Source organism: Pezoporus flaviventris, unplaced genomic scaffold (genome assembly GCF_033815535.1).
Source record: "Pezoporus flaviventris isolate CSIRO_AGI_PZ_B2104156 unplaced genomic scaffold, CSIRO_AGI_Pfla_v1 ptg000226l, whole genome shotgun sequence".
Lineage (NCBI taxonomy): Eukaryota > Metazoa > Chordata > Aves > Psittaciformes > Psittacidae > Pezoporus > Pezoporus flaviventris.
The window spans coordinates 761,968-1,761,241 of NW_026892774.1; the positions used below are offsets into that span (position 1 = coordinate 761,968).

Genomic DNA, 999,274 nt, shown 5'->3' on the forward strand with positions numbered 1-999,274 from the left:
CCTTGAGGAATCATAAAGGTAATTATATATTTAATATATATAAATATATATATATACAGAGAAACACATATTTCCACAAGAGGCTGTGATGACACACACTTTCCTTCCTCAGACCAAATGGTTGTTGGCATGAATCATAAGAATCATAGAACTGTAGAATCACAGAATGATAGAAAAGACCTTAAGATCATTCATTTCCAACCCTCCTGCCATGGGCAGGGACACCTCACAAGAGACCATGTTGCCAAAGGCTCTGTCCAACCTGGCCTTGAACACTGCCAGGGATGGAGCATTCAAAGCTTCCTTGGGCAACCAATTCCAGTGCCTCATCACCGTTACAGTAAAGAACTGCCTTATATCCAATCTAAACTTCCCCTGTTTAAGTTTGAACCCGTTACCCCTTGTCCTATCACTACAGTCCTTAATGATGAGCCCCTCCCCAGCATCCCTATAGGGTCCCTTCAGATACTGGAAGGCTGCTATGAGGTCTCCAAACAGCCTTCTCTTCTCTAGGCTGAACAGCCCCAACTTTCTCAGCCTGTCTTCATATGGGAGGTGCTCCAGTCCCCTGATCATCCTAGTGGCCCTTCTCTGGACTTGTTCCAACAGTTCCATGTCCACTTTATGTTGAGGACACCAGAACTGCACACAATACTCCAAGTGGAGTCTCACAAGAGCAGAGTAGAGGGGCAGGACCACCTCCTTCGAGTTGCTGGTCATGCTCCTTTTGATGCATCCCAGGATACAGTTGGCTTTCTGGGCTCAAGTGCACACTGAAGCTGGCTCATGTTCATTTTCTCATCAACCAGCATTCCCAAGCCCTTCTCCACAGGGCTGCTCTGAATCTCTTCTCTGCTCAGCCTGTACCTGTGCCTGGGGTTATCCCAACCCAGGTGTAGGACCTTGCACTTCACTTTGTTGAACTTCATAAAGGTTTGCACAGGCTCACCTCTCAAGCTTGTCAATGTCCCTCTGGATGCTATCCCTTCCTTCCAGTGTACCAATCATGAACTTGTTCATATTCAGGTTACTAAGAGGATCTTGAACCTGATCCTCTCCTATAATGGGCCAAAGGTCTTCAGTCTCACAGTCCCTGCCTCTGCCTTCCAAGGCTTGAGTGCCGTGGTCAGAGTGCTTGCCAGTAAAGACTGAGACAAAGAAGTCATTGAGAACCTCACCCTTTTCCAGATCCAGGATAGCCAGTTCTCTCGTTTCTTTCCAGAAAGGACCCACATTATCCCTAGTCTGTCTTTTCTTAGCAACATACCAAGAAGAGCCTTTCCTGTTATCTCTGACAACATTGGCCAAGTCCCTAGCTTCTTGGACAATGTCTCTGTATTCTTCTCAGGCTGTCTGTCCTTGCTTGCACCTTTTATAAGATTCTTTTATACCTTCTGAGTTTTTTCTGCAGTTTCTTATCCATCCATGGAGGCCTCCTGGCCCTTCTGCTTCATTTTCTTCTCAGGATGCAACACTCCTGAGCTTGGAGCAGATGATCCTTGAATATCAACCAGCATTCTTGGGCCACCCTGCCCTCTAGGGCTTCATTCTATGGAACTTTACTAAGCAGGTTCCTGAAGAGGCCAAAGTCTGCTCTCTTGAAAGTCCAGGGCAGTGAGCTTGCTGCATGCTCTTCTCACTGTCCTGAGAATCTTAAAACTCCACCATCTCATGGTTGCTAAGCCAAGGCTGCCTTGGAATGTTACATTCTCAACCAGCCCCTCCCTGTTGGTGAGCACGAGGTCAAGCATGGCACCTCTTGTTGTTGGCTCCTCTATTACTTGCAAGAGGAAGTTGTCTTCCACACAATTGAGAAACCTCTTAGATTGTTTGTGCCAGGCTGTACCGTCCCTCCAGCAGATATTGGGGTGGTTGAATTCCCCCATGAGGATAAAGGCCTATGAGCATGAGACTGCTCCTGTCTGTCTTAGAGAGCTTCATGCACACAGTCCTGATCGGGCAGCCTGTAACAGACCCCAACAGTAATGTTCCCCACTGCAGTTTTCCCTTTGACCCACAAGCTCTCTGTTGACTCATCACCTCTCTCCAGAGTTCCATACTCTCCAGATTATCATTGACATAAATAGCTACACCCCTACACGCCTGCCAGGCCTGTCTTTTCTAAAGATCCTATAACCTTCCATTCCAACACTCCAGTCATAGAAGCCTCCCCACCATGTTTCTGTGATTCCAATAATATCATATCCCTGTAGCCATGTATGCATCTCTAATTCCTCTCGTTTATTCCCCATATTAAGCGTGTTTGTAGAGAAGCACCTGAGCTGAGCTCCAAATAAAGCCACCTCATTGGCTGGACCAGCTGAAGTAGCTCTGCACCATTCTGAGTACTCATTATAGGTGCTATTATCTGATTGAGAGGGTTGGGATAGGCTGCTTACTCGGTCACCCAACAAATATAGTTTAAAGCTGCCTTGACCACCCTGGCAAAGCCTCTTACCAAAACAGCTCTTCCCCTCACCAGAGTCCAGTAGACCTGGCTTTCCAAACTGAGTCCCATGGTCTAAGTAACCAAATCTCTGACAATGGCACCACCCCTATAACCATTTGTTAACCTGTCAGATCTGCCTACCCTTTTCCAGGTCCTCCCCTTTGACCTGGAGGATCAATGAAAAAGCTGTCTGAGCCCCAGGACCTCTAACCATCTTCCCTAGGGCTCTGTAGTTCTTCCTATGCTTCCCAGAACATTTTAAAAAGAAATTAAAAAGACATAGTTCTGTCAAAATTACATGGTATTCTTGTACCTTAACCTGCGTTGATGAATACCTATTTCCAATGCCATTATTTTCATTATAATTATGTGCTCTGTTTAGAACACTTAACTAAAAAACTTCTTTAAAACAGGGAGTCAATAATTTCTTACACACACTATAATATGAAAGTTAATGGCTGAATGAAAGACTGGTGTAGGTCTCAAGAAGTAACTACAATTATACTGCATATTATTTTAAACCACAAATAATAATGGCAAAAATATAATACTTTCAAAATGTTTAGAAATTGCCACTATTTTATTTTACGGTTGTGGAATGTGTGTTTACTTTTGTCATATTGCTATATATCATGATTATACTTATTTTTATTATGAAAATGTAGACAGATATTTGAGCATAGCTAAATGAATTACTTTATCTACAAGCTACTAGTACCCTTCTCTTTTAGTATAATTATTTCACTTCAGTTTATATTTACGCTATTGACTTGCCAAAACAGTATTTTCAACAATGGATTTCTTAGATATCTTCTGCTGGTTTTAATATTCAGAACAGTCTTTAAAATGTGAAACTGTCTCTCAGTGGAAGGAACAATCTCTAGCTCCTCCTTCTTCCATATGTTTTTAGACCAGGTAAGAACAGAAGCATGTGAGCTGACAATTCTGGTCTAATAATGGACCAGCAGTGTATAATCTTGGTGGTCTGAACACAAAATGCGTAGATGACTGAAAAAGAACAGAATGGCGTGTAACAGCAGGAAAGATGAAGCTGCAGTACTTATTAATGATTTTCCAAATGGAAAGTGTTCTCTGTTCTGAGTGCTAGAAAATCAGTTTGTAAATGCTAGTAAACATAACCAATTTTCTATCACAGTTGGTTCCTAATGGCTGCACCACTTTTAACACTTTTATGCTTCTTGTCTAGCATCTTCAAAATGGAATATTATTACATTAAACTATTTATTAAGTCTTCAAGTAACACCTATGGAAGCAGCCACTACTACGGAAAACAAATGTATTAGGTAATTACCCATTGTCAGCTTTGCCTCAGGATGGAAAACTAACAAACTAGATGCTAATTACTTAAAATGTCTGGCTCCTTGGGAAATGACATTTCGATAATGCATGCCTTAAACACCACACTGTGCAATTTATCCTTTACAAAAATTATCTGCTCCTTTCCATTGTTCCTATTCCCTAGTTTGGAATACACATTGAGATAAAATGAGTCCACACTTAAAAGCAGGCACCACTAGTAACAAGACAGCCTCTTCAAGATAAATTGCTTGGGGAGCGTAGGGGTGAAGCAGAGAGAAGGAATAGATGAGTTCTGCATTTATTGAAAAGAATAACTTATTTCATTAGAAATTTTGCTTCCTATTTTCTTTTTATATTTGTATCCAGTTTTTATATGAGCTACCATTGTGGAAAAAGTTATTTTTTTAATTATAAAGAGTTTTATAAGCACAAATTCAGTATTGTTCTACCAACTAAGAGGCTTTATAAGATTCTATCTCTCATATAGAACAGCTTACAAATAGAGAGAAAAAAAAAAAAGGCTATTTTTTCTGCAGCTTAAGCCAACAATTTTGGCAAAAGTCTGTGGCCACATTTCACCTTGAAATTATTTTTTAGATAAGATAAAAAGTTACTGACCAATACTAATTATGTTTGTTAAATAAAAACATTTTCCACAAAAAAAAAATTCTAGACAGCAAAATAGTTTTTATAATCTTGGGAAGTATTAGCCCATCCAACATAGAATAATTGCAATGCAACTTTTGAGACCAACTACAGTGAATATAAAATACTCATATTTAATAGTTGACAAATGAGCTGCAGGACAAAGGTATTTTTTTTAATATAAATAATTGGCCAAGCAATTGTAAATCATGAATGAAGTAATGCTATGTTTGTGAACTTCTCAAATAAGCTAAAGACAATGAATAATCGACTTATTTCTAATCATATATAGATTAACTTAACCTTACACTATAGCAACAGCCAACATACATAAGGCTTTAAGAATGAATTTTCCTGACAGCAGTGAGAGTTTTACAAAGGTATTACTTTTTTTAATGTTACATGACCGTTTAGTTAAACTTTCCTTTAGGAAAAATAATGTGTTTAACTTATTCGTTTCTTTCTCTCATGTTTTATTAAAGAGACAAATTTGATAAACATTTATTGTGATTTGCTGGTGTTATGCATTGTCAAGATGTAATTCTGATCTAATTAACTTTTTCAAGGTACATGAAATTAGGAAAAGTCATTATTTCCCTAAATATTATTCATTTTCTTTAAATGAAGTATTAGTTTCCAAAACAAAACCTGATTGAAAAGCAAGTGATAATTATAGTTCTGTTTAATTATAGACAGTATGCAAATTGTATGCATGATTTTCTAAATGCACTCCACATTTTTCTGCCAATACACAAAATATGACGTTTACAGCAATGGAGACAGTTAACTTCTCTTATAGGAGTTGGAAGTGAAATGACAGAAAAATAATTACCTGTAAAAATGAGCTCTATTCAGAGTCTTCCTCTGAGCTCTACTAGCATTTCCAGGAGTCCTGGACCCAATCTAATGCATCTAATAATATCTTAGCCACAATGTAGGTTTTAGCCGGTTTTCTTGCCTATGATTTTTTCACTCACAGTTGGTGTCCTGGGTTCAGCAGTAGCAGTGATTTTTCTCCTCCTTGGTAGCTGGTGCAGTGCAGTGTTTTGACTTTTGGCCTGGGAACAGAGCTGATAACAATAACGTTTTGGTTTGGCCAAGGACTTTGTGAGCATCATGCTCTGCCAGGGAGGAGGGGAAGACAGGAGGAGCAGATACAGGACACCTGACACAAAGTGACCAAAGAGGTATTCCATACCACAGCACGTCATGCCCAGGAGGTAACTGGGAGTTACCCAGAAGGGCTGGGAGACTGCAGGGTTGGGGGAGGTATCAGTCGGTGCTTGGTTGGGCTGGGGATGGGGGGGGGGGGAGGGGGGGAGGGAGGTGAGTTATTGGTTAGCTGGTGCTGAGGTGTTACAGTCTCTTCCCTTGTTATTCCCTTTATCATTGTTATTATTGGTGGTAGCAGTAGTGATTTGTGTTATACCTTAGTTACTAAACTGTTCTTATCACAACCCGTGGGAGTTGCATTCTTTTTGATTCTCCTCTCCATCCCTCCGGGAGTAGGGCAAGGGCAAGAAGTGGCGGAGTGAGCGAACGAGTTGCCGGACCGGGTTTAAACCATGACAGTTGGTCTTATATTTGATCCTCACTTAAATTTCTCACTGTTTGGTAGGGTCAGCTTCTGCATTACAATAGTTGTCTGTTATGCTAGCCACCTCTCTGTTGCCATTTTCTGCTTACGAAATATAAGCTAAATGATCTACTGAACTTGCAAAACAAAATACTGTGCACTGGCTCTTAACCTTCTAGGATAGAGCACGATTTGTGCTACCTTTGATACAGGTTCCCCTGGGTTAAAATTCTAGCTTGTTACAGCTGGAGTGTCCATAATGCTGTATTATAATCTGTCACCAAAGCATGTGTCATATAGAGGTTGAAGTACACTGGTCATGCTTTTACTGTATGGTCAGCCATTATAGAAAGGAAAGCATCTAGTGCTTTTAATCCAAATCATCAGAGGGATTCCTGCAGACACCTTGGCAAGGGTATCATGCATTCACATGAATAGCAAGCAGTAAAATCTTAAAAGAAAGAAATGAAAACAACAACAACAAAAAAATCAGACCCTAAATGCAGAAGTATAATCTCACTCCTGTACTGCAATCCACCCACCCTTTGAAGTAATTTATGGCAATGGCAATAGGAATTGTATTTAGCAGAGTGAAACAAAATATGGTCCACTTGAAATATAACAAGGAAAAAAAACACATTAGCCTAATTTATTCACCTCTTAAAGATTGAATGAGTAGCTGCATTTATGGGCAAATTGTTAAGAACTTGGTATAGCCAGGACCGAGCAGACACTGAAACAGCTGTTAGAGTCTTACAGGAGTGCCTACACACATTGTCAAGATCATTTCTGTGGTAACCCCACACACTGTATCACAAAACCTCCACATATGTATCAGCTGTGGAGAGGAAATGTGTTTTTTTGCTAGACTGGGGCCAAGTGGGACCAATGAGTCATGTGGTTTATGCAAAATAATGGCTCTGGTTTCCCCCTCATTTTAAAATGTGTGCAGAAAACGGCAAAGGGAACACAAAGCACACCCTTGCATTGCTGTCTTCGTTGTCCTGTTCCTTACTCAGAAAAATCCCCAAACTTGGTTCCTGTGAGTGTGGAATCTGGGGTGGACATTGTTGTTGCTTCATGTGGCAGGTCTGCACTTTTAGTGCTCTTTGGCAGGGCCACTTGCTTAGCAAGCCTTTGTCTATGCCTGAAACACACCGGGGGAAAGGGGAATGGCGTTGCCTAGCAACAGCTGAATTTTCTTCAGGTAGCACATGGTTATGGGAAAAAGAAACCAGTAAAAACAGTTGAATTGGGTCCTATCCAGGAATTTTATTTAATTTTCCAGGATCAGGCTTTTAACTCACAAAAATCTTGGCCTGTCTTGATTCCTCAAAAACTAAAGCACAGAAATGGTCAAAATACATCATCCTGTAAAGGGCAGGCAATATTAGCCTCATGGTGCATTTAATTCAGTCTTACTGCTATTTCTGCCCTAATATGAATTTCAAAACCATACTTTCTAAATTAAAAAAGAAATCAAAATATACAATTCTTTTTTTTTCCTTTTATACTCTGGTTAAACTATGTGAGAATACAAATCCATGCCTAAAAATTAAAGTCAACCTCTCTCTAGTAGGGTATTTAAATATATAACACCTTTTGGGTTAGTAGGGTTTTGATTTCGCTTTATGAATTTATTTATTAATAATGAATAGAAAGTAGAAAGAAATACTGCTTGGAGAATAATTTTTGTCACTGTATCTCTTCATTGTCTACACATCTGTAGCAGAGGGTGTAAAAGTCTTTCTCATGTAAAAAATTACATTATTGTATTGATAAAACCTTGCCAAAAAAAAGAAAACAAACCTCTGTGGTTATGAGGTACCATAGCAGCACCAGAATTGGTAAAGTCAATACCCCTAACTCTGGGTGAAGAAAATAATGCTATTGCTATTTAGTCTATCTACTCTTAAACAGAAACAGAAATTTTTCAACTCTACTGCTATTTTAGAACTCAGAACAAGAACTTTTGCATCTCCTGCATAAAATATGTTTTCGTTTTGAGTCCAATTTAAATTTAAAAAGCAAACAGAAACATTTTATTTCTGAGTATATGCAGGCAAGTTCCAGTACCATTTGCTTTGGTATGAAACTTGAAGTAAAACAAAAACAACCACCCTAGTAGACTTTTTTGAAAAAACTGTTAACAATCAGATAAACAAGAAGAAAGCTGCTCAAGGAAGTGGGCAGGCTGAGGTTGTCTGCATTCATACCATGTGAATCCAAGCCTTTCTCTGAATCTGTTCTTTGTGTAGAATATCATTTGATGATTAGTTTTTTCAGAGAAAGTTATTCGGGTTTTTACTCTGGAGTGGAGCTTCAGAGGATTGTAAAATACACTCTTGAAGGTTCTGTACGTACGTGTGATCAACGTATGTGTTTACAGTTATGCTCCGTATTGTGAGTTACAGTCATGGTTTTTTAGATCTCGGAAAATTTGGATGAACCTGCAGATTGGAAAGATAGGATAGGTACTAAGATTCTCCACCAACCCCACTTCGCAATCCAGTTCATTACTTGTAGACCATGTTGCTTCAAATAGATCTTTCTTAATAAAGGAAAAGAAGATTAGTGGAAGTGAGAAAAAACATAAATTTTGCCTAATTCTCTTGTATATTGCCAACTAGTGATTATAACTATACATCCTGATTTTGACTGGGATAGAGTTAATTTTCTTCCTGATAGCTGATGTTCTGCTGTGTCTTGGGTGTAGGATAAGAACAGAAAATAAAAAACTTAGGGCTACGAAATAATATTTCCCAGAAGATTTAGCTTAAGGAAATCATGCAAAACATTCATTTTGTTGAATCATTTTCTATGCAAACTTATGGGGATTGTAATGAGTAGATAGAATATTAAGATTATGTATGAACAGGTGCTGCCTAGTAAACAATTTCAGCATTGATCTAAACAGGCTGAATGGGACAAAAAAGTCCTGGTGGTTACAAACTTCTCCATATCCTATCATTATTCCTTCTGCACTTTGTGGCTGTGATAAATACACTTTTGGAACTGCAGTGTGACAGAGGTGGACCGTATGAAATTGATTCACACCTTAAGGCTCAGTGGATGGTTCCAGGGAAATTACACACTTCATTGCACTTAAGCACAGAGAGATGAACAATAATGAAATGCTAATATGTAGTAGCCATAGGATACTGATTATTCACATAAATAGTAGTCCAAAGAAATAGCTTAGGGTGTTGTTTTTTTTTTTTTTTTGATGACTAAGCAACAATCAATGTAATGAGTTTAGCTAACTCTTGATAGGAATATAATATAATGAAGTAGTATTAAAATGAGGAATAATGTGCATGTTGAAAAAAATCATATGTATTAAAGATACAGAAAAAATCTGCCTAGAATATGGACAAATTAAGTATAATACCTCTGCATGAGGGACAGGTGAACTAAAAATAAAGCATCAGCATTAATGCGAGTTGTCTTTGTTTTTTTCAAATGCATTCACTTGCTAAAGCAACATTAGCAAGTGTTCTGTGTTTAATAAGGTCTACCTAACAACTGAAATTTCATTTAATTCCTATTCAGTGTAGATGTGGCACTCCCAAGGCGGCTGACAGCAGCAACATTTTACACTAAAACAGCATTAAATTTGATATATAACTCAGATATAAAAATATGCTGGTAAATCTAGAATCCAGCCAGCTGATGTTTTAAGGATGGATTACCTAAAGAGATTGAGGGATTTAGGTACCAAAATTTAAGCTGAGAAATGTATCTAAATCAGTTTAATCTCCTAGGAAATCTCAACAGAAATTTATGCTATAAAAGACCATTTAATTGGCTTGTCATGCTGTATGCAAGAAAAGTGACATCTTTCTCCATCCCCAGAAAAGTGTGGCAAAGAAAAGTAATTTGTCACAACATTATCATCACTTACTCAATTGTTTTCTTTTTTTGGCAAAACATTTGGCTGCCCTTTGCTGGGTGCTATTCTAGTTGTGTCCAGTTTCTGAAGTGTACTGGTTGCAGAACTTTTAGCACTCTGAAACAGAGAAAAGCAGGAATGGGACTTAGCAGAAAATCCAAGAGAGTTTGCAAGTGTGTTTTCTGCTTCTGAAAGTACATTGATCAAATATTGATCAAGTGTGATGATGAGATGAGACAGTTTTTTATTCTCATTTTAAGTCACATTTAATTCCTGATACCCCTTAATTATTGCAGTAATAATTAACTTTTTAGCAAATGTGAAGAGAGAATCTAATCCTTAAGCACAGAAAATCGTTGTAGTTACACATAAGCTGATAATGAAATAGGTATTTTCTGCATTACTTTGTCCAATATCCTCTCCCTTCCCTAACTGTGTTGCCTTCTTCCTCTAATTTTAATAATCACATTTCTCTCCTGACAAAACTTAAAAATGACAAAATCCTGGGTAATTTCTGTTTCTACAGCCTATTAATCTCTCTCATTCATACTCACAGGCACATGTAAACGCATTACCACATAGCACAAGCTACTTTATAGTATAGGTAACTACCCAGAGACTGCTGTAATATTGTGTGTATACACAAGGCACCACTTTTTTACTAGGTAATACTTCACAGAGCCACACGACTTTGAATTTTCTTAGTTTCAGAAGAAAACAAGGGGGCGTTTTTCAAGTAACTACTATATCCTTTTCTTAGATATTTTAATATGTATTTACTAGGTTTTTCTGAACTGATATAGAAAAGGAAGATTAAGAGATGGAGATATTCATTATGAAAAATGAAGGTGTACAGTAATGGAGTAATAAAATATAAAAGGTTCAAAAAATATTTAATAGACTCCAGACAGTTGAAATATTTCATTGCATTGCAGGCTTAACTTGAAGTCACTTATTATATAAAAAATAGACACTGGGTGAGTTATCTGAAGAGTCACACTGGAAACAGCCCTTATAGTAGATAATCACATGGTTTGGGCCTGCATATACATGAGCATTTTGGAGTTATATAGAAAAGGTCCCATATTTTATAAACTTTATAAAAAGTTCTTATAAAAGTTATTGGTATTGTTAGTTCAAAATTCCTCTCTAATCAGGACTTCCTCCTTTAGGACAGAGATATTTCAGTAAAATAAATGAGTTCAGTTTTTAAATCACAGTGCAGGATGCTTTTAGCTCTTACAACTTACAATGGACTTAACTCTGCTCTGAGAACTGGCAACCAAAACCCTAATATAGATCTGCTACCTTGCATTGATTGGTTTCAACTAAGGTGCACTGTAATAATAAAGGTTTTTTTCCGAAACCTGCTGCTTCTGGTATCACTCACTTTACTGATCATTTCCTCAAGTGTAGAAAGGAGTGTCTTTTTTTTTTTTTTTCTTTCTTTTTTTTCCTTTTTTTCCCTAAGGTAGCAGTCAGACCAAATAATATTTGGGTGTTTTATCTCTGGCATTTGAAAGTTGATGTTTTTTTCTGCAGTCCGGGCTAGCTCACATCAGAGGTCTAGTCACTGTTCCACAAGTAGATTACAGTTTTGTGATTGTCCAGATCTGATGTTTTTCTCATGTTCATCAAAGGCCAGGCATGCAGTTAAGCAGTGTACCTGAGCAAATTTTTGCTTTTAAAATGTAGTTTATCTCTTTATAACAGCAGAATCAAGCTGGCAAAACTGCATCTTACAGTTGAAATGCATTTACTGAAAGCATTGGGCTGAATCCCTGTCAAAGAATAGAGTATCTGGATCTTCATGGTAAATGTTGTGTATGCTCTGGTGCTTAAGGAACTCTATTACAATTTCATGAAAAGGTGATATTAGTTCATTCCACATCCAAAGGTTTACAGAGTCTCTTGGAGTACCAAGCAATTAATCTTTCTGCTTTTCCTACAGCCACTGTCTATTTTCATGTCTTATAATGATGCTCTTTAGAGACAGAGGGAAAAGCCTCCAATTTAATTTCAGCAAGCTTTTGCTTGCTTGAGGCAACAGAGTGTGTTTAAGGGGATACTGCTTCTATTTGCAATGGTCTGCTTTTTAACAGATTGACCCAAAAAATCCGAAATGGTCTCATTGATTTGCTGAGCCACTGTCCTCACTTAAGGGCAAGAAGAAAATTGGATTCACATCATATTTTACCCAGAAAAAATTTGGGTGGTGATTTTCTGGTGGCTTGTTCAGGTTCTGTAGGTAGCCTACATTATAAAAGGGTTACGCATCTAGTGGTCATTTTATGTGCTCATGCAAATTTGGACACTGTTGTCACAGAAAGAAGTAAAGCCCCAACAAACTCACCTTTTCACTGGAAATTACTATCTTATGTTGTGTAGAGTCAGGGAACAGAACCCAGTGGCAAAAAAAGATGCTCTGAAGTGTAAGATTTCCCTTTGGTGAGTAATCCCTAGGTGAAAGCAACAGTTCTTTGCTTGGTCTGTTAACTATCTCCCAAAATCTGAATGATAATTGGGAGATAATTTTTCCACTTTTTCATAGCAGAAGTTAGTTGGAGAAAATGTTTTGCCCAGTCCCTGCTTAAATCCAAAAGCCATATTCTACTTTTTCGTCTGTCCATGAAGACAGTGAATGACAAACTCCATTGCCATATGACTACATTTTATGTGTTTAGCCATCGATAATCTGATTCTGTTAATGAAGCTAATTTTTCCATTTGCAAGACACAATAGTTAGATAATGCTTCTGTAATGGCATCTTTGATCTGCACTTGTGCCATCACTGTAAATTTTCTACAAGTATTGTGGTTTTCCCCTGTGATCAGAAAAAAGCATATGACAAAAGACTCGAATCTCTAAGAGCCAAAGATAGAGAGGTAAGAATTCATCTGTGAAAGCTGTGCACCTTATCTGAGTGCTAAGCCTAAAAAATAACAGAGAACAAATCTTATGTAAATGCTGCCTTATGTACTTCACTCTTCGGCTTAGCCTTTTCAGGTTTTTTTCAGTGCTGTGGAATGCAAATTGCTAGCTGGAGCTCAGGCTTTTTTCCAGATGATGACTGGCAGTAGTGTCTGCCAATCTGTGAACTTGTACAACATGACAGAAGAAAACCAAAAGAAATTAATGTTGATGCTGCTTCTAGAGCTGCCAAGGTTCCAGAGGAGGGCCATATGCTTGAAAGAACAGTCCTAGATCTAGTTCCAAGATCACATGGAGCTTTGATCATGGAACAGGTTTTCGGCTCCATAGCATGCTTTCCCTCTGTGTTTCTTAAATGCTAAACTTCTGGACAGTTTAAGGTAAGTGTATATGTTTCCCTTTTATATTTAAACTTACGCACTTCTGGAGCACCTGATTGATCAAAGATCTAAACCAAAATACAGTCATCTCTATTTTGTTGTGGTCCCTATACTTTGAAATAAATCTGAGAGGGAGTGCTTCAGTAGCTAAGACAAATTTATGTCCTATGCTTATGATACATAGCTCAGTAGTCGTCATCCCCTGCAGTAACATAGAACTTTTCCAGAGACTTTCTGAAACTTCTGAGATCCTCTCTGTTACAGATTATTGGTTGCATTTTCCACAGCAGGCTGAGAATTACCTTGTGCAGGTAATAGCACAGAAGGTCTGCTATTTTTGTGTAGCTGCTGGAGGCTTCTTTCCTTTCAAGTTTGTCTACAGTTGTCAGTCCAGAATCAACAAGGGATCACCAGATGCATGTCATATCTGCACACCCCCCTCACTCTCTCCTCTAGTTCTGCTTCCTGGAACATTTAAGATTTTCTGTTTGCACCTAACTATCCAAAAGAATTGTTGAAACTTGTTAGAAGGCTCCAGTATCTTACACCTGGAGTCTCTTTGCAGCTTTGTATTACAGATCACAAATATGGAGGAGACTCTATGATCACCACAGATATTACTAATTACAATCAATGGCTACTTTATACCCAGGTTTTCCTGTGAGTAGTTTAACAATCTACAACTCACAAACATAATTTCTGCTGCCATTTGGTTTCACTTTTATCATAGCTTTTCATCATCATTCCTTTGTTTTCTTAGTAATTGCATTTACACACAGTGTTTCCAAACAGAGTGGGAAGACCACAGAAATGATTGAATATTGCCTGTTTCCAGTGGTATTGGAATTCCTTCTCATCTTCCCCCTTTTGTACCTTCAGGACTTATGTTTACTGTAAACAGTGCAGGCTTTAATGTTTCTTCCTTTTTTTTTTTTTTTAAAGAGGTGGTGGGAAAGAGGGAGGAAAAGACAAAGGGAAATAGGGAAAGAGAGGGCGAGGCAGGGACAGAGGGAGAAGACCAGCTTTGTTTCATCTGTTACTGGATGCTTACTAAAAAAAAAAGTAAATGCATCAGATGTTTCTGTTTCTGTTTTGTCAAACTACTGACTTTCCTTCTCAATTACAGTATTTACAGCTGAAACTTTTGATAGATTGCAAAAAGAGTCATCTGTGTTAACATTCCTAGAAAAAATTATGTGAAATTAAAACCAATATAAAGTTTAAACAAAAACTATATATTCCTCTCTAAATTATTTTCCTACTTGAAGCGTCCTATACCATAGGTTTGGCAAAGGTTTAAAGGAACCCCTTACAAAATTATAGCAACTGCATCACAGTTCCTGGTCTGTAGTTTGCTTGTCTGGGCACACTCACTTGTCATTCTTTCTGTGGCCAACCTTTCGCTGCACATGCGTGCAAATAAATCTCAATTACACTCTGCTGTGGTTTAAGCCCAGTCAGCAATTAGAACTACGCAGCCGCTCCCTCACTCCCCCACTTTCCTCCCCCTGCTCCCAAATCGAAATAATGTAACTGCCACGGGTTGAGATAACAACAGTTCAGCAGCTAAAGTATAACACAAACCACTACTGCTACCACCAATAATAATAATGATAAGGGAAATAACAAGGGAAGAGAATACAGCCACTCACCACCCATTGACTGATACCCAGCCCGATCGCAGCAGTGATCTAGCCCTTCTGGGTAACTGCCCCCAGTTTGTATACTGGGCATGATGTGCTGTGGTATGGAATACCCTTTTGGCTAGACAGGGGTCCTGTCTCTGCTTCCTCCCAGCTTCACCTCCTCCCTGGCAGATCATGAGACTAAGAAAGTCCTTGGTCAGACTAAACATTACTGAGCAGCAAATAAGAACATCGGTGTTATCAGCACTGTTCCCAGGCTGAAAGTCAAAAACACAGCAGTGCACCAGCTACTAAGAAGGAGTAAAATGACTGCTACTGCTGAACCCAGGACACACTCATTTTCATAATAAGAAAACCAAAGAAAATTAATTTTTAAATTAGAAATTCTGGATAGTTTTCTTGTTATTCAGCCAGCTCCAAGCCAGTGTCCATTAAAAAAAAAATATATATTCTAGTTACTTGCAATCCATTGGCTTTTGTGTTTTCTTTTGTATCATTAACATTCATAATGGACATTCTGAAAAGAAATCATAAAATCACAGAATAGTTTGGGTTTGAAAGGACCTTAAAAGTTATTTAGTTCCAACCCCTCTGCCACAGGCAGGGACACCTTCCACTAAACCATTTTGTTAAAGTTCAACCCAACCTAATCGCTTATCTAAACCTCCCCTTTTTCAGTTTAAAGCCAATCTTCCTTCTCCTATCACTACATGCCCTTGTAAACTGTCTCTCTTCAGATTTCTTGTAGGTCCCACTGAAGGTAGTGGAAGGCTGCTATAAATGTCAAGTGGCTAGACCCATACCTCATCAGCTTTCATAAATACAGGCAAATATCATTCCAAGAACATTCTTTGGATGATATAATTACTTTAATCTATTTTTTCATTGTTGTAAGAGTTATCCAGGGTATGTTACTACTTCTAATATAGCAGTTTGTTCTATGTGCTTGAATGTTATTCATAGAAATGAATTCTGCAAAACCTTTCTTATTTCTGAAAGATTCCATTAGAAGTGACATTTGTGTAGAGGAACTCAGATTTTTCTTGTTCTAAGACATCATTCCCCAAAGTTTCTGCTTGCAAAGTGATAACAGAACTTGGAGTTCAAAGTGTTTTTGACTGAGTGCCAGGTATTTTGAGATGCCTGCAGCTAACACATCAAATGACAAATCATTTCCACTAACTCCTTTGGAGCAGTCCTTCAGTTTGCCTGCTAAGCTCTTAGTTACTGGGAGATCACTTGAAGTTCTGAAGTATTAGACATCATCCACAAGATGTCTGTGGGCAATTACTGGATATTTTTTCAGTTGTAAATCTCTACAGGTAAGTGTTTCTGTTTGGAATTCTCCAATTTGTGAAGTAGAAGTAATGTCTATCCCCTTTAAACTAGCATGCAATTATTGCTTCTCATTGACTATTATGACTGTGTTAACTGTTACCAATAAACATTTAAACAGCATACTTTCCTGTTAGAATGCATTTTGTAGCACCTGTCCAGGTGAGGCTCAATAAAAGAAAACCCTAACAAACACAACAAAACCAAACAACCCTCCTCTACCACAGAAAGATCGAAATATAGCTTTTAGTTCTGAGAGAAACACTGGAACAGTCATTTTTATCATAGATTTTTTTTTTTTTTAATCACCTGACATTATACATTTCGTCTTAAAGGTTGCCTCCATTATTCTATTAAAAAAAAAAAAAGAATGTCCAGCACACTCCATGTTATTTTCTCAAAGTGATCTACATTCTGATGTTTCTCTATACAGGGTGCTAAAAAAATATTTGAGGGAATCAAGATCAAAATACCATGAAGTAGTCTTTTAATTCTGTAATGCTATATTTAATATGAGCATCATCTGTGCTATGAAAGATACAATGCCTGATTTTTAACTTACCTTGGTGGCTTTTTGCTGTTGTTTGTTTGTTTGTTTATTTGGGTTTTTTAGTTTTGGTTTGGGTTTTGGGGTTTTTTTGCTTTCTGTTTTTTTTCTTTTTTTTTTTTTTCTGATACAATTTTTTTTATTTGCAAATAGTTATTCCTGTTACAGATATATGCATAGCTGCAGAAGGGTATCTATTTCAAAGGTATATTTGAAAGCTATTGCACAAAGGACAGCATAAATTGTGCCTCTGGACATGCAGGTAATTTCTGAATAGCAAGCCTATTCTGCAAGCCAAGTTCTTACCGACAGAGTTGCACAGGTGCAGCTGATCATGTAGTTCACTGGCTTAGCCAGACACTTCGTGGTGCTGATGTGTTTTCACAGAAGTAGCCAGTCAGATTTCACATTAGCTGGGCAAGAACTGGAATGGGGTTTTAACAGTTTTAGTTTCTTTTCTTTTCTCATTGTGTTCGCTGGATGTAGGATTTCTTGATTTAATTGCCTTTTCCAGTTTTACAGCTGTCATAAGGAAATGCTGAAAAATAAAAAAATCTAGTAACAAGGTGACAAGAAGACACACTAGAAAACAGAAATCATATCACCTGAAGTTATAATTACATTCAACTCTTTCTAATAGAGCCAAGCATAAATATTTAATAAAATTATATCTGTATGTTTAATGAAAAACTTGATAAAAGCATGATAAATTATTAAATGTTAAATACTAATTATTATTATTAATTGATCAGAATCATTATGAATGATGCTTGAGGTACAATTCTTGTGTATGTTATAATGAAAAGTAGAATAAAATAGAATAAGAAATGTATACAGCATAGTAAATATATCACTAAATATATACAGTACATATATCAAATATATAAACCCCTAAAATCCCCCAAAATGCTAAAAGCCTTTATTTGAAATACATCTATCTGTTTTTTGTAAATTGAAAGCACATGGTGATCTTACAGGAACTCTCACTCTTTGTCACTACAGTTTCTGATGGTTCTCCAGACCCAAATTAAAAAACAATAACACCACCACTAAAAAATATTACTTGAAAGCAGCTGCCTCAGAAAGCATGCTTTTTAAAAGTTACTATAATTTAGGCAGATCCAGATGTGCATAAAGACAGTTTTAGCCTTTTACAAAATCAATTATTTCTAGGATTCATATATTTAAAGTTAGAACATGGAGACTAAAACTGCTCCCACTGTTTGGAACTATCAGGAGCTTATCCTGAGAAGCACAAAGCACAGCTGGAAAAAGGTATCAGGTGTCTGTCTCTTCATGGAGTTAGACTACATTTTCACTGAGGAAAATTAAACGTGCGGACTATTAATTGCATCTTTTCATTATATCCTATTACAAACCAAAAGATATTTGAGATGAGATTCAGAGCAGCCCTGCGGAGAAGGACTTGGAGTGTTGGTTGATGAGAAACTTAACATGAGCTGGCAGTGTGTGCTCGCAGCCCAGAAAGCCAACCATATCCTGGGCTGCATCAAAAGGAGCATGACCAGCAGGTCGAAGGAGGTGATCCTGCCCCTCTACTCTGCTCTCATGAGATCTCACTTGGAGAATTGTGTGCAGTTCTGGTGTCCACAACATAAAAAGAACATGGAACTGTTGGAACAAGTCCAGAAGCGGGTCAAGAGGATGACCAGGAGGCTGGAGCACCTCCCGTGTGAAGACAGGCTGCAAAAGTTGGGGAACCTGGAGAAAAGAAGGCTGCATGGAGACCTCCTTGCAGCATTCCAGTATCTGAAGGGGGCCTATAGGGATGCTCTTCATTTGGGACTGTAGTGATAAGACAAGGGGTAATGGGTTAAAACTTAAACAGCAGAAGTTTAGATTGGACATAAGGAGGAAATTCTTTACTGTAAGGGTGGTGAGGCACTAGAATGGGTTGCCCAGGGAAGCTGTGAATGATCCATCCCTGGCAATGTTCAAGGCCAGGTTGGACGGAGTCTTGGGTGACACGGTTTTTGTGTGAGGTGTCCCTGCCCATGGCAGGGGGGTTGGAACTAGATGATCTTAAGGTCCCTTCCAACCCTAACTATTCTATGATTCTATGTTACTTTACAATGTGAAGCAAGAGTGAATTAGTTAATAAAATTGTTATTTGCTTTTAGGAGTTGGAGGGGAATATAAATACAAAAGCTAATGTTATGCTTAATCCAAATTTACTTTGAACCTGAAATCTTTAACAATTTTGAAATGTTAATTTTCAGGCAAATCCTCCCGTAAAAAGAACTGTCACGGTTTAAACCCAGTCAGGTAACTTGTTCACTCATTCCCAGTGAGTGGTGCCGGGCTGACAACAATCGAGGGCCGTGTTCCCCCCCCCCACCGGGGCTCTCCCCTTCCCCGCTCCCAAAGGAACGGGGAGGAGGATCGAAAGAGTGCAACTCCTACGGGTTGAGACAAGAACAGTCCAGCAACCAATGTACAACACAAATCACCACCGCTACTATCAACTACAACAATGATAAGGGAAAATAACAAGGGAAGAGAATACGATACCACCAGCCAAGAAAACGAGTTCTACCCGGAAGCCCCTGTCCTTCCGGGTAACTCCCAGTTACCCCCCACCCCGGGCATGACGTGCTGTGGTATGGAATACCTCCCTGGCTAGCCTGGGTCAGGCGCCCCGTCTCTGCTTCCTCACAGCCTCCCCTCCTCCCTGGCAGAGCATGAGCCTCACAGAGTCCTTGGTCAGGGTAAACATCACTTAGCAACAACTGAAAACATCGGCTTCACCAACACTGTTCTCAAACTAGAAGTCAAAACACAGCACTGCACCAGCTAACACAAAGGAAAAACATGACTGCTACTGCTGAACCCAGGACATTAAGAAATTGCATCAATTAAGGATTTAGAAATAGCTTAAAATACCCATAGATGCTGTCATATAGAAATGAAACTTAAGGCATTTTGAAATAAAACATTCAGTCCTTCAGTAAGCATAAATTAAAAAAAAAAAATAAAGTATGCAAATAGGAACTAGAGTATTTATCTTGTGAAAGGTAAAGCTTTAAAATATAATCAAGCTGAAATATTGTAAAATGAGATTTACTGCAACAATAATTTAAGGTAATAGCAAAGATGTCATTTAAGTACTTTGCAAATAGTGTATTTCCCTGCTGTGTTTGCGAGATTACCTTGTGAATCATCAAGAACTCAAAAAAGCTTTTGATTTACATTTTCCTGAGACCTAAAGGAAAGAAAGGACACTACAGATAAGATAAAGAACTTGATGATCTACTAGCTTCAATAAAGAAAAGGCTGCCTCTTCCCGACTGGCTCAAGTTAGCACCTGACGAATTCTTGCAAACTGGCTCAGTTTGTGAGAAGTTTTAGTGAGGTTTCTACATTATATTTACAAATAAACAGATAATTGTCGTTCTGAGAGTACAGAAAAGGAAACTTAAGCTCTGGAATTAATGCAGTATTAAAATATGTTAACAGTTAAGGTTTGTTTTCAAAACAACTTTGCCTTACATTTGTGGCTAAAACATGGGTTTATTTCTGTGGAAGTTCTACATTTCTGCTGAGTGTTTGCCTTATTCCATTCAAGTTTACTTCTGTCTACAATTACTGAAACATCTGAGTGCCTTCTTGTAGCATTAAATAGTGTGGCTGACATCTATTCTATATTTATTTGTTCCCTTGTTTTTATTCCCAAAGAGAGAAAAATGAACAGTGGACGTTTCTTCTAATTTTATTCTTTTTTTCTGCCTTTGTGGAGACTTCCAGAATGTGCCACTATAGATTTTCATTACAAGGCAGGAACAGAAAAGAAATGTATCCTGTGCCTGGAACAGATGACAATGACGATATCATTGGTCTTCAGTTCCCAGGGGAAGCTCTCTATCTGCATAAGACAGGATTTAATATTAGAGAACAAACATATGCTATGCTAAAGCAACAGAAGTGCTGACACCAGCTTTTGCTGTAGGGTGAAAAATTAGTTTTTTAGTAGGCTGGGCATAGTCTACTGAGTGCTATGAAGATAAGGAAAGCATCTGTAAATTTGTCTACCTTTCATATGGTAACCATGTAAAAAAGGAAAGCCAGGTGTCATGCTTTCAAGTTATCAATGTTGTAGGGGAAACTGAAGGTGTGCAACAATTTGTTACAGTTCATGTATCTTTCTTTCAAGTATACATGTCATAGAACAAAATTATTCTAAAAAAATAGTCTAAACTTATTTTAGACAAAAAGCTGTACTTATGAATACAAGCTATGTGATATGCTTATGCTAGCAAATGTGAATAAGCAGTCTTCTGAAACCAGGTTTCCTATTGAGATTTACAATATTTTTACCTCTGCTTGGACTGGAAATAACATCATGAAACTTGCAAGATCTTTGAATAAGATATTCTACCACGGCTGGCTGCTTAGCACACACACTTCAAAGGTACGCAATTTTTGTACAATCCCTTCTCATTTTCCTACAATTCAATTTCCTAATTTTTCAACTCCCTAAAATTCCTTCTCATTCTTGGATAGGAAAATGCTGTTGCAACATAAATATAGCTGGAATCATTCACTGGAATCTAGCAGTCTCTGATACTTAGCTAACTCAAGTATGAATCTCATCTCCAGATTCTACAAGGTCTTAGTATTGTTTTCAAATGGTCTAACACTCCTGCAGTATTACAGTATGACAACAAATCTCTTGACTTTTATATAAAACCCAAACTTCCCTTACAGATTCTGCTTCTTAAAACAGCAATATATTCAAAATTCCTGCTAGTCCTACTACTTATGTCACAGAAGGGAATAATGCAGAACAATTTCAATTGATAAATGATGGTAATCTCGTCTAATTGTAAACTTGAAAACTGCAGAGATATTGCAGAGATTTGATGTAAGAACATTCCTACCCACTTTGAAATGTAAATAGAAATAATGAAGAGTTACCTGCACTTGGAAAACCCACATCTTTCTGCCTTTTCCTATTCCTAGATGTCCAGCATCTACTTCCCAAAGAGCAAAAGCTTGTCTAAGCCTGTCCAAATAGGAAAAAGAAATATATTCCTCAACTGAATCATAGAATCACAGAATCATAGAATTGTTAGGGTTGGAAAGGACCTTAAGATCATCTAGTTCCAGCCCCCCTGCCATGGGCAGGGACACCTCACACTAAACCATATCAACCAAGGCTTCGTCCAACTTGACCTTGAACACTGCCAGGGATGGAGCATTAACAACCTCCCTGGGCAACCCATTCCAGTGCCTCACCACTCTTACAGTAAAGAATTTCCTCCTTATATCCAATCTAAACTTCTCCTCTTTAAGATTTAACCCATTACCCCTTGTCCTATCACTACAGTCTCTAATGAAGAGTCCCTCCCCGGCATCCCTATAGCCCCTTTTCAAATACTGGAAGGCTGCTAGGTGGTCTCCAAACAGCCTTCTCTTCTCCAGGCTGAACAGCCCCAACTTTCTCAGCCTGTCTTCATACAGGAGGTGCTTCAGTCCCCTGATCATCCTAGTGGCCCTTCTCTGGACTTGTTCCAACAGTTCCATGTCCTTTTTATGTTGAGGACACCAGAACTGCACACAATACTCCAGGTTAGGTCTCACAGGAGCTTTCTGGGCTGGGAGTGCACACTGCTGACTCAAATTCCTTTTCTCATTAACCAACACCCCCAAGCCCTTCTCCGCAGGGCTGCTCTGAATCTCTTCTCTGCCCAGCCTGTAGCTGTGCCTGGGATAGCTCCCACCCAGGTGTAGGACCTTGCACTTGGCATGGTTAAACTTCATGAGGTTGGCATCAACCCATCTCACAAGTGTGTCAAGGTTCCTCTGGACGGCATTCCTTCCCTCCAGCGTATCAACCGAAACTCACAGCTTGGTGTCATCAGCAAACTTGCTGAGGGCGCACTCAATCCCACTCTCCATGTCAAAAACAAAGATGTTAAACAAGACCGGTCCCAACACCGATCTCTGAGGGATGCCACTCGTTACTGGTCTCCAGCCAGACATTGAGCCGTTGACCACAACTCTTTGTGTGCGGCCATCCAGCCAGTTCTTTATCCACCGAGGGGTCCATCCATCAAATTGATGTTTCTCCAATTTAGAGACAAGGATGTTGTGTGGGACAGTGTTGAAAGCTTTGCACAAGTCCAGGTAGATGACATCAACTGCTCTACCCCTGTCCATCAGTTCTGTAGCCCCATCATAGAAGGCCACCAAATTGGTCAGGCAGGATTTCCCCTTAGTGAAGCCATGCTGGCTGTCACAAACCACCTTGTTGTTTTTCATGTGCCTTAGCATGCCTTCCAGGAGAATCTGCTCCAAGATTTTGCCAGGCACAGAGGTGAGACTGACTGGTCTGTAATTCCCTGGGTCATCCATTTTCCCCTTCTTGAAAATGGCGGTTATATTTCCTTTTCTTCAGTCGTCGGAAGCACCTGACTGCCATGATTTTTCAAATACGATGGCCAGTGGCTTCACAACTTCATTTGCCAGTTAAAGTTTAAGCAACTTGCTCCAAGATGTTTTAATCACAGGCGGACTCCTCTCTACAGTGATTTTTTTTTTTTTTTGATTTAAAAAAAACACCCAAACCCATTAAGACATTTCTCGACATGGCAACAATATTAAACCTGTACCCCTGGACTGAAACCTCCCCAGGAATGGACTTTCCTGAGTTCAGCCATATGATATCTAAACAGGTTACATGAAGGGATGAAACACCTCTTTCCAGCTGAGTTTTCTCTTCTCTGACTTCCTTATAAAAAGGTATTTCAAGCAGAGAAACAAGGGCCACTCTTTGAACAGAATCTCAAAAATGTTTGGTCTATTGAGTGAAGCACAAACCAACAGAAAACATCATGAATTACTTAGTAGGAGAATCATAGAATCACAGAAAGGTTAGGGTTGGAAAGGACCTTAAGGTCATCAAATTCCAACTTCCCTGCATGAGCAGGGACGCCTCACACTAAACCACGTCTCCCAAGGCTCTGTCCAACCTGGCCTGAACTCCGTCAGGGATGGAGCATTCAGAACTTCTTTGGGCAACCTTTTCCAGTGCCTTACAACCCTCACAGGAAAGAACTTCTGCCTTATATCCAACCTAAATCTCCTCTGAGTTTAAACCCATTGCCCTTTGTCCTCTCACTATAGTCCCTGACGAAGAACCTCTCTCTCACATCTTTGTAGGCCCCCTTCAGATACTGGAAGGCTGTGAGGAGGTCTCCATGCAGCATTCTCTTCTCCAGGCTGAACAGCCCCAACTTTCGCAGCCTGCCTTCATATGGGAGGTGCTCCAGTGTCCTGATCATCCCCATGGCCCTCCTCTGGACTTGCTCCATGTCCTTCTTATGCTGAAAACACCAGAACTGCATGTAGTACTGCAGGTGGGGTCTCATGAGAGCAGAGAAGAGTTTCCTTCTGAACCACATATTTGATGGAACCTTGTAACCGAAGTCTTCATATAGGATTAAGCAGCAAAAAAGCAAACAAACAAAAACATTTCTAGTGTATTATGACAATACTGATAGAATGGGTGAAAAACAGAAAAATATACTTTTGTGATAAGCATTAATAATTTATTTCTCTGTCACTGAGCTTTACTGGCAATAAGATGTTCTCAGGTGTTTCTAGACTGTCTGAGAGCAAATACGGATGTTAATTTCATTTGCTTTCTAAAGAATGAGTTCAAAATAAACACAACTGTCTAAGAAATCAAAAAAGAAGAAAATTGCTGAGGGGGGAAACAGTATTTGAATTTGAGTTTTCAAAATTTCATTATAAATGAGGTTTTTAAACTGTATGATACCTGTATTCGTCAACATTAAAATATAATATATTTATGTGTGTTGGGCTTGGTTAATTTTTTTTCCAATTGCATCCATTTAGAGACTACACTAGTTAACTTCCATATTAACTAATTAAGAATTAAACTTTATTTGACATTACTAGCATATGCCCTATACATTTTTAGTAATGGGTGTTACATTTAAAGTAATTCCACATTGCAAAAATAACTTAAAAATTTTTGCTATTATTCTGAAGTTTTTTTGTCAGTTTTTTCATATATATATGCTTAATTAATATTTGAATACTAATTTTAAAAAACAATTAACTATCTAATCTGTTAATTTTGAGAAGGAAAACCCTCAGACCTTGCAATCCTTATAAGGGAAGAGTAAGTTTTGAAATTACAAACCCTGTAACGTCATTACTGGTAAAGAACTCTGTATACAAACGTCCAATGAGACCCCAATCCAGGAATAAAAATTACATTCTAGACTGAAACACTGCCTCAACACTCTAGATTTGTTAGTTTTCTGTTTTTTTTTTTCTTTTTCATGAAAAAAGTACCAAAAAATAAGGGATTAAAATAAGAATTGAAAGCTCATGCAACCAAACAAAATTGTGAAACAAATTTAGCTGTCTCTCCATTTGCATATTTTTTCTTTTTTTGGTGTGTGTGTGTGTGCGTGTGGTATAAAGACAATGAATAAAACTCAAAGGAATGTCAGATAAAGTTCACTGGATTACTTCACAGTCAAAATACATTTGTGCAATATACATGTTTTTTCAAGGATTTTTTTTTTTAAGTTAAAAGCAGGTGAAAAGCTCTCTTTTATCTGCTTTTGAAAAAGAGAATGTACCGCCATAGAAATCTCCCATTGTGTGGCCAAGCTAACCCTCTTTTGCAAAGATCATCTGGAGAGCTCCCTGCAAAGAGACCTTTTTCATGAGGTCCAGTCTCTCAGTGGAGTTGGTGGGAAAATGGTACATGTTTTTACCCTAGAAGTTAAGAAAGACACTATTTTACTCTTATGTCAATATTTTAATACTGTTGTAAAGGATCAGTTTCGGAGGCCTATAATTTAGGCAGTATAGTTATAAAAGGGCATAAAATATATTGAAACTGATAGTAAGAAAAGAACATTCTTAAATTCCCTGATTGTGAACATCATTCTCATACAGTAACTAGGTGGGAGAGAGGTATTATAATTACAGCAAAATACGGGATTTTTTAAGGTCCTATTCATAATGACCCTTTTCTCTTCCAAGCGTTCAAAAATATCATACTCATTTTACAGAACCTATTTGTTATTCCTGTACTTTTCTCAATTTTCTGTATTTAACACTTAGCATAAGTGTTTCTTATGCTTTCTTTCTCTAAAAATTTTCAGCTTTATTAAGATCTGTGGACAAATTTTCCTCACAAAAATTCCCATGTGGAAAGGAAAGGTTAAAGGGTCATGACTAGACACTGCCAACTAATTTATATGAATAAAGTTTCTGAAAAGGCCAGGAAAATTCTTTTCTTTGAGCCAGTAATGTAAATATTTGGAATATGGTAATGCCTGTATGGCGTCTCTAACCATAGTTGTAATGGTCATTAGTGCCAGTTTTACCCTTTCTGCTATGTTTCTGTGAATCGTTCACAAAAGATCTCTGTTTCTAATATCCTCACTCAGTTGGTATTATATGTGAAAATATACATAATACAACTCTCAATTGGTATTATATGTGACATTTTTTGTGATATTCACGTATGACAAGACAGGACTTTGAGAATCTGATCTGTACTACTAGTGAAATTAAAACAATTGAGAGCATGAGAGGCAATGAATCCCAATACAAACAAATATTTCCAGAAAAGAGTTACCTGTGGAAGAAGGAGAAGTGTTTATCTCCCTCTCTTTTTCCCTTCCCCACTATTTCATGGTTTTTTGGTTTAGAGTTGTGCTGATGCACTAATACGCTTTACTGATTGGCAGCTGTTCCTAGCGGATGATGGCTAAAATAAGCTCTGTGTACTTTAGCTGTGTTTTCTGAAGTTATAAAGCTTGATTAAATTAGGTTTGTAAATTGTATGAGATATTGTTTGAGATTCTGGATATAAAGGTGCCATAGGTGTGCTAAAACCTACATAATTATCAGTAATTTGCTCTGGCTGAATTCTTCTGATGGCCATGTCCATAAAAGACAGGTTTTGGAACGTATGCATCACTGCTGCTAACACTGGTGTAATTCTATCAATGATGGTTTTGTATTAATAAGATTCCCATGGATATAGATGTCATGTCCTTTAGTCTGGATTTAGACATGTCAGTAAACCCTCAGTAGCCATAGCAGCTTAGCAGTTTTGACTGTTCATATTTGTATCATGTGTTATCAAAATCAAGTTTTGCTGAATTTAACAGTGACAGGAAAAAAATGAAAATCATATAGCCTATGAATTATATCCACCCATGGGCTATTTCTACTGGGATTATACATATTTTTCAGTCATCTCTGAATTCTTCTATCCTTGGATAATTTGGTTTTCCAAGGCCTTTCCAAATGTCTGCATAAACAATTATGAAAATTGCCCACCCTTAGTGACCGGAATTCAGAAATTATCATTTTCTTGCTTATATTTCAGTTATGCCCACCTTGTTACCTTCAAGGAGGATATTTAGGTTGAGAGATAATATGGTGGTTTCATGTGTCATAAAATTCTTCACTAGGATAAAGTCCATTGTGAAATATTAACAAAAAAAACCACATTTAAACGCCTTTTGGTGAAGACATTCCAAATTGGAAAAGAGCAATGTAGTGTCACATTTCTCAAGCAGCAAGGCAAATTTCTATCAGCAAAGCCAGATGAGTTTTAAAAGCCAAGTTTTTCAGGAAGCAGCAGGCAGGGCTGTTCTGCAGTGGCAGCAGAGCCAAGGACAAACCCAGCACAGGGCAGAGTAGGCAGTGCCCCTGCCAGGTGCAGTTACCACTTAATGGAGCAGGGCAACCAGGACAGGTCCCTGATGGTGACCAGGGCCAACTAGGATTCTTTGTTGAGACTAAGAGGTCAAGCCAGGGAGTTGAGCCTGTGAGTCAGTCTGGATCAGCACAGTATGTCAGCAGGTGCTGACACAGCTATGAGGGCTCCTGAACAATCTGGTGGAGCAGAGGCACTGCTCATAGGCCTTTCTCATAGCTGTAACACAGGTCCAGGCAGCCTTATAATGTCAAAGCTGGCTTTCAGTTCAGGCAGGAAAACCCATATGGTCTCTATGTGTGCATGTGTACTGAGGGGGTGTAGGATCTTTACAATAAGTGTTAACCTTAGCCTAGTCATGAATTAATCACATTATTGTCACTGAACAAGGTATAAAACTTTTGAGGATGGGACTGACTTCCAAATTTTCTTGAGAAAAAAAATTAAGGATTTGGTAGTCCCCTGAGACTGTACAAAACCTCACAGAGACTGTACCAGTATCAGCAGAAGGTCTACACAGAAAAGGAGAATACAATTCTCAAAATGACCTTGGCATATTTAGTTGATACTGCAATGCCACATTGAGTTTTGATTAGTGAAAAGTACCTGCTTGCTCTTACACCACTGTTATTGTCTGTCTGTTCTCTCTTTATCCCTTCCTCTCCACAGTCCTTTCTGTCTGAATTTCCTCTCTTCAGCAAGTCCCACATTATAACCTTTAAAGGCAGCATTTGTACACCTTTCTTCTTTCACCTTTGGAATAGTTACTGTTACTGACTTTGAAGCTTTATCATTGAAATAATATTCTCAGGAAAAATTATACGTGGGGGAGACTTCACAGTCCTGAATCTGCTGTTTGTAGGTGGAAGTGAACATCCTGCTTTTGTTTGTCTTCACATCCAGAAATTTCGTTATTGCTCTAAGGCAAAACCCCCTGAACTCACCATTTTCTTGAACACATAGCCTATTCATAAGCCATTCTGTCTTAGCTTATATTAGAATCCAAATGCCACCAAAAAGCATATAAATTAAAATGTGATTAGCTAACCTTAAACTCAGTTTGGGCTTAGGTCACATCTGCAGTACTAAAAAGAATAGGTGAGCATATTCAGAACAATTTACATATATCACTACAATGTCAAGGCTGCTAACTTCAAATTTTCTTCCTCCACTCTGGAATAGAATGAACATAAGGTTGGAGACAATGGGTAGGAGTGAAATGGTCTGCCTTGGTCAAGGCAGTGCTGTAAGTTTACATCCTTCATAGCAATGAAGCTGTGTGCAGGTATGAAAGAAATGTTTGGTTTAAACCTGATTTTCTTTACAAAGCACTTATTTGTAAAGTACTGCTTCTCTTTACTTTTCATCACAGTGATGAGTCTTGCCACTGGTAACATCACTCACTATACAGTCACCATCTCATATCCATGCCATCCATTAGGTGAAATCCTGCTGAATAAAAGATATAAACCTGTTCAAGGAATAGATTTACTGTACACCAGGGCAATGAATTAAGAAGTCTCCAAACTCTCTAGTGTGCTCTGTATTTCCTGGCCATTTAGCACATCTCTTAGAAAACAAGCAAGAAAGATCACTCACCCCAAGCTGTAAAGGCAAATTGAATCTAAAATAAAAATAAGATGCATAAATTCTTTTAGAAATGCTGAAGTAACTTTTTTTCTCTCTTTTTTTTTTCACTGCCTCCTAGCAAGATAATACATTTGCTGAACATAGTTTACGATGGTACGCTTTCCCTGAATTTTTGTGCATACCAAAAAAAGTACTCTGCTAAAATCCTAGAGATGTAGGTTCTTACGTGACCTCGTACAAAGTGACATGGTGATAGATTTGATAATGTATTCAGAATTCATCACTAAAGTTAGATTTTTGTTAGGTTTAGATTACACTGTTAAGATGCAGAATAAGGAACACATCATTTTCCAGTTCCTTGGATGCTGAACATCTCTGCAAAACAGGCCATACATTTCACAGAGCATGCCATTATAGCTAAATATCTTTGAGTGCTACCCACCATAGAATTTGGTCTTTTAAAAATCTGCCCCTGGCCTTTTGTGAGAAGGAGCCACCTACCATCTTTGTGTCTCAACTACCCACTGACAAAATGTTTTAGTTAATAATAGGACTTTGGGCTTTTTGTTTTCTCTCTGAGCATGTATAACCATTAAATATACCTAAAAAAATAATAACCTGATTACAGACCCAAATTCAGACCTTTATGTTTAAGGGATCATTGTTTAACATTTCTTATTAAATAAATACTTTTTGAAAAGCTACAAGTGACATGAAGGATAGTGGGAGGCCACAGAAGTTTTTCAATAATAAAAAAGGGGGAAAAGCTTGAGAAAGGTTATTGTGCACCAAAACATGTCTGTTGCAGGATAATACTGCCACTTACTGTAAGAGGTACTTATGCTAGAAAAGAAGCATTATATTAAAAAATGTTGTCTACTGATGTTTGTTACGACTTTACCACTAAGTGAATAGTGAATTTTGACTAGAGGTTTTTAAAAGTCCTCAGAAAATAAGAAAATAACTCTTGTGTCATGAGGTCATACTTGCCTGTAAATAAAAAATGTGTGTGTCGTGGTTTAAGCCCAGCTGGTAACTCAGAACCACGCAGCTGCCAGCTCACTCCTTCCAACCAAACTTCCTCCCCTGGCTCCTGGAGGGATGGGGAGGAGAATCGAAAGAATGTAACTGCCATGGGTTGAGATAAGAACAGTCCAGTAACTAAGGTATAACACAAACCACTGCTGCTACCACCAATAATAATAATGATAAGGGAAATAACAAGGGAAGAGAATACAACAGCAACCTGACCTGAGCAGCAATCTGGGCCTTCAGGGTAATTCCCCCCAGTTTACATACTGGGCATGATGTGCTGTGGTATGGAGTACTACTTTGGTCAGTTTGGGTCAGATGTCCTGTCAGGGTAAAGTCCTTGGTTAGGGTAAACACTACTTAGGAATAGCTAAAAGCATCGGTGTTATCAGTGCTGTTCCCAGGATGAAAGTAAAAACCACAGCACTCCACCAGCTACTAAGAAGGAGAAAAAATGACTGCTACTGCTGAACCCAGGACACTGACCAAGGACTTTGTGAGTCTCATGCTCTGCCAGGGAGGAGGAGAAGCTAGGAGGAAACAGTGACAGGACACCTGATCCAAACTGACCAAAGAGGTATTCCATGCCATAGCATGTTATGCCCAGGATGTAGAACTGGGGGCAGTTACCTGAAAGGGTTAGATCACTGCTCGGGCCAGATTAGGTATTGATCAGTGGGTGGTGAGCAGCTGTATTCTGTTGCCTTGTTATTTCCCTTATCATTATTATTACTGGTGGTAGCAGTAGTGGTTTTGTGTTACACCTTAGTTACTGGACTGTTCTTACCTCAGCCCATGGAGTTACATTCTTTCAATTCTCCTCCCCATACCTCTGGGAATGGAGGAAGAAAAGTGGGTTAATAAGCAAAAGGGTGTGTTTGGGGTTTTTTGTATTTATTTTTTTCTTTAATTGGAAACTTCATATTTATCTTTCATATGAAAGAAATCTATAATTTATAACAATTATTTCATTAGTTCTATGAAGCTCAAACTTTCAGCGTTTTGTGGGATTGAAGATGCTAGAAAGAGGAGAAAATGATAATCTTCCCGAAGACAAAAATAACTACAAACAGCCTGCTAAGGCAGTGGATCTTTTACTCTTGAGGAAAGGATAGAAATAAGTGCCAAAATATGGGAGGCAATGGGGAAAGAGGGAAGGTGGTAGGTGAATGTATTTTTTTTAATCTGTGTTATGGAGGTTGTTAACCAAAGGTAATTTTCCAGGTGAATTCTGTAGTCTGTAGTCTTTCAGCTTTGTATTTTCAAAACCCCAGATTAACCCACCCATTCCAAAGAAATATTCCTTTCAAATGACTGATGAGTGGAGGTATCCATCAGCTTCTAAGTAATTGACAACTGGACATTTTAACAGAACCAGTGGAAGAGCTGACTAATTCAGTTGTTTGTGCTGCTAGCGATAATTAGACGTTACAGCTCAATGGCGTGCTGCATTGTTTGGCTCTAAAAGGTATTTCATCAGTACAATAATTCCAGATACATGTCTCTCATGTGACCAAATCATTGTCTGCACATGTCCCTCTAGAAAGGAGCAATGGCAGAAATAAGCTAGGGAAGAGCCAACAGGATAAACTCAAGAGTTTAGGAGTCATTTGCATTTCAGATGGACTGGCACAGAAACAATCTTTGTCTAAACCCTGTATTCTTGTTTCTAGCAGTGCTCTATTCAGAAGTATGGGGAGACTGGATATACCTGTTCTTCCAGTAGAAATGCAGCAAGATTTTGCTTGAAAACTGACTACGCCTTCGTATTTGTTGGATGGAGTTTTTACGTAACAAGTGAAAGAGGAATCATTTTCATAGTAAACCACCCAATTAAAATTGTTAAAATACTAGGAGTGGGAGAGTATTGGCATCACTAAAGCTAATCATGCTGTCTCTACCTGACCAAAGATGAACATTTCAGATGATTTCCTGTCAAATAAGCAAGTTAATCCATTGTTTTATTCCCTACTTTTTTTTCAGTAAGCACTTGTAAGTGAAACAGCAATAATGAAAATATTGACTTCTTATAAATTTGATTTCTCCGTCTCTCCTGGGAAATACTTTATACAGATTGAAAGCAAACTTTTAAATACTTCATATTGCCATAATCTGTATGATTTCAGAGGGCCTTAAAACACCTTAACCATTTACATCACCTACAAGTTTTGCAGCTTCCACCAAGTCACAATTGCTTCTAGAGCAAGAAACAGTATCTTCATAGTATAAAATAGTAATACATATTGCTTGGGACCTGGAGTGGTAACACAGATTTTGGTTTGGATTGAACTTTACAAGAAACTGTTAATTTCTCTGAAAGTTACTCACGGAAGTTATTTCATGATTTATTCTTTAATGCAACATAAAAATGTGAGGGACAATTTCTTAGTGGAGGTGGTCCAATAGTTCATTGTGAAAAATATCTTCATTTTCTGTAGATGTTTCTATTACCTTTTAGAAATCATTCCCTTTCGTGGCCATGAATTTTCTGTAATTATTCAATGAAGTTGTGCAACACTAATGGTCCAAGAATCATGAAATCATAGAATGGTTTGGGTTGGAAGAGACCATTAACAAACACCTAGTTCCAATCCCCTTGCCATGGACTGGAACATTTTTCACTAGATTAGGTTGCCCAAAGCCCCATCCAACCCCACTTAAAACAAATCCAGGGATGGGGCATCCACAACTCTAGGCAACCTGTTCCAGTGGCTCACCAGCCTTTCTGTAAAAAAAAATAAAATTCTTCCTTATATCTAATTTAAATCTACCCTTTTTAAGTTTAAAACCATTGCACCTAGCTCTGTTACTACAGGCCCTGGTAAAAAGTAAACTCCCATCTTTCTTGTAAGTTCCCTTTACATACTGAAAGACCACACAACCATTATATATTGAAACATTGAACAACCCTGTCTCAGTTGCTCTTCATGAGAGGGTTGTTATAGCCCTTTGACTACTTTCTTACACCTTTCTACCCTCCTTTAGACCTTTTTCTGACACAGCCATGTGTTTTTGATGCTGAGGGCCACAGAATGAGATACAGTACTCCAGGCAGTAGTCCTGCAAGAGCAGAGCAGTTAATTTTCTTCATAGTAGCTAAAATGCAGCTAGGTTTTCGGTTTGTGCTGAAGCCTGTAGATGACACAGGGATGTTTAAACAGAGTTAAGGCCTTTTCTGCTCCTCACACCACCCCACCAGCAAGTAGGCTGCGGGTGCACAAGTTGCTGCGAGGGGACACAGTCGGGACAGCTGACTCCACCTGACCAAAGGGGTATCCCAGAGCATATGACATCATGTTCAGCATGTAAAGTGGGGGAAAGAAGAAGAAAAGGAAGGATGTTCACAGTTACAGTCTTTGTCTTCCCAAGCAACCATTACATATGACGGAGCCCTTCTTTCCTGGAGATAGCTGAACCCCTGCCTGCCAATGGGAAGTGATGAATGAAGTCCTTGTTTTGCTTTGTTTGTGTGGACAGGTTTTGCTTTCTTTATTAAACTGTCTCTTCCCCAATCCAAGACTTGTCTCAATTTTACCCTTCTGGTTTTCTCTCCTATACTACTGTGGAAGTGAGTGTGTGGCTGTACAGGGCTTAGTTGCCATATGGGGTTAAACTGCAACAGTTGTACCGCTATTTTTGCCTTTTTTTGTGGAAGTGAGGGTAGACATAACCAACAGGACTAAGATGCTCAGCTTATAGTTGAATCTAAAACTTCAGTTATTCAGAAAAAGATTTTTTTTTTTTTTCTGAGGTAAATGGACAGTTATCTGAATCACATGTTTCTTCTGTTTTTTAATTTGGATGACCTACTAGCAAATAAGGAGCTAAAGAACAGATATGTTGGTGCACACTCATTTCTATTTTCTTGCAAACATAAACCCAGTAATGCCAATAGAAGCTAAATAACTATTTTAAAAGATGGTCAGATAACTTTAAGCTTCTCAGAATTCAAAATATGTTGTGAATGTTACTCTTCTACTGTCTAGCATATAATTGTCCTTAATATGCCCCTTTGGAATAACTCTAGAGCTCCAGGTTAAAAGTTTTGGGAAAAATTAGCTTAATTTTTCTGGAACTTCAGTTCAAAATTCAGTTAGACTCTTGAGGAAAGACTGGCTATTCTCATTCATCCAGGTTTCCTTGCTTTTGTGACTTGTTTCATGTTGCAAATAATTTAGGTGTAATTTGAGAGTCATATGAAATTTTAACAGAAAAGTTACTTGGAAATCTACTAATAAAAATATGCCCACTTTCCAACAAAACATTTTTGATATTCCAGATTATATCTTAAATTAAACAGCAACAACACAATAAACCTCAAAATTATTTTTCCTTGGTTTAAGATTGTGCTTTTGCACTTACTTGTTTGAACACATTTATTAGCGCTTAAGATTCAGAACTGATTCTTCACTATCTGTTTGTATAGCGAGTAGCTCAGTAGCGGCTCAGCCACAGGGTGATACCACATTTCTTATAAATCTTTAAAATAATAGTAATAATAGAGAAAAAATGTGCTAATGCTGAGTGGCTTTTATGTTTTCTTACAGAGCATAGACATTAGTCTTCCAGCTTTGGAAACCTAGACACATGCAAAGGATACTTGCAAAAATGGCAATTGCTTACGAGACCCTGAAGTTAAGTTTACGTTTCCAGTCAGGATATTTCTTGTGGATTATTTTCTTCATTTCTAACATGAGTGACATGGCAGTGAAGCAGTCCTAAGCAATTCTTTAGGTGAGATGTCCAGAGGTGAAACCAAAGATTTGTGTACTTCATTAACTAATGAAGTACAGGCAGTACCAAACCAAATACAGAAGGCTGTACCACAGATTAAAGAGCAGGTCTTGCTGTCAAGTTATTAAAGAGCCTAGTTACCAGTTACGCTCTGATGTAATATGAAAAAGAAAAAAGCTAGCCCAGACCACCTTTCTTCAATAGCTGCATTTCATTTCTGGTTAAATTGAGTAAGCTTCTATTACATGAAATCTGAGCCATGCAGCTTATACCATTCTGGGTTTATACAAGCATATAGTGGTTTTACTGTCCTCAAGTGATGGATCTTTTGTTTGGCCAGTTTCTCCAGAACTTATTAGTGGGAAAATGTTTGTGCTAGCTCTTTTTGTCAGTACCAGCATGTGCTGGGTAATAAAGCACAAAATTTGCAATCGGTTTCCTTAATTTGAATACACAATCATAAACTGTACTCTGTTTTCACCATCCTTCTTCACCTCTAGCTCCATCCCGTGAAAATATTCAGTTGCATTTCTTAGGTCTAATTGAGTGGAGAAGATGGAAAAAAAACCATTTAGCTTTAAGTCATGCTTTTCCATCTCTAAACTTCTGTGCAAGAACAAGAAGTAAATCGCAAATTATTCAGAAATCAGAGTTCTTTTGGGAACTCTTCACAAAAGAAATAATACGGGCTATGCAAAAAGATGACATAAGCCCTATCAGGAAAATATGTACTTATAGAGACAGAGTAATTGGTTTCTTAAAGGCTTGCCTCTGGTTTTATACTTCATTATTTATTCCTTCAACGAAATAATATTCTGCCTGGTTAGACAAAGTCTAATAATTACAAAAGATTAATTGTACAAATTAGCATATCTAACATGAACTAATGCTATGATATGTGCTGAATACTGGTAGTTTTGCTCACCCTATGTGTTTACTTGTTATGTCCAATTGTCAAAAGTATTTTTGAACACACTGATCTGCCAAATGCTGAAGCTGACTAGTTTAATTTTTTGTAATCATTGTTTTCTTTAGTAAATTCTGAATATTCATTTTCCTTCTATCCTGCACAGGCTTTACACATTTGCCAAGCTGCATTTTTTTTTTTTACTATAAAAAAATACAGGTAATGTGGCCATCACATCTTTCTGCTTCTTGAATGAACATTAAAAAAATAATGCAGCTGACTTGTCTAACAATATGAGAAATAGCATTGGGTATGCTCAATGAAGCTAACTTCACAATGGTTAAGCTAGAAAATTTAAGTGTACTTTAGCATGTGCTTGCTCTTTTTGTATTTTTTTGATCCTAATATGAAAAAAATAAATGGCTATTTAAAATGCTGGAAATTTACCAACACAAAAGTAGGCTCCATGAAATGACAAGTGAAAACAAGAGCTTCTGCAAAGAACATTTTAATAGTATGTTTTCAGCTGGGACAGAATGAGGTTAAGTCCACTCTCTGTCATCAGTTTTAAAACGTGGCTTACATATTTTAGATGAAGGCACTTATTGTGAAATACAAATTACTTTTTTAATACACTGCATATGAAAAGAGGTGTGTGGCAGAAGAGTGAGAGGCAGTGGTCACAAGCTGAAATATGAGACACACACCTAAGGGAAAAAACAAAGTCACCATGCAGAAAGTAAAGTACCAGACTAGGGGTCCTAAGGGATTGTGAAATCTAAACTCATAGAGATTTTCAACCTGACTGTGTTCTAGATTAGCGATCTGAGGTCTCTTCCAGCACTAGTTATCCAGTGATTGTCTTTTGCTTAACTGCTTAAACATTTTAAACTAACCTTGTACATTTTCGAGTTGTGATTAAGACAACGTGGTTTTAATCTCATTTTCTGAAAAAAGTTACTACTTATCCCCTGAAGCCAGTTTATATAAAAAATATAATTTATTTATGTGTCTGAACAAGAAATTTAGTGAAATTTAGAAGTACCTATCTACTTATTAAAGTTTATAACTGCTAATTTTTGATTTATTTGAATTTTATCATATACTTTTTCTGTTAAAATCTGAGTTAAAATAAGCATGCTTACACTGCTTCAATTTTGTCATAAAGGAAGTAATTACATCTAAATTGCTGTTAAAAGTACTAAAAATATTTTAACTTTGGAGTCTTTTAATGTTATAGCCAAATTACTGAGACACAAACTCAAAAACCAGAAAATAGCATAACAGGTGGACCACTGGGGTGGTACAAAGGGTTGATTAGTGCAGTAGGACTGGGTGGGGCTGGCCAGTCAGAAGCAGCAATACAGAAAAGGCTCTAGAGCGTGAAGGACACCAGGTAAGCCATGAAGCAACAGTGCTCCTGGGTAGCAAATAGCCCCTGCTTGCTGGGTTGCACAAGCAAGCTTCAGCCAGTAAGGCCTGGAAGAGATCCTGCCCTGCTCTCTGGGACTGTAAGATGCACCTGGAGGGCTGTTGCGTCCCAGGCCTCCTTCATATGAGGCAGACACTGATGCATTGTTCAAGTCCCATGGAGGACACAGAGGTGGTAGGGGGCCGGAGCACAGGTTGTTTGAGGACATGCTGCAGGAGCTGGATCTGTTCACCTGGGAGCAGACAGCTTCAGGGAGGCCTTAATAATTTTTTCAGATATCCAGCAGGGAGAGGTAGGGAAAAGAGAGCTAGATTCCTCTGTACCTACAGTTATGCAGAGGGGTGAACACTCCTGCTAGAACATGGGGTATTCTGACTGAAGTTAAAAGAAGTTTATTTCACTGTGGAGGTCACCAAACATGACAACAGGTGCCCAGAGAAGTTGTGTGATCACTATCCTTGGAGATAAGAGTTGCACTGAACACAGCCCTAAGCCACCTGCTCTAATAGGACCTGCTTTGAGCAGGCATTGGAGTGGGTGACCTGTGAAGATCACACTATGACCCTGGTGGAATTTCACTTGCAACTTTCTATAACAGAATTCATATTCCTCTGTTTTATGGACGTTGTTCATTATGCACCAAATGTTATGCTCTCCAAATTGGACTTTGTATTTGTGTATTTTGATTATTTAATTTACATCCAGGTAGCTAATTGCAAAGTTTTCCTCTTTGTTCAATTGCTTAAAATAACATGTTCATATTTTGATAATTTGGTAGTTTTTTGGGTTTTACTGCAACATGAATGTACAGCTACAGAAAAGCATTGTTATTGCCTTGTTCAATTCGCAGGTTAATTATTACTCCATTTACACTATTGTATTAGAACTAAGAGGTTAGAATGGTTAATATGGCTGGTCTTGATAGTCAGGGCAATATCATTAGGGGAAAGAATAGACTGGTTTTGAAAACCATAAAGCCCCTGAGGATGACTTTTTGAAAGACAGAGAAGTGTACTCAGAGGGAGATGCTACTAGCTGAACTTTCAAAACCAGAAGTAATATATGATTCTCAAGTTGTGATACACTTCCCAGCAGATGTTTTCTGATATGTGCAAGAGAAAAAATTCTCAGTAAATTGAGCCTTAATGTTGTTTCATAACTGGTACTTACAATCTGACCATGTTATGATAAGTTCTATCTTTTGGTTTTCCTTAATTTTTATGATCCTCCTGATACTTTGCAATAAGTCTAAAACATCCTCTACAGCTAAAGTCTAGATCCTTATTTATATCCAGTTGACCCCAGTCTTACTGAAATGGTCATGTTTTCTTTTCATTTCATTCAGAAGTGAAGTCACCTCCATTTCCAGAGGAACTGAAAGTAAACCATCTTCATGGAAGTTGGGTGCCCTCTGTTTTCCAAGGCTAGGAAATGAATTAACCAGCTGTTAGGCATCAGAGACATATAAAGAAGCTAAGGGAAATGAAACTGATTTCAGGACATGTAATTAGCCAGAAGCAACTGTGACTGTTAGCCCTGAAGGGCTAACTTCCTACAGTACATCCTTAGCACAGATATCTCTTTAAAGCTCCAAAGAGACTGATCCAGCAGTGAGCCATATAATGAAGTGTTCTTCAGAGCTCAGTGTGCTGCTATGACATAAATAATGATTGTCTTAACAGAAGAGAGGCTGTGGGTGAAGAACGGAATTAGGGCTTCACAAGCACAGAAGGGGTCTGGTTGAAGAAAGAAGTAGGAGAGCATGGGTAGCCAGGACACCTTAGGCAAAATATTCTGTGGGAGTAGATAGAAGACAAGAGACTATAGATTATTTCAAAGGTAGCAAAGGTAGAGGAAGGACTGATAATAGAATAGAACAGTAAAAGAAAGATACTGAACATATGTCAGCACACTTTCCTGTCCCAGATAACAGAAAAAAAGGTAGAGTTCTCCTTTGAACATAATGTGAAAAATGTGTTTGATCCCAAACTGTCATTCAATTTTGAACATGACAACTTTGTGGAGCACCAAATCTTAGACATAATGTATCAATCTCATGTTAAGGCATTAAATGTACAACTTCCTTTAATTAGTGTATATATGTGTGTGAAACAACAAGATTTTGTTAAATTGATTAATCATAATTGTGAGTATGGTTGTCATTGCGTAGACTTGTTTTGTACCCTTTTTTTTTTTCTTTTCCATAGAATCATAGAATAGTTAGGGTTGGAAAGCACCTTAAGATCATCTAGTTCCAACCCCCCTGCCATGGGCAGGGACACCTCACACTAAACCATATCACCCAAGGCTTCGCTCAACCTGACCTTGAACACTGCCAGGGATGGAGCATTCACAACCTCCCTGGGCAACCCATTCCAGTGCCTCACCACCCTAACAGGAAAGAATTTCCTCCTTATATCCCATCTAAACTTCCCCTCTTTAAGCTTGAACCTGTTACCCCTTGTCCTATCACTACAGTCCCTAATGAAGAGTCCATTCCCAGCATCCTTATAGGCCCCCTTCAGATACTGGAAGGCTGCTAGGTGGTCTCCAAGCAGCCTTCTCTTCTCCAGGATGAACAGCCCCAACTTCCTCAGCCTGTCTTCATACAGGAGGTGCTCCAGTCCCCTGATCGTCCTCGTGGCCTTTCTCTGGACTTGTTCCAACTGTTCCATGTCCTTTTTATGTTGAGGACACCAAAACTGCACACAATACTCCAGGTGAGGTCTCACAAGAGCAGAGTAGAGGGGCAGGATCACCTCCTTCGACCTGCTGGTCACGCTCCTTTTCATGCAGTCCAGGATACAGTTGGTTTCTGGGCTGCAAGTGCACACTGAAGCCAGCTCAAGTTCATTTTCTCATCGACCAACACCCCCAAGTCTTTCTCCACAGGGCTGCTCTGAATCTCTTCTCTGCCCAGCCTGTAGCTGTGCCTGGGATTGCTCCCACCCAGGTGTAGGACCTTGCACTTGGCATGGTTAAACTTCATGAGGTCGGCATCAGCCCACCTCACAAGTGTGTCAAGGTCCCTCTGGATGGCATTCCTTCCCTCCAGGGTATCAGCCGAACCACACAGCTTGGTGTCATCAGCAAACTTGCTGAGGGCACACTCAATCCCACTCTCTATGTCAAAAACAAAGATGTTGAACAAGACCGGTTCCAACACTGATCCCTGAGGGACACCACTCGTTATTGCTCTCCAGATGGACATTGAGCCATTGACCACAACTCTTTGCATGCGGCCATCCAGCCAGTTCTTTATCCACCGAGGGGTCCACCTATCAAATTGATGTCTCTTCAATTTAGAGACAAGGATGTCATGTGGGACAGTGTTGAACACTTTACACAAGTCTAGGTAGATGACGTCAACTGCTCTACCCCTGACCATCAGTTCTGTAGCCCCGTCATAGAAGGCCACCAGGTCAGGCACGATTTCCCCTTAGTGAAGCCATGCTGGCTGTCACCAAGCACTTTGTTGATTTTCATGTGCCTTAGCATGCCTTCCAGGAGAATCTGCTTCAAGATTTGCCAGGCACAGAGGTGAGACTGAGTGGTTTGGAATTACCTGGGACATCTGTTTTCCCCTTCTTGAAAATGTGGGTTATATTTCCCTTTTTTCCAGTTGTCAGTAACTTCACCTGACTGCCATGATTTTTCAAATATGATGGTGTCGTGGTTTAAACCCAGTCAGGTAACTTGTTCATTCACTCCCAGTGAGTGGTGCCGAGCTGACAACAATCAAGGTCTGTGTCCGTCTCCCCCCCCCCCCCCCCGCACCGGGGCTCTCCCCTTCCCCGCTCCCGGAGGAACGGGGAGGAGGATCGAGAGAGTGCAACTCCTACGGGTTGAGACAAGAACAGTCCAGCAACAAATCACCACCGCTACTATCAGCTAAAACAATGATAAGGGAAAATAACAAGAGAAGAGAATACGATACCACCGGCCAAGAAAACGAGTTCCACCCGGAAGCCCCTGTCCTTCCGGGTAACTCCCAGTTACCCCCCACCCCGGCCATGACGTGCTGTGGTATGGAATACCTCCCCGGCTAGCCCGGGTCAGGCGCCCCGTCTCTGCTTCCTCACAGCCTCCCCTCCTCCCTGGCAGAGCATGAGCCTCACAGAGTCCTTGGTCAGGGTAAACATCACTTAGCAACAACTGAAAACATCAGCTTCACCAACACTGTTCTCAAACTAGAAGTCAAAACACAGCACTGCACCAGCTAACACAAAGGAAAAACATGACTGCTACTGCTGAACCCAGGACAGATGGACAGTGGCTTAGCAGCTTCATTCACCAGCTCCTCCAGGACTCAGGGATGGATTTCATGAGGACCCATGGACTTGTGTATGTTCAGGTACTTAAGATGGTCTTGAACCAGATCATCTCCTACAGCGGGCGCAAGGTCTTCATTCTCACAGTCCCTGTGTCTGCCTTCCAAGACTTGGGTGGTGTGGTCAGAGCATTTGCCAGCGAAGACCGAGGCAAAGAAGTCATTCAGAACATCATCCTTCTCCAAATCCACGGTAGCTAGTTCTCCTGATAGCTTCCAGAGGGGGCCTCCGTTGTCCCTAGTCTTTTATTTGCTACCAATAGAATCCCTTCCTGTTATGCTTAACATCCCTAGCTAAGTTTAATTCTAACTGGGCCTTAGCTTTCCTAACCTGGTCCCTAGATTCCCAGACAACATCCCTGTACTCTTCCCAGGCTGCCTGTTCTTCCTTCCACCTTTTGTAAGTCTCTTTTTTCCTTCAAAGTTTCCTCAGCAGCTCCTTATCCATCCAAGGAGGTCTCCTGGCCCTCCTGCTGCACTTCCTTCTAGTTGGGATGCAACACTCCTGAGCTTGCACTAGGTGATCCTTGAATATCAACCGATAGTCTTGGTCCCCCCTGTCCTCTAGGGCTATGTCCTATGGAACCTTATTAAGCAGGCTCCTGAAGATGCCAAAGTCTGCTCTCTTGAAAGTCCAGGGCAGTGAGCTTGCTGCACGCTCTTCTCACTGTCCTGAGGATCTCGAACTCGACCATCTCATGATCGCTGCAACCAAGGCTGCCATGGAGCATCACATTTCCTACGAGCCCTTCCCTGTTGGTGAGCACGAGGTCAAGCATGGCACCTCTCGTTGTCGGCTCCTCTATTACTTGCAGAAGGAAGTTGTCTTCCACACAAACGAGGAACCTCCTGGATTGCTTGTGCCAGGCCATCCCGTCCCTCCCACAGATGTCAGGGTGGTTGAAGTCTCCCATAGAATAAGAGCCTGTGAGCGTGAGGCTTTTCCTATCTGTCTATGGAGTGCTTCATCCACAGGTTCTCCTTGATCAGGCGACCTGTAACAGATCCCCACAGTAATGTCTCCCATAGCTATATTCCCTTTAATCCTGACCCACAAACTCTCTGTGGACTGCTCACCTGTCCCCAGACAGAGTTCCATACTCTCCAGCCTATCCCTAACATAAAGGGCAACTTCCTCTCCCCACCTGCCAGGCCTGTCTTTTCTAAATAGCCTGTAACTTTCCATTCAGCACTCCGGTCATAGGAGCCATCCCACCATGTTTCTGTGATGCCTATTATATCATACCCCGTAGGCGTCCACACATTTCTAATTCCTCGTTTGTTACCCATGTTACAGGCGCTTGCATAGAGGCATCTGAGCTGAGCTCCAAATGAAGCCGGCTCATTGGCTGGAGCAGCTGAAATATCTCTACATTGCTCCGAGCATTTATTATAGGTGCTGTCAACTGACTGGGTGTGTTGGGATGGAATGATGCCCCCCTCCGCAACACATCTAGTTTAAAGCCTCCTTGACCAGTCTGGCAAGCCTCCTACCAAAACTGCTCTTTCTCTTCTTTATCAGACCAGCTCCACCAGCCCCCACTAGACCTGGCCTACAAGCTTGGGTCCTGTGTTCAAGACACCCAAACCCCTGACTATGACACCTCCCTTTTAACCATCTATTAACCTGTCCAATCCTCCTAGCTTTTTTTAGGTCCTCCCCAGTATCCTGGTGAATTGATGAAAAGACTATCTGAGCTCCAGAGCCCCTAATCACCTCTCCCAGGGCTCTGTAGTCCTTCTTTATGTTCTCTTGGCTACTGCTATCTATATCACTAGCACCCACATCAACAACTAGAAGGTAATAGTCAGCAGGACTTACTAGACCAGGGAGCCTCTCTGCAACATCCCTGATCTGTGCCCCAGGTGGGCAGTACACCTCCCTCGAGACTGGGTCAGGCTGACAGATGGGTGCCTCTGTGCCTTTCACAGTCCCCTACCACTATGACCCCCTGCTTTTTCCTGACAGCACCAGTAGAGGTCTTCTTTACCAGTGCATCAGCCAGTTGGTCATGTCATGCGAGTATATTTCTTCATTAGCCCCCTGCAGAACAGCAAAGCGGTTCTGGGTGAGGACATCAGATTTAGGGGGAAGCCCCTTGCTTTTAGTTGTCCTCTTCCTCCTTTTTTTTGTTGGCTTTTTTTTTTTTTTGTCAGTAATTCCCAGCTTCCCGGGTTAACGGCCTCCTCCTTTCCTTCATGAGCTACAGGGACCACTTGAGGCCCCTGCACAGTTTGGGCCTGGAGCAAGCAGTCCTGCTTCCTCTCAGATTCCCTGACATCTTGCAGTCTATTAATGGTGTCCCGCAGCTCGCAGGAGGACCTCCACCAGGGAGCACTGGGTGCAGCCCTGCCCATTGTGCACCATTCCCTCACCAGACCAGTGCAGGCACTCTCTACACCCCGAGCTCTGCACTGCAGCCTCCCCTCTCATCGGCTCTGTCTGGGTGCCTACGCTGGCCACCACCGGGGCAGCCAGAGCAGAGCTCCCAGACCGGGCCCTGGTCATAAGGCGAGTGCTCACCATCCAGCTCGAACTGCCCGCGCAAACTGCCTCGACCCGCTCTGTTCGCCGCGCTCCCTGGGGCAGGTTTTTACCCAGTCAGGGCTGGTGCCGCTCCTCCTGGGTCCGCCCCCTGTGAGTCAGCTGCTCGCTCTCATCAGCTGAGCTGCAGGCTCCTGAGCAGGTCCTGTCGAGGACTTGAGGCTCCCTCGGTGGCTGTTGCCTCTCTGAGTTGAGGCTCCTGGACGCTGACCTCCCCCCTGCTCCAGAGTTGAAGGTGTTCTCTCTAGAGCTGCTCACCTCAGCAATTTTGTGAAAAAAGATTTTACAACTCTATATAGTCTGAACTATGGCAGTGACACTGGTCTTGATATACAAAGCCACATGCCTCTCTGAGTGTAATAGAAAGTCAATGCTAAAGGAAAGCATGGAGTATGGTTAGGGTGTTGCCTCCAGCATCTAATGCCCTAGGAATCCGTTTACAATTGGAATCTACTCCATCATTTATGCTTTAGCATTTATTAGGAACTTGAGGATCAATTTATGAAATGTAGACTGCTAGAAAAAAAAAAAACAAAACACCCCAAAAAAATAAAAAAATACCCATTGCTCAAGGTTCTTTGCTATATTGTATTGGGATATCAGCACTTAAATGCCTGCAATATGATCTGAGCCTTGTAATTAGTAATCATTCATTACAAACTGAAAACACCATATAGAACACTTACAGCCCCAAAGGACTTAACTGTTAACTGCAGCTAGTGTTGTTTTATGATTCCAATAACTAAAATCTATTGACTATGATTTTATTATGGTTTGTAAAGAAAAATTGAGCGTCCCTTCCATTCTCCTCTAGCCTCAGGCATTTGTTGTCTATCTTAGTTTCTATTATGGTTAAAACTGAAAATCTGGAGAGAAGTACATTGTATGAGATGGCCAATGGAAAACAGAAATGTGCAAGAAATTGATTGTATGAAATTAACATATTTAATCTTGAATATCAAGCTGTAGTGCCCTGTTCATTAATATACTTAAAACCATATGGTTGCTTTTGGTTTTGGTGTTAGTTTGGTTGGGTGGGCAATGCTTAGGCACAACATAAGATACACTTATTGATTCTTAGAAGGTCTTTGCTCATACTTGAGCCAAAGCAGCTGGTAGAGGGCTAAAGAGCACTCAAGTCACCCAAATCTCTGGATATTGCTTTCTGCTGTACCATCTGTATCTTGTTAAATATTCTCAACTTTTGCCAGGTTTGGCCAATTTATATGTTAAATCAGTTGCTGAAAACAGGATCCAAGATGCTTTTGCAGGAAAAAATAGTATTAAATTGCAAACTCTTATACATTAATAATTTGTTTTGGAAAAATCCAGTTCAGGTTCTGCTGCACAAATAATGGCAGTGAGATGTCAGATTTCTTAGTCTCCGAGACAAATAAAGGATGGTAAGTGTGGCCTCAGGACACTTTATTTCCAGAGGTTACCATCTTCAGCCCTGAGAGGAGATGTCATCCAATTTCTTCCTGGAAGAGTCAAAAAACTCCGGTCCTGTAAAGCAGTTGTAGAATCAATTGCAATTGCAACTGCAAATGTTTTTTCATCCAGTATATGCAACAACCTAATGAGTCCTAAGCTGGCTAATTAATGACATTTTACTACTTCATAACCCACTAAACATTGAAGTAATCCTGAGAACCATACATTTGGTGCTACTATTTGATCATCATATTCTGTAAGCTGACATAACTGTCTATGTTCTGCATTTTAATCTTCTATTAGTTTAATTTATTGAATTAGGAGGACAGAAATATCTGGATGAGATATATTTTCTTATAAATCAAAGACCTGCTGCATTATGTTGATGATGTTCCATCCACTGATTCCATGTCAGTCACCTCCATCCATAAGTTTGAATTTGACTGTATCATTGGAACATATAGAACTTATTGAATGAGTTAAAAGTGTGGGGCTTTTTGTTTTGTTTTGGGTTGTTTTGTTTTCTTTTTTTTTGGTATTTGTTGTTTTTTTTTGTTTTGTTTTCTCATTTTCCTGAGGAGGTGCTGCTTTTCTCTTCAAAAAATCTGTTGATTCCTGTCAAAAAGAGATTAGGAAAAAAAAAGCCTTACAATATGCTGAGTCTGATTTTTATATCCCTTTGTTCCTCTTTTACTTAATTCTTCTCTTTATACATTTTACTTTAACATTTTAAGCTCTGCCATTGCAAAGGCATTTACGCTTTGACTGCAGGACTGTGTATATATTGCCAGCAGTAAGACCCTGTCAAATTTCTGATATGATAGTTTCAGAGTCCCAGTATTCTCCCTCCCCACAGTGATACTATAAAGCATGGTATTTTGCTACTTCTCACTCTCATCTTGAGTGAATGTGTATTAATTCCAATAAAAATGCTTACCTGCTAGGATTTGATGATGTGCCAAGGTGGGCTACTTCAATGCTAAATCATTTACTCAAAAAAGTAACTGCGGATTGATTGAATCATTAAGCACTTTTTAATTTTTAACTACTTTTTTTTTTTTTTTTCAAAAGAAACACAAAGGAGAATAAAGAGAGGATAACCTTCATCTTTTTTCAAGGTTTATTGAAAAAGAGAAAAAAATTGGTGGGTGTGAAATGTAATACCTTTGTTAACATACCTTCACTTTCAAGTTTTGTTTTATTTCAATATATACAATGTGATAAGTTAAAATGTTGTTTAGCTGACTTTTTAAACTGAGTTCTCTTCTTGTAAAATACAGTCAATAATCTAATAAAGGGCTAAGCTATTATTTCTAATATTGCTCTTAACAGCACTATTGGACAAAATTCATTCAGTTGAAAATACAAACCGTGAAACATAGTTACATATAATCGTAGAATCATAAAATGTTTAGGGTTGGAAAGGACCTTAAAATTATCTAGTTCCAACCCCCTGCCATGGGCAGGGACACCTCACACAAAAACCGTGTCACCCAAGACTCCGTCCAACCTGGCCTTGAACACCACCAGGGATGCAGCATTCGCAACTTCCTTGGGCAACCCGTTCCAGTGCCTCACCCCCCTAACAGGAAAGAATTTCCTCCTTATATCCAATCTAAACTTCCCCTGTTTAAGTTTTAACATATTACCCCTTGTCCTATTGTTACAGTCCCTAATTAAGAATCCCTCTCTAACACCCTTGTAGGCCCCCTTCAGACACTGGAAGGCTGCTGTAAGGTCTCCACACAGCCTTCTCTTCTCCAGGCTGAACAGCCTGGACTTTCTTACCTCATCTTCATAAAGGAGGTGCTCCAGTCAGTGACCATCCTCGTGGCCCTCTTCTGGACTTGCTCCAGCAGCTCCGTGTCCTTATGTTGAGGACACTGGAACTGCACGCAGCGCTTGCTCCAAGTGGAGTCTCAAGAGGGCAGAGTAAAGAGGCAGAATCACCTCCTTTGACCTTCTGGTCATGCTTCTTTGGATGCAGCCCATGATATGGTGATGATTTCAGAAAATATATAATTAACTTGTTAAACAGTAATTAGAATTTATTAAGATCTACATGCAAACTGTCAGCAACCAGGAAGAGATTATAGCCTTGTACTTTTAAAACTGGCTTCATACTAGGTTAAAAAAAAAAAAATAAACTGCAAGTGCTGAATTACTCATATGGCTTTCCAAATGACAGTTAGAACTTTCACAGGTGGTGTCGGTGCTTCATGTCAAGTGTTATATCAGAATTCAATAGAATGGTACCACTACTTCATTATCAGGTCTCAACTACCTAAATTAAACTGGAGTTGTCAGCTCCTCTGATTGGGTAATGATGGCGAATTTTCCCAGATTGTTCATAACCTATTTGATATTTATTGAAGAATTAGGATGCACTATGAATGCCATTTATGAAATGAAACCACACCATGGTTTTTCACCTCATATACCTCTGCTGCATTAATATTCATTCATTTTTTTAGAAATTATAATGTTTTCTAACATCAGATGAATACAAGAATGATTCAAAGTCTCTGCTTCATTAACTGTGCAACATGGATGGGGCTTAACATGAAAAAACTGTTAACACCTTATAATTACCTGGCATTCAGTGATCTAGCTGACAGTGACTGCATTCAAGTAATGTCTACTATAGTTTTACTTGATTAGCTTTTTTTTAAACTGATCTCTTAGATTCATCTTCAAACAAGTAAATAAAGAATCACAAACAGGGCTTAAACTACTATTGTAAAACAGTCTTTTTGAGAAGAAATCTTTCAAAATAGAGTTCAGCAAGAGCATATAGGTGAAGGATGAGGAGATGAGGGGACATAAGGTTTAGCTCAGACAGAGCTAAGTCTAGATAAAAAATCTAGTTTTATCTAGATAAAACTTTGTTTTAAACAAACATTATAATTTTAATGGCTTTGCTAATTATTGGGTTTCTGAGAGCAATTTTGCTCTTTGGGCTGCACACTGGTACTTTTCTTTTAAGATTCCACAGCTCAGTTGTGGAATGTTTGCAGGTTGTATTATTTACAGGGGTTACGTATCAGTTCAGTAAGATTCAGAAGAGAAATGGTTATGTATGAAGACATGAGTTAGTGTTTCTCTGTCACCAAGTGGTAGCAGAAACCTGGGAATTCCAGATTACTCTGTGAGGTAAAACCAGACAAATCAAAGATTAGGCTTCAGGTATTAAAACACTGTCAGGTTTGAAATCAGTATAAAAGGAGTGTCCCAGATATGTTAGGTTTACAGTGCGTGTATAAATTACCTTAACATCTCTGTCACAGCAGCTTATTTTCATGATACACTGAACCTAGAGTGAAAGGTAATGAATTATTACTAAAGTAATTGCCCATTGCTGAAATGAATCACTTATACAGGTCAGAATGTGTTTCTCAAACTATAATTTTGTAAAGTTCTGTCTTTTAAAACAGGAATATAAACAAGATGTAAATTTAAAATTCTTTCTTGCAGAAATCTTAAATAAGATACTTCTGTCTCTCCTGGTGATTAGAATTTTCATATATTTCACTCTGTATCCCTTTCGTAGTCCTGTAATAAGTTTAATTGCACCCATGTACCAATGGTCTCATCAAGTGTCTGTGGCCTCGAACGGTATTTTCAGAGCCCCTGTCTTCATTTAGGCAGCGATAGGATCACAGAATCTCAGGTTTTCAACAGTGAGAGGAGTGTGTTCACACATACAGTGATCTTAACTGTTTTATGTTACTAAAAGCTTCTGTAATAAGGAGCTGTGCAAACTATTCACATTTTCCATCATAAAATTGTAAAAAGAGTCATACCAGTGTAAGGGATCATAGCAAAGTTGTCACTGTTATGAAAATGTTTATTTTGTTCTCATATGCATGCTGCTCTACATTCACTGAACAATTGCCAGGGGCTGTGCAAGTGCAGCAGGGGAAGACTGCCTCTTCTCAGTTGATCGTATGTTTTGAATTGACCCATTATCATTCATCCCTGCATATACAAGTTCTCTTCACTTAAGGCTCCAGTGAATAGCTGTGCTAGTCATACACATGAGCTTGAATCCTGAAAAAACTGCAGAAATAACATGGACTGTACAGTCTAATTCACCTACCTGTTGTCACAGCTAGATCTCTAGTATAAACTATGGTGGCTAACGTGTCTCACTGTCACACTGCAGCCCACTGAGTAGACAGCTAACTGTTTTACAAAGATTAGCTGCTCAAGTGCTTTAATTCCTAAGTTAAGTAAAAAGGTCAGAAATGCACTACTTATTCTTCTAAGTACCTTTAAACCATCAATCACTAAATATGAGTTTGCTTTAAGGCCTGTATCTTTCCATCTCTTTCCGCTACACCTATGCTCATTCTCCTTTTTCTCTCTTACACGCTTTTTCTTTTTCATTTTATCCTTTAGACATCATAGCAGCTGTCTTTGTCGTTAATTTTCCATACTGCCATTTTCTTAATGTTTTTGCCCAACCCTCTGTGATTTGATCAGATATTCATAAGGGAAAAGGATGAACTGGCACTCATTCAAACTTCTTCCTGTTAGCTTTCAACATATAAGATAGAGAAAAGGGAGAAGACTAACTGATGTAAAATTATATTCTGTTTTTCTGTGTTTATTTCAGTCACTGACTTCCATATCAAATTCACTTTTTCATAAACTAAAATGAGATTTTTCTAACTGTCAGAAATACATGTTTGTCCTTTCTCTGAAAATCAAACTGAATTCTTGTCTCCTACCTCATCATCCACAATAAAGATTCTGGAATTAAATCTTAAAAGGCAGCTTGTGATAGTGCATGGAAAGAACAGCATAATGTATTGTCTAGGAGTGCTGGCAGAACTAAACATTTTGCTAATAAATGAACAACTGCATTTCCTGAGATACTGCAGTAGGTTGATCCTGGCTGAACACCAGATGCCTAGCAAGCTGCTTTATCACTCACCTCCTCAGCAGAACAGGGATAGGGAGAAAATAAGTTGGGAAAAAACTTCACAGACAAAGGCAGCTTAATAAAGAAAAAGTAAAGGCCATATATGGAAGCAAAGGGAAAAAAAAGATTTATTCTCTACTTCCTATCAGAAGGTGATATCCAGCCACTTCCCAGGGAGGTGGGCTTCAATATATCCAGCAGTTGCTCTGGAAGACAAATGTCATAATAATGAGTTCCCCACCCCAATTCAGCTTAGCTTTTATAGTTGAGAAGACATTATACAGTACAGAATAGCCCTTTGGTCAGTTTGGATCAACTATGCCCCCTCCTAGGATCTTGCCCCTCCCCAGACTACTGGGTAGGATGGGGTGAATGTTGGAGAGACAGCCTTGATGCTGTGTGAGCACTGCTCAGCACTAGCCAAAACACTGGTGTGTTAACACCTTTTCTAGCTACCACTACAAAGAACAGCACTATGAGGCTGCTAGGGGAAAAAGTAACTCCATCTCAGCCAGATGAAGTTATGTATAAAAACAAACCAAAATAGTTTCATGCTACTTTCTTTTGACACAAATTGGGAGACAGTTCAATTAACGTATCTTCTGCCATAAATAAATTTTGCTCAGAAGATATTGATGCCAAATATAAATAGTCCAAAGTCTTGCTTCATTCACTCCTTCAGTATCATGATTAACTGTATGATCAACAGCATGAAAAATGAAAAAAAAAATTATTATTATGCTAATAGTAATAACAAGAGTAAGAATAATGACAGTGTTAACAGTAATAATAGTTTCTCCTCCTGTTGGAGGTTTTTCCTTAATTACTGTGATTCTCAGAGTTTCACAGGACATGTTTTTGAATATGTACAAAAGTTACAAACTGATCTGCTAAGAAAAAGGGAAAGGAAGACCAACAGCTTCTTTAGGACCTAGTTTTTTTAAAACAGTTGAGACCCTTAAGTATACTTTTCACTCCCAAGTGAGTAAAATTGATCCTGTTAAGATGTTTAAACAGTAGAATAAACCCTAAGGAAGAAAAATTTTCTTTAAAATAGAAGAAGGGGAATCTAGTAGTAAAGATGTCATATGTGTTTTATATGTGATAAAACAGTTGGAAAGAAGAAACTGACCTTAAAGTGAAGGACATGCATATCAGTGGTTAGTAAGATATTATGTCAGAGGAGATGAAGGACACAGTTGTTCCTTTTACATGGAGCTGAAGGTTTAGAAACTCTAAAAAGGTAATTTATTTACATTACAGAAATAAGGTTTCTGTCTGTCCAGACTTCATATTCATTAGTGCAATCCAAAGGTAGCAAAAATATATACTGGGAATAAACCCTAAATTAAACATAGGAGATGACGTTATCTAAGTTCTTTTACAGAGCCACTGTAGTCACTCTGCTTTTTTGCAAGAAACTTTTCCACAGATTTCCAAGATTTTATTGTATTATTAGTTGGGGAATTACATTCAAACTGAGATGGAAGAATAGGAAGTAGGCTCCATTTACTTCTGTTCTAAAAAACACTGGTCAAACTCAAAGCTAAACCAAGTGCATTTTCTGTTTGATGACATGATCAGATCCACAGGATATTTCAATCTGAATGCAAACATTTTGGAGAAGGAGAGGCCTTATCCTGGCATACATTATGCACAATGCTTTCATGGATCTGTCCCTGCAGTTTTCTCAGTAGCATTTTTGACAGAAAATAAATGTTAAGAAGATAAAATTACAGAGTATAAAGGGTGTGTGTGTGTGTGTGTGTGTGTGCGCGTGAGGGTGTGAAGGAGGGGGAGAAGCAGGCCATGATGTTTGACTCTACTTAAACAGTAATTGTAAAATGAAAATAAAACACAACATCGGGAAGAAGGTGATGGCTGAAGGGGAACAAAGAAGGAAAAAATAGTGAAATAGAACTTCAATTTCATCAGTCCAAGTGGAATGGAGAAGAGAAGGCTGCATGGAGACCTCATAGCAGCCTTCCAGTATCTGAAGGGGGCCTATAGGGATGCTGGAGAGGGACTCTTCATTAGAGACTGTAGTGACAGGACAAGGGGTAACGGGTTCAAGCTTAAACAGGGGAAGTTTAGGTTGGATATAAGAAGGAAATTCTTTCCTGTTAGGGTGGTGAGGCACTGGAATAGGTTGCCAGGGAGGTTGTGAATGCTCCATCCCTGGCAGTGTTCAAGGCCAGGTTGGATGAGGCCTTGGGTGATATGATTTAGCGTAGGGTGCCCCTGCCTACGGCAGGAGGTTGGAACTAGATGATCTTAAGGTCCTTTCCAACCCTAACGATTCTATGATTCTATGATTCTATGAATATATGTCAACAATATGTGGTACCTTAACTGTCATTACTGCTCGCTCTTTCTGATTCTACTGGCTTTGGCTGTGGTGCAGTTAATTTTCTTAATAGTAGCACTTAGGGTGCTGTGTTTTTGAATTTTTGATGAAAATAGTATTGATAGCACTTTCATGGTTTAGTTACTGCTGAGTGCTTACACAGTATCGAAGGCTGTTTCTGATTCTCATGATGCTCTGCCAGTTAGTGGGCTGGGGGTGCAAAAGAGGTTGAGAGAGGACACAGCCAGGACAGCTGACCCCAGCTGACCAAAGGGATACTCTGCACCATATGACTACATGCTCAGCAATAGAAGCTAGGGAAAGAAGGAAGAAGGGAACAATAGTGTTTGTCCTCCCAAGTAGCCATTACAAATGATGAAGCCTTGCTTTCCTGGAGACAGCTAAACACCTGTCTGCTGATGGGAAGTAGTTAATGATTTCTTTATTTTTCTTTTTTTTTATTTATCAGTCTATCTACCTTTCCTTCCTTAAAGCTTTCACTTTACTTGTTAAGCTCTTTTACCTCAACCCACCATTTTTCTAACTTTTACTCTTTCAGTTCTCTATCCCATTCTACTAGGGGTTAGTGAGCAAGCATCTTTGTGAGGCTTAGCTGTCAACAGGGCTTAAACCACATCAAGTCCGTTCTTGAAGCCCAGCATGTGGCTCAAAGCTTTGAGATAATGACAGATTTCACTGGAGTCTGCCAGACCAAATTTATAGTTGTTTAATTAGCAACTGGCAGGTTCCTCCTCTGGCTGTGGAGCTGGCTTGTCAGAATCTAGTCTAGCATTGAAGTCTAGTACTTGTTCGTGGCTGCTGTTGCTGTTTGTTGTTTGGTCTAAGTACTATCTTACTCTACTGAGCCTCAGAACATTTTAATAACAGTCGTGTACTACAGCTCACAGATGTCTCAGGCATTGCTGCTCTTTGTGTGCTGCTGTACTGTGGATAAGTCCACATGGGTGGAGGTACACTCCAAATCATCTGTGGCTGTGGTTATGTTCACATTATAGCAGGTATACCCTTTGAAGGGACTATGACCCGAGGATGCTGGAGGCAGTACACCTGGCACTGTCTGTGTCTGTGGATAAGTTCATCCTGGAACACCTCAAAGCTTCTGTGGCCATGGAATAGTTCACGCCACAGTAGGTATGCCCCTGAAAAGACTGTGGTCCATTGGAACTCTACCAGACAATGTAAAGAATGTCATAAATATTTTATTACAGTATACACAGACTGATAAAATATAAAGAACATTCTTCCAGGGGACATTTGTGCCTAAGTTTCTGGGTTTGTACTAGGTCTCTAACTACTAAAAGACAGGCACAGCTAAAGAATGCTTCAGGATTCATATTAATTTTTTGGTAGAAATTTAGGTACAGTGCATTAGTCACATTACCATGGAAGATCAGGCAATAACTTTTACAAACAAAAGTGCCTACAAATATATTTGATACCACATTTCAGTACAGAATGTCATATTTTCTTCCATATTAGGTTTCCTGAAGGTGATTTTGAAGCATACATAATGGTTTCAACTTTATTTTAAAAAGTTCATTTGCTAACAATGCAAACATAATTGCTAGATACAGCAGCAAATTTACCATCACTAAGAAATTTATACCTTATCTGAGAATTTGATTTTTGATGGCGTTTTTTTAATTGATATTAAGACTTTTGCTGTCTACATATCTACAGTTCTGTATTTTCATTCTTTTCTTTTTGCAACATCTATCACAATGACCAAAGGTGTTTCAGGTATAGAAACTCCAAGTTTTTTCAATGGACAAATATATTTGGCTCTACAAATGGCCATTCTACTTTTATCTCAGAATCTTATTTAATTTTTTATACAAATTAGAACATTTCTCATGATTGACACAGCTGACAAAGATAAAATGCTATAACACTTTTATAGAAAAGCTATTGCCCCTTCTAAAAAAAAAAAAATCTGTTATTATTTTAAGATTAAAATACTTCACATTCCCCCCAACCAGGAAATCCAATGATTAGGTGATGTAATTCAGCATAGCTCCACTGACTTCCGTGAACCTCTGCCAATTTTCTACCAATTGTGGAGCTACTTTCTGCATTCCCATTGAACGAATTTCATGGGGATTATTTCTGTTGCATCTTCTCCTTTTTTGTCTTTCACACTGCTCAAGAAAATCTGTTGTGGATAAAATAATTTGTAACCAGTGACTAAAAGATAATATTTATTTTAGAAAAGAAAGAGCTCTCAGTGATCATGAGGAATAGACTTTGAAAGGATCACCAGGCTTCAGCACATACAGGCCATCATTTTTAAAAGGGTATGAGGGCTATTTTATCGTAATGTGGAGGAAAGGCTGCATTCAGAGACTTATATTTATCAGAAAGCATGGTTTCAGAAACTAGGAGTCAAGGGTTATGAAACAAGCTCTTGGCTCTCATTATAAGTTTAAAAAGCCGTAGACAAATTATGAGGCCAGCATAAAGTATCAGAAAAACATGCAACAATTTATTTTAAGTGTTAGCAATAATTAATGCAAAATTAACGATAACGTTTTAGAAAACATGATGCAAAAAAATAAATATGCCAGTCCTGGATTCCAAACAATTAAATATTATTTAATGAAACAAATCAGTCTCCTACAAATATCAAACAATCTTACAAGTCTAAAGCAAAAGGCACTAACATTATCTTCATAAGCAGAACATCATTTTCCACAGCAGAAGTAGGTTTTTAGGGATTTATGTTAAAATAAAAGGCTCTAATATACAAAGATGAAAAGCAGGAAGGAAACTGTTGAAACCAAAAGATGTGCCAGCACATAGCAGAGTGTTCTGTGATAGACTATATACTATGAGTTAGTATTTTGGAGTGCTCCCAATAAAATAAGGTGAATAATGAAATAATAAAGTCCCAATTAAACATAATTATTTTATGTGATTCAAAATAAATAGTGATTTATGAGTTTCCTTTTACTACTTAATAACATCAGGTGAGTGGGATTTTAAGTGCTTTCCCTTTGGCATGATCCTAATCAAAGCAAATACATTTCCGTTCCCTCCGTAATCATCCACACATTGGCAAAGGATAAGATTATGATTTCTGTACCAAATTAAAAGACTTTCTGATTAGTTTTTCTTAAAAAAAAAAGAGCTCTGGCATTTAATGATCAGTAAACTCAATGAATGCTGAATTTTATAAATACCTGACTGATTTATGGGTGTAATTCACTGTAAACTTCCACTGGGAGTTGGTCATGCAACTGTTTTTTGTGGATATGGGTCTCAGGGCTTGTGTGATTTGCAGGACGGAGACTTTATTCTTTTTTAGGCTCTGGGGATATACTCCTGATACCAGATCTTCACATTGCTCTGAAATGATCACATCTAGGAGCAGCACAGAATTCCTCAGGCCAATCATTCATCCCTATTACAGGTAATGTTAATTTAGCCGCCTAAGGAGCTGCTAATGTTTTTTACCAGGCAGTGAGGAAATTGAGAAAAAAGGTTGAAATGAACAGAACAATAGACTCTTTTGTATACAAATAATATATTAAAAAAAAAAACAAAATGCATTTTTTTTTAATGTAGTTTAACAACGGTATGCTTAATGTGGATTAATAATAGAAAAGTGTCAGAAGATACTCAGGAAGATGTCATCAGTTGTTCATGTTCACTGTTTTCCATTTTTTATCAAGATTATTTGTAGCAACTGATACAGTTAATAACTTCAAAAGGTCTTTTTACCACCAAATCTGTGATGTTGTGATATATGTTCAGGGGTAAAGAGAGGCAATCAAATTGCAACAGTGTAAGGCAATAAAATAGCTGCATTACATGTAGAAGAGCAAGAGATTATCCATCTTCTCACTGAATTGCCATAAACTCTATGCTGTTGACCATGCTTGTTCATTAAAACTAGTTTGTAGTGCTTGTCAGCAGATATATGAGCCTTTCCTTTCTTGTATGACTCATTCAGGTGCCAATAAAAACATTATTTTTGCATCATGAATATGTAAAGCTCTAGGTTTTACCCTGCATACTGCTTCAAAGGACAGTGATTAAAAGCTCCAGCTAAAGAATTACTTGACAAGCATCATCTTTTTGTTCACAGAAAAGCTTGTTGAGGGAATGCACCTGAAATGAACTTTCAGGCACCTGGTTTTTAGCAAGTCTGCCAAACAAAATCCTATAATATTAATGCTGCACTAATTATTTCTTCTAAGGTCATTGAAATTGATGCATTTGCTCAGGTAGAAATACCAGTGCTATAGCTACTGAACTACAAAAGAAAAGTAAATTAGGAATTTTTTCGTAATTTTTAAATCTCAAGGATACAAATATGAAAATTATGTAGTCTTGACTTTCTGTATCTTTACTGTTTTCTTTAAGATAAGCTTTTTCTTTTTAAACAGTTACCATGTGACAATACCTATGAATTATCTTTTTTATTTAATAAAATACTACAGCATCTTACACTGAATACTTGCTGTATAGCTCCTGTCTAAGAATACTCTGTATTTAAGGGAAAGAAGTTAATTTTTCCTTTTCAGTTGCATTTGCACAAAACAGATTGCTCCATTTTCAAAGACTTACAGTCTTTGTGTTAGAATTTTTTACCTTTCTTCTTTCAACCTCCTCCTTCTTCCTCCCCTCCCCCCAGAATAATCCTGCCAATATTTTATAGTTTTTGTAGCTTGTATGGAGGTTGTTGGTTATTTATCATATATGTAGTTGATTTTATTTTTTAAAGTTATTTATAGATGACATTGACTGCATTGATATTTCACAATTAAAGTCTATGAATTATGTAGTCTGACACTACTTGGCTGGATATGCTTTTCTTCCCTACTGGGCAATATACTCCATATTATTAGCTGTTTCAGCAGTTAGCTCAAATGTTGATAATTTTGGGCTTCATGGCAGTGGTTGGCATATTTTCTTTTTTTTTTATTGCTCCTCATGCTGTCCAATGTCTGGGAAGCCTTCCTGCATGATTTTCCAAACATATGGTCCCCAGCAGCCTTTCTGTGCCCATATGGCACAGGTGTTCGGGCCATTTCTGCCATCTTCCTGCCAAATCTCACTGAGTTATAGTCAGATTATTCAAAGTCATTTCACTGTTGGAGTTCTTTTTTCATTTTTTCCATTAGTTTGCACATATGGTTGGATGTAAAATGAAAATAAATGAACATTATACAAATCTCAGTAGAGATTCTCTTACTTTATGTAATCTTGTTTCTGTTACATACATCAATGCATTTCACCTATAGCCACAGTATAAAATTCAAATACATGGAACAAATGTTCCACGTCCATGTTAATAAGAGATTTGGCTTTGATTTTAAACAACAAGTGAACAAAACCTACAGAAGTGAATTTTTTAACAGTATAGATTCCAGAAAATGTACATGTAGAATGTGTTACACATATAATGCACAAAGCATATTAATGTATTACCAATTATTTCGGTTATTTTCATTACTGTTCCATTCTGGATGTTCCAGTCACACTATGGTCCATTGCATTCCACCAGCGTTAACTAGTGCCAGGCAAATTCTTCCTAAACACATGCTATAGCAAGCATCATCTTTAACACAGCTGACTGCTGCTGTTCTAACATCTTGTCATTCTTTGATTTCTTTTCACATCTGTCTTTCTATGTGCTCTACTTCTCTAATCACCAGCTTAACACATTTTCAGAATTTTTTTTATACTTTCAGTGATTATTCAAAGGATTCTGTCTTTTCACATATCTCTAAATGTTAGCAGTGGATATTTTTATGTGTAGAATTAGCTGCTGGCTTTTATAATGGATCAAGTTTTTGGGTGCTTTTGGTGGTTTTGTTTAGTGGGGCTTTTTTGTTGTTTTTTTGTTTGTTTGCTTGTTGGGGTTTTTTTGTATTTTTGCCCTCTTCTCCACTGCAGCAGACATGAAACATCATTTCCTTTAATAAAACACTATAGGGTTTCAAAATACTTTTCTCCCATTTCAAAACAAATAAACAAACAAAAAAAAATTAAACAAACCCAACAAAATACTTCAAAATATTTAAAAGAAATATATACATACCTGTACCTCTGATACATCAAATAGAGTATTGGATAAAGCTTATCCCGTGATTCAGAAATATAATTTTAAATATGTCGTCCATATTCCTCAGGCTACTGGTTATTCCGCAAAAAAGCAGTAGTCTCAAAGCTAAACACAAGGCAAATACAAAGAATTTTACTACTGACAGATTTTTTGAAACATGATCATTTCTGCTAAACTTATCAGTTTATAGAAGTCTTACCCTTAGGAAAGCAAACTGGATCAATTCCAAAACTGGCCCACCTGACCAAAGAGGAAATATTGACTTTAATGTACTTTCTTTACATGCTGAGATATTTGTTTTACGACCTATTCTCAAACAGATTGTAAACATTTAATGAAACTGTCCCTAACATTGTTGGAAAGAAACAGTGAACAGATTAAGCGAAGAAAATGAAGGTCAGTATCTTTCATGTCAGTACTTACCAAATTTTTAACCACTAGTTTGGTGATTCATAGAGTAGTTAGGGTTGGAAAGGACCTTAAGATCATCTAGTTCCAGCCCTCCTGCCAGGGAGGCCAGGGACACCTCACACTAAACCATGTCACCCAAGGCTCTGTCCAGCCTGGCCTTAAACACTGCCCAACTCCCCTGGGCAACCCATTCCAGTGCTTCACCACCCTTATAGTAAAGAACTTCTTCCTTATATCCAATCTAAACTTCCCCTGTTTAAGTTTTAACCCATTACCCCTTGCACTACCACTACAGTCCCTAACGAAGAGTCCCTCCTCAGAATTAAGAGTCCCTCCCCAGAGAAAACTACACAGTTTTGATCTGCCACACTATTTTTATATACTATAGTTGTTATGATTTTTGGGATCCAGTTTTCAAGGTCTGTCTGTCATATTGTTCCTTCTACTGACTCAAAATCCTGCTGCTGATCATTCCAGTATTACTACAACCTTATTCTTTTGTTTGTGTTTGCTTTATGGAAAGGTACATGCTTTTCCAATATCAATCTCTTGCTAAAATTAGAACATATAAATTTCAATGGGGTTGATTACTAAAACTAGACAGTTTATTTTCTGTTTCTGTGAAATAGTTTATTTAACTAGCACATGCTAGTGGCTTTCCCACTGAAAGTGCTATCAATTAGAAATAAATACATGAATTTCACTAATAAATTAAAGAATCTTTTCTTTAACCTAAAGAAAAAAAAAAGCATAACTGTCTCACAATGTCTTAACTTCCTTACTAAAAAAATTAACTACATGATACGGTAAAGAACAGCAGATTTACTTTTCTTCTGTATGCATTATTCAGTTCTTATGATCAGTACCAAATATTTTTGACTACTTTCTGAATTTTTTTCTGCAGATTTAGTCTAAGAATTATGCTGATAACATACCAATGTTTTAGTTGTTCCTAAATAGGTTTACACTAAGTCAAGGACTTTTCAGTTTTCATGCTTTGCCAGTGAGAAGGGGCGGAAGAAGCCAGGAGGAAGCAGAAACTGAACAGCTGACCTGAACTATCCAAAGCGGTAATCCTTACCACAACAGTATTTCATCTTTGTTTGGTAATTTGAAATTAGACATTATGCTTCCAGAAGTGATGTTTGTTTTTTTTTTTTTTAATAATCTGATAGATTTTAGTGGAAAGCAGAAAGAAATCTGGTATTTTTTTCCAAAAATGAAAATCACCAGTCATAGAGATAAATTATATATGCATAACCCACTTCTGTTCAGTCGTGTGATTATTATTTTCTACTCTGTAAGATATTTCTCTTAAGATGTGTAAAATATTCTCCTTTCTGCTCACAAGATTGAGTTTACTCAGTTCTGTCTGTTATGTTAAAGTACATGAATCTGTTTCATTTCAATTTAAAAGACAGCTTTCTTGCTTCATTTTACTGGAGTTTTTGAGAATTCAGTCCAACTCCAGTATTCAACACACATGTCATGACTTAAAACAACTCTAAACAAATCAAAGCAAAACAAAGCAAAGCAAAACACTTTTGCACTGTTTCTCTTGTCCTTATTAATACACAGTATAAGGGTAATGGGATTTCCCACAATAAGATATATATTTTGCACACATTTTTTTTGTATCAGGTCATGTAGGGGTAAGTAACACGCCTGTTATGTGCTTGATACCATTCACTGGACTGATCACAGCTACTTAACTACTGGATTATTGAAGACTTCTGAAATCCCAGTTTTCTTTTTTCTTCACAGAGTATATGTTGCTAAAACTTTAAAAATAATCTCTACAATTAATATATATGAACAATTTATAAAAAAAAACAATGAAACATTCTTCTGCAGTGTAGTTGCTTTAAAACTGATAGATTTTTATGTTACCACAATTACTTTTTTTAGAGTTAGAGTAACAAAGCAGCTCCTAGTATTCACGATGGGTATACTGCTGACAGATTTATTAAAAAAAAAAAATACATGTGAAAGAATGGAAAGCGGTGTTGAGAGTTATGATGTGACTTCAGTAACAGTACTTGATCAGCTTCCTCTCCTGGGCACTCTGAGTCTTGTCAGATGATACTATTACTGGTTACCAAGATATTTCCTGGTTACATATTTTAGCTTCCCAACTCTTTGCAAGATCCGAGCTTTGTCACTGACTTTGTCAAGAATGTGTTCTATTGAGTGGATTATGTAGCTGTCCTATTCCCAGCATCTGGAATCTACAGTGGAAATGCATGCCTTTTTCTGCTTGCAATAAGCTTCTCAAACCTCTGATGTTTTGTGCAGATCCTTTCAAGAAGTTCTTTTGGCTATTTTAGACCTTGGTCTTCTGGATTTATTTTTGCAGAAGCTGCTTAAATGATCTGAGAAAATAGGTGTAGTCAAGTACAGAAAATCTGACACAGAAAACCCTGTAGTTTTATGCAACTGACCAAACACAAAGGTCATTTGAAATACATAAAGGTACAGAAAAGTGGTACTCCACAGGATTCATGCTGTCCTTTAGTCTTTGCATAAGCCTGTCGCAGCTCCCTCCATTCTGTACTAGAAGAAAAATCCTCCCCAGATAAAATTGTTACTAGCTTCTTGTAACATTTGGCATTTTCTTGCTCATTCTTTAGCTGGGGAGCGAGCAACTATAAAGTCATTCTTAGACAAGGCAGACTGTATCTTTAAAATCAGTCCTACCATTGTCTTGTAATCTCTAAACTTACATATCTGATAATACACTTTCAACTAAAAGAAGCTAGCAAGTAAAATCAACCTAAGTGTTTCTTTAAGATGAAAACCATATACATTTTCCCTTCTTATAATCCTTCCCACTCACAGCTATCCTTTGCTTGTTCTGATTATACTATTTGCATATATACTGTTGAGTCTGTCCTGCTCAATAAAGAAAAGGGCTTATTTCTCTCCTGGCAGTGTATTCTAAGGAGTTAGTGAGCTGTGTTCACAGAGAGAATGCTGCAGAGCCAAGACAGAGAAAACAGTAGAACTACAAAGCCACAAACAGTGTGCAGTAAGACAACCTCTCTCTGCAGAGGTATTTGACTTGCTCAGCTTGCTACTAAATCCAAATCCTAAATATGAAGGAACACAGGTTTAAAAGGAAGTAGACAGTGTAAAAGAAAAAAGCAGTGCATAAAACCCAGCATTAACAAATCAGTAAGATAGAAACAGAGTTCATAATTTCATATACAATTCAGCAGACAAGATTTTACATTTTTAAATGAAAATTCAGTCATGTATCAGGAGAAAATTAAGCAGTTCTGCACAACTGCTTTGTGTGACCTGTCATCTGCTAGCCAATCACTCAAAAAATTTTGAATATAATTCAATTTATATGGTAAAGGAAAAAAGTCTGCCACTAACTTGTCAGGTGTGGTGGGTATTTTTTGTGACATATACACATCACTCTGTAACAGAGAGCAAAAGAACTGCCATTTATTCTTTAGATCTTTCGATGTCTGAATCTACAGTGAATCTTTCCCTTTTTTTTATTCCCCCTATAAGCATCTTTGATAGTGATGGTACTTACTGTCCATACCTTACAATATATACTACAATATTCTGTGACACTAACTTTAGGAACAGTTAGTGCTTTAAACTGCTGACACCTAAAATGTATCTACTTTGTGGATTCATATTCCCAAACAATACAGAAAAGTGTGGTCAACTTCAAACAATCTGCTCTTTTTTTTTTCATTCAAGATCTTATTTTTATATACCTAGCCTTAAAAAAAAGTGATTTTTGTTGTTTTGCAAAAGCTTCAGTGTAAACAATAATCAACTAACATCAAAATATAAAAGAGATGAAATTGGCTCTGCATTTAAAAGAGGCTGAGGTGTTTATTGAATTCTGAAGAAAGAACATGTTATCTTCCAGTTTACACAAAGACATCTCAATTATCACCTTCTGTATATCCAAGTTTTGATTCTTAATCAACAGCACAACAAATATGTATTTGTTCAGCTATCTCATTTCAGGAGTGTGAGTAAGAGGAAGGGAAGGAATGGAACCTATAGTACATCCTCAAAATGGCAGGGAGTAAGACAATCTAAAATTATTATTATATTACTTCTAGAACAGGCAAAACTTCTTAAATGCAAGTAAAAATGTAAATGTAGTTAATAAATCCCTTTCAGTTCACTATTTCTGAAATGAAGCCTTCTTTAAAATGTCATCTGGAAAAGAAGCTGATATAAAGGAGTTTGACAACTTTTTTTTTTTTGTCACATTATTTCAAGCCTTATATCAGTCAATCGGACACTTTCAAGTGACAGAGAAAAATAAAACACTGACATAAGCAGAAACAAGGAACGAAGAAAGAAAAATATTGAATAATTTTGAAATATCATATAACCGTGGGTCGGATGCACTGGTATTCTGTTCAAAACCTGAAAACTGGCAAGAAACATTGCTTTAGAATTTCTAAGGGTGGAATGTAGCTTTTATATGTCCCTCTAATACATAGATAAAGCCGACAACATTTTCCACAAATATTGTACCAATTTAATAATTATGAGAAACAAAATGGGGTTTTATTTTAGTGAGGGTTTAGCCAGTATACCAGTAAATAATGACTTCAGGCATAAAACAATGAGCTGGTCCTAAAACACAGCATGTGGAACAATGTCTCCTCACTGGCAGAAATTTCATATTATGAAGTAATAGTAAAAGATACTATTATGAAGTAATAGTAAAAGGTACTTTTAAATCAGCTTCAAGATAAATACAGATCCCTCAGAACAATGTGAAGCAAAAGCAAAGGGTGATCTCCCTCAGAAGGCTTTGATAGGGGTTGGAAAAGAAACGTTGATGCCAGGACTGTCTGGACACTGATTACCTTGTAATGGCTGTCAAAGATGGGGAAGATTGCCATGCTTTGATGCAAAAAAGTGAAAACTGGCAAGTGTAAACTTAGAGAATTAGGTTCTCTGCTGGTTCTCTCCTGGTCAAGTGTAAAAAATCTACAGATCAAAACCTATGAATGCAAAGTACACATCTCTGTCCCTTGAGGATTTCTTTCATAGTATAGAACCTAAAGTTCTATGATATTCATGGTGCAGTAAATGTGTCCTTTTAAAAAAATGCCTGTTTGAATAAGCTGAGCATTTGGTACCCACCTTAATCCTCATTGGAAATGAGGTAGCCCCTCAGCTGTAAGAAAATAAAAGCACTGATTACCCTACCTTGTTTTCCCGCCAGTGAGTTGGTCAGACCATATTGTCAAAATATAAATTAAGATATTATGACACTGATATATTGCTCCACTTTTCTTACGTTTAAAGCAAATACATTCTTGTAATTAATATGCTCTAAGAATATTTTTTAAATTTAATTTGGAGCCTTTAAGTGCAAAAGTAACATGGAATAAAACATAAAGAATTGATGAACAGTGCTTATAAAGTCTATAAAAATTTTTTTTTAATTTATTGAAGGTATGTTATAAAAAAAAAATGCAAAGTCTGTATGTCTAATTGAGTATCAGTAATGGTATTCTTAAAATATGGTAGATTATCAGACTTCCTCTAAAAATAATGTAGGATAGACAAGAAAGCTGAAATTACACCTTGAATATATTCTCAAGATGTACAAGTATGCATGTTTTACAGAGGTATAAATTGCACTTTGCCTTTATAGGGATTTCTAACCTGTTTTCATACTCAAATTACATATCATACTTTATCTAAAATTTCTGGTTTGAGACTTGTTCTCCTTTGAAAAATTTGTGTAAGGGTGTTTCTGTTAATAAGCATAAGAAAATGCAAAACAAATGGTTATATTCTGAGATTCTTAGACATGAACAAAGCTTTCTGTTGTAATATTGAATTTTTGGGCAAATTAAGTCTTCACTGAGTAACAGCACTAACACTGTCTCCAAGAGAAAATTCCTTTCTATTTATCTGAGTTATGAATATTTAAAAATTCACATATGGCAGGATTTTTTCCTAAGCATTTATCATTGCCTTAACTGTTCCAGTGGAATTAATGATAAAATGCCCATTAAATTCAGTGCAAACAAATTTAAAGCCAAGATTTTTAATGTTGTTCTCCACAGACTTCTGCAGAAGATACAAGTAGATTTTACAGTGCTGCTGCAAAATAGTCAATTCTAATTTGGAATGAGTTGGACTTAATTCCATCAGAGTTGGTAACATAACAGCTGTCTTTCTGTCAGTGTAAACTAGCAGAAGCCAGTTAATGCTTTTGTGTAATGAGACAGCTGAAACTATAATAGCCATGAGTGAAAACACAAGCTTGTGTGTTTCAGTAGAAGCTGAAATACGCAATACAAGAAGTTTTCGTAAGAATCAGCACTGCAATGCCTGAGATGATGTCACTCATTATACTAGAAAGAGTTCACCATCTGATATAGAAAGTAACAAACTAGGAGGAGTAGGTGATGTACCATATGGATGCGCTGCTGTTCAGAGAGATGAGAAAAAGCTGGAGGAATGGACAAACAGCAACCTCACGAAATTCAACAACAAAAAAAAAAGCATACACCCTGCAGCTGAGGATGAATAATGTCATGCACCAGGATATGCCAGTGGCCCATCTGGTAGTATGCAAATTTGCAAAGAAGACCCTGTGGTCTTGGCAGACAATAAACTGTTGCTCCAGCAGTACGCCCTTGCAGCAAAAAAGGCCAGCACCAAACAGACCCATTAAGCAGACACTGCAGACAGATCAAAGAAGACAGTCCTTCCCCTGTACTCAGCAAAAATGAGACACATCCAGGCGCTGTGTCCGGTGCAGGGCTGCCTTAATCAAACAAATATATTGGAGTTCCCCATGGAGCCATGAAGATGAGGAAGTGATTGGAATCTTTGTCATATGGGAAAAGCCTGAGACAGCTGTGAGAGTTCATCCTGCAGAAGAGAAAGCTTAAGGGAATCTTCAGGTGTACAAATGCCTAGGAGACTGTATTAAGGAGAAGGAGGCAAACTTCCCAGTGGTGTCCAGCAAGAACAGGCAATTGACACAAACTGAGATACACGGAAATAATTCTAAATAGAACAAAAAGAGGTTTTACTCTGAGGGCTGTCAAACAATGGAACAGATTTCCCAAAGACGCTGTAGTGTCACTGTCCTTGGAGATAATGGAAACTTGCCTGGACACGGCCCTAGGCAACATGCTCCTCTGCATGGCTGAATGAGTCTAGACAACTTCCAGAACTGCTGGCTGGTGTCAGTCACTTTGTGATAGGTCTATCAGAAAAAACACTGCCTAAAAATAACTTCAAGCAGAAACAGAGATATCAAAGAATTACGAGGCACAGAATCAGATCTTCATGGTGTTGACAAAAATTATTTTTAAGCTTCTTGCTTTATAAGATACAGTTGGATCACTAGTGAAGTGAATGCCACCTGTTGCTTGGTATCTCACATGCTAATGGAGAAGGAAGTCTTTATTTACACTTCATTATTTCCACTTTACCTAGAGACACACATATTCCAGCATCAGCTTACCTGTTCATTAGAAACACAACATCCACAAATCTGAAGTAATTACTCAGGTCAAGAACTGATAACAATATTTATTTTGTGTCAGAAAATATCGAAGTAATAAACAAAATTGAGAGTTTGGACAAATCAAAACATGTTTTGTCTGCCTTCATCATCTGACATTCAGACCACTGCAGCCATGTTTGCTGTATTAGAGCTACAATAACTTTTCTTAGAAACATGAAAATCTGTACCATTTTCCCTTTTTTGTGTGTGTCTATTTCAATGCTCTCACGCTTGGCTTTCTTGTTTCTTGCATTCTATAGGCATCTGAGACACAGAAGAGAAGGGGAAGAAAGCAAACTGGAGAACATTACACATGTAAGTTGTCCTGGGTTCAGCAGTAGCAGTCATGTTTCTCCTCCTTGGTAGCTGGTGCAGTGCAGTGTTTTGACTTTCGGCTCGGGAACAGAGCTGATAGAGATGTTTTGGTTTGGCCAAGGACTTTGTGAGCCTCATGCTCTGCCAGGGAGGAGGGGAAGCTGGGAAGAAGCAGAGACAGGACACCTGACCCAAACTGACCAAAGAGGTATTCCATACCACAGCACGTCATGCCCAGGGATGTAACTGGGAGTTAGCCGGAAGGGCTGGGGGACTGCAGGGTTGGAGGAGGTATCGGTCGGAGCTTGGTCGGGCTTGGGGGGCGAGTTATCGGTCAGCGGGTGGTGAGGTGTTGTATTCTGTTCCCTTGTAATTTCCTTTATCATTATTATCATTGGTGGTAGCAGTAGTGATTTGTGTTATACCTTAGTTACTAAACTGTTCTTATCTCAACCTGTGGGAGTTGCATTCTTTTGATTCTCCTCTCCGTCCCTCCGAGAGCAGGGGGAGGGCAAGAAAGGGGGGGAAGTGAGCGAACGAATTACCTGACTGGGTTTAAACCACGACATATGTATATGTTATAAAAGCATATGATATCCAGAATTTTACACTGTACTGTCAGGCTGGATGAAGTGTTTTATATTAGAAACCTAGAGAATTTAAAATCTCTATTGAAGATAACTACAGGTGTAATTTTACTATATAAATTTTATCAGAAGTTTATTTTTGGTAAACTGAAAAACAGTTGGCAAACACAGTATTGGAACAGAGTGCAGCTTTGTTTACCTTTACAAATGCTATATTGACAATAGTTTTAATAGGTTGATAATAAGCAGTAATTTGTTATAAAGTTTATGATGGCTTCTATCAGCTTACATTTATTTCTGACCAACATGGCATAGAAATTACCTTCTGAGCTCAAGAACATTTTATCGTTTGTTAAAATATTTGCAATAGCTTGATTTTCACTAACTGACGTTTCAGCCAGTTTGCATTATAAGAAGGTAGCAACCTATTTCCATCCCATACTCACCCAGCAGTGTATTGGTAGTTCAGAAATGTTTAGCACAATAGGATAATCTCTTGGCTTGTTATGGCACTGATTCTTTCTGAATGTTCTGTTTATGTTAGATGTTTAACTTCATACCTTATATACCAAAACAAACATAATCATGAGCAACTTTGCATGGTACAGATCAAAAATATAATTAAATTGAAATGTAGAAGCACAGGGAATATTTTAAATTTTTGTGATGCTTTTAAGGAAAAAAAAGCCCTGTTTGATTTCTGATGCTAAGAAGGCATCCTTGATAGGTTTCTTCTTCTCTGTCCTGTAATTTTTTCACCTCTCCTTGAAAAGAAATTTTATTGGTTTTCTACAAATGTGGATAAAAAATATTCAGTGAATCTAAACTACTATGATTTTTCTTTTTATCAATATGATATATTGTGTACATTAAATGCTTTTTCTATGAGCAGTTTGAATTTTTAAATTCCTATATAAGCCACAAGTGATGGAGCCTTTAGTATAAGTTATAATGAATATGGACTCCCTTTGTGATGCAAAATAATCTCCATTATAGGCCTTCTAAATGAAGATGTCAGCAGCTTTGAATCCCATGAAGTTTGTCCTTTGCTGTAAAGTAGGAACAATCCTGTGCCAAAGCTCTGAACTAAGCTCTGCTTAAGGAAAAGGAAATGCTCAAAAATGTTACTAAACTGTTGTGCAAAGCCAGCAGGGAAAATAGACTTCTGCCACAAATAATTTTCTGCAGATATCTCTCACTGTTTTTCTTCTATCTGATAGGCTGCTGATCAGTAAGGAGAGAAGACACCTGAAGACAAGGTGATGTAGGTCTTGTATTTGACACCACACATTTTTCATTCCACCAAATAAGTAATGAAATGCCCTGAATCAAACTTTTCTATATCATGTTTTGATGTATGGAGACAACAGTGATCCTATTGTTGCTTTCATTACATTAAGCCACTTCCAGAGAAAGAGAGGAAGAGAGAGAGAGCACACAAATAACCTAGGCTTTCATTTTCCAGCAACAAAATACAACCAACAATGTAAATTTCCTCTGCAATAGAAGTGAAAGTTCCACTTCTTCATTAATAATGAAAATTCACAGAGTGTGTTAAACCATTAGTTACTTTGGCAGTGTTTCTTCTAGTGGTATCTTACATTTGATTGGTCACAGCAAACAGAGTTTCATACTACCCAACGCTTTCCCCCAGACAAACTTTGTGGAAGCAAAAAACCACAGTTAAGAATTAATATAATGCATAAACATGCTTGAGGTTGTAGAAAAGGGGGTTTGTTCTCTCTCCCCTCTTGCTCCTCCCGCAGTATCTATTTGTCTTTCATTCTTCTTGTCTTCCTTATATCTTTTAATCCTTTAGGGCCTCATATCACCACTGAATACTGACGTTTTCAAGTTCAGCTGTTTCATAATACTTCAAAGCTCCTTGACATGATTTGGTTTAATTAATGGCTGGCTGTACCCTGAAAATATGTAGCAAAGGGACTGCCCAAAGGTAATCACAGGAATCAAGTGTCTATGTGGTCTTATTTCAGTTGAGCTGTCAATATAGAAATCACCAATGAGTGGAGTATTTAATTATATCTTGGGGAATTAGTTTTATGTTATGTTATGTGTCTTTTACAGCGCGTGTTGCAAAATGAACATAGATGTCTCACACTGGAAGGTTGTTTTGTGGTTTGGTTGTTTTTTTTAATTAAATTTTAGGTTTTGTAATAAGAAAATAAACTGATAGGATTCTTTAAACTTTTAGAAAGATAGTGTCAGGATGAGATACCCAAAATCTGAAACTTGCAGCATGATACACAGTTCTTACTTGCCTCATTTTTGTCAGAAAACGCATCCAGAGGGACTTGGAGAGGCTCAAGAAGTGGGCCCTGTGAACCTCATGACTGGGGCAACCTACAGTAGTAAAACAGGCTAAGGGTGAAGAGATTGAGAATACTCCTGGGGAGAAGGACTTGGGGATATATCTCATATCCACTGAAAGATTTGATGTGAACTGGCAGTATGCTTTTATAGCTGAAAAGGCCAGTCATGTCTTGGGCTGCATCCAAAGGAGCTTGACCAGCAAATTGAGGAAGGAGATTCTGCCCCTCTACTCTGCTCTGGAGACAGACCACCTAGATTATCTCTACTTCTTATGTCTTCAGTACAGGAAAGACAGGGACCTGTTGGAAAGGGTCCAGAGAAATGCCACAGAAATGATCAAAAGGATGGAATACCTCTCCTATGAGGAAAGACTGAGAGAGCTGGGCTTGTTCAGCCTGAAGAGAAGATTCTGGGGAGACCTGGTTGTGGCCTTTCAGTTCTTTAAAGGGGCCTGTGAGAAAGATGGGAAAGACATTTTAGCTGGGCCTCTTGTGATAGTACAAGGGGTGGTGGTTTTAAAGTAAAAGAGAGGAGGTTCAAGCTGTTTGTGAGGAAGAAATTCTTCACAATCAAGGTGGTAAAACACTGGCACATGTTGCCCAGAGAGGCGGTGAATGCTGCATTCGTGGACACATTCAAGGCCAGGCTGGATGCTGTTCTGTCTTATTGAAGATGTCCCTGCTCATTGCAGGAGGATTGGACTAGGTGACTGTTGAAGGTTCCTTCCAAATTAATACATTCTATGATTCTCTACCAAAATATAAATGCATTTTACTATTGCAAAAAACAGTTGTCTTACACATTTGGTTATGCATTCACATGATTAGAAAACATCCTGGATATTTAGGATGTCATTGAGCTTGTAACAATCAGGCAGTTGTCCTTGAGACATTATGTAATGGAATAAACTCCATAACACTGAAAATGTGGTCTAAACTAAATAATCTGCATTTCCAAAATGCATTCTTCCCTTCTTTCTGAACCCTGTATTATAAGTGACGTTAGTCCCAGGTGGATGTATATATAGTGCACGTACCTTTTGAAAGACAAGTAAAAAAAATGTGAGTATAAGGCTTGGTGACCTATCATTTGAACAAAATTATTCTTTGATTGTCAGATGTAGACACAATCCCAGAGAATGCAACATGTTCTAAACAAGCCATAAAAATTTTGTTCTGGAGATAATATTTCTGTTATACCGAGTCATGGAAAAATATACTTCAGAAATTATTTCTGGTAGTCATCAGGTTCCCTGTTCAAAACAAGCGCAACTAGATCATTTTGTTCAGAGTTTTGTCCCATTGATTTCTGAATATAATTGAGAATGGAGATTATACAGCCTTCATGGGCAACCTGTTCAAATCTCCGATTACCCATAATCAGAAATTTCTCTTGCTACCTATGTGATACTTCCCTTTTGTGTTTTCTCTCCTCTTTACACTGTACAGCTCCATCTTCTCTATACGTTCCCATTAGACAGCTGAAGATAGCAATCATGTTTCCCCTTGGCCATCTTTTTATTTAAGGCTGAAAACACCCACCCTCTCCTGATTGCCTCAGTGGTCTCTGTTGGACTTACACCAGTATGCCAGTGTTTGTGTCATGAAGGGGAGTCCCAGGCTTTGCACAGACAAAGGACTCATAAGTCCCAGACTGCTGGGGAAGATCCCATCCTGGATCTCTTTGTGCAGACTCAGATGGGGGTTACATTGCTGCACAAGGCACTGCCAGCTTAGTGACCTCTGAGCCTGCTCTGCAGAGCTTAACCCAGCCAGTTGGTCCCAACCTCTTCTCCTCAGATTTGCTGAGGGAGCAGCTCATCCTATCATCTAGGTTGTAATAAAAAAAATGAAATAGATAATTACATACTAGTGAAATAACATTGACCCCAGACAGACTCCCATTGTAACTGTCCTCCAGCTGGCCTGTGCCACTGTTAATAGACCTTTGATCCCAGTAGCCTTGCCAATTTTCCACCCACATTAAACTCTATCTACTCTACCCATATCTCAGAACTTTTACTTTAAAGTTACTGTGTGATACCAACTTGAATACTATAGGATGTCATATTAATTAAGCTTCTCATAATGTGAAAGCAAAGTATAGTTTGAACATACAGAATGTAAAAAAAAAAAAAATAAAAAATATGATCTTCCAAGCATCTTTCTAATCACTGCTGTAAAGGACCTTCAATATCAATAGCACAGGAATTAGAATCATAGAATCACAGAATCATAGAACACTTAGGGTTGGACAGGACCTTAAGATCATCCAGTTCCTTTTTATGTTGAGGACACCAGAACTGTACACAATACTTCAAGTGAGGTCTCACGAGAGCAGAGTAGAGGGGCAGGATCACCTCCTTTGACCTGATGGTCATGCTCCTTCTGATGCAGCCCAGGACACAGTTGGCTTTCTGGGCTGCAAGTGCACACTGAAGCCAGCGCAAGTTCATTTTCTCATCGAACAACACCCCAAGCTTTCTCTGCAGGGCTGCTCTGAATCTCTTCTCTGCCCAGCCTGTAGCTGTGCCTGGGATTGCTCCAACTCAGGTATAAGACCTTGCACTTGGCATGGTTAAACTTCGTAAGGCTGGCATCAGCCCACCTCAATCCCACTGTCCATGTCACCAACAAAGATGTTGAACCAGACCTGTCCTAACACTGATCCCTGAAGGACACCACTCGTTACTGCTCTCCAGCCAGACATTGAGCCGTTGATCACAACTCTTTGCATGCGGCCATCCAGCCAGTTCTTTATCCACCGAGGGGTCCACCTATCAAATTGACGTCTCTTCAATTTAGAGACAAGGATGTCATGTGGGACAGTGTTGAACACTTTGCACAAGTCCAAGTAGATGACGTCAACTGCTCTACCCCTGACCATCAGTTCTGTAGCCCCGTCATAGAAGGCCACCAAATTGGTCAGGCAGGATTTTCCCTTAGTGAAGCCATGCTGGCTGTCACCAAGCACCTTGTTGATTTTCATGTGCCTTAGCATGCCTTCCAGGAGAATCTGCTCCAAGATTTTTGCCAGGCACAGAGGTGAGACTGAGTGGTTTGGAATTACCTGGGACACCTGTTTTCCCCTTCTTGAAAATGGGGGTTATATTTCCCTTTTTTCCAGTTGTCAGTAACTTCACCTGACTGCCATGATTTTTCAAATATGATGGATAGTGGCTTAGCAGCTTCATTCGCCAGCTCCTCCAGGACCCAAGGATGGATTTCATGAGGTCCCATGTACTTGTGTACGTTCAGGTACTTAAGATGGTCTTGAACCAGATCATCTCCTACAGCGGGCGCAAGGTCTTCATTCTCACAGTCCTTGTGTCTGCCTTCCAAGACTTGGGTGGTGTGGTCAGAGCATTTGCCAGCGAAGACCGAGGCAAAGAAGTCATTCAGAACATCATCCTTCTCCAAATCCACGGTAGCTAGTTCTCCTGATAGCTTCCAGAGGGGGCCTCCGTTGTCCCTAGTCTTTTATTTGCTACATACCAATAGAATCCCTTCCTGTTATGCTTAACATCCCTAGCTAAGTTTAATTCTAACTGGGCCTTAGCTTTCCTAACCTGGTCCCTAGATTCCCAGACAACATCCCTGTACTCTTCCCAGGCTGCCTGTTCTTCCCTCCACCTTTTGTAAGTCTCTTTTTTCCTTCAAAGTTTCCTCAGCAGCTCCTTATCCATCCAAGGAGGTCTCCTGGCCCTCCTGCTGCACTTCCTTCTAGTTGGGATGCAACACTCCTGAGCTTGCACTAGGTGATCCTTGAATATCAACCGATAGTCTTGGTCCCCCCTGTCCTCTAGGGCTATGTCCTATGGAACCTTATTAAGCAGGCTCCTGAAGATGCCAAAGTCTGCTCTCTTGAAAGTCCAGGGCAGTGAGCTTGCTGCACGCTCTTCTCACTGTCCTGAGGATCTCGAACTCGACCATCTCATGATCGCTGCAACCAAGGCTGCCATGGAGCATCACATTTCCTACGAGCCCTTCCCTGTTAGTGAGCACGAGGTCAAGCATGGCACCTCTCGTTGTCGGCTCCTCTATTACATGCAGAAGGAAGTTGTCTTCCACACAAACGAAGAACCTCCTGGATTGCTTGTGCCAGGCCGTCCCGTCCCTCCCACAGATGTCAGGGTGGTTGAAGTCTCCCATGAGAACAAGGGCCTGCGAGCATGAGGCTGTTCCTATCTCTCTGTAGAGCGCTTCAGCCACAGATTCCTCTTGGCCAGGCAGTCTGTAACAGATCTCTGCAATAATGTCCTCCATAGCTCTTCCCTCTTTAACTCTGACCCACAAACTCTCTGTTGACTGCTCACCTGTCCCCAGACAGAGTTCCATACTCTCAAGCCTATCCCTAACATAAATAGCAACTCCCCCTCCCAGTCTTTAGAGAAACTTATGCTTTGTTCTATATATTTTTTCTTTACTTCTGAGCTGATTCCTTTTTCTTCATATTTTGGGAAGTAATTTCTAGTTCTCCAAATTCATTATCTGTGTTTCTCATGATTGGTTTTTCTATTTCAGGAATATGTTTTCTGAAGGGCACGCACCAAAAAGGTAAACTTTGTATTGTTAAAATAGTATCACAATGCTGACAGCTGCAGAGCGCGTTTCCCTTTGTGATCTTAATCTTCCATTTACCTTAGTTTTCTCTTTGTATATAGCTTAGATAAAAATTTCCTTTACCACAGGGTAGTAAGAATGGGTATGTAAATACTTAGGAAGAGAACCGAGCAATGTTAAGAATTCGATTGCCAAAACAGGTCTTCTCTTAGAAATTGTGATTATCTTTGGATTCTTCAGAAGTATTGCTGTTCACAGTTTTCGTTCATTTATATCATAACTCTATACACATTGTTTTTAGGAGCTGGGCAACAATATTCTGAAATACATGTAGACGACTGAATTCATTGGAACAGGCTTGAGAGGGCAGCAACCAAACTGCTGCCTGACCCCTTTAGTAATACCCTCCCTTCTTGAAAATAACAAATCAAGTATAAGAAAAGAAGAGAAAAGAGAAGTGAGAAAACTTTCTGGCAAATTTAACTGGAAAGTAATTGATTTCTACATGGATAGAATTGTTCAATAATCTCTTATGAAATATGAAAGTAAATCTAACAAATTTACTAAGATAGTTCTGAATGACAGAACCAAAATGCTTTTTTATTTTTTTTCAGTCTAACACTAAACCAATGTTCCTGGAAGATGTGAAAATAATTACATGTTCTGCCTGAGCTACTAAGTGAAGAAACATTCTGTCTGGTTTCTGTAGAGCATGTCAATTTCTAGTTCCATGTTTTCAGCTTTCAGTGCAGAATCTGCTTCAGAGTTGTGATTTGAAATTAAAGCATCCTCTAACAGCAAGGGATCCTGAAAATTAAACCGATGCCGAACTCCCCTGTGGGCATGCTTAATAAAACGAAACAGAAATACTAGTAGAAAAATACCATTCCTTCCCTTGGAAGTCACAGCAAGAACTAAAAAAAAAATATAAATAAAAAAAATATAAAAAGAAACATCTTAATAAGCCTATGTCTTGTATCCTTTATATTGACATTTTACTATCTGCATAGAGCAGATCATCTTGCATTGAGCAAGGCAGAGTTACACTTCCAGGGATGGGGCATCCACAAATTCTCTGGCAACCTGTTCCAGTACCTCACCACCCTCACAGTAAAGAACTCTTTCCTAATAGCTAACCTAAATCTACACTCCTTCAGCACAAAACCATTCTCCTCTGCTTTGAAATACATTTCTCCTAAGAGTAACTTTTATTTTCTCATTATTTCATTGAAAAAGTAACAGGAGACATGGTAAATTTAGTAATAATCCTTTTGTATATAGGTGTCTGTTGTTTAGCTTCCTAGCCACCTATATATAATCCTTGTTATTGACCTTTCACTGGAGATTGTCAAACTTATAACATGGCTGCATAAATAATACACAAGTCCTGTTACTGCATTCTGCCTCTGAATCAAAGGCACTGACTTTGGGACAGGATGCTCAGTCTCTCTTGATTCAGGGTCAGGTTTTGATTAATCAGCACTAGTTATATGGCTAGTGCAGATCCATGCCAGAATGACTGCATGTCCTCATTTTCCTTCTATTTTTAGATTTTAGTTTAGAGTAAGCTTTTACTCTTCAATATGTTAGATGGTTTTCTTCTATAATTAATGTTACTTCTGAGTGGTAATTAATCTGAGAAATAATCTTGTAGTAGGGTTAGTTTAATGTGTTATTTAAATAACTGACATGTATAAAGGAAGAACCTGGATAAGATTAAAGATTCTTAATCTGTCTCTTGAATGTGAGGAGCAGATATTTCATCAAATGGCATGTAAAGTGAGCACAGTTAACTCCACTTTCAGTTATCAGCCAGTAACCTTTTCCAAGAGGTAGTGTTCTTCTGACTCTTAGTCGTTGTTCTGTTCTAATACCTGAAGAATAATGTAGTTTGTGCATTTCTCCTGTTTGCAAAGTTTGAAAAAAATCTTTTGCCTTGCCATCAGATCCAGAGACTTTCTTCTGCCATGGAGGGTACTGAATGTGTTGAGAGGGACTCAGAAGACGTAGGCCCGGCCCTGGCACATTGCAGTGATTTGTGCCTCTTTGGAATTGCCAGAAGGACAGCATAATTTTTTCTAAATATTTTACTATTTTTTCTAATTCTGTGCTTGTTCTGAGGTGAAGTTCCAAAACACTGGAAGTGCCCAGTGACATAGGTACTTACCCCTACTATCCCACACACCCTGCCACTCATAGTCGTTCAGCCTCAGAAAAGATGTCTTGATGGTATTCTTAGATAGTTGCTTAACCTTAAACAAGACCTGAACCACATTGAACAGCATGCTGATTCCTGGCAAAAGGAGAAGGCTGGTTTCAAGGGTATTCAAAGGATATTCAAAATCTTTTAAATTCTCAAATGCTGCTGTAAATAGCCTGGTGGGGAGGGGGAAGATGTGGGAGGGTAGGCTGGTCTTCTGAGGAGAAAAGCCAAACGGTATAATTATCAATAGTTCCCATTACATGGGTCATAAAGTATAAAGGTAACAGCAATGCTGAGTACACATACCAGATTCATGTCATGACCAGCAATTCCATCATATCACAAGCCACCATTATAGTACAACAAAATTAGAGCCTTAGCCCAGGCCTCACGGATGATAAAAATCACCTCAGGGAATGCATACCACAAGTATTATTAAATTTGTTTTGGCTCACTCTGGTCAGGTCTGTCGTAGCATGTTGGGCACCAAAAAGGATTGTTGTGGTTTAACCCCAGCCAGCAATTGAGAACCACACAGCCACTCACACACCCTCCCTTTTCGCCCTTTCCCAGGTGGGATGGAAAAGAGAACTGAAAGAATGTAAAACCCACAGGTTGAGACAAGAAGAGTTTAATAGCTAAAATAAAGTACAATATACTACTACTACTACTGCTACTTTGGGGAATAACAAGGAGAAATATATAAAACAAAAGGGGAGGAAAAGCCCCAACAAAACAATAAACACAAATGATGCACAATACAATTGCTCACCATCTCCCGACCTATACCCAGCCCAACCTGAACAGTGATCTGGGCCTTCTGGGTGACTCCTCCCAGTTTATATATTGGGCATGACATGCCATGGTAGGGAATACCCCTTTGGCTAGTTTTGGTCACGTGTCTTGTCTCTGCTCTCTCCCGTCTTGCTGTGCACCTACTCACTGGCAGAGCATGAGAGTCTGAAAAGTCTGATCAGGGTAAGTAGCTACTGAGCAATAATTAAAACATCGCTGTGTTATCAGCATTGTTCTCAGCCAAAATACAGCACTGTAGCAGCTACTAGGAAGAAAATTAACTCTATCCCAGCTGAAACCAGGACACTTTTAAGGGTGTGTGATTGTTTTCATATGTCTCTATCAGTTTCCCTCTTCCACCCCCAGCCTTTATTTCCACTATCTCTAACTCATTATTCGTCTTTAACACTGGTGTCAAAAACCAAGATGTGCTGAGCAATATACACGTACAGAGAATAAAGGAAAAGAGGATCTCTGAATGGTGAAAAGTTGTCTTGGCCAGCAGTATACACTCTGCATAATATGCCATTATAAAAATCCAACATAATCTACAGTGGCTTCAAGATAGTGGATTTTTAGAGCTTTAGATTTCATAGAGAAATTGAACAGAATATCTATTTTAGAATAAATTGGGGTTTAATAGCTATTCCAATCGATGTATCCATTTTAACTTTTTTTCAGTAGGATTAAAGTTATCTCTTAATATCTTGTACTGTAAAGTTATTTCTGTAAATTGATTAAATGTATTGAAGGCAGTCATGAGTAAGCAAATTTTTTTTTTTTTTTCTCTCAGTGCAAGAAGTAATTTTCCACATTTAACAGTATGTCGTGGTTTAAACACAGTCAGACAGCTTGTTCACTCACTCCCTCCCCTTCTTGCCCTCCCCCTGCTCCCAGAGGGACGGAGAGGAGAGTCAAAAAGAATGCAACTCCCACAGGTTGAGATGAGAACAGTTCAGTAACTAAGGTATAACACAAATCACTACTGCTACCACCAGTAATGATAACGATAAAGGAAATAACAAGGGAAGAGAATACAACACCTCACCACCAGCCAACCAATAACTCACCCCCCAAGCCCGACCAAGCACCGACCCATACCTCCTCCAACCCTGCAGTCTCCCAGCCCTTCCGGCTAACTCCCAGTTCCATCCTGGGCATGACGTGCTGTGGTATGGAATACCTCTTTGGCTAGCTTGGGTCAGGTGTCCTGTCTCTGCTTCCTCCCTCCCGGCTTCCCCTCCTCCCTGGCAGAGCATGAGGCTCACAAAGTCCTTGGCTATACCAAAACATCGCTATCAGCTCTGTTCCCGAGCTGAAAGTCAAAACACTGCACTGCACCAGCTACTAAGAAGGAGAAAAATGACTGCTACTGCTGAACCCAGGACACAGTACCAGATAAAAAATACAGAAAGGCAAATTAATATGACCTATAAAGATAATATATATGAAGAAGTTTTTCCTTTTTTACTAGTTCACAATTTAGGAATGGTAGTATGCATTCACTTGTTTTAGCCATTTTACACTTTCTGTCTTGGTCTGAATTTAAAGATTGTCTTCATATGTAGTTGGACCACCAAGGCTAAATGAGGTTTTTGGCTGTGATAGGAATTTTCTTCGATTTGGTTGTCCAACTTGAACTCTTGTTGGCCTCATAATACCTTTCTCTGCACTATTCCGCTTGGCTTGGGATTTGCCTTCTGAGCTGCAAGGGGAATAGCCTGTCCACCTACCCAGAGCTGCTGCTACTCAGACAGTCAGACTGCTCATCAGCCTATAGATTTGTGAAAAGTAACAACAGTTTTAAAGGAGGCTCCACTATATAATGCCTGTATTTGAGAAAAAAAGTTCAGAAGAACAATAAAATACAGACATTGCACTCCAGCTGCTGGTTATATCATATGGTTGGTATAAAGTAATTGAAGAGTTCCCTACTGGCCTTCTATGTGCTCTTCAGAATCATGCTATCTTTCCTTTCATTAGCAAACTCTAATTAGTTCTAATTCCTCCAAAATGGGAGCTACTCACATATTGCTCAACAAGAGTAATAATGTGCATGTATTATATTAAAAATATTTTCTTAAATTTATAGCCACAACAACCTATTTACTTCATAGAAGACTTGTTTCTGGCTGTCAGCAGTCATAAATGCATTGACCATAAGTAACCAGTTTATTTGCATGTATTCACTAAACAAGGTTAATAATAATTCGATGTACTGTGCAGTTCACTGTTTTATCTAGGAGGCCCTTTATACTTCCCTAGTGTAACTTTTCAACATCATATTTGTTTGAAATGGTTTACTGTGCACTATTTAAGTGCCAGTAAGGAGGAAACATACTTTACTTAAAATTAAAATAAAATGAAATAAAATGAAATGAAATAAAATAAAATAAAATAAAATAAAATAAAATAAAATAAAATAAAATAATATAATTTTTTTTCTGGCATTAATGTGAGGAGTTTCACAGTACCAAATTGTGGAAATAATAATATTAATAGTTGTTCTTCCTGTTGCTTTAATCACAATTACAACTATGGCTATGTCATTAGAATAAAGTACAAGGGTAAACAAACAAAAAAAAGACAATCTTGCTTTAAGTTAGGGATTTTGTAAGTGAAAGTTATGGATTTTTATGAGACTGTGTAGCATTAACTTCACAGACAAGAACCAGGCTTCTGAGTAGACAGTTTAATGAATGTTACTGGCTACAAATGCATTATAGTCCTAATATTCAATCTAAACTTCCCCTGGCACAGCTTGAGGCCATTACCTCTTGTCCTAGCACTTGTTTCCTGGGAGAATAAACCAGCCACCTCCTGGATCCATCCTCTTCTCATTGTAGAGAGAGATAAAGTCCCCAACAAACCCTCTCTTTTCCAGACTAAACACCCCCAGTTCCCTCAGTTGTCCCTCATGAGGCATGTGCTCCAGACCCTTCACCAGCTTTGCTGCCCTTCACTGGACCTGCTCCAGTACCTCAGTCTGTCTTGTAGTGAGTGTCCCAGAACCAGATTCAAGGTGTGGCCTCAACAATGTCAATTCCAATTCTTCTAGGTACGCAAAAATTCTGAAGATGTCTCATCTGGGTTGCACAGAAACTTTGAGAGAATGTGTATAGTTTGTATGTAGGACCCTAAAATTATAGTTATGCTGAAAACCAGGGTCCTGATCTATTAACATAAGTATTTACAATTAATTGATAGGGAGGAAGAGACAGCGCTGTCATCTAAACTATAAATGGCCAGGTCCAAACTGTAACATAAAGTTGGTTACAATAAATATATCTGGATGGCTGATGACGTCTGAGAAGGGTGTTCTAACAACAGCAGGTGTTTCCACAGCAGAAGAGGATTAAGCCTTCTCAACTACTTCTGCCTCGACTAGTTGTCTTTTCTCAATCGGGATATCTGATAGTTGTTCATGATAAAATAAATAGTCTTAAAATAAATAGTCTCATTTCATTTGTTAATTTAACAGTATTAATTTACACTTAAGGAAGGGCCATTGTACTTAATGTTCATTTATTTTGCTGTTTACTGTCTGATTTGTCCATAGATGTAGCTGGGTTGCACCTTCTGCAAGCAACAGCATACAGTGCAACTGATTACTGACAAAGCTAATAAATTAAAAAGTAATGTACACCTGTGGGTAATTAAATTAGACTAGAGGAAAGTTGTAGAGATTAATGCATGCAATCAAACTATGTACCTTAATCACTTCCACTGTCAGCTGTAATTTATGGCAGAGCTTCTTTAAAACAATTCACTTTATCTAAAATTTAAAGGCATGCTTATGCAGGAAGAAAGGGTACTGCATTTTGGGTTAGCATCTACTGCATTTTAACAGATAACCATTCCACAATGAAAAACAACAAGTAACGTCTTTTACCACTGCCAAGCAACAGTGAAAATCCATGGTTAAGCACGAGTCACCTTAGCCTACATGAGCAAATTTGACAAGGCTCCTGAACCAATATGCCATCTAGAGAGATGCAACCAAAAGCATCTCCTAGAAAACCTGTTAGAAGGCATTCATTCAATTCACAGCTCATTCCGTGCAATACTAATTATTTACTGACTTTTTTTAGTAGTTTTTCGTCCAAACTAACTTTTAAAGTATTATGCACGTGCTTGCTGTATATGTGATTGTGCCAGACAAAAACAAAATAAAATTGATGGGTATTAGAGAGATTACAGGAAAGGAAGCCTGAGACTTTTCAAGTTAAAACACATTCATTTTAAAAAAAAATTTCATTGAGAAAACATTTTAGACACCAATTATTAATGTAATTAATTTGTTAAACTATGCATGTAGGTTTCCATCACTTTTGCAAACATATTTGTGCAGGTGTATACCTATACAATCACTTCTTTGTTACAACTGTTGTTAAACGAGATAAAATAATTTATTGCCAGTTCTGAACATACGCATTAATGAGAATGTACTGAGTGTTAATCTATGGCATTTTTACACCGAAAGACTGGAGAGAAAAATATGTATCTATCTTCACAGTTGTGTGACAAAAATATTCATTACTTCAAACAGGCTTATGCAGAATAGAACTTGTACACTGATATGTTTTAGAATCGAGGCCTAGACACTTAAAGTTTTGAGGAAACTAAGATCCTCAAAGAGTGGCTGAAAAATTTAGTTCACAAAATGTGACAAAGACATCTAGAACAAAGAAGCAGATTTAAGTCACAAATTCTATTTTCATGTAGTTGCTTACTGTAAGGAATGCTTAAACTCAGGATAGAAATAGGACTTTGAACACAACTTTGTCTCTCCTTGAAGTTTAGACATCCCTCACTGAAGGTACTGGCTATCATGACAGGCATGGCTTTTTTACATTAACTATACAGGAAAACTTTGTACACACAGGTGATATGTGAACTAAGATCCCTTGTCTTAGTATTTCAGATCCTGAGCTATTGCATCCTCACTGCACCAAGAGGTACAACCATCTCACGGAACCTGAACCTAAATTTGCACTAAACTTTAACAAAGAACTCAGGGTTTCACAGAATCATAGAATAGTTAGGGTTGGAAAGGACTTCAAGATCATCTAGTTCCAACCCCCCTGCCGTGGGCAGGAACACCTCACACCAAACCATGTCACCCAAGGCTCTGTCCAACCTGGCCTTGAACACCACCAGGGATGAAGCATTCACAACTTCCTTGGGCAACCCATTCCAGTGCCTCATCACCATCACAGTAAGGAACTTCTTCCTCATATCTAACCTGAACTTTCACTCTTTAAATTTAAGCTTATTACCCTATGTCCTATCACTACAGTAGCTAATGAAGAGTCCCTCTTCTGTGCCCTGTTAGGTGCCCTTCAGACAGTGAAAGGCTGCTATGAGGTCTCCACACAGCCTTCTCTTCTCCAGGCTGAGCAGCCCCAGCTTTCTCAGCCTAAGACACTGTGGTGGGTTGACCCTGGCTGGATGCCAGGTGCCCAACAAAACTGCTTTGTCACTCTCCTTCTCAGCTGGTCAGGGGAGAGAAATTATAATGAAAGGCTTGTTGACAGGGTGATCACTCACCAATTACAGTCACAGGCGAAACAGACTCAGCTTGGAGAAATTAATTTATTGCCAATCAAATCAGAATGCAGTAATGAGAAATAAAACCAAATCTTATAACACCTTTGCCCCACCTCTCCCTTCTTCCCAGATTCGACTTCTCTCTTGATTTTCTCTGCTGCCCCTGGGCTGTACAGGAAGATGGAGAAAGGAGGCTGCAGTCAGCTCATCATGTGTTGTCTCTGATGCTCCTTCCTCCTCACACTTTTCCTCTGCTCCAGTGTGGGTCCCACCTACAGGGGACAGTTCTTCATGAACTTCTGCACTGTGGGTCCCTTCCATGGGTGCAGTCCTTCAGGAACAGACTCCTCCAGCGTGGGTCCCCTGCAGGATTACAAGTCCTGCAGCAAACCTGTTCCAGGGTGGGCTCTTTTCTCCATGGGGCCACGGGTCCTGCCAGGAGCCTGCTCCAGCAATGACTTCCTGTGGATTTACAGCCTCCTTTGAACACCCACCTGCTCTGGTGTGGGGCCCTCCACAGCTGTAGGTGGAATCTGCTCTACCATAGACCTTTGTGGGCTGCAGGGGCACAGCTGTCTCACCATGGACTGCACCACAGGCTGCAGGGGAACCTCTGCTCCTGTGCCTGGAGCACCTCCTGCCCCTCCTTCTGCATTGGCCTGGTGTCTGCAGAGCTATTTTTTTCACATATTCTTACTCCTCTTGCAGCTGCTGTTGCACAGCAGTTTTTTCACCTTAAATATATTATCCAAGAGCTGCTACCACCATCACTGATAGACTTGACCTTGACCAGCAGTGGGCCCATCTTGTAGCTGGCTGTCATCTCTATCAGACACAAGGGAAGTTTCCGGCATCTTCTCGCAGAAGCAACCCCATAGCTCCCTTCTTGCTACCAAACGTCATCATGCAATCATAATAGAAACAGCAATAAGTCTGAAAGAAATGTTGCTTGATATTTGCTGAAAGGTTTAAAAATATATGTTTCCTCCTTAGCCTAAATATGAGTAGGGGTACAAACATAAGTAATCACTTTCTGGAAAGACTTCATTATAACTTCATCTCATTTCTAAATAATATTAAGTCATTGACACAGAGTATAGTATAATTTGATGGTTTATGTTACTTAGGATTTGCCTTCTAGAAACCTGAATAAGGCCTAATTAGTTTTAATGGAGCAGATGCTAGTCAGTACAGCTAGTTCAGGGGAAAGCTGAGACTAAAATGCTCAATTACTGTATTAACATTAACTGTAAACTATCCCTTTCTCACATTCATTTCAACTCAGCCAAACTTAATCCTCCCTTTGTGAATTCAGATATGTTGAAACCTTGACCTTTTGTCCATTTTTTAAACTTTTTTTTAGGATGGAACATAGGGATTTTATAATGTGTTCTTATCATCATGTTCTTTTTAAAGATGTGGGTTTTCGTTTGTTTTCTTAAAAACACTAAAGATATTTTATGCTATAAAAATTATTTTAACATGGTCATGAGACAAAAGGTATACAGAAAATTATTATGCAGTTTGAAATAATATATTCAAATATTATGGACCTTCAGCATTCCAGTTAATATAGCTTTATTTCACATTGCTGCTGTTAGGATTCACCTGGAGTCTGTAAAATAAAATGAGATCAGTTTTCCAGTAAAAGCCTCTGGTTTCAAATGTCAATTTTTTTAATCACAAAAACAAAGGAAACTTTTCTCTCTTCAAGTTCATGACCATTCACAAGATAACAATTACCCCAAAAGGAGTTTTGTGTTGCATTTTTCTCTTAATGAATTTTGTGTATAAAAAAAAATCAAATTAATCACAGCATTACAAATTATATTTGGCAAACCTCACTTTGAAATATGCAGTTGTGCACTTTGTGCTGAGTATGGCTGCTCTTATCACTGCTGACACCATGTAGTATCTCAGAGCTGCCATAGCACAGAGGTTACTTGAGATAAATCACTTAACAGCTGCTGCAGGCTCTTCCAAAGTAACAGATTAGATACAGTATATGCAGGGTAATACAGAGTGAAACAGACTGGCTGAATATTCCAGAATCTAAATCAGTAGCATCCTTCCCCCCAGCTAAAGCTCAGACCTGGCAACATGTCGCAGAAACTGTTGAATATCATTCTTCAGTAAGGTCAATGAAGTCTGGGATAAGAATATATTGAACCAGCACAGCAAATATATTGTTGTCAGGGACATTTTTTGCTGCTGTTTTCCTTTTCTGATAGGTTAATTTTTTATTCTGCTTTCACTGTTACACCAAGACAGCTGAGGATCCTATTATGTGCATGGCATTGCTCTCTAGGAGGGGTGATTGTCATAGGACAAGACAAAACTGAATTGTGAATAGCCTTTTGGTAGCTGGAGTCTAGAATAAAGTTAATTTGATGCAGTTCATAATGTTTTATTGCTGCTTTGAGATGTGTGAAAGAAAACTAACTCTTTTCAAATAAGATTTACTAACATTAAAGCCAAGCTTCAGCTACTTATTTAACAAGAAAGAACAATCACAATATATATGAGTAGAGATGTTCCAACATGTCCCAGTACATGTTGGGACAACAACAGGGCACATGCATCTCTCCTATCTTGCCAATAAAATCAAGAGAATTTGTCAGTACCCCTTGTTTGTAAGTCCTCTGCCTTTATTATGAGCTATAGGATGTTTTCAGAGAATACAGCACAGAACTTTTCATTTACTGCCAGGGATGGTTATAAGAAGATGGGGATTTTTACAGGACTGCTATCCTCTTCCTCAGCCTCTCAAGTTTGCTTAAAATCACTTAGCTCCTCACAAATTCCAGAGTTCTGAAGCTTTCTGAAGTCAAATCACCTTCTTCAAAATATATGTATCCGATGGCCACATGCCTTTAAAACTAACCTACATCCAAAATGACTGTCAGATTAAGAATAATTGTGGCAAGAAGTATAGTTCATAAAGGATTTTTTCTCAAAAAATGGAGAGAAAGTAAAAGGTTGTGGAGAAAATGCAAGCTTTAAACTGTAGCAGCAAACAATTTAACTTAAGGGGGAAACCATGGCGACTGTTGTAGGGGGAAATTTTTAAATTTATTAGAAAACCAGGAAGCAAGGTTTGGCATAATGCTAGTAGGCATAATGATGTTTCTCATATGCTAGAAGAGTATACAAGAGCTTGTGTGCTATGAGAACATACTTCTTTTTGAATGTCAAAAGGTTTCCCTAAGACATGTCATGCAGACATTTGGAAAGATATTAAGATATAGATTTATTTATATGAAATACATAGCTAAGCTGCTAATTGTCAATAAATTCTCTGAAGTAGTAGGAAAATAGCTCATTATTCTGCCTTGGTTATCAGTCAACACCAAAAGTCATCAAACATTTTTGACTTAACTCCAGTAAAGCTTGTCTTTAATTTGTGCTGAAAGAAAAAATAAAATCAGCTTGAAATATTTTTATATAACCCACTTTCAAAAGGGATATTGGAGTTTATTAATATTTTCCTAATATAAAGGAGAAGGATGAACTCTAATTTGCAGTTTGTATTCACATTACTGGGGTTTTATTTTTCCTCCTGAATTCGGGCTTAATAAGTTACAAACCTAGAGGATCTACATCCAAAAACTCAAAAAAAGGTGGAGAAAGACATGTCTTAATAAAGGCTCAGGTAATTTGAGAGATATCTTGTGCAGGAGTTGTTAAACAACCATGAAATTTCAAATGAACATAAAGATAGCTCATGGACTTAGATATTACTGGGTATGCATTCTGACGAAGTTCAGAAAGCAGATTGGATCTAACAAGGAGAATCATTGTGTAACACAGGAAAATGGCAGTGAGCTATGTAAAAATGCACAACAAAGATATCTCTGGTAACTTTTAAACCCAAAGGGACCTACATCAAAGAAGCTTGCAAAAATATGCACCTTAGATAAAAAGAATGACTGTTATCAGGGTATACAAAAAAAGGTAATTTAAATAAAAGTCACTTCAAGCTGAGCTGGGATAGACTGCATGATTCCAAAAAGAAACCATCTGTGTTAGGGAAAATTTCGTTATTTCATAAAATTCACTGTTAAATCCAATTACTATTTTTCTGCATTAAGAAACTGAGACAGAAAAAGTGTTTAGTTAAGTTGGCATTGTCTAGATGTCTCATGTTCTACAGTAAGAAACAATTTGTTTTATAGTTCTGTAGAATGTCTGTTTATCTGAAATGTCTGTCTCATGTCCTTGGACAGAAAACTTTGTCTTTGATATGGCTCTTTAATGTGCTGGAAAGCCTTAGAAGTTGGACCTTACTTGAACACACTGCAAAGCTTTTGGGCCTCAGAATCTTGTGCTAGACAAATATGTGCTGACAGTGTCAGTCAGTAGACTAAAGGCAAGAGCAATACCAAAATTTCAAATATTCATGGGATTCAGAAACCTGTGAGGATTAGCATGATGGGCTCCAAAGCCAGCAGTGAACAAACATTTAAATATACTCCCTGCTTTAGGCGGCTGATGAGTACATAGGGGGTATTAATGTGAACTTGGACACTCATATGTGTAACTGTGGATGGGAGGGAGACATAGGTCTACTGTTAGTCAAAAAAATAATTCAGCCATTCCCATGTAGTACATTGTTTCCTGTTATGTTTCCTGTGTAGCACAGAAGTGTACCCTTTTCTGTTATTTTCTGTGAGTAGATAGCTTTTCCCCATTTTCCTTTTCCTTACTTTCTCTTCTTCCCAAAAGGTAAATGCTCTCTCATTATCACACGCACTCCTGCTTCCAGCTGTCATTACAGTCCTGTCTGTGCCTTACATCTGGCAAGTTTAACACGTCATTATCTGTCCTCAGAACCAAAGTGCACTGGAATACTCAATAAACCAAGAGAGTTATCTGACCCATATTACCTGACACACTGTGCGCATGTCATTTCTATAAAGCACCTTCCATGCCTCTGCCAGCCAAGAGCCTTCACATAGTCTGTGCATTTTGAAATAAGCATTGCTTCTGTAGCAGCATGTGTACCTTTATGCATATTTTACCATCCACTCTTTTTAACTGAACCTGTACAATCTTCTTCTGACACTTGCAGACTTTAAAATATGTTTGTCAGAGTCCCAGAGCATTCAGATGCATAGACATTGTGATACTCTAAAACACACATGAAAGACAACTCTGTGTGTGCAGCAAATGGATTATGAATTTCAGAGAATTTTCTACAAGCACTTCAGCACTACTGGAATTTCTGAATGTCATTTATTCTACTAAAAGCAATGATCCTCCCAGCAGCAGTGTGGGTGAGTTTTATAAAATTTAGCTAAGTTCTAACTCAGTTTAACTGACATTCCACTGCTGAACTGCTGGTCTTGCATGGAGCAAGAAGAAGGCACAAGCAATTATCCTTTCCAGAGTAACTGACATGGGTTACCAAAAGCAGGCAAGCCACAGTGAAAGGACACTTTAAACAGTGAATTTCTGTTCTATTCACCTTTCTACTCCTTAAACAAAACAAAACAAAACAAACATTGCTGTTGAAAGTTTTTAATTGTCACCCATCTTTCTCTGCCTGACGTGGGTATGGATGTTGAGCCACACCAAACTGTGCCAGACTTTGAGCTGCACTACTCTTAAAACAGTGGGGCACAAGCTGAGTGTTCTCTGACTCCTTATGCCTGCTGACACCTCATGACAGAAGTGTTGAAGAACAAGCGCATTTTTTAGTGGTATTTTGAAATTCACCTTTAAAACAATGCTTTCAATCTAAAGTATTTCTACATATATACAAATATGCCTTATTTGTAAAGACAACTAAATACATGAATTTCAAAAGTATAAATTACTTAATCATTCACCAAAATGAAAGAATAAAATAAAAGCTTTCTTCATTGCACCTAACAGTTACAGTTAATACTTATTTTGCAGATTGGAAAACAGAGAGGTTTTAAAACTATATTGGTTCATTTAACAAGCATATTTTCTTTAATGTTTTGAAAGGGACAGGAATGAAAATTGAAGCCTTATTCAGGCACTCCCAAACTCCAAACTCTCCAAGGATAAATAATACATTTATTCCTGAGCTGAAATTATATTATACCTGTTCTGAGACTACCCAGAGAAAAGCCTTTCCAAGAAAAAGCTTTCTGTTCTGGCAATACTGTTGGAGAATGCGTATCTGTGGTGAGTCACATTTAGGAGTAGTTATATTTGCTGACGTGTTTTAAGTGTGTCTGTAAGTACATTTACGTACTTACTTTACTGGTACAGAACTAGCACACAGTTGTGGCAAGTAGATATGCAAAACTGCCCAGCATAAAGGAAACATACCAAGAGGAGCAAGGCTATGAACTAGGCATTAGAAGCTGCCTTTATGCAAGAGACAGCTTATAGAATGTATTTTGTCAGCTGAGATACTGTGATGAGATTCATGATTCAAATCCAAACATTTGGTAATAAGTGCTGCACACTGTTTACTTAGTGTAATGGGGTGAATCATGAGTATATTCAGCCCACAGAAACACTGCCCAGGGGTTTATCTCAGAGTAGAATGCACTAGAAGCAGGAATATGTCTAAAAGCATCCTGTTGGATAAAGGCTCATCCTTTACTTACTTGGACTGAAAGGCTGGCTTGTATTAAAAGCCAGCCATCTACTGCTTTATGCAGGTGAGAGCTAATAAATTCATATTAAGGGAACTGTGTTATTTTGTAAATATTAGAATACTTACATGTAAAGTAATATTTTTTTCAGTGAGACCTATACATATTTTTTAAATTTAGGAGTGTAGTTATGGTGGGGTATTTTGTTATTCTGGTTTCATTTATGCATTTACTTGACTTTTAAGATTTATATATTGTAACCGTTCAATATGTACAAAATGAATACCTTAGTACTTACTGAAACTTTCACAAGGAAAGGAAATAAAGAGAAATTGAATTAATATTAGAAATAATTTCTGGCTGAAACACCCTCTATTTTCCAGGAATAGTAATTAAAACATTGCAGGGTTAGCAGCAGCATAAACACAATAATAATAATAAAAAAAGTGTAAGGGTAGGAACACTGAACAAAAGCCTAAGATTTGCCAGACATATTCTCAACCAGAATGGAGTTTAAAATAAAATAAAAAACAAAAAACAAAAAACAGTGCTGGGTTACTTTTTCTGAAGTTAGCAAGATCTGTTGGGGAAAATATAAGAACAGATAAGAGCAGAACTGACTATCCTGTGCTACTTATTCGGTCTGGATTGCAAGGTATCTGTCTGGCTCAATATTATTGCAGTTTTGAAATCTTGCCTATCCAGAAACTTAGCCTAAAATGAGACAGATTGTGACAACTTGCATCAAAGAATGTTGCAGCTAAAATAGCGGTTAATCAGAGAAAATGTGTTGTTCTACCTAGACTATGTCTGAAAAAAAAAAAAAAAATGTAAAGAAGGAGCTATAGTGAAAAAGTGCTAAAAAAAGAGATGTAGGTTTGAGAGAGTATTTTTTTTTATTTTCAGATTTATTATACAAAATATATTAAACTCTGGACTATCACATACTATAATGGAAAACAGAAAATTGTTTCAAGCTGCACTGTCCTTTCCCTGTGGTAGCTACCATTCAATATTCACTTACAAGTGTTAAATTTCACTATAGTGGGATGCCAGACAACTTATAATGTATCTAAAGTAAAACATATACTTAATATAAAAAGTAAAGGTGTATTGGCATATCAGACATTTTATAAAAATGCAAACTGCTTAAGTTTCATAGTGTGACGACATCTCAGATTGAGCACTGTTGTGAGTAAGTATTGTTTAAATTTGATCACAAATTACATAAGCAACAGGGTACAAAGCAGACTTTTCATCTTACTATACTTGCTTGTTTTCAGATGTTGACCTCATTTTCAGATGATGCTGGGAGTACTGAAGTGATGGCTTAACTTTGGATGGTCAGCAGATGTGCACCAATCTACTCTCTTACTCACCCTCCTCAGCAAGTTAGAGGACAAAAATAAGATGAAAAGCTCGCAGGCCATCATCAGGACAGGGAGATCACTGTCCAATTGCCACTGCAGGCAAAACAGACTCAGCTTGGGGATTTTCTTTTTTTTTTTTTTTTTCCCAATTAATAACAGAGTAAGATAGCAAGAAATAAAAACAAAAGTAAAACCACTTTCCCCTCACCTCTACCTTCTTCACTGGCTCAAATTCATCACTTTGTTCCCAACTCTTCTAATGACTTTCCCATCCTGAGTGTCAGAGGGATAGGAAAAGGAGTCAGATGGGGTTTGTGGTCAGTTCACAGCAATTTGTCTCTTCCACTCCTTGCTGTGGGTTCCCTCCCACAGGCTGCAGTTCTTCAAGAACTGCTCTAGCATGGGTCCTTCTCTGTGGACTACAGTCCTTCAGAAACAGACTGCTTCATAATGGGTCCCTCAGAGACCTCAGTTCCTAACAGAAAATTTGTTCCTGCATGGGCTCTGATCCACAAGCCTGCTCCTCTGTGGGTTTTCCATGAGCTGCAGCTTCCTTCAGACCATTCCCACCTGCTGTGACAATGAGATCCTCCATGGGCTGTTTTCCTGAGTAGATATCTGCTCAGTATGGTCCTCTATGGGCTGCTGTGGGACAACCTACTTCACTGGGGTCTTCTCCGCAGGATTCAGGGGAATCTCAGCTCCAGTATCTGGAGCATCTCCTTCCCCCTCCTTCACAGATCTTGGTGTCTGCAGGGCTGTTTGTTTTATTGTTTTCTCCTCTCACACAGCTGTTGTGCAGTGGATTTTAGCCTATCATAAATACATTATCACTGGGCTGCTACTAGCATTGCCGGTGGGCTCAGCTCTGAGCACCAGCAGGTCCGTTTTGGCTATGTCCAGCATGAGGGCACCTCCTGATGTCTTCTCACAGAAGTCACACCTGCAGCTCTTTACCACTTCCCTTGCTACCAAAATATTTCCACATAAACACAATACAACCACACTGATTTACATTTTGACCTTTGATTAAGCCCATTTGATCCTAATCTGGGATTTTAGGCTAACATTGTTGAGATATTCACACGAATAGAGGCAGACTTTGAGAATTCATTCCTTCCCAAGTTACACGAGGTGCTGTACGTAACAGCTAGCCAGTATTTTATGAGAAACATCATTTTAAAACCAAGTTGAAATATATTTTGTATCTCCTTTTGTGCATCTTGTTTCCAAGCAACAATACTCATATATGGGAAGTTGAGGTACACAAGCCATGAAGATAATGCTGATAAACATAAGGGATCTTTCACTGTTTAATCCCCTCCCTTGTGCTTTGAGAGCAATACAGTGACATAGGGTAGTAGCCAAAATCGTGGAAATATTCTGCGTTCTTAAAATTTATTACCAGAGCTTCAGTCGCAAACAAGAAAATCTCTGAGATTGAACAGGGCAAATGCTGGATCTGGCTCTATGGAACTAAGAAAGTATGAATTCACTAATGATATGAATCTGGCACAGGCATTACTGATTTAGAAGGGCATTATTTCATAGCAGTATGTAAGTATTAACAGAAATATAAGTTAAATTAATGATTATTATTATTCTACACTTAAATTCTAGATTATGGAAAGTAGAGAGATATGTAGTTTGAAAGACAGAAAAGGAAAGGAGTAATATTTATAGCAGTAGAGTAGTATTTATAGGTTGTCACAAACAAATCTTATGAATTTTGTCACATCAAACTACAAAGCAAGTGTTATACTGATATGTTACTTGAAAAGCACATACATTTTTATATCTAGACTGATGATGCAAAATCTTTAACTGTGTCCAGTTTGGGTCATTATAGTTGAAGAACTGTAACTTATCCAAAATAAACTAATAAATTTATCAAACATCTTGAAACTAAATCCTATTACAAAATACCAAGTTAAGGTTGTCATGTCAATTACCCTTTCAGAGCTATTTCATACAACTATCAAGACTGGAAATTAATCATGTTAGGAATGTGCCACTTCGTACTGAACAATGAAATATTCACTGTGACAAAAAAAAATGACAGAAGACATAGCCAATAGAACCAACCAGTGATGAAGAATATGATTCTTTCCCTGCTTGGTAAGTCTCTTCTACCTGAGGAAATTCCTTCCCACTAGTCTTTGAAGATTTTGTGGCCTAACAAAGATATCAAGCTGTTTCTAAGCTAGGAATTCAGGAGCACACAGGAAATCTGGGAGAGCCAACTTTGAAGTTGAAGGGATGTCATCTTTGTTTAGTTAATTTTTTTGTGTGTGTTTCATTTGATTGTTTTGGTTGTGGACATGGTGGTAGGCTTATAAATTTTAGAATATATACATGAGTCTCAAAAATGACAGCAGTATTTACAGTATAAAGAAAGTTTCTGTAAAACTCCTGGGAGGCATCTTCTTTGAAAAGATTTACTTCATAAATACGCCTGGAGTGAGGAGTACAAAAGCAAAAGCGACATGACTTGAGTCAAGGTGCTTGCAACTGTCCAAAGTAGCTGCAAGAACACCTTCTCAGATGGCAACAAGAAAGTCCTTGAGAAATGAAGGAGTGTAAGCCCTTGTACCTGTACACTTTTTTTTTTATGACTCACACAGCAATAGCAGTTATTTGTGGAGAGCGATGCAGGTTTATTTCTAATTCCTCAGAAATCATTGACAGTTTGATGTCAAACAATCCTATCTTTTCTAGCACATCTGACAGTTTCTCTGTGGAAGTTCTGGAGAGTCCATTTAAGAAGAAAAAGAGTGCTATATCTGGGTAAATGGGGAATCATCTGACTCAGAAGGTGATTTGCTTCAGCAACATTTTCAAAACTGTGCAGTCTTTCTAATGGATTCAAACCCATTAGTGATGTTTATGATAACATTCATAGGAACTAAACCACTTTCTCTTAATCTATGAGAAGAGGTTTCTTTCATGTGAAGGATTTTTTTCAATTTTGGAATATTTCTTAAGGCTAGTGAGGAAAAGAACCTGTATGAATAACTGCAAAAGCTTTGGCTCCATTTTTCTAAGCCCCTTTCCCTGTAGACGGTATAATTTACTGTTGAGCAATGCTTTTAACTAGAGTAGTGAAACAAAGATACACTGAGTTTGGAACAGCTATGTTTTGCTAATCCATCATAATAAAGTCAATAATGCAAGCAGTAGCCTGAGTTCCTACTAACTCAGAAAGAAACGCATGTGCATGTGCATTTATATGGAGCTGAGCATCCAGAATGTCTTTTTCTCCATTTCTGAAGTTTATGCCTTAAAGAGCCCAAAAGACTAAAAATTCCTTCCAGGTGAAAAGGTAAAGGTCCTTTCTTCACATCACTTTCTGATTTTTTTATTTATAGAATCATACAATAGGACCTTAAGATCGTCAAGTTCCAACCTCCCTCCTACGAGCAGGGACACTTCACAATAAACCACGTCACCCAAGGCTTTGTTCAACCCAGTCTTGAGCATATTATGTTTATAATTCACCTTATTAAATGAATACCTCCCAAGACAATAAGAAAAAATGGGTTATTTGTTTGTTTACCCTTGAACCTTGGTGATTTAAAAAGATAACATTATTAGCACCAATCTGATCAAATCTGATCAATATAATTGTAAAAACATTTTCAGCACCATATATTTGTATATGTAAGTGTATATATATATATAAATATAATATATATATTCATATACCTACATAGAAAAGTAAACATATTTTTTAAATTTACTTTTAGAAAAAAGTTTTGATTGATATGCTATGAATCATTAAATTAGTCTCCATGTAACATAAATTTATCACGCCCAGCTATCCCATTACTTCTTGAAAGAGTTTGAGTGTACATTGATTGATTATTGCATTATTCCCCAGGATTTTTTTTCCGTAAATTGAGTCCCAGTTATTTTCACAGTCACCTGTAAATCTGGTTATTAGTACAATGCTAAGAATTCATGTTGTAGGATGTATTCCAGAGGGACCTTAACATTCTTGAGAAGTGGGCCAGGGCAAACCTCATGAAGCTCAACAAAGCAAAGGTCAGTGCAATCCCAAGCACAGCTATGAATTGGGCAGAGAAGAGATTCAGAGCAGCCCTGCAGAGAAGGACTTGGGGTGCTGGGCAATGAGAAACTGAACATGAGCCAGCAGTGTGTGCTTGCAGCCCAGAAAGACAACCATACCCTGGGCTGCATCGAAAGGAGTGTGACCAGCAGGTCGAAGGAGTTGTTTCTCCCCCTCTATTCTGCTCTTATGAGGCCTCACTTGGAGCACTGTGAACAGTTCTGGTGTCCTCAACATAAGGACATGGAGCTGTTGGAACAAGTCTAGAGGGATGTCATGGAGATGATAACGGGGCTTGAGAACCTCCCATAAAAAGACAGGCTTAGAAAATTGGGGTTCTTCAGCCTGGAGAAGAGAAGGCTGCATGGAGCCCTCCTCGCAGCCTTCCAGTATCTGAAGGGGGCCTACAAGAATACCGAAGTGGGACTTTTCATTAGCTACTGTGGTGATAGGACAAAGGGTAATAAGCTTAAAGAATGAAAGTTCAGGTTGGATACAAGGAAGAAGTTCTTTACTGTGATGGTGGTGAGGCACTGGAACAGATTGCCCAATGATGTCATGAATGTTCCTTCCCTGACGGTGTTCAAGGCCAGGTTGGACAGAGTTGTGGGAGACATGGTCTAGTGTGAGGCTTCCCTGTCCATGGCAGGGGAGGTTGAACTAGATGATCTTAAGGACATTTCCAACCCTAACCTTTCTGTGATTCTAAGATTTTATGATTCTATCATGGGTTGAGCAAGATTGCCCAATTGCGATCTGATTGCAGTTGTGAGCGTGAAACATTATATTTTCAGGCATTTCTTTTTTTAAAATTTGCAAGTTTTACTTATGATCACTTTTTCACAGACAGTTGCTACGTTAAATATTTTTGTATCTTTATAGTTATGTTCTTACCTAAACTCCCCAAATTAATATAACAAATTACTTTTCTTCTCATACTTATTATTTTAGAGTACCATACTATCTTAAGCATTAACAGGTATAGAATGGAAAGGTATAGGTTTACTTAGATGGAATTTAATTGATTAATCTGATATCATCTTTTATTGCTGTAGTGACTATCTATCTGCTTTTAATATTGTAAAAGTCTGCCCCTTTTGAGAAATGGGATTACTAATTCAAAAATACCAAAGTAACCTGTTTTCTTATTTTATACTGAAAAGCTATGGTGCAGTTCTAAGTAGAAAAATACTGGGGGTGTAAAATTAGAATCGTACAGCAAATAACCTTTTGACCCAATCTTCCTTAATGAATAGAATTTTAGGTATTGTTTTTATAGCTAAAGGAAACATAAAGCAAAAGAAAAACTTCAAACATCCCTTGTAAGTTCAGACTTTCTACCTAGTCACAGCAGCAACTGCAGTACAGAAGTGGAATTCTCCTGTTGAGATTTGTCCAGAAAGTCACCAGAAATGTGTTATAATACATGCAAATCTTATTTTTACTGCCAAGTTAGCTCTTTCAGCTCTTTCAGATCAACCTATTTCATTATTTCTGTTCCTATGACATTCTCAGTTGTGTGGGTGATTCAGCTAGTGGTATAGTTCCATCCCAATCAGTAAACAGCCAAGTTGTAGTGTGTAACCGGAGAGGCCATCTTGCAAATGAAACATATGAGCAAGGTTATGATCTCTCGGTAATGGGTAATATAACACAGAACATGCTGCAAACCTGAGAACTTCTTTTCATTTGCTCAAGGCGTAACTTACTAGGACTGTAATCAATACTGAATTTGTCACTGTTTTAGATTTATGTGGCCTGGTTTTCACGTTATGAGTGACTCCCATCTATCTTTCTTCCTGTAAATATTATTTCTCTTATTTCTCTTATTTCTCTAATTTCTCTGTTTACCTTCACCACTGGTGTAATTTTGCTTGTCTTTTGACTTTACACTGAACCTGTTTGTTTCTTCAGAGCACGATAAATTACTTAATCCATAAAAAAGTGTGTTTACTCTGAAACCTCAGTCAAAATTCAGTACATTAATTTATTATTCAGTTATCAAATATCTTATAGTCCTAGAACACCTGCAACTGTGAATATATCAAAAGACTTCAAGAACCTTAAGTAAAGACATTAAATTACAGTTGAAAGATAGTAGTAATGTCTCCATGTTAATATTTTTCTATAAATTTCTACGCATTTCTTTGGGATTGTATTTTAGTATTGCAACAGGTTTTTAAGGTAGGGAGGTAAAATAATCTCCATTATGTTGACACAAATGAAACCTTCCACTCAGTTGCACAAAGAGTTCAAACTCTTTAATCATTTCGTCTGGTCTCAGACATTGCTCTCTTCTTAAAGTTTTAAACTTCACATATTTCTCCCACAATTCCATCAGTGAATTCTTTGATTGCATCCAAAGGCATTAGCTGGGATCGGTTTACACCACTTCACATATTGTTAGATAGAAACCATGTTTTACCTCAGAAGCAGGACCACTCTGATGATGGGTAAAGTGACTTTTTCATTATATATTCCTTAGAGACTAAAAAGCTAGAAAATATGCTAACAGTTTCCCTACTAATCTTACTGTAAGGGAGGTTTCATATCATCCTTGTATCCATTTTCTCTTTCAATGTTTTCCTTTCCATGTTTCCATGACATTTTAAAAGTACGTCAAAGAAATAGCTATTTCAATAGTATTCCATGCAGTGCCATGTATTAAAACCAGCTGTCATGTTCAAAGCTGTCCCTCGTTTTTGTAAAAGAAAGCCACTGTATTACACTTGAAGTTTAGATTCTTCCTAATGTCCTTCTCAGTACGAGATTTCAGTAGTGCTGTTCTTTGCCCCATTTGTACAATCTATATTTCAGTTTTTCAGAGCTGTTATTCTTTTAAATTTATTTATTAGCATGACACTGACCAGCTAAGTAGTTCAATACATTGTTGGGAACAACTGTTAATTCCAGCTCAGAGGTATGAATCATCTCTTTGTAGTGAATGAATAAATAAATCTATTACTTCATTGGAATTTTTTCAATAGATAATCTTTTACTTTCTTTGCAAATAGTAGTTTAAAAATCTTAGACAATTTTTATGACAAGCAGTCCTCGTGAGACAATGTTTTCTCATAATTGTATCCTTCTCATATGTTGAAAACTACCATGTAAGAATTTTTAATTATTATTCCTTAAATGTTTAAAATAAATCCCTATATTTCTGTCCATATTAGGGTTTATGAAGCTAGAGAGAGTTTTTCCATATATGTGAATGTACAGAATATTTTATGGATCAACTGGGATATTTAGGGATGAATGACAGAATGTTGTTGGGTTTTTTTCCTGTGTTTTCTAGCCTTTTTTCATAATCACATAGATAACTCACCACTTAAAATAAGAATAGATTTAAAATAATAATTGAGTATATTTTATTTTAAAGCGTTAATAAATGTTAGTATTTTGCACTTAGATATCTGTCCTTTCCTGGAATTAGCTTGTAGCACTTCCCTGGCTAGGTAAGTATTGTCATCCCCATTGTTCTAATGTTAATCCCAAAGGATGCATCATCTGTCACTAAATGTTCAATATAAAACTGCTCATTTTGTTTCCTTTCATTCACTGTGGAAGTAGAGCACAAAACAGTCTCTCTGGTGTGTTCATCAAAACTATGATCTTGCTGATTAAAATGCAGAGAAACTGGCATTTTCTTTTTATCTGCAGTCCATCATATCATTGTTGTTTGAATCTCATTAACACTGTGTTTCTACTCTCTCTTTAGCAGTGACACTTTTCTTTTATTGTTGTTCCCCCCCCCCCCGAAAGTACTTAAATAGACAAACCCACAGATATTGTATATCAATTTCTCAGGCAACGATTCCACAGAATCTTTATAAATATCTGAAATGGTCAGGTTTTCTTGTATATTTTTTTCATTACAGTGTTAGTATAAGGTGCATCTCATTTTGACCAGGGTCCAAATGCCAGATTTTTGTAGGCAGTCCTACCGTACAATCTTGAGAGCATTACACTTACATTGGAAGTAAGATATTAAATATATTACTTTCTTCAAAATTATAATTAAATGGAAATATTTTAGCATGATATTGTTTTCAATGATCCTCTAAAGATAGGACTAGATACACATAAGTTCTTTATCTATGTGTATGTAAATGTGTATGAATATACATTAGAGTAAACATCACTTTCACAATACTATATCTTTTTTTTGTAACAAATATACCCTTCCTTCTTGACAGAAAAGAGAAGTTTTAATTTTGGGATCAATCCAACTAAATTTCAGAATAAAACTTAAAAGAAAAGGAGAAATTATGCATCACCCTCTGTAAGACCCTAAAATCACTACTGAAAATGGGAAAAGGACAATCTGTGTTGAATACTTTTGTAGTTATTATAGCAAAATACTTTCTTTACTTGTTTATCTCATCTTTTGAAAAGTCTGGCATCCACTTATTGCTGTGATTGTGAAAAAGCACATATCTTTCCAAATCAATACATTTATTCACTTAATACACAGCAATACCAAAGTAACTATTGATCAGCAAGCTGGACCTCATGGAATTTTCTATAGCTTTTATGAAACTTGGCTTACAATAGTCCCTGAAGACCTTATTATCATTAGATAACTAGAATTAAGGATCGTTAGAGTCATGGGTGATTTGGCTATCTGTCTTTGCAGTCATTTGTGAGGTAATTTTGTGTCCTATAGTCTTCCCCAAAGACAAAACCTACCATGAAATATACTGTTATTCTGGATCATTCATTTGTATGTATGCACATGCATAGGGTTTATACCTACTTTAGACAAAAAAAGTCTTTACTGTGTAAAATTTCTTGAGCAGCAGAAAAATATAAAAATCTTGCAGTGTTTGGCTAGTGAATAAGGGACTGTGTTTCAAGTTCAGCAAACTTTGTATTGGTTACTTTTTCTGGAACATCCTTTCCTGTGCAGCTTGTCAACTATGTTGGAAGATGTTGTGTAACATCAGCTGGTACTTGGTGTGAGCAAATAGGAAAGCAGTGTAAGCAGGAAAAAAAGGACTTAAATGCTTTTTAACCAAGACTGGCTAAAGATTTTTGGAGTTTTTCACTTTTTTCTTTTTTTTTCCCTAAGGAATCTGACTTTCATTAGAAATTTTGAATCTTTATTTTCTTTTCATTAAAAATTAAACATGGTTTTCATAATATTTCTCCTGAATATATTTCTTAAAATAAATTCAGATCTTCAGGTCAAATCCAAACAGAAACTGACCTTAAGTATTTAACCCTTAATACCTGTAAGCACTATACAATTGCAGGTATTAAAAATGTTTTGTGGTTTTGTTCAGTAAGTTAGTTCCAATCTTACTGAAAGTGGTTATGTAGAAGAGACAAATAATTTGCTGAAGTAAGTGCACTAAATCCTTTAGAGTTATATTAGCAAGGAATTTAATATGAAATATCCACTTCTGGTACTTCTTTAATCCAGTAAAGTCTCTCAGATTTTATTTCTTTACAAGAATGTCTGTCACTTGGACTTTAGCTCTGACTGCTTTCTCTTTTTCTACACACATTTTTTTTTGTGTGGATGCTCACAAAATGATGACTAAGATATATGAGTAACATATGAAAATGATAGCATAAACTTATTATTCATGAATTCCTATTGGAAAACATTTAGCCTTCAGATTCTTGTTTCTGCTATATTTGTGTAGCATAATATCCTCTTCTAATTTTCAGAAATAATAGACAGCAATTGGGTCAGAAAAAAACGAAACAGGTGAAAATTCTTTTCTATGGAGAAAAAAAAAAAAAACATGCATTTTTAAAACATGGCATGAATAGGACAAAATAATTTATGTTTATGAAAAATGAAGCAATTGCATATCCCGTGGTGAATGAAGGAAGCAACATGGGGGAAAAAAAGATTAAAAAATCATTTAAAAAAATCTAAAGCCCAGAGCAGTAAAACTTGTATTTAGGAAACCTGTTTCCTGTTTCATGCTGGAATTAGGATGAGCATTCCTCCAAAACAAAGGGGTGGAGGGGTGATTTGAATTTCAAGAGGGATGGAGCAGAAGAGAATGTTTGTGATATCTTTTCTCAGTAAATCAATACACAGGATCTTCTTCTATCACTTCTGGCACTCCTGAGTTGAATAGAAATACAGCTTGTTGTTTCCTTTTAAGCCAATCATGTGATATTTAGATAAAGGCTTTATAACAACAATAGGTAGGCATACTAGATTGATATTGAGGAGCTAACACTTTAACTCACTTCCTGGTATCTTCATTATTGTAAACAAATAGAAAAATGTTCAAGTAATAATACACTTTACATTAATATTTCACAGAGCTTGCTACAACACATTCTTTCCTCACATATGAGCAGTAGTGAAATTCATGGATCACCTTCAGCTTAAAAGAATTGCTGACTAAAAATTTTTCTGATCAAGAACTCTTTAATGCAAAAAGCTGGCAAGCAGTGTTTGAGTTCCTTCCTAACATGAGTCTAGACTACTTTTTGCTTAACACTGCTTAAGGTCTTACTTAGAAGTACCTTCACCTATGAGAATTAAAAAGGGCAAGCAAGATACCAGTAAAAAAAAATAAAAAGGAAAAAAAGAAAAGGTAAAAAAGTCCAGACATCTCCATGGAAACTCCTAATATCTGAACTTGGCTGATTATTCAACGTTATGACATAAAATAAATAAAGATACTTGCAAAATATAAGGTCTTTATGAACAGCCAGCATGGATTCTGTACAAGAAATTTCCACTTTAAATTCTACTTGACTGTTCTGAAAAGGTGAATAAAACATACTTAAGGGTAATTCAGTTGAATTTCCTAGAGTTTGATGGCACCTCAACAAAATTTACTGGGCAAAGTCAGTAACTATGTCAGGAAGGAGGATATTTTTTGGCATATATCAATAATTGTTTAAAAGACAGGAATCTGAGGGTAAGAGTAAGTGGTCAGATAGAAAAAAATATAATCAGTGAAATTCTGTGGTGATATGGATGTTTGTTTTTACAATAAATGCTTTACTTTGAATTCTTCCTTGTTGTAAGATATTTCCAGATTCTAGAAACCCAGAATTTTTCTTAATTAGTTTTGAGATTATAATTAATATTTTCAAATGAAAGGGTATTTTTCTTCTGATAACCCCAAATTTTTTTCTTTTCATGATTCTGCATGATAGATCAAAAAAAAAATGTGAAACAAAAAATAATTACCTCCTGTTAAGGGGATGTTAGATTTCTAATAGGTGAATGTCACTTCTCTGTCACACCTTCCTCTTCTGGATATCTCAGTGGTCATATCACACTGCACTCACACTGAGTGCACTGTATTCCTGGTGCTTACCTTAGTTAAGGATGATTCTGTTCATGCCTTCTTACATAAGGGAGGGAAGGTATCTTTCCATGGGAAATAAATATCATAGCCCAATGAATACCCGGTGTATCTCTTTAAATTTTCTATTATTACCACAGTCTTTTCCACAGTGTAATCTTATACACCCTTCGCATAACTTCCAGTAGTTAAAATATGAAGCAAATAATACTGAAATTGACTCTTTGTAAAAACATAAAATAATACAAAGCTACACATTAAACGGTATTAAAATGCTCACATGTCATTACCGGCCTTGATTTCTTAACCATTTTACTATAGTCTTCAGAGATTAACCAACGAGCTTTTTACTGTCCAAAGACAATTCTGATAAGCGCTTGTCCTCTGGAATATGTTACTTTTTCTATCGCCTTTGGCCAACATCTTTTATTGTTAATTTTAATTTAATCCAAATAAATCCTCTTTTCAGTAGAGGAGATTTTGTTCCTATTTATATCCCTGCTTTTCAATATTCAGAGCATAGTTGTTAAATCTAATGATTTCTTTAGTTTGCTCTGAAGCTTCTTCCACTGGGAAGAGGTGACATATGTCAGGGTCCTTGTCAGTCTCTGCCTCACTCACTACATATTGTGGCATTTTTTAATGATTTTTTTTTAAATTAAATTACCACAAATTAATAGATTTATTAAATTTATTAGTGGACAGAATCTTCAAATTGCCATACAAAGACAGAAAAGGAGAAAGCAAAAGGTATCTTTATTTACAGCATTTAACCTGGAATTCCTAAAGAATTTTTATATAAGCATTTATAATCTCTATTGTTAATAAAAATATTTATGAGAAAAAGTCACTAGAACTTACTTTCTTAAGGCTTTTTTGAAAATGGATTTCATCTGCCTAGATAACTTCTGAAACCTGGTTTTAATTCTGCTGCCAACAGTCTGCAGAATAGGGCTGAATGAGCCTTAATCTCACAAAATCTGTTCTCATAGTAAATGGAACTGTGTAACTCTGTATGAGAAGGAAGAAGTGGACGTATAGTGATAGCTCTTAAATGCGCTTTCCTGACAATAACCAGTGAGTTCCTGAAATAATTACTTCAGCCTCCCTGACAGACTGAGACTTGCTATCTTGGAAGTCTTTTAGAGAAGGAAAGGCAGGGAAAAAAATGAGAGTCCAAATATCACCATGCAGGGATTTATTTGTTTCTTTGAGCATATTAAAATAAAAATCCTTGGGAAATCATAATTCACACCCTCCTTCCTGTTTTCTCCCCAGTATCTTCTTCTGGCCTGTAAATCAAAATAAAAAGCAACATTATGCTCTCCACAGTACTAAGCCTCATTGTTACAATAATGGGTCACTCAGATAATTGTTACTCCATCACCATCCTTTTCACTAGCCCATATTTGTCAAGGGACACTATCCCACTGTTTCAGCACATAACCTTCTGTGCCTGTATCTGCATCTTCTTGGGCATGTTTGAAGACCTCTCTGAACCATCGTTCTCTCCTTTCCTTTGGCAATATACTTTTAATCTCATAATTTTCTTCAGGACATTTTCACTTGGTCTTTGCTCCAATAAGTATGTAGGACTTTAGAAGGTATTTTTATCAGTATCTTTGATATCTGCAGCTCTGTCTCTTCATTTTCTTTGGAGTTTTGTTACAGAAAGCAAATACACTGTTTAAGAAACTTAATTAAGTGTAAAATACAGCATTATGGGATTTTTATTATTTTAAGCAGCCTTCCTGCAAGTCAAAGAGTATTCACAACTATTGTAATGGCAACCTATTAGAGAATATAAGAAGGATTATTTTACATATAACAAACTCACAATCTGTAATGTTTTTATTCTTCCTAGTCATCACACTATCTATTAATACAGATGTCAGACTGCACATTCATAGTGCTATTATGGAGCTCAGGTCCCCTGTTAATTTTTGTTAGTTTCAGCAATACGTAGTTAAACACCTGTAAACCACAAGAAATAAAAAAGAAAAATGAATTCTTTTCTATACTAAATCAATCCTCCTCTGCTTTGTAAGTGAATACTAACATTACTGCAGTTAGGCAAACACTGCTATAGATAGTGTATGACTTCAGTAAATACAGTCTTTTGGAAAAGTATTGCTATAGGCAAGTTTTTTATTCTACTTATTGCTGCATTAGGTACTTAGATGAACAAACCTGCGTTAATGTGTATATGACATATACCAATTTTGACAGGCATAAATTCTAGATTCTACCAAGCATTCTTCCTTTTGCTCTCTCTTTTAGGAGGAAGCTGTAGCTTGCAAGAGTCTAGGAGAAGCAGATTTCCCCTGAAAAGAAGATTTGCCTTTCAGAGTTGGTCACTTCCTTCCCTGAAACATTTCCTGGTATTGCTTGCTTCCAGCTCTTGAAGCTGCATTTGAATCATCTTTATGTTAATAACGACATAAGAAAAGGAGAGGAAATCATAGAAGATGTTTTTTCCACAGCACACCCATATACTGCTACAACTTTGTAAAGAAGTGTTAGGGAAAGTAGGACAAGAATCATAACATGTATGTGCACACACTTCTGTATGTTAGAAAAGCACTATAAATGCAGGAATATTTAAGTCAGGAAATTGAAAACACCATTCAAATTAAAGAAAACAACACTATCTAGACAACAGTATTTGTGTAATTGTGGTATTAATGTTCACAGTTTCAAATTAGAAGAGGATTTCTAGAGAATCCTTGTATTAATGCTACGCCACATCAATTGTCCCCATTTGTTTTTATATGATGTCTCTGTTGGAGATCCCAACTGCAGCATGATTTTAAATATGTTTATGCAAATAAAGATTTGCAAAAGGTGTCAGCATTATGCATGTGTAATTGGCTATCTCACATTTTACAAAACAAGTCTGACTGAAGCAGATACAAATTAAAGAGGATTTGTTAGGTTCTTTTAAGAACATGATTAATGGGTAGCTTATCCTGACCCTAAGGCTTGAAGGGAGCTGCAACTTAGAATAGAAATCAGGATAATCCCATAATAGTGACACAGCAACAATGATAAACAGACATTATCTGATACAGTATATCATGCTTCATATGTCTACTTTTGAGGAGAAAGGATTTGCTAACAATGCCTACTTAAAAATATCTATTCAGTGTCTTATTAATGATAAAAGAAAGCCCAAGTTAATCTCACCGCATGGTGGGAAAAAATACAACTGTGCATTAGAATGACAATTAACATTGGAAAGGGAGGAGCGGATAATTGTACTGTGAAAATATAAGTTAATACAAAGAGTAAGCAGAATTTCGTTTTAGAATATATGATTAAAAATAGAGTGATGCATTTTCGGGTACATGAAATACACCTGACAGGTATAGCTCTCTCACTTTTGGTTTAGGACTACTCAATATTTGTGTAAGTAGGTAATCATCAAACAGAAGCACTACATCATATCCTTTCTAGTATAATGGAAACTTACAGTTTATTGTGTGTGATCCCAGGAGGCTACAACAAGGAAAAAAATATATGCTATACTGTGTAATGTGGTATAAAAATTGAATTTACAGATACAGTGAAATAGAGAGTAAAAGAGTAAACGAGAGATCTGTGCATATCTTCCTTTCATTATAAGGAGATAGGTAGCTTATGATCCCTCTACTAAAGATAGCATAAATCAATGGTAAAGTCTAGTGCAAGCTATAGTAGCATAGCATCAACCTCTTAGATTATCAGTTAAAATTTCAGGAAGAAAATAAGAGCTGTAGTACATATCCCTGGCACCATTTCCAATCAGCTTTCTTGAATATGTAGCGTATCATTTTAATTGGATCAGGCAATAATTCAGGAATGAGCCAACCAACAGCTTGAGCTTACACTGTATGGTTCTACACAAGAGATGTCTCAAAAAAAAAAAAAAAAAAGAGAATGGAAGGGAGTTTATGCAGCACCGCCAGTGAAGAATGTGCATGTGTAATGGCTATGCATGTATACTCAGTGCACAGATAGAGAGACAAAGCATGTACTGGGTGTACTGTATTGTAAAGATCACAATTTCTGATGCATAACAAGAAGATATTTTCTTATTCTGGAAATGCAGCTATTTGGTTGTGTTTTTAACAACTACAGAAATAATTAAACCTATTGACCAAAGCAAATCTTTTGCCCAGAAGTCACACTTAAAAAGAAAAAGCTAGAGGTACTGGCAAAGAAAAAGAAATATCTTTTTTCATTAAAGCAGAACTACTCTGATTTAATGATAGCTGTGGTCTCTCTTCCTTTTGCAATGCAAATGGCAGAGTTTTGGCTTTCATTGATTATCCTTTCCCTCTAAGAAAAGGAAGATTACATTAAAAATAAGAGCTAAGCATTTCTGCTAAGACATCACTGAGATGCAGTAAAACTGAGAACACCTGCTTGGTAAACAGTAGCTGTGCTTGAGGGAAAAAATATCTCCAATAAATACAAGCTTACCCATAAATATCTTTCAGAAGCAATAATCTCTAAGGTTAGCAGGTAAATCTTTAACATACTTGATATTACTTAGTCCTGGTGAAGATATCTGAAGTGGGCCACAAGAAAGCTAGTGGACAGATCAACCTTCCAGCAAGAACATTTTTCTTATTCACTGTGATTTGTTTGTAGAAGTCCATTATTGAAACAGAATTGTGAGGCTAACATATTCCAACACATGAATGCCAAGTTTATTATCTCCGAGAGCTTAAAAAAATTTGAAATTACAAATGTTTCAACTACTATGCAAAATCCTATTTACAATGATCTAGTAAACAATACTTTTAAACAGAAAGTGTGATTCCTAAAATTGAGAGGTTCAGTGAGACAATCAAGAAGGAAGGCAGCAACTGCTTCTTGTCTGTAGAGTACTTGGTAATTATGTACTGTCTTTTATTTTTACTATGGCAAAAAAAATCTTGTAGAAATTTTAACATTTCTTAGCTATATTGTCAGATTTTCCTCTTATGGAGAATGGCACAAAGGACATTGAATGACAAGGAAAGGAAATAATAAACTAGGCCATGAAAAGAATAGTTCATACCCTATTGTTTAAAAAGGTTGTCCTGCATTTTTACCATCCATTTATAACAGATAGCAGTTTTATTTCAAAACTTCTGTACATTAAATCTTGTACATACTACTGATTTACAAGGCCAGTAAAACACGTGTTAAGTTGTCTTTCATAAAATCACAGATTCACAGAATATTTAGGGTTGGAAAGGACCTTAAGATCATTTAGTTCCACCCCCCTTACATGGGCAGGGACACCTCACACTAAACCATATCACCCAAGGCTACATCCAACCTGGCCTTGAAAACTGCCAAGGATGGAGCATTCACAACCTCCCTGGGCAACCCATTCCAGTGCCTCACCACCCTAACAGGAAAGAATTTCCTCCTTATATCTAGTCTAAACTTCCCCTGTTTAAGTTTGAACCCATTACCCTTTGTACTATCACTACAGTCCCTAATGAATAGTCCATCCCCAGCATCCCTATAGGCCCCTTCAGATACTGGAAGGCTGTGAGGAGGTCTCCACGCAGCCTTCTCTTCTCCAGGATGAACCGCCCCAACTTTCTCAGCCTATCTTCACACGGGAGGTGCTTCAGTCCCCGGAACATCCTCGTGGCCCTTCTCTGGACTTGTTCCAACAGTTCCATGTCCTTTTTATGTTGAGGACACCAGAACTGCACACAATACTCCAAGTGAGGTGTCACGAGAGCAGAGTAGAAGGGCAGGATCACCTCCTCCAACCTGCTGGTCATGCTCTTTTTGATGCAGCCCAGGATACGGTTGGCTTTCTGGGCTGCAAGTGCACACTGAAGCCAGCTCAAGTTCAGTTTCCCATCGACCAGCACCCCAAGTCCTTCTCCGCAGAGCTGCTCTGAATCTCTTCTTTGCCCAACCTGTAGCTGTGCGTGGGATTGCTCTGACCCAGGTGTAGGACCTTGCACTTGGCATGGTTAAACTTCATGAGGTTGGCATCAGCCCACCTCACAAGCATGTCAAGGTCCCTCTGGATGGCATTCCTTCCCTCCAGCGTATCAACCAAACCACACAGCTTGGTGTCATCGGCAAACTTGCTGAGGGCACACTCAATCCCACTGTCCATGTCAGTGTCAAGTGCTTTGCACAAGTCGAAGTAGATTACATTAACTGCTCTACCCCTGTCCACCAGTTCCATAGCCCCATCAGGGGCTGTGGAACCTTTCAAGGTCATATGGGCTCTGCTGTGTGGTGAGTGATTAAATAACTTTCAAAATTATGTATGATTATGTGAGATCTGTGTAAGAAAAAAAAAATCACACAGTTTGTATTATAACAGAATTTAGATTCATTATAATGTTTGGGGTTTTGTGTGTGTAAGTTTTGCTAGGATAAAGAAATTATCAATCAATATAGTGTTTTTTTGCACACTACTATCCAAACCTTCACAGATAATTTTGGCTCTGAGAAGCTAAGTCTAGCATATATCATTACTACTTAAACAGAGAACATGTATCACTCATTCTCTTTTTCTGCTTTCTTTCAGGGAGTACAAGCTTTAAATTAGAATGAGGAAATGACACCTAAAACATAGAGAAATAAAAGGAAAAGTGAAACTTTCTTTACCAATCCGACTATATGAACTAACGAATATTTAAAATAAAAATGTGGTTAAGAGGTGATGAAAATCAGTGAAAAGAAGCAACATATTTTTGGGTTTGAGAAGAATTGTGTGTAGTGTGTTATACATCTATGCATTGCTTTAGTACCAGTTCCCAAAGTAAGATTTCAACTGCCAAGCAGCGCAGCTTTCATAAGTTTGCATGTGCGGTAAGTAAACCAGGTGGGTACAAACAGAAATAGAAAGTATAATACAAAAATTAAAAAAAAAAAAAAAAGAAAAGTGAGAAAGGAAGGTAAGGAAGAAATAAGCAAAAAATATTTTGATTCTCATACCTTGTTTTAATAACACTATCAAGCTCTCTCTGAAATAGATTGTTGTCCAAGCAGGTGCCCTAAAGGTGCCATCAGGCATCTGAATGCCAGCCAGTGTCTGAAAGCATGCCAGCCTTCTCACCCTTAATTGACAAACTGCGAGATTCCAATGTTGTGTGCAGGAAAATTACAGGGATTATATTCACCTCACGATGAGAACAGCAGAGGGAGCTGTCAATCTTCACAGGAACAAAGACATAACAGTGTCTGGCGTCAGAGACTTGAATATATTGTCAAGTAGTTAATCAATGCCTGAACATTGCACAGGGCTTGGTAAGATGCATTTAAGCTATCCATCCATAGAAATAAATATGGAGTTCCATGATTTCATAGCTTGACCAAGATTGGCGAAACAGCTCATGTATTTTAAAATTAGCCCAAATTTATCTACAACTGTAGTCATTACCCATTGAAGTCTATCTGTTTTTTGAATTTTAATGTAACTTAATTCATAATTGTTTTATCCTTCTTTTCTTTTTTTTTGAGTATTCCTAACTCCCATGAATTTCCCTTTGACTGCTTGGTTCTGTCTTTTAAAGCTATATATATCCTATAATATTTGAAATTCCCCTTGATTACTTATCAGCCACTGGTGCTCCAGGGGGCATGATAGTAAGGACAGCTAAAAGAATACAACATGTCAGCAAAAATTGCATCAAAAGTAAAAAAATGCTCAGCTTGTTCAAGTCATGAACTTGATATGAAGACGGGAGCAGTGAATGGCTTCTCCAGACTCTTCCTGGCTTTTAAATAGCTGCATTCTTTCCACTTTTCCATCAACCTAGGCTCGGAAGGTTTTTTAAGTGATACTACTGTGTCATTCTGTGGTGTTTCAGTTACAGAATTTTTAAGCACTGCAAAAAGATCATTTAATAGTAAAAGACAGATTTATTCAGTGTCAGTTCAACACTACTTGAGATGTGGTACAAACTACCACTGTCTTCATTTGACTGCTAATTTTCCCAAGGCAAATCTTTTTTAAATCAAGCTCAGTGGTAAAGTACATGATAGCAAAACTAGATAAATGTTAAATAAAGTAAAGTCCTCTCAAGAATAAATGATTCTGCATGAATTGGAAAATAAACTATATTTGAAATTACTGCTAACAGTCATTTGAGTGAAATATTAAAATTACACTTAGATTTTTAATGAACGTAACACTTTCTTAAGTTTAAACTATCATAGCTGGCAGACAAAACGTTAATCTAGTAGCAAAAAAAAAGGATTAAAAAGACCACAAACACTTGTAAAAGGTAAGCAGAAAATTATTACTCTTCTCTGTATCATAGCCTCCCTTCTTGACTCTACTCAACACTTGCAGGTTTATGAATGTTTTTTCTAAAGTTAAGGTTAAGAAATGCAGGTATTATTGGCAGATGTGAATTGTTCATCCAATATCATATAACCGTTTAATATTAAAAATAAATAAAAAATTACTCCCACATTTTTTCTTCTGCCTATTTCAGTGATTCAGTCTGATTTTTTTTTCTTTATTTTTTTTTTATTTATTGTGTGGTTCACCTCACTTGGATACACACTCAAACCAACAAGGGATAAAAAATTAGAGAATTACTACTTATGTACCCAGGGAAGCAACTGTAGGTAAGGTAAGAGATTTAATTTCTGTATTTCAGGTTTCTTGAAATGGCAGGTTGGATCTGCATTTCACTGATGAGAACAGAACTCTTCACATTTATGATCAATTATTTAGAATAAAATACAAAAAGAAGAAGAAACCCAAGAAAACAAAACAATAGACAAAACATTACCAACCCTCACAGGTAACATAATCCACCCAGCAGCACAGCTCTCCCTGTTTTTCCAGTGTCATGTAGCTGGGAATGTACCCAGGCACAAATACCAAAACTGTATCTTGCCGAGGGAGATTTGCTCGTATTGTGCAGTCCTGTCTTGAATGACATTTCGCAAAACTGTTTATTTCTAGAAATAAACCAAACAAAAATACATTTTAAATAACATTAGATAGTAAAGAACACTGAAACAAGTGAATGCCTCTATTCATATGTCTTCTTTGCAACTTAACTCACATCTATGTTCTCAGTTTCTCAACCTTGAAACTCCCAACCTACTTAGGCTGTTCAAGAAAGGAAAAAAAATGTAACATGGACTTTGAGAGAGATGCACGATAAAGTAAGTGGGCAGGTGAAAATCAATGTATTGATTCACAGAAACACAGGTTTTGATCAGAGCTCTGTAGAGTACCACATTGGCAGTCAATAGCTCTAGGCTGTCAGACTTCATTCAGTCACTGTACACAAGATTGCATTATATCTCTAATTTTTTTATTCTTTTTTATTTAAGAGCAATTTTATGGAGACCTACGTACATCTAACAATCCCTGCCATAGATGGCACAGAGAGAAAAAAGCCTGGAAGATCATCTGGGAATCATTTTCTTGAGAATGTAAAGAACTTTTAGGACTGATAACAGTTCTCTTGGGTGCCTTTGCATTGATCTGACACCTTTGCCTGTCCACTCAAATAGTAAAATAGCTGGACAGCTGTCTTTATGACACCACACAATTCTTCTCTCACAGGTGATAGTTGTTGCTGGTTTTGTGTGGATGTCCAGTATTTGTGTGGGTCAGAACAAGGGTATAAAGAGGTTGTTCCTCCAAGAACTACCAAGATTTCCTAGGGAAGATAGTGTCTTCTGATATTTTATTGTCTTTTCAGATTGCAGATGTTTATTTTAGAATAAGCCTCGGTGACGTACCCTTGGTGGTGAAACTGTATTGTTAGGGATTGAAGGATATTCTTAGCACCCTAGTTATACAACTCTCTACTCCTGATATTCCTGATAAAAGTTCTGGGAGTGGGATTAAAGTGCTCCTTTCTCCATGGGAAATTGTCTCCTGAAGAAAAAAAAAAAAATCCCTGAGGGGAATTAAAAAAAAAAAAATCATTACATTTATTCCCCTTCCAGTTTTACCACTGAAAACAATATTGCAGGGGAGATACAAGCAACATTTGGATCCTAATCAGAAAGTGGATGAGTGTCCCTCTGAAATACAAATTAATCTCAGTTTCAGCACACGATGTAAAGCTCTTTCTGTCAGATAGAAGACATTTCCTTGTCAGAGTACTAAACAATTTGAACTTTCTATTCATTACACAGTTGCATGAAATGATGTTCCTGTTTATAATACTGTCATAAATGAAATCTGCATAATCGTACAGCCAATATTCAAGCTGTAATGTAAAATTCTTCAGAAACATCCTTTTTTAGAGAGTTGCTAATATCAGAAATAAATAAACTCTAATTTGTCCATGATACTTTTTCTGGAACCGTTGAAATGGCTGTCATGGTTTAAACCCAGTCAGGCAATTTGTTCACTCACTTCCCCCCGCCCTTCTTGCCCTCCCCCTGATCCCAGAGGGACGGAGAGGAGAGTCAAAAAGAATGCAACTCCCACAGGTTGAGATAAGAACAGTTTAGTAACTAAGGTATAACACAAATCACTACTGCTACCACCAATGATAATAATGATAAAGGAAATAACAAGGGAAGAGAATACAACACCTCACCACCAGCCGACCGATAACTCGCCTCCCCCCCAGCCCGACCAAGCACCGACCGATACCTCCTCCAACCCTGCAGTCTCCCAGCCCTTCCAGCTAACTCCCAGTTACCTCCTGGGCATGACGTGCTGTGGTATGGAATACCTCTTGGTCAGTTTGGGTCAGGTGTCCTGTCTCTGCTTCCTCCTGGCTTCCCCTCCTCCCTGGCAGAGCATGAGGCTCACAAAGTCCTTGGCCAAACCAAAACATTACTATCAGCTCTGTTCCCAGGCCGAAAGTCAAAACACTGCACTGCACCAGCTACCAAGTAGGACAAAAATGACTGCTACTGCTGAACCCACGACAATGGCTTATTGGATCAGTGATAGCATTAGAACTTTGTGATGGTTTTTATTATCAAGAGGTTTTTTATAAGCATTATATATGTAAAATAACTAATTTGTTCACTAGAGGCAACCTATTCTACAAAGTCTGATGGCAAATATATTTTCCTCCAACATGCTTATTGCACTATCTCAGATTTTTAAGCTGATCACTTCTATTTCAAAATAAAGGAAATTCGATGAGGACAAATTAGAGCAACAGTGGACAACAGGGAGAGACATAATAGTCTATATTTAGATACCTATTTTTTATTGTCCTTTCTGCTACAGTCTTTTGTGGTGTTGCACATGTGGTTTTGCTCAAAAGTCCTTGGGAGGTTTAGAGGTTTGAAACTGCAGCAGGTTCATCATTCCTTTCCTTCATCTTAAAAACTCTAAAATTATATTAACCTTTGATTTTTATTTACAAATTTTCTTTAAAGCTCTTCTAGAAGAGTGAACTCAATCAATGGACTGAGTTTAGTCTGGCAATATGAAGAGCTGCTGAAGTCCATTATCTTTATACTGAAAGGAATTCTATGCAGCAATTTCAACATTGAATGTATTTTATGAATCCATACACATTATGCAAAGACCCTTTAAAAAAGAAGAAGGTTTATTGCCTTTACAGATCATGCTGCTTCCATTGTACAGCAGCCACTTTTGCAGAGTTGTCCTCAACACATAATGCCTCTGCAGTCCAGAGCCATGATACATTAACAAAAGTCAATTAGAAATGTGGGAACTCTTTGATTATTTTTTTTAATTGTACAATGGCAGTGGCTAGTCAGATATAGTACACCATTTAGTTAGCGTCTCTATTTCTGCCAGCTTACTTTTACTTACACAGTCAAGTGGAATTTTGATCCTACAGAAGTTCCTTTGATGACATCTTCATATGCTTAAGTCAATGTTATGAGATGGATATGAGTGCCAAGATACAGATGCTTTTAGAAGTCATTTACCAAAATGTTTAAGAAACCAATTTTTTTTTAATTTGATTTTTATATGCAATTTAAAACAGCACAATAAACAGTATGACCTGCTATAAACTGTCGAACTGGACTTCATTTGCTTTGTTTGAAAAAGTATGCAGGGTTTGGATTGTTATGGGTTTCTTATATTGTAACAACAAAGATCCTTGTTTTTTCCTACTCCACAGTGTTCTTCTGTGACTGTGTAGCAGCTCCACTGTATTGCTGGCTACTTTATTGCTAGGAATTTATTTTATCAACTTTTTTTCCTCCTTTTTTCCACTTTTTTTTTTTTTAATTTCCCAACAATCATCTTATAGGGCATTCTAAATCCTGAAGCAAAAACAAATGAATTAAAGCAGTTAGAATTGCTATTTGAACTGGTATATGAGGTTTGTAATAAGATACCATCTATATAATCTATCATTTGGAAGAAAAAATAATTACATTTTTTGAAAGGTCTTCAATTCATATTAGATATTTATAAGCTGAAAAAACTCCTAAAAACTGGCAGTTCAGCATGTAAATCTCAATGTTATCCACATGTGAATTGCTGTAAAATGATGAATAAATGTGATTGAAGCACTTTCTGTAGCAACTGCATAAATCATCTGCTCTGTCTTGATTCTTCTTGCTTTTTACATTTATCACAAAGAGAAGCAAGCTTTTAATGTCATAGCAGAATCTGCAAACACTAGCAATTCCTTTATTTCCTGAGTCTTTCACACACAGTATGTACGTGAACGTGAAGTTCACATCTGAGGATTATATATATATATATATATATATATATACACACTGGCAGTATACATGTAATAAATCATTTCAGTTGTCTGAACATGAAAACTTCTTCAATTGTTAACCAGGGATCAAACAATTCCAGAATTATGTGTTACATCTCTGAATCCTTCGATCAGAAGTTTCAAATATCAATCTCATTATTAGCCAGCCACCTTGCCCTCATTCTAGACAAGTATGAGGCAAAAGTTTTTTATTTCTAACCTTTCCCATTGCTACTACAGAGTAGTTAAAGTTGGAAAACATCTTTGGAGGGTTTCTAGTCTAGCTTTGCTCTCAAAGAGGGCTTCATGGCCCTCATGGGAAAAAGAAAGAAAGAAGGCGAAGGAAAAAGAAGGAAATAAAAAAAAAAAAAAAAAGAAAAAGAAAATAATAAGAAAATAAGAAAAAATAAAAAGGAAAGGGGAAAAGGGAAAAGAAAAAGGAAAAGAAAAAAAATGAGTCATTGTATGTATTCTGATTTTTTTTTGTTGTTGTCTCTTGACCTGTTATTGTGCATCTATGGGAGCACTCTGACCCTGTCTGCTCTCCTTTTACTTGAAGACAGCAATGCACTCTTCATTGAAATCCTCTTGTGTAAGACTGAAATAACCCAGCTCCCATAGCATGTTCTTGGGTGCCTTGTGGTCCAGCCCCAATCATTTCACTGGCCTCTGTGGGACTTGTTCCAATACATTAGTGTCTGTCTCATGTGGGAGAGCCACATGCTGGGCAAAGTCTCAGGTTTGTCTCTCAGCTCTTAACCAGGAGGGCAAGATCCCTCCCCAGACCTTCCAGCAGCACTCTAGCTCATGTTGTCTAGAATGTAGTGGGGACTATTTGCTGCCCAGGTGTACTGCTGCCTCACAGCCAACCTGATGTTCCTGGGGCCCTGGGCACTTTTCTGCTATTCCAGTTTGAACTCTTCCTGTCCTGCTGCAGTGTTTCTTTTGCCCCAGGAGCTGTTTGCCAGCTCCAGCCTGACCTGCTACTTCATCTGTCCCAGCAGGATTCAGTTTTGCTGGACTGCATAAGGTTCCAGCCTGCCCAGACCTTTCTGCATCGGCATGAGTTTAAAAACATTGCTCATTTCCCAGAGTCAAATATGTAATTATACAGACCTAACAAATGCTGGTGTAATACAGTAGGTAAGCTTATATTTATTTTGTGGATGTTTCCTAAACTTGTCATTACCCAAAAAAAAGAAGGATAATGAAGGGTCAGACCTGAGACCTCTCAACCTTCTCCCACTGCTGGCAGAGAACATGTTGTAAATCAACCGCAGAATTGTAAACAATATATTTTGGCAGAAATCTCTGTTCCATTACCTTATCTTAAATAAGAGTTGTGCTCAAGGATAGATCATCTTGAATAGGTATTAAAAACAACTTTCTGATACCGTCAATGTACTTAAGACTCTCTGAGGTAACTCTTCTGCTTTAGCCCTGCTGAAATCTGTGGGAAGATGTTTTCTATCTGTAAAGTCCCTTTGTTATGGAAACAGCAAGCTGTAGGATATGTGGTACATGTGGTACAATGAGGTGCTGCGTTAAAAATACAGGTATTATCTCCACCTGAACTAATATGTTTATATGGAATAATACAGTTATGCCAAAATATTTATCTGGCTCAAATCACAGAAGTAGTACAGTTCCGTCAGAGTGGTATTGCATCTGCACTATTAGCCTTTTCTCTCTTTGTTTCCAGTTTCAGAAACCATGCAGATTGTTCAAGATGTTTTACCTAATAACTTTTTCTAAATTGTATCCTTAGGGCTTTCTTTCCCCTCTTTTTTCCCCTATTTTATAAGAACAGACTGTAAGTTGCTTATAACCGAAGCTGTAACTTTTAAATGTTCTTGAAACTAGAATCAGAATGGTTTGGGTTGGAAAGGACCTTAAGTTCATCTAGTTCCAACCCCCTGGCATGGGCAGGGACACCTCCCAGTAGACCAGGTTGCTCAAGGCCCCATCCATCCTGGCCTTGCATACTTCCAGGGATGGGGAAGCCAGAACTCTTCTGGGCTACTTTTTCCAAGTGTCTCATTGCCCTCACAGGTAAGAATTTCTTCCTATTATCTCATCTAAATCTCCTCTCTTTCAGTTTAAAGCCATTCCCTCTTGTCTTGTCACCTGTCGTGGTTTAAACCCTAGCCAGACAGCTTGTTCACTCACTCCCAGTGAGTGGCGCTGGGCTGAGAGCAATCGACCCCCCCCCCCCCCCCCCGGGGCTCTCCCCTTCCCCGCTCCTGGAGGAACGGGGAGGAGGATCGAAAGAGTGCAGCTCCTAAGGGTTGAGACAAGAACAGTCCAGCAACAAATGTACAACACAAATCACCACCGCTACTATCAACTACAACAATGATAAGGGAAAATAACAAGGGAAGAGAATACGATACCACCGGCCAAGAAACGAGTCCCACCCAGAAGCCTGTGTCCTTCCGGGTAACTCCCAGTTACCCCCCACCCCGGGCATGACGTGCTGTGGTATGGAATACCTCCCTGGCTAGCCTGGGTCAGGCGCCCCATCTCTGCTTCCTCACAGCTTCCCCTCCTCCCTGGCAGAGCATGAGCCTCACAAAGTCCTTGGTCAGGGTAAACATCACTTAGCAACAACCAAAAACATTGGTTTCACCAATACTGCTCCCAGTCTGCAAGTCAAACCACAGCACTGCACCAACTACCATGAAGGAGAAACAGGACTGCTACTGCTGAACCCAGGACATCACCACATATCCTTGTAAAATGTCCCTCTTCAGATTTCACGTACATAAAGGCTGATAAAAGGTCTCCCTTGAACCTCCTCCAGGCTTCATTGCCATTAACAGGTTTTAAATGAAATTTCTTTTGGAAAATTAGTTCTACAAAGTGTCAATACAATTTTTACAGTTCTGGTCTCCCCAGTATAAGGAAATAGAACTGTTGGAGCAAGTCCAGAAGAAGGCCACGAGGATGATCAGGGGACTGGAGCACCTCCCATATGAAGAGCAGATACTCTTGGAAGGCATGCTGAGGCACATGAAAATCAACAAAGTGCTTGGTGACAGCCAGCATGGCTTCACTAAGGGGAAATCCTGCCTGACCAATTTGGTGGCCTTCTATAATGGGGCTTCAGAACTGATGGACAGGGGAAGAGCAGTTGCTGTCATCTACCTGGACTTGTGCAAAAGTGTTCGACACCATCCCTCATGACATCCTTGTCTCTAAATTGGAGAGACATCAATTTGATAAGTGGACCCCTCGGTGGATAAAGAACTGGCTGGATGGCTGCATGCAAAGAGTTGTGGTCAATGGCTCAATGCTTAGCTGGAGACCAGTAACGAGTGGTGTCCCTCAGGGATCACTGTTGGGACTGGTCTTGTTTAACATCTTTGTCGCTGACATGGACAGTGGGATTGAGTGTGCCCTCAGCAAGTTTGCCGATGACACCAAGCTGCGTGGTTTGGTTGATACGCTGGAGGGAAGGAATGCCATCCAGAGGGACCTTGACATGCTTGTGAGGTGGGCTGATGCCAACCTCATGAAGTTTAACCATGACAAGTGAAAGATCCTACACCTGGGTCAGAGCAATCCCAGGCACAGCTACAGGTTAGGCAGAGAAGAGATTCAAAGCAGCTCTGCGGAGAAGGACTTGGGGGTGTTGGTCAGTGGGAAACTGAACATGAGCTGGCTTCAGTGTGCGCTTGCAGCCCAGAAAGCAAACTGTGTCCTGGGCTGTATCAAAAGCAGCGTGACCAGCAGGTTGGAGGAGGTGATCCTGCTCCTCTACTCTGCCCTCCTGAGACCTCACCTGAAGTATTGTGTGCGGTTCTGGTGTCCTCAACATAAAAAGGACATGGGGTAATGGGTTCAAACTTAAACAGGGGAAGTTTAGACTGGATATAAGGAGGAAATTCTTTCCTGTTAGGGTGGTGAGGCCCTGGAATAGGTTGCCCAGGGAGGTTGTGAATGCTCCATCCTTGGCAGTTTTCAAGACCAGATTGAATGTAGCCTTGGGTGATATGGTTTAGTGTGAGGTGTCCCTGCCCATGGCAGGGGGGCAACTAGAAGATCTTAAGGTCCTTTCCAACCCTAACTATTCTATGATTCAATGACTCTATGAAGACAGGCTAAGAAAGCTGGTGCTGTTTAGCCTGGAGAAGAGAAGGCTGCATGGAGACCTCATTGCAGCCTTCTAGTATCTGAAGGGGGCCTACAGAGATGCCAGAGAGGGACTGTAGCGACAGGATAAGGGACAATGGGTTTAAACTTAAACAGGGGAAGTTCAGGTTAGATACTTATACCGTATTTACATAGTTAGATACTTTACTGCAAGGGTGATGAGGCACTGCAACTGGCTGCCGAAGGAAGTGGTGAATGTTCTATCCCTGCCAGTGTTCGAGGACAGGCTCGACAGGGCCTGGGGCGACATGATCTCTTGCGAGGTGCCTCTGCTTGTGTCAGCAGGGTTCGAACTGTATGACCATAAGGTCCTTTCTAACCTAAACCATTCTGATTCTATGATTCTATGAATAGGAGTTGGCAAAACGTACCCTTTTGGGCTATAATGAGAACTAATATGCCCATTTCTCTTTCTGTGCTCTCAAGCATCCCTTTTTATGCTAATTGTACACAACTGTAGTGGTCTGGAGATAGAGGTTTTAGTACTATTGAGCCAAGTGTTTTATATGATATAGAATATTATGTGTGTGTGTATATATGTCCTTTGGCAGTGGCTGATGGATCTTAAAAAATTCCTAGAAAGAAGAGCCTTCAGGTAACAACAAGAAAAAAATATCAACAGTGTAATTCACAGAAAAAAATTAATGTCTACCTTTCTAACTCAGGGCATAGGTCATATAAAGAATTATAGATCTGAAATGAAGGCAAGCTGTTTATCTAGGCACTCAATATATCTGTTATTGTAGAAAATTATCTCCATTGGACATCTTACCTTCTTACTGTAAAAAGGCATCTCACATCTATTTTATGAACAACTAAATCAATATCTCAAGGAATGCATAACCACATAACTCCTAACTAAAAAATAATATTAAAAGAAATTAAAGAAAATGTCAGTCAGAAAGAGTACTTGGACATTCTCAATGGCTCTTGCACATAAGCACTCGGACTCTGCAGAACCTCACTTTTGAGATTTCAGGAACATTTTGTAATCCCACTCTCTATTGTGGTGTTGTAGTCATAATTATCAATAACTGCTGCAACAGTTACATTAGGAGAAAAACAAAAAGCCAATTAGTTAGTGAAATCAAAATTATAAATGTATTCTCAGCTCCAGTTGATCCAATGACATTGGGAGGAGAATGAAGTAAACCTGAATCAATGTGTAAAGTGAATGTATAGGTAATATATGACTTACTACGATATAAATGAATTTTGGTAACAGATGCTGATTATCACTGGAGAACCAAATTTCACATTGTTATGAGGTTTGTAACAAACTATCAAAAGGCACTTCTGCAATTCAGAACATGAACATGTTTTTGTGTAAGGGTATTTTGTGTAATTGTGGTTAAGCTGAGAGCCATGAACACATTATTTTCTAATTCACCCTGCTTCGTAGGCTAGGTTGGCCTTGTTATCTTCAGTTCAGAAAAATCTAAGAGCCTAAGTGAATCAATCAAAGGAACAGTTGGGAAAAAAAAACCTAAAAAAGTGTATGAAGAATCTCAGGTTGTTTGGTTACTTAAGAGATGAATTAAACTGGAAGCTGGGAAGAACTGATATTTTCACAGTATTCATTCTATGTCTTCAGACTTAGACTGATGTTTGACTGTGAGGAACTTGTTCTTTCTGTGTAAAAACCTATATAGACCTTCAATAACTGATGGAATTTTATTTGATGCCCTCAAAATATCTGTAATTGAGTGAACACTAGTCATTTCCCTTTTAAAAGCTAAGAACTGCACACAGTGTGGGAAGTTGCTTGGAAATTTTTGGCAGAATGGTTAAGCGAAATTTTCTGAGCCCTAGAAGTGATAATCACAGAACAATTTTCTTTCCTGATGGCTTTAAACTAAAAGGGGTTGTGTGGTCTGAGGTAAGATGATCTGAAGGATCGACATCTTGCCCATAGCACACTGAGACAGAAACAGGAGCTGGGGCCTTCTCAGAAAAGCTTATTCCATGACAGACTTGGACTTTGGAATCTGTTTTGCACAGTTTTGCTGGTTTTGGAGAAATACTGTGTATAGTCTGCCTCTCCTTTTTGCCTTCCTTTTGAGACTATTGAAAAACACACTGGCTGAAGTTGGGTCTGGTTACTGGAATTTTTGGTTTTATTCTTTTCTTTGTAGGTACAGGGCAAAAGCCTAGAGAACAAATGAAGTGGCTTCAGATAAGAAGAACATGATAAACTTTGCAAAAGTGAAGAAGTTATGTTAAAACAGATAAAAATACTAGTTATAAAGTTAGGAAAAACTCTTTAAAGTGTAGAGATGTGAGCTGCAGGAAGGAGTACATGACTGAAAGTTTAATATTATCATTAATTTCACTAATACACTTTAATTCTGGAACAGAGAAAAAATGTGCTTATTGAAATGCTTTCAACATTTATTCCTAAATGGCTTAGGTTGCCACAGTAATAACTTACACATCAAAGAAAAAAAATATAATTCATCTTGTCTAACCAGGTGGTGATTCAGACTTGTCTTTTGTTCTGTGTTACATTGGCTCTTCTCATTTGTTCATCCTGTAGTTTTTGTCAGTATATGTATTTTTCAATGCTGCGGCTTACTGAACCCTTGTTTTACATTATCATCATTTTGTAGTTGCTGTTTTTCTTGGGAAACTATCTACCAATAAAAGAATAATAGTTGCTGAAAAATATTGTAGGTGTTCTGTTTAGTCTTGCTTTCTGACTACAGGAAAGCCTCTTTTGTTCCCATTCTGTTGCCCAGAAAATCCCATTTTACCGATCAATCGCATTTTACATTTTGCAATCCCATTCTAACAAACTTTCAAGGTTTTGAAATGCTCTGAGTTTTTACAGCAATGTGTAACTGGGAAGAAGGGAGAGGATAAATATACTTAAATGATTTCATGAAACAAAATTCCTTCAGTAGTCAGAAATTTCAATAGTTTTGGAAAGCTTGTATGATTATATAATAGGCATAAAGATTTTGAGAGTTACAGCCTTTAACAGAAAGATCTAAAAATAACCATCAGACTACAAATTTTATTCCTATTGTAAGATTTCATTTGCTGCACCTCATTTGTTCATTCACCTTGAAAACAGAAAAATTTACTAGCGCCTAAGTATCATCACCTTTACTGTAATTCATGGATCTTTCTTTTCACATGATCTGTCGTATATCTCCTTTGCTAATTGCTTGGTTTTAAAAAATTATTTTAAAAAAGCTTTCTTTAAAATACTCATAATAATGCTATCAAAAGCCTCTTAAGGCTTTATGCAAAATCCTGGTTTATGTGTATTTTGCATGATGAGTTATCCAGCTCACAACTGGATTACTGCCTTATAAAACAGCATGATAATACCTTTGTTGCTTCATTTGAGATGCACTAGTAGAGTTCTAATACCCCCCCTCATTTTTATGTTCTGTGGATAAAAAGTCCATGTTATCCACAAGTGGATTGTGTACCTCCAGAAGCTAATTTTTGCTTCAGCCCATTTCTGAAGATGTTCTGTCCTGTTTTGTTTTGCTTTTTTTTCTGGGGGAGTGGGGGTTGGGGTGGTAGTGGGTGGTTTTATTTTTCTTTTGGTTTGGGGTTTTTAAATGTTTTTAGGTAAATATGAGTTTTAAGAATATTTTTCTTTCCATTTTCAGTAACAATAATGTTATGTCATACCTGATTCTGTCACATTTATATCACAGCACGTAAAAAAATGCTGACATTAAGTGCATCTGATATAACATCCTGATAAGTCAAGTAAATATAAAATGTGTAGTTTATTTTAAAAATGCAGTACATAGGGCATAGTGCCAGGGGTTCTGAGAGACATAATGTTACTATCCTCCTGTGACAACAGCTCCAGTATCAGCATTACCAGTAGAACAGGAAGATATAAAGTAAAAGAAATATTGAGAGTCTTGGTCTGGAATCTGATCTTTTTGGTTATAAGAATTCCCAGAATTATTCAGAAAAAAGAATTTTACCATAGTTGTAGAGATTGTAATTTGCTAGTCTTTAGGGATGGCCTGAGCTATCTAGCCATATTAATAAATAGATATAAATGTAAGATAAAGAATTAAAAAAAAACAGCTGCAAGCAATATAAAAATTCATCCTGCCTCTTTCTTTCTTTTTGTTAAAAAAAAAAAAAAGATCTAATGACAGTTTTATGAAAATTGTGTTATCCAGAAACACAATTTAGGATATTGTTTATGTAACATTCACAGCTTAAAATGGTTGATTGGTTCATGCTATTTCTTGATAAAATTCTACAACTAAAGCCAAAATGCATTTTCTTTTCAAATTTTTAAATAATCCAGCTAGGATTAAATATTGCCAGGCATAATAATATGATTCAAAATTCATATTTCAATTGCATACAAGGGCACCGCCCACAGTCACAATTTTCTTTCACTAGATTTTCTTATCTAAGTGAAAAGATGTGATATAATCCTGCACCTTTGAATTTGATGCAATTGGCTATGTTTGCAAGAGAGTGGATGCTAGATCACCATCTCTTCCAAATTTCTCAATTTGGAAGTACATTTACAGCACCCATAGGGTGACACAAGGCAGAATGTTCTTCCTTTCTAGCTTTTTGGTAGGTTTTCACCAAATCGTTAGCTCTACTTTGAGATGGTTTTGCTGTTTTATCACTAGAGGCATCACAGCTGATCATGCCTATGAGTACTTGGGGCTTTTAAATATGCAGATTATTGCTGACATGTATACACACTAATGAAACTTTACTATAGAGAGAGCATATCATTATGCTCTATGAATGTTTTTCACAATATTTTTATCATTCACATCTGAGAATTTTATGTATTCTATTAATTATGTTACATTAATTATACTATAGTGAATTTGTTTTATATGAAGAAACAATTTAAAAAAGTTATCCTGTAATGTCTAATGAGACAAACAAGAGAATATTTGTGTTATAGGCTGCATTGCTCAACTTTTAAACTCCAGCTTTTCTACATATTTAAATAAGCTCTTTCTTTTGCAGTCACTTAAGACATTTTACTATGGCTCATTCAGAAACACTCATCAATAAGAGGTAACTGGAGCTACATCAGGCTTTACAAACTTAAAACACACCTATAAAAGAGCCACAGATTTCAAGTGATCATCTCAAGTTAATTAAGACTTGAGAGCTTGACCTGATTGTAACTGTTTGTAGTGTGGAATATTTATAAAAGAAATTATACAAGAGTCTTTTAAACTTACCTACATGCTGTCTGAATCAGGATAAGGAAAGAGGAATATAAAACTGTTAATATCCGTGAGCTTAAACTTGCTTTTACCCCTTCGAAAAAGAAACAATCAAGGAACGGTGAAGAGAGAGACAACTATAGGTTTTATATACCTTTTCCTACTGGATTTTAGGCTAAAATGACTGAGTAATAAGAGGACTTAAGGAACAGAGTTCAGGAGTAAGTATTTTGATTAGAGACAATTTAAAGTGCAAAGTACTTGCTGAATACATTACAGAGTCAATTTTTGCTGTCATTCTTCAGCTAAATTGATGAACATTATTTGATCAGTTGCATAAGCAGCCAAATATTGGAAAACAACATTTTCTAATATATGATTAAATAATTTAAAAACTGTTTTATTAACAACTACAATAAAGATATAATTAAGACTTATTGAATTGCACGATGTTTTGCTTTTTAGTACCTTTTCTTTTTTCTGGAGTTTATTCTTGAAGTAAACAGTATACATCACTTGATGTATCTTGCTTCCAGTTACAATTTTCCAATTTTAAGCAACTTGATAAATTTGAAAAATGTTGTATGGCCTCTTCTGGGGTTTGGGTTGTTTATGTTGTTGTTATCTTGTTTTGTTATTTTTCTTTTTTTTTTACTTCTTCTTTTTACCTTCTTTGATTGGATCTGCATCAGTCTGGATTAACAGTATCTCAAAAAAACTACTGCACATCTTGCCAGCAACTGGAACTGAAGGTCCCTTTGTTGGTGAGAGAGGAAGCCTTTACTCAAAGCTCAGTACAAAAAGAAATTTGTCCTTCCAGAAACCTCAACCACCCCACTTAAGAACCTTAAGTGTTCTGTGGACTATGGTCATTCACAGGTGTACGTTCTGCTTTGAATAAGAATGAAGCAGCAAGTGCAGCTGAACTGGGTTAAACATGAACAGCCTCACAAGCAAAACATATAAAAGGCTTCAGATAAGTAAATCCAAATCCATTCTGACCAGGAAGAGAACAACTGAGAAAGTACTGGTCCCTGTTACACTGTGTGGACTATTGAATGTGTGATATCAGACAGGCAGAAACTGCATGGCAGACAATGATTAAAAGATACGGAAAAATGAGGTACATTATGAACTGAAAATCTTCAATGATGAGCACAGTCTGCACGAAAGCAGTGAGTAGACTTTGCCATCAATGGAGCTACGCAATCAGGTTTATTCAGGACAGAGCCGTTCACCAGGCGTTGTATTAAAAATGGCTTCTGGAATACCAGCGTAGTTGAGCTCCAGCACTGTGACAGGTTTTGCTAAATCATTTGGTGAGTATGAATATCCATGCATATCCAGTGTGAGTTGACCTATATACTAGAGTCATGCTTGACCAACCTGATAACATATTATTAAATGACTCACCTGGTAGGTGAGGGGAGAGCAATGGGTATTGTCTACCACATCTTCAGTAAGGCTTTTGACACGGTCTCATAAAATGTTCTCTTAAGGAACCTGATGAAGTATGGGCTAGGTGAGCAGGCTTACTTAGCTAGCCAGACATTTTTCAATAGTATTCAGTGATAGACAGGATGCAAGGGGTACAAACAAACACAGTAACAGAGAGGCTGGAGAGTCTTTCCCTTTAGAAATACTCAAAAGTTGCCTATACTTGTTCCTGGTGTAACCAGGCCCCAGACTGACCCTGCTTGAGCAGGCAGCTTGGAGAGGACTCCAGAGGTTTCTTCTGAACTACAGCCATTCTGTGATTCATCTGGTTTGAAGGAACTGTTATGGACCTGATGAACTTCTTGTTTCCAATAAGCCATTTTACTGGATAAACATCTTCTTATACCTGACAACAGACTAGACCTGGAGCAGTAAGGGTCGAGCCTCCTTGGGAGATTGCATACTTACAAGTTCTATTCCTAAAATATTATCACTTGCTACCAGAAAATAATCAAAATAATAACAATAATTAAAAAAACCACACTTGAATGAAAAAGCTGAAAAAAACGCTTGTTAGAGACAAAATGTGACAATTTTCATGAAAGTTGAAGATAGAGGACCAGAATTCAGAGAAGAAGCCTTTGGAGATGGTCATATAAAACAACTCCATAGTTTGAACACTATCTGCAATTGCAGCATATCTGGAAATACTTTAATAAGGCAATTCTTATTTTGGGAACAGAAAGACACTTCCTTTTTATTTGGAAAGTACATTAAACAAGCTGGGCTGTAGACAGGTGTGACACAATGGGAGGTCATTAAATGTATCAAACCCAGTATAGGACACCTGACAGCCCTGAGAATGCCTGCTGCCTTTCTGAGACAGATAAGAAGGAGATACAGAAAACCCAAATGAGTTTAATTGTTTAACATTTGGTCTACAGGATTAGATGACAGTGAAGTATCTATTAATGCTACTCAGGACTTTTATGTGGGTATTTTGTCACTACAACTGTTAATAATAATGAATTATTATAATAAAATTATGTATTAATACTTCTAAATTTCTGAAGGAAAATCATTATTTGAAAGTCTACAAATAGGTCTGTCAGTAGACTATATGGCTGCTTCATTTAGCAATTTTAGAAGATGTAGAAAGTATCTTGCTAAATGACAAGCTCTATGGGAAAAAAATGGTTGTCTTTTTATATGATTAAATGAATATTTCTAGTTTGGGGCCATTTGGCTTTTTTTTAGGACATGACTCAGAGGCTTCATTTTCTATTTTATTTTTCCTCACCAACACATACTTAAACTACATGTTTTTTCACTGTATTTATAAAGCTGATACTGCTTTTGATAGTTTGTTTTTGAATCTCTGGAGTTAATTTTGTGAGATTTATCATCCAAAATGAAGGTTTCAAAATGTCCTCATTCAAACCTAAGCCATTTTAACAAAAGCTAATGACCAATTTTTTTTGAAAATAAGTAGGTAGCGTAGCCTAAATTAACTTTTTAGAAACAGCCAAATCACATAAATTAAAATATTACCAGTAGCACATTAGATACATGTTTTCTTTAGTGTATTAATAGTAAAAGCTTTTGGCTGTTGTAAACAGTGTTTCCATAGCGTTAAGGCTTTATCTCTTTCCCAGTTGCTCTCCTCATCATCACAATGAGTAGATTGGGTTTGAGCAAGAGGTTGGTAGGGGGACATAGTAGAGACAGCTGAGCAGTACTAGCCGCATGGAATGAAATGAAAGCTCAGGTAAAGGTGGGAGATGGGGAAACATTCATGGCTGTGGCAGTTTCCTTCTGAAACAACTGTTACACATGCTGACACCCTGTTTTCCAGGAACTGGCTAAACAGCTGCCTGCAATGGGCAGTAGTGACTGAATTCCTCTTTATACTTTTCTTGCATTTGCAGCTTTTGCTTTAGCTATAAAACTGTCACTATATCAATTCTTGAGTCTCCTCACATTCCATTTTCTCCCTGTTTCACAGGAGATAAGGGTGAGTGAGATACTATGTAAGTGCTTGGCTGTTGGGCAGGTCAACCCACCACAGGTGCTTTCATGCCCTTGATACTTGTCAGCCCATGCTCTTTCTACCTCACTCTGCATTTACTAGTCCCTGTTCACTGATGTTGAGGAAGGTGATATAGATATATTAGGTAATTAATAGTCTTTAACACTTACATTCTAAACCTGTTGTGAGAATACAATGCCATGGAGCTAGAGGTGTAAAGCTAGCACAGGTGGTGATGGTCCCTTATAGAGATCTCTTTTTAATTTGGTTGAGGTGATCAGGGTTGCAAGCTCTCTTGGCCAAATCATGTCTGACCAATTTGGTAGTGTTCTGTGATGGGACTGCAGAACTGATGGATGGGGAAAAGCAGCTGATGTCACCTACCTGGACTTGTGCAAAGTGTTCGACACTGTCCAGCACAACATGCTTGTCCCTAAACTGGAGAGACAAATTTGATGAATGGACCACCCTGTGGATAAAGATTTGCCTGGGTAGGCACACACAAAGAATTGTGGTCAACAGGTCAATGTCCAGCTGGAGACCAGTAACGAGTGGTGTCCCTCAGGGATCGGTGTTAGGACCGGTCTGGTTCAACATCTTGTTGGTGATGTGGACAGTGGGACTGAGTGTACCCTCAGCAAGTCTGCCGATGACACCAAGCTGTGTGGTTTGGTTGATACACTGGAGGGAAGGAATGCCATCCAGAGGGACCTTGACATGCTTGTGAGGTGGGCTGATGCCAACCTTATGAAGTTCAACCAAGCTACGTGCAATGTCCTATACCTGGGCCAGGGCAATCCCAGGAACACCTACAGGTTAGGTGGAGAAATGATTCAGAGCAGCCCTGCGGAGAAGGACTTGGGGGTATTCTTGAATGAGAAACTGAACATGCGCTGGCTTGAGTGTCCACTCACAGCCCAGAAACCAACTGTATCCTAGGCTGCACCAAAAGCAGCGTGACCAGCAGGTCAAAGGAGGTGATCCTGCCCTTCTACTCTGCTCTCATGAGACCTCACTTGGAGTATTGTGTGCAGTTCTGGTGTCCTCAACATAAGAAGGACATGGAACTGTTGGAACAAGTCCAGAGGAGGGCCATGAGGAGGATTAAGGGGACTGGAGCACCTCCTGTATGAAGGTAGGCTGAAAAAGTTGGGGCTGTTCAGCCTGGAGAAGAGAAGGCTGCATGGAGACCTTCTAGCAGCTTTCCAGTATCTGAAGGGGGGGTATAGGGATGCTGGGGATGGACTAATCATTAGGGACTGTAGTGACAGGACAAGGGGTAATGAGTTCAAACTTAAACAGGGGAAGTTTAGGTTGGATATAAGGAAGAAGTTCTTTACTGTAAAGGTGGTGAGGCACTGGAACCAGTTGCCCAAATAAGTGGTAAATGCTAATTACATGAGAATGTAGTTAGCCTCTCTGAAGAGCATAGAAAGAGGTAACTGCCACAATAAAAATAACTGTGACTAAATTCCCCTAATTACCTATTTGATGTAATTTGATTCCAGTGTTCCTGATTTGGTGAAACTCCAGCAGATGCTGTAAAAACTACTTTAGATAGAAAAAAGAAGCCACATTTTAAGGTCTTCATAAACATTTTTATCGACACCCAAATGTTAGTGTGTAATTCTTTCTTATCGACAAAATAGATACACTAAGTAAATACAGAAGTGAAGTGTCATTTGTTTGTAATAAGAGACTTTATCTGAGCTTTATTGCCAAGTCCCTAGATGGCTAATAAATTCTGTTCATCTGTATTTCCTGTGCAATTTTGAGATGATAGCTGTATTTTTTATCTCCTTTTCTACATGGCTGAATAATAGTTCTTAGCTGCATTGGTATTCTACAAGAATACCCAGACACTGAATATCACTGGCTCAGATGGACAAATAAGGAACCTACTTCAAACAAACCAGTTTTCAAAACTTTTTTCAAAAAGATAGACAACTGAGCAATTAATTGTCAGACGGGGCTGATTTGAAGTGGAGAAAAGGGGACTAGAAGCTGGAGGAGAAAGAATCCAATCATATCAAACAGTGCAGAAAGCATGTTCATACTATACTGTCAAAATCTACATAGCTATATTAGCAAGCTTGGGCAGGAACATACAGTGGCCAAGGCAGATGATTACTTTATCAAAAGTGCTACAATGCTGTGACAGGTATTCTAGCTTATTTTAAACCCTTTACTGGAAAGCACAGGAATACACTAGGGAAGAAACTTATTCAGGGAAGAAAATGATGTCACTTCAAAGGGCAGGCATCCATTTGCAGACAACCACTGCCAGTAATGTGTTGAATCTGAATGTTCTTACTTGCACTGTCTGAGTTTCCCTCCTATGTAGTTTCACTTGTTGCAGGCATTTACTTCTCTAAGGCTAGCTGCTTGGCTCTGCTCTACAGAAGACTATGCAAATCTGAAGAAATAGGACCAACAATTGTAGAGTTAGAAAAACCCTTATGGATTACAAACTACATTCAGAAATGGTAAGGCATAGTAAAACATTCTTACAAGTAAATTAATCAGAGTAAGACTATTCTGGATTTTACTCCACTGCTGACACAGGAGTAAGGTTTCATCTACTGACTTTAAAAATGAATCTCAGCTGAAAGCTTTGTAAGAGCATAGGTAGGTCACAGTTGACAGCTGAATGACAGTTGAATTTGTTCTTTCCACAGGAGCAAGAGGGGGGCACAAGAAGAAAGGGTAAGTAAAGTGAATAAGGTCAGCACAGAGGACCCTTAGAAGTGTACAGTACTTCCTGAAGGCAACCATGGAGCTACTGAATGTCATCTGATGTAATTTTGCATTGAGATGTATTAGAACAAACATTCTCTCCCATCAAACTTCACATCTCCTGCTGGGGTGAATGGCCATATTGGCCAACGTGAGGAAGAGTTCCCATCACTTGGTAAGGAGGGTTTACATTACAAGGTATGAGAAAAAGCTTAGCAAGAATCTCAATGCAAAGTTCTGCAACCTGTATATTTCTTGTACCTGTGTTATGTCAAGGGAGTGGATTGAGGGGATATATTTTACATACCATTTGTTAGCGTTGTTAGCATCCAAAAGTGATATTTATTTTTTTTTACTAGCCCTATTCATAAACAGTAGATACATTCAGGCACTTTATCATTCATTATGAATATTTAAGGATTCTGGCAACAGACTGAAGGGTTCAATAGAACTATGATTGTTATGATAAGCAAAATCACAGGTAGTGGTAAAAATACAGCAGCCATGAAATTTTCAGGGTAGGAGCAAAGACTGTTTTTGAAGGAAATGCTGACATAAGCTACTGTTAATTTCTCCTGCATCGTTAGTTCTACTTCATCTCTGTGTAAGAATGATAGATACATTTCTGAAAGTCAGGGAAATCCAGATTCTACTATATTTGTGCATCTATTCTAACCTTAACCATTCTATGATTCTGTGTCTTAACAAAACTACTGCTTTTTTTTCTTCTTTTTTTTTTTTTTTGATACAGAAAAGGGCTGCTCTCCTCTATTTTGTGAATAAAGCTACCACTGCAAGTTACCCAGGAACCCATGGTGCATCCATCCATGCTCCAAAGAAGAAAGCTGCTTTGTAATTTGTTTTTGTTTTGGCCTGGTGATTGTGGTTGACTTTTTCCTTGGACAAAAAACAGGGAAGATAAGAAAATATGAGGTTTTATAGTTGGGTCAGAGTCATCCCAGGCACAGCTACAGGTTGGGCAGAGAAGAGATTCAGAGAAGCCGTGTGGAGAAGGACTTGGGGGTGTTTCTCGATGAGAAAATGAACATGGGCACTCGCAGCCCAGAAAGCCAACCTTATCCTGGGCTGCATCCAAAGGAGCATGACCAGCAACTCGAAGGAGGTGATCCTGCCGCTCTACTCTGCTCTTGCGAGACCTCACCTGGAGTCTTGTGTGCAGTTCTGGTGTCCTCAACATAAAACCAAGATGGAACTGCTGGAACAAGTCCCAAGGAGGGCCACGAGGATGATCAGGGGACTGGAGCACCTCCTGTATGAAGATAGGCTGAGAAAGTTGGGGCTGTTCAGCCTGGAGAAGAGAAGGCTGTGTGGAGACCCCATAACAGCCTTCCAGTATGTGAAGGGGGAGCTATAGGGATGCTGGGGAGGGACTCTTCTTTAGGGACTGTGGTGATAGGACAAGGGGTAATGTGTTCAAACTTAAACAGGGGAAGTTTAGATTAGATATAAGGAAAAAGTTCTTTACTGTAAGGGGGGTGAGGCACTGGAATGGGTTGCCCAAATCAGTGGTAAATGCTCCACCCCTGTCAGTGTTCAAAGCCAGACTGGACATAGTCTTGGGTAACTGTCCAGTGTGAGGCGCTCCTGCCCCTGCACGGGGGGTGGAATTAGATCTTAAGGTCCCTTCCAAACCAAACCATTCTGTGAGCCGATGAACTCTTTGACAAAAGAAGGTGGAACTAATAGGCTGGTTTTCTTATCTGGCTTTCTTGCATATGCATGACGGTTTTTTGCTCCCACCTTCTGCTCCTACTTCTCCTTATCTTCTTTTGGTTTTGCCAGTCACCTTTCTTTGCATTCAGCAGGAGCTTGTGCATGTAAGCAGTCTTTTTTCCCTTGCCAGCTGCACAACCTACTAACTTTTTTTGTTACTTGGATGTACAACTGAACCCATCTTTCTTTGCCCTTTGGGTGGCCACCTTGTTCACACATTAATGTAACATGGTTATAAATCGTGACTGGTTACTTCATGCAGTATACCACAGTAGTTATATACTGTTTTCACATGCATAGTTTGTGAAGGCTTCGTGAACTAAAGGTTCATGGCAAAGTGATATTGTCTGCATCCTAATTAAAGTGGTTTTGATTTATAGACATCACAGGCTTACGCTTTGGCTGCAGTAGTTTCATTCACATTTGGGAATGGGAGAGATCTCAAATATATATCAGTTCCTTTAGTTTTATGAAATAGCCTTCTAGGCAGATTGTGGAGACCCAAAGTATTCACTTTAAATGAGGAAGTTTTGAGTGACCTCAGATACACTATTAAACACTCTATGAGAATTTGCTTGGTAGCTGAACATTGCTGGTGGTGCAGGAACCTGATTTTCATATATTGTGTTATTCACAGAACTACTTTCTTGATTTTCTGTCATCTTTGGTTTTCATTGTGTAGGGTTTCTTTGGTTTTGGTTTTGTTTCTTTTTTAGCTACTGCTGTAAATGAGCACAGGTCTTCTTTCAGATTTCTACAGTGTTATTTTGTTGTCTTTTCATAAAGCTCAGATTTAATTTAAAATTCAACATTATGTCTTTGCAGTCCAGGTCATATTACATATGATACTATCACATTTCCCTGGTTAACAGGGAGACTGTTCACACAGCTTTTTCTTCTAAACTCTGCTGTAGACTTTTCAAGTACTCATTAAAACAATGTTTTCATCTACATGTTTTTATTGCATGTCTTTGCTCCTATATGGAGTTGATTACTGAAACATGAGCTCCTAACATGAGCTCTCATGTGCATTTTACATGCAAACTCTTTATTATTAATTAACTATGCTGCTAATGTCTTCATATTCACTATTTTCTGTCTGTAAGCAATACCTAACTTATTTTGGAACCTCACTTCTTATTATTTGTCTTCATCTGTACTCTTTAGAAGGCCATTTTATACATCATTTTTCTAAAAGAAAGAATTCTGGAGGTGCCAGACCTGACAAAAAGAAGAAAAAAACATCCTTGATTTTTGTAGATGAAAAAAAAAGAAGAACATGCTTTGGAAAGAAGGACAATTGCCAACAGGGAGCAGTAATATGAAGCTACCAAAGAAGCTGGAGGTTTTCAGATTTCAGGAGACATCAGGGATTCATCTGAGAGTGGTGACAGAACAACGATGTGATTGAAAGACTACTGTCACTTACGAAAAGTCCTGGTGATTGGAAGAGGTATCTGACAACTGTGAAAAAAATGATCCAACTTGTATTCTTGGTTTACCTGGGGAGCTAAAGTCCAGTCTGTCTCACTGAAAAAAGATTATAGAAAATAATGTAATTTCAAACACAAGACATGATGCTAATAAGAAAGAGCAGCACTGATTTACACTGTTACAATCACACTTAACCAGTGTGTTTTACTCATGTGATTAAATGTCCAGCTTCACTGGCAAAAGGTTATAATATACCTGCATCTCTATTAATACTGCTGACACTGTTCCCCACAGCATTCAGCTCTGGAAGCACAGGAGGTATGGGCTGTATGGATGCACTGTTAGCTGAAAATAGTCTGGACACCTAATCTAAAAAGCAAGTAACCAGTGGCTTAAAAGCTATTATTAAACTAAGTGCCTTGGCACTGGAGCTGATACTGTGCATTAAATTTTTCAGCTGCATGGGTGATAAGACAGAATGTGTTCTCAAACACTTTATTTATGATACTAGTTCAGAAGCAGTGTTTGGCATGTCAAAATTTAATTCAGAGTACTTCAATTCAGTTCAGGTACTTCAGAGGGATCTTGAGCAGCTTGAGGGCTGAGCCAGAGATAGAACTAGACCACACAAGAATATTGCCATTGCTCAAGAGGAAGATAGGAAATACCAGATTAGGCCTGTATGTCAGGGTAGGCTCGAAAGTGACTGCCTGACTAAGCCCTGCTGAAAAAGACTATTGAATCACATGGGATGTTCGACTTAAGCCACCAGTGTGCTTTCACATTTAATGAAGCAGAATACAGACTGATGTACACTAGGAGGAGTGTGGCCAAAAAGATTTAAGAAAGTTAAAATCCTCCTCTGTGTAGCTAGGTCTCACCTGGAATATTTTTCCCAGTTTTGTGCACCACACTGTTCTGATTTCGGCTGGGATAGAGTTAATTTTCTTCCTAGTACCGGGTACAGTGCTGTGTTTTGACTTTAGTCTGAGAACAACGCTGATAACATATCAATGTTTCAGTTGTTGCTAAGTAATGCTTACCCTGATCAAGGACTTTTCAGTCTCTCATGCTCTGCCAGTGAAGAGGAGCACAAGAAGACAGGAGGAAGCAGAGAACAGGACAGCTGACCAAAACTAGCCAAAGGGATATTTCATACCACAGCATGTTATAGCCACTATATAAACTGGGGGGAGTCACCCAGAAAGGCCCAATCTAGGTCCCTTCTTTTGCTCGGGTCGGGCTGGGTATCAGCAAGCAATTGTATTGTGCATCACTTGTGTTTATTATTTTGTTTTTCCTTTATCCTTCTTAGTTTTATATTTTCTCACCTTGTTATTTCTCTTATTATTCTTATTAGTAGTAGTACATGTACTGTATTCTAGTTACTAAACTGTTCTCATCTCAACTGGTGGGTTTTATATACCTTTGATTTTCCTCCCTATCTTGCCTGGTGAGCAGAGAGGGGATCAGCCAAGTGGTTACTTGGAAATTGGTTGCCTGCTAGATCTAAACCATGACATGCACACATGTAGAAAAGGACAACAAAATCAGGAGAGGATTCAGTAAAAGTTAACAGGGTCAAATGGCCTTAAAGGAGGTTTAGAAGAAGTGGAACTAGTTTAACCTGTTGAAGAAGAGAACAAGAGATCACCAAATAATTGAAATGATGTTATGAAGGTGATAGAACAGAACTGGTATGTATTGGGATAGGTAATACAAAAGGTACTATGGCCACAAGTTTTGTAGTAGAATCTGCCATTTGGATATCACTAGGAAAAAAATAAATTCATAAGGACAATAATTCAGCACTGGAAGAGAGTATCCAGAAAGATGTTCAATCCCTCTCCTTGGAGATTTTCAATGAAAATCCTGCACATTGTTAAATTTTAAACTTTAAATGAATGAAAATCTATATTTACTGTCACTCTACTTTAAAAAAAAGACTTGATTCTAAGGTATCATAGAATGGGCAGGTTTACTTCATCTTAAAAACTTTTGCAAAAAAAAGGAACTGTCTCTTTCATATCACACTACATAGCTAACATGAAACAAACAGTGTAGTACTATTTACACACTGATACTTTCATCCAACATATTGAAAATCCTGTGACACAAAGAAAGGTCCCAGATGGAAGGAATTATTTTTCAAGACTGACTATAAAAGCTTGCAGTACATTCTTCTTTAAATTTTAAATATTTAAAAAATAGTATCTTTATGCTCAGAAATGTTATGTATTCAAACTACACTATTTGATAATCCAGCAGCATAACTGATCAAAAATGTCAATTTTTTAAGTCAAACCAGCTCTGATATTTTTTACTTCAGTCATGATCACCTCCTACAGATTCTACAAACAATTCTCCAACTGTGACCTTCCTGAGGCTGTGTCCTGGGTTCAGCAGTAGCAGTCATTTTTCCCCTTCTTGGTAGCTGGTGCAGTGCACTGTTTTGACTTTCGGCCTGGGAACAGAGCTGATAGTAATGTTTTGGTTTGGCCAAGGACTTTGTGAGCCTCATGCTCTGCCAGGGAGGAGGGGAAGCCAGGAGGAAGCAGAGACAGGACACCTGACCCAAACTGACCAAAGAGGTATTCCATACCACAGCACGTCATGCCCAGGATGGAACTGGGAGTTAGCCGGAAGGGCTGGGAGACTGCGGGGTTGGAGGAGGTATCGGTTGGTGCTTGGTCGGGCTGAGGGGGCAAGTTATTGGTCGGCTGGTGGTGAGGTGTTGTATTCTCTTCCCTTGTTATTTCCTTTATCATTATTATCATTGGTGGTAGCAGTAGTGATTTGTGTTATACCTTAGTTACTAAACTGTTCTTATCTCAACCTGTGGGAGTTGCATTCTTTTCGATTCTCCTCTCTGTCCCTCCGGGAGTAGGGGGAGGACAAGAAAGGGGGGGAAGTGAGCAAACGAATTACCTGACTGGGTTTAAACCACAGCAGGCTGACAAGTGAATTTATGCATATATATGCTACATGTTGAAATAATGTTACCACTCCAAAGCTGAGAGCTGGGGCTAGCAAAAAGTATCTTCAGTCAAAGCTTTTTTTCTGGCTGTCTTCTTGAAATCTTCAGTTAAGTAACAAATATGCCATTCAGCCAAATAATAGCACAGTAGCCATAGGCAGAGGTATTATCCCTTCATTAGATCAGGTAAAAATTTGGCAGCCTGCTGCTTGCCTGTTTTCTTCAAAGGTCTATCTTCATTGATAGAACTGAAGTTACATATGGATAAATATTTTCTGTTCCCTTCATTTTATTATCCACTGTCAAAGGCACATTCAATACAAAATACTGATCACATGTAAATAGTGGAAAGAAAAAAGATTGCCAATACTGTGTACAGATCTTTATATAGGGAACAGGTGTGAAAGAGTACAAAGTATAAAAGGGTTTTCAAATAAAAAACTGCTTCATTAGCCTCTTGGTATTGTCCCAGAATATCAGTGAATCTGCATAAAACTACCATCAGCTGTGTCATGTTTAATTCAGTCCAAGGCCAAATAAAGGGATATATTTTGTTGTGGGATTCAAAATAATGAACAAGATCAGAATTAGAGTGCCTGCTTTTGTGCTGTGCTTTATACTTTTAGTACACATAACCTGCAACACTGGTGCTTCAGGTTGCTTTTTTTCTTCATTTGAAATTTCCGGAAATACTGGTTAATTTACATAGTCTTTAAAATTGTATTATTACTAAGGGTATAAAGTAAATATGGAACATACAATCTAAAAAATATAGAGTGTTGAGGTTGTAAGTTTGCAATTTAAATTCACATATAGTGGTCCTACTGTCCCCCAGGTGTCCTGGACCACTTTATCTTGTTTCTATAATGAGAATATACTGACACATTTTCGTTATTAGGTCAAAGGAGTACGGCATAACACACAGCAAGCAGCAAATGAAATACCAAATTTGGCAGGAATTTACACATTCGTTCTAATCAATTATTCTATTGTTCAGAAATCAACAGAGGAAATAAAAAAAAAAGGATCAAGAGGACCTGAAATAAATGCATTTCATGAAATATCTCAAATGTATGTTCATTTATACACAGTTGACTGTAATGAGTGAAACATAGATTTTATAATTAGAATGTCTTTTCAAAATGTCTACTTAATACTGAGAACACTTTCCAAAAACAATTTTTTTGAAAACTCACATTTACTGTATGTAGAAACAAACTACATGTTTAAATTGCTACTTTCTGTTGAAATATGTATGATAAACTTATTAAAAAAAAACTAAGCAAAATAGAGAAGGAAAGAAATCCAGAGTTACTAAATTCTTAGCTGTCGTGGTTTAAACCCAGTCAGGTAACTTGTTCACTCACTCCCAGTGAGTGGTGCCGAGCTGACAACAATCGAGGTCCGTGTCCCCCCCCCCACCGGGATTCTCCCCCACTCCCGGAGGAACGGGGAGGAGGATCGAAAAAAAAAAGTGCAACTCCCACGGGTTGAGACAAGAACAGTCCAGCAACAAATGTACAACACAAATCACCACCGCTACTATCAACTACAACAATGATAAGGGAAAATAACAAGGGAAGAGAATACGATACCACCAGCCAAGAAAACGAGTTCTACCCGGAAGCCCGTGTCCTTCCGGGTAACTCCCAGTTACGCCCCACCCCGGGCATGATGTGCTGTGGTATGGAATACCTCCCTGGCTAGCCCGGGTCAGGCGCCCCATCTCTGCTTCCTCCCGGCTTCCCCTCCTCCCTGGCAGAGCATGAGCCTCACAAAGTCCTTGGTCAGGGTAAACATCACTTAGCAACAACCGAAAACATTGACTTCACCAACACTGTTCTCAGGCTGGAAGTCAAAACACAGCACTGCACCAGCTAGCACAAAGGAAAAACATGACTGCTACTGCTGAACCCAGGACATTAGCCTAGTTTCTATTTCTTTGGGATGTTGAAAACTTCTTTAAAATGATGGAGTGTGTGGATTACTTTCCTTTGTGTAACATGATACAAAGTCAGTTGGGGGCAGATAATCTGATTAATGCTCATTACTATTTTCATAGGCTGTGACACATCACACGAACTCTTTCTTAGTAGGCAGCAAGCAACAAATTTTCAAGATCAGCTAGTGTCAGTGGAAGTTAATCAGTTTTCATATATTCACAAGCTAAACCTTCTCTGCCTTTAGGACATGATCTCAAAGAAGTCATTTATGTAGGATCATTCTGAGGGACACCAGGACACGGTAAATGGCTTTCTTGATTCTCTTGGTTATAATAGTCTACACCTTAAATGAGATTATTATGTTGATTACTAGGAAGAATATTCACTTAACCTACAGAAGAGATTGTTTTCACCTCTTCTAGAGATCAACCTGCAAAATCTGATGTGAGTTGGAAAGAACAAAACAAAACAAACAAAAACAGCAAAACGTTGCACTTGTTTACTTTTACTGTTTCATGGCTATCAAAGTAAATCTATGGAGAATAGTATTATATACATTATATGCATGCACATAAAGGATACAGCTCAAAACGTTATGTGTTTTTGAGGTTGTGGTTTGTTTTATTTTTTTTTTTTTTTTTTGGTTATATGTGTGATAGCCAAAGCTGAGTTGGATATTAGGAAAAAATTCTTCACCAGAATTATGGTCAGGTATTGGGACAGACTTCCTTGAAAGTGGTGGAATCACTGTCCCTGGAAGTATTTAAAAAACATGTAGATGAGGTCCTTAGTGACATGTTTATTGGTGGATTTGGCAGTGCTGGGGTAGAGGTTGGACCTGATGACCTTACATGTCTTTTCCAACCTAATTGATTCTATGATCCTGTGATACTAGAACTAAGTAACAAGCTGGGATAACATAAGCAATTTTTATTCAGTAATTGTTAAAAAAAAAAAGAAAGAAAAAGAAATAGCCTTTTCTGAAAATTTATTGCAACAATTTAAAGATGTGTTTTATAGATCTATGCAGCTTTTTCTAAATGAGTGCCATCACCAGCACTCCAACCCAGTGTATTGTTCTGCAGTGCTCCATCCCAATTTGATAAGAATAAAATACTGTGCTCCTGAACAAGAGGAGGAAGAGGAAGAGCAGGGTGAGAATACGAAGACATGCATGTAGGCAGGTATGTGGTGGTACCCACCTCTATGTAAAGACAAGATAGTTCCTCATGAATGTAATTTGTGTATAAAAGAAGAGAGTTCACATAACTAATTAACTACGTAAGGGATTTCTGGATGCAACTTCCTAGGTTTCAAAAACAAAGTTTAACTATGCCTAAATGAGTGAATTATGGTTCCAAGTGTCTGTAAAGGCTTATACTGTGCTTGTGCATGTGACTAACTATCCAGAACAACCTTGAAAGATTTGTAAACAACAGACAAGGTAGAATGAACCTCAAGAAAGAGAAAAATGTTCCCCCTAAGGAACAAACTGAGAGCATCTCAAAAAAAAACCTTGATTATACAAAAAGGGCAGAGCATAAATTAAAGACACCCAGAGGCAGCTCCAATGTACAGCCAAAACCAAGTTTTGCTGCTTTACTGTTGGCTAGTTTCTAATTGCACACTGCAATGAAAATTGTTTATAACTACAGAGGTCCCATAACAACATGGCAAAGACACAGGGCCTGGAACATAATATTAGAGAAACTTACCCTGTGGGTGATCTCTAGTAACTGAGGAAGATAATAATTTACTCATAAAAGAATCTTCATTAAAATAACATTAAGGAGTATTTTCAATGTGGCATGCATAGATGTAGCTGTGTGATTCCTTTTAATATTAATGGGAATTGAGTGGCTAAACCCACACACACTGAAATAAAAATCTGCATTTATGGTCTTAACAAAAATCCATACAAAGAAACAAATTCAGGTGAAGGCTTTACTCTGTTGTGTCCTGTTATAGCTAATAATACAGTATGTAAGATTAGTACATAACAATGTAATTGTAAAGTGCAAGGTCCTACACCTGGGTCAGAGCAATCCCAGGCACAGCTACAGGTTGGGCAGAGAAGAGATTCAGAGCAGCCCTGCAGAGAAGGACTTGGGGGTGCTGGTCGATGAGAAAATGAACATGAGCTGGCAGTGTGTGCTTGCAGCCCAGAAAGCCAACCGTATCCTGGGCTGCATCAAAAGCAGCGTGACCAGCAGGTTAAAGGAGGTGATCCTGCCCCTCTGCTCTGCTCTTGTGAGACCTCACCTGGAGTATTGTGTGCAGTTCTGGTGTCCTCAACATAAAAAGGACATGGAACTGTTGGAACAAGTCCAGAGAAGGGCCACGATGATGATCAGGGGACTGAAGCACCTCCCATATGAAGACAGGCTGAGGAAGTTGGAGCTGTTCAGCCTGGAGAAGAGAAGGCTGCGTGGAGACCTCATAGCAGCCTTCCAGTATCTGAAGGGGGGGTATAGGGATGCTGGGGATGGACTCTTCATTAGGGACTGTAGTGACAGGACAAGGGGTAATGGGTTAAAACTTAAACAGGGGAAGTTTAGGTTGGATATAAGAAGGAAATTCTTTCCTGTTAGGGTGGTGAGGCACTGGAATGGGTTGCCCAGGGAGGTTGTGAATGCTCCATCCTTGGCAGTGTTCAAGGCCAGGATGGACAAGGCCTTGGGTGATATGATTTAGCGTAGGGTGTCCCTGCCCACGGCAGGGGGTTGGAACTAGATGATCTTAAGGTCCTTTCCAACCCTAACGATTCTAAGTCTGTAATAAACATGCTACTGTACCTAAGCTCTTAATAAAAAAAAAATAAGGAGAAGGAAGGCTTACCTCTGTGGTAAAGCAGTGATTAAATAGAAAGGACAAGTGTGGATGAGAATTTATAATTCTGCAATCTGAATTGTTCATGTAATAAGCTCCAGCACAAACGTGTTGGTGAGCTATAAAATAATTATTGCACATTCCAAAGAAGAGGAAGTTGAAAATATCAATAGCAAAGTGTGCCATTTGTAGAAAAACCCCTTCTGGTCAGACAGAAATTAGAAACACTATCCTTTAATGAGAATTTCTATGTAACCCCTGGAGGCCTTCTAGAAGCTGCCTCAAAAACATGGGAACCATGGCAAGGCCAGTTTGCTTTTATTCTTCTCAGTTTTACTACCCTAGACTGGCATAAAGAGCCAATGCGATACAGACTTCTCATCACAAAGTTAGAAAATAATTTGGTTAAAGAAAAAAAAAAAAAAAGGCTATGCAGTGACAACAACAAAAAAACTGTATCATCTGAACTTCAGCCAGACAAATAGTGTACAGATTGGCAAGCAGGGAGAGAAAAAAAGGAGCAGGTCCCATAAAGACAATTTTTTAGTCCATTTTAGCTGGTAACTGGTACTTTGATTCTCATAGCGAATTACAGAGATATTTGCTCTCCACTTTCAGTTCATCTTGTAGTTTCATATTTTGTTTTGTGAGCAGAGGTGCTGGGGATTTTTGAGTGGATGTGAGAAAGATTGTGCTGAGGCTTACAAATTTCAGCAAATGCAATTGTGTATAACAAGATATTAGAGACTGATCTGAAATCAGATTCCACTGTCCATTGTCTCAAAGATTGGTCTGAGAAGCTGAGATGGAATTCCACCTACTTTTTGTCTCAGAGGTAGGTGGCAGGATATGAGATGAGATAAGACTCTAATATCATTGCCTGGGAGAAGGGTGTGAGGAGCTGAACTGGGACTCCACACCCATGAATGGGAAAGAGCTGAGATAAGATTCTTCTGTTCATTACTGAGAGGACAGGTGTGAGGAATTGCTGCAGACGTGTGTGTGCAGACACATGCAGTTGAAGAGCTTGCTCAAGACCAGGGGAACTGGTCCATCTGGAACGTGCAATAGGTGACATAAAGAACAGAGGTGCACCCCCTAACTCACTATAAAAGGGGCACATCACTAGGGAGCCTTGCCATGAGGATGATTTCAGAAGGACACCTTCATGAGGACTCTCCACCAATGACTATTATAGACCCTGAGGGAAATCCTCCATAAGACATTTCCATGAGAGCAACTCCATGAGACATACTCCATGGGGTACCTCCAAGGGGACTCCAGAAGGACACCTCCACAAGGACACCCACCTCTGATGGACTCTTGGGGATACTGCTCCGATACCAAATATGAATCCTGAAGAACTCCCACCATCGACAACGACTACAATGGATCCCCGGAACACCACTAGATCCACGGTGGCGACTATCTCTCTCTCTCTCTGCACCTCGAATCCTTGCTTCATTTTCTACCTTTTTCCCAATCTATCCTCTTGCTACCCCTTTTATTACAATAGTTTCTCTTTTTTATAATAACAGCCTTTTGTAATATTGATTATGGTAACTGACCTTGTTTGCATCTTAATTTCACTCTTGGGATCACAAACTGAAACAGGGTCCAGCACTGGAGTTTTTTCCAGTAGGACCCTGACTCAAGAATGCCCTAAGACAGTATTTGGGCTCAGTTTTATCAGATGAAGAATACCCTCAATTAAGGGAATTGGAAATTGATAACACAACCATGATAAAGCAAATGAATTTCAATTATAATCACAGTTGTAGAATCCCTCTATTATAGAAGGCAGTAATGTGAAGAGGAAGCTCTGCACATAAAGCTTTTATTATACCTTTTATTTAAGAAGGAGTATTATGAGAGTGTAACATTACTTTTATATGACTGACACAATAACCATTACATTTTAATTGGCACTTCTGTGATTTGTCACTATAACATGTTGGGAACACCCCATTAGGCCATTTGTAAGTGAGTGGCAGGGTGCTGTACGTCTGACAATACTTGAAGACTTCTATTGAAGGTTCCTATTAAGATGAGACACCAACTAAGGGTTCATGTCGCGATTTGATCTAACTATTGAATTGAACTGAATTGTACTCTTCCCTTCCTAAGAGAAATATAATCCTTGCCATCCCAGTAGTCTCTGGTGTTATCACACTGCCATGTTTTCCTTTTCTGCAAATGCATGGACAATATTATTTCAGTTTCTAAACTAAGAAGACCAGGAAGCCTAATCATATTGAAAATAATGGTCTTGGTCATCTGAACTTGTTACTTCCACTGTAAGCAGAATACCAGCACCATAATGCCTGAGCTAAGTAAGAGGCCGTATCAAACCTTGAGTTTAGCTTAAGGTGGAGTTTCTCAGTACTGTAGTTTAAAACTATTTTACATTGCTGCCACTGTCGTGCTTTCATACAAAAAGCTTTTCGTTCTAAAAGCTATTCAGACTCTGAGGAAGCAATAACCGAGCAGAACCTCTAGATATTGGTTCTAGCCCGTCACCTTCATTCATTTAATGCTCTGTTTACTATCCTTCATTCAGGTGCTACAGACTAGTGATTCTCTGCAGCATCTGAATTAGTCCATTTTAAAGAGCTGCATTGCTCAAAACCTTTCTGATCTGAATCAGATAAGTTTTTGTGGTTCTAGTTTCAGAAAAGCAATTAGTCTTGACACATTGTGATACATGCAGACTTACCTTAGTATTTTGATCTGGCCCAAATGATTTCTTTTCAACTCCTACATTGCATATTGCATGTTTTACTTTGGCAGCTGTTACTCCATGTAGCATCTGTCTTTACTAACACCTAGATACACAGATGTTCTGTTGCTGTGCAAATGTGAGAGATCAGCTTAACCTTTCCTATTCGTAAAAATCATCATCATCATAATAATGCTTTGAATCATGTCAACATCTAATATTTATTCTAATTTGTTTCAAGTGGGTTTATGTAGGCTTTTCTTGTTCTAAAAGCTGCATTTTTAATAAAAAAAAACTAAAGATAAAATGCCTAGCCAAAATATAAAATTATATATTGCACAGTTGGAAAGTACATAAACTGAAAACTGATACAGTATAAAAAGAAAAAAAAAAAAAAACAAAAAAAAACCTACTTAAAATGCTGATGATTGTAATGTTATGATCTGGGGCATCTCAAGGTTATTTTTAATATACCTTGGATTGTTTTTCGGTTTAGTGCCAGAAAGCTGTTCTGTCAAGGATCAGACTTTTAATAAAAAATAAACACCACACATACAGACTTGCATAAAAAGTTAATATAATCGTGTTTTAGAATGGATGCCAGTTACTGCCCTTTTTCCAAGCTATTTCTTATCTCTGTGTGTAGATGTGTATAGATAGATACATGTAGTATCTAAAGACAGAATTGAAGGTAGCTTTATTATAAATAACTGGCCAAGATTTTTTTCACAGAAACAGGAAGATGTTTCTCATGTTAGATGTATGTGTACAAACTCTAGTGATTTTATACCCTTGATACCACCATATGGATAGTATATACAAACTTTTTGTCACACTCAGATTTTAAACTCACTTGCAATAAAGTGAAACACACATGAAACAGCTAAAACAAAAGGCATGAATCAAAATATATTTTAAACAACTTTAAATAACTAAATCATGTTTAGAATTTTGGAGAGTCTGCTAATATAAATGTAACTTTCCTTGTTAAAATAAAAGAGTCATATTTCACTGTATTTTACCTGTATTCAGATTTATGGAAACATAACTATACTTATAATACCTAACCTGTTACATTGTCAAACTCTCATACTTACGCAGATGAATTCCAAATAAGATACTGAATATAATATGCTGATCATAATCTTGCTTATGTTTGCCAATACTGTATATATAAAACAGGAATCTGTCCAATATACTTCTTTGTACAGTTTTAAATCTCTTGTTCATGTGAAAACAAAAAAAAAAGGCAACTTAAATTCTGAGATACATCATTTGAATCTGAGGGACCATATATCTTATCACAGGAGTTTCGCAGAACAGTAAGAGAGGCAGCAATCAATATTCCTGAGGGTAGACAGAGGAGAATAGTAGAAACTGGAAAAAAATTTGTGAACTAATAGTATCAGCATGAACAGAAATGTATGTAAAGTGAAGACTGGAAAAGTGTAAAGGAGAAAGTTCTAAAGAAGGAATAAGACATACCACTGAAAATTTTGAATGAGAAATCTGAGAGAAAGGATTACTAATGTATAGGTAGAAGAGAATTAATGCAGCCTGCAGAAAAGCACAATTTTAAAATAATAGTATTACATTACTTTTTTACGTAAAAAAACATTCTTTCTGTTGGATGTTTGCTCACCAGTTATATGCTAACATATAATTGCAAGAAATCTATACATTTAGTATGGAAGGCAACTGAGCATGAAAACGTCACACCATTTGGGAAGCAGCTGAAATTCAATGAGCATGTTTTAAATCTACCTATTCTTACCATTCTGCATTGTAGCTTAAGACTATTATATGGTATTTACTCTTATTTTGTAAGTCTTACCGTTTTTCCTTTTTTTTTCTGAAAAAAAAGTATGAATCAGTTACAGTGCTCAGTTATTGAAAACAATAGAATTACAGCTGTCACTAGTATCATTTGCATTACAGGACAACCAAAAGATCCCTAACACTGTACATGATAAAATATACAGTTTCAAAAGCACAACCACAACCATAACCTGAGGAAAAAATAACAACTGAGAGAAAAAAAATAAGGGGAAAAAATCAAAATGTAGAAACAAGAAAAAGTCCCTAAAGAACGTTTCAGTAAAAAAGTTTCAACAGTTCATTTAGTCATTTTTAAGTAGGGCAGAAGAATGTCAACAATATTTGCCAATGACCCCCGAAGTCACTGCCTAAGACAGTGTACAAGTGGAAGAAAAATAAAAATTTGTATTTCTCATGCAAAATTATGCATTGATATTTGAAAATATTATGACTAGAGCTGTTGTATATGATCCCTACAGCACACAGCAGAATGCACAGCAGTATGATTAAGTGCAACAGTTTACTAAAAGTCATCTTAAAAAAGCAATCTGAAGCATATTTTGTGTTATTCACTAGTAATATTTTGTACCTAAGGTGTAGAAAGCATCACTTATTGCATATTTTAGAATTGTGGGATAGTTAATACAGTTCATTTGCAAAAAAAAAGTTGGTAATTTTTTCACCCACTCAAAGTACATTTCAGTATTACATTTACTCAAGAATACACACAGTTTAACATGAGAATATACAGATAAATAAAACACTGTTATACCTAGAGCTAACCTCAGGATAATTTTAGGACAGAAACTGTTCTTTCAAACTGTCCCATGACCACTTTCTGGACTTCCAAAATGTATTTGAAGTGCCTGCTTCTACACAGTTATTCATCAACATCTAATACATGTATAGCATATATATATATATATATATATATATCATATATCAAGAATAAATTTTAACATTTCCCAAGGGTCCCAGTCCTAACTGTCCATGCCAAGATGAAAAGAAAGACTGTACTATTTTAATTGAGAAGAGTTAAAATGGTGTGGAATTTTTGGGTTTTGTTTGATTGATTTGCTGCTGGTTCTTGTGTTGCTGGGCTGGTTTATTTGGTGGTTTTCTTTTATTTGTGTTTGGGTTTTTTTTTAAAGCTGAACATTAGTTACAGGAGACCTTAACACTGAAATCTCTCCTTACTACAAGTCATCAGTTGTCCACCTTTCTGCACTACCACCAAAATATTTGGAAAATGGAGCAAAGTCTGTAGAAAGAGAAAGGGATGGGAATTAAACTAGTAGAATTGGGGCTTATTTTCCTTAGAATCTGGATCACCTTTCTCTTGTAAAACTGCTTCTTGAAATTTGCACTTGCTTTGAGTGAGACCTTGGCATTTATATCCTCTGAAGTGGAAGGATATAATGCTTTTCTTCCTGACATTCTGGTTTCAGATTAGATAGAGTTAATTTTCTCCCTAGTACCTAGTTCAGCGCTGTGTTTTGTCTTCAGTCTAAGAACAATGTTGATAACACACCAGTGTTTTAGTTGTTGCTCAGTAGCACTTACCCTGATCACGGACTTTTCAGTTTCTCATGCCATGACACTGAGGAGGGGCACAAGAAGCCAGGAGTGAACAGAGACAGGACACCTGACCCAAACTAGCCAACGCGGTATTCCATACCACCACACAGCATATAAACTGTGAGGAGTTACCCAGAAGGGACCTACTGTTGCTCATGTTGGACTGGGTATTGATCAGCAGCTGGTGAGAAATTTTATTGTTTATTGTTTTGTTTTTTTTTCTCTTTCCTCTTTTGGTTTTATACTCTCTCCTCTTCTTATTTACCTTATTAGAAGTAGTAGTAGTAGTAGCAGTAGTATACTGTACTTTAGCATTAAACTGTTCTTATCAATCTTTGGGTTTTACATTGTTTACATTGTCCCCTACATCGCACCAGGGTGAAGAAAGGTAGGAGGTGAATGAGTGTGGTACTTAGCTGCTGGTTGGGTTTAAAACAACATTTGAGGGCATTTCTACCGTACAGCTAAAGCAAAATGCATAGCTATAACATAACACTGAAGAATAATTAGAACAAGTTTACAGTGTATAATTTGTTAGAAATATCTTTGTGTGTATACCTCCACTGTCAGTTATATTTAATCTTAGTATTTTCCAGGAATGGTATTTTCCAGGCAGAGGACTGCATTCCTACTCTGTAAGACTTGTACATTGCATAGAAAATAGATAGAAAATGGTTCAACAGTTGCAGCAAATCAGCAGTGCTCTCTGATGTTGCCTACAACAATGGATGTTCCAGAGGGACAATTTTATATACCACTCTATACAGAGTGTGATAAGGAAAAGCACACATGATTATGGACTTTTTCACATCCTATTAGTACTTCCAGTCTCATTTCTTCCTCAAGAAAAAACAACAGAAAGCACTAAAAGGTGTCACTGGAAACCTCAAACTTTATCATGTGAATTCTCCCTATTAATGATACCGCTACAGGAACCTACTGGGAAACCAAAACAAGACTCAACCCAAACTAAAACCTACCAAATATCGGGCACCTTAATGTGCCAATGCCATTTCATATTTATTTCTACATCTGCCCTTCTCTCTTTAGAACCTCAAAAGGCACTCACTGTGGTAGACAATCTGTAGCCTCTCAAAAGAGTTAAATTTCTCTTTTCTACTTATCCAGCTTTAATGACAATGTAATGTTATACAATCCAAAGCAAATACACCCCTTTGTAATAGGTGCAGTCCAGAAAATAATGGGCAGTACCTACTCCAGTTATGGAACGCCTGTATCTCTTTTTCTGAATGCTGAATAGAAAAGTATGGTATGGTGTTTAGATCAAATTAAGCAGATCCATCCAAGTGTTTCAGCTGTGGCAGTATACCAGCTATTACTGAATTACAGTTCTGAAATTATGGGATTTAGCAGTATAATGAAATAAAGTAGATTTCTGCCAGCTAAAAGCTAGGGAAAAAAGTAAATTACATGGTTTGGGGATAAATAAAAACAACTACCCTGATATTATGTTGAAAAATCTCTCTTCCTCAGAAGCACAAACTTGAGTGAAGCTGGCAGATGGCAACTGACTTGGTTGGAAGGGTTTTTTTTTTTATTTGGGTTTTGGGTTTGTTTTTTTTTACCCTGTGTTTCTCCTGATTTTTTCTTTTTTTTTTTTTTTTTTTAATTCACTGCCACAGTGGGCCATTTAAGAGACCAAAATAATGTGAGATCCTTAATCGCCAAAGTAATTCAGCTATTGGATAGTGAATATACTGTAGTAAAACCAGATTACTTTTAAATTTTGCCGCCATAATTGGCTCCCTGAGGCAAAAGATACTCACAAGAAACATTACCATGACCACCATTATATTCAAGTTTTCCCAGAAGTAAATACAAGTCAAAATAATATTTGATTTATTCAGAGTTAATCAAAAAACCTTAAAGAATGTCTACCATGGGAGCATTACACTGCCAGTGTTAGAAATGCAGTATTGGTGCCATTGCAGAACTTAAGAAGTTTTCCAATTGTTCAATTTAAAACAACCCAAAACAAAACAAAACCACCCTCAAACTAAAAAAATACACAAATCAATCCCAAAACCCTAAAAAAAAAAAAATTAATTACCCTCCTGCCCCCCCAAAAATAATACGTGAGAACACAGGTTTTACATTTCCTTTTCTAATCCAGCAACCAGTGATGAAATCGGAGATCATGTACCATGTACCAGAGAAGGAAGTACCAAATCTTCTATAGAAGTGGAATAAATGTAGAGATATATGAGTTTTTAAAGGTCAGTTTTACATTCTTGTTAACAACTGTGAATATGAACACTTGTTTAGAAACAGGTTCAGAGGTTATCTGGAATCAGCAAGCATTTTGACTGGGAAATTAATGTGTGTTTCCTTTATTGGTACCACCATTCTATCACACTTCAGACAGAATTATATTGACAATATCCAGCAATCAGTACTGAAGTATTCCTTTTCAGATCTTCATAATAAGGCAGTAATAAGCCACTGTTGGGAAGGAGGGGGAAGTAGGGAGGAGGAAGGAAGTGGTGACAGACCATGAGAATTGTATCAGGAAGCTTAAACAAGTTTTGTAGTTTATATATCCTGACCCACTGTTTTAAAACATTAAAAAAAAAAAAAAAAAAAAAAATTATAGCAATAAACTTCCTTCCATTATATTAAACAAGAAGGGGACTTGGGAAGTGGGGAGATAAGGAATGGGGAAGGGAGAGTAAAAGGTGAAATCTTAATAGGATAAAAAATGTACCTAGAAAAGGTTAAAGAAGAAAAAATTAAGGGGACAGAAAGGACAGAAAAAAGTAATAGCTGAGGAAGCAAGACAAAATATCATTTAGCTTTAGAAAAAGCATTGTATGAAGTGTCTCTATGTACTCCACAGTTGACTTCACATTATTTTGTTATTGTTTTAAAATTATAACTATATTATATTTCTAACGTTGAATTCGTTAACTTTTCTGTTTAAACTGGAAGAGAAGGCACAGAACCAACTATTTTCCCCTTCTAAAGCACAAATGCATTTAACAATTCTTCATCCTATCATCCCCTTTTTTCTCTTGCCATACTTTATAACACTTTAATTCTGTTCATATTGCAATCAAAATCTCAAACTAGGTTTTAACAGAGAATTTGTCTATTAATCTAAGTTCTGTAAAATACCCTTTGCTGTCTAGGGCAGCTCTGTCTCCATCAATTTGTGCAGGAAATTTGGGCACTGGAATACAAGGATCAGTTTTCAACTATCAAATCTTTTGATGTCTTCTGGTGCACAGTGTGCACCATATCTTGTTATGTCATGTTTTGGCATTTGGTCAATTACTATGTGGATGCTTATTGCCACAAAAATAAAAGAACCTTTCCTTCATTTGAATTCTTGTTCAATTACTACTTTATTAAGTAAACTCAATAAAAAATAACACATTTTAAGAAAAAATTGGTCCTTAAATCCTCCTTAAACAGCAGCAACTACTAGCGCAGCACACCCACCCTCTTCCCTTGCACTGGACCCCTCACTCTTATGCACTATCTACAACACACTGCATGGTTGCCCAGCAGAAGTCAGTCTCCAACACAAGTTCCCCACTGGGTGACGGGCTCAGATTAGCCATAAGGATGTGGGAGAGGCACCAGTGCCTAAATCTGTGCACTACGTTTTGCAGGCTACATTGAAGATGAGGAGGTGCCTCTGATGCTTCCTCCCTTGCAGCTCCTCTGCTCCCATGAAACAGCTAGGCATGCTGCAGGTGGTCCTCTGGCATCTTTGCATGTCCCCTACCCACCACCCTCAAAGATTTATCACCCAAGGTTTACGTTGCCAGTTGTCTAAGCTCAACTTAGTGTGGCTGTCCAGTCAAGCATTATTTTTTCTGATGTTATCCAATCACTAGCCATTCTTCCTACTTTTCCTGTTGGAAAAGTTTCCCTAGGTTACTTTTGTCATGCTCAAAATCCTGTTAGAGAAGTTGGAAAAGTTTTGGAAAAGTTAAAAAAGTTTTCCCTAGTTTACTTTTGTCATGTTCAAAATCCTGTTATAAGCAAACACACTGTTATAGATGAAGCCAATAATTTATTTTTGGTAAAACTGAAACCTAGTTCAAGAATTATTACTGTTCCAGACTTAGTCATTATAGAACAAAACAGAAAAAAGGAATAAAAATATCAATAATGACAACAACAATAATAATAATGATAGTGATAGCAATAGTAATAGATTTGTTATATGATTAGATTTGTTATACACACACCTCCTAGGAACTTCTACTTTTCCTGGTGTCACGCTCGCTTTTCCACTGCTCCTCTAGGGGGTCTAAGGTTCATAACACCACCTGGTGGTGTGAGAAGGGATCAGAAATCTCTACAGTTGCCATCAGTCTGAGTGTTTTAACCAGGAATGTGATCTATATGTCTATAGGTGGTATCTTCCTCCACAATCTAGGATGTGCTTGAGGTCACCTTTACATGTTTGCTAATATACTTTTAGATCTTGTTTTTTTTCCCCTAGTCTGCAAGTTCATGTTATATCTGATTTTATTATATTTATTTTCCTTCCTCTCTTTTCCACCTGAACTTGTCTTTTTCTAGTTCTGGCATGTGTTTTTTTTAATGAAGCACCAGAGAAGTGTTTGTAACCATAAGGTCTCCATTGCCAGGCCTGGCCCTTTGCTTACTAACCTATGCCTGTGCTCCTCTACACCACCTCCTGTGTCTCCACTTCTTGGATCAACTTATGGAAGCTGATCTAGGCACTACTAAATTTCGCCTGTCAGTCGTGTTGTAATTATTGCCTAAAGAAACACAGAGAATCAAATGTGTGCCTATTTGACAGTTAAACATTTGGGTTTCATGATTATATACTGTTCTACATTAGCTTAAGAGATGTGAATAAATTTCAACTTTATCAAATGTCATAGCTCTTTTTGAACTGTCTTATGATATTAGAAAACTTACGTAATCTAAGTCTAGACACTAAAATTAGAGATGCCTATGTGAGGGAAAGTAATTTTATTCTAAATAATGAAAATGATACTTGTTTAAAATTTCACTAATTCGTTAGGATTTTTTTCTTAATTTTTAATTATTTTTATGGGATGCAACAAAACTCTTCAAGGTTTTTGATAGTCTCTCTAAGGATACAACAGCATTACTTATGGGTAGGTACCGACATTTTTTCAATGCCTTCAAAAAAAGAATCAAATATTCTTGATCCATTTCAATAATTTTCATTCCACTTGAGTATATTGACTGTGCTGGCCTGTTTGGAAAAAAAAAAAGAAAAAATGCATCACAGCTGGCATATTAATTGTTTACCATTTGATGATGGAGCTGGCATTCTAATCTTTCTTCCTTTTACTCATATTAAACTGTTGCCATACACCTCCACATGATGAGATAAAATTCTACATTTATACAGAATTTATATTAGCTTCAGTTACCTTGTGCTTAAATAAAATTCTAAATATATACACGTTTGCTGTGTATAATCAGTGACATCCAAGATATCAGGCAATCCAGTCACAACATTAAATTTCTGTTTATTTTCTCAGTAGCATTTGTGGGATGGCTGAAAAGTGAAAGCATTGCAGGTGCTGCCTCACATTTTTCAGACTAAGTAGTGAAGATATGATCATTTGGCCATACAACAGCAATATTTCTTGTCAGCACCTAAAATGATTCACAAGTTAAATAATCAGTTTATTATTTTGGGGGTGCAGGATTAGGACACTAAACAGTTAATAGCAAATGCATTTTCAGGCTATGTATGTAATATTTTTGTGTTTTACTTAGGCAAAAATGGCACAACTTTTTGAATAATGTCAGAGGAGAACATACCATAACTTTCAAAGCCATTAGAGACGTATAACTTCAAGGAAATATAATATAAAAATCTGTCAAACTGATAAAGGATAAGACAAATAGGGTACTAGAAAAACCTATATCCTTCTATAGATTTTAATCTTTAGATTTTTGTCTAAAAATTTTAGTAGAGAATATTATTCCTTTTTTATGCATTTGTGATTAAGCTTTTCTATAATTTTTGCTATAGGTAACAAAAGAAAAACTCAAATACGCTGACATATAGTGTGCATGGAAAAAAAAAGAATTTATATACCAGCTATTAGGGAAATGTTAGTCATTTACATAATTTTTGCATTTTCAAATATCAGCCACAGTACTGTGGCATATGAATTTCCATGGTATAAATTAAAACAAAACCTAAAAATTATGACCTAAAAATTTAAGCAACCAGAGTCAACAAAGAAAATAACATGAGAGAGAACTGAGGTAAGGCATGCAGGCAATATTTGAGGCCAATGAGGAAAAGGCCTCATGCAAGATCTTTGGCTGACAGTGCAATTCTGGCAAACTGTTCAAAATGGATCCATATTTGCAGGATTTACTGAGTATGTAGTATAGGCTTCTCACTCAGTTTAGTCAATTCATTTGAGTCTTTATGTCAATAGAGCAGCAGAAGTGCGTTGCAATCAGCAGAGCCACTCTTCCATGCAGTTTTATTTAAAGTTCATCAGGCATGAAAATACCAGCCTGCAGGCCAAACAAGGTTTCTATAATTGTATTAATTGTAGTTTTAGAACAAGAAGTACAAAATAAAAAATACAACTAATATGACTTCAATATGCATATGTGATCATGTTCAGTTTTGTGAACAGCCTAATAACTATTTAAGCAAGTAACAAATCCAAGGAGATGTATAAATGTCTCTAGCCTGGGCTTGTGAGTCTACTGGTTGTGCATATTGCACCCAGTTCCTCCCTGAACTGTTATATTATCTACAGTTAGTTTGTGCTGTATAAAAATAAGATCACACTTTCTGTTCCTTCAGGATATACAAGTAACTTGTGGTACAGGTATGCTTTGGAAGGCAAGGCTTAATTTTTTGTTGTTGTTTCTGATATTGCTGTGCTGTTGGTATTATTTTTGCCAATAAAAAATGTCTGTAGACATGAACAACAGAACATTGGTTTCTGGCTTCTTAAGCAGCATAGGGAAAGTTCTGTCTAAAATGTTTGTTTGAGATTTACTGACATTGTCGGAAAAATAACCAGAAATTCTCTACTGTCATCCATACATAAAAGGAAATGTGGGAGCAACTGTAGGTTCTACTTGGTTGGTCTTACACTTTAACTGAAGGTCAACTTTAATTTGACGTGTACCTAACAATGATATTGGTTATTTTCTCAGTGACCCAAGACATTAACTGGTATGTATATTTTGCTTTAGTTTGATAAAGCTTAGACAGTTAACAGTCTTCTCAGTTCATGTTCCAGTTTTTAACAGGTTTCCAGGTTCCATTTCAGATTTTTTCTCTGGTAACTAATATTGTAATGCACACAATCATACACTAACACACACACTCCTTTTAATAGTATGAAACACCAATTAATGTTCAGATAATGCATGTTGCTGAGTGCAGTAATCTCATTTTAGTACTATCACCTGTGGAGAGAATAGAGAGATGAAGGGGTATCTTGTACAAGACATTATGATTCAGGTAGCTATTTTTACCTAATCACAGACATTATATCATGCTGACTTTTAAGATGCTTCTTAGAAGTTTAGTTACTGATATAAAAAGTGTGTTTGGATGATGCAATAATTGGCAGATACATGCCTGCACTTAAGAGTATGCACTCTAATATTGGCAGCTGTTCGACAATTTGAAATCAGCGTTATAAACAGGTGCATACAGTGTAGTTATGGTTACTGAGTTGATTTTTCTTTTTTTCTTGTTTTTTTGTTTTTTGGGGTTTTTTTTAATCCACAAACTAGTAGGCAGGTATGCTGCTTCAGTTGTTTCTAAATGAAATAGTTATGTTCTGTCTTTCCTGCACAGGTTTTTGCATACACAAATTAATCATCTAAAATTATCAGTGAGGATGCATACGTTTTCTTTACTCTTAGATCTTCTGGAAATCCCACAGGATACAGATGTAGGAGAAAAGTGAAGTTGAGCTACTATAGTCAAATAATAGCTGACTGTTAAAGAGGTATGTTAATAATTTTATGCAAATCAAATTACTAAGTGTCCTCCAACTAGCATAAAGAGAAGGAACAGTCTCACGGTTAAATAGTGAGAATGGAAATTTGGTAGTCTGTGTCTTGTATCCTTTCTTACTGTAAAAGGCAGAAATACTGGACTAAATGTTACAGTAGTGATAGTTGTGTCAAATATCATAGGAGAGAAAATTACCTACAGTGCTTCTTCACTAATGTCTCTGACTATCTTTGAAGATGTTACTAGAGTTGTGGAAACAGAACCAACATATATTTTGCTATACAGTGGTGAACCCAGAAAGCCTGTACTGCATGGAAAAGTTTTGCATTAAATATATAAATTTCATCACAGTAATCCAAATATTTTGGAAGTGTCACAAAAGAAAGCTTCTGGAATATTAATACAATTCCAGAACATTACGAAGAAAATACACTAATGAAAAACAGGCAGAACTTGCAGTATATTTTTTGTATGTAAACATAAGCTTCCTTCTGTCCTGATGAACTATATTTAATATACTGAACTTTTACAGTTTTTTGAAAAACAGATAGGGTTCCCTTCCCAGGTTATTCCTGCCTCCTTAATAATAATTGAATATCTTTCAATTCTCTCTCTCTCCATTTATTTATTTATTTATTTATTTATTTTGATGTGAGGGCATAAGCAATTAAGATATTGCCTAAGGATACACAAAATATGATTAACAGATCAAAAAGACCATCTGTGGAGATCGGGTTTAACTCCAGGGAGTAATTCTCCTCCACACAATGTTTATGTAAATCAATTTAATACTGGAGGCTGAATGAGTTTACTCTGAAAGATGTCTTTCCTTATTTGTAAATATGTATTTTCAGAAAGAGTGCTGTTGAATATTATTCAAGGCTGTAATTCAGAATATTTCTTTATATAACTAAATCATCTTACAGGTAAAGAATGAGTTTCTCTTTCAAACACAAGGGAAAACTACATCAGATCTACTAAAAAAGTAAGTTCTTATTGAAATATCCTGTAATGTGATCTGTACACAACATTTCTGATAAGTGCATTTTGCCTTTGTTTTTCTCCCACTTTTTTAGTGGTCTTTTTTCATCTTAAATCTGAGTGCTGTAAATCTTGGTGTTGATGCTTCTTTGAAGCTAATAGCTCATACTCTTTGCAAATTGTATATAAACATTGTTCCGTGGACTATATATTTCAGCTCTATCAACTAGTACTTCTTTCTTGAGCCATTCTAATATACTTATTTTAAAAAAGTTTGACTGTATGACTTGCTGATCAGATATCGTATTATGTGTTATATGTATTATGTGTTATAAGTATGGCATGTACATATTTTCTTAACCTGACCATATTATCTTAGTAGTAGTTCAAATGTATTTCTGATTAACAACCCATTCAGTTTTCTTCAACATTCCTAATAAAGGGGTAGCTTTCCAAAGAAAAGGAAGATTTTCAGCTCTGTATTGTTGTCCTTAGAGAATGTATTTAGGTCTGTATTATTAACATCAAGCGTGTGATCAAGTACTTGCAAAACTGTGAAGACACATATATACAGAAATATGAATAGTTAAAAATAGGGTCTATGTTATCTGTTGAGCACCAGTAAATTTCTTAATTTATGCTCTTTCTACCTGAGTTAGTATAGCCTCTAAGAGAAGCAGATTTTTAGATTTTGTACTGATAGCTACAGATCATCAGATGTGACAAAAAAAGAAGCAATTCTGAAATCAGATGTGACAAAAAAGAAGCAAATCTGAAATAACATATAAGACTGTAATAGTCTTGAATCACCTGCCTGTCATTTGATACTCTGACGTAGTTTGTTCATGCAAGTTTAGTCAGATGTTTTTGCCCAGTTAAAGACAGTTGCTTGGACATTCTCTTATTTGTCTAGCCTAACAAAAAGCTAGAAACATGACTAGACACACTTTCATAAGGAACTCTGTTGTGTTGCAGCAAAGTTATTCAAAGGTGTAAAGATTAGTAGAATTAGAGCTTGAAACAAAGCTTCTTTCAGGGCATTATACACTTGTCTAATAGCTAAGTAGGTAAAGGAAGAGTAGATAAAACCTCTGCGGAAGGGTAGTTCTGCTCCTTGGTGCATTTATTAACAATTTTATTAACAATGTATTTATATTACTATTTAGCTTTTATTGCTTTTATTTCTTTACTTCTGTGTTCTGCTTAGTGAAGAAGATGAATAAAATATATTAACAGCAAACAATGAAAAAATTGGTGTTTATTTACAAGGTCATTCTTGCTCCTTGACCTAAGAACACACCAGGAAGAAAAGATTTTTTAAAAGAAGGCTATGGAAACTCAAGAGAAGCTAGCTGTCTGGACTTACTTCTTCTTAACTTGCAGTGGTGACTTTCTTTCTCTTACCTTCTCTCTCTGTCTTCCTCTGTAAATGGTTCCTGTGGACTGTAAGAGAAACATTAAGTCTTAGAGTAGAAATACTTAAGTTTCATGTGTGTCTAATATTATACGAATATTAACAATAGTGATGAAAATTCCCATGTCTTCCTATAGAAGAAAAACACAGGGCTGCATTTTGAACTAAATTTTCATAAAGAAAGAAACATTAGGAAACCTGCTTTATTTAGTGTTTTTGATGAAGTAGCCAACTGTTGAAAGGCTTGCAGTGGAATATATACTGAAATTCAGTGCTGTAGGTATAAATAAAAATCATATTTCCATTAGTAATATTTACTACAGTCACCATAACTGTGAAGCAGTGCATCAGCTTCCAGATATTGATGCTACACTATGACAGAGAGTGAGCAACAGTTTGTGCTCCGAAGAGTTTATAATCAAAATACAAGCCACAGACAGCGGTAGCAAGAGAGAGTGAGACAGAAGAGGCAACGTGAGAAAGTTACTTATGCTATAACAGAGATGAGTACCTGCTGTAGATTTACTACCTACTGCTGTACCCATTCACCCATTTTCTTACTTTATTCATCTAGTCCAATCCCCCTGCCGGAGCAGGAACACCTAGATAATGTTACACAGGAATGTGTCCAGGCAGGTTTTGAATGTCTCCAGGGAAGGAGACTCCACAACCTCCCTGGGCAGCCTGTTCCAGTGTTCCGTCACCCTCACTGAGAAGAAGTTTCTTGTCAAGTTTAAGTGGAACCTCTTGTGTTCCAGTTTGTACCCATTACCCCTTGTCCTATCATTGTTTGCCACTGAGTAGAGCCTGGCTCCATCCTCGTGACACTCCCCCTTTATATATTTATAGACACTAATAAGGTCACCCCTCAGTCTCCTCTAAACTATAGAGACCCAGCTCCCTCAGTCTTTCCTCATAAGGGAGATGCTCCACTCCCTTAATCATCTTAGTTGCCCTGCGCTGCACTCTCTGCAGCAGCTCCCTGTCCTTCTTGAACTGAGGGGCCCAGAACTGGACACAATATTCCAGATGCGGTCTCACCAGGGCAGAGTAGAGGGGAAGGAGGACCTCTCTCGACCTACTAACCACCCCCCTTCTAATACACCCCAGGATGCCATTGGCCTTCTTGGCCACAAGGGCACAGTGTTGGCTCATGGTCATCCTGTCAGCCACTAGGACCCCCAGGTCCCTCTCCCCTACACTGCTCTCTAATAGGTCATTCCCCAGCCTATCCTGGAACCTGGGGTTGTTCCTGCCCAGATGCAGGACTCTACACTTTCCCTTGTTATATTTCATCAAGTTATTCCCTGCCCAACTCTCCAGCCTGTCCAGGTCTCACTGGATGGCAGCACAGCCTTCTGGCGTGTCAGCCACTCCTCCCAGCTTAGTGTCATCAGCAAACTTGTTGATAGTACGCTCAATTCCCTCATCTAAATCATTGATGAATATATTAAATAATACCGGTCCCAGTACTGACCCTTGAGGCACTCCACTAGCTACAGGTCTCCAACTAGACTCAGCCCCATAGACTACAACTCTCTGGCTTCTTTCCTTCAGCCAGTTCACAGTCCACCTCACTACCTGATCATCCAGACCACACTTCCTCAATTTAGCTGTGAGGATGCTGTGGGAGACTGTGTCAAATGCTTTGCTGAAGTCAAGGTAGACCACATCCACCGCTCTGCCATCATCCATCCACCGTGTTATTTCCTCATAAAAGGCGAAGAGATTGGTCAAGCATGATTTCCCCTTGGTGAAGCCATGCTGACTGCCCCTCATAACCCTCTTATCCTTGATATGCCTTAAGATGGCACCAAGGATAAGGTGTTCCATCACTTTCCCAGGGATGGAGGTGAGGCTGACCGGTCTATAGTTACCCGGCTCCTCCTTCTTGCCTTTTTTGAAGACTGGAGTGACATTTGCTTTCCTCCAGTCCTCAGGCACCTCTCCCGTTTCCCAAGACTTGGTAAAGATGATGGTGAGTGGTCTAGCAATGACTTCCGCCAGTTCCCTCAGCACCCGCGGGTGCATCCCATCTGGACCCATGGATTTATGGATGTCCAGATTGCTCAACTGATCTCTAACCCATTCCTCATCGACTAAGGCAAACCGCTCCGTCGACCTGACTTCATCTAAGGTCTCAGGGGTACAGGGCTCTTCAGGACTGCCTGCAGCAGAGTAGACAGAGACAAAGAAGGCATTCAGTAACTCTGCCATCTCTGTATCTTCTGTCACCAGGGCACCCATCCCGTTCATCAGTGGGCCTACATTGCCTCTGGTGTTAGTTTTGTCTGCCATGTATTTGAAAAAGCTCTTTTTGCTGTCCTTGACCCTTCTTGCCAGGTTTAATTCTAAGGAGGCCTTAGTCCTCCTAGCTGCCTTCCTACATCCTCTAGCAGCAGCCTTATATTCCTCCCAAGTGGCCAGCCCCTCCTTCCATGACCTGTAAATGCTCCTCTTCCATACCTCTCCTCTTGAGCATACCCAGCAATTCCCTATTTAGCCGCACAGGTCTCCTGGCCCTCTTCCTTGACTTCCTACGTGTCGGGATGCTCTGATCTTGAGCTTGAAAAAAGCAATCCTTGAATGCCAACTAACTATCTTGGGCCCCTTTACCTTCAAACAGCCTTGCCCATGGGATTTCCCCTAGCAATTGCTTGAAAAGGCCAAAGTTTGCCCTGCTAAAGTCCAGGGTTGCAATTCTACTTGGTATTCTACTAGTCCTACCACACAAGATCCTGAATTCCACCATCTCGTGGTCGCTGCAACCAAGGCAGCCCTCAACCCTTACTGCTTCGACCAGATCTTCCTTGTTAGTGAGTGTCCTGGGTTCAGCAGTAGCAGTCATGTTTCTCCTCCTTGGTAGCTGGTGCAGTGCAGTGTTTTGACTTTCGGCTCGGGAACAGAGCTGATAGAGATGTTTTGGTTTGGCCAAGGACTTTGTGAGCCTCATGCTCTGCCAGGGAGGAGGGGAAGCCAGGAGGAAGCAGAGACAGGACACCTGACCCAAACTGACCAAAGAGGTATTCCATACCACAGCACGTCATGCCCAGGAGGTAACTGGGAGTTACCCGGAAGGGCTGGGAGACTGCAGGGTTGGAGGAGGTATGAGTCGGAGCTTGGTCGGGCTTGGGGGGCCGAGTTATTGGTCAGCGGGTGGTGAGGTGTTGTATTCTGTTCCCTTGTTATTTCCTTTATCATTATTATCATTGGTGGTAGCAGTAGTGGTTTGTGTTATACCTTAGTTACTAAACTGTTCTTATCTCAACCCGTGGGAGTTGCATTCTTTTGATTCTCCTCTCCGTCCCTCCGAGAGCAGGGGGAGGGCAAGAAAGGGGGGGAAGTGAGCGAACGAATTACCTGACTGGGTTTAAACCACGACAGTGAGGATGAGATCCAGCAGCGCTCCTCTCCTCGTTGGCTCATCCACCATTTGCAGGAGGAAGTTATCATCCATGCACTGGAGGAACCTCCTGGACTGTGGCTGGGTTGCCGAGTGGTCCTTCCAGCAAACATCAGGGAAGTTAAAATCCCCCACGATGACGACCACGGCTTGTGACTGTGAGGCCGCTCTCAGGTGCCTGTAGAAGGCCTCGTCAACTTCCTCACCCTGATCTGGTGGTCTGTAACAGATACCCACAACAGTACCGCCCCTGCCAGCTTGACCCTTAATTCTCACCCACAGACTCTCAACTCGCTCGTCATCTGTCCCTGGACAGAACTCGGTGCATTGTAGTTGCTCCCGCGCAAAAAGAGCAACCCCACCACCCCGCCTGGCTGGCCTGTCTTTCCTGAAAAGGACATAGCCCTCCATGACTATATTCCAGTCATGTGAGCTGTCCCACCACGTCTCTGTAACTGCCACCAGATCATAGTCTCCTGACTTAACACAGGTTTCCAACTCCTCCTGCTTATTTCCCATGCTGCGCGCATTGGTGTACAGACATTCCAGGGAGCGAGCTGAGCACACCAATTTCACCCTAGGATTATAGGAGGCCTCCCAGTCTTCATCAGTTCTGGAGTGCTGCCCCACTGGGGCAAGCCCAGCTACAACCCCATCCCCCTTCGAATCTAGTTTAAAGCTCTCCAAATGAGCCCTGCTAATTCGTGCCCCAGCATCCTTTTGCCTCTGTGAGACAAACCTTTCCCACTTGTCATTGTCCAGACTGGTGTCCTATAAAACCAGCTGTTATCAAAGAATCCAAAGCCCTGCCTGTAGCACCAGTCTCGAAGCCAATCGTTTATGAACTGAATCTTCCCATTCCTTCCCACATCATCAGTGGAAGACGGAAGGAGTGAGGAGAAGATCACTCGAGCCCCAGACTCTTTCACCATCCGCCCCAAGGCCCTGTAGTCTTTCTTCATCCCCCTCAGACTGCGGGAAGCAGCTTCCCCCTCACCTGTCTGGAAGATCAGCAGCGGGTAGTAGTCTGTCGGGTGCACCAGGTTGGGGAGCGCCCTAGTGATATCCCTGATCCGGGCTCCAGGCAGACTACACACTTCCCTATGATGAGGGTCAACTCTGCATATCGGGCCCTCTGTTCCTCTCAGAAGGCAATTGCCTACTACAGTGACCCTTCTTTCTTTCTTATCAGAGGCAGTCTTGAGATGCAAAGTCGACCGCTTTTTCCTATGTGGCCTTGTAGGCTGGCCTTGCACCACATTCTCACCTACCTCTCCTTCAAGATCCAGGGCCTCAAACCTATTACGGAGGGACACCTGGGGAAGCAGGGCAGGAAGGGGGGAGGGTTTCCCACGACGCCGAACTGGAACTCGCTTCCAACCCTCGTCGTCTTTTTGGTCCCCTACCTCTGCGCAACAGCTACAGGGCAGGGGGTGTCTCGGGCCATCCCCCTCTGTGTGAGAAGGCAGGGGGTCCTTCCCCTTTTGGGGGGTATCTCCCTGGAACCGTTCTGACTGGCATGCCAGGGAGTTACTCCACCAGTCGATCTCCCTTTCACACTCCCTGATGGTCCTCAGCGTCTCAACCTCCTCCTTAAGTCTTGCCACCAGGCTAAGCAGATCTTCTACCTGCTCACACCTCACGCAGGTGGAATGCTGTCCTCCCTCCCCCGGCAGCAGCAGGCTCTGGCACTCCCTGCATCCAGAGACCTGAACAGCCACGGTTTGGGACGGGGTCGCTGTCTGAGTTGCTGCAGTCTTCTTACTGCAAGCTCTCTTTCTGGAGGCGACCATACTGGTCAGCAGTCTGGGACACCAGCAACAGGGTCAGCAACACGACCTGCTTGTTCCTCCCTGCGCCTGGCGGGCAGTGACACGTCCCTCTCAGAGGCTCTTCCAAGGCAAGGGGCAGGTGGTTGGTTGCCGTCACCGTGGGAACGCCCCCCGCCACGTCAGCCGCTCTCTCGCAAGGGCTGCTGGGGCTAGCTCCGATCAGCTGACTGAAAGGTAGAGAGACATCTGATTTTTTTTCTCTTATTTAATATCCTAGTTGCTCTTGATGATGACAACTATAGTACTGCATCTTAAAGATGCTATGAAAGAGTACAGAAAATTACAGTTTGTCAGATTAAAAGCTTGTAACCTAGCACTGGAATATACCTGTGAATCCAGTAGCGCAATACTGGTTCAGTTTGTTCCAGTTGTGGAATACTCATCTAACATAATTTGCCTCATCCATCATATTAAAGAGGGATGTTTCTGTGCTAGGAATCAGTTCATCATTCACTGTCTACTTCTCTTCTGAGGCCAGAAGGAATGAATTGTGGAACTTAGTTTCAAAAACACAAATGCATGAAATACAAGGAAATAGTTTTAATCCAATTATGAATAAATAGACTGTAAAAATAATAAAAATTTTCTCTTTTTTTTTCCTTAGGAAACAACAATTTTCTGAATATTTAGATGTACTGTGGAGGCACAGCTCCCACAACACAAAATACTTCATAACCATACCTTATACTCTGGAAAGAGTTCTTGCAATTCACTTTGGTTCTGTTACATAATACAGATGTAAATATGATTTTTTTTTTTTTTTTGTAATTTCGTTATTCTCTCTTTCTAGAAAGTCTAAATTACTACAAAAACTGAGACTAGGATTTTTACATCATTGAGGGATTTTCAAAATTTTAGCTCTATGCCAGAATTGTTTACACAGGTTTTGTTTATAAGTAGATTGTTAATTTTTTTATATCTTAACATTACAAACTGGCTTAAGAGTTTGTATGTAAAACTGAAAAATAATTCCTCTTTGGTGAGACCCCAGTTAACCCTCAGCTTCTGGCAGTACTCAGAGTATCTCAAGAAAAGCTATACATGCATGATTTGAACAAGAAAAGCTAAGACACGAGAAAAATGTAATTTACTTCAGTCACTATGAAAAAATGCTTTTATATTTGAGGTGATTGCCACCACTAGTTTTAATTGTATTGATCATACCACATCAGGACTTCTAAAATCATCTTTATGTGAAAGAGCTCCAGCAAATTATAGTAATTGAGAGCTGACAATAGATCACTTCTTCAATCTTGTCGATTCATGAGAAATGGTTAATACTACGTAAGAATACATGAGAACTCAAGCAAAAAACTTATCTCACTTCCTCAGAATGTAATTTAAAATAAAAATTAATCTAGGGTGCTTATTTCACTTCAAAATTAATTGCATAGCTATTCCCACTAGCTGTGAATATTTAAATTATTATTATATTCTAATGGTTAAAACTAAGATTCCCACAAGCTATACAGGATCTTGAGAATGCTTTCATAAAGTCTGTGTTAGCTATATAATATGTATATGAACTTGTCTTTTCACAGGAATCTGCGCTGTTAGAAAACTATGAACATGTAGACCAAGTAAAAGTTATCTCTGAGAAATGAAGGTATAGGATAAGAAAAATTAATAGATGGTGATTACAAAAAATTGATTTGACATTTTAGAAATATTCATATATGCTGTTACTTTTATGTTTATCTTCTTCCAGGTAGGTTTTTAAGAAGTACTGTGGCACAAGCTATTGTATTAGCAAAAAACATATCTAAATAAATATAGGGATATGTTTATCTTTAAATTTACAGGTGACACACTCATGTTCCTATGTGTGAGTGTCTTACAGAAATAATGATTTCTAATCATCACTGCCTGATGCAACATGGAATGTAGCAGCTGTGAAGATAAGTTGCATCATCACTGCTTGTCTGAAATGTTACGTCGCGATTTTGTAGCTGTATCCATATGTCACTCCTGAGGTAGAGGTTTATGAGTTTTGTCATGAAATTGGTTAGCTTCAGTTCCTACATGCAAGAAGGTTAGGATTTGGGTTTTGGGGGTTGTTTTGCCCCAAATTTATTCCTTATTTCTGTTCCAAATATGCATGCACATGCATTTAAGGGTGATCATTAGCAATCCTGAAAACTACAATGAGAACACTGAGATCTGCAGATTTTTCTTGGTAGTGGTTTGGTTTCTGGTTTTCTTTTTTTTTGTTGTTGTTGTTGTTGGTTGTTTTTTTTGTTGTTGTAGTTCATTCCCACCTGTCTGCCCCAGGTTCTCCTACATTACAGTTTCTATGTTTTAAAACCATATGGGAAAAATTCTGACAGATCGAATTTTACTTGTGTTAAATTGTTATAGTTGAGCACAATATGTGCTCAATATATTGTAATAGTCTTTATTAAAAGTAGTCATTTACTTTTCTGATACTTTAGTCTGCATCTAGTCGTTATACAGATACTGAAGTATAGAGTTTCACCACAGGAAAAACAAACAAACAAAAAGAAAAAGCTGACAGAATTTGCCACTTCAGTTAAGTTACTGAGAATTCTATATATGTCATTTTAAATTTCACCTTTATTTCCAGGGTACCAGGTTTAAACTAGAAGAGAAAACTACAAGAGGTTTTTCTTAAATCTATTCAGTTTCTTCTAGTCAATAAAATTCAATCTTCTTCTATTAATTAAAATTGCATCTTTAACAAATGCCCTTGTTATTCACATCTTCTGATATTATTCACAACACCTACCCAATTACCCATACTTAGCAAATCTAAATGAAATTGATATCTATCAAATTGAATCATGCTCTTCCTGCACTTTAGTTCTCAGTCTTAATCAAATTATTTTTATTCCTCCTATAAGAGCAACATCGTTATACACTTTCAGTATCTTTATTAACAGTAGTTCTGAATCTACAGAAATTTTTTCCTAGATGTGCATTCTAAAAATGTTCTTAGTGAGGCCAGGTTAGTCAAATTGTCACCTAAACCCACTTCTTCATACTATAGTGGATACTTGATGTCCCATAAAAGAAAGCTGATGAACTTCTATCAATAGACCAAATGTATCCTGTTTCTAGCCTCTTTGCTAAGAGATCTACATTGTGTGGCTGGGTATTCTTACCCTCCTTGTAAGAACTGTTATGAAAAAGACAAATTTTTGCTCTTATCTGTGTAATTTCAAAAAGATTTCAAAAGAAACAGGGTAAAGAAATCATTGCCCTGATCCTGAATAACACAGCAGGATCTCTGCCAGTTTCTGCTGTTTTATGCTCAGCAGCATACCTCTTAGTCTAGCCAACCTCCATCAGCAAGATGGCTTTATTGCCAGAGAAATGTCTGGAACCCCTCGCTTTGCTTTCCCTCACCACATCATCCAAGTGGACACATCTGTTAAGAGCAGGATTTCCCCCAGTATGTCTTATCATTAATCTTATGCTTCATTTATCTGGCTAAAATTCTCATTTTTCAGTGTGACCTTTTTGAATGACTGAAACAGAAATATCCAGGAAGAGTATTTTACTCCACCTCTTATTGCTACCAAACACTCTTAACTGATTTTTTTTTCTTTTGTATTCCTACAAAGTGAGAAATAGGAACGAACCTTTTCAAATGAGAAGATGGATACATGGAAACAACTGGTTGCTGATGGGCTCTCAAAGGATCCTGTTGGAGAAAGGGAACAAAGCCATTCATGTAAGCTTGAAGAGAGAAAGGAAACACATATATTCATCTCTTCACACATTTGTACTGCCATGCAGCAATCATTTAACTTATGAGTGTTTTATTTTCGCGATGAGAAAAATTTCCTTTTTACTCCTGACTCTAAAACATAAAGACAGTATGTAAAGGTGAGTATTTTGCTTGTATTTACTTTATAATTTTTACTGGTTTCATGTTGTTGTCTGGGGTGGATTTTGTGAGATATTTTTGCAAATATTCATTCATAAGATATACAGAATAGTCAGCGTGATGACATAGATAAATTGGACTTGACTGTTAAGGTTTGAACAATGCAATTAGGAATATATTCACTTACACAGAAGAAAAAAAACTATGGATGGTAAGAATTAAGTTTTCTAAGGCAGAAAAAAGCACTTTACTAGTGTTTTCATACTACATACATATAGTGTTCCTATACATACATGTATAGCTGAGCCCTTGGTAACACCACCTGTGACTGGCTGCCAAATGGACTTAAATCCCTTCACCACAACACTGCAGTATTAGGCCTGTCAAGATCATCTGCACAAGAGCCTTTGTTATGTGGCTTACCACAAGAGGAAATACTTGTTCGTAAAGTAAAAGATGCCTTCCAAAAGAAGTGGGTGCTTCTGTAGGTTTGTAGGAAAAAGAGGTACTCCTATAAGAAAGTTTTCCCAAGGGATTCTCAAAGGAAGAACAAGTTATAGTTTATAACAATTAACAGTGAATGCAACCTATCACATGCCTCTTATAAAGTTCTTGGTAACATGTTTCTTCTTGTCTGTACGGAAGCAAATTACATGTGCAAACAAAGAGCTCAAGCACTTCCACTCACACAACACAGATAAAGAACATTGTCACTTGCATTGTTAAGTTTTGTGGCTCTTACAAGGTTGCCAATAAATGCCCTTTATTCTCTCACAAATAAAGCTAAATAACCTGTTATATTTATTGATGTTACTTTTTTTCTTTGTACTAATACTCCTACTCATCCTTTAACTGTTATATTGTCTCTGTTGTTCTCCCTAGACTATTTCAATAAACAGACATCTGTTAGTGATAGCTTAAAAAAAAAAAAAAAGTTTTTAAGTATTTCTGCAACAAGCAGTCTATAGGGTAATGATTAGTTACTACTTGAAGAACAATTGCTCATTTAGCAAGGCAAGAGAGAGCAGGTTATACCAAGACTAAACTGTAATGTTCTAAAGAGACAAATGGACATGACTTTGACTTTGCTTATGCTGAAGTTGGTGAGGCTGTTAGAGCTGCTGTTTTTATCCGTCTTGCACGATTTCATCCCATAAAAGCTATTTCATTCAGTTCACTAAGCCACAAAAATTCACAAGTCTCTTACTTAAAAAGTGTGTACGACACACTGACATTTACTCAGTAAAGGCCTTTTCAGCCTCTATAGCCTGTGTGCATTAAACCGCTCCCTTTTTTTTCATGAAGACTGTAAACTCTTGTATGAAAATTTCAAGTCAAGTGCTGAAGAAATTATGCTAATACCTTGTGGCAGTTTCAATAGTTAATTTATCTTTCTATAGTGGCTCCAAATCAGATTCAGATTGCGCATGCTAGAGTCCTTTTTAAAAGGCTGCTGTATTTTAGTTGCTTTCAAGAAGATGTGCCTAAATGGGTTCTTCTGTTATTTTGCAATCTGCTTGTGGCAAATCATCACCTTCATCCCTAGCCAAATGTAAGAGGTCATTATTCTCAACAGCTTCCTAGAAGGATGCAACCTAGCTTTAAACTGAAAACCTTTACCATGAAAACAGTTATGGAAGAGATCAAAATAAGCAGTTGTTATGGCAACTGGCATACCAAGGATGTTGATGAGAAATTACAAACAGATACAGAAAAATGAGAGAATAAATTGGATTACTAGTTAGGAATTCAGTTATATGGTTACATGTCTTCAAGGGTGTGAAATGTTTCCACTGTGAGCATCAGCTAGTTGCCTAGTGAGCAGTAATGGAGGTGTTACTACCCCTTTCCTTGTTCACATGGCACCAAGGGAATATCATATTTGTGTTCTTGGTCACATTGGGGCAGGGAGTTCTTTCTGACATAAAACAAGCAAAGCTCTTTTCTTCCTTTCCTGTTTCTTCATGAGACATGAGGAACTGCTGGACAGCACACATAAAGGTCGTCCTTTCACATCCAGGGCCCCCAGGAGCATGAACAGAACAGGCTCTGTCACCCAAGAATCTCTTCCTTATTTCTCTTTCTACCGCACCTTCCTTTAAGGCATTATTTCTTCTTTAGGTATATTTTCATTAGTACCAGTGTTGCAGGTATTTGTCAAGAATTTCCACAGCCTTTTGTTTTACATATAACATGAACGTACACAGTCTATGCTTTTGCAAAATAGCTTACTAAAGTTGCAGAGCTAATAACTGAAAAGTTAAGCATCAGAATTATTGTAATGCCACATCTGCCCTCTATGCAGTGCAAATTTATTCATTTTTTTTTTCCCAGGTTGTTACAGGAAAAGTTCAGATTGGGTATTAGGAAAAATTTCTTCACTTAAAAGCTTATCAAACATTGGGGCAGGCTGTCTGGGAGAGTGGTTGAGTCACCACCCCTGGAACTATTTAAAAGGTACATAGAGGTGTCACTTAGGGACATGGTTTAGTAGTGGATTTGGCACTGTTAGGTTTCTGTTTGGACCTGAAGACCTTAAACAACACCTTTTCCAAACTAAATGATTGCATGATTTTAACAAGGCATAGTTTAGCAGTTACCAAATGTGATACTTTATGGTCCAGAAGTCCTATAAAATAATTCATCTAAACTAGCTGTTTTGCAGACTTTTCTGTCATGAGCCTTGTAAAGGAAGAGAGATGAAGTAATGATCTTCCTGACATTTTATGTTTGACAGTGTGAAGTCCAAACAGAAGATTTCCCATGAAATATATTTTAAAAATATTCAAGTGAAACTGAAGAAATATGTATCTATTCATACTCTACCTCTAGTATATGCAATAATCACTCCTGAGACAATATCTTGGAGAAGTCAGCACCCAACAGGTCATGTAAGGCTAAAAATTAATTGAAACATTTACCTGATATAAAAAACCAAATTTACTTAATATTATTAAAATTAATTTCTACAGAGTTCAGAATGCAAGAACTCATCACCTCTAGTCATTAGTAACAATATTCATGATGTGCAGGACAACAACACATTTTGACTGCAAGAGAAGTCTTGTAAGTTCTGGATGTACAGAAAGGAGTTTCTTGCTTGTGGAAGCTGTTGGATGAAGAGAATGCATGACTTTCTGTGCCATGAAGCTCTCTATGCTTCTTGCAGCATACATAAAAATAGATCTGTTATGTAGTGGGCATTTACCTTCCCATGTCACCAGTTCAGTTAGGGAACTTACTGTTGACTCCCCTCACAATTCAGAACATTGATTTGTGACAGAAATTGTATATTTCTTAAATAATGTTGTTAACGTAGTTTTTAGGGTTTTGCTCCTCAAAAGCCAGGAAAAAGTTTTCTTCAGAAAAATACTCTCCACTTCACTCAGTGGATCTGAGAAAGTAAAACTTTTTTGTGATTAATTTGGAAGCTAATGGCACTTTTTCCCAAGATCTCTGCTGAACTGGGAAAAAATTATAGCTAGAGAAGACTAGCAGAGCTATCTCTCTTCTGGGATACTCTGCTTGCCAAAATATATTTTATAATATTTCATGGTTATATAAAGAGCAGTCACTCATGACCTGATGGGTGACAAAGTTCTTATTTATATCACCTGTGATGTGTGACTTTGGACAATTTGTGTGCTTGTCACAGCATATTATTCTAAGGGCTTTGTTTGTTGCCTTCACCAGAATCAGCTCAAAGCCATAGACTATCACAGGAAGCAAGAAGCATATTTAATTGATTGATGTGAGAAAAATAGTAATGTTACCATGCAATTCAGCATGCATAATATTGCAAAACCTACTTTACAAGAGCCTAGTTCTGTGAACACTGTCAAGCACAGTATCAGTCACTTGTAGTGGTTTCATTTACTTCAAACACAGAGACTTAAGTCACTAGCTTTTTGTGGCTAAATATCCAGCTATGAAGCTTCTCAAAGAGAAAATACAGGATGTGAGGCTTTTTATAAATATGACAGGCATCATCTAAGGTGTAAGAGAAACATAACCCACTGTTTTTCCAAGTATTCTGTTTGAGCTGAACCAGTGTATAATGAGCCTAGTATCTTGCAGGTTGTTGTAAAAGGGAGATAGACAGTCTTTTTCTGCTGTGGTCTAGGTCTCCTCAGGTCTTTTTGCTGCACAGGAATGATTTTGGTCTCAGTTGCAAGAATATTTTATGAGGATTAATGAACAAAATTCAAATCTAGCTTTGATATCAAATGCACTTATTCATGACCTTACAAACAGCTAATGATCCAAAAATTATATAAGAACTAGGCCTACTGAGGACTTCGTGAAGGTAGTCAGCCATAGGCATGCAAGAACATAACCCTCCCATTAGCAAGAAAAATAAACAAATAAATCATCGTCAAAACTAATGTGGAAATTAATCACTTTTTTGTCAGTCTCCATAAAAGCAAGACAGTTTGTGGTCCTCCTTCCCCCACTCTCTCTGTTGTTTTCTAGGAAAAAAAAGGAAACATATGGTGATCATTGCAGAAAAAAAATGTGTAGAGAATTTCGATACAATTACAGGTGGAATTTAACTACCCACGCAGAAGCTATGTTCTTTGTCTGAAATTGCCAAAACGTATGCTCTTTGTTTCTAGGAGGACAAGGCCTGAATATTACTACTTTAAATTAATCTTTCAGTTTTGTGACATCCATGTCAAGATTTCCCTATCTGTTTTAAGCAATTGTGTAAACATGTCCTCTCTTTATTGGAACACATGAATTTTCCAGCAGCTGCAAGGTGCTTTTTAGTCAGTAGTTCCTCATAGAACTGTTGCCTGAGGATATTCAGTTTCCCAGAGATACATTTATTCCCCAAAGTTGACACTGGGCAGTACACAGATTCCTAGCAACTTGACTAGAAGAAATGTTTAGATATTCATTCCATGGTCAGCTTTCAAACCCATCTGGAAGTGCTTATGTAAGTGTGTGGGGGGTAATGATGTGGGGTAGGGTGTGTCTGTGTGCGTGTATATTTATGTATATTGTTTTTGTTGCATCTGGAGAGAAAGTGAAACATTTTCAGCTTCATCTCTATCCACTTTATTATATTGTCTAGGAGTCTCTTAATATTAGGCAGACGTCATAGTGAAGAAAAAGTTATAAGAAAGATTTGAAGTCAGCCAAAACTGGGAAAAATATATAAGGAACAATAAATGATGTATAGCATGAAGGTCTGGGTCACATATGGTACATAAGCAAGGCTGTTTTCCAGCTGCTTTCAGACTCTTTTCTTTTAACCCTTCAAGTAGTCAGCAAGGCTTGGTGACCCAGATATTGAGCAGCACATTTACTTGATGCCAGCAACTCTGTTAACACTGGATAGCCTTTCTTCTTCCTTTATGGGAAAATGAACTATTGCTGGCTTACTCTATGGGTAGAAAAGTAGACTTCTTACCTTTGTTATTAGAGCAATTCCTTGGCTCTCTCTTTGCTCCCTGTCATCTTGCAGGAAGTCTTTTAATTTCAACTGTAGCAAGCTCAATACACCTTGAGACAAAGTATAGTTGATTCAGGTATTTCAGCTCCTCTATGGCAAAATTTTTAAAGTTGATAGTTGGACTGACTGATAGTTGTTCACAGTTGCAGTTAATTTCATATTGTTTTGTCCTGGGTTCAGCAGTAGCAGTCATGTTTTTCCTTTGTGTTAACTGGTGCAGTGCTGTGTTTTGACTTCTAGTTTGAGAACAGTGTTGGTGAAGCCGATGTTTTCGGTTGTTGCTAAGTGATGTTTACCCTGACCAAGGACTCTGTGAGGCTCATGCTCTGCCAGGGAGGAGGGGAAGCTGTGAGGAAGCAGAGACGGGGCGCCTGACCTGGGCTAGCCGGGGAGGTATTCCATACCACAGCACGTCATGCCCGGGGTGGGGGGTAACTGGGAGTTACCCGGAAGGACAGGGGCTTCCAGGTGGAACTCGCTTTCTTGGCCGGTGGTATCGTATTCTCTTCCCTTGTTATTTTCCCTTATCATTGTTTTAGCTGATAGTAGCGGTGGTGATTTGTTGCTGGACTGTTCTTGTCTCAACCCGTAGGAGTTGCACTCTCTCGATCCTCCTCCCCGTTCCTCCGGGAGCGGGGAAGGGGAGAGCCCCGGTGCGGGGGGGGGGGGGGGGGGGGGGAGACGGACACAGACCTCGATTGTTGTCAGCTCGGCACCACTCACTGGGAGTGAGTGAACAAGTTACCTGACTGGGTTTAAACCACGACATGTTTAGGGAACTCACAAAAGTTCAGAATTTTCTTGCAACAGTTACAAATTTATATGGCGACTTCTTATGAATTTTGACCCCTCTTTGTTTTGACATGCTAATTAATCCCCCTATTTCAATTACAACCACACTAAAAAGGGAACAATTTTATAGAAAGATAACAGATGGATTTCAGACTTCTAAATCCCTGTGATTACCGAGTAGAAGTTGGGTGCCTAATTCATAATATTGATTTGAGAAATCTCTCCAGGCATTACCCAGACTAAGCCATAAGTTTTCAGCTTAGATCAGAAGAGCCAGACTAAATGTGCTCAACCCTCTCATAGACAAAGTACTGAGAAGAGGCAATGTTTCAAATACATAAAATCTCAAGTCCTCAATCCTTTACATATCATGTATTCCATAGACTTTATATTATTAACATAAATATTACAAGTGCAAATAGTTTACTTTACTAGAACTAGTAAACAACGAAAGGAATATTAACAGAAATAATTCTATTCTCATGTAAATTTACATAGAATTATTCTCTTCAGTGAAAAATACAGAACACCTGTTGGTGGGATCTGCTTGACATCCGCCATCTTTCGAGAGAACTATTTTGCCTGAAAGTTAGGTCTATGCTATTGTTCCTAGAGTTCTGGCTAGAGTGCTGGTCTTCAAGGGTGAAAGAATCCTGAATTAAAGGTTACATTTATTTTAATTGCATAACCTAATAATACTAGAAGTTTATTGTGAGTTAAATCCAGTAGGCAGTTAAGCCCCAAACAGCATCTCACTCCCTCACTGTGGGTGAAGGAAGAGAGTTGGAAGTGTAAAAGTGCAGAAACTCTTGCTCTGAGATAAGACAGTTTCATAGGTAAAGCAAAAGCAGTATGCTCAAGCAAAGTAAGGAATTCATTCATTACTTCCCACTGGCAGGCAGAAGTTTAGCCATCCCCAAAAAATCAGGGCTTTATCACTTGCAGTGGTCACTTAGGAATTAAAAACGCATAACTCTGAAAAGGCGCCATTTCCCCCTCTTCCCTCAGCTCTTCTTGCTGAGCACATCATATGGTCTGTGATATCTCTTTGATCAGATGGGTTCAGCTACCTCAGCAGTGTCCCCTCCCAGTTTCTTGCTCACCCCCAGCCTACTTGCTGGCAAGGCAGTGTGAGAAGCAGAAAAAGCTTTAACGTTGTTTTAAGCAATGCTCATCAATAGCTAATCATTGTTATCAACAATGTTTTGGTCAAAAATCAAAACACAAACCCACATGAGTAATTATAAAGAAAATTACTCAAGCCAAAACCAGCAAAGTTCCTGGAAGATTTTTAAAAAGTTAAAACCACCCATTGTCTCAGCCACAACTCTATCATTCTTCTGCATCTTTGCAACTTGTAAAAGGAGTATGAGTTGCTTTATTATAGTAGGTTTTATTAAATAATTATAGTAGATAATATTGAAGTACATACATCATACAGTAACAATTATTGCTTTGTTTGGGATTTTTTTGTTCAAACACTTAATAGAAAACTGTAACTGAAGGTACATCAGCTTAGTCACAAACAGAAATCACTAATATTTTAACTGCCATAAGTGCTTGTGATCATTTCTCTGTATCTATTTTCATGCTCCAAGGTAGTAGAGGTCAGGAAAATAAAATTTTTGACCATTTTTATATACAACTGTTATTGTAATACCACTATTTTTAAAAATATATGAGGAAATAAACCCATTCTTTTTCCACTTGTGTGGGTTTTGTAACTGAAAGAGCCATGTGGTTTGCTTACAGCTCTGGCATCTGTTCCCAGAATCGAACTTGGCTTGGGAGAGGGATTTATTCTTCTGTACCCAGACCGAGCTGAAAAATAACAAATATTTTGTTTTATATTTGCAATATATCTTTGAGAAGTATGTTTTGGCTTATATTAATTATATGACTCTCTTAAAATGGAATGGAGAGCTGTTCTACCTAAGTATCACATTAGTGGGAAGCTGTGAGCTTCTTTACAATTTCTTGAGTTGGCTACTGAATCTAAATAAAGTTCTATGTAACCCAGAAGAATTCTGCAAAGGCAAAAATATGGAAGAAAACCCCCAACCAAAACCAATCAACCAACCAACCAAAAAACCAAAAAAGACCAACAACCAAACAGAAGGGAAGAGAAGGGTAGGGAATCAAAGGGTAGGTAAAGGAAGTGTACTGTACCAGCTACTACGAATTAAAATAACTGTTATAGCTGAAACCAGAATATGCGGGACTTTCAGTCTTCACAAAAAAAAAATTGCCAGTATTTAGACTGTCAAGCCTAGCACATGACTTGACATTATTCTTTAATGTAGACTTTCTATAAAATTAAGTACTATGGTAGTACTAAGATAAACAGAAGTTTGTGTAATCATCTGAAAAACTTATCCCAAAAATTAACTTAATAATTGCTGGAGAGAAGAACACTTTTTCTACATTCTTCATTGTTCTTCAGACATACTATTTTTCCTTAAAACCTTTGCCACCAACCCCAAGAAGAATCATAGAAAAATATCCTTAATATGTATCTTTATGCACCACTGTCTCCTCCATTTACTAAGTAGCAGGCACTAGGTTATTAACTTTCTCTAAATCCATTCTTATTCTTTCTTATTTTGAACTGTTTACTATGCAGTCACCCAAAAAACTAATGCTATCCTTCTAATTTCCTTCCTATTGATGAGAAATTGCACCTTTTTGGTCCTAAACATACTACAAAATTCAAAAGAAGAAATGCATCATGCACAAAAACTTTGACATATCAATTTCCTACAGAATAAAGGGGAAACAAATAAATTAAGAGTCTGAGGAAAGAATTCTCTATGCAGAGCACAGAGTTATATAGGGAGCTTATCTCTGAGTAGCACTAGTATACTGGTTAGGAAATTACAGAGTGATACAGGCTTTTCAATAGCGGAAACAGATGACATGCAAGACAACAGAAAATTTGAGCAATTTCTGTAACCCAAAGTATTAGTTGTAGACTTCGCATGTTGTTTCAGCAGATGTTCTACTTCTGCCTCTGTTCTTCAGAGGCCACTCCAAAAAGACAAAGGGTGTTTCACTCATGTAAGTTACTTCTTCCCTTTCCAAGGTGATTTTTATAATGCTGCTGAACCTGTGCCTAGTTGGTCTCAAACAAGAATTAAAACAAAACTCACTAAAGCACATGGCAGACAGAATAATAATGCATCTGAAAGAGAAGGCTGAACAACTGACAGCAGTTCATCAACTTATGAGTACTGCTTCCCAGAGGGCGGAGGATATATCACATGCAAATGTTTTCAAAAATAGAAAGCAAGAAAAAGAAGCGGGAAGGGAGCTTCAGAACTTGTCTTCGAAAAAATCTTAAGTACTAAACTTTATGTGTATAACTAAATACGTGCCTATGTGTATTCACAAAAAACATATGTATATGTGGATATTCCTACATATGTATGTACATGTGTATGTGTACATGAATGAATTCATAAATCGGCACTATCTTTCTAAGGGTGGAAAGACTCTCTTTAATTTTCCCAAACAGCAATTTGATAATGTTATATTTATGCTTGCCCTATGGCTTTTTCACGATAATGGTGTCTGATTCTAAAGATAGCACTCAATAAACATCTTCAGTCTTGCTTTTAGAACATTGTCAGTGCAGCGCTTCATAGACACTGTTGCTGCATCTGTATGTATTACATATATTTCCTTTTATTTTGTGATGAGAGGCCAAATATCATAGGAAAGTTATTTCTACAAATAAAAACTTGACTCAAAAAAAAAATAATTATAATTATATTCTTTTCATCACTGGTTGTTTGGGTTTTTTTTCTTCTTATTTCATTTCTGTAGTCTCTAGGAGTTTTTAAAAATACTTTCAATCTTCACTACTTGTTAGTAATAGCAGTAAGCAAGCAAATGTTTGAAGAGTCAAATGCACTTATCAACTCAATCAAAAAGTAATCTGTCTCCAGCACTCCTTTCGGTTTCCATTCTTTTAGTACCTAATTGGCTAGTCCTTAGCCTTCTGCTTTTCCACTGTGCTAATTAATTGATTTTACATGCCATTAAAAACAAATAAAACCAAACAAAGCCAAAACAAACATTTATGAGACATCTTAATTTACACTGTACTTGTGTAGACCAGTTTATTGGAGGTAAAACACCTTCTGTCAGGAAAGGAGTGATTGACCTCATCTGTACTTGCCTTGAAAGATATTAGATGATATGTAGGGAATGTGTATGGGAGAGGACAGTTTATCAAGAAATCAGTTACAGAGCTAAAAGCCCTGAGAGAATTCTTTTTTGTCACAGAATATGTCACAGGCTGGTTGTCTTGGGGTACATATTGAAAGCCTTTTTGGTTTTTTAAATTGTGGTGGGTTGACCTTGGCTGGATGCCAGATGCCCCCAGAGCCACTCTGTAACTTCCCCTCCTTAAATGGACAGGGGATGAGAATATCACAAGTGGCTCATGGGTCAAGATAAGGACAGCGAGAGATAATTCACTGATGACCATCACAGACAAAAGAGACTTGACTTCAGAAAGTTTAATTTATTAGCAATCAAATCAGAGTAGCGTAATGAGAAATAAACCCCAATCTTAGAAATAACTTCCTCCTATCCCTTCCTTCTTTCTGATATCAACTTCATTCTTACCTCCTCTCCCACCAGCAGCACAAGAAGACAGTGAATGGGTGCTGGGGTCAGTTCATCAGTTGTCTCTGCTGCTCCTTCCTCCTCAAGGGGAGGACTCCTCACACTCTTCCTGTGCTCCATTGTGGAGTTCTTCCCACAGGAGACAGTCCTCCACAAAATTCTATGACACGAGCCTTTCCCACAGGCTGCAGTTTTTCAGAGACTGTTCCATCTGGGGTCCCTTCCATGGGTGCAGTCCTTCAGAAACAGACTTCTCCAGTGTGGGTCCCTTCCATGGCTGCAGTCCTTCAGGAACAGACTTCTCCATCGTGGGTCCCTTCCATGGCTGCAGTCCTTCAGGAACAGACTTCTCCAGTGTGGGTCCCTTCCATGGCTGCAGTCCTTCAGGAATAGACTGCTCCAGCGTGGGTCCCCACAGGGTCACAAGTCCTGCAGCAAACCTGCTCCAGTGTGGGCCCCTCTCTCCATGGGGCCACAGGTCCTGCCAGGAGCCTGCTCCAGCAATGGCTTCCCATGGGTTTACAGCTTCCTTTGGGCACCACCTGATCTGGTGTGGGGCCCTCCCAGGGCTGCAGGTGGAATTTGCTCTGCCATGGACCTTTGTGGGCTGCAGGGGCACAGCTGCCGCACCACGTGTTTGCAGAGGTGTTTCTGTTACATATTTTCACTCCTCTTTCTGGCTGCAATTGCTTCTGTGCAGTAACCTTTTCCTCTTCTTAATCCCAGAGGCACCACCACTGTTGCTGCTGGGCTCGGTCTTGGCCAGCAGCAGACTGATCTTGGACCTGATTAGCTGGGGAAAGCTACTAGCAGCTTCTCAGTGAAGAGCTATGATGACGAAAGGAATTCTGTTTGGATGCTACTCTTTATTATACCTACAGAAAAATAATAATAGCAATAAAGAAAAAAAAAATCTCTGTGATGCACTATGTTTCAATTACAGGGTTGCTTTTAGATCAGAAGAAATGTTTTTGGGGTTGTCCTGGTTCCTGAAGGGGAAAATTATTTTTTAATGTTATCTCTCCCCCCCTCCAAAGAGTATGTATACATTTTAAAATCAAGTTGTTATGTTAGAAACTAATACGGAATGTATACAGAGTATATATGCTAAGAAATATCAAGGCGCATTGTGTGAAGAACTGTATACAAATTCCTATGGAAAATATGCACACATTTTCCCTAACTGATTCTTCATTTGTTCTTTGTTCTTCCAAGGTATTATCTCTTCCTTTTGTGAATTCATGCTTGTTATTTTAAATATTATTATAGTTCTATGTCTGTCCCTCATCTCTTGAATAACTATCAATTCAAGCCGTTTTACACATTGCTTAATTTAATCTTATGGCTGTGTAGATTAAGGATCACACATAGATCCTTTCTTAAACATGGTGTAATATTGGCTTCTTCTCTCATGCCTCCTCTGCTTCTAATTAGCCATCTTGTACAGACAGAAGATTGAGCTAACAGTTTGTAAAGATGAAGAAAAAAAATCCAGTGTCATTAAGATAGCTTATTCTCAGAACGCTTTAATGATGTGGAGGGACTATAAACCTACTGGAAGAACCCAAAGTTGTCATTTCTGGTAGTCTGTCAGACATGATAAAGTGTTATTTTTGGGTGTAATTCTGCATCTTTTGCTTTCTTTTACTCTTACCTATGTCATGACGTTAGGATATCCAAACTTGGTAAAGGTTAACTTCTAAAAGTTACAATGGTTATAGTTGATGTGAAAATACACAGAATTACAAAGCAAGAATACCAGTGGTGATCTCTTTATCTATTTTTATTGTCACCTTTGCCATCCATATTTGTGAGAGGCTTATGCTATGCAGAGACTTTTACTTGTTGTTCACTCTTTGCTAATGTGTTTTATTTTCAATGATACTGGATTTTCTTTTAGCACATTTTTTTCTATGCATTTTTTTTTATTTTTCTAAAAGTGTGGAGGTGATGTTTGTTATTTTCTGAAAGTCTCTGAGAGAAGTAAAAATTTATCACTGATATTAAACCTCAAAATCAAGGGGGAAAAAAATGGCAAGCAATGAACAAAAGAAAAGCTTGTAATTACTGTTGTTCACCATAAAGTGTTTTCAAAATGATCAGAATGTAGCTGATGATAAGAAATCTACATCGCTTTGTGATGAGTCTGCAATTTTGCTGAGGTGTGATATACTTTATTTATTTCTGAGAAAGGTTGCCTCAGACACCAGGGATCAGGGACAGTTTCTAAACTTTGATGTTGTTAATTGTCTCATGAACCACTGAAAAAGAAAAGGGAAGAGCCATGGAAACCGCCTTATTAGAAGTGAATTGTCCCTCAAGCTCCTTAAAATAATAGTGTTATTTTAAAACTATGTGTAAGTATTGAGATACTGATTTATACACACTTGATCATGAATTAGAGATCTGCCTTGTCAGGTGTAACTGACTTAGCCACCCAGTAGCTGGTGCAGTGCTGTGTTTTGGCTTTAGTCTGAGAGCAATGCTGACAACGCACCAATGTTTTAACTGTTGCTCAGTAGCACTTATGCTGATCAAGGACTTTTCATTCTCTCATGCTCTGCCAGTAAGGAGGGACACAAGAAGCCGGGAGGGAGCAGAGACAGGACACCTGACCCAAACTAGCCAAAGGGGTATTCCACACCACAGCACGTCATGCCCAGTACGTAAACTGGGGGCAGTTACCCGAAAGGGACCAATTGCTGCTTGGGTCAGGCTGGGTATCGGTGGGTGGTGAGCAATTGTATTGTGCATCACTTCTGTTTTCTGAGATTCATCTCCCTTTTTTTTTTTATCCTATTATTATTATCAGTATTGTTAACAGTCGATTTTATTTCTATTATTTCTATTATCATTATATTGTACTTTATTTTAGTTACTAAGCTGTTCTTATCTCAATCCATGGGTTTTACATTCTCTCAGTTCTCCTTCCCATCTTGTCTGGGGGAGGGGAAAGGAGGGGCAGGGCAAGCAAGTATCTATGTGGTACTTAGTTGCTGGCTGGGTTTGTACCATAACAAAATCAAATAAAGACTTGTGTGAAATAAAAAGTATTCTGTATCATCTATTTACTAGTAAATGAAACCAAAATGAGACTATAATCTGGCTACAAAAGGGGGTGGAGTTATTCTATATCATGAGGTCTTGCTCAGAATGTACCACTGAAATGAAAAACAAAGGGAAATAAAAATCAAAAAATAATCAATTTTATGAAGTCAGTATCTGCTTTAAATGAGATTTTGATAAGAAAAATGGTCTGAGATGTCAGTGTCTTCATGGGAAAAAGACTTCCCTTTAAGTTGAATCTAATTAATATATTGGGAATTTCTCCTCTCCTGACACAGGATGGAATAATCTAGATAAAGTGTGAAGTCCTCCTTTTCAAGAAAATATTATTGCTCTTGCTAAGAATGAGTCTAATTTAGTACAGGATATCATGTGATATAAATTGGTGAACTCAAACATATTTTGGGTTTTGTTATAACAGTAGCTAGAGCCACAGAATTCCAAGAGAAACTTTGCTTTACTTTTTCTTATGGAAGTTTTTTATGTCAGTATTTGTGGAAATTATTTTAGAAATGTAGAATCATCTATACTAAAGTTCTGGACAAAACCTAAAACAGACATCTATTTCATTCTTCTCCCCACCAGTAGTGTCACTCTACAGTGAACTATGTCTTTCTTGCTGAAGAAACCGAAGCACTAAAAATGGATAAAAATGGAATATAGTTGAAATATATGTCAAGGGTGTTATATACATATATATATAATATATGCATATTTATTTATATATATATTCTAGGGCCTTTCTTAGCATTACTGCTAATTCCTTTTCATTTAGATTTTAAAACAAAAGAAAACAAAGCAAAAAAACTCTCTCAAATGTCTCTCAAATAGACTGAACTGCTGATTGCCACACTTTCTTTTTCCCTTCTTATATTTTAAGAAATTAGAATAACTACACTGTAGAAAATAGCTGTATATTATGCTGTTGTTGATGTTCAAAATGAGAAATGTAAGTGTTGGCAAAACCCCTGAATTCAAATACACCAATTTAGTACATGGTAAATGTAACATTTGAATGGTTGAACTTCCTCTACTTCTCCCATTTAGCATTATTGAAAGTGGATAGGCTGGTGGTTTTCACTGAAAAATAGTTCTACCCAGCTGCAAGTGCACTGCAGGATCAACTAGATTTCATAACATGCTTCAGCCAAAAATTTCAACCCAGTATTGTACTGCTGGGTAAATATGCAAGTAGTGTACTTCGGAATTCCTGTGACATTGCACAGATACTCAATTGTAACTCAACATGGATGTGCAGTGACATCTTATTTGCTGGAAGGAGCAAAGCATTCTATAAGTGTGTACTGTTGTTATGATTATTAAGATGTTCAAGTATTAGTCGCTATAAATTAATATATAATTTTTTAAACCAAGGGACACCTTGCTTAAAAATTCAACTGCTTAAAGAAAAAAAAAAAAAGCAGTTCAGTGAAATATTTTTTTCACACAAAAATGCTCTTTTATCCCTCATGAAATCCATTGAAAATCACCATTATGATGTTACTGTTTGAATGTTAACTTCTTGTTGTCTGCAAGAGGTGAGAAAAAGGTCTCTTCTTTTTCAGGAAGTTTAATTGGAGTTAGGCTCTAGAGCTAATGGTCAACAAAGAGTAGGTTTGCCAGATTGTGGTTGAATTTAAGAAGTTTCCTTAAAGTTGTTTTGTTGGTGTTTTTGTTTGTTTTGTATTCCCCTCGATAGCCCTTTCATTCCTCCTTGTCATGTTTCTCTGGACAGCTGCTACATCACAGACTCATTCTAGAGAGGCTAGGGAGTCTGTAAAATGCTTACTCCATCCCATCAGAACTGTGTCTGTGCAGCCAAACATGAGTCCATCAAAGCAGTTTAAATTAGTGAGTGTTCTGCCACCACCATTTCCCAGGGGAGCAAAGGTAGTAGACGAATATGAACTCGAGAGCATTGCAGACTTCTGTGATGGCATTACAAAAACCGGTAGCTCTCTAAACTATAAATGATCAATTTACTCTAGGATGTAAGAATTACCTCAGGAATTTTATCCATAGGTCACTGCTTTGAGATATTTTGTAATATTCATTACAGTATATGTGGTTTACATTCCCCCTTTTTATTTTTCCCCAGAATTTATTGCCTAGAAGTTAAAGTGTCCTCAGTTTTTACAACTGAACCAGCTATAGAAACTCCAAAAACTTATTACTGCCCTTAAAGTGTTTTCAAAGGCATTGTTTGAAAATTGACTGGAACATATAAACCTTATCTGAATTACCTCCTAAACCATTAGAATTTCAAATTTTTAATCATGCATTGTCTAAGATTGCTTATCCAGGTGCATTTTTCTGGAGGTGGTAAAAAAAAACAAAACAAAACAAAACAAAAAAACACCAAACAAAACTCCAGATCAGAGACTGGTGGTTTTATTCTTTGTCTTCTGCACTGTTTTGTAGTGCACAGTGAAGAGAAGAGTTGATCAGTCAAACCTCTTTTTCTGCAGGTCTGTGTTGGTGTTAATTTTCAACTTTCCATTAAAAGGAAACTACTAGTATGATTTGACCTATGTTACGTTTCACTGGAGCTCATTAGCAGTGGACCCTGCCCAGCCTCTCACTTTATTACATATGCCTATGTAGAGAAGCTCTCCACGATACCTGACCATATAGTCCACCTTTGAAGGCAGTCAACATTTTGGTATTAATTTGGACAGGCTCTATATGAATTTTTTTTCTGTTTGCAATTTACCAAGAAATCCTTCCATGTTTCACTGTTAACATGTGAAAGAAAAATTTGCCCATATCCTCTGCGAGTCATACAGGATTATGAAAGGGGTGAAAAGGGAAAATGTTAACTTTTTTTTTTTAACCTTTTCTCTTTCTGTTTGTAACAGGTAACCTGGATATCTCAGTCATCAGAGGCAAATGAGGGAAACTGAATGATATAACAGAAATTAATGTGTTATAAGATGGTAGCCACTTAGATTACATCTGTAGAAAAAGGATTGAAAGACCTGAGCTTTTAAAGATGTGTAGTATGCTTAACTTGATGCCAGTGCTCAGCCTGAGTACTGGGCATGAGTCCTGAGCCTGACTTGGGTATATAAACATCGGCTTTATTTAAAGCAAACTTGCTATTTGTAAACAGCTACAGACAATTTTTGTTTATAAAGCAATGTAAATATGTAAATATTGTTACTCTGAAAAAATAGATATTAACTTGTACAAGAAATCATACAACCTCTGTGTTACCATTCCTATTGTTAAAATATGTCTGTTCCAACACACCATTTCCCCAAGACACCAGAGTTTAAATCCATAACTCAGATTCAAACAGGAATGGGAAAACAATTCAAGCTAAAATACATATTTGCATATTAAAAAAAAAAAATCAATAGTGGGAAAAAGAAAAGTTATCTCAATCTTTCTATCTAAATATAACTCAGTGCATCACCTTAAGAAAGACCTGATGGTGTTCTAAAGCATTCTGGTATGTAAATTTAATATCTGGCAAGAGGTGAGTTCCAAGGGTAACTGAATGCCATCTTACCTAAAATGGAATTGCAAGTGGAGAAACACTTTAATACCATGACAGTCAGGAAAGAATAAATTTTTGGCCCAATGACCACAGATGATATTAAGTGCCTGAGTTATTCCCAGCTACACGTGTGAGTCACAGTTCAGCCATCTGTTTAGCAGAAAGCATTAAAAAACTGAAAAGAAGGAAAAAGAGCTGAAAAGAAGAAAAAAGAAATTAATGAAAAAGAATGAAAACAAAAAGGAAGGGAAGGGGAGGGGAGGGGAGGGGAAGGGAAGGGAAGGGAAGGGAAGGGAAGGGAAGGGAAGGGAAGGGAAGGGAAGGGAAGGGAAGGGAAGGGAAGGGAAGGGAAGGGAAGGGAAGGGAAGGGAAGGGAAGGGAAGGGAAGGGAAGGGAAGGGAAGGGAAGGGAAGGGAAGGGAAGGGAAGGGAAGGGAAGGGAAGGGAAGGGAAGGGAAGGGAAGGGAAAAAAACCCTAGCAAAACCCTTCTTAAATTTTCCTCACTGTTTGGTGCTAATCTTGAATTATCTACCTCCAGTCCAAAAGTTTGCATTTCAACAGTGAATGCAATATGTGACACAAGAGATAAGGAAAACTGGCAATATCTGGAATTAGACACCAACTCTAAAAGTGTTGAAAAGCAGTCAGTAGTGATCTGTACAGAAATAAAACTAAGAGGTTTGGACAAGATGCTGACAGTCACACACATGGAAATTGGCTGCTTCGGTTTTTTTTGTTTTTTTTTTTAATAGAAGGTGACAGAAAAGTCTGCAAACTATGTTTGCTGCCACAAGATACGATTAACCAGCAACATATTTTAATGCCAGAATGAAGTGCTAGAGCCATGATCAATGTTCTAATTCCTCACAAGTATAGCTATTGCCCTAAATATTCTGAATGAAGCAGAAGAAACAATTGCATGATTATCAGCCTTGTAAACAAAGTTAGACCATGGAAGGGATGAGTCCAACAAATGCATTTCTTAGCCTTTGTTTATTTCTTTCTAATTTACCAGTATATCTACTGTGGAGATAAAAAAAAGTGTATTGCACTCAAGGAAAAAATTGCAGCAAATTCTGTAGACTTCTGCTAAAAGTATTTCTTCAAGCGTGTTCCTTTTGCGGTTGCTATGCAAATTATTTGCTCTCTGTTGTCAAAAAAAAAAAAAGTATCTTTTGGTATTATGTTATGGAACAGAAAAAAAAAAAAAACAAGGTACATTATACTCTAAGAAATGACATTGTCAGAAGAGAGAATGACAGGCCAACTTGGAACCTCACAGTGGCTCTTAGATTCAGTTGAATCACATTTTTTTCACTCCCTAACTGCATTCAGCCTCTCAAATGCTGTTTTGGAAGTCAAATTCTGTTTCTGGCTCCTGGAGTCCATTGGTACTAAAGATTTTCAAGTTGAAACTGGGCTAGGAAATCTGTTCATTGCAGAATGCGAATCCACATTTCTTCTCATGGTTGTATTGACTGTGCAATGAGAACAGTAGTTTCCATGGTTAAAATGAATATACCCAGAAGTTTTACATTTGTTAAAAAGCTAAGTCGTGGGAATTTGACTTAACTTAAGCTAAATTTCAGACTCAGTTTATTTCAGAAAAACTGAGACAATGATTTGACTGATGTAGGAAGTCTTCAGCATACCCAAAACTCCCAACCTCCTACTTTGACCATAACATCTTCTCTTAACTGTTCCAAATTCTATTAACAGTAAAAAAAAAATGTTATCTTTGAAGAACTCAGCTCAGTATCAACATTTGAGTGAATGCAGCTTAATTACACTTTAATTGCAAAGTACGAGTAAAGTCCAAAGAGATTTTACAGATCTTGTCCATGTGCCAGGCACTTTATTCAGTCTCTCAGAATGTCAGGGAGAATATTTTTGGAAAGGCAGAGTAAAAGCCAGCTTTTACAAACTATACTTCTGAGAAATAAATAGTGTATCTTGCTGCTCCTCCCCTGAAACCACTATTGCAGGCCTCAAGACAAGATAATGGATTCGATGAACCACAGATCTGGTTTACTATGGCTATGCTTATGTGATTTATTGTAGCATTTAAGTTTAGAAGAACCTTTTGCCCCATGAGCACCGACCTCAGATGTACTGCAGTTACTTGAAGGTCACAGGAGATGTTATCCAACAAATTCTACCACTCCCTAGCAGTCTGTGAAGTAGAGAAATGTATCAAGTAGTAGCTGTCATCTTACCTACCTTAGATATCATATGCTTTATCCCTGAAAAAAATTACTCTTCTGCTTAGTGCAATAAATGCACTAGAAAATTCTCTATCTGTGCAGCAAAAAAAATCTGAAACTTGTAAAGTAAATGGATAAATTTCCATAGTCCTATGAATCAGCACATTTTCCAGAAGACATGTCCAATACAGGCAATTACTCCTTCCTTTTACATTTACAACCTTTGTAATTTATTCATTGAGCTCTATCTGTCTTAGAATGAAAGGCATGTTAGTAGTTTCTTTTACATGCATTAATGCAATGTCTTGTAAAAAAACTCTGAAGCTGATACAGAAGCATTTCAGATTTGGAGTATGGCTAAGATAAAACTTGCTCACTAATAAGAATGAATTCATGCCTGTGGAAAAAAAACATGCAATCATAGAATCATAGAATAGTTAAGGTTGGAAAGAACCTTAAGATCATCTAGTTCCAACCCCCCTTGCCATAGGCAGGAGCCCCTCACACTAGACCATGTTGCCTGGGGCTCTATCCAACCTGGCCTTGAACACTGCCAGGGATGGAGCATTTACCAACTTTCTGGTGGTAAAAGCAGGTACTGCAACAGGTGCCTCACCACCCTCACAGCCAAATAAGAAAAATAAAAATTAAAAAAAAAAAGAAAATCAAATAATTACTTTCTTCTTTAATCCCCAAAGGACTAGTCATTATCTCTCTAGTTTTGCGAATTTACTGTCAAACCTGTGGCCCAAAATGAAAAAAGAAACCCAAAGTATGTTCGAATTCACACTTTTTTCTACCACTAATAAGACATAGAGCATTGAGGGGTATGAAAGGCAGAACTGTTAGTGTTAGAAGCCTTGCCTTTTTTCGCAGATATGTCTCAACATTAGTGCAATGAGTGTCAGAAGTACTTTGCATTTTGAACTCCTCAAGATAATAAGTGGTTAAATACTCATAATAAGAAACTGAAAAAAAATATAAATAAAATCATAAATATTAATATATAAAATTATATTAACTGTATTATATGAATGTTAGTATGAATATTATATCTTATTATAATATTTTAAAAATATATTAATAATCCCATGTAATTCTTATCTCTTGCTGAAAGTAAGCATTACCTTCCATCACTCATAGATATAACCATATGCAGTGTGGGTTTCTTTATATATATTAAAAAAGTCCTTCTTCTTCAAGCGACAGTTTTGGTCTTGAACTCTAATCAAGTATTTAAGTACCTACTAAATGGTGGGCATATTCAAGAATAATGCTATGGATTTTAGACACACCTTCATATTGTGATCTGTATTCGGAATATATATATAGTTCATCAAAACATATTAAAAGATAGAATAGTGACTTTTTGCAGAAATATTTCTGCCACTTAAGAACCTAGACTTCTTATCAAAGATATAATGTTCCTCTTCATCATGTTGCCTTTGAGGACTGCAATCTGTGCTTCAAGAATAGAATTATGATGAACTATCCTATTGCCCTTAGTGCCTACAGGATGTGAAAACTTAAGTGCATAGGATTTTTTAAAATAACTGTAAACCTGGCATAAACATATTCTAAACTATGGATTATCTGGTTTATTTAGATAGAATGTGTAGTGATGTGATATCTGACAGTCTTCTCAGTGAAGTTAAAAGGATATCTCTCTAGATATAAATGAGTAATTTGTTTTTCACTTGACAGTGGTGTTACTATCCACTATGCTGATTCTTTTCACTAGTAGAGAGCAGGTCTGCTAAAGAGTAGGTACAAATGGAATGGGAGGTTAAGCTTATATAGAGATAAGCAAAAGATATTCTTTAAGTAATACCTTTCATAGATAATTATGTAAGGAGAAAGACTGAAACTATTGCTACTGTTAGAAGAGCTGACCCGTTATATATTATATATATATGTATACTGTTTATATATAAAGTTTCAGAACAAGTAGAGAAAAAAACTACTTGTGATCTTTGTATCCCCACTTCTGATTCTGTGTCAGGTCAGTGAATAATTCTGCTGAAAAATTCCAGGAAATACAAGGCAAATTCTGGTATTAAAAATGTTGCTTTGAAAGAGCTTACCAAAATTAGCATGTCAAAATTTTCAAAGATGTAGTTAACACTGATTATAAACACTAATGGCATGCCATGTTTGCAACAAATAGAAAGGTGATAGAGCATGGGGTGTTGAGGTTCAATTCCTTGCATCCATACTCTGTGTTTCACTTTGCTTGATTTTCTTGCATTGAAAAGATTTTATACAGCCCATCAAAAGGGATACATGTATAAAAATATCATCAAAACACTTGAAAATCATGTTTTACCTGCCTATGATTACATATAGTTCATAACCTTTTATTAATTAATTTTCTTTCCTTTCTGAATTTGCCCTCTGTTGCTACAATTTACTCAAAAAATGGTATTGGATTAATGTAATAAATACAATCAGCTTGTAATGGTGTTTAGATACAAATGATAGTTTCTTGAATCTCTAATTCTTTCCCTAAAATGTTTTTCTTTGAATTCTTTATAGGCAGTAATTGTACATTCTCAAGAATAATAAAGAATAATACTACTAACAAATAAACCTTTAAAATACTATTTGATACTGACTTTGTCTACATACCTTTGTTGTGTAAAGAAATATATTACTTCCCCTACTTTGATTAGTACCAATAACGAAAACACATGAAACTGCTGAAAATTTATATATGCAGACCTGGAAGCTGTTATTTATTTACTCAGATAATGAAATATGATTAGAAATCAGAGCTCTTTCTTAAGGAATATGTGGGGTTTAAGCAAAATTACTATTTATTCACTAATTCAGAAATAGATAAACTCTGATTAAAGAAATTTGTTATAAATTTTTTTATTTGGAATGTTTTACAATTACGCTTTTTACTATAAACCATAGTTATGCAGATTCTCAGGTAACTGTGCTGCATTATAAACAATGATTTCAAAAATATTAAGAATATGAGATATTTCTTCATACTCTGTCCTTATCCTAGTGCTCTTACACCATTTCCTTATATTTTATACATCAGAGAAGGCCTTCTTAAAATCAACAGGAACTGTTAAAATCTATGTAATGTTTGAAAACCTAAAAAGTTATATCTTAGTCACATAAAGGAGGAACTGGAAATGTTTGGACAAATAGACAGTGTTAAATTCCTGAGGTTTACAGGAAAGAGTTTTTTCAAATTGCTTTAAAATCTACATCTTAATTAGAGATTTGGCTTTTATATTCCACTCAGTAACTGTTTAAATGCGCAGGTGCCTGTGCTTTTGAACAGTGAAGGAGCCATGAACACAATGAATCAGACTATACTTAGATGTGGCTAATGTTTGTAAGTGAACCTCTTGTCTTACATAATTATTCTTAAGTAAGAGTCTGCAGCAGGGACAGGAAACAAACTCCAGGAAACAAAGTAGGGGAATGAATACCTTGCATCCTAAGTCCCGTGTTGACTCCCTTTAACTGTGAAAAATGGAGACTACTGCAATAAGAAAATGCTCCGACAGAATACAGGGAACAGATATTCCATCTTTGTTCACTACCCCAGCACAACTGAGGCTAATTTATTGTGACAGCTGACATCATCTGGGGTTTTCCTCTTAAGTAGTATTAACTAACATTGAAGTGGGTCCCAGATATTTGACATGCATTTCTATTTCAGGAATATTATCTTCTCTTTCAATGTCTCCTTCTTACTATGCTTACTTCTTCTTTATTCATGCTATTTTGGAGCAGGGGTTTGAGGAGAGAAGTTATCTAACCTTTGATACATTTACATCACAATGTAGTGTATTCAATACCTTACTATTTTTGTTTATCCAGGCCAGCAGAACCTTTACTGCTCTGGTAAACTTGTATTCTAAACACAAACTTTCCAAAATTTTTTTCATTACTTAAAAACATGAAAACCAATAAAGTGGTTTGTGACAGCAGAGATGGCTTCACTGAGGGCAAATCATGCCTGACCAGTTTGGTGGCATTCTGCGAAGGGCTACAGACCTGATGGATAGGGGCATCAGATGACGTCAGTTGATGTCATCTACCTGGATTTGTGCAAAGCATTCTACACTGTTCCACACGACATCCTTGTCTCTAGATTAGAGAGACATCAATCTGATGGAGGGACCACCCGATAGATAAAGAATTGGCTGGATTATTGCATACAGAGAGCTGTCGTCAACTGCTCAATGCCCATGTTGAGACCAGAATGCTGTTCCTCAGGGGTCGGTGTTGGGACTGATCCTGTTCAATAGCTTTTTTAGTGACATAGGCAGTGGGATCGACTACACTTCACCAAGCTGTGTAGTTTGGTAAACATGCTGGACGGAAGGGATGCCATCCAGAACAAGGCTGGGAGGTAAATCAATGCCAGCCTTATGAAGCTCAACCCAGCCAAGTGCAAGGTCCTGCACCTGGATCGTGGCAATCCCAGGCACAGCTACAGGTTGGGCAGAGAAGAGATTCAGAGCAGCCTCGCACAGAAGGACTTGGGCGTGTTGGTCAATGAAAAGAACATCAGCTGACTTCAGTGTGTGCTCACAGCCCAGAATCCACTGAGCTGCATCGAAAGGGGCATGACCAGCAGGTCAAAGGAGGTGATCCTGTCCCTCTATTTTGCTCTTATGAGGCTTCACTTGGAGTACTGTGTGCAGTTCTTGTGTCCTCATAAAAAGGACATGGAACTGTTGGAGCAAGTCCACAGGAGGGCCATGAGGTTGATCAGGGGGCTCAAGCACCTTCCAGACTAAGACAGGATGAGAAAATTGGGGCTGTTCAGCCTGTGGAAGAGGCAGCTGTGTGGAGACCTCATAGCAGCCTTCCAATATCTGAAGGAGGCTTATAAGGATGGTGGGGAAGGACTCTTCATCAGGGACTGTAGCAATAGGACAAGGGACAATAGCTTTAAATATAAACAAGGGAGATTTAGGTTGGATATAAGGAAGAAATTCTTTGCTGTGAGGGTGATGAGGCACTCACAAGCTGCCCAAGGAAGCTGTGAATGCTCCACCTCCAAAAGCGTTCAAGGTCTGGTTAGACAGCAACTTGGTCTAGAATGAGGTGTCCCTGCCCATGGCAGGGGGGGTTGAACTAGATGATCTTAAAGTGCTTTCCAACTCTATCCATTCTATGATTTTATGATTCTCTATTCATGTTTCATCCCCACTTTTTCTTGCTACTCTGTGCAAAGTGTGATCGTTCCCAGATATAAATGTGATTCTCTTATTATGAGTTATTATTAGGCTGCTATTTCACTTTTCTTCAGGACCTTTCCCTTTACCTACTTCCACATGAATTCCCTGAAACTTGTTTGGAATAAAGGCAAATACTGGTGACAAAATCTTGTATTTCTGGTTCTTAAAGTGCAAGAAGCTTAAGATTTTGGTGCTTTATGCTGGGTTCTTATCTTTTGTGTTTTTTTCCTTTTAAAAACTGAGAAATGTATAGTTTGTTTTTTACATGAGCATCCAACCTATTCTGGAATCAAAGAACATGATGCTTCTACCAATGAGGTATTTTGCTGACTACCAGATTGAACTTGTAAATTAAATTTTTGCTGTTTATACAGCTGCTGTGTAACACCATTCTTATGTATGCACTACAGACACTAGTCCACTTGATTCAGTGTACTTTGTTCACATGGCTTGCATTTAAAATATTCTGTGAAGGAAAACTGACTTTACAAATCTTTTGTGACTATTGGCATAGCATTCAAGATTATCAGAGGAATATTCACTGAAGGTACTACAGAAAACAAATGAAAAATAAAAAAAGACCAAAAGCAAACAAACAGTTCTAGGACTTAACTGAGAAAGCTCTTAGGAAGTAGAAAACAGTTCGTTATTAATGACAATAAAAGGTAATAAACCTAGAAATCCATTATGGGTCCAGGGCCTGGGGATGGAGGAAGCTCTCCAGGAGGCAGGGTGGCCAGCCAGGCTCCATCCCATTGTCCCCAGCCACAAGAAGGGAAGAAAAAAAAAAACAGAAAAAAAAAATAGGGTTAAGCCTCAGCTGGGAAGGCTCAGTTCTTGTATGACATTATAATAGCAATCCATAAGGGTTTAAGTTCTAAATTGACCAAATCTGAGGTACAAGGTGACTGACATATAGCTATATGAGTCTTACAAATGTATGAATCCACTTATCAGTGTCCACTACAGAAGGCCACCAAAAGCAAGAAGGTAGAGACAAAACCACACAAGAAACTCCCTTATAGCTTAGCCACATAAATTCTCTGTCCACCTGACATCATCCTGAAAAGAAATACTTATATTGTTTCAGGGTTTTTTTTAGCCAAAAATCCCCAGGATGTCTGGAAGAAATCTTTACTGCAATAAACACAGATTATGCAGCATTTCACTCGTGTTTAAGATGATGGCCCATCTCTATATATTATAGTTACCCAGGTAAAAATTAATCCATTCATATGCAGTGAGTCAGTGTCTCTAGAAATGTTGAAGTTGAAAAGGATGAAAAGGTTTCACATATTTCCAATTGGTGCTATTGGACATAAAGTCAGGATATTCAGTTGTCACACTGGCAAATGTTAGAATGTGTGTAAAATTAGCTGAGCTGATTAGAAGCCTGGTGAAGGTGCCTCCCATAGTGAACATGTAGAATATGTTATTAAATAGTGAACATGTAGAATATGTTATTAAATCATTGCAGCCTTACCTGATCAGATACATGCTCCAAATTTTTCTTTGAAATTGAGCTACTGATTGTAAAAAATTCTGGGATTCTCTAAAGCAAGCACAGTATATATAATATGACAGAAATCTATAGAGAGAGAGGAGATAAATATGTATATATATATAGGAGAGAAAATTATCTGGTTAAAGCACTCAGATGGGCACATAAGGCTACCTCTAATGTACTTTAACTACCACATGTCTTACATAAAAGAAAGACACAATGATTTCCATGTCCAGCCATCTAAAAAGGCACTAGAGAACTGTATGATGTTTGAATGCAATTTGTTTGTTAATGTGTTAGATGTACTGTGACAATGCTATAAGCTCTAGAACACTGTGAGACTTACAACTCTCAGGTAGATTTCAGTTCATTTTAGGCATGAGGTTCTCACCTCTCATATGACTGGGATAGTGTTGTACAAACGTACCATTCCAATGGTACTTTCAAACACTGCTGAGAAGAACAGTAAAGCAAACACAGGGAAAGTGTCATGAGTGTTTAAGGAGTACACTTAAATGCCTAAATTTCTAATAAGCCAGGCTTCTCTCTACCTTCATTAAACATCTCCAGGATAAAAATGCAGTTGATTTTCCAGAAGCTTTTGGCAAGACCAATTTGTTTTGGTTTGACTTCAACTAAGATTTGATACTGGCTAACTACTTTCTTTTTTGGATACCTCTATCTTTGCAGTTCACCTTCTAATTCATGATGCCTCCAAGTGTTGAGTGTAAGATATTTAAAAATGCAGTTTTATAATTTCAAATTTAAAATTAAAAACTTGCTCCTCCTTATAAAAGCTTTCCAAACCATTCCACTGAAAGAACTTATTTGAATCTTTTTAGGCTTGACATAATCCGACTCTGGGCTGGGGTCTAATTTTCTCTTAACATGACAAAGTCTAAAAGCAGTTCATCTTGTTTTACTAAAACTGTTGAGAAAGATTACTGTGAATTTAGATAAAGCATAACCTAACCTTCTGCTATAATGATTATAGCTCTGATAATTTTAAAATCAGAAGTGAATTTAACAGATTTTTTTAATGCAATATCAATGTTTTGTCTGTGTAAGAAAAAAAAGAAAGAAAAATAAAACCAAAATCCACAAAAGACAAAACCTAAACCAAACCAAACCAAGCAAAAAAAATAAAACAACAAACCAAACGAAACCAACCAACAAACAAACAAATAAAAATACAAACCTCACAGTTATACAGAAAGTTTATCAGTTAATTTAAAACCATAAGACATAAACTTGGAAATAGCTTGGGAACATTTCAAGCTACATAATATGCCGGAAGTGTACGTTGAATCCATTAATTCTTCAGTTATTTGATATTTCAATGTCTTTGCTTTGATTTATTTCTTATCTATATTTTATTGGGTAATTTTTGGCACACTAAATCTTAAAGATCTGCCAAGTATAAACTTAATTGACCCAAATTCTCATTTCTTGGGTCATTTGCTGTTTCTGCACAACCTTGAAAACTGAAGTGTAAGATGAAATAGAATAATCAAAGCATTATTAAACATACCCCAGAGAATTTCATGTCTTTAACTTACAGACTGCAAGTGTTGCTAGAAGGAAGTGTTTAAAACATTTAATTCTTGTTAGTTTGCATAACAGAACACAGGAATGACTGTATAGACAAAGCAAAAGGTACGACTTTACATTACTTTGTATTTAATTGAATTTAAAAAGGAGTTAAGTTTCTACAGAAACAAAGTTTTGAATAAAAAAAGGAAAAAAAGTAGACCCTTCAGTAATCTGCTTCTTTTACAATGATCTCCTAGCAATAAGAACAAATTAATATTTCAAGACTTTATAAAACATCTAAAATGTGTTTAAAACATAATAAAGGCCTTGTGTGTACTTTAAAAACACCCCAATACTCTAGTTCTAGCCTTGCCTTGAGGTTGGCTTCACTATTAACTGTACAGAGTTTTGGGCTAACCTAGGGATTCAAGATTTGGCAGAAGAGTGATTGAATAGATCTTTTCTAAAGTTGAATCCTTAAAGGTGTTTCTGAATACTGGAGGGGAAAATAGTTAATTTTCAAGGAAGAATACAGTAGTAAAATGAACTATACTTCCAGTAACCACCGAAATGATGGTAGATTATAAAACCCTTCTTTTATTTATGGTGATTAATCTAGCATCACCATTTACTAGTAGGTAAACTAGCACTACTATTCCGAAGAACACTCTCAGATATCAGACATTATATCATACTTCAGCAATTCACTTTTCATTCTGTGGAAATTCTTCCACTGTCACACTACGGTCTTGACAAGTGGTATGTGCATTGAGTGGGAACTGACTGACAGGCCGCAACCTGAAGGCAGTGGTAAATAGCTCTTGTTCCAGCTGGTGACCTGACACTAGTGGCGTTCCTCTAGGGACTGATATTGTTCCCAGTGCTGTTCAGTGTCTTTGTAAGTGATCTGGTTGATGGGATCAAATGTACCTTGGTGAATTTTGCCAACAACATCAAACTGAGTCAGGAAGTGAACACTTCAGAATGGAGAGCACCCTGCAGGATGACCTGGATAGGCTGGAAGAGTGGGCTAACAAGAACCTTATGAAGTTCAAAAAGGGCAAGTGAAAGGTCTTTTGCCTGGGTAAGCACACTGCAAGAGTGCAGCAGAGGCTGGTATGTACTTCGCTGTAGAGCAGCTCTATGAAAAGGGAGCTGGGGGTCCTAGTGGCCAGCAAGCTCAATATGAGTGAACTGTGTACTGTTACAGCAAAGCAAGCCAACAGGATGCTGGGTTACATTGATAAAGGCATCACCAGCAGAGATAAAGATGTCATTATCTCACTCTACTCAGCTCTTTTCAGGCCACACCTGGAATACTGTGTTCAGTTTTGGTCCCTACTATACAAAAAGATGTGGACTGTTTGGATAGGGTCCACAGAAGAGCCACAAAGGTGATCAGAGTACTGGGGAGCCTGACATGTGAGGAAAGGCTGAGAGAACCAGATTTGTTTAGCTTTGATAAAAGAAGGCTCGGGGGAGGCTTTATCATCATTTTCCAGTATCTCTACTCAACCCTGGTGAGGCCAAATCTGGAGTACTGTGTCCAGTTCTGGGCTCCTCGGTACAAGAAAGACAAGGGGCTACTGGGGAGGGTCCAGTGGAGGGCCACAGAGAAGATTAGGGGGTGGAGCATCTCTCTTGTGAGGAGAGATTGCAGAACCTGGGCCTGTTTGGTTTAGAGAAGACTAAGAGTGAATCTCATAAATATGTATAAATATCTTAAATATGTGTGCCAGGAAGATGGTGCTAGACTCTCTTCAGTGGTGCTCAGCTACAAGATGCAGAGCTATGGCCATAAACTAAACCACAAGATTTTAGTGTCCACTGGATGAGTTCCTGCATAACCTGCTCTAGGTGGCCCTGCCTTAGCACAGGGGTTGGACCAAATGATCTTCAGAGGTGCCTTCCAACACTAGTGATTCTGTGATTCTGTGATTTGTAATGTGGTGTCATTTGAAATAATGCTAAATAACCAGAATACCCATTTTTATAAGCACTATGATTAGAGCTGAAGATACAGATAACACTGATGAACTGTCAGGTTCAGATAAAACTTAATAACAAACCCGGCAAAAAAATCCAGATGGGATATCTTCCAAAATGAGGTCAAGTACATTGTAGTAGTGAGCCTAAGAAGTGCAAAACCAGTTATTGCTCAGGTGCCATTTCTTACTATTTTTTTTTTCAAACTGCACTATAGGCCTCACTTCTATGATAACAGCACAGCTGATACTGCAACAGCAATGCTGAAATTGCTTTCATGGTTATTGCTATAGTTTACTTTTAATACCTAATGGAAGAGGCACATTTAGTGTTCTCCTGCGTTAGAGATGTTAAACTGAAACACTCTGCTTTAATTGCACAGACATGAGTGGTTATTGTTCAAACTGAATGTAAAATTACTCTCCTCATCAAGGTCAAATGCTTTGTGGGGAAGTTTTTCATAAATAATTGAAGTACAAACAATTGTAATAGTGACTAATGGGAATTAGGGGACATGGGCTTACAAACACAGCAATATGTTTTGCAGAGTAAGGGAAACCTTGAGTAAGGTTATGAATTAAATGGAAAAATGTTTTCTTCTTCTCCTGTCAGCCTTTTTAAATGTCTTTTACTTTTTTATGTCACCTCCCAAAGCACATTCTCATAACCAGAATTTTTAGTTTATTTGAAACCACTTTTCATTGTATCAGTAAGTTAAAAAGTCAATCAGTTTTTTTTTAAATACAGATTCATATTGGTATATAGTCTAACTTGTTATAGTTTGATTAGAATACTGTAAATAAATAGCCAGACCTGCCTAGTTGATCCTTTATATCATTGACTTCCAATGTGGACAAAAGTATTTAAAAATATAGAATTAAAAAGCTTGAATTAAGTGATCAGAGTTTGCTTCAGATATGTTTTAGAACTAATAATAGACCACTGTCATGGAATTAAATACAGGTTAAATAAAATAAATGCTAAAGAAGAACCTCTCTATTTTTATAAGATTACTTTAGCTGTTCAAGACCTACTTTTCCAAAGAAAAGGGGCTTTCAAAGTGTTATATACATGTTTCTGAGATCTGTATCTGTTTATTTATGGGGTTTCTTCAAAGCAGAAATAGTAATAGTAATAGTAATAATAAAAAAACAAAAAAACCAAAACCAAATCAACAGAGCCACTCTCCAAGCTATATTAATTTTATTAAAATATAAATCGTGATACCAAAAACAAGAATGTATTTGATAAATAAATTGAAAAACTTAAATGAAAGAAAGGGGTGGGGGAAAAAAAGTGTTTCCTATTCTGATAGCAACTGAGAACAATTTATTGAGTCATAAAAATGAAGCATCTTACTCCCTAAAACAAGGAAATTATCATGCTCAATTATAAACTCTGTATGCACTTACATACTTCTCTGGCAGCAGATGCATACAAATACCTTTAAAAATGGTAAAATTCTATAGGCGTGCTTTATGTAGTAAGATAAGGTTAATGGTTGGGGGTTTTTCTATTTTTGGGGGGAAGGTTAGGGGTGCTTCTTGTAAGCTTAGGCAAGGAGTTAATTCTTTTAAATTTGGATAGATTCTCTTTTTTTTTTTTTTTTTTTCTGGAGTAGTAAGTCTAGACATGCATGCCTACTTCATTCATTATTGTCTCCCAGCCTTTTACCTGGGAAGAACTTCATTGTTGTGTCAACTTTTGAACCAAATAATTGGCCAAGTGGTTTACAAATAGTGGTTGGTCATTCTAAGCATCTCACATACAACCATTGATTATGCCTGGGAGTATGTTTTGTATGGCATCTAGGGACAGGACATCGGAGTTTCATATTACGCTCAAAATCTTGCTATGGGCAAAAGGGAACTGTATGCACAGAATCAAGACTAAGCTGCTAGTCACATTAATATTTCAACAGCACAATACTATGCAAAATTTTATCTGTAAACCAAATAAGTCTCATTAATAACACAGTTGTCATCATGCAGAAAATTCAAACTTTCTACCCCTTGACTCTGGTGTTGGGCTCACCTTTCCAACAACTGTCCAAGTCCTAAGGCTAGCAGTTCACGTTTCATGTGGAAGGACAGGGGACAAGGGATAGGCCGGGCAACAAGTTCCAGCCACTTGAGATCTTCACCAGGACAATCTGGGAGTTTCTCTCAGTTCCACATAGGCTTGAATTTGTTTCTTTACGTTTCCGTATCACAGTCTGCTTCCTTCTCATTGCTTCTCAGCTGATGCCTGGAAGGTATACAATGATATTGTCCCACATTGGGGGATGTAATGTGAGTTGCTGGTCACACTTGCCCTCCTTGGGAGACTCAGGTCTTGTCAGGATACTGCACTTACAGAGATGCATCTCTATCATGTTTGGCAATGGCCACAAGATGCTTGTTAATGCAAACTAAAACAAGACAGGAGCAAAGGCCAGGACAGTCAGGTCCTGAGACCCTGCACTTCCAAGCCAGTACAAAAGCCTACGGCTTTTTACTAGTGACATTAAAGATGTATGTCTCCTGACACTGAAAAAACATTGGTCTTTGACACTATTGCAAGCACTGTGGCAATCTCATAGCTATCATGTGGTCCAGGAAGTGCAGGAGCAAGCAGACAGAATGAACTACTAGTTCTGAAAGTAGCTTGTCAGAAGTTTTCATTAGAGCTCTCATTCGTTTTTTAAATTTTATACCTACAATTCTGTTTGCAAATGCAACATAGGTGCTTCCCCTTCTTTCCTTTTACTGTTATATTCTGCATGTTCGGCACTGGAAACCATGTTAATGAAAAGATATAGTTACCAAATCTGTAATGCTTATTTGGGTCACTGCATTAGCATCCCTGGTCTGGAGTAAGAAAACCTTTTGCTGCACTTTTTCTGATTTGACTTAATTTCTGGTATTCCAGCCTCCTCAGGCTGGAATCATCAAAATTCAGCCTTCTCAACCTTCTCAGATTGGAATCATCAGAAGAGAAAACTTACTGATGATTTCCAGCTAAATTTATCTATACTTATCCTCTTATGTCTAGATGAGTTGAAAAGAAATGTATACATGCATTAAAAGAAAAGAAATAATTCTTTGTTCTACTGGGAAATGGAAGTCATCTATGACTATATCTATTAAATACATATATTTTCATACAAACACATCTACTATGTATCCAGACTTCTGGACACATAGTATGTGTTATGTGTGTATATGGCTGAGAGAAAGAACGTGTTCGGTCAAGGCAAGGCCACTTGATTGTTGAGTATCATGTTCTCTTAAAACCAGAGCTTGAAAAAGAATTCTAGGGGAACATTAAAGCTTAATGTTTCATTGACTAAAGTTTGAACAGATTACATGTTGCTACTGAAATTTAAAAACCTTGTGAATTCAGTTCCTCAAAAGCTGTGTCCTGCTGCCTTCAGTAAGAGGAAAATTAAATTCTAGCATATACAAAAAAAATTATGTACACACCTGTAGGGAGGTGTGGGGGTCTAAAACTATGTAGTGTCCAAATGTGTTTTAATAACTGCTGAATAAAGAGGGATCCCTTTTCTCTGACTGGTGCCTCCACAGTCAACCCTACTTGACCTTATTTCCTACCTACATGCATGTGTGGCCCCTGCACAGGTTACTACCAACCACGGTCCATGGTCATGACCCAGAGCTGCTCCCTGGTCCTATATGCCCCAGCCTGCACTCCTACAGGCCTCTGCCTTTCTGATCTACAGCCTGGCCTCTTCCTTACTGAACTTCATGGAGTTCTATTGGCTTTTTTTACCCCACCTGGCTTTTGTGCTATTCAGCACATATTTCAGTCAAGAGATGGTTTTATGTCTCCTTCCTTGGGTTGGAGTCTGCTATTTTTGTTACCCTAAAGTAATTTAGTGGTTTCTTTTTGATTTAAAACTTAATTGCAAAACTATTCCTGTAGTGAGCATTTCAACACAACAAAAACCAAAAAAGGCTGATCCAGTGAGCTTCGTTATTTGTTTACTACAGGTAACATATCCATTACTGAAGTCCCATCAGTACTTTAAAGGATATAATAACATTATCAGATTAGAGGGATATTTTCTGATATATTTCTGTAGATTAAAAGGTGTTTCCTTTTTCTCTTGTTCAACCATCTGGAACTAAATGTCACCTGAAGCCCATAAATACCTAGAATACTTCCTCCCTCCTCTAGCATGTTCTTGTATTCTGCTGCCAGGGGAGAAAAATATGAGGCCAGTATAGCTATCAATAATTTCTAACAAAGGATATTCAAGAAACAGACTTTCCAAAGGGCAGATAAAAACTAGACCACAGTAATAATCATAGCACTTAAGGCCCGTTTGATTTTTTATTATTGCTTTTACTTTGTACCCACTGTGTTCATACTGTGCCCTTTTCAGAACACATTAGCTCCAAGCGCTGGTACAATCCACAGTCAAGTTAACAACACATTTCAGTTATCAGCAATCACCAATGCTCAGCAGACAGTGTTAATAATCTACAGTTACCAAGAACGAGCAGCAGATGAAAACTTGTATGTAACTGGGAAATTTGCAGACTTCCCTGTTATATATGCTTAATGGAAATTATTAGTCTCCATATTTAACTGCATACATTATTTTTTTCCTCTGAACTACCAAATGAACACAATTTTGAGGATTTTTTTTTTATTTGTGTAAAATTAGTCTGTAATTTTTCTACTCAAGCCACCTGCGGATCATCACCCTTCCCAAGAAGTACCATATATTATGCACTTGTTCTTACAAGCTGTTGTGACTCAGACACATCACCTACTTACTCACTACAAATTAACTAGTTCTACTGTCAAGAGTGAAGGTGCAGCAGCAGCAGCTTTGTAGAAGACAAATTGCTCCTCTGAGACTCAAATGGGGTTTCTTTTTCTACCCCTGTGATTGTAAACCAACAATCTAGAGGACAACAGATAAGTTACTGATTTTTTTCTGTAATTTTACTGTTGAGTGCACTACTTAAATGAGAGAAGAAAACACTAATTAAACTTTTGAACATTTGGATTATATAGTCTCACCATTTAATGCGATTCTGCAAAAGGAAATAGGAATGTTGCAAAGTCTAAGTAATGATAGTGCTCTGGTAGAAGCTTTTAAATTACTTTAAATCTGATGCATGAGCTGATGAGTTAGACACAGGAGGCAGCAACTTCATGAGTGTTATTAAACCAACGGTGAGTTTGACTTGCTAATACAAATGATTAGTTTTTCCTACAATAAGGCAGTTCAATACTTACACTAAGTACCTTGTTTTGACTAAAGGGAACAAACCATATACATGGAAGTGAGAGAATACTGTTAGTCACATCAATGTTTCAGCAACAAGATATCATCCCAAATTATCTCAGTTAAACAGAAAAATCTTATTAATAACAGTTAACGTTATCAAACAAACTTCATGCTCTTTGACCCTGATGTTGGGCTCACCTATTTTCTGCTGCATTTTCCACATGTGCAATATTAATATATCCTTAAAAACAGAACAAACAAACAAAAAAAACAACCAACAAAACCAACAAAAAACCCCAAACAAACAAAAAACCAACCCCCCCCCAAAAAAAAAACAAACTGCAACAAGCCTTTTCTTGAAGGTAGCAGAAAATAAGTTTTCAGTGTATTTGCCAACATATTTGGGTTTATTTTACTAGAACATATTCAAATTTATGTTATTTTCATGCAGCTTTCAGTGGGCTTGCATTAGAGATGCTATGAGAGGACAGATTTATCCCACCTTAAACTTCCGTAAGTTTGTTGAGCCACTCTGACAGTGGCTGAACATCCTGTGCACATAACACAGTATTACTAGCAAGTATTGGCAATGTTAGAAAATCATTGCCTAAATTTTTTTAAGTCCAGGACAGATATATTTTTTCCATTTCACAGCTCTTTCAATATAAGCTGAAATGATCTCAGATGTTTGCTCAGCCTTGCAATACTCCTATTATCACAAGTTATAGTCACAATATTACTTTTTCATTTTGTGATAGCTGTCTAGAAGAAAGGCACAAATGTACCAAAATACCTCAGAAAAGTAGTGCATGTGTCAGCTAGACATTTTCTTCTGTATTTGCCAGTGTGTATGCCAAAACATAATACGTGGCCTTGAATTTAGTTGTAAGTAGTAATAATGACAAGCTGTGCTGACTGTTCAGCACTAAGAGCTGTTACTAATAACCACATTAGCAAAAATGAATTTTTGATGCTTAAGCCTACATCTCTCTTTCAACCTGATCCTAATGTTACCCAAATTAGTACAAATATTTCCCTTGATTATTTGCACGGATTTCAGCTCAAACTCCCCTAGAACCACTTTCAATTAAGAGATTAAAATAGATTATATTCCTATGCTTGCTGGTACAAAGATTACCTACAGAAAAGAAAAGCCAAACAACAAAACCGTGCTGCAAGACAAACGACAACAGAAGGTTAAAACTCCAATGTGAAGCTTTCAGCAATCAAAGACTCAAAGTATTGAGAAGGAAAAAAATTTTAAAATTATTATGAAAGATACCACTTCTGAAGCAGCTTAAATCGTAACTTCCATTTAGCAGTCTTCCATATTCTGTCTTTTCTAAAGTTTGAAGCTGTTAAATTCTCATAAAGATCAAAAGTTATAATCACAATCGAATATAACTTGGCTTGCTTGTATTTCTGGGGGTTCTGTTTGTTTATTTGATTTTGTTTATGTTGTTGGGTTTGGTTTTTTTCCCCTATTTGGTAATGGTACTAAAATAATTAACATAATAAAGCACAGTGGACAGACGTATGCAACATGACCTGCACTTTAAATGGTCTCTTAATGAATTTTCACATGGTTGGTATTGGTTTTCTAAAAATCTGCTGAAGAACGCATTACAGCCAGTACAGAGGTCACTAGCGTGACAATCTTTGAAATAAACTGGTTAAGGCTATCCTGCATTTCAAACTCACTCACTCACTCCATTTCCTATGAACCAACCAAATAAAGCTCCTTAACACAATTGCACATTTTCTTTGGTTATCCTAGAGTGTATTATCTATCTTTTCCAGTCTCTGCCTCTCACGTCTACAGTTTATGATTAGTGAAGATTAATGGAATGTGTTGGAAAATGGAAAAAATTCATCATGAGGGCTGAAAACTGTCATTTAAATGAGATGTTATCTCTTGGATATGCCTTCTCTCCAGAATAATGAGCTACCCTGCTCTTTCTTGAAAAGACTGTGTATTATAGAAAGTAAACCCTACTTTAACCATAGTGTTAAAATCACTTTTTCTGGCAATTTCTTGCTTTGCATCCTAAAATGAAAACAGCTAGTGCTTGAAGAGTGATATCTGTTTTAGTACCTCCATGTAGCTGCATATATCTGTTAAAACTAGGTTACAAATCATAGCTGCTAATCAGCCAGCTGTGTATAGTTAGAAAGGGAGCATTTAAAACTGATCAAAAGAGAGAAAACGTCACTATACCTTCCTGTTTGCCTCACTGATCATTTCTCTGTGGTTAGCTTTTACGAGGCAGATGGGTCCAATATGTTTGACAAAGATATTTAACTTTTTCCTTGCCTGTGAAAGAAGAGTGCAGTACTCACTGAAAATAAGAGTCTTATCAAAGACTCTCCATGTTCCAGGAGCAGGATCTGGGAAAAACACAAAGAACCAGAGGCAGAAGGCACTGCCTGCCAACATTTAAGTTTATTGACTTGATGTTTGCTAACAACACGGCTTCCAATTTTCCCTTTTTCTGCATTGCCTCTATTGCCCAGTTTAATATTTCTGAGTATAAACATCATACAGCCTCTTACCCAACAGCAGCTGATTGCATTAAGTCCTGTAAAGGCCTCATGCATGAATTTCACAGTAAATCAAGATCTGTTACTGAGAATTGCTTAATAAATATTTTGGAGCATAAAGTAAGCTAGTTCTCTGAGATACCTTGTCACAGATGAGACCGTATGGGACAATGCCCATCTTGTGTGACACTACTAGTTTTGCCCTGCCCACCCAAACTATTATTTTGTGTCAATCTGATGATGTCATCTTTTTTGAAGTCCTCCTTTAGCCTCGCTTGCCGTGTTAGATTTTTACACCTACTTTTGTTTTCTGAGACTCTGATCTTGCTAGCAGCCTTAGAATGGTGTTCTCTCACAACATTTCTCCTTCTTGCGTTTTCTGTTAGTTCTGATTGAATAGTAATCCATCTCAAACAGTTCTTCATCTTCTGTGTTTACACATATGGTAAGGATGCTTCAGTGGTGTGTAGAAAAGGATGTGGAAAAAATCCTGAGTTTGGAAACTGAGCACCTATTTCATTCAATCCCATATTAAAAAGATGATGCTCCTGTTATACACACTAGCTGTAACACGTTAATAAATATAGCACATTAATTAGCTTACCTTGGATTGTGAGAATGCTTGCTGTTTGAAACAGTATGTCATGCATCCTAAAAGGACACCCTATGTCTGAAATAGGAACACTGCTAGTGTGACTCATGAAGTAAAAATAAAGACCCGTTGCACTCCTAAAAGAAAAGGTATCATGAAGCAGCCTTTACTACCACCTTTTTTTGAACTCAATCTTAGGTGTACAAATGTAGCATAATATTTTTTTACCCACGGGCATAATAACAGTTGTGTTTTCATTGCTAGTAGGCCATGATTATGTTAGCTGTGCCCTATGCTAATTGTGCAGGAACTCTGTACCGCATTGTAAGATTTATTATCAACTTGTTATGAGAATATGCTAGGGAAAAGAGGTCTTGAAATGATATTACAAGCAATATTATTGATATGATATTACAGCACTATGATTGATATTACAGGCTATTACCCCTTTTCCTGTCACTACAGACTCTGGAGGAAAGTTTCTTTCTTGTCTAGTTTGTAATCCCTCTTTAAGTACTGAAAGGCTGCAACAAGGTCCCTCTGCAGCCTTCTCTGCTTTAAGCCAAACTACCCCAGCTCTCTCAGACTGTCATCATAGGAGAGGTGGTTCAGCCCCTGATTATCTTTGTGGCCCTTCTCTGGACTCCACGCTCACCAAGCTCCAACAAAGTCCATGTCTTTCTCTTACTGGGGACCCAAAATCTAGACGCAGGACTCCAGGTGAGCTCTCACCAGAGCAGCGTAGTGGGGCAGAATTTCTTCCCTTGGCCTGCTGGCTATGCATCCTTTTATGCTGGCCAGGATACCATTGGCTTCCTGGGCTGTAAGTGCATATTGCCAGCTCATGTCTAGTTTTTCATCCACTAGTATCTCTAGGTCCTTCTCTGCAAGGCTGATTTCAGTCTATACTGATATTGAGTAGTTCCCTGACCTACTCGCAGGACCTTGCACTTGGCCCTGTAGAACCTCATGAGGTTCACATAGGCCCATTTCTCAAGTTTGTCCAGGTCCCTCTGAATAGCATCCTGTCCCTCAGGTGTGTCAACCACACCACTCATCTTGGGGTCATCTGCAAATTTGCTAACAGTTTCACTCAATCCATCTGGCTGTCATTGAGGAAGATATTAAACAGTAATGGTCTCAGTATGAATCCCTGAGAGACACCACTCACCACCAAAATGCATGTGGACATTAAGCCATTGACCACTACTCCGGATGTAACTATCCATCCAATTCCTTATCCACCAAACAGTCAATCCATCAAATCTATATCTCTCCTATTAAGAGGAGAATGTAGTGGAGAACTGTGTCAAATGTCTTACAGAAGTTCAGATAGATGACTTTCATACTTCTTCCCTTGTCCACTGATGTTGTCACTCCATCACAGAACACCACAAGGTTGGTCAGGCAGGACTTGCATTTTGTGAAGCCATACAGGTGGTCATAAATCATCTCTCTGGCCTCCATATGCCTTAACACAGCTTCTAAGAGGATCTGTTCTATGATCTTCCTGGGCACAGAGATGAGGCTGACAAGTCAGAAGTTCCCTCAGTCCTCCATTCTTTCTAAAAATGGAAAAATTGTTGCAATGTTTCCCTTTTTCCAATCATCAGGGGCTTCATCTGACTTCCAAGACTTTTCAAATATCACAGAGAGTGGTTTAACAACTACATCAGCCAGTTCCCTCAGGACTTTGTGAAGCATCTTGACAGGTACCATAGATTTATGTATGTTCAGGCTCCTCAGGCAGTCATGAACCTGAACTTCACTTATCCTCCTCCAGTCCCTCCCTTGAGATCCATCCAATCAAGAAGTGTAGGGAGAGACTGACAGTGAAGATGGAGGCAAAAAGTTGTTTAGTACCTCAGCCTTCTCTTTGTCTGTTGTTAGCAGTTTGCCAGTCTTCTTTATGAGTGGTGTTACACTTTTTTAACCTTCCTTTCAGGCTGACATACCTATAGAAGCCTGCATTATTATTCTTTGTGCCCCTTGCCAAGTTCAGCTGTACCCTGGCCTTCCTGATGCCACTCCTCCACAACCAGGCATTATCCCTGTTGTCTTCCCAGGATACCTGTCCATGCTTCTACTGCCTGTTTATTTGCTTCTTGACCTTTAGTTTGACCAGCAGGTCTCCACTCTGCCATTCTGGACTCTTTCCTTCCTTTCCTGATTTCTTACACACAAGGACTGAGAGCTCTTGTGCCCTATGGAAAGCATCCTTAAATATCTGCCAGCTCTGTTCTGCTCCATTGTCCCTGAAGGTAGTTTCCAAGGGGTCCTACTGACTAATTCCTGGAGAGTTGAAAGTTTGCTTTCTCAAAATTCAGTGTCTTGGCTTTACTTTTCGCCTTTCCCATTTCTCTTAGGACTGTGAACTCCACCAGTGCATGATCACTGCAGCCCAGGCTGCCTCAGATCTTGATGATTCTGATTAGCTCAGTTGCATTGTTATTAACAGATAACAATTTTTTTCACAAAAAAAAAAAAGCTGAACTTCATGAACTGTGAGGAGGATCCACTTACACAGATGTACAAATTGGATTATTATAGAGAATACCGTAGCATAGGAAGAGGAGCAGATAAACTATGGTAGAGATGCCGTTCTCAGTTTTCTGAATTCTGTTTTACATGGTATCTGTATGCCTTAGAGCTGACAAGTGCCTGATTAAAAAAAAAAGAAAGGGCAGTCTGGTAGATCACTGTAGGAAAAAATATCCAGTTGCATAATATTTGTAGAAACAAAAGCCAAACACACAAAAGCACAGCTGACAGAAATCAATTTGCTATCAAAATAATGAACCACCCATCTTTTCTAAATCATTCACACGTATCTGTCTGATTTTGTAGATATGACACTTTAAACCAACAAAGATGAAGCGTGGCTTGTCACAGAGGGACATGATTTTCAGCGGCATAGAGAAGTTTTAAAGACCTGATCCTGATGTGACTTAATTGTACCTTTTGAAAACGCTTTTTAAATAACATGTTAATGACACATTCTTAAAACCATACAATAACTTTTGCAGAATTTTTGACATGTAGGTTTGCGGTTTGGGTTTTTTTCACTTCCAGCAAAAATATTTTAAAACATATAGCTGATTTGATATTTTTTCCCTCCCACCCCCCCTTTACTTTGTGCTGAAATAAAAATGATGAAAAAAATGAGAGAGGTCATTAGAAAAGCCATCACCACAACTGAAGAGTTTTCATGAGACCTTCATGGGACAAAGGGTAAAAGTACTAAGGAATGATTTTTTAATTTGTCTCAATAAAAGTAACTAGTACAAGTTTTCTTTCCAGAATAGAGTGCTAGGGTTTACAAATCCAGTGATCCCTCTTTTACCATACAGCTGCTCACATAATAAATTGCTTCTTCACCAGTAATTTTTGTCATTACATATTTTAAAAATCTGACCACAGTCAAAGGGTAGTAAAAACATAATACATACAGGAAGATGAAATGATTTGCTTCCTGATCTGTGAAATAATGGGCAACAGAAGTTTTTAAAGTTTAATCATTTACATTATTTAAAACTGGTGTAAGTAAAATTGTGGAGTAATTGTGATTTGGAATATTCCTTCTCTGACAAACAGATAGACTGGGTAATCAAAATTGTCTCTCTTTTAATTACAAACTTTTTTTTTCTTCTTTTTTTTTTTAATTAACTCTTTGATTTGGTTGTCATAACAGATGTTAGCAACTGACTCAAAGCTGTTTCAAATCATTAACACCTATTTAGCCAAATGGTAGACCTTGATATGACATTTGTTTTTCAGTTCCAGCACATATAGTAGGTATTTTTTCCTTCATCTCTTCAATGCTTCTACGTAAGAATGAGCAACAGAACTGCCATTTTCAGGTATGCATAAAAATTTGTTTAAACTTAGACCCTTTCTTTTCCAACTTGCATAGTTTTAATGAACATTAAAGTTTTCAGTTACAGGTTTACATAATTTCTTCTCCATGAGTAATCCTTCCAATAATCATACTTGTAATGGCTTTTAAATTAATAAAGTATTTAACTTAAAAATATCTTTATAAGTTTGTAAGAAATAATTATTTTTTACTTCTTTTAAATAGATTTATAATTAACATTTCTAAATCTAAAATGTAGATAAATGCATTAGTTTACTCAACTAAATTTACAAAAATAATAACCAAGAGAGTTCACAGATATTTTATACTGATTACTACACATACAGAAAGTTCAGGGATACGTATATTATAGGTTATGAGCTGCAGTTTAATCTGCAAGAGTACTTTGATTCATAACTTATTCCACTGGTGTGAATAATAGTTATTCAGCTATTAGAAAAAATGAGAATCATTTTCAGTACAAACCCATGGTAACTTCTGAGTGTGCTGCAAATAGCAGCCCAAATTATGTCACCAGCAGTAGGAATTTCAATTGACATCGACAACAGCTTTGCCATGGTAAGGCATGACTCTTCACAGGCTTCTTGTAGTTAATATTCAAGCTAAAACAATTTCAAGTATGAACTTTTCACATGAGGATTTATATTTAGGTTCTCTGACATAAAATAAAGCTTTATCATTTCTAACACATTTCATATCTCCAATTCTGTATGAAAAAAACCTCTATGACTATGCACAGAGTAATTGAATTATCATAGTCAAACTGTTGTCTTATAACGTGGCCAGGGCCATAAGGGTAAAATAAGCTGTGGGTGGGAAATAGAGCCTGGGGAAATTATCTTACACTTAGAACTTACAGAAGAATTTTGTCAAATTTCTTCTCTGTGTGAACTTAATAAAAGATCATAAATTCATTGTAAAAAGTTAGGATTTTCTAAACAAACAAAACCTAATAAAGACTCAAGGTAGGTAAATGTCATTTAGTTGTAATGTTTTGCAGTTGTAATGCTCAGTGCACAAAATGGAACCTTTAACATATTTTATATATTTATGTATTGATTCTATAGCCAAATATGATTCTATTTAGCTAAAGGGAATGTTTTGTACAGCCATGTCTTGAAAAAGTTGAAATATACATCCTTAACAGAAACAATACTATCTGCTTTCATTTCACTGGGATTTGATATCTGTTACAATTAGAAAGACCCTTATTGTGAAAGTGAAACATCAGAGTCTAAAGGAGAATTCAGTGTTAACAGAGCCATCATTTATGTGTAGGCTCCTTATGTTTCTTCTCTTAATAAAGTACATTATATTCTAAAAGTCAGATCTCTTCACCTGCTTGTAATGTGGCACAGTTCCATTCAATCCCTAGGATGTTTTTGCCAATGTTCAATGCTGCTTATTTTCAATCAAGTCTTTCCAAAAGAGCCATACTTCATTATAGATCTAGAGGAGTAATACCTAGTTGAAATTTTGCAACTTTATAACCAAAAAAAAAAAAAAAATTAAAAAAATATCTCTATAATAGTTCTTTATGAGTGGAAATAATTTTATAATATCTGTTCTTTTCAGAAACTGGTTTGGAGCAACCGGAATTGTGCCTACGTATCACTGTTCCTGGAGTTACAGTTTTGTTTGTCTGACTAAAACGAGGATTAACATTTCATATAAGGGTCACAAGTAGTCTTAAAAGTAAGGTGTTTGGGTTGCCTTAAGGGATTACTGGTAAAAATGAAGCGTTTAAGTATACCTTATGCTAGCTAATTTCCTAATCTACATATTACCACCAAATCATTCCCCCTCCTTCCCTCCCATCTCACTACCTAGGCCTCACTACTACATAGTGTATTTTTGCATCATGCAACATCATATGATACTAAGGGCTGTACATAGTGGTTACTGTGGACTGGATCTGAACTGGTTGGCCAGAGACACTTCAGTATAAACTCAATAACAATTCCTTCACAACTTCTGTGATATTGCAGCAAACTGCTGTCAGTAATGCATGAAGCTTGAGGACCTTTGAAAAACTTGATCGCTATTCAGTAGTACAGTGGGAAATACTTTAAAAAAATACGATGGCAAAAAAATGAAACAGAGATAAGAGCATGAGGTCAAGTATTCTTCGTATCTCAGGAAGCTAAGAGAGTATGAAAGAAAGTAAATGATTTCTACTAGTTCAGCGTAGGATCTTTGAGTGCTATACAACAATCAGATACGTGAATCTTTTTTGTTTCATCTTACTACATTTTACTATTTAAATTTACTATTTATGTGGTATACTTCACAATGATGTTTTCTGAGCTGAAGTGACTCCAAAATTAAATATTTGAACTAATGTAGATTCCTTTTTTTTAAAAAAAATGCTATGTGCCTAATATTCTATTTTATCCTGAATTTTTGAACTCTTTTTCATCAAATTTTATAATTCTGTGGAAGCTGACTGATGCATATATATTTATTGAGCATGTTAATGCAGAAAAATTACTTGAACTTTTAACTAAATTAAAACCTTAAACTGTCAAGTAAATTTCTCAGATTACTTAACAAATACATAATGAATATGAAAAATCCACACAACTCTGCACATTATTCAGTATAATGACCAGCAAGCTAAAGCTGTTTCATAGAGGCTGTTCTTTAATCCAGTTTTTGCAAGTGAAAAAGTAAGATAAGGTACTCCATGAACCGCAACAGAATAAATTCTATTATTTCTTTTAAAAAGTTAGGCTATGGAATTCTATTGTCCTCTTTGCAATATCCTAGGTAACAAGATGCTCAATATGAAATTTTAATCTAGTGTGCAGTCAGCACGTAGGTTTGGTTCTGAAATTGCAGATTTCATTTGATTAGCTTGTGAGAATATCTAGGTCTAAATACTTTTATGGGAAGAAATACTAGGTGAGATTTTGAATACGTAGTATTGCAAAGGGCAGAGAAAAATTTTAGCCCTTGGTTATAAGAGTGGAAAATATGCAGTGAAAGATGTGAGCAACTAAGTAATTTGTTGTTATCTTGGTTTCTTAGTCTAGCCAAGTATTGTTCATAGTTTCTGGAAGATCCTTATAAGGCACATAAGATGGTAAGGTACGTCTTATAAGTATTACTGATCAAGTCTAGGCTGCTTGGCTTTCACAGTATGTTCATTGATCCTTTCATTTCTCTGCTCCCAGATTTTAAAACTCAAAGTAAAACCTAGGATTAATTTCTTCTGAGGGCTACATTTGTGATTGTTGTGCATTCCTAAATGCGATTGACTGTGAACAATGGCGATGGAAAGCAGCTACAGTTAGGACAATATCCTTCTTTCTCAAAGTGTGTCATATATTTATTTCACAAATGACTTTCCATATCTGACATGAGATTCACCTTTTCTTCCCTGAACCTAGTAACAGAGGAATTGATAGTCTATCAAGAGGAGCAACTTACCTTTTTCACTACCTACTCAGAGTCTTGTGCAATACACACAAGTGAGTAACCCTTAAGAATATATCTAAGCAGTAATATTTACAGTTTGCTACTGTTATGGAATTGTTTTGCTTGCTTTATTTGTTTTAGATGTTCAGTGGATCAATTATGTTCCCACTACTCATTTACTAAATCTTGCAAAGATTTTGGTCTCTGAAATTGTCTAGACATAATTGATTTGGAACCTAATACCTATTCATATTTCTCCCAACACCACAGAAGAAAAAAAAAACCAAACCAACAACCTCCCCAAAAACAAACAAAAAAACAGCCCAACAACCAAAACCAAACCCAACCAAATAAAAAGAAAAAAAACAAATAAACAACCCCTAAACACCTGTATTAGAAACAGGTGTTAAAGTTATGATTTTAAGGTAATAAAAAGGACTGTACTAAGGACATCTTCTAAAGGACAAGAATCATCCTTTGGAAGAAACACACATATGTCTGTTTCAAGGAATTTGTATACACTCAGTACTCTAACACCTTTAGTCTTTTTCAGTGTTGTTAGTGCCTATTGTTTTTTTAAATGTAGCCCACACAGAGGTGAATGATCCTAGGGATTCTTCAGTAAGTGTGTTGTACAGCAGGGTAATATTAAGGCTGATTGTTAAAATGCTAAGGAGTCTATAATTTGAAAGTTGAAAGTTGAGATTCTTTTACAGTCAGCTAGGAATGGTAATAAAAGTTTTCCTGTTTCTGCAAAATACTTTGTCACTTTTTGCAGCACATTAGTTTTAAGCGAAGGGGGTTGGGATCTTCTGTGGCTGCTGCTGTGATAGCTTGCTTTTAATAGGAGAAATGTCTTTGACTTCCCTCTTCTTTTGGTGGCACTTCTTCACAGCTCATTAAGATTTCATACTGAAGGGATTTTTTTAAAGTATTTGCTACATGCTCATGATGCAAGGATGTGTACCTAGGGTAAAGTCATCTCTGTCTCAGATGATGGCAGTCCCACCAGCATATGAAAGACTAGATGTGAGCAGATAAAAGTTGTACTCCAAGGATCTGAACATCTACTTCACAGTCCAGCTCTGTGTTTTCAAATATCACTACAGAGAGGGAAACTCTGTTTCATCAATCTGAAAGACTGAGGTAACTATACTTACTATTGCGACATATGTAATAGTAAAAGCAAGGTCCATGCAGGAGTAATTTCCATTTAGATATTAAGTGAGAAATGAGCTAGAGAAAGGGAGCAGAAACAGAGCAAGCCTTGGCTTCACTTATGTACAGCATAACAAAGTGAATAAAGTGAATGGAGAATAGGGTATTATGTTCCCTTCCATTTTCCGTACCCAGTCTTTTCCAAAGTGAGGCATTTTTATTTATTCTTTGCATAAAGATAACACCTGGGTAGAAAGACTTTGCTCTGAATATCACATTAATACAAAGGTCCTGACAAAATGAAGTTACATCTCAATAAAGTATGTGATTCAAAAGATATTTATTATAATATATCAGGGAAGAGGCACCTGGTAGTATAAATTCAATCTTATGCCTACATTGCTTTCTTCAAAGTGTTTTGAGCAAAAGCTCAGGTTAGGCCTATGACAAGATGTGGCTGTAAAATCTGTATGTTGGAGTGGCCTATTTGGGGGTTTGTAAAACCATTTATTAGAATTACACCAGAGAATTGAATAGGGTTCAGGAGAATTGCTGCTGCCTTCTGCTATTCAATCTCTCTGTGATAAACAGCTTCACTATCCCAGGTAGAGATTATTTGCCTCTGTAGCACAAATACATAATAATAATTAAGAAAAAGCCAAAACAAACAAACAAAGCCTTCCCCCTATTTCTTGTATTGCAGCAAGCTCCATCAAGACTTTTCAGAGTATTCTTCTGATATCTTTTCTTTTCAGATTTTTGAATGCTGTCTGAAAGCTGGCTTAAACTATTGTTTTACAGTCTTCTCTTTAAAAAATAAAATAAAATAAAAAATTAATACATCACATTTTTTAGAAAATTCACTTTTTGTCTTTAGAATTACCTTTCTGCTTCTTTTGATCAGGAACAACTGTCTTTGTTTAACTATGGAAACAAAACAACAGATTTCTCACTCCAGCTCCCTACAAGAACATACTCACTGGCCTTTGACATTTATCATGACCATTGCCTGACAATGAAAAGGAAAGCACTTGTTGATATTTCTCTTGTTAATATTCTGGTGGTTCAACCACTTGTGTGAAGAAAACAGAAACTTCTAATAACAGAACATGCTAGAGTCAAGTTCTACTTACCGTTACAGCAGGATGAAGTGGCATTAGGCTGCTTGCAGAAGAGTCAGAAAATTATGTTGGTTCAAAATAAACTGTTGTATTTCTTTTATATTTTAATGTTCTAACTTAACACATTATGCATTCTGCATTTTGTAAACAGTTTAGAATTGCCCAATGTCTTATCTTTTGACAGAAATTAAGAGACAGGCATACCACATAACTTCTGCATAGTTCTGAATCCATGGATTCTGTGATAAACATTATTTTTGTATCTATATCTCAGTGAGGAGCTGTTACAAACACATCTCTGCTCTCTTCAGATGATGCATTTTCTGCAGAGCTGCTAATAGGAATCTTTTACTTGAGAAATTGAACCAGAGACATTTGCTCCATTAAGTATGAAATCAGAGAAGTACATTATTACATAAGTGTTTGCAATTTCCCTGTTTTAATGCCTGCAGTTTCTTTCCTTCCTCTCTACAAAATTAGTAAAGTACATATTCCCTGCAGAGGCTATATTATATCTTAGATCCAAAGCTTCCAGGTTCAACTTTAGGCATAAGGCAACTTACTTACTATGCTCTGTTCAAATGATAGTGGGAAAAAAACAAGAATATCAACACATAACTGAAAATTCTCTGGAGGAATTTTTTGTGAAATCTTTTCATACCTAAGTGGTAATGAGATGAGTGAAATATAAATTCGAGCTAATATTTTTCAGATTTCTTTCTTCCTTTTTATTCTTTCTCTGCCTGCCATAAATGGACAAACCTCCAAAACCTCCAAACTATCAAAATTCTGTTATGTGAAAGTAAATTATTCTAATATAAATCTCTTTTGCAATTTCACCTACTGAAAATGACCTCTCCAACATATATTCAAACCCAGGGTAATTAGACTTCAAGATGAGAACGATGCATTAGGATTTTTATATGAAATTTTCAGATAACAATGTAAGTCCTGAATATGAATATGTATTAGGGAAGATCTTTTGTTTAATTAAAATGTGAAAGATATTTTGGATTAAAAGGGTATTTTCCCAGGACATGAAGAAAATAGTTCAGTGGTTTTAGATGTTTTCTTATGTTCAGATATTTCACAGAAATGTTAAGTTTAAGAAATGAGATAGAGGCAGCAAGGGATTTTATTATTCCCTGGGAAAGAAAAAAAATGAATAAAAATTAAAAAAAAAAAAAAACAAACCAAAAAAACCCCAAGAATCTTGTGAAAGTCTTAAGTTAGAGAAAAAAGTAAAGGTACTATAGGATGCAAATGTGGATGAAATAATCTATGTCCATTTCTGTATTAAAACCTGCCCATTATTTCCAGTGAAGACAGTGAGGATGAAGCCTTTGCCTTTTGCCTTTGCCTTTGCCTTTGCTTTTGCCTTTGCCTTTGCCTTTGCTTTTGCCTTTGCCTTTGCCTTTGCTTTTGCTTTTGCCTTTGTCTTTGCTTTGCTTTGCCTTTGTCCTTGCCTTTGCCTTGCCTAGCCTTACTTTGCCTTGCCTTGCCTTGCGTTTGCTTTTGACTTGCCGCATCACCTTCCCTTGCCTTGCCACCTTCCCTTGCCTTGCCTTGCCCTTGCCCTTGCCTTTGCTCTTCCCTTTTCCCTTTCTGTTTCTCTAACCTTTTCCCATTTCTTCTCTTTTTCCCTTTCCCTTTCCCTTTCCCTTTTTCTTTCCCCTCTCTTTTTTCTTTCCTTTTCTCTTTCTCTTCATCTTTTCCTTTCCCTTTTATCTTACCTCACCCTCACTGTCCCTTTCCCCTTCCTCTTTCGCTTCCCCTTTCCTTTTCCCTTCCTCTTCCCTTCCCCTTCCCTTTTCTCTTTGCCCTTCCCTTTTTGGTTCCTCTTCCCTTTTCCATATGCCCTTCCCTTTTCTCTTCCCCATTCCCTTTTCCTTTCCCCTTCCCCTTTCCCTTCCCCTTCCCCTTCCTCTTCTCTTTGCCTTTCCTCTTCCCCTTTCCCTTCCTCTTCCCTTCATTTCATTCTCTAGTTCACTATATAGAAGTTCTGCATAGTGACATGTTTATTTACGTTCGTGAAAAGCCTCTCAGAACATATCTTATTATTCTGACATGGAACTGAACTAAGATTTGCACTTTTCCCACCTTTACTTGTTCACAGAAAAGCTGTACTAGTGTTCTTCTAGTTTTCCTGAGATCCTGTGCCTGTGTGCCCTCTCTTTTCCATACGCATGTCGGAAAGACTGAAATCAAAGAAGAGGGTGAAGGACAAGCCTTGATATTTCACTGGCTCAGGCTGGCTCTCTTCTGGAGACCATATATTTCAGTCCAGTCTGAATCCCCCCTGCCTGTTTTAAGCACCTGGAACACTCATAGCTGACTTTTGTTTAAGGTGGGAAGCAAGCCACTTGTACGTATATTATCTGTTTTTTCATACATGAGCCAGGTTAAGATGCATGAGGAGATACATCTTTCCTTCTATCTTCTGTTTCAAGAGGGAATAAGAAGGGGATTCAACAGTAAAGGTAGTGACAAAGCTTTCATTTTCGTGACACTAGCATAAGGGCATGTCTGCAAAAAGGAAATATCAACATTATTTTTTGTGATATAATAATTTTACATGTTGCTGGCATTGGCAGTAATTTCTCTATTTCCAGGGCCTTGATGAGAGACAGAAAAAAAACATTATTTTGTTTTGTCTGGTTTTGTTTTGCTTTATATTGTTTTGATCTTTGTTTTGTTTTTATAGAATCATAGAATAGTTATGGTTGGAAAGGACCTTAAGATCGTACATTTCCAACCCACCCTGCTGGACACTGAGGCATTGACCACAACTCTTTGTTTGTGGCCATCTAGCCAGTTCTTTATCCACAGAGTGGCCCACGTATCAAATTGATGTATCTCCAATTTAGAGACAAGGATGTCATGTGGGACAGTGTCAAACGCTTTGCATAAGTCCAGGTAGATGACGTCCACTGCTCTACCCCTGTCCCTCAGTTCTGTAGCCACATCATAGAAGGCCACCTGACTGGTCAGGCAGGATTTCCCCTTAGTGAAGCCATGCTGGCTGTCACCAACCACCTCCTTGTTTTTCATGTGCCTTAGCATGCGTTCCAGGAGAATCTGCTCCAAGATTTTGCAAGGCACAGAGGTGAGACTGACTGGTCTGTAATTCCCTGGGTCATCCATTTTCCCCTTCTTGAAAATGGGGGTTATATTTCCCTTTTTCCAGTTGTCGAGAACTTCACCTGCCTGTCATGATTTTTCAAATATGATCAACAGCCAGCTCCTTCAGGACCCGAAGATGGATTTCACCAGATCCCATGAACTTGTGTACATTCAGATTTCTAAGATGGTCTCAAACCAGTTCTTCTCCTACAGTGGGTGCAAGGTCTTCATTCTCACAGTCCCTGCATCTGCCTTCCAAGACTTGGGTGGTGTGGTCAGAGCCTTTGCCAGTGAAGACCAAGGCAAAAAAGTCATTCAGAACCTCAGCCTTCTCCAAATCCCGTGTAGCCAGTTCTCCTGAGAGCTTCTGGAGGGAGCCTATGTTGTCCCTAGTCTATTTTTTATTTGCAATGTAATTATAGGATCCTTTCCTGTTATCCTTAACATCCCTAGCCAAGTTTAATTCTAACTGGGCCTTAGCTTTCCTGACCTGGTCCCTAGCTTCCCGGACAACATCCCTGTACTCTTCCCAGGCTGCCTGTCCTTCCTTTCACCTTTTATAAGCCTCTTTTTTCCTTTGAATTTTCCTCAGCAGCTCCTTATCTATCCAAGGAGGTCTCCTGGCCCTCCTGCGGCACTTCCTTCTAGTCAGGACTCAACACTCCTGAGCTTGTAGTAGGTGATCCTTGAATATCAACCAGGAGTCTTGGCCCCCCCTGCCCTCTAGGGCTGTATCCCATGGAACCTTACTAAGCAGGTTCCTGAAGAGGCCAAAGTCTGCTCTCTTGAAGTCCAGGGCAGTGAGCTTGCTGCACGCTCTTCTCACTGTCCTGAGGATCTCGAACTCGACCATCTCATGATTGTTGCAACCAAGGCTGCCCTGGAGCAGCACATTTCCAACCAGCCCTTCCCTGTTAGTGAGCATGAGGTCAAGCATGGCAACTCTCCTTGTCAGCTCCTCTATTACTTGCAGAAGGAAGTTGCCTTCCACACAATCTAGGAGCCTCCTGTGTTGCTTGTGCCGGGCCATACCATTGCTCCAACAGATGTCAGTGCGGTTGAAGTCTTCCATGAGAACAAGGGCCTGTGAGCGTGAGGCTTTTCCTATCTGTCTGTAGAGTTCTTCATCCACAGAGTCCTCTTGATCAGGCAGTCTGTAACAGATCCCCACAGTATATCCCCCATAGCTGTTCTCCCTCTAACCCTGACACGCAAACTCTCTGTTGACTGCTCACCTGTCCCCAGGCAGAGTTTCATACTCTCCAGCCTATCCCTAACATAAATAGCAACTCCCCCTCCCCACTTGCCAGGCCTTTGTTAGTTTTGTCTAATTTGTGGACATGGGGCTGCTTGGGGCTTTGTTTTGGGGGTGTCAATAATTTTGCTGTTGCACTATTTTTCCATTTAACGACCTCAGAAAAACTGTCCTTAAAAATAAAGCCTATTAAATCATTTCAGACAAATTCCTTTGCAAGTCTTTATGAAGGTTTTAATAAATTTATGCTCAGAGCTCTTATTTGAAATAGTCTAAAATCCGTTTTCTTCCATAAGAATACTACTTGAATATACTACTTGAATTTCCTATTTACTCGTAAAAACAAATTATGTGTGTGTCAATATATTTTTCCAATACCTAGATAAGTAGATATGTTTACTGATCTATTATTGTAGATTAAAATACATGAGACATAAAAAATACTTTTTTCATTAATCTCTCTATCTAATCTACATACCTACCTATTTGCCTATATGCCTACCCATCTTTATTTATCTACTTATATATACTCATATAGCTGTCTATTTTAAGGTGCAGATATGCCTGTTGGAGTCAAGAAAAGAAAAATGAATTTGTTACTTTTGAAAACTGAAGAACATGAAGGGAACAGATAAGGAAGAAGAAGGGTTAGTTTTAACATATAACATTTGTTTTTCACAAGTAACTTAGAAAATTAGAGAAACTATCAACAGTTTTGATTCTTATAATCATTAATTCAATTTTTTCCTAGCCTCAAAAAGAAAAATCACCACAGTTATTAGCTGGTGAAGTTTTGGTTTGAAAACGTGTTATTCATTTTATGCACACTTCCAACTCTGAAATGAGTTTCTGAGGGAACTGATGGCTCAAGTTGCTAAGCCACTACCCATCATGTATGAGATTTCGTGACAGTCTAGTGAAGTTCCCACTCACTGGAAAAGAGGTAATATAAGCCTCATTTTTAAAAAGGGAAAAACAAAAGACCCAGGGAATTACGAACCAGTCAGTCTCAACTCTGAGACTCAGCAAGATTATGGAGCAGTTCTTCCTGGAAAATATGTTGAGGCACATGTAAAATAAGGAGGTGATTGGAGGGTGTCCACGTGGCTTCACTAGTGGCAAGTCATGCCTGAAAAATTTCGTGGCCTCCTATGAAGGGGCTATGCTGGTGCTGGATAAAGGAAGAGCAACTGATGTCATTGTCGTGGTTTAAACCCAGTCAGGCAACTTGTTCACGCACTCCCAGTGAGTGGTGCTGGGCTGACAACAGTCGAGGGCCAACCCCCCCCCCCCACGGCTCTCCCCTTCCCCGCTCCCGGAGGAAGGGGGAGGAAGATTGAAAGAGTGCAACTCCTACAGGTTGAGACAAGAACAGTCCAGCAACCAATGTACAACACAAATCACCACCGCTACTACCAACTACAACAATGATAAGAGAATATAACAAGGGAAAAGAATACAATACCACCGGCCAAGAAACAAGTCCCACCCGGAAGCCCATGTCTTTCCGGGTAACTCCCAGTTACCCCCCACCCCGGGCATGATGTGCTGTGGTATGGAATACCTCTTTGGCTAGCCTGGGTCAGGCGCTCCGTCTCTGCTTCCTCCCGGCTTCCCCTCCTCCCTGGTAGAGCATGAGCCTCACAAAGTCCTTGGTCAGGGTAAACATCACTTAGCAACAACCAAAAACATCAGTTTCACCAACATTGTTCCCAGGCTGGAAGTCAAAACACAGCACTGCACCAGCTACCACAAAGGCGAAACATGACTGCTACTGCTGAACCCAGGACAGTCATCAGCCTGGACTTGTGAAAAACATTTGATACTGTTCTGCACAACATCCTTGACTATAGACTGGATTTGATAGACTCTTCACTGGGTAAGGAATTGGCTGGAAAGTCATACTCAGAGAGTTGCAGCAAACAGATCAATGTCTTGGGTGACACGGTTTAGTGTGCAGTCTCCCTCCCTGCCCATGGCAGGGTAGTTGTAACTAGATGATCTTAAGGTCCTTTCCAACCCTAAGTGTTCCATGATTCTATGATTCTATGTTTAAGTGGAGACTGGTGACAACTGGTGTTCCTCAGGAGTTGTTTTGCACCAGTACTGTTCAATATCTTTGTCAGCAGCATGGACAGTGAGATTGAGTGCACCCTCAGTAAATTTCATATGACATCAAACTGTACTGTGAAGTCAAGCCTTGATGGGCTTGAAAGTTGAGCCCATGCGAATCTAATGAAGTTCAACAAGGCTGAGTACAAGGTGCTTCAGCTGGATTGGTGTAATCCCAAGGAAAAACACAGGCTGGGTGGAGACTTGATTGAGAGCAGCCCTGAGGAGAAAGACTTAGGGATGTTGGTTGATGAGAGCTGGCAGAGTGTGCTTGCAGCCCAGAAAGCCAACCATATGCTGGGCTACATCAAAAGGAGTGTGACCAGAAAGTCAAGGGAGGTGATTCTCCCCCTCTAATCTGCTCTTCTGAGACCCCACCTGGACTACTACGTTCAGCACTGGGTCCATCAACTTCTTAAAAAGGATGTGAACCTGCTTGAGAAAGTCCAGAGGACTGTGAAGAAGATCAGAGGATTGAAGCACCTTCTCTATGATGGCAGACTGAGCAAGTTGGGGTTGCTCTGCCTGGAGATGGCTGTGGGGAGACCTTATAGCAACCTTGAAGTACCTAAAGGGGGGCTTACAAGAAAGCTGGAGAGGGACTTTTTATAAGGGCCTGTAGGGGTAATGGCTTTAAACTGAGAGAGGGTAGATTTAGTTTAGATATTAGGAAGAAATTCTTTACTGTTTAGTTTAGTGAGACACTGAAACAAGCTGCCTTTTGAGCAACCTGGTCTAGTGGAAGGTGTCCCTGTTAACTGTGACATGGCTGGATCTCTAAGTTCCCTTCCAACCCAAACCATTCTACTATTCTGACTATACACGCAATTGATATAATGACTTTAAGGAAACAATAGAGAAAATTACATTGTGGTGAGAGTTATCAGGACATTAAGGTCCATTCAGGGTGAGTAGATGTTTGCCCTTGTCTTGTCTGAAAAAGACAACTTTATTACATAACATGAGGTTAGGAATAGATTGATCTTGGCTTGGTCTGAAGTATATACAGATAAGCTCACTTACAAAAGGTTGATCTAAATTCATGATTTAATATGCAGTTTGAGAACAGGGAGTGTAGCCCTCACATCCTTTCCAGATGGCACTGAAGGCTACAGTCTTTAATAGAAGAAGTACATGCAGACTGAAAAGTGAATTTTGCAGCTGCCAAGTTGTGTTCTCTTGATCTACGTAATGACTAGCAATGTCAGTTTTGTGCCAATGAAATGAATTTCAGTCAACACAGTCAGTGGGAAGAAGACAATTTCTGCCTCTTTAGAAATTCATTGTGCATGATGAAGTAAAATATGCTGTAAATAGTGGGGTTTGTTCCCATTGTCTTTCAGAAACATTATCCTATTTCTGATGTTGTGAGTAGCATGCAGTCAGCTTTAATTCACATTTCGTGTGTTTGTAACTGTAGTAGTATTACTAATCTTGGTGCAATAGTTGAGCTTTCTATGAAATTGTTGTCTCCAAAATAAACACTTTTAAAGAGAAGACTAATATATAATTTTAATCTCAGATTTTTGTCAAATATACTTGTAAGAAAAATGGAAGATCATTCTGTGATTGCCAACAGTGATTTCTACATCCTCTTGTTTTTAAAGGATATTCAAGACCATTGCTTTCAAATCCAGAGAAACAGTAAAGCAGTTTCAGCTTTATAAACACTGATAATTTACACTGTAGGTACTATACAGATCTTATTTGAGAGGACTAAACAAAATATGCTACAAGAAAAGAGCTGGAGAATGTGCATTTCAAACTAAGTGTATCAGAAGATGTTAAAAGTAGAAAGTTGCCAAGAACAGTTCCCATGAATGCAAGGTATCTCTGCAAGACAGAAGTTCAGTGTAATATTAAAGCACAAGCTTAATTTTAAGGTAGTGATCCATGCTTAAAGAAAAAAAAAAAATCTCCTACTTTAACCGTTAGGTTAGTTACTTAAGATAGTGCAAAATAATCACGAGATCAGAAGGGTGGTTTTAGTCTCATTTGAAATCACAGTTGGAAACCTATTTAAATTAGGCCTGCATCTAATAACCGAGGTTTGCCTTAATGCTACTTCATACTTACTTTCATACTACTATTCTTAAAAGGAAAATGTGGATTTGGTCATACCAATGATTATCACAGTGCAAACTTATTTTACAAAATATATTATAGAAACCTTATGAATGTAAATATGCAAATCTGGGAAGCTCTGATACTAATAGAAGCAAAAGGCTGAGTGAAGTGGGATTGACAAGCTTTGTTTATCTTTTAGTTATTTGACCAAAACACAGACTTAGCATGATATACTGATAGCAAAGATTTTACCAATTCAATGTTTTCATATATTCCTGAAGCTATAAAATATAAACTTCCCCCCCCCCGCCCCAATATTAAAATAACATGTTCAAGGGTGCTTGCAGAAATCAGTTCTCCAGTGCGCTTGAGTACTTTTGAAAATTGCAGCCAGATATGGTCATGCATAAATAAGTCTTGTACAAAGAATCTCATTCATAATTGCTGTAGATCTCTTTTTCATTTGGTTCACTGAAAATGCTGTTCTTCTGATATCAGATTTAGTCCAGTTCAAACTCAAAATAATCCAGGTGTTCATTTTCCTAGGAAATTCTAGAACCACTGTATTTTAGAAGCAAAATACAATCCCTAGATTTTGAGTCTTCTGAGAAAATATTCATTCTTTTTATTTGAATCGTTGACTACAAATGTGCTTCCGACCACTTCTGAATTTGTTAGTTATTTTGATATTTAAAAGATTTGGAAACATTTCTTCAAACCATTTATCTATTGGCTTAGCGGCTAATAAAAGGCTTGTCTCCATTGAGCACCAATGAGCTGGGATCAGATCCCAGACAGTAATGTGTTAAGTAAATTATTTGAGTATGAGCCAGAAATTCTCAAATGATATGGTAGTTATACTATAGGGGACAATAAAGTAAGTCAATGGCGGGTTTTTGGGGCCAGTTCTGCTTAGCAAAATGGAAGATTCTGAGTCACTAAGTAGCACAATTAGCTTTTCAGTAATGCTAAACCATAGGTGAAGCAACTTAGGTGAAGTCTTCCTTGTCCCAGTGTAAACAGAAAAAAAATTAAAACACTCTGGATATTACAGAATTATTGTAGCTTGATGACTGGGGTGTTCTCCAAACGACATTGTCTTTTTAATAACTTCTTCAACCAGAGGATTCCAAATGCACTTGGAGTTGTCTTTTCCTGAGTGCACATCACCTGATGGGTAGGGTTTGGGATGAGGTTTATAGGACACTTCTACTAAATACTGATTTGCTGTTTGTGTAAGTCTCATCTATAACTTCAGATTTGCATTCATCTTTCCCTCCTATTTCCTTTTTTTTTTTTAATTTTTTTTTTTTTCCTTTCTGGTGCAGCGTGGTGTTTATTGTATACTTGTGTGGTGTGGCTTTTGGCTGCACATTCTTTTTGCATTTTTTCCACCTTTCTGATGCTTTGGTAAAGGTGCATTGTCATTCCAATATGACAATGCACCAAAAAGTGCATTGTCATGTCCAACATGATAACTAGGCATAGTTATCATGTTATACATAATGATGACTGCATAGCTGATTGCCTCTTTCACACCATTTAAGAGTTATGTCCATCAACAATTTACATTTAGGGAATCTCTTTTTCCTTTGGTCAACTGACTTTAAACACATTTCACAATATATGTTTTTCAGTGGTTGATCGATAGGTACTTTTTCAGAGCATATGTTTGCTCGCATAAAGGTACTTTGAAAACTATCTTACATACATACATCTTGTGAAAATTACACACAATTTTTTTTTTTTAATACAAAAAAAAAGGTGTTTGTCATAATTAGGGCCTATTTGGCACTTGAATACCAGCTTCTTGCTTATCCTACACATGTACAAAGCATCTGCTACTTTGATTTAGATGTATCTACCTTCTGAATATCAATACCATTCAGGATACAGGTTTAAATGCAGTTCTAGGACTTATTTAGTTGCTGGATCTAGCATCCCATACTTGATCAACAGTAAATTAAACTCCCATTAAATTTGCCACTAAAAAAGGAGTTACCATCCTATTAAAATCCAATTAAACATACAACACATTCGATGGATATAATTAGAACAACTGGAGAGGGTAAATGGTTCAAAACACTATAGCTAGAGAAATGTCAGTGAAATGCTAAGTGAAAAAAAACAACAACCAGCATATAATGTTCACAGAATATATATGTTTATAAAAAATCCTGCTCTTTACAATCATTTTAATACACTTGCTTCATGAGTTTGGTTGTTGAACAGAACTAACACACTTACTGTCATAATTTACAGTGAAGTTAGACTTTCGACCTTGTTCATTCTGAAAAGAAAAAAAAAATAAAAGGTTTTCTATCTCAGGATAAATTTTGCAAGCATAAAAAGAAAGAGAAATTGGCTGAATTCATTTGTGCAGTACAAAGGCATGCACTGCTGACGAACACCAGAAAAACGTAGAGGTCAAGAAAATTATTTCACAGGAGAGGAAGTGAGATCTGATATGAAATGGGAACTTCTTCACTAAGCCTTCTAAGATGTGCTTTGCTATTTCCTGGTACTTGAGTACTTTTAGAAAAGAAGATTTTACCACCCAATGAAACAATAATACCCTTGAGAAAGTATCATGCAAATATCCAATTGAGTTGAAATCTGCCTTTGACTAAGCTGGATTTTCAAAAATTTGAAATCGTAAAGCTAGACAGACTATAACAAGGAGAAATCCTTAACGTTTGAATGGGTTCAATATGATTTGATTTCACAGTAGTTATTGCCTTTGTTTGTTTGTTTTCCAGCCGAGGAAAGTACAGATGATATTTTAAGCAGTTATTATAATGTCAGTGATAAGACTGTGCCAAGTCACATGCTGCTACATAACTGCAACTTTATTGCGTTTGCAGAGGTGAGCAGCTCCACAGAGGATGCTTTCAGCATGGGAGCGTGAGGAAAATGCCAAGTCCAGGAGCCTCGGTTCTGATTGGCGAGAGCCACTAAGAGAGCCTCAAGCCCTCACCAGGCCTTGCCAAGGAGCTGGCAGCTCTGCTGAGGAGAGCAGGGACTCACAGCAGGTGGCACCTAGAGGGATGGTACCACCCTGAGCTGGGAAAACCCACCCCAGGGAGCACAGGAACAGAGCCTGGCCCAGCAGTTTGTGTGGGCAAGTGAGGTGAAAAGGTCCAGTGCAAGCCAGCCACCAAAAAACAAAAGGACTTCAGGATCCCCTACCTTCTTAACATCAGGCAGATGGAAGGAGCCTAGGAGACAAGGGAGGTTCGAAACAGGCTACTCCTATAAGTAGCATATTAACCCCCTGCTCAGGTCACCTTCCCAAGTAATCCTTATCAATAGATACAAGGCCCTGGTACTTGAGGATCAGGAAGTGAGGAAGATGATAATAAAGGATCATCCAAGTTAGAATAGCTCCTACAAAGGAGTCAGAAAACACCTCATTTTGTGATCAGCTGCACTAAAAACAAAAAAGAAGAGTAGTGGTGATTGAAGACTCCACCCTAAGAGGAAGAGAAGGACCCATATGCCAGCCTGATCAGACTCACAGAAATGTCTGCTGCCTCCCTGGAGCCAGTGTAAGGGATGTCACTAGAAAACTCACTCATCTGTTACAGCCCTGTGACTACTATTCTTTATTAGTTTTCCAGGTGGCCAACCAGGAAACGTCTTCAAGAAGCCTGAGGGGGTACAAGAAAGACTTCAGGACCTTCGGGTGACTGGTTCAGGGTTCAGGAGCCCAAATAGTGTTCTCATCTCTCCCGCCATTTGCAATCAATGACAATGGTAACACCAGAAAAATTGCATTAATCAATTCCTGGCTCCAGGACTGGTGTCAGCATCAAAATTCTGGGGTTTTGACCATGAGTCAGTCCGTGCAGCACCAGGCCTGCTGGTGGCAGATGAGGTATGCTTATTCCAAAGAGGAAAAGGGATTCTAGCCCAGGAGCAAGAAGGGAGCCTTCAGGGTTCACAGAGAGGGCTTTAAACTAAGTTTGAAGTGGGAAGGGGTAACACCAGGCCCACTAGAAATGAGCTACGGGGTGGTGTGCCCGCTGTTGGAGTGCAGATCCACAGGATAACTTATGCTAATGCCTGCAGCATGGGCAGCAAACAGGAGGAGCCATTGTGCATCTGGGAAATCATGAAACAGTCACCATCATAGAAGCATGGTGGAATGATTCATATGATTGGAGTGCTGCAATGAGTGGCAACAGGCTTTTCAGGAGGAATAGGCAAGGAAAAAGAGGTCGTGAGGTTGCATTGTATGTCAGGGAGTGCATCGACTGCCTTGAACTCAACGTTGTGAGTCAGAATGCTGAATGTTTGTGAGTGAATATCAGGGAGGAGGCCAACCAAGCTGATACCTTGGTGGGAGTCTGTTATAGACCACACAGCCAGGATGAAGCTGCAGATGAAGTGTTCTTCAAACAACTGGGACAAGTTTCAAGATCCCTTTCCCTTGTTCTCATGGGGGACTTCAATCTACCAGATGTCTGCTGGAAGTACAACACAGCAGAGAAAAAACAATCTAGGATGTTCTTGGAGGTGTGGAAGCTAACTTCTTAACACAGCTGGTTAGTAAGCCAAGTAGGGGAGATGCTTAGCTGGATCTGCTGATCGCAAACAGAGAATTACTGGTGGATGATGTAATGGTTGGAGGCCACCTTGGGCAACGTGATCACGAGATGACTGAATTTTCAATCCTTGGAGACGTCAGGAAGAAAGTCAGCAAAATCTCCACCTTAAACTTCCAGAGGGCTGACTTCAGCCTATTTAGGATGATGATTGGCAGAATTCTTTGGGTAACATTACTCCAAGGACAAAGGGGTTTAGGAAGGTTGGGCACACTTTGTGAATGAAATCCTTAAAGTGCAGGAGCAGGCAGTCCCCATGTATTGACAATCAATACATGCAGGGAAAATCAATACTAGCAGGGAAAAAAAAAGCCTGGCTGAACAGGGAGATATTGCTGGAATTCAGGAAAAAAACAGAGAATTTATCACTTGTGGAAGAAGGGACTGTCACCCCATGAGGAATACAAGGTTGTTGTTAGGTTATGTAGAGAGAAAGTTAGCAAGGTGAAGGCACAGATGGAACTAAATCTGACCACTGTCATAAAAAGTAATAAGAAGTACTTTTACAAATATACTAGCAATAAAAGGAGGTCCAAGGAGAACCGCCATCCGCTACTGCATACCAGGGGAAACCTAGTGACTGAGGATGAGGAAAGGCTGAGGTACTTAATGATGCTTATGCCTCAGTCTTTAATAGTCACATTAGCGTTTCTCAGGGTACTCAGTTTCCTGAGTTGGATTTCAGAGATGGGAAGCTGATTGAAGTCCCCAGAATTCAGGAAGAAATGGTTAGAGACCTCCTGCTCCACTTGGATGTACACAAGTCTAGGGGGCTGGATGGATTCCAGCCAGGAGTGCTGAAAGAGCTGGAAGAGGAGCTTGCTAAGCCACTCTCCATCATTTATCAGCAGTCCTGGTCTAGTGGGCAGGTCCCAGAGGACTGGAGGTTGGCCAACAAAAAGGGCAGGAAGGAAGACCCTGGGAACTACAAGCCTGTCAGCCTGGCCTCAGTGCCATGGAATGTCATGGAGCCCATGATCCTAAGTGAGATCATAAAGCATGTGGGGGAAAATGGAGGGATCATGCCAAGTCAGCATGGGGTCATTAAGGGCAGGTCCTTTTTGACCAACCTGATCTCCTTCTACAATAAGGTGACTCGCCTGGTTCGTGAGGAAAAGGCTGTGGACATTTAAGTGGATTTAAGTAAAGCATTTGATGCTGTCTCCCACAGCATTCTCCTGGAGAAACTGGCTGTTCATGGCCTGAATAGGTGGATTCTTTGCTGGGTTGGAAACTGCCTGAATGGCTGAGACCAGAGTGGTAAATGGTATCATATCTAGTTGGTGACCAGTTACTAGTGGTGTCCCTCAGGGCTTGGTATTAGGGCCAGCATTGTTTAATATCTTCATTGATGATATGAATGAGGGGATTGAGTGCACCCTCATTAAATCTGGAGATAACACCAAGTTGGGTGGGAGTCATGATCAGCTGAAGGATAGGAAGGCTCTGTAGAGGGATCTGGACAGGCTGGATCAGTGGGCTGTGGGCTGTGGCCTGTGGTGAGAGATTCAACAAGGCAAAGTGTCAGGTCCTGCATTTGTGCCACAACAACCTCATGCAATACTCTGGGCTTGAGGAAGAGTGGCTGGAAAGCTGCTCCGTGGAAAAGGACCTGGGGGTGCTGATTGGTGGAGCTGAACATAAGCCAGCTTGTGCCCAGGCAGCCAAGAAGGGCAACAGCATCCTGGCCTGTATCAGCAATAGTGTGTCCAGCAGGGCCAGGGCAGTGGTCATCCCCCTGTACTCAGCACTGGTGAGGCCACACATCAAATCCTGTGTTCATTTCTGCACCCCTCAATACAAGAAAGATGTTGAAGTGCTGGAGTGGGTCCAGAGAAGGACAACAAAGCTGGTGAAGGGTCTGGAGGACAAGTCTGATGAGGAACTGATAAGGGAACTGGGATTGTTTAGTCTGGAGAAGAGAAGGCTCAGGAGAGACCTCGTCACTCCCTGCAACTACCAGAAAGGAGGCTGTAGTGAGGTGAGGGTTGGTCTTTTCTCCCATGTAGCAAGTGACAGGACAAGAGGTAATGGCCTTAAGCTGCACTAGGGGAGGTTTAGACTGGATATTAGGAAAAATTCCTTCACCAAGAGGGTGATCAAGTATTGAAACAAAGCCTGTTTCAAGATTCTACCCATGGAAGTGGTAGAATCACCATCCCTGGAGGTGCTCAAAAACCAGCATAATTGAGGCCCTCAGTGATATGGTTCAGTGATGGTCTTGGCAGTCCTGAGGTAATGGTTGGACTTGATGATCTTAAAGGTCTTTTCCAACGTATAATAATTCTAGTCAAATCAATGGGATTCATTAAGATAATAATGGCATAAATGAGGGAAAAATTTGGCTCACATACAGTGCAGTCACACATGTTAAACAAATCATAATCGATTAACAGAACTCTGATCTTAATGCTTTCTTAATTTCCTTCTTTCCAGCAAAGCAGATTTTTTTATAATTTGCTCTATTAGACAAAAAAAAACAAACAAAACATGAGTTTAGTAAAAAAAAATCAGAATTCCTTTTCTGTTCTATATGACAAAATCCTAAAAACCATCAGAATTCCTTTTTTGTTCTATATGGCAAAATCCTAAGTGTATTCTAGTCTTGAGAGAGAATCCTTATGAGAATTCACATAGAGACATAAAGAATGCCTTCAAAAATAGCACAGCAATAATTATAATTTGCTTATACATAGGGAGTTTACCCATAGATAATGAACTCTTACTGGAATATCAAAAGGAAAAAAAAAAATGACACTTAAAAGAACACCAATACATAATTAAATGAGCCCCCTTCCCCTCCCCAGTCTCTCCCCACTTGTTTCCGGTTTTGTTTTTTTTCTCTTGTTGTTGTGGTTGTTTGGAAAAAAATTCTGGGACTTTAATTCTGTTCTCTTTGAAATACTTTTAATTGAGATCAGAACATGACCTAGACACAAAGTAAGTAGCTGTGCTTTAAAATAGCTAATGTCAATAGCATGGATCATGTAAAGTTGATGAACACTATTTTAACTCCTCCATCTCTCTATTTTTCACATGATGGAACAAAAGGTGAATTCCAGAGATAATATAATCCGGAAATATTATTATGAGATGTTGTTATCAGCGAAATTATTACCTGGACTCAGAAAGTGGTGCATTGAAAGCAGAAAACAAATTTTGCAAGAACAGTTTTTTCATCTTAAAAAAATATTTTTTTCTATTATGTATTATGTTTCATTTACAATTATGTAATTTGGAAGATTGTCTCATAAATGTTGTAAAGCATTTAGTGGAAATATTTCACTTTTTTAATTTATCAGGAAAGTTTTCTAAAGCAAAATATGCAGTGAAATGCAATTGATGTGAGAAGTCCGAGTGACACTTCTTTTTCTAATTCACACATAACTTTCATGAAATTACACAAACTGGCTCAGTGCAAAATCATGTAAGAACTGCCATTTTACTTTAATCTATAAACTTTTGTTCCAGAAGTGTTCTGAAAGAGCAAGCAGTCTCCCAGTTCTGTAAAATACTAGTAAATCTGGCGGCATTCAATACCCACTGGTTTTGGAGGAAAGTAAGGATATCAAGCTTCTTCCAAGGGATTCTTTTAAAATCTCTCCGTAGGTCTTCATGGAGAACAAATCGAAGGCTACATGTGCAAACATATTGTAAAAGTTCAGATACTTAAACACCAGTGATTTAGAAGGAAAAAATTACTGTTATCTTAGTCCTGAATTCTTTCAGTATGGGTGATTACAATGAGCATGAGTACTTCCATAACTGACATTCACTTACAATATTAATGTGCAAACAGGTGATCAGGCACAAAGTAACTATGCTATGAGTGATCTCCTTTGATTTTCCATGGTTTTGGTTAATTAAGATATTAGGGCCCCTATTTTTTTCTCCTTTTATCTTGGTACTATATAGCTGCCTATACAAAAGCAGTGTTTGTTAATATGGCTACAATTTACAGCATCATTAATATATTTTATACTAGAGTCCTCAAATGTTTTATGATGGACCTGTGCTTTATGATATAAGAAAAGTGAAAGCATGAAAATGTCAGGAGTGGATATTTATGATACACTTCCTGATATGGCAAGTACCCAGTGCTATCTTTGTTGAAACATTTGGGATTCCTAAAGTAATGCACATCATTTAGGTATTTATGTTGGAAAGGTATTTATTTTGGAAAAAGATACCTGAATGGCCATTATGGATTTGTTTAGATAATCACATCTATGCAATTGGCATAAAGACATCTTGTTACACAACTTTGCATATTTTCAAGGAATCTGTATTCCAATATAAACAATAAGCAACAGTGTCACTATTCACTTAGGAACTATAGGTTTGTTCCAGAAACACAGTTTATACCTGATAGAAGCATCTTACCCATTCAGGACTACAAATTAGAGACTGAGAAACACAAAAGAATAATTATCTTTTAAAAATATATAAGTAAATAAAAGAAAAGAAAGGAAAGCCGTGGTGCAAGCAGCAGAATCAATTTTGCTATTGCTATTTGCTATCAAATTGTCTCATGAGCAACTCTCATGAGTGGCTTTGTGGATTCTTTTATGTCTCATAAAAGCTAAACTCATACTTCAGCCTTTTCCTCCAGAGAGATGATAATAGGATCAGACTCCTGTACCTGACTTTTTGCGAAGCATATAGGAATCTGACGTTTTTAAACTTTGCATCGCTTCATCATATATGACTGAAATTAAAGTAAACATTAGAAAGCTGCCATAAGACGTGTAAACAGACAGACAGACAAGTACTGTGAATATGTGTATCTCATTTCCTTGGTAAACCAGGCATGCTATGTAATATAAAATGTGCACTTGAAGCAGTAATGCCAGCAGCCTGGGTATTTTTAAACATCAGCTTAGTAAGCAGCTCTGCTGTCATTGCACCACTGTTTTTTATATAGATAATTATAGAAATATTATGGATGCTGTTTTCGGGACCTCTAACAGTAAAAGCTTTAATCCAGTCTGGACCTATGCCCTGGTGATCTTACATCATCATGAGCCTGGGTCTGAGGAAGGTGTCTTCTCTGGCTCTTGAACAATATGTAGAGGTTTCTAGTATTTTAGTGAGAGTGCAGAGAGAGAAATCAGATCTCTCTTGTTCAGAGAGAAAGGGCTTGGATAATCCATTCCTTGAATAATGATACAGAAAACCTTCTCATAGCTGCTAAATCTAAGAATCTAAGAATTATTTCAATAGACGTTGCTAACTATTTTGCAGTACAGTTTATTTGAAACACAAGAAAATTAGTAGGAAATTATTCCACATGTAATACCCTTGCAAGATAGAAGATGTAACAGAAGCTTGGCAACACTGCTCATTCAGACTCAATTTTCTTTTCTGACAGAAGGAAAAGAAAATTTTTTGTCATTTTGCAATAACTACCTCTTGAATAACTCCCCAAAGCCTGGGGTGCAAAAGGTAGGTACAAGTGACTGCAAAATCTGAAGATAAACTGATGTTGAGGTTGGTTGTGGAGTACAGATGTTGCAGTGTTATTGTGACATAGTGAGAAAATGCTAGCATAAATTGATAAATAATTAATAAAAAATTATGAAGTATTCAGAAAGTAACCTGTGGAGATCAAAGAGGCTCTGAAAATACATAAATTCACAGAAAAAGAGCATTGATTATACTGAACATTGCTGTAATTAATTATACTTAGTTGTTTTTGTAACAATTGCAAACAATTGTAATTAATTGTTTCAATGATGGGGAGTTCTGTTTCCAAAACTGAGAGACGAGTTTTCTGTGGAGAGGATTTTCACCTAGAACAGGGGAGCATCTTCCTCTTCCTCACTGGTTTGGGCACTCTGAATTCCAGCCTTTCCATATGAAAGCTCTATGTGATAATATTTTTTTATGCTTTTCCTTTCTCTTGACCACAGTAATAGTGTATGATTTGTACAGTGAGCAACAGATTTCTTTCAGAGGAGGAATTGAGTGCAGTAGACTTTCTTAAAAAGAATCAGGTAGAATAAGGTAGCAGTCTCCCAGTCAAGACTGCTCAGTGGTATAAAGGCTACCTTCTGAACAAGATTCAAATTATTTTTATTGAAGGAGTTCTAGGAGAAAATCAAGGAAGGAGATTGACATAGCACTAAAAATAGTTGAATAAGACTGAAAAGACATGTCTAAAAAATTGGTCAGTGGTTTTGGAGAGGGCAAAAGGTCTCCTTACCTGTCATAAAACAGGAAATTGTCAACTATTCTTTCATTAGGGGATAAAGACAGTAAGGCCAGTGGATTCACACAGAATTTGTAAAAAGTTGGTGGTATACTTCCTGCTAAACTTATTTCTGAGCAACTAAATGTAGACTCCTTTGTAGACATGATCTCAGGAACAACTATAACAAAAATTACTCATATTTGCAAGCTAAGATTTTTTCACAGTTTTTAACTGTGTTAAAAAGTAATGTCTGATCAGTGCTGTTCAGATAAGTTTGACCCTTTGGTCTTTCTCCACATAGCTCTCACTGGATCAGGCCAAAATAACTTTTTGAATCCAAGAACTCTCAGACTCAACAGCTGCAGGATCTCATTCTGCAACCCCTCTAAACTTACAGATTCTGTCCATTCTGAAGATAGAAGTAGTTAAATCTTACACTTTTTCTACTTTTTGTCTCTGTTACAATGGAAGAATCTCTCCCCGTGGTTTATGGGAGTGTATGTATACAAGATAAAAAGGGTAATCATATGTCACTAGATGGTTTTAGAATATCGACTTTTGTTGTATTACCCCTGTGGCCATGCCACCCTCGAAAGCTAGGATTACTAGAGTGATTTTGTACATTTCACCTAGTAAGTTTATAGAAAATGAACTTTAAAAAGCATTTTAATGGAGAGTATTAAAGAAAAATCAAACCTGGCAAATTAGGTTATAATTTACGAGGAAATTTTACACCTTAGTTTTGATGAAACCATGTGCCTTAAAAAGGGTGTTTGTTTCAAAATCTTGAGTAGCATTTGAGAAAAGAAAAGAAAAAAAAAAGTATTAGCAATTGAAATCCTGTAAAATCACCTGAGATATTCAGAAAGTGTAATGATGTTGGTAGTCAAAGAAGACACAAGAGTATTTTGCTTCCTTCACTAATCTCTGTGTTGTTGTGCAGTGTGATTTGGATATTTGGCTACATGTAGTTAGAAAGATATGCCACTACTGCCAGTGATGTTAAGGAAAATGTGACTATTGATGTTCATATACCCAGTTCTTTTTTTCAAAATCATAACAGTGATTATTTTTAAATAGCTTCACTCTGTTTTGTTCTTCTGAATAGTTTACTGACTTGGTAGTTACATTTTCATTAACATAAGTTACATTTCAGAATATCTTCACTTTCTTCATTTCATAAGAACATAGACATTGCTATAGAATAGATCAGTAACATATTTGGCCCATTTTTGTCTCAAACAGCAGTTCTGTCTAGTTACAAATGAATTGGACATTGTAAAATACAGAAACTGAAAATTATAGAAAAAGCAATGTGCAGAGCATCTTTCCCACTCATAATTATTAAAAAGTGGTCCTTGCCTCAGAGGGTGCTTGTTTCAAATGTTATTTCTTTTTCAAGTCTTAAATTATGTGATCCTTTTTATTCCATTCAATATACTTCACCTCCACTTGTAGAAAAAATGTTTCACTTTAAATCTACCTGAACAGAATTGTAATAATTGTATTGTTAGTGTTACATTATTAACTTCTGATATTATTTTGCTAGCGAGAGAAAAAGTATGTGCCTCACAGGTATAAATATTTATTTCGGTTAGACTTACCAGAGATCACAGAATCATAGAATCAGCTAGGTTGGAAAAGACCTGTAAGATCAAGTCCAACCATTACCGCAGGACTGCTAAGACCACCACTAATCCATGTCACTGAGGCCTCATCTACATGGTTTGTGAACATTTCCATGCATGGTAATTCCACCCCTTCCCTGGGCAGCTTGTTCCTGTGCCCTCTTTGTGAAGAAACTTTTCCTAATATCCAGTCTAAACCTCCCCTGGTGCAGCTTGAGGCCATCCTATTGCTTGTTACGTGGGAGAAGAGACCAACCCCCACCTCACTGCAGCCTCCTTTCAGGTAGATGCAGAGAGTGATAAGGTCCCCCCTGAGCCTTCTCTTCTCCAGACTAAACAAACCCAGTTCCCTCAACAGTTCCTCATCAGACCTATTGCAATCCTAGGCACAGCTACAGGTTGGGTCGAGAAGTGATTCAGGGAAACCCTGCAGAGAAGGACTTGGGGATGTTGGTTGATGAGAAACTGAACATGAGCTGGCAGTGTGTGCTTGGAGCCCAGAAAGCCAACCGTATCCTGGGCTGCACCAAAAGGAGCATGACCAGCAGGTCGAAGGAGGTGATCCTGCCCCTCTACTCTGCTCTTGTGAGACCCCACTTGCTGTGTGCAGTTCTGGTGTCCTCAACATAAGATGGACATGGAGCTGTTCGAACAAGTTCAGAGATGGGCCATGAGGATGGTACCATGGCTAGAGCACCTCCCATACGAAGACAGGCTGAGAAAGTTGGGGCTGTTCAGCCTGGAGAAGAGAAGGCTGCATGGAGACCTCCTGGCTGCCTTCCAGTATCTGAAGGGGGCCTATAGGGGTGCTGGGGAGGGACTCTTCATTAGGGACTATTGTGATAGGACAAGGGGTAATGGCTATAAATTGAAACACAGAAAGTTCAGGTTAGATATAAGGAAGAAGTTCTTTACTGTGAAGGTGGTGATGCACTGGAACAGGTTACCCAAAGACGTGGTAAAAGCTCCAGCCCTGGCAGGGTTCAAGGGTAGACTGGACAGAGCTTTGGGCAACATGGTCAAGTGTGAGGTGCCATTCTTGTCCATGGCAGGGAGTTGGAACCGAATGATCTTAAGGTCCTTTCCAACCCAAACCATTCTCTGATTCTATAAGAACTGAAGGAATTGAGGCATGTGAAGCCTGTGGAATCTGGATACTGTTGCTTATCCAAAGGCAAACTTTGCTTCAGTATTTTAGCATCAATACAAACTTTAAAAGTTTGTGTAAAACTTTTCTGGTAAAATGCATACATGCATAGGTACATGCATACATTTGAAATTAATCTTTTGTGTGTGTGATCTTATTTCTAAATAATGTTTGTATTTTAAGCTTAAAGGAAATTGGAAAATACACTTCCTTGTGTCAAGTCATAACAAAATCTTTGCGGTCTTTATGTCAGCACAAATACTCTTGCCTGCATCTCTGCGTAATGAAATTGTGTGGCAGACAACTCCTCTCCAGGAGTTGTTGGCATTTTAAAGAATATGTGTGTCCTGGGTTCAGCAGTAGCAGTCATGATTTTTCCTTTGTGGTAGCTGGTGCAGTGCTGTGTTTTGACTTCCAGCCTGAGAACAGTGTTGGTGAAGTTGACGTTTTCAGTTGTTAAGTGATGTTTACCCTGACCAAGGACTTTGTGAGGCTCATGCTCAGCCAGGGAGGAGGGGAAGCTGTGAGGAAGCAGAGATGGGGTGCCTGACCCGGGCTAGCCAGGGAGGTATTCTATACCACAGCACGTCATGGCCGGGGTGGGGGGTAACTGGGAGTTACCCGGAAGGACACGGGCTTCCGGGTGGGACTCGTTTCTTGGCCGGTGGTATTGTATTCTCTTCCCTTGTTATTTTCCCTTATCATTGTTGTCGTTGATAGTAGCGGTGGTCATTTTTATTGTACACTGGTTGCTGGACTGTTCTTGTCTCAACCCGTAGGAGTTGCACTCTTTCGATCCTCCTCCCCGTTCCTCCGGGTGCGGGGAAGGGGAGAGCCCCGGTGGGGGGGGAGACACGGACCTCGATTGTTGTCAGCTCGACACAGTATCACACAGTATCACAGTATGTTAGAGATTGGAAGGGACCTCGAAAGATCATCTAGTCCAATCCCCCTGCCGGAGCAGGAACACCTAGATAATGTTACACAGGAATGCGTCCAGGCGGGTTTTGAATGTCTCCAGGGAAGGAGATTCCACAACCTCCCTGAGCAGCCTGTTCCAGTGTTCCGTCACCCTCACTGAGAAGAAGTTTCTTCTCAAGTTTAAGTGGAACCTCTTGTGTTCCAGTTTGTACCCATTACCCCTTGTCCTACCATTGTTTGCCACTGAGTAGAGCCTGGCTCCGTCCTCGTGACACTCCCCCTTTATATATTTATAGACACTGATAAGGTCACCCCTCAGTCTCCTCTTCTCCAAACTATAGAGACCCAGCTCCCTCAGTCTTTCCTCATAAGGGAGATGTTCCACTCCCTTAATCATCTTCGTTGCCCTGCGCTGGACTCTCTCCAGCAGCTCCCTGTCCTTCTTGAACTGAGGGGCCCAGAACTGGACACAATACTCCAGATGCGGTCTCACCAGGGCAGAGTAGAGGGGAAGGAGGACCTCTCTCGACCTACTAACCACCCCCCTTCTAATACACCCCAGGATGCCATTGGCCTTCTTAGCCACAAGGGCACAGTGTTGGCTCATGGTCATCCTGTCGTCCACTAGGACCCCCAGGTCCCTCTCCCCTACACTGCTCTCTAACAGGTCGTTTCCCAACCTATACTGGAACCTGGGGTTGTTCCTGCCCAGATGCAGGACCCTACACTTTCCCTTGTTATATTTCATCAAGTTACTCCCTGCCCAACTCTCCAGCCTATCCAGGTCTCGCTGGATGGCAGCACAGCCTTCTGGCGTGTCAGCCACTCCTCCCAGCTTAGTGTCATCAGCAAACTTGCTGATAGTACACTCAATTCCCTCATCTAAATCATTGATGAATATATTAAATAATACCGGTCCCAGTACTGACCCTTGAGGCACTCCACTAGTTACAGGCCTCCAACTAGACTCAGCCCCATAGACTACAACTCTCTGGCTTCTCTCCTTCAGCCAGTTCACAGTCCACCTCACTACCTGATCATCCAGTCCACACTTCCTCATTTTAGCCGTGAGGATGCTGTGGGAGACTGTGTCAAATGCTTTGCTGAGGTCAAGGTAGACCACATCCACCGCTCTGCCATCATCCATCCACCGTGTTATTTCCTCATAAAAGGCTAAGAGATTGGTCAAACATGATTTCCCCCTGGTGAAGCCATGTTGACTGCCCCTCATAACCTTCTTATCCTTGATATGCCTTAAGATGGTACCAAGGATAAGGTGTTCCATCACTTTCCCAGGGATGGAGGTGAGGCTGACCGGTCTATAGTTACCCGGGTCCTCCTCCTTGCCCTTTTTGAAGACTGGAGTGACATTTGCTTTCCTCCAGTCCTCAGGCACCTCTCCCGTTTCCCAAGACTTGGTAAAGATGATGGTGAATGGTCTAGCAATGACTTCCGCCAGTTCCCTCAGCACCCGCGGGTGCATCCCATCTGGACCCATGGATTTATGGATGTCCAGATTGCTCAACTGGTCTCTAACCCATTCCTCATCGACTAAGGCAAACCGCTCCGTCGACCTGACTTCATCTAAGGTCTCAGGGGTACAGGGCTCTTCAGGACTGCCTGCAGCAGAGTAGACAGAGACAAAGAAGGCATTCAGTAACTCTGCCATCTCTTTATCTTCTGTCACCAGGGCACCCATCCCGTTCATCAGTGGGCCTACATTGCCTCTGGTGTTAGTTTTGTCTGCCATGTATTTAAAAAAGCTCTTTTTGCTGTCCTTGACCCTTCTTGCCAGGTTTAATTCTAAGGATGCCTTAGTCCTCCTAGCTGCCTTCCTACATCCTCTAGCAGCAGCCTTATATTCCTCCCAAGTGGCCAGCCCCTCCTTCCATGACCTGTAAACTCTCCTCTTCCACTTGAGCATACCCAGCAATTCCCTATTTAGCCACGCAGGTCTCTTGGCCCTCTTCCTTGACTTCCTACGTGTCGGGATGCTCCGATCTTGAGCACGGAAAAAGCAGTCCTTGAATGTCAACCAACTATCTTGGGCCCCTTTACCTTCAAGCAGCCCTGCCCATGGGATTTCCCCTAGCAATTGCTTGAAAAGGCCAAAGTTTGCCCTGCTAAAGTCCAGGGTTGCAATTCTACTTGGTATTCTACTAGTCCTGCCACACAAGATCCTGAACTCCACCATCTCGTGGTCGCTGCAACCAAGGCAGCCCTCAACCCTTACTGCTTCAACCAGATCCTCCTTGTTAGTGAGGATGAGATCCAGCAGCGCTCCTCTCCTGGTTGGCTCATCCACCATTTGCAGGAGGAAGTTATCATCCATACACTGGAGGAACCTCCTGGACTGTGGCTGGGTTGCCGAGTGGTCCTTCCAGCAAACATCAGGGAAGTTAAAATCCCCCACGACGACCACAGCCTGTGACTGTGAGGCCGCTCTCAGCTGCCTGTAGAAGGCCTCGTCAACTTCCTCACCCTGATCCGGTGGTCTGTAACAGACACCCACAACAGTATTCCCCCTGCCAGCCTGCCCCTTAATTCTCACCCACAGACTCTCAACTCGCTCATCATCTGTCCCTGGACAGAACTCGGTGCACTGTAGTTCCTCCCGCACATAAAGAGCAACCCCACCACCCCGCCTGGCTGGCCTGTCTCTCCTGAAAAAGACATAGCCTTCCATGACTATATTCCAGTCATGTGAGCTATCCCACCACGTCTCTGTAATTGCCACCAGATCATAATCTCCTGACTTAACCACTCACTGGAAGTGAGTGAACAAGTTACCTGACTGGGTTTAAACCACGACAGTTCTTTCTGGCGCCCAACGTGGGGCACGAGGGGTTGAGATAAGAACAGATCTGACTGGATTGGTAGTCACTCGTCACAATGCTGATTTATTGGCTCTCAAGGCTGTTCCTCTTGATCTCACAGTGTCAGTATATCGTATCTTACGTCCATCTGGTATTTGCTGTATTAGTGTTTTTCAAGTGTGGGGCTTGGGCTAAGGTTTTTGTCCCATTGTACTTTATGGTAATGACTTGTAATACAATAGAATCATTGATCATGAAACTGATCTGGCTTATGTTCCCAGTGTGGTCACCACCTTTATACTTTGGGAGGTATATGATGGAGGTGCTTAGCAATTACACATCTTTTTTCTCCTTCTCAGGTGCTCAACCTGTGAAGGAGACATCCTTTTACCCTCCCAGTCCTCCCCCCAGACCATTTACATTTGAGAGTTTTGAAGTTTTTGAATGGCCTTTTAATGCTGTTGAGACTTGTTTGCTGATCGTGATGGGAATCACGATGCTAGCACGCATACAGAGTGTGTTTTGCCCACTACTGATTTCAAGAGTTAAGCAGAGTCAGGTTTGGGTCTTGTCTGGGGTCAAACGACAATGTAGGAGGACCAAGAGATTTTCCCTGAGGCTGGACAGCCATGAGTGGCAGGGTGTGTGGGATAGTATGGGCAAGTATCTAGGTCAGTGGGCCCCTCCAGTACTTCGGAATTTCACTACCGAACAACTGCAAAATCCAGAAGAATTAGTAAAACACTTACATGAGGTGTGTGGTCATTCTGGCCATACCAGAGACGGACAAATCATGGCAACGTGCTGGGGCTTGGCCTATGCTTACAGGGCCTTGTTGAACACTATCCAGCACCTTCAAAAGGAAAAGAATGTCGGCGGATCTGAGGGCAAAGCAACAGTCGCTACTCAAACTTTGGCTGCAGTGAACAGCACAGCTACCCAGTGGCAAGTACAGCAGCTGCTCAAACTTCAACTGCAACAGACAGCGCGGTTACCCCAGCTCCAAGCGCAGCAGCTACACCACCCCCAGCAACAAGTACAGTTGCTACTCAAACCACAGTGATAATCACTGCAGCCAAACCAGAGGACCAATTTGTACCAATATCAGTTGCCCCTGTACACAAGAGAACAAGTAAAAAGGAGGCAAAAAGGGTGAAGCGAGATGAAGAAACAATGAATTCACCACCCGGTCCAGAATCTGATCAGGAGTCATCATCACATGACGAAGAAGAAGAAGAAGAGGTAACTTCTCGACCTCGGACCTCAACCAAGCTGCGGAATATGTGAAAAGATTTTACCCGTCAACCAGGGGAGCACATCATCACCTGGTTACTCCGATGCTGGGACAATGGGGCCGATGGTCACGAACTAGAAGGTACAGAAGCCAAGCAGCTGGGATTACTTGCTAGAGAAGGGGGAATTGACAAAGCAATTGCAAGAGAGAAAAAGTCCCTCAGCCTTTGGAGGCGGCTCTTGGCAGCTGTGAAAGAAAGGTTTCCATACAAGGACGATGTTACGAGTCGCTCAGCCAAGTGGACTACTATAGACAAAGGTATCCAGTCTCTGAGGGAATCAGCCATCGTAGAGATGCTCTATCACATCAAGCTGAATAACGGGGATACACCTATAGATCCAGATGAAGTTGAATGTACATGACCCATGTGGCGAAAACTTACACGGAATGTACCGTCATCATATGCCCATTCATTGGCAACAGTAACCTGGAATGACATAGTACCACTAACAGTGGATGAAATGGTTCATAAACTCCGAGAGTTCGAAGACAATCTCACCCCTTCCATCATCTCAGCTGTGGAAAAACTGTCCCAGGACCTCAAACAATTGAGGGACGATCTATCTGATTTATCCAGCTCCTCACGTGTACCAACACACGTCTCAGCTATTAACAAAAGGCGTCCTATTGTTCAAGAGAGGAGATACAGGAGGTATACTCCACGGGGTACCCTATGGTTTTACCTGCTGGATCACGGAGAAGACATGACAAAGTGGGATGGAAAACCTACTTCAGCTTTGAGGAACAGGTGAGTGAACTGAAGAGGGGAGCAAGGGCCAAGACTGATCGTCCCATGAGAGCTACGACTTCAGTCCCTGGTGATCAGTTTCCCAGATGGAATGGAAGAGCTGATTTTACTCCAGCTCCTGTGATAACGAAGAATAATCCCTTTCACCACGACTTAAGTGTCCAATGCTGTGACGACCATTAGAGGGGCCCTGCCTCCAGCCAGGTGGAGGTAGGGGACAATCGGATTTACTGGACTGTGTGGATCAGATGGCCTGGCACATCAGTCCCACAGAAGTATAAGGCTCTAGTAGATACCGGTGCACAGTGTACCCTGATGCCATCAAGCTGTCAAGGGGTGGAACCCATCTATATTTCTGGAGTGACAGGAGGATCCCAAGAGTTGACTGTGCTGGAGGCTGAAATCAGCCTGACTGGGAGGGAATGGCAAAAGCACCCTATTGTGACTGGTCCAGAGGCTCCATGCATCCTCGGCATAGACTACCTCAAGAGAGGGTACTTCAAAGACCCAAAAGGGTACCGGTGGGCTTTTGGTATTGCTGCTTTGGAGACTGAGGAAATTGAGCAGCTGTGCACCTTGCCTGGTCTCTCAGAAGATCCCTCTGCTGTGGGGTTGCTGAAAGTCGAAGAACAACAAGTGCAAATTGCGACCACAACAATGCACCGGCGGCAATATCGCACCAATCGAGACTCCCTGATTCCCATCCATCAGCTGCTCCGTAGACTGGAGAGTCAGGGAGTGATCAGCAGGACCCGCTCACCCTTTAATAGCCCCATATGGCCACTGCGAAAGTCTAATGGAGAATGGAGACTAACAGTAGACTATCGTGGCCTGAATGAAGTCACACCACCACTGAGTGCTGGCGTACCAGACATGCTAGAACTTCAGTATGAACTAGAGTCAAAGGCAGCCAAGTGGTATGCCACGATTGATATTGCCAATGCATTTTTCTCCATTCCTTTGGCAGCAGAGTGCAGGCCACAGTTTGCTTTTACTTGGAGGGGTGTCCAGTGCACTTGGAATGGACTGCCCCAGGGGTGGAAACACAGCCCTACCATTTGCCATGGACTGATCCAGACTGCACTGGAACAGGGGCAAGCTCCAGAACACCTGCAATACATTGACGACATTATTGTATGGGGCGATACAGCGGAAGAAGTCTTTGAGAAACAGAGGAAAATAATCCAAATCCTGCTGAAAGCCGGTTTTGCCAGAAAACAGAGTAAGGTCAAGGGACCTGCACAGGAGATTCAATTTTTGGGAATAAAATGGCAAGATGGACATAGACAGATCCCCACAGATGTGATCAACAAGATAACAGCAATGTCTCCACCAACTAATAAGAAAGAAACACAAGCTTTCTTGGGTGCAGTGGGGTTCTGGAGAATGCACATCCCAAATTACAGTTCGATTGTAAGCCCTCTCTATCATGTGACCCGGAAGAAGAATGATTTTAAATGGGGCCCTGAGCAGCAACAAGCCTTTGAGCAAATTAAACGCAAGATAGTTCATGCAGTAGCCCTTGGACCAGTCCGGACTAGCCCAGATGTAAAAAATGAACTGTACACTGCAGCAGGGGAGAACGGTCCTACCTGGAGCCTCTGGCAGAAAGCTCCCGGGGAGACTCGAGGTCGACCCCTTGGCTTTTGGAGTCGGGGATACAAAGGATCTGAGGCCAGCTATACCCCAACTGAGAAAGAGATACTGGCAGCCTATGAAGGGGTTCGAGCTGCTTCGGAAGTGATTGGCACTGAAGCACAGCTCCTTCTGGCACCCCGGTTGCCCGTGCTGGGCTGGATATTCAAAGGCAGGGTCTCCTCTACACATCATGCAACTGATGCTACATGGAGTAAATGGGTTGCACTAATTACACAACGAACTTGAATAGGAAATCTCAGTCATCCAGGCATTCTAGAAGTCATCATGGGCTGGCCAGAGGGCAAAGATTTTGTAATGTTACCAAAGGAGGAGGTGGTGCGCGCTGAAGAGGCCCCACCATATAATAAACTGTCAGAAAGTGAAAAGCAGTATGCCTTGTTTACTGATGGCTCTTGCCGTATTGTGGGAAAGCATCGGAGATGGAAGGCAGCTGTATGGAGTCCTGGATGACAAGTTGCAGAAACTGCTGACGGAGAGGGTGAATCAAGTCAGTTTGCCGAGGTGAAAGCCATCCAGCTGGCCCTGGACATTGCTGAACGAGAAAAGTGGCCAGTACTTTATCTCTATACTGACTCATGGATGGTGGCAAATGCCCTGCAGGGGTGGTTGAAGCAATGGAAGCAGAGCAACTGGCAATGCAGAGGTAAACTCATCTGGGCTGCTGCACTGTGGAAAGATATTGCTGCCCGAGTGCAGAACCCGGTGGTGAAGGTACGCCATGTGGATGCCCATGTACCCAAGAGTCGGGCCACTGAGGAACACCAGAACAACCAACAAGTGGATAAAGCGGCTAAGATTGAAGTGACTCAGATGGACTTAGATTGGCAACATAAAGGTGAATTATTTTTGGCCCGGTGGGCCCATGACACTTCAGGCCATCAGGGCAGAGATGCAACATATAGATGGGCCCGTGATTGAGGGGTGGACTTAACAATGGACACTATTGCCCAGGTTATTCATGAGTGTGAAATGTGCTGCAATTAAACAAGCCAAGCAGTTAAAGCCTCTTTGGTATGGAGGAAGATGGTTGAAGTATAAATATGGGGAAGCCTGGCAGATTGACTATATCACACTGCCACCAACCCGCCAAGGCAAGCGCCATGTGCTTACCATGGTGGAAGCAACCACCAGGTGGCTGGAAACATACGCTGTGCCCCATGCCACTGCCCGGAACACTATCCTGGGCCTTGAGAAACAGATTTTGTGGCGACACGGCACCCCAGAGAGAATTGAGTCAGACAATGGGACTGAATAACCTTATAGATATTTGGGCCAAAGAGCATGGCATTGAGCCGGTATATCACATCCCCTACCATGCACCAGCCTCTGGGAAAATCGAACGGTACAATGGGCTGTTAAAAACTACACTGAGAGCAATGGGTGGGGGAGCTTTCAAGCATTGGGATACACACTTACCGAAGGCCACCTGGTTGGTCAACACCAACAGGGCTGGCCCAGCCCAGTCAGAACTTTTACATATTGTAGAGGGGGACAAAGTTCCCGTGGTGCATATGAAGAATTTGCTGGGGAAGACAGTCTGGGTTATTCCTGCGTCAGGTAAAGGCAAACCCACTCATGGGATTGCTTTTGCTCAGGGACCTGGATATACTTGGTGGGTAATGCGGGAAGATGGGGAAGTCTGATGTATACCTCAAGGGGATTTGATTTTAGGGGAAAACAGCCAGTGAACTCAACTGTATGCTGTTGCCTGCTGTGTAATGCTTTTATAGCCCATCAACTAGATGTCTCCAGGTCACCAGCGACTGGCCCTGACTTCTCTCCAGCCATCATCCCAACAGAGAATGAACTTTGAACATCATGGACCGAATGGACTCGACAGCATTATAGGGATTGGTCCATGCACTAAGAAAATGATCTTTTCCTCTTGGTCTGTATGCATATGGATGTATATATGTGGGTGAGCGATGGTGTATTGAAAATGTGGGATCTGAGCACGACGTGAATGGTATGGAATAAGGGGTGGATAATGTCCTGTGTTCAGCAGTAGCAGTCATGTTTTTTCCTTTGTGGTAGCTGGTGCAGTGCTGTGTTTTGACTTCCAGCCTGAGAACAGTGTTGGTGAAGTCGATGTTTTCAGTTGTTGCTAAGTGATGTTTACCCTGACCAAGGACTTTGTGAGGCTCATGCTCTGCCAGGGAGGAGGGGAAGCTGTGGGGAAACGGAGATGGGGCGCCTGACCCAGGCTAGCCAAAGAGGTATTCCATACCACAGCACGTCATGGCCGGGGTGGGGGGTAACTGGGAGTTACCCGGAAGGACACGGGCTTCCGGGTGGGACTCGTTTCTTGGCCGGTGGTATCGTATTCTCTTCCCTTGTCATTTACCCTTATCATTGTTGTAGTTGATAGTAGCGGTGGTGATTTGTGTTGTACATTGGTTGCTGGACTGTTCTTGTCTCAACCCGTAGGAGTTGCACTCTTTCGATCCTCCTCCCCGTTCCTTCGGGAGCGGGGAAGGGGAGAGCCCCGGTGGGGGGGGGAGACACGGACCTCGATTGTTGTCAGCTCGGCACCACTCACTGGGAGTGAGTGAACAAGTTACCTGACTGGGTTTAAACCACGACAATGTGTCACAGAAATGCACTGCGTATTCTTTAAGGTTATTTGGAATTAGGTATTAGAACTAACTGGAGGACTTGTAGAATGAGTAAAAGCTTTTTTACATTACTTAAAACATTTGATATACTAAAAATGTGGTAGTATGGAGCTGTTACAGTTGGTTTAACTTAGATTACTTGCTTTTCATAGATCTTAAATTATTACCTGCAATACAATTGCAAGATTTTTTTGTCAAAGGAAATAGTTTAATGCACCCTTTTAAAAAATGGTTTAGTATGGACTGGATATGGGGTGGGTTGAATGGTTTGCACCATACATATATTTAATATTTTCTTTCTTTATGATTCATGTGCATCTTTATTTTATTCTATTTGTTGTAGTTCTCTGACAGGGAGATCAGTTGATCAATCTGCATTTTCTTGATTTCTCAATTATTTACTGGCATGTGTATAACTAATATACAGGACTGAAAATGCATGTGTACACTACTGAATTACAACTGCAAGCACATATAAAATCATGCATGTGCAAGCAGACTATATAAATGGTGTATGTAGGTACAGACTTGTGAAAATATAAGTTGAGGTACATAAAATTATTAATAAATGTGCTAAATAAAACACAGGTAGTTTGTTATTACTAAAAACACATGGAAAAGAGATAGACCAAATAAACAGTTGTATTCATATGGTAAAATTACCATATTATTTAAAGTTTTATTACAATTGTTTTCTTTAAACTCGTCCTCAGTAATGAGATGTGTCATATTGTTCAGAAAAGCCATTACCTTAGAATTTTGACCAAAACTCCCACATCCCCTGGTATTACATGTTGATGCAAAGCGTATCACAATCAATATCAAGCAATTGCATCTCATTTTCCATCAGTCAGCATGCTAAATCTTGAAGGATAACAAGACACTAGTCAGTATCTGAGAGTGACTCTCATTTCATACATATTCTCCTGTTACTGCTGCTGGCTGTCAACACAAAATACAAGTGATTCTGAAAATGTCAGGACAGACTATGAAAATATCAGGGAAATAAGAGCACTTTCTCTAGGTTCTTGTCCTGGGTTCAGCAGTAGCAGTCATTTTTCTCCTTCTTGGTAGCTGGTGCAGTGCAGTGTTTTGACTTTCGGCCTGGGAACAGAGCTACAGAGCTGATAACAATGATGTTTTGGTTTGGCCAAGGACTTTGTGAGCCTCATGATCTGCCAGGGAGGGAAAGCCAGGAGGAAGCAGAGACAGGACACCTAACCGAAACTGACCAAAGAGGTATTCCATACCACAGCACATCATGCCCAGGGTATAACTGAGAGTTACCCAGAAGGGCTGGGAGACTGCAGGGTTGGAGGAGGTATCGGTCGGTGCTTGGTCGGGGCTGGGGGGGGGGGCGGGGGCGGCGGGGGTGAGTTATTGGTTGGTATCGGTTGGCTGGTGGTGAGGTGATGTATTCTCTTCCCTTGTTATTTCCTTTATCATTATTATCATTGGTGGTAGCAGTAGTGATTTGTGTTATACCTTAGTTACTAAACTGTTCTCATCTCAACCTGTGGGAGTTGCATTCTTTTCGATTCTCCTCTCCGTCCCTCCGGGAGTAGGGGGAGGGTAGAAGGGGAGGAAGTGAGTGAACAAGCTGTCTGACTGTGTTTAAACCACCACAGTTCTTTAAGCAATAAGTTAGAACAGGATTGGGATCTACATTCCCATACTTTGAGATTTCTAATAATAGTATTGTTAGTAATTAAATTACATTTCAAATGAAGACGAACTGCATATCAAGGACACCAGTAGGTTTCCCTGACCCATCACTGTAGAGTTCAAACATGTTAATGCTTTCTAAGGAGTTTATTTACTCAACATATTTAGTATTTTGATTTTCAGTCATATTCTGACTCAAGCAACTTTATTGTTCTTCTGTGGTAATAATGTTCCAGTCTAGAGATGAAGGCACAACATTGGCCCAGACTAAGTCAGTAGTAGTATTGTCATCTTTATAGAACCTGTCATTTGCCCTGACTATCTAAAGATGTAAAGACAGGTGACCCTCTGTCGGTGGCTATGGATAGATGTTCTGTAGATAATAACTGTCTCTTGCTTTCTAGAGTATAAGTATCAGATGCAAATAGAAAAATAAAGTGTTTCAGATGATTACAGGTGACTTGAACACAGGGTATTATTCTTTTCTTATAAGTTGAATCTGTGCAATGTAACTTTGGGCTTTCAGTCTTCTCCTGTGGTCAATGATGTGTAATCAAAGTCTAAACAATAGTGCTCTGGAAAAGATCCAAGAGGAAGCAAGGAGTCTCAGAGGTAAGAGTCTGTCTGAACTCTCTGTTTTGTATGAGTCTAGGGAGAAAATGTGCTTGCGCACAAAGTAGCAGGCAAATGCTGCTTAGGTTGTTATACTAGTCTGACAATCTTGAGGAATTCTTTCTCTTACAGAAAATAATTGTGTGCCTTTGGGCATTTCTGCCCAATTAGAAGCGTGGTTGAATCACAATTACTGACATACATAATATGAAAACAGTTATAAAATTGAATCTACTTATTTTTTACATCTCCTTGACAGTCAATATTTCAGTTTGCTGTTCTTGTGCTTTGATTTGCTATATTTGCATTCTTACAAAACAGGAGGCTAGGATACTGAATAGTAAATAGAAATACAGAGAAAATAAGGCATATCTAATTAGAAGTTATGTTTATATTTCTATTCTTTCTGCAGATTAAAAAGGTTTTTGTGTAGCTTAATATGTCAGTATTAAATATGCTAGAGGTAATTTAAGTGATAAAACAGTTGTAAATGCACAAATGTGCAAAATAAGAATATAAACATATTTGGAAGTGTAGATGTAAGCCTATGTTTTGCTGTCTTTAAGTTCTGTTTTTATAGCTCATACTGTGGATGAACTAGCTTTCAGAATTTCAAATTTAAATTTACAACATATTGTTTATATATGTCATCCTTTTGTCCCTGCTTACAGAGTTGGCAATGTTTGTAGTGTCATGCTCTTTATCAATGCACATTCTTTCCTTTCAAGACAAAGTCATAGTAGAAATGGGAACTTCAAACAGGAAAGTTTCCGAGGTGTCTGTGATATGCAAGGGAATAACAGCATCTTTGAGATTTAGTTCTGGACACCCTTACAGGAATCACTTTATTCTAGTGCAGAACTGACCAAGCTGCAATGAAAATTTAGTTCTGCTAAGGCTCTTTTAGGGTTCAGGGCTCAAGTCTCCTTCAGACAGCACTTCAGTCACTCAGCTTTCTTCAGCTTTTTCCTGGGGACTATATGGGGAGGATGGAAGAAATGAGGAGGCTGTAGACCATTTTAATCAACAAGCTGTGGCTCAGAGGTGACAAGGAAGTAGCTTGTCAGATCCTGTTCCAGGCCTGCCTTGCTAGAAAGCAGAGTCAAGATGAAAACTGATTTAGCAGTAGAGGAACTGCTACAATTCAGATGGGGTTTGAGGGCAGCTTGGACAGATTTTTCCGTCTTATGCTTATTGATTCAAAATGTGTCTAAAGCTGTTTAGCACTGGCAGATAGGAATGACAGGCAATGTAACTTTGTTCATCTAGATTCAGGCTGAGAAGTTCTTAAAAAGTATCAGAGGCAATATTTTTCTTTCTTTTTTTTTTTTTTTATTTGTTTTTCTCTTTTTTCAATTTATTTAATTTGGGTTTTCTTTCCAAAATTATTGTTCATAAAACTTCATTAAAACAAAGTTAAGAACTCTGGTGTCAATCTGTGTTCACAATATTGCAGATGTTATCTCAACTTTCAGAGAGTTCTTAGAGGTACACTATTTTAAGAATGGCACACCTGATAATGGTATCTAACAAAGCCAGAGAGCTCACTATCTAAAAGGTGAAAAGATGTATAATACTGCTAAGTGGCATAAAGTTCACAAGGACTGAGTCCTGCCTATCTGTGATGTTTTTTGTTGGACTGTGCTCTCAGAACTTTTCCCTCTTGTTTTGCTTCTGTCTCTTTTAGGAGAGAGAAAGATCTGTTGCTTGTTAGTTGCTAACAAGTAGCATAAAGCTGTACTGAGAGAAAGGAGATAAAGGAATGAAATAGCTTCTAAATGGAACAATTTCTGATTTTTTTAATTTTTTTTTTTTTTTTTTTTACTCATGAAGCTGGTTTGATGTAGAATTACGCTGCGAAATGTATGTTCTCCAATATTTAAGGCCACCTTTCAATGAAAATTGATTTACTCAGCAGTCCTTGTTTTCAGTGGAAATTTTGATGGTTTCAACAACCAAATTTCTAACTAGACCACATAAAATCACACATCACTTTGACAACAGTTTCTAAATAAGCTGCTGACTTAAAAGTGTTGGTAGTATAGGGCTGAAAAATGTCTATTGTGGCTATGTGCAAACACTATTTGTGTTGTGCAAGTATTATTAAGCCATGCTATAAACATGTGGTGTAAAGTTAATTTATATCATGTCATTTAGCAGCAAGAAGTTGAAAACTTTATGACCACGTATTAAATAACTTTGACCTTGTTTTCAAGTTATTTTTCACATGACATATTTTTTAGTTCATATTCATCCTTCTTATCACTTCTTATACATCTTCATTGATCAGGTTGTCTTTCACTCTCTTTATTCAGGTTTCTTGTTTCCTTTTTCATTTGTTCTGGTTAAGGTCTCCATTTCCTCCTCATTTATCTATTTTTCTTTGCCCTATGTAAATTCATTTCTGTATCTTTACCTCAATATTAGCCAAACTAATGAGGATTTTCTTTTTCTGAAGACTTCAAAATTTTGATATATTATTTTCTTTCATTAGGTAATTCCTTATAATGCTACTAAAAGTTGTTGTACAGTCCCTGAGCATAACAGTTCTCATTTAGATGTTCAGGAGAACACTTAAAAAAGGAAAGTTAACAAACAAGGGAGCTTTACAATACCTGAAAGACTTTTCAGTGTATTTTAAGAATCCTTTTCATTAAATATTTATCTCCTGGGTTTGGTGCATTATAAATAAACAATATATTAACTAAATAAAGGGGCTGAAGGAGTAGCATCCCAATTTCTTCTGTTTGTCACTAAGATACCTTGCATTGTCTTATCCATCAAATGTGCGAGGCAACATGCTGTGGTGGTTATCAGGAGGTAGTGGGAGTCAGGAGACTTCCATGCCGCTCATGATTCTGTCCCATTTCCTTTTACAGCCTGTGTTGAATTAGTCCCTGTTTGAATGTGTCTGTTTCCGCATGCTTTTTCTTTCCTCTTCTTTTTAATTTTTTTTAACCTAAGAGTTCTGCCTAGAATGAAATTGCTGTGAGTTGCTCTGTTATGAATGCAATAGCATACACAGTCACAAGAGACAATTTTCAGTGCAATTTCAGGGAGCTATAGGCCTAACATATTATTTATGGGGGCTGTGCATCAGACGGATCATGAGTCTATCAATGTTGACAAAAATGCTTGACAAATAAAACCATTATGGAAACTGTTTTTCAAATGGTTTCATTTACAAAACAGTTAACATAAGAAGAATACTATAGAATGTAAAGGAGAATGAACTGTTAACTTTCTCTTTCTTCACAGGAATTTTAATAGAAAGCTTCGTTTTGTGATACAAAGACCTTGATTATACGCAGAAGAATCTCTGAAGATCTTCTCTAGGGCACAGTTTCTTGAGGCATACTTAGGTTGCATTCTGTAATGTTTATTTTTTAGAGAATCCTCTTATTCGATAGTAACAGTACAGAGCACAAGGGTTACAGACAATAGCAATCCCACAAAAAAAATCATAAAGAAAACTCTGTGCTTACAGAAATATAAGTTCCATAAGATAGTCCTCTGCACTAGTAGTAGGTCATATTATCATTTAGATCAATACCCCACAACTCTTGTAACAAAAGTAAGGATTACCAATGTGCTTTCTTGGAATCTGACACCATTTTTTATTCTCCCTCAATACACTTATTGCACCTACATTTTATAAATTAAACATTTTACTGTGTTTTCCCCTTCTTCTCCTTGTAGAATCACACAAAAAAAAAAAAGTACAACTTAAATTGAACCACAAATGTATTTGTAATTTCTCAGAGGGAAAAGATGTGCATCTGAACGTGGTATTACCAAGGGGTTGAAATTCAAAAGTTTACTGTTATGTCTTTAATTATATTATAAAAAAAAGGCATGTTTCAATAAAATGTTTCCCAGAATGATGATAAATTTTATTTTTTTCAAAGGTATTTAAAATTCTCTCCAGTTATTATATGTTGGATATTTTTACCCCATTCTACTGATTCTCAATAGACTTCTACGCTGTGCAGCGGTCATGTGTCAGCAATTAAATCATGTTCACTTGTATATCAGCATCAGCTTGGTTTCTTTTTTTAATAAAAAATCTAACCTCGTATCCCTTGAAATAAGGGTCATTGCAGACAAGAGGAGGAAATCTATAGCATGGTACTGTAAAAAGGAAGTAAAAACCCAAATATATCTGTTGTTTTCATGTAAGGAATAAGGTGTGATCATCTTATGGAGTGCTTTAACTAGTCTACGATAAGACACATCTGTCTCTGTAGTAAACAGCATTAAGATCATGACTATTATCGCATCTAGTTGCTTTTGACTTTCCAGCTCATGAACTGGGCACCCCTTTGAATAACCTACAGTTAGAGGAGAAAGAAAAAGAAAAGCCTGGGTTTGAGTTTTAGTGTTTAAATGTTTCTTCTAGGTTACTCATGGAAAAAAATGCTAAAAGTGTTGGAGTAAAAACTGAAAGACAAGCCTTCTGAAAATTTAGGGCATCCAGTTAATTTTATGGTTTTGTTTTTCCTCCTGTGAAATGGAAGCGATAAGTTTTAACCACAAAGTATCATTAAAATTTTTAATCCAGTAATGGTAGAGAAGAGAAGATCAGATGCCACAAAAGAAGACAAACAAGAGAATACGGATAGGCCTGTGTTCTAATATAAATAATAACTTTTCGTTTGTAGGACAACTGTTTTCTAGAAGGTGTCTATTACTTTTAATCTTTATTTATTCTTGTTCCTTTATACCCTCAAAAGTTGTATCAGAGGATCTTGAAGTGCTGCTAAAGTCCATGTACGATGTACAGTACTTCAACTTCAGGAAAAGGCACAGTTGGGAAAACTAGACTCTCATACTGACTCAGGTTATCTGTGTGACTGAATCTAAGGGGATGACATAGCAAAACTTTTGGTTCAGAGCCTTATACAACTTGGAAAAACTTGAAAAGTTCTATGTTACCGTTTTAATTGTTACTGATGTAAATTCAAGCTTTTTACAAATTAGACTTCAGTGCATATCACTGAAGTAGTGCAGTAACTAGAATCATACCATCATAGAATAGTTAGGGTTGGAAAGGACCTTAAGATCATCTTGTTCCAACCCCCCTTCCGTGGGCAGGGACACCTCACACTAAACCATATCACCCAAGGCTCTCTCCAACCTGGCCTTGAACACCGCCAGGGACGAAGCATTCACAACCTCCCTGAGCAAACAATTCCAGTGCCTCACCACCCTAACAGGAAAGAACTTCTTCCTTATATCCAATCTAAACTTCCTCTGCTTAAGTTTTAACCCATTACCCCTTGTCCTGTCACTACAGTCTCTAATGAAGAGTCCCTCGCCAGCATCCTTATAGGCCCCCTTCAGATACTGGAAGGCTGCTAGGAGGTCTCCACGCAGCCTTCTCTTCTCCAGGCTGAACAGCCACAACTTTCTCAGCCTATCTTCATACGGGAGGTGCTCCAGTCCCCTGGATCATCCTCATGGCTCTCCTCTGGACTTGTTCCAACAGTTCCATGTCATTTTTATGTTGAGGACACCAGAACAGTACACAAGCCTCCATGTGAGGTCTCACAAGATCAGAGTAGAGGGGCAGGATCACCTCCTTCAACCTGCTGGTCACGCTCCTTTTGATGCAGCCCAGGATACAGTTGGCTTTCTGGGTTGCAAGAGCACACTGAAGCTGGCTCATGCTCATTTTCTCAGCAGCTAACACCCCCAAGTCCTGCATAGTGCTGCTCTGAATTTCTTCTCTGCCCAACCTGTAGCTGTGCCTGGGATTGCTCTGACCCAGGTGTAGGACTTTGAACTTGTTGTGGTTAAATTTCGTAAGGCTGGCATCAGCCCACCTCACAAGCGTGGCGAGGTCCCTCTGGATGGCATTCCTTCCCTCCAGCGTATCAACCAAACCACACAGCTTGGTGTCATCGGCAAACTTGCTGAGGGCGCACTCAATCCCACTGTCCATGCCAACGACAAAGATGTTGAGCAGACGAGTCCCAACACTGACCCCTTAGAGACACCAGTCGTTACTGGTCTCCAGCTGGACATTGAGCCATTCACCACAACTATTTGCGTGTGGCCATCTAGCCAGTTCTTTATCCACCGAGTGGCCCACCTATCAAATTGATGTCTCTTCAATTTAGAGACAAGGATGTCATGAGGAACGGTGTTGAATGCTTTGCACAAGTCCAGGTAGATGACTTCAACTGCTCTACCCCTGTCCATCAGTTCCATAGCCCCATCACAGAAGGCCACCATATTGGTCAGGCAGGATTTCCCCTTAGTGAAGCCATGCTGGCTGTCACCAAGCACCTTGTTGATTTTCATGTGCCTTAGCATGCCTTCCAGGAGAATCTGCTCCAAGATTTTGCCAGGCACAGAGGTGAGACTGACTGCTCTGTAATTCCCCAAGTCATCCATTTTCCCCTTCTTGAAAATGGGGGTTATATTTTCCTCTTTCCAGTTGTCGAGAACTTCACCTGACTGCCATGATTTTTCAAATATGATGGACAGTGGCTTAGGAACTTTATTTGTCAGCTCCTTCAGGACCCAAAAATGGATTTCATCTGGTCCCATGGACTGGCGAATGTTCAGGTTCTTAAGATGGTCTCAAACCAGATCCTCTCCTACAGTGGACCCAAGGTCTTCATTCTGACAGTCCCTGCATCTGCCTTCCAAGACTTGGGTGGTGTGGTCAGAACATTTGCCAGTGAAGACTGAGGCAAAGAAGTCATTCTTCAGTCATCTTGTCATCCTCAGCCTTCTTCAAATCCCGTGTAGCCAGTTCTCACAATAGCTTCCAGAGGGGGCCTCCGTTGTCCCTAGTCTTTTATTTGCTACATACCTATAGAATCCCCTCCTGTTATCCTTAACATCCCTAGCCAAGTTTAATTCTAACTGGGCTTTAGCTTTCCTAACCTGGTCCCTAGCTTCCCAGACAACATCCCTGTATTCTTCCCTGGCCACCTCTTTGCTTCCACCTTTTATAAGCCTCTTTTTTCTTTTGAATTTTCCTCAGCAGCTCCTTATCCATCCAAGGAGGTCTCCTGTCCCTCCTGCTGCACTTCCTTCTAATTGGAATAATGATGCTCCCCTCCCCCAGCACATCTAGTTTAAAGCATCCTTGATGAGTCTGGGAAGCCTCCTACCAAAACCGCTCTTCCGTTAAACCAGCTTCACCAGCCCCCAGTAGACCTGGCCTACTAAATTGAGTTCCATGTTCTAGGTACCCAAACCCCTGACTATGGCACCAGCCTTCTAACCATTTATTAACTTGGCCTTTTTAAGGTCCTCCCTTTTATCCTGGAGAACTGATGAAAAGACTATCTGAGCTCTAGTGCCCCTAACCACCTCTCCCAGTTCTTTGTAGTCCTTCTTTATGTTCTCTGGGCTACTGCTATCTATATCCCTAGCACCCACATTGACTAGAAGTAGGTAGTCTGTGGGACTTACTAGACCAGGGAGCCTCTCTGCAACATCCCTGATCTGTGCCCCAGGTAGGCAGCACACCTCCCTTTGAGACTGGGTCAGGTTGACAGATGGGTGCCTCTGTGCCTTTCGGAGTCCCCTACCACTATGACCCCCTGCTTTTTCCTGACAGCACCAGTAGAGGTCTTCTTTACCAGTGCATCAGCCAGTTGGTCATGTCATGCGAGCGTATTTCTTCATTAGCCCCCTGCAGAACAGCAAAGCGGTTCTGGGTGGGGACATCAGATTTAGGAGGAAGCCCCTTGCTTTTAGTTGTCCTCTTCCTCCTTTTTTTCTTGGCTTTTTTCTTTTTTGTCACTAATTCCCAGCTTCCCGGGTTAACGGCCTCCTTCTTTCCTTCATGAGGTAGAGGTGAACCTCGAGGCCCCTGCACAGTTTGGGCCTGGAGCAAGCATTCCTGCTTCCTCTCAGCTTCCCTGACCTCTCGCAGTCTATTAACAGCACCCCGCAGCTCAGCCACCTGCTGCAGGAGCACCTCCACCAGGGAGCACTGGGTGCAGCCCTGCCCATTGCGCACCCTCCCCTCACCAAACCAGTGCAGGCACTCTCTACACCCCGAGCTCTGCACTGCAGCCTCCCTTCTCATCGGCTCTGTCTGGGTGCCTACGCTGGCCACCGCCGGGGCAGCCAGAGCAAAGCTCCCTGGTCATAAGGTGAGTGCTCACCATCCCGCTCAAACAACTTGGATCCACCTTCGTCGCTGTGCTCTCAGTTGCTCGCGCCCCCTGTGGCGGGTTTTTACCCATTCAGGGCTGGTGCTGGTCCTCCTGGCCCCGCTCCCTGTTGAGTCCCAGCTCTCGTCAGCTGAGCTGTCGGCTCTCGGGCAAGTCCTAGGACTTGAGGCTCCCTCGGTGGCTCTTGCTGCTCTGAGTTGAGGCTCCTGGACACTGAACTTCCCCCTGCTCAGGTGTTGAAGGCGTCCTCTCTCGAGCTGCTCACCTCAGCAATTCAAATATATGAGCATGTGTGAACATGTACGCTTACTGACACAGGCATGTGATTTTACTACCATATTATCACTCAGAAGAAGAGATATTTCCAAAGGTGAAGTTTTTAAGAATGCTGACTATGTAGAAATAGTTTGTGCTATTTACTTCACAAAATAATAAATCAGCAAACAAAACAATGAAAGAAATACTTTTAGCATAGTGAAAATAAAATATTTGCTGATATTCAGAAATAAAGGACTTAAACTGGAGGAAAAAAAATTAAACTGACAGCACTCATGAGACTGAAATGGACCAAACCATCTTTTTCCTCTATCTAGAAATCTTTTCTCCATGTCTTACTTCTGTGTGACTGAAATAACCAAATGGTCCAGGAAACCAAACTAAATTATGCCATATCTTTGTAGCAGTGGAATATTATGTCTGTATTTTGGCCATAGTCAAATGAGATGTAAAGCTACTGTAGACAAAGTATTACATGTTGTATTTACACAGATGCACACACACACACACACACTCAGCACTGAAAGCATTCTGTTAAAGAAACTACCTTAGAGCATAACAGGAGCTTTACATTCAACATTATGGCCAGATAGTGTTGCTGCAAACAGGTAAAGATCACTTTTTGTGCTTTGATGTTCTTTGATAGTTTGTTTCTGTTGGACCTAGTTACAAGCACTTCCCCAAGTAGGCTGAAAATATCTGGAAACAAGAATCTGGGAAGTCTCTATACGTTTTGGATTTTTTTGCAAATAGACTCTGTTATCAAATATATTTTTGTGCCACTTCCCTCCATTCCTTGTCTTAAAAGAAAGAAAAAACATTACAAAAGGTCTGTCCTTATATTAAAAAAACCCACCCAAAACTGCTGTAATCTGCAGATGTAAATATTAATTTTATTACATACATTATTCTCCTTAAAGCTAATGGGACTTTTAAGAAAGTAACAAACATTTGCCTTTCATAAGACTATTAATATCTGTCAATTAGGACCAAAAGAGATAAGCAGAAATGCTAGCTTATACTAGTACTTGAAGGAACTGGCATATTTATTCATAAAAATGTAGGAATAATAAATATATTTAAAGGACATTTCAGAATAGTAACTATACCCATTTGTGTGTTTTGGGCCTTGCTACTTATATTATAGCATTGTTCTCCCTATCTTTTTCTATTTGTACCAATGTTTTTTATTGATTTTATTACAAAGCTGCATATAATTATGTTACTATTTATTTGTATAAGCAAAATAATATTCCACAGGAGTTAAATAAAACTGTGAAAAAAAAAATCTGTATTTTAAATATAAAGTGTAATAAAGAAGCAAAGGCAGTGGGAAAGGCAATCTGTAATTACATTAAGTCAGTAGTGTACAATCTGTAAGAACCGCTTTGTTTTGAAGTGGAATTAAAGATATTTTTTAACAGATCTTTCCAGACTATTCTAGTTTACAACTAATGCATGTTTCTAACAAAATCAGTGGATGTCTAAGAAATGAGAATCAGGTTCAGGAGTTTTATTGAGATGAAAGGAATAACTAGATTAGTTGGTCTCATTGCTGTGATTATCCTGTAAGCGCCATGTTGACAATCTTAACAGTAAATAGCCAGTAAGAAATAACAGTTATAAATAATGAGTGTCAGAATATACTAACACAAAAAATATTCCCTCACTTTATGTCTGTTGCTGTTACAAAGTGCAGAGGAAAGGAGAAAACACACCTTCAAGTTGGAGGTTAAGCTGCAAATTTTGGCAGCTCTTTACCAGTTACTACTAGTAAAGTGCTACTCTTTGTAAAATCTAACGTTAACACTTAAACCAGAAGGTTCTAAAATTTGAGGATATAAGCAAGGTTTGTTAAATAGATCATAGCCTGTCCTGAGCCATTCTTCATTTTTTATACGACCTATCAGATATTTATAGTGATATTAACCCATCTCTGCTGTCCAAAATCTGCTTCTGTCAGCATAGTGATACTTCCAGTGCAGTTACAGCAACCAGAAGCATTAGCATGTAAGTTTAAAATCAGAAATGCCAACATATAAAATGAAATATCTGTGATTAATAAGAAATTATTCTATAAGTAATAGTCATATGTTTTGTAGGCAAGAAAGATAAATATGGCACCCTTGAAACACCTATAAAACTTGTTGAAAAAGATAATACAGGAGAATTATAATCAATGGTTTGATGTCAAAGAGGAACTTCAGTCTTTTATGTGTATAATAATACTTGTTATTTTCCTTAGCAACCTGAATGGTAAAGAATACAATTCCTAAATGTGAATGCAACACTAAGCAGGAAAGGGTTTCAAATATGCTGAAATTTGGAAGGATAATGAAAAATGAATAGATTGGAAAATACTGAATTAATTCCAGTAAGGGAGAAAGTGGATAGATATACACTCAGGAACAGTAACCTCCATAAACGCAAGCGCAGAAACAATCCTTGCAGTAATACTATTCTAGTCCAGTATATTCTAATTTTCCAGAAGAAAGAAGGAATTTATTACGTGTAGTCCAACTGTGGTTAATTGAATACCTTGGACAGTGTGTTTTCTAATTGTATTTGATCTCTTTGTGGTTTGTATCAAACTCTTAAATGTGTCCTTTGAAATGGCTAAGATAGGTGGTGCCAGTAATGTTTTTAATGGAAAATAACCCAGAAAACAGGATAAATGGCTATGGCATTTTTACTGATGTATTTCAGCTTCCACATATTGTTCTTATATTCAGTTCTTTAAGTTGCATCTTTTCAAGAGTGAATTCTAAGTGTGTTAGACTGCAGGAATATAAGTATAGACAGACCATTGATTCTGCAAGACAGGTGGGCAAAAGACATACTGTGAAAAGCCTTTTCTAGAAGTGTGTTGTAGATTAATATCAGATGTGTGTTATCTGCAGATAGCTTCTGTTCTGTTTGGTTTAAAACCTGAAATTTTTGTAGTGATGATATTGAATTTCCTACCACAGAGTGATTGCTGAAATTTGCAGGTACTTCCATCAAAATTCTGATGCAGAATTCCCCTTGTAACAATTTCTGAGTCTGTGTGAGTCCGTGGTATCCAAACTTAAGGTTTCACTAATAACTTTGGGAAGCAGAATTGGTATTTGGGGTGGAAATTTCCATAAAACTATACAACTCCTTTCCTGGTAAGAGCTAAGTTTATCTCTGTCTTCATAAGCTTCTTAACTGGTGTGATCAGCAACTAGCAATTATTAGCAGTTTCGTCATCTGGGAGAGTCGTGTAATCAGATTAATTTATTAGGTTCTTTTTTGCAAATGCCTCTGTGGATTCTGCTTCTGAGTTCTGTCTTTAGAATTTAAATGTTTCTCCACATGCAACATTAATTTTGCTTAGTGGTGTCATGCTTCTACTGTTCCTGGTCTTCCTTAATATACCAGAAGCAGTCTGCGTGTATAATCTGCCAGACTCAAGATATGAAAACTGAATTTTCCATCTTGAATAGTAAAATGTTCCTACAATTGGTGTTTGCATCCCTTTCTTCAGGGACATGGTTGTTATAACCAAATAATACAAATATGTACCTAAATACCATATAGAACGGTATATAACGTCTATAAGATATATAATGCTCTATAAGGTATATAATGGTCTACAAGGTACCTATGTACCTTATAGAATAGAATGAAATTATTTGGGTTGGAAAGATCTTTCAAAATAATCTAGTTCCAACATCCTTGCCATGGGCAGGGACACCTTCCACTAGACTGAGTTGCTCAAAGTCCCATCCAGTCTGACCTGGAAAAGTGCTATGAATGAGGCATCCACAGCTTCTCTGGGCAACCTGTTCCAGTGCCTCACCAACTCATAATAAATTTCTTCTTAATGTCTAAGCTAAATCTTCCCTCTTCTAGTTAAAAGCCATTCCCCTTGTCCTATTGCTATATATCCTTGAAAAAAGTCCCTTTCCAGCTTTTTTGTAGGCACCTTTTAGGTACTGGAAGGCTTCTATAAGGTCTCCCTATAGCCTTCTCTTCTCTAGGCTGACCAACCCCAACTCCATCAGCCTGCCATCATAAGGTGCTCCAGCCCTCTGATCATCTTTGTGGCCCTTCTCTGGACTCACTTCAACAGGTACACATCGCTGTTGTGTTGGGGGCCCCAGAGCTGTATGCAATATTGAGCTGGGGTCTCACAAGAGCAGAGAAGAGAGAGAAAATCACCTCCTTCAACCTGCTGGTCACACTGCTTTTGATGCAGCTCAGGACATGGTTAGCTTTCTGGGCTGTGAGTGCACACTGCCGGCTCATGTTGAATTTCTCATTGACCAGCACCTCCAAGTCCTTCTCCTCATATCCATAGATACTCTTAAGAAAATTTCTAACAGAATGACAAACAGAAAGATCTTTGATTCTAAAGACCGGGAGTTTAGCTTACAAAAAGCCTGAAGAAAATCATCTATTTTCATGACTTGGCGTATTATGGACAAATCCTCACTAAATCAATCATGTAAGTATGACAGTGGTTTCATAAGTTGAAGGACTTGTGTATAACATACATGCTGATAGCAAATCTGTCCTCCAGTTGTTGTAGATAGGCAAAAATGTAACTACAATACTTAACATTCTTTCACTCTTCCTCGGAGAACTTGCTGCTTTAAAAGAAGAGAAAAAAAAAAAGCAAAACAAAACCCAGACAGAGTGAATTAAAATGACCTTGTTTCTTCGAATTAGTGAGTTGTGTGCAAACATTAAATCAATGGCTGACATCAGCATTGCTTAGCTGTAGGGAGATCTGCAGTAGTACTCTCATAATTTGAGTTTTGAAGTATTTGTCTTTTACAGAATCCAGCGCTCCCTCCGTTCTCTCCAGTACCCACCGTGCTACCACCTGACTCAGTTACAGCTTTTGTTTGAAGGTGGCTTAATGATTTGGATGTAGTGCGGCACAGATCTACACTGTAAACATAGACTCCTACAAGACCTTAGGGCTTTTGTTCTTCCCATCAGAGCAGACTGGTAACAAATGTGGGAAATAATATATTGTGCTTTACTTTTTAAATTGCTTCTGGGTAAAGCTTTATGCACACATTTTAATGAAACTGTCTGTGGAGGTTTTGTTTGATGGTTTTAAAGTTTTCATCTACTACCTACCAGATTTTTTAAAAAGTATAAGTAAGTCCATATTCAATTAAAAAAAAAGAATCTTTCCGTTATAACTCTAGCTTAACACTCTTTTAAAGAAAGTATGTCTCAAAAAATGTAGATATCATATTTACATCTCATAGTTTGGATCCCCATCACTGAACTCGAAAGATTCTAACAACATTATTACAAGTTTCTCCTGCGTTCTGGCACAGGATCATACCAAAACCTAAGGGGTTTGCTTTCTTTGGCTTTTTGGTGGGTTTGGGGCATTTTTCCCTATATTTGTTTATATAAATAAATACATATGATTGTGTGTATATATATATATATGGAATATTCTGGGAAAATGCATTTATTTATATAAATAAAACATTAAAGAACAATGATAAGAGAAAGGAGCAGTGGCGGAAAAAAGTTGCCTACTGAGAATGCAAATGGACATACATAATGATGTGATTTCCGCATGTGTCACGCATTTCCTTTGTAGACAGTTTTTACTGGAGCTGGACCCACAAAAAGATACAAAGATGAATGCGTGTGTTTGCATACTAAGTGCTGTATACTGAGAAATTTGAAACCATTTCCTGATAAAACTGAGAACTCTTTTTTTTTTTTTTTCTTATTAGTCTTTTCATCTTTTGTCCTTCCAGCACTTCTAATTAGATAAGTAGACGGATTTCATCATTTGAGTAGTCAGATTTCATCATTTGAGTATGTATACATGTGTATCAACCTAAACTTCGATTTTATCCTCAAGGTCTTAGGACATATTTTCTTCTTTATCTTGGTTTCAGCTTTTTCATCTCAGTTCTGGACTTATATTGGTGTTTATGTCTCTTCTCTGTTCTGTTTCTTCTACTAAACTGCTTCTCACATTTCGAACTAGTTTTTACCCCATAAACCGGGACCAACCAATGGTTCACTTCAGCAGTGCCTGTAATTCTCTTTTTTATAAAGTCTTTCTATTAATATGTCAGTTTAGTCTCCAAAGTAATTGTCTTGAAGATAGAGATGTACACACATATGCGCATACGATTGTTCTTGATTTAAGAATCTGACCACAGATGCAGGACTGTTTGAGGGTGACACTCTCAGAATGAGTTATACACCGGAAAGTAGAAAGCAGTCCACTTTTCTGTCAAAGGAAATCAAAACAGCAATCATTTTGTATGCTATTTTATTATACTGGCACTTATATAGCTCAGTAAATGCAAAGAAAATAAAGGGATCCAGAAGAAATAGCGTGAGTGATTTAGTATTTCTTGTACCTATTCACTTATTCTTCCAAACACTTTTCAATGCTTTTTTCCTAAAATTTTATTTCCTCTCCCCCCAAGAATTACAATATTAAAAGTAGTTTCTCTTCCTCCACCCTTTCCTTTAATACTAAAATAGCAAGGAAGGTTCTGTAGGAATGGACAGAATATAAATGATTTATTAAAAATCATAAACAGGCACCACATAATTCAAGAGGTGCTGTACAAGTATCAATATAATTTAGCATAATGTGATCACCTGTTTATAAGTTATTCCTCACAGATCAAGAGTAGACACAAGGAAGGAGTATAACTACTTTGAACTTCATTTAGTAAGATAAATTATTCAGAAAATTACGAAAACGGCTATTTTGTCTTTGGTCCATGGAACCATGGTTATAGATCCTTTTAATAGAATTTAAAAGAAAATCTAGTATATAATTTCTGTTAACAGATAGGAAATTGCTTTTCCTTCACATTTCTAGGTTGCTAAATACTGTGTTTATTATGCTTAACAAACTGTCTCAGTGAATCCCTTTCTGACTAAAAATGCCAGAAATTAATAATGGTGGTTGAAGTTTGGTTTGCTTACAGCAAACCTAATATCTCCAATATCATACAATTGTAGAGTCGTGCAATGGTCAGGGTGGGAAAGCACCTTAAGATCATCTAGTTCCACCCCCCTGCCATGGGCATGGATGCTTCACACTAGACCATGCTCCCCGAGGCACTGTCCAATCTGGCTTTGAACACTGCAAGGGATGGAGCATTTACCACTTTGGGGCAACTTGTTCCAGTGCCTCACCACCTCACAGTAGAGTGCTTCTTCCTTATACCTAACCTGCACTTCCCCTCAGTTTAAAGCTATTACTCCTTGTTCTATCACTACAGTTCCTGATGAAGAGCCCTCTCCAGCATTCTTACAGGCCCTCTTCAGATACTGGAAGGCTGCTAGGAGGCCTTCACGCAGCCTTCTTTTTTTCCAGGCTGAACAGCCCTAGATTTCTCAGCGTATCTTCATATTGGAGGCTCTCCAGCCCTCTTATCCTCCTCGTGGCCCTCAGCTCCATGTTCTTTTTATGTTGAGGACACCAGGACTGCACACAGTGCTCCTAGTGGGGTCTTATGAGAGCAAAGGGGCAGAATTACATTCTGTGACCTGCTGGTCACACTCCTTTTGATGCAGTCCAGGATACTGTTGGCTTTCTGGTCTGTGAGCTCACACTGAAGCTGGCTAATGCTGTTTCTTGTTGACCCACATCCCCAAGTCTTTCTCCGCAGGGCTACTCTGAATCATTTCCCTGCCCAACCTGTAGCTGTGCCTGGGATTGACATGACCCAGGTGCAGGAACTTGCACTTGGCTTTTTGAAATTCAAGATGGCATTGGACCACTTCTCAAGCATGTCAAGGTCCCTCTGGATGGCATTCCTTTCCTCCAATGTATCAACTGAACCACTCAGCAAACTTACTGAGGGTGCACTGAATCATACTGTCCATGTTGCTGACACAGATGTTGGACAGGACTGGTCCCAACACCGACCCATGAGGGACACCATTCGTTGCCAGTCTCAAGCTGGACACTGAGCCATTGACCACAACTCTCTGCATGTGGCCATCCAGCCAATTCTTTATCTACTGGATGGTCCATCCATCAAATTCAGTTTAGATACATGGATGTCATGTGGACTGTGTCAAATACTTTGCACAAGTCCAGACAGATGACGTTAACTGCTGCCCTTATCCACCAGTTCTGCAGTGCCATCATAGAAGGCCACCAAATTGGTCAGGTATGAATTGCCCTTAGTGAAGCCATGCTGGTTGTCACCAGCCACCTCCTTGTTTTTCATGTGCTTTAGCACAGTTTCCAGGAAAATCTGTTCCATGGTCCTGCCAGGCACAGGGATGAGACTGACTGCTCTGTAATTCCCTGGGTCATCCATTTTCCCCTTCTTGAAAATGGGGGTTATATTACCCTTTTTCCAGTCATTGAGAAGTTCACCTGACTGCCATGATTTTTCAAATATGATGGACAGTGGCTTAGCAACTTCATTTGCCAGCTCCTTCAGGACCCGCAGATGGATTTCATCGGGTCCCATGGACTTGTGCATGTTCAGGTTCCTAAGATGCTCTCAAACCTGATCCTCTCCTACAGTGGGCCTAAGGTCTTCATTCTCACAACCCCTCCATTTCCCTTCCAATACCTGTGCAGTGAATATATGTTACACTGCAACTAGGTATTCTTATGAAAGAAGATATTTGCAGACATACGATGTCTTATTTCCCTGCTTCTGCCTACAGTACTTGGGAGAATATTTTTCAAATAAGAAAATTTTGTAATTTTTAGCATCTGTTAAACTGAATCTCTTTAGTTTCTGAATCAGTAAAGTCATTTAAGCCCCTGTGTGTCTCTGAGGGAGAAAATAACACTCATCCTCAAGTTGCTGGGAATACTTTCATACTTAAAGATATACTGAAGTGTCTCCCTAACTGAGAATCTTGAATTGTATTTCTGTGGAGGAGAGCAAAGCTTTAAATTGCTGTCAGGAAAAGTCTGACTTGCTGTCAGTGCTGTTACTCATATTGCAATTAAATTAAATTCTAACTGATTTAGTTTTGGATCAAACTAAACATTCCATTTGATCCAAATCAATTTTGAAACCATTTTCTTTAGAGCTCTGTGTAGAATGGATTCTTAGGAAGTCTTGCTTTGGAGACCTTGGGCTTTTCTTCAGCATGTTACAGAAATTTAGTTTAGATTTTAATACAATTTTAAACAGCACAATGAGCCACCTAAACCAGGGCCTAAGGAAATCTTTGTAGATGTAGTTATTGCTCACCGCAGGTAGCATGTTATCTGTACTTGGCACATTCTCAGTCATAGTTTAACAGGCTTAAAAAGTGAGATGCAGCTGGGCTCTGCACAGCAGTGCGTGGTGGGTGGGTGAGAGGCAATGAAAAATTTTAAGCATGGGAGATTCAGGATCGAGATAAAAAAGAAGGTTTTTCTCCATGCAGACAGCCCCGTGGTGGAGCTGGGTCACAGAGAGTTTGCACCATCTCTGACCTGGGAATTTTCATGCCTTGATTAGGTTAATCCTGAGCAGCCCATCTGAGCCCACACTGAGCCTGCTCTCCCACCTGGCTGGGCTGGAGAACTCACCAGCTCCCTGCCAGTGCTCAATCCAGTCTCTACCCAGTCTCTATTTGTGTTTGGGATTACCCCAATTCAGATATGGGACCTTGGCCTTGGCCTTTGAACTTCATGAGGTTTGTATGGGCCCACCCCTCAAGTATGTCAGGGTTCCTCTGGATGGCAATCTTTCCCTCAAGCATTATCAGCTGAAGCACTCAGTTCATCTGTATACTTGCTGAGTGTGCATTCGATCCCACTGTCTATGCTGATAATAAAGGTATTGAATCATTCTGATCCCAGTATGGTATCCCCCTGAGGTACTTCCCTTTTACTGATTTCTGCCCGAAGCTCTTGACAACTCTATGGATGTAGCCATACAAGCCAGTTCCTTATTCACCTAACAATCCATCCATCAAACCTGTATCTCTCCAACTTAAAGAAAAGGATGTTGTGAGGGACCATGTCAAAGGCCTTGCGGAAATCAAGATAGATTACATCAATTGCTCTTTCCTTATCCACCAACATAGTCACTCCATTGTAGAGAGCTATCAGATAAATCAGGCACAATTTGCCCTTTGTAAAGCCATGTGGTTGTCTCCACCACTCTTTCATATGCTTTGACATACCTTCCAGAAGTAACTGTCCATGATATTACCAGGCCCAGAAGGGAGACTGACTTTCTCTGACTGTACTAAAATGTTGGTGTCTGATCATAACTTCTCTTAATACAGCATTCTTCTGATTGTGACCATGAAGAAATCTTTCCTTTCTTTACAGTATCTGCTGTCTTTCCACAATTATTACCTATCTCTAATGGCCTTTCCATTGTAGTGTGTGTATTATTTTGTCAATTCTTCATTTGTTTTCAGCTTAAGATCAATGAACTTACTTGTCAATCTGACAGACCATCAGTTCTTTGTGTAATTAATTAAGCCTTTTCTTTTAAACTCAAGCCCAACAGAGCATTCAGCAAATTCTTCCTGAGATGAAAATCCTATTCTGCAAAAAGAGACAAATGTTTAGCTGTTTTTTTTAGGTTGCTTTTGTGTCTGTCTATGCCGCTCTTGTTTACAAGAAAACTAGATTTTCGTCTCTGCAAATCCTGATTATTTTTTTTTTAAGTTACACACCTTTTAAATTTAAACACTCCTGTCTAGCACTAACAGATTAAATGGAATATAACAGAAAAAAATATTTCTGTTATATATATACACATTAAAAAAATGTATAATATAAATATATATACAGAAAGAGGTTGCTGCTATATTTCTACACCATTCTGTGAGAGTAAATCAAGTGAGAGAAGTACTGGTATAATGTGGTGAAGGAAAAGGCCACAAATCTTTACACTTGCTTTGCTTTCTGCTTATAGTCATCAATATTAAAATCAAGGAAGGGTATACAAAATTTACATTACTTTGAATAATACTCATAAATTGTCACTCCTTCATCATGAAAGTTACAAGTGAAATTAACAATTTACTCACCTATAAAAATTTCTGAATTCTTCCAAGCTGGCAACCATTCTCCCTTTATTCTTGCTTTGATTTGTGCTATGGTGCTCGTCCCTCCTGAACATGCCATTGCAGAAACATTATCGTGGAAAGTAGTCAATCATTTTGAAATCTGAAAAAGGTGGGTGGTTTGTGGGATAGGTGGGAAAAATTTAACTGTAGCTCCACAGTTCATGCCAAAACAAGGTTTCATTGATTTCAGTGGTCACTTCACTCCTCTAACTCATTGACTTCAGTTAGTTTTTCTTCAGTAAGGATTTTGTGATCACATACTTCATTTGGACAAAATGGATCCATTTTTCAAATTGTCAGTGTGTGCTTGGGAAGGTCAAAGCTGTATTTTGTGTAACCTAAACTAAAAAAGACTTGAGCTGTGAGGAAGAAAGTGAAGATGAGAACAAGAAAGACAGAAGATGGGAAGTGAGGCAGAAAGGGTGTGACAACACTTCATTTTTGCTTTGTGTTCCTAGGAAGATGTTATCAGTGATCTACTTACTTTGTTTCCACTCTCCGATATTTATTGTTTTGGAGATGGTACAGGAAGATAACGGTTTTATTTTGCTGCTTCACCAATTCTACTATTTTTTTTTTTTTTATGATTAAACATTGTCATTACCCATCTTAGACCTGAAAGTGTGACCCACAAACCTCTGAAATTTTTACCCTTATCTCAGAACTTTTTAAGAGTTGTTTGACACCTACATTTCTGTTAGCCAAGTATAGCAGCCAGACAGTGACAAGACTGCCACAGCTCCATGCCACCAGGTTGGGAGCGAAAACTGATGAGGTGGAACATGTAGTTCTAGTAACGCATACACAAATACACATATATGGTATGTATATATGTACATAAATGCAGCAGGCCACAGAGATCCACACAGGCAGAAATCACAGCATAATCAAGAGACCTGTGTAAGTCTTCACCTAAAAGTGAGGATTTACAACCTCATGCTTGCTACTGGTACAGAGCCCCTCAAACAGATATGTGTGCACACAGAAGCAAATGTGAAGCCCCTGGCAGCAGGGCTTAGACACACCGTCCATCCAGTAACTTCCTCTTGATTCTCCTATCTCTCACACACACATGCACACGCACCCATCATATCCCCACACCAACAGGTCTTTCAGCTGACCTTTGTCACCATGGTCCTTCCAGTGTCAGGGTTGGACTGCTGGGAGCCAATCGCTTCAGGTGGTTCATCCTCAGAGGCACCCACAGCCCTGTCCTGGGCCTCTTCCCCCTCTCCCTGTCTGGTCGGGCTACATATTCACTGGTTATCACATCCTGCCTCAAACCACCCCTATGCCCACCTGTCCTGCTTCTGATTCCTCCCCTACACATTCCACAATAAACCTTGTGCCACCCCTTGCACCCCATGAAGTGTCCTGCACACCCAGGTGGTGAACCCTCACTTTGTGATGAGACCCATAGAGCCCCCACAGGCACACAGTGATGGGTGTCACTGAGCCCCCAGGGAGAGGCTCCCTTGGACTCCCTGGGGAGGGAACACATGGGCTCTGGGGATTCTGGTTGGGGTATCAACACATCCCACCCCCACCATGGTGCCTCTGGAGTCTGATGCCTTTATGGGGCTGCTGGCATTGTGTGACTCACCATTGTTCTTCTTTGGCCTTCTATGCTTCTTCTACGGAGTGAGGTTTGGGGGTTTTATCACATTAACCTAGAAATCTCTATTTAATATCTTATATTAAGAGTCAGAGATGTTAAGGATAAAAACGACCTGGTTTAAATTCCTAGGAAGGAAACATCTCTGCTGAACAATGCTTTGCACTACTTGAATTTAGTCATGGACACTGGGATATATGAAGAGGCTTTCATCACATCTTTTAAGAAATCATTTTGCTTCCTATTAATTTTAATTTCTCCATTATTTTATGAATATAATTTAACTTTTTGTGTGTGCATGTTTGATTTCATGGTCAATGTCCTTTTCTTGCATCATCTGCAAAAAAAACTAACTCTCATAATATCTTTTATTTTTTAGTTCTTCCACTTACGTGAACTCTTAAGAGCAAAAATATCATGCATTATATATTCTAAGAGCAATTTTGCATGGAATTTAATCTCTGCTATTCACATGTTTTAGTAATGACAAAAATATATATAGGGGGCCTATAGGGATGCTGGAGAGGGACTCTTCATTAGAGACTGTAGTGACAGGACAAGGGGTAATGGGTTAAAACTTAAACAGGGGAAGTTTAGGTTGGATATAAGAAGGAAATTCTTTCCTGTGAGGGTGGTGAGGCACTGGAATGGATTGCCCAGGGAGGTTGTGAATGCTCCATCCCTGGCAGTGTTCAAGGCCAGGCTGGACAAGGCCTTGGGTGATATGATTTAGCGTAAGGTGTCCCTGCCCACGGCAGGGGGGTTGGAACTAGATGATCTTAAGGTCCTTTCCAACCCTAACGATTCTATGATTCTATGATTCTATGGGACTGCCTTAGCTGAATGAAGTTACGGCATTTTCATGGCTCTGGGACATCACTCTTCCTGCTGTTTTGTTTTCATTGTTTCAAATTCAGAGGAAATAACCATTTTGCTCGGCATACAGCTTTTTTGTTGCTTTTTTGATTAGGCTTGGGTCTTTTATAAGTTTTTAATATTTTACATTCTTTCATTAGTTTGTACTGAAGACTTCACACTTGTACAGAATTTTTATCAGTTAAAACTAAGATAACATGAAACTTCTTCCTTTTTGTGTGGATGATTGAACTTTTAGTACATAGTGGATGCATTCAGGTTTCACTGCTATGCAATGGCCTCAGTTGTGCAAAATATAATTTCTCTAATTCTTCAGTATGAAATGTGTTTACAAGTGAGATTTTTATCTATGTGTAGACAGATACTTAGACAGTTACCTATAACTGATCCTTCCTATTCAGTCACCTAGGGCACTCAAGCATAAATTGACAGTTAGAGCATTATACTTCATTGAAGAAATTACTGCACTCAAAAATTTGGTTTGCCTTTCCTTATATATTCTGCCTACACATCGCACAGCAATACAAGGGAAAGGGAAATTAATCATTTAATATTTTTGAGGGAAGCTTTAAATTGAAATTTCATAATTAAAGATGTAGACATATTTTGCATTCATACCCAAAACATTCTAGGATATCAATAGAGGACTAGCAGAATTTATGTAGGTAAGGTTCAGCACAGTTTTCCAAATAGCTATTTTTTTGCACAGGTGTTAAATTTTGTCAACGCTCTCCAGAAAATGTGTTTGGATTTCAGTCCTGCAGTGTGAACATACTGGCTGTGTTATTGTAAAAAAAGAAAAACATAGGCTTCAAATTAGGGTGCACATAAATACTTTTCAAAACTACAGAATGAGAGATGGTTATGTCTGGTTATTTCTAATAGAAGTAGTGTTTATGTTTTCTGCAAATTTAAATGAATGAAAATTAACTGCAAGATTTTACATGACAGCACTCAAAACCTTGTGTTTCTTTGGATAATAATCTTAGCATTTTTGTATCTGATATTCATAAAAATTACACAAATGTGATGAAGACTAATAGCCTAATTCAAGCATCTGGCAATGATGAGCATGGCTAGAAAATTTTTAAACATTTTTCAAGGTTTTTTAAGCAAAAGGCACTGACTACCACATTTCTTCCTTCCTCAAAAACTAATAATTGGTTTGAGGAAAAAGAATTTACCTTTATAAACTTTAATTGTAAGAACCATAAAAATAGTGAGGTTTATAAATTATTAATGTATTAATAATATTTATAAATTAATATATTAATAATATTTATAAATTATTACGTTAAATTTTTATATTAAATTCATGTAAAGATTATATTATTCGTGGATGATCTGTACAGATGCTTTCCAGCTTCTGCGATTTCATGATTCTGTGAATTTGCATAGTTAGCTAGAGTCCTGTTTCCGTATTCACCAGCTTTTCTTTATAAAATATGCCCTTTATTCCCTCACTTACAGTGTTACCGCTCCTCTTGCCACTACCATGCCAAGGCCAACTTATCATCCTTTTGTATTCCAGCCAGGTGGCTTTCTCTTTTTTCTCATGTGGCCACATGCCAAGCAAAAGCCTTTAGGAATTTCTTAGGAGAGCGATTTGGATGTCTGCATTTCTGCACCTGGTATGTAGCTCCTCCTGGCTGGCAAAATTAGAACTTGGGATAGAAGTTCACTTAATTACTTACACTGAGGAATGCTTAGTCATGTGGCAGAAATGGTGCTCATACATTGCATCTGGAAGTCAGTAAGATGTGTTCATGGTAGATTTTTTTTGAGAATTCAGCTGTGCAGCCATGACAAATTTCTAATGAGTATTTGCAAACAAAACATTCAGAGTCTTATAATTTACAAATGTCAACAGATTTTTCACAGAGGGGAGCTACTGAAAGCAACTTCCTCTCCATATGCCAAATTTCAAGTCTTAATCCTAATGATATTTAAGTTTATTAGCTAAGCGTTAGCAATAATGTAGAGAATAGAAGACTGCTTCTCTTAATCCTGCTCTAAAAAAAAGATTTTATCGACTACATAGACTTTTCTGTAATGCTGGTACTTGACAATGAATAGTTTAATATAAATAATTAAAGAGTGGCACAATTCTAACCTAGTGAAAACAGCTTTCAGACAAAGAAAGACTGGAAATTCTTCAGCTGTACTAGCAGGGTGCACAAATGAGACAAATGGAATATAAAGGATATACAGAAAATAATTAGATATTTATCCGAAAAACATTTATAGAGATATCTTCAAACACACATCTATTTTAAGCAGATGGCTATCTGAGCTTTCAGCAACTTAAACATATTAAAAAATTAAGATGATGACAAAATGTTTACCTTAAGTAGATTTCAACTGGGCAACTCAGAAACCTTACGAGTAACATCTTCCTGAACATTTCAAACCAAAACTTTACTACATGAAGGAAGCCAAGTTGCCAACTTGCCAAGCAAGCAGATTTCCCCTCTGTTCTGTTTTAGCAGTTCTGAGAAAAAAAGCATGCGATATCATAATTTAATATGTTGTTGTGGTTTAAACCCAGTCAGGTAATTCGTTCGCTCACTTCCCCCCCCCTTTCTTGCCCTCCCCCTGCTCTCGGAGGGATGGAGATGAGAATTGAAAAGAATGCAACTCCCACGGGTTGAGATAAGAACAGTTTAGTAACTAAGGTATAACACAAATCGCTACTGCTACCACCAATGATAATAATGATAAAGGAAATAACAAGGGAAGAGAATACAACACCTCAGCACCAGCTGACTGATAACTCGGCCCCCAAGCCCGACCAAGCTCCGACCGATACCTCCTCCAACCCTGCAGTCTCCCAGCCCTTCCGGCTAACTCCCAGTTACCTCCTGGGCATGACGTGCTGTGGTATGGAATACCTCTTTGGTCAGTTTGGGTCAGGTGTCCTGTCTCTGCTTCCTCCTGGCTTCCCCTTCCCCCTGGCAGAGCATGAGGCTCACAAAGTCCTTGGCCAAACCAAAACATCCTTGTTATCAGCTCTGTTCCCGAGCTGAAATTCAAAACACTGCACTACACCAGCTACCAAGAAGGAGAAAAATGACTGCTACTGCTGAACCCAGGACATATGTGAACGTCATAATTCAGATTTTTGCATTGCAATAGGTATTCCTCAATAGTCCAGTATTCCTCAGTCTTCCATGAGAGAAAATTTTTGTGCAAAAGAAAATTATGAAAAACTACAGAACTACAGCAGGAACTCCACATTTAGCACATTTGCACATTTAAAGATCCTAATTTAAATTACCTTAAAAATACTTTGATGAATAAGAATACTGTTGGGTAGTCCAACTGAAATATTCAACTTGGCTGGTTCATTTGGATAAGCTCTCCATTATTAACACACTGTTGATAGAAACATCTGTATGATGACCTGAAATGCTTTTGCAAGTCATATCATTAAGCTGTTCAGTCGTGTACAACAGGTTGACATCTCCATGAATTTAAACACAAAAATGTACCATATGGGATATTGTTTTGTTCTATACATTTATTATATGGTGTGTTATCTGATCTGCCTGTTGTGTTATGTTTGTTTTATAGAACACAAAGTAGGTCCTGATTGGAGTGTGGGGAGAACATACTCTATGTAAACATCAATATGATTCTACTACACTGCTGTTTTCAACATTGTACAGTAACTTGTTTTGTGATAAATCTGCAAAAAATACAAAATTCAAAAGGTCTCCCTTAATTTTGATAATGCCTTAAAGTAGCATGGGAATTACAAAAAAAGCACTATAATGCAATTCAGTAAAAGAAAATTAAGCTAAAAGATATCCCAAACCCAAAACCTGTATGTTTGAGAATCACACTCTGTCAATTAAATAAGATAAATCTTATTAATTCTAGTCTCTGCTTAATCACTGTGATGCAATTACAATTCTGTTTTCTCTAACTGTGATTTACTTTGTATGCTTTGATTTATGGCACCACAAATTTGTTTAGTTAATGGAGTATTTTAATTTACCGTGCATGATAGAATACAGTGTAAAATTACTTTGAATATCTGTATTATATTATATTACTGTTGAGCAGTAGCCAAACTACAAAATCAGAAGAAAATTAGTTGCGTAAGCAGTTTACTTTCAGGTATCTTTCTCCTAGTACACTGGAGATCTTACAACATGTATACCAAAAGGAAGATTATGTTTTATGTTGTAACTTAATACATTCTTCTGTCTAGAGTCCTCTACAAGGACTATGCATCACTGGGAAAAATGCTGCACTGCAGAGCTTAAGCTACTCATAAACCTGCAATCCATAGTCCAAGTTCTGCAGATTTCCATGGTCAGTCAATGGAACTATTCATAAAAATTCATAGTAATTAAATATGTGCAACAGGACTAGAGATCTTATACTAGCTTTGAAAGTCCCATTCACAAAAACCAGGTTATGCAGAGATGTTTAGACAAAGAGTGATGTAAAAAACCCCACCTCTTTTGATGCCTGAAAGCAGCAGGTAAACAAAAGGGCAAGAATGTTTACAAACTCCAAAGAATGATTACGATCACTTCTTCTGTTGGGTACTTTTAAACCGTATTTACATAGCATTTCCCTATTGAAATCAGACAGCAGATGCCACCACAATAATGCTAGCAACTTTTAAACAATAAATAAATCTTAAAAGAAGATGTCGCCTGAATTAAACTGTCATGTAATGTCTGGGCTTTAAGGTCACTGCTATTCCAGTTACATCAGCTATGAAGAAAAGACCGTATTATTAAGACAGTCAATGTTTGCATTAATAAATTTCACATTGAAAGAGTCATTTCTAGTTTTCAAAATATTTTAGAAAATATTTTATATATGCGTATGTGCATGCAACTAATGTATATATATTATATCTAGGTGTACGTATAGTAAATGTAAATGGATAACACATATATAATATATATTTGCTTATTTTATGTTCTTGAAATCAATAGTAGGTAATATCTATAAATTTATGATTTGTTCCACACTTTTTATTAGTTTCTTCAAGGCAAACAAGATTTACCAAATTCCCATTTTACACCACATGTAGAAACTAAAGCCTTCCCAACTAATGGCACTGCACTAAATTTCTCCAATGATTTTCAAAGGAGCTTTCATTCCTAATTTAGATTCTTGAGATTATCTTTAATATGCTTAACACACTTGCCTAAAATAACTGCTGTGAGCAGATTTTCTTAAGGTCTGATGTTTTGTCATTGTCTTGAGGTTATAACTCCACAGATTTGGACAAACCCAGCATCATGTGCCTATCTCTCCTGCAATGAAATTCATGTTTTGACTTCTCTTTATGCATATAGAATCATAGAATAGTTAGGGTTGGAAAGGACGTTAAGATCATACAGTTCCAACCCCTCTGCCATGGGCAGGAGCACCTCACACTAAACCATGTCCCCCAGGGCCCTGTCCCACTTGGCCTTGAACACCACCAGGGATGGAGCATTCACAACTTCCCTGGACAACCCATTCCAGTGCCTCAGCACCTTCACAGTAAAGAACTTCTTCCTTATACCCAATCTAAACTTCCCCTGTTTAAGTTTTAACCTGTTACCCCTTGTCCTATCACTACAGTCCCTAATGAAGAGTCCCTCCCCAGCATTCTTATAGCCCCTCAGATACTTGAAGGCTGCTAGGAGGTCTCCATGCAGCCTTCTCTTCTCCAGGCTTAAAGCCACAAATTTCTCAGCCAGTCTTCATACAGGAGGTGCTCCAGTCCCCTGATCATCCTCGTGGTCCTCCTCTGTTGTTCCAACAGTTTCATGTCCTTTTTATGTTGAGGACACCAGAACTGTACACAATATTCCACGTGAGGTCTCATAAGATCAGAGTAGAGGGGCAGGATCACCTCCTTCGACCTGCTGGTCACGCTCCTTTTGATGCAGTCTAAGATACGGTTGGCTTTCTGGGCTGCGAGCGCACACTGCTGACTCATGTTCATTTTCTCACTGACCAACACCAATCCCTGAGGGGCACCACTCGTTACTGGTCTCCAGATGGACATTGAGCCATTGACCACGACTCTTTGTGTGTGGCCATCCAGCCAGTTCTTTATCCACCTAGTGGCCCATCTATCAAATTGAAATCTCTCCAATTGAGAGACAAGGATGTCATGAGGGACAGTGTCGAATGCTTGCACAAGTCCAGGTAGATGACATCAACTGCTCTACCCCTGTCCATCAGTTCTGTAGCCACATCATAGAAAACCACCAAATTGGTCAGGCACGATTTCCCCTTAGTGAAGCCATGCTGGCTGTCACCAACCACCTCCTTGTTTTTCATGTGTCTTAGCATGCCTCCCAGGAGAATCTGCTCCAAGATTTTGACAGGCACAGGGGTGAGACTAACAGGTCTGTAGTTCCCTTGATAATCCATTTTCTCCTTCTTGAAAATGGGGGTTATATTTCCCTTTTTCCAGTCATCAGGAGCTTCACCTGACTGTCAGGATTTTTCAAACATGATGGACAGTCGCTTAGCAACTTCATTCACCAGCTCCTTCAGGACCGGAAGACGAATTTCTTGAGGTCCTATGGACTTGTGCATGTTCAGGTTCTTAAGATGGTCTTGAACCTGATTATCTCCTACAGTGGGCCTAAGGTCATCATTCTCACAGTATCTTTTGTCTTGGGTTCTGGCTATTAGTATGCGGTAAACAGGAGCAAACAGTATTCAGTCCTAAGACTTTACAATAAACGCCTGCTGATTTCTTTATTTTCCTACTGGTTGGCCTACTTCAAATATTGGCCCTGTCAATTTGTGCGTGTGGACCAGCTAGCAGAAGTATCCCTACACAGGCTGCACTGAAAACTTCCATAAGTTATTTAGTTTTCTTAGTTAGAAAACAATTTGTAATTTTTTAAGCCAGAAATTGCAGAAATGAGAATATCTCTGCAAAGAAACTGCTCTGTTGCTGTAGAATCATGTAAATTGTCACCAAAAAAAAAAATCTTATTGATGGTAAACCATTCATCTATTATTTCTAGTGGTTATATGGGAGTTGTGCTTGTGAAAAAGACATATAAACCAGCCTTTAATCTCATTAAAGTATTCTATATCTGATGAGAAAAGTGAAATATGTTTTCTACTTTTTCTTTGTAAATGTAAATATTAATTTATCTATTTTTCCTCTTCCTCTTTTGTGCTTATCATAGTTTGACATCTTTTCAGAAAGCCAGAGTATCAGTCTTCTTGCTTTATTGAGACCTGCTGTACCTCTCTATTTTTCTTTATATTTTTATACAGCCTATGTAGAATATTTCCAGCTTTAGCATTTTCCAAGTTCCTTGTCTAAAGCAGCATAACAGTCCCAGTAGCTCTTTCCTTTGCAATACCTGACCTCATCTCAAAAGCACCATTTCTAGGAAATGTTAATAAATTTAGCCACAAATTTTGTCTCAGCTTCTGTGTAGAAGAAATTGATAGTCATGGTTATACTCTGCTTGCCTCACCTAGCCAACTTTACTCAGATTCTTGCCAGAGCATAGTCACAGTCAAATCTCATCTCAGCTTTCATATTCTTTCTGTTTTCTCAAAAAAAAAGATTCTTTTCTTTAATGACGGACTAGTCTGCTGAATTTTTTTCAATCACCCTGTCTGAAGAGTTCCAGTTGAGATTATAACCATTTCCCCACCAGCAGCAGTCTTTACAGATTAATAGCTACTTACGACTACTCAGTTTGAGCAGTTTGTAATGGTTTTAAAGCTTGAAGATTAACAGTAATTATATGTAGCATATTAGGATACCATAGATTAATATTACTAGTGACTAACAGCAGTATTATTACAGACTAAAAGGCAAATTAGCTGTTACCATTCTATTCAATGACTTACAAATCATTTACAGAGAAGTTGAGAAAGAATTTGTTATAACTTCCAAAGAAATAATAATTACAAAGTAGTGAATAGCTCTTCAGTTTCAAATGGCTATTCTGCAGCTGTAATTGTAAGAACCTGTATGCAGCAGTAGAAACTAGGGATGTGACTGGAGATAAATAACAGATTTTGGAAAGTGCCTTGATACATGAGCTCAAAATGTCACTTGAATAACAATTATTTATTACCCTAGCAGCATAGAACTGAACATACCTTAACAGCAGTAAGATTAAAGCATCAGCTACTGTTAAGCAGTGGACATGTTAGTGAGAAGTTTATGACCACTGAAGCCACCAAGGCATTCCTGTCCTACTTTCCTCCTGCTACTTAATCGTATATTGCTGTTTTTCACCATGTAAAATAACAGTGGCCTGATGACTCTGCAATGTAAAATACAAATAATGAAAATTGCTACAGCATCAATAGAAACAATATGTCAAAGATCAATACAAAATGTGTTATGAAAATGATTTTGCACAGACAATAGTATAGATCTGATGTACATCTTGAGTTTTCTAGAAAAGATTAGGTTCCAATTATGATGATAAAATTGGCTAAATAACAACTTTCTTATAAAGACTCAATAGCCCAGTCCAGTTGAAGATACTTTGCATGGAACTAATGGAAATAAGATTGTCAAACTAAAATTATGTATAAAAGCAGAAAAGTAAACTGGTTAAATGCGTGCCAATTCCAACTCTCTTAAAGCTTAAACTAACAAAAACGAAAAAAATTGCTTGTACATTTTTTTTTGTTTTGTCATTGTTAGACAAAGGAAGGAGTATTTAAGAAAGGAAAGGAAAGCAAGCAAAGTACAGTTTGCTGGTATTAAAAGGAATCTCTTTCTATGCACAAGCAAAAATAAAGTACTAGTAGTCTACTATGGTCTCCTACTTCTTGTTTATGTCTCCTGACTCAGAAGTCTTCCTTTGGTAGGGAAGGGGCAAATGACATAACTTTTACAATGATGTAAGCTGACAGCTAGTCAACCCCACTATTGATTTGTAGGGAATTAGGATCAGGACTTTTATTACTCTGAGTGTCAGTGAAATTCAGTATCAGCTTGTGTTTCACAGATGGTGATAGAAGAAAGCCGGTTTTTATTTAAATTTCCCTGTTCTTTAGAAGCAAATCATAATTGCTTGTCTGGATCTGGAGACTAAACTCAGTCTCATTTTCGTGGCACACAGAGAAAACTGACTTACTTTTCCCAAGGTTAGCTTAACATTAATTAAAGTATCTCACTACTTTTATCTCCTGTCCTTGTTCTTTTGTGGATATTATGCTATTTTTAATATCATGAGAATGAATAAATTCAAATGTCAAACCCCAGAAAATGAGTACGTGTCAGGACCCTTGAACATGTGCAGCAGATTCTAAAATGTATGAACAGGATTTAATTTGCAAAGATCTTCCAGTTATTTACATTTTACAGCACCATCACTGCATGACATCGTATTAGAGATTTAATGATGTCTGTTCTTAACAGCTTCAGTGGTTACAAATCAGCTATATAAATTACACACTACCACTTTGGTATATCATGAAAACTGTTCACATCTGTCCTGGGTTCAGCAGTAACAGTTGTTTTTCTCCTTAGTAGCTGGTGCAGCACTGTGTTTTGACTTTCGGCTTGGGAACAGAGCTGATAACAGTGATGTTTTGGTCTGACCAAGGACTTTCTGAGTCTCATGGTCTGCCAGGGAGGAGGGGAAGCCAGGAGGAAGCAGAGACAGGACACCTGACCCAAACTGACCAAAGAAGTATTCCATACCACAGCATGTCATGCCCAGGATGTAACTGGGAGCTACCCAGAAGGGCTAGAGGACGGGCGATTGCATGAGGTAACGGTCGGTGCTTGGTTGGGCTGGGGAGGTGAGTTATCGGTCAGCTGGTGCTGAGGTTCTGTATTCTCTTTCCTTGTTATTTCCTTTATCATTATTACCATTGGTGGTAGCAGTAGTGATTTGTGTTATACCTTAATTACTAAACTGTTCTTATCTTAATCCGTGAGAGTTGCATTCTTTTCGATTCTCCTCTCTGTCCCCCCAGGAGTAGGGAGAGGGCAAGAAGGGGGGAGTGAATGAAAGAGCTGTCTGGCTGTGTTTAAACCACGACAACATCACTTTTTGTGATATGAACAATTTAGTTGCTATAATAAGATACATAATTTTTTTTAACATTTTTCATAAAGTTACAATTTCTTTAAGATGTAAATTCTTTATTAAATAAGAGACAGACAGAGAATTAGTAATGGGGAGAAGCAGGAAAGAAAACTTCGAGAACTCATTAGCGCCACCTTCACAATGAAGGGAATATAGGAAAAACAGGGGTAAATCCGTATATTCATGTCCTTCTTCATACCTGAACATTATGACTATGAGACAGTGTGGGTCAACGTGAGATTCAAAGTCAGCAAGTCTTCTTACATCCATTACTTCCAACTAGAAAAGCAGAAAGCAGAAATGTGAAGGGTGCAACCATTAGCATAAGCGGTTTATAGAAGTGTGTTTTGCAACTGTATGAATTTATTGTGATACCTGTTAATTTGCTCAGACTTCCAAAAAGCCTCAAACGCTAACATGGGCTGTGGTTAAGCCAAGTGTGAAAATGCTGTTAAGATCCTATCAAAGCTTTCTTGATTAGATTTTCTGTAGAGTGGTGGATGAAATGTTACATTTAAAAAAATATTTTAACTGGTTCAAGACATGAGCATGCCTTGATACCTTATTCCAAGTGGTAGATAAATGGGTAAAGGCTTCTATGTATCTGACTGACAAGCAATAAATTTCATAGGAAATTCAGTACCTGATTCTTCAAGCTAAACGGTAATTTATAGCTGCAACTATTTTCTCTTAATAACCTGGTTATTATGGTTTTTTTCCTTCCTTTACACCATCATGCCCCCTTTCAGTATTTTTCTTTTCTTTTCTCTTTATCACTTGCTTCTGAAGATTTTCTCTTTCTTTTTTTTCAACATTTCAGTTATTAGAGCATTTGATCAAAGTATTCTTTTATAACAAACATCTTGTCCCATCACTAAGATATATCTAAGCAAAAGGTATAGCCAACACTGAAATGTGAAATCATCCCACAGGGAAGTGATTGGTACAGTTTGTAAGTTACAAACTGCATAAGCAGAACCCTGGATTCAAGACAGAAAACTATCACAAAATTAAAAAGAATATTTTTGTGCTTTGATATCTATTTAAGAGATAATGTCAATGCAGTAGAATGTTGTCATTGATTAATGGTTTTCCAGTGTTAGATAAATATAAGAGCAATGCAAAAATTTTTTTGACAAAGGTGAAACAAGTTAAATCTTTCAGCAAAAGATAAAACTGTTTAACTGAAAGAATTTGGTTTGGATTACAAAACATTATATTAAACAAAACCATTACATGTGTTCAAATAAAATAATCCAAAATTAAAACTGGCACATAGTCATTTGTTTTTCATTCTCTGTCATGATTAAACATCTCTCTGCTTAAACTTATCATAACATATCCATGGCCTAGCAAATGACACTTTTCATGAGGTACATGGAAATTTTAGTGAGTTAGCTGCATACAGATGTAAGTAGATTAGAAAAAGATAAATGGCTTGACTAGTTTTGCTAGTTATACACAAATTGAGCATAAAATGAAATCTATATTCCTCATAAATTTATGCTTTTCAGGGATGGTATTTTAACTCTTAGTTTTATTTATTTGTTTGTTTGTTTGTTTATTTTTTTATTTATTATCTTAACTTTTAGACAAATTTACTATAAGCTGTGTGAAAATAACTGGTTTGTTCTATTTCTTGTGAATACATGTTATTTAATCTTAAAGTTTAGATTTAGTTGACTGCATGTCTGTATTTAGAGCAGAACTCTGCACCAAAAAAAAAGACAAGGTAGCTTATCATGATGTTTTAACAATAATTCTCTAAAATCCACTGAAACAAAAGAGAAATCGTATGCTGTAAGATGAAAAGTCATTTTGATTATAAATCATATCTCAAAAATAAAACAAAAATAAAATAAACCTATGTTTTTCCATTACTAAATAGATACAAACAAACAAACAAAAAAAAATTGGGATTTTTTTCTCTTTTTGAGAGCATGAGACTCTTAATCTCAGGGTCGTGGGTTCGAGCCCCAAGTTGGGCGCCAAAAAGAACTGTCGTGGTTTAAACCCAGTCAGGCAACTTGTTCACTCACTCCCAGTGAGTGGTGCCGGGCTGACAACAATCGAGGGCCGCCCCCCCCCCCCCCCCCCCCCCCCCCCGGGGCTTTCCCGTTCCCCACTCCCGGAGGAATGGGGAGGAGGATTGAAAGGGTGCAACTCCCACGGGTTGAGACAAGAACAGTCCAGCAACCAATGTATAACACAAATCACCACCGCTACTATCATCTACAACAATGATAAGGGAAAATAACAAGGGAAGAGAATACGATACCACCAGCCAAGAAACGAGTCCCACCCGGAAGCCCGTGTCCTTCCGGGTAACTCCCAGTTACCCCCCACCCCGGGCATGACGTGCTGTGCTATGGAATACCTCCTTGGCTAGCCTGGGGCAGGCGCCCCGTCTCTGCTTCCTCCCAGCTTCCCCTCCTCCCTGGCAGAGCATGAGCCTCACAAAGTCCTTGGTCAGGGTAAACATCACTTAGCAACAACTGAAAACATCGGCTTCACCAACACTGTTCTCAGGCTGGAAGTCAAAACACAGCACTGCACCAGCTACCACGAAGGAAAAACATGACTGCTACTGCTGAACCCAGGACAGATATTTTCTTCATTTTATATCTAATCTGGTTTTTTATATTGAAGCATTTTTCACTGTGCCAGTTCAGAAATGATGCAGTTTTGCTCCCAAAACTACGTATGTTCAAATGTCTATTTGATTGTAATTGCAAGTGAATGGCTTAAGTGCTTGAACTCAATCAGTTATTTATTTTTACATCAAAAGATCAGTCTTGCAAGCAGAAAGAATATTTATGTGATAAATTATCTCAAGTGCCATAAAGCTCACTCTTGTAGTAAGGCTTCCCAAAGACATTCTTACTCGCAAATTTAGCCTGCATATTCCATTTACAGTAATTTACATTTACCAATGAAAACTGAAAGGACAGTTTGACCCCATGACATTTTACTTAATGAAGTAAAATGGCACTTTGGTATTTTTTATGTCTATCCTGATCATATTTGGGTCCATAAACAAAAGTGAGAAACATCTGTCAGTTTGAAAGAAACTTGGTCAGTAGTATTTATTTTAGTAAATTGTTAGTGTACAATTAAGACCAGTTGTAGTATTTATGCCTTTGTCTCTAAATACGATTTTTTTCTCACCATGTAGAAGTTTTTACTACTGCTGATAAATGTTATCCTGGACTTTACTTTGGTTACCATTTCTAAAACATCTTTCATGGAATTGCTGAAACTTCAACAATGAAAAATGGTACAATCTTCCCTTCCCCTTCCTCTTCCCCTTTTTCTTTTCTCTTTCCGTTTTTCCTCTCTCCTCTCCTCTATTCTTCCTTTCTTTTCATATGTTGTCATAAATTATTATTATATCTCTTCACACACAGTAGATCAGGACTCCAAACTCTGACACTTAATGCTCCAAGGTGCATGAAAGATAGTAACAGAAAGGATGTCAAGCCCTCAGGGTGTTACCTGTCTAATTGAAAAGTACTTGCTTCAAGTGTCTGGCCTTCTGAGAAGACCAAATGTTACCTTTTGGTCAAAATCACCCTGCAAAAATGGTAAGCCTTGAAGTCAAATAGTCTCTTCTGGGAAAAAGAAATCTATTACCTACACAATGACAGAAAATAGCTCAAACCTCATAATAGCTAATTTTAAGGAAACTAGTCTACTGGCATACCCAGACTCAAATTGTCCTACAGTTTGTTTTTTCTTTCCTGTACTTCTGAGGTCAATAGAGTGGGTAAGTTTCTCAACTTGACTATGCATGTGTTCCTAAAAGTTTAACAATATCTAGCTCGGGGGCCTACTGTGTCTACTGCAGCATATTTTTGTGAGAATTCTGAATTATGCAGACCAGAAGTAATATCAGAAGAATCTGCTGGATTTTAGTCTAGAAGAATGGTAATAGAAAATAAAATGTAACATCATTTCAGCATCTTGTATTTCACAACTTTGCAGTTTAATTGATAAATTATACTTCAGAGGAGACAGAAAACATAGATAAGAACAAATCTGTAAGCAAACAGTTTTTTTTCTGATTAATCTTTTTTTCTTGATGGATATGGTTTTTTACATTTTTGTCTCTGTTTGCTAGTTACCAGCTTCTGCCTGGGGACCATGTCATGCAGAGAGAAAGAAGACCCACCAAGTGAAAGTGTTTGGTGCCAGATTTTATTTAAGCAAAAAGTACATCAGTCAATCCCAAGGTATCAGAGAGGATCAACAAACTATGAGTAACAGAGATGACACTTTAAGTGTAACATCTGTACACTTTTGTCCTTTCTTCTTTAAAGCTATTGTAAAAGCCAATGAATTCTTTTGAGGAAACAATGTGGGGTTGAAAGGAAAATGGGTAGCAAATATCTTTGGACACTGATGATGTGACCAAAATAATAGCCTTGACTGTGTACCTCTGGCAAGTTATGATGGAGACACTAGGGATGGAGATATAAAGAGCTAGTGAAAGAAAATAGTTTCTTTAGCTGAATGCAGGGTCCTTAAGACCTAACAGAAGATTGAATTAAGTTCTTGGAAACTGATACGTACAGGGAAGCAGCAGTACAGTACCCTGACCAATGGAAAGAAGTTAGCAACAAAATGGAAAATATAACTTTTGAGGGTAGAGAACTGAATCAAGTATACTATAAACCATTATATGGCTAATGAGAGAACAATACATAATCTAGTTCTAGCAAAAGAGGAGAAAATTATAAGTGTGGCCAAAAGCTAATATCTAATGTAGAAATGAAGTGGAAGATTTAAGTCATGCCAACGAAAAAGAAAACCAAACATAAAAGTGGAAAACCCCTTAAAAGCCATCTGTGCCACAAGCAATCAGGAAGCTGGGTCTGTATAACAAATGCACATGCTGTGTGTTTGTGGCTACTGTACAAAACATGAGTAGAAAGCAGAAAATATCTCTTATAAATATGATTTTTCTCTCTTTTTTTTTTGTCATTGTAAGAACACAGATAACACCACTACACCGCCATTTGAATGTATAAAGATTGAATACCTCAGAATGGAGAAATTACTCAGTGCTAAGGTGATCTTCAGAATAATTCAAAGAGTATTATTCAGGATTCAGGCAGGAAAATGGATAATATCAGCATGTCATTGTATACATCTATGTTTTGTCCATATCTTGCGTATCATGTACCATTCCAATACTTCTTGCTGCAAAAATGGTTTACTAGAACTCAAAAAGTTGTTTGCAGAAAGGTAATGCAGATTATTATGTTAAGGATGTCAAAAAAGGTAGGTGTTTTTTTTTTATTATTCTGGGAAAGAAGTAGTTAATCAGTTTTAATATGACAATAATGTATGAAGTGCTGCATTGAGGAGATGGAGATGGACAGTTTGTTCTCCTTATTGATATCTGTTTAGATAAAGTCCAGTGAAGACAGATAAATGTCTGAAACATCTGTATACAAATGTGAGGAGTATAGGCAACAAGAAAAGTGAATAGAGAACAATCAGTGAAAATGGAATCAAATGAAAGAACATAGGACATAAAGCAGAAGAAGTGACAGCTTTTTATGATAACTGGAGATGACTGAAAAAGAGGACTGGATATTTTTTTCCTTTATATGTAAACCCTTGTCTAATAGAAGATTTAGGTGTAACCTTCTTGGGATCAGAATTATCACAGAAAGCATATTTTGTCACTCATAGCTCTAGACTGTTATCGTAGATGTTTAAATCGCATTCATTCTGATCTTATGACTGAAACTGGTATGTATTACTCTGTGTATAAGCACAAATTATCATTTTGGTTAGTGTAGTTTGGTACTGTCATCTGAGAGATTATCTGAATACTTAATATATACTTGGTCAAGAAAAGCAAACCACAGTCCTCCAATAACTACCTTCAGTTCTTTCTGGGACTTCCAAGTCACAGAAAAGACCTGTTTTCAGGCACAGTTGTTGTTTGTAAAGCTCATTTTTTGGTTCTTCTGATACAAGTGAAACTAGTCATTCTTCAGAAACTGAGTACACATCTTGTATGCCCTTCCATGTCCTTATCTTCTAAGTCAGTACTGTCAATGTATATACCAGCAAGCATTCAATATTGAATCAGTCTTTCACAGGTCAAGTAATGGATAAAAAGAAACTTCTAAGAAGTGTAGATTTCTGAAAATCTTTGCAGAAGTAGTTTTTGATTTAAGGCTTATTTTCAAGCCACAAAACCCAGCTGTCATATGTGTTGAATACACTGAAACATATAAATCTGGTAAGATGGTACATTCTAGTGCAAACAACTTCAATTTCTTGAGATTTTTTAAAAGGCGCCTCTTCAGGGAAGTTATATTATCTGACCAAACAGGTGTGACTTCTGATTCTAGAAAACGACAATAAATTTGCGATAGTGGAATTTAGAAACATCAGCGACCAAATGCTGTGATTTTGCTAGAAGTTTAAGAAAAATATAACTGTTCTACTAATGCTTCTGCTTTTCCTCTAAAATTTCAACCATTAATTGCAAATTAACCTGATAGTTCTTCCTAGTATACTTACATCCAAAGAGCTTCAGAAGCTGCAGCGAACTTTAAGGACATGCTTAAAGTTTTTAAAAACTATTACACTTAGTAAGATGAATCCCCTTTTCATTTAATTCTGGGTATGGGAGTTTGAGTGCAGGTCTAGTGTTTAGCATGTGTGTGTAAAGATGGAGTTAGAGAAGGCCTGATGAAATACATCCACAGGTCCCGAAGGAGCTAACGAATTAAGTTGCTAAGCCACTATCCATCATATTTGAAAAATCCTGACAGTCAGGTGAAGTTCCCGACAACTGGAAAAAGGATAATATGACCCCCATTTTCAAGGAGAAAATGGATTATCCAGGGAACTACAGGCCTGTCAGTCTCACCTCCGTGCCTGGCAAAATCTTGAAGCAGATTCTCCTGGAAGGCATGCTAAGGCACATGAAAATCAACAAGGTGCTTGGTGACAGCCAGCATGGCTTCACTAAGGGGAAATCCTGCCTGACCAATCTGGTGGCCTTCTGTGATGGGGCTACGAAACTGATGGACAGGGGTAGAGCAGCTGATGTCATCTACCTGGACTTGTGCAAAGCATTCGACACTGTCCCTCATGACATCCTTGTCTCTCAATTGGAGAGGCATCAATTTGATAGGTGGACCACTCAGTGGATAAAGAACTGGCTGGATGGCCACACGCAAAGAGTTGTGGTCAATGGCTCAATGGCCAGCTGGAGACCAGTAACGAGTGGTGTCCCTCAGGGATCGGTGTTGGGACCAGTCTTGTTCAACATCTTTGTTGCTAACATGGACAGTGGGATTGAGTGCGCCCTCAGCAAGTTTTCCAATGACACCAAGCTGTGTCGTTCAGTTGGTAGGCTGGAGGGAAGGAATGCTATCCAGAGGAGCCTTGACACGCTTGTGAGGTGGGCTGATGTCAACCTCATGAAGTTTAACCATGACAAGTGCAAGGCCCTACACCTGGGTCGGAGCAATCCCAGGCACAGATACAGGTTTGGCAAAGAAGAGATTCAGAGCAGCCCTGAGGAGAAGGACTTGGGGGTGTTGGTCAGTGAGAAAATGAACATGAGTCAGCAGTGTGCGCTTGCAGCTCAGAAAGCCAACTGTATCTCGGGCTGCACCAAAAGGAGAGTGACCAGAAGGTCGAAGGAGGTGATCCTGCCCCTCTACTCCTCACTTGGAGTATTGAGGCCACCACAGTTCTGGTGTCCTCAACATAAAAATGACATGGAACTGTCGGAAGAAGTCCAGAGGAGGCGCACGAGGGTGATCAGGGGACTGGAGCACCTCCCATATGAAGATAGGCTGAGAAAGCTGGGGCTGTTCAGCCTGGAGAAGAGAAGGCTGTGTGGAGACCTCATAGCAGCCTTCCAGTATCTGAAGAGGGGCTATAAGGATGCTGGGGAGGGACTCTTCATTCGGGACTATAGTGCTAGGACAAGGGTAATGGGTTAAAACTTAAACAGGTGAAAGTTTAGGTTGGATATAAGGAAGAAGTTCTTTACTGTGAAGGTGCTGAGGCACTGGAATGGGTTGTCCAGGGAAGTTGCGAACACTCCATCCCTGGCAGTGTTCAAGGCCAAGTTGAACAGAGCCTTGGGGGACATGGTTTAGTGTGAGGTGTCCCTGCCCATGGCAGGGGGTTTGGAACTGTATGATCTTAAGGTCCTTTCCAACCCTAAATATTCTATGATTCTGTAAGACAGCATTAAGATAATGTGGTTTATTATGTGCTGATGTCTTCTTTCCCTTTCTGTCTGCTTACAAAGCTTTCTGCATTCTGCTCTATGTCCTTTGAAATCTTTTCACAACTTATGCTTCTTTGGAACAAAATAGATAGCTAGATATGTTTATGTACGAAAATCAGTGCAGTGATAAAAATGCACACAGTAATGAAAACCAACGATTTTTTTATTGCAACCAATGTCCTTCCTACACTTCTTGTTCTTGACACAACATTATATGTCTTCTTTTTTTCTCTTTCAGAAATCAAAATTTAAGAAAAGAACTTTAACTTATTTAGCTTAACATGATTCTGAACTGCATAAGTTCACAGCCATCTCCTGATTTATTTTTTGCTGGTTTGTGCATCATCACAATCTGATTCAAAAAGTTCAAACTGTCTTGGGCAGAAACACTGTTGTATTGACTCTGATGAAATGATGACACAGATACCTAAATAATATTTATTTCAGCTTTTATTTACAAGCATGGACATGCATTGCACAGCATCTCGGGTTATTCTGGTAGCTTGTTTATCACACCACTCCCACTATGAAAATATACATTTAAAGATTTTTCTCAGACTGATTACTATGAAAGGTAAAGAAAATTACTTCCTCACTGGATTCCACAGATTTTTACTCTTTTTTTTTTGTAGTTCAGATTTCACCAACTTGTCCAGGATATTTTTCTCATTAAGATAGTCATATGACGAAGCTTACAGTACAGCAGCCTGCATGCAGGTGTACTCACCCTCATCTTGCTCCCTCACTGCTTCAAAAATGTTCAAAGAATGATATAGCTGCTTTTCTTGAGCTTGGACCAGTGGCCATGCAGATGTAAAGTATGCTAGAATGCAGGAATACGATCTAGTGGCATCTTTTACAACTGTTTAGGCAGGAGAGAAAGTCTCAAAATGATAAAATGTAGACTAATTAGCAGGACTAACAGGTCTGTTATAAAAGCCCTTTATCATAGCTTAAGGAAAAGGTGCATGATACAGCTTGGCATCGCTCTCTTGAGAGCTTAAAAATACTAAAAGAAAGGCTTAGATATCATTTGATAATTCAAAGACTGACAACTGAAATACAGGACAGAAATAAAAGAGGGGTTTTAGGAGAGTTAATTAGTGAGCGGGTGGTCAATACTTTAGAAGCAACACAGTTTCTCTGAGGATTTATGGGTTTTTTTTCTCTTTTTTTTTTTTTTTGTGTGTGTGTGTGTGTTTCTTCTTTCCTCAAAGAAGGCATTAAAAATGAATGACTTATTGCCTTTCTCATCTTCCATGAGGCTTAGTAAGTAACAGTGATCTGCACTTTCATAATGTGTTACATTTGTCAGCTGATTCAGCAGAGGCTATAACAAAGAATTATCATGATTATCAGTGATCATAAGATTCTGAAAATGAAACACAGTACTAGGTTTGTCATTACCTTTGCTGCCAGTTCTGCCCTACAACTGTAGTCTAATAACATTCTACCTTTAACATCAACGCTTTGGGGGCTTTGTAGATAAGAACAAACCTATGAACATTTCTCGAGTGATCCATTCTGTATTTTAGTGAACTTGCATGCATCCAGAGGAATGGAGTTTGTGACAGCTTTAGAAGATGATCAGTGGACAAAAGTGTAAGTTTGGTTACTGTAACTGGCATACTTTTTTAGATTTTTTTTTTTTAATCTTGGAAGAAGAACTTAAAAACAATCAAGAAGCTAGCAAAACATCTGGAGCTCGAAAGTGATGCTACAATCCACTTTATTTTTATCTAGTATCCTTTTAAGTAGCTTTAATGTACTTTTGCTGCAAAATATTTTTTATATATTAGCATTCATATCATGGACTGAAAAAAAAAAACACAGGAAAGTTTGACCTTGCTTTCAAGATGCAAGATTTTCTTGCATTCATATACTTCCCCCTAGATGGTGTAGAGCTTGATGAACTGTGACAAGAGGTGTCTCTCAGGGGTCCATACTGGGACTGTTTAATATCTTCATCAATGGCACAGACAGTGGGATTGAGTGCACCATCAACGAGTTTGCAGATGACACCAAGCTGAGTGGTGCAGTTGACACTCCGGTTGACAGGGAAGGGGTGCATCTAGAGAGACTTGAACAATCTCCAGAAGTGGGCCTATGTGGACCTCATTAGATTCAAGAAGGCCAAGTGCAAAGTCTTGCACCTGGGTCAGAGTATCAATATAGGCTGGGGAATAAATGGATTGAGAGTACCCCTGGGGAGAAGGACTTGGGGTACTGGCGGATGAAGGATTGGACATGATCTGGCAGTGTGTGCTTGCAGCCCAGAAGGCCAATTGTTTCCTGAGCTACATCCAAAGGAGCATGGCCAGCAGTTCAAGGGAGGCGATTCTGCCTCTCCACACTGCTCTGGTGAGGCCCCACCTGGAGTGCTGTGTCCAGCTCTGAAGTCCTCAGTACGGGAAAGACATGGACCTGTTGGAAAGGGTCCAGAGAAGGGCTACAAAAATGATCAGACAGATGGAACTTGTAAAACCATCTGGTAAGTAGTAGTCATGCAAAGGCAAAAAAAATGTCTCAATACACTCTATGCATATGTATACATATAATATCTTTTAAATGAAACAAGAAAGCAAAATTACTTCAGGTAGTCTCCTGTATTATCTGTGTATCATCTGAAACAGTTGCTGACCTATGCAAATATATCTTGTGAAATGCCACAGTTTTTACATAACTACATGCAATTTACCCTTGTTAGAAAATACATTCTTTGCAGCGTGCACTTTGATCTGCGTCAATTAATAAGACTTCTGTGGATATTGAAGAGAAAGAGGCTCAAGCTGCTTCTGTCATTTTTTCTTTCACTTCCTCCTCCATTACTGCATAAAGAAATTCTCCTAGTGACATCAAAGTAATCAAATGTAACCTTCCAGGAAGACCAGATTCTTCTTCCATTTTTACACAGAGTATGAGAGAAACTTTGCCAGGATAGAACCGCTGAAAATGTAAATTGTCACTGACATTAAAGGTGAATTGCAAGGCAAAAGGATATACTCAGAACCTTGGTTATTCATTTATCTAACCAGAATACAGATATACTGTTTCTTTGAATTTAAAATCTGCTGGCTACCTATCACATCATTTGTTGTTGACCAATTAATGTCAACATTTTTTTGGCCTGTATTATGAATAGGAAAGGTTTCCTACAAAATTGAACCCATTTTTTGGAAACTGGATTTATACATTTTTGACTGCTGTTCACATTTTTTATGACTAAAGAGCCCATAATCACGAGTCTTATTGATTGGATCTATTTACACACCACTACAGTCTTTTTTCTCTTAACATAATGTTCTTGAGGGGAAAAGGTCAGATTAAATTACTAACAACTTCAGCCTTGTGGTATTGCTCATTCACTAAGAATCTGTACAGCTACACCAACCTTTCTGCTGGTAATCCACCAGGATATTTAAAAATAAGGTATAATTTTTGCTCTTATGTGAATAATTTAACAAGTTCCGAGTATGATGTAATCCTGCTTATTGACCTTTTTGGGAACTTTTACTTTAGTCAGTTAAGGGGATGCATTTAAAAAAAAACAAACAAACAAACAAAAAAAACAAACAAAAAAATACATGGAATTATCTTAACCTTTATATAATTCATTTTGGAAATTCATTTAGAAATAGGAATACTGTTCTCATATAGGAAAACTTAGTAATGAAAAATTCTGTGAAATTGTTTTCCTAATCAGACTTGCCCATGCAATTTGTTAGTATAGACAGTTTTTTTCTATCAGCTCATTAACCAGAAATGTCCAAGCCCTGTCCAGTATGTTGCATCTGAAAAAAAAAAAGTTAATTTGATATTTATAAGTTTTGCTATAGCAAACACAAATAGGGAAAAGAGCTTGCTCTTGTATGAAAAGAAGAAAAATTCAATCCCATAATGAAAATGTCTGAAAAAATGAAATCTATCTACTCATTGCAACTGATTTATGTTCTCTTCAAAATATTAAGTTTTCTGGTTTAAAATTTAATTTAAAAAATAGGGCATTGTAAGTGTTTCACATGGAAGTGGGAGAAAGAACCAAATAATCTGGGACATCCCATGGGAAGTCCCTGACTAAGTCCCTGTCAAAACAAAAAACAAAATAAAACAAACAAAACAAAACAAAAACAAACAAACAAAATGTGCTAATGTTAGCCAAAAGGTTAAAATAGTTTAAAATAAGCTTCCATGAATTCTTGCATAACAAGGCAAAGAAATTTTATGGCGAAAGAAGATCCCACAATAAGTGGCATTAGAACACTGAAACAAATATTGATTTTAAAGAGGTTTTAGCACCTGAACAGAACTTTCTGTCACTATAAGATATGTAGGTAGAAAGAAATGGACATTTCAAAATATTCCACTAGTGTGGAATTCTTACCTTTCTCTCTAGGTCATGACAGAAAAGTTACACTCTTCAGATAAGTGGACAGACCAACATATGAAACAAACAAACAAACAAAAACCAAAACCAAAATCCAGAAAACACACAAAAAATAAACCAAACAAAAAATCACAATCTAATTATTTTGACAAGATGGCTGATTTTTTACCTAGAAATAAATTTTGACAATGAAGAGAAAATATCCAGCAGAAAGTGTTACCATGAAGTTGTTAGTAAAATTATATTTCTAAGCTTGCGTACTCATGTAATGCTTTTAGCACTTCTGTTTCAAAACATGTTCAGGCTATGTCTGCTTCATGCAGTGCAGAATTTTCTGAAGTTCTTGGTCACTGAATAGTGAGGTAGCTGGTTTCTGCCCACTATTTAAAGTGGAAATGTGGCCTTCTTAATTGAGGTCCCAGCCCAAACTAGTAGGCTCTGCTTTTATTTAGGTATGGTTAATTTGGTAGTGGGTCCAGAAAGCAATGTTCTGACTTTCACCCATAAACAGCACCAAGCATCTGTGGCTGTGAGAAAGCAGATTTTTCTCGATAGCTTGTGTATTTCCCTGCCACTCCACTGCACTATGTCTCTGTATCCCCTCTGAAACCAATTAGAAATCTTGTTGTGTGAAGCACTGTATAACCATGCCAAAATACACAGGAATTAAGTAACCATGACAGATAAAGGAAGAAAGTACCAAATGCATCATGCATTTGGAACTGAAAAAGATTAAGGACCTTGTGCAAATAAGGCTGTCTCTATATTAGTGCTAGTCCTTAGCTTCTCTAGGAATCACCAGGGCTGGGACTGATGTAGAACAGCCCTCCAAACCTGTAAATGGTTCCCCAAGCTCCATCCTGGATCTCAAGTTTGGCAGGTTTTGGCATCAGGAGAATAAGTTCTTCATTTGCTTCCATAAGATAGTGCAGTATCTGAAGCAGAGGCATCACTGGATCCAGGTTGCCTCCATATATCACTAGGTGCACCAGAGACAGTGCCACAATTAACCTAGTGGCTCTTACTCACAGGGCTGAAAGTCACAGCTGTCTTGAAAAACAAAAATATTTTCAATATATTTGTGCCATTTAATTATCTTTTACTTTTGAAGCTGTTGAAGATTTTCTACGTTTAAAATCAGAGTGAAGATAAAATGTGTGGCTTTTTGAGGGATTTTCAGATCAGTGAAGGGACTTTCTACAGGCAAATGTTTTCAAAAAATAGCCTTTTTTAGGCTTTTTCTCCATGTCCACTGAACACATTCATTTACAAATGCTCTTCTTTAGCACTGTCTAAAAATCTTACAGTCTCAACAAGAAGTTATGACAATGAAATTTTTTCACAAAGAAATGGAGTGATGAATATGAGTAATTTGTGAAGTTCACCTGTCATCTGTCGTAATAAACTTGGGGCATTATGCAGTAGGCAGTCTAGGAATCATTATTACAATTATATCCTGAACACCTTTAGAGAAAGAATAAGTAGTTCCTGCTTTCATCACAGGTCATTTTGCACTAATAGACTAAAGCAGCACAGGCCACTTTGACTTCACTGACATCTATATTGTTTCTTTTAGCAAAGTTTTCAGTATACCTAAGACACTCGGTTATCTTTAATCTCACATCAGACTGAAATGTTTAAACTTCAGTCCGTTTTCGGAAAAAAGTGTCTCTTGGTTTTCAGAGAGAGATCTAAGGTCAGAGTTGCTTTTGTATTAGTAGATCAATAACAAAGATAATCAAATTGTGCCACTGACTTTTGTCTTGTCTGACCTTGAAGTGCCAGATTATTGCTTAATATCAGTTAGAAACATTTCAGCCCGTTTGCTTCACTGTTAACAACTTACTGCAATATCTTTCAAATATAAATATAGGTTGGAAGCTTTAAAGGTAAATAAAAGTGACAAAATTATATAAACTGGATCAGATGAAAGAAGGAAAATCTCTTTATAGACCTTAAGGGGTATCATTTACACTGTTAACTGAGCCCATTACAGAAATTATAATTACTTTTCTATTATTGCTTCCAACTCGCACAGAGGGTTCCTGATTTATTTTTCTTTTTAAAGAAACAGTTTATTTTTCTTAATATTGAAGCAAAAATTAAAATAATTCTAAGGATGTAGAAGTGAAATAGCTACATCATGTTGAAATATTACAACGTTATAAGAAAACTGCAGTCACAGGGAATAAAAAAACTAATCACTAAAGAAGCATGGGGTTGTATTTTGAAATGGCATGTATTTTATTATTAAAGGTATGTATTAGTGCCTTTCAACTGACATACAGAAATATCTTCCCATACATTTGGTTGTATTGTATATGCATGATATTTGGTTTTAAAAAACAGAGAAGAAAAAAAAATTATTGCAAATTCAAAAACTGATTTGTTAAAGAAGAAAATAATCATTATATCATGCAGGAAAAATACACAAAATTAGGTTGTTACTGCACACACAAGAACCATCATTACTAGGAAACTTTAAAACAACATGAACCTGAACTCATGAGTACATTGATGAGGCAGAAATACTCTGGTAAAAATGTAGTGTGTGCCATGGGCATAATACTTTAGCAGAATAGGAATATCTCAGAACTTTCCTCAAAAAAAAGAAAACTCCAAACCAACAGCACTTAAATGACACAAAAGTTTTACTAAATATAATTTATCACAAATAGACAAAACTATTCAAATTCTTAATACAATAACAGAGCTTCAAAGTCGATGTAAAAATCCAGAAGATATTGAAATGGAAGCAAAAGATGTGGGAAAAATCTTTGCATGACTGTGAGAATTAGGAAACTTTAAAGTTTCATCAGAGAACTCCAGTAAATTTTAGCAGTAGCATCATTAAAAATAACTAAAAAATTTTAAAACTTTCTCCTGTCTTATAAACTTTGTAAGTGGAAAACGTACTAATTTCAGTAATATGCTTTAAGCTTGTTTCCTGGGTTCAGCAGTAGCAGTCATTTTTCTCCTTAGTACCTAGTGCAGTGCTGTGGTTTCAACTTTCAGCCTGGGAACAGCGCTGATAACGCTGATGTTTTTAGTTGCTGCTCAGTAATGTTTACTCTAACCAAGGACTTTCTGAGTCTCATTAATGTTTACTCTAACCAAGGACTTTCTGAGTCTCATGCTCTCCCAGAAAGGAGGGGAAGCAGGGAGGAAGCAGAGACAGGACACCTGACCCAAACTAGCCACAGCACATCATGCCCAGTATATAAACTGCAGGCAGTTACCTGGAAGGGCTAGATCACTGCTTGGATCTGGCTGGGTGTTGGTCAGGGGGTGGTGAGCAGTTGTATTCTCTTCTCTTATTATTTCCCTTATCATTATTATTATTGGTGGCAGCAGCAGTGGTTTGTGTTATACCTTAGTTACTGGACTGTTCTTATTTCAACCTGTGGGAGTTACATTCTTTCAATTCTCCTCCCCATCCCTCCAGGAGTGGGGGGAAGAAGCAGCGGGGGAGTGAGCAAGCAGCTGCATGGTTCTGAGTTACCAGCTGGGCTTAAACCATGACAGCTTGCTTCCCAGTGACGTCTTTTTTGTCAGCTTCCCTCCAACGGAGAACTGCTCACACAGAGCACACCCCTAGGTCCCCAAAATTTACTCTATGCCCTGCCAGAGTAGCCCTGGAAGACTTTAATAAAGAACTGTTCATGAAGAACAGAAATATAATTTCTCCTGATGATAAATCTGTCTGTGATTTATCTAAAACTTCATTTAAAAATATTGCTAAGTTCATGGCTGAATTTTGTGATTTAAGCCCAGCCAGTAATTCAGAACCAAGCACCCACTCGCTCACATCCCCTCTTATTTCCCCTCCTCACTCCCAGCAGGATGAGGAGAATCAAAAGAATGTAAATTGAGATAGGAACAGTCCAATAACTGAAGTATAATACAAAACTAATACTACTACCACCACTAATAAGAATAATGACAAGGGCAGAGAATATAAAACTAAAAAGGGAAGAAAAAAATACAATAAACACAAGTGATGTACAATACAATTGCTCACCGCCTACTGACTGATATCCAGCCCAACTCAAGCAGCCATCTGGGCCTTCTGGGAGACTACCCCTGTTTTATATACTGGCCATGATGTGCTGTGGTATGGAATACTACTTTGGCTAGTTTGGGTCAGGTGTCCTGTTTCTGCTTCCTCCCAGCTTCTTGTGCCCCTCCTCACTGACAGAGCATGAGACTGAAGTCCTTGATCGGGGTAAGTGTTTCTTAGCAACAATTAAAACATCGGTGTGTTATCAACATTGTTCTCAGACTAACGCAGCACTGCACCAGCTACTAAGAAGGAGAAAAATAACTGTTACAGCTGAACCCAGGACAGTATCCACCCCATATTCTATACCATTCATTTCATGCTCAGATCCCACATTTTCCAATAAACCATCACTTTTTGTCTCTTGATGTACAGATATATACATATACACATACACAGAAAGAGATAGATAGCATTCCTTTGTCCATGGACCATCCTTATAAAGTTCACTGAGTTCATTCAGTCCATGATGTCAGGTACAGTCTGCCGTAACAGTCTTTCAGGGCAGAAGAGATGGTGTTTAGTGTTGGATTGTTGCCTGCTAACGACACCGTAAAACTCATCTGGTCTATCAAAGTTCATTCTTGGGGTGATGATAGGAGGGAAGTCAGGATCGGTTGATGGTGACCTGAGGACAGTACTGGGAGACTCCAGCTGCTGCTGCCAGCTTTTCACATGACTTTATTCTCTACTGACTATCATAACAGCACATATCTGCTTTTCAAAGCCGAGAATGGTAGAGATGGGCATCTAGCTGATGGGCTATAGAGGTGTCATATAGCAAGTAACAGCATATAATTGAATTCATTGTCGTTTTCACCCAAAATTAAATCCCCTTGAAGTACACATTGGACTTCCCCATCTTCCCACATTAACCACCAAGTATATCCAGGTCTCTGAGCGAAAGCAATCCCATGAGTGGGTTTGCCTGTACCTGAAGCAGGAATAACCCAGACTGTCTTCCCCAGCAAACTTTTTATGTGCACCACAGGAACTTTATCCTCCCCTACAGTATGTAAATACTCTGATTGGGCTGGGCCAGCCCTGTTGGCCAGTACCCTAGTGTTGACCAACCAGGTGGCCTTTGGCAACTGTGTATCCCAATGCTTGAAAGCCCCATCACCCATTGCTCTCAGTGTAGTTTTTAACAGCCCATTGTACCGTTCCATTTTCCCAGAGGCTGGTGCATGGTAGGGGATGTGATGTATCCACTCAATGACATGATCTTTGGCCAAAGCATCTGCAATGAGAAATGAGTCCCATTGTCTGACTCAGTTGTCTCTGGGGTGCCATGTTGCCACAAAATCTGTTTCTCAAGGCCCAGCATAGTGTTCCAGGCAGTGGTATGAGGCACAGCGTATGTTTCCAGCCATCCGGTGATTGCTTCCACCATGGTAAGCACATGGTGCTTGCCTTGGCGGGTTGTCGTCAGTGTGATATAATCTGCCAGGCCTCCCCATATTTGTACTTCAGCCATCTTCCTCCATACCAAAGAGGCTTTAACCACTTGGCTTGTTTAATTGCAGCACATGTTTCACACTCATGAATAAACACTGGGCAATAGTGTCCAATGTTAAGTCTACCTCTCCATCACAAGCCCATCTGTGTGTTGCATCTCTGCCCTGATGGCCTGACGTGTCATGGGCCCACCGGGACAAAAATAATTCACCTTTATGTTGCCAATCTAAGTCCATCTGAGCCACTTCAATCTTAGCTGCTTTATCCACTTGTTGGTTGTTCTGGTGTTCCTCAGTGGCCCGACTCTTGGGTACATGGGCATCTACATGACGCACCTTCACCACCAGGTTCTGCACTCGGGCAGCAATATCTTGCCACAGTGCAGCAACCGAGATGGGTTTACCTCTGTGTTGCCACAGTTGCTCTGCTTCCATTGCTTCAATCACCCCCACAGGGCATTTGCCACCATCCATGAGTCAGTATAAAGTACTGGCCACTTTTCTCGTTCAGCAATGTCCAAGGTCAGCTGGATGTCTTTCACCTCTGCAAACTGACTCAACTCACCCTGTCCTTCAGCAGTTTCTGCAACTTGTCATCCAGGACTCCACACAGCTGCTTTCCATCTCGGATGCTTTCCCACAATACGGCAGGACCCATCAGTAAACAAGGCATACTGTTTCTCATTTTCTGACAGTTTATTATATGGTGGGACCTCTTTGGCATGCATCGCCTCCTTCTCGGGTGACATTCTGAAATCTTTGCCCTCTGGCCGGTCCATAATGACTTCTAGAATTCTTGGACGACTGGGATTTCCTGTTCGAGCTCATTGTGTTATTAGTGCAGCCCACTTACTCCATGTAGCATCGGTTGCATGATGGGTAGCTGTCGTGGTTTAAACCCAGCCAGACAGCTTGCTCACTCACTTCCCTCCGTTCTTGCCCTCCCCCTACTCCCAGAGGGACGGAGAGAAGAATCAAAAACAATGCAACTCCCATGGGTTGAGATAAGAACAGTTTAGTAACTAAGGTATAACACAAATCACTACTGCTACCACCAATGATAATAATGATAAAGGAAATAACAAGGGAAGAGAACACAACACCTCACTACCAGCCGACTGATAACTCGCCCCCCCCCCCCCCCAGCCCAACCAAGCTCCGACCGATACCTCCTCCAACCCCGCAGTCTACCAGCCCTTCCAGCTAACTCCCAGTTACATCCTGGGCATGACATGCTGTGGTATGGAATACCTCTTTGGCTAGCTTGGGTCAGGTGTCCTGTCTGTGCTTCCTCCTGGCTTCCCCTCCTCTCTGGCAGATCATGAGGCTCACAAAGTCCTTGGCCAAACCAAAACATAATTGTTATCAGCTCTGTTCCCAATCTGAAAGTCAAAACACTGCACTGCATCAGCTACCAAGAAGGAGAAAAATGACTGCTACTGCTGAACACAGGACAGTAGCTGAGACCCTGCCTTAGAACATCCCGCCCAGCATGAGCAACTGGGGTGCCAGGAGGAGCTGTGCTTCAGTGCCAATCACTTCCGAAGCAGCTCAAACCCCTTCATAGGCTGCCAGTATCTCTTTCTCAGTTGGGGTACAGCTGGCCTCAGAGCCTTTGTATCCCCGACTCCAAAAGCCAAGAGGTCGACCTCGAGTTTCCCCTGGAGCTTTCTGCCAGAGGCTCCAGGTAGGACCATCCTCCCCAGCTGCAGTGTACAGTACATTTTTTACATCTGGCCCGGTCCGGACTGCTCCAAGGGCTACTGCATGAACTATTTCGCGTTTAATTTGCTCAAAGGCTTGTTGTTGCTCAGGGCCCCACTTAAAATCATTCTTCTTCCGGGTCACATGATAGAGAAGGCTTACAATCAAACTGTAATGTGGGATGTGCATTCTCCAGAACCCCACGGCACCTAAGAGAGCTTGCGTTTCTTTCTTATTAGTTGGTGGAGACATTGCTGTTATCTTGTTGATCACATCTGTGGGGATCTGTCTACATCCATCTTGCCATTTTAGTCCCAAAAATTGAATCTCCTGTGCAGGTCCCTTGACCTGACTCCGTTTTATGGCAAAACCGGCTTTCAGCAGGATTTGGATTATTTTCCTCTGTTTCTCAAAGACTTCTTCCGCTGTATCGCCCCACACAATAATGTCATCAATGTACTGCAGGTGTTCTGGACCTTGCCCCTGTTCCAGTGCAGTCTGGATCAGTCCATGGCAAATGGTAGGGCTGTGTTTCCACCCCTGGGGCAGTCGGTTCCAAGTGTACTGAACGCCCCTCCAAGTAAAAGCGAACTGTGGCCTGCACTCTGCTGCCAAAGGAATTGAGAAAAATGCATTGGCAATATCAATCCTGGCATACCACTTGGCTGCCTTTGACACCAGTTCATACTGAAGTTCCAGCATGTCCAGTATGGCAGCACTCAATGGTGGTGTGACTTCATTCAGGCCATGATAGCCTGCTGTTAGTCTCCACTCTCTGTTAGACTTTCGCACTGGCCATATGAGGCTATTAAAGGGTGAATGGGTCCTGCTGATCACTACTTAGCTCTCCAATTGATGGATCAGCTTATGAATGGGAATCAGGGAGTCTCAGCGTTGTTGTACTTGGTCTCAGAGTTTATTTATGTCACACCTTACTAGGAGCCATGTCCTGGGTTCAGCAGTAGCAGTCATGTTTTATCCTTTGTGGTAGCTGGTGCAGTGCTGTGTTTTGACTTCCAGCCTGAGAACAGTGTTGGTGAAGCCGATGTTTTCAGTTGTTGCTAAGTGATGTTTACCCTGACCAAGGACTTTGTGAGGCTCATGCTCTGCCAGGGAGGAGGGGAAGCTGTGAGGAAGCAGAGACGGGGCGCCTGACCCGGGCTAGCCGGGGAGGTATTCCATACCACAGCACGTCATGCCCGGGGTGAGGGGTAACTGGGAGTTACCCGGAAGGACATGGGCTACTGGGTGGAACTCGTTTTCTTGGCCGGTGGTATCGTATTCTCTTCCCTTGTTATTTCCCCTTATCGTTGTAGTTGATAGTAGCGGTGGTGATTTGTTGCTGGACTGTTCTTGTCTCAACCCGTAGGAGTTGCACTCTCTCGATCCTCCTCCCCGTTCCTCCGGGAGCGGGGAAGGGGAGAGCCCCGGTGCGGGGGTGTTGGACACGGACCTCGATTGTTGTCAGCTCGGCACCACTCACTGGGAGTGAGTGAACAAGTTACCTGACTGGGTTTAAACCACAACAAGCCAGTATTTGCTGCTTTAGTGTTTATCGGCTTTGGGGCCTGGGCTAAGGTTCTCATTTCAATGTACTTTATGATAATGGCTTGTCATACAGTAGAATTATTGATTGTAAAATTGAGCTGGTATGCATTCATAGCAAGGCCATCACCTCCATACTTTGGGAGGCATGTAAGGAGAATTTTCAACAATTGCACCTCTTTTTTTCCTCCTTCGGAGGGCCAACCTATGAAGGAAACATCCTCCCAGACCTATCACTCCCTGACCAGGTTATTTCCAGTAGCACCTGAGAATGTTACAGCTGAACCAAGGACTCTGTATGACTCTGTGATCTTTCTACCAATATAATAGATATTAAATACATGGGTTTAATTCATCTTCATCATTTAGATCATTTTTCCAGCATTTGACAGAAGTTATGGCAGACCTTTCTGTAAAATGGCAAAGTACTTTACAAAAAATTACGTATTTCAAAACTAAAAATTTTTATAAAGCCTAGTAAATTAAAAATGGATTTGAAAATCTTTGATAAATTCTGCAATAGAGGTTTGGATTGGCACTCATTTCTAACTAATTTCCACTAACTTTCTCCTGACGTTTACCTCAAAAAAAATGGGAGTATATAAAGTTCTGTCCCAAGCAGCAATTGGTCCCTTTGAGGTAACTCCCTCAGTATATATACTGGGCATGACATGCTGTGATATGGGACATCCCTTTGTCTGGTTTGGGTCACGTGTCCTGTCTCTGCTCCCTCCTGGCTTATTGTGCCCCTCCTCACTGGCAGAGCATGAGAGACTCAAAAGTCTGTGATGGGGGTAAGCACCACTTAGCAATGACTAAAAAATCGGTGTGTTACCAGCATTGTTTTCAGACTAAATCCAAAACACAGCACTGCACCAGCAACTAGGAAGAAAAATAACTCTATCCCAACAAGGATCAGCCCCCTTTAGGCACTGGAAAGCTGTTACAAGGTCTCCTTGAAGCCTTCTCTTCTCCTGGTTGAACAACCCCAAGTCCCTCAGTCCCCTCTCCAGGTGGGGTTTCACAAGAGCAGAGTAGAAGGGCAGGATCACCTCACTCGAACTGCTGGCTGTGCTTCTTTTGATGCAGCCCAGTATACAGTTAGCTTTCTGGGCTGTGAGCCCACACTGCTGGCTCTCATCAACCAACATCCCCAAGTCTCTCTCCTCAGGGCTGCTCTCAATCCAGTCTCCACCCAGCCTGTGTTTTTGCTTGGGATTACCCTAATCCAGCTGCAGGACCTTGCATGTGGCCTTTCTAAACTTTATGAAGTTGTCACGGGCCCAACTCTGAAGCCTATCCCTCTGGATGGCATTCCCTCCAGTGTGTTGACTTCACCATACCTTTTGGTGTCATCGGCAAGTCTGCCGAGGGTGCACTAAATCCTTCTGATCATGTCACTCACAAAGGTGTTAAGCATCACCAGTCTGAATACCAGCTCCTTAGGAGCAGCACTTATCATTGCTCTTCACTTAAACATTGAGCTGTTGAAGGCATTGCGTGATCAGTGTGAACATCCAGCCAATTCCTTATCTACTGAATTGTCCATCCATCAAATCAACGTCTCTCCAATTTAGAGACAAGGATGTTATGTGGGACAGTGTCAGATATTTTACACAGGTCCACATATGCAATGTAAATTGTTCTTCCAGGATCCATCAACACCGTAACCACTTTGTAGAAGATCACCAAATCTGTCAGTATTTGCCTTTAATGAAGTCGTGTTCTCTGCCAACCTCCTTCTTTCCTAAGGAGGCACATTGCTGAGCATGTTGTAATAACTCTTTAATCAGTTTGGTGGCCTTCTATGATGGGGTTATGGAACTGATGGATAGGAGTAGAGCAGTTGATGTTATCTACTTGGAAATATGCAAAGCATTCAACACTGTCCCACATAACATCCTTGTCTCTAAATTGGAGAGATGTCAATTTGATAGGTGGGCCACTCAGTGGGCAAAGAAATGGCTGGATGGCCGCACACAAATAGTTGTGGTCTAGCTGGAGACCAGCGACGAGTGGTGTCCCTCAGGGGTCAGTGTTGGGACCAGTCTTGTTCAACATCTTTGTTGGTGACATAGACAGAGGGATTGAGTGGTCCCTCAGCAAGTTTGCCGATGACACCAAGCTGTGTGGTTCGGTTGATATGCTGGAGGGAAGGAATGCCATCCAGAGGGACCTTGACACAGCCGTGAGGTAGGCTGATGACAACTTTATGAAGTTTAACCATGCCAAGTGCAAGGTCCTACACCTGGGTCGGGGCAATCCCAGGCACAGCTACAGGTTTGGCAAAGAAGAGATTCAGAGCAGCCCTGCGGAGAAGGACTTGGGGGTGTTGGTCAGTGAGAAAATGAACATGAGCCGGCTCCAGTGTGAGCTCGCAGCCCAGAAAGCCAACTGTATCCTGGGCTGCATCAAGAACAGAGTGACCAGCAGGTCGAAGGACGTGATCCTGCCGCTCTACTCTGCTCTTGTGAGACCTCACCTGGAGTATTGTGTGCAGTTCTGGTGTCCTCAACATAAAAAGGACATGGAACTGTTGGAACAAGTCCACAGGAGGGCCACAAGCATGATCAGGGGACTGGAACACCTCCCGTATGAAGACAGGCTGAGAAAGTTTGGGCTGTGCAGCATGGAGAAGAGAAGGCTGCGTGAAGACCTCACAGCAGCCTTCCAGTATCTGAAGGGGGCCTATAAGCATGCTTGTGAGGGATACTTCATTAGGGACTTTAGTGACAGGACAAGAGGTAACGGGTTAAAATTTAAACAGGGGAAGTTTAGATTGGATATAAGGAAGAAATTCTTTCCTGTTAGGGTGGTGAGGCACTGGAATGGGCTGCCCAAGGAAGTTGTGAATGTTCCATCCCTGGCAGCGTTCAAGGCCAAGTTGGACAGAACCTTGGGTTGCATGGTTTAGTGGGAGGTGTCCCTGCCTACAGCAGGGGGGTTGGAACTTGGTGATCTTAAGGTCCTTTCCAACCCTAACTATTCTATGATTCTATGATTCTGGTCAGCTGTACTGGCTGTGTCCCCTCCCAACTCCTGCACCCACAGCTCTGTCATAGGTGTGGTGGGGTGAGATGCAAAAAAGCTTTAATGCTGTATAAAGCTCTGCTCAGCAATAACTGTTATTAAATACAGTCATTTCACCATATCACATTTTTGTCTATTGTTTCTTTCAGAATTAGTATTTTACTAATTACTAATTACTATTGCTTTTTACATTTTCACCCTCCCATGTCAACTTTTCATGCTCTATTTTTATGGAATGTTTTCTGATTTATTGGAGTTTGACACAGAAAATATGCAAGCAAATCCAAAACATATTAATTGCTTTTTAAAGCTTTCAGAATGTAAACAATTTGCTTGAGATTTTTTATTTGTCTGACCGCTACATCAACATCTATCCTTGTAGGGAACTTATCTTTCATGAGGCATTCCTTGTTTCTTTGTATCTCTAAACAACATGCATCCCAAACTATGCAAATAAGTCCAGTTTATGAAAAAATATATTTGCATTAGCTTGGCATACTCTTGACCTCCATCTCTAGGAGAAAAAAAATCCATTTTTTGTTACATACTCTTCTACTCCTAGCCTGTTCTAACTTGAAGAATAATATATTAGTTTCTGTACCTCTTTCTTCCAACAAATCCTTTTTCATTTCCAGACCATGTTCTTTACATTTGTTATAGCAGCAGTACAGAAATTAGCATCAGTGTCTCAGCCACCACGCTGATCCTCTGTAATATGGAATCAAGCCATGCAAATTTTTTGTTCTTAAACTGAGTGAGAATCTTAGCTTCCATTTGTTTATTCTGCTATTTGCAAATTATTATTCTGAAACTCACTCTCGGTATCTGATTTAATTCTGCACCTTGGTATTCCGAATCTAGAGAATCCCTAGAATCACAGCTTGGTAATGATTATATGTAACACTGAAGCAAAACGCGTAAGCCTTCTAGTGATCCCTTGTGACATAGCCCAGTGCTAACACCATGTCTACACTTGTGAGGTGCTTACTTCAGTGATCACAAGAAAGTTACAAACACCATTTTATTTTTGCTCTACCATGTAACCATGTACATAACATAAAATTTGATCAGAGAGCAATACTCAGTTTATAACATAACATTACAGGCAGTATCCAGCATAATTTAGCTGAGTGAGGGAGTACATTTGAACATCAAATGCATTTCAGGGTGGAGGAAAAGCCAATTTTTGTAATTTTTTACCAGAAAAAAAGTTTTGTAAATTGAGGGTTAATCTAGTATAAGTGAAATAAGAATGGAGGTATCAGCAGCATTAGTATTTCTTAAAAGAAATTAACATGATTAATTTAAATTAGTTATTTCGGAAGAGAAAGCTAGTTATTATCATTTTAGTCTAAAGGTAATTTCTTGCATTACAGGATGTAATAATAGGTCACATGTATAATAGGTTATTAAAAAGAGGTCCTAAAACCTCAGTCTTAACCTCAGGACTTTAACCTCAGGTTAAAAAGAGTTTAACATGAGTGTCACATTACACCTGTGTTGTATGTCCTTACTCTGAAAGTAAATTTTCCTGGAAAATGCAGTTCTACTTTACTTCTCTGACATGTTTCTATAAATCCTGTTAGAGAGATTTTTCTAGCCCACTAGAACAGTTTTTTGAATACAGAGTTGTGGTGTACAAATCTTATACTCAGAATTTCTTAGGTTTATGCACTCATATTAATAATATATGCTATTGGTTAGATTTCATAAAGAAAAAGAATCAAATTGCATTTTGACAGAAAAACATATGATTGTTTTAAACATTTATCTAATTATTGATAACAGTTTGACTTCCAGTAGTTCAGGTAAAAATGGACACGGAGTATAGATAAAATATAAGGCAGAGGGAGGCTTTGTAGTTTTTTTGATATTCCATTCTTTCTACCACTGCTTTTTATACCCTTATATAAAATGTATAGTCTTTCTTTATGCATAAGCACATACAAATAAGGAAAAAAAAATGATGAGTTATTATTTTTGTGTAGTTTATATAAAAATATTTTTAGTTCAGAAAGGCTGGTGTCCTAAAATGCAAACTCTTAATAAATATTTTCTAAGCTTTTTTAATTTTCCCAATGTACTCAAGAAGTTTTTCTCTCTTTATATGCACAGCTTAGTAGTATTTCATCAATTCTTTTCCTTTTTTTACTGTGATATTTGACTGTTGTTTTCTAATTAAATATTATTTGCGTACTTTAATTATGAGAGATAGTTTCATTACGTACTGTAAGGAAAACTCAAATGTTTTCAGCTGTAATGATACCTTTATGGGAAAGAAAGGCTATCTTGATTGATGAAAAAGGTAGGCAACCCCTTCAGATCAGTAAAATAGCTATTAACTTGACTGCTTTTTTTCACATCCTCTTTATAAATATAAACCTACAAAAAGTCACTCTCATTACTTGGTTAAGAGCTGCTTTAGGTAGGAAAAAAAAAAAAAGAGACTAGAATGATTTCAATCTTTAGAGGAAGTATCAACACAGAGTCCTTTTTACTCCTTCACAACTTCAATGGGTTAAGCGGCTCAGTAGGATAATTTAAGGGGCTCAATGGGATGAGTTGGAGGTAAACTACACTGCTCCTGGAAAGTCTGAAGCTTGGGCTGCCCTCCTTCCCTGGGGAGCTGTCTTTCAGCAAAGACCGTCTCTGCTGCCCCTGTCTGAGCTGTGCTGCATCTGCTCAGCAGCCTTCTCTGTGCCTAGATTCATACAACCTCAATCCCAATCCAGTATGGACCCATGCATATTGCTTACCACCTTGGCCTTAGATGAGCCTTGCCCCAGTGGACATACCAGGCTATCAGAGCACCAGGCTGGCCCTGGTCACTGTCTCTGGGTTTGCCTGATGCTGACCCAGAGTTGCTGTTTCAGTATCCTGGCTTTTTGTCAGAGGTCATCACCCTCAGCTCCTGGCTCCCTCTCCATGGGGAGCAGCCAGACTTTGGTCCTACCTAACAGTAGGTTAAGAAAAGAAAACTAGCACTGTAGTGCAGGGCAGACCAGCATATTATCACAAATGGCAATCAGAGAGCAGATATAAAAGGAAAGAGCTACCCTTTCCATGGTATAGCTTATAGAAATGAACAGTTTGAAGACTTTTTTAGCTGGAGGTTTCATGATAATAGCAATGCTTGGATATTTCAGTTGGATGAACATGACTTTCAGCTTCCAACGATTCTTTGGCAGTGTATTCCTCTCTGTATTTTCACTATTTCTGGAAAAGCAAGGCTCCTTACCCCTTTAAGGCAGCCAGGGAGGATTTGACTTTTCCATTGTGATACTTACGTTAAAATACCTCTCACCATTCCAGTACAAAGAGGTGCATTCTAGCTATTATTTAGATTAGCTTTCTCATAAGAATTAGTACTTGGAATCTTGATGCAAGGGTTAAAACAACATCAATTTTCCCACAAAGTTAAATGAATTTTTACCTTAGATTTTTTTTTTCCAAAGTCTCTTATAATGAGAGATCCATCTACCAGGTCTGTAGTGGAGAATTTGTGTTCCAGCCTACTACTAAAGTTAATTGCTGTCATTTTTATACCCACAAATTTGGTACTGGGCAAATAAAAATGAGATTCAACTGGTTACTAAACTACTCTACATAGAGCCATATTTATGGTTGTGCATAGAAATAGGACAGATCTTACATAAAGTGATGCTAAGGGAGCTGCTATAAAACTTCCCTCCATTAGTGGATTAAGCAATACAGCACAGATGAGCACAGACCTTTTTGTGTTGCTTTTATACTATTTTTGATGAAAGAACATAATGTATATATGAAAGAAATAGATTCACTAGTTATAGATTCAGTAGAAGCAGCAGCAGTCTTACATGAGTTTCTGGTTTAACTTGATAGGCATTTGAGTAGATGCTTTCTCGTATAGTGCCTTCCTAGATTCTCTCCTGTGTACAAATTTCAAAGCTGTCTTTTAAAAAGTTGAGGATGATAAAGCTTGTTTATTTGTAGGAAAAGGAAATTGAATCATAATACGTTTCTTTTCACCACTTCTATTGAAAGTGGTTTATTTAACTTTTTTCTTGTTAATAGGAGATTTTAAAAAATATTCTCTTGTGTTAGAGAAAGATCTCTGTGGTTTGATATAGAGATTCTCCAATGCTACATTATTCATTTTTAAATAAGATCCAGTATTATCTTTGCTTTGAAGTTGTAAGCAGCTCCTGCACAAAAAGTACTTGAAGCTTCGTAAACACAGCACATCTCCTAAGCCCTTGGAGTTTAATGGGGATGATGAAATATTTTCTTCTTTCTTGGAAGGGACTGTTCTATGATATTGCAAGTAGAGCCAGCAAGGCAGCAAGGCATATTTTCATCTTCAAGTCACAACACTTACCAGTAACAAGCAACAGACTCTCAAATTACTTTTACACTTGAAGTAGCAAGAAAAGTGTAATCTGACTAACTAAAGTATGATACACTTAAGTGCTCCAAATACTGTAAACTCAGCCCAAGTATAATTTGTGTTCACTAGATTTAAACTTAAGAACAGAGATAAAGCCAGAAATAATCATTGCCTGCAACATTAAATAATGCCTGACGTTAGAAAACTTTCTAGAAGCTGTACTGTAGATTTTGCTACAATAAATGGGAAGTGATTAAAGTATGTATATGTGATTACATTTTTGCAAATAGCTAAAAGTGTCTTATACTTGGACAGCAAAATGCATCTATGTACCATGTGCATATGTAGCACATATAGATGAGAAATAATGTATAATTTATGTAGACCTCTCTCAGAAATTTAGTAGAATCTTTACAAATATTTTATTTCAAGGCATCAAGTTTCCTTTCTTTAGCTTTCTGATACTGAGAAAATAGCTTCATAAATGTGTCAGGCATCTTCATTTTCACTTATAATGTCACAGTACTGACATTAAGGTTTTCTATCTTAAGATTTTAAAAATTTAATTTTATCTTTAATTCTATACAATGAACATTTTGATTATCCTTTCATTAGTATTCCTGTGCTGCCTTCTTTCCCCTTTCCTTAAACACCTGGACAATTACATGAAATTCTGAGTCCCTTATTTCCCCACTATCTCCACTACTTGTATAGCTCAGTCACCACTTTTGTAACTGTTTTTAAGAATTTGCTGCCAGAACTAAGCAGAAGCCCTACAGCACCAAAAATTAAGGGATTGCAAGTCGAGTCCATGCCCTGAAATAAGGAGCAACCGTGTAGTCAGAAAGAATGTCTGCTTTCTGCTTAATTAAGCACTCAGGCAGGTAACTCTTAAAAAAACTGCCCCAAAGAATGGTTTTGTAAAAATTATTGTCATTATTGAAGACCAACTTTTTATAAAAGCAACACCATTTTCTAAATTTTAAATAAATTCTTGTGGATTACTTAATTAGCAACATCCAGTAAAACATCCAGTGGAGAGGATAATTACTTGATTGTCAAATGAAATAACAACAGTTTTCCCTGCAGTGAAATCTCTACCACTGTAATTAGGTTATGCCATAGTTTACTCTGAAGGGAATATTAAAAACACAAGACCAGCCAGTTGCATCCGCTGCATCTTTCTATTTACAGGTTAGTGCTAAATTGCTGTCTTCATGATGCAGCAAAGACATCATTAGTGGAGTAACAACTCTTCTGTTGCTCAATTAAGTGTGCTACATGGCTATTAATGTAAATATGGATATTGTAAGAGAATTCTGTGGGCTAATCTTTGTAGGATAATAGTAAAAATTATACGAATGAAGAGTTCTAAGAGAAAAAACACAGAAGAAATACATATAAGCAGGACGAAGGAAAGTATCAGTGAAAATAATCTGATGCATTGAGTGAATTGCACATTTCTTTTTTTTTTGTTTGTTTTCTGTTGCATTTCTTATTACTTTGCTGTGCTGCATTTAAAAAAAAAAAAAAGCAAACTAAAAAACAAGCTTAAGAAAAACACTGCTGGATTACAATGAAGAATTGCCTATCACCTAATAGTCCATTTTGCAAAAAAGATATAAAAAACCTATCTGTTTAGATGCTAGCACCTGTTTGTTTGCATTCATTTTTACAGATAAAACAATGTAATTCACTGGTGTGAGTACTGTTTGGTTTTCCTTGTATATTTGATAGATAAGGAAACTAGATGCCTTTGTACCTAATGTAAAACTATGCTGCATTTCTTTTGCCTAGAAAACCAGATTGTATTGCTAAGCAAATCACTTAATGGAGGAAAAAAAAAAAAAAATACCAGAAGAAAATGGCATTGCAAAGTCTTCAGTGAGTTAAGAGAATCTTAAAATACTTGACATTTATAAAATGGGAAACAGCAGTAGCTTCATGTTCTCCCTGAAGTAAAAGTAACAGTTAGGAGGCTTCTGGTTCAAGATTCAAGCTTTCTCTTCTTATGAAAAATTAGATTACTTTCTAAAATAATTTACAGAAAAGAATAGGTGCAAGAGGTAGTCAGGAGATGAAAATGTGAAAAGGGTGTTGATTACATTTCTTTTCCTTTTGTTGTTTTTTTTTTAAATGCTTTGAGGAGCTTTTGTAAGTGATACATGAGCAAGCCGTCTCCTTATTTCGATGGTTCCAATACCAAGCTAAGAAGGGATTAATAGGGATCTGGACTTTTTTGTCTGACCATGTATAGAGGCCCTTTGACTTGACAGAGAACTGCTTCTAAAGGATTTATTTGTTTAAGGTTACCATATTAAATGAAACATCACAATCTTTGGAAAAATAGGAAATCTGAGTGTGGGTGTGACCAGCCTAGAACCTGCTTCATAAACAGGTGAGGTCATGCATGAGTAATGCCAGTGACAGCTAGAAATAAGTATAGAATCTTTGAGAATCACACAAAGCAGCCTGCTTTTCTATGCATTTATATTGGGTAATTGGAAAGGGCTAAGAAGGAAGGCATCATTACCATCCTCCCTGCTTTCTGAAACAGACACTGAATTTGCAGTGTAATAATGCAAAAAGGAATAGTTTTTGATTAAAGAACTGACATTAAGCAACAGTTTCGGCTGAAATTGAGTATCACACCATTATTACTACTTATCTTTCTCTTGACATTGCCTTGCTTCTCAGTTCTCCTGTTGAAAAGCCTGTCCTTGCATGAGTGTCAAGTCCATTGAGCGAGAAGTTTTCTGTAGCATTAAATTTCACTTCAATATATAATCTATTTCACATATGTGCCACCTTTCTAAACACCTAAAATCTACTTAGCAACTAATGGGGTTTTTCTCTGGGTTGTTTTTTGTTTGTTATGTTTGTTTCTTTGTATGTTTGGGGATTTTGGGGGGTTTGGTTTTGGTTTGGTTTTCTGTTGTTTGGTTTGTTTTGTTTTGTTTTGTTTTTTTAATTAAGCAAAGAGGACACAGGTAATTATAAAAGCGGGAATTTATTATCAGATACTTCTAGACTGAAACAAAGCAACTTTAATTGTGAACAAAGCAGAGTACTATGCAATTAAAAGTAGAAATTATTGTCTTGGGTATTTCAGTCATAGCTCAGGAAAGCCGAGGGAAAACACCCATGCTATATTTGGATGGGGCACAATTTATGTCAACTTTTTGGCTAAGAGCTCCAAGGAATTCTTTGCCATGGATAAGCAAAAATGTCAGGTTTATATGCTGTTCAAAAAGACAGCCTTTTTGATACCACAGTGCACTGTAAAACCTCAGTTCACTTCTGATTCAGAGGAATGTCAACAACAATGCTCCTAGATTTTCTGTTGGAAGCTTTGTTTTGAAAACCTAGCGCAGTGCAAGTCTACTTAGTATAATGAATTTCTGAGGGTTACTGACTTCAGGTGACACAACTATATGCCACAATTTACTATGTGGCTTGCAGGTTTTAACACTTCAGGGAGTAGTGCTTTCAGAAGCTTGAAGGGAATAATTTTTGCAAGTCTACAGTGAGAAGACACCAAAAAGAGACAATGTTTAATGATACCCTTGCTCTCAAATGACAACTCCGGTAAAGCCATGAGGTTATGAAGTAAGATGGACTGTGTTAACAAGAAGACTACAGACATCACATCCACCATGAAGGTATGTAGACATGGAATAGTAATTCTAAGACAGAATGGTTCCCTAAGGCAGAAGGCCAAGGCACATCCCTACCCTAAACATAAGTAACAGTCTATTATCAAAGACATCCTGACAGTTTACCAAATGCTGTTGCTATTGAAAAGTATTAATATATACATACTTATTGTCACACCTCAGGGACTAGTAACAAAGATTCTTATGCATCCCAAATGCTATTTAATATTAAATTATAGAACCTCAAATTGTCTTTAGGAAGCCATAATATGGCATACATTTAATACAACCACCTCAGTACCAAGTGCAGTAGCATATTGATGGCTTCTGTGATGAAAAGTCCTAAAGTTTTCTCAAATCTGTTTCCATGTGTCACGGTTATACATAGCTTTAATAGTTGAGTGAATGAAAATTTACAGATGAAAATATGTTTTTAAACTAGTGATATTTTCCCTTCTTCCTTTTCACAAAAAAGAATGCGTGTTCTGCATTAGATAGTATTTTGACAATGAGATGGATGAATCTCAAAGTTACCACCACAGGCCTCCTTCATGAACATGTGCCAACCAGGATCCAAAGTACTAGCTCTGAAATAGTTCAGTCCCTTTGACCAAACGTGCCTCTTTTACTGCTGGCATTGCTAATAAGGATGACAGCTAAGACCAATGGTGAAAGTGGTTTTGCTTTAACACAGATTTCTGTCTTCAAGAAGCAGGACTGACAATATCACCTTTTTCATGTTACTGTGCATCATCCTTATTAAAACATTTTCAGTCATTACCAGCCAAAGCAAGGTCAGAGCCATTGACCTAGTAGTAATGGAAGACACTGTACTGAGTTATTAAATTTACCACTTTTCACCTATAAGCAGATCTCTGCGCACAAGATTGAATCTGACGAACCACTCCAGTATAACCTTACAATAAAAATAATCCTTCAAGTTTCCATTCTGTGAGTAAAGCTGTGCTGACACCCATTGCTCAGCACTTGTGGTTGAAATGTAGGCCGAGTTTGACATTTTCTTCACTTAATGAGCAGAAGCTTCTTGCATACTTGTATTTTAGAGGAAAATCTGTCCATAGGATGTAAAATACTCCTTTTTCCATAGAGGTCTGTGCTTGAGATTAGTGTTCTGACAAGTAATATTATCTGTGAAATTACCAAACCCATCTGGAAAGATCCTGTGGGGCTATGGATATGGGGAAATATATTCTTAGCCCCTTTGGATCAATTCTGAACAAAACAAGAACCTTATATATACAACACTGTGAGTAATACTAGTATGCATCTCATAACCATGTTTTCTCGCAGTTCATTTTTTTGTGTGTGTGTGTGTGCCTAAATTTTCAAGACCATATTCATACTGAGTGAACTCTGTGATATGAATATTTTATTTTCCCAGGTTTTGAAGTAACACTGCCTTTTTCTTTTCCACATTGGTACTGCAACAGGCATTTGTTTATTTGCTTTACTGTCTATAGCTACTGATTAGAAAAATGAATATGTGTTATTTATGTTGTGGCGTGTGGCCTGCCATATGAACTATATTGGGAGACTTACTTAAAGAATGGCAATTTTTGTATTTTTGTGTCACAACATTTTTTTCTTTATTGTTTGATCACCTGCAGATATGATAAAGTTTTAATTCGAAATAGTTTCTGAAGAAATATTTGAAGTTATCAAGTTAACTGAAGATATTTCATATGTTAAACAAAATATAATGTGTGAACATACAAATATGGTAAAAAGAGCTAAGGCTGATTTTTATACCAAAGTTAAATATGAAACAAAGACCAAAGAGACAAAGGACAAAAGATTTTGGAGCATTCAGGAGTGAGAGGAATTAACTATAAGTTTCAGATCTTAGTAAGATACTTCTGGACCCATGGCAGCAGAAAACCAGTGTTGAAATGTGAGTTCATATCTTGTTTTTGCTTCTCTCTCCTGACAAGACCAGTCTGCTCTTATCTGAGCTCCTTTGTAGATGCTCAGAAGAAGCTTCAAAGTCATCTCTGAGGAACTGATCTTCTTTGACCAGTTTTCTTAGCCTGCAGAAATCTGGTGTGATTCCAGGAATGACACCAACAACCATCACAGATGATCAGTTTTTCTCTTTCTTGCTTCCATCTCTAAAACTCTAACTTGTTATGTGAACAGAGCAATACAAATAGCAGTTTCCCAGCTTCACCATATGTTGGAAGAAAAAGTTTTGCACCTTCTACAGTTTCTGAATGCTTACCCACATACTTGCTTCAGTGCAGTGAAGGTAAAAGTGAAGAAAGTAATTGTCAAGCAAAATAAAAATATTTTTACTCTCAGGAGAAATGAGTCAATGCCACAAGCCAGCTTAGTATTTTAATGCACAGCCTTCTGTCCTATTCCATAAAAAATCCTCTCAGTGTTCATCTGTACTATTTGTGCCTTGTTTCACCTTTGACCTTCAAAAAACACACATGCAAAAACATCTGTATGCCCAAAGAGAGTCTCAATAGAGCCAGTAGGGGTTCAGGCAGGCAGAGCAGCACATTTCATTCACTACACTGCTGGATCTGCGTATTGGAAATCCCCACAAGAAAGGAATTTGTAAAGGTATGATTCCTGAGGAAATAAAAAATCTTTCATCTCAGCAAAACCTGTGTGTGTAATGCATCTCCTATAACAATGCTGTGCTTTAACAGTGGCTTGGCACTGAAAAAACTTTTGTGTCCTAAATTACCATTCAATAGACTATAGGCTGCCACTATGATAGTAATTTGTGGCACAGTTCATTTATCCATATAGACTACAGGATTTGTCCTAAATATATGTAATAATGGCAACAATGGACTTTTGTTTGTACAGTTTGGAAAAAGTGAAGTGTTATGTAAGGAAGAAAATCCAGTGGGAATACAAGAGTAATTTAATATACAGAAAGATATAAGAAACATCTCTTCAGACAATGAGGAGAACTTACAGGAGCTGAGATTTTGGGGGGGAAAAATTTGTGGCCTGCAACTACTGAGCACATATACATGATAGTTTTCTGAAAAAAGAAGGCACCTATGTCCTTATGAAAACAGTCTGAGAAGGCTAGACACTGGTTGTCCTATCACATGTAAAATTTGGTCTCTTTTTTTTTAGGGCTCACAACATTAAGATGTTAGGGCATTTTCTCACATCATTTTGATTTGTTACTACTATTATTCCCTTAGCCCACTGCCCAGTGTGTCATTGCTCACCTTTAAGTACAGAAGATCTCTATTACTAGTACTAGTATTCACTTTTAAGTACTTGCCAGTTAGCATTTCCCACCCACAGACTTTTCCCTTAAGCTTTCTGCTTTGTAAAGGGTATTTTTTTTCTCATACCTAGACCTATCCATCTGCATCCACACCTGGACCCATGTGTACTTTCTCAGCACTGCACAGAACCTTAATATTTTAACGTGTGTAGCAGTAAGGACCTTTCCATTTACAAATGTCCAGCCTGTCTTTCTCTGCAGCTCTGTAACATCTTACCCAAGCTGCTGTGACAGTGTTTGCCAGAGCTCCTGTGCAATTCTTCCCCCGTGTTGTTCTTGTGCTGTTTTTCTTGCACCCGTTAACACCAGTTCTCCCACTGTTGAGTTCTTATGCAAAGTAAATGTCACTGATGGCAGAACTACCCCTTTGTTCCTTTTCTTTTACTATGCCCGGTTTTGTGGGGTTTAGTTAATACTAGAGAAACACAAAACTTCTTGAATAATAACACAGTAGTCATAATATGCCATAGTTTAAATATGCAGTGAGCAGTATCTAATAATATGTATACAAAAGATCTTAGAAGTCAATCAGCACATAATCTTCACAACTGATTAAGCATACTGTAATCCACACTAATATCATCATAAGCAGAAACAACCCAATTGAATGGGTCCAAAGGAAAATCTTACAGTACTAGGAAAGAGTGTGGTAAAAGTCTGATTACCTTCAGGTTTATCACCTGCTGCACTGGAGGTGATGCACAGGAAAGGGATTAGTTAGTGCTTTTCCTGACTTGTCATTGGGAAACAGCCCTTCTGGGGTTTTGGTGTGGGATATTTTGTTGGGATTTTTAAACCCCAGAAGTAACTTTCACACTTAGGATTGATGTGTGTCATCAACAATGATTCATCTGAGTAAAGCTTTGCGTGTGTAAGTGTGTCTCAGCTTCTTTTGTGCAACAGATATTCTACTGGTTTCATGCACCGCTATATAAGAAAAGATACTGGACTTAACCTCAGTAACAGGGAAACCACTTGATAGCTGCCCCACACTTGACAAAGGCTTGGTCTGCAATGGGACAGCACAGAAAAAGCTGAGAGAAGTAAAATTATGTGGTTTATTCTTGCCTGCCATATGCAGACTACAGCAAATTACAGAAGTTGATATCAAAATTTGTGTAAAGTGTATTGCCAGAGTGCTTCTCATAGTTTGGCACTCTCAGCTCTTGCAGTCATCTGAGCAAACTCCAGTTGATGCTGCTGCCACTGGTACAGTTTGAGTCACACTGCCATCCTAATTCCATCTGCTGCTGCAAACATTGCAGAGGATGCAGCAAGCAAGCAGTTTTAACAAGGAAATATCTTAACAGGAGGCCACTGGCCTTAAATAAGGGACCTTCAGCTCTCCAGAGATACAGTCCAAAGTTATGCTGCTAATTCAATATATGAAGATCCTACAAATAAAATGATGCTTCATTATATGTATAAAATGCATGGATGAAGACTGTGAATTGTGGTTGTGATTTCATTGGTCACAATGATTAAGATAATTATGATACTTAATGAAGTTAAGCCTAGGAAGAAGATGGGAATGGGGGACAATGTTTTTAAGTTTGTCTTTGCTTCTCAACATCCCTAATTTTAATTGGCAATAAATTAAATTAATCTTCCCCAAGCTGTGTCTGGTTTGCCTGTCACAGAAATCAGTGACTGATCCCCCTGTTGACCGAGGAGCTTTTCCACCTTATCTTCTCCCTTCTCCTTTTGAAAATGGAGAGTAAAAGAGTGGCTGGATGGGGTCTGGCAGACAGCCAAAGTCAAATCCACCATAGCAATGCATCAGAAAAATATATTTACCCATTAATGTTACTCACTTCAAATCATAAATCAGACTATCCATTATTCCGTTTATGTTTTAGAAAGCTTTAGAATAAGAAATAATGCAAGGAGAAATAAAACAACTCTAGCCAGTAATAACTAGACATAATGTGATCTTTAACAGTTACATGCCTAGAAAATTACTTAGCAGGACTTGTATGGGGTGGTCAAATATAACAGAAACACGTGTGTGTGTGTGTGTGTGTGTGTGTGTGTGTGTGTGTGTGCAATAAAGGTGTAAGGAAAGAAAGCTACATCAGCAGTACATAAAATGGATACTGGATAATGATACTGGTAAGTATCCATTACCAGTACATTACATAACTAAATGCATAAAATTAAAAAAAAAAAAAAGATAGACTGACAAGGAAAAGTGGCATTTATATACAGAATTATGGCTGCACAGAAATGTATAGGGCAAGTATGCAATAAAAATGACAGCTTCCAGAAAAAGAAACTATGAAGTGGGTTTTTAACAAAAGGAAAAGAACAAAGTGAAACACTTACTCAATGTAACAGTTATTTTATCAAAAGAAGTTGACAATTTCTTTAAAAGCATTCTGTTCTGGCAAATTTGAATTAAAAAAGAAAGCCCTCTGTGAAACTTTAGACATTCATTCTTTAAATCACAGGACACAGTAATTTTATTCTTAAATGCAAAACCTCTTTACATTCCACTTCTTTCATAAACCAGTTTTCACTGTTCAGATCCATTTAGAGTTCTAATCACCTCTTCACTTATATAGTATCCTAGTCATGGCAATCTTTAAGGTTGTAGTACACCAAATGCCACTTCTTTCCATCTTCAGCCTTTGGCTATTTTGATTTCTTCATAAAATTTGCTTACCTCTGCTGTTTCAGTATATTCTGTCAAAAGTTCCCACATTTAAAATTTGATCAGACTTCAGATGAAATTTTTTTGCAGCCATTTGTTTGCAAACTAACTATTCACATGAAAATTAATTTGGGTTGGAAGGGCTGTTGGTTGTTAGAGGTTGGGGGTTGTTTTTTTCATTTAGCTATGCTATTCTATCAATTTTACATTCTTAGTTTTTCCATGGTGGGAAATGTGACTCTTGTGACCTGAGTATGGGATCTGTATTCTGGTGGGATCAATGAAAGAGGACTGCAATACTTTGAATAGTGTTCTTGACTATGCAGCTGCAATATGAAATACAGGTGCAATCTGAAACTCAGCATAACGAAAGCAAAGTAAAGCACATCTGTCCATAAGAGTCAACCTCTATACTTCAATTTGACTTTCAGGATTTATTTTGTATAGAGAGCACCGTGCAGACTGCTTTAATTGTACTGAAAGTTAATACATACCAGAATTACCAGCAATATGCTGTAGTCATGGGATTATATCTGTATTTGGTGAAATAAAATAAACTTAGGATCTCTTTTTTGCAATCGCATAACAGCATGAAACCTCAATCCTACCAAGTTAGTTCTCTGTTAGTGAATTCCATCTGTCACGAATACCTTGAGTAAAGTTAATGAAGGTCAGTAGCTTGTTTTATATCCTACATACTCTCCATACATATCTCTCTCCTCTGTTTTTATGCTAACTGATGTACACAGATGTAGTAGTATCTTGTTACAGCAGGTTGAGTTTATATCACAAGTGGAGCATTGAGAAAATTGGCAAACCCAGCATCAGGAAAGTGAACTTAATTGCATGCTTTCCTTGTTTACTCAAGAAGCCCTGCTAGACTTCTTGTGCTACGCCATTCAGGAGAATTTTTGTTTCTGTAAAGATGCTATCTGTTGCCATTCTCCTCAAAAAAAAAACTTGCCAATTTTTCTCTTAACCATTTTTGGGATGTTGTGGGATATTTTTGTTTCCTTGTCTTCTACCTAGTTTCTAGTTCTTTTTGTGTTACCCTGCTTCCAGATCCAGTCCTTGAATTGAAATTGCAAGTTCCTTCCTGTAAGTTATTATGAATTTAACAAAATTTAACTTTGCAAAGTAGCATTTTCACACTGTGCAAAACCTGCATTTAAGATACAGGCACAGGTAAAAAAAAAAATGGTAGAGAAATCAGATTTGGTTACAGGATTGCTTATGGTTTATAACCTTCTCAGTTAGGTACCTGGAAATTTAACCACCAGTTCAGAGTCAAACTCTTTAGCTGTTTTCCTGAATCAAGATAATTCCTTTGAGAATCTTTCTTTGAACATTGTTGATCAGAATAAAATTAATCTCTTGGCTATGTTCAGAAGCATTTAATAAAAGTAAAGCAGAAGAGTTAAATAGAGAATGTAGAGGTGTGTATGGCAATTTGCTATAACATGGCAAACTTTTTGTGTTCATACAAATGTATGAATAATTACCTATGTGTTTACATATTTGATGAAGGAGGCCACTTACCTAACATATGATGCTGTCTATGGAACAGGAATCCTGAAATATGATCCATTTATCGGTTTTGAATTCTAACATGGAGTGGAAAAATGACCTTATCTTTAAGTAGAAAGAAGCTTATTAATTGGGTTTATCATGTTAGATTTCAGATGTTCTTGCAAGAAAACCTAGAACAATAGTTTCAAAAGGCTGTTTCCAGGGAGGTAGAAAAAGAAGAAGGAATTTCTAGGCAATTATTAGGGGCACCAGCTTGCAAAAGCAAATGCCATTGCAGATTATCAATTTTATTTACTAGTATTTTGATAATTAAATTTACATAAAGAAGATTATTAGGATTACAGGTTAAAATTATCAGTGCTAGGTTCTGCACGAAGACATGTTTGACTATGAACTGAAAATAACACATCAGTGGCAAGGTTTCAAAATAAGTGAATACCATCCTTAGCTCATTCATACATGTAGAAGGCATTTTGTGTAGGTTTCAATGAGCTAAAGAAATACAGTCCCTGAGAAATCGCGTAACTTGTCTGCCAATTTTGTGTTACAGGAAGATAGGATGAAATCGCCTCATTCTTTTTCTCATCCAAAATTATAGTATTAAACCAAATTCTTTAAGGGAGTTTAAATATTGCTTTCTCTCTTCGCTGCCCAGGTGCTGTATAAAAAATTAGAGTTCACCAATGGTCCTCTAACAGCAGTACTTGCTATAAAAGCAGATTGTTATCAGCAGATTGTTATCACCTAGTACAAAACTGAGTAACAAAGATAAAAACAGAGAAGTCTATCCTCTCAGTCTTATCTACATGCGTTAAGTCAGGATATCTAAATTTCAGCCAATGGAGTTAAAAAGCAGTGAATTCTGAGCTTGTCAAAACCCTGTCAGATTGTCTCTCTGTTCTTTGGGAACAGCAATTTGGAGATGGAGCATCTGCATTCCAAGTATATTCACCAGCAAAGGTGCAATCGGCTACATAGACAATTTTAACTGCTTTTCTGAACAGAGCAGAGGAGCAAGGAGCTGTGTTACTGATAGTGATAGAACAGCAGAGTGGAAATGAAATTGCTGTTAATGTTCTACTCATCTGGGACATCACCTTATTTCTCACCATCATTTCCTCTGGACATTTCCCTCCCAGAGCAGAAGATAACTACAAGAAGGCAAATGTCACAAATTTTGCTGCACCTTCCCTCCATCTCCGGTCGACGGGAAAGTACCTTGTCTCTGCAATGTGTTCACAGTCATGAACACACCCTAGCAGCCACTACACCCAAAATATCTATGAAAACACAACTGGAGGGGAAGTTAAAGTTTGTGAAAACTGACATTGGTAACAGAACTTGAGAAACAGTATCTATTGTTCTACTTCTGACGTTCTTAATTAGTGAGGATAAAACCTGTATTGGTTTTGTGTAATAACGCATAATAATCTATCCTAATTAAGTTCACTAATAATAAGGAGTAAAAACTCACTAGTGTACAAAATCAAAGAGAAAGTACCCTATTTAGGGTTCTTGCATACCCCTTTTGTTTGCATCCAATATGCCTTAGACTTGAAGGATCAATTAATATGAAAAAAAAAGTCTGTAGGTTAAAAAAACCTTGGTGGTTTGGAATTTTTCTTTTTGTTAGTCTTTTTGGTTTGATTTTGTTTGGTTTTTTTTTTTCCTCTGATAGGCTTCTGCTCAGAATAGTGATGTGAGGCTCAATATCAAACTCATTTCTGTGTTGTTTAAGCGACTTCATGTTTGTAGGTTCACAAACATATTGGTCTTCTTGAATAAAAGATGCCTTGAGGTGGAGTTTGCCGGCAGGTTTGTGAATGCTCCATCCCTGACAGTGTTCAAGGCCAGGTTGGACAGAGCCTTGGGTGATATGGTTTAGTGTGAGGTGTCCCTGCCCACGGCAGGGGGGTTGGAACTTGAGGATCTTAAGGTCCTTTCCAACCCTAAATATTCTATGATTCTATGATTATAAAGTTGCTTAAAAAACTATTCTATTCATCATTTTTATCTGCTATCTTATTTTTTGTCTTTCAAATTAAAAAAAAAAAAGAAAAAAATGGTCTATTGCTGTGTGTTTCTTTTTTTCTTTTTGTTACTTTCAACATTTCTGACGAATATGGACCTTGAAAAGCTGGACATTAGGAGCTGTAAAGTTAAAAAAAAAGCAGTTGAAAAGGGAAGAGAAATTTTGAAACTAACATATTTTTTATTAGTAGAAAAGGTGAGAATACTTAAATGAAAATTTATTTTTAGGTACTCATATTTTTATTTAAAGAACAAAACTTAAAAGGCTATAACATGTTTAAAGAAAGCTACAAATTCTTCCAAAAAAAATTAGCTTAAGCTATATTTATGCTTTATTGTTATTGTTGTACTTCCAATTCAAATTTCAAGTGGTTTTAATACTGTAATATAAAACTTCTTTTTCTTCTCTCCTAAAAGCATTGCTATTGCTATAATATCAGCTCTAATAGCTGATATTGCTAAATTCTCCCAAAGGAGCAGAACACAGAATTGCAGACTTTATCTTTGGTATATTCTTTTCTCCTTTTTGATTTTTATAATTCTGTTAATAAAAACTTATAGGGGTTTACTAACTGTTAATTCAGAATTGAATTATGTCTGGTTGTGATCTTTTTTTTTTTATTTAATTTTAGAAGGAGTTCTATATGGTGCTTGGGCTGCACTCAGAAGCATCACTGAAAAGACATTTTAAATAGTCTTTGGTTGAGATGGAAGGGGACAGAAATATGATCAAAGCACACATAAGTAGTTTCCTGTTTCCCTTCTTGGTATATAGGATGTTATAATACACCACTTTGTCTGTTAATGTTGCATTTAATGAATCCCTTCTATGAAAAAAGAAAAATAAAAAGTTGTTTTGGTGTTTCTGCATCCATTTATCTTCATATATAGAAGCATAAAATAGAGAGTAAAGGAATAGAAACAGCTATGGTCTGGCTAAAGTAATTTTGTGTGCATTGAACATACACAAGAATTGCTTCAAAATGCTGTTCAGGACTCCTCAACTCTTTCTGGAAACAGTTGCTTTCCTAGATTCTGGGAAATGTTGATCAGGACAAATTGTACCTGAGAATTTCAGGATATTTCCTAAATTAAAACTGGAAAACATCTCCAGAAAATCCAATTATTCTGGATTAGGAGAAAGTAAGGATCTACAAAGAAATGTGTTAGTATTAACCAGACTACAATCGTTACATAATTAATCTATTTATATTTATTTATGTTTTATAATTTTAGGTATGTTTATCATACACTGATTATTAGAGAATGTAAAGTGAGTTTTCACTAATATTCCAAGAGAATAAGGGGGAAAACTGCAATATGAGACAGTTGATAACAATCAGCTTTTAATGTTTATTAGGCTATTGAAGTTTAAATATATTCTGCTGTGCTAATGTCCCTCATCTTGCTAACAGTGTTTATGTGCAGAAACAAAAATGAAAGCCAATGACCTGATTTTTTAACAAAATCGAAAACCCCTTTTCCCTAAGTTGCCCTTTCAGAAATGAAGCCATGGGTGTATTTTTTAGTTAGATAAGGAGTTATCCCAAAAATATTTACTGATTTTTATTTCATTGATGTTGCTTTATTAAATAAAATTGTTTGCTACAGTTGATATTTCTTAAACATGGTGCATCTGGTTTGGGGATTTGGGGTCGTTTATTTTTAATTTCATGTTTTTTTCGATTTACAAAATGTGTGCAGTAAGTGGTAACTTCTGGAAGATCTTTGCACAAATGTTCTGTAAATCTGGCAGGTGTAATAAATTCAGTATTGCATCCTCCAATCTATAGAACCCCTAAATTGGGTGTATTGATAAAAAATAATCTTATATTGGAATGACTAATTTTTAAAATCAGTATGAGAAAAAAAAGAAAAAAGGTGCTGAAATATGTCGTGTTAAAGTATAGTATTGAACCTCTCCACTTTCAAAGTGTGGAGTAAACTAAAGAAACTAAAGGTCTTCTTGTGTCAAAACCTCTTGATGAACACTACTTCATCTTTTCTCCCATTTTCCAAGATGTGACACTTAAGCTTTTCTTGAATATTTCGCTAAAGTTGAAGCCCATTCTTACTATTGAAGAAAGTGCTTCACTTGCTATTATCTCTGAATAAATGATACTGTAGTAAGTGCCTTCCCTCTTCCCTGCTACTGTGTAATTTTTTAAAGTAAGTTGTTTATAAAGTCTGCTAAACAGAAGCACCTATGTATACTGACAAAACTACCACAGTAGGAGATTGTTTTACGAGAATGCTCTCATACTGACAAAACAGTGCTGTCCATGTATGTAGGAGTGTGTACTAAACCATGATTACATTATTACAAGGGGGTTGTTAGTGGTTTGGCTTGATTTAATTTGGTTGGGATTTTTTGTTTGATTTGTCTTTCCAGAAGCGATTCATATGAGTCAATTATACTGAATTAAATATTCTGGAAATTTAGAAGAACATGATTTTTATTACTCAGTAATACTTTTTTTATGGTTGCATCTAGATTCATTTACCATCAAGCTGCCAGCAGGAGTAACTCGGCTGAAGGAGTTTGCACTTGTCCTTGAGCTTCATGAGGTTCCTGTGGGCCCACTCTTCAAACCTTTCAAAGGCCCTCTGCACAATATCCCCTTCCTCATGTGTATCAACTACACCACTGAGGCTGGTGTTACCAGCAACACTGCTGAGTGCACTCAATTCCGCTGTCTACAGTCCTAATATGGTCCCCTGAGGGACACTGCTTGTACAGATCTCCATTTGGATATTGAGCCATTGACTGCAAATTTCTGGATGAGTCAATCCAGACTATTTCCTATCCATTGAATAATCTGTACATTAAAGGCATATCTCACCAATTTACAGAAAAGCATGTTGTGCAGTACCATGTCAAAGACATGATCTTACAGGGCACAGAGGAAAGGCTGAGAAAGAATGCCTTGCTAGATATAGTAATAATGATTTTGGAAGCCTCTACTAGTTCCTAGAATTTTCATTTTTACCCTTTTCAAAAATAAGGCTGATGTTTCCCTGATTTTCTCATATATTGGCTAAGGTAGGAAAAACTTCTTCCCATTTGGTTCTTCAGAGGCATTGTCTTTGTTTCTTATTTGATTGTGTCCTGGGTTCAGCAGCAGCAGTCATTTTTCTCCTTCTTAGTAGCTGGTGCAGTGCTGTGTTTTTGACTTTCAGCTTGGGAACAGCACTGATAATACCAATGTTTTTAGTTGCTGCTCAGTAATGTTTACTCTGACCAAGCATTTTCTGAGTCTCATGCTCTGCCAGGGAGAAGGGGAAGCCAGGAGGAAGCAGAGACAAGACACCTGACCCAAACTAGCCAAAGAGGTATTCCATACCACAGCACTTCATGCCCAGTATATAAACTGGGGGCAGTTACCTGGAAGGGCTAGATCACTGCTCGGTTGGGCTGGGTATCGGTTGGCAGGTGGTGAGCAGTTCTGTTCTCTTCCCTTGTTATTTCCCTTATCATTATTATTATTGGTGGTAGCAGTGGTGGTTTGTGTTATACTTTAGTCACTGCACTGTTCTTATCTCAACCTGTGGGAGTTACATTCTTTCGATTCTCTTCCCCATCCCTCCAGGAGCGGGGAGAGGATATGGGGGGAGTGAGCGAACAGTTGCATGGTTTTCTGGGTTGCCACCTCGGCTTAAACCATGACAGGTTGGAACTGCAGTGTCTCCAGGATCAAAATCACTGCATTTTTGAATTTACCAGGAAAAAAAATGAAATGTGAAATTTTCAGATTAAAATAGAAAAGTAAACAAGCAAAAATATAGTACCTGGAAGCAAATAATAGACGAAATTATCTGGACTGGAAGGGCTGGAATGCTATACTACATTATATTTCCAAATAGCTTACATATTTCTGAGACAAACTTTTTGATTTAGCTAAACTCTGCAAACAGTCTAGAAGCTGGGTTATGCAGGACACTGACAGAATTCAATGCATTGCCAACATTCTTCTTTAATATCCCTCACAACTTTAATTCTTCAAACACTTTCTTCACAAAGTGAAAAAATTTCTTCACAAAATTAATTCTTTAACTAAGGCATGGCCAGCGAAACAGTTTCTGTTCTTCCTATTGTACACATACGCAGAAAGCTTTGCAGTTATCTTAGTTTCTTCTTCAGAAAAAGAATGTTTTTTCTTTTATGTAATGAGAACAGAATATTGAAATAGCAGCTGAAAGAGAATTTGAAAGGGTATAAAGGAAAGGATTCTTAGTGGAAAACTGCACACAGTTCACTAAATTCTGACAGTTCATCCACATCACATGCAATGCATTTTGTCTTTAGAGGGAACAATAAAACAAATAAGCTGTGTGCTATCTACCAAGATCTCAGAAGTGCTGTTCACCTTCTTAGGATTTGAGACACCAAAGACAGAGAACTTACGATACCTTCAGTTTCAGTCATTAACACTGCTGGTCATTAGGTGAGTCCTTCTGGGGCAAAAAGGGTAGGTGACCAATCTTTTCTGTAGTTAGATATCTTGCTTCTTCTGTGGCAGATGGTGTTGACTATTCTTGGAAACAAGATACTAAACTAAACAGAACTTTGGTCAGTTCCAGCAAAAACAATGTACTTTCATATTGACGATAATAGGCCCAGGTTTTTATGAAAGTTTCATGCAGTTATTTGGTTTAAGATAACACTTACAATGTCCTTTCATATAATTTTGATCAAAACTAAATGAAAAAAGATACCTGTACATGAAAAAGGTATCTCTTCAAAATCTGAGAAGGCTATTCTTTTTTATTGTTTTTCAACACTGTGAAGAGGAATTCTGAACTTGTAAGTACAGAATACTATCGGAAAATGCAGTGTCATCAGTTAGTGAAATGTTTTTTTAAGGACTTCCAAAATCACAATTACTATATCTAGAAAGGTATCCTTTCTCAAGTAAGGTGGCATTTGATTGATGAAGTTAATATTCAAGTATACAGCTATTGAAAAAGCAGGGTGGTGACATATAAAAACAACGGTCAAGGAGGACCTGTTCTTTGTCAGTCAGTAGTTTTATTTGCTCAAGTTCTCCATGGCTGTTTCTTCCAATCAATCACCAGTGATTTACTACAGCAGAAGAAAGCACAAAACAAAATAAGCCTCTCTGCTTTATAAAGATGACAAAGGTGTTCAAAAAAGCCCTGATGGTTGGGAACATACCTTACTATAGGACCATGAGGTCATCTTTGTTACATCTACAACTGTGATGTCATCAACATAATCCGTATCCTTAAACTAGTAGAAATATATGCAAAAGCCGTAACTTTATTCATCCCTGTTATAACCCAGTCATGCTGAGGGTCACTAGTAGGGAGGCTAATTTTGAATGCAAAATTTTTCAGATTCTTTGCCTGTCTTGTTTGTTATATTCCCTCTAAATCACCCTATGGTGATAAATATGGCTGTTCAGGGTGTCTGTTTGGCAGGCTGTCCTTTGATTAGGCAATTTACCTTTAACATGCCCCAAAAAGATGTTCTCCCTGAACAATAGCTGGCAGTCAGATACTTGTACTGTGAATGCTATATTGTACTGGTTATATAATAGACATATAGGGTGAGATCAGTCAACTCTCATGCTCCTTAATAAATGGCCATACTCAGTGCCAACAATATACACGGGCAAGGATGCCGTGGGATCTGGAAAAGCATGGACACATTTTATTCCAAAAACATGGTTTGTGTAAGCCACTGTGCCCTGTGGAGATCTAGAGAGTAGAGAAAACAATATATTTGCTGATTATTTTATAAACTGTTAGAAAAGTAAGCTTACCATGATCAAGGACTTTTCAATCTCTCATGCTCTGCCAGTGAGGAGGACCATGGGAAGCCATGAGGCAGCAGAGACAGGACACCTGACCCAAACTAGACAAAGGGGTATTTCATACCACAGCATGTCATGCTTTGTAGGTAAACTCGGTGGGAATTAGCCAGAGGAGGCCGATTGCTGCTCAAGCATGGGCTGGATATCGGTCAGTGGGTTGTGAGCAGTTGTACTGTGCATTACTCTTTGTTGGGTTTTGTTTTTTTTCCTTTCCCCTTTTATTATCTCTCCTTGTTATTTCCCTTTTAATTAGTAGTAGTAGCAGTAGTAGTAGTAGTAGTATATTGTACTTCATTTGAATTATTAAACTACTCTTATCTCAACCTGCAGGTTTTACTTTTTCTTCTAATTCTTCTCTCCATCCCACTGGGGAGGGGGAGTAAGCAAATAGCTACATGGTACTTAGTTGTCAGCTGAGGTTAAACTACAGCAGTCCTATGTGATGCCCAACATGGGGCTCAAAGGCTTGAGATAATGATAGATCTGACCAGAGTGTGTCAAAACAAATTTGTTACAAGAATTTATTATATTTGTTTAATAGTCACTGGTCAAAATGTTGATTTATTTGCTCTCATAGTTGTTGCACTTGCTATCAGAGTTTTGTTATGTCACACCTTACTTGAAGTCAGCATTCGCTGTTTTGGTATTTATCAGCTTCAGGGCCTGAGCTAAGGTTCTCATTTGGTTGTACTTTGTAATAGTGGCTTATGATATGATGAAATTGCTGGTCATGAAACTGACCTGGTATGTGCACTCAGAATTGCCATCACTTGTATACTTTGGAAGCCTTCTAATGGGAACTATAAATAATTATACCTTTTGCCTTGTTTCTTCAGAAGAGGGCCAGCCTACAGAGGAGGCGCCTTCCCACATCTTCCCCTTCCTCAGCCAGCTTATTTTTGAATATTCTTGGGATGTTAAAAGCAGCCTGGCCCTATTGCTAGGAACCACCATGTTGCTGAGTGTGGTTCTGGTCTTGTTTAATGTTAAACAGCTATTTAAAAATACCACCAAGAGATCTTCTAAGGCTGGATAGTTATGAATGGCAGGGTGTCTGGGATAGTATGGGCAAGTACCTAGGCCAGTGGGCACTTCCACTGTTCTAGAACTTCACCTCTGAACAAGTGTGAAATCCAGAAAAACTAGTAAACTATTTAGAAAAAGTATGCTGTTGTCCTGGCAATACTAGAGAGACACAAATCATGGCAAAGTGCTGAGGGCTGGTCCATGCCTACCAAGCCTTGTTCAACACTATTCAGTACTCTAGAGGAAAAGACCTCTAGATCTGATGGCAAAGCAACAGACACTGCAGTTACTTCAATCCTGGTGACAGACACTGCAACTACGCCAGCCCCGGTAAGAACTGCGGCTACTCCAACCCCAGCAAAAGACACTACAGTCACTCCAACCCCAGTAGCAGGCACTGCAGCCGAACCAAAGAACCAATCTATGCTGTTATCAGTCACCTCTGTGGAGAAGAAGAAATGGACAAAAAAGGCAGCTTGTATAGTGAAACAGGATGAAGCAGGTCCATCACAAGTAGAGGAACAAGAGACAGAACCAGATGTAACCTCTTGATCCCTGTTCCTGAGTGACCTGCAGGATATACAGAAAGATTTCAGCTGTCATCCAGGTGAGCACATTATCATCTGGCTGCTTCATCACTGGGATAACGGAGCTAGTCTGGACTGAGAGTGAAGCCTGGCAGCTGCGATCACTTTCTTAGGGAAGCAGGCATTTCCAAGGCAATTGCAAAAGGGAGACAAGGCCTCAGCCTCTGGAGGTGACTCTTACCATCCATGAAGGAAAGGTATCACTTCAAGGAAGATGAATGTAACCCAGTGTCCTGGGTTCAGCAGTAGCAGTCATGTTTCTCCTCCTTGGTAGCTGGTGCAGTGCAGTGTTTTGACTTTCGGCTCGGGAACAGAGCTGATAGAGATGTTTTGGTTTGGCCAAGGACTCTGCGAGCCTCATGCTCTGCCAGGGAGGAGGGGAAGCTGGGAGGAAGCAGAGACAGGACACCTGACCCAAACTGACCAAAGAGCTATTCCATACCACAGCACGTCATGCCCAGGATGTAACTGGGAGTTAGCCAGAAGGGCTGGGAGACTGCAGGCTTGGTTGGGCTTGGGGGGCGAGTAATCGGTCAGCGGGTGGTGAGATGTTGTATTCTGTTCCCTTGTTATTTCCTTTATCATTATTATCATTGGTGGTAGCAGTAGTGATTTGTGTTATACCTTAGTTACTAAACTGTTCTTATCTCAACCCGTGGGAGTTGCATTCTTTTCAATTCTCCTCTCCATCCCTCCGAGAGCAGGGGGAGGGCAAGAAAGGGGGGGGAAGTGAGCGAACGAATTACCTGACTGGGTTTAAACCACGACACCCAGTGAAGTGGACAGCAATGGAAAGAGGTATCCAGTACCTAAGGGAATTAAGCTGCACATGAGATCATTTATTTTGACCCAAACAACACACAGCTACTGACAGACCCAGACAAAGTCCCATGCACATGAGTCATGTTGCAGAAATTGGTACAAAGTGTGCCATCATCACATGCCAACTCATTGAAAATAATGAACTGGAAAGATGAAGAGGCACCAACAGTAAATGAATTAGCTTGCCAACTCTGGCAATATGAAGACAATCTCTCTTCCTCCTATGGTTTTATGTCTTGGCTGCGGAACAACTGTCCAAAGAATGTAAGAAACTTGTGACTTGATGAGAATAGATTGTACTCCCCACCCGTAGCTGAGACCAGGATCTCAGCTATTAACACTAAGCATCCTTCCACTCAAGAAGAAGGGTAGAGAAGGTACACATAATCACAGAATTGTTAAGGTTGGAAGGGAATTCTGGAGATCATCCAATCCAACCCCAATGCCAAGGCACGGACACCTACAGTGGGTTACACAGGAACGCATTCAGGAGAGTTTTGAATGTTTCCAAAGACGAAGGCTCCACAACATCCCTGGGTAGCCTGTTAAATGTTCTGCCACCCTCAACATACAGAAGTTCTTCCTCATATTGAGGTGAAACTTCTTGTGTTTTAGTTTATGGCCATTGCTCCTTGTACTGTCACTGAGCACCACTGAATAGAGTCTGGCATCATCCTCTTGGCACCCACCCGTGAGATATTTATATGCATTAAGTACATTTCCTCTCATTCTTCTCTTCTCTAGACTAAGCAGGCTTAGCTCATGCAGCCTTTCCTGACAAGAGAGATGCTCCAGATCCCTCATCATCCTTGTGGTCTCCACTGGACCCTCTCCAAGGAGCTGCTGCTCCTTGTCTTATTTGTACTGATGAGTCCAGAACTGGACACAGGACTCCAGATGTGGCCTCACTAGGGTCAGGTAGAGGGGGAGGATCACCTCCCTCGTCCTGCTGGCCACACTCCTCCCAGTGCACCCCAGGATACTACTGGACCTCATGGCTGCAAGGGCACACTGCCGGCTCATAGTCAATTTATCATCCACCAATACACCCAGGCCCTTCTCAGCTGAACTGCTCTCTAGTGGGTCAGATCCCAACCTGTACCGATCCTTGGGGTTCTTCTTACCTAGGTGCAGTACCCTACACTTGCCCTTGTTGAACCTCATTAGGTTTCCCTCTGCCCAATTCTCCAGCCTATCAAGGTCCTGCTGAATGGCAGCACAGCTTTTAGGTGTATCAGCCACTGCCCACAGCTTTGTGCCATCAGCAAACTTGCTGACGGTACACTCTAGCCCTTCATCCACATAAACAAGTTGAGTAAGACTTGACCCAGTATGGATCGCTGGGGAACACCAATGACTACAGGCCTCCAACTGGAATCTACTTCACTGATCATGACCTTCTGAACTCTGCCATTCAGCCAGGTTTTGATCCACCTCACTGTTCATTCACCTAACACACATTTCCTAAGCTTACCTATGAGGATGTTATGGGAAAGAGTGTCAAAAACCTTGCTGAAGTTGAGGTAGGTAACACCCACAGCACATCCTGCTTCATAGGTAAACCTGGCAGAAGCTACCCAGAAGGGATCAATCACTGCTTGGGGATGGGCTGTGTATTTGTCTGCGAGTGGTGAAGAGCTGTACTGTGTGTCGTTGTTTGTTGGGTTTTTTTTCTCTTTTTTTTTTTTCCTCTTCTAGTTTTAGAACTCCTTGTTATTTTCGTTTTCGTTACTACTATTAGTAGTAATATATTGTACTTAATTTTAATTATTAAATTGTTCTTACCTTAACCCACTGGTGCTACTTTTTCTTTTGATCCTCCTTCCCATCCCACTGGGGAGGTGGGAGAGTAAATGAGCAGCCATGTGGGACTTAAAACTGGGTGTTGAGGTTAAACCATGACACCCAGCTTTACATTAGAGCTATATGAAGTACTAGTTATAAAATTTAAAACATTTTCAGATTCAGTTCTCCTTACATTTTTTCAGCTTCCTCAGAAATGGCAATATATCATATTAAATTCATGTACTAGTGGTGAAGACTTATTTTTAATGTATTTCAGCAAAGATTTCAATACAACTTTTGGTGGCGAATGTTTGGTTTTTAGCTTACTTTATTGACTTTCTTTCTGAGGTAGAAGTTATATTGTTTTCCTGCAGGATGCTCCATTGTCTGTGGCCATACAGTGTGCTAAAGAGGGCTCAGCACAGAACATCTTGTCAAAATAAGTAATTAAATAAATAACATCTAAAATTGCCACTTTATATAGCTACTTGTCCTTGAAAATCTGCTAAAGTGAAAATGTCATTTTATCGAACGTAATCAAGAGTGGATTTTATAGTGAAATATTGGTGAAAAGTATTAGTTTCCATTAAATAGTGTAGACAAACAAACTCAGGATGAATAACATTTCCCAAAGCAGAGCACAGGGATTCACTGTATAAATGAATGATAAAATCATGGAATCATAGAATCGTAGAATGATAGAATATGTTTTATGCATTAAATCCATATAAATACATTATCAGTTATTGAAAGAAGAGATCTGCTGCTGCAGTGGTACAAGGCGTGCTGCCATATGTGTGGTGACTCGGGAGAATTTGAAGGTTTTACAGCATTATTCAACAGGACAACTCTGTGTGACATATACATTTAGAGCAGTCTGTCAATATAACTGTCTAATGTTTCCTCTTCATTTTAATTGTTCCAGTTAGAATGAGACTGCATGCACATGCAAAGATGTTACTACTATAATTAGGGATTGTAACTGTTGACACAAAATAACCTTTAGCTTCTGTGAATTGATTGCTATCAGCATACATACATCAGCTGCTACCAGATCCAACCATCCATAACCTGTTTCTACTTACATTTCCCAGTCACTTACTTACCCCATTACTGACAGTGAAAAGGAGGATGAGTTGAAATTAGTAAGCTGCTCAGCACCTGGATGTTATTCATGGAAGCATAGAATGGTTTTGGTTGGAAAGGGCCCTTAAAGATCACCTAGTCCACCCTGTTGTGCCATGGGCAGGGACATTTTTCACCTAACTGGATTGCCTAATGTCCCATCCAACCTGACATTGAACACTTCCAATGGTGGAGCATCCACAGTTTCTCTGGGCAACCTGTTCCAGTGTTTACACTCTCTTGTAAAAAAATTCTTCTTTATATCCAATATTTCAATCTACTCTCTTTCAGCTTAAAACCATTGCCCCTTGTTGTGTCACTACAAGCCCTGTATAAATTCTGTCTCTGTTTTTTGTAGAATCACAGAATAGTTTGGGTTTGAAAGTCATCTAGTCCAACACCCCTGCAATGAGCAGGACACCTTCAACTAGATCAGGTCATCCAGAACCACATCCAGCCTGGCCTTGAATGTTTCCAGGGATGGTGCATCCACCACCTCTCTCAGCAACATGTGCCAGTGTTTTACCAACCTCATTGTAAAAATTTTTTGAAGTTCCATTCCAATCGAAATTATTTGATCATTGTATGATTCTATGATTAGGAAGGAGTTCTTCACTATGAGGTTGGTGAGACACTGGAAGAGGTTGCCCATGGATGCCCCCTCCCTGGAAGTGTTCAAGGCCACTTCGGGGCTTTGAGCAACATGGTATAGTGGAAGGTGTCCCTGCCCATGGAAGGTGGATAGGAATGAGATGATCTTTCCCTTCCAAAGCAAACCATGCTATGAGTCTATGATTTTATGATTGTATCACTCTATGATTCTATGATTTTATGATGTCAAAGGCCTCACAGAAGCTCAGGTATATGAGATCAGTTGCTTTTTCCTTATCCACTAATGCAGCTACTCCATTGTAGAAGGTCACCAGCATATTGGGGCACAGTTTGCCCTTTGTGAAGCCATGTTGGCTGCATCTAATCACATCCCTCTCATCCATATGCCTTGTGATGCCTTTCAAGAAGATCTTTTCCATGATCTCACCAGGCACCGAGGAGAGGCTGACTGGTCAGCCTGTGGTAGTCCTCAGCTTCTTCCTTTTTACCCTTTTGAAAAATGGGGATGACATTTCCCCCTTTTCCAATCACTGGGGACTTTACAAGACTGCCTTGACTTTTCAAATATTATAGTTACTGTCTTGGGAACTACACCAGCCAGTTCCCTCATGATCCTGGGATCTATTCTGTCAGCTCCCATGGACTTGTGTACCTTCAGTTTCCTCAGATGCACTCGAACCTGATTTTTCTCTACAAAAAGGGACTTGTACACTAGTACCTACCTTGAGGTTCAGGGGGTTGAGAGATGTGAGAAGAGAGATTACTATTTATTATAACTCTTTAGCTATTATGCTGTTTTTGCAATATCCTAGTTGCACTAAACAATCATGAATGGGACACGCAACATCCACAAAGTATTTATGGCAACAAAACGGTTTTCAAATGAAAACATACAGTAGTTTACAGCAGCATCTGCCAGAGGTTTCCAGCCTATATGGAGATGCAATGCTGATATAATGGTTTGGTTTTGACCCTGGCTTTCCATTTATCTCTAGGACAAAAAGGCATTTTTAGGAAGCTTGCAGATACTTAGTAATAAATTGTGGGACAATTTTCAGGTTTTAAGCTGGTTTATCAGCAGACCAAGGAAGAGACCTTGAATATATAAGATGACTATGATAAACAGACTTTGTTTAATTCCCTGATGCATTATTTGCAAGTTTTAGCAAGGTGTTGAGTTTTTTCCTAGCTACGCCCACTGTCTGCTATTACTGAATCATGTTCTGAAGGTAGAGACCCTGTACTAATTGCCAGTAAGGTGACAAATATGTTCCTCATACCATGATAATAAAAACCTTCCAAAGAAGTACATGTCATATATGAGTTCTGTGTTACTCAGAGAACTAGATGATTTTTTATCAATAAATTGCTGAACATAATAACAGCTCAAATATCTGATGTACTCACATTTTGACTTGTAATTAGTGTTCATTTAGCTTAGTATCAGACAGTGTATAATTTAGAATACTAGGATGTGACATGATGCTTATATGATTATGAATATATGGTTAAATATTTTCTATAATTCTGGGATAGTGCAATTCCTAATATTAATTGAATTAATGTTTATTGTACAGCAATTAGTTTGGAAGAAATGAGGAGGTGCTTATTGCTTAATAAGGAGGTGCTTATTGCTTAATAGCTAAATGGCAGTGTTAAACAACTGAGCACCTGTATTTGGATCTCCTTTGTATCCACCTCCTGCTTTCTTAATGTGTATCTGGCACTGCTGCAAATAGGAAAAACTGTTAAACAAAGCTGACAGGAAATAAAAAAAAGAGGATGATATTTCATAGAGAATTACCTCCCTGGAAGAATTTGCTTCTTTTTAGTATCTTTATCTGTAAATAATGTGTGTCTCAGATAGCCTTTTGGAGACCTCTCACTGGTATTGTAAATTGGCATAGTTCTAGAGAGAAAAATTACTCCTTTATCCATGGCCAGTCAACAGTCTGTGTATTAATGTATTTCTCATACTCTTCACCAAGATAAGCCCCATGTTTCCAGTGTTCATTCTCCATTATTTCAAAATTATCAGGTAAAAAATCCCAAAACCAGTGACAACAAAATAATATTTTTAAATTTCCAGGTGATTGACAAAGAGAAAGACAGACACCTTCAAGTACCATTATGACCCTATAGTCTTGTTTCTCAGCGTTTTTTTTCCCTGATGAATACTCAACGTTTCTACCCTGAAATTCAGACAGCATCATGACTTTGGTTGTTAGGTTCCAGAGTAATCATGTACTTCACTCCCACTTTTGCCTTTGATGGAGGTGTCTTCCAACAGCATCATGCCATCATTGATCAACTTAGGGAGATTCATGTGTGAAGAAGATAGAAATTTCACAGGATCAGGACCTAGCCTGTAGCACTCACTCCCACAGATACTGAGAATTCCTATAGGCTTGGTATTTTTCAGAACTAAATATAAAACATATTTTTATTTAGCTTTCCCCTCATAAGGTATTTTGACTGAAAAATATGTAAAGAGCCTTTGTCTTTACCACAGATATATGCATATCAGCATATACCCCTTCCTCTTTCCCCTCAAAAAAAAAAAACAACCCAAACCCAAACCATCTCAGTTAATTAAGTACAATTGTTACAGGGTAAGAATGGGAGAGAAGGAGAAGAAGAATAAGGATGATCTGCTGTTTCTTCTATTTTTAAATACTTCAGAGGCACCTTGATTCTATGGTGATAAAGCTACATATGTATCTAGATAGTTAATTCCTTAGTCCTCTAAGGGAGTCACTGAAAAATAAATGTTGACATATAATTGACTCATAGACATATTGCCTCTGGCAATATGTTATAGAAATGGCACCCTGAGATCTAGGGAAACAGATCACAGATTTTAGTAACTGAGACTTTACATTTTGTAAGTTTATCCCTATATATTTCAAATGTTAATTGGGATTATAAATCTTTCCACATTTGGGTAAGGTTGGGCTTCATCTTCCTGACAGTAACCTAGTATTATATTTTAATCCTACACAATTAAAATTACTAATATCAGCATGAGTTGGAATAGTAAAATTGCATGTTAATTGTAAATTCATTAAAACTGACACTTGCTCTGACACGAAACTGCATGAATGCTGTGGTGGTAAAATGCTAGCAGTGCTTTTTTGACGCTGCATATATAATTAGAAAAAAATTGCTACCTCCTGTCAGGGTTTTCTGTCTAACTGTAGGGTATATTTTCCTTCTCTTTTTTTAATATTACATTTCTGAGGGTGTTTTATTGGTACAACCAAAATCAAGTAGTATTCTGAAATTAAGGGGAAATAAATTGGTTAGTGTTCTTACTGTTGCAAGTATAGCACAGAAAATAAAACAGGAAATACTGTAATTTGAAGGCACAGATATGGGATAAATTCAGATAACTTACTCAGTGACAACCTTTATATAGTTATCGTTTTCAAGTTTGACTCCTTGAGGGGTATGGTACCTATCAAGATGTGTTTCTGACAAGCATTCTCCTTAGATACGAATTGACAAAGCATTATAAGAGATTTGTTAAAAAAAAAAAAAAAGGGGGGGGGGAAGAAGAATCACAGAATAATATAATCCAACACTCAGTAGAAGGCATAACTTTTTAAATAAAGCTGGGTTGTAATGCATGTCGAGGACAGTTGTATAAGTTTAGAATCTTAAGAGACCATATGTGGGGGCAGGCAGTGGGAGGAATACAAAATTTGTGGGTTTAAAAAATAACAACAGAAAACCTGTGCCGAAGTTCTAAAAAAAGATTATGTTAATTTGTGACTCATTGCCAAATGCAACTAGATATTCATAGCACTAATTAAATAGAGTGCTCTAATTAAAATGTGTTTTTGTTTTAGTCCATGGAAATTGTGGGAAATCAGCAACAATGTGTTTCTCTAAACTACCTAATAATTTTAACACTTGGAGAGTGAGAAAGTGTTGAAAAAGGAGGAAAGTTTTGCAGTGAAGTAAAAAAAAAACAGACATAAGGAGATCAGAGCTGTCTCTGTCATGCCAGCAGTTTTGACCTATGATAACTCGTTGAAATTGTATTTATTTGGTTATTATCAATATTTTTAAGACCAAGCATTCATTCTTCATGTATCATATCCAAGAGCCATACTTGTGAGAAGATTCCTGTTGCTCAAGTTTTATCTCAAATACGGTGTATGAGGGGTAGTATTCCATGGAAGCTCCAGATTTCAAGAGAGACATGCCTAGAGAAGCGCCTTGAAAGGGAGAACCAGGAGCCCTAGACATATAACATCTGTATGTCAAGAGAAGAAAATATCGAAATTTCAAACTGCCTAGTATTTACAGATTTGTATGGTCCGAAATGTCTCATTTGGACTTTAGCACTAAATTAATTAAAAAAAAAAAGAAAAAACAAGAAAAAACAAACACAAATCCAAACAAATCTATGAACTATGATAGTGTCCCCTCCTGAGTCAAGAAGGTCTTCTGATGCCCAGAACATATTTTTAAAAACCTTGGTCCATGTAACATACCTTGGCAGTATTAGATATTCACTTTCTACTAACAATGCTTATTTATCAACCCTCATAATCAACAAATTTCCTAAATCTCGGCAATTGTATTGAGGTGTTTAAATTCTGTAAAAAGCTTTATTTCAGTTTACCTGAAGCTAACTGGGACAAATGCTAAGCTATTTTATTCTTTTTGCTTTGCAATTTTTAAAGCTGGAGTAGTGAATTGTTTTGCAGCAATCACCATCCCAAACTACAGCTTCAGGATTTTCAGAAAGAATCACTAATCTGGAAAACATTAATTCTGCGCCCTGAATGATCGTAATTTTTTAGAATGGGTCAGTTCAGCAAATGATAATGTCATGATCTATACAAAAAGTCATATGATCTTTGGTTGTCTGGTATACAACAGGATCATGGAGGAGTGACAGAATTTCAGTAGGCTTTGTAAGTATGAAATACTATCACATACAAATAATACAAAATTGTAAGTCCAAAAAAAAAGAACTTCCCTGAGGAGGTTGTATTATCTCTGTTGACATTTAGCAACCTTGTGTATTGGAAAAATGCAAAAAAAAAATCTCAGAATTTCCTTCACTACTTAGAACATTTCTTAAACTATATAAGTAATGAAAACATAAGTGTATGAATTATATTCCATACATTACATGGAAGTAATATAGTAAAATCAGTAACAGTGAAATGTAAGTCCATCTTAAATTTAGGAAAAAAAATAAACCCGATGTTTTCTATAAACTAATAGTATTACTGAAATGTGAATGGATTAATAGTATTTAAAGCTTTTTTTATCAATACTGAAATGTTTTTATTACAATATAAGTAATGATGAAAATCAATAGATCATATTCAATTTCTATTTGATTTTGTCTACCTGTTTTTTTTTCCTTTGCTTTTATATTTCTTTTTCATATTTCAAAAAGGACAAGGTCTATTTAAATTTTTTTTTGTATAAGATAAAGGTTCTGAAACACCTGTTCAGACAACTCAAAAGAACAATCAGGCATACACCCAAAGCAGCTGGGGTGACAGACAAAAGATGAAAGATGAACAGGGTAGTAATTAATACTAATTTTACTTCTAAGCTTTTATTAGTCTCTCTACCCAAGTCCCTGTTGGAGGATCCATAGAGCTTGACATCACAAATAGACAACTGAAGATATAACTGAAAATATTTACCAATCTCATGGTTTAAACCCAGTCAGGCAACTTGTTCACTCACTCCCAGTGAGTGGTGCCGGGCTGACAACAATCGAGGGCCCCCCCCCCGCACTGGGGCTCTCCCCTTTCCCGCTCCCGGAGGAATGGGGAGGAGGATCGAAAGGGTGCAACTCCTACAGGTTGAGACAAGAACAGTCCAGCAACCAATGTACAACACAAATCACCACCGCTACCACCACCAACTACAACAATGATAAGAGAAAGTAACAAGGGAAGAGAATACGATACCACCGGCCAAGAAACGAGTCCCACCCCGAAGCCCGTGTCCTTCCGGGTAACTCCCAGTTACCCCCCACCCCGGCCATGACGTGCTGTGCTATGGAATACCTCCCTGGCTAGCCTGGGTCAGGTGCCCCATCTCTGCTTCCTCACAGCTTCTCCTCCTCCCTGGCAGAGCATGAGCCTCACAAAGTCCTTGGTCAGGGTAAACATCACTTAGCAACAACCGAAAACATCGGCTTCACCAACACTGTTCCCAGCCTGGAAGTCAAAACACAGCACTGCACCAGCTACCACAAAGGAGAAACATGACTGCTACTGCTGAACCCAGGACATTATCCACCCCTTATTCCATACCATTCATGTCATGCTCAGATCCCACATTTTCAATACACCATCGCTCTCCCACGTATATACATCCATATACATACAGACCAAGAGAAAAAAAATCATTTTCTTAGTGCATGGACCAATCCCTATAATACTGCCGAGTCCATTCAGTCCATGATATCAGGTTCCATATCTTGTAACAATCTTTCAGGGCAGGAAAGGCCGTGTGCAGTATTGGATCGTTGCCTGCTGATGCTGGTCGTTCCTTTACCGCGGAACTCATCTGGTTCTATCAAAGTTCATTTTCTGTTGGGATGATGATTGGAGGGAAGTCAGGGCCAGTCACTAGTGACCTGAAGACATGTAGTTGATGGGCTATAAAAGTATTACACAGCAGAAAACAGCATACAATTGAGTTCACTGGCTGTTTTCCCCTAAAATCACATCCCCTTGAGGTATACATCGGACTTCCCCATCTTCCCAAATTACCCACCAAGTATATCCAGGTCCCTGAGCAAAAGCAATCCCATGAGTGGGTTTGCCTTTACCTGAAGCAGGAATAACCCAGACTGTCTTCCCCAGCAAATTCTTCATATGCACCATGGGAACTTTGTCCCCCTCTACAATATGTAAAAGTTCTGACTGGGCTGGGCCAGCCCTGTTGGCAGATCCTCTGGTGTTGACCAACCAGGTGGCCTTCGGTAAGTGTGTATCCCAATGCTTGAAAGTTCCCCCACCCATTGCTCTCAGTGTAGTTTTTAACAGCCCATTGTACCGTTCCATTTTCCCAGAGGCTGGTGCATGGTAGGGGATGTGATATACCCACTCAATGACATGCTCTTTGGCCCAAATATCTATAAGGTTATTCTGGAAATGAGTCCCATTGTCTGACTCAATTCTCTCTGGGGTGCCGTGTCGCCACAAAATCTGTTTCTCAAGGCCCAGGATAGTGTTCCGGGCAGTGGCATGGGGCACAGCGTATGTTTCCAGCCACCTGGTGGTTGTTTCCACCATGGTAAGCACATGGCGCTTGCCTAGGTGGGTTGTCGGCAGTGTGATATACTCAATCTGCCAGGCTTCCGCATATTTATACTTCAACCATCGTCCTCCATACCAAAGAGGCTTTAACCACTTGGCTTGTTTAATTGCAGCACATGTTTCACACTCATGAATAACCTGGGCAATAGTGTCCAATGTTAAGTCCACCCCTCGATCACGAGCCCATCTATATGTTGCATCTCTGCCCTGATGGCCTGAAGTGTCATGGGCCCACCGGGCCAAAAATAATTCACCTTTATGTTGCCAATCTAAGTCCATCTGAGCCACTTCAATCTTAGCTGCTTTATCCACTTGTTGGTTGTTCTGGTGTTCCTCAGTGGCCCGACTCTTGGGTACATGGGCATCTACATGACGTACCTTCACCACCGGGTTCTGCACTCGGGCAGCAATATCTTGCCACAGTGCAGCAGCCGAGATGGGTTTACCTCTGTATTGACAGTTGCACTGCTTCCATTGCTTCAACCACCCCCACAGGGCATTTGCCACCATCCATGAGTCAGTATAGAGGTAAAGTACTGGCCACCTTTCTCGTTCAGCAATGTCCAGGGCCAGCTGGATGACTTTCACCTCAGCAAACTGACTTGATTCACCCTCTCCGTCAGCAGTTTCTGCAACTTGTCATCCAGGACTCCATATAGCTGCCTTCCATCTCCAATGCTTTCCCACAGTACAGCAGAACCCATCAGTAAACAAGGCATACTGCTTTTCACTTTCTGACAGTTTATTATATGGTGGGGCCTCTTCAGCAAGCACCACCTCCTCCTTTGGTAACATTACAAAATCTTTGCCCTCTGGCCAGTCCATGATGACTTCTAGAATGCCTGGATGACTGAGATTTCCTATTCGAGTTCGTTGTGTAATTAGTGCAGCCCATTTACTCCATGTAGCATCAGTTGCATGATGTGTAGAGGAGACCCTGCCTTTGAATATCCAGCCCAGCACGGGCAACCGGGGTGCCAGAAGGAGCTGTGCTTCAGTGCCAATCACTTCCGAAGCAGCTCGAACCCCTTCATAGGCTGCCAGTATCTCTTTCTCAGTTGGGGTATAGCTGGCCTCAGATCCTTTGTATCCCCGATTCCAAAACCCAAGGGGCTGACCTCGAGTCTCCCCTGGAGCTTTCTGCCAGAGGCTCCAGGTAGGACCGTTCTCCCCTGCTGCAGTGTACAGTACAGTTTTTACATCTGGGCTGGTCTGGACTGCTCCAAGGGCTACTGCATGAACTATCTTGCGTTTAATTTGCTCAAAGGCTTGTTGTTGCTCAGGGCCCCATTTAAAATCATTCTTCTTCCGGGTCACATGATAGAGAGGGCTTACAATTGAACTGTAATTTAGGATGTGCATTCTCCAGAACCCCACAGCACCCAAGAAAGCTTGTGTTTCTTTCTCATTAGTTGGTGGAGACATTGCTGTTATCTTGTTGATCACATCTGTGGGGATCTGTCTACATCCATCTTGCCATTTTATTCCCAAAAATTGAATCTCCTGTGCAGGTCCCTTGACCTTACTCTGTTTTATGGCAAAACCAGCTTTCAGCAGGATTTGGATTATTTTCCTCCCTTTTTCAAAGACTTCTTCCGCTGTATCGCCCCACACAATAATGTCATCAATGTATTGCAGGTGTTCTGGAGCTTGCCCCTGTTCCAGGCAGTCTGGATCAGTCCATGGCAAATGGTAGGGCTGTATTTCCTGCCCTGGGGCAGTCGGTTCCAAGTGCACTGGACACCCCTCCAAGTAAAAGCAAACTGTGGCCTGCACTCTGCTGCCAAAGGAATGGAGAAAAATGCATTGGCAATATCAATCGTGGCATACCACTTGGCTGCCTTCGACTCTAGTTCATACTGAAGTTCTAGCATGTCCGGTACGGCAGCACTCAATTGGTGGTGTGACTTCATTCAGGCCACAATAGTCTACTGTTAGTCTCCATTCTCCATTAGACTTTCACACTGGCCATATGGGGCTATTAAAGGGTGAGCGGGTCCTACTGATCACTCCCTGACTCTCCAGTCTACGGAGCAGCTGATGGATGGGAATCAGGGAGTCTTAGTTGGTGCGATATTGCCACCAGTGCACTGTTGTGGTCGCAACTGGCACTTGTTGTTCTTTGACTTTCAGCAACCCCACAGCAGAGGGATCTGAGAGACCAGGCAAGGTGCACAGCTGCTCAATTTCCTCAGTCTCCAAAGCAGCAATACCAAAAGCCCACCGGTACCCTTTTGGGTCTTTGAAGTACCCTCTCTTGAGGTAGTCTATGCCGAGGATGCATGGAGCCTCTGGAACAGTCACAATAGGGTGCTTTTGCCATTCCCTCCCAGTCAGGCTGATTTCAGCCTCCAGCACAGTCAACTCTTGGGATCCTCCTGTCACTCCAGAAATATAGATTGGTTCCACCCCTTGACAGCTTGATGGCATCAGGGTACACTGTGCACCGGTATCTACTAGAGCCTTATACTTCTGTGGGACTGATGTGCCAGGCCATCTGATCCACACAGTCCAGTAAATCCGATTGTCCCCTACCTCCACCTGGCTAGAGGCAGGGCCCCTCTAATGGTCGTCACAGCATTGGACACTTAAGTCGTGGTGAAAGGAATTATTCTTTGTTATCACAGGAGCTGGAGTAAAATCAGCTCTTCCATTCCATCTGGGAAACTCCTCACCAGAGACTGAACCCGTAGCTCTCATGGGACGGTCAGTCTTGGCCTTTGCTCCCCTCTTCAGTTCACTCACCTGTTCCTCCAAAGCTGAAGTAGGTTTTCCATCCCACTTTGTCATGTCTTCTCCGTGATCCAGCAGGTAAAACCATAGGGTACCCCGTGGCGTATACCTCCTGTATCTTCTCTCTCGAAAAATAGGACGCCTTTTGTTAATAGCTGAGACGTGTGTTGGTACACGTGAGGAGCTGGATAAATCAGATAGATCGTCCCTCAGTTGTTTGAGGTCCTGGGACAGTTTTTACACAGCTGAGATGATGGAAGGTGTGAGATTGTCTTCAAACTCTCGGAGTTTATGAACCATTTCATCCACTGTTAGTGGTACTATGTCATTCCAGGTTACTGTTGTCAATGAATGGGCACATGATGACGGTGCATTCCGTGTAAGATTTCGCCATATGGGTCGCGTACATTCAACTTCATCTGGATCTGTGGGTGTATCCCTGTTATTCGGCTTGATGTGATAGATCATCTCTACGATGGCTGATTCCCTCAGAGACTGGATGCCTTTGTCTACAGTAGTACACTTGGCCGAACGACTCATAACATCGTCCTTGTATGGAAACCTTTCTTTCACAGCTGCCAAGAGCCACCTCCAAAGACTGAGGAACTTTTTCTCTCTTGCAATTGCTTTGTCAATTCCCCCTTCTCTAGCAAGTGATCCCAGCTGCTTGGCTTCTGTACCTTCTAGTTCGTGACCATTGGCCCCATTGTCCCAAGCATCGGAGTAACCAGGTGATGATGTGCTTCCCTGGTTGATGGGTAAAATTTTTTTGCATATTCCGTAGCTTGGTTGAGGTCCGAGGTCGAGAAGTTACCTCTTCTTCTTCTTCTTCGTCATGTGATGATGACTCCTGATCAGATGCTAGACTGGGTGGTGAATACCTTGTTTCTTCATCTCGCTTCACCCTTCTTGCCTCTTTTTGCTTGTTCTCTTGCATACAGGGGCAACCGATGTTGGTACGATTTGGTCCTCTGGTTTGGCTGAAGTGATTATCACTGTGGTTTGAGTAGCAACTGTACTTGTTGCTGGGGGTGGTGCAGCTGCTGTACTTGGAGCTGGGGTAACCGCGCTGTCTGTTGCAGTCGAAGTTTGAGCAGCTGCTGTACTTGCCACTGGGGTAGCTGTGCTATTCATTGCAGCCAAAGTTTGAGTAGCGACTGTACTTGTTGCTGGGGTGGTGAAGCTGCTGTGCTTGGAGCTGGAGTAGCTGCGCTCACTGTTGCTTTGCCCTCAGATCCGCCGACATTCTTTTCCTTTTGAAGGTGCTGGATAGTGTTCAACAAGGCTCTGTAAGCATAGGCCAAGCCCCAGCATGTTGCCATGATTTGTCCGTCTCTGGTATGGCCAGAATGACCACACACCTCATTTAAGTGTTTTACTAATTCTTCTGGATTTTACAGTTTTTCGGTAGTGATATTCCAAAGTACTGGAGGGGCCCACTGACCTAGATACTTGCCCATACTATCCCACACACCCTGCCACTCATGGCTGTCCAGCCTCAGGGAAAATCTCTTGGTCCTCCTACATCATCGTTTGACCCCAGACAAGACCCAAACCTGACTCTGCTTTACTCTTGAAATCAGTCGTGGGCAAAACACACTCTGTATGCGTGCTAGCATGGTGATTCCCATCACCATCAGCAAACAAGTCTCAACAGCATTAAAAGGCCATTCAAAAACTTCAAAACTCTCAAATGTAAATGGTCTGGGGGGAGGACTGGGAGGGTAAAAGGATGTCTCCTTCACAGGTTGAGCACCTGAGAAGGAGAAAAAAGATGTGTAATTGCTAAGCACCTCCATCATATACCTCCCAAAGTATAAAGGTGGTGACCACACTGGGAACATAAGCCAGATCAGTTTCATGATCAATGATTCTATTGTATTACAAGTCATTACCATAAAGTACAATGAGACAAAAACCTTAGCCCAAGCCCCACACTTGAAAAACACTAATACAGCAAATACCGGATGGAAGTAAGATACGATATACTGAAACTGTGAGATCAAGAGGAACAACCCTGAGAGCCAATAAAGCAGCATTGTGACGAGTGACTATTAATCCAGTCAGATCTGTTCTTATCTCAACCCCTTGTGCCCCACGTTGGGCGCCAAAAAAGAACTGTCGTGGTTTAAACCCAGTCAGGCAACTTGTTCACTCACTCCCAGTGAGTGGTGCCGGGCTGACAACAATCGAGGGCCCCCCCCCCACTGGGGCTCTCCCCTTCCCCGCTCCCGGAAGAACGGGAGGAGGATCGAAAGGGCGCAACTCCCATGGGTTGAGACAAGAACAGTCCAGCAACCAATGTACAACACAAATCACCACCGCTACTACCAACTACAACAATGATAAGGGAAAATAACAAGGGAAGAGAATACGATACCACCGGCCAAGAAATGAGTCCCACCCCGAAGCCCGTGTCCTTCCGGGTAACTCCCAGTTACCCCCCACCCCAGGCATGACGTGCTGTGGTATGGAATACCTCCCTGGCTAGCCCGAGTCAGGCGCCCCATCTCTGCTTCCTCACAGCTTCCCCTCCTCCCTGGCAGAGCATGAGCCTCACAAAGTCCTTGGTCAGGGTAAACATCACTTAGCAACAACCGAAAACATCGGTATCACCAGCACTGTTCCCAGGCTGGGAACACAGCGCTGCACCAGCTACCACAAAGGAGAAACATGATTGCTACTGCTGAACCCAGGACAACCAAGAACATGGACATTTCACAAATAATGGCATTGCCTGGGCCTAGATAGGGGCAGCAGTGGTAGTGACATAATCAGGTTTGCATTGCTCACATCCACCAGAAAAAATGCATGTTCCTTTGAGTTTGTGAGCCCAGGAGGTGTCTACCCACACTTTATAATGGAACAAACAAACAAAACCAAGAAACATGCATAATGTTAGGCATTATCTCAGAGTCCTAGTACCCTGAGGACAAAATTACAAAGTTTTGCAGCCTAAAAGGAATGGAGATCGTTGTAAGTGATGAATGGGTGTGACATAGGAAGATCTCAGCAAAGGCAGGCAGAGAAGTGGGCAGGTCCCGAAGAAAAAAGGACACATTAATCATACAGGACAGAAAATTGTGGCTCCTGCTGTAAAGAAGAGTTTTAATTTTTGCCATTAATTAAGTAGAACTGTTATTTTTTTGTTGGGTTAAAAATAACAGGAAATAGGGGCCAGAATGTCTGTGCCACTCATTTTGGCTGGCAGGAACACTACAAACCTGCAGAGAATTACGCCGTGTTCAAAAAATATGGAGCAGCTGAATAGAGATATTTCCTACAGATTGTATATACTCCAGGATTTCTGACAACATCTTAAGCAAAATGAAAGTGATCTACCAGTTCTGAAGCAAGTGGAAAATTTCATGGGTGTCAACAGGTCACTAAAGTATGAATACATTTTCAAGAAAAGCTGTGCATATGACAACCTCTTGCTTATTTTGTATGCTCTTAATGTGTGTTCAGATTAACTCCTTTACTATTGCTGAGACTTTTCTATTCATATTGCTGAGATTTTTCTGTTCACATGCTGGAAGCTTTTAAGCAGCACAGCAACATTCCAGCTGCTCTGGGCTCTGATACGTAAGGGTATAAACAGAAAGTCATTGGTTTATGAATATACGGTTTTGTTACAAAAACAAATGTCCCTTTTTACTCCTAGCACTATTGCAGAGCAACAATACATGAGAGAAAATGGTATGAATAGCACTTGGTTTGTGTATCACCAGCAGATTGTCAGAGACTAGGTATGATGTACACATGGACAGTTCTGCTGATTTTCAGTAGGATAAATCTCTAAGAATAAAATGTTCGGCAACACTGAGAAAGCACCTTAGTCATCTGTTTCAATGCAGGCATGATAGCATAAACTGAAGGAGATTGCCACATTCTAGTGAGACTGCAATTTGGACAGCTGAGCTTTCATTGCCAGAGGGATGTTTGGGAACGAAATGAGCTTATCTTTACTTGAAAGTGTAAACTGACAGATAGGAAGAGAGAGTTCTTCCCTCTCCCAGGCCAATTTGAGATCAAGATTTTGAAGACATTCTACGCAGAAGAACTGAATGCTGACAAACAGGAATTCTTTACTGGTGGGTAGTCTGAGTGAAAACGCCTGTCTGAATGGAGCTTTATAAGCAATCAGATGCTACTTTCTTGAAAGACCTTTTTTACCTGGTAGAGACGTTAAACAAGCAGCCTAAGGCTCTTGAGCTAACTTCTAACTCACTAAATAGACTGCAGATTCTCAAAAGTTCTCAAGTTCTTCTAAGGTTAGAGCACCTTTGGAAGTTTAAAAACAGCAAAGATGTAAAGCGTCATCTTACTGACTTGCTATTTCTGGTAAAGGGGCAATGTACAAGATAAGATTCCTGTTAAAGATAAGAAGTATATAAGAAAATATCCAAATCCTGTGATTTAGTGTTTAAACACTAAAAGTTAACAAAAAAGTACAATTTTTTTTTTTCATTTAATAGACAGTTCATGCTAACACCAACACATTTTATTAAAATAAGAACCTAATTATTTTTTGTAGTTCTGGATTGCAAGTGTGTCTTTACATTTATTAAAGACAGAATTTCTAATGATCAAGATTTTTTGGTTACTTTGGAACAAAATATTTCCGCAGAACTTTGGAGCAGTAATGCTTTTGTATGTAAACCAGCGGTCCTTTGGTAATTTAAGATTTTTTTTTAAGGTTTGTATACTTCAGTAACAGTATTAATGCTAACATTAAACTTCATCAAGCTAAACTTTAAAAAAAAGTACTATCGATCCATCCCTGGCAGTGTTCAAGGCTAGGCTGGAGAGAGCCTTGGGTGACATGGTTTAGAGGTATCCCTGCAGGGAGGTTGGAACTAGATGATCTTAAGGTCCTTTCCAACCTTAACTCTTCTATGATTCTATGATCTATTTGTTTATGTGTATTAAGAAAGATAGAAGAGACATTTCCTTTTTCCTCCTAGTAAATAGCTGAATATAATTCTATTGGTCTGTTTGAATTTGTGGTTCCACTGGCTTTTAGTGTATGTTATTATAAGAATTAAGTAAAAAAGTAAAAGTATTTCTATGTTCCCAAATTCTTGCTTTCCTCCTTTTCTCCTATTTGGGATAAAATTTTTGTTTAAAATGAAGTTCACAGAGCTCACAAGGCAACGCAGACTGGCAGGGATCTTGGGAGGCACCAGCTCCAAGCAGGGTCAGTCATAGGGTAAGACTAGGTTGCTCCAGGCTTCTCCCAGACAAATCCCTCTGTCACTTCCTCCGGGTCCTTGACAGAGATTTTGTACACTCCAGATCCAAGGACATACCCCTAACATACCCATTGGTTAACTAGCCTGCAGACTGGCCCATTATCCATTATCCTCTGAGCCGACTGGACTTATGACATCATATTCCCAGTGATCAAAGTGAGACGCTTCCTGTATTCTCCTTTTCTGCACTGGAGCTCTGGCATGAGTTTCCTGTTTAGCCAAGCTTATCTGCTGATACAACTGTTTTCCTGAGATAGACCGTTCTTGCATCAGACTAGCCAGCTTTCCTGAACTCCTTTGCCTTTCAGAGCTGCCTTCCCTGGTATCTTCTATGCCAATTCCCAGAATAAGTTGAAATTTGCTCTCTAAGTAGATTTGACACTAAACCACTCCCCTCCTGATCTGGATCCTTAGTACGTCCAAGAAAATTATTGATTGTCACATATCTAGCAGGTTCCTCAGTATTAGTAAAGCTAACCATGAGCAGATCCAGCTGCGTGCCACCTTGGTTGCACCATCTAGTACCTGTGTCACCCTCCACAAATCTTTTTGATGGCCTGTGTTTGTAGTAGATGATTACGCTTGCATTATCCTAACAAGTAAACTTAACAATCAGGTCAATGAGCATCCAAAAGGGGAGACACAATTAAGCACTCATTCAATTTTTCATTATTTGTGAGTCATGGACATATTAAAGACCAACCAACCAAGCAACCAACCAAAAAAAACCCAACAACAAAACAATAACCCCTTGCTATATTGTGATAAAAAAGACTAGTGGTTTAATCTAACTTGTAAGTGTCATTTAATACATCTAATACACAAAGCACCAAGCAGCTAATTATGGTGTGTTTTAAGAACCAACTGGACTACTTTTAAACCCAATACTAATATTTCTGGAGTTTAAGTGCTTCATAGAATCAAAGCCAGATCTTTAGACTCGGTTTTGAAATTAAGGTCACTGAATACTAGTCAGTGCCCCCTTGCTATTGTCCTTGTGTCCACACGTATGCTCTCCACTGTGAGAACAGAGATCATGGGAGTGAAACAAAAGCTGACAGCAAAGAGAGATTCTCTTAACAAAGGTCAGACAGTTTTCAAGAAGCAGTTTCAAGCCTAAATAAGAGGATTGAAGTTGTATGTAACAGGATTTTCCAAATTGATTTGAGAGCCAAAATGTTGGAAAATATATTGTCAGCCTAAGATGCCACGGGGACTATATTGATACATGAAGTGAAATCCTTTCAATGCCAAATGAACAGAAAGGTGAATATGATGAAGGTGAATGATGTTACTGGCATTTCAGAAGGCCTGAAATCCAATGCTATTAAACTTCTTGAAGTAATTATAAAACCAAATCATGGCAAATGTTTTGTTTTGTATGTTTCATATTGTTCAGTCAGTGGCTGACTCACCTAACAGTAGCAGTGAGAAGTCACTGGAGGAATATACACTTACTCTTATTGCTTCCCTCTACAAGAAATCAGGATTAAATTAACTAGTTAATTGACAGCTGAGAGGTATCAGTAAGTGAAACATGGGACACCCTGAGAGAACAGAACACACAAATTCCAAAGTATATGGACTTGATTCCTGAATTAGGCCGGCATAGTTCTGTAAAAATGCAGGAAGTGCCTGGATTTATAAGGTTTGTATTATCTACAAAGCGACTACCTGCAAGATGAAGCAATGGTAATTATTTTGCTTCCCTTCACCATTATTCTGAGGGACTAACAGCTTCTCTGTGAGCTGTAGCTGAAATTCACCTTCTCTGAAAGGTAAATCTGATTTTCTATACACTATTGCAAAGTGCAAAGCACTTCTGCTTTGTCATGATCATAATTTCTTTACTTTGAGTTGCTGTGATAAATTATTTTGTTTCCATACTCTGCAACTGAATGTGGACAATATCAGAGGTTATATTTTTATTTTCAATTTAGTTGAGCTGGAAGGCACAGATGCCATGGGCCTAGTAGTCCCAGTGCCAGCCTGAGAACAGCAAAGAGTCTTGTCCTGGCCATACTGGATAGGGATAACTTCTCTGGGCCTGTGTCAAGTGTTCTTCTACTTACCTGAGGCAGTAAGAAGAGCCTGAGCTGAAGTTTTTAATGGTGATCTCAATAGTGGATCATAACAGAAGAAGGTACTCATAATTACATAAGCTGCTAAAACAACAGCTCTTTGGTCACCATATCTTTAGTGCTTTACTAGGAGTTATTTCAGACTCAGCTCCCAGTACTCTACACTAGTAGATTAAACTTCTTTCACCTGTAAACTTAAAAAAAAATAATTTATTTTAATAAAGCTAGTTAACTGGAATTGGAAGGGGCTTATTTGCTATTGATTCTTTGTAATTGAAGAAGCGAGCCATTAAGTAGTCTAGCGATTCTGGTTTCTTTTAAGCAGTCACTGTTATGATATGGTTTAAAGAAAAGTTTCTTCTGTAAGTACTTGGACTGCTGAAGGTCAGAGTGATATTGGTGGAACTCATCTGGAAATACTCATGGGCCTGATTCTGAGTTCATAAGGTTGTTGCACATCTGGTCTAGCACTAATGAAGCTACTGTAGAGGAAACCATAATTGGAACTTAAAAGACAAACCCAACATATGTCTTTATTATACCTTAAATTTTAAGACTTAAAATGAATGGCTTAAAAACTGTTTTAGTTGCAGTCTACTGGTCTCACTGTGTGTGAATTTTGGTGAGTAACACTATGGAGCCTATTACCAACTCTCATATGTAGATCAATACTGGCTCATTAGGCTCTTTCTTGAGCAATTTATTAAGATATGTTTAAATGTTGTAATCTGGCAGAACATTGAAAGCATTGTATATTTCTACAGTTTATGATTTTAATCACATTTCCTAGGTTAAGGTTGTTTGCATCCTTCACTGTCTCCTTACAGTCATTGTGTTTGATACTGTATAAACATCTGTAGGAGATAGTCTAAATAGGTAAGATAGTCCAAGACAGTGTGCACAGGGAAGGTTTTTCTAGTGCCAAATGCAAGTAGAACTTCAGTGAAAACGAGGGGAGAAATGCTTAATTTTCTCATTAGTCCGTTCCTGTTCTTTTCAGATTCAGTTTGCTTTTTATACTCAGAATACATAGAAGAATCAAATTTATCTGTGACTCATTTGGAATCTGACAAACTATACTGGAATTTCTGGATAGTATGCTATTCTAAATCCAACAGTGGAAAGGCAAAACCAAAGTACTACATCTTGGTTTACCAAAGTGACTTGAAATAGTAAGCACTCTTAATAACAATAGATTTATTTATTGTCTTATATCAGACAGAAAATAAACTCTCTCATCTTCTGTGGGTGGTTTCAGATCTTATGGACAATAATCAATGTGCCCTGTCATGTGAATGCTAACATCACCTATGCACCAGTTTTCCCATGGTGTATGCAGTGCTGCACACTGAAAGCAGGAAGAGGTCTCTGTTTACAATAGTTTAAATGCAAGCTTTTCTATTTTTGCACTTAGCATTTATGGATCTACAGTTTTAGAAATGTTTCACTGTAAGTTGTCAAGAAAAATATTGTGAGTTCTTTCCTGATTTTGAGTTTTACCTCTCAGAAGAGTATCAGTGCTTGTGATTAGACTTCCAGAGAGAATTGTTGATAGGAAATTTTAGTGTGCAACTTTGTTCAGAAAAGTAGGCATTTTTATCTTCTGAAAAACTTAATGAATTTTAACTTTAAAATGTTTTCAAAATATTTCTTTTCTTTGGCACATCATTATAGTATTTTTCCTATAAAACTTCAAAGCCACTCTGTAGAGTATGCAAAGTCTGCATCATACCTTAAAATATTGCCTTCTCAGGCAATATTTTCCCAACAGCAGTGTCATTTTAAATTTAATTTTGTTCATCCATAGGCTTTAATGTTGCTTCACTGTCATTATGCTTGCCAGCACCAGTACTGGCATTATATAGCCGTGTGAAACTGTATCACTTACCTAATGTCATAGCAAATTGCAGAAAATACTGATCATTCAGACCCAGGCTGTGCAATTCCTCTCATCTATCTGCTCCACAATAAAGTTTCACTTTGACCCGAATTTCCCTTCTAGTATTAGATCTAGTATTGCAAATCACAGACTTTCAGGCTGCTGAATCATGAAAACAGGTTTGTAGGAAGGGGATTTCCATAAACAAGAAATGGCTGTTATATTAACCTGTGGACACATTCACTATTTCCTCTCCCTCCCCCCCCCCTTTTTCTTTCTTCATCTGATCTTTTCCTGTCTTTTGCATCTTACAGTTCTTGGTCATGTTCAAAAATATGCATTATATGTTTCAAATTTTTGTAGTAACTTTATTGATGATATACATTTAGAATAAATGTGAGATTATTCCTACTCATAGTTAGTCTTCTACAGATCCATGAAATAATTCATAGAGGATTTTGTACAGTTTATATGCATAAGTTTATGGAAATGCCCTGAGTTTCTTTTGGTCTTTAGATTAGATTAGGAAAGTATAGACATTGTTGTCAACCAATCCCTGCTCAGCACCTCAGCACACTTCTCCATATCTGAAGGGGTGACTAGGAGAACATTTAAACTTTTTGCATTCTTTTTTGTACTATATATTCTTTCCTAGGAATAGTTAGCTGATATTCTACCGGATTAAATGGAGAAGTTGCTGATAATATTAAGAGTTATGAATCCAGAGTTTCAGTGGCAACTGAGAACTCTGATTTCAAATACTAAGTAGAGCTTGTACCTGAAGTACAGTACACTTTAAGAAGAGCATCCTATCTTCAGACAAAGGTGTAACAGAGGCTACAGCATAATAAATAGTTCTGCCTCTAAATATAGAATCATAGAATCATAGAATAGTTAGGGTTGGAAAGGACCTTAAGATCATCTAGTTCAAACCCCCCTGCCATGGGCAGAGATATAGTTGCAAAAGGTAATAGAAAACACCAAAGTAAGGATAAATCTTGATTTAAATATGCTATTGAAACCTAATTGGGCTTTAGTAAAAACACATTGAAAATAAATTAGCTATGCACCAAAATTTGAATTATGCAGAATAAGCATTCCTGTTTTCCAGACACTATGAAATGCTTCTGACAAACATCCCTTTGATTCTCTAAAACACTTATTTTCTTTGAAGATTTTATTCTTCACTTAATTTGTATTTAAAAAGGATTTTTTGAAAAAACATACACAGAACATACTAAGTTGCATAGGTTTGGCCTATTGATACCACTGATATAAAGCTTTTAGTTTTAATTCATTTAAACCCAAAATGAAAAGGTAAAAGTAATCAGATGGGTAAGCCAAAAAGGAAGAGGAGATTTTATGGTTCATCAGGACATGATTTGATGGATTAAAAACTAGCAGCATGTATTACATTAGTCCAACAATTAAAAAATAACATGCTTATCTGACACATTCCACAATGGACATAACCAAAGACTTTTCTGTCTTTAAGCCATTAGTGTAGTAGAGATGAAGGTCATCATTAAAAGACCATAAAGAGAGCTACAGTTTTTTTAACACAAGGTACATCATTATCTGCCTTAAGGACTTCTGCCATCAGTCATCTTTTTTTTTTCCAAAAGTATCACCGCAATCTCTTATATTAGTGGTTTTACTTTAACAGTTCACTTCTTTTTAGTCAAGGATTTAAAACATGTTTAAGACATACCTTGTAGGAATTAGTGAAAAAAAAAAAGAAGCTTCAAGGTGAGAACAACATTGTTTTTTCCTTTCATTTCAGAAATCTTAAGTTATCTTCAACCTGTACTCCAAGTGCACAAGAAACTCAACTAAAATATCAGTGGGTGGATTAATGAAACACTTGTCAAGCTCTTACTAGGTCCTCTGCTTGAGAACAGAGATGAGGTTACTCATTTGGAGACCAATCCTTTCCTCACTAAATTCAATGGCAAAAATCATGCTTTACGTGCTGTAGTGCAGAACACAATCTAACTCCCTAATGGACTACAGTCTGACAAAACTTCAAGGCATGTCTCAATGCAAGCTGAAATCCCTGGAACTGTCCCAAGGCCTACATGAACATTGGTATTGATATACTGGTCAGACACATGGTCCAGTTGGACATGCTTTCAAATCTAACACCAGCTGTTTCAGTGAAAGGAATAATAATATGCAAACATATATTGATGTTGGATACACAGCCCTTCATATTTATTCTCAGGTTGATCTCTGGCAGTTGGAAATCTACTTTGACCCAAAGACACAAAGCTGGTTTTCCCTTTTTTTGTCTCCTCAGCTAGAATTAAGTAGGTGCCCAGCCAGAGCTAAGCACGTTCTGTAGAATCACGGTGAAGAGTTTTGTTCCTTAGCTAATATTTGTTGCTGTAGTGAAATAACAAGAGATAGCAGTTCTAAGTTCGAATAAAGGTGCCTAAACAAGACTTGTAGGAAGAGGGACACAATACATTTAGTCTGTCAAATACAAACACTCTAACCCAGGCTTTACAGTTTGAATGTTCAAGATTTTCACCTCATGTTATTAAAACCAGATGCAATTCTTAAGTGCAGTGTGAGACTTTTACCACATAAAAGGTCAGGAATAACAAAGAAATATAATGGCATTCAGTCATACAAGAAAAAAATACTTTCTCAATAATAGGGATTCAAAGACTCATTTAGTGCCTTGATCAAAAGAAAAAAGACAAAACCATCTTGTATTACATCTTAGTTTGAAATATTTTTTTTCTTTTTAAACTTTATTTTTAACAAAAATACTACCAGATACAAGTGGTGTTAACAAAATATTTTAAAGTACACACACTTGGAGATACGGTTGTTGTTGTCCTATGAATTAACATAGTTAATACATAAATATGAATGTCCTATAATAAAATCACATTTTTTCTCAATAATACATTCTGTCATGCTCCCTGAGCTACAGTCCTTTCCCACGAAAAATTCCCATTATGACACGAGATGCTTGGCTCTTGGGGTGTGTACACCATTTGAAATTATTATTTCAGCAAATGCATTTTTAGGCACCTTGTGATCCAAAGGTAGGAAACAGCTCCAAAGATATAAATTTCTCTCATTTTGTAAGGAAGCTAATTTGTGTTTGTGTGCAATTCTTAATTTCTCTCATGTTATGTATATTTCTAGTATGTGTAGCATACAGACACAGACTTTGAATGATGAGTGATTGTGTTTCATACCTGGAGAGAAGAAAAACCACATACTTTTCCCCTGTCACCTTTTTAACTGTCTGCTTTAGGATATGATTATTGGGAAAGTATATTAATACTAGATGTTTGTAATTTTTCAAGCCAGTGCTTTTCGTCTTCCTTAGAATATTTAGCTTTGACCAGTGTGAATAGGGAAGATACAGCTATACAGAGATTTTGCTGAGGAAGCTGCATCACACAAATTAATGATGTGAAGATATCAGGGCTTCAGAGCTGCTCGCAGGCACCTTGTCTTTGCAGGAATGGTTCTTTTTTGCCTTCCAGGTGGTTACAGATTGCCGAGTCATCTTCTCAGTTTCTTGCAGATGTTAGACTCCAGGAAAAAACACTCATGAGGAATTTCACAAAGCGTTTCCTGCTGTGTTCTTTCACATGTATTTTCTATTTGTCTTCTCTCATAACTTTTATTTGGGGATGAGACAATTCAATCTAGTTTTGTTCAATGTAGTTACAAATAGTCTACATATCAAAATGTCCATTGCTTTTCTTTGGAGATACTAGTCCACGAAAAGCAGAAGTCTGAAGATTGAAGTGGGTTGAAAAAAAGAACCATGTGCGCCCTCTGAGACCTTAAGGTGAAAGTAAAATAAGATGGTATTTTGCATGTTAAAACTGTCTGGGTTTCAGTTTTCCCAGGCTTTGCACAAGCTTCATTTCATATATGTATATCTATAAATGCCCAACTTCAGCCATATTTTCATGGTAGCTTGCAAAAAAGAAATAGATGGTGATACATAAGGCAGAGTATTTACTACTACAAATAATTTCTAAAAAAAAAACAACCAGACATGCAAATCACCTTTCCTACTGTATGGGTATAGGTGGAGTATTGGCTATATATTAGACTTAAGTTATTTCAGTTGATAGATACTATGAGATATGGCAGACTATCTTTGGAGATTTTTTTTTAATTCTGATACACTTTTATTTCTAAAGTAATGTTCGAAAGATTTTATTTTTATTTCTTGTTTATCTCCATGAGATTTTGCATCCCCATGGATTTTCTTACAATTGCTCTCATGTGACCAACTTTGCAACACTATCTAAAGCTGAATTCATGCCAGCCTTCACAAACTTTAAAAACACTGCGTAATACTCAGCATACAGAATGGGTGCTTCATTCGGGTTCTACATAAATTATGGCAAAGTGATCTGCTAACATACTATATTGCACAAAACTTTGGTACTCATGAAAAGTAATATAATACCAATATATTTTATGCCTGTGAAGAAATTTGCAATAAAATGTAGGAACAAGACATGGTAGGCTGGAAAAATCTAAGTCAAAGAAAAAGGGAATGTCTGAAGATCAAAAGGAATATAAGAATGAAAGATACATAACTCCAACCTGGTAAGGAGCATTAAGATCTCAGAATACTTAATTTTCTACTGCATTTAGCAGTTTTAATGTACATATAAAATCAGTTTTACAAACATTAATGATGCCACATTTAGTAGTACATTAAAGTAATACTCACAAATGATCTACCAAAGGGGAAGACACCACTGGGAGGAAAAACTTAACTTGCCCCATTACCCTGTCCTAATAAAGGTGCACCCTAAAATAGCACAATTTACAGCCTCCTTTGAAAACAAATAAATTAACAGATATATAAAGAAATAAAAGGGGAGAATATTTTTGCCTTTTTCTTTTTTTTTTCCACCTAAACTCTGAATCTTCATGTTTCGAACTAGGTCAGATTGAGTTGTGGCCTGAACCTTAAAGAATGCTCAGTGGCAGCTCCCTATCGCCTGTATTCTTTTAAAGGCACTAGTGCTTTTGGGTTTGTGTCGGGAAACCTCGGAACTGGAATAATCCTTGCAAGCGGCGATACGCCCTCTGTCACTTTGAGGATGGGAAGCTCCTGTCAAGCCCTTTTGCCGGGTGGAGGCCGAGCGCTTGCCCTGACCCGCGGCTGCCCCGCGGTGACCAGGGGGCGAGGTCCGCCCGCCGCGCCCGCGAACCCCGCGCCCTGCCGCGCCCTACCGGCCGCGGGCTGGGGTGGTCCTGGTCGGATGGAGCACTCCGCTCTACTGCCCGTGAGGCGCAGGGGGATCCCTGGCCACGCTCCCTCCTCAGCCGGGGAGAATGTTCGACCTCGCAGCCTTCGCCAGGAGCCCCTCCAGCAGTGCTGAGCCTTCGGAGAGCCTTAAGCCCGCGAGGTGCCTCTCTGGTTTAACCTGGTGCCTGAGCGTTGGTTGACACGAGGAGGTGAATCAGCAGGGGATCGGCAAGCTAGGACTGCACAGCTAGGGGTTGGGAAACGCTTATCATGGAGAGAAATCACCTTGACCGCAACATCACAACATTCCAGTAAAAAAAACAACAACAAAAAACAACAAACAAACCAACAAAAAAACCCACCTCTTAAACCCCAGAAATCAATAGGAGGTTGCCGGCATGCTGAACAAAGTTTTATTTTAATGCAGATGAACTGTAAATTGAAGAAAAAAATATAAAACCTCACCAAAAACCAAATCCCAAAACACAAGAAAAAGAACAACAACAAAATCCCTTTTAGTATTTCATAAACGGTTTAAGGTCTGTGAAAAACGTTCGCGCATCGTCGTGGGAAGGCAAATGATTGCAAATGTACCTCTTGGAAGACAGTATCGAGCATCGTTAGAGATAGCTTCGTAAATTAAATCTCGATGGTATCTATTTCTGGAAAAATCTTACTTAAAAATAGCAGACACACAAAACTGCATGCTAAACAAAAAGACGATCCCCCTCCCCCCCGCTCTCAGGCTGTGTGGAACTGGAAATCTTAAGAGCAACCACCCCAGCAGCTGGCTGCAGGGAAGGGGCAGGGGGGTGGGGGGGGTTCCGCCGGGTATCATTGCTGGGAGATACTTTGAGGGCAAAGTAAAAGTGCCTCCCGGGAGCAGCGCTCTGCTGCTACTGCCGCCGCCGTCTCTGAGATGCTACAGTATTGGGCGGAGAAGAAAAGAAATGAGTTTGGAGTTGATGTACACGCCGGAACAGCAGTAAAAAGATATAAGATATCGACACGCTCAGCTGCATCTTGTTAAAAGCTTCCTGCGGGTTGGCAGAATGAAATCTTTATTTAAAATACACAAACTATCGTCAGGGGAGGAACGGAAGGGAAAATACTAAAAGGGCCAAACGCAATGCTTAACTCACCGGTACAAGCGAGAGAGGAAAAACGAAGAGATTGGTTTGGGGCGAACAGAAGGGGGGAGGAGAGGTATGTCCTCCTCGCAGCCCAGCCACAGCAGCCACCCGGGGACTCAGCGTCTCCTCTCAGCTTTAGAGAGAGACTTTGATGATGATAATGATGATTGCTCTGGTAGGGAAAAGGGACGTTGATACCAGAAGCAGAATTTATGCTCACACTTGGGTGTGAATAATAGGGAAACGTGCCTCGCCACCACATCCACAGCAGCGCTCTCTTTAAGTGGTGGTAATATTGTTATTTCATTATTGCCAGCCGGTGCTTTACAGGTGCATTATTTTAATGCATTATTAATTGTTTTCCCAGGGAGAAAAGGAAGGTGGGGACAGGGCTTATCATTATTAATAGCGACAAGCTCGCTTATTCACTCTCTTCGCACACGCTGGGGAGCGCGGTGGGAGGAGGCAGCTCGGGGTGAGGCGGACGGCGGAGCATGCCCCGCTACCGGTCTCGTTGCTGCGCGGCTGACGGCGCGCAAACGCGGGGCTCAGCGTAGCCTCCACCCCTCGCTCCCCCTCCCCCCCCCCAGGCCCCAAGACCCGCAGAGCCGCCACCGGACGGAAAGTTCCGCGGGTGGCTGACGGTGCGGTCCCCGGCCGGAGCGGCACTCCGCGACCGGCACCTCCCCATCGCCAGCTCCGCGCGAGCGGCGTGGCTCCGAGGCCGCCAAAGTTGCGGCGGAGCCACGGGGCCGCCGTTGCTGCTGGCCATCAAGTGGCTCGTTAAGGAAATGCAGGTGAGCGGGCTGAGCGGCGGCGGGGGCTGCGGGGGGCCCGGTGGGGAGTGCGCCCCGGCCCAGCCCTGCCCGTCCCAGCCCGCCTGCAGCCAGTGGTGCTGGGCTCGAAGAGCGGTAGGCTGCGGCGCCCCCCACGACAGGCGCTTCAACGCCCCCCGCACTCGCACAGACACACGCACCCACACCCCCCTCCTCTCCACCCCTCGCTCCCTCCCTCCTCCCTCTCCTCGTCGCTCTTTTCCTCCCTCCCTCACTATCTCTCTGCTGGCCTCGTCGGAGAGAGTTGCAGGTACCTTTCCTCTCCCCTCTCCCCCTCCCCCCTCAAATTTTAGGGTGCAAGAGTCTCGGGAAGGCTTTTTTTTTCCTTTTTTTTTTTTTTTTAATTGCTGCTAAAAGAAAAAAAAAATTTGGGAAGGATGACTCTTTTTCAGAGTCTGGTCTGAAAGCGGGGTACCCCCAAGCAGCTAGTGGCAGCAGCGCTGGATCCCACTAAAACAGAACTGCCTGGTGTGGCATGTGCTTCTCTCTCTTTGCAGTTCCATCTGGGCCTTTGTGGACTAGGGGCACAACGCGGCGCCTGACTGGCAGGAGGGGAAAGCGGAGACTCTTCAGGTTTCCGAAGAGGTCCGAACGGACAGCATTAGTAAGTAAAATACTCCGTGCTTGGTTTCTGTCCCTATGCTCTCCTGCTTTTCCAAACGTTTTCTTAGCATATACATCTTTATATATATACGTATGTGTGTGGGTATGTGTGTGCGTTTCTGCTTGTAAATCACACTGTTTTGGTCAGAGAGAAGCTTGGCTGTGGTAACTTAAACTGCTTTCAGTGGGAAAAGTGCAGGAAAGTGGTTTGCTTATCTTTTATGAGGAAAGAAAATTGCAGGTGAATACTTGTGTAAAGAACCTGAGGGTGTCAAATATTGTGTAATGTCTACCTTAGTGGGAGTGTAGGTATGTGCTAGATTACAGACAAAACCTAAACAAAGAGACGCTCCCTCAGGAGAGGTCTAGAGCACAGTGTGACCTGCTAAGTAGTGCCAGGTGGCAGGGCGTTCACTTTATTATAAAATGTGCATGGATTATACATACTAACAGTGTTTTGGCTGGATTCAGTTGTCAGCATTTTTTCATCCAAGTGTCTAAAGTTATTAGATTTTTCATGAAGTTTTTCATCTATAGAATGTATTTTTTTTTTTTCTAATGAGGATGGCAGTTACAGACAACAGCTTTGCTTTAAAAGTGCTTGTAAGGAACATATTCAAAAGTACTGACAACACATTTCTAAATAGGTGAGAAAGATCTAGGGTAAGCAAAAATATTTAAGAGGGCTTCATGAATAATGTGACAGGTTTGTTGGCAGGGCTGTGGAGTTGACAGAAGGTACAAAGATCAGGTAAAGGTGTGTCATGAAGAGTCTGCTGTTAGGTGTTTAGCACTAAATATATCTGCATCTGGGGAGGATAACTTTTGGAGGCATTATTTCTCATAGGACAGTGGACTCATTGACATTTGCCACATCTCTGGTAGAGGAAACAGCTATTACTAGTAGTTCAGGGTTAACTGTTTCCTAGGTGGAGGGAAGAAATAAGAATGAAAAGTATATCAATGAAAATAATTGCTCATGTTTGCTAATATCTAAATAAAATCTTTGTGTTATGTCAGTAGTAATATAGTTGAGTCAGGTGTTTTGAATGTACTGGAAGGAATCAATAGCATTTCAGCATTTTTTTTCTATTCCTGCCAAATGCACTTGGATTTAAATTCTTCATGTGATATTTTATATGATGTAGGGATAATACAGTTTTGAATAAATTAAACTTCTTTAGAAATTCCTGACAAATTTGGATTAGTTTACAGTACAAATTTCAAATAATAAAGAAGTAAATAAACTGTGCAGTTCAAGTCTCTAATGTATGATGTTTTTACTGTTCATTTCCTCAGAATTCACTTGTGTCCTTAGAAGCCATTAAACATGCATTTACAAGTGTATTTTATTAAGCAACTCAGTATAAAATTAATGTTGCATTTTCAGGTGTAATTCAAAATCAATTACAACTAATGAATGTCACCAGGAGTGAAAGTTTATTAGGGTCAAATTAAATGCTTTTCTGTGTGAAGTAAAGAAATTAGTTTATGTCACAACAGTAAAGGTAATTGGACAAAATTTGTTTAGGAAATTTATGTGCCAAGAGCAGGAAAGGCTAAATCTGCAGTAGCAGGAGGATGACATTCAAAGGTGCTTTCAGGTATTCATAATCTGAAAGCTAAGAAAAATTACAAAGCATGGACTGCTGCAAGTTCTGAGGTAGTGAATCAGGGTGACTTTCATATCATATTGCAGTACTCTTTGGGTAATGGACAGTAACATTTATGATAGGAAAAAATACCAAATGAACTTATGAACTTGAAATAAAAGAGTAACACATCTTCTGGCTTATTAAGAAATCCTATTGTTGCTGTTTTAGTACTATAAATGTATGTCAGTTAAAAAAACAGCCTTGCTATTTCTTGTTTGATTTTTTTTTTTTTTGAGAAGGTAACATTTGACATGACTCATTGCTGTGTTGTACTTACTGCCTGCGAGCAGAGCATTAAAAGTCTATATCCAGATAATTTCCATGAACTGTTCTGAGACTGCATACAGAGAAGCGTATTAGGTTAAGATTTTTAGGTTATATTCTGCTAGGTGATCCCAAACATGAAGTGTGCAGTGTTGAATGCCTAACAAAGTGTCAGTTTTTTAAAGAAAAAAGGTTAAAATATATGTGACTAATCAGATAGGAACTACATTGACGTTATGCAACTGGAACTATACATACTTAATGGTTTTATTATTTTGAAATGTAGTCTTCATTATTTGTCTTTCTGATTTTCTTTAAATCTGGGATATCACCTGTCAATACTTCAGTATCTATATGAAAAATTACTTGACACATACTCCACTTTTGCTGTAATAACTACTTGCTACTGTGTGGAATGACCCGAGTTGCATTGTGGCAGTTAAGTTTCATACATACTATATTTGATCTTATATGTATATACAGTCTTGATCATAATTGTTGGTACAGGATAGTGTTGAATCAGGTCAGTCTAATTCAGAAGAAGCAAACAGCAGAGGACTTTAAACAGCCCTCTTGCTGTGAATATGTAAAGTTGATAGAATAAAGTTGCATGTGTCAGCAGTGATGTGTTTTTATTATGCAATTGTTCTTGTTATTCAGATCAGATAATAGCCTGATGAAATATATAAGCAGTCTGCAGGAGTGAATGATTAATTCCTCTAACATGTGCCTATTGTGTGAATTCTTACTAATAAAATCCTACACCTTCATTAGTTTGCAGTAAAGTCAAATAGTATTGTCTGTATTAATATTAATTACTTAGTATACCAATGTGCTGCCAAACTTTGTGGTCAAACTGTGATGGAAAAAATTATGACAGAGTATTCATTCTTTGTTACATGTGGCTTTACTGAAGAAATTGACAGTACACATGAACTTGATGTTTGATAGCACAAACTATTTTGAAATGGTGTATATGATAATTACCAAATAATACACAGATGTTTTAATCAGCTTGGTTTGTGTGTCTTCTTCTGACATTTATAAAGCATTAATCACTTTTATATGTATGGATTCTAATTGTACAGGTTCCAAGTACTATAACAAGTTGGACAAACTAAGATATCTTTAGCTTCTTTAGCTAAATTGGAAAACAGGCCAGCTCAGCATTTTGGGAAAGGTTTCTGGTACTTTTCATCAGTCCAAAGCTTGTTTCGTGTAAAAACAGATTGGTACCTGAGTTCCACGTATTTCGAGTAAGCTTAATTGATTTGGTATCACTTTGAAGACCTTGTAAGCAGCAAATGTTCTTGGCAGCAAATATAATTTTAACAGTGGCATTTATGCAGATGATCTGTAATTTAGGATTGGATTTTGGTATCTGTAGTCAGGGAAAGTAGGTTTTTTCCTTCATTAGTGGCCAAAGGGATTCTAGGGAAAACAGATGGGAAGAAGGAAACATTTAGGGCATTCTTCAAATAATAATAATTAAAAAAAAAAGGAAAGATAGCTATAGAAATATCTCAGTATTTGTGCTGGAGAATGCCTGTTTATGTGTTTTTGTTTGTTGTTTGGTTTGTGTTGGGCTTTTTTTTTTTGCTTGTTTTTTTTCCTCGCATACTTGTTATAAGGTCATTAGTACTAGAAGTTTCTTGAGCAGCTTTTATACTGTCCATCCTTCAAGAGTTTCCACTTTTCAGTTTTGCATCTATAATCCTAATGGAAACTATGATAAAGTTAAAAAGGGGCTTTATGTCACAGTGATAACAGTGATGAAGAGAGGGTCACATAATGACAAGGAGTGCATTTGGTCTATAATTTTTTGGGCATACTTGATTGTGATGAAAAATGTTTAGTAGCAAACTAAGTTGGATTTAAAATTCTAATAGGAAACAAGCAATAGGCATGAATGAATTCACTAACAAGAATTAAATCTACTTAATAATAAAGAGTAAGAAAAGGAAGCGTGCACACAAGATCAGGCAAAAAGGATGCATAATGGAAGAGTTTTTTAGTGTTCTTAATGCCATTAGATGCTGTCTAATTTTCAGTTTATCTGTTCTAGCAGTTTCTTTAATAAGAGTCAGTGTAAAACAATAACAGAAAAGCTAGCAATAAATGGAAAATTGCCGAGAAATGACTACTTTTATGGTCAATATGAGGATTGAATTGCTCATCTGTTTTCATTTGTTGTCAATAGTTGCAGAAACTGTCCTATTTCTCTTATCTTTCTATTCTATTAAGTATGCTTTATTAAGTGAAAACTATTGTGTGAGAAATCTCTTTTTTCCACTTTGTATTTCTCTACTGTCAACTTTATAACTGCTTCTAAAAAGTAGATTTTTTTTTGTCACTGCAAAATCTTAAAATCTAGTTGAATATGATTTTATCTGAGTAGAGACGGCAGAATCTGGTTTATAAAATCAACTTCAGAAAATATATGTCAGCAGTACTGTAAAATTTATCAAAATACTATATATGTTTTAAATTCATTCTGAATATAGGAGTGCTTTTAAATGCCTTTAAAGTTGTTTGAAATATTATGATGCTTTTCAGATTATGCACTTACATTTTGCTGAATGTAAAATTAAGGTTTTAGAGAGATATTTGACGAAAGGAATTTCTGGATTTGTGTGTTTGCAATACGAAGGCTTTGAATAGTATGATGATTTTTACTAAGAATGCTGTGTGGGATTTTTCCGGCTGTAAGCAGCATGAGTGTATGCGTTTACCAGTTAAAAAGATAGATACATATTACAGGTCCAGTCCTCTGCTTTCTCTATATACTGGGTCTAGAAAAACGCTCTCTACAGCAGTCAGTCCCATTCTTAAGTCTCATCTCTTTGTGAAAAGCTGGAAGGATGTTTAAAATAATTTCTTCAGTATGTTTCACGGTAGCTTTTCAAAAGGTAAGGTGAACGTTTTGGTGCATATGGTGCGTTCTGCTCTTCTGAATTTAAAGTAAGAACTGTACACAGTGGCTGTCAAGAAATTACTCTTTCTCCAAGCTGCTGCTCTTTATTTGGTTTGAGATTACCTAGCTCATTTGCTGAGTATGTGTAACAGTGCCCAGCAGTGAAAATGTAAATGCTTATACTTCCTGTTCACAGTGGAAAGATGAGCTGAAGAGGAAACTGTTGCAGCAAGGGTGATTGTCTAGTCTGTAAATGTGAGGACTCATGGTTTAATGGGATGTGGGACTATTTAAAAGTTCTAGTTATTGCTGGAACTATGTGAGTAAGGTAAACTTGTATTTCCATAGTGCTTAAAAAAACCTCATGGCTGGTGAGCCCCTTGCAGGTGACAGAGCAATTGCTTTATAATGATTGATTTAAGGTGAACAACCTGAATAAAGGTCCTCTGGTGGCAGCAGCCTGGAAGTGTACACCAGCCAGTCTTCTGGGTGCTGTTATTCCTAAGGCTATTGCGGCAGAAGTAACTACATAGGAACAATTGCATCTACTCTAGTCTGGAAATAAAGTGATTTTTAGACTCTAATGCAGCAGTTTAACAGTGTGGGAGTATGGCAGGGGAAGTAACATGGCCCTAGCTTTGAGGCATCCTCTCTCCTTTCCCTCTTTCCTCCCCACAATCTCCCCTCTTCTTCCTAGCGGCATAAGACAGTCTCATCAGGCCCTGTGTTACATAGGATAGTGTTTATTGTAGTTTATGTTCAGCTTGGTATTTTCCTCACTCTTCAGCCCAAAGTGGTTGCCTTCTGACTTTAGCAAAAAAAGTATTTAGTTATAACATACCATGTTAATTTAAAGTCTAAAGTTTTTTTATTATTTCTTCCCCTCCCCCCCCCCCCCCCCCCCCGGAGTTAAATAAGAATGCTTACAATACAATTTTTAAATTTACAGTGAAAGACTTGGTTATAACCTTAAAGTCTGGATTTGTAGTTGACTTCTGAAGAAGTACTGCATACTTTTAATACCTGCACATAAGTAAAAGGGAGGACAGCAGTGTAACTCGAGTTGCTACAGAATTATTGACGATAAAAGATAAGCCAAAATGATGCCTGAATGGCTATTTGAGTAGAAGGACATAAGGATATTCAGCACAACCATTTAAAAATGACAGAAAACCTCTTCCAGGATAGTGCATTGACTCAATTTTGAAAGATTTTCTTTTAGATTAAAAGGAATGTGCTGTAGATGTAGAGTTAGGCCAAGCTCAATGGCAACGTCGGTCCTCCATGGAAAGGATTCAAAGAGGAGAACTCGTTTAAGCAGTCCATGCCTGCACAAGTTGCTTTCCTTTTGTTATTGCAACCATGAGGTTGCCAGATGGTATTGTTAGACTTCTTCAGAGAGCTGGAAAACTGTAGGGAGTGCTGTCTTAATCAGAAATCACAGCAGTATCATGAAATTACAGTTGATACTTTTCTTCACCTAGGTTTTCTGTAAGGAAGTGTGTGGCTTTTTGCTGTTCGGTGGGTTTTGAACAAACAGAAAAATGGTACCATGCTCATGTATTAGCAGTATGAACCAACTGTCTGTATAACTAGTACATTAGAGTTCATACTGTAAGAAGTCAGACTTGAAACATGTCTTGAGACCTATAAAATTCCTGTAATGGAAGGAATATGCTGGGAGATGCATGATCATTAAATCATTATTACATGAATGATTTCACATTACATTAAATTACCTACATATACTAGTAGAAATATTTGAGTAATATACTAAAATTTCTCTTTATGAAGAAATTTAGTTAAATTTTCTATACTTCTCTAATCCTCTGCAAAATCGTAGGTATGGATAAGTAATAATAGTGAATTTCAGGTAATATATTGCATACAGTCTGTAATTTGATTTGTGTCTGATGTTCACAAAAATATTCCTAATGAAAAGTTGTACTGATCATTGGTATTCCTTTGCAAACAGAAGTCTGCCCAGCAAAGCGTGACATTAATTTCAAATTTGACATTAGTAGATTTGGGCTGGCATCATTAACATACAAACTGGAGTACTTAGAATATATATATAGGAAAAAAAGAACCAATGCATTAATACAGTGATAACCTATGTTCTCTTTTGGATAATTTAGCCACTTCTTCAGTTTTAAACATAATTATAATGTGAAATTGTTGTCTCTCCATATGAATAAAAGGTACACCAGTGGCTTTTGTCACACAGTGTAGGTTCTAATTTTTTTTTAGATTTTTTTATTCTTCAGGAATGCCGGGCAGCCAGACTTGAAAAGCTGCACAAATGCATTTGCCTGGTTTTGCTGAGCATAGGCTTTGAAATGGGCCATATGTTTGACTTGACTCCTTGTTTCTTTCCCCTGTGAACTCACTGTCCTCTGACAATTCAGTGAAGCTCAGATCAGTCAATCAAATCAATCAGATCAGGAGACTCTTTTGTCAAATGCCTCAGCTAGCAAGTGTACAATAGATTGCAAAGCTTCAAGAGTAGCCAAAACGTATGTCGGCCACCAAACCTGAGTAACCAAATATTGTTAATTATATAACCACTGCTTTATCCATGATACAGTCTTTTGCAGAATGAATTTATTCAGTGATAATTGGGTCAGCAGCATAGAATAAGTATTATTTGGAAGAACTGCTAAATAGTTTGAAAGCAGGTTCAAAGTATTTCCTTCTGCGTTTTTAGGACAAAGTGCAGTGGGCTTCCATTCCTAATCAGAATGCATGATTTCTCTCATTTTAGAACTTCTTTACTTTGAGAACTCACTACAGGTTATTTGTTTTCTGTTCTAGGATTATTGGAGAAAAGTGATTTTTGTATTTGGCACAGCAGTAGTAAGTTGTGTTGCAGCACCTGTTTCTCCTCATCAACTGTAGGTGTCAGAGGTTTCTATAGGTATGGAAATGAAATCCCTGGGTGTTTCCATTATCATATTTTGTATAGAATCATAAATTGAAAGCACCCAAATATATTTGTGCTAAGAGTCAGCTTTTTTTACGTTTTTAAAGTTTTTATAAGTGCAATATATATACTACTGTATATTTTAAAAAAGGGATTGCTAGAAAGTGCTTTAGAAGAAAGGAAATGGAAGTAAAGTGAGGGTAGGAAATGGGTAAGTAATGGCCATGGAAGAAGTCCTCAGGAATGAAAGGAGGCCCATTATTCAGGTCTTTGGTGCAGTGTCAAGTCAGATGGCACCTTTTTAGTAAGAGGATGAAATTTAGTTGCCTAATTGTAGGTGGCTCATACCTTTTTAGATGCCTTGAGGTATCTTATCTGCTCACCTCAAGGGTACTGTTCTTCTGTACCATACAGGTATTTGAGAAAGGCAAGAACATATAAAATTACACATTTAGCTTTGTTTGGGATTATGAATTGCATATCTATATTCTTATGTTTTGCCTAGAACTTTGCCTTTCCTCCTTGCCTTTCCCAAAGGCAAGGATATTTTCATGTTATGCTAATTATATCTGAAGCTAAGAGAGAGAGATCCCTTAATCAACACTTGTGCTTAACTATTGGTACAATTAGATTAATTATATTTTGCATATGTCCTAGAAATCCTGTCATGCAAGTATGCATCTGTGGGTGTTGGAAGTGATGTCACCCTTGTCTTCATATTCCGAAACAAGCTTATCTGTTGGTTTTTGCTTGTTTTCTTCTAATTTTTTTCCACTTATCATATATGATGCACAGATTGATGGAGTCCAGAGGTTTATCCTGCTAACTATACTCCATCCACAGAATCAGCCTTTGTGCTTTCCTGTGCTGACACTATGCTGATGCCTCTGAGTGAAGGCACAGGGGCATTGCAGAAGTGATGAACTGTGTAAAGTCGCACTGCCTTTTTCTTGTTTGCAGCTTTGGTAGGTCACCTTTTTCTGTTTCTTGGAAAGGAAATACAGACCTAGGGATCTGTGTAATATAATTAGGCTGAGGTGAGGTGTGTTTTCTGTTTTTGTGTTATTGACGTCTAGACCATTATACAACCAGCAAAGATAACTGGCAGTAATACTTTCTTCTGAGGTCAGAGCTGTTGATTTTTGGAGTATAAGCAGAGCTGGTATGATAAATCTCATTGTAATAATTCTATTTGGATTTAACTTTTAACATCATTTGTTTTGGACAAAAGATTTGAAATACATTAATATGCATTTACTGAAGTTATTTTTATGCTAAGTTCATTAAATGATGGTTGCAAAAGACATTTCAATTGTTCTGCTTGATAAAGGGGTATTAGGAGTAGCATGCATGAGAGACTGTTCCTACAGATGGAGGTCTCCCTCTGTAATCTATCTATCAAGGTTTTAGAAAGGCAATATAATGGATCTTGTTTGTGAGCCAGGATCATTTTCCATAAACAGAAGATAAAGTGATCTTCAAAAGTTGTCTTAATAATCACAAAGAATAGGGCAGATTCATGATCAGGAAAAAAAAAAGTCCAAGAAAACCTTAGTCTATATAGTTTAAGCTAATTTTATTAATATATAAGGCCTTAAGCAGTATTCCATGCCTGCAAGATGATATTCTGGCTGATGCAAACTGTAGCATCTGTTAATGGTGTTTCACTGCATGTCTACGTTTTACTAACTTGGGTAAAGAAAACAGAAATAAATTATGCCAAGTTGAGATTTTCATAACCTAACCTTGCTTTTTGGTCTCAAAAAGCGGTACATTTGTTGTTACTTTTGACAGAATCATATAAAAGCTGTGATCCAGGTGGAAATTGGAGGATAATAAAGGGAATGTTAATAATTATGATGATGATAATTCTGGTGATGCCTTATGATTGAGTGAGAGTGAGATCACACTGTAAAGTTCAGAAGAAGTAGATTTTTATTTTTTTTCCTTGCTCAGTATTCAAGGAGAAGATACTGGAACAGTGAACCATGCTATGTTTTTTTTGTTTTTTTTTTTTCTGCTTTGCTGTTAAGTTGTGATTTTAGCAGTGTTGGGAGGGAATTAGGTAGAAAGGCTACCTTGCAAAGAACATACACAGCCACTTTTCTGTCGTAGTAACTTTTATCTTGATTTGTAGCAGCTAAATCTATTAACTAAAAATAACAGTTTTAAAAATAACAGTTTTAAAATTGGTTCTCACATAAGCAGATACAGGAGTTTCCAAAGGGTTGTTATGTGATAGTGGCCAAAATAATATTAACAGTGCTATGAGGTTATTTCACCCAAGTTTCTTAGAGCTAGAAGTATTGTGTTACTGCCTGCAGCTTGAGTTCTGCTTTTTTTTTTCTGGTTTAGTGTTACTTAGTGATGTGTTTTTATTTTTCTTTTCATCTTTTGGGGGGGGGGGGGTGTGTGTGTGTGTATTGGGAGAGCATGTGCTACTGCTTCATCATGCCTGTTGTATTAATTTTGAATTGCTAAATGGACATTTTAAGTTACTAGAAGGTACAATATACTTTTATCTTCTTATCAATCACTTTCTGTTACACATTTTAATCTCTTTGGGAGAAAGAGCAATGAGTCTTGGTATTATGTGGTTTCAACACAATCTATACACTTTCCTGAAGTGGAAAATGGTATGGCTGTGAAACCTGTTGTACTGTATTGCAAATCTTAATAATGCTGTCTAACAGGTATTTTGATGCTGTTTTAAGAAAAGCTAATGTCTGAGTTAGCTAATATCTCACTCACTTGGACAGAAAGTTTTTTAACCTTCGTTTATAGCAGCAGAGGATGCAGCGAGGAGAGAAGCAAGCACCACTGCCTGCTTGTGTACTGCTTGTCTCTGCAGTCCGGAAGAATTTTCTATGGAAAAAATTAGGTTGATTACTTAGGTCCATCTCTTTCTCTGCCTGTCCTTACAAGATGAAAGCTACAGAAGCTTTTTCAGAAGTCAGGAACTAGCATTCTGCTAAACAAGAGCTGATTTGAAAACCTATCTTGGTTTCCCTTTGAAGGGATTAGTGGCTACTCATATGCTTGGGGGCAGGACTGTGTCCTGTTTCATGGTGACGCTTCCAGTGAAGTGAAATGCCCCAAAAGCCAGTGCTAAGAATGTAGGTGAAAAATGCCTCTTTCCTGTGGAAACTGAAATGCAATGATCATTTGACTAAAGCTGCTGGTAATTAGTCATGTAAAAAAGGATTGTCTTGATGAGGATTTGTGAAGGCTATCTTGTTCAGATTGTTTATCTTGCCTTGATAATGAGGTGGGAAGTAGTTCAGTTTTCCTCTCTTGAACTTTGAGAAGAACAAACCAGTTAAAAAGTTAAGTGTGTCCATAATGTTTTCCTTAGTCCATTTTTAAAGTGAGTGTAACTTCCTTCTATCAACAGAGATTCCATTCATATTTTTTTTCCATTTGTGCATGTTCCTATTATAATGCTTAAGTAGGAAAATACACAAAGTGTAATTTGATTTTTATCCAATGAAGCCCTGCAGGAATGAGAACTGATAAAACCTGAAAAGGTGTTGAAACAATTGTATAGGTGTCCATTCCTTGTATGGAAAAAAAAACCCAACCTAAATTCAAGTGTGATAAATGTGTTCAGACACGCATGGAAAAATAGTTTTTGTTAATTTGATTATTTCCCTGAAAATTTCTCTTAATTCCTATAGCCCTTTACTTGCCCACAGAGGAGCTACTGTGTATTTTAAGTTGTAAATAAGAAAACAGGAGTAGTAGGGAGTAGCAGATTGGGCAGTTTTATGAAGCAGATACCCACTCAGGAAGAGTGTGGGGCTGCTAGGCTGTTAAACAGCTTCTGTCAATTAGTGGTTTGTACTGTCCATCAGTGAAGATCTCAAGGAAGGCAGTGAACAGGAACGTGAAGGAAAGGCTGCAATTTTTTTCCCTCCTCCGGAGATTAGAAATCCAAGTCTGGCTCATCTATTTTACAAGGTAGTTCAGTCAGGTTTGTTTGTTTTTTTTTTTTTGTCCTTTTTAGAAACTCCACAATGAATTTTAAACTCTAGATTGATTATAAATGTACAAATTAACATGGTTAGTATATCCCAGCAGTTACTATAATGCGCACTGAGTAAAATGAAACTGAATATTTTCCCTAAAACATTAAATTGGGGTCTTCATTCAATTATGTAGCAGCTTTACAGTAACTTTCCTAAAGTAGTCGTTGCTGCTCGCTTTCACGATGGCATTTGAAAATAATGTTCTTATAGAGTGTTAGAATTAGTGAAAATACAGAAGAAATCTCCTTAATTCCAGCAATGTATATTCCACTTTGTATTAATTTAGTTTGTATTAATTTAAGTACTAATTGATCCTTTAATTCTTATATTCATCTGGTGATCAGTAGTTATTTTTTATTTGGAGAAGGCTATAACTTGATTTTTACATACGCTTCCAAGGAAAGGCTGACACATAGTATGCTACTCTTTCCCCCTGCTGCTATGTAATCACTGGAAAGATTCCAAAAAGTGGCAATTAAAACATGTGCACGAGAAATACCACATCATTAGCATTAAATATAGCAGTGTGAACTAATTAATTTCATTACGCTATATTAATCAAACAGTTGCAGTGTCAAGCAGACGTGATGTGTAAGAAGAGTCAGCAGTACTCGGGTCATAAGCTACTATTGTACATGCAAATATGAATCTTTCAGGACAATAGCTTCCATGTTAACCATAGTACAGCTGGCATTGTTGCTACATTGTTGGCAAGAGTACTTTTCCATGTGCTGGTTTTATGCAAGTTCATCCCCAGCTAGAAAAAATAAGTTGTCAGTCAGAGTTCACACAATTTGGGTGAGTGATTTCCTCTTCTTCACAGCAGTATATGGTGCAGGTATTGTCAAGTCTGTAAGCAGAAACAGCAAAACTTACTACCTACTGCAGAAATAGCCATTAAAATCTGTTCTGTTTAAATAAGAAAATGTGATTTTAAAACCATACAAACTTTATATAAGGATAATGGAAATATGCATCAGAAACTGCAGAAATGGAGCTGGATTTTGGAAGTACTATTAGGTATATTAAAACATTCCCTTCAACTTGCAAAATCACCAGTGAGGATTAACAGGAAATGATAGACGCTGTCACTGAAGGGGAGTAAAGTTTTTCTTGGATATACTGTCTCATCAGCCATAAAAAGAGGATAGCCTTAATTGTGGAAATTGCTACTAGAAACCTCTTATAATGTTTGAATAGGATGGCAGTTCCTCCTACAAACTTAATCTAATTGATAAGAAGTTGGATTGATAGTGGGTCTCTAATCTCAATTTCCTGGCTAGTACTCTGACTTGGAAAGTGAAAAATTATTCTGGTAGCCTGGTAGTGGGAATTGGCCAGTTTTTGCAGTTCTTGGATCTGTGTCATAAAGGACGCTGGCTGCTCTTCAGGTACAGACACTGTGAAATCAGAGAACTGGGCACCAAGTCCCAGGTTCTGCTGATGAAAAACCTTTCAATGTTTTTGCGTATAATTAGATTCTTGGAAGTGTGTTGGAATGATTATACAGGAGAGGGTTTTTTTTTTGTTTTTTTTTTAATCCATATAGATCACATTTAGTTAGACACCGCTTATTTTAACAGAAATATTTGTTCTTTGTTTAAGAGTAATTCTTGTTACATGGCCATGAGCCAATGTCATGCAAACCATGTTGGTTTGCTCTTCGATTTGAGATGCAGATGCTCTTTTTAGGCACCTAGTCCCTGTAGGACACCAAAGCATATTGCAGACATGTAGAGATGAGACTATCTGTTCAAGAAACATCTTACTTTTTTATAGTAAGATTTTAAAAAGAACTTTTTGTTCCCCTGTGTCTCAGACTGTTCTAACTATGAGACCTTCAAATTACTTGAAATGCCTTTGTAATAAAGCACCAATGTTCTGGTTCATAGCAAATTTCATTCTAGAGCAAAAATTCCTTTTGACTTTGAAAGTTATGTGGAATGCAGAACAGCACCATGAAAGACAGAGTATACTTGTCCTTTTTCTGAATAAAGTGGTATTTACTTTTTGTTGTTGTTAGTTTACGCCATTATCTCTTTTCTTTTAAGCGTATTTATTTGCATGGATTTTACTTGGTTTTGACTTCTGTCAAAATACCTTGTTTAGAGGAAAGAGTTTTATTTAACTTTGAAAAATCACCTATTAAAGATTTTAGTTTTGAGTGTTTCTAATTAGCAGTTACATTGGCTCATAGCTGGGGAAGACAAATTCAGTTAACTTGCTTATATGAATTAAAGTGTAAATGGAGATTGAAATGGAAGTTCTTATACTGGTTTTCAACTATAACTTTTAAAAAATATATGGTGTGAACATGATTAAATAGTGTTGTGGTGTTTTTTTTTCCCTGTTGAGGCACATAGTTTCATAAAATGATGGAATGGCATGGGATGGAATAAAGGATGAAATCCACTATTACTTAAATAATTAAACAAGGCTGAGACATTGAAAGAGAAATCTGCAATATTTTTTCCTTTTCCTGGAAATGTAGAAGTAAAAGGTTTATAGATTGACCATTTTGAAGTGCAAATGCTAAGGGAAATAGCTTATTTCTTTTAATTTGCTGACATTGAAATTGCTCTTCAAAATAGAGTTTATCTTTCAGTATGGGGCCACCAAACTGTTGTGTCTTAGTGGTATTATTATTTTCATGGCTTTTGAGTTGGTGAAGCATTTCTGATACCTTGTTACATCAATAACTTTGGGAGTGATATGACCTTGTATTACTAGATGTCTTCCACTGAGTGATTTGATCAGTTAAATGGGTCAAGCTCATAACATAAGCCATTTGTTCAGCTTATGCTCTTAGTTGGTGAACTTCAGTTGGATATCAAGTAGCTTGAGAAAATCAGCAGCTTTATTATATATGTCTGTCAATTTAAAAATATTATCTGATTGGAATGATTTTTTCAGCCTCAAATAAGTAATCTTGTATAGTGTTGTTCCCAAAATAATAAATTTTAAATTGAAAGCGCCTCTCTTAAAAAGGGGGATGTTGTCAGGATTCCGTATGCAAGTCTCATTTGTTACATATTTGTGTTACATCTCATTTGCGGCTTGCTTATATTTAAAGATGCTTATGAAGCCCATTAAAAAACAAAAGTAGAGATGAAGTCATGAAGTAATACAGTGTACCCTGTTACTGATACAAATCGAATGTTTATAAAAGAGTTTGTAGGGTTGTCTGGGGCTTTTTTTTTTTTTTCATTTTTTGCTTAAGAGTGCTAGGTATTCAGAAATGGTGTTCAGCTGCTAAAACAGGAGCTTAATGCACTTATCTTCACTTGAAAATGACATCTGAGATCACTTTTGACTTAATGACCCTCAACTACAGTATTGATTCCTGGTTAGAATGCTGAGAATGAGGGTTATAATTTTGGAGTTCCCAATGATACATTCGTGTTGCTCCTTTCATCCAAGCGAATCCTGTCATATGTAACAAACTATATGCTTTGATAACTTCAGTTAGAATGCTTTGGTTAACCTAAATGAAGAAATAAATAGAAACTTGTTGCATTTGATGGACATGTTTGGTTATTTTGGTGGTTTTTTTTGGTCTTTTTTTTTTGGTGTGTTGTTTTTTTTTTTTTTCCCCAGAGCATGTCTGAATGCATTTCCCTTTGTTCATGTGTGTGTAGACCTTTAGAAAATACTAGGAACGTGTTTGCTAGCAAAATGGTAATGGATAAAATAAGTTAAAAAAGAAAAGAAAAACCTAGCAAACATACTTGCACTGTCAAGAAACAGCTTTCTTTCTGTCTTGCTAGTGTTGAATACAAAATGATGTTCACTATAGAATTTCAGCAGCTTGTTGTGTTGGAGGTAAACATTTCTTATGATGCTATTACCCTGCAAATGTGAGTGGAACCAGAATAAAATGGAAGACTGATGAGCAATAAAGCCAGTGAACTTAAGTGTACAGTGGCTTTCTGTTAACAGGACGTATTTAATAGTCATTAATTATTTATCTTGACTCTAAATTGCCACAAATTAAATGGGAAAAGGAAAATTGAAATGAAATCCCTGCTGACAGTTCTTTCTGAAGAGTGGCTCAGAAGAATGAGATACATGAAGAGACATCAATTTAAAGCAGGAAAATTCCTGAAATTGTATGTGTGTCTGTGCGTGTGTGTAAGAGCAGTTGTGCACATGCATGTAAATGGGTTCCCACTGCCCTCATCTGCATGTAATGGCAAACCCCTTCAGTTATGTAATCATTTCTGTTTCTTGCTGTTGTCTTACAAAGAAAAACAATGAAATATGTACTTTATTATGTAAGTATTTTTCTCGTCTGCATTTCTCCTGGCAGAAGAGCTGGGGTCCTGCCACAGCCAGAGGATTCTGTTATGTGAATGACAGCAGACTTGTAACAAGTCTTGCTACAAGAGTATTGGAGCAAAAGATTTAAGAACGTTGTATGTCCAGCATGTGTGAAACTTGTTGTCTGCGACTTCTCGTGGGATACTGTTACTTTAAATCCCAAAATTGATTTTTCCAAAACAGTAGACATCTAGGTTAAACAGACTGTCTAAACCAGGTATGTATGGTTTGGTAAGCAAACACAGATCTATCTTATGAAGGTGCAGCTTAGTGCTTGAAATTCTGCAGGTTTCTAATAGGCCACAGAAAGGTATTTCTTAAATTTTTATATATATATATATATTATATATATATATATGGTGGTTTCTTTTAGTACCACTATTTGTTTCAGTTTTTGTGGTCCTGCCTAAGGTGAGTGGGAGAGATCATTCTGAAAACAAAGCAAGAGATCATGTAATCTCCAGACAAACTTTATTTTTGGATAAGAAAGGTAATAAGCAAGAGACCAGTCTACAGCTGAGATTCCACCCAGCCCTCTCTTGGGAAAAGGAAGAGAAGAAATAATCTACAAGCATGAATGATTTTTGTTTCCCAGTCATTCATAGATTTTTTTCATCATTTAAAGGAGCACCTCTCCTATGAAGACAAGTTGAGATAAGATTGTTCAGCCTGGAGAAGAGAAGGCTCAGGGGCGACCTTTTAGCAGGCTTCCAGTACCTCTTTCAAGAGCCCTACAAGAAATCTGGAGAGCGACTTTTTACAAGGGCATGTAGTGACAGGATAAGGGGGAATGGCTTTACAGTGAAAGAGAGTAGATCTAGATTAGATACTACAAAGAAGCTCTTTACTGTGAGGGTGGTGAGACAGTGGAGCAGGTTGCCCAGGGAAGTTGTGGATGGCCCATCCTTAGTATTCGAGGCCAGGTGGGATGGGGCTTTGAGCAACCTGATCTAGTGGAAGGTATCCCTGTCCATGGGGGGGTTGAAATAGGTGTTATTTAAGGTTCCTTCAAAGATAAACTATTCTGTGATTTTTGTAGTCGAAGTTTTATTCAAAGTACTTCTCCCTTCACCCAACATTTCTGAAATTCTGAAGTGAGGCTGCTTTATTAATCAATTTGGTGTGCAAAATCACTTCCTTATCCTTACACAGCACTCTAGGGATTTTCATTTGTTTATTTTTCAGATTTATTTTACATATGAAATCAGACACATTTTACTTCAGTGATTAAGTGTGAAAATACAATATTTTTAATGCTGTGGTGGAAAGTTCACAGAATATTCAAATAAGAGCTTGGCAGATGAATTTGCAACTTGACACATATGCAGCTTGCAATTCTGAAGCATTTTGAATGGCTTCCTTATCTTGCTTTGACATATTTATAGGAATAAACACTTTTTTTCTTTTTCCTTTTTTCTTTTTTGGCTCTTTTTGAGGCAGAAGGAGGACAGCTTTCTTGTTTGGGTGCAAATCTATTCATAAAATGTTCATGCATATTTTTTATATTCAGCTTTTATTGGTTTACATTTGTCAGCATTAAATTTCAGTTTCTGCTTGTCAACCTAGATACAGAAAAAATCAGAATTCATTTAAACTTGACTTACTACTTGCTAAGTATGCATTTTTTCTTTGAATATTGTATTATCAGCAAATTTAACAATCTAGGTCATTTGTAACGATTAAAACCAAGCAGAAATCTTAACAGGATGACCCTAGTAAAACCCCACAAGATATTTCTGTGTTCAGCACTTCCATGTGTGAATGCAGTGACTTTTTATAGTCTCAGACACATTACAAAACACCTCAAGAAACTGGACTTGACTTCTGTGTATAAAGATAGCAGAATTCAGATTCTGATTTTTGAATTATTCTGTACCCAATGCAGTCTTGAGTTTCTTCATTTTAAGACATGAATTATTTAACAACTGAAAGACATATTTCTAAACGTTCTTAAATCACAGTTTAAGAGATCAGTTTGTATAGAAACAGATTTCATTTTTTGTTTTATTTTTCTGACACATTAACTAAATTGGTGACTTACAGTTTGCTCATCAGTGTCCTTCAGAAAACATTCATGCAGCTGAATAACTAGAATTGTGTATTTAGGCCAGTCACAGAAGAGGTGGTATAGTATGCAGAAAAGCAGGATGACTTAAACTGAACCCCTGTTTGGTGTTTTTTTTTTTTGTTTTAACAGCTTTCAGATGATGATTTTATCTTCTAGATGAGATTTTTCAAGTGTGCGTATTTTTTATTAAGGTTTCTTTTCCTGTTATATACTTAAACTGCTATAAATCTTTTCCAATTTTTAGTATACTTTTAGCATACTATTAACACATAATACATATGTAATAGTATACTATTAAAACAACAGTACTGTTTTTATATATATCCCTCCATGTCTTGACTTATAAATTACACTGGGGTGGTCTTAATGTTTGACATTGTCTATAATGAAATTATGTACTTGTAAGAAAAAAATTCTGTGATGTTCAAACTATTGATTACTCAGCCAACAGAGAGCATCATATAAGAACCAAATACATGTCAAAATCTTATCCAAACTTCGTTTAAAGTTACTGGCATACTTTGCTGTGTAGGGCAGATTTGTGTTGCATGTTTGGCTCCTTAGAGTTTATCTTTTTTTTTTTTGTTATGGGTACTTAAGTATAATCTCTCAGGAAATTAATTTTTTATTTCTTTTAATTCAGTTCTGTAGTTTCTGTTCTTTGGTTTTTGCCTGCCCTCTTCATAGAAGAGTAGTATGTCACCACCTTTTGCACCCAGAAACATTACATGCTTGCTAGCAAAGCTTTCTTTTTCAAACAGATACATTGTGCCTATCCTTAGCAGTGATAAAACGGTTTAGGGATTATAATTTACTACATAATCTCCACTGAGATGACTAACTTTGTTTAAGCAGTGCTTTTTTATTTTTTTTTTCTTCTTTTATTTCTTCTTTTTTATGAACGTGTTTTGAGACAATGGCAAATACTGAGCATTAAAGCATCTGACTGTTACTGTCCCTGTTTGGCCTTTGGTTTCAGGCAGTGTGGATGTTCTGAGCTGTTTGAGATAATGTCTCATTTGAGAAGAATTAATTTTCTGGGTATGGATGGAAGAATTGAGGAGGAAGGAGTATTGCATTGCAGCTGCTGAGTTTTAGTGCTGTTGCTTGTGCTGAGACTGTGTTGACAGGGATTATTCCCATGTGTGAGGAGCTAACACACTTATTTGTTTTTGTCCGAGAAGCTAGATTCAAGTGAAAGGGAGAAGTGAAACTCTTCCCACTCTCTCAAGATGTCTATTGTTAGCACAAAGTCTGTTCTGCATTAACAGCAGAATGACTGTAAACCCTAGCAGAGGCAGAAGTAGAAAATGATTAAATTTGGGCTGAATTTAAAGTGTGGTGTTTCATTTTCAAAAATTCAGGGTTGATTTGTACACTTGAAGTGGTGCCAGAGAAGAAGGGGTGAGTGTTTCTGCCCTTTAATATATTGGCATCCCCATTATGTAGAGAGAGGATAAAGCTCTGGCAATTCTAAAAATAAGAGTCTGGAATGTCAGAATCAGCTTCTCCAATGGAGTAGGTGTATTGATGTACAGTTTTACTGAACAGCAGAGATAGTGCTGTCTAAAAAAGAATAATAATTCCACAGATCATGCAAGCATGCAAAATCTGTCATCTAAATTATTGTACAGAAGTATTTCTATAGTACTTCAGCAATAAAGAACCTAAATTTGATGCATCTTTCCTTTATGTCATGTCTAGCTCTCTTTTTCAAGCAAGATCTGTCAGTCCAATGAAGTATAAAAAAAAAATTTATTTGGCCCACTCTTAATGCAGGATAGTGAACAGATTCTGTCTAATTATGATATTATATTCACTGTACAATGTGAGCTGCTTTTGTTTAAAATCCTATAGTTGTAAGGAATTTAAAAAGCTATGTGAAACTCCTTTTTTGATACTTATGTTAATTAATTTTTATGACAGGTAAGAGTGGGTAGTCCCAAGCACTACAGAAGTTTAGTTAAGCTTCAGTTAAATGTTTTAGTACTCTTGACAAAATTGTCATTCTGGATGTAATGTATAATCAGTGCTTGTCAAGTATTTACCATGAAAATTTTATCTTCTCAGAAAATTGTGATTGAGTTATGAAAAATACCCGTTTTCTATAGCAAAACAAATTAGAAAAAGAAACCCCAAACCTTTCCAGGAAAAATAAGCAAACAGCAATGACAAAAATCCTCTGACTGAGATTGTAAAGTTGCTTAGGTGCTTTGTGGGAATTGTAGTGGGAACATTTCAGATCTGTATTGTTCTTTGTAAGGTCTGTTCTTCAGCTCAATTTATTTTGCAGGGTTGAAAAAAAAATGAGAACATGCCCCTGAAGAACCCAGATGACTTGACTATGTATGAGAATATGACTTTACTTACTTTCAGCATTTGTATTAAAGCTCATCTTGTTACTTCTATGAACACTGTGGAAGAAAGACACAGAAAACAGGAAGCTGGCCACTATTCTAGTTTTCTGCAAATTTGTAGAAAAGCTGGAGAAAAATACCAATCAAACTACTGTTTGCCAAGAAAAACAGACAACAGGTTCTGTTGTCTTACTTAACTTAGTAGTATATTGTACATTTGTACATTTTTTCCATCTCTGTCTATCAAACTTTTGTCAGAGTGAAGTAAATAAGAAAATCTCTTACAGCTGTGAAACACAGGGACTTGCAAACCTGTGCTGTACTCATTCTGGCACTTCTTTTTGTTTCGTAGTGTATCACACCAGTTGTTTTTAGACATGATTTCTACAGCTCTGGTGGCAGTACAATTGTTTTGAAGGAAAGAGTCAATCTGCAACTTTTCTTTTTCCAGGGAGCATGTCATATTTCTTTGTCTTGTTTGTCCAGAATAAGGAAAAAACATGACAAACTTGAAGGGATAACAAGGATAAGATGTCAGTCTTCAGTGAGCGTAATGTGGTCTGCAAGACAGAAACCATTGGCTTTTTTTAGTCTCCCTGTTGCATTGTTTCCATGTGGCTCATTAATTTTTAAGCACCATTTTCAGCTCCACAATTAGAAAGCTTTATTTTTGATTTTTAGAAGTTACAGTGGAAGAAGAGGTTTTGAGGAAACTGGATCACATATTAGCCTTAAGCAGGCTAAAGACCTATCTTCAAACCATCTAATGGATGGAGATATGGCATAGAGCTTTTCAGCAACTGCTCATCAAAAAGAACCTGTCGAAGGTTCTAAAGAAAACAAGAATAAATCTTCTAGCACTTGCAGTTACTATTGCTAAATCATTCACATCCCTTTTTCTCAACAGTAAAAATTCTTACGAGATATCATTAGACTGTTACAACTTATAATGGAAAAATCAATGCAGTAAGAAAATTAAATTTTACTGAGAGCCTTTAGGCAAAATGCAATGTGAAAATGCATTTTAGCTTCCCTTGTGGTTCAGAGGAAAAGGAAGAAATGGAATCTAGGTTAGCTGTCAGCACACAACAGTTTAGAAGCCAGCAAAGCAGCCTGTGAACTAAACTCTTGCTTAATGTATTTCTTCCCTGATTACTTAATAATGTGAAAATAACCACCTTAATCTGATCATCTGAAAGGTCAGAAGTCTCTTTTACCCTTTTTAAAAACCAGTCTTTGGTCAAAATCAATGAGTAGATTCATCTTCCCAGGAAGAGGATTTAACAGAAGGAAAACTGATTCATCTGCTAAGGTATACAGCAATGACATCTGGACCCCTGGAGAGAGAATCAGAGTAGCTAAAGTGGAATGAGGTGATTGTGGTGTAATCAAAAAGAAGTCGATCAAAGCTACCAACAAGCTCTTGTGGAGAAGTGGCATATATACTACATTTGGTGTACTTTGTAATCTGTAAGTGGTCACTGTCTCTTGCTGGCAGACAGATACGGCAAACACAAACTGACAAACATGGCAATTAGATTTAAAACTTATAAAAAAAATTAAAATCCCTGAAGTCTGTACTTTGGGTTCACTGTTTTAAAGTAAGTGAAACACTCTTAACTGTTTGTATTTCATGTAATTATTTGTTTATGCAGAATTCATAGGTAAAATTATAGCAGTCAGGGTTAGAAGACAGTAGTGGTCTTCTTTGTCATTAGAACAAATACATTCAAAATCTAAGTTAGACAATTCTGTTTTTTGCTATTTAAAATGGATGAGTCATTCCTAAATTGTACTTAGAGAATGTAGTGGTTTAAACCCAGTCAGGTAACTCGTTCACTCACCCCCCCCCCCCTTCTTTCCCTCCCCCTACTCCTGGAGGGAGGGAGAGGAGAATCGAAAAGAATGCAACTCCCATGGGTTGAGATAAGAACAGTTTAGTAACTAAGGTATAACACAGATCACTACTGCTACCACCAATGATAATAATGATAAAGTAAATAACAAGGGAAGAGAATACAACACCTCAGCACCAGCTGACCGATAACTCGCCCCCCAAGCCCGACCAAGCTCCGACCGATACCTCCTCCAACCCCGCAGTCTCCCAGCCCTTCCGGCTAACTCCCAGTTACCTCCTGGGCATGACGTGCTGTGGTATGGAATACCTCTTTGGTCAGTTTGGGTCAGGTGTCCTGTCTCTGCTTCCTCCTGGCTTCCCCTCCTCCCTGGCAGAGCATGAGGCTCACAAAGTCCTTGGCCAAACCAAAACATCGCTGTCAGCTCTGTTCCCGAGCTGAAAGTCAAAACACTGCACTACACCAGCTACCAAGGAGGAGAAAAATGACTGCTACTGCTGAACCCAGGACAGAGAATCATAGAATAGTTTGGATTGGAAGAGACCTTTAAAGGTCATCTAGCACACTCCTCCCTGCAATGAGCAGGGACATCTTCAGCTAGATCAGGTAGTCCAGGACCACATCTAGCCTTGTCTTGAATGTTTCTAGGGATGGCACATGATTAAGATTAATTTGTTTTAGGAATATCATTTAAAGCTAAGAGTAAACATTATTTAGCAGCTAGTTGCTTTACATATTTGCAACTTACTTGGCCTTCTAGGTAGTAGCTATACTGTCTAGGAGAGGATTTACGCATACATGAAAGTAACGTGCATATGTTTATATAATATGTATGTGAATAATAGGTTTGGAAAAATACATAATTATGTATGCACACACACTCTAAAAGCTGTAAGTGAAACATCTTTGTGGAACCTAGATTTCCGGTGGTCAAGCTGAAATAAATGGCTTTGCTTTGGCAAAGCCTTATATGACCTTACATAGATGTATTTTTTCTTTTTAACAGAACTATGACCAAAAAAAAAAACCTCCACAAAACCAACACCCACCCCACAAAAAAACCCCAACAAACCAAAACCCCTGCAACCAACTAAAAAAAATCCAGCAACCCAACAACAAAAAACTCACCATTACTGGTAGCTTGAAACATTGTATTTCTTTGGAGGACCAAAAGTAGAAAGCTCATTAGTACACTTGTGTAGGTTTAAAAGACAATATTCTTGATAATTCTGATAGTTGATAGGGTCTCTTGTACCTATCTTTTGAGGAATTTTTTTTTTTTTTTTTACCTTCTTTAATTTATTTCAGTCTGCAAGTAGAGATGCAGATGTAGGGGGTTTTGTATGTATGTTAATTAACATCTTCCAGACATTTTGTCATGAAGCAACATGTATTAAAGTCTCTCAAATCTCCTATGTGTAGTACATGAAAGAAAACAGTTAGCAACCTCAACAGTTAGCCACTAGGACTAGGTCTTCTTTTATGCTGCACATTAAAGTCCAGAACTATTTAGAGCATTAAGGCACCAGGGAAGAGGCCTATTTTGAAACCAGGATCTTATTTATGCAGAATATTTTGTAGTGGTTGTCCAGATTCTGTGCAAGCCCTGGTGTGGCAGGCTGAGCAGTTGACATCCTCGCCAAGGAAAGGAAAATACGTAATGGAAATAAGAAAAATCTAATGAACGGTGGATTTTGCCAGATATAATCAAAGTCTTACTTGTGCTTTTTATGACAAAAGGATGTCATGCACATGTGCTGTGAGTAACACACCCAGAACAGAATTTTTTCCAGTTTAAATTTACAGGCAAATGTATTATCTTTATTATCAACCAGAAGTAGTCTCTATAATTATAATCAACTTCCTTCATAGGGAAGAGCATGCATTTTGGAAGGCTTTCATTTATGATTTATGATTTCTGCTTTCATCTAGAAAGGTAAATTAGTTTCCCTGAAATACTTACGTGTCCTACTGCAGTTATCTTCCTATAGTGATTATTAGTTCCTTCAGTAGGCAAATAGGTTAAGGTAGGGGATATGAGAAATGTATGTCATCCTTACCTGCTTCACAGACCTTTACCTGGGTAATGTATAGCTGTTTTTTATTAAAAAACACAAATAAAACCAAACCTGGCGCTTGTTTTTTGACCTCAGAGGCAGTCTGGTGGAGATGGCTATTTCTGTATTTACAGTTTACTGTAGCTTCTTTGCTAAAGGAATGTGAGAAAAGGTGCACAGATGAAGGCCTAGGACCTCCATGTGCTGATTCTGTACTCCCTGAGATATTGAGGTCTTCTGTGAGCAAGCCATGCAGAATTTAGCTGAAAAATCACCTTTGTAACTGATTTTGGCAAGGGAAAAGGCAAACTGGTCTTTTAAGAAGTATTTGTAACCAGGCCTAATTTCATTTAATAAGTAATCTCTTTAAGCCACTAGCATAATTTTTGGATGACTGGTAATAGCTTCCATCTTGAACTCATTACTATAATGCCAGTCATTATTAATAATAATAGTGCTAGTTACATCAGTAGACAAAGCTGAATATTACATAATGGTAAGCCACATTGTATTCCCTCCCTTGTCCCCTTTCAGTGACAGTATACTTAATTTATTAGAGTATTCATATATTGCGTAATTTAATTGTTGCTATCGTGGTATAAAATATTTTTTTGAAGGGGACCTTTAAAAGTCATCAGGTACCACACACCTGTGATAAGCAGGGACATCTTCAACTACCTCAGGTTGCTCAGAGCCCTTTCCAACCTGACCGTGAATGTTTTCAGAGATGGGGCTCCTATATCCTCTCTGGACAATCTGTTCCAGTATTTTGTCACCCTTGTCATAAAAAATTTCTTCCTTATATCTAGTCTGAATCTCCCCTCTTTTAGTTTAACCCCATTATCCCTTTTTCTGTTGCTACAGGCCCAATTAAAAAGTCTGTCCCCATCTTTCTTATGGGCCCCTTTAAATAGTGAAGGCTGCAGAAGATTTCCCCAGAGCCTTCTCTTCTCCAGGCTGAACAACCCCAACTCTCTTAGCCTTTCCTTGTAGGTGAAATGTTCCATCCCCATGGACAGGTCCAGGTTGTTTCTGTAATGAGGATTCCAGAGCTGGACACAGTACTCTTGGGTGGTGGGGGTGTGTGTGTCACCAGGGCAGACTAGCAAGGCAGAATCACCTCTCTCGACTCACTGCCCGTGCTTCTTTTGATGCAGCCCAGGATACAGTTGGCTTTCTGGGCTGTGAGCACACACTGCTGGCTCATGTTCATCCAACACTACTCCGAAGTCCCCCTTTGCAGGACTGCTCTCAATGCCTTCATCCCTCAGTTTGTACTGATACAAGGGATTGCTCCGACCCACATGCAAGAGGTTGCACTTGCCTTGTTGAAGCTTGTAAGGTTCTCATGGGCCCACTTCTCAGTGGGACCTTGTCCAGGTCCATCTGAACGATATCCTGTCCTTCAGGCATGTCAACTGAACAATTTTACTACTGTTGAAATATGCTTAGTTTAAAATATTAAAACACTTGGTAGAACATTTGGATATACTAATTTCAGTAAGGACCTGTAGGTGCTTTCTCAAGGTCATGGTCAAAGAAACAGCAGTTGTGGCCCATGTTCTGAGAGGTGATGAACAGCTGAATTTGGTAGGCAGACTGAAGCAATAGCCAGAGGTTAGGTAATGACCTTTTTTGATTTAGTGAGCTTCAGAGCACTGTTTCCTATCTGTAAGTTTCTATTTCAAAATGGGAGTAGATGTAATATGTTACTGCTTCTACAGTCCCTAACTTTCTGATGAAGTAAGTAAAAGAGCAGCTCAGTAGCTACTTTGTTGATGTAGAGCGTTGTGTTGGAAGGTAAATACCCAATAAACGTGAAGAAGAGTATCTCTTGAGTTCTCACTGATAACTGGTAAACAGATAATTCCTGTAGGAAGTAACGACTGCGCTGAAACAGATTAATAAACCATGGGTGATTAATAATTTGTTTAGAAGATTCTGCAGTGGTGAAGCCGAAGAACAGGTGTGTATACTAATGTAATGCTGTTTCTTGGATATGTAACATTAGTTGAAATACCTAGTGAGATGCCCACAGTAAAAATTGGCATCAGAACATGCCAAAAAACTGTAGAGCTAGCATATAGTATACATTTATCTAGGATTACTGGTTTGTATTATGCAGTACATTGGTATTATAAAAGTACAGAGCTATGAGAGACTGACTTTTATCATCAGTACTTACGAGGCTTGCATTTATTTGCAGGAAAACACTGCAAGGTGCATTTTAGCACCTGCATTTAATGTCTCAGAATGGCAGTCTTCAGCATACTTCAGTTATGTTCATGATGTATGCACTCAGTCTTTCCACCACTGTGGCACATTTCAGTGTGAATATGACAGAAAGCATGGCAAAACTGTTGGGAAATAATGGCAGAATTGCACACGTTGAAGTTTTTTGTATTGCTGAGAAAGAAAAATCAGGTCCTTATTTGTCTCATTCTTCATGTCTTGGAAATATAATGACAATTGACCTAACAAATGTTGTGGATTGAATCCTTTTAAAATGATCAAGAAATTTTGTTTCCCGGGAAAAAATGATTAGGTCCTAAACCATTTTTATACTAATGTCACTGAAAATAGCTATGTAAAGAGCATTAATAAAAGTCAAAACACATTAGTTCAAAATATAAAAAGCATTATGTAGGCAATGTAACTAAAATAGTTCAATAATATATATACAAACTAGTTCTTTCTGCAAATACCTTTTCATTTGTGGATACAAAGACTTTTTTTGTGTAATATTACAGTGTCATTTTTTTTACATTTCTAACTTTTTTTTCCCTGGTTGCTCACAATAGAAGGTGTAATTCATTTATTAAGACCTAAGTGTATTTATGTCCAGCAAAGATTATCTGGAATATTTTCTTGTCCTAGACTAAGCTTAAATGCCTCCTGGGATTTCAGCTTGTATTTTATCTACAGGTCTGCTTGGGTAAAATCAGATGTTCTGTCCCATCTGCCAGCTCCTCATGAGACCCCCAATAAGAAGTTAGGAAGAAGTTGAGCAGTTCTCTACCTTTGTGTGGTATAAATAGTGTTAATCAGTAGCAGTACATAACTTTCAACTATTTCTGTTTTTGTGTTTTTGGGGTTGTTTTTTTGCCTTTTTTTTATTGTCATCAGCTTGCACTTGTTCAGAATTTTCTAGTTGTCTTCAGATTCAGAAAAAAGAATTAAGGTCAAGCTTAAATTCTGAGAGGAAAGTGGCCGCTTATAAAATTTTGATTCATTGACCTGTCATGAAAGCAGACCATTTCACTGTCACTGTTTGTGGTAATGTCCAAATGTTTTCAGTTAAGTGGCAGTTTCTACTGTGTGGATCAAAAATAAACGTACTATGACAGTGCAGTGATACTGCTTCACATATTTCTTTAGATTTGTAATGTTTCTTAATGTTTAAAAACCTCTATAAACAAACCCTGAAATTGTTACTTTAGTTTTTTTTTTTTTTAATATGTATCTTCTCTACAACTCCTGGATGAAAACCAGTCATTTTGTTGTATTAGGAGTAGTACTGAAACTTCGCTGTTGTTTACTAGGTTTTTTTAGAAACTCTCAAAGCCCATAAAAATCTGGGTTTTTTTGAAAAGCCATCAAAGGTGAACACAAAAGTTTCCTTATCATACAGATGAGAAAGAAGGAACATTCATGGAACAACAGTGTTTCATACAACCATTGTTTATCTGTGTGGGATATCGATTGTTCTGTGAAGGGTCAGGAATAGCGATTGGGCACTCTTCTCCTTTCTGTTCCCAGGACCACAAGTATAACTGTTTTGCCAACGAGAATAAGAGCTATTGGAACTGTGAAGTCACCTGAAGTCATGTGAAAGACTTTGAGTGAACTGAATATGTAGGGATGTGGCCGACGGAACATTAACACAGAAAATTTTCAAAATTCAACTGAGTTCTTGGGGATGATCAGTCTCTGCATATCCTTGTACTTATTTTTTCACCTTTGAAACCAGTTAACTTTGAAGTTGGATAGCACCAGGCAAATTCTGCCTCCAAGAGATCAGTACCATTACCAAATAGGGATTCAGGCAGCTTTTATAATGGTTGTAATATTTTATACGGTTGAAATACTTATTTTCTGAAGACAAATTTCTGTTTATTCTTTACTTTTCAAAAAAGTTGCCTAATAACACATAAGCAAAAAAAAATAAAACAAAAAAAGAAAAAGCAACTTGAGTCTCAGAAAATTGATTTTAAGCTGCTTCTTATTTGTACAACAAATAAAAGAATGTCTACTGCATAGACAGTAAAACTAATGATTTTAAGAAAACCTATTTATGGATTTAAGTCATGGTGAGACTCAGTAAAATGAAGATTCTTGGCTATATGCAAATCTTACAAATGTTTTTAATATTTTACTCGTCATGAAAAATCTTTTTATTCCTGTAAAGATAATGTGTTTCTGAGGAGACTTTCTCTACAAACTTCAATTAGTGTCATCGATAAAGTGGTATTAAAGACAAGTACCTCATCTCTTAGCTATGAGTGTGAAGAGCGCTAAAATGTGTAATTATCACTTCACTTGGAGACCTCACTTGGTGTATTGTGTACAGTTCTGGTGTACATAAAAAGGACATGGAACTGTTGGAACAAGTCCAGAGAAGATCAGGGGACTGGAGCACCTCCCCTATGAAGACAGGCTGAGAAAGTTGGGGCTGTTCAGCCTGGAGAAGAGAAGGCTGCGTGGAGACCTCATAGCAGCCCTCCAGTATCTGAAGGGGGCCTATAGGGATGCTGGGGAGGGACTCTTCATTAGGGACTGTAGTGATAGGACAAGGGGTAATGGGTTAAAACTTAAACAGGGGAAGTTTAGATTGGATATAAGGAGGAAATTCTTTCCTGTTAGGGTGGTGAGGCACTGGAATGTGTTGCCCAGGGAGGTTTTGAATGCTCCATACCTGGCAGTGTTCAAGGCCAGGTTGAACAGAGCCTTGAGTGATATGGTTTAGTGTGAGGTGTCCCTGCCCATAGCGGGGGGAGGGGGGGGGTGGTGGTGGTGGAAATAGATGATCTTAAGGTCCTTTCCAACCCTAATTATTCTATGATTCTATGATCTGTAGTTGGATGATAGATGATCCAATGGCTGATTAACAACCTGTGTTATTTTTTGTTGGTTTATTTTAAAGGCTGATTGGTTTTGCTCAGCAGTCAGACCGTAGCTGTACTTTTTGTACTTTGGTGAATCCAGTTGGTTCTTGATGGCTTTCTGTGTTTGACACTGTGAAATGGGCTAGAACATCTGGCAAGATCTTGTGCTTTGAAAGTGGAGTTAAAAGGCTTGTAAGCTTCTCACTGGAGGTTTCTATAGCCTGCTTTTCTGCATCACCTGTAATTTGATAGAATAAAAATCAGCTGTGTCTACCTTGTTTGGTTTTCTGTTAAAAAGAGCAAATGATATATTAGCTGATTTATACTTACTCATTAAACTGGTTAGACAGAAGTTTACAGTGATCAAATTAAATCCAGAATTAGGATTCAATAAATAAATAGTATCTTTAAATTATGAACCTATTAAATTAATAGAACAAATTATCTAATGAAACTGTGATGTTGATACTAAAATAAACTATTTATTATTCTTGTCTTTGGTAAAAGACCCTTCTCTTGAGCCTAGTCTGTCGCTTATGCTATAACATAAAGTAAATAACCTGTCTACTGAAGAACAAAGTGCCTCTGTTGTATGTGACATGTTTCTGTGCTGTTGCCCTTAGTGTATAGGAGCTCCTTTATAGTGGAGAGAAATACTGTCTTCTATATAGTGATTTGTATCTGGGTCATCTGAAGAAATGTCTGAAATTGATCAGATAAATTGCACTTTGAAAGTATGTGTTTCCAACAGAAGGGAGCCTACAGAGACTAGTGATGTATAGATATCCATAGTTAGACAACATGAATCCTATTCAAGATCTTTTTGATCTTAAATGCTTGCCAAATTGAATTGCTCTAATAAGTAATTATTGTGCCATTTTTAACATGAAGGGATTAAATAAAGAGGATGTTGTTAGAAATCGAAGAAGAGTGAGTCTGTGGAAAGCTAAGATGTCTGGTATGATGTATTTCAAGAGACTTAATGTATTAATGACAAGAAACTACATACAGGTTTGTCCTTTCTGACAACAGAGCCTTGGAATCAAGGAAGTCTTAAAACTTAAGATCCTTGATGAAGGTAAGGGAACAATGCTCTCTTGGCTTACAGACAGGAACATACAGACTTAAAGACTTAAAGACCTCTGAAGACCAGCTGAAGACTGATACAAGCAACAGTGAAGATGTACTGTTACAAACAGACATAACACATGTTTTGTGTTGTCATATCAATTCTGTGATGTTATTGAAGTAATAGTATAAACATCAGTGCGATAGGATGATATGCTCAGAATTTTAGCACAGGGTTAAAACAACTCGGTTACTAACAATGGCATGTAAAAACTTCCTTGGAACTTGAGAACTGTGAGATGTTCCATGGATACCTATAGATCTGTATGCCTGACATCTCTACCGGGCAAAGGACTGAACACTGTTGTGAAAGATCCAGTTACTGAGCATGAGGTAAATATAATCTACTTGAAAGGATGCACGCTTGCTTTAAAGAGATGTCTCACTTTCAATTTCTTTTGATTGTTTTGGAGGAGTAAGGGAATATATAAATAAGTTGCTGGAGACTACCTGAATTCCCAGAAGGGATTTTAAAGGAATTTCAGCATCCATGGAGTAAAAGATAATGTCTGGTATAGATAAATAATTCACGGCATGAAAGGTAAGTTCTTGCACCACCACAGCACTTCTGCAGGTACATGTTCTGATATCTTTTAACATATTCTTTCATAAAACCTCCGTAAAAGAGGATTGACCTGGTGATGTGGGAAATTTTACTGATAGTCCAAAGCTACTTAATATAAAAAGAATGAGGGGTGACTGTCAAGAACAACAGAACCTCACAAAATTGAATGACTGGGCATTCAGTCATTATGGCAGGTGAAATTCAGTGCCATCATGTACAAACTGAGGCATAACAGTGTTGATAATAGTTTTGTGTATTAACTGGTGGGTTTAGTGCATCATTACTACTTGGAAAAAAGGCCCTGAAGTTGAGATAAAGATACTTCATGGAAAAAACAGATCAGTGCTTGACAGCAGTCAAAGCCATAAGTGATATTGGAAAGAATTAGAAAAGGAACGAAGAACACAGCAGTATGATTTATACTACTGCATAAATCCGTGGTTTCTCACAGTGTATGTGAGGAGTTCTGGTTGCCTGTTTCATAAAAGAATTTGTAAGTATTGGGGAAAAGAATTCAGAGAAAAGCAACATGGATACTAAGTAGTATGGACCGCAGCTAGTATTTTAGGTACAACTGCAGGTACTAGAACTCATCAACTTAGAAAGTAGATGAGTAAAAGGGATAGAAGAAGTGTGTATAATCATGACCAAGAGTAGACTGCTCACTGATTCTTCCACTGCAACAAGCAGGGTTTACTGAATGCAGAGTATGTGGAACTGGTTTAAAACAAAAGAATGTAGTTCCTCGTTCAAAAAGTGATAGACATCTAGAAGTCTTTGTAACTTGTGCAGATTGGATGTGCACACTGATGCAGTGAATGCAAAATGTTTATGTGTATTTGAGTAGAGAAGAACTTGGAGTAGAGATTAACTGGAGTTTACTGCACATTTCACCTCACACTCAGAAAATCCCATGGACTGAAAATATTTGTGGGCTGGGAAAACATAATGGGATAGTATCAGAAATACACTGTTTTAATCTTTCCAACGTATGTTCCACAGCTATTTGTTCAGTGCAGATACTGTGCTAGCTGCACTCTTCATCCACCCTAGTTTGCTTAAATGTCGCTGTTCTTGAAAATTCATAGAACAAAGCATGCTTTATTCTGAAGTTTTTCATCCCATCATAGTTTTCAATCAGAAACAAGTATATGTTACAAGTATTTGGAGAGTTAACATAAGTGGGGATTGCAGGCTGCAGCCTGAAGATCCCATTTAAATGAATGAATAGCAGACCTCTTTCCAGTCCGACAAATTGCCTGAAGATTTTACAGAAGCAATACAGAAGTTGCCAGTTAAGCTGCAGTTTACATAAGAGGCAAACAGATAATAATATGACTGGCTGTGATTTTTAAAATTCATACATTATGTTCACCCTTTCCCTTCTTCATCTTTATGAGCAAGAAAGCAGAAATCACACTCTGAAGAGATTCTATATAATGAAGTTGTGTTTGATTATTTTCCAGAAATAGCTCATTAACCATTTAATTGCTATCTTGACCTTCCAATTGACTTTATAATTTGTTTCCTTTCACTGTGCCTGTTCAATAATTCATTTTTATGTGCTTATTATATTGTATCAGGTTGTCTTGTATACAGCTGTATATATTTTATTACTGCATATGGTGCTTGGCATTCTAGATCAATTGCATGTTCATTTCTGAATCACTTCTTTTTTTTTCTCCTTATTCACTATCCTGTTCTGAACTAGAGGGGGAAAGATTAAGATAAATAAAACTTGATCCATTTATGCACTTCCTATTTTACTTCTTTATTTTTTTTTTAACTCAATGGCAGGCATCATTAGGGTACTACGATAATATTGCCATTCTAAATGCAGTTGTTGCAAGCCTTATCAATGCCATCACTATATTTACTATAAATCTTGTATCATAGAATCATAGAATAATTAGGGTTGGAAAGGACCTTAAGATAATCTAGGTCCAACCCCCCTGTCATGGGCAGGTTCACCTCACACTAAACCGTGTCACCCAAGGCTCTGTTCAACCTGGCCTTGAACACTGCCAGGTATGAAGCATTCACAACCTCCCTAGGCAGCCCATTCCAGTGCCTCACCACCCTAACAGGAAAGAATTTCCTCCTTATATCTAATCTAAACTTCCCCTCTTTAAGCTTGAACCTGTTACCCCTTGTCCTATCACTACAGCCCCTAATGAAGAGTCCCTCCCCAGCATCCTTATGGATCGCCTTCAGATACTGGAGGGCTGCTGTGAGGTCTCCACACAGCCTTCTCTTCTCCAGGCTGAACAGCCCCAACTTTCTCAGCCTGTCTTCATAGGGGAGGTGCTCTAGTCCCCTGATCATCCTCATGGCCCTTGTCTGGACTTGTTCCAACAGTTCTATGTCCTTTTTATGTTGAGGACACCAGAACTGCACACAATACTCCAGGCGAGGTCTCACAAGAGAGAATAAAGGGGCAGGATCACCTCCTTTGACCTGCTGGTCATGCTCCTTTTGATGCAGCCCAGGATACGGTTGGTTTGCTGGCCTGCAAGCACACACTGCCGGCACATGTTCATTTTCTTATCGACCAGCACCCCTAAGTCCTCCTGCATAGGGCTGCTCTGAATCTCTTCTTTGCCCAACCTGTAGCTGTGCCTGGGATTGCTCCGACCCAGGTGTAGGACTTTGCACTTGGCATGGTTAAACTTCATGAGGTTGGCATCAGCCCACCTCACAAGCGTCTCAAGGTCCCTCTGGATGGCATTCCTTCCCTCCAGGGTATCAACTGAACCACACAGCTTGGTGTCATCGGCAAACTTGCTGAGGGCGCACTCAATCCCACTGTCCATGTCAGCGACAAAGATGTTGAACAAGACTGGTCCCGACACTGATCCCTGGGGGACACCACTTGTTACTGGTCTCCAGCTGGACATTGAGCCATTGACCACAACTCTTTGTGTGCAGCCATCCAGCCAGTTCTTTATCCACCGAGTGGCCCACCTATCAAATTGATGTCTCTTCAATTTAGAGACAAAGGTGTCATGTGGGACAGTGTCAAATGCTTTACACAAGTCTAGGTAGATGACGTCAACTGCTCTACCCCTGTCCATCAGTTCTGTAGCCCCATCATAGAAAGCCACCAAATTGGTCAGGCAGGATTTCCCCTTAGTGAAGCCATGCTGGCTGTCACCAAGCACCTTGTTGATTTTCATGTGCCTTAGAATGCCTTCCAGGAGAATCTGCTCCAAGATTTCGCCAGGCACGGAGGTGAGACTGACTGGTCTGTAATTCCCTGGGTAATTCATTTTCTCCTTCTTGAAAGTGGGGGTTATGTTTCCCTTTATGCAGTCGTCCCTTTTTCCATCCTGTATGCTGACCAGGCTTGGATGCCTTTGAGGTTTTAGAGTCATTTTGGTTTGTTTTTTTTTTTTGTTTTTTTTTTTTGTCTTTTCATGCCCTTAAAGCCAATTAGTTGTGCCTGCATTGAGAAGAGATTTAAACTGGAAATGAGAGGGCAGCAAGGGCAAAACATGGTGTGCGAGAGGAGTTAGGACATGGGCAGGTCAGCAGGTGATGCCTGAGCCGTGTTAAGGGAACAGGTCTGTAGTGGTGGCTGGGGTCACCCAGCAGTCCATGCTAATGGGGTAAGTCCAAGATCAAGCTGGGAAGTCAAGCCCATGAATCAGGGTTAAAATCTTCAGGGTGTGTGGCTAGGCACAGGCAGGGCTGCAAGCTCAGACAAGGGCAAAAGTAGGAGCCTATGCTTAAAAGCAGCTCCTAAATGAATCGGGGGCATGCCTCCATTGACCTGTCCGATGCAGAGCTGGACACCTATGTTGTAGCTGGCCCTGAGCACAAATGCCAAGTCTCAGGAGGACTAGGATGCATGCAGGGCCCTGACACTCCTGCTGTTCTTTTCCATTTCTGTTCCTGTTCTCCTTCTGCTCCTGCTTCCCCGTCCCTTCTGCTCTGCTTCTCCTTTACTTGCTCTTTAGCTTTTCTGTTCCCTTGTCCTATGTGACTTTTCTTTCCCTGGAAGAATATATGTAGAACAGAATGGACACACAGCTGGAGGTAGTGAGAGTCAGTGGGGACATGACTGGGTGTGCAGGGCACTGCGCTAGCTTTACAGGATTGTACCTCCATGCAGCAGCTTTCAGCTCTGGGGTCTATAATCATGTCCCAGGTATCTGAAGAGCATGATGGCACTGAATGGGGAAAGAGCAAGCTCTCTATCTCGTTTCTAAAAGATTTAATGACATTAATATGTTTAATGATATGGTAGTTGTTTCAATGTCAGAATTGAAATGGTATAGGCACTGTGTAGTTTACCGTGTATTTTTATGTCACTCTATTTACATTATGCAAAGTCTAAATAAAGAGAAGGAACAGGAAGTGTAAACATAACCAAGAACTGGGGGCACTCATCCAGTTTGAGGGAGAATATGTATCACAAATGCATGCTTTTGCCAGAGATGTTTTTGTAGAACATGCTTACAGATGTGTCCTCTTCTGAGTCCATGCTCTTTCCTCACAGGAACATTAGACTTCACCAAACTCAGTTCTCATTTACTTTTGAGTGCCTCAGGATGCTATAGTGGTTCCATAAATTTCCAGGCATTGTGGCTGAAAAAACCTATTATGAAAATTCTTCTGTTTTGGTATTAGAGTAATCTTTTAAGATGCTGTGTCTGCTCTATTGAAAAATTATCCAAAGCATGCAGAAATTAATGAAAAATTGCTGCTTTTTTGTCAGTCCTAAAAAGTGTTGACATTTGTTTTAATGATACTACATTCTAGCAGTATCTGTGCCAAAAAAAAAAAAAATTAAAATTTATCTTTAATTCCAGGTTTAGGCTGAGTTGATAGGTGTCTCAGTTACAGTAACACCCTGCTGCTTGTATTTATTTCCCACAGAAAGAGCGGGACTGTTGTGTAAAACTATTCTAGTAAGTCTGAATTTTAGTTGTTGTTTCAGCTTCATTCAGTATTTGTATTACAACTTGGATGGCAATATTTTCTTCAAGACTGTCTTGAATTGCTCTGTCTGTTTATACTTTCTGCAAATTTTCACCACAAATTTAGTATTGCATTTCAAATTACTAATAATTTGCATGCTAATTTGTGTCATACACTTAGTACTAGAGGATAAGCAGGATGGAGGATGCTTAGTTTGTGTTTCTGTGGTTACAGCTATATTTTGTATAGCCTGTTTGAATGTGTTACTGTCTTACAGCTTTGTAAGAGAGACTTGGGAAGAAGAAGGGCACTCAGGTTCAAAGTCTGAATCATCACACTTTACTGTCAGACTTTGGATATGTTTATAATACAGTCTCATTAGGATGCAAATCTATACGAACCTGCAAACATGTGGGAAACTAAGTTGCTCTTGTGACAAATCATACTTTTGAATTTGGAGCTGGAATATCTGATCTTTTATCAATTTCTTAACTGACTTCTTTGTACAACTTGTCTTTAAGCGTGGCTTGGGTAATAGATTTTACTTGGAAAATCAATATAATTTAAAAATTTTTCTTGATCTTCTCGCACTCACTGAGGGCAAAGTGGACATCTGCAGTCTTTTGCTTGGTGTTAATTTGCTTGGAATTAAAACAAAACACTGTTTTTGATCTTTCTTATCAATAGAAATACTGCATTATTTTCATTGCATCTGCTGCCAAATAATTCAAACTGTGTATTTTTACTCAAGGTGTGCAGAGAGCTATTAATCTTTTTTATTACTGTCTAAAATCTAGAGGATTGTTAACATTGGGCCAGAAAGAAAGGCTTATTATATTCTGAGAAAACTGTGGTGAAAATATATAACATGATAAATGAAAAATAGATGATAACATGGATTTAAAAAAAAAAAAAGTGAAGAATTCCTACACTGTCCTTAAAATCCACTTCAGAAGTGTAGATAGACTGATAAAATGATCAGACTTCTCACACAGTAACTGCAGCTCTGTCCAGGCAAGCATCTTGTAAACAGTCTAAGAAAATAATAAGTAGGTTACACAGAGTACAGTGCGTGTAACTGTAATACCTTAGATAAGTATTTTCATTCAGGTGTGGTTTTAGGGGTTCAAGAAAAGGTGTTAGCATTGAAATAAGTGTGTCGTATTGCTGGTATTCCCATACAAACCCATTACAGAGACTGGGACAGTGAACACTAGATGCCAGATATGTCTGTGCCTTTTGACCATACCTTCATTCACTATTCGTGGACAATTCAGTGCCTGTGAAATAGAAATGATAATGCCTATTCTTTCTGTCAAGCTGTGTTACGTCATTGAATCAAAGGTAGTGATGCTTCTTACTGTTTTGTTTTGTTTTTAAATCCTTAACTGAGAATGGCTGGTTTTGTAACTTCTGTTTTTCTTCTGCATCTGACTTGTGGCAGCCAGCTCTTGTCTCCAAAAAGGCTGCCAGAAAAGAAAGATCAACCCAAACACCCCAAAACCTAACATACAAACAAAACCCAGAAGTGGTTTGTACAGGTTTTTTAATTCTGTTACAGCCCCATATCTGGTTCAAGATCTGAATCATCTTTATAACTTTTACTTAGGAAATATATCTTGGTTATCAGGACATAATAAGTTAGAAAATTCAAAAATACATTTTCAGCTGTATGTTGATGAGTCAGTTAACTGGTTAAAGAAGAAAAAAATCTCTTGATCCAGGTAATGGGAAGCAGAGTGGCCTTACTATGTAAAAACTTAGTCCCAGTGACTGGAGGGAATGAGAATTTATTGCATTCTCTTGTCTTTCATTATGTGTTAATAATAGTCAGTAGCTAAAAGCCAGTTTTCTAAAATACCTGGTGACAGGCACAACTTCTTTACTTTTCTCTGCTGTGATGTAGAGTGATGTAAAAGTAACGAATTCACAGCTGGTGCCATCTGACATTTTGATATGCATTGGCAGTGTCCTAAAGATAATTTGCATTACTCCAGTGCTTTCTTGCCCCTTGTAGAGATTCTCTAATCATGTTGAAATGTATTGTTTCAAACATTGGCACATGCCCTGTAGTGCATAGAAATCACAGACTTTTTTTTTTTGTAAGTGTTCCAAAATAAATACGGCAGTTATGATGGTTATACTTTTGGTTATATTCTCAGATAAAGTACAGTGGGATGGCAGAATATCAGTAGTCCACTTGTGAAAGAGACAAGGAGAGAATTGGCTTGAAAAATAAAATACTTGCCCTTTCAGTATACATAACACAGTCAGTAATTGAGAACTTACCTGTTTATTTACTGCCTAACCTGATGAGTAATTGATTTCATTTTAATTCTGTAATATGTGGAAAGATCTGTTAGTTCTTAGAAGACCTCCTTTCAGTAATTGTGACACCTGTACTGAATTTAGTGGATAGTGGGTTGTAATGATCACTTTTGTTTCCATCTAGTAGAATCTGATAGGATTTTCCCCACCCATAGAATCATAGAATTGTTAGGGTTGGAAAGGACCTTAAGATCATCCAGTTCCAACCCCCTGCCGTGGGCAGGGACACCCCATGCTAAATCATATCACCCAAATCATATCACCATCATTAATGCTTGTTGAAATGTATGAGTAGAGGGTGTTTGTAATTCTTTTCTAAGTGGTTGTTGTTTTGCTCTGTGCTTTGTATATGCCGTTAGTGAGTGAGCTTTTTTTGTCTTTCAGTATTATGTTATTTTTAGAAAGATGTGTGTTTTTACGTGAGGATTCCTGCCCTCTTTGCATTGTACATCTAGAAAAATGTCTTCCATGAAAGTATAATATCAGATCTGTCTGAAACTGGGGAATTTAGCAACAACATCTTGCATGATGTGTTTATAGGAGTGGGAAGAGGTCATACCCTGCTTCTTAGTATTTGATTCCCCTGGCAGAACGGTGACTGAGTTTTTGTTGTTTCTTTTTTGTTTGTTTTTTTTTTTTTTGTTTTTATTTTTGTTTTTGGTTGGTTGGTTGGTTTGCTTGGTTTTGGCTTTTTATTTTTTTTTTTTTTGCGTGTGTGTGTGTGTGTGTGTTTTGTCTTTTCAGCATCAGTAATGATGCAGTAACTTTCCAGGTATATTTTACTTTGGTTTTTTGTTTTTCTTTTTTGACTGTTAGTAATGTATGGTAAAAATATACAATACAGTTTCTTTTGCAGACCCTTAAGAGGGACATTTACAGAGTCTGTTTGTGGTTGCTAAATAGCACAAAAACCATATGGCAGGCAGATAGACAGTATGAACATTGTGGAATTAATTCTTCCACCAGTTATACTGTAGTAAACCTGTGGAAACTTGTGACCTCTTTAGATTTCTTCAGAATATTTTCTGCAGACCGGTGTATGTAATTGATTGGATTTTGTTGATTATATGCTTAAATAAAATCAAAAAGGATGCTCATACAAATGTTGCCATATATTATTTAATCTGGTTAATCTGGTAGGGAGATAGATGGGGCAGAACTGCTGTGACTGCAGTTAACTGGGACAGCTTGCATTGACTTCAGTGAGTTCATGATCAAAGATTTTACCCTTCAAGAAAGTCAATGCTTCTATATTCTACTCCTATCTATTATACTGAGGGTCACTGTCTAGCAAACATCATTTTATATATTTAATATACAGTATACTTCCTTCAACTAAAAAAAACCCAAACCTCAAGATTTATGTGATTTGCTTTTCTTTAAATCGTTACATAGCAATTAAAGCAAAGCAATGACTGGGGAGTAAGTAGGAAAGTGTATTTCATATCCTTTCAGTGAACTAATAAAAAATTTATGCCATTTTATAATACAGTATAAGCTGATGCAAGGTTACAAGGGATTGGAAGTAGGATGTTATTCTTAGTACAGAGCATCTGTGTTTATAAAGCAGATTTTGTCATTATATCAGCAAGTATAGTTTACACTGGTTTATGCAGATCAGAAGTATTATGTGCTAGTCTTTCGGTATTAAAAAAGCATCATGGCAGACTGTTGAATTTTATGGTGATATTAGGATATGATAATTTACAAATTAATAGCTGCTTTTGAAATAAAACTAGAATCATCTAGAAAGATATTTTTATATATATGATAAGAAAGAAAGATACTTCCATTTATGAAAGTTAACAGGATTTCAGATCCCTTTAGTACAGGCAACTGCAAGTGGCCTTAAAAATACGTAAAAAACTTTATTATTTTGTCAGAGGTTTTTTTTTTTCTTTTTGATACGTGTTCTTCCCTTGTTCCCTATTACAGAAATTCTGTTCCTATAAATTGTTCTTATAATTTTTTTTTTTTTTTTCCCTGGGACTATCTGCCTCTATTTCCACCTCCTAAACCCTCTAAAAACTCTGCTATTTTTCATTGGTTGACTGAATCTGATAGCAATTATTTGCATAATAGTGGCATTTTGTTTTATATACTGTATTGCTTTCACTTGTATTCCTATATGAGGTTTTAATTGTGCCTAAAAAACCCATGTGTAGTTAGATCTGTAGCATGTTTTAAGATGGTGGCACACCAAATTGTTTCTTAAAATATTCCACCATGATCTTTTATATATATATATATGTATATTTTTTAGCTCACTTTTCAAATAAATTTAGTGAATTTTGAATATAATGTTAGGTGGATTAATTAGAAACAGAACCCCAGTTTTCAGTATGGTGCTATAAATTGTAATGGTTCAGGCTGCTTCCTAGAACTCCACCAATTGCTTCAAAATTACTCCATCCAAATTGTTTGTTAGGTTGTCTGCATTCTTCACCAACTAGTGGATTGCTACTTGTGGAATGTATGTACGCCCAGAAAACCATGAATTTATTATTAGATTAGTTAAAGTTTTAGCAGTCTAGTGAAAGAACTGTTGTTCTGTTCTACACGGCATTTTTATTTTTTGGGTAATAGGTAGTTCATCAATGCAGCATTCTGCTTGTTATTCCTATCTATTAGTTAAAGATAAATAATAATTAGAATGTCATAATGCAGTTGTACAAAGCTCAGCAAAAGCTAAACCAAAGTGTTTATTAGTCATCTGGTGATTAGACAATTGTTTTTACTGCTGAGCAAGCTAGAACAGAAGTCAAGGCAGTCCAAAACAAGTTTAGACAAAGTCTTACAAATCCTGAGGCTTGTGTTCTTAGTTTCACAGAAAACATGTGGACTTCTTACAGCAATAACGGCGACATTATTGGGCTGTATGGCTGCACATATCTGATGATCACATGAAACAAAGATGAGCAGCACATCATGAAGTCTGTGATACTGGGTGCTCGAACTGAGCATAATCCTTTTAAAATAGGTGGGTATTCTTACCCATCATTCACATTTATGTTGCAGTCCTGCTTTCTGCCCATGGACATGCTTCAGTGAGAGAAGTATTACTGTTCCAGCTATACAGATAGTAAACACTTACATGTAATCTACCTTCCTATCATGCAAATAACAGGTCAGTGTCAGAAATCAAAGATAGCCATGGCATCTCTCAGTTTGCAGATCTATTTCAGGTGTGTAAAATATTAATTATCCTTATCCCTGTTGTTTTTTTTATTTTATTTTGGTTTTTGTTCTTTTGTTTTTTTTTTCTTTGTAATATCACTAATTAGAATTTAGGAATTGTTCATTTTTATTACTGGAATCATAAATTATAAATTGGAATACTTCCATACTCACTACTGAAGTAACAGTGTAGGGCTGGCATTGTCTGAGGCTGTACATATCTGCTGATTCATTAGTCTGTAATGTTCACAGTATCACAGTATGCTTGAGATTGGAAGGGACCTCGAAAGATCATCTAGTCCAATCCCCCTGCCGGAGCAGGAACACCTAGATAATGTTACACAGGAATGTGTCCAGGCGGGTTTTGAATGTCTCCAGGAAGGAGACTCCACAACCTCCCTGGGCAGCCTGTTCCAGTGTTCCGTCGCCCTCACTGAGAAGAAGTTTCTTCTCAAGTTTAAGTGGAACCTCTTGTGTTCCAGTTTGTACCCATTACCCCTTGTCCTATCATTGTTTGCCACTGAGTAGAGCCTGGCTCCATCCTCGTGACACTCCCCCTTTATATATTTATAGACACTTATAAGGTCACCCCTCAGTCTCCTCTTCTCCAAACTATAGAGACCCAGCTCCCTCAGTCTTTCCTCATAAGGGAGATGTTCCACTCCCTTAATCATCTTCGTTGCCCTGCGCTGGACTCTCTCCAGCAGCTCCCTGTCCTTCTTGAACTGAGGGGCCCAGAACTGGGCATAGTATTCCAGATGCGGTCTCACCAGGGCAGAGTAGAGGGGAAGGAGGACCTCTCTCGACCTACTGACCACCCCCCTTCTAATACACCCCAGGATGCCATTGGCCTTCTTAGCCACAAGGGCACAGTGTTGGCTCATGGTCATCCTGTTGTCCACTAGGACCCCCAGGTCCCTCTCCCCTACACTGCTCTCTAACAGGTCGTTCCCCAACCTATACTGGAACCTGGGGTTGTTCCTGCCCAGATGCAGGACTCTACACTTTCCCTTGTTATATTTCATCAAGTTATTCCCTGCCCAACTCTCCAGCCTGTCCAGGTCTCGCTGGATGGCAGCACAGCCTTCTGGTGTGTCAGCCACTCCTCCCAGCTTAGTGTCATCAGCAAACTTGCTGATAGTACACTCAATTCCCTCATCTAAATCGTTGATGAATATATTAAATAATACTGGTCCCAGTACTGACCCTTGAGGCACTCCACTAGTTACAGGCCTCCAACTAGACTCAGCCCCATAGACTACAGCTCTCTGGCTTCTCTCCTTCAGCCAGTTCACAGTCCACCTCACTACCTGATCATCCAGACCACACTTCCTCAATTTAGCTGTGAGGATGCTGTGGGAGACCATGTCAAATGCTTTGCTGAAGTCAAGGTAGACCACATCCACCGCTCTGCCATCATCCATCCACCGTGTTATTTCCTCATAAAAGGCTAAGAAATTGGTCAAACATGATTTCCCCTTGGTGAAGCCATGTTGACTGCCCCTCATAACCCTCTTATCCTTGATATGCCTTAAGATGGCACCAAGGATAAGGTGTTCCATCACTTTCCCAGGGATGGAGGTGAGGCTGACCGGTCTATAGTTACCCGGGTCCTCCTTCTTGCCCTGTTTGAAGACTGGAGTGACATTTGCTTTCCTCCAGTCCTCAGGCACCTCTCCCGTTTCCCAAGACTTGGTAAAGATGATGGCGAGTGGTCTAGCAATGACTTCCGCCAGTTCCCTCAGCACCCGCGGGTGCATCCCATGTGGACCCATGGATTTATGGATGTCCAGATTGCTCAACTGATCTCTAACCCATTCCTCATCGACTAAGGCAAACCGCTCCGTCGACCTGACTTCATCTAAGGTCTCAGGGGTACAGGGCTCTTCAGGACTGCCTGCAGCAGAGTAGACAGAGACAAAGAAGGCATTCAGTAACTCTGCCATCTCTGTATCTTCTGTCACCAGGGCACCCATCCTGTTCATCAGTGGGTCTGCAGTGCCTCTGGTGTTAGTTTTGTCTGCCATGTATTTGAAAAAGCTCTTTTTGCTGTCCTTGACCCTTCTCGCCAGGTTTAATTCTAAGGAGGCCTTAGTCCTCCTAGCTGTCTTCCTACATCCTCTAGCAGCAGCCTTATATTCCTCCCAAGTGGCCAGCCCCTCCTTCCATGACCTGTAAACTCTCCTCTTCCACTTGAGCATACCCAGCAATTCCCTATTTAGCCACGCAGGTCTCCTGGCCCTCTTCCTTGACTTCCTACGTGTCGGGATGCACCGATCTTGAGCACGGAAAAAGCAATCCTTGAATGTCAACCAGCTATCTTGGGCCCCTTTACCTTCAAGCAGCCTTGCCCATGGGATTTCCCCTAGCAATTGCTTGAAAAGGCCAAAGTTTGCCCTGCTAAAGTCCAGGGTTGCAATTCTACTTGTTCTATGTTGTTCTGTGATAAACAGATTTAAAAATTATGCAGCCAACACATTATCATTTCAGCAAAGAGAATATTTTCCCCATTATGAAGCTTTCAGAACTTGGTTGTATTTCTAGAAGTAGCAGGGGGAATAGGCCAATACTTCTCTTTCATCTCCTTTCCACTTTGGTCCATGAGTATATTGCTGATTTTGGAGTTTGGGGTATTTTATTTTTTTTTTTTTGTTAGCATTTTTTATTTGATTGCACTTTATATCTTGTGAATATAAGCAAGTTAGCAGCATTTCCAAAGAGCGAAACAAGCTTTCCCATATAGTTCTGCCAAAGCACTGACCTCTAAAACCCTTGGCATTTCTTTCCTTGGCCTTTCCTGAGTAGAAGTTGCCAATCATTCAGAACAGTGCCAAACTTGTGTAGTGCTTTTGTGATATGAGAAAGTATCTACTAAATGCTTGTGGGAGACTTACCCAGCTGATGTATTTCATTTCAGTTGCAAACAAAATAAATGAAGCCACTAGGCATAATGTAGGTGTTTCAAGACTAAAAAGTTACCATCTTGCTTGCAGCTAGTGAATTAATTGCTCTTTCTAACTGTTTGGATACAAATATAAATGGATTTTTTTTATTTTTTTTTCCTCCCTGTATTATGCTTAATGGAAACAAAAGCAGAAATGAAAATAGTGAGAGCTCTTTTCTGGTATTTGCCAAGACAAAAAAGAATGATTGGGAAACTCTTGACAGATGGATGTAGAAAAAAAGGTGTGGGGGCTTTCAGAAAACTAAAAGATCTGAGAATGGACATTCAGGGGAATATAAGAGACTTGAGGTGAAGCATGACTTTGGCAAATCTGTCTGGTTTCTGGTTGAAAAGGGAACCACGAGCTGAGCTGAAAGAATACAAGCTGTTTTCATTAGAGGAGAAGAAATGGCAAATTAAAGATGGAAAAAATCAAAGGAATCAGGATTGAATCTGTCTGTCATGGCCATGAAAACAGAAGTGGAGAAAAGAAAAAGGGATGGAATATATGTGCTCTAATGTTGTTACTTCAGAGGAGGCTGGCTAACAGGATAATAGCCAACACAGTAGAGCCAACATCTAAGTATGCACCAAACTGTCTTAAAGGCTATGAAGTCTTCCTGTGAGAAAGATCTATAAATCTGAATAATCTTGGAAGACTTGCCTAAGAGCCTGTCACCTTCAGAAATTCTGGAATTTGTGTTTCATGCTTGTGTTCTGCTCACTGGAGTTTTGTTTCGTATTGTGTTCTTGTTTTTCACCTGGCTTTCAGTTTCCCATCTGAGTGTTTTGTCCTTGCACTTTAGCTGTTCAACTGATAAAAATTCTCTTTGTCATGTTCCATGTTCAAGATGATGCAGTGAAGAGTGAGAGAGTGGATAGTGGCACTTCAGAAGCCCTTAGTGTTGATGTCAAGACTCAGGTATTACTGGTCTCAGTTTTCTGTTGTGGGTTGTTTTTTTTTTTTTTTTTTTTGTAAACAAAACCTGAGGTGAAGGAAATCCTTGTGTAATTCTGCTTTCTCAGTGAGCCACAGTATCAAGTTCTTGTGATACTTGGTGTCCTGAAGAAAAAAGTAATTGGGATAAATATGCAGTATTTATCTGTTAAAGTCCTGATTTATATGAAGATGTTTTGAGGGATGGAAAACGTGGGCCCAGTACATGTTTTATGGTTGCATACCTATCACTTAAGGAAGACGGGATAGTGTTTGTATCTGTCAGAGTAGTGCTGTGGGGTATGCAGCTAGCAGAGGGTTGTCAGTTTATTTTCTCTTGCTGCTTTATTGGCAGAGAGATTCATGTCTGCTTCTGCAGAATGAGACTCCTACTGTTTTCAAGGGAAGTTGTTTGCCTATCCAGTAGTCCCATGCTACTGCTCCCAAGAAAGCCATCTTGCAAATTATTCCTATTCCCCCCCACCCCTTTCTCCCCTCTCCCCCCAGTTTGCTCAGAGATATGCAGCTGGTTCCAGGCCAGACTGTCCTCATAGGCAGGACATGCTCTCCTTCCCTTAAATTGCAAACAGTGAGCAAAAATCTCTCATTACATACTGTGTCTTGTGGTTGGTCAGCGGAAATACATCTGGCCAGGTTGCATCACCATTCACAATTTTTCATTTTTATGAACATTTTTGCTTTAACAGTGAGAAACAACACAGCATAAGAAAGTGGCTAGGAGAAAATGTAATTATTGTGCATATTTTGAGCTGAACAGCCCTTTCCAGGTGGTAACTGTGCCTTTGCCCTTGAAGTCAGAAAAAACGTTACCAGGTGTTTTATCCAGCTTTTAGACGTGTTGTGTGGTTGACTAGTGAAAACAGGATCAAATGAGTTCAAGGTTTCCTCCTTGGGGTAGCACACAGCATAGTAACAGGTTTCCAAAATAAATGTAAAGTGGCTTCAAGGAATGCAGAAATGCCCTTATTCTCATGCAGTACCTTGGGATGTGCAGATGCTGTCTCAATTGTATGCATTACTTGGCATTAAGTCAAAATGGTGTCTTTTTGGGACTGATTTCTACCCGTACATCTGTATTTCTTCTTCCAGTAGTGCTGATTCTCCTTGTTTTAGCCTTCAGCTGAAAAGTTCAAACCAGCTCTTTGAGCACTACTGATGTGTCAACTTTGAAGATGGTTTACTGGTGTTGAGGTCAGTACTGCTCAGGAAGAAAAGACAGAGAAGTTGTACTGGTGTTGAATGTCGTATCATTGCTAAATAAACCCTTTTATAGGCTATCATTTAAAATTTCCCATTAGTGTTAATTATTTGAAAGAAAAAAAAAACCTCAAAAAATATGGCTAACTCATTAAATGATCATTATTTCAGAACATAGTATAGGAGATACAATACGATCAAGGGAATGTTTTCCTTATTCTTGAATGCAGAAGAGTCCTAACTTGATTTACAGTGTGGTTTACTAAAGATAATGAAATATGGAGTTTGGCACATAGTGTATTTCTTGGGGTTTTTGTTAATAACTATGTATTTATCTAGTAAGAGATAGACTCACTCGTAATTTAAATACCAAATTAACACTGCCCTTGGCTAGCTCTCATGTACCCCTAAAGCTATTTTTTCTCAAAATCTATTTTTCATTAAAATGCTGTTGCAACTTTATGCTTGGCCAGTATTTTGAATGAAAATTTGCCTCATTTTGGGGACATGTTATTTTTACTTTTCTCATTTTGGAGCTTTACTTTTGACCATGAAATATACCTTCTAAAGGGAGAAAAGAGTATATATTAAAATATTGTTATGACTATCTCGTACAACTTATAATTTCAGTGTGTGCTAAAATCACATGAAAGTGTTGGGTTTTTTGTTTTTCGCTTTTAAGTGTTTCAGTAATCACACACTGTGGTGCATTTTATACATAATTTCGTCTCATAATCTATACTGTCAGAATTAAATTTAGGGAGACTGAATATCCCATCTGTTTTGTATTCTCCCTGGTCATCCAGAGTAAAATAATGCAATATCTCACTGAAGTTTTCATTCCGAAAGCTCCAGTTAAGCCTTAGTGAGATTTTAAGTTATACTTTTGTTGCAGGAGTAATGTCTTAAACCATTACACAAGCAACCTGTAAGTGTATCCCTTCACAAGTTTCTCCTTATGCCTAATATGGTGAACAAAAGCTGTTTTTTATCTTGTAAAAGTTAATTCTAAATTCCGTTTTGGAAAGTATATTTATACAATTCAGCCAGTCAAATATTGTGTAGAACACTTTGCAGTACCTTACTGATTATGAGAACACCATTTTGCCCTATTTGGGAAAGCTAAAGCTTCAGATTCCAAGAGGCAAGGATTAAGATACAGCCAAAGGCTTGAGAAATGCTTGGCAATCTACACATGGCTTACCAACCTAAACCCTCAGTGAAATTCAGATTCCTTTGGAGGTATGCTCAAATATTTCCTGAGCTACAAATTTCTAAGAGTGCAAACAGATAGGTAATGCTTCCAGCAAAGTGTATAATGTGATGGAATTTATGCTCTTGAAATTGTGCAACTTGTATATAATATTTTAACAGATGCCTTCCAAAAAAAAACCCAAAACCAAACAACCCTCCAAAAACAGCAATCCAAAACCAAGATCTGGATCACCATTACACATGAGTCCAGCTTTAGAGCATCAGTATAGTCATGAAAGAAATGTTTTGCAGATTTTGATGTTGCCTTAAGCACTTTTCAAAACTTTACTTTGGAAGGAAGACTTAAGTGCCATTATTGTTACAGCTCTGTTTGTATCTTGTGTTTTCCGTGCATATAAATTCTTTGGAGTTATATTACTGTGAAGTTGCTACTGGTGGAAAGGAACCAGGTTTTAGTCCCAAACTTAAATATAAAATATACATGCAGCCCTCAGAATCTAAGTTTACATTGCCAATCTGAATTATGTGTTACATATTGCACATAGAGGAAGGATAAAGGAAATATAATGAAAAATGTAATAGTTGCCACCCATCTCATTGTTGTCAAGGGATGGAGTAAAATGGTGACTACTTTTTGGCCACAAACACCAATATTTAACAAGGCAGTGAAAAAATCTACGTGCAGAAGTTTTATTTCTCTGCTCTTGAAATACTATTTTTCTCAATATGGGAGTACAGATGCATTTTTTCCAGCATATTAGTAGCATAAAATGTGGGTTTTATTATTATGAAATATCACACATGCAGTTTGAACAGCATCATGCAAATAAATAGGAAGGATTGAAATAGGCTATATCAGCAACTAGGTTTGATATTTTCTAATAAACTAACCACAAATCACAGGATATTTCCTTCATACAAATGGGAAAATAGACATTTAAAATAGATTTTCTATGAAGAAATTAAAGAATTACCATGATTAAGTAAAGAGAAACTAGTATACCCTTTGATTCTCCTCCCTTTTTTGCTTGAGCGGATGTGTGGACTGAAATCCAGTATTCAACATTAAAGCAGCAATCTGCAGCAGAGTGGATGAATTTGTGATAAATTGTCCCTTGAGATTTATAAAACATGTTCTCTATAAAACCAGCCAGAGTATGTTTCTCCACATTAGTCAGTTTCTGACATTCAGGCTACTGAAGCTTCTAGGCCAGTAGTGGTATCTGCTGTCTCAAAGCTGTAAACAACTCTTTGTTTATAGCAACAGCGGTCATACATCTTTTTCAAGGTTTTACAGTGATAAAAGGCTGACTGCCTACATAAACTGGAGTGGGCTGCAATGTTGTTACTTTGTTTATTGCTTTTACTGCAGTGGTCGAATAGTTCCTCTGAGACTAGGCACAGGTACTCTGCCATCTGTACAATCGGTGTTAGGCAACTTGTGTCAACTAAACAAACTACTATGACAAACAATTGTAATGAGCATACTAATTAAATGTTGCTGTATTAAATTGTGGGGGAAATGTGAAAGATTAATAGCAAATTAAAAAGAATTTGTCAGTTACCTTTTAATGAGTAGTGACAGTAGCCTCTAGAGAGGTTTTGATTATATTAGTGCTTCTTAATTTCTTTAATCTGCACTATTGTTATAATTCATGTTACTTTATTACAGTGAGAAAACAGAGGTTTGCTGCTTAAGAGGGCTGAAAGATATTTGCTATGTCTCTCTAACGTTGAGTTTTCGGTTTAGACTAGATACATAAAATTTTGAAGTTTTTATACCATTAATTCCCACAAAATTCACTACTCAGTCACAGTGTTTTCTCCTCTCTTCATAAGGCTATGAAGATTGTTTTAAGAAAATATACATTATTATACATATGTATTATTATACATATGCATATGCATATACAATACGAAATTATACATTATTAATACACAATTTTTACCTTTTCAAGTTGACCTGTCCTTTGAAAAATCATGTTGATCAATGGAAAGCCAAATAAGTGAGTCATGATATCTACAATTTAAAACAAAAGTGATACATGTTTATCCTAAATCTAAAACCCTCTTGCATTTTCTTATCCATAAGCTCTGATTTATTAGTCATCTCAATATGCCTTACATTCCTGCCATATCATATAAAAATCTTAAAGGAGTTTCCCCAAGTGAATACTCACTATTTTGCTGATCATGTTTCAAGTCACTCAGAACTTTCATATAAAAAAGTATGCTTAATTTATTGTAAAAGATAGCAGGTTCTCACACCACCGAGGAAGCAACAAATAGATATGTAGATATGCACTTTTTACTGATTGGTTCAGAATCCATCTTTAGCTTCAGTAGGAAGCCTTTAGCTACAAGCCATTATTACTGTTAAAGAAGAATGGGGGAAAATGGAGAATGGAATAATCTTTTTCCTGTTACTTGAGTAGCTACATTATATAAATTGGAAGCCTGACGGACTGTTTCCCCAATTAAGCCTAGGTTTATTGTAGGTAAAGTAAATATGGGGATATCCCATGGCTTAATCCTGACTGGTTTTGATAACATGGTGTTAAAGCTCCCTGACCAACGTTTTCTGGTAATAAGGCAAAAGGCTGGCTGCTTTGAACTCAAATTTAATGAAGAGCTGTTACAAAACCTGAACTTTTGTTGAGCACTTTAAAGGTCTTGCTTAATAAAAATCTTCAGAGAGCATATCCAAGAATTTTTAATCTGCTGTGGAAAACATTGTGGACTAGAGTGTGTACCTCTTTCCAAACACAGAATTTTGACATGTTCTTTGTAGTTAAAAGTAATAAATACACCTTTTTGGTGGTTACTGTGAAGTAGATTTTTTTTTTTTTTTGGTTTAATTAAACTTCAAAAGATGCCTAGAAAGGTACTATATAGTTTTAGTAATAAATAATATTTACTGTCTGTGACAAAGAAATGATACTTGAATATTTTTATTGTTAAATAAATTGTAAACAGAGGATTTGTCACTCCTCAGGTATAAAGAATGAAGGAATAAGGGAATTAATTGTCTTCAAGAAATTGAGATGAACAGTGCTACTTTTCTCTCCCAGGGGAGGGTGAGGTAAAATTAAATGAAATAAAAAGCTGTGGTAAAATCTGCCGAGAACACACTGGTACGTAAAAAAACGAGGAGGGATCATAATGCTTAGAGTGGATGCTGATTATTTAGATTAAATGAAGATGGCATAAATGTAAACCCAAGCAGTTTGTTTTGTAGTGAAGTTAGGAAGATGTTGGCAATTAGGTAGACAAGGAGAATGATGGTTGTGTAGCTGAGGCACTGGATGGGAAATCAGGAGCTCTCACTTCAGCTGCAAATTTCACGAGTTTCTGTGTAATGTGGTGCCAGGTACTTAAACTCAGGTATGCAAACACTGCCTCACACTAAAATCAAACACCCCTTGAATCTGTGGTGTGAGATTATGTGTTTGCATTGTAAGATATTAACAATTATGGGGAAAGATTCAGTCTCATTAGAAACATGTATCCAGGAAAGTGACACAAAATGGGAGAGTTTTTGTCCATTTTAAAAGCTAACATTTTACCATCCTTTTCTCTTGGCAGTAAATAGTGTGTACTTAGAAGCATGACTGAAAGGTCTTGCTGGAACCTTTCTATGGTGACCTTATGAAGTCAAGAGTCTTATGTCGCTTCAACAGTGCAGACATCCCTGACTTATGCTTAAAAGACAGGAAAGCTTTATTATGTAGTGTCATCAGATGTTCTCTACAAACAAATTATGGTGGATATACAAGTGTTTGTATGTTTGGGGGGTGCTGGTGCAGGCATGCAAATCTGTTTACCTGACAAAAGGTAGGCCTTTTATAGAATTGTTTTTCTTAGCAATTCTACCATTCCTGGATTTAAGGACTCGGTAGTAGATAGTTGTATCAAAGGTTTAAGGTGTTCTTTGTTGTCAGGAGAATGGATGACTTCATTATGACTGCAGTGCATGACTGAGAAGGGTTGAAGTGGGAACAGTTGCAGAGTTGCTGAGCTAAGAGGCTGAGTGCTGCTTGGGACAGCTGATTTGTCATTGATACCTAATCTGTCATAGCAAGCAGGAAAACATGCATGCTTTCTGGAGAACCCTGACACAAGATGCAGGTGTTAAATAAGTAAACCTAGTTGTTAATGTGGAGTGGTAAACTGTAGCACTTAGAACATGAACAATGAGAGGTAAACCAATTTGGTTGTAATGCCTCATACATTGAGGAATACACGTTTCTATATTGTATGAAATACTAATGATGCTAATTCTATCTATATTAAGTAACAGAACATTTTTTCTCTCTCTTTGCCTTACAGTGAGTTTTTAATAAACTACATTTTATTTCATTAATTGCTCATGATCCATAGCCAAGATTTTTCTCACTAGGAGGGGATATTTACTAAAAAAGAAGGACCTAGACGTGTTCATGATGTGATGAAATTTACGGACACAAATCATAAAAAAATATTTTTAAAGAATTAAGATTCAGTTTCTGTCTGCATAAACTACTACACTGTGGCTGTATGGCATTCCAGTAAGTGGGGGATTTATTATGTATCTTCTATTTACAACCATTAACTCTCATTTTATTTAACTGGACTATCTTGGCCTACAGCATACAACTTTTTAAATTGTCCCCAAAGCCTCTTCTGTACCTCTGCTGTTCTCTGCAATCTTTTCATCCTTATGCAAAGCAGACGTAAAACATTATCATTTTGATTTGGCAGAGAGTCAGTCTATTCAGCATTTCTAAAAGTGCACAGTACAATGGAAAATTAGATTACAATATCACCTGTGGTCCTCTTTAACTTGAGCTCAGTTGATGCTACTGGAATTTTTTTTTTTTCTGAATCCTGAAAGGACTCCCAGTTGCTTTTCTGTAGGTGTTAAATTTGTCAGTGCTATGGAAAACATGAATACTAGTCTAAAATGTGGACTATTTCTTTATCAATTCTAAATAAAGTTTTTGTGTTTTCATTACTGTAGTTAAAAATGGAAAAAAAGAAGGTTCCATAGTTAAATTAAACCATCTACTTTGCGAAAACATGATAACAGTTTAATTGGATTACTTCATTCATTCATACATAATGAGGATTGTTACTTGGTTTGCTTCAATGTATATACGCTGATTATGCTAGCATATAAATAATTTTATTTCTATTTGTGGGTAAATATATGTGTCTTTAAAATACAATGCAAATAAGTGGAATTATGTATACAGAAGATCAGCGGGTGTGCTTGGTTTTGGCCTGTAATGGCACTCTTCATAGCTTAGTTTGCCAGAAATACTGGACAACCACAGATCATGTGGGGGCAGTCTTGATCTCCTGGCTAGGTTAACATATCCATCAAAGTATTTATTTTTAAACTGATCGAACAGTAAACCAGTGTTCTACAGCTATGCTTTTCTTTTACTCAAGAAGTATAATTATGATATTGCAAAGGTAAGCAACAATAATAGTACTAGTAATAACGTTTTTCATGCTTTGAAAAATGTACCCATTTCATAATTAAAAACATAAAACCTGAATCTCACCCATTGAACATTCGTGTGTGTAGTTGCCACAGCTAACTCTTTTCTTTTGGTAAAGAGGAAAATTGTCCACAGGATAGTTCACCTAGTATTAAGGGGGTACCAAAGGTCCATGCAGTGGCCTGGCTGGGACCAGAGTTCTGGTCCCAGAAACCAGAGTTCTGATTTTTCCTTTGGCAGTTTTCAGTGTGCTTTCTTACAATAGGTTGTACAGTAAGGAACATAAGAACTGTACACTTAATGCTGAAAAATATGTACATAGCACATAGAATAGAAGCATAGAATAATTCAGGTTAACAGAAACCTCTGGAAGTCATATAGGCCAAAGTAGCTCAGTCAGGCTGGGTTTTTTACTACTTTGATAAAGTTTTGAGTATCTCTAAGTATGGAGTTTTCACAACCTCTTTTGGTAGCATGTTCAGTGCTTCACCACACAGTGGAAAAAAATATTTTAATGGCAATAGTTTTATTTCAGCTTGTAATTGTTGTCTGTTGTCCTGTAACTTTGAGCCCCTGAGAAGAGTCGGCCTCCATATTTTGTTTTCTCTCAGGCATCTGTTGGTGCCGGTATGGTCCCCCATAGTTATCCCTTCCCAGGCTGAACAGACCAGCTCCCACAGCCTCATCTTGGCCAGCTAGTGCTCCAGCTCCCAGTCACCTCAGTGGCCTCCATGAAACTCGCGTCAATGTCTGTCCCAAAGAGGAGAGCCTCAGCCCCAGATGCACACTCAAGTGCATCCCATGGGTCCGAGGTAGTGGGCAGGATCCCTCTCTGGACCTTCTGGTTGCAGTCTGCTTATGTAGACCCAGACTTGGGAGGCTTCATTGCTGCCCAGGGGAAACTGCTGTGCCATGGCCAGCCTGGTGTCCCCTGGGGTCTGCGGAGCTGTTACTATGCTGTCACTGTCCAGGCTGAGTTGTTGCTTGGGAGTGAACATTTTGGTTTGGGCCTTCAAAAGAAAAAAAATTTTACCTTCCAGTTGGAGTGAAAGAAAGTTTGAATTTTCTTTAATTTGCTTTTTACATGCTGCACTTGCGCGAAAGAAAACACCATCCAGTTTTGTGCTGTCAATAAAATTTGTCATTGAATTAATGATTGAGCTACTAAGGAACAAAAACATCTTGGAATATATGTGAAATATTAACTTCAGCACTTTCAGAGGTAAAAGAAACGAATGCAGCCAGCTAAAAGTTTTAGCAAGATATACTTTGGAAGTTCATATCAACGAATTGCACGTTGGTAATGGGAAGGTAGGATGTATGCTCTACTTTAAAGCACAGTTTGGAGCACTGTTCTTCTATCAGGTATCTGAATGGACATTGTTTCACAGTTTCTGGTACTTCTCTTCCCCAGAGAAAACAAACAAACAAAACCTACTGTTGTCTAATCTAGAATACTCTGCTACAGATTTATTTTTTGTTTTAACAGACTGTGTTGGAGAAGCATTGCTTTTTCTATGCACTATTAGTGAGACCGAGTACACAGAGAGAACAATAAAGAGCTGGCCATGGTATTGGAATCTAAGCAGAAACAGAACTCCAAATACATTTGATATAGATCCAGAATTCTGAGCAGGCTTATATAGCTTTATGTTTCTTATGAATTTTGTCTAACTATTTAAGTATTGCGTTTTGAACATGGAAGAATTAAACCTTTCATACATAGCCCAGAAAAGCATGGCCTAGTTTAAAAAAGCAATTTAAGAATGAAGAGGTCATGCATCTGGAAAATGTGACTTTTTAACTCTCGCTAGGCATATATGAAACTATTAGTTGAATATAGTTGTTCTGCATATTGCTGGGAAAATCACTTGATTACAGGAGTACTGTAATTGCACTTACTGCTTTATCTCCAGAGTACTAGAAAAAAAACTGTGCTAATCCTGTGTGGTTTAGTAAGTTATGAGTTTATCCACAGCCAGTTAACAGAGGGGCACACAGTGGTTTCCTAATTGTGCCTTGATTTGGTGTCAGTCCATAGACCAGAGGAACGTGTAAGGATGTGGTGAGTTATGTTGATTTTGACATGTGAGTTGTGGTCACAAGGCTATTGACCTTGATTTTTTTTACAGAACTTGAAAACAAAACCATATTTTTACAAGTGATTATTTTTTTCCCCTTGTAAATAGTTGCTTCAGATATTAGCAGTACTTACATTTCACTCATCTCATTCCCTGCCAAACACCTACAGATGTGGTCACAACTGTATGTATGATGTATGGCAGACTTTTTAGTTATTTCTTACTATGTATTAACCGCTTGAAATAGTTATGCCACTGTTGAAACTGGATAGCATAGTGGGATATATCTCAGTTGACAAAATGTCTGAATAATACTATGATGGCTAATTTTCATGTTTCCAGTTTCTGCATTTTTCCCCAAGAAATTTTTGCTCTGTGTTGATGTTCAGTTTTACGAAGTGAAATAACTTTATCCTTGGTCATTCCCTAATTAGTAAATTCCGTGAAAGTTGAAAACACAATTGCAAGCCACTGCATTCAAATGTTACTACGTGCTGCTCTCAGAAGGTACATTTCATGCATATTTCTTTTCCTCCACATATAAGGCAGCTCTATCAGTTTGGATCCTTGTGCAACTCAGGATGTTATCTGAGAAGAACATTATGCAGATTTAATGCATGGAATGTTCCTGTGTTCTGAAGTAGTCAATCAACCTTACATACCTACACAAGTTAAAAATGATTTTGTGTGTTTCTAAATATTCGATAGCTCCATATGGATATATTGTCATAGAAAGGTTTGGTTTGGAAGGAACCTTAAAGATCGTCTAATTCCAGCCCTCCTGCCATTGACAGGACACCTTCCACTAGACCAGGTTGCTCAAAGCCCCACTTCCAGAGATGAAACCTTTCCTGGTGTCTCACCATCCTCATTGTAAGAATTTCTTCCTTTTGTCCAGTCCGAACCTACACTGTTTCAGTATAAAGCCCTTGACCACTCTCCTGTCAATACAGGCCCTGTTAAAAAGTCTCCCTCCATTTTCTTATAAACCCCTTTATATAGTCATATATTAATATATTCATAGCTAAAGAAATCCTTTATTATAGTACAAAAATGAAATAAAGCTGCAAAAATATTCTTGGTGGCCTCTGCAAACACCAGATAGTAGTAATACTGTTGTGTAGCCAATCCAAAATTACTTTTGATTGCACCCAACCAGGTAACTGTTTTTTTCTCTAACATCAGAAGCTCTACTTTGGAACCATCTTTTTCTCTTGAAGTCTGAGAGTAATTCAGCCCTTATTTGCTCAACTCTCACTTCTTTAAAAGTGTGAATTGTCAGGTGTAGGGAGGGACACTGTGTGAGCACCAGGTTGCACATTTGTGCGTGCATGTGCACTGTAGTGCTTGGGTCATAGCTAAATCTTTAGGGTTTGTTAGCTAGCTAAGGTTTTAATCATAGACAAATTTAGTGCAGATGAGTAATCACCTTGAGAGAAAACATGGCATAAGTGCTTTTATCCTCCCTTCTTTTTTTTTTGACTCTGGATTGCAGTGTTCTGCCCTGAAAAAACAATAAGCCTTCAACAATCACATAACTACTTTTTTTCAGAAACAAACTCAGAGCTAATCCTTCCTTCATTTCTTTTAAACTGTAAATTGGAGATGAGAAATCTGAAGTATGTATTTTTTATCGGTGCCTGTATCAGCAAGCCATGCTGCTTTCATTAATGATCACCGGTGCTTTTGGAGCAACATTAGGTTCTTGAAAAACAGGACAAAGCAAAATTTCCATGTCTGCAGCTTTAGATTTACATGCATGGATTTCAGTGTGGGAGGATTTTCCAGGTCTGCAGGCGGTATGGCATAGAAATGTGGAAACTGGCGACATCTGAAAGTGGGCAAACAGCTTTGACACATATTTATGTAGATGCTTCCCCAAACACATTTAGCATTTTCAAAATCAGAGCTAGCTCTTTGACTGTATTGAGTTTTCAAGAGATTTTTTGACCACACAGCTTTTAATTCTGTACAACTGAAACCAAAGCAATTATCACCAAGAACATGGGAAGGAACCCTGCAGAGTTCCTTGAAACAGATAAAACACAAATAAAGAATGTTGCAGCTAAAGATTGAGTGTCTGAAATTTGTAATGTCAGCCAACCCTCACTGCCTTGCTACCTGAGGAAACTTCTGAATAAGGAACACTGACTTTCCTAACCTAAGTCTTCTATTCTTCATAATCTCGGTCTTGTAGAATCCTAGGCAGTAGAATTGCCTACACAAGTCTGCATAACACCCCAGAAAGAGGGGTACTGTGCTACCCAAGGCTTATTCAAATATACCAAAAATATAAAATTGACTTTCCCTGTTGGTGGTTTTTGGTGTTTGGTTTCTTTTTCGGGGCTTTTTTTTGTTTTTTTTTGTTGTTTTTTTTTTTGTGTGTTTGTTTCTTCTTGTTGGTTTTTTTGTTTGTGGGTTTTTTTTTGTTGTTGTTCTTTTATTTGTTTCTTCTTAATTTTCGGTTTAGTATCATTTCAGTAGTACTTCATTCAACGTTCGGAATTTCTGATGTCTGATGAGAAAAAGTTAAAATTTTGCTTCATTTTTAGTTTCATGGAATCCAGGAATTTATTTTACACTTCAGTATTCTGTATATTTCATCTGGCTTTATGCTGTGCTGTCTATCTGCTTTAATTGTGAAAAGAGGTAATTATGGAAAACATTTGTCAAAAAAATATTTAAAGAATTTTGCAGTCGTTTCTCCTTTCACTTTACCCACTGTTTTTATGTTTATCATTTATTTCACTCTAATAAAAACATTTTTAATACTGGAACGACTTTTTCTTCCTTCTGTTTTATTATAATAGGTCATATATTAGACTGAATGCTTAGCTGTTTTTTTCTGCATCAGAAGAGAAATGAAACACGTATTTCCATGGTTCTATGCACTTTTATTTTTAATGTATTTGTGATGATAAACTTTCCGTACTGGAAAAATCAGACATTGCATAATGCTATCTTCAGCAATACCAAAGAAGATGAAATTAGGTTCACAGTAATTGCAGCAATGCGGTAAAGCTCAGCTGAGTAGTCTAAATTACGGAGTGTGTATGTAGCAAGACAACATGCCACATTTCCAATAACTGATGTCATGGACATGCTTTCAAATAATCCTTTAATAGGTGGCTATTATTAAAAAAGCCTAATTATTAACTAATGGAGCTAGGAAAATAGCTGGCTTACTGATTCTTAGTATATTTTTAATCTCTGTTGATTGTAACATAAAATCATACAATCATAGAATAGGATCATTGAATTATTTAAGTTGGGAAAGACTCTAGAGAACATCAAGTCCAACCATGAACCTAACTCTGCCGAGTCCCAAGAAGGTCTTAAAGTCAGGAAACCTACACTGAATTCCAGTGTTACTTTGCCCAGTGACTTCACTAGATAACGTTAGATCAAGAATAAGTGTGCGTGAGCCATCAGACAACATGGATTGTGAACATTTGAGAGCAAACTCAGAACAGTATCTGATCAAACTTAGCTAACATCTCAGACTTCTATTTTACATCAGTCAGAGGAAAAAAAAACTTTGCAAGTGCTAGTTAATTGTAATGGTCACAGATGGAATGTGTTGGAACTTAAAGATGAAAGCATAGGAGGTTCTGGGTTACAGAGCAGTTTATATTCATGTCCTCTTTCCTTTATGCATTGGTTTATATCTCTAGCTCTGATGTAGCAACCCCTGTCTTCCTCTGACCGTCTCATGGAGAGAAGGTTCTGGGGTTGTTTTAGTAGCCTTCCTCTGGCAACACAGCTCCTGAGAGCCCTGCCTCTCCCTCCCCTTGTACATCTTCTGAATTTCAGTTCTCCAAGTGAATGATGTGCTGTGACTCTGTGACTGAGTTTCTTAGTGGCTCTATTCATGGCGGTGACTGTGGGCACCTAAGGTCCAGATCTGCTACAATGAGATGATTTTACTAAGGGGGTTGTATTGTCATGTTGCCTTTGAGTTTTAATGAATAAAAATATGTATTAATTTCAGTGTAATCAGTCTTTCTTACAAGTATTGGATTTTAGCTGTCTCTGATATAGTAGTCTCTAATTTTACTGTTAGAAATGTCTAGTCTTTGTATTAATGTTCTTTTCCTTTATAGTGTTAGTCAGAATACTCCCTGTGAATTAAGGTTATCCAGAAATATAAATCTATAAATTTGTAGTTACATTAGGATAGTAACCTGGTATTACAAATGTAAATAAATATTGACCTCTGGTGTTACAAAAAGAAAAACCACGTGCACAAATACATAACACATTTTTTAGTTTATACTCTTACGTATACAGTTATATAAACACATACTCTGTGATTTATTTTCCTGATGAAACTACTAGATACAAAATTAATATACAAAGACATCAGAAGAAGTTTCATTCTGAGGTTTCTTTCCCCTTTTTTCTTAATAATTCACTGTGTGTCTTCTCCAGAAAAAAATTAAAAAAACCCTTGTAGTTATGTAGTTATGGTTTCTTTCAGCTGAATAAATAATGTTCAGAGTAAAGTATTCTGTCAGGCAGCTGGGAAGCTTTAGTCAAGATACATTTTGTAAAGAAATATTGGAGGGTGATTTTACAGTGGTGTTTGGACTGAAAGCCAGCATTTGTTAATCAGTTTATTTCTCATTGAGTGTTTTGGGTTTTTGTTTTTTTTTGCTTATTTTGTTGAAATATTTGTCTTGGAGCAGAACATAAAAGCATCTTCAGTATTCTTTGTTTTTTTTCCTCTTTTTTCTTGTGTTTTTTGTTTTAAATTAATTATTTTAAGTGCGGACTACCTACTTATGTATGTGAAAGTATTAATTTCCAGTAATATTGGATAGCCACGTATGCACACTTTTCATCATAATATTTAAAATTTCTCTTACAGCCTTTGACAGTTTTAATTTTAATAGTCGGCAATCCCCATTAATGCAGTAATGTTCTCCAAATACTTAATTCTTTTGTAAGCCATCTAGAGAAAATTTCTAAGATATTGCAAGTAACGCAGATTTCGGTGATGAAGGTACCTCACAGTAGTCAGTGGGGGTCAGTCCTTATTCGAAATGTTCACTGGAATGAACCCTAATACCATAATATATACTTTAAAGTACTTGCATTCAGAAGTATTGATTCTGTGCAGTTCGTGCCCCTCTACTTCTAAGATCCTTTGGAGCACCAAACAAGCACTTTGACTACAAGAAGGACATTGAGGTACTGGAGCGTGTCCAGAGAAGAGCAATGAAGCTGGTGAAGGGTCTGGAGGACGAGACTTATAGGGGACAGCTTACTGAACTAGGTTCGGTTAGTGTGGAGAAAAGAAGGCTGATGGGAGACCTTATCACTCTCTACAGCTACATAAAAGAAGTTTGTAGCAAGGTGTCAGTCTCCTCTATCAGCTAACAAGTGATAGAAGAAGAGGAAAAGGCCTCAAGTTGTGCCACGGCAGGTTTAGATTGGATATTAGGAAAAATTTCTCCACCAAAACATTTATGACACATTGGAGCAGGCTTCCCAGGGAAGTGGTGGAGTCATCATGCCTGAAGGTATTTAAAAGACTTGTAAATGTGGCACCTAGGGATATAGTTCAGGTTTATTAATGCCTAATACATGGCAGTATTAGGTTTCCAGTTGGAGATGATCTTAAGGGTCTTTTCCAACCTAAGTAATTCTGTGATTCTAAAATGTATTTTTGTTCTGTGAAGGTTTGATTATACATGTTTTAAAATACTCATAACTGTAAAAGAGATCTTTGATTTGGTTTTAACTCTCTCTGTGGAATCTATTTCTAAATATGTAAGGAGAGTTTATGATCTCTCCTTATATTGAACAGATTATGTAAATGTATTGAAAGCAAGTTGGAAGCATAAATCACAGATGTCGTTTGATGGAAAGTTTGTAACCAGAAAAATCTACAGCTCCCAAATCCCAATGTGTTAATTATAAGGCGGCATCTGGTATACAAATTTATGCCGAGCTAAGAAATGTTCAGACTAAAATAGAGTATTCCTAAGTGGGCTTAGTGTCTAAAACCTACAGTCATCATAGGGAAACTTAAAATCATGTGACCGCGAAGTGTCTGTGATCTAAACTGTCTGTAGCTAGAAAAATGATGTAAGCTGAAAGGGAAGGTGGGTAAAGACAGTCAGGAAAGGATAAATGAGGTAGTCATGTGCACCTGGAGCAAGTTTTGTTTCTGATTTCTATAAGATATTCTCATGTAGGCTGGATAGGAAAAAACCCCAAGAAATTCGTTAACTTGATAGCACGTAATTTCTATAACCTTTACTCCTAATAAAATACGCTTTTTTTTCCACTTTTTTTTATTTGAAAGGATAAACAATGGAGCCAGTCATTTCTGCTGGATGCTATGTGGTTACAGAATACTGTGTTATACAGTAACACATTTTATGAATAATGTGCTAGTATTTGAAAATGGGGTAATTCGAACAGCTGGCAAAATCATTGCTCTGTCAAACTTAAGGAGGGTTACTGTGTGTTAGAAAAATAATTCTGTTAGATCTTTAGTATTTACATTTTTAAAACTGAAATACCCTCAATAACTGTTCAGTGTCCAGTTCTGTTTTAGGTTGCCTGTAGAGGCAATGAGGATTCCCATGATAGAATGAAATCCCATTTTTCACCTGTCAGAGGAACTGCATGAGTTAGTTAGTAACTAGGGAGAAAGAGATTACTGGAATTTCTCTACCTGAAGACAAAAATGATTTTTCCACTTCAAACTAGCTGTATAATCTGTATGACAGAAGTCAATGTAAGAAAATGGCCTAACTTTTAAAGTTTGCCAGTCATTCATATTGTAACTTTTCAGGCAGGAAGAGTCATTGTATAAACCCAAAACTTCATGTTGATGAACAGTCAAGCAAACATAATACTCCATAATTTTGTATATCACATCAGATAAGAACAATGCAGGCTCCTGCAGATCTCTATTTTGAATATTCTTAATGAGCCTGCCCTGGATTAAAAGTTGAATTTCTCACTGGAAATATGCCAAATTTTTTATCTTGAAATCATGTGTAGTTGCAAAACCATTGTGGAATAAAATCAGAAGATCAAATTAACTTGCAGTTGCTTAACCAAAAAATGTCATTGTAATATTACAGATTTCTGACCACCAAGGTTGTAATCCAACACTTCAGCATATCCATGCCTAGAAAACACAAAAAAACCTATGTAATCTGGACATACTTAGTGACATAGAGCTATCAATCTTTGGAAGAAATACTTGTCCGTCTGTTGAGCTCGACCTGGGAAATTGCAGTAACCCAGTTACAGGGAAGGAGTCCAGTTTCTGTCCTGGGCACTTCTTTTAGATTCAGAGTCTCTCTGCTGTTTGCATTTGTACTCCTCCTTTGTCTGTTTGAAAACATGGCTGGTTTGCAGTGGATCATGGAAAAACTATCAGTTCAGTCGCAGTCTAGAAGTATGCAGCGTTCCTGAGTGATTAAGAGTAGGTAAATAAAGGAGAGAGTGGGGAGCAGTGCATGCTGTATCTATAAAACCAAACCCAAATATGCAGATGACAATATTTGAGGGATGCCAATATCCTGGAGACTCTAGAGGAAGAGGATTGTATTGTTGCAGGGGATCAAGACTGCCTTCTGTGCCGATTCAAAGAATACGGGGACTGAGCTAATAATGTGAAAAGCCTCATCCAGGTGGCTGTGGCACAAAACACTAAAAAACTTAAATGACAGCTTGCGAGATTTCTTAAGGCTGGATAGTAAAGTTCATCTGGATATTTTCTGAAGAGACTGTCTTCTTCTCCAGGAGGTTGCATTGCAAAAGTTTCAGAATGCTTTCATGGCACAGATGTGAGACAGGCTTCCTGAAAGAATATGAACCAAGAATTGTGTCTTTGTCCCACCTGTGTAGGCTCAGTTTATAATAAGTTTTGAGTAGACCATATGTGTGTACTGTCTCTAGTAAATACCAAATTAGTCATTATTTATAAAAGTATAAAAATAAATTGTCTTGATTATTAATAACATTTTGTACTGATATTAATGATAACTTTGATTCATAGATATCAAAGTAAATGTCAAGATGTTTTATTGTTCTCATGGTTTGGTTTTGTTTTGCTGATTTTTTCCTCCCTAGAGACAGCATGTTACAGATTATTTAATTTTGCTTAGGAATTTTAAAGTTAGTGGTACATCCAAATGTAAAACCAGATGGATATGCTGCCAGTCATTTTCTTAGATGTTTGGTTTTACTTACAGATGTTGAGCTGTTAGCTATTAATTCAAGAGAAAAGTAACCAGAGAGGGTGTTTCCGGTCACTGTATGTGTGTTTTGTAGAAAATGAACTGCAGGCAAGATCTTCGAAAATTAAATTTTCAAAGTAAAAAATTAATGTGGTTTATTGCCACTTGACAGCTGGTTTGCTTTTGTTTGCTTGTGGTGATTTTTTCAGGTTTTATTCAGCAAACAGTAAATGTTGTCCCTTTCCAGAACAGTGCTTGCTACATATGGCACCTTTGAGAGGCCAAATGACAATGCGAAGTAGACAGAAGTACTAAGGAGGAATAATGGTTGTGAGTTTGACATAAAGAAGGACTGCACATCAGCAAACTTAAATAGCAGGTGCTTATGTCGTATACTGACTGACCAAGTGTGTGTATACTGACAGGATGTTCCTCATAGTTAATTTAAGCAGTGTCGTGGTTTAAACCCAGTCAGGTAACTTGTTCACTCACTCCCAGTGAGTGGTGCCGAGCTGACAACAACAGAGGTCCGTCCCCCCTCCCCCCCCCCCCCCCCCCCCCGCACCGGGGCTCTCCCCTTCCCTGCTCCTGGAGGAACGGGGAGGAGGATCGAAAGAGTGCAACTCCTACGGGTTGAGACAAGAACAGTCCAGCAACCAATGTACAACACAAATCACCACCGCTACTATCAACTACAACAATGATAAGGGAAAATAACAAGGGAAGAGAATACGATACCACTGGCCAAGAAATGAGTCCCACCTGGAAGCCCGTGTCCTTCCGGGGAACTCGCAGTTACCCCTCACCCCGGCCATGACATGCTGTGGTATAGAGTACCTCCCTGGATAGCCCGGGTCAGGTGCCCCATCTCTGCTTCCTCACAGCTTCCCCTCCTCCCTGGCAGAGCATGAGCCTCACAAAGTCCTTGGTCAAGGTAAACATCACTTAGCAACAACTGAAAACATTGGCTTCACCAGCACTGTTCTCAGGCTGGAAGTCAAAACACAGCACTGCACCAGCTACCACAAAGGAAAAAACATGACTGCTACTGCTGAACCCAGGACAAGCAGGAAGATGGATACATGGACTTAGCTTTGTACAGGCAGAGTTGGATTTTATTGTTTAAATATTAAGTAAATAGGTTGTTGTGGAGAACCTAAAACATGCTGACGCACCAGTAAGACTGTCGGTCTTCTATAAGTCTGTGTCATAGCTCTGAGACCAGAACAGGTCCCTCAAATCAGGCAGCATAGCAGTATGTAACTGTGTTCAGTCCCACTCAGAGATGCAGCTATTTGATGGTTAGAACTCCCATTAATGCAAGACTTTACTGGTTACTGAAGCTACTTATGGTAACTGTTTTAATCTGTATTTTCCTGTAGTGTAATTGAGCTAATTTGTAAATGCTGGCTAATAGAAAATGGTGCAAAGACTGTAGTGTGCTAAAAAGAACAAACAAGTCAATCTTTGACAATACTATTAGGATTGAAAGATTAAATAGGCAATTCAGAAAATTAAAACCAAACCAAACAAGGGACTCCCTGCAATATTTTAATTTGGTCTTGTTTGTGTGCACTATGTCGGCATTTAATTTTCTAATTATATGCTGTCTTTTTTTCTGTAAGATCCTGGCTCATTTGATTCATGGAATTGGCAGTACTTGCTTAATGAGCAATTGTTCACTGTGTTTTTCATTTGTTATTCAAAGAATGCACCCCTTGCTGTATTTTCTGCATGTTTGTTAAACTCTATTCTGAAGACACAATTACTATTTTTTTTCTTTGACTGCACAGTACATGTTCATTCATTTGTGCTTGTGTTCCGCACAAGGAGAACCTTGAAATCTTCTTCAGTGAGAAAGGATTTTTTCATCATAAAATACAGAGCTGTTGAATTCAAAGGCATTTGCCAGCTCTGGTGAAAGTTTTTGCTGGTAAAGATGGGAGCAGTGACACAGGACTGTATAGCAGCGGTGGAGCTACCTAACTAGTTACTTGGGAAGTGTCATATGCACTCTGATAATACTAATGTGTAGCACTTTTTTTTTCATTCTAGATGTTAAAAGCTCTAAACAAAAGGAAGAAGATAAATTGAAGTTTTGAGAAAGAAATGGTGAAAAATATTAAATGGCCAAATTAGCTAGTTGCTTTTCCTCAGTTATGATAGACTGGTGTAATGGGTAACAGGAACATTCTTTCTGGAGTGTTTTCTGAAAAATAAGAGCAGTTGCATAATGAGATTTTTTTTCCTTCTTCTTTTGAAAATGAAATATTTTTTTTTTGCAATTCAGTTTGGAGTTCTACTCTTCTAAAAATAGTTTTAATAGTTCCAAGTTTCCATCTTTCCTATTGTTGTTTTTTTTTTTTTTTAACCATTACTGTTTTTTTCAGCTAAGGTCCTGCTGTTCGTCTTGGAACATACTTCATACTGCTTGATTAGATAGTTCTGTTCCTGAAGTAGCCATTTGTCCCTCAGTTAAAACAAATACATAAATCATACTCCATTCAGTCTGCATTCTTGGTGACTACTGAGCATCGAACTGATATTTTTACAGAAAACTTCCCTGAGGTAGTAGTGCATTCATAGTTTGTACAAATTATTTTTCTTTCCCATATGTGTTATTTTGCATTAATATATGTTGAATTTAATTTCCTTGCTTTTTTTACCAGTCAGTCACTTAAGGCTCGCATACATCAAATTTAGTACTCTGTATATTTGAATACAGCCATTAAATGTCATCACTGGGCAATTCACGCCTTTTTGTGAGGAATTTCTGGAGCTGCTGAAAAGAGCAGCACCAACAAGGTCAATGACAACAGTTAAAAATGATCATTTATTCTTGTATCATGTCTCCTATTCCTTAACTGATGGTTACTTCTGTAAGGGCCTTTCATCTTTTTATGTGACATCTTACTTTCTCAAAGGCTTGTTATTTAAAGACCTTCTTGAATAATTCTCTGAGACCCAAACAGGCTGTATTGACTGGATCTCTCTCTTATCTGCGTGTTTACTGAGCATTTCAGAGAAGTCTGTTAAATTTGTGAAGCATGTACTTCCTTTACAGAATCTGTCTTGTCTTTTTCTCATTTTGTCATGTATAACTTCAGTAGGGTGTTCAAAACTGCCACTTTTAGTGAAACTGGACTTGGGTCTTCTCTTTCAGTCTGCTGTGAATACATTTGCAGCTGTCATTTATGTCATCAAAACGTTTTCTCAGGGGTATTTGATGTGCTGCTTCATTATAGTAACAGCTCTCTAAAGGTGTTCATTTTGTACCCAGTGGTAAATGGTATTTCTGATAACAGTTAAAAATTCAGCTTCTTTGCACACATCAAGAAATCATTTCAGTGGGCTGCATCATTTTATACTTGCAGTGTTATTAACCTATACATTACAGAGAACATAATTTATTATTTTAAATATAACTGCTTGTAGACTGATTTATACAATATTTCTTTTTTTTTCATTAATTGCACAGTTTAATAATGATTATATTACTTAAGTATGATTTATGCAAACCTACAATTGTTTGCTCTTTGCTTTGTTTTTACAGGTTAAATGTCACAACTCTTCCTTTATTCTGCCTGAAGGATGTTCTTCAGATTTGTGTTTTATTTTTCATTACAGAATCTTAATATGAACACACTTCACAACTCAGAGTGTGGAAAAAGTCATTAAACTAGCTTTCTAATCAGAGAGGTGTAAAACTGTAATTAAACTAATGGAAGATTGACTTAATTAGTCAAAAATGCATTAAAGCAAATATAGTGCATGTTCTTGTGATCTTTTATTTCATATAAGACTTTTGCTCTGTTGTCAGTTAATATTTGATTCATAACCGTAGAGGTAGCATCAACACTAAGCATTATTATAATTTACGCATAGAATATTCATATGGGAACTGCAGCTACAAGAAAGCACTGATGCTGCATTGTGAGTCACTGTCATTTTCCTGACATTGTGTGAGGAGTCACTCTGTGTCATCTGTGAAAACCAATGCTTTTTAAACTCCACCAACCAAGACAGAATTGTTCTGGACTCTTTTAACGAGATGCAAGGACTTGAATTCACTGGTGATGAAACTAAATCGAGTTTAAATCCAAACCAGATTGAGTTTCAGTTACAAAATCTGTAATTCAACCATGCCATCGAAGGCTTTGTCAGCAAGGTAGAATCGACTGTATTCCATTATTTAAGGGTTATGTATTAAAAATAAGTAAAATAAAGTCATGTATTTGGGTCATTTGTTATCATTCTGTGTGAGCAAAGAGACCAGATTATTATATTCCCACAAAACTGTAGTGGAAGACCATTAATGAGTTATGGTTCAGAACTATCCTACTACAAACGCCTGTGATTTATTTTTTTGCATCTTTAGTGTCTTCATCCAATCCAGCAGCCAACACCTATTTATGTTAGTTATATACATTTGTATTTGTTATATTTCCTTTTAATTCTGACTAATACCAGAAGTTATCCATGAAAAAAAAAAAAAAATTCCTTGTTTTAGCAAATGCTTGTTTTTTTTGAAAATACAGAAGAATCCTTTTAACTGAGAGCTTCATGGACTAGTCCTAGATTCATCTTAATGGGCAAGTGAAGTGAGCTTCAGAGGCTCTGTGTTGCTAGGAAGTTGTCCTGTTGTCAATTCATGGTCAGTGAAATGTTGGCTCATGGTTGTTTTGCCAATTTTACTAAAGTTAGGCATCTGAAAGAAACTATCTTAGAGACATGACAGAGCTAGTTCATTAAGGATTAATGAATTAAAGGGCAAGAGTAGTACTTGATCTTTAAAGTGTTAAAGTACTGAAAGATAATTAAAACATTTAAAGGCTTAAAAATTTTAACATCAGCATTAATAGAGGGGTTAGAGCCCAGTGCTGAACGTTAGTGATATGTACTTCAAGTCCTTTCCCAATAATAAGCCTTCAAACAACAGTCCATCTCACAGATTTAGATTGGCATACTGTTCCAGCACTGGGATTTAATTTTAAAAGATCTAGATTGCTTTGCCATGTTTGCATCTGAAGAACAATGACAGATTATAACTAAACCATTCCTTTTTTCTTTTGCTTCTGGCTAAGACACATGAATTGTTTTTTTAAGAAGCTCAGCTATTTGAACAAAAAACTTCGTAAAAGACACTTTTCACACTTTTCAGAAAGTTTATTTTTCTGCTATGACAGCATTTACTGGCAAGAAATTCAGGGTTGTTGTCATTTTTGGGTATTTTTTGATTAGGGAAGAAAGTGCAAAAGTGCAACAAATGGAATGACAAAGAAATTATACTTTGCCTAGCAAAACTTGTTTCTGTACAATAAACGATAAACCATGGAAAATAAGTCCATAAAAATAAAAAGTAACATTTTTTAATTAAATTGGGTAACTAATCAGGCAATATCTGTGAATGCTACTCATTAATATGCATTGCGTGTGATCTCAAGTATACTTTATAAATGTCATGGCTAGAGCAAAACCAGATTAAAATCATTAGCTACATCATGCAGCTTATAAAAACAGGATCACTGTTATAGAAGAGGGTAACTCTTTAATTTCATATTTTTAAGTGACTGCTTCTGTAGTTAATAAAACATTTACTGTACGTTTTGGTTACAGTCTTAATGGAAATTATTTTAAGCACCTATTAAATTGAATCGTTTACAGGAACATTTTAAGTCATAGAAGGAACTCATTCATGTTAGTATGTTGTATTGGAGCTGAACTTACTTACATTTAAGAAATAAATTAGTATTAAGTGTCCCATGATAATTTACTGGAATTTCTCTTGGGAAGCCATGTGACATTATCAGTTGAAGTTCTTATCTGTCATTTCCCACTTATTCCACTGTTCCACTGGGGAACATACAAGCTTGTTTTTAAAAACAAAACCCAAAACTCTTTATGCCATCCTGGTTGCATGCTATTTCTTCAAAGTAGCATAAAGAAGCTAGAGGTCTTCTGAAGCCAAACCAATGTTTCTATATAAAATATATATGTTTCTATATAAAAAGAACTGGAAGTATTAATTTAAAACCTCTGCAGGAGTTTTTCAGTAGATGTGTCAGGCTGGCCTGCTTGTCGTACTTTCAGTTCTGTCAGACTCTCAAAAGATTATAAATCCTTTTCTGAATGGTCTGGCAAAACACCAACAGATTTATCCCTAGTTACCAGATTTGGTTTTGAAGATACCCTTAGAAAAAAGGTAGGGATGTTATTACTGATTTGCTTTTTAATTATTTCCATTCATTAACTTTCAGAATGTACTGGGGGCTCACCTTTATTGTTATGTGTAATCTGGTGAGCTTTCAACACTGCAGGTGAGAAAATATGTTTGTTAGGTTTTGTACACTAGTTCTTCAAACCCTGGGAAATATTGATGTTCTTTCATTCTTATATGTATGAGAGTTCCTGCTTTTCACTTTTAAACTAGGTCATTGTGGTGGTTTAACCCTGTCTGGCAAGTAAGCACCACGCAGCTGCTTGCTCATCTCCCTTCCCCGCCACACTGGGGTGGGAGAAGATTTGGAAAGATAAAAGTGAGAAAAAAACCTTGTGGATTGAGGTAACAACAGTTCAATAATTAGAACCAAATAATAATATTTAAAAAATTGCAGGGGAAAAAGAAAAAAGCAGGAGAATGAAAACCAAGACAGACAAGTAATGTAAATGAAAATAGTTGCTCACCACCAACCAGTGGCCAAACCAGTGGACTCCCCATCAACCTCTTCCTCAGTTTTGTTGCTGAGCACTATGTCATATGGTATGGAATATCCCTTTGGTCAGTGAGTTCAGCTGTCCCAGCTGTGTCCTTCAAGTTTTTCTGCATCTCCCACCTGCTGGCTGGCAGGGCAGTGTGAGGAGCAGAAAAGACCTTGATGCTGTGTAAGCACTGTTCAATAGTAACTAAAATATCAGTGTGTTATCAACACTACTTTCGTCACAAATCCAGAACATTGCCCTGTGCAAAATACGATGGAGAAATTTAACTCTCTCCCAGTCAAAATCAGTACAGTCATATATATAAGCGTCTTCATCTAAACTGTTGATAATGCGATAGTCATATAATACCTCATGAAATTTTACTTCTTCAGAATTCTAATTTAAAAAAAAAAACATCTTTCTGCTTGAAACACAGATAATTTCATTTGGGGAAGAAGACTACTTAACTCTATTTTTTTTTTTAAGTAGGAAAATTAAATTGACAGGCAGAGATTTGTTACAATGTATTTCAGATTGTGATTATTGCACATTCCATTTCAACTGCAACAATGGCTATTTGACTAAATTATTATGTTGTCACAGTGGTTCACAGAACTGGGAAAATTTTCACCATTGGTTTGAAGGGCCTGTATCATTTCCACAGGCTGTCATTCCTGAGAATTCATACTTTTTTTATTTTTCCTTTTCAGAAACCCAAATATGTGATTATGAGTGAGTTGTGTGGTTTTTGTTTTGTTTTTTAATGAGAAACATAAGCTTAAAGGGATCAGAGTTACGAAATACCTCTATATTTGAAAAGGCAAAACCACTTGATTACTTGCCTTGGGAATGGCAACACTAAGTTCTGTTAATTGCAGATGAAAGAAAATAGTTAATGCTTTTTCAAAGGTCCCATTATGAGAATGAAAATCATATAAAGAACTGAAATCTACATGAACTTTCTTTACATGAAAGTGTCTTTAACTCATAAACTGTTTGTAGCAGTGTTGGTTTAATTCAGTAGCTTTTGGCAAATGTACAATTTCCTGCCTAGTACTGTGCAAGCTTCAAACTCAGAAGATGAGAACTTGGATTTTTCCAAGTTTGTGAGTTCCCAGGAAGCTTGTATTTTCATTAGAACACTGTTCTGAGCAAATGTAATTGTTCAAACTAGATGATATTCTTTTGTTGGCTAAAATAAGTTACTTTAATGTTTTAGGCCTCCTGTGAAACTGAAAAACTTTATCTGAGAGTATATGTTCAAGCTCTGTTTTCTGTGTTTAAATGGAACCTTGAAACCTTTACTTTTAATTCTATTTCATTTCTTTTCCTCTTTTTATTTAAAAAAAAAAACAACCCCAAAACAACAAACCACAAACCATCTACATATCAGAGTGTCAAAAATTGTCAGAAATGGATTGGCTTTTCCAGATAAATGCCTCCTAAGTTTCCAGAGTAGTTGTATAATATCACTAAGAGCAATTTTTGTAAATGGTCTGTCATCCAAAGTTTGAGACATCCATTGCATCTTTAAAGTATAAGGCAGCTATTACTGTAGACAGCTTTGGAAATTTATGGGCTTCTTGTAAAAGAAAAATACAGTAGCTGCAGACCTTAGGCAGGTAGTATTACAGGCTTCTGTATATTCTGACCTTTACTTCTCATGCACTCATCTGGCTTGGGAAGAAAATAGTCTTGTCAGTGCTTGAAATTAGACCTACTAGTCTAAGAAAAGTGTTTCTTCTGTTGCGGATGACATCCCTGTACACTTGCCCTCTGAAATCGTCAATGATCTATTCAGGGCTTTGTGGCTTAAAAAGCAAAAAGTTGTCTTCATCCACTGCAAGTAAATTCTATTAAATCAGATTTTTCTGGGAACACTTTTTCATTGATTATAAGATTTTAAAACAGCTGACTTAAAAAGACAATGTTCCTACCATAGGAACATTATAGAATCGTAGAATCATAGAATAGTTAGGGTTGGAAAGGACCTTAAGATCACCTAGTTCCAACCCCCCTGCCATGGGCAGGGACACCTCCCACTAAACCATGTCACCCAAAGCTCTGTGCAGCCTGGCCTTGACCACCACCAGGGATGGAGCATTCACAACATCCTTGGGCAACCCATTCCAGCGTCTCACCACCCTAACAGGAAAGAATTTCTTCCGTATATCCAATGTAAACTTCCCCTGTTTAAGTTATTATGGGTGAATTAACTAGATTCTGAAATCTTTTAAGTACTGTGGTGTTGTAATGCTCTACATCACCAACACAAAGTTAAACCTTTTTTTGCAATTTAGATTAACTAAAGCCTAGTAAGTGTTCCCATATCATAAATTTTGTAAAAAAAAAACAGAGTTAAGACTTAGAGCATAAAACCAAATATAGGACCCCAAAAGAACCTTTACATGTGCAAAGAGAAATTAATTGTTCTAATATCAGTTGCACTTTGCAAATTGTTCTGATAGTCACCCATAACTAAAGATACTTGTACAACATTTCCAATTGATAAAATCAAAGGTGAGAAGATGCCTGAGAAACATGTAAAGCTCCTCTCTTTCACTTTGCCTCATTACTGAAAGGAACGATGAGGAACATTCTCCTTCCAGTACTCCAGGAGAAGCAGGGGCAGAGAAGCTACTTTCCCTCTCTGGTCTCTCCTCCTTTAAAAGCCACAAATAAAGTCTTAACTTGTCCCTGGTTTCTGTCATCCACATTGAGGAAAGGGATAAGGAAGAGAGTGTGATACTGCTTTTCCTCGACTACAGAGACAATTAGTAGAAAAAATCTTCATGCTTCTCTTTTTCCACTTGAATGTAGGAATTTCAGTGTAACCTAGAGGTGAGCAATTTGCAGCCTAGAGATGGCTGAAAGCAAAAGAAAAGAAATATAAAAAATCGTCTAACACTTGTTCATGTAAGGAAGGAATGGAAATTTCTTTGAAGAATCTTGAAGTCTGGCAGTATTCTCTGAAGATAACAACAACTGGAGCTCAGGGGTTTCACAGTCAACAAAATAACTGTATTGTGCAAAGAGACTAAGCTTATTTTGAAGAGTAAGTATTGCCCTGCTTTGCTATGATTTTTGTCCTAAAAACAACATGAATGATGTGAAATAGAGAGCTTCTGTGCTCTGGTTCTTACACCTTCTCTCAGTAACTTACTTACACTCTTACATACAGTTTTACAGTCTCAGTGCTGTGTAATTATACATTTGAATACTTGTATTGGTTCTAGAGCAGGAAGATTATATGAAGATCTGAAAATGTATTATTTAGAGACTCATAAGCAGTGTAGAGAGGATAGCAAATAATACGTATACATAAATCAGATTCCTGTTCTTAATAATCATCGTGCTTCTGCTTTTAACCAGCTGGTCTCATAACACAAATAGTGGACTACTGTAATAATTAGGTTCTTAGCAACTGATATAATGGGATTTCTTGAGTTAGGCATGCTGTAATATACATAGAGTTAGTTTCTGAAGAGGATATATAGATATTTTGGAAACAGAGAGCTTTGCTGCAGTATTGCCATTTTGTTGTAAGGGAAAATTTTATGTAGCAAGTAGAGGAAAAAAGCCAACATGTATCTTTCCACTTGGATGAATAGACTTGCATGGTAGGCTTTATGGTTGAGATCCTTTTAAAATTTGGAAAAATAGTACTATCACCTAGTTCAATAAAAGTTTAAAATTGAGCAACCATCTTCAGTCATATGCTTTCCTAGAGACAAACAGATGAGCTTTTTAATGTTTATGAACACTTAGAAGAGGTTTACAGAAACTATGAGGGTAATGAATCTTATTTTATGTGAAGATTGGTTGTGATAGATACTTAATGGCCAGAGAGTTTGGGGTGGGATTTTTACAGAAGCACTCATACTCCTTTAAAGGTCAGTGATATTTAACTGCCTAATTACTTGAGGCTTCTTTAAAAAGTTTGAAATTGTTTAATTTGAGAATGCTAAGCATGAATAATCCAATTATGAATTGTGGGGTTTGGGTTTTTTTTTAGTTCAGTACTAGTGTTTCACACACTGAAAAGATATAATAAATAATTTCTAAGTTTGTGGTTTTTTTTGTTTTAAGTCGTTAAAACACAGCAATTTTTTTGTCTTAGTATTTGAGTTTTAGTTTGTGTCAGTTTGTATGATAACGTTTGGACAGGTTTGCGATTGTGCTTGTTCTTTAAATGCTCAATATGCATAAACTAGGAAATCTCTCTTTTCAGATTTTAGAGACAGTATCCTTTTTTATTTCTGTCTTACAGCTGCTATAGGTTGAGTAGAGAAGATTAAACAAAGACAAAACTAAGCAGACATTAAAAACACCTAGCATGGATTCTTGTTTTAGAACACTTAGGAGGTGTTACTGGTGTTCATGCAAGAGTTTTGAATACTTAATTCCTGCCATCATGTTTTCATTGGGAATTTAGTAAAAAGCCTAAATATATGCACTAGCATAGTAAACTTCCGAGAATCTCCAACATTTACTAGCTGTGGACACAACCCCCCCTAATTCTATAATTGACAGTTAAATTTATAACTAAGAAAAGCAAATTTGCTATCTATTTTAACAGTTCAGTCTGTAAATATTCTAGGAAACATTTTACAAACAAATTTACAAATAATATTTGAATGAGTTCTCTTTCAAGACCTGTGGCATGTCTGAAGTCTGAGTGTGAACTTGTAAAGGGTTGACAGGTGAAAGTACCTTACAGTGTCTTCAGACAAGATCCCAGATCCACAGATCTTTGCTGTTTCTCGAAGTTCTGTATTTGCTGTGTACAGTCGAAGCAGCTTGGCTAATTTATTAGTAGGAAAATGTGAAAGAAATCACAGAGACTTAGACTATTGAGAGAACTTCAAAGCCTGGTCTGGAGGTTTCCTTACATGTTTTACCCAAACACAACGGGACTGTTAATGAGGTAGGCCATCCTTGGGCCATAGATGTCTCCTGTCTAGACTATTGGAATATGTAGAGATTTCTGGTGCTGTGTTTGATTAGTAGTCTAGCTAATCAGTAAACCTCTGTGAAAAATTTTTAATCATATGTAATATTTTGTCACCTTTTCTTGTAATGCAAACTCCCCTTTGAATTAATGAAGCTGGGAAATAAAGTTGCTCTACTAAGCAAGAAAATTCACAGGCAAAATTGCTTTGGGATGCTGTTTCTGTCTTTTGTAAGAGTTACAGATGTATGTTCATGTGAACTGTAGGTAATAAAGTCAGTCCATGGTGAAACGTTCATGTTGAAGCCATATATTGTCAGAATTGAGCCACATACACCAATGAATTAATGAAACCTTCAGCATATTTTTTTACCGTGTGGAGCTATCTGATAAGGTAATGTCTGATGATAAATCTAGTTTATGGTGAACTCCTAGATTCAGTCTTTGGCTGTAAATCTCCAAAGCTAGCTTCTTTAAACAGAGAACCTGAAGTCACTGCAGTGTACACCGTCACTTGAATCAAATTCGTCCTGACAAAGATAGTATCTTGTGAAATCTTCCTTAAGTGGGGTCACAAACAGTTCATAATGAAAAAGACGAATGGAAAGTCCCTCCTAAAATAATAAAAAATTTCCTTCAAATATATATCATAAATTCTTTTTGCATTTCAAAATTTACCAGGTTTTCTTTTCTGTGATTTTATTTGTAGTCCAATATTACCAAATTAAATTTTATAGTAAATAATTTCTGAAGTAGAAATGGTTTAACCTCCTTTGAGAATTCTTTTCACTCTCAGGCTGCTTGAGCGCTGAACCCCATTTGCTCTTTCATGAATATTTGTTTGATAAGGATATAAATTAAAATAACAACTGATAACTAAAACTGTCATGATTGATTCTGTCATTATGGCCTTAAGCTCTTAGTAATAAGATTTATCCGTATTTTAATGTAGGAGTTACAAAATAGACATCTGTTAAATATACATCTTGTTTCCTTATCACATTTGAATTCTGATTTAGGATTTGAGTCATGTAGTTTTTTCCTCACTGAAACCTACTGCTGAATTAATAGGAACAGTTGCTAATAAAGAAAGAAAAACTACAGATTTTGGCTGTAAGTAGGGAAAGCTACTGCGATAATTGTGCTGGTACAGAGGTTGTGTAACTTTTGTCTTGAAACAGATGGAGAAATGTTCTTTTAAACCTGCATCTGTGACAGCGTCATTACTGATTGAAGTAAGCATATAGGAAGAGATGAACCATTAAAAAATATTTTTTAAAGTGTGATTGAAGTACACATTGAACCATAAAATTTGTTTTTCAGTTGTATATTCCTTGTGAATTTGGATTAAAGCAACAGAGTAAGCAAGTGTAATTAACAAAATTATCTTAATAATGGATTTTCCAACCATAAGGTTAGAATTGGGATTGAAATTTTAGTTCTTTAGTAAATAATTTTGCCACAGAGAAAATGTGGAAACAAAAGTCAGGATCAGACTTCTTTTCCTGTTGAGATATCAGTGAGTGAATGGTTTGAAATACTTGTTCTCTTTTCTGGTAGTCAGAGATCAGGCCTTAAGACTCAAGGTAACAGAAAAGAGCTATCATTGTCAGCTTCATCTTCTCCCAAATATTTTCTTCCTGGACAGTGTCAGAAACAGAGCAGTAAAATAAATTAATTATTAATGTGTAGTTGTGCAGTAGAGCTGGTGATCCACCTTAATAAAAAATGAGAAGGGTTAGTTTTGACAGCATCAGTGGGGGCTTTAATCCACATTGACTGATGCTGAGAAGGTGCAGGGGGTGTGGATAAAAAGACAAATTGGAATGGAGTTACCTGCCTCTATAGGGAAGGCAGAGACCTACATTAGATCACGGGAGCCTTTATGGGCCACACAGTTAAACCCAGACACTTTTGATTTACACACAAAATTAAACCTATAATTCCCTAGCAATTAGCTCCACTTAACAATGGAAGAGAATTTTGTGAATTGATTTGTTCAGCACTATATTTATTGCTAGTGTTGCCATAAATGATTTCTTGAGAATGCTGATAATAATTAATTGCTTTGGGAAAGCCAGCAACAGATTTGTTGTTGTAATCTGTTGTAATCTGTAAACTGTTGTAATCAACAACAGTTATGTTAGACATGTAAACCCAGAAGGTGCTCAGTACCTCCTGCTGCTAGTGTATCTTCCTATTGTGTCTTCTGTACCTTTTAATTTTGAACTTTTAATCATATGCAAATAAGGCAAATATTTCAAAATTTGATGAATAGGAGCAAACAAAAGATCCCAGAGTTACAAGTGTTACTGAACATATATGGAGTCTTTACTGGATTGTTTTTATTGTACTTTTATCCCATTTCATGTATAAACACAGAGAAAGCTGAAGGGAAAAAAGAAAAGCAAAACCGCAATAAAGACCCACCCCAACCACAACACTCCCCCTCCCGCCAAACAGCAGAAAAGGAGACAGAACAGCCCCCCTCCCCTCCCCCCAAAAACATAAAACCTAGTTTCTTTCGATAGTTAAGTTGTAACAGTTTCTGTCCAAACTGAAGAATAATTTAATTTGTTAGTCTTACTTTCGAGCTTCTTGCAAACTTCATTGCTCCGAAGTTTGTCTAACCAAGAAGTGTATGAGCTATAAATTGTCACCTAATGAAAGCTGTTTCTTGCTGCCAGCAGTGATTAAATTGGAGAATATAAGAAGTTTGTATATGCAATAATGAACATGTCCATGCAGTATCGACAGAAAGAGTTAATAACACCACCATCAGTAATCCATTAGTATTTACCATGAGTGATTGGATGAGAAGATGTGTTTAGATAGTAGTTGTTTCTTTTTCAAAATACAGGACTTAAAAGGATATGTATTAAACATACGCTTTAGACATGCAGAAAACTATACAGCATAACTGTTCAAAGGAGGTAAATGCATCTCCTGTTGTACATACAGAAAATAAAAGTTATAAAATGATTCTGATAAATTCTATTTTCAGTGTCCAGTAATGGTCTAAATTCAGTTTTGACAAGATGTGCAAATAACTGAATTCCATTGATATTTCTAAACATTTTTTTTTTTTTTTTTTGAATATGCCTTGTTTCGTAAGTCTGTAGAGTTTTACTACAGAAAAACAGTAGAAATAGGAAATTTGTAAATCAGGAATACAGCATCGTTAGAGATAATATAACACGTGAAGTTGTTAGCTGCATGGGTTTCTAGGCATAGTAACCACTTCAATTGGTCCTAATTACTTTCAAGAAAAATGCCATCCTAATCAATTTGGATTTCAGCTACATTTTCAGCTACATTTTGCGTAAGAATATTTTAGTAGAATATTCCAGTTATAAAATTATTTAAATTCAGCAATTTTCTTTGTAGTGATGACATTCACCTACATTCAGTAGTTATTTTTATATGATGCATCAGCAAATTCATAACCACGTTAAAGCTCTAACACTAAGGGTTTTTTTGAGTTACGTGTTATATTCACGCATTAATAGTAATCTTACATAAAATGTTACAGTAACGCATGCTGTTTAGGTGTTGCATCTATTTTAGGTAGCTGAAATATCATGCTTTTAAAAATATTTTTCTGCAGTTTATAAAAGTCACATAAAAGAGAAATGGTAAACCTGTCCTCAAGATTTGACCTGGTTTTATTATTAGTTAGGCTAACGTATATTCTGATTGGCTTGAATTTTAGCTGGATTAGCCTGTTGTATGTCATTTCTGAAAACGAATACTTATCAGTGCTTAAAATGTGCTCCAATAACTGTCAACACATCCATTTTTCTTTCAGCACTGTCTTTGTCTCCTGAAACAGATAGTTTCTGGTCTGTAATATATATTGTAATTAAATAAATCTGATGGTGAAAAATTCCCTGGTCCATGTGATATCACTGTGAAGTAGTACGTGGGCTTGTCTGATTCTGACATCAAAGTACTTGATGTGATTTCAAAATAAATTTCAGTGGCATTCCAGGTAACTATGTTGATAATAATTAAAGGGATGAAATATAATAGTGTAGCCTATGGATTTATGTGTGTTTTCTCGTGAACCTTCTTTCTGTTTCTGTTCATTGTTTTCTTAAAAATGACTGTGTCCTTCTCAAAACCTTTGGTGGAGCAAGTTTTGTGAATTCCTTAATTTAAAAAAAAATATTAAAAGCCAGAGATTGATGACCACAGAATTTATTAATTTTAATGTTTTTTTTAATTATAAAAGTTACCAAAATTTTGTTTTCTTCTTCCCCTAACGGAGAACATAAGACAGAAGTTTCAAATTGTAAAACTCCCTGGAGTTTTTACTATAAATCTTGTATCATAGAATCATAGAATAATTAGGGTTGGAAAGGACCTTAAAATAATCTAGGTCCAACCCCCCTATCATGGGCAGGGACACCTCACACTAAACCATGTCACCCAAGGCTCTGTTCAACCTGGCCTTGAACACCGCCAGGTATGGAGCATTCACAACCTCCCTGGGCAACCCATTCCAGTGCCTCACCACCCTTACAGTAAAGAATTTCTTCTTTATATCCAGTGTAAACTTCCCCTGTTTAAGTTTTAACCCATTACCCCTTGTCCTGTCACTGCAAGTGCCTAATGAAGAGTCCTTCCCCAGCATCCTTATGGCCCCCCTTCAGATACCAGAAGGCTGCTGTGAGGTCTCCACACAGCCTTCTCTTCTCCAGGCTGTACAGCCCCAACATTCTCAGCTTATCTTCATACGGGAGGTGCTCCAGTCCCCTTATCATCCTCGTGGCCCTGCTGTGGACTTGTTCCAACAGTCCCATGTCCTTTTTATGTTGAGGACACCAGAACTGCACACAATACAACAAGTGGGGTTTCACAAGAGCAGAGTAGAGGGGAGGGGCAGAATCACCTCTGTTGACCTGCTGGTCATGCTGCTTTTGATGCAGCCCAGGATAAAGTTGGCTTTCTGGGCTGTGAGCACACATTGAAGCTGGCTCATATTCAGTTTTGCTTTGACCAGCACCCCAAAGTCCTTCTGCACAGGGCTTCTGTGAATCTCTTCTCTGCCTAACCTGTAGCTGTGCCCATCCATTATAGTTTGATTGTAATAAGGAACTAATATATGGGGTCTCTTTCAGGTGATTATGCAGTTTTAGTAGATTTTCTCTTGAAAATATATTTAATCAAGTTGCATGTATTGTGCAGCCTAGTAAATTTTGCCTAATGTTGTGTTGGATAACAGAACATGCTGCTTTGCCTGCTTTATATGGATACATACTAAAGAATGTGAACTACATTCAAAAGAATCATCTCTCCTTTAAAAACAATTTTAAAACCCTAAAATTGCTCATAAAAAGGTGTTCATTAAAAGGCACCTTATAACTAGAAAACTTACGAGATTTTTGATTCTTTGGCTCTCATTTCAAAATTATGTTGAAAAAGTAAATGTAAAGATTAAAATAAGAATAGTATATGAATATAAATATGTTGGATATAATTGCATTTATTCTTACGTATTCCTTGCAGTCTTGGAATACTGTGGTTTTCTTATAACTTTCGTATATCTGAAACTTACTATTTCAGTGTAAGGCAGAACACTTAAATATATTTAGAGTGCTTTGTAAAATACCTGAGAAGACAGTAAAAATGTAAGATATAGCATAGAATTTATTCTCATGAGACCCAGTGATCATCCATAGTTTGGAATTTTTTTACATTTAGTGAACACTGAGTCCTGTTTGGCTCAATAAATTTGGTTGATTTGCCCCATTTATCAGGCATCTGGGATGAGTTTTGGCAAGGGAACCTCTTCTATGATGCTGGTGTTGTAGTCATGCATATATACCTCTCTGTGTTTAAGTAAGTCTGCTTTCATGGTTAATATGACATAAAACCAACATACATGATTCTGTGATTTGTTTGCAGTATTCTAAGGACATGCATTTAACAAAATTAGGAAAGCTGTATTTGAATTAACTTTGAAGTTTCTCTGGATTTCTACGTGTTTGGAAGCTGGAATAGCAATGCCCATAAATAACAATGCTGCCAGTAATTAGGTCTGTCAGTAAAATCTGGCTCTCAGTAATTGTGACCTATGAATAAGTGAAATATATTGTGTCACCTGTGACTCTGAAGTGTTCAACACCTAAAAGAAAATTAACTTTGTTTTCTATACAGTAGCAATACTTAATGTTAGGTCACAGAGTTCTCTCTTACACTAGCCCCAAAAGTGGATTAAATAGTATATTCATCATTATATTGATATAACTGCAGCAAAGTATAAACTGAACAACAGGCCTTAATTCTTAATCACCACGTAAACTAAGCAATCTGGATGAAATTCCAGGATTGGAGTTCCAAAATGTGGCATATGGATCCCATCAAGAGGGAAAATCAAAGCAACACACTTATTTCTCTTTTTTATGCTCTGCCACCCCCAACACTGGTAAGCTGACTAGTAAGCAATAAAACAAAAATAACAGTTTTTCTACAAGCATGAAACAGCAAAAGTGCAAACACCATGTATCCATTTAGAAGCAGAATGACAAATAAAATACTCAGCTTGGAGCTTCAGTTTTGGAGTCAGATATCAGAAAATGGGAGAACAAAAAAGATAATATATTTGGTTGCAGTACTGATATTCTTCAGGCTTTGTCACTGACATCTTTTTGTATAGCTCAGTGAAGACAGTGTCTAAAATGAACAGTAAAAAAGTCGTAACTTTTACTTACCGGGGAAGGGAATCTGGTTTCAGGACTTTAGTGTTTAATACTTGCTTCATTCTCCTTCAGCTTTGTAACTCCTCCTATACTCTCCCAGGGATGCTGATGTTTTTTTATTAGTTTTATTTTTTATTAGTTTTATTTTTGAATCTGCTGTTTTTTTCTTACTCGTACTGAAACTGTGACCAGCAGTGCCACTTACAAATGCTTAATGTAGGTATATGGCTTTCATTTCATTTTTATTTTCTCAAGAATGCCTAGAGATTAGTTGTGACAGCACTGCATGTTTCTGTGCTTAACTTCCTTTCTTAGATGTGTGTCTTGGGACAGCTCCATAGGGCTAATAGAGGACAAATAAAGGACTTCTGTCAAGGTCTGATAGGGTTTTAATGTCTATGTGACTCGGTTCAAAACCATATAACAATACACGTCTGAGTCCCAAATGCGGTATAGCTGCATTTGAGAAGTAATAGGCATGACTATTTCAATCAAGCTTAGAGCGGTGCTGAGTCAGCTCGCTGCTTCTGGTTCAAAAGCTGCCTTGGACACAATGAGCTTCAGTATAGCCGCACCACAGTATATGACTTGGGTCATATTGCATAGCATTGATTTAGCTCATAGGATTGTATCAGAATGTATGTATTCAAGATTAGGAAGTAGTCTGAAACCATCTGTGTTAAACTAGTTTAGATAAGCAGGCGTGAGTACTCTGGCTAAACAGTCTGGAAATGTAGAGTCCATGGATGCAAAAGTTGACGATTTTAGCATTGTACTCTGTTAATTTTAAGAAGCCCAGGCTCTCAGCAAGGTGCCTGAGCATGCTATCATTCTAATAATCATACAGCTTCTGGATGGGAAATAACTTTTACCCTGCAGTCATCGAATTCAAGCAGAATAAATTCATGTGTGTCAGAAAAAGGCTGTGTAGACATGTAACTTCCAGGGAAAATTCCAGTAGCTTGTGGGATAGACAGTATAATGCTTCCAGCCCTTGCCCCAGACATAAGAGCAACTGGTTTACATGTAAGTTGTTTTTCTTTTGCAAAAATGGGAACAAGCGAATCTGGTTTTGAATGTGCAAAGCCCCCAGTCTTACTTCTACTACCGCAGAAAACTAGTCACACAGACTTCCCTGGTAGTAAAGAAAAACACAATATATTTATATTTTTCCTTAGACTTCTGCAGTTATGAAGTATCAGGTGTATCTTGTGATACGTGAACGTTTGAAGCTCAGAGCGAGATCATTAGCCAGTTGATGTTCTGGATCAAAAATTGTCATTTGCCCTTCTTTACTGCGCCTCTGAGATAGTGGCAAAACCAAAGTAACCAGCAAAGCCAGTTTCTAAAATGGAGTTAATCTTTAGAATGTTTTTGCATTGCCTTTTCTCAGTTGCTCAACTGTTGTTCTATTTCTACTCCACTCTTTTCAGATAAAGGTCTATTTCTCTTGCTTTTGCAGTAAGTGGCAGAATTTTGCTCAAGATACTGTACCACTCTCAAAACAGGCACCGTTTGTAGAGAAAGCTTGTGACACTATCAGTTTGGCTAGCTTTCTTAATTACGTCTTTATAATCTATGATATTTTCTGAACAAAAGTTAATCTTTTATACATTCATCCTTGCTGCATATTGGAACCACAAAACAGATAAAAATCAGAAATAAAATAAAAGAATGGATTAAATAGTCACTTCATGCTATTAATTGGGCGGTGGTTTGTAAATATCTTTAAAATTTAAGATGCTGTAATTAGTCTTTTTGGTTTACTTTTTGTCACGTTAACAGCATCAGTTATAAGAAGAATTGTCTCCTTCAGTTCCTTCCTTTCAAGGCTAACCAAGGAAAATGCTTAAACAAAGAGAAACTCTCTTTCAAATTAAAAAAAAAATATAATAAAAATTTCATTACATTTATGGATTGTATCAGGTCAGACTATGCCCCAGACACCTGAGTTGTGTATGAGATGTATGGGCTGATTGTTGATGCAAATATAAAAATCATGGAGGGGGGGAATCGTAGTTTGGAAAGGACCTTAAGATCATGTTGTTCCACCCCCCCTGCTATAGGCAGGGACACTTTCCACTAGACCAGGTTGCTCAAGGCCCTGTCCAACCTGGCCTTGGACACTGCAGGGATAGAGAATTCACAGTTTCTTTGAGCAAACTGTTCCAGTGCCTCACCCCTCTCACAGTAAAGAACTTCTTCCTTATATCCAACCTAAATTTCCCCTGTTTAAGTTTGAACTCATTGCATCTTGTCCTATCACTACAGTCCCTGATGAAGAGTCCTTTGTAGATGTCCCTTAAGATACTGGAAGGCCCCCTTCAAATACTGGAAGGATGTTATGAGGTCTCCACACAGCCTACTCTTCTCCAGGCTGAACAGCTCCAATTTTCTTAGCCTGTAATGTAAATGTTTGCATATCATATGGAGCTGCAAACTCAGTGAAGCTGAAATATGTCCTAAATTCAGGCAGCATTGCAGGAAACAATTTGTTAAGGTATATGGGTATGCTTTTCCTCAGCTTCTCTCCTCTGCTGTTGAGGGTTTGGTGCAGTCTACTTTAAACTCTGTAATTAACCTAGTTTTTGTTTGCTGTGTTTTTGTTTTTGTTTTTTTTGATAGAATTGAAGGCTGATGTCTGTTCCCCAGCCCCACCCCTGAAATGACCTATACAGAAATAGCAGCTTCTTGTGCTACTAATTCTCACATGTCCTAATAGGGGTGAATGGTTATTAAGGGAAAGAGTAAGATGCCTGGCAACGGAACATGTAAAGAATTGTCTCCTTTACATCCTTCCTAAGAAGCCCAGTAAAACATGATGCTGAAGCAGAGGGCAGTAAAAACCGGTCAGAGTGTTTGTATTGCAGAAGAGACATGACTCAGAAGCTATACCAGTTGACATAAATTAGAACATCTTTCAAACTGCTGTTATGTGGCTGACCCAGCCACATCATAACTGGCTTGGCTGCATCCTGTTCAGCGCTTTAAACAGAATGTGAGTGTCGCAAACAAGTCATTTTGTAAGAGTGCCTTAATAATCTTTGTAGCATAGATAGATTAGAAGAAGGTACCTATATAATTTGTATATTACTTGAAAATGTGATGGATATTAAATATGTCAGCAAATGTAAGAGTGACATATTTTATTAAAAAGAAGGGACAGTTATTCAGAGGCAATTGTAGTGATACGAAAAATTTCAGACCATCTTCAGGGAAATAAGTCAAAATAGCTGTTAGGTGGATCCTATTCATAAGTTTTTCAAAGAAGATAATCATGAGGACAGGAAATTAATTTTTAGATGGAACAATTAAAGATCAATCGTAACAATCACAGAAAAGCATCCAGGGCTCTAGAGATATCATTCATTCCTCGTTATTATTAATTAGAGATAATAAACTATTATGATATTTAATTAGTTATAGAGCTACTTTGTATTTTCTATCCATAAAAAAGATGCAAACGGGAAAGTATGAAATATTGTCATATGCTATTTGGAATCTAGCTCTTTAACTGTGAACATGCTGCTATTAAGTTGTATTTTAGTCTATGGTATGCGCATCCCTTCCCAGGAAGTAATATAGGTCTGTATAAAGAAAGAAAGAAATAGATAGATAAGTAACAGTATTTCAGTAAAAAGATGCACAGCAAAACTCCTCAAATGGAATATGATCAGCAAGATTTTAAAGGGACAAAACATGATGTTTCGTGGAAGGTAAAATTTAGACATGTGGCAAGTACAGCCCTATGGCACAAATGACCCATATAGTCGTATGTAAGTGGAGATGTTATAATCATAATTGGAGCTTCTGAAGCCTGATCTTCAGTGAACTGCCAAAATTCAGCATGCATATTCTGAAACTGAAAATTAAGTGCTTGAAGGGCTTTGCAGTGAATTCCTGTACTTGAATAAATCTCAGCTAGAAGGGGTTTTAATCTGCAAAAATAGAGTCTTGCTCTTAAATACATCAGAACGATGGCATCAGTAAATTGTTATTATTCACTTGTGAAGGATCAGCTCTGCAAGGTGCTGAACAAAGTGTCACACAACAAAGCTTTAAAACGTGCTTATGCACATAACACCTTAGAGAATAAAGCCCTTAAGTGACCTTTTGGCTTTCTACTTAAAAGATCACTATCCATAGTGGCTGGTTTCTATCTTGGCAAATAGACATAGCACATAAAATGTACTTGCTAAGAAACTTTCTTACAGCATTCAACATTTTGATTTCTAGTCTAAGCAAGACTAAAAGGACAAAAGTACATGGAGAAAAGGAAAACACTTTGAAGAGAGTATCTGTTTTCATTTCAGTTGTGGATCTAGTTAAAACTGCTTTGAAAGGTGAAAAGATAGGGAAAATAGTATTTTTTGAGTTGCCGAAGTGATTTTATTCAAATTGATTTTGTTCTCTTTGATGGTTGTCGTTTCATTTGAACAGGCTCTTGCTGCTATTAAGGACATAAAACCCATTTCTTTTTTATGGCCTTTTTTTCATTGATTATATGCATTAAATTAAGATTTTATTCAGAGAAATAGTGGCATTGACTAATGAGTCCTAAAACCAGCTCTTAGGATCATTAGAATGCACAAATTCAGATTTTCTCTGTGACCTTGAGTACTTCTCTTAGTAGGTCTGCATTTTTCAGTTGCTACAATATGAATATGCAGGTGTATCTAGATGTTCAGCAGCAGGAAAAGGAAGAGGAGGGGTTGGGGTGAGACCTGTTCCTAGATCCTAGAAGAGGCTGAGTGCCTTCTTCACTTCTGTCTTTGTTGGCAAGATCTGTTTTCAGCAATTTAGGTGTCTGAGACCAGTGGGAAAATATGAAACAAGGAAGACTTACCCTTGGTTGAGGATGATCAGATTAGGCAACATTTATATAAACTGGACATATACAAGTCACTGGGACCTGACAGGGTGCTAGAGTGGAGTAGAGTAGAATAGAGTAGAACAGAACATAGCAGACCATTTCAATTGGAAGCAACTGCAATGATTATGTAGACCAGTGCCTGACCACTTCAGGGCTGACCAAAACTTAAAGCATATTATTAAGAGCGTTATCCAAATTCCTTTTAAATACTGACAGGCATCAACCACTTCTCTAGGAAGCCTGTTCCTGTGTTCGACACCCTCTCAGTAAAGAAATGCTCCATAATGTCCAGTCTAAACTGCCTCTGACTCAGCTTTGAAATGTTCATTATCACTGGATCATAGGGAGAAGAGATCAGCACCCCCATCTCCACTTCCCCTTCTCAGGCAGTTGCAGAGAGCAATGAGATTGCCCCTCATCCTCCTTTTCTCCAAACCCGGAAAACCCAGAATCCTCAGGTGGTTTACACAGGACACGCTTTCCATTCCTTCCACCAACTTTGTTGCCCTTCACGGAATCACAGAAAATAGTTAGGGTTGGAAAGGACCTTAAGATCATCTAGTTCCAAACCCCCTGCCATGGGCAGGGACAGGTCACACTAAACCATGCCTCCCAAGGCTCTGTCCAACCCGGCCTTGAACACCTCCAGGGATGGAGCATTCACAACTTCCTTGGGCAACCCATTCCACTGCCTCACTATCCTTACAGTAAAGAACTCCCTTCTTATATCCAGTCTAAACTTCTCCTGTTTGAGTTTTAACCCATTACCCCTTCTCCTGTCACTACAGTTCCTAATGAAGAGTCCCTCCTCAGTATCCTTATGGCCCCCCTTCAGATACTGGAAGGCTGCTAGGAGGTCTCCATGCGGGCTCCTCAAGGCTGAACAGCCCCAACTTTCTCAGCCTGTCTTCATACGGGAGGTGCTCCAGTCCCCTGATCATCCTCGTGGCCCTCCTGTGGACTTGTTCCAACAGTTCCATGTCATTTGTATGTTGAGGACACCAGAACTGCGCACAGTACTCCCAAGTGAGGTCTCAGGAGAGCAGAGTAGTGGGGCAGGATCACCTCCTTCAACCTGCTGGTCATGCTGCTTTTGATGCAGCCGAGGATACAGTTGGCTTTCTAGGCTGCGAGTGCACACTGAAGCTGGCTCATGTTCGGTTTCTCATCGACCAACACCCTGAAGTCCTGTGCAGGGCTGCTCTGAATCTCTTCTCTGGCCAACCTGTAGCTGTGCCTGGGATTGCTCTGACCCAGGTGTAGGACCTTGCACTTGGCATGGGTAAACTACACGAGGTTGGCGTCAGTCAACCTCACAAGCATGTCAAGGTCCCTCTGGGTGGCATTCCTTCCCTTCAGCATATCTGACAGCTTGGTGTCATTGGCAAACTTGCTGAGGGCCCACTCAATCCCGCTGTCCATGTCACCGACAAAGACCTTGAGCAGCACTGGTCCCAACACTGATCCCTGAGGGACAGCAGTCGTTACTGGTCTCCAGCTGGACATTGAGCCATTGACCACAACTCTCTGCGTGCGGCTACCCAGCCAGTTCTTCAGCAGTTGAGTGGTCCATCCATCAAATTGATGTCTCTCCAATTTAAGAGAAAGGGATGTCATGCGGGACAGTGTTGAACGCTTTGCACAGCTCCAGATAGATGATGTCAGCTGCTCTACCCCTGTCCGTCAGTTCTGTAGCCCCATCATAGAAGGCCACCAGATTGGTCAGGCAGGATTTTCCCTTAGTGAAGCCATGCTGGCTGTCACCAAGCACCTTGTTGTTTTTCCTGTGCCTTAGCATGCCTTCCAGGAGAATCTGCTCCAAGATTTTGCCAGGCACGGAGGTGAGACTGACTGGTCTGTAGTTCCCTGGGTCATCCATTTTCCCCTTCTTGAAAATGGGGATTATATTTCCCTTTTTCCAGTCATCGGGAACATCTCCTGACTGCCATGATTTTTCAAATATAATGGACAGTGCTCAGGAACTTCATTCACCAGCTCCTTCATGACCCGCGGATGGATTACATGAGGTCCCATGAACTTGTGAATGTTCAGGTTCTTAAGATGGTCTTGAACCATATCCTCTCCTACAGTGGGACTAGGATCTTCATTCTCACAGTCCCTGCATCTGCCTTCCAAGACTTGGGTGGTGTGGTCAGAGCATTTGCCAGTGAAGACTGAGGCAAAGAAGTCATTTGGAACCTCATCCTTCTCCAAATCCCATGTAGCAAGTTCTCCTGATAGCTTCCGGAGAGGGCCAGTGTTGTCCTATGTATGTACCTATAGAATCCCTTCCTGTTATCCTTAACATCCCTAGCCAAGTTTAATTCTAATTGGGCCTTAGCTTTCGTAACCTGGTCCCTAGCTTCCTGGACAACATCCCTGTATTCTTCCCAGGCTGCCTGTCCATGCTTCCACCTTTTATACGCCTCTTTTTTCATTAGAATTTTCCTCAGCAGCAACTTACCCATCCAAGGAGGTCTCCTGGCCCTCCTGCTGCACTTCCTTCTAGTCAGGACTGAATACTCCTGAGCTTGGAGTAGGTGATCCTTGAATATCAACCAGCAGTGTTGGGCCCCCCTGCCCTCTAGGGCTATATCCCATGGAACCTTACTAAGCAGGTTCCTGAAGAGGTCACAGTCTGCTCTCTCGAAGTGAGGGGCAGTGTGCTGGCTGCACGCTCTTCTGACTGTCCTGAGGATCTCAAATTGACCATCTCGTCATCGCTGCATCCAAGGCTGCCCTGGAGCCTTGCATTTCCAACAGGCTCTTCCCTGTTGGTGAGCACGAGGTCAAGCATGGCACCTCTCCTTGTTGGCTCCTCTATTACTTGCAGAAGGAATTTGTCTTCCACACAATCGAGGAACCTCCTGGATTGCTTGTGCCGGGCCATTCTGGGTGCATTCCAGGACCTTCACATCCTTCTGAAATTATGGGGCCTGGTACTTCACACAGTTCTCAGGCCACAGCAACACTGAATACAGTGGTACCACTGAATTCTGAATCCTTTGCATTCGGGTACACTGAATCCTTTGACCCTCCTTTGACCGTGTGGTTATGCCATGTTTGATGCACCCCAGGATGTGGTTTGCCCTCTTTTCTGCCAGGGCACACTGCTGACTCCTTCTTAGCCTCCTGTGAGCCAGGTTCCCCATATCCCTTTTTGCAGGGATGCTTTCCAGACACCCTTCTCCCAGTTTAGGTTTGCACCCAGTGGTACTCAGTCCTAGGTGCAGAATTCAGCAGATTGATTTGCTAAATTTCGTCCCTTTAACCATAGCTCAGTGCTCCAGTGTATCTACATCCCTCTGCAAGGTCCCTCAAGAAAGTCAACAGTACTTTCCAGTTTGATGTCATCATTAAACTTGCTTATGGTGCATTCAACTCCTGATCCATATTGTCGATAAATATGTAGAACAGGACTGGCCCTAGAACTGAACCCTGAGGAACGCTGCTGGTGATCTGTAGCCAGCCAGATGTAGCCCTGTTCACTAAAACTCTTTGAGCTCTGCCCTTCAGCCGGTTCTTCATCTAGCACATCATGTATCCACTAATCCTGCAGTTGGACAACTTGTCCAGAAGGATGCCATGGGGGACAGTATCAAAACTTTAATAAAATCCAGAAAAAACTACCTACACAGACCTCCCTTATCCACTCGATGTGGGTGAGTTTATCATAAAAGGGTATCAAATGATTTAAACAGGACTATTCCTTTGTGAATCCATAGTCACTGTGCCTGATGATTATTCTTTAAATGTCTTTCAGTAGTACCCAGTATAATCTTGTCCATAGTTTTTCCAGGAACTGAGGTTAGACTAACAGGTCTGCAGTTCCCTGGGTCTTCCCTCATGCTCTTTCTGTAGCTTGGGGTAATATTGGGTAGCTTCTGGCTACCTTGGAAGTCCCCAGACTTCCAAGACCTCTGGTAGGTGATTAAGAGGAGTCCTGCCATGGCATCTGCTAGTCCTTCAGTACTTTGATATGAATCCATCAGTCCCCATGGACTTGTGAATATCTGTGGCTTGACAAGCGGGCAGTGAGTTAGATTGAAAACTGGCTGAGTGGCAGGGTCCAAAGTGTTGTAGCACAAAGTCCAATAGGAGGACAATCACTGCTGTTCTACCTGTGGGTCAGTAGTGTGTTCAGTATTGTTTAGAATCTTCATTATTGACCAGGACAGTAGGACAGAATGCATCCTCAGCAAGTTTGCAGTTCATACCAAACTGAGAGAAGAGTCTGATACCCAGTATGTGTATATTGCCATTTGATCTTGATGAACTAGAGACAGGCTGACAACAACCTAATGATGCTGAAGAAAGGAAAGTTCCAAGTCCTTTGCCTGTGGGTGAATAACCGCATGGACTGGCACAGGTTGTAAGATGATGAGCTGGAAAGCAACATTGCAGAAAAGGCCTTGGGGATCCTGGTGGACACCACCTTAACCATGAACCAGCAATGTGCCCTTGTGCCAAAGGTGGCCAACAGCTTTCTCAGCTGCATTAGCAGAGTATCACTGGACAGGTTGCTGCAGGTGATCCCTCTCCTTTTCTCAGTGCTGGGCCCAGTGCTAATCCCCCGTAGTAGAGATATAGATATCCTGAAGTAATTAAAGTGAAGGGCCACGAAGATAATCCAAGTGCTGAAGCACCTGACAAATGAGTAGTGTTTGAGAGACCTGGGAGTGTTCATCATGGAGAATGGAAGGCTCAGAGGGATCCTAGATAAGTGTTTGAATACCTGATGGGGTGCAGTAAAGATGGAGGCTGACACTAGCCAGTGATGAGGCTAGAGGCAATGGGCACAAAGTGAAACACATGAAATTCTGTTTAAATATGAGGAAAAAAAAAAAAAATCATAGTAATCAAAGGTAATCAAAGACTGGAATAAGTTGCCCAGAGAGGCTGAGAAATATTTGTCACTGGGGTTATCCAAACAGTCTTCTATTTCTCAACCACTGTACAGGTGTGGGACTGGGTGATCTTCAGAGGTGTGGGCTAATGATAGCCTTTCTGTGTTTGGGTGGTACATCTTTCAGGAAAGGTGAAATGCATGTTGGATTGTGAGGCAAATGCAAGACTTACCTCATAAATTCCTAAACCTAGGATTGGTTTTTGTATTGAGTGAACACAGTGCAGCAGAAGTTTGCTGACATATATTGTAGGTATTAATTATTGAATGATTATACAGAATTCTGAAGATGTAAGTGATAATTATATACTGTCTGTTTCTGAATCTGAGTTTGTTTTACTTGTTATAATGCTTTTGCTGGTAAAAGACTTGAAAGATTGCATGCATACCACTATTATGGCCTTCTCACATATTGTATAATAAAAGCTTTATAAAATAGATGATGCACTGTATTCTGCTTTGTCTCATAATTTGAGTGAAAAACAATGCTATTACTTAATCATCACTCCTTTTCTCCTTTAGATGTCATTAATGAATGTCTTAAACTCCATGGATAAGTAAAATTACATATTCAGAGTCTAAATGTTTTAAAACTCTAAAAAATGTATCTAGAAAAACTTAATTGAGTCCTGAAGATATGTGGAAAATGAAAATGGCTCCTGGCAATTAGTAGTAGCTTTGAATATTCAAATAGCAAAGAATGAAAAGTGCTGCCATAATTAGGATTAAATGAATGTAAGCTGCATTTATCTGTAATTCTTAGCTTTTTATGATACTTCTTTTAGGAGCATGGTGTTGTGTTCTTATTGTATTTTTCTAATGAACAAGTGATACCATGCCTGTTAATTCAAATAATACATTATTTTAACATTAAGGTAGACGGCAACTATGCAAGAATGGTATCTCAAAAATATAGTTTAAAAAATGCATGCTTTATTCTATTAGTGTTCTTTTACCGAGCTTTTGCTTAAGTTTTGTTACTGAACATATAAGTAGCTGCAGCCATATGAGCTAATACAGGTCTTTTAAAAGAGTATGGATTGTTTTCTTGAATGCATTAACAGTGACAACACTGCATAGAAGGTACAACTAGTAAATTATACTTTTTCAACACTAAACTAAATTACTAAAATAATACAAATTATAGTCAGCCAGGACAATATAGCATCACAGGGCTTTTAATAATCAAATGAAAACCTGCACATTCAGTATAGAATAGGGTAAATTCCTATTCAAGGTTATTAAAAAAATAGCAGTCATTACTAGTATTCCAAAATAAAATGTAATAGAATTTTTTTTTTTTTTTTTTTACTGATTTCAGTGATATTTGTGCTTTAGCAATGGGTTTGGGTGTATTTGCTATTATATTTGAGCAAATGAGCAGAAGTGCTATGCTGGACCTTGTTTTCACCAGCATGGAAGAACTGGTGGGGAATGTGGAGCTCAAGGGCAGCCTTGGCTGCAGTGACCATAAAACAGTGGAGTTCATGATCCTTAGTGTGGTGAGGAGGGCACTTAGCAAGCTCACTGCTGTGAACTTCAGGAGAACATAATTTGTCCTCTTCAGGGATTTACTTGGTAGAGCGCCATGGGAAAAAGCCCTAGAGGGAAGAGGGGGCCAAAAATGCTCGTTTGTATTCAAGGGGAACCTCCTCCAAACTCAGGAGAGACGCATCCCAAAAAGAGTAAGTGGGGCAGAAGTGCTGAGAGGTCTGCATGGATGAACAAGCTGCTCTGGGACAAACTACAACACAAAAAGGAAGCCTACAGTGGGTGGAAGCAAGAACAGGGAGCCTGCAACAAATACAGAGAGATCGTCTGAGAAGTCAGGGCTAAGGTTAGGAAAGCTAAAGCCCTGAAAGAGCTAAATCTGGCCAGGGATGTCAAGGACTACAAGAAAAACTGCTATAGGTATGTTGGTGATAAAAGGAAGGCTAGGGAAAATGTTGACTGTCCAGGCTAAGGAAGGCCAATGTGGGAACTGTGAGAATGAAGAACTGCCTGCTGTAAGAGAAGATCAGGATCAACACAGTTTGAGAAACCTGAAGTTGCAGAAGTCTGTGGGATTTGATGAGATCAGTCTACAGGTCCTGAAAGAGCTGGCAGATGAAGTGGCCAAGCCACTATACATCATATTAGAGAAGATGTAGCAGTCTAGTGAAGTTCCCACTGACTGGAAAAGGGGAAACAACTCTTCTGCACAGTTTAAAAAAGGGAAAAAAGGAAGACCTGGGGAACTACAGACCAGTCAGTCTCGCCTTGGTGCCCAGCAAGATCATGAAGCAAATCCTCCTGGAAACTGTGCTAAAACACATGGGAAATAAGGAGGTGATTGATGACAGCCAACATGGCTTCACTAAGGGCAAATGTGACTGACAAATTTGGTGGCCTTCTATGTTGGGACTGTGGCTTTGGTGGATGCGGAAAGTGCAGCTGAAGTCATCTGTTTGGACTTGTGCAAGACATTTCACAGTGCTTCACATGACTCTAAATTGGAGAGGCATGGATTTGACACATGGACCACTCAGTTAATAAGGAATTGGCTGCATGGTTGTACTCAAAGGCTTGCAGTAAACAGCTTGATGTCCAAGTGAAGACCAGTGGTAAGTGGTGTTCATTAGGGGTTGGTATTGCGACCGGTGACATTCAACACCTTTGTCAGTGACATGGACAGTGGGATTGAGTGCACCCTCATCAAGTTTGTTGACGACACCAAGCTGTGTGGTGCTGAAGGGAAGAGATGTCATGCAGAGGGACCATGACAGGCTGGAGAGGTGGGCCTATGCAAACTTCATGCCAAGTGGAAGGTCCTGCGCCTGGGTTGGGGCAATCCCAAGCATAACTACAGGCTAGGGAGAGACTGGATTGAGAGAAGCCCAGGAGAAAGACTTCGTTGATAAGAAGCTCAGCCCTGGAACAGGCTACCCAATGAAGTTGCGAATGCTCCATCCCTGGCAGTGTTCAAGGCCACATTGGACAAGGCCTTGAGTAACCTGGTCTACTGGGAGGTGTCCCTGCGCATGGCAAGGGGGTTGAAACTGGATAATCTTAAGGTCGTTTCCAACCCAAATCTTACTATGATTCTATGATTCTGTGAGCCAGGATTGTGTGCTTGCAGCCCAGAAAGCTAGCTGTACTCTGAGCTGCATCAAAGAAGTGTGACCTGCAGGTCATGGGAGGTCCCCATCTACTCTGGTGTTATGAGACCCCACCTGCGGTACTACTTTCATTTTTGGGGCCCCCAACATAGGAAGAGTGTGGACCTACTCTTGCAAGGCCATAAAGATAGTCAGATGGTTAGAACACCTCTGCTTTGAAGACACTAGCAGAGTTGTCATTGTTCATCTGAGAAGAGAAGGCTCTGGGCAGACCTTATCACAGCCTTCTGGTACTTAAAGGGGGCCTACAGAAAAGGTGAGAAAGGATTCAGGGAGTGTAGTGACAGAATGAGGGTTTCAAACTGGAAAAGGCTAGATTTGGATTAAATATTGGGAATAAGTTTGTTGCTGTGAGGATGGTGAGATACTGGAACAGGTTGTCCAGAGCAGCTGTGGATGCCTCATCCCTGAAAACATTCCAGGCCAGGTCTGATAGGGCTTGAAGCAACCTGCTCTAGTGGAAGGGATCCCTGCCCATGGTGGGGAGCTTGGAACTGAAATATCTTTAATGTTCCTTCCAACCCTAAGCATTCTGTGATTCTATGATACTATGATATTTGTATAAATAAGTCTGTTATTTCTAAAAATATTATTATACGATAATGGCATATCGGTTGCATTGAAAGACTTAATCATAGTTTTCGCATCAAGTTGCTATGCTAAAAACATCAGTTTTGCAATGCAGAAAAGCCAAGTTGAAATGTCTTTTTCTGTGACAGTATTATACACACTTAAAATGTCAGTGTTTAATTCATCCTTTTTTTTTTTCTGAATGGAGTAGTCATTTGAGGCAGCTCATGATAGAGTGAACTGTCAAGAATATTTACAAAAATGCATCTCTGCTTCAATCAGTACTAGATCTTTTTTTCTTTTTGTTTCTTTAAAAATATTTGAGAGATGAGGGGTTCGTTTTAGTTTATTTATAGGCATTGGATGAATTGTTTATTTATTTTGAACAGAAAAATACTCTAATTTCTAAGGAAAAAGATTGAAAGCAATAAGGAGTGTTATAAAAAAACTTATTGAAGTAGAAGAGATAAATGTATAAAAAAAAAATTCTGGCAAATTAATTATATTTCAGGCAACCTTGATCATAACTCATCACACATGCCAGATTCAAGAAGTAACCCAGTTGTCATTCTTCATAATCTAGTATACTTTATTTACTGTTAATGTGTTAATAATATCTGTTTCTTTTGTTTGTTTCTTTGTGTGTCTCTCTCCATGTGCTTCTGTCTCTATCTCTCTGACTCTCCCTCCCCCTTCACCCGTATATAACTATGAATTTGAGAATTTCAACTGGCAAGAAGCCTGAGTGAAATTCAGAAACTGAGGGTTTGTCCATATTGAACTGTTAGCACTGGGCTCCAAGAAGTTTTGCATTATTGGAGAAATATATTTGCTTTCTTCCATAGCAGCACTGTGGCATTTGAAAGCCAGCTTTTACTTACGACTTTCTGATGTTTTAAATTAAAATACACTTTAAAAAAAGGACTAGAATAAAAAAAATGGATTGCAATTTTTATTGATGTCATCTTAAAATCTTGGTCCAAAGAATATGACAGCAATGCAAATAAGGGAAAACAGAAGGGACTTTGGTCTTTTTCGTAGAATCACAGAATCACAGAACAGCTGAGGTTGGAAGGATCTCCGGGGTCTTCTGGTCCAACTCCCTTGCTCAAGCAGGGTGACTTGGAGTCGATTGGCCAATGCCATCACCGGGTGGCTTTTGAATCTCTCCAAGACAGAGACTGCTAAACATTTCTGGGCAACCTGTGCTAGTGCTTGATCACCCATCACACTTATGAAGTTTTTTCTGATGTTCTCAGGGGTGTTTCAGCCTGTGCTTATTGCCTCTTGTCCTGTCATTAGGTGCCACTGAAAACAGTCTGGCTCTGTTTTCTTTGAATCTTTTCTTCAGATATTTGTATACATTGATAAGATCACCCTCTGAGCCTTCTCTTCTCCAGCCTAAGCAGTCCCACATAGCTCAGCCCTTCCTCATAGGAGAGATGCTCCAGCTCCTTCATCATCTTAATGGTCCTTTGCTCTACTTGCTTCAGTAGTTTAATATCTTTCTTGTACGGGAAGCCCAGAACTGGACACAGTACTCCAGGTGTGGCCTCATGTTGTGGTTTAAGCCCAGCCGGCAACAAGAACCACTCAGCCGCTTGCTCAATTCCCCCCTGCCCTTCCTCCCCCCCTCCTGGAGGGATGAGGAAGAGAATCAAAAGAGTAACTCCCACAGATTGAGATAAGAACAGTCCAGTAACTAAGGTATAACACAAACCCACTACTGCTACCACCAATAATAGTAATAATGATAAGGGAAGTAACAAGGGAGGAGAATACAACCGCTCACCACCCGCCGACCCATAGCCAGCTCGACCCGAGCAGTGATCTCGCCTTTCTGAGTAACTGCCCCCAGTTTATATGCTGGGCATGATGCGCTGTGGTATGGAATACCTCTTTGGTTAGTTTGGGTCAGGTGTCCTGTCTGTAGTTCCTCCTGGCTTTCCCTCATCCCTGGCAGAGCATGAGACTCAGTCCTTGGACAGAGTAAACATTACTGAGCAGCAGCTGAAAACATTGGTGTTATTAGCGCTGTTCCCAGGCTGAAAGTCAAAACCACCAGCTACTAAGAAGGAGAAAAATGACTGCTACTGCTGAACCCAGGACACCTCACCAGTGCTGAGCAGAGAGGAAGGACTACGTCCCTTGAATTGCTGGCGATACTTTGCTTCTAATGCATCTGAGGATCCCATCAGCCTTCTGCTGAAGGACACATTGCTGGCTCGTGTTCAACTTAGTCTCCTCCAGGATTCCCAGTGAAGTTGCTTTTCAGCTGTGTGAACCTGAGAAAACACTGGCTTCTGGGCTTGTTCCTCCCGAGTGAAAGATTTTGTATGTGTCCTTGTTGAACTTCATGAGATTTGTTAATCTTTTGTTTATGGGAAACAGGTAATTTTGAGACGATACAATAGCTCTTTCTATATATGAAATATTTTAATGAGACTTTGTTTATTATAAGATACTGATTCTTTGAAAAACAGAAAAAAACACCTTGAGTCTTTGCTACTTCAAGTTTACACATGTTCCAGATTCCCATGAACTTTCCTCTTTTTCACTGTTAGTTTCTAATGACTCGAATTACTGTTTGTGGAACATGTTTTAAAATTATAAAGAAATGTGATAGTTACAGTCTGATTATTTTTAAGCATTTCTTTGCATATGCTTAAATACCTGTTTAAGAAAAAAATAACCTATTACAAACCCTCAAAAAAAGATTCAAAACAATGTAGGACAAATGCAACAATAATAACAACAAAATCACTCTTCCCACGAGTCACCACTCCTTAGGCAGTATCTTTTCCTTCAGCATCCTTTCTAAAGTGCAGACTTTGCATCATGTCCTGAAAGTCAACAGATATGCATTATTGCAAAGTAAGGTTGACAAGAGAGGATTTCATGCACAAATGGCATCCAGTTGTAGGTTATAGTTCTAATTTCTAACTGGGAAAGTCTGTTTGGGATCATGTCATTGTGTGAGAAAGGAAAATAGGTGGCTATTTAAAGAAAGGAAGCAGAAGCTAAATCTTAGGTTATGATTTTTTAGTATATTGTAGTATATATTTTAGTATATTTCAATTAGGCGGAACTTAGGAAGAAAATTCATTAGCCAGAAGCAACAGATAAACAACAGATTCTGCTGTTTCTTTTTTTTTTTCTCTATTATTTCTATTTTATATTTTTTTAACAGACTGTTTTTAGTTAAACTAGTGTCCTTTATTTTTTACTTATTTTTAGCAGTATGACAGCAAGTTTCCAGTTCCTTCACCAGTGTATTCATTTAGTCTCTGTCCTATATTGTACATGCAGGAAACGACAGTTGTAGTGAAAACTCATGAATAAGATGGGAAATTATGTTAATGTAATATGTTAGCGAACCACGACATGTTACTGTTTAAGTCTGTGTCCTGGGTTTAGCATTAGCAGTCAGTTTTTCTCCTTCTTGGTAGCTGGTGCAGCACTGTGTTTTGACTTCAGCCTGGGAACAGTGCTGATAATACCGATGTTTTCAGTTGTTGCTAAGTAATGTTTACCCTAAGCAAAGACTTTGTGAGGCTCATGCTCTGCCAGGGAGGAGGGGAAGCCATGAGGAAGCAGAGACAGGACACCTGACCCAAGCTAGCCAAAGAGGTATTCCATACCACAGCACATCATGCCCGGGGGGGTAACTGGGAGTTACCAGGAAGGACACAGGCTTCTGGGTTGGGCTTGTTTCTCGGTGGGTGGTACTCTATTCTCTTCCCTTGTTATTGTCTCTTATCATTGTTGTCCTTGGTGGTAGCCGTGGTGATTCGTGTTGTACATTGGTTGCTGGACTGTTCTTGTCTCAACCCATGGGAGTTGCACTCTTTCGATCCTCCTCCCCATCCCTTCAGGAGCAGGGAAGGGGAGAGCCCCCGGAGTGGGAGGGGCCTCGATTGCTTCCAGCCCAGCACCACTCACTGGGAGTGAGTGAACAAGCTATCTGACTAGGGTTTAAACCACAACAGTCTGATACTTAGCTCATATTGTTATTGAAATTACCTTTTTAAAAGTTTTAATTTCAGCAGTATCTGTCCTTCATTAAATAGAGAGTGTGTGCTGAACGTGAAAAGAAACATTGATTCACTGAGGAACTTCTTCAGATAAATGTCTTCTATTCCACAGGCATTGCATTTTTTGGGGGTATATTTGAAACTGTCAAGAACTTACACCATTCAGGAATGTTAGATGCACCAATAATTATCATATTATAGTGTGGTAGCATTGTAAGGTGATAATGAAGCCTCTTCAAAATGTCTGGCTGGTGCTTCTGAGAAATCTGGCATCTTTTGAACAATTTCAGTAAGAGGAAGATAGTGATGTCCTATTAATAGAACAGTGAAAAATGAACAGAAAATAGACCACAAAGGGATACAAAACAACCATTCATCTGGTCTAAACATCAATAAGCACTATTTGGTAAACACCATTAGGGATGGTACAGGGCTTTGTGGCAAATTAACCCTCCTCCTTCTGGGAAACTTTAGCAAGGGTGCTGGCAGGAGGGTCAGGGAAGTGATCCTGTTGTCTATTCAGTGTGTGTGAGAGACTGTCTGGAGTGCTGTGTTCAGTTCTGGTCTCCTGAGCACAAGGGATACAGACATACTTGAGTGAGTTCTGTCAAGTGTTAGAGATGGTGAGGGCCTGAAGCACATGGTGTACAAACAAAGTCTGTGGGATCTTTATTCCTGAGGGAGGTAAGATTTTTGGGATGATCTTATTGTGGTCTTCGCAATAGAAAAGTGTGGAGAAGAGCCAGCGTTTTACCGGTGTACAGCGAAAGGCCGAGGGAATTGGTCACAAAGTGCAACCAAGAAAGCTCTGATGAGGTATAGGGGGAAAAACTTGAGCTGTGTAGTGGACAAACAGAGGGACAGGTAGTCAGAGAGGTTATGAAATCTGCATTGTTGTTGGAGATACAAGAATCTACTGACTGTTTGACCTGACAGAGCCTGAGCCACCTGATCTCATTTACCCTTCTGCAAAGAGGAAGTCAGACTGGATGGCCACCAGAGGTCTCTTCTATCCTGAACTATGCTATAACTCTAACAATTTAACATTTAAAGAATAAAGAAGACAATTGTATATCACTGTCCAGGTTTCATTTCCCAATACAAATCTGTAAAGTTTAGAAAGCTACTTTTTTTCTTGTTCCAGATTAAAAGTGAAATTTGGACTATACCAACAGTCTCACATAATATCTGTTAGAGACTCAGCTACATATTATTTTTATTTTTCCTGATTTCAAATCGACCATAACTTAGCTGTGTTAACTAAAATGTCTATCAAGCAAAGCAAAAATAAGCCAGCCAGACCACTGATTTTCAAGAAGAAAAAAGTGGATTACTATCTTAGTTGCATATGTCATAATTAAAATGGTAAAAAGCTAAGAGATATGAAATGACTGGTATCATTAGACTGATGAATATTGGTGTGGAGATCCCAGAATAATCAAGTTAAGTGCAATTTAAATTAAATTATGGAATTGGAACCAAAGGCGATACATGTTATTCTGTCAGTGCTTTCAAAATCTCTGCACTTTCTCAAAAAAATTATAATAATGTTTAACAATCAGGGCCATGGCTAATTCAAATGTGTTGTTTTTTGTTTGTATGTTTGTTGTTGTTGTGTTTTTGTTAATCTTAGACGTTACCCTCTATGATTTATACATTTACCCTATGATTTTATACATTACCCTCTATGATAATAGCTGAAAACACAGTAAATGTTAATGGCTCATATAACCCTCTTACCCTCATTTGGTTTAGGTACTGTGTATGAAGTGTCACTTCATATCCACTGCAACCAAGGAAGTTGGGCATTCAGTTATTTACAAAAACAAAGAGCAATAATATTTTTATTATACTTCTCAGATAATGATTATTATAAAAAGTAGGAATATTTGATTTATAAAATTCCAGCCTTTTGGTGGTACACCATGTCAGCCGTTTTTGGCATAATTTGATATATATACTCTTTGATTTTGACTCAAACAAAATACTCATGATATTTTGTCATGCACAGCTTTTCAAAAATAGTTTTTGTGCCACAGAGAATGCTGAAACAACTAAAGATGCTGATCTTATTGAAACACTTTTAATGATGTGCATCTGTTATGAATAATTTAAATGATCCAGTTAATATAAAATTAATTAGTCAAACTTTTTTAAAATGTTTTGTCAATCCTCTGAGAATGTTGATATTTCAAGACTATGTTACTATCTTCTTAATCTAAAGCACTCTTACTTTATTTCTTATATATATGCAGTAATGCTAGGAAATACCATTTAATTTTATCTTTTAAATTTTTAATTCTGTTTCAGTATCATAATATTGCCTTTCATATCATATTCATCATTTCAGTTATGTATTTGGAAAAAGTGAATAAAACCCACTTTATTAGCTACTGCTCCATTTCTTAGCTGTCATCACAGATGTGGAAGAAAACAGCTAATATAGTTTAGTTTGTTGTGGAATTATGAGGAACGAGAGTTTAGCTGAAAAGATTTTAATGAAATATTGTTATTAGAAATACAGCTTTTTGGGCTTTGAAAAAAAATAGGGTATTACTATAAAAAATTGATGTTGGATTTGGGGGTTTTAGCTATTTAAAAAAAAAGTATCCTAGTTCATAGTTCCATTGAAGCTAATGAGAATCCATTCCATTAACAGAACATGCAAGCTTAGGGAGCTTGACTGCAGTACTAGGATATCTTAATTTTGGATGTGTATAAAGAAATAGTTAATTTCAGAATCCAGTGGAAAAACATCGCATATTACAGTTCTAAATGAATGTAGGTGTTTAAGATTTAGTCTCCTCATCAGGCCATGAAGAGATACTAAACTTTCACAACTCTAAAGTTCTGGTTTATTCTGTATTTGAAATGCCAGTAAAAATACTCAGCACAAGTTTTCTTTTCTTCTGTTCCTGAGTTTTCAAAGGATCTGTTCATTATGTGATGAAATTCAGTACCAGTATTCAAGATCCACACTGTATTTCACAAATAGACTTCTGGAGGAATTGATAGAAGATTGTATTGGTGGTGCTGTTGTGAGGTAGATTTTTTATGTTGGTTTTGTCCTGTTTTCTTGGGGGACCAAGATGTGGTGGTTTTGGTTGTAGGTTTTTTTTGTTTGTTTCCGTTTTTGTTTTTTCTCTCATTGAGCAGGCAGTGCGTGCTTGCAGCCCAGAAAGCCAACCGTATCCTGGGCTTCATCAAAAGGAGCGTGACCAGCAGGTCGAAGGAGGTGATCCTGCCCCACTACTCTGCTCTCCTGAGACCTCACTTGGAGTATTGTGTGCAGTTCTGGTGTCCTCAACAAAAAAAGGACATGGAACTGTTGGAACAAGTCCACAGGAGGGCCACGAGGTCTGTCAGGGAGCTGGAGCACTTCCCGTATGAAGGTAGGCGAAGAAAGTTGGGGCTGTTCAGCCTGGAGAAGAGAAGGCTGTGTGGAGACCTCCTAGCAGCCTTCCAGTATCTGAAGGGGTCTATAGGGATGCTGGGGATGGACTGTTCATTAGGGACTGTATTGATAGGACAAGGGGTAAAGGTTCAAACTTAAATGGGGGAAGTTTAGATTGGATATAAGGAAGAAATTCTTTTCTGTTAGGGTGGTGAGGCACTGGAATGGGTTGCCCAGGGAGGTTGTGAATACTCCATCCCTGGTAGTGTTCAAGGCCAGGTTGGAGGAAGCCGTGGGTGGCATGGTTTAGTGTGAGGTGTCCCTGCCCATGGCAGGGGGGTTGGAACTAGATGATCTTAAGGTGCTTTCCAAACCTAACTATTCTATGATTCTATGATTCATGTAAAGTATGCACACAGTCTCAGATGGACTGTGTGTTTTACATGTCAACAAGTGTTTTAGGAAAAACTATCACCTATGATTTTGCAAGAAGATCCAGGTTTTTTTCCTCAGAGTTAGAAAAAATCTGGCTCAAATTCTGTTTTGGAAACAGAGAAGATGGAAAAAATGGTAGACTGTAACTCCTCTTCTGCCTTGCCCAGGGGAGGGTTTTTCTTAACTAACTTTCCACAAGTGTAGTTTAAGAGGGACTGAATGTTTGGGTATGCAGTATCAAGTACATCTGGTATATTTATAGTATTTTTGAAGGATTTGCTACTGAGCAACCCTAAAGAGAAGGGTGTAACTCACAGTGAAGGAGTCAAAACATAGCATTGAGAAACTGTGGTGGGCTGCCTAGTACTTGCCTGGGATTTCTTGGTACCAGGAAAGAAGCTGGGAAATTCTGTGCACACCTGAAAAATATATGACTCTTTTTAGTGATGCTTATGAGTCATAGAGGACAACCAACTGCAAAAACTGGACTTCTAGGTTACAGTGAGGTGCCAAATGAGGTTGAGAGTTAGGTGAAAAGCATACTCATGAGATGGCAGTACAGTTATTAGTATTGTATTGGATATTAAGTAGCACAACTATATATTCTGCATTCAGTGGCATTGCTTATTTAGTAAAATTAGAGCATTTTTCAATAATTAGGACTTTTAATGTCTCTAGCTATCTTTTTCTTTTTTTTTTTTTTCATAAATCGTTTTAAAGGAAACTTTGTGGTATAGTGAGAACGTCTACAATTTTTCCAAGAGAATTGGTATATAACATCAAAATACTAAGCTGAATGAATTCAGTCTCTGCCTGCTAGGTGAGATATTACTCTCTTTGTGCATTTCCATTTGTCTAATAATCCTGTACTACAATCTGCAGCTTTTGTATGAGAACAGTTTTGAGAAAAAAAAGGCCCCAAAAAAGTCTTCCAGTCTACTAGTGTAACTAAAGATCCTAGTTCTTCACTGAAATGAGAACAAGCCAATATAACTTTACATAAATTCAGTGGCCCAGTGTAGGTAGTAAGTAGAAAACACTTTCAGATCATTTAGATAGGAGATTTCACACTCAGGTGTTTCCCAGTCTGCTGCTATTGTATGGTTTATGTATTGTTTCTGGAACACTTGTCTATAATCTGCATTACCTTAGATGATGCCATAGTTTCATCACTCAGTCTCAGTGACTTACTGAGTGGTGTTTTCCAGAAGTCAGCTGTAAGGTGTCAAAGGCTCTTAGAACCACAGGCTCTTACCTGTATGAAGAAGTTAGCATTTTATGGTCATATAATACATCTAACAATAGCCTTCTCTACAAACGGCATACCTTCCCATAGAAGACGTGACCTAAAGTATTTTATATTCTTCAAATGCAGTCTTATACCTATTTATCTTGTACCTGCAGTCAGAATTGCACAGAAGTGCTTAAAAGAAAGAAAACAAATTCATCTTCCTATGTAAACAAGAAGGAAGTCAGCTCAAGCCACATTGCCACCAGAACTGTTGCATATTAAATGAAAGGCCACCTAGTGCTTTTTTTTTACAATAATGGCATCAAACCACCGTATTCTCAACTGCCCAATTCCAGAATGCTTAAAAATCACATCTCTTAAGAAATGTAATATGTTTATCACCTGAATTTATGTTACCTTTTTCATGGAAAAACTTGATGTCTCTTCCCAGTTCTCCACAATGATTTACAAAAAAAATCTTTCCATCATGCCTTTCACAGCCTCTGTTGTAGGAGATATTGACAGTGAATGAGTCAACAGTGCATGACCTCTCACTGTTGGAGAAAAAATATTTGGTTTTAATGCAAACAAAACAAAACAAAAAAATTGTCTCGCTCAAAACTAAGCAATGTTAGGACAGAAAGCTGATAGGAAGTTGTTAGATTTATAAAATTATTGATGAAAGAAGCAGGGGTAAGGAAATCATTCTTGGCTACTTTTATGAGCACCCGTAACCCAAGTGGACATGAGCTTTCACTTTCTCCAAGTGCAAATTCGTAACACTAAGCATTGTAGACAGCTTTGTTGAAAGGATATATAAGTCTCCTGTTAGTCTATAAATAGGCAGTCAATTGACACATCTTGAGGGTTTCCATACACTGTTACTCAAATTATTTTTTTCTGGTAGTTAATAAGCAACAGTGCCTAGCTCTGAATTTGATTTCCAAACTCACTTTTTTTAATCTTAGCAATGCTATGTGAGATGGTCTAAATGAGAATGGCTCTTCAACATTATTTGAATTAGTACAAATCTGCTTACCACATCAAAATTATTTTTCTGGCAGCTTATGAAATTATGTTTATAAAAAAAATTGCTGTAATTACTACTCACCCTTTTGTCACAAAACACATCTGCAGAAAACTTAATAAGGGTGTAATCAAAGGGGGAAAGAAAATGCAGTCAGTCAAAATCAATTGCTGTATAAATCTCTTTAGAAGCAATGCACACAGTATTTTAATTTGGAATTTATAAGCATATGTTGTCATTTGAAATTTGTTAGTAGTTGAGCACAGCATAAATTGGTTTGGCAGAAAAGTTGTAACTGTCCCCTTTAGGCACTCTAGAGATAAACATTTTGAGCCAAATCTGCTTTGTTTGATGGAATGAATTACACTGAAATACAATATTTAGTGTCAATTTATTTCAGTTATCAAGACATACTATAAGAAAATACTGTGTGTTATGTGCCCGGAAGGACAAATAATAATTTCTTAAACACTGTTTTCCCTTAGTGACTTTGCAGTTCAATGTGTATTGTTATGTTATGATTTTGGGGAAATGTAAGATTCAAAAATGTTACTCTTAGACATTCCCCAAGGAGTTTTGGAATCCCTTCTCAGATGATATCTAAATACTTATTTGAAAATTATCTAAGGATGAAAATTCAACCACAGAATAAATAAAACTGGTTGACATTTACACCTAAATATGAAAGGACATATCTGCTCCACAGGGGTATATAGGACAGTGCTGCATTGCTGTGCATTTCCTATATTTTTTAGTGGATGTGAAGAAAGAGAATAGTCATAAATATTCCAATGTACCATAGCAAAGCAAAATTTTTAGTAGTGTGAAGCAGGCTGATATAATAAATGCTTTCATTTCAAGAAAAACACATCTTGAGTAAGGAAAACAGTTTGGGTTTTTTAACCTAAATTTCTTAAAGAAAAGGAAAACGTATGTATCAAACCAGAAATCTGTTGGCCACTTCTACATATCAGACTAATCTCTTCATACAATAGCATTTCACTTGTCAGATTTCAGCTTCACTACTCTGTATGCTGGAGTGGCCTCATAATACAGTTTTGACAAACCATGTATGCATCCATTGATATTGAATCTACCTACTAATTCTTTATGTTTAATGGAACGCTGGTTAATCTCACTGAAATACAGTTGTGTGTTAAACTCAAATCTTTTACAGTTTCAATATAAAAACAGTTTATTTTCTTGTTATATTTGAAGAGTGTGCTTTAGAATTTATTGAAATTACAATTCAAAGTAAATATTTCTCCTTCCTTCCTCTCCTCTACTGCCCAGCTGAAATAAAAATAAGAGATATGTACATACTGTATGCATGCCATTTTTTTCAATACAGAGGTGGAGGAGCAAAAAAAAAAAAAATTTCTACGCTAGAAGTTACACGTGGACTTGAGCATTGGTTCCCACTGGCTCAGAATTTATATTTAAGAAAAAACAGTTTGTGCTGAAGATCCAGGCTTCTTTTTTTATAGTTTCTACAAACACTGTCATTGGCTAGGTCATACAGAAAGATTAAATTCTTATCTCCAAAAGTTTATTTGAGTGTACTTGTACTGCAGTTACTTTTTGCTCTTTACAGAGTGCAGTGCTGTCTCCAGGGTTCTCTAGGGTATAAAGACAGATTGAACAGTGTCGCAGCTATTCATCTGAATGTATGTCCTGTTTGCAGACAGACTTTAGTATAGAGTGGACGTGAGAGCTCATCTACAGTAGAATAAAAGCATCAGATCAAGGTCTTGAAGTAAAGTTTTCAATGTCATTTCCTTTTATGAGAAGTGAAATTATTCTTTCTGTTTATAAATATGGACCACAGTCTGTTTCCTGAGAATGAGTTTCAACTTCTTTTGGTAAAACTGAGAATTTAGGCCTTAATTTCAGTTTCCTTTGAAAAGATTTGTTTGCTTCTGTTTTTATTGTGATTTGATTGGAAGGAGGCTTTCAGGGTATTACAGAGGAAAATGAGATAAAGCTTTGTGCTGTCTGAAAAAAAATAATAATCAGTTATATTAAACAGATTCTCTTATCCTTTCCTTAAATAATATTCCTTTTGGCATCCTTGAGAGGGGGGGAAAGCTTAATGTATAACTTTTCTTATGCTGTTACTGCTTGTCACTGTTTGTTATTCATACTTGGCTTTTGGTGTGTAGCAGAGTCTAAAACTGGAGAAAAATAAAACCAGGCAAAAATCAACAATCCTAAGGTGCAATGCAAAGAAGCACTGTCTTGGGCTGTGACAGTATGTGACAGTTAAACTCACCTTTGTTTTAGGAAATGCATCTAGTAGTCAAATTGCAGTAACAAAAATTTAAATACCGATCAGATCTTTCATTGATTTGGCTTATTTATTTAAAATACATGAGATGTTGTGTTTTGGAGAAGATAAGTATTGTTATGTAACGGACCCTATAATTTTTAGTTAAAAAAATTAAAATATGGTGAATTTACCTCCACAAAACATTCAGTATATCCTCACTAATAAAGCAGAGTGAAGAATTTGATCTGTCTCAAATGTGATAAAAAACAAGCCCTGTTGAAAAAGCATAAGAATTGTTGATGAGATCTTTTTAAATGTAAGCTTGTAAGGGCACCAGGAAAAATACTTATTCTCAATGCTTAAAAAGACCCATAAAATGCTATTTTGGATACAATTTTTAAAAAAAGTTTTAAATACTGTGCCCTGTACATGCAATTGTACATTTTTCTTTCAAAATTGACAAGCAAATAAGTAGCATCTATGTAAGAGCTGGGCTCATAAAGCTGTAGAAGGAAAAATATTTCTAAGTATGTGAACTTACATTTCTGCGCTGTACTGTGGGAAAGGATATGGGCAGAATTAATGTGTATTTCATTATCAAATTAGGTCAACTTACTTTCCCATTTTCATTACAGAACTAAGATGGATTCTTCTGTTAAACGCAGTTCAATTTAACAGGGAAACTTTAAAGGGGAAATGAGATGGCAGGGTTAGATTTTATAGGAAATTATGCATAATAATTAGTATTGAATATATAAGAAGTTCTCTATGACTTTTCAAATTGTTTTCTCTTGTCTCATGAGTGGATGGCTGTCAGAAATGCTCATGGTATTTTGATCTGACTGACTTTGAAGAATGAGGCTTGAAATAACAGGTATATGACTAAAAGTGGCAAAAAGGGTGCAGTTTTATGAGATCACCCTCATATAGCACTTGTGCTACATTAATAGGCAAAGTTAACTCATTAATTAGTTTCTACAGAAACTTTTAGTTACAGGAGGAACAAAATTGTTAACCACAGACAGTACGTTTTCTTTAAAAGTTCCTTAAGACCCTAGACTAAATTTCCATGATTATGTACAGCAGCACAGTACTTCTTGGTCCTCTCAGTATACCTGGAGTTTCTCAAACAATGCACAATTACAAATAACTGTAAATGTGTCCCAGTGTTGTATGATGTAAACACACATAATGAAACCGCATGTGTGCTCAACAAGTTCTTCATCTGACGTTTTGAGATGTCAGAATATAACTTCTGTAGAAAATTAGCATAACATTTTGGTTTACATATGTCTAGGTGTATTTTAGTAAGGTTATGTGAAGAAAGGCAGGATTACATTTCTTTAACTGCATTTGTTTGCCTTTTTTTTTGTTCATGATAATATACATTATATGTAGGGCAGCAGATTTGCTATAAATGAAGTCATTGTAAAGGCATGATCTTAAAGTCATGATCTAGACAAGTATAACCTTGTGAAGAATATTTTAAATATATCAGTGCTTGGCAGTGGTAAACAGAACTTGGTGCTGAAATAAACATGAATTGGAAAATTTACTATGGAAAACCACTGTATTGTCTGCCATTGGTGTTGTGAAGGTTTTCAGAGAATGGCACAAAGATCATGTCAGATTTTACTATACCAAGATGAACAGTCAGTTTTAGTGCCCCAGAGAATGAACTGCTAGTATAAAGGTCATAAAACATTGCCATTTGCCCTTCGGCACTGAGTTGGGAAGGATGAAAAAGCCAGCATGAAATGTGGCGCAGCTTCTTTGTCCTGTTATTATCCTGAAACAGTTAGCTGAGAGAACAGAGATAATCTAAAAGTGTAACGTAGGAAGAACATGGTGCAAATGTAGTAACTCTTAAAGTAATTAAGGTAACAGAGAACATCAAGATTAAGTTGGTTTTGCTTTAGTCATGTGGTTATAGAAAGCTTTCCAGAAAGGTTTTGTTGGTTTTTTTTCCCTGTTGACTAGGGAGCAAGCAACAATTATGCAAACGTTGCTGAAGTTCTCTCCATGTATGCCTTACATCATTGGTGCTTCCTTCAATGGTTTAGAAATAAATACTGGTGTACGTTTATCTGAGTATAAAATTTGAGCTTAACTGTAAAGTCTTCAATTTAAATTTAGTGCAGAATTGAATATTTTTAAGAATAAGAGGAATCAAGCATCACGTCAGGGATTAGTGAATAAAAGTCTAAATGCTGTATGCTAGGGTAATTGATAACAAATGATCCTTGTAAATGTAGTTAACTCTATTATCTGGCTTTCTAAGAACCTAATCTGACATCACAATCCTGATTTACTTCAGGTAATTTAGCTCAAGCTACCCTTTTGCTCAGTCATCTTATATTCATGTAACAAGAGCTGGAGTAAAGACAGAGGAAGAAACTTCCCTGTTTCTAAAAGCTGCTCTCTGACAGACCTAGTTGCACAAGTGAGATTATAAGTAACTTTAAAAAGTGGTGTGGAATGAGCCTTTTCATGCTTAAAAATTACTTATATGTTGCTTATGTACCAAAACACAGTATTACATTTAAATGGAATGATACCAGCAATTAGTAAACAATATGTACCCCAGGTTTAGCTCAGACTTTTTTTAAAGTTTTTTGAATTTTCATAGAATCTCTCTTTTCAGGTAAACTATAAATACCTTTGAGTGAGCAGGAGGAAAGTAAAAATGTTTCAAAATAATGAAACCTTTAAAATATTATGAAGTTAACATCCAGATAAGTTCACTAACTCTATTCAGTAAATACCACACAAAAAAACCCAACAAACAACTTGTTTGTACACCATACAGGAAAATGAGATTCCTACATTGAAGCTGAGCCAGAAGTAGAGGGTTTGAATAGCAAAGGAGTGTTTTTTTCCCATGAAGATGAGGTTTCAAGTGGCAGTAGCTGAGAAGGAGGATTTTTGATTCTGTTTATTACCAATATAATTGTTAGACTTGCTTCTTTTCAGCCCCACTGTAGTTCATTCATCTCTGCTATGTATCTTTTCCTGGTATTCAAAGGCGATACACCCATGATAGTGGCTATTTTATCCCGTGCTCTCCAAGGAGCTCAAGACAAAACCTACTATATTAATGTACTTCTTTGTGGCTCTTCAGTGAAAATATTTAATTTTCTGGTTTCACTGAGATCAGAGTAGGGAAGCCCTTCTTACTTGATTGCTTTAACACAATATCTGAAACAATTAAAATACAGCAATTTTTTTTTTTTTTTCTTCTGAGAGATTGACAGGAATTAAAGAACCTTGTTTTTTTACTTGTCAGTAACTCTGCCAAAGAAGTACCACTGGTTTCTTTCATTTGAGGTTTGTCTGCTGGTTGGAACTTTTAAACTAATATTAAATGTCAGTATTTTAAGCTGAATAGCAGTGATTGTCTCTGCATTGTAACTGGATCAATTTCATTCATATATTGCATGTATAGTGCTATTCTGTGAAATTCCAAGTTGTATATCCTAGTATCTCTTCATGAAGGAAATACATTATGGACTTTATTATATAGCGCAAGAACAGATTTTTGAGGCTAAACTGCTTTCATTGCTTACAGATCTTGGAAGTGAGTACTTGTAGAAGGTAAGCTAATGTTACTCTGACTGAAATTCAGACATACTGTCATGGTTTAAGCATGAACCCAGGAAGCATACCAAGCCTATATTCATTATGGCACAGCAGCAGGAAGGAAGCCTCACAACTCATACAATTTCAAAGAATTGTTTTTAAAACAGCGCTGTGATTTAATGGTCCATTTGATAATGTAAGAATTTAAAGCTTCGTATTGTTGTTTCAGTTTTATGTTTACTGTAGTGTGATGCAGTAGAAATTTTATTGTCCGAAGGATAAGGAAGAAATTATTTGTTTGCAAACTGCATTAATGGTTAATTTCTGTGTAGCTTTTCGGTACCATTACTGCTGGTTACAATTGCAAGGAGAAGATGTTAGTTCTTAAACTGGAATTTTGTATTTGTCTACCTAGCCACGTATTAGAGGTTTCATTTTCACTTATGTTGAAGCATACCATATTGCAATATTGAATACTGTGCTGTAAAATTTGGGCATGCTATAGATACAGTCTACTAGCTTATGCTTTATGACTATAGGAATAGAAGTTACTTGTGGTTATTAATATGTAAACATGTATAGTGTACCTCCTGCATGTTTGTTTTTTTTTTATCTTCTGTCGCAGAGTTAGTATAGAATGTAATTGCAAATAAATTCTTTCAGGCTAGAGTATTATCCTTCAGTGTCTCTAAACTGTTTTGGATAGAAGACATTTCTAGAGGTTCTCTACTTGAGAATGCTAATGTTTATCATGATTCAGGATCCGCTTTTGATTTCAAAGGCATAGCACATATGAAGAGATACTTGCCTTTTCTTAGAATGGGCAAAGCCTATGCTATTTCAATGGCTGGATTAGGCTTAGTGCCTTGTTAAATGGAATTCTAGTGGCTCTAACTGCAAATAACCTGCAGGGAAAATACTTCAGAGAAATTTTTCCACAGTAGATGCAATTACTGTTTTTATCCAACTTTCACACTGTTCTAACTGGATAGAACTAAATGTCTTCTGCCTGTAAATCAAAAGAAATCCAAAGTTTATTAAACTGATTTATTCTTTCAGAACTTGATATGTAAATTATGTAGGCCTATACATAATCCCACAACAAAGTTCTGCATTGTCCTCTAACTCCTGGAAAATTATGTAGATAAAAGCATTATTTTTTTTCCCACTGGAACATACTGGCTTATTGGAGGATACATGAACACAAATTCTGTGTAATTACCATAAAGTGTATTGCTTTTGAGAGAGAATCTCCTTGAATCCATGCTTCTGCAAGGTGGCAGTAAATTATGCTAGGGTTCCGATTTAGATATTTCTTGCTTGTCTGTTTTTTGAAAATGTCTTTTGAAAGTCTACTTGAATGCTTTATTTGCTTTATGAAGTAAACATCCTAGTTCTAATGCAAAGTAACAATCTTACAGAAAATGTAACCCAGTTATTTCTTACTTAGTCTTGCAGAAATAAAACAGTATTAACTACCTTGTGTGTGAGAAGGACAGTGAAGTAGCATTTCCTAGTTTTTTTCTCTTCTAGATTATATGAAATCAGTTTGTTCAGGATGTACTAAGATGCTAGGTATCCTGTGCCTCCTAACATTCAGGCTGAACCATTTTTGCATGTAAACTCTTTCTTAAAAAAAGGTACAGGAAAATCTCATATGATATTTTCAGTTCAGAATGATACTGAATAGCTATTTTCTGTTTTTCACATGGAGGGAACGTGCTAGAGAACAGTGTCAGAAAGTCATTTGCTATTTTACAATACTGAGGCATTCAGGTTGTCATGCACTTTAATGTGAAGTTTCGGTAGATCTCCTGCGTAATTGCTGAACTTCCACTTTGCTTATTATTTATTCTTGCTAAATGCAGTACTTTGTGTTCTTGTTTTTACTCTTGTTTTGGTGGGATAACACCCTTTCCCCCAGTATATTGAAGTCATGCTGAATTCAGAACTCAAACCTCTGAACAAAGTGCTTTCTACAGATTTAAACTAAATTTGTCAGTAAAAGTCAACAGAACCCAGGGTTTTGCTTTTTATGTTGTTTTTAACTTTCCTTCTTGGAGATTTATCTGTTATTAAAATATTTTCCATATGGAACAATTCATAAATACTTGCTGAAGTCAAACTATATCATCTGAATCATGGACTTCTTTTATTTATGATTTTTAGTTATATAATAGGCCAGGTAGGCTATCAGGAATGCGTTAGATCTGATGCTATTCATTCTTACATATCTCATTATTATCCTTGAACTATTAATACTAATTCTGTATATTAATAATTAGATTTAGTATATAGATATACAGATAAGCATTTCAGGCCTGAAATTCCTAGGTACTCTTTAAAAAGAAATAAAATGAGCTAACTTTGACCTTCAATCCCCTTTGGACAGGTTGATGTTGAGTTTTGTACTCTCCTATTATTTGCTATTCTGTCTTGGCCATGGGCAACTTGTTAAGAGTTCTTGTAGAAGATGGAGAAGGAGGAAAAGTTAATTAGTCAAGCAGAATATTTGACAAAAAAGGGAGAGCAATGTGTACATAGTCTTTGGGTCATTCCCTTTCTTTCTGTAACTTCTGGAAAGTTCATGAATTGCTACTCCTATCAGAGGAGTACAGCTAAGCTTAATAAATAATAGGCTTCATAAAAATGTGTACAAGTAGAGATGCCATTGCAGAGCTTAAAAACGATATTGCATTGTCATGGAATCATAGAATAGATTGGGATAGAAGGGACCTCTAAAGAACCTTTAAAGGTCGTCTAGTCCAACACATCTGTAATGAGCTGGGACATCTTCAAAGGCTAGGTCAGATTGCTCAGAGGTTCATCTAGCCTGACCTTGAATGTTTCCAGGAATAGAGCATATACCACCTCTCAAGGCAGCCTATTCCAGTGTTTCCGTGAACTCCTTGTGAAAAAATTCATCCTTATATCTAGTGTGCATCTACCCGGTTTTAGTTTAAAACCATTGCCCCTTTTCCTGTCACTGGAGGCACTACTAAAATGCCTTTCTCATAAGCCCCATTTAGCTATTGAAAGACCTCTCCAGAGCCTCCTTTTCTTGAGGCTGAACAGCTATAACTCTCTCAGCCTTTCCTCACAGGATATGTGTTCCAGCTCTCTGATCAGTTTTGTGATCAGAGGCACTCTTCTGGACATGCTCAAGCAGGTCCATTGTCCTGGGTTCAGCAGTAGCAGTCATGTTTTTTTTTTTTTTTCCTTTGTGCTAGCTGGTGCAGTGCTGTGTTTTGACTTCCAGCCTGAAAACAGTGTTGGTGAAGTCGATGTTTTCAGTTGTTGCTAAGTGATGTTTACCCTGACCAAGGACTTTGTGAGGCTCGTGCTCTGCCAGGGAGGAGGCAGCCAAAACAGAGGACCAATTTGTACCAATATTGGTTGCCCCTGTACGCAAGAGAACAAGCAAAAAGGAGGCAAAAAGGGTGAAGCGAGATGAAGAACCAATGAATTCACCACCCGGTCCAGAATCTGATCAGGAGTCATCATCACATGACGAAGAAGAAGAAATAACTTCTCGACCTCGGACCTCAACCGAGCTGCGGAATATGCGAAAAGATTTTACCCGTCAACCAGGGGAGCACATCATCACCTGGTTACTCCGATGCTGGGACAATGGGGCCGATGGTCATGAACTAGAAGGTACAGAAGCCAAGCAGCTGGGATCACTTGCTAGAGAAGGGGGAATTGACAAAGCAATCGCAAGAGAGAAAACGTCCCTCAGCCTTTGGAGGCGGCTCTTGGCATCTGTGAAAGAAAGGTTTCCGTACAAGGACGATGTTACGAGTCGTTCGGCCAGGTGGACTACTATAGACAAAGGCATCCAGTCTCTGAGGGAATCGGCCATCGTAGAGATGCTCTATCACATCAAGCCGAATAACGGGGATACACCTATAGATCCAGATGAAGTTGAATGTACATGACCCATGTGGCAAAAACTTACACGGAATGCACCGTCATCATATGCCCATTCGTTGGCAACAGTAACCTGGAATGACACAGTACCACTAACAGTGGATGAAATGGTTCATAAACTCCGAGAGTTCGAAGACAACCTCACCCCTTCCATCATCTCAGCTGTGGAAAAACTGTCCCAGGACCTCAAACAATTGAGGGACGATGTATCTGATTTATCCAGCTCCTCACGTGTACCAACACACGTCTCAGCTATTAACGAAAGGCGTCCTATTGTTCAAGAGAGGAGATACAGGAGGTATACGCCATGGGCTACCCTATGGTTTTACCTGCTGGATCACGGAGAAGACATGACAAAGTGGGATGGAAAACGTACTTCAGCTTTGGAGGAACGGGTGAGTGAACTGAAGAGGGGAGCAAGGGCCAAGACTGATCGTCCCATGAGAGCTACGACTTCAGTCTCTGGTGAGCAGTTTCCCAGATGGAATGGAAGAGCTGATTTTACTCCAGCTCCTGTGATAACGAAGAATAATCCCTTTCACCACGACTTAAGTGTCCAAAGCTGTGACGACCATTAGAGGGGCCCTGCCTCCAGCCAGGTGGAGGTAGGGGACAATCGGATTTACTGGACTGTGTGGATCAGATGGCCTGGCACATCAGTCCCACAGAAGTATAAGGCTCTAGTAGATACCGGTGCACAGTGTACCCTGATGCCATCAAGCTGTCAAGGGGTGGAACCCATCTATATTTCTGGAGTGACAGGAGGATCCCAAGAGTTGACTGTGCTGGAGGCTGAAATCAGCCTGACTGGGAGGGAGTGGCAAAAGCACCCTATTGTGACTGGTCCAGAGGCTCCATGCATCCTCGGCATAGACTACCTCAAGAGAGGGTACTTCAAAGACCCAAAAGGGTACCGGTGGGCTTTTGGTATTGCTGCTTTGGAGACTGAGGAAATTGAGCAGCTGTCCACCTTGCCTGGTCTCTCAGAAGATCCCTCTGCTGTGGGGTTGCTGAAAGTTGAAGAACAACAAGTGCCAATTGCGACCACAACAGTGCACCGGCGGCAATATCGCACCAACCGAGACTCCCTGATTCCCATCCATCAGCTGATCCGTAGACTGGAGAGTCAGGGGGTGATCAGCAGGACCCGCTCACCCTTTAATAGCCCCATATGGCCAGTGCGAAAGTCTAATGGACTAACAGTAGACTATCGTGGCCTGAATGAAGTCACACCACCATTGAGTGCTGCCGTACCAGACATGCTAGAACTTCAGTATGAACTAGAGTCAAAGGCAGCCAAGTGGTATGCCACGATTGATATTGCCAATGCATTTTTCTCCATTCCTTTGGCAGCAGAGTGCAGGCCACAGTTTGCTTTTACTTGGAGAGGTGTCCAGTTCACTTGGAACCGACTGCCCCAGGGGTGGAAACACAGCCCTGCCATTTGCCATGGACTGATCCAGACCGCACTGGAAGAGGGGCAAGCTCCAGAACACCTGCAATACATTGATGACGTTATTGTGTGGGGCGATACAGCGGAAGAAGTCTTTGAGAAAGGGAGGAAAATAATCCAAATCCTGCTGAAAGCCGGTTTTGCCATAAAACAGAGTAAGGTCAAGGGACCTGCACAGGAGATTCAATTTTTGGGACTAAAATGGCAAGATGGACGTAGACAGATCCCCACAGATGTGATCAACAAGATAACAGCAATGTCTCCACCAACTAATAAGAAAGAAAGGCAAGCTTTCTTGGGTGCAGTGGGGTTCTGGAGAATGCACATCCCAAATTACGGTTCAATTGTAAGCCCTCTCTATCATGTGACCCGGAAGAAAAATGATTTTAAATGGGGCCCTGAGCAGCAACAAGCCTTTGAGCAAATTAAACGTGAGATAGTTCACGCAGTAGCCCTTGGACCAGTCCGGACCGGGCCAGATGTAAAAAATGTACTGTACACTGCAGCTGGGGAGAACGGTCCTACCTGGAGCCTCTGGCAGAAAGCTCCAGGGGAGACTCGAGGTCGACCCCTCGGCTTTTGGAGTTGGGGATATAAAGGATCTGAGGCCAGCTATACCCCAACTGCGAAAGAGATACTGGCAGCCTATGAAGAGGTTCGAGCTGCTTCGGAAGTGATTGGCACTGAAGCACAGCTCCTTCTGGCACCCCGGTTGCCCGTGCTGGGCTGGATGTTCAAAGGCAGGGTGTCCTCTACACATCATGCAACTGATGTTACATGGAGTAAATGGGCTGCACTAATTACACAACGAACTCGAATAGGAAATCTCAGTCGTCCAGGCATTCTAGAAGTCATCATGGACTGGCCAGAGGGCAAAGATTTTGGAATGTCACCAGAGGAGGAGGTGGTGCGCGCTGAAGAGGCCCCACCATATAATAAACTGTCAAGAAAGTGAAAAGCAGTATGCCTTGTTTACTGATGGCTCTTGCCATATTGTGGGAAAGCATCGGAGATGGAAGGCAGCTGTATGGAGTCCTGGACGACAAGTTGCAGAAACTGCTGAAGGAGAGGGTGAATCGAGTCAGTTTGCCGAGGTGAAAGCCATCCAGCTGGCCCTGGACATTGCTGAACGAGAAAAGTGGCCAGTACTTTATCTCTATACTGACTCATGGATGGTGGCAAATGCCCTGTGGGGGTGGTTGAAGCAATGGAAGCAGAGCAACTGGCAACGCAGAGGTAAACCCATCTGGGCTGCTGCACTGTGGAAAGATATTGCTGCCAGGGTGCAGAACCTGGTGGTGAAGGTACGCCATGTAGATGCCCATGTACCCAAGAGTCGGGCCACTGAGGAACACCAGAACAACCAACAAGTGGATAAAGCGGCTATGATTGAAGTGACTCAGATGGACTTAGATTGGCAACATAAAGGTGAATTATTTTTGGCCCGGTGGGCCCATGACACTTCAGGCCATCAGGGCAGAGATGCAACATACAGGTGGGCACGTGATTGAGGGGTGGACTTAACAATGGACACTATTGCCCAGGTTATTCATGAGTGTGAAACATGTGCTGCAATTAAACAAGCCAAGTGGTTAAAGCCTCTTTGGTATGGAGGACGATGGTTGAAGTATAAATATGGGGAGGCCTGGCAGATTGACTATATCACACTGCCACCAACCTGCCAAGGCAAGCGCCATGTGCTTACCATGGTGGAAGCAACCACCGGGTGGCTGGAAACATACGCTGTGCCCCATGCCACTGCCTGCAACACTATCCTGGGCCTTGAGAAACAGATTTTGTGGCGACACGGCACCCCAGAGAGAATTGAGTCAGACAATGGGACTCATTTCCGAAATAACCTTATAGATATTTGGGCCAAAGAGCATGGCATTGAGTGGGTATATCACATCCCCTACCATGCACCAGCCTCTGGGAAAATGGAACGGTACAATGGGCTGTTAAAAACTACACTGAGAGCAATGGGTGGGGGAACTTTCAAGCATTGGGATACACACTTACCAAAGGCCACCTGGTTGGTCAACGCCAGAGGATCTGCCAACAGGGCCGGCCCAGCCCAGTCAGAACTTTTACATATTGTAGAGGGGGACAAAGTTCCCGTGGTGCATATGAAGAATTTGCTGGGGAAGACAGTCTGGTAATTCCTGTTTCAGGTAAAGGCAAACCCACTCATGGGATTGCTTTTGCTCAGGGACCTGGATATACTTGGTGGGTAATGCAGGAAGATGGGGAAGTCCGATGTATACCTCAAGGGGATTTGATTTTAGGGGAAAACAGCCAGTGAACTCAATTGTATGCTGTTGCCTGCTGTGTAATGCTTTTATAGCCCATCAACTAGATGTCTCCAGGTCACCAGCGACTGGCCCTGACTTCCCTCCAGCCATCATCCCAACAGAGAATGAACTTGGAACATCATGGACCGAATGGACTCGGCAGCATTATAGGGATTGGTCCATGCACTAAGAAAATGATCTTTTCCTCTTGGTCTGTATGCATATGGATGTATATATATGGGAGAGCGATGGTGTATTGAAAATGTGGGATCTGAGCACGACGTGAATGGTATGGAATAAGGGGTGGATAATGTCCTGGGTTCAGCAGTAGCAGTCATGTTTTTTTTTTTTTTCCTTTGTGGTAGCTGGTGCAGTGCTGTGTTTTGACTTCCAGCCTGAGAACAGTGTTGGTGAAGTCGATGTTTTCAGTTGTTGCTAAGTGATGTTTACCCTGACCAAGGACTTTGTGAGGCTCATGCTCTGCCAGGGAGGAGGGGAAGCCGGGAGGAAGCAGAGATGGGGCGCCTGACTCGGGCTAGCCAGGGAGGTATTCCATACCACAGCACGTCATGGCCGGGGTGGGGGGTGACTGGGAGTTACCCGGAAGGACAGGGGCTTCCGGGTGTAACTCGTCTTCTTGGCCAGTGGTATCGTATTCTCTTCCCTTGTTATTTTCCCTTATCATTGTTGTAGTTGATAGTAGCGGTGGTGATTTGTGTACATTGGTTGCTGGACTGTTCTTGTCTCAACCCGTGGGAGTTGCACTCTTTCGATCCTCCTCCCCGTTCCTCCGGGAGTGGGGGGGAACCCCGCTGGGGGGGGGGACACGGAACTCGATTGTTGTCAGCTCGGCACCACTCACTGGGAGTGAGTGGACAAGGTACCTGACTGGGTTTAAACCACGACATCCATATATTTTCCTGGAGTACTGAGGACTCCAGAGCTGGATGGAGTACTCCAGGTGGAGTCTTAGAAGAGCACAGAGACAGAATCATAGAATCATAGAATACTTAGGGCTGGAAAGGACCTTAAGCTCATCTAGTTCCAACCCTCCTGCCATGGGCAAGGACACGTCACACTAAACCATGCCAACCAAGGCTCTGTCCAGCCCAGCCTTGAATACTTTCAGGGATGGAGCATTCACAACCTCCCTGGGCAACCCATTCGACTGCCTCAGTAGCCGAACAGGAAAGAATTTCCTTCTTATATCCAATCTAAACTTCCCCCATTTAAGTTTGAACCCGTTACCCCTTGTCCTATCACTACAGTCCCTAATGAATAGTCCGTTCCCAGCATCCGTATACCCCCCTTCAGATGCTGGAGGACTGCTATGAGGTCTCCATGCAGCCTTCTCTTCTCCAGGCTGAACAGCCCCATCTTTCTCAGTCTGTCTTCATATGGGAGGTGCTCCAGTCCCCTGATCATGCTTGTGGCCCTCCTGTGGACTTGTTCCAACAGTTCCATGTCCTTTTTATGTTGAGGACACCAGAACTGCACACAATACTCCAGGTGAGGTCTCAGGAGAGCAGAGTAGCGGGGCATTATCACCTCCTTCACCCTGCTGGTCATGCTCCAGATATGGTTGACATTCTGGGCTGTGAGCTCACACTGAATACGGCTCATATTCTCATCACCAAACACCCCCAAATCCTTCTGCGCAGGGGTGCTCTGAATCTCTTCTCTGCCCAACCTGTAGCTGTGCCTGGGATTGCTCTGACCCAGGTGTAGGACCTTGCACTTGGCATGGTGAAACTTCATAACACTGGCATCAGCCGACCGCACAAGTGTGTCAACTTGCTGAGTCACACTCAGTCCCACTGTCCATGTCACTGACAAAAATGTTGAACAAGACCGGTCCCAACACCGATCCCTGAGGGACACCAGTCGTTACTGGTCTCTGGCTGGACCTTGAGCCATTGACCGCAACTCTTTGTGTGTGGCCATCCAGGCAGTTCTTTACCCACCCAGTGGTCCACCTATGAAATTGATGTCTCTCCAATTTAGAGACAAGGATGTCATGAGGAACGGTGTCGAATGGTTTGCACAAGTCCAGGTAGATGACATCAGCTGCTCTACCCCTGTCAATCAGTTCTGTAGCTCCATCATAGAAAACCACCAAATTGGTCAGGCAGGATTAGTGAAGCGATGCTGGCTGTCACCAAGCACCTTGTTTTTTTTCATGTGCCTTAGCATGCCTTCCAGGAGAATCTGCTTCAAGATTTTGCCAGGCACGTAGGTGAGACTGACTGGTCTGTAGTTCCCCAGGTCATACATTTTCCCCTTCTTGAAAATGGGGGTTATATTTCCCTTTTTCCAGTCGTTGGGAACTTCACCTGACTGCCATGATTTTTCAGATATGACGGACAGTGGCATAGCAACTTCATTCACCAGCTCCTTCATGACCCGCAGATGTATTTCATGAGGTCCCATGGACTTGTGAGCGTTCAGGTTCTTAAGATGGTCTCAAACCAGATCCTCTCGTATAATGGGCCTAAGGTCTTCATTCTCACAGTCCCTGCATCTGCCTTCCAAGACTTGGGTGGTGTGGTCAGAGCATTTGCCAGTGAAGACTGAGGGAAAGAAGTCATTAGGAACATCATCCTCCTCCAAATCCCGTGTAGCCAGTTCTCCTGATAGCTTCCGGAGAGGGCCAGTGTTGTCCTATGTATGTACCTATAGAATCCCTTCCTGTTATCCTTTGCATCCCTAGCGAAGTGTAATTCTAACTGGGCCTTAGCTTTCGTAACCTGGTCCCTAGCTTCCCGGACAACATCCCTGTATTCTTCCCAGGCTGCCTGTCCATGCTTCCAACTTTTATACGCCTCTTTTTTCATTAGAATTTTCCTCAGCAGCTCCTTATTCATCCAAGGAGGTCTCCTGGCCCTCCTGCTGCACTTCCTTCTAGGTGGGATGCAACACTCCTGAGCTTGCACTAGGTGATCCTTGAATATCAACCAGCAGTGTTGGGCCCCCCTGCCCTCTAGGGCTATATCCCATGGAACTTTACTAAGCAGGTTCCTGAAGAGGCCAAAGTCTGCTCTCTCGAAGTGAATGTCTTCCATCGCTGTTTTCATTTTAACCCTGACCCACAAACTCTCTGTTGACTGCTCACTTCTCCCCAGACAGAGTTCCATACTCTCCAGCCTACCCCTAACATAAATAGCAACTCTCAACCTGCTGGCCACACTTCTTTTGATTTTGCCCGGGATACACTTTGCTTTCTGGGCTGTGAGCATACATTATCAGCTGCTGTTTAGTTTTTCATTAACCAGTACCCCCAGGTCACTCTCTTCATGACTGTTCTCAATCTCTTCACCCCACAGCCTGTATTGATGCCAGGGGTTTCTCTACCCATGCTCAGGACTTTGCATTTCGCCTTGTAGAAACTCATGAATTCACATGCGGCCACTTCTTGAACTCTTCCAGGTCCCTCTGGGTGGCATCCTGTACTTCAGGCATGTCAACTGCACCACTCATCTTGGTCTTGTCTGCCAATTTGCTGAGGGTGCATGCAATCCCGCTGTCTAGGTCACTGATTAAGATATTAAACAGTACTGTTCTCAGTACAGATCCCTGGGGGACACCACTTGTTACTGAGTTTCATCTGGAAATGGAAGCCATTGACCACTGCTGTCTGGATGCGTCCATCCAGCTAATTCTTTATCCACTAAACAGTCCAGAGCTACAGTTGTTCATAGCTACTGTTATGGCTGCAATTAAAGCTAGTTTATTTGGTATGAAGGACTTTATGTGTTAAAGATATCTGATAAAGTGGATGTGGTAGTGAAAGGAAAATTCTCTGTGATTGATACTTGACTGATTAATTATTGCACCATGTTTCTCTGAGTTCTGTTACTGAGCATTCATATGTTGATGTTAACAGCTGAGGGTACAGTGCAGTGGGGAAAGGTACAAGGGGAATTTTGAAGTCTTTGTTAGTAAAGAGCAAGCCAAAATTCATCATGGCCGTCATGCTGGAGAAGTGGCAAAGGCAAAACTAGCCCATGCTATTAGAAGACACTCTGACAATTAAGGTATGAGAAAAACAGTGAATGAGATAAAGTTTTAGATTTGCATGGGCAACAAAACCGTCTTTTTTTTTTTTTTCAATTCAATCCAATCCATTTTATGCATAGTCAGTGTCCCATGTGCTTCACAAGAAGTAAAGATTTTTCATCTTCAAAGCAGAGAATGTAGAGAGCTGTGAAATCTGTAGTGTAGAATGCTTTAGATAAAAGTAGAATGCTTTTAGCTTACTGGATATCCTTGAGAATGTGAACTTTAAGTTTGCAGGCTTTACAGTAATACGGTGTTTTTTTTTTCTTGATTTGGGTTTTTTCCAAGGAAATTAATTTTATCAGTGGCTGTAATATACCAACCATTGTTAACATATTTATTTGCATGGCATTGGATATTTTAGATACTGTCCTACAAATCCTAACAGTCTGCCAGTGGAGTAGCTATTCTAGCATGCTACCAAATTTTGAAAAAAATAGTGTCTGTATACTTCTCAGCTGCACAGCCCAGGAGCTCAGATGAAACAGCTGTTAAACATTCCAAAATACTCAGTTTCATGTTTCTCTAAGAGGTATAGAAATATCTGTTTTCCTGTGACAGATACAGTAGATCATAACATTAAGCTTACTTTAAGGTAATCATCCCCACTGAGCTTGAATGTTTAGTTATGCCCCCTGGCTATTTAATTCTTTAAAGTAGAATCATAGAATCGTAGAATAGTTGGGGCTGGAAAGGACCTCAAGATCATCAAGTTCCAACCCCCCTGCCATGGGCAGGGACACCTCATACTAAACCATATCAACCAAGGCCTCGTCCAACCTGGTCTTGAGCACTGCCAGGGATGGAGCATTCACAACTTCCTTGGGCAACCCATTCCACTGCCTCACTACCCTTACAGTAAAGAACTTCTTTCTTATATCCAATCTAAACTTCCCCTGTTTAAGTTTTAACCCGTTACCCCTTGTCCTATCACTACAATCCCTAATGAAGAGAACCTCCCCAGCATCCCTATAGGCCCCCTTCAGATACTGAAAGGCTGCTATGAGGTCTCCACGCAGTCTTCTCTTTTCCAGGCTTACAGCCCCAACTTTCTCAGCCTGTCTTCATATGGGAGGTGCTCCAGTCCCCTGGTCATCCTCGTGGCCCTCCTGTGGACTTGTTCCAACAGTCCCATGTCCTTTTTATGTTGAGGACACCAGAACTGCACACAATACTCCAGGTGAGATCTCACAAGAGCAGAGTAGAGGGGCAGGATCACTTTCTTCAACCTGCTGGTTGCGCTCCTTTTGATGCAGCCCAGGATATGGTTGGCTTTCTGGGCTGCAGGCGCATGCTGCCTGCTCATGTTCATTTTATCACTGATCAACACCCCCAAGTCCTTCTGCGCAGGGCTGCTCTGAATCTCTTCTCTGCCCAACCTGTAGCTGTGCGTGGGATTGCTCTGACCCAGGTGTAGGACCTTTTACTTGTCATGGTTAAACTTCATGAGGTTGGCATCAGCCCACCTCACAAGTGTGTCAGGGTCCCTCTGGATGGCATTCCTTCCCTCCAGGGTATCAACCGAACAATGAATTAACTAATTTAATTAAGCATCTCAAGGTGGTAAAAAGTCTGAAGTCTATATGTTCTGTAGCATAATTTGCCAACTTGCCATATTATTGGAATTTCACATTAGGTCTAAAATGTCTCTGACCCAAGTTTTTACATTGTTCATATTAAAATTGTATGTCTGTTTGTTAAGGTTAGACATATTTGAAATAGTTGTGGCTTTTAAAATCTTCTGGTAGAGATAGACTGATATCTAGTAATCACAAAATCATTCTTAGGAAGACTATTTAAGTAGTACTCAGTACCTATGTTATCTGCCAATTAATAGCTGTATAATTTACATTATCTAACTTTTTTTAATAGCCTGTAATCTGTCTTTTACATTTATGCTATTTAAATATCCTTGGAAAGCTTCCTTAGAAGTAATTTATGCTTTATAGATAAATTCTTTATTTTTCCTTAGGGGTTGATTAATTAGATATATTAAAGTATGGTGGCATATTTTTATCAGTATTTCCAGACAGTGGTATAGTCTTTGCTATCATAATGACTATCTTTGTATGTTATCTTGAGAAGTGAAGGTCATGCACTGTAGGAGCTGCTCACCTTCTGTTTTACTTCATCTGTGAAAACTCTCAAATATTTGCCATTTATGTTTCTGTTTGTTTTCTAATGGTGAGAGAAAGGGGGCCACTATTGATACAAAGATTGGCAAAGAATGAAGAAGGTAAACAGAGATCAGAGCAAATGCGTCATATCTGTACATGGCAAGTCAGAAAAGCTTAAAGAATAACCAAATTTTAGAACAGAATTTTTCATTCATGTAAGTTTTTGTGCTTCAGATGACTGTGTGTGTAACGATATTGTACAGGACAGTTTTGGCTAGCCTGTGCCAACCACTGAACAAACATTGAGTCAAACTTAATGTGGGTTTTAGTCCTCCATATGGAAACTATTTAGAAGACATTTAATTTATCTTTCAGACATCAGATTTTTCTTATCAAGCATGACATAACCAGTGGTGAAAGGAGCATTGTAATTACATAAGACTCCATAGATAGTGGGTTACTACTACTGCTGATTTCCGGCTACTGAGGAAAAATATTCCTTTATGTTGTTTTTGATTGAGTTTATATTCAATTCTGAAAAAAAAATATTGCTAAAAATTCTAATATGAAGCAAAGGGCAACTGGCATCATCTAGACATGTGTCTGAATAGACATAGAGCAGTGACAAGCACACAACTTCACACTTACAGGGTAATTGCTTAAATGGGTAAAGTTTCCACTTGTATAGCTTGAGTTAGACTTTCTGGAATTAACTCCAAAGTTGAAGTGAGTCTTTTAAAGTATTTCTGTAACATGAAAAGTAAAAAAGTACGCAAGGAGAAAGGAGAATAGGGAAGAAAAAAAAAATCTTCTAAAAAAACTTTCTTAGAATTTCTAAAGCAAGATTTGTACGGACTCTTGATCATGTTTCAGTTAAAAAAACATCTTACAGTCCTGCCAGCTGCTAAATTCATCTTCGTAAGCTTTTCATACAGGCCTATGGTTGAGACTTATTTTTACAAATCATTAATTAGTTACATTGTAGTATTAAATGATTATTTGTAATTAATTGTAGATAATCACATCTTTTCTAAAGTGGACCTAGGAAATGGATCTTTCAGGCAGATTAAGGAAAATGCTAGAATGTTTAACTATGGGCTGAAACAGGAAACAATTGAATTTTTAGAAGAGCAGACACAGATCATAAGTGAAACAGACTACAGGTAAATCACACTAATTTTGTTGACTTCAAATCATGCAAGTATCTGGACTAATATTAAATAAACAAAGATAAAAAAGTGAGAAATTATTTGTTGAAAATTTGTGAACAAAATGAACTATCCAAGGTTTGCCTATTCTAAGTTCAGAAAACACTTTTTCTGTACCTGGACACAGGTACATACATTAACATATATTAACATTGCCCCTTTTCTTTGTGTTCAACACTGGACCAATAATTTACAATTCATTTTTCTATACTTTCTCATGTTATATAGTATCTTTAGAGTGAATTACAATTAATTCAGTACACCTATGTCATTGTGTAATTGTAAGAGTTACAGGTTTAAAAAAAGCTTAGAATAAATGGAATGAACAGTGGGAGACACCACTTTCTTTTTAACTGTTCAAGGTTTTTTCCAGTTATATATATGCATTCAGCATGTGTCTAGGTATTTTTCCCTTGCTGAAGTTTCCTTATTTTGTGCAGCTGATGTTAACTGTTTGAACGATATAAATGAGCATTACATTGTGCAATTGGTGTTTTTTACTTTATTGTGTGTGTGTGCGGTAAGGATAAACTACTAGGAAGATGAACCATACCACTAGATCATTCATGGAAGCCACCCAGGATACCAAGAAAAAGGTCGATTCTCTGTCACCTTGTGAAACAACATATTTTAGTTCTTGAAAGAGGCACAACAGAAGACCGTGACATTACACTGTCAACTGAGAACACAAATGCTGCAAAATGCAGGAACAGAGTTTCATTTTCTAATGATGGGTGATATTATGAAGTGTTTGCCAAACAGAATTATTATTTGATTAATTTGGTAAATTCTTTCTCTCTACCACACTTTCTTGGTATTGTGGACATCATACCTGTCTGTTTCTTAACAGAAGAAAATATTAAGAAGCGGAGAAAAAGAGGAACTTTGCAGCGGGACTTGTTAGAGGACCACAAGGATGGTCCTAGTCAACAGTGACGCACTGATACTCTGAGTGATTGTAATGTGAAGGTACAATTTGTTCCTTAGAAAAATTTTTGGCTCTAAGTCACTACACACTAATTTGGTTAAAAGTAGCATATTTTTTTATGTTGCTTTTATCTTGTATTTTTTGTCACAATGCTTAAGACAAAAAGTTTTTATGCGCTCTGTTAGTGAATACATCTTATTTTTGCATGCCTGCTATGGTGTTATAATCCTCTTCCATCTGTTCTTAAACTAATGAACTATATTTTTGCTGTTGCTACCCTCTTTGAGTAATAATTTCAAAAGGTTTGGATTTTTTTTTCAATCTAATAAACTTAATTAAAGATTTTAGCAACTTACTATGAATAGAAATGCTATAATTTCAGTGCTGATGGTACAGATGTCCTAAGCCTACAAAAACTGTACCAAAAATTTCCTTTTTCTAAAACAGATCCTTATTTTTCATGAATAATTCCTTTGATTTTAACACACATTAGTGTCCAGAATTATGACTGACAGTCTGTGTATTCATGGAGTTTTAAAGGGACTTTCTAATCCCATAAACACAAATAGAAGTGTAAACAAAAATTCCAGCCAACATATAGTATTCTTTGAAATATCTAAAATAAAGCGTAATATAATGTAAATTAGAGTTGGGAAATGTAAAATAAAGACATCTTGAAAGATAAATTTATGTACGTATTCAAAGATAGGAAAGTATCTGTATGGGTAAAACATGTCATGGGATGTTGAGTGAGAATAAGCAGACATAGTGATCTAACCAGTTCCTTCTTTTCAGATTGAACAGCTTATTTTGAAAATATTGAGTGGAAAAAAAACTACAGTGTGAAAGTTTATGAGAAAGTCTTATTTATTCCAAGGGCAGTGAAAAAAAGGCTTGCATGACCATGATAAAGTCTGTAACCAATTGAATATTTTTCTACTGAACAAGAATAAGTTGAATTGGAATCAACTAACGTTAATTATCTGTTTCCACTGATGCCATTATTAACCGGAAAGCTTCTAGCACTTGAAAATACACTCAGTTGTTCCAAGTAGCATATGCAAAATTTGTATTTTTTAGCCAAGAATTATCTGCATTTTGAGTCGTAGAATTGAGAGCGTGATTTATTTTTCAAAGAGCACTTACTTAGCCATTTAGCCTTGGGGATGGGAGCAATGCAAGGCTCAGTGCTGTTTCTTTTGAGTATGTAGGTGAGGTGAAATGAATGGAAAGCCCATTATGAGGTGAAATTAAGAACTTAAGTCTAGGAAGGAAGGTGAAATATTTCTCACACACTTCAAAGATAAAGGGAGAATTAGGAGGAAGGACTCAGGGCTTCAGTTTTGGTACCCATTCTCTGAACCACTATTACCACGTCACATTTATATTACAACTTGGTACAATTTGTAGCGCTACCCTCAAATGAATTAGTCTCAGCTATATCACAGTCTGGGGCATGATAACAGTATTATCAACTTTATTCCTGTGAATTGAGCACACAAACTTTTGATGAAATAATGCTGTTTCCCTTGTGTACACTGAAATTGCTTAACAGTCCCATTTTTCAAGTAAGTTATACAGTTAATTTATGTTAAAGACATTTAATTACTATACAAAACTGACTTCAATACAATATACCCAGTTATTTTCAATTATAAAGCAGATATTTGGAGATTTCTTTGACACCAGTAAGGATGCATGATATTTTCTTTTAGCACTATGTCTGTCACATGTACAATGGGATTGAGTACATCCTCAGCAAGTTTGCTGATGACACCAAGCTGTGTGGTGTGGTTGATGAGCTGGAGGGAAGGGATATCATCCAGTAGGACCTTGAGTAGTCCTTCTGGGTGGCAGAAGGATCTTGACTGGGCCTATGCAAACCTCATGAAGTTTAACAAGGCCCAGTGCAAGGTCCTGCACCTGGGTCAATGCAGTCGCAATCACGACTACAGGCTGGGCAGAGAATGGATTGAGAGCAGCCCTGAGGAGAAGGACTTGCTGGTGTTGGGTGAAAAGAAGCTCAACGTGAGACTGCAGTGTGTGCTTGCAGCCCAAAAATTCATCTGTATGATGAGCTGCATTAAAAGAAGCATGACCTTAGGAGAAGGTCCTACTCTGTCCTTGTGAGGCCCCACCTGGAGTACTGCATCCAGCTCTGGGGCCACCAGTGCAAGAGGGATGTGGACCTCCTTGAGCAAGTCCAGAGGAGGGTCAAAAAAATGATCTGAGGTTTTATGGAGACAGGCTTTCTTGGAGACAAGAAATAGTTGGGCTTGTTCAGCCTGGAGAAGAGGAAACTGCAGGGAGACCTATCAGCTTTATAATAACTAAAGGGGGCCTACAAGAAATCTGGAGAGGCACTTTCTACAAGGACATGTAGTGATAGGACAAGGCTTTAAATTGACAAAAAGATTTAGCTTAGGTATTAGAAAGAAATTCTCTGCTGTGAGGGTTGTTAGACTGACACAGGTTGCCTAGAGAAGTTGTTCCGTGCCTGACAGTGTTCAAGGCCAGGTTGGATGGAGCTTGGGGCAACCTGGTTTAGTGGAAGGTATCCCTGGCCGTGGCAGGGGGATTGGAACTGGATGATCTTTAAAGCTCCTTCCAACCCTAACCATTCTGTGATTCTGTGGTTTTTAGGATAACTTGGTTAGTAAAACAGACAATCTTTCAGTTTGTGTAGTTGAACAAATTTTTTTGAGCATGTAAAGGTATTTGAGTGGCCACTTTGCAAGGTTCATCTCCTTTTCTTGCTCTCAGGCATGTATCTTAGTAGTTTGTGCAAATTGTAATTTACTTTTATTTAATTCTGTTGTATTTATAATGTGGTAAAATGTATAGTTAAACTGATATTAAAATTGCCATTACCCAAGTACTCTTACCATTCCTTCTGCTTTAAAACAAACAAAAAATTAATAGCAGCAAATAATTATATTAATTGTAAATATTTTTATCTTGAGACTGTAGTTTAATTTGAACTTTGGTGATGTAGAAATATGTGTCAAGGCACTAGAACTATTCCATAGAAACTCAAATGATCCTAGTCCATGCATGTGTGCAGTGCATGATGAATTCTTATGACTTAGTTTGTAGTTAGTAATTTATCAGGATATAGGAAAGGTGAACTTCATGGCAGCAAAGGCAGTGGTGTGGAGTTTGGTAAACCGTAAAACAGAAAATATATTTCTGAAAAACAGAGGATTTCTGGCTTTGCTTGTAAGTGCCACTGCAACATCTGTGACCAGGCAAAAAGGGAGACGTTCTCCTGAGCAAGAAGATTTAGGTTTTCGCACTTCTAGCACCCAGCATGAGCTAAACCAGTTGTAGTTGGATTTTTTTTTGTCTATTTTGGAATAGGAGAGGCATACAGTACTAGAGGACACAAAACTTTTTGTAACACTCATTTTGCATATCTGTTGGCAGAGAGCTGTGTATACTCACTATTAACTCATGTAGTGTCTTGACTTCATTGTCTGCAGATGTTCATAGCAAAAGTGAAATAGTCTGGAATAAATAGGGCGAGACATAAGAATCACTTCATATAAATTTACTTCATAATACATTTAATACAGTGCAATGTCTTTGAGGACAGCAACGTAATGTTCACATAGGCTTTATGGACTTAGTTTAAAACTATTAATTTAAGATGTGTTATTCACTTACATTTGGATCACATATGTGTGGAGCTTCCTTATATATGAGATGAAACATCAAATATGTAAAACTCAAAATATTGAAAAGTACATGAACTGGTCGTGAATATTCATACTGCTTTAATTAGACATGCAAATCACATGATGCTGTATTTCCTGATTAAATGGTGCAAGGCATTCATATGCAATAAAAATTCCAAATGTCCATGAAATGTGCACATAACAACAATTAAATTTTCCGTCAAAAATTATTTATAATGAAGGTTAATTTAGCTTCACCAGTCAAATCAGGCTAGACTTGGATCCCCTCCCTGAACTCAGCAAGAAACTTCTGACATTAGCAAAAGCTGATTAATTCATTGCAATGACGAATTAGCCTTTTGGAAGAAAAATTAATATTAAAAATAAGGCTTCATTAAACATGCAAGTGCCAAGCAGATTACAGGATGTCTTTGTCCTTTGCAATAAATTGATATTAACAACATCCATAGGGTTGATTGAAGCATCTCTGAACACAATTTTCTTTCTGAAACCTGAAGTCTCTGAATCATAGAATCATAGAATACTTAGGGTTGGAAAGGACCTTAAGATCATCTGGTTCCAACCCCCCTGCCATGGGCAGGAACACCTCACACTAAACCATATCAACCAAGGCCTTGTCCAACCTGGTCTTGAACACTACCAGGAATGGAGCATTCACAACTTCCTTGGGCAACCCATTCCACTGCCTCACTACCCTTACAGTAAAGAACTTCCTTCTTATATCCAATCTAAACTTCCCCTGTTTAAGTTTTAACCCATTACCCCTTGTCCTGTCACTACAGTCCCTAATCAAGAGTCCCTCCCCAGCATCCTTATAGGCCCCCTTCAGATACTGGAAGGTTGCTAGGAGGTCTCCACGCAGTCTTCTCTTCTCTAGGCTGAGCAGCCCCAACTTTCTCAGCCTGTCTTCATATGGGAGGTGCTCCAGTCCCCTGATCATCCTCGTGGCCCTCCTGTGGACTTGTTCCAACAGTTCCATGTCCTTTTTATGTTGAGGACACCAGAACTGCACACAGTACTCCAGGTGAGGTCTCAGAAGAGAGAATAAAGGGGCAAGATCACCTCCTTCAACCTGCTGGTCACGGAGCTTTTGATGCAGCCCAGGATATGGTTGGCTTTCTGGGCTGCAAGCGCACACTGCCGGCCCATGTTCATTTTCTCATCAGTCAACACCCCCAAGTCCTTCTGCGCAGGGGTGCTCTGAATCTCTTCTCTGCCCAACCTGTAGCTGTGCCTGGGATTGCTCCAACCCAGGTGTAGGACCTTGCACTTGTCATGGTTAAACTTCATAAGCTTGGCATCAGCTTATGTCAGAAGCATGTCAAGGTCCCTTTGGATGGCATTCCTTCCCTCCAGCATATCAACCGAACCACACAGCTTGGTGTCATTGGCAAACTGGCTGAGGGTGCACTCAATCCCACTGTCCATGTCACTGACAAAGATGCTGACAATGACATTGAACAAGACCGGTCTGAACACCGATCACTGAGGGACACCACTCTTTACTGGTCTCCAGCTGGACATTGAGCCACTGACCACAACTCTTTGTGTGCGGCCATCCAGCCAGTTCTTTACCCACCCTGTGGTCCATCTATCAAATTGATGTCTTTCCACTCCAGAGACAAGGATGTCATGAGGGACAGTGTCAATGTTTTGTGCAAGTACAGATAGATGATGTCAGCTGTGTTACCGCTGTCCATCAGTTCTGTAGCCCCATTGTAGAAGGCCACCAAGTTGGTGGAATGTATGTATGGAACCTGCAAATGCCATAATAAATAACTGTTGGAAAAAAAAGTAAGAAAAAAGAGAATACCCTGGCGTTAAAACTTTTGAAATTAATTTGTTTTTCCTATTGGAGATAAGTCTAAAAGAACCTTCAACAGTATAATACATCATAGCTGATTAAAAGCTAATACTGATTTTAGAAGAAAAAGTCCCGAAGCTTATGCACCAGAGGTCCTTGAGAATAGTTCATCTGCTGTTGTCTTTTATTGTACCAGATCTCTATAGAATCATTCTGGGGACGAAGTGCTTATAGTTGTATACTTGTCTGAAAAACAAAATCCAAATCCAGCTATCTCAGCACTCCTAGGTAAAAAACCCAACAAAACAAAACAAAAAACGAAAGACAAAAACCAACCAAACAACAACTACAACAAAAACCGGAAAAAAAAGTGTCTGATTTTTAAGACTATTCGTCTTTTTGCTTTATTTTTACTTCTTCAATTGCTTTAGTTGCTTTTTTTAACTCTTCAAAGAGCTGAGATACTCTATGATTTTGCTCTACTGGTGTAGTTTAGGAAGCACATTGATAGATTAGATCCTGTGTCTTACCAAGACATTCTGAATTTCTGCTGTGTATTACATGAAACATTTGAAATATTTGTAAATGGCTATATTTACATTTCCTGAATGGGACCCTAGTTGTCCTTGGACAGTGGAAAGATGGGTTGCTTTTCAGATTAGTTTGTGTGATGTAAGTGCATATGAAATTTACTTTTATGAGTTTATTCACCTTCTAATTCTAATTTAAATACAATTATCACATTAATACAAAAATAGGATTACAAATTCTTGTGATTTTCCTTTATAATTTTATTTGTTATTAATTGTTTTAAGACATCATGTGGTTTAGCAGGCATTTTTAAAAAGATTATTTTTGTCTTCCCTCCTTACTTTTTCAAAATGATCATCTGTGTTCCCTCAGTTGGTGCAGTTTTTTTTGTAGTTTGTGAATTGTATCATCTTCTATTTTATCTAAAGCAGTTCTGAAATTCTGAAATTGTTCCTGTCCTTTTCTGAAAGAATATCTTTGTTCAGGACTGTTTTGCTAGAAAATCAACAGTGTTCAAATGAGAATGCTATAGAAAAGCCGTGATAGTGTGGACTGAGTACGGATTTGGCATCAGCATATTTCAGATTCAGAACATAAGCAATAGAAATATAGTTATGTGCTTACAATGCATGAAATCTCCCATTACTTACTAACTGTTGCATTTTTATGTTTCAATAGATTAGTCATTTAATAGTAGGTAAAATACCATATTTGATAAAACAACATTAATCAACTAAAAAAATACACATCAATGAAACATTTAGGATCATCATGCTTAAGGGGAGATGGTAATTACACTCAATGCTTTCCTGTACAAGCAGTGAATTTTGACAGTGTTATTTGACAGAAAACTATTCCATGAATGTTTTTGAACAGTTCTAATTCATGTTTATTCTGAGGGAGTGCATATTTTTATGTAATTTTCTGATTTAGAAAAGATAAATATTTCAAGGATGTTATGGAGAGAATTCACCTTCCTGTTATCTGCCTTCTTAGTTCTGACTTTCGCTATTTAATCATAGCTCTCTTTTATAAACCATGTGCTGTGCAATAGACTTCTATTGGTAAGATAGTCATAAAATAAAAATTTATGTTTTCCCATGAATGTATTTAGATTAATTGATTTTTACACAAAAAAAAAACAAAACACAAAATCACTCTGAGAAATGTAAACAAAAGTATGAGTAAATATCACTTACTTTCTTATTCTCTGGAGAATCTTTTTACAGGAAATATAATCACAGTGAAGACCATAAACAAGATACAAAACAGACTGCTTTACAGAGTTGGAGGAAGATAAAAAAAAGTCTGCTTAAGATGTTTGCTAAATTTGTATCTGTCACTTGTGTCATGAGGCATATCTTGTAATAAAGCTATTAGTTTCACTGTCTCAGGGCAGTGAAAGTGATACCAGTCCTATGTAGTAAATTAAAGGTACAAGAAATTACTAGATATCATGGATTATTATACATTTGCTTATGAAGTATCTATCTCGAGCAAGCACAGCATTTCACAGGCAAAATTTCTGATGTAAGAAGTTTTGTAAGATATTTTTATGTTCAAATTTGCAAACAGTAAAGCATGAAAGAAACTAGACATAAGAGTCTGAACATGCATTAGAAAGTCTAGGCATAGTGCAGTTAATAGTCCTTAACAAAGAGTGAATTTAAAGAACAAATGGTGCAGTTAATCTGTGTGTTCAGTTCTGTGGCATCTTTTGCAGTTCTACAGCAGAAATAGAAGCTAGACATAAATACAGTGTACTCATCTCTAAGTCATTTATATCAGCAAAATTTTTGCTTGGCTGGACCGATTCCTCATTGCTTATACAACATTATTCACTTTCTAAATTCTGCCATCTACTTCCTTCACACATTTTTCTACAGACTTTGTAAAGCTGTGTTTGAGTCGTATTTCTAGCATCTGTGGTGTTATTAATTTAGCACTGGTTTTTATTTCATCCTTTATTAACACAAGTGGTGGTAGACTGACAACAAAGACTTTGATACTGCTCTGTCGTTTTCTCTTATTTGGTTTACGTTTGGGACACCTATGATCTTTTCCTAGGATATAAAATAATCAAATTTACATGTACTTTATTGCCAGATTGCTTTTATACCACTCTGAGCTAATCTTTACATTGTTACATGTGTGTTTCATAAAGAAGATTTTATATTAATAATGGAACTTTATTAATTTTACTGGCAATTTCAGAATGTGTTGGTGGATGACCAAATAGGGATGCTTTAAAGAAAAGATTAAAAGTTGTCATGAACATTTAATTGTATGTGGGAGAACAATCTTTTTCTTACTCTGCAAGTATTCCTAAAAGTATTCCTATCATTTTCTTTGGTGGCTGTAGGTAGGTAGAAAAGTTATTGCTTTCTTCAAAACCTTTCTCCACTTTACCAACATCTTCTTTTTTCTAGTAGAAGCAAGACAGGGCAGGTCTGTTAGGGTATCAACAGCTCTGGATATTTTCTCTTCTCCCATTTGAATTGAGCTTACAGGTGTTCTGTATAGTCTGTGATGCACTGTGACTGCTGAATTCCTGTGAAATTCAAGAATATTTGCTGAATGAAATTTCCATGTTTTAGTTACAACTGTAATGTTTTTAGTGTAGTCCCTAATGGTCTTCACAGATACAAGCAAGACACCATTTCAGGAAGAAATTAATACATTTTATTAAATGTTCTGGTATGGTTAAGAAAAAGCCGACATACTTTAAGCCATACAAGTCTAAGTTTCAAGTTTTTTTTTGAAAAGTATTGTTTTATTGTTGTTTTTCCTTCACCATATCCTTACTGTAGGACATGATATGTCTTGTAAGGAGTGGCTAAGGAGTTTGCGTTTGTCTAGTTTGGAAAAAATGAGGCTGAAGGGTAACCTCATGGCTTCCCAAGGAGGGGAAGCACAGACATTGGTGCTGATCTATTCTCCTTGGTATCCATTCTTAGGACATAGGGGAATGATTTAAAGCTGCACCAGGGAAGGTTCAGAACGGGCATTAGGAAGCACTTCTTTGCCAAGAGGGCAGTCAGACCTTGGAAGAGGCTTCCTAGAAAGGCGGTTGATGCTCCAAGCCTGTCAGTGTTTAAGAGACATTTGAGCAATGCCCGTAATAACATGCTATAACTCTTGGACTGCCCTGGAGTAGTCAGTCAGCTTGGCTAGGTTATTGCAGGTCCATTCTGACTGAAATATTCTATGATACCTCTGATGACTTGGTGAGAGTTAGTACTTCACCTATTTTTAAGACAGTTATTTGAGTTTGTGATAATCATTTTATAGGGTATTCTGCCATAAAAACACACTGTGTGGTCCATATTGCATGCATTTGTGCATGGCATATGCACAAATATCTCAGTGGCCGAAAGCGTATTATACCAAAAAAGCCCTGACAGCAGTGAGAAAGGCCCACCAAACCCCATCAGAAATTGAAGAAAAAAAAAATTACCATAAAAGCGTACATGGCAAGTTAAAATATCTAGTAAAAATTAAGGCTGATTTCCACTGGAACTGCTTGCATTTTAGCCCTGCAAAAGATTGTAAAGTGATATAAAGTGCTGTTAGCCTTCAGTGTGTGGTGGAGAACTGAATGAAAAATCATAAATACAAAGCATAGGCATGAAATTTAATTTTTTTCGAAATTTTTAATCTTCAGTATGAATAAATGGATTGATCTAACCACAGTTTACTGTATCTGCACTTTCTGTAGACTATACATTTTAGTTGAGTATCAGACTAAAAAAAAACAAACAAAAACACTTTTTTCAGTCCAAACTTCAGTATTTCAGACAGTTGAATCGTTCTAAGCATTATTATCTTATACTTCATATATATATAAAATACATATATAAAATATAAAGCATTTGAATTATAAAATATACATTGATATAATTCTACAGATTTATAGAAAATATCTGATTGAATTTGTTTCTGTATTTATGGCTTCAAAGAAAACAATTAGAATGATTTGTAAGTGACTTTTTAATAGCTTAAGTTCGTGTACTAAACCCATCAGAGAAACTGGTGATAAAAAAGTAGTTACTTTTGAATACGCAACTTTCCACAGTGCTATCCTTTTTTTTTTTTTGTTGTTGTATGTAGAAAATGAAGTTCTGCTACTTCATGGACCTATGACATGGATTGTTTTCAAAAACAGATATTTTAAAGATAATGTAGAAGCTGGCTTTACAGTGACTGGGTAGGTAATTACAGCAGCATTTATACATCCGACAGTTTAAATAGGTCGTGGTTTAAGCCCAGCCAGTAACTCAGACCCATGCAGCTGCTCGCTCATTCCTCCCTTTCCCCCCAGCCTGCACCAGGAGAATGGGGAGGAGAATCAAAAGAATGTAAATCTCATGGGTTGAGATAAGAACAGTCCAGTAACTAAGGTATAAAACAAAACCACTACTGCTACCACCAATAATAATAATCATAGAATCGTAGAATCATAGAATAGTTAGGGTTGGAAAGGACCTTAAGATCATCTAGTTCCAAGCTCCCTGTCCCCACGGGCAGGGACACCTCCCACTAAACCATGTCACCCAAGACTCTGTCCAGCCTGGCCTTAAATAGTAATTATTGGCCTAATAATAATGGTCTCATAATAATGATAAGGGAAATCCTCTGTAAGGAACAGGAAAAAAAATGTTTTTGGGTCTGATGTCTTTGAATCTGATGGCAAAGCAACAAACAATGCAGCTACACCAATCCGGACAACAGACAATGCAGCCACTCCAATCTCAGTGACAGCACTGGATCAGCTACTAAGAAGGAGAAAAATAACTGTTACAGCTGAACCCAGGACAAAGAAATGCAATATCATTTTATATCACATCATATCATACCACACAATACAATACAAATACATAATGAATATGCAGTGATGACCCCTTTTATATTACCATTTTGTGTTGAAATGGTTAATGTTTATATCTTCATTATTTTGAAGTCACAATTCATATATGAAATTTCATATTAAAACATCATACAAATAGAAGTGCAATACTGAAGCGTTTTCATAGTGAGAGACATTGCATATTTTACAATTTTAGTCCTTCAAAATAGATGTCTTTCACAAAGATGTTTGGCTGTTTTGTCTCTGCATGCTGCAAAATTTCAACCTTTTGTGCTCAATATTACATAAACTTAATGGTGGTCAAATGAAGTTTAATTTTGAATAGACGGATCAAAATGTATTTGATGTTCAGTGACGTAAAGGAAGGCGTCTTCATTTGCTTCTGTGTAGCACTACTGTATTGTTTAGTAGACTGCATGAGATTTTAATACGAAAGGTAATTACAATAATTGGAAAGATGTTGCTGTGCTGCCCTGGACCTCTCATACAGAATGAAAATTCTGTATATCTTCTGTAGATTCAGACTGAAGGTTACCCAGTGTTAGTGCTGTTAGCAGACTCAACATCAGATCATCTAGCCAGGTGAAACACATTTTTTTTAAGTTTGCATTGTGAGAGTCTTAGCACTGCTAGCAATTCAGGGTGTTTATGAGACATTATTTTTCTTTCTTCAGAATAATTCTCTAGTGAATTGTTTATTTCTGTACATGTATATACACATCCATATATTCCTTATGTGTATGTAAGCAGCATATATTTTTGTTTGAGACAAAGCTACTTTTATTTTACTCAGGTTTTATCTTTGATACAATAGATGGCATTATTGCAAATCTGTTGTTAGAATCAAGTACTCTGTGTAGTAATGAATGCCTTCTTAAAATAAATCAATTACTTGCATCATATAAGTCCTGAATGAAAACTCTTCTGAAGAAACTGAAATAACAAGACCAAAATACATGAATTTTGATGGTATTTTAGCTATATTGTTTTTTCTAATACCTTGATACTAATATTTGTTCCTTTTTTATTGTGATTCTGTGCAGGAAATTTGGTTTATGTGTTGTAGGAAGGATATTTTACTTGCTTTTTTGAAAGTTGAAGTAATGTTTCGTACCTGAAACTCACTATCGTGGTTTAAACCCTAGCCAGACAGATTGTTCACTCACTCCCAGTGAGTGGTGCCGGGCTGAGAGCAATCGAGCTCCCCCCCCCCCCCCCCCCCCCCCCGGGGCTCTCCCCTTCCCTGCTCCCAGGGGAATGGGGAGGAGGATCGAAAGAGTGCAACTCCCATGGGTTGAGACAAGAACAGTCCAGCAACCAATGTACAACACAAATCACCACCGCTACCACCACCAACAAAGATAAGAGAAAATAACAAGGGAAGAGAATACAATACCACTGGCCAAGAAACGAGTCCCACCCGGAAGCCCGTGTCCTTCCGGGTAACTCCCAGTTACCCCCCACCTCGGGCATGACGTGCTGTGGTATGGAATACCTCCCTGGCTAGCCTGGGTCAGGCGCCCCATCTCTGCTTCCTCACGGCTTCCCCTCCTCCCTGGCAGAGCATGAGCCTCACAAAGTCCTTGGTCAGTGTAGACATCACTTAGAAACAACCAAAAACATCAGTATCACCAGCACTGTTCCCAGGCTGAAAGTCAAAACACAGCACTGCACCAGCTACCACGAAGGAGAAACATGACTGCTACTGCTAAACCCAGGACACTCACAAATAATGGTTCCTTAGAAGTGTATCCTGTGACAGAAAAGTTGAATATCTAAAACCTGTAATTTTCTTTTAACATGTAAAATTTAGAGTTTGGCTTTCTCACACACACTTCCTACACTTGCACTTGTCAAAATGTGAAAGATTTGTGTAAAGCTTCTGAGGAAAAGACAGATCCTTGTGTCATGCTTTCCTTGTGGTAAAAAGATGAGAAGGTATTTGAAAGCACGAATTTTCAAAATATGTAAAGCAGCTGGTCTTGAGTGATAAAATAATGTTATTGACCTCTTTAGGCAGCTTCATAATGGAAGAATGTCACCCTAATATCCCCGCAGGGTGAGTCTTTCATATGTACAGCCCTTTCTATCACTTACCTTCAAAACGTTGCCATGAAACCTTTCCATTATTGCCAAGAATAACTCCAGGTTTCATGTAATGTTATTTTTTGTCTTTTATCTCTCTGAATCTTCTTCATTTCAAGAGGTACCAAGTGCATTTCTTGAAGTCAGATAGGCCATTAAATATCTCCCCAGGACAGAATACTTGTTCCTTATTAAGTCCAAAGAAAAAGTAATAAAGATGTGGAAGACTACTTTTTTCCTGATGGGTCAGGACAACTATCAAAGAAGCAGACAATGTTTCTAACATATCTCTTCCCTAGGGTGCATTCCTATAATTTCTACAGGGTCATACCAGGGCAGAAAGAATTCTGGTCCCATTTGATAAATTTTGAAGACTCTAATCAAGCCATTGTGTGTTAAGTGGATATTTTCACGTAAAGATAAACAACAGGATACTCTGTTAGATGCTTTTGAAGCACTTTAAAACAAAATCCTTGCTTTCCTACTTTGTTTTTTTTACCTTCAGATACTTAATGAAAGTAATGTTATTATGCATTCTCATGCAAATGCACTTTTACCTATGTCACCTGTGATTTAAAAATGTGCATTTTAAATGGAGAGATGTAATAGAGTTTTCAAGTATTTTCTTTAGTTAGATTTAAAATACATCTGTCTGGAATCAAACATACTAAGGTCATTTCATTTTATATATTCTCTTATGCTTTATATGATAAAAGGCCACATCAAGGTAGCTATATGAAATTTGCACAGCTTCACCTCTGTATTCTCCTAATGGAAATTTAAACTTTTGGGTTATGCCTCTTAAACTTTAAGTTAAATTAAACTTCTGGTTTAAAGAGTTAGAGTAACTCTTTAACCAAGGAGTCAAAATGCTAGTTCCTGGTTCAAAAATCAGAACATTATTTTGAAGGGGGCTGTAACAGTAAGAGAGCAGATGCAGAACTAGGATACATGTAAGAGCGGAAAGCCTGCCCTCCTTTTACGCATGGGAAACTTAACGCAGAGCGCAGAGTATGGAGGAGTACAGATAGACAAGAGGAAAGGTTGGCTAAACCCTGGATAAGTGTTACATGATATAATAAAATCACGGGGGGTGGGGAGAAGTATATTTCATTCTATAGACTCTCACCTGGAAATAACAGCTAAATATTAACTGACTACATGCATTTATTTTTAGTAAAGCTTGTAAAAGAAGGGAAAGAAGAAACCTTAGAGTTTTAGTTACGTATAAAATCTATAGTGCATAGTAGATGACTAGAGTGATAGTACCACACTGATAACACAAATGGAGTTCATTACATTTATCAAAGAAACCTTTGAAAGGTGGCAAGAAGTAGACTGCACAGCTGCAGAAGGTGATTTTTATACTTATTTTCATGAGGAGCCAAGCAACCAGGAAAACACAGAACTCAGAGAGGAAAAGGATTTTGATAACAGAGCTGAATTTTGCTGTGATACATTCTGAATGGCAATGAACCTGAGAGTAAACTTGCCATAAAATTCTGCAGAATCCCTAAACTTAATTGCCCTCAGGGCATACAAAATTGGGTGATACATAACAGTAACTATAGTGCAGTAACTAGGCAGGATAGTTGATAAGTGACAGGTATGTTACAGGCATCAATTAAGTGGAATGAAATCTTGCCAGCTACTGAGCATTTGACATGGCCTAATAGAAACAAATCCCTCTCACTCACCTTTTAACAACAACAAGAAAGTTCAAGATATGTTTTTAGGTTTATCAGAGGCACCAATTAGCCGTTGGTGGTGTCTCTTTCTTTGCAGTTTTCAAGACCAGCTGTATCATTAGAGCATTTAAAATGCAGTGTCGGCAGGAAATAGAACAATAGCTGTAAGCAAAAAAAAATTACAAAGCATAGAGATATTATGTGGGTTTTGTCCTCAGTGTGGTGCATCTTGGACAGCATTTTTATTTTTTTCACTGCAAGGAAGAAATAGAAGATAATTTAAGTCAGAAAAATCCAGTATTTAGGAGGGCATCTCTAAGTATTCTGAAAGGTCCAGTACCATTTTCTTACTGCTACTCACTTTCTGCTTTTAGTATATGTTTTCTTAAATTAGCCCCATGAAGATATAAAATCTCACAAAAATACAGTGAAACAATAGTTACTCTGTTCCATTTCCAGGTGACTGGAGCACAGCAGGAGTTGTCTCTGTTAGGATGTTTGAAACATTTGACAGTAAGGATTTTTTTTTTCCTGCTAACTTAACATAAGGTTAAAGCCCTAAAATTCTCATTTTACTTAGATTACTGATTCCTGTCTCCCATTTTATTGGTTATAGGAGCAGACAGATTTGTCTAAGGCTTAAATCAGATTATCTTCCTATCTCAAATTCCTTTGTTTTATGTAGGGCTAAATGGTAACAAACATGAAAATGGTGAATCATCAACAGCTGTCATGTACATTTATGCTAGGAGCCTATCTTTCACTGTTGCAAATGAAAGAAGCATAGGTGAAAAGTTTCAAGAAATGAGACAAGTACAGAGTGACATGCTGTTCCAGGTATGGAGGACTTCATATACCATCAGTTTCATCTAGAGCATCATATTTAATGGATACAGCTATGTAACTCTTGGCTTAGTTATTTGATACTATTTCAGTATCCTAAGGCAAAAAAGTCCGCAATTGCATTACCTGTACTATGGAAAGGGTATATCTGTCTGTGTGTGGCTATACTGTTATATAATCACCTCCAATTCTTGAGTAAAAAACTATAAACAATAATTTCTCCCTTTTTAACTGTCCTTGCTACTTATAGAATCTTAGAATCATAGAGTAGTTAGGGTTGCAAAGAGCCTTAAGATCATCTAGTTCCAGCCCCCCTGCCCTGGGCAGGGACATCTCACACTAAACCATGTCCCCATGTCCCCCAGGGCTCTGTCCAACCTGGCCTTGAGCACCACCAGGGATGCAACATTCACAACTTCCCTGGGCAACCTATTCCAGTGCCTCACCACCATTACAGTAAATAATTTCCTCCTTATATCCAATCTAAACTTCCCCTGTTTAAGTTTTAACCCATTACCCCTTGTCCTATCACTACAGACCCTAATGAAGAGTCCCTCACCAGCATCCCTATAGGCCCTCTTCAGATGCTGGAAGGCTGCTATGAGGTCTCCACGCAGCCTTCTCTTCTCCAGGCTGAACAGCCCCAACTTTCTCAGCCTATCTTCATACGGGAGGTGCTCCAGTCCCCTGATGATCCTCGTGGCCCTCCTCTGGACTTGTTCCAAAAATTCCTTGTCTTTTTTATGCTGAGGACACCAGAACTGCACACAGTACTCCAAGTGAGGTCTCAGGAGAGCAGAGTAGAGGGGCAGGATCATCTCCTTCAACCTGCTGGTCACACTCCTTTTGATGCAGCCCAGGATACGGTTGGCTTTCTGGGCTGCAAGTGCACACTGAAGCTGACTCATGTTCATTTTCTCATCAACCAAAACCCCCAAGTCCTCCACAGGGCTGCTCTGAATTTCTTCTCTGCCCAGCCTGTAGCTGCACCTGGGATAGCTCCCACCCAGGTGTAGGACCTTGCACTTGGCATGGTTAAACTTCATGAGGTTGGCATCAGCCCACCTCACAAGCAAGTTAATTGCATTTTGTCACATCACCCTTCTGTTTTCTACTTTCGAAGATGAATAATAGGAGAAATCTTTATGGAAGTTTTGTATGAGGACTGTGACAAAGAATCTCTGCTTACTCACAACTTGTTTTGTACCTCTGATTACAATTGCTACTTATCTATTCGGCTGTGTGGTGTTCAATAGTGGGGAGTACCAGAAGGTACAGAATACTATAAAATTGTCTTCCATTTGGTCTGCCGTCATTAAACCTTGAGCACACTTTCAAAAAAACTGTTCAATCATTCCTCTGTGATTATATACCACATAAAATCCATGCTTGTGGATGTAACTTTCATTGTCTTCTCCCATATACGTTTTTAGTGTGTACTGACAGTGAATTTCATTTAGCAGTTTTTCGCTCCAGTACTAGTACAATAATGGATCATTTTGTGAGTCTTCTTAGTTGTTTCAGTTTTGTTTACCCTCTAGTTGTATCACTAGCACTCTTGGATGGGTTCTCTCAACTCCCTTTCCCCAATACTTAAAAAATACAGTACAAGTTAAATCATTGTAGAAACACCTTTGACTTTCTGTGGGTAATCTCCAGCCTCTTCTGAAAATGACCCATCTCATGCCCACACAAAATGCAGATTTTGGCCTAACGAAAGCAAACCTTCACGTATCACATTTCAGATAATTCGTGTATTTTCAGGCCCCTGATAAATACAATTCTGACTGAAGAAGAAATGGAACAACCTTCTAGTTCTGTCATAAGAAGATGCATACTGCACTCCAACTGAAAAGCTGAACCGCTATTATGTCAAGAATAATTTAAGACACTGACTTGGTTCGATTGAAATGTGTTCTCTTAAATATTCTGAGGATGGGTTTTTGCAACTGGGTGTACTAAACAGTGCACAAGACAGCATTTTAAATGTAAACTTCATTTGTAACTCAAAGAGCCTGCTACCCCTGTGCTCTGTAATTTAATTAATCCCTCATGAATTCTGGGTTAAAGTACAATGGAATAGATTCATTGTATTTATCAGGAAGACAGTCTTTTCTATTTGTTATGCTCTCTTTATATTTCTGTGCAGAATATTCCAGAAGGTGGAAATATATTTGGGACACAAATTGCAGGAATGATAATAATTTTGTAACATGGATTCAGAAAAAGTTTTGTATTCTAATTTGAATGTGGTAGCACAAATGAAGTACAATTGATTGTATGTGTAGGAAATGCAGACACAGAGATAAGATGAAGTAATTTAATAGGCAATAATACTAAGTATTATTATTACTAAATACTAAAATTGCGTTGACTTTTATTATTTTGTGGTTCATAATTTAATGGTATGTGAGTTTAATTTGTGTTCTTCAGGGTGGAAATTTGGTACATTCCCCTCCAACTTTAAGTTAGAAATAGAATAATTTCAGAAATTTAGGACACTAACTGCTGAAATGCTTAATTGCTGCAAGAATATAGCTTCATAAGTCATATCTGTTATCGTGGTAAGGCAACAGGCTTCCTACCTGAAGTAGTGCACAAGAAAATAAAAAAAGCCATCAAAGAATAACGAGAGACTCATTAGGGTATATTGATTCCAGGAAACTATTAGATGGTAGTGGGGAGACTTCAGCAATTAAGTTGGACTGATGGCATTGTAATTTCACTACCATTTACAGTGACCAGCCAACCAATAACATTAATTACTGTAGGAATTTTGATACTAATGTTTATGGTCATGGAAAAAACTTATGCATCCGTGTAGGTGTTAATGATAACCTCGTAAATAGGGATGAGTACTTCCAGTAGTAATTTAAGGTGAAAAGGAAATGCCTGACGTCATGGTTATTGAAACCAGGACACAGCAAATTCTGACATGGAAAGTGCTTTTTGCCTTTGCTAAGGCACTCTCCATTCAAGAGTATGAAATACGTAGCATATAATTGACCAGTGGACACTTTGACTAGCAAACATCCTTCAGTTATTGCTGTCATGTAATGAAAATTATATAGTATACATTTCAGCTCTACTTTTAGTAATACATGATGTTCTATTGAAAAGTAACGGGGCGGTTTGGGGTTTTTTGATCTCAAACGCTTACGTGATACGTGTAGCAGGTAATGTGAGTCACCAGTCTTTGAAAGATAAGGTTGTAAACCAAAAATTCTAGAAGTTCACTGTAAGACAAAACAAAAAATAAAAATCTTAGAATGGCTTAATCTAACCCGTGATTTGCTAACAGAAATGATAGGGGCGTGTTTCTTTCAGCTCACTTAGGGTTCTTTCCACTGCAGGTCCTGGCTTATTTGTTTACTTTCAGTCCTCTTAGAGTAGAAACACAGTCTCAGAGACCTTTGCATAAAGACTAATTGCTCATAAAAAGGTAATTAGCATTTGGTCATGAGCAGGTGGTAGTCCTGTGTATCCTCCCTGAAGTCCTCTCTAGAGGACAAACTGTCTCAAGAGGCAAATTCTCTTTGCAGTGAAATTCTTGGAAAACCTTTTGTATTCTTCAGTTTCCAAAGTATTCTTCCTTTTCCAAGGCCATTCTGTTCAGTCAAGTTCATCATTGTCAGTCTTTCATGTTTGTGTGTTGTGTTTATGATTGGCTTCAGAACCTTAGAAGGGGTTTTGTGTGGTTGGTTTGCGTTTTTTGTAATTTTTTTTAACCTGAGACTGGTATTTCTGGTCTAACCGCAGTATTAGTTCAGTAAAATCCACAGTCTAATATTAATTTTAAAAGTACTAGTCAAATGGTCTCACATTTAATTAGATAGCAAGGAAGTGGAATTCCAGCATGTGGTTTGAGTGCTGTAATAGTTACTCCTGTTCCTTAGTGATGTTCAGAACACAGCAGCACAAGTGTTATTAAAGTAATCAGTAGTTTTTGAATCAAGAAAATGGATTTAAATTTTTCTAAAATACAGTTCATATCCAGAAGTTAGGGCACTACTCATACTGAATCATGTCAGAGCTTTGTCAGCTTTTGTGTGCAAAGTGCCAAAAAGGTTGTCTGAAAATAGCAACTTTATCAGTTCTGCATTTTTCAGTGGAGCTGTGGCTGGCTGCTGTTTATTTTTGCTTGCATGTATTTCAGGATATGAATATACCTCAACTCATTTTGCCGTATTCCCAAATGTGTTTTTGTGGGGCTGTTTTAATCTTCTAAGTAGATATTTCACTATATTAGTAGAAGGGTGGAAATGACTGTAAATACAGCTAGTTCTTTCAAAATGAGTTGTCATGCTTGCCCTTCTCTAAAAGAGCAAGACTCCAACAAAGAGAAGTGTTAGAAACAGATGTGGCTTGAAAGAGTTGCTTTTGTAAAAGAATAACCAGAAGTTGAAATTAATGGATAGCTCGCATGCACAGTGTAGCACAGTGCTCTGAAAGTAAATGAAGAGAGATTTACAGCCCTAAAGCCTTGTAGCTATTCTCTTAGAGCATGCTTACCAATCTGTTCATTCTGAATGTCTAGACAAGTGAATTTTGAGCCTATTTATAATTCCACAGAGATCTGGCAGCTTTTGTAGCATGATCAGCAAAGTATTAAATTTAAGGAATACAAATTGTATGGTGGTTTGTTCCTTTTTTTGGTTTGGTTTGGTTTGGTTTGGTTTTTTTTTACCTAATATCTGTTTTCCAAATAGTTTCCTTTCATTTTTAGTGCTCAATTTTGACAATTATGCCTGTACTAAAATGGCTACTATTAGTGGGGCAAATCAGAATAGTATCATTTATCTATGGAATTCTTCCAAGACTTCTGTTGTTTTCTCAGGCTTGTACTTAAAGGAATGTGTATTCTTTTTTGTCTTCCAAACAAGCTAAACAGGATGATATTTATTCTCTATTTAAGTTCTGCTTTTGTTGACATGTTTTAAGTGGACAGTCACCTAGTGCTGGTCGGTATCTTCAAGCTAAGCCCAAGCAAGGAGGTATTCAATGCATTGATATATTTTATTGTAAAGGAGGCATTATTTTAAAGAGGGATTTATGTACAGTATATTGATTTAACAGGATTGATTGACAGGGACTTCACTGAGCTTTGCATTACTTTCCTCTTCAACTTTTTTTTTAACTTATGTGTTCACTTTGATGGTATACTAGTTATGAAAACATAATGACTTTTTAAAAACAGGTTTTTTGATTTTAGAATTTTATTTTACATAACAATTGGGAAGTTGAACTCTTGTAGCTATTGTGTCTGGAACTTTAACGTGGGTTCCAGTGTTGCTTTGAAGGCTGGGGTTTAAATACATTTATTTTTCACAGCATTATAGTTGGGAACTCTATTTACTTCGAATACAGTAATTATAAAGATACTGATGGTGTTGTATAGCCCTTCTTTACCGTCATATACACTGGTGAGGTTTATTTTTCATTGGAAACTGCTGACTCTCCTACGGAAATGAACTGTGCATTCCAGCTCATTTACTTAAAAGGTCTGTCATTTTCACTCTCTTTTATCTCTTTTTAAATGATAAGTCTTTTGCAGTGTGAATGAATCTTCTTGATACTCCAGATTTCCTCTTCTGATTCTAAACCCAGAGAGGCTTTATGGACCTAAGAAACTGCAAAAAGCACACAGTTATTTTTCCAGATTCCGTTAGTATACAAATCTAGATGCTTGGAACTCAGGTCCTTAATGAAAGGAGAAGCTTTTGGAGGAAGAAACAGCTGGAAGAATGATTAAAAAATCAGCGATATTAACCCATGTGTAGAAGGTAGGATTTTTCAGTCTCCTGAGATAGCTGAAATGAGCTTTTTTAGTAGCAGGTGCTGCTGAGATCAGCAGTAGTGAGTGAGACCTAATTATCTATACTAAAAATAATCCTGTTCACATGCTGCACCACTCTAATGCAATATAAATATTATTTATATAGTCTTTGAATCTTGGAGAGATTCTGCAAAATATCTACATTAAATGAGCCTGTATTCTTTCATTCTTTTACATAGTGTTCCAGGAAAAAATAGAGTAGGTTTTACTGAGAAAATTATCGTACTTTCCAGAAAGTAAAAAAATTTTAAATGCAAATCCTTCTTAACCTTCATTAGGATATTTCCAGAAATAATTCATGTATTACAAGTGCAGTAGGCTGACATTGAACTGTTAAAAACATAGAATCATAGAATCATTTAGGTTGGAAAAGATCCTTAAGGTCATTGAGTCCAACCTTTAACATTACAGAGCCACTACTAAACAATGTCCTTAACTGCTGTATCAAACATTATGGTTTTCCTGATCTGGACTTCAGTTATGTGCCAAAATTATGTGCTGTTTTATGGAATGTAAATGGCTCTTGACTAAGATGCTAAAAAGGGTATCATGAAGCAAGCAAAACACCAGAGGCAAAACCCCATTGCTAGGGAAAACAAAGTGAGATAAATACTTCCCAATATATTTTTTTACCCTATGTACATTTGTACACCATTTTTTGGTTTTTTTTTTAATTGAACATTAATTTTACACTCTAAATCAGTGGAAGCCATATCAGAATATGGGAAAATTGTGAAATACATTTAATATAAATATTATGTCGTGAAATATGTTGTTTTATGTGGTTTTAAACTGTGAAAATCTGTGGTAGCAGTCAAGCAGCGAAGGTGAGGTGTCAAAGCTGGATAACGTTTTCATGGAAGATACTTAGACTGAAGTTAGATACTTAGACTAAGTGATATACTTAGTCTGTGAATCTGCATCATTAAAGAGGCTCTGAGGATGAAAATACTAGGTTGACTAGTACTCATATTCAATATTCTGTACTCAGCCAACTCTCCAAAACTACATTTTTTAAGTTTAGAACTTCATGAAATTCTGTATTTGTGATTTGGAGAACATTTATCAACATCTGAAGGAAAAACATAGCTTAAAATATTCAAAGATATGAGCTACAGTCTATTACTGTATTTGGAATATTTGCTATAATTTTTATGAAAATGTTCTCTATAAAATTGGGTGTAGTCTTGCAAAGTTTTCGATAAATAACATAAAGCAGGAACAGTGTAACTAAATGACAGAAGAGTAAATGGTTTAAAGATTAAGTAATTTCTGAATTGTCAGGATGAAGCAATGGAAGAGCTGGAACCAAAACTCACCTTTCCTTTCCTCTTGAACAAGAATGCACTTACTGTTTTAGGCAAATTAATTAGGAAATCGTTGAGTAATCCTTCTACAAACCTAAGTAATCATGATTGAACATCAATAGCTTTTGTACACAGTAGCAATTATTTGCAGAATAGTGATATGCTGATAGTGTTTTACCATACCTCTTATGCTACTTACTTCGATGTGCTTAGGGACAATTAGGGCAGGGAATTTAATGCTGTCTCAGAAAGAATCTGAATTTTCAGAAGAAACATGCGTGAAATGGAACCAGCAATATGTCCTGCATCTATGGTCATAGAGTCATAAAATGGTTAGGGTTAGAAAAGACCTTGAGATCATCTAGTTCCAGTCCTCCTGCCATGAGCAGAAACACTTCCCACTAGACCAGGTTGCTCAGGGCCCCGTCCAGCCTGGCCTTGAAAACTGCCAGGGATGGAGCAGCCACAGCTTCCTTGGGTAGCCTGTTCGAGTGTCTCACCACTCTAACAGTAAAGAATTTCTTCCCTATATCCAAGTGAATTCTCCCCTGTTTAAGTTTGAGCCCTTTACCCCCCTGTACTATCGCTACAGTCCCTGATGAAGAATCCCTCTCCATCATCCTTGTAGACCCTCTTCAAATACTGGAAGGCTGCTATGTGGTTTCCATGTAGCCTTCTCTTCTCCAGGCTGAACAGCCCTGATTTTCTTAGTATCCCATAAATTTAACATTGTGATATTTGAGAATAAGAGTTGATTCACCAGGAGAGACTAAACCATCTAGGAAATAGCATTTGCTTTTACAGTTTTGTGGGGTTTTTTTTGGCCATACTTTTTTTTCTTGTTGTTTTTTTTTTTCTTTTTTCCCTTTACTGACAAAACAAATGTAGTTGTTGTTGGTGAGACAAAACACTTCATGTTTGGCTGTGGAACTGACTGGCTTCTTCCCTAAAATATTGACTGATAAAAATACATAGGAAATACTGCCACAGAACCTGTTGTTCTATATGTCTACAGAATTGGTGATGGTGTGTGTGACACCTAAAGCTGTAATAGTAGATTGAAGTAGGAAATTGAATAAAGTATTTGGAAGCTGTGACAAAGTTGTGTTGAATATTTGACTCCGTTTTCAGCACTGCATTGTGAATCTCAGTGGTAGATTTTGCTCTGCCAGTTTTGTTGAATCATAAGCAGCAGTTCACTAGTAGACACAATGGTCTAGATTTCAAAATTATCTGAAGTACACATACAGAAGTGCTTTTAAGTGTGAGGACCGTAATATGTTTCCCATTATAATAACACTTTGTATTGCTGTACTACATTCCATTAGCAAATTTCACCACACTTTGCAGCTGCTAATGACTTGAGTCCCCTAGTGAAGAAATGTTGCTATTCCTGTTTCACAACACATGACAGAGAAAGTAATGTGACAGTGTGTCTTTCCAACTCCTACATCACCCTTTAATGACAGTGTAGGAGTTGGAGAGGTGAATCGACTAGGGAGGAAAGTGTGTGATTTGAAGCACTTCTCTTTTTATTAATAATGGTACTCTGCAGTTTTCTCATTGCCAGTTAGCTGGACAAGCCAGAGAAATTGCCCATTCAGAGTTCTTGCTATTTTAAAACAAATCATGTGTGCAGGTCTCTTGTACCAAACCTGCAGGTCTTCCTTTTCTTACTTACTCCATTCAGTTTTGCCAAACTCTAACCCTTTTAAGAGAATAGTTTCCAGGCTGTATTTCTGACGTAGCAAGCTTGGAAGTCTGGAAGGTTTTCCCATCTGTGTTTGCCTTAAGCAGAATATTGTGTAGTATCAGTGAAGGTGGGAATTCAGTGTTCCCCCCACCACTGCCTTCCAAAATTGTTACTTAATTTAAATCAATCATGCCAACCTTCTCTCACAATAATTTGGAGTTTTTCTGATGGTAACATGCTCAGATAGCCATTCTACTGAGTGCTGATACCACTTTCATACTTTAAAGGCAACATAATAATGTCATGGTGCTTTTTTTTTTTTTCTGTGCCATTGAGAATGAAGTGGAGGTCAGTGAAATTATTATGTACCTTCCTACTGATAACTGTACCCTTAAAGAGTAAAGTGGACCCATGCCACAAAGCCTAATATCAAGGCAAAACATTCTGTAAAAATTGTAAGGAGAAGCTGGGAACCATCTTCTTTCCTTATTCCCTTTACTTTCACCCACCTTATGAAGGAAAAGGCAAACATAACTTTATCATTAAAACAGATGTAGATTTGGGTGAAGGAATAAGTCTGCAGGAATGAAAGACAATGGGAGGACAGGGTTAAGAAGACCAGGACATGGAGGTGAAGACAAGGGAGTGCTATAAATATTGGATATATATTCTATCTGATTGGCAAGAGTGACATCCTAATTTATGATTGTTTGAATGCAACCGTAACACTCCAGTGTTTCAGGTTTTCTTATGTAGTGATTGTAGAATTCATACTTCACTATGGCTTACTTCTCTTTTTCTGCATTCCCCACAATAACTGATTCCTTGAAACGGCAAACATCCTTTCTGATAAGGTAAACGCAATGCTATATATCTTCCACTTAAATTTTAAGTGGAGTTTTTCTAAAATTAAATTATTGCACCAGCATCAGACATAGTGGGCCCTAGAATGGTGGTTGTAAGCCTAATGTATTTCAACCTAAAAATTAGTATCAACCAGTGAAATTATTTGTAATTAATAATTCTGCTGATTTAGGTCGTATACTAAATTTTATAGGAAAATAGGATGTTCTTTTCTCACCAGCCTGCTTGTGTATTTCCTCCTTACATACAGAAATGCTGAACTCTTTTATAATTTTGCCTGAAAAACAAATCCATTGGTATGAATTTGTTTTTCTCCAAACTATTTGAGTAAGGGCACATGGATTCCCCTACAGAAAGCAGGTTTAAAATTGAGATTTTCCATACATGCGTGCACACATCTTCTAGTATTCCAAGCGAATGTGTTCAAAGAGGCATTAAAGGAAGATATTGATGGGGCATTTCAATCAGCAAGAATTGGGGGGGAATTAATTCACTGTACAAAAATTGATTTTCCTAGGAACAGTTATTTTGCCAACATTGGATATATTCCATCTGTATCTCAATGATGGCTTTTGCATACTGAAGAAAAATTTTTTGCTTCAGTGTAGAACATAGGATACTTACTGATTAGCACTAAAAAAGAGGATTGGGGAAAATGATAAAAGATTTGACGGTTTATACTGGCATTTGGTATGAATATTTGATATTCAGTTCAAACAAATACTTGCCACTGTCACAGATTGGTTGTGTGGTTTAATCCCAGCTGGTAACTAAGTACCATGCAGCTGCTTGCTCACCCCTGCCTTCCCCTCTCCCCAGGCAGGATGGGGAGGAGAGTCGAAACAATGTAAACCCCACTGTTTGAGATAAGAACAGTTTGATAACTAAAATAGAATCATAGAATAGTTGGGGTTGGAAAGGACCTGAAGATCATCAAGTTCCAACGCCCCTGCCATGAGCAAGGACACCTCCCACTGAACCATGCCAGCCAAGACTCTGTCCAGCCTGGCCTTGAACACCGACAGGGATGGAGCATTCACAACTTTTTTGGGCCTCACTTCCAGTGCCTTCCAGTGCCACTTCCAGTGGCAATTCCAGTGCCTCACCACCGTAACAGTAAAGAATTTCTTCCTTATATCTAGTCTTCCCCTGTTTAAGTTTTAACCCATTACCCCTTGTCCTGTCACTACAGTCCCTAATGAATAGTCCATCCCCAGTATCTCTATAGGCCCCCCTTCAGATACTGGAAGGCTGCTATGAGGTCTCCATGCAGCCTTCTCTTCTCCAGGCTGAACAGCCCCAACTTTCTCGGCTTATCTTCATATGGGAGGTTCTCCAGTCCCCTTATCATCCTCGTGGCCCTCCTCTGGACTTGTTCCAATGGTTCCATGTCCTTTTTATGTTGAAAATAAACTACTATGTGATAGCAACAACAATAGTAATAATTATTATAATAATAATGAAAATAAGGAGAGATATATAAAACTGAAAGGGGGAAATATAACTAAATTACAATATAATGCTACTACTGCTAATACTACTATTAATATGGGAAATAAGAAGGGGAGAGAATATAAAACTAAAAGGGGAAAGAAAAAAAAGAACCAACGGAAGTTATGCACAATACAATTGCTCACTACCAGCCAACCAGTACCCAGCCCAACCTTGAGCAGCAATCAGTCCTTTCTGGGTAACTCCCCCCAGATTATATCCTGGGCATGTTGTGCTGTGCTATGGAATACCCCTTTGCCTAGTTAGTTTGGCTTACATATCGTGTCTCTGCTTCCTTCTGTCCTCTTGTGCCCCTCCTCGCTGGCAGAGCATGAGAGACTGAAAAGTCCTTGATCAGGGTAAGAACCACTTAGTGATAACTAAAACATTGGTGTGTAATCAACATTGATCTCAGACTAAAGCCAAACCACAGCACCGTAGAAGCTACTAGGGAGAAAATTAACGCAGCCAAACCCAGGAAAATTAGAAGGATATTTATCACATCAGGCATATAAATTCAGCAATTAATAACATAAATATCTTAACACGTATGATAGTACTGTGAAATACTAAAGATGATTAGTAGAATATGAACTTAATTGCTTGTTTGAGGAACTTGACATTTGACCTTATGTTTGTGTGTTATCCATTTTCTTTCAATACATTTAGCATCATGTTATATAAAAATACAGTCATATAAACACTCAGCTGCATAAAACTATCCCAGATAGTTCTCTAATGGAACGATTGAGTGTTCTGATGTGTCCAAGGATATCTGCAATGTGTTGGAAAGGAACGGAGATAAAAATGAAATTTGCAAATGTTGTGACATTCTGACTGTAAATCAGATAGTTATTTTCACAGCAAGTTCAAGTAAATTCTCAGGAGGTGGAATTATTGGTGTCAGGAAACATCATTCATTCTCTTTCATGGTCATTTTTACCTTGCAGTACATGCAAGACCATTATTTTTTAAGTGCCTTCTCCAGTAAGATTCAGAGCTTGCTTAAGGAAAGTCTCTGGAGTACTTCTGTAGCATTAAATTAATATTTAAGAATGAAGATTAACCATTTGGGTTCTGTATGTCTGTACAGTAAATCAAAGAACACTGTCAGTAATTTGGGTTATGTAATTAGCTCATAGAAATGAATGACTATGTAGTCAAACACATTGCATTAAGAAGCTGTTCATTTGTAGGGCAATGGATCTTAAAAATATTCTATTGAATTAGGTCTAGAGGAGTTAGTGGCACAGGCTTAATCACTCTGACACTGTATGTACAGGTGTTACTAATATGATTCAGAGAAGAATTGCCACAGAAGAATGACTGAAAATATTCTTTCTGTCCCATGAGAAAAAGAAGGTCTGCCTTAGACTTGGAGATATAAAGGCAACTTATTTGGAAGATTATTCAAAAGAAATATCAATGATTTTTGTTTTTTATTTTTATAGTGTCCTCTCTCAGTTACTTCATTTGCACATTTCTGTTTATTCAAGGTTTGCTTTCTTTAACTCTTTGTTAGCTAGCTCTTATTAATAGTTTCCAGTTTTGTTCCCTTTCCCCCAGTGTAGCTTCTTATCACTCTTATGCAGGTCGTCACCAAATTCCCTGAACAGCAGAATACTCTTCATAATTCTTACTGGCAAAGGGAAGATTGTCTTCATAGTAGAGTTTTACAACCTCTTTCTGTGGCAGTGAGGTATGTAACGAGGGAACGTAGTGTGCTGAACACAGGGAATTGAAGGACTAGATGAAATTCTGCAGTGCCATTCTAGTCAACTTCACTGATGGGCCACACAGTCGTCAATGGAAATATGTATTACAGGGAACTGATGTATCATGAAAAGTAGTTGCTTTGCAGGCTTACTCATTCTTTCTAAAGCTTTTCATCCAGTTTTTGTCTTATCTGTGATTTCCTATTTTCTCTGTTTAAACGTTGCCCATCTCACTTCCTGAAGAAACTTCTAAAACTGATAGATCATATTGCATGTATGTTGAGCTATTCATTTGTTTTCCTGCCATGTTCTATGTTTTAATTTAATTTTTTATATCATTCATGAGAGAGACATTCTCTGCAGATTCATTCCTCCGTTACTCTGAATTTTCTACTGAACAATTGAGTCAACGTTAAAGCTTATACATTTTTTGTGGGTTTTTTTTAAGTGTTTATACTAGACTAAAGGTTATTTCCAACTTGAATGAATTTACAAATGTAGCTGTGTAGTTTCATAATTTCTCAACAATGATACAAAGCAATTCAGTGAACATATTGTCACTTCTGTCATTAGGTCTCACCAAAATGTATGTGGCAAATAAGCTTCTCAACTAAGTAACAGGTCTTTCACCATCAACCCCTGTGAGCTTCAAAATATGAAACTGTACATTTCATAAGGCAAAATCTGATTTAAATCTTAGTGTACATTCAGTCACATCTCCCAGTAGTGATAAAATATCTCTCAAGTGATAAAATATTTAAACTGAAAAAAAAAAGCTTGACATAATAGTTATTGAATTGCAAAGAATGTGATGGATGGCAAAGGGTCATAAACATTATTGGCTTGAGACACTCAGAGAGTTGTGTTGTAATGAGAGTTTTGTTCACCATCATCCTATCTCTACGCCGGGGATTTAGTTTTGTGATACTTTTAACGAGCTCCTCTCAAAAGAATTAATCTCTACGTGTTTTCCATTTAGCTCTTGTCATGTTTGTGAGCTCAGGTTTCATAATTTTCTAAATGTTGCAGTTTGCTAATGGTCGCATGTTTGCAATGAAAATGGTATAAAGAATGAAAGAATACAATAGTTGAGGTTACTATTGTTTTGGAGATACTACAGAAAGACTCAGACAATATATAGTTTTGATTTTAATATGTTCTCTTAGATGGAGAAGATTTCTGTTGGTTAAATATTTCCCATTGCATCTCCTATCCTCTTGGTTAAGCATACCATGAGGATAGGAAATGCAACTTGAAATATTTAAGAAAATATGGTATGCTTAACCATGAGGATAGGAAATCCTCCAAATCCTAAGTAGCATTTGGAAAAGTAGGAAGCCTATTCATAACTGTAACATGAGGCTGAGGACATGTTTAACAGCCTTCTAGAGCTTGTCTCTTCTGAAGTGTCTTGCTAACATTAGTTCGTTAGTAACTTATTATTTTTCCACATGGCATTCTTGTATTTTCAGTCAAGCACTAAAGTTTCTTTGTTAGATTTGGCTTGGGGGTGAAGAAGGGGTAGAAGTAAATGGCAAAAATATAGTCATGGTCCCTTTATCTGGATTAAAACCAGATACAACAAAATTAACTATAAATAAGTGAAAGAAAAAGTAACCACAAAATGGCCACTTTGACTGTTTTACATAGCTAAATGTTGGTTACTTGGCTTCACGTCAGTTATTCCATCTGCAAGATTATTTTGTGTGTTTTATTAAAAACTTGACAGGAAACTTTAAGGTGCTATTAACTTGATTTAGTGTGATTTGGGGGAAGGGGAATGCTTGTGTTTGTTTTTTTATCAAACTAATGTCTTTCATCTACTGTTTGCTACAGATGGGAGGTTAATCCATTAATCCTTACAATTCTCCCTTGTGACTTACAAAAGTGTCTTTATTTTCTAATTTGCACATCTATACAGTCAAAAATCTTCAAGTATTTGCTAGCTGTTATTTATGAGTTCCCTGTTCTCTGAACTTCTTACTTTACTGCAGAAGACACTCCTGTGGAATTTTTTTGTTAAAGAAGCCACTCACCTACTTTGGTGACATCTTTCTGTTGCCTACTGGACTTGATTATTAGCAGTTCCAGTATAGAGAGTACTGAAATAAATGAAGTCTTTATGAGAATTGATGTTCTGAATTTTCAGTGTTGAAATTTCAGTTTTGTAGAACTGTTGTTACTTTCTTTTCAGTATTTGATGGTTGCAGATTTAGGTTTACTTCTGCTTTTCCTGTGCCAATAAAAAAATTACAGTTATTGCCACAAATTATATTTTTTAAAAAATTCTTCATTTATCTGGGTTTTTTTTGTTTGTATCAGTCATTTTATCAAACACTAATGCAAGTTGACATGAAATGCATACCTTTCAAAATGTCCTGGGTATGAGGATTTGTATCATATAATAGTGAAATAGAACAAGTGCCAGGAACAAAAAAGTAATGTAAGAATGCATAAAGATACCTATTACATATTTCTGGATTATCCCCCACCCCCCCCCTTCCCCCCCCAAGTGTTGATTTAATGGCTATCACAGTATCACAGTATGTTAGAGACTGGAAGGGACCTCGAAAGATCATCTAGTCCAATCCCCCTGCCGGAGCAGGAACACCTAGATAATGTTACACAGGAATGCGTCCAGGCGGGTTTTGAATGTCTCCAGGGAAGGAGACTCCACAACCTCCCTGGGCAGCCTGTTCCAGTGTTCCGGCACCCTCACTGAGAAGAAGTTTCTTCTCAAGTTTAAGTGGAACCTCTTGTGTTCCAGTTTGTACCCATTACCCCTTGTCCTATCATTGTTTGCCACTGAGTAGAGCCTGGCTCCATCCTCGTGACACTCCCCCTTTATATATTTATAGACACTGATAAGGTCACCCCTCAGTCTCCTCTTCTCCAAACTATAGAGACCCAGCTCCCTCAGTCTTTCCTCATAAGGGAGATGTTCCACTCCCTTAATCATCTTCGTTGCCCTGCGCTGGACTCTCTCCAGCAGCTCCCTGTCCTTCTTGAACTGAGGGGCCCAGAACTGGACACAATACTCCAGATGCGGTCTCACCAGGGCAGAGTAGAGGGGAAGGAGGACCTCTCTCGACCTACTAACCACCCCCCTTCTAATACACCCCAGGATGCCATTGGCCTTCTTAGCCACAAGGGCACAGTGTTGGCTCATGGTCATCCTGTTGTCCACTAGGACCCCCAGGTCCCTCTCCCCTACACTGCTCTCTAACAGGTCGTTCCCCAACCTATACTGGAACCTGGGGTTGTTCCTGCCCAGATGCAGGACTCTACACTTTCCCTTGTTATATTTCATCAAGTTACTCCCTGCCCAACTCTCCAGCCTATCCAGGTCTCGCTGGATGGCAGCACAGCCTTCTGGCGTGTCAGCCACTCCTCCCAGCTTAGTGTCATCAGCAAACTTGCTGATAGTACACTTGATTCCCTCATCTAAATCGTTGATGAATATATTAAATAATACCGGTCCCAGTACTGACCCTTGAGGCACTCCACTAGTTACAGGCCTCCAACTAGACTCAGCCCCATAGACTACAACTCTCTGGCTTCTCTCCTTCAGCCAGTTCGCAGTCCACCTCACTACCTGATCATCCAGTCCACACTTCCTCATTTTAGCCGTGAGGATGCTGTGGGAGACTGTGTCAAATGCTTTGCTGAGGTCAAGGTAGACCACGTCCACCACTCTGCCATCATCCATCCACCGTGTTATTTCCTCATAAAAGGCTAAGAGATTGGTCAAACATGATTTCCCCCTGGTGAAGCCATGTTGACTGCCCCTCATAACCTTCTTATCCTTGATATGCCTTAAGATGGTACCAAGGATAAGGTGTTCCATCACTTTCCCAGGGATGGAGGTGAGGCTGACCGGTCTATAGTTACCCAGGTCCTCCTTCTTGCCCTTTTTGAGGACTGGAGTGACATTTGCTTTCCTCCAGTCCTCAGGCACCTCTCCCGTTTCCCAAGACTTGGTAAAGATGATGGAGAGTGGTCTAGCAATGACTTCCGCCAGTTCCCTCAGCACCCGTGGGTGCATCCCATCTGGACCCATGGATTTATGGATGTCCAGATTGCTCAACTGGTCTCTAACCCATTCCTCATCGACTAAGGCAAATATATGTCAAAATGTTTCAGATGCTACAGAACTACAAATTGTGTTAGGAAGGTCTATGTATTGAAACCTGTGGGTGGTTCAAGACAGGTTACGCTACTACACTTTTAAAGTCATGCTACTAGATGAAGTTGGGAAGAAGCTAAAATGAAAAGAAAAATGCCAGAAATAAAGAACTCTTTCTCACTATGAGAGTAATTTACCAGAAAAGAGGGGCCCTGCAAATTCTGTACGAAGGTGGGGATTAATTTTTTTTTTTTTTTTAAATTTAAAATAACAAAGAATTATGTCAAAACAGAAAGAATTAATATAATGACAAAGTATGGGGGAAAACAGAAAAACTAAATTGTGGAAAGGTTGAAAAATTAGTTATTTAGGTGGAAGACTTCTGAATGAAAGTAATTTTTTAAGCAAATCAAGGCATGGTGATTAAAGAGTGATGAGAATAGTAAAGAGAGTTTTATAATTACTTAAATTTTAATTACCAGTAACATGATTTCACACTGCAAATAAAAACATTTAAACTCAATATTTGCAATATTTTTCTGTTGGCAAAATCTATTAAAAGTAGGAAAATCTCCTCATTGAAAATGTGCAAATGCCTTAAATTGATTCATTTGATGCCACACTTGTTAAAATACCTGGAAATAAATTGTAGAGAACAAATCTGTATTAGAAAGAGGATGTAAGCATCTAATAAATCTGTTTATTCTGACCGCAGAATAAAATGGTCACCTTATGAAAATACAGGGCAAACATTTAAACAACATTTTTCTTGATTAAAAGATTTAGTCTGTTAATCATGTTAGTAGAAAAAATCTTCATTGTTTTCTATATGAATTCTCTTGACTGTGGTTTTCATCTATCACTGAACATGTTTTTTTAAGATATAAGGGAGCTTGATTTTCCTGTGACAGCTGCAGTTATTTTAATGCACAGTGTCATGAAAGGGTAGCACAATGAAAATATATAAAGCCAAGATTGCTCCATATGTATGGCTTGTGAGTAGCTGAAACTAAATGTTGTCAATTTGTGAAGTTTAAAATACAGTTGGGATTACACCAGATTTACTTTTCAGCTATTGTAAGGAAAGAGAAATACATGTTAAATGAAACACTCTTAAAGAAACTTCATCTCTCTCCTCCCTCTTTAAAGCTATTTTTTCTCAGTGTCCTACTTTTTAGCTGCAGTTTACAGTCACTGAGCTGTGGTATTTAATTCCTATGAAATGTCACAAATGGTGTAATTGATTAATTTTGGCAAAAATGCTGGCATTGATTTGAGCCAGTATATTCAATTGTGTCCATGTGACAATCTAATCAACGATGTTTTATTAGATACTCATAATATTAAACATTTTTGACCTTGTTAATGTTTGCTAGTTATGTCTGAGCATAAAAACTTTGTTCTGGTAAGAAATCTTCTTCCTATATTGGAAAAGTTCATCAAATAAATATCAATCTCTGTTCTCTTTAATTTTCTGATATTTAAATTTGGCAACAGCTGAACAGTATAATTTAGAATAAAACTGGATTTTTCAGGATGTGTATTTTATTCAAATGCCATTCTTATGACATACATGAAGTGATTTTGTGCACTTTATGTTAATTTCATTAACCTTAAGTGTGAAAAGTATTACAAATTACTTTATTGCAATAGTTTTCAATAGACAAAAACAACCAGGAAACAAAAACCTCTATTTGCTGGTTGTCCTTATTCAGTGAGGAAGAAAAAAAATAATTAAAAAAAAATTAAATGGAAGGCCAGTAGACAAAAATAGTGTATGGAAATTATCTGCAACACTAAGAACATCAGTCTGTTAAATATCAGCCCCTAAGCTCACATCCCACAGTAAGATCTGTACATATGTGGGTGTTTGTTATATATGTTGCTATCTAGCCCAAAGAGTCAATTTTCAAAGGGAGGTAGCAATGTCATTTATAGAAATATTAGACAGCATCAGCATTCATTTACATCAGCATTTGAACTTGCTTCAGTGGCAGTTATAAAGGCTTGCAATTTGCAATCAGTTTTTGGCTTAGCTCTTCATCCCTGATCATTTTTTTTCCTCTGTGAATGATGAGCGAAAGGAATAAAGGCAAAAAGGGTTGTCTTCGCAGACCTTTTGCTCTCTCCTTCCCTGTAAACCAGTGGTTCAGGGTCCATAGCTCTTTGGGAGCTGATCTTTATATTCTTTCATCTGAACTGAATTCTGAACATAAGCTGCAACAATGCCATTTATAATCTCAGAGGACAGTGCTAAACTTTAGTATAATGGCAGTAAGTTTACCTAGCTGAAACTGTAGGTGGAGTAAGACATCCAATGGACTTATTTAGTCCAAAAGAAAAATGTACCAATGCATTACATACAACCATACAAAACCAATTTGTTAGATCTCTTAATCACAATAAAAGGTAGGGAAGCCAGGACAACTTAAAAGGAAAAGACAATTTCAAGCATATGCAAGGTGGTGACATGGTTGGTAGAATTAATCATCTGGATGAGTCAGCCCAAGCCCAAATAAGAAAAAAGAAAAGAATGGTTATGTCTTCAGTTTTACAAGTGCATTTTTACATATTCTTTCCTCCCGCAGGCCCTCCCTGCCATATTTATTCTTTCCTTGTACAAAAGTTTACTCTGATATTACTTGCCATCTGCTCTGAGTCTTCTAGTGTTGGAAGAGATATCATCAAAATGGTTTCAAATTTTGGGACATATTTGGGCTTATAATATAAACTCAGTAAAGGTTCTACTATGTGTATCTGAGCAAGCTCTATATCTGACCATGGCAAAAGGTGGTGCTCCTCAGATAATGCCCCATTGGTATTTGCAGGCCATACATCTTGTACTGTTACAACAGCCACAGGAGTTCTCTGGAGTTGTTAGAGGGATAGCTCTGCCTAGTCTATTTAGCATCTATTTACAGACCTTGTCTGTAAATTTCCCATCTCTAAACCAGCTGAGACTATCTGGGTACACAACTTCCTATGACAACAGATTATAGAAATTCACTGCCTGCAGTGGCAGAGCTGCTGTACAGGGTGACAGGACCCGGTTTATCCATTGATATTCCATGTGAATCAAAGTAGTGAAAACCCTGAGGAAGAAATGCTTTCTGATGGTACAGTTATGTTGCATTCTGCGCCACTAGAGCATAGTAGTTAGTGTGCATCTTTGAAATTTCAAATCACCCTGCCTCTATCAGTATTTCCTGAACAACTGTCTTTGATGAAATCTTCATCTATGCCATCTGACAGCATTTGATCCTTTAAAAGCTATAATCTGATCTGCAGCAGTAAACTCTGTATGCCAAGGCGAATTCTTGCATGCCTGACTTGCTCTGAGAGAATCCGTCAGGCTTGCCCCAAAGAAACTGCATGAACCCAAAATACAGTCTGTACAGTCTGAGAGTTTTTTTCAAGGTAACTTCAAATTGTTCTCATCCACCTTCTCCACATCATGAATGTCCAGGCACAAAATATAAGCAGTAGAGGATCCCAAAAATGTCTGTAGGAATCTTTCTTCAGTGAAATTTTGAAGAAATTAATGTTTTATTTTCACAAGGAATAGGGAGATTGCATTAGCAAATTTTGGTAATTTTTTTGACACAGTTATTTTCTAATTTCTGGATGTCTGTTCATTGGCATATAAGGTTTTGAAATGTTGAAGTAGCCTAAGGAAATTAGTGTCTATTTTCTTTAAGATCTGACAGTAGCAGTTACTGGTATCACATACCCTGTTTATCTAAATATTTTTTCAGTACGTGTCTTTTATTAGTGACATGTAAAAGCTCCTCCTTATTTTTAAAATGCTTAAAATGAAGTAAACCCCTGACATCAACTTTTTTTAATGTTTTCAAAGTTAAAAAAAAAAGTGAAATTACACATAGCTGAAGCCATGTAAACTTTGCTATGAAATGTCTTCCAAGAGTGTATGAGCTTCACAGTAAGTTCTAAAATAACATACATCAGCATGCAGCTGTTAATCAAGAGAGCATCAAATAATTATCAAATGGGAAGCTGACTAATTTGCTTAATATGTCAGTGTTCTTTCTTCACTGAATTCTTGTCATTTCCCTTTTTCTTTTTTTTCTTTTCTTCCAGACTGGTAAAATGAACCGTAATTTACAACAGTTGCTGTGTTTAGTTTTGAGAAAATTGGCTTTTTTTTTGCATTATTATAATCCAGTCAAATGTTTTTCCTACCTAAAGGTAGGAAAGAAGTCTAAAGACATGTTACAGCCAAGGCAGTAAAAATGATAAAAAAAAGGTTTCTGTTGGAGAGTTTGTATAGAACAGTTATAGTATTTCTCTTTTTACATTTTTGAAACACAGTAGAGTTTTAAAACACATTAGTATATAAACCACAATAGTTTTATTGTGACCTTGAGGAGAACATTTGAAATTTATGTATTCGTGTTAATGCATATCCTGATTGCCTCTGAGCAATTTTTTTCAGGTTTTATTTATCCTTTATATGTGATATTTATAGTTTCGGCCTTGTGTCTGTCAAATCAATTCCTCAGCACTGGCAGAACACAGGTCCACCTTTGTAGCATGTGAATATTTCCATCTAGATTTTTGATAAACAAACTATAGAACTGTACCTCTGAGAATGAACAACTCGAGGAGAAAACTTTTAGCATAATGTGTTGTTCTCCCTTGAAGGAGGCCAAGTTTAGAATTTGTTTATAGAACTCTAATGAAAATTTACAGGTTGTTTTCTGCATTGATTTGTAGTTCTGGGAAAATCACTTATAGCTGAAATTGCTTCTACAACAGATGTAAACCCTAAAGAAAACTTTTTGAATGCCATCCATAAATAGGCTTTGTCTTCTTTTTACCCCCCCCTTTTTTTTTTTTGTAATATAAATTTATCAACTTTGTGATAAAATTTTTTTAAAGTTCTGTGAATTTTTTTGTGGATTTTTTTTTTTTGTTTTTTTTTTTTTACACCAAGGCAATGAACTCAAACAGAATTTATTTCCATGGAACAGAAACATAAGTCTGATCTGTGAATAACTTTACAAAATATAATCCGCTGTTTAGCCAACATACCAGTGGTAAATTTCAGAGACATTAGTATGCAGAGGTAGGAGCATTCATGTTTGGAATGTAATTGTTAGACTTTATTGCTATCCAGCTGTCAAATGAAAAGCTGCTACCTGTTTTACAAAGATACAGCCATAGACAAAAGTGTATTTTAGTACCTACTGATAAGAACAAGTCTGCTTTGTCTTGTTCTTGCTAAAATTATAGTACCTGTAAGTTGAAACTTTCTTTCTTGTTAGTTTTATTATGCCAAGAGATGAGAACGCTGCAAATGTCACAAGAATAAAATAAAATAAACTTGGAGAAAAAAAAACACAGATTTTTTAGTTGTTTTGCTGAAATTGGAATGGTGTGAAGGAGATGCTGAAAGGGTAAAAAGCAGACTCCTAAAGAAAAATGCCTATAAATAAAGATTGGCCTAATTCTTACTTGTTCTATAGTTGGGTTGTACTGCTTCGTAAAATCGCACACACACACACAAAAATCACTGCCTATATCATGCATTGGTCTAATTAGGAATTCTCTGCTAAAAAATGAGGGGGATGATCCTGTCTGAATGCACAGAAACCAGCTGGTTTCACTGGACTTCAGTTTGGGAAAACAGTTTTTAAACCACCTTTTTTATTTTCATTTATGAAAATGTTGAATGTGAAGCATTTAAATTTGTATTTATGAAGAAGATGGTTATTTTATGTGCATGTGAAAATATATTAACAATACATAGCCAATTTAAAGTCTATGATGGCTGTTTCCCAGTGAATTTAAGACCAAACAGTAGACTGAATTTCCTTATTTAGTGTTGCATCAGAAGGAAGGAAGTTGCCCCATCTGTGCTGCACTGTTTCCTGTACTTACTGGCAAAATAACAGAAACGTAAATACATGTATTGAGATTCATGTAATTCTCCTCAAATACCTGTTTTGAAATACAGCCTCAGGAATTGTGTTTGCCTCAATTGCGACTCACATCTCTAACTCAGTTATATATGTTCAGAACTTAAATATATCACATTATTTCCATTTTGTCTTTACTGTAATGCACCACAAAATGTCTTTGAAAGATACCTCAGGCAATTATTTTTATTTTAGAAGAAGGTATTTGTCCTTCTATGGTCAGTACCATAAAAAAAAAAAAAAATTGAAAAGACTTACTTATCCAAGTAATTAAAAGCAAAGCCATTAAGTTTAATAATAGTGATATAAAATAAAGCATGATTTTATATTATTTGTATCAGATAACTATGGTGATGACAGGAAGAAAAGGTTTGTGGATGTTATGTCTTTCATTTTATTCTATACATATATATGTCTTTCATTTTATTCTATACATATATCAGGTCTTCTCTTTAACACATGAAGCTGCCCATGTTGAAGGGGTAGCTGTCTTGGGTATTTAGCCTTTAATTACCCTAACAGTACTTTTTAAGTAGTTTAATAGCCATTTGTGACCTTATAGAATAAGATGTATTTCACTTGAGAGAGCTATTACTTTGCTGGCTTTAGAGTTTCTTATCATTCCCTCAGAATCTTTTACTCAATTTTATGAAGAAAGGAATCTTGCACATTCATACTGTTCTCCCAATAACTTCCATGCTATGCCTATTTCAAACAAATGCAGCAGCAAGTTAGATTCCTCCAGCATTAATTTACTACAAGTTCCTTAGGTGTGGAACTAAAAGATAGTTCTGAAGATTTCTGCAGTGGTCTGTTTGGTGGATACAAGCAAAGTGGTACATCTGGCCAGGAGAGCAACCTGGTACAGTCCTGGATGCTTCTTCCCCAATCTCTCCACAGCCTCTTGCTATCTCCCCCCTTCTTTGTGTGATCTCAGAAATGTGACAGGAAGCTACAGTGGTGACAGAGGTTGAAAGATTTCGTACCAGAAAATACTATGGCTTGGTTCTGAGCTGAAGATAACAAAGATGCATGCTTCTTGGAAAATAAACAGGTACAAGATAAGATTTCATCAAACTTCCTCTTCAGGTAAAAAATGCAAGCCTGTCCACTGGTAATCATTCTTTGGTTTGGGGTATTATCTTACCGTTTACTCAAAATATATACTCTTTCTTTATTGCTCTCTATCCAATCTGATTGTTCAAAACTGAATAGTGAAAAATTAGGACCCTTAACTGTCTAATGAATGGGGCTGCCATGAGTAGTAAGCCAGGGACTTACAGTCATGCATTGAGGAGAGAATTGAGTAGTAGCATGAGAAGTGTATTTGAGATTAAAGTCCTTATTTACTGATTTTGGATAGGGCTTCTTTACTAAACTCTAATGTGTATTTGCAGCTTTGACAATAACTTGTTCTTTTCTTTTGCAAACAACTATGAGCTATTAACTGAAATATGAAATATAAAATAGCAGTTTGCTAAATATATTGTCATAAAAACTAAGTACCAGATTATCTCTCTTGAGAAAAGAGTCAAAGCTATTTGGTCTGAAACAAGTGAAATTGGGTTAGTAATTTATTTGTTATTATTTCACTTTTCAGTATAATTAGTTTAGGTTTTGCCTGTTACCTCTAATCTTAATACTGATTTTGTGTTTTTTTATTGATGCTGAGATCTTACATAAGCAGCCATCAGAAGAATATATGGCTTCTGTTTATGATACTACTTCCAACGGTTTAAACTGTCCCCTCATTACCTGTTGTATTTCACTCCTCACTTTCTGAAATAACTCTAGGATATGCTTATTTATTTTAAAGTTGAGAAATGGAGATGTAGCCTTGCAAACAGGATTTTACAGCCTGATGTGAGCTTACATTAATTTTTTTGTATAATACATAAATATATATATATAAAATTAATTTATATATATTTTTTTACCGGTCTTTTCACATATAAATCTATGAATAATTCCAATGACTGGACTTCAGGTATTTGCAGAAAATGTTCTTGGACTAATCAACATGTATAGATTTGAACAGTGACTTCTTGTTCAGACAATTATTAATATATGGGGAATTTTTCTATTGTTAAGGTTCATATTTTATGTAAAATATTGGCAAAAAGAGTTGATTTTTTATTCATTGGGGACTGAAAATCTCTTCAACACTTTTTATGACACAAGTTAACACATTTGAAACCTTGTCATCTTGTTTCACTACAACCAAGTGAGAACTACCACAACTGAGCTAATTCATTTGGATAACAGCGCATATTTTTGCTCCTGAAAATGATCCTTAACAGCCCAGTTCTAAAAGAACCCTCATAAAGGTTAGGGCACCTAACAAGATTCAGATCTCTGAGTTTCCTTCTCTATTATTCTGCTGGAGAAAAAGAGGCAGAAATAGCCAGAGATTTTACTGCAGAAATCTTGAAATGCAAACAGATAATTGGAGACATACAGGAGGAAATAGCTTCTGATCTTTTCTCATGCAGACAGGTAAATGCATCTCTGAATTCAAGATCTGTAAAATGGGGAATAATATTACCATGCAAGCTGTAATACAAAGCACTAAGAGATTTCAGCTATCAGAGGAGCACAAAGAAATTCCTCTCTCTGCATTACACTGCTGTTTCTTTTGACTGATTTTGTGCCATTACAGGTGTCCTACTTAGTCTGAGAACATGTTTTCTATTATACAGAATGAAGGCATTAATTTTCTTTACCTATCCTAACAGCAAAATGTAACCAATTATGGCTAATCCATTGAAGAGCTGTTAGGCAGTCACACTGTGCAGTCATGAAATAAGGATTGTAATGTTATGTGTATTATGTACCGTTATCAGATCTCTTGTCCTTGTTCTAAAGATGAATATACATGTGAAAGTGGAAGAGCCACTTACATCCTTTTGCTGGGAGTCACTAGAAGAGTCTGTATGTCCTGTTCCCAAAGCATGAGGGACTGCCGAGATTTAAATACTCATGCCAAGACTGAGTCAGTGCCCATTTTTGTTTGTTTCTTCCTAAGAGAGAGGAAATGTGAAATTGAGCTGTAGAAGAGTTATTTTTGCTTACTGCTCTCCAACCTAGTTTTGCATTCCCAGAAGAGTCAATCATAATTTAACTTCTTGTTGTCTCTTCGAGCAAGAACATGATGTGTTTGCTAAACTTAGTTTGGATTCTTTATTCTCATTCCCCAAATTTCTGCAGAAATATTTTGAGGTATGCTATTCCTGCTGGGTTCATCTTATGAACTGCATATGTTTTAACAGTTAAAAGTCAGGGTATTATATATTTCATATTTCATTTGCCTATTTTCTTCAGTACATGATGGAATGAAAGGATTGCTGCTAAAACGTTGTCTAGTATAACACAAGGGACACTGCTATGTTATAAGCACTCATATTTTATGCAGTTTATTTAGTTTTAACATTTTGTGAGGTTTCCCTATGTTTTGGTGGGTTTTTTTGGTTGTGTTTTTTTTGCATTTAGGCTCTTAGAGTTACTACTGCTACAAACTGAAAAAGCAAGCTATTACTCTTGCACTTAACAGATGGCTTACAAATGTCTGAGCCGTGTAAAAAGTGATTAGCTTTAAGGAAGCTTTCTGTAAGAGTTTTTTGAATGTATTTCACCAATCTACCACCTTTTACCACTTTTGTCAACTTAAGAATTATATTAAAAAGTTTCTCAAGAGTTTTACTGACATCTGCTAAAATTGCAGCTGTACAATTTATATAGTGAATGGCTCTTCTTTTCCCTCATGAGTGTCCCAGTTAGAAAAAAATTGTATAAAGAAGATAGTAGGAGATGAGTAGTCTAGTTGTACTGCACAAATCCTGTCTTTATTTCTTTCTTTGATAATATGCAGAACACTTCACGGGGAGAAAACAGACATATTTTCTGTCTGTCATAAATTTTCTTTCATGGTCAGAATTGTATTTCTTACACTTCAGAAAGACATTTTTTTATAACTCTGTGATTAAAGTAATTGTTTATTTCTGTCTTACATTTTTTCTACTTGTTCTGTGGTGTGTTTTTTGTTGTTGTTTTGTTCTGTGGGTTTTGGTTTAGTTTTTTTGATCCATCTACAATATTTTTATTCCTGTGGTTTATATTCCTACTTCGGTGGTTTCAGTTGGTTTAATTTTAACAAGGTTAGCTTTATCTACCAACACGGTTTCATTGAGCAACTTTGGCTTATATTGATAAGACTCTGTGGAGTAGTTTCTGTTGCTTATAGTTACGCTGAAGTTTCATGAGATTTAAACAGCCTGGACAAAGTCATCCATCTTGCATGTTTGGATCAACATTGTTTTTTCAAGTTGACAACAAAAAAACAAGTCAGTTTATAAATAAAAAAATAACGGAAGTCAATAAATCAAGTAATGTTCTTACAGTGTTATAATACTTCTTACTGAATAACGAGCAATGTTTGTTTAAAAAGTCATGAAATACTATCTGCTGATTTCAAATATTCAGATAGTCAATAAGAATCCAAAGTTGTTCTTCTTTATTTGAGCTTAGTATAATGTGTTTGTGTGTGTGTGTGCATGTGTCAGAAGAAATTTGGTGTCTTTACAACTACTATGTGCAAATACATCTTGATAGGCAAGGTGCTGGTTAACAGTTTAGCAGTGGTGATTGAAGCAAACTGGAGTAATCAGTTCTTGTAGAACATTTAGGTCATTGCCACAAGCCAAGAGGAAGATACTCCCCATTTTTATTTCTTCTTCCACCTACTATTCTGCCTAAAAATATTTGACAGCATCAGAGTCAGAAAAGACTGCAAGATTAAGTCCTTCTAGAAGTTGAGCTGCACACAAATGCCAGCAGTTTATTATCTGTAAGAATCTTAATTCTTGCTTTTGTGAAAAAAAAATAAATAATCTCTAACTCTCCATTACCACACAGAATTATTTTATGCTTACCCAGTTTCATGTTTGGATAACATAACCCTGTGGGGAAACAAGGAGTTAGACATTTATGCACAGGTATAAGAAAAAAACCAACATTTATTGAAAAATAGAGACCATGTAACTGGGAGACAGTGTTTGTCTGCCATTGTAGGACCTGAAGGAATATGTGGAAGTTACGGAAAATTGTTCTTGCAAACGTCAGTGTAAGCTGAAGAACTGTTTGAATAATACCCACTGTAAACATTAGTACTGTGATAAATACAGTATTTTTAGTCCAACTTTGAGCTGATTGTTCCAGAGGTTAGAAATTAGACAGTAGCACTGTTTATATAGTTTCGAGTTTGTGTTTTGCTAACTCCAAAATACTTTTTTTTTTCATTTGTACTTTAAATAATGCACTGTTTTATAGCTATACTTCTGATAGATTAGTAATCAGCTTTCACAGCATTCAGAGTTCTAATGTTGAGATACTGATACATGCTACATGATACGACTGTTTTTTAATTTAATTGCAAATAGGAAAAAAAAAGGAACTTTGACAGAATCTCTGTAAGGCATGTTGTATGTTTTACAATATGGAGATCTATTACCATGTGTTGTCTACTGAAGTTTAGGGTGTGGATAAATTTCCATTATGCAGTAGTCATTAGGGCAAGTTAGCAGCTTTTCACAAAAAGTCATCATCTTTGTGCATTGCTTAGTCATGAAAGCAATCCCTGTGCTAAACAATGCACCTGCTGCAGTATTTGGCAAACAGCCCTCTAATTTGGCAGGGTGTATAAGCCCTCCGTGCTGTGATCCCCTCTGTAGTGAGTGAAATTACACTGTGTAGTCATTATCACAGACTTAATATCCCTTATGTATTTTATAGTATAGAATAATTAGATCGTCAGTTCCAGAATTAAACCAGAAAGTGTTTGCGTGATTGGTTGTTAATTACAATAGTATCTTGTCTGAGGGGGGCAAGAGCAGGAGACACCTGAGTCAAACTGAATTTTTATGCTTTTAAATCCCCTTAGGATATTTTTTTTTTTTTTCCCTCTTCAAATTAGAGCTAAGGTATCCTGAAAGCAGAATGGTCTACAAGAAGGAAAATCCTAAAACTAGGTTTGCTGAAAATAAATTTCACACAAATCTTTCTTTCCTTTTATTCAAATTCAAGTCAGACCTTCAAACTTATCTAAACTCAGAGCAGCAAAATATCAAATATGCAACTCAAATATAATCCATATGATTTCTATTTTTTGTAACCAGTTAATCAGAGTTTCCTTTTAGGTTTCTTAACATAATCTTCAGCACTTTCTCCATAAGAGCATATGCATTTCAGTATGTTCTTATATACTTTCATTGATATTAACACTTTTTTCATAAATGCCAGATCTGTTTTAAGTCATTGCTTATTTGTGCTGTATGTATGTAAGAAAATTTGTAACTATTGTTTTTATCCAATTTTAACATTTTTCAACACACAGTAAAGTAGGGAATTGAGATATGCTGGTCATACTTCTGTCACTCTTGATTACTCCTCAGCAGAGTTGTATTTCCTAGGAATTTTATGCAATGGCTGGGATACCTTCAAATGAAGTATTGCAATAATTGGTAACTTCAAGGATTGCAATTTAGCAAATAAAGCTGAAAGCTGGAGGAGAGCATGACAGTCAATGAAGGAAAAATCCTGGGATGATGGAGATTGCAGTTCTTCCTCATAACTAGGTCCGCTTCTCTGATGTTACCTTTCACTGTGTTTTTCCTCTGAGCTAAATGAACATGCCAAAATCAGCTGGTGTTGCTGCATAGAAGCATTCAGAGTATATATCAAGAGGCAAAATGTTTTATCTTGATTTCTTTTCTGCGTGACAAACCCAATTTCTCCTACAGAACATCTACAAAGGAAAAATGAGCGCGAGTGACTAGAAACGTTTTTTGTAATTTTTTTTTTTTTAGTGAAATCATCAATGACATTTGGAGACTTACACATTTTGGTAGCTCAAGGCTTGTTTTCAGATATAATCTGTAGAATAGACCAAGCTGTAAGAACTCTTCTAGGAGATTAATTCCAACTCTGTTTTTTTTATGTTTGTGACCTTGTCTTAATACAGTCCTTTTTATTTTTTTCTCCTACAAAAATATGTTCTGAATGGTATCACTTCCTTTTGCTCTTTATTGTTAGATTTTATGAGTCAAATGATTTCTCCTGATATCCAGATATGTAGAATATGCTGAGAAATTGTATTTTTAGCTTGAAAAATCAAGTATCATGCAGCACATGCTTGGTACAGAGTTGAGAATTACTTTGATCTTGCTCAATGTTTTCACTATATTAGCTACTATTTTCAAACATCTAGCATGATATATGCAATGTGAAAATATACTGCAGTATAAAGATTTCTTAGCAGACATAATTTTCTCATATGAAAAAACCTAGGCAGGTTTTACATATAAAAGAGATTACACTTTGTATGTACAGACTGTGTAACTTTCTCGTCTAATCCTGTAGTTATTTTCTGTGCTTGAATACTTATTATGGGGTATCAGGCCAACTGGTTTAGCCTGCATGTTCCCTGTTAAAAGGTTTTCATACATCTTTGGGGAAACAGTGAAAGAAGGTTTGAAATTTTATAAACCTCATTAATTGAGATAAAAAATTTGTGGTTATTTATTTCTTTATTTAGATTGACTGTCATTTCAATGCTCTGTAAACCAGTTCATCAGTTTCACATTATTTCAATTATAGAATAAAATAAATGGGACCTTCAGTCTCCCAGTTCGTTCACTATCCTTTCTTTTCTTTCTTTTTTTTTTTTTTTAATTAAAAATGAGAAATCAGGATACCTTGTATATTTTAATAGATCAGTTGTGTTGTAAATATGTATTTCGATATATATATTCTCAATATATACCTACAGTGCTTTCAGTTACTTTTACATTTTTGCTCTTTAAATCATTATCAGCAGACTTTCAATATTTATGTACTGTGAATTAGTTTGAATTCAAAATAATGTTTCTGTATTTCCTGGCAGTTACGTCTTTCCTCTAGGACATTAGAATTTTTCGGCTTATAAAAAAAAAAAAAAAAATAGAAAGCTTTCTTTACTAAAATATTTTCTTTCTAGTTCATTTGTGCAGATGATTTATGTAATATTACCCTTTGTCAATATGCAGCATGCTCAGGAGCTGCACAGCAATTTTATAAATACATACATTTAGTTTCCGTCTGCTTTTATCTAACTTTGGATGCTGAAGACTGATCTGGGCCTCTCCAGAGTGCAGTTACCACCTTTCTGATGAAACATATAGTAATATGCATTACCTCAAGTGATTCTTTTATCACTCTGGAATTCCACAGGTATAACATTTCATATAGATATTATAAATACTTTACACGCACCTTCTTCTAGTATATGGGGGTGTGTGTGTCAGTAGTACAACAGATCAGAGTTTAGGTTTAGTGAAGAGTATTACAAAACCGGATGTGATTGCTTGCTTTTTCAGCAAGTCATGATCCAGTAAACAAGAAAAAAAAAAAAGCTGAATACTTGCAAAATTGTCTTTTTTTCTTCTGCGTTTTACCATACCAGAGAAGAATAGCATGTTCCATGCATGCAGAGGATCAATGAAACTCTTTTTTACATGTTTATGATCTCTTTCTCTGCAGTTGAAGAATGATTTCTTAGCTTTATAGAATGTGAAGTGGAAAGGAATACAAAGGACCGCCATCTTACACACACACAAAAAAAGCCCAACACCCCAACAAACCACCAAACACTCAAAAATATTATATTTCTGTATAAATCTATGTTAGACTTGCACCTTAAAAACTTCATAGTCTGCCGGTTCTCAAGAAGATACACTAGAACAGAAGAGATTCAGAAAAGGGTGAGAAAGACTCTCAAATTCATGGAACAACTCATGTTATCAAACCTACACTGGCTTTGAGTGCCAGATTTAAGGACATCATGTGAAACTAAGAGGTTGATGTTTCTTAAAACCAAATCTATCTATTTCATACAATAGTGAGGCCACAAGTAGAACATTTTATCACAAGATGCAGTGGACACAGAACATTTACGTGGCTTTCAAGGAAAACTGAAAGCTTTCTTAGAAGACAGATCTGCCAGGAGCGTGTAAGTAGACACAAAAACACATACAGGTAGAAAATCCTGAGCTGTAAAATGGCGGGGCTTGAGAGAACTCTCAGAGAAAGTGTAATATCATCTTGCTCTGTTCTTGCGCTTTTTCTGGACATCAGATTTACAGATGCTGAGGTTTTGATGCCACATAACCCTTCTAATTTGCAAGAGTTTATTTATTTGCAGAGGGAAGGCTTTTTTAAAAACAGTATTTTTAAAAGGCAGACTAGGGAAACTTCAACTGTAAGCTATTCCTGCCTGCGTTTACATATAGCTGTTTTGACATAATGTTGAGAGAAGCTGAATCTCTATGCAGTCACTTAACAGAAGGAAAACATTTAGGAAAAATATTTCTAAGATAAACAAGAAGTAAGCTGACTGCCTATACAGAACATTGTCATCAGGAATTTTGGCCCGTACTGTCCAAAAATAAGTATTCTCTTATGGAAAAAAATGGAATAAAATACTTTATCTGAGAAAAGTTCCCTTTGGACAATGATTCTTATCCCTTTGGACAATGATTCTTATCTTTCCTTTATTATATACTAAGCAGGCTTTTGCAGTTATATCTTTTAGGAGTCTTTAGTTACCATGTAGTCAGTGGAGAGTCAGTAGAGTGCAAAGTGATGCAAAGCACATAACCTGGTCTTACTCACATACACATGAAGCAGAGTAAAAAGGCAATGTTTCCCAAACTCAGAGGTGCACGTGTGTTAGACTCTATGCTGCTCATGCTTTCTTCTGGATGTTGAGGAGAAATTCTAAATTTTTTGAAAGTAACAAATTCTTCAACTGTGTGAAAACTAAGGAAGGTGATTCTCTGGTGCTCTGACCTCTTTATTTTGCCAATCTTAAAATTCCTCTGTCTCTGCCAACATTCATGAGGTTGGCAGCAGGCCAGTTTTATCAGGAGAGCACTAAATATTGAATATCAATACAGTGAGAACTTCTCCTCAGAACACAACAATCCTAAATTGCAATACTATGTCTGTACTAATCTTACATGTTAATGAACTTCTGTCTTTCCAATAAAGAAGTCAGAAGTAGCATATATCATGGTCCTTGTATTACCCTTAAAATGCAACTTTATAAGATGAACATAACAAAAAGAGGAGAAAACAATACACAGAAAAAGTAACTTTTTTTTTTAAAGTATCTTTCTGCTTTTTCTTGTTTTATATTTTGATAGTAGGTTCTCAGGGTGATTAAATGGTGCAGTAAAACAGGACAGGTAATTTTAAAAGTTAAAAGGATATCAGAATTGCTAACATTTAGGTATAAGTAATTATCACTAATTAAATAACCAAGTGCATATAATTAATTTATGCTGCTTTCAGAATCATTGTAAAGTGATTTTGAATTCTTGAGGAAAAATTACCCTATCAATCTTGAGAGTTACCTGGGGTAACAACTGTGTTGAAGTCCTTAATATTTTCACAAGAAGGAAATAGTGAACTCCATGCACTGTCCATACATTGCATTAGTATATTCCTACACAGACTGTGGTAAATTGGTTTGTTTATTCTTTTAAGTAGGAGTCATAGTTAATATGGAGAAGAATAATGTCTCTGATAATGGCCTCTATCATGTTTATCTGGAAAACAGGTATTTATGTGCTAAAGGTAGTAACTGACTTAAGCTCGTATTTATTTGCAATGACAGGTTACTTCCACGTAGAAACAAGTGTGAATATTTATACAGTAATTCTGTTTTATCAACGTACTTTACCAAAGTTTATGAGCTCTGCTATGCTAGCCCTTGATAAATAACCCATGAATACTGGGTTATTTATACATCAGCAGCTGGGGGCCAGCTCAGTACATTTAGGAATACCTGTTGCAGCTGATTGGGTTTCTCTAAGTGTTTACAAAGCACTGGTTCTCCTTTCCTCTGATGACTTTCTGAGTAGACAATAGATCAGCGTAGAAGCAAGTTTAAATTATGCGTTCAGAGACAAGGCATTTATTTCTGAAGCACTACCCAGTGCTGCTACTTCCCTCAGGTGCCCTGAGAGAAAGCCTCTGTTTCATTATGATCATATACAATAACACACTTCGACTCTTTGAAGGGACCAGGTGCTTTAATAGTTTCTGTCAGTGCAAATTTCATAGAATCATAGGATCACAGAATGGTTTGTGTTGGAATGGACCTTAAAGCTCATCTAGTTCCAACCCCCCTGCCATGAGCCAGGACACCTTCCACACCATCCAACCTGGTCTTGAACACTGCCAGGGATGGGGCAGCCACACCTTCTGTGAGCAACCTGTGCCAGTGTCTCACCATTTGCATGGTAAGGTTTTTCGTGTATCTAATCTAAATCTACTTTATTTCAGTTTAAAGCTATTTCCCCATGTCCTTATCACTGCTTTTTCTTCTAAAAAGCAGTTTATGTTGCTGTATATCATTTGGCTGAATCAAAGCCTGTGTTTTGGTTGTGTTTTGTTATCAACCCACTTGCAGGCTTTGCTTTGTGGAAAGAAAGAGTTATGAAGGGTTGGTTCTCAGAACAATCAAAGTAGGAGGGGAATGTGAATACATAATGGCCTCTGGAAGACAAAAAGGGAGATTTTACTAGGGCAAAAGTCAACTGTATGATCATCCTTACATTCACTGTTGTTGCTAAGAAAACAGAGATGAAGTAATTCAGTTTACTTACTGACGTATATATCTGTCTGTCTTTGATAAAGAAACAGGTCAAAAAAGTAACTGATGGTATAAGTAGTTGGATGATGGTAGCTGAACTTACGAAACTGACATATATGACGTAGGGGAAGGGAAAGGACATAGCTATGCAGAAACAACGCAGAATAGTAAAGTGACACTGAGAAGAGCTCTAGAATGTTCTTTTCTCTCCTGTATTAACAAAGTAAGGAAGGTAAAATGATTAAAAAATCCTGTCCATCCTTCCCCTCAAAACCCATCACTAAACAAAATAAAAACAAAAGGAAAAAAAGTAAAGAAAAAAAACCTCAACCAACAAAATGCCACCCCCCAAAAAATAAAAAAAAAAACAAAAACAAAAACACAAAAAAAAAGACCTAAGTAAATAATCTGGAATTAAGGAATTTAGTATTGGAGTCCTTCTTCTTTTCTGTAATGGCATTCAGACCATTGCTTGGAGAATGAGTTATAACCTTTTACAGTCTGTGTCCTTGCTGGTGTGAATACTGCTGCTGTTCTGAGTTTACACCCAGTCTGGAAGATCAATTTAAAACATCTGGTCTGTAATTTCCAATTTGTAATGTGGAGCTCCTGATGTTATTAGAAGGGATTTCCTTCTCCTCCTCTTCATGTCTGATTTTATTATCTGCAGCATGGGGTCTCTTCTCACTGTGATCTGTGCACACAGCTCCAATTAATGTTAATAGCAGTTCCCAGAGTGGAGCAGAAGAAAATATACCACATAAGGTTAATTTCTACAACCTCAGATCCATATACTAAGTTGATGTACTGTAGGCGTTGCCACAGTATTTAAGACGTGCAGATTCCAAATGCTGAAATATGCTGACATCTTTGATTTGAGGGTTAATTTTTTTTTTTTAGTGTAGATGTTGTTAATATTAGATTTTTTTTTTAACTGCCTTTCTAATTCCTTAAAGCTATTTAAAAGCTTTTCTCAAACTTGGCTGGCATTCTAGGCAACAGTGAATTCTCACTATGCTCTGTCCCTGTTTCTTGCGAAATCCTGAGAACCCGAAACTCATGGGCTAGGAGGCAGTGCATATCAAAATATTAAGGTGTGACAGCTTTATGCTTAGTATGAAGTTTTTTCTGGTTGTGACTTTGGATAGAGGGAATTAAGAAACAAAAGTCTTTTGAAAGTTCAAACATATAAACATTTTATAGAATTTTTTTTTTAATTGAAAACAGACTTTATTGCTTAGTCATTTAGAAATTACACCTCTGACTAGATGTAAAACTGAAACATTTCCTTAAAGTTCTTAATTCTAAGCATCTTTAATTTCTTCCCCTTTCTCTAAGAGAATCAAAAATGCAGTAAACTCTGCAAACATTTAACCTGAATTTTGCTTATCTTTAAACAGAAGCAGTGCTGAACAGTCATAAAAAATTTATGTAGGTCCGCAGGTTACTAGAATAAAAATAAAGAAGTTAAAATACTGGAAGAAAGAAAGGAGAGGATTAATCACTGTGAATTGTTTTCCCAGTTTCTGCACTACTTATCCTGTCATCCTTTCTTCAATATGGATTGCATGTACAATGTGTCTTTGCAACACTGACGTACATGGCCTAAACATATAAATAAGAATTTTATGCTAATTTTATACTAAAAGAATTATTCATGTCAGTTTGTGCTTATGCATCAACAACATAGACACCAGAAGAAAGAAAATTGCAGCCATTTGGTAAGACGTAATGAAAATAGAAAATAGTCTATTCTCTCTTGTATTCCCTTTGTCTGTGAATGGCTAGTTTTCTATTTTAAGGAAAAAATATGGTTAATTGGCAATATTAATGAACAGTTTAAAGAAAAACTATTGCTCAAGAGAACTAAAGGCAATTAAATATTTTGCAGATTTTGATTCCTTCATGTTTGTTTACTTTTCTTTCTTCCCCTGGAAGGTTAGTCTGTGTATCTACCTGGAATAGTATGTAATGTTCCAATCTTTCTTTACCAAATTAGACAAATAGCAATTATTGCAGATTTTGTAGTTCTGCTGAGGTAGGAACTTGAAACTTTTGGATCTCTTGTCACTATTGCCAGCAGGCATATGACCAGTGGGACCTTAGTATCTGAGCTTTTACACTGATTATTCTGTTGCTTAAAACTAACAGTGTTAGTCCACAAATTAGCATACTTACCTAACGGAATGAGGTAAATAACAACAACTTTGGATAAAATGGTGCAATGCACAAAGCTAGTTTGTTCACAAAAGATATTTTGGGAACTTTATGCTTAATTTCCTGTAGAAAGAAATAATACAACTTGTGAAATTTTTCTGAAGGCTTTCCTTGTAGTATATATGTCTTATTTGTACTTAGACGTGTTAGAGATTCTCACTGAATGATTATTCTGTATTTTATGTCTGTTTCACATCACGCTCTGTTTATGAGAACATAAGAACACTGACCTGGAAATGAATCTTTATGTGAACCTGTATGGGTCTGATGCATTGTCTGTTGCAGTTAATGCAATTACATATCCATACATAATTTTGGTCTAAAAGACAAGAAAGACTAACTAGATGGTAGGTAATATAATATTAACATGTTTGTAATGTAGTCAATATTACAGCAAATAAAGACTTCTTTATGTGAGCTTCTGTGACTTCTGTGGTAAAAGAGAAAGACTTTTATTATAAAAACGTATAATTGTTGCATTCATAAAATGTGTAATTATGTGGTGAATTATGGAGATATATAAATATTGAGTATTATGGCATCAGTAATTTCTCTTTTTTTAGCCCTGCCTTTGTTGTCACTGTTTCCAAAGTATAAGAAGGTTTTTAATAGGCAAAAATAATATCTCTTTATATACCCAGCCAAAAATGTGTGATTATTATTTTGCTAGCAACCAGTATCTGCACATCTGATGTTTTGGGACATGGTCATGCATTTTGAGCATTAGTTCTAAATATTAGCCCTATATTATCCATACATAAAACACCTATATTACTTGTAATGAACATTTTTTTTTGAGAATAGTTTAATTCATGCAGAAGATATATGTTCAAAAAGAGAAATTCGTACCTGTTTCTTTAAGTCTCTTTTATTGATTTGAAAAAGGCACTGGGGACTTTGTATAATAAGGCTTCCAAACTGTTCATGGGAATTACTTGATCACTCAAACTGTATTAAGAAGTCTGCTGAGGCTGTGAAAATGTATTTCCTTTTTACTGCTGTAATTGCTGGGAGATAAACAATTAGTATTCATTCCACTCTCCACTAGATCTGATCTCTATCCAAAAAGTGAATTGAAAATAAATCAATCTACTGTTTGCCCAAATAACAAGTAATAGCTAAACAAATTTAAGAAAATTTATAGTCGAGTATATAACAACTGTTCAGAAGTGCTTTATATATGTCATGGTTTAAGCCCAGCCGGTAACTCAGAACCACACAGCCTCTTGCTCACTCCTGACCTTATTTCTCCCCCCTGCTCCCAGAGGGATGGCGAGGAGAATTGAAAGAATGTAGCTCCCATGGGTTGAGATAAGAACAGTCCAGTAACTAAGGTATAACACAAAACCACTACTGCTACCACCAATAATAGTAATCATGAGGGAAGTAACAAGGGAAGAGAATAAAACCACTCAACACCCACCAACTGATACCCAGCCCAACCTGAGTAGTGAGCTAGCCCTTCCGGGTAACTCCCCCAGGTTTATATAGTGGGCGTGAGGTGCTGTGGTATGGAATACCCCTTTGGCTAGTTTCAGTCAGGTGTCCTGTCTCTACTTCCTCCTGGCTTCCCCTTCTCCCTGACAGACCATGAGACTCCGAAAGCCCTTGGTCAGAGTACACATTGCTTAGGAACAACTGAAAACATCAGTATTATCAGTGCTGTTCCCAGGCTGAAAGTCAAAACCACAGCACTGCACCAGCTACTAAGAAGGAGAAAAATGACTGCTACTGCTGAACCCTGGACAAGATATTACCTAAGAAATAGGATGAATTCCAAGTTAGAGCCCTAAGTGCTCTCTTATAGTAGGCTTCCACTTTTCTTTTGTATAGTGGCTCAGCATAAATACCTTTTTGAAAGACTAGAATCCTGAAAGGAAACACTTTTTAACAAGTGGTGAGTGAACTTTTCTGTTCCAAAATGTCTTCTTAACTACAGTGCCTAGAAGACACTGAATTTTCCCTCCTTGACAAAAATGTGTATTTTTTTGTATCAATGTACTGCTCAATGATCTGATAAAATCTTCTGTACTGTTAACATTTTGGGGAAATCTTTTGCAGAATATTGTGCTTTGCTTTTTCTTTGAATAATTTGTGGGCCAGATATGTATTGTTAACACAGATTATCCTTTAAAGGACTTTCAAAATAGCCAAGGCTAGTTAAAAGTCAGGTTAAAGTACTGTATTTTCCATATTGTGGTATGGAATATCCCTTTGGCTGGATCGAGTCGGGTGCCCTGTCTGCTCCCTCTTGGCATCTTGTGCCCCTTCTCACTGCCAGAGGATGAGAGACTGTAAAGTCCTAGCTCAGGATAAGCACTACAGAGCAACAATAGAAACATTGGTGTGTTGTCAGCATTGTTCTCAGAGTAAAGCCAAAACACAGCATTGCACCAGCTACTAGGAAGAAAACTCAATCCAGGCTGAAACCAGAAAGTGTTACTTGAAGTATGTTTGTCAAATCAGCTTAGAGTATGAAATAGTTTTCATAAAATGTCTCATTTGCTCTTTTGCTTGCCCCCTTCTTTAGCTAAAGTTACGAGATACTGGTCTGTGAGTAATACCAGCAAATTCAATTAATATTTCTTCTGGAAACAAGGGTGTAAAGTATGTTAGGAGTCATAGCTTTTTCCCCCAAATGCTCTATTTCCATATCATCTCGTATAGTCCATAGTAGTGTGCTCCTGTGATAGAAAGCTGGGTTTGCATAGTTGTATGTTCCTATAGCCATAATTAAAAAAACAAAACAACCTAGCATTTTGCAGATGGAAAAATGTTTTTAGATACTCTCTGAAAGATTCTATGATTTTGAGCTAAAAAAAATAATACAGCTCTATTTTTTTACTATTCAAATCTGCTCTGATTAGTTGAAAACATAGTGTGAAGGTTCCTTTCACTTCCACCACAGATGTTTGCCATCATCTGAAAACACAGACCTCCTCTATAGCAGTTATCTAGTTATGACTTCCCACCTCCTTACAATAACTGGTTAAACATTTGTTGCAGTGAGCTATCATGAGAGCTGAAATCAGATAAATTTATTTATTTTTTTAAAATCTTTAGGACTAAGTTCCAGCTTTGAAATCAACATACTTTTTTAAAAATAATTTCATCCAAACAAGTATATTTATTGGTCAGCATGGTGCAATTTAAGTCTTGTTTGTTTTGGGTTTTTTGTTTTGCTGGTTTTTTTTTTGGTTGTTTTTTTTTTTAATGTACCGTGATACTGTTTTAACTGGTTGTGTTAAAGTAGCTATTGTAACTTGAATGCTGGAATAAATTCTTCTATAGACTTTTATATCAATTTCTGAGTACATGGATAGGAATATAATAGAAAAGCACATGTAATCAACTACCACCGTGTAATATTAGGTTTAAAAAAATGAATAGATTGGGCCTTACTCTATCTCCTTTCCTGCCCTTATTCATCCTGTGTCTTACTCATGTTTTCCCCAAGAAAGCCTATTCCTATTTTACATGTTCAAACTAGCTTTTGTCCAGAAACGGTAACTCCTTGCTTGAAGCACTGCCAATTACCTTGACACTGCAGGAGTGTTTTATCATTATATCAAATATTGAGATTTCTTTCAAAGAAAATACAAGTTTGAAACAGGGTCTTTTGAAGATTGGTATGGAGGCAGTATATGGAAAACTGATGTGGAAGGTGGCAACAAAAGGATTTTAAAATTTTTAAGCAATAAAGACTCTTTATGTTGCATGTTGGCACACCCTGTTTCTTTCCCTGATTCTCATCAGGAAACACTTTATTCACTGCCCTGTTTATTATTTTATCACTGGATTACCTGTTCCCTTCCTCATTTCATGTTCAATAGTCTGTTTTGCTGAAAACATGGGAAGCGCTTCTACCTGAAACTTATTACCTCATTCTTAGGAAACTATACCTATCTCTTTCTTCCAAATCACTGAAAATGACTTGTGATTTCAACAGTTAGGAGTGAACCCTGCATAAATATTTCAAAGTAAAAGAAAATAATTATAGTACTTATCACACTTTATTAACCAGTAATATTTGATAGAAGTAACAACAACGTATCTCTTCCAAATTGCAGTCTCATGTCTAGCTTTATTAACTTTTTCATATTCCTAAATGTCAGTTGCCAGAAGCTAAAATTGTATTGCCAAAAGGTAAAATAGTATGTCAGGAAAAAATAACTGTCCGTGTTTCTTTTCCTTTATGCAACCCCTAGCAAGTGGTATGCTGTGGATCTGTCCAAGCTAGCTTACATGTCCATACGTTTTACGTTCACAGTGACTTGAAGAACTACGGTATATTTTGATACTGAAACATGTTATTTATATGCGTTTTGTTAAACCCTTAGCAATATATTGAGCTTCAATGTAGGAAAATTTGTTGGGGGCTGTTTGATGGATGAGGAGTTGGCTGGGTGGTCACACCCAGAGGGTAATGGTCAATGTCTCAATGCCTGGGTGGACACCAGTGACAAGTAGTGCTCCTCAGGGCTCCGTCTTTATTTGGACCAGTACTTTTCAATATCTTAATCAGCAGCAAAGAGCGTGTGATTGAGTGTGCTGTCAGCAAGTTTGCAGATGACACCAAGCTGAGTAGTTCACACTACTGGAGGGAAGGGATGCCAACCACAGGGACTTGAACAAGCTCCTGAAGTAGGTCCATGTGAACCTCATGAATCATAGAAGTTCAACAAGGTGAAGTGCAAGGTCCTGCACCTGGGCTGGGGCAACCCCCAGTATCAGTACAGACTGAAGGATGAATGGATTGAGAGTACCCCTGAGGAGAAGGACTTGGGGGTACTGGTGTATAAAGGACTGGACATGACCCAGTGCCAGCTGTATCTTGGGCTTCATTCAGAGGAGTGTGGCAGCTGGTCAAGGGAGTTGATTCTGTCCCTCCACTCTAGTGGGACCCCACCTGGAGTGCTGTGTCCAGCTCTGGAGTCCTGAATACAGGAAGGACATGGACCTGTTGAAGAGGGTCCAGAGGACCACAATAATGCTGGCTGGAGCACCTCCTCTGTGAGGAAAGGCTGAGAGAGTTGGCGTTGTTCAGCCTGGAAAAGAGAAAGCTCAGGGGAGACTTTATTGCAGCCTTTCAGTACTTAAAATGGGCCCATAAGAAAGATGGGGAGAGACTTTTTAGCAGAGTCTGTTGTGACAGGATGACAGGTGGTGGTTTGAAACTAAAAGAGGAGATTCAGGCTGGATGTGAGGAAAAAGTTCTTTACAATGAGGTTGGTAAAATAGTGTCACAGGTTGCTCAGAGAGGTGGTGGGTGCACCATTCCTGGAGACATTCAAGGCTAGGCTGGATGTGGTTCTGGGCAACCTTATCTAGTTGAAGATGTCCCCACTCACTGCAGGAAGGGGTTGGATTAGATGACCAAGGTCATCTAGTTGAAGGTCCCTTCCAACCCAAACCATAGTATGATTCTGTGAAGGTCCACATGATAAATAACAAATGTTGATGACCAATTTATTGCAACAATTAAAATCATACATAGTGTTTCACAGAACAGCATGATCACAGAAACAGAATTATTGAGGTTGGAAGGGACCTTTGGAGGTCATCTTGTACAACCTCCCTGCTAAAGCAGAGTCACCTACAGGAAGTAGTCTAGCTACTGACTATCTCAAAGGATGGAAACTTTACAGTCATTCTGGGCAACCTGTGCAAATGCTTAGTCACTTTCACTGTGAGAAAGTGTCTTCTGATGTTCAGATGGAAGTTTTTGTGTTCCAGTTTGTGCTCATTGCCTCTTGTCCTGTCACTGGGCATAAATGAAAAGAGCCTGGCTCTATTTTCTTTACACCTTCCCTTCATATATTTGCTCACATTCAGTTGATCACCCTGAGCCTTTCCTTCTCCAAGCTGAACAGTCCCTGTTCTGTCAGCCTTTCTCCAAATGAGACTCTCTCAGGCCCTTAAGCCAGGGTCGGGTAGCTCCACCTGTCTTGTATTGAGGAGCCCAAAAGTGGATAGAGAACTCCAGCTGTGGCCCCACCAGTGCTAAGCAGAGGGGAAGGCCAACCTCCCTTGACCTGCTGGAAACACTCCATGGAATGGAGGAAGGAAGCTGTTGGCCTTCTTTGTGGCTAGGGTTTGTCTGTCCTTCAGTTCTCAGGCACCCCTCCCAGTTGCCCTGACTGTTCAGAAATTACAGTGGCCTTAGAGTGATGTCAGGTAGCTCATCAGTGCATCCCTCAGGGCCCACAGATTTATGACTATCCAGTTTGTTCCAGTATTTCCTAAGCTGACCCTCTTCAACAAAATGTAAGTCAGCCTTGCTCTAGGCTTTTTGCCTGATCTCCAAGGTCTTGTAACACTGCTGAACACTGGTGTTCAGTATCTCAGCCTTTGTTTAATCTGGTGTTTCATTCAGATTATTTTGGTGCTTTATAAAAAACAATAAATTTAATTGAGGTTTCTCCCCTATGATAAATACAATGTCATAATTCAAAATATGAATAAAAAACAAGTTAAAAATATCTTTGGGTTGATATAATTTTTAAAGAATAAAAAAGTGTGAAGAACATTTTTTTTTTCTCTTTTAGAAGGGGAAGAATGCTTTCTACTATCCTTATTTTCAAGCTTTGTTGCCAGTTCCAGAGGATTTTACTGACCTAAGTCTTAGTAAAGTTAAAACTCTTTTCTCTTTCGTGTGCTGCTAGGGTAAGCAATTATAGGTAACACCTTTATAATCTGAAAGTCATGAGATACTTTTTCACAGTTTCAACCTCAGTTGTAAATAACAATTCTGGTTTTGTGAATATCAGTTTAAACTGTTAAATTCTATAATTTAGTAGTCTTTCATTCCAAGCTGTATAACCTCCAGTTAAAGCAAAAGGCATGTCATGTGGCCTTTATGTTTTAAAATAACATGGATTTTTTAATATTTTATGGTCTTCAAAATCTATTAACATGTTAAAATAAAAAAAGAATTACAAAGGGGTATGGAATAACACAATAGATGTGCTATAAAATGTGTTAATTAAGCAATTAAGTGAGTTATGTTAGGCTTCACTGGCATTTTTCAATTTACCTTAATTTTTCAACTACTTAAACTGAAGTGCAGACTACTATTAATTCACAGCTTCCATTAATCGGAATGCAATTTAAGTTACATGAGAAAAATTCGTTCAGTTGCAGAATGTAAAAATGCATGAAGAGTAAGTATACTAGATCATGTTAAGTCCTGTTTCTTATCGTAAGGGTTAAAGCTATACTATCCTGTTCTAAAGAAATAAAAATGGACATGGATATGAAACTCTGAGCATTTAATGTAAATCTTTATCTTTTTTTTTTAAATTAAACATTTTCAGTTGAATATCACATCGTGTATTAGTTCTTCTTAGGTATCTACACATGCATGAATAATTCAAGACAGTTTCTTGTTTGTTTTTTTTTCTCACCTATAAAATGCAGGGGTTTCATACCATCTTACTTTAATAAAACTTTTAAATATATGTACATATCATTGAGGTAAAATTTCGCAAAGTAATTCAGTTAGCAGCAGGAAATAAGCAGCACTATATTTTGAAACATATCTGCATTTCTAGATTTTTCTGAAAAAGTACATTTGTGAGCTTAGATATTGTATTGAAAAATGTCCTAAGTTCCTTAAGTACTTAAGACTTCAAAAAATCAATTCCATTTCTAATTCATAATTTATTACTTTGAACTATTGCCTCCTGCCTTCTGGGAATCTCAAAACCAGTGTCCCAGACTTGCAAGTAGAGCTGAGCTAAACTTAGCACTCAAATTACAGAATTCTTAACCATTTTTTGTCTCATTACTGCCTGTCTGAGAGAGTATGTAAGTGAAATAAAATATACTATGTTTAAGTAATTTACATACATTTTAATGTATATGCTAACCTTTTCTGAGTAGTATTTTATTTCCTTTATTTTTCTTATTTTTGTAATTGTTTGGCAAACAACAGATAGAGTGAATGCAATTGAAGAATGTAAAAATGCATGAAGAATAAAGATACTAGATCACGTTATGTCCCCTTTTTATCATATGGGGTTAAAGCTGTGGTATCCTTTTCAAAGGGAAAAAAATGGGCCTCAACATGAAACTTTGTGGTTTTAATGCAAATCCTTACTATCAGAGGTATCAGAGTAGTCATACAAGATCTAAATCTGATTTTAAAATAATGAACATTTGCTGCTTAATGACTCTGTTGTAGGAATCCAATCAATGCCAAAGGTTCAAGTAAACTGTATGAAAGATTCATGTTTCATCAAATTATGACGTTTGTTATGTCCTTCTCTCCAGGAAAAGATGACAATAACTGTTGCTGTGCTGACTAGCAGCTAAACCTTAAGAACAAATCCTTAATTTCTTCCCTCTGTTCCAGTTCCCTATCATCCCCTCTACTCCCCTCCTCTCCCCTTTCTTTTCCTTCCCTTCCCCTCCCCGCCCCTCCCTTTCCCACCTCTCTTTTCTTTCATTAAACTGAATTACAAAAAATACTTCAGACCTCAATAATTTTATCTTTAAAAATGAATACCATTTCCATAAAGGTCAGTTCTAAGATTTAATCTGTGGGGGTTGATTCCTTAAAACAATTAACTTCGTTGCAGCAAAATGCATCCTGCATTAGTGCAGGATCATACACAGATGGATCCATTGAGAGAAGCCTATCTGGCATATCTCCCATGCAGCACCAACGCATCTAAAGGAAAATTAAACTTACTATCCATATTCTTATTCTGTCTTGTTAAAGCAGTTATTTTCTTAGCCATTTATTGTTAGGCCTTTCTTGCTAAAATCTAGAGACAACCCTGTACCACTTTTCTCGCCTGTTTACCTAATCCTGTCCTTGAGGGTGCAGAACATGTATCAGATGTGAGGACATCATATAATGCACTAGAATTTAATACAGGTACAAGCTGAATTAAACAAAAGTAATATACAGATTTTGTATTTAATAAATTATTTTGACACAATGAATGAATTCTTATCAGAGCATAAACATGCTGTTTCTGTTGTGTAGTTCTGATTACTTGCTATTTTGTTTAAAGACAATGTGAAATGTGTCATCAAATTATTTATATGTTTTTAAAAATTATACAGCTTTATAGTTTCCATATCTTTGAATTCTCATTAATTCGCTCACATCTTTCATTAAGTCTAGAACTAGAAAAGATATGTAAGATGCAGTAATACTGCCCAGTCTGATGTCTGGAAGAAGGATACTATTGAAATCCTCTAACCTATGTACCTATTAAAAATTATTTTTCCACAAATAAATCAAAAAGTTATTATATATATATCAAAATACATTTTGAATTAAAAATTACTATTGGTTCGCTGAAATAATAATAGTAGTTTCCAAAGTGGGAGTGGACTTGTAGCATAAGATCACTGACAAATCTTCAGATGGCCCCATGGATCAACTTTTCTCTTTCATCTTTGAATAATGTGCAAAAAGATGTTTAAATATTTCTGAAATTTCTTTCTTACCAATTTCAGGAGGTTTTTGGCTGCGTAATATAAAATACGCTCTTTGCACTAGTATGTATATCATTGCAGAAACATTGCACAACTGTAATGAACATGAAAGCGCTTGAATTTGGGATATCCTGGGACCTTCTACTTTATCTATTCCAGTCAATACCAGACTACCAATCAGTTGCTTATTACAGAATGTGGGATACAGAATATTGCTTGCATTTTGACTTAATGTTAAGTACATCAGGATGAGGCCTGAATGCAGAAGGCACAGTCCCAAATCTCAGCAGACAAAAAACCCCAGTGTAACCAGTATGTGAAACCAGTAGCAATAACAGGAAGATCTGATCTTTCATTGGTTCTCTCATGCAGAGAGACCAAAGTATCCTTTTAGTTCTAGTCCTGATAGTGACTCTTTGAGTCTCTGCTTTATTTTTGCTTGTGGTAGAATGACTCTGATAATGGAATATCTGCCTATACTAGTTATTGTAGCATTCATTATTCAAACTGAAAGAAACACATTAAAAGATGTGACTTTGTGTAAAACCTGTGTTAAATATTTTGTTTTTTGTTTTATTTTACTGCTTGCTTATTTTTTTACTTTTATCATTTTTCCCTACATTGCCAATTCAGCCATCCTTCTTTCTAATCTTGCGTGTCTTTGGACACAACAACTATATATACTTCTGTGGTTATCATAGAAACATGACAGGCTAAATTAGCATGCTTTGACTCATAAATAAAATACATAAAACACTTCCTGATGGCCATATTTTCTTTGTTCTGTTCATCTCAAAGTGACCTATTTCCTGTTGCACTAATTGGAAAGCTTGAAGGTCTGATAACTTCATTTCTGCATTGTGTACGAAGTTATCAGAGAAGTTCAAGGTGTTGGACCAGGAAAATGGCTTAATTCTTCAGTCATTTTTTAACTCCTGGGTCAATTTATAAATAAGGTAAAAGCATAGAACTCTGGATGTGATAAGCAAGCTGTAAGTGCAAATATGGTATGAGGCTTGAGGGTGTACTTCAGGTAGAAGGCAGTGAAGAAACAACAACAAAAAAAAGATTGAACACATTTTAGTACTCTTTAAGTTGATTAGAAAACAAAATATGAGAGCCTGCAGTATGATGGGGTATTTTCCTCAGAATCCTAAATAATTCTAGTTCTTCTGTTTAGTTAAAATCAGTTTCAACAAAAGTAACAAACATTGTTTAAACATTCCCCCCCCCCCCCCTTTTTTTTTAGGACGTTATTTTTTCCATGTTATATTATACTCATGGGGTAAGCCTGTAGTTGCTAAAGTATTTGGCCAAGCTTATTTGTGAATTATCTAGACAAAACTGATGGAGACTTGCCATATCATAGAAACGTAGAATTGTAAAAAGGTCAGGGGGGAAGCGACCATCTTATTCCAACTAGCCTGCCATAGGCAGGGATACCTTCTACTAAACCAGGTTGCTCAAAGCCCTGTCCAATTTGTCCTGGAACATTTCCAGGGATGGGGCAGCCACAACTTCTCTGAGCAATCTGTGCCAGTGTCTCACTACTCTTACAGTAAAGTGCTTGTATCTAATCTAAATCTACCCTGTTTCAGTTTAAAGCCATTACCCTTTGTCCTATTACTACATGCCCATATAAAAAGTCCCTCTCCAGATTTGTTGTAGGCCCTCTTTAGGTACTGGAAGGCTGCTAGAAGGTCCCCCTGAGCCTTCTCCTGGATGAACAACCCCAGCTCCCTCAGTCTGTGTTCATAGGAAATGCTTCATCCTTCTCTGATCTTCATGACTTCCTCTGTACTTGCTCAAGCAGGTCCATATCGCTCTTGTGTTGGGGACCCCACAGGTTGATGCAGCACTCCAGATGGGGTCTCACAAGAGCAGAGTGGAGGGAGAGAAGCACCTCCCTTGACCTCCTGTTATGCGTCTTTTGAAACAGCCCAGTATAGGGTTAGCTTTCTGATCTGCAGGCACACACTGCTGGCTCATATTGAGGTTCTCGTCCAGAGAGGGCTGCTCTCAGTCCATTCTCCACCCAGCTTGTATTTGTGCTTGGGATTGTCCTGACCCATATACAGGACCTTGCACTCTGCCTTGTTGAACTTCATGAGGGTTAGCAATGGCCAAGCTCTTGACTCTATAAAGGTCCCTCAGGATCCCTTCCCTCCAGTGTATCAACCACACCACACAGCTTGTGGTGTTGTTGGCAAACTTGCTGAGTGTGCCCTTAATCCCGCTGTCCATGTCACTGATAAAGATGTTTTACAGAGCTGGTCCCAATACTGAAGCATGAGGAACACCACTTATCATTGGTGTCCACTTGGACACTGAGCCGTTGACCACGATTCTTTGAGTGTGACCTTCCAGTCAATTCCTAATCCACCAAGTAGTCCATCTGTCAAATCTATGCCTCTCCAACTTAGAGACAAGAATGCCGTGCAGGACAATGTAAAATGCTGTGCAGAGGTCCAAGTAGATGACTTCAGTTGTCCACCAATGCTGTAGAAAGCCAATGTTGTAGAAGGCCACCAAATTTGTGTCACAATTTACTGTTAGTGGAGCCATGCTGTGTGTCACCAATCACCCCCTAATTAATCCTTAGCATTTGTTTCCAGGCGGATCTGCTCCATCATCTTGAAGAGCGCTGAGATGATATTCACTGGCTTGTAGTTCCCTGGGTCTTCCTTTTCCTTTTTTAAAAATGGGTGTTATATTTCATCTTTTCCAGTCAGTGGGAACTTCAGTGGTCTGCCATGACTTCAAAAATATGATGGGTAGTGCCTCAGCCACTTTATCCACCATTTCCGTTGGGACCCATGGTTGCATCTTATCAGGTCTCATGATAAGAGGACCATGATCAGGTGCACCTTCAGGTTCCTTAGATGATCTCAAACCTCTCCTACAGCAGGTGGTTCTTCATTCTCCCAGTCCATGGTCTGTGACTTGGGTTGCATGGGTGGAAAAAAGTGAGGCAAAATAATCGACTAGTCTTCTCCATGTTCCATGTAACCAGGTCTCCTGTTTCTTTCCAGAGATGGCCCACATTTTGTCTTGTCTTTCTTTTATCCCCCAGTGTACCTCTAGAAGTTTTTCTTGTTGGCTTTAATGTCCTTGGCCATGTTCAGAGCTTTAGCCTTTCTAGCCTGATCCCTGGGTACCTTGGTAATTTCTCTGTATTCCTCATAGGCTGCCTGCCCCTGCTTCCAGAAGCTGCTTGTTTATCCATGCAGACCTCATGGCATTTTTGCCTGACTTACTCTTCTTTGGGATGCATCTCTCCTGAGTTTGGTGGAGGTGCTCCTTGAATATTAACTAGCTTTCTTGAGCCCCTCTTCCCTCTAGGACATTATGCCATGGTGCTCTACCAAGCAGATACCTGAAGAGGTCCAAAGTCTGCTCTCCTGAAATCCAGGGTAGCGAGCTTGTTGTGCACCCCCCTCACTACGCTAACAATATGGTACTCCTCCATTTCACGGCAGCCAAGGCTGCTGTCAACCTTCACATTCCCACCTAGCACCTCCCTATTGGTGAGGACAAGTTAGATAGCACATCTCTTCACTGGCTTCTCTCTCACTTGAAGATGCAAGTTATCATCAGTGCATTCCAGGAATCTTCCTGCATTGTGCTATGTTGTCCCTCAGTAGGTATGAGTGTGGTTGAAGTTTCCCAGGAGGAGCAGGGCTTATGAACACAAGGCCACAGCTATCTGTCTGTAGAAGGCCTCATGCACACAGTCTTCCTGGTCAGGCAGCTATGTCCCCTGTCCATACCCTCCTTTTAATCCTAAACCATTAAATCTCCGTCAGCTCCTCGTTCATCCCCAGGAAGTGCTCCTTGCGCTCCAGCTGGTTACTGACCAGAGAGCAATGCCACCTCCTCATATTGCCTGCCTGTCTTTTCTGATGAGCCTGAAAGCTTCCATTCCAACACTCCAGTCATACGAGCTATGTTGTATTGAAACGCCTTTTTTTTTTTTTTCTCATGTTTTACGCAGTTACATTCAAGAGCTATTCTTTTTGTATATTCCAGTTTGGCCTAGAGTAACTGCTTACCTAAGCACAGGGCTACTACATGAAGTGAATGCTAATGCCCCTTGTGCCCTTTTAAAGAAAATTCAAAGAATAATTGTCATCCCTGAATTTTATTCTATCTTTGTGCTTCTTTGGGAATGAAATTCCTAGATACATGCCTTGAAATTTTGCACATTGCATGTAATAAGGAAATACATTTTTTCCCCCCCCTAATCTTACTGTGAATATAGCTATCTTTATGTAGTTCTATATTGCCCTTCTGTGCAGTTCAGACAGGTGCTGTCAACCTTTTTTCAGTAGAGGGATGAGAGGCAGAATGGGAACAGGAAATTTGTTTTACCTTGTGACCTGAACCAGGACTTGAAGGAGCCCACATGCCCAAAGCCGGAAAAGAAATGAGTGTAACTTATTGAGCAAACCTTCTCAAGTGCAACCCTGAATACAAGCATTATTCTGTCTTGTATATTTGACCAGATACCATTAAAGCATTTGCTTAATTTACAGAATGTAAAGTAATTAAAAACTAAGTCTTTGAAATGCTGTTCTTAGCTTATACCAAAACTTCTGAAAGAATGTTTTGTATCAGAAAATTCTATATAAACAGAGAGATATGCTGGTATGTGAGTTACAAAGAAGTGGTATCACAACAATCTCTGTGTTTTGTTTGATAATATATGATGTATGTTTATTTTCTTGTGTATTCTCAAATTTTTCAACCACAAGAGTTACTGTTAAACCAGTGCTTAAAGCTAAAAGAACAAAGAATATGGTGAAGTCTTGAGAATGTTTGTTAGAGCTTGCTGATCTTGAATTAGGTTTCACGAGCGAGAATTTTAGACCAGCTTTCCTTTCGTGCAGCTATTGATTTAACATACCCCATAGTTTGTCAGAAACACTTTTTGATCATATAATTTTAAGAATGACACTTAGCCAATGTATTTCCCCATTTCAAATACAATTAGTTGTTATTACGTGTAAATCTGACTTAGACGCAAATGCTGCATTTGTAAAGGAAGTTCTGTGTAGCTGGAAAGAGTATTTTATCAGGTTCTTTTTAAAAATAGCTTTTATATATATGCATTTTTGAAAGTTACAGCTCAGCTGATTCTTTTTTCTTCTTTAATTAAACAAAAGGTGTTAGATACACCATAGCATAATTTCTTGCTTGCCCTGTGCATTTTGTGAAATAACTCATTATTTATGTTAAAATGAGTACAAACAAGCATACAGAAATAGCAGACCTCAAATATTTTGTCATTACCTTTTTACCCATCAAGGATTAGAGAACATGTTATAATTTTGTTACTGTATAAAATAAGAATTTACATGAAAAATACTGATTACCACAATGTGCTACTGAAAAAAAAAAAAGAAGAAAAGCAATGCACTTTGTCACCCTTAGCAAATAATGTAACTACATGCAACAGGGAATGACTTTCAAACATTTATGCATATAGTTAGCAGTACTGTTACAGATTCTTGCAGATGGAATTTATGCATCTTCCTTAAAAGGAATTATTTGTGACAGTTATGTTGAGTATATGCAGAAATGGATACTCTGGGAAGTAGTCACAGAGACCAGTTTTAGGTGTATAAGATTATTCTTTCCAAATCCTGGAGCGGGGCACCTCAAAGCGCTCAGCTAGGGTTCTTCCTCTGATATCATCCTCCAGAAGAGCCTGTATTTCTGTCAGCATTAGCAGAGATCAGCCTTACAGGTACGTTATCTGTACTTTATGGATAACCTATCTGAATACCCTCAGAGGGAGCATAGAGCAAGGTGTGCACTCCTCGTATGCAGGTTAACATCCTCTGCCTGGTTCCATTGTAAGTCAGACTGGCACAAAGCTTTGCTAAATTGATTGAGCTAATGGACTGGAAGTGAAGTCACTTTTCTTAAATACTGTTCCTTCCTAACATAGACCCCACATTTTTGATGCAAAACCCTAGTTTTCCGAGGTTTGGATAAATCTGGGCTACTCCTGTTTGGAACAGGCAGCGCTAAGTCTCTTGTGATGTTTGTACTGTGGCTGTAGAACTGCCTGTGGAAGCTGGAATTTAGGACGTCTTCCGCTTTTTCAGGGGTTACTGACCTGATCGCTGGGACAATCCCAAATTATTTCCTTTTACTCCTTTATTTTTTGTCTTTATTTTTATTTGTGGCAAACCAGTGAGGCTATGTTATTTAATTTCTTTTTCAAATTCTAAAATAAAGCATTCAGTTATAAAAGAAAAACACAAGATGATTAGTGAATTAAGTGATAATTTATCAGTGCCATCTAGTGTACACAGCTACAAACCCAAGCATTACAATTACTGCTTCTGTCCTGGCTTATACTAAGTTCATAAGGTGTCACGGCAAGTGGAGTTCTAAATGCTGGTCTTTGGAATTAGTCTCTCTTCAGCAAATACTTCTCAGCTAAACAAAGAATATGGTGAAGTCTTGAGAATGTTTGTTAGAGCTTGCTGATCTTGAATTAGGTTTCACAAGCGAGAAGGCTCCAGCCTCCTTATCATCCTCATGGCCCTCCTCTGCATGTGATGCAACAGCTCCATGTCCTTCTTATGTTGAGGACACCAGAACTGCAGAGTACGCATCTTCTGATATACCTTAATAATCCGAGTTATCCAGTCATTCACACTTTGTAAGGAGGGGAAAGAAAGCTACTGAAAATGAGAGATTAGCAATCTAATGGATAAACTTCCATGAAAATATCTGACTTAAAAAGCAGACAAGATAGTATATTTCATATCATAGCAGTAGAACTGTAGGATCTTAAGTGGTGTACCACAGTGCTTTTTCACATGAGAGTGATGAATGACCTTACTATTAAGAACTGTCGTGGTTTAAACCCTAGCCAGATAGCTTGTTCACTCACTCCCAGTGAGTGGTGCTGGGCTTAGAGCAATCGAGCCCCCCCCCCCCCCCCCCCCCCCCCCCAGGCTCTCCCCTTCCCCGCTCCCGGAGGAACGGGGAGAAGGATCGAAAGAGTGCAACTCCTAAGAAACGAGTCCCACCCGGAAGACCATGTCCTTCCGGGTAACTCCCAGTTACCCCCCACCCCGGGCATGACATGCTGTGGTATGGAATACCTCTTTGGCTAGCCTGGGTCAGGTGCCCTGTCTCTGCTTCCTCACGGCTTCCCCTCCTCCCTGGCAGAGCATGAGCCTCACAAAGTCCTTGGTCAGGGTAAACATCACTTAGCAACAACTGAGAACATCGGTATCACCAGCACTGTTCCCAGGCTGAAAGTCAAAACACAGCACTGCACCAGCTACCACCAAGGAGAAACATGACTGCTTCTGCTGAACCCAGGACAAGATTCTACTCACTTATTTTAAGTGTAATTAAAGTTATTCTTTTCCTTTCCCTTTTTGGAGAAACATGAGGTGCTTCTCTTTGGTTACCGATCTTCTCAACACTAGAAACAAAAAGTAATTCAGTCTATTTATCGGGATCAGAAAGAACAAAAAGTAATTTCGTAATTCTTGTACTCCACGTTTTATTAGGTTGGCCACTGATGCTATGACTCCTGAAGGAGCTATGTTGCCAAATTCTCTTATACACGCACTTGTATACATATATGTATATATTTAAATGTGTATGTATATATCTGTATATGTTAGTGTATCTGTGCATATCTACCTTTAGATGTGTATGTGGGAATGAGAAATTGCTGTGAGGGGAGTGGTTAAGACTAACCAGTTTTAAGTGTGTTTCAGTCCTTACCACTGCATACAAAATTTGTGAGAGCTCTGGGGCAAGGGGGTTGGAGAACCTGATTTTGTTGCTTCTGTATGACATCAACCTGGGCATTTTGATGACTGTCTCACTGAATACTTTAACGGGAGATGGTTGCACTGAATATTTGTTTTCTTTAATGATTTTGTATAGCTCAGTAACATGGTTAGTCTGGGATTAGTAACTTGTACAACCTTAGTCTCAGTCCCCATACAAGCAAACACTAGATCCCTTGTTTAAATTGGTGTGATAGCAGTGAGCCTCAAAGATGCTTGGAGAGTAAATATTTTCCTAGAGCATGGACATTGTAGGTGTGGTTGCAGTAGTCAGGGACGATAATTGAATCTAATTCTGCCACATGCAAAATAGGTACATACCAGTGGAGCAAACTAGAAAAGGGTCTGCCCCTAGACTACTTACCACATCTGCTTTTAATAAACTTATTTGGCCCATTTGATCTGAATTTATAAATACAGTTTCAGAGAATCTGAAAATGCATGTTTGGAAGTGTGTTAATTGGCCTTTTACCGAGAAAGAAAATGTTAGCCTTTTTGTCTTAATATACACCATACTTACTTCTATGGAATTGCATAAATAATAATTGTTTACCACAAGCCTATGTACATTTAGGAGCCCTTACTAATCAGAATTATTACTTAATTAGAAGTTTTATTTTCTTTAGAGAGCGGCAGTTAAAGCAAATTCTACTGTGTATGTAAAATGGAATTCAAGCTCATTTTGTTAAATGTCCAAACCAAATAAAATTGCACAAAGCTAGCTTAATGAGGCATTTAAAATTTCGGGGGGGTGGGGGTGGCAGTTGCGGAATAAAAAAAGCTAAGCATCTGCGCTAAGTAGTAAATTAGGGAATACTAGATAGGACATTTTGTGATATTGTTTATGTACTTCTATTAAAAGTTTTCTTAATTGGGTATTTTGTGGTACTGCTGGTTGCAGGAGGATTTTTAAGAAGTAATTCAACCTAGTTTTGCTCTAGTATATAACCTTAATTTTAACTGAAGTTAGTGGAAAAGTTTATATAATGACAACTTCATGCTGAAGAACATGTAATTTCTGAAAAGTTCTGTAAGGAAAACTGGCAAATATAGTGTCTTCACAAAAATAAACAGATGATAATCAGTCTTTTAAAAATATTTTGGGTATACCTGAGTAATGATCTGTATCACCTTTTTTTTTTGTATCAGTCAAGTATTGTCTTACCTGTTTTTTATTTCTGTGACAATGATAGTGAATTGAATGATGAGACTAGACTTGCCAAAAGGTTTTGCATATGCCAAGCTTCAAAACTGTAATGGTGCCTGTAACTGTTTGCTTAAGTTACTGTTGTTCTACCTCAAGTTTTAGAGAGAATTAGCTTTTTTTCCGTGTCTTTTCTCTCTTTACTGATGGCATCTGGCTCTTCCTAAATTCGTTCACAGTATGTTTGACCAAAGTGTAGCTTCACTTTATAATGAAGGAGAAAAGGAAGTTAACCCGATCAAGCTGATGGAAATGTTTTCTTTTTTGACTTTTTTGACTTTTCCACTATCTAAATTATAAAATGCTTGTTTCTACTGTGGCTATTTTGTGGAGTTAGGGAGTACCTGTGTCCTGCAAGCTTAAACCAGTGTTGTTTATCATGGTGGCATGCTGTTTGCAGTGTAAGTTCATAAATGTCAGTTATTCAGTGTCTCCAAAGTGAGGGCTGATATAAGATAACTGGAATAGCTGTAAAACTTCTTAAATTTCTTTCTTCCTCTCTCACCTGGAGAGTGTTTGCAATGTAAACTTTGCAATGTTAGAGACTCGAGAGTCTCTAACCTGGAAGTGTGTTTGCAATGTTAAACAGGTAGAAGGTTTTGAATGATGAATTCTTACTTCTCACTATCATTATCTTTTGACACCTTTTCTGCTACTTGGACTGTTCGCTCAGTAATATGAAAATGTACTACTAGGGGTAAAAAAAAGCTGTGTGCAGTCTTCACAGCTCGTGCAAAGTGCCATTGTGCCTTGTTGTCACCTGCCTACACTTAATTAATAAGCATGTGTTTTATTCTTGTATTTACAGAAGATCAAAATTAAAATGCATATATTTGATTTTTTCTGTCTGTGACATGGTGCTTCCTCCCTTACTTCAAAAACTATTACTGCAAATATGAAAAATACAAATACATTGAAATTTTGTTTGTTCAAGATATAAAAGATACAGTTCTGTGGTTTAAAAGTGTAGACAGATTGGCTGTGTTAACAGAAAGCTCTAATCTTGTGGAAGGTATTTTTTTGTATTCTAGGATATCAAAACCCAAAAATATATACGTTACCTCAATAACTATTGTGACATAATTTATAACATTCTACAAGCTAATTTGTTTCTCTGCAGAAGCAAGGAACATGGTGCATACATATTTGGGGTTCTTGCTGAGAGGTATGAAATCTGACACCATGGATTTGTATTTAAGCCAATGGTTAGTAACTTATGAGGCCTATTTATGCATATATCTGCTCTGTAGGTGTGCAGATACAAGCAAAGAATATTTATCAAAGATATAATATTTATCAAGGAAAATGTTCAGTAACCAATACCTCATCCTGGCGATTGTACAGATACTTTTGATAGCCTCCATGTCTCCATTTATTTCTTAAAAATGTGTTAAATCTTTATTGTATCAATGCCTGTTCCATACTGTATAGATCACACACATATACCTGGTATTTTCCAGTACAAGGTTAATCTTGATAGCTCTCTGTCATTTAAATTTATCAGTGCTACCAAGAGTCTGTATGTTCAGTAACAACTACTGTGCAGTATTTCTCATGATTGCCCCTCACCCATTGAAAAATTACGGAATGATCATAAGCTTTCTCTAGTAATTGAGTGGGTTATTACCCTAACATTAATCTTTATTTAACTAATTAAAGCTGCAAGTATGAGCTATTTACACTTCCAACTATTTTTAATATTGTTGAAAGCTTGGCCTTTAGAAATCTGGATAGTTTTTTTTGGTGAGTTTGGGTTGGTGGGGGTTTTTGATCTTTAAGCAATAATATCATGCCAAGATTCAGGATGTTTTTTCCCTGAGATTTATGGAATCAAGTTTGAAGCATCAACGGGTAGAGTACTTGTTTCCAAAATGCCACAGAACTGATCTCTTCCTTGATCCTTATATGACCATTTGTTAGGGAAAATGTGAATGATGATTTGCATGATCTGAATAAAGAGGTAAATAGTTAAGGAACAATGAGTTTGAACACATAACTCTCATTCTTACCTTTCTTTAAGAATAATTTAAGTTTGTATCTAGGTTTTAAGTTTGGATATTGTGATGTAGGGAGTGAAGAGGAGGAGCTAAGCTTGGAGGAGGCTGAGGGGAGACCTTCTAGCAGCCTTCCAGTACCAAAAGGAGACCAGTTCCTAAAGAAAAATGGAGAGGGAATTATGAACACAAGTAGTGGCACATCCGTGGGTAATGGCTTAAATTGAACCAGGGTAGATATAAGATACTAGATATTAGATATAAGATATTAGATGCAAGAACCTTACTGTGAGAGTGGTGAGACGTTAACAGATAGCCCAAAGTTGTGGATTCCCATCCCTAGAAGTGTTCAAGGACAGGCTGGACAAGGCTTTCAGCAACCTGGTTTAGTGGAAAGTGTCCCTGTCTATGGCAGGGGAGTTGGAATGGCATGATCTTTAAGATCCCTTCCAACACAAACAATTCTATGATTCTGTGATCCTAAGAGAAAAGAAAATGAGCTTCTTTTCTTCTTTCTTCTTCATAATGTCAGTGTTTAAGAGCTTCCGTTGCATAAATGAGTTGTTGAGAAGTAGGTGGTTGGACAGCAGAATGTAACAGTTTTCTCATTTATGTTTCCTAGTTAAATTCCTTTCCAGGTCAGTTATTACTTTTGAAATAGATGATACACACAAGCTTCTTGCCAGCTTCTGTGAGATGAGCGAGATCAGTTGAGGCTTTTTTTCATTAGCAGACTGCATTGCTGTTAAAAAAAAAAAATTAAAAAAAAAGCATAGGCAAAAAAATAGTAAAAAAAAAATCTGTACAAAATCAAAATGGGCCCAGAAGTGCAAGAGGAAAAAAATAGGAGGAACAGAAAGTACTCTTTTCCTGTTCTTTTATTTTCATTTTCAGCATGGCCTGCCATTGAGATAAAATATTTGTTGCTAAGGAAGAGAAAGAGAGTGTGAATTATGAAACAGGTAAGAGGCTACCAAATCAAAGAACTGCAAATCAAAGAGCTGCCAAATAGCAAGCAGTTCCCCCTGAGAATTACAATTGGGTTCCATTTATATATCCTTGGGTACAGAAAACTGTTGTGCTTGGGAAAGAGGTGAAGGTTTCTCTAACAGGTATTTTTCAGAAATGGTGGAAATTATTTTTATTTTTATGCTGATCACAATTCCCTTAGATGTGAAGAGAATAAAATTGGCAGAGCTTTTTGCCCTTCTTAAGGCCTTTGAACAAGTATGAACCACTCCATAGTAAGCTGAATATGTATAATATAAAAATTTCTGAAATAACTGAGTGAACTGTCAGTCAAATTAATAACTTGCTGTCTAAAAAATTCCAGTTGCAGGCATCTATCTCTTAAAATGAAGCGAAGTTAGTATGTCTTATTAAAGAACACAGATATAAAATTAACTCATTCAGAAATTATGTCTACGTTGCTAAACAAGCTTTTTTTTAATGCAATGGATTTTATTTCTATTTGGAAGATAAGATGGTGTATATAGGAAGCAAACTGTATCAGGATTTTGAAATTGCATTTGTTTGATACCTGAGTATTTTTATCAGTCTTGTTATACAGCAGTGCTCTGTTGTATGTGCTGTTATGGCAGGTGTATACCTTTTAATGATTGAAAAAAAAAATAAATCAGACAGTTATTGAGATTTCGGAAAGTACTGCAGCCCACTGAAGATACACCAAAAACCATGTGGGTCAAGACTACAGTGGGAGTTCAGATAAAAAGGCTCCTGTATGATTGCTCTGTCAGTTCTTGTGGACAATATGAGCTGTTCTTTTTTTTAATGTACACATGTAGCTGTGCTACATGTTGAATTATACTATGTCAATCAGTTTCCTTCATCAGGAAGGATGAAGGAAACATCACTCAGATCTCTGAGGGTTGGTTGACTTGTTTGTTTTCTTTCTTTCTGCCTCTGGTTTCCACACTTCATTCATATAGTTGTCTTAAAAAAGACAACTACATTCCACATCATGTTACATCCTGAAACCAACTTTCATTACTTTATATGTCTGTATCTCATCCCATCTTAGAATGCTTGGCTATTCCTTTTTCCAAATAAAACTTATTTCCTGAAGTTAGGAAAGTCAACCACTAATCAGATTAACCGGCTTTACATTTTATTTCATCATTCTGCTTGTATGAATAAGTAAAAGTACACTGTATGTAGTGGACTTAGCCACTTCTTTTTTAGATATTTTTTCATGTCTGTTTCTTTGATAAAGTCTCTAGACGAAATTATTTCTGGTAAAATACCTATGTGAAACAAATGCATGTGTAGCACCTTGTTATAGTGTTTCAGCAAAGTTTTAGAATAACACTGATTCCGGTTTAAATTGGGAAGGTAAAGGTTCAGTTTGATAAAGACTGTTTGACGGTTTATTGAAAAAAAGATTAAAAAAAATAAGATATGGAATTTGCACATTTTTGTATATTACCATCCTCATATAATTTATTGAGATCTGAATATTCTTTTCAGTTTTAACATGAATAGAAACATGTGGAAGCAGTTTTTGATCCTTGTGCTAGAACTGACATTCAGTAATATTAATTTACTGGAAAAACTTGTGCACAGTTTTTTCTTATTCCTCTGTGTCCTTATTGCACTGTAAGAGGCCTTTTTTTTTTTTTTTTCTTTCCCCCTGAACATTTGAAGAAGTGTGTGTGTGTTAAAAGCTTGCTTCACTTAAGCTCCACCTTCCTTAAGTGTTTAAGATGTGACTTTAAAATCATAATTAGCATGATTATTTTAAAAAATAACTCATTTTTCACTAATGGGCTAGAGTTCATTTTCCCTGTCTTTAAGTAAGTTGATGAATAAGACATTTTTATGATAGAATCCTGTTGAACTTCAAAGCTACTTCCTGAGAGATTTACTGAGGTACTAGGGTTATTTATCTCTTGACACCAAACATTGATCTCTCAGCTTTCCAATTATCCTCTTTTTAAGAGTTATCTTCATTTAACACCTTACTATTGAGAAGCTCCACGACAGATGAGTGTAAGGAGTAGAAGGAGAGCAAAGCACAGACTAGTAGAGAAAATTTGTATACATAGCTACATAAATATGTTTATATAAATATATGTATTATATTTATAATATACAGCATATGGTAGATACAGGTAGATATAAAAGTAAAATTGTAATGGGGGTGTGTATACATACTTGTAAAGAATATATTTAAAGAACATATATAGAATTGGTTGGGATTTTTCAAGACTGTAGAAATGCATTTTAATGTTACTCTTCACAGTTTAGCCTTGTTATTTGTTTCAGAAATTCAGCGGGCACATAAGTCCAGCTGTTTTTCATTTGCAAATACAATTTAGTAGTTTAACCTATGACATGTTTTCCATTTGTTTGGTAGAGAATTTTCCGCATTTAGTTCAATGGCTCAATCCAACATGAAGAGTCTTGGTAATCCTCATGTGGTGGGCAAGCAGAAGGGAAGCTCTTCAGTGGGCTTACTGAGTCTTTCACATTTCAGAGAAAACCCCATGAAATGTTGTTGCTATGGCTTTGAGAACTTACTTATTTTTGATCAGTCAGTATGTGCTGTTAGAACTAAAAGACATTAGTGGAAAATCTGTAAACACACGTATACACAGATATATACAGATTTATATATATATATTTACTGTCCTTGGCAGCAGTCCTGCCAGTGTAGGGACACAATCTTGGGGGGTTCCAGGCTGGCCAGTGGGACTGCTCACCCTCCTGGGGTCACGTGGTACACACAGGCCACAAGCTGCCCTGGTTCTGTGTGGATGGCTGTGGGTCTTATTTTGTGTCCTGTCCTCCCTGCCCTGCTGCCAACCCTGTTTTTGCACTCCTACGTATCTGTAGAGATTGGCCGCTATCCAAGTAGGCTGACAAAAGGGACATTATCACTTTTGAAAACAGTTGTCTTGTTAAAACAAACGAACAAAAATAAAAACCCCCAAAAGTAAACAGAAAAGTAAAAAAAAAGGTAATTTATTTGTCACAGAGGTTTTGTTTGTTCTGTGAAGCCAATTCTTACCCCTCTTTCTAGTCTCCTCAGTGCTACTTCGCCACTCTCACCTTGACACCATGCTTGTAAAGTTAATAATCCTTCAGGTATCATTTGTTCTCTGAATTCCTTCCAACCCACCTCCTGAAGAAGTCATTGTTTCTTTCATCCTCTATTACCTTAACTTTTTTAACTCTTGAACTTTTCAGTGTGCTGCTGTGTTGTTGCTGCAACTCTCTCTCTCAGATAACATCAGTCTGACAACACCTCCTAAGTATCTTTTTTAACCATACTCTATAGTCTTGTTGATTCTCGCAGTTACATCTCATACCTTCCTAGGGGAAAAAAATGCCTTTTCTTACCTCCTGCTGAATTGTGACTCCTGTAAGGGTCTTATTTGCCCTCCAGAGTCCCTCCCACTCACCCTCTCAACCTCTGCCACTTTTATAATTGATACTGTGATAACTTCCTTGCCTTGAGTTCCCATTTAATTGAAATAATGTATGGTTAAAACATTAGATCAGATGATGCCATCTAATTTAATCAATGACAAATTTAAAATCCAATTAAAAAATCAGTTCAAAATGTGTTTTGTTTGAATACCAGCTACTAAAACAAGAGCTTTAACTAATGAGATATGCTGATTAGAGAATATTTAGACTGCCAAAATATTTGTAAGTTTTGTATTCAGCTAAAAACCATCTGTGAACCTATACCAATTACAATAAAATCTAGTTAGAGGTGAAAGCTTAACAAATTTATATTCCTAAATAAAATCCTGATTAAAAAGTTGCAGGTTTTCATCCCTTTTATTAATAAAATATGAAACAAACACTGACAGATTCAGACTTCAGATATGCATCATCTTTTTAAAAAAAAATCAAAAATCCTCCTGTCAAAATAATTTGCAAATGTGAGCATTTCTGTTAACTTCTGTAGAAATGCCTGAAGGACGGGCAATCTGTAAGACTTCTAATTACTGAGTGCAAGTAAAAGGAAGAAGGAAAAATGACACTACAATACTTGCTTTTTCTTTTTGCAGAATTCACTTCTAGTAAATTTTTGTGTAAGTGGGAAAAACTTCAGCTTCTGAGTATAATGAAAGATTAATAAAATTGCATTAAAAGGTACGTACAAAGCCCGTAAGAGGCACAGAAAATAAATTCTGTTTTGGTTTGATGTAACATTAATACATCTTTCACAGCCTCACTTACATTTTGGTAACTAATTCAACTTCACCTATACAATTACCCACTACAGGCTAAATTTCCCTTTAAGCTTATGCTAATTTTTGAAATGTACAAAAGCTAATAATTAATTATGGATCAGTGCTGATTTTGAAGTTTGATTCCATTTGACTGCCTGTACTTTGGAATAGAGTTTCACACTACAGAAATGTTTGCCTTTTTTTTAAGCATGAAACAAAATCTGGAAATCACTAGAATAACTAAATCTAAAGTATAATTTCCCTCCCCTCTTTTTGCAGTACAGATAACACATTAGCATTGTTATGGGTAAAAACAGATGCAGTTCTTTTCCTGTTCACTACAGTAAGAGAGCTGACTTAAGTTTTCTTACTGAAACTGAAATTCCTTCTAACAAAACTTTCTGGCCTTATAACTACTTTTAAATTGCTGGACCTATTTGGCTTAAAATTATTATAGTGAAAAGAAAAAAATATCTGAAACCTGTCCTATGAACAGGAATTGTTGGACCTAAATGATGCAGAGTTAAAGCATAATATATCAGAATGACTGCAGAATTGATAATTCTTATATTCAAAAGAGGTAAACATAGTGATGAGTTACACATTTCATGCAAATTTAAGTTAATTTAAACCCTGTACCTACTCCATCCATTACATAATATATGCTTGTTATCTTTTTTATGAAAGAAATTTTTATTAGCCTTTTAGGTAGGAAAATACAGTATATGTAGAATATCTTTACATAATTTTGAAATTCAGGTAAAAAACCGATATAGAAGTACATTGATAACAAAATTTTTGAAGAATTGTTTAAAGTAGTTCAATAATATTGCACATACAATATTGTATTTCAAAACAGTGGGCTTTTTTTTTCTTCCTATAAGAGAACTGGGAATTTCAACCTTGTGGCTAATTGGTCTCTGAAGTGTGTGGACCTTTAAGCTTGCCACTGCTCTAGAATGTAAGTTATTTTATATATATATATATATTATTTTTATATATATTATATACATATCTAATGTAAAAATGTGTTTTATAAAGGCCATCATCAAGAAACCTGACACATCTACCCAGTGCTGTGCTGTGGAATAATGTATTTTCTGTTCTGCAGAGAAACAACACTACTTCCAAAAATACTTTACAATGAATATCAATTATCATACTGCCTACTCCATGCCTGAAATATACCTGAAATATTCACTGCAAAGTTTCTTTCTCATAACAAAATGCCAGTAAGTTTAGGGTAGACCCTATAGTGTTACAGTTTTGACCTATGAACTAGTAAACTAGTGAAGAGTAATTTATACCGGCCAATAGGAATCGTTTGTCTTCAAAAGGTAAACATTATACATACTACAGTTACAGAATAAAGGGCAAATAAATGCTTTAGTATTCCTTTACAAAAGAAGTAAGCACACATTTTTTCAGTAAAATCCATATCATAAGTAATGAAAATAAAGCTTGATAAATTATTTGTAAAATTAATCAAGTTGTCAGAAAAAAGAAATACCAGTTCACCTGAGAAGTCATATTTTATCTCAATGGGAATGGGCTGTGGTACAGCACATAAACAAGTTTATGTTTCATGGCGTATTTAGCCTTCCAAATGCACTGGAAAGTCTTTCCCAGTGGACTGGTTTTATGTGTGAGTGGTACTAAATATACACGTGGTTTACTCTTATATCTTTACAAAGATGAAACATTATTTTTCTTCTTTTTGTTTAAGAACTCGGAAAGCAGAGCACATTTATCTTGTTAGAATAAAGGTTTCAGTGTTCTAAATAATGTGATAATTCAACTGTACACCGGCTGTAAAATCCTAGATGAAAGTATTAAATCTGCATTCTGTTTTCTTCTTAGGCCATTTTTTTCTTTTCTTCCCTTCCCCCCCCCCCCCTTTTTTTTTTTTTCTTTCTTCTTAATTGGTTGTAACACATTGTAAAAATAGCGCTCTGTTTCTTATTAATCATCTGTAATAGTATTTGTCAATGGTCTGGAAGTTCATGTCAAGTCTGTTAACAGTGATTTCGGCATATAACATCAGGCCCCTATAGAAAGTATGTGATTTTCTAGTAAAATATTTTCTTTGCATTTCAAAGATGGTCAGAAGAAATACTACTTTAATATATTTTTTTTTCATCGTCAAACATTAATAAACTGTACACATTCACACTGATTGCTGCTGATTCACTCAATGGGATGCAGCTTGTTAACCTCTTATTTAGATACATGAGAATCTGGCTCTCTATGCTAGATGCACAGAATTCAGTCTCAGTGACCATGACAGAAGCCCGAATCCAAAATCTCCTCAAAACTCCTACTAAGCTTCAGATAAGTCCTGCATATTCTTAAAGGCCTCAGTACTTGAATTTTGCAAATGCAGTCCATTCATTTCCTAAACGTTTCACGCTATGTATGTCACAAGTGTATCTGCACAACATTGCACCTGCATCTGCACTGAGTACATCTGCACTTTGTACGCAAAATCCCATCAAAACTGTCAAAATAAATATTTCCTCATAAAATTTATTTTTTTCTGACTTGATTAATTTCAGAGATAATTTATCAAGCTTTATTTTCATTACACATAATATGGATTATATAGAAAAAATGCAGGCTTACTTTCTGTGTAAAGGAATCACAGTTCAAAATCACCAAGTGCCAAATATTTCAAGCACTACTAGAACTTAATCTACCAGCTGCCTTCCAGGAACATAATCTGAACCAGGCCCCATGGAGAACTTCATTGACAGTAGTGCTGTTACAATATCTCTACTGGATAGTCTCATGATTTATGTATTGACTTGAAAGAAATATAAGTCCAAGCTGTGATACCCATTTTTACCACAGGGAATATTAAGCATTAAGGGAATATTGATTCATGTTCCACACTGTACCAGAAATGGTCCTAGTTGTGATAGCGTTGAACAATTTTCGTGGATATTCACAAAACTATAGAAACCCATGGTATTTATTGCAGCTGAAGCTGCGATGACTCCTTGACTGCTAACCAAACCTCATATAAAGACTTATCAGGAGAATAATTGTGAGGTAGCCTTGAAAATCTTCAGAATGTCTGTCACCATTGCACGATCTGGTTAGTATTCTGAACATACAAACTGCAAGAAGAGTATCCTTTTTTTGAACAGGTAGATACACTTGATACCTCTTACAAAATGGTATTGGTGTGGTGGCTTAACTTAAACTGAACAGCAGATACTAACCAAAGCTGTTCTATCATTCTACTCAGCTGGTCATGGGAGACAAAATATAATAAAAGGCTCACGGGTTGGGATAAATACACAGAAATCACTCAGCAATCACTGTCACCTGCAAACAGACATGGTTTGGAGAAATCAGCATAATTGATTACCAATCAAATCAGAGTACGGTAAAGAGGAATAAAAACTAAATCCTAAAAACACATTCTCCCCATACCTTCCTTCTTGCCAGGTTCAACTTTATTCCTTTACTATTCAACTTTATTTTCTCTACCTCCTCCTCTTGGGCAGTGCAGAGTGACAGGGAGTGGGGGATGAGGTCAGTTTGTTCATTTTACATTGGCTCTGCTGCTCCTTCCTCCTCTGGGGAGGACTCCTCACACTCTTACTGTGCTTCAGTGTGGGTCCCTTCCATGGGTGCAGACCTTCTGGAACAGGTTGCTCCAGTGTGGATCCCCAACAGGGTCACAAGTCCTGCAGCAAACCTGCTCCAGCGTGGACTCCTCTTTCCATGGGGCCACAGGTCCTGCCAGGAGCCTGCTCCAGCACGGGTTTCCCAATGGCGTCGACAGCCTCCTTTGGGCACCCACCTGCTCTGGTGTGGGGCCCTTCATGGCTGCAGGTGGAATCTGCTTCACCATGGACCTCCATGGGCTGCAGGGGCACAGCTGCCTCACCATGGGCTGCACCATGGGCTGCAGGGGAATCTCTGCACCTGTGCCTGGAACACCTCCTTCCTCCTTCTGCACTGAACTGGTGTCTGCAGAGCTGTTTCTTTAACTCCTCTCTTTGGCTGTTGTTGTGCAGTTTTTTTTTTCCCATTCTCAAAAATATAGTTATCCCAGAAGCACTGCTAGCACTGCTGACAGGCTCAGCCTTGGCCAGTGACGTGTCCATCTTTGAGTTGGTTGGCACTGGCTCTGTCAGACACCAGGGAAACTTTCTAGCAGCTTCTCACAGAAGCCACCCCTGCACACCTCCTCACTACCAAAAACTTTCCACACAATCCAAATACATTTAGCATGTCTTATTTCCCTTGTCAGGACTCGTTTTCTTGCTCTATGAGAGATGCCAATATATGCGAGTTTTAATTTATATGGCTGGTTAATGGGTAATTATTTAATTGCAGTAATTAAAGTCTTCTTAAAGTCTCATCCCTTATTAAACCTGTCACCTTCCCCAGAAAACAAAGCTTTCTGATAAATCATTTCTGCATATCTTATGGCAATTCTTGCTATCTGAAAGATAGATGATATTATATTTTAAGGAATCTCTTTTTTTTTTTGTAAAATAATTAATGATCTAGCAGTTTGATAGCTCCTGCTAGTGCTTTTATGGCACTCAGTGATTTGAACTACGATGTTATTTGTGAACTGAAAATATGCTTTTCTGGAGAAACAATATTAAAAAAGAATGCAGAAATCTGGTGTGTGTTAGCATTAGCTTGGTTTATCACTGTAAGCAGTTAGATGATAGATGTTCCGTTTAAAAATGACCTGGATTTTCATCTATCATACAGTTTGCTTACTGTTAAACCAAATTACAAGTGTTTTAGTAATGTAATTAGATATTTTCTTTGCTTCCTTATATTCTTCTGACATTTTATTAAAACTTCACGAAGAACCATAATAGAATAAAGCAATTGGAACTCAGGAAGAATGTTAAATATGAGCTACAAACTTTGTCCTCTTGCCTTCTTATAACCATATTCTGCAAGAATACCACTGCTGAGCTTGAATAAACATGTTAAAATTTGGTATGTATATGTAAATTGGGATAAAAATCATAAAAATACAATTTAAATTTTTTTGTCACGTGAAATACACAGAAATACACAGAAAGTGTCTTTACAGTGCTTTAATTTCACAGTGCATATCTAACCATGTAGATGATTTTTTCTGAAGTTCAGTTAGATAGCAGAGAAAAAGGTAAAAGGAAGTTTGAGAAAACCTCATCACTCATCATTCTCATTTTTCAAAAAATAACCTAGCCAGATTCCTTAACTGCTGACAGGTTTCAGAAGACAAGTTTTCTAGGTATACAAGTCTTGTAACATACCATTGTTAGGTAACTTATTTCTACAGAGAAATGTTTTCTCTGTTTATCTATCTCAGCTTCCTGGGGTTTTACTTAACTTTTTTCTGTATTTATCTTTTTAATATTTTTTTCCTCTTTAAGTGGGAACTCTCCTATTTTTACAGGACCAGTACTATTTTCATGAGTTGATCTGAGTCAGGCATAAAAGACAGTAACAGTGCATTATCTTGAAACTGAAAGTTTAAATTCCTCAGAATGAATTACACACTGGTAGCAAACACGTGATAGAACAATTAGTTCTACAGAGGACATAACTCCACATTCACTCTGTTGACTTGGTTTGCATGTTCTTAATGATACTGAATTATAAGAATCTCTTTTCCAAGTCTTACCTACCCAAAATACCAAGCAGAAACATGGTTTTCATGGCCAGCTATAATTTCAGAAATGTGGACTCATTGTTTGTATGTGTTTGACTACTGTGCTGAATTTACGTTGTACTTTTTTGTATCTATCTCAGTAACAAAGCATAAAATATTAAATGTGACTTCATCACTCTGTTTTGGCAATTCTCCAAAATAAAACCTGAAATGGTAGGTGCTTCAAGAGCATTGGTTGACTATTGTACCACACTTGTAAAGATGAGAAGATGGCTGGAGATATTTGAGATAGTGAGACATAAGTATTATGGGTTGCTGGATGCGATAAACTGAAAAAAAAAATCAAATAAGGGATGGGGAGTTCTGTGTGAACTGAGGTGTTAAACAGCAAACGAATGCATTTTACATGACTTACTTAAATTTTAATTTAAGAATATTCTAGATTTATCTTCAGTCATTTAGAATCCCATCTTGAGTGGAGTAGGGAATATAAAAGTTAAAACCAAGTAGAAAATGAAAGAGAAACCTTTCAGGAAAGAGACATTAAAATGAAAATCCTGGAGTACATCCCTAACTCAATGATGCAGAACATTACTCTCTAATTAGTTGGCCTCAACGTCTCTGATCACCCACAGATTAAGATCTTCTCATTGCAGTTTTTTTGCGGCTTTATGGCAATGTATGGAAAATCATTACTTATGCTAAACTTTGCCACACACTTCTGAAGATTTGAACCCTTGAGGCTTTTCATCTGTGTAGCTTTTGTTTTTTTGATAGACTTTCATATTGATCTGAGTTAAATACCATCTATGATTAATTACATCTGTAGTTAATTTTCATAATTACGTTTTAATATTTTCATCCTTACATTTTGATGTTTCATTTAAAAGGTTGTGGATTATTTTTACTGTAAAGGTTGGTAAATGCTGAGCGAAGTTCAGATCTCATTCATATAGCCTAAGCTGAATATTACAAACATACATATATGTAACCATCTGCAAAGGGAATATGTATGACTGTGTGCATATATGCAGTGCAGTTTAATTTCATGCAAGTTTTTCAGGTTTGGCGTTCAGCTGTTCTAGCTCTAGTTATTTTCCATCAATACAAAACAGTTAAAATTATTACTCTGTATTTCCACACTCCACATTCCAACCATGTGCCTTCTGTTGGCAATAGCAACAATAACAAAAGAAGCTTTTGGTCAGATAAACTTGCTATGCAGAAATGGAAACAAATACCTACAGGAGAAGGCAACATAGGCCAAGACCACTTCTTTCAGCAGCATCCTACTCATAAAGGAGTTTAAACAAACTGTGCAACCACGGTCCCTGGGAAAAGAGCAATAGCAGCAATTACTTAGTAGGAGACACATTAAAATAATATTGCTGTTCCTTATTTTCTTAAAAGAAAAATCTTTGTTTAATGTTATTTTCCATCAATACAAGAAAATATCCAATATAACTGCAGTTAGCAATAAGTTTAATTTCCAAGAAATTGTTGTAAAAATAACAAGCAGTTGTAAAAATAACAAGCAGTTCATAGTTTAATGTCTGCTTTAGACAGATTTTTAGTCGACATAAAAAGTTCTTTTAAAACATAAAGTTCTATTAAAAATAATGTGCTTTTTATGCTTTACATTACTGTGCGGAATATGTTTTCGCTCTTTTTCATTTGTGCATTTATTTCCATTTCTTCTCTAAATGAAGCTGTTTAAAGTGGCAGATCTGCCCATGGTTCTTTAACTCTGCTAGGCTTCACTTGTCTTCTGCTATTACAGGAATCAACAGATGTGCATTTCTTTCAGTGGCAGCATCAGATGAAGCATCTTAGCTTTTCCTCCCTTCTTCTTGACAGATGGTTCTTAATCCACATCAGTGCCTTGATTGGATCACCACACAGCCCAACAAAGAGCATACACAAAAGATTATTACTACAGCAAGGTAAACTGCCAACAGGTAGAGAAGAATAGGAAGGTCTCCTGCTGGGACTGGTAGCAGAAGTCAGAGCAGAAAAGACAATAAATCATAGAATCAAAAGACTGATATGGGTTGGAAGGGACCTTACATATCAGCTAGTTCCAATTGCCCTGCCATGCGCAGGGTCACCTTCCACTAGACCAGGTTGCTCAAAGCCCCATCCAACCTGGCCTTGAACTCTTTCAGGGATGGCATGCATAAAGGTTTAAATGCATGTATTTAATGGTAAATATACAGTAAACAATAAACACATGCTGAAAGTGAAAGCCTGTTTTACCTAAAAGCTAGTATTCTGCTTTATTTTGATACACACTTCATGTTACAAAAGTCATGAAGTATTTGATGAAAGCCGTATAACAAATCTACTTCTGTGTGGGCATACCTTAGACATCTAAAATATAGTTTAGAATATTCACTTAAAGGAGAAGGAATGGAAGCTCACATAAGGCCTCAAGGTTTTTGGAAAGTTATCAGTAATAAAAAGCAAAAAACAAACAAAACAACAGAGGACTTTTATTTTCTTTTTATTAACAACCTCTCCTTAGTAGAATTCATTGTAGTTAACAGAAAAGCATCCTGGGAGGAAGCAGTGAATGATCACTGCGATCTTCTATTTAAAATACATCACAGCAGGAGCTGTGCTGAAAAATAAATTAAGTAATCTTCTGTGTGAGCAGCGTGATAAGCCCAGTCATTTAATTGTGTGTATACTTTGCCTGTGCAATGAACATCAGATCAGCTGTATGGGTGTATTCTGTTGAATGTATTATGGATGTAGATTGGTGAAGCTTAAGGGAGTTTACCCTTCGAAATGAAGTTGAAACGAAGTTGAAACATCCCTACTTGAAAATTGAAAATAGACATTCTTATTCTTAGTATAAAAGTATTCGTTGGAGTAGCATTTAGTAGTAATTTTTGTTATTCTTTAGCTCTGACTTTTCCAGCATAAAGGTTTTATATGCTGCTGTTTATAGTTACACAAAACATAACATTCAGATGAAAATTCATTTTTTCATCTACAGAAGATGCTAAAAAGAAGGTTAGTAATCAGATGCACTGCAGGTAAAAAGCAAATACAATTACTTATGAGTAGGCCACAATAGACTTGTACCACCAAGACAACAGGATGTAAATGGAGCAGCATGTAATAATACCAGTAACCGACATTATAATAAATACAGAATACTCTGTTGTGCAATCTTCTCCAAACAGCTACCCTAAAGCTAACAGTAGATAGCAAGATAAAACTTTCTGTAACTAATAAATTCCCTGAAATAAAGCCCTATTTTGATTTTAAGATTTTTGGAACCATCAAATGATAACATATATTCCCTGTGGGTGGGGTGGAAGGGAATTTCTCCATCTGGGTATAATAACAGTCCAAAACAAATTTTCTTTGACAACACATTGATTATTTTTTAGATTTTTTTTTTTTTTTTTTTTGTTCTTCTGGACGGAAAGTATATAGTGTACATGTTACAGCCAGGATTAGGAAGCAGTCCAGCTGCTTAAAAATATGTATTTCTGTAAAGGTTGTGCTTGGAAGCTTTCCTGACCAGTGCTGTCTGCAAGTAAACATCCACAGTTCACTTGATTCTTTCGGAATCAGTTTTTCCACAATTCTTTTGTTTCATGTATGCCAAAGGAACTGGCCTCTTAGCTTTTTCGTGGCTGTCAGAGACAGAGTTTTTGGAGAAAGACGAATTAAGGGACACCTATCTTGGCAGTGCAGCTCAAAACAGAAGAGAATTTCAATCTACACCCACTTTTTACTCTTAGAGGACCACACGCAGGGTGCCTTCCCCCTCTGAGACAGTCAGTTAAAATGAAACACCTGAACACCTTCTGTTGTTAAAATTAGGCTCTTCAAGATCAGAAATATCCATTCCATTATGTGTCTTTAGGGAGCAGCCGTGCTTGTTCTTCCCTGACAGTAACGTATTTGTATTAAACGATGAAGAAATAATAGAAGTTGAAGCTGCGTGTTTGTGATTTAAACAAATGAACTTTTGCCTAAGGTATTAACTTGATTTTACAAAGAGATAAATACATAACTGTTATCATTTGAGAGAAAAATAATGTAGTTGCATTGGTGTTCTTTATGAATACTCACCCACAGAAGAAGCAAACACATAGATAAATAATAAACACATAGATAAATAGATATGTTTTTAATGTTCATTACTAAGGTGGCTGAACTCCACATTTCTATGTCAGGGTATTTCTGTTTTATGACATCTTTTTTGGGGGAAGTATTGAAGTATTAAGGTTTGACATAATTTGTGTATTTTCAGAATGATGGATTTGAGGGAAAGTATCTCTGCTCACCGAGATGTGTTGTATTTCTAAACTCCAAAACCATAAATTAACTGATTTTTAGTCATATCCATTGAACCTGAAGAGAGATTATAGCTGCCTGTTAAACTAGATACATGATGTGCCCACCAGTGGGTCTTTCAAGCCATGTCTTCACCTGTAAATAGATGTATTTAAAGAAAAATAAACCAGCCAGTAAGTCAAATATGAGTTGGCAGTATTTTTCCACAGAATAGTAAAGAATAGGGGAAAAAGAAGACTCATTAAAAAAATCCATTAATTCATGGTTAGTGCATGTGGGCTACTTGTGAAGGAGTAAAGGATTTCTAATATACATAAAAAATGTTGTCACAAGATAACTAAGTATTTCATTCATTAACTCTAGTAACTCCAGTATTCCAGTACTTATCAAACAGATATGCTGAGGAAACACAACTGAAGATAACCTTAATAAGGAAATTAACAGCAAAATTTAGTATACCCATCACCATTTGACTAAAGCAAAAGCATTTTCAGGATCAGGTGGTCACATGGGAGTAACCATTTGATCACATAGATTGAATGCTGCCAGAAGTATGATAAATTGTCCTTGAAAAGTCTCTTTGCAGCGAAGCTCCCTCAGCTGCTTTGTATTAGGAAATAAATCATACCTTCCAGTGACCCACACAACCTTTCTGTAGATCATAGAATGTTCCTGAATGTGTTACCTTTTTGACTTTTGTTTTTCCTACTTAGCAGAAGAGAGGAACAAGAAATAGCTGATGGATGGTACAGTGATTCTACAATTTGGTCTTCACTGGGAAGAAGGTTGATGCTGATACAGTGTGTGCTGTATAGTAAACCTACTTTTCAATATTAAATGCTCATATGACCATAATTTCAGTAATTTTGAAGAAATCTAAGAAGTAGTTTACTAATTGATTGACATCAATGTTAGGCATAGAAGTAGCAACTTTAACTTCAAAATTACGTAAAATTCAAATGAGAAGCCACACAAGTGCTAGTTATTCCTTTGCACACAGCTGCAAAAAGTAATCATTCTTCAGGTTTAAAAAAAAATTTCTCGTTTTTTTCTGAGAGTCTGAGCTTAGGAGAGTTAAATGTCTTAAAGAATTGACTTCTTTTTAAGGTTATAAGTGAGATAATTTACAGAGCTTAATAAATATTTAGGTTCTATTTAAATTTGTCATAAAATCATTCAAGTAAGTAAGCAGAATAAATGGTGTAACATAAATTAGATGCTAAAAATTCTTCCAAGTTCAGTCATTAAAATGACCCTGATGCATATACATATATATGTGCAGACATTATTAATGACCTGCATGCTTTTGCTACTTGATTTTGATAAACTGATATGATTCTACTCCAAAGCTCCTGCTATTTACTCAACTAAAAGCACTTACTGCAAACTTGAATAAGTGGTATTTTGTTATTTGGTGTTATTTTAAATTAGAAAAATATATCTAACTTACTGTATCTCCCTGGGTAATTTCTGATAATTTGCCGTGGGATTTCAGAAAAAACTTTGCTTTTGGTAGAACTTGAATAGTGGGTGTGATATTGGCAATCAAAATTCAGGCTGCTCCCACCTGCAGCAGCAAGAACCTAGCTTAGAAATCCAGGAGGGCTAAACTATCTCATGTCCCCAGTGGGTAGTTAGATCTCTTTCTTTGACCACAGTAGTATCGTGAAATTGTGTATTTTCCAGTTCACTATCTGTGAAACTTACGTTTCTGATAAAGATTTCATTTTCAGTGACTCTGAGCATTTTTGGATGAAAGAAAATGTTTTATCTAAATTCTTCACCATCTATACTTAACATCACATGGATTCTGATCCTAGTCCTGACATTTACCTGATATGTTGCTGTGTTTGTCTCTGCTGCTCCTTCCCTTCCTGTCTTTAATTTTGCAGTATAAAAGTCAGAATCTCTGAGCATTTACTTAGTGATTATCAATTTGAGATCTTCACTGTAATCCTTAAGAGCTGCAGTAGTATAAACAGCATAAGAAACATCTCTTTATCCACTAATATCACAGGTGTCATCTTTTGTTCAAGGAGTTTCCAAGCAGGAGGATTTTATAAAAGGTAACAAGATACAGAAGTCTTCTTCATTTTATAATATCTTTTGTATAATCTTCTTAGTAGTACATCCTATTATAACCCATTCCTTTCTTGAGTCATTGCCCTGTTTGAGGCAGAGGCTACAGCTGCCACAACTGTTAGGTCATCTTTTGCTATACAGCACAGTGTATTGTGTTTCTTCTGAAAGAGTATGACTGCACAGCAAATAAAATGCTATCTCACTGTTATTCTGAACCAGCTACAACCTTGCAGATAATAAAGGATATTACATGACACCTTAGTCATTTAAGGAGGAGTGTGGATACATATGAGAGTCTCCTGCAGGTCACTCATGTTCAGCAGCAGTTCATGTGCTAACATTTTCAACGGAGATACCTAGTTATTGCCCGTTGCCTACAGTGAAACATACAAAACCATTGCAACAGATGAGATGGAATGATTCTTGCTGCACGATTTCCCACTCCCTGCCAGAAAATATCTCATCATTACCAGACTTCATCTAAAGACATATCAATCATAACCTAACAATCTACTATGTATTAGCTCGTGAGTGAGCAGCAAGAATGGCTGTTACAGAAATGAAGGCAAGCCAGGAGCAACTGGTGACAGAAGGGAGGCCAGGGGCAGAGTCCCACAACATCCAAGAGACGCAAGCAATGCAGGTCTGATGGTAATAGTGAAGAACTAGGGGTTGCCAGCCAATGCTGTAATGACAGAGTAAGTTCAAAGGCTAGCCTCAAAAGCAGGTCAGCAGGTTAGCATCCGGATCCACAGAGCACGTGATCTGGCATAGCTGCAGTGTAGCTCAGGCAAGGTCCAAGAATAAGGGTCTGAGCCTGAAAGCAGCTCCCAAGTGGTGAAGGAGCACGTCCAACCTCTTTCACATAGCAATTTCCCAGCATCCGGCATCCAGTTTAGAGTGTTGCACTGTATCAGGGATGGCTTCGAGCATAGGCACATTGATGCGTGAAAAGGGTCCTGACAGTGGTTGTCCCAATACCAGAGTCCTTAAGACTGACCAGAACCTTTTGCTGGGGTTTTAAACAGAACTATCTTGTCAGAATTAAACAAATCTCAGGCAAACCAGGATTTAAGTTAGCTAGCTAAACATAATTTTGAAATTTTATAACCAAGACATCACACTTCATCTGGCTTCTTCAGTAACTTCAATTGTCTCTTTTTTCCAATGGAAACTTTCTGGCCATGTCCGTAAATTAAAGGAAAATAGAAAAGATATAAGATACTGAAGATACTGCAAAATAGTCAAGCAAATGCGACAGTATGATCTAAAATTTGCTTACAATGAAGGTTTGATTAATACTGGCACTAGTGAAAAGCCTCTTTATATCCTCCAAATTAGATTTTACCAGTATTTTTTCCTTCTATTCTCATTAAATTGTGGATCAAAATATTGAATCTAAAATATACCCAGGATACTTCTTTCTAATCATTAAATCGTTTTAGTAAAATCTGTTGATAGAAAAAGAGGTTTCAGAATCTTGAGCTCCTTGGAAATGGGCTTGTTATTTTTATCCACAGCCGACATGCTGGGGAAGAAGAGCAATTTTGTTTACTCCCAGGTGATTTAAATTAGATTTGAACTCACAGGTGGATTTAAGCTGATGAATAGCTTTTTATTGAACATGAATAAATTGAGAAATTCAGATTAGTCAGCCACTTTTGTGTCATAATTTAATTTCTAGAGAAGATGCATTTAGCAAAAAAATAGAGCAGAAACTATGTACAATTGTTTAATTGCACCTGTTAACTAGCTGACTTAATAAAATCATGAATGAGTTTAATGCTGTTCTAGGTCTTTTCTATATGTGTTCTTCTGAAAAAGAATTTTTATGGAAAAGGAGAAGAACTGACAACAAATATAGAAACGAGTGCATGAACCAACCAATATGCAGACTAATACAGAGAGATAGATTCCTGCTTGTAAACATGCACAACAGCACTAGAGCTCTTCTGCATAGACTGAATATCCTTTAACAAACATTTTGTTCATGCATAAAAACAGAAAAATTTCAACTGGCTAGTATAGTCTTTGTAGAACTAGACAAAACTGAGCACCTTGTCAGCATTCAGTTCAACTTCAGAGCCTGAAAACCTCTCTCACAAAAGAGAGTGTAATCCTAGCAATCCCTTCTGGAGGCAAGTATCATTACCTAAGTATAAAAAAATTAGGATCTGGCTATGTGTTCACTGATAAGCGAAAGGCATAATTAAAGTTAAACACACAGTTTCAGTTGTGTCTTTTTTTTTTTTTCTTTTCCTGACAAAATGCTGAGCTTTCTTCTATTTCTTGAAAAAAGATTTTGTGTTGGTTTTCTATATATGTGTGTATGTGTATGTTTGTGCTTATTTGGAAAATGCTTTGAGACTAAAATATAATAAAGGTTACATATTATTTTATTCTGCTGAGGCACCTGGATAGCAGTGACATTTCTGTCTCATAAGAATGACAAATTGTGTGTGTCCCCTGTCTACACAAAGAAGGAAAGGACTAACCAAGTGTCATGGATTAACCCAGCAGGCTCACACACTACACACCACACTTGCTCACTCCCAGCACCTGTAGTAAGATGAGGGAGAGAACTGGAGAAGGGAGGGTAAAATTCATGGGTTGAAATAAAGACAGTTCAACAGGACAGAAAGGAAGGTAAAATAACAATAGTAGTGTTAAAAGAATTAGAATATACAAAACAAGTGCCACACAGAGCTGACCAAAGCCCAGCTGGTTCACAAGCAGAGGTCCCTGGCCAGCTTTCCCCTAGTTTGTATACTGAACATGACATCATATGATATGGAATATCCCTTTGACCAGTTGGGGTCAGCTGTCCTGGCTGTGTCGCCTCCCAGTTTCTTGTGCCCCCAAGCCTATTTGCCAGCAGGGTGGTGTGAGTCTTTGACTCAGTGTTTACACTGTTACTCAGTGTGTTATCAACGTTATTCTCATTCTAAATACAAAACGCAGGTACTGGGAAGAAAGTTAACCCTATCCCAGCTGAAACTAGGACACCAAAAGGGAAAATACTCCCTTGTATTTAGTGGAAAGTGGTTAGACCCTATTTGTGCTGGTAATTTGGCTGTAAGAGAATTGGTGATAGACCATTAGAATGAGCCCTCTGAGAACAGACTAGGATGATACTCTATTGGTTCATTTAAACATTGAGAGCTGGGTCAGGGTATGTCTGTTGCTTTTTCTATTTAATATACGAAAATTACTCAGTAACCCTGAAAAAAATAATTGCATCTAGATAAATTTTAGCTTACAAATTGGTTTTAATTAAATATCAGATTATAGCAGCTTATCAGTGGAAGATTGTCACAAGCAGAGTTCCCTAAATAATTGTATTAAATTCTTAAAAACTTTGAGTTACTTGGTACTTAATAATATAATTATCTACTTTTTATATCAGTGCTGTCTATCATTAATCTGTTACATACTTTTATCATGTCATTATTTTATGTAGAAAAATACTTACCAGAAGTTGGCCAAATCTTAAAACAAGATGGAAAACATCTGCTAAACTATCACAGGATCTTTGTAAACCCAAGAGGTAACTGCAGCCCTCTACAAATAACATCTGTTGTTTGTAATGTAGTTAGAAATTCTAGTGATTTCTTATTATTTGGTAGTTACTAGTAAAATATTACAAAATTTGATTGAGAAACTCATTTTTATATACACTCATTTAGGGTTTAGACATCCATTTAGGACACTAGTCTTTCACCATCTGAGTGCACAGCTAATCAGTATGATAGGCACATTTTCATTTACAAGGATTACATGCAAATCAATTTATTTACATCCTAGTCTAGTAGTCTGATTCTAAAGTTATTCCCACATTAGAGACATAGAGTGGGAGCTTGATACCTTAAAGCTGGTTCTAAAGTTGAAGGTGAGTCATTTAGCTTTACTTCTAAGTACACCTGCTTTACCTTCCTCATTCCCTTAAAATCAGAGCGGCACGTCTATTTGGAAGGTATTGGTCCCAAAATGGACAGATTGCTTGTATGGGGCATTATTTGGTGGATGATAATATGTGATGTGTTTGTGAAAATGTTCTTGACAATGAAAATACAAAATTGACAAGATGTGGGATTATTCTAGAGTGTTTCACAGCTGTTTTGGAGCAAGTCTAGATTAGTGTTATCAACAAATATAAACAAGTTGGTGTAATGGCATTATTTACAGGCTATCTGACTTAAGATTCAATTGAGAAAAGTGTGATTGAAATTTAAATAAACACATAACCCAACATTTCTTCATATTCCTATTGCAAGCTCCTAGACACAGGGAAGGCTGACATTTCAATTTACCTATGGAAAATTTTGAATAGCACTGAATAGAAAAAAGAATCATAATTACATGATGAGAGAAATTTTATACTGAGAAATGTGAAGTGTTATAGAATGTCAGTAGTGTCATATTAGAACTTCTGCCTGTTTCCAAGCATAAGTAAATTGTGCACAAAATGTATTAGACACCTGCATATGAATGTAATACTAAAAACAGTTGAAACAGAAAACCATAAAAGCAGCAAGCGTACATTTATGCCCAGTGCATTGTAATAAGAGATGGCAGACATGATGTCAGACATCTAGAAACTACAATGAAAAGCAATCATTGATGAGGGTAAGTTACACTGAAAGAGAAATTACCCATCCTTTATACATAGTCTATAATTATTTCTATGATTAGCACACACCAAGCATACATGATGTACAAAATTTCTTAAACACACATGACAGGAGTCTTGCAGTATCAGGAAGATGATTTATGTTGGTTTGTAGTTCTGAAATATTTCTTTTAACTTCCCATATTTTTCATGTGTTTGTGTTGGTGAGCCCTGTGACATGCTTGATTGTACACATCTGTGATGTAATGAATTAATGATTTAAATGGAAACATATGGTTTAAATGGAAATTAAAAAAGAGTTAGTTAATTACAAATAAATTACATTAATTAAATGTATACCTTCACTGTATGATATATTAAATAGTTCAGTTATATCTGTGTCTTGATTTATTTTTTTTTTTATTCTTGGTCTCTGAAAGCTTTTCTGTACTGATATGTTTTTCTTTATTTTTCACCACATGGAAGTAGCCTCCTGCCCAGTTTTTACAGTATCTCTTTACTACAATTAGAGATTTATTTTCTTTTTAGTTTGTGAATATGAACGTTATTCATGAGATTGTTTCAGCTTTTCAGTATGTCAGAATAATCTCTGATGTGGGAAAAAAAGTTATATATTATAATTTAGAAATAGAATAATTTTCTGGTCACATTCCTTAAAAACATATGCTTTTGAAGGAGTGTGCTTTGTGATTCTGGAGCTTAGAAGAACATGCTACTAACATAGACTCAATATAATTGGAGAAAAAAAGGCACTCTTGCTTAACTGACTTAATTCAGAGTAAATTATTCCAAATATAATAATTAAACCCTGTATGAGTGCTTAGCAACACATCCACAATCCAGTGTGCCTCACAATTCAGTATGCTCTGCTTGAAGAAGACGGTGCTAGTGAAATAAGTGTATTATTCTACTTACTTAGGTCAAAGTTTTAATTCTGCTTTCTATGCTTCTGTAAGACTTGGATTTTGAGGACAGTTCAATTCATTGCCAATCAAATCAGAGTAGGGTAATGAGGAGTAAAACCAAATCCTAAAAACACTTTCTCCCCACCCCTTCCTTCGTGCCAGGCTCAGCTTTATTGCCTATTTTCTCTACCTCTCCCCCCTGAGCAGTGCAGGGTGATGGGGAATGGGGGTTGAGGTCAGTTCATTCATTACACATTATCTCTGCCGTTCCATCCTCCTCTGGGGAAGGACTCTTTACGCTCTTCCTGTGCTCTGGCATGGGTCTCTTCCATGGGTGCAGTCCTTCAGGAGCAGACTGCTTCAGTGTGGATCCCTTCCATGGGTGCAGCCCTTCAGGAACAGGATGCTCCAGCATGGGTCCCTTCCATGGGTGCAGTCCTTCAGGAACAGATGCTCCAGTGTGGGTCCCTTCTATGCAGTGCAGTCCTTCAGGAACAGGCTGCTCCAGTGTGGGTCCCCGACAGGGTCAGAAGTCCTGCAGTAAACCTACACCAGCCTGGGCTCCTCTCTCCATGAGGCCCACAGGTCCTACCAGGAGACTGCTGGAGGACAGGCTTCCCACGGGGTCACAGCTTCCTTTGGACACCCACCTGCTCTGGCGTGGGGCCCTTCTTGGCTGCAGGTGGAATCGGCTCCGCCATGGACCTCCATGGGCTGCAGGGGCACAGCTGCCTCACCATGGGCTGCACCTCGGGCTGCAGGGGAACCTCTGCTCGTGTACCTGAAACACTTCCTCCTGCCTCCTGCAGTGACCTTGGTGTCTGCAGAGCTGTTTCTTTCACATATTCTTACTGCTCTGTACAGCCTCAAGTGCTGTTGAATGGGTTTTTTCCCCCCTTCTTAACTATGTTATCTCAGAGGAGCTACCACCATTGCTGATGGGTGCAGCCTTGGCCATCTTGAGTCCATCTTGGAGCTGGATTGTGAGGATGGAAGGCACGGACCCACAGGTAGAGTATAAGCTGGATCATTTATTGCAAAGGTTACACGGTATTTATAGGCTTCCAAGCAATTAGCCAAGTGCATCTGTGTTTGTCTTGCGGTTACATCAGGTGAAAGGTCTAGAAATCCTCTTTCCAGTTCTGATGTCCTTGTTCCTTGCCAGTTCCAACATCTTCCACGTACCAGTCAGAGACAGGTCGCTCTTAATTGCCTGCTGTAGTTCCTCCTTCCCATGGTCTCTGAGAGTTTTGATACATTCCAACCCCAACACTGGATGTCATTGGCTTTATCAGAGACGACGAGAGCTTCTGGCAGCTTCTCACAGAAGCTACTCCTATAGCTCCCCTACTACCAAAACCTTGCCACACAAACCCAATACACACAGTTTTAATACTTCCTGATATAAATTAGTTATATGTTATTCTAGAATTTGAGCATGGTCCTAGTAAGATTCGCTGAAAGAATCAGTAAGGTTGCTGTTCCCGAGTAGTGCATTCTAGTACAACAGTTTTTTCTGTTTCTGTGTCTGCTTGTGCTCAAGGCAGATTTTTTTGTTAGTCCATCAGCAAAGTCCGGCCGTGTATAGCTGTTGTTCCCAATGATAAAAACATTGTTACTAGTAGTTACTAGTAATAGTCTCCATCTGCCTCTAGGTCTAGATAGTTAAAGCTTTATCAAACAGCTTTAACAAGTTCTTCAACAGTGCTAAGTCTGCAAGGATCTTCAGATTGATACCTCAGTATCAGTACCAGCTAAGTGTGGAAATAATGAGGCTCACAGCAGATTAAGGAAAAGGATAACTTCTCAGTTTAAATGCGATTTAAAAAAAAAAAAAAAAAAGATTCAGACAGAACTGAATAATTGTTTTCATGTTTGTAGTATCAGATTCCTAAGGAAAATTAAGATATCTTAGGTTTATTCACAGTCTTCTATGACTTCTGACATTCTTCCCTGAGATGGGAAAAGCCCATCTCTTTTCCTGTACTTAGATTCTTTCTTCTGTGTGTCACCCCATCGTTAAGAAGGTCTGCTGCTGAAAAAGCATGATTTATGCCAGTTACTGCCTTCCTGGCACAGAACTTTTCCTCTAGAATTTAGAGTCTCTTTTCTTTTTTCTCCACATCGTTTTGGTAGGCGATATTCTTTCCTGCTTCCTCGGGAATCCAAGTCTGCCATGTTGATTGCCAGTTTAAACTGATGATTAGATAAGATCCGATTAGATAGGATCAGATTAGTTCCTTGATTTGCATGTAATGAGTGAGAACAGAACTATTAAAAAAATGTGGCTTTGATCAGTTGAATCAGACCACAAACAGTTTTCAGCCTGACTCGACTGATACTAATAAAGGAAAATTTTCTTGATGACAGATGTGATAAAGAATAAGATAGTTTAATTTATTGTGATCTGGCTTTGGTCATTTCACATAAAAACTGCTGTCCAAAGCTGTCTTTTCACTGTATTGTTCTCTGTATTAGTTTCCTGTGCTTCACTTTAAGACTTGCCTATTGGATTTTAAAATGATGCATAACTTGAAAACACCTCCGCAGCACACAGGAAATACAAGTGCTTTTATTGGTATGATGATCAAATGATCAGCAGTACAGAACCTTCCTTCCTGTAAGTGTATTCATCACACTGTACATTTTCTTTTACACCCGGTACATTCTGTTTCATAAAGCAGACAGCAACAGTCTCCCTTTCTCACTGAAATAGCTATATGGGATTTAACACATTTGTACAAGAAAGCTACCTTATCCCAGGTATTTATGAGAGGTACAAAACAGTTTAAGGTAAGAAAGCTGTTATTTTTACCTCCTTAAATAATAGGAAAGCCAGGGAAAACAAAGAGCAAAATTCTCAAAGCTGCCTATGAAGGCCAGATAGCTACCTATCTGTGACAAAATCTCACAGGCAACTTCAAGAATTTCAGGCTAGTTACGTATTTTTCAACTTACAGTTCTTTATACAAGGCCTGTCAGATTATTAATCCCTTAATGATCTGTTTTTAGTGGCTCACCTAACAGTTTCTCCGTTGTGTTGGTGTTTCTTTGGCATGTGCCAGAATTACTGCGTAGCCATTTATTGGTGATGTGACCCACTCCTTTTTCTTGATATTTTGCAGCACAATCAGCCCTACATCATGAGAGGAACTAATCTCAGAGTCGACTATCTCTTTTTTGGTGAAATGTGTTGGGTTCCACGTTATTGCGTGGAATATTGCTATTGTTAAAAGACAGACCAGAAAAAATCTTCAGCAGAAGCAGCTGATGAAGCACTTTTATTCTAAGCTTTTTTTTCTTTTTTGTCATCCTACTAGATTTCTACCTAACTCATTCTTTATGTAAAGGAGCAGCTTTTTATGTGACTGTTTTTACTTTGTGATGTTCTATTATTACTGTAATCTGTCAATGTGTTTATTAGCGTATATGCTTAATTAAAAAAAAACAACACTTTTATGGGTTTTAAACAAGAACTGTATTTTTTTTTTCTGCTAAAAAATAGACATCTGAATAAACATCTTATTAATTCATTTCCCATTTTTATGCAATCACAAGTCTAAAAATCAAGTGAAATATTTAGGTTTAATACAAAAATGAGTTATTTTTATACTTCAGTTAAAATAATTTTCCTTTAAGTAATGAATTCACACAAAATATTTTATGGCTAATAAAATGCTTTACGGTGCTGACATAATGTTTCTGATATAATGGAAAAACTTACAGTAAACCACAAAAAATCTTATTTATGGACATGCTGCTGTCTTTAACTAGAAAAAGGATGCTTTAATTTACTTTTCTATTCCTTTTAGGCCTTCAGTTTTTAAGTATTTGAAAAAATATATCTGTGTTAATACATCTTAAAAGCCACTGTTGTCATCGGTTTTGTCCAAGAGGTTATTCAGTTTGTTAATAGTGGTAGTTCTTAACATCTAGTTAGTATCACTAGTAAGTAACTAGCAATTAGTAACTACTAGTAACTATAGCAGTTTTTAGTTTTTTGGTGAAACAGGTTATCAGTTTAATTATAGACAAAAGGAATTAAGAATATGTCTATGGTAGTGGTTTTGTTCTGATCAGAACGCTTTCAGAAACAAAGGTCACTTTGAATTAGGGTGGACTAGAAAGCACAGACTTTATCCCTACCACAAAATGCTGTACTGGAAGAAAGGCACCAGCACTGCACTTAATCCGAAGTGAAAACAAACAAATGAAATGCATGAGATGCAGCTGTTGTGATTTCCAGACCTTCAGAACCTTCAGTTTCTCTCTTCAGAGCAGAGCTTTTTGTCTTAGTTGGCAATGTTGATCTGGTCCAGTGGTCCAGTGGTAGAATCTAATGCAGGCTTTTAACCCTGCAAGTAGACAGGCAACCAAAGAGACATTGTCCCTGAAGGATTTTTTTTTTTTTTTACATGTTTTGAAACTGTTTTGGTTTCATAGCTGGATCAGTTCTCCAGGTGGATTCACCCCCCAGTCATACAGAAAGGTTTATGTAAAATGAAGTAAGGACAGGTTACTGCTTCTCCTGGTAGTAATACAGGCAGACAGTTTATGAATCCAGGCTTCTTATGTAGGCAATGAGAAAGGCTGTTTGGGAATTAAAGTGCTTTCAATCACATTCTGAAGTCTCCACTAAGTACATAAAGAGCTCACATTTTGCTCTCTATATGTAGACAGAATTTTTATGTATCTATACAAATAACTAATCCCAGGAAGGTTCAGTGGTGCAGAAGGACTTTTAAAGGAGAATAATGCCTTCACAGGCACAGCTGTATGTATTACAGGATTCACACTGTGGTTCTGATATTTTAAGAAGTAACTAAACTTTGTTATTTTTTTTAATTGAGAAAATATATGATATTGCAAATATTATTTTGTGTAATTAATGGCAGTACTGGTGGTGATTTGGTAATTTTCTTTGCATATGTGGAAGGAAGGGAAACTGGTAGGAAGGATAGATGAAAAAGAACTGAAAGAGGCTGTCTTGGGCTACTTGAAGGGAGAAACAGTAATGACAGGAAAAAGGTTTTGTTGTTTAAAAGCACATATGGCTGGTTTCAATTTATTTGCTTATAAAGCATATCTCATGCAAAGCTTTCTTCTAAGGTTTTCCTGATTTAATTTTTAAAATGTTGCATGTGATATGACATTCTTATAGCACAATTAACACAATTAATTCTAGTACAAATGTGAAATAAAATGTGAATTGTGAGACCTATCAAGAATAACTGCAGAATGTAATTTTCTTACCTAATTCATTTAGACGTTGAAAGGAAGAGGTGTAACACTGTATGGGAGGTACATAAATCTCACTAACAGATTCTGTAACGGTATTTCTGTTCCTGAAGATTTGTTCTGTGTTTGACAGCTCACCTGTGTTTAGCATACATAGGACTGCTGGGCATGTTTCTAAAGAACATTCAATTGTGAACCCTTAGTAAAATAAACAGAAAAATAGCAACCGTTTTGCTGTGCTATCATAAGAAATAGTATTTATGATGTCCAGATTCCAGCTCTGAGGCCATTTATGTTGTATTACATTTTGAAACAGAAAGGATTTTTTCAGGCTTCTTTTTGTAATACAGATTTTGGTATTTTCACATAGTTATTTGGGAAAGTTTCATCCCCGTTTGTTATTTTTAAAGCATCTAAGGAAAGAGGGATGAAAACAGTTACTACTTGCTATACCTAATATATAACCTAAATTGAGGTATATAATGACTATGCAAAGTTTACAGTATACCTCAAAATATTAACACACCGCCTGGAAGTTCATATTAACACATCACCTGGAAATTCATGTTGTCTAGGCAAAAGCCTCTGGAATACCCAACATGATTCCCCCCTTGGTTTTCCATCTTAAAGAGATGATCTCTTCGGGTGTGGTAAAGCTGTAATCAGAAATGCCTGTTAATTTTAATGGACTTAGGGTTTTCGATTTTAGTTAGTGATTGGTTGTGTGTATGTTCGTATGGACACAAATGGGTGAGATGATGCTGTACACTGTTCAGAAACTGCAAGTGATATTCTTGTTTTCCCTGTAGAACAGGTGCAGCCTTGTCAAAATCAGACAGTGCTTGCTTTTATAGGTACATGTTGTAGTATAAGCCCAGACCTAACTGTGTAGGAATCTTAACTAATTATTGTTACCTGTGCACCAAAGAACATAAGATACATCAGCTATGTAGGTCTGGTTTAGATTTTTAATTCCAGACTCCAAAATACAGGCCTATGCAGCTCTCTGTTAAAAATGTTTTTTTTTCTGTTCTTTTCAGGACTGTAAAAGAAGTTCTGTCTACCAATAAATCATTCCTAATGCCTAGAAGTGAGTATCTCCACTCACACAAAATAAATGCTGGTACACTGCAGAGAAAGATAAGGCAATATCATCTTAATAATATTTATAGTAAATCAGGCTTTAAGCTTGCAATAATGTTAATGTAATTTAATACTTTATAATAGTTTCTGAATGAAATTAATGACAATGTAGGACTGTAGCTGTTAGCTTGTGTGTCAAGTGAAGTCTTCACGTAAGAGTAGGGGTATGGCTTGTAAAAAAAACTAACACTGTCTTTGCCAAATACACTCTTTCTCCACCAGTTCAGCCTGATTCAGAATTTTCTCCTTTCCTATGTAAAGTGGCTAATAAGTCTGCAAATATAACCAGAGATGTCCAAACTAAAAATTAGAGAATTACAGTGACATTCTTTCTTCCTTGCCAAGCATTCTGAAAGGAATGCATAGCTGCATCTTCACAGGCACAAGATTGTTAATCTAGTGCGAGAATGTAATAATGTAAATTTCACAATGCAGGCATAATGTGGGTTTGTAACATTAACTGAAACATTGGTAACTCTTTACACTAAGTGCCTAATCATTGCTCCTTTGGTAGTTACAATAATAGTATTTCTGATAAAATAAGTTGGCATAACTGTATATGTTATGTAGCACAGCATGAGAGTCCTATTTTCATATTATATGGTTTACTAGACATTCTAAAAAAATTGGGAAAGTCACCTGTCATCTGGAGACTGAAGAAAGAAGACATTTTTTCAATAAATTATATGGTACATTAATATTTTAAATGAAACTAATTGTGTTATGACTTTAATAAGCAGTGCTTGAATCAATAGGAAGAAAATTATGAAATCAGTATAAATAAAATAACAACAAGAATTCATGTACTGTAAGCTGATACATAATGGTAAGATAAGGAACTGGCATATTTAACGACGAAAGTGTTATACTAAGCAGTAAGATAACATTTTTAGCTATTCTAGATTAGTATTGCCCATTTTACCTGCTTTTTTAGTTTAAAAGTAGAATATAACCCTTTTTTTTTTTTTTTACCTTTTTCTAAGGACAGTCTGTGACTTTTTAAATAACATTTAATTTTTTATTGCTTTGGTAGTATACTCCATAATCTTATTTTGTACCTCATTATTTCACACCTGCCTTTATTTTGATGGTAGGTCAAGTATTTTTGAAATACCTATCTTACCCTTTTCTTTTTGAACAGTTTACATCTTCCTGAGTCCTCTTTCATCTTTGGAAAACCTACAGATTTCTCCTTTCCTTGTTAAAGGAGAGAAAGTGTATGCACCTTTTCTTTTAGATTTGTATAACCTATATGAATATTATATTTTGCATATGATTTGCAATGTGAAAAACTGTTTCTTCTCAATTGTTCAGACCATTTAATCTTGCATTATTCCTGATTTAGAGCAGCTGGTTTGATTTCTTGTAATTTCTTGTAGTTTAGTGCCCAAAAGGGGAAGAAAGGATACCAGTAACTGCAAAATCACTACAACTCTTTATTTGTGCTTATAATTATTACCACTTTATGCTTATAATTATTACCACTTTAAAAAAAAAAATCTTCTTCTGAAAGAGTAATTTCCTTTACCTTTTATAGCATTATGTAAACTGTACATAATAAGCTGAAGTTCTGCAAGAGAATCACTGACTTGTACTGCTGTTCTGTCTTTGAGACATTAAAGGATTTTAACCAGGAAAATAGTCATTCATACATCCATTTTCTCAGATTTTTGTGTCATCAGCCCAGAATACAAAGTTTTGGCTACGGGGAAACTTATCTTGAATAAAGAGCTCCAGCAAATGTTTTGTCCAGTCTGTGATTGCAATCTGAGGGTCAGAGGTAAATAGGGGTAGGACATTCTTATGGATTGGCCCTGTAAGAGTCTGAACACCCCGCCAGACTTTGAAAGTAAGTGAATAAGAATTATGTTTAAAATTAATACCTGTTTTTAAATTAGGTTTTGACTCCCCATGGTGGCAAGAGAATCTTAAACATACTTTCTGATGTAAATCGAACAAAGTGACTTCATCTTGCAATGAATGTATTGCAGGTTTAATTTTCTTACTCACCATACCAGTTTGATTTTAAAGAGGTGTTACAGAAGTCTAGTCTTATTCTGCAATACTTAAATAATACTTAATTCTATTAAATGCTTAAAAGACTTTAATAATTCTTAAATAATACTTAGTTGTATTAAAATGTCATGCTTACATTATAGGTCTGACATATTTTTCATATATAATGGTGTTTCCACTTCTGTTTTTTTTTTTAATTTTATTTAGCATACTATAATAATCCTACTTCTGCATTCTGGTAAGTCTTCCCAATTTTGTGTATCATCATTCTGTTTGCTTTACTTATGTGTTACAAAAATTAATTTATCTTTCTTACATGTTTAATCTTTCAGTTTTACTCTTAGTTGCATTCCCATATTTAACTAAGCTAGTTTTACTTCAGTTTTAGTTGCATTCTCATATTTAACTAAGCTACATAATGTATTTTAGCTGTCTTTGAATCATGGAGTGAAAGACATTTCGCACTTCTCTTGTCTATGTTCAAGTTTTCTAGTCCTGTGATTTTGATTTTCTTTTTCTCTTCTAGTATATTATGACCTATTTTTTAAATACAGTGGACCTTTTATGACAGTGGATTTTAAACTACTGGATAAGGCAATTTTTGACGCGGCTTTTATACATTTCATTGTTTCATTTATGGATTTATTTATTCATTGGATTTATGCTGCTAGTTCGCTTTTGATTTGTATACTTTAAAAAATCTTATTCAGAATTTCATCCTGGATCGGCTCTATGGTTATTCTTTGTATCATGCTATTTACACATAGGCTTTCTGTTAGCTAATAAGAACCTAAATTACCTAAATTGAAAGTAATCAGCTGTGATATTTCTGATAGTCCATTCCTTTGCTGTTCTGTGTGGGGACTGTGTTTGACATCAGTTGTACTTCTATGATTAGAGTGATTATCAGACTGGACTTTAGTCCATTCACGTTGGTGTCTGAAGTTTTACTTTTCAGTTCGGTAGCTTGAGCTTGCAGGTTAGTGCTGGAAAGACATAATCTAATATGAAGCAGACCATAATAACGTTAAGATTATTTAAAAGATGCTGAAAGGAATCACAGAAAGATTACCATGCTTGATAAAGATACATTCTTCAGTGCAATATTTTTTTTCATAGGAAACAGCTTAAATGCATGCAGACTTTTAGAAGGAACACCTAAATATTTATAACCAGGGAAACATCACCCTGCTGCTTCTGCTTAGTATGGATTTTCACTGGCACGTGTATGTAAGGCCTGCATAAGGATTTCTGATCTTTACAAGAGGATGAACTGCTTCTAACCCTGTTTTTTAACTGTAGGTTCATGGTACTGCTTTTCTAATAAGCCCCTCCAAAAACACTGAGACTATGAGTTTGACCTAAGCCATGTACTTGCCACAAGCCAAAAGACAGGCTGTGAATTATTAGTCTTTGAAGTTTTATTAAATGAAGCATGCTTCTAGACAGACAGAAACCAAAGTCAGACCCTATTTTTTTATAAAGCAGCATAGAGAAATGTTCCTTTCCTTCTTATAAAATGCAAATGTGCAGAAGGTGCTGAAAATAGCTTGAGAAAAGTGCAGATAGTAGGTCAGTACTGTTTCTTTGAATATATATGGGTTTCTTTTCCCCATCATTATAGAGCATCTTAAGCCTGTTCTAGTTCTAAAAAATAAATACTCAGCATTTATATACGGAAACTGTGGTCCTATTCATTTTATTTCTGTAAGTAATGTCATTAAATCAGTGGCGGTAGTTACATAAGATAAGCAAGACACTCTTTGTGTGTCTGTTAAAAAAAGATGCACATTTGACAGAGAAATTCATTACTAAACTCTGATGGTGGAGAGATACAGCAATGCTGTTTTTCAAAGGTTATATCAGATACAAGGGTCTTCAAAGCATGTGGCGTTTTTATCATAATTAACAACTATTCTTAACAGGATTAATTTTTTCTGTTTTAAACACATATTTTAATGTTAGGTCTGATTTTATGGCTTACATACCTTATAAAAAGACCTCTTCTGAAGGGTGAGTATCCTCTGTCATGGAAACTTCCAAGTTTTCAGAACTTTTACCATATAAGCAAAACTCTGAGCATTTTCAGGAGACCTAATTGTGAAAAGAATGAGGCTAATTCTTGTATTGCTTAACAGAGTAGTATTACCCAATAAATTCAGCTAGAATATTTTAAAATTTATTTTTGTTGACACTCAGGTAAATTGGACAGGAATAAAGAAAGGCCATTGAGGTCAAGTATCTACTAAAGCCTTATGCTTAGCAAAATGAGACAACTAAAGGCAGAACCTCACGCTACCTGATGCCATCTGCTTGGATGTCAGGCAGTTACTCCGGCTCAGTTAGGAAAGGAAATTGGTCTGTGGTCTTACTCCAAAGAAGGGTAACCTCAATGCTCTCTGCAGCTTCCTGAGGGGGGGGAGATAGAGAAGGAGGTGCTGATCTCTTCTCCCTGGTATCAGAGATAGGACAAATGGGAATTGTTCAAAGCAGAATTAGGGGAGGTTAAGACTGGACATTAGGAAGGATTTCTTTAGCCACAGGGTGGTTAAATCCTAGAACGGGCTTCCTAAACAGTTGTTTGATGCCCCAAGCCTGTCAGTGTTTAAGGAGCTTATGGAGAATGCCCTTAGTTTTTTTTCACTTTTTGTCAACCCTGAAATGGCCAGGCAATTGGACTAGATAATAATTGTAGGTCCCTTCCAATTAAAATATTCTGTTCTGTCCTGTCCTGTCCTAAATCTCTCATTCTAAGTTAATACAATTTTATCATCTTCAGTTATGTTTCAGCATGGTACATAGCATGAGAGTGAACACTGCATGCAAAACAGACCTTCAGACTGTCTCAAGCAATTTACTTTCATTACGTCAAGCCACTAATAATTCTGTTCTGTGATAGCTATGCTTGGTAGGTGGGTAGATTGATTTTTACACTTTCCATTCCTTAGTGCTCAGTTCATAAAAAAATAGCTGTGTCAGATAATATTTATGTTCTGTGAGAATGCTTTCAAGAAAGCATTAATATCAATTATGCCTAATAATAACATTGAAATATAAAATATATTTGTTAAAATGATACATGAAAAATTACAATTTTAATAATTTCATAAATTGTGGTTTACAAAGTAATTACTATTTGCTCTAAACTAAAAAATCCTTGACAAAGTAGTAAATAATCATATCAATATAAGAGTATTCTGGTATCTTGTAAAATAAACCAGGTAAAATAATTAATAAAATGCTTCATATTGGCAGTACTGCTGAATCACTGAGCATCCCTAAGAATCCCTAGTATCCCTCCCTAGGAAAACACAATCTGTGACAAAAATGTCTATGAAAATTAAGATGTACATGATATTAAAAATGAAGAATTCAAAATGTAATGGATAAAGACAAGGTGTATTAGCTTTGCTTATTTTATAAGTGAAAACAGAAAATTTTACATACTTAGAACTATAAAACCACAATTGAAAGGGATTATCATGTCCTAGTTACAAGATGGAGAGAGCTGGATGACTAGAGAGAAAGGATGAAGTGCATGTAAATATTAAATGTAGGAAAAAATGGTTTAAACAATGGGGCACTGTTAGTGTCAATACAAAAATATTGCTCCCTTATTTATTTTCCCTAGAAATAAAAAGAAGCTTGATAAAATTCTGGAACAGCATTTTAATAAAATAAGTGTAATCTGAAATCCAGCTTTGTGTTAAGATGACAATCATTGTATGACTTACTATATTTTGTGGTTGCTTTTGATTTTAGGGGCTGCTCTATGACCCAAAGATATACTGCAGGCCTAAGCTGTTTTGTTCCAGTTCATATTTTTTTCTCCTAATTTATGATGTCTCTATTTGGTTTTGATATTGTTCCAGAATGTCCAATTAATTTTGACATTAATGGCCACAGTCTGTAAGAGCAATATTCCTGAGTTCATGCATATTCCACCTCAACCAGCTTTTCAGCAAGACCTAGCAGAATAGCAAAGCCCCTTTTTTTTCTTTTCCTAATTCAATTTTAATACTGATGATAATAGAATTCATATAATTTCCATGGTATTATATTCCTTAGGTTTTATACCTTGAACCCTTCTTAACCTATCAGTACAAATGTTTTCTGAATTTTATTATTGTTAGCAGTTTGGTTTTATTTTTCTCTCACAAAAACAATCTCATCAAATGTAACCCCAGGCTGCAGCACATCTTGATAGATTGTAGGAAGTTTTCAGAAGAAGGCCTGAATGTCCTTTTTCTTAGAGCAAGCCAGTCATACGCGCTGGAAAACATAGCACAATTTTTTTAACTCTGGGAATATTCTCACAAATAGTGTCTGTGATGTACATAAAGACTTTTCAGTGGTTATATTTTAAAATGGCTTATACTGCCCTTTGGTTTTGCATCATTTGATATGAAGGTTTAATTTAAACGTGCCCACATTTCATCCTAAGTGACTGGAAAAGGTGACAGTAAGAATTTCAGATTAATCATTCTCACAATTTTTACTTTTGTGCATAAGCAGTTACTTAGACAACTATTAGTGGGGAAACATGATCTCATACTAGCCAGATTCTATTGATTCTGTTCCCATTACTGTATCCTTAAACAGGTAGAACTAAATCATAATATAATTTCTATGTTGGGTGCCATCATTGTGTATGCCATCAATAAACTAATGTATGCCCTGTTTAAAAATGGAAGTTTCATTCAGGTATGCTTCTTAGTAGTCAAGCTGCGTAACAATCTGTGGTCCAAAATCCAAAACCAATCTAATCTATTGTCGAATATATCCTGTATTTATGTATGCATTACAGTTATGTCTGAGGTATGCTTTGATTTCAGTATGCAAATAACAATGAGAAACTTCTCATTAAATTGATACCCCAAATTTGGGACGATTGTTGGTAACTGAAAATAGACTAAAATTTTTTGATTCTCAGCTTTAGGGGAAGAGGAGTTGATTTAAGACATCAGCACATTTCTACACAGTTTTAATAGAGCATGTTTCATATTTCAGAGTCCATTTTTGGTGGCATTAAGAAGAGTGGGGTGAATCAGTATTTCAGACTTCATGCTGCAGAAGCATAACAAAACATAATGTTTCTCCACACTAGTGGATTTATAATAGAAGGTCTCAAAATACACAGATCCGACTTGACACATTCTAGCACCAGACATATTTATAAATGCAGGCAGTTGCTAAAACCAAACCGTCAAAACTATCAACTGCAGCTGAGCAATGTGCTGAAACTTAAGGTTAATCTTAGATATTCTTAAGCAGAACTGAACGTCCAATTTTAAGGAAATTCCTTCAGCTACCACTAAGTGGGGGAACAAACAAAATGAAAGTCAGAAAATAGGAAATGGAAGCTGACTTACCATCAATAACCATTTTATGTGCACCAGACTCCCAAATATATGCAGGTAAGGGTGGTCACAGGAGGATGTATGGTGCGCATGAGGTTAACTTAATGCCTGAAATGTGGGCTGAGTGCTGACAAATGTTCTGGATTGTTAAAAGGAGCTGAGCTGCAGAACTTAACAGTGAGAATCATCAGTAGGTCTGTATAGTATAACCTTAACGTCAGGCTTAATTTTTTTGTGTAGGACTTGAAATCAGTGGAACTACTTGCCTGATGAAAATTACCATATGTCAGTTTGTATATAATACGTGGATTTGCATGTATACACCAAATAATACATGTGGCAATTTGTCCTGAAAAGTTACTAGTATTTCCTGTTATTTAGTATGGGAGTATTTTAGAATTGTAGAATCACAGAATGGTTAGGGCTAGAAAGAACCTAAAGGTCATCTTTCCAGCCCCCCTGCCATGGGCAGGGACACCTCACGTTAGACCATGTCCAGCCTAGCTTTGAGCACTGTCAGGGATGGAGCATTTACCACTTCTTTGGGCAACCTGTGCCAGTGTCTCACCATTGTCACAGTAAAGAACTTCCTTATATCTAACCTAAATCTCCCTTTTAAGTTTTAACCTCTTCCCTCTTGTCCTATCACTACAGTCCATGATGAAGAATCCCTCTCCAGCATCCTTGTAGGCCCCAATAGTTAATAGCCCAAATTTAATATAAACCCTTTAGTGTGTTTAACATTGATGTGAATATAGAACTAAAGCATAGCATTTTAAAAACCTGACAGTCCTTTGTAATGAAAAATAAATCAGGATACCTAATTCCCCTTCATGTGAAGAAATCCATGATTGTAAATGCATAATAAAAAATGTGACACTTTTTATGAAAGTAGAACTGGCTTAAAAGCTTTCACTGCTAGTTGTCAAAACATTTTTTAATTCTCAAGCCTTGGAAATTAGCTTACTGTCATCACAGCAGTCGCTGCTCTACGACCCATTATTTTAATTTCTTACTGCAGTTCCTGTTGAGAAATCAGCTATGCAAACTCTTGTTTGACATAAACCAAACATGATTATAGTTATTTCTTATAATGTGACAGGAATGACTAATATCAGAAATTGAAAATTAGATTGTGGCATCTTTGTTATCTTGGGACACTGAAATTATCATGCAAAATGAAAGTCAAATTTTCTCTGAATGGACTTATTTATTCCTGATTTCGTGTGAAATGTAAACTCCTGTCGTGGTTTAAACCCAGTCAGGCAATTCGTTCACTCACTTCCCCCCACTTCTTGCCCTCCCCCTACTCCTGGAGGGACAGAAAGGAGAATCAAAAAGAATGCAACTCCCCCGGGTTGAGATAAGAACAGTTTAGTAACTAAGGTATAACACAAATGACTACAGCTACCACCAATAGCACTGATAAAGGAAATAACAAGGGAAGAGAATACAACACCTCAGCACCAGCCGACCGATAACTCGCCCCCCCCCCCAGCCCGACCAAGCACCAACCGGTACCTCCTCCAACCCTGCAGTCTCCCAGCCCTTCCGGCTAACTCCCAGTTACCTCCTGGGCATGACGTGCTGTGGTATGGAATACCTCTTTGGCTAGCTTGGGTCAGGTGTCCTGTCTCTGCTTCCTCCTGGCTTCCCCTCCTCCCTGGCAGAGCATGAGGCTCACAAAGTCCTTGGCCAAACCAAAACATCTCTATCAGCTCTGTTCCCAGGCCAAAAGTCAAAACACTGCACTGCACCAGCTACCAAGAAGGAGAAACATGACTGCTACTGCTGAACCCAGGACAACTCCCTTTAGTAAACTCAAGCAGGAACTCATTAATGGACTGAATAATGGAGGAAAAAAAAAGGGGGGGGGGAGAGGAGTACTATGGCAAATGTGTACAGTATAAGAGTCAGCTCAGAAATGATCAGTTCAGTGATAAGTGATAGGTCTGTAATATTCTGGCTTTTCTCATCCGTTTGGATATCTTCTAGGTTTCTGAATCATAGAGAAGCTGTTAGCTTGGACTCCATGTTGGGATGTGCATGTTTGCTTAACACTACAGCTAAGTATATGCTGCAGCTGAACCAATAACCTTTACTAGACAAAAAGTTATTTGCACAAAGTGCAAAAAGTTATTTGTGCTGAGTTAGTTGCACAGAACAGTTAGTCTGCAACATTCATATCTTGGCTGCAAGTAACTGGGAATTAAACCATCCTGGTTTATTTTGCATTCCACTTACGCTGGACTACACCATACGTTACACAGCAAAGTGTGTAAATGGTAACTTAAACTGGAAAATAAATTCACTTTTTCAGTTTGTTTCCTAGGAAGTGATAAATCATCATCCTTCAGATGTTAGATTTTAAATAATTCTAATATTTAACAAATCCACAGAATTACAGAACAGGCCAGGCTGGAAAAGACACTGAAAGATTGTCTGGTCCCACTTTTGTGGGAAAGGGAGATTATCTAGCATCCTGTCCAATGGCATCTTGAAAACCGCTAGTGGTGGAGACTCTTATCACATCCCTGGGAGGTTGCTTCAGTGACTCATTGTTCTCATTGTAAAAGAATTTTGTTGTTATGTTGTGAGGAAACTTCTCACAATACAACTTGTGGCTGTTTTCCCTGTTGTTCTCCATGTGAAGAGAGCCTCTTTCCTTTTTGTGGCTGCCTTTTAATTTCTGGAATACTGTGATGAAGTACTCGCCCATAGCCTTCTCCAGAGAGAAAAGACCTAAGTCCTTCAGTCTTTCCTCAAAAGGCAGATTCTTCAGCTCCTTGATCATTTTCGTACCCTTCCTTTGGACCCTCTCCTGTCTGCCTATATCTTTCTTGAACTGTGATCACCAGAACTGGACATAGTGCTCCAGAGACAGCCTGAGAAGTGCTGAGTAGAGTGGGATAATCGCATCTTTGTCTCAGCTAGTAATGCCCCCGGAGATGTAGTCCAGAAACCAGTCTGGGGGCACAAGAAGCTTGGAGGGGACAGAGACAGAACACCTGACCCAGACTAGCCAAAGGGGCATTCCATACCACAGCACATCACTTCCAGTATATAAACTGGGGAGAGTTACACAGAAGAGCAGATCACTGCTTGGGTCAGGCTGAGGGTCAGTCAGCAGGTGGTGAGCAAATGTATTGTGCATTACTGTCATGACCCCAAAGGAGTCATTTAGGATGACCTCCTTCCCCTTGGGACCAACAATTTTGTGATACCCTTGTACTGAATTAAGGTGAGACAACACCAACCAACCAGTTTTATGATTTATTAATACAAAATACAAGGCAAGCGGTTAGATACAGTAACTCAACAATCATTGATTGGATCAGCAAGTCCTGTGCCATGCATTTTTACTTAGGTCTAGTCAGTATTCAGTGAAAAAGAGAAAAGTGAGAAAGAAAGGGAGAGAAAGAGATAAAGAAGTACCACCACTCATGGATCCAGGGACACCATGTTGGTCCTCTTCACCAGTGGTATTAGTGTGATAGTCCTCCTTCTAACCTGAGCCCCGCACTTTTATATTAGTATTCTTTTGGGGTGTTATTCATACTTTGTATGTGAAGTGTAGAGGAGCATTATTAAGCTAATGATGTGCATAGTTTAGTGAGCACTTGCAAAGTTCCAAAGCTGGGGTTCCCCGGCGGGGGGGGGGGGGGGGGGGGGTGTCCTCCAGGTGGTCCTTGTCTCTCATATTTTGATGTCTGCTGTGTGCCTGTATCCTCTGAGTCAGTTTCATCCTTGAGTCATCCTTTCACATTCCTGTGGAGACTTACCAGCCTCAAACAAAGGGGTCAGAACAATCCTATCTACACAGTATTAATAGCCAACATCCTTGTTATTTGCCTTGTTTATGCTCAAGGCCTCCCATGGTCAAATGCAGATGATGCCTGAGACAAACAGTTTCCTGTCTCTGACTCACCCTATGGAATGTAAATGATGTTTGAGACAAAAGTAATATCCAGGTTCTCACAATCAGTGCTGTTTATTGTGGTTTTTTCTTTCCCCTTTTAGCTTTGTATCTCTCTCCTTGTTATTTCCCCTTATTATTAGCAATATTAGTATTATATTTGTACTTTATTTTAGTTATTAAACTCTTCTTATCTCAGTTTGTGTGGTTTACATTCTTTCAATACTCCTTCTTATTTTGCCCAGGGAGTAGGGAAAGGGAGGGTGAGCAAGCAGCTGCATGGTACATAGTTTCTGGCTGAGGTTAAAGCAGGACAATGGTGCTCCATTCTTGTGTGTTCACGTCACCACCCAGTTTACTGACATCACCTCCTGACTTTTAACAACATGTTTAAATTCTAGAATGAGTCTGAACTAGTTAATCTAACAAGATAGCAGGGAAATAAATATCAAACTAGAGGATAAGCCTCTATATGTTCACGTATCTTTTTCTAAGCATAAAAAATGGTTCTAGATCATGTTTCATGTGAAACTGACTGCAACTTTTCTATTACTATTTCATAGACGTATTTATGTTTGACAAAAACATATTAAAGTTTTATCTCACTTCAGCTATGCCTCCAGTTGAGCACTCACAATAGGAGTAGCCTACTAATTCCAGTGTATGCGTACAGCTTACTTTGCAAAACCTCCAAGAAGTCTTGACAGGTAAAATTATTATTACCTCCATGATCCAAGCAGACAGAAATTGTTCCTTCTGCTGCTTATAGGGCTTTGACCTTCAGTCTGTAAGCAGAACTCTCTTGGTCAAAGTGGAAATTTTGCTCATGTAAGAATTACAGGTTATTTGTAGCTTGTATCCAGAGCTTAGTCTTCAGTGCTGATATATACTGTGTAACTAGTGTATGTTTTCCACAGAAAGGATTCATAAAACAAAAGTAATTAGTAATATTCTGCAAATATCATTGCTATCTGCCTCAGGAGATTCAAAGAGAAAAAGTTGGAATCAGTGTTTATTAGAAAATTAGTAACAAAGAGATTAATATATTGGAACATAAATTGGAACTATTCATATGTGACTTAGCTTAGTAAGTATTTGATATCTGCTGGTAAAAGATAGCTCTGTTGGCTTCACCTCCCTGGGCAACTTGTGACAGTATTTTACCACCTTCATTGCAAAGACTTTTTAATTCCAGCCTGAATCTCCCCTCTAGTTTAAAACCATCACTCCTCATCCTATCACAACAGGCCCTGCTAAAAACTATTTCTGATTCTTTCTTACAGTCCCCTTAGAAGGATTGACAGGCTCAGGTCTTCCAGGTCTTCCTTGAATCTTTTCCAGGCTGAGCAATCCCAACTGTCTCACCTGTTCCTCATAGGAGAGGTGCTTTATCCCTCTGATCATTTTTATTCATCATTAACAAAAGGATGACAAAGGAAAATGTGATCCCGCTGCTAAATTAGGTGGGGACCTTGATGAAACAGGAGACGGAATAGGCTGAGTTACTGAATGCCCTTTTTTGCTTCTGCCTTTACTAGCAAGATTAGCCTTGAGAAATCCCAGATACCTGAAACCAGGGGCAACCTCTGGAGCAAGGAAGTCGTACCATTGGTAGAAAAGGAGCAGTCTAGGGGATACCTGAGCAACCTGGATATGTGTAAGTCCGTGGGCCTCAAGTTGTACCGAGGAGTGCTGACAGAGCTGTCTGATGTCACTGCAAAACCACTTACCATCTTCAGAAATATCACGGTGACTAAGAGAGATGCCCAAGGACTGCAGGCAAAGAAATGTCACTCCTATTTTAAGAAAGGCAAGAAGGAGGACCCAGGGAACTCTAGACCTGTCAGGTCTCATCTTCATTCCTGGGAAGGTGATGGAGCAGCTAATCCTTGAAACCAATCCAGGAAACCTGGAAACTGAATGAAGTGATGATTAGGTGTCTGGAGAATCTCTCTTATGAGGAGAGGTTGCAGGAGCTGGGCCTGTTTAGTCTAAGAGAAGAAGAGACTGAGAGGGTGCTGTCATCAATGCATGCAAGTATCTCAAAGGTGGGTGGCAGGAGGATGGTGACACACTCTTTTCAGTGGCACCCAAAGACAGGATGAGGAGCAATGGCAATAAACTAAAACACAAGAATTTTATTTCGATAAAAAGATGAACTTCCTTACGTTGAGAGTGGTGGAGCCCTGGTACAGGCTGCCCAGAGGAGTCGTGGAGCCTCCCTCTTTGGAGGCATTTAAAACCCACCTGAACGCATTCCTTTGTAACCTCCATAGGTCACCCTGCCTTGGCAGTAGGGCTGGACTGGATGATCTCCAGAGGTCCCTTCCAACCCTAATAATTGTATGATTCTGTGAGATATCCAAAAGCTATCTGGACATGGTTCTTGGCAACTTTCTGAAGATGATCCTGCTTGGGCAGGGGAGTTGGACAGCCTAACACCAGAGGTCCATTCCAGCCTTAACCATTCTATGATGATGTGCTTTACAAGTGTGATATCTTTGATATTGGTAGTTTGATAATATGAACAGACAGAAGTTTCTTGTATGGTTTATAATATCAACATCAATCCTGAAGGAGGATAACCACAGCTGACAACTGGCAGCTAAGCAAAAATTTAATTAAGACACTGTTCATCTGATACCGGGTGATCTCTTTGGAAAACATCACCATGCATGGGACAATCAATAAATGCTGAAGTGAAAGTATTTTAGATAATTTCTTATAAAGATAAGTAAATAAAGTTCAAATTTTAAGTTACTGTAATTTAATTGCTAAACATCAGTATAATCTTTGGCTCCTCCTTGAAAGAAAGAAACACATTTTTATGTCCAAAGGAAATGACCACCTCATAGTCTTTGAATATTTTTTTTATTCAAGAATAATTGAATTAAAATTCTATTTTTAGAATAAAATTACAATTATTTGAAAGTTTGGGGGTTACTTTAACAACAACAGTTCATTTATAAGTACATTATTATTAATGGGACTGGGCCATTTTACTATTCTTTTCAAATCCCAAAAGCTCTAGAAAATTTCAATTTCAAAATTAATCATAAAAGCATTGAAAATCTTGAAAAATGAAACATTTTGATCCAGGGAATAGAATTATTGTAATCCAAAAAGATTTATCTCATGTTCATTTAGTTTTAACTAGTGTTAAAAGCGCTAAACTAAAATACAGGGTACAACTGAAGTTATATAAATTCTAGCTGCATTAACATTTTTCAGATTTACCTGGAGATCAAACATAGCTTTTTCTGGTTTTGCTGCTCATTAGGAGAATAAAACATTCTCTGCATCAAGCTATGGAAACATAAGCTGGTCATTCACAAAAGAGAAATTTTGCTGTGAAACTATCAGTAATAAAAACAACTTCAAAAATCAGGACGTTATATTAAGAAAAAAACGATGAAAAAAGTGTGGGAAATTTTTTCTGTTTGCTTTTGTCTATTTATACACATTGTATGTATCAGTACAATGGAAAAATTTACCATGCTGTAATGTACTAAATATAATTCATTGCTAGATTTGATACTTGCTTGCTATTCAGTCAAGCTTGTAATTTAATGTAATTTACAATGTTAAATCTGATTTTATCATGAATTAGATTATGAAGTCTTCCAGGTAAAGAAATCTGTGGTTACCCAAGTCATGTTTAAACATTAACTCAGATGAATGTTCCCCTACCACCATATCCATTTAACCATGTTCCTTTGTTCATATTAAAATTACACAGCAATACTCAGCCTGTTGACAAGATGTTAAATTGGATGTTGATATTCCCAGTATTTTGTTCTCATGACTGTTAGGTCAATAGTCTTCAGAGAAATCAGATAAATTTCCCTGATTTTTTTTTTTTTCCATTATTATGAAAATTAAGTTTGCTAGTGTTTATAAGACTGTCATGGTTTAAACCCAGTCAGGTAACTCATTCACTCACTCCCCCCCTTCTTTCCCTCCCCCTACTCCTGGTGGGATGGAGAGGAGAATCGAAAAGAATGCAACTCCCCCGGGTTGAGATAAGAACAGTTTAGTAACTAAGGTATAACACAAACCACTACTGCTACCACCAATAATAATAATGATAAAGGAAATAACAAGGGAAGAGAATACATCACCTCACCATCAGCCAACCGATAACTTGACCCCCCAGCCCGACCAAGCTCTGACCGATACCTCCTCCAACCCCGCAGTCTCCCAGGCCTTCCAGCTAACTCCCAGTTACATCCTGGGCATGATGTGCTGTGGTATGGAATACCTCTTTGGTCAGTTTGGGTCAGGTGTCCTGTCCCTGCTTCCTCCCTCCTGGCTTCCCCTCCTCCCTGGCAGAGCATGAGGCTCACAAAGTCCTTGGCCAAACCAAAACATCATTGTTATCAGCTCTGTTCCCGAGCCGAAAGTCAAAACACAGCACTGCACCAGCTACCACGAGGGAGAAACATGACTGCTACTGCTGAACCCAGGACGAAGACGTACCTGTACTTCAGATTGTAAGGAGAAATGCACAAGTAGATTACAGGAAGACCTAGGTCTGATATCTTGTTACCTCACCTAGCTGTAAATTAGATGTTCATGACTGTTCAGAGAAAGAGAGAGACAAAAGGATCTATGATGAAGCTCAATAGTGCGGGAATTAAAAAAGAAAAAAAATATAGTGTCTTAGGAACAGAGATAGAATTTAATTTAGTTAACAGTTTTAAAAGAAGCTTCTAGGAAAAAGATAACTTTTTTATTTTGCATAGTAGGTGTGGTTTTGTTGTTTTGTCTTTTTTTGCTGATGATTTTGGTTTTGTGGGTTTTGCTTTTTACATGAGCATGGAAAAAGACTGATACGAAGAATTTCAGCTCAGCGTTTTTATAAAAATGTTTGTTTAAAGATAATAGACATTTACATTTTCTGTGAATTTCTCTCTGAGTTTTTCTTTTGTTTTCAAATTTTATCCTAATGTAAGAAATAAAGTTGCTACTGAAGTGAAGTTGTCAAGCACATAATTTTGCAAGAAGTTCAGGTAAGAAAGTGTTAGCACTTTATCCCTTGTTTTTAAACTCAGTGAAACATTTTTTCAGTAAGTGGGGCTAACTGTTGCAAATTATTTACTCCCTAGAAATCCTTCTGACTTTGGCTAGTCACTCTGCATAAATTAGAGGATATAGAATGACTTTCCAAATACCTATGTACTAAAGATGGTAAAAGCGTCCTACTTCTCCTGTAGGCATTAAACATCTTTGTTGAATTGCTTGTACATGTTCATGCAGAAAGCAGATTAATTCTTAATGATAACTGTATATTTTAAAAATGTTATTCTCTGTAAACATAACAGAAATACTTTGTTGTTGTTTTTCCCCCCCCCCCAGAATTAGATCAAGGGTGAATTTTGCTCAATAAAATCAGAATTTTAAATGAAATCAAAAATCAAAACTGCCATGTAAGCCTGGAGAATGTGATGCATACTTTGATTTTGTTTCCACCTCTGTATTCAGGCTACTAGATGTTGAGCAATTTTGCCTTTTGTTATTGTTGTTGTTGCTATTGAATTTATTGTTAGATAGCTATTTCTACCAGTGCATATTTTTTAGAAGCAGAATTCAAGTGACTAATCTATGCAAAAGAAGGTGAATCAAGTCATATTTAGTGATACGAGCAACCTGGTCTAGTTGAAGATGTCCCTTCTCATTGCAGGGTGGGCTGGACTGGATTACCTTTGAAGGTTCCTTCCAACCCGTACTGTTCTGTGTTTCTTTGTGGAGTCACATCAGATTCTACAATTAACATTTTACCTGACTTCCTATATTCCTATTTTTATATAGTTTTTTTCCTGATTTAACTGAAATAAGACTATTATCCCTCAGCAGAATTGTAAAAAGGGTAATTTTGCCTCACCGTTGTTTTTATGGCTAGAAGCAATAACTCAAACTGTTACTAAAGTTTTTCTCAGCTTTCAAATCTATTCAGCGCTCCCCAAATGCTTAGCATACAGTCTATTCTAATGGTCTTAGGAGGAGCAGACATCTTTTCTGATTCTGTGCATCAAGTTTCCTTTGGCATTCGTGCTAAATCAGGAAGTCCTATAGTTATGGAGCAAGCCAAGAAAGCAAATACGCTTTTCCATCCAGAGCTCTAAACCTTAGTTGTGTCCCTCTGGATTTATCAGGTCACAGGCTAGGAGCAGGCACAAAATGGATTTATAACTCCCTTCCCTACCGCTTCTCTCACTCTTCCCAAACTGGATACCCCTTGTCAGCTCTGTTCACTTGGTGTCGTTATTGTTTGCTATCTTGCAAAGGAGGGATCTTAAGGTCCTTTCCAGCCCAGAAAGCTAACCGTATCCTGGGCTGCATCAAAAGGAGCCTGACCATGAGGTCGAAGGAGGTGATCCTGCCCCACTACTCTGCTCTCCTGAGACCTCACATGAAGTATTGTGTGCAGTTCTGGTGTCCTCAACATAAAAAGGACATGGAACTGATGGAAGAAGTCCAGAGAAGGGCCACGAGGATGATCAGGGGACTGGAGCACCTCCCATATGAAGACAGGCTGAGGAAGTTGGGGCTGTTCAGCCTGTAGAAGAGAAGGCTGTGTGGAGACCTCCTAGCAGCCTTCCAGTATCTGAAGGGGGCCTATAGGAATGCTGGAGAGGGACTCTTCATTAGAGACTGTAGTGATAGGACAAGGGGTAACGGGTTAAAACTTAAACAGGGGAAGTTTAGATTGGATATAAAGAAGAAATTCTTTCCTGTTAGGGTGGTGAGGCACTGGAATAGGTTGCCCGGGGAGCTGTTCAAGACCAGAGGCCTTGGGTGATATGATTTAGCGTAAGGTGTCCCTGCCCATGGCAGGGGGGTTGGAACTAGATGATCTTAGGGTCCTTTCCAACCCTAACTATTCTATGATTCTATGATTTTCGTCTTGTATGTTCTAACACAATCCTGAATGAACTAAAAGTATGGCAGGGGTAACCTATAAACATTTGCCACAAATTGTCTGGTGCAGTAATTTTTATTTACAGTAATGATATATGAATAATGCAGCAAGAATAGTGGGGGTTAACAGTTATGGAAGTATTCTAAGTGTAAAGCTGCTGAAGGTGTGCATCTTCACAAAGCGTTAAATGAATACCGGTTAAATATAAATCGAAAGCATTCCATATATTTGTGTATGTTTCTGTGGGAACATTAGGGGTGCTGAGTGCTGTGATTTGAACTAAAGACGTGTTGCTTACTTTTGTGTGTGCAGTCTGGATTATAAATGGTAGCAGAAGATTCTTGTTTGTAACCACAAAGTATAGTGGGGAAGACACCAACCCACAAAACCCCAGGAAATTAAGCAAATATATCTACACATTGTGAAAATTCTGTTAGACTTTTTTAGGTGATGTATTGATCAGCAGGCTCTTTTTCCTGGGGTACAGGAGAAACAGAAAAGGAGCCTTTCAACATCTGCAGCTGTGAATCTCTTCAGTGACTTTGGCTGGGGAGAACGAGTAGCTTGGTTTGTTTGAAGTTCAATGAGCATTTGATGTTCAGATAAGAGGAGAAAAGGAAATAAACAGTCATAAAATTTTCAGAAGAAATAACTTTCCAGTGATGCCCAGAAAAGGGTAATTAGCTCATTTGGAAATTTTTCTATGGGAGTATCCAATCACTGATACACAGAGGTTTTACTGATGGTTTCTGGGCCAACTGTTCCCACTTCAGCTTCAGAGATGTCAGTGGGCTTTAAACAAAGTAGGTGTTATTCTTAACTATTTGTGTGACTAAAACCAAGAAGGATCTACTGCTCAAAAGCATACAGTCATGTTGAGAGGAAACACAATCCTATTTGATATAAAAATAAAAATTTTGCAGAGTCCTTGAAAAGAAAGAATATTAATAACTTTAGCCCACAACTGACATATCAAATGATCTGTTAAAACTGATTAAAAGAGTTGGGAACTATGTATGTCTTTTTAATAACCTCCCTAGTAAAAGTTCTAATATTTTCCCATGAACTGTAGAAATGATATCTGTGTTTTTGTAGGTATTATTGCGAAATGCAGAAAAAATCCACTCAACAAGAGCTGTGAAGTTTTAGATTATTAGGGTACTTCACAGAAGCACATACATGAGTATAGATTTGGGGATTTTACCAGCTGTCAGATATACCTGTAAAAACTAATTACTAGTAAAAGTGATTGTTTGCTTCTCTTGTATGTGCTAGCCCAGAACATATTTATCTAAAATCCACTGATGGTAATAAAATGCTGAAGTGCTTCAGGTCACAGGAAGAGGGTCCATAATAAGGCTATATGCCTAGGACTTTTTACTGTTTTCTGTTAATGTCCTGGTAATGTTGTTCAGTCTGATACGCATCAAGATTTAACAAAACAGGAAATTTGTGAGTCTGATGTTTTGGTTGTTTGGAATAGATCTTATTTGTTTGGTAGCCCAAGGGTGAAGTGTATGCACAGATGGTACATCTTCAGATTTTACATCCTTGAATACTTAACTGTGGTATCTGAGTGTCAGTTCCTAAAGCAATGCTGGAAGTATGAACTTGTGTGTCCTTCCTCATTCTACTTTCTCTAGTCCCCCAGACATTTTTTTTTTATTTTTTTTAATTTGTTTGGGTTTTTTTTGTTTGTTTTGTTTGGTTGGTTTATTTTATTCTTGCAGTGTCTGGCCTTTCTGATGATAGTGGTGACTGGGTTTTTTAAAGATGCAGTATTGTCATGACGCTTTATTTTTGAGCTAAAACATCTGGAATATTAATGAGTAGGTTAACTGCTGAGTATGCAGTCACCACCTCTCCTGATGCCTGGTTTAAGCAAAACTGAGAAAATATCTTCACTTTTTTATTATTTTTAAAGAAAATTATGACTGGCTAGATTAGCTTTCCTTCTTCCATCCATGTTAGCAGTAAAAATAAATCACCAGGAATTATTTTTTTTTTTTTTAATATACTGAAAGAATGATTAAAACAAAACCAAAGAAAATCTATGTGATATAAACAAACAATGATACAGGTTTTTAAACCATCAACCTCTTTTCAGTCATAGACTATGCCAAAACAAAAGTTCACCCACAAAATTATCAACACCTCTGCATATATTCTGGAAGACAGAGACAGCTTGTGTCATTTACACTGCCTTTGTGTACTAAAGACATAAGCAAAAATTTCACGGGAGTGGATCCACAAGGAGGCATAATTTGGTCTTACATGTTGTTTTATTCTCCTGTGAAATTCTGTATGTCACTTTGTGAAGGCTTTTCAATATGCTGAGAAATTAGCAGGTGTTTCTGCCTGTCCTGGGTTCAGCAGTAGCAGTCATTTTTCCCCTTCTTGGTAGCTGGTGCAGTGCAGTGTTTTGACTTTCAGCTTGGGAACAGAGCTGATAGCGATGTTTTGGTTTGGCCAAGGACTTTGTGAGCCTCATGCTCTGCCAGGGAGGAGGGGAGGCCAGGAGGAAGCAGAGACAGGACACCTGACCCAAACTAGCCAAAGAGGTATTCCATACCACAGCACGTCATGCCCAGGACGTAACTGGGAGTTAGCCGGAAGGGCTGGGAGACTGCAGGGTTGGAGGAGGTATGGGTCGGTGCTTGGTTGGGCTGAGGGGGGCAAGTTATCGGTCGCCTGGTGCTGAGGTGTTCTATTCTCTTCCCTTGTTATTTCCTTTATCATTATTATCATTGGTGGTAGCAGTAGTGATTTGTGTTATACCTTAGTTACTAAACTGTTCTTATCTCAACCCGTGGGAGTTGCATTCTTTTCAATTCTCCTCTCCGTCCCTCCAGGAGCAGGGGGAGGGCAAGAAAGGGGGGGAAGTGAGCGAATGAGTTACCTGACTGGGTTTAAACCACGGCACTGCCTTGAAAAATTTCTCCAGAATGCCTCTAATGTTGAAAGAACATTGCATGTAATTCTGTTGATGGTGAAATGTGCTTTTTCCTTTTTTTTTTTTTTTTTTTGGATTGTCAACATTCATAAATCTTGAATGACGAAGAAGTTTTTCCTGTTTCCTCTGAAATTCATGGGATTTTGCAGTATCACACATTTTACTTTTTCTTTAAGTGGATCTGCCATTTGCAAATACTTATTAATTCAAACTGTCTTTTAAAAAAGTCTTGAGCAAAATAAGAATAGTAGTGAATCCCCTAAATTCTGAGATCCACATCCTCCAGTCATTTTCAGTGTTGGTTTTGTTTAAATGAAGATTATAAAAATGAACTTCCTGAAGCTTTTTGGCAGTTTTTAGGACTCCTGAAATAAAATCTGCATGGACAGACTCTTGAGTCTGCATAGCAACATGCTGGATCAAAGGGATTGTTAAACAACTAAGGACATAATAACTAATCTTTTCTTCAATAGCTTTTTGATGGGATCACATTTTTCTACTTATTGTCCCAAGGCTCAGTACATTTGCATCTTTCAAACAGTCAGACAATTTTCTGAACATAACCCTTCCCCACAGAATTTTCTGCAAACACAGTCCATAAGCCTAAGAAAAATAGAAACTGAGAATATTTTCACACATATGGCTCAGAGTAGCTTCATGGCAGATACAGATGATTTGAAGTGTAAATGAAAATGTTACGGATCCAAAAAATATTTAGGAAAATCAGTACTAAGTAATGAACTACATTCATTTTCAGTGCTGATGTCTACTCACACCTGAAACATTTTCACAAAATGCGCGTTCAGTCTAATGTTTGGGGGTTTTCTTACCATTGTACTTTATAAAGTCATCAGTATCCTCTGATAGTACTGACATGCGCAGAGTCCAGTATTTAATTTGTTCACTCACATGCATTACCATTTCAGGATGTTTGTGACACCAGCTTGCTTGCATATCAGTGTCAATTTCAGGATAATCTGTAGGGGTAATTAATAGAAGTTCTTGTAGCTATAGCCTTCTGTTCCATAATGATTAGTCTGCATAAATTTCAAGGTAAACTGTACAAGTAGACCAAATAGAAGGGAAGGAAAAATTGAACTGATGCAAATTCTCTTTATGAAAGTCCTATTCTCTTAGATTATATGTCAATTCAAAGTGACATAATCAAACTTTGTAAATGGCAGCTAAGTAGACGATTACATCTGATATAAAGTCATTTTTTCATGTCTTCAGAAGAGAAGAAAAAACATGAAATCCATGACGAGCTGAAACATTTTGCTCTGAAGTGTTCCTGATGTGCTTGGGAAACAACATCTTTCAGCTATCAGAATCAAGGATGGTATACTAAATATCTCCATTACATTATTTGGATAATCTTCTGCTTACGTGAATATCCTTGTAAAATTCATTAAGTATTGAGGTAATAGAATCTTCACTGGAATAAATGCTAGATCCTAAATATATATATATATTTTTTTTTACTTCAATTTTTATGTAGTTTTTTTTTATACAATTGTGTCTGATTTCTGTGGAAAGTAGGCATTGGCTATAATTCCAACCCCCCTCCCCTTTTTTTTTGTTTTATTACACATGCTGTTCTCTTCAAGATTTTAACAGATGCTGTTAGTTTTGAGTATTTTATTGAGTGGCAAATGCTATAACATGGCTAGATATTTTTTTAATGCAAATAATCACTACTGATGTTAAAAATAATAAAGCAAGTTATCATGGTATAATTTTGAAATTTCTAAGTAGCTGGAAAATGGTTCAGAGTACCTATAATGTTCTTCCATGGGGAAAAAAGGATGATACTGTAACAGAGAAGTAGATGAAACAGAAATAACACAACTGATACAGGCGAGTAAAGACCACTATAAGTTAAACATTTAGAAAAGGGTTATGGAGTTTGTGGTGTAGAAGTAACATCGTGTCCCCTGACATAGGGAAGGAAAATTGCAGAGTCACTGACAGTGCAGAAAAGTGGTTAAAATGTCTCAATGCAACACAAGGATTGTCTTTCATATTTTTAAGAAAAAGAATGCAATGGAAAACTTTGATTAAGACATTCACACTAATATTTTGTAACTATGGTTCTAATACAATAATATGAAGTCAGCAGTGCACCCCAGCAGCAAAGTACAATAGTACGCTGGGCTTTATGAATAGGGGCAGAATCAGGACATCAAGGAGAGAGATTCATTTGACCACATATTAGATACTGTATTCAGTTTGACCCTCAAATATGTGGAGGGCATGGACAAATTGGAGTGGGATCAGGAGTTGCCACTGGGAAGATGGGGCCTGGAACTGGAACTGCTATCCTTTCATTATTCCCTTCACAAAGTGAATTATTTTGTATTAAGCATTCTTTGGCTGTGGTGCATGTGCTGGATATTCTATTGGCAGATTTGTACAAATCTTTGTAGATTTGTAACCAGGGCTTACGTATTCTGGGCACATCACAGATAATAGTAAGAAAGGGCAATCATTCTTCATTACATCCTGATTAAAAAAAGGAAGGCAGTTAAGCCAATAATAGCTTAAGTAGCTAGAACAAATGGATAAAAAGAAGTCAGGGAAGGAAAAAAGAATATTGCAGGAGATTTAGAAGTTGTTAGCCAGCAGACTAATTCTGTGAATGTTACCAAGCCTTCGGCATTCAGTGCTGTATCAGGTGTACACTGCACACACAGCTATAATGGAAGAGAACGCTAATGGTAACGGAAGAATTTAGTCTTGATCTATCCTGTAGGGACCCAATCCACAGCAGAGTTTAATTGCCAAAAGTGCAAGGTCAGTTTGATCAGTTTCTATCTGCAGAGGATCTTTCTCAGACCAAATTTTATTTAACCTATGCAGGAAAATGAGAGCAATGTTTCACTGATAAAAAGGAAAAAAAAAAAACAACAAAAAAACCACAAACCAAAATATTGTAAGGTAGAAAGAATTTATTATGCTGCACAGAGCTTAAACAAGAAGCAAGATGTAGGCATTATATTACTGCCAACTATGCAACTGCAGCCTTGCAGCTCTTCTGGGGCTGGACAGGGAGCTCTTTCCATGTACAGGCACAGCCACAGTTGGAAGGATGCATTTTCCTCATCTACCTGAGATAAACTCTTTTTTTTTGTTTGGTTTCTGTTTGTTTGGGTTTGTTTGGGTATTTTTTTTTTTTTTAAATCTCCTGACTCTAGGGCATCAGTCCTAAAACTGGGTCTGTCCTTTCTAGCTCCTGACAACACAATAACACACCTACACCAGGCCTCCTATATGTCAGTCCTTTGGGGAATCTTCCTAATAGCTGCTTCCAGAAGGCAAAAGTTGAAATCTCGGTCTCAGCAAAACATGTAATAGTTTTGCTTTTAATCACTGAGGCCAGTATCTTGTCTCTGATTCTGCCTTTCACCAATTTGATTATTTTTCATCAATTTCCTGTTGCTGTGGTTTTCCTTTTGCTTTCTTCTCTGGATTATATTGTGATTGTTATTAAAACAAAATATCACACCTATGGTGCATGTTTGAGAAACCTTGCAGTTTGGGAAGAACAGACTTGAGAAACTTTGCAGAAATGGTTTTAATGCCTCTCACATCTTGAGTAATAACTAAATAGCTGATTTTTTCATCTTATTTTTTATTAAAAAAAAGGAAATAAGACACATGTTGATGGAGTGGGAGGTTCATGGAGATGGAAGATTTCACTAGTGAGACTTAAGGACAGAAAATCATAATAAACTAGACATGTTAATCCTCAAGGCCAGTAATGTATTCTTTTATGGTTTTTAATTTTTTTTTCCCGTGTTCCCTGCTCTTTGAGCATTGTGAAAGATATAAAACTAATTTTGAATAAAAACTGCTAAACATTAGCCATTTGCCATCAAGGGCTGGAAACTACCAGCGGGGTACAGAGACATGTTTGTGTGCAGGGTTACCTATGGTGGATTTGAGCAATTTAGTAATGATAAAATATGATACCTAGAGAAATAAGCAGGTTAGTGTTGGAGTGAAAAAAGTAATGCATAAAGGCAGCAGCTTACTCACTGTGGTACCTGATGATATGAAAATCTGGATAGTCTCAGATCACCTTGTTACACCACTGCATTATGGATTTTATTACTTCTCTTTGCTAGTCATAAGCCTTGAAAGTGAGAAGTCAGTAGTAAAGAATTTGTTAGAAGTTGTATTATTGTCTTTCCAATAAAATACAGTGTAAATTTCTTAAGATCCTGCCTCTGTCTGTGCAGTAAGGAAGAGACCTTCAACAGGTAGACAAATTACTTAAGTCAGCCAGGAGAAATTTGATTGATGCAGGGTTGCTTGCTGGCCCTCTGAATATGCTCTTTGGTTTCTATGAGTTTTATGGCTTATTAAGTGCAATTGAAATATAACATTGCTATCTTAATTGAAGAAATATGAACAAATGCCTGTCAGTCTCATTTTTGCAGGTACAGGAATCTAATTTGCTACACTGGTGAGAAAATTCATGAAAATTAATACAAGATACATATATTCATAGTATCTCTCTTGCATTATAATTTATCTAATTCCTACCATGGACAGTGTTCTGGGCTGCCTCACATGAATTTTGACCTTCTTTGCAGACATATATCTTAAAATTAAGAATTGTCTTGTATGAATGAATTTTACTACCTCAGATAGCAGGCACGTACATAAAACTCTCACATGACTTGACATGTGACCAACGTATAGCAAACCTGCCACTCACAAAATTTGCTTGGCTAAAATCTGCATGGCTTTTTTTGGCATAGTTTGCATTCAGTACTTTATTATCATACAGTATATGACTTAGAAGCCTCTGTAATTTGATTTCATGTAGGATTACACAGGTTGTCAAGGCAAACAAAATTGGTGTTCTTATAACCAGTTCTTGCTGTGCTCCACTACAACACTGTAGGTCCTCACACAGGATTAGAAGCCTTATACTCTCATTTATGACAGAATAAACTGAGGGGTCTAACAGTTCGGTGTGCTGAGTCCTTAGAAATCCAGTAACTTCACACCTGAAGAGTTTCCCATTCAAATGGCCATCGAAAAGGGTAGTAAACATCTAAGCCCTGTGAAGGGATGGCTGTATGTACAGTGTGATGGGATGTCCTGTCCTGGATGCCAGGAGCCCACCAAAGCCTCTCTATCACTGTCCTTCTCATCTGGACAGGGGAGAGAAAGTATAAAAAAAGGCTTATGGGTTGTGATAAGAACAGAGAGATCAGTTACCACTATGGGAAGAACAGTCAGCTTGGGGAAATGAATATAATTTATTACCAATCAAATCAGCATAGGGTAATGAGAAATAAAAGCAATCCTAAAACCACCTTACTCCTACCCCTCCCTTTTCCCAGTCTCAACTTGACTCCCAGTTTCTCTGCCTTCCCCCCTCAGCAGCAAAGAAGACAGTCAATGGGACTGTGGTCAGTTCATCATATTATCCCTCCTCACACTCTTCCCCTGCTCCAGCGTGTGGTCCGTCCCATGGGAGACAGACCTCCACAAACACCTCCAAGTGGGTTCTTCCCATGGGCTGCAGTTCTCCAGGAACTGCTCCAGGAACTGCTCCAGCGGGGGTCCCTTCCATGGGTGCAGCCTTTCAGGAACAGACTGCTCCAGTGTGGGTCCCCTGCAGGGTCACAAGTCCTGCAGCAAACCCACTCCAGCATGGGCTCCTCTCTCCCCAGGTCTACAGGTCCTGCCAGGAGCTTCTTCCTGCATGGACTTTCGGGGCGGGGGGGGGGGGGGCGGGGAGGCAGCTTTCTTCAGGTCACATCCACCTGCTCCAGTGTGGGGCTCTCCATGGGCTGCAGGTGGAATCTGGTCCACCATGGACCTCCATGGGCTGCAGGGGCACAGCTGCCTCACCATGGACTGTACCACATGCTGCAGGGGAATCTTTGCTCCAGCACCTGGAGCATCTCCTCTTCTCATTCACTGACTGCAGAGCTGTTTCTCACTCTGGGTTTGTCTGCTGTTGCTATTTTTCCCTTTCTCAAATACGTTATCTGAAAGGCACTACCACCATCACCAATAGGCGCAGCCATGGCCCACAGTGTGTCTATTTTGGAGCTGGACGGCATTGGCTTTATCACAGATGGGGATAGCTTCTGGCAGCTTCTCATAGAAGGCACCCCTGTAGCCTCCCCGCTACTAAAACCTTGCCAGGCAAACCCAATACAATATAGTTCGCATGTTTGACAAACTAAAATAAAATAGTTTCCTTGATGATGAAGAATTCAATTCGTGGATATCTTACCATCAGTTTGCCATTTTTCCGTAATCTCAGAGTATATATTTCTATCAGTCAGTGACCACATGCACATTAAAGTGGAGGTAAAAAGGCTCTAGCCAGGACTAACTTCACTAATGTTAACAGTTTCATTTTGAGACTAAGCAAGTTGGAATGCTTGATCCAAGCCATCAAAATTTTTCAGCTTTCATAGAATACACTGTACAGTCCTGGCCTTTCACGTACGTAACCCAAATCTTTTTCTCTTTACCTTTTTGCCCTATTCCAGGTCCACTCTAGTGATGGACTTTACTTTCCTCACAGTGAGCTACAGCAACATGTTTATACCTCATCATGCTTACAAGTTAGTCTTGAAAAAATTGCAATTAAGCTAGCTAAATGAGAGCAAATAGCATTCTAATCATTGAGATACAAAATTTGAACAATTCAATTTTGAATATGCTTTTTAAAAAAAATAAGTTTTTAATTTGTAATTACATACTTACGTTCAGCTCAGTATGTCAGGATTATGGTTCAGAATTCCAGTTTGTGTCAACAGAAGTTTTAGGGATAAAGGACTGTGAATGCTGCCTTGGAAACCTGGGAGTTGAGTCTTCCACATGGTTTCACTACAGCCTATGTGTATGAATTCAAAGTAAATGGAAAATATCTCCAGCATGACATATTTAATGTTAATAGGGCTCATGTAGCTAAACCTCCCCCGCATTAACATTTCTCCTTGATGTCCTAAATTGGAAATGGAACTCTTACAGACCAGGGGAATTCCTGATGCAGGGCAAAGTTGTGGGTTTTTTTCTCCATCAGACTCCTGTATCAATCAAAACCTTAAAGCCTATAATGTTTGAGGGGGGCTTATAATAAATATGTTTGAAATTCAGTCCTGTGAATGGTAACTATAATTATAATGTAGAAATAAGCACATTGAAAAATTCATGGATCTCTTTATTTTTGATTATTTTTTTTTTTTTTTTGAAATGCATTACCTATATGTGTACTTTTTGAGTAAGGCTACTAAATAGCTGGCAGTATCAATATTATATGCAGCTTGAATTTGCACTGACACACTCAAAACCACTTTGCTGCTATACAAAGATTAAACATTTCTTCAGCTCATGCCACATTCAGCAAAGTATGAGTAGGAAAACATCCATGGAAACAAACTGTCCGTGGACATTTAAAACTGAATTACCCATTCTCATGAATATTTGATGTGCTTATTACCTGCAAAATGCTTCAGATTGTTTGCCTGTAATTTGAGCTTATTAAAGCACTACAGGCAAGGCTCTGTGTGACAGGAAGGTCTGTAGTTCTGTAGAAAAATGTGGGAATTGTAAGGTGTATAAAATTTAATTAGAAAGACATTCCAGGATTATAGACTTCTTGTGATATTATGTTTCTGTGACGCATGAATCAAAATGTTAATTTGACTGAAAAGTCTAATAGTCCTACTGAATTGGCGTGTATCTGATCAGCATACATATTTGCAGGGATTACTGTCATAAAGGTTATATTTACTTTTGAGTCTTTCTAAAAAAAAAATAAAATGCTTCAGTTACACTCTAGGGGTTATATTCTTCACAGAAAAAAGGTAACTTTCAGGGGAAGTGGTTATAGTTTATAAATAGTGTAGACATAAAAGCCATTGCATCAAGCAAGGATTATCTTTATCTGTGGTTGGAGGAGATAATAATAAGAAGCAGCTGCAGGCCACCCCTTCTATGAAGTTGCTTACAGGTGTCATTAGCTAAGCTTTCACCTTATGGTAGAATGTAAAATTCATGGGTTTAAATGGGAATAAGATTTTTTTACTTTTTTTTTTTTCCAGATTTACAACTTCTTTATGGTGCCTTGTTTTCTAATACAGATAATATAGGTCCATATGGAGAAAATGAAAGAAAAAAGCTGAAAGTCACATTAACAAAAATATTCTGTAGTCTCCATTATATATCTGTTGCTAAAGTGCAGCAGGAATCAGCCTAAAATTTTAGCAAATAAGAAAAAAAATCTCTTAATCTAAGTACTATAAGGGTATCAAGAATGCTTTTTCGTCTGGGATGAGGCTGATCTCATTAACACATACTAGGCATATCCTTTATTCTCTTTTCCCTACCCCTGAGAACATCTGTATTATAATGAAAGATAATTTTCAAATACATCTAACACCATTTTGAAGCTTTAACTTAATCCTTATTCGTAATCATTAAGTAGTCTACAAAGACCACTTAAGTGTAGACTGCATAGAACACTGACAAACAAATTAGTTCTAGTGCTGCTTGCTCTTTATTTTTCTCATTTGTTTCTACATTAGCATGTATATTCAAAAGAAAAAAACTTCCCGTTGCATATTTTAAGTGTTAGAGAGAATAGATAAATATTGCAAACTTAAACATTCAATATGTCAGTCTAAAATGATATTTTATTTCCAGTAAAAGTTAAAAGAAGAACTAAAACAAAATATGATACACTTTCTAATACAAGATTGAGTCTCAGAAAATAAAAGCTAAAACTTAATTCATATCCAAAATATTTAGTAGGTATTATTTAACAGTGCAAAACATGCTTATAAAAATCAATTCAAGTGTATTTTTAAGTAATTACATACAATACAGATTTCTTGTACAACAGCACAGACTAGTGGCTTTAGCAAGTCAGCAGGTTGGCCTTTAATATTGACAGAAGATGGCTAAAATCAGACTACAGCAAATTTTGAGTATAAGTAAAGGAAGTTACTTTACAGAAGCAAGTATTAAAAAGTACTGCTTCTTATATATTAAGAACCAAAGGGCAGTGTGACAAGACAGGTCACTGTTTTCAAGGTGCATCTCCTTCAGGGGAAGAAACAAGTCATGGGAGTATTCTTTTTTCTTTTTTTAATCTATTTAAGGAAAACATACATTCTATTAATAGACAGTAATACTATTTATATTATTTATTTTATGCACATGTTGAATGGGAGTGTACCAGTCTTGTTTAATATCTTTGTCACTGACATGGACAGTGGGATTGAGTGTGCCCTCAGCAAGTTTGCCAATGACACCAAGCTGTGTGGTTCTGTTGATATGCTGGAGGGAAGGAATGCCATCCAGAGGGACCTTGACACACTTGTGAGGTGGGCTGATGCCAGCCTTATGAAGTTTAACCATAACAAGTGCAAGATCCTACACCTGGATCGGAGCAATCCCAGGCACAGCTACAGGTTGGGCAAAGAAGAGATTCAGAGCAGCCCTGCGGAGAAGGACTTTGGGGTGTTGGTTGATGAGAAAATGAACATGAGCCGGCTTCAGTGTGCACTCACAGCCCAGAAAGCTAACCGTATCCTGGGCTGCATCAAAAGGAGCATGACCATGAGGTCGAAGGAGGTGATCCTGCCCCACTATTCTGCTCTCCTGAGACCTCACCTGGAGTATTGTGTGCAGTTCTGGTGTCCTCAACATAAAAAGGACATGGAACTATTGGAGCAAGTCCAGAGAAGGGCCACGAGGATGTTCCGGGGACTGGAGCACCTCCCGTATGAAGATAGGCTGAGAAAGTTGGGGCTGTTCAGCCTGGAGAAGAGAAGGCTGCATGGAGACCTCCTAGCAGCCTTCCAGTATCTGAAGGGGACCTATAGGGATGCTGTGGATGGACTCTTCATTAGGGACTGTAGTGATAGGACAAGGGGTAATGGGTTAAAACTTAAACAGGGGAAGTTTAGATTGGATATAAGGAAGACTTTCTTTCCTGTTAGGGTGGTGAGGCACTGGAATGTGTTGCCCAGGGAGGTTGTGAATGTTCCATCCCTGGCAGTGTTCAAGGCCAGGTTGGACAAGGCCTTGAGTGATATGGTTTAGTGTGAGGTGTCCCTTCCCATGGCAAGGGGGGTTGGAACTAGATGATCTTAAGGTACTTTCCAAACCTAACTATTCTATGATTCTGTGATTCTATGATTGTATGATTTAATCTCTGTTTAGGTTTTTTAGACTTCTGAGAAATAGTTACAATTAAAGTTAACAATTTATCCTGAATGTAGAGATTTTGATCATAGAGGTTGCACATAGGTTTATTCATCTCATCTCACACATCTTTCTATCCTCCCTTAATCCAGGTTGTCTCTGCTTTTCATGTCTTTCTGCATAGTTAGCCCAAGCACAATATCACAGTCATATCAGTATAGTTGCTTTAGGTCATGTGTATACTCCCAGAGTATTATTATCGTACATTTTTTGCCCATTAAGATGCATCCCACTTTTTATGAAATGCTTTTCTCTGCAGTTATCCAAATAACAGCTAGAAAAACCTAGTGTGGCTCTGTAGAGGCATAAGAATATAATATATATACATTCAGCATACGAAAAGCTGCCAACCATTGAAATATAATTGCAGATTCTGGACTTAGCATCTGCACAGGGAAAATGCATTGCTCTTGCTCATCAGAATAAATTGACAAAACAAGAGGAGTCATGCTTTTGTGTGTCCATCTAAAAAGAGATCTCACAGCGCATCTTACCTGTGTCAGTCATCTTAAAGCTGTTGGTAATGAATGCTGGACCTAAAGACAAAGTTAGGGCTCCATAAATAATCATTGAAATTGAAATTCCAGTGTGCTGAATTGAAAAAAAGCTATTTGCAGCTTAGAAATGGTCAATGCAATGGCATGTAAAAGGCATTAAATGTGAACTCCCAGCCCAGAAGGAAATAAATACTTTACCATGCAGTTTGAATTACAATATAATTTGGTGCAAGTTTTCTTGATACAGCAAATACTTTAATCATGATAGCCTGAAATCAGTCTATCATTTGACTATGTAATTTTAGTTCTCTCTCACCACACTCCTGTCTATTTATATTCTTCCTTCTTTAGCTAGACAACCATTACATACTGCACTTCTTTATCCCATCTCACTATTTCCAAGCAGTTCAACTGCCTTGAACTGCCTCATCCTATCTGGTCCCAGTTCCACTCCATCCTTTATTGCATTTTCTTCCCAGTTTCATTAATTTCTAAAGCAAATGAAAATGGGTTAAGGTAATTACAATATTAATAGAGTTCCACTAGTATCAAGCCAACAGAGACTAACCAGGAAATAGTCTCTATTTCTTGGTAGAATATATATGCCTGTAGGCATTCTGGGTTAGACTTGCAAATCTGTGAAACTGGGTACTCATGTTCACATCACAATTCAGTCTGAACCATTCAATGTCTAATTTGACTCTCTTGATGTCTTCAGCAGGCTGATATAAAATTGACATGAAAAGGCCTTTAGCTGAAAAGGATTAGTCAGTCTTGTCTGAATTTGAGACTCTAAACAGAACTGAGAATGAAAATAGAAAAGCTCTTTAGAAAATGTCCAATGCTGTGTAAGCTACATGTTACTGCTTCCTCTACATTCAGCATCAGTGCGACTTTGCAGTGCTACCTGCTGATACGTATGTTGTGACCTAAAGAGAGGTCTCCTAGCAGGAGGACAAAATGAAAGTGTGTTTTGGTTGTTTGGTTGCTTAGTTGATTGCTGTTGCAGGGTTTTTTTCCCCTTTTCTGGAACTGCCAATTCTCACAGAGCTGGGTATTCACTCTGAGATCACTGCTATAAATCCATTACATGCCTTTTTTCTCCTAAAATAACATTTTTCCACATATTTATGAATGAAGCAGTAATACTGAAATTTATGCTGTAAAATTAGACAAATGGTTTTGTCTTTGATTTCCTCCTTGATTTGCATCTTCTCATCTCCCACTTTGAGGAGGATTTATGCTCTCTCATATTTATAAATATGGTTTAGCTACCCAGTCCCCCATTCAGACATTGGATTGCAAAGACATTTAGGTCCATATTTGCGTAATTTTGCACTCTTGATGCTATTAGAATAAAGGAATCCTTCCAGCAGATGGCAGTAATTCTCCACCTACCCCAGCTACAATAAAAATTAGTAATCATTCTAAGCAGAAACTCCTATTAAATGTTTTTTTTTCCAGCTGATGCCTGAAATGCTTACACAGGCTATTCTTTTTCAGTTTTAATTTTCAAGACAACCAAGCACAACAGGTATCACTAAGTCATCTGAAACTAGACAAGGGAAGAGGCATCTAATTCCTACACCATAATTAATTTGCCATATTGATAATTCAGATAAATTTAGGTTGATCAAATTTGTACATAAATCTGAAATAAGGTGACAGGGCTGCACTGCTTAGTTTGCAGCTGCAATAACCTGCAGTAAGTCTGGGTTTTATTCAGCATCTGTACAGATTTCCTTGCAGTGGATTTGTCATTCCTAACTATCCTGCTTACATGACATATTTGTGGTAGAAGTGGTATTGGACAGGATGCACACAGTCTCCCTGAAGGAGAGTCTTCCTCAGGCATTCTTCTCTAGTCACAAAAGATCACAATATCTTCCTGTTGAAGGGATATAGTCAAATAGAATATTTAGAAATAAGCCAGTTAATTCAAATCTAGTGTATGCTGCAGTTTCCTATAAATAATGAACTGATTTTATTTTAGATCTGCCCTAAAAGCAGTGTTATAGTGACTTCTGCTGAAAAATCAGTGCAGCTACTGAGATAACAAATGTCTTTGGCTATATTCTACAATTTATTCAACTATGCATGGATTTAACTGCATCATACAAATAATCCCTCTTCTGTGCAATGTGTTGTTTTACTATAACTTAAATACATGAATAGGCCTTTCTAAGATCCATATACAGCTGACTACAATTAAATTATTGTCATACATAAGAAACATGATAAAAATATGTGTATAATCAAGGGAATATATGTATAATGCTGCCATTGCAACCAATTTACTCGTTGATATTTAAAGATCTTGTAAGTGAATCTGGCTAATGAAACAGAAATCTAAGAGAATCCTAATATTCTGAGTTTCTTTAGTGAAAAAACATGAGATAAAAATTGTTGTGCATACTTTAAACCAATGCAACTATAATCCAGACTGGAACAAGACAGTTAATACTATAAAGCATTTTATCTGCTAAAGAATTTTTATTTTGCATGTTTTTACCAAATATGATTAAAGAACTTATATTAGAAAACACAAATTTGTATAAAAGTACTATGAAAAAACTTTCAATTAGCAGATGACAGACAATTTCTTAGTTATCTTATATGTAACTTTACTCACCACATCTATTCAGAAGATTTTGGAAGATTGCTGTCCCTTTTGCTTTAAACCTCTATTTGCTGTTACTTATAGTATAAGATCACCTGTATTAACTGCCAGTAGAAATGTGTTATATACAGAAAGGGTTAGAAAAACAGGATGATGTTGTAAGATGATGTGAGAAGACCACTAGATTGAAGAACACTTTGGCTTTCTTTTGTAAACCTTGTGTCCTTGTGAACTCAGCCAATACTGGACTACATGATGGCTTCAAAGGATTTAAAGTTGGGATCCAGGGAACTACAGAACACTCAGTCTCACCTTTGTCCCTACAAAATCTGGGAGCAGATTCTTCTGGAAGGCATGCTAAAGCACATGAAAAACGAGGTGGCTGGTGACAGCTAGCATGGCTTCACTAAGGGGAAATCCTGCCTGACCAATTTGGTGGCCTTCTATGATGGGGCTACGGAACTGATGGACAGGGGTAGAGCAGTTGACATCATCTGCCTGGACTTCTGTAAAGCGTTTGACACTGTCCCACACGACATCCTTGTCTCTATATTGGAGAGACGTCAAATTGATAGATGGACCTCTCAGTGGATAAAGAACTGGCTGGATGGCTGCACGCAAAGAGTTGTGGGCAATGGCTCAATGTCTGGCAGGAGACCAGTAATGAGTGGTGTCCCCCAGGGATCAGTGTTGGGACCGGTCTTGTTAAACATGTTTGTTGGTGACATGGACAGTGGGATTGAGTGTGCCCTCAGCAAGTTTACCGATGACACCAAGCTGTGTGGTTTGGTTGATATGCTGGAGGGAAAGAATGCCATCCAGGGGGACTTTGACACGCTTGTGAGGTGGGCTGAACCTCATGAAGTTCAAAGCGAAGTCAAGGTCCTAACCTCAGTCAGTGCCGTCCCAGGCAGAGCTACAGGTCGTGTGGAGAAGTGATTCAGAGCAGTCCTGCAGAGAAGGATTCGAGGGTGTTGGTCGGTGAGAAAATGAACATGAGTCAGCAGTGTGCACTTGCAGCCCCGTATCCTGGGCTGCATCAAAAGGAGCATGACCAGCAGGTTGAAGGAGGTGATCCTGCCCCTTTATTCTGCTGTCGTGAGACCTAACCTGGAGTATTGTGTGCAGTTCTGGTGTCCTCAACATAAAAAGGACATGGAACTGTTGGAACAAGTCCAGAGAAGGGCCACGAGTCTGATCCGGGGACTGGAGCACCTCCCGTATGAAGACAGGCTGAAAAAGTTGGGGCTGTTCAGCCTGGAGAAGAGAAGGCTGCGTGGAGACCTCATAGCAGCCTTCCAGTATCTGAAGGGGGCCTATAGGGATGCTGGGGAGGGGCTCTTCATTAGGGACTGTAGTGATAGGACAAGGGGTAACAGGTTAAAACCTGAATAGGGGAAGTTTAGATTGGATATAAGGAAGAAGTTCTTTACTGTAAAGGTGGTGAGGCACTGGAATGTGTTGCCCAGGGAAGTTGTGAATGTTCCATCCCTGGCAGCGTTCAAAGCCAGGTTGGACAGAGCCTTCGGAGACATGGTTTAGTGTTGCAGGGGGGTTGGAACTAGGTGATCTTAAGGTACTTTCCAACCCTAACTATTCTATGATTCTATAATTCTATTATTCTGTGACCCATTAGTAGCAGATTTTCCTTATTATTTTATGGGAATTATTCAAGAATTTCTATGTGGCAGTTTGCTATTTTCATAAATGCTAAATGCCATTGAGTATTATTTGCATTCATTATATATATAAATGATCCAGTAAAAGCAGAATTAGAAAGCCATAGAAACCCATTATTTTTAAATGGAGGTGGGGTGGAAGGAAAAGCAGGGTAGTAACACAATGCAATTTGTATATGCATTTCATTTACCAAATTTTTAATTATACTAAGAACATCTGTTGGTTTTAGAAAAGAATATTTTTAACCTTTATTGCAAATACAGGGCATTGCCACTACTGCAGCTGTCTCCGAGACACAAGAAGTTAGCTCACATAAAAAACTTGTTTTGCTGTAATGCATTTTGTGCCCGGTAGTCTGAAAAGTAGTGTTTCAACAGTTTCCACCTTGGAAAGTTTACAGACTAGACAGTATTTTGTAAAAATCCAAAGCCAACATGGAAACTAATTCTACATTGCTTTGATAATAGACCAATTAAGAGACAAGTTGTTAAAAAAAACTTCATTCCCCCCAGTACGAAGTGATATTTTTCCAGACACCAGAAATACCTGAACAAAAGCCTAAGGTAAATTATTTAGTGGAGAAGCAAGACCACAATTGAACTTCAAAACTTTTAATTTTTTTGAAAGTATCTAGCAACTAACATTTTTTTCAAGGAGGAAATACTTATTCCACCAGAACAATGAATGAACACTTTCAAATTTGATTTATTCTGTTTTGGAGCAATGGCTGGGCCTGTGCAGGAGCAGGAGGCTGTGACAAAGCACTGAGCCAGGGCAGGAATATGCAGTTAAGGTGAAGCCCGGGGGCAAGAGGAGGTTCCAGAGGTGTCATGGGTGGAGGCAGAAGGTTCAGACCAGAGATTCCATGTTGCAGGACCCAGGGGTAAAGGTTGAGGTCAGTGACCTTCAGACCAACTGTAGCTGTGGGCACCCAGGCATAGCTGCCCCAAAGGAGTGCAGCCCCCCAGGGGTGTAAAAAGCAAAGGGGGTGGAGGGGCTAAGCAGAGAGGATGGGACAACCGTGGGCCTGGGCTGGTCAGAGACAACAGGAGGTGGAAAAGGTGCTGGCTGGACCCCAGTGTCCCTGGACAGCAGCAGGGCCCCAGAATTTGTCCGGGCTTTAAGGGCTGTCCCAGGGCTTCATGTCCAGGATTGGCCTTGGCTGCTGCTTTTCCCTCAGCCCATGGTAGGCTTTCCATGAACTTCTGTCTCATGAAGAACAAATACAAATATTTTAATTAATATTACTAACTGATATTAATAGAGGAGGGCAGTAGTGTCTGCCCTACTATTTTTTCCTCTTTTTTTTTTTTTTCCTACAATTTCAGGCTCTTTTTACAGCTTAGTTTTGCAACAGCATTGGAATAGAAATTAGCAGACTTTGTCAAATGCTACGTAAAACAACTCCAGTGACTTTCTAATATGTGAAAAAGGGTTAAACACATTTTCACTTTATCTCTCCAAAGGGGCCTGTTTACTAGAGCTTAAATCTCTACCAAATAGCAGCCTGAAACCCCTCTATTTTGCTTCCTGTGCTACTGCATTCCCACTGGGGCAATGCCATGTTTCTTGATATTATTCTTCATAGTGCTACCTTTAAATAGCAATACTACTGAGAATGACTTTACAGGAGGGAGAAGCACTGATTTACTTGGCTGTAAAGTTATTCCTGGAAGGTTGCCTGCTTGTGCCATAGCTAAGAGGGAGTCTGTGTTTCAGCCTGTTGGTGAAAACGAGATTAGACTACTGAGACATCTTAATAGGCTATCCCCACATCTCCAAATGCAAATACAACTCTTGGTTCATTATCTGCTGCCAGCCTTCTAGACTAATACACAGGTGACCTTGGTTGTCCAGATTGACCATGAATATGCTATCAGGAATGTATTAAAAAAATATATTTAGGGCAAAGTACCTTCTATTATTATAAAAAGCATTAGATACAAACCCCTAAATCAGCCTATTTAAACATTGTTCTTGCACATCTACATTATAATCACCTTTCCCACTACATCTAGAAATGGGAAATAGTCTCTGGACACTTCAGACCAAATTTTTTTTTGCTTATCTAGTGTTTTTTTGCAGAATTTAGAATTCTTGTTCTCCAATGAAACAGATTGAGCTAAATTAGGCCTTATATTTGCTATATGTTAAAGTTCGTGATTTTGATGTAATTAGTCACAATTTACATGTTTTCATTTGAGGGTTAGAGTTTTTATTTCTCTTAGATGTTACTTTTTGGAGCCAAAGACACATCTCCTGATGTTCTTTCTTGAATAGAAGCAAATGGTTAGATAAGGAATATTGCACTTTAAATGTCATTTGAGCAACACATATTTTTCACACTCTTTATGTTGCATCTTACTTTGAAGTTCACCATCTTTATAAAGGTGCCAGTAAACACTGTGTACTCACACATCTTGAGAATAATTATCAGGTATTGTTGATAGCTTTGTATCAGCAAGGAAAATTTGCTCTAAATAAGCAAGCAATTTTTGACAGTGCAATCTCTTTGTCATACAGATTTCTAAACGAAATCAATTTTCCAGTTCTATGAGGAAAAAGAAATCAATATGAAGGAATAATTCTAGGTATATACCAAAGTTTTATACAGTCTTCCTTCGTTTAAAATACTTTTAAAAATTAAATTATAAAAGTGTTGAGCCTTCTCTCTGACTCTTACTCTGATTCCGGCTAAGTACCTCCAGCATTATGCTGATGCAATTAAACAGTTTCTAGGTTCTAAATGAAGTTACTCAGATCTAGGATATCTCGGCATGAGAGCTGTTTGTACCATGTTGACTGAGAGTCAGAGTTACTTGATTCCTTCTCACTACTTTTTGCTTTGGGTGTAGATGTGCCTTACTTTTCTCGATCACAGAAGTGGTATATTGTTCATGAGTCCTAAGCCCATCGAAGACCTCATCTGTTACCCTGTGCCATATCCATGTGCACAACCACGCTGTCTAAAGTGATACCCTTGGAAAAAGTTTGTCTTGGCTACAATCTCATTTGTCCTTATAAGTCACTCAGTGAGAGCTCAGATCTATGTCCCCCGTCGTGGCTTTCAAATATCCAAGAACGACTTTTAGTGCTGTGGAAAAAACAATCTACATCAAAAGAAAATTCCCAAATCATGTGTTTCTGCCCCTTTCCCTGTGGTGGTGTGGCATTCATCAGGCTGTCATCAAAGAGGTAAACTTGCAGAAAATGCAACCATTGGTTCTTAAGGATCAGTGCTGTGCTTTCTAGACTCAATGACAAGAGAGTCAGGGGAGTGACAGTGGAGAGGGCAGAATATCTTGACAGGAGGACATACTCTCTTTTCTCTGGTAACTGTTAGTTTTGTGTACTTAAGGCATGAAATACAATAAATGTCAATTTGCGTCATTTCAATACAAGAGTGGTTATAGAATCAGAATCATAGAATCGTTAGGGTTGGAAAGGACCTTAAAATCATCAAGTTCCAACCCCCCTGCCGAGGGCAGGGACACCTTACGCTAAATCATATCACCCAAGGCCTTGTCCAACCTGGCCTTGAACACTGCCGGGGATGAAGAAGACTAAAGGACAACCACAAGACAATTAGCCCTAATGAGGTCAAATTTGAGATGAGTAATATTCCTTCACATAGATTCACATACTTTCACAGTATTTTTCAGTGAATTTATTCACATGGCATGTCAGTGACATAACAGAAGACTGTAAGCCTCATGTACCAGGGACAAAAATGATAGAGGCCTGGCTGTGGTCACAGAGAGTTTAACTGTCTCCAAAATCTGCTCTGGCAGCCACCCAGCAACGTCCATGTCTCTTCTCTCCAGAGCTTGTAACAATGTGTGACATGGGCTTAGAAAAAAGGTTTGGGGTCTGTGACATTCACTTCTGTGTATTTCCGGCTTAGAGGAACAAATACATGTTCTGGAGTCAGAAAAGTTTTTTTGGGAGTAGACAGTATTTTTGTAAAAACTATCACAGACTTTTTATACATAATCTTCTTTTGAAATGGGGAATAGCCTACTGATCCCTGGGGTTGTGTTGCATATCCTTCTCTTGATATATATGTATGTATAGCACTATAGTCCACCATTCTCTTCTTGGGAAGGTTTTCCTTTTTTTTTTTTTTAATTAAAATGGCCACTCATTGAATAAAATAATGAAGATTGTTTCTGCAAGTTTAGGAAACCAAATAGAGGAGTTTCCAGAGCTAACCTATGATTTTCAGCTGCACTGCTGATCTACACATTTTTTGAGGTTTTATCATCTGCGATTTAGACTCATAGCTATGCTGATATACTGATACCTTTGATGATATTGAGATCAGAATTAAATAAGCCCTAACAGTGAAATTATTGAAAGAAATAAGAGACGAATAAGAGAAAGGAGCCATAGAAAGGTAGGTAGGAAAAAAGCATGGGTTCAGTGAAAGACATGCACACCCCCAAATACAGGAAAAAGTCTTACCCAACTTCTGTCCCACTGCCACAACTTTGCAATGGTTTATTCTATTTTTTTTTTTTTTTTCTTCTGAGTTCTCTTTCTAGGACTCAGCCCTGTAACTCTTTTTTTTTTTTTTAAATGTACACAAAATGTTTTATTATTATTCCAGAAAATTACAATAAAGAAATCTAAAGTGGGCTGTATTTATGCTTATTAAGTAGAATATTTAGAATATATTTTAGGCATTAGCTTTACTTCCTTTGATTGGAAGCACTGTGTTGTTTTTTTTTTTCTCAACACTACTTGAAGAAAGATAGCAATATTAATAGAAAGGGAAATTCTACTGAACATGAAAATCTTTCAGTAGTGGTGAGCGTCAGGTTAATAATTTTCAAGTGCTGAAAACCTGTATCCTTGGAGCAAGCAAGCTCAATATAAGCAGCTAAAATGCATAGTTTAGAGTAACAAAGGGTTCTGAGGAAAGAGTGAATTAATTCATAAAGCATCTTACATTTAAATGTGTTTATAAAAAAAGAGCAATTGGTAGTGTGCCAGTTTTTCAGGACGTATTTTATAAGTTCATAATGCTTAATCAGAATTCCTGTAGTGTGATGATTAATTAAGAAACTTAAGTAAAGAAAATTGATTGATGCTTCCATATACATATAGGAAATGCTAACCTGTGTATAGCATCAGCCTAAGAAATCTCTGCCATACACAGAGCAACGTTAAAATGTAATGAAATGTGTATTCAAGGTAGTCATTTGCATGGTGTCATTCAGCCTCCAGCACTGGCAACATATATCCCTTGTTACTTTCATATTTCTATTCATTCTTTTTCCAGTGTGACTGTGGAAAATATATCTGATATTGAAACGCTTCTGACTTCAAAATGATTGACTCAGTCCATTTTCATATGCAACCTTGTTCCACCACTTTTGAAGGCATTGCAAGATTATATTAAATAAATGCTCAAAACCCACTGGTACACTTCTCTTGCAGTTTATACTACCTCACTTTTATTTTAACATGGAAAACATTCTGCAAACTCAATACCTGTTCAGAATAATGTGTTCTTTTTCAGTAGGTGAGAGGCAGCAGCAGAAGGATTCCATATTTCAGAAATATTTGTCACTGTTCAGAGCTGAGTTGAGATTTTTCCAGTTTACTTCTTTAGTCTCCAGTGATAATATAGAAATATTTTCATTGTTTCTTGCAAGCTTATAACAAGAAAGTAGGAGATGGGAAGTTTCAAAAATGCAGTACCTGTAGCTTTTAAGACAGAGTTAAGCAGTTGGGGTTTGGTTTGTTTGGGTTTGGATTGCAGTGCACTGTACTCTAGTCACCTAAGATGAGTAAGAAACTTAGCACCACTGTGAAATTGTGACCTAAGTTTAGTAACGTAGTATAAGGCTGGAGTCAGCTTTGGAATAACTAATAATGTTTCATATTCTTACATGAAATCACACTGTGACAAATACTCTGAAGGTCTTTGTTGATGAGTTTATCTCTTTGGGTTTAAAATCTTTAGGGGAAAAAAAAAAAAGCTATTTGAAAAATAGTGGCTTTTATCCCACATTGTTCTAAATGGGAGAAGGTTCAGAACGTCATTCTTCCAATACTTGAAAGCACTTGGCTTTTTATTTCTAATCTGTAACTAACAGTGTAATTTCTGATAAATGTAAATTTTTAAAATAGAGTTAGCGAAAAATAAACCCCATGCTGTTAGGGAGTGTTTCAATACAATACAATTTTCACAAAAAAAGTGTCTTCATATAGAAAATACAGAAATTTTGAAAGCAAAATTGAAATTTTCAATTTTAAATTTAAATTGTATGTAAAGTTATCTCATAAAATGTAAATCAAAAATTAGTGATTTATTCAGAAAAAAAATCATGATATAAAAAAAATAAATAAATTTGGAGATGAACCACCAAATGGGTATTAATAGTATTTCAGTTGGTTGTTGCATAAGGAGAAAGAAGCCATACACCTACTCTTCTTGTGCAACATGAAAGTGGATTTTTTTTCATCAGGAAACTAAATATGAATGTCAATTTCAAATGTTTTTCATAAGCAGACATGTTTTATAATCCTATGAAAAGAATAATTGCATTTATCTAATATGTAACTGGAATTTTAGGTTTTCCTACTAGCAAAGAAACTTAGCATAATTAAGTTTGTGTATTAGAAAAAGAATACACCTTTTTTTTTCTATTATAGGTCACTGAAAAAATGTATCCAACCTGTAAGAATAAAAAATATGATTAATTAATATTTATGCACACATATCTTAAGTGATATTTCAGAAGGAATTTATAATTATTCAGTTCCATGACTGCATTATATTTTTATCTGTCTTGCAGTTTGATATTCAGATGATTGCATCATGTTTTGAAGTAATTAGGTTATCTCTTGGGTAATGGCTAAATGCCTGTTGAAGGCTGCAGAGTTCATGAAGATGAAACTATCTCTGTTTATCTGCTGATATCAGATTGAAGAATCAATGAATTAAGCAAGTTACATTTAAGATGGGGTGGAAGGGAGATCTCAGCTATGAACATGGAAGTGAGGCAAATGGACACTGGGATGCCATTGACATATGCATGCTGCCAGCTTTAATAAATCCTGGTTCTTGTCACATAAGGAAAGGCCCAAAAGGTTTCAAAAAAAAAAAAAAAAAAAACGACAAAACCACACAAGCCAGAAGAACCGGCCAGTGTGTTTATAAATCAGAAACTTTATTTCAAGGAAAGTTTCAGACACAGAAGCTAGGTGTTGCAGAGCTCCCCTTGTCTATGGCAAAGGGTAGCTTCCAGCTGCCTGTGAGACCATGGTGTACACTGGGGCTGTGTATTTCTCCCTAAGTCAATGGCCTGGTAGAAAGCTGCAGAAATCTCTGGCTGTGTGGCTGAAGAAGAAGGGGATGGGAGTACACTGTGTTCTAGTCATGTCCCATTCTGGGCCTGACACTGTGCAAAACGGGACAGTGTCAACAAAGAGTGGGAGCAGTCACCCTTGGTCACTGTAGGCAACTCCTGCTCAGAACTCTCCCAGCCTCAGGTGAAGGCTGCCAGTCCCATCTCTCCCTGGCAGCCAGCAGACACTTGCCTTGGGCTGTCCATGTCATCAGCCACACAGTAGCATGGGCTGCCACCAGCATGCTGCAGGCTGTGATTTGGCTGCTGCATTGCCAGGGCTGGTGCAAAAGCTTGAAAACAGCACCAGCCAGAAAGCTGCAAATCTGTCTGGCTGACTGGCTGAGGACAGGAATGTTCCGTGGTCTGGTCCTGTGTTCTTCTGGGCTGCTGGCTCTAAAAGCAGAGAAGGAGCAGCCACTATCTGCAGCACCACAGGCAGCCCCTGCCTCCTTACCTGTGGCCCTGCCCCTTTCATTGTCATACAAATACAATGGTTGGATTGGAAGGGACTGTAAGGATGATCTAGTTCCAACTCCCCTGCCATGGGCAAGTAGTGTCCTCTCACTTCAGCCTTTTCTAACCGACCAGCTTGCCTGAAGCCTTGCCTGGTTCCCTTTCCATAACCTCCCTACACCAGCTATGTCACCAATCCCTTGTGATATGGCCATTGCCCATGTTCTGCCTGCTGCACTATAAACTATAACTCCTGTAGAATTAGGGAAGGTGCCAGGGGCTTATGGAAGGCCCAGAACATGGCTGCATAGGAAAAAAAAAGGATGTTGCCTTTCAGACATATTCAAAAAAAAAAAATTAGCTAAGGCCCAGTTACAATTAAACTTGGCTAGGGATGTGAAAGATAACAGGAAGGCATTCTATAGGTACGTAGCGAATACAAGACAGACTAGGTTAAACACGGGCCCCCTCCAGAACCTATCAGGAGAACTGGCTACCCTTGATTTTGAGAAGGCTCAGGCTGCCTGACCGTTTTGGTGGTATTCTATGGTGGGGCTACGGAACTGATGGACTGGGGTAAACCAGTTGACGTCATCTACCTGGACTTGTGCAAAGCGTTTGACACTGTCCCAGATGACATCCTTGTCTCTATATTGGAGAGACATCACTTTTTATAGGTGGACCACTCGCTGGATAAAGAACTGGCTGGATGGCCGCACGCAAAGAGTTGTGGTCAATGGCTCAATGTCCAGCTGGAGACCAGTAAGGAGTGGTGTCCCTCAGGGATCGGTGTTGGGGCTGGTCTTGTTAAACATGTTTGTTGGTGACATGGACAGTGGGATTGAGTGTGCCCTCAGCAAGTTTCCCGATGACACCAAGCTGTGTGGTTCAGTTGATATGCTGGAGGGAAGGAATGCCATCCAGAGGGACCTCGACACGCTTGTGAGGTGGGCTGATGCCAAAAAAAAGTTCTTTAGTTGCCTGTTTTCAACATCTTCCTTTGTTACATATGCAGTACATTTTTCGATGAAACTGCTATTGTATTATGACAAAATAGTTTCCTCTAAAGTTTAGAGGAAGAGGATTTTTAGGTGAAGCATTCTTGATTCCTGTTTGTCATTTATTTGTTTACTTGCCTTTTATTGTTTCCTGAACCATTAGAAATATTGTTGCTTCTGAACGCCATCAATGAGATATAAAAAAACATGGAAAGTGATTATCAATCACAGTCCACCTAGGATGGAAAAAACACAAATGATAAGTGCCTTGAATAAAAGATCACAGAATCACAAAATGGTTGAGGTTGGATCCAAACCAATGTACCTGCTCAAGCAATGATACTCAGACCAGGTTGCCTAGGATCATGTCCAGATGGCTATTTAATATTTTCAAGGATGAAGATTCCACAACAATTTCTGGGCAAACTGCTCCAGTGTCCATATTAAAAAGCTGTTTCAGCTTTAAACAGACCCTTCTGTTTCCTTGTTTGCATTGCCTCTTGTCTTGTGATTGAAAAGTGCCTAACTTCATCTTCTTTGCACCCTCCCTTCAGGTGCAAATACACACTGGTGAGTTTCCCCTTGAGCCTTCTCCAGGCTGAACAGACCCAACTCTCTCAGCCTTTTCTTGCAGGAGAGGTGCTCCAGTCCCTTCAATATCTTCATGGTACTTCACTGTTTTGCTCCAGTAAGACCACATCTCCTTTGTACTGGGAAGCCCAGAAGTGAACATGGTACTCCAGTGAACTCACCAGTGCTGAATAAAAAGGAAGGATCACCTCCCTTCACCTGCTGGCAACACTCCTTCTACTTGCAAACCAGGAAGATGTTGACCTACTTTGTGTCAAGGGCATATTTCTGACTCGTGTTCAACTTGTTGCCCACGAGGACACCCAGAGGCATTTGTGCAAAGCTGCTTTCTAATTCCTCTTGTTAAACTTCATAAGGTTGCTGACAGCCCATTTCTCCAGCCTCTTGAGGTCCCTTTGGATGGCAGCCCAAGCCTCTAGTATATCAGCCAGTCCTCCTAATTCTGTGTCATCTGCAAAATTGCTGAGGCTACACTCTGCCTCATCCTCTAGATTATTAATGTAGACCTTGAACCTCATGTACCTCATATTGATTCTTGGGGCACACTGTTAGTTACAGGCCTAAAAGTAGACTTTTTACCAAAACCAAAACACTTTGAACACAGCCATTTCTTGTAAGCTTAGACAGTGTCTCTATATTCCTCCCAGGTTACCTGTCTCTGCTTCCACCTTTCATATATGCTTTTTAAGTTTAAGCTTTGCCAAGAGTGCCTTGCTCATCCATGCAGGGCCCCTGGCATTTTTATTTGACTTTCTTATTGGGATGACTTTTGTAAGATATGATCCTTGAATATGAAAAACATCGCTGAGAAAAATCATGCTCAATAGACTGACAGAAATACTACTTGTAACTGAGAATACAAAATATTTGGCAGTGGCAGTTATGTTTATCATATTTTTGGATAACAGAAAGTGTTTCCTTTTTATTATTGCTCGTCTTAATGTAAGGTTAACTTTTCAATACTAATTAATTTATTTGTAGAAACAATGCGCACTTAGGAAGTGGACTGATTGCCCACTGTACATAACAGGGGATCAATAGACTAAGAAGCTGACAGTTTTTGTGCACCTCATTCTTCCTTTGTTCTTACTGTCACAACATATGTTTCTGTTACATTATTGGGAGGGTTATTTTAGAATAAAGAGAGGAGTCTGGCAGCAGGGTAAAGTCTACAAGACGTGCAGACTAGCAGCATAAAGACCAAAATCTGCTGGTTTTCTTTCTGTTTTATTCATGATTGTAGTTTAAGTGGAACATGTATTCCGGAGACAAAAGAAAAGGAAGTATTGAAAATGATGTTATCAAAGCCCAGAGAGGATAGTACAAGAAGAATGAGATGGAAAGTAAAGTATTCCTGCTCAGTCTAAGCTAGCTTTATTCACTAAAAGTGATAACAGTGAAAAAATGGAACATTTGCATATTTATGGAAGGCAGTGGGAAAGTTGGAACACGAGAAGTATTAAGGTACCTGAAAAGAAAGTAGGAGAATGTGTTTGAAAAGACAAGTACACAACCTAGAGCTGGAAAACAAGAATCATAGAATGGTTTGGGTTGGAAGACACCTTTAAGATAATCTAGTTCCAAGTGCCCTGCCATGGGCAGGGACACCTTCCATAAGACAGGACTGCTCAAAGTTCCCTCCAGCCTGGCCTTGAACACTTCCAGAGATTCCACAACTTCTTCCAGAGATTCCAGAGAAGATTCCAGAAGAAGATTCCAGGGAAGCCACAACTTCTGTTTGCAACCAGTTTCAGTGTCTCATCATCAGCATAGTGAAGATTTTTTTCTGAATGTCCAGTATAAATCTCCCTGCTGTCAGCCTAAAGCTAGTTCATCTTGTTCTGTCACTACTTGCCCTTGTAAAAAGTCCAGCTTTCTTTCAGGGCCCCCTTTAGATGCTAGAAGGGGGTGCATAGATGCTGGAAGGTCTCCATAGAACCTGCTCTTCTCCAGGATGAACAAGCCCAACTCATTCAGCTTGTCTTCATAGGAAGTGTGCTCTAGCCTTCTGATCATGTTCATGGCCCTGCATGCTACATGCATTGGCATAGAGACATTTCAGCTAGGAACCTGATGATGATGAGTTATTGGCTGGAGTGGCTGGAAGTCACCTCGTCAGGTGCTCCATTTCTGACCTGTGATCCCTCTTCAGGCTCTGGGCATCTGCTATTAGCACCAACATCAGACTAGTAGGATTGGGATGGATTGAGGTTATCCTCAACCAGCAACTTTAGTTTATGGAGGCCAGTAACAAGTGGTGTCCGCAGGGATCGGTGTTGGGACTGGTCTTGTTAAATATCTTTGTTGGTGACATGGACAGTGGGATTGAGTGCGCCCTCAGCAAGTTTCCCGATGACACCAAGCTGTGTGGTTCAGTTGATACGCTGGAGGGAAGGAATGCCATCCAGAGGGACCTTGACACGCTTGTGAGGTGGGCTGATGTCAGCCTTATGAAGTTTAACCATGCCAAGTTCAAGGTCCTACACCTGGGTCGGAGCAATCCCAGGCAGAGCTACAGGTTGGGCAGAGAAGAGATTCAGAGCAGCCCTGCGGAGAAGGACTTCGGGATCCTGGTCGATGAGAAAATGAACATGAGCCAGCAGTGTGCGCTTGCAGCCCAGAAAGCCAACTGTATCTTGGGCTGCATCAAAAGGAGTGTGACCAGCAGGTTGAAGGAGGTGATCCTGCCCCTCTAGTCTGCTCTCGTGAGACCTCACCTGGAGTACTGTGTGCAGTTCTGGTGTCCTCAACATAAAAAGGACACGGAACTGTTGGAACAAGTCCAGAGGAGGGCCACGAGTCTGATCTGGGGACTGGAGCACCTCCCGTATGAAGGCAGGCTGAAAAAGTTGGGGCTCCAGTTCAGCCTGGAGAAGAGAAGGCTGTTTGGAGACCTCACAGCAGCCTTCCAGTATCGGAAGGGGGCCTATAGGGATGCTGGGGAGGGGCTCTTCATTAGGGACTGTAGTGATAGGACAAGGGGTAACAGGTTAAAACTTAAACAGAGAAAGTTTAGATTGGGTGTAAGGAAGAAATTCTTTCCTGTTAGGGTGGTGAGGCACTGGAATGGGTTGCCCAGGGAGGTTGTGAATGTTCCATCCCTGGCAGTGTTCAAGACCAGGTTGGACGAGGCCTTGTGTGATATGATTTAGTGTGATGTGTCCCTGCCCATGGCAGGGAGGTTGGAAGTAGATGATCTTAAGGTCCTTTCCAACTCTAACTATTCTATGATTCTATGATTCTAAAGCCTTCTCCACAGTTTGGCAAGCCTGTTATTGAAGATACTCTTCCCTTTTGCTGAGAGGTGGACTTCATCAGGCCCTAGAAGAAAGTAGTAAACCATCATGTGATGGAGAGTACCTCCTATGATGATGGAAGAGGTGAAGCAATAAACAAATTAATATACCATGAAAATTCTAACTTCTGTGCCACCAAAAAGCAGAAATTCCCTGCTTAACACAATAACAAGAAGCCAGTTGAGGTTTGGGGTTTTTTTATTTGCTTTTTTTTTATCCCCCAACCAGTCTTTCATTATGGAAGAAAAGATAAATCATCATTTACCCAGATTATTTGTATGTGATAAAATAACTTAAGAATACTTGGCAGCTAAAATTGGCTATTTTCCCAAAGGGCCAACACCCAATGCATTCCACAAAAGCAGGAAGGAAAAAAGGTGTGAATAAGATGAAGAAGAAACAAGTCAGTTTAGAAAGGAATATCTTTGCATGACAGAAATGCTGTTGGTACAAAAGCAATTATCTTTTCCACCCAAGCTACAGATAATATAATCAGACCAGTGTGGAGCTAGGGCATAATTAAACACATCCAAAAGCAGTGTATAAAGATATGCACATCTGAAAGAAATGGTGCTTTTAATTGTATCTTCATACAGTGACATTCATATATATGCTGTAAAGATGATTCCTGCTTTCAGTGTGTACTTGGCACTCATCAGTTTTGGGTTGTGTAGTTTATAGGACCTCTGTAAGCCTGACTTCTAGTGAGAAAGATTTAAATAAATGAGTTAGAATGGACATCCATATGGTAGAGATTGACACTGATTTGTGATGGTGAACAGATAGCTTTAACTTTTGGAAAGGCTACAGTTCTGTTTTCACAAACTGTTAAGGTAATTTACTGATAGATATACTGCCTCTACAGTTACTGCAGGTTTTGGTAATACCTCTGGTTTACTTAATGAGCTAATAGCATAGGTTCAGTTATGAAACTATGTTTTAGCACTAAAAATAGTAGTTGAAAAAGTGTTGGTCTAGCACAGTGACATAGCAAGAAAGTGTTTAAAATAATGTGTTTGAAAACATACTTGTTGTTTCATGAACACTTTAATCAGAAAATCTCTGATTCAGATCATTTAATATATGACCACTGTCAATCCAGACTCTTTTACATCAGTGTTAATCGCAAAATTCTGCTTTGTATTGCTGCCTTTCAATACCAGTTTGCAGAACTTATTTAGAGTCAGGCTACTTTTTCTGTTTCTTGAATGCTTTAGAATTGTGGCGTTACTCTAAAAATGAAAAGTGTTTTATTTTCTTTTTCAGGGAAATTTTGAAGAGTCTTACACTTTTAATCCTCCAGTCATTGATTGCGCTGTGAGGACATTGAGGTGAGGTGGTAAGTCGGTGTAGATCTTTTGCTATATTCAGTTAAAATTGTAATTTCAGATTTAACTGCTGAAACAATATCCTTCGGTGTTGTGTCAGTGTGACAGAAGTTGAGAAATGTCTTCCTGGCAAATTCCCAAAAAGATTGATTTTGTATGTAGGAAGTCTGAATCATAGCAGCATCAGATTTGTTCTGAACTTGCACAACAGCTTTATATCATATGAATAGAGCAGTTGATTCATACATGCTCAGTGACTGTTTTCCAGAAATTCTAGTTTCCTATACATCTGAAAAACTGAGTGATTGTTGTAGTTAGTTTGGCAGAGCATGAGTCATTCAGCAATGCTTGATATTATCAGCTTTTCAAATTTCAGTAATCTATTTGTTAACTACTTGTCAGTCTTTTTTCAGAATTTTCCCTCTCCCCAGTATGGCAAATCTGTAAAGGCTTTTCTTTTCCTGACTACAGAGAGGGTTGATAGATTTAAGAGGTCACTGTTCCCTGGATAAGCAAATTTTTTGAAGCTCAAATAAGTTACATGACTTCAGCTGATCTCAGCAACACTCTGGTAACTCTTATATAAAAGTCCCAAGCTGGGGAAGCATGTCTGAAATAAGTTTATTTTTAATTTTTATTCTTAGACCCTAAGCAGATAAACCAGGAGCAAAGGTCACATATTTCTATGTGTCAGAGCAGTTGTGGATATTAAGGGTCCAGTGACTTTAAGTCATAGTTCAAAGAATCATGACTGGTGACTCACTATTTCTGACCTCTAGCTGCTTGGCCAGTCAATCTTAATAAACCATGGTTTGGAGTTTTTTGGTGGTTGTGGTTTGTTTTTTGTTTGTTTTTTTTTTTTTTGTTTGTATGTGTGTGTTTGGGGATTTTTTTTGGTTTTAGTTGGTTTTAGTTGGGTTGTTTCTGCAGTTTTTTTGTTGTTAGTGGTTTAGGGGTTTTGTTTTTGTTTGGGTTTTTTTTTTTTTTTTTTACTTTGTTTTGTTTTGTTTGTGGATGTTTCCTTGGGATTTTTGGCAGTTTGGGGATTTTTTTATGAACTGAAAACATTACTGCTGGAGCTTGAGTATTCAGAAATATAAAACTTCATCTTTCAATGAGAAATCATATGGATTTGTTTAGCTGGATTCCATTTTTGTGTTATTTTTCTCTATTTCTACCCATCCATTAATAAAACTAGAAAAACAGTTTTAAGGCTTCAGTTATACATCTTTGTTATAAGAAGAAGGTTAATGTTCCCAAATTTAAGGATTACAAGAAAACCTCTCAAAGTACCAGATACTGAAAATAATAAAGTTGCATGCTATTTCATTTTCTGGACCTAAAAATGGTCATACATATGTAAATATTATGTATATCAATTGCAGAGTAAGGACCACTGGTGTAGCATAAATTCTTATTCTTTGCTTTATTCTATTCTTGTTGATAAATGAGTTTACAAAGTAAAACATGATAAAATTCTTTTTGACTTTAATATATAAAGATCACCCAGTCAAGAGTCTGTTTGCAGATATTTGTTCTGATAAGTCTTCTGAGTGACTTATTTTTGTTGTATCATTGAAGTATAGTGTCAGCTACTAAATCTTGGTCTAAAAGCAGAAGTGAGTTCATACAAGCAGTGTCCATGTATTTGAGTTAATACTAACAACAGAATTCCATTTTGATATCAAGTTTCCTTTGAAAGGATTTTTTTCTTCCTTTTGCAAATCAGTAGTAGATTAAAGTGCGATCTAAATCATGTCATTTGCTCATCCTTTTATTTAGTTAGTGAAAATATAAATTACTATTACTGGAAGTAATAAAATTATCCCTTTGACTTGGTTATTCTTAGTGTAAAGCTGTAAATCTTTTCCATGCAGTAATGTATTTTACCTTAATTAATAAACATGTTCTTAGAACAAATTCACATTCTTAAAGCAAAAACTTATAAATGCAGATCTGATTTATTTCTGCCTTCTCTTGCAGTAGTGTCTTTTTAAATTTAATATGAAGTTAATATTAATATTAATTAATATTAATTAATCTTAATTAATATTTATAATTATATTATATAATTATAATTAATTATATAATATCTAGCATATATAGTTATAGAATTATAATTAATAATTAATATTAATTAATATTTATATTTCACAGTTAAAAAAGTCTTGATTCACTGCAGTTCAATTGCTACATTTTCTTGTAAAATTGCAAATCTTGAATAAAGGTGTTTACTTATGATTTCCTGGACTGAAATCCTGTTATCTTATAAAATATAAGAAATACCTTTGAAGGAATCAATAGTAATGAAAAGCCAATGGGAAATAAAAATGGAGGAAAAAAAAAAAAAAAAAGACTCAATTAATACCAAGGTTTAAGTGGCTTAAGATTTTTGTCAGTTTTATATTTCCAGATCTGTGACAGATATACAGTGATATGCAGTTTTCAACTTCCATACATTTTGCTATTTCAGATGTTATGGAGAAAAAGAATACAAATTATGCAAACTTTCTCATTTACTGAAATTAATTTAGCAAAGTTTCATAATATTAAAAAAGCCTGTTCAAAGTTGAGTAGATGTTGCCTTCTGTTGTATATCAGTTTCCTTTAACCAGAAGTTCAGTCCTTTGTTTTTCTCTGCTTGGTGAGCACAGTGTCAGCTCTGAAAATATTAGCATGCAATTCTTAAGGGGGAAATTTTGGCTGTGCAGAAATATAAAGCATAATTCTCAGACTTCAACGTGTCTCAGATTCTGTGTGTAAACTTTGATGAACAGGGTTGTGGATGTGGCACTTTCAATGATAATTCAAATACATCTAAGAGGAGACAGCAGGTCTTCATTATTTAGAATTAATTTTTTGTGCTGTATGAAAAGGATATAAAACGTAGATATAGGTAAATAGGATGCAATAACTTACTTTTTGTGAGATAAAGGAGGCAGTTAATAATGAACTTATTCATAAGAACACATGAGTATTAAATAAATGTATTAAAATTATTTGCACTAACAGTTCAGTAGTTTAGCAAGTTGAAATTAGAATATTAAAGCTTTAACCTCTAGGCCAGTTTAGATTGGTTGAGTTTGAACATTTTTTTAGCTTGACAGTTACTTGGCTTCCTGAAATGTGATGGTGGAGTGAGTTCAAATGCTGAGGATAAAAAAAAACAAAACACATTACAAAGCAATAGCATGACATGACAGTAGTTCACATCTTGCAATCACAACAGAAGGTTCAAAGCCTGGATGTCTATGCAAAGACAACTGCACTTCAAATGAAAAATAGGTCTTGTGGCTCAAAACTGATGAGGTGACCTGTGAAAAAATGAACTTCTTCCTCTGGCCCCTTGCCCCAGCAGTATTGCAGTTGTGGTTAAAAAATTTGAGTTCATTTAGCTACTCTTCACCAGCACAAAGTTCACTTTACCACTTAATCAAGATTAAAATTAGGGAGAAAAAAAGTACCTCTTGTCTTTTGATAAAATCTGTATTGTTCCTAAAAATATGCTTGTGAAAATGAGAATAGCATAGTGTCAAGCAGTAATTTCTCCTGAAGGAATAATGATTAGGAAACAGTGCTAATGGACCTACAGAAAATCTGGGTACAGCTCAGAAACATTATTAATTAAAATATTTTTGTCCCCAAAACTAAAGGTATTTTAATTTAGTTCTTCTTGAGTGCTGTCATTGTGTGGATAGAAACCTGAATCAAGCATATCTTCATTTTGAAAACACGCATGTTTAGAGCATCAATGTATTTCCTTCTTAATGATCTTTTACAAATTATTTTCAATGAAATAAAATGTAAACCATTCGTAATCTGTATGTTTTCCCCAAGTAAATGTTGGTGTATCTCCCAAATATGCAACACACAACAAATAGAAGTGAAAAAATATACAGTTCAGTATTTCTCAGTAGCTGTGTGCTGACCTTAGTAGACAAGACACAAAAGATAATCCATAGAGCTACAAAGCAGAAAAGGTTGTAATCTGAAAAAAGAAAATGTTGCTTTTCCATATATATATTTTTACCTTTCTCAAACAAGTAATTATGAACTCATGCAACACAACTTCTTTGGGCTAATTATGGCATATTAATAGCAATACATATGAATATATTGAGAACCAAAATATTTTAAAGAGCATTTTTAGTGTCACCTGTTCTTATGCATGTATGTTAATCTTCTCTTATAAATATCATATGTATACCTTATGATCACATGTTCAAAAATGTGTGCGTGTGATCACCAGTTTTCCTAAATATTAGGACCATTTAAGAAAAAAATATTATTTCACAAAGGCCATTTTACGACTTTGTACAGCTTTTAGGGACGTTATTGCATGGTGAGAGGTGTATATGGCTAAAAAGTAATTCATTATTCACTGAGAACACCTTTTTATCTGAGTCATGATGTGTTTTTCACTAAAAAACAAAACTTTGTAGTGAAAAAGCTTATTTTCCCTCACAGTGTTATTTGTAGAGTACAGCACACTTTAGAAACATTAAAAAAAAATTATAACTGTCCCAAATTCTTTTGCTTAGCAAATTTGAATTTTTTTGTTTTGTTTTGTTTTTTGAGCTTTTCATTTCTATATTATAATTCTTATCTCAAAAATATTTATTGTGTTGTCTGAAACTAACAGTGATACTGTAACTGGAATCAAAATTAACGTCCTTCTATATCAAGACAATCACAGTGTTTGTGTGTATATATATGTATATACAAATAATTTTAATAGGTGTTAATGGAATTCTTTTTATAGAACAGTGCAGTTGGTAAAGAAGGCTTTGTGTGGAAATTACCATGTGATCTAGGATAGTGACAATCTATCCAGAATAAACAGGGATTGAAGATCGGTTGCATTTTATGCAAGTTATGAGATAGGATATGAGACTCCCGAAGACAAGTCATCTAAAGTGATTTTTTTTTTAATTTATGGTTTTCATTTTTCATTTAAATGTACGTTCACTACTTCACTTTGCTTTGTTCTTTCAACATCCCATGATGTTACAATTAACTATATTTCCTTTCTTTAGTTTGTCTGATTCGTGATTGCATTTCTGATATCCTATAGTAATACAAGTGACAGCTTGTAAGTATGAAAATGCCTTTTACCATGCTTAAAACAGGGCAGCTGTTGCCTTTTGTGATACTTCGTGCTGTAAAAATCCGTTGACAAATTGCTTATGTCCAGGAGCAGCACGAGATCATCTCAGGTATGCTGTTACCTTACTTATTTGACCACTAGGTTGTTTTTTCTTCTTTTTTTTTTTTTTTTTTTAAAGAACTTAAAGATAGGTCTGGGATGCATAGAACAAAATCTCTTTTGATACATAAACTTTTATTTTATAGGCAGTAGCATATAATCCTATGTTCCTGAGGTAGAATGTTTTCTACTTAAATTAAGAGAAATTGCATATAAGAGATGTTAGCAAGACTCATGAAGGCTGGTGAACGTTCTAAAACTGGAATTGTAAAAATTTCTTTCTCAGTTGAAATGTGTTTATTGATTATCACAAATAATATATAAAATGGAAGTTTCCTAATTTTAGAAACATTAGAGGTTGTTGACTTTAAGTGTACGATTCTGATCTAAAATCTTTGTCACTTTTTGTTTCCCACTGCATACATTTCATTCATGTAGCCCAATAAAACCGTTAAACTGCTTTGTTGAAAGATGATTGATACTTAAATTTGTTTTTTTTTGTGCGTCTGATAAATAACGTGTTATCCAGACACAGTCAGTATTAGGTATTCCCAATAGTATGCTATGCCTTTATGTCTCAAAAACTAGATTTAAACTATTGAGTTACAAAGTGAAGAGCTCCAGTAATGAAAATAGGGAAAAGAATCATATCTAGAAACTCAGGCGGCATGATCCGAAATTTATTTTGGTGCATGGGTTGGAATTAGGAATAATTTCACATGCATTAAATTCCCAAGGTTAATAAGAAATTACGTGTTTGTCCTCAATTTTTTTTAGCAGTCATGTACAACATATAATTTCCTTTCGTTCTATGGCAAGAAATGGCAAAACACCAACACCATGAAAAAAACAGCTACAAAAGTTTTTTTGTTGTTATTTAAATGTAACTGCTATTTATTCTACAAAAATTATTTAAGACCAGAAAAAACTGACACATTTCATGATTCCTCTTTCTGACATATGATTTAATGGTACTTTAAAAACAAACAAGCAAACAAACAAAACCAAAGGATTCCCTCCTCACAAAATCAGTGCAAAATTATTCTTTTTTCTTGTAATATTAAGAGGTGAGAACTAAATTACTGGATGATATTTAAGGTCCCTTCCAACCCTAACCATTCTATGATTCTATGATACTAGGAAGCTCATTTCATTTTTTTGGTATATTGTTTTTCTGTGTAAATTCAGCACTCTGGTTGCTTAATCCTGTTTTAATTACTGAGTTTCAGAGTATTTCTTAAAAAAAAAAAAAAACAACAAAACAAAAACGTGTAACTCCTGTAGTGCATTGAACAAACAAGCCTACGCACAAAGAAAATATCTATGTTTGCCTGGAGTTTGGGGGCTGGTGAGCAGCAGTGAGATTTTGCAGAATTTAAGCCTGAATTTTCAAATAATTTTTCTGATGACACTATGACACTATGAAGCTCTGTCTAAGGAAATAATACAGAATTTAGTCATTATTTACCCACATTATCTGATGTATAATATGTTTTTTCTTTCGCTAAGTGACAAAAAATGTGTTGCAACTTCTGCTAATTCAGGAATGTTTTTCTAAACAAACAGTGAGTATTACAGCTTCTCCACTGAAACATTCACTTTGTGCTATTGTAGGTGACTTTGTTCTACTCCCACTCTTTCCCTGCTTAAATATTTATCTGAGGTGATAACAATAATTATAAAATGTAAGTCCGCAGCTGTTAGCACACATATTTTTGCTGTTGACAAATTCAATTAAAGACATTGCTAGGTAAACCAATCAAATAACAGGTAGCTCAGAAAAGGTCAACTCTGAATTATTGTTTCTCATAATAATTTCCCAAACCATTAAGTCTGTAAAACTAATTTGAAACTGAAGCTCATAAATTATGGAAAATGTCTTGCTAGTTTGTAGGTATTCTGGAGCATAAAGCTATGTGTCTCCCATGCATAATGCTTCTGCTAACATTGTCCAGGTTGTAGCAGAACTACAGATACGCTCTAGCAATATTTTCATTATAAATGCCTGTTTTCAGGAATGCCAACAATAGTCAGAAAACCTTTTTTTCCCCCAATGAGTACACACCCAACATTTTTCTTAATTTTATTGGTTGTTTTTTTGTTTGTTTTGAACTATGTTTTGGGGAGTTTATGGATGACAAGAGAGAAGACTTGATACACAATAATAAGTAAATTTATTGTAATAACATCAACTGAACTTAAGTAACTCAAAAGGGAAATGTATTTCCAAAATCCCAATATAAGTTTGAACTTTGTCATGAAAGAAAATTAAAATGATGATAAAAAAAAGAAACAAGAACCAAACCAAGAGATCATAAGACTTAGATAAGATGAAGCAGTTGTTTATACATCTACATTAAGGTTTTAGTTACTCTATGATCAAGGCGCATGAGTGCCAACAATACCACACAACTGAGGTTTTCATGGTTCCTGATTTGGCTTTTCTAACAGCTTGCAAAAGTCAGCAGAAGTCAGAAGCGTAAACTGAGTAGCTGGAGAAGGAGTGAATTTAATGGGATCACAGTTGTAAAAAAAGTAAAAAAGATTACTATGGAATCAACAGGTGCTGCCAAAATAATTTTCACCTCCCCTGCTTCTACAAAACTATGGAAATATCCAATTTATAATTACCCCAGAACAACACATTAGCCAAAACTGCTTCACAGTGAAGAACAATATAATTCTATGGCCTTTTTCAAGAAAGGCAGATTCATATAGCGTAAGGTGTCCCTGCCCACAGCAGGGGGGTTGGAACTAGATGATCTTAAGGTCCTTTCCAACCCTAACGATTCTATAATTCTTTATTGTTCATATTGTTTTAGTAGACTTACATGATATTGATCGTTCTATTTACCTTCGGCCATGGCTTCCTTTCTAAAAGCTTCCTTTTAGTAGAGGAAAAATCTTATTCATATTATCTTTCTAAAATGCAACATTATAGATTAATAGGCATGTGAAAGGGAATAAAATTTACTGGCACATTAAAGCCACCATGTACTTCAATCATGCAACACAGAGACCATAGGACTTTAATTTGAATATGTTCTGTGTTTTATTCCTGTGTGTTACTGGAATTTTAGTTTTGATTTTTATCCTGAGTAGCTGTAATTTATTTTATTTCCTTTTAGACAGAAATGACATCTTCACCAAATTGCAACACTGCCAGACTCTTAAATGCAAGTGTATGGGTTTCTTGTTTCTTTGTCTGTAAACACCTGTACCTGCAAGTTAGGTTTACTTCAACAAGTGACTGCTTGAATATTTTTTTTTTCTTGTAGAAAGCTAGAAACATTTTGATTTGGGATTGAAAAAGGGATTTTTTTCCCCTTCTTGTTAATATTTGTAAGTGGATGGAGGTTCAAGGATTATTTTGAAAATACAAATACCAGCTGTCGGTTTATAATTTGAATTAATTTAAGTGAGAAGAACACAATTCAAACAAAAGTTTTAATGTGGTACAAATTGAGAATCTGGACTTCATTTTCAGACTATTTCATTGCCACAGACACAACTTTATTTTTTTGTTTGGTATTATATTTAGTAAAATAAGAATGCATTTTAAATAAAACCCAGTATTCAAAATACAAGTAAACTGTGAACAGGGATAAAACATTTATTCATTATACAGCAGTTTGTAATGGAAGTAGAGTAGTCAGCATGGATTCACCAAGGGTAAATCTTGCTTGACCAATCTAATAGCCTTTTATGCTGACATGGCAAGTTGTATCAATGAGGGGAGAACAGTGGGAGTTATCTACCTCAATTTCAGCAAGGCTTTTGACACTGTCTCCCATAACATCCTCATAGGTAAGCTTAGGAAATGTGTGTTAGATGAATGGAGAGAGATTGATCAAAAACCATCTGAATGGCAGAGTTCAGAGTCGTGATCAGCAGAGTAGAATCCAGTTGGAGGCCTTTAGTCAGTGGCATTCCCCAGGGGTCAATACTGGGCCCAGTCTTATTCAACTTATCAATGACATGGATAAAGAGCTAGAGTGTACCCTCAGCACCTTTGTTGATGATACGAAGCTGAGGGCAGTGGCTGATACACCTGAAGGCTGTGCTGCAACCTTGATAGGCTGGAGAACTGGAATGAGGTTCAACAAGGGCAAGTGCAGGGTACTGCACCTGGGAGGAAGAACCCCAAGGATCAGTACAGGTTGAGGTCTGACCCACTAGAGAGCAGTTGAGTTGAGAAGGGCCTGGGTGTATTGGTGGATGATAATTGACTATGAGCCAGCAGTGTGCCCTTTCAGCCAGGAGGGACAATAGTATCCTGGGCAAATAGTGCATTGGGAGGAGTGTGGGCAGGAGGACGAGGGAGGTGATCTTCCCCCTGTACCTGACCCTAGTAAGGCCACATCTGAAGTCCTGTGTCCAGTTTGGGCCCTTCTTGTCAAGAAAGAAATGGAGCTACTGGAGAGGGTCCAGCGGAGACCACAAAATTGCTTAGAGGTCTAGAGCGTCTTACAAGGAATGTTTGCAGGAGCTGGGCCTGTTTAGTCTAGAGACGAGAAGACTGAGAGGGGGCTGTCATTAATGCATGTAAATATCTCAAAGGTGAGTGCCAGGAGGATGATGTCAGGCTCTTTTCAGTGATGCCCAGCAACAGGACGCAGAACTGTGGCCATAAACTAAAACACAAGAAGTTTCACCTCAACATGAGGAAGAACTTCTTTATACTGAGGATGGCAAAGCACTTAACAGGCTTCCTAGGAAGGTCGTGGAGTTCCCTTTCTGGAGACACTCAAAACCTTCCCAGACGTGTTCCAGAGCTGTAGGTGGCTCTTCCTTGGCATGGGGGTTGGACTAGATGACCTGCAGAGGGCCCTTCTAACCTTAACAATTCTGTGATTCTGTGATCATCAAAATTGACAACTAAAGGCTTGAAAATCTCTCATCTTCCCATGGACTATTGCATTCTTTATGAATAGAACTATTTATACTAATAATTACTCATGTCCACATGGTATTGCAAGACTTTTTGACACCAGCTGGGAAACAGAAGTTCTGTTTCCTGGGAAAGTAAATGTTTTTTGCTTTACATTTTTCTACATGAATATTAAAAGGTAGAAAAAGGAATAAGTGATTTTGGTCATGTCCAAGGAAAAAAGAAATATCCAACAAAGCAAATACAAAGACCAGTCTCAGAGGAGTACCATTATTTTCATGAATAACAATTTGCCTTGTTGTTAGAATTGTCACATAGGGCACTGGAGAGATCAAGTAAGCCTAGCCCTTGCCCTAAGCTGAGATTGATGAGGGGAAAAAAATCCAAAACACAGGACAGTCACTTATGTATTGGAGCAGTTCTGCTTCATATTCTAACACATCAGGTTTGAGAGAATTTGTTGCTAGGCCTTGCATTAGTAACATCAGACTTTGAACCTGTATCAGCTGGGAGGAAGGATTGTGAAAACACCAGTGCTTTGGAATTTAAGGCATCTCTCCATCTGACAAACACTTTTATTACCAATTTGGTTGCCATCCAGCACACTTTTGAGGGAAAGCTTTTACCCAAACCAACTGTTCATAATTAAAAACAAAACCAAAGCCAAAAAACCCCACACAAAACCAACCAACCAAACAAACAAACACCAACAAAATGAAACAAAAAAGGGTTTGCCACTAGGTCGTAGAGTTCTGTCTGGTATACAGCATCAAGAGACACAGCATGCAGGTAGTTACAGAAGTTAAAAAAAAAAAAGAAAAAGTGGCCTTCTATCTTTTGTTATAGGATCAACAGAAGCTTGCTTGTATTTCAGCTAGAGAAAAAACAGACCTCATGGCTTCCATTAATTTTAACCAATCAAAAGATGGGAACATTAATATGAAAAACTCCAGCTTGTACAGAGTAAACTGCATCTCTGTACTTCAGCTATGCTAAGTGTTGCCACACATTTTGAGGTGATTCACAGACTGCAGATACATCTGTTCTGACCATCCCTACCGCTCTGCTAATTTTTCTTTTATGTCTTCTGTCCTGCTCACCTGCAAAACAGAGATGTGTCATTGCAGTTTTCCTGCATGTGTATGGAAATCAGTAACTTTTGGAGAAGCACATGTGCAAAAAGAAGATAGAGCAAAGAAATAGGATGCTATTTACACACGTAACAGCAGCATAATCCATTTGTAAAAATGCAGATTAGCTGAGAGACATTTAATGAATGCCTTTTGCTCATTCATGATAGTCAAAAAACACAGTCTGCATCAGTGCATAATTCAAAGGAACTGGATAATTTCATAGTAGAGTGAGGAAAACTGACAGCATAATTGACTTGTTGACACCAGCCATCCCTCTACTGTTTCTTTTAATTCTTTATAAACAATTGTCTCTAATATCCTCTACTGCCAAAATAATACACACTCTGTGAATGAGGGGGGTCATTCCAGACATTATCATACATTTTTTTTTAGTATCTTAAAAGAAAATTTAAAGGATTAAACCAATTGAGCAGAATAACAACTTTTAATTTAGTTTTGTAAATTAAATATTTATCTCCAATGATAATATAACTATATTTATATGAAGTAAAAATACGTGTATACCTGTATTTTTTTCCAGCTTAAACATATTTCAGTTGCACTTACATATCTTCCCTGAAGACTATATTTATGGCTTAAGAAGGGTCAGATGCTTCTTTATCAGCAACATTTTATGGAATTTTTCTTTTTTCTTATAAAACAAATAAATAACCTTCTTACTGGCAACGGTGAGCTTCAAAAAAAACCCCATATATATTATTACATCAATTTTTATGCATCAGGCAAGGCACACACAAAAAAAAAAAGCAGACCAGCCAGCTAATGAAAAACAAGCTACTTTTTCTTAATGGTGTCTATTGACAATAGCAATAGTATTTGTCTAATAGCAAAAGAAAACGTTTTTTGGATTAATACAGCCTCATTTTTTATCCTAACAGATAAGTTTTACATGACAGCAAACCTGTTCAAATCAATGGATTTGTTCAGGATGGAAATACCCATAAAAATGAACAATTTAAAACAAAGTCTACCATAGTAGAAATTATAACTTGTGTGCATGTGTGTGAGAGAGAAAAATAAATTTCAATACATATTAAATAATGGTCAATTTTTAAAATTGATCATTTTTCTGGTGTGAACCTGATTCCATCAAGGAAAAATATAAATCTGTAAGAAACTATGAGAGCAAATCCCTTCTAACCAGCCATATTGCGCTGAATTATTCCATTATACAGTTCTTGTAACTATCTGTAGGAGCTGTGAACAGCAGAACACACACATAAAAACAGCAGTGATAAAAAAATAGCAGCTGTAACTTTTTGTATATGGTGTGCTTATTTTGCATACTGTTCAGGTCAAAACGGGTAGTTCTTAGGCAAAGAGTAAAACTTGCCTAAGTGAAGGGACTATCGGGAGAAAGAGTTTTAATACAAGATGAAGAGCTATTCTCAAGGTATGAATTAGGGCTCTCCCTGCCAATACTCTTTACAAAGTTATAAACTTGATGTTGCCTGCATAAATGTGTAGTCAGCTAGAAGGGTATGTGCCATTTCTTCAAATATCTTTTAATTTCCCTCAGGATATTCTAATCTGCATATTGACTGAGATACTTGTTCAACTAAAGAAAAGTTTAAGGGGTGTCCTGGGTTCAGCAGTAGCAGTCATGTTTCTCCTTCGTCGTAGCTGGTGCAGTGCTGTGTTTTGACTTCCAGCCTGGGAACAGTGCTGGTGATACCGATGTTATCGGTTGTTGCTAAGTGATGTTTACCCTGACCAAGGACTTTGTGAGGCTCATGCTCTGCCAGGGAGGAGGGGAAGCCGTGAGGAAGCAGAGACGGGGCCCCCGACCCAGGCTAGCCGGGGAGGTATTCCGTACCACAGCACATCATGCCGGGGGTGGGGGGGTAACTGGGAGTTCCCCGGAAGGACACGGGCTTCTGGGTGGGACTCGTTTCTTGGCCGGTGGTATCGTATTCTCTTCCCTTGTTATATTCTCTTATCATTGTTGTCCTTGGTAGTAGCGGTGGTGATTTGTGTTGTACATTGGTTGCTGGACTGTTCTTGTCTCAACCCGTAGGAGTTGCACCCTTTCGATCCTCCTCCCCTTTCCTCCGGGAGTGGGGAAGGGGAGAGCCCCTGGGGGGGGGAAGGGGGGGGGGCGGAGGGGGTGGCCTCGATTGCTCTCAGCCCGGCACCACATAGTAGGAGTGAGTGAACAAGTTGCCTGACTGGGTTTGAACCACGACAGTTCTTTTTGGCACCAAACGTGGGGCAAGAGGGGTTGAGATAACAGATCTGACCGGATTAATAAGTCACTCGTCACAATGCTGATTTATTGGCTCTCAAGGTTGTTCCTCTTGATCTCACAGTTTCAGTATATCTTACTTCCATCCGGTATTTGCTGTATTAGTGTTTTTCAGGTGTGGGGCTTGGGCTAAGTTTTTTGTCTAATTGTACTTTATGGTAATGACTTGTAATACAATGGAATCATTGGTCATGAAACTGATCTGGCTTATGTTCCCAGTGTGGTCACCACCTTTATACTTTGGGAGGTGTATAATAGAAGTGCTTAACAATTACACATCTTTTTTTCCTTCTCAGGTGCTCAACCTGGGAAGGAGACATCCTTTTACCCTCCCAGTTATCCCCCCAGACCATTTACATTTGAGAGTTTTGAATTTTTTGAATGGCCTTTTAATGCTGTTGAGACTTGTTTGCTGATGGTGATGGGAATCACCATGCTAGCACGCATACAGAGTGTGTTTTGCCCACTACTGATTTCAAGAGTTAAGCAGAATCAGATTTGGGTCTTGTTGGGGTCAAACGATGATGTAGGAGGACCAAGAGATTTTCCCTGAGGCTGGACCGCCATGAGTGGCAGGGTGTGTGGGATAGTATAGGCAAGTATCTAGGTCAGTGGGCCCCTCCAGTACTTTGGAATTTCACTACCGAACAACTGCAAAATCCAGAAGAATTAGTAAAACACTTAAATGAGGTGTGTGGTCATTCTGGCGATACCAGAGATGGACAAATCATGGCAACGTGCTGGGGCTTGGCCTATGCTTACAGAGCCTTGTTGAACACTATCCAGCACCTTCAAAAGGAAAAGAATGTCGGCGGATTTCAGGGCAAAGCAACAGTGAGCGCAGCTACTCCAGCTCCAAGCACAGCAGCTTCACCACCCCAGCAACAAGTACAGTCGCTACTCAGACTTTGGCTGCAATGAATAGCACAGCTACCCCAGTGGCAAGTACAGCAGCTGCTCAAACTTCGACTGCAACAGACAGCGCGGTTACCCCAGCTCCAAGTACAGCAGCTACACCACCCCCAGCAACAAGTACAGTTGCTACTCAAACCACAGTGATAATCAGAGGACCAATTCGTACCAGTATCGGTTGCCCCTGTATGCAAGAGAAAAAGCAAAAAAGAGGCAAGAAGGGTGAAGCGAGATGAAGAAACAATGAATTCACCACCCGGTCCAGAATCTGATCAGGAGTCATCATCACATGACGAAGAAGAAGAAGAGGTAACTTCTCGACCTCGGACCTCAACCGAGCTGCGGATTATGCGAAAAGATTTTACGTGTCAACCAGTGGAGCACATCATCACCTGGTTACTCCGATGCTGGGACAATGGGGCCGATGGTCACGAACTAGAAGGTACAGAAGCCAAGCAGCTGGGATCACTTGCTAGAGAAGGGGGAATTGACAAAGCAATTGCAAGAGAGAAAAAGTCCCTCAGCCTTTGGAGGAGGCTCTTGGCAGCTGTGAAAGAAAGGTTTCCGTACAAGGACGATATTATGAGTCGTTCGGACAAGTGGACTGCTACAGACAAAGGCATCCAGTCTCTGAGGGAATCTGCCATGGTAGAGATGCTCTATCACATCAAGCCGAATAACAGGTTTACACCCATAGATCCAGATGAAGTTGAATGTACACAACCCATGTGGCGAAAACTTACACGGAATGCACCGTCATCATATGCCCATTCATTGGCAACAGTAACGTGGAATGACACAGTACCACTAACAGTGGATGAAATGGTTCATAAACTCCGAGAGTTCGAAGACAATCTCACCCCTTCCATCATCTCAGCTGTGGAAAAACTGTCCCAGGACCTCGACAAATTGAGGGACGATGTATCTGATTTATCCAGCTCCTCATGTGTACCAACACGCGTCTCAGCTATTAACAAAAGACGTCCTATTGTTCGAGAGAGAGGATACAGGAGGTATACGCCATGGGGTACCCTATGGTTTTACCTGCTGGATCACGGAGAAGACATGACAAAGTGGGATGGAAAACCTACTTCAGCTTTGGAGGAACGGGTGAGTGAACTGAAGAGGGGAGCAAAGGCCAAGACTGATCGTCCCATGAGAGCTATGACTTCAGTCTCGGGTGAGCAGTTTCCCAGATGGGGTGGAAGAGCTGATTTTACTCCAGCTCCTGTGATAACGAAGAATAATCCCTTTCACCACGACTTAAGTGTCCAATGCTGTGATGACCATTAGAGGGGCCCTGCCTCCAGCCAGGTGGAGGTAGGGGACAATTGGATTTACTGGACTGTGTGGATCAGATGGCCTGGCACATCAGTCCCACAGAAGTATAAGGCTCTAGTAGATACCGGTGCAAGGTGTACCCTGATGCCATCAAGCTGTCAAGGGGTGGAACCCATCTATATTTCTGGAGTGACAGGAGGATCCCAAGAGTTGACTGTGCTGGAGGCTGAGATCAGCCTGACTGGGACAAAATGGCAAAAGCACCCTATTGTGACTGGTCCAGAGGGCCCATGCATCCTCGTCATAGACTACCTCAAGAGAGGCTGCTTCAAAGACCCAAAAGGGTACCGGTGGGCTTTTGGTATTGCTGCTTTGGAGACTGAGGAAATTGAGCAGCTGTGCACCTTGCCTGGTCTCTCAGAAGATCCCTCTGTTGTGGGGTTGCTGAAAGTTGAAGAACAACAGGTGCCAATTGTGACCACAACAGTGCACCGGCGGCAATATCGCACCAACCGAGACTCCCTGATTCCCATCCATCAGCTGATCCGTAGACTGGAGAGTCAGGGGGTGATCAGCAGGACCTGCTCACCCTTCAATAGCCCCATATGGCCAGTGCGAAAGTCTAATGGAGAATGGAGACTAACAGTAGACTATCGTGGCCTGAAGGAAGTAACACCACCATTGAGTGCTGCCGTACCGGACATGCTAGAACTTCAGTATGAACTAGAGTCAAAGGCAGCCAAGTGGTATGCCACGATTGATATTGCCAATGCATTTTTCTCAATTCCTTTGGCAGCAGAGTGCAGGTCACAGGTTGCTTTTACTTGGATCGGTGTTCAGTTCACTTGGAACGGACTGCCCCAGGGGTGGAAACACAGCCCTACCATTTGCCATGGACTGATCCAGACTGCACTGGAACAGGGGCAAGCTCCAGAACACCTGCAATACATTGATGACATTATTGTGTGGGGCAATACAGCGGAAGAAGTCTTTGAGAAAGGGAGGAAAATAATCCAAATCCTGCTGAAAGCTGGTTTTGCCATAAAACGGAGTAAGGTCAAGGGACCTGCACAGGAGATTCAATTTTTGGGAATAAAATGGCAAGATGGATGTAGACAGATCCCCACAGATGTGATCAACAAAATAACAGCAATGTCTCCACCAACTAATAAGAAAGAAAGGCAAGCTTTCTTGGGTGCAGTGGGGTTCTGGAGAATGCACATCCCAAATTACAGTTTGATTGTAAGCCCTCTCTATCATGTGACCCGGAAGAAGAATGATTTTAAATGGGGCCCTGAGCAACAACACGCCTTTGAACAAATTAAAGACGAGATAGTTCATGCAGTAGCCCTTGGACCTGTCTGGACCGGGCCAGATGTAAAAAATGTACTGTGCACTGCAGCTGGGGAGAACGGTCCTACCTGGAGCCTCTGGCAGAAAGCTCCAGGGGAGACTCAAGGTCAACCCCTTGGCTTTTGGAGTCAGGGATACAAAGGATCTGAGGCCAGCTATATCCCAACTGCAAAAGAGATACTGGCAGCCTATGAAGGGGTTCAAGCTGCTTCGGAAGTGATTGGCACCATGGTGGAAGCAACCACCGGGTGGCTGGAAACACGCTGTGCCCCATGCCACTGCCCGGAACACTATCCTGGGCCTTGAGAAACAGATATTTGGCAACACGGCCCCCCAGAGAGAATTGAGTCAGACAATGGGACTCATTTCCAGAATAACCTTATAGATATTTGGGCCAAAGAGCATGGCATTGAGTGGGTATATCACATCCCCTACTGTGCACCAGCCTCTGGGAAAATGGAACGGTACAATGGGCTGTTAAAAACTACACTGAGAGCAATGGGTGGGGGAACTTTCAAGCATTGGAATACACACTTACCAAAGGCCACCTGGTTGGTCAACACCAGAGGATCTGCCAACAGGGCCGGCCCAGCCCAGTCAGAACTTTTACATATTGTAGAGGGGGACAAAGATCCCGTGGTGCATATGAAGAATTTGCTGGGGAAGACAGTCTGGGTTATTCCTGCTTCAGGTAAAGGCAAACCCACTCGTGGGATTGCTTTTGCTCAGGGACCTGGATGTACTTGGTGGGTAATGCGGGAAGATGGGGAAGTCCGATGTATACCTCAAGGGGATTTGATTTTAGGGGAAAACAGCCAGTGAACTCAATTGTATGCTGCTGCCTGCTGTGTAATACTTTTATAGCCCATCAAGTAGATATCTTCAGGTCACCAGCGAGTAGCCCTGACTTCCCTCTAGACATCATCCCAACAGAGAATGAGCTTTGATAGAACCAGATGAGTTCCGCTGTAAAGGAACAGCCAGCATCAGCAGGCAACGATCCAATACTGCACACAGCCTTTCCTGCCCTGAAAGATTGTTACACGAGATGGAACCTGACATTATGGACCAAACGGACTCGGCAGCATTATAGGGATTGGTCCATGCACAATGTTGGTACATTGGTTGCTGAACTGTTCTTGTCTCAACCCGTAGGAGTTGAACCCTTTCGATCCTCCTCCCCTTTCCTCCGGGAGCGGGGAAGGGGAGAGCCCTGGTGGCGGGGCGGGGGCGCCTTGATTGCTCTCAGCCCGGCACCGCTTACTGGGAGCGAGTGAACAAGTTGCCTGACTGGGTTTAAACCACGACAGGGGACATAATGTCTGAAAAGATGGTGTAGCTTTCTTTTTAGGAACAGTTGCAAAATACAAGTGTAGCACTAAAGAGAAGGATCCTTTAAAACAACAACTCTCTGTTCTTTTGAGGACACACTTGTGGCGTTCTCAGAAAGCACTTCACTACTCCTAAGATGTAATTATCAATAAGAAACTGAGAGCAGCAGTCATTGCCTGTAAAACTGAGTTTATTAGAGTGAAAAAATCTACACCGCCAAGAAGCTGTCAATAACAGACCTTACTAATACTAGCAGAAGCCTTACCTAGATTGATTTCAGTGAAATAAATTGCTTTTATGCAACAAAAATATGAAAGGCGCTGTGTTAAAAGAGGTAATAGTCATGCATAAAATATGGACATACAGAGTGATTTCAGTCCCTTTGGTTCACCCAATATTTTCATGTCTGGGAGCCTAGCCAAGTGTAATTTTGAGGCAGCTGACAAATCACTGGGGAAATATCACAATCAAATCTAGATAATTGGCAGTCCACATCTTCAGGCCAGTCAAGACTTCTGAACTACTGCCGTCAGTTTAAGATCTGTTGTGGCTTAAGCCTAGCCGGTAATTCAGAACCATGCAGCCACTCGCTACCCCCCACCTTATTCCTTCCTCAGCTCCCAGAGGGATGGAGAGAAGAATTGAAAGAATGTAATTCCCACAGGTTGAGCTAAGAACAGTTCAGTAACTAAGATATAACAGAAAACCACTACTGCTGCCACCAGTAATATTAATGATAAGGGGAGTAACAAGGGGAGAGAATACAAACGCTCACCACCTGCCAACCGATCCCCAGCCTAACCCAAGCAGTGATCTAGCCCTTCCGAGTAACTGCCCCCAGTTTATATACTGGGCATGATGTGCTGTGGTATGGAGTACCCCTTTGGCTAGTTTGGGTCAGGTGTCCTGTCTCTACTTCCTCCCGGCTTTCTCCTCCCTGGCAGAGCATGAGCCTCACAAAGTCCTTGGTCAGAGTAAACATTACTGAGCACCAACTAAAAACATCGGTGTTATCTGCACTGTTCCCAGGCTGAAAGTCAAAACCACAGCACTGCACCAGCTACTAAGAAAGAGAAAAATGACTGCTACTGCTGAACCCAGGACAAGTTCCAAAAGCTTCTTGCCTAGAAGGAAGCAGCCTTTCTCTGCATTGAAAACAGAAGCTGTTCTAGGCAGTTTTCATTTGATTCCTTTCTTACAGTGTTTTACAGTGCTTAGGCTTTATCATCTGTGTCATATACATTACTTGGCAAGTTGTATGTTCTGTAACAGTAAGACATTTTTATTTTTTTGTGTTCAATTATAAGACCGCATTATACCTTGTTTTGTTTTTTCTGATAGGCAGCAGAAGAATAAAAGACGCTAGGAAGGTGGTTGGCACTTTACACATATGAAAAACACAAGTATCATTCAACTTTCTTTTAGCACTTATGATGCCTGCTTCTCCCCTCCACTTCCCCTGTATATTGTTGCCTCTTCTTTCATGACATTTTAGTGTTTGTGATCTTTCTTACTATTAAAGAGTTGTGGTTTGGGTTTTTGTCATTGTATGTTCGGGATGTCTCCCCTCCCCCCATGTTGTAAAGTGTCTTGTCTCTCTCCTTAAATTCTTGAGCAGATTCTGTCCTGATCTTTATCAACCTTTTAGCAAATATCTGATCCCTACTATGAAAGACCTAAGAATCTTCTCATGATATTTCACACAGTAGAAGTGACCTAGCAGCTGTGTGGTTTTGAGTTACCATCTGGGCTTAAACCATGCCAATGACACTAACAACAATGACAGTGACACTGAAAAATAAGTTACAGAAGAGCATTCTCTGGTGAAGTAGGCTTTCTACGGTTAACGTGAATTCTCATTTCAAAAAATAGTAACCACACTGAATGATATCCATTGGAATTTCTGCTTGAAAGGAAGCAGAAAATACCATTTTGAACAATACAGGCAAAATGGGCTCAAGGTCACACATTTTCTTTATGTAACTTTATGACAAACCAGAAATAACACTGCATTTAAAAGAAATTCCTAATTTAATGTTACTTTTTTTTTTTTCCCTTCCCAAGTACAAACATTAAGTATAGTGAAAATGATGACTATAAACCAGCCTGACAGATTACCTAAAAGTAGAGTAATATTGGGATTGGGCTGGGATTTGTGTGAAATAGTGGGATTGTCTGAATGAAACAGGATTTTCTATGCTGCTGGGTATAATCTTGTACCATCTTGTACAGAGCTGCCTGTTGAGCAGTCTGTGCCATGAAACCAGTACTGTGAAGATTGACCCAGTTGTAACACTGTGGCGGAGCTGGTAAAATGTGTCTCAGGAGAAACAGGAAAGAGATTTTTAGAGCTGCAGTAGTGTAAAAAAATCTCAGCAATAAGAACAGATAAAGAAGACTTAAACAGTATTTCATAACATATCTGCAAAGAAGTGGCGGCAAGCAATATCCATTGAGCAGCTCTATTTATCATATTTTAGAGATGTCTGATATTTTAGCAGTCTTCAGTTAAGTCAGCAGGTTAGAGCACAAGCAGACTGTTTCAGGACCTTGATTATTATTGTACTAGATGCACAAGCATTCCATTCTTACATTAAAACCAAATGAAATACTGTGAAATTACAGAAGAATCTCTGGGGCCAGCTGGGTTCAAGACAAGATTGCAAACTAGGCGAAATTCTCAGGCACAAAGAAAATCTCTTTCTTAGCTATTGAGAGAGCAAGCAGAGTTCACAATGCAGAGGAAGTTACCCAGAGATGGAAGATGATGGAAAAATGAGGATGTTCTGACACTGCACACAGTAGGGAAGTTGAGAAGGGAAAAGAGTCTACGAAATGCAGGTTGTGATGGGCATCACATTCCTTCATAACAAACCATGGAGCAGGGAGTTGGAACTGGGCTGGCTAGTGGAAACAATCACCCTCATGTTTTCCCCTGTTGAAGTAATACACTACCAGTACAAACATGGTAATGGCAAGTAGTCAAGACAATTGGTTTCACTAGCTGAGTCTTAAAACTCTTCAGTAGAACTGCCTAAGCACTTTTAAAGCACTTTTATCTAGTAGGAAGAAAATAGTCACAAACATGAGTAATGATCACTTACATATGTTAAGGATGGATGATCACTTACATATGTTAAGGATGGGTATATGTCTCTCGACAGAAATGTTCTGAATCAAGAAACTGAGCAAAATGAATGATAACCTTCATTACAGTAACTTGATATATACTTGAGAGGAAGATCTATAATTAATGTAATTGGTTTAACCTTCAAGTGTGCTTCTGCCAGGAAAAATAAATCACTGACTCTGAAAGATTCAGTTTATTCCCATCCTGACAGTCTCAGTTCAACTACATAAATTTAAAATTCCATATATCCTTTTGTGCCAGTGCATTGGTTTATAGGAATACAACTAGTATCTTTGGTGGTGTTCTAGCATTACTCCTGTCTTGGACCAACTCTAAGACATCACAATTCAGTCAAAACTTTCAGTTTCCAAAGCATCTGAAGGATGCTTCAGTCGGTGGACTTGCTCATTAGCAAACTAAAAGGTATTCTAAGAAGCATTTCCCCTTTCTGTATATTCCTCTACAACTCAATGGTTTCTAGAAGAAAATACGCATTTCGGTAGTAATCCGTTTATAATGTGCATATGGGGCACAGATAATTCTACCAATGGTAAAGTCTCTAGGTTATTTTAGAATTTTCCTGCAGCAAACTAAGGTAGCTGAACTTAATCTTTACTGTGAGGGTGGTGACGTACTGGAGCAGATTGCCCAGAGAAGTTGTGGATGCCCCATCCTTGGAAGTGTTCAAGGCCAGGTAGGATGGGGCTTTGAGCAACTTCATCTACTGGAAGGTGTCCCTGCCCGTGACAGGGGGGGATGGAATCAGATGACCTTTACCTTCCCTCCAGAGCCATTCTATGATTCTACAATTCTATGATTCTGTGAACCTGAATATCCTTATGTTCCATTTTGTGCAGGGTAAAAACTGCAGTTGCTCCTCCACTCTTTTAGAGATCACACTTGGCTCTCACATAAATCAATTTCAAAATGCAGAAAATAGGAATCAGAGAATATTCTCAAATTATCTAATAGTCTTTGTATATTATTTAAGTTTGTCATTTTATTTGTAAGCTTACAATAAAATTCAAAGATTTTCAGTGAATTGCATTTTAAGATTACTTGGATTTGATTTGGTTTAATTTTACATACTTGATGTCAATTTAAAGCAAGTTCAGTTGAAATGCAAGGCAAATTTCCACTTCCTTGGAAAAGACACTGATTTTTGAGAGACTGCTTCTATGCCAGTTTCAGAACAATATATAGATCAGATTCATTGTGTAGTTTTATAATGCAACTGTGTGTCCCTGATCTAGAATTGATTCATAAGCTGTATTCAACACTAAAATATGTGATTTAGTTCACACAATACCATGAAATGCAAAAATGTAACAGCCAAATTTTTAAATGCTGATTATTCTGAATTTCAAAGGCAAATATTTTATACAACTAATTTTCTTAATTATTTGTCTTCTTTAAAAAGGGCTGTTCAAGCCTAAAGACTGAGTTAATGTTTTGCGGAAAGGATATTTCTGAAAGCAAGTTTTGTCCCATAGGACAACTGAATTAAAAGATTAAAAGAATACGAAGAATAATTTATTTTAATCTATCCACAGATGATTTAATAAAGGACTTGCAATTTCCTTGAAATCAACTTCTTTGAAATATTTGCTCACTAGTTTGAGAGGACAGGCAAATAGTTACAAAGTGTGCAATGCACCATGCCATTTTCTTTTCTTACCCTTACAAATATAGTAAGAGAATTAAAAGTTTGCAAGCCTTCAGTAGTCTCAGAAAGATGTTCTTTCTGAAATAAAGTTTGCACAGACCTTGTGAATCCATGATAGGCAAATTTGGTATGGATTCTCCCATGACAAGTGCACTTATTTACTACTATCCTATTTTCCTTAGCCATTACACACTTGTTATGTAACAAGTCTTGTTACAAACAGTTGACCTAAGCCACTGTTTGTAACAAGAAAAAAACAAAAAACAAACCCACCAACATCACACACAGCTGCAACCATCCAAACTGCAAAAGTTGAAGCATTAAATTAGAACCCAAAAAAGTAATGTAAAAAGGCCTACTAAAGCATCACAAAGAAATCTGGTCCTTGTTATGAGCTTGTAGCTAATTTTTGTTCTTGCCACAAAATGCTTTTTATAAAAGCCTGGTAGAACACAAACACTGTTAAACAGAAGTTTCCGGTTAAGAGGTAACCTGATTGAAAAATTTCTCGTAAGGCAAGATGATCTCTTACTCCGAGAATCAGTTGGGCTTGTGTGAATAAATTACTAGTGCAAACAAAATGTGATCTGAAAAGGCTTAATGTCATTGCAAAAACAGCTGTAAAATGCATTTGAAAGGCTGAGGGAGTTGGGGTTGTTCAGCCTGGAGAATATAAGACTCCAGGGAGAGCTAATTGTGGCCTTTCATTTCTTAAAAGAGGCCTGTAAGAAAGGACAGACTTTTTAGCAGGGCCTGTTATGGTAGAATGAGGTGTATGGTTTTAAACTGAAAGAAGGGAGATTCAGGCTGGATGTGAGGAAAAAAATCCTTTACAATGAGGGTGGTAAAATGCTGGCACAGGTTGCCCATCTACTTGAAGATGTCCCTGCTCATTGCAAGGAGGGATTGGGCTAGTTGATCATTGTAAGGTCCCTTCAAACCCAAACTATTTTATAATTCTATTTTTGAAAATTAAGTTCATAAATAATTTCTGCTCTTATGACCAAACTGTTATCAGCCATACGAATGATTGTCCAAATACTAAACTGGTGTAAATGGTTTATGTGGCAAATACTTCAAAATGAGTCTTACTGACATGCATCGTGCCAGGGAGTATATTTGGGTAACATCAGTATGATTTAACAGTATATGACAGAATGTACCCCCCCCCAAAAAAATCACTCAATTATATTGTACCAAGACCTAACAGGAACAAAAGTCTGTAAATACAGGCTAAAATTTTGTAAATGATATCTTTTCTCTTTCTGCAGCTCTGAAAGACAGGAAAGGTAAAAAAAAAAACAAACCAAAAAACAAAAACAATGAAACAAACAAAAAACTTGTCCCAACTATTTTAAAGGAAAAGTTGTCCTGACTGTCTTTCCAAGTGTAAGGTAAATTTATTTAAAGGAACATCTGTGATTGATGACATTCTGAACCTGAAGTCTGGAATCTGCCTTTTATATAGTATAATTATAGTGCCTTTAATAATCTGTGTATGAGCATGCTTGTATAATGTATGAATTCATTATCTTATTACAATTTTATTATTGTTATTATTATTTTATTTCTTTTTGCTAGAAAACCTTTCATGACACTGGGTTTTCAGTTTTAACTTAGGTTTCTATCACTGGTCAGACTGGAAAAAGAAGTCTTCAAAAAGCAAAATGTCTAAAAAAAATATAATGCCAAAACGTAATGATAGTCTCTTCCTACTAGTTTTCTGATCTACTTTTGCAAACATGGGAATTCAGGTGTCTAAATAAATATATTTGTATCCTTTGTTACTATTGAAATTGACTTTGTGACTTTTTAAAGGTTTCAACATCATAATTGTCTTCAAAGCTTTGAAATATTGCAATACGATAAGCGCAGTGACGTTTATTGTAAACAGCTGTCTTCTTGGGTATATACATATTTTTCACCATGACTAAGACCTGGAGGAATGCTTCTGAAACTTGTGTAAAAGTTCACTTTTCTCCCAACATCCCATATCAAATCTGTGTTTTTGCCTCACAAAAATGGAGAAATATTATGAGATAAAATCATAGGTAAAGTTACTTAATGTTGTTATTTTCAAATAATTGCTTGATTTTTTGCAAAATTAGGTTGCCTAAGATCACAACACTAAATGTTCAAATTCTTCAGAAAGAATGAACTCATCTAATGTTTTGGACCAATTTGTGAACAAATAAATATGAAAATTTAAAGAAGAGATTTAAAATAAATAAATAAATAAATAAAGCACTCCATGTAGTTGCTTGAATCTAATCTTAGGGGAATAGTGGAATGGAATGCTGACCTACTTTCAGTAAGCGCTGAACTTTATCTTGACAAGATGCAACTTCTGAATGCCGAATGGTTGTAAATATGATGGTACTATAGGTAAGGAAATATAATATTATAAAAATACTGGTTTACAATTTCTGTGCTTTCTGGTATCAATATTAATTTCTATTTTCCATTTGAAAACATTGATTGAAAATGACATCTATAATTCTACATATGGAAACATAATCGCGTATGTCAGACTAAATATTGTACCTCAAACAACATGCACATATTTTCATAATTGCTGTGTAGTGGTCCTGCTCATCTTTTAGTTGAAGTAAACTGTCTACTGGATCCCCAGTTACCAAATTCATACCAAAAGGGCTAGAAGTAAGGAAACACATTTCTTTTTCAAGCAGAGAAATGCTGAGGAAGGAGAGATATAAATGCAACAGAAAAGGAAAAAACATTAAGCATGCCCTTCTGTATGATAGAAAATCTTTCCACAGCATAAAGTATAAAACAGAAAAGAGAGGAGTGAAGCAGTTTGCCGGTTCTTATCAGGAGTGAGAATGTGAAATATAGATGAAAAACACATAGGAAACATGATCCTGTCCGAAATAAGGGGGAATATGTCTCAGTAATTCAGGAGTGGTACCTTTCCTGTCATCTTCATTGGCATGTAGTTGTTTCACACTTAGGTCGCATAACAGTTTTTTTTTTCTTCTGGCAGCTAGAAGAACAGATTCACAAAATTATTATTATTTTTCGATCTTTTCTTCCCTGACAGACATTTTGTCATCCTATTTTGTATATACGTATGTTTTCCTTGGCTTTCAATGAACAAAGAGCAAAAAGGAAGTAAGCAAGAAACCAATCTCTCTCTGATAACCACATATGCTTTTTAAGAGACTAAACAGAGAGAGAGAAGTAAACCACTACCTGCTTCATTGAATATGCTGGGCACAAAAAAAAAAAATATCGTTGTGGAATGCTAAAAGAAAAATCAGGTAACAGAACAGTGCATTTATTTCAAAAATAAATTAATTTGTATGTTACACAACTGCTTGTGTACCTGTTGGAAGTTCACAAAACAGTATCCATGATTTCTTGGTGGGGAGAGAATAGTTTATGGGGAGTAGGTGAAGAAAGAAGCCTTCCAATTACCCAATAATTAGTTCTCTTAAGACATACTCAATGCAGAAAGATGCCTAATATTCTGAGACCAAGTTTCTGTGCTCTCTTCTTTTGAAGCTGTTTGAGAAGTCATACATGTCTTTGTATATCCCTGTGCATGAAAAATTCTAACTCAGTGAGTGTAGTACTCCTGTAAGGGTACCCCAGATGAAAGTTTTTTTGTATTTTCTGCAAAGTGAAACATCTCAGTCACATGCAAAATGTTAAGCGCTGTAATAACACAGTATTCTTTATAAATGTTACTTTTATTATTGAATCTTATGAGGCAAAAAGAAAAAGAAAGTCAACCCTGAATAACCTTCCCCCTGATAATTTTGATTTTTTTTTTTTCAATTTACATGGGTTTTCAAAAAACTGTGCAGGTGAAATAAAAATAAATAAAAAAAAATAAAATAAGCAATAAAAAGATCACCAAATTATTTTCTTGACACTTTTTTGTTATTATTATTATGTGTGAATCTACAAATTTATTTTGCTTGATCTACTTCTATTAAAAATGAATGAAATTCTTTTGGAGAAGAAATATTTATCATGACATTTAATTCTTCTTTCAAGCTTGAGTTTTGTTTTTTTTTCTTTTTATTGCTCTGATTTTTTCTGTTCTTTGGTAACCTACAGTTCATTTGCTCAGTTTGTACTATTTTTGAGACAAAAATCTCAATAGAATTTACTTAAAAATACAGGTGAGCTCATTGTTTGAATCATAGTCTAGTACATAATGTAGTGTGAAATATGGAGGTGTACTTACTTAACTGAGCTCTCAGAATTATTAATGCTAAAAGATCTCAGATCTTCTAATTTAGTTGTCTTTCACAGTTTGTTTTCATTGAATGACAAGAAAAATCATGACTGTTCTGTATGATTTCCTGTACAATGTATCTCTACCATTTAGGCCTCTTAGATTTCTTAAGTTATAGCTTGAAGGCGACAGATAGGTACTTCAAAAATATATTCTGTCATTTTACAGGTGCATCATAAAGTTCCGTTCATTTTATTACCCTGTCTGTTATGCAGTTTTGAGAAACAGATAATTGGCTGCAGAAGCTTGAATTGCAACAAGATAAAAAAGATTATCCAGGTGAATAATAAATACAGTCAAATTTAATCTGTACAGAAAACCAGAAAAGAAAAAAAGTTTTTTTTAAGAAAAAAAAAGTTTTCAATAACTTTGAAGATTAGTTACTAAATATTTGGACTATCTAATTCTATCATTATCATTCATGAACAGTGAAGTCACTGTTCTAAATAGATGGCATGCCTGGCCCAAGAACAATATCAGTAAACTACACAGCAGTATTTGGAAATGTTCAGGTATTTAAGCATATCTGATATACTCAAGTTTGCTCAGGAAACCTTTCAAATATGCTATTGAACCAACATTTCCACAGAAAACATATAATTTAGTCTTTCATAACTGGAAATGCAATCCTGTGACATTGTAACAGTGAAAATTTGCAGCTGTTAACTGTTGTCTTTATATGGGGAGGTTTTTTGTAAAGGTCATCAGGCTGTCTGCTGTTTTTTAACTTAGATGTTGGCAACACCGAAAGATGCTTATGCTCATAAGTTACGTGGGTATTTCGCAATATCTCTGGTTGTGTCTTTCTTCCAATAGCGATTCATGGGTTGAAATTTGAACAAGAAAAGGGGGCAAGAAATTGTGCTATCTTAGATGTCTAGCAGTTATTGGCCCTTACTAAAATTTTGGACAATAAATATCCCAACATCCTCTGAAAAATCAAATACTGAAATAAAACACTAAATTTCGAGAGAACAGAAACATCAAACTCCGATAAGCGTCAAAGTATCACACTCTCATTTCAAATGCAAATTTATTTATTCAAACTTCTTTTTATATTTTTGAAAGAGAGCGGGATCTTATCTAATGAAAAATTCTGCCTAATTATTGTCAATACAGTAGTATTCACATACTAGAAAAACATTATGTATGGATCTCAAACATCTATTCATATCTTCTGAAAAGAAGATTGCTTCCATTTCTAAACTGCAAATGGTAAAAAAAAGTACATATTATTCAATGCACATATTTTCATAACTTTAAATTATTCAATTCTGAAAAAAACACACATTTGTTTTTATTTTAATTATAGTGACATTAGCAGTATTTTTCATACTGTGACAAAATCCACCTGCTTTGATCTCTTATTCCAAAAAATGTGTAAATTTTATCTTTAGCTCTTTTTTTTTCATTTAGGAGGCAATGTATTTTCTGATTACTTGATATAATAAAAACCCCATGGGAGTTTTCTGAAAAGCTCATTGGAGAAGCTACAGTGCATAGGAGAGATCTCAATAGTTTGAAGTAACAACTCCATTGCAAATCAAGCAATATAGGATCCTAGAATGATTTGGGTTGATCTGTTCTTGTTTGTTTTAAGTTATTTGGGAAAGAGCATAATTTAGGGATGAAATCAGAATAAAATACTGTGAATGACTAAACAATGTGACAGCAGCTTTATTACACTGCGACTCAAAATCCTGCGTATGTAAAACAAAGGCTTTTTTTAGGTAAGTGGAACATGTGATTTTTATCTTTCTTATTTCACCTATGTGAAAACAATACAGTTTACTGCAATATGATGTCTTGTGCAGAACAGCCTTCTCCAGACTGTGCAAGTTAAAATCTGGATCTTGGATAGAGATTCCCATCACACAAGATATAACAGCTATTTTTAATTTTATAAGAGAAATTAATTGAATTCCTGAGACTTTTTTTTTTCCTGGGAAAATTCATTTACCTCAGAAAAACCCAACCCAACCCCATCCTCATATGCTAAAGAAAAATAAAATAAGGTCTCAGGTTAATTTTCAAGGGAAAAAAAAATAATTAAGAGTTATTAATAAAGAGGGAGTTTCTAAATCTCAAAAAATAATTCATTTTATTTTCTGTGAATTCCTACAGTATTTTCGGTTATGCTGGGATTTTTTTAAATTTGTTTCCTACCCCTAATAATTCATAGTGCTACTTCCTATTAGTAAAGCAATTGTCTTTCACCCTAGATTTGGCTGTACTTCATTCCTGTATGAAATAAGTACTAAAAAAAACATGATTTCTAAAGTAGTTGTAGATAATAAGTTATATAGAAATATGAAACCTTCTCACATTTAATCTTCCTATCCACCTCTTACAGGTTTGTTTCTGCTTCAGTGATCAGGGGGCACAGTGAAAATATACGTACACTTGCTAATAAGTGCAAGTGTCCTTTTACGGAAAAATGTATAAATGCCACAGTGTGATGAGGCAATTTTGGAAAAGCAAATATCTACTTTTGTAAGCTACTTTTCTGTATGGTTGTTTCTGTATTGTAATTGCTTATTGTTCAAATGAAGATCAGTGTTCCTAGAAAAGAGATGAAACTTTTTAGGGTATAACTGGCATACTCAGAAATCACATTTACTAACCCTTAGCAATGTGTTCCTTATGGCCAGATTAATGTAGTTTGAAAATGTAGACTCTTATCTCTAACGTAATTGACTTTTTTTATCAACTGCTCTCAGGAAAGCAGCTTGACCTGCATCTTTGCAGGGTCAGTGCTTTTTAAACTTAGTGATTCAATAAAGATTATAGAGTAGTAATGCTTAATAGCAGTACTCACCTGAGATTTGCTTTCTGACACTGTTAATGGGGAAAAAAAAGATTTAACAAACATACATCATAAAGATTTGGCAGGTAGATCAATGTCAAATAACTTCATAAAGTGTTTCCTAATCCATTGTCCATTCTACAGCCTATATTTTCATGTTGCTTTAAACATGTAGTGAGAATTCATTGTTTGTTCTCTCAGAGCATGCTGTAAAAGTTATCTGTAACTACCAAAAAAAACCCAACCAAAAAAAAAACAAACAAAAAAAAAACAAACAAAAAACCAGAACAAGAAACTTATTAAAAGCAGAGATATTTTCAGAATTCTAAGAAGGGCTGGTAAAAGAAGATGATACTTAGGTTTTTGCTGTTGATGTCTCTTATAAGAAATAAAGTGTTGACACTCTATAATGAAAATGCTGTTACTGCATATCTGTCAGTTTAACAGTACCCCAGAGCTGCATTGTTGGATATCATTACTTACTACATTAAATAACATTTACTGTGAAAAAGTGAAAAATTAATTTCAATGGAACAGTTATCTTCCACTTAGCAATCAACATATTAAAGAAAGATTTTACAGGCAAGATAAAATTTATTTCATGAACTGGTATAAAGCTAAATAATGTAATAAGATCATGGTTTTCAAGACTGTTGCTGAAGATGTCACTAGAGGATTGCTTCTGCTTTGGTAGGTGCTTTGCAGAGGAAGCAAATTTCCATTAGAACTTCTAGAGATAATCTTGAATTCAGATGTCAAGAGTTTTCCATTGCTACTGCTAGATCTACCTGTACACTTGCTTGATGGAAGCTATTGGCTGAAAAGGGAGTTGAACTGATATATATAAAAATATTTGGGACATCAAATCGAGTCCAAACAGCTTGATTTAGTACTAGACAAGCATGATAAACAGTGTCAGGTTTTGTATAATGATCTTCTTGCCTTTCCTCCTTTCCTGATGGAAATAATTAACAATTAATCAGTTCACCCTTAAAAACATCTTGAAAATTCATGACCCTTGACCTATTTATAGCATGCTTGAGCTGGATCACCAATTCTATAGCACTAATATTTATCAAAGAAACACAAAGTAAAAGAAAAAAAAACCCGAAACAATTGAACAGTAGCTGCTTTGGTTCTGGAGAAACTAGTGTCCACTGTCTTTTATCTTCTTTATTCTCTTTTCTCCTTTTTTTTTCTTTTCTCTTTTGACAAATAAAACATTGAAGTCTGTTAAAGACAAAAAGGAGTTTTCCTTTACAGCAGCAGTTCCATTACTATAGCACCCCAGTCAAAGGGAAAATTCTTTCTTATGCCAGATGATCATTGTGAGTACTGGCAAAATCATTACATTAGCAACTCCTGGAAAAGACGCTGAGAAATGCGCCTATGTGAACCTCATGAGGTTCAATAGGGCCAAGTGCAAGTTCCTGCACCTGGGCTGGAGAAACTACCAGTATCAACAAAGGCTAGGGACAAAGGGGTTGAGGGTATCCCTGAGGAGAAGAACTTGGGGATAATGCTGGATGAAAGATTGGATATGACCTGTCAACATGCACATGCAAGAAGACCAGTCTTGGGCTGCATCCAAAGAGTGTGGCCAACACATCAAGGGATGTGATTCTGCCCCTCTACTCTGCTCTGGTGAGACTCCACCTAGATTACCTCCAGTTCTGATGTCTTCAGTACAGGAAAGATATGGACCTGTTGGGGAGGGTCCAGAGAAGGACCAGAAAAATGATCAGAGCACCTTTCCTATGAGGAAAGGCTGAGACAATTGGGGTTGTTCAGCCTGGAGAAGATAATGTTCTGGGGAGACCTTCTTGCAGCCTCTCAGTTCTTTAAACGGGCTTATAGGAAAGATGGGGAGAGACTTTTTAGCAGAGCCTGTAGTGACAGGATGAGGGGTGGTTTAAACTAAAAGAGGGGAAGTTTGGGCTGGATGTGAGGAAGAATTCTTTACAGTGAGAGTGGTAAGATACTGGCACAGGTTGCTCAGAGAGGTGGTGGATGCCTCATCCCTGAAGACATTCAGGCCAGGCTGGATGTGTTTTTGGGCAACCTGACCTAGTTGAAGATGATCCTGCTCATTGCAAGGAGGGGTTGGACTAGATGACCATTAAAGGTCCTGTCCAACCCAAACTATTCTATGATTCTGTGATGCTATGATTCTGTAAGGCTTTTTATGTGATAATGTAATTAACGCTGTGCTAAATAATTGTTACTGGGTTTTAAAATAGTGTGTTTCTGCAGCGTTGCTCTGTCCTATAGGGGAGGAATAGAAAGCAAGAATAGTCTTCTTTGTTTTTCCTATCAGAGCCAATCTAATATCCTCTTTTACTTTCAGCTTCTGGAACACACACAGAAAAATCAGCGTTATTTCCTGCATTGCTTCTAAGCTTTAAGGAAGTCAGTTCCCTGTGTCTTTACTTCTTCTTTTTGCCAATCATTGTAGAATTTACTCTTGAGGATCTGATATATGTAGAGTTGTGTGATTAATTGCCTTCATCTATATGAAATGAAAGGAGTAAATTTTTATTCCTGCATGATTTGGACTAATTTGAAAATATTTTCTTATTTTCTGTCCCACACAGGGCTTTTGGTTTAATGAACTATTTTAATTTACAGTAGAATATGTAATTTCATTCTCCAGGTTTGTTTTTCAAGTCTAAAAAACTGTTTTATGTAGGTTAAAAAGCTAATCATATTGAAGTATGTCTTGGTTTGAGCCCAGCTGGTAATTCAGAAACATGCAGCTGCTCGCTCACTCTCCACCCCCACTTCCTCCCTTCCTCCCCCAGCTCCAGAAGGGATGGGGAGGAGAATCAAAAGAATGTAACTCCCACAGGTTGAGATGAGTCCAGTAACTAAGGCATAACACGAAACCACTACTGCTACACCAATAATAATAATAATGATAAGGGAAATAACAAGGGAAGAGAATACAACTGCTCACCACCCGCTGACTGATACCCAGCCTGACCCCCAGCAGTGATCTCACCCTTCTGAGTAACTGTCCCCAGTTTATATACTCGGCATGATGTACTGTGGTATGGAATACCTCTTTGGTTAGTTTTGGGTCAGGTGTCCTGTCTCTGCTTCCTCCCGGCTTCCCCTCCTCCCTGGCAGAGCATGAGACTCAGAAAGTCCTTGGTCAGAGTAAACATTACTTAGCAACAACTAAAAGCATCAGTGTTATCAGCATTGTTCCCAGGCTGAAAGTCACAAAACACAGCATTGCACCAGCTACTAAGAAGGAGAAAAATGACTGCTACTGCTGAACCCAAGACAGTGTCTATCCCTTATTCCATACCGTTCATGTCATGCTCAGATCCCACATTTTTCAATAAACCATCACTCTTGTCTCTTGTGTATATATATATATATATATATATATATATGCATATATATATATGTATATATACACACAGCCACACACACACAAAGAGATATCATTCCTTAGTGCATGGATCGATCCCTATAAAGCTGCAGAGTTCATCTGGTCCATGATGTTGGACTCCATCTTTTGTCTTCGTCTTTCAGAGCAGGAAAAACGGTGCACAGTGTTGGGTTGTTGCCTGTTGATGACACCTTCGTCACTGCTGAGCTCGTCTGGTTTCATCAAAGTTCATTCGTTGTTGGAATGATGGTTGGAGGGGAGTCAGGGCCAGTTGCTGGTGACCTGAAGACATCTAGTTGATGGGCTATAAAAGTGCTACATAGCAGGCAACAGAATACAGTTGAATTCATTGGCTGTTTTCCCCTAAAATCAGATCCCCTTGAGATACACATCGGACTTCCCAGTCTTCCCACATAACCCACCAAGTATATCCGTGTTCCGGAGCAAAAGCAGTCCCATGAGTGGGTTTGCCTTTACCTGATGCAGGAATAACCCAGACTGTCTCCCCCACCAAATTCTTTATGTGCACCACAGGAACTTTGTCCAGTTCTACAATACGTAAAAGTTCTGAGTGGGCTGGACCAGCCCTGTTGGCAGATCCTTTGGTGTTGACCACCAGGTGGCTTTTGGTAAAGTGCATCCCCGTGTTTGAAAGTCCCACCGCCCATTGCTCTCAGTGTAGTTTTTAACAGCCCATTGTACCATTCCATTTTCCCAGAGGCTGGTGCGTGGTAGAGGATGTGATATAACCACTCATTGCCATGCTCTTTGGCCCAAATGTCTATAAGGTTGTTGCAGAAATTAGTCCCATTGTCTGACTCAGTTCCCTCTGAGGTGCCGTGTTGCCACAAAATCTGTTTCTCAAGGCCCAGCATAGAGTTCCGGGCAGTGGCGTGGGGCACAGCGTATGTTTCCAGCCACCTGGTGGTTGCTTCCACCATGGTAAGCACATAGCGCTTGCCTTGACAGGTTGGTGGGAGTGTGATATAGTCAATCTGCCAGGCCTCCTCATATTTATACTTCAGCCATTGTCCTCCATACCAAAGAGGCTTTAATCACTCGGCTTGCTTAATTGAAGCACGTGTTTCACACTAATGAATAACCTGGGCAACAGTGGCCATTGTTATGTCCACCCCTCTATCACAAACCCATCTGTGTGTTGCGTCTCTGCCCTGATGACAAGACGTGTCATGGGTCCTTCAAACTCTTCACCCTTATGTTGCCAACCTAAGTCTATCTGAGCCACTTCGATCTTAGCAGCTTTATCCGCTTGTTGGTTGTTCTGATGTTCCTCAGTGGCCTGACTTTTGGATACGTGAGCATCTACATGGCATACCTTCACCACCAGGTTCTGCACCCCAGCAGTGACATCACAGTGCAGCAGCCCAGATGGGTTTACCTCTGCCAGTTGCTCTGCTTGCATTGCTGCAACCACCCCCACAGGGCATTTGACGCCATCTGTGAGTCAGTCTAGAGATAAAGTAATGGCCACTTTTTTCGTTCAGCAATGTCCAAGGCAAGCTGGATGGCTTTCACCTTGGCAAACTGACTCAATTCAGCCTCTCCTTCAGCAGTTTCTGCAGCTTGTCGCTGGGGACTCCATGCAGCTGCCTTCCATCTCTGATGCTTTCCCACAGTATGGCAGGACCCTTCAGCAAACAAGGTATATTGCTTTTCACCTTCTGAGAGTTTATTATCTTTATATATATTTCTGACAGGCCCCACCAAGGGGCTCTTGAGCGCACATCACTTCCTCCTCTGGTGACATTCCAAAATCTTTGCCCTCTGGCCAGACCATGATGACTTATAGAATTCCTGGATGGCTGGGATTTCCTGTTCAAGCTCGTTGTGTAAGTAGTGTAGCCCACTTCCTCCATGTAGCATTGGTTGCATGATGTGTAGAGGGGACCGTGCCTTGGAACATCCAGCCCAACATGGGCAACCAGGGTGCCAGGAGGAGCTGTGCTTCAGTGCCAGTCATTTTTGAAGCAGCTCGAACCCCTTCATAGGCTGCCAGTATCTCTTTCTCAGTTGGGGTATAGTTGGCCTCAGATCCTTTGTATCCCTGACTCCAAAAGCCAAGGGGTTGACCTCGAATCTCCTCTGGAGCTTACTGCCAGAGGCTCCAGGTAGGACCATCCTCCCCAGCTGCAGTGTACAGTACATTTTTTACATCTGGTCCGGTCCGGACTGGTCCAAGGGCTACTGCATGAACTATCTCGTGTTTAATTTGCTCAAAGGCTTGTTGTTGCTCGGGGCCCCATTTAAAATCATTCTTCTTCTGGGACACATGATAGAGAGGACTTACAATCACACTGTAATTTGGGATGTGCATTCCCCAGAACCCCAAAACACCTAAGAAAGCTTGTGTTTGTTTCTTATAAGTTTGTGGAGACATTGCTGTTACCTTGTTGATCACATCTGTGGGGGATCTGTCTACGTCCATCTTACCATTTTATTCCCAAAAATTGAATCTCCTGTGCAGGTCCCTTGACCTTACTCCGTTTCATGGCAAAACCGGCTCTCAGCAGGATTTGGATTATTTTCCTCCCTTTCTCAAAGACTTCTTCCGCTGTATTGCCCCACACAATAATGTCATCAATGTATTGCAGGTGTTCTGGAGCTTGCCCCTGTTCCAGTGCAGTCTGGATCAGTCCATGGCAAATGGTAGGGCTGTGTTTCCACCCCTGGGGCAGTCCGTTCCAAGTGAACTGAACACCGATCCAAGTAAAAGCAACCTGTGGCCTGCACTCTGCTGCCAAAGGAATTGAGAAAAATGCATTGTCAACATCAGTCGTGGCATACCACTTGTCTGCCTTTGATTCCAGTTCATATTAAATTTCTAGCTTGTCTGGTACAGCAGCACTCAATGGTGGTGTGACTTCATTCAGACCATAATAGACTGTTAGTCTCCACTCTCATTAGACTTTTGCACTGGCCATATGGGGCTATTAAAGGGTGAGCAGGTTGTGCTGATCACTCTTTGACTCTCCAGTCTATGGATCAGCCTATGGATGGGAATCAGGTAGTCTTGGTGCGATATTGCCACCAGCGCACTGCTGTGGCTGTGATTGGCACTTGTTCTGCAACCTTCAGCAACCCCACAACAGAAGGATCCTCTGAGAGACCAGGAAAGGGGGACAGCTGCTTAATTTCCTCTGTCTCCAAAGCAGCAATACCAAAATCCCATTGGTACCCTTTTGGGTCCTTGAATTACCCTCTCCTGAGTTAGTCTGTGCCAAGGATGCAAGAAGCCTCTAGACCAGTCACAATGGGGCGCTTTTGCCACTTACTCCCAGTCAGGCTGATTTCAGCTGGCCAGGCGACTCCCAGTCAGGCTGATTTCAGCCTCCAGTACAGTCAACTCTTGGGATCCCCCTACCTCCACTTGGCTAGAGGCAGGGCCTTTCTAATAGTGATCGCAATATTGGTTGCTTACAACTTGTAGACAGGGATTAGTCTTCTTTATCACAGAAGCTGGAGTAAAATCAGCTCTTCCACTCCATCTGGGAACCTGCTCACCAGAGACTGGAGCTGCAGCTTTCATGGGATGATCAGCCTTGGCCTTTGTTCTCCTCTTCAATTCACACACCTGTTCCTCCAGAGCTGAGGTAGGTTTTCCATCCCACTTTCTCAGGTCTTCTCTGTGATTCCGCAGGTAAAACCGTAGGGTGGCCCATGGCGTATACCTTCTGTATCTTCTCTCTCAAGCAGTCAGGCACCTTTTTTTAACAGCTGAGACAGGGTTTGGTACATGTAGGGAGCTGGATAGATTGGATAGATAATCTCTCAATTGTTTGAACTCCTGGGACGTTTTTTCCACGCCTGTAATGATGGAAAGGTTGAGATTGTTTTTGAACTCTCGGCATTGATGAATCATTTCATCCACTGTTGGTGGTACTATGTCATTCCAGGTTATTGATGTCAGTGAGTGGGCATATGATGATGGTGCACTCCGTGTAAATTTCCACCACATGGGTCATGTACATTTGACTTCCTCTGGATCTGCGGGTGTATTCCCAGCATCTGGCCTGTGATAGATTATCTGTGCAATGGCTGATTCCCTCAGAGACTGGATGCCTTTCTCTCTCGTGGTCCAGCTGGCCAAACGACTCGTAACATCGTCCTTGTATGGAAACCTTTCTTTTTGCGCTGCCAAGCACCACCTCCAAAGGCTGAAGGACCATTTTTCTTTTGCAATTGTTTTGTCAATTCACCCTTCCCTAGCAAGTGATCCCAGCTGCTTGGCTTCCCTACCTTCTAGTTTGTGATCGTCGGCCCCATTGTCCCAGCATCAGAGCAACCAGGTGATGATGTATTCCCCTGGTTGATGGGTAAAATCTTTTCACATATTCCATAGCTCAGTTGAGGTCAGGGGTCAAGAAGTCACCTCTTCTTCCTTTTCCTGTGATTCACGTAATAATAACTCTTGTTCAGATACTGTCCCATATAGGAAGGGCATTGGTTCTTCATGTCTTCACTGTATGGGCTGCTTTTTGTGCCTCTTTTTTGCTTTTCCCCTTGTGTACAGGGGCAACTGATATTCGCACCAATTGGTCCTTTGGTTTAGCTGCAGTGATTATCACTGTGGTTGGAGTGGCTGCAGTATCTGTTGTCAGGATTAGTGCAGCTGCTGTGCTTGGGTTTTGAGTAGCACCAGCAGCTGTGCTGTCTGTTGCTGTTGGGGTTTGAGTAGCTGCTGTACTTGTCACTGGGGTTGGTGTAGCTGCTGTGCTTGAAGTTGGAGTAGCTGCATTGTCTGTTGTAGTCAGATCTGAGCAGCTGCTGTATTTGCCACTTGTGCTGGACCTTTCTTTGAGCTATAGATATGAATGACATAAAGCAACTACCACACATTCAGTTTCCTTTGTACCAGAGAATAGACCTGAGGAGGTTGCTGGTGAAGCTGAATTTTCTGTAAAAGATGTCTTCTGAAAGGGCATAAATAAAGATGACATCGAGTGAAAAATGCAAAAGCTTTTGGGTAAGTAAACTGAAGGGCAGAAATCTTACAGGAAAGACTAATTTTTTCTTTCACATGAAGCCAGTCAAATGATAGCCCTTTTTTCAACTGTTCAGGTTATCACACTGCATCTTCTGATATTGATGAGAAAAATATCTAATTTTGTGAAATAAGATTATACTTTTCACACTTCAGGGTTTTTTCCTTTAGTATTTCCATAAAGTTTTAAAATTTATGTTTTAGCAACTGTTGCTTATTTGCTTATTATTTTCAGCTTCCCTCAGTTATCTTCTCTTTTTTTTTTTTTTTCTGGTGTAATAGTAAAATGCCTAAATCCTTCATGTGTTTTTCTCAGCTCTGAAAATCCCAATCATAGTACTGGTGATATCTTTTTGATGTTATTAGGACTGTCTTCATAGGTTGGTATATTACGGAAAAAATACAAAAAAAATATCTGAAAGCGAAAAGATCTATTTGTGATAACACATGAAGTTCCTTTTAATTTGCCTTTTTGAAGTCAGTTATTCTTCATTATTAATTAATCATTAATTTCAACTCACAACTACGTTAATAGTACCAGTAGCACTTAAGTACAGAAATTATATTGTACAGTGGATAAAAGAGTTTAAACTATAGTGCCCTTGTGATTTTTAAAAGGAAATTCTGCCTCCATTAATTTCACTACAATAGCTGTGAAATTTAAAATTATTTCAAAAAAAGAAAGCACTGTCAACAAACCTTAATAGTAAGACATCGTCACTCTCTATTACATTCAAAATAACAATAAAAGATCAATCCATATTTTTCATGAGGTAAAACTTCCTATGGGAGTTGCATCAAGATAAGAACTGCTGGAATCACCAGTCCTTACCATATCTCAGTATTACAGTGAGAGCATTATTTAGAACATATTCAGTAGATTATTCATAGGACTTCTATGAAGATTTACTTGGCTTAGTTTCCCCCAAATCTAACCACGTATTAGATGCTGTCCTGGGTTCAGCAGTAGCAGTCATGTTTTTTCCTTTGTGTTAACTGGTGCAGTGCTGTGTTTTGACTTCTAGTTTGAGAACAGTGTTGGTGAAGCCGATGTTTTCAGTTGTTGCTAAGTGATGTTTTCCCTGACCAAGGACTCTGTAAGGCTCATGCTCTTCCAGGGAGGAGGGGAAGCTGTGAGGAAGCAGAGACGGGGCGCCTGACCCGGGCTAGCCGGGGAGGTATTCCATACCACAGCACATCATGCCCGGGGTGGGGGGTAACTGGGAGTTACCCGGAAGGACAGGGGCTTCCGGGTGGAACTCGCTTTCTTGGCCGGTGGTATCGTATTCTCTTCCCTTGTTATTTTCCCTTATCATTGTTTTAGCTGATAGTAGCGGTGGTGATTTGTTGCTGGACTGTTCTTGTCTCAACCCGTAGGAGTTGCACTCTCTCGATCCTCCTCCCTGTTCCTCCGGGAGCGGGGAAGGGGACAGCCCCGGTGCAGGGGGGTCGGGGGAGACGGACACGGACCTTGATTGTTGTCAGCTCGGCACCACTCACTGGAAGTGAGCGAACGAGTTACCTGACTGGGTTTAAACCACGACAGTTCTTTTTGGCGCCCAACGTGGGGCACGAGGGGTTGAGATAAGAACAGATCTGACTGGATTGATAGTCACTCGTCACAATGCTGATTTATTGGCTCTCAAGGTTTTTCCTCTTGATCTCACAGTTTCAGTATATCATATCTTACATCCATCCGGTATTGGCTGTATTAGTGTTTTTCAAGTGTGGGGCTTGGGCTAAGGTTTTTATCCCATTGTACTTTATGGTAATGACTTGTAATACAATGGAATCATTGGTCATGAAACTGATCTGGCTTATGTTCCCAGTGTGGTCACCACCTTTATACTTTGGGAGGTATATGATGGAAGTGCTTAGCAATTACACATCTTTTTTCTCCTTCTCAGGTGCTCAACCTGTGAAGGAGACATCCTTTTACCCTCCTAGTCGTCCCCCCAGACCATTTACATTTGAGAGTTTTGAATTTTTTGAATGGCCTTTTAATGCTGTTGAGACTTGTTTGCTGATGGTGATGGGAATCACCATGCTAACACGCATACAGAGTGTGTTTTGCCCACTACTGATTTCAAGAGTTAAGCAGATTCAGGTTTGGGTCTTGTCTGGGGTCAAACGACGATGTAGGAGGACCGAGAGATTTTCCCTGAGGCTGGACAGCCATGAGTGGCAGGGTGTGTTGGATAGTATGGGCAAGTATCTAGGTCAGTGGGCCCCTCCAGTATTTTGGAATTTCACTACCGAACAACTGCAAAATCCAGACGAATTAGTAAAACACTTAAATGAGGTGTGTGGTCATTCTGGCCATACCAGAGATGGACAAATCACGGCAACGTGCTGGGGCTTGGCCTATGCTTACAGGGCCTTGTTCAACACTATCCAGCACCTTCAAAAGGAAAAGAATGTCGGCGGATTTGAGGGCAAAGTGACAGTCGCTACTCAAACTTTGTCTGCAATGAACTGCACAGCTACCCCAGTGGCAAGTACAGCAGCTGCTCAAACTTCAACTGCAACAGACAGCACGGTTACCCCAGCTCCAAGCACAGTAGCTACACCACCCCCAGCAACAAGTACAGTCGCTACTCAAACCACAGTGATAATCACTGCAGCCAAACCAGAGGACCAATTCGTACCAATATCGGTTGCCCCTGTACGCAAGAGAACAAGCAAAAAAGAGGCAAAAAGGGTGAAACGAGATGAAGAACCAATGAATTCACCACCCGGTCCAGAATCTGATCAGGAGTCATCATCACATGACGAAGAAGAAGAAGAAGAGGTAACTTCTCGACCTCGGACCTCAACCGAGCTGCGGAATATGCGAAAAGATTTTACGTGTCAACCAGGGGAGCACATCATCACCTGGTTACTCCGATGCTGGGACAATGGGGCCGATGGTCACGAACTAGAAGGTACAGAAGCCAAGCAGCTGGGATCACTTGCTAGAGAAGGGGGAATTGACAAAGCAATTGCAAGAGAGAAAAAGTCCCTCAGCCTTTGGAGGAGGCTCTTGGCAGCTGTGAAAGAAAGGTTTCCGTACAAGGACGATGTTACGAGTCGTTCGGCCAAGTGGACTACTATAGACAAAGGCATCCAGTCTCTGAGGGAATCGGCCATCGTAGAGATGATCTATCACATCAAGCCGAATAACAGGGATACACCTATAGATCCAGATAAAGTTGAATGTACACGACCCATGTGGCGAAAACTTACACGGAATGCACCGTCATCATATGCCCATTCATTGGCAACAGTAACCTGGAATGACACAGTACCACTAACAGTGGATGAAATGGTTCATAAACTCCGAGAGTTCGAAGACAATCTCACCCCTTCCATCATCTCAGCTGTGGAAAAACTGTCCCAGGACCTCGAAAAATTAAGGGACGATCTCTCTGATTTATCCAGCTCCTCACGTGTACCAACACACGTCTCAGCTATTAACAAAAGGTGTCCTATTGTTCGAGAGAGGAGATACAGAAGGTATACGCCACGGGGTACCCTATGGTTTTACCTGCTGGATCACGGAGAAGACATGACAAAGTGGGATGGAAAACGTACTTCAGCTTTGGAGGAACGGGTGAGTGAACTGAAGAGGGGAGCAAGGGCCAAGACTGATGGTCCCATGAGAGCTACGGCTTCAGTCTCTGGTGATCAGTTTCCCAGATGGAGTGGAAGAGCTGATTTTACTCCAGCTCCTGTGATAAAGAAGAATAATCCCTTTCAACACGACTTAAGTGTCCAATGCTGTGACGACCATTAGAGGGGCCCTGCCTCCAGCCAGGTGGAGGTAGGGGACAATCAGATTTACTGGACTGTGTGGATCAGATGGCCTGGCACATCAGTCCCACAGAAGTATAAGGCTCTAGTAGATACCGGTGCAAGGTGTACCCTGATGCCATCAAGCTGTCAAGGGGTGGAACCCATCTATATTTCTGGAGTGACAGGAGGATCCCAAGAGTTGACTGTGCTGGAGGCTGAAATCAGCCTGACTGGGAGGGAGTGGCAAAAGCACCCTATTGTGACTGGTCCAGAGGCTCCATGCATTCTCGGCATAGACTACCTCAAGAGAGGGTACTTCAAAGACCCAAAAGGGTACCGGTGGGCTTTTGGTATTGCTGCTTTGGAGACTGAGGAAATTGAGCAGCTGTCCACCTTGCCTGGTCTCTCAGAAGATCCCTCTGCTGTGGGGTTGCTGAAAGTTGAAGAACAACAAGTGCCAATTGCGACCACAACAGTGCACCGGCGGCAATATCGCACCAACCGAGACTCCCTGATTCCCATCCATCAGCTGATCCGTAGACTGGAGAGTCAGGGGGTGATCAGCAGGACCTGCTCACCCTTCAATAGCCCCATATGGCCAGTGCAAAAGTCTAATGGAGAATGGAGACTAACAGTAGACTATCGTGGCCTGAATGAAGTCACACCACCATTGAGTGCTGCCGTACCGGACATGCTAGAACTTCAGTATGAACTAGAGTCAAAGGCAGCCAAGTGGTATGCCACGATTGATATTGCCAATGCATTTTTCTCAATTCCTTTGGCAGCAGAATGCAGGCCACAGTTTGCTTTTACTTGGAGGGGTGTCCAGTTCACTTGGAACCGACTGCTCCAGGGGTGGAAACACAGCCCTACCATTTGCCATGGACTGATCCAGACTGCACTGGAACAGGGGCAAGCTCCAGAACACCTGCAATACATTGATGACATTATTGTGTGGGGCGATACAGCGGAAGAAGTCTTTGAGAAAGGGAGGAAAATAATCCAAATCCTGCTGAAAGCCGGTTTTGCCAGAAAACAGAGTAAGGTCAAGGGACCTGCACAGGAGATTCAATTTTTGGGAATAAAATGGCAAGATGGACGTAGACAGATCCCCACAGATGTGATCAACAAAATAACAGCAATGTCTCCACCAACTAATAAGAAAGAAAGGCAAGCTTTCTTGGGTGCAGTGGGGTTCTGGAGAATGCACATCCCAAATTACAGTTCGATTGTAAGCCCTCTCTATCATGTGACCCGGAAGAAGAATGATTTTAAATGGGGCCCTGAGCAGCAACAAGCCTTTGAGCAAATTAAACGCGAGATAGTTCATGCAGTAGCCCTTGGACCAGTCCGTACCGGACCAGATGTAAAAAATGTACTGTACCCTGCAGTTGGGGAGAACGGTCCTACCTGGAGCCTCTGGCAGAAAGCTCCAGGAGAGACTCGAGGTGTACCCCTCGGCTTTTGGAGTCGGGGATACAAAGGATCTGAGGCCAGCTATACCCCAACTGAGAAAGAGATACTGGCAGCCTATGAAGGGGTTCGAGCTGCTTCGGAAGTGATTGGCACTGAAGCACAGCTCCTCCTGGCACCCCGGCTGCCCGTGCTGGGCTGGATGTTCAAAGGCAGGGTGTCCTCTACACATCATGCAACTGATGCTACATGGAGTAAATGGGCTGCACTAATTACACAACGAACTCGAATAGGAAATCCCAGTCGTCCAGGCATTCTAGAAGTCATCATGGACTGGCCAGAGGGCAAAGATTTCGGAATGTCACCAGAGGAGGAGGTGGTGCGCGCTGAAGAGGCCCCACCATATAATAAACTGTCAGAAAGTGAAAAGCAGTATGCCTTGTTTACTGATGGCTCTTGCCGTATTGTGGGAAAGCATCGGAGATGGAAGGCAGCTGTATGGAGTCCTGGACGACAAGTTGCAGAAACTGCTGAAGGAGAGGGTGAATCGAGTCAATTTGCCGAGGTGAAAGCCATCCAGCTGGCCCTGGACATTGCTGAACGAGAAAAGTGGCCAGTACTTTATCTCTATACTGACTCATGGATGGTGGCAAATGCCCTGTGGGGGTGGTTGAAGCAATGGAAGCAGAGCAACTGGCAACGCAGAGGTAAACCCATCTGGGCTGCTGCACTGTGGCAAGATATTGCTGCCAGGGTGCAGAACCTGGTGGTGAAGGTACGTCATGTAGATGCCCGTGTACCCAAGAGTCGGGCCACTGAGGAACACCAGAACAACCAACAAGTGGATAAAGCGGCTAAGATTGAAGTGGCTCAGATGGACTTAGATTGGCAACATAAAGGTGAATTATTTTTGGCCCGGTGGGCCCATGACACTTCAGACCATCAGGGCAGAGATGCAACATATATATGGGCTCGTGACCGAGGGGTGGACTTAACAATGGACACTATTGCCCAGGTTATTCATGAGTGTGAAACATGTGCTGCAATTAAACAAGCCAAGCGGTTAAAGACTCTTTGGTATGGAGGACGATGGTTGAAGTATAAATATGGGGAGGCCTGGCAGATTGACTATATCACACTGCCACCAACCCGCCAAGGCAAGCGCCATGTGCTTACCATGGTGGAAGCAACCACCGGGTGGCTGGAAACATACGCTGTGCCCCATGCCACTGCCCGGAACACCATCCTGGGCCTTGAGAAACAGATTTTGTGGCGACACGGCACCCCAGAGAGAATTGAGTCAGACAATGGGACTCATTTCCGGAATAACCTTATAGATATTTGGGACAAAGAGCATGGCATTGAGTGGGTATATCACATCCCCTACCGTGCACCAGCCTCTGGGAAAATCGAACGGTACAATGGGCTGTTAAAAACTACACTGAGAGCGATGGGTGGGGGAACTTTCAAGCATTGGGATACACATTTACCAAAGGCCACCTGGTTGGTCAACACCAGAGGATCTGCCAACAGGGCCGGCCCAACCCAGTCAGAACTTTTACATATTGTAGAGGGGGACAAAGTTCCCGTGGTGCATATGAAGAATTTGCTGGGGAAGACAGTCTGGGTTATTCCTGCATCAGGTAAAGGCAAACCCACTCGTGGGATTGCTTTTGCTCAGGGACCTGGATATACTTGGTGGGTAATGCGGGAAGATGGGGAAGTCCGATGTATACCTCAAGGGGATTTGATTTTAGGGGAAAACAGCCAGTGAACTCAATTGTATGCTGTTGCCTGCTGTGTAATGCTTTTATAGCCCATCAACTAGATGTCTCCAGGTCACCAGCGACTGGCCCTGACTTCCCTCCAGCCATCATCCCAACAGAGAATGAACTTGGAACATCATGGACCAAATGGACTCGGCAGCATTATAGGGATTGGTCCATGCACTAAGAAAATGATTTTTTCCTCTTGGTCTGTATGTATATGGATGTATATATGTGGGAGAGCGATGGTGTATTGAAAATGTGGGATCTGAGCACGACGTGAATGGTATGGAATAAGGGGTGGATAATGTCCTGGGTTCAGCAGTAGCAGTCATGTTTTTTCCTTTGTGTTAACTGGTGCAGTGCTGTGTTTTGACTTCTAGTTTGAGAACAGTGTTGGTGAAGCCGATGTTTTCGGTTGTTGCTAAGTGATGTTTACCCTGACCAAGGACTCTGTGAGGCTCATGCTCTGCCAGGGAGGAGGGGAAGCTGTGAGGAAGCAGAGACGGGGCGCCTGACCCGGGCTAGCCGGGGAGGTATTCCATACCACAGCACGTCATGCCTGTGGTGGGGGGGTAACTGGGAAGGACAGGGGCTTTCGGGTGGAACTCGCTTTCTTGGCCGGTGGTATCGTATTCTCTTCCCTTGTTATTTTCCCTTATCATTGTTTTAGCTGATAGTAGCGGTGGTGATTTGTTGCTGGACTGTTCTTGTCTCAACCCGTAGGAGTTGCACTCTCTTGATCCTCCTCCCCGTTCCTCCGGGAGCGGGGAAGGGGACAGCCCCGGTGCGGGGGGGGGGGCGGGGGAGACGGACACGGACCTTGATTGTTGTCAGCTCGGCACCACTCACTGGAAGTGAGCGAACGAGTTACCTGACTGGGTTTAAACCACGACAGATGCCAAGAATTTTTTGGCCCTGCTCCCATTTATCATTTTCAGACATTTGGCAAACCTCCCTGACTAACATGAAGCTTAGAAACTTTGAATCAGTAAAGCATTTCATAATTTTAACCAAGAAAATGCTCTTAATGTAAGTAGCAATAAATTTCCATACATTACAGTAGCTCTCAATGATAATGAAATATTCTAATATAAGCAATAAATAGTCATGTCTCCATATATGGGAATTTTTTTTTTTCTTCTCCTAGTCATAGATAAGAACATGTCGATACCTAATTCATTCAAACAAAAAGGCAAACCTAGAGGTCCGTGCCCTTTTGTTTGCTACAGAATGTGATGGGCACCACTTACAAAAGTGAAATGAAATTAACCAGGAAAGATAAATGAATGTAGGGAAATTCATATCCAGAGGCAAACTCCTTGTATGTTCTTGTGTATTTTGTTATACTGAGCCCCAAATCCAAATTAGTAGTGCAATTAGGATGAAAATTTGTCCTTTACAGATCGAGACCACTGAGCTAATGCTATTTGTCATGACAGTCCAGGCTGGGACAGGTCAGTGGCATTCCTCAGGTACCCATGAAGGCTGTGGGAAATACAAAGGAAATAAAAGCGTCATAAGCTGGCCTGTGATTGCATGACTGGGTGGAATAAACCCTTCCACTTCCTGGGTTGAAATTTCTCGGTTAGTAAGATACCTTTTATTCATAGCAGTATGAAAAAGATAAAGTTATTTCCCTACGGAGATTGCCTGGTATACTACTTGCCTATAATACCTAATACTAGTAATAACTAGTTCTATGAATTTTACCATCTGCTTCTTTTGGCCCTTCTAGCTTATTCGTTGTTTATCTATTTAAAAAAAAAATATCCTTTCCCTAACCCAGAAGTTTATCTGTTTTTCCCAGAAGTGAGTTTTTCTTATTGATCACAAGCTTGTAAAATGGTAACATTCCTAAAATGTCTAGGGATAAATTTCAGTTGTGCCTCCAAAGATAGGCATGGATCTTATTTAGGCTGAAAGCTGCAAAATCAGTTTGTGCTGTCAGAATTTAACTTTTTTTTCCCCTATTAATTTTATTGTAGGGAGAAAGAGCTGTATTGACAGCCCTTATTACTGAATTTCATACTTGTTCATGCGCCAGCTCAGTATATCACCAGTAGTGATAAATTCTCCTTGCAGCCTTACCCATGTATCAGACTCTCCAGACTCTTCAAATATTTTATCTTTATCTTTGACTGCCCTTTAATAATTTAGCTAAAAATGTAGCTGGTGGGAAAATGCTAATCACATAATGAATGTGATTCTGTGCTTGCACCCTGTGGTCATTTACAGTTTTCTGGAGTTATCACAAAGCAATTGCTCATCTACTAACTTATTTCAAGTCTCTAGTGCTTTAGACCTACTGACAGCCTTATATCTGTCTGTGCTCAATCTTTCCCAACCCATAACCTATAGCTACACTTTCTAGTGTAGGATGATCTTTAACTTCTGTTTCTTTACATCATGACACTGTTTCACAGAATGCTCAGCTGGCAGTGCAGTAGAGCACATAAATCAGTTTCTAGAATGGCATGGTGGGACCATGGATGTCAGCTGCAGCTTTCATTTCTCTAGGTAACATTTAGAAAAGTCATAAAATTTTACAAAAATCTTAAAATAAATTTTGTGAGGAAAAAGATCTGAGAAGATGTTGAGTAACCTTTTCATAGATTTTAAGGTATCCTGTCTCATAGAAACACATAGGTTTTTATGCAAGATCTCAATATGAAATACAGACCTATAGCTCAAGCAACAAAATAAAAATGAAATATACTGCTCAAAATCATCTGCAAGTTCTTAGCATTTCAAAGACCTTGCCAACAACTATAGAGTAAGCTTACAATAATATTTCACATATCTCAGTGTTGATTTTTGGCATAAACAAAATTCTCAAATAGGGCAATAGAAGGAAAAAAGAGCAAAACATCTCTGAAAATATAAATTAAGCTAATAGAATCATAGAATGGTTAGGGTTGGAAAGGACCTTAAGATCATCTAGTACCAATCCTCCTGCCGTGGGCAAGGACATCACAATCTAAACCATGTCACCCAACAATACGTCCAGCCTGGCCTTGAACACCGCCGGGGTGGAGCATTTATCCCTTCTTCAGGCAACTTGTTCCAGTGCCTCACCACCCTCACAGAAGAGAACTTCTTCATTATCTTTAACATGAAATTCCCCTATTTAAACTTTTACCCATTGCCCCTTGTCCTATCACTGCAGTCCCTGATGAAGAGTCCCTCTCCGGCATCATTGTAGACCCCCTTCAGATACTGGAAGGCTGCTAGGAGGTCTCCACGCAGCCTTCTCTTCTCCACGCTGAACAGCCCCAAGTTTCTCAGCCTATCTTCATATGGGAGGTGATCCAGTGTCCTGATCATCCTGAGTGTGGCCCTTCTCTGGACTTGCTCCAACAGTTCCATGTCCTTTTCATGTTGAGGACACCAGAACTGTACACAATATTCCAAGTGAGGTCTCACAAGAGCAGAGTAGAGGGGCAAGATCATCACCTCCTTCGACCTGCTGGTCATGGTCTTTTTGATGCAGCCCAGGATACGGTTCCTTTCTGGGATGAAGCGCACACTGAAGCCAGCTCATGTTTTCTCATCAAACGGCACCCCCAAATCCTCTGCAGGCTGCTCTGAATCACTTCTCCACTTCACCTGTAGCTGTGCCTGGGACTGCGCTGACTCAGGTGTAGGACCTTGACTTAGCTTTGCGGAACTTCATGAGGTTGGCACTGGCCCACCTCACAAGCGAGTCAAGCTCCTACTGGACGGCATTCCTTCCCTCCAGCGTATCAACCGAACCACACAGCTTGCTGTCATTGGCAAACTTGCTGAGGGGGCACTCAATCCCACTGTCCATGTCACCAACAAAGATGTTGAACAGGATAGGTGCCAGCACCAGCCCCTGAGGTACACCACACGTTACTGGTCTGCAGCTGGACATTGAGCCATTGACCACAGCTCTTTGGCCATCCATCCAGTTCTTCATCCACTGAGTGGCCCATCCATCAAATTGATGTCTCTGTACTTTAGAGACAAGGATGTCGTCTTAATGGGACAATGTCAAATGTCTTGTTGTGATGGGACAGTGTCAAACGCTTTGTACAAGTCCAGGTAGATGATGTCAGCTGCTCTACCCCTGTCCATCAGTTCTGTAGCCCCATCATAGAAGGCCACCAAATTGGTCAGGCAGGATTTCCCTTTAGTGAAGCAATGCTGGCTTTCACCAAGCACTTTGTTTTTTTTCATGTGCCTTAGCATGCCTTCCAGGAGAATCTGCTCCCAGATTTTGCAAGGCACAGAGGTGAGACTGACTGGTCTGTAATTCCCTGGGTCATCCATTTTCCCCTTCTTGAAAATGGGGGTTATATTATCCTTTTTCCAGTTGTCAGGAACTTCACCTGAGTGCCATGATAGTGGCTTAGGAACTTCATTCTCCAGCTCCTTCAGGACCCAGATATGGATTTCATCAGGTCCCATGGACTCGTGCATATTCAGGTTCCTAAGATGATCTCGAACCAGATCCTCTCCTACAGTGGGCCTAAGGTCTTCATTCTCACAGTCCCTGTATCTGCCTTCCAAGACTTGGGTGGTGTGGTCAGAGCATTTGCTAGTGAAGACTGAGGCAAATAAGTCATTGAGAACCTCAGCCTTCTCCAAATCCTGTGTAGCCAGTTCTCCCGATAGCTTCCAGAGAGGGCCCACGTTATCCCGAGTTTGTCTTTTGTTAGAAGCATGCCTTCCTGTTATCTTTCACATCCCTTGCCAGATTCAGGTATAACTAAGCCTTAGCTTTCCTAACCTAGTCCTAGCTTCCTGGACAACATCCATGTATTCTTCCCAGGCCTCCTGTCCTCACTTCCACCTTTTGTAAGCTTCTTTTTTCCCTCTTAGTTTTCTCCTTATCCATCTGTGGAGGCCTCTTGGCCCTCCTGCTGCATTTCCTTCTAGTCAGGAGACAACACTCTTGAGCTTGTAGCAGGTGATCCTTGAATATCAACCAGCAGTCCTGGGCGCCCAAAGTATTTAAAGGGTGTGAAAAATAATAAGATAAACAGGTCAGATTTCACATGTAGTTTTTCTATAAAAGTGCATATTTGTGTGTAGTTCTTTCTAGCTTTGTCTCTTAAATCAACTTCGTAGGTGAAATCGTGGACATCACTTTTACACTGCATGTCAATGAGTTTTTGCAGAACTAGTATACGGCTGAATGAATAAGCATGAAAAACTCTACAGTATTTGTCAAGATAATAGAGGGAGGTATAGATTTAAAATAGCAGGAATAAGTATTATTCCTCCAGGAATAATAATACTTATTCCTCCAGGAATAAGTATTAATTATTCCGATGGCACAAATACATAAGTATTAATTTGTCCCGACGGCACAAATTGCATTTCTTAATTTTTGTTCATGTTCTTTTTATTCAGTAATCACAATCCCATGAATCAACTCAGTCCTTAGAATAATCTTGAACTGTAACTAGCTAAAATAACATTCAACTGAGATTTCTTCTAAGTAAGAGAAATCAACAGATCGACAGCTTTTACAGGGAATGTCTGACACATGTCATTTTCTTGCCCATTCTGTCAGGATCCTGGCCACAAGCCCCCTTCCTACAAGTTCAGTGGACTGAGTAAAGGGCTTAATGGGATGACTGAAGGCATTTAGTCACAGATTATCTCCACCGCTGATGAGAAGCCAGAAATGTGGCCTCCCTGCCTTTCCTGAGGAGCTGCTTCTTAGCAGAGGTCATTGCTGCTGCCCTTCCTGATCTGTTTTGCATCTGCTCAGCAGCCATGGCTGTGCCCAGGCTCATGCCTCTTCAATCATAACCCACCCTGGACCCATAGTCAAGGTTTTCTGGCCTGGTCTTGGACCTCAATTGCCAGCATAGACATATCAGGCTATTACTGCACCAAATCTGTCCCCGGCCACTATCTCAGGGCCTGATCCTGACCCTGACTTGCTGTCTTAGTGCTCCTGCCTGTCCTGCATTTACCCTTGGCTTCTGGTTCGCTTCCCACAGTGAGCAGCCAGACCTTGTTCCTCCATGGCAACCTCATTCAAAGTCTAGGCTAACATTTATCGAGACTATTTTTATACAAAACATGCAATGAACTTGAGTTCATACCAGGAATTCAACAGTGCCGTTAGGAAGGTGGTGCAATTTCTCATGGGGAAGTAGACTTCACAAGAACAACTTGGTTGATTCCTTCAAACTGGTGGAAACAGACATTCGTGGTCCATACTATAAACAACAGTAGGTTTTGAGCTCAAATTGCTGAAGTTCAGTAGCTGTTTTGTTAGAATTAGTAGAGGGAGAAACAAGAGGTATCGTGTTGTTTTTTTTTCTTGACATCAGTCCACCCCAAAAATTGGATAATTGTCTTCATTTTTTCACTCTGTTGATGAATTACTTCTTAAAAAAGGACTATTGTTGCTGTGGTGTTTTACCATGTGTTACTACCCTGTGGAAACTGCTATACTGATGCTGCTGCCATATAATGTTCTGTAAGTAGGTTCTGGTTCAGTTCCCATATTTTCATTCGTCTTTGAAATTTTATGTTAGAAGGGAGCTTTTATATGTAAGGGAGTTGTTTTTGGAGTTGTTTATGGAGATTTTACTGAGAATTTGAGAGTGCAGCCCCAGATATGTCTTAAGGAAGCATCACTCATTAATGAAACATAATCAATCCTTAAAAAAAAAGCCTGACACTATGAAAGATCCTCTTCCTGATCCTTCTTAGAGGCAAGTATTCTGGAACAAAATAAGTATGGGGATGTGACGGGGACAGTATTATACTGTTGGAGCTGGAGATAACCTGAAACTGAAAAGAAGTAAATCAACCGTAAACGAGCATCACTTTAATAAAGCTGGTCAAAGAACAGCTAATTAAAAATGGCATTTGAGCTAGCTCTCTCATATGCCTCTGTGGATCCTCAGAGTGCTTTGTAGCAATACTAGCTCACAGTGAGCACTGCGCTGCCCTTTGATCAACCTGTTACTTTTGTAAACATGAGCTCTTGGAAGTTTTGTGACAATAGCCACTTGGGCACTAGACATTTGCTAAGGCAAGCCAAAATGATTACAGGTTTAGGCAGGTATAGCAAGGTCCTGAGACCCTGCAATGCAAGGTCAGTACAGATCCTGTGGCCTTATTCCAGGCTTGGTAGAAATCATGCATGCTGGACTACAGTTTCAACTTGACGTAGCTGCCATTATGAAATCTCAAAGGAAAAAAAAGAAGTTATTGCACATGTAGGTTTTTTTTTAAAAAAAAAACCTGTGTCTTGGAAGAAATTATTATTATTATTACAATTATTATATTTAATTAGTAATAAAATACTAATACTATATAGAGAAGACCTGTCTGCTACAACCCTGTTGACATGTGCATACACCTTTGTGCCTCATGAGAAAATAGAATCATAGAATCATAGAATAGTCAAGGTTGGAAAGGACCCTAAGATCATCTAGTTCCAACCCCCCTGCCATGGGCAGGGACACCTTACACTAAACCATGTCACCCAAGGCCCTATCCAACCTGTCCTTGAACACTGCCAGGGATGGAGCATTCACAGGTTCCTTGGGCAACACATTCCAGTACCTCACCACCCTCACAGAAAAGAACTTCCTTATATCAATCTAAACTTCCCCTGTTTAAATTTTAACCCATTAACCCCTGCCCTATCACTACAGTCCCTGATGAAAAGTCCCTCTCCGGCATCATTGTAGACCCCCTTCAGATACTGGAAGGCTGTTCTGAGGCCTCCATGCAGCCTTCTCTTCTCCACGCTGAACAGCCCCAACTTTCTCAGCCTCTCTTCATACAGGAGGTGCTCCAGTCCCCTGATCATCCTGAGTGTGGCCCTTCTCTGGACTTGCTCCAACAGTTCCATGTCCTTTTCACGTTGGGGACACCAGAACTGTACACAATACTCCATGTGAGGTCCCACGAGAGCAGAGTAGAGGGGCAGGATCATCACCTCCTTCGACCTGCTGGTCATGCTCCTTTTGATGCAGCCCAGGATACAGTTGGTTTTTGGCTTGTGAGAGCATACTGAAGCCAGCTCATGTTAAATATCTCATTGACCAACACCAAATCCTTTTTCCGCAAGGCTGCTCTGAATCTTTTCTCTGCCCAACCTGTAGCTGTGCCTGGGATTGCCCTGACCCAGGTATAGGACCTTGCACTTGGCATGGTTAAACTTCATGAGGTTGGCATCAGCCTATGTCACAACCATATCAAGGTCCCTCTGGGACAACATCCCTGTATTCTTCCCAGACTGCCTGTCCTTGTTTTCACCTTTTATGAGCCTCTTTTTTTCCTTCAAAGTTTTGTCAGCAGCTCCTTATCCATCTAAGGAGGTCTCCTGGCCCTCCTGCTGCACTTCCTTCTAGTCGGGACTCAACACTCTTGAGCTTGGAGCAGGTGATCCTTGAATATCAACCAACAGTCTTGGGGCCCCCTGCCCTCTAGGGCTATATCCCATGGAACCTTACTAAGCATATTCCTGAAGAGGCCAAATTCTGCTCTTTTGAAGTCCGGGGCAGTGAGCTTGCTGCACGCTCTTCTCACTGTCCTGAGGATCTCGAACTCGACCATCTCATGGTCACTGCAACCAAGGCTGCCCTAGAGCCTCACATTTCCAATGAGCCCTTCCCTGTTGGTGAGCACGAGGTCAAGCATGGCACCTCTCCTTGTCGGCTCCTCTATTACTTGCAGAAGGAAGTTGTCTTCCACAGAAACGAGGAACTTCCTGGATTGCTTGTGCCAGGCCGTCCCGTCCCTCCCACAGATGTCAGGGTGGTTGAAGTCTCCCATAGAATAAGAGCCTGTGAGCGTGAGGCTTTTCCTATCTGTCTATGGAGTGCTTCATCCACAGGGTCTCCTTGATCAGGCGACCTGTAACAGATCCCCACAGTAATGTCTCCCATAGCTATATTCCCTTTAACCCTCACCCACAAACTCTCTGTTAACTGCTCACCTGCCCCAGGCAGAGTTCCATACTCTCCAGCCTGTCCCTAACATAAATAGCAACTAAGTAAAATATTAGATTTAGACACTACAAAGATTTAGAGAGAAATCACAAAAGTGTATTTTGGCAAGAAAAATGGAAAAGTAAAGTGATTGGTTACGGATGACTAAAAGCAGTAAGAAAGGCTGGAAAAGTTATATGCGTAGAAAGCCTCATTGCTGGTGTGAATGAAACGGAAGTAATAGGTAAGAAAGTACTGAAATATATGTTGGTTGGGATGGGATGTGTGCTTGGTTTGGTTTTGTTCTGTCCTCCCATTCCTCACCTTGCATAAGGTTAATCATTTTGCACACCGGGATTCTGAAAGGTATATGTGACATTCTCAAAATAGAACTAAAATGATTAGGTTTAGAATTTCCTGGCTAACTCTGTTTTCATTTCAAAGGCACAGCTCTGCAGGTGTGTTGTAAGGATCTGGCAATAGTTTTGTAATAATTGTAAGAAGAAAATTGCATGAGGATACTGATTAATGGTGAAAATCTGAACAAATTCTTTATTTGTTGAGTATAAAGTGCTTTGAGACTAAGACCCTGAGGAATGTTTGAGTCTTTAGGTTTATGTAGTGAAGCAGATTTAAACTGTACTTAATAAGCAGAATTGCATTCGAATTGCTGTAGGGAAAAAAATCAGGTTTGATCTCTTTATTACTTGTAATTTAATGTGTTCAGAAATGAAACAGTTCAAGAACATAATGTTCAACACAGAAGACTGAGTTTTGCATTGTATAAGACATAGGATTTATACATTGTGGGAGACCCTAGGGCAAGTGTCCTTTCTAAGACCTCATTTGCTGCAACGTAGTCCAGGCTTTTTTGTAGAAAATCTGAGTTTAGTCATGACACTGCACTTACTTTTGGTTTATGTTTATGTAAGCAGAAAGAATCTGCAATACGTGTGACTTTCAAATACATTAGAACTTCATAATAGATTTATAGCTATCTTCTACATAAAGGAAACAAAAATATAAATTACTTATCTGCTCCCTAGATTACTGAGAGTATATTATTGTAAGTAAGAAGTGCCTGAATTCATTGAATCAACACTAATCTTTTTTTATTAATTCAATTACTATAGGAAAAATAAATGAGGAGGAATGTTGTATATCTTTAAACTGGTTTAGTTATGATTTCTTCATTTAGTGGAGTTATTTGACTTCTTACATTCTTTTGCTGCAAGTTCAAATGCAGCTATCTGTGATAACATAGCCATGATAACACTAGTAATTGGATTGTGCATTGAAAATACTCTGAAGAATTCGATTTTATATAAAACTAGATTTAGTACCAAATCCTAATAGCTGAGTGCCTGCAAGCCTCTAAAATCTAATACTCTATTATCTGTTAACTAAAACGTATTATGGGTGACAACAGGGGTTTATCTCCTTTTTTTTTTTTTTTTTTTACCTTCTGGTATTAAACAAAACAAAAAACAAACCAAACCAAACCAAAAAAAAACATCACTGAACCTGAATTTCACACATTATTTTAAGGACTAAACATATGAAAGCCCAGAAACTCCAAACAATTTGTTTCAAGCCAAATAAACCAAAATGAATAAATTAAGAGTTTAGAAGTTCTAAAGACTAAAGCATTTTTAATTCAGATCACAAAGCTGAGTAAGTATCTTTTTTGCTGCTGTTGGTTGACAAAAAGTTTTACATCGGTCTGACAGTAAAGAGTTTCAGGACCTGGATGGACTTGTCTTTACCCAGTCTGATTTTATCTTGTTCTAACAGATGTCTAGAGGTCAAGTGAATGCCAAACACGATGGAGCTGAAGCTCTGTGAGTTCCATCAGGTCAAGGCCTGATGCTTTATATCACCATCATGACCTGAATTTCCAAAATTTTGCCATATTTGATGTTCTGTATTTTCATTTAGGTCATAAAATGAAAACATCAGTGTTGGTTATCTAAAACGTCTATAATAAACTAGCAACATTTGAAGTAACATCTGCTAGTTTATTTGGATAGGTGCATCTGCTGGCTGTTTTTTGAGACTAAACAGAGTAATTGTTAAGTAAAAATAAAGATATCACAAAAAGCGGTATTTACTGAAGTGATTTTTTTATTCATCTTGCTTGGCTTACAGCTACTGCATCCCTCCCTGTCAATGTCTTCTTAAAATTATACTTTTAAATAACAGTATTCCCATGCAGTAATATATATCCTATTTTTTATCTTTTTACCCCTTAATTTACATTCCTTCCTGCTTAGATTGTGCTTGTCTCTCAAAAGAGCCAAGTACTATCATACATCCTTTGGTTTACATACATGAGGATGTAGAAGGAAAAGAATAATATATCTCTATGTGTTGTAAATGATAGCAGAAAAAATGGCAAATACTGTAATTCTCTTTCCAATAAGCAACCTGGATTGCATAGGAAATCTGGAAGGCTAATGGATCATTCCATTTTAAAATCAAAGGTGGAACTGTAGAAACTCCCTATCTTTAAACAGAGGAGAAATCTGCTTTCAAAATTTAAAATCAAGTTGGAGTTTGGAAGAACCTCTATCTCCCTTAGGCTGTGGTTGCTAGGAGATCTAGCTGTGCTTCTAGTAGGGTCTAGGAAACCTTACTAAATCCAAGGCTTTTCTGGTAGTCAGGCTCTATGAATTGGAATTTCTATTGTTTTAATTGTTTCCATTCAAAACTTGACTAGACAAACAACATACAATCCAATCTAAGTCATCTCTGTTTTAAGTGGGTAATTGGACTAGAAGAACCACTCCCAGGTTCCCTTCCAACATGAGCTATTTAGGATTCTGTGGCTCTGTAGTAGAAAACATTAGCAGTGACGGTCAGTTTTGTCTGAGAATTGCATGCTAGCAAGACTTGCCTTGTGTCATGATACTGCATCCCAACATAACAGAAGATGATTTCTTCAGCCAGTTCTTCTAGATGTATTATTATTATTTCTTTTTTTTCTGTAATGAGCTTAAATAATCTTTGAAAGAAAAAAGCTCTCTCACATTAATAAATAAGCATGATACAAGTAGGGATTTGGCAGTATACTGAAACTGTATATGCAGTTAGATTTCTTGTCTTTCATCCATCCCCCTCCCCCTGCTCCCTGTCTTACCTGCTGTATCCTTCACAGACTTCATTACTTCATTACTATAAACTCTGAGGCTGGCCCTAGGGTTACAGGTTAAGATTGCTAGAGAAATTGATGGATTTGCTCTTTTTTACACTCAGAAGTAATTATAACCAATTTGGTCACCATTATTGTTATTATAATAATAAGGGTCTGTAGTCTCAAAATAAAGTAAAATTGTATTTTATTTTAATAGCTGCCCAAGCAATTTCCAGTCTTTTCAGTGATTCTCCTGCCATATGCATTAAATTTTACATGTTTTCATATCAAGGATTACAAAAATTTATTTAAGAAATTACTCTGTATCCACTGCAGCATACATGAATTATGGTTATTCACTCAGCCATGAGTTTTAAGGATAGAACTGTTTGCCAGGGGCAGAAGGCAGTTTTCATTCTCAAAATAGAATCAAGCCAGACTTAAAATGCAAGACCTCAGAAGACTAAGTTGTCTAGCTTAATCAGAGAGAAGACTGAGGGATAAATTCTACATGAATATATATGTATATGCACATAACTGTAATAGAGAGGACAGCTGTTTAATTTTGAAGGCAAAATAAATTCAGTTATTGAGAACCAACTTCATACAACTGTAGTATTAGAATTGAAACTAAATGTTATAATTGTGAGAAATTTAAATATTGTCAGAGTAGTGCAACCTAGAATCATCTGATAACAGAACTATTTCAAAGGTATACTTCACTCCAGAAAATTTATAACCTCGGTGCATGGTTATAATGGATATAGGACTGCTGTGGTTCATTTGGACCTTGCAATCTTTTAATCTCTGATTCCCCATTTTCATCATCATCTTTCAAGACTAGCCATGAAAACAAAATGTAATACATTGACATTTTAATGTTCTTCTTACTTGCATCTATACATTAAACCAGTAATGAAATCAAATTTCATGCTTCAGAGCTTTATCCAGTCATCAGCAAAGTGAAGGAGTACATTGGCTTGTTGAGTGATTGATTAGATTTTTTTTTTTCCTCCTGGTCCTCTGAAGAACCAGAACCTAGCTACAACTATAGACTGGAAGAAAAAAATAGATACAAAGACACTTACAAAATATTTGTCCAGTGTATCTGATGACATGTTCAACGTCATGCTGATCACCACATTTTTATTCAAGTGGGAAATTATCCCTGCTTGGTTGGATAGGAAGTTCGGCAGATTTTTGCAATCTTCCTCATTTTCTCTATAGCAAAATGAGTATATGGAGCTCCTGTAGTGTCATAATATAAAAAGTTAATTTTCAGCATCAAATTTTATGGTCAGAATAAATCACTCTTGACAAGAAGTGTCAAAACTGAGCTCAGTTTTGTTTGGATTAGCTGGGTATATTCAGGGAAAAAAAAAAAAATCCTACCACTGTTAAAAATCTGAAGTAGAGGAGCACCTTCAGCCCTTCCTTAATAACTCAGGGAGAAATGCGTACCATCATTACATCTATGGGTTGTGAACAAGGGAAGTTTTCAACCCCTGAAGCACTTAGATCATAAAGGTGACAGCTGTGAGGGTTTGCCTTGTAGAGCAGCCAGATCTCCACTCAGCTGCTCACTCATTCCCCCTCCATAATAAGGAGAGGGAGAAAATAAAATGAAGAAAATTGTCATCTGTTAATGTCTCTACACTGTTTTGGGGGATAGAACTGTATCACACTCTAAAAAGAAAGAAACCAGCAAAGTCCTGACTATTGATCAGCCATTCAGGATAAAAAGAAGCAATGTGGAAAATTTGTATCTTTTTAAAGAACAGTGTAAATGTGAGCTTGAATAAATAAATTTATAGTTCTAAATAAATAAAACCATGATGAACCTCAAGGAAATCTTAGTGCTTCACTTTTCCGAACATCCACCAATTACATCTTTTTCTAAAGGAAAAAGGTAACTGTCACTTCTTCTTATTCTAAAAGTTAAGGTAAGTTCACCTTGGCTGACTTCCAGATGCCCACCAAGCCATTCTCTCATTCCCTTTCCTCAACACAGAGTGAAAAATAAAGATGGAAAAGCTCATGGGCTGAGCTAAAGACAGGGAGATCAGCCACCAATTACTGTCAAAAGGCAAAACAGATTCAACTTGGAAAAAATAAATTTATTTCCAGATACAGTAGAGTAGGAGTGTGAGAAACAAAAAGTTAAAACCGCTTTCCTTCCACCTTCACCTTCGTTCCAGGCTTAACTTCACTCCTGACTCTTCTATCACCTTCTACCCTGAGCAGAGAAAGGGGATGGGAAATGGCATTACAGTCAGTTCAGAACACTGTATTTCTGCTTCTCCTTCCATCCCACACTTTACCTCTGCTCCGGTGTGGGTTCCTTCCCATGGTACACAGTCATTAGTGAACTATTCCAGCATGGGTCCCTTCCAAAGGGTACAGCCCTTCAGGAACAGGACTCACAACAGTGTGAGTTCCCCATGGGCTGCAGGTCGTGCCAGAAAATCTATTCCCATGTGGGCTTCTCTCAACAGACTCCTGTGTAGGCTCTCCACAGTCTGCAGCTTTTTTTAGGGTTTGTTTTTCTGCTGTGGTATAGGGTTCCCCACGGCCATCAGATTCCCCACATCCCCACCAGATGGATATCTGCTCCAAAGTGGTCCTCCATGGGATAAAAGGGACAACATGCTTCACCATGGTCTTCATGGGCTGCGCAGGAGCCTCTCTCTGCTCCAGTACATGGAGCACCTCCTCCTGCTTCTCCCCTAACCTTGTCTGTAAGCTTCTTTCTCTCACATTTTTCTTCTCCCTTTCACAGCTACGGCACAGTATATTTTGCCTTCCTTAAATAAGTTATCACAGAAGCACCATCATTGTAAAGTATTTACTGGATTCCCATTATAAACTTTAAGTTATCTTTCGGTTGCTCAAAGAAAACAAAGTAAAACAAACAATCACACTGATCTCAAGTTAAAAGTAGATGTATTATATCTGAAGTAAAGTTATTTTATGAAGTTTTAATGGCATTAAACAGGACGTTATAAAGCAGGGTGAGAAATGTTTATAATTATGACTATTTTTGCATTATTATGACAAAAATGCTTGGAGACATGATCAACTGCTTTATAAAATCTTAGTTGATTATGGTTTCAAGCAGTAAATAAAATTTGAGAATGGGCGGTGAAGTAAGAAGCTGTGCTCAGAAATCAGCTCTTACAATTCTACAAAGTGCTTTATAAGATGTCTTTGATTTTATTTGTACATAAGAAAAACATTTTTTTCTGACATAGAGTAGAATGTGGGAATCTCACTTACTTTTATATTGATCCTAAAACCAGGATCAATATATTTATTAACATCTTAGTCATGCCATCTGTGAGAGATCTGCTCTCTCATCATTACCCTGGCTGAATTTTCATCTTTTTGGCATGTTTACTCCAATCTCAGGCATGGCACATCTTATGGTTTGAGGACTTGGGATCTTATTTAAAACCTGTTGTAGCTGATGAGAAACTTCTTGTTGGGTCAAGAAAGCTTTCATAAAGGTCAATAAAATAGGCAATAGGATACGGACCTTACAGCTTTGGGGGAAGCAGAAAACTAATAATTTCATGCTTTCTTGAAGATGTGTGATAATAAGAAATTCCTTATGATTCTTTCCACAAAGAGAACAGAGCACATAATATAAGATTTTCTGCTGATGAATATAAACTTTTATAAATGGACAGTGGCTGATAATATAAAGGGGTAATAGAAAAGCCTGTCATGGATTATCATGTTCAAATATCTTCTGCTGATACTGTCACTAAGAATTCTGGAATTCATGTGACATTAAAAGATAGTAAGTGAAGTTTATGCTTGTGAAGTTTGTTTTTTTCTTTTTTCTTTTCGTATTATAAGTTTCAAAGATACATTGTGTACTTAGACACAGGACAGTAGTACTTAAGTCCTGATGGAAATCATAGAATGACAGAACAGCTAAGGTTGGCAGGGACATTAAAGATCATTCAGTTCCAACTACCCTGCCATGGGCAGGGACACCTTCCACTAGATCAGGTTGCTCAAAACCCCATCCAACCTGGCCTTAAACACTTCCAGGGATGGGGGAGCCACAGCTTCTCTGAGCAACCTGTGCTAGTGCCTCACCACCCTCACAGTGAAGAATTTTATCCTAATGTCAAATCTAAACCTATCTTCTGTTAGAGTAAAGCTATCCCCTCTTGACATGTAATTATATAACCCTGTAAAAAGTCCTTCTCCAGGTTTCTTGTAGACCCGTTATAGGTTTTGGAAGACTGTTACAAGCTCTCCCCTGAGCCTTCTCTTCTCCAGGATGAGCAAGCCCAAACTCTCTCAGCTTGTCTTCATAGGAGAGCTACTCCAGCCCATGAGAATCTTAATGGCCCTGCTCTGGACTCCCTCCAGCAGGTCCCTCCTGTGTTAGGAGTCCCAGAGCTGAATGCAGCACATCAGGTGGGATCTGTTGAGGGCAGAGTAGAGGGGGAGAATCACCTCCCTTGTCCTGCTGGTTATGCTCCTTTTGATGCAGCCCAGGATACAGTTGATTTCTGGGCTACAAGCGCACGCTGAAGCTGGCTCATGTTGAGCTTATCATCAACCAGCACCCCCAAGTCCTTCTCCGCAGGGCTGCTCTGAATCTCTTTTCTGCCCAACCTGTAGCTGTGCCTGGGATTGCCCCTACCCAGGTGTAGGACCTTGCACTTGGCCTTGTTGACCTTCCTGAGGATGGCACTGGCCCACCTCTCCAGCCTGTCAAGGTCCCTTTGGATGGTATCCCTTCCCTCCAGTGTGTCCAGCAAACCACACAGCTTGGTGTCATCGGCAAATTTGCTGAAGGTGCACTCAATCCTACTGTCCATGTCACCGGCAAAGATGTTGAACAGCACCAGAGAACACCGCTCATCACTGATCTCCACTTGGACACTGAGTCATTGACCACAACTCTCTGAGTGCGGCCATCCAGGCAATTCCTTAACTGCTGAGTGGTCCATCCATCAAATCCATGCTTCTCCAATGTAGAGGTAAGGATGTTGTACAGGACAGTGTCAAATGCCTTGAGCAAGTCCAAGTAGATGACGCCTCCAGAAAGAGAGCTTGCAGTAAGAAGACTGCAGCAACTAAGACAGAGACCCCGTCCCAGACCGTGGCTGTTCAGGTCTCTGGATGCAGGGAGTGCCAGAGCCTGCTGCTGCCAGGGGAGGGAGGACAGCATTCCACCTGCGTGAGGTGTGAGCAGGTAGAAGATCTGCTTAGCCTGGTGGCAAAACTTAAGGAGGAGGTTGAGACGCTGAGGACCATCAGGGAGTGTGAAAGGGAGATCAACTGGTGGAGTAACTCCCTGGCGTGCCAGTCGGAATGGTTCCAGGGAGATACCCCCCAAAAGGGGAAGGACCCCCTGCCTTCTCACACAGAGAGGGGTGGCCCGAGACAGACCCTGCCCTGTAGCTGTGGCGCAGAGGTAGGGGACCAAAAAGACTACGAGGGTTGGAAGTGAGTTCCAGTTCGGCATCGTGGGCAGCCCTCCTCCCTTCCTGCCCTGCTTCCCCAGGTGTCCCTCCGTAATAGGTTTGAGGCCCTGGATCTTGAAGGAGAGGTAGGTGAGAATGTGGTGCAAGGCCAGCCTACAAGGCCACATAGGAAAAGGCGGTCGACTTTGCACCTCAAGACTGCCTCTGATAAGAAAGAAAGAAGGGTCATTGTAGTAGGCGATTGCCTTCTGAGAGGAACAGAGGGCCCGATATGCAGAGTTGACCCTCATCATAGGGAAGTGTGTAGTCTGCCTGGAGCCCGGATCAGGGATATCACTAGGGCGCTCCCCAACCTGGTGCACCCGACAGACTACTACCCGCTGCTGATCTTCCAGACAGGTGAGGGGGAAGCTGCTTCCCGCAGTCTGAGAGGGATGAAGAAAGACTACAGGGCCTTGGGGCGGATGGTGAAAGAGTCTGGGGCTCGAGTGATCTTCTCCTCACTCCTTCCGTCTTCCACTGATGTGGGAAGGAATGGGAAGATTCAGTTCATGAACAATTGGCTTCGAGACTGGTGCTACAGGCAGGGCTTTGGATTCTTTGATAACAGCTGGTTTTATAGGGCACCAGTCTGGACAATGACAAGTGGGAAAGGTTTATCTCACAGAGGCAAAAGGATGCTGGGGCACGAATTAGCAGGGCTCATTTGGAGAGCTTTAAACTAGATTCGAAGGGGGATGGGGTTGTACCTGGGCTTGCCCCAGTGGGGCAGCGCTCCAGAATTAATGAAGATTGGGATGCCTCCTATAATCCTAGGGTGAAATCGGTGTGCTCAGCTCGCTCCCTGGAATGTCTGTACACCAATGTGTGCAGCATGGGAAATAAGCAGGAGGAGTTAGAAACCTGTGTTAAGTCAGGAGACTATGATCTGGTGGCAATTACAGAGACGTGGTGGGACAGCTCACATGACTGGAATATAGTCATGGAGGGCTATGTCCTTTTCAGGAAAGACAGCCCAGCCAGGCGGGGTGGTGGGGTTGCTCTTTTTGTGCGGGAGCAACTACAATGCACCGAGTTCTGTCCAGGGACAGATGACGAGCGAGTTGAGAGTCTGTGGGTGAGAATTAAGGGGCAGGCTGGCAGGGGGGATACTGTTGTGGGTGTCTGTTACAGACCACCAGATCAGGGTGAGGAAGTTGACGAGGCCTTCTACAGGCAGCTGAGAGCGGCCTCACAGTTACAGGCCGTGGTTGTCGTGGGGGATTTTAACTTCCCTGATGTTTGCTGGAAGGACCACTCAGCAACCCAGCCACAGTCCAGGAGGTTCCTCCAGTGTATGGATGATAACTTCCTCCTGCAAATGGTGGATGAGCCAACCAGGAGAGGAGCGTTGCTGGATCTCATCCTCACTAACAAGGAGGGTCTGGTCGAAGCAGTAAGAGTTGAGGGCTGCTTTGGTTGCAGCGACCACAAGATGGTGGAGTTCAGGATCTTGTGTGGTAGGACTAGTAGAATAGCAAGTAGAATTTCAACCCTGGACTTTAGCAGGGCAAACTTTGGTCTTTTCAAGCAATTGCTAGGGGAAATCCCATGGGCAAGACTGTTTGAAGGTAAAGGGGCCCAAGATAGTTGGTTGGCATTCAAGGATTGCTTTTTCCGAGCTCAAGATCGGAGCATCCTGACACGTAGGAAGTCAAGGAAGAGGGCCAGGAGACCTGCGTGGCTAAATAGGGAATTGCTGGGTATGCTCAAGTGGAAGAGGAGAGTTTACAGGTCATGGAAGGAGGGGCTGGCCACTTGGGAGGAATATAAGGCTGCTGCTAGAGGATGTAGGAAGGCAGCTAGGATGACTAAGGCCTCCTTAGAATTAAACCTGTCGAGAAGGGTCAAGGACAGCAAAAAGAGCTTTTTCAAATACATGGCAGATAAAACTAACACCAGAGGCAATGTAGGCCCACTGATGAACGGGATGGGTGCCCTGGTGACAGAAGATACAGAGATGGCAGAGTTACTGAATGCCTTCTTTGTCTCTGTCTACTCTGCTGCAGGCAGTCCTGAAGAGCCCTGTACCCCTGAGACCTTAGATGAAGTCAGGTCGATGGAGCGGTTTGCCTTAGTCGATGAGGAATGGGTTAGAGACCAGTTGAGCAATCTGGACATCCATAAATCCATGGGTCCAGATGGGATGCACCCGCGGGTGCTGAGAGAACTGGCGGAAGTCAGTGCTAGACCACTCACCATCATCTTTACCAAGTCTTGGGAAACAGGAGAGGTGCCTGAGGACTGGAGGAAAGCAAATGTCACTCCAGTCTTCAAAAAGGGCAAGAAGGAGGAGCCGGGTAACTATAGACCGGTCAGCCTCACCTCCATCCCTGGGAAAGTGATGGAACACCTTATCCTTGGTGCCATCTTAAGGCATATCAAGGATAAGAAGGTTATGAGGGGCAGTCAGCCTGTCTTCACCAGGGGGAAATCATGCTTGACCAATCTCTTCGCCTTTTATGAGGAAATAACATGGTGGATGGATGATGGCAGAGCTGTGGATGTGGTCTACCTTGACTTCAGCAAAGCATTTGACACAGTCTCCCACAGCATCCTCACAGATAAATTGAGGAAGTGTGGTCTAGATGATCAGGTAGTGAGGTGGACTGTGAACTGGCTGAAGGAGAGAAGCCAGAGAGTTGTAGTCTATGGGGCGGAGTCTAGTTGGAGGCCTGTAACTAGTGGAGTGCCTCAAGGGTCAGTACTGGGGCCGGTATTATTTAATATATTCATCAATGATTTAGATGAGGGAATTGAGTGTACTATCATCAAGTTTGCTGATGCCACTAAGCTGGGAGGAGTGGCTGACACGCCAGAAGGCTGTGCTGCCATCCAGCGAGACCTGGACAGGCTGGAGAGTTGGGCAGGGAATAACTTGATGAAATATAACAAGGGAAAGTGTAGAGTCCTGCATCTGGGCAGGAACAACCCCAGGTTCCAGTATAGGTTGGGGAACGACCTGTTAGAGAGCAGTGTAGGGGAGAGGGACCTGGGGGTCCTAGTGGACGGCAGGATGACCATGAGCCAACACTGTGCAGGAACAACCCCAGGTTCCAGTATAGGTTGGGGAACGACCTGTTAGAGAGCAGTGTAGGGGAGAGGGACCTGGGGGTCCTAGTGGACGACAGGATGACCATGAGCCAACACTGTGCCCTTGTGGCCAGGAAGGCCAGTGGCATCCTGGGGTGTATTAGAAGGGGGGTGGTTAGTAGATCGAGAGAGGCTCTCCTTCCCCTCTACTCTGCCTTGGTGAGACCGTATCTGGAATATTGTGTCCAGTTCTGGGCCCCTCAGTTCAAGAAGGACAGGGACCTGCTGCAGAGAGTCCAGCGGAGGGCAACGAAGATGATTAAGGGAGTGGAGCATCTCCCTTATGAGGAAAGACTGAGGGAGCTGGGTCTCTATAGTTTAGAGGAGACTGAGGGGTGACCTTATTAGTGTATATAAATATATAAAGGGGGAGTGTCACAAGGATGGAGCCAGGCTCTACTCAGTGGCAAACAATGGTAAGACAAGGGGTAATGGGTACAAACTGGAACACAAGAGGTTCCACTTAAACTTGAGAAGAAACTTCTTCTCAGTGAGGGTGACGGAACACTGGAACAGGCTGCCCAGGGAGGTTGTGGAGTGTCCTTCCCTGGAGACATTCAAAACCCGCCTGGACACATTCCTGTGTAACATTATCTAGGTGTTCCTGCTCCGGCAGGGGGATTGGACTAGATGATCTTTTGAGGTCCCTTCCAATCTCTAGCATACTGTGATACTGTGAAATGTAACTGGAGAGCATAAGCACAGGTAAAATATGCAAGTTAAATGAGGTCTTAACATTAGAAAGGCTTGTGTAAATGTTGATATGTTGTTAAAATGGACAAACTGCATGAGATTGTATCACATCCCATGTGTAAATGAAAGGAAAAAGGAATTTCTTTTTTTTTTAAAGGGAAGTCATCAACATCCCATATAGCCACCTTTTCTTTTCAAATATAAAAACAAAAGCTTACAGAACTACATGTTATTGCCACTCTTTGTAGAAGCTGAAATAATATAATTTTATTTTTTATAGGTAATTTTAATTTTGATTTAACTCATACTATGAAAAAGAACTTGGGAAGTATTTTCCCATCTTCAGAAATCACGAGTATGTTGTAAACATTCCTTAGTTTGGAATGATCACTGGTGTATTTTTTCTGTGATGACTGGAGCAGGATTTTATATAAGCTATTGTGATTTTAAGAAGCAATTTAAAAATAATTTATAATATCACTGTTCCATATGGCATCTAGCATACTTGAATTCTTCTTACTTATATTCTTTTTACCTGAACAAGGACTTTGATGTCAGCATCTTGTCATTTTTCTAGTCTAATAAGAGATATTACTTCTTCTCACAAGTCTTCCTTCAGTGTTTAGCTTGTGTGTTTGTGCAGCAGCATCCTAAGTCAGAATTTTACAAATTGGAATTCATTGTGGCCAGAAGCATATATGTAAATGTCAGTGTTGAAGCTTAACCTACTACATATTGGCACCTGGGTTTCTCAGCCCATTTTCTAAGAAAATGTAAATGTATAGACCTCCTGGCAGGGAATTTCATCATGTATAACAGAAGAGAGAGACCATAATGCACAGCGCTCCTGCAGTGGCTAACAGAAGTTGCAGACAGCCCAAAGCTTCATGCTTATCTGTTGCTTTCATTCAGGAGCCAAGTGACATTTCCTTCTGTTCCCAACTGATAACAAGTGCAAAATACAGGCAAAAATGACTCTGGGCCAACTACATCCCTATCAGAAAGAGCAAATTGCTGGGCTAAAAGTGTAGAGTTAGAGACTAAGGAAAAAGAAACTGAGTTCTAGGAAACAAAATGGGGGGAGAAGCCAAAAAAAGGGTATAGGAAAAGATAAGTACATTGATATAAAACTTACGAATTTAAGAAGAAAAAGGGATTATGAATAAAAGGTGTTACTTGCTTCACTGGAAAGGAAAGTATGCACCCCATTTGTTGCCCTAGAGCAGTCTACATGTGGGAGAAAAATCTCACTGCTGCCTCACAAGTTTGTTTTCCAGTTTCAAGTTAAAAGTAATAAAAGAGAACAGATTTCTACCCCTTAGCCTCTAATGAGTCAATATTTCGTTAATTGTCGTATGTCTCCTGTTCTCCTCTGCCTCGGGGAATTCCAGGCTAGAATTTGTAAATTTACCATTAATATAATTTCTGAGAAGAAACTATTAATTAGTTTTAAAATGCAACTTCTGAGGGCATAAACAACAAAGAGAGTTTATGGTTGAAGGGGTTTGGAGAGATTTGATTCTCTCTTCCATTCCACCTGTTTGTTTTTCCAGTCTAAATGTTTCAGGAAAGCAAGCTTAGATTTGCCTGTTTTCTTCTTTTGGAAAGATTGTTAGCATTCACAGAATCACAGAATCACAGAATCCTAAGGGTTGGAAGGGACCTCAAAAGATCATCTAGTCCAACCCTCCTGCAAGAGCAGGGTAACCTAGATTACATCACACAGGAACTTGTCCAGGCGGGCCTTGAATATCTCCAACGTAGGAGACTCCACAACCCCCCTGGGCAACCTGTTTCAGTGATCTGTCACTCTCACAGTAAAGAAATTTTTCCTGATGTTCACATGGAACCTCCTATGCTCCAGTTTACACCCACTGCCCCTTGTCCTATCACTGGACATCACTGAAAAAAACCTAGCTCCATCATCCTGACACTCACCCTTTACATATTTGTAAACATTGATGAGGTCACCCCTCAGTCTCCTCTTCTCCAAGCTAAAGAGTCCCAGCTCCCTCAGCCTCTCCTCGTAAGACAGATGTTCCATTCCCTTACTCATCTTTGCAGCTCTGCGCTGGACTCTTTCAAGCAATTCCCTGTCCTTCTTGAGCTGTGGGGCCCAGAACTGGACACAATATTCCAGATGCGGCCTCACCAAGGCAGAGTAGAGGGGGAGGAGAACCTCTCTTGACCTACTAACCACACTCTTTCTAATGCACCCTAGGATGCCATTGGCCTTCTTGGCCACAAGGGCACATTGTTGGCTTATGGTCATCCTCCTATCCACCAGGACCCCCAGGTCCCTTTACCCTTCACTACTGTCCAGCAGGTCAGCCCCCAGCCTGTACTGGTAGCATTCTGACAAAGTCTTCAGATAATTTGTGAATGCTTCCTGTTGGAAAAAAAAAAAAGTTTTGAAACTCAAAAACATCACAAAAATAAAAAAAATGTCTAGTATGGTTCTGTTCTAGATAGCTATTCATGGTCAAATCTCTAGGACTATTGAATTAAATTTGTCCTTAAGAAGTTTTATATGTATGAATATATATTATTATATTGATAAACAATCAGTTTGACCAAGTACTGTTCATACTTGGTAAATCTGTGTTCGCTTTTCTAGAACAGAATAGTATAGAACAGAACACTTCAAATTGAAGGGACTTACCATGTTCACTCAGTCCAGCTATCTGACCACTTCAGGACTGACTGTCGTGGTTTAAGTCCAGCCAGTAACTCAGAACCACACAGCCATTGGCTCACCTTCCCTTTTCCACTGGCTCTGGGTGTGATGGGGTGGAGAATCGAAAGAATGTAAACCCCATGGGTTGAGAGAAGAACAGTGCAGTAACTAAAGTATAATATAAAACTAATAATAATGATGAGGGGAATACCAAGGGGAGGGAATGTAAAACTGAAAGGGGAAAGGAAAAAGACTCACAATAAATACAAGTGATGTGCAATACAATTGCTCACCACCTGCTGACCCAACCCGAGTAGTGATCTGGACCTTCCGGGTAACTCCCCCCAGTTTATATACTGGGCATGACGTGCTGTGGTATGGAATACCCCTTTGGCTAGTTTGGGCCAGCTGTCCTGTCTCTGATTCCTTCCAGCTTCTTGTGCCCCTCCTCACTGGTGGAGCATGAGACCCAAAAGTCCTTGATCAGAGTAAGCACCTCTTAGCAACAACTAAAATATCGGTGTGTTATCAGCATTGTTCTCAGACTAAAGCCAAAAGACAGCACTGCCCCAGCTACTAGGAAGGAGAAAAATAACTGTAGCAGCAAAATCCTGACAGTGACCAAAACTTAAAGCATGTTATCAAGGACATTGTTCAAATTCCTCTTAAACACACACAGGCTTGAGGCATTGACCACCTCTCTAGAAAGCCTGTTCCAGGGTTTGACCACCCGCTTGGGAAAGAGATGCTTCCTAATGTCCAGTCTAAACTTCTGCTGGTGCACTTCTGGATCATTCCCATGTCATATTGCTGGAAACAAAGGAGGAGTGTATCCAGCAATACCTCTTTCTTCACTTCCTCTCCTCAGGAAGTTGCAGAACACCGCTCAGCCTCCTTTATCTTGAAACTAGACAACTCCAAAGTCCTTAGCTGTTCCTCACAGGACATGCTTTCCAGCCCTTTCACCATTAGTAACCATATGAAAGAGGAATAGGTTGTAATCTGAAGGTTGTACTAAGCTTTTCAGTTTTGTGGTGACATCCCTGATTTGGGGCCTCAGGAAGGCAGAAAACATCCCTGAAAAGAAGGTCTGGTCTTTAGATGGGTTCTTCCTCACACAGGAGGGAATCACAGATAGAATCATAGAATCATAGAATAGTTAGGGTTGGAAAGGACCTTAAGATCATCAAGTTCCAACCCCCCTGCCATGGGCAGGGACACCTCACACTAAACCATGTCACCTGAGGCTCTGTCCAACCTGGACCTGAACACCACCAGTGATGGAGCATTCATAACTTCCCTGGGCATCCCATTCCAGTGCCTCACTACCCTTACAGTAAAGAACTTCTTCCTTAGATCCAATCTAAACTTCCCCTAAGTTTTAACCATTACCCCTTGTCCTGTCACTACAGTTCCTAATGAAGAGTCCCTCCCCAGCATCCTTACAGGCCCCTTTCAGATACCAGAAGGTAGCTATGAGGTCTTCACACAGACTTCTCTTCTCCAGGCTGAACAGCCCCGACTTTCTAGCCTGTCTTCATACGGGAGGTGCTCAAGTCCCCTGATCATCCTCATGGCCCTCCTCTGGGCTTGTTCCAACGGTTCCATGTCCTTTTTATGAAATGGCCATAGCTGGTTGTTGTTTCTTTTTGGCAATGGTCTTAATGAGGTTTTGTTGCAAGGGGTTGATCTTTCTGATCCACATAAGTCTGCTTGCATAGGTTCCCCTTCTATTTCATTATGTGCTGCTTCTACTCTACCCAGGGCCTCATACCTATTTTGTAAGAGTGTCTTAGAGGATAAGGAAGGGCTTCTCTTATGTGTTTGTACTGTAATCGTCTTCCACCCTTCTTTATCCCTTTTAACACTGCTTTCATCCTGGCACAAAACAGATCCTGTACCTGCCTCCATAGTGGCCTCTCAAAATGCAGGTCCATTGACCAGTCTCCTTTTCACACTCTCAAATACTCCTCAGTCTGCCCACCTCCTCTTACAGCTTGGACAGCAAGCAGAACAGTTCATCTGCGTGTTCACAACTCCCACAAGCTCGCATACAATCACTTTCCATCTCCAAGGATATCCCTTTCCACATCCCACAGCTGGAAACCTGGATTTTCCTCTGGTTGGACAGGAGCTCTGTCTGTATAACAGCATTGGTTCCACCAAGTGCTAGAAGCTGAGGAGAAGCAGATGATGCTGCTTTTTACTGGATGGTCAGCATGCTGCTGTGCACTTGCCTGCTGTCACGCACCTGCCTGCTGCAATGCTGCCACTGCTTGACCTTCTTCTGCTTGCATAGCTTTCTTGAGGACCTGTTCTATAATTTTTCCCAGTAACTCTAGTGCAATTAATTGGACTATAGTTTTCTGAATCTTTTTTACCTCTTTTTTGTAGACGGATGTAGTATCTGTAACTTTTTTAGTCAGTTGGGACTTTTTTCATTTATGACCTTTCAAAGGTGATAGCAGTTTAAATTTGAGGGACTTTTTAATTAACCTTCTGTTTTAAATATAGTTTGTCATAATTTTGAAGACTATGCTACATAACTAGATGGAGCTATTTGTAAAAAAATGAATTGTACTGTAATGAAAATAAATGTGACTCTTCATTATTTGAATGCCTACGTGCACTACTACAAATACACTTCTATTTTCTACTGCTAGATATTCTGATTTTACTTTCTCCCTTTAGCATTTATAAATGCGTACCTTATATGAGTAAATGTTCTATTTAACAGTTACAAATTAATAGAATTTTTATAAGAATTTGAATAGCAAAATAAAATATTATTTAGAGCATTTATTTATAGACATGTTGTATAACACATTCAAGGAGAAATTCAAAGAATGTAATAGTTTATGATTTCATCCTTTATGTGAGTATTCTGATGAACCCTTAATGTGACAGGCAAAGATAATGTAATGAATGTCCTACTGCAATTGGAAGACTGTGGAAAAAAAGTAACTGACACAATATTTTATTTCAGGTGGGAGTGAAAAGCAACTGCTTTCCTTGCCCTTTACAACCTAGTTAAGAATTTGACTGACAGAATGTTGGCACCAGCTGTGGAAGAGCTGATCAGCCTCAACTCCAAGTAAGTGAAGTCTTACTCATTCAGAGGTTCTTTTCAGACTAAATTTACAAAGCCTGATGATTTCTAACAACAAAAAATAATTAAAAATGTGGTTTCTGAGACAGTTTAGAGCACTTTGGTTTCCCATGTTGTGCAATTCAATTTCTCATTTAAACACATCTTTAAATCAGTACGTAACTTCAGTTCTTTATACTGTTATTTTGCAGACTTTATGACATTCATTCTGATTCCTCTTCCTTTCTAGACAATTGGAAGCATTCACTTAAAGTAATGGAAAATTTTTATAAAACACAAATATAAAATATGAACATACCTGCATGTACTCAGTGATCAAGAAAACATAGTTAAATAGTAATACATTTACTCTAAAAGACAAATTGGTGGGGAAAAAAAAAAGTAAGGAACAATATTTGGGTGCTCATTAAAGGCATCTTCCTTCCTATTGCATTTCTCATGGAAGAAAAATGTAAGGTCTTGCATGGGGGTAAACACAGTCTAAGACTGCATCACAGGCTGGAATCTACCCAGCTGGGAAACAGCTCTGTGGAAAGGGACTTAGGGTCCCAGCTCAATGTAAGTAAGTGTACAGTGTGCTGCTGTGACAAAGAAAGGCAACAGGACGCTGAGTTGCATCAACAAGGGTTTCACCAGTGGAGATAAAGATGTCATTATTCCACTCCACTCAGCACTTGTCAGGCGACACCCAGAATTCTGTTTAGTTTTGGTCCCTACTCTGCAAAAAAATATGTGAACAGCTGGAGAGAGTCCAGAGAGGGTCCACAAAGGTAATCAAAGGACTGGAAACCCTGCTATGTGAGGAAAGGATGAGACACCTGTGTTTGTTCAGCCTTGAGAAAAGAAGGCTCAGGAGAGACCTTATCACCATGTTAGAGTATTTAAAGGGTGGCAACAAAGAAGATGGAGTCTCCCATTTTTAGAAGGAGTTCCATGGAGAAGATGAGAAGTACTGGGTACAAATTATTCCTGGGGAGTTTCTGATTGAGCACAAGAGGAAAATTTTTCAGAATGAGAGCAATCAGCCGTTGGAGTAATCTCCACAGGGGAGTGGTGGGCTTTCCAACATAGGGTACTTTTAAGATTTAGCTGGACAGGATGCTAGGACATCTAGTCTAGGTCATTCTGTGATTCTATGATTTTATGGTTTGCCAAGAAAGGTTGGACAAGATGATCCTTGATATTCCTTCCAAGCTAGTATGTTATTATTATTCTGTTACTAAAACATCAGAAACAATTGTGGATGAAGGACAGAGTCAGAAGCCTTGGTTATTCAAAGATGGTCTCTGAGGGAGTCCCACAAGTTATCCTTTGTGTGCTAGGAGCTAATGTGACAGCAGCACTAAAGCCACAAAGCACAAAAATTACACACACACATAAAAAAAAATAAATACACAGATAACTTCTTAGAGGAAATATGTAGAAAGCACCAGCTGCATTAAAGCACACTCCTCATCCTGGGTGTCTTAGATTTTTATTATTCATACACTCCAGTATCTCAGTTCAACTTTGGATATTTTATTTCCCTGGTATTTCATTTTAAATGTCAAAAAATGTTTCTTTTCTGTAGCTAGTAGGACATCTTGGAGAAGACAAAGGCAGGATGGTTTTCAGTTTGTCAGATTTGCTTTTTCCTCACATTGTAGCAGAGTCTATTTTCTTCTATGAACAACCACTAAGAAACCTGGAGGATACTAGCCTGGCAAAGGGAGAAAAGGGAGAAAGGGAGAAAGAGAAGAAGAAAAAAAGTAAGGTGCTGAGAGTGGATTATCAAGAGAAGATGTTCCTGTATCAGAGAGACAGGCAAGATATGATATCGTAAAAAAAAAAAAAAAATAGATTGAATCTCTGAAAACGTGCTAACATCACCTCAAAATAAACTATTAGCTCACATTATCACAGTACTTGACAGTTTGAAAAATCACTAAAAATGTTTCTTTTAAGAGCTACTTGCATAGAGACAGTCTGATGGAGGAGCCAGATTTCTCTCAGTGGCGGTGTTAGTCTTGGATCACCAATTGCTTTACTGATAATTAGAAATGCTGATAAAGTTGAGTCACAAACTCATACGAAGATCAAAGAAGCTGTATCTAAGCTAGTGGCATACAAGCAGTTTCAAGCTTCTTCTCAACAGTGCTGAGCACTGTTTGGTACAATGTGCTAAGCTAATGAAATAACCCAGTAATGTCTGAAGAAGGAAGAATCTTTTGCCAGCAAGTTAAATGAGAGAGTCAGCATCAGTGGACATATTCAAAATGTTTAGTCGATTTACACTTTTTTAGCAGTTTTCAAACTGAGAAACGATTTTTCATCCAAGAGGTGTATTTATGTGGCATATCAGACAACCAGTATTCCTGAAGTAGGAAAAGATTATATGAAGTTATCAAAGTTAATAAACATAGGGATGAAAAAAGCCAGCATTATGATGTGGCATGTGAATGGTGTGCACATACTTTTGAGGTTGTAGTCACTTATAGTAGTTTTATTTTACTTATTTCTTAATTCAAAGTGAAATTATATATTTAGAAATATCACAATATTTCTGTATTTAGTAATATCACAATGTAAGATGGGTAAGTAGCATGTTATCTTTTTAACAGCTGCTATTAAGTGTAGCACAGATGTTGCTCTAGATCATAGATGCAATATTTAGTAAGTATTGGAAAATCCACTTCCATGCAAATAATGCCTAACAAAAATTACAACCTTAGACTGTAGACAGGAAAAGGTGCATATTCCTGATCACCCTGACTTCAGAAAGACCTTTGATGCAGCTTTCATCGTTTCTTTGTTGTTAGGTTGGTGATACATGAACCAGGTAAGCAGTCAACATTGCAGGTTGAAAATGGCATGGATTGCTGGTCTTACTGTGTTGTGGTCCATAATACAAAGCCCATCTAGTGACCAGAAAGCAGTAATTCCTTTCAGTTATCAATACAAGAAGGAGGATTAGCCAGGTTAATAAATGGTCAAAAGGGTGGTGTCATAGTCAGGGGTTTGGGTGTCTTGAACACGGGACCCAAGTCTGTAGGCCAGGTCTAGTGGGGGCTGGTGGAGCTGGTCTGATAGAGAAGGGAAAGAGCAGTTTTGGTAGGTGGCTTGCCAGACTGGTCAAGGAGGCTTTAAACTAGATGTGTTGGGGGAGGGGGGGCATCATTCCATTCTAACACACCCCGTCAGTTGACAGCACCTATAATAAATGTTTGGAGCAATGCAGAGATATCCCAGCCGCTCCAGCCAATGAGCCAGCTTCACCTGGAGCTCAGCTCAGATGCCTCTCTACAAATGCCCGTAGCATGGGGAACAAACGAGGAATCAGAGATGTGTGCACGTCTACGGGGTATGATATAATAGGCATCACACAAACATGGTGGGATGGCTCCTATGACTGGAGTGTTGGAATGGAAGGTTACAGGCTTTAGGAAAGACAGGCCTGGCAGGCGGGGAGGGGGGGTTGCCCTTTATGTTAGGGATAGGCTGGAGAGTATGGAACTCTGCCTGGGGACAGGTGAGCAGTCCACAGAGAGTTTGTGGGTCAGGGTTAACGGGAATATAGCTATGGGAGACATTACTGTGGGGATCATGGCAGTCAGGTGAAGTTACTGATGACTGGAAAATGGGAAATATAACCCCCATTTTCAAGAAGGGGAAAATGGATGACCCAGGGAGTTACAGACCAGTCAGTCTCACCTCTGTGCCTGGAAAAATCTTGGAGCAGATTCTCCTGGAAGGCATTCTAAGGCACATGAAAATCAACAAAGTGCTTGGTGACAGCCAGCATGGCTTCACTAAGGGGAAATCCTGCCTGACCAATTTGGTGACCTTCTATGATGGGGCTACAGAACTGATGGACAGGGGTAGAGCAGTTGATCTCATCTACCTGGACTTGTGCAAAGCGTTCCACACTGTCCCACACGACATCCTTGTCTCTAAATAGGAGAGACATCAATTTGATGGATGGACCACTTGGTGGATAAAGAACTGGATGGATGGCCGCATGCAAAGGATTGGGCTCAATGGCTCAGTGTCTGGCTGGAGACCAGTAACAACTGGTGTCCCTCAGGGATCGGTGTTGGGACTGGTCTTGTTTAACATCTTCGTTGCTGACATGGACAGTGGGATTGAGTGCGCCTTCAGGAAGTATGCCAATGACACCAAGCTGTGTGGTTCGGTTGATACACTGGAGGGAAGGAATGCCATCCAGAGGGACCTCAACACGCTTGTGAGGTGGGCTGATGCCAACCTCATGAAGTTTAACCATGCCAAGTGCAAGGTCCTACACCTGGGTCGGAGCAATCCCATGCACAGCTACAGGTTGGGCAGAGAAGAGATTCAGAGCAACCCTGCAAGAAGGACTTGGGGGTGTTGGTTGATGAGAAAATGAACATGGGTCGGCAGTGTGCGCTTGCAGCCCAGAAAGCCAACTGTATCCTTGGCTACATCAAAAGGAGTGTGACCAGCAGGTCAAAGGAGGTGATCCTGCCCCTTTATTCGCTCTTGTGAGACCTCACCTGGAGTACTGTATGCAGTTCTGGTGTCCTAAACATAAAAAGGACATGGAACTGTTGGAACAAGTCCAGAGAAGGGCCACGAGGATGATAAGAGGACTGAAGCACCTCCCGTATGAAGACAGGCTGAGGAAGTTGGGGCTGTTCAGCCTGGAGAAGAGAAGGCTGCATGGAAACCTCATAGCAGCCTTCCAGTATCTGAAGGGGGCCTATAGGGATGCTGAGAAGGGACAAGTGAGTCCTTGTGAACTTGTCAGTTTTGCTTTTTCCTCACATTATAGCAGAGTCTATAATGTGAGTGTAGTGAAAGGACAAGGGGTAACGGGTTGAAATTTAAACAGAGGAAGTTTAGACTGGATATAAGAAGGAAATTCTTTCCTGTTAGGGTGGTGAGGCACTGGAATGGGTTGCCCAGGGAGGTTGTGAATGCTCCTTCCCTGGCAGCATTCAAGACCACGCTGGACGAGGCCTTGGGTGATATGATTTAGCGTAAGGTGTCCCTGCCCATGGCAGGGGGGTTGGAACTAGATGATCTTAAGGTCCTTTCCAACCTTAACCATTCTATGATTCTGTGATTCTAAGAACAAATAGTGTTTAGCATTCTTTGTTAATGGCCTGAATGATAGGACATATTTCAGTCTCATCTTGCTTGCTGATGATGCAAAACGTTTGTGGAGCAGTCAATCTGCTAGCTTCAGAACTGCTGCTTAGAGAAATTATCAGACAGGAGCCCCAGGAAGGTGAATGCAAAGTCATATATCTGGGAGGTAACAGCTGTGGAGCAGCTCTGCAGTTATGGCCCAGGGATCTCTGGGAGCTTACCAACTTATCTGGTCCCAAGGCAGCAGTACACCCAGGCACAGTATTCCCACGTCTTTGCAGTAGCAAGGGTACAGCCAGCAGGTGTGGGGAAGTGATCCTGCACTGATGTTCTCAATGAAAATACTCACTGAAGGTACTCAGTACTGTCTCAATACTGGCATGCTGTGCACAGCTTTGGACACTCCAGTATGAGACAGACATTGATGTACTTGAGATAGTCCTGACCAGCATAGCCTGGGGATGGAGGACAAAGCATCCAAGGACATACTGAAGGGACTAGAATTGTTGAGCCTGGGGAAGGGAGTTTTCTGGGGAGGAGAGGAGTTACTGGTACGTACAGATACTTTTTGCATTTTTGCTGTATTTTCGCAGCTTTCCTGAAGTCCTGTGTGATCATAACGTAAAATTGATTATGATTTGTCTCTTAATCTTAGAATCTTTTATAATTGTTCCATTTATGTGTGTAAAGATATCATGCTTCAGAGACACACTGAACTAACAGTTCCCTTAGACACAGGAAAAGAAAAACCATGTATGAACTGATGCCTTGTCTCTGGATTAAGGTTGTAAACAAGGGCAAGAAAGCTTAACCTTTCTGTCTCCCTATTTTTTAATCCTTTGCATAGGCAGGTAGTGAGTATGGACAAAAGTTGTTGTTGCCAGTTTGGAGCTGTTAGTTACATGCTATTCTCTGCAGAATAAGAATTTCTATTTTCTGTTTGGTCACCAATAGAGATTTTTAAATATATATATATGTATATAAATATATACATTTTATATATATGCCTAAATCAAAGAATCATAGAATCATTGAATCATATATAAATTTTATATATGCTATTTTTATAAATACATATAAAATTATATATATATATAAAATTATCTATAGAAAAACCAATAAACTGATTCACATTAAGCACGGTGAAAATCCTGTTTGCAACTCTTAAACTGTAGTCTGTTAATGTGTTAAAATTGAGGCTTGACAGCATTTTATATAACTTCTAAAGTATCTTCTGAATAGTAGCATTTTTATGTAAATAACATATTCTTGAACATGTTTGAAAACAGAACATCTACAAAGATAGAATTTTAAGTACTTCTGCATGTTTATGTGCAGAATTTGTTGATGGTTAATAGTAACTGTACTGCAAGTATGACAAACATACAGACTACTAAATAAATAAAGCAATCTAAGAGCAGACCAAATAGCAATGGTACGTAAATATAATATTTTCTATCACACCAGAATAATCACAGAACATGTAGGAGACAAGTGATTTCTATTTTCATAAGTCCTATGGAGTGGAACTATTGTCCTCTTTACACAAATGTTAAATTGAAGAGCAGATAGAGCAATTAATTTCCTCAATGTTATATAGAGAATATATAAAAAGCTAGGTTGATGCTTTCCCAAATCTGAGATCTTCAAAATGGATCTGTCATTTGTGAAAGGCTGTCAGAAATACAGAAAACAACTAGTCCAAGATCCTTACTTTCAATTTCACATAGAAACTTATATATTTTAAAAGGGAAAAAAAGTAAATAACTTCTTGAACTGAGAATATAGTTTCTTTGTCATATTCTACAGACTGGCATTGTTAGAAAGCTACCCTGTCTTAATTTCATAAGATGCACATCACAAGATAATTACTGATGAATTTGCTATGTATTTTAAGTAATATCCTTGACAGTTTTGTTGGGGTTTTTGTGATGAATTCAGGCAGATCTCTATCTGTTCATGCTAAATTGATCTCAGAAGGGTTTTGTGCAGGCATGTCAGTCCTCTTGCACAAAAATATCCTTCATCTAGAATTAAAAACTCAATTTTGAAATTTAATAGGGTGAATAATATGAACATCACTCCTAATTTGAAATAGTATGCAGTGCACAGACAAGAGGTATAGAATTTGTTATTTAAGAATACTGATATGTATGACAACTTCTGATAGAGGAAATGCACAGCATGCCACATAAAATTAACATTAATTGTATTTTGGTTTTAAGATTGCAAACAAGAATGCATTTTCTCCATTCAATTAAACATATATTTCCCTATATAAGGGTTGCTCCAGTTTTCATTTTATAAACCCCACTTTTTACTAGCCAAGCATATGCATTCCAGTTCATAGTTTTCATGTAAAGTTATTTGCTCTAAGTCAAATATTAATGTTTCAGCTAAAAGTACTCAGTCATTTCCTAGGTAAATATTGCACAAAATATATTGGTTTGTCCATGATTTTTACAAATATACAGCTTTTCCTCAGATAAGCTATTACCTCTGTCACTGGAAAAAAGAGTGATATTTGAAAAGGCTATGGTTCACTGTTCCTTCAACTCCTAGGAAAGGCTGTCACATTTTGTAAAATGAGGGAAGGTGGGAGAGAGGGAAGGAGGGAGAAAGAAAGGAAGGAAGGAGGGTAGAGGGGAGAGGAGAGGAGAAGAGGAGAGGAGAGAGGAGAGGAGAGGAGAGGCGAGGGGAGGGGAGGGGAGGAGAGGAGAGGAGAGGAGAGGAGAGGAGAGGAGAGGAGAGGAGAGGAGAGGAGAGGAGAGGAGAGGAGAGGAGAGGAGAGGAGAGGAGAGGAGAGGAGAGGAGAGGAGAGGAGAGGAGAGGAGAGGAGAGGAGAGGAGAGGAGAGGAGAGGAGAGGAGAGGAGAGGAGAGGGAGGGAAGAAGGTGGGAAGGTGGGAGGAAGGGAAGAAGTGGAAAGGTGGGAAGGAGGGAAGTTAGTTTTGTGATGATAATAAACTGGGAGGTGCTCTTAACTCCCTCGACGGACAAGAAGCCTTCCAGTGGTATCTAGATTGATCACAGCACTGTACAATGCTTAATGGAATGAAATTTAGCAAGTTGAAATGCCTAATTTCTTTATCAGGATGGAGTAATGCCAGGAAGAAGTCTGAACTGGGAGAGGAGAGACAGGAGAGTAGCCCTGCAGAAAGGGATCTGGAAGTGCTGCTTGATAATAGGCTTAATATTAGTTAGCAGTGTGCCCTGGTAACCAAATAGGCAAACCACATCCTGGTTTGCATCAAACACAGAATAAACAGCTGGTCAAAGGAGGTGATTACTGCACCATTTCCGGCCTTGGTGCAGGTTCATGTTGAGTATTGCTGGCACTTCTGGGCCCCAAAATTTAAGAAGGATGTGAAGGTACTTGAATGTGTCCAGAGGAGATCAACAAAGCTGGTGAAAGAGCTGGAAAACATGTACTATGAAGAGGTAAGGACTTCAGGTTTGTCTAGTGTGGAGAAGAGGAGGCTGAGGGATGAGCTGCAACTTCCTGAGGAAGGGAAGTGGAGAGAGAGGTATTGCTGGATACCCTTCTCCTTGGTATCCTATTGCTGTAGGACACATGGAAATGATTCAGAGATAGAATCATAGAATAGTTAGGGTTGGAAAGGACCTTAAGATCATCTAGTTCCAACCCCCCTGCCATGGGCAGGGAAACCCTACGCTAAATCATATCACCCAAGGCCTCGTCCAACGTGGTCTTGAACACTGCCAGGGATGGAGCATTCACAACCTCCCTGGGCAACCCATTCCAGTGCCTCACCACCCTAACAGGAAAGAATTTCCTCCTTATATCCAATCTAAACTTCCCCTGTTTAAGTTTCAACCTGTTGCCCCTTGTCCTTTCACTGCAGTCTCTAATGAAGAGTCCCTCTCCAGCACCCCTATAGGTGCCCTTCAGATACTGGAAGGCTGCTATGAGGTCTCCAAACAGCCTTCTCTTCTCCAGGCTGAACTGGAGCCCCAACTTTTTCAGCCTGTCTTCATACGGGAGGTGCTTCAGTCCCCTGATCATCCTCGTGGCCCTTCTCTGGACTTGTTCCAACAGTTCCATGTCCTTTTTATGTTGAGGATACCAGAACTGCATGCAATACTCCAGGTGAGGTCTCACAAGAGCAGAATAAAGGGGCAGGATCACCTCCTTTGACCTGCTGGTCACGCTCCTTTTGATGCAGCCCAGGATACATTTGGCTTTCTGGGCTGCAAGCGCACACTGCCGACCCATGTTCATTTTCTCATCAACCAACACCCCCAAGTCCTTCTCTGCAGGGTTGCTCTGAATCTCTTCTCTGCCCAACCTGTAGCTGTGCATGGGATTGCTCCGACCCAGGTGTAGGACCTTGCACTTGGCATGGTTAAACTTCATGAGGTTGGCAACAGCCCACCTCACAAGCGTGTTGAGGTCCCTCTGGATGGCATTCCTTCCCTCCAGTGTACCAACCGAACCACACAGCTTGGTGTCATTGGCAAACTTGCCATGATCTACGTTTTCCCTAGTCTGTTTTTTATTTGCTATGTACTTGTAGAATCCATTCCTGTTATCCTTAATACCCCTAGCCAAGTTTAATTCTAACTGGGCCTTAGCTTTCCTAACCTGGTCCCTAGCTTCCCGGACAACATCCCTGTACTCTTCCCAGGCCACCTGTCCTTGCTTCCACTTATTATAAGCCTCTTTTTTCAATTGAATTTTCCTCAGAAGCTCCTTATCCATCCAAGGAGGTCTCCTGGCCCTCCTGCTGCACTTCCTTCTAGTTGGGATGCAACACTCCTGAGCTTGTAGCAGGTGATCCTTGAATATCAACCAAGAGTCTTGGGCCCCTCTGCCCTCTAGGGCTGTATCCCATGGAACCTTCCGAAGCAGGTTCCTGAAGAGGCCAAATTCTGCTCTTTTGAAGTCCAGGGCAGTGAGCTTGCTGCGAGCGTGAGGCTTTTCCTATCTGTCTATGGAGTGCTTCATCAGCAGGTTCTCCTTGATCAGGCGGGCTGTAACAGATCCCCACAGTAATGTCTCCCATAGCTATATTCCCGTTAACCCTGACCCACAAACTCTCTGTAGACTGCTCGCCTGTCCCCAGGCAGAGTTCCATACTCTCCAGCCTATCTCTAACATAAAGGGCAACCCCCCCTCCCTGCCTGCCAGGCCTGTCTTTCCTAAAGCCTGTAACCTTCCATTCGAACACTCCAGTCATAGGAGCCATCCCACCATGTTTGTGTGATGCCTATTATATCATACCCCCGTAGACATGCACACATATCTGATTCCTCTTGTTTGTTCCTCATGCTACGGGCATTTGTAGAGAGGCACCTGAGCCGAGCTCCAAGTGAAGCTGGCTCATTGGCTGGAGCGGCTGGGATATCTCTGCATTGCTCCAAACATTTATTATAGGTGCTGTCAACTGACGGGGTGTGTTAGAATGGAATGATGCCCCCCTCCCCCAACACATCTAGTTTAAAGCCTCCTTGACCAGTCTGGCAAGCCACCTACCAAAACTGCTCTTTCCCTTCTTTATCAGACCAGCTCCACCAGCCCCCACTAGACCTGGCCTACAGACTTGGGTCCCGTGTTCAAGACAACCAAACCCCTGACTATGACACCACCCTTTTAACCAGTTATTAACCTGGCTAATCCTCCTAGCTTTTTTTAGGTCCTCCCCTTATCCTGAAGAATTGATGAAAAGACTGTCTGAGCTCCAGAGCCCCTAACAACCTCCTCCAGGGCTCTGTAGTCCTTCTTTATGTTCCCCAGGCTACTACTATCTATATCCCTAGCACCCACATGTATCACCAGGAGTGGGTAATAGTCCGTGGGACTTACTAGGGCAGGCAACCTCTCTGCCACATCCCTGGCCTACAAACTTGGGTCCCGTGTTCAAGACACCCAAACCCCTGACTATGACACCACCCTTTTAACCAGTTATTAACCTGGCTAATCCTCCTAGCTTTTTTTAGGTCCTCCGCTTATCCTGAAGAATTGATGAAAAGACTGTCTGAGCTTCAGAGCCCCTAACAACCTCCTCCAGGGCTCTGTAGTCCTTCTTTATGTTCCCCAGGCTACTACTATCTATATCCCTAGCACCCACATGTATCACCAGGAGTGGGTAATAGTCCATGGGACTTACTAGAGCAGGCAGCCTCTCTGCCACATCCCTGGTCCGTGCCCCTGGTAGGCAACACACCTCCCTCGAGACAGGGTCTGGATGGCAGACAAGTGCTTCTGTCCCTTTCAGTGTAGAGTCCCCTACTACTACGACCTGCCACTTTTTCCTAGGAGCACCAGTAGAGATCTTCTTTAGCAGTGCATCAGCCGGCTGTTTCTGGCTAGAGTGCATTTCCTCAGCCCCCTGCAGGACAGCAAAGTGGTTCTGCGTGGGGACAGGGGATTTAGGGGGAAGCCCCTTGCTTTTGGTTGTCCTTTTCCTTCTTTTTTTTTTGTTGTTTTTTTTTGTCACTAATTCCCAGCTTCCCAGGTTAACGGCCTCCTTCTTTCCTTCATGAGGTAGAGGTGAAGCTCGAGGCCCCTGCACAGTTTGGGCCTGGAGCAAGCATTCCTGCTTACTCTCAGCCTCCCTGACATCTCACAGTCTATTAGCAGCATCCCGCAGCTCAGCCACCTGCTGCAGGAGCACCTCCCCCAGGGAGCACCGAGTGCAGCCCTGCCCATTGTGCACCATTCCCTCACCAGACCAGTGCAGGCACTCTCTACACCCCGAGCTCTGCCCTGCAGCCTCCCCTCTCATCGGCTCTGTCTGGGTGCCTACGCTGCCCACTGCCAGGGCAGCCAGCGCAGAGCTCCCGGACCGGGCCCTGATCATACGACGAGTGCCCACCATCCCGCTCGTCTGCCTGCGCAAACTGCCTCGACCCGCTCTGGTCGCCACGCTCCTGGTCGCTTGCGCTCCCTGGGGCAGGTTTTTAACCACTCAGGGCTGGTGCCACTGCTTCAGACTCCGCCCTGTGTGAGTCAGCTGCTCGCTCTCATCAGCTGAGCTGCCAGGTCCTGGGCAGGTCCTGTTGAGGACTTGAGGCCCCCTTGGTGGCTCTTGTCGCTAGATGCACCAGGGGAGGTTTAAACTGAACATTAGGAAGCATTTCTTTACCAAGAGGGTGGCCCAACCCGGGAACAGGCTTCTTAGAGAAGTGCTCAATGCGTCAAGCCTGTGTGTGTTTAAGAGGAATTTGAACAATGTCCTTAATGACATGCTTAAGTTTTGGTCAACCCTGAAGTGGTCAGATGGACTCGGTGATCACTGTAGGTCACTTCCAATTGAAAAGTTCTGTTCTATAGAGTAAAAAAAAACCCAAAAACTCAAAACCCCATGTATTATTAGAGAAGAGGTCTCATTAATGAATCCATTAAAATTGCTATGCACATACTTCTAGCATCTACCCCTTTTCTCTTTCACTGCTCTTTTTGGTCTTAAGATTGGTAAATTCAGTCTGGAGTACGAGAGGAAGGTTGGCTGAGCATTCAGCGTTTTGATTTCTTTGATGGAATTGATATGATGTTGAGGTAGAAAGTTTCTTCCTACTCAATCTAGAATCAACTTGGCATCATTTTTGCATTTCTTAAAACTCTCTACACTTTGCTATTTCTTCATTGGCCTACTAGTCAATATTACGCCTGAATTTACTGTACAAAGTGTGTTATCTTTATGTTGAGCATACGTTCTTCGGGCATTTTGCAATTCATTATTAATAAAGGTCTGCATTTCTTTAACTGATCACTGGTGAGTTCATAATTGTAGGTCTCCAGTACCAGACTGGGCCTTTTTTCTTTTCAGGTTATTTACTGCCTGTGTTCCCTTACAGTCCATCTTGTACCCCATTTCCAAGCCTTCTGTTTTCATAACAAAGAAGTCCTTATGACCAAATCATTATTTTATGCAGAATACCTGTTTAAAATTATGGTTATACCCTGCAAAACCAAACCAAACCAAACAAACAACAAGAAAAAAGCCCAACCCAAATCCAAGTCAGGCATAGCCAGGTGGCCATCAGAGAAGAATTATGTCTAAACAAGTAAAAATAGAGCCTCAGGTAGATCAAGACAGTTTTGGACAAAGTAATACTGACAAACTTCAGTTCTGAAAGCTTGCAAAATGAGCATAAAGCCTGTGATCTGCTACTAGCAATAGTAAAACTCTTATTTACTGCACTCCATGATTACTGCTTAATCTATAAGTGCTCATCCTAGTTACTAAAGACTGATACAGCACTAATACTGAAACTGAGAAATGGTCTTCTCTGTGCTTCCATTATTCCCTATCTGGTTGGTAGATAATGTAGAGGACTTGACAAATTTATATCATAATAAGTTAGATATAAATTACATGAGTATTACCATTGATTGCTTACTTGTAAGGCTTAAAAACATCAGAACTGACACAAATAACAAAATAAACTAATTTAAAGCATTTTTAAAATTTTTACTTTGTCAACCTCTCCACATTTACTATGGAAAGAAAAGATGCTTTCCTTGATCTCTGAAGAACTCTGTTTATCTGTGATTAGGTTTTATATTTTGCATATACTCTCCTATAACTTTTCTGTAATGTGTTTTATCCAAATTCAGAAGCCAGTTTATTCTCTCTGAAAGTAACAGAAGTCACAAAAATCATGTTGTTTTCATCTAAATATGTTGGAGCAAAATGCATGCCACTTTTACCAAACTGATTTTTTTGAACAAAAAAATATAAGGACACATTCTTATTTCTGTACTTCATATTTCTAAAGCTCCTTTTCATCTCAAAATCAAAATAAATAAGTGATGAAATCTAAAATTTACACTTTCTTAAAGCTACTGTGTTTCTTCTTTCTTTCTTTTCTGGTATTGATTGTTATTTTAATATGTAAATAAATATATTATCCATACGAGTATACCTGACAATCTAATTTTTTTCTGAAGAAAAGTTTGGTTATCTTTCTTTGCTGAGGAATGTTTGAAGTTATTCATAGGAAAGATCTTCTGAGTTTGTTGTTAACATTATGAATCAAACATTAAAGCAAACATTTACAAGAACAACTCTCCCTATGTTTTATCTCAGATTAGTCTTACAAACTTCAAAATTATTGTAGCTTGATGCTGTATTTCTTTTTCTGAAGCAATTTAAATCTGACTTATTTTTGTCTAATAACTCATTAGCATTCAAATAGTGTCAGTCAGATTGGCAACAGCCTGCATGCACAGAAACACATCATTGCTTACTAAAGCAAAAATCACATTTAAACATTTACTGCTTCAAAACATATTAGCAGTAAATGTAACACCTGATCCCTCTCTAGTCTCAACACATTTAGTGAGGTTGTGAAAAGTTCAGCAACATTCTAAGAGGACAGCTAGTGCATCTGTTTTGTTTTGTCTGCCTTTGGATGTTCTTTCTGAACTATATGAAACTTGATCCAAACCTGATGAGTTTCAGGTTTCCCTGTGAAACAGTCATTTTATAACAGATCAGCTCGGTTTTGACCTATTCCATCATCACTGAAAGGTCCAGTGCAAATTGAACTTTTAGTTTGTTGTGGACCACAATACAGTTCTTAGACAGATATACAATACCAAACATGGGGACTCACCTTATTCAACGAAGAGGAGACTGAAGGGTGATGATTACATAATAGATTCATAGATCCATCTTTGTTCATAGATTTTTGATTCCACTGTGTGTTACCAACTCTGCAGACTGAAACTACTATTTTCTCTATTCACTACAGCTGCCAACTTCTGCTCCTCAGGGCTGCAAGGGACCCATGACCTGAAAGTACCATGCATGGATGTTCAGCTTAGACTCTATGTCCAAGCAGGTGTAATTAAACTGTAAAAAAGAGGTGGTAGTCTATGCCCCTGTACTGTCTGACCAGAAATGTGCACCATTACCTGGAAAGATTGCAGCTCCTCACACAAAATACTTAATAAAATAAAAAAAAAAAAAAATATTTGCTGATTCTTTGAAAACATTGTGTTTCTTTAAATGTAAAGTTGCCATTTTATTAGTTAACAGCTAGAAAAGATTAATTTTTCTCTAACACGTGATTGAACTTTGAAGAGAAGATCTGCTAGCCAGCTGCAACTTTCTTGGAAATGTTTAAGGTAGTATTTGTAGAGGTAGGAGAATCAGTTGGAAAAGAAAACTGGCACTCTTTTTGTGGTAATGGATCATGATGGACAGGTTTCCTGCAGTACTGTGATATTTCTTGAGAATTTGTGTGTGATAGATGGCATGCCACCTGCTGACAAATCAAAGGGGCTATATTAACATTATTGAAAATATGAAACTATAAAACTATGAAATGTGAATTAATTAAGGGAGCCACATCTTTTACCTCTGTAGTTTGTCAAGAAATTTCAATATTTAGAAAAAGATGGACGAACAGAGGACAACTGACTCATTTGAAACTTCTTCCATAGTCCTGAATATGTAGAAAATAAGGGACATGGGAGGTGTATGTGTATTATTAAACTGAACAAAGGCCTTTAAGGCCACATTTACCACAGTTATCACTATTAAATCTAATATGGATATACCTGGCTGTGTTACATTTGTAGAAGAGTAACTTCCTTGTTGCAACTTGCTGTTGCAATATTACTACCTTTTTCAACTGTCATGAAGAAGAATTTCTGTGTGGGGTTTTTTGTTTTTTTTTTCTAGTTGCCAAGTAAACACATCCAGTGTAGAATTACTTCAGGCAACAAATAAAATTAACCTCAACTGAACTTTGGCCATTTGATTTCTGCATATCTGTAGAGGAATTAGGTGCACTTTAAATTTATTTTTTTTGAGAATTTTTAATGATTTCAAAGGGTGCTTATATAGAAAGACACCATCAGAATAATTATAGAAGGCAAATCATGTACATAATGATGATGATGCACGTAACTTTGATTATGTAAACCATAGTTCTAACTAATAAGAATTTCCACCCTTCAGGTATGATTAGTGTTTTGTTTTGTTGAAGGTATGGAAAATGTGCTTTTAAATGAGTAATAAAGTTACGTGAGGAACCTGTAAAAACAGGAGACAAAAACCTGTAAAAACAGGAGACAAAAACCTGTAAAAACTGGAGACAAAAAAAAAAAAAAAGAGATTCTTGCTTGCATAGGCTTTGGAACTTGTATTCCTAAGTCCTGTGCAATACAAAAGTAATTAGGACGACACATCTTTTGCCAGTGATATCCAGTTTACAATTTCAAATTACTGTTTTGTAGAGCAGAATGTTCTAACATAATTGTAAGCTTCCAGAACCACATGGCAAAAAATAACTTTTATTCTCCTTTTTCCTGTGTTCAAAAGCCAAAATTTGCTGTCTACTGAGTAGTGCTGTGCCACATTTTGCCTGTAGTACTCATACTGATGCATCCCTCCTCTGAGAGGATTTTCACTGAAGCCAGTGTGAATCCTTGCAGAACAAAGCGCTTATCAACATGAGAAAGTATGTGCAAATTCTTTTCTTTAATGGTTAGAGGAGCATTATATTCCTTTCAGGCTCCCTGCCTATGGGAGATGGGTCAAGTAGCTGACCCATTAACCAGCAAAGAGAAGTAACTTGTTTTAAGAAATAAGTCTTGCCTATTGAAGGATTTTAGAGTCTTAAATTCTGATTAAAATCAGACTTTTTGTTTCACATTAATCAAAGTGCTATTAATTAAAAAAAACTCTCTCCTTTCTTTAGCTCTACCTTTTTTTGTTTTTTTCTTTTTCTTTTTCTGATAACTGTATATTAAAAATGGAAATTTGTTTCAGAAGACATTGAAGTTAATACAAGTTACATCACTTGTAATGCAAAAATCAGAAGTGCTCTGTTTTGTTTCGTATTATTTACTTATTTGCCTGTTGGTCTGAATAATTAAAATGTGTAAAAAGTATAGCCACATTAGCAATAGTTCACAAACTACTGCCTAATTAATTGATTACTCCTACTTTGAAATATGACTACAATTTGTGCTGACACTTACAAGTAACATGATTTAGGGACAACACTTTCCCAATTAACATTATAATGTATAACTTTATTTAAAAATCATGTTACTATGTAAAACCTATTAAATAGGCGATAGAATTCCTATCGCTAGTGCCCAGATATTTATGTTATAGAAATTCACAGTTATTTAAATATTTATAAAATGAGGGTTGAAAGAAGCACTTTTGAAAAGCAGTTAATAATGAACAGACATCAAGGGAGCCATCATTATAACAGTAGAGTGCTGTGCAACTCAAATAACTCCACTGGTGCAGAAGCAGGCCATCAAATTTAATTAAAAGCAGTCAAAAATAAACTGAAAAATTGAACTGCAAAAGCCTGTCCTTTACCAACAGCTGAAGGCAAAAAGAAAGAAAAGGGAGAACCTTGAAAGTAGTAATGAATTGATAAGCCATACTGCCTGCCACTTCTAATTAGTTTTGTCAATTTTAGTATCAGTTAAACTAGATTAATAGAACATTCACTGATAGTCTATCTTAAATCTTTATGCACAGTCCCTCTATTACGGGTTTCCATGCTAAGTGACAGTCTGAGGGTTGAAATTTAAATACTTGCTTGCTAATTTCTTTTAAGTAATTTTGACATGTACATTTGCTTGACACAGTCAAAGTCTTCAAAACAAACAAAAAAAGAAATTAAAATAAACATTTTTATTGAATAGGCTTTTTGGTTCTTGTAGGGTGGTTTAATTTTGTTTTGCCTAGCAAAGGTAGATATTGCCTGGAACACGAAGTATTGACACCTCCTTCTGCCACTAGAGGTTCCCATGGTGAAATGAAAAAAGGAGACTCATTCGTAATGTAGTAGGGCTAGCAAATTTATTGCTGCTTTATATGCTCAGATTAATGTGGATGTATGCAAACTGTACCACAAGGACAAAACCAATTTACCCCAGATCATTTTATTTTTTATAATAATGTGCTTTAATGAAGCTAAAGCTTCCCTGCTGTGACCTTATTATGTTTTCTAACATCAGTGGGAAATAGATTATGTTGAATTGTGACAGAGCTCATGAAACTGAAGGAATTTTGAGGCAGAAGATCATTTATGTTTTAGTGGTCAATACAGAAATAGGAAAGGGATATGCCAAGTTGATTCTGTGAAACAAACCTGCTGGAAAAAAAAAAGGAAACAATTTTCATGTCAATCAGTGTTTCACAGTACACTTCTAATAGGAATTATTAAAGACACAATAGTTACCCAAGATAGAAATTTCAATTCTAGCAGGTGTTTTGGAAAATTGATATTATTTTATCCAACCAAGTGAACTAAATAGAAAGTGTGATGTTGAAAGGTCGAATAAAATTTATAGAATGTAATTATTATTTTTCTCTTTGGTAATGAATCAATCCTTTTGAAATTTAAAGAATTGGTCTCAGTTAAGAAACCTAAAATTTATTGTCTTCCATTCAATTTCCAGCAGTTATCAGCAACTGAAAGAAAAATAATAATTAATTCAAAAAAAAGATCCCAATAATATTTCCCACTCTAATTTCATCTCCTTCAGAAATAATTAAAGCTAGTGTACTTGAGTTGAGGAGAAAGCAAACATTCACAAAGATTTGCTTATAATACGCTAGATACTAAGAAAGATGCTCTTAAGACCATGAATCCCTCCTGAAATTCCCAGCTTCTTTCAATGTTATATTCAATTTTATATAGGAAAGTTTAAAGAATGAAAATTTAGGAAAGTTAGGAAAGGAAAGCTTAGAGAAGTTTAGGGAAGTTTAGGGAAGGGAAGGGAGTGGTGTATACAGTACTCTAAAAGCCAGATGTGGACATTATGTGATCTGTGATCATTATGGTGCAGTCAGATGGCAGGATAATCCAAAGTCTTGGGAATAAATATATGAAACTTGATAACTTCAAACAGTCAGAAGAGCATATATCAGCTGAGAGGCTTTGAAGATCTGTCCAGCATGATGTTACAACAAAATCTGAAGCAAATACATGCCAAGGTCCGTAATATTCTCTGGATTCACACTGGCCTCATCAGCAAAAGCCATGGAGGATGTGAATGTCCCCATATGTCAGCCACCTAAATCAAAAGACTTGAGTTCTAAAGCATGTAGTAAAATGGGTACAGTATGCCAGTATCAGTGTTTTTGCAGTCAGGAAGACCTAGGCATCTCGAGTCCATCAGCAGTATGTGTTTTTTGATTACATCCTTAAAAAGAATGTCATCTTTCCTTTCCCTCAGCTACACCAGGGAAGTAGGGATAGGCGGAGAAGCTCTCTTATACCATGACTAAATAAAGCAGCCTTGTCTGCATCCACATCTGCTTTATTTCTAGAAGGTTATCAAGAAATGGTTTGAGAGAAGCGACTAGTATATGTGTTCTTCACACTGTTGTGAGGTCCCTGCTCTTATCACAAGTCATTTATTTCCAGGAATGCAGAGCTAGGCTGTGACACAGAGATGTAGTCATCTCCAACCTGGCAAACAGAAGGAAAGAAAGAGATTTTAAAAGCCTCTTACCTCTTTACAGACTGGAATCCTAAATATTAGGTTGCTATTGTTTAGCCTGGAGTGAGAATACAGATGGTATAAGCAAGAATATTGAAAGATAAAACAGGATTCCATCTACCATTCTCCTATAAAACAAAGATTTTTTCTTTTTTTTAATCAACTCTGTCAGTAGTCTTAAAAAGAACCCAAAACACAAATTCCTCCTTACAAAAGTCTTAAAATACTTCTGAAGTGAAATGAAGTAAAAAAAAAATACGGTGAATGTATTTGAGTATCAATTCAGTATTAAAAATCCTAATGATCGATGAGTGATTCTTGAGTGGGTACCTCAATTTTTCTTTCAAAGGAAAAGGTCAAAAGTTAGATAACCTTGGGGATAAAACCAACATAAACATAATGGAGCTCTGCTTTCTAATAGCATACCTGAAGGAAATATTTATAACTTGAAAGCCTTTTATTTTGTTAGGTTTGCTTTGGTTTGTTGTTTTTTTTTTTCTGTTTTTTTTTTCATTTCTTCTTTAAATAAAAGCTGCTCTCTGTAGTGTGAATCTGTCCAGAACTGCGTTAATCAATCAAATATAGATACAACATATAGAGGACATGCTAACTATGTCTTCCAGCTTTAGTGTCAGTGGGGTGCTGCCTTTAACACAATTAAATTGGATATTAGCTATCATTCTTTAATCAAAATAGCTTTTAAGTAACTTACCAGCCAGTGCAGTTTTGTTCTTTCTTTGATCTACTTAATCAAGGGAACTTCTTCTGTGGAACCTCAAAGTTAACTAAATTCAAATCAGTTTTTCAGTGTGATTCAATTAGAAGATATGACCATGTCTATGATTTATCATATTAATGGGATTTTTGTTTGATATTTTCCAACTCACATATTTTTTTTACATTAATACACTGAAGTACTACAAAAAAAAGTATTCCAGCATTTCCAAATGATTTTTTAAGTGTCCAGGGAAGAAACAGTCCTTTAAAAATCACTTGCATACTTCAGGACTTTAAAGCCTAGTTCAGTAGTGTAGTAATAAGAATGTAGATTGATAGGATTTTCTTCCCTGTACTATTAAGATCCAAAAAATACTAATCATTTACAGAGGAAGTAATAAAAAAATGAATGTTAACAAAAATACAAGGATAGTGGTACCCCCCAGTTCCAAATGGTGACTGAGTTGATTCTGAGCAGTTCTGACTTTACAAACATTGGCTAATTCTTACTTCTCCCTTGATAAGAAATGCTTGACACATGAGTTAACATATAAATGCAAAATCATATTCAGGATTTTTCTATTCATGTTTCTATTTACTTCTGTAAATGTTAAGCTATTACTGTATTTTAAATACTGTTAAAGCCTGTGTCAGTTCAGTATGAAGTATATTTTCATCTGAAAAATTGTTCAGTTTATATTGACCTAGTGTTAGACTGTCTTTCAACCTCTACCTTTGAGTTCTAATTCGAAGCCTATGTATATCATGATTGTTTTCATTAACATATTGTTTTATTAGCTTTGCCCACCTCATTGAAAATACACTGCTGAAGCCTCCAGTCATTAACAGATCATTTGTCTTGTCCCTCTCTAAACACACACTATTCTTAAACTTCTTGGAAAGCATCAAATGATTTTATTTTCTGTGTTGAAATAATCAGTGTGTGGTAGTTCAATAAAGTTGATTTGATGAATGACCAGATAAAGAGGTGCATGGAACAGGATGCATCTACCTAGGATATTTAAATTAATTTAAATTTTACTTGCAATTGAATATTGTAACATATTAATACCCTAGGAAAAAATATCATTGACATGTACCTTGAAATATGTTTTAAAAAGTTTTATATAGGAAAAATATTTACTTTATAAGACTGAAAATACGAAGTGAAAAAAAAAAGATACAGTTTTTTTAACACACTTCAAATGAAGCCTGATTGCTTAATTTTCTGCATAGTCACTGAATACGGCACAGTAGTTACCTAAAAGATGTAAAACAATAACATGCTTGTTTAAGGTTTTTTGTTGTTTGATTTGATTTTTTCCAAGCTATTTAATAAAAGCATTATTATGACTCTGCGTTCTTTTCTTAGCATGGAGATAAACAATTTTATAATTTATACAATTATTTTAAAACATAAATCTCTAGGAAGATATTGGCAAATACTGTTAAAATTAATCTCCTTTTTTTTTTTTTTAAGGAAAAGAAGATAATTTGATGTTAATTGTAATAAAGTGTGTATCTGACATGAAATTTCAGCTACCGTGTCTATTCCATGAAAATGTATGGCTTTTTCAGTGTATGTATATTTTGTTGTATTGGGTAATATCTTCAAATTATGGTGCTTCTCCATTTATTGAAAAGTATGAAATATCATCTTTTATTCTTAAGAATTATCTGTTGTCTCCCAAGTAAGAATGATAATTTTTTACATGTGCATGCTTCCTACACTGTATTCCCAAACACTTTACTTATTCCTAATCCAAAATAGGTGCTCACTGGTTAAGAGATAAGATTTTCAGTTTAGGAATAGTGGACAAGGAGAAAGTATTCCCCAGCTGTGAGGCAGTAAGTTCTTGAAAATACTTGTTTCCAACCACTCTACTGTTGTCTCTCAGCAGGTTTATTTTCACTGCCTGTTACAGAGTTCTTTCAAATTAAAAAAAAAAAAAAAAAAAAAAGGAGTGTTGTAAAGAGTCCCATGCAGACTTCTCATATGTTATTTGTCCTACAACTTATACTAATATATCCTAATTATACTCTGTTGATAATTTCTGATGGATAGTCAAGCAGTCATTCTTCCTTTTCCTTTAAAGAACTTTGAGAGCTAAAACAATTAGATAATACTATAATATTAACAAACAATAAGTCTTTATAAATAATTCAAGGTTATTTTAACTTATCAGGCAAACAAGCTTTCATTTTTGAACTTTAAGGACTTTAAGATTGTCATTTACATAGTGTCATTATATTTGCACACATAATATATTCAAAAATAATGCATTTTGAGTGAGCAGGTCATGAAATGTATTTAATTTAATGCTAGACTACTTTCTGTAGCAGTTGTCATTTATTAATATACCAACTCTAAATAAATGTGCATACATTTGCAGGAGAAAAAAATCTCTACACTTTTTGTTTTGTTTTTTTTTATGGCTGCTGAATTGGAAAGAGTACTTTTCCTTCAAAACTGCAAACTCCTCCTTAAAATCCATTAATCAGCATATTAGCCATCCATAACAAAATCTTATGAAAAACACCATGTGAACCACACATTTGACAGACATGCTTCTTCAGGTAGAAATTGTCTCCCTTGTTTAATTTATAATGAGCAAAGTATGTGCATCAGCAATCAAAACCTATTAAAGTCTGTAAAAGCCAAAGCTGCACTTTGCATTTGGGTCTGCTGTTTATTTCTGAAAGAAGTATAAAGAGGAAAATTATTGTTACTGGGATGTAGGCTGTGAAAAATGCTGTCAGAATAGGCCTATCTTCTTTAAGAGTTCAGTATTGTGATCTCTGTGTACTTTACAGGATAGCAACTTACATGAGACAGGTTTTAATTCCTGTTATGGAGATTGGACTGCCAGTTGACAGAGGCAAGTTATTTTCCATCTCTTTGGAAGAGGCTATCCATCTGTTAAATGCAGATAATAATTTTCCTCTGTGTTTCTTTACGGTTACATGTGACCCATGCTTTCATTTTGACATTTACAAGTCCAGATGTTAAGACTGACCACTGCATTAATACCTATACTATGTGAGGGGCACCTAGTTTGGCAAGCTGTACAGTATCTTCTGAAATATTACAATGCTTATAGGTTGTTCTATCTTGACATCAGCTGAATAACTGGTTTGCATTCATTTCTAGGCTAATTTGATTTACGATTAGCCCACTTTCTTATAGAATGAATTATGTATTTTAACACTCAAAGAAATTCTTCTAATTTCACTTTCATCCATCTCAAAGCTAAGTATTTCACATGTTTTGAAGTATGCTATAGTGGTTGTACTGATGTGAAATCCTCATATGGTTTGTACATACTATAAGACGAAAATAGGAATCAGTTCTGGGAAACAGAAGTCTTCAGATGTTCAGGAAAAAATCAGTGGCAATATATATATATATCAGTAGGCTTTAACTTTATTTACTTTTGCAAACATTGAATGTTTTAAACTCTTAAAATTTAACTTTAAAGAAAGTCAGGGAATAAAGCTAAACTGAATTACTTTCTATTGTGTTAAATTTGTGTAAAAATCCAGAATACTGATTTTTAAGATGTCATAGTTTTCCTGCGCACATCCATGTTAGTTTCATTGCTTTCAACCTGTGGAAGATTAGCCTTTAAACAATATCTAGTAAACTGATTCTGACTGGGGCAAGTCTGTCCTGACCAGCCCTTCCATAGATAACAGTTGCAAAAAGGTTGATATGTTTTATACAGGATACTAGATTTCAGAGTTATTGATTTTACAGTCTAGTTTGGATGTCTAATATCAAATACTCACTGAATCTGTAATTAACTAAATAATGTGGCCTGAATATGAAGTCTCTGTGCCTGTCGTGGGGAGTGGTGGTGGAAGGGGGAGAGCAAAGTTAACAACAAGCCATGAGTCTAATGGCCAAAACATAGTCAGTACATAGCTCTGCCACTCCTTCATCCTTTTCCACTGCTGTAACATGGGGAACAGCAGAATTTCTCTGCTGTTGCTGAGAGAGTATTGCAGAGAGAAAAATATTATCTCCTGAAAACATAAAAAATACAGATAATTAAACAGAATTCAGTGCTAGTTATTTTAATTTCTTTGGGCACTAATTACCTTCAATGTTTCAACGTGTTTAAAGAAATTAAAAACAAAGTTAAGAGAATTGAACATGATATGATGTTGGTAATACTGAATTATAATTCGGTGGGATAAAGTCAGAATGCAATATGCAGAAATTAGGTTCAGTTAGCCTTCTTCACATTTGTAATATTTTTCTGTGCACACTACTGGGAAAAGTCACTGTTAGAGTGAAATTTTTTGCTTTCAGCATTTCCACATTTCAGATCACATTGCTGACTTAGTATTTTCTTTCTATCTATGTTGTAACATTTACATCTTGTAATATGGAGGCAAATATATTGTACTGACAGAAAGATTTTGCTTAATACTGCCTAGCAAAAAGCAAAAACAAAAAGCAGAACTGGGGTGAGACACAACTAAACACTGTATAAAGCAGCTCAGAAGACTTTGCTTTGAAAAGTTAGATATAGTATGCAGACTGTTGAAAAATATTTTTTAATTATGATTTGTAAAGAAATCATCCTGTGACCAGCCTCATGGATGTGATTCTGCCTGTAAGTCAGTCAGTAGAAATCTTAACTGATCCCATAGTCTTAATTACTCAATATTTATGTTCATATTTCATTGTCATTTTAAAATGAAATTTTCACTGTCATTTTAAAGACCAATTTAATAATCAACTTTGTAGTATAGCTCTGTTGATTTGTTCATTGCATTGGATTCTGCTAATCAGATGTGATTTACTGTGGTAGACAACATATTGCTTTATCTATGTTAGTAAATTAAATTAAAAATTTAGTTTAGCAAGAAAAATAATGTAAAATAAAAGGACATAGAGGAAGTAGTAATTTAAAAATTTGTTTCTGTTCACTTATGTGGGTGTATTTTTCATGTGTGCTTAGGGTTTAGACTTCCTCCAGATCTTCATGGCACAAACAGATACCACAATAATTTGTAAGTCTGTCACTGTATGAAACTAGTAGGAGTTAAGTATCAGGATATTTTAAAAGTCTTTATAAAAACTGCATTATTAGGCACCCAAGCACATTTTACAGCCTGCATACTGTATCTATGCCACTTTTAAAAACAGAATTTAGTTGCATAAACTTAGTCATAGAATCATAGAATCATAGAATCAACTAGGTTGGAGAAGACCTTTAAGATCAAGTTCAACTTTCACCCCAGGACTACCAAGTCCACCACTAAACCACGTCACTAAGGGTCTCATCTACATGGTTTTTGAACACTTTAGGGATGGTGATTCTACCGCTTCCCTGGGCAGCCTGTTCCAATAAATAACTACCCTTTCTGTGAAGAAATTTTTCCTAATATCCACTCTAAACCTCCCCTCTCGCAGCTTGAGGCCATTACTTCTTGTCCTCTCACTTGGTATCTGGGAGAACAGGCAGACCTCCACTCCCACTACGACCTTCTTTAAGGTAGTTGTACAGGGTGATGAGATCTCTGCTGAGCTTTCTGTTCTCCAGAACTAAACACTCCCAGTTCTCTCAGCTGTTTCTCATAATACTTGTGCTCCAGACCCTTCACCAGTTTTAATGGCCTTCTCTGGACCTGCTCTGGCACATTAATGGTTTTCAAATGTCTGCAGTTCTGGTGTCCTCAACATAAAAAAGACACGGAACTGTTGGAACAGCTCCAGAGGAGGGCCATGAGGATGATCAGGGGACTTGAGCACCTCCCGTATGAAGACAGGCTGAGAAAGTTTGGGCTGTTCAGCCTCGAGAACAAAAGGCTGCATGGAAGCCTAGTAGCCTTCCAGTATCTGAAGGGGGCCTGTAAGGATGCTGGGGAGGGACACTTCGTTAGGGACTGTAGCGATAGGACAAGGGGTAACGGGTTAAAACTTAAACAGAAGTTTAGATTGGATATAAGGAAGACGTTCTTTACTGTAAGGGTGGTGAGGGACTGGAATTGGTTGCCCAAGGAAGTTGTGAATGCTCCATCGCTAGCAGTGTTCAAGGCCAGGTTGGACAGAGCCTTGGGTGATATGGTTTAGTGTGAGGTGTCCCTGCCAGGGCAGGGGGGTTGGAACTAGATGATCTTAAGGTCCTTTCCAACTCTAACTATTCTATGATTCTGTGATTCTGATTCTTGTAGTGGGGGGACGCAGAACTAAACACAAGATTTGAGGTGCAGCCTGACCAATGCCCAGTACAGGGGGATGATCACTACCCTGGCTCTGCTGGCCCCACTACTTCTGATACAGGCCAGGGCGCTGTTTGCTTCCTGGATGCCTGGGAACAAGCTGGTTCATGTTCAGCTGTCCATCAATCAGCCACTCTTCCCAAAGGCTATAGCATCGCATCACTCTTGTTGTTTGTGCTTACACTAGATCATAGTTAATAAGATCCTGAAATCCATCTCTAGCGAACTGAATGTTCAGTTAGAAAAAAAACAGATTATTTAGGATTAATATTAAAGATTTTTGCTATAGTGTGTTGCTGCACTTATTTTATTATTCCAAATATACACCACTGTATGATTTGTTTCTATTCTTGTTTCTTTAATTCTCTATACAAATGTAAACCTTAAACCATAGATTTTTTCATTCAATCCATAACAATTTTATCATTTTTTTCTAAATACATATCCAGTAGCATGGTCTATAATTTTAGACTTTTAAAGGATTATGGGTTAGCTTTGAGTATGACACATTCCTTATGACTTAGCATATTATGACACATTATATTTCACAGTATTATGGATTTTTGCAGCACTGGGAAGTATAACAAACAGAAAGAAAATACCATGTTGGTGCAAACTATGTCTGTCATCTTGAAAAAAGTTCAGCAGCCATCTCACATGACATAACATCATGTAATCAAGATCAGTGCTTCATGAAGGTCTTCAGGGGCCAGCTTAACTTTATAAAAAATATATTTAGGGGACTTACACAAAAATGCTTGCTTAGAACTCTATTGATACAGGGTCCAGCTTTATGTGAGTGTAGCCTAAGACAAATTGCAGAACAACGTGATAAACTGCATTTGTTGTGTTGCTTTGCCCTAAACTATGATTTAGGAATTACATCAACTTCCAAGCTTCACAACAGCTTTGAGTAATTACTATTTCCTTGTGTCTTTGGGTTACAGAAGGAAAAATGTGGTAAATTAAGCTGGAGACAGGCATTCTACAGCTGTCTTTGAGGGACAAGCTGAATATTCAATGTCTAATTAGGTCAAGTCTGACTTAAAAAGGTAAGAGTAGTCAATGAATTGGTAAATTGGTAAATGAATTAGTATCTTCAGTTCTCAGCTTCAAGATCATCCATCCTTAAGATGTGATTAGGACAAGTTTTTTGAAACCTCTTTAATAATGACCTAAATCACCTGTGGATTCAGCTGCTTCCTTCTCTCATTATTCAGTGTCTTAAAAAGCAACAGCATGACAGATTCTATAGAAAGATGTTTGGATTAATCCTCCCATACCAATTTGTTATCAAGTGCTTGAATACATAAATATAGATAATGGGTAATCACTGCCCATAGTTTCAACCATAATACGAAAAGGGTGTCCTGTGCAGACAAGGAGATCTGAAAACAGAAGCAGGTTTCAAAGAACTCCTCCTTATCAAAAGGATAGAGAGAGTACTCTCCATTTATGTCATCTAAGTTGTTGCAGACATAATGTATAGTCAAACAGAGCCCATGTATGCTTCATCTTCACCTTTGTGGATGTAGGAACGAGGTTGATTATGGATGGCATAACAATGTAGAACCTAGTACTTTGATCATGCTAACTAAAAGTTTGACACAGAATATTCAAAATACAGTACAGTCTTTTGATAGTTTAAAATGGAATCTTTGGAAACATTTTTTTTTTTTTAATATCTGTTTAATATTCTTCCAAAAGTTTATTATAGTTCCTAGACCATGTGTTTAGTTTTCCTCTGCTGGGATGAACTGCATAATGATTTGACAAAATTGCTATCTTTTAGAATGTCAGATGGCTACATGAAAGTCAAGGTGTCTTTTTAAAAAAATTAAGGAAAGTCACTTTTCTTCCTCTACCCTGAAGAGAACCAAAAAAAACCCAAGCTGTCTCAGGCTGATATTAATTCCTATTTTTTAATAGTGTTATAAATGAATGTAGTTTTAGTAAAAATATAACCATAATAATTCCCGTTAAATCTCATGAATCTTTAGTTTCATTGCTTTTTCTTTTTCATGCTGCGTGTGTATCTACTTCTTATTTTTAAATGCATTTCCTGATAGTTGATGAAAGGCATCAGCCTTTTAGATAATAGTCATTACTAGATTTCAAGTGACTGAAGCAGCATATTAAGTGAAATCATAGCATTCTGTCATATTGTCAGGTTTCTGAAAATATGGTGGCTCTGTTTTAATTAAACTAGTATTTTATTATAATATTCACCTTTTTAGAAAATTAAATTCAAAGCATCTCAGAACATTATACATTTGAGAAGTTTGGTAGATAAGCCAGTTTCCTGTTACATACAGAGCCGTCTGAACCTGTTACATTAAGGGCATTCAGCATCCTATAAAATCAAAGCTGTTTAAAGAGCATGGTTTGTCAGTGCGATAGCTGTGAGATATGTAGCTGAAAAGACCTGACTGCATGATGCTATGTTAGTCTCTAATGGAGCTTTCAGCAGGCTTTTTCAAAAAACATCCACGGCACACAATATTGAGAATGTTGAAATTATTTATGGTCTGGTAATTTTGTGAATAAATAAAAAATGCCTAAAGTAAATACATTGTGTGTTTATTTCTGCTGAAAACAGGTTTTAATCAAATTAAATATTCGAACATGCTGTATATTTTAAAGTTCAGTTGCCAGATAAGGCCGCAGCACTTAATAGCGGGTGGAATTATCTATTAAGTCTATGATTACTAAGAACACAACTAGCTATAGCCGCACACAGAAGATCTCTTAGAATCACAGTTACAGTGGCTTCAATCACAGACAAGTAGGAAAAGGCAAATCTATTATTGTCCTTTATTTGGACATAAATAACACAGAATGAAAATATAGTTTTTCAATTTAAATGATCTGTGAAGCAGTCTGGAGAGACATTCCGAGATCTCATACAAGGTTCATGTGGAATTCAAGCAGGGAGTTCTGGAGGGAGAGAGAGAGGCTCCATTTTGAATAAAAATTAATTTATATGTGTAACATAGAGATATAAGAGGGTGCAGGACATCCTTCTTTGAGCAACAAATGCATAGTTATTTTCTATTTTTTCACATGTAGCATCCATCAGATAATGACACCTTTTATTCTTTCAGAGCAATGTTATTTCTCCAAATAGTTTTCCACCTTATCAGACAATAATTTGGCTTTAAAGTCCCTTTGTTTTTGTGCTTATTGATGATATCTCAAGGTGCCTCTGGTTTCTAGGTACCCTGGCTGCCCTACAAAGAGTTAGCTGGAGGAAGATTAGCTGGATTAGCTATTCAGCCTACTCTGGAAGTTTATCTCAGGTAACTCAGGTAGGTCAGTGACAAAAGGAGGTCAGGAATGGTCTTCCCTCTGACTGTGACTGAGACAGGTGTCCTAGGAGAACAGATAGCCTTTGCTGTTTAGGTAGTATAGTGAGTGACCCAATGTGATAAGAAGAGATGTAGATTCCACTTAAACAGCAGTAAACCAAAATCAAAATATCTCCAGTCTTCTTCCTGCTTGGTAAAGAGATAAAATTATTAAGGACGTGATGAGTATGTCAGGCAGACTGGAGAAACACCTCTGAGATGCGTAAAAGTGGTAGTATGGAAACCCAGAGCTATAAATACATGAAAGGGTAGTGTGGGGTTTGCTTCAATGTCTAACAGGAGCTCACAGCAGTAGCACAGTACCAGTCTTCACAATCTGTCTGAATTTGCAGTTGATGTTCTCCCTCTTTCCATAGTCATCTGCCACATCCAGCTACACACAAAATGTACATTTAGCAGGGGAGAGGAAAACTCATCTGGCCAAGACGTGAGCTTGGATTGTGAGTCAGGTGTTCAAATTTCTCCTACCCACTTCTCACAAATTGCAGTCAGTCTTCTCCATTACTCTTTATAAACCCTGCACTTACGACCTTCTGAACAGCCTTTGGATTTGCCTCACTTTCTCCATCTTTCATGCTGCAGATTTCCTGTTTCTCCCTTTGAGTGAAAGTTTTCTAAGATTTGGAGAAAAGAAAGTTCCACAATTTTCTGTGAAAGATCAAGAATGTTTTCTGGAGTTGTTTCAAGCTGAGCTAGATCCATGTTAATAGTCATTGCATGTGCTGTCTTCGGAATGAATGAATAGTAGAAATAACCATCAATTTAAGTACATATATTCTAATGGAAGCTTGAATCTCTCTGTGTATGAAAAAGGCTGAGCCATGAGCTTCTTACCTATCTTATTTGTAGCAGAGTGACAAACAGACCATTTAGGTTCCCATCAGTCATTTTAGGAGCAAGGTAGCACTTATTCTCACTTGCGACACAGCCAGATGACAAATAAGCATTCCATCACAGAGAAAGCTACCACATCCATCAGGCAGTTTGAGGTCCTATAATATTTCCTTAATTTTTTTCCATATTGGTAAGAAAAGGAAATGTGCAGAATCCACCCTTATTTAAAGGTGCAGCTTGCAATAGTGTGAAAGGGAATTGAAAGCTGAAATAATACCATGTAATTTTTAGTTTTCATTTACTAATGCTAGTGATGTATGGTGGGTGGAGGATAAGAACCCTTGAGCAATTCAATAAAACATCCTGCAAAATACAAGTTTTGCATTGTAGTTTTAAGAAAATGTCAGTACTATGAAATTCATAGTAACACTTATAATTATTCTTATATGCTGACAATTTAGAAATTTCTGAAGTACACTTTGCATTTAGTAATTCTGTAAAATTTTTTATGCTGCTACTGAAAGAAGATAAAAAGAACAGCAAATATATTACCCAAGAATAGATGCAGAAGGCACCTTCCAAATACAACCCATTGGCTTTTTTTCCTACCAGAAAGCAGAGGTAAAAAATTAATATAGTAACAGTCACCTGCTTTCATGCAGACTTTTAGTCTCCCTACTCGTTTATTAGAGTTACTGATTTTCCAAGCTGTCTTAGATTGGAAATTACTAAAAAATGCAATGTGAGGTGCAGAAATATAGCAGGTTCAATTCTACTTTATTTTATATAAGTTTTTACTAATAAAATGCGGACTTAAAAAGACTATGTGTGCTGAATGCTAAGTGAAGGCTAAATGGATTCAAAGATCTGAAGCAGAAACCACATTTTTTTTTATAAGATTTCAAAAGAGGTGATGCGGCACTTTGCAGACAGGCAGTTCCAAATGACAGAAATTCACAGATATTTCCACATCAATGCCAGTGAAATTATACTAAAACAGAATGTTCGAATTGAAAGATTAGAAAATAGACAGTCTAGAGTGTTTAAAGACAGGAACCTATGGATTCTACTTGCTCCTTAGATGATTAAGGGACTTATTGTAGGTGTTTATGTTACAGGAGTGTTTCAGAAGGCAGATGCTAGATTTCAAGGAAGTAAAACTTGGCAAAGCCACAGTTTTTTTCTTGCTAGATCAAATGATCATTCTGTCAATGGAAATTCTAAGTGTAGTATCAAGAGTAAAGGCAGTATTACTTGCATTAGAATCAAATGTGTGGAAAACAAAAATATCGAGTTAAATTTTACTTGATATAATTAAATCTGATACCAAAATTAAGGACAGAGGTCCCAGCTGAATCATATTATCACATGTGATAGCATGCATTAAACTTTCTGGTGTTTTGCACAGACATGCTGACAGGACTAATTGTGAATTAACACATATGAGGAGGAGAATAAAGTTCGTGGATTTCTCCAAGAAAGACTCTTAAATATATCTTTGAGGTGATTTGTTTTCATTCTGGTTTTGAATTTTATCTACTTGACAAAATGTGTTAATTTCATTTTCTTTTAAAAGCAGGATAACAATCACTTTATAAACATTGTTATGACCAAAAAAAGAACAGACATCAAAGTAGAAGATTGATAAAGATCTCATACATTATGTAAAATATAATGGACTTCACCAAAGCTTCCCCATTAATACCTGAATTATTCTACTTAATTTTATCTGTGACAACTTCTGCAAGATTTTCTTCAATTCAAGACAACTGTAACCACCTTCTACCAAGGCAAAGCTTTGTACTGGAAGATGAAAAATATTTTAAAAAGCTTTTTAATTATGTTATTTCATGTTATTTTATGTAGTGCTATGCATTATGTTTTCCTGTGTTTATAGAGGACTGATTCAGCAGTCACCTATGATCACAGTTGCAGCTTCTTGTAACTAGGAGTGAGAAAACAAAGGACCTAATTCTATATTCCTCACATATCACCTCTAATTTTGTTGGGAATTGTGTGTATACGAAGTAAAAGGCCTTATTTGAATTCTTATCATCCAACAATGTCTAGTAATAGGATTGTCTAACATAGGAACCCTGGCAGACAGAGTCAGTGTGCAGGGTCAGAGCTTAAATAATACACCTTGTCGATGCAAAAAAGGAAATATACCCTATTCTTTCTTTTCATTGGAAAACTTGCAGCATATTTTACATTATTAGAATTCTTTTTTTTTCATTCATATCAAAGTAATCAAGTCTACCCTAAATGGGTTTGCAGACCACACCAAGTTGGGTGGCAGTGTTGATCTGCTGGAGGGTAGAAAGGCTCTGCAGAGTGATCTGGATTTGCTGGGTCGATGGGCTGGAGTCAGTTGTATGAAGTTCAAGACGGCAAAGTGACAGGTCCTGCGCTTGGGTCATAACAACCCCATTTGACTTGACAGGCTTGGAGAAGAGTGGATGGAAAACAGCCAGGGGTGTGGTTTGGCAGACTGCTGACCCTAAGCCAGGTTGTGCTCAGTGGCCAACAGCATCCTTGCCTGAATCAGAAATAGTGTGGCCAGCAGTGCCAGGGCAGTGATCATCCCTGTGTACTCAGCACTGGTGAGGGCACACCCGGAATACTATGTTCAGTTTTGATCTATTCACTAAAAGATAGATATTGACATACTGAAGCATGTCAAAAGATGAGCAAAGCTGTGAAGGAGCAGAAGTCTTATGAGAAACAGCTGATGGACCTGGTGTTGTTCAGCCTGAAAAAAAGGAGGCTCAGGGGTGACCTTATCACTCTCTACAACTAACTGAAAAGAGGTTGTAGAGAGGTGGCTGTTGGTCACTTCTCCAAAGTAATGAGCAAAAGAGAAAACTGCCTCAAGCTGTGCCAGGGAAGGTTTAGATTGCATATTAGGAAAAATTTCTTCACCAAAAAGGTTGTCAAGCATTGGAACAGGCTTCCAAAGGGAAGCACGTGAGTCACCATCCTTTGAGGTACTTAAAGGACACATAGATATGGTGCTTGGGGGCGTGGTTTAGTGGTGGCCTTGACAGTGTTAGTTTAATGGTTAGACTCAATGAGCTTAAGAGTCTTTTCCAAACTAAACAATTCTATGATTCTGAGGTGCTATATGTATGCTCTAGAACCTTTACAATCACTTAAAAGCACTTTATAATTTTGAATGTTGTATTCACTCAATTTACATAGCCTGTAGTACTCTTATTCTGAAACTTATAAAAAAAAAAAGAGTGGTGGTGTGCCACTTTTATGTTCAAACTGCTCTGCACTGAAGTTACGTCACTTAAAATGCCGTTAGGCATTATGGGTACATTTTTAAAACCTCTAAGAAATCAGATGTGAGAACTAGTGACTGTTTGTTCTACTGAAAACTAACTGTACAGAGATTTTATAACTCCTTTCTGTGTATAAATTGCAATAGATTTAGATGAAAATGCAGTCTGTTGATTTTTTTTTTCTTTTTCTAGAAGCACTACTATATGTAGGCACTGGTGAAACAGCAGCAGCAAAGGTGAGGTACCAGAGATCAACTCCAGCTAATTAGAGAATTCTAGGATTTCTTTGCAAGCCTAAACACTACTTTGATAGGGAAAAGAGAAAAAAATCACAGTAAAGGTCATAGAGTCATCAGCAGAGTGAGCAGTTTTCACTAATGAACCCACAGAAACACTTACATGCATGGATGCCTTTAATAGCTGTTTCAGCACTAAATAGCATCTGCTTAAAATTATACCCAGCCACAGAAATGGACTGCAATCATAACCATTGTTGTTATGTGTATGAAATAATGTCTGTCTTGAGAAAGAACCCAGAAAAGACATGTAAACAATACCTTTCTTTTATAGATTTGAAAATGAGCGGATACCTACAAATATTTGCTAGAATTATTTTTGTGATTATACTGTTCTATATCAAGGCAGCACAGCAGTCCAAAGAGGAGGGATTGGCACCAGCTCTTGCACTGTTTCTCCCTGCAGTATACCTGTTTGTTCTTTCCCTGATCTTTACTTTCTTTCTTTTTTTTTATGACCTCGACATCTTGGACATGTGTAAAGTGAGGAGGACACCAAAACGTGCAGCCTACAATGAGTGAAAAAGCTTAGTACATATAAGCAATAACATGTTTTTTACATATTGGTGCACACCAGTGAGCTTGACAGTAGAGTTTTCAGTCATCTTTTCATTTGGTAAAGACTGCAGAAGAGAGGAAAGTACTGTGAAGTTTATTTTTACCTTTGTAGTCTAAGTTATTACTGTGAAAAGTAGATAACCTGTTTATAAATATGTATGAAAATTCATGAATATTTTATATGGTTTCCATACTTAAAGCATTGAAGAGAATAACTGATACTCAGTGCTTGCAGGTAGTTGCCAGAAGTTAGTGGTGATCAGAGGTTTTTCAACAACTTTCAGAGCAATGTGACTTTTACATACTGAAGATAGCATCCTCCAATTGCTTGGTTTCGCAGTTCTTTGACTGCTTCTCTGTGGAGAAGTTTGTCACTGTTTGTTGGTGTACTCTTTTCCACTGAGAAAATGGGGATATTTTTGAATACTACTAGAGACTGTAAGTTTCTCTTTTAAATTCAGTACTGATCATGTAGTTTCTTGTACCTGCTAATACAGACAAAATAAGGTCACTTCTGAATATGCACTATTTATATATTTGTTTGTTTTACAGATTAGAGAGAGTTTTTCGCATTTGCAAGCAGTATAAACATTTAAAATAGGAAGTCAGATGAGGTCTGTTCTGAAAAAAGAAACAAAACAACAAGCAAAACGTTATTAAATTTCATCAGCCTTCACCTCCTCTATTGATCTTTCTAATTTCCTGAATCATGATCTGAAATATCATCTGCAATTAGCTTAATATTATAAAATGCTTCCATCATTTCTTGGGCCTGAAATTCTCTTTTGTTTGTCAAGGTGAACAGGGTTTGCACTGTGTCTTCAGAGTTACCTATGTGATGCTGGGGTTCACAGTGCAATTGATGGTGAAAGGAAGGAGAAGGAAATTCTGTTCTTTCTACTCATTGCTAAATCCATGCTCGAAGGTTCAGTTTGTTCTGTATTTAACACATGCAAGGCCATTTTTAATTTTTTTTTTACATATTCATCCAGCAAATATTCCTGAAACGATCGACCTCACCTTTGTTTCTCAGGTGTTGGGGTTTTTTTGTTTGTTTTGGGTTTTTTTGTTGTGTTTTTTTTTTTAAATCTGTGAATAACACTTGAGAATCTTGTATTTGATTGATTTCTGTAACATCCTTGTCTTATATTTGTGCATCTTATTTTCATGTTACATTTGTAAGTACATGAGACTTGTGTAAGACATATAAGGCATGACTATAAATATGACATCTATAAAGAGATTAAAGTAAGCTTTTTTTTTTAAATCTATGCTCAGAAGATACAATATCCATTGTTATAAGTTATATAAAATACAGTGATCTCATATTTATCCTATTGCTGAAGATGTGGACTGATTTTAACAAACATTTTCATGTCAGGAGTACTTTATTATATGATCACATTTACTTCAATAACTATTGAAAGCTTAAAATAGAAGTGTAGTGTCCTGTTGGAGAACAGGAGGCTGAGGGGAAATCTTACCATTCTTTACAACTAACTGAAATGATGTCTGTCTCTTTCCCCAAGTAACAAATGAGAAGACAAGAACAAATGGCCTCAAGTTGTGCAAGGGGAGGTTTAAATTGGATATTAGGAAAAATTTCTTCACTGAAAAGGTTATCAAGCATTGAAACAGGCTTCCCAGGGAAGTGTTTGAGTCAACATCCCTGAAGCTATTTAGAAGATGTTGTAGATGTGGCACTTAGGGACATGGTTTAGTGGTGGACTTGGCAGTGTTAGATTAACAGTTGGACTCGATGATCTTAAGGGTCTAACCTAAATGATTCTGTAATTCTATGATTCTAAGTTTGCTAATTCAATGCAAGTTTAATCTTATGGAAATAATTTGGACTTTCCAAGATTGGTTATGTTTTTGAAGCTTTGAGTTTATGACTTCTTTAATTAAAAAAAATAAAACAACAAAAGAGTTTCATTTGAAATGATTGGAAATTATTAACTTTTTATTACACTTCTAAGGGCATAACCTTTATAGCAAAATGCACGTAATTTTTTAAAAAGGGAGTGATGTCTGTACTGGTGGATGAATTAAAAATCAAGGTGCTAGAAGAAAATTCAGTAATGTTGAGCTATCAGCGGTAAAAACTGTAAGCATTTGCACTGTTTCTTAAAGTTTTAACTGTTTCTTAAATTTTTAACAAACCTCATTGGCTTTCTTGACCATGGATACTGCAGATAATATCGCTGTCCCTCATCCAAGCTGCAACATTTTTCTTCACCAAGTAGAAGTACTATCACTTTCTAAGTCTTCTGTTTCCTTATGTAGCATTCTTAATGAAACTTGCTTTTTCAAATAGTTCATTAACAGAAAGGTCTATTACAAGCAAGTAGAGATTAAACTGAAATTGTATCCAGCACTAAATAGTCTGTGTACATTTATTTAGTATCCCTAATGGAACTTAGCAACTTTCACAAAAGGAAGTAGATTTCATTGACATAATGTGAAAAAAAAAAACAGAAAAAAAATGTTATCCAATTTAAGAAGCAAATGTAAGAAACACTTGGTGTCACCAGGGATACTATGGCATAGAAAAAATATTACTTATGAAGCTAAATGGTGCACTTTACCCTATAGCCTGCAAAAAATAGTCAGGGTTTTTTTGGATCTGGAAATCGAGAAAATAGTGGTGGCCAGGCACCCTTCTCACTGAGTAATCAAGTTGGTTACTTTTATGCTGAGTTGATTTCTCACAGTTTATAAATGAAGTTTCTTGTCTTTTTTTCCATTCATCTTTTCATGCTTCAGTCTGCCACCCAACTACCACCAGATTGGCCTGATGTGTCAGAAAACGTCATTTATTCTTTTGAGAACTCCCTCTGCAATTTGTATGATGAGGAGAACAATATTAAGTGTTTGCTAACCTCTGTATAGTTAACTTTGTAACTCAACCACTTACACTGTCTTCGGTTTGCTACAGTTTCTCCTGTAATATTTATGCAATTTTCTGGAGTTAGAATGCTTACAACAGAAAGCACAGTGCTGCTTAATAGCCATATAAATGCGTGTACCAGGTCGTCTAGTTTTAGCTAGAATCAGCTAATAGTAGCAGGACTGCTGTGGTGCTGTGGTTATTTTCCTATTAATATACTATTATTTTAATTGTCTGGACAGTAGTTCACTGTTTTAGTAGAAAGATTGTATTCCAAGCACTTTCAGGGTTAAGGACTTACGTGTCACATGATGGGAACGATCTCAGATATCCTGACTTAAGTCATGGCAAATGTTTAAGAGTGTATCTATCTTTCTCTCCATCCACTATAAGACAAAAAGGGTGTTAAATTAACTGCTGAAGTCATTTAGACAGCTGGTCTGCCAGTCAGCAATTTTGTCCTTTATATATATGGTCAACCATTACAGCTGCCACATAGTGACTTTAAAATTGGCCTTGAGCTCTTCTATTAGAAGGCTGATGCAGTAAAGTGATTGGCATTGGTTCTCTACTGAATATTTGCTTAATTTTTGAGGTTTTGAAGCCCATTATGAGTTCTGGGGTGCCACAGCTATGCTTCTGGACTTTTTATTGTCCTGCTGTAGTTGATTTATTCAGATTATAAATGTCATAGTTAATAAATGTAAAACAATGCTATTTCTAAAATAGGAGAAGTGACAGTAATTGTATTTGAAGTTTTTCTTAATGGGCACTAATGCAAAAATAAGTAAGAGGAAAAGGTAAACTCATTAAAAAAATTCAATTTAATCAAAGTTTAATAGCTGCTAGAAATAATTATAACATTTCTTACTCCAAAGAGAGTATAAGTTGTCTTAGCAACTTAATTCCATATAAACCTGTTGTCGCAGACAAGACTTAAAGAAAATTTTAATTCATGTGCCCTGCTCAGCTCCCCTCTCCTGTAGCTCACTATTCCTCACAAAAATCTACAGTGGCTCACATTAATTGTAAGACACAGAGGTAAAATGTAAAAAAAGTGGAAAAGAAAAACATCATGCTGGTAATTCTCTCAAGTAAAATTAATTTCAAAATTTTGTGTTTCTAAATAATATTCTGTCACATTTCTGTGAATACGGGTGATTTTGAGCTGATTAAAGTAAATACCTAAACAGTGAAGAACACCATAATTTGAAAAAAAATATTTGGGGAAGGTATGCACCCACAAGAAAAGTGAATCATCATCCCTGAATAAGGTGGAATTGGATAGATCGCATTGACTCTAGCAATAGACTTAAGAACAAAAGCATTTCTTTAAAACAGAGTCTCCATTGGGAAAAAAAAAAAAACAAACCAACAAAAAAAACCAGCAGATAAAAGTGAAAAGTTCTGCTCAACTAGAAAGGGTAAGATTTGAAAAGCCATGCCTTTTTTCTTGAAGGTAATAATTACGGATCCTCATAATAATGGTTTTGACAAAATACTGCATGCATACTGGTGTATAACACACATCATACATATTCAGGAATCCTCAACATACATCCTGTATGATCTTTTGATCCTTCCAATTACATATATTTTAGAGGTATGCCTGTATTTTTTTTATATTATTTTTAAGACCCATTTCTTTTTCTTTTGTCTCCCTCCTGTACACGAGCTGACTTTTTCTCAAGTTACAGTCCATGCTATGAATTTCAGGAAAGCAAACACAGATCAGCTCTAACTGCAATACTGTCACGGGAACATTCTTCATGCCTTTGCAGAGCAGATTTAATGGAAAAACAGTAGGAGATATTGTATTGTTTAACTTGTAGTTGGAAGCAAACGTAGCATCAATGAAAATTCATTCTCTATTACTCAGATCAGATGGAACATCTGGTGCATTGAAAATAAAAGTTAAAAAATTGTGGCTAGTGTTATTGTAATGGCAGTATGTTTTCTGGAGAATCCACTATGGGTAATATGAGAGAATTGGCTTCTAACATTTTTCTCTTAGCACTTCAAACTTGGTAAAAAAAAAAAAAAGATCCAACAACAAAAGCAAATCTAAAAGGTTAGAAGTATCTACAAATTTCAAAATCCATACAGTGTTTGTTTTTCAGTTTGGTTGATACTAAATCAGTAAATTTTATTTGTATTTTCAATTACCCATAAGAAAGCATAGGCAGGATAAATTCCAAAGTATTTATTTATAACAGAAGCCTCTAAAATACTTCTGTTTTCTTTAAATGCATTGTTATGTACTCGGAATAGCACAGATGACTCCCTATGTCCTCTTCAATATTTTTTGGTGGTTGTCATCTTCTCATCTCACAGCCAATCAATGACTTTGGTTAAAAATGACTGAAAAGTTGTATAGTTTAGGCCTGTTCATGCCAGCTTTGGGACAGATTTAAGCTATAAATTCTTTGCTAAAGTTAAAACTAGAGTACTGTTTTTACCAAAACCATTTTCTGTGTATTAGTATTTGTGTTAGTAACCCTGCATTGCATGAATATAATTGCACTGCATGAAACCATGTGCATTATTTGATGTCCTTGTGGTAGCGAAAAATTTTAACCTGAAATAAATCTTTTTAGGAAGTTTTGATTATAAGTAAACAAACTAAGTCAAAGTTTAAATCCTGCCTTACCAAATTTTCAGACATATTTGGTATAATGTAGGCAGGAAGAATTTTTTTGTTTATAAATGCAATTCATCATCTGTCTCTGTCTATAATGTTAATTTCATGATACTGTTTTTGTCAGAACACTTGCATCCTGTGAAACTGCAGTTTGGAAACCCTCTGTGCATTCATAGCTGCAGTCAGAGGAAGAAAACCATCTGAGATAAACTGGAAAGCATTTACCTAATTCTCCAAAAGAATATGCAAGGCGATTTCACCAGTGCTTAGCTTAATGTAGAATTTTATATCTAGAACTTTAAGAAAATGTAAACTGTATGTTGTTATTACCTATGGTCTCGATGGATTGCAGAGTAGATTTGGTAATTGTGGAAATATTATGACAGTGCATTCTGGGAAAGAACTTTATTTCCAGAACAGGTTATTTGATGGATAAAAAGGGATATGCACTTATGTCTAAGTATAGTATGTGCTGAATTGAAAAAGATGAGGATAAAAGTTCCTGCTTGGCTTAAAACTGAGAACCCATTTTTAAGACCTAACCCTAAATGTCTAATAACAGCTGTTCTCTCTCTTGCTCATTTTCTATGAATTTGCACTAAAAGTTCAAAAAGCCTCAGTTTTGATCAATACGAATGTAATTCTAGGTTATCAGGAAAATTATTTGTTGCCTGGCTTACTTTTATATCACTTAATTATTTGATGCTTAGCACTGTAAGAATAAAGTGAAAAGCTATGATTTAAATATACACAATCAAACATTTTCCATGATAAATTCCTAAAACTACGTTGTATATGGGTTTTTCTTAACCTAAGGAACCAGAGTTATTGCTCAGTCTTTGAAGGTTTCTTAGCAAATTCAGTGAGTTTCATAAAAGAAAATATTTAATATTTTCTGTGTGTTTTGGGAAGCACCTAGTACTCTGTGGATACCATCGAACTGAAAAAAAAAAACCAGCAACTTACATTACTTGGTGAAAAGATTAAGATTTGGGTTAAGAAGATTTTGTTCTTGAAAGTCTATAATAGTATTTTGTTAAGGCAAGAGAATGGTTTTAGTTCTTCCTAGGTTCAGCTGAGGGATATACTTCAACAAAACCCTGAAAGAAAAGAACAAGACAACTAAAAAATATGAGATCTTCATATGAAAAATATGGGTTCTATTCTAGGCATGCTTCTGAAGTATGAATTTCCTTTGAAAAATGCATTATGCAGATGATTCTGTTTTGCCACAGGAGATTTTTTGTAATTATTTTCACTATTATCTGTTCAAACAGAAGAGTTTAATCCCTTCTATTTCAAGACAATATATATTTTTCTGTATTTCCACCATATTTTGATACAGGATACTGTCTAAGATATAACCTCATTGCCTGATACAGTAGTCTGAAGGTGTCAGAACCCAAGGTTATCTTGTTTAAATAGGAATATTTTCTTGAGAGATGACATCTCTTAACAGATAAGAAGAAATTAATGGAAAGTAATGTCTTTGGAAGAGGAAAGAATGCCCCTGCTAGCATGTATCATATCAGTGTCTATCAGCTAATTGCTGTGAATGCTCCAAATGATGTGATTGATTGTCAAATGCAAAGTGCAAGATAATTTATGGAAGTCTATTGTGAAAGAGAGTTAAGCGTTGATTGCAGAGATTTCAGGAAGATGGTTGATTTTACCATAGTTAGTCTGATTAACTCTGCTATAAGGACACTTCTGCATGGGAATTTAATGCAGAGTAACTTCTGTGCATTAGCTTCTACAGGTAGACAAACTCTAAATGAGGACTAATTTACTTGGTATTAAAGTTTTTTTGATATGAGTCAAAATTATATGTTGTGCTGTTGGTTTTAGGTTTTGGTTGGGATTTTTTTTGTTTTTTTAAGTTTTTATTTTGGTTTTTTTTCTTTCAACTTCACCCCAACTACAGTGAGACTAGAGTAGAGATTTTTTACTGTGTTTCATGTTAGTCTTATGAGATAGAAAGAGTTAACTTGATCAAATGTGTCATAACAAACCATTTGTACTACTCTCAGGGAAATTCAGTGCAAATTATGTAAGTCCCCCTATGGCACTAAACAACATTTTACATGGTTGAAATACTGCAGATGGTGCTCAAGAAGGGGGAAAAAAAAAAACCAAAAAACAACCAAAACCCAAATAAACTGTGTAATTTTGCAAATTAAGAAGAATGAACATTGATGATGTTTAGTTGTTTGACTGAATTTTAATTCTTGCATGTTTAGACCTACAGCGACAAAGCTGTAATAAGTAACCCCTTTCTTTAAAATCTTTAAAATGTGATTTATAAAGGGAGAATAGAAAACAAGAAAAAAATATTTGAAACAAAACCATAGTATAAATTTCAATATATTCTTATAGTACGTTTAATTTTTTTTTTGTATAAGGATTCAGAAACAAGGAGACTAGAGTGAAAACTTTCACAAAGAAAATTAAGTATTTTAAAAGTTAAATCTTGAAGAATGAATTTTGAAGAATGACTTTTGAAGAATGGCTTTTATAATTATTGGTGGTTTCATGCTCTTTCTGAATTCCATCTCGCACCTTACTAAACATTTTAATTTTGTTAGTTTTATTAAGTTTTGCTCTTTGCTATTTTCACGCATCACAGCAAAATCATGTAATTAATTTTCTTTCTGACTGTATATGCAGAATTTCCCGTTTCCCTCAGCAGGCAAAATGTACCATCTATCCAAGGGCCCTGATAAAACCATTCCTATTAATCAACTGCTTTGGAACTCATGGGGAATATTCATTTCCATGGAATACGTCTGTGGGAACCCAATCCAAAAAGCTCTAACTAAAAGGCACTTTCAGGACATCTGATCACCCTTGAAGTGGTTGTTACTATAGGTTAACCTCCTGCTTCTGCTCTCCCATCAGGCTAGGCCTCAACTAGGGCACATATGTTTAGTGATTTATTTAACTTAAGAGGTATAAGTTTCTGTGATTGCTATAACTTGCACTGTCTCCTGCCTGCTGTATGCAGGCTGGTGTAAAGCTATGCTATTTTTATTGTGTCAGCTTCTCTACAGGTTAAGTAGTAAAAGTGCCTTCACATTCCACTTACTTATGAACTGGGAGAAGACAAAAAAATGCTTTAATTCATGAATTTCATACAGCTGCCAAAACCAGTCTTCTGTTTGTGAATTCTCAGGTCCTAACTTACTTTTACAGTTTTGCCTTCATACTGGAAAGAATTTTAGTTTCTTCTCAGCTTGTTGATGCTTAGGAAAGTTTTCTTCCAATCTAAGCTTAGATTGTTTGATATTTCATGGTAATAGCTGATTCAGCTGTTCAAAACTGTGCAACACTGATAACCATTGTCTTCAATTGCCTGTAATTGTAGCTTAAATGTAACAGTAATACCTAAGCATTTACAATCATCTAGTTGGATCTTTCATGCTTTTTTTCTACTTTTCAATTAAATTCTATTATCTTTTATAGTGAACATTAATCTTGGTCAGTACTGTCCTAGCTCTACAATGTCTGCTCTTTATATCTGGTACATTTATGCTTTATTGTACTCTTAAGATAGCTGTTTGTCTACAGTTTTTGTTACAAACTTTTTTAAACAAAATAATACATTAAATATAATTAATACAATATAATTTAATGTAATGCAATATATTTAATATAACAACATAAATTAACATAATTATTATAATGTAATATAATTAATATATCTTATACAAGATTGCAGACCAAAACCTCTGAACTCCTTAGACATTGGAGGAAAGTGCTAGAATATGCTTTATCTCATTAGTGGACTATGCTGCCTTCTCTGCCGCAGACAAAGGTATCCTACAAACAGGTTTCTTTTCAAGTTTTTAGACATAAAATGTAGACTGGTTCTTATAAGCAGTATAGAGCTTCACCCGGTAATGATTATCAAGGAAGAAACTTGTAAAATAGCTCTGGCTATATTATGCTATGGAATTTCTGAGGCACTGCTATTGCAGTAGCAGTGAACACATGGAATAACCACAGAAACTTGCCAGTTAACACAATAAATGTATAAATCTATTGATCTGTACAAGCAATGAACATCTTTTATCTTGTCTTTGTTTCTATTTGCTTTTGCTGTTATTACCACCTGAAATTAGAGTCAGAGATGGTCTGACTTGTGCATCTAGACTTGCTGATGAGATCCTCATCACTGAGTCATGGTGTTGTTTTTGTTGATTCAGGCTTGACTGATTTTTGCTTTAAAATTTTTCCCTGTGTTATAATTCTGCATGACATCACTGTCTGCAGTAACCCTTCTTCATATTTTTCTTGGCCCCATCCTGCCAATGCTTGTAAATCATGACTATAAGACACTGATAAAAATCCAGCTCCATAAATGCCCACAATACATCTTCACAAGACACTACATAAATCTTAAAACATAAATGCAGACTTTGTAACAGGCTTATGCATTGTTCTTCAAATAGCCTGTTTCCTTATGTGTGTTGGAAATTACATCTTTCTCATATAACAAAAATTTGCTGCTCTTTTCCCCTCATATGAATTTAGCTTTGCTGACAAGAATTAGAACATTCAGAGGTTTATTCAGGAGGAATAGCAATATTACATAATTTCTCCCTGAAGACATTTTTCTTGATGATTTGTGAAGAGGGCTTCTTCTTTCCTGTCTTTGCATTTAAACATCTTTCTAGAATAAGAGGAAAAGGAAAAAAAAATAAATATTGTTCTGTTTAACATAATCCTGGTACCAGTGAGCAAAGTCTTATGCTCTATTTCTCTTTTTTTTTTCTTTTACTACATGCTTAACTATGTCACAGAACTAGTATTTTTTTCTTTTTTTAAATCCATGATCTGCTAGAAATCTATTGGAATCTATGTGTATCAGTTAGCTGATACGGTTTGATTATGTTATTGTCCTATGAGTAATTTTTTTATGTCAACGTACTGCGACTTTGAAGGGTTGCATTTTAATCCTAGTCTACTATTAAATTTCTTTAAAAAAAGTAATTACCATAGAAATTAAAACCTGTGTTCAGTAAGAGAGACATCAATGGGAAAATATAGAAAATAGGGAAAATATTTGGAAAAATAATGGAAAATATGCTGTAAAATAAATGAAAGCGGTAATATTTGAGGGCTTATCAAAATACAGGAAATAAATTCAGAAGTTTTCTGTGTTCCAAGTACCGATACAGTAATTGCTACCCTGAAAGCTCTTTAAATCCGATGAATTTCGTATAACTAATGGAGTAAGGGTTAAATAGTTCTATTTAGTTTAGTAAGGTATTAACTGTGAGACACAGCTACAAGGTGCAACATAAAGCAGCAGCAAATACAGTTCTAAATATACCTTGGTTCTAGTTGCAGAATATATTGCTAAACTACAAACCTGGTTATTGACTCCTCCAGCGTATCATGGCAAAGATGCCCCAACCACTGAAGTAATCACTAGGAGCATTAGAGTGCAAGTGGAGCAGTTCCTTCAAGATCTCGAAGAGAGGCTCAAAAAGGGGGAGGAAATAAACACCCTTATAGAAGAAAGGCTATTAGAACTAAAACAATAACAGTGTTTTTATCTTCATCCAGACATGCCTCTCTGGGATTGTGCACAGCGTCCACTAGCTCAGGTTCTAGAAGAGGTCGCTCAAAATCCCCCATTCCTAGGAGACAATAAAAATGGCAGACACACCCTGGGTCCATTAAATGGATTGTATAAAATGGCAGGTTGTACTTTTAATCCTCACTGGAAAGTTCCTGATATTGCTCAAACTGATTTTAGTTTGGAGTTAATTAGTTTTGTCTTTATGGTTGAACTGCTTTTTTCCATCACACAGGGTTGAATTCCTTTTTGATTTGTTCAGGAGAATTGTTTTTTGACCAGTCTAATAAAGCATTATTCTATGTTCTTTCTCTCAAAAATGTAAAACTATGTGTTTTTAAGATACAGTTTACTAGCAAGCTTTGAGTTTACCCTTTGAGAACATCACATGATTCTGCACTAAGCCCAGTGGAGAGAGCTGCATTTCGCAGCAGTCCCAGATGAGCCTGTGGCTTTGCAAATCTTTCACATAGTTTATTATAAATGCTAAATAGCCTCTGGATAAGCCCTGAATTAACTTATTTGGCTGCATCGTTTTGTTTACCACAATTTTATACGCAGAGATCAGTGAGATTCATTATTTTTGTACTGTAAATAAACTTTTTAATCAGGTAAAATCACCAGAAACAAAATCTTACTAATGTTTGTTTTATTAAGAGATATGATGTAGAAATGATTTTGCCTTAAACTCTTTTCATAATGTTAATTGCTCTGTTGTCCTTTGTTTCAGTAAGAATATGAACATATGCCCTTTTTTTTTTATAAATTTCAACATTTTACTTAATTTTAAGACTCTACAGAAGGATAGCATATTTCCAAATATTCTTCAAAGAAGAACCAATGTGAAAATTACTAAAAAAAAAGAACAGGTAAACATTGCTCACTGTATTTTCTTGCATTAAGTAGTGAAAGAAATATTTTGTTTGTCAAAATATGACACTGTACTACAAGCATCCCGTAGTAGAGGAACAAGAATTTCTATTTCATGCACTAATTTCATACAGAGTACAATTTTTTTTGGGGGGGGATATTGTAATTACAGTACTTTATGTGCAACTGCAAACTATTTATTTGTGGATAGCTGACTTCAAAGAAGGATAGATGTGTAAATTCAGAATACAATTTGTTTCCAGAAGAGCAAGAAAATAAGTGGAAGCCCAGTGACCAGTGTCAGCATGTCCTCCCAGAAAATACAATTCTACTGAAGTTAAGGCTCGTGCGGTTTGATTGAAGTATAAAAGTGGAGGTTGCTTCAATTTTTTGTCAAACGTGTGCTTTTCTGCATCCCTTCCAGTTTGCTTTCCACTTTTGCTGTGAGCTGTAAATGAATTACGCACTCTCAGACCTGTAATTTTTAGGTTATCTGCATCTCAGCCAAACACACTTCCCACACTTCTTTTGGAAAAGAAGGCTAAGTGTTTTATTTGATGCCTAGAAGCTGAGCAATAGCTATAGATTCTGGAGATCTTGATGAGTTTCATTCTTGAAGCATCTGGTACACTCTCATTAGCACAATAATCATTTGCTAACAACTTGACCTGTACTGGAATATTAGTATCTGTACAAAGAACCAAACAAGATAAATTACATGTTGGTGGTTTTTGTCCTGTGAATCAGGAATATAAATGCTGTCATATTAAAAAAAAGCCCTTGTATTATGAATGTTAGGTTAAAGATCTGCTGTGGAATGAAAAGAAACTTGTTCCTTTGGATTTAACCTTAGAGTATAACTCTTTCTAATGTATATTCTACAGTTATCTTATAAAGTATGGCAGTGACTGGTTCGTAAGAATTATAAATCATCAACATGGTAAGATTATGGCATTTCTTTTTTTTACAAAGTTTATTCTTTTATATATTTTTTTTCTGTTACTTTTATGTTTCCAAAAGTGGTCATGGGATGATGTGAGCAGAGAAAAGTTAACATGTGAATCATGTAACTTTTTCATTATTGTATAAAGATCAATTTTTTTTTTTTTAAAGTTTTTACTTGGTGGAAATACAAGGCTTTTTTTTCCCCTGGAAGTCAGGTGAATCAAAGACATAATATGACAGTATAGTGTTAATTAATAGTACATGAACTCCTGCTTTTTATGACCTGCGTTAGGTCTCTGTACAGTGCAACATTTCCCTATACAGACATAGAGCTTAATAGGTGCTAATAGCAGTGTCTTCTCTCTGCTGTCCTTTGCACTCAGGAGACGTGCTCAACAGGGCCTAATGTACTCAGGTGCATTTACAGTCTGTTTCTTTTCTGGGCAGTGTTAGGTAAAACATATTTAGCAGAACCTTTTAGGAGTTACAGAGGACAAGCTGTTGTTTCAGACAGTAAGGGCATCTCTGAGACAGTTTTGTCTGAGCAATTGACCAAGGTTACCTCTCCTAGTTGACATCTTGTACAGTACGTAAACATAAATCACAGAATAGCTTTTATCTGCTTTAGATTCATGATAAAAAGTGTTTCAGTTTGACCTTCACAAGACATGTGTTCTAACCAAATCTTACAATGTAAAAGTTACCTTTGCATTGGTAAAAGAAAGGGCACAAACAGAATAACAACAATCTGTTTAATCATGTAGTGTACAGGGAGGTCACTCATGATGTTTTTCATTCTTATAAAGGCAGTTCTTTAGGTATAAAAGTTTATTTTCATATTAGTATGGACGTGGAAAATGAACTTAGAAATATAAATTGCTTGTTTATGCATTTTTCCATTGTAGAACTTGCCTGCAGACTACCAAAATGTTAGCTTGCCTAAAGGATCTTCATTTAAATTAATAGTGGAAATTTTTCTGACAGCTGGTAATTTCCTTATTTACAGCTTCCATACTAAGTTTTCAAATATAGTAGATACAAATTAATAATATTGAGCTGAAGGGCCTTTGTTCCCTTTTGATTGTTCCAGTTGCAGAGAGATGAAACTTCCTTTTGCTTTTTCTGTTTCTAATTAGCATCTTGCGACACCCCATCCCACCCTATCTTGTCTTCCACATAAAGTTCAGATATGTTATAAAGCGAAAGTAATTAGTTAAGAGGCCAGTTGTATAAGTCTCAGTTACTTAGTTGTGATATCAAAACTATTCTACATTGAATTCCCCCTTTTTTTTTTTTTTCAAGATTGATCTCCCTCATGCAACTTTCATTTCCTACTACAGGTACAAAGCAGAAATAACGTAACTGGATTATAGCAAACACTTAAAAGTAAATACAGAGATAAAAATAGTTAAAAAATCCTGTTACTAAGAAAGCTGTAATTTTTTTATGTTGTTCTGGCTTTTCATTTTTAATGTAATATTTTTTCTGTTACTCATGCTTTTTCTTGTTTTCTAAATTAGATTACTGAATTCTTTATACTTGGGGTATTTGTTCAAGAAACTGCCTGCCCACTGACCTTTCTCAGGGGGAAGTATGAACTCAGTGCTATTGCAGTCTTCACTGACTCCTGATTCACTTTGAACTGCAACTGATTTGTTAAAACCCTACCCCTTAAAAAATTAAAAAATCCCACAAACAGCTGAAATAATCTCATTGGCTGAAAACAAAAGGTAGTAGAAGTAACATATGCACATTAAACTGAATAACAGATGTAGCTGTAGTAACAGTGGAATAGTGACAGGATGTGCCAAAAGCCTGAGAATTCAAGGAAGGAATTGCTGCATTTAGTGACACTTCACTTTCACTGTTATTTTTGCTTGTACTGCTAAGATTAGGTTTACACATTCATTCATGTAAATGCCATGAACTTTTCCAAAATGCAGAGATAATTTTCATGCATGTCTAGTTAAATCTAACCTTCCACTAGACCAGGTTGTTCAAAGCCCTGTCCAACCTGGCCTTGAACACTGCCAGGGATGGGGCATCCACAGCTTCTTCTGCCAACCTGTTCCAGTGTCTCACCACCCTCATAGTGGAGAATTTTGTCCTAGTATCTAATCTAAATCTACTCTCTTTCAGCTTAAAGCTGCTATTTCTTTTCCTGTCACTGCATGCCCTTCTAAAATAGCTGCTCTCCATCTTTCTTGTAGGTCTCCTTTAGGCACTGGAAGGTTGCTCTAAGGTCTCCCTGCAGCCTTCTCTTCTCCAGGCTGAACAACCCCAGCTCTCTCAGCCTGTCTTCATAGGAGAGGTCCTCCAGACCTCTGAGCATTTTATGTCTAGTGCACATTGGCTTGAAAGATGGTTTGGGTTTTGTTTTTGTTTTTTTTTACATTAATATTTTGAATTTACTCTCTTCACAACGAATCATTTTTGTATTAGCTGGGTGTGTTTGTTTTTGTTGTTCTTTGATGTTTCAGTTTTGTTTTGTTTTGTTTTTTTTTTATATAGCAATCAGGAAAATAGACTGATTTTGCTACTGGAATTTTTCTGACTACATCTGAATCGATAATGAAAAAAAAAAAAAAAACAAACCCCAAAACATAACTTCCACATTATCGCAAGTCTATTAAAAAATCCTTTTGAATTTTTTTCCACACTATTTCAGTAAATGCACTTGCTGGCATGGATGCTTACAAGAGTACACAAGTTAGCAAATGTTGTTTAGAATTGACTGACTGGAAATTTTGTATGAATAATTGTGAAAAATCACATATGATACTGACACAAAGGTTTTCGGTCACATAAACAGTATGATGAAGTTCTTCAGTTCAGTTATACTTATTTGATGATCAAGTGTGCTTTGATACTCTTTGAAAATAAGGATTAATTGGGTTTTTATTAATTGTAGTACTGTGGTTCATGAAAGCCACTTGGATATTCTTGGATTCTATTTTTATAGACTCATAGCATTTTTTTCCACATAATAATACCAACTACAAAATGAATTAAATAAACAACATTGAGGTGATTTTTTTTAGCAGATATTTTATTTGCTGTGAAATATTTTTCAGGAATACTCACCGTATTCAGTGCCTGTTTCTGCTATTTGTCAATTCTTCCTTTTTCAGAAGGGATGTTTTTATTCCCAAGAATTTATTTGCAAGAATTTTAAAGAACAAAAAGATTAGATAGTTAGGGTGAGTTTTTATTACTTAGAGACGATCTGGCATGATTCTTTATGCATTTGATAAAGGTAATTTTTTTACTTCCAGTTGACTGGCAGGCATTGTGTAATTTTTTATTGTTTAAATAAGGAGAGTAATGCGTAGTGTTACTTTGACATAGTTTGCATACATTTGAGAAATTTAAATGTATTTGGAACCTCACATTCTACTACAGAGTACATTGGATCACCTCTATATTTGCATTTAATATAATCAAAATAATTCTTTGATTAGTACATGAAGTTGTTAAGTGTGTGCCATGGTTTCATTTCTCACCATCTCACCACACATAGATGCACTGGGAAGAAAAAACTGGCATGTTCACTAGATTTGAGTTCTATTTAATTCTTTTTCATAATTCATATAATGTATATGATATAGACTTGAACCACATAAGGAAATCAGATGTTGATCAAAGACTTTCATGCAGTTTCACTTCGTTGTAGAAATAACGTTAGATGTTGCCTGCCCAATGTTAAGCCTCCTGTGCATGCTGCCTTGTATTGCATTCTTTCATTTTGGAAGACAAAGCTAGTCAGGTAATGATGTTGCAATTTAAACTGAAGGTTAAGTTGCTTCTCAAGAGGGGTTGAAGTTTAATTCTTTACTTACACTTTGGAAGCCACATGAAATGCTGAAGTATCAAAACACGAGCTCGATTGCAACCCAAAGCAGTCTGAGTGTTTTTACTTTTAAAATCTCTCCTAGCCTTATGGTGGCAGTGTGGCAACTATTTTTAACTGAAATGGAAAAAAAGGATCTAACTGTTTACCTGATTTCCAAGGTAGAAGAATAGTTTTGATGATTAGGGGATTTGTGGTTTTTTTTTGTTGGTTTGTTTTTTTTGGTTTTTTTTTTTTCATTAAATGTGTATACCTAAACAAACTTCTGTAACTGAAAGACAGAAATTCCTAGGAGTAAAATATCTTTCTAATGCCTGTTTTCAAGTGAAGAAAGATTCTGATAATTTGTAAAGGAAATATATAAATATATGTTAAATGTGCAGTTGTCATGGTTTAAGCCCTAGGCAGACAGCTTGTTCACTCACTCCCAGTGAGCGGTGCCGGGCTGAGAGCAATTGAGCACCACCCCCCACCCCCCCCACCCCCCCCCAGGGCTCTCCCCTTCCCTGCTCTCAGAGGGATGGGGAGGAGGATCGAAAGAGTGCAACTCCCACGGGCTGGGACAAGAACAGTCCAGCAACCAATGTGCAGCACAAATCACCACCACTACCACCAATGACAATAATGATAAGAGACAAGAACAAGGGAAGAGAATACAATACCACTCTCTAAGAAACGAGTCCGATCCAGAAGCCCGTGTCCTTCTGAGTGACTCCCAGTTACCCCCCCGGGTATGACGTGCTGTGGTATGGAATACCTCTTTGGCTAGCCTGGGTCAGGCGCCCTGTCTCTGCTTCCTCCCGGCTTCCCCTCCTCCCTGGCAGAGCATGAGCCTCACAAAGTCCTTGGTCAGGGTAAACATCACTTAGCAACAACCGAAAACATCGGTTTTACCAGCACTGTTCCCAGGCTGGAAGTCAAAACACAGCACTGCACCAGTTAACACAAAGGAAAAACATGACTGCTACTGCTGAACCCAGGACATTATCCACCCCTTATACCATACCATTCACATCATGCTCAGATCCCACATTTTCAATATACCATCGCTCTCCCACGTGTATACATCCATATACACACAGACCAAGAGAAAAAGATAATTTTCTTAGTGCATGGACCAATCCCTATAATGCTGCCGAGTCCATTCGGTCCATGATGGCAGGTTCCATCTCTTGTAACAATCTTTCAGGGCAGGAAAGGCTGTGTGCAGTATGGGGTCATTGCCTGATGATGCTGGTCGTTCCTTTACTGCAGAACTCATCCGGTTCTATCAAAGTTCATTCTCTGTTGGGATGATGGTTGGAGGGAAGTCAGGACTAATCGCTGGTGACCTGGAGACATCTAGTTGATGGGCTATAAAAATATTACACAGCAGAAAACAGCATACAATTAAGTTAATTTTTTTTTTCCCCTAAAATCAAATCCCCTTGAGGTATACATCGGACTTCCCCATCTTCCCGCATTACCCACCGAGTATATCCAGGTCCCTGAGCAAAAGCAATCCCACGAGTGGGTTTGCCTTTACCTGAAGCAGGAATAACCCAGACTGTCTTCCCCAGCAAATTCTTCATATGCACCACGGGAACTTTGTCCCCCTCTACAATATGTAAAAGTTCTGACTGGGCTGGGCCGGCCCTGTTGGCAGATCCTCTGGTGTTGACCAACCAGGCGGCCTTTGGTAAATGTGTATCCCAATGCTTGAAAGTTCCCCCACCCATTGCTCTCAGTGTAGTTTTTAACAGCCCATTGTACCGTTCGATTTTCCCAGAGGCTGGTGCATGGTAGGGGATGTGATATACCCACTCAATGCCATGCTCTTTGGCCCAAATATCTATAAGGTTATTCCAGAAATGAGTCCCGTTTTCTGACACAATTCTCTCTGGGGTGCTGTGTTGCCACAAAATCTGTTTCTCAAGGCCCAGCATAGTGTTCTGGGCAGTGGCATGGGGCAAAGCGTGTTTCCAGCCACACGGTGGTTGCTTCCACCATGGTAAGCACATGGTGCTCGCCTTGGCGGGATGTCAGCAGTGTGATATACTCAATCTGCCAGGCTTCCCCATATTTACACTTCAACCATCGTCCTCCATACCAAAGAGGTTTTAGCCGCTTGGCTTGTTTAATTGCAGCACATGTTTCACACTCATGAATAACCTGGGCAATAGTGTCCATTGTTAAGTCCACCCCTCGATCACGAGCCCATATATATGTTGCATCTCTGCCCTGATGGCCTGAAGTGTCATGGGCCCACCGGGCCAAAAATAATTCATCTTTATGTTGCCAATCTAAGTCCATCTGAGCCACTTCAATCTTAGCTGCTTTATCCACTTGTTGGTTGTTCTGGTGTTCCTCAGTGGCCCGACTCTTGGGTACATGGGCATCTACATGACGTAGCCTAGATGGGTTTACCTCTGCGTTGCCAGTTGCTCTGCTTCCATTGCTTCAACCACCCCCACAGGGCATTTGCCACCATCCATGAGTCAGTATAGAGATAAAGTACTGGCCACTTTTCTTGTTCAGCAATGTCCAGGGCCAGCTGGATGACTTTCACCTCAGCAAACTGACTCGATTCATCCTCTCCTTCAGCAGTTTCTGCAACTTGTCATCCAGGACTCCATACAGCTGCCTTCCATCTCCGATGCTTTCCCACAATATGGCAAGACCCATCAGTAAACAAGGCATACTGCTTTTCACTTTCTGACAGTTTATTATATGGTGGTGCCTCTTCAGCATGCATCACCTCCTCCTCTGGTGACATTCCAAAATCTTTGCCCTCTGGCCAGTCCATGATGACTTCTAGAATGCCTGGATGACTGAGATTTCCTATTCGAGTTCGTTGTGTAATTGGTGCAGCCCATTTACTCCATGTAGCATCGGTTGCATGATGTGTAGAGCAGACCCTGCCTTTGAACATCCAGCCCGGCACGGGCAACCGGGGTGCCAGGAGGAGCTGTGCTTCAGTGCCAGTCACTTCTGAAGCAGCTCGAACCCCTTCATAGGCTGCCAGTATCTCTTTCGCAGTTGGGGTATAGGTGGCCTCACATCCTTTGAATCTCTGACTCCAAAAGCCAAGGGGTCGACCTCGAGTCTCCCCTGGAGCTTTCTGCCAGAGGCTCCAGGTAGGACCGTTCTCTCCAGCTGCAGTGTACAGTACATTTTTTACATCTGTCCTGGTCCGGACTGGTCCAAGGGCTACTGCGTGAACTATCTCGTGTTTAATTTGCTCAAAGGCTTCTTGTTGCTCAGGGCCCCATTTAAAATCATTCTTCTTCCGGGTCACATGATAGAGAGGGCTTACAATCGAACTGTAATTTGGGATGTGCATTCTCCAGAACCCCACTGCACCCAAGAAAGCTTGCCTTTCTTTCTTATTGGTTGGTGGAGACATTGCTGTTATCTTGTTGATCACATCTGTGGGGATCTGTCTACGTCCATCTTGCCATTTTATTCCCAAAAATTGAATCTCCTGTGCAGGTCCCTTGACCTTACTCCGTTTTATGGCAAAACCGGCTCTCAGCAGGATTTGGATTATTTTCCTCCCTTTCTCAAAGACTTCTTCCACTGCATCGCCCCACACAATAATGTCATCAATGTATTGCAGGTGTTCTGGAGCTTGAGCTTGCCCCTGTTCCAGTGCAGTCTGGATCAGTCCATGGCAAATGGTAGGGCTGTGTTTCCACCCCTGGGGCAGTCGGTTCCAAGTGAACTGGACACCGATCCAAGTAAAAGCAAACTGTGGCCTGCACTCTGCTGCCAAAGGAATGGAGAAAAATGCATTGGCAATATCAGTCGTGGCATACCACTTGGCTGCCTTTGACTCTAGTTCATACTGAAGTTCTAGCATGTCCGGTACGGCAGCACTCACTGGTGGTGTGACTTCATTCAGGCCACGATAATCTACTGTTAGTCTCCATTCTCTATTAGACTTTCGCACTGGCCATATGGGGCTATTAAAGGGTGAGCGGGTTCTGCTGATCACTCCCTGACTCTCCAGTCTATGGATCAGCTGATGGATGGGAATCAGGGAGTCTCGGTTGGTGCGATATTGCCGCCAGTGCACTGTTGTAGTCGCAATTGGCACCTGTTGTTCTTCGACTTTCAGCAACCCCACAGCAGAGGGATCTTCTGAGAGACCAGGCAAGGTGGACAGCTGCTCAATTTCCTCGGTCTCCAAAGCAGCAATACCAAAAGCCCACCGGTACCCTTTTGGGTCTTTGAAGTACCCTCTCTTGAGGTAGTCTATGCCGAGGATGCATGGAGCCTCTGGACCAGTCACAATAAGGTCCATTTGCCATTTTGTCCCAGTCAGGCTGATTTCAGCCTCCAGCACAGTCAACTCTTGGGATCCTCCTGTCACTCCAGAAATATAGATGGGTTCCACCCCTTGACAGCTTGATGGCATCAGGGTACACTGTGCACCGGTATCTACTAGAGCCTTATACTTCTGTGGGACTGATGTGCCAGGCCATGTGATCCACACAGTCCAGTAAATCCGATTGTCCCCCTACCTCCACCTGGCTGGAGGCAGGGCCCCTCTAATGGTCATCACAGCATTGGACACTTAAGTCGTGGTAAAAGGGATTATTCTTCGTTATCACAGGAGCTGGAGTAAAATCAAGTGATCCCAGCTGCTTGGCTTCTGTACCTTCTAGTTCATGACCATCAGCCCCATTGTCCCAGCATCGGAGTAACCAGGTGATGATGTGCTCCCCTGGTTGACGCGTAAAATCTTTTCGCATATTCTGTAGCTCGGTTGAGGTCCGAGGTCGAGAAGTTACCTCTTGTTCTTCTTCTTCGTCATATGATGATGACTCCTGATCAGATGCTAGACCAGGGAGTGAATACGTTGTTTCTTCATCTTCACCCTTCTTGCCTCTTTATTGCTTTTTCTCTTGCGTACAGGAGCAACCGATACTGGTACGAATTGGTCCTCTGGTTCGGCTGCAGTGATTATCACTGTGGTTTGAGTAGCAACTGTACTTGTTGCTGGGGGTGGTGCAGCTGCTGTGCTTGGAGCTGGAGTAACTGCGCTGTCTGTTGCAGTCGAAGTTTGAGCAGCTGCTGTACTTGCCACTGGGGTAGCTGAGCTGTTCATTGCAGCCAAAGTTTCAGTAGCGACTGTTGCTTTGCCCTCAGATCCGCCGACATTCTTTTTCTTTTGAAGGTGCTGGATAGTGTTGAACAAGGCCCTGTAAGCATAGGCCAAGCCCCAGCACGTTGCCATGATCTGTCCGTCTCTGGTATGGCCAGAATGACCACATGCCTCATTTAAGTGTTTTACTAATTCAGTTGTTCGGTGGTGAAATTCCAAAGTACTGGAGGGGCCCACTGACCTAGATACTTGCCCATACTATCCCACACACCCTGCCACTCATGGCTGTCCAGCCTCTGGGAAAATCTCTTGGTCTTCCTACATCGTTGTTTGACCCCAGACAAGACCCAAACCTGACTCTGCTTAACTCTTGAAATCAGTCGTGCGGAAAACACACTCTGTATGCGTGTTAGCATGGTGATTCCCATCACAATCAGCAAACAAGTCTCAACAGCATTAAAAGGCCATTCAAAAACTTCAAAACTCTCAAATATAAATGGTCTGGGGGGAGGACTGGGAGGGTAAAAGGATGTCTCCTTCACAGGTTGAGCACCTGAGAAGGAGAAAAAAGATGTGTAATTGCTAAGCACTTCTATTATACACCTCCCAAAGTATAAAGGTGGTGACCACACTGGGAACATAAGCCAGATCAGTTTCATGATCAATGATTCTATTGTATTACAAGTCATTACCATAAAGTACAATGAGACAAAAACCTTAGCCAAAGCCCCACACTTGAGAAACACTAATACAGCAAATACCGGATGGAAGTAAGATATGATATACTGAAACTGTGAGATCAAGAGGAACAACCCTGAGAGCCAATAAATCAGCATTGTGACGAGTGACTATTAATCCGGTCAGATCTGTTGTTATCTCAACCCCTCGTGCCCCAGGTTGGGCGCCAAAAGAACTGTCGTGGTTTAAACCCTAGCCAGACAACTTGCTCACTCACTCCCAGTGAGTGGTGCCGGGCTGAGAGCAATCGAGGCCCCCCCCCCCCCCAGGGCTCTCCCTTTCCCTGCTCCCGGAGGAATGGGGAGGAGGACTGAAAGAGTGCAACTCCCACAGGTTGAGACAAGAACAGTCCAGCAACCAATGTACAACACAAATCACCACCGCTACTACCAACGACAACAATAAGAGAAAATAACAAGGGAAGAGAATACAATACCACTCTCCAAGAAACGAGTCCGACCCAGAACCCCGTGTCCTTCCATCAACTCCCAGTTACCCCCCACCCCGGGCATGACGTGCTGTGGAATACCTCTTTGGCTAGCCTGGGTCAGACATCCCGTTTCTGCTTCCTCACAGCTTCCCCTCCTCCCTGGCAGAGCATGAGCCTCACAAAGTCCTTGGTCAGGGTATATATCACTTAGCAACAACCGAAAACATCGATATCACCAACACTGTTCCCAGGCTGGAAGTCAAAACACAGCACTGCACCAGCTACCAAGAAGGAGAAGAACGGCCTCTACTGCTGAACCCAGGACAGAAGTCTACAAAATATTACTTGGAAGCAGGGTGAAATGTTTAGCTATGAATCTCTTATACACATTCCTTAAAGGAAGTTCATTGTTTTCTTAGAGAAATAGCATTTCTTTAAAACATTAGGAGAATAACTGTGTGCATGTGTATATACCCACATAGCTACATCCACAGATGAAAAGAATTCTGAAAATAAAACTCTTTCAAACAACCTGAAGTTGTAAATTCATAAACACACTCCCTCTGCTCCACTTCTCCTGTATCTCCATAGAGTCTTTGTTAAACACTAAAGGTTAGACAAAAGAGATGTGGGAATGTTCAGAGCTTTCTTCCCTGGCTTCAAGTGTGCATCATCCCAAAAGCTTCTCAAAAAAACCCCACAAGTCGAATGATAAGTGTATCAGCAATCTGCAGATGGAGGGGAACTTAATTCCTATTCTTCTCAGTTGTTTTCAATAGGTTTGATCTCATTTATGCAGTAAAAGTACACATATACAAAGCAGTTGGCTATTCCTACTCAATTCTGAACTTGAAGATGGATAATGAAAAACTTGGATCAATACCAAATGTGCAATTTTGATACAGGCCTCATATTCATATGAAAATCTTTTCAGAGCTAATTTTCCTTCTAAGAAACACTTACTATAAAGATACATCTTGCAAAGTGCAGACAATTCCAACAAATCTCTTAGTTTGTACTTAGAAATTAATGGCCTTTCATTGTAAAAAAATAAAATAAGTGAAGGGAGAAAAGAAGACAAGTTGAAGTTCAGAAATTAATGCATTGTTTTTTCATTTTGTACAGCACATTGCTGATAATCACTGGCTTTGCTATTTTAAGTCAAATTTTCATGCTTAGAGCCTAGTTTCAGGCCCAGATTAGCAGTGACTTTTTTGCTTTTAATCCTTTGAAGTAACAGTTTTCTCGCACAACAGCGTTATTCAAATCACAAAGCTACAAAAAGCAAACAAAAACAACCTACATTCATGATGACATTTCCCTGTATTTAAGCAGTTTTCTGTGCGTTTATAAAGACCCTCAGAATAGCTTTTCCAATCCACGAAAGAACTAAAATTAATATGTACCTTCTTCAGAATTTATTTTTATCCTTGTCTTTTATCTAATTGGCCTATAAGGATTATGGGGAGGCACTCTTCATTGAGAACCGTAGTGATAGGACAAGGGATAATGGGTTAAAACTTAAACAGGGGAAGTTTAGATTGGATATAAGGAAGAAGTTCTTTACTGTTAGGGTGGTGAGGCACTGCAATGGGTTGCCCAGGGAAGTTGTGAATGCTTCATCCTTGCCAGGGTTCAAGGCCTAGTTGGGCACAGCCTTGGGTGACATGGTTTAGTGTGAGGTGTCCCTGCCCATGGCGGGGGGGTTGGAACTAGATGATCTTAATGTGATTTCCAACCCTAACTATTCTGTGATTCTATCAGCTACAGCTATTTGCAAACATAGTAACTACAGTTGCTTTAAAACAAGCAAGCAAACAAACAAAAATTTATGGATGCTACCAGAGCAAAAGTTACAAAAAGTTTGTTTTACTGAGGCTGTATAAATGTTGTCTTAAACTTTTAGAGGTATCAGTGATAAATTTTCATCTTTCTGACAAATAGTCGATAAAAAACATTTAGAAATGGTTAATCATGGTTAATGGTTAACCACGGAAATGGTTAATGTTAATAAACACTCATAGAACACTGGTGTTTTCTTAATAAAGAATAATTATTTGTTTAACCTGCTAAGTGGTAAGCACAACATTTCAGAGAGTATTTAGGCATCAGTAAAACAGCCAGGAAACAGTAACAGAAAAATGTACTAAAACCAGATTTAAAAAAAACCCCAGCCAAACAGCCAAAACCCATGGAAGCTGCCCATGGACACAGGATCAGAACTGATGGGAAGTAAATTCAAAAAGAAAAGGACTATAATTCACCAGCAGTGTAGTAATGCGTAAGCTACTCGGTGCTCTGTTTAAAAGCAGATAATGCTGCTGTTAGGTTTGCACTGTTTTGTTTTGCTTTGTTTTGTTTTGTTTCATTTCGTTTTGTTTCACTTCACAATGGCAGTTTCTTCCTGAACCATACAAATTACAAGTGGAAAGAGGCGGCATCCTGCCTGGGTGGTCTCTCTCTGAAGAAACAGGTCCTGGATGTGTGGGTCCCCAGCTCACAGCCTATGTCCCTGAACCTTCTAAGCCCACAGCTTGAATGGATCCACCTCCTGCAGCCCTTTAGCTGCTGCTTTTTCTGAAAGGCTGCTTGCAACTTCCACATCACTCAGTAGTGAACATCTGTATACCCATGCAGGTGCCCAGGTGCTGGATGTGGGTACTGCAGAGCTGACATGGTGGACACAGCTTGCTCCAGCAACCTCCACTGGACCTACCAAAGGACTCAGCTGAGCTCCTCTGAAGAGATCAGAGGATGCTTTTGGGAAAACATATTTAAGAAAGGGCAAAGATGCTTCATAGTCCGAGTGAAAAATAGTGGGAAACATGAGAGTGAACATCAAGGACAGAGAAGGGGAGGGAAGAGGTGATCCAAGTGCCAGCCAAAGCAGAGATTTCATTGCAGCCCATGGAGAAAACTACACACTGAAGGAGGGAAAAAGAGTGAGGAAGAAGCTGCAGCACAGAGGAACTGCTGTGTCCTGACCACCATCCCCTTCCCCAGCATCCTGCTTGGGGCAACTAGAAGAGTCAGGAATGAAGAATGGTGGTGAGACTAAGAGAGGGGAAAGAAAGGTGTTGTTTTAATGTTTGTCTTTGTTTCTCACTATCTAGATCTACTTTAATACACAGTAAATTGAATTATTTGCCCCAAATCCAGTCTATTTTGTCTTTAGCAATAACTGGTAAGTAATCTCCCTGTCTTTAGATTAACTCATGAGCTTTTTACATCCTATTTTCTTCTTCAGTCCTGCAGGGGATGGGGAATAAGGGAGCAGCTGGGTGGACCTTTGGCTGTTTGCCAAGGCTCAACATCAAAACAGGCTTCCTGCTGAAAGCCTAAAACTCTCACTCTTACTGCTACATGTCCATTTACTTTCACAGTTCTTCATCAGCTATATCCTCTCCTTTGCATCTCTTTCTCTGTTAGGGTTAAAGTTATGTCCCAGCTCCTTGTGCAACTTGACCTATTTAAAAAAGCAATATGCCACCCTCTAGATATGTATAAGAACATAGATATGTCTCAGTCATTTTTTGTCTCAGATTTCTTCAGATTTTTCTTCTCATTTTATCCATATTTCTTAAAACCTTCTTCTATATCCCTTATGCTATGTTAAATCTTTCATCATTTCTTTCTGATTCTTTCATGGCCTTTTTTTTTTTTTTTTTTTTGTCTGAGGTTTATAACACCTTACTTGAGAGACAGTTCTCATTAAAAAAAAAAGGAAAAAAAAGAAAAACAATAATAACAGAAAAGAAAACCGCATTTTCTTGAGAGGGCTCACAAAAGAACTGTAGTAAATAATGCTGTTTTCTTTCATCTGGCTTTGGGGGGTCTTTTGTGCTTAATCTCTAGGAAATTCAACCTTAAAAGCTTAGTTCTTTCTCTGTGCCCTCATAGGCACCCTCTTGACATTCTTTATTCCAAATTCAACAAAGTCTAAAGTAAAAAAGTATATCAAAGTTCATTTTTCCCTATGCTTATACGCAAGCATGTGAGCAGACTGCACAAGACTTATTTTCTAGCACCATGTGTTTTGGGAACAAGAGTATCTGGGGAAATGGCAGATGTGCCGTGACAAAAATAATAGAACAGAAAGGTTCGCAGGATATGATCTTTCATTTACTTCTATCTACTTAGCATGCTGATGATTAACGAAGTCTCTTTTCTCAGGTAATGTCACTTGGACAAAAAGACTTATGATGTGGAAAGCCGTTCCAGGCTAGATTTCATGCCATTGCTTGTCCTTAGACTGCATAAAAAAATCAGTAAAGCATAGGGTCATGAACATCTCTTCTTGCTATTACACCAGCAGAGAGTCCTTTAGTTTTGTTTAAAACAAAACTAAATGAATTTTTGTCAGTATGGTATAGAGAGGTATGAGAAGAGAAAAAAATGTGATGCTCTTACACTATTTCTTTTCTTTTCAGAAGGAACACTTTAAGACTTGCTTTCCTGTTAGGGTGGTGAGGCACTGGAATAGGTTGCCCAGGGAGGTCGTGAATGCTCCATCCCTGGCAGTGTTCAAGACCAGGTTGGACAAGGCCTTGAGTGATATGGTTTAGTGTGAGTTGTCCCTGCCCAGGGCAGGGGGTTGGAAGTAGATGATCTTAAGGTCCTTTCCAACCCTAACTATTGTATGATTCTATGATTCTAAGACTCTTTGCTGTCCTTTCTTCATGCCTCCACAATTAAGAAGACAGAAACAATCCCATACTGAATAATTTAGAAATTTATAAAGAAAGTTAATTTGTGCTCATCTACCCAATTACAGTATTTCAACATGGAGAGAACTAGCCCTTATTACTGTTGTGCAAAGCCAATAAACTCCTTAGATTATACAAGCTCTTCAGTCCTGAGTCCTGCCAGCCACCAATAGTATCATTTAAGCATTTAGGTTTTACACTTGTCTTCATAGTATTGCAAATTTAAAACATTCCCAGCCTATTTATTGATCAGTAATTAATTTACTGTGTGTTCTTTCTCTGTCCCTCTCCTCCTAAACCCTAGTTTCTGCAAAATACTTTTTTTTTTTTTTTTTAAGAATCTCCTGCAACCATTTACTTTCAAATGTATGTGAGGGAATTGACAACTTCCATTGCCAACTCTGATTCTTCATGACACCACAAGTCATGAAACAGCTATTGAAATGTCTGAAAGGGAGACCTCCACATTCCCAAGAATTATTATGCTATTTCCAGTATTATAACAGTGGTCTGTTACTGTTTTTTTTGCAGTGAAGCTCTTCTACTCCACTTTCAATCCCAGGGCGGATTCAAGAAAACAGTCCAACAGCATGCACATTTTCATCTATGTCAACTTTTAAGGATCCTTCTGAATTGCCGATTAGTCACGGGTATTTGCCAGGCTGTAGTTTCATTGCTGCAGGAAGGAGCACACAAATGTACTTCTCCCCTGAGGGAGGAATTTAGTCAGGATTACTGGTAGAGTGACTACGAGTTCTTTATTAGAGTTCCAGAGAGTGAAAACCAAAGACCAAGAGTGGCACAAATTTCTCGCAACAACGTCAGCAGGGAAAAAACATTACTTAGTTGCAAGGAAAAAGGAGAAAGAGATGCCTTGGAATAATTAATAGCAGATCCAGAGACTGTTATGAAGTAAAAAAAAATCCTTAGTGAATTTGAATCATGTTAGTCCAAAATATGTGAATCATACCTCACTGTTCAAATTTCAAAGATCTTATGAATCTTAATAGCAAGGCATTCATCTAGCTCTGCAAACTAGTAATGTGTCAGTGAGAGCTCTCCATCTCAAGAAATGAATTGCAAGAGATGCTTCAGCAGTTCAGAAGATTTCTAGTATTTCGGCATTTTAACATTTTTATGTTTTTTACATTTTTATTACATTTTAATGCTCACAGAAAGGCTGTAAGATGTAAAAAACAGTGAAAAACATCTTATATTGAATTTAATACAAATTTTGACAAGTAGTTTATTTTTATTACCAGGACACCATATTATGCTTGAGTGGCCTAAAAGCCATGAGCATGTTATCATCTGAGGTAATCACACTGAATTTTAATTTTGTTGTGGGATGTTAATTTGAAAAGTTATGTCCACCAAGCACATGTTTTGCCTGAGAAGACTTAATTGGATGAAACTATTATTTAGCATATTATTTCCCATGGGAAAATTAAGCTCAAGTGTTTAGCTCTGTGGATCCTCAAGAATCTAATGAACTACGCTCACAAAGCAAGAGTGCATACACAGTGATATAAAGTAAATCACATTTTAATTTCCTCAAATAGATAAATTCTGATGTTTTAGGTAAAAAATTGTAAATTTTTTTTCTATTTTAATTTTGACACTGAACCAGTTACGTGTTTATGCAAGTATACTTACACAGGGCATAGCACTACATTAATGTAAACAAGAAAGCAAATAAAATACATTACTGTATCTTTTTTTGAGATACAAAAATGATATTTGTGCAGCCTTTAGCTCTCTTCCTCTGATAATGTAATTTGGGATAACAGCTGATACTATATTTAAAAAAAAAAAAGTTATCTTTACCTGCTTCAGCAAAAGTTATCTGTTTCAAGCAAGATTATGAAAGACATATTTCTGTGATTTTTTATGGAAACTTTATTTATTAAACGTAGGGAATTGTGTTCTGAAACCATTAGCTTTGAGCCATTTTCATGAAGACATGAAAAGCTCCTGAAAGATAAAAGAAATTGCAATAAAATAATTTACCTGGATTTTTTACCTGTTAGCGCTTAAGTGAATTTTGTATTTTGGTTTACTCACCAAACCAAGAAAGAAGCTTTTCCAAGACTGATTGCTAATATTATGAATTACCAAGGCACTCTCCTGCATGAATGAGCAGAGTGATCACACACCACCCCTCAGTAGACTTTCGTTGTCAAGGACATTTTTTGCAATTCCCTTATTTTTTCTCCAAAGATATAAGAAAAATTAAAGATGTAATAATCAAATCATATCCTACCAAACCATCATATGCTGTACAACAGCATATAAAATAAATTAATGAATTGGGGAAAAAAAAAAATCAAGATGTGTCACAATTATAGATTTATTATTTAGAAATACTCTGTTTATTACTTTAAATGATTGCTTACATTTTACATTACGAAGAGTTTATCTTACTCTCTGAAATTAGGTTTTAATAATAGAGTAGAAGAACTATTACTTTATTTACCATAAGTTTTAACAAGGTCCTTCTCCTATTTCCCAAATGCTAAAACAATCGAAGATATTAGAAGAAGGAAAAGAAAAATATGCTATTGTCTTCCACTTGTATCATTACTTCTGTATCTCTGCAGTGATCTTTGGTAGGAAGGAGGAAAACAATCTACTTAACTATTCTAGTTAAGAATGTTTTATTATGTTAGAAACCCTACTTTGTGATTTTCTCACAGTAAGACAACTCTAATGAAGACAAAATGGACCACTGTAAGAACCTGACAGCCACATTTATCCATCGGAGGGTTAGTTTCGTATCAGAGCCCGCTTTCAGATCTATGAAACTGTGCTATGATGGAGACTTCAAAGAGTAGGAGAGAAAACTCTAGAACTCTGTTTTGATTGGTTTGTTTTGTTTTGGTTGCTTGTTTGTTTGTTTGTTAGATATCCAGCTAACAAGTAAAGCTCTCTATTATTTTCCAGTTGCATAGTCACAAATCTAGGAAGCAGAATGATCATTGGAACCAAGGAACAATTTATTTTCTTCAGTTTTTATAAACATGTAGGCAGGGCTGAGAGGAACGGTGTATCATTTTAATCACCAGTCCAAAATAATCTGTAAATCAGTACATATCTCAGTAAAGAGAGTGCTTACAATGATGTCAAAGGCATGCTGACCTGAATCAAAACAGCTGGTCCATCTGGTGTATTTTGCCTTTGGCAAGTGTTAAATGGAAGACATTAAGAAAAGTGCCAAAAAAATCACTAAGTTGCCTTGAATTTGCCAGAAACCAGTCTCAGCAATGTCCGCTCTGGGGGCTGCCCATTTCTGACTCCCCAATGAACAAGGCTTTCTAGAGCTCCCACTGACTTGTGAAGAGTTCTGTATTTGTTTTCTGTCAATAAACATCTGCCTACATGAGGTATCTAATCTACTGTGAAGCCTCAGTCCTAGATACATTTTCATGGCCTCTTGCTGGAATTTGATAATTCTACCTCATAAGCAGGAAAAGAAAAAATAATAAGCAGACAGAGGAGTTTTGTCAATATCATTAGTATTGTGGTGTTCTGATATTTTTGAAAATAATTGCTTTTTTTAGGTATTATTTTAAATCAGAATATGCAACAAAAAATAATTGGGGGGGGAACCAACAACAAAAAAAACAAAAATAAAAAATTAAAAAAACAAACCAAAAGAAAAAAAAAAAAAAACAAATACAAAACAAAAAACAAAAAAATAAACCACCAAAACACACCCGAGAAACAGAACAAAACAAAAATAAATAAAAGATAAAAGAATCTGAAAAGGAGCATTTCAGGGTCTTTTTTTTGTTTGCTTAATTTTGCAAAAGAACATTACGTAATAGGAGCTGATGGTGAGACTTTTCTTGTTCCGATAAAGAAGAATATAAAATATGTATATTAGAGATTATTAAAATGTTTGTGACATAGAAATAAGTGGAATTTGTAAATATTATTATAATACAGTATATTAATTATCTATGGTCATTAGTTAAAATGCAACAGTTTTGGTTTTCCAGGAAAAGAGGAGAATATGCAGATATGAATGAGTTAATTTTAAAATATTGCTCAGTTATGTAAATGCACAAAATGTAGTGCCACTTTCTATTCTTATTACAATCATAAGACTGTCACCATAATTGATTAATTTTGCGCCATTCTCTCCTGGTGATCTCTTTGTCTCAGGAATGAGCTATCACAGAATTTTCATGCTTAGTACATTTTAGTTTTCATAATGTATTCTGATTCACATTATAGTGACAAAGTTTGGCACAAAATCAGACCATATTCATAACAAAGGCTGCAAAAATAAAGCAGGAAACTGTATAGAATCCATCTTCATGACAATCACAGAACAATGAGAACAGAAATATCGTAAAACAAAACTCTTTGTTCTTGTGGCAGTCTTGGTATTGTAATAACACAATACTCCAAAATGCATTTCTGAACTCTTTAGTCTGGATGTGTTAAACTAATTTTGCAGTATGTATAATTTTCACAATGTTTTAAAAAGGGGACAGTGGGGAAAAAAATAGTGTAAAAATGTGATTTGTTAGAAATAGTTACAGTTTAATAGAAAATACCATTTGGCTGATACCTACACTGTGTTTCTGTGGGGGAGAGAGTGGGGACAAGCAGGGAGGAAGTTAAAACCAGAGGGTTTTTTTCATAGAGCTTTTTAACCACAGAATACTTGTTTCCTTCTGAGCCTAGTGTCAGCACAATAATTTGATAAATTTTTGTTTATCAAGAACAGCATGGCAATAATCAACTATAAGAAACCTTCAGAAATAGTTGCCTTTTTATTAAAATTGTAGGTTTTAATATTATGCGTTATGTGTATTCTCCATGTTCTGCTCCTAGATGGACTGAACCAAGAAGCAAAGGTGAATTTATATTTTGTTCTCTCAGGTAAACTAAGCTATGGTCTCAATACCATTCTCACTGATTGCATACAATCTCTACATTTGTCTCTCCTCCTGTCTAATGTTAGTTTTTCTTATAGCACCTCAATTTTTCAAACTCTCTGTTAGAATAAAAACTCATTAATGTGCAAGCAGATAAGTAAACAAGCCTAGATACGTTGTATATAAACAGAAAGAAAACAACCAATCAACAGCTTGGTGGACAGATAGTTGGATTGCCAAAATATTTCCTGCTTTAACAATGAAACGATAATCATAAATGTTTTAATTCAGAGGTCAGTTCATATTCCTTATTTGAACAGTTTAAATATTTGGCTGTGAGCTCACACTTGACATGCAACTCAAAGTTTTATTTTATTTAATTTTTGGTATATTTCTGAAGTACTTACAGCAATATTTATTAACTAAAATGTATATGCGTGTATGGGACAGGGTCTCCTGTTACTTGTACTGCATGACTGCACGTAGAGGCCTGATATATTGCAGACTGGAAGCTAAGAACCCAAACATTTTGGAGTTACAGCTCTTGACATTTGTCTGCATATTTTTATCTTTTAGAGACATTCCTATGAATGTTCAGAGAAAGCTGTGCAATTGTCTACGAATCTGTTTAGTCCACGTACTAGATTTTCCAAAATATGAAGTAATTTATCAATATTTGCTAACTTCATCTCCCTAAAGTTAAGAAAAAATCAATTTCTCTTGAGGAGGACTCGCTCTGCTGTTGTCAACTCAGCAGGACCTGTTGGTATATATTGCCTGCTCCCTTTTTGCATGTCTGGTCCTCTCCAATTCAAAGAAACAAGGTATGGGAGGAGAGAGGAAACAAATATTTGTGGCCCTTCAGTGTTCAGTAAGCAAGAAGTGCCTATAGATATATCCAGGAATTGAGAAGTGCTTCCTGGTCATACTGATTAGATTTGTAACTGCATATACATTAGCACACCAGATGGAATGAAATCCTTCAACTGATCATTTTCCCTAGGGTCTGATTTTATAAACTTGTGATCTTGACATGATACTACAATCCAGAGTTTCTCCTATTGCATTAGGCATACACTTTCCATGACCATGACTGATTTGGGTGTCAGCGAAAGGATTCCTGAAGGTGACCACTGTTCAGATGTCTCAGGCAGAGCCCACCTTCTTTCCTCTTTCAGCAGCTGAATCTCCAGGGTTACCAACAACTGTTCAAAAAACATAGTGCCAGAGGGAAGTAAAACTCTTCAGTAATCCAGGCTCAAACTTTCACCAGTGGATACCTAGCCAGTGTTGTTGGGGACGTACTGTCCTTCTAGACTACTGCTCTCTGTGCTGCTACATGAAATAAGGTGATCTTCGCAGTTCCCTAGGGTGATGGAGAAGGGATGAGTGAGACCTGGCCAAAGACTTGAAAACACCTCACCTTCCCTAGCCCCAGAAGAAGGATCTTCACATCCCAGGCAGGAAGCACAGCCCCAGTCTTAGATAGTCAGGCCAGACAACTACAGACTTTTTGCAGCAGAGTGGAGAGCTAGCCAGGCAGCCCAGGAGCTTTCAGCAGGAAATCTTGGTCTGGTGGCCCAAGAGCTCTCCAAGGACAGAAGCCCGGAGTAGCCAATAGCACCTGTTATGCTGATACTGCCTGCTTCAGCAGCTCCAGATCTCCAGGGCCCCTCTCCTGACCACCTGGGCATTGGTACACAAGCCTGGTTGTAAGTGTGGTTGCACCCAAGTGTGTGTGACAGTGGGTGTCTTGAGCATTTTGTCCTGCATTTGGCAATTTTTGCTCCTCTGCTTCAATTAGAAATACTACTTTTAGGCAAAATGAAGTGACAGTGTCTTGGGTCAGACTAGTTATCCCCCATGCAGGGAGATGGCCAGTTTGCCGTTCCCTGTTTGAGTTTCTTTCCTCTTTGGATCTTGAGTGTGTGTGATCCCTCTTCCTTGTGCTTAAGTGTCTGTTCTCTCATCCTTAATAGTAATGGAATGCAAAATGAGCTCATAGGATGAGAGCTCCAAATCATTACCCTAACAAGTTCTCTATTAAAACCAACAATAAATTAACATTCAAATCTGTCCCCAGATAAGCCAAAGGGAAATACTGCTAGGGATCACACTTGTGTAGCTGCAGGCAGTCTCAAGAATGAGTGTCAGTTCGAGAGTCCACCCTGTTCTGTGCATTTAGCAAGGAGAAAAGTCAATTTTGGCTCTGTGAATAAGGACATCACAAGTATGAGTGAAGGGAGCAGAAAAATTGCATCTCAAAGAAAGCAAGTGGAATTTTGTGCTTTTGTTTGTTGTGTGGTTGTTGGTCCTTTCTTTTTTTTTTAAACATAACGCTTAGATATTCTGAGAGTATGTTTTACAAACAATGAGAATATAGGATTGCTTTATGAAATTACAATTTGAGACCCTCTTCTAAGGAACTTTAGAATTTAGGTGCTAAAGTACTTTATTTTGTTCCTTTTAAGAATTGTTCAGTGTAAAACATATTACTTTTTGTGTTGATTTTGGTTTTTTGTGTGCTTTTTTTCTTCTCTGGGAATCAAACCAACAGGATCTGCTGACAAATCTCTATGGTATTTTTACTATCAGACAGTGGTTCCTCTGGATGCTCTAGGAATGTTACACACACACACAGACTCATATCTTTCGTTAGTACATGAACCATCCCTATAAAGTTAGAGTTCATTCAGTCCTTGATGTTGGGCTTCATCTATCGCAACAGTTTTTCAGGGCAGGAGAGATGGTGTTTAGTGTTGGATTGTTGCCTGCTGATGTCACGTTGAACTTGTCTGGTCACTGCTGTGCTTACCTGGTTTTATCAAAGTTCATTCTTGGGGTGGTGGTCGGAGTGAAGTCAGGGTCGATCAATTGTGACCTGAAGACAGTTCCAGGAGACTCCCGCTGCTGCTGCTGCCAGCTTTTCCTATTACTTTATTCTCTGCAGGTGATCGTGAGAGCACATATCTTCTTTTCACAGTTCAAAGTGGCAGGGATGGGGATTTAGCTGCTACACAAGTGTTATATATTAGTCATTGTACATAAACAGTATAGAATCATAGAATCACAGAATAGTTAGCGCTGTGAGGTGCATGGTCCCTCAATGGGCAAAAGGTGCAAGTGTCCGAGGGAAGAGAATGGAGTTTGTGTTATCAGTGTGCTTCTGAGGTGCTGGAGCGGGGCCACAGAAGGACAATGGAGCTGATGAAGGGCCTGGAGCATAAGTGTGATGAGGAATGGCTGAGGGACCGGGAAAGTTTAGTCTGAAGGCTCAGAGGGGGACCTTATTGCTCTCTGCAAATGCCTGACAGGAGGTTGTAGTGAGATGGGGTCAGTCGCTTGTCCCAAGTAACAAGTGATAAGACAAGGGTACAGCCTCAAGCTGTGCCAGGGATGGATATTGGGAACAATTTCTTCATGGAGAGGGGTTTTGGTTTTGGAACAGGCTGCCCAGGTGTTCACACAGTGTAGATGAGGCCCTCAGTGACATGGTTCAGTGGTGGTAAATCCTGAAGTAATGGTTGGACTTGATGATCTTAAAGGTCTTTTCCAACCTGATTCACCCTATGGTGTGACTTCATTCAGGCCACAATAGTCTGCTGTTAGTCACCACTCTCCGTTAGACTTTTGCACTGGACATATGGGGCTATTAAAGGGTCAGTGGGTCCTACTGATCACTCCTTGGCTCTCCAGTCTACGGATCAGCTGATGGATGGGAATCAGGGAGTCTTGGTTGGTGCGATATTGCCGTCAGTGCACTGTTGTGGTCGTGATTGGCACTTGTTGTTCTTTGACCTTCAGCAACCCCACAGCAGAAGGATCTTCTGAGAGACCAGGCAAGGCGGACGACTGCTTAATTTCCTCAGTCTCCAAAGCAGCAATACCAAAAGCCCATTGGTACCCTTTTGGGTCTTTGAAGTAGCCTCTCTTGAGGTAGTCTATGCCGAGAATGCATGGAGCCTCTGGACCAGTCACAATAGGGTCCTTTTGCCATTTTGTCCCAGTCCGGCTGATATCAGCCTCCAGTACAGTCAACTCTTGGGATCCTCCTGTCACTCCAGAAATATAGATGGGTTCCACCACTTGACAGCTTGATGGCATCAGGGTACACTGTGCACCGCTATCTACTAGAGCCTTATACTTCCGTGGGACTGATATGCCAGGCCATGTGATCCACACAGTCCAGTAAATCTGATTGTCCCTTAATCTCCACCTGGATGGAGGCAGGGCCCTTCGAACAGTGATCGTAACATTCTTCACTTACTTCTTGTACACAGGAATAAGAACTTCTTTTCATAAGAGTCGGAATGAAATCAGCTCTTCCACTCCATGCGGGAAACTGCCCACCAGAGACTGGAGCAGCAACTTGCTTTTGAAGATCCCAACTAACTGTTGTTTTCCTTTTCAATTCATACACCCATTGCTCCAGAACCAAGGTAGGATTTCCATCCCACTTTCTCATGTCTTCTCCATGATCCCACAGGTAAAACCATAGGTTGCCTTGTGGCATGTACCTTCTATAACTCAGAATAAAGTCATAGAAGCATAGAATAGTTAGGGTTGGAAAGGACCTTAAGATCATCTACTTCCAACCCCCTGCCATGGGCAGGGACACCTCACACTAAACCACATCACCTAAGGCCTCGTCCAACCTGGTCTTTAACACTGCCAGGGATGGAGCATTCACAACCTCCCTGGGCAACCAATTCCAGTGCCTCACCACCCTAACAGAAAATAATTTCCTCCTTATATCCAATCTAAACTTCCCCTGTTTAAGTTTTAACCTGTTACCCCTGGTCCTTTCACTACAGCCCCTAATGAAGAGTTCCTCCCCAGCATCCTTATAGGCCCCCTCCAGATACTGGAAGGCTTCTAGGAGGTCTCCATGCAGCTCTCTCTTCTCCAGGCTGAACAGCCCAAACTTTCTCAGTCTGTCTTTATACGGGAGGTGCTCCAGTCCCCTGATCATCCTCGTGGCCCTTCTCTGGACTTGTTCCAACAGTTCCATGTCCTTTTTATGTTGAGGACACCAGAACTGCACACAATACTCCAGGTGAGGTCTCACGAGAGCAGAGTAGAGGGGCAGGATCACCTCCTTCAACCTGCTGCTCACACTCCTTTTGATGCAGCCCAGGATACGGTTGGCTTTCTGGACTGCAAGCGCACACTGCCAGCCCATGTTCATTTTCTCATCAACCAACACCCCCAAGTCCTTCTGCGCAGGGCTGCTCTGAATCTCTTCTCTGCCCAACCTGTAGGTGTGCCTGGGATTGCTCCGACCCAGGTGTAGGACCTTGCACTTGGCATGGTTAAACTTCATGAGGTTGGCATCAGCCCACCTCACAAGCGTGTTGAGGTCCCTCTGGATGGCATTCCTTTCCTCCAGCGTATCCAACCAAACCACTCAGCTTGGTGTCATCGGCAAACTTGCCGAGGGCGCGCTCAATCCCACTGTCCATGTCACAGACAAAGATGTTAAACAAGACCAGTCCCAACACTGATCCCTGAGGGACGCCACTCGTTACTGGTCTCCAGCCAGATATTGAGCCATTGGCCACAACTCTTTGCATGCAGACATCCATCCAGTTCTTTATCCACCAAGTGGTCCATCCATCAAATTGATGTCGCTCCTATTTAGAGACAAGGATGTCATGTGGGACAGTGTCGAATGCTTCGCACAAGTCCAGGTAGATGACATCAACTGCTCTACCCTTGTCCATCAGTTCTGTAGCCCCATCATAGAAGGCCACCAAATTGGTCAGGCAGGATTTCCCCTTAGTGAAGCCATGCTGGCTGTCACCAAGCACCTTGTTGATTTTCATGTGCCTTAGCATGCCTTCCAGGAGAATCTGCTCCAAGATTTTTCCAGGCACAGAGGTGAGACTGACTGGTCTGTAAATCCCCGGGTCATCCATTTTCCCCTTCTTGAAAATGGGGGTTATATTTCCCATTTTCCAGTCATCAGTAACTTCACCTGACTGCCATGATTCTTCCCTCTTGTATAACAGTGTGTCTTCTGTTAATAGCCAAGGTGCGGGTCTGTATGTGTAGGCAGCTGGATTGATTGTCTCCCAGTTGCTGGAACTCCTGCAACATTTTTTTCCACAGCTGAAATAGTGGATGCTATATGATTGTCTTCAGGCTTCTGGAGTTGGTGATTTAATTCATTCACTCTTGGTGCCACTGCATCCATCCAGCTTATTGTTGCCAATGAGTTGGCGTATGATGAAGTCACACTCCATGTAAATTTCCATTCAACTTCATCTGGATCTGTGTAGGGGATTTAACTTTTGTTATTTTATTATATCAACTGGTGAATATTATATCAGCTGATGAATTTGTTAATTAATTTTATAAAGCTTTTATACCAGCAATTACAAGCATAATTTTGTAGCTTGGACAGCTGGATCTTAGGTGACATATTTGATGTCCTTTATAAATGATGAAATTTATAATTAATTGTTGTGCATTCAGCTTCTATTTAACTGTATTTCATAGCGAGTAGCTTAATTGTGAGTACGCATGGATTAACAGAAACAAAATTATTTTGTAAAATCCAGCTTTTACCTAGGTTTCTTTTATATAAACAATTGTTTTCCAACAGGCAGGAATTTATAGTTGATCCTTCAATAAAGTAGAATATTGAACGTGTCAGTCTCAGTTACATGTCGTATTCACCCTTGTATAGAATTATTTCAGATTATTTTTCTGATAGAAAGAAGACTTGATAAAAGATAAGGTCACAAACTGTAAGCGGCGAGGAGAAGCAGACAGGCCAACCCAATATGGGTGATAAGCAACTTCTAGTTTATTTGTGACGCAGTTCACACATATATAGGAGTGGTATTCAGTGACTCCTTCTTGGCACAACAGTATTGGTTAGCCCCCCACAGCTTCCTCCACATTCTCCTCCCAGGTCCGGTCTCCGGCCACCTCTGGGGGGACACCCCCTGCCTTGCTTGCACAGTCCTCCAGAACTCTATGGTTTTGCTCTTAGAGTCATTCTGCAACAATTCCCCCCTTTTTCTTTGTGCAAGCAAGGCATTATGGGTTATTCTGTTCACCTGTTTTATCACACAACTATAAGCAAGTCTAATAGCTACGATGATTAACCTAATAATGATACATAAGTGCAATACTTCAAACAGCAGTGTTTGACTCAACCTGTAATGCCCTGTGAAGACAACCATCTAGTTATTCTTAGGGTATTGCTCATTTACTATTGCTGGGTAAGCTGAGCCAGGGTTCTCAGCTGTGTGTACATCGAATTAGCATAATCAGAGACTCATACAACACATTCCAACAAACTCCTCAGATCCATGTCCCTGTTCCAACAACAAAAGGTTCTGCAGTGTTGCATGTCTTACAGAGTCAACATTAAAACAAATCAGGAATTGCCTTCGATGTAGAATTGTCTGCTTAGCAACTCAGCAACCCAGTCTGCTTAGTTGAGCCAAGGCCCCGGCTGAAGCACTTACAGTGATTTAGCATATTATGATTGGATACATGTTTTGAAGACCCTTAGTGACTAACATATAATTGGTTAAACACAGGTGTGAGAACTCAACCTTGAAAGCTTGCCAACAGTCCACAGTTCTCATTAACTTGGTGAATTCCAGCCTCTTATCTTGCTTGTTTAAGCTTCTTCAGGCCTCTCATGGCCTTGCTGTATCTTTCAGGACTATTCAAAGTTTATGTACCAATTATGCATTCTCCTGTGAGAACACTGTCTCCACATCTCCCCCCTTTTGTTTTATATATGGTTTGGGTGACCCTACTTGAGCAGGGGATCTGGGCTAGATTATATCTCCAACATATGCCAACTAGAGGCTGCCTGGGCCTGCCCCTTTTTTCTGCTGTATGGCTCTCTGATAACAGGCTGTATAGCTCTCTGAACCTTCACATCAAGGTCTGGCATGGCATGTGTCCCCACTGCTCCACGCCTGCTGGGTTGCAGCCAGCAGCAGAGCTAAAGGTTCTTCTTGGTGGCAAACACAGAAGCCAACCCAGTCTTGCCCTTGATTGTGGTAGCAGGCATTTGGTCAGCCTCAGTCCTTGCACCTTGCTGTCAATGCACAGTTTCACCTGCTTTATCCAGTGACAAGTCGCTACTACAGCAAGGCACACACAAATTTACATTAGCAGAGTAACTATTACAGGGTGCAGCAGCATGTTGAAAATGCTGATGGCAGTGAAGGACTAGCCAAAGAAATTTCTTACTAGTGGAATTCTACCCCCCCTCTTAAATTTGTTCCATCACCTGCTTTATAAAACTACCATTGTATTAAAATTTTTCTAGCTTTTGCCTTAGCATTTTCTAGCAGCTACTGCAAATTTCCATACTCTAACATCTCTTTTAAAAGTGACAAATCTATACAGTACAAGGTGCAGTTTCTTATTAGCAACTAGCTAGTAAATACAGGTGGTTTTATACACAAAATCACAACCTCTAATAATAGCTATTTTACAAGCACACATATTCAGGATGTTACTTTTCATTTGCCCCCAAGTGATGTTTTGCAGTTATTTGTTCTTTCTCTTCCTCTATCTCATTCTGCTTGGGGTAATCACGGTCAGCTCCTGTAGCTGAGGCATCAGGTTTATCCATTCGTCTGTCCAGCTCATTGCAAGGCTTGACAAACTTTGCAGGCAGTCACCATGGACCTGTAGGCAGGAGGACACAAATATACCCCCTCCCCCAGGTTATCAGTTCTTGAGAAGTAGACAGGTTAGACAGGTTAAATGCAGCATCATTACATCATTTTAGTCCCTGCAAAAGCCATCATTACTCCCACTACAGTCCCACGTACAGAACGTGGCACAAGGACCCTGTGGAGACTAACAGCAAACCAGCTCCGAGAAGCATCATTGCAGTGCGAGGTGGCAGGCTCAACCTTAGCAGGCGTCCCTGCAGAGGCTCTGCCTCCCCCACATCGTATGAGGCTTGGGCTTTTATACTGACCAAAATGCACACTCATTCCGACACAGGTGGCCAGCCTGTGCTGGAAGAAGTGGCCAGCAGTATCTACAGAGGTCTCCAAGGGTTGATAGAAACCTGGACATACTTATATTTACCAACTTCTAATACATGAGTATCACAGAGAAACTGTATGGGCTCCCCCTGTCACTTGCAAGAAAAAATCATAACATATACAGCTTGAGTATAAGAGGATTTTAACGCATACATGGTCACTGTTTATCAGGCCTCCTTAACTATTTTGAGATCAAGAGCTTCCCACTCTTTTAGCCCCCTGCTGTGTAGTAAACACAGGATATGCAAAAATGCCCATTGCAGAAAATTCCCCAGTAACGATCACATCTTTGGTTAACCATTGTTACAACTGAGCGTCTCCAGGGCCAGTGAGTCTGAGCAGACCGACCCAGGAGACAAAGAGTCAGGGTCTGGAAGCAGAGGATATAAATCTGGCTCGGATTCAGGGGATTCGGGGGCTGATCCTGTGCCGAACTCGGGGTCTCCGTTGCTCGCAGCTGTGTCTTTCTTATCAGATGTATCTTGTTCAGTATGTGGCCATCTGCAGACCTGGCTCTTCTGTGACTGAGTTAAAAATTTTTTCCTATAGGGCATAGTGGGCTGGAGAGGCTCGCGGTTCCTTTAAATCTCCCGCTAGCGCATGATCCCTATTTTCTACTGCGTGCTTCAAAGTGGCGTCGCAATCGATCCGGCGCCGAGGCACTGCCCTCTTTCTTTCGGATTCCTCGACATTTATCATGCGTATACCTTCTAATATACTTTCTCTGTCCTTTTCAAAGTCCCTACTTTCAGAACTGGGGTGGTGGGGGAGCAGGGGGTTGCACCTCCTCCGCGGCACCTTCTGACGGAGGGGGAGAAAAGGAAGGGGGGGGGTGGGAGGGGGGAGGGAAACCCTGTGCTCCCGCGAGTTGGGGGAAATGAGTTGTAATCTTCCCCCGGTTTCAACCGACCGGGGACGTCTGTTCCTGGTTTCTCCGTTGCTACCGCGGCAGTTTTCTTTTCTGCCTTGTATGTTTTTATACAGTTCATTACTTCCCTCCGTGGTTTACCGAGTTTCTTTGCCTTTTTATAATCATTAAGCACTGAGTCAAATAGTTCATCACCAAACTTTCGCCACTCACTCTTCTCAAATATTGTATTAGGATCTGCAAAAAAAATCTCTTAGCCTTCCCTACAGCCAGTAGACCTGCTAGCTGCTTTAGAGTCTCAGGCTCAATTCCCCGCTTTTATAAAAAGCACTGTAAAAGGTTCAGGGCTCAGTTCCCCGCTTTTATAAAAAGCACTGTAATAAGTCCAGGGCTACCTCTCGGTCCATTTTCATGGCCAGCCTTTTCCGGATCGTCTTCTTCTGGGTCGTCCTGTAACCTCGGTCTCCGGATCGGCCTCCCGACGCAGCAGTGTCTGGTTCGCCCCAGCGGCGGATTCCTTTCGGTTAGTCCAAGCACCCGGGTCCGTCACGCCACCGCAGCAGCATTGCCCGCGCTTCCCGGCCGCTGCCGCCGGCACCGCTCACTCGCCGTTCCAGGTCCCCGTCGACCGGGGCCCTGTATCCGGGTCCCCGTTAAACCGGGGCCCTGTATCCCGGGTCCCCTCTAATCGGGGCCCTGTATCCCGGGTCCCCCCTAATCGGGGCCCTGTATCCGGGTCCCCGCTAGTCGGGGCCCTGTATCCTGGGTCCCCGCTAGTCGGGGCCCTGTATTCCGGGTCCCCGCTAGTCGGGGCCCTGTATCCGGGTCCCCGTCGACCGGGGCCCTGTATCCGGGTCCCCGCTAGTCGGGGCCCTGTATCCCGGGTCCCCGCTAATCAGGGCCCTGTATCCAGGTCCCCGCTAGTCAGGGCCCTGTATTCCGGGTCCCCGCTAGTCGGGGCCCTGTAATCCGGGTCCCCAGGGACCAAGGCCCTGTAGTCCGGGTCCCTGTTCGGGCGCCATTTGTAAGCGGCGAGGAGAAGCAGACAGGCCAACCCAATATGGGTGATAAGCAACTTCTAGTTTATTTGTGACGCAGTTCACACATATATAGGAATGGTATTCAGCCACTCCTTCTTGGCACAACAGTATTGGTTAGCCCCCACAGCTTCCTCCACATTCTCCTCCCAGGTCCGGTCTCCGGCCACCTCTGGGGGCCACCCCCTGCCTTACTTGTACAGTCCTCCAGAACTCTATGCTTCTGCTCTTAGAGTCATTCTGCAACAACAAACATGCATTTTTTTAAATCCAAATACTGAATTACATAAAGGCCATCTGGAAATATGATTGCTAGGTAAATGAGTGTTTGCCTCTTTCAAGTATAACGGCATATAATAGTATGACCCTTCCTTCTTAATGTTTCTTTTGACCAGAAGAGAAAGTCAAATTTATGACAGAAATTCTTCATGTAATATATAAAAGAAATATTTTGTAGTAAGTATGCAAATAGACCAATCATGAAATTTTAAAGAGGTTCTGAAGTATTAATAGCTACTGGCAAAAAAAAAAAAAAAAAAAAAAGAAAAAAAAAGAAAAATCCTGTAAGTATGGAGATGTGTGTGAAAGATATTAAATTAAAATGAGAATTACTAAATCCAGTTTGCACAAATCTAACAAGACAGAATCAGCAAGAGTAATACACATAAAAAATTATAACACAAATTAATTTAATATTAATGTGTAATCTGCAGCTTTTAACTTGAAGTGTTAGAGTCATTTTAGTCTGAGGTCATTGTCCTTCATGAGATATTAAGGTTCTTTAAATTATTTTTTTCTTTTTATAATCTTCTGCTAGTTGTCATCCTTTTGTGGAGGCAAAATAATGTTTTATTTAGATTAATGTGTTTTTTCAGACAGTGCAAGTAAATATATACATTACTGAAGGAGTTTTGACATTATTATTATTGTTTTTGAAAGTTTATTTTCAGTCTTCTTATGGATAATTTTCACATCTATTACTTGGCCTTTTGTCCTGAGTTCAGCAGTAGCAGTCATTTTTCTCAGTCTTAGTAGGCGGTGCAGTGCTGGTTTTGACTTTCAGCCTGAGAACAAAGCTGATAACACTGATGTTTCTAGTTGCTGCTCAGTAATGTTTACTCTGATGAAGGACTTTCCGAGTCTCATGCTCTGCCAGGGAGGAGGGGAAGCCAGGAGGAAGGAAAGAGAGGACGCCTGACCAAAACTAACCAAAGAGGTATTCCATGACACAGCACATCATGCCCATTATATAAACTGGGGGCACTTACCCAGAAGGGCTAGATCACTGCTCGGGTTGGACTGGGTATTGGTTGGCGGGTGGTGAGCAGTTGTATTATCTTCCCTTGTTATTTCCCTTATCATTATTATTATTGCTGGTAGCAGTAGTGGTTTTGTGTTATACCTTAGTTACTGGACTGTTCTTATCTCAACCCATGGGAGTTACATTCTTTCAGTTCTCCTCCCCATCCCTCTGGGAGCGGAGGGGGGGAAGAGGGGGGGAGTGAGTGAGCGACTACATGGCTCTGAGTTACTGACTGGACTTAAACCACAACACCCTTAACGAGCCTTTCTGATTCAGTATTAATGCAAATTTTATTGTCATGTTTTGTGACTTTTCTACACTTATCACTCAGCTATAACCTAGATTCACAGATTATATTTTTTTATTATTATTATTTTTCTATTTATCACTAATGGATTTGCAGCTAACCTATGGCTGCAGCCATGGTCATTTGCCTTCAATATCTTTGATGTAGGCATTGTGATGAAAAGTACTGTGGTTCATTTTCCTTTTGGGTAAGCGCATTTTAAAAAATAAGGAGGGGAAGGAGGCTGAGAAAGAGAGAAACTCTAGAATAATAATTACCTTAGCCTAAGACGGGGATGGCAAAACTCACTTGGTTGCTTTCAGTGCTGTGTAATGAAATATTGCTCCTTCAGGACAAAAATTGTGTGATAGCTTCTTTTCTTTATCACTTTTTTTTTTTTACTGAATTCTTCAGAACTGCTTTTCTTTCAGCATTATCAGTGTGATAACATTTTAATTAAAGGAAAAATCTTGGTCTAATTATTAATTCTTTCCCCACATCAAAAGGTCTGTCCCTAATACTAACACTGTCATGATTTCATATTGCATTTGTTAGTTCATTTGTGTGAACTGAGTATCCTAATATATAAAGAATCGTTCATAATGATTCAGTGATCTAACAAAGCTTGTTGAAAGGTGAAATTATTAGTAAAAAGAAAGAAGATTTCAACCTTATGGAGCATGTTATGAAACAAACTTTTTATGCAAGAATACTTGTATCACATAGGAATACAGGAAAGGCTGTTCTTCTGATCTGTATTTTGCTTAATCACGTACAATTTTGTCATTTTCTTGGTCTGGAAAAAAAAAACTAAACAACCAACCAACAAAACAGAACATTTAATTCCTTGCTAGAGAGGTTTTCATTCAGCAGTAGTGGCTGGTAATGTATGACTGGTAAAGATTGTGTGATTTTACTACATACTATGAAGATCCAGGGTAGACCTGGCTATATAAATGGATAAACTCAGAAACTGTGGATATCTCAGACTTCTCCAAGAAATGACTACCTGTGTATCTGCATGCTTACATAGGTTCTATTATTAGTTTCTGGTAATTCCTTTGTCTATAGCTAAAAAGCAAAAAAAGGAAAGAATCAACCAAACTGGATGTCCTGGGTTCAGCAGTAGCAGTCATGTTTCTCCTTCTTGGTAGCTGGTGCAGTGCAGTGTTTTGACTTTCGGCCTGGGAACAGAACTGATAACAAGGTTGTTTTGGTTTGGCCAAGGACTTTGTGAGCCTCATGCTCTGCCAGGGAGGAGGGGAAGCCGGGAGGAAGCAGAGACAGGACACCTGACCCAAACTGACCAAAGAGGTATTCCATACCACAGCACGTCATGCCCAGGATGTAACTGGGAGTTAGCCGGAAGGGCTGGGAGACTGCAGGGTTGGAGGAGGTATCGGTCGGAGCTTGGTCGGGCTTGGGGGGCGAGTTATCGGTCAGCTGGTGCTGAGGTGTTGTATTCTCTTTCCTTGTTATTTCCTTTATCATTGTTATCATTGGTGGTAGCAGTAGTGATCTGTGTTATACCTTAGTTACTAAACTGTCCTTATCTCAACCTGTGGGAGTTGCATTCTTTTCGATTTTCCTCTCCGTCCCTCCGAGAGCAGGGGGAGGGCAAGAAAGGAGAGGAAGTGAGCGAACGAATTACCTGACTGGGTTTAAACCACGACACTGGAGAAACATATTGATATGTAGCTGGTTAAACTAAGAAGAGATTTGAATATAAATAGTCATTCTTCCTTCAACATAATTTGGATTTAAGAAAAATCACTTATTCTTTTCTTATCTTTCTACAAAATTCACATAGATTTCTCTAAAAATTCATTTGTTGAGATTTTTCTGTGTTGCAGGCATTTGCTACATTATGTCATCTGTTGATACCATAAATAACTCAGTTACTTTCATGGCTTGCTTTATCTGCAGATGTTTTTAGAGTGTATATAGCTGAAAGCATTCAAGAAATACTTTTTCAGAGCTTTTCAAGCAAACAGATCTTGGAATTAATATCTTGTCCATTTGTCTTTCATTTTTATTCACATCATCTGCAAACGTAAAGTTGGCTTTCTTTCTATTTACAGGTAAACTGGGTTACAATAGTATTTTACAAACACAGTGTAACATGAGCATTAAAGTTTGGACCAGGCTTTTGGGGCAAATCTGACATTCTCTACTGAACAGCCTTTGGTTTGCTTTGTGTCCTGGTTCTGCAAACTGAATACCTTCCAGATGAAACTGAAGTGGAAAATCTTCTTCGTAGTGCATGCAATATGACTCAATGGGCATTCATTGAGTGATAAGGAGTTAAACTCAGTTGAAAACCTTGAATCACATATAGTGTGGGGACTACCTCAGTCTTTTTCCACATGGCCTTTAATGTACCTGTGTTGTACCAGTTTTCCCTGATAGAATTTGAATTCTTAACACTGAAATCTGACTCTCAAGTTTTTGAACGCTTGCTTTAGGTGCCCCATATATATGTATGGAGAACTAAGCAGTGAAATTCACAAACATCACACCAAGAAAATACCTGTAGCTGGACTATAAGCGATGATAATAACTGACATTTTTTTTCAGTATGTTTACAAATGATGTAGAGGAATATCTTTTTCAGTTCTTTGCTCTGAGCATTCTTCCAAAAGTTACTGAGACCTTCTACTAGTTAGGGTCATTCCTTTGCACCATTATATGCAACAAAAGAAGAATATACAATATAGACTACAGATTACAAAATAGAATAAACCAGAATAGAATGTTCTATGTTCTCAAAGAAGGCAGGTGGAGTGATTGAAATTCCCTACCCTACTGCTTATTCCAGTGGATAAAAATGATGATTTTCAGGATCACTCTGTATGTTTGCATTATACAGGACATATGACTCCTAATTTTTTCTGAGAAATTCTACCTTCTCAAAGCATCAATTTTCTCTGATGCAGATTGCAGTTTAAAAGTCACAATGCAGCTAATTGAAAGCCCTGTTGTAAGGCTCATCTCATTAACTAAATGCAAGCACCTCCCAAGTGAAATGAGGCAGCTGTTAAAACAGTGAACAACAGTACTGCACAAGAGCTCAGGACAGTGAAAAAGAACATTGTATCTAATTGAAACTGCAGGAGGATTGTTAGTAGACAGAATACAATTATCCAAACTGGAAAGTGGCCAAACTAACGGGGTTAACATACATGTCTTTTCCTCATTGTTTAATGTTGTGGGAGAGGGAAAAGGAGACTGTTACTGTCCTACATTAATGTGTAAATCATTAGAATTTGCAACATTAAAGTGTAAATCATTAGAATGCTACTTATTTGTTTCAGACCAAAAGAAGATCTTCTTTGGAAGAAAACCCACTACATTACAGTATCAGAATAAAGCTAATTCAGCAGGAAGTGCATTGGCTTAGCTCTTTCAGCACAGTTGTCATTCTGTGTCTTGTAAGCTGTGTTTTGCACAAGCCCTGAACTCAAAGTCAACGTGTTTTCTCAGAAACACGTCTTTTAAAGCATGGTTTTACAGAATGATGTAAAACTAAAAGCAACCATTGATAAGAAGATACTCTTTCCTTGCAGTGATGGTATTATGTGGTGGTGTTTGGGTATTTTGGCAGCCATTTTTCTCCCCTTGGCATTTACTCACATGACCATTAATATGCTTGCTGAAGCAAGCTTTTTGGTCAGTTCTTTGCTTTATGATCTTTCAATTAAAAAGTTTCTTAACAGATTTTCTTTTTTAACTCATTACCATAAAGAATTACCTTTATTTCAGCTGCAAGAGGTTCCTCTCTGTCCTTTGTATATGCTGTGTCAAACAATACTAGCTTCCTATGCCACTGATATTAACCATATGTCAAGATTTATTCAGGTTGAGAAAAAACAATCCTTGAAAATTATCATCTTCAATCTACAATTCTGCAGGCTGGAAAGCATTTGCAGCTAAGAGATGAGGTAGACAATTCCATTTCCTTCAGAGGACTGAGACTGCTGCTTCAGGAGGAAATAATGTAAAAACTAGAATCAGAAAAGTTAACTGTGAAGCTGGAAAAGCTTTTTATTGCAGTGTATGTTGCCAGGAGTGTCATAAATTAATAGTCCGTATTAGTTGATAATTCCTGTCAAGTTATTTGAGTTTAATGTAAACCAGCAGGTTTAAATAAGCCATACCACAAAAAAAAAAAAATTACAAAAAAAAAAAAAAAACCCAAAAAAAAACCAAAACATGGTTTTAGTGATTAAGTGATTTTTACTAAACTTGAAAGGCTGGAGAGAGACAGAAAACTAAATGATTAAGACTGTCTGGAGACAAGGGACAGAGGAGGGTAAAGTAAGGGTTGCAGTGAGCTTTTCTTTTGAAAGAACAGCATGATGTCTCAACCTGGTTGGAAGACATATGTGACTCAGACCTGGTCAGAGACAATATATTTGTTGCCTGATTGGAATTAAGCACAAACAAGGCCAGATGCTGAAACTCTTTAACAAACTCAAGTGTTTATTCCTGGAGAAATCAACACAGGTGAAGAGAGAGAGAGAGAGAAGGGAGGAAGAGAGAGAGGTAAAAAGAGTTGAAAGCAGATAGTCACCACCTGTGGATCTAGTTTCATTGGTACTCTTCAGACAGGGTGCTGGTGGTGGGAGCTCACCCTCTGACCTGAGCCCTGCCCTTTTATGTTCAGGTTCTTCGGGATACTCTTCATAATTTATATGTGAAGTATAACGAGGCGTTACTATGATAATGATGGATGTGTTTCAGTAAACACATGCAGTTCCAAAGTTGGGGTTCTGTGTCTTCTAGGTGGTCATTATCCCTCATGTTGTGCCACATCCTTTGAGTCAGCATTTTTCACAGTCCTGTGGAGGCTTATCAGCTTCGAACTAGGGGGTCAGAATGATCCTGACTATGCAGTGTCAAAAGCTAACATCTTTGTTGTTTGCTTTGTTTGCAGTAATTCTTGCAAGGCCTTCCATGGTTGAATGCAAGTGGTATCTGAGGCAAGTTCAGTTTAACTCAGTTCTCTGATTCTCACACTATGAAATGTAATCAGTGTTTGAGACAAGCTCAATTTCCAGGCTCTCACAAATGTAAGCGCAAGAACATGCTCAACAGAAATGTTTAAAGTAGCTAGAATATCTTTAAACATATGAAAAATGTAAGACTTAAGGGAAGATGAGACTGTTTACACACTGGTCATTGTAATAATCTTTTTCTTTCTTTTTTTTTTTAAGTTTTAGTACTAATAAATAGTATTCCCTTAAGTAGGGTTGACTGTTTACTGGTGACAGCTTCCAGAAAAATTAAAAGTGAGATAGACAAGCTGAGATAACCTATAGTACCTGGGAATATTGATGCTAGTCCTATGCTGAAAGTGTGTTGTGCAGGTCTGCTTGAAGACATCTGATGACCTGAGATTCAGACCTGAAAACAGATGTGCTTAAAAGTCTGAAGTGATCCTTGAAGGTGGCCAAGTCACCTTGAGACCCTGTCTCAAGGGAGGTGTGTTGCCTACCAGGAGCACGGATCAGGGATGTGGCAGAGAGGCTGCCTGCTCTAGTAAGTCCCATGGACTATTGCCCACTCCTGGTGATACATGTGGGTGCTAGGGATATAGATAGTAGTAGCCTGGGGAACATAAAGAAGGACTACAGAGTCCGGGGGAGGTGGTTAGGGGCTCTGGAGCTCAGATAGTCTTTTCATCAATTCTCCAGGATACAGGGGAGGACCTAAAAAAAGCTAGGAGGATTAGCCAGGTTAATAAATGGTTAAAAGGGTGGTGTCATGGTCAGGGGTTTGGGTGTCTTGAACACGGGACCCAAGCTTGTAGGCCAGGTCTAATAGAGGCTGGTGGCGCTGATGATAAAGAAGGGAAAGAGCAGTTTTGGTAGGAGGCTTGCCAGACTGGTCAAGGAGGCTTTAAACTAGATGTGTTGGGGGAGGGGGGCATCATTCCATTCTAACACACCCCGTCAGTTGACAGCACCTATAATAAATGTTTGGAGCAATGCAGAGATATCCCAGCTGCTCCAGCCAATGAGCCAGCTTCACTTGGAGCTTGGCTCAGATGACTCTCTACAAATGCCCGTAGCATGGGGAACAAACAAGAGGAATCAGAGATGTGTGCACGTCTACGGGGGTATGATATAATAGGCATCACAGAAACATGGTGGGATGGCTCCTATGACTGGAATGTTGGAATGGAAGGTTACAGGCTTTAGGAAAGACAGGCCTGGCAGGCGGGGAGGGCGGGTTGCCCTTTATGTTAGGGATAGGCTGGAGAGTATGGAACTCTGCCTGGGGACAGGTGAGCAGTCCACAGAGAGTTTGTGGGTCAGGGTTAACGGGAATATAGCTATGGGAGACATTACTGTGGGGATCTGTTACAGCCCGCCTGATCAAGGAGAACCTGCCGATGAAGCACTTCATAGACAGATAGGAAAAGCCTCACGCTCGAAGGCCCTTGTTCTCATGGGTGACTTCAACCACCCTTACATCTGATGAAAGGACAGTACGGCCCAGCCCAAGCAATCCAGGAGGTTCCTCGATTGTGTGGAAGACAACTTCCTTCTGCAAGTAGTAGAGGAGCCGACAATGAGAGGTGCCATGCTTGACCTCGTGCTCACCAACAAGGAAGGGCTGGTTGCTAATGTGACGCTCCAGGGCAGCCTTGGATGCAGCGATCATGAGATGCTCGAATTTGAGCTCCTCAGGAAAGTGAGAAGAGTGTGCAGCAAGCTCACTGCCCTGGACTTCAAGAGAGCAGACTTTGGCCTCTTCAGGAACCTGCTCGGAAGGTTCCATGGGATACAGCGCTAGAGGGCAGGGGGGCCCAAGACTGTTGGTTGATATTCAAGGATCACCTGCTGCAAGCTCAGGAGTGTTGCATCCCAACCAGAAAGAAGTGCAGCAGGAGGGCCAGGAGACCTCTTTGGATGGATAAAGAGCTCCTGAGGAAAATTCAAATGAAAAAAAGAGGCTTATAATAAGTGGAAGCAAGGACAGGTGGCCTGGGAAGAGTACAGGGATGTTGTCCGAGAAGCTAGGGACCAGGTTAGGAAAGCTAAGGCCCAGTTAGAATTAAACTTAGCTAGAGGTATTAAACATAACAGGAAGGGATTCTACAGGTACATAGCAAATAAAAAACAGACTAGGGAGAATGTAGTCCCCCTCTGGAATCTCTCGGGAGAACTGGCTACACAGGATTTGGAGAAGACTGAGGTTCTGAATGACTTCTTTGTCTCAGTCTACACTGGCAAAAGCTCTGACCAAACCACCCAAGTCTTGAAAGGCAGATGCAGGGACTGTGAGAATGAAGACCTTGCACCCACTGTAGGAGAGGAACTGGTTCAAGACTATCTTAAAAATCTGAATATGCACAAGTCCATGGGTCCTGATGAGATCCATCTGCGAGTCATGAAGGAGCCGGCAAATGAAGTTGTGAAGCCACTGGCCATCATATTTGAGAAATCACGGCAGTCAGGTGAAATTACTGATGACTGGAAAATGGGAAATATAACCCCCATTTTCAAGAAGGGGAAAATGGATGACCCAGGGAGTTACAGACCAGTCAGTCTCACCTCTGTGCCTGACAAAATCTTGGAGCAGATTCTCCTGGTAGGCATTCTAAGGCACATGAAAATCAACAAAGTGCTTGGTGACAGCCAGCATGGCTTCACTAAGGGGAAATCCTGCCTGACCAATTTGGTGGCCTTCTATGATGGGGCTACAGAACTGATGGACAAGGGTAGAGCAGTTGATGTCTTGTGCATCTGGACTTGTGCAAAGCGTTCGACACTGTCCCACACGACATCCTTGTCTCTAAATAGGAGCGACATCAATTTGATGGATGGACCACTCGGTGGATAAAGAACTGGATGGATGGCCGCACTCAAAGAGTTGTGGTCAATGGCTCAATGTCTGGCTGGAGACCAGTAACGAGTGGCGTCCCTCAGGGATCAGTGTTGGGACTGGTCTTGTTTAACATCTTTGTCTGTGACATGGACAGTGGGATTGAGCGCGCCCTCAGCAAGTTTGCCGATGACACCAAGCTGAGTGGTTCGGTTGATACGCTGGAGGGAAAGAATGCCATCCAGAGGGACCTTGACACGCTTGTGAGGTGGGCCAACCTCATGAAGTTTAACCATGCCAAGTGCAAGGTCCTACACCTGGGTCGGAGCAATCCCAGGCACACCTACAGGTTGGGCAGAGAAGAGATTCAGAGCAGCCCTGCGCAGAAGGACTTGGGGGTGTTGGTTGATGAGAAAATGAACATGGGCTGGCAGTGTGCGCTTGCAGCCCAGAAAGCCAACCGTATCCTGGGCTGCATCAAAAGGAGCATGACCATCAGGTCGAAGGAGGTGATGCTGCCCCTTTACTCTGCTCTCGTGAGACCTCACCTGGAGTAATGTGTACAGTTCTGGTGTCCTCAACATAAAAAGGACAGTATAATGATTAAGAATACCTTCCTATAATAGTTAAAAGGGCAGAATAAGAGTCAATTATAGCATGAGCTATACTTGAAAATGCAGAATGCATGAAGAAAATGCATGCAGAAAATTTTACGTTTTCTTTAAGAATATGTGCTTTGGATTGGAAGCATTCACTGTTGTTTAAATTATTTGCCTCTTTATAGTTAAGAAACTCTTCATGAACTACAAGAAAAATAAATAACCTCTGTGATTTGGGCCCAATCTGCATGCTCCAGCAGTCTTACTCACCTCTGGACTATCACATTTGCAGCCTATGAGTTGAAATTTATACTGAAATAGCAAAACAAGATTAAATTTCTGAAAATTCTACTAATAAAGCTAGTGAAATAAAATAGTAATTACTTTCCTATGGAGCTAACAATAATGGAAAATGTTGGAATTAGACAATGTGCAATTAATTTTCAATGTTGCTGAGGTAGAAGACAAGGAATTAAAACACTCCTTGGGGTTAAATTCTAGACTGTCGGAAAACAAAGTTACTGAATGAAACTTATGTTGCTTATTTTATACTACAAAACAGCCATATAACTCCTAGGTTTCATGGCTATTTTCTGAGCATAGAAACTCAAGTCAGTGTCTTGCCAGTACTTCACAGAGGTTTCCTCTTTTAACATGAGTAAAAATGGTTAATATCAGCATTTTATCTAGCATTCTTAGTGTAATAAAAAACTAAAGTTGTAATACTTCTGATTAAATGTAAAATATTTTTGATAGTAGGAAGTTAAGTAGGAAGAAAAAATTATGTGTCTTCTGTACTTTCAAAGATCTATTAATGTGTAAAATTATCAGTTAGTGGTAACATATGAAGAGGATTTTGGACATTCATGTTTTGACTAGAAGTGATTCATTTCAGTCCTAATTCTACATCCTGATAGCCAGTATGTAAGAAATCAAATTCTGCTCTTCTATGTATTGTGTTATATAAGGAAAGTTGTTTGCTGAGATATTAACCATTATACAGTGAGGATTTCTGGATGTTACCCCAAGACACCATTTTGAATATATCTTTTCCTGTTTTGCTTTTTTTTTTTTTTCCTAATGCTGTGAATTAATAATGTGTTTAGGGACTCATATCTTAGCGAATGCTTGTCTTTTTATTTTCACTATATAGGTGTTTACAAGCTGTGTGGTTTATTGGTTGATACCTTTTCATTTTCCCTTTATAAAAAGATTTTGGGCCACAAAATAGCTCTTTAATTTACTGCCCCTATTCTGAATCCTCTTGCTTTTCCTTTGTGTGTATCCACCTGTGACTGAGAAGCCATTGCAAGGAACTAGTTGTTCTGCAGCTAGCCTTTGCAAAGAAAATTCTTGAAAGTAATCACCAAAATGAAATGCCACACATTTTCTTAGCTTTAAATTTCTAATAAAGCAATATGAGGCCAATACTCATACATTAAGGGGTAAATAAGTCTTTTGGCAGTAACTGAGAGAGGATTAAGTTTGATAGAGATTCATTTGTTTTTTTTCTCCATTTTGGTGCTGTTTTCTCAGATAACAAATATTATTTATTACTGACTTACTCTTCACAGTTGGCACAAATAAGCATACAACAGACATATCTAGCTTAAAGGTCTCCAGGTGCAACTTTATTAAGAAATACCATTCCAGAAATAAAGGTAATGTTTACTCAGGGGCTTTATATCCATGGAAGTAATATGCACACACACATCATCAGAACTGCAATAGCTGATACCATAGGTGTCCCATCAGTTTTAGTCCCAAAAGAAGGATCTGATGCTCTTGATTAAGATGCCTTCATAATAAATCTCAGAATAGCTGTTGATGTCATTAACATCTGTCTAGTCATGGCGACACCTCTTTAACTTTGAACTCTGAGGTGAGGCTTGCAGACTGCGTTTTCAAAGGAATTAGCACACTTGGAAAAGCACCTGAACATGTAAAAAAAAAGTTGCTTTTAGAAATCACATTGATAAGAGTTAGATTATTAAGTGTTTTGGCAAATCTACCTCTAACTTTAACATCCTGAAATAACTTCAAAAATCTTAGAGCTTGAACATCTTTAACAATATGTTCAAGAAAAGGCATAAGACAAGCAGACTAAACTATGTCTGGGTACAGCAAACATACTGTCCATAATAGCTTTTTCCTTTTCTGCGTGATATACATATCATACATACGCACACACATATACATACTATGACTAAGGAACAGACCTTGGAGTTCAGAGCATGACAAGTATGCTATTCAAAGACAATTTTTCTTAACACAAATACACTGACCAGCCAAAATACCAAGAGTTCTTTTAAGAAAGGTGCTATGTCATTTTTTTCTGGTTCCACGCATCATGAAGGCAGCAGGAGTATGAGGTGTCTTAGTCACAGTTTAAGGCTTGATCAGATGAAGTGGGTGGGAGGATTATTTTTTGTTCAGGTATGAAGTAGGTGGTCAGTCCCTCTCAGCCTTCATTCACAAAGCTCCCCAGAAATCAAGGAAGTGAGGATGAAATTCATCAGAGGTTACTAAGGTTAAGCTATTTTTGCTCCTTGCTAGAGACTATAGTCATAAAAAAAAAAAATATTTCTTTGCTCAGATATGTTTGCTTAACATATCCTTTGGCCTTTCATGAGTGAACCAAGTCACTTTACCATTTCAGGTAAAATCTTGTGATTTCTGTGCTTACTTTCATCATTGTCACATATCAACTTCAGTGACCTTGTTTTCAACTGATACTAATGTAATAAAGTAAGAAGTAATTAATTTACACTGGCCAAAACTGACCACACAAGTCACTCAGTTACTGCCAAGAAGCCTGTTTCACAGAATCACAGAATCTCAAGGGTTGGAAGGGACCTCAGAAGATCATCTAGTCCAACCCCCCTGCAAGAGCAGGGTAACCTACAGTACATCACACAGGAACTTGTCCAGGTGGGCGTTGAATATCTCCAATGTAGGAGACTTCACAACCCCCTTGGGCAACCTGTTCCAGTGCTCTGTCACTCTCACAGTAAAGAAATTTTTCCTGATGTTCACATGGAACCTCCTATGCTCCAGTTTACACCCATTGCCCCTTGTTCTATCACTGGACATCACTGAAAAAAACCTAGCTCCATCATCCTGACACTCACCCTTTACATATTTGTAAACATTGATGAGGTCACCCCTCAGTCTCCTCTTCTCCAAGCTAAAGAGACCCAGCTCCCTCAGCCTCTCCTCATAAGAGAGATGTTCTACTCCGTTAATCATCTTTGTAGCTCTGCGCTGGACTCTTTCAAGCAATTCCCTGTCCTTCTTGAACTCTGGGGCCCAGAACTGGACACAATAATCCAGATGCGGCCTCACCAAGGCAGAGTAGAGGGGGAGGAGAACCTCTCTTGACCTACTAACCACACTCTTTCTAATGCACTCTAGGATGCCATTGGCCTTCTTGGCCACAAGGGCACATTGCTGGCTCATGGTCATCCTCCTACCCACCAGGACCCCAGGTCCCTTTCCCCTTCACTACTGTCCAGCAGGTCAACCCCCAACCTGTACTGGTACATGGGGTTGTTCTTCCCCAGATGCAAGACTCTACACTTGCCCTTGTTGAATTTCATCAAGTTTCTCCCCGCCCAACTCTCCAGCCTGTCCAGGTCTCGCAGAATGGCAACACAGCCTTCTGGTGTGTCAGCCACTCCTCCCAGTTCAGTATCATCAGCAGACTTGCTGAGGGTACACTCAGTTCCCTCATCCAGGTCGTTGATGAAAATATTAAACAGCACTTATTAAACAGCTTGTTTTCTTAAATGATCAATAAAAGCTCAAAACACATCTTTCATCTCTGTTTAGATTCAGTTCATAGTTCTTTCGTTTTTTGGTGGGTTTTTGGTGGTTTGTTTTGGGTTTTTTTTTAAGCTTCTGTCACTCTTTTTGACACTAACTCTTTATTTCTGGAATTCTTGTAAACATTAGTCCTTCAAGTAAAACACAATTCATCTTCAGGTCTGAGAAAACTGATATGGAAGAGAAGAAGTTGGACTATTATTAGAATCCAATTACTAAGTTATCTGAAAAAGTTATTGTCCAAACCCTCTGATTTTAAATGATAAAGGAATACAATAGAAAAGGTGGTATTTTGAGGAATGTGTTAGGAAGGGAGGAACTATTTCACAAGGAAACATGTCACTTAATTGCCAGACATCCCCTTGTTGAGGTGCCACCCCAGGACATGACTGTTTTGCTTACTTTCAAAAATATGTGCTCAGTGCCCTATTGCATATCTAGTAACCTTAGAATGGCGTCCTGAAGTTAGCTATCTGCCATGTGAAAGAAGCTTCTGCCTTTTTTTCTTTTTTTTTTTAGTTTTTGTTTTTTAAGATTCCATAAATTAGACACTTGAAATAGTCCTATGAACTTTCCTTGCAGAACCTTAACTTTAAAGACATGCACGTGTTATTGAATCTAAGGAATTCAGTAGCTTTTCCTTTAACATCAAAGATATGCCCCCTCTTCTAAACTCAGTTAAGGAATTCTTGCAGAATATGATGTACTCTTTTCTCCATATAGTTATTGATCAGTAAACCCCACTTGAATAACTTCAACAAATCTGACAAGAGGCAAGATCATTCACTGCTCTTAAAGGTGAGCTATAGAAGGCTTTTGGAGTGTCTAGGTTATTCCATTACCTTCAAAAGGAGGAAGTAATAATTTACATTAAGCTCACTGCTAATTAGAACTTTAACTTGCAAAGTTTGAAAGTGTGAATAGCTCACGGGAGTGTAATTCAGCTTCTGAAGTAATAGAATTCAAAGCACAGACTGAAATAAATTATGAATTCTGAGCATTTGGTTAGATCTGGAGGGGAATTTGTTTGTTTACTTGCTTATGGTGTTTTGGTCTTTTTTTGGGGGGAGGGGGTTGTGTGTGTGTGATTTTTTTCTTTTTTGGGGTGGCAGAGGGAATGTTTAGGCCAACATCTGCATGTATAGAGCAATAATAAGCCATGTAGTCATTCATGTTGTGAACTGACAGTATGTTATTTCTGATGCAAATCCAGATTGCAATTTTTAATTTTATCTGTTTTCTGCCCACTTGTCCATATTCACAATAATATGCTTGAAAATCTTGATCCTAGATCAGTTTCAAGTGTTCATTATTTATGGAGTCAAATTGCTTAAGATATGTTTCTTCATCTATCCCCACAAAATGTGAAAACAATTAACCTTCTCCTGTTTGAACACTTAAGATTCAGCATTTCTAGTTGCTGTAGGGCTAAACCCAAATCTTTATGCACTGATACGGTAGATTTCAATCTCTTAATATTATCTGTTGTTATTCTTAGATCTTGCAGCCCTTAAAACGTCACACTTAGAATCATAGAATCATAGAATACTTAGGGTTGGAAAGGACTTTAAGATCATCTAGTTCCAACCCCCCTGCCATGGGCAGGGACACCTTACGCTAAATCATATCATCCAAGGCCTCATCCAGCCTGGTCTTGAACACTGCCAGGGCAGGAGCATTCGCAGCCTCCCTGGACAACCTATTCCAGTGCCTCACCACCCTAACAGGAAAGAACTTCTTCCTTAGATCCAGTCTAAACTTCCCCTGTTTAAGTTTTAACCTGTTACCCCTGGTCCTTTCACTACAGTCCCTAATGAAGAGTACCTCTCCAGCATCCCTATAGGCCCCCTTCAGATACTGGAAGGCTGCTATGAGGTCCCCACGCAGCCTTCTCTTCTCCAGGCTGAACAGCCCCAACTTCCTCAGCATGTCTTCATACGGGAGGTGCTCCAGTCCCCTGATCATCCTCGTGGCCCTCCTCTGGACTTGTTCCAACAGTTCCATGTCCTTTTTATGTTGAGGACACCAGAACTGCACACAATACTCCAGGTGAGGTCTCACGAGAGCAGAATAAAGGGGCAGGATCACCTCCTTCGACCTGCTGGTCACGCTCCTTTTGATGCAACCCAGGATACGGTTGGCTTTCTGGACTGCAAGCGCACACTGCCAGCCCATGTTCATTTTCTCATCAACCAACACCCCCAAGTCCTTCTGCGCAGGGCTGCTCTGAATCTCTTCTCTGCCCAACCTGTAGGTGTGCCTGGGATTGCTCCGACCCAGGTGTAGGACCTTGCACTTGGCATGGTTAAACTTCATGAGGTTGGCATCAGCCCACCTCACAAGCGTGTCAAGGTCCCTCTGGATGGCATTCCTTCCCTCCAGCTTATCAACAGAACCACTCAGCTTGGTGTCATTGGCAAACTTGCTGAGGGCGCGCTCAATCCCACTGTCCATGTCACAGACAAAGATGTTGAACAAGACCGGTCGCAACACCGATCCCTGAGGGACGCCACTCGTTACTGGTCTCCAGTCGGACATTGAGCCATTGACCACAACTCTTTGCATGCAGCCATCCATCCAGTTCTTTATCCACCGAGTGGTCCATCCAGGACCCATGGACTTGTGCACATTCAGATTTTTGGGATGGTCTCAAACCAGTTCCTCTCCTACAGTGGGCGCAAGGTCTTCATTCTCACAGTCCCTGCATCTGCCTTTCAAGACTTGGGTGGTTTGGTCAGAGCCTTTGCCAGTGTAGGCTGAGACAAAGAAGTCATTCAGAACCTCAGCCTTCTCCAAATCCTGCATAGCCAGTTCTCCCTAGAGCTTCCTGAGGTGGCCTACATTCTCCCTAGTCTTTTTCTTATTTGCTATGTACTTCCTGTTATCTTTAATACCTCTAGCTAAGTTAACAAGCTTAAGTTTCTCTGAATAGAAACGTTTTAAATATTTTGGGGAATATAGGTTTCATGCTAGGGTTCCATGAAACTGACAGAAAAACAGGTGAGGGAAACTGAGGAATAGAGCTTTTGAACATTTCCTTCTTCAATGCATGAAGATCATAAGTTGTGCACATTACAAATATTATTGCATGTAGTCAAATCACTTGTGAATAAAGTATCAATTCCCAAATCAATCTGATTAAGCTTTCATCATTTATTATGAAATATTTCAGAGTTATGAAATGGCATATTGATGTTTTGCCTATGATTACATTTTTTTTGCAATATCAAGGACTCAGATGTAGAAGCACTGAGATTAATGTTGATAGCCTACTAGTTATTATTCTCTAATTATTATTACTTGAGTCCAGCTTTTGCAAAAATAAGTACAAGCCCTAACACAATTTACAATATTTAATAGAATGTTGTATGCAGACTTGCAAACAGTGCATTCAAGTACTTTGCATTATAAAGTTTATATTTGATTTGGTCTTTGGATGTCATTAAAATCTGTGAACTGATGCAAAGCTGAAAAATATGTTTCAAGGATTACAAAGCATGTATTTGGAAATGGTGACCCATAGTAGAAATACTGACTTATTCAGTGTTTTAAACTTCCACTTAGACATCATTTACACATTCAATTATGAAAATTGCAACTAAAAATGTTCTCTGATGTGATCTGAAATTCATAAGACTTCTAAGACAGTTCAGAAATGTCGGATACGTTTTAAAAGAGGAAAGAAAGGATTGCAAAGATGCATTTCCACTTTTATTACTAATTATTCTTTTAAGTTATGCATCAGGTATTGCAATGTTTATTAGTCCTAATTCCTTCTGACTGTTCCTATCAGCAAACATAAGTCTGTGTGTACATAGATGTGTGTTATTTAACAAAGGCTGTTAATGCCAGTAATATCACAAGCTTTTCTGTTTTTTTTTCAGATCTCTATCCTGAGACATAACAACAGCATGTACCTTGGAGAAGAGTAAGTTAAAAAATTCTTTTCCCTTGATTTTTTATTATACTAATAACTACTGGATAATTTATCTTGAGTTTCAGTGAAATGCATCAATAATCCGTGAATTCAAAAAATAGTAAGCCAACTTCCACTGAGTCCTATTTGTCAAGTCCTACACTGTTACTCAGACTTGGCCTTGATTTTAACAGGAGTTTTGCCTAAGTAACATTCTTTTGGATACATTGAATTTAAAGATTAACAGTTTTAGTAAATTAGTATAAAATATTTAAGCTGTTATGTCCCCTAAATTTCTATGAATAGAGAAACATCCTAATCCTAGCTGATATTGTTTCTTCAAGTAACTTTCCTCTAGAAAAGAAACCCAAATGAAGATGAGCTACCTCTACAAAACAAACAAAGAAAAAAAGGAAGTGATAAAAAACACTTACCAGTGTCTTCTCATTTCTGTACACCTTTCATATGTAAAGAACATACGGAAAATGTTTTTGGTGTGTTTATCTTCCTGTTTATCACTGGGCTTTCTCTTTTCTTTATGCCTGAAATGTCTGTCTTCTCTGTAGCACTTGGAAATTTGTTTTTTAATTATAAAAAATATGTATATAAGACTAATTTACAATTCCTGTCTCTCACGTAGCATATTTAATGAACTTTAAAACTGAAGCCTTTTTCATGTCCGTATTTTGTATTGTTTTACGTTATCCCAATAGTATGAGTTTTAAATTGTACTGATATACTGAGATAACTTGAGCAGAAATGAACAGTATCTGATAACTACTTGGTGTTGAGGGGATGACTAACAGCAAAGTCTTTGCTATGTCAAGTCTCTGCTAAATCAGAAAGTTGTCCTGCTTTTTTCAACAGCAAAATTAGTGCAATGTAATATTGATTTCCACATGGTATGGTGTTCCATTACAGTGCTGATTGCTAATCCTTATTTCTATTTGATAAAGATACTGCAAAGTGCGTTTGAGTGGAAAAAGTAAGGTTACTCTAATCCTGCAGTTATAAAAGAGAACATGAGCACACTTGGAATTTTTAATTTTGCCTTTGATTTAATGAGTTTAGAACTTGGATTTTAGACCAAAGCCTAACCCCCGTCCCTAAAGAAACAGAAGCTCTCTAGCCAGGAAAATGAGTCTTGTTTCTGCACAGAAAAAGAATGTTGCAGTGGGTCAAAGGTAGGAGCAATACTGGAAGCAGATCATCTGTGCCTGGCTCCTGGGAGAATCTTTCATTTTTCTTTTTCCCAAATAGAAAAGCAATCTCCTGCAGCCACTGAAATCACTTGAGGTATACCTTCAATTCATTTCAATTGTCACAATTCCTTTCCATTCAGCAGAGTAGTATTAATTTTCATCACCTCACTGCTTGAACATAAATCTTTATTACTTCAATTAATGAGTTTCATTTTTCCCTTCCTTTCATGTATTTTGTGAGAATACACTATACTTCCACTTATATTTGCAGGGCACTCTAAGAGACATGAGGCATAAACCCTTCAGTTTTGGAGCTATGCTTCTTTTCTTACGGCCTATTGAGAAACTGGCATCGTACTCAGATCAGGAATGTCTTTTACTTTTAAAATGATTCTTTACTATTCACAGTTGTATCCTGATAATGCCTCAATATATTTTCAGTAGACAGGGAAAGATAAAGTTTTAATGGGAGGAAGAAAGCCAAGAAGGGAACATGTAGTTTTCTTTCCTTACAACTTTTACTTTGCAAACATGAGATCATTCATAAGCAAAGTCTGAACCATGTATTTAAATGATAGTGGCATAACTGATCTTTTCCTAAATGGAGTTATTTTCATACAGAAGGCTGTATAGATGCTATTTACTTCATGCAGTTGCACGTAACACAGATATTTGGGACAAACTAGGAGATAAAAAAAGGATGGTGAACAGAAAAAGTGAGTGTTATGTCCTAAAATTGGTATTTTGATTCAAAATACAGTAGAATACTTATACGTTAGTAACTTCTACCCATTCCATAAATGTGCTACAGTTGTGTTTGTAGAATCATAGACTAGAATCATAGATTCATTTAGGTTGGAAAAGACCCTTGAAGTTATTGAGTCCAACCATTAACCTAACATTGCCAAGTTCATCAATAAACCGTGTCCCTAAGCATCATGTCTACTACTATTGGCAGATAAAAAGAGGTTCACTAATTTGAGGGTTACTATTTCATGCCAGCAGGAGTGTCGCTATAATAAACATGTTTTCACACAAAGTTCAGATTACAGAATTAAGCTAACAATATGCCAACAGAAGTCGTATGTTAATCTTTGCAAAACTATAGTTTATCAATTTAATCCTGGACTGCACTCAGATGCAAACCACCTTAAGAAAAACAAATGTTTTTAATTAAAGTCTTAAAAAAGTCTTTAAACTTTATAAGGGTACTTGAAAAAAGAAAGAACAACTGTAGAATAGGGGAGAATAAAAGCCAAACTTCCTTTCAAAAGCCAAACCATGTATTTTTATGGAGAAATAAAAATGGGAGAACTGAAATTTAATTCTTAACTGATCTTGCTCTGTCCTGTCAAATGGTGAATGTTTAACACCAACTTTGGGTGTTTTCTTTATTAGTCAGACTAATATGAAATTCCATTAAAATTCAGTTAGCGTATAATCATGGGTTGGAAGGAAACTTAAAGGTCATCTATTTGCACCCCCCTGATTTTTCAATATCTTTGAAAAATTTCTAAACAATAATGTCTGGAACCAGGCATATTTTTTAATTTAAAATTATTTTGTTTATTGTTTTAAATGGCCTCAGGCTTTGAAGTTTGTAGACATTGAACACTTTCAAATTGTTGGTCTATTCAAAAGTTTATGCCTCTTATGATAATGATAAAAGATATCATTTTTTATAATAAACCAATCTAGATCTCTAAAAATATTAGGACTAAAATATTCCTAGAAATGTATTGTGTGAAAAAGAACAGAAAATTCACCCTTTCAGTTTTATTTTCTTTTGGTATATCATTCTCTGAAGTCAACTAAACATCAGAACATAAAATATGTTCTTTCTTATAATAAACCAATCTAGATCTCCAAAAATATTATTACTAAAAGATTCCTAGAACTGTATTGTGTGCAGAAGAACAGAAAGTTCTCCCTTTCAGCTTTATTATTCTTATGATATAATTGTATAATCTTCAAAGTCAGAAATGTTGGATTAGAAAGCATCTTCACCTGTTTTTCTTCTGAACATTCAGCAGGAAAGTGTAGCTGTAAGGGACAATAATTATGTTTCTTATTTTTAAATAAAGGTTAAAGTTGTTATTACAACTACTATTATGCAAAAATGTAGTTAACATAAACCAAATTTAAACAACTATATGTATAAAATTGTATGATGTAAATAATATTTGCAGATGAACTGCCTGTTGCAAAGAAAAAGGATAAAAATGGTATTATGTAGTTGAATTTCAGATATTTAGAAAAATTTTGTACTTCAAAATAAACATGAAGGTAATGAATGAAATAAAGAAATGAAGAAAATAAACTTGAAATGAGTTTATTAGCCCCCCAAAATGGTTCTTATAAAAATGAACTTAGAAATACTTAATTGCTCACAGTACTGAAACAATCATATGAAAACATGATCTTTTGAAATGAACCATTGTAACCAAATCTGTATTGCTCACCAAAAAAAGTGTTGATCAGATTCTGCTATAATTGTTTTTAACTAAAGCTTATGAAAGCAGTAATTATGTTATCATGCTTCACCATCTGTACTTTAACAAGCTAAAAAATTGCTTTCTTTAAGCTTTGAAGTGCTTTAGCGTATATATACATAAAACCCTATTTTTTTCATTGTCAGTGTGAATCGAGATCATCATGCTCATATGATTTCCAGCAACATTCTTTCAAATCTCTTCTTCAGATGTTCAGTTCTAATTAGAGGTCCAGTGTATGTACTTTTTCAGCAATGAAACGGAAAATTTCAGAGATCTTTGGGGCTGTAGAGGTAAATATCTTTCAGTTTGGTGTCTGAAATATCTTTCAGTTCTGTGTTCTCTCTGCATATATCAGAACGTTTTCCAGTATTCTGTTAATAAATTTCTGGACTATTTTATTGCTTTAATATTATGTGTTCCTTAATTAAACAGAGTTTCTTAACATTTCTATTCCTTTTCATTTATTACAGCCAAATTAGTAAAAAGATGTAAAATTATTTCTAAATAAAAATTAATGAGATCAGAGAACAGTTTAGCCTTAAACATGCTAAAAACTGTGAGCTATTTAGTAAAATGCACCCACATTCTACCTAAATATCACAGAAAGAAAATAATTGTATAGGTATAAACTGAGGACAATTTTATAGTCTCATAAAACTATTATGCAACATATGGCTCAAATTATAGTAGCTAAAAAAACCTCAGCCCCAAAAACGTCTACATCTAACTTTTTGCCCATGAATCAATTCTTTTTATTTTCCTTGTTTATTCAGAAGTGACTATAAACCCCAAAACCGTAGCCCATTATTTCTATTACATCAGGGAAGTCCTGAAAAATCAGCAATGTTGCCTTTTACTTACTCCAATACAAAAAAAAAAAATCTTTCGCTGAATATAAAAGCAAAAACAAGGTTTTTTTAGTTTTTCAAAGACAAACTCCAAATGTGATTTGTCCTACATGACCGTATCAGATAGCCTCACTTGGGTTTTTCTTAAATAGCAGAAAACAACTAAAACAAAAATAAAATAAAGGACTGTGCGGTCTGCTACAGGCCACCCAATCAGGAGGACTGTGTGAATGAAGCCCTCTATAGGCAGGTAGGAGCAGACTCAGGCTTGCAATCCCTCGTCCTCAGGGGAGAATTCAGCCACTTTGATATCAGTTAGAGGGATGGTAGAGCCCAGCAGAAGCAATCCAAGAGGTTCCTTGACTGTGTGTGTCGTGGTTTAAACCCAGTCAGGCAACTTGTTCACTCACTCCCAGTGAGTGGTGCCGAGCTGACAACAATCGAGGGCCGCCCCGCCCACCGGGGCTCTCCCCTTTCCCTCTTCCGGAGGAAGGGGGAGGAGGATCAAGAGTGCAACTCCTACAGGTTGAGACAAGAACAGTCCAGCAACCAATGTACAACACAAATCACCACCGCTACTACCAACTACAACAATGATAAGAGAAAATAACAAGGGAAGAGAATACGATACCACCGGCCAAGAAAGGAGTCCCACCCGGAAGCCCGTGTCCTTCTGGGTAACTCCCAGTTACCCCCACCCTGGGCATGACGTGCTGTGGTATGGAATACCTCCTTGGCTAGCCTGGGGCAGGCGCCCCGTCTCTGCTTCCTCCCGGCTTCCCCTCCTCGCTGGCAGAGCATGAGCCTCACAAAGTCCTTGGTCAGGGTAAACATCACTTAGCAACAACTGAAAACATCGGCTTCACCAGCACTGTTCCCAGGCTGGAAGTCAAAACACAGCACTGCACCAGCTACTAAGAAGGAGAAAAATGACTGCTACTGCTGAACCCAGGACAGTGTGGAAGACAAATTCCTCTTGCAAGTGATAGAGGAGCTGAAAAGGAGAGGTGCCATGCTTGAACTCATTCCCACCAACAGGGAAAGGCATGGATTTGATGGATGGGCCAGCCAGTGGATAAAGAATTGGCTGGGTGGACACACACAAAGACTTGCAGTCAGTGGCTCAATGTCCAACTAGGAACAGGTAATGAGTGGTGCCCCTCAGGGGTCGATATTGGGACTGATCCTGTTTAACATCTTTGTCAGAGACATGGACAGTGGGATTGAGTGAGTCCTCAGCAAGTTTGCCAATGACACCAAACTGGTTTGGGCAACAGGAAGGAGAGAAGGAATGCCATCCAGAGGGACCTTCACACACTTGAGAGGTGGGCTGATGCAGCCTCATGAAGTTCAACAAAGTGAAGTGCAAGGTCCTACACCTGGGTCAGGGCAATTCCAGGCACAGTGAAGGCCTGGGAAGAGAATTGATTCAGAGCAGCCCTGTGGAGAAGGACTTGGGGTGTTAGTCAAAAGGAAACTTAAGATGAGCTAGCAGCATTCACAGAAAGCCCAGAAAGCCAACTGTGTCCTGGGCTGCATCAAAAGGAGCGTGACCAGCTCAAAGGAGCTGATTCTGCCCCTCTACTCCCCTCTTGTGAGACCTCACTTGGAGCACTGTGTGCAGTTCTGGTGTCCTCAACATAAAAAAGACATGGAGCTGTTTGACCAATTCCAGAGGAAGGCCATGAGGACAATAAGGGGTGCCCGAGCACCTCTCATATGAAGACAGGCTGAGAAAGTCGGGGCTGTTCAGCCTGGAGAAGAGAAGGCTGCGTGGAGACCTCCTAGCAGCCTTCCAGTATTTGAGGGGGCCTATAAGGATGTTGGAGAGGGATTCTTCATCAGGGACTGTAGTGATAGGACAAGAGCTAATGGAATTAAACTCAAAGAGGCAAGGTTCAGGTTAGATATAAGGAAGAAGTTCTTCACTCAGGTTGCCCAAATTGCTGGTAAATGCTTCATCACTGGCAGTGTTCAAGGCCAAGCTGGACAGGGCTTTGTGCTACATGGTCTCCTGTGAGGTGTCTCTGCCCATGGCAGGGGTTTGGAACTAGGTAATCTTAAGGTCCTTCTCAACCGTAAGTATTCTATGATTCTATGAAAATAATCATGCCAGTTACATTTTGTGGTAAGAAAAAAAATCCTCCCACTGGGGAGATTGCAACAACAGGTGCAACCCAGATATCTAGAATAGAAATTACTAATATTGTCAGCTTCAGGGTAGTAAACCTTTTTTTCTGAAAAGCACAAACAGAAGACCTCCAGTGTATTAAGCAACAGGTACAAATTCCTAAATACTTCATAATATGTGGCAGCAAGTCCGCACAGGTTTTTCGTATTGTGGTACTTCAGTGAACTCTGCAGGTTTAGAAACCTATGGGCAGTTACAGTTATGTTACATATCAGTTTTTATCACTGCAACAAGGACAGTGTATCTCCTACATAGACTTCTTTTTATATAATTTGCTGATGTCCATGTGATAATCTCAGGCTGCTTTCCCTTTTGGAAATTATTGATTCACCAAGTTCTTTATTTCATCAGGAAACTTTTGTGAAAGGTAGGAATGAAACTATCTCAAGAGTATCTTCAAAAACATGCATGTCAGGTGCTTCTAAATTCATTATACACATCAGTATATTTCTGCTGTATAACATACATCTATTGAGTAAACTTCCTATGGCTCTTTCTCAGAGGGCTCTTTTCATTTTACAGTCTTTACAACACATTGACTTTGTAAAATTAACAAAAAAGCAATACATTTGGGTTTGGTTTTTTTTACGTTTTGTTACTTAAGGTGTTACAGGCTTTGTATAGGAGACTGACCTCAGATTTTACAGTTACTATGGCTTCACAGAGTTTATGTTATTTGATTGTTTAATTTAATGTGAAGACAGAGGAAAGTATGAATAGTGACAGAATATTTTTCTTCTCTTGTATGTGATTCCTATCTGAGGTTAAGTAATGGGAGGTAAAGGAGCTACCCTCAGATGGCTGTTATACCATGTCTGGGAGAGCTGCAGTCTAAGCCTGATTCTCAAAGTCAGCAGTCAACTGCACGTTGTGTCTGCAACAAGGATTCTTAGTTTCCCCCCTCCTGATGTTTCTAATCAAATGTTTTCTGACAATCACAAGGCTAGGTAGGGCCAAAAATCCCAAAGTCTAAATTCTCAAAGAAATTGTACCATAACATATGTCTGAATTCACTGAAAATCTATTAGCTATGCTTATTTTGATGTCTTTGCCGTTATGCTGGATTTTATTTATGGATTTGTTGTATGGGAGTTTCTCGGTGAGGAAACATTATGAACATTATACTTGAACATCAGATAAACTAAATGTGATACAGTTATCAGCAGATAATTGCAGACAAACAAAATGTATTTTGCCTCTGTCAAAGAGATCAACATTTGCATTATGCATTATAAACAATAACATTATTTTCCTGAAGTGCAGAATTTTGCCTTCCCATTCTGACATAGTGGATTGGGCAACCAATTTACTTTTTTTTTCCCAGGTTCAGTGTTTCTGTATGTTTAGTCATAAATAACTTCTAAATAGATTGTTTTGCCAGGCTTGTATTGCTAAGGAAGACTTTTTTCCAACACTTCACTCTGTGTGTGATTTGAAACTTGATCACAAGGAAAATGAGAGAGGCCACTAATCAAATACTAAAAAAAAAAAACGAACTGAAATAATCTCCTCTACTTTATAATCATAATGTCAGGAAGTTCAATATTTCTGCTCAAACAAAAAAGGCTGGTAGACATATTTACCAAAGACTTTATGATGTTTGCAGTCGACTTTGCAGAAGACAACATTTATAAAACTTTTACAGTTTCTGGCAGGTGTCATGCATTCTCCTGGGGATTAGTTTTATTCGGATATTGTCTTTCATTTGAACTTCAAATCCCTTTCCTTTATTTTAGAGAGTGCTTTTTAATAGGTTTTGGAAATTAATACCTTTTTATTTGTGTCATTATAATACCCACCACAAACTTACTTTTGGGAGATAATTACCAGTAATTCTTTAGCAGTAAAGCTAAAGAATATTATAATTTTTAAGAGAGAGAAAGAAAGAGGAGGAGGTATAAACATAGTATGAATCACACAAAGAACTAAAATGCATTATCTATGCCTTTTTCTTTTTTTTTTTTTTCTGAATAAAGCAAAAACAGATATTTTCCTGCCTTTCAATTTCTAGTCCCACGGAGACCAAATTGTGCTCAGTTGTAGACAAAATATTGTCTTTCGTAAAACTTAACCACAGCAACAAAAACGTGTTAAGACTTACATTTTTAAAGGGAAAAAATATCTGAAGAAGACTTGACTGATCTTGCTTTTTTAAAGCCTCGCAAGTAGGCAAAACATGTAGATTCCAGCTTTCTAGATTCTAGATTTGTAGTGTGAGTAAATTTGGGAAAAACACAGGGAATTTTGATGCTCAGAAAGAGGTTCAGTACAGAGTTGATAATAAATTTTCTTTTCATGCTTTTTAATTTAGATATTGTGTTTAATCCCATAGCTACCTTAAACGAAGCTCAATGTAAACTTAAAATGGAAAAAAAAACTTAAAAAAAAAATAAACAACTGAATTCAGGCTGCCATAAGAAACCTAGTGTTTGATAATGAGGATGATATATTCTTTATTTTTAGAACTGATAAACACTGTTTTCCTTAGTTTCCTAAAAGGATGGTTTCAAAGGATCTTCTTTCCATCATCTCTGGTTTACCACAGCTGTCTTGCTGGCTGAATGAAAAAAAGGTCAGCAAAGAGTCCTACCTGTGATTTCCCCCCTCAGAAAAGATAAGAATTTCCTCAGGCGCTCTGACAGTTGAATGGAAGTATGTCCACCTTTTTGCTTATTTGCTTTTTACTCTAGAAATGCTTGATAAACGAAACACATGTCCTTTCTGCAAGACTTTTGGCTGTTTCCTGCTGAGCCACATGCCTGCAGTTCAGACCCATAAATTTCCACACTGCTAATGTTTCCAGCTATCTCCCTCTTACTCAGCAGCCCACTATGACGTTGTGCCTTGTGGATTCCTCTGTGCTGGTGCAGGTTCTATCTGTTTCTGCTTTAGGGTCCTAAGAACACTGTTTTCATTGGTTACAACCATTTCTGCCAAAGAAACTCTGAGGCACAGATGATCTTAAGGTCCTCTCTGACCCTAACTCTTCTATGAATCTATGATTCTGTGATTTTTTGAAACTCTAATGACCAGTACCACAGGTACTCTAACTCTGGCAACAGGCACCGCAGTTATTTTAATCCCTATAACAAACACTGCAGCTACTCAAACTCCAGTATGGTGGCTATTCAAACTTCATTGAAAAGCACTGCAGCTGTTTTAATTGCTGTGCCTGTACTGTGACTTGTCAAACCCTGACAACAAACATGAAAACCACTCAAACCCCGGCAATGGATGATACAACTGAACCAGAGAACCAACCCCTGTTGGTGTCAGTTCCCTGTGTACACAAGAAGAAATAGAAACAAAACCCAACTCATTTAGGGAAGGAGAATGTTAGAAAGGCCATCATCAGAAACAGAGGAACCATCACAAGAAACAGAGGAAGAGACAGAAGAAGAAGTAACTTCTCAATCCCTGTCCTTGACTGAGCTGCAGGATATGCAAAAATATTTCAGCAGTTGCCTCACCTGCATGCTCCAGTGCTGGGACAATGGGGACAATAGTTTCAAATTAGAGGGTAGGCATGCCAAGCAACTGGGATGACTTGCGTGGGAAGGGATATTGACAAGTAGATTGCAAAAGAGAAACTAATCCTCAGCCTTGGAGGCGGCTTTTATCAGCTGTGAAGGAAAGGTATCCCTTCAAGAAAGATGCTATATATCACCTGGGGCAAGTGGACCACAATAGAGAAAGGCCTCCAGTACATGAGGGAGTTAGTCATTTTAGAGAAGATTTATTGTAAGTGAGGCACTGAGCAGCAACTCTTAGATCCAGATAAAGTCAAGTGTACATGACCTGTGAGGCAAAAATTTACATAGAGTGTGACATCCTTATATGCCAATTCCTTGGCAACAATAAGCTAGACAGATGAAATGGCACCAACAGTGTATGAAGCAATTCATCAGCTCTGGGAGTCTGAAGACAATCTCTCTCTCCCTCCATCATTTCATCTGTGGAAAAACTGTTGCAGGAGTTCAGCATTTGAGAGCTGATCTATCCAGCTGCCTACAAGTACAGACCTTCATCTTGCTACTAACAGGAGACACCCTGTTGTTCGAGACGGAAGATGTAGAAGGTACATGCCATGGGGCACCCTATGGTTTTACCTGTGGGATCATGGAGGAGACATGAGAAAGTGGGATAGAAAACCTACCTCAGTTCTGGAGGAGTGGGTGTATGAATTGAAAAGGAAAACAGTCAGTGGGGATCCTCCCAAGAAAGTTGTTGCTCCAGTCTCTGGTGGGCAGTTTCCCACATGGAGTGAAAGAGCTGATTTCACTCTGACTTCTATAAAAAGGAATTCTAATCCCTTTGTACAAAAAGTAAGTGAAGAATCTTACAATCACTATTAGAAGGGCCCTGCCTCCATCCAGGTGGAGGAGAGGGACAATCAGGTTTACTGGACGTGACAAACAGATACCAGAGTTTCTAAGCTGATGGATACTATTTAATATATTTGTACACAAATAGTAATTTTTTTCAGTCGCTTTATGTCAGTGTGAATTTTTAGAGATAACTGTTGATTATTAATCTGTGCTCTTCAGCTGGAATTATTTTGTCTGACAGTGAAGACTCCTCCAGAAGAGCTCCTCTCAGGGACCTGTGACTTGAGAGGAATGAAGGGAAAGTAAAAAAACCTAGCTGAAAACCAAAATATTTGTGACTGACTTACTAGCAGAACCTGATTTTGTTTAAAAAAATGAAATGGCTTGTCATTTGGAATACAGTAGCATAATGATGCATCGTGATTTTTGTGCATTTCAGACTGGTACTCATACACACCTCACTCAGAAGATTTTGAAATCTTGTTAAAAGAGTAAATTTTTTTGTTGTGATGAGGGATAAGGTGGGGGTCTTTAAAAGTAAGAGGAAGAGAACGACTAAGGCTAAGTGAAAAGGTACATATTTTGAGTTTTTCCCTGCCAAAACCAATTTATGCCTACATTTAAGGAATAAACAGCTATTGCAATGAATCATATGCAAATTTAGAAAAACAATAACTCCTAATTTAGATTAGTTATGATTTGAAGCAGAATTTTTTTTAAGAACTAATTCAGGACAGCATTATGGGGCAATCCCAGTTCTGCAGTTCCCTCCAAACTACAGAAGCCCACATGAAATGGAGGTTATTGCAGTATTGATTTTAGTACTTTTATGGTCTATTGAAGGGTAGCAAACTTTGATGAAACAAATACAAGAGAGACTTTTTTGCCTAGGAGCTTAGAAACAGAAATAAAAAATGATACGCTTAAATGGGAACATTCAAACCTCTTCCTTACAGAAATTGCTGATTAAGTTGAAGATTTGCTTTAACTTGGCTGCATTTGTTTTTCTTTAACTCAGAGAGTTTTCCCATTTCTGATGATTAAAAATACAAGTTCTTCCTGGACTATTATCTTCACTTTTGGTCTGTTGAACAGTGGACAGTAGTGAAAATGATCAAGTAGAAGAGAATCCATAGTTTCTTTCTTTCTCTTTCCTATGCTACATAAACTTATGTTGGTGAAGGAATTCAAAGAGAAGGAGGATATGTAATATCTACTTGAATATATACTCTTTCTTGTAGTTTTCTGCATGCAGTATTACTTAACTACTCATTTCCTCCATGAAGACTTTTCCGATGTATTTTTGAAACAGTAATTTTACAGAATCTGGAGAATTTCTGTTATCTATCTCTGTCATAACATAAATATTTTCAAAGGATGCTGTGTAATTAGGCATGAATTCCCCTGCCTGATTAGCAATCCTAAATCTAACTGTGTTTTTCCAGGTGCTTCTTCAAGCACTTTAGAATATTTCCAAGCATACCCCCCTGCAGCTAATGTTTCACTGGTTGATCTGGAGTTCCTTTGTTTTGGTTTGGTTGTTTTTTGGTTTTGTTTTTTCTCTGTAGTGATAGCTTTGTTCTTGGAAAATCACTTCAGAGGTTTGTGCTAAAAATAATAGTGGAATTCAGGTGTGCAAACCTGAGATAGGGCTAAGTTCAGTGACAAATTAAAAACTATTTAGTAAGATAATTTGTCCACTTACATTTCAGCATACAATTAGAGGGTTTTCCACACTTCTTTTCTACAGAATTGTCTATAATGACAGCAACACATTAACATGAAGTTTACACTTTCTCACATGTTTTCTGATTTAGCCCTTTGAGTAAAAGACTGTGCATAAAATTTATATCAAAAAAACCCACAATTTTCAGAGTTCCAAGCTAAAAAAAAAAAAAAAAAAAGGTGAAAGTGGATTTGGTTGTTTATATTATTCATCCAATTAATAGGTGCACTCAGTGAACATTTCTGAACCGCAATATTTTTCTTCTCTTTAAATGGATGTATTTTCAAGTAAAATTTAAAGAAATGTAATGTAGAACAATTTACTCAAAATGAAGGCAAAAGTATAATTTATGCAGATTAGGTTCTTTTCTGAATTTCCTTTATAGCTACATGTAGCTACATATAAAAAAAGCCTGCTGAATGATATAATTCACTGTTATTCAATGAGAGACTGGTCCTTGCAGTAGGAAATATCATCAGTGAACAGTAATAGATTTGATGGGGTTTTGACACATTTTTAATTATAAATAATCCCTTTCTTTTTTTTTATTTTTATTTTTTTACTGAGGCTGTGCATTGTAAAAAAAAAAACAAAATAGAAAAGTTAATTCTGAGGTCAGGTGACCTATGCTTAGTGTTATGTCTTTCATCAGAGTAATTTCATTGCTGGCTTTGACCAGGCTTCAAGATGTCTCATATCCTCCTTCCCTCTTAGATGCCCTCTTAGGAATACTTTTTCTTACTAATAAGGCTAAAGATTTTATTTCAACTCTCCCAGTAAGTCCTAATTAGAAATTCTTCAGAACTTTTTTCACTCTAAATAATCAAGGATGGTACAGCCCGCCACAAGCAATCCATGGGGTTCCTCTACTGTGTGGAAGACAACTTCCTTCTTCAAGTAATAGAGGAGTCTACAAGGAGAGGTGCCATGCTTGACCTCGTGCTCACCAACAGGGAAGGGCTCGTTGGAAATGTGATGCTCCAGGGCAGCCATGGTTGTAGCAATCATGAGATGGTCAAATTTGAGACCCTCAGGACAGTGAGAAGAGCGTGCAGCAAGCTCACTGCCCTGGACTTCAAGAGAGCGGACTTTGGCCTCTTCAGGAACCCGCTTTGGAAGGTTCCATGGGATACAGCCCTAGAGGGCAGGGGAGCCAAAGACCACTGGTGATATTCAAGGATCACCTACTACAAGCTCAGGAATGCTGAGTCCCAACTAGAAGGAAGTGCAGCAGGAGGGCAGCAGGAGGGCAAGGAGACCTCCTTGGATGGATAAGGAGCTGCTGAGGAAACTTTGAAGGAAAAAAGAGGCTAATAAAAGGCGGAAGCAAGGACAGGCAGCCTGGGAGCAATACAGGGATGTTGTCCGGGAAGCTAGGGACCAGGTTAGGAAAGCTAAGGACCGGTTAGGATTAAAATTGGCTAGGGATGTGAAAGATAACAGGAAGGAATTCTATAGTTACATCGTAAATAAAAGACAGATTAGGGAAAATGTGGGCCCCCTCTGGAAGTTCTCAGAACTGGCTACCCTGGATTTGGAGAAGGTTGATATTCTTAATGACTTCTTTGCCCTGGTTTTCACTGGCAAATGCTCTGAGCACACCACCCAAGTCTTGGAAGGCAGATGCAGGGACTGTGAGAATGAAGACCTTGCACCCACTGTACGAGAGGAACTGGTTCGAGACCATCTTAAAAATCTGAATATGCATAAGTCCATGGGACCTGATGAAATCCATCCCTGGGTAATGGAGAAGATGGGAAATGAAGTTGCGAAGCCACTGGCCATCATTTTTGAGAAATCATGGCAGTCAGGTGACGTTCCTGATGAGTGGAAAAAGGGAAATATAACCCCCATTTTCAAGAAGGGGAAAATGGATGACCCAGGGAATTACAGACCAGTCAGTCTCACCTCTATGCCTGGCAAAATCTTGGAGCAGATTCTCCTGGAAGGCATTCTAAGGCACATGAAGAACAAGGAGGTGGATGGTGACAGCCAGCATGGTTTCACTAAGGGGAAATCCTGCCTGACCAATTTGGTGGCCTTCTATGATGGGGCTACAGAACTGATGGTCAGGGGTAGAGCAGTTGACATCATCTACCTGGACTTGTGCAAAGCATTTGACACTGTCCCACACGACATCCTTGTCTTTATACTGGAGAGAAATCAATTTGATGGATGGACCACTCGGTGGATAAAGAACTAGCTGGATGGCTGCACACAAAGAGTTGTGGTTTATAGCTCAATATCTGGCTGGAGACCAGTAACGAGTGGCGTCCCTCAGGGATGGGTGTTGGGACTGGCCTTGTTCAACATCTTTGTCGGTGACATGGACAGTGGGATTGAGTGTGCCCTCAGCAAGTTTGCCGATGACACCAAGCTGTGTGGTTCGGTTGGTAAGCTGGAGGAAAGGAATGCCATCCAGAGGGACCTTGACACGCTTGTGAGGTGGGCTGATGCCAACCTCATGAAGTTTAACCATGCCAAGTGCAAGGTCCTACACCTGGGTCGGAGCAATCCCAGGCACAGCTACAAGTTGGGCAAAGAAGAGATTCAGAGCAGCCCTGTGGAGAAGGATTTGGGGGTGTTGGTTGATGAGAACCTTCACATGAGTCAGAAGTGTGTGCTTGCAGGCCAGAAAGCCAACCGTATCCTGGGCTGCATCAAAAGGAGTGTGACCATCAGGTCAAAGGAGGTGATGCTGCCCCTTTATTCTGCTCTTGTGAGACCTCACCTGGAGTACTGTGTGCAGTTCTGGTGTCCTTAACATAAAAAGGATATGAAACCATTGGAACAAGTCCAGAGTAGGGCCACGAGGAAGATGAGGGGACTGGAGCACCTCCTGTATGAAGACAGGCTAAGGAAGTTGGGGCTGTTCAGACTGGAGAAGAGAAGGCTACGTGGAGACCTCCTAGCAGCCTTCCAGTATCTGAAGGGGACCTATAGGGATGCTGGGGAGGGATCCCTATAGGGATGCTTCTTTAGGGACTGTAGTGATAGGGCAAAGGGTAAGAGGGGAAGTTTAGATTGGATATAAGGAAGATGTTCTTTACTGTAAGGGTGGTGAGGCACTGGAATGGGTTACCCAAGGAAGCTGTGAATGCTCCATCCCTGGTGGTGTTCAAGACCACGTTGGACGAGGCCTTGGGTGATATGATTTAGCGTAGGGTGTCCCTGCCCATGTCAGGGGAGTTGGAACTAGGTCATCTTACAGTCCTTTGCAACCCTATCTATTCTATGATTCTATGATTCTAAGGACAGAATCTACATCCTAACCTTCAGGCTACCCAAACTGATTGTGGTGGGACTGTACTTGGCTGAGAGGTGCTCCCACTTGAAAGTATTAGACAGCATGGAAATCAGCTAGTTGCAGAAAACTGGGAGGTAAATTAAACTTTTTGGAAATTTCCATATTTTAACAATCTGTCATTGTTTTGTGATGATCAATTGATGCCACTTTAATTGAGGAAATAGGGTTTACTATGGTTAAAAAAAAAATCATTTGTGAGGAAGGGGAAGGAATCTGTAAGAAAAACAAACATTCCTGAATGGACCATTTACTGTGAATGGTGTGAAGTTGTTTTGAATTATGCAAGACTGAATCTGTTGCAGGGTACTGAACATGAAAATTCCCTTTATGAGTCAAATGGCCAAGAGCTGAAAGACTAGATTTCTCAGAGCACTGAAGAATATTTTTTTGTTGATGTGATATCTATTATTTCCCCAAACAGCTATATTATAATGAATATTCATAGGACAATAATGAGCAAAATATGTGAATAACTTAGGATAAAAGGAAAAGTGTTAGAGGTAAAATTATACTACACAAATTTTGCCCCTCATTAGGTGATAGCTCTACTGATAAAAATAGAGAAGGATTAAATGTCACAGACAATATAAGACATTGGAGATATTTTATTGGAAAAGCAAGTTTAAATAAATATTCTTGAGGAAAAAAAGACACAACTTTATTTTCTTTTGTGTTATATTAACAATAGAATTTTTTGATTTAGAAACTTCCTTCAAAGGAAATAAATGTGAGATTTTATCTTTTCATGTTTGCATAGTTTATACTACAAAGCTCAAGGTCTGAAAAGAACTTCTGTTTTATTGATATGAAATTAAAAGTTTCGGTGTCTGCATGTGAATGTCAGAAGTTATTAAAGCCTTTTATTTCCATAAAAGATAAAAACATGAACAGGCAAGGACCCAGAAAGTTTTTTGAGGATCTAGAACAGAACGTATGGTCAGGATATAAATATTGTCTTGAAAGATACATAACCGATTCATAAATATTATGCTGATATATGATATTACTTCTAACATTGTTCTAATTTCTGTAAGATTTATGATGTCTTAATTTCATCATATGTAGTGTTCTGTCACTGTACTGCTGTGCTGCTTTGTTCTGCTTGTTCAGTTTTTTGCAGAACACTGAAAAACATCAGAATAAGTTTTTCTCCCAGGAAATATACAATAAATACAGTGTGCTGCTAGTGTTTCAAACAATTGTAAGGAGTTTGGGTTTCACTCAATACTAAATGATTTCTCTTAGATTGCATAATTTTGCATAATACACTTTCTGCTTGCTAGGTGTTCTATTTTTTTTTTCTTTTTCTGTGAGTATTTTAGCTTAGGTTGCAAAATAGAAATCACACTTCTTTATTCTCTGGTGTTTGTTATTAATTTACATTCATACAGGACATGTATTTTAGTGGAGAGATATACAGTCTAAACCTAGATCAGTTGGGGTAACAGAATAAGATGAAATATAAAGGAGGCATAAGTTTCCTATAGGGTTGATTTTCAGATGTAATTTCAGACTTTCAATTTCACTGATTTCTCTGACATGAGAAAGTCCTTGCTGTTCCACTTAAAAAAAAAAAAAAAATCGTCCTTTTCTTGCAATTGCTTAGTAAATGTAATTACAAATTGTAATATTTTTTAGTGGTTACAACTTATTAGCAGAGCTTGAGTACATGCATTTTGTTGGTCAGGTTCTTCAGTTTTGAAGACAGAAGTCAAAATCTTTTAGCCCAGTTTTCTTGTAGGAAGCCTGCTCAAAATGAATAGATAGGCACTTCAGTGACTAAGAAATAATACTGCTCACAAAGCAGGCAGGAGCCCTGTTTCTCCATCAGTCATGGTTTGAAGATCTACTTCAAAGGCACTATAATAGAAAAGCACTTTGTGCAATACACTGATGTAGCCACTCACAAGCTGAATGGAAACATATCTCTGATCAGTCTTTGCTTCCTCCTTTGGAGTATGCCACAATTTTACTTGTGGCACTGCTGGAAGCAAGTTGAGGAGGATCAATTGCCCAAAGATCATTTTCCTGTCGAAGCAACAGCTTACTTGCCTGGTTTGATTCAAGAACAGTAAACTGCAAAGATCTATTCCCCCTAGATTCCTTTCCATCATGTACACACGTAAACATATGTACTAACATGGAGGCAAACAATGCACACTTTTTTATGAAGGGAAGAAGGAAGTTTTTACTGAATAAAGAAATTCTTAGTTAAGAAATTAATAATAATAATAGATTTTAAATGGTCAGATGAATTAATATTTGTATCACTTATTCAGTCTGGAAAAGTACTAGTATTACCTTCTGTATTAGTTAGAATTTATATTTTGGGAAGTGTCTGAAACCTCAATTCTGCAGACCATCCTATGGGTGAAAGGGTACACACACACACACAGTGATAACAATCTTTTTCCACTGGTGTTAATGTGAAGAGTACATTGACAAACCACAAAGTAGTGAAGAGAGCATTTTTTGAAACTGAAGGCTCCCAGAAGGGTTTTGGTCTTGTCCCAACTGGTCTGCTTTTAATTCTTCTGCTTATTTGTGCTTTTGTTACACCTGTTAGTGCTAGTGACAGGGCAGTCGTCATTAGTTCTGTCCGGTTACAGTTTATGCACCTGATTAGTGCTTGTGTGTTAAGCATTGGTGATGGAAAAAGAATATGCATAGTCTCAGAAACTATCCCATTAATCGGTGTTAGAAGTGTTATGCTGTGAAGCATGTGATCAGTTCTGGAATTTCTTCAGATACTATTTCAAGGGGCTGACATCTCTTTTATTTTTTCCCCATTTCAACTGCTCTTATCAGTTTGCCCTTGCCTATTGAGGCACTGGTGTGGTGTAGTGTCTTTCAACCGTGGGGCAAGTATATTCATCTCTTAGAAGAAATCTTGAGCCCAAAACCACACCAAACCCATGTTTATTCTAATTAATTGTTTAGGATGCATTAAAATGTATATTTCCTAAATCACATAGAGAGATTAACATAAATAGGGTTTTTCCTGTCCCAGGTAGCTATTGTAAGAGTGTTTTGTAACTCTTTTCCTATGCATATTACGCACAGGTAGTATTTTGGTGACCACAGTTATTTAAGTTACTACAGTGTCTACGCACACTGTGTTGACCAGATATATGAAGAATTAATCTAAAGGGAAAAGCAGAGAGGATAAAAAATAACTACCTGCTGAAGTTGTACTGTCAAAACAGCTGTAAAATTCACCAGATGTTAGGCTGTTTGGTATATTTTTCCTTTTGGATTAGGATGTTACATAGTGATATTCTGTATTAGGAATAATAATAAAAAAAAAAAAAGGTCTGTGGTAACCGTTTTTTTTTAAGTATTTGATTAAGTGAATTTTTAACTATGTAATCTTCCCAGTATTCCACTTTCATTAGACTAGCAGTTCCTGTGACTCAGCTGTGAAGGTTCAGTTTCTTGTGTATTGGTCTGTAATGACCAGTCTGAGATGGAAGTAACCACCTAGAAGCGGCTGGAAAAAAGCTGCTGAAGATAAAAATTAGCCATTCATTTCTTAGATTGGATCTACATCCAGTAGGAAAGGACACATAAACATGGTCATACACCACTTTGATTACAGACATTCTTACAGAAGGTGTCCCTGTTATGTCTAAGGAAGCTTTCTCAAGGAAACAAAACAAAACAAACTACAAGGCAATCATACATTTAAAGTAATTGGCCATAGTTTTGATACAAGAGTTGGCAGTGCTGTTCACTGCATTATGTACCTTTGTCTCATCTTTTGCTGCATTCTTACACCCTAGCCAATACAGTGACAACTGAAGTCTATAGCACTTTCTGCTTCTTACAAAAAAAAAAGAAAAAAAAATCAGAAATATGTAGCTTTGTATTTGTGTGATTATAAGTAAATAATAAACACAGAGGCAGGGAGAAGAACTTTTAAATTAAGGAAATACTAAAATGAAATACAAAATATCTGAAGATGTGGTCTCCCCATTTTACAGACCATGTAGTTGCTGCAGGGGATTTCTGCTTGTGCTACTTGGGACCTCAAGATATTCCTGCTACCAAGTTTTGGGGCTTTGAGATTTGATTTTTTTTTTTTTAGTTTTTTTTTAACTTTTTTCTTTAATAAGGAGTTTGTTTAGTGAGAAATGCCGTAAGTGAAATATTAAAAATGAAAAAATTCCAATAAAGTGAAAGAAAAGAACAATATCTCTGCCCCCCCCAAAAAGTAAACAACCCACCAAACAACAACCAACCAAACAAAAAACCCAGCAAAAAAATCCCAAACCAACCAACTTCAATCACTCTGATGTCTGTGATGGATGTTGTGGAAATGAATAGCAGAGAAAATCTTGAACTCTGAATACCAAATATGTTTATGATGTCAGACAACATTTCTCTTCCTCTTTGGTCTTCTCCCTATTTTTGTGCTGAAATAAGTACCCTGTGAACTGCTGAAAGCTGCAGTGCAGTCATCTTCCTGAAGAGCAGCTGAACTGCCATGTCTTTAACAAAGACCTTACTTCACTTATGAATGTAAAATTCCTAGGTGTGTCACTGTAGTTAACCTTTTATATATGCTGTGGGAGCCTACTGAAAAATGGTAAAAAATAAAAAATGCCTACTGTTGGAGTCAACAGCAAAGCTGCAAAGGCTTATGATGGTCTGAGCTCAATATGACTTGCATAACACCTGAGCTAGTCCAGATCAATTTATGTATTTATAAATGGTGAACAATTCATGTCAGACTAACAGTTACTAATCATTCCATACATATTTCAGGTGTAACACAGGTATCTATCTCCAGTTACTGGATAGCAACTTCCTTAAAACGTTTAACAGACCAACAAGTCAACAAAGCTGCAGTGGAAGAAACTGCAGTGATGTGAGCTTTGTGTATGCTGCAGCTATGTGTCCTTTCTTTCGGTAACAAAGCTCTATGGCTGCCTCTTCCTTTAACACTTATATCATCTCCCCAGCCCTTTCCTGAAGAAGCCATTTAGTTTCAATCCTCAAAATACTTGTTGCTCAGATCTCAGAAAGTCTTCTGGTTCTGCCATGTCTGGTGAGAATAACTCCCATCAGTTCATGTGTAAAATAACCATTCAGGGCAGGTGAAATTCTGGTAGTGGGAACATCCTGTCCTGAACAAGATTATTTCTGTGATCCTCTTTACCCAATGGTTCAGCAGCAGCTGGGTCAGCACAGAGGATGGGGACATTTACTATGTCACAGAAGCAGGAATAACCCCTGGATAGGGGGAAAAAGAAATTTCTTAAATAAATTTCACTACCATAGGAAGCGCTATGATAGCTATTCCTTAAAAGGGCATATCTTAATGCAGTAACTCAGTCTATTACAGTCAGTCATAAGAATCACAAAAACCAGATGTCTAACTCTGTTCAACCTAGTGACTGCAGACAGTATGATTCTTTGGAGGAATAATACAGTAGGAGGCTAGAGAAAATGTCAAGCAATGTATCGATAAGATGTAGGTGAAACTTACCATTGGGACTTGGGGTCATTCAAAGGTTGTGCTAATTTTATCTTTCCGTCATTCTGAAGATCTTAATCAGAGTCAGAGTAGAAGCCTGTGGCCTGATATGCTCCCTTACTTCATAGCTTCAGTGTCTGCCACCTGCTGCTTTTGTGCTTCAAAATCCTCTGAAATTTCACATCACAGAAATGTGGAATATCCTCCCTTTGTTCTATTTTGAAAAGAAATGTAGGTCTATAATACAATACTTAATTTCATATAGAAGATCCCAATCCTTTCCTTTGAATAAAAAGTGCTTTTAGATCTTCAGAGAAGGGAAATAGAATTTGTGTTGTATTTTGACCTGATTTATACATCTGTATTTGCAGCTCTAGAATGAGAGAGGATTTGAGGCTCAGCTCTTCTGTCACAACAGGATTATAGTAATGTTGCTGTATTGCCAGTTCCTAACCCCTAGTGCATAACACTCAGAATATCAGCTATCATGTTTGTGTTGTGATGAAAAAGTCAGTGTTTATTTCTGTTTTGTTTTTTTTTCATTGGTGGGCACTAAGCTGACAAGTGGAGATAAAGATACTGAAGTTCAGGAACGTCCAGTTATGAAAGTTAGATTCATGGAGTATGAATATAACACTCCAAGAGAGACATCCACAGAACTTAAGGCTCCAAAGTGTTGCCTAGACTGGTATTTATATATATATATCAGAAAGTTAAATTTCAGTACCTGAATAGCATACCTAAGTTCATTTCAGATATTTTATCCCATTTGAATATTAATCATAGTACTATACATATACAGTTTTCTATGTCTCTTGTGTGTGCTGTATTTTCTAGGTCAACTGTAGAAAAATACCATAGATTACAGCAATCAGGAAATTATCAAATAAGAGGTTTGGGATTTATAATAACTTTCACTGAATTCACTCTATGTGGAATCTGGATTATAATGTCTGTTCCTAGTAGAGTGAAGCTATCCTTTTTCTCAGAATGGCTTCTCAAACTATTAATTAATTTTCATGGCTCTCTGTTCCTTATTACTACCTAACTTTTACACGTCTTAAAATTAATATATTTTTTGAAGATATTAATTTCATAGAAGTGCACAGACTGACAGGACTACCGACATTCAGAATGCATGAAAGTTTTTTCCTCATTGTGTCCTCACAAAGATACAGTTTGTGACATCCATGACAACTGAAGATTTTCTGCAGGGAAGAAAACAAACAAAAAACAATCAAGCAACCAACCAACCAACAAACAAACAAAACCCAAAATAATACCCTAACAAACAAACACCCCCCCCCAAAAAAAAACCACAAAAATCAAAAAAAAAAAACCAAAACCTCACCCCACCCCCCCACCCCCCCCCAAAAAGCCACCAAAGCACAACAAACAAAATTAAACTTTCTATTTCAGCAAATAGCTGCTCTTGTCATTAGCTTTTTCCTTTTTTTGACAGGGAGTAGAGTAGTCTCCTGGAATATACATTCTCTTCTGTGGCATGTTACAGATGACAATATCATGCAGCTCATATGTTCTTATCTCTTTCATATAAATGAAATGTCTGATAATCCAAAATAAATGTTTTATCATTGTAAGAGTAATTGGTTCCATCCACTGCAAGGCAAAGAGTCTTGTTCATCTAATAATCCACTAGTTTTTTTTAAAGTCCAAAGATTTTTGAATAATTATGCCTATCTTCTGTGCAACTGAAGGGAAAATTTGCTCCTGCACCTGGTTGTTTCTCTGGGCCTATACACTACTACAGTGTCCCCCCTTTTCTCCTTTAACTAACAGCATTGGCCAAATGTATGAGCAAATATATACGTGTACATGCACGTATAGATTTATATGTACACACACATTCAAAATGCATTATTATTCTGATGATTGTTATATAAAGAGTATTTTTATTTTGGTTTTAGCATAAGTATATATACACATAGAAATGTAAATATCATTTTAGCTATACATAATACATATAATTATCAAACTAGTAATACATTTTTGTGCTACAACAGGAAAAGTATCTATACATACATGTAGACTTATATATGGATACATATAAAATCAGGAAAATAACCATGTATTATGTTATAACTGATAAAGATTTGGCTAGGTAATTTAAAATAATGTCATGCTTTGTAAAAATCTTATAAATAATATATTATGACATTTCTCTTTTTTATATATATATTTTATACAATACGCTGTTGTCACAGAATATCCACACTGATTCTTTTAGTTACCAGGTGGCAGTCAAGTGCAGCCTTTGGAAGATAAAAAATCATGTATTTTATATCTTACCTCCCATCTAGTACAAATCTACTACAAATGCCTTATGAGTGAAACTATTTCCATAAATATTATTCTGAGAGATTCTTTCTTTCTTTACTAGGGATTCATGTTACACTCTTACCTTTTTCAAATGCTGCAGAGTATTGAATTGCTTTTCACTAAGCATGTAAATTTGCTGTAGCTAAGTTATACATTTTTATGTTTTTCTTACATGAAAGCAGCTTGAGTCAGATTGTTGCAAAGGATACTGAAATCTCAAGTCAGCAGAAATTCCAGTGTAAGGCAGATCTCAAATTATCCAAATTGTTTTAACTGGCCACAAACAGTTCATTCTTGGACAATACAATATAGATAACATGGTAAATGGCGTGGTAATAGCCTGCTGCTACCCTGGGCTTCAAGAGGGCAGACTTTGGCCTGTTTTGGAGGCCTGTTTTGCAGAGTCCTTTGGGAGGTAGTCCTGAAGGCCAGAGGGATCCAGAAAGGTGGGACATTATTCAAGAAAGTAACCTTAAAGGCTCTGAAGTAGGCCATCCCTCTGTGCTGAAAGATGATGCAGTGGGGAAGATCAGCCTGACTGAACAGGTAGCTTTGGCCAGAACTCACGGAAAGAGAGTTCATGTTCTTTGGAAGAAGGGTCAGGCAGCTCCGAAGAACTAAAAAATGTTGTTAGGTTATTCAGGGAGAAAATTAGAAGGGCTACAGCCCAATTAGAACTTAATTGGCTACTGCCAAGAAAGATAATAAAAATTATTTCTACAAATGCATTAACAACCAAAGGAGAGCCAAGGAGAGTCACCATGTTTATTGGATGTGGAGGAAAACATAGTGACAAAAGTTGAAAAAAAGACTGAGGTACTTAATGCCTTCTTTGACTCAGACTTTAATGGTAAGACCAGTTGTTCTCTGTGTGCCCAGCCCCCTGAGCTGGAAGACTGATACAGGGAGCAGAATGAAGATCCAAGGGGAAATTGTTATTAACATGCTACACCACTTAGACACACACAAGTCTATAGTGCCAGATGGGATCTTTGCAAAATATACCGAGGGAGATTGCGGAAGTGCTTACCAACCCACTTTCCATCCTTTATAAGCAGTCCTGGCTATTCAGGGTGATAGCAATTCATTAGAAGTTGGCAAATGTGACCCCCATCTACAAGAAGGGCTGGAAGGAGGATCCAGGGAATGACAGAACTGACAATCTGACCAGGAAAGGTTATGGAGCAGATCATCTTGAATGCCATCACAGCACGTACAGGACAATCAGGTGATCTGTCCCATTCAGCATGCTTTTATGAAAGGCAGGTCCTGTTTGACTAGCCTGATCTACTTCTATGACAAGGGGGTATGCTTAGTGGGTGAGGGAAAGGCTGTAGAGATTGTTTACCTAGACTTCAATAAAGCCTTTCACATCATTTCCCACAGCATTCTTCTGGAGGGACTAGCTGCTGAAGGTTTAGGAGTACTCTTCGCTGGGTAAGAAATTGGCTGGATGGATGGGCCCAAAGAGTGGTGCTGAACAGAACTATATCGGCTGGCAGCTGGCCTCAGTGGGTGTTTCCCAGGGCTCTGGCCAGTTCTGTTTAATATTTTTAGCAATATTCTTGATGAGGAGATCAAGTGTGTCCTCAGTTATTGTGCAGACAGCACCAAGTTGGATGGAAGTGTTGATCTGATTGAGGGTAGGAAGGCTCTGCAGAGGGATCTGGACAGGCTGGATTGATGGGCAAAGCCAACTGTATAATATTCAACAAGGCCAGCTCCTGCACTTGGGTCATAGTAATCCAGCTCAATGCTAGAGGCTTGGGGAAGAGTGGCTGGAAAGCTGCCTGAAGGAAAAGGACCTGGGTGTGGTCCACAGGTGGCTGAACATGATCTAGATTGTGCCCCAGTGGCCAAGAAAGGCAACAGCACCCTGGCCTGTATCAGAAATAGTATGGTCAGTAGGGCCAGGGCAGTGACCATCCCCCTCTACTGATGAGTATTGTGTTCAGTTCTGGGCCCCTTACTACAAGAAAGACGTTGAGGTGCTGGAGTATATGCAAAGAAGGGCAACAAAGCTGGGGAAGGTTCTAGAGAATAAGTCCTGCGATGAGCAGCTGCAGGAGCAGGCATTGTTTAGTCTGGAGAAAAGGACGCTCAGGTGAGAAGTTAGCTCTCGAGACAATTACCTGAAAGGAGGTTGTTGTGAGGCAGGTATCAGTGTCTGCTCACTCTGCTGAAGATGTCACTCTGCTAAGTGACAGGATGATAGGGAATGGTATCAAGTTGTGCCAGGGGATTGGATAGATCGGATATTAGGAAAAATGTCTTCAACAAAAGGGTTGTCAAGCACTGAACCTGGCTGACTAGGGAAGTGGTTGAGTCACCATCTTTGGATGTATTTAAAAGGCATGTATATGAGGTGCTTAAGGACATGGTTTAATGGTGGAATTGGCAGCGTTAGATTAATCACTGGACTTGATAATCATAAGGGTCTTTTCCAACCTAAATGATTCCATGATTTTATGATTCTATGATTCTATATCTATCAGCCACAGAGTAACGATTTGGGGTACATCCTCATGTTCTAATTCCTGATTCCCACATCACACTGTGCAATGCAGATCTTAATCATTTATTTCCAAGTTTTCCATTTTAATTCTACATTTTATGGGTATACTTTTGCACAAGTAAGAACTATGCATAGTCACTTTTTGCCTGATGCTCTTTGGCCTGAAACAATATTTGTACTGAATACATTAGTTGAACTGCCCCTAAGCCCGAGGACCATTGCTTCTCCAAATTAAGGGCTAATGTGATGTCCTAATTCCAAAGGCTAGTTCCACCTAATACTGATTTATACTTAAAGACATACAGTTTTAGCACAAACTTCATAGATTAAAAAAAAAAAAGCCACTGTTTCTTCCCATCCCTCTTCTAAATCTTTTCTTCTCCCGCATTTTTCTGTCACACTGAAAAACTGGCAGCTGTCCCCACTCTGAAATCAGTGTCAAATTTCAAATGAGGTATTCTCATGCTTTTCTGCTAAATTTCCAGAAGAAAACTAAACTTATACATCTTATAATAAAATCTATTTTGTCAAGGTTCAAGACTTGGATAGATAGTAGGTCACTTCAGCAGTCAGTTAAATGTCAATTACTCAGTTCTTTGTAACTACAGAGGAGTTGCCCAGTGGAAATGAACTTTCACAAATAATGGAAATTAACTTGCAGAAAGAAAGTTTTACCTAGTGGAAAACATTGAAATAGTAAATAACTTCAAGGTCTCAATGAAATGTAGACACTTGACTCCTTATCACTATCATTAATATCAACAGAAATGTCAGTTTCACCAAAAAAAACCCATGCAGCAGTTAATAAATAACATCTAATTTTGGTTCATTTGACCTTTTTTATAAACCTTGTTTGTTTTAAAATGTGGTTTAATTTTTATTTTTAAGGACAATTTTATTTCACCTATTTACCAACTTGAAAGGGTTTTCTGGTCCTTTTTGGTGATATTAAAAAAAAAAAGAAGAAGAAAAATTTCAATCTACAAAAGACATTTTTTCAAAAATTGGAAACTGTGAATGATCAGATAATTCCAAAACTACCCCCTCAACCAGTGTCTGTTTTTGTTAAATATGTCCCCTGTTCAAGATTTATTATTTTTTTGTAGTTTCAAAAACTTTAATTCAATCAGAGTCATATGCTTTTTACTTTTATCAGCTGGGAAGTGCATTCAATAGTAATTGAGTTTACTTCCTTCACAAAACATTGTATCTGAGCACGAATGCAATCACCACCAACTTCATAAGGACATACATAACATTTATGAATGTACTGTACTAGCAGTGATTCCACATTCGCTCACGTCTCCAAAATTTGATAGTCTTTAAATAACTCATTGTTTTACAGCATTTGTCACAAATAACAGTCTGAATTCAGGTACTGATTATGTTTTGAAGGGGATCAGTGGCAGTGAAATTAATATCTTACATGGTTCCTCACTAAAAGTGTCTTTATTATATGGCTTTATTTTTCTATTTGTTTCACCCCTAGAAATAAAAAGAGCCACAAGCTATCAGCATTGGGCTACCCTGAAATGCTTGTATGTATATTTGTGAGAGAGTAACTAAATCCTTCTGTTATCTACTCCATGCTAATGTCAGCCAGTATCTCTTACATCTGCAGCCAGAGGCCTCCACTGCCTTACTGTCAGTGTATAGGCATGACAACAGCACTAACTTAACCATTACATTAAAATTATCCAGTCAACTGGCTTATTAAGAGATAGCACTGAGAGATCAGCAGTTCCTGGAATAAAAGTATCTTAGTGTACTTCAGTGAATAAATAAATTTCAGCCATTCTTCCTTACTGGAAAGAATACTTTATGTATGTAGCATATTGTTTGCATGATCAAATAAAACTGAAGTCCTGAAATAAAAATTGAACTGCTGCATACGCTCAGCACAAAGGCAAGATCTTAGTTAATGCAAAGTCACATGAATTTATTCTGATAGAAATATTTGAAAATCACTGCCTATTTAAAGGTCAGAAAAGTAATAGCTGTATTATGGCATATTTGTAATACTACCAGTTATAGCTTCCTGCTAGAATTTTCAATATCAGAACACTCAAGCCAAAGTCAAACAGCGTGGAGAAGCAATAATAGCGTCTCTGCCTCTTTGAAGGTTGCTTAAATTTCACCTTGTGCTAATCTTAAGCAAATGATCTGCTATATTATCCAAATATTGTTACTTTTTTCCCATTTTCAAAGGCATGAAATGTGAAATGTATTACTTAATAAAGCAGAGGCAAAGCTTTCTGTTTGTATTAATACAGATTACTTATGTGAAATGAAAACGAAGAACATAAATCAAAATAATTCATTATAAGCTCCTGGCTTTAGAGCAATTTATCAGTTTTATTTCTATTTTTTACTGTTCTATATTTTCTTATATCACTTATCCTTTTATTTAATTTCTGAATTTTTGGTATGTGTTGCTCAATTTTGTATAATTTAAAGAAGTACTTCAAAATTAATGTATTATATTCTCTCCACCATGAAAGAGTGTAAAGAGGCAAAGGAATTCTTTAGGACCTCTAGTGAGAATGCTGTTACCAGGAAATTATTTAAATAGTTACCTAATTTTCCAATTTTTTTTTTTAATAACAGAAACCAAAACAAACTGTAAATAAGATTTCTAAGATCTTGTAGGAAAAGATAGATAGAGAAAATATTAATGTTAGTGTCTGTTGCGGACAAAGTTTCTGCATTATAAGAAGTACCATCTGCCAAAGGGAACATTAGAATTCAAAGGTTTACAATTTTTTTTTTGGTTGGTTGTTTTTAATGTACATATGGATGTCCTAAAACATATATATTTATAATCATAGAAGTATAGAATGATTAGGGTTGCAAAGGACCTTAAGATCATCTAGTTCCAATCTCCCTGCTATTGGCTGGGACATCACAAACAAGACAAGGTCAATCAAGGCCTTTTCTGACCTAGCCTTGAACACTGCCAGGGATGCCACTTCTTTGGGCAACCTGTTCCAGTGCCTCACCACCCTCACAGTAAAGAAATTCTTACTTATATGTAACCTAAGTGTCCCCTAAGTTTAGGTTTAAACCCATCACCTCTTGTCCTATCACTATGGTCCCTAATGAAGAGTACCTCTCCAGCATCCTTATAGGCTCCCTTCAGATACCGGAAGGCTGCTATGAGGCCTCCATGCAGCCTTCTCTTCACCAGGCTGAACAGCCCCAACTTTCTGAGTCTATCTTTATACGGGAGGTGCTCCAGTCCCCTGATTATCCTTGTGGCCCTCCTCTGGATTTGCTCCAAAAGCTCCATGTCCTTGTTATGTTGAGAACATCATAAGTGCACACAGTACTCCAAATGAGGTCTCCCAGGAGCAGAGTAGAGGGGCAGGATCACCTCCTTCGACCTGATGTTCACATTCCTTTTGATGCAGCCAAGGACAAGGATGGTTTCTGGGTTGCAACTGCATGCTGAAGCCAGCTTATGTTCATTTGCTCATCGACCAACAACCCCAGGTTCTTCTCCACAGGGCTTCTCTGAATATCCTCTCTGCCCAGCCTGTAGCTGCTTGGGATTGCCCCATCTGAGGTGTAGGACATTACACTTCACTTTGCTGAACTTCAGGAGGTTGGCATACATGTATCTATAGGTGTATAGGCGTACCCATTTGTGTGCTTTAATTGTCATTTGCTCTCTCCTTTAATGATTTTAATAGTTTATGTAATGGACAGTTGGTCTTGTGTCAGATTTCCACACAGTAATGAGCTACGTTCATACAGTAACAAGCAGCACACAGCAATATTTATCATTTTCTTGAGGGAAGCTCATTTTTCTAGCAAAGACTTGGAATACAGTTTCACTGCGTTTGAGTCAGTCCCTCAGGCTTGTTATACATGCCACTATGTGTTTAATTTATGCTTGTTCCTATATTTATGTCTGTGAAGACCAATTGCAAAAAGCATAATGCTGAGATATTTATTTTTCCAAGTAAGTACACTGTGATGGCCTAAGATTGTTGATTTTTTTTTAAATGCTTCTTACAATTTAAACAACAAGGATACTCATAAATTTACTTTCTAATCGTATCCTATTAAAGTGTTTCTCGCTATAGAAATTCCATTTACATTCACATTTTCTGTTAAAAAAAAGATCTGTGTTGTCTCACATTCTTATCACTCAGTCAGGCAATGTAGCTTAAACATTGAAACACAAAGTGTTAGCTCCTGTTTTAAAAAATTTAAACTGACTGTGAGAAAGCCAAGGAATTATAAATCTTATGATGCTTCGTAAGATTATTGCAGAATGAGAAGAAGTGAGTAAGACATGATTTTTGCATAGCAATCTTAACAATAATTAAATTAGAAATAAGTTTCCTACATTTGGATTGTCTGTATCTTTGAAGAGAAACTGATTGACCATGGAACGTAGTATAGACAGAGACCAATGGCATTCTTATCCTCATAGTAGTGTTCTGCAATGATAGATTTATTCTTCAAATGTATCACTGTGTGATTCTTAAATAAAGCAAGTAGATCTTAGTCTGGAAGTATTTCCAGATTACTACACTTAGGTAGGCACCATAGTCCTGGGTTTCAATTTTTCCACTTGTACAAAGAGGTTTTTGATTTTTTTAAATGAAATTAATATTGTGTATGTTTAAAAGTGAATCTAAAACTTAGCTATATGTTTGCCAATGGGAGTAAAAGCGAATCATCAAATAAAATCTTTCATTATGAATTTTCTTTGGAAATCTTTTTCTCAAGGTCACCTGTTTCTGCCTACAATTTCTATACTTACAGCTGTGGTAGATGTATATTTTATTCTAAATAGTATGGAAAATGAGCTCTGCATTGAAACTATGATCTAGTATTCATCAGATCCTTTAATCAGACAGTTCAAGATTATCTAGAGTAGTTTTTCTGCTGGACTGTGAAAGGAAACTTATTCACATAGAAAGTCAGGTATGAAAATCAGGGACAAGAATAGAATAGTCCAAGAGTAGAACCTCAATTTTAAATTGTATTAATCTGTAAAATTTTGAAGTAAGTAAGAAAATGTCTGGGGGTTTTGTTTCATCTGTTTGACAGATTATCTGAATCAGGACCTTTGCAAGTGAACAAACTTTACAAAAACTGTCCTGTTCTGCAAGATCACAGCATTTACATTAATGCAGTCAAGAGCTGTGATAGACATATAGCTGGTGAAATGACTGATAAAAATGTATATGTAAAAAGGAGGCAAAAAGAGTTTTGGAGAGGCTTCTGTAGTTTTTAAAGATATCTTCTGATTTGATGTTCCCTACCGTAGAATTGATTTTTTTCCCTTTTTTTCTTTTCTTTAGTGTCTGCACCTCAGCTAGAAAGCTTCAGATCAGAATATAAGAAATCTTTTGATGAAAACTTTATCTATATTCTCTTCATCGGATTATATATTAAAACAAAGCTGTTAATTGGATTCATTTTTAATCATGGAATTTGTGCCCTACGTTTAGTATTCATAGCCTAGAGTATACTAAAATCCTCTAAATATGAAAAAAATCATGGTTCCTTTTTGTTTGAGGCATGTTAGAAAATCAGTAACATTTACAAACATTGAATATTATATTTCATTAGTTCTTTCATTTGTAAAAGGTTTCATAATGATGCCCCTGATATTTCATGATGGGCATAATGGACTATTACTATCCTGTTTTAGGGTTTCTTATATATCTCCTTTGTTTTGCAAAATTTTTACATTACGCATAGGTTCTTAACTTTGTATAGCATCATTGTGCTTAGGAGAGTGTCTTAAAGGACTAAAATGATTCTGTAAGGAAAGATGTGAGATCCTAATTCACAAGGGCACTTACCCAAGTTTTCCTGCTGACTCTAGTAGGACCATTTCATTGATGTTGCAGCCAGATAAAGAATAAATTTTAGTTAAGGGGTCAGTATGTTTCTCCTTATGCTCCTGTTTATTAGTTTCTGTCTTCACACCTGTTTGCATTTCCCTCAATTGCTCTAGCAGAGCTTTGTGTGGGACTGTGCTGTAAACCAGACAGCTGAAATGGATGTAGTAAAAACCAGTAATACAGTTCCCTTTCCTAGCTCTTCTTGCTTTTATGTAATGGTGCTAGCAATGAAGCCTTCCCCTGTAAACAATAGGTTTGGGTCAATTCAGAAGATTAGCGCTATTTCATAGGAGCAATATGGAGCTTCTTAAACTGGCTTTTCCACTGAATTAAACCTATCCTGGAATTACACCGTAAGTGTTCACCTGTGACAAACTGTCCTGCAAAGAAAAGTAATCATTAGCTTGATTTTCTGCAATTATGTCTGACATAGACATTTATCTTACAAAGCAGGTGTGCAAACCTACACATATAGCAGGTCTGACAACATTGTATACCTCAGTTTTCTCTGAGGTAAATGGCTGTACAAGGTGTAGTTGTAATAAATAATCAAATGTATTGTGTTACTATATGCTATGCAAACTGCAGCACTTAGGTTGCACTGTGTTCCCTCCTTATGAAAAATAAAACATATTGTGAGGTTTATTGTACCAAGTTATATCACTCTGTGCCTGATTGCTGTGTGTAGAGAGCTCTTATTTGTATGGCACAACAAGCAATCAGCTACTGTACAGCATTATGTAATTGATGACACTATTTATCTCTATGATTATTAATACTAATACTGAAGTACATTCTAGTATTGTTGGGAAAAACCAAGCAAACAAACAGAAAAGAAAAACAAAACCTAAAAGCAAACAGGATTGTATCGCTTTTTCTGAAGTAAACTCTAATATTATTTATGTCATCAGTTTAAAGTATGAACTTCCCACCTTGACTCCTCTCTTCAGTTCCTCACAAAATTACGTTAATGTTGATATAAAATGGATAATTATACTTTTCCAGTTTAATCTGAATATTAACTAAGTTACAGTAGTTCAGCATTAAAGAATAGGCTGCTTAGGACTGAAGAAGCCATTATGAAATATTACCTTTCTCATGCAATTCTGTGAATGTTTACTGGGTTGTACTCAACCTAAGGTACAGCTGAGTATGTAAGATGGATATACAGCTCTTCACAAAGGGCTCCCTGTAGCACACATAATAAATGTTCAGGCTTATTCCCAGGAGAAGAACAAAATGAAGCAATAAAAAACTATTAGGAATTTTCTCTCTCTCTTTCAGAATTACAAATCCCATTTCATTACCATGATTTTGAGCTGCCTCCATTGAAAAGCTTTTGCTTTTGACCAGCATACTTGTAAAGCACATGACATGAATGATGTTCTAGTAATTGATATATTAATATGGAAAAACTGATAACAATTGTTGGTACAATTTTGCTCTTGGTTTGATTACACTGGCTTTGTTTATATTTGTGGTTTCTACTTGAAGCCTACTTGAGTATTTGTCATCTTCTAATAAATGATTGTCAGGTTTTGTCCATTTAGGGTCAGAAACTAATGTCCTTACTAGCAATTATCTGACATTCTGCAATGTTTGTTCAGAAGTGACTGAAAGAAAGAGTTTTCTACATGAAACTAAAAAAAGTGAATTATTTTGATTTTTGCTTTGTATCTGAAGAAAGGAATATAATTGTAGAAGGGTGCATCATTAGCTGTAATTATATCCCACCTTTTAGGGAGGGCAAAGAAGATAAAGGTTATTACATCACAGGTTTTCTTAATTATTTTCTTACTGTTTATTCCCAAGCAGTACTGAAGCTTTCACATGTTTACATCTTTGATGAGCTTGAGTTATTTAAGTAGATTACAGTTGGTAATTTCACCCTCTAGAATTTTAAAATTTTCTTTTACTCATTTCAGGAATAGGCCCTAGTCACCCTGGATAATAATCTCTTAGCATGTGCTGGCCAGTGGCTATTCTGCAGTGATGTTGCCGTGGAGCCTTGGTGATAGAAAAAACAAAACAAAACAAAGGAAAAACAAACAAACAAACCCCACACTCAAAGAAATTACGACTTATTGTTTTATTTTAGAGCACTTCTAATGAATACTAAGTTGCATTATCCTGCCAGTTTCATACATGTAGCAGAAGCTTTTCTGTCATTCTCCTTTTGCAAAGGATAAGACAGAAGAGAAAACATTAATGAGAGTGAGTTGTACCAGCAATAGTCTGGGGATCTGGCACATCATCTCTCCCTTCTTCTGAACTGCTGTGAAATCCATAGATATCAGTGAGACTGAAGCAAGAAAATTAGGCATGATAATAATTAGCAAAACCATTATCCATGTACGCTTGGTTTCTGTTTTGTCTTGAAAAAGTGCCTCCCCAGAGGCCACCACCATGACCAAGTAGCTGTTTAATGTTGAGATATTCCTGGTTTTCCCTTCATATTTTCCAGGAAAGTAGAGAGGTATTTAGACATTCCTTTGAAGATATCGTATTATTTATGAGACCTGCAAAAAAATAAATTACTTTAAAATAAAGGTGAGCTGATATTTAGTAAAATTTATGGGCTAATAGAGGCTGACTCACACCGATTGTCCTTCTATGATAGGCACAGCACTTGGGGTAAAGAAATAAATGACACATCTCTGTCCTTTCCTATTTACCTTTCTCTCTATGTCACTGAATAAGTCTTGGAGCTCTATATAAGTTCTCTCTCACCCACTCCCTCTTTCTCTTTTACATTAATGTAGTAGTACTTGTAGCTTTTACTAGTGATTGTCTTCAATGGTTATATTAAATTTCACTACAGCATTGAATACTGATATCTATTTAAATGATTTTGGGAAGCGGACTGTATCAACTTATTTCACTCAAACTTCCAAAAACCTACCTTAATTTTATTCATGTTTCTTCTTAATTTTATTCTCTGAACCTCCTGGCAATTTTAAAGGTGATTATGTGCAAAATATCTTAGCAGGAATGGGAACTCAGTCTTTAGTTTCTTGCAAGGCATAACCTTGAGGGATACATAGCTGTAAAATTTCAACATCATTTCATACAGATTTGTCTCCTCAGAACAGAAAAACACTGCAACTGAAGATTAAATGAGCAGCTGGTAGAGATTTTCTGATTTGATCATGTTGCTTTTTTAGACAGACTAATTGTTCTGATTTATGGCTATCACCTGTATTTCATGGGTGCTTGCTTCCAGTTTTAATTAATGGTAATTTTTAACTGCTGCAACTTTAATTGTTCCTTCAATTTCAAAGAGTGAAGGAAACATGGGTGTTGTTAAACTGAGGCCTTGCTTGAATTGCCTTTATTGTGTTAGAAATATAAGTTATAATTGTTTGGGTTTGGGTGAGTTTTTTTTTGCAATAAAGAATTTTACACTATCTATGAAATAATATGTATAGTGATTATTATGATTAAAAGTACAGAAAATTCATTTTCAACATAAAAAATATTTTAAAACTGTCTAGTATAAGGTTGTTTGCTATTATTTAGGGCACAACCGATCTTTTACATAATTTTTTCATTTACACCTGGGCACTATATAACACAACAGCGCACTTTTATTAAACCCTTGGTAACCTTTTTTCACCTAATTCCTTTCAAAGATATATACAATCTTGGTCTGAAGATTTAAAGAGGTAGAGAGCCCATCAGTTCCCTTTGCTATGTTATTTCAGTGATTTTTGTGGACAATATGATACAGTTTGCCATTTTTTATAGAAGCTCTTCTAGTCATGGAATGAATAATGAAGAAACAGGAGAGAATAACAAAATACAGATTACAAAAGTCGATACTGTTATAAGAGGACCAACAGTGCACAGAAAAATATGAAGTAAAAAAAGGCTTAAAAAATGTTACAAAATGACAGCAGTTTTTTACAGTACATAAAATAGAATGCATAAGATATAAGAGGTCAGAGATTGTGCTGAAGTGACAGTTAGAAGTAGTTGATGAATATTGAATTGTTTTTTAATGCATTCATCCAAACTTCATATACACTCACAAGAGAAAACAGAAAATACACTTCAGCCAAAATAGCATTCTTGTAGATGAGTTGCTCTTAAAACTGTTGCTAGCCACAATTACAAAAATTTCAGAGACTTCATAACTTCTTCTGTATTATTTTGAATGTAGAGGATGACATTGATGAATCAGTTGTAAAAAAAGAAAACCAACAAAACAACCCAACAAAAAAACTCCACAAAAAACAGCCAAACAAAACAAAACAAAAAAGACCACAAAAATCTATCTGATTCTGGAAAGTGTTTTTTTTTGTTTTGTACTAGCATAGGATGTGAAAAAAAAACAAAAACACCCTAGGTTTTGGTTTATCAGAATACTTTTACAATTAAAAAGAAAAAAAAAAAAAGAAGACAGTACCTTGATTTATGTTTCACCAAAAAACGTTAAAGCATGATATAGCCATGGAGTCTGCTTTAAAATATAATATTCTATTGAATAACAAAATTACTATATATTTTCCAAAAGAAAAAGCAAAAAATGAAATTGAAAGATGTAGCTAATACAAACAAATATCAAGTCAAAATTAATACTAATGTAAGAAGAGCTGTTTTAGTAGCCCACATGTATTTATCAATTTCATTTATAAACTGCTGAAATATTTGACTGTTTGCTTAGGAATTTTGCAAAAGAAATAATAGTTCCATAGTGTGTGTTAGTCAAGTATATTAGAGGGTTTAGAAGTTTCTGTATTATAATAACTTTGTAAGCACTATTCAGAGATGCAACAAATTATTTTCAACCAGTCTTACACCTATGTATACCTGTCTCCATTATCAGTGGAATAATGTTAATTAAAAATGTTGGGATGCTAAGAAAGGGCTAGTTTTCTGAAAATGATAGTTTTAAACTTTCACAATCAGTGTCTTAGATGAAGCCTGCTCTAGGACTGTGCTTGTCATTGGCTCATCATACTTTTTTTGCACATACTGCCATCTGTTTCTGTAGCTAGACAGTCTAGCTGCTATTCATTGTCAGGCAGTTGTTAGTGCTTTACATTGGCACTAAATCCCCACATGTATATTCTGTGCTCTAGTCTTCAGACAGCTGAGGCCTAGGTGTGAGACTTCAGTGCAAAACAGAGATGTTATTTCAACATCGCTATACTTACTGCATCCCCTTGGAACAGATAAAAACAGCAGGAAGATTTCAGTGACAAAATCATTATTATATTGCAGCTATCAAAAGGGAAAAAAAGGCCAATCAGGTAAAAAAGGGTTGTGCCTCTACATTGCGCTAGAGCTCATCTTACCATTTCATTGATCTGCCTTGACTGGGTATATAGCTTGAACAACAACATCAGAAGCAGGCTGTAATTGCACCTTTCTGTTGATAAATAGACATAATCTAGGAACAAGGGCTGTACATCTTCACAAAAGAAAATGTAGTAATTAATGGAGAAAAATTACCTACTGAAATACAGTTTTATATAGTGTGTATTGTAGAGCTGCTAAAATAGATTGCATTTCAATAACTTAGTTACCTGTAGATTGCCTACAGAGCAAGTTAAGCATTTCAGAAAAAAAAAAAAAAAAGAAAAAAATCTTTAAACATTCAAAAATTGTAAATATTCTCTCTTCTCCTTGGCATAACAGAGACAGCTTTGGACTGTCTGACCTTGGTTAAGTCAAGCTCCAGCTAACTTGGTATGTACTCTGATCATGTGCTGCATTATCAAGCTTGGCCTTTGTTGATAAGGAGGAAAAAAACAGGTTTATTGAGGTCTGTTATGTTCCCATTAACCTAAAAAGCCGAGACACTTTTTGTCGTTTTAAGTGTTCATATTCTGGATTTAGCAGCATTAAAGTCGACTATCTCTGCCCTTACTAGCATATGTCATTATAAACAAAGGGAATGACTAAAAAGCTGTCGCACTCCATCTGTATCTTGCAGATCAGGTTTGGCTTGTTTTCAATGGAAACATGTCCTTATGGATATGAATATGAATGCTTTAAAATGGTAATCTTTGTGAATAGTTATGGCCTTTTATCTCCTTGTTTCCTTTTTGAACTTCAACATTTGTTTGATATTTTATAATTGTATCTTTTCTGTCATTAAACAGACATGGACATGGCCCTCTGGTAAAGGCTGAATTCAAGTTCTCTGACCTATAACTCTGGCAAGAAAAAAATTGTGACCTCAAATTAATTAGAGGGTGCCTTATAAAAACAGATCAAAAGCATACATAAAGAGGGTCACTGGAAGAACTTGGTGATTCTGAAGGATATTTTTATTTATCCATATATGTTTGGGTTTTTCTTCTATAATTATTTTTATTACTTTTTAACCTTTGTGTTCCAGTATATGTATGCATTTGTAAAGTTGTCTAGCTAATAAATGTTGAAGGTAACAGGTTTGGTGTTTGTGAATAGAGCTGTGCCTGAAACTTGGATGCTGGTAATTACCTTATCTGTACTTTTAATAATTTTCTTTACCAGTCAGTTTGCTTTTTCATGCCCAGGTTGCTTGTACTGTCTGGTGGATAAATTCCAGACACAACACCTTCCTGTCAATCACATACTTCCAGTTTCCTTAGAATATTGGTTACTCTTCTTTTTTGGTGGAAAAGATGCAATTGCATGTCAAATTACACTGATTATGTTAACATGTTAATACTGGACCTCATGTTTAACCATGCATTCCTTTTTGAGAATGAAAAAATCTAGGATCATCATAATATTAAAAGGTATACTCTGCAGTATTTAAATAAGATATTGGAGAAAATAGTTCAAGAAACTTATTCATCAATATGGTTTATTTTCTATTTGGACTATGAGTGCTCTTTCCTTCGAATTCTGAACCTTTACAGCAATGCTGTATCAGACAAGAGTATCTTTCCAAAACTTTACAATGTGGATTTTCTACAGTCGCTGAAATTACTTATGGCATTTCCAAAACAGAGTGCTCCTTTTTTTTAGGATAAGGCTAAAGATTTTACTTAGCTTCTTTTGAATAGCAGAAATTAAGAATAAACGTATTAGATAAATGGAGCTAAAATTTTGAAAGAGATGGGAATCACAGCCCATGTACTCCTTCTGTCTTGTTACATTCCTTTTCTCCATGATTGCTGAAAAAAAACCAGTTGCTGTGCCAGCAGTTGGCTTAAGATAAGAGTTGCATTAAAATGCATGCTAGGTTCACATTATAGCACTTCTTTGCTGTTATCCAGGTGCTCCTGAAGAAGGTCTTATACAAATTATGAGTTTGGCAGTTTAATGAATCTGCCAAGCTTGTCAACTGTCAGGGAGAGAAAATGGGTGATCATCGGGAAGAAAGTTCAAGGTGATGTCTTTGCTAAGGTGCAGAATGCTAATAGCAGCAAACAAGCCTGAATATGAGCAACCTCTGCCTGAAAACTGTAGTATCTCTGTGCCTTATAATACAACTAATACCCTTTAAGTGACTTCACTCTGATGGCTATTTTGTGCCAATTATTTTCAGCATTAAAGCCCATAAAGCTAGAAAGTACCAACCCTTTTGTGATCACCTTTTTAATTAACTGTTAAACTTGACATGCAGCTTCCTGTTATTAAGGTTACTTTCTTTTGCAAAAGGATTACATTGAGAAGATCAGTTTCCAGGTTAAAGACGTAAAAGGAGGAAGAAGCAAACTCTCACTACCTGATAAGGTGATGTCCTCTCACACAAAGTGATTAAAAAAACATCAAAGGAGAGACTCTTTCTTAGGTAGCCTTTGATACAGGATATGTAATTTATTTATTTTTTTTCAATCTAGAGATACATACAATGTTTAAACATCATTGTGAAATAGGGTAGAGAAAATCAAAGAGAAACCAAACCTCCTTGTTTAAGTCTATCCATAATAGTATGAATAATTTCAGTAGCTCAGTTGTTTATAAATTTGTAACTATGAAAAGATGGAATCAGATGTGCTATATGGAAAATTAGATACTCAACAAGGAAATCTATAGAGCAGATCATTACTGACTATTGAATTCAATCAGAATTTAGCTGATCATCTTTACTCTTTTTTTTCACCAAATTTTTATATATATAATAGCTTTAAAACACTTTCATCAGATAAGTGTACATTTAATAACTAATAACTGGTTTTGATGATAAATTCTAACAGATCTGTTTGCTTTTCATGGAAATTAGTCCCTTTTTATTTCAGTTCTGCCTTCTATCTGATTAAGAACACAGAATCTATTCAAGTGTCCAAAAAATAATACTGCTTCTACCTGTTTAATGAGGTTTAATTAACTTGGGTGATTCTACCTGCTAACTTGATCATTGTTCATATACTACTAACTTTTTACTGACATTGTGAGTTTCTTGAACACAAATACGTTTAATGAAGGAGAGTACTGTCTATTAAAACGATCACTGCAATCTGTGTATTTTATTACATGTGTGATAGTGAAAATAATAACAATTCAGTCTGACTTGTTTATTCATGATGTAGCCATTTGCAAGATGTATGAAAAGAAGCATATCAGAATACTCAATCAACTTTTACTGCCCTTTGCATAATCATGTAATAGTTGTCCATAAAAATACCTTTTTTTTTCAAGCATACTAATTAAAATCAGTAAAAAAATGGAAATCTTAAGATTCCTTCATATTTTAATGCCAAAGAGAATGTAAGTATAATTTTGTAGTTTGTAAAGTGCTGGGATAGCCTGTGAGAGCCACGACAGTATAATTATCATGTCTGATTGGTACAAGATGACATGCTTCGCTTGAAGTAAAATGACCTATCACACTTTTAAAACAGTTGCTCTTTTCTTTACTCTCCTTATCCAGCATGGCAGCCAGAGTTAAGAGGGAATTTTTATTTGTTTTTTAACCTGTCCTCTCATTCCCACTTGTCGTGGTTTAAGCCCAGCCGGCAACCCAGAATCACACAGCCAGCCACTCGCTCATTCCCCCCCTTTTCCTCCCCCCCACTACCAGAAGGCTGGGGAGGAGAAGCAAAAGAATGTAATTCCCATGGGTTGAGATAAGAACAGTCCAGAAACTCAGGTGTAACACAAACCACTAGTGCTACCATCAATAATAATAATGATATGGGAAGTAACAAGGGAAGAAAATACAACTGCTCACCACACACCGACTGATACCCAGCCCAATCGAGCAGTGATCTGGCCCTTCTGGGTAACTGCCCCCAGTTTATATAGTGGGCATGACATGCTGTGGTATGGAATACCCCTTTGGCTAGTTTGGGTCAGGTGTCCTGTCCCTGCTTCCTCCTGGCTTCGCCTCCTGCTTGGCAGAGCATGAGACTCACAAAGTCCTTCGTCAGAGTAAACATTACTGAGCAGCAACTAAAAACATCGGTGTTATCAGCTTTGTTCTCAGACTGAAAGTCAAAACCAGCACTGCACCAGCTACTAAGACTGAGAAAAATGACTGCTACTGTGGAACCCAGGACACCACTACATATGCTGTTTGACAAAAGAACCAGTGTAACAGAAGAAAATGAAGATGTTGCAAATCTAAGCCACCTGATTATACCAATTTGAACATAAAAATTATCAGTATTGTTACAACTATAGAGGAAACAGATATGAGTATCAGTGGTGTGATGAAGCTAATTTCCAGTATCATGGCAATCTCTTTTTCTCTCTCAGTGTGCAGGGTGAGAGTCGTAAGGCACAGGAACATATTGCCCAATGAAGTGAATGTTCCATCCCTGGCAGTGTTCAAAGCCAGGTTGGACAGAGCCTTGATCAACATCCTCTAGCATGAGGCATCCCTGCCCATGGCAGGTGGGTTGGAACTAGATGATCTTAAGGTCCTTTCCAACCCAAACAGTTCTGTGATTCTATATGTACATCTGTGTGCATACATATGTGCAGCATGCATAATGTAGATTCATATACCTGACAAGGTTCCTGATCTCATGAGTGACTAGAAACCAAGTTCAGTTTTCAGATACAGTGGCTTGAAATTGCAGACAGAGTTTGACTGAGGCTAGAAAAGGGAGCTGGGATTTGAAGATTTCCAAATTTACAAAGGAGATATTACAGATGCAGGTCTCCCTTACTTCCTCATGGTCAGCTCATCTCATAAGTATTTTTTAAAATATTCATTATTTATCAAGAATTATATAGTGTGACAATTTGTAGATAACACAGCAATGAATAAGATTTGCTCACAGACTGATTTCCTAAGTAATTTATAAATGACTTGGTATATAAAATGATTTCTCTTTCTCCAGATATAAAGTGGTCTGAGTCTTGATCTCAATGGTTGGTAACACGCTGTGCAGAAAAAACCCTGTACTTCTGATGTGTAGATGTCATCATCTGAGGATATGCTCTTTTCACTTGAAGATTAGTAGTTTTGTTGTAACTCAAGTAAACTCCTAGTTACTAAATATTCATGGTAGTGCTAGACTTTCTAACTGTAAGGAAATAAGTCTTGAAACAACTGTAGAACCATTACCTAAAATTGTCTTAATGCAAACCTGACTTATTTCTGTACTGAATTTTTCAACTGCTATTTAAAGGATAATTAAACTCAAGGAAGCCATATAAATGGAGTGAGACGTTCAACCTCCTTATAAAAAAGCACACAAAGAGAAGCTCTCATATAAAGAACAAAGCAACATTTTAATTATTTTTTTTTCCAGTACAGAGTTCTATAAAAGCAGAAGAGAGTTCTTCTACTGTACCTAAGTTATATTTTCCATAAGAATCAGAATGCCTTAGATTTTGAAAGGCACTGCACTGTCCACCTGTAAATACAGCTCCAAGACACCCAGTAAAATGCCCCCTGCAGCAAAACCCTAGATTAATCGGAACCATTCACTTTAAGAGGTAGAAGTCACAGGTAGTAAAGATTTAGGGAAATCAAGAACAGATTTCATGGAGATCTAAAACTTTTCCTAAATATTGCTTAATATTGTATTATCCTTGAACTGAGGAAATCATGACAGATAGTTTATTAATTACTATTCTTTATTCCACCCACATACATGAAGACATACAGACAGTTTTAGGGGGAGAAAATACAATTAATTTCTAGAGACTAGTTGAAATGACATAAAAATCTTCTTATTGATCCTGAATTCAATATTGTGACTGTGCACTTAAGGGATTTTGTATGATAATGAATAAAATGCCATACTGGATCTTCTGAAGATACATGGATTTTATCACTTAATGCCACTGAAAACTCTAGACCAGATGTTTAGCATTGCTTAGGAGAGAGGAGATGAAAAAAAAAAAAATCTCTGTGTAAAATATATGTTACAACCTGATCTATTTCATTTTATGTGATACTGAATTTGCAGTCTTTCCAGAATTTTAACTAGAAAAGTATTTTGAATGAAAAACTGACCATATTAACATAACGGAAAAATTACTTAAAGTATATAAGGAAGCCTTGTCTTTAAACAAGACAAGGATCTGTTAATCTCTGTTATTTTTCAATATTTTACAGGGAAAAAAAAAAACACCAACAAACAAACCAAATAAAAAGGGTAGATTGAATTGTTTGGCATCAAAAAGAAATGTGTGTATTCAAGGGCTGATTTTGAAGTTAGCATTTGAATTTCAAAAGTGACCTCATGACTATTCAATGCATTGCATTATATTATGAAGTCCACAATGCATTAGTAATCTCATCTGTTTCATTGACTGTCTAGATGACTGTGCCCTTCTGCTTTAGTAGATGTTATGCTTGAAGTGTCTGTTTGTAAAGAGGTTAATATTTTTCTGCACTCTTTAACTATTTTGCTATACCATGTGAGAGTTAATTCAATTGGAAATTACTTGCTTACATGTTCAAGACAACTGATGAAATGCATGTCTATCAATGAGTTATGGGGCTCATAGCATTTTACATTCATATAACTATGAGAAAACCTGTCAGTGTTCCAGAATGACCCTATAAATGTCCCTTGACAACTCTTTCCTATTCTTAGGATAAATTTTAAGTATTGAAAATTTATTGAACTATGGTTTCAGAAGAAAATGTACTGTTAGTTGTAAATCATATGGGGAAGTTAGCAATAGATCCCTTAGCTAAGCTTGATCAGTAGAACCATTTCCTGAAGTTTCTACTTTTGAATTTGCTTATAATTTTACTAAATTTTTATCCAATCTCAAATTTCCATTATAGGTCTTCCAAAGTTTCAGAAAAAAAAAAAAAAATCCTCCATTGCTGAGAATCTGAAGTAACATTTTCACACAGAAAATAACATATTGTGCAGAAGTTCCCTTATTTTCTTTATATTCAGACTTTTGAATCACCAGATTGCTAGTTAGAGATTTAATGTTAATTTCTAAGCAATTCTGTGTAGAATAAACTATTGCTTAAAGTATAACCTACATGTCAGCTTCATTTTATATACAGCCGAATGTCATGGCATTCTCTTAGTGATTAAAGTGATATTCTGAAGCAGATTTCAAAGACTACTGTAGAGTAATGGGAAAACAGCAATAAAGACTTTTTGGACTTTTGCATCAGATGGTGGAAAATCCTTAATGAAACAGTTAATGAGAATTCCTAATGTAGATATATAGATACCTGTGCCCTTGATCTTTTGCTTTGTGGGGAAACTAAGAGGATTCATTTTACCTTGTTCTATTGCTGCTGCTTCCTCTTTGTCTTTCTCTTCTTATTCCTGTTCTTTCTCTTCTTCTTCTTTCCTCTTCTTCTTCTTTCTTCTTCTTTCTTTTCTTCTTCTTTCCTCTTCTTCTTTCCCTTTCTTTTCTTCTTTCTCCTTCTCCTTCTCCTTCTCCTTCTCCTCCTCCTCCTTGTCCTCCTCCTCCTCCTCCTCCTCCTTCTCCTCCTCCTCCTCCTCCTCCTCCTTCTCCTCCTCCTCCTCCTTCTCCTTCTCCTCCTCCTCCTCCTCCTTCTCCTTCTCCTCCTTCTCCTTCTCCTTCTCCTTCTCCTTCTCCTTCTCCTTCTCCTTCTCCTTCTCCTTCTCCTTCTCCTTCTCCTTCTCCTTCTCCTTCTCCTTCTCCTCCTTCTCCTTCTCCTTCTCCTTCTCCTTCTCCTCCTCCTTCTCCTTCTTCCTCCTCCAGCCTCCCTTCTTAATACTATGCATAATTGTCCATTTACATATTCAGGGTCCACTACTGTATACGTTTTCCAATTTGATGGTGTGGATATAAGTTACTTCTTTGCTACCTTTCTGCCAGTGCTCTAAAACAGCAGTCAGTCACCTTCTTAATGGAAAGTGTGTGGACTCATTACTGTTATTGCTTTTGATATACACTTGCACTGAAGCTGTTAACTGTAGATGCTCATAAAAAAATACGGTTTTATACTAATAATGAATGCTGTATATACAACTACACACATATAGAAAAATCTCTATTAAAGAATAAACTGTCACTAATAATTTATAATACTTTGCAAGAGGCCAATGCTCATGCACCATATAGGTTTCCCCCAATTCCAAAACAACTAGATTAAATCAGAAGAATTGAAACTGCTTACTTCCTTTAAGGGAGTAAGTTTAAGGTCCTACTTGGAAATTTTCAAAAGGGTAATAGTATTTTATATATTTATGAAGGCATCTTAAAATATTCCAGCAACAGAACTTACATTTCTTCCTAGCTATATACAAAACATTATAGAAAAACACCAGGGAGGTAGAAGAAATCCAGAAAACCTAATTAAATAATTTAGTATACTATTAAACCTGTTCTAGTAGTAATAGATAGGTAAATAACAATATTAATTAAGGAAATGACAAAAGAAAATGTAAAAATTACTTCTTTTCTTATTTTTAATCAGTTTATGACATGAATTGCAAGACTCTAAAAAAGGAGATTCTGTTTTACCAATAGCACTTGATGAGTAATCCAGTGATCTGATTGTGCTTTCTGAATATATTTTTGTGTTTTACTGATTAGTTGTCTCCCCAGGAAAATAAATTGCCTAAAGTTTGTTGAAAGTGTTCCATAAAGTTGTTTACTGAAGTAACCTGCTAGAGATTATAATACTGGTTTTAGTTTAGAAGAATGTTAAAAGCCTCTTTAATTTGACAAAAAAAAAAAAAAAAAAGCATGCTCCTACAGACATGAATTTTTCTCCCAAAATGTATGTTAAGTCCCACAGGAGTTCGTTGCAACAGCTTGCATGTATAACTTCTTCACTGAATTAAGACATAGCACAGTTCTATTAGTTGTATGACAACTACCATGAAGGAAAGTCCACTTTTATTTTTATTAATACTTACTTAAATGTGCCTTGAATTCCAGTTTTGTGCAAATGGTATCATGACTGATCGATAACCATCTACAGACAGGTGGCCAGCGTAACCTATGAATCATGAAATTACATCTTTGCCTGTAAAACTCTGATTTGAAGGAAGCTTCTGCAATTTACAGTATTTCCTTAAAAAAAAAAAAAAAAAGAAAAAAGTAATGAAAAATGACCTACTTTAATTTCTATAATTTATTAATTATTCTAGAATGCCCAGGAAATATGTATGCTTCTTTAAGAACAATGAGCATATTTCAGTACATATTTTTGTCAGAAAATGTGTATTTGCTTAAATAAATTTGGGGGTTGTTTGAAGAAAATATAAAATGCTTTAACTGAACTCAAGTTAAGGAAATTATTTCACATTCAGGATAAAATATAAGGCCCTCCTAGTATCACAGATATGCTGGTAGTCAGACTTCTCCATTGGCTAAAAGAAAAATAGAATGTAGAGCATAAATTAATCACAAAAGCCATACAAGCAGCTTTTCCACAGCTTTAATGATGTATTTTGAAAGATTATGTTTCATTCTAATTTGGAAATTGATTTGGTTTAAAATTAAAATTAAAATATACACATATATATTTTTAAATGGATTTTGAGACCCGTCACTCTCCCTGAATTGCTATTTTTTTAAATATAGGATTGGAACAAAATTTTTATATTAGGGCTTTTGAGGGCTGGATAAGTTTTTTGATGTGAAGTAAAGTACTGCACCAAGGATTGATTAAAGTGAATAAAACCCATAATACTTTAATCTGCACTTTCAGTCAACATTTAAAGACACTACAGAGGCAAAAAGTATTAATGTCTGTGAAATATAATTCCATGCCCTATTACAATACTTATCAGAATTATTGTTCTTTCCTGACGTGCATTTTGGCTTTAATGTACACTCTAGAAATGAACTAACAAAGCAGAATTTTGCCTGTCAGGATGAACTTCATGGGTGCATGTCTGATTTTCAGATGCAAGCCAATATAAAAAAGCCATTGAAAATGGTTTTCAGGTAAAAGTACATTAAAGTTCTTGCTTGAAAAAAAAAATGCATATCCTTAACTGGAGGTGACTGTTAGCTAAAAAATGTTTCTAAGAAAAGATGAGAAAGGAAACAGCCATTTCAAAGCAATCTAACCAATTACTTGCTTAGCAATATGACATCAGATTAAATTCAGCATGGGTAAATTGAAGGTCATGGCATTTGGAAAGAGTGTATGACTTTTATTTTACCTGCTAACAGCTTTTTAACTAGTATGGTGCAGTTATGTTGACAAGTAAAGTAATACATTGATTAAGAGTAAAAATCTGTAATTAAGGAATAGTGTACTGTCCATAATTTCTAAAACATCAACAAAGAGTTCTTAGGTCAATTGATAGAGATGCGAATATTAGAGAAATCCTCAGTTTAACAAGTTCTAGGCTGATGACTATGAAATCACTCCCCCCATCACTATTTCTGTCAGATATTTTTAATGCACATAAATATAATTTTGGAAAACAAAATCTATATATAGTATTACACTTTCATTTCAGTTTTGATAATACTATCTTTTTTTTAGAGGAAGTAGGCAAATAACATTAGATGTAGAGATGCTTCCATAAATGAAGAGATTAGAAAGGTTTCGGGTTTTTTTTTTTTTTGAAGGAACAGATTGAAGTGATAGAAAAAGCCTGCAATGTGTAGTATGTTGAGTGCTGTTGAAATCAATCCCTTTTATTTATAATAAAAATGCTCTATTAGGTTCTTTATGGGAGGAGTAATGCTGCAGTTCTGCAAAGAATACTAGAAATTGACCACTGTTAAAGCCTGGATAAAGATACCATTGGTCAGTTCCACTTCTGGTATTTGTTTTGTTTTGTTTCAGTCATGTCTAATTTGTTCTTACATTGGTGTAAAGTACAGTAGCTGCTCTTTCTCCCAGCACAAGTGTATTTAAAAATTTATCATTTTGCTGTGAGCAAAATTTATCAAAGAAAAAAAAAACAACCACAAAACACATGTTATCTGATAAACCTCTTTAGAATAAGTTGAACAGTAAGATAATGAGAGATATTTCTGTATAGTTCTGTATTACGTTATTTGCAATACTGGTGAAGCCAGAGAGAAGAAAATACCTCAAAAAGTTCAAAATTGCAACCTACCTGCCTACAAGAGAGTCTTGCCATATAATGTTATACTGTAGCCTGTAGTTGTGTTAAATCTCTTTCTTCCTGACAATGAATTTTTGAGACCAGTGCATGATTTTTTGGAATTGTATTATCCAAGACAGTGTCCTTGAGAGATTTTAATTTTGTATCCCTAGTCTGATTTTCACTGTATTCTAAGTGAAGCAATAAATTTGTAATATTCTGTTTACAATAGAGACAAAATAAAAACTTGCAGATAATATTAATTAGCTAAACACTATTCAAATAAACCTTCTATTCAAAATTTTATTTGATTTCATGGCAATGAAAAAAGATTGTAGAACTAGATAGAGGTTTTTAGCTTTACCATTAACAGTCTTTAAGTAATGTCCTACTAAAACTAGCACAGATAGTAGACTAAAAGGAAGAAACAGGAAAGACCAAAACCAGAGCCAAGAAAAGAATTAACATCAGATTTTGAAATACAGGCATGAGTGAGGAAAGTCTGATTTAGTGAAGACAAAGTACTAATCTAGCAGAGTAAAGTCAGTATCTCAAATTTCTTTAAATGAATATTCCAGGTATTTATTTAAGATTTTTTTGTTTTCTATGTAGTATCTTTTGCTGGAAGTCTTATATAACATATTTCTAGATCCTTTTTTACTTTGTTGGATACCAAAATTCTGTAGCTGTAAGTATTACTGTATTACTTAATAGTTAAGAAAGCTTAATTCAGTGGGATAGTCACGTGTGCTTCTCTAACTGGTATTATGCAATATCTGAATATGCAGCGTTCAAGGTACTGTGAGCATCAATAGGTGATCTTCAATCTCCTTAAAAGCTTGCAATGTGAAAACTGGGATCGCTTAGTCAAAGATTTCTGCTGGGAAACACAGATTGCCTGTGCTCAGTGTTGCACTCCTATGAAGTGAAAAATCTCTCTTTGTCCCAGAGGGCAGGCAATATTCTTGTACAGGTGGCAAGGGATGTTGGTGGAAAAGGCAGCAATAAATTCAAGGAGATAGTGAAAAGAGTACAGTTCTCATAGTGAGCTGTCACCATGGGTAAGACACCCTAGTTGTTCCTACTAGCCTCTTGCCTATTTTAAACAAAACAAGGAAGAAAAAGGAGGACAGGCTTTGGTGAGATATGCTATCACAGTCTTGTTTGCTTAGCTTAGATTAATTCAGATCCATTTTTTTTTTAATTCATTTTTCTTGCTATGCTGCAATACATTTAATAGTTACCCACATTGTTGTGCTAAATAGTCCCTCTTATACTTTAACAGTGTCTTTGAAAGTGTTTTATAGCTTATTTGTAAGTATAATCTGATATGTTTGCTTCATAGTAATAAAAAAAAACCTGAAGAATTGGCCAATTAATATCTCAACTAGGTTCTGTATTCCAGAAGCCAGAAAAAAAGAGCCTATATTAGGTATATATGCTTATAACTGAAGAATATGTGAGAAAATAAAAATGTCACTATTCAAACTTTACGTTTTGAAGAAAAGTTTGCTGCATTTGAGCAGAAAAAAAAAAAAAATCCTGAACAATAATACTGAAAATTAAAGAAAAAGTCTTTCTAAGAGATCATAGATAGCAACTCCGAGATTAGCATAGGGAAATACTGCTAATGTAGTCCATACTGAGTTGGAAAACCAGTAACGTAGGGTCTTTTGGTCAGAAGAAAAAGGCTATCACAGCACACTTAACACAAAGCTGGAAAATTTCCAAAATCAAAATTAGCACATTAATTGCTTATGAAGAAATAACTAAACCATGATAGCTTGGACATCAATTTCTATTGATTCTTACTATGTCTTTTCCTTTTAAACAGTATTCTCACATTGTTTTCTTAAAATATTTGGTTGAGCTAACAAACAGACTATAACTCAAAACTTTACAACTGTAGATGTTGTGATGGAACCCCTGTGCTCTGTGAATAGGCTAGAATGCTACAGGCACATTACACAGCTAAATGTATCTTTTTTCATTCACTTTTCACTTCTGCATGTTAATGGGATTAATAGTTCTAAAAGCTCTGAGCGTTCTGAGCATTGGTCCTCTGAAATAGCGCATCTATTCCTATATCTTTGAAAATAAGGCTTCAGAGAGGCAGTTGTGCTTGCTAGATTAGAACTCTTCCAGGCCTAAATAAAAATGAATTTTTACCTTTCATGCCAGGAAAGCTTATAAATTATTGTAAGAATTTAAAATAACCTGTTTAGTAATCATGAGGATCAAGGACCTTTTTTAAATCTGTGAAATCATAGAATCACAGAATCAGTAGGGTTGGAAAGGACCTCCAGAGATCACCCAGTCCAACTCCCATGCCAAGGCAGGGCTACTTACAGCAGGTTACACAGGAACGCATCCAAGTGGTTTTGAATGTTTACAGAGATGGACACTCCACAGTGTCCCTGGGCAGCCTGTTCCAGTGCTCTGCCACCCTCAACATAAAGTTCTTCATATTGAGGTGAAACTTCTTGTGTTCTAGTTTATGGCCATTGCTCCTTGTCCTGTCACTATGCACCACTGAAAAGAGTCTGGCACCGTCCTCCTGGCACTCACCATTAAGCTATTTACATGTGTTAATGAGAACCCCCACCCAGTCTTCTCTAAACAGGCCCAGCTCCTGCAGTCTCTCCTCATAAGGAGAGATGCTCATCATCCTTGTGGCCCTTTACTGGACTCTCTCCAGAGGCTCCTTGTCTTCTATGTGCTGATTAGCCCAGAACTGGACACAGGACTCCAGATGTGGCCTTACTAGAGTAAGGTAGAGGGAGAGGATCACCTCCCTTGACCTACTGGCCACACTTCTCCCAATGCATTATTCACCCAGGATACTATTTACCCTCTTGGCTGAAAGGGCACACTGCCAGCTTATAGTAAACTTTTCATCTGCCGATACTCCCAGGTCATTTTCAGCTGAAATGCTCTATAGTAGGTCAGCCCTGAACCTGTACTGGTCCATAGAATTTTTCCTCCACAGGTTCAGTACCATATATTTGCCATTGTTGAACCTCATTAGGTTTCTCTCCTCCCAGTTCTCCAGCCTGTCAAGGTTGCAGCACAGCCTTCAGGTGTATCAGCCACTGCCCCCAGCTTCATAACATCAGCAAACTTGCCAAGGGGACACTCTAGCCCTTTATCCAGGTCATTCATAAGCAAGTTGAATAAAACTGGACCCAGTATTTATCCCAGGGGAACAGCACTTACTACTGGCCTCCAACTGGATTCTACTCTGCTGATCACAACTCTCTGAACTCTGCCATTCAGCCAGGTTTTGATCCACCTCACTGTTCAGTGAATGCTTACCAAATATTTATTAGTCATCATAAAGCAAGCACTGACTCAAAATTCTATGATAGCACAGAACCAAAAGGTGGACAGTGTTTTTCAGAGCATATGCTATAAAAAAATAGACAACATACGGATTAAGATGGAAAGGTTGGAAATGAGAGGGAAACAATAAGACAGCAGTGTTCATCATGGCAGATGGCAATATAGCCCTTCAAGAGCATAAACACTTCTATGGGTGATTTAAGTCATCAGAAAAGAGTTCTAATGATGAATTTGAAAGAAGGTAAAGGAATAGTTTTGAAGTTGTTTGCAGGAAATTTTTCCCAAGTCTGGATGACAACATGGAAGAAGTTTATTTGAAAACATGAAAGTGATGGTAAGGATTAGCACCATGAGCTATTGAGAGTTGAAAATATCCTCTTGTCCTGGGTTCAGCAGTAGCAGTCATGTTTTTCCTTGTTTGCTGGTGCAGTGCTGTGTTTTGACTTCCAGCCTGAGAACAATGTTGGTGAAGCCGATGTTTTCAGTTGTTGCTAAGTGATGTTTACCCTGACCAAGGACTTTGTGAGGCTCATGCTCTGCCAAGGAGGAAGGGAAGCTGTGAGGAAGCAGAGATGGGGCGCCTGACCCGGGCTAGCCGGGGAGGTATTCCATACCACAGCACGTCATGCCCAGGGTGGGGGGTAACTGGGAGTTACCCAGAAGGATACGGGCTTCCGGGTGGTGAATTCATTGTTCCTTCATCTCACTTCACCCTTTTTGCCACCTTTTTGCTGGTTCTCTTGCGTACAAGGGTAACCGATATTGGTAAGAATTGGTCCTCTGGTTTGGCTGCAGTGATTATCACTGTGGTTTGAGTAGCAACTGTACTTGTTGCTGGGGGTGGTGTAGCTGCTGCGCTTGGAGCTGGGGTAACCGCGCTGTCTGTTGCAGTTGAAGTTTGAGCAGCTGCTGACTTGCCACTGGGGTAGCTGCTCTGTTCATTGAGGCCAAAGTTTGAGTAGCAACTGTACTTGTCGTTGGGGTTGGTGCAGCTGCTGTGCTTGGAGCTGGGGTAACCACGCTGTCTGTTGCAGTTGAAGTTTGAGCAGCTGCTGTACTTGCCGCTGGGGTAGCTGTGCTGTTCATTGCAGACAAAGTTTGAGTAGCGACTGTTGCTTTGCCCTCAGATCTGCCGACATTCTTTTCCTTTTGAAGGTGCTGGATAGTGTTGAACAAGGCCCTGTAAGCATAGGCCAAGCCCCAGCACGTTGCCATGATTTGTCCATCTCTGGTATGGCCAGAATGACCACACACCTCATCTAAGTGCTTTACTAATTCTTCTGGATTTTGCAATTGTTCGGTAGTGAAATTCCAAAATACTGGAGGGGCCCACTGACCTAGATACTTGCCCATACTATCCCACACACCCTGCCACTCATGGCTGTCCAGCCTCAGGGAAAATCTCTTGGTCCTCCTACATCGTTGTTTGACCCCAGACAAGACCCAAACCTGACTCTGCTTAACTCTTGAAATCAGTAGTGGGCAAAACACACTCTGTATGCGTGCTAGCATGGTGATTACCATCACAATCAGCAAACAAGTCTCAACAGCATTAAAAGGCCATTCAAAAACTTCAAAACTCTCAAATATAAATGGTCTGGGGGAGGACTGGGAGGGTAAAAGGATGTCTCCTTCACAGGTTCTCCTTCACACATAAGCCAGATCAGTTTCATAATCAATGATTCTATTGTATTACAAGTCATTAACATAAAGTACAATGGGACAAAAACCTTAGACCAAGCCCCACACTTGAAAAACACTAATACAGCAAATACCAGATGGACATAAGATATGATATACTGAAACTGTGAGATCAAGAGGAATAACCTTGAGAGCCAATAAATCAGCATTGTGACGAGTGACTGTCAATTCAGTCAGATCTGTTGTTATCTCAACCCCTCGTGCCCCACGTTGGGCGCCAAAAAAGAACTGTCGTGGTTTAAACCCAGTCAGGTAACTTGTTCACTCACTCCCAGTGAGTGGTGCCGGGCTGACAACAATCGAGGTCCGTTACCCCCCCCCCCCCGCACAGGGGCTCTCCCTTTTCCCGCTCCCGGAGGAACGGGGAGGAGGATCGAAAGAGTGCAACTCCTACGGGTTGAGATAGGAACAGTCCAGCAACCAATGTACAACACAAATCACCACTGCTACTATCAACTACAACGATAAGGGAAAATAACAAGGGAAGAGAATACGATACCACCGGCCAGGAAAACGAGTTCCACCCGGAAGCCCGTATCCTTCCGGGTAACTCTCAGTTACCCCCCACCCTGGGCATGACGTGCTGTGGTATGGAATACCTCCCCGGCTAGCCCGGGTCAGGCGTCCCATCTCTGCTTCCTCACATCTTCCCCTCCTCCCTGGCAGAGCATGAGCCTCACAAAGTCCTTGGTCAGGGTAAACATCACTTAGCAACAACTGAAAACATCAGCTTCACTAACACTGTTCTCAGGCTGGAAGTCAAAACACAGCACTGCACCAGCTAACACAAAGGAAAAACATGACTGCTACTGCTGAACCCAGGACATTATCCACCCCTTATTCCATACCATTCACGTTGTGCTCAGATCCCACATTTTCAATACACCATCGCTCTCCCACAATACAGCAAGAGCCATCAGTAAACAAGGCATACTGCTTTTCACTTTCTGACAGTTTATTATATGGTGGGGCCTCTTCAGCACGCACCACCTCCTCCTCTGGTGACATTCCAAAATCTTTGCCCTCTGGCCAATCTATGATGAATTCTAGAATGCCTGGACGACTGGGATTTCCTATTCGAGTTCGTTGTGTAATTAGTGCAGCCCATTTAGTCCATGTAGCATCAGTTGCATGATGTGTAGAGGAGACCCTGCCTTTGAACATCCAGCCCAGCACGGGCAACCGGGGTGCCAGGAGGAGCTGTGCTTCAGTGCCAATCACTTCCGAAGCAGCTCGAACCCCTTCATAGGCTGCCTCAGTTGGGGTATAGCTGGCCTCAGATCCTTTATATCCCCGACTCCAAAAGCCAAGGGGTCGACCTCGAGTCTCCCCTGGAACTTTCTGCCAGAGGCTCCAGGTAGGACCGTTCTCCCCAGCTGCAGTGTACAGTACATTTTTTATATCTGGCCCGGTCCGGCATAGACTACCTCAAGAGAGGGTACTTCAAAGACTCAAAAGGGTACCGGTGGGCTTTTGGTATTGCTGCTTTGGAGACTGAGGAAATTGAGCAGCTGTCCACCTTGCCTGGTCTCTCAGAAGATCCCTCTGCTGTGGGGTTGCTGAAAGTTGAAGAACAACAAGTGCCAATTGCGACCACAACAGTGCACCGGCGGCAATATCGCACCAACCGAGACTCCCTGATTCCCATCCATCAGCTGATCCGTAGACTGGAGGGTCAGGGGGTGATCAGCAGGACCCGCTCACCCTTTAATAGCCCCATATGGCCAGTGCGAAAGTCTAATGGAGAATGGAGAAGGAAGGAAGCTGTGAGGAAGCAGAGATGGGGCGCCTGACCTGGGCTAGCCGGGGAGGTATTCCATACCACAGCACGTCATGGCCGGGGTGGGGGGTAACTGAGAGTTACCCGGAAGGATACGGGCTTCCGGGTGGAACTCGTTTTCCTGGCCGGTGGTATCGTATTCTCTTCCCTTGTTATTTTCCCTTATCATTGTTTTAGTTGATCGTAGCGGTGGTGATTTGTGTTGTACATTGGTTGCTGGACTGTTCTTGTCTCAACCTGTAGGAGTTGCACTCTTTCGATCCTCCTCCCCGTTCCTCCGGGAGCGGGGAAGGGGAGAGCCCCGGTGTGGGGGGGGGGGGGGGGGACGGGACGGGGGGGGGGGACGAACCTCGATTGTTGTCAGCTCGGCACCACTCACTGGGAGTGAGTGAACAAGGTACCTGACTGGGTTTAAACCACGACACCTCTTGATAGCGCAGAGAGATGATCACAAGCTAAGAATTTTGAAAATAAAGGCAACTGGTTAGTATCTGATATGATAAAATCAGAGGAAGAAGAGCTACTGAAAGTATTCAAGAGAAAGGGCAGATTGCATGAGATAATGAAAGCCTGAATCAAAATACTTGTTTAGGAATACAAAAGAGAATATATATCTTAAAGCCTGAACATGGTCTGAATATATAAAGAAAGGAATGAATAATAAGAATAATTCTGATGTTCACAATGCCTGACAAAAGAAGGTAGCTGCAGGGCTGGAATACAAGGAGGAAGTTAAGCAGTTTGGAGCTGCTGTGGATAGAGAAAGGACAGTTGTCTGAGGGAGGAAATTTCACAAGAAACAATTTGCCAAGAGAACAGTCATAGAAGAAAGGAAAACCAGCTTGTCTGAGTCTTCTGATGGTATTAGTCAAAGATGAGAGTGGCATCCTGTGTCTCAGATTTGCTTACAAAGGTGTTGAAAGAGATTATGAGAGATTATGTTTTCAGAAGTTGTTAGTGACTGGAGAAAAAAAAAAAAAGAGAAAAATAAGATGGGAGGTGGAAAGAAAAATGATGTTAAATGATAAACAGTTTTTACTCCAAAGACACTAAAAATATGCAAGGAAAGGGCAAGAAGAAATGGAAAAACTAGTTTAGAAAAAAATATATATGGAAAAAAGACACAACACTGAGAGAAGAACAAGATGGCTTCATATTTTGTCCTTTGTTTTCTGGAAAGAAGTTAAGCAGACATTCTATGAAAAAGCAATGGATGTAAAAGGAGGAAGAACAGAATCAAGATGGAAAAGGGATGGCTGGCATTCATTTAGAAAACTGGAATTGCTTAGCAAGAAATGTGGCAGATGTCAAACAGGAAAACAAATCTTTAACATAGGCAAAGGTCCTAGTTAACTTGATCCAGTCTGCAATATCAGAGAAGGAAGTAGGAAGTGGCTGGAAACAGCCTTTTGGGCAGAGGCCAGAAAGAGCCATGGTTGGAAGAGAGTGAAGCAAAGAGAAATAAAGAATAAACAATCAACAACAACAACAACAAAGGAAAAATAAAAGGGGAAATAAAATTAGAAAATGGTAGAAGAACTGAAAACAGAGAGAACAAGAACAGAGAAGATAATATTTCTGGACTGGAAACTACAAACCAGACAGCTGAATTCTGGTTTGTACCTGTTGTGATAGGAAGAAATGGAAAAGTAAGTCAAGAGATAACAGAGCTGTGAGGAAATGCGCTTTGAATGTCTCAGGTGCCAGCCTTTGTGTTTTATTTTGATGAACATCATGGGCCTTCGGTCTGCCTGCTTCTGTAGTTTATTCTTTGCCTCTGAATGGGAGCCCTGTCCTCCAGTGTATTTACCACTCTTCTCAGTTAGGTGTCATCTGCTCACCTGCAGAGGGTGACGTCCATCCCATTGTTAGGTCAATAATAGAAAAATTTGGTTCCAATATTGACACCAAAAGAATGCCACCCATAACCAGGTTTTGTACCTCTCAGTCAGGTTGTTCAGACATGATTTGCCACAAGTTATTATCAGCAGCAATCCATGCTGACCATGCAGAATTGATTTTATTGTGTTTTGGTGCTGATGGAAGGAAGTATGTGAATTTCATTGCAAGGGAATCAGGAAGAACCCAAGAAAATAATCTTATCAGAAGGGCTTGAGTGGTAACCCCTCATGTAGCTCAGGAGATATTTTGGGAAGCTGAAAAGTGTAAATACAGAAAAAAAAAAGATTTCAAACTCAGACTAGATTGTATTCTTAAAAAAGTACTTAAACATTTTTCTGAAAGAATGTTGATTTGTTTATTTGTTTGTTTTTTGGTTTGGTTGTTTTTGTGGTGTTTGGCTTTTTTGAGGGGGTTGGATTTTTGTCTTTTTTTTTTGGGGGGGGGTAGGTTTGGTGTTTTGTTGTTTTGGGGGGTTTTTTGTTTGGTTTGTTTTTTCTGGAGAATGATGTTTTCCTTATTCAGGGCGTCATTAAAGAAAAAGGGTTATGCTGGTCTTTTTTCCTGTTTAGATAATTTACAGAAATAGCTGATACAGTAACAAAAATTAGGATGAGCATAGATAGCATCTTTCATGTGGGTGCTCAAGGTACTTTCCTCAGCTCAGTGACTGAGCTGTTACTGTTCTTTAATGATATAAATGTATCCTTCATATATTTAGCAGCAGCACTGGATCTAGATGTAGATATCCATCTTTCGTGCAGTAGGTAAAAAAAAAACTTTTAGTCTTTTACCTTGATCTATGTTACCCTTTTGTAACTTTACATGGGAGAAAATTAATAATCATCAGCAATAATCAGCATCCGACTTCACTGTGAGCTTGGAAAGCATAAATACTCCAATCTCAGCTGTGATTATCAAGTACAACAAAGATGTGCAGGATTAGTTCATCATAAAATTTAATTAATAATAATCGAGATAGTAATTCAGTAAGTGTTCTGATTTTATATTTGTCTTTTGCATGAAGAAAATGAAAAATTACACACAATTCACTGTGTATTTCTGATGAAAGTAAGTAGTTTGAAAATCTGACCTCAGTCACATAACAGTGTAAGACCAAAAATAGTAACATGATTTTGTTTGGGTTTTAACTTTACGTGCATCATGAGAAAATACAGACATTTTCTGCCAAGGACAGACAAGTTATCTATTTTTTTTTTTTATCACCAGAGGATAGATCAGACTAAATAAACCACACTGTTAGTTTTAGTCTTCAGAAATCTTCCAAAAAACAGAATTTGCAAGTAAGTTACCTAACTTTCCTTTCTGCATGATGTACAAGGTCAGCATGTCACACAAACAGCTGCCATTTGATATGTTGATCAGGAATACAGCGATATTCAGCATTTTCATCAGAAGATGCAAAGAATCGTAAAATCATAGAATGGTTTGGGTTGGAAAGGACCTTAGAGATCACCTAGTTCCAACCCCTCTTGCCGTGGGCAGGGACACATTCCACTAGATCAGGTTACTTAAAGCCTCGTCCAACCTGGCCTTGAACACTTCCAGGGATGGAGCATCGATGTCTTCTCTGGGAGATCTGTGCCAGTGTCTTACCACCCTCATGGTAAAGAACTTCTTCCTCATATCTAATCTTAATTTCTTGACCTGTTGGCCATGTCTCTTTTGATGAAGCCCAGGATATGGTTGGCTTTCTGGGCTGCAAGCACACAATATAGGGTCATTCTGAGCTTCTTGTCAACCAGAACCCCAAGGTCTTTCTCCTCAGGGCTGCTCTCAATAAAGAGCTAGAGAAATACCTAGAGCTAGAGAAAAGATTATACAGGTGGCAAAACAAAATACTAAATAGATCCACCCAAACCTTGAATTCCAGGCTGTAGGAAGGTACTTTTGCCCATGTACTTATGTTACTTTCTCTTATAGGTAGACGCTCAAACAGCCCCTGACTATTACCTTAGCCCCTATTACCTTAGCTGAACAGTCATGTGCCTATTAGTCAGCCAATGACCATACATGTGCTTTTTGCTTTGTACATTTGAAAAAAGTATTATTTCTTACGTTGAACAATTTTTTTTTAGTTACATGCAAATAGTATTCAAAGTTGAAACAGTTCCCAGATATTTAAAACCAAGGCTTGAAATTAAAATAGCTTCTTACCTTTTTAAACAACAACAACAAAAAAGACCTGCAGCTTGTATTCCTATCTTATATCCTCCAAGTCTACTAAAATGAAAGTAGCTTGCATGGGCCTGCCAGAGGGGTATAATGCTGCAGAAATCTATAAATCTGCCACTTTCAACTTTCAAAAATCATTACTGCCCATACCTCTGTAGATCTTAGAGCTATGCTTGAATCATAAATTAATTAAAATATAAAACATTAATTCATTTGCTCAATCGTGAATATTTAGTACCACTTTAGACTTCTTCGGACACACAAGATGCTTTCACAGGCCTGGCAAATGTGACATAAGATACAAAGTAACATGCGGAAGTGAGCTGCTTGGTCCAAATGTAGACATGTGAAGTAAAGAAATTAGAGCATCTGTACCATTAATGTCTTCAGTCTTTTCAATAATATGGAAAAGAAAAATGTAATCTAATGCACACCTGTAGCTGTGGTTCTTTTGCTTAAATTATTCCTGCCCAAAACACTTGATGACTCAGATATACCAAGCCCAGTTATGTGAGAAGTAGACTTTTACTTTGGCTTTGGTGCAAGGACAGGGAAATAGTTAACGGCCAAATTGAAGAACAAAAAAAAAAAAAACCAAACAAAAAAACAACCAAAAAACAAGAAACCCAAAACAGCAACTTGAATCACACATAAATAAAATATTTTATAGGAGTTTTGGGGTGGGTTTCTTTGACCTTTAAAGGATTCTCCACCTTCCCTTTTTGGAGTGACTGATCCTTTGACAATTAAACAGGATTCCAGTGAGATTGTAGAGTTTCTATCCTTGGAATCATTAAAAGCCATCTGGGTACAGCTGTTGGTAACTTGCTGTAGTTGACCCTGATTAAGCAGGGTTGAGGGTAGGCAATCTCTAGACGTGACCACTAGTCTCAGCTATTCTACTGAAGATGTTTCTATTACAGGAAATGTTTTATTCGGGATATATATTTTTGGATACAAATTGTCAACATTGCATTGATCTGACATGTTCTAAATTATTTTGTATGGGGTTTTTTTTCCTTTTTTTTTTCCTTGTGGTTTTTTTTTTTTCCGAAACCAGTGTGAAAATGACCTATCATGAAGTGTTAACCAGGGATCTGTGGGCAAGATTCAACGACCAAGGCAACACAGGAAACCTTGTGGCTCGTATTTAGTACAGGGCACCTGATCAAGGGGAGTTTATTGCCAAAGATTTCTTAATCCAGCAACTAGGAGGCAGTGCACTTCCAGGCTGTTAGTAGGCTGGGGGACTTCAACCACCCCAACATCTGATGGAAAAGTAGCATGGTGAGGTGTAGTCAGTCCTGGAGGCTCCTGGAGTGCATTGAAACTAACTTCTTAAGTTAGCCAATAGATAATCCCACCAGAGGGGATGCATTACTGGACCTGTTGGTTACAAGTCAAGTGAGCTGATTGGTGACATCAAAATTGGAGGCAGCCTGGGCTGCAGTGACTGATGTAGTTCACAGTCTTGAGGGATGTGGGACAGGCAAAGGGTAAAGTCAGGACTCTGAGTTTAAAGGCAGCAAATTTCCAGCTATTCAAGGAGCTGGTTAATAGAACTGCCTGGGAAACTGCCCTCTGGGACAAGGGAGCAGAACAGAGCTGGCAGATCTATAAGGATGCTTTCCACAGAGCACAAGAGCTCATGATCCTCAAGGGTAAGAAATCAGGAAAGGAAAGCAGGAGACCAGCATAGCTGAATCAAGCCTTGCTGGTCAAATCAAAGGGAAGAAGGAAATACACAGTCATGTGCATTTCCTGTGTGTGGACGCACAGGCATGTATCCTGGGAAGAGTATAGGGATATTGCCCAGTTGTGGAGGTATAGGGTCAGGAAGAATAAGTCATGGATGGAAATGAACATGTCAAAGAATGCAAAGATTAATAAGAAGGACTTCTACAGGTATGTCAGCCAGAAAAGGAAGGTCAAAAAAAGCATACACTCCAACAAACATGACATACGTCCAACAATGAACAAGGAGAAGGGTGAAGTATTCCACAACTTCTTTCTTTGCCTCAGTCTTCACTGGCAGCCTCTCTTCCCACACCTTTGGAGTGGATAAACTGTAAGATGGGGGGAGCAAAGTCATTCCCACCATAAGAGAAGATTAGGTTTGTAACTACATAAGGAACCTGAAATATGGGACCTGTTGAGATGCATCCCAGAATCGTGAGGGAACTGGCTGATCTATTTGCCAAGCCAGTTTCCAGGATATTTGAAAAGTCCTGGCAGTCAAGTGATATCCTTGGTGCTGAAAAAAAGGAGGTCCTTGGGAATTAATGACCTGTCAGCTTCACCTCTGTGCCTGGGAAGATCATGGAACAGATCCTTTTAGAAGCTGTGCTAAGGAGCATGGAGACAAGGAAATGATTTGAGACAGCCAGCGTGGCTTCACTAGGGGCAAGTCATTTCTGGTCAACTTAGTGACCTTTTGTGAGGGGGTGACTACATCAGTGGTTGTCATCTGTCTGGTCTTCTGTAAGGCCTTTCACACAGTTCCCCACAGCATCCTTCTCTCTAAATAGGAGAGAGATAGATTTGATGGATTGACTGGTGCATAAGGGACTTGTTGAATCGTCACATCCATAGGCTAGTGTTCAATATTTCAATGTCCAGATGAAGACCAGTAACAAGTGGTGTGGAGTCTATAGTGGACCATTACTGTTTAATATCTTCATCAATAACATAGTGGGATTGAACAAAACACTTAGGAAATTTGAAGGTGAAACCAAGCTGAATGGTACAGTTGACACACCTGAGGGATGGAATGCCATCCACAGGAACCTGATAAAGCTTGAGAAGTAGGCCTGGGTGAGTCTTATGGTATTCAACAAGGCTGAGTGCAAGGTTCTGCATCTGAGTCAAGGAAACACCCAGAGGAATCTTGTTGGAAGACAAATATCAGACTGTTGCAAAATTTATAATAAACTGTCTCTAAAGTTTTTTAATCAGATTCATACATTTATACCTCCAGGTTGCTTCTGAACAAGTTCTTCTAAGATTTTAGCTTGTTTTGAAAGAAGCCATTGAGAGATTACCAAAATAAGATGCACTTTTTTTTAAGGGGTACAAGTAAGTGTTGCTACAAATACTATCTCACCCTTTCTGTGTACCCTCCCATTTATTGTTTCCAATGTTATCTATGTTGAGTACACTTGTGAAGTCTTCAATAGACCACTTTTTTCCTAATTAGACTGCTATTTTCTTAAGTAAAAGTATAAAGCATAAGTATTACAGAAAGTGTGCAATTACACTTTATATAAGAAGTACTAGAAAATGACTGGGACAAGGTTTTGCTGGAGCAAGTTTTAGAAAAGAAATTGTTTAGTTCCCAGATTTGTATGAAACCAGCTGCAGTGATTTCCTAAACGTCTATAGAATTTCTTGAAATGTGATGAGTGCTACATGTATTCAAGAGACTTTCAGGTTATATGAGTGATAAAGTGGGTATCAGTTTATATTTTGTCTAAAGAAAAATTATTTAATGACAGAAAAAATGAGGAAAGGATCAGGGAAAGAAATTATCAAAACATGGAAAATTTGGATTTTTGTATTTGCTTTTTAATTCTAAGGTATAGAGTGACAGCCCTTTGGTTTTGACAAAACAGATGAATCAGCTGGCAGAGCTACTATGTTTTATGCAACTTAAATGCCTGGATTTTTGAAAGATTGAGAGGAATACCCCCATAACAAGTTCTGGAAAAACGATGCATAAATGCCAACTTCTGAAATTTTCATGCAAAAGACTAACTTTTTCCTATGTATTGGATTTTGGGACTTTTGTTTAGCCTGCATGTTTAAAATAGAATAGTAGTCATCCAAGGGTACCTGCTTATTTTGTATCAAAAAGCTTTAGCATAGAAATTGCCTATCTATCTTCCCTAAAATCTTTTAATTTTTTATCACTTTGACATTTGCAGGAATGAGCAGTGAAACAGAATATTTAGCAAAGATTTAAACTTAAATAATTTCCCATGCACCATTATAAAGCAATGAAACAATTTACCACTTAACTAGTGGGGTGAAAGGTTTCAGAATATTACAGTAAATCTTCACAGAGTGAGAGAGAAATACAGTGTAATTATCCATAATTATATTCAATAACCAAAATAGTAGCTTAAATATAAATATTTAAAGGTAAGTCTGTCTTGGGAAAAATTTTTGAATGGAAATCTTTGAAAAGCATTTCTTTTAACATACAAATATATCTGTTAATGAATTTTCACACAATTGAAAAAGAGCCCTTCTAACAGCAAATACATAAAAATGATAGTAATTTTTTTTATACTGAACTATATGATCCTCACATATAATTTATTTAATAAAAATTAAGGAAAAATGTATTAACTTAAAATGTTTATTTAAAAAGAAATAATATTAAGAGTATCTATTTCTTAATTCCTAATAAGGAGATAATAGAAAATTATCAAAATGTGGAGAGAGTCACTTATATGTGTGAAATATGAAGTTCTGAAATAAATGAAAACACTTTACTAAGACTTTTGAGTTCTTCATTGTTGAAGAGAGACTTTATTTCCAGTACTGTGCTGTAAATGAGTACTTGCCTAAATATGTTGAGGCAGGTACTAATTTTCTGCTTCTACTAAAAGGAAAGGCTACAGGAAGAAACTACATCCATCCTGAATTTAGCATAATTTGGAAATTGCACATTTTTTAAGGATTTTTTTCCTTTTTTTTTTTTTTTTTTTAACCTCTGCTATAACCTATAATACCAAGTGAAACATTATCTCTGAGGTATTTGGTACTGAACTGAAAGGTATGACAAAACAGCACTAGAGTTAATAGTCAAATTCTAATTCAGTCATTAAAATTCTGTCTTTGATTTAACACTGCAGTAAACTAAGACTAAGAAAATGTTCTACTAAAACATTTTTCTACAGCTGTAAAATGCACAGCTTTATATGTTAAACTGTAGTCAATAAATTAATTACAAGAGCTTAACTTCTTTTCCTCAAGATTTTTAATTCTATGCACAGGTTTGTTTGGTTTTGTTTTGTTTGGTTTGGTTTTGTTTTGTTTAAGTGTAAACATTAATAACCTGTGTTTATTGAAGCGTCATTTTATTAGCCCAGAACTTCATGCATGTGAATGATATACACTGGCATGCTTCTCAGGCTCTCTGGGAAGATTTCTCAGGAGTTTCCTAAAAGAGGCCATCAGCAACAACAAATTAGACACAGATCTTGCTTTTAAAAGAATCTGAGTCATGGTTTTCTCCCCTATCCTTCTCCTCCTAGAAGCCATCTGAAAGAGGGCAATGGAATTATGGAGTAATGAGAAGGTGGAAATTCTGATGAGTGCCCCACCTGGGTGACTTAATAAAACAGAGAATACAGAATAAATACACCCATATCTACCATGGTAGAATCCTTGAACTAAATTCAAGAGGCAGAAAACCAGTTGCAACAAATTATGAACTGAGGCTACTAGTCTCTAGTTACAAAACTATGTTGTAAAATGAACCAGTGATGTTTGCCTAGTTATTTAAAGAGAAAAAAAGATGCATTCCTTTGGCGTGTTCTGTGCTGGTCAAGACTAATCAGTCTTTACTCATAACTAATCCTTCTTGACTACCTGTAAGTGTCAGAGAAGGATTTCCAAACCCCTCCTCTTTACTATTTCCTGTGGATGTCCTTACATTTTTTTTCTGGTTTGCTTGATTTTATTTAACTCATGCTGCTCACAATTTTTTTTTGAGAGATTTTGGTATCCAAGTATCTCTACATAATTCACTGTGTATCTCTACATAATTCACTGTGTCTCCACAGGGCTTTTCTGGAAATTCTTTAAAGTCCCTCCTTTACTTTAGACACACAGGGGTTAAAAACCCCGTTTGATCTTCACTGCCACTCACATAGTATAAAGAAAGGTTTCTGAGAACTAAATTTTTTTTTTTTTTTTTTTTTATAAAACAAGCCTATCTTGTCACTTAGAGAACTAATTACACCATTATATGCTGCAATTACAATTAAGGATTTTCAGCTGATCAAAGGCATGTTCACTGCATTCTCATTACCTTGTATTTGCTTGCCAGCATTCAAGAGTATCATGATTTTGATGAAACAAAAACAACTCAAGAAGCTGTACTTTCTCAATAACATCAACAGACTAGCTTAGGGACCACACTGCAACTCCTTCTACCCATTGTATATTAACCATATTATCTGATGGCATAACATCCATCCTGAAGGCATTTTCTTTAACTTGGTCTTTACAAAAACGTATTATCAGGTATTCATTACAATACTACCTTCATTGTTGAAGTCAGCAACTTTTTGGGACTCCATTTAAGCTGCTTTCTTGCATTTAAGCAAATTGGCTTATCTCATAGATAAAAAAAATTGCCAATTTCTAATAAATTGGGAAAAACCCTCTTGAACTGAGACCTAAATTATGCCAAAAAATGGGGTACTAATTTCATATGTAGTAAATTGTTTTCTATGATAATAAACAGCAGAATTAATATCAGTTTAGCGGAAAGTACATTGCATTGCCCAGATATGCATATCAGTCAAGCTGATAATTAACCGTGGACATATATCTGGAGTCCTAGAATGAGTAAAAATCAACAAAGACAGTAAATGTTTTGAAACTATTTAGAAGTTGGTTCTGTTTCTGTAGCAACGTTTAGTAAATTCTGGATTTGCAAATATGTCCAGGAAAGTAATATACTGGTAATTTTAAATTTTGAAAATTCTTGATTTTCACCCATTATTCATTAAATAGCACAGAAGAAAAAAAGTGTGCTACATAGAATATGTTTTGTATGGTGTGACATCATTAGTTATGCAAATGACAAATCATAATTTTTAGAAAGGGAGAAGCCATACGTGCAGATGTCTTATGCTTGATTTTTTCTTTAGTATTATAAGGAAAAGAACTCAGCCTTAAGAGACACTAAATCTATTTTATTTGTGGTTTACATTTTCTAATACCACATCCAATTCCTGCTCCCAATTATAAAGATGTGGGTGCAAAAAATGTTTCTCTGGCACTATCATTATTAATTTCTGGTTTCACAACCATTTACCATAGCAACAGAATGATGTTTTTATCAATGCTACATTATTGCTTCTATTTTGAGTAGAAGCATCTGAGATGTGAATCCATACCTGATATTCCAAGAAAAAGTAACACAAAGATAAAGATAAAAACCTTGATAAAAGATTAAAAACTTGATATTCAGGTTAAGTTAATCATCTGGTTTGCTTTTACCCCAGTCAGAGAATTATAGAATCAGCTAGGTTGAAACAGACCTTTAAGATCATCAAGTCCAAGTGTCAAAATATTTTAGGTTGGTAAATAGAAGAAAAAAAAAAAAAATTTAAAAATTGTAACTCAGTCAAGGGGATTTTTTTGTTAAGCTGATATCCAGAGAAATATTTGTCTTTCATATCATTTTAATACAGATATGAAAACAAGTTTCACTTGTAATATAGATGAATAATCTTAGTGTCAGATGTATCACTCCAGCCAAATAACACATTAGTCACTCAAGTGGATAGAAGTATGGCTGTTGCAGAAATATAACTCTGGATATATTTCTATGGAAAAGTTTTTATAGAATCATAGAATAGTTAGGGTTGGAAAGGACCTCAAGATCATCTAGTTCCAACCCCCCTGCCATGGCAGGGACACCTCACACTAAACCATGTCACCCAAGACTTTAATTAACTGTAAAATTCCAGGATAAATATGCTACCAAATGAAAAGGACCACTTTCTTTTGTTACATATTTTATCTTCGGTTGTGTTACCATCCCTGATTGAGGCTGTTTTCTGGTTACTTGTATTTCCACTCAAGCCTCTGAAGGGACTATGCTACCTCTTCATTACTCTTGAGCTATGTGTTACACATGAGCTGTGTGTTAACACCTTTTCAGGCTTAAATTGCCTCTCTTGGGATATGTTTACTAGAACAGAACTAACTTTGTGTAGTACTAACTCTGTTAGTACTCATGAAAGAATCCTTTGAACATATGAGTCCTTTGATCTCAGTATTTTATATGTCAAATTCAGATCCCATTTTTAATCTATTGCTTCAGTCAGTGCTGTTTTATATGGAAACTCATGATGCAACTCAAATTTCACAAAGATAGTATTTAAGCCTTATTAAGTTTAAAATTTATTCCAAATTCTGGGGGATAAGGTTCCAGCATATTTTCTAGCCTATGAGTGTTTTTTTTTCTAAAGTTTTAACATTTGGTTATTTTAAAATATTTCAATTTTATATTTCTTTGCAAGGGGACAGCACTTCCTGTGCATGAAAATAGAATGACAGGGTTTTTTTTAAGTTTAAAGACTCATTAACATTAATAATAACATAATACCTTTTATATACTTTTCAATTTGAGAATAAAATATTGCAAATTTCTCATATGTAACAGGCGAGTGATTAGACCATTCACCTGTGATGTAGAAGACTCATTTTCTAATTGATGTTTTGGGAGAAGCTCCAAGTTCCAGTTGCAAATAGAATGTCAAGTGGAAGTGTCCTTTTGTGGAAACAGCAATTCTGTACCAAAAAACCAAAACAAACCAGCAAACAAAACGAAAAACCAATTCAAAATTCCTCTGGTTCATAATATGAAGAAAAAGAAAACCATAATGTTGGATCTTCTGTTTTAGTCAGTTCCATTTTCTTCTCTAAATGTCTTTCATAGATTTCACCTAAAGACTGGTTAGAAAGGAAGAAGGAAATCTTGTACTTGCATATCTTCCTCAAATTTTTTAACTACTGCAATGTGTTGATGAAGTGCAACCCAACCTTTTTTGACAGGCAAATTTTCAAAAAGCAAACTCTGCTCATTGCTGTGCAAGCTCTTGTTAGAGATGTTTCCTAGTAGGAGAAAGTTCCAGATAAGGGATTTCCTCTGAAACCACAAATTATATCCTAAATGAAAAATTAAAGACTTGCTACGAATGTTTTATAATTTGCTTATGCCTGTGATGATTTTTGTATCCTAAGCCTCAGAATACTTTCAGTTCCCTGGGTTTTTTTTTTCTTTGTTCTTAGCCTTCTAGGAGCAACTGGTATAAAATGACCTTTTGTATTTGGATGGCAGGAATGCATCTAACTGTCTGGGATTAGACAGAAAAGGAGGGAGAAAATTACTTGGAAGCAAATCAGAAGATTTGTTTATCCAGAGTTGTATTGGAAGTATAAGGGGAAAGTAGGGCTTGGAAAATAAGTGCAGACCATATTCACATCAGATTGTTAATTTTGCTGTTCTGTGCAAGACTGTGATTTCCTCAGAATTAGTATCTGACCTGTGCAATCACAAAAGTGATATGAACCAAATGGCAGAACCACACTTCAACTGAATTAGCTAGTCCAAACAACAAAGAGTGTCCAGAAGAAAGAATATAGAGTTTACACTGTCTGGAGAAGAACACGATGCACTGCATTCTTAATAGGAAAGATGAAGAGAAAAAAATTTGTTACAAGAAGTAGTAATTATTCCATCAATTTCTTTAAATGCTGATACTGAAAATAATGCCTGCATTCATGAATCTGCAAGAAAATATTTTTTATTTCATATATGTGAAATATACAAAGTGGCACTCTAGATAGCAGCAAATATTCACAAACAGAAGAATTTTGGTGTTTGGTTTCCTGAGGAAGTGGATTCTTGAAGTTTTACTGAAATCTTTCAATGTACTATGCATGCAGCTACCCACAGAAGCACTGCAAAATTAACCACAGTCTGTCAGTTCCTGTTGAGTGCTTATTGCAGCACCTGTTATTGAAATTAGCCACAGCTGAGTTGATCCAAGTTCGGATGCAAGATGTGTTGTGGAGTTTCGTTCTTTATGTAGATTGAGCAGAAAGGTGTGGAAAAAAAATATTTTTATATATTAGATTATTCTTCTGTGAAAAGAAATAAAGTGTATGTCATTTAGCTATGGAACAGGACAAAATCTATTGTTGCAGTGATTTGATGGTACAACAAGAAATGTTAAGTATGATTTCTACTAAAAAGAGGCTTAAGCAGAAAAGATATTTTTCACATACTCCTACAGAAGTTAGAATTGGATTGTAAAGTGCATCCTTGGTATGTGGAATTTGCTACAATGTTTATCATAATAGACTATATTATGTATAGTCAAATGAAGAAGACATCAATAGAATGTCTCAGTTGATTCTTCCAGGAAAACATTTTACCTTACCCAATTTAACATTAATTCAAGTACTTGTTTTGTAGTCTTTTTTTGTAGTACTTTCATGCTTTTTCTTTCCTTATAGTGGGGATACTTTTGCTTTAAAACTTCTAGTACACAAAGTATTTGATAGCCATTTTATAAAATCATATGTATGACAACTGCAATTTTGGGGGAAATCTTACAAATGATGCCCTGGCAGGGCAGAGCCACCACACTGTTTTTGAGTGCTGTTTATTGCTTCCCTCATCCTTTGCCACATCTCCTTCTTTCTGCCTTTACTGTGACATTACTTCTGAATTTGCTTGGTTAGTGAAGGGAGAGAAATTAGGATAGGTAAGAAAGAAACAGCATAGAGGTAGTGCAGAAAGCAGAGCCCGTAGGGAGACCTGAGCAAAGCTTAGACAGTGGTGTGAGTGTGAGGGAGTGTCAGGAGTGGATGGTCTGCAACACTTGGTAGAAAAATGTGTGTCCAGTAATTACACAGAACCAAAGAGACTGAATGGACTGCTGAAAATAAATGGATGGCATAACTATAGTTTTTAGTAATGCTACTGAAAGAAGCATAGGCAGAAAATGTTTGAAAAAATATAAATGAGGAAAGTAGTACAGTAAATATGGCTTTTCTGACAAGGGTTCATTTTTAATAATTTTTGGATATACTGCAGATTATTAATCTCACTGAAAAAAAAACCTCACATTATGGCTAAAATAAAATTTCATTAGTGTATCCTGACTGAATTCAATGTATTCACAAGTTTTCATTATGCTATTCAAGTATAGGATTAAAAACCTGATACTTTCATCCCAGTTTTGAAAGCTGTGTAGTTCAGTGAAATATAAGTTACTCACAAGTAGGCTTTTGTGACTTTTATTTGAAACAGTTTCATGTATTTTTTTACCTCTTCTTTTATTGCTGTTGTTTTTTTTCTGTTATGTGGTTGGTTTGGTTTTGGTTTTCCTGATGGGAGAGAGTAAATTATATGAAACATCTGAAATGAATGAATGTCCTGGGTTCAGCAGTAGCAGTCATTTTTCTCCTTCTTGGTAGCTGGTGTAGTGCAGTGTTTTGACTTTCAGCTCGGGAACAGAGCTGATAGCGATGTTTTGGTTTGGCCAAGGACTTTGTGAGCCTCATGCTCTGCCAGGGAGGAGGGGAAGCCCAAAGGAAGCAGAGACAGGACACCTGACCCAAACTGACCAAAGAGGTATTCCATACCACAGCACGTCATGCCCAGGAGGTAACTGGGAGTTAGCCGGAAGGGCTGGGAGACTGCGGGGTTGGAGGAGGTATCGGTCAGTGCTTGGTCGGGCTGAGGGGTGCGAGTTATTGGTTGGCTTGTGCTGAGGTGTTGTATTCTCTTCCCTTGTTATTTCCTTTATCATTATTATCACTGGTGGTAGCAGTAGTGATTTGTGTTATACCTTAGTTACTAAACTGTTCTTATCTCAACCCGTGGGAGTTGCATTTTTTTTCGATTCTCCTCGGGAGCAAGGGGAGGGCAAGAAAGAGGGGGAAGTGAGTGAACGAATTACCTGACTGGGTTTAAACCACGACAATGAAAAAGAACATTAGTTCAGCATTTAAGTCCATCAGTATTTTTCAATAGAATTTTCTTCATAACATGTAATCTGTCCTGTGTAGACATGAAATTGTCCACTGAGGTCTTCAGTTTTCACTTTGCAGTTTGGTTTAGTTTATTTCTCTGTTCTGTTTTTATAAGTTCAGCATCACTTTATAAATATAAACAAATAAGGGCTATATTTTTCCTAGCTTTAAAGATTGATTGTGTGAGATATAATTGCAAGTTTCTGTACATACATTATTGCCACTTTTATTTAGTTCCCTTTGTGCCGACTTGTTTAAATGCCCTGTAATTAAGATGTCCTATCTCTGTTTTTAACTGGGTTTAGTTCTTGTTAGCATATGAGGTATGTCTTTCACAGTTACTGCTTTCTAATATTTTAAGGAAATTCAGAAAGAAATTCTTACATATCTTAGAAGATTTGAATATTCTATTTATATGGATGACATTTACATTCCCTGCTTATGAAGATGTCATACTAGATTAAAAGGTAATTTAGTTAGCATGAATTTCTTTTTTTGTTGTTCATTCAGCCACAATAGGATAGTAATAGATATCTGGTTATCTTTCAGATTGTTTCTTGATTTTTGTTGCTTGAAGTTGGAAAATAAGTAAAACACAGGTCATTAATTCATTTAAAATTGTGTAGGTACTTTTCTTGTAGTGATTTTTTTTTTTTTCCCAACCAAGTTCCTTTGGATTGATAAATAAACAAATAATGGAACATTGGTTTCTAAGTCAGTAATGAGTGATTGATTATCCTTTGTTGCGCCAGCTACAATATACAGAAATGTTTAATGAATTTAACAACTTTAAAACAAACAAAGCTTACAGTTCGAAAAAACAGATTTACCAGTTCAGTGTTTCACTAAAATATTAACCTAAAAGGTAAGTTTTCCTCACAGAAATACATGCTGCCTGACAACCTCTTGGTGTAATTCATATAGCTGCATTCAGGCAAACAAATGCCTGAATATAATAAATATTCAAGAAATAAATATTTACAAGCCAATACTGGGCTTAAGACCTTACTTTGGCAGCAACTTTAATGGAAAGAACTATAAAGTCATGATTTTTAGTCAGATTATTCTTGGGATGAATAAATATTGGGAGAAGAAATGTAAAAGACTGCCAGATAACTGACAATCACAAATATAATAATGTCCATGTAAGGTAAATATTATTGGCTGTTTTCCACAGAAAGGAAGGGTTGGGTGTGAAATGTTAAGGACTTGTTCAATTTTACATAACAAGGCTGTAACAGAGCTTGAAAATTAAACTGCATTAGACACACTGAGAATAATTGTAGGTACAACACGTCTGGAAGTTAATATTTTATCCATGTTAATAATTGTATGTATATTAGAAGGAAAAGAAGAAGAAAGGCTCTAAGTGGCTGAGATTATCTTAAGTTTGGAGGGACTGGAGGGCTATATTCATGTTGGTTATGAAGACATTTATAACATAATTATTATATATAATATTTTGTAAATTAACTGTCATCTTACATGCTTAGAATTTGAAGTCTGAAGGAGGAAGAGTTTATGCAACTCTGTGTAAGCAAGTGTTGTTTATTTTTTTTTTTTCCTCTGGCAATTACATTATGGCAGAAAAAGTCACAGAACTATGAATATCAATATAATCTGAAAACCTCAGCAAATAAGGGACATAATCTCTAGAAGTACCTTTCTAAAATTAATATCCTAGTGATTAAATATTCCATTCAGTTGGGTTCTTATATGTGTGTTGTATGTAGTTTTCTGTATAAAAAAATCAAAGCAAACTTTTCTTCACATGAAATAATTAATATTAAATATTATGCTAAGATTGAATTACCAAATGGAATTTTGATGGGTTTTGATGTCATTTGCCACAACTGTCCATACTCTTCAGCTGATAAAGGGATCTGGCAGCTGTCTAGGTGCTTACTAGGTGTACTGTAAATGCATTTATGAACTGTAAGTCGTGAGTTAAAAGCATTTTAACTTCTAACGTTTTTTAACATCAATTTAACATCATTTTAACATTTAACAGGGCCAATCCCCCTCTCATGATGCCATCTTCACAACCTGGAACAAGTTATATATCTACACTGTCATCACTGAACCCTCACTCATTCTGAAATAGAATTAGACTCAGAACCTTGCATCTTAAACCTTTTTTTAGGACCTGAGGCATACAAATATTTTTTCTTTATTCCAGTACATATAACAACACCGTAAAACTATGAAAATACTGCTGTAGAGACAGCTAACATGGTAGTCCCTTTTCTTGAAGCACTTGGACATCTGAGATATATCAGATATGTTATGCTTGTAGCTTTCTTCTGCAGCTGTAAGAGCTACCAGTTCTTACAGGGTGTGAACATTCTGGACATTTCATACTAATGTGCTTCAGAAAGGCCAATCGGTATTGCACAATTTTGCAGGATAACCTTCATCACCACAGCAGGCTATGGATTTCAGAAATAAGAGGAGATTTTTAAAAAATGCTAGATAAATTCACGTGTGAAAGACCTGTGAGCAAGTGTTGAATAAAGAAATGTACATATTCTACCAGTTGATTTTCTATGATTTTCCTCTGACCTAGCTTCTTTTTGTCTTCTTTAGTCACAACTTCTCTTTTGTGAATTAGAGTACATATAAGAGTGGGACAGTGTAACTCTCCTCACACTGTCAGTTTTTTACTACTTTTTCACAGGATCATAGAATGGTTAACTTTGACCTTTGGAGGTGATACTCTCCAAGCACGATAGGATCCTGCTCAAACAGGGTCAGCCAGAGCAGATGACTTTGGATGGAGATGGAGATTTCATGACCAGAATATTCATCATAATTAATTTTATTACAATTGTTATAAAATAAACATTAATATTTAACATAATATCAATTATAATTTATTATATACCATTGTTATTAAATTATTATTAGTGGTGGTGGTGGTGGTTTTGTTGACTTTCATTCTTTTAATATTTTCTGCTTGTGTTTATTTAGTGTTTTCAGAAAAGATGGTTAAATTCGTAGGTGTCTGAGAAATACGTGATTTTTCAGGAGAAACAAAGACCACGATATAAAGTTGTAGAGTTTAACTCATTCTCCCTCAAGCTCATCGACATCTAAAAATCAATTCTATTAACACTTCCAGTATTCTGTCTAGTAGAATAAATGTCTCTATATGCATGCTAATCACAGTTAAATATATCGCATAGAGATTAAATTAAAATATTTATTATGATTGCATATTATAAGTGCAGCTGTGATGATCTAAACAGATAAATCACATTTTGAATTTTTTTTTTAGATCATGTAGTAAAGGAAAGAAAGGAGATAGATAAAAAAAAAAAAAGAAAACAACCCTTTCGGTTTTCTTCTAAAGATTCACCTGACACCACACCCTGTTCATACCCTTTAGTCTGTTTACAGAAACATTATTTCATTCACAACCAGGAATGTGTAAGATAAACTTAAACTGTGAATCTATTTTAGATAGGTGGTCATCGCAGGGGGCATGTACTTTGTGAATGAGGCTCTCCTAACTTAAATCTGTTGTCTTTTTTGTGTACAGTTTGTTTTTTTTTTTTTCAGAGTAAGGGATGTATTTCCAATTAAACATGTCTTGAATAGTAGCACCTGGAAAGTCAAAGCCTGATCATCATCTTTCAGAAACCTCAATGTTAGCAGAATACAAAATGCTAGTTTGTCAGGATAGTCTCTGGGCAATAATGCTTTAGACACTTAACCAAGGAAGTAGAAGCAGTCATATGTGAAATTCATTACTATTATTCTAAAAATGGTTACAGTATTTTTTAAAAATTTCTAATAAATTTATTTCTTAAAAAACTAATCAGGTGTCAGTGACAAAAGAAAGCAATGGCATGCGTAAGATCTTTATACTTCTATAGGCTAAGAACTGATCTAGACTATGCTTTTAGAGACTATACAAGTACAAAGTTGCAGACTGCAAAATTCTACCTAGAAAGATGTACTTTGAAATTACTATGTCATGGTAAATATAACTTCTTTTGACAAATGTAAAAACCAGAAAATTAACATATTTATCTTGGCAGACAGAACTATGGGTTTAATGAGAACTAAACAGGTGAAATTAAACTTGAGTACAGCAGACATAACAGTAATAATTCAAAAATATCAAGCTCTGTCCCAGCACCCAGTATCTCTCCCCTCTAGGGAGTTATGTGGTTTTGCTTATAGCACTGCTGCATCTAAGTAAGATCATGGGTTTCAGGCACTAGTCTAAAAGGCTTTTGAAACCTCATTTTAATGATGCCCTCAAGAGAAACTTAGCGTTTTTTAAAACAGTACTATCCAAAAAACTGTCAGCTATACACACAGCATTTCCATCACATCATGACAGTCCACCCTTAGCTGTCAATAGTGTCTGCTATATAAAAAATTACATGACTTCTAAGAAGCTTCACTTTACACTAAAAAAGTATGGTGTATCACACATTTTACTCTTGCCTGTCTACATTTAATAAGCGTCTTGCTATAGAATTCTGTATTTTTCACATTTCTAATGATCAGTTATGAGACTTAGCCAAACAATAGATATTCTTCCATTTCATTATATAGCTCTAGCAATTTCAATATTACTCCACCTGAATTATTAAACATAAGCAGGATAATAATCAAACCCTTTATTTTGACAATATCACCATATTTTTCTGGTGTGATGTCTACTTCTCTGTCTTAATCAGTGAAAACCTTAGTCATCCACTAAATATCTGTAATAAATTTCCCCTTGGGGGCTATAGATGTCCCCAAGTATCTCACATCTTTATAAAACCACAGTATCTTACTTTTCCAAAGGAAAAAAAAAAAACCAAAAAAAAAATCTATTTCTATTTTTTCTATTTCTATTTCTTTCTATTTCTATTTCTTTCTTTTATTATTTACCAGAGAGTATTTGTGTTCTCAGAGCTTCCATAATCCAGCCATGGACTATGAATTATTTGTGTTCAGTGACACTAATTGCATAAGCAAATAAACATCTCTGCCCCGAAATGTTTAATTCCTGCATTGGTTAAATGACTTTCTAATATCTGAAAATGAGCCTGTTGTTATCTCTCAGGCAAAAAAGGATACTTTCACAATATTAGACCAAGCTGACATGCAGATTGCCTGTCAGCTCTGTTCAGGAAGGAGATCTACAGAAAAATAATTAAAGATAGCAAACTTTGGTTGCTCTAATAATGGTCAGATTGCAAAGTCATTGTAATTTAACGTGTTTTTTTTTTAAATATTGAAAACCCTTTACTGACTTGACTAAAAACTTACACATTTCACATCCCACAGTGACTGCCATCAGGTGTTAATTTTCAATTATATTTGGCCCAGAGTACGTTTGAACTATTGACCCATTAATGAAAGTGTCTGAATCCTATTGTGAGTCTTTCAAACTTTCCAGTTCTCTGGCATTACTTATCTCTAAAAAGCAAATAAAATGTTATTAAATTTTATCCAGTATCAAACAGACCATTCCTTTTAGTCTTTTTGAAATATTTTTCTACAGAAATAATTACACAGTAGTTATTAAATATTATGTGTAAGAAGTGTTTCTTTAGATGGATGAAAATGGATAATTTATTGCTTATTTATCTCTACATTTTAACAGACAAAGAATGATTTTTTTTTTAATTTTATAGAACATCAACACTACACATTTGAAAGGGACATAGTAAGAAAATTCTAAACTGCCCAAGTAATTCACAGGAATTGATTCAAATAGTTGTTTAATTTTATGTATCTTCTTACCTCTAGTGCTGTCATCGTCATCAAAATTTCAGTTTCTGTCCTGCCACTCAGCAAATTGAAAGACACTGGTTTAGCCAGGAAATTATGCTATGTATGGAGAATCTGCAGGTGGACTAATACAGCAGCAGGTTACAAGGTGTCCTGTTCCAGAAACATTTAGGGTTAACTCAAAGTGAATGAATACCGGGAATAACAAATGGAAGGAGATACCAATCCTTCTATTTCCTCTTCAGAATTTGTCCTAAAGGTGTCCAGGTTACAGCTCTTTGCTAAACTATGTCTATGTCTATGTTGTATCAATTTTTCTAATCCCAAACAAAATTTTTAATCTAGTCTGGTTTTGGAAAAGTAATACCATTTTACTCTATCAATTGCTTTTTATAGTGCTATCACTATTCTGTTATGTTTCAGTTTTCACTGAAAAAAAGCCAAGGTGAAAATAGATGAAGAAGAAAGAAGTCACAAATTTAAGTAGCAAAAGAAAGTAAAGAAACAATTCCAACCTTGTTTCCAGTAAGCTGAAGTCATCGTTGTAATTCTTTTTTTTTTTAAGTACCTAAAATAACACAACAATCTAGAAGAGAATTTCTTTTCTTAGAGATGAAATTGTCCTCATGTAAAAAGTATCATCTTATCCTCTACTGTTTCTTTACAGTGTGTAAGTGATAATTTTTTTCCTGATATTACAAACATCTCTCTTGTGGGTCAACTAATGAAACAACTTGGTTAGCCCTCCTTCTCCAGCTTATATATTATAAATACATGTACTAAATAAAGAAAGTAGAGATGTGTGAAGAGAGAGGCATTCCAGACAGTACTCCAATATATTTATATATCAAGTAAAGCACTGCACTAAAGTATGTTCTACTAGCAAACTTCTAAAATCTCAGTTGCTCAGAAAGTGTAATTTTCTTTTTCTTTACACTTCTATGAGAAAAAAAACCCTGTCTTCAAAGTATACTTTAGTCTTCTAAAAAACCCAACATTCAAGTGAACATTCAAGTGCAATTTTGGTTAGTACCATTGCACATGGAACACAGAACCAGAAGTATATTTGTTGTGACTGACCATAGAAATTCCAGCTATACCAGATAATTACTTATCAAACTTTAGAATGTGTTTGGTATGCAATACTGTTGCTATCCGAGGAACAGTCTCATAGTTGCTTCCCCCCTCCCAAAAAGATTAATTTTACCTGGTTTTAATTATTTTTTTTGTTTTAATTTATTAAACACCACTACAAAATCATTTCATAATTCAGTTAAGGTAAAAAGTTACCATGAAACTTTAATAGAAAAATAGACATGATTTCCGAGGGCTCTTCACAGCAGTGCATAGTGGGAAGGTCAAAGGCAGCAGCACAAGCTGAAACATGACAGGGTCAGGCTGGTGGTAAGGAGAAGCCATGCAGCCAAGGCCCAGGGAGTCTGGGCCATCTCTGCCCTGGGTATTTCATGTTTTGTTAATCACAAACTGAAAACACAGCACCATATTAGTGGCTACAAAAAAACTCCATCTCAGCCCAAAACAGTGTTTATACATAGAAGGAAAGGAACCTTTGGAGGTTGTCTATTCCAAAAACCTGCTTAAAACAGGTGCAGAGAATGCAGGTCTTCAAGGCCCCTTCAATTAGTTTTTAAATACCTCCAAGCATGAATTGGAGCCAGTAGGTCACCACCCTTAAGGTGAAATAGGTTTTATTTCCATCAGAACAGGCTAACATTTGTTCAAACTTTGTTACTATCCTCTTATTCTTCTATTGTCCACCTGAGAGCAATTAGGGTTTTTCGTACCTCCAGACACCAATAAGACCAGAGAGACCAAAAGGGACCAAAGTTGTCACTTGCCAGCTGGAAGAGACACAGCTCCCACTGGCTCTCATCAAGTGTCCTGTGCTTCAGCCTCCGATCACCTCATGGCTTCCCTAGGACTTGCGCCAGTACATCAGCATCTGTGCTGTAGTGGGAATCTCAGACTGGGGACAGCACTCAGGTGCATCTCACTGGTCCTGGATAGTGGGGCTGGGTCCTTCTCCAGACCTGCTGGCTGCATGCTTGCTTGTGCAGGCTAGGATGTGGTGGCTGCTTTGCTTCTCAGGGGCACTGCTGGCTCATGGTCAACTTGGTGTGTCCCCCAGGGCACTTTTAACAGAACTGCTCTTAAGCGGTTGGCTCCAGCCTCTTCAGGGCTTTGTCCACCCCATGATCTAGGCTTTGTGTTCACTTTTGATGAGGTTCATGAAGATACTGTCTCCCTGTTTTTCCAGCTTTTCCTGAATAGCTTAATCCACGGATAACTCCAGTGCACTGGCTGCTCCTGGCAGTCTGCTACAATGAACTTGCTGTCCCATATCATCCATGTAGCTGATGAGAAGATTAAACAGTATTTGCTCTAGAATCAAACCCTGATCTTAGCAGATCAAAACTGCTAAAAGGCCTCCAGTTGGGTTTGTCACAGTGATTTTGGTGTGGCTGACCAGCCAATTTTCCAACACCCTTATTTCCCCTTTTAATCCATATTTCACCAATTTGACTATAAAATATTATGGGTGACCATGAAAAACATCTTGCCAAATTTAAGCTGTAAACTATCTAATGATATCCCCTTTTACACAGATCAACAGATGGACTGCCATGTTATTCCTTAATATAAACTTAATGAAACCTGAAGGTAGATACACATAATTTATAACTGTCTTACTTGACCAATGAAATTAAATGTAGAAAGACCTTCAATTATTAATTACTTCAGTGAAGCTTAATTGTCATATTTCCAAATCGCCTGATGTTCCTCCTACTGAAGGAGATCCCTTTAGTTTAATTTATTGAGAAAAGTTAAGAAGCCATGACAATGGAAAAAAAGATTAAAATAAACTTTAAGCAAGCAGTCAAGCTTTCAGGGCAGTTGATAGAACTTCTTAGTAAGGGAAAAAATATTTTTTTCTACCTTCCTTTGGTTGATTACATGTATTATTGGTAATAATACATACTATTCTTTGATCTTTCTTTGCCTTGATAGTATACATGGTCACAATCAGATAATCTTAAATACCTATGTCATAAATAATTTCCTTCCCAAGGGACAGGTTTACCTTCCAGAATGCAGCCTGTGTCTTCTGTTTACTCCACTGTAGCTTCTGGGTGTAATTCAGTGACTTTATTTTAATCTCCAAGTGTGTACATGAGTTTACAGCAATCCTCATAGATAATGTCTCTGTTTTCAACCTCATATAAAAGCTGTCCGCTTCAGGGATGTGGGAACTATCAATCTTCATGATGACATATGCAGGAATGAACATTAAAGCTTTCTTTCATGTTTCTACTGGACTGTAAAATGCCTGAGAAAGAGGGGCCATATTTAGTCTAACCATATGCATTGTGTTGCTTGTGCTGAAACCTGAGTGGAATAAGATGTGCTAAGAATAAAGACAAAAAAATAGGGATTAAAAAAAAATGTTACCTCTGTAATCATAAAATTAGAAATCATAAATTATGAAAAAAAAGCTTTAGCTTTTCACCTCAAAAATATTGTATATTTTTCTTAGCAAATTAGCACTTTTTTTGAGACTGAGATAACACCTGTGTGCAAAGCAAATCATCAGCAGATCTATGACTTGCCAGCTGATAGTGATCTAGAAGACTAATATGAGGTGAGAGTGGTTTTTAAAAGCTACCAAAAATCTTGGGCTAAACTGTGCAACAAAAAGCTTGAAAAACCACAACAATGCCTGGAGGAGAAGATGCTCTGTTTTTTTAATAGAATTTCAACCTCCTGGTTAACAGTGTAAATTCTGCCATCTCCTTACCTTCCTTCTTTGTAGGCTGTGAACTGCTGCTGACAGACCTCAAGGCCAAGGACTAAGGGAAACTGCTTTTCACAGCTGTAAAGGCTAAAAAAGAATTATGTGGGCATTTCAGTTGTCCGAGTCTGCTGTTTTGCAGCACGTGGAAGTTTATTTTAGCAGTGATTTCCCTTGTGGGTTCAACTATCAAAAAGAAATTAATATGGTTAAAATATATGCCACCATCTTATGATTGTGTTTTCTTTAAAAAATAATTTCAAACTTTCCCCCAGTTGCCTTGCCAACAAATTTAACTTCAAACAGAAAAGCTGGTAGCTCAAATCCCAAAATACGTATTCTCTTCCCCTGTTGACAGTCATTTTGGTTCAGCATAATCGGCATAGAGAGCTCAGAAACATGATAGAGCTGTTATCAGACTACTGAGGAGTGAAATAGTTCTTACTTTTAATGAGATGTAACTTTATCAAAGCATGGTGTGCCTCCTCTAAGAAAAAAAATACCTAGAAGTCCACTGAAATAGATGTATGCAGGAAAACAAAGAAAACCTGATGTCCCAAAGAGTTCTAAACCTGATGTTCCTGGAGTTCCTATTTTCCATTAAAATTATTCAGAGGTAAATTTCATGTAGGAGTTGCACATTAAACATTAATATTGGACTGTCTTTGTTTTAGCATCACTGCCAAGCTGACAGTGGGAGAGATTTTTCTTTCCTTAAATTATTGTGAAGCAGATAGACATCCAGGATGACAGCTTCCAGGTCTTTTTCTAAGAGATGCTCCTTTCCTTCTCCTTTCTTTCACATAATATATGTAAAAGATGGTTGGCGTAAGCTCTGTCACATTCCCAAGAGCCTGGGTTCAGCTTCTGACAGGGCCACTGTAGAGAAAATAATTTGAATTTCTCTGTATTATAGCACTGCCTTTGCACATTAAGGTTACGTCTACTTCAGAGGGTGTTATTATGATTATAAATTAAAGATGGAGAGTATGATTATATGATAATATAATATATAAAATAATATATAATAGGTTATGATTAATATGATAATAAAGTAGAAACAAGTTTTCTCTTATTTTCTGCAGTATAAAAACCTTGTCATACCTAAGCATATTAACTAGTAATATAGTAATATAAATAAATTGAGTAAATAAGCCAATACTCACAACAGAGTGAGCCCACCACCAAAAGTGTTGCATGATTTTAGAATACTTGTAAAATTTAGCTGGGTTTTTTTGAACTAATGAGAATATTTTTGGTTGGCAAAATAGGAAAGGAAATCTCTCTCTTGAAAGAGAAAAGGAAGAAGAGAAAAGGAAATGGAAAGGAAAGGAAAAAGAAAAAGAAAAAGAAAAAAGGGGAAAAGAAAAAAAAAGGAAGAGGAAGAGCAAAAAGAAAAGGAAAAGAAAAAGGAAAAGCAAAAGAAAAAGGAAAAGGAAGGAAAAATCAACATGTAAGATTGCAATCCTGCTGTCCGCTTGCTTGGAAATACTCCCAGAACAAACATGTGCTTTTGATAATTTTGATCTTTTTTAAACCTAGAAATATGGAGAGAGGAAAAAAAAAATGCGTTCATGCATTTTACAATGCAAAGGACAAATTATTATAAATTTAAAAGTTTTTTATTAGTGAGGAGGGCAGAATTTACCTCCCACTTTTCAGGGGTTTAATTATTTCTTGTTTTATTCTCTGTTTAGCTTTACAACGTGTTCTTGCTTCTGCTATATGATAGCAATTTCTACAAACCTAAAACATGCTATTACTGGAATATAATTGCTTTGTTTATTTGTTTTCTCTTTGACTTATAGAATACTGTATCATCTAAGTCTAAATTTTTATATTTTTTCATTAAGACAACCACTTTTGTCAATAATTATTTGTATTTGAGTGTTATCATTTATAAAATTAATCTCTATTTCATATTTGAAAACTAAGATATTTATTAATCTATTAAGAATCAGAATAGGATAGTACAGTTTGAGGTATGATAGAATTTTTCATGCTTATCATCAGGTATATAACTGTACTGAATTTACAATAGTTATCTCAGATGTACACTCTAACATCTAAGTCAAGTAGAACATATTATAAATGAATGAGTCTGAAATGCCCTAAACAAAGAGTCTTCCACTCTTTTTATTTTGAGATATTCACTGCCTTTGCTTAGAACAGAATAGTTCCAGTTAAAAGGGACCTGCAACAATCCTCTAATCCAACTGCCTGACTATTCAGTTAAAGTAGGTTATTAAATCATTGTATAAACAGCTTTTAAACACTGACAGGCTCGAGGCTTGACCACTTCTCTAGGAAGCCTGCCCGTGTTTGATCCCTTTGTAAAGAAATTCTTTCTAGTGCCCAGTCTAAACCTCTCATGGTGCAGCTTTGAACCATTCCCACGTGTCCTTTCACTGAACACCAGGAAGAAGAGATCAGCATTTCTCTCTCCACTTCTCTTCAGGAAGCTGTAGAGAGCAGTGAGGCTGCCCATCAGCCTCCTTTTCTCCAAACTAGTGAAACACAAAATTTGTAGCCACTCCTCATAGAATATACCTTCCAAGCTTTTCACCAGCTACAACATCTTTTCAGGTGAGGCCTCCCTTGAGCCTCCTCTTCTCCAGGCTAAAAAAAGCCTGTTCCATCAGCCACTTCTTGTAGGACTTAATGTCTAGACTCTTCACCAGCTTTGTTGTTCTTTCGATGCAGTCCAGCACCTCAGTGTCCTGTAGTGAGGGGCCCAAAACTGAACACAGTATTCAGGTGCAGCCTCACCAGTGCCAAGCACAGGGGGATTATCACTGCCCTGGTACTGCTGGCCACACTATTGCTGATACAGGCCAGGGTGTTCTCAGCCTTCTTGGCTGTCTGGACCCACTACTGACTGATATTGAGCTAGCTGTCAACCAAGACATCCAGGTCCTTTTCCACCAAGTAGTTTTCCAGCCACTTTTCCGCAGGCCTGTAGCACTGCATGGGTTTGTTATGGCTCAAGTGAATGAGCCAGCACTTGGAATTGTTGACTCTCTTACATTGGCCTTGGATCATCAAGGCCTACCAACTGGATTTAACTCAATTCACCACAAAGTTTTGGGCCCAGCCATTCAGTCAGTTTTATGTCTGATCCATCCAAGCCATGAGCAGCCAGTTTCTCCAGTTGAGTGCTGTGGGAAACAGTGTCAAAATCTTTACTGAAGTTCAAGTAAATGACATCCAAAGCCTTTCCCTTATCCATTAAGTGGGTCACCTTTTCATAGAAGGAGATAAGTTGGTCAAGCTAACTGCCTTTAGCAGTTAGTCAAGGATTTGCCTTTCATAACTCCATGCCAGGAAGCCTGTGTGGATGAATAAGTAGCTTCTGGATAAAGTGCAACTCAAAAATGAAGCCTACAGAGAGTGGAAGCATAGATGGGTAACGTGTAGAATACAGAGAAATTGAGCAACCAGGGGTCAGGTTAGGAAAGCTAAAACTCTGACAGAAGTCAGTCTGGCCAGGGACATCAAGAACAACAGGAAAAGCTTGTATATGTACATCACTGATAAAAGTAAGATTAGGAAAGTGTGGGTTCTCCAGAAGTAAACAGGACACCTGGTACATGATACATGGAGAAGGCTGAAGTACTCAGTGACATTTTTGCCTTGGTCCTCACCAGCAAGAATTCCAGCCACATCACAAAAGCTGCAGAAAGCAAAAGCAGGGACTGGGAGAATGAGCAAACAACCACTATGGAAGATCAGGTTTGAGACCATCATGAAAATGAACAGTCCATGGGACTTGATGAGATTTCATCCACAGGTCCTGAGGGAACAGGCAGATAAAGTGGCCAAGCCATTACCCATCATATTTGAGAAGTTGTGGCAGTCTGGTGAAGGTCTCACTGAGTGTAACATCGCATTATGGAGGCTTCATTCTGCTCCCCGTCCCTGTTTTTCAGCTCAGAGATCTGGGTATCCTTTTGCTCATACTCTGACAGATTGAGGCAAAGAAGTTGTTACATACCTCAGCCTTTTCCTCATCCCTTGTCAATATATTTTTCCCCACATCTAATGAAGGATGGAGATTTTCCTTAGCCCTCCTTTGTTGTTTATGTATGTCTCCTAGAGCACTGGCTGGATTAAGTTCTAGTTGTGCTTTAGCCATTCTAATTTTATCCCTGCATAACCTCACAACATCTCTGTAGTTCTCCTGTGTTGCCTGACCTTTCTTCCAAAGGTCATAAATTCTCTTTTTTCCCTGAGTTCCAGCCAAAGATCTTTGTTCAGCCAGGGCACATAGGGATGGCTTGTTCTTGCAATTTTAATGTTAAGTGCTTGAAGAATGTTCAGCCTTCCTGGGCCCCTTTGCATTTCACGACTCCTTCCCAAGGGACTCTGTCAACCAGGCACTAAACAGGCCAAAGTCTGCCATCTGGAAGTCCAGGGTAACTGTTCTGCTTACCCTGCTCCTCACTTCTCCCAGAACTGAAAACAATTTCATGATCACTATTCCCAAGATGGCCTCCAGCCATCACATCACCCACAATCCTTCTCTGTTAAAAAAAGACACATCCAGTGGGGTGCTTTCCCTAGTGGGCTTCATCACCAGCTGTGTCAGGAAGTTGTCTTTCACATGCTCCAGGCTGTTTCCTCTCCACTTCACTTTATTGCCAGTAGCCAGCTGGTCAGGTGAAGTGTTCCATTAGGCCTAGTGATAAAGTGACTTCTTCAGCTGCTCGTAGAATATTTCATCTGTCTCTTCATCCTGGTTGGGTGTTCTATAGCAAACTACCCCTGCCTTCTTGACCCTTCCTCTGATTCGTAACTATATGCACTTGATGCCAGCCTCACCATCACCATCTCACAAGGCATCACCATCTCATAAGGCATCACCATCTTACAGGGTAACCGCCCTGTAGGATCTAGTTGCCTATCCTTTCTGAAGAATTTACAGCCATCCATTGTGGCACTTCAGTTGTGTGTCATCCTACCATGTTTTCACAATTGCAACTATATCATATATGCATACATACGTATATATATATATACACATATATAAAATATAGCAGTACTTGTGAGACCTCACTTGGAGTACTGTGTACAGTTCTGGTGTCCTCAATGTAAGAAGGACATGGAATTGTTGGAGCAAGTCCAGAGGAGGGCCACAAGGAGGATAAGGGGGCTGGAGCACCTCTTGTATGAAGAGAGGCTGAGAAAGTTGGGGCTGTTCAGCCTGGAGAAGAGAAGGCTGCATGGAGACCTCACAGCAGCCTTCCAGTATCTGAAGGGGGCCTACAAGGATGCTGGAGAGGGACTCTTCATCAGGGACTGTAACAATAGGACAAGGGGCAATGGGTTTAAACTGAAACAGTGGAAGTTCAGGTTAGATACAAGGAAGAAGTTGTTTACTGTGAGGGTGTCGTGGTTTAAACCCAGTCAGGTAATTCGTTCACTCACTTCCCCCCCATTCTTGCCCTCCCCCTGCTCTCAGAGGGACAGAGAGGAGAATTGAAAAGAATGCAACTCCCACAGGTTGAGATAAGAACAGTTTAGTAACTAAGGCATAACACAAATCACTACTGCTACCACCAATGATAATAATGATAAAGGAAATAACAAGGGAAGAGAATACAACACCTCAGCACCAGCTGACCGATAACTTGCACCCCAAGCCTGACCAAGCTCTGACCGATACCTCCTCCAACCCTGCAGTCTCCCAGCCCTTCCAGCTAACTCCCAGTTACATCCTGGGCATGACGTGCTGTGGTATGGAATACCTCTTTGGTCAGTTTGGGTCAGGTGTCCTGTCTCTGCTTCCTCCTGGCTTCCCCTCCCCCTGGCAGAGCATGAGGCTCACAAAGTCCTTGGCCAAACCAAAACATCACTATCAGCTCTGTTCCCGAGCTGAAAGTCAAAACACAGCACTGCACCAGCTACCAAGAAGGAGAAAAATGACTGCTACTGCTGAACCCAGGACAGAGGGCAGTGAGGCACTGGAACAGGTTGCCCAGAGAAAAGGTAAATGCTCCACCCCTGGTTGTGTTCAAGGGCAGGTTGGACAGAGTTGGGTGACATTGTCTAGTGTAAGGAGTCCCTGCCCACCATGGCAGGGGGGTTGGAACTAGCTGATCTTAAGGTCCTTTCCAACCTTAACTATTCTATGATTCTATGGTTCTATGATTCTATTCTATTCTATATCCGTTTTCCAACTGCAGAATGGCTTCCAGATCCTCGTGTTTGTTGCCCATGCCGTGTGCATTGGTGTAGATGCACTTTGTTTGGATTACTGATCCTGCTGGGATTTTCTGGGAGAGAAGCTTTACTTCTTATGTGACTGTCCTAAGGCAGTTCTGTTGTTCCTAGCACATCAATAGGCCGTGTGTCTTTGCTGCCATGTGGATCTCCATTCCCCCTAAACATGCTTGTCCACTATGGCAATGGCTGTGCCTAACTAGAAACTGAAGAGAGCTGTCATTTGCAGATCTATTAAAAAAACAAACAAACAAACAAACAAACAAAAAAACCCGAAACAGCTTGAAATGTAGGTAGTTTGTGAGTTGTTTACATCATAAAGAATGGCTGATGTCCCGTTCCTGAGATACACATGCACATATGAGCATATTCTTTTCTGTATTTGTCAGCGCTTTCTTACTGATATCACAGGGTAATTCAAGTTAGTAAACATTTCCAGTCTTTGTATGGGTTTATTATTTATAGATGATTATCTCTGATTACTATAATAAGCCTTAATATTATATTGGATAGTGCAATATTAGAAAATTTATCAGTCTTTAAATAGTGTAAGACTTGATTAGATAGACTTTAATTATGGGACTCACAGTTGTAAATGAATGGTATAACTTGAGTGTGATTTTTTTCTTAACAACAAATTTCATTATGACTTAATGAGTCCCAAAATCTTTCACATTTATTAATCATTGTACTGATATGGGCTGGGATGCAGTTAGTTTTCTTCATAGTCATTCTTATAAGGCTGTATTTTAGATTTGTGATGAAAACAGTGTTGATGTTTAAATTACTGCTGAATGGTGCTTACACAGTGTCAAGGCCTCCTCTGTTTCCAACTCTGCCCTGCCAATGAGTAGGCTGGGGACGCACAAGAATTTGGAAGATGATACAGCTGGGTGAAATACCCCCAACTGGCCATGGGAATATTCCATAATGTATGATGGTGTGCTTAGCAATAAAAGCTGAGAAAAAGAAGGAAAGGGACATTCAGAATGATGGTGTTTATCTTCCCAATTCACTGTTGCATGTGATAGAGCCCTGCTTTCCTGGAGATCGCTGAATACCTGCCTGCTGATGGGAAGTAGCGAATTAATTCCTTATTTTGTTTTGTTTGCATGCAGATCTTTTGTTTTACCTATTAAACTGTCTACACTTCAACCCGTAAGTTTTCTCACATTTATCTTTTTTATTTTCTTCCTCATACTGCAATGAGGGATTGAGCAAGTGGCTGTGTGGGACTCAGCTGTCTACTGGAATGAAATTATGACATAATGTTGTGTGCAGAGGGTTTGTATTCAAATTTTGAATATAGTCTCATTTATCCACTTGTATTACTCTAGGTGGAAAACTAAAAAAAAGGTTTATGCTATTTCGACTACGAGTAGCAATTGCTGCTACTGGAGAATGATATAGAACAATGTGAGAGTGATCACCTGCAGCATTTAACAGGGCAGCTGGTGAAGTCACTTCATAATTCTTGTTCAAAAAATGTGAACTTACAAAGGAGAGTAGCTGCTTAATCAAGAAACCTGTAGCTGACAGTGCTGACACTTGACTGGCTAGAAGCATCTATTTTAATAGTTCCATCATTGATATCATTTACCATGTATGGCTGCAATGCAGAAGATTTTTCTGGACTGTTAAGCAATTTTTTATTTTTTTATTTTTTTTAGAATGGCTTTTCCACCTAGAAGGATAACTGGCATCAGTAATGGGACTTATTCAGTAATGCATCATATAGAAATATGTCATAAATCAGAAAGATGCACTTCAAGAGCTGTGAAATATCCATTTTGATCAGATTCTTTTATCCTCCCAAATTCACCTGTTTGATTTCACTTCTTTTTGAGACTTTTAAATAGGCAAGAAGGTTGGAAGAAAATGAAAGGGTACTTATCAGTTAAAGAACACATGGCAGTCTCCTTTTAACACAGCATATTTTTAAAGTTATTTAAATACTTATTGTGTACATACTGATTGTTAAAAAAAAATCTCTCATAACTTCTTGGTTTACATGGTAACTAGAAACACATAATATATAGATAATCTCAAATCTTTCACAGCATTTTTTTGCATGCAAATAGGGTTACTCTCTGTTCTTCAGGAACATAATCCAAGTATAATGTAAGGTTTTTCTGTTTTGTTTTCTTTTATATGTGAAGAAGGTAACAAAATAGGAGAAAAGAAAAAAGTAAGGCTATCTGGAACATTATCTAATTATCTAGTTAGACTTGTCTGCTGCTGCACTGTTTCAGCAGAGAACTGTGTTTATAAGTTACACAAAGAGACATGCCCCCTTTAACCACTTGATTCTTTCCATAGAAGAAAAACTCCATCAACTTCATCTTTGTTTATAATGTGTTTAGCTACTTCTGTATTTAATGCTGTGGGAATCAAAACCACTGTTACAAAGAAATAGTTGAGTGTAACACAGATTGTGTTCATGTGAATTTAACTCCACTACAGGGATCCTTAGGTAGCTCAGTACATTTGTTTATGGAAACTGTAGCTTGTACCAGCTCTAAAGAGAGTGAAAGTGTTAATGTGTGTTTGCCCATCAAATATAGCAGTGCAGGTTGTAAGGGGAAATTATACCACATTTTTTATCTGTTTCTTTTCATGTCAACTGAAAACACAAAGTGATCATGGGACTTCAGGGACCCTACTATTCTTGGAAATAATTGAAAAGACATGCGAGTGAGGCAGATTACCACTATAGCTGTGTCTGGACAAGCTTTGCAAAACTGCTTTTATAGGTTTCCATTGGCTAGAGAACACAAGATCAGAGGGATAGCTGAACCACTATTGGTGTAGTACATCCTCTATTGTGCATGGTAAACTAGCAAGTTAATTTATGAATTCAACATGTCCTAATTACACATGATTAAATAGAAGATGTTAATAAATGGGAGAATACTGGAAGTTTTACATGCCTATCTTCAAATCTGAATTACCTACATCTAAGTAGCACTTGATGGATTGTACATAGAGCTCTTAATGCTCACTGTATTCAGTAAATTTTAATGAATACATATTCCAGTAAGAAAAGAAGAATGCGTAAGTACAGCCTAACCTTTCTTAAACCCTTCTGGCATAAAACCATCTTCATAAAAGCTGGTTGTGCTTTTGTTTGCTTGTACTTTTTAACAAGCTGGCTTTCTGCCTCTCCCTCCAAATGCTTAAGAACCATATTTCTAGGAGTTTCACACAAGGGAATAAGAAAAAATATAGTTTGTGACATTTGTCACATTTTTTCTTCTTATGTATGTGACGTTAAGAAATTACTTATGAGCACTTAATCTTTAAGACTAGATCTGGCTTTCACTTTGCTAAAATGGGAGAAATTACTAAATGGGGAAGTTATCACAGACAGATATGGTATCTGCTTCCATAGAAAACCTGCTGCAATTATAGAAGTGTAAGTTCCATGTGCAAGTACTTTAACTCTCGCTTTTAAAGCTCAGTGAACAACAACAAAAAAAAAAATTGCTGTAGTTTCTGAGGTTTGAATGTGGACTTTGACCATAGTTTGTATGCTATAAAGTAAAAAAAAAAAAGAAAAACAACCACCAAAACCATAAATTGAAAAATGTGCTTAATTATGCCAAAGAAATTATATGGGGGGAAAATAATAATGTAAAATTTAAGGTATTATATCTGCAGTCCGAATATTCCCAGGTTGGATTCCTGGAGGTCATGGTGGATACATTTGAAGAATTTCAGACATTTAGTTTTTTAAATGTCTCGATTGTTGAGGGGAGGTTTTCTCAAAACACTTGTGGAGCTCTAATGTTGTTTTTGCATAAGACATGCATGTGTGCACTCCTTTTCTGTGTATGACATCAAACCCTTAGGAAAATTTAATGTTACAAGAAGCATTTTAGAAGATTTTCCTCCAGGTTCCTAGCATCTTGCCTTGATTTACTTTGAACTTCACTAATCAGAGAATTGCCTCTGCATAAAAGAGGCAGCTGGACTGTTTATTCCTTCCACACAATGGTGTAAGAAAGGGAGAAAACTACAAAACTCCCTGGATCATGCTAATTTAATAATGATTGGATAAAACCAAAAAGTTTAGTGTCCTTAGCCTAACATTGTGCTTTCACTTTAATCCCATCCTTAGGTGTTAGCTTGGTTAGTTAGTCTGCAGGCAGACACAGAATGCATATACATCACCACATTTATTAAAAAGTGGATGATCTAAATGGTCTCTGCCCAGCCTTTCAGTATTTTGCTTGCATGAGCCCTCCTTTGCTCTGTCTTCAGAAACAAATGTAGGGAACTAACAGGAAAGAGCTATCTCCCCTCAGTTCTTCCCTTCATTTTCTCTCCACTGAAATGTCCTCAGTTTCATCAAGTGTATGTCTGTGGCAAGCTCAGCAAAAAAAAAAAAAAAATTCTTTGTACATATGAATCCCATAAAGTATTTGTTAATTTTTCCAAGTAACAATGTGGAATTTATGCTCCAGATGTCCGAGATGCTGCCTTTATGAATTGCATTTTTTGTCTTGCAAACAGTTTTGTGAAGATATTTTTTAGTTCATACCTCTCCTCACTCTTGTGAATACCTGAAACAGATTGGCAGGGGCAGTGTTTACCGTTAGCACATATGCAAAAATGGCCTTTTGTCAATAGGTTCGAATTCTTACCTGTTATAGCTGGTGGTAGCTTCTTTCCCTTGTCAATCCCTCAGTTTTTCTTCCCGTTAAACTTTATTAGGAATACTTAAGACATGTGTGTTAACTGAACTAAGAACTTTCATAAATTAGTTTTGCTTATTGAAAGGCTGTTTTCTGAATGTCAGGAATATGAAGCTTCTGCCAATGTGTTGAAACACTGTTTGATGTCTCTGCATTACAAATTTTAGAGTCTGACATTATGCCTGCTTGGAAGAAGACCTTGCATACGTTTATTGAGTAAAATGTGTTTTAAGTCTACTTATAAGCAGTGAATGTCTTAATAAAGGAGAAAACCTTAGAAAACATTGCAAACCACTAATTACTCTTTTATTGCACTGTAATCTTTCCAGCAAGGTCTTTTTGGAAATTTTATCCATGTTTTGCTGTATCAAATTTTAAGAATACTCATACATAAATAGTAATGAAGATTGAAATTACAGCACAATATATAGATTTGCTGTGATACTAAAATGACAAAAAACCTTAATTTGTTAATTCCTAATGCACACTTATATCATGTTGATTGCTATTCATACAAACACTATGTGAACATAAATTTAGCTATTAGATGGGTGGAAATGTTCTGGTTCTCTAACAAGTTAGATCCTATGATATTTAACAGACACCTCAGACTGAATTGCCACAGCTTCTTGTTTGTTACTGTATCATCTGAAAGAACTGGAAATCGATCATACACCATGCATTTTTCCATTTCAAGAAAAATGTGCCAAAAGTCATGAGTGATATATGAGATGACTGCAATGGGGTGAGTAGAGCAACCATTCCTGTGTATTAACTATAACTTTTGACACCCTTCAGAAAAAAAAAAAAAGAGAAAAAAACCCCCATACTTTTTTATTATATACCTCTTTTTATATAAACAGAATGTATAGCAGACATTTGAAGAAATTATGAGGACTCTCTGAAGTAATGTATTAAAAAATAGTATTATTTTTATAGGATTCTGGATGGAAGGCAGAATTAGGCAGAGTAATTCTGGTCCATAATTGTAAAATTTCATTGCAAAATGATCTCGTTAAAATAGTGAAAACACAATTGAAAACACAATCAAAAACACAATCTAACGCTACACCCATGGCTCTCAGTTCTAATGCCTCAGTGTGTTTTCAGAATCATGTTTGGATGTTAATTAGTGGGTTTATTTGTTTCATGTAATATAAGCACTGGATCTCTGTGATTGAGTAAGGAATACTTGTGAAACCAGAGAGAAGCATTAGGAAGGAGTGTGTGAGACGGAAGCAGAGTGAAGAAAGTCAGATACAGACTTCCAGTGGAAAAATGAGGGGGAGAGGGCAGCAGCTGCGTAAGTGTTCTTTAATTCATCCTTCCTCTGTGCTTATCATTATCTAGAGCCTGTGCTTATCTCAGATGTTACAATCTTGTGTGTTTTGCAGAAAAAAAAGTTAACAGAGAGTTACAGAAATCTTAGAGAGACATATTCTTGTTTAATGTACTTTTATATTACTGTTCTGTATATGAAATACACCAAAAAGGGAAGTGCTTTATTCTACATACTAAAGATATAAGTATTATAGATTAATGTAACCAGTGTCTAAAATGATTGAAATAAAGCATAACATATGTGTATAACACTATGAAGCACCTAGTTCATGTTCCTGACAGAAACGCTCAGATACCATCTTTCATGCCTGATATTGATTGTACATATACCTACAGTATTAATAACTGTGTTGTAACTGCTAATTTATATTTAGGTGATTCTAATACCAGGCAAGCCTGAGATGACTGGTGGTAATTTCCTTGGAAATCTGTTCAGCATTTCTTAGGTTCACTTCAGAGCTGTTATGTCTTAACACTAATCTTCCAGCAGTTTTTCTCAAATAAGAAAGAATGGAAGAAATGAAGTATTGGCTGGGATCTTACTGGGAGGGGGACACACAGAAGACCTGAAACCATCTGAAAATGTACTATTTTAGCTTCTCTTTTTAAGCAACTTGTATCAGTTACCCTATATCAATTTTTCAGATTTGCATTAAAAATTAAAGGCTCATTGATTGAATGATGGAATAGTAATAATATGTGCATATGTGTGGGTTGTTTGACTTTTTTTTTTCTGTATTTGGATCATTTAAACTCTAATTATTTTTACAAATGTTTGTGGCTTGAGATAAATTTGAGTCATCTCCTTACAATATTCTACACTTTATTCAGTGATCTTACATTATTTTTACAGCCCTGTCTCTTAATTAAGACACAAAGTATCCTAAATTTGTGTGTTTGAGTTTGTTTTCATTCAGTAACACAAAACCACTATAGTGGATTAATAAGCAACTGCACAAAAAATCAGTCACTCTCTACATTCTCTTCTCATGGTTACCTCGAACAAGGTTACACCTTCTTTCTTAGGGTTGTGCTACTTCTGTCTCAAATTTACAATCTGCATCAGACTATATGTTCTCCTTTTCCCATGTAAAAATTCTACTGAAATAGACATAAACGTCATTGCCTGTTCATTAAATGCTTTCTCTTCAAACCCCATGGCAAAGAAACATTTTAAAGTATTCTTTAAACTGTCTCTTTTTTTGAGGTTCCTCTGCTAATGAAGAGAACTTGGAAGGAAAAACTGCTCTCTGCTTTGATAAAATAAGTTGTAATATTTAGAAGCTCTTCTATACTTATAAATGGAAAGTATTTCCAACTATTGATCTTTGAAATCACTGAACAGGTGTTATTTCTGGTTTAACAATGAGGAAGCTCAAAAACAGAAAGGTAAAGGAATCCAGGTATCCTGTACAGTAGCTGTGGGACCATATTGCCTCTCTTAGCACAACAGTACTTAGTAAATTACTTAGAGTTTTGTTCCTCAGCAAAATTATTCTTTATTATTAAAACCAAATATGTTCATTTCAGAATAGAACTTAGTACCAGCTCCAGGAGTGGTCAGATTTGGCATCATTGTCCCCCACTGATATTTAATTGTTTGACATCATAGGAGGTATTAATGAAAAATCCCACTTTTTCAAAGTGAAAGCAAACATACAAACCTTAAATATTTTGATCAGATAACTCAGTGTATCAGAATCAGATTTAGAACAGTGTAGTTAACACTAGCAGCTTTCTTTCTTCAATGTGATTCCTATAGAAAATAAGTACAAAGGTGTCATTGAGTATGTGTAAGAGGACTGTGGTTAAAACACCATTTTTCCAGTAATTTTTTCTGAATGCATTTTAATAGTGTTTAAATTTTTCTGGGAGGTCAAAGGGTATATATACTATTTACAAAAAGAACTGCAGAGTAACTTGCTCTTCCTCTTGTGTCAGAAACTGAATTCTTCCTTTGGTTTATGACCTGGGAATGATGTAGTATTTCTTGTAGGATTCTGATGGAAAATATGCTTCTTAGTTTCCAGTGAACGGACTTGTAATGCTGTATTCTAAGGACTCTTCTCTTTCTCACCCCTGCCTTCCCCCTCACACACACATAAAAGCTTTCTTATCATCTACTTCCTTGATAGGTGCAACAGAACTTGTGGATTGATGGCAGAAAATAATTTTCAGACATCTGTTGTTGGTTTCTAGTGAAGGTCAAGGTATTATTAAATTATGTAAAGGCGTTTATTTCAGTAGTTTCCATGTGTGGTTTTTCATTAAAAAACTGAAACATGACATTTGACACTTGTTCTGTCAATTGCTGCATCTCAAAAAAGTACATATATGATACTTTTTTAACTAAATCTATTTTCCATACTTTTTAAATTTACACTTATGATGTAATACTGCATTCCTTGACAACTACTACTTCCTTTCAGATTTACATTCTCTTGGAACTTATTATCTGGGAAGAAGCTTGCATCTGAATTTGAAATTTTGAGATCCAGGCTGGTAAAACTCCCACAGGTATTAAAGTCAGAGTGTCTGCTCTCAGGAGCATCAGAAAAGTTGAAGTACTGCTGTCCTGGGTTCAGCTGTAGCAGTTGCTTTTCTCCTTCCTAGTAGTTGGTGTAGTGCTGTGTTTTCAGCTTCAGTCTGAGAGCAGTGCTGTTAACACACTCAATGTTTTAGTTGCTGCTAAGTAATGCTTACTCTGACAAGGATTTTTCAGTCTCATGCTCTGGCAGTGAGCAGGGGCACAGGAAACCAGGAGCAAGCAGAGACAGGACATCTGACCCAAACTAGCCAAAGGGGTATTCCATATCGCAGCATATCATGCCCCGTATGTAAACTGCGGGGAGTCACCTGGAAGGCTCAGATCACTGCTTGGGTCAGGCTGGGTATTGATTGGTGAGTGGTGAGCAATTGTATTGTGCAATGTCTAAGTCCTTATTGACAACTCCATAAAATACCATTTTTACTTCCTAGCTGTCCTAATAATTGTGATAAAATATATTCAGCCTTCTAGACCATTCTGTGATCATTATATATGAAAAAAAGTATGTTATACCTTACACCATCTGCAGCAATGCCCAGCATGCCATTCCTGTAAGTCACATGTACAGTACATGTCCCCATTCTGCAGTACAGTCCACCATTATATACATTCCTCCAGGCCAGCAAAACCTCCACCCTAGACTTCCTGAGGGCTGACTTTGGCTGTTTAGGATGCTGGTTGGCAGAATTCTGTGGGAAACATTACGCAAGAAGAAAGAATGCAGGGAGGCTGGACACTCTTCAAGAATGAAAACCTTAAGGCACAGAGGCAAATGCTGAAAATCAACCTGTTGGGAAAGAAACCAACCTGTTTGAACAGGGAGATGTTGCTGGAACTCAGGAAAAGAAAGAATTTATCACCTGTGGAAGATGGGACTGTCATCCCAAGAGGAGTACAAGGATGTTGTTAGATTACATAGAGAGAAAGTTAGAAAGGTGAAGGCACAGGCTGAACTAATCTGGCCACTGCCATAAAAGATAATAAAAAGTACTTTTACAAATATACTAGCAATAAAAGGAGGGCCAAGGTGAACCTCCATCCGCTACTGCATACCAGGGGAAATCTAGTGACTGAGGATGAGGAAGGGCTGAGGTACTTAATGCTGCCTATGCCTCACAAACAGTCACACTAGCCATTCTCAGGGTACTCAGTCCCCTGAGTTGGATGGCAGAGATGGGGAGCTGATGAAGTCCCCAAAATTCAGGAAGAAATGGTTAGAGACCTCCTGCTCCACTTGGACGTACAAGTCTAAGGAGCCAGTCGGGTTCTACTCAAGAGTGCTGAAGGAGCTGGCAGAGGAGCTTGCTCAGCCACTCTCCATCATCCATCAGCAGTCCTGATCTAGTGGGCAGGTCCCAGAGGATTGGAGGCTGGTCGTTAGGCCTCTCTACAAAAAGGGCAGGAAGGAGGACCCTGGGAATTATAGGTCTGTCAGCCTGACCCCAGTGCCAAGGAAGGTCATGGAGCAGATGATCCTAAGTGAGATCATAAAGCACATATGGGAAAACTGGGGGATCAGGCCCAGTTGACATGGGGTCATGAAGGGAAGGTCCTGCTTGACCATCCTGATCTATGATAAGGTGATGTGCCTGGTTGATGAGGGAAGGGCTGTGGACATTGTCTATCTGGACTTATGTAAAGCATTTGGCACTGCCTTGCACAGTGTTCTCCTGGAGAAATTGGCTGTTCATGGCCTGGATGAGAGGATTCTTCCCTGCATTGGAAATTGGCTGGATGGCTGAGACCAAAGAGTGGTGGTAAATGGTATCACATCTAGTTGGAGACTGGTTGGTAGTGGTGTTTCTCAGGGCTCGATGCTAGGCCAGTGTTGTTTAATATCTTCATTGATGGTCTGGATGAGAGGATTGAGTGCACCTTCAGTAAATTTGTATACGAGACCAAGATGGCTGGGAGTGTTAATCTCCTGAAGGGTAGGAAGTCTCTGCAGAGGGATCTGGACAGGTTGGATAGATGGGCTGTGGCCAATGGTATGAGGTTCAACAAGGCAAAGTGCCACATCCTGCATTTGGGCCACAACAACCCTGTGCAACACCCCAGGCTTGGGGCAGAGTGGCTGGAAAGCTGCTCTGAGGAAAAGAACCTGGAGGTGCTGACTGACAGACAACGAACATGATCCAGCTTGTGCCCAGGCAGCCAAGAAGCCAACAGCATCCTGGCCTGCATCAGAAACAGAGTGGCCACCAGGGCCAGGGCAGTGATCATCTCCCTGTACTGGGCACTGGTGAGGCCGCAGATCAAATCATGTGTTCAGTTCTGGGCCCCTCACTACAAGACAGACATTGAGGTGCTGGAGTGGATCCAGAGAAAGGGAACAAGAATGGTGAAGGGTCTGGAGAATAAGACTTAGGAACTGCTGAGGGAGCTGAAGAAGAAGGATCAGGTAGGACCTTATCAATCTGTACAACTACCTGAAAGGAGTTTGTAGTGAGGTAGGTTTTGGTCTCTTCTCCCAAGTAACAAGTGATAGGACAAGAGGAAATGGTCTCAAGCTGCACCAGGGGAGATTTAGAATAGGTATTAAGAAAAATTTCTTCAAAGAGGGGGTGATCAGGTATCAGAATAGGTTTCCCAGGGAAGTGGTAGAATCACTGTCCCTGGAAGTGTTCAAAAAACATGCAGATGAAGCCCTCAGTGATATGGTTTAGTGATGGTCTTGGCAGTCCTGGGATAAAGGTTGGACTTGATGATCTTAAAGATCCTTTCCAACCTAGTTGATTCCAGGATTCTATGAACAAATCAAACTGTGAGATAAGAACAGACCTGCTTATTTACAAACTTTGAGTTTTTCAAAATTATTTTCTCACACAATTGCATGCTTGAAGTGAATCAAGACCTTAGCCTTTGACATGCACATTCTGTAAAGTAATATTGTAGAAGATGAATCATTAACCTCTTTGTATTAGGAGTGCATTTTTGTTTTCCAGTGGGAAATCTGGAACATTGGTTTAACTAGAAGCTGCACAAAAAAAAAAAAAAAAAAGTTTATATCTGTGACTAATGGGCAGCAGTTGCCATTGTACTCCATGACCCTGAACATTTTTATTTTTGCTTTTAACTACCATATTTCATTCATCCAAAACATTTATCTACAGAACAACTGTTTTTAAGATGTGATTTCATAAATTGTCTCATTTATTAAAACATCCCCCCCAAACAATATTTTAGAAAATTAAATGTAGAGAAAATGTGCAACAAAGTTTCATATTTTCGTAATTTACTTTAAGAGTGCTGCAAGCCGTCTGTCAATACTTAGTAACACAGGTATGCTGGTTTTTAATAATTCTAATGTATCTGAAAACTTAAAACATCTCTAATCAAATTTTCAGCTGTTCAAATTGTCTTTACAGACTTCACAATAAAAACATTTTTTATAAATATATTTTTTTCATACTCAGTAACACACCTCTATAAATGAAACTGACAGAAGAAATGTTTCTTGATATAACCTAGAGTACAATAAAAGAGATAATAAAATAGATGTACCTTGTCAATTCTGCACTCCCAAGACTAGCAGATTCTGCTGTGTACACCTGCAATTATTCTGTTGTTTTTTTTTCAAGCTTTTGGAATATGTACTATTATCACTGGTTAGTCTTTTTCTTAGCCCAAATGAGAACAAAACGTAGGACATTTATAGTGTTATGTGTTGTGTAAAGGCACATAATTTTATTATCATAGCAAATCATTACAAGGTTAGATTGGAGTGATTTTAATTTAAATTCTTGTAAAAGTTTTTTCCCTTTTTCACAATGTGATTTTCCAGTATTTTTTGTGGTGTTTCTCTCTCTCTCTCTCTGTTTATTCTTACACAGAAAAAGTTTTCACTGAAAGCAACTAAACCAAGTGATTGCTTTGTTACATACTGCACTAACTAGGATTATAGTGCCATATTGAACTAGGCAATATTGCACTAGGCGCTCCTGAATATTGTCAGTTCTGTCTTAAAGTAATGTGTAAACACCAAAGCTGGGTTACTAGTATAATGAGTATTAATATAAGTACTTTTATAAACGGGCATTATGAAAGGAAATGATACATTTTAAATGCTAAGCATTGTATTCACCCCAACATGTGATTTCATCCTCCCGTGAAAATGCAAATAAGGTGTTTTCCTGAAATTTATAGGTTGTGGTTTTGCAGAGGATGTTTCCAATGTGACATTTGTCTCAGCCTTCAATGTTTTGCAGTTCTAAAGTTGTGCATACATAGGATATCTGAATAAGATAGGAACTCAGAATGACAGGGTGCACATAATATTGCAGACATTACTCACTTGGCATATGAGCATAATCAAGATAATGCATAGATCCTTGTGTATGATGTGGGATGCTTTGTCAAGAAAATGATATGAATAAAGTTTTCTACAAATACTGCTTTTTCCCACACTCTAAGTTTTCTAGGAACCTCGGAGATTTTGTTTGAGGAGAAAGTTTCAGATTTTTACATCCTTTACAGACATTGACTTCATAGTTGTTGCATCAACTTGTGAGACAAATTAACCAGGAATATAAATCCCTGCACTCACAAGAAAAGCCAAAGATTTGAAGAGTCAAGGATGTGGGATTGGACTTCTTATATGGCCAGTTACTAGATTCACTAGATTATACTGATGTTACTTCTTGTTTCTGCTTTGTGTAAAAATAGATTCTGTAGAAAACAGACCAACAGCTGCAAACATGCCAGAACAAATAATGTAAATCAAACTTTAAAAGAAAAAGAACAACAGTTCCAAAGGTAATAAAGTTTTAAATTTGCTTGAAAAACATCAAATACATTGAAGTTCTTATGGCTAATATATTTTACATAATGGAAATTCCACCACATTGTCCACTCTAAAAAATATCATAATTGGGTAGTAGAAACTCTAAGGAACAGTTTCAAAATCTGATTATAATTTAAACTGAAGGTTTAGATAAAATATTCAAGTTGCTTATTTTTTATTTTCAAGAATTTAATTGATTTTATAACTCGGTGGATGGAAAGATCCTGATTTATAAATAACTCATGCTACATTAGTTAATGTTGCTAATAACATGTGAATCTTTTACCTGAAAATAGACATTTCTGTGCTGTCAGGGCTACCTTTTCTCTAATAAGTGTTTAGATGATAGCAGACTGCCATGACTGCGTTATGAGGCATTGTATATTTACAGTATAATGTTCATTCTCATACCTGAATATACATTCTTAATCCATGGTAGAAGTTTTATAGATAACCATTTATGAAGAAGTGTATAACAAGAATGGCAAGCCACCCTCAGCTTTCACTTTAAAATTACCAATATTGTGCTGAAAACTAACATTCATGTCAGCGCAGCTTGAGTAAAAATCAAATTGTTTATAAATTATGCTAATTATGAATGAAGAACTATTTTTTCTCAAACGTTTTGTAAGCCTTTGTCCCTGTAATGCAAATTTATTAATGAATTGCTAGAGTGTGATTTTCATAAGAAAAAATAAATATGATAAAACTCAATTTTTCTAAAGGCAGATGTAGAGTGCATGTGCTGTTGCATTCTTAAGTAGACCAGCAGAATATAACTAAGATGTAGCCACCAACACTTTGAAAAAATGCTTTCAGTTAACAAGGAATCATTCTTAATCATTTCGCCGGGGGAGTCCTGCAGGGGTCTGTTTTGGCCATGCTGTGTTTCAGTGTCTGAAAAAAGAATAAAATAATTTTTGAGTGATGATGAAACCATAACCTTTAAAAATCTGTGGCTGACAAGCAGCTGAGCAGTATTATTCAAAATCAATGGTATGCTACAAAAATTCAATGCCATCACAAAATGCACAAAGTAAAAGAGAAGAAAAACCTGAATAGAGTGCAAAACCACAAAAATTTAACACAGCCTAAGACGGCAATTTCCAGTAGAGCACAGACAAATTCTTTAATAGGTCACACAATACTGCTTCTCAAGCCATACAAATTTCAGGACATATTTAAGCATGCCTGTCCTATACACGTGAAACTACTTTTAATGGCAAGTATGTAAAGGGAAGTACACAGTGAGGTTTCATCATGGTAAATAATATTCTCAGAGGTGTGTATGTGGGCATCATGACCACAAGTGTTAAAGTGGAGAGAGACCCTGCCCTGAAGTCCAGATATAGTCCTTCCAAATTCACATAAACAAAAGGAATTACCAAAGAGACATTGAAAGAAAAAGTCTGTCTTTAGTAGAAAGGATTTGATAGTATTGTTGTGTAAAATATGTGCTCTGTGCTGTGTTAAGAAAGCCCAAACTGTAACATTTTGGCAACAAAGCTGGATTTCCTGTTAAGGTTAATAGGGAGAAGAAAGTGGAAGAGAGGTATTTTATGCATGTATAGATTACCTACCTAGAAATTTATGTAAATTATTATGAAGATAATCTCCATAAAATAATTGAATTGGATACCTTTTTGAATTTTTAAGCTTTGAAACATGTAAGACTGTGTTTTGCCATAAACCAAAATGTTTCCTCAAGAGATTATGAAAATGGATTATAAAATTTAATGAAACCTTTTTGTTTCTTCAGCAGGTATTTTTCTGTCTTTTCAAGAAATTCTGTCAGGTTGACAGAGATTTTGATACAGCAGAGGTAGAAAAAGGTTATGAAATACCTGTTGTTGAAATACTAGTGATATGCTTAAAGCCCATGAACCAAACATACATTTGGGAATAAGTAGGGACCGTTTGGGGTTTTTTAACTGAAGGGCACAGTTATCAGGTATGATGACAAAGCAGTCCTAAATAAAATGCTCTCCTACTGCTGTTACCATAGGCTGTACTTCAATTATTTTTTCCAGTTGAGGAAGAACTAGATATCAGAATAACCTATGAAGCTATCACCTATCTCTTTTACATTATGTTTTTTCTCTAAAAATTCCAGAAATTTCTTAAAGAGAAATAGGAAGAGAAAGATCTTTTATTTTCCAAAAGTAGCAAAATATTTTAGACATGCAAAAAAAAATTCAAGACAAATTGCTGCCAAAAATATAAATTACACTTAAGTGAAGTGTTACAAATCTCTTTCACAGCCTTCTTGAAAACTCTTAATTTTAAATTATATCCTCATTTTTGTGTGGTTATTTTAGGATATTATTTAAATGACTGAAATAAGATTTCTCCTGGAACTTTTTTTAAGTATCAATGAGTAAACAAAGATATGTTTGTTGATAATTGGTGTAAGTTTTGTACAAGGAAATAAGGCAATGATACACACTGTTATAATTCCTACTGTAATTTATCTTAGCAATCATCATCATAATGGTGGGGTTTGTTCTCCCTAGTGATTTACTACTAGTATTTTATAGTCAAAGTGCACAAAGATCCTTGAAAGCAGAGTTTTAATCTCCCACAAACACTTTTTTTCCTGACCTGTAGAAACACAGGTACACAAACATTGTCCAGTAGTGAGTCATCATATAGTAGTTGTTACTGCCTGTTAGTACCTGTTGTGCCTTTAAATACGGGGTGCTGTAAAAGGAAGCTTATGTTAATGATCATTCTTGCAATGATTTTTAATAAGAAATAACGTCAATAGAATAAAACATTTTCACAGAATAATAGCCTCCTACTCTTTTTCTAAAATTGTGATGATTCCAAACAACAGAAGTCTTGTTGACTTTAAATTGTGAAATTTAAAGAAATTCAGGAGCAACAAGCCTTATAAAATTTGACAATTTTTGAAGAAATATCCTACAGATGTGGGAACCAGCTAAGGATGTAAGTGTTGCAGAATAATGCCTTGCCCTGAGTCATATATTTGCAGGCTTGGAGGATAAATCACTGTTTACTTGAAATAAAACCAAATTACTTTCAGGACATAGAGTTCCTATGCTCTCTGAAGTGCAATTAATTTTGTGGCAATACAGTATAATTAACTATGCTACTGATTTTTTTTTTATTATTTTTATATATATAGAAATAATACACTTTTAAACATCCGGGAGTGTATCCGAAAGTTTAATTGAAACTTCCAAGATGATTTTATGGAGCAAGAAAGTCTGTGGACAGAAAGAATTTGTGACTTCGCTAGCTCAACATTTTAGTTCACAACAGAACTATGATTATGCTTGCAGATTATTAACCTACAGTTTCCTGATAGCACTTTGAGGTTTTCTGCATTAGGATTAGAGTGGTGTTATAATTGGCTGGCTTTCTGACAAGCAGGTAGTAAGATTTCAGTTTCTGCCCCCAGTTTCACTCCTATGTAACTCTATTGTGCAATGTGTAAAAACTAGCAAAATATTCTGCATTCTTTTCCACACACTTATTCAAAATGATAAAATAGAAAAAAGGTACTGGGAGCCAAAGATTAATTTATACTCTTTTAGACCAGCTGTTTGCAAAGCATATTTGGTTTAAAAAGCTTGCTTTTTTTTTTTTTCTAGTGGCCCCATGCGATTTTCACTTCTAAATGTCCAGCTCAAAAGTTTCATAGAAACTCTAAAAATAAAAATAAAAAGACTTTTTTTTTTTTTTTTTAAGGTAAAGAAAAGCCGAATATATACACTTCTATTCTCAGGTTCTTTTCTGACGTGTCTAAAATACTTTGGAATCAATCATAGAATCATAGAATATTAGTATCATAGTATGTTCTGTGTTGGAAGGGACACCTTTCACTGGACAGGTTGCTCAAAGCCCCATCCAGCCCCAACACTTCCAGAGATGGGGCAGCCGCAACTTCTCTGGGCCACTCATAGTGAAGAATTTCTTCTTAAAATCCAATCTAAATCTACCTGCTTTCACTGCAAAACCATTCCCCTTTTTTCTATCACTACATGCTTGTGTAAAAAGTCCCTCTCCAGAATTCTTCTAGGCCCCCTTTAGGTACTGGAAGGCTGCTAGAAAACATCCTCAGTGCCTTCTCCAGACTAAACAACCATGGCTCTGAAAGTAGAGGGGAAGGATGACCTCCTTCTACCTGCTGGCCACACTCCTTTTGATGCAGCCCAGGATATGATTGGTTTCTGGGCTGTGAGTACACCCTGAAGCCAGCTCATGTTCAGTTTCTCACCAATCAACACTCCCAAGTCCTTCCCCTAAGGTTTTCCCTGAACCGTTTATCTGCCCAACCTGGAGCTGTGATTGTGATCACCCCAACCCATGTGAAAGACCTTGCACTTAGCTATGTTGAACTTTGTCAGGTTTGCACAGGCCCACATCTCAAGCCTGGAAAAAGAATATGCCATTTATTGATTAAGATTTTTTTAAAAAAAACAAATGCAAACAAAAAAACTCCAACACCAGAAACCCACACCAAAATGTGCGAACGCATAAAAAACAAAAGGCAAAACTAATTTCTTTAATGAAGTACCATGGAAAAATTGTTAGAACTTGGCAACATAGCAAACACCAAATGGATAACCTGTTAATAGGATGTCTTGAATAAATTTAAGGTTACAATGACATACATATTTCCTCCAAAGCATGCAGATTAACACTATAGTAATTTAACTACTTCTTTTATATATTTATTACCATTAGCATAAAACTAAAATAAATTTAATATTATGTTTATGCATTTTGTTCTATACTTCCTTTTTTTTATTGTTCAAATGAATGTGTTTTTACTTCATGTATTGTCTAATATTTATTTGCCAGATTTTAAATTTTGAGCATTAATCTTCATTAATGTTGTACTGGAAAAAGAAAAATGCCTGTAGACAAAAAGTTGAAAACTAATTTGCTCCAGGAAAATCAATTTTAGATTGTTCTTATTAAGCTAATGGGTAACCTCCAGCCTTATTAATGAAATAACCATGGTTATAGTATTGATAAATTTAACAAATCTTAGCAATTATAAAGAAACGCATCTGTGTCTGTGAAATGAATATTAATTCAAGGATGAATCATTTGTATTTGGTGATCATAAAGAGGATTTGCTGTGCTAATATGTTTTCTTCCTCTGCTTTTATAGAAAAAAAAAATCCATTTTTGGATCCCCAGATTCAAAAATATCTACCTCAGTCAGATTCTCTATTGCTTTTACCCTGATGCACTTTCTTCTGCCGTCACAGAGCATTCTGATCCCTTTCAAACATGAAATGTATATCCTTTATTATTATTTTGATTATTTTATTTTTCTACTCTTAGAACCAGAATTTTAGAATGCAGTCTGATTTATTTTTCTTTAATATCTTCTAAGCATTAAAGTAATTTGTTTTCTAAAGGAACTATTTATGTTCAAATAAACTTTTCAAGTCACAGTTTGAACTGCTCTGGTGTACATTCTGAACTTCTTCAATTCAGATATCCCTGGAGTTTATCAGTCTCCATGGAAATTCACAAATTCTCAGTACCAGGAGAGAGCTTAAAATTAATTTTTCCTCAGGACTTTGCTGGGGGGTAGGGAGAGAAAGACTGAGCACACTTGAAAGCTTAAGCTTTTATCAGGCTGCTTTTCTGACATAAAATGTGCTTATTTTGAAGCAGACTATTAAAGGTTTAAGCCAATTGACTTTTGTATAACCTATACCTATATTACCCATTTCCAATATTGAACTATCTGTATACCTAATGTATAATTATTTATTATAATAATTTATTGTCAGTGGTGATAGAAAGCTTTTGTTCAATGTTTTTCAGATCTCAGGATAGAGAATTTTTTATTGAGTTCCAAATTGGCAAGCTCAGGGTGAGTAATAATTTTTGTTATTTCTTTATCTTGAATTTGGATGGTTTTGTGAATATCTGTATTCCAGCATATGACTATGTTTCCTGGAGCATTAAAAAAAAAAATAAAAGTCCTACCCAGTCTGTGATAACGTCAACTGGCAATATCAGTTATTAATTAAACCCTTTTAGTTTCAAGAGGTTGTGAGAGAAAAGGGATTTTTCCTTACTGTATAACTGGAAAATGAATTTGTTTGTATGTTTTGTTTATTTGTTTGTTTGGTTTAGTATATTTTGACTAAAGAGACAGTGACGTAATTGTACTTCAGTATTACATGTGTAACTTGACCATGTTTCATTTTGGGACTAATGTTAAAATTAATCATCAGACTCAGGAGCTGACATAATTTCAAAGTGAGAGAGAACATGAACCAGAGAAGCACCAATAGGTAAAACCAACAGAAGTTCTCCAGACATAAACTGCATTTTTGCACATTAATTCCTGTGTGAGAAGCCATCTTTTAGCTATGTATAAGGGCCAAGCAGCTGTAGTAGATGCTAAACCCATGACATTGTATGTTTTATCAAAATGGTTTCCTACTATCAGAAGTTTAATGTGACAGTTTTGGGGAGTGAGATACAAGGCAGTTGTTAAAAAGAAAAATTACTGTAGTTTTGTGGGTTTTTTTCTCTCTTCCATATAGTACGGTTTTGGAGAAACATGTATAATATGGTCATTTGAATGAAGTACATTGCTCTTTAGCATGTTGCTGAAATAATTTAAGTAATAAAGCTGTTGAGACAAAGAAGCTTAAACAGATTATCATTCTCCTGACTTTTAAACTCGTTTCATAATATTAAAGATAACAGAGTACTTGTTTTATAATAAGGGACAATATGATTACCATGCAGTTGAGATCAAATGTGTGAGGAAACCTTGTTTGTATAATACAAATAGTCATTGTATTTTGCATACATGGGCAGCAAACAATGCTCCTAGACAGTGGAAACCTAAGAACAGGAGAACAGATCTGTCAGCTTTGTTTTGTGATTCCACTCATTGTGTGAAAGTAGTAGTTTAAAAAGTACCATATTAGAAATGATACATTTTACCATGCCACTTTTTTTTGTACTGAGTTACAACTTTTGAGCTTTAAAGCATATTTCTGTTTCAGAAGCTTCTCCTGAATGTCTGAAATTTAGACTTTTGTAGTAGTAATTTTAAAAATTCAAATAAAATAGTTTTTCTTAATATTTCAACAGTTCTGGTGGGCTTTGTTTCCATCCTGTTTCTTTTGGTTTTCCATGATTTTTTTTATTTCTCTTTTTCTCATAGTTCTTGAGCAGTTGATTATTGCTATTCCACATTCTGCACAACACAGCTGTAGAATCATCCCTGCAATAGGTGATTAACAGGTGTCTATTGTAAGTCTGTAAATGCTTTTAAATTCCAAATCCCCCAAAATCTAGTTATTTTTGCAGATATCAAAGTGTGTACAGGAGTATGAGGCTTATTCAGATTCCTATAAAGGACCTGCATTCCTAGAAATGCTGTAGGAGTAATCAATCTAATATTAGCAAAACTCTTAACTGTAGAGATACCTGCCTTGTTAAGTTTGTTAATATCTGGTGATTGTGAAAACACTAAAAGTGTTTAGAAGCAATACAACGAAGTGTTAGAGAATTCTCATAATAACACTGTTATATTACTTAATATAAGATTACTGGTGATCGATTGTTTTCTTGGTTTGAGCAACTGATGCTATATAAAATACGCACAAGCATATATGTGTACTTGTGGTTGGTTCATGTATAACAAAGCTTTATTTTTAAAGAAAGAAGTAATGCAAACCCATGATATCTCATGGCTTGAGTGACCATGTCAAAGCACTTTTTATGCTTATGAATATAGGAGGCAACAGAGATATACCATGAAATTATGATAAAGTAAGATTTTGTGTGATTTAAAAAAAAAATCGGAATCAAATGATAAGCAACAGAAACAATCAACTTCTATAGGAGAATCCATAAAACCCCACTATGTGTTTAAATTACATCACTTCTGTTTAGCATACTTGGAGAAATTAAAATATACAGCTGATAGAAGTTTACTGTAGAAGGGGCTCATTTCCAGTAACATAATCTTTCTAATCTGTTGAAACTATAAATATAAATAGCCTAATTAATTTCTTTCACAAATTGACACAGTTAAAATGATGGGAATTAGACATGGGATGTTCCCCAGTGGTGTTTGGAAACTGTAGGTGTAGCCGATTTGTCAGAGAATGTTCTTACAGAAAGTAGAGAGAATAGATGACATTGTTTTATTGGCCTGCAATCTGTGCATATAAAAATGGTGCAGATGACTAAAGCAGAACTGAGAAGAATAAAGGCAGCTGCTGAAGTATCAAGGAATCCTTGCAAGATCTGAATCAGATCTGAAATCTGAAATTTGAATAGAGTTTTGTTGAGACAGAAGTTTAAACAAAAGCTTGTGGTATGCCAAATTGGCTCATTTGTAATCAATACTTTAAACAAGAGGAACAGACAAATCTAAGTAGCATTTTCACCATTAAAATAGTAGTACTGATTTTATGCATCTTAATAGGTTTTCTAAAAAATAAGGAATTAAAATATATATGAATTTAAAAAATATTTCTTAATTAATGCTTTCAACTTCCCCCTTCACTTAATAGTGATGTGATCAATCTTATGAATTGAAACTTAGAATTAAACTTGGCTAGGGATATTAAGGATAACAGGAGGGGATTCTACAGGTACATGGCAAATAAAAAACAGACTAGAGAGAATGTAGGCCCCCTCAGGAAGCTCTCGGGAGAACTGGATACACAGGATTTGGAGAAGGCTGAGGTTCTGAATGACTTCTTTGCCTCGGTCTTCACTGGCAAAGGCTCTGACCAAACCACCCAAGTCTTGCAAGGCAGATGCAGGGACTGTGAGAATGAAGACCTTGCGCCCACTGTAGGAGAGGAACTGGTTCGAGACCATCCTAAAAACCGAAATGTGCACAAGTCCATGGGACCTGATGAAATCCATCCGCGGGTCCTGAAGGAGCTGGCAAATGAAGTTGCAAAGCTGCTGGCCATCATTTTTGAGAAATCATGGCAGTCAGGTGAAGTTACTGATGAGTGGAAAATGGGAAATATAACCCCCATTTTCAAGAAGGGGAAAATGGATGACCCAGGGAATTACAGACCAGTCAGTCTCACCTCTGTGCCTGGCAAAATCTTGGAGCAGATTCTCCTGGAAGGCATGCTAAGGCACACGAAAATCAACAAGGTGCTTGGTGACAGCCAGCATGGCTTCACTAAGGGGAAATCCTGCCTGACCAATTTGGTGGCCTTCTATGGTGGGGCTACAGAACTGATGGTCAGGGGTAGAGCAGTTGATGTCATCTACCTGGACTTGTGCAAAGCGTTCGACACTGTCCCACACAACATCCTTGTCTCTAAATTGGAGAGACATCAATTTGATAGATGGACCACTCGGTGGATAAAGAACTGACCGGATGGCCGCACGCAAAGAGTTGTGGTCAATGGCTCAATGTCCTGAAGGAGACCAGTAACGACTGGTGTCCCTCAGGGATCAGTGTTGGGACTGGTCTTGTTTAACATCTTTGTCGCTGACATGGACAGGGGAATTGAGTGCGCCCTCAGCAAGTTTGCCGATGACACCAAGCTGTGTGGTTCGGTTGATAAGCTGGAGGGAAGGAATGCCATCCAGAGGGACCTTGACACACTTGTGAGGTGGGCTGATGCCAACCTCATGAAGTTTAACCATGCCAAGTGCAAGGTCTTACACCTGGGTCAGAGCAATCCCAAGCACAGCTACAGGTTGGGCAAAGAAGAGATTCAGAGCAGCCCTGCAGAGAAGGACTTGGGGGTGTTGGTTGATGAGAAAATGAACATGAGCTGGCAGTGTGCACTTGCAGCCAAGAAAGCCAACTGTATCCTTGGCTGCATCAACAGGAGCATGACCAGCAGGATGAAGGAGGTGATCCTGCCCCTCTACTCTGCTCTCATGAGACCCCACTTGGAGTATTGTGTACAATTCTAGTGTCCTCAACATAAAAAGGACATGGAACTGTTGGAACAAGTCCAGAGAAGGGCCACAAGGATGATCAGGGGACTGGAGCACCTCTCATATGAAGATAGGCTGAGAAAGTTGGGGCTGTTCAGCCTGCAGAGGAGAAGGCTGTGTGGAGACCTCCTAGCTGCCTTCCAGTATCTGAAGGGGGCCTATAGGGATGCGGGGGAGGGAATCTTCATTAGGGACTATAGTGATAGGACAAGGGGTAACGAGTTAAAACTTAAACAGAGGAAGTTTAGATTGGATATAATGAGGAAATTCTTTACTGTTAGAGTCGTGAGGCACTGGAATAGGTTGCCCAGGGAGGTTGTGAATGCTCCATCCCTGGCAGTGTTCAAGACCAGGTTGGACAAAGCCTTCTGTGATATGGTTTAGGGTGAGGTGTCCCTGCCCATGGCAGGGGGGTTGGAACTAGATGATCTTAAGGTCCTTTCCAACCCTAACTGTTCTATGATTCTATGAAGGTTTTATCAGAAAAAAAAACATTAGCTGATACTGAACGAGTGGATGAAAATTAGTCTTTCATTGGAAAACTGGTATCAGGAACTTTTCTATCCCAGTGTTGATGTTTTTTCATGGGTACAAATTACTCCCAGGGAAGTACTGACTTGAAACAAGAGGAAAATTTTTCAGCCATTATAATAATCTCCCCATGGAAGTGGTGAGTTCCCCAGTATTGGAGGCTTTAAAGATTCGGCTGGACAGGGTGCTGAACCATCTTGTCTAGATGGTACTTTGTCCAAGATTGGACCAGATGATCATTGAGGTCACTTGCAACCTGGTATTCTATAAAACAAACAAAGGAATAAAAACCCCAAACAAAAGAAAAATCAACCAAACCCAAACACCACAACAAACAGAAAAACCCCAAACATTCTTCTTCTTTTACCCATTTCTTCTTATGATTTTTAAAAGTCCGCTCTTACTCTAGATTTTTATTTCTTTTTTCAAGTCCTTCCACTCATACACTTTATTTTTCTATTGCCTCATGTGATTTAAGAAGTAACATAAAGGTTCAGGACCTTGGCCAAATTTCTCAAAAAAAACATCTGTCATCCAATCAAACATGCAACATGTTCCTTTAGAGATAATTGTTAATTAAAATACAATGGAAAGAAGCAAGCATCTCTTTCCAGGAAATCTTTCAGATAATCTGAGATAAGTCTGTAAAAAGCAATAGGTAACCAGAGAAGTTTTGAAGGATGTTTCTTTACTCCTAGAATTTTAAGCAACTGAATGATTCTGATAATTGTCCATAACTGTCTTTCTCACATTTTGGTAGTTTTATGTCAGTGAAAGCAACATCAAGAAAGGAAATTGACAAGGATTGGGCGTTTCAGTTTTATTTTATGTTCAGCTTGTGATACCTCTTTCTACTACCTGGCACTTAAGAAAATAATTTCCTTGTCCATAAATCTGTTGGGAGAAGCATCAGAATTTACAGTCTCAGAAATTTCATAATTAAAAAAAAAAAAGTATTAAATAGTCTGATCTAGAAAACTCGTAAACCACCAAACAAAAAGCAAAAAACTGTTTTCTGTTTACAAAGAATTAAGGGTATTTTTGAAGACAGAATTTGCAGAAGTAAACTTAAAATGCCATTTTACCTGAATACTTCTGAATGCTGCACCATAAATTATCAGGTATATGAATACAGGTATGCTTGTATTTTCATTATAAACCCTTGCTGTTAGATACTGCATTTAATACTGTGTTTGGAAAAACTTATTTCTGATTATTTATTTACATATAAATAAACACAAAAATATATGTGTATGTGTGTTTAAAGGCACATTAATTTTTATAAATGCATTCTAGATCTGATCCTGTTCAATCCTTAAATGTGCCTTTGTGATTTATAGATATGCATGCTTCTGTATATTTATACATTTCCAATGAGACAGGCGTTGTCTTAAAAGCACTGCAAAAGTTCTGAGCTACTTATTTTAATGTAAATTTCAAGCATGCTAAGTGTAGTAATACAGAAAAAGCCAATTCAACAATTATCTTTTAACTACTCTTAGCAGTAGATTCACTAGCATGTGAAACGGTATGGCTAGAGATTTTGCAGGTCATGCCATGGTAAAAGTTAAAGGTTGCATGTAAATTGGGAATGAGGTCTGTGATTTTTTTACTTTTGTGACATTAACATTCTCTCTGAAACACCTTCTATGCTTCTGAAAGATTAAAATTTATCACCTAAAAATTATTTCTTTTACTCAAAACACAATGTAGTCACCAAATTAATTTTTTAGTAAGGAGTATCACCAATGAAAAGTTAACCAACTTGCATAAGATGTGGGAAAAAAAAAAAAAAGCTTTTATGTTGGAGATAGATTTCATTTTTTAGTAAGCATACTCTGAAAGTATTGATTAAAGTGTCCTACCATGGCCACAGCCAAGGGATAATTTTCATTATAATGATGCTATACAATCTTGATATTCTGCCTTTTGTACCTCTGTCATGTCTCTTGAGAGTAGGATTATTTCTGAAGTTAAAATCAGCTTTAAAAGAAAAGGCAGTTTGAATTTCATATTCAGGTGGATGAAGCTAAACATACAGTAGGAGTAAATCTCTTCTCAAATAAATCAGAGATCCACATTACGATCCTCAGGGTTTTGCAATGCTGGTTATATTTGGTTCTTTATAGAGAACTTTGTTAGTTTCATCCAGAAGTATTGCACCTTGAAACTTGCTTACAGACCAAGAAAGAGGGTTTATGGATAAAGAGACAGGGCTATCAGTAGATTTGAAAATTCAAGAAGATAAGGATTTCTCAGAAACTAAACTGTCAGTCAAGTAAGAAATGATTGTGTAATACTACTAAATAGGCATTAATTTTTGAATCAATTTCTGCAGTTGCACTATATAAAGTATTCAATGAGTGACATAGATGCATTTCCCAATACCCTGCAAATTACTGGTAACTCGCACACTGCTGGGTACCTTTGTCAATGGTTCAGTTATTCGTACATCAAGTTTCTGGCATATCTTTGAACTTCTTTGGCAATTCACTAAATGCAAATATAGTTGGTTGCTTTCAGGCTACAGGTAAGGGGAAAGAATAATTTGAAGCTATCACCTTATGTTCAAAGGCCATGTCAGTATCTGCTTATGTAAGCTCAGTTACTCCCATTTACAAAGGATGTGGAATTGGAAACATATATTATTCTTTATAGGCAAAACAGCTTCTTTCATCCAGACTCCAGCATTATTACTTGATATCTGAAACAGAGATGACTTAAAATGCAACATAGTAGAAAGGTTTGCATTGCTTCAGCAGAGGTCTGTTAGCTCTCTGAAGGAGTTTTTCACTCAGGACCAAAAGGTACTGTACTACCATCTTATAATGCTGGAATAGAAAATTAGTGACTCATATAGACGTAATTCTGTAATTGATAAGATAATATCAGGGATAAATTTGAGAACTTTTTTTATTGAAGGTAACTATTACCTTTCCTTTAGTAAAAAAAAAAAGAAAACCAAACCAAAACCACAAAAACAACACCACCAAAAAAACCCCACAACAAAATTTATGCATTAATGTTTTTTTCTAAAACCTTGTGAAGAAACTGCTGTTAATGACAGTGACCTGTAAATAAAGTCATACATTTCTAGTGAATTTGATCATACACAGATGTCCTTGTCAGTCAGGTCCACAAGCTATACTTTCTTAGGTATGTAGGTATTTATATCGCCTTTAGTATGAACTATTTTCACTGAGCTTTTAATGAACATAAAATAAATTAGTCAACACCTTATGCAACTCCTTTAAAAAATGAAGGAATTCCATAAAATTTTAAAGAACTTTATAAATGCTATATACAGTGTTAGATTTTTTTTTTTTATTTAAGATACTAGAAACCAGAATTTAATCACTCTTTGTTGTATTTTTTTATTTTCTCATTACTTTCTATTCAGTAGGAAAACAGAGAAAATAGTTACATTGCTTCAGGAGTGAGAGTGCTGTTAAAGAACAAGTTTATCAGAGATCTGGTCATGTAAAATTAATAGTGAAAATGTAGAATAAAAAACACACTGGGTATTTACTGTTACTGTGTTACAGGACATAGGCATCAAAGGATAATGTCCTGCCTTTTAAGCTTCATCCAACTTCTGCTCCTGAAAGAAACAAACTCTGTCAAAGTTTAAAACTATCACATGACTCGTCAGTATGTGCAGGTCTGTAAAGAATTCAGCTCAAATTTGATTAATACTGGTTTTCTGAAATAGGACAAGAACTACATTTTTATTTCATATGGAGTTATGGATGCCTTCCAAATAGTATTTTAGAGCTTGTTATGCGAAGATATATCACCAACATGCTTTTTCTTCTCAAGACTTCATAGCTCTGGTTCAATATTAGGATAAAAATCCCTTTCTTTTCAGGGAAAACTTTTCTTTTACGAGTGTGCATGTGTATGTTCTGCAGATGAGTTTTTCTGTTTTTTTATGCTCAGAAGAAGCTATGTAGAAATAGGAGAAATAGGAAAATCATATAGTGAAAATCCAGTCTTCTTTCAAGTCCACCTGGGATGGCAGATCCCACAAATACAGGATTTTCTGCATAGACAGAGAAGATTTAGGAAAAAAGATTTAGGAAAAAAGATTTAGGGCCTTATTTTCAAAGAGGATGTGGCCAATACATTAATCTACATTCACTTGGGTAATGTGTCCAGTAATATCTGATTTCAGCTGAGTACTTCAGCATTTTTAGGAGAAAATCACTTAGATACTATATAAATAAATATACAAATAAATGCAATACCCGTCTTAATCAAAAAGCTGTAAAATTATTTTATCTGCAACACTAATTAAAAATAATTGGTTCATTTAATAAATACATTCAAGAACATAGCATAAGCTATGGGATTCTGAGTCAGGTCAAAGTTCCAGCTGGCTCAACATGATTTTTCTGTTGTTGGTTTGGCTGTAAAGATTTAGGTAATTTTTCTTCTAATATAACTTCCAGCTTCTGTCAGTCAGATTATCTGTTCCACTCAGCTCACTGTATTACACTGAAATGGAAAAGTGGAAAAGAATAGTGAAGAAATCTGAAAACAAATGAAATTTTTATAGCTTTAGACTTAATTACCAGGTAAGTTAAGTTTCTCATATTTTGTTATGCGTCAGATTCAACCAACCTTTTAGCAAATTAAAAAAGAATGTTGCAGTTCTGAATCAAACTCCTTAGAAATTTTTATCCCATTTAAAAATTAAACTGAACTAGAGAGGAAGAAAGAAAACACCTCTCATATACATATACATACTTTTGTGGATGTGTGAAATGAAAATTATACAATTTGAATACTTTTGACATTTTTTTCAAGTACAATCTTGTCCTTTCTTCTCCTCCCAGTTCAGTTATGTTTGTGCATTAACAAATTGCATAAGGCTTTGCTTGCAACACATCTGAATGTGTGTATGCAATTTCTAGGGTATAATGTTCTGTCTGACTTTTTTTCCCCGCTGTATCAAAAGCAAGGCATTTATGTACTATGACTTGTCCTTTTGACTGCTGATAACATTATCGGTCTTTATCAAAGTTTGTATCTGCACCAAAATTTTTTATTTATTTGGACTATGTGTGGACTGGGATATCAAGATTGGGCTTTTGTTGGGTTATTTTATCAATAATGAGGATTTAGGGAAAAAAAAAATATAAATAACCTGCATTGTGAAAACAACTTTGAATCTTATTTTGTTTGCAGAAGTTCTTTCAACAGAAAGTAGATAATTCTAAAGGTAATAAAATGGATGATATTTCATTGTGTATCTGAGTGGAAGTCAGGACACAATATGTCAGCTTTACATGACATATTATTAGTAAACCGCCATTCTCATCAGGAGATAACAATTGGTAGTGACTGCTATTTCTGAATTTGAGACTAGAATTTTATTCTTAAGTAACCTTGCTCTCTGATCCACTTCCTTTCAATACAAGCCACTCTCTTTTATACACAGAAAACATACATGATTGTTGTGCTATATAGTTGACAGCATTCAATTTATAAAATTAACATATTTGTAAACACCAGCAGAATAATAGCACACAAATCAGCTATGCTCAGTTTATAGTGAAGAAAATGGAGACTAGAGCAGACGGACATTTTTGTACCTGGACATGTGTGAAAGGTTGTGGAGAGAAAAAATTCAAACTGGTGGATCTTAGAGATCAGCCTTCTCTAAACAGAGAGAGACACAAGCACATTTTTTTATGAACAACATTTTGTTACATAATTTAATTATTGTTTTCTTTTTGTCTTAACCTAAGAGATAGGTGATATACTCTGTATAACGAAATACCTGTTAATCCCTTTGTGCAGTATAGTTCTTCATGAAGTAAGGAGTGAAAATATTACTTAATAGGACAAAGATTTTGCAGGTTTGAGGCCTAGTTTGTTGTATGAAGTTTTCTTTATGTTGCATGTATCTCTTCTTTCTTCAAATCTCAGAATACTTAGGTTAAATAGTACAATAAATGTGCAGTGGATATCATATTGAAGAGAAACTTCTCTGTGGGACTATGTTCAAGGCCAGGTTGGATGTAGTCTTCGGTGGCATGGTTTAGTGCAAAGTGACCCTGACCATGGCAAGGGGGTTGGACCTAGATGATCTTAAGGTCCTTTCCTACCCTAACTATTCAATGATTCAAAGATTTTATGCCTTGGCAAGAAGCTAGAAAAACCTTTCTTCCAAAATGGAACCCAGGCTATAAATTTTCATTACTAATGAATTCATCCTAAACCACAACAAATCTATAGAGGCAAATGAACATTGGATTTTCCTTTATTTTGGGGTTTAGTGTTTCGTGGTTGTTTTTTTTTCAGTATCAGGCTCATATAGCTATCATGCTATGGTAGAGTTGTAAAAGATTTTTTTTAATATCACACTGTTGTCACCCATTTATATTTATCCATTTCTAGACACTTTAAACATGGCAATTACCTTTAGCATCTTAAAGAACTATACACTAACATCAATGTATTTTATATTTCTGTGTTTTTTTTTCTGGTTGCTTTAATATGGTAAACAGAATTCCGTACTCCTGGTAGTTTGCACCCTTTGGAATGCAAACACCACCTTTTCCAGATACAGCTAGACCCAGTTTTTTTTTTTTTTCTTTTTTTTTTTCTAATGTACATTCGAAAATAGTAACTGTGATGGTATTCTTCCAGATGAATTAAATTTTCTAGTAAATTTAAAGAAATCATGGGAGGAAATGTTGCTTTAAATAATTTCTCCTTTTCTTTTTGTGATTTGATATGTAAAACTCAGAAAGGCACAATATGCACTTCTGCTTTTGTTGAATTATCCTGTAGTCTTTATTGTGAGGAAGAAAACAGTGGGATGACAGTACCCAAATACTGCTAGATGCAGAACACATCTTTAATAATGTAATTCTTAATGTGTGTAGATGATCCTAACCTGATCATGGAACTGAATTAAGACAGATCTTAACCAACCTTAGTGACTTGTGGGAAAGGCCATGCAACCTGAAAAAATCCTAAAAGGCTGAAAGAAAATTGGGATGAGGTTGTAAAACATTGTGCCACAGTTTCCCTTATTTCTGCTGCTTGAGCACAGAAGAGTTTAAACCAAAGAAAACATACACTGAAATGACATGTCCCCAGACAAAAAGCTGTTTCTGGAACATTATTAGAGATTTCAGACTAAATATTCCTTCCCTGTCCACCAAACCCATGAAACTGAATCTACATGAGAGTGCAAGCCTGCCACAAAGGCTTCTTCTGAACATGTTTCTTCGCCTCAAGCAGGATGAGAATCAGTCCAGGTTTGCCTCTTTTATTAGATTTTACTAGATATAAGGCTTATTTTCCCATTTCTGAATCAACTAATGACACCAAATTAACAAAATGTAATTAGAGAGTGTGACAGATATAGTTCATAGTATTTCTGTAGAACAGATGTCACCCCCATTGTAAGGCAAAAGACCACTCTCCTCCACATTCTATCCTAAACATAAGCTTTCCCTTTGTTTCTGTTACGGCAACTTTCTTTTCTCCTCCTCTGTGGCAGGTAAACCAGTAGGCCACTTGCTAATCTTCTCGAAACAAAAGCAAAGCCCAAGAAATGGTTTGTGTAAAATTATGTGTGTAAAAATATATCAAACCATGATGATATATCATGCCATCTCCATGTTCCTTTCCAACCAAAGCAATCCACCCATGCATAGAGAAAATAGAATAGACACTGATGTCAAATAACTTTGAGTTGCATTCTTGATTCAGTAGCTCAGCCTGTTATGACCTATTATCATTGCTCTCAGGCAGGTTTCTATCTTTGTGAAGGGATTGACACATTGCTGCTGTAGTGATGGGCCTTAAGAAGTACCTTGCTAACCAGACTAAAAATTACTCTCTCACTCTGTTTCAGCCTAGCAAGCCAATCTGAAGAGAAAATAAATTCCCAAAATACAACATATGGATGAAGGAGTGACACTCAGCTTTATAGGGAAATACTAGTTGCTCTATGAAGGGCAGATCTGGGAGGCAATTCACTGGTGAGGCAACACAGTAAACTAAGTCTTATTAAGTGTAGCTTTTGAGCATTAGGATTTGATTCTGTCATAATCAAAGTACTACAAGGATGTAGTTATTGATCAGGAAAGAATGACAGCACAGCATTTGGCACGGTGACTTTTGCACAAAGCATGTTCAGTACAATTGACCATGCAGCGTGAAAAATGATAAAACAGCCCCTTTAGCTCAGTAGCAGGTGGCGCATGGGATTCTCCTTGCTGCAGATCACAAGGACTTTGCTGTGATGTGTGAACCATCACACAGTATTTAGCATGCCTACATCAAAATATACATATTTGTTCACAAAGGTACATAGTCATTTTTACTATCCACTTTTCAAGGAACAATGCTAATCCTTTTTCACTTCTCTACCTTTCTTCAGTTCTTTAAGCATATGTGGCAGAAGTGTAATAAATGCAGCAGTGCATTTCTTTCACTCTCTCTTGCTTATGTGTGTAAAATGTTTGTCTTTAAAATATACTAATGTCACTGACATAACAAACTAAAAAGGAATGTTGTTGTGGGAAACAACTGAAAATGAAACAAAGAGCACCATTTAGCCATGAATGGGGAACCAGTGTTTAGGCAGGTTTCGGCCATGTCTGTAGTTCTGAAATATTATTGAGTACAGTGAATGTCAAGTAATTTTTGTACATTTAAATTTTAAACTTGGCTGCAAGTTACTACTGTGGAGGAGAGAAGGAAGACTGGTTTAACAGATTCTTTTATTCCAATTTTCTGATTTTTATGTGTTGTAGTGGTTGTTTGCTTCTAAATTTTAGGAATATCTATCAAGAACTGAAGTACGACTTAGAAAGGATGCCATGCACCTTGCAGAGAAAAAGAAGGTGCTGAGCCAAAATAATTTGAAAACTTTTCAGAGAACTGAAGAGATTTTCTTCTTTTCCAAACACAGATGGCTTACAAAATTATACATATATATTACTACATTGCAGTGAGGGTAATACTGAAATTGCCATGAATTATTGAATTGGTGTTTCTCTTCCATAGCCCTCAGTAATCCTGGGTCATTCGGTATTCTGTTGGTTTCTAGATATACAAATCCTGAACCATGAACATTTCTCAGGTAGAGTTCTAATTCCCTGTATTCTCGATTTATTTAAGTATGTACTAAAATAGATGAATTAAAAAAAAAAAGAACTATATGCCTCAGTTTTTTACGTGTTTCAGGTCCTGTACATGAGTGCCCTGACTGATGGTGCCACATGTGTACTGCAATACACGTGTCCAGTTCAAAAGGACTCCATTAAAGGGAAAATACACACAGCAGTTAGGCTGCATTATTTTTATGTCAGTGTTCTGTCATCTTCCCTCCTGCCTTATGTTTTTGAGTGGCTTTTCTCTTGCTTTCTATATAGTGCTGTTGAATGTTAGTGTTACTTTCTGCAGGCATCATTTCATGAATAGTTCTTTCTCTTCATAGCACCCATTTTTTCAGATTATTTCTCTGTTTTCTCTGCCATAAACATGAAAGATTATTTCTCTGCCAGGTACCTGATACAGATACATCGTGGTGAAATACAGATATAGATACATCGCCAGATACATCGTGGAGAAAATTATTAAGCAAAACTCTGGTTAGATTCAGTTTTAATGCTTTACACTATTTCTTTGACCTCTAATCAAGATGCATTTTTTTTTCCTAAATAATATTGTTTTTCTAGCTTCTTTACAGATCAAACTTGACAAGGATGTTATTAGGAAGAAGAACTTAGAAATTAGAGCAATTTCATAGAATAAATGTCTAGCCTGGAAGCCGTCACTCACCCTTAATTAAGTTGCTTCATCTAGAGAGCTCTCACTTCTAGTTGGAGTTGGTGAGAATTGTCTTGTGTCTTGGCTCAACCTTGGTGTACTAACATGCTAGCAGCTCACCATATTTTCTTCAATATAAAGTAAAAACCTTTGATATTCTAATTATTCTAAATAATCTAGGAAGCAGACATCTTAAAAGAGGGTTATAACAAATGTTAGGCCAAAATTTAATTTGGTCTTCAAGGCTTTTAAAATGGCACAGAGACATAAAGTTTACAGCATCCTGGTCCTTTGCATTGTTACAATATTCAGGTATATAGTAAAAGTGAATTATTTACTTGTAGTTAAATCTCATTCATCTGTCCTTGCTTATGATTTTTTTGCTCCTGTGTTTGCACATGACCTAGTTATCTTTGCACTTGCAGCTACTACAAGCATTTATAACAAAATCAGATGAACACAAACTGATAAAATATTTAAAGATTCCAATGGTACTCTTCTGCCTTATTATGCTGGCAGAAGTAACAAAAAAATATCCTAATAAATCACTGAATCTATTATATTTAATGACCGATATTTCTCTTTTCAAACCCTATTATCAGATGTATGTTCAGTATTGCAAATTTAATGGCTGTATTTTTCTATATCTTTTTTTTTTGTTGTTTTGTTTTATAGCCATTCATGTTCTTGCAGAAATTTACGTAAGGCTACAGGTTCATTTAGTCTCTTAATCTTCATTCTCCTCAGTTAGGTGACTGCTCGTCTACATGCAATATTGATCCAATTTTTCAACTGCAAAAGAACAAGTGGTTAGATCTGGAGCAGAAAAGCTAGTACTTTCGAGTTCTGGCCATTGTGAGGGCTATAGAAGAGTGCCAAAACTGAATCTGAGACTAACCCCTGTAAATAAATGAAAGCCCCACTACAGGGCTGCAGATCTGGAGAAAGGGTAAGACAAGAGAGAGGTGCATAATGTAGGCAAATGTGCTGAAACCCTATCAATTGATGCTACCCACAGAGGGTAGTGCCATTGAAATTCCATAGCAGTAGAGTGAACAAGAAATGGCATCAGCTCATGCAATCGTACCTGGAGGAGATGGAAGGTGGAGAAAGCAGGCACACTATGGTACTTAGAACCTCTTGCTATGATTTGAACTCTAACAGGGACTGTGTATGGCAGTGGTGGGACATATTTGTGTCTCTGGTTGATTTCTGAAACACAAGTAAACAAAGTAAAAGCATTTATAGACTCCTGATGGGAAGCAGGAAAACTCTCAAAGCTCAGCAATGGACCGGATAGGTACTTTTGGGTTAGTGCCTGTAGTCAGCCAAAGATTTCATCCTCACCCAGTCCTCACTGGCTGTTGTAGCATTGCCACATCACCAATATCATTCTAACATAATTTCCAAAATCTACTCATATGTAGTTCTGCACCTGGAGAAGATTGGTTCTATTTAAAAAAAGGATGGTGAAATGCATGTCATGTAACAAATGTTACTATTTGGTTATGCTTTTGATATTGATTTCTTTCAGTGTAATCTGATATTTAATTTGCTTCTTCTGAAATAAGACAACAGATGCCCCAGGGAATTTGGGTCCTATCATTTTAGTGGCTGTTCTGATGAGAGATGCATTCAGCCTTCATAAAACTGTGTAGTTCAGAAAACTACTTACTATATGCATACATTCTGTATTATTAGTCTTGCAAAGTACCTATGGGTACTACACGAGCATAAATAAATATCCTTATCTAGTGGTACTTTACTGAAGAGCTCTTACTGCGTGTTTTGTTTTGTTAGTTTTTTTTTGGGGGGGGGGTTAAAATATTTTGGGTTTTTAAAATATTTTACAGATAATGTGTTAATGAGTTATTCGTGTGCTAATATGAACACTGCAGTATAATACCTTTTTCCCCTTAATCTGTGAAATGATAATAGACAGCCCATTTGAAATCTGATCAAATTTTCCAGATGTTCTGACATGAACACTATGGTTTCTCTGTGATCAATGTCAGAAATGCAGCTGTCAACACTAAAGCACACCTGCCACTAGTTTGCTGTCAGCAAATTATTTTCCAGTTTTATTAGGAAGTGCAGTAAATTGCCAGAACAAAGTGTTGGTCTCATATTAAACCTTATGTCATATCCCAAATTCACAACCTGCAAATCAGCAGATTTAAGGAAGCTTATATGGAAATTACCTTGAGTCTAAGAAGTCACATACTAAAAAGTTTTGCTTCAAAATAATACTGTGGATATATTCAGAATGTTGTTCTGTAGAACAACACAAACTGCTAAGAACTGTGTGTGGTCACCTATGGGATGTTGAGGCTGTACATGTAGTTGTATGACTGAGAAAGCAGTACTCATCTTACTGCTTCCAAACAAACACTTTTTCACTTTACCAGTAGTTCTGTAAGCTGGAAAGAGAAATCCATGTGTCACTATCATTCAAATTAGGATGGATACGTGTATTGGACTTGGAATTGGTGGGTAGTCTGACATTCTGAAAGAATCTACATTTATGCATGTCAAAATGCATCCAACAACAAAGAGATGACGTTCTAGATATTCTTTCACTCTCTGTCTCATATAACCTATGGCTTCTGAGCTAATACCTTCTGCAGAGGATTTGGTCTCTAAACCACGCAGCATAGTATTTTCTTACTTAAAATTCTGAGAAGGAGCTGAGGTATAGCGCATTTTATAGGGGATCACAAATTATAAGACTTGAACTGTATTCTCACAAATGAATGATTGGACCTTTATCTGCTATACCACCTTGCTGGAGGCTTTATGGTTTTAAACTGAATTTGTCAGTTATAAAAGATTGCACAATCAACCAGCCACATGCTTTTACCTCCTAAAATAAAAAACATTTTGCAGGGTGGGTTTCTTTTTCCCTTTTCCTTTTTGGAACTTTTTTTTTTTTTAGTTTAAAAAATATTTTTTTTAAACTATGCAGTAAGTGTGTATTTGAGATGCTATTTCTAAAACCCTAAATTTAATTGAATGGTGTCATGAGAGCTCAAAAGGCCTTAGCTCTTTTCTGTGCCTCTTGTGTTTAGTTACTTATCACTTCACTCATCATATTTTCCAATTCCTGCCTTCTACTGACTTACCATAGAAATTTTGAATTATATGAGTGAAATTGTCTGTGCTTGTATGTGAACAGAACTGTACACTGAAAAAGGACTAGCTGGCATAACTACTGATGGAATATCTAAACACCTGATTTGTAGAGCTTACTGACTTTCTTATGGAGATATTTCCTCCATGCTTTACATATTTGTGAATATCTGAAGCTACTTTTTTAGAAGCAGCATTAATACTTGTAACAGAAACAGCAGAGTACTGTAGATACAGGCACTTTCACTTTGCTCAGTTATACCTGATTACTGAAAACTCAGTTGCTAGCCAAGGCAAACTACACTTTTAGCAGATTTGTGTCTTACAAAATATAGAAAAGATTCAGTTTTAGGTCATCTAGCAAATTGCCATTTAACACTGAACATCCAAGAGCAAATTCAGGCTCCCTTTCAAGGAAGATGATCCTCCAACTGATCATTAGAATTTTTCACAGAATTTTTCCCCTACTGGATTAGGAAAGCTATAATGGATCATGAAATCTAGGCAACTTCTGAGATGCAATTCACAAACGTGGCCTTTTATAGCTAAAACCAAGTGAGATGACCCTCTGCCTGTCTAAAAACATTCAGATTAGCATCACACAGGAAGGACAAAATTATGTAGAGCTAAGACTTTTAACAGCATGGCTTCTTTCTGTTCTAAATTCAGTGTGATCTAGCCACATTGGGAGTTTAACTGGCTCATAGAAAAACAGCTTAAGGGCAGTTTTCCATTAGTACAAAGTTATTATGGGTACTGTTTTAGTACGGTGGTCCTCATCACTGTGCAATGTGTATTCTAAAAAATCCTGTGAATGGGATACATGTGGTGATGCCATGAATGAGCTATCTGTGCTACCAGGTCTTTATACATCTGAATAAACTCATTTTTTGTTAGAATACTTAAGGACTTTTCCTCCATATTGCAAAGAGTTTCCTCTTCTGAGAGCATGCAGGATCTGTGGAATCTCGTCTCATTTCAAGTCTTATTTGTACATTCTCTCCTTCCCCAGACATACTGTGCAGTTTAGGATATTTTCTTATGTCCCTTGTCATCCCTATAAAATGATCACATAGACATTAGTGATGTAGATAATGTTAACCCACTGGTTTTAAAATAAATTTGCTTAATTTATACTAAGTTATGTATGCATGCATACATGTTTATGCACATAAGCTAATATTTATTGTTAATAAATAGTAAACACCTTGGCCACTTCCAAGTACTGCTAAATAAACTTGTACTAATTTTCTAAGAAACTTAAGGAATATTAAATGAGTTTAAGAAGAAAGGAAAGATAAACAGTAGATTGCAGGAGCAAAAACTGTATGAAAGAGTGTCTATGAAGGCTTTCACATATGTCCACAGTTTCCTTTCTGATAATAATTCTAAGCAAAGGATATTATATTATGTCATGTAGATAGGACAATAGCTAAAATAAATTTCCTTCCAGAAAACAGATTAAAACTGATTTAAAATATTTGGAACAGCTTCTTGTGCTAAGCACAGAATTTGACACTTGCTTGATAAAATTTGCCTCAAGACCACAGATTATAAACAATGAAAATATTAAAGAAGTGGCAGCCTCTACTCAATTCTATACAACTTCTCTCTTAAAAGGTGGGGTAAAGTAATTCATTAATGAAATTTTATTGCATCTTGTTGCTAAGACTGACGAATTTACATATTCAAACAGAATTTTAAGGAAAGGAAAATACAGAATCATAGAATCGTTAGGGTTGGAAAGTACCTTAAGATCATCTAGTTCCAACCCCTCTGCCATGGGCAGGGACACCTTACGCTAAATCATATCACCCAAGGCCTCGTCTAACCTGGTCTTGAACACTGCCAGGGACGGAGCATTCACAACCTCCCTGGGCAACCTATTCCGGTGCCTCACCACCCTAACAGGAAGGAATTTCCTTCTTATGTCCAACCTAAACTTCCTCTGTTTAAGTTTTAACCCATTACCCCTTGTCCTGTCACTACAGTCTCTAATGAAGAGTCCTTCCACAGCATCCTTATAGGCCCCCTTCAGATACTGGAAGGCTGCTATGAGGTCTGAACAGCCCCAACTTTCTCCGCCTGTCTTCATACGGGAGGTGCTCCAGTCCCCTGATCATCCTCGTGGCTCTTCTCTGGACTTGTTCCAACCGTTCCATGTCCTTTTTATGTTGAGGACACCAGAACTGCACACAATAAGATGGTCGCGAACCAGCTCCTCTCCTACAGTGGGTGCAAGGTCTTCATTCTCACAGTCCCTGCATCTGCCTTGCAAGACTTGGGTGGTTTGGTCAGAGCCTTTGCCAGTGAAGACTGAGGCAAAGAAGTCATTCAGAACCTCAGCCTTCTCCAAATCCTGTGTAGCCAGTTCTCCCGAGAGATTCCTGAGGGGGCCTACATTCTCCTTAGTCTGTTTTTTATTTGCTAGGTACCTGTAGAATTCCTTCCTGTTATCTTTAATACCTCTAGGTAAGTTTAATACTAACTGAGCCTTAGCTTTCCTAACCTGGTCCCTAGCTTCTTGGACAACATCCCTGTACTCTTCCCATGCCACCTGTCCTTGCTTCCACTTATTATAAGCCTCTTTTTTCAATTGAATTTTCCTCAGAAGCTCCTTATCCATCCAAGGAGGTCTCCTGGCCCTCCTGCTGCACTTCCTTCTGGTTGGGATGCAACACTCCTGAGCTTGCAGCAGGTGATCCTTGAATATCAACCAACAGTCTTGGGCCCCTCTGCCCTCTAGGGCTGTATCCCATGGAACCTTCCGAAGCAGGTTCCTGAAGAGGCCAAAGTCTGCTCTTTTGAAGTCCAGGGCAGTGAGCTTGCTGCACGCTCTTCTCACTGTCCTGAGGATCTCAAATTTGAGTATCTCATGATTGCTGCATCCAAGGCTGCCCTGGAGCGTCACATTTCCAACGAGCCCTTCCCTGTTAGTGAGCACGAGGTCAAGCATGGCACCTCTCCTTGTCGGCTCCTCTACTACTTGCAGAAGGAAGTTGTCGTCTACACAATCGAGGAACCTCCTGGATTGCTTGTGCCAGGCTGTACTGTCCTTTCATCAGATGTCAGGGTGGTTGAAGTCACCCATGAGAACAAGGGACTCTGAGCGTGAGGCTTTTCCTGTCTGTCTATGGAGTGCTTCATCCACAGGTTCTCCTTGATCAGGCGGGCTGTAACAGATCCCCACAGTAATGTCTCCCTGCCGCAGAAAATAAATGGACTCAGTCAGAGATCAATATGATCAGACAAAAGCTGTTTATTACAAAATCTTAACCCCTTAAATACTACTTCTTACATGCACTTACAGTGATTTGGCATATCATGATTGGATACATGTCTTGAAGACCCTTTGCAACTAGCATATAATTGGTTAAGCACAGGTGTGGGAACTTGACCTCGAAAGCTTGCCAACAGTCCACAGTTCTCATTACCTCAGTGAATTCTAGCTTCTTCTTATCTTGCTTGCTTAAGCTTCCTTGGGCCTCTCACGGCCTTGCTGTATCTTTCAGGATTATTCAGATTTTATGTACCAATTATACATTCTCCCATGAGAACACTGTCTCCACATCTCTCCCTTTGTTTTATATATGGTTTGGATGACTCTACTTGAGCAGGGGATTTGTGCTAGATCATATCTCCAATATATGCCAACTACAGGCTGCTGGGCTTGCCTCTTTTGTCTCCTGTACGGCTCTCTGGTAACAGGGGAGGCCATCCTTCACATCAAGGTCTGGCATGGCATGCATCCCCACCGCTCCACACCTGCTAGGTTGCAGCCAGCAGCGGAGCTAAAGGTTCTTCTTGGTGGCAAACACAGAGGCCAACCCAGTCTTGCCCTTGATTGTGGTAGCAGGCCTTTTGTCAGCCTCAGTCCTTGTACCTTGTTGTCAGTGCAGAGTTTCACCTGCTTCATCCAGTAACAGGTTGCTACTACAGAAAGGCACACACAAATTTACATTAGCAGAGTAACTATTACAGGGTGCAGCAGCATGTTGAAGATGCTGATGGCAGCGAGGCACCAGCCAAAGAAATTTCTTACCAGTGGAATTTTCCCATCCTCTTAATTTGTTCCATTACCTGCTTTATAACACTACCATTGTATTAAAATCTTTCTAGCTTTTGCCTTAGCATTTTCTAGCAGCTACTGCAAATTTCCATACTCTTAACATCTCTTTTACAAGTGACAAATCTATACAATACAAGGCATAGCTTCTTATTAGCAACTAGCTAGTAAATACAGGTGGGTTTATACACAAAATCACAACCTCTAATAATAGCTACTTTACAAGCACACATATTTAGGATGTTACTTTTCATTTGCCCCTAAGTGATGTTTTGCAATCATTCGTTTTTTCACTTCCTCTATCTGCTTGGGGTATTCATGGCAAGCTCCTGTAGCTGAAACATCAGGTTTTTCCATTTGTCTTGTCGAGCTCATGGCAAGGCTTGACAAACTTTGCAGGCAGTCGCCATGGACTTGTAGGCAGGAGGACACAAATATACCCCTCTCCCCCAGGTTATCAGTTCTTGAGAAGTAGACAAGTTAAACTGCATATTTGCAGCATCACTGCTCTTCTCCTTTTTTTCTTTTTCTTTTTTTTTTTTTGATCCCTGCAAAAGCCGGCCTGCTCAGCAGCAGCTACAGCCGACTGCCTGCTTCAGGAGCAACTATAAATACCTGCTGGCAGCTGCACCTTTACATTAACCCTTTCATGCCTGAAATGTTAAACAGCTACCCCTTAAAAACTTTTACATGAACCCAACAATACACAAAACACCGAGTGCCCTCAACACACACACACACACACACACACACACACACACACACACACACACGTGTAGGATCCCACAAGCACACTCCACACAAGTACAATATTTGAAACACAAAAAGACAATTATTACTCCCACTACACAGTCCCACGTACAGAATGTGGCATAAGGACCCTGTGGAGACTAAGAGAAAAACAGCTCCGAGAAGCATCAGTGCAGTTCAAGGTGGCAGGCTCAACCTTAGCTGGCACCCCCCAGAGGCTCTGCCTCCTCCACAGTGCATGAGGCTTGGGCTTTTATACTGACCAAAACGCACACTCATTCCGACACAGGTGGCCAGCCTATGTTGGAAGAAGTGGCCAGCAATATCTACAAAGGTCTCCAAAGGTTGATAGAAACTTGGACATACTTATTTTTACCAACTTCTAGTTCATGAGTATCACAGAGAGACTGTATTAAATGCATCACAGTATGCCCAATACCCCTGATAAGAACATATGAAAGACCTTCCCACCACCAAAAACGCACACAATATGCCTGTATCCCGTGTTTGTCTCGCTGTAGGTTCGCGGGGGTGGGTGGGGGGTGGTGGATGGTGGGGTTTTTTTGTTTGTTTGTTTTGGGTTGTTTGTTTTTTTTTTACTTTAAAGTAAAAAAGATTGCTCCCTTCACTTTAAGAAGGACTGAAAACATCCATAAAACAGAAGTCCTATGCTGAAATTTCAATTAATTCAATCACTGACAAGGGGGTTGTCCTGGGGTGGTGCTGGTTCTTTCCAGGGTTTCACCCATCGTGCTGGCACCCACCGCAGACCAGAATCTGTAATTATACACATATAACCTCGACCAGTTAGTTTTACTTCTGCAGGACCTTTCCAAATGCTGGTTTCCAAATCCTTATACTGGACCAGAATACCCAGAGTTTTAGTCATATAACCTGAACCTAATGCCTGACCATGTATTATGGCGGGAGGATCATTAAAGTCTCCTGTCAATCGCAAAAAATTCATAACATATACAGCTTTCTCTATCCTTGCTACCAGTGTAAGTCCTTCTTCCCCTGTTTTTTTGTTTTTCCAACAGTTGTTTCAAAGTTTGATGTGTTCGTTCAATAATAGCTTGTCCTGTAGGAGAATAGTGTCAATAGTAACATGGACATATTTCAATTTCCCAAAAGAGGGTAACATTTTTCTGCAAAATCAGTAACACCACACTGAGAGGGGTGGGTCGCTGATCTGATTTTCTTTAAAGTACACTGCTTTTTAAAATGTCCCATCCGTCCACAATTATAACATCTCGTACCTTTAGTACCCCCACAATCACCCTGACCTTGTTGTAGAAGGGGTTTAACAGCAGCGGCGAAGGCAGTAGCCACGTATCCAGCCTTTTCCTCTGCTGTGCCCACTTTAGAACATGCATCCATCATTTCTTGAAGACCAGCAGATTTTGGCAAAACCTGCAAAATATGCTTACAGGCTGGGTTAGCATTTTCCATAGCCAGAGACGTAAGCATGGATTCTTTAACATTAGATGCTAGATCAATATTCTTTTCAATAGCCTCTGTCAATCTGTCAATAAATTGCATATATGGCTCAGTAGGTCCCTGCTTTACTGATGTATATGTAGGATTAGGCTTTCCTGCTTCCAGCACAGCTTTCAGAGCAGCTAAAGCCAATTGCTGTGCTTGCTGTAAAACTTCAATTTTCATATGAGCTTGTACTCCATCAGGGTGAAATTGTCCTTTTCCCAATAACATTTCAGATGAAACACCGTGCAAAGGGTGATGAGGATTACACTCTAAATTCTCATCTGCAGCCCTTGCAGCAAGCTCCTCAAACCCACTTTTAAAATGTAGGAGCTGTGAAGGAGTTAATAAAATTGCAGCCACTCTGAGACAATCATTTGGAGTTAGAACATTACTAGAAAAGAAAGCAGATAACATTTGCTGTGTATATGAGGAAGACAACCCATACTGAGTAATTGCTCCCTTAATTTCTTTCATAGCTTTCCAGTCCATAGGAGTCCAGACAGACTGTCCCTAGAATTTATAATAACAGGGAATGCTGTGGGAACATCTATCAGTAAAATAGTCTATAATTGCATCCTGAATGCAGCCTCGTCATCTCATGGCACTCAGATTAGCTTTATTAGATGTAGGAGTCGGTGGTAACAGCACATCACATGGACTGATCTTATCTGGTTTTTCTGGGGCTTGCTGCCTCTCCTCCCCCAATTTGTCCAGACGGTCTGGCAAGTCCTGCAATTGTTTAGCTAAGGATTTTGTCCATTGTCCCCAGTTCCACTCATCTTGCAGCTCCAGTTGGAGCGATGCAAGCGGTGGTTTATGTGGAGGAGATGGGTAATTATTCAGAGTTACACTCTCCTCAGGAGACTCCCACCCCGGCAAAAATTCTTGGAGATTAAGTTTAGGGGCAGTAGCAGCACCAAAAGGGTTAACATCAGTTTGTTTCTACTGGCTCCTGAGTATCAGCTGGAGCTACTGCCGGTAAAGGCATTGTCGACACAGGATAGGGGAAAGGCGCAGGGTCCTCAAACTTTCGTACTGTACTGTGCGCCGGTTTTTGACCAGAATGTTTTATGCCCGAAACAGACGACACTACCATGGCTGTAGTACCGGGTGCTGAATCTAATGTAGGTGCCGAGCCCTGCTGTTGTGAAGGCGAGTCAGAGAGAGCTATAAAAGCGGATTTTGCCGCCTGTTTCTCAGCCTTCATTGCGGCTAGAGTCCCTTTTAGTAATAACCGGGGGCAGCAAGAGACTTCACCTCCTTAAAACCACAAGTAACTTGATCCCACAGGCATGCCCCAATTTTTTTCCAAGTCCCAAGATCAAAAGCTTCATTAACCCCCTGGATCAGCTCTTTTTCTTTACTCCAGAGCAACAATCTTTTTAACAGATTATCCTCATATTCTATCCCTCCCACTGAGAGGATATGCTGGAAGAGTTTAAGGATGACCATTTTTTTTTTCCCATCCTAACCCTCTTCCAGACCCCGTCAGCTGTTACCTTATTTGCACTGCACAGTGGCTTCCGGGCTCACTAGGCTCCGTTCCGAGGCGTCTACCTCCCGATCCTGGTCCTGCCGGATCGAACCCAGCCGACATCCCTGCGGCTCCGTGTTTTCCACTTTCTTCGGTGCCAGGCGCTTTAATTCTTTCAGCTTCAAAATGAAAAATATGGGGGGTCCCTGTTCGGGCGCCATTTGCCACAGAAAATATATGGACTCAGTCAGAGATCAATATGATCAGACAAAAGCTGTTTATTACAAAATCTTAACCCCTTAAATACTATTTCTTACATGCACTTACAGTGATTTGGCATATTATGATTGGATACATGTCTTGAAGACCCTTTGCAACTAGCATATAATTGGTTAAGCACGGGTGTGGGAACTTGACCTCGAAAGCTTGCCAACAGTCCACAATTCTCATTACCTCAGTGAATTCTAGCTTCTTCTTATCTTGCTTGCTTAAGCTTCCTTGGGCCTCTCACGGCCTCGCTGTATCTTTCAGGATTATTCAGATTTTATGTACCAATTATACATTCTCCCGTGCGAACACTGTCTCCACATCTCCCATAGCTATATTCCCATTAACCCTGACCCACAAACTCTCTGTGGACTGCTCACCTGTCCCCAGGCAGAGTTCCATACTCTCCAGCCTATCCCTAACATAAAGGACAACTCCCCCTCCCCGCCTGCCAGGCCTGTCTTTCCTAAAGGGCCTGTAACCTTCCATTCCAACACTCCAGTCATAGGAGCCATCCCACCATGTTTCTGTGATGCTTATTATATCATACCCCTGTAGATGTGCATACATCTCTAATTCCTCCTGTTTGTTCCCCATGCTACGGGCATTTGTAGAGAGGCATCTGAGCCAAGCTCCAACTGAAGCCGGCTTATTGGCTGGAGCGGCTGCGATATCTCTGCATTGCTCTGAGCATTTATTATAGGTTCTGACAACTGACTGGGTGTGTTGGAACGGAATGATGCCCCCCTCCCCCAACACATCTAGTTTAAAGCGTCCTTGACCAGCCTGGCAAGCCTCCTACCAAAACTGCTCTTTCCCTTCTTTATCATCAGCTCCACCAGCCTCCACTAGACCTGGCCTACAAGCTTGGGTCCTGTGTTCAAGACACCCAAACCCCTGACTATGACACCACGCTTTTAACCATTTATTAACCTGGCTAATCCTCCTAGCTTTTTTTAGGTCCTCCCCTGTACCCTGGAGAATTGATGAAAAGACCACCTGAGCTCCAGAGTCCCTAACCACCTCCCCCAGGGCTCTGTAGTCCTTCTTTATGTTCCCCAGGCTACTACCATCTATATCCCTAGCACCCACATGTATCACCAGGAGTGGGTAATAGTCCGTGGGACTTACTAGGGCAGGCAGCCTCTCTGCCACATCCCTGATCCGTGCCCCCGATAGGCAACACACCTCCCCCGAGACAGGGTCTGGCCGGCAGACAAGTGCTTCTGTCCCTTTCAGTGTACAGTCCCCTACTACTACGACCTGCCACTTTTTCCTAGCAGCACCAGTAGAGATCTTCTTTAGCAGTGCATCAGCCGGCTGTTTCTGGCTAGAGTGCGCTTCCTCAGTAGCCCCCTGCAAGACAGCAAAGCAGTTCTACATGGGGACACGGGATTTAGGGGGAAGCCCCTCGCTTTTTGTTGTCATTTTCCTTCTTTTTTTTTTTTTTTTCTTTTTTGTCACTAATTCCCAGCTTCCCAGGTTAACGGCCTCCTTCTTTCTTTCATGAGGTAGAGGTGAAGCTCAAGGCCCCTGCACAGTTTGGGCCTGGAGCAAGCATTCCTGCTTCCTGTCCTCTTCCCTGACATCTTGCAGTCTATTAACAGCATCCCGCAGCTCAGCCACCTGCTGCAGGAGCACCTCCACCAGGGAGCACTGGGTGCAGCCCTGCCCATTGTGCACCCTCCCCTCACCAGACCAGTGCAGGCACTCTCTACACCCCGAGCTCTGCCCTGCAGCCTCCCCTCTCATCGGCTCTGTCTGGGTGCCTACGCCGGCCACCACCGGGGCAGCCAGAGCAGAGCTCCCAGACTGGGCCCTGCTCACACGCCGAGTGCTCACCATCCCGCTCGAACTGCCGCGCAAACTGCCTCGACCCGCTCTGTTCGCCGCGCTCCCTGGGGCAGGTTTTTACCCAGTCAGGGCTGGTGCCGCTCCTCCTGGCTCCGCCCCGTGTGAGTCAGCTGCTCGCTCTCGTCAGCTGAGCTGCCGGCTCCTGGGCAGGTCCTGTCGAGGACTTGAGGCTCCCTCGGTGGCTCTTGTCGCTCTGAGTTGAGGCTCCTGGACGCTGACCTCCCCCCGCTCTCTTGAGCTACTCACCTCAGCAATTCAAAAAATATAATATTGGGATTAGCATAGAATATTAGAATATTAGAAAAAGTCCTAAATAATTCATGTATTACTAACTGCATAAATTTTACTTCTGTATTTTAAAATTAGATGTAATTAAGAATGTTTCAGAGGAAAAAATGTACACTGTGCTACATATGTTATTTTAGCTACTCAGCTGCTTTAAGAGCTCAAGATATTTTTTGCATTAGGTTAGCAATTTAACACAAATTTTCATCTTCAGTTTCTTTTTATTTTACTTTGGTTTGTACATTGTAGGAAATATTTAGCTCTATAGGAACAAATGCTATACATAACAATATATTTTATATGAACTTAAAAATACTTGCTTTTTTGTCTTCATTAGAGTCACCTAAAGTAAAAACAAGCAAACAAACCAACAAAAAAATGCAAACCAAACTTCTGGTCCTAGGCACTGTTAATTTTAAGGTTTTTTTATTTATGCACATAGTTTTGTTGGGATATAGGGCATATACTTTTAATTTTTTTTCGAATTCCAGTTCTTGATCAATCAAGTAATGGCAGGCTGACTTAAGTGGTTACATGCAAGATGGTATTTTGATATGTAGCCAATTCACTGAAATATATTTCTGAAGAAAAATGTGTTGAAGACAACCAAGGAAAGTAGGAGCTCCTTTGAAAAAAAGAAGAAAAATATAATCACTCTTGGTACTTAATAGTTGTGCAGGAGACAAATTGCCAGAAAACATGCTGTCTGCCCAAAGGGAAATGTTACTCCCAAAATTTTTAACAGCTTCATGTGGATATTGCTTCAAATGTTCTAAAACAGCAATACCAGCTTTTTATCCTCTGAAGTGCAATACTCTCCTGTTTTGCAAATAACAATCTAGTGCTGTAGGTTAGTTTGTCAAGACATCAGTGAAAGCAAAAGAAAATACTTAGAAGCAGAGACTGATTACTTGCCAGTATAGCCTTAAAAATCTACTGAAACGGTTACTTTTGTTGCTTAAAGTGCCAAATGCAGTAGAATTTGGACTAACCCTTTTCCATTCTGCTGTTAATAATTGTAGATACAAGCTTTAAATTAACACTGAGTAATGGAATTTTTGCCAGTATAAGCTTTCTAATGATTGTGTACCTTACTTAAGAGGAGAATTCCCATTTTGATAACAAATCGTCAATCAGCCTCCTACAAAACAGCTTCCAGAAATTGTTTCCTGTGTAATTTCTATTTGACAAATATCTGACATTTAGCAGTACGAAAAATACTCCACTCTGTTTCCTATCCTTTCAGCTCCTTCCTGACTCGATTGTTACCCAAGAAGGCAAAGGCATGTACCAAAATTTTGTCTAGCTATGAGAAAGTTTTAATTGAAAACAAGAGCACCAGGTTTGAACCTGGCTTCAGCAGATCAGCAGTTAAATTACAAGGGCTTTTTGTTTAAGTTCCAGGCTTAATATGTCACTGTGCTCTGTCACTTTGAAAAGTGGTAGTGCTTTGTTATCAGTGGGGAGTGCAGACAGCCTCCTGACCTAGAGGCAGACTAAAATAGGCTGTCAGGGTGATGAAGGCACCATGCATGTTGCATCCTCCTGCGCAAGAAGATGTGGAGGGGTGGTGCTGACACATCGCTCTGCTTAGACAAACAGGCTGTTCATGGCAGGGAGGTTGAAACCAGATGATCTTAAGGTCCCTTCCAACCCTAACTATTCTATGATTCTATGCTTCTATGATTCTATGTCCCAGGGCCTTGTTTCCTGACATTTAGTAAAAAAAAAAAAAAAACAAACAAAAAAAACCAACAAAACAATCAAAAAAACCCCACCACAACCAAAAAAAAACAACAAAAAATCTAGTTCATCCTAGTTCAGCTCAAGAAGTATAAAGGGATTCCAAAACTACAATAGCATTTCTCATTAATAAATGAGTCCTTGTGTGTTTGCTTATCATTCCTTTCAGCAGGAAAAAGCTAAATTTTTGGGATTAGTCATTGTTGAGAGTTCTGCATGTGCAGAAGTTACAAGATTTCAGGAATATTCATATCTCATAGAGAGGTTTCAGATGCAGAGCGGGTTTACAAATGATATTCTCAGCTTCCATGATTAAGAATCAGTATAATAAATATTTGAAATCACTTTTTGTATAGTTCCAGCCCTTACTGTTCTGATAGAAAATAGATCTGATTGCTTTTTCCTTCCCTGAGTGTCTTCTTGGGCCTGCCATGCCAATCTAAATATCACCCATTTGATGTGGGGTTTTTTTTGGTCTAATCTTCTCAGACACCTATCTTAATTCTTACAATGACAACTATCATGTGTTTTTTACTTGGCATGATAGAAGAAAGACATTTAGTGTGTCATTTTCTACCTTCCTTGTCAGCCAAAACTGAGGCGTATTGGAAGTACATATTTTATATCTGCATAGAAATTTTATGGCATGGGTTGTCTCCCCCTGGTTATTTGCTTAGTTGCCTTTTTTTGCATAAAATAAAGTTTTCATTTGGGGCTTCAAATATGTGCATATTTAGAACAAAGGAGGTAAAGAGGACTTTTTTTTTTTAAATTTTCACTTTTGCATTTGTAGACATTTTTAAAATCGAGTAAAAACGTAAATTGAAATGGGGTTTAAGTGAGTAAAATTTTTATTTTAAGCAATTCAATTTGTCTTATAAGCTTTACTGCTGCAAACTAGTGTTAATGGAAAAATCAATTAATCTAGAAAATGTGGGATAAAAGATGAGGAATAGAAATGATTTTATCCTAGACAGCATATGTACAATTATTATTAATATAGAACAACCAAAAGTCTTAAACCAATAACAAATGCTTGTATCATATATACTTCACATGGCATTGCAGTTGATTTCTCATTCCTTCATTAAATTTTTGGTATTGGGTAGTCTGCTATGCAAAAATATTAGGTGGGAAACGTATCCTGGTATGGACTGACTGTCTTTCAAGATGAAAGAGATCCATAAGATATCCTGGCGCTAGAGAGCCCTCCTTGGAGTTTACATTCCAGTGAACTGATTGTTGGATAGAACTGAAGTTACTAAAATCACAGGTTTATAGTGTCTGACTGCATGTGTTTTCTTTCTGTTTTAAGCTAACACACAAGTTTCAAGAAATATTTTTTCTTAATTGATATATGTTTTCCTTTTACTTCAATGATGTTATGTTATTGAAAAAAATCTGTTACAAAATTTTACTTTTCTGGCTAATGGATAAGTAGCCTATTGTTCTTTAAATATATGTGCATTGTTTTTTGCTTACTGAACAGTTTCGGTGTCTTATTTCTTGAAAAACTGTTTTAGCAAAGATACCAAACAGAATTAAATAGCTGTGCTGTATCTTGAAAAAAGTAAAAGGTTTTTTTATTATTATTATTTTTGTTTGCAAACACTTCACTTCCATAGATTCCAGATTTATAAAAAATAATTTGAAATACAATTTATTGAAGTTAAAGCATGGGAATTTTTTTTTTTTTTTTAGTAGCTTAATCTAGCTGAAGTTGAGAGATAGAAAATACTCAGTATCATTGTATGGGCATGATTAGTTTACTGTCTTAACTAAATTGACTGATTTCAGTATTTTTTTTTCAGAGACATAAACTCCGTAAGATTTACACACACATTTTCTTTCTCCTTTTTTCACTTTGTGCTAAAGATATTTCATTCATCTCATCTGGACTTTCTCAAATCAGATACACAAAGCATACATCAGCTCTTATTGTCAATGAATGCACTAAGACAGATAATGTCATTAATACTGCAAAGGATTTGCAAGTATATATGAGGTAAATGAAATTGAGTCAGCCATGACAAATTGCATTGAATTAAATCTTGTTTTAAAAAAACTTTTTCTATCTGAAGGTCATTGCATGCACTGTCAGTTACTCAGAACATTCAAAGTAGCTATTAGATCACAAAGGAGGAAGTAATACTGCAATTCAAAAATACACTGAAAAACAGAATAGAGCACTGTTTAAAGAGTAGCAGGAAATACACATCTGCAGCCAAACAGAAACAATTTGAATACTTGTTTGTTTGCATTCTTAGTAATTGAAAAAGAGGCTATAAAAGAATCCAGAGGCTGTAATTGAAATGTTTTTGCTCTCTTGGAGCTTATAGAAGATGGAATATACAAAGAACAATAACTTGTTTTTATTGGAGGGGGAGGGCGGAGAAGGGGTTGGGGGTTGCAATTTCATTTTAAAAGCCTTTTGTCTATACCTAGAATTTCTATGTAATCAATTTTGCAACATTTTGAAAGTGGAATTACAGTTGAAATACTATCCAGCTTTGACATGAACAAAATGTAAAATATTAAACGTCTATTCTACTGAATTTCTGAGTTATCCACTTAATTCTAGGAAATGTAATCTATAAATCAGGGTATATTTGTTTACTTTACTGCAGTTTTCTGGGCATGTAAGGTCATTATGAAGTTTAGTAAAAGGGAATTGAGCGTCAGGGAGGATGGCTGCAGATGTGTCTTGTTCTGGTTATTTATTCAGGGCTGGATGGAGACACCTAGAAAAAGAACCACAGAGTGTCTGAGGCTGATTGGCAGCTGAAGACTATGTAGTTCAACCCTGTGCTCAGAGGGGTCAGCTACAGCATCAAGGCTGTATCCTGGCAAGTTTGAATATTTCCAAGGTTGGAGACTCCACAACCTCTCTGGGAAACCTGTGCTAGTGCTTAGTCACTGTCTCTATTAAAAGTGTTTCCTAATGTTCAGAAGGAAGTGATATTCCAGGGTATGACCCTAATACCACAGTAAAAAAATGTTTGCTCTTATATTTACTGATTTTTCTCTCTTTCTGTTTGGGCCTGTTGCCTCTTGTTCTGTCTTTAGGTACCACTAGAAGTATCTAGGTCTATCTTCTTTACACACACACACACACCCCCCAGGTGTTTACACACATCTATAAGTTGCTTAGCATAGAACACCAGCACCCATATGTGCCTCACCTGTACTAAGCTGAGATGAATTATCACCTTTCTTGAACTGCCACTAATGCTCTTCCTTATGCAGCCCAGGAAGCTAATGGGTTTCTTTGCTGCACAGGTTCATTGCTGTGTCATGGTCAACTTACTGTCCACCTGGACCACCAGGTCTTTTCTGTTGTGCTGGTTTCTAGACAGCTGGACTCCATCTGGCTGCTGCTATATGCAGTTATTCCTCCCCAAAACATGGATTTGGTATTTCCCTTTGTTGAACATCAAGACATCTCTGTTGGTCATTGCTCCAACCTGTCCACATCCTTCTAAATGGCACCACATCTATTTGGTGTTTCAGCTTATTGTTCCACTTTGGCATCCTTTTCAAACTTGCTGAAGATGCATTCTGTTCATCGTCCAGGTCATTAATGAATAATATTTTATGGTGTTGGACCCAGTTAGAGAGTATTGACACCTGGGATACAGCAGGAATAAGTGGCCTTCAGTTAGGCTTTGTGCAACTGATCACAGTCCTTGTAGCCCAATAGTTCAACCAGTTTTCAGTCTATTTCACTGTCAATTTATCTAGTCCATACTTCACCTGTTTGCATGTGAGGATGTTAGGGGAGACAGTGATGAAAGCTTTTCTACATTCAGGATAAGCAACATTTACTGCTCTCTGCTTGTTCACCATTCCAGTCATTTCATCACAGAAGCCTATGAAGTTGGTTAAGCATTTCCACTTCATATATCCATATTGAGTACTCCTAAATACTTTCAAGTCCTTAATCACAGAATCACAGAATCCTAAGGGTTGGAAGGGACCTCAAAAGATCATCTAGTCCAACCCTCCTGCAAGAGCAGGGTAACCTAGAGTACATCACACAGGAACTTGTCCAGGCGGGCCTTGAATATCTCCAATGTAGGACACTCCACAACCCCCCTGGGCAACCTGTTCCAGTGCTCTGTCACTCTCACAGTAAAGAAATTTTTTCCTGATGTTCACATGGAACCTCCTGTGCTCCAGTTTACACCCATTGCCCCTTGTCCTATCACTGGACATCACTGAAAAAAACCTAGCTCCATCATCCTGACACTCACCCTTTACATATTTGTAGACATTGATGAGGTCACCCCCCAGTCTCCTCCAAACTAAAGAGTCCCAGCTCCCTCAGCCTCTCCTCATAAGAGAGATGTTCCACTCCCTTAATCATCTTTGTAGCTCTGCGCTGGACTCTTTCAAACAATTCCCTGTCCTTCTTGAACTCTGGGGCCCAGAACTGGACACAATATTCCAGATGCGGCCTCACCAAGGCAGAGTAGAGGGGGAGGAGAACCTCTCTTGACCTACTAACCACACCCTTTCTAATGCACCCTAGGATGCCATTGGCCTTCTTGGCCACAAGGGCACATTGCTGGCTCATGGTCATCCTCCTACACACCAGGACCCCCAGGTCCCTTTCCCCTTCACTACTGTCCAGCAGGTCAACCCCCAACCTGTACTGGTACATGGGGTTGTTCTTCCCCAGATGCAAGACTCTACACTTGCCCTTGTTGAATTTCGTCAAGTTTCTCCCTGCCCAACTCTCCAGCCTGTCCAGGTCTCGCTGAATGGCAACACAGCCCTCTGGTGTGTCAGCCACTCCTCCCAGTTCAGTATCATCAGCAGACTTGCTGAGGGTACACTCAGTTCCCACATCCAGGTCGTTGATGAAAATATTAAACAGCACTGGTCCCAGCACCGACCCCTGAGGGACTCCACTAGTCACAGACCTCCAGCTAGATTCTGCCCCATTGACCACAACTCTCTGCCTTCTTCCTTCCAACCAGTTCTTGATCCACCTCACTACCTGATCATCAAGCCCACACTTCCTTAGCTTATCTATGAGGATGCTGTGGGAGGCAGTATCAAATGCCTTACTGAAATCAAAAAAAACCACATCTACCGCTCTACCATCATCCATCCACCTAGTTACTTGCTCATAGAAGGTATAAGGTTGGTCAAACATGACTTCCCCTTGGTAAAGCCATGTTGGCTGCTCTTAATGACCCCCTCATCCTCTTGATATGTCTAGAGATGGTGTGGTTTAAACCCAGTCAGGTAACTTGTTCACTCACTCCCAGTGAGTGGTGCCGAGCTGACAACAATCGAGGTCCGTGTCCGTCTCCCCCCCCCCCCCTGCACCGGGGCTCTCCCCTTCCCCGCTCCCGGAGGAACGGGGAGGAGGATCGAGAGAGTGCAACTCCTACGGGTTGAGACAAGAACAGTCCAGCAACAAATCACAAACGCTACTATCAGCTAAAACAATGATAAGGGAAAATAACAAGAGAAGAGAATACGATACCACCGGCCAAGAAAGCGAGTTCCACCCGGAAGCCCCTCTCCTTCCAGGTAACTCCCAGTTACCCCCCACCCCGGGCATGACGTGCTGTGGTATGGAATACCTCCCCGGCTAGCCCGGGTCAGGCGCCCCGTCTCTGCTTCCTCACAGCTTCCCCTCCTCCCTGGCAGAGCATGAGCCTCACAGAGTCCTTGGTCAGGTTAAACATCACTTAGCAACAACCGAAAACATCGGCTTCACCAACACTGTTCTCAAACTAGAAGTCAAAACACAGCACTGCACCAGTTAACACAAAGGAAAAAACATGACTGCTACTGCTGAACCCAGGACATTATCCACCCCTTATTCCATACCATTCACGTCGTGCTCAGATCCCACATTTTCAATACACCATCGCTCTCCCACATATATACATCCATATACATACAGACCAAGAGGAGAAAATCATTTTCTTAGTGCATGGACCAATCCCTATAATGCTGCCGAGTCCATTCGGTCCATGATGTTCCAAGTCCATTCTCTGTTGGGATGATGGCTGGAGGGAAGTCAGGACCAGTCGCTGGTGACCTGGAGACATCTAGTTGATGGGCTATAAAAGCATTACACAGCAGGCAACGGCATACAATTGAGTTCACTGGCTGTTTTCCCCTAAAATCAAATCCCCTTGAGGTATACATCGGACTTCCCCATCTTCCCGCATTACCCACCAAGTATATCCAGGTCCCTGAGCAAAAGCAATCCCACGAGTGGGTTTGCCTTTACCTGAAGCAGGAATAACCCAGACTGTCTTCCCCAGCAAATTCTTCATATGCACCACGGGAACTTTGTCCCCCTCTACAATATGTAAAAGTTCTGACTGGGCTGGGCCAGACCTGTTGGCAGATCCTCTGGTGTTGACCAACCAGGTGGCCTTTGGTAAATGTGTATCCCAATGCTTGAAAGTTCCCCCACCCATCGCTCTCAGTGTAGTTTTTAACAGCCCATTGTACCGTTCGATTTTCCCAGAGGCTGGTGCATGGTAGGGGATGTGATATACCCACTCAATGCCATGATCTTTGGCCCAAATATCTATAAGGTTATTCTGGAAATGAGTCCCATTGTCTGACTCAATTCTCTCTGGGGTGCCGTGTCGCCACAAAATCTGTTTCTCAAGGCCCAGGATGGTGTTCCGGGCAGTGGCATGGGGCACAGCGTATGTTTCCAGCCACCCGGTGGTTGCTTCCACCATGGTAAGCACATGGCGCTTGCCTTGGCGGGTTGGTGGCAGTGTGATATAGTCAATCTGCCAGGCCTCCCCATATTTATACTTCAACCATCGTCCTCCATACCAAAGAGGCTTTAACCGCTTGGCTTGTTTAATTGCAGCACATGTTTCACACTCATGAATAACCTGGGCAGTAGTGTCCATTGTTAAGTCCACCCCTCGGTCACGGGCCCATCTATATGTTGCATCTCTGCCCTGATGGCCTGAAGTGTCATGGGCCCACCGGGCCAAAAATAATTCACCTTTATGTTGCCAATCTAAGTCCATCTGAGCCACTTCAATCTTAGCCGCTTTATCCACTTGTTGGTTGTTCTGGTGTTCCTCAGTGGCCCGACTCTTGGGTACACGGGCATCTACATGACGTACCTTTACCACCAGGTTCTGCACCCTGGCAGCAATATCTTTCCACAGTGCAGCAGCCCAGATGGGTTTACCTCTGCGTTGCCAGTTGCTCTGCTTCCATTGCTTCAACCACCCCCACAGGGCATTTGCCACCATCCATGAGTCAGTATAGAGATAAAGTACTGGCCACTTTTCTCGTTCAGCAATGTCCAGGGCCAGCTGGATGGCTTTCACCTCGGCAAATTGACTCGATTCACCCTCTCCTTCAGCAGTTTCTGCAACTTGTCGTCCAGGACTCCATACAGCTGCCTTCCATCTCCGATGCTTTCCCACAATACGGCAAGAGCCATCAGTAAACAAGGCATACTGCTTTTCACTTTCTGACAGTTTATTATATGGTGGGGCCTCTTCAGCACGCACCACCTCCTCCTCTGGTGACATTCCGAAATCTTTGCCCTCTGGCCAGTCCATGATGACTTCTAGAATGCCTGGACGACTGGGATTTCCTATTCGAGTTCGTTGTGTAATTAGTGCAGCCCATTTACTCCATGTAGCATCAGTTGCATGATGTGTAGAGCAGACCCTGCCTTTGAACATCCAGCCCAGCACGGGCAGCCGGGGTGCCAGGAGGAGCTGTGCTTCAGTGCCAATCACTTCCGAAGCAGCTCGAACCCCTTCATAGGCTGCCAGTATCTCTTTCTCAGTTGGGGTATAGCTGGCCTCAGATCCTTTGTATCCCCGATTCCAAAAGCCGAGGGGTTGACCTCTAGTCTCCCCTGGAGCTTTCTGCCAGAGGCTCCAGGTAGGACCGTTCTCCCCAGCTGCAGGGTACAGCACATTTTTTACATCTGGCCCGGTCCGGACTGGTCCAAGGGCTACTGCATGAACTATCTCACGTTTAATTTGCTCAAAGGCTTGTTGCTGCTCAGGGCCCCATTTAAAATCATTCTTCTTCCGGGTCACATGATAGAGAGGGCTTACAATCAAACTGAAATTTGGGATGTGCATTCTCCAGAACCCCACTGCAGCCAAGAAAGCTTGCCTTTCTTTCTTATTAGTTGGTGGAGACATTGCTGTTATTTTGTTGATCACATCTGTGGGGATCTGTCTACGTCCATCTTGCCATTTTATTCCCAAAAATTGAATCTCCTGTGCAGGTCCCTTGACCTTACTCCGTTTTATGGCAAAACCGGCTCTCAGCAGGATTTGGATTATTTTCCTCCCTTTCTCAAAGACTTCTTCCGCTGTATCGCCCCACACAATAATGTCATCAATGTATTGCAGGTGTTCTGGAGCTTGCCCCTGTTCCAGTGCAGTCTGGATCAGTCCATGGCAGATGGTAGGGCTGTGTTTCCACCCCTGGGGCAGTCGGTTCCAAGTGAACTGGACACCCCTCCAAGTAAAAGCAAACTGTGGCCTGCACTCTGCTGCCAAAGGAATTGAGAAAAATGCATTGGCAATATCAATCGTGGCATACCACTTGGCTGCCTTTGACTCTAGTTCATACTGAAGTTCTAGCATGTCCGGTACGGCAGCACTCAATGGTGGTATGACTTCATTCAGGCCACGATAGTCTACTGTTAGTCTCCATTCTCCATTAGACTTTTGCACTGGCCATATGGGGCTATTGAAGGGTGAGCAGGTCCTGCTGATCACCCCCTGACCCTCCAGTCTACGGATCAGCTGATGGATGGGAATCAGGGAGTCTCGGTTGGTGCGATATTGCCGCCGGTGCACTGTTGTGGTCGCAATTGGCACTTGTTGTTCTTCAACTTTCAGCAACCCCACAGCAGAGGGATCTTCTGAGAGACCAGGCAAGGTGGACAGCTGCTCAATTTCCTCAGTCTCCAAAGCAGCAATACCAAAAGCCCACCGGTACCCTTTTGGGTCTTTGAAGTACCCTCTCTTGAGGTAGTCTATGCCGAGAATGCATGGAGCCTCTGGACCAGTCACAATAGGGTGCTTTTGCCACTCCCTCCCAGTCAGGCTGATTTCAGCCTCCAGCACAGTCAACTCTTGGGATCCTCCTGTTACTCCAGAAATATAGACGGGTTCCACCCCTTGACAGCTTGATGGCATCAGGGTACACTGTGCACCGGTATCTACTAGAGCCTTATACTTTTGTGGGACTGATGTGCCAGGCCATCTGATCCACACAGTCCAGTAAATTCGATTGTCCCCTACCTCCACCTGGCTGGAGGCAGGGCCCCTCTAATGGTCGTCACAGCATTGGACACTTAAGTCGTGTTGAAAGGGATTATTCTTCATTATCACAGGAGCTGGAGTAAAATCAGCTCTTCCACTCCATCTGGGAAACTGATCACCAGAGACTGAAGCCGTAGCTCTTATGGGACCATCAGTCTTGGCCCTTGCTCCCCTCTTCAGTTCACTCACCCGTTCCTCCAAAGCTGAAGTAGGTTTTCCATCCCACTTTGTCATGTCTTCTCCGTGATCCAGCAGGTAAAACCATAGGGTACCCCGTGGCGTATACCTTCTGTATCTCCTCTCTTGAACAATAGGACGTCTTTTGTTAATAGCTGAGACGTGTGTTGGTACACGTGAGGAGCTGGATAAATCAGATACATCGTCCCTCAATTTGTCGAGGTCCTGGGACAGTTTTTTCACAGCTGAGATGATGGAAGGGGTGAGATTGTCTTCGAACTCTCGGAGTTTATGAACCATTTCATCCACTGTTAGTGGTACTATGTCATTCCAGGTCACTGTTGCCAATGAATGGGCATATGATGACGGTGCATTCCGTGTAAGTTTTCGCCACATGGGTCGTGTACATTCAACTTCATCTGGATCTATAGGTGTATCCCCGTTATTCGGCTTGATGTGATAGATCATCTCTACGAAGGCCGATTCCCTCAGAGACTGGATGCCTTTGTCTATAGTAGTCCACTTGGCCGAACGACTCGTAACATCGTCCTTGTACGGAAACCTTTCTTTCACAGCTGCCAAGAGCCTCCTCCAAAGGCTGAGGGACTTTTTCTCTCTTGCAATTGCTTTGTCAATTCCCCCTTCTCTAGCAAGTGATCCCAGCTGCTTGGCTTCTGTACCTTCTAGTTCGTGACCGTCGGTCCCATTGTCCCAGCATCGGAGTAACCAGGTGATGATGTGCTCCCCTGGTTGACGGGTAAAATCTTTTCGCATATTCCGCAGCTCGGTTGAGGTCCGAGGTCGAGAAGTTACTTCTTCTTCTTCGTCATGTGATGATGACTCCTGATCAGATTCTGGACCGGGTGGTGAATTCATTGGTTCTTCATCTCGCTTCACCCTTTTTGCCTCCTTTTTGCTTGTTCTCTGGCGTACAGGGGCAACTGATATTGGTACGAATTGGTCCTCTGGTTTGGCTGCAGTGATTATCACTGTGGTTTGAGTAGCGACTGTACTTGTTGCTGGGGGTGGTGTAGCTACTGTGCTTGGAGCTGGGGTAACCACGCTGTCTGTTGCAGTTGAAGTTTGAGCAGCTGCTGTACTTGCCACTGGGGTAGCTGCGCAGTTCATTGCAGCCAAAGTTTGAGTAGCGACTGTCACTTTGCCCTTAAATCCGCCGACATTCTTTTCCTTTTGAAGGCGCTGGATAGTGTTGAACAAGGCCCTGTAAGCATAGGCCAAGCCCCAGCACGTTGCCGTGATTTGTCCATCTCTGGTATGGCCAGAATGACCACACACCTCATTTAAGTGTTTTACTAATTCTTCTGGATTTTGCAGTTGTTCGGTAGTGAAATTCCAAAATACTGGAGGGGCCCACTGACCTAGATACTTGCCCATACTATCCCACACACCCTGCCACTCATGGCTGTCCAGCCTCAGGGAAAATCTCTCGGTCCTCCTACATCGTCGTTTGACCCCAGACAAGACCCAAACCTGACTCTGCTTAACTCTTGAAATCAGTAGTGGGCAAAACACACTCTGTATGCGTGTTAGCATGGTGATTCCCATCACCATCAGCAAACAAGTCTCAACAGCATTAAAAGGCCATTCAAAAACTTCAAAACTCTCAAATGTAAATGGTCTGGGGGGACGACTAGGAGGGTAAAAGGATGTCTCCTTCACAGGTTGAGCACCTGAGAAGGAGAAAAAAGATGTGTAATTGCTAAGCACCTCCATCATATACCTCCCAAAGTATAAAGGTGGTGACCACACTGGGAACATAAGCCAGATCAGTTTCATAATCAATGATTCTATTGTATTACAAGTCATTACCATAAAGTACAATGGGATAAAAACCTTAGCCCAAGCCCCACACTTGAAAAACACTAATACAGCCAATACCGGATGGATGTAAGATATGATATACTGAAACTGTGAGATCAAGAGGAACAACCTTGAGAGCCAATAAATCAGCATTGTGACGAGTGACTATCAATCCAGTCAGATCTGTTCTTATCTCAACCCCTTGTGCCCCACGTTGGGCGCCAAAAGGAACTGTCGTGGTTTAAACCCAGTCAGGTAACTTGTTCACTCACTCCCAGTGAGTGGTGCCGAGCTGACAACAATCAAGGTCCATGTCCGTCTCCCCCCCCGCCCCCCCTGCACCGGGGCTCTCCCCTTCCCCGCTCCCGGAGGAACAGGGAGGAGGATCGAGAGAGTGCAACTCCTACGGGTTGAGACAAGAACAGTCCAGCAACAAATCACCACCGCTACTATCAGCTAAAACAATGATAAGGGAAAATAACAAGGGAAGAGAATACGATACCACCGGCCAAGAAAGCGAGTTCCACCCGGAAGCCCCTGTCCTTCCCGGCAACTCCCAGTTACCCCCCACCCCGGGCATGACGTGCTGTGGTATGGAATACCTCCCCGGCTAGCCTGGGTCAGGCGCCCCGTCTCTGCTTCCTCACAGCCTCCCCTCCTCCCTGGCAGAGCATGAGCCTCACAGAGTCCTTGGTCAGGGTAAACATCACTTAGCAACAACCGAAAACATCGGCTTCACCAACACTGTTCTCAAACTAGAAGTCAAAACACAGCACTGCACCAGTTAACACAAAGGAAAAAACATGACTGCTACTGCTGAACCCAGGACAGATGGTGTCAAGAATAAGTTGCTCCATCACCTTTCCAGGGATGGAGGTAAGGCTGACTGGTCTACAATTACCCAGGTCCTCCTTCTTTCTTTTCTTATAGACCGGTGTGACATTTGCCATCCTCCAATCCTCAGGCACCTCACCTGTTTCCCACAACTTACCAAAGATGATGGAGAGTGGCCCAGCAATGACCTCCACCAGCTCCCTCAGCACCTGCAGGTGTATTCCATCCGGACCCATTGATTTATAGATGTCCAGATTACTTAACTGATCCCTAACCCAATCCTCATCTACCAAAGCAAGCTCCTCCTTTATCCTGACTCCTTCCGGGGCTATAGGAATCTGGGTCCCCCAGGGAGAGTCTACAGGAGTAAAGACAGAGGCAAAGAAGGCATTCAACACCTCTGTCTTCTTTATATCCTCTGTCTCCAGGGCACCCATCTCATTCAGCAGTGGGCCTATACTGCTTCTTGTGTTAGTTTTATTCGCTATGTATTTGAAGAAGCCCTTTCTATTGTCCTTGACCTGGCTTGCCAGATTAAGTTCCAAGGAGGCCTTAGCTGTCCTAATTGCTTCCCTACATCCTCTAACAGCTGTCCTATATTCCTCCCAAGTGGCCAGCCCCTCCTTCCATAATCCATAGATTCTCTTTTTCCGTACGAGTTTGCCCAGCAATTCCTTGTTTAACCATGCTGGTGTCCTGGCTCCCCTACTTGACTTCCTACTCATTGGGACACTCTGATCCTGAGCTTTGAAGAAGTGGTCCTTGAATGCTGACCAGCTGTCTTGAGCCCCTTTACCACCTAGTACCCTTTGCCATGATACTTCCCTTAGCAATTGATTGAAGAGGCCAAAGTTTGCCTTTCGGAAATCCAGAAACAATTAATGTTTGCAAGTGGCTTCCAGAAGGATTTCCTCTATCACCTTCGGAGGGATCAAGGAAAGATTGACTGGCCTGTAGCTCCCTAGATGCTCCTCCTTTCTGCTCCCGAGCAGAAGGGTGATCTTTACACTATTTCATCTCCAGTCTTCAAAGAATGGTTCCATGAGTCTTCAAAGACCTCCCCCATTCAACACAGACTTTCAAGATAAATTTAGAAAGCTCAAGCAGTGATATGAGCCAGCTCCTCAGCACTGGGGGTGCAACCCATGTGGTCTTGTGAACTTGGATATGTCCATTTTTTTTTAAATGATCCTTAACCTGGTCATTCCTAGGCCACTGAGTGCAGATATTTCTTTCTTCAAACTTTCCTGCTGGTCTTTCCTGAGCCTTACCCTCATAGATAAGGCAAAGAAAGTATTGAGTATTCCAGTCTTTTCAGTGCTCTTTGTCATCAAGTCCCTTGTTCTTTTCAGTGGGTCCACACTTTGCTTTTTCCTTCTGCTTCTGGTGTACCAAAAGAAACCATTTTTCCTTTACATCTCCTACCAGATGTCACTCTAGGTGGACTTCAGCTTTACTAACCCCATCCCTGCACGCTGTGACAGTATTTCTGTGTTCTTCTTGGGTCACCAGTTCCTGCTTCCACTGCTTTGTTGCATTTTCTAGTGTTGAATTTTCTCAGGAGCTCCATATGCATCTATGGAAGATTGTGCTTTCCATAGAGGGACGTATATTTAGTGGGAGGGAGTGAAGAAAGGTCCTAGAAAATAACACCGGAGGTGCAAAATATGTTAAGATCCAGTAAAGGGGGAATCCATAATAGCAATAGCAGTGACCTCTGAGAGGAACAGTGAGTGAACAGTTATGCTGTTGAGCTGACAACAAATAGAGTTTTCCACACTCACGAAACAGATTTTTTGATGTTCGCTAAGTCCAGGAAGGTAGTGTAAACCAAATAAACTGAAAATAAAGGCTGAAGCAGAAGGCTGATTCAGAAAGTGCGAAGTAGAGCAGATTTGTTTACGAATCTTTGTTTACAAATTCTGCCTATTAATGAAAAATATCATTTTAATCTGAATTTATTTTTTTAGAATTCCTCTTCTGGTTTATTAATTTTCTATCCTAATGAATGAGAATGTTAGAAACTGCCCAGTTTGGAATCGGAGAATTTCTGCAATTGTCTCTATTTTGTCACATCTTGACACTTCATTAGGTTTACTGAGCCTCAGCAGAAGAGTAAATTTTCAAAACCGTAAGATTAATTAATACATTTACTTCATAAAAAATAGAAAGTCTAGGAAGGAATCTTTCCTAACTGGCTCGCTGAGTTCTTGTGAAAAGAAGTTATCTCCTACAAATTTCAAGAATGCCCCATGCCTATTAAATATTTAAGAGGCAGTTGGTCAATGACCTTAGTAACATTCTTTAACTTTTGATCACCCCTGAATCGGTCAATCAAACCCCTTGATTGTTGTAGGTCTCTTCAAATGGAGCTATTCTGGTCTGATCTATTTTCTGTTTTCCATTTTCTATTTTCATATTTCTTATTTCATATTTTATATTTTATATATTTTTTTAATATATATTTTCTTCCATTCCAAACAAAAGATACCTGAACTACATCTGAAATATACCAGCTTCTTAAGAAAGCCTTCCTCCTCCCAAAAATTAATGACACCAAAGCCACAAGAGGCCATAGAGTCATTGTTTTCTCCAAATGTGTTGTGTATAACTAATTACACTGCAGCAGCTCTACACGTTTCGACTTATTTTGCAAACTTTACAAGATGGACAATAAAGGAGGACTTATTAACTCATGTGGCACCACTTAGATGCCATCTTGCTGATTTCAAGACCGAAGCTAGTGTTTCTGAATGGCAGTGAATAGCGTAAAATAGATGTCAACAGTTGCTTGCTGACTTAATTCCACACAGAACATATGTTGCTATATCAATTATGCAATAATGAAAAAAAAAGAAAATCTCTGTAAAGCAATTAGATATATTACTTCATCAGCATTCCAGATCAGAGAAACGACTAGTCACCTTCCTACTCTCTTTTCTGAACTTTATTCTGAACAACAGCAAACTACTTAAAGTTGCAAATCTTTATGTCATTTTTGTGTGGGAAAATGCCTGATACAATAAATAGAGCAATAACTGTACTTTGAACATATGTAAATTACAAGATAAAGTTCTCAATTACAAAGCTAAACAAACTTTTATAATAGACCTGATCAATTTAACAGTATGACAAAAATAACATTTAAGATTAAGTAAGAAATAAGTTTGCCATGCAATTTTCTGTTAGAATTGAAGTAATTTTTGATTATGACAGAACTTCTTCAAAAATTAGAAGGTATCCAAATATAGGTAATAAAACAAGATCAAAAAAAGTCGTATCTCTGCTATACAGACTGGCTTTAATTTCCTTCAGCCTCATTAACCTCAGCACACTCTATGATTCAGATCATCTAAATATTTGGGGGTTTTATTGGTTTGGGTTGTTGGTTTTCAGGGTTTTTTTTTTGTAAAATTGCAGGATTTTTTTAATATGGTTTGTTATGAGATTCTTTGTAACCATACAAATGGTCAGCACTGGTAGTACCAGAACACATAATGAAAGTAATATCGTATCAAATTGGGGCAGCTGCAGAGAAGGAAACTGTGAGCACAGGTGGCAAACCCAACTCACTAAATTCACATCTATGATTTTAACATTCACAAGAAGAAAGTTTCTAATGAAATTATAAAATCACAGAAAAGTCTTGATTGGAATAGTCATCTGGACACCACTGAGTCAAACCTCCCGTTGAAATTAAAAGTCTTTTATTAAGGGCCTTCTCAAGACACCTTGTGAAAATTTCCAAGGAATGCATATTCCACCACTTTGCTGTGCAACCTCTTCCAATGCTTAATTGCTCTTCTAATTAATATTTTTTGCGTGTGTGTGTGTTCATTAACCCCTGTCACCATGCATCTATGCAAAGAAAGTACCTTTATGTCTCCATAACTACCTTCTAGGTACCGGATGACTGTCAAGGTTTAAAGCCCAGCCAGTAACTCAGAATCACACAGCCATTTGCTCACCACCCAGGTGGGATGGGGAGGAGAACTGAAAGAATGTAAACATCATGGGTTGAGGTTTACTTTTGTTGGATAAGAACTAAATAAAGTATAATACAAAACTACTACTAACAATAATAAGAGAAATAATAAGGGGAGAGAATATAAAACTAAAAGGGGAAAGAGAAAAAGCCAATAAACAAAACTGATGAACAATAAAATTGCTCACCACCTGCTTTTCAGGTGACCTCCCCACTGCTCATACACTGGGTATGACATACTGTGATATGGAATACCCCTTTGGCTAGTTTGGGTCAGGTGTTCTGCTTCTTCTTCTTCCCTGCTTCTTGTGCCCCTCCTCACTGGCAGAGCATGAGAGACTGAAAAGTCCTTGATCAGGGTAAGCATTACCTAGCAGCAAGTAAAACATTGGTGTGTTGTCAGCATTCTTCTCAGACTAAAGCCAAAACACAGCACTGTACCAGCTGCTAGGAAGGAGAAAAAATAACTTACAGCTGAACCCAAGAAAATGACAGAAGTTAAATTCCCATCTGTGCCTCTTCTTCAGACTGAAAAAACCCTATGTCTTCAGATGTCACATTCTTCAATCCCTGAAGTACCTCATTAGCTGTTGGACTGTCTTACGTATTTCAAAGTCTCTAAAACTCTGGGAACAAAACTGCACGGGGTATTCCAACTGTAGAAGGTGGAAGTCATTTAGTGATAAGAGAATCCGTCATATGAAAAGAGCTGAAAGGGCTGGGACTGTTCAGTATGGACAAGAGAAATCTCAAGGGAGATCTTATCCACGTGTCTAAATACCTGTTTGGGAGTGTATAAATAAGATGGAACCAAACTCTTAATTGCCAAAAGGCAATGAGCAAAACCTGAAAGATTTGAAATTCTATCTGATGTTGAAACCTGCCAGGACCACACCCTGAGTAACTTGTTTTAACTAACCCTGTTTTGGGCAGGGAGTTGCAGTAGATCATGTTCAGAGGTGCCAACCAGTCTCAGCCACTCTGCAGTTCTTAATAAAGCATCATTATACCATCCCTTAATATGCTGTCTGCAATCTTGCTGGTGCACTCTAAACACAGTTTCCCATCATAGCTGCAAGGGTGGACTGTGGATGCATGTTCAGCTTACTTTCCACCCTGACACCCAGAATGTGTATAATCAGCATATGGTAAAAATAGTTATTATTACATGTAACATAAATTTTCACATTATGTGTCAAAAAACTTTTAGTGAATCCAGGATTATATTAGAGACATCATCACTAGAGCTGGAAAACACACTTCCAAGATGTGATTTAGATACTGTCAAAAAGCTTCTTTTTCTGCTTCTTTTACAGAGAAGTTGCTGTTTCACTCTTGTACTTCATCCATTCCACTTCTGTGATGAATGATGTACGTAGTAAAAGGATGTTAACTTGCATCTTGGAATAAGTTTCTTGGGGATTACATTCCATGTTCATAGTGCTAATCACCAAGCAAATAACTAAAGTAGCAGGAAAGAACACTATCAAATCACTTTCCCTAGTGATTTATTCCTGCCCTGCACGAGTGATTTTAACTGTCTGGAAATCAAAAGGGCTATGTATATTTGCAAATAATAATCAGCTGTGTCTACAATAAAGCTAAAATCAGGGGTATCTTTTATTAAAAATGTTGGGGCCCAGTTGTGGCTGCATGATCATATGGAAATTAGTATTTTTGTAGATGTTTGGCATCCACTGAAAGTTAAGCTATTTGTCTCAGAACATAACACTATTTAAAAGAATGTTCATTACTTAAATAGGTCTTAGAATATCATTCTCTCTTTATAGGCATACATGCAATATATTTTGTCACAGGAACCTAAGGCATAATGATTTACAATTTACATTATCACAAACTGAATAAGCAACTGAGTAAAATCTGTCAAATTAGACCATTCCATTTAATACAAATGCCCTGTCTGTAAGAAATGAATTGTAATTTCATGCTGTAAGATTTCACAATACAGAGAGCTACTCATTTGATTTCCAGTTTTAAAAGCAATATAACAGTAATTTATCATTTCATATGTGCTAGACTACATCAGCAACCTTAAAGAACAGATTTCTAAGGATAGCAGTTCTACAAAGTACTTAATAGAATTACTCTAAAAAAGTACAACACTACTAAAGTGATAATCACATATTAAATATTTGCATATCACTATCTTATGTGGTTTTCAAAACTCCAGGTTTTGTTCACCATTCTCTGAAACAAATTGTTATCAGAATCCACTCATTTGAATTACTAGGTAGGTAGACGTAAAATTTGTACTTGATTCTCTTCAATGAATTTTTCATACCATTAAAGTAATGCCTAGAGCAATTAAATTTCTTGAGCAATACTATTATGCATTGATCAGTTTTATATATAGTAAAATAAATGTCTAGAGGAGTAGCTGTTGAAGATTTCCTTTTACTCTAAGTTGTTCAGCCTGAAGAAAAGAAGATGCATGGAGACCTCATAGCAGCCTTCCAGTATCTGAAGTGGGTCTATAAGGATGCTGGGGAGGGACTATTCATTAGGAACTGTAGTGGTAGGACAAGGGGTAATGGGTTTAAACTTAAACAAAGGGAAGTTCAGTTTAGATATAAGGAAGAAGTTCTTTACTGTGAGGGTGGTGAAGCACTGGAACAGGTTGCCTAAGGAGGTTGTGAATGCTCCATCCCTGGCAGTGTTAAAGGCCAGGTTGGACAGAGCCTTAAGTGACATGGTTTAGTGTGAGGTGTCTCTGCCCACAGCTGGGGAGTTGGAACTCTATGATCTTAAGGTCCTTTCCAACCTTAACCATTCTATGATTCCATGATTCTTTCATTTCTGCTTTAGTGGATTTTTTCTTATTTCCTCCAATTAATTTACATTACAAAAAATGCACTGCTTTAGGTTTCACTTCAAATTTCCCATTAAATTTCCCATACACTTGTACAGTGCCCATATAAAAAAGAATTCTGAGTTAATGATTAACGATCAACACAAAACAACCAGTAAGAGCTGTATTTTTTTTTGTGCTGAAATCACAGCATAAGACTATCCATGCTTTAGCCAGAAACCAGTACTGATTTGTTGAATAGATTACCTAAAAACAAACATATCTGAAGCCATATCTGATACAGGAAACCTGTAACACATGTGTAAGCAGCTTTGTTAAAGGATTAAAACATTCCCACCATAAAAAGCAAAATTCCTGTTAGCATGTTAATAAAATTGGAGCACAAATAAAGGAAGATTGCTTATTAGTTTTTTCTTGGTTTTCATTTTTTCATGTTTTTTGTGTTGCAATTTAGATTTCATCAGTAAATAGCACTTTGGTTTATAGATTTATATTTTTTTTGGTGGGTTTGGGGATTTTTTGGTTTTTTGGGTTTTTTTTGTTTGTTTGTTTGTTTTTTAATGTAAGTATTTCTTCCCATTCCCTAGAATAGAAAGTGGTCTGATTAAAAGTTGCAACTGGATATCATCTTTTTTTTCACTTTCTGACATCTGAAATGTGATGGTTTAGGCTCACCTTAATTCCTGACACCTCTACCTACTCCCCCCTGAGTAGTGTATATTGCAGTCAGTTCATAACAGTTTCTCCCTGCCTCTCCTTCCTCCTCAAACTTTCCCCCTGCTCTAAGATTGGTCCCTCCTGCTCCTGTGTGGACTCCTCTCTTCTGGCTGCAGGGGAATCACCTGTGTACCTGGAGCCAACACAATGTACCAAGGTTTTCTGTTTACTGACATACGGGATGGGTAAATTAATGTATGAAACTTGATTCCTGATTGATTTGACTTTTCATTACTGGTGAGCATCATCAGCAGAAAGATATTTATAGCACTGCTGCAGTGTCAAAAAAGAAAGACATGCACTGTACACAGCAGCCTGATAAAGCAGAGTTACACTGACCTACTTGTCTTAAAAGACTCTCCTTTTGACACTAAGAATGACCCATATATAATCTAAGAACAACTATTTAGGGCATGTGTATGACACAAAATAACACTATTACTAGAGACTATGTAGAGTTCCTAAAGAGAGGTCCTTTGGTAAACCAGATTTCCCTGATAGAAGAAAAAGGACAGAAGTGTATGTAGTACGTCATATTTGTCTAATAATTGTACATTATCTCATGACAATTTTTAACCCCTGTGGTTACCTGTTATTTATTTGCCTCTTACTTTGCTTCCTTGATGTGTGATTCCTTAAATCTACACAGCAAAATCTCTCTTCTGATACTGCATAACTCTAGAATATGCTTCAGCAGAAGAAGTTTCTTTCCTTATACTCCATCAAAAATTCTTTAATTTCTTTATCAATTTCATTAAAGGATGACACATGACAAAGGCTGGAATCAAAATTTGGACCAAGTGAGCAAAAGTTGTGATTTATTATTATTTCCCATTCATTGAATATTAACTAAGTAAAACAAAACTAAAAGGAATCTAAAACCGCCCATGAAGTTGTGTTATATATTTGTGCATATTATGTAATACATTAGGGGCATATTATATATATAAGTGTATATGTATATGCATATTATCTTACATCATTATTAAAAAAACCCTGATTTTCCAAATCAAGGTAATTAAAGCTAACCAGCAAAATCTGAATACAGAATTTGTGGATTTTTTTTAAGTTTTTACATACAGAAATAAGAATTTACCAGTATATTTCTTGATATTTTTAGAAATACCAGATTTCAAGGAAATCACATCTACTTTCACAATGTACACTAAGAGTCTGTGTTTGTCTTGTATGAGGTAATGATGTAAATAATTGTGGCATTCACATTTTGCACTCTGTATCATTTCTCTGTCTCACTGTCTTCTCTTGCTCTTTTTGATAATGAGGTCACCTGCAGGGTTTTATGTATATATATTCATAGTTGTGGTGAGTCAGAACAGATTAGGAGCCTTGGTATACACTTGCTCCTTATTGGACTGAGAAAACTTCTCGTTATACTTTATGGGTTTTTTTGTTGATGGTTAGGAGGCAGGGTGGGTTGGGAGTGATTTGTTTCATATTTGTTTGGGGTTTTAATGAGGAACGCTTTTTTTTTAATGTGTTTGAGTTTTCATACCATGAAATACTTAAGGTAGCAAAGAATCAATCTCTAGCTCTTAAATATGTTTTATAGATTGTCATTTATGCATATTCTTAAAGAAGTTAAATAGGAGTTATTTAAGAATGCTTACATTTTATGCTGACAGAAATCAGTGAGGGTACTTGTTCACTCATAAATGAAAAATTTACTAATTTACAACAAAAGTTTTTTCCTGTGAGATAAAAGAAAACCAAAATATGTTAGCAATGTTTATGCCCATGATGTCACATAGTGAAAGCTGTCCGTTTACATCAAGCGATATACAGGGCTAAACCCTCACATCAAGACTGTGGTTATGTATTTAGTCTGCTAAAAGTGTTTCCTTCTCTTTGTTCCCTCTGTCTCACACTTCTTGACTCAGTGTCACAGCTTGTCTCTTTCCTAAATCTGAGATTTTGTGTTCAGGAACTACAAATGTGTTGCCAGTTGCTGAGAGCACTGAAGTTGCTAACAGATGCCATGTTAGTGATGATAGCATATGGATTGATTCTAGTATATATGCTATAGTTTTTACACTCTTGAACTATGTATGCATATGTTTACATTACCTTAAGTTTTATATTGAATATATGTGCAGTACTTTGCTTATTTATTCTTGAACCATCAACATCCTTTTCAGACATAATTAGTTTCTCTGCTGTACATACACTATCTTCCCTAGATTAAAATTCAGTCTCAGTAAATACAAAAACAGTAGGAAGCAAATTGTAGCGTAGGAGGCTCAGACATGTTTTCTACTGAAGTCATTAGTGTCCCTGAGTGATAAGTCATCAAGGGAAGAATTTTGCCCCAGTTGTTTATTTCGTGAGCCACTATCTTTTCAAGCAGAAATCATTAGAGGAACTGTCCTGGGTTCAGCAGTAGCAGTCATGTTTGGTTTTTTTTTCCTTTGTGCTAGCTGGTGCAGTGCTGTGTTTTGACTTCCAGCCTGAGAACAGTGTTGGTGAAGTCAATGTTTTCAGTTGTTGCTAAGTGATGTTTACCCTGACCAAGGACTTTGTGAGGCTCATGCTCTGCCAGGGAGGAGGGGAAGCCGGGAGGAAGCAGAGATGGGGCGCCTGACTCAGGCTAGCCAGGGAGGTATTCCATACCACAGCACATCATGGCCGGGGTGGGGGGTGACTGGGAGTTACCCGGAAGGACACGGGGCTTCTGGGTGGAACTTGTCTTCTTGGCCGGTGGTATCGTATTCTCTTCCCTTGTTATTTTCCCTTATCATTGTTGTAGTTGATAGTAGCGGTGGTGATTTGTGTTGTACATTTGTTGCTGGACTGTTCTTGTCTCAACCCGTGGGAGTTGCACTCTTTCAATCCTCCTCCCCGTTCCTCCGGGAGTGGGGGAGAACCCCTGTGGGGGGGGGAACACAGCCCTCGATTGTTGTTAGCTCGGCACCACTCACTGGGAGTGAGTGAACAAGTTACCTGACTGGGTTTAAACCACGACAGGAACCCATCCTGTTTTCTCTTGGAATCAGAATTTCCTGAGATGTTTTAAAAATTTAGGATACATAAAGTACATGCCATTGACATTTGAGGTAACTTCTGGAGAGCAGAGCTACTCTGTTGAAATGAAGGTTTACTGTTTCCATGATCCTGATAATTTTGGGAGAGGTAGTTAACTGGGCAAAGAGCTATCTGTGTAACATCGTCTTGGAATTGAGATATGTGCAATACTGAATAAGCCATATACTTAATATAGTTTTCCTGTATTGCTGTTACACAAGAAGAGAAATCTGAGGAAACCTGAATTTGTAAAGGACTGGAAAGGAAGTTTAAGGCTGCTTGCTTTCCCTGCTGTTCATAAAGAATGACTACTGGAAAAGGTTCATTTCCATCACTGTTTTTCCTCTGTAACCTTCAATAGCCATCCTAGTGAAGGACAGGATAAGAGAAGTAATTAAAGAAAAAATTAATGACCATTAAGATAATCAGTGAATTAAGAAACACCAGTAACAACCTTCTAATTTCTGAAATACAGGAAACTAGAGATGTGGGTTATAGTTTGGTGGGACAGAATAAAATGAGGACCACTACAGAAAAAAATGTAGTATTTTCTAGAGCAGAAAGGAGATAGAAAGCCACAGAGAGAAAAAAAATTGGCAGTAAGATGAGAGACTGACTGAAGAAAAACGGCAATTTATTTACTCACCAAAATGATGAAATCAGGCTAGAGAACATGATGCAGACAGGCAAACACAGGCCATCAGTTAGGAATAGTATTATATTTGAGATTTTAGTCTAGGTTGGATGGGACTTTGAGCAAACTGGAAGGTGTCCCTGCCCATGGCGAGGGGATGTTGGAACTAGATGATCTTCAAGATCCCTTCCAACGCAATTCGTTCTATGATTCTAGGATCTTTCATTATTCTTTTTTTCACCCATGATGATGGATTTCCATAGCAGAATACACTTTAAGAATACCACAAGTCTACACTCAGTCACAGAAGTGAAAGATAAATACTGGAAGAGGAAAACAAAGGAAAGGTGACTTTGGGTGGGGGTAGGAGCATGTTTTAACTTTTTCAGCTAGGACCTGGAAGCATAAATCTGAGAGGCATATGGGAAGGAGAGATAAGAAGTATCAAAACCACAGGGAATCAATACTGGGGAGTTTGGGTGGAAAGATGACAAAAAGAAACAAGAAACAGGGATATTCTTATGAAGTGAGAAAAGCTCTTTCAAAAACAAAAATAAAGGGAAAGAGTGAATATGGAAGTTGTGTATTAGAAAAAGAATTTTGAAAAGTTGCAAGGAAGCATACTCTAGGACATGATGTGGTGATATGGTGATGATATGGTAGCATGGAATAAAAAAGACTTCTGAGTCTTTTGCGTGTTCTTTCTCTTTCAGAGACACTATCTGAAGATCATGGTAGGTTTGGATCTATATTTGTTTCTATAAACAAAGTCGACAAGGGGAAATGAATTGAGTTGCACACTTCAGAAAAGCAGTAATGAGGGATAAAGAGAGGAAGGTGTAGTTTGGTCTCATGTTTTGGTGGCTTCTCATGCTACAGTAAACTTCTGATGAACATTTCTTTTATAATTTTTTTAAATCCACTATAGTTTATTTCTACTCAGTAAGTTTTCTGATTGCAATTATCTCTCTGATTTTATCTTTCACTACAAATCTTAATGGCAGTTGCAATTAGGAGTGTGTTGCCTATTGATTATGTTGATATGTGCATAGAAAGTTATTTATGCACTTAATTTTATTTGTAGGGTTGAAGCAGATTTGTTTCCCACCAACTGTTCAAGGAAGTGTCATTTACATGAGGTTGTTTCTTTCCAAAATCTTTTATTTTCTTTGCCTGTAATTTTCTGATCAGGACTGCATGAGAAAATGACTTTATAACACAAGTTATGGTTCATTCTCTCCCTGTTAGATATGTACTGTACTGTGTTGCTAAGCATACAGAAAATCTTTCTGGCTGTGACTGTATGTATACATTTTACATGCATTCAGATACTGATTCTGAGCTCATCCAGTTGCCTTGGATGCCACATGGATGGGTATGTGTGTACATGAGTATATTATCTATTGGCTAATGATTTATGGGACTAAGGTACGAATATTTCTAAGATCATGCTAAAAGGCAACACTGAAGACAAAAATCATCTACTCAGACCTCTAAAGGTCATCTATATGGAGTTTTTCCTTTCTAACTGTATACACTTTATTTTCTGTCTTGCTCTCTAAAGGAGAGTGAAATAATTCTGTAATTGAGAGCCAAAACAACCCAACATGATCCATGGGCAAAGGGCTTGTGAGGACTATAGACATTTGCAGTTCTTTGTGTCTGTGTTGCTAGTACTCTTTTGTCTTGCCTCATATACCAAATGCCTTTTTATTGCCTAGGTAAAGAATAAGAGGTTTAAATAACACAGTGGATATAGACTATAGGAAAGTCATCAGTAACGCCGCAAAACATGTTTTTATCTAGAATCCTGGCACTGTGACACCATTAAAGTCCTTATGTTCTCTCTGCTCTCTGGTCTTCTTGTTTAAAAGTGACAAATTGGGTAAATATCCTAATTGTATTCTTAAATTAAAATTGCCTGGGAATGCTACAATGGCTAGATTTTTATTTCCTTCCCTATATAACGTTACTTCTTAAATATCAAACACTGGATTAACTGCTTTGCATTTTGCAATGAAGGTTCTAGAGAACAGATCTCTTTTCCATGTTTGTTTTTTTTTTCTTGTTGTATGTATGTGTGGTATCTGCAGTATATTCTGAAAATAACAATGTTTTAGGAGACATTTCCGTTGGTCTTGCACAGGGAATGGAAGTACAAATGTGGTATCACATGTGTTGAGCTTACTGTACTGAGACAGATCCTGATGCTTATAAATTTTATCCGTGGATGTCATATACTTTGTTCTAAGACATACTTACTTGCTGAATTTTGTATTTCATTGTATACCTTGAAAAGCCTTGAGCCATTCTCTGTATTGCTGTGTAATGGGAAATAAATCAGATACTGAGTATCTTCTTGTTTTAGCTTATGATAACCAGTCTCCTGTATAGGAAATATGTGATTACTAATTTCAAGTCATAGAAACATAGAATCATAGAATAGTTAGGGTTGGAAAAGACCTTAAGATCATCTAGTTCCAACCCCCTCTACCATGGGCAGAGACACCTCCCACTAAACCATATCACCCAAGGCTTTGTCCAACCTGCTCTTGAACACCGCCAGGGACGGAGCATTCACAACTTCCCTGGGCAACCCATTCCAGTGCCTCACCACCCTAACAGGAAAGAACTTCTTCCTTAGATCCAGTCTAAACTTCCCCTGTTTCAGTTTTAACCCGTTACCCCTTGTCCTATCAATACAGTCCCGAATGAACAGTCCCTCCCCAGCATACTTATAGCCCCCTTTCAGATACTGGAAGGCTGCTAGGAGGTCTCCACGCAGTCTTCTCTTCTCCAGGATGAACAGCCCCAACTTTCTCCGCCTGTCTTCATACGGGTGGTGCTCCAGTCCCCAGATCATCCTCGTGACCCTTCTCTGGACTTGTTCCAACAGTTCCATGTCCTTTTTATGTTGGGGACACCAGAACTGCACACAATACTCCAGGTGAGGTCTCACAAGAGCAGAGTAAAGAGGCAGAATCACCTCCTTCGACCTGCTGGTCACGCTCCTTTTGATGCAGCCCAGGATATGGTTGGCTTTCTTGGCTGCAAGCACACACTGCCTGCTCATGTTCATTTTCTCATCGACCAGGATCCCAAAGTCCTTCTGTGCAGGGCTGCTCTGAATCTCTTCTTTGCCCAACCCGTAGCTGTGTCTGGGATTGCTCTGACCCAGGTGTACGTGCACTTGTTACGGTTAAACTTCATAAGGTTGGCATCAGCCCACCTCACAAGCATGTCGAGGTCCCTCTGGCATTCCTTCGCTCGTGAGTCTTGTTGTAGCCAACACAATTTCCATCAGTAAAGAAAGGCTTTTATCTTAGGCGCTTAGGTGCAAATGATGTAATCAAAATTAAAAAGTGGGAACTAAGTTCTATAGACCTCTTGAAGGGCCTGATATGAATGCAAAGTCTTGAACATCTTGGGGCTGTTCAGCCTGTAGAAGGCTGCGTGGAGACCTCATATCATCCTTCCAGTATCTGAAGGGGGCCTGCAAGGATGCTGGAGAGGGACTATTCATCAGGGACTGTAGTGGTAGGACAAGGGGTAATGGGTTTAAACTTAAACAAGGGTAGTTCTGTTTAGATATAAGGAATTTCTTTCCTGTGAGGGTGGTGAGGCACTGGAACAGGTGCCCAAAGAAGTGGTAAATGCTCCATCCCTGGCAGTGTTCAAGCCAGGTTGGACAGAGCCTTAAGCAACATGCTCTAGATTGAGGCATCCCTGCTTACGGAAGGGGGGTTGGAACTAGATGGTCTTAAGGTCCTTTTCAACCCTAACTATTCTATGATTCTGTGATTCTGTGAATGTTATGTGTAGAATTCTTATTATAATTATATTTGCTTGAACTTTGGAAAGTTTGATTTCTTATACATAGATTGAACTTACACGTGGTTTGTCATGAAAAACAATTAAGTCAAGAAACATTAAAATAAGCCTATTTTTATGAAAGTGGAACGTGACCTGTTTGGGGTAGAAGAAGTAGCCTTTTCTGGTTTCTTAATATCTTCAAGTATTTTCCCCTTCTGTGTTCATATAAGAACCAGTGCAGAGTGGGTTTCTTTTTTGTGATTAGGACTTCTCTAGGCCAGCAAAATATACAGTCTTCACACACATGGCTCTTTGTTGTTACCCTTTTTGAAGGAGCAAGTACTTAAGACATTTAGATTACATAGTTATATTCTCAAATGTATTATGCAATGAAAACCAGAGCAGTTTGACTGCTAAAACATTCACCAGCTCTCAGAAAGGCAGACTATCCACTGCCAGCCTAGGGCTGAATCTGACAATATATGTTTAAAGTTGGCTTGTTACCTGCTATGCTTCGTGCATGTTTTTCAGGACATGAAGAGGGAAATACTAACTATTCAATTGCTTTTATACCAATGTTTACACCACCATAAAGCACAAATACTAGTTGTAAAAGAATATAATTGATATATATGTGTATGTGTGTATCCAATGACTAATTGTGCAGACTTTTCTTTTTTTCTTACATTTCAGGTTCTGTTGGTCTGCAAGTAAGCCAGGGAATACAAGGTAATTTTTTGCTATGACATGCATTTATTATAAATGTCAAATGAACCTTCGTTCCTTTGCAGTGCTCTTGGTTGGGAGTGAATAAGGAGTTGCTTGTTATTGCAGTGTAATAGTCAAGATTTTGGAAAAGCATGTAGTCCTAATAGGCTTGATTGTGACAGGTCATATTAATTTTTAGGCTAATCTAAGCATGGAAAATTGCTAGCATTTAAACTGAATCATGTTTATTCCTGGTATTCTGTGGTTTAACCTAATTCATGCTGACCATCCTAGAAGGGTAGGCTCCAGGGAACACAGGAAGTTCCAAATATAAGTAGAACAGAACATGAGCCTCTGGAGGTTTTGTCACCCATTGTAAACTGCACTGGACTGGTAGGTCCTGAAAAAATTGAACTGTTGTAGTTGAGAAAGGGAAGATAATCAGGGATTTGTAAATTTTTTAAAAAGGTAATAGAAAGATAGCAACCATCTAGATTTGAATTTCATCAGCTAGAATTCTTTTCTTCAAGCAGAGAAAAGGAAAAATGTTGTGCATGTATTGTGTCCTATCTCTGTTGATGCATCAAAGATGTTGGTAAACACAGATAACTCCAGTCAGCCACAAAATGTACAACTATTGTGTTTGGAATTCAAAAGGGAGTCTGAAAGCTGATCTTTTGCTACTTGCATAGCTAGATCTTGAAGACTGTTTTAAAAGGCTTAGACAAAGCTCTGCACAGCAACTGTACTTGCCTTAGTACTGCCAGAGGATTCTTAGGTGATGTGCTGCCACTGCCATGTTCCCATTTATTCTAATGCTGTAATTGTTGTAGAATTTGGATTGGCTATAATAATTATGTGTGTGCAAAACCTGCTTTGACAGCTTTGAAAATAGAATTCGCTGCAGAGGATCTATCCTTCATAGCTGCCAGAAACGATGCCATCCTATGGAACTTCTAACACCATTATCACTGGAACTACCTTACTAAAATGGAGAAATAGCTTTCTGAAAGCAATGACTATAAAAGAAAAAGGCAGGGTTTCTCAGTGTTGATGTAATACCTATTTAAAAATTTTATAATAATATATTTAACTTTTAGTGTCTTGCATGTGTCAAGTAAAGTGATTTATCATGGAAAATTGGAAACATTTTTAACATAAAATATGGCAGAAAAGCAGCTTCTTGACAGGTTGATTTGTTTCACCTGTTGAAGAAATAATTTCCCATTGGTTTCTAGGAAACAGCTATGCAAATAGAAATTAATATTCAAAGAAACAGCATAGCAATTATTATTAAGGTACTGTGCCCTCCTAGATATTTATTGCTGAAGTACAAATTTTGATTTGTGTGAATTAGTTTTCATTGTAGTTTATTAGCAATCAGCAACGATCATTTGTCTCTAATATTTACAAACTATAATACATCATCTTCTTATCTTTTATTTATGAGACAATGTCAAATGAAAGAAGCAAATTATACATTGGTTTTGGTTCAAAGAGCTCTGCACTCTACAGCATATTAACTTTGCCATGAAGGGGCAGTGTTCAGTGTTCTGCTCTGACTACCATGTACATCCAATCTACTTTCATCTCACACCAGAGAGAAAGAAGTCTCCTCAGCAGTTTCTCACACTCTGGCAGCTGTGATTTTAAAAACAGTTTTAGAAAAACCCTGAGCCATTAAAGTCAATGGGAGAACTGCCATTTACTTCAGAGAAGACAAGATTTTATCCCTGCCATTTGCTGTGTTGTTACTTTGATTGACACCTGTGCTAGACAAATAGGGAGCAGAAGAGAACAGATTCCTTCTGTTCATCCTTCTCTCATGGTAAGTAATTTTCAGCACATCAAAAATATTTTAATATTCTGAAATGGAATGTTTAAATCCTGCTGCTCCCATTTTTATAACTGTCACCTTAAAGTAAAATATTTTAAGAAAAGAAAAGTTATATTAGCATGTTATCTCAGATGTCATAATGTAGGTTACAGAGGGATAGTTGTAACTACTAAAAAAGCTGATTTTTTTTATTTCTTAAATTACTACACTGGCAGTTACATTTAATTATCAGATTCATACTATGTTAGCATGAAGATGACATGCGTTTACAACAAAAAGCATTTACAAAACAAATGAAGCAAAACAATAAAGGGAATGAAGGAAAGCAGAGATGAACTCATATATTGGTAATAACATATCAAAGCACTTTCTACTAGAAAAAAGTGTATCTAGAAGATACAATTTACTCCTGGTTAATGGTGGCACCAGTGTGACGTTCCCAAAGTAAAGAACATTGTATTTATTACTGTGAAATAGAATATTAGTTATTTTACTCTAATTCTCACTCACATAAAAGACCTACATCTCATATTAAAAATTCCTTGGTGGCTTCAATGAGCTCTTTTGCAATTTTCCTTGTAATTCACATGCCGAAACAGTTTTATAAAGTCATCAATAACTTCTAGTATGTCAGTCCCTTGTAAAAGTCAAATTAATTTCTGCATGTTAAACCAGGTTCTTAACCTCTACAGAGTTGTAAAAAGGCAATATTTTCTGAAGGGAATATAATTTTGACTGTGTTTTTTGTATGGTCATTTGTTGAAGAAGTGCTAGTTAACATAGACCAGATAAAGTTGGATAAATTCCCCAAATTAGTCCCTTACCTTTGCTTGCTTTCCTTTTTTTCTTACAAAATTGCTTTAAAACATTTTCCTTCAATTTTTGTTGAAAGAAAAAAAAAATCTATTAATGCAAAAAACACTATATGGCTGAGTAGTCCAATATTATTCTTAATTATCATATTAGTGCTTATTCAGTCCTTTTGAAGTTAATTATGAAGGTTCAAAATTTAATATGAGAAATATACCTTAAACTGAGCAATTTAATACTCTATGAGGTCTGAATTTTTATATATATATTGCAGTAGAATAGCTTGTTCGATAGATCTTATCATTTGACTCAAAATTCACATTTTAACTTTGCCTGTAGTGTGTGTTTTCAAAAACTCCGTATATATCTTAATGCTCACATGAATTTTGGGGAAAAAAAAATTATAACACTGTAACACTTTCACGCTACTTGTGTTTTGTAGAACTCATTCTAGAACTTGTCTAAGTTTACAGGGCAAAGAAAGGATACGTGAAGTTTCCGATTAAAAGCATTATGAGTGCATCTGTATTATTTATTATCTAAATATGATGTGAAACTGAGTAAGCACTGCTTTTGCAATTCCAGTATTTTTTGCTTGTGTTCTTACAATACAGTATTTATTTACTGTTGTAATTACTTCTTCCCGAATCATACACACTTGGCTCCAACTACAGACATTACAGTGTTAAACCTAAACTGTGACATGCAGTACAACAGATTTAATTAAGATTTTTTGAAACTTGAAGTACAACAGTTCTGGAGGCCAGGAAGCCTTATGGAGTAGGACTGTCCTGGTTTTCAGTTTAATGATATATCCCTAAATTATCTGAGCTTTTTGATCCTATATCTTTCATACATATGAATCCTGTCCTGTTTCTTTTCCATCTCATCTTCACCCAGAAGGCATTGTTTCTTTGGGAGTATACTCTCCAAACTTTTGCCTACCTTGATTACATCAGCCATACTTTGCAAAAAAATTCAAATGTGATGGGTGTCATGGAGGGGTTGAAGGATCTCTAGTTTACAAAACAAATAGACTTTATGGAGTTGTGCCCTGACAATACAGTAGCTTGACAGTCAGCAGGCATTATAAGCAAATCTAGGTTGTATTTGTAATATCACAAGGCCACTGTGCTTGTCATATGAAATTATTAGTGACAGTTGCTGAGAAATCTGAAGTGGTGAAATTATTACAAGCACACCTGTGATCATATTATCAATAAAAATTAAAATGACCTGTCTCAAACCGATTTTCTCTGTTGTCATGTACTGTGCACTATTTCCATGGTAATGAAGCATTTACACCACTTATGCTAGCTTCAAGTAATGTATTCCCCCCAGGTGTATGGTTTTTGTCATCATCCACTTTACTGTATGAATGCTGACATTGTAGGTGATAGCAGATGTGCCGTAATCCCTGGTTTCTGCAAATAGTCTCTTCCTTCTCCCTCTCATTATGCAGATATTTATAGCTCTGTCACAAAGCCATTGATCAAGTGTTGTAGCTGTCAGTATATTTGAAGTTTCTTTGAAAAAACTTGATAGATGAATTGATACAGGAAAGGGATTATATGGAAAGTTTATCTAATATAATACATTCATTCCTAATCCTCAACTCTATATAACTAATATCTTTTTAAGGACAATGAAATTTAAATTTTATTTTCCAGAATTGTTTTTAGAAGTTAAAAAGAAAATTAAATACTTAAACTAATACTTTCTGATACATAGGGTTTGTTTTTTTTTTTAAAGATGTTGATAAAATTGTACTTCTCCCTAGCTTATTCAACACTCTCTTCCTTACCCTTGAGTCTTCAAACCAATTAAAATTGTTTCAGCGTTTGATGCTGAAAAGATAAGTAAAGAAAATATTTTTCCTGTGTACAAACACACATATTCTTGTGATTCAACTGAATAAGATATATTTAATGGTGTTCTTATATATAAGAATGACATTTCTTTGAGGACAGTCTCTGTAGCTGTGCTACAAAGTTTGGGCAAGAGAGTCAAATCGACATATAAGAGTCTGAATTTTAACATTTCACTTCTTGGCACTGAGCCTGTCTGCTTAGCTTGTGGTCTTTAATCTGGAGGCAATTCATCTCTTACCAGACAAAATTCTTAGTTTCTTTAATGTTTTACTTGGAGATTTTTTTTTTTTCCCAAAGAAAGACAAAACTGTAAAAGTGGTAATAATTTATAATAAGGATTCCTGGCAAAACTATGCTTCACTATCACTAGGCTGCACTTTAATTTTTTTCCATTAACCTTTCTTCATCTTCTTATAAATGTCCAATATCACAGTTTTATGACTGTAAACTCTGTCTTACTGTAAAAAAAAAATACAACCAACCCTTATTTAATTAGTATTTTTTCTGAGTCAAAAATAATTTATTTGAAATTAGTATTTAATACCTAATATACGGTAAAGTATAATGGTAAGTGGGACTTAACAGGACATTAACTTCAAAATTTGGAATCCACCTAAAAGCAATGAATGACTGCGCAGTTACCAAAGAAAATACATCACTAATGAATAATCATTTGTCCTCAGAAGTTATAAACCCACAAAGAGTAAATATATTTCATAAGCCTCACACATCGCAGTTGCCATTCGTAAAATTTTTCAACATAGTTAAATCATGATAATTCAACACTATTATACTAACTTTTAATGGGACTTTTTCAGAGGATGGTAAACTTTGATGAGAATTTGTGCATCACTCAAACTCATAACTTTTTATCATAAACATGGTGTTGGATCTCTGGGACCAGATTATTAGATCAATTATATAAATGCCAAAACTCAGTTTTGTTTGACCATGTTTGAGAAATTCAATGAAGGTCAAAAGCTAAGACTGTAAAGAAGAATCTCTAATCTGTATGGAGAAAGATAAAATAGGATAGTGAATAATGGCTATGAAACATTAGGATTTGGATTCACCTGACTCAACAGGGAACAAGTTTTTATTAAGTATACCCAAGTCACAGAGCAAAAAATGGGCAGGTTACGATGGAAAGTTTCGTTGATGATTAATCTCAATAGGTGAAAATTCCTTGGTGATTAATCTTTTGCATCTTTTTTTCTGGCACAGAGGTTTGACATTCAATGCAATTTGGATTTGTGATTTTGATTTAAAGACGTGAAGTTCTTGTTAATTATTTTACAGCACTATAAGAAAAGTAATGCGCTCATAAAAACAACCTGAAAATTTTGACTTCATAGTATGTTACATGTACTAATTAATTCAGGGTTAACGTGATATAATTTCTTACAGTAGATTTGAATTAGGTATCCTGGGGAATCTCTTACAGTTTTGTGGTCTACTATTATGGTATCAGGTATTAATGATAATATGATATTAATATAAGTATCCTTGTCATCCTTAACTTCGTATACAACATTAATTGCTGTGTAACATACTAATATTAGAGAAACTAAACCTTCTGTTGGAAGAGTTTCTTGATATTTCACATTAAATACAAATAAATAAAAAATGGAAATTGCTTTACACAGGTCTGCTTTGAGCTTTCATAATCAAACTTTTCACATTGTTCAGTTAGTAAATGAAATAATTAAGCTGCTAATGGAAACATTTATGTCAGCAGGTTAATTTTTCAATGTTCTTTTTTAACATGAATAGAAGAAATTAAGAGGTCTTCCGGGAAGGTATTCTACACAGTGAAAGTTATGCTGCTTCTCCCCAGAAACGTCTCACTTTTGTCCCATCTTAATGATTCTCTGATTAAATCCTCGTTTATTGACTATTGTAACCTCTTCCTTTTTTTCCTTCTACTCTGCACTTGTCCTGGGCTCCAAAAATTTATCAATTTGTGTGTGCACCTATTACAATAGTAAATATTCAATAAGCTTTTCCTTCTGGGATATGCTGCTTTTGCTGCCATCCCTTTTCAATTTAATGGTGTAGAGGTCCCACTTTGATGTTTGTCTTCTCCCTCATGCGTCTCTTCCTGGAATCTTGAGTGATCATTTCTGTGGTAATCATTTTCACCTCTGATATCTTGTTTCCTGCTTTGCCTTCCATTCCAGAACCCCTTTGCAGTCTCTGCCAGAACATCTGATCTTTCCTCTAGGGAGTATATGGAAGTTCCTCTTTATGATAAGCAGGTTTGACTTTTTTCTCTAATTTTAACAATTCTGCCTTGTCTCCCAGAAATTATGAGCTGGTGGCTTAACACAGTTTCTTACGCCTTTCTATTTAATCTATTTCTGAGTTCATAATTTTATTTTTTTTTGTCCTTATTGCAAGCTTCTGACTTATTTCAGCTGATTCTTCTCTTCAGTAATAAAGAATGCTCCCTGCATTCTTTCCCTGTCCTGCCTACAAACCCTTGTGATTAACTCAAAATTAGAAATTTACACTAGCCTTTTTTCTCCCTCTGCCATGCACAGATTCCTCTAAGGATTGTCTTCTAGTGAATGACATTTAAAGTCACCAAAGTACAGTCCCATGGCTCAGCCTAATGGTTAAAAAAGTATTAGGTGCATTTTTGGGTTTCCATTGTTAGGTGTGGTACACAAATTTTCTTCTGTCTCCATCATATGGACCATCTTTCCTTCTGTATATTGTGCCCTTCCAATTAATGGCAATAATAAGAATTTTCTTATAAGAAAATTCTGACTTATTTGGAGCACTGTAGCTGTAGAATCCATGTTCTCTTCAGCACTGTAACAATGTTCCTTAGTACACAGCTGATCTCTTTTCTGGGTCATAAGTTTCAGGGGCTGCAGCTTAGTGTTTTGGCTCATACCTAGGGCACATGTCCTAAAGGAATGTCCTTTAAAATTTTCATAGATTACATAGACCCAAGTTAAAATAACAGGCATAGTATTTATATTATGAATAATGGGACAGACCTGTGCGTAATTAAGGTAAGGGAAATAGTAAATTTTCTCTTGAAGAAGAGAAAATGTTTAACAAGTGCGTTTACTATTCTCATTTGCTGTCCTGCTCACCATTGTTGCTGCAAGAATGTTCTTGAAATTGAATCTGCTGTCTGTGATATTAAGTGTTCCTGTCCAGTAGCTGTAAGTTATACCTAGCAGCAGGTGGAAAAGGATCAAAAGCAAAACTGTGAAGTGTCATGCTGCAGTGAAAATCTACTTCAGTTTTGTTTCAGGTAGGGAGGAAATACAAAAAAGTTCAAACACAGAAATCCTTTGTCTGCAGTTAGTCTCAATCGTGGAAGAATGAGCACCTGCTTCATTAACAGTCTCAAATGTATGCTGTGGTTAATTTTCATAAAAATACTATGCACATTTGCTTAAATTCACAGCAAGGTATGCATTTTGACTTAGTAAGATTCAGTTGAACATAAGGCTCAATCAGTTGTGATCACTAATTTCTAAACATCATAGATTAAGTCTGTCCTTTGGTCTCTGTATGACCTACCACATAGCAAGCTTACTTTATTGAATTTCCCATGATAGTAAGCTGTAGCATTATGCATTCCTTTCCATAGTGAGGACACAAACGTCACGTGGTGGGATGTCTCTGGCTGAATACCATGTGTTCACCAAAGATTCTTTATAGTGATGGAGCATCCCCCTCATCAACTTGACAGGATAGATAAAATATAACGCAAGGCTCCTGGGCTGAGATAAGGAGAGAGAAATCATTCGCTGAGCACCGTCATGGGCAAAACAGACTCAAATTAGGAAAACTGATGTATTACCAATCAAGCCAGAGTAGGATAATGAGAAATAAAACCAAATCTTGAACACACACCACCACACACAGGTGGAAGGAGAATGGGAGCTGTGGTCAGCTCATTACATGTTTTCACAGTCACTGCTTCCTCCTCATGGGGAGAACTCACACTGCTCCCCTGCCCCAGAGTGGAGTGTCTCCCACAGGAGGCAGCACTCCACAGACTTCCAAAGTGGGTCAGTTCCATGGACTGCAGTTCTTCACAAACTGCTCCAGTGTGTGTCCCTTCCATGCGTGCAGGCCTTTAGGAACAGGCTGCTCCAACATGGGTTGCTTCCATGGATGAAGTCCTTCAGGAACAAGCTGCTCCAGTGTGAGTGCCCCGCAGGGTTACAAGTCCTGCAGCAAACCTGCTCCAGTGTGGGCTCCTCGCTCCACGGGGCCACAGGACCTGCCAGGAGCTTGCTCCAGTGCTGGCTTCCCATGGCATCACAGCCTCATTTGGGCACCCACCTGCTCTGGCGTTGGGTTCTCCATGGGCTGCAGATGGAATCTGCTCCACCATGGACCTCCATGGTCTGCAGGGGCACAGCTGCCTCACCACGGGCTGCAGGGGAATCTCTGCTCCTGCACCAGGAGCACCTCCTGCCCCTCCTACACTGACCTGGTTGTCTGTAGAGCTGTTTCTTTTCACACTTTTTCCCTCCTCTCTCCAGTTACAGTTGCACAAGCTTTTTCCCCTTCACAAGTATGTTATCATAAAGGCAGTGCTACTATCTATGATGGGCTCAGCCTTGGCCAATGGCAAGCCTTCTCATAGGCAGCTGACACTGGCTCTGTTGTACACGGTGGAAGCTTCTAGCAGTTTCTCACAGAAGCCACCTCTGCTCCCCCTGCCACCAAAACTTTACCATGCAAACACAACACACCTGATTACCATTATCACTAGTTAAGAAACATTCAAACACTTAATTTCTATTTTAGAAAGTTAGAACATGTTTACTTACCAAACTGGGTAAGGAAAAGAGTTCATGCATAAACCCCAGGGTGTTTTTGCTTTACTGTTTATCTTTTAAGAACAGTATGGGAGTTACTGGCTTATCTTTTCTTGCAACTGATCCAGGTGATGTTTTTGTGGCTTGCATTTATGTCAGGATTCAACATCACCAGCCATCATTCTTTGTGCAACAGATCATTCATTTCATGTGATGCAGAATTCATTTTCTAAGTACCTATTTAGCATTTGCTAGTAGGAACTATGGCTAGAAGGACTTGAAAAAATTTATTTACAGTTATATAATATGCAGTTTTATCTTGTATTTCATTATGACTAATGGTGAATAGCCATAGCCAGAATAGGATGTGAAACTACTTCTAACAAAAACATTGTCATCCAGTATCTGAAAGGGGGCTGCAGGGATGCTGGGGATGGACTCTTCATTAGGGACTGTAGTGATAAGACAAGAGGTAACAGGTTAAAACTTAAACAGGGGAAGTTTAGATTGGATCTAAGGAAGAAATTCTTTCCTGTTAGGGTGGTGAGGCACTGGAATGGGTTGCCCAGGGAAGTTGTTAATGCTCCATCCCTGGTGGTGTTCAAGGCCAGGTTGGACAAAGCCTTGGGTGGCATGGTTTAGTGTGAGGTGTCCCTGTCCACGGCAGGAGGGTTGGAACTAGATGATCTTAAGGTCCTTTCCAACCCTAACTATTCTATGATTCTATGATTCTATCTACATATAAGCAAATAAATATGAATGTCTGTATGATAAATCTCTTCCTTAAAAGACGGGCCAACATAGTCACAAAATGGGTAGAAAACTTCATGAACTGAGTCACTAATAGGATTAAATAAACACCGTTACAAACATATTTTTACTAGATTCAAGCAGGTTTTACAAATGCTAAATACAGAGGTATATGTAACTAAATTTTTTTTAACTATGTTTTTTAAAAGAACCTGGTTTTGTTAAAATGGAAATTTCAATACTTATCTGTTGATAACTAAATATAATTTTATTATACCAGAAATGTATTATAGATATGTAGGAAACTTACAAAGTAGGCATACTTCTGACACTAAGCAGAAAGTACAGTGTGTCTTGTAAAACATTCATCTTTGCAATGTAGATGTCAGAGCTATTCAACCTTGAAGCAGTTAAGTTCTTAGAGTTGGGTTTTTTTTTCAGTCTGAGTGTGTTTCCCACAGTGCAGGCATGCTTACATAAAATGAAAATTAAAGAACCTGAAATGCTTCTAGAATTAAAAAGTAAGATTTGCTACTGTAATTTTCTTCAAGCTGAGATTTCGTCCTTTCCAAAGTGAGGATGTTTTCTTTGCTACTTAAATTTCAGGTTTAAAAACCAAGAAAATATCATCCATCTGTCCTGTTCAAAATCAGTGCATGAGTTAACATTTTTGAGTTTAGAGTTTAGGATCTTTTTTTTCTTTTGTTTAATAAATTTTTGTTTCAAAGTGCCAATGTTATTGTTAGAAAATTCACCACATTAATAGGAACTGCTTTTCAGATCCCATATTATCGTTTTCTGTATTTGAAAAACAGAACTAGTCAATAAGAAAATGTTTTAGGTATAAACATTAAAATACATGTAACATACATGGGATTAATTGTGATATCTACAGTGTGAGAAAGACTAAGTTCCACCATGCCTCTTATTTTTTATGTGGATATACATTTCATCCTCATGGGTGGGCTTTTTTTTGGGTTTGTTTTGTGGGTTTTTTTTTGTTTGGTTTGGTTTGGTTTTTTTTTGTTAGAAAACCCAGACACATGTTGAGGGAAGCCAGGGTATACAGGGAATATCTGAATACAGTTATGCATAGGCAAAGAAAATGAGAAATTCTATTGAACAGCTATGGTCAAATAACAGTAAGTACTAGCTACCTATTTGTCTAAGTTTTAAGTTTTGTTTCTCCTTATCTCTTTATTTTCAGAATGAATTAGACTTCTTCACTAAAGCTCGTAGCAGGACATACCTAAGACAGTAGAAAGAAACAAGCACAGTGATAACTCAAATGTTTGTATGACATTTTTCAAAGCTCACAGTCTTGAGAGCATGTGCAGTGACCCCCAAATTGTCATTGCCAGCCTGCAAGCACAGATGATGCTAAATACAATGATTTTGTTCTAAAAAATCAGGGCTTCTCAAATGTGTATAGAAATTAATATATGACACAGTTCTTTAAAAGTAATTTTTAATCCCAGTTTTTTCACAGAGAGTCTTGTTGTCTTCTGACTGTTATGGAGAGTCATCTTAACAAAAGAAAAATAATTCTGTTTTGTTGACACTATACTTTTCTTCAGTTTTTATCCTAGCAATGCAGTCCTTATTAAGCACACTCCAATGGCCTTGAATGCACTTTGTTTCTTCCATGAAAGAAGTGTTGCTTCCATCATATACAAGGGGTAATAGTTTTAAGTTTAAACAGAGGGAGGTCCAATTAGAAGAAGTTCTTTACTGTGAGGGTGGTGAGGCACTGGAACAGGTCACTAAAGAAGTGGTAAATGCTTCATCCCTTGCAGCCTTCAAGGCCAGGTTGGACAGAGTCTTGGACAACATGATCTAATGTGAGGAGTCCCTGCCCCATGGCAGGGGGTTGGAACTAGCTGATCTTAAGGTCCGTTCCAATCTAAACCATTCTATGATTCTATGATTCTGTTAGCTAACAACAGTATAGTTGAATCTTCCTTTGTCACAGAAGTCATTTAAGCCTGTTTCCACAAATAGTGATTGCATTCTAAAACAACAGAAATCTCTAGATCTGGGATGTCCAAGAACATATAAAATTGATGGTTATGTAATAGTGGTTTGGGTCAGAAAGGACCTTAAAAAGATAAGCTAGTCCAGCCCTCTTGCCATGGGCAGGACATTTTTCACTAGACCAGGTTTTTCAAAGCCCCATCCAACTTGACCTTGAACACTCCCAGAGATGGGGAATCTTAACATTCACAGACAACCTGTTCCAGAGCCTCACTACCCTTGTCATGAAAAATGTCTTCCTTATGTCCAATTAAATCTGCCTTTTTGCACTTTAAAGCCAATGCATTCTCTCCTGTCACTACAGGTCCTGGTAAAAAGTCACCCTCCATCTTTCTTATAAGCCCCCTTTTTGTATTGAAAGAGCACAGTAATATCTCCCTGAAACCTCCCTTTCCCCAGAATGAATAACTTGAACTTTATCAGTCTTTCTCCACTGGAAAGGTGTTGCATCCCTCTTAGAATTTTTGTGGTCTTCCTCTGGACCCTCTCTAGCAGGTCCATGTCTTTGTTGTGTTGAGTGCCCCAGAACTGGATGCAGTACTCCAGGTGAGATATGAGAACAGAGTAAAGGAGGAGAATGCCTTCCCTTGCCCTGCTGGCCATGCTTCTTTTGATACAGCCAAAGGTATGACTGGATTTCTGGACTGTAAGCACACATTGCTTGCTCAGGCCCAATTTTCCATCCACCATTATCACCACATGCATCTCTGCAGGGCTGTTCTCAATTCATTCATCTTCCAGTCCATATGGATATTGGGGATTGTCCCACCTAGGTGCAAGACCTTCTACTTGACCTTGTTGAACTTCATGAAGTTCACACAGAGCCACACCTTGAGCATGTCACGTTTCCTCTGGAAGAAATACCTTCCCTCTAGTGAATCAACTGCACCATATAGTTCGATGTCATCAGCACACTTGCTGAGGGTGGACTCAATCTTACTGTCTACATCACTGATGAAGATGGTAAATAATTCTGGTCCCAATATGAACCCTTGAGCAGTACCACTCATTGTTAATTTCTTCTTGGACACTGAGGCCTTGACTGTAACTCTTTGGATGTAGCCATACACTGAGTTCCTTATAAATCTAACAGTCTAAAATGTGTACCAAATACATTTCAAAACCATATCTCTCAAATTCAGTGACAAGTATGTTGTGGGGGACAATGTTAAAGGCCTTACAGAAGTCAAGGTAGTTGATATCTGTAGCTTTTATCTTGACCACTGACACAGTCACTCCATCACAGGTTACTAGATTTGTCAGGCATGATTTTCCCTTTATGAAGCCACAATGACTGTCTGTAATCATCTTCCTGCTCAACATAGTTTCTTTCCTGTCTCAACATAGTTTCCAGGAGGATCTGCTCCATGATCTTGCCAGGCATGGAGGTGAGGCTGCCTGGTCTTTAATTCTCAAGGTCCTTCTTTTTACTGTTTTAAAATACGAGTATGAAGTTTCCTTTTTAGGAATCACTGGGGACTCATGCCTTAGTGCCACAATTTTTTAAGTATGATGGAGAGTAGCTTAGACTTTGCCTGTGAGTCCCCTGAGAACCCTGGGATACATCTCATGCAGTCCTGTGGCTTTATGTATATTCAGGTTTCTCAAGTGGTCTCAAACCTGACCTTCTTTTATGATGGGAGGGACTTCATTCCCCTTTGAGCTTCATGGACTGGAGAGATGTGGGAAGAGAGATTAGCAGTGAAAACTGAGGTAAAAAAAAAAGAAGTTGAGCACCAAAAATTGTTGGCTCCATGTTGGTTATAACCAACTGTTGTGTCTTATGTGGCACATTGTTTTTGAGTTTTCATTTGAGGCCAACATACCTGCAACATGATCTTATTATTTTTCTTTGCATCCCTCACAAATTCAACTCCAACTGTATCTTAGCTTTCTTGATCACAGCTTTAGACATCTGGACAGGCTCCTTGTATCCTTCTTTGATTGTCCCTGATTCCACTACTTGTGGATTTCCTTTTTATACTTCAGTTTTGCCAACAGGTCCTTAACTGAGCAATGGTTTATTTGTAGCTGAAAAGAGGCTAGTTACAAGCTTAAGATAGCTGGTGTTTTTGAAAGTGTAATGATGCCAATAAGGTCCAATATCTTCTGCATAAATTAGTATTTCCTAATGTGTCACTTTCTAGATGGTAAAAATGCTTCGTTCTATATGGATGCATTTTAAAAAATTGCATGTTATAGAATCATAGAATCGTTAGGGTTGGAAAGGACCTTAAGATCATCTATTTCCAACCCCCCTGCCATGGGCAGGGACACCTCACACTAAACCTTATCACCCAAGGCCTAGTCCAGCCTGGTCTTGAACACCACTAGGGATGAAGCGTTCACAACATGGGAAATGCCAGCAGCAGCAGAACAGTCCTCAGGTCATCAATGACTGACCCCGACTTCCCATCCAATCATCAACCCAACAAAGTATGAACTTTGATGAAACCAGACGAGCTCAGCAATGTCATCAGCAGGCAACAATCCAACACTATGCATGGTCTCTCCTGCCCTGAAAGACTGTTAGAACTGACAGAGCCTGACATTATGGACTGAATGAAGTCAGCAAACTTTATAATGATGGTCCATGGAATAACGAATGATATCTCTCTCTTTGTGTGTGTGTGTGTGTGTGTGTGTGTATATGAGACAGAATGCAATGGTATATTGATAAATATAAGACTGTTACATGAGATGGAGCCTGACATCATGGACTGAATGAATTCAGCAACTTTATAGGAATTGGTCCATGGAATAATGAATTATATCTCTGTTTGTGGATGTATATATATATGAGACAAAAAAGAATGCTACATTTAAAAAAAAAAAAAAGGTTATCTTGTGACAACAATACCTCTACTAGTGATCAATAACTATTAAATATTGCATTCTGACTGGAAAAATTGTCCACCATATTTGAAAAATCATGGCAGTCAGGTGAAGTCCTGAAAAAGGAAAATATGACCCTCATTTTGAAGAAGAGGAAAACGGATGACCCAAGGAACTACAGACCAGTCAGTCTCACCTCTGTGCCTGGCAAAATCTTGGAGCAGATTCTCACAGAAGTCATGCTAAGGCACATGAAAGACAACAAGGTGCTTGGTGACAGCCAGCATGGCTTCACTAAGGGGAAATCCTGCCTGACCAATTTGGTAGCCTTCTATGATGGGACTACAGAACTGATGGACAGGGGTAGAGCAGTTGACGTCATCTACCTGGACTTGTGTAAAGCATTCGACACTGTCCCACATGGCATCCTTGTCTCTAAATTGGAGAGACATCAATTTGATAGGTGGACCATTCAGTGGATAAAGAGCTGGCTGGATGGCTGCATGCAAAGAGTTGTGGTCAATGGCTCAATGTCCAACTGGAGACCAGTAATGAGTGGTGTCCCACATGGGTTGGTGTTGGGACCAGTCTTCTTCAACATCTATGTCAGTGACATGGACAGTGGGATTGAGTGCACCTTCAGCAAGTTTGCCGATGACATCAAGCTCTGTGGTTTGGTTGATATGCTGCAGGAAGGAATGCCATCCAGAGGGACCTTGACATACTTGTGAGGTGGGCTGATGACAACCTCATGAAGTTTAACCATGCCAAGTGCAAGGTCCTACACCTGGGTCGGAGCAATTCCAGGCACAACTACAGGTGGGGCAAAGAAGAGATTCAAAGCAGCCCTGCAGAGAAGGACTTGGGGTTGTTGGTCAATGAGAAAATGAACATGAGCCGGCATCAGTGTGCACTCGCAGCCCAGAAAGCCAACTGTATCCTTGGCTACATCAAAAGGAGCGTGACCAGCAGGCCAAAGGAGGTGATCCTGCCCCTCTACTCTGCTCTCGTGAGACCTCACTTGGAGTATTGTGTACAGTTCTGGTGTCCTCAACATAAAAAGGACATGGAACTGTTGGAACAAATCCAGAGTAGGGCCACGGGGATGATCAGAGGACTGGAGCACCTCCCATATGAAGAAAGGCAGAGAAAGTTGGGGCTGTTCAGCCTGGAGAAGAGAAGGCTGTGTGGAGACCTCCTAGCAGCCTTCCAGTATCTGAAGGGGGCCTATAAGGAAGCTGGGGAGGGAATCTTCATTAGGGACTGTAGTGATAGGACAAGGTGTAACTTAAATGGGAAGTTTAGATTGTATATAAGGAGGAAGTTCTATACTGTGAGGGTGGTGAGGCACTGGAATGGGTTGCCCAAGGAAGTTGTGAATGCTCCATCCTTGGCAGTGTTCAAGGCTGGATTGGGCAGAGCCTTGAGTCATATGGTTTAGTATGAGGTGTTCCTGCCCGTGTCAGGGTGGGTTGGAACTAGATGATCTTAAGGTCCTTTCCAACCGTTACTATTCTATGATTCTATGAATACATAATTTATATATAGTCTTCAAATAAAATATAAATCGGTAATTCAGATTTATTTTTTGCCTTAGTTATCAGGAAATCTTACCTTCCTGAAAAATCCAATTGCACAGGAAATTGAGTGCAACATAGAAGCTTCAACTATGTTTTAAAATAATTCTCTATGAATTAAAATGAATAAAAAATTTATGATTTTTGTGGACACAGTATAATCTAAGATCCTTGCAGGGACTTTAGAGGAAAAAAGTTGAGTTTCTAGATTTCCTAGGGCAAAACACAAGCATATGTACGTATTGAAAATGTAGGGCTGAGCCTTGACCTTAACTGAGAGTAAATCTGGAGAAAATTACTCCTTTGTTGGAAAAAAAGGAATTTTTTTTATCACCAGATTGAATTTAACTGTGTAAATCTTCTGAAAATGTTTGAAAGTTAGAAAGCCTTGAGAAGAAAAACTTCCAAGATTAAATGACAACCAAGGCAAGCACAGGTGTTTTCTCCCAGATTTAGATATATTTAATACATTTAAAATGTGTTACTTATATCATTCATGTAAAATCAACATTCCCCCACCAAAAAAAAAAAAAAAGATCAGTTAAGTTTTCCTGTAAACCCCAAATTTGGCTTTGGTACAGCATGTGGATATGCATCTGTCCTGATTAACACTCAATTGCATACTCATGACTTTTAATCACACTTTTCACAAAGGGTCACTGATTCTGTGTTCCTTATCATCTGGCTGACAACACAAGACACTTATAGTATAATTTGCAGAAAGCTGAGCCATCTCATGTACAACTGTGTTTAGTGAGATCTCTGCTCAGAGCCTATGAAGATCTATACACCTGTAATTATGATGAAATATAAACCCATGGGTATCAAAAATAGATCACACAAAATTAGCCAATATTTTATAATTTTGCCTGTAATCTCCCTGCTTCAGTTTTCCTCATGTAAAATGACATTAACATTGCCGCATCTCATTTGAAGATACCTCATCCATTCTGAAGATCTATTAATTAATATTAGTAAAGATCTAAATCTTATGAAAAAACCACCATAGAAAATACTATAGGATAGTTAATAGTTCTGCCTTCAGAGCAAAATTTTAATAATTTTCAATACGAAGACCGTAATAAATAATACTTGAGAATTCTGAATGTTAACTCTCATAAGCTCAGCTGATAACAGCTGGAAAGAAACAGAAAACCTTTATAGCACACAAGCTCTTTTCACGCCTGATACGCTTTTGGGAAAATAAATAAACTTCTGAATGTCCAGGTAAAAAGTATATATTTATATTTTCTCCAATTGTATAATTTAAGAAAGGTTACTCTCCTTCATGCAAAGCTTACTTTGAAATAGAAACATGCTGGCAATCTTAAATCCTATTCCCTGAGTTTGCAGCTGTCTTATTCTATGTAGTGTATTTCTGCATGCAGTATTAGCGTTAAAGGTTCATATAAAGAAAGTAGCTTGCTATACAAGACACGTAACTAACAATGTACCTAATTCTCCCTTCCACCATTCCAAGATGTCATGCAGCTACCATTGTGAAAAACTTGACACTGTTAGAAAAGGAATTTGAACTATTCACTTTTGAATTACTCTGATTTTATTTTTTAAAGTCTGTGCACAGATTCCATTCTCCATTAATGCATGCTTCATACACACATGCATACTGGTACTGAAAAAAGATCGTCTTTGGTATTTGTTTTTAAACAAAGTGAGGACAACTGTCAGTATCAGAAGTATCTCTGCTCATCAGTGAGATAAAAAGCAGCTGTACTTCATTTTGCAGCATTTTTCATTGACAATGCCTTATAAAGGCTTTTGGCTCATGCTTTGTGTGGATTAAAAACACATGACACCATAAACCACCAGGATTTCTAATACAGCATTATCAGAATTGACATAAAAATACCTGTTTTCTTTACATATTATGGAAGCTGTGCTATAAGCAAACAAAATACTAACATGATTGTTTATAAGTGGTTTTGTAGCATTACCTTCAGTAAAGGGAGTTTATATTGGAAGTGTTCAGAAAAGAGTTCCACAACTTGTGTTTCATAGAACGTAGCAGACAAAGACTTGTGTTGAAACTGTTTATTTATCAACAGACCTGTTGGGAAATTGTACCCTGTAACAGTTTATTAAGGAATGAGGCATACTATATCAGAAGCAAGCTGTTCAGCCAAGAATGGGGACTTTCCAAAAAAGAAATTTCTATACTTTAATTGGAAGACAATGGTTCGTGCTCGCCAACAGGGAAGGGCTTCTTGAAAATATGATGCTCCAGGGCAGGCTTCGATGGTCTATTTCGAGAGCCTCAGGACAGTGAGAAGAGCGTGCAGCAAGCTCACTGCTCTGGACTTCAGGAGAGCAGACTTTGGCCTCTTCAGGGTCTTTCTTAGTAAGGTTCCATGAGATATAGCTCTAGAGGGCAGGGTGGCCCAAGACTCTTGGTTGATTCTCAAGGATCACCTACTACAAGCTCAGGAGTGTTGCATCCCAACCAGAAGGAAGTGCAGCAGCAGGGCCAGGAGACCTCCTTGGATGGATAAGGAGCTGCAGAGGAAAATTTAAAGGAAAAAAGAGTCTTATAAAAGGTGGAAGCAAGGACAGGTGGCCTGGGAAGAATACACGGATGTTGTCTGGGAAGCTAGGGACCAGGTTAGGAAAGCTAAGGCACAGCTAGAATTAACTTGGCTAGGGATGTTAAGGATAACAGGAAGGGATTCTATAGGTACTAAGCAAATAAAAGACAGACTAGGGACAATGTAAACTCCTTCCAGAATCTATCAGGAGAACAGACTACCCTGGATTTGGAGAAGGCGGAGGTTCTGAATGACTTCTTTGCCTCAGTCTTCACTGGCAAAGGCTCTGACACCACCCAGGTCTTGAAAGGCAGATGCAGGGACTGTGAGAATAGAGACCCTAGGCCCACTGTAGGAGAGGATCTGGTTTGAGACCATCTTAAAAACCTGAATGTACACAAGTCCAGGGGACCTGACCAAATCCATCCGTGGGTCCTGAAGGAGCTGGCAAATGAAATTGCTAAGACACTGTCCATCATATTTGAAAAATCATGGCAGTCAGGTGAAGTTCCCAACAACTGGAAAAAGGATAGTATAATCCCCATTTTCAAGAAGGGAAAAATGGATGACCTGGGGAATTACAGACCAGTCAGTCTCACCTCTGTGCCTGGCAAAATCTTGGAGCAGATTCTCCTGGAAGGCATGCTAAGGCAGAGGAAAATCAACAAGGTGCTTGATGACAGCCAGCATGGCTTCACTAACAGGAAATCCTTCCTGACCAATCTAGTGGCCTTCTATGATGGGACTGCAGAACTGATGGTCAGGGGTAAAGCAGTTGATGTCATCTACATGGACTTGTGTAAAGCGTTCGACACTGTCCCACATGGCATCCTTGTTTCTAAATTAGAACAACATCAATTTGATAGATGGACCACTCGGTGGATAAAGAGCTGGCTGGATGACCACCCGCAAAGAGTTGTGGTCAATGGCTCAATGTCCAGCTGGAGACCAGTAACGAGTGGTGTCCCTCAGGGATTGGTGTTGGGGCTGGTCTTATTCAACATCTTTCTCGCTGACATGGACAGTGGGATTGAGTGCACCCTCAGCAAGTTTGCCGATGACACCAAGCTGTGTGGTTCAGTTGATATGCTGGAGGGAAGGAATGCCATCCAGAGGGACCTTGACATACTTGTGAGGTGGGCTGATGCCAACCTCATGAAGTTTAACCATGCCAAGTGCAGGTCCTATACCTGGGTCAGAGCAATCCCAGGCACAGCTACAGATTGGGCAAAGAAGAGATTCAGAGCAGCCCTGCAGAGAAGGACTTGGGGTTGTTGGTCAATGAGAAAATGAACATGAGGCGGCTTCAGTGTGTGCTCGCAGCCCAAAAAGCCGACTGTATCCTTGGCTGCATCAAAAGGACCATGACCAGCAGGCCAAAGGAGGTGACCCTGCCCCTTTACTCTGTTTTTGTGAGACCCCACTTGGAGCATTGTGTTCTGGTGTCCTCAACATAAAAAGGACATGGAACTGTTAGAGCAAGTCCAGAGGAGGGCCACGAGGATGATCAGGGGACTGGAGCACCTCCAGTTGCGGCTGTTCAGCCTGGAGAAGAGAAGGCTGTGTGGAGACCTCCTAGCAGCTTTCCAGTATCTGAAGAGGGGCTATAATGATGCTGGGGATGGACTCTTCATTAGGACTGTAGTGACAGGAGAAGTGGTAACGGGTTAAAACTTAAACAGGGGAAGTTTAGACTCGACCTAAGGAAGAAATTCTTTACTGTTAGGGTGGTGAGGCACTGGAATGGTTTGCCCAGTGAAGCTGTGAATGCTCCATCCCCTGTTCAAGGCCAGTTTAGACAAAGCCTTGGGTGGCATGGTTTAGTATGAGGTGTCCCTGCCCATGGCAGGGGAGTTGGAACTAGATGATCTTAAGGTCTTTTCCAACCCTCACTATTCTATGATTCTATGATTCTATGATTCTATGGTACAGGAAATAATGAATTGATTTCTTTTGTGGTACGTGGAAGTTCAGACAAGATGATTAGAAACGTTCCCTAGGGCTGAGAGGTCTTTGAACCATTGCTCATTACATAGAGCTTTGGATTTGCTGTATCCTTCAGCAAGATATTTTCTAATAAGCTATAGGCTAGATTTTTCCAAAAGTGCTTAAATCTTCCTCAACGCTGCTCCCATGCAGGCATCCTCATGCTCAGTGAAGCAGCATTAAGTTAGTACTAAGTGCTCCTGAAAGTTCTACCTGAAGGAGATTGATGAACATTTAAATAGTTAATTTAAGAAGGTAGTTGCTCTTTTTATTTTATTGATATAATGCATAGCAATACTGGATTTGAGTGATTTAAATTAAATTTGTTTGATAGTATTATAAAAAAATAACAAAATCTTTTCATGGAGAAACCTTACCTCGTAAACACATCTTACTCATCTAACATGACCACTAGAGGCTGAAGATTAATAGAGGGATAAACTGAGATAGGGAGAGATCAGTAATCATGTAAGTTCACCAGCACCTAATTAAAATGCCAATTTTATTTTTTTTTAGACTAAGAATGTATTACACAGTCTTCTAGAATAAACATTCACAAGAAGATCAAGGAAATACATCAACAAAATAATGCATAAACATTTTACATATCTCATGCTATATAATGAGTAAGCAGTTGTGAAATACTGTCTACGTGCTATATACTTCTTTGCTAACGTGTAGAATTTTCTATGTCTTTTTATTTCTTCTTTTTTTTTTTTTTATTTACTGTGAATTCATAATATATAGTTTCCTATTCCCAGAAAGGTAAAAATTATTTCTGAGAAGTTAGAAGGCTCAGATGAATTCATTAATCTCCTATACATTAACATGACTACATGGCAGATCCATACATAATGAGGTGTTTTAAATTTTGCTGGAACTGTTCTTGTTTTGGTTTGAATTAAAGCTATTTGTTGATAATTATATTATCTGTATTATCTATATTATCTCTCTCTCTCTCTTTCTCTTTCCCTCTCTCTGTCTCTCTCTCTATTTGTTAGATTGTAGCCAGTATTCAGGATTTTTTCATTGCTAATACTATCTAAATCGCAGCTCGTGGAACCCAGGGAAGGCATAGCAACACATTGTGGAAAGAATTCTAATAATATCACTCTCAATGAACAGTGTACATTGGACTTCAGAGTGTCTTGTCCCAACTCAGCTGTGTCACTTTTATTGGGAGAAATTGATGCCTTTTATTTCTTTAAGCAGCCACAATGAAACTCAGAGTGGCAGATGTAATTCAGGCCATAACAATAACAGGGGTTTGGAGTCTGTAAATGCTTTCTTTCCGTGATAGCAAAATGCTCAACCGAACTTCCTAAAAATAAATTGGTTATGAATTTATTCCAAAGTTACTTAGATACCAGAGGCAATGTAAAAAAAAATAATAAAAGTCCATATACACGTTTACTCTTAACTAAAAATTTTTTTTTTTTTTTTTGACTGAAAGACTGACAAGCTGTAGGCATCTTGTTGCTTGCTTTAGGAGAGGTGGGCTGTTTCCTGCTTACTGGCTTTGCTTTTTCGCTTGAGTGCCAGGCAGCACCAATGACAGGCTTGGCTCTGCAAAGCAGGATCAATCAAAAGCCACAGGCAGATATGGGGCAGGCAGGGCAAAGCCCGCATACATCTGGCCTAGGCCAGTTGAGCTGGTCCATGACTGTGGCCAGGGTCACCAGCAGCCCCATAACCATGAGGCATGTACACAGTGACAAGGCATGTCTAAGCCCCACCTTGGAAGTCAAGACTGAATCAGCGTCAGGTTCTGGATGAGCAGTGACAAAGCCAGGCATAGAAACGGTTGCAATGAAGGACATCCCTCTAGCTGGTAGCAAGGACAGGAACTTCCCATTTAAAACAATTCCCAAACAAAGGACCAGGAAATCAAGGAGTCTGCACAGCTTCTTAACAGATATTTTTCTGGTAAAGCTTTTTTCAAAGCCAGGCAGATGCACTATTATTTAAGCTGACCCTGCACCAGACATTCAGACACCTGGAGCTAGAAGAAATGCACTTGGAGCTGAGGTGCCGAGTTAGTATTTATCAGCACCTTTTCCTGGGGACAGCAGTTGGCAATGCTTTCCAGTTCCATTTGCTTCTTATGCCTCCATCTTTTTACATTCAAAATCTTGTCAGTGGTAGGAAAGAACTCATCACACATTATGGGACAAGAACTCATTGTGAATTAACACTAACCGACAACAAATTTTAACAGTAAAATTAAAATAATGTTATTATTGGTCCAGTTACAAAATAGTAACATCATTTTCACAATAAGATGTTGTTCAAATCTTGCTGTTGAAATTTTGCTGTTCATATTAGCGTATAAAAACCTCATTAATAATACAATTTAAATTGCTATATAAGTAGTGATCCTAGTTTATTATCAGTGTTCTTCAGGACTTTTCCAGATACAGAAGTCACAGAGGTATAGCTCCAATACCTTCGGCAATAGTCGAAATGGTATAAATCAGTGTAAACCAGCCTGGGACTCTGAACCACTAGGACAGCACTTACTAGTTTATAATGTCTTCAGAATTTACTTGTCTTTTATGTTGCCTGATGGTGCAAGAAAATGACACACCTAGTTTAAATTGACATGAAAGCTTTCTCTGAGAGCTCCTGACAATTCTTGGTTGAGGTGCTGCTTACTTTTTACTTAGAATCATAAAATGGTTTGGTTTGGAAAAGACCTAAAGGTCATCTGGTTCCACCCCCCCTACCAATCAGCAGGGACATTCTTCACTAAACCAGGTTGCTCAAAGCCTTTTCCAACCTGGCCTTCCAGGGATGGGGCATCGACTACTTCCCTGGACAACCTCTTCCGGTGTCTCACAGTATAGAACTTCCTCCTTATATCCAATCTAAACTTCCTTCCATCTAATCTTAATCTACCCTTTTTCAGTTTAAAGCCATTTCTCCTTGTCCCATCACTACAGGCCCTTGTAAAAAGTCCCTCTCCAGCTTCTTGTAGGCCTCCTATAGGTACTAGAAGGCTGCTGGAATGTACCCTCAAACCCTTCCATTCTCCAGGCTGGACAACCCCAGCTCTGACAGTAGGGGGCGGGGGGAATCGCCTCCTTCAACCTGCTGGTCATGGTTCTTTTCATGCAGCTCAGAACACGGTTGGTTTCTGGACTGCAAGCACAAACTGCTGGCTCCTGTTCAGTTTCTCACTGACCAACACCCACAAGTCCTTCTCCACAGAGTTACTCTGAATCACAGCAGATATTGCTGGCTCACATTGAGCTTCTTGTCGACCCAACATCCCCAAGGTCTTCACAGGGCTGCTCTCAGCCCAGTCTCCAACCAGCCTGTACTTGGCTTGGGATTGTCCCAACCCAGATGCACATGGCTTTGCTGAATTTTATGAGGTTTGCATGGGCCCACCTCTCCAGGTTGTCAAGGTCCTCTGGATGACATCTCTTCCCTCCAGTGTGTTGACTGCACCACGCAGCTTTGTGTTGCCAGCAAAATTGCTGAGGGTGCACTCAATGTCTGTGTCACTGGACAAA

At 38.4% G+C, this 999,274-nt stretch overlaps 1 long non-coding RNA gene across 3 annotated transcripts; it reads left to right on the forward strand.

The window, feature by feature from the left end:
• The first annotated feature begins 361,238 nt into the window (after positions 1-361,238).
• On the forward strand, positions 361,239-974,879 carry LOC133262968 (uncharacterized). Of its 3 annotated transcripts, none has more exons than XR_009741417.1 (7): positions 361,239-361,612; positions 362,149-362,255; positions 642,034-642,106; positions 714,701-714,808; positions 810,982-811,025; positions 917,345-917,393; positions 974,703-974,879. It is a non-coding gene; the product is annotated as an uncharacterized LOC133262968 (long non-coding RNA). The 3 variants fall into 3 exon arrangements; XR_009741419.1 differs by lacking the exon at positions 361,239-361,612 and adding an exon at positions 361,779-361,901 and having other exon boundaries at positions 974,703-974,878; XR_009741418.1 differs by lacking the exons at positions 810,982-811,025; positions 917,345-917,393; positions 974,703-974,879 and adding an exon at positions 716,473-716,841 and having other exon boundaries at positions 361,246-361,612.
• Positions 974,880-999,274: the final 24,395 nt, after the last annotated feature.